This window comes from Misgurnus anguillicaudatus, chromosome 10 (assembly GCF_027580225.2).
Source record: "Misgurnus anguillicaudatus chromosome 10, ASM2758022v2, whole genome shotgun sequence".
NCBI classification, from domain to species: Eukaryota; Metazoa; Chordata; class Actinopteri; order Cypriniformes; family Cobitidae; genus Misgurnus; species Misgurnus anguillicaudatus.
Window position 1 is genome coordinate 25,980,968 of NC_073346.2, and position 955,617 is coordinate 26,936,584.

Consider the following 955,617-nt stretch of genomic DNA (forward strand, 5'->3'; position numbering starts at 1 on the left):
AGACACAGCAGTGAATGACTTTTCCTAAGTGCTTCACAGCTGAGGACTCTCGCTCTCTGGTTTATGGTGCTCTGGAGGTTTCCTGTTGTGCTGAAGGTCAATACACAGCTGACGCTCGAGAATGAGGGAAGGATAAATCAAGGTATGGTTATGAAGGAGGTATAACGAAAGAGAAAAGGGGTAATCAAGGAAAGGGAAGTCGGAGGAGTTGCTTTTCTATGTCTGCCATGATCAAAATTTGACATCGAAAGTGGCTTGGGTGGGTAACCTCTTAAGAAAATGAATTGCACAGGAAACATTACATGCAGCACCTGCCCTTACAGTAGTGCTTTTATATTTTGACAATGTAACAAAATATCTCCTCTGATTTCCGCACATGAAGTGCACACATGAGAAATCAATGCTGCCTTACTCTTACTATTGCTTTCATACAGTAGTTTCATAACAAGAAGCTAATATTGAGAATCTTATGTTTTAGTTAGTTTGCACATTATTTATTCCTAAAAAAATAATAATAATCCCAAAAGAGGCCAAGCTTGTCAAGAAAAACGATTTAAGCCATATGTCAAGTTAAACCAGCATAATGTTTCTTTCAATTTTGTGTTAGGAAAAATACAAGCAAGCCTTGTTGAACTTCATCACTTATCAATCTAATTTATTTCATTTTAAAATATGCAAAAGTTTTCATTTTGAGTAAAATGCATCTTGCCACTGTTCAATTTCACTTCTCAAATGTATAACATTTATTAAACATGACTTTCTTTCAAGGGGTGTAAAATCAGTCTTTTCCATCGCGTGAAGCCAAGTCAGATGTTACTATCTACACACCATAGTGGAGTGAAATATGAGCTGGAAATGCAAACTCAAAGCCAGGACAGTTTTCCATTCACCTAAATTATTCAGCATAATACATTTTGAGTGATATTAAACCTTGCCGACATGAAAACCACATACATACAGATGTGGACTTTAGGGTCTCCGCATATAAAAACAGCACAAACAATCAAACACCTTGAACACAAAATGTCACGCATAGGGACACCTTGATGTATATTGAAATGAAAATTACACTTGGACCACAATTTAGATTTTCAATTACAAAAGCAAATCTATAATAAACAAACATACAAAAACATGGACTGTTAAAGATTATGTAAGTCAAAAATCATATCAGACAGGTCAGTCAGCAATATAGAACCATATAAGGTTCATAGGAGGGGAAGAGAGGTTAAACAAACTCCACAAAACCCAACACATTATTATACGCCGCATAACGTTTCAGACACAAACCATGTGGAACTCAAAAATGATGGATCTGCCATGAAGAGAAGAATGTTCCTCAGGCTTGCTCACGCTTTTCTGTCTACTAATGTTTCTCTTGGCAAACTTCTGTATGACCATCTTGTTTTTCACAATGAGCCTCTGTCCACGCATATGTGGTTGAACTTTATGAGCACGGTAGACACAAGTGGCAGAAGCACATTTAACTGGCTGGAAGACCCTCTATCTACTGTCAACTTCAGGTTTGGAATAGCGTATGAAACGTAGCATGACTGCAGTCACAAACCCAAGCCGGCGTAGAGGTCTTGTAGCCACTTAGCTCATGACCTCTGTGAACTTGATAGTTGGAAATATATTCCAAACTTCTATTCTTTCAGTTTACTTTGATAAGGGGTGAAATACTGCTCAGGCCAGCAAACTAACTAACCACATGAAACTAAAATCTTACCATTGTATCTTCAAGCAAAGCGCTGATCTGTATTTGCACCGAGACCAAGAGAGTACAGGACGTGTCCTTTTTACTGACCCAAACGTGATGCACCAGAAAAATAAAATGGTAGCTGATGGTTCAGTGAAAACGCAGTGTTGCATTTGCAAGTAAAACATTTTGCCTCATGTAACATTAACTAAGCACTGAAATCACTCCCGAGGGCAACATTGAAAGGTTTGGATCTGTAGACATATTAATAAAGAAATGAAACTAATAAAATAGTGCAGCAAAGCAGCATGTGAGTGGCCATCATAGAAAATACCCCAAAAATCCGGCGTGATTTAGTTGGTTTAAAACATTCAGAGTCATAAAACTTCCCTCTCCATTTAAAGCTAGCCAACCAGTGCTTAAAGGGATAGTTCACCCAAAAATGAAAATGTCTGTTATCATTTACTCACCATCATGTTATTACGTTTCTTTATTCTATTTAACACAAAAGAAGACATTTGAATAAATGATTGTAAGCACACAGTTAATGGTACCCATTGTATTTGTTTTTCCTACTATGGAAGTCAAAGGGGACGTTAAATGAATACGTCGACTTTTTGGGACTTTAGCTTATTCACCGTATCCCCCAGAGTTAGATCCGTACATACCTTTTTCATTTCCGTGCGTGCGGAAACTCTGTCTGAAGCACCCACTGCTAGCCTAGCTTAGCACAAAGACTGGAAATAAATGGCTCCAGCTAGCATACTGCTCCCAATAAGTGACCAAATAACGCCAAAATTTTCCTATTTATAAATATAGTGATTTGTATAGTCACAGCGTGTACAAATAACAAGGTCATATGAGACATGCCATCTTTTAACCGTATACATACTGGGAACTGATTTGCTTGCAGCATCTAAGAAGCCTCGTGGTAAGAAGCAGAGAGGTTGCACAAGTGTTGCGCTAATCACTCCGCCCAAGTAACCGTATAGTTCCCAGTATGTATACGGTTAAAAGATGGCTGTGGAAAATGTTGTCGTTATTTGGTCACTTATTGGGAGCAGTATGCTAGCTGGAGCCATTTACTTCCAGTCTTTGTGCTAAGCTAGGCTAGCAGTGGGTGCGTCAGACAGAGTTACCGCATGCACAGAGTTAGATAAGTCCCTACTATCTAACTCTAACAGTGAATAAGCTAAAGTCCACAAAAAGTTGGCGTGTTCCTTTAACTCTATGATTACTATTGTTTATAAAAAATATTTCACTTTATTGTTCTACTAAAGAAAAAATGTCACCAACACATCAGATGGCCTTAGGGTGAGAAAATAAGAAAAATAATTCATTTTGGGTGAACTATCCCTTTAAATATAAAACAGGAACTTTACTTCTGGAAAGAAGCAAAATATTTTTCGAGTTCCAGTGCACAGAGAAGCAGGTTTTGGAGGTAATTTATTGTATTTCATCAAGCGTACAGTGGATTTGAGCTGTAAACTGCACTTTCCCTGCATTTATTTTCTATTTTATAGCCATTACAAACACATTTGTATGATTTGCAATCTCTCTAGGCTGCTAGGACATTTCCACTGAACTTATTCATGATGCTCTTGGATGACAGTTTCAGGGCAAAGGTTAAATCCACACAACATCATTTCATTGCATTTTAAAGAAAAACTCCACGTAGGATAAAAGCATATATTTAAAGAGTATATATTTACATATACAAATAATATGATGTATAGTTTCATGGACAGTAAGAAGTTTATATGAATTTTTTTTTCAAAATACATTACTTGTATTTAAATATAAGCTGTATGACCAATTCCAGTGTTATGGATTTGATTTTCAGTCTTAAATAAAAATGTAATTTCTCAGAGAATGCATTTATTACAAACATATTAACCATCTGTTTATATTTTTTAAACCCCTGATGACAGAGTCCAGATGTAATGGAGGCCAGCTAGTGAGTGAGAGCTGTGCAGTAAGTAAACCTCACTGCCATGCCGGACTGACCACGGGTACAAGTCCTGCTCGTGGTGGGTGTGAGTGAAACCAGTTCCAGTGTTGCCGTGACCTGAATGGGAGTGGGGTTTAGGGGGGTAAGTGTAATGGAGGCCAGCTAGTAAATCAGAGATGTGCAGGAGTAAACCTCTCTCCCCAACCTCAAGAGGTGCTCTAGTGTCAGACACTAGGGGTCATGTCCTTTAGCCTCTGTTAGAGCGCCTGACTACCATGCTGGACCGATCATCGGTTCGAGTCCCACTCGGCGCAGGTGTGAGTAGGAATGCTTAAGGGGGTCGCACACCGGCCGCGCAGCTCAGCGTCGCGCAGCTCAGCGTCGCACCGCGCCGCGTCGAGTTGCGTCTAGGACAATTCGGAGGTATCGTAAACCAGAAGTGCACATTAAATAGCGCGAGCTTCGTCAGATAGCGTCTACTTCAGAATTCAAAATATAGGTTAGCAGCCAATGTTAATCGTTAATGATTTGGGACAAATATGATGTTATTTAATGTTAAACTATCAGAATGGCACTGTGTGGTGCGACAGGGATTTGAGCAACTTCCTGAGTCACGCTGGGCGGCGCGGACAGGCGCCACCTGGTGGCGCCGGTGTGCGTACACTCATAGAAAACAATGGGTTTGATTTTTTTAGAACGGCGCGGCGCTGAGCTGCGCGGACGGTGTGCGATCCCTTACAGAGACATCCGAAAAATATTAGCCTATACTGACGAAAATATTTGAAAAAAGTTTCAAAACTTAAAAAGAGACCTCGCATTGGCATTTAAGCAACCAAATATTGATATCTGAGAAATCAGTATAATTAAAAACTTTTGGTAAAAACGATTTTTTCATGGTAAGGTTGACATTTGCATGGAAGTGCTTTATTTGTACTCACGAAATTACGTAGCTAAAGTCACATAATTTTTGAATTCTTTTCGTGATAACGAATTTCTGCGTTTTTTCGCGATCGTATCACGAATTTCTGTTTATGTGTCATTGTCACGTATCGGTTACTCAACTGCTTTGTCCTATTTTCTTACCATTGTCACTTCGGTTTAGGGTTAGATTTACATAAAATGACATCCTTACCCAAACTCAACTATAAACCTAACGGCAGGCGACAATGGTTTAAAATTTTGAAAATATAAAAAAAATAAATGTGAAAAAATTGTATAAACCAATACATAAGGTGAGATCCTAAACAAACACCAAATCTAACCCTAAACCGAAGCGAAAATGGTTTGAAAATAGAAAAAAGCAGTTGAGTAACCAATATACGAAGCCCCTAAGTGGACAAGGAGCAAAAATTAAATAAAGTTTAGTTTCGCGTGCACACCTGAAACTATCGCATGTGCACGTGAAACTATCGCGTTTAGTTTCACGTGCACACATAAAACTTTTGCGTGCGCATCGCATTTAGTTTCGTGTGCGCACATAAAACTTTCGCATGCACACGTGAATCTATCGCGTGCGTACGTGAAACTATTGCGTGTGCACATGAAAGCGAAAGTTTCACGTGTGCATGCGATAGTTTCACGTGTGCACACGAAAATTTCACGTGAGCATGCGAAACTAAACTTTTTTTTAAAGATCTGCACATAAAGGTTTCGCGCGAGCACATGAAAGTTTCATGTGAGCACATGAAACTAAACTTTATTTTTTTTTACTCCAATGTCACCTTAGGGGCTTGGTACTAATACAATGACACATAAATTTCGTGATACGATCACAAAAAAACGTGAATATTTGTGACAGTATCACGAAAAAGAATAAAAATATTATGCGACTATAGGTGCATAATTTTGTGAGACTAGGTAGATTATTAAGTTGCTTTTCTCTCTTATATTTGTAAGAGTCATGTACAGATTGTCTTTTTGATAACTTACATCAATGATGGTCTATTATCCATCTTACAATTTGATTTAAATGTATTAGGTTGCAGTTCCTAAAAAAAATAACTGGCCAAGGACAATTATAGGCCTACTTAGACTTGGCTCTAGGCAAGCGTTAATTTTGGATACTGGTGTCAAGAGAGTAAAGCAAGACCCAGAACTCTTTTAGAAACAACTCAGAAAGCCACACAGTTTAAACATTACAGAAAACCACCCCAAAATAGCTTTGCCTCTGACACTAAACTGTCAACGTTGTACCATTACAAATTACAAATGAAAGATCTATAATTTTGGCCCAACGGTTTATATCCCATGATGACGTATCCAACACTGATGAAACTCTTTTAAATGTTTCCTGTGGTGCTGATGATGTGTTGAAGTGCACCTCGCTGTCTCGGGCCGCTTTTAGCCATAACTCAACAAATTTATCTACACAAATTCGTATGAAATGAGGCAGCAGTAAGAGGGCAATTCAATAATTCATTTTAGAAGGTGGCGTGACCACAGTTATTGGTTTTTGGATGCATAAGTTTGATAAAGGGCAGATGTTCTGCCAGTCTATGACTGATATATGCCCTGGACTTCCCTTACACTCATTCACATCTTCTAGTCTATGGATAATGACAAGCATATGTCTTTAGGATCCTTCAAGTTCTGCCACACACACAGACACACAGAGGAATCATTTTCAATTCCAAATTGAAATGATCAAAAGCATTAAAGCTCTCATAAATGATCAGCAAAACTTCCTGTCAGGCTCAAAGAACGTACGTTTGAAAGTTCATACGTTTTATTGACAACTGACTGCAAGCTCCAATGCCAAATTTACTGGAGCTGTTTTGTAAACCATTTGAACATTTTATTGCTTGCGTTGAGGCTTTTCATTTTTTTCCTGATCTGGCAACCGCATTTAAGCTGTTTTGCCAAACCCCATAAAGAAAAGGCATAGCGGAGCCAACGCTTCAGGATAAAGCAGACGCAACTGTACATTATATTCTGTGTTGGTTTTTACTCCATATACATGATGGGGCCATGAGAGGAGCCAGCAAATATTTGTTCCAAAAATCCATCTGCATGTCTTCACCCACACCCAAAATAAATGACTGGTCTTTGGGTCCTAATTTACATTAACAGGACCTTACAGTCAAAAAATAATGACCTCATTGGTCTCACAGCAAAAAATGATATAAGCAGCCAATTAGCTACTGCTTACATTACAAATGACCACAAGCCAGCAGAACGGGGCGCGCTAGGCTGACGGAGATGAAACAGGGTTGGAACCGTGCCATGATGGAATGAACGACAAAGGAAATCCTCCAGTTTCCATTTAAGGTCCATTTCCGTTCAGAAATGTATCGAAAGTCTGTGTGAGCGACTGGCTGCTACTGTTGAGCAAAGTTATTCCCTTCCATACACATAATGAAACTACTGTATACTGTACTTTGTGTTTACTTCAGTAATAAATTAAATGCTATGAAAAACATACGTCATTGCTTCAAACTCATTGTTACTTATGTATTCCAGTAAGGTTATGAATCACCTTACATTACTCACCACCAGCAGGCTCCGAGAGATGCAGATGAGCTGTAATGAACATATTTCAAACCATGAACCACATTGCTGAATGATGTAATGAAAACACATGTGACCTTCTGCCCTCCATGGTCAAACAGGAATCTGCAATGTCACTGTGTAATCACCATTAATAAAGAATAATAGCTGCAAATTGCAAATTTCCTGTCAAGTGAGTCGCTCTGTTGAGAAGCACTTGCGTCTCGAAATGTGTTATTTGTCTCTTCTGAAGCCTGCAAAATCTCACACCAGAGCTCATACTAAGAAAATGGCTGTAATTGTTACCATTAGTAAATGCATTAGCTAACATAAAATATTAAGGAGCATAGTTTTTCAGCATTTATCCTATTTATATTGTTAATTTTACACTCTCAGAAATAAAGTTACAAAAGCAGTAACTGGGGGCGCTACCCTTTTTAAAAAGTACACCTTCATGAAGTGTAAATATTAGTACCTCAAGCGCAGTGACGGCCGGTGACTTCTTTTTTCGAGGGCGCTCGATGCAAAGTTTGTAATAACATTTATGTAGCCGTGTCTGGTTCCTTTTTTCAAAATATGTGTTCTGCACGTCGAGAGATCCTGTGTGCATCAGGTTTTTTGTCAGAAAAAGTGCCTAGACGCGTCTAAAGGGTTTATGATAAAAGAGACACTCGTGTTTGTCAGATACTCGCATACTGTAATCTCAGGTGTAATCAGAGTTTACTGTTAAGGGAGTGTCTTGCGTGTATTTTGTGAACGTGAGGGTCTCTTTTATCATAAACGGTTTTGACGCGTGTGCAGCAGGCACTTATTTTGACAAAAGACATGATGCACATTGTTTACGTGACGCAACAAACACATATTTTGAAAACGCAAGCAACACACGACACTCCGAACACTTATTTTGAATTTGCGCCCCTCGGATGAGCAGTCACAAGCCGCCACTCCTCAAGGGTACATATTTGTACTTAAAGATCACCTACTCCATTGCTAAAAAAACGTTATTTTGTGTATTTGGTATACAATGTGTTTGCATGGTTTATGGTTAAAAAACATTATTTTCCACAAACCGTACATGTTTGTAGCTCCAGATATACTGCTTTCCTCAAACGCATTGATTTTGTACAAAACTCATTGATTTGAAAAGCTCTGTGTCCCTGATTGGCCAGCAAATCTGTACGTTGCGATTGGCCTGAATACCTCTGATGTCATCCGGAAATGTGACGCTCCTTACCATGTTTGAAATATTTGCTTACAGTGCGATGCTGACAGGAGTTAATTTACAGGCTGTGAGTCCAAAGCGGAAGGAACTATGATAATGTTGGTCTTGTCGACATCACCAATCCCAGGAAGTAAACTGTTGCCTACAATCTGTGTGTTTGTTGTGCCAGTGATAGCTTTGTGCTTTTATTTTGGACAGTGTAGTAAATGCCAATACAAATGTTTGTTATGCAAATTTTGTTTTAAAATCAATTTTATCAATTACAGCATTGATTTAAAAAAATGTGTTAGTAAATGCAGAAATTAACATGAACTAAGATAGATAAATGTTGTAGATTGTTCACTGTTAGTTTACGTTAGCCAATGCATTAACTAATGGTAACACCTTATTATAAAGTGTTACTAAACAACACAAAAAAACATTTTCAGGAAATAGTAAGACACTATTTATTAGATGAGTACAGTCGCAATAAATAATTTTATAAGGAAAATTTGTCTATTATGAATATTTGCAATATTTAGATGAGAGCTTGATCAGAGAAAAAAGTAAAAAAAAAAATTTCAATGAAATTAAATTGAAATGTATTTCAATAAAAATTTCAGTGTAATTCAATATATAGATGATGACCTTGCTACATATTTTTTTTAAGAACAAACTCTGTACTAAATCGGTAACACTTTACAATCAGGTTGTATTTGTAAACAATTACTTAAAGGTGCAGTGTGTAAATTTTAGCGGCATCTAGTGGTGAGGTTGCGAATTGCAACCAATGGCACAGTCCACTGCTCTTCCCTTGCTTTTGAAACGCATAGAGAAGCTATGGTAGCCACCACCAAAAAATGTCATAGACAGAGACAACTTAGTAAAAAGTTTGTCCGTTAAGGGCTTCTGTAGAAACATGGCGACACAAAATGGAGACTTCCACGTAAGGGGACCATCGGTGTATATAGATAAAAACGTCTCATTCTAAGGTAATGAAAACATAACGGTTCATATAAAAAGGTCTTTATTAACCCCTGATAGGATATTATTTTGCATTTCCGTCAAGAGATCCTTTAAAAATTACACACTGCACCTTTAATGCATTTGCTAATGTGAACTAAAATGAAATGCAAAATCATTATATACATTATATTGTTCCCTAGTGCTGCTTCCATACATTAATTATTGTGTGGAAGTATGGGTAAATACATATAAAACCAATATCAATCCAATATTTCAACTGCAAAAGAGAGCAATAAGAATTGTGAAGAAAACCAACTATAGGGAGCCATCAAACTCCCTATTTATTGAATTAAAGGCTCTAAAGCTCAAAGAATTAGTAGAATTTAAAACATTACAAATCATGTATAAAGCAAAAAAAAAAAAACAATTGCCAGAAAGTATCCAAGGGTTGTTTATAGTAAGAGAATGTCAACATGACTTAAGAGGAGATTGTGTATTTAAAAAGAAACAAGTGAGGACCAATGCAAAATACCATTGTCTGTCGGTAAAAGGTGTAAATCTATGGAGCAGCTGTGATGAGGAATTAAAAAAATGTGGGACACTTAGTAAATTAAAGAAACTATTCAAAAATAATGCACTGAAACTATATGAAACCAGTTAAAGAGTGATAAATGAACAATTTGCTTTGTTGAATGTTGGATTATGAAACTGTATGCATAGGCAAAATTAATGTTTATAATTTATCAGTATTTGATTTGACAACATGGTATAGGGTAATGCATTTTTTATTTTATTATTTTATTTTTATGTTGTTAAAATATGATGTTTAAAAAGGGTAGGCATTATAAGCAAGGGCTTCAGCCTACACCTGTTTCAGACTGAAGCATATATGTGGTTGCTTGTTGGCTCAACTGTGTTGACTGTCAGTCTGAAATAAATCATTCATTCATTCATTCATTCATTCATTCAATTAACAATGCATACTAACATACTTCTACAGCATTTATTAATCTTAAACATTTATAAAATCAAATGTATATAGCATACACTAACATGAATAATTGTGTTGACATCAACAAGAATTAATAAATGCTGAAATACTACACTCTAAAAATGGTTGGTTTATGTTTGACACATATGGGTAAATATTGGACAGAACACATGCTGGCTTAAAAAATACCCAATGTTAGGTTGTTGTTATGCAAACATGGGGTATAATAACCCAGCAGTTGGGTTAAAACAACCCAGCATTGGGTCATTTTTAACCCAGCATGTGTTCTGTCCAATATTTACCCATTATGGGTCAAAGATAAAGTGTATATTGTTCATTGATTGTTCATATTTTTATTAACTAATGTTAACTAATACAAACCTATTGTTACCAATAAATCTTGACTCCTTATTTAACACAAAAATTATAATCTCCACATCACTAGCATTCAAAAGTGCAAAAATATGGCTTCTTGAACACTTCTCATATATTCTATTAACTAGTGACCGACAGTCCCACGCTAAACTCACACTACTGGTTAAGACTATAAAAGTCAGGCTAGTTGCCTCAAAAAATGCCTTTAGAGTGCCTTGAGAGGGTCTTGACACAGCAATTAACCCATAAATGGCTAACTTATAACAGTCCCTGTGCATTAAACAGGGGTGCGAGAGGGGTAAAAGAAAAAAATTACATCAACTTTAAAGAGTTTAATTTCAAAAATAAGATTTATTAAAATTAGGAAGTGTGACGTTATAGACTAATAAATCGTCATCCTAGCTTGATGAGCAGGTGTTTCAGGATTTTGTTCTGGTGGTGGCACCTGGATAAGAAATATGAAGTGTTCCTACAATGAACAATGAAACAAAGACGAGAATGCTTTGATTTTAATAAAATCCTAAATTAGCAGTGAGCCATTGTTAGCTGGGCCACAGGTTAGTCCCTGTGCTCCAGTTACAAGGGGCGGAGGTGGATTTTTTATGCTTGAGCCTGAAGAGCCGCAGTGGGATTGCATTCACCAGCTGCCTGCTTTACAAGGCAAACTTCAAAGATAAGACCTTGACTTACCCCCTCCATTCCTTACCACACCACCAAATACACGCCTTCCCCAGGTTACTTAGTGCGAGTAAAGCAACATGGCTCGCGGTTGAGTTGTTACGACTTATTCTGAGTGACACACTCCAGCGTGTGAGAAAATGCCCATTCTCTAATGATGTTTCAGGGAAACCTGTCACACATGTGATGACGGAAGGGGTCCACAGGCACACACACAAATAAAGGAAACTGACAGAAGTTTAGACGCAGTTTTCAAAGTCCATTTTGGAAGTTTGGATGGTCTGTCAGTTTTCAGCCATGCTACATTACCGCAAGTAGTATTGGACTAAAGTTGTTTTATTTAGCAAATGTACACTATTAAGTGTAAGACTATACTTATATTGCTGTAAATGAAGTCATATGCTCTAACATTTTACATACATTATACTATATGCCACAGATTTTTTTATTTCACATAGCGACCAAAGTCATAGCTGTCAATAAATTAAAGGGAAAGTTCTTCCAAAAATAAAAATGCTGTCATCATTTACTCACCCTCATGCTCCAAACCTGTATGAGTTTATTTATTCTGTTGAACACAAGAGAAGATATTTTTAATAAATGATGGTACCCATTGTATCCATAGTGGGAAAAACAAATACTAGGTCAATGATACCGTCAACTGTTTCCTTACTATTATTTACAAAATAGCTTATTTTGTGTTTTAAGGTGCAGTGTGTAAATTTAGTTGCGAATTGCAACCAATGGCCTAGTACACTGCTCTTCCCTCGCTTTTGATACGCATAGAGAAGCTACAGTAGCCACCACCAGAAAAACATGTCATCGACAGAGACAAATGAATACAAAAGTTTGTCAGTTAAGGGTTTCTGTAGAAACATGGCGGGACAAAATGGTGACTTCCACGTAAGGGGACCCTCGGTTTATGTAGATAAAAACGTCTCATTCTAAGGTAATAAAAAAATAATGGTTCATTATTAAAAGGTCTTTATACACCCATGATAATATAGTTTGTATATTATTTAGCATTTCTGTAAAGAGAGCCTTTTAAAAATTACACACTGCACCTTTAATAGAAAAAAGAAACTTATACAGGTTTACAACAACATGAGGGTGAATACTGACAATTTTTTATTTTAGGCTGAACTATCCCTTTAAATTACAAAAATGGAAACTTTACTTTTTTGTACAAAATTATCTGTCCATTATATATCTACACTATAAAAATGCTGGGTTGTTTCAGACCATGATTGGGTAAAATGTGGACAAACCCAACTGTTGGGTTACATTAACCTAGACAATGTCCACATCTGACCCAACCATGAGTTAAAACAACCCAGCATTTTGAGTTGAAACAACCCAGCATAGGTTAAATTAAATCCAATGATTGATTCTATATCTTACCCAACCCCCCAAAAAATTATTTATATAAAAAAGTAGATTTAACCTTTTAAAAAAAAATCAAATAATACCAAAAAGTGTGCTTAAAGTGCACTATTTCATTGCTAAAAATAACGTTATTTTGTGCATTTGGTATAATACAATGTGTTTGAGTGGTTTATGGTTAAAAAAACACATTATTTTCCACATACTGTACATTTTTGTAGCTCCAGTTATACTGCTTTCCTCAAACGCATTGATTTTGTACAAATCTGACCCAACCATGAGTTAAAACAACCCAGCATTTTGAGTTGAAACAACCCAGCATAGGTTAAATTAAATCCAATGATTGATTCTGTATCTTACCCAGCCCCCCAAAAAAATATTTATATAAAAAAGTAGATTTAACCATTTAAAAAAAATTCAAATAATACCAAAAAGTTTGCTTAAAGTGCACTATTTCATTGCTAAAAAATAACATTATTTTGTGTATTTGGTAAAATACAATGTGTTCGAGTGGTTTATGGTTAAAAAACGCATTATTTTCCACATACTGTACATTTTTGTAGCTCCAGTTATACTGCTTTCCTCAAACGCATTGATTTTGTACAAATCTGACCCAACCATGAGTTAAAACAACCCAGCATTTTGAGTTGAAACAACCTAGCATAGGTTAAATTAAATCCAATGATTGGGTCTATATTTTACCCAACCCCCCAAAAAAGTATCTATATAAAAAAGTAGACTCAACCTTTTAAAAAATATTCAAATAACACCAAAAAGTGTTCAAAAACTTTAACTGAATACATAAAACTAAGATAAATGAATAACTTTGCTTAAATCAGGGTTATAAAGAGCAATATTTGTCAGGCAGAGCTCTGGAGGGCACAGAATTCCAGAAGTTTCTAAACAGTTCACATTTTCCATCCGTCAGTCCCACTGACCTGCTTGCCGTCTGAATTCTTTGGCTTCCGAGGAACGGGGCGATTACGGCATGGAATTTCAGTCAAGACTGACTTCATTTCTGCTCCTAAAATAGAGAGGTTGGAGGGTTGGAAGTCAGAGGCAAGGCCACAGAAAGGCAATTACCAGTCAGCAGTGGAGAGATGACTTCTGGATGCCAAATTATTCCTCCCATTTCCACTGAGAGATCGAGCTTCTGTGACCTATTCTTAACCGGACCGCAGTCTATACGTCTAACTGATGAAGTCACAATTTATTACCAATTACAACTCTTCTGTAACATTTAAACGTGCGTTAAAATGAATCAGCCGATACGTTCTCCTTCTCTATATAACTATATGAGCCAGCTGTGGGTTCTGTCTGCGCTGTCAGGCGTGGTTGTTGACTGCTGGCCTGTCCTCAACTACGGCTAGACAGCAAAGTCCCCCGAGCTAACTGGAAGCGTGTCCGACGGGCATTCATAATAATGGTCTGCAGTCCTGAAGAAAAGATTAGTGATGAATTCTGACGGTTTTCTGACCCACGCCAGAAGAGTTTAACTACTAAGCATAAGGACAGGGCACTTAACAAAGAGATGACATTCCACCACATCTGTTCTGGGGAACGTAATGATAATCAGATGTAGAGACAAAGGATCTGCTGTGATTTATAGACATCCAGTACCAGCGTGCACACAGCGTTAAGGGTTATTTAGGTGATGTATGATGTTGGGGTTTTGTGAGATCTTAAGAGCTCATAATTACACTTGTGTGCACGATTCTATAATGGCTAAAAACGATAAAGGGCCTTTCTATTTTTTGGCAAAGACTGGCAAATGAAAATGTCAGAGTATATAAGACTTTCAAACACGGTTGAGAGTGCATATACTATATTGCATGGTCTCCACACAACCATTACGGGGTTCATTATGATCGACAAACGTTATCCATCAGGAGATTACTGTTAACTCCCTCAGCTTTCGGCGCTTCCTGTTTAATCAGCATTGGGAGCTAGGATCACCATTATGAATGAATAAGAATTTATGTTGTATGTTGAATTATATTTTGTAATATTAGCCCTCGGGAACCACTGTTGGGGAAAGTTACTTTTAAAAGTAATGCATTACAATATTAATGCTGGATTTCCATCGACTGTGGACCGGCTGTGGATCCGCTGCAGAATGGCGGCGGAGTCATTCAGTTTCCATTTAAGTCAATGTGTGCTTTCCACTGACTGCATTCCGAAACAACTCCGGCCATCCGTAGCCCTCCGGAACAAATACGCAGAGCTACTATTTTTGCCGGATGCCGGACAGGTACGCAGGGCGGAGCCATGACTATATCGCGTGATCATACCTCAATTGCGAGATCTCGTGTCATGATCTGGGCTGCTCCAGCAAAACGTCATAATTTAACATCATAATGGATGGAGACAAAACTACATATCGCGCGATCATTACGTGAATTTGCGAGACCTCATGGGTCCTCGTCATTTCAGCACGCAGCCGCTCTGCAACAAATACGGAACTGTTGGGTATTGGCGGACGGCAGATCTGCAGCCGCTCCGCAGTTGGTGGAAATTCAGCGCAAGTTACTTCCCAAAAAAGTAACTAATTGGGTTACTTAGTTACTTTTCATGGAAAATAATACTTACATTACTTTTGCGTTACTTTTGCTTACTTGGCTTAGGCTTGATCTTTGTCAGACCTTGTAGGTGTTTTTTATGACCAAGAAGTTCTGCATTCAGAAATTGCATATTTCTATCACAAAAATGTCAAGATCTGGCCTACCATCTCAGTTTCTGTCTCAAACTGTTCCTGCTCAGGTGCGTAATTCTAAGTGACTATTCAGTTTAATTCAGTACATTATTATATTTTTTTAAATCAAATTAATTAAACTGAAAAGTAACTTGTGTTACTTTTTTAAAAAAGGAACTTGAATATTATTGTGTACATTTATATAGTATGCGTTACTTTACTTGTTACTTTAAAAAGTAATATTATTACGTAATGCGGGTTACTTGTTATGCGTTACCCCCAACACTGTCAGGAACCATGCAATCATATTTCATGCCTCTTGTAAATGTGGTGCCAAATGATCTAGTAGGCTCACTTCCACAGAATTCAGATTGACTGAGTTTTGACAGACAGAGTATAAGGGGGTGTTCAAATTTACGCGTTAGCAAATTCAATGTGTTGTGTGAAAGTAATATCAAGAAATGTAATAAAGTAAAAGGCGAGAACAAATCTATCACAGTGAATAATCTTAAGTAGAATTTTAGTGTCGAGATCTTAAGACTATAAAGTGAAAGAGAGAGAGACAGAGAGAGAGAGAGAGAGATCCTATTCCTCCCACTAGCACACTGGATTTCACATCTACAGTGGTTGCAGGGCAAGGGGACCCCAGCCACACCCCCTGACTATAAATCCGAGGCATAAGGAAACACTCGGCTAAAATCACATGTGTGGAGGATCTGGAGCTCACACACTCATTCACTCCGATACACATGCACATGAGTGAGGAAGCTCCTTGGCATGCTGTTATTCTAAATAATAGATGACGGTAAAGAGAAGTTTTTTATGAATGAGTCAGAAGTGACTTGGTCAAGCATTGCAGGATTGGCCAAGAACGTGGTTAAATTCCTAAAGGACTGTGTTGGCTGTATTGCCAGACAGAAGCAGCTTCCAGTTTGTATGTGGACTCAAGAAAGACCAGAGAGAGTCCACGTGCATTTGAAGTCTAGGGAAGTCATCCCTGTGTTTCTATCGACCAGGCAGAATCGAAATTTGGATTCCTCTGCTCACGAGCAAAGAGCAGGATCCAGGGTCCAGTGAGGTGCTGAGCATGTCTTTCGCCATGGTACGACCAACACCGGGTCACTTCCTGTGCTCTGAGATCAGGACGCTTTCGGAGGACGACGACAACGGCAGCGAAGGATCTGGGTCTGACGATAAATCCTTTAGCATGGCTTCCCACGGCTTTAACGGCTTTAAGCTGGGCGCTCGCAAAAAAAGGTACGGCTGTCGAGCTGCGGCAGTCACCACAGAGGTCCATTCACCGCTTCCTGAAGGACGGCAGAGGAACGTCGCAAACGCCCGGGAACGAGATCGCACGAATAGCGTTAATACAGCATTTACCGCTCTGAGGACAATGATACCAACCGAACCAGCTGACAGGAAACTGTCTAAGATTGAGACGTTGCGACTGGCGTCCAGTTACATCTCTCACCTTGGGAACGTTCTGCTGGTTGGAGATGAATGTGGAGACGGCCAGCCCTGTCTCAGGAGCTCTCCAGGTTTATATCATCAACACAACCACCACCAGAAAAACACAACACCCAGCCCAGACTCAGAAAACTCCCAGCCCAGACAAATCTGCACCTTCTGTCTCAGTAACCAGAGACGACTGGTAAGTAGACTGCTTGATTGTTATTGTCAAAAACGTATATGTATGAATAACTGAATGACGTATATGACGTATCTTTCTATTGACAATTAGCAATTGCTGTAGGTCCTTAAGATATTACTGCTGTGTTATTTTGTGACAGGTCAAAGGTCAATGCATTTCAATAAGACCTTTCTATTAGCCCTGTTTAAGATAATCTGATGATGCCATTGACAAAACTGTTGGAAAGAAAGAAAACGCACATGAGATCACTTCAATATCTCAGTTGTTATTTTTCCAAGATGTCAGTGAGATTAAGTAGATATCAAATGGAAAGTGTTGCTCTATGTGCACGTCTTAGATGTTTCTCTTGCGAAAAAGACCCAGAAATTTCGCAAATGTCTCCAAAGTGATCTCAACAATGTCACAAACTGAATTCAGACTTGCGAAGTCTGCAAAAAAAAAAAAACTTACCTATACATTTTACATTAGTTTTAAACCTCCATACTCATTTTAACAGTTATCTCATTTGTTTCTATTATTTTTATTCTTCTAAGCAATTTTAGGCAAAACAATTGAGACTAACTTGATACTTAAAGGAAACACAACTGAAAAGAGCAACTTCTGAGCAAAACATTGATTCTTGGAACATCTGAACGTGCAACTGACAGATAATAAAATTCATAATGTAATTTTTTACACAACACCTCACACATGTTTCTTTATGTCCACTGTGCACACGCATTGCACTGAAAACATCTGGTTTATTCCCACGAGAACCTGAACGTCTTCCTGTGCAGTTCACGTACGTCCCGAGCTCCACCGAACCCTTCAACACCCTCATCATCATTACGAGAACTAATCCTGACCAGACCCTTTAAAGACCACCGTTTAATGAAAACACTCCCATTCTGCCTTTCATCTGCTATTTCGTATGCTGTTAGAAAAATAATTGGGCCACATTTCATGAGCAATAGAGGATCATTTCTTCTTAATCAAAATCGCAATGGCTGCAACTAATGAACAACACCTGATCAACCCAAACTTACAATTTCAGTGTTGCTAGCCAAACATTTATGAGACTTTGTTTAATCAGCTGAGAGCATTTAATATTTTAGTTATGAGCTAAATGTATGATTCACTTCTCACTTCTGCTTTCACATTGTGGCCCTAAATTGCATAACTAAAAAGCAGATGGACACAAATACATACATAACAAAAAAGTCCTAGCAGGGTGATGAGGACCTTGACCTAAAGCACATTCAGCTGGTCATTATCCTGCATATTACTTCCCAAATCAATACATTTACATGAAATATTAATTTTGATTATGTGAGTAGAGACCGCAGATGTACACTGAAAAAAAATGATTTATTGAATTTAATCAAATTTTTTAAGGTAAGTGGTTGCAATCAATTTATTTAAGCTACAATTAAACAAAAAAGATTAGTAAAGTAAAATAAAATATAAATCTTTTGTTTAAATGTAGCTTAAATAAATTGATTGCAACCACTTACCTTAAAAAATTGATTAAATTCAATGAATCATTTTTTCAGTGTACATTAAAGACACAGTACAGTTTAGTACTCATATACTAAAATATTGGCACGATTAAATATGCCAGAAAGTCACGTAATAAATATAAATATGTATAACACATTAACATGCAAGGCATTACAATAAAGTAAACAGACTTAATCCCACCTTTTCCTTTGAATAAAACTGCACACACACATAAAATGCTACTGAAATGGCACGCTCAACAGTTTACATTGATTAATATGTACCAGGTGGGTTACTCCAATACAGCGAGAGTAGAAAAAAAATGAGGTGATCTGCTCCCAAACATGACGTTATGGCGAGACCCCCACGCTCCAAAGAGATCGGATTGCGTAAAAAGAGAGATTACTGTTTAGGGTTTAGACATCTGAGTAAATCCGACCTGTTAATAATGACGGTCAGAGTTCAAATGCTCATCAGCGACTTAAGTTGTTTAGAAATCTAATGAGATAATTGTTTTTATGTGTCTGTAAAATAAATGGATGTACAAGATGTATAAAGACCCCATAACCTGCAATCTAGTAACTCTCTCTGATCACTGCTTTTCTCCTTTCAGAACAAAGGCCGAGAAAGAAAAACAGCCTTAAGGAGTTAATGAAGAGGATCAGTTCCTTCTGACTGAACTGCACATCCATTGTAAATTTGCCGTATGTAAGCCGTGTAAAGGCTAAGTGAACGTAACTCTCTTAATCCAGTTACAGCAATATAAACTTCCTAGTGGATTGCATCATTATGGACACCTACAGTGCCTTTCAGCAATTCAATATGTAGAAGCAATAAGCTATGTTACTTTTATCATAATCCCTTTTTTTTACTTGATTTTTGAAATGGACAAAAAGTGTACCTGTACATTTACCTGGACTTTTTTGCCAGTTTACAATACATATCCTCATATAAGAACAGGTACGGAAAACTTGACCGAGCGTCACATAGCCAAACCTTTGACTAGAAAACTTTAAAAATGCCTGTATTGTTTAAAAAGACTTTCAAAGGATATGTCGGCCATCTGACTGACATAAAAAATGCAGTTTATTTAGTTTTTACTTGATTTTAGAATAGTGCACAAAAATGAATTAAAAGAATTAAAATTAAAAATGAAACATTTATGTCATCATTTACTTACCCTTAGGTTGTTCCTGTATACATTTATTTGTTTTGCTGAACACAAGGATGTTTGTAATCAAGCAGGAAACAGGAGCACCACTGACTTCCATAGTAGAACAAAATACTATGGAAGTCAGTGATGCTCAAAAATGGTTTGGTTATAAACATTGCTGAACATATCTTCCTTTGCGTTCAGCAAACAAATAAATTTATGCAGGGTGGAACAACTTGAGGGTGCGTAAATGATGAATGATTTTTAATTTTTTGGTAAACCACCATGATGGTACATCAAAACTCAACAAAAACATGCACCATAAAACATATTACTAGACTACACCACAATTAAACATGTGACCTTACAAGTTCAGATATACATACAATTTGTTTATTTTATGTGCAGCATGCTTCACAACAAGGTTAACAAGCAGACTGTGGGCTGTCTGTCAGTGTGTTAAAGATGAGACAAGGCTGTGTCCGAAATAGCCCCCTACACCCTTATATAGTGAACTATTTGAAGAACATCCATTTTTGTGTCTGATATCAAAGTCGACATTACTTCCCACAATGCAGTGCACTTCAATCCCACAATGCATTGCAATAATGAGCATACAACTGATGTAAACTGCTACCAATCCACTGAGGCTTGCACCAAATGAATTCTCATGTCTCTGCAAAAGATGGCACCCGCAGCACTTCCGGCGAGCTCGCTAATTTTTATTTAGTCCTTCAAGTGGCTTATATTAATGAACTGATGTAGGGACAACATGATCTCACGGAAAGTCGTGTTAGGGGCTGTTTACACTTGGTATTAAGATGTGTTTTCATCGATCGGATCACAAGTGGACGAGAGAGACACATGACGTTTACACCTGGTATTTAAATCCGTCTCTTTTGTCCACTTTCGACCGCTTCTGTGCTGAATACTATGAGGGGGTGGTCTGTGAGACGGTGGGCGAGTCTCTCTGCTGTCATTCAAACCCGAGCGGGAGTAATTATGAGTTTATATGGACGCAAACTAATATAATGTCGGAGTGCACTGCTTGTTTAGCAAGTAAACATGCTGCACAGTGTTTTGTACATGAGTATGTAAGAGCTTTCTTTGAATTTTCAGCGCAATTGATGAAATAGGATCGCGCAACTTTCAGACGCTTTCAAAACGAAACTACGGAGATCAGCCGCTTAGTTTTATCAATGAAAGGCTAAAAATAGCGCTGTTCACCGAATGTTCACGCCAGAAGTCAAAAAAGACGTGAAACTTGTGTTTAATACCTCAGATTAGATAAATGGGCGGAGAGAAGGCGGTCGCGTGTGGCTGTTCGAACGCATTCAACCACATGTGCGTTCCGCAGCTCCAAAGCGATCCGATCGAAAGTGGTTTCGACCACCTCTGGATGTGGTTGAAAGTGGTCGAAAGTGGACGAGCTCAAAACGTTTTGAACACCGTTTACACCTGGCATTAACGTCGTCCACTTGTGATCCGATCGACGAAAACACATGTTAATGCCAAGTGTAAACAGCCTCTTATAGTCACGAAAAATTTGATTGATTTATTTGTGTACATTGCACGAAACTTAGCTTTTTTCCTGCCTTGAGCACGAATGTCCTTTTCGTGTCACTCACACAAATTTCTATAAATAGTTTTTTTTGTGTCCGTGGCACGACTTTCTTTTTTGTGTCATTTTATTCTCATTTTCCTATTTTTAAATCATTGTCGCTTGGGGTTAGATTTGGGGTTTGGGTTAGGGTGTACTTTTATGTATTGGTTTCTACACGTTTTTCTTCCGCTTTTAAAACTGTTCTCGCTTGGATTTGGGGTTAGAGTTCTTTGGATGTCTAAAAATGTAACAGAAAGTGATTCTAACCCCAACCCCAAGCGACATTGGTAAGAAAATAGAGAAAAACAATGAGAAAACAAAACATAAAATGACACAAAAAAGAAGGTGGTGCCACGGACATGAAAAACTGTAAAAAAAATTCCATAGAAATTTCAATGGTATTGCAGCTGGGTTGCCGGTAATTTGCCGTAGATTTAAATTTGTGTTGTTTGCTGGCAAGAGTTTGTTCAAAGTTAAATGAATTTTAAATATTGACAGGTCTTTGTCTTTACAGAATAAAACTATACAATAACAGCCTCGTGCAAAGCATTCTGGGAACCAGAAATCATCATCAACCTTTTTCTGTTTTGCTTCAGATTTTGTTTCCCAGAATGTTTTGCTTGATGCTGTTTTTTTAGTTTAACTCTGTAAAGACAAAGACTTGTGAATGTTTGATGTTCATTTAACTTTGAACAAAATGTTGCCAGTGGAGAGCATAAATTTGGATCTGCGGTGGGTTACCGGCAACCCAGCTGCAATTTCTACAGAATTTTTTTACAGTGGTGACACGAATTTCGAAAAAGCTGAATTTCGTGCCTTGGACGCAAGTGGATTGGTCACATTTTTCGTGACTGTAACACGACTTTCTGTGAGATCAATCTGTGTAGGGTATAGAGAATAATGGTATAGGGGGCTATTTCAGACACAGCTTAAATTTCATCTAACCAACACAGATCTTTGATCACAACATCTGTTTGTCCATGTGGTTTTGTATATAATGTATATATTTTTCTGCATTGTTTAGAATTACATTGTGATATCAGTACATATTCCGCTATTACAAGCAAACATCAATGCTAAGTTTTTTGTTCTGATATTGTAACAAAATAATTATTGTTATTTATTTATATCAGTGAAATCTAATGTGTTTAATGTCAATAAAACATTTGTATGTTTAAACCAAAAAAATATGTTTGTGAGGCTTGCATCTGTCTGAGGGATTAAATCAAACAATGGACTATAAAACAGAGACAGAGAGAGCACGACAGACTGAAAGATGAACTGAATAGCAGGTCTGGTTCTGTAAGGTTAGTCTAGATGAGATCTGCAGGTACCGTGCTGGCAGACAGTGTCCTTTACTTTACCCTGGACTACAGTCTCTCTCATTCACACACATACAGTCTGGGACTTGCATATAAGAAACTTCCTTTCCAAAGGAAACCCTTATTTGGATTGGCTTTACCCTGGTTTGAACCTGCAATCTTGGTTTTACCACCCCCATGGTCAATAAGAATATATGTAAATACTGCAAATTAAACACAAATGAAAATAATAATACATTTGTTAAGGAATATGAACAAAACATCAGACACAGTATCTTTAGATTAATCATACAAATCCTGACACAAATCATTTAAACACTGCTACAATAAATTACAGCTGTTGTTACAATAAGTTTCCCATGTTTCTTGGTCTCTTCCTATACTGTGTTAGTCGGTCACATCTAAATTTGTCTCACAATTTTTTATAAAGAATTTGAGTTTCTTTAATGCTGAGTCAAGTCAAGACCTCAGTGACCAGCTTAATCTATTTAAAATTACAATTAATTAAAACTTTTTTGACTAGTGAGTTGCTATAAATTATAAAAATAAAGTTGAAATAAGTTAAGCCGATTCAACTTTATTTTTATAATTTAATATAACTACTCACTAGTCAAGAAAATTGAATTTTGTCTCAGGAAACTCTCACAGTCAGTGAATCTTTTTGTTCAGCTCAGTCTTAATTTGCTCAATATAGAGTCTGTGAACTGTGACCAGTCCAGTGCTCCCAGATCATTGAACTCACTACTTCCTTCTCCATCTGCCTCTCTTATCCAACATCAACAGAGCTTTATCATCCCTAGTGGCTAAAGACGGCAATGTAGAGACTAGTTACCACTGCTTCAATGAACATTTCATTGGTTCAATGAAACCAACTTTTGCTTGAAAATAAGTCCCAAATAATTCAAAGGTATCCCCAAAGCTGCTGGTTAATCCAGTAGAACTGCAAATAATGAACGGGTCGGGGACATTTCACAAGACTTTTTGTCAAATAAACCTTTAGTGTCACCAGAGTACATATGTGAAGTTCTAGCTCAAAATATTATATAAATCATTTAGCATGTTAAAATTGCCAGTTTGTAGGTGTGAGCAAAGTGCCATTTTTATGTGTGTCCTTTGAAATGCAAATGAGTTGATCTCTATACTAAATGGCAGTGTCGTGGTTGGATAGTGCAGATTAAGGGGGGTATTATCCCCTTCTGACATCACATGGAGAGCCAAATTTCAATTACCTATTTTTTCACATGCTTGCAATGAATGGTTGACCAAAACTAAGTTACTGGGTTGATCTTTTTCACATTTTCCAGGTTGGTGCACTGGGGACCCAATTATTGAAACACGGAAAAAGCAACATGATCTTACAAATATGTTGGAATATATGAAATAGTCACAAAATATTTTGCTCATTTTTCCGTTTCAATGTCACGTATTTACGTAATTTTATGTGTCTGTGCCATGACTTTCTTTTTCGTGTCAGTTTCACATTGGTTACTATTTTTAAACCATTGTCGCTTTGGTATGAGGTTAGATTTGCTGTGTGCGGATGTCACTTTAAGTATTGGTTTATACTATTTTTTCGTATGCTTTTTAAACCATTGTCGCCTGATGTTATGGTTAGAGTTGGGTTTGGGAAAGGATGCCATTTTATGTAACAGAAAGTCGTTCTAACCCCAAACTGAAGCGAAAAATGGTAAGAAAATAGGAAAAAAAAGTTGATACGTGAAATGGACACGAAAAAGAAAGTCGTGGCACGGACACGTAAAATGGCGGAAATACGTGACAATGACACGAAAAATGATTATATTTTATATGATTTTTGTGACTATTTCTCGGAATTTGTGAGATCAGACTAGAAAAAGTCAGATTTTCATGATATGTCCCCTTAAAAAAACACACACAAAAGAAACAACAAAGTTCTTTAAACGTAGTTTATTTATATAACAAGCAAAAAAACACATAGATTACCTAGGAAACCAAAACATTTGTTATTTTCGATGAGGCGTTTGTTCAAGAGATCAGTTTAGTCAGACCATTAAAAAAACGAAACCGGAAGTAAAGTTTAGATCCAAACAAACGCGTATCGCGTCAGCGCACGTGCGTCTGATGAAACCGTATACAGAGTCAGGTGAGAGGCTTGCCAAATTGGAAAAAGGTGTTTTTAGTGCAATTTAAGCTTAAGAAACAAAAGTTATGGTACAGTTCTTGTCATAGTAATACGTTAGAGATATTTGTTTTTCCACATTCAAGTAGATAGGACTTTAGCCTTGCATGACTGAAATCACTACCCAGGTGCTTTGCCAACATGACCACCTAGTTGGACGACTTTCCTAATGGGAGTTTGCTATTGCTCAAAAGGAGCTGGATGTAATTTGATAATTTCCATGTTAAACATGCCCTGTAACGTAGGAACTTTAATGGTAATCATTTCAGACACCAGGAAAGTATGAGAAACATTCCACTTATGATGAGTATACCTAATGCTACCAGACATTTACCAAAATTGCATGACCTAAAAAATATAAGTGATTTCATTTGAAGCACTATACAAATCCTTGAGTGCTCTGCTTGGCTGAAGTAATATACGTGCCCTAAAAACACTAACCAGCAACACCTGCACTCTAAAGTAGGAAATTGTACCAATCTTCTCATGCCATTCGTTTATTTTATAAGGGTCATGATAAATAGCCATTTAAATTCCATGAAAGATCTTAATATGTGTCAATCAAAGTTTGGTATTTAAATGAGTTATTATATATAAAAAAGATTCGGGACATGGAGATGTTAATTTCTTGCATTATTCTGTATTTACCATATGATCTGTCTTGTTTTCTAAAAGAGTGTGTTTGTATCAGTTTATATCGGAGATCTCTGGAAAAGCTCTTAAGAGGTGCAGCAGGGAGTCATGTACTGTTAATACCATAAGATGGGAAGCAGTAAAGAAAGCTTGGAATGACAGGTGTCCAAAGACCTTGGCTGGATCGTTTCAGATTCTTCCATGCAACTTACACACACACACACACTCGCACGCGCAGACACACACGTGGGAGAGAGCTTCTTTTCTGTGCCTTGACTTCCTGCCATTTACTTCTGTGTGTCAACATTCCTATGGTCGGAAAACAACATCCTTTCCTATTAGAGGTGTTTTATCTATTTTTGGTTTGAAAGCCTGTAACTGCTTTTTATGAATAAGTCAAATAAGAAGATTAAGTTATCTTTTGGGGAATTTTCACCTTTAATTGATAGACAGTATTGCATTAAGACGACAGGAAAGTACAGGGTGGAGAGAGATGAATGGGACTGGCAAAGGACAACGAGCTGAGCTTCAAACTCGGGTTGCCGAAAACACTTTTGTAAAGACATTATGCTAGTATATGAACATTATAATTCCATTATTTAGGTTTTGTATGACCCATAGTCTTGCCCTATGACCCCTGATGTCACGGTGAGGATGTAGTAATCAGGACAGTGAGGATCTTTCCTCGTTTAAAGCCGCTCTATGCATTTTCGGTGTTTTTGTCAAACAGCTACCCCTAGAGTCGCTGGAGAATACTTGCAACTGTCGTAATTTCCCACTCTAGTACTCCGAAGATAATGACCAGGTAATGTTTCACAAATTAATACAAATATTAGTCTAATGCATAGTCTACTAACTACAGATGTGGGTAATAGGATAATAAGAAGTTTATTTCAAGTGTAGAGTGCATATAATAATAAAGTACCGCGTTTGCTTATAGCGTTTTTACTTGATTGCAGCTAAATCACAAGTAAACATTACAAAATTCCATGAAAAAGTTAATTGTGTACGTTGCATTATTTCATAACATTGTTCGTTATAATGTCACTATACATGATTATTGCTATTTATCATAATAGTTTGCAAATTGTGCATGTTTACACTATTTACAACTTATTTATGTCCTGATAATTATGTGAGATATTGACAACTGTTGTCATGATAATCGCATGACATACTACAAGCAAGCGCAACAACATACAACATAGACCACAAACAAGTTTACAAATGAGAGAATTACTTACTAGTCCATCAACAAGATCGCCAGATCAGCATCCCATCCAGTGCTGTCTTTTAGCTCACGCCAACGAGTAAAAACTTGACCGAGTGGGACTCTTGCCCAGTTCCTAACGCGGTCAGATTCTCTTTTCCTACTCTCTTCCGAACGCGCTTTCTTAACTTTTAAATCGTTTAGCCTCACGTCTCAAATTTGCGCGTGCAGTTGTTGTTATAGGCTTGATCGACTTCATGCGGCGCTACAAGAACCGACAGCCGGATGACGTCAAAGTGCCATCTCGGATCATTCTCGCGGTACTTTGATGTCATCCGGCGGTCGGTTCTTGCAGCGCCACGCAAAGTCGAACAAGCCTAACGTATGTGACGTTGTTGCCGTAAAGCAAGTCGTGATTCTCGCAAGATTTGTCAGGGGCGGTTCTCTCAAGCTTACATTGGTGGTTTTGCTAGCGGCGTCCTCCCCGAGCTTCAACAGGAGGATGATTCGCCCTACTATGACTTTGTTAACCACTGAAATAACTTTGAAGCTGTTATATTAAGGTAAAATAACTGCATAGTGTGTCTTTAAAGGAACAGTATGTAGGATTGTGGTCAAAACTGGTACTGCAATCACAAAATTTGTGGCTAAAACTGGTACTGCAATCTCACAACTGGTGGCCAATACACAACATGACAACATAAACATCAGTTGAGGGCTGCAACTCCGGCCGGACAGTGATACAAGTATTTTAAAATGAAAATGATTTCTTAATGTCTAGTGACATATCAGGGCCATTATATGATTAATTGATATACATTTCTTACATACTGTTCCTTTGAAATACACATCTTTTAATGCCTAAACATGTGCTCTTAAACCCCATGTTTGATGCATCTCAGAAGCCTTCTCTTCTTTTAAAGGGGCAGTGAAATTGTTGATTTTATTGTTTTATACCGTTGACTGAGGTCTACTTATGATGTTCGCATGGTTTTTACTTTCAAAAACATCAAAAGTAATAGGCTATTTTGTAACATTAGTAAGATACAACATACTTATTTCTTTCCATCCTATCCAAATGCTGAACTCTGAATGTGATCAACAAGTTTTGATTGATGCTCACAACAGAAGCACTAACTTCATAGGGCACAAAAAAAGACATAGACATATAGAGGAAAAGATAGAGATAGTGAGGTGGTATATTCCCATTCCAGTAGCCCAGAATCAAGACTTGGTATACTTTGCCCTATTCCATTGGCCCTAGAGTTTAATACTGGAAAAATCTTCCTTTGCTGTCAATCAAATGCTTTAATAAAAACAAAGTATAACATTGCGGTCTTGCTCACTCTCTCTCTGCCCTTGGGAGAGTGGAAATGCGAGGGGTGCCTGCGGAATTGTGAAAATCCCTCCTTTTATTGCCATCAGCTTGCGATGGAAAATTGGGTTTGTTGAGGAGCCCATCTGTTGGACATTAAACAGCCACCTGGAGCTTTAGCCAATCATGAAATTAAACATGAGTATTAAAGAGAAATGAAAAATCTCCACTCCCAGACATGCGGGTCGCCCAGTCTTTGCCACATTTAATCAAATTTCCTACAAGAAGCAAAAGCTTAGTTCACAGGATATCACCCACCAGTAAAACCACTCTTGTTTAAACTGGTTTTATGGGATAAATAAAGGATCGTATATTAATTTTAGTCTAAATATTGTTAAGAAAGAGTTAGTTTAAAGGGAAGGCAGTGTAGAGTAAATTGCTCACTAATGTTAATATCTGCAGAGAAGCTGTCTTCTGTGGCTGGGCTCACAGACATATAGTTTAGTCTAGTCTTATATGCGTTTTAACAGCACATCATTAATAATATAATTAAGCCCATCACTAACCGTCAAACTTTTTGTAGTTGTGTGTAATGATTTATTTCTGAATAATTGATAGAGTTGATAGCAAAGGTCATGGGTTAGATTCCCAGGGAACACATATACGGAAAAATGTATAGTTTAATGTAGTCGCTTTGGATAAAATCATCTGGCAAATGTGTAAATGTAAACATTTATATAACAAAATGAAATCAGGTAAAGGATATTGGGGTTGTGCTTATATAAAAACAATGTAATAAAACATTAGTTTAATCTACAGAAGACAACATTGTCCTTACTTAGTCAATATTAAAGATATGAATGTTATATTTTCACAGAATGATTTCATGTAATTCACAAAAAAAACGACTTTAGACGGATTTTCACAGGTCATATTTAATTTTGCCTTGAACCCCTCACCACCCACCCAAAACCCCTATACAAACACAAATTACACCCATCATTTAATTTTTGAGAATGTCCAAAAGCTGTTTTTACTATGACAGGCCCTGAATGAGGTTCTTATATGTGAAGGCTTTATGAATGGCAGTAAGATCAAATTAAGTCTCCAGATTCAGCATGTTACTCTCCCCTCTCTTCAATTCAGTTTTCCCCTCTCTCATCCTCTCTTTCCTCTGCTCCTCTCTCTCCCTCTGCATCACCTTCCCATTCAATGTTCCGCCTGGAAAAGCCATTGCAGGATAAAACCCCACTTCCTCCCGCAGAGGCTGTGGCCAGACGTGCAGCGGTCACACATGTTCCGTCTCACTACACATAGACGGAAACGGCTCTCCATGGCAAACACACACTCACACAAATGGCTGATCTATTGTATGTGCGGTTCAGCATCGAGTACGAGTATATAGACAAATTGCATCGGGGGCCGCAGGGGTTCTGGATACAGAACCGGAAGATTTCACGAGGTTGAAAAGAACCAGACTCATTGGCAGATTGTCAGCTATCCAGCCGTCATGAGACAGGACCTCAAACAAGGCTTCAGTCATTCATACAAAGTCAAGCTTTTTGGTTTTGGAGCCCATGTCTTTAACAAAGCAAAGATGTAATAGAGCCTCTATAAGATTACCAATAAAACCATCAGTTCTGTCACCATAAACTCTCTCTTGTAGTGTTTCATGTTTCATCAGAGTTTCATTATTCTTACTGTTTTTTGAAAATCTGGCTGAGAAAATCTTTTTGATGTAGTATCTATGCTTGTAGTGCATAAACCCGTCCAAAGTGGTCACTTATTGGTCTTGCAAGCAGAGCCAACTGGCTGATCTCTAGATCTATATAAATTTAAAACATGAAACTTTCCTCAACATGTGGAGTTTTTCAAAGAAAAGCTAAAGTGTATCAAGTAGACTCATTCGAGTCATTCGACAGAACCTGAGGGAATGTGCACACATTTACTTTTCACATTAAATATAATTCTTAATATATGATTGGAGCTTAACCTTAAACTCTTTTTGATACGTTATGAAAATATCCATTACAGGGCTGTAGTTAAGCATTAGGCCCCCAGGCTCTGTATCGGCGCTTGGCTTTGTATCTCTTTTTCAACAAAATACAATGACAGTGTTCAACAAAGAAATTATACCACCATAAAGCATTTAGACTCCTACATGTCTATCTGTTGGTGGATTTTGTCCAACGTTTGCAAAACCAGCAAGCTGCTTTTCTGCCATCATGCCAAACCATTCTCATTGCTCAACCAACGTTTGTGCGTATTTTACGAGGTGCATAATTCGTATTAATTCGTATGGCCACATTTATACATTTTTGTACAATTTGCTTTTGCACCTGTTACGAGGGGTTAGGGGCAAGGTTAAGGTGGCTGTTTCGTTATTGGTTTCTTTTATGATAATCATACGCTTTCGTATGATTCATTTCGTATGAATAAATGTGAATTTGCTAACTCATAAAATACGTACGAATTCAGGCTGGCTTAACCAATTCATTCCGTGCCAATCCGGCCCAGCCAGTAAAGATACGGGCTAATTGTTCACTATAAAACTGTTCTGAGTGTAATAGAAGTGCGTCAGTCATTGCGTTGGTAATGCAAGAGATTGCAGACTGTAAGATATCTCTGTTTTTATTTCCGTTTTTCTAGACTCCTTTTTTGCCTGATTTATTGACTTCGCTCAGCCAGCTATAAAAACTGGCTTAAGACAAGTGACCAGTCCTTAATAGCAACGTCACTACATGACCTCCAGGTCAAATTAGTAATCATCCTGTGCCAAACCAAGCTCAAGTGGAAAATAACTGTAATCATTACTGTAATCTTCCTAAGGCATTTTAGATGATATATTTATAGTGCTACTGATCTCACGGAAAGTCGTGTTATAGTCACGCAAAATTTAATTAATTTATTCATGTCCATGGCACGAAATTCAGCTTTTTTCGTGTCTTGAGCACAAAAGAATTTTTCGTGACCTTGCACGAATTTCTATAAATAGTTTTTGTGTCCGTGGCACGACTTTCTTTTTCGTTTTATTTTATGTATGGTTTTCTTATAGTTTTTTTTCCTTTTTTCTTACAATTGTCACTTGGGGTTTGGGGTTAGAATTACTTTCTGTTACATTTTTAGACATCCTAATCCAAACCCCAACACTAACCCCAACTCCATGCGAGAATAGTTTAAAAGCAGAAGAAAAACATGTAGAAATCAATACTTAAAAGTACATCCTAACCCAAACCCCAATTCTAACTCTAACACCAAGCGACAATGATTAAAAATATTGGAAAAATATAGAAAACAGTACATAAAATGACACAAAAAAGAAAGTTGTGCCTTGGACACAAGAAACTATTTATATAAATTTGTGCGAGTGTCACAAAAAAGCTGAACTTCGTGCCATGGACACGAATAAATTAATAAAATTTTGCTTGACTATAACACGACTTTCCGTGAGATCTTGTTGCAGCAAACCCAGGATTTTTTTTTACTTTTTAATGCACTGTAAATTGCTTTGGATTAAAGCGTCTGCCAAATGTGTAAATGTGAATATATGAAATTGGGGTCCTTAGTTTACTCATGTTTCCAAAAGTAGAAAGTGTCAAAAAAAGTTTTTGAACAGTATACTGATATTGTGTAATGCAAAGACAATATCTTTCTAAGTGTTCTAATACATTTTGGTACAAACTGGATGTCCATCAATGTACAAAGCATGATTTGTGGATTCATTATTTTAATGATGTGTTTTGACGTGAAACTTATTGAATTAATCATATTGGATCTTACATAAATCATATACTGTAATTGTTTTGGGCCCCTTGGACCTGTGGGCCCCTAGAATCATTCCCATTATTTATTCCTTTAGCAATGGCCATATGTGTGTAGTCCAGTCGAGTCTGTACCCATTCAGAAAGAAATATGTACCTTACAAATAATGCAACAAAGAGAATCCTGATAATCGAAAACATTCATTCATGTTTTCCCAGTGCTTACAGAGTCAAATTACGGGGTCAACTACAAAAACCTCTAATTAATTACACAAAGAAAAACTTACAAAGAGTAAGAGTGATGGAGTGTATGTGTGTGCGTTTGAGAGGGTATTTAAATATACTCAACATCAAACCCTAAGCTTAAATTCTGACATGACCAGATACCAGCTGAACACATTTGGTGATGGTGTTCGCTTAAAAACTTAGTTTTATAGGGCTCAGGTCGCAGGACAGACCTCCATAAATGAGGAATCTAAAGAATTTAGAACAACGTGCTTAGTGTTAAGGTTGAAAAACGTTGACCCATAAAAAATATATATATATTTTTTGTACTATAAATTGATTTGGTACTTGTGAATAAACATGTATTTGCGTTATAGGATAAAAATACCCATATGCATAGTAAATACACAGACACATATCTATACATTAAGCTAGGTTTTCCTTGAGGCGTCACATAAGAAATAGATTTTTTGGAGATGTTTAATGCACACATGGATTAAAGAAGTAGTAGAAATGAAAATTTGCTGTTTATTTACTCACCCTCAGGCCATTCGATATAATAGTGACATTTATTTTTTCTTCAGTAAAACAACAAATAGGATATTTAGCAGAAACCAAAATAAACACACAGAGCTTCCGTTCATGCGCATACGTCATTTTCATGCGACAGAAAGTGAACTTTATCCTCCCGCTCTGTAGGTGGTGGACTGTTTTCACCACAAGAAGATCACGCTCATTTTGTTTGGCAGAGGCTCTGCATTAAAGGATAACACCACTGTTTTTCAATATTTCACTATGTTCTTACCTCAACTTAGATGAATTAATACATACTTATCTTTTTTTCAATGTGTGCAATTAATCTTTGTACAGTGCGTAGTGAATGTGTTAGCATTTAGCCTAGCCCCATTCGTTCCTTGGGATCCAAGCAGGGATGAATTTAGAAGCCATCAAACACTTCCATGTTTTCCCTATTATTTAAAGACTGTTAGATGAGTAGTTACACAAGTAAGTATGGTGGTACAAAATAAAATGTGGCGAATGAACGGGGCTAGGCTAAATGCTGACACATTCACAATACGCTGTACAAAGATTAAGTGTACGCATTTCCTATATCAGGAAATTTTTCTTATGAAAATGGAGTAATTTTTAACGCTAATAATGTTGTAAATAATGTTTAATTTCTTGCACAAACCAATCGACAAGATTTCCTTCACAAGAAGTCAATGTTTCACCAGGAGTTTCAGGAAATACTTTTGTATTGGATATATCTTCTTTATAAACTCTCAAAGTGCAGGTACCCACGCGTTTACTTGCATTAAATGAATCACAGGGCACTCCGGTATCTGCAAAGTATCTTCTTTATTTTTCTACTGAAGAAAAAATGTCACCAACATATTAGATGGCCTGAGGGTGAGTAAATAAACAGCAAACTTTGTTTTTGGGTGAACTTTCCCTTTAATGTCTTTCTCCTGAGCAGTGTAATAGAATTAGATGTTGATGCTCAACAGAAGGTATAAAACCAAGCTAGTATAGCCAAGCAACAACAGATAAAAGTTTGAATTAGATAGTGACAATTTACATCACTGTACAATTTTTTTCTTGGTTTTGATGTGTTAGATCAGATGTCCTTTATCACCTTATAAAAGTGGGAACTAGTGGTGTAAAACCGAATTAGATGACAACATACTGTATGACTCCAACACCATTAGATTGCCATGAGTGGAAGTTCAGTTTACCATTTTAAAAGGTCAGCAAAGATTACTTTTAATAACAGCTTGATATAAAGCTTCATATGAAGTATTCTCCCATGTTTTGGGATTTGTTGTATTTTGACGCTCTTTTTCTAGATGACTGCATCTTCAACAAGCGCAAAAACCGATAACCTACTGGACATGCCGCGCAGCTGTTATTTCACAATCGCTTCGACTGAATCTCCTGTAAATCTCCTGATATACGCTGACATCTCTGTCATGATTACGAGTTTGAAAAGACTCTCTAAGGCCGGGTAGAGTTGATGCATCCCGCCGTAGCTGAGAGACTGCATGATTTGTGACCCCGCTAGGATATCATTGAGCCAACAGTACCTGGAGCCTCTCACATAAAGTCAACTTGATACTGATTATGAAAACCAACCAAAATCAACACCAGAGGACAAATAAGCCCCCGTGGTGATGCGATCTACTGTATATGATAAATGGATAAAAGCCGAGCATCTTTGTGATAAACGGATAGGAAATGTGGATCTGGCCGAAATATTAGACACACTCATCATCATTGTGTCTGTAGAGCCGCGAGCTGTCTTGTCACAGCTGATAAATACGCTCTATTTGTCTGTCTAAAGCTACATGCTGAGAGATTCAATAATTGAGCTGTGTTAAATCAATGATAAACTCACAGCGAGCAGTTTTATGCAGCTTGGGACTTAAGTTAGCAGCACCATTGCTAACCTCTGACTAAAAAAAAACTGACTTAAAAAATTAGTAATGCTTAAAGAAATATGCATTAAAACACAAATCACAGGAAAGAATGGAAAAGTAGTTGCTGTTTACTACAAATGCTTGGATTTGGGTCAAAGTTGAGAAAGTGTCCAAAGTATTAAGCAGAATTCATCTGGTCAGATCTTAGTTTTTATAAAATGTAGCCATATTTTTGAGACTGTTTAACATTCATTTATCCACACTGGAATAAATATTATGTTTACAAAAAAACATAACACACCATGGTTTTGTGATAACTTTGAGTTTGATATAAACCCTGCTTTTTCCAGACAACTCGAATTTAGGATATTTCCCACCTCAGACCAGTCTGGAATGGCGCTTTTTTAATGTTACTAAACACTTTAAATGTTTTGATGTTACTTTACCATTAATGCTGTGAGGTCACACGTTTAGTGTTACTTATTCCAAATGTTATTGTTTGGTTTGAGGTGGGAAACATCCTAAATCCGTGTTGTCTGGAACGTAGTATTAACCACAGGTAAAGCAGCCTTTCACAGCTTAATGTAACGGGTTATCACGAATTTCTAGCATGACTACGTCAGACTTTGTACTTCCGCTAAATTTCATTACGCTTCTGTACTTTAAGCACTTCTGTCTATGAAACGTAGCAAATTAGCAGAGGATGGTACCAGGTTAACGAGACTATTCTGAAGTAGGATGTATGCAGTGTGAAAGAAGCTGTGTTAATGCTTAGCAACAGCCAATCAGAAACTGCGTACCTCATATCACGAGAGCTGCACAGTCAACGAAACTCCACGTCCTTTGTCGATTCAGCATGTGAAGGATTCGGAAAAATTAAATATTGTCATATAGTGACTAAAAAAAGCCTCAAAAGGAGTTAAAACGTGACGGGAGTTTTAAAACAGCCAATGAGGATTTTCGTGTTTACATTTTTCTCAGATATGAGCGGATTTTTCTAAGCGGACTCGCGCTGTATAAATGAGGTCAGTTTGACGTCACTTTACTCATCCAATCACCGCCAATATGTAAATAAGAGCGCTGAACGTGTATTGAAATATTACATTATGGATAATATAAAGGTTATAAAGTATGAGCAGAAACGTGAAACAGATAAGGCAGGATTTTACTTTTATTTCAGATGTCTAAAGCCCTATTACTATATAATTGTATTCAACCTAACGACAAACAATCTTAGAAAAAGACCTAAGATCATATCAAAATAAAAGTCACACACTGACAAAATCTAAAAGCAAGTAGACGTTCTACAAAAACTCTACACAGCAAGTGACACATGTTCCTCTATGCTGTTATCCAAAAGTTCACTCTTCGCCCTCTCTGGACTATCTAAATCCAGCTGTTCTCTTGGGTTGTTGGATGTTCTTACTTTTTTACTGGGACATAATTTCCTCAGCTGGTTCTGATAGCTCACTGTGTCCTTTTGAAACTTCGGATCCACTTTAGGAGGATCCAGACTGCTGTTCTCACTCCTTGGATGTTCAACAGATGTCTCGGTGCATCCTGGGTTCTGACCAGCAACTTCTGTACTGTTATCCACTGTGCCCCAACTGCTGTTCCCCGAGTTTAAATTAGCTTTCTTCATACTGGGGTTATTGCTCAACAAAGTGGACTGATCTGAGATCAGCCTGATTGTTTGACCTCTACCTCGACCACCATCAAGTTCTTCACTGGCACCATCAGGATACTGGTTGTCAGAGGTGTCCACAACCTCTGGGCTGTCTAAATCTACCTCTCTCTTGTAAGTGTGCTGCTGGTGTTTGTCAGTTTCATGTGGTTGGCCAGATTGGTGTTTGAGGTTCATTCGACCCAAAGCCAAGCTCTGAATTTTGGGATCCAGTTCCTTTCTGTCAGGAGCTCCTGTCATCTCAGCACTGTAGTTTTTGATTGCTCTCAGGCTACGGTACCATACGTTCTCCACGGGTTTGTCCATTTCCTCACTACTAACGTCCATCATCACTGCATAGGTAAGAATTATAAAATGACACAAATATTCAGGGAAAAATATGCACTTCATCCAGCAAACCAAAATTGTTTTAATAGTCGAATATAAACATTGATATTTAATTTAAAAATCTGATGGAAGAGAGGATTTAGGAAAACCTCAAAACGAAACATTTGACTAATTTTTGCATTTAGTAAAACATCTGGAGACATTTAAAGGTATACTGTATATAGAGTGACCTGAAAATATTTGAATATTAAATATTATATTTTTGTGTAGGACTTACATTGCATAAAATTAGATCATGATCTTTGGAGATACAATTGTCATAAAACCTTTAATATATACATATATTATATACAGTAATATATGAAAGTATGTGAGAAATATATGAAAGTAATATATGAAAGTATGTAAGAAAAAGTATGTGAACCCCTAGGAATGAACTGGTTTTCTACAGTGATTTGCCATAAAATGTGATCTGATCCAGAAAATGTGATCTAAATCATCTGACCTGATTTAATGAAATTTAATTTAGTAACAAATGCACTTTTAATCACCTGGTGCTTTATTGGGATGGTTATTTGTGCCCTCCATGACTTCTGTCTCCATGTCAGTTTTGTCTATACTGGCACTTTCTATATGCAGAGGAATAAAAAAATCATCCTTATTTTTAGTGACGGTAAAGTACATAAAGAACACATTTTTGCTCATTTACTATTGCTCACCTTCTGAGTTCCTGATATTTTCCTGTAATGACTGGCTGTCTGAAGGACCACATAGAAAATAAACTTTATAAGCAGATGATGTTTTTAAATAGTAATTCCAACATCAAATCCAGCAGAATTCTTGTTCCTTTATAGATCAGTGGTAAAGCGTTGCGTCAGCAGCGCCAAAGGTCATGGGTTCAAACCCAGGGAACACACATAATGATAAAAAATTTATACCTTGTAATAAAGTGTAAGTTTCTTTTTTAAGCATTTGCAAAATGCATAAATGTAAATGTAAATGTAATGTACCTGTGAGTTTGGATCTCAGCTGTAACCTCTTGGAGCTTTCAACATCTAAAACAAACACTACACTGCATAAATTATGAAATATCATTCAAATAAAATGTGATTGTTTCTCCCTTATTTTAAAATAGCTTTAAAGTGAAATGTATGAGAAACTCTGAATCGTGCTATGCAAAACAATTATTTATGTTTACACAACAATAATGAATATGAAATACCTCTGCTGTCCTCTACTGATATTTTTTCAGTTAATCCACTGTCTGCTAAAAAGGACATTTTCAAATGAACAATATATATGAATATATTTTCTGTAAAGTAATTATTATTGTATTGTATATGTATCTTTATTCTGATTTTAGTTGACTGATCACCTGAGTTGCTGCTCTCAATGGATCTCTCTTCAGCATTGCCTAAAACCAGTTAGAGCAAGAAATCTTACACTACATACACAAAATATTTGAAAATTAAGAAAATTACGAAATGCAACATTAAGAAAATATACAAATTGTACAAAATAAATTGTGAAATAAAAAAACAAATTAAATTACACAGCTTTTATTGTTTATTTACCTGTAATTTCAGCCAAGTTTGGTTTAGGGGTTATATTGAAAGACTCTAAATTAATCAAAGACAATTATTAAACATGGCAGCAATGTCTATGATAGTATAACTTTTTTAATTTACTCTTTATATTTGGTTTTAACAAGCAATATCCAAAAGTTCAGAATAAAAAGGTTAACATACCAACAACACTAACTAATTCTGATGCTTTACATTCTACAGACAAAGAAAAACAGACACAGGACATTATTCTAAATGGCCATATGAGCAGTTTTTATTGTTTATGCATGACTATAATATTATGGCTTTACTGTCTTATCACTCACCTGCTGTCGTAACTGCAGGATAAAGGATTTTTTCGTTTTCTACAGTCGTTTCTAAAGAAGAAACATTTCATTATGACAAAATGGTAACCCAAATCATAAATGTGTTGCTTTGTATGCACAGGCCTGTTGGTATAGGAGCAATTTACATACCTGTAAGCATGGTTGGCTTAAGGTTATCAGGAGGCAGATTCAGTTCAAATGCATCTGGAGAGAGAACATCCAAAGCTTTGAATAAATTTAGCATGAATTTTAAATGATTTAGCTAATGCAGAGAAGTAAAGAAAATGCTCACCATTCAGGAAGCGTAACAAATCTTCACTACCTTCTGAAATTTTAATATGAAAGCAAATTAAAGACAGACCTACAGTTTTGTCAAAAGAACTGTATGAAGCAGTTATTATTTAAGAGATTTAAATATAACTTTTCAAACTTTAAGAAACACCATAGTTTATGAAAAGCAATCCAGTAGCAATGTACAATAAAGAACTATTAAATATTATAAAAATGTTCTGTATAATGTAATGTAAAAATTACCTCTAATAGCTGCTGAATTTGCAGCATTTATAAAGACAAGAGCAGTCAGGATAATGGGAATTCTGAGCCAGCAGATGAAACAAGGTAAAAAATTACATAAACATTTTCCAAATTTTATTGTAAATTAAAATTGTTGATCCGCACATTATTCAAACACCATTTATTTCGCAAAAGCATTAATAAAACAGCCCTAACTAGGCCTAGTAACAGATTTTTATTTTACAAAGAAAATGCTTTGTAACACATTTCAAGCTTAAAATAACACAAGAGTATACTTACAGCTTCATATTGAGTAGTGAGGTCCTTCTGACGACTTCATGTCTCTTTGGTGGATTTATAGCAGTGAAGATCACTCATCTGAATAGAGGAAGTGAAGTGGACAATAGGGTCACAGATGACATTGTAGAGGGGGACAGCCTGAAAAACCAACCTGTTGTGTTCTTAATGGCAGGTGTGTTTTACAATAATGACGAGACGCACTGCTGAATTTAACCCATTTCCTTCTTCTGAAAGGGATTCAATGAAGGATCTTGTTTGTGCCATTGTAAAGAAACAGGAAACTATTAGACTATGCATATAAGTTACATACTAGATAGTCACAGCAGGTCTTTAAACAAGAAATTAATAGGGCACACAAAAAGTTTCCTAATTCACTTTTATAAAAATGTTTGCATTTAGCAGACACATTTTCCAGAGCAACTTGAGTGCATTCAAAGTCTGCATTTTATCAGTTTGTTTTATGAAGATTTGTACCCATTATATTTGCACTTAATGCAAAGCTCTACCACTTGAGCTACAGGAACAACTATGCAATAACATGGTACATTCTCAGTAAAAGAAGGTATAAAAAATGGTACCTTGTAAAAAAACAGTATGTCCCTCTAAGCAGTGTTGGGTAAGTTAATTAATTACTTGTTACTAATTACAACTCCAATCATGTACTTACTGTACAAATTACAAGATAGGCTTAAAAAGGCTTAAATAAATCATATAAAAGTACATACATTATTCTGGTCACACTTTTTAAGGTCTAATTCTCACTATTAACAATTAATTACTTTTGCCTCAATATGCACCTTTTAGGTATAAAAGTGTACTACTTTAAAAGGTACTGTCCCAGTGACAACTTTTGTACCTTTGTGTACCTTTAATTCTGAGGGTGTAAAGTAATATTGGAGGGAACTTTAAAAAAAGTGTTGGTCCGACTCCTTTAAATGACACACAAGCTTTCTAAGCTAAACAACTTAATGGGTGATTCTCACGAAATCTAGACTTAGAACTAAGTTAGAAGGTGTCCAGCATCAGAATTTTTTAAAGCCCTTGAAGCCCTTTTTTTTTTGCACATATAAGATTTAGGTCTGAACTTACTATAACCATTATTTAAAAAATATTTCCTATAGAATTATTTACATTTTAGATTATCATCATTATCAAAAAGTATCATTACCGCAACATGATATTACAATAAATATATGCATTTACAAACTCATGTTTCGGTAATGAGAACTAAAAAGTTGTCTAGCTACTATGACAAACAAAATTTCAAGTTTTATCTGGAGAGAAAAAATAAAAACTGCTTACCTGGTAGCCATCATGAGTGTCACAGTCAATTATGTCCCTTCCAACAATGTTAGTTCTTTGAGGGCTTAAACAATGATTGAAATTTGTTGCGTAGGATGAGAAAAATTTTCTTGGACACCTTTATATTCCTTATTATTGTCCTTATTATATTCCTTATACATTTAGCAATGATCACCAAATACCACATGTTTCTTAAATGTTTATAGTATAACATGCACTGAAGCTTTTAATTTTTTTGATTTTTTTTTTATTATAAATATTTTCATGTCAAAGAACCCAAATCCAGTCATAGACACGTTGCGGTAATAAAATTTTCCCCTTAAATGTGGAATAAACAACAAAATTGGTTTGTATGATGTCATTTGAAATCATGTGCAAAATAGTATATGAAGAGATGTTTGTAACTGTATGCTTCTCATTTTGATACTCTTACTTTGCATTTACTTTTTTTCAAGTGTTTCATGATATCTAAAGTCTAACTTCGCAAAATCACCCTAATAGCCCAAGTATAACGTTCATTTTATAGATTAACGTCTCATGTAACCACTAGATGGCAGAAAAGGCTCGTAAATGTGCAAAGGAGGTTCATCTTAACCAGTAACTGGTGTGCCACAGGAGTACACTTTCAAATGTTATTGACCTCTTTCTACCACACAAATAAACAAGGATATAGCATCACACCCATTTAAATACCCAAATATGTTAGGGTAAAGTCATGTTAATGTCAGAAAGTGCCCCAATCGGTATGTATAAGCTCTTATTATATTTTTCATAACAGTGACTGGCTCGTGCCAAGCCATCAATTTTTATTGTAGTAAACTTCAGTGAATCTCGTGGAGCCATGGTTAATTTTTGTTAGAGATGTGTTTGAACCCCAGGTGAATTAGTGGAGTCTGAATCGTGGACCAAAATTAAACCTATAGTTTTCAACGAGAGCCAACAGTTGTTTTCCTTTTTTATTGAATTATTTCATATAAATGTGAGTGAGGTAGCCTTCCACCTTACTTCAAACATACCATTCACCTTAACAGAGAGGCTGTGTTAAACGTACAGCTGAATAAAGCAAGTGACATGGTCTTTTCTCCTAAAACAATATATTTTCTCTTTTAAATGATTTATAAAACAAACAAAAAATATCTTAACTGCAAAAAGTATCTATTGCAAACTTTAAACAAATGAATTTACAATACAGCAAGATATTTAGATTTGAACCCTTCACACTTGACACAGGTAGAGGATAACATGAGTTAAGTGTCCACTACAGAGCTAGTCCTCGTTGATTATTTCATTAACAGACAAGACCAAAAGCAAGAACAGTTTAAGAAACATTTAAACAATAAGGTACTAAAAGATTGTTGGTCTAGACATATTTTGGGAGTGACAGTAATTGACCACAAAGATTTTGTTCATTCTCCGAGACAAACCACAGAACACAACATGCAATGCTAAACTGATATTTCTCCTGTTTAATCCATTTAATTGTGGGGTAGAAAGAGATGTGTACTCCACTGAACAGTCCCCTCTTAAAAGAAAATTACAAAAACTCTTATAGTATCAAACAAATGTTTCGTTAAAACAAAAACATTCATACACACTCGCACGCATACACACAACTGAAGGTAACACAAAAATTGGCATATTATTGATTGTGTTACTCAGCGATTGGTACAAGACCTCAAACAGCTACTATTGACTCTAACAAGATCTGGGAGCAAGTCCAAAAACCAACCACACACACACACACACACACACAAAACCAGCACAGCTGAACTGAAATATAAGATGTTCATTATCGGCAAAGGTATTTTGTCATACACTGATCGAACACAAATCTTTAGAAATGTTAACAGTAGTTTTGTTTGAATTGTTCGGTCCAAATGCGAAGCTGGAACAGCATGACTGGGTAGATCATGACTCCAGCATAAACAGCTCTCTGACCCAGCATACCTCCAGTAAAGCAGCTTTCTTTTATCCCCATCAGCATATTCTTCAATATTCAGGAACAACCGACTCTGTGTGACGTCTTGAAGTTCATTATTTACAACACCGGGTTTGTGAAGTCTTGAGAATCGAGATTCAAATTGTAAAACACGCAAAAGCAGAGCCTAAAATAACAAAGAAGCTCTGCCTTTAAAAAATAAAAACCATTTAAAAACAAGTCAGTCAAGTGAAATGGTGTTCAAGCACAAGAATGCTAGAGGGACATATAAAATTAATTTTATTAACCTTCTTCAGGTGGACATTTAAGTGTGTTTCTAAACAGTCACTGTGATAGAGCGCTCACACCCATATGCTTTTCTAACTCACACAGACAGGTGCAAAAAAAACATGATGGGTTTCCTTGAGTCCATAAACCCTTAAACAACACAACTGAAGAGCAAAAACAAAACGGCAACTTAACATTTTAGTTCTGTGTTATTTGCAACATAATAAAAATAACGAAATCAACGACCCCGATTCACAATTCCAAGCAGGCCCACAGAAGAGAGAGCGAGAGATGTGATAGAGAGATAGAGAGAGAGAGAGAGAGACACATAGGGGCAGTTGGTGTTCAGGGCTGGGCTCCTGCGGCAGTGGGCACTTGTGTGGCCATTGTGTTTGGGGCAGGGATGATGGGAGAACCAGCACTCATGTTGGCGATGTTGGGCTGTGCGCTCGGAGTCATAGAGGTAATGCCTGTAGTGTGACAGTGAGCTTTTAGGTAGACTGAAGTGATTTTAAAGAAGAGATGTAGAGGAATAACAGAGTTTGAGATGGTTTACCTGCCATCATGCTAGAGGAGCTGACTGGTGTGGAGCTGGCAGCCATTCCTGGAGCTGGTGCACCTCTGCCCTGGTCTTTTACAATGGGGTCTGCAAGCACACAAATAAGACATGCGTCAGTGTAGTAGACATATAGCACTTGTCTAGCCTGTCGTTATATGGCCATGCAATTTAGTGCATCGCCATGGTCCATGCAGGATCTAAAACACACTACACTGACGAAAATCTCACAACAAACCATCTTTTAAAGGGACACTCAGCGTATTTAAAAATGCTTATTTTTCAGCTCCCCTAGAGTTAAACATTTGATTCTTACCGTTTTGGAATCCATTCAGCTGATCTCCAGGTCTGGTGCTACCACTTTTAGCATAGCACAATCCATTGAATCTGATTAGACCATTAGCATCACGCTCAAATATAACCAAAGAGTTTCGATATTTTTACAATTTAAAACTTGACTCTACCGTAGTTACATCGTATACTAAGACTGATAAAAAATTAAAAGTTGCGATTTTCTAAGCCGATATGGCTAGGAACTATACTCTCATTCTGGCGTAATAATCAAGGACTTTGTTGCTGTAACATGGATGCAGGAGGCACAATTGTATTACACAGCAGCCGAAAATAGTCCTCTGCTATTGAAAGTTACTAAGGGGACTATTTTTGGCTGCTGCGTAATATCATTGCACCTCCTGCAGCTATCGAAACTCTTTTTTTAGGCGCGATGCTAATGGTCTAATCAGATTCAATGGATTGTGCTAAGCTATGCTAAAAGTGCTAGCGCCAGACCCAGAGACCACCCGAACGGACTCCAAAACGGCAAGAATCAAACGCTTAACTCTAGGGGAGCTGGAAAACGAAAATATAAAAAAAAAAGTGGAGTGTCCCTTTAAACTCAATTTACTAATGAGAATATACGAATGTGAACACTTCCATCACATACTTGCACACTTGTTCTGTAGTATGCCGTTTGTGTATTGTTAACTTACAGAAGTATGGGTGGTCCATGGCCTCGCGGGCTGTCAGTCGAGCCTGGTGGTCGTAACGTAGCAGCTTGTCCAAGAAATCCAGAGCTTCTGTACTGACCAGGTGCTGATTCTCACTGTGCACAAATCGTTCCCATCTCTTGCGGGAGTGTCTGAACAAGAAAGCGATGTTAAAACACTCTAGATGATACATCATAAGATTTACAGATGCACAGATTTCATTTTGGGAAAGAAAATCATACCTGCCCAAAATGTCATTAAAGCGTGGGTCCAGTTCAATGTTGTATTTGTCAATGTAATCATACAGGTCCTCGGTACCCAGAACCTTTGCTATCCGAACAAGCTGATCATAGTTGTCATGTCCATGGAAAAACGGCTCCTTCCTGAAGATCATACTGGCCAGCATGCATCCGAGACTCCACATATCCAGACTGTAGTCATACATCTAATAACCACAAGAAACATTTATTTGTCTACTCCAAAGCTGTTGGAATTTAAATTATAATAGTACTGCAAAATGAGGCCAAAAATACATTTTAACATGAACAGAAACTAACCTGATAGTCCACAAGTAGTTCAGGACCTTTAAAGTATCGTGATGCCACACGCACGTTGTACTCCTGGTTTGGGTGGTAAAACTCTGCCAAACCCCAATCAATCAGCCGAAGCTTCAAAAGAGAAATTTATATCATTTAACAAATCTAGAAATCACACGGACAATTCAGACACGAGTGTCAAAAAAACGGACACAGGTAACTCCGAAATACCTTTCTGTGTTCATGGTCGATCATAACATTGTGTGGTTTTACATCTCTGTGCATTATCCCCATGCTGTGGCAGTAGTCCAGAGCCTGGTGTAAGAAAAAAGGAAAAGGCACACATTACAAAGTCTATAGAAAGTTTCCACCACAGCTCAAGATGTGTAAAAATGGTTGGCTTGCATGATGTTTTTGTTAAATGCTCCTCAAACCTTTTCAACCAAAGGCTTTTATAACATAATGGTCAACTAACGCTTTGAGTGATCGTCTCACCTTAAGAATTTCATACATGTAGAAGCGAATGTCATAGTCTGATAACGTCTGATAGAGTTGCTGTAAATAAAAGGCAGAAAAATAATCATTAATTTCACACAAAATGTAACCAAATCTTAGAAAAAAGGAAAATCAACATCGCTTGCCTTGAAGTCTGTGTTGTTGACATGCTCAAAGACCAGCGCTGGCGTTCGTGACTACGGCACAGAAAAGACAAAACAGACTTTAAACTTTAGCGCACATAAACAAGCCCTCACATATTCCTGTGGCATTGTATTCAGGACAGCCTTTAGAAAAATAAACAAACCCAGCATGCACTCATAAAGTGAGTCACGGCTAAAAATAGACTGACTTTGTCTTTCTTAAGGGTCAAGAAAACCACGAAGGGCAAATATACAAATGTGAATGAACTCACCACAGGATCCTTTACGATGTCTAAAAGTGATATGATGTTGGGACCTCCTCTCAAGTTTTCCAGAATTTTTATTTCTCGTTTAATTTTCTTCTTTTTTACTGGCTAAACACAAACAAGACATAAAAAGAAAATTTAACACTAATATTTCTTCTTGTGTATATACAAACTAATTAGCGTCGCACACCTGAAGTATATAGGTGCGTAGGATAAGAAGACAAAAAGTCTCGTAACATCCACAAAAGGCAATTCCCACACACTATCTGCTTGCTGAAAATGTTTTCAATAATAGTTGCGTTGCAACGTTTCGATCTTACGATCTTCCTCAGGCAGTTGCCTGAGGAAGATCATAAGATCGAAACGTTGCAACGCAACTATTATTAAAAACATTTTCCTTAGGCAGTTGCCTGAGGAAGATCGTAAGATCGAAACGTTGCAACGCAACTATTATTAAAAACATTTTCCTTAGGCAGTTGCCTAAGGAAGATCGTAAGATCGAAACGTTGCAACGCAACTATTATTAAAAACATTTTCAGCAAGCAGAGAGTGTGCGGGAATTGCCTTTTGTGTATACTTGTGTATATACAAAACAAAAAATTTGTCAACTTGTTCATGTTGTTCCAAGCATGTTAAACTCTTGCTTACATGGACCACAAAATGGCAAAAATATGTAATAAAAAAGCAAGGACGACTGAGCAGCCAATCACACCAAACGCGTTTTGAACGCTTGGAAGCGCAAGGCGCGGTTAACGGCGCGCCTTTTTATATTGCTAGGCAACCACCGAGGCAATCAAATATTAAAGCATGACCAACTTTCATTTTAGCAGAACTTTAAAAAGAGGATGTTTGCTTTGTTCAGCTGTTCCAAACAACGGTAAACTTCTGGCACCACAACAGAAGGTCCGCCTCTCCCCTCATTCGATTGGGCGATGCAAAAACCTGAATGACATCTAGTGCTTTTTCGCTCAGAGTTGGTGCGGCAGGCGGCAAAAAATGCAACGCGTTCAGCGCGCATAATGTTCACTACCCATAGAAAATCATTCAAAAAAGGTGCCTGCAACTGCCATAAACACGTTTGGGGTGATCGGTCTCTCTGAGGCTGCAACTCCTTAACATTTTACCATTTTCTCTTTCACAGAAAAAAATAGACGATGCCAATTATAAATTTTTTTGCTAAACTAAAACCTTTATGGCTTTTCACAGTGAATTGCAATTAAGTGAATGCAAACAACAGACGATACCTTGAGTATTTTGACGACTACTTTCTCATTGTTCGTGATGTTTATGGCTTCAAACACTTCACTGTATTTTCCCCGGCCAAGCTTTCGCACTAACTGGTAGTCATCCTGATTTCTAAGAGCATAAACATAGCAGTACAAACTCTTGAGTCACACAATGTACAAAACACCCAAGGCATGGAAAAAATTCAAGCAGAAGAAATTAAACAAGTAATAAAAGCTGCTCATTTCATCCACGTCCCTACAAAAAACAATACTATACAAAAGCTATCCTCAGGGACAATGCTGCATTTAACCCTGAGCAAAAAAATATTTTGTAGAACGCACCCCCAGTCTACCACATGGGATTCGTAGTCCCAGTACTCTCTGGGTCGCTGTGTGTTTACATCAGGGTAAACTCGAGAGCGACTTGGGACAGGGCCAGACATATTCTACACACGGTATTCCCTGAAACACCTGAAAGACAAACAAACAAAAAACACTTTACTAGAAAGTCACAAGAACATCAAGATACAGTGGCCAAGTAAACAACATTCAACAGCACAGCAAAATATACAATAATAATGTAGAACTGTAAGAAACAAGCCTCCTTTCTCAAAAGTCTCATAATGCATGATTTGAAAGGAGTTAAACAAATAATAAATGTGTAAGCACATATAAAGAGACAAAGGTGCCATTTGCACTAGGGTGGTCCTTATAATGGGTCTTTTACCCCCTAACTCACCCCCCTAAATGTGTTAGGATATCACTAAAACACACTGTGCAAATTTTTGAATTGTTCCTACAATATCTAGAGGTTGCTCAAAGCCTTTAATTATTATAGTAATATAAATATAACTATCATTTAAAAACGCACAACACACATAAAACTTGCTTCTTGGAGGGTAACTTTGTTCGTTATTTCAGTCTCTTCTGATCCGAGTAACCATATAGCGGACTTGCTTTGTGTTGCTTCAGCCATTGTTACAGTATATTGTCTATTGTGCTTCATTCACATTGAAGCTTTCTTGCTTTGAAAGACATATCACAACTAAAACAGGAGTTTTAATTGCATGGAGCATGGTCAAATAAATCAATTGCTGCCATAAGTATATATTATTAAACAATTATACATGCTAGCACAAAGTATCACATAATACGCAAATGTATTAAACTTCAACGGTCTTGAGCAACCTCTAAATATTAATTAATATTGAAAAAATTCCAGATTTTTAAATTTTTTATTCAGACATATTGGTGGGGTGAGAGCATGAACTTTTAAAAGTTGAAAAATAAGCACCACCCTAATTTACACGACAACGTTTTCAACCGTAAACAAAGTTTTTATGTGTTTGGCTGACCATTTACACAACAACTGCATTTTGGGGTCCTAAAAACACATTGATGACAGGCTTTTAAGAGTAAATTTTTGAAAAAGACACCTTGTCTCTGTGTAAACTATGTAAACGTGAACCAATGGTGTGCGTCACGATTGTGTTAATGATGTCAGATGTGTTAATTCAGTCTAGGGATGCACGATATATCGGCCGATAACTGCTTATTTTTAATATTATCGGTTATCTTGTCTGATAGCAAAATTAGGTCGATAAATGAAAGCCGATAAATGATGGATTATTTTGGTTTATTGAACCACTTCACTTGCTCATTGCTGGCCATGTGAAGTTTTGATTGGTGCTTTCTGTGACATAGCACAAAGATGACACGTGTTGCGGGCTTAAGAAGAGTATGCTAGTCTAGCGCAAAGACAAGATGTCCGCGGTCTGGGAGTTTTTCATTGTGAAATGATATAATCCACATTTGAGCAAAATAGGGATGTCAAATTATGCAATTTCCCATATTTGATGATCATTTAAATTAACGATCAATCATTCGAATAATCGTTAACAGTAATAGTGCAATAAGCCTTTATAGCAGTGGCATATAGCCAATGACATAAGTGTGCGTAAAAACGGCAGCTTCCTCGCGCGAATTAAAAGATTAACTTTGTCTAAATAACATGCTAGTGCGATTGTAAAATGAGTTAATGTAGTTGGTGTTTTGATAAAAATCATCAATCATGTTTCGGGCGGTCAGAGTGTAACGACAGTTATTTACAGTTTACATATTACAGTTTCTTGCCAGATTTTAAGTTTTACATTTTAATCTGTTTATTAAAAACGGCTTCGGGTCTCCTTTCCTGTGTATAGCAGCGTGGCTATGCTAATCTTGCAGGCTTCCCTGAAGAGGGTCTTTGCTTTGCATTTTCGGCATCGGACCCTCTCAGATCCACTGCGGATGCCATTTCGTTGCGTTAGCAGCCAACCTCGTCTCGAATGAGTTTAAAAAGCCCAGGTGTGTGTTTGGCATCGAGCATCGTTGTGATCATGGCTAGTTTAACTTCTTCGCGCTTGATTAACTTTTTCACTGGCTGTGTATGTGCTTTGCGCAGGCGCCACACACATGTGCTTGCTTTTTCGACAATCGTTAAGTTTTATCGATGTAATTCTTATCGATTAATTGTTAACATCCCTAAACCAAAACATAAATGGTGGTCTAAAGAACTGTGTCTGTTCTACTTAAGATACTGAGTTTCTCCAACAAAGTTTGGCACATTATGGCCCAGTGTCACTCATTGTGACAAAAAAACTTCATTGTCCATCTAAACAAAGTGCTTGATGCTTTGTCTTGATTGTCTGCATTTATAGCTCTGAATTATAGAATATAGAATGTGTATACGCCTGTAGTGTTAAACATATTTAGTCATGTTCGTGAATGCATGTAAATGTAGACCTTCTTGATACAGCTGTCGCGTGAACATGAAATTTTGCAAAAAAGCTAATGAAAAACTTTTATTTCCATTACATTATTGTTGTGTAAAAGTAGCCACGCACAAGTGTATTTATATAGGTTGGTTATTACCTTGGAGGTTTTCTCCAAGCGGCAAATGACAGGTGGAGCTGATGAAGGCAGATGTGATGACTTTATGGTGGAGCATAGGCTACAAAAAACAAATAAGCAAGCCGGATGAGTCAGTATACAGCAAGCAACATAGTAAACAAATATGAGATCTACAGCATTCAGGCATTGCCGGTGAACAACATACCTGATTGTATTTATAATCAAAGAGGACATCCAGGTGTTTAATCAGGAGACACTGCAATCTTAAAACTCATTCCTCATTTCATTTGCTACAAAACAAAAGGTTTAAAATTATAACGCAACACCCTAAACCTGCAACATCAGCTTACGTGTCAAAGTACTGATTTACAGACCAACGTCCATTAATAACCAACCAGTCTTCTATAATATAGCCAGCAGATTAACAACTTGCTGTTTGTGCAAGTTGAATAACTATGATCAAACACGCAAACCCTTATTAAAGGGGGTGTTATTTGTCACTGCATACCGTCGCAATCTTAGTATAAAGGCATAAACATAATACAGATCAATTTTTTAAATCAATATTAAAATCTGTTATTAAGTCTGATGTCACAGTCAAAGACACCAGCCAAACCAATGTTATTCTACATTCACCTGTTAATCTGCATGTACCCTACATTACGAACAACGATATAAATAATGTATTTCCAAGAATATATTTATCAGCACCCCAAACAGCTGATAGTCAAGTTAGCTTGCTAATCGCTAACTAGCATAGCGTTTGCCACGCCTAAGCCGTTTCTAAAACATTTTCCGCCGCAATTAACCAACAATTACATTCCAAATTGTTTACCCCGATGTGAAATAAATTAAAGAGGCATAAATAATACCATTCGTGAATGTGAAACGATATAACGTAGAGAATTATCGTGCAATCGTTATTAGCCGAACGTGGCGCAACACGCCACATCAAAGCTAACGCCGCACAAAGGGTTTAAACAAATCCATGCATAAAACAAATATTTACCTCTGTTTATGGAAACTATAAATCTAACTCGAAGGTAAAGTTTGCTGTAATCGAACCTGAATCCATACGTTGCGGTTAAGTCTTGATTATAAAGAAAGGCGGCGGGTTTTAGCTGTTAGCGAGTAGCAATGACACGCGCTAACTGTGTGACCGACAAATTACACCTTATACGGGCACACGCGAGGATTTAAGTAATGTTAAGGCTTACGGGCGTTTTCCTGTTTTACAGAAAATGTTAACGATCCATTCATGCAGTAATATAGGTATGAATTGGCTGTATAATCACACTGCATTACCTCTCGGCGTCTCCTGATAGACAATATGGCGGATGCTGCACTAAAGAAAGGCTGCGTGTCAATACAATCAGCTCAACTAACTTACTAGACAGTGCCCGTGATGCCCCAAAATACTATCTAGGTAGGCAGCTTACTTAGTTTTGAGATACAGTAGAAGAGAGTGAGAGAGAACACGCAGAGTCTTGATATTCTTGATATTTCATATACATATGAAAAACCGTAGTAGCATAGTATTTATTATAGAAAGCTATAGCCTAGATTGAAGTATACTGTACAATATTAAAATAATTAATACACTTAATGCTGTAAATACATACTACAACTTTAACTATTGAACTGATAAACCATAGTTATACTTTATATTTTATTATTTATTATGGGAAGATTAAAAACATTTTACTATATAGGGATTTTATTACAGTTTACTATGGTAAGTATTCTACCGTATTATAATGTGGGCTTTTACATATTTAATCTGAGTGTTTATGAACAGACATGCAAAAGATAATTAGAAGGAAATCCATACAGTTTATTTATTATTTCCTTGGATAAAGTTTACATTATTATTTTTTGTGACCGTATTATTTAGGAAGTATTCACATTGTTTATTAGGGGTCAAGCCCAGAATGGGCGAGACCCCTATTGGGATTGTTAGTTTTCTTATTATTATTATTATTATTATTATTATCTATTATTCTTCTTCTTCCGCCATTGCGTCTATGGCAGCCCATAGACCCGGACGTAGGAAAGTTATGAAATTTGGCACACTCAGAGAGGACATTCCAAATAGTCACCACACCAATTTTGGAGTGTCTATGTCAAACCCAATAGCGCCACAAACAGTCCAAATTTTCACTTACATTTTTTGTTATAACTGCTGACCCGTACGTCATAGAAACGCAATTCTTGTTTCTTCTGATTCCTTGGCTCATGCCGATTCGATTGCACCATATGACGTCATTTCCGTTATGCTAATTATTTCGATATTTTGAATTGGTTGTAAAACCTACTTTTTCTAACTCGTCCTAGAGCTTTTGTCCAATTTGCTTAAAGAATGGGTGTGTAGCATCTATAGACACTCATGGCAAAAAGTTATGGAATTCGTGTTGATTCACCAATCCGTTACCGTATAACGCGTCAATGAATTTCACGTAGAGCGCGAAAAAACGGATTTGAGGCTGTATCTTCACCAAAGTTAAGCGTATTCATACGAAACTTGGTAGTTTTGATGGCAGTCACGGCCTGAGGGTGCGTGCCCAGTTTCGTCACAGCGCCACCTAGTGTTCACGAGATTTGAAAAATGGCTATTTTTGCTTATAACTTCTGCAAACTTGAGTCTAAAATTATAAAAGTGATATTGTTAGATTCCTTGAGGCATGCCGAGTCAAACGATACCAAAAGGTTTTCGGTCGGCCATTTTGGGGGTCGGCCATTTTGAATTTTAACTTTTTTTGTAGGAAAGTTATGAAATTTGGCACACTCAAAGAGGACATTCCAAATAGTCACCACACCAAATTTGGAGTATCTATGTCAAACCCGATAGCGCCACCAACAGTCCAAATTTTCACTTACATTTTTGGTTATAACTGCTGACCCGTACGTCATAGAAATGCAATTCTTGTTTCTTCTGATTCCTTGGCTCATGCCAATTCGATTGCACCATATGACATCATTTCCGTCATGCTAATTATTTCGATATTTTGAATTGTTTGTAAAACCTACTTTTTCGAACTCGTCCTAGAGCTTTTGTCCAATTTGCGTAAAGAATGGGTGTGTAGCATCTAGAGACACTCATGGCAAAAAGTTATGGAATTCATGTCGATTCGCCGATCCGTTTCCGTACACCACGTCAACGAATTTTACGCAGATTGGGAACAAAGGGATTTGAGGCGGTATCTTCGCCAAAGTTAAACATATTCACATGAGATTTGGTAGTTTTGATGGCAGTCATGACCTGAGGGTGCGTGCACAGTTTCGGTACAGCGCCACCTAGTTTGAGCATGTTGATGAGCATGCCGCAATGGATTTGCGGCTATATCTTTGCAAAAGTTCTGCACATTGGCAGTGGTTCAGTGGTTCAGGGGTTAGTGGTGGTTGTCTACAAATCGGAAGGTTGGTGGTTCAAACCCCAGCTCCAAGTGGCAAGATGTCCATGAGTTATATGTCATAACAGTCATTGAAAAGTGATTTTTTTTTTTGCTTATAACTACTGCAAAATTGAGTCTAAATTCATGAAAGCTATTGTTAGATTCCTTGAGGCATGCCGAGTCAAATGATATCAAAACGTTTTCTGTCTGCCATTTTCAATAACAAAGCATACCAACTTTTTCAAAACTCCTCCAACAGCGTTCGTTTGATTGGCTTGGATTTGGTACACACAATCTAGGCTCTAGACAAAAAGTTTTTGTCAGTTGTTGTATAGCACATCAACAAATATAATGGCGAGCACGAAAATGGATTTGAGGCTATATCTTCGCAAAGGTTTTGCCCATTGATGTGTGTATTGGCAATGGTTCAGTGGTTAGTGTAGGTTGTCCACAAATCGGAAGGTTGGTGGTTCAAACCCCAGCTCCACCTGACCAAGTGATGAGGTGTCCATGAGTGAGACATCTAACCCCAAATGCTCCCGATGAGCTGGATGGCTCTTGTGTGGCTGACACTGTATGAATAGGTGAATGTTTCACAACTTGTAAATGTCATGAACTGAGGGTGTATGGAATGTTTTGTTACAGCACCACCTAGTTCATCAGTGACATTTTTTGAAAGCCCTTGTAAACTTTTCAGTGCCCCCTACTGGTTAAGAGTTTTGAGGCTTTATCTCCAGATCACTTTATCGTATGTACACCAAATTTGGATTTGTCATCACAATCATGACCTGAGGCACCATATTGTTTCGGTGCAGTGCCCCCAGTGGTCAAGTCATTTGAGGCTATATTTCAACATTGCTTAATCATATGTATATAAAATTTTGTGGGTGTCATCACAATCATGACCCAAGGCATCATCTATTGTTTCGGTGCAGTGCCACCTAGTGGTCAAGTCATTTGAGGCCATATCTCCACATTGCTTAATCATATGTACACAAAATTTGGTGGGTGTCATCACAATCATGACCTGATGCACCATCTATTGTTTCGGTGCAGTGCCTCCTAGTGGTCAAGTCATTTGAGGCCATATCTCCACATTGCTTAATCATATGTACACAAAATTTGGTGGGTGTCATCACAATCATGACCCAAGGCATCATCTATTGTTTCGGTGCAGTGCCACCTAGTGGTCAAGTCATTTGAGGCCATATCTCCACATTGCTTAATCATATGTACACAAAATTTGGTGGGTGTCATCACAATCATGACCTGATGCACCATCTATTGTTTCGGTGCAGTGCCTCCTAGTGGTCAAGTCATTTGAGGCTATATATCAACATTGCTTAATTGTATGTATATCAAATTTGCTGGGTGTCATCACAATCATGACCTGAGGAACCATCTATTGTTTCGATGCAGTGCCCCCTAGTGGTCAAGTCATTTGAGGCTATATCTCCACATTGCTTAATCGTATGTACACCAAATTTGGTGGGTGTCTTCACAATCGTGACCTGAGGCACCATCTATTGTTTTAGTGCAGTGCCCCCTAGTGGTCAAGTCATTTGAGGCTATATCTCAACATTGCTTAATCATATGTATATTAAATTTGGTGGGTGTCATCACAAACATGACCTGAGGCTAAACCCATTGTTTCTACACAGCACTCAAGATTTGAAAAATGGCTATATTTGCCTTAATCTACTGAAAACTTCTTAAATCTTAAATCATGACGGTCATCAACCAATACTTCATTCTGTGCCCTTTTTAGCTTGACCCCGGCATCGCTGCTTGCAGCTATATTTAGTTCCCCTGCTGTGCTGCAGTCAAATCCATGCATGTTTAAATAGGATTATGTCCACTGAGGCTGAATTCAATTAACAGAAGTTATAATGAAAGTGTTTAAATGTGTAATGCCAATGCCATAGTAGAACCATGTCTTTCTGCAAAACCTTTTCCTCTACCGAGATCGTCCTCTGCAGCAGAAAGGTTTGGTGGAAGTTAAATCTTCTTTGTAGAACCATCCTGACAATGAAAACTTTTCTTTTAAAACTGCACCACAGAACCTCTTTAGAGGAAATTTCAAATAAAAAAGAAATTTAGCAAAACCATTGACTTGCTAAAAGATAAGGGTCTCCTTCCAGTTTGACATCCTGAACAACATGCACAATAAAAAGATCAAAACTGATCAGACCGAAATGCCAAGCCTGAAGTTGTTTAACCCTTGTTTAGCAAATGCAACCTTCAACTTCAAGCACTGTTAAAGGTGCACTGTGTAACTTTTAAAAGTATTATCAGTGGTGTGTAGACCTTACAAAATGAACTGCATTGTTTTTATTCCATTAGAATGAGACATTTTTATCTACATACATTGTGGGCCCCCTTACATGGAAGTCACCATTTCGCACCGCCATATTTCTACAGTAGCCCTAAATTAACAAACCATTGCGGCTACGCCGTAGGATGGACGCACAACTATAATGAGCCCTTAAGCCACTGGTTTCAATTTACAGTCTCAACACTAGATCCAAGTGTTGTAGTCAAGGCCACCTAAACCGAGACCAAGTCATGACCAAGACCAAGACAGACCAAGACAAGACCAAGACTTTAAAGGGTCGAGACCAAGTCAAGACCAAGACAGGCCAAGACCAATTCAAGACCAAGACCAGTGCAAGTCACTGCATTAAAACACTTATGATAAAATGTGGAATATGCATATTATTAGGCACTTCTTCTTTGTGTGCGTGGGTGCATGTGTGTGTGTGTGTGTGGTGAACGCTGCACTGACTTTGGTTTCTGGCTAGAAAAACCGGTTATTGTTGTTAGGAAACAACATGCCTTACTACACATAAACACAGGTTAAAACCAAAATGACCATTAGAGGGGGTGTGTGTTTTGCATTTGTACTCTCTAAGACTGCCTGAAGAACTGGCACAAGCAATGTAGTTTCTGTTTTATTGACTTTTAATCCACATTTAGATTTTACAAATGTTAAAACTACATATAAAAACAGACATATATACATGAATTCCTAACATTTCTGTCTTGTGGCATTAAAAATCATAATATTCAACTATTGCAAACAGGTTTCTGTATATATGAACAGGGACACAATGAATCATTAAAAACTATTTAAAAATTTGCCTTTATTTAAAAAAAATCCCATGCATTTTTTAAAGATTGCACTGTCATCTCATGAAATCAGTTCTGAGAACTTTTTGAAATCGACAAGGTTTACAAAAGGAAGTCGGAAAATAATTAATTTTTTTGGGTGCAGATGTCTACAGTCTCATTGGATGATGATGATGTCTGTAGGACCCTGACTGAATGAAGGCAAAATAAAATTACAGTACAGTTTTTAAAGCCTCTCACACACTCACACAAAAAAACAACAACAAAAAAACAGCAGCTGTGCTGATGAAATGGTTCTAGTGACATTCAAATTTATTCTTTAAAAAATGTTTTCTTTGACTATATTTTTCTGATGGCATGTGTTTCAGAGACTATGGTTTTATTAATTATTATTACAGTTCAGGCTATAACTTCTGACAAAAATATTCCAAGTTAACAAAGGCAAACACTTAACAGGTGGTGGAAAGTGACAAAATGACAATACCAGTGACATGTTTTACAGTCTTTGAATGAGACAATCTCACTATTGTTTGGAGAGAAGCCCTTAAATGTCAGCAACATTGAGCTGCTTTATTCACACCAATTTAAATGAATCACCAGCTTTGACAGTTTTGTCTTGAAGAGGATCCACTACAGGATGTTTTATTGAGAGTCATGAAACAAAGCTTGCAATGCAGCTGTCTCCTGCTTGATAGAATGCAAAATGGGTTTAGTTAGCTGGGAGAAAAAAGGGAAAACTTGATACTGGAAGAAAGTTTTTTTAAAGAGCACCTATTGTCCGATTCACGTTTTTAAATTTCTTTGATGTGTAAGTGTGTATTAGTGCATGTTAATGATATGCAAAAGTTACATACCCCAAAGTAAACAATGACACGAGTTATCGTCTCTAACGTAAATCTCTTTTCTTGGACTACAACAAACACACGGATTGTAGGTAAGTGTTTACTTCCTGGGATTGGTGATGTAGACAAGACCGACATTAGCATAATTCCTCCTGCTTCGGACTCAGCCTGTAAGTTAACTCCTGTTAGCAACCGAATCTTTCAAACATGGTAAGGAGCGTCACATTTCCTACTGACATCAGAGGTATTCAAGCCAATCACAACGTACAGATTAGCTGGCCAATCAGGGACATAGAGCCTTTAAAATCCGTGCGCTTCAGGAAGAATGTGAAATCTGGACAAAAATGTATGGTATGTGGAAAATAATGTGTTTTTTAAACCATAAACCACACCAACACATTGTATTAAACCAAATACACAAAATAACAGTTTTTTTTATCAAAGAAATAGGTGCTCTTTAAAATAAGTTCCTTTAAAGGGGCCATGTCACAAGACTTTTTTAAGATATAAAATAAATCTTTGGTGTCCACAGAGTACACATGTGAAGTTTTAGCTCAAAATACCATATAAATAATTTATTATAGCATGTTAAAATTGACACTGGTGTAAGCAAAAATGTGGCGTTTTGGGTGTGTCCTTTAAAATGCAAATGAGCTGATGCCATGCAAACACTGATCACAATGATGATGATGCAATTGAAACTGAATTGTGCTGTGAATTATTTTCTCTGTGCACTAAATGGCTGTGCCGTGGTTGGATAGTGCAGATTAAGGGGCGGTATTATTATAATAAGATCTCCTTATGACATCATAAGGAGAGCCAAATTTCAATGACGTAATTTTTCATGTGCTTGCAGAGAATGGTTTACCAAAACTAAGTTACTGGGTTGATCTTTTACACATTTTGTAGGTTGATAGAAGCACTGGTAACCCAATTATAGCACTTAAACATGAAACAAGTCTGATTTTCATGCCATGGCCCCTTTAAAATAAAATATAGCTAGTCTCTTGCGATTTACTTTTTGGAATTTAGATGAGTAAATTATATTTTAATCGACAAATTGTATATATGATGGTCAATTCTATTTTACTGTATATATAAAATGAAATTGGAATAGCTGTGGTGTTTTTTTGGCCTCACGAGTCTTTCTTTAATGCAAATATACAAAGATACAAACGTTTGGACATTTATTTAATGTTTGCTTCATTGAAATAGACCAATCATATCTGCTTTTAATTTCAGAGGCAGAAAATATGACATTATCTCAGAGTCCTATCCATTAAATATCACACAGATTTCACCAAAGCCAGGCAGATAAATGATACGCTCACTATCTGATGCACATGAGAGTTTGCTTCAGTACCTGACCCATCAGTGACAGATTCATTTACACTTCTTTCTCTATATGACCAGATCTCATTTCATTTCTCATTATATGAACAAGACAAAGATATTTTAACCACACTCTTTAAAAATCATTGATTCTGTCATTCTAAGGTGTCCATATACAACTATGCATGTCAAGTGAAAAACTTGAGCCATCCGTGAGCACAAAAAACACAAATAAATAAAAACGCAACCATTTTCAACAATGCCGTGTACGCAGCAGTGAAGTTCATATGAATGTAGTGTGAGAAATCCCTTGTGGTTGTAATGATAAATTCACACACCGAGTACATATTCTCATAGATATCTCTTAGTCCATTGCTGCATTTCTGGGGCACTACAGTATATCATATCAGATGGATTTTTATGCACAAAGCTATGCTGTAAGGTTTTTGAGCTTCAACATATTCTCAAAAACATAAAACTTGGAAGTCATTTCAAAGTGTGCTATGTGAGCATTGACTCCTGCAGTTTTCTTTGTAAGCAGCCAGTGGTGCAACACTTGAATCCCAGAGCAGAATTATGATACAGTATAAAAAGAGGTTCACACCCTTAAAAAATGGGGCCGACAGAGTGACAAGCATTATGAAACTTCAAAATAACAAACAGAGAGCAAACAGGGTAGACAAGCGGTTCCATACAAAAGCAAGAAAATAACATACAGTGATTTTGTTCTATGACCTCATTGTGGTTGACCCTGCCAGAGCAGCAGGTGGCCGCCCATGATCATCTTTGGACTATGTGCTGCTGGTACAGTGTGATGCCTGGTAGTACAAATGTGTGTGTGAAAATATGCATTGGTGTGTGCACGTGTGTGTTCACGATAAATTGTGAAAACACTTAGGACGAGGGTTTGTGTGTAAAGACAAAATACTAGAGGCTCGTCTTTCACAGCCCTGAGCTGGTAAAGACCCTGTGTAAACGGGTCTCACATTTACAAAAAACGGGGGGTTGAATTCCCCTCCAAAGAAGTAACAGGAGTTCAAATGCACTGGATTGGTAATTTCAGTCTGGTTTAGTCCATGAGTAAAAGGTTCCTTGTGTGGCAGGCTGGTGGTGGGACCGGATCACATTAGGCAGCATTTGCTTTTGTGATTGTGTGGGTCTTTGAAACGCAGTCTCTGTTTGGGGCGGTACTTCTCCAGGTAAGTCAGCTGCTTGCTGTTGATGGCGCCCCGGCGTTTTTGTGGAAATAAATCACATGTAGCCTTCAATCGTAATGTAGTGTATTTTTATTGTTAACAAAAACATTTGTAACAAATTTAAAGGGAAACTCCACTTTTTTGAAAATATGCTCATTTTTCAGCTCCACTAGAGTTAAACATTTGATTCTTACCATTTTGGAATCCATTCAGCTGATCTCCGGGTCTGGCGCTAGCACTTTTAGCATAGCTTAGCACAATCCATTGAAACTGATTAGACCATTAGCATTGCGCTAAAAAATAACCAAAAGTTTCAAAATTTTTCCTATTTAAAACTTGACTCTTCTGTAGCCACATAGTGCACCAGGACTGAAGGAAAACCAAAAGCTGCGATTTTCCAGGCAGATATGGCTAGGAACAATATTCTCATTTTGGCGTAATAATCAAGGACTTTGCTGCTGTAACATGGCTGCATGGGCGCAATGATATTATGGAGCACCTGAAAATAGTCCCCTGCTATCGAAAGTTACTGTGCATTTTGTGTTTGACGCGAATTGGTGGCTGACGCCAGAGTTGAAAAATTTTAACTTTGGCGGAATTTCGCGCCGCGTTAACCAATCAGGAGCCTGCTTGCTGCTGTGGCGGCAGCCTCTCTCGGAGTCACTCATTCAACCTGAAGGAACTTTTGTTATTGTCCGTAAGCAGTTACCCGGAGCTATACGACACACAAGCTCTTATTTCTATAGAGACTAAATAGGACCTCGCTTGGAAGAGTGTCAGTGAGGACATTGGGCAACCTGGTAAGTTGTAAGCACATTTGACTTTTGAGTCATGTGATGTTTTTAGACCCGCAAAGTTTATTTTCCCCCTATAGTAAAGTTATCAAATACAAACCGTTAACTCTCTCGATAAATGCACAATCAACATCAGTCATCTTGCAAACAGACAACCGCATAGCACTTGCCCCTCCTACAAGAAGCGGATTTTGCCTACGACTCAAATGCTTGCTTTTTCAGCATTAATACATGATGTTACCACAGAAAAGGTCAAGTCCTAAATAGGAAAAATACCGAAACTCTTTAATTATTTTTAGGCGCAATGCGAATGGACCAATCAGATTCAAAGGATTATACCAAGCTATGCCAAAAGTGCCAGCATCAGAGCCGGAGATCGGCTGAATTGATTCCAAAACTGTAAAAATCTAATATTTAACTGTAGTGGAGCTATAAAACGAGCATATTTTCCAACAAAAGTGGAGTGTCCCTTTAAACCATAAAGAGATTCACCAGTCATCTGTAAGACATTGCATTGTGGGTAAAGGCTATATAAACTATACATATTGCACAGTGCAAACAGTCTGAATCATCTCTCGACTGCATAATTTGTTGGAATGAGTTTGTTCTGCATAATTAGATTTGATGTGTTACTGCTGCATATTTTCTGTGATGTATCGTTGCTGCATAATTTGATGTAATGTGCTAATGTTGCATAATTTGTTATAACACATTTATTGTGATGCGCTAGTACTGTACATCTAAATTTAACGACATGTTTTTTGCTGTTGTTGGCATACTGTTTATAATGTAATGTTTGTAATGTATACTCACTGTCTGATAAACTGAATGGCATCCTCGTATTTCATTCCACTCTCTATAAGTGCCAAAGCCACCAGCACAGGAGCCCTGTAACGTATACACACTGAGTTTAATACCAAGAAATGTCATTTACACAAACAGCCACTGTGTGCTGCCCTGTACCAATAGCCATTTCTAAGAAAAAGACTTCTTTGAAACCAAGAGCACTGCATGTGAGAGAACAGGTTTTCACGTTTTGGTCATTTTCTGGGGTAAGGCACATTTTCACAAGACATCACAAACATATTTTTATACACATTAGCCTTAAATGAAGAGTTTTAAAACATGAAACCCGTTGTTCCAAACTGGCTTGATTTCTTCCATAAAACACAAGAGAAGTATAACAAAATGTCCTAGTTACTCTTCTATATGCGATCAAAGTAAATAGGGATCTGGATAAAATAACAGAAAAGCATAATAAAAGTAGCCCATACATCTTGTGTACTGTATTAAAAGTCATTTAAAGCCATATTACGGGCTTTGTGTGACAAACAGACGTTGTTGTCTTCTGATGTTTGCAGCCATTACAATACTGTGCCAGCCCAGATTCCCATTTATTTTCATTATGGGAAAGACAGGCCAGTACATTAGCAAAATTTCTTGTCAAGATTATGCAGGTGCGTAACAACGAGGACAAGTACATTTAATTTTGGGTAAACTTTTCCATTTATAGTGCAATACATTTATTTCTGTCATTGCAATACCATTTCACTTGCAAAACTATGTAAACACATAAACGTAATATCAGATTTGCATAAATAGAATGAATTTAAATTTGAAGAGCGTGTCACTTCCTGAAACACAATTTGCATTTGGGGTACTGACAGGTACTTTCAAGTATCCACTCAATGTACCCCTTTCCAATGCATAATAAAACAAACTCAGTCTACTAAAGCAAACATTGGCTCGCAGTCAAAAACTGCCGAGGGCTCCCGCAGGACCAGCAACCTACGTCAGAGAGTTGGTGCTTAACTTGCTAGCAAAAGCAGTCGGAGGTCAAAGTGTGAGGTTGGTAGGCAGGGTAAACCAGAGTGCCGTTATCACTCCTGCATTTGACCGCCTGGCGCTACGGCTTGCAGTTTAATTAAGGTCTGTGTGTATTTTGTCAACCGGCCAGATAGGAGTTTCTACACCGGGATCCTCCACTAAGAGTCATTATGGGGAACACACAGAGGAGCAATTACGAGAGCCGCTTATCCTCCGCTTCCTGTTTCGTCTTTGGACGTCAACCTTTGTGCCTCGAATAATAAACTTCAATCAATAGTGTGTGCATGTGAAGAGTTGGTTTTGGCGCGCGGTTTCAGGCGAGGCAAATGAGTTTGACCTAAAGGGAACACTGGCCTGTCACCGGGGGGTTTTGGGGTAAAGCAAAAAAAAGGATGAGAAACCAAATGTAAACAGTAAAAATCAAAAGGCACACTAAAACATCCCAGCTTGAAGCTCTGGCAGAGACACCGCACAAATGATTCTTCATTGCATACTGATGGGGAAAAGAGCAACGGATCCTGGGAAGAACTGTTTAATGGGCTTAATATGTTTGAGAATATTTTTTAAATGAGTAAAGCTGAGCCCCATATCTGACCCTTCAAATGCTGATGAGCATTTGCACGTCTACATGTTCTAAACAGCACCAGGAAAACAAATGCCTGCGCAGAACCTCCTCCTGAAAAATTTCATAGATTCACAAATTCCTACCAAATCTGTACAGCTGTCAATCATAAAAAAATCTTGCAGAGAATTCCAAAAGTTCCTTAATTATCAAAAAAAGCACATGGAACAACCGTAGTTATATTTCCATTGCAGATTTGCGCAAACTTTAGCGTTATTTTCTATTGCGAAATTACACCGTTTCCATTAACCGATCGACTGATGTTGGTAAGTTTACGAATATCCCATCCACCGCACTAGGGGAAGTAAGATTATTATACATACAATAATGCCAAAGAAAGCCCCTTATACTTAGGAGCGGCAATGTATAGGTGTTTCTTGGTGGTAATAGTACATTATTTTAAATCAAAAGAGATGTAGGAGTGTCATCCATTATTGGCAAGGAAAGCCTCTAACAGGGTTCCCACACCTTAGTTAACTTTAAATTCAAGGACCTTTCAAGGACTTTCCAGGTCCTATACCCTCAAATTCAAGGAATAAATGTGGGGACACATTTCAAGTGAGAGCAAGATTACATCGTGTAACCTTTAAAGATACATTGTTACAGTTCCCTTTTGAGGGAACTCACGCTGTGTCACTGTGGTGATACTTTGGGCACGCCTCCAGGGGTAAGTGCGTCTGAATGTGTATATCAAATACAACCAATAGTGAGGCTTAACGACAAAGACAGGGTGACGTGGGAGCCAGGAAGTATATCGCTATCTGAAATATTGCCAAAGACGGGGTTACAGGGATGCAGGAAGTATGGCAAGGGAGACACAGCGTCTTGTTCCCTTCTCAGGGAACAACAGTTACATACGTAACCCGAGCCGTTTTCATGTGTCAAACACAACTATGCCAAAAATTTGCATTCGCATACAGAAGATATAACCTTTTAAAGCAAACAGTTTAGCACGTGTGCTCAAAAAGTCTAGAATTTTTATGATACTGTCCTACACTACACAGGGAATAATATGGATTTTTCCAGAAAACTTCGTGCATAAAATAAATTCAAGTACTTTCAATGACCTGTATCTATGTATATATTTTTTTAAAACTTCCTAGGGCCTTGAATTTCCCCCTCCAGATTCACAAACTTTCAAGGACCTATGGGAACCCTGCTCTTATACTTGGGAACAGACACATACTGAGGTGTGTTTAGGAGGTTTTAGTGCACCAGGTGACCTGAAAAAGCAAATAAACAGTTTCCAATGCAGTTTTGCAAAATACACCTTTAATGAATTGCCTGAAATAAACACCTCATGCGAGTGTAAAAACTTTTTAGGAGAGAATTTATAGAGTACTGTAAACAGCTTACGGCTATAGTTTGCAGTAAGCAACACGTCTGAAACAGCAGAATGATGTAATGTTATGTCATGCTGCTCTTGCCAGCTCTACTTTTATTTATTTTTATTATGCACCTGTCTTCTGTCTTGCATTGTCTTTTGTCTGGCACTGTTTGCACACATCCACTTTATGTGGGTAGGTTAAACTACTTTTGTCATACAGTGTTTGTATGTAGCACCATGGTCTTGGAGAAACGTTGTCTCAAATTCACTTTGTCCCACACTGCTATATATGCTTGAAATGACAATAAAGTTTCTTGATTTCATTAACTTACCGGCCAAGTCCAGCCACACAGTGAACAGCCACACAGCAGCCTGGATCCTCGCAGAACTTATTTTTCAGTAGACTGAGCCAGTCGTCCACAATTTTAGTAGGAGGAGGAGCACCATCATCAAAAGGCCAGTCCTGTGCGAAAAAACACAAGATTGCGTTCACATCTATAAGTGTCTGTAATGATAGGGAGACGCAAAGAAAGACAAAACTAAACTGGCACAGGAAAGAAAACAGTTCATAGGAAACAATTAATTCCAATCATCCCCAGCAGGTGGTGCTCTATAGCACTTTAAAACTGAACATCATCTCTGGTGTCTCAGAGCGCCTGTGAAACCCTTTGATGCTTCCTGTGTGATTTTCACAAGTTCTGCAAACGCAAAAACGGCACGTCCACTCGTCCTGTCAAGTCCGTCGGTTCAATCGGATCTGTCACGAACAGCTCAATTCAGCACCATGTGCAAGAGCTGAATCATCACAAATGTTGTCCGATTGAGTAACAGAGCAAACACGGGCATGACCACAAAATATGTTGTGTTCAAAGACCCCTTATATCAAAGTCTTCGAGTGTTTGACTTTTACATTTCTCATACTCCTTCTATTTTAGTCAGCTGTTGTGTGTTGAAAGCCATTTAAAGGCTCGACCAATCACATTTTTTGCTTAAAGGATTAGTCCATTTTCTTAAAAAAAATCCAGATAATTTACTCACCACCATGTCATCCAAAATGTTGATGTCTTTCTTTATTCAGTCGAGAAGAAATTTTGTTTTTTGAGGAAAACATTCTAGGATTTTTTTCATTTTAATGGACTTTAATGGACCCCAACACGTAACAGTTTTAATGCAGTATAAAATTGCAGTTTCAAAGGACTCTAAACGATCCCAAACGAGGCATTAGGGTCTTATCTAGCGAAAAATAAAAATATGCACTTTTAAACCACAACTTCTCGTCTTCCTTCGTTCGTGTGATGCGCCAGCGCGACCTCACGTAATACGTCATCACATCAAGAGGTCATGGATGACATATGCGAAACTGCGCCCCAGCGTTTACAAGTGTGGAGAATGAGGACCGTTCTGACTTTTTGTATGTCGAATGATATTAATTAATGTCTTTGTGTCATTTTATTGTTTAAAATGGTCCGCAAATGTGTGTTATATATATGTAACACATGACCTTTCCACATCATTACGCAATTATACAAACGGAGAAAGATGAGAAGTTGTGGCTTAAAAGTGCATATTTTTTATTTTCCAAAAATGACACTCGTTTCACTAGATAAGACCCTTATGCCTCGTTTGGGATCGTTTAGAGTCCTTTGAAACTGCAATTTTAAACTGCATTAAAACTGTTAAGTGTTGGGGTCCATTAAAGTCCATTAAAATGAGAAAACTCCTGGAATGTTTTTCTCAAAAAACAATTTCTTCTCAACTGAACAAAGACGACATCAACATTTTGGACGACATGATGGTAAGTAAATTATCTGGAATTTTTTCTTTTTTTTGAAAATGGACCAATCCTTTAATTGAACAGTCCAGTATTATGATAGATGCATCAACAGATCTAACTTTAGGAGGGAAGCATAAACACATCTGGTCTCACACACAGGCCAATATTTAAGCTATTTTTCTCTCACGAGTGGCTTTTCATGGTAGAATGAAACTAATTTATGCTTTAGAAACATATGTGTTGAAATACATTGAAAACAGACTGATTTGAAATGCATCCTCGAAAAGGAACACATACAGAGAAGCAAGTTTCTAATGGGGGCTGTCTATGAGAATCTCCGGGTTTAAAATAACATTTTAATCCACTAAGAAGTTAATAGGCCCCTCCTAGTCTAGTATGTCAACAGTAGGCTATTAATTCCAAGAGGCCATTCCAAGATGGAAGGGCTCTGTACTCTTGCCAGGGCACACCGACTCCAGAACCAGCACCGTGGGACTAATTGTGGAATATGCATCAGCATTTTCCTTGAATCACATACCTGCTATTTCTCCAGCAACAAGACCCTCTGCTTACAAAAGCAGAGTCTGAGGCACCTGTTATCTGCCAGCAAACGCTTCCCTTTTCTTTGGTTTTAAAACTTTAATAGAGTATGAGATACTATCACGTGCCATCTCACTTAAAAGGGGGAGGACACCCAAAAATGAAAATTCTGTCATCATTTACTCACGCTCAAGTTCCAAATCTGTATACATTTCTTGAACACAAAGGAGTAATGTCTAATCGAAACAGTTTTGGGGCACCATTGACTTCTGTTTTATGTTTTTCCAAATGGCGCTCCTGTTTACTGCTTGATTACAAATATCTTCCTTTGTGTTCAGCAAAACAAAGACATTTATACAGGTTTGGAATAACTTGAGGGCGAGTAAAAGATTACAGAATTTTAATTTTTTCACATGAAAATGAAACATGAGGTATTTCAGTTTTGGCTTGTTTTAAACAGACTTTATGGATTGTTCAGCTGAAGCTTGCCACGGTTTAAAACAGCAGATGAAATGCACAAATCCACAAATTAATCACACATTGAAACGCAATTTCACTTTCTATCATCGGCTTGTTGCAACTCCACTGAACCGTTGAAGCACTGACACAATGTGTAAAAATGGGAAGGGTGAGATTTTTAATCCATCTGGAGTTGATTGAAATGAGGAGGAAATCCCATTCCACGTTTCGCACCCCTGCAAAGTCATTACCTCATCTCTGCTTATGGAGAGCAGAAGTGATCCGTTTATATAACAAAAAAACACAGAGTAAACAGAAAGAGAGAGCAAAGAGCAAAGAAAAGTCAATTCTACAAAAACTACAAGTAAACCATTGGTAGTTTGACTTCCATGAAGAGTGTCAACATTGCTGTTTGTTTGAGTGGTCTGATATATTAACTCGTAGTTCAGCCAATGCTGGGGGCCTTGGGGCGGGACTACCTGTTTAAGCAAACAATGGCAGACAAGGGCACTTCATTTTAAAGGAATAGTTGACTCAATAATGAAAATTCTGACATCATTTACAGGCCAACTTTTCATTTGGTGTTCACCGAAGGAGGAAAGTCATACAGGTTTGTAACAACATGAGGGTGAGGTAACTAAATGTTTATTTCTGGATGAACTCACCCTTTACACCAGAGAGTTCTGCGGTCTCCATTGAGTGCAATTAAAATGACTCTCTTGTTTTGGAGGAATATCTATGGACATTTTAACTAAATTAAAAACATGAAATCGTGTCTAGCCGAGCATGAACAAGCTGCATTTTCTTGATGGAAAGCTATAAAAAAATTATTTTGACAGAGACATGGAGGTGTTTCATCTGACTTCTAATGAAGTCACATAATAGCAGTGTTTCAAACAGGTTCTGTATTTTAGGATTCTTTGTAACATGTCTTTCTCTTGAAAGTGAGTGTTGCCCCGAGGAGGAAGTTAATTTAATCGTGTGTCTGTTATGCTTCCAATGCACTTCTAAAGGTAAAGCCCGGGATGCACCAGCATACCAAATAAACCTATACTGAATTTTTCAATCTGGGAGGCTTGGACATTTCTTGAATTCCTTGTCACGGACATATTTATTTCAAAGTCCAATCAAGTAAAAAAGACGTTTTATTTAGATAAATTGAATAAAGGATATTAGGGTGTATAAGTATTAAAGGGACACTCCACTTTTTTAAAAAAAGCTCATTTTCCAGCTTAGAGTTAAAGGAATAGTCTACTCATTTTCAATATTAAACTATGTTATTACCTTAACTAAGAATTGTTGATACATCCCTCTATCATCTGTCTGCGTGCACGTAAGCGCTGAAGCGCGCTGCGACACTTCGATAGCATTTAGCTTAGCCCCATTCATTCAATGGTACCATTTAGAGATAAAGTTAGAAGTGACCAAACACATCAACGTTTTTCCTATTTAAGACGAGTAGTTATACGAGCAAGTTTGGTGGTACAAAATAAAACGTAGCGCTTTTCTAAGCGGATTTAAAAGAGGAACTACATTTTATGGCGTAATAGCACTTTTGGGAGTACTTCGACTCGCCTGAAAAGTCCGCTCACCTTCTCCCTCTCATAATGGGAGAGGGAGGGTGTTACTGCACCGAGTCGAAGTACTCCCAAAAGTGCTATTACGTCATAAAATATAGTTCCTCTTTTAAATCCGCTTAGAAAAGCGCTACGTTTTATTTTGTACCACCAAACTTGCTCGTATAACTACTCGTCTTAAATAGGAAAAACGTTGATGTGTTTGGTCACTTCTAACTTTAACTCTGAATGGTACCATTGAATGAATGGGGCTAAGCTAAATGCTATCGAAGTGTCGCAGCGCGCTCCAGCGCTTAAGTGCACGCACACAGATGATAGAGGGATGTATCAACAATTCTTAGTTAAGGTAATAACATATTTTAATATTGAAAATGAGTAGACTATTCCTTTAAACATTTGATTTTTACGATTTTGAAATCATTCAGCCGATCTCCGGGTCTGGCTGTATCACTTTTAGCATAGCTTAGCACAATCCATTGAATCTGATTAGACCATTTAGCAATGCAGGTGGCGCAATGATATTACGCAGCATCCAAAAATAGTCCCCTTAGTATCTTTCAATAGCAGGGGACTATTTTCGGACACTGTGTAATATCATTGCGCCTCCTGCAGCCATGTTACGGCAGCAAAGTCCTTGATTATTATGCCAGAATGAGATTATAGTTCCTAACCATATCTGCCTAGAAAATCACAACTTTTAATTTTCTGTCGGTCTTAGAACACGATGTAACTACAGAAGAGTCAAGTTTTAAATAGGAAAAATATCAAAACTCTTTGGTTATTTTTGAGCGTGATGTTAAATGGTCTAATCAGATTCAATGGATTATGCTAAGCTATGCTAAAAGTGCTAGCACCAGACCCGGAGATCAGCTGAATGGATTCCAAAACAGTAAACATCAAATGTTTAACTCTAGGGGAGCTGGAAAATGAGCCTATTTTCAAAAAAAGTGAAGTGTCCCTTTAATAAGAAGCCCAGAGAGAGAGAAAGAAAGACAAATCTCCCTTCCTGCTGCCATGGTAATGGGAACTGTTGACAAGTCAAATTGAAAATGCACGTGGATGCTGGAGTCTAGCATTACAAAAACGAGTTAAAGGCTGAGAGAGACAGATCTAATATCAAGTTCAGATGCCTGCAGTTCTCATCTGAATTCCGTTTGAGCACCCGAGAGAAAAAACAACCTCATCTTAGTTGATTTAACTTCATTATCACATGACTCATTTCATTTCATCATCACATGACTCATTTCAATTTCATTTGTCAAAATTAAATAAAGCTGAATGAACTGTGTAGTTGTGATCTGTTTTGACCAAAACAAGCCTCCCCATATAAGATCAGGTGGTTGTTGTATAAATCCACTTGATTATAGCAGCATCACCACCGCAGTATATCAGAAGTGTTAATTAAAAAAAAACAAGTGTCATGGTGTGACACAGCAAGGAAAACGCCCAGGATTATTACATTCAGAATACAGAGCGAGTGTATGTAGTAGGGGTGTAAATCGGACAGTTCATTAGAATATCGATTTTCTCCGCCAGTAATGTGATTTTTGCCGATACATCAAACACTTCTTCGACGCGATTGCGATTCAATGGATTTATTGATATTTTTGTATTACGTGCTTGGTTAAGCAGTTACATTTTTACTTACAAATGCAAACAAAATATTTGACATTAACATTTAATTAAACTTTTTGAATATGGCACAACCTCTGTCCCAATTGGAACATTCAGAACAACAAATTAACAAAAAGACTCTTTTATTAAATAAATAAAAAAAATAAATGAATAATTAGGGGCAAAATGTCACATCAAATCAAACTTATGATGGCAACAGTCAAAGTCATTTAAAATGCAAATTAGTTGATCTCTGCACTAAATGGCAGTGCAGTGGTTGGATAGTACAAATTAAGGAGTGGTATTATCCCCTTCTGACATCACAAGGGGAGCCAAATTTCAATGACCTATTTATTCACATGGTTACAGAGAATCCTTAACCAAAACCAAGTTAGTGGGTTAATCGTTTTTCAAATTTTCTAGGTTGATAGAAGCACTAGGGACCCAATTATAGCACTTAAACATGGAAAAGTTAGATTTTCATGATATGTGCCCTTTAAGAATTTGATCTGTCACACAACATCAGATATAACAATCAAACAAGTTATGCAGTGGTCTCTTTTGAGATTTAAAAAAAAACTGATGGACATGAGAGAGGACAATGCGTGTTGCATGGACAATATCACCTGCAGTGCTAAACACACACTTGTCTTCTGTCTCTTTCGCTGTGTTTTCGCAGCTACAACTGCTTTGTTGCTGCATCGCATTCACTTGGTGATGCTAGCAGATGGAAATACACAAAAATGCATGCTTTGGCGGAAATGCGTAGATGGACCTAATGTAAAGGAATGAGGACATGGAGAGTGTCAAAATAAAGGCGCTTCAAATCGATTTTTTATGTGTGGCATCGAATCATTTGAAATAAAATTGATGTATCGATCCATATCAATGTATTGTTACACCCCTAGTGTGTAGTCAGTATGTAAATTTGTTTATCTTATCATCCTTTTTTTTGCTAATGATAGTGAAAAAAACATTAAATTTACTATAGGTCACTACACCAGTGCTGGCATTGTTTGTATTTACATTGCAAAACCATTATAAAGTTTTTTTTACCAAGAGCAGTCTATGGGGTACTTTCCCAGACAGGGTTTAGATTAATCCAATCTATATTAGGAAATGTACATAGTTTTTACAAACACACCTTACAAAAAACAATACTGGTGTGCAAAAATGCATTTTAATATGAGACAAGAATAAGCCCTGTGCAGGAAACCGCCCCCTATATGTTTTACCCAACACTAGTTAACTTGTTTCAAAACAGAAAAGTGAAAGGACTTTAAAGGGACAGCGCTGATTTGGAAAACACGATACACATTCATACTCATTTACAGTATGGCACAGAAATAAACACGGTATATCTTACCATGACTGTAATTCCATCCTTTTCCAGTGGTGTCTTATCATAGGTTATTTCACACACGCGCACCACTGTTGTTGCCCCATAGTTCTTCAAATCCTGAATTTATTCATAAACAAAGCAGAACAGACAATTCTTAGTTAAATGAATAAATGTTTTAAATTCTTGGTTGCTCCTTTAGTTACTCTTTTAAAGCCAAATGTTTAGTATATTACTTTCATGTCTACGTTGTATGTTTTAAAGGTCTCTTACCTCTATGAAGCTATTTAATGTTGCATTGGTGGGGTTGTGCGTGATCAAGAAGCGCATGTTTTTGTAGCAGACCTCAACGGGAGCCGGACGGTTCATCCTGACCATGCTAGTGTCCCTCCAACTTTATAGAAAATACGAATCCACAGAGCTCCACTCACCGTCCTGCACTTGATCTGGCCTACAGAGCAGTTCTACACAGATGCAGGATCCTGTGCTTTAACTCACTACTTATCAGTATATAAAAATGAAAGCTGCCCGGTTTGAAGGCTACAACAGACTTCCTCTTCCTCTTGTTAGGGGTACTCTGACGGGCAAGTAGACGGGTGGAACAGCGTCCGGTAGCCAAATGCCAGGTGTCGTGATACCAATTAACCCATTTGGTGCGCGGCGAGGGGGTCATTCAGAAATACCAGCAAGAAAAGGGCAGGCAAGGCGTTTCTCTGGACATTCAGAGGCAGATTCAGGTGCATCCACCCCAGTTCAAGCGTTGCGATGTTGGGCGTGGCAGTAATCACCGCTGCCCTGCCGGAACTCCATTAACAGACAAGATGCTGGATGAGAAACCTGCTAAATATGAAACAAGAGAAAGATGTTAATTCATTAAAACATATATTATATATTATAATCTTTACTGGCAGCTGGATGGAGTTCCTTAAAAAAAAACTACAACTTTACAAGTCTAAACACAATGGCAAAGCTTGCAAAATAAAAAAAATTATATATTTGAAGTATGCAAACACACACATTTTAGTAATAGATACTATATAATTGCTTTTGAAACTTATCATTGTAAATTTTGATGTATACTACAGTATTTACCACAGTTAATAAATGCACTATAGCCTAGTTATTATCACCACAGAATATTCTAGTAATTACTCTTCATTAAAGTATACTACGGCTTACTATAGCCATTACCAACGTATAGTACTTCCTTTTTATTTGGATGCATATATTTACACATCCATAGCCTATATATAGCAGCGGGAGTGGTCACATGACACAAGCTCATAAATACAGACTTTATAAACAGCGGAGACTTTGACAGCGCAATGAAAAACTTGTCAAACAACATGACAGCTTAAAAAGTACGTTTACAAACAGAACAACCATTAAAACCACAAAACCTAATGCTTCATAGACATTTACAACAAATAATTCCAATATTTAGGTCCAGGTGCTAGCAAGAAAGCGTGAAGTTTAAAAGCAACAAGTTACACAATCATGTCTGAGAAAGGTGCCAGTGCGGTTTTGTCTCATCTTGCCCCTCACCTCGTGAGAGTTGCCTCTCTTACCTTGGTGACAGGCTGAGGAGTATCGCTCGGGATTAAGCCGAGGGCTCCGGATGGGATAGTGAAGAGTAAACAGCCGGGGTCCGTAATAAGCGTCTCTGCTGTAAACCAGTCGAGGCTGCTTTGGTTTGCCATATGACAGTGACAGCACACTCCGCTAATGTCACAAACAAACGCACTCGTAATGCTCTTAGGAGTGGAGACCAGCCCACCCCTCCATCTCTCTCTCTCTCTCTCACTTTCTCTCTATCCGGACATAAAAATAGCACGGCCAATGAACTTAAAAGGTATCCCCACGTACGCACATGCCTCGTTTATGTTTTTAATGGTTGATTGAGATATTACAGGCACTTTTTCTCGCATAGTAACAGGAATGAATAGAAACCACTCTCGTAAAGTTATCACAGGCTGACTGGGTGATTTAAAAGCACGTAGTTAAAAACATTTCCCTAACACGACAGAGGGAAGTTAAGATATGTAAATGTCATGTACGTGTAACTCAAACATGACAAACCTGTGGCATCTGGAGTCTCATTGGATAACTTTGTCTGTGTGAACAGAACAAACCATTAATCAAAGTGACAGCCTGCAGAGTAAACCCTGTAACTGCTTTCTCAAACTAACCAGATGGGATTTGCCTCATAATATTTATAAAGCCGAGATCAAATTGAAACTGTATTTCTAAATAAGATAACGCATTTACTCAAATGTAGCATCACCGTTACTCAAAAGTACGATGAAATGAATGATTCATTCTTAAAGTTGACATTAAATCAGAAATTTTTATGAATGTGTTCACCTTAAGGAGTCCTCTGAAATACTGACAATATCTCCACTTCTGCCAATTCAGATCAACGATTTCTACGATGGCATTCTGCACTTCTGCTTCTCATCAGATTCCAGGCTATAAGGTAAACTAAACGCTATTGGCCATTTTAAAAAGTAGAGAAGGTACTGAATATGTCCCACCATAACTTATTGTTTTTAGTGGAAATTACACCAACTCACTTAACAAAACTGCACATTTTAAAGGGGTGGTTCAATGGTATTTCATGCATTCTGACTTATTAACACAGTTATAGAGTTGTTTCCTCATGCTAAATGTAGGCAAAGTGTCAAAAAAGCAGTTGGGCGTGTTACAGAGTATTTCTGTGCCGAATGCACTTCGCCAGGATTCATACAAGTTTCGGAAAGTTTTTTTTCGATTACAGGTCCAGCTGACGTTTCAGGGGTTTCTATACGTATCACTTCTTTATATGGGCACTTCCCCCGGAAAACCCTGCCCACCCGTCAATCAGCGGGAGAAGCTAGAACTTGCAAACATCTTATCACGCGACTCAGCTTTGTTGAATTTCAAAACTCAACAATGGCACGAAAGAAGAAGTGTGTTTTTGGATGTAAGGAGAAGAAAGTCAGCTTATGGAAACAATAGATATAGTTTATTATCCAAGGTAGCAGCGGAGTTTTGCGTGTGTGTTTGATGCGCTGGATTTTCCCAACCGGGTCATGACGAGTTGCACGCGGTAAGTAGGGCTGCGTCCGAAACCGCATACTGTATAGTGGGTACTGAATTAGATGAAGTACCTACTTACTTGGCATTAAAACAGTAGGTACTGTATAGTATGAATCCTGGTAGTATGAATGAGATTCGGACGTACTACATCCGCCATGTTGCTACATCACGTGATATACGTCGTCATCACGTCATGTCATTTCAGCGCGAAAACAACCGCATGCCTCGTCTTCTTCGTTGGATAACTCCTCTCCCGGGGCATCATGGGATAGTGAAGCGTCCATCGTATGCACACTGCAAAATCTAGCCGGAAGTAGTTGGTCATCCGGGTACTTTTCGCATACTGTTTTTCGAATACTATGTATTCGGACATACTACTCGCCTCGCCTACTGCTTTTCGCGTACTATATAGTAAGTAGTAGGCTGTTTCGGACGCAGCATAGGACTTCTGTCTTATGTTGGAAATAGGCGTGTGCATATTATATAAATGACATGAACATGTAGTGAATCATAAGTTAAACAGTGTTGTATAGTGCTGCATGACTCGTACTCGCTTCTCCCGTGCTATAACTCCTTCTTCGTTTTTTCGTACGTTATCGGAAAGATTCGGTAAAGCTAATCTTTCTTTTATAAAACTGATTAAACTAAAGACTCTTCAGAGATAAAAAAGATTTAATACTACTCTATAGGTACTCCAGATTAACATCAGAAATGCAGAAACATTGTGTGTTACGTGAGCTTTAAGGCACTTCAGTGGGATTTTAAAGAAAAGATTTATCCCAAAATAAATGTATTCTAAAGTCATTATTTACCTGACCCCATGTCTTTATAATCTATATGCAAACAGTTTTTTAATGTCAAATGTCAAACAATCTTTATGCAGAGCTGTGTGACGGTAATTGAAAAAAATATTATTTTAGCATACACATACAGGTTATACATAATAAATGTTCAGTAAAAGTAAACACTTTCCTTAAAGGCAGGGTATCTCATTTGATCCAGAAACATTTTTAGTTATGCTGGTTAAAAGTATCCTCACATCCTGATAGCAATCACTATGTTAAGTTGTTTAAATGTATTTGTAGAAATTTATGTCATCTGTGAAAGGCGTAGGACCAAAAAATGTTCAACCAATCATAGATCTCGGTCCGAACGGACGTTGCCTTTTTTGTCCCTCATCCGTAAGCGTAATTTGAATGCCACTGCGCAGCTTCTTTACACAGACACCATATTGGCGCGTTCATGTGCGCTCACCTCCCGTCTGTAAACAGAGGGAGAATGGCAAACTTTCCTGAATTGACAAACTGCACAGGAGCCACAAAACAAAAGACATCTCTTAAAACAACAACAGCAAAACTGCCTGGATCAGCAAAGAGCAAAAACCCAAATGAACATCGGTAACTTTACTGCTTTACCACGAGATGCAAACAGCTGCAGGAGGCAAAGGATCTGAAAGGGTTGTTGCACTGTTTATTTTGGTAAGGTAGGTACGTGATATGTTTGTATTGAGATAAATTCAGATATTCTACTTTGATGAAACATTGTGTTGCTTATGAAATTTGTGTTCGTTTACGGATTAGCGTAACAATATAGTTACTACGTCTACACAACTGTAAGTGTGCTTTAACTAATTCTGATGTAAAACAGTTGTTTTTGTTGGTTATTTTGGTAATGTTATTCACTTTGTACTGCAAAGTTTTCTTACTGGTGAATGAGACATGTGATGTGACCGTATGATCTATGTGTGTTCATGTGTATTGAAAGTGGCGTTACTTTGGATGGTGGAACCGTGATTTCATTGCTAGTCGGCTACCGTTAGCACTTTTCAAAATGTGATACCCTACCTTTAAATATATAGTGTCTCACTATACTCGGAAAATGCATGCCTGTCGGCAATTTAAATACGAAGTGACAAACAAACTAAATGTTTACATTTACACTTATTCATTTAGCATACACGTATCCAAAGTGATTTACAAAAGAAAGAGTATTCAAAATTTTGTCTGAAGTAATACATTTAAATATGTTAATGAGGTTATCATTCTCATACCTAAACCATGCAAACTATTCCATACTAACACCCAAACAGATCAGAAAAACAAAATCACCAGCTACCCCTTTAGTCGCCCTGCTATTCTTGTTGAGGGCTTAGCACGTCATGAGCCTAATCTCTTTACATAAAGCTGGAAGGTGCGATAGGTTTCTCTGCCCACTAGTGCAGTGTGTTTTCAGATTTGTTGGCTCTAAGGTAAATAAAGGCATTGATCTATGAATGTACACTAATCCGGACTGTCTGGGCTCGAAGTTATTTAACTGCTTTGAATTTTTATTTAAACTGCTTTGACTCGAGAAGGCAAACTAAAAAAAGTCTAACACCCTGAATCTTATAAAGAACAACACTATTTTTAGTAAAGTATATATAACCGGACACAGTGATCAACAAGGCATGTTAGTAAACAGGTTTACACAATAGGAACCCTGTGAAGTTTCCCAGAGGTCCTGGCTTGGCTTCTAAAGCACCTATTAATTGAAGGATTACATGCAAATAACAAAAGCAGGTGATCTAACTAATCAATAAAAAACCCATAAAACATGACTCATCTTGGCTAGAACTTCATTAAAGTACCATTCTCTATCCTTTTTGGGGTCACAAAGACATCTAATTTTCCTAAATTTAAATCTATATCTTAGGCAATCCATGAACAGCTGAAACTAAAACCTGGAACCAAAAAAATCAGAGGGCTGGAGAGAAAATGTTGTACAGACAACTGTATGTGACCTATAGGCTATAATCTCAACTGTGGTGATCAGTTAACAATTAACAATGAACAACCTGGAACTTAAAATCTATTTCAATAAGCAAAATGTATTCAATCTGAGCCATATAGCTGTGTTCAGGCCACTAAGCCTTTCAAAACACTGAAATATTATTTTTGTACAATCTTCAATTAGGTGCAACAACAACAAAAAAAAACTGAAATGAGTCTCATTTTATAATTTCGCAAAATTTACTGGAATGTTTTCTTTTGCCTAAATGGTGTAAGGACTCTGGACTTTTTAAAGCATAGGGAATTATGAACTGGAACTTCTGGAACGTTCACTGATGAATGAGGTCAACATTTATTAAAAGGTAAAATGCGGAAGAGTTCCCCTCTACCCTACTCAACTGTGCTTAAGTAACTTTTGTGCAAGGGATGAATCGATAATGCCAATGAGCAGCAAATGGCACACTGGCAGAATCAACACATGCTTTCTGACAGGATAGCTGTGATCATTAGTCAAACCCTATTTTAAAATTACACGTGCTTGTTAAACTTTGCTTAAAGGCGGAGTGCACGATTTCTGAAAAAAGCTTTGGAAAAGGGAGTTGGGCCGACTACCAAAACACACTTGTAGCCAATAAGCAGTAAGGTGCATGTCTACTAAACTACATCATTGCCTGGGTTGCGTATGTGTGGGGCAAGTCTATCAAAAGATGGTATAGATTCTATTGGGGTAGGGTGTTTGTTTAAGTGATTTCAAATGTCAACATTGGCTTTCAGAGTAGGGATGTAACGATTAATCGTGTGTACCATTAAAAATGCCTGTCTGAAATCGATTCTGAATCGCAAGGGTGCGATTGTGTGTTTCATGCACAGCTTGTGCGTGTACTACGGCATTTGGTCAGTAGGAAGTCCTTATCAATCTAAAATCATTATGAGTCGGAGTCGTTTATAAAGTGCATTTAAAAAAGCAACACACGTTAAACAAATCAAAATATTCTTTATTATTATGAAAATACCTGAAACAATTTGAAGAACAGCTATATAAATATTCCTGTAGACATTTCCTGGAATAGCGTTTGTAATGCTACTTCTTCTGTGGCACAAAGAGTGTTTCTGCACGAGAGCGCCCCCTGGCTTTTGGATGTGCCGGGATTTCACCGTAATTCATTACAATTCATTCATTGAGAAAACGCGCATTTCCACGATTAATCGTTACAGCCCTATTTCAGAGATCATGGACCTTTCCTTTAAGACAATATTTGAGCATTTACTCAAAATTACGAGAGATTAACTTCCCTACACTATACTTCCACAATAGCAAGACAACTACTCAAGCCAGCCAAAAAAGCAGGAGGTGTTAGAAAAGTTTTGCAGCTTTACCTGTTGGTGTGACTAAACCGCGGGGCAACCTTACGATCTCTCTGATAAAGCAAACACGGAAGTGACTTAAACTGCAAATCATCGACTGGCCGCTAGAGGCTGGCTCCAAATTGAGTCAATTTCCATAGACCTCCATGTTAAAATGCCCAACTTTACAGTAGAAAATATTATGTTTACAGCCTGGTACAAAGGGGCTGTTTACACTTGGTATTTAGATGTGTTTTCATCGATCGGATCACAAGTGGACGAGAGAGACACATTACGTTTACACCTGGTATTTAAATCCGTCTCTTTTGTCCACTTTCGACCGCTTCTGTGCTGAATACTATGAGGGGGTGGACTGTGAGACGGTGGGCGAGTCTCTCAGCTGTCATTCAAACCCGAGCGGGAGTAATGATGAGTTTATATGGACGCAAACTCGAAGTGCACTGCTTGTTTAGCAAGTTAACATGCTGCACAGTGTTTTGTACATGAGTATGAAGAGCTTTCTTTGAATTTTCAGCGCAATTGATGAAATAGGATCGCGCAACTTTCACACGCTTTCAAAACGAAACTACGGAGATCAGCCGCTTAGTTTTATCAATGAAAGGCTAAAAATAGCGCTGTTCACCGAATGTTCAAGCCAGAAGTCAAAAAAGACGTAAAACTTGTGTTTAATACCTCAGATTAGATAAATGGGCGGAAAGAAGGCGGTCGCGTGTGGCTGTTCGAACGCATTCAACCACATGTGCGTTCCGCAACTCCAAAGCGATCCGATCGAAAGTGGTTTCGACCACCTCTGGATGTGGTTGAAAGTGGTCGAAAGTGGACGAGCTCAAAACGTTTTGAACACCGTTTACACCTGGCATTAACGTCGTCCACTTGTGATCCGATTGACGAAAACACATGTTAATGCCAAGTGTAAACAGCCTCAAAAAGTGTTTTTGGTCTACATAGCTAATTTTGTTCATCATGACAACTGTGAAGGGGGTGAATATTTTGTAACTCATATGTCAAAATTATATTTAGCTTTAAATATTTGCAGTGTTTCCCATACATTGATTTATCTGTGGCGAGCCGCCACAAATAGATGTTTTATGATTCCCATTAACATTTTAATTTTACGATTTAAAACGGCTTAATTCATTGTTGCCAGTGCTTAGCGCGCCTCTCTCTCTCTCTCTCTCTCATGTTGCGTGCAGCGTGGCTCTCTCACATATCAAGTGAAAAGTATTTTAACTCCGCGATCCTTCGTGTACTTTCTTTTTCGTGTAAACGTCAACAGTCACGGATGTTACTGACAGAGAAGACGGCTGATCGTGTTCATCATGACTTAACGAAAGGTTAGCAGTAGTGTTACCTGTTCTGGTGTTAGTCTGTGTGCGAGCTCTCTCCCTGCCTATGATGGGGTATGCCGTGCACGTGTTCTGTAGTCTCTCATATTTCTGAATTTGCAACAAATTGTATTGTCTCGTATTTAAAATAAAAAAGCGCTCATAACACAACAACACTGATGAGAAGAGCAACATCAGTACAGCCTCAATGTAAAAGTATGGTGATTTAGTCAGACTATGTCGCGTTTTTAGTAGCAGTTAAAGAAAGAGCTGATTGGATTAAACAAGGAGTTACTGGGTGGTGGGTCGTTACTGGATTGTGTTTAGTCAATATTTTATAGACAACACAACAAATAATATGTAAAAATAGCATTCAGTTTTGTTAAAATGCAATATAATGTGACGAATCAAAGAGTGAAACACTACACAATGACGTCACATATATGCTAATAGGCGTGTGACGTCATCACTGCCACAGTCTCTCAGAATCCTGTGGTAAACACGGGATTTGCATAATTAAGGGTGTGGCCACTTGAGTGTGAATGGTTGAAATTAGGGATCGACCGATATGGATTTTTCAGTGCCGATGCCGATACCGATTTTTGTTTCATCAGCCTTAGCCGATGACCGATGCAGGCTGCCGATTTTCTTGAGCCGATATTTGGAGCCGATACTGGTTTTGCTCACTCAATTTACATCATAAAAATTATGTAAAAAAATGGCATGTTGTTAAAAAGAGATGTTATTAGTTTGCACAGTTCTTACATTTATTGTAGTCCAGGACTAGTCTAATCCCTGTCCAGGAAACCGCCCCATAGAGAAAAAAAACCCACTTTGTTCAGCTATGATCAGCTGTTAAGCCGAGCTTTCAATGTTGTCGTGAAAAGGTTGGTTGTTTTTAGTCACATGACCTGCAATCGCTTGCGAGTTCCAGCACTCTGTCTGTAAATTATGCCGGAAAAATCGGCAAACACGGCAGCCATGTATCGGCCGATGCCGATACACATAAAACTCGCAAATATCGGCCCGATATATCGGCCGGCCGATATATCGGTCTATCACTAGTTGAAATGTCACTGCTGTCACTAGAATCGAGCTAGGCGGGTGTGGTTTAAGCAACCAGCCACCTCTTTACCCATTTTCGGTTATCTGCAAGTGATGTGCGGCCAAGATGGCGACAGCAGGAACCGCCTACATTAAACTTCAAAAAAGCTCTTCACAAACCCATGAGTGAAGCCACGGACACTATGTCCTCCATATTTTTTACAATCTATGGACTTAACTTGTATTTGACGGGTGAGAGTTGAGGACTGGGTTGGCTTTGTTTTGTCAGAGTTCTGCACTTGACTGGAGAGGAACTGCAGGACTCTCACGGCCACCTGTGTTCTAAATATATCTCAGTTAGCTGTCACCTAATAAATTTAGCCAGATCCAAAATGAAGAGAGTCGGAGAGGTTTAAATAACTGGGTACTTGTTTTGAAACACGAGCATCCTCTGAAAACAAGCTATTTAGAAGGGTTTTACCTTTTACAACATAAACAATTTGCTGGAAGAACACAATCAATCATACATGCATCTTATTGCCATGTAACTGTATAAGGTTGGGCATTCGAGCAAAGATTCCTAAGAGCTATTGAATCTCATCCCTATAGGTTTCAAAGCTTGCTTAACAGGAGATTTTGTAGAACAGTATGTCATGATGCAACATTTACCAAAGTATAAACAATGACAACACAACAATGTGTTTAGTTTTTAGTTAATTAGTTAATTATTGTAAATTGTTACATAAATGGTTGCTTGCACAGTTCATTTATATTGAATGATTCAAAAAATGTTCTTATCTAAAGTAAGCTACAGTAACTGTGCAGTATTTGTTTTCTCTGAATCTAACCCATAACTACCATAATTCTCTAGAAGTTAACATACAGGAACATCAAGTGAGGACCAGAGTGTCCTTAGTTATTTAAAAACTGCAGGCTGTAAAAACGAGTGACAATTATTACCTTTGAAAGCATGCAAAGATCATGTTTCGCTCTAAGGTCACGACCAAAACAAACATGTATGCTAGTTAGAGCAAGACACTTCAATGACAGGACTGTTTTTCGGCATTAGGATGTGGTCACACTTAACTTTGAGCATGCATAAATACTTGGGAGACTTCACTAATGCATGTGAAGCACGTGCATGCTAACACACGTTGCTCTGCATGTTAGTTTATAGTGCAATTTGTTACCAGGCATAAGAAACACCTACGGAAGAACTTAAAGGGCAAATGTATACCACATAAATATAGGACTGAATGCTTTAAACAGAGATAAGACTAGCGTAAGCTAGTATTTATTAGCATGGCATTAGCAAAACCACAGGGAACACTGGATTTAAAACTCAGTTACAGCATGAATAAAGGCAAACACACGTTGATAAAACTATTATTTAGATCACTATATAATAAAGCAAAATCACATTTTAAGAAAATAATTTACTGTGATCATAATAAAACAGGGTTCATATCATTCAAGTACGAAAAATACCCAAAAACCTAAAGAGGTGTTTCCAGGGGAAAGGGGTTATTGGTATAACTCCTTAACACACACACAGATTTTTAATGTACTGTAACAGAATATATTACATCTGCTATTAATCGTTGTGTTTCTGTACATTTGAGATAAATCTGGCTACATAAGACTATGCCAAATTAATTAAACTGTGGGTCTAGATGATCCTTTCTGACCTGCAGTACCTATCATATCAAAGGAGTGCTATGAGCAATGCTGTAATCCCTGTAAGAACACGGAGATCATCATCTGCTTTCCAGTCACATGACCCATCCAAAGACAAATCAGCTCATTCAAGCAAGTTCTGGAACAGGTCATTTCTACTGAAAGGAAGAGCTTGCATGCATACTCAACGTACTAACTGTCCCAAATTCATTACTTTCAAGATGATTGGGTGATTCTCGCGAAATTAGACTTATGAGGTGTCATGAAACATTTTGATAAAAAAAGTAAATGCTATCAAAATAAGAAGCATTCAGTTATAAACATCTCTTCATTTACTAATTTGCACATGATTTCAAATGACATCATACAAACCAATTTTGGTGTGTTTTCCACATTTAAGGGGAAAATTTTCATTACTGCAACGTGTCCATCACTGGATATGGGTTCTTTGATTATTTATAATTAAAAAACGTGTGGTTGAATGTATTCGAACAGTCACACGCGACCGCCTTCTCTCCGCCCATTTATCTAATCTGAGGTAAACACAAGTTTTACGTCTTTTTTTACTTCTGGCGTGAACATACGGTGAACAGCGCTATTTTTAGCCTTTCATTGATAAAACTAAAGCAGCTGATCTCCGTAGTTTCGCTTTGAAAACATGTGAAAGTTGCGCGATTCTATTTCATCAATTGCGCTGAAAATTCAGAGAAAGCTCTTACATACACATGTACAAAACTATGTCCAGCATGTTTACTTGCTAAACAAGCAGTGAGTGGACTCCGACATAATATTAGTTTGCGTCCATATAAACTCATAATTACTCCCGCTCGGGTTTGAATGACAGCAGAGAGACTCGCCCACCATCTCACAGACCACCCCCTCACAGTATTCAGGACAGAAGTGGTCGAAAGTGGACAAAAGAGACGGATTTAAATACCAGGTGTAAACGTAATGTGTCTCTCTCGTCCACTTGTGATCTGATCGATGAAAACACATCTTAATACCAAGTGTAAACAGCCCCATAAATAATTGACTGTGACACTCAAGATGGCTACCAGGTAAGCAGTTCTTATTTTTTCTCTCCAGATAAAAGTTGAAATTTTGTTAGTCATAGTACCTAGACAACTTTTTAGTTCTCATTACGGAAACATGAATTTGTAAATGCATATATTTAATGTAATATCATGTTGCGATAATGATAATTTTTGATAATCTAAAGAATTCTATAGGTAATATTTTATTAAATAATGGTTATAGTAAGTTCAGACTTAAATCTTATATGTGCAAAAAAATTGGTTTCAAGGGCTTTTTAAAAATTCTGATGCTGGACACCTTCTAAATCTGGATTTCGTGAGAATCACACTACTTTTTTTCAATTACACTATATAGTGTTTTTTTAGGAGACACCTTAAGCCACCGAGGATGTCTAGTGAATTACAGTTAAAAAACATCTGAGTGGTGCTTCAAACTGTGCTGCTCATGGTGGTTTGCCACGGGCATAATCAAACCACATATTTAAGCTACAATTTTGCAATACATCTCACCTTCACTAGGCCTCTCTTTAATTTCTTGTGCAAATTCATAGTTTGGGGTTAGGACAGATGGAGATAGAAGCCGTGGTGTACATGCATGTTGGTTTGGTTTTGTGATCCCCATCTACTGAAACATCTAGGTGCCAGACCACAGCAAGGCAAAGGCTCTGCAAAGAGTCCTTCCTGCCTGATGTGCATTAAATAACATAGGAGCATATACTAGCCGCTGATATCTGACAAGTATAACTGAAAATAGTCATATTGTAAATGCTGTATTGTCTGTAAAACACATCCCAGGTTATCTTCCAACTTTAAAAAGGTTTCAAGAAGCCCCTCCGAGTGCGCCTTTAAGATCATGTCCTATTTCTTAAGGCCCTCTCCTTTAGAAAGGAAGAATCCAGTGACACCCCATCTGTCTCCTGCCACTCAGCCTGTACTCAAACATTTCACACTATCCCTTAGTACTCCAGAACCAACGTGAAAGACACTGGACCCGTCTGAGAGTCTCATGTCTGCAGCCAATGAATGAGGATCAAGCCCACACACCAAAAGGTCAAGAACCATTATGTGGCACAGTTGACATGAGGAGCTAAAATTCCAGGAATCAGCTTCATGTTTATAAACATCCTCAGTCACTTTGTGTATATGTGGATAGCATATCACTGCAGAATTCTCATTAAAGGTGTTCAGATTTCGAAGAAACTAACAGGCTGACTCTCCGGTTCAGCAAAAATGACATGAAGAATGGCATCTTAAAATAACATTTAAAGGTAACGCATGTTGCTTCAGAATACAAAGACTGTTTCTGGGAGATGCAAGAAGAAAAAGATCTAATTTGTTTAGATATGTCAATTACTTGTGCAATAACATTCCCAAGCTCAAATGTTTTCCTGAGAGATAAGAAATAAGATTACTGTTTGGAATACCCGTCACTCAATCGAAAGAAAAAAGAGGGAGCGATAAAGATGTGTCCAAAATCCCATATTGAGATAGAATGTACTCAATTAGAATTTGGTTCTCTACCATTTTGTTTTTAAGTATCGCATCAGAAACGAATAATGGAAAAATCTTTCTTGAGGCGTTTTTTGTTAGAGATAATGCAAATCATATTTAAATCATTTGTAAATAAGCAAAAGGTGTCAGCTGTCCCAAAGAGTTCTGGGGGGGACACTTTAATTTGACGAAAAGCACAAGGTTTTCGACCACAAACCTATTGCTACGACTCTGGCTTTACTGTTCGGGTTATTGCCTTGCTTTGTTTAATGTTGGCTATTGGATTACCAATACCACCGTTATCCGCTCAAAGACATTAGATTTCGTTTCTGTTTTTGTGAACTTTGAAAAGATTCAGTTCAATCTCAGTAGGTTATCCTATCTTTTCCATGTATTCTCACATACTACCCTGTTGTGTTTACACATTGTTTTTTTACATACGGTATAAGGAAGTAAGCATCCGATTATACACTCATTCATATCATAGATCTGCGTGCATGCACACACTCTGGATGGATCAGTATAAACACTAACATTATCAGGGGTTACCCATTGTTCCAGGTCAGCCATTTTTGGCCACAGCTGCTGCTGCATAATTAGATATTTGTTTAGATTTTAAATTGATTTATATATAAACTATTTGCATGTGAGCACAGCATGATGCAAAAATACTTTGTGTGTACTGCAATTAGCTGCCTAACATACATAACATACTGAACTCAGCTGCCTGACATGCACGGCATACATCTGCACATGAGAAATAAAACTACAGTGAGCTTTCTCGGTCTCCTGGAAATTCTATCATGATATTGGTTAATATCAAAACCACCAAAGCAATGATAACTATAGTTAATACTGAAGTGTGGGGGCTTTCCAATAGCCCTGCAGACCACCACACTGTTTGTTTTTGTGATGGATAGCAAGCTCTGCTCTAGCATGAATGCAAATGATGTTCGCAGAGATCGATTCCCACAATGGACAGATACAGCAAAACTCAATGGGATGGAATTCCCACAGGATGCATTTCCCTTTATTGTGCCTCTATACCAGGGGTAGGCAATGTCGGTCCTGGAGTGCCGATGTCCTGCAGAGTTTAGCTCCAGCTCTAATCAAGCACACTAATCAAGGTCTTAAGCCCGGAATAGAGGGTATGCATTGACGTCACTTTTACACGTGACCACGCGAGAGCTCGCCTGGTTGAGTGGCAAAACGTGCAACAAAATGGCTGGTTTTCATAGGGGCTGCTACGAAATTGCCAGTAAAACTGAGTATTATCAGATTAAATTGAATTTGGTTGGACTTGATAGCAAATTTTATTAAAATTGATTTAATACCTAATTAAAAATTGTGTAATTTTACTTGAGTAAAAGTACGTTAATGTACTTACATATTAAATGTAAAACAAACACGTTTATTTATGAAATGTAATAGAATAAAAATTATGATAATATGCTTTGGAATGTATGTTTTCCAAAGTCTGTAAAACGATAGCTCCAAATTCTTGTTAATCTGTTAGTACAGTCTATCACCATTTCGACGCGTTTCACAGTGTTTTCGCCGATGTCACGCTTTACTCTAATGCTGCCGCTCTGTCTTTTGCCACTCAATGGGCGTAACCGCAGTCCCTCTTGCCGACGACGATGACTTCATGTGCATACCCATACACTACATTTTTGCACTCATATACGATCATTACTTAAGTTATCACACTGTGCAATATGGATGGGACAGTATGAAAATTTCATATCATGATTATAGTGACCAAAGTTTTCACGGTTATCAATATTATCATGGTTTTGTTAAAATAAGATGGAAATGTGGAAAAAGAACTGATACACACACTGAAAACATTTGAACAAGTTTTATTTTTGAAAATCACAATTTAATATTTTATGCCCATGAAATTATTTCTGTGGTAAAAAAAATCTGTCTAATAAGTTTACCGTGAATCAATACAATGCATTATCCCTTAAATCCTTTCTTGTGCAAAAAACTGTTGCGCACGTGCACGCCTGTGTCAAGCTGATTCTGGCTAGACAGGATTTACCGCGAGTTTTCAAAATCATAGTAATCAAAACACGGTTGTAATGATAATTTTAAACGATAATACTAACCGTCAGGACATTTTATCGTTGTTAATCGTGAAACCGGTAATCGGCCCATCCCTACTGTGCGAGATGGATCGTTTAAACTTGAGTATGACAAGCATGTAGACTGTGCGATGATGACACGGAGGCTTCAATAGCTGTGTCACTCATTAGCGTTACATCACCAGTATGTGCTAGTAGAACCCAAATACCAATATGCAGGTCGTAGCAGCAAACACATTGTGCGTTGATCATGCTGAATTTCTGACACCGTCAGAAAACTATTGTAGGTTGGACACAAGACCGAGAAAACGTCCGTCTTTGAACTCTCTCATTGTACGACATAGGACCACAGACGAAGATCCACGGTCAAAGAAATCGTGACGATTGTTTTACAATGGCAATCTTACGACAAAAATCGTGCAGTGTATCCCGGGCTTAAGGAGTCGCCTGAAAACTACAGGTAGGCGTGAATTTATTAGGGTTGAAGCTAAAATCTGCAGGACATCAGCACTCCAGGACTGACAATGCCTGCCTGCGATTTGCTTGCTATGCTTCTCAATGAATTATGGTGAAATGCCGCCACATCCAAAAGCCAGAGGGCGCTCTCGTGCAGAAACTTAATATGCATCGCAAAAAATTTTTACACATGCATCTCCAAGAAATGCCTATAAGCCTATTTATATCGCTGTTCTTTAAACCTTTTCAGGAATATTCATGATAATAAAGAATATTTATAATGATTATGTTTGACGAGTGTTGCTTTTTTAAATGCATGTTATAAACGACTTAAACTCACAGTGATTTTAGATTGATAAGGACTTCCTACTAATCAAAGAGCCATAATACATGAAAGAGCTGTGCATAATATCACCTTTGCGATTCAGAATCAATATTGGACAGGTTTATTACTGTGTGTTGCGATTTATCGTCACACTCATACTCTATATGCACTGTCCACAAGAAATCCTATGGGATTTGGACACCAGCTTGCTCTTTCTCTCTCTAGTAAGCTTCCGTTTCCCCATCCTGACTCTTTATGTCTTTGTCAAGGAGCTCACGCAGTGACAGTCACAACAAACACATACAGATATGAGATGTCCAGCACATACTCAGTCAGCTGAGGTGCTGCAGGGTGGATTATAGTAAAATCTCACACATATTTGACCCTTAATATTAGGGCTGCACGATAAATCGCATGCGATGCCACGCGCACCACGTCAGCAATGCCGGTTCTTTGGTGAGTATTAAATCGTTAACAGCTGCGTTCAGATGGCGCGACATTGGCTGCACGGAGCCGTGGTTCCCTGACAAGCTGGCGATACGTCCGCGATAATTAATGCGAAATTGCCCCGATTGTCGGTGAACTGCGGCTCTGTGTAGTTAAAGCTGCTCCATCTGAAAACAGCTGATGGTGATGTACTACTAATGAAGGAACCGGCATTACTGACGAGATGCGCGTGACAAACACATGCGATTTATCGTGCAGCCCTACTTAATATAATCAACAGTCATTGTAACAAACATATGAAGATGCAAAACGCAGAACTTTAAATCATGCTTAAATCTAACCAAACTAGGATTAACTCATAATATCTAGATTAAGGATGCAGATAATGATTTTGAACAGAAAGTGTAAGTGCAAAACTGTACAAACCACCAAACATTAAGCATGTCATACAGACAACTAAACACAACCTCAGCTAAAATATCTAAACTTAAAGACAATGAAGGACAACTCATTGTAAGACCTTACAACGCAAAAAGATAAACTTTATATTCAGAGCTGTCATTTGCTCTAACCACCACTGTAGCTATAAACACTAGCGGCCACATTACAAACTTTCTTTGCTATTGTGACCTACTTCTCAATTTCTTTTTTTTAAACATCAAAACCTAAAATGAGGACGTATCCACTACCAGACAGAAGACAAACTGTGGCAGGCTCTCAGTAAGGTCACGACGAGTCAAGTTCAAATATTAATAGTAAAATGCGTTTGTTTGATACACTAATGTACATCGCTCCATATGCCACCACCAACCATGACTGAATTGGGCTTTCTGAATCCAATGAATGACCCTAAATACCAGTTTGAGGGAACGGGGAGAACGGCTCCATTGGGAATCGCAACATAACCCTTTATTTGGCAACCGTGCACTTCTGAAACTCTGATACGTTCTTCCCCTTTTTTTGCCTCTCTATATGATTGGCAGGCAGCCAAGAACTGCCAGGCATCGGTAAAGTCAGATGAGGCCACTTTGATTGACAGGCAGAACTGAATTGGGACGGCCTTGCTTAGGCCCCTATGGTTTATTTCTGCTATGAAAGTAGTACTGCTATTATGTAGCATTAAGTTACAGGTTTCTAAGACTCTCTTCTCAGGGAGGAATTCCCAGCAGCAGGCTTTAGATCAGTGCATGCTGGGTAAATGTCACATACCCTTAGGGGCTGACTTTCCTCGAATGGAGCCGTTTACTTTGATTAGACTTTAGGCCGCCTTACTGGTTGAATAACAGAACAAACCTTCTTATAAAAAAATGCAAACTACTGCATCTGTTGAAATGGGAAACAGAAAGAGATGTGATGAAATACTGTAAAATATAAACATACAAACAAAAACACCCCATCCCTTTATTCTCTCTCCTTTTTATAGGGCTTCCCGCTTTGCTAACTTTTTCCTAATAAAAGGGGAGTAACTCACTCGCTATAGAGGAAGCCACCCCTTGCCCCATGGTGGCAGCTTTCGTCATTTATTAAACTTCAGCAAACAAAGCCAAAAGAAACTCTTCCAACATTCCAATGCAAACAGTGGATGGGGCGTCAGGGTGGGTGGGTGCACGGCAGGTAGGAGGAAGCCCATCCCTGCTTAACCCTTCCTGCCTTAGTGATTAGAGATGGGCTTAACCTCCCGGCCTGCACCTAGGGCATTTCCACTGTACATGTAGCAAAGGTTGTGTTGGGACTACAGTGACAAATACAATGCAAGGCTTGTTGTGCTAAATGGACAGGTAAAGGAAACAAATAACCACAAAAGCTGGCTTAGTTAAAAGGCTTGTTTACATACAGAAAAGGTTATAGGATGTGTTTACATTTCTATGTAACTTACTGAACATGATTCCCAGAAACACCACAAGTTAAGAGACAACAGCATACTTATAATACCTGTGGCTAAATACAAGAGCCATAAACTTAGTTTCTAGGAGTGTCTGGAGCGACTTTATCAAGATCATATTTCCACTCACAGCCTTGCGTATAAGCGACACATAAAAATAAATCTTTAAAAGATTTTTCTATTTGCCTTTGATATAATCAGTCAACAATTAGTAATAGGTGCGAAGGAAAAAGACCATATATGGTCAATAATCAGAAAAGGCAGAAAGATCCTGTTTGCCTTTGATGAAATGAATAAATGTTAAAGCAAGTCATGCATAATGTCTGTATGTTCGTTTGTGTAACACAAGCAGAAAAGTAAACCATACATTCTTTTAACACTTCTGCAAATGTATGTAGATGTCTAGTTGTTGCATAAAACTTTATAGGATCGCACATGGAACATAAATCACATTTCTGTCAAAATGCTGCTTGCATGCCAAATCCAACAACACACAATAAAGCACTTAAAAGAGCTTGAATTCTTGAGCAAATGGTTCACACAGATCACATCTCAACAAAGACAGCTTTATGTCTCCAGCATTTTTCTGTAACAGTCATCTCACGGCTGTAATCAGAAACTGAAACATGAACTTGAGATAATCTGCAATGAGAGATCTCTTAATTTGTGAACATGTCTTCCTGAAAACACAAACAGCATAACTGAAACATCAGGAAGCTCAGGTGACACAAATATTACAGCTCCCATGCAAATCATACACCGCTGCATCCATAGTAAATGTTGCAAGACTTCAGCGCCCAGAGATGGATAGACAAAGGGACCACACACACTGGATTAGACAAACGAACCGAGCTAGATTTCAACCTGTTGACTTTGTTAAAATACGACTAAAACAAAATTAACCAACAATGACTGACTGAGCCAACACTCATGTGCATCAAAGTTAAATGTCTTTCGTTTACTTTTCATTACATCGCTATGTGATGGATGCTGATGCGCGCCCAGCTGTTTCTTTGTCCGTGCACACAGCGAGTTAGTGCACTTAAAGAAAATACACTCGTTTTCCGTGTTTATATGATTATTAAACATACGACATATAAAGACAAGAGCATAATCGCTGTTGTGTGAGGGAAATGCCAGGACATACACTGTTAGCCGCGCGCTAGCGGATTAGCAGCACCGAATCGCTTTTGTTCTGAAAACGCCGGTAACTTACGACTAATTTCTGCACAAATAAACTTTGCAAATAACGCAAAATCATATTCAAACCATTTATGTAGGTCATCATCTCGTATACATAAGATATGAGGACATTTTGACAAGTTATTGACTATAACAGACCCAAAACTACACAAAATATTCGTTCAGCGCAAACTGCCCGCCTTTAAAAATATGACCCGTGGATTGCAAATCGCGCACACCTGATTCACAAAACTCTGTTAAACACATAGTTTAAACAAACAGATCGGTAGATGACTACATGAACATTTTCATACAGCTTTTTCATACTCACAGATTTGTCAGAGTAGCTCCATGTGATTCAGTGAGCGTGTAGCGCTGTGTGTGGCGTGTACGTGCGCGCGGTGATTCCACTGGCTGCAGCCATGGAGACGCAGCGTCACCCAGAGCAACCGAGAAGAACGATTCATTTTCTTAATTTCTGCCAGTGCATGTGTTACATTGAAAAACATGACTTAAAAACTGTCTGTAAGGTGCACTTTATAATGCGACTAGGGTTAATAAAAATGGTCACATGAGTAACGTTACTTTATAAGCAGACTCATGGTCCATTACAAACAACGTTATAAGTCACAGAATAGATCAAATACATTAAATTAAAAACGGCATAGCCTACCAGTTTTTTTTATAAAAGAAAGTTAGAGATTTCCACATCGATAAATAGTTATATAACTGATACGGTAGAATTCAAATATACGGTAGAATTCAGATAAAAGTCTAAATGTAGTGCTTAAGTTTAATTTAAAAAGTTTAAAAAGCAAATTTACATGGCCACTTTATCCAATAAACTTTACAGAGTGTTTCTCGTGAAATGCTGATTTACAGGCTACATACATTTATAAACACTACTGTTGGAGCTCCATCTAGCGTGCAACATTAATGAAAACGTGTCAGTAGGTCATAGATTATGTGCACTTAATAAAGGTTATTAGGCTTCTTCGCAGCGATGCCATAGAAGAAACATTTTCGGTTACACATTTTGGTAATTTTTTTCTCACCTCATAGTCTGTAGAACCTGTGCCCACTAGACTAGACGAACCCTTTGTCCAGTAGAAATGTTTTGTGAATGTTACAGGTTCTTAACCATACAGCCCAGTAAAGACTCTAAATAAATAAATAAATAAATAAATAAATAAATAAATAAATAAATAAATAAATAAATAAATAAATACAATTTTATTTGTCACATACATACAAGTACGACATGCAACTGTCCGGTATTCAAGCATAAAATGAAAAAAGGCAATTTGGGATAATAAAAAAATGAAATAAAATGAAATAAAAATAAAAACAAAAGAAGTATATAAATAAAGTATAAACTATATACTATATAAGTTTATATCTTTTATATTCCTCTTTAAAGAATATAAAAAATAAAACCCATTTTTCAATATTTCTCTTATAAATTTTTTCCCATATTACTAGTAAAACTGTACTAAGCTAGTTTGTAACATGATAGCGCACATTAAAATGTATAAAACAAAGTTGTCTGTTTGGTTACCCATCATTGTTTAAAAAAATGTAATGAGGTCATTTGACTTCTTTTTCTATCTCCCTGGTTAATTCCTCTGTCTGGTTTTACATTTATGCAGGTCAGAACATAATAAAGTACCTGGCTAACATATGTCCAGAGACAGATGGACAGTCTACGTCGATGACTTTTTGCATGATGTGTAACTGTAAATCTGCAGGCTAAACATCTGCATAAACTCAATTGTTTCATGTAGGTAAAGATGCAGGTATTTCCTAAATCTGTGAGGATCAAATGCAATAAGAATGAATATTACGATGCAATATGCTTTAAAGTGACAATTTTGTTGATAAAAAGTTGCTGTATTTTAATTTGTCCATGTTACATGTACTGTAACGCTATAGTTTGGCTTTAAAGAGCAGAAAACAGCTTTCTCATGTCAAATAGGCTGCTACAATCGGACTTCTCTGTCTTTCCCAGCACTAGCACTTTCATCAGCACATATCCTACAAAAGTACTACATCACCTACATAACTATTTGAAAAGTTTTGTCAACAGTAATACGTTTAGCATCAGAAGTAATTGGGTTTTTGTATACATCAATCCCCTCAAGACATCAGTACATTTCACATTTTAGTGTTTGAAATGCATTTAGGTCCCAAACCAAAGCCATAAGCTTGTCTAGACAATTGTATCTACTTTTATATCATGATCTACTGTATAAACCAAATAGTTTCATTTGTCATTTATGTGCTGGCCAAAAAATGATACCTGGCGCAGTAGTACCCTTTCAAAAATTACACCCTTGCACCTGAAGAGCTCGTATTAGTACCTCACTGGTTCATATTGGTACAAAAGAGTGCATATTACTACCTCAAATGTATATATTGGTACCAAATGTATACACATCTGTACTTAAATAGTACATAGGACCTTTTATAAAGGTTATTGCCCCAGTGACAGCTTGGGAACCATTTTCGACCATTTTCTCTGCAAGTTTGTGTGTAAAATCTTTGCTCTAATATTACAGAGTAGCAGCTGATCAGTTCCCCAAGTTGAGCCCTTAAGAGTAGCCATCACCTCTGTAAGAGTGACACACTATTGAGGGAGTAAACAGCTCGGTCTGTCACACTGAGGCCACCAAAATTGTGCACAAAGCAGACAGGCTGATGGGAACTCAGCATTGATGACGTCTATACCACAGAAATGCCATCTGCCTCAAACTGCTTCACGCCTGCACAAACATGTCGCACGTAGCCCTCATCATCTTAATGTTAAATAAGCTTAGCACTGTCATTCTGTAAACAGTGTACTTAAAAGGTCATTTACCATAAGTTCCTCAACGATCTCCGCAAAATCATGACTACATCACCTTTGGTCCATAATTAGTTTGGTTTGGGTTGATTTCTTACATATACTGTATTTTGTGGTAGTATTATAAATGTTTATTTTTTTAAGGTGTTTTAGATTAGCTAAAAGCTTATTGAATAATTTTATAATTAATGTTAAAGAGGTAACTCAAATGCTTTTTCAAACTCTCCTGTGTTTCATTCATAAATTGTTTATGCATGGAAAACAGAAGAGCTGGGACCGATTCAGTAATGCCAGTGTCAAGCTTAACTTACTGATCCTATTTGAAGCGCTCTCCATCCTTTAAGAATTAGGCTCCTTCTGGCCAGGATGCAAGTCATGCTGGGATTTAGATGTTTACGCCAAACTGTAAAAAGGGGATATAAAACCCAGAGCTCAGTGCATTCTGTGCAAGGAGCACGAATCAGTCTACAAAACAAGATCTGATCAAACACTACGATCTTTTGTACACCTGCCTCCCACGACAGGCGTAGCCATGGTACTGGAGGACTCTGAGTGTTGTGCCTTTGATCTTGAGATCACTGTGAGTTAGTTTTACCAATCTTTTGCTGTTGTTGTGTTCAAACTGTGAAAAAAGACTGCTTTTCTTATTGATTGATTAGAGAATCATGTGTTTGCATTAGTATTTCTAGAGCTTTAGATGTTACTGTTAATGCATTTTAATGATGGAGAGATATTTTATTAATGCAATAGGATTTGATATGTATGCTCAAGGTGTTTTCATGTTTGATTGAACTGCTTAAACATTGAGTATTGGTAATACATTGCACTTTGTAAAGCAGCTTTGGAACAATAGTGAAAAGTGTAAATATTGCTGATGTCATTTTGTCACTTGCCTATAAAATACTTATAGCCTACTTAAACACACATAAAATACATTTCTATAGAAAGGAAAATAAATATCTGTGCTATGGTGTTATGCTCAAAACTTTAAAGCCCTGAAGAAACTGTGCTTTTTTAGGAGGATGCTGTCGAGACTCCCTTTGGTAAGGTGCACTGTACTATGAAGGGAGTTGCAAAGGGCAACCGCCCTGCCATCCTAACTTTTCATGACATCGGCCTGAACCGTAAGAATATCATATAAACCCTTTGAATATCTCATGCAAATGATTTTTAATGTCTGTAAAACTTTCTACTACCATTACTCAGTGTTTGTGAAATTTAAAATAAATCCAAGAAGACCCATTTTATTAGTGGGCTTATGAATGCTTTTAATAATACAGTGTTCTTTGTTCTGTAGATAAAACTTGTTTCGAGTCACTCTTTGACCATAAAGACATGCATGAGATCACGCAACACTTTGCTGTGTGTCATGTTGACGCCCCAGGACAGCACGAAGGTGCCGGCACAATCTCCACAGAGTAAGACGTCATTGTGGTACCATATAAGTCCATCAGTGATCACAAGATGAGAGCTGAGAACTAAACACTTGCTTTATAAAGTCAATATCGCTTAGCAGTGAGTTCAAAAGTCTCAGTACTCAGAATGAAACAAAATTCATATAATAAATGTATAGCTTCTCTTACTTTTTCTGTCTAAAATTGTCTTTTAGGATCCATTCAAATCAAACCAAAGTAAATCTGCTCTAAGAAGTATTCACCACAGACCGTTTCAATCACACACAGTTTTAATCACAACACTTTCGCACCAGACAGAATGTAGGTCAGCCTGCCAGTCGTTGGGTCTAAGGGGAGCAGACATGTTTATGATCTGCCATCTGCTACAGCTACACAACTGACATCCACCACCATAATCCAACTTATAAGAGTAGCGCTGAGACTGATTATGACCTGAGGTCATTAACCTCAGGTATTAGTGAGGTCATTGACCCCACTAATAACTGAAAAGCCATTAGCCAGTCTTGACCTGTAATGCTGTTTTGATTGGACATTCGTGGTATTTAACTTCCATTGAAAAGCAAAGATGCATCACAAATAAGATCTTTTTAATATCTAAAAAAGCAAACCAAGCACAAATAGAGTTTTTTTTCCACAATTGCCGGCCTCTCCGTAACCTGGCACATCTCTGCTAGAGTTAGATTAAATCTCGAAAATGTCACAAACTTTGCTCCCATTCGAAAGAAACTAAGCATTATCTCTATTTTAAATTTCTCTTGTATTAAATGATAATATTCTAAAAGCATTTATTATTGTAGGTCTACATACCCATCGATGGATCAGCTGTCAGAAACACTGCCTATGGTTCTCAAGTGCTTTGGGTGAGCATGTTGTCTTTTAAACCCAGCTTGGATCTTCAAATCACAAACTCTTATGTCAGACCTCCATACAGCAAAGAAATTTATTTTTAAATATATTTCAAAATATGGCCAAAAATATATTTGCTGAAATATATTTTGGAATATATTTTTCACCCATATATTTTTTTGTCATTTTTTATTTATTTTGAAATATATTTAAGAAATAAATACATTTTAAAGCATTAAAGAATATATTCAGCTCTCCATATATTTTAATCCAAGGAAATATATTCACGTTGCACGTTTGTTTTAAAAGTTAAATATAGTTTCAACATCAAAAATATACTTTATAAAATTAAGTTGCATTTAGCATATATTTAAAATATTATTTTGTAAATAATAATTTTTTCCCATATGGGATGTAAAATTAAAAAAATATATATTTTAATGTTTTATGTTTAATGTACAGTATATATTATATGTTGATATATAAAGGTTAAAACTAAATATATTTCCAAATTCAAAAATGTATTTTGCATTTATTTAAAATATATTTTTGGCCAGAGAAATGTATTTTTTGCTGTATGAGTTGACATGTTTTTTAAAGAACCTTTATCTTAAAAGCTTCTTAGGAGATTCGAAAATGCTTTTTCCATGGCGTTGCTGTGAAAAGGACATTTTAAAAACTATATTTTTAAGAATATACGCTTAAAGCTTGGACTTGGCCACCTAACTAAATCCTTGCACTTTTTTCCCATAGTCTAAGCAGTGTGATTGGACTGGCGGTGGGTGCTGGAGCCAACATTCTTTGCCGCTTTGCAGTGAGTTTTATATGGGGCTTCTCTTTAATTGGATTTGTTTAAAACATGGATAATCACATTCCTTGTTAATACACAGGAATATGAGAACCTCATTAATTGTTTGCTTTTTCGAATGTGTCCCCTAAAGTTAAAACATCCAGATTTGGTTGAAGGTCTTGTTCTGATTAATATGAATGCTCAGGCAGAGAGCCTCATGGACCGGGCAACACAAAAGGTACGAAATGAATTGCTTTTCTTTACTTGCATTGACTGGGATTAGAAATGAAAGTCAATGCGATTTTAGAAGTCCACGTGCCAAAGCATCTGCACAAATTCCCACTAAAAATAACTTTCTAAACAGATTACAAGCTGGACTCACGCTCTCCCTGACACAGTTATTTCACATCTTTTTGGAAAGGTAAGAAACAATGAACTACAAATATAAAACACTTTTATTCCCCTTTACATTTCACAAGGTTTTGGTTAATGGTAACATTAACTTGTATTGTAGGAGGAGATTCACAACAATTCCGAGCGGATTGCAACATTCCGTCAACACATTACAAACAACATTAACCAGTCCAACCTACAGCAGTTTGTCAAGTCCTACAAAAGGTACCACTCATGTATTCTGTATGGTCTTTAACTAAACTTGACAAGCCCTGTAGCATCTCTATTTTAATGTAACAACACTTGCCTTTTCTCATTAATGGTAACTCTATCTTCTCAGTCGGCGGGATCTGGAGATGGAGAGACCTGTACAGGGAGAAAGCGTTAATGTACGAACCCTCAAGTAAGTCCCACCTGATGACAGCAGTTTTTAGCTAGTTCTTCAGACCTACCTAAATTTCGAAACTTCTTATAACTGACCAGTTGTTTTTATGACAGGTGTCCAGCCTTGCTGATAGTAGGTGATAGTTCTCCTGCTGTGGATGCTGTTGTGAGTCTGTTTTCTTTATCGTCTTAATCTTTAAGAGATGCCTAGTGAATCACACTATATGTGCTTATAAAATAAAATATTTTTAACAGGTTGACAGCAACTCCAGAATGAATCCAACAACCACAACCCTTCTCAAGGTCAACCAGTTAACTCAAAAGCACATTTCATTTACTGCCTGGATTAATCTTCTTTTAGCAGCTTGCAAATAATTCATATCAGCTAAAATGTCATAAAATGTCATTTACCTTATTAAAATAATATTATGTTAATTTTTTTTCTAGATGGCTGACTGTGGAGGCCTTCCACAGGTTGATCAGGTATTCTCTCTCTCTCTCTCTCTCTCTCTCTCTCTCTCTATATATATATATATATATATATATATAAAATTGAAAATTTTTACATATGTATATAATTGAAAATGTTTAACATTATTGACCATTTTTGTACCTTCTTGCAGCCTGGCAAACTAATAGAAGCTTTCAAGTACTTTATCCAGGGCATGGGCTACAGTAAGTGCATATTATTATTTAAAAAAGTGTCTACAATTATATTAACACTGATTTTCCATTAATAACATAAATAATAGTTATTTACTATAGCTATCTAGTATACGCACCAACTTGCTCCATAAAACAATAAAAGCTGCAAGATTGTTATGGCTCAATTATGCAGGGGTTTCTTCTCATTTAAATCTCTTTGTCTCAGTGCCATCTGCAAGTATGACTCGTCTGGCCCTTTCTCGTACTGGCAGTAGCTCATCCCTGGATCGTAGCCGCAATCGATGTGGCACCAACACATCACAGGAGGAGCGTGGACGTTCCCATACTGATGTCTCAATGGACAGCACCTTCAACAGCATAGAGCACAACCCCTCAGGACCCATACTTTCTGTTTAGCCGTACCGCTAAATGCCTGATGTAATGACACCACTGATGCAGATATCAGAATGTAACTAGGCAACTAATTCTGAATCATCTGAAAGTTGATGTTCCTATTAAATCACATTTAATGATGCACTGCCGGCATTATTAGGGATTTAAGCAGGGTCAGTGCAGCACAGAAATGTAACTTATACCCATTAAACTAGACATTGAACTAGTCTAGTGCAGTGGTTCTCAAACTTTTTCCGCGTGCGGCCCCCCTTGTGTACGGTGCATTCTTTTGCGGCCCCCCCAAAGAAAATTTATGACAAAAAACTGTTCTAAAATTTAACATTTTAATTAAGCAAAACATATGAAATTATACAAAGTAGTGCTGTTGGTTAGTAGCCTTATTTTTTTTTAGGTTTAATTACACAGAATTCATGATAAATGAATGTATTTTATAAAATGTCATAAAACTGGGGCCCCCCTGGCACCATCTCGTGGCCCCCAGTTTGAGAACCACTGGTCTAGTGCATTGTTATTTTTTATTTCTTACAGCTAAACATCATATTTTTATTATATAAAATATACAGTGCAAAAGTCTAAGGCCACCACCACCAGACTTCTTGTTTTAGAAGTTTTAATGTCCATTAATATTTATTTTTCAATCTATTTTATTAAGATACAAACAGAAAATACAGGAAATATGTACAAAAAAATAAAAAAATAATAATTTTAAGGACTAAATGTCTTCTTTAGGCATTGTCTGTGTTTAGTGTGACCTCTCCTGGCACTAAACACATCTTGAGCGTTTTTTGAGCAGAATGAAGTAAAAAGACAAATTTCTTTAAAATTTGGATTTAATTTTATTTATGTTTAAGAGATCCTGCAGTTTCCTGCTATTGCTCAAGTGGAAGGGTAGTTTACCCTAAAAACTTGACACATCAGTTTACATTTTTATACAATTTTTAATACTACATATTTACACATTTCCTGTATTTTCTGGATGTATTCTATTAAAGAGACTGAGAAACAATTATATATGATCACTAACAAATCTAATTCTGGCATGGTGGCCTAAGACTTTTGCACAGTACTGCATGAGTTAAGAAACTAGTGAATATGTATTAAATGTTTTGTTTTGTGTTTTTCTGATATATGACAATTTGAATGTTTTCTATAAACTGTATATTACAACTCTTGCATATCTTTTTTAGAAGTTTTATTTAATAGCAATGGTGATTTTATTACATATTGGTTTTAGGAATGTGCATAATAGCCGCCTGGTTAATGTTGTCTCCAACAAACTAAGACCACTCAGAATGTATTTAAAATAAATAAAGAAAATAAAACAGTGAGTACATTTATTAACTGTTTTATTGCTGTGTCATACATTAAAATACTCAGAAATCTTTAAATGCATTTTTTCCACACACACCATGTTTCTTTACTGAACCATAAAAAGTATGGTGCTGTAATACAACACAATATGATTAAAATAAATAACATAATTACAAGCAAATTATATAATTTACATATACTTATATATATTGTATGTTATATTAAAAATGTCACAAATGCAAAAGAAGCAGTGCACCTGTACAGAGGTGTCACAAATGATATGAAATTGCACCTTTTCGTATTTACGTAAATTACTCTTCATTGAGTAACAACAGAAATAAATACAAACAATTGCATAAAGATAAACAAAAATCTTTTGGTAAACACAAAAGATCTTTTTTTCATTTGTCAAGGATATCGCATAAAATAGAATCCTCGTAGTAAATACTGTATCTGAGTCCTTGTTAATGAATTAGTTAATGATTTCATTGAACTCATAGTATTGCTCCAGATCTGCAAAGATATCATTTGGATTCCTGCAGGAGAGGTTGCAGAAGCAGGCGTTGATCCACATGTATTTCCAGGTAAGGATTGATCCATTGGGACACTCAAACTCCACGTCAATGGTCTTAGACTTGTAGGGAATGCAGCAGCGCTCATCGATACAAACTCCACAGTACTTTGGCCAATATTGCTTCTTACTGACACAGCCTGAGATGTTGAAGTTCTGAAATTCTGGCTCACGGTAGATGTTCAGGCATTTCTTACCCGGCTGAGCCATGGTTGTGACAAATAGTTAGTGACCAAATAAATGAACAAATAAGTCAATCAATGTATTACAGAGGAAATACCTTAAAAATGACGAGTGATATGAATGAATAAAGTAGCGTTCTTACTCTAAAGTGCTTTGTGATGTCCACCTCACAAGGTCGCAGATTACACAGTCGAGACTCTTTCTCCATCACGCATTCAGGATTGTCATTCGAGATGCGCAGTGATACGCCCCGCCCACAGGTCTTTGAGCAGGGACTCCATGGGGTTGTCTGGGTAATGCAATTTTTGTGCCAAATATCATTAGTGGAGAGGGACACTGAAACAGACAATAAAGAGAAGCATGAAATGTACCCATTCTGAAACATAAAAGCAATATTTATTTCTTTTACATTATATTCATACACAACTCACCCTCCTCAGGGGCGTGTCTGGGGTTGGTCTTGCGCAGTTTACGGGACTCCTCGCAGATCCATTTCTCACAACACTGGCCTGGTATCTTCACTCTTTTGGGTGACTGACACCACACCCGGGGTGGCAGGGACTCGGTGCAGAGGGGCACGCACCCAATAGCCCCATTTACACACAAACAGCGGTACTTACAATTGGGTTGGAAGCTTTGGCCATTGCGGTAAATCACACCATCATGCTCACAGCCTGTTCCCCTAACATCTGAAACACAGGACATGTTATACACTCACCTAAAGGATTATTAGGAACACCTGTTCAATTTCTCATTAATGCAATTATCTAATCAACCAATCACATGGCAGTTGCTTCAATGCATTTAGGGTTGTGATCCTGGTGAAGATAATCTCCTGAACTCCAAACTGAATGTCAGAATGGGAAAGAAAGGTGATTTAAGCAATTTTGAGCGTGGCATGGTTGTTGGTGCCAGACGGGCCAGTCTGAGTATTTCACAGTCTGGTCAGTTACTGGGATTTTCACGCACAACCATTTCTAGGGTTTACAAAGAATGGTGTGAAAAGGGAAAAACATCCAGTATGTGGCAATCCTGTGGGCAAAAATGCCTTGTTGATGCTAGAGGTCAGAGGAGAATGGGCCGACTGATTCAAGCTGATAGAAGAGCAACTTTGACTGAAATAACCACTCGTTACAACCGAGGTATGCAGGAAAGCATTTGTGAAACCACAACACGCACAACCTTGAGGCGGATGGGCTACAAAAGCAGAAGACCCCACCTGGTACCACTCATCTCCACTACAAATAGGAAAGAGGCTACAATTTGCACAAGCTCACCAAAATTGAACAGTTGAAGACTGGAAAAATGTTGATTTCTGTTGAGACATTCAGATGGTAGAGTCAGAATTTGGCGTAAACAGAATGAGAACATGGATCCATCATGCCTTGTTACCACTGTGCAGGCTGGTGGTGGTGGTGTAATGGTGTGGGGGATGTTTTCTTGGCACACTTTAGGTGCCAATTAGTGCCAATTAAGCATCGTTTAAGTGCCACGGCCTTCCTGAGCATTGTTTCTGACCACGTTAATCCCTTTATGACCACCATGTACCCATCCTCTTATGGCTACTTCCAGCAGGATAATGCACCATGTCACAAAGCTCGAATCATTTCAAATTGGTTTTTGAACATGACAATGAGTTCACTGTACTAAAATGGCCCCCACAGTCACCCGATCTAAACCCAATAGAGCATCTTTGGTATGTGGTAGAACGGGATCTTCGTGCCCTGGATGTGCATCCCAAAAATCTCCATCAACTGCAAGATGCTATCCTATCAATATGGGCCAACATTTCTAAAGAATGCTTTCAGCACCTTGTTGAATCAATGCCACATAGAATTAAGGCAGTTCTGAAGGCGAAAGGGGGTCAAACACAGTATTAGTATGGTGTTCCTAATAATCCTTTAGGTCAGTGTATATACAAAATCTCAGATTTTGGCAAAAATCTCTAATGATCAATAAGCTTATATATTATTATTAGTATGTATATTATTAAATATGAATTAGTCTGTTCAATTAGAGGAACAGATTAATCTGCATTTACAAAAAATGTTTCTATAATTCTATATATTCGATACTGTATCTTATTGAAGGTTCATGCATGATCAATTTTGGCTATATTACACTATGGCTATATTAAGTTGAAGCAGTTAAGGAATATTTGGGGTCACTTACATGCACACAATCCTTTTTCGTACCTCGGCTTGTCAGAGCTGTAGTCACAGTAAAGTCCTTTATGATAGTCACACGTATCTCTTTCATTACAGGTCTCGCCCACCTGCTTGGCACAGGTTTTGCAGCAGTCACACCCGTCCGTCAACAGGCTGACCCCAGGCGGACACTTGGGGACAATCTTGGGGCATTTACAGGGCCATTTGCAGTATCGAGTCCGGTTATAAGGGTCCAAATCCGTAGTTACATAAGGAGAGTCGGTGGAGTTTTGGGAACTGGCCTGTGCACAAGAAAAGGGTCAACTATAAACAGGGACGTCTATAACCAATTTAGCCACAAAGGGGCAGCAAAGAGTACAATTTGAAACGACATTGAAATTAGGTCCTAGCTTGACTAATAGGGAGTATAAAATACAAATAGAGTAAAATAGAAATGCTTCTCAAAAAGCATTTTGATTTTAATAAAGCAAATACGGCCTATATGCTATCATCACATTTAGTGAAAAGTTTAGAAAAAGACCTAAATACAAAATTAATTGCTTTATTCAAAATATACACTGTTGTTATCCAAAAATATCCTAAATAAAAGTTTTGGGGATACTCACTCTTTATTTATATTCTCCTACATTAAAAAATAATACTCCTCAAAACTTTACAATAATAAAAAAAGAACTAAAAGAATTATGTTGTGATTTATCATCCCACATAAATGAAAACTATGTTATATTTTAGTATAGTTTGTTCAAACAACAAAATCAAATGCACACTACTGGGAAACTGGCAAAAAATTTACTCTGAGCATTTAATAAAAGCTTCTTGAGGTTTCATCCTAAAAAAAACTTTATAAACAGTACTGAATGAGTTTCCTATTCTATTATTGGGCATCTTTTCTTTATTATTTGTACCAAGTTATCCATAAAAATTGCAAATAAATTGTTATGTTAGCACAATTATTTACAATCATTTAAGCATACACCCCTTTTTTAACAATATTATTATATGTCATCGTAGTTAAGTGAGCCTCAATCTTTTAATAGTACGAACATTTGGACCCATTCTGTACCATTCTAATGAGTAATGAATCTGGCACGTTAATGTATATCATCATATTTGGCACAGTGTTGAACGCTTTCCAATAATCAGCTACCTTCTGTTGTCTCGTGCAATGATAAACTACATCACGACTTTACTTAACATCAGCTGCAAGACTCGCAAACTATTCTTGCTTTTCGTAATACTGCGTGAATTAAACACATCAAGTCAAAACAGTAAAACAGCTCACCTGATGCAAACTGGCTGTCAGAAAAATCCACGACAGGAGTCTCCACATTACTATATTCCTGAATGAAATACATTGAAACAAGAAATGTAGATTATTACATTTAAAATCCACAGCACACTTAGTTTGGTCCCCGCGTGGCATCCACAGAGCGCGCACTGGCACGCTCGCACTCGTGTGGTTTAATGTACGCGTGTCTTGCTTTACGTCAGTAAAGACGCGCGCTGGAGTTTTCTTTGGAGATTTTGCTTCAGTTTAGTTCACCCAACTCTGTCAAAGCAGTTAAAATGGCGCGTTTAACATTTTCGTTTTAATTTTTTCATGTTTCAATTGTTTGTTATATTTATAAATAAAACGAGATTATTATGAAGTCCTCCTTATAATTATGTCTTGGCATGATTTTTACATAACAGGTTAAGTGTACAGAATCTTAGCAAGCTATGTTTGTAAATTCCTTTACAGATGTTCCTGGCATAAGATCTGATATAAATTTAAGCTTTGCAATCGTCGTTACGTATGTAGCCTTGGGCTCTTAACATTTGGAAAATCATCTTATTAAACCATAATTCAAGATAAGAGCAACAGCGAGAGAGAACTTTGTGACCCCAACACACATTTTTTCAGGCAAAACTGTCAAAGAGGTAAAATAGAGGAGTAAAGAAACTGATCTACAAAAACAATTAACTTAACAGATTTATGTATTCATGAGGTGAAATGTTCTGTTGTGGAAGCAGCATATTTGAGTTTTATTCATTTATTTACATTATTTTTATTAGTTTTTCATTACATGGCCAAAACTGAGAGATAACCAGTCAAATGTAATGGTACAAAAGGGGGCCACTGGGATGATCCCCTTATGAAAGAGTCCTATGAACTATTTAGGTACAGCTGATACGTATACATTATTTATTAAAAATATGCACTCTTTAGGTACAAATGTGAACTATTTGAAAGTGTACCTTTTCTGACAGTGTACCCAGATAATGCAAAACAACCTATTAGTATAATTGCTATGCACACGCAAGCATGTACATACAAATGACCATTTGTATGAAATGTCTGCCAAAAATCTAAGCATGTGCTAGATTCCAATTTCCACTGTTTACATAGTTAATCCGACAGCAGGGAAGCACGCTAGTGATGCACTAAACACAAAACAGCCAATAAAATACCCTAATGCAACATACTTAAGAAGTTTTAATGAAAATGCGTTTATATTAAACCCCATACTGCAGATTGTGTAACTTTGTTTTATAGTGCATATGGAAGCAATTCAAAAATGCTCATTCTAAGAAAGCGTCCATGCAGACACGGGACATTAGAACAGAACAGTCTAGACAAAGAGGAAAGACCTGTTATGATCTCCGAGAATAAAGTGACAATTAGGTCACAGAATAGCTCTCTGTCAGTTGCATACAATCTTACAGCAACATCTGGATACTCGCAAATGGTCAGTATTGCTCATGTCTTTCCTTGCACTTTTGTCATTGGCTTTCAGAATAAATCACCACATCAGTGACAATTGTTTTTATTTTAAAGATGAATCCCTGTGTGAATTCCCAAATTCAAGGACTTTCCAGGTCTAATACCCTCAAATTCAAGGACTAAATGTGGAGACACATTTCAAGTGAGAGCAAGGTTACATCGAGTTACCATTTAAGATACATTGTTACAGTTCCCTTTGGAGGGAACTAGCGCTGGGTCACTGCGGTGAGACTTTGGGCACGCCTCCAGGGGTAAGTGCGTCTGAATGTGTACATCAAATTCAACCAATGGTGAGGCTTAACAACAAATACAAGGTTACGCGAGAGCCAGGAAGTATATCGCTATCTGAAATATTGCCAAAGACGGCGTTACAGGGAAGCAGGAAGTATGGCAAGGGAGACGCAGCGTCTTGTTCCCTTCTCAGGGAACAACAGTTACATATGTAACCAGAGACGTTTTTTATGTGTCAATATAACACAACTACTGTATGCAAAAAAGCATTTTGGTATGAATCAACATTCGCATACAGAAGATATAAGCATTTAAAGCTAACAGTTTAGCACGTGTGCTTAAAAAGTCTAGACATTTTATATTATCCTACACTTCACAGGGAATAATATGGATTTTTTTGCAGAAAACTTCTTGCATAAAATAGATTCAAGCACTTTCAATGACTATATTTTCAAAAACTTTCCAGTGCCTTAAATATTCCCCCCCTGATTCACAAACTTTCAAGGATTTCAAGGACCCGTGGGAACCCTGCTATCATTTGATAAAAAAACAAACAACAAAAGTGTTTTCAATGCAGTTTATTGCTGAAGTTCTACAATGAATGTTCAATCATTCATAATTATAAAGATTTACATCAACAGTGCTAAAAATTGAACATGAAACTAAAATCAGAAGACCATCTGCAAGTCATTAGTACTCTAACTGTAAGCATCTTTGTCAGATTTGGGCTTGCTGGGAGTCACAGAGAAGTTGGACGCTCCCATCGTTGGCTCTTGGGTTGCGGTCTGAAAACGTCCAGTATCTCCTACTGCAGCTCCACAGGACAGTTTGGCTATAATGTAAAACAGAATCCGTTTTTTAGGTATATAAGTATTATCAGTGAACACCAACATATACATTAAGCATACAAACAGGTGTATTTGTTTAGAACCTATTCAAGACCCCACTAACCAGTAGATTTGATCAGAGCAGGCACATACTGAGACCAAAAGGAACACTGAGGGGTCTGAAGGTTCTTGCGGTTACCGAGCATGACAGACATCTCCTTAAAGCCCCGCCCACCAGAGTAAGGCATGAACTGAGGCCAAGGGGGCAAAAATTTACTGAAAGATGTCCTAGATGCAGCAAGAGGCAGATTGGGGTTTCTTTGAAGAAAAGATAAGACACAAGATAAGACGAGACGAGTGGAGAACAATCATATGCAACACCCCACCAGTTCATGATACACACCCAGACTTTATGAAGTTTGCCATGTAACTCATGATCTGCAAGGTCAGCGTTTTCTCCTCTGAGCTATAGAGGTCATGAGTTTCAGAGGCAAGAGGAACCCCAAACAGATACTGCACATCCATAGGAGCTGACAGATCGACGCTGTGATTAACAGACAAAATAGAAACAGAAGCATTATGTACTGTTGAAGTCAGACAGATTACAGAATTGCAGCTGTATTCATCAAAATGACAAGAGGTAGTTCACCACTGAATGAACAGCTATTAAAGGTGCAGTGTGTAAATTTGAGTGGCATCTAGTGGTGAAGTTGCGAATTGCAACCAACGGCTCAGTCCAGCTCTCACCTCTTGCTTTTGAAACACATAGAGAAGCTACGGTAGCCGTCATCGGTCAAACATGTTATAGTTGGAGAAAACTTAGTAAAAAAGTTTGTCCGTTAAGGGCTTCATGGCTGCACAAAATGGCGGCTTCCATGTAAGGGGACCCTCGGTGTATGTAAATAAAAATGTCTCATTCTAAGGCAATAAACACATAACGGTTCATTATGAAAGGTCTTTATAAACCCCTGAAAATATAGTTATGTTGATTATTTTGCATTTCTGTCAAGAGATCCTTCTGGAAATTACACACTGCACCTTTAAATAATGTCACAAAAGGTCAGAACAAGCCAAAGTCCAGATTGTCCTTGGCAGACGCTTTTCAAAAGTTAATTATGTCTATAGTTGGAGCCTTTTTGTCGGTGTTTAGAAAATTTCCTAACAGATCAAGCATTCATCAAATATTGGCTCACATCAGCCTCAAAGTCGAATGCAAAACAACCATTATTCAGACTCCATAGAGACATGTGCAATGTTAATACAAGTGTAAACAATTTACAAGCTGATTTCAAAATAACCAAGGATGCTCAGAAAAAAACAAAAAGTGAAAGTGTTAGCCAATGAACTGCGAATTTGATTATTTAAATATATTTATAGTAAATTTTTATAGCTTGTTTGCTTTTTTGCATGGGTGGTGGTATATCAGAGTGATAATAATTCTTTATAATAAATCATGTATGAGAAGCACCTGTTGTGGGAAGTTTCCTCGGGCAGGTGGTAGAGGTAAACACTGGACTGAGTGTTGGCTGCCCAGAATTCGGCCATGTTGACAGCTGGACAGATGATGAAGAGGTCTCTGGAGAAATAAAGAGCCATACGGATACATGCATGGTAATGTTCAAACATTTATACCACAATCTTGTCCAAGGATTTAGATAAATTGCTTTGGACAAAAGTGTCTGCTAAATGCCTAAATGTAGATAAATACTATATATAATTTTTTAATCGATCACTGCATGCTTTACAATTGTTTAACCGTTTAATTATTTCCATGCAATTCATTCATGAGTTGTTAAATAAAGGATTTCACAAGCCAGGGATTTTTAAGCACTGCTGTATAGGAAATGCTGGGTATTTGCAGACACTGACTTAATATCCAGCTACAGCAGCCAGGACTTTCCATGCTGCCTAATGTTGAAGTATAAACAGAAGCAGAGGTTTTAACCAGATCCATATGAAATCCATCAGACATAGTCTTGTCTGGTCAAATTATAACATATACAGCCAATTACGGGTGGGTGTTGGCATTTGGGCTACTTTTAAAGGTAAAGAGTACATACGAATATGATCAGGTAATGATGTAAGCCAGACTCGAACCATGGCACAATGTGTTGGAGCACATACTTAAAATACTTGTGTGTATACAGCTCTTGTTTTCTTGTTGTCCCTGGGTTTCTGTGGTCAAAGGGGTGTGTCACATGTCGGTCAGGTCCGGTCTGTACTATATATGACACTAGTGATTATGTGGGATGAAGGCTCACTCTCTCTAAAAACTGGATTTGGAGTTGCTGGCAAGAATTCAGTGCAATTGAGGACACAGGGGTCTAAGCAATGCGTGATAAATATAAAATATTGTTCTTTTGCTTCATAAGTACAAGCTAAAGATTACAACGTAAAAATTACTTAGCCGCTATGCTAGCAACATTAAAGCATGTGTTGTAGTATGGGAATGCTTGTGTACATTTCCTAATATGGGAAATGTGTATTTATAAACAGCATTTGTTTCTACATTTTAAATTTATTACATTTGCACACTGGGTCATCACAAACAGCAATGAATCAGAGAGAAAAGAACAAACTGTTTCTTAAATAAACTCTCATCATCCGATTCACAAAGTCAACATCCTAAACTGCTGAATGCAATTTTTTCAGAGTCTTAAAGGAAAACACCACCGTTTTTCAATACTGTACCATGTTTCTACATCAAGTTAGATCAACCAATACATACCTATCTCTTTCAATGCATGCATTTTTAATCTTTGTACAGCGCTTCCTGAATGTGTTTGAATAGGGAAAACATGGAAGTGTTTGGTGGCTTCTAAATTCATCCCTGTTTGGAGCCCTGATAGGAATGAATGGGGCTAGGCCAAATGCCAACACATTCACGAGGCGCCGCACAAAAAGTGCATGCATTGAAAAAAGATAGGTATGTATTAATTCATCTAAGTTGAGGTAAGAACATAGCAAAACATTGAAAATCGGTGGTGTTTTCCTTAAAAAACAAGTCTTTTATAGATAGAGTTGGGGTACTCAAACTTGGACTCGGACTCAAGTCCAATTTTGAATGAACTCGGACTTGTCCCGCACTCGGGTGAATTTGTACTCGGACTTGGACATTTTGGACTCGGAAAATATCCCAAGTACAGTCAAGTCCGCGTCATGTGTAACAATAAAACCAGCATAAACTTGAGATGAGAAATTAATTAATGTCTCACTGTCTCCCCCTCCTGTTATTTTACTTGAACACACTGGCAGGCAGCCAGTCGCATCATACGTGCAGACAAACACACACATCACACACATTAATGCGTGGCTAGCACGATGTCCTCAAAGTCAGCAATAATTTGTTTTGCTTATGAAAATCATAGAGAATTTTTTTTGCAAGACATGTGGTAAAAAGAAGATACCTCTATATCCCTTTCTTTTCTTTGAAATCATTTTTGATAGGAAACTAGTTGACATAAAATAAAAATGTTCAAGGCAAGATGCAATAGAGGTATTTTTATTACATTTTTATATTGCCATTGGTTTAATGGGTTGAAAGGTTATAGTATTAATAGAAAGTAACAATTTACAATACAAATTTTGTATCTTTTTTTCAATTTAATTACTTTCTGGACTCGGGCGGACTCGACTTGGACTCGGCCTTTAAGAACTCGGACTTGAGTCCAACTCGGACCCTTTTGGACTCGGACTTGATGTTTAAGGACTTGGTCTTGAATCGTTCCTCGACAAAGGTGGACTCGGACCCAACTCTATTTATAGAACAGTAAGGGGCCGGTCACACCAAAAGCGCGACGCAAGGCGCGACGCACTGCCTTTTTAAAAAAAAAGAGCAGTGCGACGCGGCTTTTCATATTGCTAAGCAACCACCAAGTCAGCTGTCTTGTCAATCAAATATTGAAGCGTGAGCGCTCTTTTGCTGTTAACTGTCATATTAGCAGAAACTTTAAAAAGAGGGCGCTTGCTCTGACCTTGTTTGAGGGTGAGAGGGGCACAAACACGCAGGAGAGAGTTAGCGAGTGGAGTCCGGTTCTTCAAAGCAACTGTAAACTTCCCTCACCACAACGTAAGGCCCGCCTCTCCCCTCATTCGATTGGACAATGGAAAGACTCGAATGACGTCGGGCACTTCTCCGCTCTCAGCGCTCCTTCAAAAACGCGTGCGCGGCAGGCGCAAAAAACCACAAGGCGCTCGGCGCGCATAAACAGCGCGCAAACGCGCCCTGCCCATAGAATATCATTCAAAAAAGGCGCCTGCAACTGCCATAAACGCTTTTGGTGTGACTGGCCCCTAATGTAGCTAAATTGGCAAATCATTGCATTAGCAAAAAAAAAGGTCAGGGGTTTACCAGGGATTCCCAGGGAACAAACATACTGGTAAAAATATTTAGCTTGATTTAAGTCGCTTTGGATAAAAGTGTGTGCCAAATGCACAAATGTAAAGTATGCTTGATACAGGGATAGTTCAAGTTTATATTTTGCATGCAAGAGTCAGACTTGCAACATTTCAATTATAACTTAAAGTATAAAGTAAATAAACATGTTACTAATAAAAGCCATCCACTATAGTGTCACTAAAAGCTCTGTGTTTTTTTAAGCTGTCTTCCTGTTACAATATGAGATTAAGCTGCCCCTACAGTAGAATACAGCAGTGGTCTCCAACATGGTTGACCGCAGAATCTGTGAGTTGCTAAAGTACATCCATTAATAGCATTGACTTTTATATTTATTTATTTATTATATTTTCTATATTAGCTTGGCTTTTTATGCATGTAAACATTTTAAATGATAAAAAAGTAAAAAACTAAATCAACAAGTACAACAAAAAGGTTTTTAGAGTAGACTATATCAAAAATAGTAGCCCACCAGATTGTTTTATCCATTGTGGTAGCCCTTGCTCACAAAAAGGTTGGAAATCTCTGGTATACAGGGATTTTAGCGGTTTTATTTGTATACTGCCATTAAACCATTACAGATCAACGATAAGAGGCAGATAAACGAACACATTTCATCGCCCAATTTTATTTCGGTCAAGCACAGTTTTGCTACTTCCTTCCTCTTTACCACAAATACTTTTTTCTCTCTACCCTTAGTGAATGCTATTGTGGCAGCTCTGTTTAGAAAGCTGTGGTTCATGCTGAGAGTGACTGCCCCTGAAGGCACAAATTTATTTCGGATCTCGAGTCCGAGGCATTCCAGTCCACTTATACAGTCTTTTGAGGTTGCCTAACAAGCACAACAGTTTACGAAGAGCACAGCGAGGGAGGATACCAGCCTTCATTACATTTTTTTTAAATGACACCTACAGTAAAATAATGAGCATATGATAACCAAATTAGATGATGTTGCACAAACAAAAATTATATCTCAGCCTACATAATGTAAAGAACATTCAGTGAAAATATAACCTTGATATCTTTATATTGAGTGAATAAGGTCATGTCAAAGATGTGAAATCAATGTGAAATCAAGACCATAAGACTTTAAGCTGGATGTCACAGGCAGGGTCACATATTTCTTTTACTATTTCTATAATAGCACTATAACACCAAGCTTTTGTTGTGGAATGCTTAAATGCATAAAACATTTAGTAGTGATTTAAACACTACTGATTTAAAAAGAGATTAAAAAGGCTTCAGAGACCCAGGCACATCCAAATCCAATGGCTTTATAATACCCACTAAGATTCCTCCATGCGTTTGGTTTTTGAGGGCAGCATAACTACATGCTTTGCTGCCTATGATATCCCAAAATCATACATTCTTAAAGGAACAGTATGTAGGATTGTGGCCAAAACTGGTAATGCAATAACAAAACTTGTGGCTAAAACTGGTACTGCAATCATACAACTGGTGGCCAATACACAAAATGACAACATAAACATCAGTTGAGGGCTGCAACTCCACTTTTTAAATGACAATATCCTGGCCAAACCACTGTTGTCTGTGATATAAGTATTTGAAATGAAAATTATTTCTTAATGTCTAGTGACATATCAGGGACATTTTATGATTAATTGATATAAATGTCTTACATACTGTTCCTTTAAAGCTAAACTTTCTAAACGGGTTCTTCACAGTGATGCCATAGGAGAACCATTTATGGCCGACTGGTTCCAAAAATGGTTCCTCTATTGCATCACTGTGGAGAACATATTAAACGTTACTTTCAGAAAAAAATCCAGATAATTTACTCACCCCCATGTCATCCATTTTTCTTCAGTCGAAAAAATATATTTTTTTGAGGAAACATTCCAGGATTTTTCTCCATATAGTGGACCTCAACAGTTTACAGCTTTAACGCAGTTTAAAATTGCAGTTTCAACGCAGCCCCAAAGGGCTCCGAACGATTCCAACCGAGGCACAAAGGTCCCACGTAGCGAAACCATCATCATTTTCGCCCAAATAATATGTACCTTCAAACCACAACTTCTCGTCTTGCACCAGTCATGTGACGTGCCAGTGCGACTGTACGTATTACGTAATCACACTGAAAGGTCACGCGTTACATGGGTGAAAAGTACACTTATGGACCATTTTAAACAATAACTTACACAAAGACATTAACAAGTATCATTCCACATACAACAACATCAGTACAGTCCTATTTCTCCACACTTGTAAACACTGAAGTGGTAGTTTTGCATCAGTCATGCTTGACATTTACATAAGGTCACATTAGTGCATTACCACGCTAGTGCAAGACGAGAAGTTGTGGTTAAAAGTACTTGTTTTTATATTTTTGCCAAAACAACGATTGTTTTGCTAGATAAGGCCTCTTATGCCTCGGTTGGGATCATCCAGAGCCCCCCGAAGGTGCACCGAAACTACCATTTTAAACTGTAAAGTGATGAGGTTTACTAAAGTCCACTATATGAAGAAAAATCCCGGAATGCTATTGTCAAAAAACAATACAATTTTTTCTGAAGTCGCACAACTGTAGTTTTTGTATGCACCATTCTCATAATGACAAAACAAAATGTGACCTTGGACTACAATATCATAAGTCATAAGTGTAATTTTTTATATTTCTGGATTTTATATATCATTTGAAAGCTGAATAAATAAGCTTTACGTTGAAGTATGGCTTGAATAGGACACTACTTGGCCGGGATACAACTTTAAAAAAATCTGGACTCTGAGACTGGAATCTAAAGTCAATGATGTGACATTAATTTTTTTTCCACATGGTTCAATTAAATGTAAAAGGGTTAAAATTTCAAAATAAATTTGCTCATTACTTGTATACATTCTCTTTTTTGAGGACCAAGTTTAAAATTTCTGTTTTTATTTCATTTTGAAAGAATATTTGGGGGATAATTGCAAAAATGTCAATGTGGTGTAACTGGTTTGTGTCAATTGGTGTAACTAGTATCTTTTTAAATGAAAATATAAATATGTTCATAAACATATAAAATATAATCATCTAGTTTCGTGTAATATGATTTTTTTACATACATTTTTACATCAGTTGTCAAAGATTATGTAGAAAACCGCTGTTTTCAGCATATGTCTGGAAAAATATGACAAAAACGCATAAAAATGTACATTTAGTAATAACTAATAAAATGATATATATATTTATTTTATGATTACGCTTACATGCCATCAAGGTGGATAAAATATTTAATATTTCTCATTCTTGGTTATACCATTTGACATTTTCAGGTACATTCAGTCTTAACTTTCATAAAAATTATGAATGTAATTTTTTATTGCATAAAATTAACATAAATACACTATAGAAATAAACCTGATGCGTGCTTAAAAACAAGTTCTTTAAAAAGATTTTTGAATTTCTCATCTCAGGGAACAAACATACTGATAAAAATATATAGCTTGATTCAAGTCGCTCTGGATAAAAGTGTGTGCCAAATGCACAAATGTAAAATATGCTTCATATAGGGACAGTTCAAGTTTGTATTCTGCATGTAAGATTCAGAATTGTTACATTTCAATAAAAACTTAAAGTATAATGATATAAAATTATATTTTAAAATTATTTTTTTATGATTACACACCATCAAAGTGGATAAAATATTTAATATTTCTCATTCTTTGGCGCAATTGGTGGTTATACCACTTGACATTTTCAGGTCCATTGATTCTTAACTTTCATAAAAATGGTGCAAATGTAATTTTTTTTTGCATAAAATGAACATAAATACACTATGTGCATAGAAATAAACCTGATGCATGCTTTTTTTTTTAAATATTTTTTACGATTTTTTAATTTCTCATTTTGCCAAACAATTTCTGTCACTGACCCGGCTTCCAAAAAAATCTAAATATTGAAAAAAACCGCTTTTAAAGATGTTCAAATAAAGTTCTTAGCAACACATTACAAATGATAAATACATTTTTTATATATTTAAAGTAGGAAATTTACAAAATATCTTTATGGAACATGATCTTCACATAATATTCTAATGATTTTTGGCATGAAAAATCTATAATTTTAATCCATATAATGTATTGCTACACTGTAAAAAAAATCAGTAGAAATTACAATGTTATTGCAGCTGGGTTGCCGGTAATTTACCGTAGATTTAAATTTATGTATTTACTGGCAAGAGTTTGTTCAAAGTTAAATAAATTTTAAATATTAACAAGTCTTTATCTTTACAGAATAAAACTATACAATAACAGCCTCATGCAAAGCATTCTGGGAACCAGAAATCATCATCAACCTTTTTCTGTTTTTGCTTCAGATTTTGTTTCCCAGAATGTTTTGCTTGATGCTGTTTTTTTAGTTTTACTCTGTAAAGACAAAGACTTGAAAATGTTTAATGTTCATTTAACTTTGAACAAAAGTTAAATCTACGGTAAGTTACCGGCAACCCAGTTGCAATTTGTACGGATTTTGTTTTACATTGTAACTATTGCTACAAGTACAAGACTTATGACTTATTTGTGGTCCAGGGAAACATACATATTTTAGTAACTTAATAAACAATACACACCGGCCTCTGACCCACCCTTACCTTGTGGCATTTTCCAGAGCACGAGAAAACACGCTGTATCCAGAGGGCGTGGGAGAGTGTTGCAAAGAGTAGAACCAGGTTGCCGCTTCCTTCACAAACTCATTAGCGTCATCTCCACCCAGTGAGTTAGACAGAGCCTCATAAAATGCTGTTTTACTGTCAGCCCTTCCCTGAAGTTGCTCAAAATTCTTTTAAAAAGAAAGAAACGGAGACGTTCAAACAGAAAATTTCACAGGATTCATTTTCCTAAATCCTTTCACTCCACAGTTTGGTGTGTATGTGTGAACATTGAGTCCTGACCTTGATGTTCTTTGCTCTACTAATGAGGCCGTCTTCAACTGATGACCCCAGCAGTACATCTGCTTTGTGGAAACGTCCAGACTGAAAGGCAGCGGAGGGCTTTTCTCGAACTACTGCTCCATCAACCACTGGTGACCAAGCCTGGAAGGGCCCACTGACAGCTAACAACTTCACAAACACACACAATTAATGTTTTTTCTTGACTTACATAATGCTGTGTTTTCAATTTAAATAACATGTACCTTAGTCTGGGCAGCATTGATGCTTTGAGCGGGTTTGTTTCTCAGGCAGGTCAGTAGCTGTGTGATATCAGAAGCAGGGCAGTCGAGTTCTCTAGCTAGAGATGCAGCTTGTGTTTGGGCTTTAGATGTACTCATCACAACAGCTGGAGAAAACAGCGATCCACCCTAAAAAAACAAACACACAAAGCACTATTTAACAGTGCATGTGTGTGCTTTATCAATGCATTTATCAACCACAATCAGAAAGTGCCCAAATCTTGTTTCAGCAATATACTCCCCTCGTCTTTTTTTTTTTTTACATTTTCCAATAGTGTTTTCAAAACAGAAAACCACGCAACCATGAGGCTTTTGCATCTGAATGCTATTTATACACATATTTACCAGAATCAGTGTAGTGTATTCATACGTATGCATCATATTTGCATACCTTTAAACTGCATTTTCATGCTCAAAGCTTCCTATTTTTGCTTACTCGTGAAGTGGAAAGTGCCGTGACATGCACAGCTTCCTCATTTACAGAGACCAGGCCCCTTTGTTAACACTTATCAGCGGAAAGTCACAACAAATAAGAGTAGATTATATTAACACGCACTGCACCCATAAAGAGAGGAGAGGATATTCTCGACAACACAATTAGGAAGTCAGACTCGTGTGATGGCTGCTTGAATGGGGTAAAGCATAGGAAGAGCACAGTACATGTGTGAAGACCGGCAATGGGAAATGCTCAGACAAGCCCAAGAACAGATTTCAGACAAACTCCAGATAATGAAGACCTTTTAGCAAGAGGTAAGAAACCTATGCACTGCATGACCAATGAAATATATGCTTAAATACGGTAACTAGAAATAGATCATTTGCAGATGTTGTGCCATGTAAAGATGCTCAAATGGTATGATAAAATGCAAATATTGTGGAGTAATATATGTTTAAAAAGTTTTAAAATCTTAAATGATCAAGCTATAAAGTTAGACCAAAGCTTAAACAACGTTATTAGCTAATTAGGCTACTTCCTGAAATTGTAAAAAATGCTGGGTTATTTTCAACCCAGTGTTTGAACAAAAAGGAGCAAACCCAACCCGTTGGTTTGTAATTAAACCTATGCTGGGTTGTTAAACTGATTGTTGGGTCAAATATAAACATTTTCTGGGTTAATTTAACCCAACATATGGGTTTGTCCCTTTCTGGCCCAACGCTGACCCCAAAAAAGAAAAAGCATAAAAATGTGCAAAGCCTATTTTCTAATTAGAAGTTGCTACAGTAAAATAATCTTAACCATTCTAACGCAAATAAAAGCAGAGAATAAACTGTATAAATAATAGTCTATAGCTAATAACACTGTAAAGATCATAAACCATTTACATTACCAGGCACCATAATGTGTATTACAAGGATTTGAATATATTTCATACTAACATAACAATGTACTATGTTCTGCTTTGCAGTGCATGACAATGACACAGCGGTAGTGTTGGATGATTACCCTTCTTCTCATGTCTGTGAGCCTATATTTCGTATGGGAGATTGGCTGAAAGTTGTGTCTGAGTGAGCATCAACATCTCATGTTTCTAAAAGAGCATTGCATACTGAACAGTGATGTGTCTTTTAACACCCTCCCTTCAGAAAAAGTGATTATCTCACCCTAAACTGCGAAGATATGCTAGCAAAGACATGCCAAATATGCAACCTTTTTCAAGTCTGAAATCATTTTTATAGACAATGAGTAAATGTCACAAATTTTGGATTTCAAAGGGTTTATCTTTCTATTTTGCCATGCACTGGCTGCACGAAGTGTGAATGTCTAACCACAAAACCAAACCACCTGTGATGTCTGCGTCAGCATTAACCCTGCCCAGAATTTTTATCTTTTCTTTCTAACTTCTACTTTTTGGATATATAAGCAAACGGCACTGTGTGTGAGATAATATCTTTGTTGAATACGGTGGCCAGTAAAGGTCAAAAAGCCTCTTTTTCTCTCTCCTTTAGAGAAGGGTACTGGTGGAAGGTCTACTCAGTCCAAACCAAGGAAGTGCATTATATACCAGAGTGTCAGGCAGCAAAAGTCTACCATGGGTAGGTTCAGAATCACTCATAATCTAAATTATGAACATGGCTGCAATGATAGCTAGCTAGCTGAGTGCTAACGGACACATTTTTGACTGATTTAGCTGGCTGTTCGAAAAAATAACCAGGCCAAAGGCTGAGGAATTGCTTCGTCTGCCGCAAAACCGAGTCGGGTCTTTTCTGATCAGAGAGAGTGGAAAAGGTCAGAATACATCACATGAACAACACTTACAGAAGATAATATCTACTCTGAACAGTTCTTACTTGTTATAAGCAAGATCATCAACATTCATGTTTTTGTGATTGCAACACTAGCTTTATTCAAACATGACTTTTTTAAAGGGAACATATAATGAAAATCTGCATTTTTCATGTTTAAAGGACAAGTTTGGTATTTTACACTTAAAGCCCTGTTTTCAGATTGTTTATGATGAAATAGAACGGTTTTGACTGAAATTTCGACATATGCGGCTGCCCAGAGAATTTTTGGGTGTTCGTGTTTCAGCTCCTACCTTTAGAATGGGTTTCATGGTGCACTGGAACAATCCTTCCTAAAATGCATTAAACTTTCGTTTACAAAGACGTGAAACTCACCGAGTGGCCAAGGGTGCTCACCGGTATGCTCACACAAAAAACGCTGCAAAATACGCATTCCAACAGGTTTTATCGTAGTTTTTGCCAACTCCCTTGACTTGTATTAGTTTTGCTGTGAGGTACGGTATAGACCCCTTCACCGTTCACGTCACAGTCGGTTCCCACTGCACATGTCAGGGTCAGAAAAGTCATTACAGCAGATTGAGTTGCGTGTTATTCGGTATCGTAAAAAATGCCTACTTACGTCGTGGGCTCTGAAAATCGCACCAGGTCTTCCATTAAGTTTTCGTGATTCATGCAGAATCTCAAAAAAAAAATACAACATCTGCAGCTGCAAGCAATTAACGTGCAGACTGGGACAATGCAAATATCAAAGAGGCTTGTGTTTGTAGTGCTCACTTCATTTGAGGTAAGTCATAATTTTTCAGCCCTGTTAGATTATATTATAAAGCCTCGATGGTATGAAGAGTTTGACCCCATGCTGCGTGCGCACCCGATAGTCATTCAATGTTTACAAACCTTGAAGGGGTCTATTACTCAGCGCCGGAAACCTTGTTTGTATTCTTGCAATTGGCAAAGGTGGATTATCGCCACCACCTGGGCTGGAGTGTCTATTATTTAAGCTCTCAGCGGAAGAATGTACGGGTGTGAGGCGTTTGGAAAAATAGGTCCACAAGTTTACAACGAATGCTAAAACACCTGTTGGAAAGCATCTTTTAACGCGATTTCTGTGTGAGCATATCACTGAACACCCCCGACCACTCGATAAGCCCCACGTCCCTGCAAACGAAAGTCCAATGCATTCTAAAAAGGACCGCTCCAGTGCACCATTAAACCTATTGTAAAGGTAGGAGCTGAAACACAAACACCCAAAAATTCTCGGGGCAGCCGCAAATGTCGAAATTTCAGTCAAAACCGTTCTATTTCATCATAAACAATCTGAAAACAGGGCTTTAAGTGTAAAATACCTAACTTGTCCTTTAAGTGCTATAATTGGGTTCCCATTGCTTCTATCAACTTAGAAACCAAGTAACTTAGTTTTGGTAAACCATTCTCTGCAAGCGTATGAAAAAATAGGTCATTGAAATTTGGCTTCCCTTGTGATGTCAGAAGGGGATAATACCGCCCCTTAATCTGCACTATCCATCCACGGCACTTCCATTTAGTGCAGAGATTAACTAATTTGCATTTAAAAGGACACACCCAAAAATGGCACATTTTTGCTCACACCTACAAAGTGGCAATTTTAACATGCTATAATCGATTATCTATATGGTATTTTGAGCTAAAACTTTACATATGTACTGGACACCAAAGATGTATTTGACATCTTAAAAAAGTTTTGTGAAATGTCCCCTTTAAGTAGTACTGAGCATAGACACACAGTACATAAATTTACATTGATCAGTGAATTGCGAGTCAAAGGTGCTGCCATATAGGAAGGGCAAGACTTTCTTATAAACATAGTAAGGGCACACTCATGCTATATCCAAACCAAACCACATCTGAGCGTCCTAATAATGAAAGCGTGCTTGGGCTTGGATCAAAAGAGAGTGCAATCTTGTGGGGAAAATCGGGCTCGGGCACAATTTTGTACTTCACATTGATCTTAAACCACATACTTTGGTTAAAAGGTTTAGTTCAACCAAAAATGAAAATTATGTCATTAATGACTCACCCTCATGTCGTTCCAAACCCGCAAGACCTCCGTTCATCTTCGGGACACAGTTTAAGATGTTTTAGATTTAGTCTGAGAGCTTGTTGACCCTTCATTGAAAATCCATGTACGGTATACTGTCCATGTCCAGAAAGGTAATAAAAACATCATCAAAGTAGTCCATGTGACATGAGTGGGTCATTTAGAATTTGTTAAAAGCATCGAAAATACATTTTGGACCAAAAATAACAACAATTACGACTTACGCGTTTACCACATTGCAGTGACGCTGCTGACGTGTTATCTGGTGCGCCTGAGCTTCGTTTACAGTCTGAGGGTTCAGGACATCCATGACATGCAAACTTGCGCACCATTTAAAAAATATAGCAATACTAAAATGCAAACAATGTAAATTAGCTTGAATACAGCATGCGTCTCCCTCATACTGTAAACAAAGCTCGGGCGCACCAGATAACACGTCAGCAGCGTCACTGCAGAGTGGTGAACGTGGATTTACAACAGACCCGGAAGAGAAGACAATGCTGAATAAAGTCGTATTTTTTTATTTTTGGACCAAAATGTATTTTGGATGCTTCAACAAATTCTAACTGACCCACTGATGTCACATGGACTACTTTGACGATGTTTTTATTACCTTTCTGGACATGGACAGTATACCGTACATACATTTTCAATGGAGGGTCAGAAAGCATTCGGACTAAATCTAAAACATATAAAACTGTGTTCCGAAGATAAACGGCGGTCTTACGGGTTTGGAACGACATGAGGGTGAGTCATTTATGAAATAATTTTTATTTTTGGATAAACTAACCCTTTAAGTAAATGTTTTATGTATGTCTATGTCCCTGAAGACCTTTACTAAGGAACCCCAAATGAACTACAAGAATTATAACAATGTCACGATCACTTGATTGATGATCATGATCATATTGCTTGTATCTTTGTAGGTATGTATACCCTGTCGGTGCGCCACAGAGCTGTTAAACATTATCGAATAATCCGGATGCCAAACAACTGGTACTACATCTCTCCACGCCTCACTTTTCCATGCCTGGAAGAGTTGGTCAACCACTACTCTGGTAAACTAAATAATGTGGACACTCCAGCAAACATCCATTTGTGTTGTGTTTCAGTGTTAAAGATTTGGCAACTTTATTTGTACGACACAGATTATTCTTCCTCTCTTTCAGACGTAGCAGACGGTTTGTGTTGCGTTTTGACGGGCCCCTGCTTAACTGTCTGTGAAACAACTTTTAGTCAGTTGCCTCCATTGACTCCAGGTCTGAGAAAACTTTCCTTTGACTGGAGATCAGTGAGCAGGTACATTAAGATAATATGCTGGTTAGGTTGAACCTAGCTAGTTACAAAATACTTTTTTCTAACCCTGCAATAACAAATAAATATTTACTTTAAAGTCAACTGTCTTTCTCTTTCTCAGCTCGGACCTCATACGTCAGAGCACAACCCCTTCTGCTACAAACAAAGACACAGCTGTCAGCTATGGAGTGCAAAACAGTGTCTCCTCCTACTTGACCTTACTGGGAGAACAGGAGAAGCCAGAGAGAAAAAAGTTTAGCTTGAAGAAAAAGAAATGGAGATCTGTCCACATGGTCTCTAACTACAGGCTTGACAGTTTGGCCACTGTGGAAGATGAATATGAGGTGGTGCAGTGACAGATCACAATGGCTTCAATGGTGAACATAACTCACACAAAGTGGGTCAGAAAGTGACTGGATGTCTGTTTTGCGGTTTGTTTTTCAAGCACATTACATTTTTTCATTTTAATATTCAGTATTGGTTTTAAAGTTTAAGTATGATTTTACTGTAAAAGTGACCTCAGAAATCAATTATGTTACACAATAAGGTGGTAGTGTCATTCTTTCCACATTAAAAAAAACAACAGGCTTTGGTTCTTACCATGAGTAAAGCTCGACGAAAAAGTGATGAAGCTTTTGGGGAGGTGAGGTGAAGGCTTGCAACGTCGGCTCCGTTTCTCTCTGCACCTACTGTGACTTTAATGGGGTCTCCTCCAAACAGAGCAATGTTCTTCTGGACCCAACCCAGTACAGCTGCCTGATCCTGGAGACCATAATTTCCTGGCAAAGGGCTAGAACCTGCATAAAGTCAACAGGAAGGACTGTGTGATCGAAATAGGACAAAACACAATCCAAGTTTGATAGAAATAAACATTTTATCTATATAAAAGGTCTCATCGGACGCACGTGCGTTGCGCATCTGGTGGGAACATTACTTCCGTTTTTTGTTTGTTTAATGGTCTGACTAGCGGCTAAAGTGAACTCTGCAACAAATACCTCGTCAAAAATAACAAATGTTTTGGTTTCCTAAAGACAGAGAGATGGTGATAATAGATCACCACTATGTGAAGGATGGTTTGGCAGGCGATAAAACATTGTATACATTAGAGTACATATTTTACACAGCAACGTTAGCTCAGTGTTGGTTTTTATATGCTTAAGCTATGAAATATGAACTAAGGTGATCTACTTTTTGTTTATTTTGCTTGTTATCAGAAATAAACTACTCTAAAAGGACTTTGTTGTTCTTGATTCTTAGTAGGGCTCTGCAAAAATATCAATACAGCTAACTATCGTGATACATTTTACCCCCGATAGTGTATCGATACTTCAATCTCTACTATCATTATTTTTAAAAAACCCATTAAATCCCTTTGTGTGCTTCAAACAACATCCTTCGCCCCACGGGCACCACGTTGGAGACCCCTGGTCTATAATCAGCGTGAGAATGTCCATCGGTTACACTGATAACATACTGCGAATAATAACTGTTAAATGTTTATCATCTTCAAAGCCGTTTAAATAAGCTCCACAATATTTTGAAATGTCACTTTTCATGGAAATCAATATGTACCCTGGACCACAAAACCAGTTTTTAGTAGCACAGGTATATTTGGAGCAAAAGCCACAAACACATTGTATGGGTCAAAATTATAGATTTTTCTTTTAAGCCAAAAATCATTAAGATTTTATGTAAAGATTATGTTCCATGAAGACATTTTGTATAGTAAATATTAAGGATGCACCAAAATGAAAATTCTTGGCCGAAACCGAAAACCGGAAAAAAGGAAACCGAAAAACCGAAATAAATTATTATGCCAATTATTAGTACAAATGCATTTATGGCTATCACTGTGTACTAATTTTACTAGGGGGGCGTGACGGATAACAAAACTTACGGTTCGGATCACATTACAGTTTTTGAGGCACGGATCAGATTATTTTTCAGATTAGCAAAAAGGGGGTGGGGAAAATCTCATAACAAATAAAGAAATTGCAAACATTTATAAAAAAGAACAAAGTTGCACATTAATAAGGGCTCACATTAGAATTAGGTACCGAAATCGAATTAAATGAGTCATAACACTGCCTTTATTGTATAAATTAAATATATTATTATATTTAGAGCTACAGAAGTGATTTTTTTCTTTGTCTTGGGTTGTTTGATTAACATTAATGACACAGACTTAAGTAGGTTAATTGAGGTTACTGTCTCTTTAAATAAGCAGAGACTGTTTCTGACTGTAATCTATACATACACTTAAGACATAAACAAATGTTTTTATTAGAAAAAAGAATACTTTGGAGATAATTTTTTTTATATGTGCCCTGTCAATAATAGAAAGATTTTACGTTCGCTTGTTTGCGTCTCACTCGTGTGTGCACTATTGAGGGCACTTAAACGCGCGCGCACACAGAGACTGAGGGCGAATCCCAAACAGCACAGCATAAAAACATTACGTTGTTTTTCATTGCTTTATTCGGCAAATGTATGTTAATGGATTACAGTTCGAGACACATTTGCGCGACTCTCTCTAAAGTTTACACAGACTTCTGATCTTTGAAGGGCGTACTCACTGTGATGATCACGTCTGGACTGGACACATTCAACTGCATGCGTGTATGTGCGTATAGAAAGCTGCTAACTTGAACACCTTTTTGCAGTTAAATACATCCACACCGCATACATGTTGCTTCAGAAAAGCACGTGCAGGTCGCGGTTTCTGTTTGCGTCATCACAACATTTCAGCCGTATTGTTTCGGTGATAATAAAAGTCTTTTATTATCTTTTGGGCCATTTTTGGCCGAAAATTTTCGGTGGCCGAATATTCGATGCATCCCTAGTAAATATATAAAAAATAAAGAGGCTTTAAAGGAAAACACCACCGTTTTTCAATATTTTACTATATTCTTACCTCAACTTAGAGGAATTTATACATACCTATCATTTTTCAATGCGTGCACTTTTTTTCTTTGTACAGCTCTTCTTGAATGTGTTAGAATTTAGCCAAGCCCTATTTATTCCTATGGCTCCAAACAAATGTTTTATTTTGTGCCATCATACTTACTCATGTAACTACTCATGTAACAGTCTTTAAATAGGGAAAACATGGAAGTGTTTGGTGGTTTCTAAATTCATCCCTGTTTGGAGCCATAGGAATGAATGGAGCTAGGCTAAATGCTAACACATTCACGAGGCGCTGTACAAAGATTAAAAGTGCACGCATTGAAAAAAGATAGGTATGTATTAATTCGTCTAATTAAGGTAAGAACATAGTAAAATATTGAAAAGCGGTGGTGTTTTCCTTTAAAGCCCCATCTATAAACCTATTTTGTCAGCAGTGGCAATGGGGAAAACAACCTGATGATTTTCACAACCACTGTGACTTGGAGCAGAATTTCTCACATGGACATTATGTAACCATATTCCATTCCATTTTTGGAATTCTGTTTGATGGAAAAAATTATGTAGTTCTTGCAATCCATCATTTGGTTCTAACCTAATGCATTATGATAACCTTATGATTATCATAAAATTAGTTTTCTTATCTTCTTTCCATAAAATATTCATAATGACCTTTCAGGGTAAAATCTTATTTGTGTCCAGAATATGTTCTGTTTTTTTGCATAAAAATAAACAACAAAGTAAGAACAAGTCAGTAACAACTGTCGATTCCGAGCATGTTTGTGTATACATTTGTGTGTGTGTGTGCATGTGTACCTGTACTAAGAAAGCCAAAAGCAGCCACTCTGAAACTGGCTGTCACTACAATAATGTTTCCAACAGCAGCAAGGTAAGAGCCATCTAAGAGATCTGATCCAGAGTTATGGAAAAATACCAGAACGGATGCATCCTTTCTCTGTAGCTAAAACAAATTGCACAACAGTAACAATAATTGCATATTACCAGAGTCAGCAGCAGCTTTATAAATGCAACAGTGAGAAGTATATCAGTCATTTATATATGGGTCAGCAAGTTGTCAAAGCAATAAGGGATTAAACTTGAGTTTATTGTGTATGTCATGAGTTCTTACCACACTACTGGGAACAAACAAATTGAGGTACAAACAGTCTTCACTGGAAGAGTCACTGGTGTCACCAGGCTGGAGACAGCTGGGTCTAAAATGATAGTGATCAAATGAATCAGCCCTCTTATTGATCGGACTTCAAACAGTGACAGTAAATAGTTCACTAAGGGACTTGTTATGACAACATATAGTTTGGTTCCAAAACAGCATTTAAAAAAAATAGTTACCGCCAAAATCAGTATTGTATCTGGTCAGTATTAAAAAGTAAATTCATAATTTTACGCAAAATCTTATATCCGCCGTGTTATTCTGTCATCTTTTCTCCCTTTTTTCCCAACATGCGATAAACGCCAGTCCTCCTTCTCTGCAGAATGCAATAAATCCACTCAACAAATCACAGCGCACCATTCCACGCATCGTAATCAACAATGGCGCCGCAAAATACACACAGAATCCTAGTTTTCTTCATCTACTTTGTACTTCGTGATAAACAAACAAACAAAAACAAAACAATAATTTTGATGGCATTGATGAACCTCTGGTGGTTTTCTGTGGTGGGGAAAAACGTAAGCCATCAACATATAATAATTTATGTGAGAGGCACTCGGGCAAAAAAAATGCCGGCTGTTGCTTGTTCTCACACGACAGCATCAAGCTTCTGTCATGCTAACACATTGACACCAGGGGATCTTATGAAAAACTTTCCATTATTTTACTCGAAGTCAACCAAAATCGAGCAGGACCAAAACATTATACAGCTGATCGCTGTCAAAAAAGTTCAGCAACGACCTCCAATGAAAGTGTTCTGACAAAGTAAGTGTTTTGATTAATGCCATTAATGTTTAATCAGTGTAAACCACTAGTCAACTAAATGAATATAACATGGCAAAGTTGAATGCACATTTATATATTGATTTAATAGATTTATATAGCATTTTGAAAAAAAAATCAGTTTTAATGATAAATCTTTGAAAATCAAATTATGGATTTGAATTTGTAACATTATTATAACCTAAAGATGCTATGCGAATATTTGTAACAGAAAATTGTGGTTTTCATCTTGTCACTTTCTTGATATAGAAAACACGTTCTTTCCCAAATTAGTCAAAATGGATTTATTGCTGTTTGGAACCAAACTCTTCATATATTTATACCTTTTAAAGCCTGCAATCACACAGTACGTATTTACCGGGAAAACGTGGCATTCCAGGTGCCGGTCCAGTCAGCTGGTTGCGGAGGGCTGAAGCGGAGCTCTCCAATAGGTGGACGAGCATAAGGCACACCCAGGAAGTAGTTCACGTGCTTGCTATCCAAGCCAGTTATACGTTTCACTTCACTTTCTCCAATTAGTGTCCCGTGATCAGGAATAGAAACAGAGGTCAAATCTGGCAGTGAACCTAAAATATACCAAAATATTAAGATAGCATTTTAGGACGACAATAATAATGAACTAATAATAAGTCAAAGAACAATATTGGGTAGTTCACCTGTCTTGATGTAAACCGATTGCGCAGGCTCTTTGATGACTAGCGAGCAGCGCTGGCCACTTGTTATAGGAAGGCAGGTGTGTGTGTCTGGATACATCACACATCTTATGGCTGACTCTCTGCTATTATTGATAGACACAGACGAACAGGACTCACTCTCCTCACAGGCTATAAGAGACAAGGAGTCATGAGATCACAACCTATAACATGAAATTAAATTGTTATACTGAAAGAATATTATTAAAAATATCATAAAATCTATTATTATTTAAGTAAAGGCGCTGCTACTGTGGACGTACCATAGCAGCGGTGAAAACTGTGTATATTAAAAAAAAAAGGTAACAAAGATTTTACCAGAAAGACACCAATCTCTGACTTTATCAATTTGCTCTGCTATATCTCTGCTGATGTGGACAACATCAAAAGACGACACAGATGAATCCACCTGGACAGAGGAGGAATCCAACAGCTTCCACTTGTTTAGATCAACTGTTGAGCAATATAAGATATTATATGTGTGTATATATAGTGCATATAAATGACTTATAGCCAGCGCTGTTAGCATTGGTGAATATATTTACATTATATTGGACTACAGTTTTTGAGCACCAGCTGTGATTGTACTTTACTGTTATAGATACAACCTGTACAAACATATTGTTGACTTACTGTACATATGTAAATCATAATAAATAAAAACCAGTAAAAATAAAAGAGTCTCTTACTATTCTTTGAGGGAGACCTGAGACTGAATCTTGGACACACACTGGGACTCTTTGTCCATTGGTTCACTACAGAGACGGATGTAAAGGCGATTTGGAAATGAAACAAACTTTTGGATAAAAATCCATGATGGATATCAAAAATCCTATTGTGGGAGTTTTATTGTTAAAAAAGCACAAGCGTGTATTACTAACAAAACTGGACTTAAAGCGCGCACACACACCTGGCTTTTCATACCAGCCGAATGGATGGACGCTAGTCTGCACTTTGGATGGGGAGCAGTCCTGAATCCTCCAGTTTGTGGCATCATTCTCACTGCACGTCTGTATACCCAGACTATTCAAAGTCAAACATAATACATCTGAACCTGTCCAAAACCAAGACACAGAAAACAATGTGTTTAGACACGTTATCTGAGCAATCACATTAGTTTTTAAGTTTCTGAACAAGGTGGGTTCATAGATTGAAACAGACAGTATTGGTTCATACCAGGCACACCCGAATCTCTGACATAACCTATGCCACGACAGCATGGATCTTCATCACACCGTCTTTCACACTCAAAGAACCTGCTCAAGAAATGTAAACACAGAATAAATCACAAGAGAAATACATAAACTAAGATGACAAAATTGTCTTACTTTCCTCTCACCCTTCACTGATGCTTTTACTGGCCACACTGACTCTATTGCGTACAGAGTAAGACACCATCTTCTGAAATGGGACACGACTGTAAAAGCTCTTCACACTTCCTGACAGGGAAACTGCTAATGACAAAGAGACCAATAAAGAGAGTACACATGACCAAAAGTGTTGTTGATAGCTTTTCGAAGTAAAAACAAGCAGAGATCTCTCTTTCTGACATGTTTCTAAATGAACTTGAGGTAAAGTGTATTTAGGCTAGCACTGTAGAAATGCACTCCAAAGAGCAGATTTTTTTTAGTCAGATGGAAACCTCAAAGTCATGCTCATTAGGCAATAAAAGTGTTTGCTTATTATGAGGTTCTTTGAAGAAAACAGAAAGCTGGTTAAAAAACTGCAAAGTGGTTTTATAGCACTGACAGAAGCCCTTATGGCTGATTTCCACATAGTTAGCATTATTTTCCACTCTTCATCACCAACTGCAGACAGACCACATGTTAACAGTTTAGGATCGACCCCCTTTGTTGTGGATTACTTTATAGGCCATGAGACATACAATCCCTGTGACCCTGTTACAGATGAAAATGACTGTAATTCTACTGCAGGCACACGCAACAGATTTTCAATTTTAAATATTCTTATTGTGTTATTTTAAAGACCTAATTAAAATATGGCAGTATCTACCTATCTGTCTGTCTGTCCATGTAACATCTATCTATCCATCTAACATCTCTATCTATCAATCTAATATCCCAATTAATTAATCTATCCAACATATCCATCCATCAATTCATCCATTTATCATATTTATACAACAAATCTATCTATCCAACTTATCCATCTATCTATCCATCTATCCATCATGTCCATCCATCCATCCATCCATCCATTTATCCATCCATCCATCATGTCCATCCATCCATCCAACACATCAATCCATCCATTTATCCATCCATCTATCTATCCATCCAACACATCAATCCATCAAATTAACCATCCATCCATCAATCCATCCATTTATCTCTCCATCCATCCATCCATATATCCATCCATCCAACACATCAATCCATCCAATTAACCATCTATCAATCCATCCATTTATCTATCTATCCATCCATCCATCCATCCAACACATCAATCCATCCAATTCACCATCCATCAATCCATCCATCCACCCATCCATCCATCCATCCATCTATCCATCCAACACATCAATTCATCCAATTAACCATCCATCCATCCAACACATCTATCCATTCATTTATTCATCCATCCATCCATCCATCTATCTATCCATCCATCCAACACATCAATCCATCCAATTACCAACCATCAATCCATCCATTTATCTATCCATCATCCATCCATCCAACACATCAATCCATCCAATTAACCACCCATCCATCTATCCATCCAACACACCAATCCATCCACTTAACCATCCATCTATTTATCTATCCATCCATCCATCCATCCATCAATCTATCTATCTATCCATACAACACATCAATCCATCCAATTAACCATCCATCAATCCATTCATTTATCTATCCATCATCCATCCAACACATCAATCCATTTAATTAACCATCCATCCATCTATCCATCCAACACACCAATTTATCCAATTATCCATCCATCAATCCATCCATTTATCTATCCATCCATCCATCCATCATCCATCCATCAATCAATCAATCTATCTATCTATCTATCTATCTATCTATCTATCTATCTATCTATCTATCTATCTATCCATCCAACACATCAATCCATCCAATTAAACATCCATCAATCCATCCATCCATTTATTCATCCATCAATCCATCCAACACATCAATCCATCCATTTATCAATATATTCATCCATCAATCCATCCAACACATCAATCCATCCATTTATCCATCCATCCATTTATCCATCCATCCATCCATCCAACCACTATCTATCCATCCATCCATCCAACCATTATCTATCCATTCATCCATCCATCCATCCAACCATTATCTATCCATCTATCCATCCAACCAACCATTATCTATCCATACATCCATCCAACACATCAATCCATCCAATTAACCATCCATCCATTTATCCATCCAACACTTCAATACATCCATTTATCTATCCATACATCCATATTCAGTTAGTTTCCTTTAGGACACCGTCCCAAACCCAAAGAGAGCTTTATCATGAATTAAATTAGTGTAAATGCTAAATAAATATTCTATAATTGTCTTAATAGTCTATGTAATGAAAGAAAAACCAAGTAATAGTGTACCACAGGGACGACATATTTTTGTAGGCCAACATGGAAGTTAGCGGGACAATGGTTCCCTCATAAAAAAGCCAATTTTTCCAGTAGATGTTTGGATAATGGCAAAAAATAAGCTCTGTGTTTAACAAAAGTTAATAATATTAAACATTATGTCCATAAAGTTAATCTTTACACATCATTACAATATTTATGAATTTCAAAGTCACAATTTGGCTTTTTATATTTCTAATAAACGCTTCCACTTCAAAATTCATAGAACTAGTATTAATCTTTGAAGATTAACTTGTTGGACAAAACGTATAAGTGTCTTATACTGTCAGTGAGCTTATTTTTTTGCGATAATCCGAAAGTCTATGGGGAAAATAAATGGGCTTTTTGGCAAGGGAACCAGTGTCCTGCTTACTTCTGGGACGGCCTACAAAAATATGTCATCATTGTGGCACTCGATAAGCATTAAAATACTATGCAAATAAAGAGTATATGTCAGAGAAATGAATGACTTAAGCAATCTCCATCTGTACACTCTGGTTAGAATAAAACACTTGTGTTTCCACATGGTTTAAATCCTGGAGCTCTGCAGAATTCAGAAAGACATCCAAAATAAGCATTTAACTGTGTGGTCGCTTACAGTCTTATGTAACAGCTCCTTTCCATTTCTAATCTACGGGCTAAAAATGAGCATCATGTGTAAAATAATATTGTATGGAGGGTCTCCACCACATTTTATTTTCCATAAAGTCATCATAAGGATTCCTCGACTGATAGCTACAGGAAAATTCTAAATGGAAAATGTGAGAAACACAGCAGATGTTGAAATTAAGACGAAGTCTGTCATACTACCAATAAAAAAACATGGCTGTATGAGTCAAGCCAGACTAAACTCTGAATAAATTCCATATTTAATATCTCTAACCTAAAAAAGATCCATCACTGGCAAACCATAGCACCTTAAAGTGAAAATCAAATTAAAGGTTTGCATAGTATTTGCATGATAATCCTCTAACGCAAAAATATGAATGACTATAAAATATGAAGACTTCTACTCGTGCAACCAACTTTCAGTTATAGGCAATTCTAATTCCTGTACATTTTGCATGTAATAGCCAATTCTGTCAGAGATTATTTAAAGTACAAACCAGCCTTAAATGAAGAAACTTAAGTCTGTTGATGTCAGCTGGTACTAAAGAAAATCATGTTAGATTAGATGGATTAGTCTTCACTTTCATACACCGCAGACTAGATGAGCTCATTGCTGTCTGCACACCACATGGATGACGAAAAGTTTTGCCATTTCGACTCACTGAAATGTCTGAATTACCGAAGGGGCAAACTCAGTTCCAACCGCAAGCTCAATTGTGTAATGTGAACAACGTATGGTCACTATTATGATACATTATGGCTCATGATCTTGGCATGGCAGAGGAGAGAGTTAATTTTAGATAATGCATATCACGACCAGCATTCAGAATGGAACACATTATTATTACATCAGATTAATTTGTTTCCCAAAAAACTACTTAAAAAAAACATTTATTTAATATAAAAAAATAACAAGTAAAAAATAGCCAAAAAAAGGTCCCTATAGCTGTCACTGGGGCAGTACATTGAAAATGCCTTAATATATACAATTAGGTATAGATATGTATTTGTTACCAGTATGTAACTTTGAGGTACTATTATACACGCTTACCAATATGTTCATCTAAGGTACAATTATGAACTCTTTAGCTACAAAGGTGTAATTTTTGAAAGGGTTTCACCCCAGTGACATCTCGGGTTCAGCTCCATTTTTGTGTTCCTATTGCTTAATTGGCAGAGCATTTTGTTAGCATTGCAAAGGTCATGGGCTTGATCGCCAGAGAATACACTTATTAAAAAACTGTATAGATGGAATGCACTGAAAATCATTTTGGATTAAAGCATATGCCAAAAATAATTAACAAACAAAATCTATGACAGAAAGACTCGATTGCGAAGACCACAGCACTAACCCCTCCATAAGGCAATGCAAATGCCATCTGTATAATCACAGTGGAAAGTCTGTATAAACATACCAGCAATCCTGAAAATATGAACATATGTATTATATTGAATAATATACTGTTTAAATATAACTGTCTGACAAAATACGTAATGTGATATACAATGTGAGGCAAAAGCTGTCTTTCTCAAGCAATGATCTGTGTGTATGTGACTCACTTTTCTTCTGGTGTGTATGTTCAGGGCTCCGTGCCAGCACTAGACTGCATGCCTGCCTAAGAGGTTTGTCATACGCCCCGCACACGCGCGTGTCCGGATACAACACACACTCGAAATACAAGGGGTCTTCATCTCTGAGGTCAGATACGTGGCACAGTTCTTCTTCCTCGCATCCTGAAACACAAATTTTTTTCATATTCATAAAGCACATTTTCAAGCACAGACACTGATTAAGCTATAACCAGTGGTGAGGTGCAGGGTATATACAGGTATATGAAGTCGGCACTGGCTATAACATATATTAGCATTTTCAGCATTGTGTCTATCTTACGTTTTAGACACCACAACTGAGCCTCCTGGAAGGTGTATTGATGTTTGAAGATCCAATAAAGCTGGCTAGGAAGCTCCTTATCTGTATCGACTTTGACATCACCGCTCTCCAGAGCATCAAAAGCTTCTTTGACTGAATCTGAAGGGGAAAATGAGCAGAAACCACCAAAAAATAGATAAGTGGTAAGATTATGAAAAATATAAAATGTTAGGGGTTGGGTGCATCTTACTCAGCCGTACCAGAAAGTTGAATTCTAGAATCATCTAATAAAGTGGATCCACTGCAAGGAGAGGGACTTTTTGGACGCGTGCTCATATCGGACTCTGAAAACACATATTTTAAGTGTTAGGCTGATTTATATCACTCAAGATGAATGTACGCTTGATTTCAGTTTTACTTTTTTTTATTATCCTACTGACTACAGGTTACACATACACATGTACACTACGATAAATGATGTAATCAATACGGCTTATAAACATATTTTATGTTACTTTACTTTTTAACAGATTCAGTTAAGGAATTAAGGATTGGTTTCACAGACAAGGCTTATATAAGCTAAAGCCAGGACTAGGTCTTAGTTAAATTAAGAAGTTTAAGCATCTTTCAGAAACATGCCTTAAAAAATATGTTACTGATGTATATCTTAAAGGTGGGGTGGATGCTTTTTTGAAAAACACTTTGGAAAAGGGAGTACGGCCAAGTACCAAAACACACTTGTAGCCAATCAGCAGTTAGCGGCATGTCAATTAACCGACATCGTTGCCTGGGTTGCGTATGTGTGGGGTGGGTCTATCAAAAAGAAGGTCCAGATTCTGTTGGGGTAGGGGCGTGTTTGTTTATGTTATTTCAAATATCAACATTGGCTTTCAGAGATCATGCACCCCGCCTTTAAGATAAATTAATGGCACTGGCTTATTTTAAGATCTGTCAGTGAAAGTTATTTTCAGTTAAGACAGATGTTTTAGTCTAGGACTAGCCTTAAGCATTGTCTGTGAAAATGATAGCAACTCAAAATGTAAAATATTAACTTGAAATGACTTGCACAGCCCAGTATCTAATAAAACTTTAAGGAAAGCAACCATTTTTACTGTGTACATATACTATACAATACACAAGTGTACAGTACATACATGTTATAAGCATATATTAATAAGTTATATATACATTATTAATATACAGTATAAATGCATATATCTTTAAAAGTATGTATCTCTTTTACATGTAAGCATATGTATGTATATACTGTCTGCTAATTCTAATCATGTTTACATTCATACAATGTATATATTGTATGCTTACATTTCTACACTGTACATTCACGCGTATATACGCACACACCTGTACCAGTAAATTTCCAATTGACTAATTTAATATTGTGTACTTTTGTTGTTTGTGTCCTCATTTTCATATTTTTCAGAATTTCATTGTAATAGTGCAACAGATTGTTTTCTGTACATTAGACAATAAATTCTTGAATCTTGAATAAAGTCAAAAGGTATTATATACAAATGTAGTATGGAGGATATTAACAAAGGGCTGATCAATGCTAAATATATGAATACCTCTCCACAGATAGACTCTTTGGAAGCTGATGAGAGTTTCCTGGTAACCGGTTTTGTTTTTGCTGGACGTTGGTATTGCTGCATCAGCTGCAGTCAAATAAAATTGAAAACTGTTCTTTAACATGACACAATCGTGTGCTAAATCAATTAAAAAACAGCAACTTAAAAGCTTTTATAGTTTATACACTATCTATGTGCGTGTGCATGTACTCATACTAATGGTGAAGTTCTGTCCTCCGAAGCTGAAAGTGAAACGCTTCTGCTGTTTGTTGTATTGGACACCAGCACCACAGACACGATTGGAGGACGCCGTGCCGCTCATGTCCCAGTCTTTATCGTCACACTGCAGCACCGAAGGAGAGCTCAGGAGTCCACACATTATAGAGCCTGTACAGGACAAGTGTTTTTTTTTTTTTTTTAAATAAAATAGACCTAAATGTCAGGTCAAGAGATTTGGACAGGTGTATTTTGTGGATTATAATCGTTTAACCCTTGTGCATTGTTCAAATTTACTACCTTTCATGTTGTTCGTGGATGAAAACATCCACTAAATTAAACGGCTGTAAAAGTGTATCAGATGAATATTTTTTTGCATAAATCTTTTAATGAACCTCAGTACTGACAAAAACTCTATGATTTTAACTCTTTAATTGCCAAGTTCATAAGTGATGTCACTGATTTTGGGAAAAAACACACAAAATGACAGATTCTTAATATAAAAAGTAATTGTGGACACTTTTTTTAATTACAGTTCAGGGCATCCCTACTGAAAAATCCAGCAAAGACCAGCATAAGCTGGTAGCTGGTCCCAGCTGGTTTAACGTGGCAGTAGCTGGTCCAAGCTGGTCCTCCCAGCCCGGCAAAGCTGGTTAAACTGGTGGGTCTGCTGGTCTTCCAGCCTGACCAGCAAAGTCCAGCTAGACCAGCTAAAAAACTGATCAAAACACAGCTAAACCAGCTTGCTACACCAGCAATACCAGCTAAAACCAAGCTGGGAGCTGGTCTTAACTGGATTTTTCAGTAGGGATGTCAAAGATTAGTAAAACCATTGGCTTTGATGCATTTTTAGTTTTTGTGCAGCATCAAAATTTATTTTTTTTCTTCCTCTATTTATTGTTCGTGGCTGTTTTTGCCACACTGACTTTCATTATAACGACATTTTTTAAAAGCAGAGCCATGACACCTTTTTATCATGCATTCTTGATTGTGTGTGTTTTTTTCTTTTACAAAGAGGTAAAATTTGTATTGTATTGCATTTTAATTCTTGATCACCATGTGGCACTATTAACCCCATTAGTAGGCCTGTGCAAAAACAGAGCTTAATTTTTGGCTTGTACATTGAGTTATATGGAGTATAACTCCATAACAAACGCATACTAATGTGTGTGGGTGCGTGCGTGTGTGTGTGAAAGAGAAAAAAAACTGATGCTGCACAAAAACTAAAAATGCATCAAAGCCAATGCTTTTACTAATCTTTGACATGCCCAAGACAGTGAAAAGGTAAAAAAAATCCAGTCCACATTCACTTTTTATATTGAAAATCTGTCATTTTGTGTGTTTTTCCCCAAATCAGTGACATCACTTATGAATTTGGCAATTAAAGAGTTAAAATCATAGAATTTTTGTTAAGATTGGTAATTTTGATCAGTACTGAGGTTGATTAACAGATTTATGCAAAAAAAAAGTTATACATTTTTACAGCCGTTTAATTTAGTGGATGTTTTCATCCACGAACAACACGAAAGGGTATTCAATTTGCCCAAAGTGTATTAATGAGTTTTAAAGCATTTTCTCAAAATATGTGTAAATATAAGATTTGTCACCAAAAATCATTCCATTTGCTGAAACAGAGAAAGTTGTGGCCAAATAAAAACAAACAAAAACCCCTAGTGGATGAAAACATCCCTAACAACACATAAGGGTTAATGGTTTACATTTGGTTAAAATGCCTGTAACAGGTGGTATAATGTCAGGTTCAATTGTGACAACTTGCCCCATATAATGTGACAACATTACACAATGGCAGATCAACATGTGTTTGTAATAATCCTAATCTTGCCTAATAACGTTAAAGGAATAGTATGTAGGATTGTGTCCAAAACTGGTATTGCAATCACAAAACTTGTGGCTAAAACTGGTATTGCAATCACACAACTGGTGGCCAATACACAAAATGACAACATAAACATCAGTTGAGGGCTGCAACTCCACTTTTTAAATGACAATATCCTGGCCAGACCACTGTTGTCAGTGATAAATGTATTTGAAATGAAAATGATTTCTTAATGCCTAGTGACATATCAGATCCATTTTATGATTAATTGATATAAATTTCTTACATACTGTTCCTTTAAGTATTCTGTATTTTAGCACATGTGCCTAAACAGAAATTCAAAGTCAAATATTAACTTGGACTCCATCACCCCTATTTGGATGTTAGAGATCTACATATAATGAGTGGGATTGACTCTGACCTCCACTGAGGACATTCTGGTTAAGGATGAATCCATCACAGCAGTTCTCACGGCTGCAGGAGTTGACGCAGAAGCGGTGGACATCAGCCAGAGCGGTCCTGCTCGCATCAAACACCAGCGTGCGATACACTCCAGAACTGCTCTTACGGAAACTCAGTCTCTCAAAGCTCTTCTTTCCTGCTGTGCTGAATTCATGACCTTTAGGTGAAGAACAAAGGGTGCTGAGTTTATAAGAACGAGAGAAAGAAGAACAGATACTCTTTAGCACTTGGCCAAGAAACACAAGTGCATCTAAATGCTTCCGAGTTGCCAAAAATAACTAGAAACTGAGACTGCGCTCCCATAGTTTCTGAGAGGAGTTTCAGAGTACAAAGTCGTTTATTTCACATGGATAAATATTTGATCTCAAAACAGAACAAGCCTAAGGAATGTTTTTATGACAATCTAATTTATTCCTTTCGCTACAAACACAGACCGCTATGTTAAAATAATCACTCGTTAACCTCTCATTGCAACTACAGTTCATTGTGATATTGTATCCTAATTATAGGCTTAAGCATTCAAGCATTTGCTTATAGTTATCAAGCTAACTCGTTCCAAGTTCTGATTGAATCAAGCTGGATCGACACGTAAACGTGTTTATGCGTATATGAGCGTGTTTTGCTGTGATATGTGTGTTTTGCAACTCAGGACCAAAGTGGCTGTTCACCAGGGGAACATGTGTGATAAAACAGCACATGAGCTTACCTTTCTTTCTCAGTACCATCAGATTAGGTTCATCTCCTCCTTTTATTTTCACAGCGCAGCTGAGAGCCTGGAATGTTTCAGCGCCATCATTTCCCAGAAACCCTTTGCTCTGCAATGCCAATAAACCACTTTTTTGCAATAAATTTGTCACATTTGGAAATAAAAATTTGAGGGCCACTAAGAGAAAAAAAATTCCCAATGCCAGAAAATTGAAATTATAGTGACATGATTAATGCCCCAGTTTTCCAGCAGGTGGCCCAGCACAAACACTATAACTCAGAGAATGGTCCAACTTAGTTCAACTCAGTGTTGACATTGGGTTAGGAACCAAAAATCTTGGGTTTTATGCAGTTGAATATTACATTTTTTGGCCAAAGATTTGTAGGGAAACAGTAAAATATTTTAGTTATTTGTCTAATTTCAATGGATAGTTCACCCAAAACCAAACATTCTGTCATCATTGTTGATGATCAAGTTGTTACAAATCGTATGAGTTGTACATTTGTATGAGTTTATTACTGCTGAAAACAAAGCAAGATAAATTGACCAAATGTTTGTCACCAAATGGTTTTTGATCACCATTCACTTCCATAGTAGTATTTTATCCTACTATGGAACTCAATAGTGCACCTGTTTCCTGCTTGATTACAGAGGCTAAGTTAAAGGGATAGTTCGGCCAAAAATGATATTAAACCCATGATTTACTCACCCCCAAGCTGTCCGAGTTGCATATGTTCATCGTTTTCAGACAAACACATTTTCAGATATTTTGGAAAATGTTTTGGATCTTTCAGTTGATTAGATGTGAAGTTGCGGGGTCCACGACCTTGAAGTCCTAAAGGTGTGCGTCCATTCTTCACAAAATAAATCCAAGCGGCTCCAGGATGATGGATAGGGGTCTTCTGAGGGTGGTCCGCGCGGTGTTGTTGTAGAAATATCCATATTTGGGACTTTATAAACCAAAATAGCTACCTTCCGGTAGCGCCGCCATCTTGGACTCCTCTGTATTCAGGAGAGAGTATTAGCGTAGTGTACGCACTTTTCTTAGTGACGTATGACAAATTCGGAGGGCGGGGGCACAGAGCAGCAGCAGAGTAGCCTCCGTAGGCTGCGTAAGCACTCATCCTGAATGCGGACGCGACCAAGATGGCGGCGCTACCGTAAGGTAGTTATTTTAGTTTATAAAGTTTTAAATATGGTTATTTCTACAACAAAACCGAGCGGATTACCCTCAGAAGACCTTTGTTTATCATCTTGGAGCGGTTTGGATTTATTTTGTGAAGGATGGACGCACTTTTTTTGGACTTGAAGGTCGTGGACCCTGTAACTTTACATTTAATCAACTGAAAGATCTAAAACATTTTCTAAAATATCCAAAAATGTGTTTGTCTGAAAAACGATGGACAGCTTGGGGGTGAGTAAATCATGGGTTTAATATCATTTTTGGCCGAACTATCCCTTTAATGGATTTTAGTTTAAGGAACTTGACACTACACTGCATTGAAAAAGCAATTCAATGTGGGCAAAGTGTATGTGATTATTGGTCATACTTGTTCAGAGGTCTTGCATTCAGTATTGTCTGCACTTGTGCTGTAGAGCGTGCAGTGTGTTTTCTCTTCTTCCTTAAAAATGGCCACATGTTGACACGAGTCCTTCTGAGCACAGTCTAACAGAGACAATATTGATCATCTTTATTCCTGTCATGAGATACCAATTCACACGATTCAAGTGCAGGTGTACAAAAACAATATCAATAGTGTAGCTCACCAAGCACACATTTCCTAATCTCATTTTCCATTGGCTGGGTTGAAGAGTCAGAGCTTAGAATGTCAGCACTCTCTGAAGTCAGCAGGGATAAAGTGGAAACCATCTCAAACTTCTCGAAAACTAAAGAGAGAGAGAGATACAATAATATTATCAACACAAACAAATGAATGCTAACTCTTTCCCCGCAATTGAGTTATCGCGTCAATTAAGAGAAAACATTTGCAAAAAAAAACTGATGTTACTGATGAGGTTTAATGTTAATCTGTAATACCGCGATTATGCACTAGATGGCGCACATACCCAATTTATAAAAATACTGAAGCAAAAAAGTTATTTACTAATTTTAAACTCTGTGTTTGTTTTTTGATAATCGTTCTGAATCTGATCTCCAACAAAATTTCTTCACAAAAATGCAATTATTTCAGCTTTTTGCTAAAAAATATTTATTTTTTAAAGAAAAATAATATAATTATAATAATAATAATAATATTTAAGAGTTTATAAGCAGAGAAAAAAAATGAAATGTTTTTTTCCTGTTTTGTTTGTTTGTTTGAAAGCAGAGGGTCTGTTCTTTTATTTTATATATTTGCATGTTTATATATTTTTAGAAGAGAATTTTCCTGGAAGGCGGGGAATGAGTTAATTACCTTCATTTTAAATCAATAGTTGCACTTTTCCTACAATGTCAAAATCATTGATGTGATTTCTATGGAATTTTTGTACAGTATTGATAGCATTATATCACCCTCCATTCAAGGCTTTCCCAGGCAGGGTCACATACTGGTAAGCTCGAAGTTACTGTTGCTTTGGATAAAAGCACCTGCCAACTGTATGAATGTAGCACATACCTTGGCATTCTTCTGCTGTAATTGTACCATCAGAAGATGTCCAAGAAAGCTCCTCCCCCTGTGGAGTGACACATAACCACTTGCCAGACAGTGGGTCTTTCTGGGCCAATAGGAAGTCACCTTTCTTTGTACATTGCAGTTTACTCTGCTGGCATTTAGTAAGACCTTTAGTTTAAACAGTGTGAGAAAAAAAAGAGAATTATAGAGCATTACAAATTATAGGGAGACATGGTTGAACTGCAATAAAAATACGAACTGTGTCCACTTCAAGTTTTTACAAATTATATATTCCAATTTAAGCACGTCTTTAAGTTTAAGTTTCATCATGTTTAAAAAGTAAATAAAACTGCCAAGCTTCAGAGGTCTGTAATCTATAGTTAGACCAGGCTTTATTAGAACTGTATTATTAATTAAAAACCAAAACCATCTACACACTTTTTTTAAGTTGATGCAAGATCTCTTTCACAAATTAAAACCTTGCTTAATGTGCAATTTTACCTATTTAAAAGCCTGTTTGTGTTTTTATAAACGGTCTTTACTCACAGTGAGAAGCACTGAAGGCTCCCTGGGCAACAGTGGAGGTCCCGGTAGGGCAGGAAGTGCAGAAGATCTGTCCTTCGTCTGCCTGGAATGTGTCACGGGGACATGGAGAACATACACCATCACTAGAGAATGAACCAGCTGGACACAAAACTGTGTGTGTGGAAGAGTGAAAGTGAAAGAAAAAGAGAGAAAGACAGAGCAAGCGGGTTACACAAAATAATGTTGCTTTATGCAGTATTTCACATGTGGGAAAAACTAAAAAGATGCATCAGCTATAGCAAACTTTACAGGTCATTATTCAGAAAAGCAAGTAAAATCATTTTGCTTTATAATCCAGAGGACAGTCTGCCATTATAAAAAGCAGAGGGTACAGAAGCCAACATACCACACCCAGTGGATTGTGGGAGCTGCATATAGCCAGGCATGCAGCCAAACAAGGGTGGACTGGAGACAGTTAGAGAGCCGTCATAGAGGAGTACAGATCGGTATGATTCTCTTTTGATTAATTCCTTAACACCATTTAACAACCTCTCCTCACCAAGTGCCATGTCTGGAAAACAAACATGTATGGATTGACAGTGGGCATCAATCAGATATGAGACCACATTAAAAATTTGTGGTGGGAAACAATTAATCGCGATTAATCGCATACAAATAAAAGTAAATTTTTGCATTATATAAAAGTGTGTGTGTGCAATTATTATATTATTATATATATATACATACACACACACACACCATACTTTCCGGACTATAAGCCGCACCGGAGTATAAGCCGCATTATTCAAAAACGCGTCATTAAGACTAAATAACATAACATAACAATAAGTCACAGTGGACTATGCGTCACGTTTATTTAGCAAATTATTTCACAAAATCCAAGCCGAAGAACAGACATTTAATCTGGAAAGGAAAGTTAATCAACTAAACAATAGCAGACAGAACAGTAGGCTGAATAGATGTCTGTACGTTAAAGTAATATTATCAGTTTTTTAAACGATAAACCATAGCATACAGAACTTACCTGGAAGGTTGAATAGGCTAAATTAACCGAACAAGCCAACTAGCGTAAGAATCGCAAACTCGTCATTCCACATTACTGAATCCATTGAATTATATAAATACAGGGGCAGCATATAGTGGACTCTCGCGACTGTAGACGGTAATGTTGTCTCTTGCCTCATAAATGTCAAAATTAATTCATAATGACTTACAAGGTGCACCTGACTGTAAGACGAAGCACCAGCCAAGTTATGAAAAAAAAACTTTGCTTATAGACCGAAAAATACGGTAAATACACAAACATTTACATCTGTATATATATTTATTTATATTTTTATATATTCTATATATATCTATATTCTATATAAATAACATTTCTGAAATGTATTGTGTTTAAATAAACATAAAAATTACACACAAAACACAAATATTATGCAAAAAGTCACACTTTCTATACAATTAATCGCAATTAATCGTTGCCCACCACTAATGGATTTATTTAATATAATTTAATTTATTTAATTAAAAAAATACACAACATATTTCACGTGCAAAACGTCTCTAATAACTTCCTAAATGCTGCTCTCACCAATGTCATGTAGATCAGGCAGGGATTGCATTGGCAGGTCAGAGAGGCGGGTCCTAAAGGTGATGCGTACAGTGACCTGCTTGTCATTCATACACTCAAGAGACACAGATGACTCATCACACACTGCAACAGATCTGATCTGATCAGAGGAGGTCACCTAACACATATTCAGACACATAAATTAATATACAAATAAAACAAACATACACAAACTGAACGAATAAGACATTTAGACAATTAAAGCTAGCAAAAGTTTATATTTGTGTCTCATTCCACCTTTTAGTTAGTAACACCTGTACTGTACAATGCTGTGTACATTAATCTGTAGTATATTTTTGCATTATGTTTTTGTGAGTCTCTTGGCTAGCTGCCTCTGTGCTGTAGTGTACTTTATAAGATGTGTATTGTACCTGCAGGCTGCAGAGACCTGCAGCTCTCATATCACGAAGTAAAGCAGTCTGTAACTCAGTGTTTTGCATGTTGCAGCTCCTCTGACCCTCAGCCAAGTTCGCTTGCAGCTGTATATTCACTTGCACTGTCTGTAATGGCTGAGGTCCTAATAAACAACAAACACATACACACACAATCACTCAGTGATTTAACATTTTACAAAGTTAAAAAAGAAAAAAAACGAATGTAAATCTGTATTAACATTACACTGTATTGCTTGCTTTTTACAGCTGAAGGGGATAAAAGGCTTGCGACTATGTGTATTTACTTTGGCAGGCAGACAGCGGTGCGTCATCCATCCAGATCTTTGTTTGAGGATCACATAGGAAGTTGGTGTCTGGAAGGGCAGTGACGTAACCTTGGTCACAGAAGAGTTCACAGCGCTGTCTCTGCTGTCCTGCGACGCCTTCAGTGCCGCACAGAACGGCACCATGGGAAATGTCTCCGAATGGTAGGGGGCACACGGGGACTATACACAAATAAGGGAGTATAATTTGTTGTGCCACATCTGTTAGTACAAGATGTAACTACAGAAGAGTCAAGTTTTAAAAAGGAAAAATATCGAGACTCTTTGGTTATTTTTAAGCGCGATGCTAATGGTCTAATCAGATTCAATGGATTGTGCTAAGCTATGCTAAAAGTGGTGGCGCCAGACCCAGAGATCAGCTGAATGGATTCCAAACCGGTAAGAATCAAATGTTTAACTCTAGGGGAGCTGGAAATGAGCATATTTTCAAAAAAAGTGGAGTGTCCATTTAAAGCACATTGGATAGTTTTTGATAGTTGTTTTTCCAAACCTGTATGACTTTCATTCTCCTATGGATGGCAGCATGGCAGTATGTGCTTTATTATACAGTAGACAGGTGGAAATAAACTACATACAGTTCTGTAGGATCAGGTTTGTACAGGAATTATACAGAAATGACTGTTTGAGCTTGGGTTGATTCGCTTACCGTCACAGGCTGGTGTTCGGCCTGTGCTCCTGGGGGTGCGTGTGGCTGGAAGCTCCTTTCCACTTTCCGATACACACCTACAGTCGGACAGGTCACACTGCAGGGGAGAGAAGTGCTGTCCGTCCTGCTCACATTGAGGCTCATAACCCAATCCAGCATCTCTTTGCAATGCTAGCGTCTTTTGAAGAGAGCACCAACCTGGACCTATAACAAAAAGTATTCAAACACTTGCACAGAAACTTGAAAGATGTGGCCAAGCAGCATGAGCTCCAATAGGTAGAAAAGTACTTTTCTAAATCCATATTGGAATAAATGTGACCCTGAACCATAAAACATGTCTTAAAGGTGCAGTGTGTACATTTTAGCGGCATCTAGTGGTGAGGTTGCAAATTGCAACCAATGGCTCTTCGCTCACTTTAGAGAAGCTACGGTAGCCACCACCAAAAAATGTCATCGACGAAGACAACTCAGTAAAAAAAGTTTGTCCATTAAGGGCTTCTGTAGAAACATAAAACGGCAACTTCCACGTAAGGGGACCCTCTGTGTATTTAGATAAAAACGTCTCATTCTAAAATAATAAAAACATAACGGTTCATTATAAAAAGGTCTTTATACACCCCTGATAATATAGTTTTGTATATTATTTTGCATTTCTATCAAGAGATCCTTTTAAAAATGACACACTGCACCTTTAAGTAGCATGGGTATGTTTGCAGCAATAGCCAAAAATACATTGTATGGGTAAAAATTATTGATTTTTCTTTATTGCAAAAAATATAAATATATTAAATATCAAATATATTAAAATTTCATTTTTTGTGAGCGGATGCAGTGCTAAGGACTTCAACTTTAAAGGCAAATTTTTCAAGATAGTTGTCTCAAATAGTTTTTCAAATAGTTGTATCTCTGCCAAATATGTCCTATACTAACAAACCATACATCAATGTAAAACTTATTTATTTATTCAGATGATGTATAAATCTCAATTTAACAAAATTGACCCTTATGACTGATTTTGTGGTCCAGGGTCACAAATCAGATAAATCTTTAACAGCTTAATGGAATGTAAAGGGTAAGTTGACTTAAAAATAAAACTTCCTCTTGATTTTTTGATCTTTAGGACATCCAAGGTGACATTCCTTCAGTAAAACAGTAAAGAAGATATTTCATCCAGTGCCAGTAATTCCAACAAGCATATACAGGCGACACACAATTAATCCTTGTGGCTCTTGGGAATATACTGAGATCTCATGAAGCGAAAAATATTGAGGTCTTGTACTTTTATCACCAGTAATCCATAGCATCATGCAATCTGTGCATAATAAGGCACTTCATAAGGCGCCAATATATCATCAAGAGCCACAAAAATTACTTTTGTCACCTGTATGTGACTTTCGCAGACATAGAAAGTCTGAATTTTCTTTGTATTAATCGCAAAAATCTTTACCCTCCTACTATAGAAAAACATTGTCACCTATACATCTCGGATGACCCGAGGTTGAGTAAATTACCAGCAAGTTTTCATTTTTGGTTGAACTAACACTCTAACCATGTGCAGCCTATAGATAATCGCAATGTATGGAAAGATGAATGCAGACATTACATTGCAGGCCTCCAGATGGACTTGAAGTGGCAGGTTGGATTATTTGTCCAGTTGTGGGGTTCACACACAACCCCAGTGAACAGCCTGCACTGGACTTCTGGAGTACTGAAAACTCACCGTCCTACAGATGCACACATAGAATTTGTTTATATAATGACACATGTTTGAATCATCTCCAATGGTTAAAACCAAACAAACCCAAAGCAAAGGCTCACCTCATCACATGATGGACTGTATGTGTACGTGTTATTAGAGCCGGTCTGTGTCCAATCAGAGAGCAGGAAGTGACTCTGGAGCCTCTGGCATGTCGTTTGGCCTGGAGGATATAAATCAATACAAAACAACCAAAATCATTGCCAAAATCCAGCCTGTAACAGCTGCAATGTAATTACATAACATTATATATTTAGCTAGTGTAGTTCAACAAAAGATCAGACTTTCTTACACTGCTGAGGAGATGTAGAACGATAAGTCAGTGAGTCTGTGATGTATCTACCCTCCTCATCAACACACCAACAGTGACCTATGATCAGAGAGGTCACATTTAGACCTCTAACACAAACTCAAAGTTGCGCAAGTCATTATTTCAGCCATGCAAGGAATAGTCAATTTTCTTAAAAAAAATCCAGATAATTTACTCACCATATGTCATCCAAAATGTCTGTCTTTCTTTGTTCAGTCGAGAAGAAATTATGTTTTTTGAGGAAAACATTACAGGATTTTTCTCATTTTATGGACTTTCATGGACCCCAATACTAAAAAGTTTTAATGTAGTTTAAAATTGCAGTTTCAAAGGACTCTAAATGATCCCAAACGGGGCATAAGGGTCTTATCTAGCGAAACGATTGCCTTTTTTGGCAGGAAAAACAAATGCACTTTTAAACCAAAACAACTCATCTTCCTCCGGTTCTGTGACGCCCAGCGCGACCTCACGTGATACGTCATCACGTTAAGTGGACTCACGGATGACGTATCGAAACTACGCCCCAGTTCTTACAAGTGTGGAGAAAGAGGACCATTCCAACGTTGTTGTATTTCAAATGATACTAATTAATGTCTTTGTGTCAGTTTATTGTTTAAAATGGTCCGCAATTGTGCGTTTCATATATGTAACACGTGACCTTTCGATGTCATTGCGCAATTGCGTGAGGTCGCGCTGGCGCGTCCCAGGACCGGAAGACGACGAGAAGTTGTGGTTTAAAAGTGCATATTATATATATATTTTTTATTTTTCTTGCCAAAAATGACAATCGTTTCACTAGATAAGACCCTTACGCCTCGTTTGAGATTGTTTAGAGTCCTTTGAAACGGCAATTTTAAACTACATTTAAACTGTTAAGTGTTGGGGTCCATTAAAGTCCATTAAAATGTAAAAAATCCTGTAATGTTTTCCTCAAAAAACATAATTTCTTCTCGACTACACAAAGAAAGACATCAACATTTTGGATGACATGGTGGTGAGTAAATTATCTGGATTTTTTTTAAGAAAATGGATGAATCCTTTATAACAAATAAACCAAATAAACATCAACTGCAGCATAACTTTTGTTCCTCAACCTCAAATTGCACTAAAAACGCCTTTATCATGGTTGCTTTAGCTAGTGTGCATGCGCAAAAGTTGGCAATTGCCTTACATGGCCCATTTAGTGGCCAATTTTTTTTTTACAAGACTTATGCAAGACAAACATAAATTCTTTCATATAAAGCATGCTTGGTAAAGTATGTGTGACCTGTGCTGGGGTAGCACTGGCTGGGCAGCCATTGGCCGTAAGCATCACACTGTGGGATGTAGGGTTGGTAGCCCAGCGCTAAACTCTGTCTGTCTATCTCACTGCTCATCAGTTTGCTCTGCCAGTAGAAATGTAGGGCTGTCGAAACATTAAAGCATATTCAATTCTTACATTATTGAACTAATACAAGTGTATAGATATACATCTTTAAACCTTAAGTATATAACAACATTTTATTTACTGGAGTAAGCAGCAAGTCTCAGCGCTGAGTCTGTGTTGCTCAGCAGAGACTGACTGATGGAGAACTTTGAGGAACGCATCTGCTCCAGCTCCTCAGGGCTCAAATAAACACTCTCAGCCAGGAGAAACCCGTAACCCACGGGCACATGTGAGCTGTTGGAAAGCGAGATGAGCTCCTCGGCCTGTTTCAGGAATTCAGAGACCTCGCTGTGAACCACAGAACATTTGCCTGGACCTGAAAAGCCACAGGAAAGAAATCAGAACACTTAAGAGGATTCATATAAATTATAAGGAAATAACTAAAAATGTGTGGCAGATATGATGGAACATAAGTTATTATAGCGTAACTCACATTTGGGAATTTGCCCAAGAGGAGCTTTGCTGCCTGCTACCATGTTCCCTTGTTGGTTAACGCACCAACACTGACGCAGATGGAAGCTTCCAAGAGGAACACTAAAGTCTGATATTGGTCCTGGATAACCAGAATCACCTCTGATTATCCTCCATAGAGATAATGGGTTCAGGAAAACTGATGGTCCAGATATAACCTCAACGTTTCCATCTAACACTTCAGATGGAATATCAGAGATCTTTTCAAACCTCACCAGGGCTGGGAATACTTTGTGGTGCCCAGCTTTGAATAATTCAGATAGGAAACCTCGGAATGTCGCCATTGCTTCTGAATTTCTTGCATATGATCGTATAATTCCAAGAACTTCTGAAACAGGGAGGTCTTTTCCGCCATTGATCTGGATCCACTCGCGGTAGAACTCAAACGCTTGTTCTGGGGGTCCGTCACATTGAATTTGGTGCCAGCTGCCATCATATCCACAACGAGGTATGTAAACTTCAGAGAGCTGGGATACAGAAGATGGATCAGACAGAACGGAGCGAACTATGGTCAGGAACTGCTGGGTTGCTGTGGCCTGACAGCTTGTGGGACCTTCAGAAGAAAAATATTATAGGATATTATTATTAAAATAGAGCAAACATTCAAATTTAATAGTTTAACTTTTGATTCCAAGCCAACTGGTACAGTCACTGCATAATTGTGACATTAGAAGAGCTTGGAATGCTTGGCTGGAGTGGGACTACAGAATGTGATTTATGTCAGCTATACTAAGGAAGCGAAGGAAATTGTAAACCTACAGTTTTATGTGTAAAATAAATCTAAAGCAAGTAACAAGTCGTCGAAATAGGAAGCACTTTAAGGTGAAGTGTGTAATATTTCTATTTGTATCATAAACATTATTATTTACCGCCTCGGTTTAAAGGAACAGTATGTAAGAATTTAATATCAATTACTCTTAAAATGGCCCTGATATGTCACTAGACATTAAAAAATAATTTTCATTTCAAATACTTATATCAGTGACAACAGTGGTCTGGTCAGGATATTGTCATTTAAAAAGTGGAGTTGTAGCCCTCAACTAATGTTTATGTTGTCATTTTGTGTATTGGCCACCAGTTGTGTAATTGCAGTACCAGTTTTAGCCACAAGTTTTGTGATTGCAATACCAGTTTTGGCCACAATCCTACATACTGTTCCTTTAATATGTACAGTCATTCATTGCCAGGTTGATGATTCGAAAGTGTACATGCTTTTGTCTTACAGTGCAAATGAGGTATACATTTCATCTGTATGCGTGTTTTGGGTCTGTAATTAAAACATCTGGGTTTAATGTCTGACTCACATTGAAGGGAAGTTCCTGGACTTCCTGAAATATTGAGTTTTGCGCCAGATTGGTCCACACAGAAGCAGCTCTTCCCAACGCACTGCTGTGCTACGTAAGCACCACCGCTCTCACATTTAGGTATGAAAACCTCAGAGCCTGCAGAACTGCTGGCTTTGACTGCAATTGCCATTTGACGTTCCTTCTCACATTGGGACGGGCATCTCCGTCTGTGCCCGGTGGAGCGAGAACCCATTATCTCCATGCCACGAGAATCCACACACCAACACTCTGAGCCCTGACACTGAACTTCCTGGTATCGGCCTTCCTTGGTGCACTGGGGCACATATGGAGTCAAGGTGGATGAGACAGATTTACAAAGATCTGATTGGGATTTTTTGAAGATGGCACGAAATAGTTGACCTAACTGAGTGTTTTCTTCTGCCTTGAGTTGTTTGATGGCGTCTCGAAGGGTTGTTAGAAAATGCTGATTCTCAAGAGTGAGTGAAACAAGTTTGATCACTTCTTGGTTGTTTTTCAGGTTCACAGAACGACCGAAGGCATCAGAGATCTCTCGGTCTAGATTTAGGCTAGCGGAGTTGTCCGAGAAGGTCTTCGCCAACAGCGCAAAGTCTTTTGCAACTTGCGTCAGACCTATTTGACTGAAAACTTGAGTGAAACTCAATGTACCTCTGGTGCCAAGAGTGCCAGTGAAGTTGAAATTGCCAGCGTTCTTTAGGAATTTTCCTCCAAAAAGATTCTCCTGGAGTCTCTTGGGATTGGGGGCAAGAGCAAGTGCTTTTAGGGCAAGAGCTCCAGAGGGAAACATTCCTTGGAGGACCTCCGCCAGGATGTCTCCAACATTTGGACTCGCTAACTCTGGCAAGGATTGCAAAAGACCAGAGTTGGCTAAAAGCTCCTGGAATTCTGGGCTACATGAACCGAGAAGTGAACGGTTTTCTTTGGAAAATGAGAACACGTTGTCTCCAGCGGGGCCATTAAAGAGCCTGGAAAGGGCTTGTCTTCTCTCAGATGGGCAGTTTTTTACTCCACTGCCTAAACAAACAGGAATCACAACATTAATCATTGCTGACATACATAACTCTTCTACTCAAGAGAGTATCTATTTTCAATGCTTTTGGTTTATCAGTATCTTGCTCAGTAATATCACTCATATAAACTTCGATAAAATAAAGATCACAATGATTGTAAAATTACCCAATGGCTTTAGCATGCAAGGAAAAACATGAATAAGGAAATATCAGATATACTTACAGCTAGGTTGAATTAATTGGATTACTTTATACATTAACAGACTTATAGTATTAGACAACCTGTACATGACAAACTCACATCGATTGATGACATCAAAGTTTCATGGTTAACAAAAATATTAAAAAGGGGGCATCATTGCAAAATATAAGTCATGTTTATTCAATATTCAATAAGTACACACACACAATATGTCTAAATCTGATAAAAAAATGTAATAAAGACCACACTCACTACACTCTGGTACTCCATACTGGCGTGTACCAAAGATCTCTTTGCCCTCAGCGTCTACACACCAGCACTGACCACCGGCTTGGCACTGGGTCGGCACATAATCTCCAGTATCAGTACAGGAGGGTACGAAAAAATTCCCAGCCTGAGCAGAGGATGCACGTTCACTTTCACATGGGGTGGGACCTTCCAAAAACATAAGAAATAAACTCAGTATTATTACACAGAGGCGCTAGTTGATTTCAACTGATTGTGAATGTAGGTTCTAGTACTATATCCCAATTTTCTATCCTTATATGTGAATGGAACCATCTTTTACCAATACATCATTATAGCGGTGCCTATTTGTGGCCCTGTCTGTGAAAATCCAGGCTGAAGTCTCATAATCAAATTATGAGATGAGGAGCATCAGAGTTTGATTTCAATCATTGCTTTCACATTGACTTGAGACCTTACTCAGTTAATATTAAAGTACATTTTATGATTATACTAGAATGTTCTTTACATTATGTAGAATGATTTTATGTAGCAAACAGTAAATCACTAAAAATGACTTTAGTTGGGTTTTCAAAGTCTGGGTCACATTTATTAAGATAAATATATTATGTATACATACATCTAAATCTCCCGCTAACAGACAGCTGGACAGCAAGATAGCGACGCTGTAGGATTCGATACATGTTTGACTCTGAAAATGTGTTTTCTACATTCTGGCCTGAAAACGCTGTGTCATACACCTCATCCAACAGCAACTCCACACCTAAAAGACAGAAAATTATACCAGAAATGATTCTACAATACAGCATAGGAAATAGATCAGCGCAAGCCAACTAGCCAAACCATAGAGACTGTTACTGGTTTACTACAAACAAAGCCGTCTAACCACCATTAATGTAGATATTTTCGGTTCTTTATCAAGGTTTTTATACATTTAGTTTGATAATTTTTTGCCCAATTAACATCTTTTCGGTTTGACAGGACAGATCATTTAATGTTTACTCATTTATCCATTTAAGCATTAGGACATTGCAAACTGCAGTGACCTTAAAGGGACATTCCACTTTTTTTGAAAATAGGCCCATTCCCCAGCTCCCCTAGAGTTAAACATCTGATTCTTAGGGGTTGTGCACACCAAAACTTTTAAACACGGCTGAAAACGCCTGGACAACGCCCAATGCCAGCTGTTTTTCAGCTGAGTGCCAGCTTTCTTCAGCTAAACGCTTTGGTAGCTCTGATACGTCAGCTGTGAGACGGTTGGTTGCTGTGATTCTTGTCCCGCCCCACCTCCACTGTGATTGGACGGCCGTGTGAGAACTGACATTGACGAGCGGAGCTTTTCTTCCAAAGTTGAACATTTTTCAACTCTCGGTGCTCAGCGCCGAGCGTGGAAAAACGCCGAGCGCCGGTTTTCAGCACGAAAAAAAACGCTAGCTGTTGGCTTATTTGAAAAACGCAGAGTTTCCATTGAAATGAATTGAAAACATGCACCGTCCGCGGGCGTAAAAGCGTTTGTGTGCATGCCCCCTTACCATTTTGGAATTCATTCAGCTGATCTCCGGGTCTGGCGGTACCACTTTTAGCATAGCTTAGCACAATTCATAGAATCTGATTAATCTATTAGCATCGTGCCTGAGCATATTTTCAAAAAAAGTGGAGTGTCCCTTTAAGGACACTTATTGTAGACCAACCATAATCAGCGAAACCCCCACTTATATGATGTAAAGTACCCTGCAATGCAGTATGGTGACTGATAGTACCTTGATTCATATTGAACTAATTCATATTCATCATGAGATGTGTTTATTACCTGTGTTTGGCATCTCTCTTCCACGACTGTCTGCACAGAAACAATAACTAGAGACCTCTGGGAAAGCTTTTCTGAAACCACTGAATGTCTGGAACAAATCTGGCTTTCTGTTAAAAAAAGGAACTTTGGATTAAAGTTATGTTGAAATGTTCATCCACAGCTTGATTTCCCTGAAAAATAGGTCACTAGGCCTATATTATCACCCCAACCACCCTAACACAACAATATTAGTCCCATCCAGGATTTAAATGACAGCACATAAAAAAACTGTTAAAATGTCATTTGACCCATTTGAAGAAAATGGCATTTTAACATATTTAATTTGTATTTAAAAATAACGTAATATTGTGGTGATGTGCGTTTTTTCAATAGAGAAATAGACTTTTAGCATAAAATGAAAAACATAGTGGACGACAGTTACTGTACTCATACTGGAAATGTTTTTAAAGGATTTTAGAATAGTCAGATAGATTAGTAACAAAAATACCCTGATTAATATTTAGTACCTCAGTTAATACCTGGCTAAATTAAACTTTTAGTACCTCAATTTAACAGATATTTGACCTTGTCTGTGAAATCCATGCTAAAGTCTCAATCTAATTTTAAGAGTGGGAGCATCAAAGTTTGATATTACTCACTGATGTCAATCTTTGACATGTCCTTACTGAATCAATATTAAAGATTTTTTATCACAGAATGTTCTTTACATAATGTAGTATGATTTTATGTAAAAAACTGTAAATCACAAATCTTAGTTTAGCTGGGCTTTTACAGACAGGATCACACATTTATCAGAAGGAAAATGTTCATCAACACATGTCTTATAAATGATGCTGTACTTCTATCTAGTGGTAAAACATGAATTACACTGAATGATTCCTGCACTCTAAACATTTTTAATTGGGAATCGTAAAGGACTTATGTATATAAAAAATTATCTGGATAAACTGAAATCTTATTAGCCAGTTTGTTTTTAATTTCAGGAAAACTGAAGAAAGTTTGAAACAATATTAAAACTTATAAGACTTGGAAGCATTGCCAGTAATTTCAGATATAATCACATTGTCCTTTATTTAATTGCTAAGGCACACATTTATTCTGAACTATTTGTGGGTGTCTGACCTGTTAAAGGTGTGTAACAGATCAAAGACCATCCGGTCAGTGGTGTTGACAAACTTGCACTGCACAGGTAAGAAGCCTCCATCATTTGAGCACTGTGGTGGGGAGGGCTCTCCAACACCATGAAGGATCCGTCGCTGTCTCACCTCACAAGTACCGGGACCTGAGGTCATGGGTCATTTCTTTTTTACAATCCAGCAATTTCATATTCAGGATTTTTAAGGCAGTTGTTTCAGATACATTATAGTAAGTTGCCAAAACCTTTATTTAGGGGCTCTTTTAAACTCTTAGGTAACAAAACATTTCAGTAACAAAGTGCTGTTTACTCACACTTTGAGGGTTTTCCATTCTGCCTGGTTCCATAAATCTCCATGCCCTCTTGGTCCACACACCAGCACTGGGCACGTGATGTATCACACTGGATCTGCTCATATTCACCCGAGTCCAGGCACACAGGTACCAGAGACCCGTCTCCAGTCTGTGGAGCTTTCTGTCTCTGGAGCTGACATGAGGTTAAACCTCAAAACCAAGACGAAACAGGGTGTGGACATTTCAGTGATTTGGATAATTCAGGAAATGGCAATTGAATAAATATATACAATATATAAATATTATGTAAACATATTATTGCTTAATTGTGTGCACTGAATGTAACTGCATCTCTGGTGTATTTAACAGTATGGTGAAACACGTATTTCCCTCCTTTAAAGGTTAAACAGATCTTATAAACTATAAAAAAATAGCAATCCTTCATTTCAAAGCCTCGCTGGCTTATTGTGCCAGAAAATGAAGGTGCATAACTCTGTAACATGGTTGGTTTATGTGAAATTTATGTTAAATCTCTTTCTCTGTGGGACGGTTTTCCAGACAGGGCTTATCCTAGTCCTAGACTAAAATGCATGTTTGAGCTACTTTAATTTCAAAACACCTTACTAACATATTTTAATATATATCATATACCATTGTTTTGTCTTAAGATGCACACCAGTATAGTTTTTGTAAGGTTTGTTTGTAAAAACTGCTTAAATGTCCTAAAATAACTAAGGCCTAGTCCTGGATTAATCTAAACTCTGTCTGGGAAACCGCCCCTATGTGATTTATACCAAGGGAAATGTAGATGAGCTTACAATGAACTGTGGACCCATTTTGTCGACTACCAGGTATCTCCAGCCCTTCTGCGTTCACACACCAACATTCCCCACCTCCACGATTACACTGAACATGCCTACAAGGAATTTCACAAAGCCAAGATGCTCTAATTTGTGGAAATTAAAAGAGACATATCATGAAAATCTGACTTTTTTATGTTTAAGTGCTATAATTGGGTCCCCATTGCTTCTATCAACCTAGAAAATCTGAAAATGATCAACCCATTAAATTAGTTTAGGTAAAACATTTTCTGCAAGTATGTGAAAAAATAGGTCATTGAAATTTGGCACCCCCTGTGATGTCAGAAGGGGATAATAACACCCCTTAATCTGCACTATTCAACCACGCCACTGCCATTTAGTGCAGAGATCAGCTCATTTGCATTTTAAAGGACACACCCCAAAACGGCACATTTTTGCTCACTCCTACAACGTGTCAATTTTAACATGTTATAATAAATAATCTATATGGTATTTTGAACTAAAACTTCACATATGTACTCTGGGGACTCAAAAGATTTGACATCTTAAAAAAAGTCTTGTAAAATGTAACTTTTAAGGCAATACCAAAACACACACAAAAAAATCTATTGTTACCCAAATTATTACCATGGTACATGTCCAAGTATTACCACAGTATCTTAAAACATAAAAAAACTGCATAAAATTAATGATAAAAAATAAATTTGTGATGTGCCATCAGTTGTGGTCTTGAAATAAAATTCAGAGTCCTCTTTGTCTGAGACCGAGACGAGGCCGAGTAAAAATGCGGTCGATTCCAAGATGAGACCAAGACCTTTAAAAAAAAGTGGTCTTGAGACTGGTCTCGGACTACAACACTAATATACAGTATAAATACTACTTTTTGTGAAGTTACTGTACCTGAAGCGCCCATCCTCAGAACACTGAGGAACATGTTCATGCTTCTGTTCTGCACTAACAGCCCTTAACTGCTCACATTGACTCAAAATCTCCGTCTCCAGCTGGTACTCTGATGACAAGAAACAGGTAAAAGGGTTTCTAAACTTATGATCATGATTCTATAGTAAGTGCAGACCAGGCAAGTCTTGATCAAAATTCAGCAATAATCAATAGTGTTCTCCAAAAATCAACATTACGCTTACCAAGAAGTCTGACCTTACCTGAGATTTTGCCACATGTCAGACAGAGAATCCCAAGCAATGTTACCGCTAGAAAGAGAAGCTTCATCTGTTCCAGGTTGTGCATCTTCCTAAGGATGCGTGAGCTCTTCTAGCAAAAGCCACAAGACTGGAGCATCTTATATACCATGGATTGGAAGTGCACTGTCATACCTGTTCAGCACTCTCTGTTGTTTAATGTTTTTCACTATAAAAATCACAAACCTCTTCAACCTGGTTAGAGAACAAAGCAGTGAACAAGAACATCAGGAGGATTCTACAGTAAGCAGCCAAGCGTGAACTTTTGTGAGTGCTTCTGTGAAAAGTAGGGCCAGATCATCCAACCTGAATGCTTTTGGAAAAAGAAGCATTGTTTAGAGAAAGCAGCATTGTTTGGAGAAAGACACTTAAGAAAGCCAAATCTTCATTTTTGTAATGTGAAACACATTTGTATATTTAACGCGCTGTTACGGTTATGCACCTGGCCCAAAGGTAACTTTTGGTCTGGGTTTGTTTATTGGTCTGGTTAGTGGCTAGACTGACATCTGGAGCAAATATCTTGTTGAAACTAAAAATGGTTTAGTTTCCTAAAGACGATATGGGAGATGGCGAGCATGGATCATTGCTGTTTGAAGAGAGGTTTGACGGCAAAGCAAGAATTCAAGGATCTGTAGCTAACATTGTATAATTTTACAAAGTAGTGTTAGCTCATAGTAGTTAATACGCTTTAGCTATGATTTAAAGGTAATTTAATTGTTATTTATTTTGCTTATTAGAATGAATCTATTCTAGAGCGACTCTGTTGTTATTGATTCCATGCGGAAGTCTACCCAAAGTTACGTTTGGGCCACAAAAGCCGTTTGCCGCTGAAACCATCTTTAAAGGGGAAGGTTCAATGGTATTTTGAAGCATTCTGACTTATTAACACAGTTATAGAGTTGTTTCCTCATGCTAAATGTAGGCAAAGTGTCAAAAAAGCAGTTAGGCGTGTTACAGAGTATTTCTGTGCTGAATGCACTTCGCCAGGGTTCGTACAAGTTTCGTAAAGTTTTTTTCATTATGGGTCCAGCTGACGTTTCAGGGGTTTCTATACGTATTACTTCTTTATATGGGCACTTCCCCGAAAAACCCCGCCCACCCGTCAATCAGCGGGAGACACTAGAACTTGCAAACATCACATCAAGCGACACAGCTTTGTTTAATTTCAAAACTCAACAATGGCATGAAAGAAGAAGTGTGTTTTTGGATGTAAGGAGAAGAAAGCCAGCCTTATGGAAACAATGGATATTGTTTATAATCTGGGGTAGCAGTGGAGTTTTGCGCGTGTTTGATGCGCTAGATTTTTCGAACTGGGTCATGAGTTGCATGCAGTAAGTAAGACTTTTGTCTTATGTTGAAAAAACGCACGTGCATATTATATAAATGACACGAACATGTAGTGAATCATAAGTTATAAGAGTTGTATAGTGTTGCATGACTCCTACTTGCTCCTCCTGCAGTAGTAACTCCTCCTTCTTCATTTTTTCGTACGTTATGTGAAAGATTCGGTAAAGCTAATCTTTCTTTTATAAATCTGATTAAACTAAAGACTCTTCAGAGATATAAAGGATGTAATACTACTCTATAGGTACTCCAGATTAACATCAGAAATGCAGAAACGGCATGTGTTACGTGAGCTTTAACAAAAATAACATTATACTAGGCCATATACAAGTCAACATTAAAAGTGGATAAAAACATTTCATAAAAGTTATCTAAACAATTTTAACAATAGCAATTTTTGTCTTATAGGACAACTTTGATGAACTTATTTGATCCACTAGTGTAGTATCAAGTATGCACTTTGCAAACAACGATGAAACAAATTTGCTTTCGAAAAACTACCAAAAAGAAGTCGACATGTATGCAAATTGTCAAGAATATTTTTAATGAAGTAAATACAGATAATTACATCAGGTCTTTAAATAAACTCTTTAATGTACAGCTGGTATTCTCATCAAAACAAACTTCAAGTTTTAAATCTAAATTCTAAAACACTTTTTGTACAGATTAATAGAAACTGAGATTAAACAGGCATTTTCAAGTATTGTCCTGCTATGCCTTAGGTTTTGTTGTTTTCTTACAGTTATAAAAACTGTTTATACATATTTTCTTCTTCTTCAAAAAAAAAAAAAAATTAACGAAATGGATTTGTTATATGCACGTACATCCATCTCAGGATTAGCTTACTTCACGGTAGCAACTCTCAAAATATCAACATGATAAACAGACTTTAGTGAGAAGAGTCACCTATTTTTGGGCTAAATAATGAATGGGCCCACGTTAGAGAGTAGCTAATTTTCCTGAAAATCACTACAGCATTTGTCAAGACTGTAAATAAACATGCTAAAGTAAGTATTACACACGAATTGCTGTATGAAATTCTACCTAGTTGTTGCTATTATTAGTTTGTTGGCATCGTGAACCTTAAACCTTTAGTGCATCCAACTGGAAACTTATTCTGGTCTAGAAAGTAACATCCATTTCTTACATCCAAAACTTCAACGAAATTGCATGTGTCTGGAAAAAAACAGACTGCAACGGTCTGTTCTCTTGGCACTTCAAAGTGACTGCTCACCTTTTGGGTGGCAGAAGCCTTTACAATCCCATCTTACCACTTTGGCACCCAAAGCCCCTTGCTATCCGTAAAAACGTTGTGTTTTGATAAGCTTAGTGCACAGTGAATTTGATTTGCTCTTGGGATCTAGCCGACACAAAGGCTAAAAACCAAAATGTGTGATGTTATGACCCCTTCAGTCCATTTAAAATTTCTGTTAACATGTTAAAGAATTAACCTGCCAGGTTTTCTCTTCCTATTCAAGTCAAACAAACTCTTCATTAAGCAGATGTGGTTTAGACTCAGTTACAGACCGGCATCTTCCTGTTTTACACCTCAATGTGTAAACTGTCTTTTATTGCATGCTTTGTAAAGACAAGCATTGCAAAACAGTCTGTAGCACTCCATGCTTGCACACATATCTAAACAGGAGCATCCCTTTTAGTCTCTTCAAACACATGGAATATGTGTGTGAAGAAACAGGTGATGGCGTCAGTAGCTCAAAACACGCACTATAATGTGTGTGTTGTGTATTACACAGAACAGAGTGTGCTCATTTGCTGCACCTTTCCTAGATCCGTCAGAAGCTGTTTGATGCGGCACTTGAGCTGTGGGAGTCGGGCCAGGGGGTCGGGGGGCTCCAATTCACCCGTAAAGTCGAACCAGCGCTCCAGCACTTCACACAGAAACAGACAGAAAGAGAAAATCAGAACCAAAACCTTTACAAATAATTATGTTAGTGTTTTCCAAAGAAAGGAATAAGACTTTCACTAGTGTGCCCTTCAGCAAAGTACCTTGACTACTAAACATACTATGCAATATAAAGAAATCACAGACACTGTATTTCCAGTGTAGTTCCCCTTACCATCAAGCTCTTTCTCAATGAGGTCCATGCGGCCGGACAGCTGGTTCTGTATGTCCTCTATGTGCGTAAGTAGGTTCATCTGCCACGGCAGGCAGTTTCTAGACTGCTCAATCGACATCCGGCTGCTGTCATTCATACAGTCTGACAATGCAATGGCACTGTTGACCTACACACAAACAAAGTATTCAACTCAAACAGCCATTTAAGATACTAAAAACTTAAGCAGACTTGAGTTTTTTTTTAATCGTACCTCTTCTTCCTTTATATTAAACTGCATTGTGTGTGAGGGAGTATGGGTCCCCTGTTCATCCCTTTGAGGGCTGTATGTGTGCTCGAGGCCTGTACCGGGAGGTTTCTGATAGCTATGCTCACTGGTGATATAGGTTTCGGGGTTCGAGTTCTGGTTAAGGTGCCCTCTGAAATGTAGGCAGTCTGGAACGCCCCCCATAGGCTGGTCCTCATCAGAGTTCACCCATGACCGGGCCCATAAGTGCAAACTTGGGTTATGCTTGTTCCTGAGAGAACGTAAGAAGTGTTTTATTGGTGTTGCATTTCTTTTATATGTCAAAGTAAATTCAATTTCTGATGGCTATAGAAAACACATTGAAATCATAATACACTAATTAAAAAAAATTTAATGTGACCAGCACTGAAAGATTGACCCTAAACCCTCCTCCGCAATAAATCTTTATTATACTCAAGAGCCAAATTACTATAGTAGTTTCTAGGGGTGTCACGATTCTCCAAATCCTCAATAGGCTTTATGCCCAGCTGCACTACTTCCTAAACTTCAGCCAGCTCCTTGTTTCCTGTCTGCCATTATTGGACAAACTGATTAATCCAGGTGTGTCTGATTATTGTTGTTGTGACTACTGAGGGCAGGCACACCTGGATTAATCAGTTTGTTTGTGACTACTGAGGTCAGGCACACCTGGATAAATCAGTTTGTCCAATAATGGCAGACAGGAAACAAGGAGCTGGCTGAAGTTTAGGAAGTAGTGCAGCTGGGCATAAAGCCTATTCGATTACATTTTCAAGTCTAAGGTCACGATTCGATTTTTACTTTTTTTTAAACAAAAAATGCTAAGTTAGAGGAGGTTAGCAGAGGTTGACTCGCAGCACTCAACATGTTTTCCCCCCGCTTGGCAAGCCAGCCGGACATGACATGGGTACGTGGCAGTATCGATGATTCCATTTTTTAATTCGAATTTCGAGGTTGTGACTTAATTTCGATCTATTTCGATTTAAAATCGAAATCATGACACCTTTAGTAGTTTCCTAAATAAAGAGGCTTCCTTAAATAAGTTCAAAAGTCTGTTTGGAAGGTCACAGTGGTTCTTACTGTAAAATGTCCATCTTTAGCTGAAGGCCATGGAGCAAGTTTTTGACATTGTAAACATCAGAGAGCAGCTGGTGTGTGGATACGATCTTTTTGGCGTTTTGATGCGAGTAGTTCTCCGCCAAGAAGGACAGGCCATACATGTGGCCCTTTTGAAGCCAGTCTTTATCATGCCGGTATTTGGCGCTCCACCTTTGACCTGAGAAAACAGAAAAAAATTATATATGGAAGGGTCTTTGATTTTCTTATGATTGAAATTAACAATGAAAACCAAATAACTCAAGTGAGTGCATGTTGATCTATGTCACACCTGGAGGGTCTCTACAGATGTAACAAATGTATTGCTCTGGTATGCTGTCCTCCAAAAGCCCCATACACACACTGTGCTGCCAGCACATACACTCCTCGCACTTAAAAGAAAGAGAAAGATAAGAAACACCATTATTTTTTATTATTCACTAAAACAGATTTAGAGGAAAATAACTAAGAATCACTTAAACATGTTAAAGTCCGATGTAAATAAATTATCTCCATTCAGCTCAACTTCCTGAGGTAAACTGTGGAAAAACACTTCTCTTTCGTGAGACAGATTGAGTTCATTGGAAACATTAACCCTACCTGAATCATGAAGCCATTTTCTTCATCCATCTCACAGATACAGCGGACAATTTCATCAGCACCTTCATCGTCTTCATCCTGGAAATCCTCCATGGTGATGGAGTCTAGATCCTGGTTATACTCATCTCCACTGAACAGCAAGCTCTCAGTGGTCGAGTCTTCCAGGAAGTCAATGTCTGATAGGTCTAAGAAAGTAAGATAAAATTAATTTGACTGTCACGTGGTACTGAAGGATTAACTGAATTAACTCAGAGACATTTCTCTTTAACAAAGCATTCATACAATTTGTCTAATAAATGTACTTAGTTAGCCTGTTAGGAACTGAGTGGATATTAAACCACAACTGACACTTTCATTACATGCAAATGGCCACTTTTGTTTCCCTCTCTCCCCGTCTCATCCTCGATCCCGAGAACAATGAGACAAACAGACCCAGTTCCTGCTGACGTGAAGGTCATCACACCGCTGATCTACTGGCCTTCCTTCAACGTGATGCCCAGCAGATGTCTGACCAAAGACCACCGGCTGCCCCCGTTTAATCTGCTTATCCGTGTACGGTATGTATATATACAGTCTATACACAATATATATATATAAAATTTTAAATGTTTTTCTTCCCATAAAATTGTGTAAAATAGTATCTAATATATACTATATCCTCAATATAATTATTACATTATTACTATGCTCGCTAGTACAGTTTAATCTTTGCCACAATTAACAATTATGAAAAGCGCTATATAAATAAAACGTAACTGAATCACAGTTCTCCCACATAACAAAAAAAACCTCTCCAGGACTGTGGATGAAATATAAATTACAAAATGTTTTAGCTAAAATGAGAACACATCGCAGAGAAGACTGAAAACTCACTCTCCCCGGTGAGGTCCACAGACAAAATGGCACGAGGGTATTGGAAGGTGCTGTGCTTGGTGAAGGCACTGGAGGAAGTGCGACGTAGCGGGGAAGACGGTCGGTCCAGGTAAGTCAATGACATCTCTTCCAAGTCAGAGAAACCTGAGCAGACAGATGAAAATATGATATTGAACAATATTTACATAGAGTGCCAATCAAACAATGAAAGAGATATTTTAGAAATGTTTAAAATTAATTAAATAAATTTATGTTAAATTCTTGTTTTTAACAGTCATCGATTAAAGGAAAACACAGTTTTTCAATATTTTACTATGTTCTTACCTCAACTTAGACAAATAAATACATACCCATCTTTTTCAATCCGTGCACTTATAATCTTTGTTCAGCAACTCGTGAGTGTGTTAGCATTTATTCATTCCTATGGCTCCAAACAGGGATAGATTTAGAAGCCACCAAACACAAAGACTTTTACACGAGTAAGTATGGTGGCACAAAATAAAACTTTTGTTTGGAGCCATAGGAATGAATGGGGCTAGGCTAAATGCTAACACATCCAAGAAGCACTGTACATTACAAAGATTAAAAGTACACATATTGAAAATAGATAGGTATGTATTAATTTATCTAAGTTAAGGTAAAAACATAGTAAAATATTGAAAGACAGCTTGTTCTACACAAATGCTTTCCAGAGACAACAAACTTACAATGCTGTTTTGATTTCTTCTTCTTTTTTTTCTTTTTCTTCTGTTTAATTCTGAAAAGGTCCTTGTCTTTTCTGTCCCTTCTGTCTTTATCTCTCTTTTTACCTATTAAAAGAAAGGAATCAAACATGTGGTATAACTGTGTGTGACAAATACAACCTTGAATCTTCAGTAAACTCACCAAACAATTGACATTTATCCTCCAGCTTGAATTTTCGTTCAGTCTTTATACAAAGCCCTGCTGACATAATAAAAAAACTAGGTTAAGTATGATAAAGAATAAAAGAAAAATCCATATCATCCTTTTATCATAATTTCCACTCTGCAGAATTAGTTCACCTGCATCCAGGTGCTTGTCTTTCTTCAGAATCTTGTCATGGAGGTTATCAAAGGTTGGAGGTGGCAGGGAGACCTCTGTACTGTCTGAACTGATTGAGGCCGAAGAACGCTTCTTCTTGCAAAACTTAGGCCTCACACAGCCAGCGTGGTCCATCTGAAGCATAAAGCCCTGAGAGGAGAGAGCTGTGACAGAAAACATAATATTCTTACTCTAATAACATGTTTACCTACAACAAAACATTACTTATACTTAACAGCACTAAATAAAAGCAGACACAACTATAAGGAAACCTACAGGAAGAAGTAGAGACGGTCCTGCGTCTTTTGTTGTCTGGGATTTCCGACAGAGTGCTCGTAGGCATGGAAGCAGATGTGGCTCTGGTGCGGCCCATCCTATCTGGTGATCCCACCTCGCCATCCATCTCCTTCTCTGTGTTGTGATAGTACTTCAGGTGATAGTCCAGCAGCTTTGCTTTCCGGAAGGCCTTGGAGCAGCCAGGGACTTTACATTTAAATTTATTATGATCCAGGTCTATCAGACACTCTTTGGAAGCAGCCGAAGGGTCATCAGACCTCTTGTTGTTCATAACTAAGAAGGAAAAAGAAATTATTTATACATACACTGATGATTGTAGATATCAAGTGTACAGAGGTCAGAAGGTGATTCATAATTGGCTCTCTTGCATGTTTGTTGGCTTTAGGTGTCCGGTAGGGAACTTTTGGACCAGCAACTGCACATAAAATAATAGAAAATAAATTGTGTTGCCATAAAAGGCCAGTGACATGAAATTATTACAACTTTTAAATCTACTGTTGATATTTTCATACACCCTGATGTGCAACTATGGTTACAGTATCAACTTTAGCCCTTCAAAAGGATTCTCGGAAAAACTATCGAAACTTTTTTTCAAGGATAACTTACCGGTCACTACAGAAGGTGAGTTTTCTCCAAGCGTTGTTTGATTACAAGGCAAAACGTCAGTCATCTTGTCCTTCTCTGTGATTGGTGACTGAGCACTGCCAGTGGGAGGAGCTACGGATGGGCTTTCTGTAACTGGCTTTTGTGAAGACACTTCTGTTTTAACTACAGTGCTGATGTCTTCATCTACAAGGAGCATATAACATGCATGATCCAAATATACCAGAACACAATTATATAATTTAAACATGTGGGTGTTTCTCGCAAAATTAGACTTATGAGGTGTCATGAAACATTTTATAAAAAAGTAAATGCAAAGTAATAGTATCAAATAAGAAGCATACAGTTACAAACATCTCTTCATGTACTATTTTGCACATGATAACAAATGACATCATACAAACCAATTTTGTTGTTTTTTACACATTTAGTTCATTACCGCAACATTTCCATGACTGGATTTGGGTTCTTTGACATGGAAATATTTATAATTAAAAAATCTAAAAAATAAAAAGCTTCAGTGCATGTTATACTATATACAATTAAAGTAAAGAAAAGGTTTTGGTGATAATTGGTAAATGTAGAGAATAATAAGGAATATAAATGTATCCAATTTTCTCATCCTCCGCAACAATTTTCAATCAGTTTAAGCCCTCAAAGAACTAACATTTTCAAACAAAATTGTTGGAAGGGACATAATTGACTGTGACACTCAAGATGGCTACCAGGTAAGCAGTTCTTTTGTTTTCTTTCAAGATAAAAGTTGAAATTTTGTTTGTCATAGTACAGACAACTTTTTAGTTCTCATTACCGAAACATAAGTTAGTACATGCATATATTTAATGTAATATCATGTTGCAGTAATGATAATTTTTTTAATTGATAATCTAAAAATGTAAATAATTCTATAGGAAATATTTTTTAAACCTCTATAAATAATGCTTATAGTAAGTTCAGACCTTAATTGTATATGGGCAAAAAAAATTTGCTTCAAGGGCTTTTTAAAAATGGTGGACACCTTTTAAGTCTGGATTTCGTGAGAATCACCCATATATCCATCCACTCTATTAGCCACAATTTATTGTATTCCTTGGTTTCTGAAATGTAATTCTAAATTCAACATAGGTTTGTGGGACCAAATATACATTTGCAAGCCATGTTTATATGCAAAATCTAGTTCTAACTACATAAGCAGAGCTTGAAATCAGAAAAAACTTAAACAATGGTCCATTTATGTGAGCTTGTGTCTTCATCAACTTTCTGAGTGCAATCTGGAGGTGGAGGGAGGGTGCTGGAATCTCTCATGTGTGGTGAGGTGGAGCAGGTCTGATCAGAGCATGTCGCTAGACGCTGAGATCGCCTCCTTCTCTGGGGGGAACTGGGAGGGGCTATAAAGAGAAAGGACTTTTTCAAATATGCATAATTGATCAAAATGTTGGCTTTATGGGTCGAAAAATGACCAACATTTTGCTGCAATTGCCCAATTTCCAACACGCTAAAATCAGATCAAGTTGGTTGACCCACCATTGTGTGTGCTGCCTGGAAGTGTGTGTGTCGAACTTGATGAAGGACTGGGTTCGGGGGCTGTAGTTGTGTTGTGACTGCTAGAGCTGGACTCTCCAGAGTCGTGTTTCAGTCTTCTGGAGCGGGACTTGCAGGGGGAGGCGGTAGAGAGAGGTGCTGGGGGTTTCTGAGCGCTGATGGACTGTGACCCCTCCTCAACTGGACTACCCTCCGGCCCTGACACTTCCTGAAAGGCAGAGAGGTAAAGGACTGGGAGTGTACTGTGATAATATGCTAATAAACATCAGGTTGATAACAGTATATCAGTACCTGTTGTGAGGTCACTGGAAGATCGTTTGACTCAGCTTTGCATTCAGATTCAGTCTCACCTTGAGTGTAAATAAAAAGAGGAAACAACACATAAGAATTACATAGATTTAATAAATGATGACTGCATGTCCAGCATTAAAATAATGCAGGGTGTGTGGTAGACACTGCTAATGTTTACCTGCCCCTTTACTGAGACGAGTCCTTTTACTGCTGCATAAACTGCCTTGTCTTCTGCTTCTTCTTTTTGTTGTAGCTGATTCAAGTTCTTCGGCATTCGGTTTACGGTCCTCTTCTTCTGACTCCAGGTCTGCTGCTTAAAGTAAGAAACAGTAGTTAATGTATAGCATAAATGTAGTCACAAAACAATTCGTTTGATGCCAGAAAGCTTTGCAAATAATTAAATTTGTTCTAGAGAGATTTGCAGGTGTAGATTTAGTTTTACATACCGAGTTTCTCTGATTCAGTATCATCATCATCGTCATCATCATCATCCTCTTCATCCGACCGCAGATCCCTCCTGTCATCCCGGTCCTTGTTGCTGTTGGCGCTTGTGCGCGGGCGGCTCCCTCCTTTACTTTTGGCTGCGGCCGAAGCAGCCTTTACCAGAGCAATCCAGTCCTGCTTGAGCACAAACAATGCATGATGAGTCACAACTGACACATTTGACACAAAATCACACATCTGGTCACGGCTAGCATGCAAGAAGTTTAGTTAAATAAAGGGAACTGAAGAAATTGAATAAAATTTTTTGGCATCCCTGAGCTGCCTGACTGGCACAAAGACTCTTCAAGCAACTGTAAGCTGTGTGGACCTGCTGCTTGTGTCTTCAAATATTATTCGGGATTGACCCCATGCATTTTACCTTCTGAAAGAGAGGAAGAGATCAAGGACAACACTGCAGAGGGCCACACTTAGATATACACTTAACTACAGCATGCTAAATGCTGCAAGTAACACAATATTCATCAGGCTGAGTGAAAAGCAACGCAAGTCCAAAAGTTTCATTGACCCAAGCCTCGGACAGTCCTTGAAAAACTTACTTGTCCTTTCGCATCTTCAGGCATGGACTTGATATGGATTCTTTTCACACATCGAACGACTCCATCATAAAACTGTACCGTGTAAGTGCCTATAGGAAAACATAAGAGCACACAAAATTAACTCCTGTTCTCTGCTTTGTATACATAATCTGCATTTTTGCAAGTATTGCATTTAGAAAAATATTTCAACGGATTTATTGTAATAACAGTCCTACACTCTAGAGATGGCGGGGTTATTTTTGACCCATAATGGGTAAATATTGGACGGAACACGTGCTGGGTTGGAAATGACCCAATGTTGGGTTGTTGTTATGCAACCATGGGGTATAATAGCCCAGCAGTTGGGTTAAAATAAATGTTAATTTTTAACCCAGCACGTGTTCTGTCCAATATTTACCCATAATGGGTTAGAAATAATACCAAACAATTATAGAGTGTATGTGAATAAGCAATAAACATAAAGGTATCATCCATCAACTTATTTTTGTACTTGAACACAAACAACTAATGTGTGTTTTCATCCTCCAGGGTCATGGAAAGTAACCAGGGCTGAGCGTGACAGGGTGTGATCTTACCTTCCTTGTTGATACTTTCAATTTTGGCAGGGTAATAGCGGCAATCTGTCCATCGAGCAAGCACTTCCTCACCATCTCTCAATTCCTATAAAACAAAAATAAAACAGAAACGCATTCGGTTATAATACATTAGTTTCACCAGAACATCAGCAACAATTATGTAGTACATTTTAACCTTTAGTTAATTTGCAATTGGTACACTAAGCTTATATACAAACAATGGGATGTGCTATGATTAAATGAATGGAACAAACTAATGAGCTAGGAAAACTAATCATTTCATTTAGCACATGTAACTCTCTTCACAATGCCATTTAAAAAAAAATTTTTTTTTAAGAACTATAGTGAGTACTTATTCTTTATTTGTATTTTCACCCAAATTAATTCCTCATGATTGTTTTAATGTTTAGCAGCAAAGGAGATGCAGCTTTCCCTGCTAATGTATTAACACCAAACACATGATTGTATTAAAAATACACAGTTAAGGTCCAAAAGACCATGCTTTTTCAAAGTCCAAAGTTTCAAATTAAGTGTATTTTTGATGAATTGGCTTGTGCCCTAATAAAAAATTGATATGAAGTGTCTATGCAAATGGAGAAAAAACCCAAACAATGATGGGACAAGGTGCTGAGAGAGCCAGATCAAGGCAGATGGGCAATTGAGTTATGTACTTGTCTCTGCTGTGGTAAGTCTTTTTGGTCCTCTGTGCTCTCTGTACTTCCAGGAAGCTCACGAAGGCGAGATGTTCTCATCTCGCTGAGACTCTCCTGGCAGAAATGTTTGTAAGACAAGAATTAATCAACCACTAATCTTTCATTTCATCCGAGTAGCTGAAAACGTCTACACACTTTGATCTACACTATATGATGGTAAATTGTTCCCTGCATTTCTCATGCTTGCACAGTCATTAAAAATTTTGGACTAAAGAATGAATCTGACTTGTAAATGTATCTTTACAGTACAGTTACACATACAGACATCTCCTCTTCTTTTAGACCCTCTTTTCGTAGGACATGTCTCTCTAATGGGCGAAGTCTGTTGCTGTCCCAGAGAATCCATTCATCGTACCTATGGCTCCAACGGTCAAAATGCACAAGCATCTTTCCCTCATCATAATCAATCTTCTCAATACGAGAAGGGTACCTGCAAAGAAACCATTCAATGTGGATCATGTATGTATACACAGCTATAGCAATAAAACAAAACAGAATCACAGAACACTGAAAATTTCCTTAACACCTCTATTAAAAACATGGCCTAAAAACAGGCTATGTTACTCATGTTTGTTTATAACAAATGACATGCTAGTGGTTTTACTAAAATGTATTGTTGATGTAGCTTTTTTGAAATGAATTTGTACCATTTCTGAAGATAGTCCTGGGCTTCCACCCTGGCTCCAACTTCAAAATTGATCCCCGGGCGGTTTGGGGGTTTCTTGCTCATTTCAGTTGTGTTGTCACCAGGTCTTTCTCCAAACACAAATGCTCTCTTATCCGCTGGATGGACCTATGAATGCAAAAAAGAGAAAAGATTACATCTATGCATTGCACATACAAAAGCAAGTACTCGAGCTTGGACAAGTGTTTGAAATACTGTGACTGTCATACCAACCTAGACAAGTATTTGACTGTTTTGTGCATTATATATCACAGATACGATTACCATAAAAAACTACAACAGGCTCATGTACGTTGGTGTAATGTATCTTGTCTGGTTGAACCCTTTTACCAGCTTGCAAAATGTACCCTAAACCAGGCCTCTGGTTAAACTACAGTGGTTTACTGGTTCACTCTCATCCACAATCACAATATGCCCCTAAACATGCACAATTTCATTTGCCAACTTGTATTAGTGTGAACTGCAAACCATTACAATCCAGCAAATATATCAAAATTTACAGAAAGGCTTGTAGACTGGAAATAGATTAGATCTGAGCTAACCAGCTACTGTACTGCATCTATGACAGAATGACACTCAAATGAAATGCTATAAGAATAAAATGTTATCTTTAAATGAAATTTTTGAGTAATAAATAAAACAAGAAGAAATAATAAGACAAAAACACTGAAAGATAAATATTCTAGGAGAAGGTAACTCTTCGCTAGATTACCATAGCTCGCTAATGCTAGGTGAAGGCTAACAAGTACTCTTCATTTTCTACTGCCTGTAATACACTTTCTAGTTTTTTGTAAGAAATACAAAACTGGCAAATATAAATAAGACACGGCATCATTATAACAACATTTATCAGATGAAACTTCACGCCAAACCTCTAACATTTCCACTTAGCACAGCAGAGCTAGCCAACCTGCTAATGCTGCACCAGCTGACTAGCTAAACCGTTCCGAGGGGATACAACTATGTTTTGGAAAAAAGAAAAACATGACAAGCCAATTATTATCTTAATTAAAGCGACTGGAAGGATGACAGTTGTTTATTGCGTATGCTAAATGTATCAGATATGAATTTACCTTTGAAAATTCATTGAGATGTTAGCAATTAATTCCTATAGTGTTTGTATTCATTCCAGCTCAGTTACTTTTACCCAAACTGGTCGAGTGCGCGCACGTACAAGACGTACAAAATGCCTGAAAACTGAAGGAACGCGCACCGTAAACTGCCCAATCATCAGACGCCTGTCTTATAAGCTTGAAACGGATGGTGTGTTTGCCTTTATGCGGCGCTGCGCTGCGCAGACTGATCCGCGGATGACATCAAAGTACCACGAGATCTTTTCAAAATCTCTCGCGGAACTTTGATGTCACAATGCGACCGGTCTGCGCACTCCAAGTTTGGCAAACACTTCTGTTTTCTGTGTTTAAATCATATAACAAATCGATAGTGTGCTGCTGTTTAACCCTACACTTACATTGTAAAGGAAATGTTGTAGCGACATTGATGATATATTTAATTAGCAACGTTTTTAGCGCATATATGTTTTATCTAGACTCTATTTTTAGGAAATGCTGAATTATTGAACCAGAAATTCATGTTTGCTGACTTATGTTTTAATGTGTGTTTCAAATGTGGGTCTCTAATACCTGTGAATTCTAGAGAAACGTGCTTTTATGTAAACGAGTAAAACCCGTAAAAACCTGCAAAACAAGAGATTGAGGTCTGGATGAATGTTCTCATCTTGGCCATTAGATGTCACTAAATATTATTTCAACACATTTATTGAAAAAATCAAAATGTCTATTTTTGCACTTTGACTTTATATTCTGCATTAATACAAATGAATTGTGCAAATTTTGCTCAAATGACAACTGGGAAGTTTTCCCTATAGGAGTCTAAACTAGGCCTACATGTTTTTCAATTTAGCAACAACTACAGCAGTAAATGTTACATAATATACTGTACTGCAATATAATGTAACATACTGAACAATGCATTATCATTTATTAAACACTAAACATCTACATTAAATTACATTTTATCACCAAATAGACATTGGTAAATACCTATGCAGGGGCGTCACATCCCTCATCATATGCAGATTTAAACTGATTATTTATGTTGTATTTCAAAATGTGTAAAGATATGGAATAACACATTTACATCAATAAGGAAAATTTATTTGAGGAATTTAAGTGCAATTCATGTTACAATTAATGTATTGAAGGGATACTCTCTTTATAACATGCAGCAAATGGTGTACAGCTGTAGATGTGAATTCAATCTTGCATCATCCGGCCAGATGCATCATGACAATCATCGAAGATAATTGTGTAATCTGTTCCTCCAGCTTTCACAAAATCAGAAACAGTCTTGCTGCCACCAAAATTCTTTGTCTCGACAATCTTCCGGTAAAAAAATTGTTTATCAAAGTTATCAAAGTCCTGTGTTACCAAAATAAAGTGAAATTGCTTTAGAGAAAGCATCCAATATTTGATAAAAGAATAATGTTCTAATTTATAACTTTCAACTAACAGAATTTTTTTTAATATTATACATTGTTCTTAAACTACAGGTTGCACTCATATTATGGTTGCAGAAATACTTGCCTTCCATTTTTTGCTCATGTGACGGGCATCCACAACAACAGTTTGAGAAGAGATCCCATAACCATCTCCTTTATGGACTAGCCAAGTAGTGCCATCTCCAAGAGTAACTCTAAAAAACAGGACCAACATAAATCTGTGAACTTTAGAGTCTATAACTAAAATGATAGAACTGTTCATCGTGTCTTAATTTCACCTGACTCCAGAGTGGCTGAATTTGCTAAACTGGAAAGACATCCCCTCAAGAGGTCTGGTCATTCTCTCTGCCTTAAAGACTTTGGAGTTGTACAGCTTCCTCAGATCCGACCCTTTGGAGAGGTCGTAGTTATAGGAATTTCCTCCACCTGAGGAGATTTATGGTACAGACTGAAGAAAATCTCAACGCGCAACTTTAAAACAGACTAAAGAATACCTGTACAAAAACTGTTTTGAATTTAAAGAGAAGCTGCAGATGATGTTGTCTGGGAAAATTCAAGCAAAATATTAAGAAAAACGTTTATTTATTTATTTATGAAAGGACAGTGCATATTAACATAAAAGCTCAGCTGTAAAATTAGCCGAAAGGCTAGTTTTCATCTGTAGTGTCCTATAGGCCAGATGTACAACAGGCACCCTGGAATAGTTAATAAGTTAAACGAATTGATTATTACATAACAAAATACAATAAACATTTGTTAATATACCTGTACCCCATGAGGATTTGGACACCATAACCAACATGGCCAGGAGAACCAGGGTCAATGCAGTCCTGCAGGAGATCATGGTTAACAGACCAAACAAAAATGTCTCTGAATCTGAGAGTTTCTTAGCAGAGCAGAATGTTTATACCTCTCTGACTCTATACACCTCCCCTTTACCTCAAAAATGCTTTAGTGATGATTTCATCATAACAAACTTGACATAACAAGGCGGTGCTTTGGGAAAAAACGGGATTGCACAATATTAGAAATGAACTCTGGAAATCACTTTTCAGGAGGGGTGCTGGCACTCAACTAAAGGATTTTTAGGAACACCATACTGATACTGTGTTTAACCCCCTTTTGCCTTCAGAACTGCCTTAATTCTACGTGGCATTGATTCAACAAGGTGCTGAAAGCATTCTTTAAAAATGTTGGCCCATATCGATAGAATAGCATCTTGCAGTTGATGGAGATTTGTGGGATGCACATCCAGGGCATGAAGCTCCCATTCCACCAAATCCCAAAGATGCTCTATTGGGTTGAGATCTGGTGACGGTGGGGGCCATTTTAGTACAGTGAACTCATTGTCATGTTCAAGAAACCAATGTGAAATGATTCGAGCTTTGTGACATGCTGCATTATCCTGCTGGAAGTAGCCATAAGAGGATGGGTACATGGTGGTCATAAAGGGATGGACATGGTCAGAAACAATGCTCAAGTGGGCCGTGGCATTTAAACAATGCCCAATTGGCACTAAGGGGCCTAAAGTGTGCCAAGAAAACATCCCCCACACCATTGCACCACCACCATCACCCTGCACAGTGGTAACAAGGCATGATGGATCCATGTTCTCATTCTGTTTACGCCTAATTCTGAATGTCTCAACAGAAATCGAGACTTTTCAGACCAGGCAACATTTTTCCAGTCTTCAACTGTCCAGTTTTGGTGAGCTCGTGCAAATTTTAGCCTCTTTATCCTATTTGTAGTGGAGATGAGTGATACCCGGTGTGGTCTTCTGTTGTAGCCCATCCGTGTTCCTAATAATCCTTTAGGTGAGTGTATATGATTATATAATATTTAGTGAAAGCAGTTAGCATTTGTGCACAATGTAAGAAATTGTCTATAGGCCTTCTGAATAACAAAAGACTAACATGGGTTGTTTAAACCCATAGTTGGAATAAATATGAATATGGAGTTCATTTAAACTAGCAACTGAGGGAGGCTCAGTGTGTAGCACTGTTGCCTCACAGCAAGAAGGTCCCTGATTTGAGCCTCAGGTCAGGTGGTCTTGTGGAGTTTGCATGTTTGCCCTGTGTGTCAGCGTGGGGAAATCCGTGTACTCTGGTTTCCTCCCACAGGCCAAAAGCATGCGGTTAAGTGACCTGGAGATTCCAAACTGGCCCTCCCCAACCTGGGAATGGAAAAACTTTTATGGATCAACTTAACCAGTTCTCACCATAAATATATCCATAAATGCTGGAATGGCGTAAAGAAAAAAGAAAGGAAGAAAGAGAAACCAGCGATTAGGTTTGTCCATTTTACCCAACTTTTGGTTGGAACAGCCCAGCATTTTTAAGAGGTTGGTAGATTTACTTTATTTGTCATTAATGATGACCAGCTTATCTTTATGGATACTTGTTCGGCACACAGTTGTATTTAAATTAATAATGCAAACATGTAACATATTTAAAAAGAATGTCCAACATAGCAAACCGTAACACAAACACTTCACTTTAGTCAGTAGGATAGGTCATCGTGGTTCTTTGTGATATCTCTGTTTGCAATGCAACCCACAATGTGCATTTGTTTCTCCGGCAGCTTCGGTAACCACATCCTGCCTTTTAGTGTTTTGCAAAATTCTCTTTTGTTATCATGCATTTGTATTAAATGATCCCCTTAGATCTTAGTCAAAGAATCACACAGTGTAAGTAACTATGTTATTGATTTTGTCCTCTGCTCTTTGACCTTCTCCTTGCTATTTCCCTTTAAGGAAAGCTTTGGATTGCTGTCAAACATTAGATTACTATGAATCAGAAGTAATTTCCTCAAATATTTATATGTTTTTTTCTAATACAATTTAAACAATGGAGGAATCATAAATCATGCATTGTCTCAGATTGCGTGAAAGAATTGGAAATGGTGCAAAATAAAGTACATCAATTGGTAAAATGCTGAACTGCATGATCATTATATAGCCAAATCACAATCATGTGTCATAAGATCATGTACAATGTAGATTATATACCTGTTCTACACAGCTTGGACCTACATCAAACAGAATGATATGGGATAATCAGAATGAGCTACAAACAACCTGCTGTCATTTAGGCAATGTTTTCACATTTATAATCCATAATTACACAGACTGGGAAGTGCTTAACAATACAGTTAACAATACAGTTATATTTTAAGGAAGTGTTTTAGCGATATTAATTAGTATTTTAGTGCACACAATGTTTTAATGAAAATGCTCCCTGTGTCTGTTATTAGGAAATGCAAAAATATTGAACCAGTAATTCATGTTTGATGACTATGTTTTTATGTGTGTTTCTTAAGTTGTAGTTGAATCTCCTCTTGGTTTTATCCATGTCTTTGAACTCTAGAGCAATTTGCCTACATGTAAACATGTAATATCCCTTCAGGGTCTGGGTGACCCCATCCCTGTAATGTTCTCTTCTTGACCATTAGATGTCACTTAATATTTCAACACACTTACACTGTAAAAAGTGTTTCTGTGCCTTAGTAGATCTAACTAAATACAATTTTTAAAAATTTATTTTTTAAAATCAAAATATGAGTAAAAATCACAGAATAATTTTAATAATTGGGGTAATTCTAAATGAACACATCATTGAGTAAATTCAACTTCATTTTATCATGTATAATCCACTTAAATTTGTAAGAAGGAAATTAACTTAATAATTTTGTGTTGAAACTACAAGATTTTATTATTAAACATAACTAACTAGGCAGTGGACTCGTAGTTCCAGCATGCTTTGCACGGGACTGCATTTGGAGATTATAATTTAAATGTAAACTTATGCGTTTTTAACTAAAAAGAAAGACTTGTTAGTGTTTAATGTTCTTTTATCTTCAAGATATGGAAGAGTTTCTGTTTCTTATTTTCAGTTTTGTAGTTACCATTGTTCAGAAGACTGGTGCTTGTAAGTATGTTATGTATGCGCTTTAAAGCTGCCCAAACGAAACTGAGTGTGCGTTGATTGAATAAACGTTTCGTGCCCTCATCTCATGGAATAAAAGAACGACAATAAACCATAAATAATATAATAATACAATTAACTAATAAATCAGAAGACATTAACTAGTATTTTTTTCCATTTAAAAATTACCTATTTTAATTAAGTCTGTGTATAATATGCTGATATTTTTGACATTGGTTGTACTCAAAGGCGGAGTCCATGATGTTTGAAAGCCAATGTTGATATTTGAAATCACCTAAACAAACACGCCCCTACCCCAATAGAATCTGGACCTTCTGTTGATAGACCCGCCCCACACATACACAACCCGGCATTTGATTTGATTTGATTGGCTATAAGTGTGTTTTGGTAGGCGGCCCGTCTCCTTTTCCAAAGCGTTTTTCAAACATCGTGGACTCCGCCTTTAATTTTTTAGCTTTTTCTTAAAATGCTACTCAATATTTTTGCATTAATTGAAATCCATATTAATACATATTATTAAGTTGTCCTTACTCAAAATATCAGTTAGTTCAATAAACTTACAAAATTAGTTGGAAAATGTTGCCTTAATTTTATTGAGTTAGATCTAAGTAACAGTTTTTACAGTGATTGCACTTTTGTTTTAAATTAACTAAAGTGATATACACGATTTTAAATAAAACATTTGACTTTATATTCTGCAACAATACAAATGAAAAACAGTAACTGGGCCAAGTTTACCCTATAGGGAGCTATGTAGGCAAAAATAGGCTTTGATTATAGATTTTTTTAACTTTGCAACAACTACAACAACAAATGTTACATAGTATACTGTATATATAACACAAAGAATGCATTATCAAATTCTAAACTCTAGATATATCCAAAGTAAATTACAATTTATCAGCAAATACACATTGTAACCTCTACCTAACACGGGTGGACGTCTACCTTATTTCACATTGGTCACCATGCAGTTTTACTTACAAAACTTATGATTTATGTTTATTTCAAAATATTGTAAAGATACGAAATAACAAATTTAGAAAAATATATAATACATCAATAAGGAAAAATATCTGAGAAATATAATTGCAAATCATGTTACAACTATGTATTGGAGGGATACTCTCTCTTTACAACATGAAGCAAATGGTGTACAGATTTGAATTCAGTCTTGCATCATCCGGCCAGATGCATCATGGCAATTATCGAAGAGAAGTGTGTAATCTGTTCCTCCAGCTTTCAGAAAATCAGAAACAGTCTTGCTGCCACCGAAATTCTTTGTCTCAACAATCTGTCCGGTAAAAAAATTGTTTATCAAAGTCCTGTGTCAAAGTTAAGTGAATTTGCTTTACAGAGCATTCAATAAAATATTTGGATCTAACTAACTATGGAGCAGTTTCTCGGACAGGGATTAGACTAGTCCTAGACTAAAATAAATGTAAGAGCTGTCCAAACTGAAAACAACTTGCACTGACATATCTTAAAATACATCAGTGCCCTTTGATTTGCCTCAAAATGCACACAAGTAAAGTTTTTAGTATTCATGTTTGTTAAAACAAGTCATATTTTATAAGTAAACTAAGGCCTAGTCCCGGTTTAAGCTAATCTCTGTCCGGGAAACCACCCCTGTAAAAAATGCTGTGATAGCCTACTAGCATTAAAAACATTGTTCTTAAGGTTGCACTTATATTATGGTTGCATAAATACTTGCCTTCCATTTATTGCTCATGTGACGGGCATCCACAACAACAGTTTGGGATGAGATCCCATAACCATCTCCTTTATGGACCAGCCAAGTAGTGCCATCTTCAAGAGTAACTCTAAACCAGGACCAACATAAATCCTACTATGAACTTAAGGGCCTCTAGTTTACTTGATGCATATTTTTCAATAACTAAAATGATAAACTGTTGATCGTGTCTTAATTTCACCTGACTCCAGAGTGGCTGAGTTTGCTTAACTGAAAGGACAACCCCCTGAGAGGTCTGGTCATTCTCTCTGCCTTAAAGACTTTGGAGTTGAACAGCTTGGTCAAATCTGACTTTTTGGAGAGGTCATAGTTAAAGGTCTTTCCTCCACCTGAGGAGATTTAATACACAGACAGAAGAAAATCTTAACGTTGCATGCTGTGCAAAAAAAGCACAAAGAATTCAAGCCAAACATAAACAAAAAGTAATGTGTAAAAATATATCTTTACCCGTTGAGGATTTGGACAGCATAACCGACATGGCCAGGAGAACCAGGGTCAGTGTAGTCCTGCAGGAAATCATGGTTGACACATCAAACAGAAGTTTCTCAGAATCTAAGAGTTTCTTAGAGTCACATAGGTGTACAAATTCTACTTTGCTATGTCATATCTCCCTTTTACCTGAAAATGCTCCTGTGATGATTTCATTTAGTGAAGATCAACATGTATTCTATGTCAGATTTAGTAACACACCAACAGTGTGACAAATGTGTAAGCAAGAATATTTCTTCCAGTAGCTCACAGATGATTTATCCAAATGATTAGCAACCGAAAAAGTATCACAAGCATAAATGTGTGACCATTTAAATTTAAACAAACACCCAAAAGGATGCAAATCCAATGACTGCTCTTCCGAGGGGAGCAAATTCAAAAAACAAGTGTCATGTGTGTTGCTCGTGTTTTCAAAATATGTGTTTGTTGCGTCATGTGAACCATGTGCATCAAGTGTTTTGTCAAAATAAGTGTCTGCTGCACACGCATCAAAACCGTTTATGATAAAAGAGACGCTCACATACACAAAATACACGCAAGACACTCCCTCAACAGTAAACTCTGATTATGCATGAGATTATGCGAGTATCTGGCAAACGCGAGCGTCTCTTTTATCATAAACCCTTTAGATGCATCTGCAGTCCACGTGACCTGCAGAACACATATTTTGAAATTATGAACCACACACGAACTTCGCATGGAGCGCCCTCGAAAAAAGTCACCAGCCGCCACTGAGCAAATCTCGTTTTCCTGACAGTGTTCATTGCAAGCTAACCGTGTCAGAGAGGTCTTTATCTACAATATGTACAAAGACACTTTAAACATCTGACAATTACTATACCGATCTACAGCAAAGCTGGGACAGCCGCGCACCCATGACAAATAAAGCAGAAGCCATTGGAATGTAAAGTAATGTTTAGTTAAAGCAGTTCTTCTGCATGTAAAAACTATTATATTTAAAGGGGCAATAAGTAGGATTTACCCCCATCTAGTGGTGAAATTGTATTTTGCATTTAAACGAACAGTGCTCTCTAGCGCCTCGCCTTTCCAAATGCGTGTTGCATTACATAATCAGCCATTATGTAATCACTGATTCCTTGTCCATTGCTACTGGTTCACGTGTTCTGAATGAAAATGCGTTGTGGAAACGCGTTGGTAGGTTAGTGCTTTTTGTCCCTCTCTGCTATTATAGTTTATCAATACGGCTGAATGATATGAATGCCTCCTTGGACTTACCCGTTCAATGTAAGTAAAGAGGAGAAATTCAAAGCTTACAAAGAAAAGTCAGATCACTGGCAGAGGTCATTTGACACCAATGAGAACATATTTATGAATAAAAACATTGATTTTGATTAATAAAACACTTAAAATCTACTTACTGTCCCTTTAAGGCAGGGTGCATGATCTCTGAAAGCCAATGCTGACATTTGAAATCACCTAAACTTACACGCCCCTACCCCAATAGAATCTGGACCTTCTTATGATAGGCCCGCTCCACACATACGCAGCCCAGGCAACAATAGCTACGTTTACATGGACACATTTTGCCTCCATCGGATTAAAATCCTTCCGATTAATAAATCCTATCATAGCGTTTACATGAACACTTAATAATGTGATCGGATTGATGTGCGTGTTTATATGACACAAGATTTACATCAGATTTGATCATTTGACATGCGCACATTGCACAAATATAGTTTCACGCTATTTCAAGATTTGCTTTGTGTCTCAGCTGTTTATAAAGCAGCAGCAAAAACACCCATTCACGTGTGCCCAAAAAGCGTATTTTACTTCACACAGTGCTGCAGAGACCGTTCGCGAGAGCGAGTCCAAACACACGCGTTTGTGGATCAGAGAATAAATCATGGACTGACCGGACAACGCTGTCTTGTATCACTTTATGGGGAATTGAAGGATAATAGGAACAAGATTAACAAGACAATCACTTCTTGTGACTTCCTTAAACAAAACAAACTCGAGTTATTTGCGTCACATGTCATTACAGCGATTCTACGTCATTGCACGTGTGAATATGCTCCACACTCCCGTCCTGTAGGTGTCGGAAATGCGCCTTTCAGTGGGTTTACCAACCGCCATTAAAAAAAGAAAAGATTGCACATGCGCAGAGCGTCCCAGTTTCAGTTATCCATCCGATCAAGTGTATACATGTGCTTTTGAGCGGATTACAAACGGTATAAACCACCCCTAACAAGCGGATTAGATTTTTAATCAGATTGGCACTTTTTAGTCCGATTGAGGTGTTTACATGGAGCATTTTTATTCAGATTGATCATTTAAACGGATTACAAATGTCCATGTAAACGCAGCTACTGTTGGTTAGTAGACACGCTCCTTACTGCTGATTGGCTAAAGTGTGTTTTGGTAGTCGGCCCGACTTGCTTTTCCAAGGCGCTTGTCAAAAATCATGCACCCCGCCTTTAACAGATGCTGGGTTGTTTTAACCATATATGGTTAATTTAAGTCAATTTAAACCAGCAATTGGGTTCATCTATTAACTTTGGGTTGGAACAGCCCAGCATTTTAATTTAGAGTCAGTATTTAATGAGTAGATTCTTGTTCTGCACTAAATTTTATCTACATTAATAATGCAAACATGATGTAACATATTTAAAAAGAATGACCAACATTGCAAACCGTAACACAAACACTTTAGTCAGTAGGACTGGTCATTGTGGTTATGTACCCCACAATGTGCATTTGTTTCTTCGACAACTTGACCACATCCTGTCCATCAGTGCTTTGCAAAATTCTTGAAAATGTTTGATCTCTTTTGTTATCACACATTTGTATTAATAAGCCCCTTAGATCTTGGACAAAGAATACAGTGTTAGTATTTAATGTTATTTATTTTGTCCTCTGCTTTGACCTTCAACTTGCTGTTTTCCAGAAAAGGGAAGCTTTGCATTTCTGTCTATAACATTAAATAACTATGATTACCCTTCCCTTTATAAATGTATTTCTGACCACTTCTAATTGAGAATAAAGTGCACCTGGTTTTGGTTGTAACTGTTCAGAAGGTCATTGGAGAATCCTAACAGTCAATTTGCTTACAGAAATACATTAATTTCACACGACATTAGAGAAAAGTTCTTGTATTTTGCTCAGTTTTTGAGTTACCATTGTACTTAAGATTAGGGCGTGTTTAAGTCAAGGATGGGCAGTAGTGATTATAACACTATTGCACATTAAATGTTTGCAATTCAATTTTAGATGTAATATACTCTCATTATATCTCAGGAGTTCATTTTAATTTCCAATTAAACTTAATTTTTTACTTTTATAGAGATTATCATCTGTCAAAGATCAGACAACCAAAAGCAACATGAAGAGTAAAAAAATCTGAGATAAAGATCAAACGTTTGCATTTCTCAGAGACACATGAACATATAAAAGGTCAAAATCTATATGATACGCATCACAAGTCAATCATCGAGAACCTTGAGTTTTAATCTGAACACCTCTCTGTCTCATCGGCACGAACAATGTGCAAAAAATTTTCAGCTGGCTTGAAGAAATTTATGAAAAAGAAGGGCGTTTATACAAGTTTGATCATTGGCATTTTGCAGCTGGGGCTTGAAAAGCTTCTTGGGATGGATTTTATATGCCCTTGTAATCCACTCATGAATCTGGTGTTCGCCATAGGATACTTTTTAATTCCTGCTATGTTTTCCTCCTCACTCATGTTTTACATTCAAAGCCCGCAATGCAAAAAGAAGCGTTCGTTCTCCATTGTAAGTTGTGTAACTCCAGCCGTTATTTGGATCATGTTGCTGTTCTTCGATGGACAATACTTTGCCTGTGCAAGAACTTCGTGGGAAATACTGGCGGAGGAAAAAACTAACCATACCTGGTGTATAACGTCAGTGCCGTCTGGTATGACTGCAGGAAACCTGCCATTTTTTACTCTTCGACATATATCTCAGGTGAGTAAAACATTGAGATAATGCAGTAGCATAAAGTAATGATGCACTCTAAAAAATGTCAAGAAATCCAGCAAATGGGTTAAATTAACCCAGAAAATGTTTATATGTGATCCAACAATGGGCAAACCAGCATTTTTGGTTGGAACAACCCAGAATAGGTTAAATTCAGAGACTGATCTCACGGAAAGTCGTGTTATAGTCACACAAAATTTGATTAATTTATTGGTGTCCATGGCACGAAATTCAGCTTTTTTACGTGCCTTGAACACGAATGTCTTTTTCATGACACTCGCACAAATTTCTATAAATAGTTTTTTGTGTGCGTTGCACGAATTTCTTTTTCGTTTCATTTTATGTATTGTTTTTTCATTGTTTTTTCCTTTTTTCTTACAATCGTCGCTTGGGTTTAGAATCACTTTCTGTTACATTTTTAGTAGAGCTGGGCATAGATTAATCGGTAACACTTTACAATAAGGTTCATTAGTTAATATTAGTTAACTACATTAATAAACATGAACTAATAATGAACTGCACTTATACAGCATTTATACATCTTTGTTAATGTTAATTTCAACAATTACTAATACTTTTATTAAAATTGTGTTAATGTTAGTTAATGCACTGTGAACTAACATGAACAAGCAAATAAAGCTTTATTTCTATTAACTAACATTAAAAAAGATGAATAAATACTGTAACAAATGTATTGCTCATGGTTTGTTCATGTTAGTTAATACATTAACTAATGTTAACTAATGCACCTTATTGTAAAGTGTTACCGATTAATCTAGATTAATCTCATACAAAATAAAAGTAATTTTTTTGCATAACATGAGTCTGTGCTGTGTGCAACCATCATGTATATATAAATACACACACATTCATGTATGTATTTAAGAAACATTTACATGTGTATATATATTTATTTATATTTTTATATATTCTAAATTATATATGAATTAAAAAACAATATTTAAATAAAAAATTTCTTAAATGTATATATATGTATGTGTATGTGTGTGTTTATTTACACACATCACAAACTCATATATTTTGCAAAAAATTACTTTTATTTTGTATGAGATTAATCTAGATTAATATTTGCCCAGCACTAATTTTTAGACATCCTAACCTGAACTCCAGGCAAGAATAGTTTTAAAAGCGGAATAAAAACATGTTGAAACCCCAAGCGACAATGATTTAAAAATAGGGGGAAATGGAGAAAACTATACATAAAATGAAACAAAAAAGAAAGTCGTGCTATGGACACGAGAAACTATTTATAGAAATTTGTGCGAGTGTCACGAAAAAGACATTCGTGCTCAAGGCATGTAAAAAGACTGAATTTTGCACCATGGAGACCAATAAATTGATCAAATTTTGCAAAATCATGTTGCTTAAATTACGCAGCGGGTTGGGTTTTTGTCCTTTTTAAACCCACATTTTTTTAGAGTGAGTTGGACTGATAATGTAACTTGTCGCTATGAGGGTGTTACATTTATGAATGCTCAGTGCTAGTGAATGCCTAATTTTATTATTGTTTGATACAATGAAACTCCCAAGTGCCTGCTTTATTGTAATTTGCTTTAAACACTAAAATTATTATTTTTTTTGCTTTAGACAGCGGGAATGGGCATGCTGTTACTGAGCTCTCTGATTTTGGTATGTTTTGGATGCAAGAGATGCGGCAATGATTAGACCAGAACCAACGAACACAGCCGAGTGGATATGATGGACCTTGGTCCATCTCCAACATCTCTATAACAGAGCTTCATTAATGGCACATTTAATGCTAAAAGCGATACATTTTTTGGAGAGAGTCAACATTAAGTATTTAATATATACATTTAACCATTAAAGAGAAGAAAAGTACAACATATGGCATTTGCAAATGTAATAGTTTTGCACTTTTAATTGGTTATTAGTTTTGCTGCTTTTGCTACAGTACACCACAATGTGCATCTGTTTCAGGCAATCTATAAGTTCTAATAAGTTACCACATCCTAAACAACATGAAGCATAATGGTCATATTTTTAATTTCTGTAATAATCACATATTTACATTATATTATTGTACCATGGATGTTGGAATGAAATGAACGCTGTAATCTATACTGCACTTAACTTTAAGCTCTTCCCTGCTAATAAAATTTATTGAATGGCTACTTTGAAACTGTGTTTTCTTATCTTAAAGAGTCTTAAAAACACATTCTGTCATTGGCACTATATGATTAGATAGTCTAAGGAACTTGTCAAAAAATTATTAAATAATAAAATGTAAAATGCATGTAGTAAGATGTGCCAGTTATTGCTTGCATTAACCAAAAATCATCACAAATTTAAAACTTAGGGTATTTTGAGCACTGCATTGCTAATAAATTTTATTAAATCGACCACCAATTCTAAACTGGTCACACTCTTAAGTGTCATATGGCTAGTGTGAAAAAAAATGCTAGAAGATAATTTAATTTTTTTTTAAACCATATAGCATTTAAAGAATAAATCTTTCAGTGTCATGGTGATCTGTGTCATGTTTTGTGTCTGTTCCATATTGTCATCACCTGGACATTTTGTTAATTATCACCTCATTCATTCCACCTGTGTGTCATTAGTCTTTGTGTATTTATACCCGCGTTTGTGTCACATCGCCGGATCATTGTCTTTGTTATCGGTTCCTGTGTTTTACCTACCTGCTGTTATTTTGATTCCTGTGTTTTGTTTCCCGTTTATTTATGAAATGTTATTTATTCAGTCAAACTCTGCACTTGCGTCCTCACTTCACATATCCTGTTATCCAGTCATGACATTCAGTCAGTTCACTTATAGTACTCGATTACTTTCAAAAAAAGTACAAGAAGGTACAAAAGTGGTGACCGATGACTTCTTATTTCGAGGGCGCTCGATGTGAAGTTTGTCACAAAATGTATGTATCCCGTCATGTGTGTGATTCCTTTTTTTAAAATATGTGTTCTGCGCCTCGAGAGATCTTGTGTGCATCACGCGTCTTGTCAAAATAAGTGCCTGCTGCAGATGCGTCTAAAGGGTTTATGATAAAAGAGATGCTCGCGTTTGGCATAATCTCATGCATAATCAAAGTTTACTGTTAAGGGAGTGTCTTGCGTGTATTTTGAAAACGTGAACGTCTCTTATATCATAAACGGTTTTGTGTGCAGCAGGCACTTTTTTGAAAAAAAAAAAAAAAACATGTGATGCACACACAGGATCTCTCGAGGCGCAGAACACATATTTTTGAAAAAAGGAACCACACACGACACTCCGAACACTTATTTTGAATTAGCGCCCCGCGGTTGAGCAGTCATGAGCCGCCACTGCACTTTGGTATTTAGAGGCACATAGGCCTACTGGTACCTCAAGGTACATATCTGTATTTCAAAATATACTGATTTTGAAATTGACTATCTGACACTTGTAAGTGTAAAGGATGTAGCATCCTTGAGGAATTCCAACTGAAGTTATTACACTTGGCAGCCTATTATTAGCTTCTACAAGAATGACTTTTGGTTTTTAATTACAGCAGTGTTACATTAATGTGCCAGAAGAGCTACAGCCCTCATAGTTGAACCTGGTTTCTCCCAAGTTTTATCCTTTGGTTCACTGTTACTTTAATAGCTGACAATAGGTTTGGGGATTTTAAACTTTTATAGTATTGCTTTTAATGTGTACATTTTAGTGGCATCTAGTGGTGAGGTTGCGACTTGCAACCAACAGCTCAGTCCACTGCTCACCCTTCGCTTTTGAAACGCATAGAAGAAGCTACAATAGCCACCACCGGAAAAATTTCATCATCGGAGACAACTTAGTAAAAAAGTTTGTCCGTTAAGGGCTTCTGTAGAAACATGGCTGAACACAATGGCGACTTCCACGTAAGGGGACCCTCAGTGTATGTAGATAAAAATGTTTCATTCTAAGGTAATAAAAACATAAGAGTTCATTATAAAAATGTCTTTATACACCCCTTAAAATATAGTTTTGTATATTATTTTGCATTTCTGTCAAGAGATCCTTTTAAAAATTACACATTGCACCTTTAAATGTTTTTTATTGAACCAACTCAGATTTACAAGTCATTTCAACTTACTATTATTTACCTTGACTAGAGATAAGTTGTTATAACTTATAAAATTAAGTTGACTTTTTCAACTATATTTTATAAGTTGTAGCAACTTACACTTTAAATTCTGCTGGGTTCTTTTTAACCTAATGCTCAGTAAATATTGGACAGAACGCATGTTGGGTTATAAATAAATGCTTTGCATTGAATTGAAACAACCCAGCATAGGTTTATTTATTAACCAATATGTGTGTTCTGTCCACTGATCTATATAAATGACCGGATTGCGCATAGAGCGCATAACGTAACAGTGTGAGGTAAAGCCAGCGCAGAGTTCGAGCCGCCATCTTGGAATGCTCAACCGGCAGAGGTCGTCATTGACTTACATTCAAAATCATGATCTAAATTCACCCAGTGTACAGCGGCGCAGCGCATCAGTCACACAAGATTAATGTTCAGGATATGTGTACGTAAAGTGATGTTTTATTATTAAAATCTGATAACGTCCTTTGATTTAATAGAATTTTTGGGCATACGAATATGCTGAGAATATTTTGTGATTCCTGCTATTATCCCACTGCGCAAAGTGACGTTGGAATGACGTCTTTTTCATGTAATTTTTGGACGTCCGAATCCGGTCCAAAAAAGGGGTTGTTTTGTAACGCCAGGCGACGTCTTTTTTTCGACGTCTTCTGCACATCTAAAGGTTGACATCCGTAGGACCTCCGTGTAAGGAAAATAGACATGAAAAAAGCGAAAAGATATGATTGTCTCTGTAGTTCACCCATCCATTACAACACCGAAACACTTTAGTCATTTCGTGCTGGCCGCGGGATTCGAACTACCGATCTCTGCATTACAAGCAAGTCTCACTAACCACTCATATTGTCAATATGTGACAATATTTTCATGTTAAATTGTTAGTATGATCATATACTTTTAATATAACAAACTACACATTTAATTACAGATTTTTAATTGAACATTTAGATGAATTTGCATATAATTCAAGAAAGCAGAAAAAACTGTACTGTATAAATAATATAGACCGTACTATTCGTAAGTATTAATCATGTTGGTACAATAATGCTGATATTTTTAAATAAACACATTTTTATAGGCCTAATCATGTAATATAGACATTGGCCTGTCATAGACGTCCAAATGATGTCCAAAGAATCACCCAGTTCAAACGTTAATATGTTGCCAGTAAATATGACTTCCAAATGACGTCCAAAAAATTACCCAGTTCAAACGTCAAATGTTGCCATACATATGACGTCCAAATGACGTCCAAATAGTGGACCTAGTTTGGACGTCAAATAGATGTCCAGAACTGGTCATGGACCGACGGACCGAATATAGACATGATCTGCACGTCTATCCGACGTCCTGTGTTTAGTGTTTTATTGTCAAGCTGGCACTGCCCAATGCATTGACACTACCATGTCTAACTTCATCCATTATTTGGATCATGTTGCTGTGTCTTGATGGACAATACTTTGCAAGAACTTGATAGTTCACACTAACATATCTGTTTCAATAACATGTGTCAGCCAATAGAACACACACAACACAAAACAAATGCCATTTTCTCGTTTTTAAGAAAACCTTTCTCATGCGAGTGAATGATGGCAGTGATGTAGTTAATACATGACTGATCTGTTGCTGTTATAAGATTGTTATGAACTTCTGTATTGTATGTAAATTCTCTACATGTTTCTTTTGATTACAATAGAAAACTGTTCCTGATCTTTCTCTTGCTTTGTATTGTGTACTGTAAGAAATTTAGTCCTAAATGGTTACCCTATCTGTAAAGTGAAAATAAAGGTTCTGAAAAGGTTCTTCACAACAATGACACAGAAGAACCATTTTGTAACAAAAAAAAAAAAACAAGTTATTCTTAAAATAACTTCAGTAAAACCTTTTTCCATAGAAAAACCTTTGCTGCAACAAAAAGCATGCAGATGCTAAAATAAATGTCTATCAATCATGTTTTGGCAATTCATTTCGTAGCCTACTAAAATGTATTAAATGTACAATATATAAAACAATGCAAGAAACAAAACGTACCCAATAATCACGTATTCTATACCCGTTTGCATCGATGACACTTCAACAGGTTTCCCTAGACAAGTTTGCCGGAAAGCCGGGGTACTTTATTTTCGCGTCTGCGTCCGTCTTGCGCGCGCACGCACGCCTCCGCACAGCTTCAGTATACTCTACGCGGGTACGCGCGGATGCCCGCATTCGACACACACAAATGATTTTCAGGAATCAGGACAGGAATAACCACACCCACCCAGGTCATTCATGCACAAATAGATTTAGAAACTATACACAACCTTTATTATTTCGTCTCAATGAAATGTATTACATTACACAGCATGACAATCATAATAAAACATTTATTAGCTCAAGGCTGCTTTGAAGTAATAAATGAAAGCAGTACTTATATCAGAAAACATGGGTCTGCAGAGCGATATCCAAAGCTGATATTTCCTATCTCATTTAAAAACGTAGTCAAACTGCAAAAGAGATGTTAAACAAAACTTTCAGCTTAGAAGGTCTCATACACTGAGTAAACAAGAGTATTAGTGAAATGGAAACTTAAACCAGACATTAATGTCAAAAATGGTGCCAATCATTCTAAATGTTTAAAAAACTGTGTATTTTCTTGTACCTGTCACTTCTCAAAATGAATAAAGCATCTTTTCGTCTGTTACTTTGTTTTATAGGCAAAACATGACCGGTTCTTCACTTCACTGTTGAGATTTTTAATCAGGTGCTCATTCTGGACTAATTAATTATTAATGAATTATACAAACCCAGACACAACAGAACAGTGCTTGTGTATTTATTGTGCGGAGTCACATAAACGTTGCTGCTGGTGCTGCATTTTGTTATCTGACAAAATAAAAATAAAATAAACAACCGCCATAAACGTGTGTGTACAAAGATGATATAGCTCAAAGTCCATTTTTTAATGTTTATATCTAGATTTCCCTTTAGAGGTGTGTGGGACATCATGTGCTTCATGTGCTCTGACTCTGGTCTGTAACTATAAAAACAAATTCATGTGCATTCTCACGTGGCTTGATTGGGCGGAAAGTTTTCATAAAAAGTTCAAATGTGCCAAGAATAATTTATGCAATTACAGCGACTCATTGTTTTTCAAAAATAGAAAAGATGAGAAGTAACCGACCTGAAATTTAATGAAAATTACAAGTTCTTAAAGAAAAAACAAAATGCCACATAAAAATGGTTATTTAAGCAAAATAGTTGCAATGCATGTCACATTTCAATTATAAGTATTGAAGTGATGCTCTTATCACAGCATGCAACACATTTCTGTATTCAATCTTGCCACCACATATCGTGAGTTGCAACATGGCAATTTTTCTTAAACCGGGTGTAGTCCGGTCCTCCAGCCCCGACAAAATCAGAGACCGTCTTGTCCCCACCAAAATCTTTTGTTTTATGAACCTGTTGTAAAAAATAATTTAGCAAATTTCAGAATTATATTTTAAAGTTATGCAATTGCTTTAGAGAGAGCAGCCGTTAATAAATAAAAGGATATCATCTAACTTTCAAAACAAACATAGCCAAAATAATGCAGTTGTATTAGCATACAAATATTGCTTTTATCTATAAGTTGCAGAAATACTTGCCTTCCATCTACTGCTCATGTGATCGGCGTCCACAACAACGGTTTGAGAAGAGATACCGTAATCTTTTCCTTTATGAATCAAATATTGTGAGCCATCTTCAACAGTAACTCTAAAAACAGGACCAGCAGATATGCCTTTGAACTTAAGAGCCTATTTAGTTGATGCAAATCTTAACTAAAGTTACTGCACTGTCAAACATGTCTTAATTTTACCTGACTCCAGAGTGTCTGACACCGAAATAGGAAAGCCACCCATCAATAGGTCTGGACACCTTTTCTGCCGTGACCACTTTGGAGTTATACAGATCAGTCAGATCCTTACCAGAGAGGTCATAGTTATGCACTGAAAAAAATTATTTTGTGGCTTAGTAAATTTAACTAAATAAAATGAGTAAATTCTATTTTAAAAAATCTTGTTTTTTTAACCAAATTTAGTAAAAATAACACAAAAAAGGTGAGTAATTCTAAATGAACACATTATTTAGTAAAATGAACTACATTTTATCAAGTAAAATTTGTAAGTAGGAAATTAACTTAATAATTTTGTGTTAAAACTACTTGAATTATTTTAGTAAACTAGGCAGTACTGTTAAAAAAAATAATACGCTGGATTTACTTTATTTAAAAAAATTAAGCTTAAAATTACATGTAAAACTAACTTTAAAAAGTGGATGCAAAAATTATGCACTATATTAAATTTCTTTCTAGTAAATCCAGTGTATTATTTTTTTCAGTGAATTTCATCGACCTGAATATAGGTAGTTCATGCCAATAGCTCTATTTAGGAAGGGCTTCTTTCTTCTCGGTTAAATAAATAAAATGTTTCAGGCTAGAGAGGCTAAATTGATTTTAAGGAAAGCTAAATGGATACCTCTTTCTGAAGATGATGAGGATTCAGCCACCATTATAAACATGGCCAGGAGAAGAAGACCCATAGCCTTAAAGGTAGGGTAACAGATTTGATCCTGAAACATTTTTTGTTATGCTGGTTAAAAGTCTCCTCACATCCTGATAGCAATCACTGTGTTAAGTTGTTTAAATGTTTTTGTAGAAATTTATGTCATCTGTGAAAGGCGTAGGACCAAAAAATGTTCAACAAATCATAGATTTCGGTCCGAACGGACGTTTCCATTTATGTCCCTTATACGTAAGCGTAATTTGAATGCCCTCCGCGCAGCGAGTCCACGCAGACACCATACGTCATCGGCGCGTTCACGTGAGCTCACCTCCTGTCTGTAAACAGTGAGAACAGCAAACTTTTCTGCTGAATTAACAACCTACACAGGAGGCACACAACGAAAGACATCTTTTATAACAACAACAGCAAAAACTGCCTGGATCAGCAAGAGCAAAAACCCAAATTAACATCTGTAACTTTACTGCTTTACCACGAGATGAAACAGCTACAGGAGGCAAATGGTCTGAAAGGGTCGTTGCACTGTTTATTTTGGTAAGGTAGGTACGCGATATGTTTGTATTGAGATGGATTCAGATATTCTACTTTGATGAAACATTGTGTTGCTTATGAAATTTGTGTTGGTTTATGGATTAGCGTAACGATATAGTTACTACGTCTACACAACCGAACGTGTGCTTAAACTAATTCTGATGTAAACCAGTTGTTTGGTTATTTTGGAAGTGTTATTCGACTTTGTACTGCAAAGTTTTCTCACTGCTGAATGAGACATGAGATGTGACCGTCTGATCTGTGCGTGTTCATGTGTTTTGAAAGAGGCGTGACTTTGGATGGCGATTTGACTTGAGGGTGGGATCGGGATTTCATTGCTAGGCGGCTACCGTTAGCATTTTTCAAAATGTGTTACCCTACCTTTAAGGGAAGTCATAGTCAAGAGCAAAAGAAGCTTCGGAGATGTTGTGTTTCTTTCCAGGAAATAATTTTTATGCCTTTCTGTCTCATTGATCCCCCTTTTTATCACAGACATTGTTCAAAACAAACATGACATGTAGGTGGTGCTTTGGAAAAGAGAAGGATTGGACAATTTTTAGAAATCAACTTAATGATACACAACTCAATGCCTACAATATAAACAGACACTTGTGCTAATACAAATACATCACTTTATGTAACTTTATTTAATGTAATGAAGATTTGAAAAAATATATGAGCGATAAAGGGTTTTTACTGCCTGTAACTACCTGTAACTCTGTAAGTCTTTTCAGCCAAATATCAAAACAAATTTTAATTTTTTTAATAAAAATCTTTTTTTTTTTAAATATTGTTTAATGTTTTATAAAAACAATCCTCATAATGGCTTTTGGTAGATTTTTTAACACCTTTCCAATCAACTATTAGTGTGATTATTCATGATAATGCAAGAAACATTACTCTTCTTTATTTTTTTAAAGCAAAGATGGTGAATAACAAATTATAGTGTTTTAATAAAGTCATTTATATTTTTTCATTACATTCACAATTTTATTTTATTTTATTTAATATGGGCTATATTAAGTTTACAGGTATTGGACATTGCTCAACCTGATTTTGCCAAGTAAGAGATGTTCTCAGGACAAAAAAAGTTTTTTTGGCCCAAGGAAACCTAAACCCAGCCCAACCCTAACCATAACTGAACCCTAAAATCAGACATAAATGATAAGTGATAAACACTGGATTAGAAACAGCTAACCCTGGTTGTAAGATTAAAGTTTAAACAAAATCTACACTTATTTCTGAAATCTGATTGGTTAAATAAAATGTTGCCCTGAGGCCATCAACCACTTGGCAAAATCAGGAGGTACGGTTCAAGGTATAAATCTCTTCCAGAGGTCATGTTGTTCAATTGGCAAAACCAATAAAAAGTGGCAAAACCTGGAATTGTGAAACCAAACTGAGAGATATAATAAACATGGGGATGAGCGGGGCACAAACTAATGCAGGATTAATTTTAACAGACCTTAAACGTATTACACAGGGTTCACTTTCAAAGACAATCTCCTGCAAACTTTAATGTGTTAACCTGTCTAACTCCAGCCATTGTTTGGATTATGTTGCAGTGATGGACAATACTTTACATATGCAATATCCAGTGTTGGGGAAAGTTACTTTTAAAAGTAATGCATTACAATATTAAGTTTCTCCCCAAAAAGTAACTAATTGTGTTACTTAGTTACTTTTCATGGAAAGTAATGCTTGTGTTACTTTTAAGTTACTTGCGTTACTTTTTCTTACTTGGCTGAGGCCTGATCTCTTTCAGGCCTTGCAGGTGTTTTTTATGATCGCAAAAATGTCAAGCTCTGACCTGCCATCTCCGTTTCTGACTCAAACTGTTCCCGCTCAGGCATAATTCTACATTAATATGTTCAGTTTAGTTCAGTAAATTATTTTATTTTTAAATGGAATTCATTTAACTGAAAAGTAACTTGCATTACTTTTTGAAAAAAGTAACTCAAATATTAATGTGTACATTTATAAAGTAATGCATTACTTTACTCGTTACTTCAGAAAAGTAATATTACAAAATGCAAGTTACTTGTAATGCGTTACCCCTAACACTGGAAAGATCTTCATGCATTGATGGTTCAATCTAACATTTATTGGATGTAAAAGAGAGTCATGAACCAGTGGATAAAGCTTCAGTCAGAACATAAAGCCAAAACTAAATTTGTCAACTCTATAAAGCAGGTTATTTTAAAATATAGATGTACAAAAAAAAAACTATTAAATATAGTAACGCACATTTTAAAGTATTTCCTATTGAAAAGATCGATGGATTTGCCCCTTTGTACACCACAATATGCATTTGTTAGACAAAAGTTAATTTTAAACAGTATGCAGTAGTCACAATTTAATGTATTGTATTTTGTATGCTGAGCTCTATACCTGCTTAGATGCTTGTTAGATGATACAATTACACACTTAAATACATGTCACTTGACAGTGTTCAATGTGCCTGAGTAAATTTCTATTTAAGGGAGATTTTGACTGCTTTTCAACATTGGATAATTACACTCACCTAAAGGATTATTAGGAACACCTGTTCAATTTCTCATTAATGCAATTATCTAAACAACCAATCACATGGCAGTTGCTTCAATGCATTTAGGGTTGTGTTTCTGGTCAAGACAATCTCCTGAACTCCAAACTGAATGTCAGAATGGGAAAGAAGCAATGTAAGCAATTTTCAGCGTGGCATGGTTGTTGGTGGCAGACGGGCCGGTGAGTATTTCACAATCTGCTCAGTTACTGGGATTTTCATGCACAACCATTTCTAGGGTTTACAAAGAATGGTGTGAAAAGGGAAAAACATCCAGTATGTGGCAGTCTTGTGGGTGAAAATGCCTTGTTGATGCTAGAGGTCAGAGGGGAATGGGCCAACTGATTCAAGCTGAATGAAGAGCATTCTTGACTAAAATAACCACTCGTTACAACCGAGGTATGCAGCAAAGCATTTGTGAAGCCACAACACGCACAACCTTGAGGCGGATGGGCTACAATAGCAGAAGACCCCACCGGGTACCACTCATCTCCACTACAAATAGGAAATGAGGCTACAATTTGCACAACCTCAACAAAATTGGACAGTTGAAGACTCAAAAATGTCTGATAAGTCTTAATTTCTGTTGAGACATTCAGATGGTACAGTCAGAATTTGGCGTAAACAGAATGAGAACATGGATCCATCATGCCTTGTTACCACTGTGCAGGCTGGTGGTGGTGGTGTAATGGTGCAGGGGGATGTTTTCTTGGCACACTTTAGGCCCCTTAGTGCCAATTGGGCATCGTTTAAATGCCATGACCTACCTGAGCATTGTTTCTGATCATGTCCATCTCTTTATGACCACCATGTACCCATCCTCTGATGGCTACTTCCAGCAGGATAATGCACCTTGTCACAAAGCTCAAATCATGTCAAATTGGTTTCATGAGTTCACTGTACTAGAATAGCCCCTACAGTCACCAGATCCCAACCCAATAGAGCATCTTTGGGATGTGGTGGAACGGGATCTTCGTGCCCTGGATGTGCATCCCACAAATCTCCAACTGCAAGATGCTATCCTATCAATATGGGCCAACATTTTTAAAGAATGCTTTCAGCACCTTGTTGAATCAATGCCACGTAGAATTAAGGCAGTTCTGAAGGCAAAAGTGGGTCAAACACAGTATTAGTATGGTGTTCCTAATAATCCATTATACAATATATTTGTTTTTACAAACACATGTCTCTGCACTTCTTTAAGAACTATAATAGAAATGTCTATGTTTGTTACTGTATAAACAGCATACAGTTCATGGTCCTCCTGGCGCCAACAGTCCACATGTTTGGGGCATTAATGTATGCTGTCAAATATCAAAGGAGCTATCTAAAGGACTGGAGTTCACTCCTCCAATGTAAGGTAAGTAGGCATGATGAAGAATGGGCAACTGCAGAGAGAGTCTGCGCTGAATGCTGTGAACCAACAAATTGATCCAAATCATTTTCATATAAAATCAACAAAAGCCAGCAAACTTGTACTGAGATTTTAAGCCTGTGTACATATTTTGGTCAAAACTACATTAAATTTGTGGAAGTTTTAGTACTTTCATGTAGGATTATGTAGAAGAAATGCGAGAGACATATGAAACTCACTGTTCAGGAGAGTTGATGTCCTCTAGTCCGTTCCTGTTGCAGTTGGATCTCTCAGACACAGTTAGACATTTGTTCTTGCCTGAAAAGACACAAGAGATAAACACAAAGAGACCAATACAAAGTTTACAAAAGTCCACAACTATTTATTGATGCTAAATCAATCTTACATTTTATCAGTAAATTGAATTTCCATTTAAACATTGATTTATAAAAACTGCATTTTCACAGGGGTATTGTCAATTATTTTCCAACCTGCTTTATGCACAGAACTTCTGAAGATGAGATCCTCTAGATGGTGAGGACTTAATTCATTCAGTTGCCTGGTCAAATACTCCAATTCAGAATCCAACTGCAGGTGGTCAGAATGAGATAAAAACACAAATGTGACAAAAAAAAATTGCACCCTTTTTAAATAGATTTTCCATTGTATTTCCATTATCCATAGCTATTTTGTTTTAAATACACATCTTTACATGTTGATACCATTCTCAAATCAAATATCTTTCAATACGTAGGCATCTGCTAACAACGTCATCAATGGTAAAGCAAAAAGCGTCTCACTTCATTCACGTGTTGTTGGAGCTGTAAGTTATCTGACAGTAGAATGTCAATGGTGCTTGAGATGTTTTGCTTGATATCAGGTGCACAGTCAGATGTTCCCGAGTTCTTCATAGCTTCTTTTTCTTTACAGTGCGGTTCACTGTCCTGTTCAATCTCACTGCGCCACTGGGTGAGATGAAATCTTCTTGACAAGGATGCAGGACCCATCCTTATGATGATAATCTGTCACATTAGATTAGATCAATACAGAAACACACAAACAGAATAACAGACTGACAGAGAGACAGATTTCATACCTTTGGAACAAACACCAAGCACAGAGTGCTGGAGCAACATGTGATGATCACAAGGGCAACAATGCAGAATTTCACATTTGGTTGATCCTGGAACAGCATGGACGCACATATACCAATAAGAATCACTGGGCCCGACACAAACGCACTGATTCGGATGCCCCTGCTGTCACTTACAGCAGGAACCTTTGCATGACGTGTTGTCCAGGCTAGGAAACAGGTACTCAGCTGGAGGAAAGGCATGCAAACACATTCAATTAATATCTGGCTTACATTTTTGCATCTTGATCACACGTTTCTTCAAGATTATTATCAAATCATTGTTTCACATATTTAAAACTTTACTACTTAGGATAATTTTACCAAGTTTTGGCATAATATTCAAATTGACTGCATGTAGAAGACATTTGAATTTTATTAAATAATGCACAGTGCTTGCGGTGTCAAGATTGTGGGTAAATTCATATTGAATGCACACAATGATAAAGTGTTTTTTGAAAAAATTTGCTCAAAATCATCACCCCAGATAAAAGTTTTTGTCAAATGCAATACAATTGGTTTATACTATGTTAAAATAAATATACATATCTGAAATCATACCAGGAGTATCCCTTTATAACCATAGAATGCAGCCATCCAGAAACCCATGTATGCATTTTCACATTGCTCTGAAAAGGGCTGTATGGAAAAATCTCGCCCATGGGGGTCAGGCTAAAACAGAGAGAAATATCAAGACTAAAATACACAGCAAAGAACATTAAACTGTCAGTTTTTATAGACAAGATAAAAGACATGTCTTTAAAAAAAAAGTTTTTCTCACCTGTATATGATACTCCTTTACTGTCCTCCTTAAAGGATCCAAAATTTGCATACAAATTAACAAACTCATGTCCAACAGAAAGAACATAACTAACAGAGTCAACCCATAGTCCTTTGTGATCTTATGACGTTCACCAAAGAGAAATACAAATAAGAGAGAATAAAATAAGACTTTTATGAGCTTTTCAATGCTTTGCATCAGATATCCTGCTATTCTAATCTGCTTCTAGGCTGTATTGTTTCTATGATGCTCTGGGTGGTAGCTGAGCATTAGTCTGTAGTTGCAGGCAGTTGCTGGTATTTCTCAGGTGATTTAGGTGGTTGCTAGGGTGTTATACCCATCCACTGGTTAGTATATTGCATTCTGTACTAAATGTTTGCCAGGCAACTTAAAGCTTAATCTTTCATCTAGGGAGTTAAAAATAAATTTAAAGTTTGTACAAAAACAATATGACATTTTATCAGCCCAACAAAAGTTGTCACTAAAGCGATACCCTTTCGAAAAGTATACATTTGCACCTAAAATGTGCATAGTTGTCATTGGTACATATATGCAGTATTGGTGGTAACGCATTACAAGTAATGTGCATTACGTAATAATATTACTTTTCTGAAGTAACGAGTAAAGTTACGCATTACTTTATAAATGTACAAATTAATATTATAGTTACTTTTTAAGTAATGCGAGTTCCTTTTCTGTTTAACTAATTTGATTTAAAAACAGCACAACGTACTGAATGTAATCACACAGATTTACCCACTATATGCGTGCGCGTCTGAGCAGAAACAGTTTGAGTCCAAAACAAAGATGGCAGGCCAGAGCTTGTTTTTTCGCAATGGAAATGTGCCATTTCTGAATGCAGAACTTCTCAGTCATAAAAACATGTACAAGGCCTGAAAGAGATCAAGCCTCAGCCAAGTAAGAAAAAGTAACACAAAAGTAACTTAAAAGTAACAGAAGCATTACTTTCCATAAAAAGTAACTAAGTAATGCAATTAGTTACTATTTTGGGAGGTAACTTAATATTGTAATGCATTACTTTTCAAAATAACTTTCCCCAACACTGCGTATACTCACCTAATAAGTACATTTTTAAAAAGATACCCTCCCAGTGACAGCCTTGTACCATTTTTTCTGAGACTTTAATGTATACCTTCTAGTTACAGAATTGTTTCCCTCCCTGGCATATAAACCCAGCTTGTTTCCTACATAAAACACAAATCTTTCCTACCCTTTTTTCTATTCTGTTATTTTTGAAGATAGCATGAATTCTCAATGTTTTTGCAAACATGGTTCCAAAAGCTGCTGTATATCCAATAGATAGAAGCCATATTTGGACCTGTAAAACAGCATGCCTATCATTATTAAATAAAATATACTGTATGAAAAGAATTATACAAAAACAGTTGAAACTACAATGAACCAATACATGAGGACTCACAGAGCAGGAAGCTTCAAATGCTCCATCAGAAATATAAGAACCATCCAGCCCCAAAAAGAAGATGCAGAAATAAGAGAAAACTGAACCAAGGATAATCACAGAAGTTAAGACAGGACTGGACATGCTAAAAGACCTGTGAATGACAAAAGCATACAATGCAATGAATGTACAGTATTATCATGGTGGAATACTTTTAAAAAAACAGAAACATTTTAATTTTAATGTATGAATGAATGCAAAAAAAAAAAAACACTATAATCAACATGGCTTACCAATGATTGCGGTTTTTCACATTGAAGAATAAGAGGCAACAAGCTGTAAGAACACCTAAGATAGATAAAGATGTTATGATACTGTACAGAAATATACTGATGTGTTTTCTTTGATGGTACACATAAGTTTGGTCCTTTGTGGGTCCAGCACCTGTAGAGAGCAAATGCATGTGGTTCATTTTACATATCACACAAGTCATATCTACTGTTAATGTATACAGTACTTATTATACTAAAGTTCAAAATATCTTTAAGGAAATAATAGAAAAAAAGAACTGCAATTCTTCAAGCTGTAAAAACCAAGCATCCAAATTTCCATCTCAACTTAAACACATTTGTTATTTCGTATTCTTACCATGAAATTGGACTGGACTTATGAACTCTAGTTCACCTGTAATGGCTTTATATTTTCCAATCTTTACACCCTTTCCATCTGTAGAAGCAAAAATGTGCACTGCTCAAAAATAATACAAACATTGTAAAGAAAAACAAGATTTCTCAAATAAATGATTCTCTACCTTGAAACTGCGCAAACTGCACATTGGCAACTCTCTCACCTCTCTGAAACATAACCTGTCCCTACACAACAGGTTTAAACAATTTTATATTTTAATGTGAATGCCAAATGCATGATTGTAAATGTAAACATGTAAATGAAGAATTTTTAACTTTGTACATACCGTCACACCAAAGAAGTTGATCTTGTCAATGGCCTCCAGTATCATCTGATTCATTTCTTCGTCAGTGAAGGTAAAGTTGCGATAGATGCTATATCTTTCTCTGTACCTCACGGTCTCCATGACTCTTGTCAAAACTTTGGCAATCACCCATGTACCATCATACGCAAAGCCATGAAATTTGCTTGCACCCAGACGTTTCAATTGCGGCTTATTGTAGTCCATCTCATACTCCTGAGGTGTCTGAGCAGAAATACACAGAGATACTGTAAGTAATATAGTCAATCCATCAGCAGAAGTTTGAATGCTTTGCATTGTATAAGCCTCATTAACTCAGTTAACTGGCTGAGCAATATGCTAGCACACCAAGGTCATAGGTTTAATTCCCAAGACATGCATTTAAATTTCACTCTGATGCATTAGAAGAATATTAAAAAGACTGTGGGCAGACCATGTGAACATGTGAAAGTGAGACTACCGCAAAATAAGCCACACATACACAAAAATTTAAATGCAAACATACCCTACCAGAAATCCCTCTGATGTGGCTGGAGCTAAGGGTCAAAATCAGCACTGATGGACCCCTCCAAAGCAGTCTGTATGTTAGTAGCAGTACAGTTTTTGAGGCCTGTAATCCACCAGTTGCCTTGAGTCCAGTCTGGTAGGATCCACTGGTACTTCTGACCATACATGCTGAGATTATACACCTGTGACACAACATTACGCTCAATACTAATTGTAGAAATGTATTTTTTTTACATAAAATAATGTTACTGAGAAAACGCGTTTGGCGAAGCATGTGACATACAGTACAATATGTTGCTATTATCTTTCAATAATTTTTTTCAGTGTACCAAAGAAGACCTATGTCAGTTTAATTCAATTATAAACTTACACAGCATAGGACTTCAGCAGCCTTGCTCACATTGAAATGAGTGATCACTATTCTCACATCACTTTCCTATAAAAAAAAAGGAAAATACCGTTACCCTCCCTCGTGAGAAAGTGTTATAGTATACTGTGGAATTTATACTGTGGTATAACACAGAATAGTATTATGCAATGTCAGTATTACAAAATCTATTCATATCTTAAATTCTTAGTTAATTTATTAAGTGTGTGCCTTACATATACCTTTAGTTGTTGTATACTATTACATGGGTCTACAGGGAAGCTCTCTGCTGCCACCAACTGGATGTCAGCAACCTCCAGATGTCTGCTCAAGTCTCTTTGTACCTTTAGAGGAGCAGGTGAGAATACACCAGTTCATTCATGCTCACATAAACTGTAAAAGTACTTGATGTGATTTAACCTGGTGAAAATGTTCCTTAATCAATATCAACAATGACAAGAAGAATATAGTAAATGTGCCAGCGTATATGTGTTACTTTTGCCTTGTTAAAGGCGGGGTGCATGATATCTGAAATCCAATATTGACATTTAAAATCACCTAAACAAACACGTCCCTACTCCAATAGAATCTGGACCTTCTTTTGATAGACCCGCCCCACACATACGCAACCCATACAACGATGTCGGTTAGTAGACACTAGGGATGGGCAATCGATTAAGTTTTCTTTGTCGATCGTCGGGAGAATTAACGATCGACTATCGATTAATCATTAATATTTTTATAATAAAATTTGTTATTTAACTTTTATACTTAAAAAATGCAATGAATACAAATATACAGCGTGTTTTTCCTCGATGAGACCTTTATTACAAGATCAACTTGTGGCAGACAGTTAAACTATGTTTCCAACATATATGTGCGTGCATGTGCGGTGCTCTAAAGCAGCGGAACCTGCAGCTGCGAGCCAGCGTTCTAAAATAGAGACCTCATTATTAGTTCCAAAATAAAAAAACAGATTCATGTTTAACATTAAATTAAACAAAAAAACATAATACTTAGACCTGAAAGGTTTTGTCAAAATGTAACTCAAAATTATTCAAGCCAGAAGAAAGTGCAAGATATTAGCCTTCCTAACATTAGGCTATAACAAATTAAGCTACTTAAAGCCTCGTGAAAAATAACTAACTTTAGTAACTCGCATAAAATCTGCACCAGTCTACTGATTTTTTTGAGAAATAAAAGCATATTTTGGGGTCAGACGCGACCGCAACCCATGGTGACCGTCAGTCCAGCCGCCGCCGAAAACAGCCGCTCTAAGGAGACTGACTAGGATGCACAGGTACCTCAGCGCTAACTTTCCGCATACAGAGTATGTGTGAAACAGCGTGCGTTTTGTGAGCCCCATTTACCATTGTATAATTATACTAACATAGTCTTTTCGTTTTTATTTGTTGTAAAACAACAGTAGACATTTACTATGGTCTCCAACTCCGCAATATACCATAACCATGGTATTTGTAGTAAAATTGCGGAAATACAAATCGTTTTTAATCTGCAAAAAAAAAAACATTTTCACAATGATAAAATCATGGTTAATTTTTCCTAAGGTAGTAATTACAAAATTATATATGTTTGAAAGACGGAGATGCGCACCTGTCAATCTATTACATAACAGAGCGAGGCCAGAGACAAACGTGCTCATAAACGGGAGTAATATGGAATAATGTGTGCATCTTTGAATAACTGTAAGTATACATTTCTTTTAAATATATATTTGTCATATAAAGTTTTGAGACATGGCATAATAATGCTTTTTTTCACTTTTATTGCTCATTTAGACTTATTGTGCGGGTAACAGCGTTTTTGACGCATTTACCTCAGAGATTATTTTAGCAATATTGCTTTTTTCCGGTAATAATAATACAATTTATATTTCAATCCTGTTTCATTGTCTGTTTATTCATTTCATTATGCTGTTATGTTAATGTGATGATATTTATTTGCCATATGAAACGTGCCGTTATATGAATACTTTTGTATAATATTCAAATATATTCGGAATAATGTGTGCATCTTTGAATAACTGTAGGAATACAGTTGCTTATTTTTGTCATAAAGTTTTGAGAAATAATAATATTGTGAGGATTTATTTCCATATGAGACGCTTTTTGTCGTTCGAATACTCTCGTTTATTATTTGGAAATCATATACATACATAGTAGGAAATATATAATGTGGAAGGGTAGACTTGCAAAGTTACTCTGCTTATTTTTATTTATGATATATGTGGAGATAAATAAAGCATTGCAAAACTGCTGATTTGATCCATTCAGATCATGACAACCAGGCTAGAGATTTTAAACATCCTTAATCCACACTTACTAGTCTGTCAAATAATATCTAAAATATATTGTTTTGTAAAAAAAATGATGCTTTGTTCTATTGTTTATGCGGAAAAGTGTTCACAGAAAGTGTCAATCACATGAATGTTTCATATGCAGAGTAAGCGGTCAGCAGCGCACTGCAACGGGTGCTTGAGGAATTCGCCGCACACATACGCAAACGCACTGCATACGGAGTATTTGTGAAATAGGAGTAAAATAAAAAAATGCATTTGATTAATTGATAACAAATTACGAAATCGACGAAATTCTTAACAATCAATTATCGATCGTCGATTAATTATGCCCATCCCTAGTAGACACGCCTCTTACTGCTGATTGGCTACAAGTGTGTTTTGGTACTCTGCCTGACTCCCTTTTCCAAAGTGTTTTTCAAAAATCATGCACCCCCCCCCCCCCCCTTTAAACTAATCCTAACAGTTATTTATCCACAATTTTCAACAAAGTTAAGGTAAGGCCCTATATGGGCCATATAGATATTGTGTCTTATAGAAATTACCTCTGTAAACTTCTGCTCATTGTGTGTCAAAGTACCAACTCTGTTCCATCCGTAGTGCCTGAGAAACCTCACCAGTGCCAAGTTGACTGCGCTGTCCGATGGAACCACACGGAAGAAGTTTGGAAACCGTCTTTTGTTTGCCAGTGAAGGTGCTGTTACTGCAAACGACAGCTGGAAAACAAATCAAATCAAACTTAAATTATGGACTAAATCAAGACTGAATCAAAATAAGTGATGGTAATAAATAATTAAATACCTGCACAAGGTTCCAGGCCTCCAATGACTGGGCTATGAGGGATGTGACTGATGGACACACCCCTCCAAAGATCATGAGAGGTTTGGGGCCACAGAATGTGGCGTCAAAGAACGCTTTGAGTGCTTTGGCATTATTACACTAAAAACAAAAACAGCGGCTATCGATGCACAACAGTCTTTTACATTAGGCTATATAAGCAACTATTTTTTACAGAAGAATGGAGATCTGCTGTGTTACCTCAGAGTCTGTGAGATGAAGCTGAAGCTCATAGTTTCCTAAAGGAGGTGGCTGCTCACTCAAATGCTGCAGTGCCAGTTGAACCGCAGGTAAAACCTCTGCTGTAATGTTGTCTCTTCCTGGTTCTCCACTGACTGGCTTAATCCATAAAACTGGCAGCTGGTGTCGCACCAAACAATAGCACGATGGCTCTTGAGTCAGAGCCCAGAAAGTTATCAAATTCAACAACTTCCACCAATACTCCATACTTCCAGTACAAAATCAGGTCTGTCCCTGAAGAGTAACCATCTTTAAAATGTGTTACGCCCTTGTGCGAGGCAGAATGGCCCTCATTTATCATTCTTGCGTAGAAACGGGCGTATATGTTGGCGTAAGATTATGCTTACACTCCTCTCACCGCCTGATTTATGAAATTTTGCGTACCGTTGATATTTAGGTGTACGCAATATCTGCCCTTCATAAATGCCGCGGCCGAAAACGATCGTCATTAGAATAACAAGCCCATATAAATTCAAGTCTCCGCCTCCCCACGCCCTCATTTTACGCCATTGACACACGAAAGACGGCAAAGAAGAGAATGCGGGGAAGTGAAAAGAAACAAAATTGTTTTATTTGGGAGTTTAAAGAGTGGGATTAAAGACACATTAATAATTGGATGACAATTTGTAATATTCTTATTATTATTTTTATTATTAATTGATATTTAGAAGAATAATTATTTATTGTTATTATTATTTACTGTTGCCTACATCTAAATTCTATGTCTGCTTAATGGTTCAGTTAATTTTTTTAAATAATATTTTTAATGATGTAGTAACTTTTGTAGTGTGTTGTTCTGTATTTACATACAGTTGTTTGTTAGCTGTATCTTAGATCCAGTTTGATACGGAGCTCCGGATATAATTCAAATTAACAATTTGTTTCCACGACATCCACATGTTTTAGCTAAGCTATTTCATAATTTGAAGTGATAATAATTGTAATAGTAATTACGAAATATTATAATAATTAATTCCAAGGAACAAACTGTTGAATATTGGGAACAAATTCTAAATTATGGCCATACTTTAGACCACACCCGTCGCTATGGGCGGGCCTTAGGGGGCCGGGCCCGCCCTCAAGGACGCTTGTGCCCCCCCCAGTATTTAAAAAAATACTGTCATTTTAAATTATTAATGTTGCTAATTTTGTGTTGCATTAATGTTGTATTCTTTATAATTAAAACATTAAAAATATAAAAAACAATGGTGTGATTTTGTTTGATTGATGGGAATCTAGCTACACTGCAACAGCCTATCACGAGGCTACGTACGACACGTACGTGACGTAGCCTACGTCAGTGTAGCCGCTCAACAGTTACCGCACTTTTTTTAAACTGGATGAGTTTTCGCCTAGTTATACTGCTTTAAGATGGATATATTATCCGCAAATGGTTAAAAGCCCAACAACAGTCTCCAAAAGACGCGCAGCAGTCAGACAGAAAGAAACTCCGGTGGCCTTGCAACCAATTTGGCGAGCTGCTCCATTGGTTTTACTTTGTTATCTGACGATTTATAATTGACTGACATGTTTGTCTCAACGAAAATGAACCTTCCGACAACCACATAATGTCGCAAGCGCTCTTGGCAAACAGATGAGAGGTTTGAAAAGGACATTGACGCACACAGGCGAGAGAGTTCGGGTCCGTTCAGAAAAAACACATTCATTTTTAAATTACCCGAGACCCGATGCCACTATTATTGGACCCGACCCGTGTCCGAGGCACATGTGAAACTTTTAGACCCGAACCCGATCGGGTACGATTCTGTACTGACAGGAGGGAAGAGAGACGACAGCGCTGCCTCCACAGTACCGTAGGTTCAAAGTCTGCGTGCGTGTGAATGTGTGTGTGTGTGCACGTGTCTCATGGCAATGCATATCCCTCTGTTGACTGCTTTAAAATGCAATGTTTGAGAGATGTCTCTGGTGTTACATGTAATATGTTGTATAGATTTATGGATATTCATAAAATTGTTTCTATAATGTGGTGTGTAGGCTATAGGCTATCTGGTCATATTGCTGATGGTTGTTTAACGTGATGATTACGTGCTGCGCGTATAGAGTATATATTATTTTAAGTATACGTACTGTAGGCTAATAATAAGTGTGCCCTCCCATGCATTTCATATGCCCCCCTTAAGACTGAGCAGGGGCGTAGCAACCGGGGGGGACGGGGGGGTCACGACCCCCCCACTTTTACTCTGCGTTCACAAGGCCACCAAGCATCAAAGTGGCCAGAAGTCATACATTTTTAATGAGAGACGGAGGTGAGCTCTGGCGAGCAACAGCGCAGTGCGTCATGTACAGTGTTCTCTGATTTGTTACTTAGATTTGAGTGAACTAACATTCAGCCAATCCCAGAGCGTGTCTGCATGAGCTTCAAATCTCTTGTTGCTCTTGTGAAGTTTCGTTTGTTCATTCACTTTTGCTATTACGCCGTCGGTGATAAAATGCACTCCAGAAAAAAGCAAAGGACGATTAGCCTACATGATTTTTTCAAACACACGTTAGATAATGTTGCAGTATGGCGTGATGACACAAATTACGCGATAAAGTTTTCATGTTATGATTTAACCTACTGTAGTTAAAATACACTATGGACCTCCTCACGCTGCGCAGGATTCAGAGTGGGTTGCACAGATTAAAATAAGCAGAGTTTAGAGCTAAAATATGGTTTGTTTATCTCAGTTTAATTTTAATTCGAGTTGTGTTGCACCACTTACATTTAAACACAGCTTACAAATCTTATAATATAGATTAAAACTTATTTATGTTAAACCCATCATCTGCGCTGATGAATCTGCCGGTGTAATTAAACAGCAACAAATGTTGACGTTGTCATTCATAAAGAAAATAAACAGTTTATGCAGGCAAATGTAATATATTTTTTGTAGCCTATTATAAATCACTATACATCGGTAATCGATTCTAAAGATCTTATTCAAATAAAAAACATTTGACGATCTTTTAAAACAATCAATTGTATTGATTAACGAAGCAATGTGGCAGGAAATATTGCGAAGCTCAGTTATTGTGATATAATGAATGAACAAGATGTGCCGACGCGACGCATTTGTCATGAAGCACCGCCGTGTGTCCGTTCATTGACTGCTCTCAGTTTCTGACTGGAGCGCGTGACAGAGGAGAAGCGCATACGAGCATCGGGAGCTGTCACTGGTAGAGTTAAGTAATATTTTAAACCGTCAAACTCACTCTGTTGAGACGTTATATTAAACGCATCTTTGAATAGTGCCACCACGCTCGCGGTGTCTGTTTCTGATGATTTAGCCACATATTTAATTGTAGAAAATGTATTTAAACTTTGTTTTAAATCTCAGTGAGTTCAAAGTAATGGAGCAACAGGATTAAAGATAATCTAGTTTAATTGTAAAAAGTTGTTTTGATGTTTTGATTCAGGGCCGCTGGAAGTCATTTTGGACAGGGGGTGCTGTGAAATAATTTTTTTTTAACAAAAACCTATAAGCCTATAGGCCTAAATACATTTTAAAAATAAATACATTTTTACTACTTTATTGTTATATACACTTCAGTGCACACAGCCAGGGTCTGAAACACACAGACATCATCAGTTATCAGATAAATTTATGCGCTATTAATCAGAAGCAGAAATACTTTTAATAATCCCAGGGGAAATTACTTTCGTTATAACTTCAGATATACATACATAGAACATATTTACATACAACATATAATATTATAACAACATAATATTAATTAAACACAATTTTTAATGTCCATGCGGACGAACATATTTTACTTTCGTTTTTAAATCACACGTCGATTAACAGTGGTAAAATATTCTCACAGTAACATACCTAGTATATTTTTATATAGATCTTTTTTTACTAAATAGTACTATTACTGTCTTTTTTTTAAACTTATAATTCGAACAAAAATAATAATGGGTTTAGTTCTGATATTGTATACTTTTATAAAAAAATACATGGTGTATAATTACATTTTTAGAATATATTAGGCTTTATATAAGGTTTGTACTCTAAAAATTCTTTATTTGTTACAAACAAGAGATAAAGAATTTACAAACGTTCTCATCTTACCATATCCACAGGTACAGAGTCATTATATACAATAACATCGTGGGGTAGCATTTAATTTTTTTTAAAAAATAGATGCATTCGTTTAAAGTAAATCATTTATTTACTTAGCTAAAGCAGCTCTTTACGCCGTCTAACGTCTCATAATCGGTCATCAATTATGTCAAAGAGACTCAATAATAATCTTTTACATTTTAATCCTTTTTTCATATTAAAAAGCGTTTTTGTGCTGCTTCGCATCCATGTATGTGCTAAGCAAACCCGCGTTGTCATCCCGTTAATACTGTATGCGCATAATATCAACGCGCTCTTTACTCTAGCAAAAGACACTCGCGTCGCGCTTTGCGCCGGTTGTATAATAGAGTCCAAAGTCTCTCATGAGCTAGGGGACGAATGCCCAGGGAGTTCAGAATTTCTGTGTGGGCATGCATTAGCCAAAGGTGTGTTAGTCTATTCTGGGTCATGGTGCTGCGTACCCATGTCTTCAAAAGACAAGGCAGAGAAAGTGCGCTCGGATGAGGCCACGGAGATGGGTAGGCACAGACAGTAATGAAATTAAAACCCAAAATACACGTAATAACCTACGTGTGTCAAAAATAATCTCCTAAAATATTCATAAGTAATATATAAATTGTGCAGAATATTTTTACTTAAAAAAAATCTCCCACCCGCAGCACCCCCACTTCCCACGGCCATGTTTTGATTAGAGAACTTACTTCCATCTTGAAAATATTAAAAACTTGTAAATACATTGATTTAGGTTTTATTGCTATATTTTCATAAAATGTATGTTCTATAAAATTAGTGTAGATATAATTTGTATATTTATCAAAATACAAATGTAGTGTAACTGAAATATTGTAACTATCATAAAATATCTTTATTTCATAAAAATAAAGTAGGCTATTGATGGTCTCACATTGGTTTCAAAGTCCTGCAGTATTTTTAAATTGTGAGTATGATTTCACAAAAATAGGTTCATGTAAGCTATCATGGCATGTTCCCAAAATTGCCACTAGGGTGCTGTAAAATGCCAATTGGTATTCTATTTAGAATGTATTATTATGAACATCAGCTTTAGGTCACATTACCATACTGTCCCCCCCACTTTTAAAATGGCTGCTACGCCCCTGAGACTGAGGTCTGGCGACGGGTCTGCTTTAGACTAAATAAGAAAAAGAAGTGTCCATAATGTAGCATAAAAAATAATTTGTGGCCATAATTTTGTCCGCATGTCATCATGATCGGATTTACGGCTCCATTCAACACAAGCATTTTACCTTACCTCATCTGTATTTATTTATCAGCGAATGGTAGGTAACTACCTTACCTTATATTGCATTACCATGTTTTCGTAGCACATCCTTGTGCTTTCTTGCAATGTGCCGCTTCAGATTCCAGGAAGAATATTTGCTAACTCTTTACAGTCTCTCCGCAGTCCCTTTCAATTTTTTCTTCCTGCTCAATCTATTTGATTTTTTACTTTACATTTATGTATAAGGCTTGAATTCCATAACTTATTGCTAGACGTTTTTACAGATTCTCGAACTAGCAAATTATCAAAGGGCGTTCTGGGTTCAACGAGCGGTTCTGAGGGAGCGGAATTTTCGGAAAGGCGCTTTGATGGTAATATTACCGCACCGCTCAACGCTCCGCTCCCACTAAGCTCCGTTCACATGCTCGCTCTGAAACATCAGGCAAAGCGCCCAGGCTCTCAACTGAAGGAATACATATGCATACAAATCGAATGATTTGGTAAAGTCTCACAAATTAAACATTGAAGTCCATGTTGCATAAAAATAAACACTGAAGTTTATAATTACTGTTTTTTTTTTTTAAGTGGGTCATAATATATAATATATTTTAGTTTGTCAGTGCGTTTTGTGGTGTTAGGAAGTGTTTGCGCATTTCTGCACGAACTCAAAATGTGCGTACACCACCTCCTGAGCTGGCGTAGGATTTGAGCGTGCCGTACGCCAACGTCCATATTGATAAATCTCAAAGTCACCGTGGTTTTGGGTGTACGCAAGGTGTAGGCTGGAAATTTGGTGTACGCACTTTTGATAAATGAGGGCCATTGTGTGTTAGCTTCTTTTATTCTAAAGTCTTATCTGTTGTAACATATGAGAGCTCTTCACTCCACCACAGGGACAAAGGGATAAGAGCTGACATCTGTTGCTGTACACTAAATCCTTAAAAGAGGTGAAATTTGACCACACATCTCAGGAGACTCAGGTTTTTCCTAATGGCCACTCTACAGGCCTTTAGCACCCATTTTAGACAAACAAATTATAAACACATGGCTTTTTTAAATACTTGTTGAAGTGCATGTAAAATTTGATATTAAAAGTGTTCTCAGTTTGTCACAGAGAAATTTGAAATTAACCACCCAGCCATATTTGAATGATAAGTAATAAAATAACGTATCAAAATCTTGGTAAAAACCAAGCGTGCCGCACAAGCCCTGAAAAGTTAAGCCAAAACGTCTTCATCGCCCCCCAGTGACTGGTCCCAGTATAGGTCATAAACCCCGCCTCCCCATGTTATTCAATGAGACCAACTAAAAAAATTAATTACACTTCAATTATCTTTTTTCCGAAGCTGGTTTTTGTCATTTACTGTAGTTTTTATCACGCAGATGTACATTCAAATGTTTGTTTTTAAAATAAGTTTGCGTTTAGTTAGTTATTTAATGATATAAAAACAGTGGTGTCACGTCATGATTGACAGCTGTGATATCGTGTGATATGCGCATTCTACGACAGTGAGGGCGGGGTTTTGCTTTCGCGGTTTCACTTCCTGCTCACTACTGCGCAGGACTGGTCCCGAAATCGCTACTGCGCAGACTCAAGAAGACCCAAGATGTCAGCGCCATATCGTGACACTGGCGGCTTCACTTTTCACCAATGAAAGAGAGCGAACGGGCGTCGTCCATCTTTTTTTTTACAGTCTATGGTAAAACAGGCAGGATTTTCAGCTCTCAAATGCTGGGGGCGTGTCCACTGTTTTTGCAATGGAACCAGTAGCCGTTTCTCAATGTCAAGGATACTTCCTTGGCAGGACTAGTCCTTACAAGTCACTTCCTTCAAATGCGAGGCGAGGCTCCTTTAAAGCATTCGGAGAACACGTTAAATGGAACAGGGGCTGTTTCTCAATATGCGTTCTTCAGCGATCTTGCGTCCTCGTGTCCTCGCTCTACGTCATCATTAACGGTCGACGTTCATTCCAATTCTCAAGAACGCAAGGACAGAGGACGCATGAAAATACCCGGATGTGTTCTTGATATCGAGGATGCATCGAGTGCAGACTTGCTGAAATCGCTTTACGCCCCAGAAGTCATTGCGGCAAAACTTCCGAGTTCGTTCTTCCAAGGTCGCCTGGCAAGACCGATCTCCACGAGGACGCAAGTCCGTTCTTTGCGTTCTTGGAATTGAGAAACAGCCAGGCTAACAAGTGCACGTCATTACGTCATTGGGTGATTGAAAGGTGTGCTTTCGGTGCTGCTCGCATAGGATTGTGGGTGATTTCAGCGCGTGAAGAATACAAATTTGCATCCTTTCCTGTATATGGGATATTTCTCGAACGAAGGACTCAGTCCTTGGCTGAAATTTCGAGGATCCTCGACATTGGAACAGTCCTTCGACGGACGTCGATGACGTAGCATCCTCGAAATTCTAGCTTCCGAGGATCCTTCCTTGACATTGAGAAACGGCTAGTGTACCGCTAACTTCCGGGTGGGCCTAAAAATACCGGGACGTCATCCCTGCAGCACTCCTACTACAACCTGAATGGATGCTCATGGTTGTGGGCGGGGCCATGCTCGGTGGCTTCAGTGCATCATCGAGCCCCTGTTTTAGCCCACAGAAATGTGTAAATACTGTTTAACTCCACAATTCAGTACTACATAGTTCACAATCTTTGTAATGTCATTGACTTTAAATGTAGTCAAACTGCAGAAAAGAGGTTAAACTAAACTTTCAGCTTTGAAGGTCTCATAAGTAAAGAAGAGTATTAGTGAACTGGAAACTTATACCATTCATCACAATGGCAAAAATTGTCTCAATATATCAAATTGATATATATTTGTCTCAAATATATTACTGTATATTATATGTATGTATTTTGCTTGTACCTGTCACTTCTTTTCCTGTCACTTCTTCTGCTCTAGTGTCAATAATTGAACTGTCCTCATCTGTAAGTTTTAAACTTCACAAATTGACAGACATAATTTTCTAAAACTTCAAAATTAGAACAATACTGACTACATTATGAGAAAAATGTAAAATGTTGTTGCATTTTTATCATGTTTGTTTGCACCAGAGCTCCTGTCTCCATGCTCCCTTCCTAAAATAATGTGAATATTTGTCTGCTAAAAAATATAAGCATCTTTTCGTCTGTTCCTTTGTTTTATAGGTAAAATATGACCAGTTCTTCACTTCACTGTTGAGATTTTTAATCAGCTGGTCATTCTGGACACAATTAATTATTAATGAATTATACAAACCAGACGCAACAAACAGTGCTTCTGTATTTATTGTGCGGAGTCACGTAAACATGCTGCTGGTGCTGCATTTTGTTATCTGACAATTAAAAAAAACGCCATCATAAATGCTTGTGTACAAAGATGATATGGTTCAAAGTCTATTTCTTATTGTTCATATCTATATTTCTCTCTAGAGGGGTGCAGAATCACACCATCATGTCATGTGCTTCATGTGCTCTGACTCTGAGGTCTAAAACAAATTCATGTGCATTCTCACGTGTCTTGATTAGGCGGAGAGTTTTCATAAAATGTTCAAATGTGCCTAAACATATAAATAATGTATGCAATTATTAGTGAATGAAACCCACTTTTTCCAAAAATAGAAAAGATGTAAAGTAACCCACTTGAAAGTTAAAAAACAAAATTCCACATTAAAATGTTTATTATGCAAAATAGCTGCAATGCATGTCACATTTCAATTTTAAATATTGAAGTGATGCTCATATCACAGCATGCAACACATTTCTGAATTCAACACCGCATCATCGCATCAGATGCATGATGGCAATTATCCAGTAGTAGGCTGTAGTCCGGTCCTCCAACCCCGACAAAATCAGAGACCGTCTTCCTCCGATCAAAATCTTTTGTCTCATCAGCCTGTTAAGGTAAAATTAGTTTAGCAAATTTCAGAATTATAAGTTATGCAATTGCTTTAGAGAGAGCAGCCATTAATAAATGAAGGGATATCATCTAACCTCAAAAACAAACAAATTATATTTTAAATAATGCAATTGTATTAGCATACAAATTGCTTTTATGTAAGTTGCAGAAATACTTGCCCTCCATCTACTGCTCATGTGATCGGCGTCCACAACAACGGTTTCAGAAGAGATACCATAATCTTTTCCTTTATGGATCAAAAATTGTCTGCCATCTTCAAGAGTAACTCTAAAAACAGGACCAGCAGATATGCCTTTGAACTTAAGAGCCTATTTAGTTGATGCAAATCTTAATAAAGTTACTGCACTGTTAAACATGTCTTAATTTTACCTGACTCCAGAGTGTCTGACACCGAAATAGGAAAGCAACCCACCAATAGGTCTGGACACCCTTTCTGCCGTGACCACTTTGGAGTTATACAGATCAGTCAGATCCTTACCAGAGAGGTCATAGTTATGCACTGTAAAAATTATTTTGTGGCTTAGTAAATTTAACTAAATAAAATGAGTAAATTCTATTTTAAAAAATCTTGTTTTTTAACCAAATTTAGTAAAAATAACACAAAAAAGGTGAGTAATTCAAAACGAACACATTATTTAGTAAAATCAAATCAACATTTTATCAAGTAAAATTTGTAAGTAGGAAATAATAATTTTGTGTTGAAACTACTTGAATTATTTTAGTAGGCAGTACTGTTAAAAATAATACGCTGGATTTACTTTATTTAAAAAAATTAAGCTTAAAATTCTATGTAAAACTTACTTTAAAAAGTGGATGCAAAAATTATGCACTATATTACATTTTTTTCTAGTAAATCCAGTGTATTATTTTTTTTTAGTGAATTTCCTCGACCTGAATATAGGTAGTTCATGCCAATAGCTCTATTTAGGAAGGGCTTCTTTCTTCTTGGTTAAATAAATAAAATGTTTCAGGCTAGAGAGGCTGAATTGATTTTAAGGAAAGCTAAATGGATACCTCTTTCTGAAGATGATGAGGATTCAGCCACCATTATAAACATGGCCAGGAGAAGAAGACCCATAACCTTAAGGGAAGTCATAGTTAAGAGCAAAAGAAGCTTCAGAGATGTTGTGTTTCTTTCCAGGGAAGAATTTGTATACCTCTGTCTCATTGATCCTCCTTTTATCACAGACATTGATCAAAACAAACATGACATGTAGGTGGTGCTTTGGAAAAGAGAAGGATTGGACAATTTGAGAAATGAACTTAATGATAAACAACTGAATGCCTACAATATAAACAGATAGTTGTGCTAATACAAATACATCACTTTATTTGACTTTATTTAAAGTGATGAAGATTTTACAAAGTGTGTGAGCAATACAAGTTTTACTGCCTGTAACTCAAGTCTTTTCAGCCAAATATCAAAACAAATTTTAATTTGGATAAAAATAATTTTTACAAAATATTGTTTCATGGATTATAAAAACAATCCTCATGATATAAGTTTAAGTAAACCATCTGGTCAGGCTTAGTTATCTTTTTTGTAAAGCCTTGTTTTTAAAACCTGCCATCATTGCAAACTTTGGGACAAATTAAATCTGAGGGGCAATGCCCCCTTTTGCCCCCTCATGGCTACAGGCCTGCCTCTGATGCATGTTTTGTCATAATGCAAGAAACAATTCCTCTAGTTTATTTTTTAAAGCAATGATAATGGATAATAAATTATTGTGTTATAAAGTGTCATGACCTGATCTCTCTATTTCTTGTCCTATCCGAGTTTGAGAGATTAGGTTGTGACAGTACGTGTCTGCCCTGAGAGAGTTGTGTGACATGCCCTTCCGCGGTCCACGTTTCTCTCAGGGTTCGTGAATTGTTTCCCGCTCCCTTATGTTTGATTAGCTTCAGGTGTTTGTTGTTTAGATATCCCTATTTAATGTCCTTCTGTCCTGTCCTTCGTGCGTTGGTATTATTCTATGTTCCTTGCCAAAGTTCCCAGTGTTATTCCTGTTCCTAGTGTTTATTCCTGTTCCTAGTCTTATGTAAGTTTATGTAGTTAGTGTTTCCAGTGTTTATGTTAATCAGTTTAGTTCTTGTGTTTATCATTGTACTGTTTTACCCCCTCGTGGGTGTTTTGGTTTTTATATTTAATTATTCTTTATTTAAGTCTGCGTTTGGGTTTTCCTGTCTTCCCCGTGTACCGTGTCGTGACATAAAGTCATTTATATTTTTTCATTACATTCACAATTTAATTTTATTTGATATAGGCTATTCAGTTTACAGGCTATTTGACTTTGCTCGACCTGATTTTGCCAAGTGGGAGATGTTCTCAGGGCAAAAAGATTGTGTTGACCCAAGGAAACCTTAACCCACCCGAACCTAAACATAAATGAACCCTAAAGTCAGACATAAATGATAAGTGATAAACACTGGTCTAGAAACAGCTAACCTGGTTGTAGGCATAAAATTAAAACAAATTCTACACTTTTTTCTAAAATTCGAATCGTTGATTGAAATGTTCTCCCAGGATCAATATAATGTTGCCCTGAGGACATCGACCACTTGGCAAAATCAGAAGAGCAGGTACGGCTCAAGGTCTAAATCTCTTTCAAAGGTCATGTTGTTCAATTGGCAAAACCAATCAAAAGTGACAAAACCTGGAAATTTGAAACCAAACTGAGAGATATAACAGACATGGGAATGAGCTGGGCACAAACTTATGCAGGATAAATGTATCAACCCTTATTACACAAGGTTAACTTTAAAGACAATCTCCTGCAAATTTGTAAAAAGTTTTAAAGTTTTAACCTGTCTAACTCCATTGTTTGGATCATGTAGCTATGATGGACAATTTTTGCACATACGCCAAGATCTTCATGGATTGATGGATCAAACTGATCTACTTTAACAAACATGGTGTCAGCCACTGAACAAAACGCTACATCATGTTTCAGCTATATGATCGTATGCTTGTGTTATAACTGCAGTAAAGCAAAAACAGTCTAACAGTTATTGGATATAAGAGATCATGAACCAGTGAATAAAGCTTTAGTCAGAACATAAAGCCAAAACTTAATTGGTCATACCTATAAAGCAGTTTTTTTTTAAACAGAGATAAAGCAAATGTCCAGAAAATGTAAACTAAATATAGGAAAGTACATTTTAAAGTATTTCCTTTTGAAAAGATTGATAGATTTGCCCCTTTGTACACCAAAATATGCATTTGTTAGACAAAAGTTAATTTTAAACAGTATGCAGTAGTCACAATTGAATGTATTGTATTTTGTATTTGGAGCTCTACTACCTGCTTAGATGTTTGTTAGATGATACAATTACACACTTACATGTCACTTGACCATGCACTTGACAGTGTCCTATGTGCCTATCTATTTAAGGGAGATTTTGACTGCTTTTCGACATTGGATAGTTGTATTAATTTGACTTTGATGCAATACATTTGTTTTTCCATCCACATGTCTTAGGACTTTAATAGTTGATAAGAACTATAATTGAAATGTCCATGTGTGTTACTGTGTAAACAGCATACAGTTCATGGTCCTGGCGCCAACAGTCCACATGTTTGGGGCATTAATGTATGCTGTCAAATATCAAAGGAGCTATCTAAAGGACTGGAGTTCACTCCTCCAATGTAAGGTAAGTAGGCATGATGAAGAATGGGCAACTGCAGAGAGAGTCTGCGCTGAATGCTGTGAACCAACAAAATGATCCAAATCATTTTCATATAAAATCAACAAAAGCCAGCAAACTTGTTTTTTTAGATTTTAAACCTGTGTACATATTTTGGTCAAAACTACCTAAAATTTGTGGAAGTTTTAGTACTATCATTAGGATTATGTGGAAGAAATGCGAGAGACATATGAAACTCACTGTTCAGGAGAGTTGATGTCCTCTAGTCCGTTCCTGTTGCAGTTGGATCTCTCAGACACAGTTAGACATTTGTTCTTGCCTGAAAAGACACAAGAGATAAACAAAAAGAGACAAATACAAAGTTTACAAAAGTCCACAACTATTTATTGATGCTAAATCAATCTTACATTTTATCAGTAAATTGAATTTCCATTTAAACATTGATTTATAAAAACTGCATTTGCACATGGGCATTGTCAATTATTTTCCAACCTGCGTTGTGCACAGAACTTCTGATGATGAGATCCTCTAGATGGTGAGGACTTAATACATTCAGTCGCCTGGTCAAATACTCCAATTCAGAATCCAACTGCAGGTGGTCAGAATGAGATAAAAACAAAAATGTGAGCAAAATAAAAAAAGACTCATTTTGCCCCCTTTTTGGATAGATTTTCCATTGTATTTCCATTATCCATAGTTATTGTGTTTTGAACACATATCTTTACACATTGATACTATTCTCAAATTGAATATGTTTCAATAAGTTTAGTATGCATAAGTGGGCATCTGCTAACAACTGCATGGTAAAGCAAAAAGCGTCTCACTTTATTCATGTGTTGTTGGAACTGTAAGTTATCTGACAGTAGAATGTCAATGGTGCTTGAGATGTTTTGCTTGATATCAGGTATACAGTCAACTGTTCCTGAGTTCTTCATAGCTTCCTTTTCTTTACAGTGCGGTTCATTGTCCTGTTCAATCTCACTGCGCCACTGGGTGAGATGAAATCTTCTTGACAAGGATGCAGGACCCATCCTTATGATGATAATCTGTCACATTAGATTAGATCAATATGGAAACATATAGACAGAATAACAGACGGACAGAGAGACAGATTTCATACCTTTGGAACAAACACCAAGCACAGAGTGCTGGAGCAACATGTGATGATCACAAGGGCAACAATGCAGAATTTCACATTTGGTTGATCCTGGAACAGCATGGACGCACATATACCAATAAGAATCACTGGGCCCGACATAAACGCACTGATTCGGATGCCCCTGCTGTCACTTACAGCAGGAACCTTTGCATGACGTGTTGTCCAGGCTAGGAAACAAATACTCAGCTGGAGGAAAGACACGCAAACACATTCAAGTAATATCTGGGTTACATGTGTGCGTCTTATATATAATAATCACACTTTACTTCAAGATTATTATCATATCATTTTTCCACATATTTAAAACTTTACAACTTAGGATAATTTTACTAAGATTTGGCATAATATTCAATTCAATTGCATTTAAAAGCCATTTGAATTTCATTATATAATGTAATATGCTTGCAAGTCGAGATTGTGGCTAAAATTCACATTGAATGCACACAATGATCAAATTTTTTTTTTAAATGTGCTCAAAATCACCCCAACCACTCCATTTTTGTCAAATGCAATACAATTGGTTTGAACTATGTTAAAATAAATATACATATCATATCATACCAGGAGTATCCCTTTATAACCATAGAATGCAGCCATCCAGAAACCCATGTATGCATTTTCACAGTGCTCTGAAAAGGGCTGTATGGAGAAATCTTGCTCATGGGGGTCAGGCTAAAACAGAGAGAAATATAGAGACCGAAATACTCAGCAAAGAACTATAAACTGCCCGTTTTCAAAGACAAGATAAAAGACATGTCTTTAAAAAAAAGTTTTTCTCACCTGTATATGATACTCCTTTACTGTCCTCCTTAAAGGATCCAAAATTTGCATACAAATTAACAAACTCATGTCCAACAGAAAGAACATAACTAACAGAGTCAACCCATAGTCCTTTGTAATCTGATGACGTCCAACAAAGAGAAATACAAATAAGAGACAGAATAAAATAAGACTTTTATGAGCTTTTCAATGCATTGCATCAGATATCCTGCTATTCTAAGCTTCTAGGCTGTATTGTTTCTATGATGCTCTGGGTGGTAGCTGAGCATTAGTCTGTAGTTGCAGGCAGTTGCTGGTATTTCTCAGATGATTTAGGTGGTTGCTAGAGTGTTATACCCATCCGCTGGTTAGTATGTTGCATTCTGTACTAAATGTTTGCCAGGCAACTTAAAACTTAATCTTTCATCTAGGGAGATAAAAATAAATTTAAAGTTTGTACAAAACAATATGGCATTTTATCAGCCCAAAAAGGTTGTCACTAAAGCGATACCCTTTCGAAAAGTATACATTTGCACCTAAAATGTGCATAGTTGTACCTCATTGGTACATATATGCAGTGTTGGTGGTAACGCATTACAAGTAATGTGCATTACGTAATAATATTACTTTCTGAAGTAACGAGTAAAGTTACGCATTACTTTATAAATGTACAAATTAATATTATAGTTACTTTTTAAGTAATGCGAGTTCCTTTTCTGTTTAACTAATTTGATTTAAAAACAGCACAACTTACTGAATTAAACTGAATGTAATCACACAGAATTATGCACTATATGCGTGCGCGTCTGAACAGTTTGAGTCCAAAACGGAGATGGCAGGCCAGAGCTTGATATTTTTGCGATGGAAATGTGCAATTTCTGAATGCTAAACTTCTCAGTCATAAAAAACATGTGCAAGGCCTGAAAAAGATCAAGCATCAGCCAAGTAAGAAAAAGTAACACAAAAGTAACTTAAAAGTAACAGAAGCATTACTTTCCATGAAAAGTAACTACGTAATGCAATTAGTTACTATTTTGGGAAGAAACTTAATATTGTAATGCATTACTTTTCAAACACTGCATACACTGTATGTACCTAATAAGTACATATTAGTGCCTTTTAAAAAGATACCCTCCCAGTGACAGCTTTGTACCATTTTTTTCTGAGACTGTAATGTATACCTTCTAGTTACAGATTTGTTTCTCTCACTGGCATATAAAGCCAGCTTGTTTCCTACAGAAAACACAAATCTTTCCTACCCTTTTTTCTATTCTGTTATTTTTGAAGATAGCATGAATTCTCAATGTTTTTGCAAACATGGTTCCAAAAGCTGCTGTATATCCAATAGATAGAAGCCATAGTTGGACCTGTAAAACAGCATGCCAAACATTATTAAATAAAATATACTGTATGAAAAGAATTATACAAAAACAGTTGAAACTACAATGAACCAATACATGAGGACTCACAGAGCAGGAAGCTTCAAACGCTCCATCAGAAATATAAGAACCATCCAGCCCCAAAAAGAAGATGCAGAAATAAGAGAAAACTGAACCAATGATAATCACAGTAGTTAAGACAGGGCTGGACATGCTAAGAGACCTGTGAATGACAAAAGCATACAATGCAACGAATGTACAGTATTATCATGGTGGAATACTTTTAAAAAAACAGAAACATTTTAATTTTAATGTATGAATGAATGCAAAAAATAAGCACTATAATCAACATGGCTTACCAATGATTGCGGTTTTTCACATTGAAGAATAAGAGGCAACAAGCTGTAAGAACACCTAAGATAGATATAGATGTTATGATACTGTACAGAAATATACTGATGTGTTTTCTTTGATGGTACACATAAGTTCGGTCCTTTGTGGGTCCAGCGCCTGTAGAGAGCAAATGCATGTGGTTCATTTTACATATCACACAAGTCATACTGTTAATGTACTTATTATAGTGAAGTTCAAAATATCTTTAGGAAAATAATAGAATAAAAGAACTGCAATTATTCAAGCTGCAATTACCAAGCATCCAAATTTCCATCTCAACTTAAACACATTTGTTATTTTGTACACTTACCATGGAATTGGACCGGACTGATGAACTCTAGTTCACCTGTAATGGCTTTATATTTTCCAATCTTTACAGCCTTTCCATCTGTGGAAGCAATAATGTGCTCAAAAATAATAAAAACATTGTAAAGAAAAACAAGATTTCTCAAATAAATGATTCTCTACCTTGAAACTGCGCAAACTGCACATTGGCCACTCTCTCACCTCTCTGAAACATAACCTGTCCCTACACAACAGGTTTAAACAATTTTATATTTTAATGTGAATGCCAAATGAATGATTGTAAATGTGAACATATAAATGAAGAATTGTAAAACTTTGTACATACTGTCACACCAAAGAAGTTGATCTTGTCGATGGCCTCCAGAATCATCTGACTCATTTCTTGGTCAGTGACGGTAAAGTTGCGATAGATGCTATATCTTTCTCTGTACCTCACGGTCTCCATGACTCTTGTCAAAACTTTGGCAATCACCCATGTACCATCATACGCAAAGCCATGAAATTTGCTTGCACCCAGACGTTTCAATTGCTGCTTATTGTAGTCCATCTCATACTCCTGAGGTGTCTGAGCAGAAATACACAGAGATACTGTAAGCAGAAGTTTGAATGTTTTGCATTGTAGAAACTAAAGCCTCATTAACTCAGTTAACTGGCTGAGCAATATGCTAGCACACCAAGGTCATAGGTTTAATTCCCAAGACATGCATTTAAATTTCACTCTGATGCATTAGAAGAATATTAAAAATACTGTGGGCAGACCATGTGAACATGTGAAAGTGAGACTACCGCAAAATAAGCCACCCATACACAAAAATTTAAATGCAAACATACCCTACCAGAAATCCCTCTGATGTGGCTGGAGCTAAGGGTCTCAAAATCAGCACTGATGGACCCCTCCAAAGCAGTCTGTATGTTAGTATCAGTACAGTTTTTGAGGCTGGTAATAGTCCACCAGTTGCCTTGAGTCCAGTCCGGTAGGATCCACTGGTACTTCTGACCATACATGCTGAAATTATACACCTGTGACACAACATTACGCTCAATACTAACAACTAATTGTAGAAATGTGTTTTTTACATCAAATATTGTTACTGAGAAAACGTTTGGTGAAGCATGTGACAGACAGTAAATACAATCTGTTACTATTATCTTTCAATGATTTTTTCACTGTACCACAGAAGACTTATGTCAGTTTAATTCAATTGTAAACATACTTACACAGCATAGGACTTCAGCAGCCATGCTCACATCGAAATGAGTGATCACTATTCTCACATCACTTTCCTATAAACAAACAAAAACAGGAAAATACTGTTACCTTCCCACGTGAGAAAGTGTTATAGTATACTGTGGAATTTATACTGTGGTATAACACAGAATAGTATTATGCAATGTCAGTATTACAAAATCTATTCATATCTTAAATTCTTAGTTAATTTATTAAGTGTGTGCCTTACATATACCTTTAGTTGTTGTATACTTTTACATGGGTCTACAGAGAAGCTCTCTGCTGCCACCAATTGGATGTCAGCAACCTCCAACAGATGTCGGCTCAAGTCTCTTTGTACCTTTAGAGGAGCAGGTGAGAATACACCAATTCATTCATGCTCACATAAACTATAAACTATAAACGTACTTGATGTGATTTAACCTGGTGAAAATGTTCCTTAATCAATATCAACAATAACAAGAAGAATATAGTAAATGTGTAAGCATATATGTGTTACTTTTGCCTTGTTAAAGGCGGGGTGCATGATATCTGAAATCCAATATTGACATTTAAAATCACCTAAACAAACACACCCCTACCCCAATAGAATCTGGACCATGTTTTTGATAGACACATACGCAACGATGTCGGTTAGTAGACACACCTTTTATTGCTGATTGGCTACAAGTGTGTTTTGGTACTCGGACTGACTCCCTTTTCCAAAGTGTTTTTCAAAAATCATGCACCCCCCCCCCCCCCCCTTTAAACTAATCTTAACAATTATTTATCCACATTTTTCAACAAAAGATATTGTGTCTTATTGAGATTACCTCTGTAAACTTCTGCTCATTTTGTGTCAAAGTACCAACTCTGTTCCATCCGTAGTGTCTGAGAAACCTCACCAGTGCCAAGTTGACTGCGCTGTCCGATGGAACCACATGGAAGAAGTTTGGAAACCGTCTTTTGTTTGCCAGTGAAGGTGCTGTTACTGCAAACGACAGCTGGAAAACAAATCAAATCAAACTTAAATTATGGACTAAATCAAGACTGAATCAAAATAAGTGATTGTAATAAATAATTAAATACCTGCGCAAGGTTCCAGGCCTCCAATGACTGGGCTATGAGGGATGTGACTGATGGACACACCCCTCCAAAGATCATGAGAGGTTTGGGGCCATAGAATGTGGCGTCAAAGAACGCTTTGAGTGCTTTGGCATTATTACACTAAAAACAAAAACAGCGGCTAACACTGTAATGCCGATGCACAATAGTCGTTAACATTAGGCTATATAAGCAACTAATTTTTACAGAAGAATGGAGATCTGCTGTGTTACCTCAGAGTCTGTGAGATGAAGCTGAAGCTCATAGTTGCCTAAAGGAGGTGGCTGCTCACTCAAATGCTGCAGTGCCAGTTGAACAGCAGGTAAAACTTCTGCTGTAATGTTGTCTTTTCCTGGTTCTCCATTGACTGGCATAATCCATAAAACTGGCAGCTGGTGTCGCACCAAACAATAGCACGATGGCTCTTGAGTCAGAGCCCAGAAAGTTATAAAATTCAACAACTTCCACCAATACTCCATACTTCCAGTTCAAAATCAGGTCCGTCCCTGAAGAGTAACCATCTTTAAAATTTGTTGCGCCCTTGTGCGAGGCAGAATGTGTTAGTTTCTTTTATTCTAAAGTCTTATCTGTTGTAACATATGAGAGCTTTTCACTCCACCACAGGGATAAAGGGATAAGGACTGATTGCTGACATCTGTTGCGGTACACTAAATCCTTAAAAGAGGTGAAATCCCTACCACACACATCTCAGGAGACTCAGGTTCTCCTAATGCCCCCTCTACAGGCCTTTTGCACACATTTTAGATTAACAAATTATAAACACATGGCATTTTTTTGACCACTTGTTGAAGTCCATGTATAGTTTGATATTAAATGTGTTCTCAGTTTGTCACACCTCAGACAAATGTGAAATTAACCACCCAGCCAAATTTGAATGATAAAAAATGGCAAGTAATAAAATAAGTTATCCAAATCATTTAAAAAACTGGCAGGATTTTCAGCTCTCAGACGCTGGGGGCGTGTCCTTTGTTGGTGCGGAATCCACACCCACTCACGGGAAAGCTGCCGACTCTCAACTTTCTTTTTTGACCTTGTGATTTTTTAATTTGTGTATTTATTTTTTAATTAAACTCCAGACTGCCGACTCTCAACTTTCAAATAGAGTGCGGCAGGGATGACGTGTTTTTGTGGGCCAACCGGGAGTTAGCGGGAGTAAGTGTAATTATTTGTTCGTATTTAAACATATATTTTATATTACAAATATAAATAAAAATATATCTAAATATTTTTTTTTCTTAAATTCATACATGTACTGTATTTGTGTATATATATATTTCGTTGCAAAACGAGATAAATCCATTTTTGTCAAAACATGTTTATTATTATCTTATCATGTTATTATTTTGTTTTATTGTGCTACTTAGCTGTATTTTTTAAGTTATGGAGGTTTAAATCAAAACAAACCAACTGCAGTTGCATTGAAATTAATTGGAATGCACAACCAAAAAAACGAGATTTCCGAACAATTAAAAAAACGGTAGTTATCTCGTTTTGCAACGAAACTCTTCATATATATATATATATATATATATATATATATATATATATATATATATATATATACATGAAGAGTTTGGTTCCAAAACGCAACAAATCCATTTTGACAAATTTTGGTAAAAACGTGTTTTCTATACCAAGAAAGTGACAAGATGAAAACAACTATTTTCTGTTACAAACTTTCACACAGCATCTTTAGGTTATAAAAACATAAAAAATTCAAATCCATAAGTTGATTTTCAAAGATTTATTATAAAAACGGATTATTTTTTCCACAAAATGCAATAAATCCATGACAAGTTTTTATTCAAAATGCTATAAATCTATTGAATCAATAGCCTATATAAATGTGCATTAATCTTTGCCATGTTACATTCATTTAGTTGACTAGTTGTACACACTAATTAAAAATATAAACATTAATGTTATTAATCAAAACACTTACTTTGTCATATTAAGAACCCTGTCATTGCGGTTACTTGACGTCTTCGCTTAACGTCTTTCACAGCGATCATCTGTAAAATGTTTTTGGTCCTGCTCGATTTTCGTTGACTTTGAGTAAAATTATGGAAAGTTTTTCATAAGATCCTCTGGGGTCAATGTGTTAGCATGAGAAGCTTGATGCTGTCGGGAGAACAAGCACCCGTCTCCCGAGTGCCTCTCATGGAAATTATTAGATGCTGATGGCTTACGTTTCTTTCCCATCACAGAAAACCATCACAGGTTTAGCGATGCAATTAAAGTATTATTTTGTTTTGTTTGTTGATCACAAACAGGGGCGGACTGGCCATCTGGCAGACCGGGCAGTTTCCCGGTGGGCCGACGCACTTTTTGGGCCGATCCATCTCATACTATTTTTGTCTGAGCAGCCCAGTTAGCGTCTTTTTTTTCCTAGACAGACCGGCCCACTGACATTTAAGCAGCAGCCCATTGGTTATTTTTTTAAACGACATTAAGCTGGCCCAATGACGGACCAGCCCAGTCATCATCCTTTTTTACCCTAAATAGACCGGCCCACTCACATTTAAGCAGCAGCCAATTGGCTATTTTTTTAATGACATAAAGCTGGCCCAATCACCGCTTTGGTCTCTGTGCAAGCGAGCGTGCAACGTCGGTCAGTTCACGTGTCAAAATAGAGAGAGAGAGATGGAGAAAAAACTCAAGGGAGGTGCAGAAAAACTGCGCGACAAAAAGAAACAGACTCTTCAGGCAGACACTGGAAAATAACACAACTGTTTTCTTCAAATCGCGTCGCTGGTGATGATGATGATGATGATGGTGGCGCGTGGCACTGGCAGCACCAGCACGCAAAATGTTGTGAGGAGAGGGAGAGAGAGACGAGGGAGAAGTGAGTTGCGGTAAGCAGAACTGCTTTCAAAACACAAGTTTAGATAGATACCCCTTGATAAAACCAAGTCAAAAACACACAATTATGGTGATAAAGCTGCAACAAAATAATTGCACTCTTTGCTCTGTGACTACAACCCAGACGAACTGGGGACTTCAATACTATAACGTCCGTTGCATTCTCTTCTCCTATTTTCTTACCATTTTCGCATCGGTTTAGGGTTAGATTTACATAATGACATCCCTACCCAAACCTAACTCTAACCCCAACGCCAGGTGACAACTGTTTCTAACCCCAACGCCAGGTGACAACTGTTTAATTTCGCGTACACTGTTTAATTTCGCGTACACGGTTTAATTTTGCGTAATCTAACCCTAAACCGACGCGAAAATGGTAAGAAAATAGGAGAAGAGAATGCAACGGACGTAATAGTATTGAAGTCCCCAGTTCGTCAAAAAATGACGCGAAAGGTATTCCGCGTCACATATTGACGAATGGTCAAGTGTCGTCAAATATTGACGACATGGGGTGAGACTGTGTTAGTGACTACGAGAGTGTATCTGATTCGTAGATTTTTCGTTGATTGTCTGTTTCAAAACGTGTCATTTCTCTTCAAGCAAAATCAAACAATCCAGGACATCTGCTTACAGACAAAATATATGTTTATTGTATATAACAACACAATTGACAGATAATGTTAAAAAGCTCTATTACTGTAATCACACAAGTTTAGTTCAGTGAATGTAGTAGTGAATACTTTCCTGTAAGTACTGCAAGTAATAATCAGTTTTTAATATTACTGTAAGCAGCACTTGTATTTTGTTAAAAGTCAGCAATTCAATGGCAAATTTTGCCAATTGCACCATCTCTGGTGTCCTGTTCTTCATCATAGGGTACTCTTCATCTGTCTCTCAGACTGTTTACAATCCACACAATTGGTAAAGAATACCATTAGAAAAAAGCGTGTACAATTTTGAGTTGTTGTGTTTGCTTGATGACAACTGAGTTGTAGTTGTGTTCATCTTTAGCAGCCTGCCTGTGTTTAGCATTTATAAAACAAGTTCATTGCAGTGTAAAATGTGTGTTTTACTCAGAAGTTTGTTTAGACTTTAGCCAAAAGAGTGCATGACGAATGTGTTTAGGCCGCTATGAATTTGGTTCAGAGATTGGGGTTTAGTGTTTTAGCAATTCAGAAAAACTGTAATCAACATATAATATGACAGTTAATCAGATAGGAATATTTTTGTTGTGTTCATTATTTATTATAGGCTACGGTGTGTAGTGAATAGTGTTTTTAGGACCTAACAAAAATGTTTACAAATGTTTGAAGGATGAAGCTTGTTTAAGGATTCATGTGGATTATACAGTTTTACTGCATTAATAAATAACACGTTCTAGAAGTGTTTGTTGTGTCAACTCTCACTCTTTTCTATCTGCTATTAATTGGGCTTAGTGCTTTTATGGAATTGGAGTTGCTATTGCTTAAAGGCGTGCAAAGATGGGTGGTATTTGTAAATATATGTAGTGTGGGCCGGTTTGGGCCAAAATGCCAGGGCCGAATTTTTGTCCCAGTCCAGCCCTGATCACAAAGTACAAAGTAGATGAGGAAAACAAGGACTCCATGTACTCAGCCCGCCGCCATGTTTGTTTACATTGCGTGAGGTGCGCTATGGGACTTATTGCGTTCTGTAAAAAAGGGGGAGTGGCGTTTATCGCATTTTGGGAAAAAAGGGAGAAAAGCTGACAGAATAACACGGCGGATATTGGATTTTGCGTAAAATTAAGAATTTACTTTTAACTACTGACCTGATATAATGCTGATTTTGGCAGTAACTCATTTTTTTCAAAAATGGCGTTTATTGCGTTTTGGAACCAAACTCTTCATATATATATATATATATATATATATATATATATATATATATATATATATATATATATATATATATATATATATATATATATATATATATATATATATATATATATATATATATATATATATATATATATATATAGGCTTACACACAGTACACACACATATTAAAACACATTATGCAAACACAAACTTCCATTTCGTATGTGATTCATTTATTTTTCCCTTTTGGATTATTGCAAAAAAACATAAGTTAAAGGGGCATTGTGTAGCTTATTAATTAAAAAAATCTTTAAGAGTTTTCATTTGTTTATTTATGAGCCAACCATGATGTAATAGAAAGAATGACACCTTGACTGTCCTTCACCGTTGTCTCTATCAGCCTGTAGGCTCTTTTGTGTGTGGAGGAGTCTGGTCCGAATTGGCGCGAAAATTCAAAATGTGATGTCATGCGTGTGCTCGTCTACTTGGGCATTCCATATAGACACGAACGGCAGCCATTAGTAAACAGCGGCAATCGCTAGCATGTTTCAAATGGACTCTGTAGATGGAAAGAAGTGACCAACCTCCAGCACAATCCAGACACTCACGGAAACTCCTCGTAAGTTTAAAAAAAAAACTCATCTAGTGTGGCCAAAATAGAGCGTGACCGGCGTCAGGGCAAAGACAAGAGTAAACGGCATTTGATTCTTGGAGGGAGCTCCAATGAAAACAGACCCCAAGCTGGCTTTCTTTTTACTGCAAAGGTAAGACATAGTTACAGGGCATTTGTAATATATTATTTAATTGTTTTGGTGGTATAATGCTAACGATAGCATTGTTTTTGTGGTGTAATGCTGACGATAGCATGTAGCACAGGACCGTTTCAAAAGTTACTTTCGTATATGAATTATCTTTATTCAGAGCACGAGTGCATTGAGATTGTGAGTGTCGGGAGTGTATTTTACAGTGTAGTGTTACAAAACTTTTAGAAGTAGACTTCTGTTGAAAATATAAAGTAGCACTGCAACATTTTACTTAAATATGGTCTGTCAAACAATAACCTTACAGTACTGTAACTTTTCTTACATTTGTAAACATGCTGGTGAATCTCAATGAGCTGTCTGTGGTTGCTACGGCAACTCTGGTTGTCGGTGGGCACACTCGTACGAGCATGAGACTGGCTGCAGTTTCTATAATGGCTACTGGTGTCAGTAACGGTTAGAAATTTCAGAACCTACGTAGAGCTCCTTTAAAGACAAACACGTTTTTTCCCACAGTGTGCTGCTAACTTCTAGGTTGGCCTACAAAAATACATCATCCCTGCAGGACTCCCACTACAACCTGAATGGATGCTCCTAATAGTGTTAGGGGCAGGGTCATGCTCTGTAGCTCCAGTGCATCATCGAGCCCCCATTTAAGCCCTGCCCAAATAACCTGAACACAGAAATGTGGAAAAACTGTTTAACTCCACAATTCAGTAGGCTACTACATAGTTCAAAGTCTTTGTAATGTGTTTCACTTCTATAACATTTACAATGCGTTTAGAATTGTTTAGAAAGAATTCTCTGAAATGACTTTTCACAGACTTTAATACCCTTAGGGTATGTATGAAGGGATTTTTAATCATTATGTTAAAACGTTAAGATTACAGTGTACATTGGTATAGTGTGAATAGGAAAAAGAAATCAGGGAAAATGTAACCCTCCCTGACTGTGAAAAAAAAACATCTAGTCTTTTTTTAAGTTAAATAATGTAAAGATTTTGTGAAAATATAACCTTGATATCTTTAATATTAACTGAGCAGGGCCATGCCAAAGATTAAAATCAATGTGAAATCAATGATTGAAATCAAACTTTGATGCTCCAAAGTTCACAGACAGGGATTTTTTCATGCTTGTTGTATCAAACACACTTCTTTTTCAAACTCCAAATGTGTTTATTTGAAACAAATAAGTCAAAATACACATTTACACTTTTAACAAGAATTTGAATGAATCTGAATGATTGCAATGAAAACCTGTACACTCTCAAAGGCATAAAAGCTGTCACTGGGGCGAGACCATTTTAAAAAGCACACCCTTGTACATAAAGAGGGCATACCTCAAAGGTACTGGTACCAAATGTATACATATCTGTACTAAATTGTACATATAGGACTAACAGGGATCTGTCACAGTGACAGCTTTCTTAGCATTTCTTCTGAGAGTGTATACTACAGTATATCTGTAGGATAACGACTGACAGAGGGCTCTTGCGTGTTATTTGCCATAGTTTCTCTGATCCAGTCCAGGTAGTTCTGCACTTTCGTGTAATACCCTTTAAAGCTTTCATGACCACATTTTGTGGGACCCCATGATACAATACCCCTTACCTCAAAGCGCTGCTCTTTAGTCGCTTCCCCCAAAGCAGGATAAAACAACGGACCACCGCTGTCGCCTTGACAACTGTCAATGCCGTCAATATCATTTCCAGCACAGAACATGTTATCAGTTACAGGCATACGGAATGTATCACACTGGAAATATTCCTGAACACCCCCATAAAGCAACAGTTTACTTGTTGATGCACCACGAATTCCCCCAAAACCAGAGACTGTACCCTTCATGCCCTCCATTACAGGTCCATCAGATTTTTTTGGTAGACATACTGGCCTGATGTTTGGACCAAGCGTCACACTGTCAGACATTTTGATCAAGGCAATGTCATTATCATAGTTTACTTGGTGTCCATCTTTACCCACCCTATTATAATTTGGATGAATTATGATTTTCTTTGTCTCTAATCTGACTGAACTGGCATTTCTTTCATCAATCACTCCACCAATGAAAGTCATGGTTGTGTCTTCGTATCCATCTACCACATGAGCTGCTGTGATAGCCCAGGAATCACTTATCAGAGAAGCACCACCCCTGGGATTTAACCTGTGTAAGAGCTGCCAGGGAATCTGTCCCCATTTGGCTGGCTTCCCACCAAAGACTCTTCCACCAGCAGTGATATCTATATTCATGCCACACACTGAGAAAGAGAGATGTGTCAGTCATTCTGGTTCTGTATTAATGTACATTTGTCTGTTCAAACATCCTGTCAAGTTTTATCACAGTCATTACCAGGGAGGCAGGGAGGAATAATGTCATTGTTGTCTAAGGTTGTCCATTTCCGGTCTCTTGTACATGTGTATCGAACTAAACAAGACAAAGAAAATAAGTCAAATGTTGTTAAGCTTTTAAAAGTCTTGAAATCACTGAAATGAAAGTGTGTTTTTACTTTTTACGTTTACTGACCTTGAAGGTTTTTGTCAAAAGAGTAATAAGGTTCATTGCAGTGGTACTCGATGACAGAGAGATATTGATTGTTTGATCCAGAGATCGCTTTAACCCCACCGTTTTGCAGAGACTTTGGATTTCCACAATCAATAACTGCAAAGTGACAGAATGTGAAGTGTGTGCCATGTGTGGAACCAAAACTACACATCACACTTTAAAAAATATATATGTTATGGGGATGCATTGGTAATTTATTTTAGATGGATGCAAAGACTGACTGAATGGACAGACCAATACAGAAGCAGATTTGATGTGTTTTTACTTACTCCTACACTCTGGTAATGTCAAATGCCACTTTCCATCACTCTGACACATGGTCATAAAACTTTTAATCTCTTTTTCTCCCTAATACAGGGCCAAAGATAAATAAGGATTAGTTGGATTTATGTATTACCAAATGCAATTTTGCTGTTCTTGTTTATTTGCAAAAACTAAAATCTCCCATCATGAGCTTGTATCCAGTCTCGCAGGACACCTGGATGTAGTCTCTGTACAAGTACCGGGGAAATTTCGGGGTGACTCTTCCATTGCTTATTTGGCCTGGATTTGGACACTCTACCCCTGTTAAAACGATGTGTTTTACAAATGCAGTTTAGCACAGATATTTAAGGATTTATAGCAGTTTTACAACCCCAGAACAGAAAAAGTTGGGACACGGTGGTAATTGTGAGTAAAAAAGTAATGGAATAATTTACAAATCTCATAAACTTATATTTTATTCACAGTAGAATATAGATAACATATCAAATGTTGAAAGTGAGATATTTTGAAATGTCATGCCAAATATTGGCTCATTTTGTCTTTCATGAGGGCTACACATTCCAAAAAAAGTTGGGACAGGTAGCAAAAAGAGGCCGGAAAATTTTGATGTACACATAAGGAACAGCTTACGGACTAATTTGCAACTTATTAGGTCAATTGGCAACATGATTGGGTATAAAAAGAGCCTGTCAGAGTGGCAGTGTTTCTCAGAAGTCAAGATGGGCAGAGAATCACCAATTCCCCTAATGCTGCAGCGAAAAATAGTTTTCAGAGTTTCTCTGAGAAAAATTGCAAAGAGATTAAAGTTATCATCATCTACAGTGCATAATATCATTCAAATATTTAGAGAATCTGCAACAATCTCTGTGCGTAAGGGTCAAGACTGGAAAACCATACCGGATGCCCGTGATCTTCGGGCCCTAAGACAGCACTGCATCACATACAGGAATGCTACTGTAATGAAAATCATTACATGGGCTCAGGAATACCTCCAGAACACAGTGTCAGTGAACACAATCCACCGTGTCATTCCCTGTTGCCAGCTAAAACTCTATAGGTCAAAAAAGAAGCTATATCTAAACATGATCCAGAAGCAAAGGTGTTTTCCCTGAGCAAGGCTCATTTAAAATGGACTGTGGCAAAGTGAAAAACTGTTCTGTGGTCCAAAGAATCAAAATTTGAAGTTCTTTTTGGAAAACTGGGACGCCATTTCATCCGGACTAAAGAGGACAAGGACATCCCAAGTTGTTATTAGCGCTCAGTTCAGAAGCCTGCATCTCTGATGGTTTGGGGTTGCATGAGCGCATGTGGCATGGGCAGCTTACACATCTGGAAAGGCACCATCAATGCCGAAAGGTTTATCCAAGTTCTAGACACATTTGATTCCATTCAGACGTCGTCTCTTTCAGGGAAGACCTTGCATTTTCCAACATGACAATGCCAGACCACATACTGCATCAATTACAAAGTCAAGACTGCGTAGAAGAAGGATCTGAGTACTGAAAGGGCCAGCCTGCAGTCCAGATCTTTCACCCATAGAAAACATTTGGTGCATCATAAAGAGGAAGATGCGACAAAGAAGACCTAAGACAGTTCAGCAACTAGAAGTCTGTATTAGACAAGAATAGGACAACATTACTATTCCTAAACATTGGTCATCCTCCAGCTGTTCCTTATATGTACATTTAACTTTTCTGGCCTCTTATTGCTACCTGTCCCAACTTTTTTTGGAATGTGTAGCTCTCATGAAATCCAAAATGAGGCAATATTTGGCATGACATTTCAAAATGTATCACTTTCAACATTTGATTTATATTTTATTCACAATAGAATAAAGATAACAAGTTCATGAGATTTGTAAATTATTCCATTACTTTTTTACTCACAATTACTACAGTGTCCCAACTTTTTCTGTTTTGGGGTTGTACTTTCATAGCATCCACAGTTGTCCTACAGTATTAAATGAAAATTTACTGAAAATGTACTTATGTGTGGATTAAACAGCTAACAACACTGATCACAGAACATCAGTGATTATATTGAAGTAATATGATCAGCCTAATATTGATCAGCTTAAAATGAAAGTCACATTCATTTGTTTCTCACTGTGAGTGGTGTATTGTAAGCTCCATCCCTGGCTCTGTCCATGTCTGTCTGTGTGGTACTCAAGCTGAACCGAATGGGCACCAGTAAAGAGGATACCAGGGCTTGTATTTCCGCAGAATTTTTGTGTTTTTTTCCCTGGGATAGACACCTAAGAGCAACACAGATAAATGTGTGTACATTAGATTACAGATATGTGACCCTATATCTGTGATAAAGCCTCATGATCTAATTATGAGATCAGGAGCAAGTTTGATTTCAATCATTGACTTGAATTTACTGAGCCATATCAAAGTTAGATTTTCACATAGTGTTCTTTACATTATGTAGGATTATTTTATGTATCACAAAAAATCACTTTAGCCAGGTTTTCACAGACTGGGTCACATATCTGTCACACATAATTTGTTGGTTCAGTCCTAAAAGAAGAACAGATGGATGGAAAGACGGACACACCGAGGTTTGTAGCAAAACATACTTGCAGCCAGTGGAAGAGGCAGGCTTGTTCCTGTTCGTAGACCTGCTCTATCTGGAAGGTTTGACTGAAGTTAAGGGTGACAGTGAAGCCTGGCTGCACAGAAATACTGTAGATACAGTGCAGATCAAGTGGAGATGGGTCTGGGTACCCAGGACTGGAGATGGCCCCCTCTGGTTCACTGTACACCCCACCTCCACAGTCCACTAACAAAGTGAGGAAACACAATCTTTTTTATTTTAATATTTATTTATTTATTTATTGCATAAAGTATTTCATTGTAGACACTCTTAATGTAATGAGTGTGTAATTGTAAGCACGCACAGATGCAGGTGCGTTGGTCAGATGTTAGCTGGAAACCATGATGACAGGCGCACAAATAGGTGCCCAAAGTGTTGAGGCATATCTGTGAACATGGAGGATCTGTTTTACTCTCCAAACTGGTAGAGGAACACTCGTCTATGTCTGTGGGAATAGGTAGTCGAAATTTTAGATCATGAACAGATACACAAAGGGTTGTGATACTATTATGATACTGCCAGAATGTCTTTCACACATGCTATACTATATATATTAAGAATGTACATGCACATTGTAATAGTTAAAAAAAAATGTTTTGACATTATAATGCTGTAAAACTCACCAATGGCCTGATAAAATGCAGAGAAACCCAGGTGTGACTCGTGATTTGAGTCATCCGTTTGAAAAACCAATTGGAGACGATTTCCAGGAGCTAAGATATGTTTGTGTCCTGGATGAAATGTGTCTGTTGAATTTCTGCCACAAAACTTTCCCAGAACCTTCTCATTAGACAAAACCTGAACATAAACAATTACCCAATTTCTTTTAAATAAGTGTGAAGATAGTGATAGACATGATAGTTATCACAATTACATGTTCATATATTCATATAATATATCATATATCACAGTTAAAAATTCAAAGTATTGTATATAGATGTCACTCAAATGAGGTCACAGCATTAGTAAGTTGAACAAACAAAAAACCTTTTATGAGGCATCACTAACCATGAGAGAATCATAGTAGCAGTTTGGAGAGGGCTCAATGTCTAAATGATTGAAGGTTAGCTGGATCTGATATCCTTGTGGCACCTCCAGGTCCCATTGTTCCTGGTGATCCGTAGAATATGGTTGGGGGTATCTTGGGGAAGTCACCTCCCCAAACATGAGCGGCTCACATTTACACATATTGACAAATGCCCACAGCAGGCTGGAAAATTCGTTTTCCAATAGGAATGAAGAAAATATATCAAAATTGCAATAATTGATTATATATGTTCTAAAAATGATTGTCTCCTAATGTATATAAGGCATATAATGCATTTTCTAAGAGCAAACCTATGATCTTGGAGTTGTTTAAGCCTGGTATGTTTATGTACTAAAATAATCATGAGGCTAAAGTTTTACAAAAAAATAAACTTACCAAATTATGAGATGGATTTCACCCATGACAGGCAAGTAATGCGTTCATAAGGTTGTCCAGTTATGTTGTTTAATCACAGGGATCACATGTCAGAAAATAAGAGTCTAAAAGTCACGATAAAGGTAAACTTGTTTGTTTTGGCTATGGTAGAAAAAAAAGAAGGATGAACACAACTTTTCCCGTAATCCCTGTTGCGTTTTTTAACCTGTTTGCTTAATCACTGAGGGTTAAAGTCTACAGAGACCATTTAATGCTGCTTTCCAAATATAGCAGTAAGTCTTTTAAATAAATAAATGATTGAATGTATTTCATCTTTGGAAAATATAAAGGGGCATATTTGTGTTTTTAATGTTTTTATTTATTGTGCATTTATTTGTGCAGACAACAAAAGAGCAGTTTCCTGGACATGGCTTAGTCCCAGACTAAAATGCAACAAAAGGATTGTTTTGTTTTTTGTAAGGTTTGTTTGTAAAAACTATTTAAATGTCCTAACTAAGGCCTAGTCCTGGATTAATCTAAACCCTGTCCAAGAAACCGCCCTAAAAGTCTGAACTTTTATGAGCTTTACCCCTGGTTTAACAGACAAGGCTTAGCTAAAGCCAAGACTAGGCTTTAGTTAAATTAAGATGTTTAAGCATCTGGTAATGGTGTAATGGTGTGTATTGTGAGACAAATCAATGGCACTGACTTAATTTAAGATCTGTCAGTGCAAGTTAAACTATAAAACCTTAAGCCAAGTCCTAGTCTACGACACATGTTTGAGCTGTGGGAGTTGAAAATAACTTGCACTTTGCATCATGTGTCTTCCCTACTCCCTATAATGTCCCAAATGTGTTTGAACACAGCTGATTGCCCAAATAAAGCTGTTCTCTTTTACATATTTCCATCTCTCACTTTTTAACATTGTGGAAAAAAACAGCAATTGTAATATACCATTGACTGTTTATTGTGACTTAACTGATTTGAAGGAAAAAAGTTGGTGTGCATTGGATATATTTTTATTAGTGATGATAGAATTAGTGGTATAACAGCATAAACACAGTAGCCATAATATCTTGGTAGATATTTAATAGTTTGAGGATTTATTAGAATAACAACCATTAAAGAAAAAAACACGTAACCAATATAATAAGATCTTCATTTTTACCCAAACATGCAAACACCCTTGTAATATAACCTCATGTATAACAAACCAGTTGCTTTTGCCATGTCAGTTATAATATTTTGAGTAAGGAAAATAATATCTTTATACATGAAGACGATTTTATTGTAGAGGATGAAACAGATATATTGGTTATCAATTAAATTACTGAACTTTGTCCTGAATAACATTGACATGTAAAGCTGAATGTAAGGCTGATGTTAGTTTTTTTCCATAGTTTCTTTGATCCAGTCGAGATAGTTAATGACTTTAGTGTAGAAACCTTTAAACCTTTTATCTCCACATTCAGAAGGGCCCCATGATACGAGACCTAGAAGCCTATAGGGCTCATCTACAGACTTCTGCTGCAGTCTGGGGTAAAAAAATGGACCACCACTGTCACCTCTACAACTGTCAACACCATCATCTCCAGCACAGATCATGTTATCAGTGACAGGCAAATTCATTGAATCACATTCATTAAGGGCATATATTTTAACATCCCCAAAACGCAAAAGTTGACTTCTTTCTGCTTTCTCAAATCCACCAAACCCTGAAACTGTTCCTGATTCGCCCTCACTTATAGGTGTATTTGGTAGACACACTGGCCTGATGTTTGGACCGAGTGGCACCCTGGCAGACATTTTTATAAGTGCAATGTCATTATCAAAGTTTTTTTGATCCACATATCTACCAACTTTTTTGTAGCCTGGATGAAAAATGATCTTTTCTGTCTTCATTTCTGTTTTCTGTTTGTTTTGAGCATCGACCATTCCCCCTAACCAGGTCATGTTTGTATTTTCATATCCATCCACTACATGAGCTGCTGTAAGGGCCCAATAATCACTGATCAGAGCCGCACCACCTCTGGTGTATTGCCGGTGTAAGAGCTGCCAGGGAATCTCTCCCAGTCTGGCTGGCTTCCCACCAAAGACATTGCCACCAACAAGGTTGTCTTTATTCATTCCACACACTAAGAAACACATATAAAAGAGAGAAAAATAAAACGGAGATGGCAATAGTTCACCCAAAGATGAAACATTTGTTATTCATTAAACTCCCTTATCACCCATGGGTATGAGTAAACTTTGACAGATTATTTAGTTTTAGTAAACTATCCAAAATGTATTTGTTTCATTACGAGTTTAGAATTTACCTGGTTCACATATACGTAAAGCTTCGGACAGTTTTTGACCAGTTTCAGATCCCCAATAGCCATCACTATTACAGATGAAGTTACCTAAAAGTAAGAAGGTTAACACAAGTGTGAAAGTTATTGCTGATTTATATTAAGCATTAAATTGATTGTGGTTTACATTTTACCATTTCCAATCATCTGGTAATATTTAGATGAACACTTGAGACTGATTTGTTCCTTAAATGTTGTGCGAATATTATTTTCGTCTCTTAGCTCTGTCAATTCTGGAAGTGGTGGAGTGCCACAATCTATAACTGAAAGGAAAAGCAAATTATTTTTTGTTAATTAAATATTGCAAAATGTATTTATTTATTAATGCCATTCTGTCTCAACCAGGACTCTTTTGTATGTTGCTGCAACGCTATCTCACGAGAATTTGTACATATTTTATGAGTTGGCTAATTCGTATTAATTCATATGACCACATTCGTAAGTTTCTGTATGATTTGCCTTGACCCCTGTGATGTTGGGGTTAGGTGCGGGGCTAGGGGTTGGGTTTCGTTGTTGTTGTTTTCATAAGACTCATACGTTTTTGCACGATTAACTTCATGTGAATTCATACGAATTAAAATATGTATGAATTTCTTACGAAATTTTGTTATATAGTCACGTAATATTTTTATTCTTTTTTTCGTGATATTATCACGAATTTCTGCGTTTTTCGTGATCGTATAACGAATTCCTGTTTTCGTGTGATTATCACGTATTGGTTACTCAACTGTTTTGTCCTAAATTACGTGACTATATCACAAAACCTCGTAGCTCAGTTAGCATGCTCAATGTTTGTTAGATTGCCCCAACATATCTCAAAACTCTCATTGTTCAGAAAAAGAATTGCTCACAAATCTAGAAAACATAACAAGAAAACATTTTCTTACTTTCACAGGGGATAACATGACTCCATTGTCCATTGCTTTGACATGTAGATTCATACTCATGTTTAACACCATCTAGCTGTGGGAAAAGTGGGAATAGTCCATTTAAAGATTACAATACATTTAATTCTTATGACAAATATTTGACACACAACATATACATGCTCACAGCTGTTTTCTATTATCCTGTTGATGAAAGAGCTGTCAGCATGCACAGATCTGCATTTACAAAATGAAATGATAGGCTATTTAGTATAATTGAGGAGGTGAGATGCAAAACCCTCTAAGTGTGTCTAACATGTTGAGCATTTTTTTATCAGGCTGTTTTGTTTAGGTTCAGTAATTTATCTTTAATTGCAATAAAAAGGTTTAAATCAGTAATTGAAATACCTTATTTTTCAAATGTCACTTTAGTCATTTCATTGGTATTTAACAAATTTGTCTTTTGCTGCAAAACCCTCTAAGTGCATTCAAGCTTTTTTAAAAAAAAAAAAACTCTCTTCTTTGGACAAGACAGTAAACAGTTGCAAAATCAGTAAAGATGCAACTAGAAACAATGCAAATGATGAAACGCATATTAGGATTATCCACGTGACTGCCACAAACGGGTTGCATTCAGGTCCTCAGAAAGGACCCAAGTTTGAACATGAAACACAGTCTTTCATGTGCCATCATTCAATTCATCTTCCTTGCACTTAGAGGACTTTGCCCCTAAAATCAACTTCAACAAGCCAGTATTTCTGAATGGTCAGAGGCTGGGATTAAGTTGATTTGAACCAAAGGTATCTGATAAATATCCCAGTCAACACGTGAGATCACGCTTTGATCACAGTGAAATCACACCATACCGTGAGATTCTCACGCTGTGAGTAATATGCAAGCTCATTGTGAATTCAAAATGTTGTGGCCATGGTGTGAGTAATGCACGGTGAGTGACCTTAAATCGTGACCAATGATAGGACTGCACAGTGAGTGTGCCATGATGACCTCACATTGTGACCATAGTATGTGTGCACTATGAGTGTGCTGTGACCTCACATTGTGACCATAGTATGAGTGCATTGTGAGTGTGCCATGACCTCACATTGTGACCAAACTATATATATTAGAGTTGTATAGTACTTAAGTATTTTTACTTTCTACATAAAAGTAAATTTTCAATAATTCGTATTTTATTCGTGTTTTTCTTTGGTAAACATACATTCCAAAACATATTATCATAAATTTTACTCCACTACATTTCATAATTTCAAGTTTTTGGTTTATATTTAATATTTAAGTACATTAAACATCTAGTAATTTTTGTACTTTTACTCAAGTAAAATTTTTTTCGTACTTTTACTCAAGAAAGTAAAAGTACACAATTTTTATGTAATTAGATATTAAATCAATTTTAATATGCAATATAAAAGGAATACACAGTATGATTCTATGCTTTAGAATGTAGTGAACATTTTTAGTAAAGAAAAGTAAATTTTTTCCCAAGACAAACACTCCGATAAAGCACAGACGACTGGAAAATGTAACTAAAATACTTAAGTATTATACACCTCTGATATATATAACTATCAAACTATAGTTTAAGCCATACTCACAGTGCACTCATACTATGGTCACAGTGTGAGGTCATGGTACACTCACTCTGTCATAGCATGACAGTACACATATGTCTGGAAAACTTTGGCCCAAGAGTATAACGTCACCCTTCTTACCTATAATGAAATATTTCAGGAATAATATCAAATTTAGGACACTTTCTAAACAACATTTTATACAGCCCTATCTATTATGTGTAATGTATATCCCATATGGAATATCAAGACATGTTGTGGCATCAAGAAGCCTATAAGTGAAGGTTCAAGAAAGCTCACACAGATTGAAGGTAAATGTGACTGGTTAGAGTGGTTAGAGTGTCAGACTTGTTTGTAACCCAGTGGTTGTTGGGTTGATTCCCACAGCTGGTACTTTGTAAATTGCGTTCTTTATGGATAATATGAGCTCACAGTGAGTGTTCAGTGACCTCATATTGTGACCTTCATATGAGCACACAGTGAGTGTGCAGTATGGTTACACATTGTGACCATATTATGAGGATCTTGTGAGCTCATGGGGACCTCACTGAGAGATCAAATTGTTGATTGGGATAATATGTGCTGAGAGCATTTGGTTAATATTATTACCTATATTTATGACGGAGGTGGCATTTTTTGAGGCCTTTGCATCTGAGCTCCTCGCTTATTTAATTAATTATGTTTATAAAAAAAATTATTGAAACATGTAATCATCTCTAAAATTATCCATTTTTTCTGTACCCCTTAGTTCTTTACAGAATGTTTTCCACCATAAGTACTTACTATGTCTAATACATGTCCTTCATTACACTGCACTGTAATCTTATCACCCCGGGAATATTCAGGTAAATTCGGGATCAGCTGAGAGTTTTTGATCACATTTCCAAAACATTTCTTTTCTGTGAAAAACATGTTTAAAGTTAAATATATCACAATATGTTCTTATTCCTCAAGTTGTATTTGATAAAAACTGTAAGTCTGTTTTTAACAAACAACTAGTTTTAGAGTAAGTTATTCTTATATTAAGTGCCTGAAAATACATCAACGGAGCATTAACTGTTAAAAACCTGATTAGCGTATAAGATAAAGAAGAACAGACCTTTGGTTTTGTAACTCAGTCTAAACCCTTTGTTTGCTCCGTCATCATCAGACCTGAAGATGATTTCAATATGGTGAGATCTGGTAGTGAAAGGTGAAGGAGGGCGCTTATGCCCACAGTATGGCCCGGAGATACCAGAGAGAGTTTTTATCTGGGAATGAATATGAAAATGAGAGAAGATATGGAAGAGATCAAACAGAAAAAGATTATATTAAATATTATATATTAAAGTATGTGTTGTGTATAATGTGTTACAGTTCATGGTTACAGTTAAAGAGTCGCTGCATCGTCCATCTTCTGTCATCTGCACATCAAACTCTGTGAATGTTAATTCATACTGCAGATCCTCTTCTGTGCTGAGAATATAAGAACAGACAGAATTTTCCGGGTATGACCCAGGCCAGTCTGGTGACATCAGCACACCTTCTTGAGAGCCTCTGCGAGTTTCACCACAGCTAACTGACAAAGAGAATGAAAATTACTGTGAAAATGAATAGCTGATGCCAGCAGTCTGTTCATACTGTAGATCCCAGTTTTAGCTATGCTAAAAATGGTAGCACCAGATCCTGAGATTGGCTGAATGGGTTCCAAAATGGTAAAAATCAAATGTTTAACTCTAGGGGAGTTTTTTCAAAAAAGTGGAGTGTCCCTTTTAGTTTATGTTGGTTATGTTTCATTTACAGTCACCATTATAGTGATCAGTGTTTGGACTCTTGAGCTTGCTGTGTTTCCCCCGGCTGCTACAACCCACTGCCCAAAACATGTTTGTTGTGGCAAAAAGAAGAATTATAAACTGCTAGAGTGCTTGATCTCCAATGTAGTATTACATTATTCACAAAAAACTTTTTTGTTGATCAACCAGTAAATTAATGAATCAGTTCACTGTATGACAATCTTAAGCATCAGATACTAATCACCACTGTGATTATTACAATATTGGCTTCTTTTTACCACAACAAACATGTTTTAAACAATACGTTGTAGCAGTCAGAGGAAACGCTATCAAGCTCTAAAACAAACACTGTTCACTATAATGGTGACACAACCAACAAACATTCTTAAAACTGGACAAGAAATACATTTAATGGACTTTCTTTAACAAGAAAAATATACTTAGAAAATATTGTTTAGGGCAAGTTCTTTATTTTTCATTGGCTCAAGTTATAAAATATAGATGAAGTTTTACCATCATTTTTATATTTGGATGAAGGAAAACATTTTTTAAGTGAATTAAACATTTTCTTGTTTGTAGATGAGACAGTAAAATCTTTAGATTTTAAGTTGAATTAACAAATTCAGAAATTGCAAGTTAAAGAAAAATTAAGTTGAAACAGCAACACCACAAAATCCTTTTTACAGTGCATACACTCTGCTGATGCTTTACATGCTGATCGGTGTCCTTTGTTGTACACAACAAACGTCAAATTAAACTGTTGTGGAAATTCTGGAAGGTTGGGCATTACCTCTGCAGGTGTGTTGATCAGGGTCGAGGAGATATCCTGGTCTGCAGAAACATCGATAACCCCCAATGTAGTTATTGCAGCGTTGAGTGCACTTGTTTTCAAGCTCCTCACACTCATTAACATCTGAAAGTCGGCAGGATTTCAGATTTAAAGTTGGTTAGGCAATGACAAAGGATTGATGTAGCCGACTCTCAAATACAAACTGACACAACCAGCTTGTTTTTAAATGAAAATACAGCAGGGAAAATAAGTATTTGACACATCAGCATTTTTATCACTAAGGGGATTTCTAGCCATCAAGCCAAATATTGAATTCATACAAAGAAATCAGAACATTTAAGTATACAAGTTGAGTCATAATAAATAAAGTGAAATGACACAGGGAATAAGTATTGAACACATGAGTAGAACATGGTGCAAAATGACATAGAAAGCCAGGAGATCACCTGAAATCTGTCAGTATTGAGAGAGAAACCCTGCCCCCTATGAGTACTAATTGATATCAGCTGCTTTAGTCCCAGGAGGCACACAGGAAAGACTTCATGATGGGTAAAAGCAAGATCTTCATAATCTTATCGCTAAATGGGCGAATGGTTACAGGCGCATTTCCAAAATGCTGAATGTTCATGTGAGCACTGTGAGGGCCATTATCCAGAAATGGAAAGAGCATCACTTCACCATAAACCGTCCACGATCAGGTGCTCCACGTAAGATCGCTGTCCAAGGAGTCCAAAGAATAATCAGGAGAGTTCTCCAAGAGCCAAGAACCACTCGGGCAGAACTTCAGGAAGACCTTGCATCAGCAGGTACTGTTGTTTCAAAGAAAACTATAAGCAACGCACTGAACCGCCATGGAATCCATGCACGCTCACCACGCAAGACTCCACTGCTGAACAAAAAGCATGTTGAGGCTCGGTTAAAGTTTGCGAAAGACCATTTGGAGAAGCCTGTGGATTATTGGGAGACTATAGTATGGTCAGATGAAAGCAAAATTGAACTTTTTGGCAGTCATTCTACACATGGTTAGAGAAGAAAAGGCACTGCCCGCCACCCCAAGCATCATGGTTTGGGGCTGCTTTTCAGCAAAGGTTAGCTGGCAGACTTCATATTATTGAAGGCAGGATGAATGGAGAAATGTACCAGGACATTCTGGATAAAAATCTAGAAAGCTGAAAATGAAAAGAGGGTGGACATTTCAGCAAGAAAATGATCCCAAACACAAGGCCAAGGAAACAATGAAGTGGTTTCAAATAAAGAAAATCAAGTCCATGACCTGACCTAAATCCCATAAAAAATCTATGAAGAGAACTGAAGATGAAAAGAGGCACAATAAAACTTCAAGATTTAAAGACCATTTGTGTGGAAGAATGGGCCAGAAACACTCCTGAGCAATGCAGATGACTGGTCTCTCCATACAAGAGGCGTCTCGAAGCTGTAATCACCAACAAAGGCTTTTCTACAAAGTACTAAATAAACTGTGTTCAATACTTATTCCCTGTGTCATTTCACTTTATTTATTATGACTTAACTTGTATACTTAAATGTTCTGATTTCTTTGTATGAATTCAATATTTGGCTTAATGGCTACATCTGGTGGAAATTTTATGTCAATAGCCCACTTAGAAATCCTCTTACTGATAAAAATGCTGATGTGTCAAATATTTATTTTCTCCGCTGTAATTATTACATTTGAAGTGTAATTTCTTCGCCAAAAGGAACAGCAAAGAAGTTGTGTTTCAATGTTTATACCACTTTTTTAATAATCTTTTTTTATTCCTCACCATTTATGGTGTAAAAGCCTCGATAACCAACATGTCTCGTGGGATTCGAGTAGTCTGTGAAAAATGACATTTTGAGACAGCCTCCAGGGTTGGAGTAAAGTTTGGGGTTGATGAACGTCTGCAGCTCACTCAAAGATTTGTGTCCACACAAAGTAAACAAGAGTTCCTCATCTGCCCATATCTGGACAAAAAATTAATTGACACATATTAACACAAAATATAAAGGAGTCAATTTCTGTATAGGCACATACTTTTAAAAAAAAGTTCAAATTTGAAACAACACAGTATTTTGGGATGATACACAATTTAAACGAAATTTACCCAATCATGGGTTGAAAGCATTTACAATATGTGTGACAAATAAATGTCATAAGTCAGATTCTTCACAATATTTGTGAAATTTTCTAAACATAACCACTAACACACACCTCCAAGCCATCATTCTCACAGTTATGGCTTTCCTCCAGGTCCAAGTGCGTGAGAGTGAGTTTGACTTTGTGTCCGCTCGGAGCACAGTGTTTCTCCTCGTGCCTTACATCAGGGTCATACCCATGCGGATGTCCAGGTGACTGCACCCAACCACCCAACGGCATGGACATGCTCACTGGAAGGACAAGGACAATAATACTGGACCGGGAAGAAAATAAAACATGAAATATAGTTGAAAAAAGTAAGTAAAACCACATAGAGTGGATAAAAATCGATATAAAAAAGAGCAAAACAAAATGAAAAGAACATGTAGCAAAAACAGCAACAACAACAACAATAAAGGAATAGATACATTTCACTTATAATAACTTATAAGAGTTTACATAGCCAAGGTTTTCAGTTGGAAAAATGTTACGCACCAGAAAATGATCATGATGAGAATTGTTAAAGCTCTGCTTCTCTTTACTTTCACTTTCATACTGTGTGCGCATCATCATGTCCCTTCCCCCTTTCCCTAAAACACAGCCAAAATACTTGAGACTGAATTGTTTCCCAATAGTTTTCAGTGGGTGTTAACCATAAACTGATCTGAACCAGAGACGAGAGATGCAATAATGTTTTCAGAGAGATCACTGTATTAAGTGTGATTGCTATAATATTGCTCTTCATTTGTTAATTTTAAGCTTTGAACTTAAACAGTTTGTCCAGTTCATGTTTACGGATAATAAGTGCATGAATGACCCGGAAAGTGAAATCATAAGTGTGTTCCTGGAGGATATAAAGAATAATGAACTAATATTGATGCAGTGCAGTTATGAGAATGTAAAAGAAAAACAAAAGACAATGAAAGTTCAGAAGTTCAAGAAGCAGGATGGTGTTCTGCACTTTATTGTTTGATACTAATCTAACACACATTTACCGTAAGAACCACGCAAAGGTCAACCAGTAGCCTATCGACCAGATTTGCATTGTGTTAATGTTGTTGTGTTTAAATTAGTTATATGTAGTAGCTTTAAAGTTCTGTATGTTTTTATTTTGTATCTTCATCTTAATGTTACAAAACATTAACTAACTGTACATTTAACATCATTGCTAAAACATTCTCCAAATGATCCACATTCGTACACTATGTCAGATATTTAACACATATCCCATATGATTTAAGCAAGCTATATATTCAAGGCATAAATTGTTTATTAACAAAACAGTCCATTTTAACTCTGTCTGATTGTTATATAAATACTGTATAGTTTGGTTTGGTGACACCTAAACCTATCTCTTTAATGTACTCTAAAAACAAACCACCAAAAGTGGTTCTTTGCTCGTAACCATAGAAGAACCGTTTTTAGTGCCATATAGCACCGGTGAAGCACCTGTGTAGAACCATATAGTGCTATGTAGAACCAAATGTGGTGCTATAGTGGTGCTATTGTCAAACGTTTTTTTTTTTTTTTTTGGCGTAGTCGGCAGGATATTATCGGAGGTTTATCCCTGCTTTCTCAAAAGTAGCCGCCCCCCTTAACCAGCTCCTGCAAGGAAGTGCCCACCGCCCCTCCTCGGCCATCCAATGGACCCCTGAGTGCCAGGTCGCTTTTGAGTCCCTAAAACGAGCCCTCCTCAGTGCCCCAATACTGGCCTATGCTGATTTTCAACTTCCATTTCGACTATATACAGACGCAAGTCTGAATGGCCTTGGAGCTGTCCTTGCTCAAGTCCAAGAGGGCAAGGAGAGGGTTATAGCCTATGCCAGCCGTAGCCTCCATCCCTCAGAGCGCAGTGACCAAAACTATAGCTCCTTCAAGTTAGAGTTGTTGGCCTTGAAGTGGGCCATCACAGAGAAATTCAAGGACTACCTGTGGGGAGCTCAGGTTATGGTATACACCGATAACAACCCTTTAGTCCATCTGGAGACTGCAAAACTGGGGGCGACGGAACAGAGGTGGGTGGCCCAGCTAGCAAATTATTCCTACGAAATCCGCTATCGACCAGGAACTGCTGATAGGAATGCAGATGTGCTTTCTCGAATACCAGGGGAGACAGCAGATATTGCGGTACATGCAGCATGGGGCATCACACCTCCGCAGTCACCCGGGAGGGTGGGCCGATGGGAGCATCAGCAGAAGATGGACCCTGACCTGCGGCAGTTGCACATCTGGAAAACACAGGGTGAGCCCCCAATGATAAATGACCCTTCTGTTTTATCTCTACAGCTCCGTTGCTTGCTGAGGGAGTGGGACCGGCTGGAATTCCATAATGGTGCCCTTGTTAGACTTGTCACTGAGCCAGACACCGGAGCCCCAGTGCAACAACTCATTGTGCCAGTAGCTCAAGCTCGACAAGTGTGGGAAGAATATCATAAGGCTGCAGGTCATGCAGGTGGCGACAAAATGGTTTCGCTACTGCGGTTGAGATTCTACTGGGTGGGGATGAGCACAAATGCCAGAACGTGGGCGGCCGAATGTCTTAACTGTGTGGTAGGCAAACGGGGAGTATCACAAAAAGCGCCCTTATGTCCCATCTCTGTCAGTTACCCTTTTGAAATTGTGGCAATAGACTACCTGTCCCTGGGGAGGCCTTCTGACACTTTTCAATATATCCTTGTGATTACAGATTTGTTCTCCCGCTACGCATTGGCAGTGCCCACCAAAGACCAATCTGCTCCCACGACGGCCAAGGCTTTATGGACAGCACTCATTCTTCCATTTGGCTGCCCAGAGCGTATCCTCAGCGACCAAGGGGGAGCGTTTGAGTCGGACCTGATGTACCAGCTTTGTGCAGTGTATGGTTGTAAGAAGAGTCGCACTACGCCCTACCACCCACAGGGCAACGGAGTTTGTGAACGGTTTAACCGTACCCTCCTTTTCCTCCTGAGCACTATGGATGCAGACTCTCACGCTAAATGGCCCAGCCAGTTGCCGGCTCTCTTGCAAGCTTCAAACAACACTACTCACTCAAGCACTGGGATGACCCCTCATTATGTGCTTTTTGGCCGCCATGCTAGACTGCCAGTGGATGTGCTCCATGAGGCCGCACCGTCGCAGTACTGGGATGATGTGGAGGGCTGGGTCTGGAACCATCATCAAACCCTCCTTGAAGCTTATGCCACCGTACGCAACAATGTTGAACGCCGCCAGCAGTGGAACCAAACTAGCTACAACAAGAATGCCAGAACCTTGCCACTGTTACCGGGGGAGAGGGTATTGCTAAGGAACTTCCGCCGGAGAGCCAAAGGAAAACTATCCCCACAATGGCTCCCTACACCCTTTGTAGTGGTGGGCCAACCACGCAAAGATCAACCGGTCTTTAGCATTCGCCCTGAGACGAAAGAGGGCCCCATTCGAACAATTCACCGCAATAACCTACGACCCTGTCCTGGGGATCAACAAGTGACCAGCCATAGTGAAGAGGGTTGCTCCAGCGAAAGTCAGTATCCCAACCGACGCAGCCTCGGGCAGCACCACTGGCCTTTCACTTCCCCAGCTCCACTTACTTTTGCTCCCCAACACCAAGCCGACCCTCTAGAACAACACCATCGGCCCTCCGCCCCTCTAGCCTCACCCCATTTGGCCCCCCAACTCCAGATTGATGCTCTAAATCCTCGCTGTGTGGACTTAACAATTGGTATTTCCCCTCCATATGCACCAGTCATACAAGCCCATGAAGCCCCTGGGTTTGACATAGACACTCTGCCTCCTGTTGAGCGGGACCCAGTAATGTTGCCTCCTGTAGTTACGAGTCACGACCCCGCCCTAGAGCTTGTTGCAGAAATCGGTAACCAGGACTCTCGTCGATACCCCTTGCGTGCTACTCGGGGCACAAAACCTGCACGCTACAAACCCTAACTGTCTGGACACCCCGTGGCCTTGGACTCTCTGCTTGGCTTTTAAGGACTATGTTCGGGCCGACCATTGTTAAAGGCGGGGGGGAAATGTAACGGGAGGTGAACACTGACCGTTTGACATCTTGTGAGGGTGGGTTAATGTTTATCAGGTGTGCATGTGTGTCTCCAAGCTTTTGTTCGCAGGTGTGTTCAATGTTGCTGATGAGCCAGGGGTGTAACATGATTGGAAGATTCACAGAATATAAGCGCCAGCATGCAGCCCTTTTGAGAGGTTTTTTTCTTTGACGGAGAGGGGAACTGCAACGAGATAAGCTTCAACGCTGTATGCCGATCGATACATGCAGTGACGACGATCGCGATTGACTCCGGGCAGCGAGAGGTCCACGAGAGACAAACAACGCGCGCTACTTATTCGTGTAGAGGGAAGTGTGAACTCTCCCCGGTTACGAAAGAGTGGACATTGATGTGTAACGATTTGGGACTGATTGCTCTTCCTCTGTTTCATAGATCTGTTCTACAGTTCCGGTTTCTCTTGCTGGCCATCGTGTCCGGGAAATCGTTGGAGTCGAGAGTTGCTTGTGTATCGCTGTCATTGCCTCATCTGTAGCGCTTCATTCCCGCACTACGAGTGCGAAGTGGGCGGGGCCGTGAGTGACGAAACTGTTGACTGTGTTTGATAAAACCCGGCTTTTTAGACATTATGATTGTGACTTTGTTGCTTATGTAAAGTCTTCCTGATTTTGTGGGATATTGGCTGCTCGCCTGTGTTTGATGTATAATTGTGAATTGTTTTTAGAGCTTCTATACTGATCAAACCAAATTAGTCATATTATTTCTAAATGTGTGGGGTTAATTTTGCAGTATTTACACTGATTTAAAATTTGTTATTTGCCCTTGCTGTGTAAATCTCACGTGTGACTGTTTTCCGTGTTATGACTTTATTGGTGTGCTTTGTTGAGATAGCCCTTTTCATTCACAGTCTAACCAGGGGGCGCCAGATTGTGATTATTCCCTAACCCTTGAATTTGAATAACCATATATAATTCTTTCCCTTTTAAATTGTGTTTTATGCTGTTTGTTTGTTCTAAAATTGTGTATTAATAAATTTTGTACTTTCATATGACTTTTGGTGTAAGCCTGTTACTTGTGTATAACAAGGGTGAGGATCCCTGCATGTAGTTGAATTAAGTTCTCTACACTATATGGCACCTATATGGCTCTACACAGGTGCCCCACCGGCGCTCCACCGGCGCTACACGGCACCAAAAACGGCTCTTCCACGGCCACGATTCAAATCAACAGTTTTGGTGCTATATAGCACCGTTTGTTTTTTTAGAGTGTATGATTGACATATTTATGTTTCAAAGACAGCATATTTTGTTTTAGCAATACACTGGTAAGCCATCGAGGACTAAATATTATCAGGCTATTACTGATATATGTTAACTGTGGCAAACTCATGTGGGCTAGCAACGTTAAAAGGTACAGTAATAAATGAAACTACACTGTTAGCACATCTGACCAAAGAAGGAAGAAGTAGGAGCACATACAGCACACACATACATACATACACTGTTATGGTATTGCAGTTGTCTGTGGGTTTTCAAGCGAGACCTCATTTTGTTCTGACATTTAGGTTACAGTGAGTGATTCAGAGCTGTGACAACATAAATATGCAAATGTATTTTGTTAAAAAATCACCCCTTTTAAAGAAAAGTTCAGTTTAAGAATTCTTTTAGATTTTCCCAACACAATGAAATCTGTTTTTTCATTGACTGAATTAATTCTGTATAGGGCTTTTCACACCTAAAATTGTTAACCCTGGGTTATTCTAAATGGAGGTTATTTGTTTCACATTTCACAATGTTCATACTTAACCAGGGGTTAAGAGATAACCCTGGATATTCATAATCTGACGTTTCACACTGTGCATTCTTAAACCTTGGGTTAATATTTTCATTTGCATATTTGTGGTGTCATGATTGGATAAAAAGTGATGTCAAACTGACTGAATTATAATAGCGTGCTGCCTCTTTAAATAGCCGCTTGACTCACACTTTCGCATCAGTGACAGAACAGGTATACAAAGCTAATCTCTCTTGGTTGTTTTAAGTCTCGCGTTATTTCTCTAAATAAGTTTAGGTAACTTGTAAAGATAACATAATTACAAAACCAGCAAATTATTGCGTGCACATACGGTACAAAGCATGTTATTTATTCAGATTTCAGAATGAGCACTTATGTCATTAATACTAAATATGCTGCGATAATATGCTGCGATCTGTCTGCTGATCTGATACTGTAATAAATATGAATATATAATAACTGTTTAAAAAGCAAAATATACAATGTCAGTAAATAACTATGTACATGCTTAGGACGTATGCGTTGAAATAATGTACAGGTATACTTCAGATATAAAAACAGAGACTAGTAAAGTGATGTTTTATCATTAAAATCTGATAACGTCAATTGATTTAATAGAATGTTTGGGTATACCAACATGGCGGCGCGGTGGCTTCACAGATGTGACGTCATGAGCAATCCAGTCATTTATATAGATCAGTGGCGGCAACACATGTGTCAACCAATCAGATCGCCTTAGCAAATAACATAGGCAAAGCCAGCCAATTACGTGTATGGAATACCAGAGAATCCGTAGCTGTCACTGTGATTGGCTGTTGGCCATGCTTCAGACAAACCTTCCATCAAGCGTTAACGCTTACACCCCGTGTGAACGTACCGTAACCCTGCTTCGTTTCGCACTGCATGTGTTTGGCACCACAATGCGGGGTTAACACTGCAAAATTCATAACCCTATGTTAATTTCAGGGATAACCCTGCTTCTAAATTGCAAGTGTGAAACAATCCTTAACCCAGCATTTAAAAGCAAGGTTTAGAGCAGGGGTCTTCAACTACTTTTCTTCGGGGGCCAGATTTTAAAATTGTAAAATATGACGCGGGCCAAACTTTTACCCCTATTTTTACTTTTGAAATATTTTTTACTTTTACCATATATGTGTGTGTGTTGTTGTCGTTTTTGTTACTTTTGTTGTAGTATATTTCAAAAAAACATATTAAAAATATGCATTTTCAAAAAAAATTGAAATTTAAAAGCCTTTTAATTACTGAAAACTCATATTTTCTTTATTAATATTTAAAAACAATTGCAGTTTAACATGTAAGAGCCAAATGTTAATAGTAAAAGTGTAAGAGATCAACACTCCTAAACATATTTTGTTTATAACTGTTTACTTTCATTAATTGTTACATGTCAAGTACTCACAACATATAGCCAGTCTTCTCCTAATGACTAAAATTGCACTACATGTTTTATTTTTTAATATTTTATAGATATATAGCTAAACAGCCTTTCCATTGTAGATTACATACAGATATAACTGTCGGGAGTTCGCCCCCTAGTGGCATAATGAAAATGTAGTTTAATCGTAAATCTGTCGTGGGAGAGAACATTTAATCTACGAATATATGTATAGTTAATAATTTACTTACCAGTAATTAAAGTATTCAAGTTTTACTGATAAAGTAAAACAAAAAATAATTAATAATTTTAACTTTGCACACAGTTTTGATTGGAGCACACTGAAATACATCACTTCCGGTCGCGTGTCACATGCTGTCGCATAAGTTTATTTTCTTTAATGCATCCAAAGCTCGAATTGGATAAGATAATTACGCACCCGCAGATGGTTGGCACCCCACACAGCCCCCTTTCTGTGTTGTCTTGTACAGTGGAAAGGTAAAAGTAACCACGCTGAATTTAAATCAGACTATGGTCGTTTCTCAATAAGGCTGCACCCTCCGGAGGTCGCATTTCCAGGCTGCATACGTCATTAAGTCTTATTTCAGAATTTTAACAATTATAAAATTGACTGTTATTTTCAGTTAATCGTAAATTGTTGTAATATGCTTATGATTTGTGAATGTAATGCTCAGTTAACTTAATCTTGATGACGAATGCAATCTGCATATGCGACCTCCGGAGGCTGCAGCCTTCCGATTGAGAAACGGCCAAAGGTGACCGGCGGGCCGGATAAAGATGATTGGCGGGCCGCCAGTTGACTAGCCCTGGTTTAGAGCAAAGATAACCCAGGGTTAAGCGCAGTGTGAAAAGACATTTTGTGACAGCACTCTAAAAACTTCTGGGCTATTTTTAACCTAACGTTGAGTCATAAAGGGACAAAGCCAACCTGTTGGGTTGTAATTGCACCTATTCTTTCTGAAGCAACACTGGCTTGAAAATAGCCCAGCATTTTTAGGTAGTCATGCAAATTTGAATATAGTTATTCAAACTACTAATCAAAGTTTATCATGCCTTATTTTTAGGATACTGGTAATTTTATGGTTTAGATAATATTTTAAAATTCAGAATATAGCCAGAAAATGCTGATGCAACGGTATTTTTGATTCTAAGATTCATCAGCATTATGAAAACTTTGATGCTCAAGAAACAGCATCAAAACTTAAAGGCCACATGCTTTCTGATCCCATTTTTTAAACCCTAGTTAGTGTGTAATGTTGCTATGATAGCATAAATAATACCTGTAAAATGATAAAGCTCAAAGTTCACTGCCAGGCGATATATTTTCTTTAACAGAATTCGCCTTTCAAAGCCTACAGCGAACAGCCGGTTTGGCCTACAGCTCTCTACTTTCTGCTTTAATGACGTCAGTAGAACAGTTTTTTGACTAAACTCCGCCCACAGTCTAACGGCAAGCTTAGCTGCTATCGAATCACACAATCACTTGTTATGCATTTCTGAAGGAGGGACTTCATAGAACAAGTATACAGATAAGTAAATTGTGTGGAAAAATACTACGTTTTTTAACACGTGAAACATAAAAAAAATATTTTGCACACTGTGAACACAAAAAACACACACAAACACCAAACACTGTGAACACAAAGCTTCAAAAACACAGAAAGAACAGGACCTTTAACATGAATTAGCACTGGTAATGATGAAAAAAATGTTGTATGTTTGATAATATTTTGCATATTTTTTTGAAACATCAGTTCCAATTTACTGCAAAACAATGAGCCTTCTAAAGTAAATTTTTTGTGTTCCACAAAAGAAAAAAATCTCTAACTGCTTTAAAATTACTTTGAATTGAGTAAATGATAACAGAAATTTTTTGGTGAACTGTTTATAAAGAACAAAAATGTGCAACAATTTGAGGCTTTCAAAATGGTGTTGACACTCTTTGTATTTCTCTAAAAAAGTCTCTTGTGCTGAGGTAACAGGAAGGAAGGCGAGAGAACGCAAGCAAAATGCAGAGGGCGGACAGAGGTAGCGGGGGTTTCCAGTGTGGAGGGCAAAATAAGAGTAACAGAGGGGTTATGAGTGGGTGATGAGAAATGAGCCACAGCTATAGAGAGGAAAAATAATAGATTCCTTTGCCTCAGGTGGATAAACTCAAATACTCAGACGCCGCAGGAGAGAAAGAACAAGAAAGAGTGACAGACCGAAAGAGAGAGTTAGAGAGACAGAAAGTGAGGACAAGAACTAAAAGAAGAAGGGCGGATTGGATTGGCATGACTGAATAATCATCTCAACTCCTTGGTAATTACACAATATATTAAATATAATGTTTCCATAATTGGTTTCTAAGGGGCGTAAGGTTTCAGAATTCATATGACGTTACTAAACTATTCTTCATTCACATGTCAGAAACACGACATCCTGTAAACGAAGCAGATATGAGAGAACCAAAATGTTCAAGTGCAGAAAAATGTCCAAAAGGTAAGAGTTTTGTTTTGTTAGAACTGAGTTTCTGATTGTTTTATATACAGTAGCACATCACATCTGTAGTTACAGTCAAAAGTTTGTCTTCATTACAATGTGCATTTGCGTATTGTATAAGCTTTGAACCCGCAGGTCTGTAATACAAGTCTTATACATTTGAAGCAAAGCAGCTTTCGTTTTATTTGTGTGTGAGAATTAGTGTTTTGCCGACTGATCTTTTTTTCTTTTTGACTACGATGCTTTTATAGTGATGTGAGTTTCATCTGCATTCACTGTAACACAGATTGTCATACAGTTGACCTAAATATGAATCGGAAGTACTGTATAAGTCTTTACACTTTAGTTTATATCAAAGTCAGATCAGCCCACTAAAGTCTGGGTTTAACACAGGAAATCCTATATTGTATCCTAGCTGCAGTGCATTGGTTTTAAATGCCCGGCATTTATCCCTGAACTGCATGTACACAGGACACAGTATATTTCTTTTTAGTAATGATATATACAAATGTTGTTGCATTATGTGTACCCTTTCAAGCAGCTAAGTGGAACATGAACATGTTTTTTGTTGATAATGTACACCTGAGCTTACAGTATTTGATGGCATTTACATTAGGACCTGTTGGTTGAAAGAAATGGCTAAGCATACTGTAGGAAGAAGTTCATCTAATATAAAGAGTGGTATTAGTGTCAAAAAACTGGTCTCTGTACAATATATATTTGTGATGGGATAAAATTAAAAATTTTGTTACCAGCTTTTCAATGTTATGTTTTTAATACTCACGCTTCTCTTCTTTTCTCAGGACATTATGGTTCATGTGATGCTTCGGGAATAAAATGTGAACCCTGCCCAGATGGCACCTACACTGATGTCGAAAACATGATGAACAAGTGTCTACCCTGCAGAGGGTGCTCCAGCAGTAATTTACATTTAATTCTTCTATAGTAAAATTTTTTATTAAAGCTGCAATCCGTAACCTTCTTGTAAAACATAGCAAAAATCTGTTTCAGCTTTAAAACTGTGTACCACAGCGCTAATCTTAAAATAACGATTTATATGTTGAGCTGCCTGATAGGATTTTGCGGGAAAAGTAATTTAACGTAAAGATAAGTGCCTAAAGTAACCTGCAATTGTATGTTTTAAACAGAGGTGGTGATAGAGAGGCAAACGTTATGGATTGCAGCTTTAAATGCTAATTCGTTTTCATCATAATTCGTATTATGATGAAAATGTCAAATAGTGCCACATCCTTTTAAAGAAATAACATTTTTGTTTGCTTGTGTGACAGACAGCAATTTAATCACAGACAAGGAGTGTGAGGCAAAAAGAGACCGGCAGTGCAAATGTGCACCAGGCTTCTACTGCAGTAACCTAAATGTTGGCCACTGTGATCATTGCATTCCTGTAGCTCGCTGCCCTAAAGGACAAGGGGTCATCAGACAACGTAAGCAATCTGCTGTACTTTTGCCTTTTGTTTGTTTCAACTTTCATTTCATCGGCTCTAACTTTAGTCCGTCTATGTGCCATTCAATGTGTTTCTTCAGCTGTAAATATTCTTAAGGCTGATTCAAAGACACATGCTGGCTTTGGGAACCAAGACATTTTACCTAACTGACTATAACAATATAATTTGCTATAATGTCTCCTTAGTCATTTTGGGGTGTTTCACTATTAATTTCATTATTTAATCAGCACGTTGTGTAATTCAATTCAATTTCTATTGACAGCCATAATACAAAAATAGATTTGGGTTGAGTATTTGTGCTCGGAAGATCTGTCAGTCTGGTTTAAACCACTTCTATTAAGTGCTATGAGCGGAATATGTGACAGGTGGGCTGTTAACTTACTGAAATTGTGTTGTAGACACGCACCTGGAAAACACAGAGTGCAGTCCCTGCAAAGAGGGCACCTATAATGATTTGGATGACTACACCTCCAGCTGCAAAAATCATACAAGGTAAGAGTCACTGGCTGTTATATTTAATTATATTTAAGGTGAAAAACATTCACAAACTCACTTTTTGCTCAAATGATCATACAATGTAGACAAAACACAAATGTCCTCAGCAGGCCCACAAATGCACAAAATTTCCACATACACAATGTACAACAGGGACATATGACCAAAGGCCATCAATTGACTCAGAAGAATCAGATGTAATTTGTAAAATTATCACTTGTGAAACTATCACAAGAACCGCGAGTTTCTGAGTCACATGAATGAGTATTTCCATGTCGCATTTATAGACGCAACCAGCACTTCCTGAGACTTATTTACAAAAATGATCCAATTCTTTGTTAAGCTGTTATTACGTAAATGACAAATGATGCAAATGACGTACAGCAATTTGTTCAACTTTTGAACAAGGCTTGTTGTCTTTTACTGTATGTATCCTTATACATCTTTTGTTCAGTTCAGAACTATATTTTCCTTATCTTATATTTTATAACTCTTATTTGACTTAAAAAAATAACAGACAAAGGAGGTATGCAAGCATATAGCACGTATTTAGTCAACCCTACAGGATTTACGTAAATGTTATGATGTCTGATGTCATTCACCTACATAAAATAAGACCACATTGATTTGATTCCATTCAAGAAAAAGTTTAGGGGTTCAAAAGAGAGCGTGTGTGTAGGTGGGTATTGGTTCATATGTCTAAATCTGACACACATATGCCTACTGGTACAAAATATATGAAGAGCTCAAATGCATAACCTTCTAAATGTGTCTGAAACTATTGTATTTTTGCATGGCCCAAGGCTGGGATTAAGCTTATTTGAAGCAAAAGTATTATGAACGTATACTACGTGCCAAGAGCATGCAGTCAATATCATCATCTCATTTTTTTTTATCAATGATTTATTTGTTTTTTCTTGTGAACAAATATTTTGAGGATAACATGCACATCATCTCATTTTTGATGGATGTGGCATTTAGCTTCTTTAGCATCTGAGCTCCTAAAATGTTTCTTACCCTTTTTTCTTAACACACATCTATAGGCCTCAGTCTTAAAATACAAAATTTTAGGCTTATATTTCATTCATCTACCTTTTTGTTATTGAACAGTTGTGACTCTCTGGGTCGAGTCCCAAAGGATCCTGGGACCCCGACAACAGATGCAACATGTGGAGATTTTAAACCACATGGATGTAAGTTTCAACCAGGACTTTCTTTTTAAGTAAAATAACCAAAGTTTGTTTAACAAATTTTACCTCATTGAAAATTAATAAATATATCTATTTAAATAAATTGGGGGTTGAAATTCTTCTATATGACAGCTCATTTTATTGTCATTTTATTTCAGATTGTCATTGGATGTTACCTGCTGGTCTGTGGGCAGGGCTCGTGGTTACTGCCATTTTAATATTTCTGGCCGTTTTAATCATGCGTCGGAGATCCAAACGTCGGTCATCAAAATCAGGCATGTCTTAACTTTCGTTACGATGCCATAAAACAACCATTTTTGACTGAATGGTCCCATGAGCCATCACTGTTAAAAGTGAAAAAGGTTCTTTTGACCAATAACAGATATAAATGAAATGGTTCAGACTTTCTTTGAGGATCCATAAATGCTTTTATGGCATCGCTTCTTTGATGATGGTCCTTTCAAGCACTTTTATTTCTAGCTCATCACAGAATGTCTTTAAAACATCAACTAATGATTGTTGGATGTAAAAACCAAACATGTATTGATGTATACACCTGAATATGTTTCTACGTCCCCCAGTTACTAAATTTCCAGTTACATCTGATTTTTAAACCCTATTAATAAATGATTAAGGTACTGGTCTCACTGAGCTGAGTTAAAGCCCTGCTAAGATCAGATAAAACCTGTAGGTCACAGATAGGCGAGCATCACTTTGCATTGACGTACATTAAAGGGTCCTCATTTATGCACTGTGCAGTGCTGACTGATGGGAAACTCCAAACTCTTGTGTACTCTCGTACACAAACACATGAACATGCAAACACAGGTACATATTTATCCACACATACACAAATTCATACAATGCATCATCATTGCTAAACTGGAGATATCAAAGTATCAGACTGCTAAAATAGTATGTTGTGTATGGTAATAACTCTATGTGTGATGTCACTAATCTGCATCATTGGGACGTAGAGAACACGAAAAGATAAAAACAATCATGCGTGCTTTTACGTCAAGAGCTTTCTGCTCAGTGCACAAGACGCTAAAGATAAATGTGCTGCTGGTAGACCACATCCTTTCAATGATACATACAAACATATATCAATGCGGTGTTGACTGCACAAACGGTTAAAAACTCAGACATATTTGCTAAAAGTGAAACACTGATGGTGAACACTTTTACAAAATGTGTAGTACTGAGATATTTTATTTATCTACTAAAATTAAATATAAATTCTAAATGAATAAAGTAAAAACAATATTATGTGGATTAACATATAGATGTATTACAAAACATGCAAACGTCAATGAGAATTATTGAGAAATCTGTTATCACTTCTACTTAATTAGTTGACTCATGAGCTATCAGATGACTGTATTTACTTTTTTAGTACTTATTTCAGGGTATTGGAGCTGCGCCTCGCCGACACTTCCTCCAGACATCTTGAAATACCCTGCAGACTGTGGTGTTGAGAAACATGATGAGGGTTACAAACTCACACATATTTGTACAGGTAACGTTTACACTCTCTTGTTATTAAGTACTTGAATTCAGTGTCTTTCACACATGCATACAATGCATACATGGTGCCATTTGCTCATACTGTAACACTGCTTTAGATATTAACTCGCAGACAGTAACCTTTAACAGGTCCAAGCTTATTTAGAAAAGCAGAAGTCACATAGTTTATTTTCGCTTCTGTGTCTATTGACTCAGATCTGAATTTAATGATATCTAAGCGAAATCCCCTTAAGGTGAATATTGCAGATAAGATATTGTTTATTAAATATATGCTTTACATAAACATATAAATGTACAGCTCTATTAACATGACATACACAGATATGTATGAGCTACTTAAAAAAAAATGTCATACTTAAGGCAAAGATCGACAATTTACATGTTTGTTCATATTTAAAAATATAGTATGACCTGAAAGTCTGACCTGAAAGCGCTATTCTAGAGTCTTATCAAATATTCCCACAAAAAGCAAAAAATTACAAACAGGAGAGTTTCGATATGAACAGTAATACATTTTTGTGCTATTTCAACAATATGTTTGCGTCAAACGATTACGAAGTTTCCTTTGACCTCTTAAGATCTTATCGTCTCACAGACAGTAGAGTTAACGCCACATTGGCGCCTTCTTTCACTGTATGCCTCTAAGCCTAAACTAATCTGAACTCCTACACATTCCCTCTTGCACATACAGTACAGTAGTTGAGCGTGAGCGAAAGTCTTTGATCTCTTTGATGTCTCAGCTGAAACATAAACTGTTGTAAAACCAGCCATATCAAGACAATAGATTCATTGTTTCCGGTTTGCAAAGTAGGCCACTTTTACTGCTTTCTTAGGATATTGCTGTTATAAGCTCATAAGGCAAGTCTCCAAATAACTGATTACACCTACCTGGACATTTTTTATGGAAATAGGTTTACAACGCTCAAGAGAGGTGTAAACGAAGTGTGAAACGTTTTGAGCTCGTCCACTTTCGACCACATTCAGAGGAAAACACATTTGAGCGGATTGCTTTTGTGGTGTAGACACTCTTGTGGTTAAACCTGTTTGAGCAGCAACAAAAGACCGCCTATACTGCCTATTGATCTGATGTGTGATGTACCGAGCATAATGTTTTTCCATCTGTCCTGAGTTCTAGCGTGAACCCGGTTTTCGGTGCAGTCTGTTTCATTGCTAAAACAAAAGTAGCTGCTCTCTGCCTCTTTCATTTTTGTTTCATTTTGCGAGCGTGCGGAAGCGGTCGCAAATGGACAAATGAGACAGATTAAAACACCACGTGTGAACGGGTTGACCAAAATGCATCTAATACCAGGTCTAAACAGGGCCTTATATAAAAGCCATCGTAATTTAGTCTACTGTATATAGGATGTTTCAAAAACGAAATGTAATGAGTCACCACTGTTCTTTAATCAATTTATGATTTTTCTTTCTCAGTTGAAAATTATCCAGACATGGACTCTGCCACGAAGTGTGATTTGGAGACCATGCCAGTGATGAAAGTGTCTGAAAATTACGTGACTGCAAATGAATATACAGATAGGAACACATGTCACTCTATGTCAATCTATCAGTCACAGCCACAGGAATCTGAATGGCATGAATAATTATTGATATGTTGACTTCTTTCTATTCACCTGACAATTACTGTATATAGACTGTTTATTTTTAGTATTACATGTATGTATATAAGTTTTGCTCCATATGTTCTGGCATTCATACATTTCTTAATTAACAAAAACTTGATTTCAATACTGTATATATGAATAAAAAATGATACCACACATACACAATGTCCTAGGTGAATAAAACCTGTACAGATTTATACAGTTTGTATGATCTTTTCTTAGCAGTAACAAATACACAGAGTCTTATTAACTAATAACTGCATAAAATTAAAGAAATAGTTAACCCCAATTAAAATTAGCTCATATTTTATTAACTTGATAGTTCACCCAGAAATGAAAATTCTGTGATCATTTACTAACTCACATTGGGCCCTATGCACCCAGCGCAATTGACTTTGTCAGTGACGCAGGCAACATTCGTATTTTGCACCGACGCACAGCAGGTTTTTCCCTCCACAGATGCACATCGGCAAACTAGGGAATGAACTTGCGCTCCCTGGGCGGTTCAGCGCAAAAAAGGAGACGTGTTCCGCCGCAAACCATCCCTGATGCTATTTTGCAGTTTCAATAAACAATTGCGCCACTGACCAAAAAAAAAACTAGTTTAAAGTCAGTGGCGAGTGGCGCGTGGTTCATTATGCTATTTTAAGGGTGCATGCTTGACCATAATGTATAGCGTGCACAACGCGCACACACTTGGCTTATCTAATCTACACAGATGCAACAGTTATTTTTGCAAATCATAAATTGTTACAATAAAAAATATTAACACATGAGATAAGGAAAATCATAGTGGTGAGCATTGTGGTGATAGTTTTTATTTATTGTGTGGCTGTGTTAAAAAATTCTCATGCAAATAACGATTAAAATATTTTCATAAGTTTGTTGTGTGGCTGTATTACGTTTATTTTATGTAAATAATAATTAAAAAGTTTTCATAAGAAACCTTATGAACTTGATTTGTAAGTGTACTTTGGGGTTGGACCTTGCTTGCGTTTCTTGGGTCCGATTTCAAAGCCCCCAAACCCTTTCAGCGGTGAGGGTGGACGCAGCGATGTCCTCTGCTGTCGTCAGGTCATGTGTAGGGGCAGATCCACCTCCCGTTACATGGCGTGCCCAATTTATGCTGGCAAGCTTGGGATTCCCCCGTCTCCTGACATCATTGTAGCGCTTGGCGCAACGATGGGGATGCCAGCTGATGAGACAATTGTGGCTATTTCCTCTCACGCCTGTTTAACTTACGCTGATTTGGGTGGGTTTCTTCCTATCCCCATACAAAACAACTTCTTTGTCTTTGACTGCTCTGACTTACAAGAACGTGGGTCTCCTCGGCTGTGAACCGCTCCTGGAGTGCGCCTGGTAAATCCGTCATAATAATAGCAACCCGCCATGGAACTTGCGCTCTTGCGTTTAAAGGGAATGTTGGATAGCGTTCTGATTGGTTTATTTGACGTTACGCCCAAACCACACCTATGAATAATGAACCTACTTCAGACCAACCCCTTATTGATTTGCGCCTGCCGCAAGAGTTATTCCTCCCACCGGGAAAATAGCAACAGCGCCCAAGATCCGCCCACAAAGTCACTTGCGCTTTGCGCTTCGCACTTGCGTTTCAGATAATTAAAATAGGGCCCATTATGTTACAAACCTGAATACATTTCTTTGTTCTAATAAACACAAAGGGAGATATTTTAAGGAATGTTTGTAACCAAACCGTTCATGGACCCCATTTACTTCCATAGTAGGAAAAAAATTCTCAAAATATCTTCCTTTGTGTTAGTAAATATTGAAAAAATTTTCATTTTTGGGTGAACTTTAAGCCATTCTAGATGTACAGTAAATGCAAGTTATACAGTAAATGACGCTTAAAATATATAATTTTATAGTAAAAATTTTTTTTTTAATTCTTACAAAAACTTATCGCTTCAACTTGGAAGTCATTTAATTAACATAGTTTTAAATGGATGGATGTGCTTTTTGTATCTTTAAAAATGGGGCACTATGCAATGCCATTACAAAGCTGGGATAAGTCATATGGCCTAAGATGGCTTGAGGATGAGTAAAATACAGTATGGGCTAATTTTCCTTTTTTGGGGGGATGAACTAAATGAATATTGTGTCATACAGTTCCTAACAGAAGATGGCAGAGGCTTGTCCCATGGTTTCATTATAGTCAATATTGTATGTTTTATTGTTAATATGTTAATATTCATTTCTCTGACAACCCTATCAGTCTGTAAGAGGCACGTGTTCGACAGAGGCGGACACTACTTACGTATTTTTACTTTCTACATAAAAGTACATTTTTAAGTATTCGTATTTTATCAGTGTTTCTTTGGAAAACATACATTCCAAAGCATATTATCATAATTTCATAATTTCAAGTTTTTTGGTTATATTTAATATTTAAGTACATTAAACATCGGTTGTTGTTTTTTTACTTTTACTTAATTAAAAAATTACGGACTTTTGTACTTTTACTGAAGAAAAGAAAAAATACACAATTTTTATGTAATTAGGTATTAAATCAATTTTAATATGCAATATAAAAGAAATACACGGTATGAATTTTTTTTTAGTAAAGTACTCAAGTAGTGTCCGCCTCTGGTGTTCGATTACAAAGCAAGATTTATGAAATTACACCAAAATTCTAATTTTCACAGAGGCCAAACAGCAGATCTCTTCCAGACTGTCATCAACTGTTAAAACAGCAAATAATCTCACTCCAAGCGGTCTCTTATCGCCCCCTGGTGGTAAAATAAGGGCTTTGCAGAAGGGAAATTATTAAAGTTTCATTGCATAAATTAGAGCTTATAAGGGTTTAGGATTTACTTAAATGATGATTTGCTTTTTTGCATACACATATAGGGCCGGTTTCCCGGACAGGAATTAGACTAATCCTAGACTAAAATAAATGTAAGTGCTGTCCAAACTGAAAACAACTTGCACTGACATATTTTAAAATACATCAGTGCCCTTTGTTTTGCCCCAAATTCACACGAGTAATGTTTTTAGTAAGGCATGTTTGTTAAAACTAGTTATATTTTCTAATTAAACTAAATCCTGGCTTAAGGTAATCCCTGTCTGGGAAACCACCCCATAGTGTCTAAGACAACTATTCCCCAGCAAGTCATGATCACAGTTGCATGCAGGGCAGACTAATCAAAGGTAATCTGAGTCTTATGATGCATTATGATGCTACATTGATTACAAAACTATCAAGGTAGCTTTTATCAACACTATGCCCATACAAAAAAAAAAACAGACGTAACACGACACCATTGTACATTACACAACTACCCAAATATACTACTAATTAAACATGGAGTAGTGGAATACTATTACTATTGCTAAGACAAGTAACCACAATTATTTCACACTCACTGGATTTTTATGGTAATATAACATTTTGTATTATATAGTCGACAATAACAAGACATATTACATGACCGTAACATATTCAAGACCATAAACACTTTAGCACTTGGACAATGTTAAACAAATGTAGTGCATTAATCACAAGTCAATCAAAAAGATTCAACAAATCCATTATTTCTAACGTTTTCCAATCCAGTAGCAGAAAACCATACAGTAGATTAAGGAATTGAAATTCAATACTCCAACTGTGCCCATCTGGCTAAATGCAAAAGTACTGGCTGATTATGCAATACTGTATACGTACAATTTACATAAAATACATTTTAGGATTTTCTGAATCCAAACTGAAACTGATACATCTTTACATGACTATCATGAATGTTCACTATGATTCTGAACTTTTTTGTTTATATTTCAAACGTGAGAAAGATGCTTTAAAAGTTGAAACACTTAATGGAGAATGATACAATTAATTCAGTGATGGTCTCTGTTTAAATATTGTTTGCTGGTGATGAAAAACAGATCTCTGTGGCAACGTGACCTCTTTCTGAACCCTGAGCTCGATGGACACGGAGCTCAAAAGCGCTCTTTCTTTCCATTGCCATCCCTCATTCAGCCTTCTTAAAGACTTGCTTGGCGGTGACACCCTGAGCCCTCATCTCCTGCAGAGAGAGAGAGAGAGAGAGAGAGAGAGAGAGAGAGAGCGAGAGAGAGAGAGAGAGAGAGAGAGATCCATTTATAATACGCTCCATGTTGCTCAATGGGGAATATCCCTAAAACTGACTGTACTGCATGTTGCTTTAAATGAAAATAGCTGTTGAATACCAAGCAACCGCAAGAAAGAACACTACAGAGGGAGAGAGAGAGAGAGAGAGAGAGAGAGAGAGAGAAAGTGATTCTTAGTTTAAAAGGATTGTGTTATCTAAACAAGCCCACAAAAGCCCCCCTCTTTTTCATCTTTTTCACTAACAACCATTTTGTTTGGTTTTTATGTTCTGTTGCTGAATGCTAAAACCAGTACTTCACTATTGTACTACATAACATAACAAATATACATAAAACAGTTTAAGCCTTTGTTTCTTACCAAATGAAGAATATTTCCCTCCAGCCAGTGTGTCCACCCTCTGCCCTCTTTCTCTCCGCGCTGCACGCACACCAATTTATCACCATCCCAGTCTACTGTTGTCTGAAACATGTGGAGAACATTATCCATTAGCACCGAACATAATATCCCACAGTTTTCTGTGTGCCTGATGTTAGTTATAAAGGCGCATACTAAAACATCACGAAAGGGGCAATTCAGGAAATTCGACACACCTGACACTTTCGTCCATCAACCGGACCGAGATCCTCTGTGAATTCCTGTCCCAAAGTGAACTCCATGTCAAAGTTCTTAAAGGTAGTGACTGTCTTTATCTTCATGTTCCCAGTCTTCACATCATGCTCAATATGTTTGCTTGGTTTCAGAAGGCAGACGACTTTCCTTATTGCAAAATTAACATCTTTATGTAAAAAATAGTAGAGAAAGAAAACGAGAGATTAACACCATGACATGATGGGAGATGTGTAATGTGTGTCCTTATTAAAATATCCCATGGTTTTATTGTAAAGTGGAGTAACCATTGTTTCTGATTTGCATTACCATTATGGTGTAATACCACCAGTATGATTAAACTATGGTTCCAGTAGTGAGCCAATGGTACATTTGTTGTTACTTCAGTTTTCATCCAAATACCGAAGTGAAACTATGGTTAATGTAGTAAAAAATTGGATCATTTTCTTAAAGGTGCAGTGTGTAAATTTTACCGGCATCTAGTGGTGAGGCTGCGAATTGCAACCAGCGGCTCAGCCCACTGCCCAACCCTCGATTTTAAAATGCATAAAGAAGCTACGATAGCCACCACCGGACAAACATGTCATTGCTGGAGACAACTTAGTAAAAAAGTTTGTCCATTAAGGGCTTCTGTAGAAACATGGCGGCACCAAATGGCGACTTCCATGTAAGGGGACCCTCGGTGTATGTAGATAAAAATGTCTAATTCTAAGGTTATAAAAACATAACGGTTCATTAGAAAAGGTCTTTATACACAACTGATAATACAGTTTTGTATATTATTTTGCATTTCTTTCAAGTGATCCTTCTAAAAATTACACACTGCACCTTTAAGAGTTTATCACCAATGAATATGAGTAATGCACATAGTAAGGGTCTAAGCATTTACACAATCTTCTTAAGGATTTCTTCACAAAGCACAAAGATGCTTACATTGTATTTCATTACAAGAACACAGACGAAAAGAAAGTGAGTCACCATCAGGAAAAAGACTTCTCACTGAGTTTAAAGCGAATCAAAGTTTCCCTATATTTAAAATGTAGTAACCATTCCTTTTTTGCATATTTGTATAAATGGAGGCAATTTTAAAACCATGGTTAAATTTGGAGTAAAACTATTGTTACTTGTTGTATTTGCCACATTAAATTCAATGTATACATTTTATTCTGTAATGTTTGCGTTCCAAAGGGATCAAACCCAAGACCTTTGCCAACTGAGCTCATTAAAAATGGTCCTTAAAGTTTTTTAAGTTCTATCGTTCCTTATAAAAGAACATCACAAAACCTTTTTGTATTAAGAAAGAAAGAAAGAAAGAAAGAAAGAAAGGGCTCCTTTAAGAACCTTTGAGTGAAGAAAAATTAGAAAAAAAATTTTTTTCATGGTTCACTATCCTGTCACCACTACGGACCCTTTATATTTAGGGTCGTACCGTTATATTTCCAAAGTAGCAAAGGAACCAAATAAATTGCTTACCTAAAGCCGCCAGATATGGATCGAAATTCTCCTGGGAAACCATGTGGTAAACGCCAGTATAGTCGGGTTTAGACATCTTTAAAGTGCGAATCCAACTGAAGTGACTGTAGTGTGAACTGTTGCTGTGAACGAGATTTTATCTCGCGTGATCTCTATCAGCGTCTCCAGGCAGCGCTATCGCACACTATTTCATTTGCTTATAAATAGGGCGCGATCGACAGAGTTTCCTACTGTCTCAATGCAAATATTCACAGGAGCTGAATCGCTGGACAAACGGCTCTAGGTTTCCGGGGATCTGTTCCGTGATGTTGGCGGTCGGACAGATATCTGGTTCCAGTTTGTAAGTAACCACAGGGATGTCTTTAACTCCTCCCAAACCAGCTCAAATCCATTCGGAACAAATACACCCAGCCTCCTGCTGAGTTTTGGGACAGCGATAATGGGAGGTACTTTGAGTGAATAGGAAATATTCCGGTGAAAGTTGATGTTGAGGCGAGAGTTTAATCAAAACACACACACACACACACACACACACACACACACACACACACACACACACACACACACACACACACACACACACACACACCACACGTTGTGTTTTCATGTTTTATGGGAACTTAAATTCCCATATACGAATTTTAAATTTAATAGAACGATATTCTCCTCCCACAAAAACATTTCTACATTTTCAAATAAACAATGATTTGTAAGCTGTTGGGATAAAAAGGTCAAAATTACTATTTAGGGACCGTATATCAGGGCCCCCACAAAGCACATATTAAATGCATTTATCTGCATACTAAAAAACAAAAATGTTTTAGGCCCACAGAGAATGACACAACTTATATAAAAAAATATTTATCAGACGCTCTCATCCAAATGGACTTTACAGTGCACTACTGCATGCATTTTATCAGTATGCCTTGTGTGTTTTTATCATTTTATCAGCACCTTTGTGCTGCTTACAATGATTTACCAATGAGCTATACAGACACAGAGTTAGTATGCACCAACTGTTGTAAAATTCATAGATACTATAGTGTTGAACCTTATCATTGGTAAATATTAATGTAAGTATTAATGGCAGTTTATCAATTGATTACAGTTACTACAGAACATTATGCAATCTCCTCACATTCATTTTTTAATCTGCCTCACAACATTGAGAGACCATTTAGGTCTTTCCTAAGGTGCGGAACACATTAATATTCATGACAATTTACACCCAGTTGGCAGAATGGGTTTTACATCTTTTGTAGCAAATAGTCAACTCTACAAAATCCAGTACTCAAAAGTATTGTGAATATATGTTAAATATGCATTACTGGCCTTATTTTAGTAACTTAAAAATATATTTTTTTTACTAACCGCCAGTGGCAGCTCGTGACTGCTCATTCGAGGGGCGCAAATTCAAAATAAGTGTTCGGAGTGTCATGTGTGTTGCTTGCATTTTCCATATGTGTTTGTTGCATCATGTGAACCATGTGCATCACGTGTTTTGTCAAAATAAATGCCTGCTGCACACGTGTCAAAACTGTTTATGATAAAAGAGACGCACACGTTCACAAAATACACGCAAGACACTTCCTTAACAGTAAACTCTGATTACGCATGAGATTATGCGAGTATCTGGCAAACGCGAGCGTCTCTTTTGTCCTTTAAGAACCCTTTAGACGCGTCTGTAGCAGGCACTTATTTTGACAAGACACGTGATGCACATAGGATCACTCGACGCACAAAACACATATTTTGGAATTACGAACCACACACATGATGGGCTACATACATCTTTTGACGAACTTTGCATCGAGCGCCCTCGAAAAAAGAAGTCACCGGCCACCACTGCTAACCACGCATAAACATGATTTACTCAGAGGTACATATAATTATGTTTCTCACATATTATTGTAGCAAGTTTGTGCTAAATACAGTGTAATGAGATTTAAGCTATTAATGTTTATAAGCAAGTTAAAGCAACTAAACAAGCACAAATGTTACACTGTCTGAGAAAACCCAGCTAAAGTCAAGTCGTTTGTTTTCATAAAAATCATTCCACATAATGTTAAAATTATTCTGTGAAAAAATCTAACTTTGATATCTTTAATATTGACTAAGAACCCCCAGACTCTTCGGGGTTAACAAAGTGTAATAATTACTATAATATACTGCATTATACCACAGGGCTGTTGAACGCTTTGATTGGTTGAGAAATGTCGCCAATTATTTCTTACATTTAGTACAATTTATTACAGTTTTTTATTGTAAATACGAAAGTATGGCATTTTTTCATGTGAGAATCAAATATTATCAAAAATATTTTTAGATTTTAAAAAAAAATTTTTACCTCAAAAACCAAACCCTGTCACACAATCTTTCCTGACAAACTGTAGTTTATGTGGCACTCTGTAAAGTTCATTTACCCCCCCCTAATGTTTTTCCCTGCTGTGTGCTTTAGTGTAAATGGGGTCAGCACAGTATGGGGTTCAGTGTTCAAGGGCCATGTTTAACCCATATGTGTACACCTCTCTGATGTACAGAATATGAATAAGACACCTGCTGCCTTCTCACTGGCATAAAGCCAGGGTCTGTGTATATATCATCTCTCCAGGACACCAACCTTTCCTGTTACAAAAATATCATCCAGGAAAAAAATAATCCCCGGGGAAAAGCCTATGCAAAGATGTATTTATTTGATCACAGCCGATAAATACAGTCTTTTGACAAGACTTTTATTAAAATTGAGAACGACATGGGAAAAAGCACAGTTAAAACATTCTTCGTCTAAATAATTATAAATGAACAAACACAAATAGAAATTTTGCAGAATTTGTTGGTCATCAATAAAAATGTTGTCTTCTTTCTAAAAACCTCTGGCTCAGTACACTTTAAACAACTTATATGCAAAACAGCTGAAAATTTATTTTAAAAATAAGCTGTACAACTATAAAGCACAATCTCGTCTTTTTCATTTTTATCGTTTTCTCACAGAGCCACTCTTCTTATCCTCTGATTTCTGTTTTTTGACATCTTTCTTTCCCTTTGCGCCGAGATTCTCATAAACATCTTCGTTTTTCCTGAAACAAATATTGCCTATTAGTCACAAACTTATAGCAGTCATTATAACTATCCCACATTTGAATGAAATTCATTTTCACTGTAATGCCTGTCCTAAAAACAGCTTCATTAAGATGCCGTTAGAATTTAAAATGTAAATATTCATGCCATTAAACTTTAGACCATGGAGCCAGTGATGATAAGAACAAGGTCAAGCTGGGACAATACCAGATCTGAGATAAAGGGCCCAAACTCATTCCTTTTGTTTGTCTTTGTAATGGGACGTTGCACAATGATTGCAAGGCCTCCGAATTGCGCGTGTAAGCAGAATGGCCCATGTGACTGAAAGAACATTGAACCGGCTACTTAACAGTAAGCAAAAGATAGGAGGATGTATGGGGAATGTTTGTGGAGTATTGTGGGAGTATTAGAGATACAGGACAGGCAAAGTGCTCTCTGATGCATACTCACTTTGAAGAGGTTTTGCGACTGGCTTTCTGGTGTTTGGGTTGAATCGAGAGGTTTCCATACTCAGTTTCTGTTTCCTGTAACAGAAAGTGAAAAAATAAGAAACATTTAATACAACAGACAGAGACACTCATTTGGATATCTAGTCTTCTTGTTTTCTCTTCCTCTCTTGCATTGTTGACTGTGGTATTATAATGGTGTCATCATAAGGGACACTCCACTTTTTTATGCTAATTTTCCAGCTCCCTACATTAGATTTCTACCGTTTTGGAATCCATTCAGCCGATCTCCGAGTCCGGCGCCACCACTTTTAGCATAGCTTAGCATAATCTATTGAATTTGATTAGACCATTAGCATCGCGCTCAAAAAACAAACAAAAGCGATTCGATATTTTTCGATATTTAAAACTTGACTCTTCTGTAGCCACATAGTGCACTAGGACTGAAGGAAAATTAAAAGTTGCGATTTTCTAGGCAGATATGGCCATAAACTATACTCTCATTCTGGTTCAATAATCAAGGACTTTGCTGCTGTAACATCGCTGCAGGAGGCGCAATGATATTACGCAGCACCTAAAAATAGTCCTCTGCTATTGAAACTAACCAAGGGACTACACAATGTAACTACAGAAGAGTCAAGTTTTAAATATCGAAAAATATCGAAACTCTTTTGTTTGTTTTTTGAGCGCGATGCTAATGGTCTAATCCGATTCAATGGATTATGCTAAGCTATGCTAAAAGTGATACAGCCAGACCTGGAGATCGGCTGAATGGATTCCAAAATGATAAAAATCAAATGTAGGGAGCTGGAAAATGTATTTTCAAAAAAAAGTGGAGTGTCCCTTTAAGTTACATACTGCAGTTTTGAGAACAAATATTAATGATTGTCTGTTATATTCATTGTCTGTTTTATTGATTTTTGCTAATTTTTTTATTTTTTGTAATTTAGAGGGCATATATAGGTAAAACACACACTCATGTCTTACATACCAGGACGGCTTTATGTGTGACCTTAGTTGATTCTATATAGTGAAGCACGGCCATGTAGATGAACTTGTACTGGGCCTCAGTCTGTACCATGCCGGACCGCTGATCCCTAACCATCTGAATACACTTCTGGATGTCAATGTCACAGTCCAGACCTGAAACAGATAAACTCATTAAAACACCAATTGCATCTCAGTAACTGATCCAGAACAGTCCATGTTAAATATGTGCTTACAAAAATATGAAATGTGCTACTACAATTGAGCAGTAAACAGTAAACAAAGGATAAACCCTACTGAAAAATCCAGCTAAAACCAGCATAAGCTGGTAGCTGGTTTTAGCTGATTTAAGGTGGTTTATGCTGGTCCTCCCAGCCTGACAAAGCTGGTCATGCTGGTGGGCCAGCTGGTATTCCAGCATGACCAGCTAAGTCCAGCTAGACCAGCTTAAAATGTGACCAAAACACACCTAGACCAGCTTGCTACACCAGCAAAACCAGCTTCCTACACCAGCAAAACCAGCTAAAACCAAGCTGGGGACCAGCCAAAACCAGCTCACCAGCCCATGCTGGTCGTAGCTGGACCCCTCAGCAGGGAACCCACTAATACAAAATTGTGTTCATAATGCATTTCTGTTTGCTCCTGATTTGTGTAAAATGCATTTCAGACAAACATAACCCTGACTCTGAGGACAGGTAACCGTTAAGTCCCTTTGAGGAAAGTCATCCCACTCTGTGTCCATATCTACAACACCTCCAGGCAGCTATTTTAATCATATGAGACCAAGTTCTACCTACAGATATCTCTAATATTACCAACTATATTCATTATAAAACAATATACATTTTCAACCCTAAAATATAATTTTCCCTAACCTTAAAACCTTACAGAAACCTAAAGAGTACTTAATAAGTAAACTCACCTTTAGCATCAATTGTATCTATAAGCATGTCTATCACCACAATGGTTCCTGTTCGTCCAATACCAGCACTGACAAACACATAGAGAACACACTTTGAATCAGTATATGTATCCAAGTGTTCCAAGGTATGACAAACTAAAGTGTTAACAAACTGTTATTTCTAAAAAATTAAAGGACACGTTTGGTATTTTAAACTTAAAGCCCTGTTTTCAGATTGTTTATGCTGAAATAGAGCGGTTTTGACTAAAATTTGGACATTTGATGCTGGCCAGAGAATTTTCGGGTGTTTGTTCTATCACCTCCCACCTCCACAATGGGTCTATAGGTGCACTGGAACAATCCTTCCTAAAATGCATTAAACTTTCGTTTACAAAGACATGAAACTCACCGAGCGGTCAGGGGTGTTCACTGATATGCCCACACAAAAATCGCTGCAAAAGACGCTTTCCAACAGGTGTTTTAGCATTTGTTGTAAACTTGTGGATGTATTTTTCCAAACGCCTCACATCCGTATATTCTTCCGTTGAGAGCTTGAATAATAGACACTCCAGCCCTGTTGGTGGCGATAATCCTCCTTTGCCAATTGCAAGAATACAAACAAGGTTCCCGGCACGGAGTAATACCGTACCTCACAGCACATCTAATCCAAGTCAATGGAGTTGGCAAAAACTACGATAAAACAGCTGTTGGAAAGCATCTTTTGCAGCGATTTTTGTGTGAGCATATCAGTGAACACCCCTGACCACTTGGTGAGTTTCACGTCTTTGTAAACAAAAGTTTAATGCATTTTAGGAAGGATTGTTCCAGTGCACCTATACACCCATCGTAGAGGTGGGAGGTGATAGATCAAACACCCGGAAATTCTCGGGCCAGCATCATATGTCCAAATTTCAGTCAAAACCGTTCTATTTCATCATAAACAATCTGAAAACAGTGCTTTAAGTGTAAAATACCGAACTTGTCCTTTAAGACTGTCTCTTGTCTTTATGTCTAGACATATTGAATAAACACAACTCAAATTACTCTATGTATGCATTCAAGTCTTATGTTGTGTATACTAAAGTTGTTCAAATGCTCATGTGGTTTACGGAGCATTATTTTAGAAAATCAGTTCTAGGTACTGAAACTGGTGCTCTATTGGGCTTATGGAGGTACCTGCAGTGAATTATCATTGGTCCGTTTGAGGAAAGTTCATGCTGTTTGCCGTTGACCTGCTCAAGAAAGCTAAGAACTCCACCGGGTTCCTGGGGCACACCATGATCTGGCCAGCTTAAATACTGGTAGTGCCATATGGTTCTTGGTGCTTCTTTCTGAAATCAAATTGATTTCAGATAAGTTAGATATCAAAAAGAAATAGAGCCCCAGTACATTGTAATATTTAAGCTTAATATTCAGCATCGTACACACCTAAAAATAAATGGCATTAAAAAACTATTTATGGCTTTATGGTTCTATGAAGAATCTGGAAAATCTGAAGAACCTTTCTGTTTCACAAAAGGTTCTTTGTAGTGTGAAAAGGTCCTTATAAAAGATATAAAATCCTAACCTTAAAAGAATGTCTAAGGCTATTTCATGCATTCTGACTTATTAACACAGTTTAAGAGTTGGATTCCTCATGCTAAACATAGGCAAAGCGTCAAAAAAGCAGGACGTAACTTCGCCATGGTTCTTACGAGTTCAGAAGTTTTTTTTCATACAAGTTTTTCAACATTCATACGTAACAATCTTGCTTTATTTCTTTTATGGGCAATTTTAGTACAGGAAGTCTAGTTGTGGTCCTTATATGGGCACTTTAACCAGAATAGCGCACGCACACACCAACCAACAGCTGACACGAAATCAACGTTACCAAAGTGTGTTGTTGTTTGTGAGGGAAATTAAAGCTTTTTCAGCTTCCCAATGAACCCAGCATTAAGAAAACAATTGATATAGTTTGCAGTTGTGCGTGTGTTTTTATTTAAAGCAACACCAAAGAGTTTTTTACCTTAAAATAAAATAAAATAATGTTTCCAAAAAAGTTTCAGTCGTTCATCCACTCGAAACCGGGTGAACGGCACTTTCACATTCGCTTTGCAGCCCTCTATCGGCCAAACCCCCACTAAAGAAGTTTCCAACCGTCGGGTCGCGGTCCTGTAGTTTGAGTGAAAACTACAAAAACTTGCTTTATGGCATAGCTACAATTTAATCAGAGCCAGCTATGCTGCAGTATTTACCACAGTGGTAATGGACAATTACGCTTCTAACCTGTAGGGGGAGCAAAGAGCAAAAACTCTTTAGTCCCAACCGGTTCATGAGTTGCAGGCGGTAAGTAAAACTGCATCAAATGTCTGTGTTTTTTGGTAATCGGTGCATAATGTGCATATAATGTAAAAGACACAAACATGTAGTGAATCATAAGTTATCCAAAGATAGTGGGATAATGTTTTATGTGGGTTGCTTGCTCGTGACTCACTGAACCGGCGGTACGCCTCCAGGGGCTCAGGCTTATTCGGAAAGAATCGGTACAGTTGATCTGTCTTTTATAAATCTGATAAAACTAAAGACTCTTTGGATATATGAAGGAGGTAATAGCCTACAACTCTATACTGTAGGTACTCAAGATTAACATGAGATAAGCAGAAACACGGTGTGTTATGTGAGCCTTAATTGTTAAGAGAGTATGTTTATAACATTTTGTGGACTGAATTAATTATACATAACCCAAATTCTGTGTGTTAAAGCTTACATAACACACGCTGTTTCAGCATTTCTGATGTTAATCTAGATTACTTGTTACATAGTATTACATCCTTTATATCTCTGAAGAGTCTTTAGTTTATAAAAGAAAGATTAGCTTTACCGATTCTTTCCGATAACGTACAAAAAAATGAAGAAGGAGGAGTTACTACCGCGGGAGGAGCGAGTACGAGTCATGCAACACTATACAACACTGTTTAACTTATTATTTAACTACATGTTCATGTAATTTATATAATATGCACGTGCCTATTTTTAACATAAGACAGAAGTATTAGTTGCCGTATGAAACTCATGACTTGGTTGGTACTTCTCAATGAAATGCAGCGCTTCGAACACACACGCAAAACTCTGCTGCTACCCCGGATAATAAACTATATCCATTGTTTCCATAAGGCTGACTTTTTTCTCCTTTCTTCCAAAAACACACTTCTTTCATGCCATTGTTGACTTTTGAAATTAAACAAAGCTGTCGCGTCATGTGATGTTTGTAAGTTCTAGCGTCTTCCGCTGATTGACAGGTGGGCGGGGTTTTCCGGGGGAAGTGCCCATATAAAGAAGTGAAACATCAGCTGGACCCGTAATCGGAAAAAACTTTCTGAAACTTGTACGAACCCTGGCGAAGTGCATTCGGCACAGAAATACTGCTTTTTTGACACTTTGCCCACGTTTAGCATAAGGAAACAACTATAACTGTGTTAATAAGTTAGAATGCATGAAATACCATTAAAACACACAAATATTGGGACCTATACCATAATTATAATAATTCTAAGGTTTAATAACCAAGACTTACTATGTACATTAAAGAACTTTAAAAAACTCTGGCGTAATTTATGTAAATAAGCATTAGATTTTATAGAAATTGAGTAAACTGAACAGAATGAACTTACTGAATCTTGGCCACAGGTGCTGTATGATGCTTTTATCCAAAGCCATTTACATTTTGTGTTTTATCAGTTCATTCTCTGGTAATCTAACCTACTGTACGATTGTCTGTGTGTAGCACTTCCCTCTAACTGTTTGAGCTAAAGCAACATTTGGATAAATTTTCCTTACCCGATGAGTAGCTGAGAGTTCCATCACTCGGACCTTATAATCAGTAGCATCCATCTCAGACAGTAACGTAACCACATATCTCCCTGCCTCCTTTCTCTCTCCTTGAGTTGTAGGCCAGTATGGCACACATTTGTTCTGAAGAGAGGACATGTTCAATAACAGGTGATTATGTTTATTTTGAATAGAGAATGAAATATTGTATTTGAAGTCTTACATCTTTTTTCAAAGCATTGAAATTAGTGTCTGTTGGAGACTTCTCTTCCCAAGGGTGCAAATTCAAAATACAGTGGCAAGAAAAACTATGCGAACCCCTAGGAATAAACTGGTTTTACTGTGATTTGCAATAAAATGTTCTCTGATCCTCATCTAGGTCACAACAATAGACAAACACGATGCGCATAAGGTGACAACACACAAATAATTATAGTTTCTTGTGTCTTTTTTGAAAACCCCCATTAAACATTCATAGTTCTGGAGGAAAATGTAAGTGAACCCTTGGATTTAACAGCTTTTTGAGCCAGCAAATATTTCAAGCAAGCACTTTCAGTAGTGAATCAGACCTGCACATCGTTCAGAATTTTTGCTCATTCCCCTTTACAAAACCGCTTTAACTCAGACACATTTGTAGGATGTCTGGTGTGAACGGCTCTCTTCAGGTCATTCCACAGGTTAAGGTTTGGGCTTTGACTAGGCCACTCCAAATGGCGTATTTTGTTTTTCTTAAGCCAGTCTGTAGTGCATTTCCTACAATGCTTAAGGTCATTGTCCTGTTGCATTAACTAACTTCTACTGAGCTTAAACTGGTGGACAGCCACCCTGACATTATCCTGTAGGATTTTTTTAACTTAATAATTCATTTTACCCTCGATGATGGCAAGTGGTCCAGGCCATGGGGCAGCAAAGCAAGCCCAAATCATGATGTTCCCTCCACCATACTTTACTGTTGGGATGATGTTTTGATGTTGGTAAGCTGTGCCCATTTTGCGCCATAACATTTTTCCCAAAAAATTAAACTTTTGTTTCATCAATCCATAAAATATTTTCCCAGTAGCACTGGTGCTCATTTGCAAACTTCAGGCTTCACAGCAATGTTTTTCGGGAGAGCAGCAGCTTCCTCCGTGGTGTACTGTCATAGACACCGTGCCTGTCCAAAGACTTGCGTATGGTAGACTCAGGAACAGAGCTGTGTGCCCATTCCAATGATGTCTTCAAGCCTTTAGCTGTTACTCATGGGTTCTTCTTTACTTCATTGAGTATTTTGCATGGTGTCTTAGGAGTCATCTTGACTGTGTGCCCACTTCTAGGAAGGGTAGCTGCAGTATTTAACAGTCTCCATTTATAGACAATTTGTCTAAGTGTAGACTGATGGAGGTCTAAACATTTTGAGATTGTTTTGTATCCCTTTTCAGCCTTATGGAGTGCAACATCTCTTGATCAGATATCTTTATAAGAGCATGGTTCAGAAGAGCTGATGCTTCTTAAGGACAGCAATCTTAAAATGTGTGAGTGTCTTAATATCAATCAAAGTTGCACTAAACCACACATTTAAACTCATTTTATTAATTGGACTCCAGTTTGCCAGCTTCTGACAAAAAAAGCTTTCAATAAAGTAATTAGTCCATGGGCTCACTTACACTTTCCTCCAGCACCGCGAATGCTCAATGGGTGTTTCCAAAAAAGACACAAGAAACTGGAATTATTTATGTCTTGTGAACTTATGCACATCGTGTTTGTTTATTGTTGTGACCTACATGAGGATCAGACAACATCCCATGGCAAATCACCGTAGAAAACCAGTTCACCCCCAGGGGCCCACATACTTTTTCCTGCCACTGTATGTGTTTGGAGTGTCATGTGTGGCTCGTCATGTGAACCTGTGTGCATCATATACCTCATGTCAAAATACATGCCTGCTGCACACGCGTCAAAAGGGTTTATGATAAAAGAGACGCTCACTTAAAGATACTTAAAGGGGACATATCATGAAAATCTGACTTTTTCCATGTTTAAGTGCTATAATTGGGTCCCCAGTGCTTTTATCCACATAGAAAATGTGATAAAGATCAACCCAGTAAATTAGTTTTGGTAAACCATTCTCTGCAAGCATGTGAAAAAATAGCTAATTGAAATTTGGCTCCCCTTATGATGTCAGAAGGGGATAATACCACCCCTTAATCTGCACCGTCAAACCACGGCACTGCCATTTAGTGCAGAGGTCAGCTCATTTGCATTTTAAAGGACACCCAAAATGGCACATTTTTGCTCACACCTACAAAGTGGCAATTTTAACATGCTATAATAAATTAGCTAAAACTTCACATATGTACTCTGGGGACACCAAAGATATATTTTACATTTTTTTAAAAAGTCTTGTGAAATGTCCCTTTTAACACTGAACTCTGATTATGCATGAGATTAAGCCAGTATCTGGCAAACGCGAGCGTCTCTTTTATCATAAACCCCATTATACAACAGTTCTTTCTGGTTCTCGAATCTGATTGGCTAAGAGCTATGCGATATTGTGCTGATAACGGCACTGTAACCGCTTCACCTTTCGTATCATTCTGCCACCTAGTGAATGGAGGTCCTCTAAACAGGCTCATCTCTGAATGGAGAAACTGCACCCACACACGGACCTGGACACACACACAAACGCGCTGTTTTGAATCACGCTCCGTGTGTCTCATTAGTTCACTAGCTCGTAAATCAGTCTGTGCATCCCAATTGGAAGTTATTATTTCGTCAAAGAACAGCGCTCTTGGATGTTACGTTAAACTTAATGGGATTAATGTCTTGTCACGTCGTGTGGACACTTGGAAAGAGGAATGTAAACACTCATTTTCTGGAGCTATATCGCTAATCAGAACGCGAAAACAACGTGGAACTGCAGGTAAGCACCGCAGCTTTTAAATGTGGACATTGATCATTTATTTTATTGTGACGTGACTATTAAAACATGTTATGGGATATCGCCACTGATATATTTATAAGCAGCATGCAAAAACATATCTCTGACACTTATAAAAAACAGTTTTATATAGTACTGACAAGAACGAAGTTTAATAATAATCGAGTGCTCGTATCGCGTTAAGAGTAAATGGGAACGCAATAGTAACATTATACAAGTATAGTTTTATTCACATTTACCTCGCGCCAAAACAATAACACCACAAAAGACACTAAATATGAATAAAAAAACAAGTAATAGTTTGATCATGACACCAAATACTGCTGATTTGATCTCATTTTGACGATCAAAAACAAACAAGGCCGACATTAGAGCCAGGCAATCCCTGTCAGAGATTTAGCCCAGAGAGGGCGGTAGTCAGCGGGGCGAGTGAACACTGACCTCCACTCATGCTTTGGTTCTCATTCGTACCGAATCTCACTAAGCAAACGTTCAAACAGGCGCTATCTTTACTATTCGACTGCAGATTTAAATATAATACATATACATTCTCGACTGAACTACTCTTAAAACTACACTTTGTGACCAAGAAACGGTAATATAAAGAAACGGCTTTTCCGTCCATTGAGTTGTTATGAGATTCAAAGCAGCCGAAAGTGTTTCCTGTCATTCTGGCTGCTCTCAAATCCGTGGCGGAAGAAGTAGTTCTCAGACAAAGAGGCTTTTAAAATAACTCCGTTGTTGTTTTCTAGTTTTCGTTTTTCAAACGTGTGCCGTCGAACTGTTGTATAAAAGCAATATCGCTCTCGGAGTCGTGTGATATAGCTCTATATCATCACGGCTGTGATTGCCTCTGGCCTAATCACAGCCGTGATGCTATAGAGCAGTGTTTCCCAATCCTGGTCCTCGGGCACCTCCTCCCAGAAAGTTTTAGATGTCTCCTTATTTAAAACACCTGATTCGACTCATCAGCCTCCTTCCAAAATGGTAAACATGTGTCCCTAACAAGCTGATGAGTTAATTCAGGTGTGTTGGATGGGGAGGCATCTGGAACTTTCGGGGGGGGCGTGCCCGAGGACCAGGGTTGGAAAGCACTGCTATAGAGCTATATCACACTCCTACTCGAGCGCTTTTTGGGCCGATACCGATTTAAACAGACAACTCGGCCGATAAAAATCGGCGGCCGATACATCGATGCATCACTAATTTTGACATGACGAGCCACACACATGACGGGCTTAATACATGTTTTCACAAACTTTGCATTGTGTGCCCTCGAAAAAAGAAGTCACCGGCCACCACTGATTGAAAAATTATTATTATTATTATTATTATAAATATTATTAATCCAACACTTCATTATATAACTTCATAATTTTAAAGTACTAACCCGTCCTTTTTCAACCTCCCTTGTTGTCATGACGATTACTCCTGTCTTTTCCTGCCATACCATTTGCCAAAAATCATTTACAGTGGTCGCAAGGCAGCCTTGACAGGCGATGTAAACTTTCTGGTGATCGATTTCCATTAATTTGTTCTGTGAACAAAGACATACCGAAACATACAGTTTATAAGATAGACATATTATAGATGTGATTTAAGAGCTAAAGGTTTGATTGTGTACATACTATAACATAGTTGGCATTGATGTAATCAGAGCCGACGACATTAGGATCTGCATTTGCCAGGATAACGCGGGTTTCATCAACTAAAAAGAAAATAGAGAAGAGGTGTTTTACAAAACAAATGTGACCCAGCCTGTAAAAACAAGTGATTTAATGTTATCAATTGTATAGAAAATCATCCAACATTATGTAAAGACCATCCTGTAGCCTGGATTTTACAGATAGGGTCACGTATATGTAAGGAATTATTTATTATTTTATGACGAATAATTGATGACGGGCCATTGAATTATAAGAAAATAATGCACATCAAAGTGGTAATGCCGTTACACCACAGGTGTGCATTATTTTCAAATAATTCAAAGGATCCGAGTCAATTATTATGCTCATACCACCGTTACCACAAACATTGCTCTGGTGCCTATTTTTAAAGGATTAGTCAATTTTCTTAAAAAAATATCCAGATAATTTACTCACCACAATGTCATCCAAAATGTTGATGTCTTTTTTGTTCAGTTGAGAAGAAATTATGTTTTTTGAGGAAAACATTCCAGGATTTTTCTAATTTTAATGGACTTTAATGGAACCCAACACTAAACACTTAACAGTTTTTTTTCAATGGACGTTTCTAAGGACTCTAAACGATCTCCAACAAGGCATAAGGGTCTTATCTAGCGAAAAATGATTGTCATTTTTGACAAGAAAAATAAAAAATATGCACTTTTAAACCACAACTTCTCATCTATCTCCAGTCCTGTGAAGCGCCAGCGCGACCTCACGTAATTGCGTAGTGACGTAGAAAGGTCACGTGTCACATGAAACGCACGTTTGCGGACCATTTTAAACAATAAACTGACACAAAGGCATTAATTAGTATCATTCCACATACAACAATGTCAGAACGGTCCTCTTTCTCCACACTTGTAAACACTGGGGCGTAGTTTCGCATTCGTCATCCATGACCTCTTGACGTGATGATGTTTTACGTGAGGTTGCGCTGACACATCACAGGACGGGAGATGGACGGGAAGTTGTGGTTTGGAAGTGCAAATTTTTTGTTTTTCTTGTCGAGAATGGCAGTTGTTTTGCTGGATAGGACCATTATGCCTCGTTTGGGATCGTTTAGAGTCCTTTGAAACTCTGTTAAGTGTAAAGTGTTGGGTTCCATTAAAGTCCTTTAAAATGAAAAAAATCCTGGAACGTTTTCCTCAAAAAACATAATTTCTTCTCGAATGAACAAAGAAAGACATCAACATTTTGGATGACATGGTGGTGAGTAAATTAGGTGTGCAATTTACAGAAAAATAATCAACACCCATGGAAAATTTCTCAGCCAATCAGAATACAGCATTTGACAGGCCCGTGGTATATTTAACTATAATTACTCTATGGGCAAATATAAAGCATGCAAATCTGTCATCCAGGAAATACTGCTATTTGATCAAGTGAATTTCATCAAATGGAAGGATGTTCTTGTATCTGTTTTTGCTTTTGTTTTCTGGTCTCATCCCTTCATCTCTGCTCTTTGTTACCTTAGTTTCAAGCTTCTGCAGGGCCTACAGAAAATAAAAAACTGATTTACAAACCGAGAACAGGTAGGGAAATGAAGAGACAGAGAAAATATATGACCACATCCTGACTGTTGAGAGTGAATCTAAACAGCCGTTCGGCTGCTGTGGTCTAACCTTACTCCGACCAAACATCAGCATAATAAGAACAAACTAATTTTAGCAACAGTTACTTGAGCCGTAAATAGTTTCAAACAGGATATTTATAAATTTATTATTTAATCAGACTTACGATTTATAAACCTATCTAGTAAAGCTATAAACTGACAAATCAGTGATGCTGACAAATCTCTAGTCTTCATCTTTGTCATTCATATAAAGGATTTGTGTATATGTTTATTTTTTATTTATTAAAATTGTTAAATATGTTTGTTTTGTAGGGTAAAAAGATGGGTTGAAGGATTATGGTTGTGGCCTTGCAAACTGCTGTTAGATATGTGAATTTATTACCTATATTACCACCAGCATGTAAAATATAGTTTCTAATATGTGCAAAACCCAAATAATTGGTGTATCCAGACAGATCTGACAGGAAAAGCAATGATAAAAACCTTTATTCAGTCACTTACATCAAACTCTTCCCAGAATCCGGCTTTTATTTTTTTATCAGACCCCTCCTTTTCCTCTCTCTCTGACGTCTGGTCGAGCTGCTTTACTCTGCTCTCGATATCAGCTGCATTTAACCTGGTGGAGTAATAGGGCTGAGGAAAAGAGAGGTGGGCAGACACCAAAGGAGAGGGTGAAAAGTAAACAGAGACAGACATTGGAGAGATGCAGACAGAGAGGGCGAAGATTAATCACAACATTAAAGGTGCTTCCCACAGCTAATGTGCCATTTTGTCACACTGCAGAGTAAACAACTAAATTCAACACAGATATTTTCCGATTCATTTTATCTGAGTAAAACAACAGCCACTGATCACAGCAGACATTTTTAAAGTTATAAAGCAGCTCATTTATGTGATCTCAGTTTATAAACTCAAAAATCAATACAGACACAGCAATTAGGGGTTGTTAAAGGGGCCATGGCACAATACTTTTTTTAAGATGTCATATAAATCTTTGGTGTCCCCAGAGTACATATGTGAAGTTTTAGCTCAAAATACCACATAAATAATTTATTATAGCATGTTAAAATTGCTATTTTGTAGGTGTGTGCAAAAATGTGCCATTTTGGGTGTGTCCTTTAAAATGCAAATGAGCTGATGAAATTCAAACAATGATCACAATGATGGTGGCTTTTTGCAATTAAAACTCAATTGTGCTTTTCTCTTCACTAAATGGCAGTGCTGTGGTTGGATAGCGCAGATTAAGGGGCGGTATTATTATAATAAGAGCTCCTTATGAAATCATAAGGAAAGTCAAATTTCAACGACCTATTTTTTCATGTGCTTGTAGAAAATGGTTTACCAAAACTTAGTTACTGGGTTGATCTTTTTTAAATTTTCTAGGTTGATAGAAGCACCGGGGACCCAATCATAGCACTTAAACATGGAAAAAGATTTTCATGCCATGGCCCCTTTAAGGATGTTAAATATATAGTATAATGCATGCTTAATTGTTTATATATGTAACTGCTATACAATATGAAATAAGTGGTTATATAAAGTATTGTAACTAAAAACTGGCACCAAAGTGCAATGTTGTAGTGCATGAAATGCACAGTGATCAGTTTTTTATTGTAAATATAATACGATGTTTATAAAACTCTCTCTGTCTAACAGTGATTATATAACCCTTAAATTTAGCCAGTGGGTCTTCAATTCTCTTCAATAATGCAGCAATTAAAACTCGCAACTGGGTATTATATGTACTAGAGAGATTATTTATTTACCTGTTTGAGGTACACCATTGTGCCAGATAACTCCTCGATACCAGTACGTTTGAAGTGCTCAACAAGGTCTGTCAAACTGTCAAAAATGTCTTTACCACCAACCGTATAGCGGTCATTCTGTAATAAAAAATAAACATGAATTCAGTTACTTCACATTTAAACCACAGTATGTGAATTATGGGATTAGTGGTAACATCTAAAATACCGTGCACCATTTTAGGACACTTAAGCTATGCTTTAAATGTTATTGCATCAGCCACGTGGTATATGAGAACAAATTACGGCAAACCTTTACCCAGAACTAACTTCACTTTGCTGTTTCCGCAGCTATTTTTAACTAAGAGGGCATAAAACAACTTTTTTACATTAACATTTATCCATTACTTTATATTTTATTCACAACATAACCATTACATTTATGCATTTGGAATTCAGTCAATAACTGTACGTTTTATCAGTACGAAAATCAAACCCATGACCTTTCCCAGCAAGCAATTGTGGCTAAAACAAATCAAAACTTGATCCATCAGTGAAAGTCTAATAGACGTCTAACCATAGCCCAAGAATAGACGATGCGTATATGTTTAGAAGAAATGAAAGCAAACACCTTCAACACCTGTTGACTTTGCTTCTCCAATTATTTTGGCAAAAACGGCATGTAACCAAATTAAAGGTTATATAGGGAAGAAGTGGGTTACTCATAGCTGGACTATATGGGGTCTATACTTAGCCGTTTCGGTTTTTGCTTGCTGGGTTGTGTTTCTAACACACTGCTTTTCCTATCACGCAAAAGAGAATAGAAAGCCCTTTGTTTCTTCAAACCAGATTTACAGAAGCGCACACTGGTGAGGGCATTGCGACATTTAGGATAAAATAGGGTTAACTTAGGCTGGTCTAATACGTTTAAAAAGTATTGTTTAGTTCTCTGAGCCGATTAAAACCTTCACAAAACAAGAGATTGTTCGGTTAATCTGCTCTGCTATTTACAGCGCAATGCAAAGCAGTGATGGTGTTTGTTCTAGGTAGAGCACTTTGAACCCCTGCTTACACATGCATACGCACATACATACAAGTGGAATAAATAAACAATGGACAAAGTGACCTCATTTTTAAATGTTCTGAGCTCAGTGGAACACAGCCACCCCCACTGGATTGACACACACACACACACTCATGACTCAAGTCCAGTTTAGTTTATTGGGGGTAAGTCCATCCTTATGTGCTTATGAATGTATGTCAGTGTGTGTTTTGCAATAATATATTGTAGATATCTGTGTGTGGGCTTAAATGTTATACTGTGCATATATGTATACATATATACTGCACGCAGTGCTGTGGTAAAATGTCTACTGTACGTATGCGAGTAAATAATATTTGCTATATGTCTACGTTTGTTTAAAAAATTGTGGTATTTCTGACAGTTCTTCAAAACAAACTTGATCAAAACGTCTGTATGTATAAGATTTTATCAAGTACAGTGTGGCATTTTCAGTACCTATAAAATGTACAGTATATCATGAATACACTGTAAGTCAAATGCATCAATGTATATATAGACGGTTTCTTCATCGGACGCACATGTGCTGATGCGATCTGGATCCGAACTTTACTTCGTTTTGTTTTTTTTATGGTCTGACTAGTTGCTAAACTGATCTCTTGAACAAATGCCTTGTCGAAAATAACAAATGTTTTGGTTTCCTAGGTAATCTGTGTGTTGTTTTTTTGCTTGTTATATAAATAAACTACGTTTAAAGAACTTTGTTGTTATTTATTCTTAGCGGAAGTTAAGTGCGGACCACAACAGCCGCTTGTTTATGTTGTTACTGCTGAAACCGTCTATATATATTTTTTTATAACATAAGTACATTTATAACAACACTCCAAATACATAAGTGGATGTAAATATGCTTTACTGTACATACTTAACACTTTAAAAATTTAAAGCCTATTTGCACCATTCGTGCTAAAAAAACACAAATGTGAAGAAATGTCATTACAAGATTCAATATAACAGTCTACATAAATTTAACCTGCAGTTGTTTTGCAAATTTGGATCTAAGACCACAAAACCTAATTTAACCTATATACAATTACACGTGTATGAGGAAACACAGGCACTTACATTGCACATGATCTTTATATGGGAGACCCTCCCACCAGCACTGGTTTGCTCATCGGTTAGTGCAGACAGCACAAAGTCTCCTGGTTTGGAGAGCGACTCCCTCACCAGGAACGTCCCAGGCTCGTTGCGCTCACGGAGCAGTTTCTCAGCATTTGGACCTGACAGGTGGCCATGGTACCATCTTAAAACAAATGGGTATAAAAGAGATAAGCTTTGGTTAGTGTGATGTTAATCATAAAACATCACGCAACAGAAATGAAAGCCTTTGACGCACACAAACCAAAGCACAGGATGGCACTGCTTGAAAAAAATACAAATTCGGTTGCAATACAAACCACTGTAGCCAAAAACACAATTTTTGGCTTTTTAATATGTCTATATCTGCAGTATACAGACGTATAGCGTTGCATTTTTGGATTAAGTACGTGTAGTGGTCTTCATGCACTGCATGCTATTAGGTTCAGCAATTAGGTTCAGTTCTCAATTTCTACATTTTAGCTTCCTGTACTGTGGTCGGAAAATTTTCTGATGACAAGATTTCTTGACTCGAGACTACGGTTTATTTTTAGTTTGTCCTTCCTTCATTCTTCTCTTGTGAAAAAAACTGCAGTGCTTGCTACATCACTTTTCTGGGGTTCTTCCGTGATTGCTCTCTGACAACTGCAACCCGTTCATTAAGCGCTTGCTTTTGTTGCTAAACTATACGATCTTTCGATATTAAACTGAGAAATAAAAGAATAGTTTAAGTATAATCATATACTTAAAGGAAATAAAGACATTTCTTCCACATAAAATATTACTATTAGTATTTACTATAGTAGACTGTAGTATAACTTTATAGATACCGAAATGTTTTTAAACCTTACCATAGTAAAGTATTGAAGTATAAGAGTAGTGAGGTATTTACTATACACTTTAATATACTACAGTATAGTACAATTTATATTGATAAATGTAAGTAATTCCCAATACATTCTGGGGGAAAAAGGTACAAAAAGCTGACACTGGTGCAGTAGCCTTTCAAAAAGTACACATGTGTATCTCAAGGGTGCATACTACTGCCTCAGTACCTGAAGGTTGCATATCTGTACCTAAATAACACATTTCAGGACCTATTATAAGGCACTGTCATATTGACAGCTATTTCTGACAGTGTATAATAGTGCTGAATGTATATTTTAGGCAGTCGTGTGCAGATAAGCAGTTCATAGTATTAACTAATATGACAGAAATACATTTTCAATATTTTTTCAGTTTGTGATCAAATATCACTGCATCATTAATGCAACAAACTTGAGGTATATACATTATTATATTTTATATGAATGCCACATGTATACGTTTTAAACTGAAGTGATAGTTCACCCAAAAATGAAAACTTCAACAAAAAAAGTTATTTTAATCATAAATGGTAAGCACACATATGACGGTACCTACTGACTTCCATAGTATTTGTTTTTCCCACTATGGAAGTCAATTTGTACCGTCAACTGTGTGGTTACCATCATTTATCAAAATATTTTTTTGTGTGTTTTAACAGAATAAATACAGGTTTTGAACAACATGAGGGTGAGTAAATAATAACAGAATTAGCATTTTGGGTGAACTATCCCATACACACAAACTTCTGCAAACTATTTTCAGCCTAGAAACATCTCATACCCATTACACTGAATGAGAAAGTGTTTTCTGCATTTAATGTGCTGTGCGTGTATGTCTCGTGTCTAATACTGATATTAATAATTCAATTATGTTTTAACTTTTTTTTCCGGGTTTGTTTGGGGACTGAAGTTCACTTTCAGTAAATCATTCTCAGTAATAGAGCTCATGCACAGTACAGTTTATGTTTTTATCAGTGAAGTCTTTTTGAAATAGAAAAAAACGAACATTTTACTGTATGATTCAATTTTTTAACTTGTTAATATATAACGCAAAAAGATCTGATTTCTGTATGGCTTCATGACCAACAAACCAAACACTTTTGAGCAGTTCACAAAACAAAAACATGTAAACTTGACATTTGTGTTTTTGGCGCCATTACACTTTTTTATGTTCCTGTGAGCCATTTACTCACACAAAACACATATAATAGCACGTATATGGTGCATGCATGCAGGAAAATGTTAACCTGGGATTGGCTGTGACCTGGCACAAAGCCAGCAAAAGAAACTTTGTACAGATTCGTTGAGCAGCTCATCATCATGAGTATGACCAAAAAAGAGAAAGAGAGTGACAGAAGGGTGGAGAGACATGAAGGAAGGTCTAAATGGCTCTGGTCACTGTTTGCAAATGTGTCAAAACTAAAGTTTCCAACCGCAGACGAGAAGAGGAAGTCAGACACATGGCAGAGGGAGGGCTGGGGTGTGTTTGCAATTCAAGGTGCTTCAACGAGAAATAAAGAGCAGTCCAAAAAAATCAATGTACAAAATAATGAAGCATATTAATGGTGGCATATTTGCATGCCTTTACTGGTTTTACTCTGGTGTTGAGAAGTGAGATGTTTTAATGCACAGCGACCAGGAGTTACGGGGAACGCATGGCTCATTCATTCTTAAATAGAGCAGGTGAATAATCCATTAGACATCAATGCTTTCTGTGTCTTTAAAGCATTTTTTTCTATAGTTAAGTGGACAGGGTAATAGAAGTAGTCACAACCAATAATGTATAGAATAGTATTTATGCACTATAAAAAATTATATCAAATTAGCATATATTTTTTGTTACTTTAACTTATGTTAAACAATTTCAACTTGTTTTTATAAGTTATGTCAACTTAAAACTTATAAAAGGTTGCATTGACTTGCATAACCAAGTTGCTTCTTCATGCTGCGTTTTTTACAGTGTATGTCTTTTTGTTAGTTTTAAATTTTATTTTCCATTATGCATATTTTATTAATATATGTAATTCCATTATTAATATGTAACATTTCCATTTTCTATATTTTTTATTTCTGTATTTTTGTCCTTTTTCTGCATTGTATACTGTACACAAACTAAAATCCTGAGTTTTTTAACCAATATGGACAAACTCAAACATTGGTTTGATTTAACCTACAAAATGTACATGTGACCCAACCGTGGATTGAAACAAACATATGTTAGGTTTGTCTATATTTTAACTGTATGAACTTAAATTAAAATTGTACATTTTTCAAATCATTCACCATTATGGTAAACGCCCTTTTTCTGGATAAAACATACTGTTCTGTGTAATTTAATCTATTTTGCTATACTAAATAATATTTTTGCACAAAACAATGTGCGAGTGTGAAGTTTTATGTGCTATACTTCGGCATAATGATATTAGGTAAGTAGTGCGTCAAGCTCATAAGCATCGATAACATTTATACACTTACGCATACCTGTACTGTAAGCCACGCTCAAATGCGTATAAAGTTCAAGAGCTAATCTAGTTCAGTTAGTGTGAGAAGATAAGTCTACATATATTAATGTGTATACCTCCACCTGAAAGACGTTTCAGCAGCTGACTATTTCGGTAGATTAGTGAGGATTTATATTTATAAACTGACAAACAGTGGTTGTGTTCTGTTATTATCACTTCTGCCAATGGCCAACACTTTATGATGATTCTGCAAATGTAGATATGATAGCAAAACATAATATGCTAAGCATATTATTGTGCCAGATCAGCTGCATGTGTCTTTGGTCACTGCGTGTAACTGTTTATTAAAAGTGCTGTATATAAAGATGTAACCAAATATTCAGGATACACACCCATAATCGATAATTGGAGCAGGTAAAATTTACTATTGGGGACTTTTATTTGGTCCTGTATATTAAAGATTTTACAAAAAAAATAACAGTCATTGAAATGGTTGATTTTGTTGCCTTATGTCAAAGCATATAGGGGTGGTTTCCTGGTCAGGGTTTAGATAAATCCAGGACTAGGCCTTAGTTATATTAGGACATTTAAGTCATTTTTACAAACAAACCTTACAAAAAAACAATACTGGTGTTCAAACAATGGCACTGTTATATTTTAAGCTATGTCATTACATGGTGGTTTTAAATTTAGGCAGCTCAAACATGCATTTTAGTCTGGGACTAGGATAGGCCCTGTCCGGGAAACCGCCTAATAATGTTCAGGTCTTATGGCTTAACTCTTTCACCAGTGTTTATTTTAATAGTTTAGTTTTGGTTCCTGCAATACTTTCTCCAAATATTCATAAACATCCATGATAAGTGCATTACTATAAATATGCATTTTTGTTTATTTGTACAATCTAACAAATGAGTCGATATTTTCAGTTGACTAAACAACATGCAATCCGAAATGTTTGGGCCGCATCCCATTAGAAACATCACATTGCTTGTTCCTCACTTTTAAAAGAGCTTTCCAGACTTGCTACACCAATATCACAATTTTAGTTTGTTATTTGCATTTTTATATGTTCCAGGGTGTAATGACATCACAAAACCCCTTACACACTGTAAAAGGGTTCTTTCTCGGGCTGTTTGGTTTCAAAAAGAATCTTTACCGTTCACAGAATCAAACTTTTATTGTAGTAAAACTTTGGAGAACCAAATATGGTTCTTCTGTGGCATCGCAAAAAATAACCCTTTTAGAATCTCTTTTTTTTAGTGTAGAGTGAATTCAGGTAGATTTAGACCGGACAGTCATACAAATATATAAAGTTTCCCAATCTACCCAAAGTCAGCCTATATCAGAATCCAAAATCTCTAGTGTCAAATGTGACTGCTTACCTCTCCGTAGTGGGGTCAGAGCAGTTTAATGGGTATTTGAGCTCAATAACTGTCCCATCTTTATCCTGTAAAACTCCATGGTCTGCAGTGTAGTATTCCACCAGTTCGGCCAAAGTAGCAAACTTCTCCCCGCCATACAAGTCATAATAATCGCCTGTGTTCTGAATCCTGATGTGGGTGATCATATTTCCCACTCTAACAGATAGAGATAAAAAGAGATATATTTAGTGCAAATCATGACGAAAAATAAATATGCTGTGCGCTATAAAGCTTATGAAATAAGCATGATAACTTAAAAAGAATTAATCTAGACCTCTAAGCTACTGTAAGTCAGACTTTTTGATGGCAAAAATCAAAACCGGATCATCAACATCAAGACAGGAATAGCAGAGCAAATGGAGTAACAGTAGCTTAATAAAGCATGAAGAAATAGCATGTAGTAAGGACTTGATTGCAAGTCTTATTTACAAGATACTGTAATAAATATATCTTAACTAATGTCATTCACACTAGTGACTGATGTGTAATAAATGCACACTTTTAAAAATAAATGTGCTCCACGATGCAATAGAAGAACCATTTTTGGCTGTATGGTTCTATGAAGAATCTATAACAACTAAATAACCTTTGTCAAAAAGTAAAAAAGGTTCTTTTTAGATTATAAAATGATAAGAAATGCTTTGACTGAATAGATATTGAGGAACCAAAAATGGTTCGCCTATGGCATCGCTTTGATGAGGCATTTAAGCACCTTTATTTTTAAACACATATGTTCTGCTGCATTGAAATAAACATGCAAGACAATAAATATTATTAGGCTACTTCTTATGCATTTTAGGAAGTACATGCAACATTTGCCAAAATGTGACTGCCACTGTGCTAAATAAAAAAAAACAAATATGCAAAGAAAAATTTGTCTAGAAATTCATGTACCACCTCTAAAAAGAAAAAGTAATATAAAATATATAAACGCAAATCTGATTCATGTTGCCCTGAACTGTATCTACTCAATGATAAAATAATTGCCTGATATTTATCACAGAAAATCTAAATATTAGTTTAATAGCAGCATAAAAATTAACCCAATATCTAAACCAGTATAAACAAAAATGTGGGGCAAAAGTCCTCCTCCCCACAGTTCGGAAAAAGTAAATGGTAAGTACATACAGCAGCGAACTGTTCAACACTTCTATTTTTATAAAAATTTTGCTTTTTAGAAATTGAACAAATGCACAAGTGGAAAGTCACACGTGACTTTACACTTTGCATGTCATTCACAATCACAACAAATTGTACTTTGTACAAACTGCAACTATATCACCCAGTCATATCTCTGATTAAGATAATATTTCTACCTCTAAACAACATGAAACATGGCTGAAGAAGGAAGTTTGTCGCATAATTTGCGGCATTTTCTACATTATTATGGGATCACGTAAAATCATAGTGTTGTACCTAACAGATAGGGAGAAATCGCCCACATTCTTCTTGCTGGGTCGTGCCAGGAAGCTGCCATGGAAACCTCGGGTCTTCAGAACGGCCTCTGCTTCTAAACCAGACAGATCTCTGTGAAACCACCTGTTAAACATGTGAACAAATGGATGCTGGTGTAAAGCACGTTGCATGTGATGATACACAATACACATTTGCACTTTCGTACAGTTTTGCAGGACACACACAAGAGTGTAAAGCGTAACAATATGTAATGTACCACATAAAACAATCCCGTAGTATACTTAAGTTATTACTATATTCTATTCCTAGATATCCAAAGTGTTTTTGAACCTTTCCATAGTAAATATTAAAGTATACTACAGTATTTAATACAGTTTATCAATTTGCGATAATACTACACTCTGTGTTTTTTAACCAAACTGTTGGGTCAAAAAGGGACAAACCAAGCCGTTGGCTTAAATAAACCCAGAACATGTAATGGTATTATACTTTAGTATTTATTGTAGTAAACTCGACACTCTAAAAAAGGCCTGTGTTATTTTCAACCAAGCGTTGGTTTTAAAAGGGAAGAACCCGTTGGGTTAAATTAACCCAGCGAACGTTTATATTTGACCCAACAACCCAACATAGGTTATAGGCCTATTACAACCTAACGGGCTGGGTTCGTCCATTTTTTACCCATGCTGGGTTGAAAATAACCCAGCATTTTTATAGTGCAAATAAAGTTGGAGCATACATTAACAAAGTGTAGTAATTACTATAATAAACTACAGTACAGCTGAGCTTACTATAAAAAATTGTACTGAAGTATAATACAGTGTTTCTTTCGTGAGCCCGATGTACATTTATACAGTGATGCTTATTCACAAATAAAACTGTATTAATGTGACACAAGCACACTTCTCAAGCAAGCTGCTTAAATTATAAAACACATAAAAATATAGTTACGCTGCTCAAAATTAGGGGGAAAAAAGGATTTGGACACTTTTTGGTTGTCAAAGTGGAACATGAACACATGTGCTGAACTACAGTTGAGGATTGTCTGCAGATCTGAGAGGAACTGAATTCATGTCCTAACAAAAAAACATTTGTTCTAATGCAGTGAAATGAATATACTTTTAAGTGTCCAAATACTTTCCAAGCCACTGTGCGTTTCAAACAACACAACCTATGCATTTCGGCAGTACTTCAAAAGCAAATGGGTGCCTAAGCGTCAGATAATTGTATTTTTGTTAAGCACATGCAAACGTATTTATAAACAAACATACATAGACTCTTTGCTATAAGGCCTTCTCTCAAGCTCTGTATCTAACCACCACCCGCATTTGCAGAAATGCACGCGCGCGCATGCATCAGCACATAAACACACGGTGCGCTTGTGCAGTGGTGGATATGAATATGTAAATAAGCAAACAAACATAAAAAAAACAATTCCTTAAATAACATTGTGCTAAACACATAATTGGCAGTCTGCAGTGGAAAACATTTAAAAAAGCAAAACGGGAAGATGAAGAGTCGAACAAAAAGAGAACAAGTGCGTGAAGTTCACAGCTTGTTTCAACTTACCGCACCATCTTCCTTTTTCAAGCGTTCCTCTTCCAGTTAAAGAAACAAATGTAGTGACAAATGATTACACTTATATTAAAATAAATAAAAACATTTATCCACACAATCATCCGTTGTATATCTTCACACCCCTCCCCTTATTTGTCTCTCTCTCTTTTATTTTTAAACCTGTGCGCTGACATCTCTCAAAAGAACCAAGCGCGACCCATAATGCCTCACTCTCCACCGAGGAGCTTCATACATACCTTCGACCAGTATGCTTCAGCGTCTCTCTTGAAACGTAAACAGTCCTTTCGGTGCTTTGAAGAACTCGTCTTTCTGACGGTGTATATAAGCCCTGTACTCATCTGATGTCCCTCCCTCTCTCACTCTCTCGTGCACTGTCACAACGTCTTCCTTCCTTTTTGTGGCTTTTCATAAAATAGTGAAAGCAACAGAGTAAGAGAGGTAGAGAGACAAATATAGATAAGAGGTCAAAAAGATGAGTCTGATTCTATTCCTGTTCAAATAAGTGGCGCATCTAGCTATAGAAATGAAGCATTGGTAACACTTTACAATACGGTTGTATTTGTTAATGAGTTAGCCAACATGAACTAACAATGAACAATAATTTTTAATCTTAGTTCATGTTCATTTTGGCATTTACAAATACATTTTTGAAATCAGGTGTTGTAACTGTTAACATGATGTAATGCATGCACCATGAACTGAAAACCTATACTGTTCATTATTTGTTCATGTTAGTTTATGCTAATGTTTCCTAAAGTGTTACAGAAGCATTTTATATATATATTGCAGCACCTGTTTACACTACCGTGTCAGTCACAAACTGACAGTGTACGTTGTAACTATATCGTTGAAACTAAAAACCTGCAAAGGTCTAATAGAGGAACCTGGAGGCTTTCCAACAAAAAGGATGAAAACAATAAAAAGCAGTTACCTTCTTTTGCAGCCTCACTGTCAGATTTTATTATAAACTTTGGAGAAATCTTTGTCTCACAGATTGACTTCACAGTTGTGTTACCATACTGTACTGTGACCATACTGTACTTTTAAATGAGACATTTCACAAGAGTTTTTTTAAGATAATCTTTAGGGTCCCCAGAGTACATATGTAAAGTTTTAGCTCAAAATACCCCACAGATAATTTATAATAACATGTTAAAATTGCCACTTTGTAGGTGTGGCATTTTTGTGTGTGTCCTTTTAAATGCAAATAAGCTGATCTCTGCACTAAATGGCAGTGTCGTGGTTGGATAGTGCAGATTAAGGGGCGGTATTATCCCCTTCTGACATCACAGGGGGAGCCAAATATCAATGACCTATTTTTTCACGTGCTTGCAGAGAATGGTTTACCCTAAACTAAGTTACTGGGTTGATCTTTTTCACATTTTTTAGGTTGATAGAAGCACTGGGGACCCAGTTATAGCACTTAAACATGAAAAAAGATTTTCATGATATGTCCCCTTTAACTTTACTTTGCATTTCCTTATTCACCAACCTTCCACACTGAGACACACACACACCTACAGTATTTTACTGTAAGCCATAGACTTTCATTTTCAATCTAGAATTTGTATAAAAGTAGTTTGCTATAAGTAGCCTATATTTAATTTGTTTATGATTTAGTTCTCCACAGAAATTTCATAGACTGTAAGTAGATGCACACCAACAAACACTAGGCTACTGCCTGTTGTACTGTCTGTACGTTATTGATAAGGGTATTTGTGCTTACAAATGGGCTGAACACACATTATAAAATGCTATCACCATGTCTGGTGTCATTGTTTGCCTTGCAAATGTTATACCAGTAGCCTTTACTTAATACATATACAATTTGAATAAAGGCAAATTCCAGGATCCACAAAACAAAATGTTTTTCTAAAGCTTCTGAGTGATTCTTTATATGGCAAACTTAAAACCACATTTGCAGATGCACACACACAGTGCTGCAGGTGTGTGTGTGTGTGTGTGTGTGTGTGTGTGTGTGTGTGTGTGTGTGTGTGTGTGTGTGTGGTACCGAAAGAAAACCGATCAGCACCAAATATCTTTTGAACACTATCAACAGACAGGTGGTTAAGCAAAACATGTACAGTTTTAGTAACCATATACACAAAATGCAACAGGCAAAACTAAAATCTTCAAGTAATGAGAAAATAACATGTACTTGGAGACAAGTTAGGATTCCGACCAAAAGTACACATTTGTCCAGGTGTTTGACCATAGAAAAGTTATTTTTAATTCTGCAAAAAAAGGTAACTGGTGACATTGGAAAGAATGGAGAGACATTTTTTATACAGTATCTATAAGTAACTGTATAGTCTGTGTCAGGGGGAGGAGTGAGTTACTGTAGATAACAGTTAATTACACTGCTTGGACAGTGTGGTTGGATTTTGACTTTGAAGATCTGATTCTGGCATCAAAGGAAGGAAGGAAGCCAATGTAAATGAGTGAGGAGAGCTTGAAACTGTTTGAATCTATTCGAAAGGATCCAATGAAGATTTCTTGAATTTGTCTTCAATTCATTTTTTTTTAGATTCAATTTATTTATATAGCGCTTTTCATAATTGATAATTGTTTCAAAGCAGTTTTACAAGAAGCAGGGGAAAACACAGAAAAATCGACAGACAATATAAGTAGCAAAATACAGAGGCTATGAAAAAACTTCACAAGCGAGCATATTAATAATGTAGGGGGTGCTAAGTTAAAGGGATAGTTCACTTTAAAATGAAAATTCTGTCAGCATTTACTCATCCTCATGTTGTTTTAAACCTGTATGAATTTATTTTTCTGATGAACACAAAAGAAGATATTTTGAGAAATTATGATATTAGGAAAAAGTATGATAGAATTTAAGAGGTACCGTCAACTGTTTGGTTACATCAATATTTTCTTAGTCATTTATCACAATAATTCCAAAATAGTTTTCCTACTAATATATACATTTAAGTTTTGGTATGTTTTATGTCATAAATCTTCTTTGGGGGGGGCCATGAAGGGATGCACCATACACCAGGGGGGCCGCACGGCAGAAAAGTTTGAGAACCACTTTACAACACTGTAATATAAACTATACCCTATGCACTAATTATGACAAGACACATGATGCACACAGATTCACTTGACACGCAGAACACATATTTTGAAATTACGAACCACACACATGACGGGCTACATACATGTTGTGACGAACTTCGCATCGAGCGTCCTCGAAAAAAGTCGTCACCGGCCAACACTGGTTTAAAAGCGTTTACCCAAAAATGAAAATGTAGTCATTTTCTCATCCTCGTGTTGTTCTAAACCTGTAGGATTTTTTTTCTTTTTGATGAACACAAAAGATATTTTGATAAATGATGGTAAGCAGACAGCTGATTGTAACCATTGACTTCCATATTAGGAAAAACAAATACAATGGAATTCAATGGGTACCGTCAACTGTGTGCTTACCATCATTTATCAAAATACTTCAGTTTTTTTCCTACTATGAAAGTCAATGGTTACAATCAGCTGTGTGCTTCAAAATATCTTCTTTTGTGTTCATCAAAAAGTAAAAAAAATCATACAGATTTAGAACATAAGGATGAAAAAATTATAACATTATAACCCATAGTTGGGTCAAATGTGGACAAACCCAACAGTTGGGTTAATTTCAACTCAAATGCTGGGTTGTTTCAACCCATAGTTGGGTAAAAACAACCCAGCATAGCAACAGTTAAGTTTATCTATATTTGACCCAACTATGGGTTGAAACAACTGAGCATTTTTTAGAGTGCATGTTCATTTAAACAAGTGGTTTGATTTATCCACATTTTACCCTATCTTGGTTTGAACCAATCCAGCATTTATACTAAATATATTTAGTCATAGGTTACCTTAATTTATACCACGGGTCTGTTGAATGCTGCATTCTGGTTGGCTGAGAAATGTTCTATGGGTGTTGATTATTTTTCTGTAAACCGCATACCTAACTTGTCAAATGTCTTAAAAATAGGCACCAGAGCAATGTTTGTGGTAACCGTGGTATAAGCAGAATAATTGACTCCGGTCCTTTGAATTATTTGAAAATAATGCACACCTACGGTGTAAAGGCACTGCGCTTTGCTTCGTGCCGCATTACCACCTTGGTGTGCATTATTTTCTTATAATTCAATGGCCCGTCGTCAATTATTCCTTACATATATATATATAAAAAAAGGTTACCTTAATATTTACTGTAGTAAGGATAAAAACATTATACACTCCAAATTGACATATTATAGATAAACTATTATATCTAAATTATTTTAACCCAATGCTGGGTAAATATTGGACAGAACACATGTTGGGTTAAAAAATAAACCTATACTGAATTTTTTCAACGCAACGCTGGGTTGTTTCAACACATGGTTGAGTTAACAACAACCCAGTATAGGTTTATTTCTAACCCAACATGGGTTTGGTCCAATATTTACCCAGCATTGGGTTAAAAATAACCCAGCAGAATTTAAAGTGTAGCACATAGGAAATTTACTACAGTAAATACAGTATTTGTATGTGGGATAGCAGCTGGTCATCATTTAATATGGTGGTTTTACCTGTTCAGTCATCATGGTACACCACAGTATATTTTGTATGGGTACAAACCAATGATTGAAGCAATAAACAAACAGACATGAACGGAAGAAAACTGTGACATACAGGAAGGTGTGTAGAACACTTTGCATGCACCGGTGCTTTTGTATAGACCATCACGTAATGCCACATTAGCATAAGCAGCACACATGCACATAAATGTCCTTTACAAGCACACAGGCACAAGTTAGACGTCATCTCCTGCATGGCATGGCATGCTATGTCTGCTTGAACATGCAGTGAATTTATGTACAAATATAGCAAAACATGGAAATTTGTCTATTAAAGAAACAGCATGTAAGAAATTTATATCAATTAATCATAAAATGGCCCTGATATGTCACTAGAAATTATTTTCATTTCAAATACTTATATCACTGACAACAGTGGTCCGGCCAGGATATTGTCATTTAAAAAGTGGAGTTGCAGCCCTCAACTGATGTTTATGTTGTCGTGTATTGGCCACCAGTTGTGTGATTGCAGTACCAGTTTTAGCCACAAGTTTTGTGATTGCAGTACCAGTTTTGGCCACAATCCTACATACTGTTCCTTTAAATCGAACTACATTTAGTGACACTTTCACCCGAATACATTCAATCTTTACTTTTTGATCAATACGTGGTCCCAATGCACTTGATCTACATGGAACAGTGAGGAGCTGACAAAATCCACTTAGAGTTCCTCGGGGTATTTGTCTGATAAGTTATCTGTCTCCACCCACCCATTTTCTTAATTGTCATAATTTTCCCCATCCTGTCTGTTGTTATTAACTCATTTTCTTTTTAGTGTTTTCTTTTGGATTGGAACTATAATAGAGCATCACCTGCAGATGAACAAAGATTCAGCCACTGCCCTAAAAAGTTTAGCTCAACCATATTTAAGCACATTTACATAAGACGTTAACTGTAATCCTCAAGACCGTGTTAAACTGTTCTGGTGTGGTTGATTAGGGTTGAAAAAAAATCAAAATTGAATTTAGTCAAGCTTTTATCCCCAAGGAACTAACTTTATATCTAGGACTAAATAAAGCGAGAAACTCCACATCACACTTTGTTACCTTTTTATTGCAGCAGGTCTGAAAAACATTAACAAAAGACATAACAATAACAGGGTAACAACGATAATTACAAAGTGAGATATTCAAAACTCTGGAAAGTGTAAAATTAGACATTAAATTAAAAAAAGAAACTGGAACCTGTAGTCAGGTGCCAACCAGGACTGAAAATTAAGTTGGTTTTACAAGCACAAACAATGGTAAACGTGTAACAGAATGTCTCTTAATAACACAGCAGTTCTCATGATTGTAAAATCATGTTTTTTTTAATCTACAAGAATTAAAGGTCATTTGATGGCCTTAATATAAGAGGTGCGTGTTGACTTCTGCTTAAAACCTTTATTTTTTTCAGCTGCTGCCGGGAACTGAATGTACTTACAGTACAGACAAAATAAAAGCCACATGAGCTTTTTAGAGCTCAAACACTTTATATTTGTGTTCGGGGCAGAATTGTGAAAAACGTGTGAATTACAACAGAATGCACACCTGAGGAGGAAAGTGTTTTCAATGCAAAGATCTTTTAAAGCTCTTACTTCAATCCATCTCATTGCAGAACTCCACACCAGGTTTTCAACCTTGCCCCATATGGACTAAGTGTAGAAGTGACCTAAAAACCTGAAATGGATTTATTGGATTGCTTCACACACACACACACTTCTCAGCTCAGCAGCTGTGCGCTCAAAAAATTCCTAATGGAAAACATGGAATGGCTCTACATTTACTGGGGCTTCACAGGAAATGTGAGGGAAGCACAGTGTGCTAGCTAAGGATCACTCCATTCCAATTTTTTGTTATTTCATATATACACAAAACATCTGATCACCTGACCCAGGTGCGTGTCTCTATGTGTACATGAAGGTGTGATTCCTCGTCGTGACTGAGCTTATGGGAGGTAGGGATGAAAATTTACTCTAGAGGTCATCAGCGTGGCGCCTGCGTTTGCGTGACCTCCGGTCCTCGGCTGGCCAGCCGGCTAAGGATGCTTCTCTCTGACATCTGCAGCCTCACGGCGACAGGCGGTATCCGAGCGATGGTTGCCGGGAGGCGTGTGACGTCAGCCTTCATGTCGCTGAGCAGCTCCTCCAGTTGTTTCAGAACTGATGATTGGTAACCAAAGCAGAAACATTTTAACACGTCAGTGTTGTTCACACATACGGATTTTAAAGATTTAAATACTTATTTTTAGCATCTGTAGATAACTACTACAGATACAGGCTGTACTGTTGGGCCGCATGTCATGCACAAAACTACAGCGATATCAAGTGAAGTGTGAAAGCGTGTGCTATTTTGGCCAAGATGTGTTAATATTCGCCTCTGGGCTGTTATAACGTTTAAAAAATATATATAGTTTTATTTAGGTTTAAGAGATCCTGCAATTTCCTGCTATTGCTCAAGTGGAAGGGGAGTTTACCCTAAAAACTTGACACATCAGTTTACATTTTTATACATTTTTTAATACTATATACACATTTCCTGTATTTTCTTGATGTATTCTATTAAAGAGACTAAGAACTAATTATATATTATCACTAAACATTGCAAAAACCACACATCTAATTGTGGCATGGTGGCCTAAGACTTTTGCACAGTACTGTATATCAAGTTACTTATTTTGTGCACTTTAGCACAGTAGTTCTCATATCAAAGCAAATAGGGCTGAATGATAAATTGCATGTGATTGGCATGCGCATCTCGTCAGTACTGACGAGATGCGCAAGACTATCGCATGCGACTTATCGTGCAGCCCTAATACCAAATGTACAGCGCTGTGGTTCTCTATAATGCTATTACACTGTGAATGAGTTCATGCAGAGTTGTGTGTTAATAATTTTGAGCTCGGAGGTTTGTGTACCTTTGTGCAGTACTGCATTAGCGGGTTTGTTTCCTGACATTGACTCTTTGCTGAGATGTTGATGTGACTCGGCCAGACACTCCACCTCACTGAAGCGTGTGTTGAGCGCCATTGAGGGGTGAGATGGGTCTTCTGTCATGTTAAGATATGCGGCCCGTCTGAGCTGCTCCTCGATCACCAGAGCCTGTTCCAACAACTGCACAGAGACATAGTATATTTTGACTTTACCATATTTAGTATAAACAATCTTCCCCATTTTATTTAAATTTGATTTTCCAATTTTTTACATTTTATGTTCATGTCCCCTATTAACTTCACCTTCTTGTAGCAAAGAAGATCATACAGAAAATAAGTATTATGTACATACGTTTTGGCAATATTGTGAACATTAACAATGTTTTCTTTGTCTCTAACCTTAAACCTTCGCGCAAGGAACTTGTTTTTAATCTCAAGGAAGTTTCCTCGGCTCATCTCTCCTTTGAAGGGTTCATTGAGGATGGCAAATCTCGGGTCGTTTTGTACATCTTGCCAGCGGGCATAGCCGTGACTGGTGGTAAACAGGTGAAGGACATACAAACAGCTTCTAATGTTCATACACAGCAAACATTTACATTTTTATATGAGTGACCCTGGACCACAAAACCAGTCATAAGTCGCACAGGTTTACTTGCAGCAATCGCCAACAAAACATTGTATGGGTCAAAAGTATTGATTTTATGCCAAAAATAATTTTTTAAATGAAAGTTTCATTAAGATATTTTGCAAATGTCCTACCGTGAATATATCAATCATGTATTTATCATCAGGGTTGCTAAGGACTTCATTTGGACAACATTAAAGGTGCAGTGTGTAACTTTTAGAAGAATCTCTTGACAGAAATGCAATATAATATACATAACTATATTATCAGGGGTGTATAAAGACCTCAAATAATGAACAATTATGTTTTAATTACATTAGCATAATACGTTTTTATCTACATACACTGCGGGTCCCCTTACATGGAAGCCACCATTTTGTGTCACCATGTTTCTACAGAAGCCCTTAACCGACAAACTTTGTTTAATAAGTTGCCTCTGATGTAGACATGTTTGTCCTGAGGCATCTACCGTAGCTTCTCTATGCGTTTCAAAAGCGAGGGGTCAGCTGTGGATGCTGCTTGGTTACACTGCACCTTTAAAGGGGACATTTCACAAGACTTTTTTTAAGATGTAAAATAAAGTCTTTAGTGTCCCCAGAGTACATATGTGAAATTTTAGCTCAAAATACCATATCATTTATTATAGCATGTTTACATTGCCACTTTGTAGGTTTGAGAAAAAAAATGGACCATTTGTGGGTGTGTCCTTTAAAATGCAAATGAGCAGATCTCTGCACTAAATAGCAGTGCCATGGTTGGATAGTGGAGATTAAGGGGTGGTATTATCCCCTTCTGACATCACAAGGGGATACAAATTTCAATAAGCTATTTTTTCACATGCTTGCAGAGAATGGTTTACCAAAACTAAGTTACTGGGTTGATCTTTTTCACATTTTCTAGGTTGATAGAAGCACTGGGGATCCAATTACAGCACTTAAACATGAAAAAAGTCTGATTTTCATGATATGTCCCCTTTTAAGGTGATTTTCTCAATATTCAAATGTTTTTGCCCCCTCAGATTCCAGATTATCAAATAATTGTATCTTGGCCAAATATTGTCCTATCCTAACAAACCATACATCAATGGAAAGCTTATTTCAATTGCAACCCTTAGGAATATATTTGTGGTCTAGGGTCACATATATCAATTTACATTTTGTACACTGGTGTCAACCATAAATTGAAACCTAAATGATTTTTAAAAGCATCCCAGGTTTGACTGAGACTTTAATTTTACAGATGATGACATCAAACACATCAAAATCCCGATCATCCTGTAATGACCGGCATAATAACTGTAACTGTTCAGGATACTGTATGATACCAGCCAGCAGCCAGTAGTCATGGCGACGATGCCAGATCTCATAAGTTTTCTTGGTGACCGTGGCGGCTCTCTCTTCATTCTGCCAGAGTGAGTGAAGCTCTAGAAAGACAGAGAATTCATTCATTCAAATCCACAAACGAATACACGTACAGACACACAGCAAATTCCCAGTCTACCTGTGAAACCTCCGTCAGCGATGTTAAACATGAACCTCTGCTTCACTGCTTTCTTCTTCTCTTCACTCACTACATCCCCTCCTCCGCTTGTCTCTTTGGCGTTCTCTCCATTTTGCAGTTTACCAGACTCTTCGGATTTTAATCCATCCCTCTCGTCTTTCAGCTCTGGTGAAAGACAAAAAGTGACATTAAGAAAAAGATCCAAATAAAGATCCAAAACAAGATGTGGGTGTGTTTGTACCTTTCTTCTGTTCTCCGGGTGAGCTTGTGTCCATTTTCTCATCAGAAGTTTCTTCTGAAATAAAGGAGGTGGGTTATTTAAACCAGTAAACAAAGCTGTAACATTATTGGTTCAACAAACATATTGAAAATATCACCTTTGGTTTTGGATGTGTCTGCACTGCTTGCAGCATCTAAACTTTCAGCTTTGACATCTGAAGAGGAGGTATTCTCCCTTGACTTCTCCGCTTTCGCTCCATCTTTCTCATTTTCGGCCTCTTTGCTTCCTCCATCCTTCTGCCGTAAGGGTGATGTGTCCTCCTTTCTCTCCTCTTTCTTTGGTGGACTGGGGGATTTCTCACCTTCATCAGGAATCTCAATGATCTGTGAGAGATGATAAAACCGAGAGAGAGAAAGAGTGAGACAAGACAAGAAAGCCAAAGGAAAGCACATTAACAGATGACACGAAAAAGTAATCCTGTAAATAACTAGTAATGTACCTCATCATCCTGCCTCAAGCCTTTTATTTCCTTCTCTCCATCTCCATCCGTCTTCTCCTCTAGCTCTTTGAATGCGTCGTCAATTTTGGAAAGATCTTCTGTTTGGATAAATCATTCGTAAATAAGGGCACATTACGTTAGCAGCAGAAAGGTCATGGGTTCGAATTTCAGGTAACAAACTTTAAAAAAAAAATATGTCCATTATTATTAATAAAGATGAAGTCTTGAATTTAATGTGCAGGTTGTGTAGCATTATGTACCTGCTGCTGGTGTGTTGGGCTGGGTATCAGCAGGTGTTCCACTAGAGGGCGTTTTTGGATCCTCTCCTGCCGCGATGGCCGCCGCTCTCTTGCTTTCCTCCAGTTCTTTCATCCAGGGCATTGACCACTGACCATTGACATGCTCAAACTCTTGCACCTGTGAGAGTTCAAAACGGCCAATCACAGCTCAGAACAGCCAGAAACACCTCATATATGCAGCTATATATGCGGTCTCAACTTCACTTACCTTCTTGCGGATCAGTGACATCACACCTATGCGTGTAAGAACGTGTTGTCGTGACAGGCCTTCCCGTGGAACGCCATCAGCGAAGGTTTCTGCCCCATCAGCACCCGGCTCACATAGGTGACGCATAAACAGAGACACATATGCCCTGAGAATAAGAGAAAAAACACTTAAGTCAAAGACATCAATGCATTAGTGTTGGGCGATATGCACCATTTTGAGATCGTCCTATCGCCAGCTTATGAGATTGCCGATACACAATAGTATTGGGGGGCGGGGCAGTAGTTTACGAATTTATTTATTTATTTGTTAATTTTTACTTATTTATGACAAGTCACTTGATTGGTGGACAAAAAAGAAGAAAGGGCAACACCGTCATGACCGCAACCTTCTTAAAACCGATGCCATAAATCCATCCGCATAATTCAAAGTCCAGGCGCTCTAAAATTTCCTGGGTCTAAGGGAGTGGGAACAAAAAAACAGCTGTGTTTAACCCTCTGTGCGCCTAACAACCTCTCTAGTGCAAGGTAATGTCAGAGCCACGCATATTACAAGTTCAGGGGCTAGAAGAAGTCCATGCCACGCGCATTCAGGTCCGAGCAAGAGTCCAAGACACGCGAATTGAGTCCATGTGTGTGCGAGAAGGAATCCGTGCGCATTATAAGCTCTCTCGCGCAAAGTGAAGCCCACAAACCGTCTCATGCAAGGAAAAGCACGCAATGAGCATGTTAATATGAAATATATGTGATAATTATAATTATAACAATCACCAATTATCGTCAAGAAAGCCCGCTATTAGCGATATGTCTGACGATCGTCTATACACGATACTATCGGCACAAACCTACAATGCATTATACAAATGTATGCAATCCGAATATAATTTTAACACACGCACGCTTTAAGAAAAATCAGACTCACTTAAACTCTTTCTCTGATTTGCCTCGCAGGTCTCTAACAAGCCACTGGGTGGTGAAGGCATCCTGCGGAGGCATCCCATAACGCATCACTGCATTCAAGAAGGCCTTTCTCTGACGGGCATTGAAACCCAACACCTAATGGATATAAAGATGTTTTAAGGCTATTGCTTTATACTGTAAATAAAGGATGAAAAAGCTAGGAGATAATTTGAGTTGAACCTCAATGTTGCCTCCCACTCTGGCCAGTAGGGGCGGCAGTGGTTTGTCTTTGTCATTTCTCAAGCCTTTGCGATTCGGCCTTCGTGAGTTAGCTTCAGATCGTTCATCAAAGTCCTCATCACCTTCTTCTGAAGCCACAGAGTAATCTGACTGGTTATCAGACTGATCATCCTGCCAATCTAAGAGACACAAAAACTTTTGAGAAGTTCCATCCTCTTGCAAATCAAAATATTTAAGTCAGGGGAACAAAACACAACTGAATTCATGCAGACATCTTCAATGTGAATTGTCGGCATTCTACACACAAGTTGTTTACACACACAAAAAGGAAAGCGTTAAAAGCGTCTGTACCCCGTCTACTACCTCTGTCCTCCTGTGAGCAGTCGTTGTAGTTGACAGGTTTGCGAGGACGTTTGCCTTTGCCCAGGTGCCGGGCAAGATCTTCCTGCTGCTGTTCATAATGATGCCGCAGGAGTTTCTCCCAGTAATCAGGATCGACGCTCTCCTCCTGTTTGATGATTTCTCTGTCCACATCCTCCTCCTGAGAAAGGCACCACATGTGTTGTGAAATCCACAGATTAGGATAGGTGACGTGACACACAAACAAAGTCCCTGGCTTACCTCCTCATCGTCATCTTTCACCACATACTGGGCCACTTTAAAGGAGCTGAGATATTCATTCATGCTCTGAAGCTCGGTGTCGTCCGTTGCATCTTGGTTCCGGTCCAACAGTCGATCGATAGCTTTGTCATCATAGTGGATCACACTGCTGTCCTCTTCTTTATTTTCTCCTGGAGGAGAGAATCGGCAAATATAATATTAATAATAACAATTATATAGCACAATAGCGGCCAATCTAAAGATATCTAATCTATAAACTGTAGTTTTAAGCTTTAAACCAATAAGATTTCACGTGGGTATGAATGCTTAAAAAAACAGCAAAAGCAGAAACCAAGCAACTGATAACATATCCTGTTGTGGGCTTGTGGTTGTGGCTGGTTGGGATTTAAATGGAAAAGAGCAATCACTTGCGCTTTAATGCATTAAGTCCATGGCGTGTAAATGTTTAACTCATAATGGAAAATTAAATGTCAGAAAATCAAAACACACTGGCCATGCTTTTTGTTAAACTCTGCTGAACATTTTTAATTTACTAGGAGCTGCAAAGTAGACTGCATTGTTCAAAGGTCATGGTTGTGCTAATACTCTTTATATAATCCTGTTCTTTAAACTCGTACTATTCATAAAGAAATAATCTTTAACCTTCTCCAAGCTCATCTTTGAAAAGCGCCTCGGTGCCAAATTTCAAGATGTCATCCAATTCCTGTTTGGACATGGATCCAGCCTTGGCCGACCCCAGGCCGGGTCGTACCACGAGGTGGGTCAACATCATCTTTTTCTTTGCCACCTGGGAATGATAGGACACAGTGTTGATGCCTATATAACACATACATACATATACATATATGGGTGATTCTCACGAAACCATTGAAACACCACGGCACTAATGATTTTATGATGAGCTTTAAAATGTGTAATATAGTAACATTAAAAAGCATCAGAATTAACACAATACTGTGTTCTACCTTGCACAATGTGTGATTTCAACATAAGAATTTATAATTGTAAATTTTATCTCATTTTCTGCTGAAATTCTCATTACCGCAATGTGTCCGGCTTGTTTGAACATGCGTTATGTTGTAATTTAATCAAATTAACACAAATATATTAAGAAAAAAAATAAATGGATGTTTTGCTAGACTACTTTAGATGACAGAAAAAATATTTACTGAATATTCATGTATAATAATAATAATGAAGAACAATTAGGAAAATGATGTGTCCATGCCTGATGTTCTCATCCTCCGCAACACTTTTTGAGAACAGTTTAAGCACACATACAGAATTTTAATAAAGTTCGATTTTGAGTGACCAAGCACATGGACCAGTTACTTCAAGATGGCTACCAGATAAGATCATTTTTTTACAGTTAATTTGAAATATTGTCTTGTCAGAATGCTTACACGACATTTTGATTATCATTACCGCAACAGATGATTATTAAATGTTAATTTAATTAATAGAAGCATAATACTTTGATTTTAAATGCATGTGCAGAATCTCCAATTATGTTCTTTCAGGTTTGTCATGTCATTTTGAAAATATGTCAGTGTTGATGTTTTCTGACTGTTGCGGTAATGAGATTTTTTAGGACTCATTTTTTAAATTATGTTACAAAAAGTGTTAAATGATAAGTAAAAGTTTTTAAATTAATGTTCCCATTTACTCCAGACTTTGTTTTTCAATGTCTGGTGGGAAAAAAAGTAACTGTAAGCAATTTTACATTTTCATGCTTGACATGTTTAAAACCAAGTTTTCGTGAGAATCACCCATATATATATATAGACTTATGAGAATACTGAAATGCACAAAAATACCTTCAATTCTTTATATGAATAAATAAAAATCTAATCTTACCTGCGTAATTCTCTCCTCCACAGATGCTTTAGTGACAAATCGATAGATCATCACCTTCTTATTCTGACCAATACGATGAGCCCTGCTAAATGCCTGAGAAGGACAGAAAGGCAAACCAGATCCTTAAAAAATTCCAGGGTTATACAAAGACTTGAAGTTTGCTTTTAGAGAGACACATGCATGTAGTGATTGTTAGTATTAATATTGTCAGGCGTTTACAGCTGTAGGATCAAGTATTTAATGATGTCTTTACCTGGATATCATTGTGTGGGTTCCAGTCAGAGTCATAGATGATGACAGTGTCAGCGGTTGCCAGATTGATGCCCAAACCACCTGCTCTGGTGGACAGCAGGAAAACAAACTGCGGAGCTCCAGGAGCTTCAGGAAAAAGAAAAAATGGATTATGCCAAAAGAAAACATTACTAAACAACATTGATTTAACAGCTGCTAAGTAATTGTGAAGGACAGTTTACCCCAAAATTGGCACAAGCATTTATTTATGGATGATCTGTTCCTTTAACAGGAAATAATCTGAATGACAAATGGAAACCTGTGGCATCTTGCCTCACCATTAAACCGATCAATGGCTTCCTGTCTCATCCCACCAGTGACTCCTCCATCTATCCTTTCATACTTGTATCCCTCGTTTTCCAGAAAGTCTTCCAGCAAGTCCAACATCTTTGTCATCTACATCCAAGCATGAGGGAACAAGTACATTCGTTTGCACTCAAGTTTTTTTGTGTTCATTTGTTTGTTTATTTTTAATGCTACCCCAGCATCTATGGCTATATTCATAGCGAGAACTGGTTGATCCATACACATGTTGGGGGAGGGACAATTTATCTAACCTGCATGTTTTTGGCCTATGGGAGGAAACCAGAGTACCCGGAGTAAACCCACGCTGACTTATGGTATGTGTCTGTACCTGTGAGAATATAAGTACTCTGTGTCCACCCTCCTTTAGTTTCCTCAGCATCTTGCACAAAAGCAACAATTTCCCAGAAGCCTTGGTGAGGGCACCGCCATCATACATGCCATTAGGCATCTTAGGTGCTTCCTGAAATAAAACCAACCAGATAAATTAGTGTCATTAATATTTCCCCCCATTGCCAATGTAAAATGGTACAGCCCTATAAGGAGCATATGCGAGTAGAATCTCACATTAGCAGCAGTGGGGAAGAGGTAGGGGTGGTTACAACACTTCTTCAGGTCCATGACCACATTGAGCAGAGAAACCTGGTTTCCGCCACCACGGGTGTTCAAAGCTTCGAAGTTGCGTGTGAGGATGTACTTGTAATACTTTCTGTTGAAGAACAATATATATTGAATTTAGAAATTTTCTTCATTACACTTAAATGTAGTAGTAAAGGGGCATTATCGAGTCATCCAGCTGCTGGCCATGCAATTCAACCTACATTAAATAACTGCCCAGCAGGTGGCACAAATGAGTTTCATGAAAATGAAATGACAACAGCAGAGAAAGTTTTGCATTGCATACTTCTGCATTGAGCTGAGCTCCACTCTCACGATGAGCTCGGTCTTTGAGGGCATGTGTTTAAAGACGTCGGCTTTGAGTCTTCTGAGCATGTGTGGACCCAACATGTCGTGCAGCTTCTTGATCTGGTCCTCTTTAGCTATGTCAGCAAACTCCTCCAAAAAGCCTTCCAGGTTATTGAAATGCACACATATCAGGCACATAACATCACCGAACACCGTGATCTGACCCATGAGAATGCATTTAATCCAGAAAGCATACACATTTACACACACTTACTTGAATCTCTCAGGCGTGAGGAAGTTGAGAAGATGGAAGAGCTCCTCCAGGTTGTTTTGTAAAGGAGTGCCGGTCAACAGCAACTTGTGCTGGAGTGGGTAGTTATTCAACACACGAAAGAACTGAAGGAAAACAATAAAGAGAAATTCCTCTTGATGAATGATGAGTCGACTAATGCATCTCATTTACATTATGCATATTTACACAAGGCTTTTATCCAAAGCGACTTACAGTGCATTTCTAAATGTTTTATCAGTGTGTTCCCTGAGCTACAAGACCATAACAAGAAAGGCCTATATAATTTTGCTAGTTTATGTGATCAGATGTGTTTTGTGAAAAGTGCCTGTTTGTGATGTGTTCATTACAGCATTATATATTTCTGTTGTGGCACATAGCTTACCTTTGATTGGTTGTTCTTTAGTCTGTGGGCCTCGTCGACCACAAGACAAGCCCAGTCAATTGAACCCAAGATGGCCTGATCGATCGTAATCAGCTCGTATGATGTTAACAGTACATGAAACTTCACAGCAGCCTCTTTCTGTAGAGATGATAGACAGATAAGGCAATGGTATATATCATCAGGGCACGCAAAATTTCAAAATTCTTGGTAGCCGTTTAGGCAGGCACAGTATTGGGTGCATCTGTCCAGTAAAGACATTAGAGAGAGAGAACAGGTGCGGGTTGTCAGAAATGCAGACTCTCTGTGCTTTTGTACATAGCTTTGTGAGTATATATGACATTTAAGCTTGCTGTGGGAGATTTCCTTTACTACATGAGGATATTAATGACTGACAAGACGACGTTGGAGGAATTTGTACCCAACAGATCCGGAGCATCAGTGACAAATCATTACTGCGCACTCCATGTACGATCGCAAATGGAAAAAAGCATTACATTATAATGCAAAAGCATCACAATATATTTTTTCTTCCCAAGATAGCCCGACGGGCAGGACAGATACACATTTTGGTAGTCCGACAAGGAGGCACAATATCCCCGGGACGTCAGGCTAGCAATTTGCGGGGCCCTGATCACAGTGGCGGCTGGTGACTTCTTTTTTTGAAGCTCACAATGCGAAGTTCATCACAACATGTATGTAGCTTGTCATGTGTGTGGTTCGTCATTTCAAAATATGTGTTCTGCGCTTTGAGAGATTGTGTGTGCATCACGTGTTTCCTGTCACATCAAGTTTCTTACTTTCATTTTGGACGCTTTCTTTCCACCACGGATAGCGTTGTCTTCAAAGGAGAATTCATTTTCCCGTATGACGGCTCTGCTGTCTTTATCACCCACGTAGGTGACCACATACATGTCTGGTGCCCACATCTCAAACTCCCTCTCCCAGTTGATGATGGTGGACAGTGGGGCGCTCACCAGGAATGGCCCCTTCGAGTGACCCTGAGGGAACATTAGGAAAAAAAAGATTACCAAATGTATATTGTATTTTATTAAATGTTCAGTAAATGCATCATGTCACAACAAACTCAAAAACCTCTTTGTAGAGTGAATAGAGAAAGACGGCAGTCTGAACAGTCTTGCCAAGACCCATCTCATCGGCCAAAATGGTGTCGGTGCCCTGAGCCCAAGAGAAACGCAACCAGTTCAGACCTTCCAGCTGGTACGGGTGAAGCGTGCCACCTGTAGCGTCCAAATACTCCGGCTGTCTGTCAAACTTGATGGTGGGCTGATAAACAGAGCGAGAGAGGAATATTAGATAACCATTAACAAAAAAGAGACAAAAATTTAAAGCTCTGTTCCATACTGTGAAAATATAACCTTGTTATCTTTAATACTGACTAAGGTCATGTCAAAGATTGAAATTAAAATGAATGAAATCAAATTTTTTATTATTTAAAATTCTCAAAGCTCATTTAGCTGTAAACGTAAAAAAATTTGTATCATTTTGGCATTTCGTCCAGACGAATGTGGCGTTTTGCCACATACTGGTCTGGCATGTATACTACATCAATTTGTGTAGTTGTTTCTGTGGTTTTGTGTACACCAATATTTCTTGAGATGACGCTGTGTTTATAGACTTTAAGAAATATAAGCTGATCAGGCATGCAAGAGATGTTCCATCGTTTCTTACATCCACCACAGGATTAACGGGAGGTCTTTCCACTTTCTTCACTTTCACCTTCTTCATCTTTTTACCTGGTCTGCCTTCATCTCCGAGCATAAGTTCCCTTACAAAGAAAAAAAAACACTGAGTAAACTATGCATTCAATCAGCATTATCCCCACGCATGCGTGCATGTGCGCAAGGTTCTGCAAACTCCTCCGTGCAAGTACCTATGGTTCCAGTAATGCTGTTTGTAGGTATCAAAGTCTGGTATGTCCGCGTCATCACACTCCCAGGATGACTGATCATACTGCAAATCCCTCCATTTGATGAGGTAGTGAACATTATTCTTCTTATCCACGCTGAAAGAGAGCACAACAGTTGAGCAGATGTTTCTACAGAGCATAGAGGCTTCAGTCTCTGACGGCTCTCACCTGTGGTTTAGGATTCGGTGGATGAGGAGCCACTCCAGCTTCACACCAAAGCGTCCATACTGATCCTCCATGCGGGCATAGACGGGATCTTTATTCTTCCTCTTCGTGCTCTTATCTTCGTCTCCCTCGGCACCCAGCTCTAGATTGGGCGGCTCTTCCATATCTGTCTTTCGCTGGTAGTTACGGAACATTACCTGACAGTTCAGCTCCAACTAAAGACAAAAAAAGAAAGTGAACTGCTACCCTTAGGTTGTGATATTACATAAATCACATTTTTATTTGAGTTACCTGCAGTTCTTGGACCCAGGAACAATGCCAGTAAGACATGTTGGACCACTTTACAAAGAACTCTCTCTCCTTTCGACCAATCATAGGTGGAGGATCCGGAGCATCGGCTGGGAGGTCTACAGGGCGGGGCACAGGCATAGGTGGAGGGGCTTCACCCCAGCGCCAGGTAAGAACTTTCTGTACCTTGCCTTTTAATGGAGCACTCTGAAAAGACAATAATGAAAGCGTTCAGGGTTCACACACCTTAGTTAACTTCAAATTTAAGGACCTTTCAAGGACTTTCCAGGTCCCATAACCCTAAAATTTAAGGACTAATTGTGGGGACACATTTCAAGTGAGAGCAAGGTTTTCGAGGGAACCCACACTGCGTCACTGCGGTGACACTTTGGGGACGCCTTCAGGGGTAAGTGCGTCTGAATGTGTATATCAAATTTAACCAATGGTGAGGCTTAAAGACGGCGTTACAGGGACGCAGGAAGTATGGCAAAGGAGACGCAGCGTTTTGTTCCCTCTTTTTAGGGAACAACAGTTACATACGCAACCAGAGACGTTTTCATGTGTCAAACACAACTATGCAAAAAAGCATTTTTGTTCGCATGCAAAAGATATAAGCAATTAAAGCGAACAATTTAGCACGTGTGCTTAAAAAGTCTAGAATTTTTATGATATTATCCTACACTACACAGGGAATAATATGGATTTTTTTATCCATATCTATCAAATAAATTCAAACACTTTCTATGACCTGTATCTATGTATGTATATTTTCAAAAACTTCCCAGGGCCTTGAACCCCCCCCCTCCCCCCAGATTCACAAACTTTCAAGGACCAGTGGGAACCCTGAGCGTTATACAGAGCTCTGAAGTAAGTTAAATAAAAGTGCACATCCACACGATATTGCTCCTCTCTCTCACCAGACAGCGAGGACAGATCCATTCTCCATTGGGAATCTCTGGAAGGGGAGGGTTGAGACAGTGTAAATGGTAGGATGAGGGGCAGGTGTCACAGCACAGTAGCTCCCCTCCGTCCTTACACATTCGACAAAACTCTATATGATGATCGTCCTCCTCTTCTACCTCTCCTTCGTCCCTCCTGCCATCAGCATTCTCCTCCTCCCCTTCCGAGCTCTCCTCGCGAGCCTCCCACTGAATGCCCTCCTTCTCCTGAAAGAGGGACATAAATAATGCATTAACAATAGAAACCTCAGTCATTAAATATCAATGTGAGCTTTATTCATTGAGCGCACAAGACCTATTTTTATTCTGGACATAATTTTTTTTAAATAATTGGCTACATACACAGTGTGGGCAGCTCCATGTGCCCTCAGGGGCTCTCTCCATGTCAGGGTCCAGACACACCATGTGATAGGCTCGTGGACAGGTGTCACACAGAATGATCTCACCACCCTGCTGACACACCTCACAGTAGTCCTGATGATCTGTCTCATAGCCATCTTCATCTACTGAGAGAAAGAGAGAGGAATAAGAATAATAATTTACAGAGTGCATTAAAGGGATAGTTCACCCAAAAATGAAAATAATGTCATTAATGACTCACCCTCATGTCGTTCCAAACCCGTAAGACCTCCGTTCATCTTCAGAACACAGTTTAAGATGTTTTATATTTAGTCCGAGAGCTTTTTGACCCTCCATTCAAAATCTATGTGGGGTATACTGTCCATGTCCAGAAAGGTAATAAAAACATCATCCAAGTAGTCCATGTGACATCAGTGGGTCAGTTAGAATGTGTTGAAGCATCGAAAATACATTTTGGTCAAAAAATAAAAAAATTACGCCTTTATTCAGCATTCTCTTCTCTTCTGGTTCTGTTGTGAACCACGAGACTAAAGTCACGTGACTGCAGTGACGCGGCAGACGTGTTATCTTCAGACGTGTTTGCAAAGTTTTTTTTTCAAACTTACAGCGTGCGTCTCCCACAGACTGTAAACGAAGCTTGGGCTCACAAAAAAACAAAAAAGCTGGGGCGCACCAGATAACACGTCAGCCGCGTCACTGCAGTCACGTGCACGCGATTCACAACAGACCCAGAAGAGAAGACAATGCTGAATAAAGTCGTAATTTTTGTCATTTTGGTCCAAAAATAATTTTTCGATGCTTCAACGCATTTTAACTGACCCACTGATGTCACATGGACTACATTGATGATGTTTTTATTACCTTTCTGGACACGGACAGTAAACCGTACATAGATTTTCAATGGAGGGTCAGAAAGCTTCCGGATTAAATATAAAACCTCTTAATCTGTGTTCCGAAGATGAACGAAGGTCTTACGAACGACATGAGTGTGAGCACTATTTTCATTTTTGGGTGAACTATCCCTTTAAAGCAAAATTGTACTTCCATGAATTATTAAATAAAACAATGTAAGTATTTGACAAAGTTATCTAAAATCATCAATTTAAAGTGGCACTCTCATGATTTTTTGGTTATAAATTGCAGACATATTTTTGAGGCATACTGGCTTTCTATTATTCTATAGTTTGATTATAGTTGGATGACAAACATGCACAGATGAGCTTGTTATATGATTTTATTACACCAGCCTTGAGCTAACACATTAAGAATGCAATGGAAGTCTGTGTGTCCAGCTTGCACACCAATACATTTTAAAACAATACAAATAAAGCGCATACTACTGTTACCATATCAATGTCAACAGAGCATATCTTTTATGTAACCCTGAGCATTTCTTTAATCTGAATGTTTACTCTTAGTAACTCATCTCTCTTCTTTTTCTTTGAGCTTTTGGATTTCTTACTCTTGGAGCGGCTGCTCCGACTGTTGGAACCATCACTGACAGAGAAACTGTCAAAGTCACTCTCACCATCATCATCCTCACCACTCTGAGACGAGGAGGGATGCAACACATTTTGTGATGTTGGTTATTTACATAATTACATAAGGAACAGATATGTTCCTTTAAAAATATAGAGGGGATGGTTTCTTACAGAGGAACGTTTTCTTTTGAAGTTGCCCAGCTTAATCTTGAGTGGAGCCACTTTCTTGGCTTTAGACTTCTTGTCCTGGGGCTTTGGAGTGGGCTTGGATTTCCTACGTGCATTTGGACCTACAGTAAATACAAACATGACAAATAATGTTGAGTAGACATTGGGTCTCATTCATTAAGCAAGTGTACACACAAATGTGTGCGTGAGATGTGCGTACGGATGTTTTACGAACAAATCGTGATTTAAAGTGACACTTTGAAGTTTTTCAACCTTCATTATATATTTTCAAGACTCTTGTGATGGTACATCTGCTTAAAATAGGTTGAATGACATGTCTACCATAGCCTGACGGGGTCTGTATCGCTTTTAGTCGTACTTTTAAACTTGGGGTTTCGGGTAGTAACCCGAGCAAAAAACTACAAAAATCTGCTTTACGGCATGTGTCACTTTCTCCACTTCCTCAAATTCAGACGTGAGAGCGCAACTATTTATTTCCCTGATGTTTTTGTCATGGCCAAAGCAGCAACTAAGAAAAAGAAACCCAAGGTTTTGTCGGAGGAGACCAAAAAGAGAAAAGGGGAGTGTGACAGAATAAAAAGAAAGACGAGGATCAATTATATCGCTGGCATGAACTAAAGAAGGAGGAGGGGTTTCTGACCGATGCTGACTTGGTCATCATGCTTTTGTACTAGTAAGTAATGTTATAATGCTTGCATATATATAAGTCCTGTCTGGCGCCCCAACACAATTTTTTTACGTGAATTTTACTGGAGGCTACTTGGAGAGTTTAGAGAGAAATTTATATCACGTGACATTGTGGCGCCGTGGTAGCGTCATGGACTTACGACACGGCGATTCGGGTTCGATTCCCCTTTTGACACATGACATGCTGGAAGCCACACTTTGTGATCTAAAGAGTTGTCTTCTTTTCCTTTGCAACAGTGCTGCGGCGCTTGGCCCGTAGTGGCCAAAAAGTTCCATGGTGTGCCTTTAACAAAAACGTTTGTATCAAAATTTCTCCTAAATGTACGCAAAAAAATCAGGAAACCTAAAACCACTCGTAGGCAATAATCACGTACGCTATAATCAAATACTAGGCTATAATGTGTATTATAATGTTGATGTATAAAATTAACATGATTATATTTAATATAATATTATTTTCTGTTGTACATATTATTATACATGATCTATATAATTATTATGATATACATTATATTATACATTATTATAGCCTACTTATTTTTTTAACACATATGAATAACATGCACGTAATGACAAATCTTCACGCTTTCCTTCCTCACTTTTTACATTTCTATATGAAAGTGTCTTAATGACTAATATAAACGTTATGTAAATGTAATGAAGTCCAAACGTCAATGCACATCTCTGTCATCCCTCATTCTTATTAACGCATTCAATACTTCTTTAATGTTACTCCAGTCGGTGGACATAAAAAATTCAAAGCAAAACTAAACTTTACCGATAATAAATATGATCATGGACTTCTTTTCGAGCTCTTTTGCTTCTATGACAAACTGCTCTAAAATTTTCTGTGGACCAGCGCTGCGAAAAGCCCTTATATGGAGCAGGTTTGGGCATGTTTAATGCAAATTACAACCTTGTGCACGCAACCACTCACATAGAACACTCAAAATTCACTAACGCAAGTATAAAAACAAATTCATGTGCGTGTGCACGTGTTGCGAAACAGGCGGAAAGTTCAAGTGTGCGTACAAATACGAAAAACGTAGCTAATTATTAGTGAATCAGACACAATCTCCTTTTTTTGCCCAAAGTTAAAAAAACATGGGTTTGAAATGACATAAACTTGAAAAAAATTTCAGATGTATGGCCTATTTAAAAAAAGTAAAACATGTTAAAAATAAATCAATAACTTATTATTATTATTTCTGCCATAACACTTATTCTATCACTTTAATTCCTTTCCAAATCTAATTTTTTCCATGTTCCTCTCATTCTCTCTTCTGACCTTTGCCCTCTTTGGTCTTGGCTTTCCGCAGGGGGACTACTGGAGGCTGTTGGGTTGGGGGTTGAGGAGGCGGTGCAGCAGGAGCTGCTATTGGTGTGGGCGTGGACATTGGTGCAGCCCCTCCTCCATCCACTCTGGTCACCATACTCTCTACTGCAGCAGCTACATTGGCAGCTGCCAGAGCTGCGTTGGCACTCGCCGAGCCTCGCATGGGATTATTAGTGCTGAACTCCCGCCATTTTGCTCCCAAAACCATCATCATCTTTGATACTGGAATCTTAGGGTTCTTAGCAGCTATAAGAGGCCTGAGATGGAAAGAAAATGACAGGATGTTTTTAGATGTTTAAAAGGCGATAATAGAAATAGGAGGAAAAATGTTAAAGTAGCTGCATTGTTCTACCTTACAAACTGGCTGAAAGCTTTGTAATTGGTGAGGGAAGTGTAGTCCTCCTGGGTGAAGGTGTAGTCAATGTCTTTCATTCCCCAGTCTGCTAATAGCTGAGAGGAAGTCTTGGGTTCCTGTGAAAAGTGAACACAGCAGAGGACAGTCATATGGGTAGATCAAAAATAATCATCACTTCTGTAATAATTAATATAGAAAATGAATATGTTGAGTAAACAGTTTTGGTTGTTCAAACAACATTAATAAACATTTAAATTGCACAGTTTTATTTATGGTAGTTAAGACCACCCATCTGCTGCTCCTCACCTTCCCATCATCGTCGTCGTCATCATCATCATCTTCCTCCTCAGGCTCTGGATCTTTACGTTTGCTTTTCCCCCCAGATGAGCTGCCGGCCTTCTCCCCAGCTGAGCCTCCCTTCTTCCTCTCCTTGGAGGAGCTTGATCTCTTTTTCTTTTTCTTGCTCGGTGCATAGTCACTCCCTTCGCTATCAGATCGCATTCCTCTGTCATCCTCTTCCTCTCCTGCTATCATTCTGATGGCTTCCAAAGCTTCAGGAGAACTGACAGGAATTTCCTAAAATTTCCAAAGCTTGATTTTAGTCATCAATTATACTGTAGATCCAATCTTGGACATGGGCTTACTCAGTCAATATTAAAGATATCTTGGTTATATTTTCAAACAATGTTCTTTACATTATGTAGGAGGATTTTATGTAGAAAACCATAAATCACAAAAATTAGGTTTTCACATGCAGGATCATATTTTGTCACCCATAACAGCAATATATCATCAAAGGCAGATGTGAACAGATTGCAATTGCGCATTTGTGCCATGCACTGTGTTATTTATTTTTTTTACATACTGGCTCTGATTCACAGCAATTTCAAGGTCCATTCCACGGGTGTGAAATTCCTGGGCCATCTGGACCCTAGGGGTGCTCAACTAACCTCTCTGAGGACTTTCTGTCGTTTGCTGCTCCTGCTTTCGCGACTCTTTTTCGCTTTCTTTTTCTTTTTAGATTTAGGAGCTTCTGGCTCTGAGATAGGTTCTTCTGCATCTTCATCTGTCCAAAACACAGACCAGTGAGCTCAGAATACAACATCTAACATATATCACAAAAACTGAAGCAGAAATATCATACTTATATTCATTTCCGTCCACATGAAACAACACTAGATCTGATTCAGCTTAATGACCTATAATAATGCATTGATTTTAAAAGAAAACGCACCCATTTTTTCCAATATTTTACTAGGTTCCTACTAGGGGTGCACCGATATACACTAACTAGATAGAAAAGTTTGTTGACAAACTTTATGTTGGCTTGACAAAGCCTGGCCTGAACGTTAAAAATGGTTTGACAGAAGTTTAGTTTAGTAGGCTATCTGGCTGTTAGTATGTTTAAGTATGAAGCTAGCCTGATTTAACATAAAGTTAGCATGATTAACCTGAAGCTAACATGATTAGCATGAAGCTAGCATCAAGTTAGCATGATTAGCATGAAGCTAGCATGATGCTAACATGAATTAGCATGAAGTTAGCATGAAGCTAGCATGATGCTAACATGAATTAGCATGAAGCTAGCATGATGCTAACATGAATTAGCATGAAGCTAGCATGAAGCTAACATGATTAGCATGAAGCTAGCATCAAGTTAGCATGATTAGCATGAAGCTAACATGATGCTAACATGAATTAGCATGAAGCTAGCATGATGCTAACATGAATTAGCATGAAGCTAGCATGATGATAACATGAATTAGCATGAAGTTAGCATGAAGCTAGCATGATGCTAACATGAATTAGCATGAAGCTAGCATGATGCTAACATGAATTAACATGAAGCTAGCATGATGCTAACATGAATTAGCATGAAGCTAGCATGATGCTAACATGAATTAGCATGAAGTTAGCATGAAGCTAGCATGATGCTAACATGAATTAGCATGAAGCTAGCATGATGCTAACATGAATTAGCATGAAGCTAGCATGATGCTAACATGAATTAGCATGAAGCTAGCATTAAGCTAACATGAATTAGCATGAAGCTAGCATGATGCTAACATGAATTAGCATGAAGCTAGCATGATGCTAACATGAAGCTAGCATGATGCTAACATGAATTAGCATGAAGCTAGCATGATGCTAACATGAATTAGCATGAAGTTAGCATGAAGCTAGCATGATGCTAACATGAATTAGCATGAAGCTAGCATGATGCTAACATGAATTAGCATGAAGCTAGCATGATGCTAACATGAATTAGCATGAAGCTAGCATGATGCTAACATGAATTAGCATGAAGCTAGCATGAAGCTAACATGAATTAGCATGAAGCTAGCATGATGCTAACATGACTTAGCATGAAGCTAGCATGATGCTAACATGAATTAGCATGAAGCTAGCATGATGCTAACATCAATTAGCATGAAACTAGCATGATGCTAACATGAATAAGCATGAAGTTAGCAAGATTTATTATGAAATTAGCATAAAGCTAGCATGAAACTAGCATGAAGCTAGTATGACTTAGCTTGAAGCTAGCATGAAGCTAACATGACCAAAAGACCCAACCCCCATGTCTCTATGATGTTCGGATCCAGAGATATAAGGCTTTGTTTATTATGTTGCTAGGGTGCTCATATTTGGTTGCTAGGGGCGTGGCTTAATAGCTCAATAAGAATCCTTAGAGACTGATTGGATGCCTGAGTAAAATGAGCCCACCCCCATGTCTCTGTGACACTGTGCTGCAAAGATATCCATCTGGGCATTTTATAATGGCAGTCTATGGGAGATGTTGCTAGGGTGCCCAAAAATGGTTGCTAGGGGCGTGGCTTAATTGCTATGGGATGATCCAGAGAGACTGATTGGATGCCTGAGTAAAATGAGCCCACCCCCATGTCCCTATGACACTGTAAAGCGAAGATATTCCATCTGGAACGTTTTTATTCCCTTATATGGGCGTGTTTCCTGCCCCGTTATAAGTCAATGGGGAATTTTGGGGGCCTCCTACACCCCAGGGGTGAAACTTACACCTCAATGTGAGGTATGTTCTCACAGTGCCTGTCAGCCTCCTTAAATATGGTAAGCCACAAGTTTCTACAAATTTCTCACTCGGAGCTATGACCTGTCAAAGTTTGTCGCAATGTTAAGTAAATGGGACTTTTCGGAAGTTTGATGTCCCGTTTTAGGAATTCTGTAAGTCGGATCCCGTCAAAAAGATATAGCACACTTCTTTAGACCAGTCAGAATGTCCGTGGAAAATTTCGTGGATGTAGCTTGAAAGCTGTCGGATGAGTTAGCCGCAGAAATTTTAGTCTCAGAAGAAGAAGAAGAAGAAGAAGAAGAAGAAGAATAACTAGATAGAAAAGTTTGAAGACAAACTTTATGTTGGCTTGACAAAGCCTGGCCTGAACGTTTAAAAAAGTTTGAGAGAAACTTAAAACAAGTTTAGTTTAGTAGTCTAACTTTCCATAAACATGATTTAACAAAAAGTTAGCATGTTAACATGATTTAGCATGATGTTAACATGAATTAGCATGAAGCTAGCATGATGCTAACAAGAATTAGCATGAAGCTAGCATGATGTTAACATGAATAAGCATGAAGCTAACATGATGCTAACATGAATTAGCATGAAGCTAACATGATTCTAACATGAATTAGCATGAAGCTAACATGATGCTAACATGAATTAGCATGAAGCTAACATGATGCTAACATGAATTAGCATGAAGCTAGCATGATGCTAACATGAATTAGCATGAAGCTAACATGATGCTAACATGAATTAGCATGAAGCTAGCATGATGCTAACATGAATTAGCATGAAGCTAGCATGATGCTAACATTAATAAACATGATGCTAACATGAATTATCATGAAGCTAGCATAATGCTAACATGAATTAACATGAAGCTAGCATGATGCTAACATGAATTAGCATGAAGCTAACATGAAGCTAACATGATTGAGCATGAAGCTAACATGAATTAGCATGAAGCTAACATGAATTAGCATGAAGCTAACATGAATTAGCATGATGCTAACATGAATTAGCATGATGCTAACATGAATTAGCATGAAGCTAGCATGATGCTAACATGAATTAGCATGAAGCTAGCATGATGCTAACATGAATTAGCATGAAGCTAGCATGATGCTAACATGAATTAGCATGAAGCTAAAGTGATGTTAACATGAATTAGCATGAAGCTAGCATGATGTTAACATGAATTAGCATGAAGCTAGCATGATGCTAACATGAATTAGCATGAAGCTAACATGAATTAGCATGAAGCCAACATGAATTAGCATGAAGCTAACATGAATTAGCATGAAGTTAACATGAATTAGCATGATGCTAACATGAATTAGCATGAAGTTAACATGAATTAGCATGATGCTAACATGAATTAGCATGAAGCTAGCATGATGCTAACATGAATTAGCATGAAGCTAGCATGATGCTAACATGAATTAGCATGAAGCTAGCATGATGCTAACATGAATTAGCATGAAGCTAGCATGATGCTAACATGAATTAGCATGAAGCTAGCATGATGCTAACATGAATTAGCATGAAGCTAGCATGATGCTAACATGAATTAGCATGAAGCTAGCATGATGTTAACATGAATTAGCATGAAGCTAGCATGATGCTAACATGAATTAGCATGAAGCTAGCATGATGTTAACATGAATTAGCATGAAGCTAGCATGATGCTAACATGAATTAGCATGAAGCTAGCATGATGCTAACATGAATTAGCATGAAGCTAACATGAATTAGCATGAAGCTAGCACGATGCTAACATGAATTAGCATGAAGCTAGCATGATGCTAACATGAATTAGCATGAAGCTAGCACGATGCTAACATGAATTAGCATGAAGCTAGAATGATGTTAACATGAATTAGCATGAAGCAAGCATGATGTTAACATGAATTAGCATGAAGCTAGCATGATGCTAACATGAATTAGCATGAAGCTAGCATGATGCTAACATGAATTAGCATGAAGCTAACATGATGCTAACATGAATTAGCATGAAGCTAGCATGATGCTAACATGAATTAGCATGAAGCTAGCATGATGCTAACATGAATTAGCATGAAGCTAGCATGATGCTAACATGAATTAGCATGAAGCTAGCATGATGCTAACATGAATTAGCATGAAGCTAAAATGAATTAACATAAAGCTAGCATGATGCTAACATGATTTAGCTTGAAGTTAGCAAGATTTATTATGAAATTAGCATAAAGCTAGCAAGAAACTAGCATGAAGCTAGTATGACTTAGCATGAAGCTAGCATAAGGCTAACATGACCCAAAGACCCAACCCCCATGTCTCTATGATTTTCGGATCCAGAGATATAAGGCTTTGTTTATTATGTTGCTAGGGTGCTCATTTTGGTTGCTAGGGGCGTGGCTTAATACCTCGATAAGAATCCTCAGAGACTGATTGGATGCCTGAGTAAAATGAGCCCACCCCCATATCTCTACGACACTCTAAAGTGAAGATATTCCATCTGGGACGCTTTTTTTCCCTTATATGGGCATGTTTCCTGCCCCATTATAAGTCAATGGGGAAATTTGGGTGCCTCTTACACCCCAGGGGTGAAACTTACACCCCAATGTGATGTATGTTCTTACAGAGCCTGCCAGCCTCTTCAAATGTGGTAACCCACAAGTTTCTACAAATTTCTCGCTTGCAGCTATGACCCGTCAAAGTTTGTCGCAATGTTAAGTCAATGGAAAATTTGGGGTGTTTGAGCGCCCCGTTTAGGAATTCGGTAGGTCCCATCAGTTAGAAAAGGCATAGCACCTATCTGCGGACCAGTCTTAAAAGTTTTGTAAAGTTTTGTGGGTGTAGCTTGAAAGCTCTAGGAGGAGTTACAATTGGTAAAAAGTATGAACAGAAGAAGAATAATAACTAGATAGGTACATTTCCTGAAGAAAATGTGAGTGGTGCTTGCCGTGGCAAATTTCTGGGTAACATATATGATTATACTCCAAGCCAAAAGTAAAACGATCCAACTCCCGTGCCTCTACGATGTTCTGATGCTGAGATATAAGGCTATGTTTATCTGGTTGCTAGGGTACTGTATTTGGTTGCTAGGGAAAAAAATGACATCCACTAGTGATTACCCTCCGAGTCACGAGTCAAACGGTCCAACCCCCGTGTCTGTACAATGTTCTGATGCGGAGATATAAGGCTTTGTTTACTCTGTTGCTAGGGTACTGTATTTGGTTGCTAGGGAAAAAATTGGCATCCACTAGTGATTACCCGCCGAGTCACAAGTCAAACGGTCCAACCCCCGTGTCTCTACGATGTTCTGATGCGGAGATATAAGGCTTTGTTTACTCTGTTGCTAGGGTACTGTATTTGGTTGCTAGGGAAAAAAATGGCATCCACTAGTGATTACCCTCCGAGTCACGAGTCAAACGGTCCAACCCCCGTGTCTCTACGATGTTCTGATGCGGAGATATAAGGCTTTGTTTACTCTGTTGCTAGGGTAATGTATTTGGTTGCTAGGGAAAAAATTGGCATCCCATAATGATTACACTCCGAGTCACAAGTAAAACGGTCCAACCCCCGTGTCTCTACGATGTTCTGATGCGGAGATATAAGGCTTTGTTTACTCTGTTGCTAGGGTACTGTATTTGGTTGCTAGGGAAAAAATTGGCATCCACTAGTGATTAACCTCCGAGTCACGAGTCAAACGGTCCAACCCCCGTGTCTCTACGATGTTCTGATGCGGAGATATAAGGCTTTGTTTACTCTGTTGCTAGGGTACTGTATTTGGTTGCTAGGGAAAAAATCGGCATCCCATAATGATTACACTCTGAGTCACAAGTCAAACGGTCCAACCCCCGTGTCTCTACGATGTTCTGATGCGGAGATATAAGGCTTTGTTTACTCTGTTGCTAGGGTAATGTATTTGGTTGCTAGGGAAAAAATTGGCATCCCATAATGATTACACTCCGAGTCACAAGTCAAACGGTCCAAACCCCGTGTCTCTACGATGTTCTGATGCGGAGATATAAGGCTTTGTTTACTCTGTTGCTAGGGTACTGTATTTGGTTGCTAGGGAAAAAATTGGCATCCCATAATGATTACACTCTAAGTCACGAGTCAAATGGTCCAACCCCCGTGTCTCTACGATGTTCGGATGCCGAGATATAACTGTTTGAATTTTATGTTGCTAGGGTTCTCAAAAGTGGTTGCTAGGGGCGTGGCTTAATACCTATGTAAGGATCCTGAGAGACTGATTGGATGCCTGAGTAAAATGAGCCCACCCCCATGTCTCTATGACACTGTGGTGCAAAGATATCCATCTGGGCATTTTATAATGGCAGTCTATGGAAGATGTTGCTAGGGTGCCCAAAAGTGGTTGCTAGGGGCGTGGCTTAATAGCTCTGGGATGATCCTGAGAGACTGATTGGATGCCTGAGTGAAATGAGCCCACCCACTTATCTCTACGACACTGTAAAGCAAAGATATCCCATCTGGAACTGTTTTATTCCCTTATATGGGCATGTTTCCTCAATGGGAATTTTCGGGTGCCTCTTACACCCCAGGGGTACAACTTAAACCCCAATGTCATGTATGTTCTTACATAGTCTACCACCCTCTTTAAATTTAGTAACCCACATGTTTCTACAAAATCCTCACTCGTACCTATGACCCGTCAAAATTTTTGCAATGGTAAGTCAATGGGATTTTGCCCCATTGACTTTTCATTGGGCATTTTTGGGCACCTCTTACACCCCAGGGGTACAACTTACACCCCATTGTTATCCATGTTCTTACAGAGCCTACCACCCTCTTCAAATGTTGTAACCCACATGTTTCTACAAAATCCTCGAGCGGAGCTATGACCCGTCAAAGTTGGGCGCAATGTTAAGTCAATGGGATTTTTCGGGTGGTTTTTCGCCCCCCTTTCGGAAATTCTGCACCCGACCGCTTATAAAAGTCATAGCCACCATCTCTTCAATAAACCGGTCGATTTGAGGCCGAGTTGCTGGGACTACTGCAAACCGTTCGGGACGTGGTACGCGCCGAAAAAACGTGCAGACATAAGAATAATAATAATAACTAGATAGGTACATTTCCTGAAGAAAATGTGAGTGGTGCTTGCCGTGGCAAAATTCTGGGGACCATATATGATTAAACTCCGAGCCAAAAGTAAAACGGTCCAACCCCCGTGTCTCTACGATGTTCTGATGCGGAGTTATAAGGCTTTGTTTACTCTGTTGCTAGGGTACTGTATTTGGTTGCTAGGGAAAAAATCGGCATCCCATAATGATTACAAGCTGAGTCAAGAATCAAACGGTCCAACCCCCATGTCTCTACGATGTTCTGATGCGGAGATATAAGGCTTTGTTTACTCTGTTGCTAGGGTAATGTATTTGGTTGCTAGGGAAAAATTTGGCATCCCATAATGATTACACGCTGAGTCACGAATCAAACGGTCCAACCCCCGTGTCTCTACGATGTTCTGATGCGGAGATATAAGGCTTTGTTTACACTGTTGCTAGGGTACTGTATTTGGTTGCTAGGGAAAAAAATGGCATCCACTAGTGATTACCCTCCAAGTCACGAGTCAAACGGTCCAACCCCCGTGTCTGTACAATGTTCTGATGCAGAGATATAAGGCTTTGTTTACTCTGTTGCTAGGGTACTGTATTTGGTTGCTAGGGAAAAAATTGTCATCCACTAGTGATTACCCGCCGAGTCACAAGTCAAACGGTTCAATCCCCGTGTCTCTACGATGTTCTGATGCGGAGATATAAGGCTTTGTTTACTCTGTTGCTAGGGTACCGTATTTGGTTGCTAGGGGGAAAATTGGCATCCCATAGTGATAACCCTCCGAGTCACAAGTCAAACGGTCCAACCCCCGTGTCTCTACGATGTTCTGATGCGGAGATATAAGGCTTTGTTTACTCTGTTGCTAGGGTACTGTATTTGGTTGCTAGGGAAAAAATTGGCATGCACTAGTGATTACATGCCGAGTCAGGAGTCAAACGGTCCAACCCCCATGTCTGTACAATGTTCTGATGCGGAGATATAAGGCTTTGTTTACTCTGTTGCTAGGGTACTGTATTTGGTTGCTAGGGAAAAAAATGGCATCCACTAGTGATTACCCTCCGAGTCACGAGTCAAACGGTCCAACCCCCGTGTCTCTACGATGTTCTGATGCGGAGATATAAGGCTTTGTTTACTCTGTTGCTAGGGTACTGTATTTGGTTGCTAGGGAAAAAATGGCATCCATTAGTGATTACCCTCCAAGTCACGAGTCAAACGGTCCAACCCCCGTGTCTCTACGATGTTCTGATGCGGAGATATAAGGCTTTGTTTACTCTGTTGCTAGGGTACTGTATTTGGTTGCTAGGGAAAAAAATTGCCATCCACTAGTGTTTACCCTCCGAGTCACGTGTCAAACGGTCCAACCCCCGTGTCTCTACGATGTTCTGATGCGGAGATATAAGGCTTTGTTTATTTGGTTGCTAGGGTTCTCAAATTTGGTTGCTAGGGGCGTGGCTTGGGAGTGGCCATTGATGTGCCCAATTGTTACACCCCTAGTCACAAGTAAAACGGTCCAACCCCCGTGTCTCTACGACGTTCTGATGGCGAGATATAACTGTTTGAATTTTATGTTGCTAGGGTGCTCAAAAGTGGTTGCTAGGGGCGTGGCTTAGTAAGTCTTTAAGGATCCTGAGAGACTGATTGGATGCCTGAGTAAAATGAGCCCACTCCCATGTCTCTGTGACACTGTGATGCAAAGATATCCATCTAGGCATTTTATAATGGCAGTCTATGGGATAGGTTGCTAGGGTGCCCAAAATGGTTGCTAGGGTAACCTTACACCCCCTTGTGGGGGACGTCCTGACAGAGTCTAGCACCCTCTTCTAATTTAGTAACCCACATGTTTCTATGAAATCCTCACTCGTACCTATGACCCGTCAAAATTTTTGCAATGTTAGTCTATGGGATTTTGCCCCATTGACTTTTCATTGGGCATTTTTGGGCACCTCTTACACCCCAGGGGTACAACTTACACCCCATTGTGATCCATGTTCTTACAGAGCCTACCACCCTCTTCAAATGTTGTAACCCACATGTTTCTACAAAATCCTCGAGCGGAGCTATGACTCGTCAAAGTTGGGCGCAATGTTAAGTCAATGGGATTTTTCGGGTGGTTTTTCGCCCCCCTTTCGGAAATTCTGCACCCGACCGCTTATAAAAGTCATAGCCACCATCTCTTCAATAAACCGGTCGATTTGAGCCCTCTTTCATGGGACTACGGCAAACCGTGCGGGACGAGTTACGCGCCGAAAAAACGTGCAGACATAAGAATAATAATAATAATAATAATATCCCTGAGGAATAGTAATAGTGATGCTTTGCATAAATGCAAGCACCACTAACTAGATAGGTACATTTCCTGAAGAAAATGTGAGTGGTGCTTGCCGTGGCAAAATTCTGGGGACAATATATGATCATACTCCAAGCCAAAAGTAAAACGGTCCAACCCCCGTGTCTCTACGATGTTCTGATGCGGAGATATAAGGCTTTGTTTACTCTGTTGCTAGGGTACTGTAGTTGGTTGCTATGGAAAAAATTGGCATCCACTAGTGATTACATGCCGAGTCAGGAGTCAAACGGTCCAACCCCCGTGTCTCTACGATGTTCTGATGCGGAGATATAAGGCTTTGTTTACTCTGTTGCTAGGGTACTGTATTTGGTTGCTAGGGAAAAAATTGGCATCCCATAATGGTTACACTCCGAGTCACGAGTCAAACGGTCCAACCCCAATGTCTCTACGATGTTCTGATGCGGAGATTTAAGGCTTTGTTTATTCGGTTGCTAGGGTACTTTATTTGGTTGCTAGGGAAAAAATTGACATCCACTAGTGATTACTCTCCGAGTCACAAGTCAAACGGTCCAACCCCCGTGTCTCTACGATGTTCTGATGCGGAGATATAAGGCTTTGTTTACTCTGTTGCTAGGGTACTGTATTTGGTTGCTAGGGAAAAAAATGGTATCCCATAATGATTACACTCTGAGTCACAAGTCAAACGGTCCAACCCCCATGTCTCTACGATGTTCTGATGCGGAGATATAAGGCTTTGTTTACTCTGTTGCTAGGGTACTGTATTTGGTTGCTAGGGAAAATTTTGACATCCCATAGTGATTACCCTCCGAGTCACGAGTCAAACGGTCCAACCCCCGTGTCTCTACGATGTTCTGATGCGGAGATATAAGGCTTTGTTTACTCTGTTGCTAGGGTACTGTATTTGGTTGCTAGGGAAAAATTTGGCATCCCATAATGATTACCCTTCGAGTCACGAGTCAAACGGTCCAACCCCCGTGTCTCTACGATGTTCTGATGCGGAGATATAAGGCTTTGTTTACTCTGTTGCTAGGGTGCTCAAATTTGGTTGCTAGGGGCGTGGCTTGGGAGTGGCCAATGATGTGCCCAATTGTTACACCCCTAGTCACAAGTAAAACGGTCCAACCCCCGTGTCTCTACGATGTTCTGATGCCGAGATATAACTGTTTGAATTTTATGTTGCTAGGGTGCTCAAAAGTGGTTGCTAGGGGCGTGGCTTAGTAAGTATTTAAGGATCCTGAGAGACTGATTGGATGCCTGAGTAAAATGAGCCCACCCCCATGTCTCTGTGACAATGTGATGCAAAGATATCCATCTAGGCATTTTATAATGGCAGTCTATGGGATAGGTTGCTAGGGTGCCCAAAATGGTTGCTAGGGTAACCTTACACCCCCTTGTGGGGGACGTCCTGACAGAGTCTGGCACCCTCTTCAAATTTAGTAACCCACATGTTTCTATGAAATCCTCACTCGGACCTATGACCCGTCAAAATTTTTGCAATGTTAAGTCTATGGGATTTTGCCCCATTGACTTTTCATTGGGCATTTTTGGGCACCTCTTACACCCCAGGGGTACAACTTACACCCCATTGTGATCCATGTTCTTACAGAGCCTACCCCCCTCTTTAAATGTTGTAACCCACATGTTTGTACAAAATCCTCGAGCGGAGCTATGACTCGTCAAAGTTGGGCGCAATGTTAAGTCAATGGGATTTTTCGGGTGGTTTTTCGCCCCCCTTTCGGAAATTCTGCACCCGACCGCTTATAAAAGTCATAGCCACCATCTCTTCAATATACCGGTCGATTTGAGCCCTCTTTCATGGGACTACGGCAAACCGTGCGGGGCGAGTTACGCGCCGAAAAAACGTGCAGACATAAGAATAATAATAATAATAATAATAATAATAATATCCCTGAGCAATAGTAATAGTGATGCTTTGCATAAATGCAAGCACCACTAACTAGATAGGTACATTTCCTGAAGAAAATGTGAAGTGGTGCTTGCCGTGGCAAATTTCTGGGGACAGTATATGATTATACCTACAGTCACGAGTAAAACGATCCAAACCCCGTGTCTCTACGATGTTCTGATGCGGAGATATAAGGCTTTGTTTACTCTGTTGCTAGGGTACTGTATTTGGTTGCTAGGGAAAAATTGGCATCCACTAGTGATTACCCGCCGAGTCACAAGTCAAACGGTCCAACCCCCGTGTCTCTACGGTGTTCTGATGCGGAGATATAAGGCTTTGTTTACTCTGTTGCTAGGGTACTGTATTTGGTTGCTAGGGAAAAAATGGCCATCCACTAGTGATTACCCTCCGAGTCACGAGTCAAACGGTCCAACCCCCGTGTCTGCACAATGTTCTGATGCGGAGATATAAGGCTTTGTTTACTCTGTTGCTAGGGTACTGTATTTGGTTGCTAGGGGAAAAAATGGCATCCACAAGTGATTACCCTCCGAGTCACGAGTCAAACGCTCCAACCCCCGTGTCTCTACGATGTTCTGATGCGGAGATATAAGGCTTTGTTTACTCTGTTGCTAGGGTACTGTATTTGGTTGCTAGGGGAAAAAATGGCATCCAGTAGTGATTACCCTCCGAGTCACGAGTCAAACGGTCCAACCCCCGTGTCTCTACGATGTTCTGATGCGGAGATATAAGGCTTTGTTTACTCTGTTGCTAGGGTACTGTATTTGGTTGCTAGGGAAAAAATTGGCATCCACTAGTGATTACCCTCCGAGTCACGAGTCAAACGGTCAAAACCCCGTGTCTCTACGATGTTCTGATGTGGAGATATAAGGCTTTGTTTACTCTGTTGCTAGGGTACTGTATTTGGTTGCTAGGGAAAATATTGGCATCCACTACTGATTACCCTCCGGGTCACGAGTCAAACGGTCCAACCCCCGTGTCTCTACGATGTTCTGATGCGGAGATATAAGGCTTTGTTTATTCGGTTGCTAGGGTGCTCAAATTTGGTTGCTAGGGGCGTGGCTTGGGAGTGGCCAATTATGTGCCCAATTGTTACACCCCTAGTCACAAGTAAAACGGTCCAACCCCCGTGTCTCTACGATGTTCTGATGCCGAGATATAACTGTTTGAATTTTATGTTGCTAGGGTGCTCAAAAGTGGTTGCTAGGGGCGTGGCTTAGTAAGTCTTTAAGGATCCTGAGAGACTGATTGGATGCCTGAGTAAAATGAGCCCACCCCCATGTCTCTATGACACTGTGGTGCAAAGATATCCATCTGGGCATTTTATAATGGCAGTCTATGGGATAGGTTGCTAGGGTGCCCAAAACGGTTTCTAGGGTAACCTTACACCCCATTGTGGGGGACGTCCTGAAAGAGTCTAGCACCCTCTTCAAATGTTGTGACCCACATGGTTCTACGAAATCCTCGCTCGGACCTATGACCCGTCAAAGTTTTTCGCAATGTTAAGTCTATGGGATTTTCGCCCATTGACTTTGAATGGGAAATTTCGGGTGCCTCTTACACCCCAGGGGTACAACTTACACCCCATTGTGATGTATGTTCTTAAAGAGCCTACCACACTCTTCAAATGTTGTAACCCACATGTTTCTACAACACCCTCGAGCAGAGCTATGACCCTTCAAAGTTGGGCGCAATGTTAAGTCAATGGGATTTTTCGGGTGGTTTTTCGCCCCCCTTTCGGAAATCCTGCACCCGATCCCTTATAAAAGTCATAGCCACCATCTCTTCAATAAACCGGTCGATTTGAGCCCTCTTTCATGGGACTACGGCAAACCGTGCGGGACGGGTTACGCGCCGAAAAAACGTGCAGACATAAGAATAATAATAATAATAATAACTAGATAGGTACATTTCCTGAAGAAAATGTGAGTGGTGCTTGCCGTGGCAAATTTCTGGGGACAGTATATGATTATACTTCCAGTCACGAGTAAAACGATCCAAACCCCGTGTCTCTACGATGTTCTGATGCGCAGATATAAGGCTTTGTTTATTCGGTTGCTAGGGTACTGTATTTGGTTGCTAGGGAAAAAATTGGCATCCCATAGTGATTACACGCCGAGTCACAAGTCAAACGGTCCAACCCCCGTGTCTCTACGATGTTCTGATGCGGAGATATAAGGCTTTGTTTACTCTGTTGCTAGGGTACTGTATTTGGTTGCTAGGGAAAAAATTGGCAACCCATAATGATTACACTCCGAGTCACTAGTCAAACGGTCCAACCCCCGTGTCTCTACGATGTTCTGATGCGGAGATATAAGGCTTTGTTTACTCTGTTGCTAGGGTATTGTATTTGGTTGCTAGGGAAAAAATTGGCATCCCATAATGATTACACTCCGAGTCACGAGTCAAACGGTCCAACCCCCGTGTCTCTACGATGTTCTGATGCGGAGATATAAGGCTTTGTTTAGTCTGTTGCTAGGGTACTGTATTTGGTTGCTAGGGAAAAAAATGGCATCCCATAATGATTACACTCCGAGTCACGTGTCAAACGGTCCAACCCCCGTGTCTCTACGATGTTCTGATGCGCAGATATAAGGCTTTGTTTATTCGGTTGCTAGGGTACTGTATTTGGTTGCTAGGGAAAAAATTGGCATCCCATAGTGATTACACGCCGAGTCACAAGTCAAACGGTCCAACCCCCGTGTCTCTCAGATGTTCTGATGCGGAGATATAAGGCTTTGTTTACTCTGTTGCTAGGGTATTGTATTTGGTTGCTAGGGAAAAAATTGGCATCCCATAATGATTACACTCCGAGTCACGAGTCAAACGGTCCAACCCCCGTGTCTCTACGATGTTCTGATGCGGAGATATAAGGCTTTGTTTACTCTGTTGCTAGGGTACTGTATTTGGTTGCTAGGGAAAAAATTGGCATCCCATAATGATTACACTCCGAGTCACGAGTCAAACGGTCCAACCCCCGTGTCTCTACGATGTTCTGATGCGGAGATATAAGGCTTTGTTTACTCTGTTGCTAGGGTACTGTATTTGGTTGCTAGGGAAAAAATTGGCATCCCATAATGATTACACTCCGAGTCACGAGTCAAACGGTCCAACCCCCGTGTCTCTACGATGTTCTGATGCGGAGATATAAGGCTTTGTTTAGTTGGTTGCTAGGGTACTGTAGTTGGTTGCTAGGGAAAAACATGGCATCCCACAAAGCTTACACTCCGAGTCACGTGTCAAACGGTCCAACCCCCGTGTCTCTACGATGTTCTGATGCGCAGATATAAGGCTTTGTTTATTCGGTTGCTAGGGTACTGTATTTGGTTGCTAGGGAAAAAATTGGCATCCCATAGTGATTACATGCCGAGTCACAAGTCAAACGGTCCAACCCCCGTGTCTCTACGATGTTCTGATGCGGAGATATAAGGCTTTGTTTACTCTGTTGCTAGGGTATTGTATTTGGTTGCTAGGGAAAAAATTGGCATCCCATAATGATTACACTCCGAGTCACTAGTCAAACGGTACAACCCCCGTGTCTCTACGATGTTCTGATGCGGAGATATAAGGCTTTGTTTACTCTGTTGCTAGGGTATTGTATTTGGTTGCTAGGGAAAAAATTGGCATCCCATAATGATTACACTCCGAGTCACGAGTCAAACGGTCCAACCCCCGTGTCTCTACGATGTTCTGATGCGGAGATATAAGGCTTTGTTTACTCTGTTGCTAGGGTACTGTATTTGGTTGCTAGGGAAAAAATGGCATCCCATAATGATTACACTCCGAGTCACGAGTCAAACGGTCCAACCCCCGTGTCTCTACGATGTTCTGATGCGCAGATATAAGGCTTTGTTTATTCGGTTGCTAGGGTACTGTATTTGGTTGCTAAGGAAAAAATTGGCATCCCATAGTGATTACACGCCGAGTCACAAGTCAAACGGTCCAACCCCCGTGTCTCTACGATGTTCTGATGCGGAGATATAAGGCTTTGTTTACTCTGTTGCTAGGGTACTGTATTTGGTTGCTAGGGAAAAAATTGGCATCCCACAATGATTACACTCTGAGTCACGAGTCAAACGGTCCAACCCCCGTGTCTTTATGATGTTCTGATGCGGAGATATAAGGCTTTGTTTACACTGTTGCTAGGGTACTGTATTTGGTTGCTAGGGAAAAAATTGGCATCCCATAATGATTACACTCCGAGTCACGAGTCAAACGGTCCAACCCCCGTGTCTCTACGATGTTCTGATGCGGAGATATAAGGCTTTGTTTACTCTGTTGCTAGGGTACTGTATTTGGTTGCTAGGGAAAAAATTGGCATCCCATAATGATTACACTCTGAGTCACGAGTAAAACGGTCCAACCCCCATGTCTCTACGATGTTCGGATGCTGAGATATAACTGTTTGAATTTTATGTTGCTAGGGTGCTGAAAAGTGGTTGCTAGGGGCGTGGCTTAGTAAGTCTTTAAGGATCCTGAGAAACTGAATGGATGCCTGAGTAAAATGAGCCCACCCCCATGTCTCTATGACAGTGTGATGCAAAGATATCCATCTGGGCATTTTATAATGGCAGTCTATGGAAGATGTTGCTAGGGTGCCCAAAATTGTTGCTAGGGGCGTGGCTTAATAGTTCTGGGATGATCCTGAGAGACTGATTGGATGCCCGAGTGAAATGAGCCCACCCACTTATCTCTACGACACTGTAAAGCAAAGATATCCCATCTGGAACTGTTATATTCCCTTATATGGGCATGTTTCCTGCCCCATTATAAGTCAATGGGAATTTTTGGGTGCCTCTTACACCCCAGGGGTACAACTTACACCCCAATGTGATCCATGTTCATACAGAGCCTACCACCCTCTTCAAATGTTGTAACCCACATGTTTCTATAAAATCCTTGAGCGGAGCTATGACCTGTCAAAGTTGGGCGCAATGTTAAGTCAATGGGTTTTTTTCGGTGATTTTTCGCCCCCCTTTCGGAAACCCTGCACCCGGTTGCTTATAAAAGTCATAGCACGCCTCTCCTCAATAATCCGGTCGATTTGAGCCCTCTTTCATGGGTCTATGATAAATCGTGCGGGACGAGTTACGCGCCGAAATTTTGTCCAGATATAAAAATAATAATAATAATAATAAGTATGAGCAATAGTAATAGTGATGCTTTGCATAAATGCAAGCACCACTAATAATAATAATAATAATATCCCTGAGCAATAGTAATAGTGATGCTTTGCATAAATGCAAGCACCACTAATAACTAGATAGGTACATTTCCTGAAGAAAATGTGAAGTGGTGCTTGCCGTGGCAAATTTCTGGGGACAGTATATGATTATACTTCCAGTTACAAGTAAAACGATCCAACCCCCATGTCTCTACGATGTTCTGATGCGGAGATATAAGGCTTTGTTTACTCTGTTGCTACGGTACAGTATTTGGTTGCTAGGGAAAAAATTGGCATCCCATAATGATCACACTCTGAGTCACGAGTCAAACGGTCCAACCCCCGTGTCTCTACGATGTTCTGATGCGGAGATATAAGGCTTTGTTTACTCTGTTGCTAGGGTACTGTATTTGGTTGCTAGGGAAAAAATTGACATCCCATAGTGATTACACTCCGAGTCACGAGTCAAACGGTCCAACCCCCGTGTCTCTACGATGTTCTGATGCGGAGATATAAGGCTTTGTTTACTCTGTTGCTAGGGTACTGTATTTGGTTGCTAGGGAAAAAATTGGCATCCCATAATGATTACACGCCGAGTCACGTGTCAAACGGTCCAAACCCTGTGTCTCTACAATGTTCTGATGCCGAGATATAAGGCTTTGTTTACTTGGTTGCTAGGGTACTGTATTTGGTTGCTAGGGAAAAAATTGGCATCCCATAATGATTACACGCCGAGTCATTAGTCATACGGTCCAACCCCCGTGTCTCTACGACGTTCTGATGCGGAGATATAAGGCTTTGTTTACTCTGTTGCTAGGGTACTGTATTTGGTTGCTAGGGAAAAAATTGGCATCCCATAATGATTACACTCCGAGTCATTAGTCATACGGTCCAACCCCCGTGTCTCTATGATGTTCTGATGCGGAGATATAAGGCTTTGTTTACTCTGTTGCTAGGGTACTGTATTTGGTTGCTAGGGAAAAAATTGGCATCCCATAATGATTACACTGTGAGTCACGAGTCAAACGGTCCAACCCCCGTTTCTCTACGATGTTCTGATGCGGAGATATAAGGCTTTGTTTACTCTGTTGCTAGGGTACTGTATTTGGTTGCTAGGGAAAAATTTGGCATCCCATAGTGATTACACAGTGAGTCACGAGTCAAACGGTCCAACCCCCGTGTCTCTACGATGTTCTGATGCGGAGATATAAGGCTTTGTTTACTCTGTTGCTAGGGTAATGTATTTGGTTGCTAGGGAAAAAATTGGCATCCCATAATGATTACACTCCGAGTCACAAGTCAATCGGTCCAACCCCCGTGTCTCTACGATGTTCTGATGGGGAGATATAAGGCTTTGTTTACTCTGTTGCTAGGGTACTGTATTTGGTTGCTAGGGAAAAAATTGGCATCCCATAATGATTACACTCTGAGTCACGAGTCAAATGGTCCAACCCCTGTGTCTCTACGATGTTCGGATGCCGAGATATAACTGTTTGAATTTTATGTTGCTAGGGTTCTCAAAAGTGGTTGCTAGGGGCGTGGCTTAATACCTATGTAAGGATCCTGAGAGACTGATTGGATGCCTGAGTAAAATGAGCCCACCCCCATGTCTCTATGACACTGTGTTGCAAAGATATCCATCTGGGCATTTTATAATGGCAGTCTATGGAAGATGTTGCTAGGGTGTCCAAAAGTGGTTGCTAGGGGCGTGGCTTAATAGCTCTGGGATGATCCTGAGAGACTGATTGGATGCCTGAGTGAAATGAGCCCACCCACTTATCTCTACGACACTGTAAAGCAAAGATATCCCATCTGGAACTGTTTTATTCCCTTATATGGGCATGTTTCCTCAATGGGAATTTTCGGGTGCCTCTTACACCCCAGGGGTACAACTTAAACCCCAATGTCATGTACGTTCTTACATAGCCTACCACCCTCTTTAAATTTAGTAACCCACATGTTTCTACAAAATCCTCACTCGGACCTATGACCCGTCAAAATTTTTGCAATGGTAAGTCTATGGGATTTTGCCCCATTGACTTTTCATTGGGCATTTTTGGGCACCTCTTACACCCCAGGGGTACAACTTACACCCCATTGTTATCCATGTTCTTACAGAGCCTACCACCCTCTTCAAATGTTGTAACCCACATGTTTCTATAAAATCCTCGAGCGGAGCTATGACTCGTCAAAGTTGGGCGCAATGTTAAGTCAATGGGATTTTTCGGGTGGTTTTTCGCCCCCCTTTCAGAAATCCTGCACCCGATCCCTTATAAAAGTCATAGCCACCATCTCTTCAATATACCGGTCGATTTGAGCCCTCCTTCATGGGACTACGGCAAACCGTGCGGGACGAGTTACGCGCCGAAAAAACGTGCAGACATAAGAATAATAATAATAATAATAATAATAATAACTAGATAGGTACATTTCCTGAAGAAAATGTGAAGTGGTGCTTGCTGTGGCAAATTTCGGGGGACGGTATATGATCATACTTCCAGTCACGAGTAAAACGATCCAAACCCCGTCTCTCTACGATGTTCTGATGCGGAGATATAAGGCTTTGTTTATTCGGTTGCTAGGGTACTGTAATTGGTTGCTAGGGAAAAATTTGACTTCCAATAGTGATTACACTCCAGGTCACGAGTCAAACGGTCCAAACCCCATGTCTCTACAATGTTCTGATACGGAGATATAAGGCTTTGTTTACTCTGTTGCTAGGGTACTGTATTTGGTTGCTAGGGAAAAAAATGGCATCCCATAATGATTACACTTTGAGTCACGAGTCAAACGGTCCAACCCCGTGTCTCTACGATGTTCTGATGCGGAGATATAAGGCTTTGTTTACTCTGTTGCTAGGGTACTGTATTTGGTTGCTAGGGAAAAAAATGGCATCCCATAATGATTACACTCCGAGTCACGAGTCAAATGGTCCAACCCCCGTGTCTCTACGATGTTCCGATTCGGAGATATAAGGCTTTGTTTACTCTGTTGCTAGGGTACTGTATTTGGTTGCTAGGGAAAAAATTGGCATCCCATAATGATTACACTCCGAGTCACGAGTCAAACGGTCCAACCCCCGTGTCTCTATGATGTTCTGATGCGGAGATATAAGGCTTTGTTTACACTGTTGCTAGGGTAATGTATTTGGTTGTTAGGGAGAAAATTGCCATCCACTAGTGATTACCCTCCGAGTCACGAGTCAAACGGTCCAAACCCTGTGTCTCTACGATGTTCTGATGCGGAGATATAAGGCTTTGTTTACTCTGTTGCTAGGGTACTGTATTTGGTTGCTAGGGAAAAAATTGGCATCCACTAGTGATTACCCGCCGAGTCACAAGTCAAACGGTCCAACCCCTGTGTCTCTACGATGTTCTGATGCGGAGATATAAGGCTTTGTTTATTCGGTTGCTAGGGTAGTGTATTTGGTTGTTAGGGAAAAAAATGGCATCCACTAGTGATTACCCTCCGAGTCACGAGTCAAACGGTCCAACCCCCGTGTCTCTACGATGTTCTGATGCGGAGATATAAGGCTTTGTTTACTCTGTTGCTAGGGTACTGTATTTGGTTGCTAGGGAAAAAATCGGCATCCCATAATGATTACAATCTGAGTCAAGAATCAAACGGTCCAACCCCCATGTCTCTACGATGTTCTGATGCGGAGATATAAGGCTTTGTTTACTCTGTTGCTAGGGTAATGTATTTGGTTGCTAGGGAAAAATTTGGCATCCCATAATGATTACACGCTGAGTCACGAATCAAACGGTCCAACCCCCGTGTCTCTACGATGTTCTGATGCGGAGATATAAGGCTTTGTTTACTCTGTTGCTAGGGTAATGTATTTGGTTGCTAGGGAAAAAATTGGCATCCCATAATGATTACACTCTGAGTCACGAGTCAAATGGTCCAACCCCTGTGTCTCTACGATGTTCGGATGCCGAGATATAACTGTTTGAATTTTATGTTGCTAGGGTTCTCAAAAGTGGTTGCTAGGGGCGTGGCTTAATACCTATGTAAGGATCCTGAGAGACTGATTGGATGCCTGAGTAAAATGAGCCCACCCCCATGTCTCTATGACACTGTGGTGCAAAGATATCCATCTGGGCATTTTATAATGGCAGTCTATGGAAGATGTTGCTAGGGTGCCCAAAAGTGGTTGCTAGGGGCGTGGCTTAATAGCTCTGGGATGATCCTGGGAGACTGATTGGATGCCTGAGTGAAATGAGCCCACCCACTTATCTCTACGACACTGTAAAGCAAAGATATCCCATCTGGAACTGTTTTATTCCCTTATATGGGCATGTTTCCTCAATGGGAATTTTCGGGTGCCTCTTACACCCCAGGGGTACAACTTAAACCCCAATGTCATGTATGTTCTTACATAGCCTACCACCCTCTTTAAATTTAGTAACCCTGATGTTTCTATGAAATCCTCGCTCTGACCTATGACCCGTCAAAATTTTTGCAATGTTAAGTCTATGGGATTTTGCCCCATTGACTTTTCATTGGGCATTTTTGGGCACCTCTTACACCCCAGGGGTACAACTTACACCCCATTGCGATCCATGTTCTTACAGAGCCTACCACCCTCTTCAAATGTTGTAACCCACATGTTTCTACAAAATCCTCGAGCGGAGCTATGACTCGTCAAAGTTGGGCGCAATGTTAAGTCAATGGGATTTTTCGGGTGGTTTTTCGCCCCCCTTTCGGAAATCCTGCACCCAATCGCTTATAAAAGTCATAGCACACCTCTCCTCAATAAACCGGTCGATTTGAGCCCGCTTTCATGGGACTACGGCAAACCGTGCGGGACGAGTTACGCGCCGAAAAAACGTGCAGACATAAGAATAAGATATAACTAGATATTAAAGTTTGAAGACAAACTTTATGTTGGCTTGAAAAAGCGTAGCTTGAACGTTTAAAACGGTTTGACAGAAGTTTAGTTTAGTAGGCTATCTGGCTGTTAGAATGTTTAAGTATGAAGGTAGCATGATTAACATGAAGTTAGCATGATGTTAGCATGATTAGCATGATGCTAGCATGAAGCTAGCATGATTAACATTAAGCTAGCATGATGCTAGCATGATTAGCATGAAGCTAGTATGATGCTAGCATGATTAGCATGAAGCTAGCATGATGCTAGCATGATTAGCATGAAGCTAGCATGATGCTAGCATGATTATCATGAAGCTAGCATGATGCTAACATGATTAGCATGAAGCTAGCATGATGCTAGCATGATTATCATGAAGCTAGCATGATGTTAGCATGATTAACATGAAGTTAGCATGATGTTAGCATGATCAGCATGAAGCTAGCATGATTAGCATGAAGCTAGCATGATGCTAGCATGATTAGCATGAAGCAACATGATGCTAGCATGATGCTAACATGATTAGCATGAAGCTAGCATGATGTTAGCATGATTAGCATGAAGCTAGCATGATGCTAACATGATTAGCACGAAGCTAGCATGATTAACACGAAGCTAGCATGATGCTAGCATGATTAGCATGAAGCTAGTATGATGTTAGCATGATTAGCATGAAGCTAGCATGATGCTAACATGATTAGCATGAAGCTAGCATGATGCTAACATGATTAGCATGAAGCTAGCATGATGTTAGCATGATGTTAGCATGATTAGCATGAAGCTAGCATGATGCTAGCATGATTAGCATGAAGCTAGCATGATGCTAGCATGATTAGCATGAAGCTAGCATGATGTTAGCATGATGCTAGCATGATTAGCATGAAGCTAGCATGATGTTAGCATGATTAGCATGAAGCTAGCATGATGCTAACATGATTAGCACGAAGCTAGCATGATTAACACGAAGCTAGCATGATGCTAGCATGATTAGCATGAAGCTAGCATGATGTTAGCATGATTAGCATGAAGCTAGCATAATGATAGCATGATTAGCATGAAGCTAACATGATTAGCATGAAGTTAGCATGATGCTAGCATGATTAGCATGATGTTAGCATGAAGCTAGCATGATTAGCATGAAACTAGCATGATGCTAGCATGATTAGCATGAAGCTAGCAAGATGTTAGCATGATTAGCATGAAGCTAGCATGTTGCTAGCATGATTAGCATGAAGCTAGCATGATGCTAGCATGATTAGCATGAAGCTAGCATGATGTTAACATGATTAGCATGATGCTAGCATGATTAGCATGAAGCTAGCATGATGTTAGCATGATTACCATGAAGCTAGCATGATGCTACCATGAAACTAGCATGATTCTAGCATGATTATCATGAAGCTAGCATGATTCTAGCATGATTAGCATGAAGCTAGCATGATTGTAGCATGATTAGCATGAAGCTAGTATGATGCTAGCATGATTAGCATGAAGCTAGCATGAGGCTACCATGATTAGCATGAAGTAAGCATGAGGTTAGCATGATTAGCATGAAGCTAGCATGATTTAACGTGAAGCTAGCATGATTAGCATGATGCTAACATGATTAGCATGACGCTAGCACTATTTGGCGTGCAGCTAACAAGATTTGACATGAAGTTAGCATGATTTAGCATGAACTTAACAAGATTTATTATGAAATTAGCATAAAGCTAGCATGAAACTAGCATGAAGCTAGTTTGACTTAGCATGGAGCTAGCATGAAGCTAACATGACCCAAAGACCCAACCCCCATGTCTCTATGATGTTCAGATCAAGAGATATAAGGCTTTGTTTATTATGTTGCTAGGGTGTTCATATTTGGTTGCTAGGGGCGTGGCTTAATGCCTCAATAAGAATCCTATTAAGACTGATTGGATGCCTGAGTATAATGAGCCCACCCCCATGTCTCTATGACACTCTGGTGTAAAGATATCCATCTGGGCTTTTTATAATGGTAGTCTATGGGAGATGTTGCTAGGGTACCCAAAATTGTTGCTAGGGGCGTGGCTAAATAGCTTTGGGGCGATCCTAAGAGACTGATAGGATGACTGAGTAAAATGAGCCCACCCCCATGTCTCTACAACACTCTAAAGTAAAGATATTCCATCTGGGACGCTTTCATTCCCTTATATGGGCATGTTTCCTGCCCCATTATAAGTCAATGGGAAATTTTGGGGGCCTCTTACACCCCAGGGGTATAGCTTACACCCCATTGTGATGTATGTTCTTACAGAGCCTGTCAGCCTCCTTAAATGTGGTAAGCCACAAGTTTCTACAAGTTTCTTACTCACAGCTATGACCCGTCAAAGTTTGTCTCAATGTTAAGTCAATGGAAATTTTGGGGTGTTCGAGCCCCCCGTTTAGGAATTCTGAAGGTCCCATCAGTTAGAAAAGATATAGCACACTAAGTCAGAGCAGTCTGAAGGTCTGTGGAAAATTTGGTGCATGTAGCTTGAAAGCCCTAGGACGAGTTAGTGTCGGAAATTTAGTCTCAGAAGAAAGCGGAATAATAATAATAAAAATAAGTTTAATAGCAATAACAATATATTGGCTTTTTCAAAGCCAACATAATAATAATTATAATAACTAGATATTAAAGTTTGAAGACAAACTTTATGTTGGCTTGAAAAAGCGTAGCTTGAACGTTTAAAACGGTTTGACAGAAGTTTAGTTTAGTAGGCTATCTGGCTGTTAGAATGTTTAAGTATGAAGGTAGCATGATTAGCATGAAGTTAGCCTGATGTTAGCATGATTAGCATGAAGCTAACATGATGCTAGCATGATTAACATGAAGCTAGCATGATGCTAGCATGATGATAGCATGATTAGCATGAAGCTAGCATGATGCTAGCATGATTAGCATGAAGCTAGCATGATGTTAGCATGATTAGCATGAAGCTAGCATGATGCTAGCATGATTAGCATGAAGCTAGCATGATGTTAGCATGAAGCTAGCATGATGCTAGCATGATTAGCATTAAGCTAACATGATGTTAGCATGATTAGCATGAAGCTAGCATGATGCTAGCATGATTAGCATGAAGCTAACATGATGCTAGCATGATTAGCATGAAGCTAGCATGATGCTAGCATGATTAGCATGATGCTAGCATGATTAACATTAAGCTAACATGATGTTAGCATGATTAGCATGAAGCTAGCATGATTAGCATGAAGCTAGCATGATGCTAGCATGATTAGCATGAAGCTAGCATGATGCTAGCATGATTAGCATGAAGCTAGCATGATGCTAGCATGATTAGCATGAAGCTAGCATGATGCTAGCATGATTAGCATGAAGCTAGCATGATGCTAGCATGATTAACATGAAGCTAGCATGATGTTAACATGATTAGCATGAAGCTGGCATGATTAGCATGAAGCTAGCATGATGCTAGCATGATTAGCATGAAGCTAGCATGATGTTAGCATGATTAGCATGAAGCTAACATGATGCTAGCATGATTAGCATGAAGCTAGCATGATGCTAGCATGATTAGCATGATGCTAGCATGATTAGCATGAAGCTAGCATGATGCTAGCATGATTAGCATAAAGCTAGCATGATGCTAGCATGATTAGCATAAAGCTAGCATGATGCTAGCATGATTAGCATAAAGCTAGCATGATGCTAGCATGATTAGCATGAAGCTAGCATGATGCTAGCATGATGCTAGCATGATTAGCATGAAGCTAGCATGATGCTAGCATGATTAGCATGAAGCTAGCATGATGCTAGCATGATTAGCATAATGCTAGCATGATTAGCATGAAGCTAGCATGATGTTAGCATGATTAGCATGAAGCTAGCATGATGCTAGCATGATTAGCATGAAGCTAGCATGATGCTAGCATGATTAGCATGAAGCTAGCATGATGCTAGCATGATTAGCATGAAGCTAGCATGATGCTAGCATGATTAGCATGAAGCTAACATGATGTTAATATGATTAGAATGAAGCTATCATGATGTTAGCATGAAACTAGCATGATTCTAGCATGATTAGCATGAAGCTAGCATGGTTCTAGCATGATTAGCATGAAGCTAGCATGATTCTAGCATGATTAGCATGAAGCTAGCATGATGTTAGCATGATTAGCATGAAGGTAGCATGAGGCTAGCATGATTAGCATGAAGTAAGCATGAGGTTAGCATGATTAGCATGAAGCTAGCATGATTTAACGTGAAGCTAGCATGATTAGCATGATGCTAACATGATTAGCATGACGCTAGCACTATTTAGCGTGCAGCTAACAAGATTTAACATGAAGTTAGCATGATTTAGCATGAAGTTAGCAAGATTTATTATGAAATTAGCATAAAGCTAGCATGAAACTAGCATGAAGCTAGTATGACTTAGCATGGAGCTAGCATGAACCTAGCATGACCCAAAGACCCAACCCCCATGTCTCTATGATGTTCAGACCAAGAGATATAAGGCTTTGTTTATTATGTTGCTAGGGTGCTCAAATTTGGTTGCTAGGGGCGTGGCTTAATGCCTCAATAAGAATCCTATTAAGACTGATTGGATGCCTGAGTAAAATGAGCCCACCCCTATGTCTCTATGACACTCTGGTGTAAAGATATCCATCTGGGCTTTTTATAATGGTAGTCTATGGGAGATGTTGCTAGGGTACCCAAAATTGTTGCTAGGGGCGTGGCTAAATAGCTTTGGGGCGATCCTAAGAGACTGATTGGATGACTGAGTAAAATGAGCCCACCCCCATGTCTCTACGACACTCTAAAGTAAAGATATTCCATCTGGGACGCGTTTATTCCCTTATATGGGCATGCTTCCTGCCCCATTATAAGTCAATGGGAAATTTTGGGGGCCTCTTACACCCCAGGGGTACAGCTTACACCCCATTGTGATGTATGTTCTTACAGAGCCTGTCAGCCACCTTAAATGTGGTAAGCCACAAGTTTCTACAAGTTTCTCACTCGCAGCTATGACGCGTCAAAGTTTGTCTCAATGTTAAGTCAATGGAAATTTTGGGGTGTTCGAGCCCCCCGTTTAGGAATTCGGAAGGTCCCATCAGTTAGAAAAGATATAGCACACTAAGTCAGACCAGTCTGAAGGTCTGTGGAAAATTTGGTGCATGTAGCTTGAAAGCCCTACGACGAGTTAGTTGCCGAAATTTTGGGGGGAGAAAAAGAATAATAATAATAACTAGATAGGTACATTTCCTGAAGAAAATGTGAGTGGTGCTTGCCGTGGCAAAATTCAGGGGACCATATATGATTATACTCCGAGTCACAATTCAAATGGTCCAACCCCCGTGTCTCTACCATGTTCTGATGCGGAGATATAAGGCTTTGTTTACTCTGTTGCTAGGGTACTGTATTTGGTTGCTAGGGAAAAAATTGGTATCCACTAGTGATTACATGCCGAGTCACAAGTCAAACGGTCCAACCCCCGTGTCTCTACGATGTTCTGATGCGGAGATATAAGGCTTTGTTTACTCTGTTGCTAGGGTACTGTATTTGGTTGCTAGGGGAAAAAATGGCATCCACTAGTGATTACCCTCCGAGTCACAAGTCAAATGGTCCAACCCCGTGTCTCTACCATGTTCTGATGCGGAGATATAAGGCTTTGTTTACGCTGTTGCTATGGTACTGTATTTGGTTGCTAGGGAAAAAATTGGCATCCACTAGTGATTACCCGCCGAGTCACAAGTCAAACGGTCCAACCCCCGTGTCTCTACGATGTTCTGATGCGGAGATATAAGGCTTTGTTTACTCTGTTGCTAGGGTACTGTATTTGGTTGCTAGGGGAAAAAATGTCATCCACTAGTGATTACCCGCCGAGTCACAAGTCAAATGGTCCAACCCCCGTGTCTCTACGATGTTCTGATGTGGAGATATAAGGCTTTGTTTACTCTGTTGCTAGGGTACTGTATTTGGTTGCTATGGAAAAAATGGCATCCACTAGTGATTACAATCTGAGTCATGAGTCAAACGGTCCAACCCCCGTGTCTCTACGATGTTCTGATGCGGAGATATAAGGCTTTGTTTACTCTGTTGCCAGGGTACTGTATTTGGTTGCTAGGGAAAAAAATGGCATCCACTAGTGATTACCCTCAGAGTCACGAGTCAAACGGTCCAACCCCCGTGTCTCTACCATGTTCTGATGCGGAGATATAAGGCTTTGTTTACTCTGTTGCTAGGGTACTGTATTTGGTTGCTAGGGAAAAAAATGGCATCCACTAGTGATTAACCTCCAAGTCACGAGTCAAGCGGTCCCACCCCCGTGTCTCTACGATGTTCTGATGTGGAGATATAAGGCTTTGTTTATTCGGTTGCTAGGGTTCTCAAATTTGGTTGCTAGGGGCGTGGCTTGGGAGTGGCCATTGATGTGCCCAATTGTTACACCCCTAGTCACAAGTAAAACGGTCCAACCCCCGTGTCTCTACGATGTTCTGATGCCGAGATATAACTGTTTGAATTTTATGTTGCTAGGGTGCTCAAAAGTGGTTGCTAGGGGCGTGGCTTAGTAAGTATTCAAAGATCCTGAGAGAGTGATTGGATGCCTGAGTAAAATGAGCCCACCCCCATGTCTCTGTGACACTGTGGTGCAAAGATATCCATCTAGGCATTTTATAATGGCAGTCTATGGGATAGGTTGCTAGGGTGCCCAAAATGGTTGCTAGGGTAACCTTACACCCCATTGTGGGGTACGTCCTGAAAGAGTCTAGCACCCTCTTCAAATGTTGTGACCCACATGTTTCTACGAAATCCTTGCTCAGACCTATGACCCGTCAAAGTTTTTCCCAATGTTAAGTCTATGGGATTTTCGCCCATTGACTTTTCATTGGGCATTTTTGGGCACCTCTTACACCCCAGAGGTACAACTTACACCCCATTGTGATCCATGTTCTTACAGAGCCTACCACCCTCTTCAAATGTTGTAACCCACATGTTTCTACAAAATCCTCGAGCGGAGCTATGACTCGTCAAAGTTGGGCGCAATGTTAAGTCAATGGGATTTTTCGGGTGGTTTTTCGCCCCCCTTTCGGAAATCCTGCACCCGATTGCTTATAAAAGTCATAGCACACCTCTCCTCAATAAACCAGTCGATTTGAGCCCGCTTTCATGGGACTACGGCAAAGCGTGCGGGACGAGTTACGCGCCGAAAAAACGTGCAGACATAAGAATAAGATATAATAATAAGTATGAGGAATAGTAATAGTGATGCCTTGCATAAATGCAAGCACCACTAATAATAAGTTTAATAGCAATAACAATATATTGGCTTTTTCAAAGCCAACATAATAAGTATGCAAGATAATAATAGTGATGCCTTGCATAAATGCAAGCACCACTAATAATAATATCCCTGAGGAATAGTAATAGTGATGCTTTGCATAAATGCAAGCACCACTAATAATAATAATAAGCTTAGATCGAAGAACAGTATGTTGGCTTTGTCAAGCCAACATAATAATAATAAGTTTAAATACAATATCAGTATGTTGGCTTTGTCAAGCCAACATAATAATACGTAAGTCCCAGTAAGTCCTTATGGATCTGAAATCACTGTTAAGGGGGTCGCACACCGGACGCGCAGCGCCGCATCGAGTCGCGTCAAGGACAACTCGAGGGTATCGTAAACCGGAAGTGCACATTAAATAGCTCGAGCTTAGTCGGATAGCGTCTCCTTCAAAATGCAAAATATACGTTAGCAGCCAATGTTAATCGTTAATGATTTGTGACAAATATGATGTTATTTAAAGGTATAGCGGAAGATTTCCGTTTTCCGAGTGGATCATCAAGACTATTGGTCATCCCAGATGTCAATCATTCTGATTATATGTTGACGTATAACCGTCGTACGTGCTCGCCTCTAGGTTCGCTTGCTGCGCATGCGCACTTTCACGCGTATGTGTGTTGTGCTACGGTTTCAACCATTCATTGAAGCTAGGGATGCTCCGATCAGGATTTTTGCAGGCCGATACCGATCACCGATTTGTTGTCTTCGTGATCGGCCGATACCAATGCCCATACCGATTTTTTTTTAAGCTTATATGCAAGCTCTTTGATGACTGTAACTTTAAAAAAAAATTCTAGATAAAGTAATACCACAGATGTTGCCTTTGTTATATTACTTACAGAAATAGAGAATCAAATAAATTAGCACAACAAATATTTCTTCTGCAAAGAGAAATTTAATATGCCTTTAAAAAGGCTTATGTCTGTAAAAACTAATGAAAATAAAACACTTCACAGTCTTTACTGTATGAATTAAATATACACGCATTCATATGAAGTACAACAGTTCTTTAGTGAAGAGCAGAGAGTGATTTTATTGAGAGATGATTTAGGTTACTGTAGCTTTAAGACTTGACAGAGATCGCTCTGTTCACGTGCACTGATGACAGCCTGCTGTGTGTGCGCACGGCGGGTGTATGCAGACGAGAGCAGCTGTGAGGAAAATGAAGGTTTAAATGCTCAAAACTTTAAAACACATGCAAATAATAAACTTTCGGCATGAGGATGCAATGTCCGCGATTGATATGTGTTGTATACCCTGTTTGATGGCGTGTGAAGACGGGTCGCGCTGTTAGGACCGGACCGCGTCCTCATAGCAAATACACATATCTCTGTAAAGGCAAAGAGAGAAATGCACATCTGCACGTCGCTCATGAGCCACGGGTTATAAAAATGCTCTCACTGCGTAAAAATGGTCTCTAAATGCAGCCGCATTGAGGAGCCATATGATGACAAAAGTAAACAGAAAGATCGGCTCACGAGATCGGCAAATTTAACGAGGACCGATCGAGTCATTTAATGCCGTTATCGGCCGATACCGATCTGCGGCCGATCGATCGGAGCATCCCTAATTGAAGCTGTGTTTTTTTTTCAAAATGTCTGAGGGTCGCAAGAGAAAAAGTGTCTACGAATTGTATGACAAGAAGAGAAAGGACTATAAAGAAAGAAACAAGACCAGAATGTTTATGGGAGACTATTTCACACGCTGGCGTGAGCTAAAAGGACAGGTTGGGCACAAAGGTACATTTTGTCATGCTATTTGGAGAAATCCATTTAAAATCACTGCTAGTAAAAGTTGATGTAAGCTATGATTAGCGATGCTAGCCCTGGCACAAGTCACGAACCGCACAGACACGGTAAACTTAACATGCCGACCGAAATTTGTAAACATGATTTTTCATGATTTTCACCAAAGTTTAAAGCCTTCCAGAAAATGTTCTTCTTTGAATATATAAACATACAATATACCAAATAAAAGAACAGACCCTCTGCTTTCAAACAAAAAAAACGTTTCTTCCTACCTTCAGTGGTTCTTTTGTAATCAGCTTTTGAATATGGGTAGGTTTCTGCAAAAATACCACATTTTGAGAAAAAAGCAGAGATAATTCCATTTTTGTGACGGATTTTTCATAGAGATCCCATTCAGAGTGATCTTTAAAACATACACGGACATGCAGCTGCTTGCCATAGGGCAATACTTCCGGGTTTAAAAGGTTGCGGAAGTGCGCCACCTGGTGGATAATAGCGGTATTGCGGAAAGACGGAAAATCTCGTCATTGGCGGGGAAGCGTTTTCTCTTAATTCGCAGACAGGCGCCACAATGTAAGACAATGTGTTTGATTTGTTTAGAACAGCGCTGAGCTGCGCGTCCGGTGTGCGACCCCCTTTAGTTTGAGTCATTTATAACATGCATTTGAAAAAGCAACACTGGTAAAACAATCATTAAACATACTCTTTATTACCATGAAAATACCTGAAAAGATTTGAAGAACAACAATATAAGTATATCCTTAAGCCATTTCTGGAGCTGTGTGTATGGTTCTTTGTCTGCAGCACATATTGAGCTTCTGCACGAGAGCGCCCTCTGGCTTTTGGATGTAACAGCATTTCACCATACTTCGTAAAGAAGCATAGCAAGCATCATCGGCCGATATATCAATGCAGCCCTAGTTCCTACCTTAATTTAGACAAATTAATACATACCTATCTTTTTTCAATGCGTGCACTTAATGTTGTACAGCATGTCGTGAATGTGTTAGCATTTAGCCTAGCCCCATTCATTCCTTAGGATCCAACCAGGGATGAATTTAAAACATAAATTTTTTCCCTATTTAAAGACTGTTACATGAGTAGTAACACGAGTAAGTATGGTGGCACAAAAATAACGTGGCGATTTTATAAGCGGATAAAAAATGAGAACTATATTGTATTGCGGAAGAGCACTTATATAGTAACATCATTACTCCTGCCTTCTCCCCCTTTTGGTCAAACTTCTGTTAATATTACTGCACCCAAAGTTGAAGTGCTGCAAACTAACTGTGCGTTCAGGCCGCCACCGGCGAGAGCGTCAATAAAAGCTCTGGCTGCCCTGCCAACGACGCTAAAGAAAAGGTGTAGTGGACGCTCTGATGCTCGAATGCATTTTCTGTACTCCTCTCAGGCAGAGGTTTACGCCTTCAGATTGGTTGCCGCCGAACAGTTCCGCCTTCCGATTGGTTGCCGCCGAACTGCGTCATAGCTCATTACCATAAAGTTTAGCTGATTTCAACTCTCCTCGACGCTCACGCTGTACATGACGTGCCGCTGCTTGCCGGAGCTCGCCGCTGGCTCTCATTGAAAATGAATGACTTCCGGCCACTTTGACGCTCTCGCCGGTGGCGGTCTGAATGCACAGTAAGTGCTCTTTCTGCCATACAATATAGTTCTGATTTTTATTTTTATTCATTTATTTTTTATTTTATTTTGTGCCACCATACTTACTTGTGTAACTACTTATGTAACAGTCTTTAAATAGGGAAAACATGGAAGTGTTTGGTGGCTTCTAAATTCATCCCAGTTTGGATCCTAAGAAATTAATGGGCCTAGGCTAAATGCTAACACATTTACAACGCGCTGTACAAAGATTAAGTGTACGCATTGAAAAACGATAGGCATGTATTAATTCGTCTAAGTTTAGGTAAGAACATTGTAAAATATTGAGAAACGGTGGTGTTTTCCTTTAAGAGGTAACATGCCACATCAATTTAGACATTCAGACTTTTAATAAGACAGTCTCATTTCTGTTTCTTCCTGGCTAGGATATACGTATTCTGTCCAAATATGTCAACAACAGTGAAAACTGGGACATGGCTGTTGCTTTAGAATTCATTCATTCATTATAAGAGCTCTGTTGATCGGCTGCACTACTGTATCAACGCCACCATTACCCACAGCGGCCAGAAGAGGAGAGCAAAACAAATTGGTTTGACACACTATGCTAAACAATATTTCACACGAAATGGTGGTTACAGTACAAAAACGAGGCATTTTCGCTTTTCAGATATATAAGGAGTATGTAACAAGATTGGTTCGTCTTTTATTTTATTCGCAGCTGTTTTTACTTCGGCTTGACGACAGAATCAGGAAGTGATCCGTTTAGCATGTGATGAGTTTTGCACGCAGCAAACTGTAACTGCATTATAAACTGATGCTTTGTTTATTTGTCTTTATTTGTGAGGCAATACAATGTGAAAGCACGTGGATCGGTTAGTGCATTAGATAAACATTCAAGAGCGTTTAAAAACAATTGTTATGAAGTGACAGCAGGTGTATCTAACATAATTCTCTAATGAGTGATCACATTGCCCAGTATTTTGACATGTCAAAAGGTAGCCTGCATGTTTTGACTCATTTGGGAAGGTTACATAATGGCGTGATGTTGTAAATGGTGGTCCACGCTCTTTTTGGGACATATCAAGTTATCCTGTTTAACGAGTTCGCCTTACCATCCCTCATGTGCCCAAACTGGTCGCGGTCATCTTCACTCCCCGACATTATGCTTCAGGAAACGTCTGGACCCTTGATAAAACAGAAAGTAAAATATTTGGTCTGGATTTTAGCCGGACCCCATGTTGACAGACAGATAACTGACAGGGAGGCTAACTGTGTGTAAATAAAATCAATTAATGACGGTGGCATTTTGCAACTACAACACAGCATTCAAACGAGTTTGCCTCCGTCGTGTGATTTCGGCATTTTTCGTGAACTTTCTCGTAATAGAAGGCAAAACTTAGCTGTCAATCAAGTTAGCAAAGCTAGCAAACAGACTCAAGTGATCCGACTGCGGGGGAAAATGGCAGCCGGTTGGATGAGTTGAGTTAAATCGCTTATCTGTCTTCATACCTGCCCTTTAAAACTTTGCTTAAGAAATAAAACGCGGAGGTCGCGAGGCCCCCGTCAAACGCCATATGGCGGTTTTTCAAAGCGACGTGACGTAAGTAAAAACAATTATAAGTTAGCAATAACATTAGTTAGTTTGTTTGTTTACTGTTTACATTGCATAAATCACCGAGTTATTTTATATATTTCACAGCAGGCGGTCCGATACTGTTTGGAGGTGGGTGGGAGGATTTGACTTACAGGTCAGCCCAAGGTGTAGTTAGTCCACGGTATGATCAGCTTTAATCTGTCGCGAATCCTCAAGTCAAACGCTAAAGATAAATAGCTATCACCGAGAACTGCAAAAGCCTCTTTAAAGGTGTAAATATTTGGGATACGTCGTCCACTCTTCTCCCCTATTCCCAGCGTTAGTGACCACAAGCTAACATCCTCACATACACACAAAGAAAATCGGGGGGGTGACGAGACATCCCATAATAATCCCAGGCACGCTCCCCCCTCCCTACAACACTCACTCAACTCTGCATAGTTACCTCGCAACCTACAGACCATCATACTCATCACCCTCCACACACACTAGCAGCAAGTACACGCTGCCTTCCCCTTTCTTAGTCCCTGCCCCCTTAGCAACCACGTTGCTATGGAGACACTGCCCCCTCCCGCCCTCACGAACATCCCATAATAGTCATAAGCAGGCCGCTCTGACATCCCATAATAAACACAAGTCCTAAAAGAGAAGGAAGAGAAAAAACAACACCAGTCACATGGTCTCCAGGGAAACCCCAGGCTGCTGGAGACAGCCCATAATATTCTGCGACTGTCCGTCCACCTGGCTGGGTTTGTTGTGTACCCTACGAGTGAAGAAATGCCTGCAAACATCTGGATAGAAGTCAACGTATGATGTAGTGCACAAGACTCCAGCTATCTGTCAAATGCCAAGCAGCAGCTACATGAGTGACACTTACAGTTGTAGAAGTGATGAAATGTCAAGTTGTAGCAGTTGGCTTTTTATAGTCACGTATCGGCCTTAAGTGGAAAGATGGATTCGAGTAATACGTTTGTTTTAAGATGGCAAGCATAATAATAAGTAATGCTCGTGTAAACACTCACTTTTATGATGCTTTTGGATGGGCTGTGACAGCACTAAAATGAAATCTCGCACATAAAACTCTCTGAATCAGAGGTTCACTTGTGGGTCGCAGAGTGGGATAAGGTGGGCCACGCATATACACAAAAGCTCAGTTGGTAAAGCATTATGCTAGCTTTGCAAAATGACATGGGTTTGATTCCCAGAAATTCACTGTAAATCAATTTGGTTAAAAGTGTAAATGTAAAAAACCTTTTAGTTTAATTATTGATTATAGGAATGACAACTGTTTTGATCTTACTGTAGTTACTTTGATAGTTTCATTTTAGAAAAGAAAACCAAAACTTTGTTTCCCCCATATTTCCATTTAAAAATATTCTTGCGAAAGATTATACCTTTAGGTGTTTATGTGGGTTTGAATTGAAAAAGTTTGGGAGTCCCTGGTCTAAACTATACACACTCTAAAAATGCTGAATTATTTTCAACTCGGCATTGGGTCAAAAGGGACGAACCCAACCAGTGCTGGGTTGTTTCAACCTAACGGCTGGGTTGACTTCTCTTCTGAAGGGCGCAAATTCAAAATATACGTTCGGAGTGTCATGTGTGTTGCTCGTCATTTTAAAATATGTGTTGTTTGTGTCATGTGAACCATGTGCATCACGTGTTTTGTCAAAATAAGTGCCGGTTGCACACTCGTCGAAAGGGTTTATGATAAAAGAGACGTAATACTTTATACGTAATACTCGCAAGACACTAACTTAACACTAAACTCTGATTACACATAAGATTAAATGAGTATCTGGCAAACACGAGCATCTCTTTTATCATAAACTCATTCATTGACATTTTGAAATGACGAAGGCCTACATACATGTTGTGACAAGCTTCGCATCATGCGGCCTCGAAAAGAAGTCACCGACTGCCACTGAAAATAACCCATCATTTTCGTAGTGTTTAGTTATCGTAACGTTGCTTATTTTGGAAATGCACGCAGAAATTCACCCAATTGAGATGTGTCTGTGATCATTTTGTGTGAGGGGTGCATCAAGAGATATCTAGTTTTGGGAAAATAGATTGTTTTAATTAAAAAATCTATTATTGTGTATTCATTTTTATTTATATTTAATTCATTTTATTCATTTAGATGAACTTGACATTCACAAATACAAATAAATAATATTTAGCAGATTTCCAGCTTTGCAAAAATGCTAGAACTGACCCTAATCCTCGAACATATGGGTCTGATCTAAGCATGTTGACATTGTGAGGAACCACATTAGTCTGACATATCATCAGATTAAAGGCAGTGCAGTGTTGATGTGCATCAGTCTTGCTGACAAAATATAATCGATTTTCCATCAGAAAACTGCATGTTTTCTGGAACAAACTTCTGTGAGTTTGTTAAAATTCAATGCAAGAAGATTGTTTTAAGCATTTATATAGCAGACAATTGAATTTGAGTTCAGTAAAATTCAGTTGACTTGAAATAAATTGGGTTGAATTGTGTATAACATACCCAGAAAACGACCGAATATCTGCTGGGTACAGTAATTTATTAATACTCATTTTTGATGTTCATATCTTATAAATATCATAATTTCTTAGTAAAATACTTTTTCTAAATGTTTGTGGGAATCAAAATAGAGTCAAAGACAAAATATAATCCTTACAAGTGATAACGTTCAGCTCAGTTTTACAGTTTTTTATAGCAAACTTATTCTTTAAAGGTCACGTTCTTCCTGATCCCATTTTTCAAACTTTAGTTAGTGTGTAATGTTGCTGTTACAGCATAAATAATACCTGCAAAATGCTAAAGTTCAAAGTTCACTGGTGTTAGGGTTAGAGTTGGGTTTGGGTAGGGATGTCATTTTATGTAAATCTAACCCTAAACCGAAGCCACAATGGTAAGAAATTAGGACAAAACAGCTGAGTAACCAATACGTGATAATCACACAAAAACAGGAATTCGTTATACGAACGCGAAAAAATGCAGAAAAAATTACGTGACTATATAACGAAATTTCATAAGACTGGGCTACAAATCACAACACACTAAACAAGCTACACAATCAGAACTCATTACGTATTTCTGAAGGAGGGACTTCATAGGACAAGGAAGACATCAGCTGTTTTTAGGACAGTGAAAACAGCGGTATACAGATAAGTAAATTGTGTGAAAAATACCATGTTTTTTACACATGAAACATGAACACGTTATATTGGGCAAATTAAACACAATCAAAGGTTCAAAAACACAGGAAGAACGGGACCTTTAAAGACACAAGAAGCACTAAATTAATTTAGTTCCATTATGTTCATGGCGAAACAATGAATCTTTTACATTACAAAAAGGAGATAATTAAAACCAACAGGTACAACATATTAATATTTAATTAATTTTTTATATATGTACTGGAAAATGCAGTATGAAATATGCAGTATTTTTGTCAAATTAACATATATTTTCATGCTACTTTAACTTAAAAAATTAAGTTAAACCATTTCAACTTGATTTGATAAGTTATGTCAACTTTTCATAGGCCAAAACTTATAATAGTAGGTTGAATTGACTTGAATTGACAAAACAAAGTTTTTACAGATGCTAAATTTTTTACAATGTGTACACATTTATCTAATCAGATATATTATGGCTGGTTCATAATTTTTTTTACCTCTAATAACATTAGGTCAAAGGGGCTTTCGGTTCAGTCAGTTCATCTTTATGTTTCATTGTCCCCAAACTGAATGTTTGTACGGAGCCCCTAAGGGGACATGGAGCAAAAATTTAATAAAGTTTAGTATCGCGTGCGCACGTGAAAGCGAAAGTTTCATGCGCATACGATAGATTCACGTGCTCATGCAATAGATTCACATCCGCACTCGATAGATCCACGTGCACACGCGATAGTTTCACATGCGCACGCGAAACTAAACGTTAAAAAAATTATGCCCATGAAGGTTTCGTGTGAGCACATGAAAGTTTCACGTGAGCACATGAAACTAAACTTTTGATTTTTTTACTCCAATGTCACCTTAGGAGCTCGGTAACTTCTAGTTCACGATGCACATGCGAAACTAAAATTTATTTAATTTTTGCTCCATGTCCCCTTAGGGGCTCCGTAAGAAGTCACCCCTTATGATGCCTGTATTTTATCTCTGATTCTAAGGTTCATTCCTATAAACATTTACTGCAGCTTTTCATATGTTCCATATAGGAGAAATCACTCCACGTTTCCCTTTTGCTCTTGATATTGTCCTATCCACTTGGATGTGCCCTGTTCTACACATCACAGCGCACATCTCTTCTGTTCAGCATGCATCAGTGCTTCAGGTGCATGCCCCCCACCACCCCCAAACACACACATACACTTGTCTTATATGTACACTCTTCTGCTTAAAGTAGATCAGTCACCATGGAGATGTGATGGGGGTTGGGGGGGCAGATATAGCTCACAATCATGGAAGACTTAGGGAGGGTGTCACCCCACAGCCCCCAGACCTCACCTCCACATCCAACCTACATCCCATAATATTCTCATGAGATCAGAGGAATGTTAGCTCTACAGACCTAGTTTAAAACGAGCCGTCTCTATGCATGTGCTAGAGTAAGGCAAGGTAAAGATAGATTGTTTCAGATGATAAACCATGTCAACCCTCCAACAAGCACACACACACAACCTCACCTACCCTTTTTAAATGAGCAGTGAGGACATCAAGTGGTGGGATGGAACTGCAGAACTCCAAAAACAAATTTACAGCAAGATCTTATTTTTGCTCCTGTATAGACAAGAATGAAGTGAAAATGAATGTGAATGAAAATGAAAACATTTACTGAGTTGTTACATAATACAGAGTGAATAGTATGATCTAGATATGGATGAGTATAGGATGGGTTGGGTGTTTTTGGTTGGAAGCTGTAATTTTTATTCCATTATATCCTATCAGTGGTCTGTAGTAATTCAGGTCAAGCATTACAGAATGAGGTCAACAAGCCATCCAATAATAATCATGTGCTGTCCTGTAGTACCCATGCCCTACCAGAATACACTCTGAGATGCACAGATTTTGAAATTGAATATGTTCACATCTATTTATATCTATATAAATCTATATATACCATATCTATATACATATATATATATATATATATATATATGTATATGTATATGTATATATACACACTGGTGGCCAACATTATTAGAACACCTGACAGATCTGAAAATATTGACCTAAAACATGATTTCATTTCATAATGATGCTTGCTTTGCACAACAAAATATCAGAAGTGAGTCAGTTTTTATCAAAACATTAATATTTGGTATGTCCACCTTTTGTAGCACACCTCTCTGGCATTTAGTGTCAATATATTTTCTCAGATCCTTATGTTATTGCATGCCTTTTGCAACTCATTTCCTTTGAATGTATAGGTGCAGTTTATTTTCCAACTCGCCCTAAATTTGTTTGATGGGGTTGAGGTTTGGGCTTTTAGAAATAAAACACAAATGGGAAAAATACTCCTGGAATCTCTTGTGTCTGCATCGTCCTGTGACGTACAAACATGTATTATATATTCAAAATACAGTAATGTCTTAGTTAAAATTCTATAAATTCCAAATGTTTTCTGTATAAATGAAAAATAAAATTGTTCCAATGAGCATCTGTTTCAAATAAAAAAAGCAAATCAATATAGCAAATGTCACAAATTTGCTCACGTTTTATTAGCTAAAATGTTGTCAATATTTTTCATAATTTCTTCCTCATTTGTATGATCTTATTTATCTTTATCACATAATGACTATTGAGGGTCATGGTCTAGCACAGGTGTCCATCTGTGTCCACCTGGTAAATCACACAAAACAAGCACAATTAGCCACTGTGACATCTCAGATGAGAGTGTAAAACAGGTCCTGACACAAGGGACACTGGATATACAAAGAAGAGATTTTATTTATGGCTGCGGGGTGAGCAGATCGAGAGATGAGGAGAAGAGAGGCGCCGGACATGACATGGGGCGCGGGTCGTCATGGTGTTGCCGGGGGAGATGGTGCAAGACGTCACTGTAAAGGACGGTGGACACAAAGAGAGAATACGACGAAAAGAGGGGTAAAAAAGTGCAAGGGGGAGATAGGGGCACTGCGAAAGGCCTTGATTCTGTAAGGGGCCACATGTTATTTATAGCTATGCCTGCTGAGGTGTATAAAGGTTTGATGGTGAAGGGGTCAATGACAAATAGAGATGACAGAAAGGACAAATTTGTTGAAATTAGACATGGAATATTTGGAATATTGGTTACACCACATTGACCTTTAATAAAAAAAAATTAATTCTTATTTTTAAAATAAGATCTTCATAAATCTTCATTTTATAATTATTAATAATAGGTTTACTAAAATCAACTTATTCCAAAATGTTTTTTATTAAGAAATGTCATTTAAATAAAACTTTCTGTTTACTAATCTCAAGACAGAAAGCTCAACAAGCGTTATTAAGTCAAAATAAAACAAACAAAAATTATCAAAAAAAAGTGCTTAAATGTATTTCAGTCATCTTTGCATGAAATGCATTATTTGTATTTTTGTGTATAATATAGATATTTTTTTGTATAATGTATCCAATCCAAATATGATGATGATGTTATGCACCCTTTTTCTCACAAACAGAAACTTTGTCCTCCGGAATACATTTCTTACCTATAAATGCTTACTAAATGAAAGACGAGTTGGATTATACTGAGTCACAAATCCTGCGTATAGATCTATGAACTCCATGATCTTGTCCATTCGTTTTTCTCTCTCCAGTGATTTATCAGCCTCAGTTCTAATATTTGTCAGCACTGTGTTTTCTTCTCCTTGTCTAAATGTCATCCCTTCTTCGAAGACAATATGGAGAGAGAGAAAGAGGGAGCAGGGCAGAGGGGGAGGATACTCGTAAAAAGAGCAACAAAAGTTTGGGAAAATTAAACATTAGGTAAGACACGTCCACACAGTGCCTGTTCCAGGACAGGTTTGTGCACCCTTCCCTTGCTGTGTTCTATCTATCGGGTTATTTATTGTTAAGGCACATATTTCCCATTCAATTTCCGCTGGCTTTCAAGCACAACTTTTGTGAGGGTGTCAGGATTTAGGGGCAACATTTTCAAATGCACACTTTACTGATACTTGGTAACAGATGCTAAAGTCCCATACATTTAGAAAAGGAATTCCCTTCCTCTCTCTCTCACGCACACACACACTTGGCAGATCCACAGATGTATGCATTTAAACAGCAATTTGGCACTTGTTTTTTGGTACCTTGCCCTCTTTTTGACGCACAAACGAATACACACAGTGTGTTAGCATTTGCATAATCCCTGGTACAATGTAGGACTCAGCAGTTGTCATTAAGCAGAGGTCACATATTACGTCCTTGGACAATGACCGCAAGCTCATTCCTCAATTGTAAAGTACTATGGTGAATACCTTTACTCCACCCCTCTCTGATGTCTCACCCTCCAACCTATTATCCATCCTTCCTTTATAACCCCACAACCATCACTTCATCCACACTTATGTTTTTTAACCTTTGGACTACATTCATTTGGAGGACAAATTGGATTATGAAACTTTTTTGCACACAAACTGATGCAACACTGAGTGGAGTACTTTGATAGTGCTTTGATAGTATTTCAGAACGTTTTTTGGTTTTTAATTAAGCTGGGAGCATAAAGTTTTTTTTTTGTTAATGAAAATGACATAAGATGAACATCTCTCTTTCTGTGACAATAAGATTACAGCTTAGAGGCATTTTATCTTTACAACAAAAGTGGAAATAATTTTAGTAAATCAAAGTTATGATAAACTGGGCTTGCGAGATAGATTTAAACTGCACATCTCCGGGAATATTTTGGATCATTTTTGGACCTCAAAGTGGTAAAAATATATACCTCTCTACAATGTGAAAATTCCTTGTTGCACTTAAGTTGAATCAACTTAAAATTACAATTGATTTAAACTTTCTTGACTAGTTGCTACACTGTAAAAAATACTTTGCTGCCTTAAAAAATTTGTTTAAAACTCGGATTTACAAGTCATTTCAACTTACTATTATTTATCTTGACTAGAAATAAGTTTTTATAACTACAGGTGAGTTGTTATAACTTATAAAATTAAGTTGACTTTTTCTCAACTATATTTTATAAGTTGTGACAACTCATCTCTGTTGGCATGACTTGTAAATCTGAGTTGATTTAACAAAAATCAAGGCAGCATAGTATTTTGTTTAAATTATACAAATTATAACTTAAAATTATTCAATTTTTTTATAATTTATAGCAACTCACTAGTAAAGAAAGTTGAAATAAGCTGTAAATTTAAGTTGATTAAACTTAAAAATGTAAGTGCAACAAGGATTTTGTATTTTATATGTATAAGGCTTACACTGTAAAAAATTTGCAACATTTTTGTTAAATCAACACATTTTTATGTTACTTTAACTTAAAAAATTAAGTTAAACAATTTCAACTTGAATTTATAAGTTATGTCAACTTTTTAAGCCAAAACTTAAAATAGTAGGTTGAATTGACTTTGAATCGAGTTGTTTTAACTTCGTTCTGCATTTTTTTTACAGTGTAAGTTAAAAAGGTAGGTTGAATTGACTTGCAAAACCAAGTTTTTTTAACTTCGTGCTGCATTTTTTACAGTGTAGATATTAAATATCATATAAAAAACATGTCTGTAATTATTGGCTGTGCAGTTGAATTACAATTCGGTGTTACAGGCTGCGTGATAAATGAAATAATTATTTAAATAAATATTTTAATAAATATTTTATTTGCTACACCCATACACTTAAAATTAAATATAGGTATGACTGTCTTAAGTTTATATTGATGTCTAAGAAAACAATAATTAAGTAGTAATCATTGTCTGTTGACAGATATGAGGGGAACAACCCCAATATCACAGGTACAGGAACAGTAAGAGTTAAAGAAAGAGACAGACAAACCCTCATTCAAGTGCAGACAGGTAGACAGACAGACAGACAATCTGATGCCAACTGTCTCCTCTGTGACTCTCACGGGACGACTCCTCCTGCTGTTGCTATGGGCAACCCACCTCACCATAGCAACCAACTGGCTGTAAGTTGGATTGTCTGAAAGGAGTTTTTTATTATGCCATAACTTAAAAGATAGCGACATAGTTCTTTGTTCACACAGTTCTTTTTATATTTCATCCATATTTTTACTTATTTGTGACCCTTTCTGTGAAATCCAGGTTGAAGTCTCATAATCTAATTCTGAGATTAGCATCTTAATCTTTGACATGGCCAATATTAAAGATATCAAGATTATATTTTCACAAAATGTTCTTTACATTATGATTTTATGTAGAAAACAGTAAATCAGAAAAAAGACTTTATCTGGGACTGGGTCACAATTTAGCAATGTTTTTTCCTTTATACTCTATTAACTACATGCTGTTTCTTATTTTGAGTACCTATATCCCAACATCTAAAAAAATCATGTGCATTTTCATCTGTTATGGACATTTTTGTGACACTGTTATGTCTTGTATTTGTCTAATTTGTCACTCCTTCTGCAGCTCACTGGCACGTTTGCCACGCTCTCGTCCTGTGTCTGGTGCAGAACCATGTGGCCGTCTAAGGGGGTTGACGCCAGGCCAAGTTGGGGTGTGCCGGGCACGGGGGGAGGTTATGGAGTCCGTGCGAAAGGCTGCAGAGATGGTCATTGAGGAGGTGACATTTGTGTGCATTCTAATTTATTTATGATTTAAGTCCATCTGTCAAGTTATTTTAGATGAAACCACTTAAGATGAAATCACTTAACAAGTGAAGTTTTCATTTCAATGTTGACACATTTCCTGTTGTAACAGTACGTTTGAGAAGGACATTCATGTATACAGTGCTATTTGTTTTTTCTATTACCGCAGTGCCAACATCAGTTCAGAAACCGGCGCTGGAATTGTTCCACCACCCCACGGGGGATTAATGTGTTTGGACGAGTCATGAATCAAGGTTACAACATTGCAACACACAGCATCCATATAAAACATCCAAACATATTGGATTATTAAACAATTAAACTTTAAACCGTAATGTTTTATTATATATTTACTGTTTATTTTCCAACTGATTGCTTGGTTTATAAAAGTTCACAGAAATTATATATAATTCATCACACATTTGCATCTTTTTTAGCATTATGTCCTGGGGAATTGTTTTCGTGGGTATAGGTGAGGTAACAATTTATACAATGATTAATGAAACTTATAAGTACAGTACAGTTGACACTTCAACCCTAATGTTCAAACCAAATCTACGTCATTGAATAGGTCTACACATAAAAGAGTTTACTACTATTCTAATAATAACTCTCACAAGACACAATGTCATAAAATGGCTTTAAAGGACAAATTTTTTCAGTTCTGATTCCACATTTCATATTTATGTTCTCTTTAGGAACCCGTGAGGCAGCATTTGTCCACGCACTTTCATCGGCTGCAGTAGCCGTGGCCGTGACTCGGGGCTGTAGCAGAGGAGAGCTGGAAAGGTGTGGTTGTGACCGAAAGGTCAGGGGTGTCAGCCCAGAGGGTGAGTACAGTAACACTTTCCTAAAATCCGCATAGAAAAAAACACACGTGTGGCAAACCTGTCTCTACTCCCACCCCAGGATTCCAGTGGTCCGGCTGTTCTGATAACCTCTCGTACGGTGTTGCATTCTCTCAGACTTTTGTGGATGAGCCCGAGAGGGCTAAAGGCATGTCATCAGGACGGCCACTCATGAACATTCACAATAATGAAGCCGGACGGAAGGCAAGAGGTTTTCCTTTCACTGTTATCCATCCATCAATGTGTTTCGATTTTCACGTGTTTTTCTGTCCCTATTCAGGCGATTCTTCATAACATGCAGGTGGAGTGTAAGTGCCATGGTGTTTCTGGGTCATGTGAGATCAGAACTTGTTGGAAGGTCATGCCTCCCTTCCGTCGGGTTGGTTCTGTGCTAAAAGAGCGCTTTGATGGAGCCACAGAGGTATGCTGCATATGAAACCAATGGACCTGTGATGATCACTTATTGGTGTATTTAATGATTTAATAACATTATCATGTCAGGTACGACTCACACGCGTGGGCTCTCGCACAGCTCTCCTTCCACGAGACTCACAGGTGAAGCCACCAGCAGCCCGTGACCTGGTTTACTTGGCTTCCTCGCCAGATTTCTGTCGTCTAGACCCAGACAATGGCATCCCCGGTACTGCAGGACGACGCTGTAATGGTAAAAGTGTACAGAACCACTGACCACAAAACGCTCTTCTGATATTCTGCAATATAATTTGGCTCTTTACGTGTTTTTTTAGGAACCTCAAGATTGGCACCAGATGGCTGTGAACTGCTATGCTGTGGTCCAGGGTTTAAGGCAGGCAGAGCAGAGGTGGTGCAGCGTTGCTCGTGCAAGTTTTCCTGGTGCTGCTCAGTTCGCTGCCAGCAGTGTAAAAACACAGTGCTCATACACACCTGCCGAGAATGAAGCTCACCTGAAAAATCCCATGTGAGGATGACAACCAACTCTACACAAAACTATTATTACATCTCAGTGGCGGCCGGTGACTACTTTTTTCGTCACAACATGTATGTAGCCCGTCATGTGTGTGGTTCGTAATGTTAAAATATGTGTTCTGCGCGTCGAGTGATCCTGTGTGCATCTCGTGTTTTGTTAAAATAAGTGCCTGCTGCAGACGCATCTAAAGGGTTTATGATAAAAGAGACGCTCGCGTTTGCCAGATACTCGCACAATCTCATGCGTAATTAGAGTTTACTGTTAAGGGAATGTCTTGTGTGTATTTTGTGAATGTGAGGGTCTCTTTTGTCATAGACGGTTTCGACGCGTGTTCAGCAGGCACTTGTTTTGACAGGACACGTGATGCACATGGTTCACATGACGCAACAAACATATATTTTGAAAACACAAACAACACACATGACACTCCGAACACTTATTTTTAATGTGCGCCTCTCGGATGAGCAGTCATGAGCCGCTACTGTTACATCTTCGCTTTATGTTCATTGATGCAAGGGCAGCGCGCTCTGAGGAAAATCCATTTACTTACAAAATTAAGAATTTGGATGCTAATTTTAAGGTTTACTCTATTAGAGCATGGTACATGATATTTAACCACTTCCATAATTCAACATTTAAATCTGAACAATGTTGGGTATGAACAACAGCATAATGTTTATCCAAAATAATTGCAATTATTTAAATGTATGTTGTAGAGCTCAATTTGTGTTGCAGAGGATTTGGCTGTTATGTAACAAAAACACACATTTAGTAATCAATGTCTGTAACCAAATTGTTTTAGTGCACTATAGTGACTTCCATAGTTTTGTCTTTTCTTACTATGGAAGTCAATGGTGCTTTCTGCTTGGTTAAACACATCTTTCTTTGTGTTCAGACACTTGAGGGCAAGTAAATTATGTGCGAATTTTATTTTTGGAGCGAACTATCCTTTAAAATATGGTGACATGTCTTTTAGTACAGCAATGGTGTTTTTCTTTATTTCCTTAAATGCTCAAATGCACATGAAATACAAACCACTAACTAACTTGTTCAGACAACGCTCGTAAGCTGATATTAAGCCCAGAATAACAGGAGGAAAATATGTTAGTATTGTTCATAAGGCCTTCACATGATACCGTTTAATCTTATTTTAGAGGTGCTATCTCCCTATTTACTGTATTTATCCTTTCTTTTCAGTTTGGCTGTTTATTTATTTGAGGTTATAATCTCTGAATAGTTAATTACACCTGCATACACTCTCCATCATATATTTGACCCTGTGAAATCCAGGCTAGTTTCAATCTAATTATGAGATTTGGCGAATCAAGATTTGATTTCTATCATTGATCTCTGACATGACCTTAAGTCATTATTAAAGGTTATATGTTCACAGAATGTTCTTTACATTATATACATAGGATGATTTTATGTAGTAAATCACACAAAAAAATGACTTTAGCTGGGATTTCACAGTCTGGGCCACATGTTTGTTTTAGCTTGTACTGTTCCATATAGCATCTTCTGTTTCATATCTTCTTATTGTCTGTAATCTACTGTCTTGTAAAATAAAGTTTCACATCTCAAATGTAGAAGGTGCTTTGTTAATTATAAATAATTATACACCACATTACTATATATGCAAATACATGATTTGCTTAATAACCAGGGTACAAAAATCAGTTCTGTGTCAGTCGGATCACTTTTATTACAAATATAGCGAGATTTTTCAATACATTACATATATTACAGCCTCTCGTACCTTATTGCTTACTTAAAAATATAGGAATATACCTCACAACCCCAATTTCCATCCTGTACCATATGCAGTCCTGTACTTATTGACTATTGGGTAGCTGTTTATCCAGTACAGTGGGTGTTAAAGGTGGTCTTCTGATTGGTCAGTTTGAATGTATTATGTTGGGTTTGGTCAAGTACAGTGGGGGTTAAAGGTGGTCTTCTGATTGGTCAGTTTAAATCTATCATGTTGGGTTTAGTCACATGGTCAAGGATAGATAATAAAGGACAATGTTTGCATAAGCTCTTTCTCTTCTGCTTCTTTGGGCTGGTCTCCATGAGCTCTGCTCTTGGACTCGACTCATTCTCTACGCTTTTCTTGTTTATCTGAGCTCTGGGGTTCAGGCCATTAGGCAAAGACTCCAGTTTTCATTGATTCCTCTCTTTCCTCTAAGAAACTTTCTTTCTTTCTCTGTTCTCTATCAGGTAATATCTCACATGCATTGGACATTGAACAGTTAATTGTACATTATTCACCATTTCATGCATTTATAGTGTAACCACTTCAATTGTAACTTTAAGTCAATACTGTCATTAAACCTTTTCATTTATAAATATGTTGTTTAGTTTTGATTAAAATGGTAATACTTAAACTCTACCTATCGCAATATATATTCACACTGTAGCATATATATGTCCGATATATTGTAACCTAACACAAGTGCACCACATATTTATAACATGAACTTGGCTGCAATAATGATGAGATGTTTTTTTAATAATAAATGAATGAACCATATTTATACATGATGCACATTAAACAAGCATGTTTTTGGACTGTCTTCAGGGGCATTTATCTTTTAGACTAGTCGATTAATCAGTTGAAAATTATTCATTTAAACGACTGCTAAATTAGACAAACCGCACATTCATAATTTTTATAATAATTACAAACAGTACATACTCATATATTATACAAACACAAACTTTTATTTTGTATGCGGTTAAATGCGATTAATTGCTTGTTCTTAATGATAATTAAGAATGACCCTCCCCCCAAGTTTTCTGCCTGAGTGCGAGTCAAGACCCACGTTTTGAAAACCCCAGATCTATACCGCATTACCTGCTGTGTCGAAAAGCTGCAATGTATACGATTCTCCTCCAATCATCATTGTGACAGCATAGTTATCAAACACCTGCACAAACAGATCCCATTACTAAATGGATTCTTTATATAGATGTTTTCAGTGGCAAGTTGGCAACAGCATAAACAAACAGCTTTTGTGGCCCAAACTTAATTTCCGATAGACTTCCACATAGAATCAATAACAACAGAGTCATTCTAAAGTAGATTATTTCTGATAACAAGCAAAATAAATGCTCACTAGCTGTCTCCCTTCAACTTTTGGACACGAAAACTGTTTAATTTTCCACAAGGTTTTTGTTTCAGAGGTCGGTTTAGTTGCTAGCCAGATGGATAAACAAGCACAGACCTGAAGTCAATTTCGGGCCAAGCGCGTAACCGCTGCAACGTGCATGCATCCGATGAAACCAAAGTGAACTTCTGGTCTGTATTTATTTATCGGTCACTAAACTAATCTCTGAATCAAATACTTTGTCGAAAAAATTTTTTTGGTTTGCTAAAGACAAGAGGAGATGATGAGCATGGATCACAACTGCGGAGAGGTTTGGCAGTCAGGCAAGAATTTAAGGATCTGTAGTATACATTAATTTTTACACTGTAACGTTAGCTCAGAGTAGTACTTGATACACTTAAATATATGATATATGAACAAAGGTCATTTACTTGTAATTTATTTGTTATTAGAAATAAACGACTGTAAAAGGACTCTGCTACTGATTCTATGTGGAAGACAGGAAGTTGCATTTAGTCCACAAAAGCCATTTGTTTATGTTGTTGCTGCTGAAATCGTCTGTCACTGATATAGGCTGACGATAACTCAAATACACCACATTTCAAATCAGATGACAGTAAAAACTAAACATGTATCTTCAAAAGGAAACTGCACAACCGAGAGCTCCTTATTTTAAACAACACAATGCATGCAAGACAACTTGTTTTCCACTGTTTACTCCCCCTCAATTTCTAATCCAGAGTCCAGCCTTACCGTGGGATCATATTCATGTGGAGATTTGGTGGCCATATAGGAAATGAGGAGGTGGGTCTTTTCAGCCGCATCATCTCCAACCACCACACACTTTTTAGTCAGCATCTATAGTGATGTAGCTGATAAATGTATCTTCTGTAAAAAAGAAAGCAAAGATATCTTCCATTTATTTTTCTCATGCAAGGTTTCAACACTTTTTTTGGAAAGATTTGAGTTCCTATTACTTTTCAAAAATTAATGTGAATTGTAACTTACACATTAAGGATGTGATTTTTTTTTTGTTGAAAATTTAAACAAATCTTTAGAATCAACTGTTAACTTTATCCTTGTGGCAAAATTCTATTTTCACAAACAAAGATTTCTTAAGAAAATACCTACCTTTATAGATTTCTTGTGTGAAGTAGAACATTTAAATAAATCACTAAGACTAATTGATAACAATTGAAGAAATATAATGAGATCTTTCATGTACTGTAATTAATATTTGTTTTAGAATTTTATTTTTTTATTTTATTTTTATTATCCTTTTTTCCTCTTCTTCTCTTCCATCTGTTCAGATGACTTTGGATGTATTGTTAATACACTTTTTGTTATATATGCTAGTTGTAGCTACTTCATATATGACATTTCTGAATAAATGTAAAGAAAAGTCAGCATCGTGTGTGAGAGAGATTAATGCGTTAATATTGGTCCTCCTCATGAGACCTCAAATACCTTTATGTGAATCGAATACCCGTTTTTCACAGTTTGCAGTGTCATGTCGTGCAGGTTTAATACATGACTAAAATATCAAAGTCCTATATGTGATGTGATGTTATTTCAGACACAAAGGAATACATATAATGACATCAGAGAGTACTTCCGCATATTAACGCTGGTAGTAAGACACATCTTCTACCTTGATTGTCGGTTTTTTTGTCACCAACCCCAATTTAATCCGGTCGTTTTTAGTAATTATGGCCTATGGCAATATTTATAGACCAACTTTAGAAAATAAACAATATAAATGGTGAAAAACACCTACTGTCAAGTGGATCACCGATTAACCTCATTGATTTCAAGACAAAACAGAACACGAGACGAATTTTAATAAACATAAAAGTTAGCTTTAACACTAGAATAATTTAATCATATTTCCCCCTAAAATACAGTTGAGCTCATTACAAAAAAATCTAACTACAATACAATAAATTTCGACTAATTATGAGAAATAAAGTCTGTGATAGCGTCACAGATAAAAAATATTCATATTAGGGGACTACCCAGACAACGGCTTCCCTGGAGTCAGGACGATGTATTGGTATAAGTGTACCACTGACCTCAAAATACTCTGCATTATAATTCAGATATTTCCATGTCTGGTGTCTGTGTATGAGGTTGGCACCAGATGGCTGTGAGCTGCTGTGTTCCGAGGTGGTGCAGCGCGTGTAACTTACCCTCCTTGTGGCTGGTGCTGCTGATACACACACCTGCCGAGAATGTAGCTCACCTGGAAAAACTACATACCACCTTTTTTGTATTGCAGAGGATTTCAATTTGGCTGTTAGGTAATAAAACTTTTAGTAATCAATGTCTGTAAATGTTTTTGATTTGAGCACTATTACATTTTTATAGTATTCTCTTTATGAAAGTCAATGGCGCTCCTGCTTCCTGCTTGATGACTTATCTTTGTGTTCAGAACAAACAAATTTGTACAGGTTTGGAATAACTTGAGGAAATTATATCAGAATTTTAATTTTTGTGTTAACTATCATTTAAAATATGGTGACAACAGTGTTTAAATTACAATATTTTAAGATAGCACTTTAGTTTTTTTTATTTATTTCCTTAAATACTCAAATGAACATGACATACAAACCACTACCCAACTTGCTCTGACAACCCTCTATTAAGCCCAGAATAACAGGAGGAAAATATGTTGGTATTGTTCATAAGGCCTTTAGATGATACAGTTTAATCGTAGTCTAGAGGTGCTATCTCCATATTTACTGTATTTATCATTTCTTTTCGGTTTTGCAGTTTATTTATTTGAGGTTATAATCTTTGAATATTGAATTACACCTGCATACACTCTCCATCATATGTGTGACCCTGTGAAATCCAGGCTAGTTTCAATCTAATTATGAGATTTGGATCAATGTTTGATTTTTTATCATTAATTCCAATCTCTGACATGACCTTAAAAGTCATCATTGAAGATATTAAGGTTATACGTTCACAGAATGTTCTTTATATTACATACATAGGATGCTTTTATGTAATAAATTACAAAAAAAAGAATTTAGCTGGGTTTTCACAGCCTGGGCCACATGTTTGTTTTTGCTTGTACTGTTGCATAGCATCGTCTGTTTCACATCACTTGTAAAATAAAGTTTCACATCCCATATGTAGAAAATGGCTTGTTAATTATAAATTAACTGCGGTTAACATAACCATATATGCAAATACACGAATCACTTAATAAGTAGGATACAGAAATCAGTTGCGTGTCAGTCGCATCACTTTTATTACAAATATAATGAGATTCCAAACACCGCAGAACTTGACTAGGAAAAGGCCTCATTTCAAACTGTCATCATCATCTTCCTCCATTTTACTCTCACGACTGTTAAGATTGATTATTCAAAATATTACATTTGAAATTGTTATTTTATTAATAAATCACAATCAAATGGTACTCTAGCGAAAAATAAAATAAAAAGTCTTTAAAAAAAACTCAAGTTTCAAAATGTGTCACCACTAAAATCATTCACCCAAGAGGAAAACGGTAATACATTTAATACATCATACTCAAGTCAAAACAAATAGGGGAAACATAAATTTGTTTTTCTAAATGGCCAGCAGAAGGCCCTGCATGGCTAAGAAAGTAAATGCACCTAAAAAGAGATTCTAGGAGCATGAACCACAGAAGAAGAGAACAGCCTGGCTCATGCAGGAAGAAACAATTGCTTTTTAACCAAGACTCCATTGGCTCCCACATAAGGTCCTAAACTCTCTTACGCCTTTCTTTAAAAAAAAATCTAACGCAGGTCACACTGGAGAGGATATGGCCTTGGAGAGTCTGGTTTATATGGTCACATAACACTCTGATCCATCAAAAAAAAATAATAATAATTCAAACAACTGTTAAAATATATAAAATTGTTATCATGTTTATTCCGTATCAATGCCATTGTCAGTGATTAGAGCTTACTGAATGCTCAAACAATCACATACGCTTGCTTTTGTGCTAGATTCAGTCTAGTACATCCTAAAGGTTGAGGTCTAAACAGAGCAGACAGAACGGAATGGAACAGAACCTCTCTACAGGTGTTGGTGTGAGTCACATGTCTAGAACGCCAAAAATCGACATTCAAATCTAGAAAACAAACCCTGTAATACAACATAAGGGAAATTTTCCAAAAGATCATTTTTGTGCGTGCTAAGATTTTGCACTGCAGCAAAAATGCTTCACTGAACTGATCCAAGAAGCTGAGATACAGTTTACTGCATACACACCATCCACAGGTTAAAGACCAAACAGCTGAGCCCTGCAGAAGCGCTAATGAGGGCAGTCAGCACGTTTTTGAAATGTTGCTGCTTTGCGTGAAGCACATGACAAATACAGTGTGTTCGTCCAGCGTTCAAATGTGTAAGTGTCTTAAATCTTTTTTTTTTTTTTTGGATTAGAATCAAAAACCTGAAGCATTTCAAAATCGAATCTTTTGTATTGGTGCCATCATCACGCTTTTCTAGACAGATCACATAAAGCTGCGGTGTAAATAACATTTATAGCATTAAAGTGGATTTATACTGTGACATACATGCATAAAGCGCACCTGTATCTTTATCTATTCTTTGATTTCAGGGAGGTTATTGATTTTAGGTTGCTCTAATTTCTATAAAGATTTAGAAAGGCACGGTGTGCATGTGTTTGTTTGTTTACAATACCATTTCGTTGCCCATTATCTCCAGTTTCAATTCATTTTTTGCTCTTTTGTTCCCATTTTTGTGTTTTACCAATTATAACTCTATCCACTTCAAAGCCAAGCCATACCAACATTAAAACCCCATCAGATCATTTTGTTTACTCAACCCCCCTCTTATTGGAGTGAGCGCATCACTCTCTGCTGATTTTCCTACAAGAGGATGCAGCGCTTCTTGGGTTTCGTCTCTGGAGGTTCAAGCGCCGCAAGTATCGCCTCATCGAATACGTTCTTCAGACCTCTCTGAGGCAAACAAAGAGAACATAAAATGAAATAGCATTTGTGGTATGTCACATGTGTTATAAAGAGTAAAGGCAGCTGTTATGTCATCATAGGTGTGTGTGGATTGTATTTTTACCTGTGTAAGGGCGGAGCACTCTACGTATTTGACAGCTCTAAGGTCTCTAGCCAGCTTCTCTCCACTTTCGGGTGATATGGGACGCTGCTTGTTTTTGGCTAGTTTTTCAACAGTGTTACTGTCGTCTCTCAAGTCAACTTGAGTGCCCACCAGAAGGAATGGAGTGCGTGGACAGTGGTGAGAGATCTCTGGTACCCACTGAGGAAGAGAAAGATTAATAAAATGGTCAATGTATGTATAAATCTACCTAAATGCATATCTTTAAAATCAATTTATGAGTTCCTATTTTCCCTGTTAACCAGAAAAAAATCTGGTACTTTGTAAAAAGAGGGCATTTGAACCCCAAACAACATTTGCTGTATAGCAACACTATAATGAATCTGTACATGATTTAGTGCCATTAACACAATAAAGGTGAACTGCAATCTAACAATTTTTATTGCTTAATCGCGACATATAAGTCTAGTTTAGTATCAGTAATTTAAGTCGATAAGCCTTTCCTTATTATGATCACACAAAGTTAGACAAGCAGGAAAACACAGAGAGTGCTGGGAAAAAGACCCACTTCTCTTTTACGTTCTCAAAGGAGGAAGGAGAAACAACAGAGAAGCAAACCAGGAAGACATCTGTCTGCGGATAGCTGAGAGGCCGAAGTCTGTCGTAGTCTTCCTGACCTGAGAGAACAAGAACAATTGCCATTCATTTTTACCTTTCTTCTGCTTTGAGACTCACTGAAGACAGCGCTTTTAAACAGAGTATAGCAGACTAAAGCCTCGATGCATCCATATAACCAAAAGGCCAAATATGCAATAATTAAACAAAGGTTAAGTTTATAAGGATTCATCTGTTTTCTTCTGTATAATAAAACATAACAGATATAAGGGAGATCACTTAAGGTTAAGATTAAAAAGGGATAGTTCATCCAAAAATTTAAATTCAGTCATCATTTACTCAACCTCATGTTGTTCTAAACCTGTATGAGTTTCTTTATTCTGTTGAACACCAAAGAGGATATTTTGATAAATGATTGGAAGCACACAGTTGATGGTACCCATTGACTTCCATAGTATTTGTTTTTCCTACTATAGATGGGTACTGTCAACTGTGTAGTTAACCTCATTTATCAAAACATCTTTTGTGTTCAGAATAAAGAAACTCATACAGGTTTAGAACAACATGAGGGTGAGTAAATGATGACAGAACTTTCATTTTTGGGTGAACTATCCCTTTAAGTTTTCTATTGTACATTGTATAATACTATGGTTAGTAACTATTAACATTATACCAGCTGGGTAAATGTAAAGTTCATACATACACATACATACACACACATATACATATACACAAACAGCTTTTTCTTCTGATTTTCCACTGTGGTCTGTCACAGTGCCGAATAAGTGCAAGTAGAGAAGAGTGCATGAGCAAATGAAAAAGAGTTCATTGTTACAGTGGCAGGATAAAGTATAGACAAAAACAAGTCTTATAAAATCCAGTAAGAGAGAGATGAATACATCAACACAGATCAGACTTAGTTTGAATCCATTTTAAGGTTGTATTTTAACCCTTTAATGCATACTTTAGGTCTTTAGTGACCTTCATCTTTTTAGTATTTATGTATATACGTCTTATCAACAATTTAACAAGATAAAAAAGACAAAAATGTGAAATATTATCTGTTTTATAATTCATTTAAGGTATAAAGTGTATACGGTTGTTAAGTCATGACGTAAGGAATACTGTTTCCGGGTCCAAACCTCCCCATTTAAACAGCCATTTATATGAGCACTATTTATGCGAATATTTCATAAACTCACATGAAAACTGCAGTCTCATGCTCCCAGAATCAAAGACGGCAATATATTAATAATTAATTAAATAATCCACGTCCATAAATCCATGTCTGGTCATCTCTGATTTTGTTATGGAGATAAAAATTAGGATCGGGTGTTTTTGGTAGTTTTTCATTATGATACGAGTAGGAAATTTTTAAATAGCTGATTATGAGCACTATAGGCTCACGTTATCTGCTTGTTAAGTCATGACGTTAAGGCAGGGCTATTCAATTAGTTTGTTGTGGGGGCCAGTTCATGATAAGCATCTCAAATGAGGGGCCGGAGATATAACAGTGATGATGTTTACACTTTCCTACATTTAAACATACTAATGTTATATTTTGAAACTGCATAAAAACAAAGTCAGTGCATTGAACAATAGGCTTTTTCTACAAACATACATTTTGAAACTGCATTCAACCACATTAGTGCATTGTTAGATGACTTCTACATCCAGACATGTTCATATCTTGTATTTTAAAATTGCACAACAACATAAGTGCATTGTAAGATGCCCAAGTAAGCTTTATTCTACATTTAAATACGTAAATAGGAGCCATATCACACTCATTGAGAATTTAACTCATTTACTCACTTCAGTGCATATAATCGTTTCAATGAGTTTCCTTTATTAAGACATCTAACGTAAATGTCATTGTGGATAAGCAAGTCATAACTGAGCTGACATATCAGACAACAATTGTGGGAAAAGGCAGTGTTTTTAAGCTGGAAATACAACAAATAAAGTTAAAACAGCCATAGAGTCCGGTCTCTTAACTCACCACTGACAGTCATCTCGTCTTGAGACACGGCGCAAGCGGGGGAGGCGATCGCGTTGAACGTGTGGACCAAAGCACGAATATAAACATGTGACACAGCTGCTCGCACCAGTCACGTGACTCGCGCTCTGCAGCTCATGGTGTATGAAACAGACGCACGCGCGTCAACTCGTAACTGTAGGGACCGTTGTCTAACTTACTAAATTTAATCTAGGGATGTCTTTTTTACAGACTGCATAAAGGGCCAGATCAAATTACCTTGGGGGCCGGGTTTGGCCCGCGGGCCGCCAATTGAATAGCCCTGACGTAAGGAATACCGTTTCCAACTCCAAGCCACCCGATTTAAACAGCCATTTATATAAGCACTATTTATTTATAGCACACATTTAAGTGAATATTTTATAAACTCACGTGTAAACTGCAGTCTCATGCTCCCAGAATCAAAAACGTCAATATATTAATAATTCATAAAAAAATCCACATCCATAAATCCATGTCTGGTCATCTCGGATTTTGTTATGGAGATAAAAATTAGGATGGGGTGTTTTTGGTAGTTTTTCATTATGATATGAGTAGGGCTGTCACAATTATTAAATAATCGTCTTATCGCGTTTGTTTGACCTCATCGCAATGATTTCAGATCACCGCAATGATTGCATAGCTCTCTAAAAAACACAAGGGGGAGCTGCAGCGCCTGTATAAACGAGACTATCTGATGGCGCTCCTTGACTGACAGTGTAATGCAATACATTTACATTGCAAAGCCATTTAATACAGTGGAAAAAACTTTGCTAAGTAGTATGAATTGCCAGGTAAAACACATTTCATTTGCAATTCCAAATTTAGGGAAGTGAAAGATGCTATTCTTAAAGACCTGTAAGGAATTAATTTTTTTGCAGTCACTACAGACATGTGGTCCAGTACTAATATGACCTTAGTAGAATTGGCTACCATTTAAATCCTGTTTTACTAATTTTATGTTATGTGTATTTATATTAACTGCCAGGTAAACCTTGCAAAAGATTTAATTTAAATAATCACAACAACGTGTGAAAATTATTTCATGAACAAAAAAAAATCTATAAGAATAAAACGTAAAAGCCCTAAAACAGGCAATTAATCATCACAATTTACTAGACAATTAACAAATTTCATAATCGTCACAGCCCTAGATACGCGTGTATTATAGCCGTGATTTTTTGTTATTTCTCTATGACATCTGTGAGCGGTTGGACCCGGAAGCGACGCAAAACGGCAGACTTAACAACCGGATAGTGTCACTAAAGACCCGAGATATGTAATAGTGTAAGTTAAAAATAATAAAGTAGTGTTAATTAAATAAATTATATTTTTCATGCTTTTTTATGGTGTTATCGTAGGATGAAATTACCGACAGAAAGTGATCTGGACTACATTACCTGCTGTGTCGAAAAGCCCCAATGTGTACGGTTCTCCTCCAATCATCACTGTGACAGCATAGTTATCAAACACCTGCACAAATACATCCCCATTACTAAAGGGATTTTCGTCACTGATAAAAACAACCCATTAACGCAGATGATCGCAAAACACAATATGTACAAACCAAAAACACAACAATACTTATAACTCAAACACCACATTTTAAATCAAATGACAACATTAAACACATATCTACAATAATCTAAGCAATTGGCACACATACCTGTGAGCTCCTTATTTTAAACAACACAATGTATGCAAGACAATAATAACTGGCATTATTACTAATAATGAATCCATCACTTTGCCCCCTCCCCCTTAATATCTACCCCAGCACCCTTACCGTGGGAACATATTCAGATGGGAATTTGTTGGTTGTATAGGAGATGAGGAGGCAGGTCTTTCCGACAGCTCCATCTCCAACCACCACACACTTTATAGTCTGCATCTATATGGTGAGAGATAGTCGCGTTAACATTGATATTGGTCCTCATGAGACTGAAAATACCTTAACATGAATCATTCCTTCTTTCACTGTTTCCAGTGTTCAGTGTCATGTCGTGCAAGTTTAATGCATTTACTAAACGCCCTAAGTGATGTGATTTGATTTTAGACACAAAGGAAGACGTAGAGAATGACATCTACAAGAATGTGTCGATTCAGAGACCGTGCTTCCGCATATTAACGCTACTGAAAGGAAGACTTTGCTACTTTCTCGGTATAGCTCGGTATATTGTCGTTTATTTTAACACAATCGTCGATCATTTGTTTGTCCCTAAACCTTATTTTAAACGTTAATTTTAGTAATAACTACATATGTAGAACAACTTTAAACAATAAACAATATAAAGTAACTGTTGGGTGTCAAGTGGATCATCGATTAACCTGTTTATTATTGAATCGAGGATAAAACACGACACGAGACGAACCTTATTAATCAAGAAAGCTAGCATTCAACACTAGACATTTTGAATCATAACCTATTTCCCCCAAAATAAAGTTGAGCTCATTATCAAATACATCTAATACAGTTCTACACTAAAGACGACTAACGTTACTTACAAGAAAGTTTGTACAAATAAATTCTGTGAAAGTCACAGGGAAACATTTCGTATATGAAGAAATAAGGCAGTAAATAAGTAAATCAGAGTTGTGTAATGAAGGCGACAGGATGCTGCGGGGCTAAGCTAACGCGCTAACACTTCACAGAGGCCCACACGCCGAGCTAAATTAAATTTACACAACTAGAAAACGCCAACGGACGTATATGGCATGTAATTATGAATTAATCGGCAAAATGCTACATAAATACAGATACAAAAGACATAAATCCATTACCGTTTCTCTCCGGCAACTAGGCGTTGGTTACGTCCGGGTTTGTAAGTATCAATCTGACGTGAATGAAAGCGAAAAACGTCTTGGCGTAGATGCAGCGTTTCAATCAGCCTACCCACTCTGCGATCACTCCCAACACACAATGTAGTTCCTCAGCGGCCGCTAGAGGCGCAATGTCTTTCCAGTAAAAATGTGTGTCATCTCTCTAATGTAAAAGATGTGTCAAAAATAACGCATCCTTCTGTCGTTCCTCTGTAAAACACAAATAGAAATGTAGGTTTTACAAAAAATGTCCACGAAAATAGTCCATGTGGCATGGGACAACATGAGTAAATAGTGACAGGGTACATCGCTAAAGAAGTTGCCCTTTTTAAAAGTTTTGAGAGCTCTTTACTGGATTTTGGGGACAATAACAGTTTGCATACAGCACTTTATTGTTGTTTTACTTTGTGAACTTTGCACACTAGTTTTCATTGTCTTAAAGCTAAAACTGTTTTTTTTTTTTTTTTTGCAGTCAACACAGAGTATGCAAGATTTACATAATCTTGAAAAATAACCTGAATGCGATATATCTAAATGTATTAGTATTATAACCCAAAACGTAGTCCAAAGTACAGCAATTGAATTTGGGAGCTGTTTTGACTACCACGTGACTCGCATTGGAAATCAGAGTGGAAAGATGGATTTCCGTTCCATAAGAAGTTCTTTTCATCCTGTACCGTGCACTGCCATCTAGCGATTACCTTATTAGGTCTTTGCTTTCCGTTTCACTATTAATGTTCTACATTTGCTTAATTGTGTTTATTAGTATTATTTTTTATATTAATAATGACATTATATATATTCAAAAACTGTTCTTCAAATGCTCTTTTGCATTTCTAAACACTGCATCCGTGAACTGGGGAAAACTGTGTCAAGATAAAAGCCTCCTTCTTTCGCTTATTCTTCCGTTACCTTCTAATGTCATGTTGATCAATTAAATCAATGTAAAAGATATTTATGGGTTTTGACAAATCATTTAAAATAATCGTAAAAATCAACAACTTTCAAATGCTGGTCACCCAAATATGAACACATCAAATGAACCAATAACAATACTGAAGATTTATAATTTAGAATCATAATGACAGTATGAATTATGTCTGTATTTATTGTTTTCTTCTTGATCCCTAATTTCAATGTTCAATATCGCCGCTTAAACTTTTATATTTATTCACCGGAATGTGGGCAGTGATGCGCCCCTCCTCTTCCTCCTCCTCCTCCCCCATCTCGCTTTTCTGTTGACGTTTGGCTTTTGTGACTGTTTTACTAACAGCGCGTAATCTTCCTTTGAAAACCACATCTACCTACCTGGACTTTATTTTTAGTGCGACTCGGTATCGACTTTGATCCAGCGCAATCCGAACAAACGCGCGTATATCGCAAGATATTCGCCAGGATCTTTAAGGTTTTGTTCTCTTTGTCATTCTGTCTTCCTGTGCTCATCTTGCGGAGGTTATCGCCGTCGGTCCGTCTGCTCTGCGTGCTGTTATTTTTGGGCCACATCGACATCATTCACCCTAACCAAAACTGACCTTTATTTTCAAAGCTCGATGATGTTTTAAAATTCGTCGTGCATGTTGTTACGCTAGGCTAAGCGCCAGTAATAGCTTGCGGGCTGCTCTGGATCAGCACTTGTCTGGAATATTCGAGCGCGTTCGCGTTAGGTTTAAATGTTCTGCAGAGCTGATTCAGTATACAGTTGTGCCATCTCACTCGGTAAATTGATGGTTTGTATTGTTGTTGGATAATACAACCCGCAAGCTGAATTGTATAACTCCCCAGCAGAGACTGTTTTGCATATCTGACAGGGGAGCTTGATGATTGGTTGACCAATCAAGGTTAACCTGAGGCGCTGTTGGGTTTCGATTCGAGTCAGAACTTAAAGTCGGAAGTCCGAGTTCGATCAAACCAAGGGGAAAAATGTTTCGCTACTTAAACGATGTGGATGACAGCCCATACATGATGTAAGTATTACCAGTTGATTCACATATATTATGTGTTCCAGTAGCTTAATAGTTAACGCATTGCGTTTGCAACGCCAGAGTCATGGTTCGAATTCCAGAACATTATTAATAAAATGCATGCTGTGTATGCAAGTTTGTAGAGTTGGGTTGTATATTCAACTGTACCTATGTTTTCATTCATTGTTTTATAAATATTGGAGAGTTCATCATTACTAGTTTTGAATATTGGGGGGTTACATATATAAGTTAATTTGGAATAAAATGTCTGCTAAGTGTACATGTAAATAATAAGTGTATATTTGAGCACTTATTTAAGGGTAATACACGCAATTGTATATTGTGCATGTTATGCTGTGATAGGGATCCGTTCGCGGCACACAGGCATCAGATGAGCAGTATGTTCGGGCCATTTGGCATGGAACCGTATCCTCTGACCCCTCAGATCCAGCATCCACGTGCACGCATTCAGGTACACAACAGAACCATCAAAACCACAGAAAACATGAATAACATGCCTTTCAATTAAGTGTCGAATCTGGCACCTTGCTGAAGATGATCTTGCAGTTTGTCTTTAGTCTGAGTGAACCTGTGCCTGTTTACATTAGTGCATTTTCGTTTAAAATGGTGTTTTAAAATGAAAACGAAAAGATAAACTTATAAAACATGACTATTAACACACACTGAGCATGTGTGTACAGGTGCAAAAGAGCTTACTACTCTAATAATAGCTTGTCTCTTGCCAGTGTTATAACTGCTTACCACAGGGTTGTTGAATGCCTTATTCTGATTGGTTGAGAAATGTTCCCCAGGTATGCATTATTTTTTGATAAACACACACCTGACCTGTCAAATGTCTTAAAATAACCACCAGAGCAATGTCTTATCAATGTCTGTGGTATAAGCGGAATAATTGACTTTGGTCCTTTTGAATTATTTGAAAATAATGCACACTCCGCTTCGCATCATGCCACATAAATTTTTTGGGTGTGCATTATTAAGTTTTATTATTATTTTCGATAATTCAATGGCCCGTCGTCAATTATTCCTTATATAACAGCTTTAACCTTTTTTATAACTAAGCCCCTGGTTTGAGTTTATACTGCAAGTGACAGAAACAGGCAGAGTTGTGCACACTGCTGCATGCAGCTCAAATCAGAGCGTTTATCAGTGGCGGCTCGTGACTAATTCAAAATAAATGTTCGGAGTGTCATGTATGTTGCTTGCGTTTTTGAATCATGTGTACCATGTGCATCACGTGTTTTGTCGAAGTGAGTGCCTGCTGCACACGCGTCAAAAACGTTTATGATAAAAGAGACGCTCACCAAAACAAAATGCACGCAAGACACTCCCTTAACAGTAAACTCTGATTACGCATGAGATTATGCGAGTATCTGGCAAACGCGGGCATCTCTTTTATCATGAACCCTTTGGGCGCGCCTGCGGCGGGCACTTGTTTTGACAAGACACGTGATGCACATAGGATAACTCGACGCGCAGAACACATATTTTGAAAAAAGGAACCACACACGATAGGCTACATGCATGTTGTGACGAACTTTGCATTGAGCGCCCTCGAAAAAAGAAGTCACCGGCCGCCACTGGCGCTTATAATACTATATATCCATCAGGATACATGTTACAAACATGTTGGTATAGCTATGGCAAAAGTTGGTGGCACTGAGTTCACTATTTAGGGTGCAAACCTCTGTTTAAGGAATATAAACTGTGCGCTGTCACGTTAAAGATGGCTATAACATTATTTGTTCTCATTAGGTGCAGAATTTTTATAGTAGTACTTGTGCACATGTTTTGGGTGTTTGTGTTATGAATAAACACACAATGTGCTTACTGTGTGTACAAAGTGCTGCCAAAGCCTGCCGTTCTATCTTCATGTTATTGTTTACATGATCGTTGTGGTTGGTCATTTTACGGTAGCGTAATGGTCATATGATAAAAGCTTGAATCAGGGATGGATACGCAATGATCCATGAAGGCCCAATCGTGGAGCGAATGTGCGCACCTATGCCTTCCCTTTTGTCAGTTTGTGTCCATCTACACTACAACTCAACCCCCAAGTCTGCAGCATTTAAAGGGTCTCAATTTGGAAAACTCCAGAGTAGTGTGTATGCCGGACGTAACCGTAGCAAAAGTAATGCGCTTTAAAACAAAAACGCACTAATGTAAATGTAGTCTTTAGATTGTATTAACGATTAAAGGGGTGGTTCACCCCAAAATTTTAATTCTGTCATTTACTTACCCTTAAGTTGTTTCAAACCTGTATAAATTTCTTTGTCCTGCTGAACACAAACAAAAATATTTTGATGGAGGATGCTGAGCGCACAGTTGACGGTACCTATTGACTTCCATAGTAGGAAAAACATATACTAGAATGGGTAAAGTGAATGGGTATCGGCAGCTGTGTGCTTACCATCATTTATCAAAATATCTTCTTTTGTGTTCCATAAAATAGAGAGACTCATACAGGTTTGGAACAACATGAGGGTGAGTAAATGATGACAGAATTAAAATTTTTGGGTGAAGTACCCCTTTAAATTGTCATGTTATTTTCCCTTTGTAGCCACAGGCTGGAGCCCTGTCTCCTTTCGGCATGATGGGGATGGTATGGACTTGTTTTTCTTCTCATTTTATACCTTAAACAGTTTTACTTTTCTGTCTGCTTTGTTACTTCTCTCCACATCAGTAAAAAGTAATGAAAGTATTCATGCACTATCTTGGATTTTAAATATTGGGTTTTGTCTCAGGGTGGGGGATTCATGGACATGTTCAGCATGATGAGTGGAATGATGGAGAACATGGTGAGTCTCGTGGATACATTTCAGAACTATTGCAACGGAACCAGGGTTTGTTTACACAGTCTAGCATTATAGTTTAATACAAGGCTTCAGTTTGGATTTGGAGCTAAACGCCACATCCTGTTTGAATACAGTTTAGTCCTGCACGTGATAGTGGTCATCTGGAACCTCAGATCACCTTTATCTTTAACTATTTCATCAGGTCTCCATTGGGCTTTCATTGCTGCTCTTCTTTTTTCCTCCCTGTAGGAACGTATCCCTGGTACTCCAAACTGCCAGACCTACTCTTCATCCACAGTCATCTCGTACTCCTCCTCAGACTCCGGTGCACCTAAAGTCTATCAGCAGACCAGTGAAATGCGCACTGCTCCTGGGGGTGTAAGACACGCATGCACACAAACAGATACCCAAAAGTGTTATTATAAATACATATGGTGATCACAATGCTACATTATATTATGCAGGGCCGTGATTGCCATAGACATAAAGATTAATGGTCAATTGATTTTTTTAGTGACCAATTCTTAAACTTTTGTCTTTCAACTCTCTTTTTCAAATTTTAAATATTTTTTATCCTATGGAGGGAATTTATTAGTGTGTGATAATGGCATTGTCTTGCACTGTCTGCATTTGTTTTAAAGGAAAACACCACCGTTTTTCGGTGTTTTGCTGTGTTCTTGGCTCGGCTTGAACAGGTTGATACATACCTATCTTTTTTTCAATGCGTGCACTTAATCTTTGTACAGTGAGTTGTGAATGTGTTGGCATCTGGCCTGGCCCCATTCATTCCGTAGGATCCAGACAGGGATGGATTTGGAGGCCACCAGACGCTTCCATGTTTTCCCTATTTAAAGACTGTTACATGAGGAGTTACACGAGTAAATATGGTGGCACAGAATAAAACATGGCGAATTAAACTAAGTGCTATTCCGCCATACAAAATAGTTCTCAATTTTTATCCACTTAAAAAATCGCCACGTTTTATTTTGTGCCACCATGCTTGCTCGTGTGGCTCCTCATGTGGCGGTCTTTGAGTGGGGAGAACATGGAAGTGTTTGGTGGCTTCTGGATTGATCCCTGTTTGGATCCTGGGGAATGAGTGGGGCTAGGCTAAATGCTAACACATTCATGACCATAGACTGTAAAAAATGATGGACGACGGCTGTTCCATTGGTGAAAAGTGAAGCCATCAGTGTCCCAATAAGGCGTTGACATCTTGGGTCTTGAGTCTGCGCAGTAGCGATTTCGGGACCAGTCATGCAGTAGTGAGCAGGAAGTAAAGCCACGAAAGCAAGGCCCCGCTCTTGCAGAATGCGCATATCACAGCTGTCAATCGATATGTGACACCACCGTTTTTATAGCGTTAAATGACTAACTAAAAACAAACTTATTTTAAAAACAAACACTTGAATTTACATCAGTGTGATAAAACGACAGTAAATGACAGAAACCAGCTTCAGAAAAAAAGATAATTGAAGTGTAATTAAAATGTTTAGTTGGTCTCAAGTCCCATTGAATATCAGGGAGGGGGGGAGTGTGTTATGACATATACTGAGACCAGTCACTGGGGAGCGATCAAGACTTTTTGGCTTCAATTTTCAGGGCTTGTGCGGCAAGCTTGTTCATGACGTGCTGTACAAAGATTGTGTACGCATTGAATAACGATGGGTATGTATTGGTTTGTCAAGGTTGAGGTAGGAACACAGTAAAATGTTGAAGATTTGTGGTGTTTTCCTTTAAGAACCTAATCCACTAATCGAGTTATGCAGATCGGGGACAAGCAAAAACATGACCACATTACTTTGCTTGGCACTGTTCTGCAGAGTTGATGTCAGTTCTGCCCTTACAACATGTTTTTTTTGCCGTATAGATTACCATTGGCAAAACCATGGTTATTTTATGGTAACTATAATTTAACTTTTTTTTGTTTTTACTATAGTAAAACCATGGTTAATTTTTGTAACGGTGAGTACTTGGTAGTGTAGTATACAGAAGATTCTTGTGTTCAGGGATACTTTGCTCTGGACCAGACGTGGGCATTCATGGTCCTGGAGGGCCATTGTCCTGCAAAGATTATTTTCAACCCTATTAAACACACCTGAATCTTATTTTCAAGTCATCCTGCAGCCTTTGATTAGATTTTTCAGGTGTTGGTTGGGGTTGGGGCTAGACTTTGCAGGACGGTGGCCCTCCTGGACCAGAAATGCCCACCCCTGCTCTAGACACTAGCTAACACAGCTGTGTTAAATGCAGAAAATAACCCTAGTTTGTTTATATGCCCAGATATAAAGCTATTTTCCACCATTTTATAAATAACTGCTGCACTGATATCTTAAAGAAATAAACTAAGACTGCAAAGTATTATAGAAAAATGTGTGAAATGTTTAAACTTGCTAAATAATACAATATGCAATACTTTACTACTTTAAGTTTATAAAATCAATTTAAACTTTATTAAAATCTATGTAAGAATTGAAATTTATATAACAATCAAACATGTTTCACATTCTTTCTGGTGGTTGATCATGTTTCACATCTCAGAGCACACACAAGCACTAACATTTGTTTTCCAGTCTCTTTGTTAAACTTATGACTATACATCACTTTTTAAAGTATTGACATCATTCATTTATTGCGAATTATTTTGATGTGCACATCTGCGATATATTTATGTATTGTGATGTTTCGATGTATTCTCTTTAAGGGACACTCTGGTTTTTTTTGGGGGGGAAACAAAATGCTAATTTTCCAGCACCCCTAAGGGCGGTTCCCGGAAAGGGATTAGACTAGTCCTAGACTAAAATAAAGAGCTGTCCAAACTAAAAACAACTTGCACTGACGTATCTTAAAATACATCAGTGCCCTTTGCTTTGCCTCAAAATGCACGCCAGTAATGTTTTAGTAAGGCATGTTTGTTTAAACTAGTTATATTTCCTAATTAAAATAAGGCCTAGTCCTGGTTTAAGCTAATCCCTGTCCGTGAAACCAACCCCTAGAGCCTAGAGTTGAACATTTGATTTCTGCCATTTTGGAATCCATTCAGCCGATGTCCTGGTCTGGCACTACCGCTTTTGGTATGGCTTAGCACGGTCCATTGGGTCCGATTGGACCATTGGCATCGCGCGCAAAGGTGACCAGGGTGTTTTGATGGTTTTCTCATTTAAAACTTGACTCTTCTATAGTTACATCGTGTACTAAGACGACGGAAAATTAAAGGAAGATGTAGCTAAGAACTATACTCTCATGTAACTAGAGAAGAGTCAAGTTTTAAATGGGAGGGATGTCGGAACTCTTTGGTTGTTTTTGAGCGCGATGCTGGTGGTCTGGTCGGATTCGGTGGATTGTGCTGAGCTATGCTGGGGGCGGTACCGCCAGACCTGGAGATCGGCTGAATGGATTCCAGAAGGGTAGAAATCAAATGTTTAACTCTAGGGGAGCTGGAAAATGAGCATATTTTCAAAAAAAATTGAGTGTCCCTTTAAAATGAATACAACAAAAACACACCAGTCACAAAAATTGACCTTTGTCCTTAAGAGTTTTTTTGTGTTTGTTTAGATCAGAGAGACACGTCAAACAATGCGTGACAGTGAAAGCGGGCTGGAACGCATGGCTATAGGGCATCACATTCGTGAAAGGGGTCATGTGATGGAACGTTCAAGGAACAGACTAACGGGTGATCGTGAAGAGAGACAGGACTTCTTTAACCTGGAGGAGAGTGAGTCAAATACCCCTTTCTATATTTTTCAGTTTTTCTTAAGCATCTGTTTAAATTTAAGCTCAGACCTTTTAAAAATAATTGTATTCACTATTGTAAAAATTTGCTCTGTCAGGTGAGGCAGCTGCCTTTGATGAAGAGTGGAGGAGAGAGTTGGGGCGGTACCGCCCAACTAATGCCCGTAGTATAGATTATGGACGTGACCGGAGTGCGGGGGTGGGCCAGCAGCTGGCCCTAACAGCACCACCAAGCTCCTCCTCTCCCTCGCCCCGCCATGAATCACCACGCCATCATCATCATCAATCCCGCCCTCGATACGACTGGTAAGAGATGTGCACAAATAAATCAATACATTTTTGTTTTGGATACAATATATTGGAACAGTTTCTTCACTCTGTTTACTGGTAAAGTGAAGCACTCGGTGTGGAGTGATCTACCTGATGCTGTGAAAATAGAGGAGAAGAATAGTGAAGAAAAATATACCCGAAGAGTCAAATGTTTGATAGTTCCAAACTGTCTCAATATGTGTAGTCAGCTCCTTATAGGGCAGTATGCTGGAATGGGGTGTCATAACACGGGCTGAAATTTTTAAACTCTTGTTGTGTGGAATTTCACTTGGCCTGTGTACCTCATACCAACTTACTACTCTCAAAGCATACACACCAGCATTCATCATTCAACAGCTCTTTAACCTTGCGATTATACACACATACATATACATCTTTGTATTTAAATTAATTCTCATGCTTCCAATATTTCAATATCCAAATATTTAATTACACACTACACACACACGTACACACACACATTCACTGTAAAGTCCATATATGTTTGTGTTGACACTAGGGTGTCTGTGGGTTTAACTGTACAATGCTGACTAATTAAACTTATTACCTAATAAAAAGATCTTGTTACACCATTGGATGTCCTGTGGTTACGAAGTTGTTACTAAGTCATAACAGGAGGTGAAAGATTGAATACAACTTTACAGACAAGGTTAGTGAGCCAATTTATCACACTCATCTCATAATGTTTGAGCCTTGTGGCGGGATGTTTTAAACTCTGTGTATTGAATCTATATTCAAGTGAAATGCCTTGCCTTTAAAAGATTAGTCCATTTTCTTAAAAAAAAATGCAGAAAATTTACTCACCACCATGTCATCCAAAATGTTGATGGTTTTCTTTGTTCAGTCTAGAAGAAATTATATTTTTGAGGAAAACATTCCAGGATTTTTTTTTTTCATTTCAATGGACTTTAATGGACCCCAACACTTAACAGTTTTAATGCAGTTTAAAATTGCCGTTTCAAAGGACTCTAAACGATTACAAATGAGGCATAATGGTCTTATCTAGACAAACGATTGTCATTTTTAACAAGAAAAATAAAAAACATGCACCTTTAAACCACAACCTCTCCTCCTCCTCCGGCTCTGTGACGAGCCAGCGCGACCTCGCGTAACACAACATCACGTCAAGAAATCACGGATGACGTATGCAAAACTACGCCCCAGTTTATACAAGTGTGGCGAAAGAGGACCGTTCCGACGTTGTTGTATGTCGAAGGATACTAATTAATGTCAAGTTTATTGTTTAAAATGGTCCACTAATGTGCGTTTCATATATGTAACACGTGACCTTTCTATGTCACTACGCAATTACGTGAGGTCGCGCTGGCTTGTCACACAGCCAGAGGAGGACGAGAGGTTGTGGTTTAAAGGTGCATATTTTTTGTTTTTCTTGCCAAAAATTACCCTTATGCCTCGTTTGGGATTGTTTAGAGTCCTTTGAGGCTGCAATTTTGAACTGCATTGGAACTGTTAACTGTTGGGGTCCATTAAAGTCCATTAAAATGAGAAAAATCCTGGAATGTTTGCCTAAAAAAAAAAAAAAAACATAATTTCTTCTCGAAAAAAGACATCAACATTTTGGATGACATGGGGGTGAGTAAATTATCTGGATTTTTTTTAAGAAAATTGATTAATCCTTTAAGTGACAGACGAATGCAAAACAATATTCCTGTAATTTGGCTTCATTACTTTTTTTTGAGTCCGTAATGGGGATGTGAATTATAATATGTGCCATATAAGGTCAGTGAATGCACACTTTGAAACTGTTCATGTAACCTAATCGTCAAGTATGTCTGATGCATTAATTTGAGGATTCACATAATTTGGCATCAATTTTGGCAGAGGTTCTAAAATGCACCTCAATTTTCCCAAATATAGCCTCCATTCTGCAGTTTCTCCTACCATCACATTTCAAAAATGAGAAAATTTTCACTCTCTTAACAGAGCCATGCCCTACACACTTACTTATAACCTAAACTCATATTTCCATGGCATATTCCCACTTTCCATTCCTTGTTTTTTAGTCGCCCAAGTAGTCCATCTTTCTCTTCCCCTTAAAACTGCTCTTCTTAACTGGTTGTTTGCATTCCTGAGAAATTGTCATGGATGTTGATAGTTAAATGTCTAATTTCATTTATATCATGTTAAACGTGCTTACTTGCCAATTGCATGCCAGTTAAATGAATGTGCACCTGTATAGCTCAATGGTAGAGCATTTTGTTTGCAGCCCAAAAAAAGTCACGGGATTGAACCCAGGGAACACTCATGCTGATAAAGATTTATACCTTGTAAAGCACTGCAAGTCACTGCCAGATGCATAAATGTAAGAGTTATTCTGAATCTTGTTAACTGTGAAAAGATAAAGATTCAAGATTCTAAAATTTTTTGCAGGAATCTTATAACCTTGGTGTTACATAGTGTATTACAAGCTATGAAAATCTTTGATATGTTTTGTGGCTGTTTTTTTATATACCCTGCATTCTCTCATTTTCTGCTGCGATAATTTGTTTTCCTCTCTCCTCTATCACAGTTTGTAGCTGTCTTACATTTGTCTCTGTCACCCATCTTGTTTGTTCTTGTTCATTTCTCATCAATATGAGCTTTGTCATCTGTTTTCTATTATTTTCTTTTTTTCTTCTTTTTTTACACATCCTTTGTCTCACTTTATTCTTCGTTTGTGTTTAGACATAAGATTGTGGTATTGTGTAGAACTTAACCTTATTATATGTCTTCCACTTCTTTTCAGGCTTACTAATCTTTTGCTATTGTCTTAATTGCCTATCAAGTCAATTAATAGTGAGTATACAGAGACTTGAGTTTGAGAGACAGTTTTTAATATTGTTTTGTTCAAATTGCATTAATGTGTTGCTAGACCTTTAAATGTGCCAGCCTGTTTTTTATCTATGTGTGACGTCCGTAGGGTGCATTGATGAATACCCATGAAGAATTCTGAAATGCTGGTAATGTGCCGTAACCAACTCTTACCCATAACACTGTTGTAAGTGAACACCTTGGCTTGTATTGTTTCACACCTGCAACAGTAAATCAATGTAAAGGAATCTCTGCACCCTCTCCTCCATCTACTTCAACCGCTAGGTGGAGCGCTTTCAGTCAGACTGGGGGCATGACAACGCACGCGCACTTCTGCGGGGTTGGTTGCTATGGTTACAACACAATGGGTGTCGGGACAGAGGTCTATTCGAAAGGAGAGGAAAAAATGCAGGAGAGAGAGACTGAAGGAGATAGATTGAGAGAGCGCTTGACTAGTCACTCCATTGCAGTCTCAAAGAGCAAAATTGGGAAAGCTCTTGTAGCCTATGCAAGGGGAATATTATGGTTAAGGGAATTGAATGGGCCTTTTGAAACGAATGGGCTTTAAATGAGAGATATTGCCTATTTCAAATCATAATTTTGCAGGAATGGTGGCATTAAACCTCATTAGGGTAGTACAATTAAGACTAATTACTGCCTATTAACTAGCAGTTCTGGGTTAATTTCCCTAGTTAAGTGTCGGCAATCGACAATTATATAAGTGGTAATTTCCATAATGAAGAAGACGTACCCTTATCTTATAATTTTTAAATGTATATGAGTCTTTCGTTGTCTTCCCTCACCTTTCTCCCCCCCCCCCCACCCTTAAGAATAATAAGCAAAATCACGCCCCTTCGCACCCTCGACTTGCACGAGCGGTCGCGCGTCTCTCACTCGCCCCTCCGTTTTGAGATTTGCGCCCTACAGACTGCAAAAGAGTGCAAGTCGTCTTGACAGAGGAACGGGAGAGGGGCAGAAAGAAAAGGGGGTGGGGAAGAATCAAACGTACGCATCAATTTGTACAGTCCTCAGCTGCACCCCGTTTTCTGCGCCGATTTCAAGGGGGAGCGGCTGGAGAGCGAGAAAACACTGCGATGTTTGCCAAGCCGCAACAATGTAAATCTTTCCGTGCATCGCGTACCCTGTATGTCTGAGCGCGTGTAGGTCAATGTACAGTACAAACGGGGAGAGAGAGAGAGAAAGAAAGAAAGGGAGATACGCATCGCTGGATAATATAGGTAAGAAAATGGATGCTTATGTGTTACTCATTCTTCATAGCTCACATTGTAGCCATCGCGTTCCCGTCTTTGTGCTTAAACGTGCATAGGTTGGCTTTAAATCAAATTCTAAATCGGGGTGCGTAACCACGCAGGTCTCGAGCGCGCACATTCCACGGAGCAACGCGATCCGGCGAGCTCGACAAGAATGCCATTCGCCATTCTGATCCCAAATCTTTCTCATATGCGATGAAAACACCGAAAGGGGGCTAGACGCCGGAGTCTGCGACCGTCTTGTCAGGGTTGAATGTACAGTGCATTGTCTCAGCACTGTAATCCAGAGGTCGCGCAGTTTGTACAGTAGAGCACAGCCTCTATGCGTATCAATAACAAGCAGAAGAAAAGAAGAAAGAAACGTTGCAGTGCGTGGCCGGGAGGAGAGGCACGGAGTTAACGGCGTGATGCACGTTTTTCGGTTGTCCAACTCAAACCACATTTTGGCATTATGCATGAGCATGGCATTCAAAACCAGCTAATCGTGCCTGCATGTGTGTTCATACGTGTCTATGCGAGTGTATTAGTGCGTATATTTGATAGATGCATGTATGAGTTAAAGTATTGCTGATTGCTTAAATGCAAGTGTTTGCAGCAGAACACTGGAAGGGTTTTGGTATGCATGGAGCCCATCCAAGATTTTGGTAATGGACTCCTGATGAATGAAGGTTCACCTGTAGACAGAGTGTTGGCAGCCTTTTTTGTTGGTCATCTAGATATATTACCTTGTGTACACACTAATGGGATGACAAATATGCTGATTTTACATTTATGAGGTATGCACAAGGTGTCACCTCAGTACTAGCATTAATTTCTGTTTTACAAATGGTTTTTATTAATTGTGATCAGGATGGTGGTCTCAGCGTTCAGTGTGTTGGATGTCTGCAGTCTGTAAATCTGTTTATGTGTCGTCATTTATCAGCACTGTGGTTTTTCTTGTGTTCTGTGGTTTGGGTGTAAATGTAAATTCTGTAGCTTTGAAAGGCGCGCTAAATACACTCACTCATTTCACCCAGTCTGTTAGTGAGCTATATATAGCCTCATTCACAATAAATGAGTTGTGTGAGGGGGAAGTGTGTGTGTATGTGAGAGCAAGAGAGATAGTAAGAGCTGGTTTGAAATTTAGGAGTGACTTTTAACCTCCTATCTAACCTCCCACTATTAATGTCAAAGCCGGAGTTGTATTGTCTTCAGACTCTCTTTTTGTCTCCATTTAAATATTGCATTCTTTTTATTATGCATGCTGGAGTTTGTGAGCCAGCTGGTATAAAACAAATGTTGTTTTCAGTAAGATTAGTATTTGAAGATGCAAAGAGGCCTACATGTCGATTTCAATTACGAGTTGTTGTAGGATATTGTATTATTTCATTGCACTGTAAAAAAAATTGGGTTTGCAAGTCTTTTCAACTTTTCAATTCAATTCTATTTTAAGTTTTGGCTTGTGAAAAGTTGACATAACCTACAAAATCAAGTTGAAATTGTTTAACGTATATTTTTGTTACTGTAACTTAAAAAAATATGTTGATTTGACATCATGCTGCATGTTTTTTACAGTGTGTGTCTGCACGTGGCTGTGGGATTGTTTAAATTATATATTATATTTTCACCCTTAGGGCTGTGCAAAAATATCAATACCGCAACTCATAGTGGTAAAAGAATATAGATATTTCGATCTCTAGTATCGGTATTTAAAAAAAAAAAAACGAATCCCTCTGTGTGTGCCGCTGCTGTAGTTGTCGCTGTCCAGTTGTCTGTAATATGAGACATTGGCCGAATAGCTGTATAAGTTAGCGGAAGTAAGAAAATCTCAGTAAATTTAAAAACGCCTGCAGCTTTCAAAGCCGACATGTGGAAGCACTTTGGCTTAAAGTTTTTTTAAAAAATCAGCTCTTTTTTTATTTTTTATAAAAAAAAAAGTATTGCAATGTACCGCAACATATTGTATAGTATCGTGATACATTGTATCATGCAACATGTATCGTATCGCGAGGCCCTTGCTAATACCCAGCCCTAGTCACCCTATTAGGGGCTGTCCACACGGAGACGGATATCACTGTATACGTATACATTTGTTATCGTATTGCCGTTTCATCCACACGGATCCGGCGTTTCGAGAGAGTGAAACCGCTATTTTTTGAAACCGGGTCCTAAAGTTGATAAATCTGAAATCGACACCCTTGCGGTTTTGTGTGTACAGCCAATCCGTATATTTTGTGAAGCGAAAAACGTCATCACATCACGTGTCAGAAGCGGCACACGTAACAGCAACAGCAATAACGGCGGACTACTTGATTGTGTTCGTGCTACAGAAGCTACTAAAAATGTAGCAAAATCTATTGCTTCTATGCAATTGTGGTGAGCAACAAGCGATAATGGACAACATCATACTTTGGTTATGCGCATGCTCAAAGTCTTCTTCTTCGTGTATAGTGTATATCTGTGGCAGAATTACAGCGCCCCATACTGGTCCGGCATATATACTGCACCGCTTTCAGTCGGTTTCAGTGGTTTCGTGTTTACGGATTATTTTTTTAGATCAACGGAAAAAAATGATCGGATAGGGAATGCACCGGCTTCGTGTGGACAAAGCCTTATTTGAAGCATTATTCAACAAAGTGGGTCAAAAAATTATCCCTAATTGTCACCAGGGCAGTACCATTTTAAAAAGTACACCTTTGCACCTAAAGAGTTCATAATTAGTACCTCATGGGTACAAATTGGTACCAAAAAGTTAATATTTAAGCATAATTTGTGATACTAATGGTACTTTTTGGAAAGGTACCATCCCATTGACAGCTATGGACCTTTTTTGACCATTTTGTCTAGAACTAAACAATTTAGCCCTTCTCAAAATGTAAAATACACTGTTAGCATGCCTAGAAATGAGAGAACGGAACCATGGATGAAAAAAAGATGAAAGGACAAGAAAAAGAGGCTGGTTTGTGTTTTAGAAAACTTAAAAAAAAACTCCTCTATAGCTTAGTTTAGTCTAGTATATGCACACATAAAAAAGATGTGTTCTTTACATAAAATGTGAATTAAAATGTGTTTTTTATGTGTGCTTGTATATTTGAGAAGTATGTATTTCTGTACATGCAGTATTTATTTGTGTGCATGTTGATCTTTTGGTGTGAGCAGTGCCTCTCTCCCCATGTTGGCTCCAGTGGATGATTTTTGTAGAGGTCCATTCAACATTGATGACTGAAGCTCAGCTTCAGAGTACCACAAACCCTCTGAAGTACCAAGCAGTATATATATATAAACAAATTTTTGATGCTGTGCAATAATACTGTTTGCAACCGAAACAGTAAATTCTATAATTAAGTCAATATTTATATTAGTACTGGAAATTTGATCACGTACTCACGTAGCACTACATCTTTGATTTTCATCAAATACTGTATTGATGATACATATGATGGGAATGTTGATAGATTGTCGTTTACAATTGACCTTATTCATTGGCTCTGAAAACAAAAGATGTATTTATTACACTAAATTATGTCATTTTTTGGTTCACTATGATGTTGTTTTGAACATAGTGGTATTTACTCTATTTCCTTCAGGATACAACGTTTCAGTGCAATGGTAGGAAGCCTGTAGGCTTACTATACCAATTGTGGTCACGTTCCAGCTTTCTGTAATGGCTGACTGGAAGGAATGGACCACATAGAGAGCTAGTTATGAAGACCCGAACCCACAAAGAATCGGTGAGAGCAACGCTGCATATTAAAATCAAGTGTTAACTTTGGTCCATGTGCAGACTGTGGTTTGTTTTATAAAATTGTGTGTTAGTACTTTACTTCTTTAAACACTTAATCATACATTTTAAAGGGCACTGATATCTGAACAAATCACTAGATATTCAAATTTTGGTAATTTTTGGTTCTGGTCTTACACTGTAGTTTTGTTTTGGGGTCTCTTAATGCTCTATTCTTCTGTTCATCTTTTCCCGCCTTTGCTCATGCTGGGTATGACCACAGATGCCAGCGCGTAGTGGACGCAGGAGGGGCGGCAGTGAGGAGAGAAGGGGTAGACGTCCACACCCCAGTCCCTCTCGAGCAGAACGCAATGAAAGGCAAACAGTAAGATTTTCTTTATGACTGTATATTCTTTGAATCTTGCTCTTGGTTTGCCTTTTCTCTTAAATTATTCTTTCTTGTAGTCTTTTTATATAATAGTTTTTATCTAGTTGACTAACTGAAATCTAAATTTTACACTTGTGAAATACTGTATGGATATTCATGGTTGTTCTTATATTCACTTGTGATTTTGAATATAAACTGCCTCACAGCATGATTAAAATTGTACAATTAAGCAAAGAACTGCTGGAGAGGAATTGGCTGCTGGGCATTTCAACCGTCGATCTCAAGGCCATGATTCATCAGAAAGTGAAGGAGAGGATCTGGTGCCCCCGCCCAAAAGACAAAAAGTCCAGGTAGTGATGTATTAAACATTTTCAGTATAGTTCTGTGAAATAAACGACATATACAAATTACCTTGTTGTGTGCATATTTGGTTGTCCCATCAGGACTCCTCCTCCAATCCCCCAGCCCCACCCCTTTCAACTAACACTCCAACTTCAGCCCCGCCCCCAACTTCAGGCAACACTCAGTCAAGGGAGAGTGACAATGAGGATGGCCAATCACAAGGCAGCAGAAGCTCAGCTGGAGGCAGTTTAGCCAATAGTAGCAGCAGCATAAGCAGTGGACGGGACATTGACCAGGACAATCGATCCTCTTCTCCGAGTCTCTCTGCTTCTCCATTAGCCAGTTTAGATTCTGAATCAGACTCTCCAGATTCCCCAAAGCAGAGTGATAAAAACAAAGATGGAGGGGCATCAAAGTGTGTGCCAGAGGATCGGAGAGGATCAGGGAGGGGTGAGGATGGCAGTGCCGTGGATCAGAGAGACGGTGAAGGAGCAGTAGAGGGAGATATGTCTCCTCTAAAGTCCCCATCATCGCTTTATCCATCTCATCGTGGAATGGTTGACACTGTAAGTGATACAAGTAGCAACAGAAAGTCATACTTTGCCCTAGATTCTAAACTTGCAAGTAAATTGGAATACACAGGGCCTGGTGGTACTGAGACGTTGCACACCTGCAGCCGCATCTCTTCAAAAGGAGGCTCTCATTCTGGGAAACCTGGTGTGGGAGGGGTCGAGTATTCCCATGGGAATTCAAATGTGAGTCATGCTCCAACACTCCCACCTCCACCTGCTCTGAAACCTCTAGAGGTGGGGCAGAATGCTCCAGGTGGGGAAAGTAAAACAGACAAACCAGAGAAAGGTGATAAGTCTGCTCCACCCTCTTTGCTTCCACAAGCTACTTCTGTTCCCCAGCAACCTCCACCTCCCAGCACTCACCATTACACCCCCACCAGCTGGTCAGGGGGACCTCCTAGCAACTGGGGATATGTACGATATCCAGGTAACCACCACCACACACATCCAAATCAACAGCCCCCGGTTCAGCAACAGCTTCCCTCAGTCTACAATTCTCCTTCATCCACAAGGCACACCTCCCACCCACCCTACCTGCCTCACTCTCATTCCCACCCACATAAAGACTACCTGCCTAGGTATGGCACCACACCTGATCGGGAAAGGGGTGGGAGGGAATTTGGAAACAGAGACTTTACTGCTAATAATACCAGTGCCAATGCAAACAGCAACAGTGGTAGCAACTGTGGTAGCACTTCTGGTGGTGGGGGAACGAACTCTAATTCTGGCCGGGATTTTGGGAACCCGTTACCTGGACAGAACAGAGAATGTGGCCCACAGGGATCAAATCGAGATGGGCCCACTGGACCACCAGGTGGTCGGGAATATGTACCTGGTTTCAGAGATCGTGAACGGGGGAGAGAGTTTCCTTCGCAAAACCAGCAGCTTCAAGCTCAGGGCAGAGAGTTTGGACCTGAAAGCACAGGAGTTGGAGGATCTTTTTCAAGAGACAAAGATGGCAGGTGGGGAGAGTTAGCAGGTCAGGTTAGAGAGGCAGGAAGTAGCAGTTATCCTGGCAATGCCAACCAAACACCTGTTGGTGCCCCATCTTCTGGTTTAGCCTCAACAACAGTGAATCGTGACCCAGCCAGTTCACCACAGAACAACTCGGGGCATCCTCCTTTTTCCTCCGCAAATACGAACCCTCCTAGTAGAGACTATGCCCCTCCTATGGATTCAAATGTACAGCAGACACTGCAAGGACAGACTACCCAAGCATCTTCCAATGCTGCAGACATCCCTCCCCCTCCACACTATTTGAGAGAATACCCCCCTGCAGGGGGAAAGGACTACCCAACACTTGGAGTAACCTCGTCCTCTATTCCACATTCTGGTGTTGCCAGGGATTATCCAAGTCCACCTGGATTGGCCCCAAACCTACCACGAGAATATCCTGGAGCACCTCCACATCACAGCCACTATCCTGGCCAGACAACCCTGCCTATCCCACACAGAGACAGAGAGAGAGAAAAAGAAAACACTGCATCCTCTACTCATTCAAATCGCAGTCACCCACCATCTCTTTCTCCTTCATCAAGTGGCTCTGGACATGGACATTCCACTTCAACTTCTTACCCTCCTCCACCACCTCCTCCCCCTACTAGTTCACTAGGTCCACCACCACCCATCACATCTATTCCTGGTAGTCATGCTCGACAGGCAACATATTCGTCACCTAATCAAACTCCACCAACCCCACTGTCTCCTCTTCCCAGCCCCTCAACAAATCAGATGGGAGGGTTTACTCCTTTCCCATCCACCTCTGGTCCCGCTGTACAACTTCCTGCATCAGGTGTCCCCACATCCTGCCCATCAAGTTGCAAACCTACTTCTTACCACAGCACTTTAAGCAGTCATACCCCTTTCAGTAGCTCTTACCATGGCAACAATAACCATGGAAATGCTTTGGCAACTAACAATGCTCCCAACAACAGCAATAGCACTCCCAACAACACTCAATCACAATTGCACTCTCCTCAAAATTCTAAAGTATCACCCCATCTCAGTAACACAGGCCATAACAACACTGGTCCGACTCCCAGCACATCTGATTCATCCTCTGGTATTGTGCCAGCACCTGTCATAAAGGAGGAGCCAGCAGAAGAGAGAGAAGAGTTGGAGAGCCCACCTATAGTTCTCAGAAGCCCATCCCCAGAACCAAAACCTGTTGACATTCCAATCCATGCCAGCCAATCAGCTCGGTAAGACCAAGTGCCCAGTTGATCTGAAATGTAATAAAACAGGAACATGTGAATTGAGAATAAAAAACAGATCTATCATGACGTGATATCATACTTTACCCAAAACAGTTTGGATTTTAAATAGCAAGAAAATGGTATTACTTAATGTAACTGGCTTAAATACATTACTTTAAACCGTTTGCATTATATCAATGAATGAAAGTTTAACTTATAACCACCGGATCAAAGTTATGAAGGTGATAAAGGTAAAGCATAAGTGATCATGCCAGCATCCTTGTAATTCCCCAAAGTTGATCCACTACACAATTTTTATCTTAAGTTGTTTAGTCGTTTCTTTTTTCTTAGCATAGAACTGTATCTTGGAATATTGTGTTATGCTTTAATGTGTAACCTGAGAGATTATCGCTGCGTTTCCTACTTCCTATTGCTCTTTCAGGGCTGAAAAGTAATCATAGCAGTTACGCATCAGTTAATCAGCATCACTTGGTTCCATCATAATGTAAAAATGTAAATCTCTAATTTTTATTGTTCTACTTAACAATTATCATTCATGTCAATACAAGTAATATTTTGCATTTAGGTTCCACAGGGTTCTTGACCGGGGCAGTGGGAACTCTTGTGCACGCAGTGATGTACTTTTTGTCCCACTTGATGGCTCTAAGCTTTGGAAGAAGAGGAACGAGGCCATAGAACGTGCTCGTAGAGAGGTAGAACAGCGTGCAAGAGACCTGCGAGAGAAAGAGAGGGAACGAGAGAGAGAAAAGGAGAGAGAAAGAGATCTGGACAGACATCTGCAGGTATAAGAGGCAAAAGAGAATGTAGTAAAGTTTTACTTTTTATGCAAAGCTGCATTGCTTGAGGGTTCTAGGTGATTACCAGAGCTTGCTATGCAGTTGCTAATCAGAGTTTCAGGTTTTAACATTAACTTAAAAACTCTTGACTTTTTGACTTTTAACTTTCATGCCTGGATTTTTTTTTATTTGTGAATTCTAGGCCTTGAAAAAGTTATGGAAATTATTTAAAATGTTAAATACGTTTACATAGTGAATTTAATTTTTTTTCTGTTTTCAGCAAAAGGAGAGTGGCACCAATGCAGGGTTAGGAGCTGCAGGCACACGCCAAGGCTCTTCACTCTTCTTTCCTTCCTCTTCATCAATCCTTCTAGACCCTTCATCATCTTCCTCTTCTTCTGTTAACTCCCCACATCCCACTGCTCATCCACAGCACCAGCACCACCACCCTCACTCCCATCCTCACTCCCTTCACCACTCTCATCCTCTGCATCCATCTCTCTCTCATTCTATACCTCATTCCCTTCTCATCCCTTCCATGACAGGGGGATCTGGAGTTGTTGGATGCCCTCAAGGTGCTCTGGGAATCGGGCTTGGGGGTCCATATTTGGGCCCCGATACCCCAGCCTTGAGAACCCTGAGTGAATATGCCCGTCCCCATGCCATGTCTCCGTTGGGCACTGCCAATCGAGCGCAGGCACATCACCCCCACCTCCACCACCACCCTCACCCACATGCTCATCCCCATATGCACCCTTCATTTTTTCTGTCCCAATTCCAAAACCCAGCCCTTGCGCACCCCCACCACCTTCCACCCGATGCCGCCACAGCGGCTGCCATTCTTGGCTTTTTGTATGGGGGTGGGCTGGAGGGAGGCCATACCCATCCAGGGCCTGGTCCTGGTGGGTTGACTGGGGCGGGGCTTGGAGGAGTGGGATTCCCTCATGCTGTAGCAGCTCATAGAGACCGCATGAAGCCCGGATTTGAGTTTAAGAGTGAGGAGCGTGTCTACACAGCTGGAGTTTTAGCCGACCCGGCACTGGCTTTGTCACACACGCACTCACACGCACACTCACACTCCCTGCTGCTGGGGGGTGGGACTGGAGGCGGGGCATCTGGAAGTGAGGTAGCTCTTTACGGTGCAACTCCACCCCCTGCCCCACCCCCTCAAGCTTTAGCCACAGCGACTAGGAATCCCAATCCTGCCCCTCAGCCACTGTCAGTCCCACCAACCTCTTCTATTCTCCCAGCTTCACTTCCCACCCATCAGGTTCCTACCGGAGCTTCGGTGACACCAGCAGCCCCTGCTGCTCCCCCTCAACCTCCTCCCCCACCTCCTCCACCTCCAACAGCATCATCTCTTCATCACCCTTCTCCACACTCCACATTTCCAAATACACACCCTTCTTGTCAACCCCCACCCCTCCCAACTCAGGCCCCTCCCTCTGAACGATATCCCACCCCTGTCCGCACTCCTCCCAGCACAGAGCGTGCCAGGAGCGTGGAGAGGGAGAGAGTAATACCAGCCACAGAGAGGGAGCGAGAGAGGGAGAGAGAAAGGACAGGGACAGGTGGAGGAGGATCAGGAGGAGGCACAGCGCCTGCGGGAGGCACAGGAGGAGGAGATTCTCTTGGACGACTTCAGATGCTGAACGTGACTCCTCATCATCACCAGCATTCACATATTCACTCTCACCTTCATCTGCACCAGCAGGACACAGGTATTCACTATAAAAACACGTAAATGCTTACACTCAAACACAATAAGATTATTTTTTGTGCACCTGGAGTTCTATATAATGCAGCAAATTGCTACATTGCTTGGCAACTAAAAATGAATGTAAAAAATATTTTGATTTAGTATTTCTGTTGTTGTAACTCTGGATGACGCTTGGTTAGATTGAGGGGTCTCCAAGGCCGCATTTACATTGCATGTTTGAAGTGACTCGATTCCGCTTTTTTTTCCCCCCATCATGTGGCACAGATCGAATATGACCCACAAACCTGTAAGCAGGAAAAAACAGATAGATTCCGATATTCTACGATTGGTTTCAGGCCTCATTCATATGTGGAAATAAATCTGATACAAATCGGATATGCATTCATGTCCGCAATGTAAGCAGACAGATTGGAGTTTCCCATCTCAAGACATGTCATGCGGCATTGAAAATGCGAGGCTGGCAAATGACGAATCAACTCGGGTGGACACTACCCGCGATCACATGACTCTTCTTAGCATCGCAATGGAGGATGACGGCTCCACTTAGTGCTGTAATGTTGAAGTTTTATGTCTTGTTACAGAAATAAAGCTATATACTCTTGTATAATTTTTTGTCTGTGTCCATTGCATATCGTGACATTTAACTTCCTCTGTGGTTTAAACTGTTCCGGGTTAGTATGTCCACCTTGAATTGTTTTGCCAAGTGTTTAGTGTAAATGCAAAAATCAGCTACAAGTCGCTTTTAAAAGATGATGCAAGAAAAAAAATCATATACAGGCATAAAAATCGGAATTGGGCATAAAGATTTGCCGTGTAAATCTAGCCCAAGCGATTCACAAGTTTATGTATGTATGCAAGTAAATTTGGTACGTACGAAGCTACACGAAATCAACTACTCTGTGAGTTTCCCCGAAAGACTAGTCAACTAGTTATGCTGGTTTAAAAACAACTAGAAAGACCGTAACAACTTTATAGAATGCACTATATTTAACTTGACACAGTGTCTTAAAAATGCAACATTTGCTGTCCAGTTTCTCATTTTATTTGACATTTACTTATTTCCAAATCTGTTTGGTTGTTGACATTAGGCCACAGTTTGTGGAAAGAGTCATCTTCCTCTGGCTGTTGTCGTATACAGAACAATTGATTATTCAACTTTTGAGCAAAGCATTGCACAATGGTCAACTAAATGGATGCAACCCTCTTATTGTTTTGAGAGAATTTTTATTTCATATGTAGTGGAAATTCCCTAGCTGTAGTAAAGTTATTTTTCTTCATATACTGTAATAAATGTTTCAACAACTCTAAATATGATATCAGCTGTTCTTCCACATGTGACCTAGCTTAGTCTTTTTTTGTGATTTACTGTTTCTACGTTAAATCATCCTACATGGCAAGAACATTCTGTAAAAAAATTGTTTATATCTTTAATATTCACTCACAAAGGCCATGTGAAAGATTGAAATCAATATTTAGGAACCCAACGCCCTGAACATGATACTCATAATATGTTCACACATAGATTTGTAACATTTCTACCCAGTCAGCATCATAAACAATGGCAACGCCGCAAAGGCTAGCATGTTTGTGAACACAGTGCCAACGGCAAACTGTGCTACTCTTATTAAATTTCCCACTTTTGTTTTGTTACGTATTTGGGTGGCAGCCGCGGGAGGGGTACACCCCCTAATGGATCCGCTGGCATCAGGGTCTCCCCTGGCCCGTCTGCCATACCCCGGGGCAGCTCTTGGGCCCCCTATCCTGGCACACTCCCTAACTGAGAGTGAAGTGCTTCGACAGCAACTCTTTGGTAAGAGTTGTAATGCATGTTTTGTTGTCTTGCATTGAATCGTTTACATGTTAAATGATTTTGGCATTTACCTGCATGTCGCCTCCAGGTGGTCCTTTTCGTGACGTGCCCCAGTCCTCGTCTCTGGGTGGGTCCATGTCTGCAGCTCACCAGCTCCAGGCGATGCAGCAAGCTCAGAGCGCCGAGATTCAGTTTCAGAGACTCGCCATGGAACAGCAGTGGATCCACCACCACCATCATCACTCCCTCGCGCAGGACGAGTACTATAGTTGTTTTGACGTAAAACAACAATGTTGACCTTATTGTACAACACCAGTAAGAAAATTACTATGATCTTTGACCTTTTCTTTTAATTGCATCAACCTGAAAAAAGAGAGTGACAAAACGCTGTAAGTGTGAGACAGATGAGAGGAAGAAAATGAAGGGATGAAGTGCAAATATAAAATAACAATCATTCAAGACTCGGCACTGAATGACTGAATACAGAGTGCAGACGTGACACCAGAACACATATCATTCAGTATGAATTAACCTAAATAGAGGCGCAACAAAAAGGTGTATATTCCAAAAAGGTGAGATTTATAACTCTGGCATACAGTGGCACTAAATAGATATTCCCGAAAACCCCAGGGAATTCTTTGTTGTGTTATTTGCTACACCAGACAATGGGGTTAAGGCTGTGGATCTATGTACAATATACGTTATGCCAGAAAGAATGTTTAAAAATGAAGTTCTCTTTTATGTATTTGCATGTAGCTAGATACAAAAAGCCCAGTGGGCTAAAACTCCTGTTTTTTTTTCTTAGCGCTCTAAAAGAGTGCGTTTATGAGAGGGTGCATGAGATGACCAGCTTACCTTCATAATCTTTTTCGTTATCGTGTTCTTATTAAAATAATTAATGTTCTTTGTTAATAATTATATGATTATATAAACATTATTTTTTATTATTTTTTTACATTTTCATGGTACCACTGTTTATTTTTAATTTTTATGTTGAATTTACCTTGTGGGAAAAAATGCAAGATAAAAAATAAGGAAAATCTGGAAATAAAATACAATTTTCTTTCTAGAAATCTTTTTGTGTGTGTGGTTGTGTGTGTTCAATCCGGCCTACTGTTTCACTTTCTCTCCACAGTGATGTCTAAAGAATTGTTCTCATGTGTTACCTTTCTATGACTCAAAGCAGTTTACTAGTCAGCATTTATTAGCTCAGAATTGCTTGTTAGTTCCAGTATTTACAAATGAAAGGTTTTGCTTATGTAATAGAATAGGAAGAAAGTCATGCGTCCGCCTGTGTGAGTCATTCAGGCTTACCAGTTATGCTGTTAACACTTCAGAATGATAAACGGACTCTTTATTAGTCATTAGATTTTAGTTTATATACTTATACTCAGTGTAAAGTATATGGTTTTCTGCTATTCTATGTGGAGAGGGCCGCTAGAAACTCAGTAGGTCTTTTCAGATCGTCCACACACAGAATATACAATAAATATTGCATTCCTCTATTTTTTCTCTGTAGTCTCTCTCTGCGTACACATAAGGAAATGCATACAGCTAATAAGAGACACATGCAGAATAAGAGACGTGAGACAGAATTGTATCACTACAGTGAGTGTGGGAGGTGAAGAGAAGAAAAATGAACAAATGAAGGAAAGAATGTGAACGTGATTTACAGTATGGCTCTGTACTCACCCCTCTTGAAAATCTACACTACGCAGAAAGCATGCATTGGAAATATAATCATCAGACAACTAAAATATACTCTTTATCAGTCTCTTATGTTTCTTTTTTTATGTTAGCTTGAATTCACTCTCAGTTGTGTATTCTACTATAATTTACAAGGTAAGATTTTCTGTACTTGTAAAGAAATGTTGTTGTTGTAAAATATGTCAGAGCTTCCTTAACGAAAACTTTTTTTATAGTAAATTCACATCCACCTTATTTACATCCAACTTTTTGCATCCAAGAATCAGCTTAACAATGTGTCATAGCTGAGACATATGAAGATTCATCTTTTACAAAAAAGTGCATGTGGCACTTTTAAAGAAAAAGGGGGGTGTTTAGATTCCAGTAAAAATCAATAGTATTGTATTTTTAAAACTGCATAGATGGGAAGCAGGTAATTTGAGTATCAGTGAGATACTTCGTTCAGAGTAGTGTATGTTACCAGTCTACCACAATATACACAATAATAAAACATTTGTGTCCTCTCTGTGAAGCCAAACTGAAAACAATATTGTGCATAACCTCACCAAATTCACAATATCAACAGATTAGGTCCTGTAAATCTTTATTCTTGTAAACATGCAAACATCAGACCTTCTGCACTTTTATAAACACAAGCACAGAAGCAAATAGTAGATAAAAGTCTGTCTGACATTGGTGCAACATATTCAACAATAAAAACATTTATTTTAGATTATTGTATTACACCACTAGATGGCAGGGCCGTCTCGTTAGGGTAGCAGCTTCGTTAACTGAATTCTAAACAAATCTCTTTGTCACCCGCAGTACTGTTCAGAACGCAATTTTATGAATTTATATTTGTTTGCATTGCTATGTATTTTTATATTACATGTTGGTTTTATGTGATAATTTAGCAAATATAGTGCATTCCTGAATAGGCCTAATTGAATGTCATGAACTTGTGATTGTCACATCACTAACCCTTATAAAGCTTCCTGTTATAGGACTGCGTGCGTTCCGCTCCACTTTTAGACACGCACTCGTGAACTTCCAGCTATCCTTCGGGGAATCCCATAGGGGAAATCCCCGCCCCCATGTTAAAGTGCGTTCCACAGGCGGACCCACGAATTTGATAGAGGGAGCGAGTCTGGCCTGCGTCCAAATACCCACACATGAGGTCTTTGCCCTTGACTGCTTAACTACATGACGTAATTTCTCTATTTTGCCCGTGTTCTAGTCTAGTATGCGTGAAGATCCCAAGTGTGCATGTAAAATTATTCACCTGATGTGGGACACACTTAGCAAGTGTAAAAATGTCAATCCAGGTTGTGGCAGCAATTTGCACCAAAACCTATTAGTTTTTTTTATTTAGGCTACTTAAAATAAATATTTTTAATATATAAGAACTTAAAGATTATTGTCTACGCTTATCTGAAAAGCAGATTTCTTTGCACCTGTAAAATCATTTGACACAATCAAACACAGCTGAAGCAGCTAATCAAGGTGTTCAGGGTTGCTTGATAATTACAGACAGGTGTGTTGGAGCTGGGTTGGAACCGACGTCTGCAGGACGGCAGCCCTCCAGGAGCAGGGCCGGGCACCCCCGCCCCAGGGTGTTCCAAAAACCCATTTCAAGAGTTCCTCCAGTAGTGGACGTGCAAGCATTGACCCACATAGGAGTCACCAGTTTGCAAGGGCAGGGCAAGTTTGGTCGGTATGTACACTTACAAACTACACTTTCTTTGAATGCCACTCCCTTGTCATAACATTTTTTTCCATTGACTAGATTACACTTTGGTGATGATGACAGCGGATATGATAATAAACAAATAAACAAAACGCCTGGGTGCTGATTTTAAATTTTTGTTTATGCTGTCACAGACTTGTTTCACGGGGGTTTATGCACAAGCTAAAAAACAGGCCACTAGATGTTATCAGGAGGAAGTAATGGATAATAATAAAACAAAGGCCTAGAAACTACCACTGTGCATGTTTTGTTTGTTACATGGTAAAATGACCTCATCTCAGATGTACCACCCAAATCACCTTGAAGTCACATGATTGACAGTAAATGGATTGTTTATTAGAAAAAGAGATGCTCAAAAAGGAAGGAGGGTGTGCGCTAGTAGTCAAGACACACACACACTCCACTCACTCACTCACTCACTCTCTCTCTCTCTCTCTCTCTCTCTCTCTCTCTCTCTCTCTCCCTCTCCCTCCCTGACTGGGGACTTTCCATTATATTTTATCTACATATTGAAATGTTCTATTTCAATTGAACAACATACCCCTTAATCTAAACTCTCATAGAAAGGATACCTTTTACATTTTTGCATAAGATCAATGTTTTCAGACATTAAGCTGTAACATGAGCAGCAATTTGTTCAAATGCAGTATTAACTTTACAGGCTGAACAGGATCTGGGTGGTGTACAATAGGAGATATTTTAGGAGATTATTGCTTTCTGTTCAAATAAACAAATGTATTGCATTGATGTCACACAGTATGAATTTAGCTCTTAAAAAATAAAAAGGTTGGTTCTTAAATGATATATGCAGCAAAAGTATTGAGGTAAATTGACAGAGTACGCTTTTAGATTGATTTACAAGCAAAATTGCACCATTTAAAGAGAATACCAATAATACAATTCACAAATTAATATTAGTTTTACATCTATTCAATATTTTGAAGTACTGCAATGACAATAGCATTTCTACATCTGCATGACACTTTCCACAATCATTTACGGTCTGAGTAAATACACACTGCATGAATGTTTGTGTCATCATAGACATTTTCACATTTTTAGAGATGGTCACGTATATATCTCACGGTTTGTGTATGACTCATTCTCATTCACACATTGCCCTTAGCAAGACTGTTACAATGCCAGTAAATCACGAGGAAACAATTTCACAAACACGTCCATTTTCACAGAATGATTATTTAACAACCACATCTGCACTATTTGCGTCAGTGATATTATTTCAAAACATAAGCCACACTTAAAAAACAATTGAATTAGACAAAATATGGAAATCTGAATAACATAAAATATAAACAGTTCATGTATTCACAAGCAACATAATAGCAAGAAAGAGGTGACTTTTTCTATTATGTCTTCTAAATTTATTAAGTAAATGAAAGTAAACATGATTATTGCATGCATTATACAAGACACATTGATAAAATATATTTATACATAATAATTATACAAAATACATTGGCTTGCAGAGAAAACAGCTGAGATTAAGCTTACAAAGGTTTCTAGCATGTCTAAAGATTACAAACAAAAAAATATTAGGTAAAAAGCATAATTCATTAGTTTATTATTATTATTACTAATATTATTATTATGTCACATTTCTAATATTGTTAAAAATACTATAGTATTGTATTTGCATAATACAGTATATTGTATATTTAATTATATATTATATTATTATATATTTTTTCAGACATTAATTGAGAACTTATACAATACTATGTTGTTATATATCATAAAAAAAATAGTACTTATTTATAATATAAGTAACAATTATTAATAATAAAAATATTATAATAGAGAACTTCCACAGCCCTTATCAGATTAAGATTTTTTATGTTTGGAAAGACTTGATTATTTTGCCCTGTCAATTATCACTCACATGCACATTAGTAGACAAAATTTGCAGTTACAACTCATCTGGCATCCCTCTTTCACCCAAACTATCCACTTTTCAATTCAAGCAGGTAAACTTGCAAAACCACAACAACATCTTTATGTATAGCAAAAATAGATTTTTTTGGTACACTGACGTCAGGTAAAATGAGTTTGGGCACTGATTAAAGAATGGCATGCAGGTCAGAAAATAACAAACTGTATTTACACAAAATGCATGAAAGTGGATAAAAGGCATAAGCGTATCAGACGTCTATGGATGCATTCTTTGGCACTGCTGTCCACATGGCCCTAAAAACATTCAAGATAACAGAAATAAGTATGTTGAGTAATATGTAACATTTGATGAAACAGTAGACCACAGTGCAGAAGTAAATTAACATGCAGCACATGCAACTGAAATCTAAATTGAACTTCTGAATCACTTTTATTTACCTGCATTTAACTTTTGGTGGGGAGCAATGATTTCGTTTACAACAGATAACGGTGACGATGACAATAATGGCGATGATTATGCTGCTGCTGACGATGGAGATGATGCAAATGTGTATAGTATCTCCATTAGGTGCAACAGTGCTGTGGGTGACTAGAAAGAGACATGAAGAGACAAAGAGTTTTTGACGTATACCCAACATAACATTTTGAGGTCATATTCTCTGCACATCCTAATAGCTCGACAATAAAGCAAGATCTATGCTTGAAATAGTTTGTTTTAAGACAATATTGCATTGATCTGCAGTAGCGCATCTCACCTTGAGTACTTCCAGTAATGATCACATCAGCACAAGGATCTGTGGGTATGCAAATATTAAGCTTGTATTGATCCACCTTGTGTTTTCAACATAACAGTTAAATGTGTAAGACTGTTAAAGACTAACTTACCAATGCACTTTGCTTCATAGGAATACTGTTGATTCAGAGGAGGGGAAAGAGTAAGACTAGATTACTTACAACATTAGATTGACATCATCAATGTTTGGCATTATATTTTTGACCCAGCCTGTAAAACCCAGCAAAAGTCTTTTTTTTTTGTTATTTACTGCTTTCTACATAAAATCACCCTATATAATGTAAAGAAATTTTTTGAAAATACAACCTTGATATCTTAAATATTGACCAAGTAAGGCGATGTCAAAGATTGAAACTTAAGTTAAATCAAAGACAGAAATCAAACTTTGATGCTTCTAACCTCATATATAGATTATGTGTTTATTATCATTATTTAATCTGGATTTCACAGACAGAGTCACGTTTAGTTTATACCATTTACCCCAGAAAGATGACAGTCTTTACGGTATGCGACCTGTTTGTCCGTTTCCTTCATGTTCTGTCTCAGAATTAACTTTTGGGATTCAAGATAAACAACAATTTTCTGGTCCACGTCTCCGTTTTCATCCACCAAAACCCTATCCTACAAACACAAACCAGTAAAGTTTTCTTGTTTGCATTTTCTCTTGTACGTACATACACATTGACAATAATCTACATTCTGTTCTACAGTATCAACAACTACAAACCACACCCTTAATTTGTGTCTCAATGTACTCAATGGTCTGATTTTACAATCAAGGCCTAGCTGAAGCCAGGATTAGATGTTTAAGCATCTTTTATAAAGCTACTGTTGTTTATCTCGAGACAAATTAATGGCACTGGCTATATTTTAAGATCTGTCAGTGCAAGTTATTTTCAGTTGAGACTGATCATGTGATGACAAATATTTTAGTCTAGGACTAGCCTTAACCTTTGTCTGTAAAACAGGGGAAATTAATCACACTGTCATCACAGTCATTTATGATATGGTTCAAAAACCATAGCTCTTGTGTAAATATCAATATTAAACTAAACTAACTGTAACATTATTTTGTATTATTAGCTAAAGACATCTACTTACCCTGTTTGACCATATTGTAGTGCAGGAAAGCCCGGCTGGCTCACTGAGACGATAGGAAACTGAGTTGTTTTTCAATTCCTCAAAACAACACTTCAAGTTTGAACCATGTACCTCCACAAGATAACTGAAGATCCAAAGTAAGCCTATTTGTGAAGAAAAGTAAAACCTTATCATTCTTACAATCCTAACAAACCTCTATACCGCTACTACTTAACAGGAATATACAAGGGGGTGTGCGTGCCCGCGCGTGCTCACGTGTGTAAAAAATACATTTCAATCTATATGTTCTTCCAAACACAAAAATAAAATTTTGACTGTGCACAAATGTGTTTATATGTTAAACAATATAAAAGATGACAACAGAATTATTGTAAAATATATTATAATTTTAATGAATAATTTTTCCTGATTCAATGCTTTGGCTTAACAGTTACATTTGTCCACTTATTCCGTTTAAGCTGGTGCGTCTTTAAAGTGCAAACATTCTGGTACAGAACCGAAAATGGCGTCAGCATAGCCTACTTTGTGCTTAACAATAACTAACCCCGTAGTGCAAAAACGGTTAACAAAACACAATCAATCATATCATAGACAAATAAGAAACAATATAAATCGCCCTGGACACCCTGCACAAGCGGTATCTTGTACAAGCATTACCTACTGCGCAATGCTTATAAATGCGCAACTAACACTCGTAATTCTCCTAAAATTAAACAAGGCAGACGATAATCACTTTGTTTTAAATCGATCTGATAAGATAAATGCCTAAATACAGTTTAATATCTAATCGCAAAAGTGTTTAGAGATGATCAACCATGATAAAATACTTTCACAGTTTCACTTTAAAGCCGCATGTAGAATAATGTTCACGCGCTATACCACGCAGAAAAAAAAACTACATTTAACACAAACAAACATTCAGCTAACGATTCGTGTACTTACATATATATGCACGAGGGAATGCAAACCTAAAATCTCTTGTAGCCATCTCCCAGTGCAGTAAGGTCTACTACTACAGACTGAGGAACTGAGGTCTGTCTTGGCACTGCCACTGATCCCAGAGCGCGTCAGGTCGATTACGTGTATTGACACGGTCACGCCCTAAATATGGCGCGATATTTTACCTCTTTCCGGTGTATAATTTCTTGTCATGACTGTTATGACAAATAAATAAGTTTGGTAAAGAAATTTGTAGTATTTAGTTTTTTTTTTTTTTGCATGCTTCTCAGACCTGTACTCCCACATTTTTAGTGCACTGAATTCTGCACCTGTTCTTTTATGCCACCATCAAAGAGATCACAAGTGAGATAAGATGAGCAGTAAAGTCTAAGCTTTGGCAAAGAAGTCCTTGTTTTTGGAGAGGTTTCTTTCTGTGAGAAGAAATGCTTTCCACGACACTAGCTATTTACCAGAAAAAGAAAATATACAAATATACAAAATACACATTATGCCTCCAATTTAACCCTTTGATTCACATCCAGGGACAGGTCCAGAGAATTAATGTATGGGCGGCCAGTCCGGGGCCAGCAATTACAATGTGATAGCACAGAAAAACTGTTCAAAATATATTACAAACAATTTACTAGCAGCAAAGCATTTGGTTTGGTTTGGTATGCTAATACACTGAGTAGTTAGAACAGCTCATCTTGACAAAGGTAAGATACGCCCCCTTCTAAAAAACTATTCCACTAATTCTAATTAAATGCTATACATTACCATATCAACAAATGTTGTTTCCATCTTTGTTTTAGAAGGTCCCTTTTCTTATCCGAAATTATGGTTTGGGTGAAGGTTTCTCATACCAAAGTTGTTCAGCTGGGTTTAGTTATGGGCTTTATGCAGACCAGTCAAGTTCTTAATCTTTTTGTTTTTTGCGTATAGGGTCATTGTGATGTTAAATAGGAAGGACCCTGCACAAATTTTTGCTCTAAAGCACAAAATTCTCTATTTATTATATGCTGTAGCATTAAGGTTTGTGCTCACATGGTAAAACCCCATCATTTGAAGGGGGTGTCACAGTCCTTTTGCTACTTATCATGTTACAGATATTTTGTCTATAAAATTGCCTAACAGTTGGCAAATGGCAAGATTTAAAAACACATCCAAATAATACATTTTATACAATCAGTTTGTGGTTCTCGAATCTGAATCAGCCATGTGATACTACGTGAACCTTTTCATCGTTATCACTCTGTTGGATCTTCAAACTGAAACTAAAATGCACGTTTAAACACTCCCTTTTTCAATTATTTCATTATTTCTAACCAATAACATAACTGACTCACACAATTCACACTTGAGTGCCAGGTCATTACACTAGTTCTAGTAACGGAGACTTTAACCGTTATCCTGCTTTGAATCTGTTGTGATATGAAGTAGTTCCCCACATCGTTGGTGTTTTCTTTTGTTTTGTTTTGTGCTATCGTACTGATGAACGCAATATCACTAACAAGTTATTGCTTTAATAGTGATGAGGAATAACTGCAATGGCACGTAAATAGTGTCGTGATGTACCGTCTGTTGGAACAGAAGCATACAGATGCAGAATGTAGGCTACACTTGTTCTTTATGAGCCATATCTTTGCTCTGTTATCCAGTGGCTACTCCATTATGATGCTTTTTATTACAAAATTACAAAGCTACAGTACATAGCAAAAACCTGAATGACCTTCCATTATTAATCCATAGAGTGTATTATGGAGTTAGACCACCCTTTGCTGCTATAACAGCTTCAACTCTTTTTGGAAGACAAGGTTTAGGAGTGTGTTTATGGGAACCATTCTTCTAAAAGCACATTTGGAAGGTCAGACACTGATGTTGGACGAGTAGGCCTCGCTCGTAGTCTCCACTCTAATTCATCTCAAAGATGTTCTGTGAGGTCAATACTCTGTGCAGGCCAGTCAAGTTCCTCCACATCAAACTCACTCATCCATGTCTTTATGGACCTTGCTTGGCACTGGAAGAACAGAAAGGGGCCATCCCCAAACTCTTCCCACAAAGTTGTCCGAAATGTCTTGGTATGATAATGAGTTCCTTTCTCTGGAAGTGTTTGGAATACCTGAATTCAATGATTTGGAGAGGTGTCCCAAAACTTTTGGCATTTTAGTGTGGATATTTCAAAACTGAGATGAATGAGAAGGCCTGTCATTATTTATATTATGAAATATTTAAAACATTACAGGCTTACACAGTCACAGGAAAGTTGCTTGCTGACATGTAATTTTTTTTTATTGTCAAAAACGTCACAAATGGTCTGTTCAAGTATCAAACACAAACTTTAAACAGATTTAAACTGTTTTAATGTACAATTAAAACATAGCCTATCTTACACTGTAGTGAATCAAATAAAGAGAACATTGAATAGGTGATACAGCAATGACACCATGAGGTCCTGTGTTTACAGCTGTCTGGAAGAATATTTATGAGTAAAAGAGAGAAATGAAAGTAACAAAGAGATCGACTAAACTAAATTAGAGAATAAATAAACTAAAGACGCTTAAAGCAGAGAGAACAGATTAAATGCAGGAAGAAAATCAGAGAAAAGGAGTAATAAAAGCACACTTAAATAGAAAACTGAAATAGTAAAGAAGGTAAGACAATAGCGTGAGGAAAGCAGGAGGCAATATAGAGGCCCAGAAACGAGAGTGAAAGAAACAAAACAATAATTATTAATATCCATGAAAGAATTCCTTACTAACAATAAGCTGTTAAGGAGGCGGAGGAAACACAGAGGCAGAGGAATGCCATTAAAAGTACTGTATAAATAGAAAAAGGGGAGGAGAAAGAAACCTGGAAACTTGTAAGCAAAAGCGAAAAGAAATACAGAAAGGAAGTAGCAAGGGAACACTGCAGGAAAGACATGAAAGAAGAATGTAGAAAAAGAAATCACAGGATAGATGAAAGGAAGGAAGGAAGGAAGGAAGGAAAAAGAAAGAAAGAAGGATGTAGGAAAGAAAGACAGGCAGAAGACAGTATTAATGGAAGGAAGGAAGGAAGGTAGTAAGGAAAAATAAAGAAGGAAGGATGTAGGAAAGAAAGGCAAACATAAGGCAGTATGAATATAAGGAAGGAAGGAAGGAAAAATAAAAAAGAAAGGATGTAGGAAAGAAAGGCAAACATAAGGCAGTATGAATATAAGGAAGGAAGGAAATAGGAAAAAAAGAATGTAGGAAAGAAATAAAGTACTGGATTGGTGGAAGGAAGGTAGGTAGGTACTCTCTAAAAACGGCTGGGTTATTTTTGACCCACAATGGGTGAATATTCATATTGGACAGAAAACATGCTGGGTCAAAAATAACCCAATGCTGGGTTGTTGTTATGGAACCATGGATTATAACAACCCAGCATTGGGTCAATTCCAACCCAGCAGTGTGTTCCGTCCAACATCCACCCACCATGGGTCAAAAACAACCCAGCCATTCCTAGATTGTAGGTAGGTATGCTCGAACTGATTTTGCCAAGTAAGAGATGTCCTCAGTGCAACATATTGACTTGACTCAAGGACAACATTTTTGTAAACAAAACCTAAACCCACCCCAAACCATAACCAAACCCTAAAAGCTAATCCTGGTTGTAAGCTTAAACTTTAAACAAACTATAAACGTACTTCTGAAATCTGATTGGTTGATTGAAATGTTGTCCCAGGGTCAACATAATTTTGCCCTGAGGACATAAACCACTTGGCAAAATCAGCAGAGCCAAGTAGGCAGGATGGAAAGAAGAAAGTAAAAAAGGAGGGGAAAAAAGAAGGAAGTAGGTAAGAAAGAAAGAAAGAAAGAAAGAAAGAAAGAGGCAAAGGGGGAAAGAAAAAAAGAAAAAGGAGCAATAAGGAGGCAGGTCACTAATAGACATTGCAATATCTGTCCAATACTTAGTATTGTAATCTTCAATAGGTTTATAAAATAAAATGTTATCTTTGATTAAATTTGGATACAGCAAAAAACTTTTTAGTTTGTAATTCTTGAGAATTTATTGTTATTTATGGAAAGAAAGAAAGATAAAAAGAAAGAAGACAAGAAGGAAGAAACTAAGAAAAAAGAATGTAGAAGAAAGTAAGAAAAAATAAATAAAGAAAGGAAGGCAAAAAGGAGGCAGGTCACTAATAGACGTTGCATAGACTGCTGTAATGTAATCTAATATGGATGTAGTAAAAAAAACTTTTCAGTTTGTAATTCTTGTGATCTTATTATTTCAATACATTCATGCATTATTCCCCTAAAAGAGATTTTCAGAGAAAACTAGCATCAGCTGCAACATCTATAAGAAAATAACAGGAAATACTATAAAAGCAGAGGGGAAAGAAAGTAAAGCACACCAGATGACAAGAAGCTAAGAAACAGATAGCTAAAAAAGTAAAGGGTAAGCTTTATTTACTAAGAACACCATTCAAAACACAGCAAGAAAAAAATAGCAAGATGAACAGACCACACATACGTCAAAGGAAATGAGAAAGAAACATTCAGGAAGGAAAGCACCACAGATTTGCTTGTAAGAAACAGTGTGAGCAAAGCGGCCATATTAATAAACATATAGAAATGTCTCAGCAGGAAAAACAGAAGAAGTTAACAGAGGTTTAGGAGAGATAAAGAGATACTTGCTTAGAGGTAGATCACATATATCACACAGGTCAGTGCCATTGCTGTATCTCACAGTATTGCTATTTAAATTACACGCACTCAAATACACTCCAACACACACACACACATCAACTATACAAACTCTGATCTTATGCATCCATCACTTTGGTGAATGTTCCACCTGTCTTTGGATATTTCATATCATTATTCAACAGTGCAACATTTAAAACATCTTCAGCTTTTGTACTAATATCTAAAATCTTTGTGAGGTCTATCACTTATCTTTGTGGCTCTATAGGCAAATCATACCTCTATGACCGCTATACTTATGATATGTAGCTATACAGTGTGCAGTCTGTTACGCAAGAAAGTTGTCTATTCTTGTTTTCCCCTTTTTGTAAGGGGGTTGGTTTAAGTATTGTTTCCTTTCAGACTTAAATAAAAGTCCACAAATACACTTCTGCATATTCTCAGAATGGATTCATCCAATAAATAAGATGTGAGCCACAGTATTTACAATCATAAACAGTTTAGGATTGGAACAGGAAAAAGGAGGTCTCATCATTTTCCAGAACATCTTGGTGGAAGTGGGTTGCAAGTCAGTGAGTTGAGTCTTTCAGTTTAGTATGGGGTGAAACGGTTGTAACCTCCGCGATACAAACTTGCCTGGATGCAAACAAACAGAAGCAATCAAAGATTTTGTTAAACATGTCAAATTAAACCTTGCCATGAGTTTACCACATCATTAAAGGGACATTCCACTTTTTTTGAAAATATGCTAATTTTCCAGCTCCCCTAGAGTTAAACGTTTGATTCTTACCATTTTGATATCCATTTAGCTGATCTCCGGGTCTGGCGCTAGCACTTTCACATAGCTTAGCACAATCCATTGAATCTGATTAGACCATTAGCATCGCGCTAAAAATTAACCAAAACGTTTCGATATTTTTCCTATTTAAAACTTGACTCTTCTGTAGTTCATTGTGTACTAAGACCAACAGAAAATTAAATGAGAACTCTCATTCTGGCGTAATAATCAAGGACTTTGCTTATGTAACATGGCTGCAGCAGACGTAGTGATATTACGCAGTGCCCGAAAATAGTCCCCTGCCATTGAAAGTAACCAAGTGGACTATTTTCGGGCATTGCATAATATCACTACTCCTGTGATGTAACTACAGAAGAGTCAAGTTTTAAATAGGAAAAATATCGAAACTCTTTGGTTTTTTTTAGCACGATGCTAATGGTCTAATCAGATTCAATGGATTATGCTAAGCTATGCTAAAAGTGCTAGCGCCAGACCTGGAGATTAGATGAATGGATTTCAAATGTTTAACTCTAGGGGAGCTGGAAAATGAGCATGAGTGTCCTTTAATGCTGTATTGCAGCACTGTGTCTTGCCATTGTTCCAACTCCATAAGTGGTGGTAGGTCCAACTGAGTGATGGTAGGGGTCTGTTGCTGTGGTGTAGACTCTTCCATATCTTAACATTCATTAATACACAAATAAATACTGAATTATATTTATATCTATGTGTTTATATAGATATAATCTAATTAAAAAAGAAAATTCAATAATATGTAACAATGTCATAATGTCTGTAACACTGATGAGTTCAGTGGTTTTGGTGTAGTGCTTACCCATCACTGTATGTGGCTGCTGTAGCGGCTGAGGCAGACTGCGCTACCCTATATGTGGCTGAATATCCTCCCTAAAGAGAGGAAGTAAAATATACATACACTGTAATTTATTAAACACTTATAGTTTCTGTACATACGTATTTGTGACCTGTGAAATCCTGTGATATCTATGAAATCCAGTCTAAAGTCTCTGAGATCTGAGAAAGTTTGATTTCAATCATTCATTTCACTTTAATTTTAGTCCTTGATTGACATGGCCTTACTCATGGTTATATTTTCACAGATTGCTCTTTATGTAGGATTATTTTATGTGAAAAACCTCAAAAAATGACTTTAGCTTGATTTTCTCAAACCTTGGTATTTACAAACACTTATAAGAGCATTTGTGTTTATTTCAAATCCTGGAGACCCTGAGGCCACTTTGTATATCTTTTATGTGGTTATGAGCAGAAGATTAAAGAGAATTTACAAAATTGTGCTAAACACAACCCAAATGATTTTAACAAAGGATTTTTTAATATTTTTTATCAAGAATTTTTTAAATGTTGGGTGACATTTAGCAAGTACCCGCTGAACTTCCTGTCGAGGTTTTTAGGTACAGTTTCTGCCAAGAACAAAACACCATTTCCTCTACTAGACCACAATATTACTCATCAAGTACGTTTACAAACACAGAATAACCAGATAATAACTATCAAAAATCTATATATATATATATATATATATATATATATATATATATATATATATATATATATATATATATATATATATATATATATATATATATATATATATATATATATATATATATATATATATATATAATACTCTATTTTCGACATGAATTGTCTTAAACATGCCAGTAAATAAGATATAGGGAGTTAGTGATACTTACATAGACCTCTGCACCATACAATCCATCCTGATATACAACACTGCAGTAGGACAAGAAACACTACATAAGTCCAGCTTAAGAGGATCACTAGCATTAATTATGTTAAGCGAGCTGATAAGAGGGTTAGTTAATAAGTAATAATGATTTACTTTGTAAATTAAACCCCATTAGTGTAAATAGCCCAAAAAAGGTGTCACAAATATTGATAAAAAGGTCATTAAGAAAGTCACTGACCCTGGATAGGCTGGTACCGCGGTGGGTGTGGCTGTCGCTGCTGCAGCCGACCGGATGGTATTGTAGACTGCTCGGCCACGACCACGGAGTGTGGAGCCTCTGTAGGCCAAGGTTGGCGTGGGCATAGGATAAGGGAAGCTGGCGACTAATAAACAAACAAAAAACTGAATATTAGGGCTAAAAAAATAAATTACAGAATTGTTTGGCTTTCAATACATCATCATTACAACTGTTACAAAACTAGTTTTAAACTACAAAATTAAAGTCAAATGAAGAATGAAAATACCTATACCTGTATAAAGTTCAGGAGCATACATGGCACCCATTACTGGATTTATCTTCCACCCAGCAGCTACAGAAACACACAGTATATAGGTGAGGATATATGAAGAACTCAGACGCAAAAGCCTCTAAATGCCAACCCAGCCAAAAATAAGATAATGATATTAACCGAATAATCTCGGCACATATTATACGTTCATCAAATACTCTCACTTGAAATATGCTTAATTCCAGCCTAAGGCCATTCAGAAATACTGGTTTGTTGGTAGAATAAGTAAGTACATCGGGTCAGTCGGGTGTGCATCATTTTTCAATAATTCAACAGCCCGGAGTAAATTATTCTACTAATACTACAGTTATCACACCTCAAGACATCGATCAGATGGTATATTTAAAGGGATTCATCCGGTTTTTGTACTTAAATCGCTATTGTGAGTAGGACCATTTCTTCCGCGTCTCATCCAACGGCTCTTTTGCTTGTTTCAAAACGTCATTTTAAAGCTGGCAATGGAGGCTTGAGCCGTTAATAGCATTCTAATGCAGGTATTAATGAAGTTTTTAGAAAGAGAGCGACAAAGACACAAAGAGAGAATGAAAAAAAAGAGAGAGAGAGAGAGCGAGCAAGCGAGAGAGAACGAGTGAGAGAGAGCGAGTGAGAGAATCGTCTGTCATGTTGTTTTTGTTAGTCTGTTATTACAGTTAACTATGCAAAGTGATATGGAACCGTAATGCAGTCAAGAGAGCTGCCTGAAACCACGTTCGCTGTGCGTTTCCCAGAAAATAATTGCACACCTCACAACGTTCATCAGCCAATCAGATTCAAGCATTCAACGGACCCGTAGTATAAATTAAAATGTTCATTTACATTTAGAGGGTTTTGCAGGCTCTTCATGTGAACGTACAGAAAGCAACATTTTATAATTGTATCTGATATTAGATAAAGTGCACTGCACTACACAATTTTTAGACATAAACTTACCATTTACTAAAGGTGTCTGAGGTTTCTTTGTGACAACCCTGGCTGTGGCATTGTTCACCTATGAAAGAGTGTTATTTTATATTCTCTCTCTTAAAGACAGCAGCATTACATTGTCATACAGTACGTTTGTGAATTTTTATTTCTTTGCAATCAAACCTCTTGGCATTATAAAGCTCAAGTGCCATGCTCTACCAGTTTGGGAACCCATAACAATTGAGATACAGGAACCAAAAGTGCCACCGTACCTCAATCTTTCTTCCCTCGACGATCGTTCCGTTCAGCTTCTCTCTTGCTCGGTCTGCTTCCACTGCACTCTCAAATGTCACGAATCCAAAACCCTAGTAAAAAAATAGACTGCAATGAAATCACATTTTTAGAAAAGTAAAGTAACTCAGCAGACGTTTTAAACATAACTGACCTTTGATCCTCTCTCATTAAAAATGATCTCCACATCTAGAATTTTGCCAAATTGCTGAGAAGTGAAACAGAGAAATGATATGACAGATATGAATCATATGAGAGTTTCATGTAACAGATTGTTTCATGTACTGTAAGTGTTAGTGTAGTAATGTTTTATGGGACAAACAGGAATTACCCCAAACATTTGCCTGAGGTCTGGATCACGAAACCTAAAAGGAATGTTTGACACATGAAGTCTTTTAGGCTGGGCCTTGCCACCTCCCTCTGTCTCACTTCCACTCGTACCACTCCCAGTTGCCACGGAAACACTAAGAGACTGCGGGTCAGATGTTACGGGAGCCAAAGTATTGTCCTGTGAGCGAGAATGAAATGAAAGAGAGGGAAGGGATGTTGTGGTAGAAGTAATAATAGAGAAAGTCAGAAAAATATGGACAGATTGAGGAGGAAGTTAGAAAGAAGGGGTACAGAGAAAATTACAGAGAGAAAACAGAAAGAAACATTAGTACATGTTACTAACTAGTATTTGTCTAAGGCAAGATTTCTTCTCAAACATATTCGAATTACTTAATCAGAAATCTAACATTTTATTGGTTTGTGACCACAACAAAACGCAAAAGAGCATTCCTCATCCAGTGACTCCTCTCAAGCAAAAGTGAGGACATGTGATCAACTTTCCATTTTTTTAGTGAGCTGTCTAAGTACATGCCTGTTAGAAATAGAAATGTAAAAAAAACACTAAAAATAGAGCATAAACACAGTTTACTTCAGTGAAGTCATTAAATCAGCCGCTGAAAGTAGCATACTCAACCATGTGTACTCTTTTACTATAATATTGCAATAGTGTGAAACATAACAATCATTTGTAATGCATGGTTACACAGCGTTTCCTATTGCATCTGTTTGACATGACTGTGAATAAAATGTCCCCATGCAGATCAATACAAAGAAGTGTTTGTGCGTCAAACCCAACACATCCACTATCCCACAATGCATCACGATGCCAGTTGGTATGTCTGCATATAGCCTCGCACTAAATGCCACAAAACGGTTACCATTTAAAAGATGGATTAAAAAGTCAAAGTGTATTAAACATGTTCAGAAAGAGCCAAACGCTAGAAGAAAAGAACAGTGACAAAAATAAAAATACAGAGGAGGAAAGAAATGCTTAAAAGGCCAAAAAGAAACAACAGGAAGTTTAAGGGCAGGACTAATAACTGTAAGTTAAATGAATATTACAGTAGTAAGAAAAATGTTATGCAGATGATAAGAGTTGTTATTAGAATGAGCAAAGTAACCCATTCAATTACATTCTCCTGTAGGGCAGAGTTAAAGCAGTAAGGCAAAATGGCCACTCGGATGCGTCCGTACTGCCTTAACCCATCCAGTACACATCTGCAATACACTCTTAAAAGTAAAGGCGCTACAAAAGGTTCTTCAAGGTGATGCCATACAGTGATTCTCAACCGGTGGGCAATTGACAAATCTTGTTATTTTCACATCGAATTGTTCTTGAATTAAATTTATATGACTAAAAATGCTCAGTCAAGATGTATGATCTGAAAGCCCTATCTGATTGAATATCGTAACACAACATCATGTCAGATAGTACTGGGGCAGTACCCTTTAACTAGGTCCTAATATGTAGGCCTACCATTTAGGTGCAGATATGTAGGCGTGCGCGGCTAGTTGTAACACAGACTGTTTACATTGTTGCACAAGGTTTTGTTTTCCGGTATTTTTTTAAGCTGCCAAAAGACGATCTCCCGCAAATTATTGGAAATGTATAATTTTTTTTTTAGAGAGTGTTTTGGTGGCACGTAAGTAAAAATTTTTCATCATATGTTTTTTTTTGTTTCTAAGTTGGGTGTGTAAGATACCAAATCCAATGTTATGTCATATTAATCAGTGTCTTGTTGACTAAAACAGAGCATGGTTTTGAATATGTCTCTTTTGGTGGGCTTGAAAATATTTTGACCCAGCGGGGTTAATTGTAACGCTGTGTTCCAAACTAACCCCTCAGCACTGACGATATGAAAACCGCTAACGTTAGCGTATATCTTGCCGTTGGCATAAATTGGCTACACGAATGATTGCTGGCTGCCAACAAAGTAAATGTGCCTGTCTTATCAAAAATTGTGTGTCAAATTTATGTTTGTTTATATATTTAATATTGATTGAATAAGGTCACCTCAAAGATTGAAATCATAATGAAATGAATGGCTAAAATCAGACTTTGATGCTCATTATCTCAAAATTTGATTTTGAAACTGTAGTATGGTTACAGACTGGGTTACATATAAAAAGTTTTGTCATAATTGTGCTGCTTTTTCTCACATATTTAGACATTTTATCCATTTATAATTGAACTATTGTTAGAAAAAGGCTGGATGAATGAATTCAGTATGGATACCTGTCTATTATAGACAGATATATAAACAATATCCACTTCAAGTATATAGACAAAATAGTATTGAATTATTTGCCTGCAAACTTAATTTTTAGCAAGTGTTAAAACTAACCCCCTGCCTGTTACAATTAACTTCACTTATGGGGTAAGTTGTAACGTTTGTACTTCTGTCACGTTTGGTGTAATTGTCCAAGAATGGTAAGCACTAGAAACAAACTTCAAATGTTTAGCAGAGATGTGTGTGTTGCTTGTGTAAAAATATAATTAATCAAACTCATATATTTTTTGAATGATTTAGCCAAAACCAAAAAGCGTTAGGTTGTACCCCGCTCTCCCCTATACATTTGGTACCAATATGCAGGGTGCGATTTGTTGGGGGTGTGGGGAAGATTATCTGGTCTTTATACTCCTGCCACTGATAAATTATTTTTCATCAAAATGTATCCCTTCATGATTACTAGTCATCAAACGCCATATAAATGGCCTAAATTAAAGATAATTTAATATACAAGTAAATATGCTGCCGGTATAGTGCAAACAACAGTTAAATCAGGAATTAAGTATTACCACTTCTGCTCCTGTGACGATAGATGACAGCGCGTTTAGGTTGCATCATGATCCTTATTTAATTCATGCCCGGCATTTCTACCTGTCGCCAACCACCAATAGTCTATTTCAGCACGAAAACAACCAAATAATAAATAAAAAGAATTCCAAGCAGCATATCGTATCGTATTTTACAGAACCGTCACAAAACAAGTCCAGGAAATATTACCACTGAGCATGAGACAGCTGTTGTTAATCGAGGGGAATTCCAAGGATGACACAGGAAAGCAAACAAGAGGTCAAAACACAATCATCAAACAGACTATTTCTTAGGTCTGACGTCTTATCTTAGTAGGCATATAACCTATTTATGGTTATATTGAGTATGCTGTGCATTGCATTTTTTCTATTAAATATTATGATTATAAACAAGTGTTTTTGCATGAAGTTTCTGTAACGAAGGGCAGCAAGTCAGTAAGTCTGTGCAGTAAAAGTAAACCTCACTTCCTAAGAAGTGCTCTAGCGACAGATGAGCTTTCTCTGATTTTTTTTACAATTCGCACCCTGCCAATATGTACCTTTGAGATACTAACATGAACTCTCTATAGGTGCAAAGGTGTACTTTTTAAAAAGGTACTGCGCTAGTGACAGTTACAGACCATTTTTTCTGACAGTGAACCATTTAGCCAAAAATTATTTTTTGGTGGCATCGTGAAGCACCTTTATTTTTAAGAGTGAATACTACTTTACAGGACCGGTTTGAAAGAATGGCTTGAATCTGAACAGGACAAAGAAACTATGCATTTGGTTTATCCAGTTATACGTAAGAGATTTCATTGTGTTTTGTTACACTTGGGCTAAAAAGATACTTGCATAGATAAGCATTAAAACTTTTAAATAATTTATCTGCTTATTTTATTATTTTTCAGCTAGGATTGTAATGATTTCCTCTTTCTCTATTCATTTTCTCCCTCTTTAAATGCCCCATGCTACAATTTAAAAAGTTCCCTGCATTTTACAATAAAATGGAAATAAAGATTAGACAAAATCTGTCACATGAAAGATTTTATGGCATCACCTTAAAGAACATTTTATAGCATCGTTATTTTAAAGAATGTGAATTAAATGTATGCACTTTTCTCAAACTTTTTGGTGTGCAAGCCCCTGCATCCCCCCTTCTTAAAGAAATGTAATGACATAAAACAATCTTTAACTTATAATTTAAAAAAACTATGTAGAGAATTAAAAAAACTGTCCCCATCTCATGCCCCCCAGTTTGGGAACCACTGCTATGACTAATGGCGGTAATGTCAATGCAAACTTTTTTCTTTTTACTTCTTATTTTTATATAAATATTTCTCGCTATTGGGTTGTGCAATTGTTTCTTACAAACAAAACCGAGTGAATAGAGTGAAAAAGAAAGTAAAACACAAAATACCCTAAAATAAAAAGCAGAAATTCTTTGCTTACGCACTTTAAAGGTCACCAAAAACCTGCAGCATAATGCTATTTTTAGCAATAGTCACCCAAAAGATTGCAAAACAAAGTGTATTAATAAGGAAATATAAAACAGACAGCGTCACACACGTTCACACACGCAAACAGATTGTTGTTATGGTTACTTCTGAGCTTTGCCGGGCTGATTGCTAGCAGTAATGACTACAACAGCAAGTGTCACACAAGGGAATACTATCAAAAATACACCAACATAACATTCATCCAGGCCGGGGGAGAGGGTATTGGTGACAAAAAGAGAAGGGAGGTGTGATGGGAAAGTTTGTGATAATATCACGACAAGATGCAGAAAGCTTATCTAACTGGACCTGAGAAACATAGTTGAGGGGGGAGGGGTCATCCCGTCTGACTCCCCCCCTGACCCCTCCCTCCATGGCGGCGTGTCATAGTCCCAATACCTGGACCTTGTAACTCTGGTGCTCTCTAGTGATATAAGCAATGTGGCCACACAACAAAAAAAAAACATTTCAGTAAAATTGTCTGACAAGTACAAAGTAAATCTTTTAAGTGAAGTATAGTTTTATGGTAAAATACTGCTCTGAATCCTTCTCACAGTTTCTTCAGCACAGGAATATTTACTCGAGTTGCTCATTTATAAAGCGTTGATATATTATAATTACTGCATCTGATGAGCCATTATTCACAGTCAAAATCCAAAACACCTTTCAAATACACTCCAATATTAAATGCATTTAGTGATGCCTAAATATATATTATATAAAATCTATAGTGTGGGTTCAAGATTCATATTTTAGCAGAATGACATTTTGAAAAAACATTTCTTTCTGGGTTGTGATTTATTACCATGGTGCCAATTTAACATTGTTAAATAAGCGTCATATGTGAAGATAAAATGTATATATCTCTTATATATCCTATATTTCTGTGAAACCTAACCGACTGAATTTCTTAAATGTTTTCTAGAAAATTATATTCTAATTTTTTCTGTGCCGTCCCACTAAATTTAGAGTAAGTACTCTTTTTTGGAAAACCTAAGTCAGTGATATAGATATATAGATAAACTCAATATTAAATGTAGATGAAAATCAATTAGGTCTCTACTCAATGAAATATTTCCTAATTAACCACATGGGTTTCTGTTTAGCAGAGCATCATTTGGGAAACATTTAAGATCAAATCTTCCAAAAGGAAAACTGAAAAGCAGAAGATAAAACAGGAAAAGGAAGATTACATTTCATTTTAAATAATAAGCTTGCACATTCATATATGTTGTGCTCCGAGCAAGCTGAATTTCCATACATGGCCAAGGCAAAAGGGGCCATGTAACGGACATAAAGTTATTTTTATCCTAGCCTGGAGATCCCAGAGGCCCAATGCACAAGATTGTATATCATCAGTCCATACATATTCCTATACCTTTTCCGATGCAAATGCATTGAATATAAATGGATATAATGATATTGTATAATGAAAAACTGGGAATGCTTAAATAAGTTTCCAAAATAATTTCATTTAGCCTATGGAAAAATATAATGACTGCAAAGGGTCAGTGTTTCTAACTAAAATTTTTTTTTTAATTCCTGACATGTGTGCATTTTAAACTACCTATTTAAACTAATTCAAACCAAGTTATTTTTAAAAATTCCCTTTGCACAAAAATTGCTAATTTACTTGATGGATTACTGATAGGGGTTTGACTCCTTAACTGTACACTTTAAAAATGCTGGGTTATTTTCAACCCAGGCTTGGGTCAAAAAAAGGGACGAACCCAACAAGTTGGGCTGCAATTCAGCCTATAGGTTGTTTTTTAACCAATTGCTGGCTCAAATATAAACATTTTCTGGGTTAATTTAACCCAACAGCCGTGTATGTCCCTATTAGACCCAACTCTGGGTTGAAAATAACCCAGCATTTTTTTTTGTGTAGGCCTATTAAAGGTTATATTCTGATCACCAGCAGATCTTTATTATTACACACTTTTGAATCTATGATTCTTTATCATCTGGATTCAGGTATTTATTGTTATTTCTTACCGTGTTATTGGCAGTTACAGACTCCTGTAACTCCTGCTGAGGGCCCTGGTAGACCCTCAAATGATGATGATCGGGATATTCAGAGCTGGGATGAGCCGAGCTGAAATCGAGGGGTGGGAGCCTGGCAGCAGATGTGGGTGGAGCTTGACCAGGTGGGGCATATGAAGGGGGTGGGGCATAGACCTGAGGAAGTGAAGGGTCACCACTGCCTGGCCCCGCCTCTTGGGCGGCGGCTCCCTATAAGATACAAAGATGCTGTTTATCAACATGTTAGTAAATATAATTTCCATGTAAAGTATTGTGAGTTTCTATGTTAAAGTGAAAATTATTAAAAGTCATTTTGTAGTTATACAGTTAAGCTTAATTTTTAACAAAACAAAATATTTTTCACACAGTACTAAGATGTATAAAACATGAAGGATTGCTAATTTTTTGCATAATAATTTCTAGCGAAAATTTTGTATTTTAACAAAATAATAAAAAAATTAGTCTTTGGTTAAAAACAGTCTAGTCCTGAATTTAGCTTCTTCTACAATAATAAAAAGGCAACATATATTGGAACAGCATTGTTATCAGAAATTAAAATATAACCACAGATCAAAAACAACAGAAGACAAAGCTAAACCAAAACACAAGACAAAAAGTGTGAAATTAGTTAAATAAATGTAGCACAAATGAAAAGTCTCACCGCTTCAGTGCATTCCACAGGCAGCCCAATACTCACAAACAACTGATGCATGCTTAAATGCAAGGCTTTTTGCCCGCCCACCTTTCCATAAGTCTCTTACACCCACCAATCACAGACAACCAAATCTGTTTTATGTGGGGTCTTTACACCAGCTGTGTTCATTTGTTCATGTCAATCAATTCCCCCTCCTATACTCTAAACCGACACATGCCCATTCTTATTAAAGTTAATATAAAAATCCAATGCTGTGCTCTTTTTTATTTGATCTATTGTGTATGACGAGTAAGATCACTCAAATTAATCATAGCGATTATTCACTATAAACAGTTTATGTTCACTTAAAATTATGTTACTGAATTGAAATTTGATTACAAATACAATCTTAAATTTGGTGTAGATATGTTATGTGATATTTAAAAAATCTGCATCTGAAAGAAAACTGTTAAATTTCATTATTGCGTATGACGGGTATAAATAAATATACATAACGGATGTAAAAAAAAAACTCCTTTCCCTGTCTGGCACACATACTCATATCTCGCCATGTGTTTACTCTTATCAGCCCTTTAACCCAACAGAGCAAGCAGAGTAAATTTAGACTTCACTGATAAACTGTGACATACAGAGGAACGCTCAGATTAAATATCACCACCGCATTTAAATTCCTCAGCAGAAACAGAAGTATCACCTTACAGTAAGGCCTATATTTTATCAAAGCCATTATTTACTTTGCGCTATAAAACCACAATGTTATGACTGTCTGCGACCAACATTCACAAGAACATGACATAGCTAACTCTCATTTTCTCATCTCACAAGAGTAACCTGACACCCCATTGAGGTTTTACAAGTGTTAAAACAGGTGTTGTCAGACCTGCGACCTGAATCGCAACAATGTGCTGACAAAATATCACCAAAGCGTCACCACTGCGGCTGCAAACCAAATCATCAAAAGTTAAAAATGCATAACGTAAATACATAATAAAATGTTGTAACTAAACACAGTAACTAAATGCTGGTTACCAACTATGGCCTGAGTAGATGATTTATTACTGTTTCCATGTTCCCTTCTCGTGAGAGTATTTAAATAAGGCCTTTGTGCTTACCTTTCCACTTTCCAGACACACACACACACACACACACACACACGCACACGCGGCCCTTCAGCTGTCAGGTTTGGGGTTAAAGATCAGAGGCAGGATGCCAGGTGCCTGATCTGACAGCTGAGGGATCCTTTAAACACAAACACACACATACGCACAGTCCCAATGACAAGAGCTACTCAATGTATCCTTAATCAAACAGAGTAAACTGTATAAATGACCACTTTCCCAGGCATCCTAATTTTATTTACATGTATTAACAGTCCCTTTAGAAATGAGAAGCAGTAGATTATATCACTCAAGCTTTCTTCAGTTCATGCCACGGTCCTGTTTTTGTTTCATAAAAAACAGACTCAGAGATTGTTTACACACACAAACATACAAATCAAAATTAATGAGTATTTGTTGTCCTATGCAAAAAAACAATGTTTAAATGATCTCTTTTGAATATCCATTCCTCTGTTTTAAGATCTCTGCTATTTAAAATATATAATCTGTCGCTGCCTATCACTTAAGATAAACTCAAGAGGCAATCTAAGACTCTATATCTATTTCTATGTATGTAACCTGTGTGTAGTAAGAAGCACAGACTAAAAATACAGCTAGTGACAGAGAGAAAAAACAGACACGCGTTGCTTATCAGCTGTCCTGATATTTTATTTCTCTCACTCTCTTTTTCTTACATGCACACACATACACAAACACACAATCACGTACACACAAACACACACTGAACCTGTTTAGGCTACCTCGTCGGGACAAATATAACCAATAGTGGGACACAGTGTCCTTCCTTGACAGAGAGAAACACATTAGACGTCCTCTCTTCAGACCCAATGAAGGACATCATAACCAAAAGTCAAAAGTCAAAACCACACGCAATGTTCAGTTCCGTATAGGTTACCTAAAAATGTGCTTTAAATGGTAACATTTTAATTACATGAACAAATAAAATGTAAAAATATAAATGTGACTTTAAATGACTCCAAGTATGCTTTTTCAACAACAAAAAAGTAAAATGCACTTTTTCCAAAGCTTGTTATTTAAAAAATACAATATAATTTTGCAACGCAACTATGCAAAATGGTTATTTCTGTGCAGCCATTATAAAGATTAACTTATTTTTACTTGACAATGACAGTTGTGTACAGGCCTTACAATTTGCATATCTGACACCAACAATGACAAGGACAACAAAGAGAGGAAGGGGAAAGAGATATAAACCAACTATTCCAGAAACAGTATTAAAACCACGATAAAGGGACATGTTTACCTGTACTAGGCTGGGGTAGCAGGAAGCTGTCTGGGGGTAAACAGGGAGTCCGTAGGGCTGAAGGATCACTGTAGGGGAGGACAGCATGGTGCATAGCCAGAAAAAGAAACAGAAGGGGCAGGAAAGAGAGGGGAAGGATGGCGCTCTCGATCAAGAAAGTACCAGATTGAGAAAGTTTGGGGTCCCAGAGAAAGAAAGAAGAAAAAGATCCAGGGGTATGAAAGAAGAGTGGGATGCCTTGGTAGCTGGTGTCACACTTTCCAGATATTAAATAAAATAACAGGAATTTAAAAAAAGAGAAAAATAAGACCCTCTACAAAAGTAATGTTTGTACTGCAGAAGAGATTAGTACTGAAAGATCTCTGGGGGTACAGCGCGTGTGTGTCAAAGAGAGAGAGAGAGAAAGAGAGAGAGAGAGAGGGTCGGTGTGTTTGATAGACAGAAACACATGGTTAGAGTTGTGTTACACTCGTATAAATAGTCCCCTACTCTTTTAGTTGTACCGGTATTATATTACTAATAGACATGAAAAGCGTAAATAAATCATTATTTCAGAATGAACTGCGTATGCCAACATTTCTAATAACAAATATTTCTGTTATTATGTGTGACAATTGTTTATTTTGTTGTTTCGCTACGTAAGTTTGAGCTACGCAATCATGTTAGTCTCACCAAACACCATTCCTGCCAGGTAATGTTGAACTTGCTTGGGCAGTATTGGATTTGGAAACATTTTAAAATTCCTGTCTCTAGGCTACAGTAATGTTTAATGCAAATACTTGCGGCTGAGCTTTGATTCGTGATTTCACACGTCGATCGAGCTGCGCATCCAAACCAGTAGGGGGAACCAACTGATAAGTATTTCGCCTTTGTAAAAAACAAGGCTTTGTGGGTAATGTATTTTAGACGGCGCGTATAAATTTCCGGAAGGGTCACCCGCACGTTCTCTTTACTTGCGAGTCTGACGAAGACAGGTACTGGCGCCTTAGCTCTCTTCTTGATTCGGCAATAATTTCTCACTGATGGTACATGTAGCCGACGTAATTAAATATGATTTAATCTATAATATAATATGCGACAATTAAAAGCGAGCAGTACTCTGTTTTGAAGATTGTACAGACATGTTTTATCGCGCTGTGTGACAACGTGGTTACGCATGGCGCTTTCAGGCCTAGTCCACATGTAGCGCCGATACATTGCTTTTCATTCACACAATCGTATTAAGTTCCCACAAATAAATGTGTTTATTATTAACGGAATTTTATTGTTGAGAAAGTACTTAACTATTAACAACACAGTATATGTAATATCCAATAATGACACGTACCGCATGCTAATGTTACTGTATATGTTGGGTTGTAAACTATTTAGGATGCGAAGACCCTATTGTTTAGATTAGTGTTATATTTTACGCTGCTTTTTATGTTGTACTGTTAAACGTTGTGTTCGTTACGTTCTGATGTAACTTAATATGCCAAACTTAAACATTACATCAAACATTGTAATGTATCAAACTTACTGATTTGTACATATGACAGAAAAACGTAATTTTCATGACAAGTCATGAGCTCATTATATTTACAATAACTGTTAAAGTTTAGCTATATTAGATGATTTGTGTATTAACAAGTTTTTTTTTTTAATAGGCGTCAATAAGTCGCCATGCCTGTTGCCAGGACTTGGGTTTGTAGTAAGACATATGTCACCCCTAGACGTCCCTTCGAGAAGTCCCGTCTCGACCAGGAGTTGAAACTCATTGGTAAGAATGAAATCCAAGCAAAAGGTGTATTTTATTTGAAACCTACATTTTGATTTTAACAAATGTTTGCTTTACAGGCGAGTATGGACTCAGGAATAAGAGAGAAGTGTGGAGGGTGAAGTTTACTTTGGCCAAAATCCGCAAGGCTGCCAGAGAGCTTCTGACTCTGGACGAGAAGGATGCCAGGCGTCTCTTTGAGGGTTTGTGTTTGATATTTGCTATATTTAAGTGCTTATTTGTGCTTTATGGAGTGGCCAGTGATTTAAACCATGTAGTTCAGATTGTCAGTGTTGCCAAGAATTCCTCGTAAATGAGGCCATGCCATTTCAAAATGTGCTTAAGCACTTTCCGGTTTAGTACCTTTTTTTTAATTTCTCACCTTGTGAATTTCTTTCTAGGTAACGCTTTGCTCAGGCGTCTGGTGCGTATTGGAGTGCTGGATGAGGGAAAGATGAAGCTCGATTACATTCTGGGCTTGAAAGTGGAAGATTTCTTGGAGAGAAGGCTGCAGACTCAGGTCTTCAAGCTCGGCCTTGCCAAGAGCATCCACCATGCTCGTGTGCTCATCCGTCAGAGGCACATCAGGTAAGATACAAAATGTGTAATCTTGGACCATTTATCACAAACACTCAATGCAGGACTTTTACCTTGATAGTGCATGTCTTGTTAACAGTAAACATTTATCGCCATATTCATGGGTGTGCTTTTCTGGACAATTGCCTATTAAGGTTGTCTTCCTGTTTCATTAGCTGACCATGTTTAAAGCCCTCCTGGTGAGTGGGATATGAAATATTTCCGCAAGGTCAATTCGGTGATTAAACCGTATACCTTTGCCTGTAATAAAAGGCTCAAAACCCAAAGCTTCACATGATGACTGGGTGCTTTATGCACGAAACAGAGTCTTAACAGGTAACGTATGTGGATACCTAGGCAGGGTTTGTACAACGTTGTAGCTGCATTCTCTACTGGCCGATGATTTAACTCTAAAAACTTTCAGATTGTCAGTGGTGTCAAGAATTCCTCGTCAATGAGGCCATGAGAGATAAATCAGCATCAGTTTTTTTTAGTAAGCTTTAATGCACTTTAAAAAATATATTTGTCATTCTACAGGGTGCGAAAGCAGGTTGTGAACATCCCATCCTTTGTGGTGAGGCTGGACAGCCAGAAGCACATCGACTTCTCTCTCCGTTCTCCATACGGTGGTGGTCGCCCTGGCCGTGTAAAGAGAAAGAATGCCAAGAAGGGCCAGGGTGGTGCTGGAGGTGGTGATGATGAAGAGGAGGATTAAGCTAAACGTGGCACTGAGGATTGAAGGGTCTCTGCAGTATTTGCTTGTCTCTTCTCCCTCAAGTTTTCAATAAAAGGTTTATTCCAAATGAATCTTGGTTGTCATTTCAAGGTGTTTGGGTGTATGATCAGTTTTTATACATTTACTAGACTGTATACAGCAGTCAACATTTAAAGTGGAAACATTTGAAGTTTTTTTTAGAATCTGTACTGGTACAATTTTAAACTGTGATGCACTTAAAAAGCTGACTAGTGTAGTAAGGATTGGCTAACAAAGATTTGTAAATGTTTATGCTTTACCCTTTTCTTGTGAATTAACTTTCATGTATGAAAGGATTTTTAGCTTTAGGTAAATGGGGAAATGGCTGCAAGGTCTCAATCTTGATTACAAAATGACTGATATGTTGCCAGATTGCTTTTTATTCCCCACATGAAAGATTTACAGTTTCTGTTTTGAATATGCTAAAAATATAACCAAGACATGATTACTTAAAAGATACAGAAAAGAATAAGCAAATTTAATGTTTTGCCACTAAATATGAAACCTAAATACGAGTACATTTTCAATACTTTGACAATCTGAAAGAATGGTTTCTCCAGAAATTTAATTCCCTTGTTGGCTAGATTGACCACTTTGAAGACATTCAAATGATAATATGAATGAAATCTTTATTTTCTGTCTCTATGACTATCTAAGACTAGCAATACGCTTGTTCGACCCCATGCGGCACCACAAGAACCGACAGGCAGATGCCGTCAAAGCACCGCGAGAACGATTTTCAAATGGCTCTCGCAGAACTGTGACGTCATCCACCTGTCTGATCCTCAGGCGCCGCACGAAGTCAAACAAGCCTAATAATTTACCTTAATGCACTATTTGTTCTAGTTTAATTACTTAATTGTGCTTTATCATATCTAATGAACAGTAAGCACCCTTCTTCATGTCTTCACAATTTTTGAAGTTTTTGGTGCTCGGGTCTCAAAAAAATAGGTTGCTCTTTATAAGTCATCCTGTGGACTTGTTTGACCTTTCACCTCAGTGAAGCACACATCAGGCTTGCTTGTTGGGTCACTGTAAAATAGATTAAAACTTTACCTGTGTGAAAGATGCATTCCACATATGTTCTTAAAAAATAACAGATAATGGTTTATGTATTTGTTCTCACCTTTCACCCTCCTTTAGGCAATGTTAAGCAGTTAATAGAAGAAATAGAATAGAACATTAGATCAAATGTAACTATATTCACAAAAATCACTATGGTGTTGTTTCCTGGACAGTCCCAGACTAAAATGCATGTTTGAGCTGCTTTAATTTAAAAACACCTTGTTTTATTTTAACATATTTTGTTGACATCGTTTTGTCTTAAGATGCACACCAGTAGTGTTTTTTGTAAGGTATGTTTGTAAAAACGTTTTAAGTGACCTAAAGCCTAGTCCTGGATTAACCTAAACTCTGTCCGAGAAACCACCCCTATAAGAATTAATGACCAGACTAAATGTAAAATTTGATGATTTAAGTTTGTGACGTTTGTTGTTACCTTTGGTTTCTGTCCTGCCACACCACCTGCTTTCTTTGGTACTCCCAAGGTATCGAATGAGTGACTACGCACCCTTATAGCTCTCTAAGATAGAGAGATACTAACTTATGGCTCATTGTAATATCAAAAAACAATCCAACAAACTTGTTTGTCTTTCGTGCTACTTAAATCTGTTGCTCCACCCTAATGTTTATAGTACGTCTACCTTAAAGTTTTCAATGAATCCCCCACCGGCCTCTGGAACACCCCTTCCTCCTTCAGCGAGGGGGGTGCTGGACTGTGTCGGCTCTCCCAGCATGCACTGAGAGCGTGAAGATAGTTCAGACCGCAGTGCTTCCAAGAGAGATGAACGTGTGCGTAACTGGAATAATACAAGGCGAGAAATGCACAGAGTATGTATGGCTGTGACTGACAAATATAAGGATCGGTTTCAGGGTGATTTTATGGCTGGTTACCTCCAGTCGACTGAATCTCTCAGCTTTGTAGCAAGAGATTTCAGCATTTATAAGTTTGGTCAGGAGGAACTCTCTCAAAACAGAACCCTGAAAGTCGAAATCCAGAGCATCATCAGGCACTGATCAATAAGCCACACTTAAAAATGTATGAATGTCACTGCAATAAAAACAAACCAGGTGGCATCTGCGAACAAATGCTGAAGAAATATATCTGTTACACCATTGCTTATTTGAGACCAAATTGTAATTTATTGCAATGATGTATGTAAGCAAACTGTCATGTGTTCTCACCTCTGTAAAAATGGGTGGTGAAGGAAGAGGTGGGCCAAATGGGGGCACATCCTCCCTAGCAGTGATAGATACCTGTCAATCAAACATTAAGCTTTGTGTTACATAATTCCATAAAATGTAATACCGTCTCTTGATCAACAGAAATGTAACAATCTCTTTACCTGAAATGATCCTCCATCCCCTCCCTCTCCCTCACTTTCTCTCTTTATCCTCCTTACTGCGATAAAACAATGCAAGAAGTGGGATCTGATCACATCCGAGATGAAAGGTGTATGACCCTCCTGATAAACCAAAGCAACTATATCATTGCCAATGTGTCTTTTTCTCTGTAGCTGTGAGTAGAAATAAAACAAGAATATAAGGATGGCTAAAATTTTGATTATTTTAGCATTCCTGATGCCTTGTCCATACATTAAGTCTAACCTGTTGGGTATCACCTTCAGTGAAGGGGAGTTTAGTGGCAACATGAAACATAATCTCTCTTCCATGGAAGGAGGTAAACACTGCCTCCTCTCCTGTCTGGCCATGAGACACGTCCAGACCTCCTCTAAAGCTATGAGATGGAAATTTTTAATATTGTTTAAACAGTTAAAACAATACATCAAAACAGTGCTGTGTAAATGCATTTACTCAAAGATTGAGTCCTCTTACCCAGTAAATCCTTGTAGTTTGATTGTCTGCCCTAGTATCGACAGAAACTCCAAAAACTCTTCACTTTCCTCATTGTTACTGAGAATATCTTCTTCGGTTAACTACATCACAAATATTAAAATGTAAGAAACAATATGATAGAGTGAAAAATAAAAACACATGTACTGTATATCTTTTTAGGGTGGTTTCCCAGACAAGACATAAGCCTAGTGCCAGACTAAATGCATGTTTGAGATGTCTTAACTAAAAACAGCTTGCACTAATCTATCTTGTATCTTATAACACTGCCATTGTTTTTTGTTTTTCTAAATATGCACACCAGTAATGTTTTTTTTTTTGTTTTTGTAAAGTATATTTGTAAAAAACTAAAATTAGGATTAAAAGTCCTAATATAACCAAGGTCTAGTAATGGTTTAATCTAATCCCTGTTTGGGAAACTGCCCAATTATGTTTTAACGCATTGTTTACCTCTGACAGATTTTAAAAACTAAATGACTAAGGGAGAATTTAAAGATTGTGACCAAGCACGCAATTTTGCATTTACAAATTTGGGTTGTCAGTGAAAATTAAATAGACGTCTAACTAAACCAAACATCTTGTAATCACAGTTGACATGGTGTACATGATAAAATATCATATATCTCGCAAGTTACCTGTAACAAATGACATGTTGCCAAATTCAAGTTTATTTGGCTCTTTAGTTAACTTAGACGGCTAAATTGCAGCTATTGCTGTAAAAAAAAATTGTTGGCTCAACTTAAAAGCCTTAAAGCTTTTTTTCTTTCAACTTAAAAATATTAGTTGACTCAAAAATGTTTTGTGAAAATGTTTGTCAACTAATATGCTTAAGTTGAATTGACTCAAAAGTTTAAGGCAACAAGGTGCCTTACTTTTTTAAAGATGAACCAACTTTTTTAAGTGCGGGTAATGTTTTATAGTCAAACTATATTCATCATACAAACTTAATACACATCTTAAAATCTTATTTGTAAAAAATGACCCAAACACTTTATGCAGCATTTTTATCAAATCAAAATATTGTATGTTACTTTAACTTAACAGAAGATGTTAAACAATTTCAACTTGTTTTTATAAGTTGTCAACCTTTATTAAGACAAAACTTAAAATAGTAGGTTGAATTGACAAGTTGTTTTCACTCTAACTTTGCTTGAACATTGTTTTTTTCAGGGGAAAAAGGTAAAGGATTAAATTTTGTGTCCGCATAGTACCTGTCCTTCTCTCTGGTACAAGACCCCAAATTTAAAGTTTTGAGACACCCTGTGTTCATCAAATGCCATTATGAGCTCAGGGGCCTTAGAAGACACAAAGAGTAAAAATAAGTGTTTGCTTGAGTTTTATTATGAGTTCCAGACGATTTCAGATTTGTCAAGAGAAAGATTTACCTTTAAGTAACTCACAGGCTCAAAACATGATATACTGACATTTGAGCACAGCATCTAAAATGAAAAAAAAAATCTCTGTAAATATGTAAAACATCAGTCAAGTAAAACTGGATGTGTGGTTCTCGTATACCTTTGCCAACTCTACGGCTGTGGGGAAGTGTTGAAAGAGAGAAACAGAGAATGTTCCATGAAGAGAGCATTCCTTCATCCTGATTAAACAAAATAAACAAACAACAGAAATTATAAATATAATGATTTAAATGTAAGGTCATTACATGAAGCCATGTTGTGGACACATTTAAAATGCCTATAAATTAAATTATATGTTCAGCGGACCAAGCTCAGGCTCTTGAATTGTTTAAAGTTTTCAAAACTTGGATGCAGAGAATAATATATCTAAAATATCTAAAACACACACCTCAGAATGACTCGCAGGCGATTTTCTTCTTCTTCAAGACAAATAGACAAAACTAAAGGCCCAAGAGAGGGGTCAGACGCTGTGAAAGAATGATGATACTGCAGAAGAGATGAAAGAAAAAAACAATAAAATGAACTTGAACCAAGATGTGAGCCTCAGCTTTCACTTTAAAAACATGTTATTAAAATAAAAATATTACTCTGTGGCGGAAGTATTCCTGGTACATTTTAGCTTCACTGTCTCGTTCCATGATATCGTAGCTTTCCAGGCCAAACCCCCCTTGTGAGAAAGTTGGGCTGGTCTCCACATGTCTGTCCAAGGGAGGATCAATCCAATAGCCTCCAGATTGAGGGGGCAGGATGAGGGGTAAACCATCTCCAATCTTTAAGAGGCGTGTCTGAGTGAATAATTGCAATTATGTAAGAGGAACATTTTATCTAATGGTTCCATATTATGCAGTATATGGACATTTGATCATTAAAGTGCCTTAAAAATATCAAACAGATTTTGGATAACCATCATTCTCTTATATTTTGCAAGTAAAACAGGCCCTACCTTCAAAGGGGGTGGAAACTCACAACGCTGTTCATCCAATCTGCTACCCTGCAGATAAACCCAGCCACAGAAAAACTCACAGGTAAAAAATAACTTCAACAGGTGGTTGAAGGTTGAGTAATTCAATTTCTTAATTTATGTTAAGCTTACAGTAAAGGCAGAGTTCACCCAAAAATGAAAATTCTGTCATCGCTACTGTTACAAATATGTATTCATTTCTTTGTTCTACCGAACACAAAGGTAGATGTTTGTAACGGAGCGGAAAACGGAAGCACCACTGACTTCCATAGTAGAAAAAATTATTCTGTGGAATAATTCAATGGTGCTAAAAAATGTTTTGTTTACAAACATTGCTCAAAATATCTTCCTTTATGTTCATCACTGTTAACCCAAAAATTGTCTTTACTTAAACAATCAAGTTAACATCACTTAATATTTTCTGTTTTGAAGCCAAAGCTTAAAAAGTTTAGTTGATATAACTTTTAAGCTTACAAATCCATTAAACTAAAACATTCAAGTAAAATGAACTTAAAAGTATTAGTTCATGTTGTGAGGAATACCCATAATCCTTTGCGCCTGAATATTTTGATTATTTTCTGCTTTTTCACAGAATAAAAACTGATAAGAACTTTCACTACTCATATATTTGTTAATATAAGCTCTTATATTATTGATGTTGTTTTGTTGTAAATGATAATTTTGTGAAGTCACCGTTCAGGTGATCAATATACATGAAGCTTGTTCAGAACATTTTATCGTATTTCTCTCCACAGTACTGACAATCTATGTCAAAAACACAGTTTTGTGTGTGTTTCTGTGGAGAACCACATTTATTCAATGATTGACTTAAAGTCAGTCATTAATTTTGTGTTATAATACCATTTATTACATTAAAAAGTAATATAAAGTGATAAGAACTAAAGTATACGGGTTTCCTCACAAATTTCTAACTAATCTGGGTAAAGAGTGTAGAAATATTTGAAGAAATTAAAACATTAAGTACATTAAACTTAAAATTAATTGTTATTTCAACCAGGCAAAATTAACTTTTTTAGGGCAACGAGTTTCCATATTTTTTTTTTAATTCAATCAACCTGTATAGGCTTACAGTTTTGTAACAACATGATGGTGAGTAAATGATGACATAATTTTTTATTTTTTGGTAAACAATCCCTCAAAATATACAGAAAAACAAGACTTTTGTTTAAACTACTTTGTTTGACTTACTTTTTTCTAATAATTTTTATAAACGCATGAAGATAACAAAGTCAAAACTTCAATGAAATTTAAAGCCAAATCAAAATAAATCTCAATAGCAAGTACAAAGCATCCTTTCATTGGCCCAAAAAACAAGACAACCCACCTGTATTTACACAGACCGAGAATGTGGAAAGAGAAACATTACCTGTAGCTTTTCAATTATTGCAAACAACTCTGTCACCTGCAGACAAAATATGGATAAAAAGGTAGAAAATTACACAATGTGCATTTGTAAAAAATAAACATACACGAAATGCAACACTTTACAATGAGAATTCAATTAATTTAAATTCCAGAGTTTTATCAGAATTGTTTATATTTCTAAAATTCTGATGAAAATGGTTTTCTATCTACCAAATTTTATTTACATCATATTTTGAAGATTAATAAAGTAATTTTTGATTTCTTACCTTCTGGCTGGATGTGGCAGAGGTGAGTGGCTTAGCCTCACTGGAGGGTGAATCTAAAATCTCCAGTATGCTGTGTCCCACAGATTCAGCACAGCTGTAAAACACACATACACTGCAGTTCTGGAAGAGACCAGAATCTAAATAATCCTGTATTACACTGAAACTGACCTGCTTTCAGTTCCAGTGATGAATTTGTCAATCCTGTATTAAAAAAATAAAGATTTTAAAATCAGTATAGGTTTTTGGTCTTAAAATTATATCTGAGATGTCTGCTCACCCTCCGTAAGCTCCGAATGTGAAACTTCTTTTTCTAGAGAACAACTTCTCATTTCTTTTCTCCATGACAGTGTGTATTACAGACAGACACAGAAATATGCTAACCAGGCATGCAGGCCATCACTGCTGATAGTGAATTAACTGCCACTCTCTCAGCATCTCTCTCTCTCTCTCTCTCTCTCTCTCTCTCTCTCTCTCTCTTTCTCTCTCTCTCTCGATGCCCCCTGCCATTCTCTCATTTAATCTCTCTCTACATCCTTCCTTCTCTCCTGCTGCCTATTGACTGACAGGAGTAACTCTTGCATGCCCATCCTGGCACTGACATCAGAGATCGTTGAACTGTTGCCCACTTACAAACAAACGGAAAGCTGGCAAACGTGTTAAAAGTGTTTATGTAGCTTTAATTCAGCACCTCCAAAAAACCTGCCTGGGAGGGGGAATAGATACATGTGAATGGGTGATGGACTATTGCTATAGACCTGTTACCCTTTCAGTAAGCAAGATTCATCAATTATTGAGCAAACTCTCTTAGAGAGAGGAGGTAAGGCAGCGGGGGAGAGAGGGGCGAGAGAGGGAGGTAGCAGGGAAAGCAGAAGAGAGAGAGAGGGGTCAAGAGACTTAGCAGATGAGAGAATAGAGAAATGAAACATGGATGAGAAAAATAAGTTGTGTGATAGAAATCTTTGTTTATGCTGTTGAATTATAAAGGCATGCTGTGTTTTTGAACAACTGTTTATTTACCATTACTTAAATGTTAAAATATGGAAATGCAATATTTGATGGCTAAACTGAATATTCGAATCAGAGTCCAATTTTGCTTCACTTTGTGTTTAATAGTCCTTAACTTTTGTCCTTGAACTTGAATTCTGAATTTGCACATTTGCAAGTGAATGGTAAACGGAAAGTGAAACTAGCTCCATGTATACTCAGTAAAGGAGAACCATTTGGTTAAGAGACAGTGTCATTGCTAATCTAATGTACCCCACTTAAAACTAACTATAATAATTAACGTCAACTAGGTTAAAGCCTTTTTAAAGAACAGTTAGAAATATAATAGTACAACAAATCAACTTCCTGACTGCCAGAACATACACCGTGCTTGCCTGGCATAGAAAACACTACATATTAAATATAAATTATTATTATTATTTATTTTTCAAAACTCATATTGCCTATTTATTTATTCATTTACAATAAATGTCCTTATCAATTATGTATCACATCCATCCATTTATTTTGAATAAACATTCAGCTGGTATATCCATAACTGACGTAGGGAGAAATAAAAACAGAACTATAAATGTTATATTTCCCTATTTTACAAAAGATTCTGTTGCACCAACATATTGTAGACTACACACTAAAAATCCCAAATGTCAACATCAAATAGTACAGCTTCAAAGTTTTATTTTTACATAGTTAATCTACAAAATTGTGTCAATGTATTTACTATTTGTATAAGCAGGAAGCAGGAGCGCCACTAACTTCCATACACAGTAAAAAAATAATTGTTGCACTTACATATTTAAGTTTAATCAATTTTAATTTACAATTCATTTCAACTTTCTTGAATAGTAAAGAGTTGCTATAAAGTTGAATTAGCTTAAGTTATTTCAACTTTATTTTTATAATTTATAGCAACTCCACAAAGAGAATGAAAATTAATTGTAATTTGAAGTTGAATAAACTTCAACAAGGAATTTTTACAGTGGAAACCCCTAAAAAAGTTGATTGAACTCATTTTTGATTGAGTAAACTTGTTCCCTCAATTCAATTAATGGGTCCACTAAAAACGTATATTAAATATATTTAAGTTCACTTAACTTGGTGGCCACATAGACTAAACTTAAAGGAACAGTATGTAAGAAATGTATATCAATTAATCTTGAAATGGCCCTGATATGTCACTAGACATTAAGAAATCATTGTCATTTCAAATACTTATATCACTGACAACAGTGGTCTGGCCAGGATATTGTCATTTAAAAAGTGGAGTTGCAGCCCTCAACTGATGTTTATGCTGTCATGTTGTGTATTGGCCACCAGTTGTGTGATTGCAGTACCAGTTTTAACCACAAGTTTTGTGATTGCAATACCAGTTTTGGCCACAATCCTACATACTGTTCCTTTAAAAGGGCCATGGCATGAAAATCTGACTTTTTCCATATTTAAGTGCTATGATTGGGTCCTCAGTGCTTCTATCAACCTAGAAAATGTGAAAAAGATCAACCCAGTAACTTAGTTTTGGTAAACAAGCACATGAAAAAATAGGTTGTTGAAATTTGGCTCTCCTTATGATGTCATAAGGAGATCTTATTATAATAATACCGCCCCTTAATCTGCACTGTCCAACCACAGCACTGCCATTTAGTGCAGAGAAAAGCACAATTGAGTTTTAATTGCAACAAACCACCATCATTGTGATCAGTGTTTCAATTTCATCAACTCATTTGCATTTTAAAGGACACACCCACAACGGCACATTTTTGCACACACCTACAAAGTGGCAATTTAAAATGCTATAATTAATTATCTATATGGTATTTTGAGCTTAAACTTCACATATGTGCTCTGGGGACACCTACGGTTTATGTGACATCTTAAAAAAGTCTTGTGCCATGGCCCCTTTAAAGAGGTGGTTTCCCGGATAGAGATTAGATTAAGCCAGGAATAGGCCTTAGTTTAATTATGAAATATAATAGTTTTAACAACCTAAAAACATTACTTGTGTTAGATCAAGTCTCCACTCCACAGATAAAATAAAAAACGATCCAGCCCCGGACGCCAGATCACATCAGAAAATATAAGTTTACTTGTATAACAGGCTTCTGTCAGTTAAGAGGTGGATCAATCATTGCTAGAGAAGAGCATAAGCAGAGGACATGAGACGAAGATGATAAAATAGAACAAAGTTTTATTGATAGACAGCTTCAGTTGCATATGTCTCAATGTTCAAACCTCGTTTAACCCATGTCCTCCAAGCATGAATTAAACACGCACTGTTATACCAAAATGCTTAAAGGTGCAGTGTGTAATATTTAGAAGGATCTCTTGACAGAAATGCAAAATAATATACAAAACTATATTTTCAGGGGTGTATAAAGACTTTTTATAATGAACCGTTGTGTTTTCCTGAGAATGAGATGTTTTTATCTACATACACTGAGGGTCCCCTTACATGGAAGTCACCATTTTGTGCCACCATGTTTCTACAGAAGCCCTTAACGGACAAATGTTTTTTACTAAGTTGTCTCCGACGATGACATGTGTTTCCGGTAGAGGCTACAGTAGCTTCTCTATGCGTTTCAAAAGTGAGGGGTGAGCAGTGGACTGAGCCGTTGGTTGCAATTCGCAACCTTACCACTAGATGCTGCTAAAATGTATACACTGCACCTTTAATAGCAACATCCCACAAACCTTGAGCTTCCATAAACATTCTCTTTATCTACCTCTGTTTACAGAGAGACAGGACAGCTCATGAAACTTCACAAATGTGAGACCACTACAGACTGAAAAACAATGAAATCAATAAGACATATGAAACATAGAAATATAATGAATGAATGAATAATATAATAAAATATAGAAATATAATTATGAATGAATGAATAAATGAAAATATAATGATAAAAATGATAATAAGGAAATTGATAATAATAAAAATAATGTTGAATAATGAAATAAACAAAGGATAACTAATGATTATAAAATGATTATGATTATGTAAATAAATGATTAGGAATAAACTAAAAAATACAATAATAAAAACATTCTGCACGTGAGGATCTAAGGTAGGATCCTTCACTTGTGTACATTTTGAGGCAACACAAAGGGCACTAATGTATTTTAAGATATGTCAGTCCAAGTTGTTTTCGGTTTAGACAGCTCTTACATTTATTTTAGTTATTTTATTCTCTTGTTACTTTTCCAGCTGGAATATCAGATTAAGAACAGCCAGGAAACAGGCCAGAACATCTTCTTGACAGAAAGCACAGAGTTCATCTATCTGCTGCTGCACTTCTGCATTCTTCTCCATATAATTCCAGTAGAAATCTCTGGGTTTTTCTCCATTCTCGTGATAGTGTCTGATCACCATGACAGCCCTATCTGAGGTGAAGGTTTGTGTTTGTTTTGCTGACCTATTTAATATGTACATGTAGGCCTGAACCTGATAGTAGCACTCATGCTTTTTTATCAGCAGCGCACGACGGCCACCATTTTCTGGTTTGGTGAAGAGTTTGTCAACCATATCCCCAGTTGTTCCTTTACATTCAATCACAAATTTCTCTCTTTCTGTGCCTTTTGCTTTGCCCTTAGCTCTTGAGTCTGTTACCTCCGCTAAGAAGTCCAGTCTTCCACTAAGAAATCCAAAATCCACTTTAATATTTTTGGTATAGCTCACTCTCTTGTTGGTGCCTATTTCTCCCAACTCATGTAAGAATTTAAGGCATTCAAGTTCATCTGCTGGGTTCTGGAAGAATTTGCCAAATCTTTCAGGACAAGGGGAGTATGTCTCAAGAGTTGACTCATCACAATACTGTCTGTTCTCGATATCGCGCACTCTTACTGCAGTACCCTCACAAACATTTGCAAGATTTTCCCCAACTTCCAAATGTTTCCAGCTCCTTGTTTCTGTTGTGGCGTACATAGCAGGTGCGGAGATGGCAACTGTCTTGTATTTGTCTCTGAATCTAAATCTGCAGGCCGTGTTTGATTTGTTCTCCCACCACTTTGCTAGGGTTTTCTCTAAATCTTTTACTTTTTCAAAGAAAATCATTTTTGCCGTTTCAAGAACTTTCCCATTGTTTTTTAGTGCCAGTGAGTTCTTAACTTCCCGGCAGCCGAGACGAGGAACGCTGTTAAACTGGAGTTCGAAGTTTTCCAGATCTTTCACAATATCCTTGGCTTTCTGAATCATGTCTGCAGTATGTGAGAGTTCGATGACTTTAGGGTTCAGAACACCTTTGGGTAAACTGATGCGTAGTGATTTTAGAAGTACTAGGTAGTCACTGACATCCAGCTGACCTACGCTCTCTTCCTTAGTAGTTTCTTCACAAGGTATCTTGGTACAAGACTGCATCTTTGAACCATCTATTATTCTACTTTGTCCCTTTGTATCATGTCCTACGGTTTTAAATTGAGCTGGTTTCTTTCCATCTTGTATCTCCTTCTTTACATCCATGTTCCCAATTAATCCAACCTCCATCCTTATTTTTAGTTCCAGCTCACATAACCCGGCACCATTCCATCTCTTCTTGTCATCCAACCATTTTTCTTTTATCCTACTCTCATCTTTCCATTCAGCAGCCTTCTCTGCACCCATGCTGTGTTTTTTATGCTCCATGTTTTAAAGTTTCATCCACCTAAAAAACATGACAGGACATGAAGTAAAGTACAGAGATGTGCACAGGGATGATTTTGCATGTATGTGAGTCATACTTTGTCATGTGCCCTGGTGCTCATCCTTAAGTTTCGTTTTTCTCTTTAATGTGTCAGTCAAGATAAGATTTTTAGGATAAAATTATACTTTTGTTGGATAATCACAATATGCCCATGACAAGTGTGTGCTATTGTAGTCTACTTATATAAATGGCATTATTTGTGTATATTTCAATACCCATCAACTACATTTAACCCATTTTACACATTTGTGACCCTGCCTGTAAAATCCAGGAAATTATTAGGAAAAACAAAGTTTCACTCACTGATTTCACTTTTCACCACTCAGTCAGAATTAAAGATTTTAAAGTTATATTTTCATAGAATGTTCTTTACATTATAAGAAATAATTTGATGTAGAAAACTTACTTTAGTTGAGTTTTCACAGACAGAGTCACATTTTCCATTAAATAAAAAAATATATAGGACTACTTACTGTTTATGTTGAGGCTTGATCTAGGCATCTGGCTGTCTGTGTTGTGTTGTCATGGGTGGTTCAGGATACTAACAAGTTTGTCCAGAATATAAATAAGCCCCTCCCACTTATGATTCAGTTTTTGAAACACTTTCGTTTTCTATAGCCTACTCTAAAAAGCTGGGATGTTTAAACCCATTGTTGGGTCAAATATAAATATGTTCTGGGCTAATTTAACCCAAAGGCTGGATTTGTATTTTTTGACCCAGCACTGGGTAAAAATTACCCAGCAATTTTTACAGCTTTATTTTTATATTTATTTATTTATTTAATTTGTGTTAGTCTGTCTATCTGTCTCTAAATATGAACGTTTATTGACAGACAGACAGACAGACAGACAGACAGACAGACAGACATTCAGACATACAAACGATAGATAGATAGATAGATAGATAGATAGATAGATAGATAGATAGATAGATAGATAGATAGATAGATAGATAGATAGATAGATAGATAGATATATAGATAGATAGATAGATAGATAGATAGATAGATAGATAGATAGATAGATAGATAGATAGAGACTTTTATTATGTATATTATGAGACGTCATGTTGGCGCCGGAAAAAGAATTGTAAACAGTGGGGGGGCGGGGCTTTATCGCTTTTTGAGCCTCATCGCAATCACCGTTGTTTGAAGAATTTCAACATTACTTGTAAAAGCAGAAAATAAAGAGCGGAACTTTATTAAATCGATAATATAAGTAACACGGACCCAACATTTCCAATCGGTTGTTTTCATTACGGGAGGAGGAGGCTTAAACAGTGCAGATCGCAGAGAGGTAAAATTTTGTCTGTTTTGCACTTTGGGAGTCGCCAGTTCGCCAACATTTTTGCAGTACTAGCGGATGAGTTGGGGGTGGTTTTATTATCGATAACGTTACATTGCTTCTGTGCATATGCATTTCAGAAATTAATATTTGTGCAATGATTTTTTTTGTCTAGTGTGCATTTCATTCGCGTCTCGTTGATTTGCGAATATTGCACACACAAGTAATGCAGCAGTACCTGGATCATTATCACACGCAGCTGACAGTTGACTAACTGCTCTTTGTGTATTACATATAAAATCTGATAATGCAACGCTATATATAAAGCTGTTAAGATTTATTATAACATTTTCCCAGACTCTCTAACAAGCTTAACTATACAAAAGTATTCAAACTACTTTACCTAATTCTTATTTTTTTATTATGAAACGGATCAACACAGTCTGTTATAAATCGTTTGTTTATGCATATTTTCTCTGGTATTCAGTTACAAAGTTTGATTGACTGGTCGTCCATCCAGTGAGCATGGAGGCAGGAGAAGACCAGACCAACTCCAGCTCAGCCAATAGCAGCACTGCGTCGGGGGGAAACTCCCGCCCTCCTCAGATAGCTCAAATGTCTCTTTATGAAAGGCAAGCTGTGCAGGTGAGTCACAAAGGCAAGGCACTGCAAATTCCACTTAGAGCCTTTCTGAAGTGTAATTTAATACACTTATTCACGTCAGGGCCTTTGAGAACTTAGTAGTCTGTGTTTGTACATGTGTCCACAGGCACTGCAGGCGCTACAGAGGCAGCCCAATGCAGCTCAGTACTTCCAGCAACTGATGCTGCAGCAACAGATCAACAGCGCTCAACTCCAGAACCTGGCTGCTGTGCAACAGGTCAGATTCAGTCAGTCGACTCCAAACTACTTTAATCAATCACAGATCAGCACCACAAAAATGGGATTATAGTCAGGCTGTAAAACTTATATCAAATATATGAGATCAGATAACCAATGAAAGACAATAATAGCATGCAGATAGATTTTGGCTCCATCACATCAGTCTATTGGAATATGAAATGAAGCCGTAGAATGGAAGACTGTATTTACATGATGAATAATATGAGTTCTGTACATGGTAATGACATATCGTGAGCCTCAAACACGATTGTTTCCTTTATGGCTGTGCAAAAAAATCGTCTACGATTCTCGTGTGTTTCATCATTAAAGCCGGTTCCGTGATTAGAAGTAAATCGCAATCAGCTGCTTTCAGATCGAGCGGCATTTACTACACAGAGCCGTAGTTCACAGAGAAGCTAGGCAAAATCGCATAAATTATCAGAGTCAATTTTCATCGATTATAAAGGAGGTTTTGCCTAGCTTCTCTGTGAACTACAGCTCTGTGTAGTAAATGCCGCTCCATCTGAAAGCAGCTGATGGCGATTTAATACAAATCAAGGAACCGGTTTTACTTTCCAAACTCATAAGATCTCCATTCACCTTTGGAAGCACAGTTTAAGATGTTTTCGATTTAGTCTGAGAGCTTTCTGACCGTCCATAGAACATGTATGTACGGTATACTGTCCATGTTTAGAAAGGTAATAAAACATCATCAAAGTAGTCCATGTGACATCAGTGGGTCAGTTAGAATTTGTATTTGAAAATACATTTTGGTTCAAAAAGAACAAAAATTAAGACTATTCAGCATTGTCTTCTCTTCCGGGTCTGTTGTGAACCGCGTGCACAATGCTGCTGACGTGTTATCTGGTGCGCCTCAGCTTTATTTTTGCGCCCCAGCTTCGTTTACAGTCTGAGGGAGACGCATGCTGTAAACAAAACATACTTCGCAAACATGTCTGAGGATAAAACGTCAGCAGCGTCACTGTGCACGCGCATTCACAACAGACCCGGATGAGAAGACAATGGTGAATAGTCGTAATTTTTGGACAAAAATGTATTTTCGATGCTTCAACAAATTCTATCTAACCCACTGATGTCACATTGACTACTTTGATGATGTTTATATTACCTCTCTGGACATGGACAGTACACCGTACACAGACTATCAATGAAGGGTCAACAAGCCCTCGGACTAAATCTAAAACATCTTAATCTGTGTTTCCAAAGATGAACGGAGGTCCTACGAGTTTGGAACGACATAAGGGTGAGTCATTAACGACACCATTTTCATTTTTGGGTGAACTATCACTTTAATATAGATTTCAGAGAACAATTTAACATATTATAAGTTTTCTTTAGCACCTTTAAATGAAGTTTATTAACCATATATTGTATTAAATTTACATTTACATATTATATTGAGTTTTACCGGTTTATAAATACAAATTGACAATGAAATGTATATATTTCATCATCAGTAATATTTTGTGCTGATATAAAATATGATTCTATTGTCGAGCCTTTCTACACCTATGAAGTGCAGTTCACTTTATGCTGCTATTTGATCTTTCTGCTAGATTTTTTAGTATTTCACCATTAGACTTACAATTTGTTTTTTGTTTTTTCAGGCAACTCTTGCAGCCAGTCGTCAATCCAGCTCTCCCAGTAACAGTGTCTCTCAAGCTACAAGCTCAGCTCAATGCACAGTGAGTCTTTCTTCAGAACTGTAAAAAATGTTGACACCGTACTTCTGATTCTGTATTGAGTGATACTAAATTGACACAATACATGAGACACGACACATTGTCCAAAAATGCACATGTATACACAAACCTTTAAAGAATAGCACATACATACAGATTGGAAGAACATGGCTTACCTCAGACTGTTGCCATGTTACTTTCTTTTAGGTCAACTTAAGTACTACCTCTGGGGGAGGAACAATGACAAACCCCCGTCCAATGGGACCTGCCACTTCTGCAACATCATCAGCCCTTAACCAGTCAGTCTTGCTGAGTGGAAACTCGAGCGGACAGGGTCAGATGTACCTAAGAGTAAGTGTCTTGTCATGGTGCACATAAATCTAAAGCTGTGTCCCAAATGACATCCTATACAATATGCACTTAAACTATGCACTATGTGCTCAATTTGAAACCTTAATACTTTGTATCGTAAGTAGAGACAGATTTATAATTTTGTGAACTGTTAGCTGTTGAAACGCAAGAAAAATGTTTATGTAATGTTTATTCAAGCTTACCCTTTTACTACGGGTGTAATTTTACATGGTTTTCCACCCACAGGTAAACCGTTCTCTTAGGGCACCTCTTACCCCTCAGCTTATTTTTATGCCTGGCGGTACGGCAACAGCTGCTGTGGCAGCGGTTGCCCAACCGCAACCTCAACAGCAACAACAGGAAGCAACTCCCACATCCTCAAGTAACCAGTCAGACAATGATCAGGTGACGCTTGACCTTGTAAATGAAAATATTTTTCAGCTATGTACTGTGTCCTCCTACTTGGTTTCTGCTTCTGTTGGTTTTTTCAGTTTTCTCCAAATCTCTGAACCTGGTGTCAAACTTTTTTTATGATGTTATGATCTTAGTTCAATTTCTAAGCCACATTCATGTAGTCAGCCCTGCAGACATATAGCACAAGAGCGCTTTGGGCACCCTAAATATAAGGTCTTCTCGGGTCCAAAGAAATGTACTTGTCCCGAATCACTTTTTACCCGAACCTGATGTGCAAAAATATATACATATTTTAAGAAAGACCCAACTCGAGACAAACCCGAGGAATTTAGACCTGAGCCCGACCCGAACCAGTGGCAATTTTTTTAACCCCATTGGACCCGACGTTTATGCAGTCTGCAGCCCCGCACGCATCAGTCAGAAAGAAACCCCGGTGGCCTCGCAACCAATTTGGCCCCCTGCTCCTTTTATTTTCCTTTGTTTTCTGACGACGACACCAAGGTAACCGCTAAAATGTACATTTAAAATTGATTGACAGGTCTGGCTCAACGGAAATTAACCTACCGCCAGCCACAAGATGTCGCAAGCACTCTTGGCGAATAGAGAAGGGGTTGGGAAAAGGACATTGACGCACACACGCAAGATAGTTGGGGTCCTCTCGGGTCTGTTCGGCCAAAACGCATTTATTTTAAATTATACCCAACCCATGTCCGAGGAACACATGAAACTTTTAGACTTTTAGAAACTTTTTCGGGTCTAAGTGGACCCGTGAAGACACCTACCCCCCCATCACTTCCTGTATGTCTCTTTTGTCCTGTCAAAATACATAATCATGTTTGTATACATTTCTTTCTCACACATTTATCTTTTTCACTTTTTTGCCGTGTCTGTCTCTCTTTCAGGTACAGAACTTAGCAATGCGTTGCGTATCCACGCCAAGGGTGGCTACTGGCAAGACAGAGTTTGCAGACAGAAAGGAGACAGGTGGTGAGCATATACATTATCTCTTTGTATTTCTCTTTCAATATAATTCAGTATATTTGTGAACGAATGTGTGTAATGTTGTTACTTCATAATGCTTTAAACGTAAAATGAACCCAATTTCTATGTCTTTGAAGGATCATACCCACTTAACCAGCAGACACAGCAGCAGCAGTTTGGTCAATCAGCCCAGCAGGTCCAACCCCAAGCTCAACCGCTCTCCAACACCAAACTGCAAAACTACTCCAACACCACCAACCCCAGCATTTCTGGCCTTAACATGAAGGGCACTAACCAATCATCTGTCACACCACAGCAAGCGGGAGGTTCGTCCAACCCTCCTTCCTCCTCCCCTTCCCCGTCGCTCCCCCTCTCCCAGCTGATCCTCTCTCAGTCTGGCTTGTGCCAGGCTCGAGGTGTTCCTGCAGCGACGGCCACTGTTACCCACATACTGGTGCCCACCTCAAATGTTCCCACCTCTTCTCAAGGTTACCCAGTGGCAGCCAAATCAAACATGGCTGCCCAAACATTAGTGGTGCAGCCTCTCCAGCAGACAGGGGCTAATCTGACCACGGACAAACTGGGTCATGGAACGGGACATGTGCCCATTCAGCCTAAAGCAGCTCAGGGGCATCGTCTGCCAGTCCAGATGTCCCCTCGCCACCCGCCTCCAATCCTTCCGGCACCACCCAACAACAACCAAGGCACGGGCGGCCTTCACCCACCCCATGTCCCAGTTCAGCTGGTTGGAGCCAGGCAGAGCACACTAGGAAATTCCCAGGCTTTAGCAGTGGCTCACGCTCGGCCCTGTTGCTCCCAGCAGGACACGACGGCCAACTCCAGTAGCAATGTAGTTACTATGGTGACCGCAGTGGAAGCAGGAGGAACTGGCATGTGCCTTAAAGCTGCCCTCCCACCGTCTCAGTTGCAGACCAATCAGAGCACAGGATTGAATCAGGGTAATCCTGCTTCAGTCTCAAACTCAATGGATGTACAGAATAACTCCGGAGACGCTGTGTTTGTTCAGTCTGGACCAAGTCAGGTTAGTAGATAACCGATCTGAGTAATAAACCGAGTTTATTCTGTAACTCAAGCAAATCATGAACTCTTTATTCTCTTATAGACAAAACAAGTAATTGGTCCCTTAAAACGGAAATCGGAATCAGATGCAACCCATGACATGGCAGCGGAGACCATCAGTGCAATTCAGTCCCTCCAAGACTCCGCCCCTCCCCTCTCGCCAGCTCCTTTGCTAGACACGGGTGAGCAACAGAACTGTCTCTATTGCACCTAAACTTTCTCTTTTCATCAAGTTATTTTTCTTTCTTTCTTATGTAGTTCCAGAGATTGCATTTCCCACTCCTCCGACTCTCTCTCTTTCTCTTCCTCGTGGAGGAGGGCAGGGCGATCGAGCACCTCTCCCACAGGCTGTGGTCAAACCTCAAGTTCTCACTCACCTCATTGAAGGTTTTGTGATCCAGGAGGGAGCAGAACCTTTCCCTGTGAGTTTTCCTCTTGCTCAGATCTAGTGTCCACTGCCTGATTCTTATCTGTAACCATTTCAAACAAAGACACACCTTTTTTGTGTTTCAATCGTGGGTGTGACAGTTTAATAGTTTTCCTTGTGATTGACAGGTTACTGGTCCAGTAAAAGAGCAAGCAGAAGGAGTTCTTCCTGTTGCTATTCCACCCATCCTACATCCAGTGAACCGCAACTCTGAGTGTAAATTATGGTTCATGAGTCACAAGCTTCAACAGTTGAAACTTAAAGGGATTCTCCACTTTTTTTGAAAATATGCTCTTTTTCCAGCTCCCCTAGAGTTAAACATTTGATTTTTACCTTTTTGGAATCCATTCAGCTGATCTCCGGGTCTGGCGGTACCACTTTTAGCATAGCTTAGCATAATCCATTGAATCTGATTAGACCATTAGCATTGCGCTAAAAGAATAACCAAAGAGTTTCAATATTTTTTGCTATTTAAAACTTGACTCTTCTGTAGTTACATCGTGTACTAAGACCGACAGAAAATTAAAAGTTGGGATTTTCTAGGCAGATATGGTTAGGAACTATACTCTCATTCTGGCGTAATAATCAAGGACTTTGCGGCTGTAACATGGCTGCAGCAGGTGTAGTGATATTACGCGGCAGCCGAAAATACTCACCTTAGTAACTTTCAATGGCAGGGGACTATTTTTGGGCAGTGCCTAATATCACTACGCCTGCTGCAGCCATGTTACGATAGCAAAGTCCTTGATTATTACACCAGAATAAGAGTATAGTTCCTAGCCATATCTGCCTAGAAAGTCGCAACTTTGAATTTTCTGGCCGTCTTCGTACACAATGTAACTACAAAAGAGTCAAGTTTTAAACAGGAAAAATATCCAGACTCTTTGGTTATTTTTTGGCGCGATGCTGATGGTCTGATCGGATTTAGTGGATTGTGCTAGGCTACGCTAAAAGTGGTAGCGCCACTACAGATCAGCTGAATGGATTCAAAAGCGGTGGGACTCAGGTGTTTGGCTCTGGGGGAGCTGGGAAATGAGCATGTTTTCAAAAAAAGTGGAGTGTCCCTTTAATATGATATTTTCCTGACATTTGTGTCTTCCACCTACATTGTTTTTCTTTATCTTTTGACAGTGTTAAAGTGTGAATACTGTCTGAGATTTGCACCAGTCAGCCAATTTAGACGGTCCAAACGCTTCTGTTCCAAACTCTGTGCTAAGAGGTATTTACCAAGCTATAACCGTATGTGAAGGCATTTATTCATGTATGTTAATGGTTTATTCACCTGCATAGTCTCACATAGCCAGACATTTGACTTTTGTGTTGTGTATTATTTTATTATTGACTTCTGGACGTAAGGTACAATGTCAGCTGCAGTAACCACTACCGCATTAGTAGGGGCATTGGTAGTGAAGAACGACCACCAGGGGTCTCCGCTGTCCAAGATGTCAATAGACGCAGAGGTCCTCGCAGGAGCAGCTCTGAGATTGCCTGTGCTAAAATTGCAGGCAGGCATCTACCTGTAAAGGTTAGTTTGGATGATGGATAAATAATCTCATGTACAATTATGTGTAAACTCAACAAAAATTCAGTTTATTGCGCTTGTATTAACCGAAAACATGTTTCTTCATCTTGGTTTATTTTAAAGGGACATTTTACTTTTTTTAAATATGCTAATTTTCCAGCTCCCCTAGAGTTAAACATTTGATTTTTACCGTTTTGGAATCAATTCAGCTGATCTCCGGGTCTGGCGGTATCACTTTTAGCATAGCTTAGCACAATCCATTGAATCTGATTAGACCATTAGCATTGCGCTCAAAAATAACCAAAGAGTTTCATTATTTTTCCTATTTAAAACTTGACTCTTCTATAGTTCTACATCGTGTACTAAGACTGACAAAAAATTAAAAGTTGTGATTTTCTAGTCCGATATGGCTAGGAACTATACTCTCTGGCATAATAATCAAGGACTTGCTGCCTTAACATGGCTGCAGCAGGCGCAATGATATTACGCAGTGCCCGAAAATAGTCCCCAGCTATTGGTAAGCTCTACAAAATGCACAAGTTAACATATCTGCCTAGAAAATCGCAACTTTTAATTTTCTGTTGGTCTTAGTACATGATCTGACTACAGAAGAGTAGTTTTAAATAGGAAAAATATCAAAACTCTTCGGTTATTTTTGAGGATGATGCTAATGGTCTAATCAGATTTAATGGATTGTGCTAAGCTATGCAAAAAGTGGTACCGCCAGACCGGGAGATCAGCTGAATGAATTCCAAAACAGTAAAACTCAAATGTTTAACTCTAGGGGAGCTGGAAGGTTAGCATATTTTCAAAAAAAGTGGAGTGTCTCTTTAAAAATTTAAATTTTTGTCCGTGGCTTGTCATTTTTTTTTCAGTGCCGTTCAGAATCCAGTCGTTCTGAAGACGTTTCCAGCTTCGATGGTGAGGAAGACGAAGACTTCTTGTCATTCTCTCCCAGCTCACCGTTCTCGTACCCAAGACCAGCACACTGTGGCCCTCAGCTGGATGATCCCGCACCAGGTGGCCTTCAGGTGGATGGGAACCACTTCCTGTCTGGCAACCCTTCTCAATGGAGTGTGGAGGAAGTGTGTCGGTTTATTTCTTCTCTTCAAGGTAGGTGTTCTGATGCGCCATGTTATTAGATTTGTGAACATTACATTCTTTTTGCACACATTTTATGCAAGAAATCCTCTTATGTTCTTATTTATTCATAATGTACTACTCTACTGTGATATCTTGTTAGGTTGTGAGGACCTTGCAGCTCAGTTCCTGTCTCAGGAGATTGATGGACAGGCACTGCTGCTATTAAAAGAAGAGCATCTCATGTCCACCATGAACATCAAACTTGGCCCCGCCCTCAAAATCTGTGCTTCTATTAACAGTCTGAGAGACTGAACAATGTGAGATGCGGGATAGGAGCTTTATTTTTCATCACCAGCTGGAGGAGTAGAGGGAGATAAAAGCTGTTAGGATTGATGGCCGACAAAAGGGATTAATACACAGGAATGAGGAAGACATGGAAAAGGTGACATCTAAACCGATTAGCAAGAGAGACTGAAGAAATAACAAGTGATGCCTTATTAAAAGCTAGACGAATCATTAACTGTAGTTTTCATCTTTAGATTTGAAAGACTGGGCTAGTAATAGTATTATTTTGAATCATTGTTTTGTATGATGCTAGATTTGCTACAGTAGTTCTCATTTTAAAGGGATAGTTTACTAAAAAAATAAAAAATCTATCATCATTTACTCACCGTTGTGAACGCCTTCCTTTTCCATACAATAAATTTAAAGTCACCAGACAGACAGAAATATCTCATTTGCTAAAATATCTCATTCTGTTCTCAAAAAATTGCAAGAAGGAAGTCATGATAAATGATGAACATGATTTTCATATGGTGAACTATCCATTTGTCATGTTTTTAAACATTGTCACATATAGCCTTCAGGAAATTATCCTAAAATAAAAAGATTAAAGATAACAGGACTATATTTGGGATGATAAGCATAATGCAGCCCTCCCAGGTTTTGAATGTTCCACAATTCTTATATTTTTTCACATATTTTTGAATGAATATGCGATCTTTTGAAGAGGCAAATGTAAATGTGTTATCCTGAAGTCATGTTTGTCTTTTTGTGTTTGTTACATTAAACAATTGTAATCAAAGTACTGATGGTGAAATTACAGACAGTGATCAATGTTACACTTTAGTTCATTTGACTATTAGAGTTAAAGATGTGAATAAGTTGCCTTTCTCACAGCGACAGTAGTAATGACTGTATTAGATTTTTGCCTTTGACAGCTGTTTGTTCCTTCATGGCTTTCTTTTCTCCTATGTGAACAAAGACAATGAAGCGTTAACATTATGTGAACTGTAATGTATTTCATCTTGTCCTCTAGAGGCTTTAAGCCGACTCCAGAAAACCGGTTTTACTTATATGCCCGTCAGCACTTGACTTGAGACTGCCAGACTGTACCAAATAGAAATAAACACAGAGATGCAGTCACCATGGAAACAAAATGATACCATTGGAGTTATAAGTGATGTCATAGTGCCACTGTCATTGTTTCTGCTCTACCTGATTTACTGCCATTGAAATCTGTAAACTGAGAGATGGAAAGCTTTCGTTATGTGATCATTTCATTACACAGGGTTGGATTTGTTCAGATAACTGACCTAGGAACATTTTTCTATCGTAGATGATTGTAGGAACTCTTAATTGTTATTAAAAAGTAGCCTTTTTTATTTTTGGATACAGTTCATATGGTAGAAAACAATTTGTAGCTTTACATGAGAGCTTTGCATGATGGAAAAGTTAGCGTGAATGTTTATGACAGCGAATACTTAAAAAGGCGGTGTGCTGTACAGTTGAGTTGCTTTGTATGCATAAATATTAATAAAGGAAGGTGCCGTTACACTGCAATCCAATATTTACTTTTTCGCTGCCCAAAGTGGCCTGGTGCACAGCTCATTGTGGCAATTTTTTTTTATTATAGTCTCTAGTGCAATTTACTAAAAACAGGGTTTGTGAGTTTTGTATGGAGGACCACAAGAACTTCAATATTTAATAACACCCTACACAATAAAAATAGCTATTATGTAACATTTTATTAGGCAATAAAAAGTAAAATTATAAAAATAATGTAGAAATGAAATATTAATCCATTAATAAATAGTTCAAGGTAATGTTGCAATTTACAAAAACAACATAAAACACTCAACGGGTTCATCATTTTAAATTGCATTTATAAATTCTTAATTAAATAATGGAATTTGAAAATGTATTTCAAAAAGCGATTTAAGGGGAGAAATAAATAACTGGATTTATGGATTGAACTACAAATACAGGTTTAATATATAGATTAATATTTATAGATCTCGGATGAGGACCCAAAGCAACAACGTATTGAGTGTTTTATGTTGTTTTTGTAAATTGTTATATTACTTTGAACTATTTATTGGTTAATGGATTAATATTTCATAATAACGTTATTTTTATAATCTCAATTTTCATTGCCCAATAAAAAGTTCCACAATGACTCCCCTGCAACCTTGTCTATTTATTTATTTATAGAATAATTCATGGATTTTTAAACAAATGTATTAATTGCTATTTTTATTGTCCAGGTAGTTATTAAATATTGAAGTTCTTTATTACATTTTGCATGACTCTTGTGGTCCTCCATAGTTTTGTACACTTTCTTGTGTAAAAAGAAATAATCCACATGAATAGAAATAGTGTTAATGTTTTTTTATATACAAGTAAATCACCATATGTGACCCTGCACATGAAAACAGTTATTTACATAAAATCATCCTACGTAATGTAAACATTCTTTGGCGGGCAGGGTCACATAAATAACTGTATATAAAGTGAAAAGAAAAATACAGTTTAGGTTCTCATCTAGGACAAGACCCAAGTTAAATGCTTTTAGTTTGTTCACATACCATATGTTTACAAAAATTAAGGTTTCACGCTGTTGGCTACAGCTTATAGCTTGTATAGGTTATACAGCTTATAGCTGTCGAGGTTAAGTCTTTCACTTTTTCCTATTTTGTTATTGTTGAACTGTGGGTACATTGTCGATAACCTTAATAAGCGTATCTAAGTCTCTTGTTTGTTTTCAAATATGTCATGATCTTCTGCTTACACGCAGGGTGTGGGATGTATTAGTAAGATGAGATCAGTTACCAGATCTTTACTTCCTGGAACAGAGACAAACAGGTCATGGCTTCACGAATAAAAGTTAAAGGAAGATTTTGTGCAAAATTATGTAAATATGGTCAATCTACTATCAGTTGATCATCATGAAGCATGCAAATGCACAGTTTACATGACAGTCACAAAATGAGGTTTTTGTGTTGACTTCATGCATTTTGTAGAGCTTTCTTTTTCTAGAAAACTGTGTAGTTGGATTCTCCGTATCCTGCCTCCATTAGATATTTTTCAACATTGATGGGCTCAGGCACCCGGAGAACAACGCTGTCATTGGCACTTTTCTCTCCTGACTGGAGTTTACGTCTGACCTCAGCCAGTGATGGGCGGTCTTGCTCCTTCCACTGACAGCAAGCTTTAATAATTGAGTAGCTGGAGAAAGAAAACCAGAAGAAATGATTAGTTAGTATGTACTGAAGAAACAGTTTTGTTGGAATAAAGTGGTACTATAAGCAAACTGACAGACAGAAAGATGGACAGATTGGGAGAGGCTAAAAAATGAAGTTGATTTACAGTGAGTTTGAGCAGTTGTGTGGTTTCTTCAGGGTTTTGGCTCTTTGATGATACTGTAGAAGTTCTGTCACAGGAATTTCAGCAAAAGGAACCTCACCTGGAAGACAAAGAGAGTAAGAGACACATTTTTAAGGGGAATTTACATTGATGCATTTGGCAGATGTTGTTATCCAAAGGGCCTTTCAGTGCATTACAAGGTATTCCACTGAGCTATATTATTCTAAATTCCATCAACTTTCAATCATCTCAAAATATGACTCACCAAGTGTCACCATTTCATACAGCAGCAGTCCAAATGACCAACTACAAAAATAAGCATAATTATAAAATATATAAAATTATAAAAATATAATAAAGAGACAAAATTATAATATATCAATGTAGCAATTTGTACCCAACTAGTACTTACACATCGCTTTTTGGAGTGGGGGGTTTCTTGACCAATAATTCAGGAGCCTGCCACTTTTTTCTACCAGGATCTTCTCTGTGATTTACATTGTCTGAAGTTCTTGCATACAAATCACCGAAGCCCCAGAGTTTTGCAGTAAACATACTGCTGACTAATACGCTGCGAGCCTTGATGTTACAGTGGAGAAGATCTTTGTTATGGAGATAATCCTAAAGAAAAATAAGCAGAGAAAGGTCTTAACACATTGCTTGATGTAAAAACTAGATATGTCACAGTAAAGCCTAAATATGTAGTTAAAAAATTTTTTTGGCATGGTTTGTCAACATTCATTATTTACAAGTTCTGACTATCTGAAGCATTACAACGGTATAAAGAAATTCACACAATGATTGGCAAAATATTTTATAAGCTTCAATGAAATCACCATATTGTAGCACTGTCAGAATTTTTTTATGGTCTCAAGTAGGGCTGTCAAATGATGAATCGAGATTTATTGCATACAAAATAAAAGTTTGTGTTGCATGTGTGCAAGTAAATAAATTTATATATATATATATATATATATATATATATATATATATATATATATATATATATATATATATATATATATATATATATATATATATATATATATATATAGGGCTGTCAAAAGATGAATCGCAATTAATCGCATACAAAATAAAAGTTTGTTTTTGCATAATATATATGTGCGCACTGTGTATAATTATTTCAAGATTAATTTCGCATACAAAATAAAAGTTTGTTTTTGCATAATTTATATGTGCGCAATGTGTCAAATTTTTTATATATAAATACACACACATGCATGTATGTATTTAAGAAAGATTTACATGTATTTTGATGTATTTAGATTTTGATATATTTTATATTATATACAAAATCAAATACAAAAAATATATAGGGGAGAGCAGGGGCGAAAGTAGCATTTTTCAGAAAAACTTAATTTTTAAAGATAATGTTATAGACAGAGATATATTTTTGCTGTGGTCAATAACTCACAAGTGTGGTCTATCAGTACAAGGTGGAATTTTGTAAAAATGTAAAATGACTTCAGTATAATTTCATTTTAAACATAAATAGTGAATTGTTACTTTCGACCCCACCTGCAGGGACAAAAGTAACACACAGGTGGGTCAAAAGTAACACAATAAAACAAGACTGATTTTTTGTGTTTCAGGTGTTTTTATTAAATATACGTGACTATGACCTCGTTAATATGTAACTGCAAACATATTTTGTAATTTATCTTTGTAAAAATATATATAATTACATTTTCATTTTAAATTTCAGTTTTATCAAATGTTTCAAAAGCAACCAACAGTACAAACTTAAATTGCTGAGAATAAAACATGTTTTCAACAGTTTGAACACTATGGGGTGGTTTCCCAGACAGGGATTAGCTTAAACCCAGACTAGGGCTTAGTTTAAGTAGGAAATATAACTAGTTTTAACAAACATGCCTTACTACAAACATTACTGGCGTGCATTTTGAGGCAAAATAAAGGGCACTGATGTATTTTAAGATATGTCAGTGCAAGTTGTTTTCAGTTTGGACAGCTCTTACATTTATTTTAGTCTAGGACTAGTCTAATCCCTGTCCTGGAAACTGCCCCTGATGAAATGAAATTAAATCAAATTAGAATAATATCAGTTTTCAACATATACACCAGTATTAGCAGCGGGACAACATAACAAGTGTTACTTTCATCCCGACAGGATCTCCTTAAATTGATTTACACATGATTTACTTTTATTTTGAGAAGTGAAACTTTAGGCTGTGTTAGAGCACTAAATAACCTGTAGATTGATCCGTATTGTAGCACATGAAACGAGAAACACAATGTGTTATAAGAAAAAAATGACGGCTTTTGCAATTTACTTACCATGGTTGAAAACACCTTTCTGAATCTACATGCAGAAAACGGTGAGTAAATAACACAATATTTGTCAGGTCTGTCAAGGGTTTGTGTGCTAAAGATGCTGTCATAGTTTGGGATACAAATGTTATCAAGGCTTGGAGAAAATCGCTTTGTTACTTTCGTCCCACGTTACTTTTGCCCCGGTTCTCCCCTACATAAATAACATTTTTCTTAAAAGTATACATGTATGTGTTTATTTATGACAATTACACACAATACACACACAAATATATTATGCAAACACAAACCTTTATTTTGTATGCGCTTAATCATAATTAATAATTTGACAGCCCTAGCTTTTCACTGGGGTGATAGTACTAGTTATATGTACCATTTAAGGACAGATATGTATACATTTGGTGCCAGTATGTACCTTTGAGGTACTAATATGTATCTCTGAGGTTCTAATATAAACTCTTTAGGTGCAAAGTTGTACTTTTTGAACGGATACCACACCCGTGAAAGCAATAAGGATTTAGCATTTTTGTCTGACAATGTGGGTCAGAAAAGTGATGATAAAGCAGAGTAAAACATTATTTTGCTTACCAGTGCAGTGGACACATGTAAGGCCATAGTGAAGATCTTTTTCTCTGTCATTTCGCAAATACCTTCCAGTGCAACTTTATCCTGTTTGAGATGAAGTTGAACAGTTTAGTTTAAGTTTTGAGGAGGAATGTTTGACATTTACTAGTTTTATCTATATCTCATGGGCCAAACCCAACCTCTGGGTTTAAATAAATCTATGCTGGGTTGTTTTTACTCATGGTTGGATGAAATATGCACAAACCCAAAAAATCCATATTTCACCCAACCATGGGTTAAAACAACCCATGATGTCTCAGTGTTTCTCGATAACACTTTTTACTATTCACAAACTACTACTCCTGATCAAATATCTCACCTGCCTACATCTCCACAAAAATCCAAGAAGATCCCGGTGCTCCATCTCTTCCATAACAGTAATGAGAGGAGCTCGGAGGGATACAATACCCAGAAGCTCTGGTATAAAGGGGTTAGGTCCCAATTGGGAAAGGAAGGCTGCAAAGCCGAGAAAGGACTGATTTTCCTGTTTACTGGCTGAATCTGTTTATGAATAAGAGAGTACGAGTTAAACTGGCATTACAATAGAATAGAGGATAAGATTTAGTTATGAATACCGTACTTCATAAGTCACTCTTTTACCTTTAAGTACGCGCAGCACCACATTTCTGTTCTCCATTCGAGCCCTATAGAGTGAAACAGAGTCTGACTTCAAAGAGTATGATGCTGGAAGAGGAGACACCCCATTAAAATTCTCCGGTAGCCGTTGACGTGGGAGTTCCTTGGGCTTTGTGAAGGCTGAAGCTGTGGCCCCGAAGGAGCCTCGCCCGTCAGGGAAGGCCACATTGACACTTAAGGAGTCAGATGGGTAGTGTTCTTTAATTGGCGATGAAGGGGTGAAGGTCTTGTACGACGTGGTGTCCAGTGCTATGTGCTCACCCTCCAGAGCATTTAGACCCACAGGAGCTACACAGACGAAACAGGTAGGATATTATGGATAAACAGTAGACACATAAAGTGGGAAGATCAAAGGTAATCAATCAAAAATAAGAAAATAAATGAACAGGATTGTGATTAAAACAAATCTATTAAATGTCATATTTCATGAATCCATGAATAGTTTGTGTCAAAACTATGAAGCTTTGTGCAAACAGTGTCATTGTGTGGAACAAAGGCAAGCACATAATACTAATTATTTTCCATAGGCCTTTGCCAAGACACAGTGTTATTTACTTGAGATGTGATAGATGTGTTTAACACTAAAGCAAACATTTAACCTTCATTATATAGACTTTGGAACATAAAAGGTTTATTAGGACATGTACACTACACTGTCACAAAATGGTCGCCTTTTAAACGTCCTAATATATACAGGGTTCCCACACCTTAGTTAACTTCAAATTCAAGGACTTTTCAAGAACTTTTCAGGTCCAATACCCTCAAATTCAAGGACTAAATGTGGGGACACATATCAAGTGAGAGCAAGGTTACATCGTGTTACCTTTTAAGATACATTGTTACAGTTCCCTTTCGAGGGAACTCACGCTGTGTCACTGCGGTGACACTTTGAGGGCGCCTCCAGGGTAAAGTGCGTCTGAATGTGTGTATCAAATTAAACCAATGGTGAGGTTTAACGACAAAGACAGGGTGACATGGGAGACAGGAAGTATATCGCTATCTGAAATATTGCCAAAGACGGCGTTAAAGGGATGCAGAAAGTATGGCAGGAGAGACGCAGCGTCTCGTTCCCTTCTCAGGGGACAACAGTTACATATGTAACCCGAGACGTTTTCATGTGTCAAACACAACTATGCCAAAAAGCATTTTGGTATGAATCAACATTCGCATACAGAAGATATAAGCATTTAAAGCGAACAGTTTAGCATGTGTGAAATTTTATGATATTATCCTACACTACACAGAGAATAACATGGATTTTTTTCCCAGAAAACGTATTGCATAAAATATATTCAAGCACTTTCAATGACCTGTATCTATGTATGTATATTTTCAAAAACTTCCCAGGGACTTGAATTTCCCCCTCCGGATTCACAAACTTTCAAGGACCCGTGGGCACCCTGTATATACCATTTAGGTAGGTGTATACATTTGGTACCAATATATGTATTTATGAGGTAGTGATATGCACTTTTTGGTACTAATATATATGAACTCTTTAAGTACACATGTGTACTTTTTGGGTTTTGCCCCAGTGACAGCTAGGGAGCTTTTTTGCCACGTCAAACTTTGGACAGAAAATTTAAGCAGTGATATATTACATTATCTGATTAATAATATGAATATACACTGTAAAACATTTCTGTAGAAATTACAGTATTACTGTGTATTACTGACAACTAGCTGCCAGTAACTTACTGTAGATTTTACATTTATGTTATTTACTGGCAACATTTTGTTCAAAGTTAAATGAACATGAAACATTTTCAGACTATATCTTCTACAGTAAGTTACTGGCAACCACCTGCAAAATTACAGCAAATTTTTTACAGTGTATATTTAATAACTTATACTGTACTCTGTATACCCTGAACATTTCTCAACTCACCATCAATGCCTTGCAAGTTTCTCCTATTCCTAGCTGACTGTTTGGAGTTCGGCTGCAAGCGATCAACTTTCTCAGGGCAAAACCTCATCAGCAGCAGAAACACCAGTATGACCAAGAACATCATCAAAAACAGCACGGGTACGACGATCACTTCCTGTTGATACAGCCGGATCTCTGCAGGAGCAGATCACATGTTTACAATGAATACAAGGCATGTCACCATAATGAAAATTGAAATCAAGTGAAACTTGAAAACAAATAGTTGTGCTGGTGAAAGACAGCAGGCCATAGTAACTGACTACTCACGACAGAATGTGTCTCCATTTGCACATGCCGAATATGAAGAGCTGGAAGAAGCCATCCTGAGAAGAGACAAAATTTTGAAATAAATTGATTTTGCTATTTACATTCTGTTTGGACATTGACGTCTTGCCGTACAATTTTAAAAAATTAAGGTGCTTCATAATGCCATAGCATAGAGGAACTGTTTTTGGCTGAATGGTTCTTTAAAGAATCTTTAACACCGGAAGAACCTTTCTGCTTTTAAGACAAGTACAAAAAATGACCCAACCAGGTTTAATTCAGGCAAAAATAACAAAACACCAATGAAGTTACACATTCAGAAGTCCCACCATGTAAGCAAAACATTCAATTGGCTATTAGCAAGAAGATCCCAGGTTTGAGCCCCAGCTAGGTCTTTCTATGGAGTTTGCATGTTCTCCCTGTGTCAATGTGGGTTTATTACGGGTAGTTCAGTTTCCAAAAACATACGTTTAGGTGAATTGGAGATGCCAAAATGGCCCTCCCCAAAGTGTGTGTGTGGATCAATGTGTAGATTTATCAGTTAACTTTTGTGTAGATTTATCAGTTCTCGCCATGAATTTAGCCATAGATAATAAAGGTAATTGAAGACGGCAGATTTCTGGGTCAATGTAACACAATCTGTCTAATCCTTATAATGCTCTGAGCAATTGAGACTTCAACAGACTTCATCTTGCTCACCGTAATATCCTTTACAAAAAAACAGAGTTGGGTTTTCAAATCAAATAAACTGTGTAAATGTTTATATACATAAGCAAACTGTGTGCATACGTGATGGTATCTTACGGTGTTATGAAAATGACTAAACATGCAACCTTGTGCTTCGAGTGCAATATGAGAATGTATTTGTTTTACAACAATGAACACACCCACTTCACAGTAGGGTTTCTACATGTCAGTTTTTAAACTGGCACATTTGCCATGTAGGTTCATGGCTATAATTGGAGTCTCTTATCAGATGAATGTTTTTTTAACCTGTGTTCTAGAAAATTAAGGCTCATATGCATATGTGGGATATTTGATGCCTTCTTGCTTAACCTGTCTGTCCACATGTTTCATCATCGAAAGCATGTAGACAACACAATGACACGTCATTTACACCCGGTAATCTACATAAGAACACCGGATACATTTTAAATTATTTAGTGTATTGAAAAATACATTTCTAATTAGCCATTGCAGTATTTAAAGGTAATATCTTACAATTAGCATACAATCTCAAGCCTACTTCAAAATGTATGTCTTCCTATCCTCTATGTGTGTTTTTGTCTAGGTTGGCTTACCTGGTGAACACAGTGGTTGTAGTTGAAGTCTTATTCCTGGATTAATCTTCTTTCAGATTGTCTTGCATGATAGAAATAATATCCCATTGTGGACTACATTTTCATATTCCTAAGTAGCGTTGTCCAGTCCTATAGGTCTCTTTTATTAGTCTTTATAAGTGTGCTGTTCGCCTCAACTTCCTTTATAGAGAATGTCCTTATGGTTTACCGTTTGCTATTTCTGTTGTTAGTCTAGGTCACACCTTTTGTTGCTTACTCAGGTCCACCCTCTTTACATAAGCTCCGTCTCTAAACTTTCTGCCGTCCACACCCTCTTCAATTAACCATGCTATAAACGGTTTTCATACGGTCATTGGTTTTATGATGGTTATGTGCTTCCTTACACCTTCTCCATTTTAATTAGTTTGATTTCTGTTCATAACTCATCTCACGTCACCTTTGATTTGATTGAAGTCTTTTGTATAGAGCACTTCTAAATGTTTTGATTGTGCATTAATCCCTTTTCTTTGTTTGACATATCTGACATTTACACCTTCATCTATGTAGCTAAACCAAAACCTGATAATCCAGATCCTCAAGTCTCTCCAGAATGAACCGAGACATTACGACTCAAGACTCAACTGTTGTCCATTAAACACATACAGTTAAGGCAGTGCTTCTCAAATAGTGGGGCGGGACCCCCAGGGGGGGCTCGAAGCGACACCAGGGGGGCGCACGAGACCTTGGGGAAAAATACTTTTTTAGGAAGTGATTTTTTTGCACTGTCACTTAAAGACATTACACCCCAATCACGCTGATAAGCCGCTTGAGTTTTTATTTTTATTTATTGATTATATTTAATTAAATTTTTCAGTATCAAACGGTCAAAAAATATTATACTTTAAACAAGGATTTATTTATTTTTCAGGCAAATTAATGCATTTTAAGTCTTTTCTGTTACAGACTAAAAAACAATGTTAATAAAGTTATTCTTTTCTGTAAGTTGATTGATATTTCTTTTTTTTGTGTTTTCTTTAATGTTAATAAGGATACAATGTTTTGCAGATGTGTCATTTTATAGATAAATTATACTATTTACAGTCGTGGCGGAGAGTTGGGGGGGCGCGAAATGTTTACTTCTTCCTAGGGGGGGCGTGACAGAAGATAATTGAGAAGCACTGAGTTAAGGGCACCATTATTCAGCTTTAATATTTGGAATAGAAACTATATGTGAATAGTTTTAGAAAATTTTAACAGGGTTCATGTGGTTTATATCTAAAATTGAAAATACTGAATATGTGCATTTACAAAAAACTTTATAGAATTTGTTAAAATATACAAAGTACAGGTAAGTGGTGATCACAGTTTGGCTGTGGCCTTGGTAGGCTGAGGCCCCACCCACTTTTCCCCTAGAATAAAAAAGAAAGGAAATGATTTGACAATAAGAAGTATGTGCAGTAATATACACCATATAGACAAAGGTATTGGGGCGCCCTTCTAATAAAGATATTTGGGGCGCACAGTGACCACCCTAAACAGAGAACTTTTGTCTCACAGCAAGAAGGTCCACGGTTCTAACTGTGTCGGCGTGGGTTTACTCTCGGTTCTACAGTATGTGGTTTCCTTCCACACGTTGATCTATACACTACTCATCATGAATATAGCCAAAGATGCTGAAATGGCGTTAGGAAAAAATAAACATGTTTATCTATTTCAGTTATTCCAATCAAAACAAATATGAATGTTATACCATACAATCTCATAAAAAAAATGTCTATCTTTATTGCAACAGTTTTGGAAAGGACTTTTTCTGTGCTGAGATGACTTTGCCCCTTTGTTCAAATGATTCATGGGTTTGGATGATGAGATTTTGGCTGGGTTCAGGTCAGTGCCCGGTTGCATGAAAGTCCTTAAAGGAATATTCCATTTTCTTAAAAGAAAAATCCAGATAATTTACTCACCACCATGTCATCTACAATGTTGATGTCTTTCTTTGTTCAGTCGAGAAGAAATTATGTTTTTTGAGGAAAACATTGCAGGATTTTTCTCATTTTAATGGACTTTAATAGACACCAACAATTAAAGGCGGAGTCCACGATGTTTGAAAGCCAATGTTGATATTTGAAATCACCTAAACAAACACGCCCCTACCCCAATAGAATCTGGACCTTCTGTTGATAGACCCGCCCCACACATACGCAACCCGGCAAGGATGTCGGTTAGTAGACACGCTCCTTACTGCTGATTGGCTATAAGTGTGTTTTGGTAGTCGGCCCGTCTCCTTTTCCAAAGCGTTTTTCAAACATCGTGGACTCCGCCTTTAACACTTAACTCAACACGTAACAGAGTTTCAAAGGACTATAAACAATCCCAAACGAGGCTTAAGGGTCTTATCTAGCAAAACGATTGTCATTTTTGACAATAACAATAACAAATATACACTTTTAAAGCACAACTTCTCGTCTAGATCCGGTCCAGCGCGACCCCACGCAAACGCGTAGTGACGTAGGGAGGTTACGTGTTACATATATAAAAACGCACATTTGCGGACCATTGTAAACAACAAACTGACACAAAGACATTAATTAGTATCAGTTGACATACAACAACGTAGGAACGGTCCTCTTTCAACACACTTGTAAACACTGGGGCGGAGTTTCGTGTTCGTCTTCTGTGACCTCTTGACGTCATGACGTATTGCGTGGGGTCACGCTGGCGCATCACGACCGGACCTCGATGAGAAGCTGTGCTTCAAAAGTGTATATTTGTTATTTTTCTTGTCAAAAATGACAATCATTTTGCTAGATAAGACACTTATGCCTCGTTTGGGATCGTTTATAGTCCTTTGAAACTCTGTTGAAAAAAACTGTTATGTGTTGAGTTAAGTGTTAATTGTTGGTGTCTATCAAAGTCCACCAAAATGGGAAAAATCCTGCAATGTTCTCCCCAAAAAACACAACTTCTTCTCGACTGAACAAAGAAAGACATCAACATTTTGGATGACATGGTGGTGAGCAAACCATCTGGATTTTTCTTTTAAGAAAATGGAATATTCTTTTAAGCTAAGAATTCCCTCTAAATATAAGGTTATGGTGGGTACTCTTAAGAAAATGGGTTGCAAGAAAAAACCTTAAGTGTTCACTTAGGGAACGATAAGGCTGTCAATAAGTATTTACCTTTAAATGCTAAAGTATTACCTTACGTTCTGCTGTTTTTAGTTGCAATGCTCTTACATAAATCCCTTACCTCAGGGATTTTTTCTCCCTCAGGGAAACCCTCACTTAAGGAGATGCAACCGGGCACTGGTCTTTAAGCAGACCAATCAGGTTCCGCCACACCAGACTGAATCAATCATATCATTATATGCTATAGAATTAAGATTTGTGCTTACTGAAATGATTAACGTAGTCAAACCTGTTCATTAGAAGTGGGTGTCCCATAATTTTGTCCATATAGTGTACATCAGGGTTACTTATATAGTATTGCCACATTCATAGTTACCAATGCAATGTGCCATGAGCTCAAATCTGTCAGAACCAAAGAAGACTTCTGGCTTTCCGTTCACATGACACACTGTCAGTGGAAACCCGAAAGCCTGTGAGAAAAAGACAGAAAAACTTTATTTTATTTGACCCACTAAATCTTTACTGACAAAGACAAAAGATGCAAAGTAAAAGGTGCTGACTTTATATTCCAGTGCTTCCTTTGTGACATTCTTCAGCTTGTCTTTGACTGGTTGAGATTTGGCCAGATTAAGTAGTTCCTCCACTTCACTGCTTGAAAGGCCTGCCTTTAGTCCTGCCTGTGTAGAACAGAAAGGAAAACTATTTTGTGTTCCACAAAAGAAGAAGAGACAACATGCACTCACCTTAAGGATTATTCGAAACACCCGTTTAATTTCTCGTTATGCAATGGTGTAATGGTGTGGGGGATGTTTTCTTGGCACACTTTATGTCCCTTAGTGCCAACTGGGCATCATTTAAATGCCACGGCCTACCTGAGCATTGTTTATGACCATGTCCATCCCTTTATGCCCACCATGTACCCATCCTCTGATGGCTACTTCCAGGAGGATCATGCACCATGTCACAAAGCTTGAATCATTTCAAATTGGTTTCTTTAACATGACAATGAGATCACTGTACTAAAATGGCCCCCACAGTCACCAGGGGCCTCATTTATAAAGTGTGTGTACGCACAAAACGGGGCTGAAAACGTGCGTACGCCACTTCCCATGCAAAGGTTGTGATCTATAAAAAAACAAACTTAATGGGAGAATGGCCTTGAAGGGTGGGATCTAAGGATCATTCATGTACATACACTTGCAGGTGATCTGTGATTTATTAAGGGAACATTGCTTTGTTTTATAAGTCTTAATATTTTTTGGCGTATGCCATTTTTGGCTTTTGTGCGTATGTAGACTTTTAGTAACGATCCTACGCACAGATTTATAAATGAGGCCCCAGATCTCAACCCAATAGAGCATCTTTGGGATGTGGTGGAACGGGAGCTTAATGCCCTGGATGTGCATCCCACAAATCTTCATCAACTGCGAGACGCTATCCTATCAATATGGGCCAACATTTCTAAAGAATGCTTTCAGCACCTTGTTAAATCAATGCCATGTAGAATTAAGGCAGTTCTGAAGGCGAAAGGGGGTCAAACACAGTATTGGTATGGTGTTCATAATAATCCTTTAGGTGAGTGTAAAGACAACAAATGAAGACTGTTTTCATATTTGGGTAAACAGGGTACCTCAGTGAGTGAGGCAGGCTGGGTAATGTCCTGATCAGTGCTCCAGATTCTTTTCCAGAGTTCCCTAGACACTTTCTCTACCAGTACATCTCCATCTTTATGTTTCTCTGCCACGGCTGTTACAAAACGCATTGCGGGCAGAGACCCTGGCATAGAAACAAAAAGGAATGGAAAAACAAAATAAAAGAGACATTACCTACTTAGAATGGTATCTTTCTCAATTAAAGTCTACCACAGTTTGGTTTAAGTTTCAATCTTAATTTTAATGCTTTAGAGTTAAAAGGATAGCCAAAAATGAAAATGTTGTTATCATTTACCTGCCGTCATGTTGTTCTAAACCTTTATTATTTTTTTCTCTTCTTAAATTAAAAATATATTATGTTAAATGATGGTAATTGCACAGTTGATGGTACCCACTGACTTCCATAGTAGGAAAAACTAATTCTATGGAAGTCAATGGTTACCGTCAGCTGTGTGATTTTTGGGGGAACTATTATTTTTATGGGCCAGGTTGTATTTTGTGTAACTGTGTATGTGACAAACAAATTGGGAAATCTAATGACAGAAATCAACTTATTGGTTTGCATTGTCTTATAATCATAGTTAGCAGTTTTGTAAATAGAGACAGCAGTTTAAATACCTTTTTCAAACATGACCTCAGCAGGGTTAGAAGGTGGAGACAAAGGCACTCCAAAGTACTCAGCCAGTCGATGCAGATCTGTGCTCATGTACAGAAACTTATTGGGAACCATTCCAGGGGGGCGGTTACCTAACAATTAAAAAAATTATGAAATGCAATAAAGACCCACTGACGTGCCATAAAATGCATTAAATGTTTTGTTCAATACTTTGATGTAACTCTAAGTGAAACAGAGGTTAAGGCAGGACGTAATGAGGGTCTCCTTCTCCTTTTAAAATAGGCAATAGCATTTAGCTTTCTTTACAGCCTGGATTCTGATGGGAAGCTGAGGTGCAGAATGATGTCACTAAAACTGTTGTTCTGTTTTGGCATGAGGAACTCTAAATCTGTGTTCCAATTCGAAGGCTGGATGCTTCAAAGGTCACAAAGGCTGCAGCCTTCACAGATTTCAGGGGCTGCGTCCTACAGAGGCTGCGTCCTCACCTTCGAAGAACATGACCTTCGAAGGATCCAGCCTTTGAATTGGGACACAGCTATTGACTATATCTCTGAAGGCTGGATCCTTTGAAGGTCACAAAGGCCATGTCCCAAATAGTCCCCGCACTTCATGTGGACTTTTGGTCCCGTGGCCTTAAATTGCGCATGCTTCCTTAGTCTACGAACCCGTAGGGTGTCCCATCTGTAATTTCTACGCCCCGAAGTGTGCTCATCAGCGCCCCCTTTGCACCCTTGATGCGGTCTTCGGCGAAGCCCGCACTGCTGCAGGCTATATGCACTTTACCAACCCAGAAGTCCTTGCGAAAGTGCAATCAGACAAATCAGACGACGGATGGGAGGAGTTCACACTGACGGGCAACTTCTCTTCCTATTTCTGGCGAGACGCTCGAGCCCAAAGTACGACTCCAGTGCGCCCTCGTGGACTCGCGTCAACAGTCCCTAAGGTCTGCCCTACATGATGTCATCAAAGTGTGGACTCTTAGGAAGTCCGCAAGTATGGAGTGTGCAATTTGGGACAGGGTCAATGACCTGCGTCCTTCTGAGGCTGCGTCCTTCTGAGGCTGCGTTCTTCGAAGGACATGGTTTTTAAATGAGCCAGCCTTCGAATTGGGTCACAGCTTAAGTTTAAAATCTTTTCTAAATGCAATTTTTGTCTGCGTTTTGGAGAACATTACTTTATATCCTTAAGGTTAAGATATTTAACTTAAATTTTGAATTCATGGGGTTCTAACGTCCTTACATTACATTTAATATACATTTATTTAATAGATCAAGTACCTCGAAAACGTATTATTGATCACAACTGTAACGAAAACCTGTATGTAATATGTAGAAGTATTACCTGAGCCATGCATGACTCCCCCTAAAAATGCGGGTCTCAATTTGAGGTCGATGTTCCAAACATTTCTGTAGCGACACAGTACCTGAAATAAAATTGACAGGTTGCCTCAGACTATCCAAGCGTTTGCAACACAACTCTGGAGTGAGTTAATTTACCAATGAATTACACACCTCAAATCCTAGCCAGGAATAAGGAGATACAACATCATAGAACAATTCAACCACTTTTCTCGACATCTGCAATGACCATAAATAAGCACATTATAGCATTAGACAACCCGTTATAGATGCAAATGCATTTTATTCAAATGCATGTGTGCACGTTACCTTACTGTCAGTCGTGTACTTTCACAGTTGAGAGAAACTGTGTCAAAGTTGAAAGGTTGTTTGGATTGAGCGACAGATCCACGTCCTGTGGCAAAGTCCTGCTTCCGAGCCGCGACAGTTTATTGGTTGCTCAGATTTCGTTCAACACTTCAAAAAGTGTAGTTTGATATTTATTTAAAGAGCATAAAATGCCAAAATCTTATTCGACTTCTAAGTAATTTCAGTAAGATACAAGCATACCGCCGTCTATCGAGGGGGCGTGTGCGGTGTGCAGCGCTAGCGTTGCGCAAAGGAGTTTTTCGCATATCCTGCATCAAAATTGCTGTCGAGTCTGCCCTCTAGCGGCCACAGTTAGTGTATAGTAATCTTTGGGTTGCCAGACATGTTCTTACAGATGTTAGTTACCTTTTCGCTTTGTGTACTGAGTGCGAGTATAGAATAATAAATACATATTTTCCAATAATTTAAACGTTTACAGTTATAAAGACAAAAATAGTTTAGCTGTTTTAACCTAATCATATAGTTTGGCTTTTCTGTTGTCATGAATATCTGGCAACTCGCAGAGAATCACAAACATGCGGTAGTAGGAAGTGAATGAGGAGAACATATGCAAGATAAGGGTCTACAGTAGGAAATATCTGTCGGAATAAATTCTTGATTTACACACCTTCAAACCTTCCTGTTGTAAGTATCGCCGTGATTGTTTAGAAAATTAAGGGTTTATGGGAAAAATGCTGTGCGCTTTTTACGTACGCAGGCCAGTATGCCTTCCACATGATGTACCAATCTTGATCTTCATATGAATGAAAATTACACTTAAATGAAAAGACTTGTGCTATTATGTCTTTGTTTTATATTGTGTTATTTGCGCGTAAACTGTGCCAACGTACTGCGAAGGATTGCATGAGTTGCATGCCTGCTGCTGTCATACAAGTTGTCAAATGTTTTTAGCTCAGTCAAAGCCTTTGTTAAATCTAAGCCAACATAAAATGCATTCTAAACAAAATGCAGTTACATCAAGATCTCATTTTAGTCACAACAGGTTGAATAACTGGTTAAATGTTTGCAGTTTTTTCCCCTAAATAAATATTTGAATTTCAGATGGACATGTTTGCATATCAAATATGACGTAGTGCACAATGAGAGAATTGTTGTCTTGTTTCTGTAAACAGAAGGATGTCACCCGATGAAATAGTTTACCTACAAATCCTTGCTGCATCAATACCTGTAGGATTTCTTTTCCGCTACCTAAGTAAGTCTGACTGTCCTTCTTCACTTGGGTAAAGTCTTAAAGGAGACATTGGACTTTTTTTTAAATGTCAAATAAATATTTGTTGTCCCCAGAGTATGTATGTGAAGTTTTAGCTCAAAATCTATAATAAAAGATAATTTATTATAGCATGTTAAAATTGCCACTTTGCAGGTGTGAGCAAAAGTTTGCCATTTTTGGGTGTGTCCTTTTAAATGCAAATGAGCTGATCTCTGCACCAACTGACAGTGCTGTGGTTGGATAGTACAAATTGGGGGGCGGAATTTTCCCCTTCTGACATCACAAGGGGAGACAAATTTCAATGAGCTATTTTTTCACATGCTTGCAGAGAATGGTTTACCAAAACTAAGTTACTTGGATGATAGAAGCACTGGGGACCCAATTATAGCACTTAAACATGGAAAAAGTCAGATTTTCATGATATGTCCCCTTTAACATATTAAATGTTTGATATAACTACACAAAGTTAAATGAATTTATTTGTGCATTTATTTCTAGGCCCTTCGGTTAAGCAGGGAGCAGCATTGCTGTTGGGTTTGATCATTACAATAGCAACCTGTGGCATCCACACTTTGCACTCTCTTTGTACAGTGTTGGGAACATGGCTAGTCATAAAAATCAACTGGAAGTGAGTATATATTGAGTATTATCACCATAACGTAAAGTATCTGACAATATTAACCAGCTAGCATACAGTCATGTAAAAAAGTATATAGTAAGTACATATTAGCTAAATATAACCTCAGATGAATAACAAACAATAATTGGGTTGAGATCTGGACTAGGTATTATCTTTTTTAGCCATTCTGTTGTGCTTGGGATTGATGTGACCTGTATTTGTCTTTATTTAGAAATGCACCTTCTCTGTCTTTGGGTTGGACGTTTCTTTATCTCCTCTTTTTCCGTCTGGCTACCTGGTTTGGCCTTCCTTCCCCAACACCGTTTGCCAACGCCATCCAACTTCTCTTAACATTAAAGGTAAAGCACATTTTAACGGGTTACATACCGTAACATGTATTGCATATTGTAACCTCTTTCGTTCTGAACACACAGATGGTCAGTTTAGCCAATGAGGTTCAAAGTTATCACTTGGAGAAGAAAAAAGAAGTGAGCTCCTTTACAAAGTCCCCTGTGATCCGAGGACTTTCCCATGAGCCTTCACTCTATAACGTTATTGCATATAGCTACTGCTATGTGGGAATAATGACAGGTTCTGACCGGCATGACTCTGCTGAGTCTATCTAAATGTTCTTGTCTTGTTTATTTTGCATGTATGCTAACACGTCTTTCTGTTTCTTTCTGCTACTAGTTCAGTAACGTGTGAGTCTTTTTTTTTACATCTGATCGTGTGCTGATAATGAATTTCCGTTTTCCTCTTTTGCTGTGATGTGTCACCACAAACCAACCGTCTACATATTTCAACACCTTCCCAACTTTGGCACATGTGGTTCATTTTCCCTTTCACCATTCCATTTGATTTCATACTACATTCTGTGTCATTCATCTCATGCCCAACATTGTTTCATTGATAACTCCACACTCTCCTCATGTTTCTTCATTTTCCATTTTCTCTCCATCCACTTTTGATGGTGTCTCGCAGGTCCTTTCTTCCGGTATCAGACGTATGTTGACTGGTTGCAGCAGCCTAGTCCCCTTTCTTTGCCGGGTATAGCTCCCTGCCTTCGGAGGCTTCAGATGATACCCGTTTACGGAGCACTCTTTGTGTCCGTCAACTATGTTTTCCCTTTATCTTATGTCCGTACTGAGGAATTCTTGGAGAACAACTATTTTTACAGGTTGGTTTTTTGAGATAAGAACCGAGCCAGTAAAGGCTACAGCAGATGGCAAAATCAGAATTTATTCTGGTAAATTTCATATAAATTATCTATGTTAAGATTTTGATATGCAGATTACACATGAGTTATTAAACATGACTTTCTAATGTAATTGTGACAGGTTTTTCTACATGGTGGCAGTATTTTTCGTGTTTCGAATGCGATTCTACTCGGCTTGGTGTGGTGCAGAGGCAGGTTGTATCAGCGCAGGCCTGGGATGTTACCCACAGGGGGCACTGTCCAAACCTGGAGCCGGTCCAACTGTGAACTATAAGTAAGATGTTTAATTTTAATACCCAAGATCTTTTTTTATTTGTTTAAACACTTTGACTGTAACATCACTGATACACCCTAGAGATCTTATCATATATGCAAATAACAGTGTATTTGCATTGGTCGGAAAGAGAACCGTAGGACTGTAGGATTACATTTGTGAAATATGAATCGGCACACATTAAATGGCAAGACAAACTTTAATAATACATTTTATTGCCAAGTGTGCTGTGTGTTTGAATTAAATGATAAAAGATCAAATAGCAACCAGGAACGATTCGTTTAATCAATTGTATCAAAGCACTATTTCCATTTAAATTATTTGAATACATTTACCAAATGGCTTGTTTGGGTTTATTAGTGTATTTGTGGTTGGTAATATTGATGAGCTTTATGTTTCAGTCCTGATCCCGGAACAGAAGTGGATTATGACTTCAAGACAATCCAGAACATTGACTGCTACAACACCGATTTCTGTGTGAAAGTGCGTCATGGCATGCGCTACTGGAATATGACGGTGCAATGGTGGCTTCACCACTACATTTACCCCAATGCCCCTTTCAGAGCGTACGCTCTCAGGTAAACACATGCACTATCTAGCAAGATTCAGGGTTCCCACGGGTCCTTGAAAGTTTGTGAATCTGGAGGAAAAAATGTAAGGCCCTGGGAAGTTTTAAAAAATATATATACATAGATACAGGTCATTGAAAGAACTTGAAACTATTTTATGCAAGAAGTTTTCTGGAAAAAAAATCCATATAATTCCCTGTGTAATGTGCACACGTGCTAAACTGTTAGCTTTAAATGCTTATATCTTCTGTATGCAAATGTTGATTCATACCAAAATGCTTTTTTGCATAGTTGTGTTTGACACATGAAAACGTCTCAGGTTACGTATGTAACTGGTGTTTCCTAAGAAGGGAATGAGACGCTCCGTCTCCCTTGCCATACTTCCTGCATCCCTGTAATGCCGTCTTTGGCAATATTTCAGATAGCGATATACTTCCTGTCTCCTGCGTCACCCTGTCTTTAAGCCTTACCATTGGTTGAATTTGATATACACATTCAGACGCACTTACCCTTGGAGGCGCCCTCAAAGTGTCACCTCAGTAACGCAGCGCGAGTTCCCTCAAAAGGGAACTGTTACAATGTATCTTTAAAAGTAACACAATGTAACCTTGCTCTCACTTGAGTGTGTCCCCACATTTAGTCCTTAATATTTGAGGGTATTGGACCTGGAAAGTCCTTGAAAGGTGAATTTGAAGTTAACTAAGGTGTGGGAACCCTGAAGATCATAATATAAAAATGCTGTGTTGGTGTGTTTAACCTATTTCTATCAACTTTGACAGGGCTGGATGGACAATGTTAATCAGTGCATACTGGCACGGCCTCCATGCTGGTTACTATCTCTCTTTTCTCACCATCCCACTGTGTATCGCAGCAGAGACGGCCATGGAGGCATCCGTCAGGGCACGTTTGGGGCCCGCAGGCCAGAATATCTTTGACTGGGTCCACTGGTTCCTCAAAATGAGAGCTTACGACTACATGTGCATGGGATTTGTTCTCCTGAAGGCCAGTGACACCATCCACTACTGGAGTTCAATATACTTCATTATTCACATCATTGCGGTTGTTTGCATAGGAGTTGGACAAATAATGAAAGGGGGGAAGAGGAGGGAGAGGAAAGATCAAGGTGAGGGAGAGAAGAAGGATGTAACAAGAGAAAAGGCAGAGTGAAATGAATGCTTTCATTGTGCTGATAACTGGAGATGGTATGTTTACATATAATTATAGAAAAAAACTATTCATAACATGCACTGTAATGCCATATACTGCCATTTAGGTTTTGAGCTTTTGACAATATGACACAAGGTGTTTTCTTGCGAATACAACTCAATGGGATCAACTTAATTATTGGGTAACACTTTACAGTAAGGTTGTATTTATTAACATGAACCAACGAGCAATATAGGTTATCAGCATTTATTAATCATTAGTATTAGACTAAGATTAATAAATTAGTTGAAGAATTGTTCATGTTAGCTAATGCATTAATTAATGTTAACAAATACAACCTTACTGTAAAGTGTAACCAATTATTTTCACTTTATTACCAGTGAATTTTGCTTTTGGTTTGCCTTTTAGTGAATTTAGTCAAATCTGTCCCATACTTTGCTGTTAAAGTAAATACACTGAAGTCAAACAGGTGCGTGTGCACATTTAATGCGTTTGGCTCTGGTGATCCGTATCTTTACAATTATAATTTCTTGTTTTTATATATTCATATATTAGAAATAGCTCCGTTATGTTACCTGGTGAAACTCTTAAAGGTTTATCTTTACCTGGTCAGTAATGTTTCAAAGTTTTTATGTTGCCATAATCTATTAGAGAGAGGTTTGTATTTTTACAGTCATGTGTTAATGGTGTTCTCTGGGAACAGTGGCTCTGGGACTAGATTTCATCCGAACATGTGTTTACAAAAAGGCTGGTGAGTGTTAGGGATTTTAGCATACATTCGTGAAGCTATGCTGTCTCTGTATTGTGTGTATGAGGTAATACGACCTTTATAACAACAACAAAACCATTGAAAGTAAAGGACATAAAATTTTAGTCAGCCTTGTTTTTCATCCGTTCTGCAGGGTGAAATGGATATTTATTAATGGTTGTGTATGTATGTGTGTATGATGGTTATTTGTATTCTGCACAGAATGCAGTTTGCAAACTTTCATGTTCTTTCTGTAAAAAGTTGTTTAAAAGTAGACAGACGTGAATGTTTATAATCATCATTTATACATCAGACACCATATGATGTCAAATACACTTTGATGTAAACTTGTAAAGTTCTAAAGTTTTAAATTTACTTTTTTTACTTTCTATCACAGTAAATGTAAGTACTTCCTGTTATAATGCATTTTTTTGTTTGGAAACACTGGTGGTAGTAGTTTATTGATCAGTTCACATTATTGTATCCTGGTTACTGTATCACTGTCTACATGCTACATTGTACTCCTGATGTTTTTTTCTCTGAAGTATTAAACATGAGACATGTGCCACACTCTCTAATTTAGGAGCAGGTCTTTTATTTTGTTTGCAAATGTTAGTTTTAGTGTGCACCAGGAAGTGTGCACCATTCCTGACAAACCATTTATAGACAGTTTTCATTACTGTGTTACATTTTTGTCATTGCTTTTCATTCTTGCTGCCAGAATGATCCATGCTTTAATTTGTAAAAGATTTGCAGTGTTACCAAGAAAATATACAGCTTATAAATTTCAAACAGATTCTGTCTGATTTTTTATCCATTTTAAAAGGAGGAAGTTGTATTTTTGCTACAACTTTGTAAGTTTAGTAAGAGTGAAAGCTTATTAAAAAAATTAATGTTGTGTTTCCCATCTCCATGACTGCAGTAATAAAGCACAGACAATGGCCAATCTTATAACAAGCAAGACAATCTTTAACAATGTTTGTATAACTCTTTTTTTTAACAGTAATTTAGCTAATATATTATAGTTAACAAATATTTATATAGTACAAAGTCCAGTGTTTACAACAATTTTCACATGTCATAGGGAAAAACTTTGTAAATGTCTTATTTGCTGATTTGACTGCTTTGGTAATAAGATCTATCGAAAGGTTGCCTTTGTCATTTAGGATTAGTGATGCCTGATGGTTTTGAGCTGTTTACAAGGAAGTGTTTCTCTGGTATATTTCCCTTGGATTCAAAGTCCAGATTCCTGGATACACTGACACACCTGTGATCTTTTCCGTAAATGGGAGTTTGCCATGTCTTACTGACAACAGTGGTTTACGAATTTACCTGTTTGCCTTGTTTTTATGTGAAATTCATGTTAGCAGTGCTTGATTTCTGATGGAGCTAAGAGAATTTCACAATCAAGTCTTTCCACCTCCAGGTAAGAGGGAAGATTGAATGAATCTATATGTATGTATGGAAGTTTATGGTAAAATTAAATTGAATAATACGCTGTACTCTAGCACAAGGGAGTGTGTCAATGTTTGTTTGTCAATCTACTTCTTTGATTTGCAGATTTAATGCAGTCTATGAAACATTATTCATTAAAGATCCGTAAACATGGATTACACAATATGTAAATCTATTAGTTTTTCTTTTTCATCGGGTTGCCCTATAGGATTATTTAGTATTCGAATCAATGTAAGGTCTGGTGTTTTATAGAACCAATGTATAATGGGTCATGGTGGATATGTATAGAAATTTAGAGCAAAGATTATTATGTTCAGAGCTGTGGCTCCACATTTTATTTTTAAACACAACCTTCGCTGTATCATTTCAGTACAGTTAAAATAACCCTTTATTTTTGTCATATTATTTTCTAAACTACTTTGTATTCAATAGCAATCCAAATATTTGTCAAGCAATATTTTGTGCAATAATTTGTTTTCTCTGAACACAACAGACTATGGTAGTCCGTATGATTCCCAGCAGTCATTAAGAGTACGGACACTTCCAGCCGAAGATACGGGTGGGGTTCAATCACATAATTTTGAACAATTGTTATGTTTTTTTACTTTTATTCAATAGCAATCCAAATATTTGTTAACCAATAATGTTTTACAGAAATATTGATAGCATTATGATATGCATGACTTTCCAGGTTTCTTTAAAAAACACCAACATTTCTCTGAACACAACAGACTATGGTAGTCCATATGATTCCCAGCAGTCACTAAGAGTACGGACACTTCCAGCCCAAGATACAGGTGGGGTTCAATCACATATTTGAATTTTTTTTTTTAACTTTGTATTCAATAGCGATCCAAATATTTGTTAAGCATAAGGTGATTCTCACGAAATCCAGATTTAGAAGGTGTCCAGCATCAGAATTTTTAAAAAACCCTTGAAGCCAATTTATTTTCTTTTTTGCACATATAAGATTAAGGTCTGAACTTACTATAACCATTATTTTTAGAGGATTGAAAAAATATTTCCCATAGAATTATAAAAAAAATTTAGATTATCATTATCAGAAATTATCATTACCGCAACATGATATTACATTAAATAAATGCATTTACAAACTCATGTTTCGTAATGAGAACTAAAAAGTTGTCTAGGTACTATGACAAACAAAATTAAAACTTTTATCTGGAGAAAAAAAATAAGAACTGCTTACTTAGTAGCCATCTTGAGTGTCACAATCAATTATATCCCTTACAACTATTTTTTTTCTTTTGAAAATGTTTGTTATTGTCTCTACATTTATCAATGATCACCAAATACCACATGTTTCTTTACTGTAAATGTTTATAGTATAACAAGCACTGAACTTTTTATTTTTTAGATTTTTTAATTACAAATATTTTCATGTCAAAGAACCCAAATCCAGTCATGGACACGTTGCGGTGATGAAAATTTTTCCCTTAAATGTGGAAAACACAACAAAATTGCTTTGTATGATGTCATTTGAAATCATGTGCAAAATAGTACATGAAAAGATGTTTGTAACTGTATGCTTCTTATTTTGATGGCATTTTCTTTTTTTATCTATATGTTTCATGCACCTCATAAGTCTAATTTTCGCGAGAATCACCCAATAACGTTTTACAAAAATATTGAAGTCGGTTTCAATTACATATTTAATGAATTCTTATGTTTTTTTTACTTTTGTATTCAATAGCAATCCAAATATTTGTTAAGCAATAGGGTGATTCTCACGAAATCCTGATTTATAAGTTGTCCAGCATCAGAATTTTTAAAAAGCCCTTGAAGTTCATTTTTTTTTTGCAAATATAAGAAATAAGGTCTGAACTTACTATAACCATTATTTTTAGAGGATTTCAAAATATTTCCCATAGAATTATTTACATTTTTTAGATTATCATTATCAAAAATTATCATTACCACAACATGATATTACATTAAATATATGCATTTACAAACTCCTGTTTCGGTAATGAGAACTAAAAAGTTGTCTAGGTACTATGACAAACATAATTTCAACTTTTATCTGCAGAGAAAAAAATAAGAACTGCTTACCTGGTAGTCATCTTGACTGTCACAGTCAATTATGTCCCTTCAAACTATTTAAAAAAAAAGTTAGTTCCTTGAGGGCTTAAACAATGATTGAAAATTGTTGCGGAGGATGAGAAAATTGGTCTTGGACACATTTATATTCCTTTATTATTGTCTCTACATTTACCAATAATCACCAAATACCACATGTTTCTTTACTGTAAATGTTTATAGAATAACAAGCTTTTTATTTTTTTGATTTTTTAATTATAAATATTTTCATGTCAAAGAACCCACATCCAGTCATGGACACGTTGCGGTAATGAAAATTTTCCCCTTAAATGTGGAAACACAACAAAATTGCTTTGTATGATGTCATTTGAAATCATGTGCAAAATAGTATGTGAAAAGATGTTTGTAACTGTATGCTTCTTATTTTGATGGCATTTTCTTTTTTTATCTAAATGTTTCATGACACCTCATAAGTCTAATTTCGTGAGAATCACCCAATAACGTTTTACAAAAATATTGAAGTCGGGTTCAATTACATATTTGAATTTTTTTATGTTTTTTTTTCTTTGTATTCAATAGCAATCCAAATATTTGTTAAGCAATGACCGTTTACACAAATATTTATAGCAGATCAGCAAGACTTTGCGTGATTTCTTAAAAATACCAACATTTGTTTTCTCTGAACAAAACAGACTATGGTATTCCGTATGATTCCCAGCAGTCACTAAGAGTACGGACACTTCCAGTTACAGGTGGGGTTCAATCACATATTTTAACAATTGTTATGTTTTTTTTTACTTTGTATTCAATAGCAAATATTTGTTATAGCAATAATGTTTCACAGCAATAATAATAGTATTATGATATGCAAGACTTTGTGGGATTTCTTGGGGAAAAAACATTTGTTTTCTCTGAACACCAACAGACTATGGTAGTCCGTATGATTCCCAGCAGTCACTGAGATTACGGACACTTCCAGCCAAAGGTACAGGTGGGGTTCAATCACATATTCGAATAATATTGGGGGGGGGGTTGTATTTAATGTCAATTAAAAAATTTGTCAAGCAATAACGTTTTACAAAAATATTGATAGCATTATGTTATACAAGGCTTTGCAGGACTTCTTGGAAAAAATTACATTTATTTTCTCTGAACACCAACAGACAATGATAGTCCGTATGATTCCCAGCAGTCACTGAGATCACGAACACTTCCAGCCCAAGATACAGGTGGGGTTCAGTTTGATTGGGCCCCTACACCTGCAGAAGAGGATGCAAAAGAACCTGAGCCTCAAAAACTTCGTGAGCTGCCACTGCATATGGGTCTGAAGAGAGCAGTATGGTATACAGACATTTCTTTAAACCTAGATAACCCTGAAATGTTTATATTAAAAACAACCCAGCAGGTTCAATACAACCCAACAGTTAAATGATAAAATAACCCAGCATTTCTTATTGTGAAGCAAAAAGAGACATAACTTTACCTATGTGTTCTTTTAAATACTTACATGCCATTTTGCAAGGTATATTTTGTTCTATCTTCAGTCTTGCTCAAGTTAAATAGAAGTGTAAAACATTACAAAGCTTATAAAGGTTTAATTAAATCTATCCATTGAAACTATTAGGTGTAACTTTGTCTCTCTTTCAGGCAAGTGCAAAAGATGAAAATTCCAGTGGTTTCAAGATGGGGCTCTTGGAGCATAAAGCACTCCAAATCATTTCGCCATTTCTGTGAGATTGCTAAAGAAGTTTTAAGCTATTTAGTTCTGTGGAGGAAAGGAATCCAAAAAATAGGAGGTAACAAAAATGAAAAGTTTTTGTTATTTTTCCAAACCTATTAGCTGATCAGGTGGTCATAGAAGCTAAAACTTGAGTCTAGTGCAGATGAAAGACTCAAACATATTAATTATTAAGCTTAATAATGAGTTGCGGTCATGTAATAATGAATTTCCCTGTTTGCTTTATTTTAGGGCACTTTGGGGGAGGAGTTCAATCCTACTTCTTGTTCCTGAGGTTTCTTGTGATTCTCAACTTCCTGTCCTTTCTGTTAATCGCAGCATTCGTCCTCATTCCCAGCATTGTGTTTCGGTCCACCAACTTTAACTCCACCACCAATCTAACTGGTAATGACCCACACCATTAGACTTTTTTACATCATGCCTCAAATAAGAACAATATAGAAAACATAATATCTGATCTGACATTTATATTATCTGTGAATGCATTTATACATTAGCACACCTATCTTCTGTACATTATATTGTAGACAATGATATATAATATGCACTTAATATTTTCTTCCTGTTAATATTTTTGGACTTAGAAAAAAACATTACTTGGAAAAACTAAGATCAGTTCACCTTAATACATTTTTTCTTCATTACTTTTTATGTTTTCTTGTTTAAAGCAGGTGTGGAGGAATGTTTGCAGTATGATCCAAAACCTGATCCCCTGGCTGTATTCATCACATATTTTCTAGACCTGGTCTCAGGAACGGTATTGACCAATATAAAATAATATGCATGGAAAACATGCAGTTTTCAAATAGGGTTAGTCTGACTTAAACCTGATAGCATGAGTTAAATAGCTAAATTATATTTGGTAAGGTAAGGTTAATGAAATAAGAATTGATGTCAAGCAAAGAATTTGGTAAACATTAAAATAAAATGTAATCATAAGAAATGTTAATTTAGTCATGTTTGAGTTTAACATGGTGCAACATCAAAGTCATGGATGTAGGGGTGCAACGATAAATGCCGATATACGCTTATAATACGTGGCCGATAACTATTCTAAATCGCACAGCCAATATTATTCACAGTTATTTCATGTACTACAGCTTTTGATCAGTAAGTCCTTATCGATCAGAAATCACTGTTAGTTTGACTCGTTTATGCATTTAAAAAAGGAGCACTCGTCAAACATAATCAGTATACATATTCTTTTTTATAATGAAAATACCTGAAAAGGTTTGAAGAACAGCAATATAAATATATCCTTAAGCCATTTCTGGAGCTGCATGGTTCTTCGTCTGCAGCGCATATTGAGTTTCTGCACGAGAGCGCCCTCTGGCGTTTGGATGGCATTTCACCGTATTTCATTGAGAAGAATAGCAAGCATCTTCTGTGCACCCCTACATGGATGTGTATCTCAGGAGAGACAAGATTTTTTTACATTTATGGATTTGGAAGACACTTTTATCCAAAGTGACTTACATCGCATTTAAAGTACAATACATTTCTACCAGTAGGCTATGTGTGAATCAGACCCACAGGCTTTTCTGCTGCTAATGCAATGCTCTACAAACCGAGTAAAATGTATTCATTTTTATTCTTCATCATCATTACTCATTACATTCATCTCTTCTATAAGGGTTTCATGGAATATTCATATCTGTTTTATGGCTATTATAATAATACAATGGTTGTGAGTGAAGGCTTCTCGTACAACATCCCTCTGGCTTATCTGTTGACGGCAGCCTTCTACTTCATCTTCTGCCTTATTTGTATGATTGTAAGGTGAGTTTCATCAGCTGGTCTGGGAAAAGCACTGATCCAAATGTAACTTTTCAATGTCATGTGTACATTGCTTGAAAATATATTACAGAAGTATTAAGATGATTTCTTTGATTGGACAATAGAATGGGAAGTGTGGCTCGTGCTGTTGTAGCGGCGGGCGGAGGCGCAGTTGGGAATTACAGTATGCTGGTTTTTACAGGATGGGATCATGGCCTCCAAGGAGACCGCGCCACTAAACTCAAACAAAACAATCTCCGTTACCAGTTACAGGTATGTGAAGTTATGTCCGACATTACTGATATTTCCTGTAAACATTACATGGGCAGATTAAACTTTAAACCATGATTTTTTAATCGAAATCATTAAATAGAAACTGCTACTTTATCATTAACCTATAAGGTCTATATACTGTATCTTTTAAACCAGGTGGATCTAGAAGAAGAAAGTCTGAAACGAAAAGCTGCCTCACTGACTTTAAATCAGGCGATCTCTCTCTATACCTTTCGTGTTTTCCTCAACCTCGTGGTCTTAGCACTCATTGGTGCAGCTTTCTATGCCATTGCCTTGGCAACCCAGTTCAGCCAGGTACAAATAGCGACTATTACTACTACTACTGACATAACTATAGTACATTGTGAAGATAGGATTGCATGTGCATTCCTATTTTTTCTTCCTTTGACCTTTCAAAATCACTTTTTTTCAGTCCAATGCAACAACAGGCTTTGAGGGGTTGCTGTTGCAATACTTACCCTCCATTGTCATAACAACAAGCAATTTTGTGGTCCCCTTCCTGTGTGACAAGATTGCTTTACTGGAAAAGCATACTCCCAGTACTACGGTCATTCTGGCCTTGCTTCGGTTAGATCAATACTCATATCCACACAAAATAAAGATATCAAAAAGGGAAGGGAACAAAGAGCCCAGAGATGAAGAGCAGATGTTCTGCTATTGTTTAACTATTGTTTAGCCACCATGGGAGAAGTATTGTTGAAGGGCTCTTACTCTACATTTCATTTTGTGACGCTCATTAAATGGCAAAATGTTTCATTTCAACTGAAGCACATTTATAAATAGCTAAATATTCACACATTGTCTCTATCATCCACTTCTCTCTTTGATTTGGCCTTTATTTCTCAATATAGGGCAGTTTTTCTGCGTTTGGTGAGTTTGGGTGTTCTGCTATACACTCTATGGGAGCAGATTACCTGTAGTGGAGATATCTCTAGTGCCAACTCAAACTGTACCATCTGCAGTTACAATTACAACCAATATAAGGTAAACAGATCAAATAAAACCATTTTATATGCATTAATCCAAGGCATGATCAAGTAGGATGTTACTGTAATTCATTCTGCATATGGTTGCCATATCCAGGGTAACTTGTTGACATTAAAGTTTTTTTCCACTGTAGTGTTGGGAGACACGAGTTGGACAGGAAATGTATAAACTGACTCTTTTTGACTTTCTGATAACCATCGCCACACTGATCCTGGTTGAATTCCCACGCAGGTATGTATTTTGGATTTTACTTAATGTTTTTTTTGTGTGTATGTTTGAAATCTGAATGCTGTTTTTTATTACTCTCCCATCTTTAGGATCATGGTAGATCACTGTTCATGTAAATTAACTCAGTGGGTGGGACGGCAAGAGTTTCTGGTTCCCCCGAATGTTCTCGCTCTAGTTTACAGTCAAACAGTGGTTTGGACCGGAGCTTTGTTCTCTCCATTGTTACCACTTATTAACACCATCAAATTCCTTCTCTTCTTTTACTGTAAAAAGGTGTGTACAATATAAACACAAAGCCGTTTGTGTATTTTGCACAAAAAATTACTTTTTTATCCTTACATATTATAGCGTTGTGTCTTGTTGACCTTTCAGTTATGCATTAGTCCTTTAATTATATACCCATCATCCTATTTTTGGTTTTTCACACTCTCAGAAATAAAGGTACAAAAGTTGTCACTGGGGCAGTACCCTTTCAAAAAGGTACACCTTTGTACCCAAAGAGTACATATTAGTACTTTGAACTGCCAAAATGTACCTTTAAAGGTACATATTTGTACCTAAATGGTACATATTAGGACCTTTTTTAAAGGGTACTGCCCCAGTGACAGCTTCGTACCTTTATTTTTGACAGTGCAGTCAAGAGCTGACAAATTCTTCTGTTTGTCTGTGTTGGCTTGTATCAGATTACTTTGTTTCAAAACTGTCGACCTGCTCTGAGAACATTCCGATCCACCAGCTCCAACTTCTTCTTCCTCTTGGTTTTGCTCTTCGGATGGATGTTGGCCAGTGTGGTTCTTCTTTACAGTGTAGCCAAGTAAGCTCAGTTTCTCTCTCTCACACACAAATTATTTTTAAAGACAGCAGAAGAATATTTACTCACAATTGTGCATATGTCACCTATGAATTATTATGACCTTCTGGTTATGTTGCCTTTTTGGAAGGATCCATCCATCTTATGGCTGTGGGCCTTTCCGCCTTTCCCAATCAATGTGGCAAGTTGTACCAGAAGCTGTCAACATGCTAACCAGCACCAGTAAAGAATTTCTATTCTACATTGGCTCCCAGCGTTTCTCTATACCACTCTTCCTCTTCTCCTGGTTAGTCCAAACAGCCACGAGGAGGATGTGCAGTGTTTGTGTTCTTTTTCAATTTGTAAACAACTTAAAATACTGTATACAACAATATTGGTCAAACGTTTGGAATCACTTACTCATACTTTATTTATATTTTTCCATATTGCAGAACAATAGTAAACTCAAACTGTGGCTTAACACAAATGTAATGGGAATAATGTTGTGACTAAAAGCTCTATATATTTTATCATATATTTTTCGTCCGCAAATGTAATTTCAAGCATACACCTTCATATTAAAATATTTTTAATATCAGTGATTCCAAACCTTTGTCTGATTGATTACCTTTACAACTATATTTCTCTATAACTGTTATGTATTTCTAAAAACAACATTGTGGGATATTATTAAAGAAACTGCTTATGAATGTATAAAAAATAAATGTATAAAATAAAAAAACAAGATTAGGACTGATATGACATGTGTTTGATATTAAAAATACAGTGTGCTCCTGTGCTATGTGGGCGCTTTAACATCTGTCCATGGGAAAAGTGTAGAACTGCTAAAATCTCAGTGTAAACTGGTGAGTACTTGAATAGAATATTATTCTGAAACCAAGCCTGGCTTTGTCTATTTAAATTGTTACATTCTCGCATTTATTTATCTGGATGTAACAGGAACAGCGTGACAAGCAGTTCCTGGTGAGACAAATTGAAGAGCTGAATGCCAAAATGCAAAAGGAACAACGTGTAGCACAGCAGCAACAGAGAGACACGGAGCGATTCAACCAGACAGAACGGCAGTCGACTGGATATAACAATTATGCATTTCATCCAGATGATGACCCAAGGCCATATTAAGATTTGATTGATAAAGACTACAGTTCACTAAACACTAACAAATTTATTATGGACTTCTCTGTGTACTTATTTATCTGTAACAGCAGATCTTAAACTAGTCTTTCAGTCGGAGGCGGACACTAAGTATTTTTACTTTCTCCTTAAAAGTACATTTTTAAGTATTCGTATTTTATCAGTGTTTTTCTTTGGAAAACATACATTTCAAAGCATATTATCATAATTTTTAATCCACTACATTTCATAATTTTAAGTTTTTGGTTTATATTTAATATTTAAGTACATTAAACATCTAGTATTTTTTTACTTTTACTTAAGTAAAAAAGTAATTTTGTACTTTTACTCAAGAAAAGTAAAAGTACACAATTTTTATGTAATTAGGTATTAAAAATACATTTTAATATTCAATATAAAAGGAATACACAGTATGATTCTATGCTTTAGAATGTAGTGAACATTTTTTAGTAAAGTAATTTTTTTCCCAAGACAAACACTCTGATAAAGCACAAATGCTTGGAAAATTTACTTAAAATACTCAAGTAGTGTCCGCCTCTGCTTTCAGTTTCCACTATTAACATTTAAATGAGCAAATGAACTTCAATTACTTGAAGCTTTTGAGTGTTTTAAGTTTCTTATTTATCTGTCAGATAAGCTGTGCTGATTAATGTATTAAAAATTAATTAATTGCTTTATTCCGTTGTTTTTTATTGACCATACATCGCTAATTATTTATTTGGTTTAAATTTTAAATTAAATATCAAAGTCTAAGACCACAAAAAGGCCACTTCTAAAACTGAAACCCACTGTGTCTTATTGAAATTATTTGGTTTGGGGAAAATAAAATAAATACCCAACAATTAGCATATATTTTCTTCAGATGGCTGATGTCCCCTATGATGGACTGAATGTAATCATTTAAATACTAAAGTAATAAAGTTAAAGTAAAAAGAGTTTTTCAACACGCCCTCATGTGGCATTTACAAGTAGTACATCAGCAAATCTTTTACGTCTGACGTAGTTTACGTCACGTCAATATACTTCCGGTGTTTACAAAGCCTTCTTTCTCTTCGAATGTTTCTCTTCGTTAGTAATTTATTAGAACGCCGTTTAATCGCGTTGTATTACAGCACGTTTGACTGAATATGCAAGACGCAGATTTAACAAACATGCAGATTGAGTTGTGAAGTTAAATACGCAATTACGTTTGTGTTTGAAAGGAATGGAGGACACCTTGTTTGGATCCTTAAACTAAGCTGGTGCCTCGCTTATTGGACTTTTTATGTGCCCTGTGACAAACATACTACCCGTCAGAGGTTATTTACGTTGTTTACTGCCGTCTTGCGTTTTTCATAATGAACATTTTGCCTAAGAAGAGCTGGCATGTGCGCAATAAGGACAATGTTGCGCGCGTGCGCCGCGACGAGGCTCGTGCAGCGGAAGAAGAACGCGAGCTCCAACGGCGAGTGGAACGCGCAGAGCAAGAGGTAACCATAGCAACCCAGCATCCTTCCACTGTTTCTAGGATAATTTACTATATCTGCAGACTCGCGTGTACTCTGTTGTCTATTTTCTGGGCGTCCACAATCAGAATTTAACTTCAAAAATGTATTAAATGTTGATTTTATCATCCAACAGCGTGTTTTGCATTTTTTATAAATATACTGAATGATCTGTTAATTGTGTTTTTAAATAAAGCTGACATGAATGTGGAGGTTTCTGATTTGTCCATCTGTCCCACAATCTCTCAGGCTCGAACTAATTATTTAAGGAAAAAGTCTCAAGCGGCCCTCCAGGAGAAAGGTGACTGGACAGAAGATGGGGAGACGGCACAGACGAGCCGAGGGGCCAGAGAGATAGAACATCTAAATCTCTTTCCTATAGAAGATTCTGCTGAAAAGAAAGGCAATGCAGAATACCTCAAAGAGAAGAAAGAAGAGCAGGTGTGACAAAAGCTCTACTTAACAGCCTTGATGTCTCAAGGTGTTATAAATGAATCAAGTTTCCGAGGCAGTTAATGGGCACCAATATGTACAGAATGTAATCCATTTACAATTTACATTAATGCATTTGGCAGACGCATTTATTCATAGTTCATTGAAGATCCTGCAAGGTCGTGCACATTTGTGCTCTTCCAGTTTAATTAAATGAACATATTTTTTCAACATCGAGTAACACTACTGAAAAAATACTTCATATATGTGACGTGGTCACACGCTTGATTTACGATTTCCTCATTCAATTCTGTTCTAGGAGAAACAGGAACGTGCAATTGGTCTTTTAGTGTCTCTGGGCCCTGCTCCTGGAACAGAGGTCACTCCTTGGTACCTGAAAAACAGAAAAGACAAAGAGGAAGACGACGACAACGACAAAAAAGATAAACACAAAACAAGTCGAGACAAAGACAAACAGAAAAGCTTCACTGAAGAGGAGAGGGAAAAGAAAGACAGGAAGCTGAAGAACAGTTTGGATCCTCTTAATGATATGAAGAAAGCCTTGTCAGTGAAGAACAAGAAGGAGAAAAAGCATAAGAAGGAGAAGAGAGACAGAACGGAACAGAGGAGTGGAGATAGGTGTGAAATAATTTTGTAATTTAATGTGTAATAAAGACCAAATATATATGTATTTATTAATTTTATTAATAGTTTTGTCTAAAGCAGAGTGCATTCAAAGTATATGAAAATTGTGTGTATTCTCTGGGAATCGAACCCATGACATTGACATTGTCAACAAATGGCTGTCCTGCTACTTTTATAATTTTTTATCCCAAAACAATTAATTTTTCTCTTATGACAGTTCCATAGAGAGGTTACGGGCAGAGCGACTGCAGAGAGAAGCGGATGAGAGGAAAAGGGCACAGGCATTACTGGAACAGAGAAGTGGTGGCGGGAAAGAAAAACAAGAAAGACAGTTGGGTGAAAGAGACAGGCCATACAACAGTGCCTACTTTCCTGAATTGGCACGGAAGAGGCAAAGGAGAGACGGGGATCACTATGGCTTTTATTAGCTCACAGAGAGATTGATTCACTATCCAAGTCAAGAATTTACAGAACCAAGTCCCTGTTTTGTGATTGGACAAGAAATTAGCCACATGTACAGTGTAAAGACCATTTTAAATGAATGATTGCTACATAAAAACCATCGATCTGGCCACTCCAAAGCATTTGTTGGCATCAGACGCCTTTTAAAATGGATAAACAAAAAAACTTGTTTTTGCATGTGTCTGTGCTGACATTACAGGAGCGATTCAATGATTATAAAAATGCCTTTTTTGTTACCTTGGACCTGCAACAGAGTTGTTTTATGTGTAATTCTGTGGAATCAACATTAAAGGTATAGAGGCCTTTGTGAGAGCATCTTTCCTTTGTTGCTAATACTGGAATAACATTGGTACAATACTTTAATAATGTGTAAAAATCTTGTCCTACCCAAAAATGTTTAAATGCTCATTTTACTGCAATTCATAATACCAATAATAAGTAAATAAATAAAAGACAAAGTAAATAAAATGCATACTAGAATGATATAAAATCAGATAAAATTAGCATTTATGGACTATTTTCTCTCTGGTGAAAATATTTGGCCTTTTCCAGACACAGACAGGGATTTGCATGTCATTAACTCGTAGGCTATACAGATTTTCAATACCACGCTCTGTGCACCTGTCCTCCCAAACAGATCATGTCACCGCTGCGTGGAGGTGGTCCGATTTAGGGGGATTTTGATGCAATAATACCCAAGGCCACGACACGGGGGCGTTGACGTTGCACAACAGCTCTCCGATCTCATAAACAAACGCTTTTGTTGGCCAGCAGGTACCCAAGCGAAGGGCATCGCGTAATCGCTCGATTCTTCTGAGGAAACGGAGACGCGCGTCTACCTACGCGAGGCGCGCACGGCTCAAGATAGCGCGAGCGCGCTCACTCGTGTCTGACGTAGAAGGGCTTCTTGGAAGAAAACATCGCACATGCAACTGATTCACATAATACGTATGAAAGGAAATAACAGAGGATAACACCAAAAGAATGGCTTTGCTGGTATTTCCCGAACCCTTTGAGAAAATGGGATAGTGATGGAGACGCAATAGTAAAAGCGCGCTGGTGCTGATGCTGATCGCAGGCTGACACAAAAGAGCGTTCACGGCGTGTTTAATTGCGGATTAAAGCTTGCACAACAACGGGACGTTTCTTTATTAACGGGGAGCCAGACGCGCGACGTAAATCGTTGACAGCATCGCTCGGATGGTGGTGCCGTGGACCCCGCGACTATGTCACTACAGCGCTGGGTGATTGTTCTGGTGGGGGTGATGTCGTACTTTAACCCAGAGAGAGCGCTGGGAGCCCCGCAGAACGAAGGTGAGAGTGTCGTTCGGATGGATGGATGAATGTTGTTGATGCGCTGGAGAGGAGGGGGGCGGGGAAAAGACGCTATGAATAAGGGAAATTTAGGAGTAATATGAGAGATGTCACGCTGGCTGTGGGTGACTCACAAATGGTGTCATTATAGTTAATCTTCCCAGTTACAAATAATCCGAAATAATTTCTTCATTTATGCATTTTTAATAGCCGCAGTCACTATGTCTTTAAAATTATATCAAGCACATATGTGGCGGCAACATGCAACCTTCAATGATGCATTGTTCTCAGAATTGTTCTTCTGTTATGCATGTATGATTATCCATTGTAGGCCTCCAAAACAGCTCTCCACGGTGCAGTTTTGCCTATAGGCCTGGACTAAATCATATTTACATAACGTTATTTTTTTCTACCCCCGTATGAGCGTTTCCAGAGCTGGATCATCTGCACTGTGTTAGGTGTAAAGATTTCACTTGATATTTTAATAGGAACATTGTCACAAATGTGCCTGCAGGCCCTCTTGTTTATCTATGTGCTTCTGTATGCAGTATGTGTCTAACCATATGGTCAGAGAGAGAGAAAAAAAACACTGCCAAGAGATCTGTGTCTACCAATGTCTGGGCACCGTTCCTCGAACAATAAAAGGTTATCATATGAATAATACCCTTTATGTATTCATACAACATGCAGCTATACCTGTATATTTCATAGTTAATTTAAGAGAGTACACAGGAATAATTGCAAAATGTGGGTCTATTGTCACGTGGAAACGTGGAAATTACATTAGCCTATATTTTTAAATTTTAGTTTATGCATTTATCTTTAACAACACATTGATTTAGTGATCTGATCCTATTTCATTATACTGTATGTAGTTATAAATAATCGCTTATAGGCTAGCTTTAGGCTTCAAGTGCAAAATCTTGATGCATAAGAGAAAACCTTATATTATATATAGTTATATAATTTATTAAATGTATATTTTATAATTATAATTCAATAACAAGATGTTTTTTGTAACTATACATTAAATAAATAAATATTTATAATATTTATATTTATAATAATTATTATAGACCAATGCCGTTAACAGCAATATTTACATTATCAGAACAAACAACAGCAGCTGTTATTAATAGATACAATATTTTAGAAAAGAAAACTAGGAATAAATGTCTTTCTTTCTTTCTTTCTTTCTTTGCTTGTTAATCCTAATGAAGACAATTACTTGATTGTTTGTGCACCTTTCGATGATTGTAGCCTATTCAGTGATTGTTATTAAAAAGCTTTCCCCAACCTTAGTCAAGATCAGGCTGTAGTTTAGTCTCCAGAGATATTTAGGGCTGTCACAATGATTAAATAATCCTCTCCATCGCGATTGTTTGACCTCACCGTGATGATTTCAGATCACCGCAATGATTGCACATATCTTTAAAAAACACAAGGGGGAGCTGCAGTGCCTGTATAAATGAGACTATCAGATGGCGCTCCTTAGCTGACAGTGTAACACAAAAAATCAAAGCCATAGCCAATCAATACAGTGGAAATGTTTTCTTTTTTTTGCAGCCACTACACACATGTGGTCCAGTAGCCTATTAATATAACCTTAGTAGAATCATGTGTGAAAATTATTTTATAAACAAAAAAATCATGAGAATTAAATGTCAAGGCAATAAAACAGACAATTAATCGTCATAATCGGCAAAGCCCTAAACAGGCAACTAATCGTCATAATCCTCGCAATTTATTAGACAATTAACCGTCAGCCAAATTTCATAATCGTGACAGCCCTAATATATGTATCTATTAACGTGTCTAGTGCTATTTATGTTTTCAAACATGCTAGTATATACAATTTTAATACCTTTTAATCACACATATGGTATTATTATTTTTGTATTTGGTAAGGATGAGGTAGTTAGGGTATATTCTTCAACAATAGCATGTCTGCTAACATTAATAAACAACACTCTTATAAATAAAGGTCTTCAAACCAGGGCTTTGAACCAGATTTTTTTCCAATTGGTTCGTTCCGAACAGAAACCGTATTTTAATGTTTCCGGTTTTCAGTTCAACCCTAAAATTGATGTTCCTGAACCGGTTAGAACAAAAAAATAAAGTTCCTGAACCGGTTAATAACGTTCCATGTCAGCTGTGGAACATACAAATAAGTAGGCTGATCATTAGGATATTAAACTTACATTTAATGTCCTATTAGTCTACATAATTTTCCTTAAATAAACAAGGACGATTTCTGCAATGTCGTTTATTGACGAACAACTTAAACAAATGTTTTTATTAGAAAAAGAATACCGTGGTATTTCGAGATCCTTTTGTTTGTATGTGTCCTGTCAAGAACAGAAAGATTGTCCGCTTACTTTTTGAAACGCGTCTCTCCGTGTATGCACTTTTGAGTGCACTTAAACACGCGCACACACACAGACGGAGGACGTGTTTGAACACGTGCAAATTATCAACACTCACCCTATTTTATTTTACGTATTAATCCGCGAATCGCACGCGAGCCGTACCGTGGGTCGTGATCTGTATGGATCACGGATCAACTGCGATCCGTTACACCACTAATTAGTATTAAAAACCAAACATCTTGAGTAGATATTTACCTCTTATGATTGAGCATAAGCATTGGGCTTGAGTTGGCTACTTGCTTGTGGCAAGCTTCTCATTTCTACGATGAGTCAACGACAACCAGAAGTGAACTTCACTGAGTCATATTGCAAAGAAATCTTGTCAAAGAACTAAAAAATAATGGTATTAACAAGTTACCATTATTTTAAATAAACAATATTTTTTAAAAGTTTCTGGTTTCGTTTCTGTTCCTTGCAAAACATCAAAAGTTTCTGGTTTTCGTTTTCCTTTCGTGAACCGGTTCAAAGCCTTGCTTTAAACAGTTCTTCACAGCAATGCCATAGAAGAACCATTTTTGGTTCCTCAAAGAACCATTCAGTCAAAGGTTCTTAGAAGAACAGCATATATAATTTATTTTATAGTCTAAAGAACCTTTATTCACTACTGAGAATCTTTTTTGAAACAGAAAAACTCTTTATGAAACCATTTAGCCAGAAATGGTTGTTCTATGACATTGTGAAGTACCTTTATTTTTAAGAGTAATATGATACCAAATTTATTTTTAGCATCTTATCACATAGGTTCTTTTAACCTCCTTGCCCTCCTCCCCACCTTTTCTTCTTTACAGATGGCTCTCCAAAAACAAACGACCAAATTGAGGTACAAAATCAAGTATGACATCTTTCCTTCTGACCCAGCAACCCTCCAAATATAAGAATCTGTTTCAATGATCAAGTCCCTTTCCTAAAAAAAGGCTCTTCCCCAAAACACCAAACTCCTTTCCTTCTTCAATAGTGACGAGTACAAGGAATGTCTTGTATGATGAATCTCTGGTTTCTCTCCTTTGCTTCCCTTAAACCTAAATTTTTAGACCCCATTCCCTTAATCTAAAGTGATCTATTCTGATTTCCTCTTTTCACCGAATATCTGCTTCTTGCCGTACTTTTACCCTTTGTGCAATGAAACTCTTCATTGGATTTCCTGTGCTATGTAACGCTGCCCTTTTCACTTTTCCCTGTTAGGAATATTTACAAGCTCTCTCTCTCTCTCTCTCTCTCTCTCTCTCTCTCTCTCACTCTCTTTTGATTGTCAAGACGGATTTGTGAAACCCTACCTGCCATCTCTTTTTCTTGTTTTGAATATTTTGTTCTTTTTGTCTTAGTCTCTCTGTCCCGGAACGGCTCTCTCTCTCTCCTCCTCCTTATGTGATAATTCTCATCTCCTGCTCTGGGCTGGTGTCTTTTGTTCTGTTGCTTCTCACCTGCCTTTGCTGCAAAAGAGGAGCAGTGGGATTCAATGTAGGTTTTCTTTATATTGTAGTTCTTCTTCTTTGCATTTGTAATGTAATTATTAGCATAACTTCATATTTGGCTGAATCCCTTCAACATATAAGTTTCTCTTTCACTATCAGGAGTTGGATAATGTTGAAGGAGAGGAATGTTCTGGGGCATCCAGCCCTGTTCCTGAGGACAGTGTGTCTTCATGTCCATCATTACCAGAGGTCTACACCCTCCCGCTGCGGGACAAGGCCTGGCCCACCATACCCAACGGCACGGGTAAACTCACAAACTACCCACTTTTCACAAGCAATCCACTAACTTACCCTAACACACAGGAAACATTTAAAATCACATTCTATTTTATCCCACAGATGGTTCTCAATGTTTCCGAAGGCACACCCTTAACTACCTGCAGGAGATCGGAAATGGCTGGTTTGGGAAGGTAGACACATTTAAACCATAAGATTTGTCATTTTATTTATAGATTCTTATGTTGGATGTCTAACACAGCCCTACTGAAAATCCTGCTAAGACCAGCATAAGCTGGTGAGCTGGTTTTAGCTGGTCTCCCAGCTTGGTTTTGCTGGTGTGGTGGTTTTTTGGTCACTTTTTAAGCTGGTCTAACTGGACTTAGCTGGTCAGACTGGAAGACCAGCTGACCCACCAGCATGACCAGCTTTGTCAGGCTGGGAGGACCAGCGTAAACCAGCTAGCTTATGCTGGTCTTAGCTGGATTTTTTAGTAGGGAGAAAACAAGAGAAATTGCAGAATGTAGTATCATGATTCCTATGCTGACCCATGTCTATGAAAACCCAGTCATTTTTGGTATTTACTGTTTTCTACATAAAATCATCCTACATAATCTAAAGAACACTTTGTAAAAATATAACTTTGATAACTAATGACTGAGGCCTAGTCCACACAGAGACGGGTATTTTAATAACCGTGACTTTTTTAACGCGATTTGGCCGTTCGTCCACACAAAAACGCAGTATCAGGGCACTGAATCCGAAAATTTTTGAAAACCCCTGCCAGGGTGAGGATTTTAAGAAACGCCGGTTGCGTTGTTGTCGTGTAGACGGTAAGACTGAGATTTTTGCCTTGCGACGTCACTTTGGTTAGGTTTCTGATTGGCCAATGTGACTTTACGATTTGGGTTATATCGCTGCCTGCTGGTGTGGCATGCTCTTGATGTCTAGCGTGTATTTGCTTTTACATGAGGACGGAGATTTCTTTTAAACCGAGCATGTGTGGACGAGATTTTTTTGGAGGAAAAACTCTGGTTATAAAAATATTCGTGTCCGTGTGGACTAGGCCTGAGTAAGGACATGTTAAAGATTTAAATGAAAGTGAAATCAATGATTGATATCAAACGTTGATGCTATTAAACTATGAGACTTTAGCCTGGGTTTCATAGACAGGGTCACAAATTTCATTGATCATATTCAGGTAAACCATCTAAAATTACACTGACCTAAATACTCTGTTTGGCATGATTGGGTCATCCCCATTTGTATATTCTCCATGCACATTTATTAAAAGATTTTAAGTTTTTCTGCTAGGATGTCCCATTCTTTGCACATTCTCTTTCTTTTTATTTTATATCAGAATATGCACAGATGTAGTAGTGTACAAATTTCTCTCTTTCTCGTTTTGTTAGGTAATCCTGGCTGAGGTGCTTTGTGATTGCACTTCCTATCAGGCTGTGGTAAAGGAACTGAGGGTCACTGCCAGTCCTTTGGAACAGCGAAAGTTTTTGGCAGAGTCAGAACCATACAGGTTGTACTTGGCTGCGCTGGCTGCCATTTTTCATTGTTATTTTCCTCTTTTTCCTCTGTGCTAATTATGTACCAAAGTTTAAGTTTTATTACATTTGCCTTTCTTCTCTCTCTTATACTTTGAGTTTCTAACAACATTGAAAAAACAACTATACTCATTGATGTTGTTCTTACCTCACAGAAGCCTCCAGCATCCAAACATCCTCCAGTGTTTGGGTCAGTGCAGTGAAACCATTCCTTTCCTTCTTGTCATGGAGTTTTGTCAACTGGTGAGAACCCTTATGCGATAGGACATTAAATCACATTCTCATTCTGTAAGATCAGTTAAAAACATACCGACTAACTACTGACATGGGCAGTGAGTTGTCTCTTATCACTAGTTACTGGAAATTAAGTTACTGAAATCACGACAAACACAAGCGGAATGAATGTTCATCGCCCACAAAAAAAACCTGGCACATTCTGTTTAATGCAGCAATGTGTGCAAGAAGGATTTTTTGAAGAATTGCAAGGACATTCATTCTGCTTTTATTTATTTCAAGAAAAACATATTTATAGTTGTGAATTATAAAGTCTTAAATTGTATTACTGGATGTTCTTAGCCCTTTTAGTAAAAATTAAATGTAAAGGTGCAATCGGACTTTTGTATCATGTTGTAGCACGTAGCAATGAGATTGTGAATTGCAATCAACGGCTGAGTCCACAGCTCACCCCTCCCTTACGAAATGCATAGTGAAGCTATGATAGTCGCCACAGGACAAACATGTCATCGTTTGAGACAACGGAGTAACAAAACGTGCTCTGTAGAGCAGTTTCTCCATTAAAGGTCCCGTTCTTTCTGTGTTTTTGAAGCTTTGCTTGTGTTACAGTGCCCAATATAACATGTGTTCATGTTTTACGTGTTAAAAAGCAGTATATTTCACACAATTTACTTATCTGCATACCGCTGTTTTCACTGTCCTAAAAACGAGCTGATGTCTTCCTTGTTCTATGAAGTTCCTCCTTCAGAAATACGTATCGAGTTCTGATTGTGTAGCTTGTTTAGTGTGTTGTGATTCTATAGCAGCTTAGCTTGCCGTTAGCTTAGCTGGCGACTGACATATTCCTGTGGGCGGAGTTTACTGACTGTTCTACTGACGCCATTAAAGCAGGAATTAGAGGGCTGTAGTCCAAACCGGCCGTTCGCTGTAGGCTTTAAAAGGCGAATTCTGTTAAAGAAAATATATCGCCTGGCAGTGAACTTTGAGCTTTATAATTTTACAGGTATTATTTATGCTCTTACAGCAACATTACACACTAATTAGGGTTTAAAAAATGGAATCAGAAAGAACGTGACCTTTAAGGGCTACTGTAGAAACGTGACGGCACAAAATTGCGACTTTCATGTAAAGGGAACCACGGTGTATGATAAAAATGGCTCATTTTAACCTAATAAAACAATTTGTTGGGTCTTTATACACCACTGATCATTTAGTTATGTATATTATATTGCATTTCTTTCAAAAGATCCTTTTAAAAGTCCCTTGTAAGCATACAGTGCATAATCTAAATAATATTTAGCACTTTTTCCTGTTATAATCTACAGGGGGACCTGAAGAGATATTTAAGAGCTCAGAGAAAGTCTGATGGGATGACACCTGACCTTTTGAATAGAGACCTTTTAACCTTGCAACGAATGGCATATGAGATCACCTCGGGCCTCCTGCATCTTCATGAGAACGATTACATTCACAGGTGAGATTTCACAATGATAATAATACAATCTATACTGTACTGTAGCTCATAAAATCTCTGGTGTTTACACAAAAACATGTGTATCATGTCGCTGCTAAAGATATTCGATGGAAATCAGTGGCTTGGGATGAGATCATATGAACAAGTGGTGGTTTGAGTCTTTCATTTTTTCTATTTTTCTCCAGTGATTTGGCCCTGAGGAACTGCCTTCTCACCTCAGATCTTACTGTCAGGATCGGAGACTATGGCTTATCGCACAATCAATATAAGGTACTTAAGCAGTTATAAAACTTTAGTGCACTGAAACATCATAGAGATAGACATTACGTGTGGTCCACACTGAATCAGTGTTTTAGTTTTTTAATGTAGAGGGATTTTATGTTTACCATGCATGTATAAATCTCTTCTAAATTTTATAATTATATTAACTTTGCATTTTTCAGTATTTAGCTGCATAATGTTGTGAGCAGGTTAGCCTCTTTTAAAACTGGTTTGAAACATTGTTAATTTAGTTGTCCATGTATCACACAAACAGGAGGATTACTATCTAACTCCAGACAAACTGTGGATCCCTCTTCGCTGGATTGCCCCTGAACTCTTGGAGGAATTTCGTGGGAATTTAATTGTAACTGATCAGACCAAGACCAGCAATGTGTGGTATGGACAAATGTACTTCTAAGTTGAATGTCCGAATGTATCTTTATGCCCAATAATAATACATTTTAACATTCTGAGGTGCCAAATTTGTTGTTCAGACTTTCATTTTAGGCTATCACCAGTGGCGTTGCGAGGGGGGCTTTGGGGGCTTAAGCTCCTAATGTTTGGTCAAGCCCTTGATCTTTTGAGAATTGAATTGAAAGCGCGTGATTTATTCCGCTTAACGCAGATGTGAAGTTCGTTGTTGTTTCGAGTTGTTAAACAGTACAGTTTATATCTGTCCCGCCCTGCAGGTGGCACTGTTAACAACACAGTCATTGAAAATCGTCTTTCATCAGGTAATAATAAAACAACTAACTTGTTTCCCAGTTCTTAAAGCAACACCAAAGAGTTTTTTTTACCTTAAAATAACGTTTCCAAAAAAGTTCAGTGGTTCATCCACTCGAAACAGGGTGAACGGCACTTTCACATTCGCTTTGCAGCACTCTATCGGCCAAAACCGCACTAAAAAAGTTTTCAACCGTCGGGTCATGGTCCTGTAGTTTGATTGAAAACTACAAAAACTTGCTTTAGGGCAGACCTACAATCCAATCAGAGCCAGCTATGCTGCAGTATTTACGACAGTGCTAATGAACAATTACGCTTTTAACCCGTAGGGGGAGCAAAGAGCAATAAGTCTTTAGTGTTGCTTTAATAAATTAAAAGCTTGATAACTTCTCACAGCTTACAATTTTAATTTCTATGTATGTAAAAATGAAATAACTTTAATCAATATAATGAAGGCCTATTAGAAATATAGCATATAAATGCACGTATGTTATTAAGAGTAATGCTGTTAAAATTTTACAAGCTAACATTTTTCCAGGTTGAAACATTCAGGCAATGGAATACAGCGAAAATGCAAAGGAGAAAAATAACGCAAAAGATTAAAATAAAACAAGAAGCTACACATAAAGCTACATAAATTGAAATAGAGATACAGTAGGAATGCAAAAAATAACAGACACAACGTAAGCATTGATCAACAAGATAAAAACACAGGCAGAATTGAGGAAAAAGAAAAACATAAAAAAGAAACAAGACAACCACCAAGAGGACAGACAGACCAATAAAACACTCGGACACCAATAAAACACTCAGTTTTTCAGTTTTATGTTCACATTTCAATTGATATTATAATAATATTTTTTCAGTGTATTTGTGGGGTCATGTTCCCATCCGACCCTAGCAACGCCCCTGGCTATCACTAGTTCTATGTGGTGCTTCTAGGGCTTGGTTTTTCCAAACCTCATCTGCTTTGACCTTTAATTTTATGCACTTGCAGGTCTCTGGGTGTGGTGATATGGGAACTGTTTGAATTTGGTGCCCAGCCGCACAGGCACCTGAGTGATGAAGAGGTTCTCACCTTCGTCATCAGGGAACGACAGATCACTTTGGCTCAGCCTCGCCTCAAACTTGCTCATGCAGACTACTGGTCAGTATTTCTAATGTTTTTTGGTGCATAAGCATTTGTAATTTGCTTAAAATGGCATGACATTTAGGCATTTATTATAAGCTTTAGCTTTCATGTTGAGATCTCTCATTACCAGTAAATTATGTAGATTTGAAAAGCCAGTGTGAAACTAAACAATGACTGAAAAAGCCACAGATGAAAAATTAAAGCTTATTAGAGTAATTTTAGTATAATATAGTTACAATAGGTCACTAAAGTAAAGTAGGATTTAATAAACTAAGATAAAATCATATCTCAGCTTTCACATGCTACATGATTGATGGACAGGCAATTTATGGTTTAATTTTGCTGCAGCGTTAAATATAAGCTTTGTAATAAAACATGATAATAAAATATGATTTTCTGAGACAGAAATGTATCAAATCTTTGAAATTGCCTTTTTTGGTTTATATATTAAGGTTATAGGAGGAGCTTTTTATAGAATGATTTTATGTAAATAAGAAACATAAATGACCTAAAAAGTACTTTAGCTGGGTTTTCACAGAAGGGGTCACAAATAGGTATTTTTCATATCTTCTTAGGTATGAGGTCATGCAGTCATGCTGGTTACCTCCATCCCAGCGGCCAACGGTCAACGAAGTTTTTCTCCTTCTCTCCTCACTCCTTGCTGAAGAACAAGGAAGTCGAAAGAGAACAATAATAGATGAGGATGAGGAGGATTATGAGGAAGACAATCGACAAGGAAGAAGAGGAGAGATTGAGGAATCATTTGAAAGACGATGGGATGCTCTTCGGCCCCCTGCTTTCCAGTCAGCTGCAAACAAACTACTCAGAGAGAGAGATTATGGAAGGGAGGATGGCTGCCACAGAGGGAATGGAAACTCTTTTCCTCTTTTAGACCCTGTGGAAAATATGATCACTCCAACCTCTGAGCTTGATGACATCCTTACAGTCACTGAGACTAGCAAAGGGTTGAACTTTGAATACTTCTGGGAAAAGGCCCATGGAAGGAGGGGTTACAAACCCCTTCCTCCACCTCAACCAATACCAACACCCAATTCTGCCCACAGGCAAACCTTGGACACACCCACTGTTGTCCCTGTGATTAGTGCTCGCAGCCCATCATTGGCCAGTGAATATTACATTCGCCTGGAAGAGCATACTCCACAGGATAGGTCACCTAGTCTTAGAGGAAATAGGCGTTCAACGAAAACAAATTCAATGTGCCCTGGAGACTTGGAGCTGGTTGAGCTTCAGACTGGGACTACAGGAAAAGATAGATCAACTTTTGGTCAGCAAGATAGCTTTGCAAGAGGCACCTCACAGACAGTAAGATCCAGTGAGGTACAGATTTTGGTTACCAACACTGGCTTGGTTGAGTTTAGCAGGGAGAGTTGTAACAGAGTGACGGATTATGCTGTAATAGACATTAGTGAGAACTCAGGAGAAGTGAATGAAGAAGCAAGCCAAAGGTCCTCTGGGTCTTTTGGTTCTCAAGGACCTGTCCTTCCACCCAAACCTCGTTCAATGTCCACTTCCTCTGGAAGCCATCTGCACTCACGTCCCCTTCCTGCTCCTCCCGTAGGATACCCAAGATCGTATGGCTTAGATGTCTACTCTGGATCCTCGTACCCAGTTGGAAAAGTTGAAACCTCAGATTCTTTACTAGTGAGCAGTTGTTCACTGTCAAAAGCCAACTTTGACCATTTGGGCTTTAATCGCACTCACCAGACATTGCCTCCATCTCCATCTTTGTCTCCTTCAATTCCACCTTCCTCTGGAGGTCACTCGATGTTCCCTCCACCACAAACGTGCCCGCCACCTCTCCCTCCTCACTACAGACTCCAAAAGAGTCAGAATTACTCATCAAAAACATACTCCAGATATAATGCAATGCACATACAAAGAGACCCACTAAGCTGTGACTACACTGATGTAAGAAATCCTGACAGAGGCATTACACGTTCTCAGTCTTTATACAGTTCAAGAAATGGCAAAGATACATACACTAAAGATGATGAGTTTATTAACCTTCAATCTTCCTTTTCCCAAGTGACCCGTTCTCAATCCACAATTCCAAAAATTGAAAGAACATCGTCTTCTAGCCCAGAGTATTTAAAGGATGATGATAATGATGATGGTGATGATTCACCTTTCATGTCACCAGGCAGACCCACCAGTGGCACAACCATTGAGCACACAAGCCTGGCCAATGAGCCAGACCCTGCTACAGCTGCGCTTTTCTCAAGGGGCATGAAGCGAACCCAGTCCCGCCTTGCTACCATACTTCCCACCATATGGAGGGAAGATGCAGCAATGCAAAGAGAGCGAGTGGTAGCTGCCAGGAAATCCCCTATACACCTGTTTCTGACAGAGATCTCCAATGACTCAGTGGACCAGAAAGTAGGAGAAACATCATGGGAAAAAGAAAGTGGTGAAAGAAAAGACAAAGACATTGGATTCAAAGGAATGCGGCGATCCCAATCTCTTGTCACTGAACTTGACTCATCCACGCAGTCCTGGGGCTCAGACAAAGATTTTTTGACTGGATATGAAGGGAGAGCCAAAAAGAGAGATTTGTTCCTTACAGAGATCGAGACATCTGTGTCGGATTGTGAGGATTCATATGATGGTGAAGGTGGGACCCCGGTTTCCAGATTTGGAACCACACCTCATCCTTTTGCACATCCAACAGATCTCCCAACATATGCAGAAGCTGAGGAGACTACCACACATCATCCTTTTGCACATCCAACAGAACTGCCAACATATGCAGAAGCTGAGGAGGCTTTCTCAAATGGAATGAAGAAGTCTCATTCCCTGCTATCCAAAATATCTACTGAGAGTGTAGAAACTGAGCCTAAGAAAGGGGAAATGACTAGAGAGGAATTCCTAAAGGAAATCCAATCTGCTGAAACATTTCTAACTGAAATCATTACTAGACAACAACAAAAGGAGGAAAGCATTTCACCTATTCCATTGTCTCCTGAGTATGAATCAATATGCATTGACCCAGAATCATCTCAAACAATACAGTTTGAATCAGAAAGAGTGCAAACAGGAAAATCACAAAGTGACACTAAAGAAGCAATTTATGCTCAAGTAACCAAGCGAGCGAAAAGGTGTGAAATAAAGGTTGCCACTCGTCCAGAAATTCCAGTTCTTCAAATATCATCTGAGTTACAAAATCTCGAATCAGGCCAAAAATCATCAGAGTCTTTACAACCAATCAGTCACTTTTCAGAGCTGGATTATGTTCATGACTTTGTTCCTTCAGAGATAATGTCCAGAAATAAGCTTCTTTTGGATCAGATATCTCCTGTTATGAAAGAGGAACAACATAGTGAAACAAGAAACAATTCCGAGGAGGGGTTGGTGTCTGATGTCCAGCTCTGTGATCTACAATCTAAAAATACTGAAGAGCTAAATAGGCAATCTCAGGATCAGTGTCTGTCATATGATTTGAATAATCATGGTTTCTACAAGTGCGAACATGTCAAAGATAACAAAAATCAAATCACTGATGATGGCCAGATCCAAAGTGCGGTTGAAACTGATTTGAAGAGCACAATGGCTCAGGCGAAAGAGCAAACAAAGAAAAAAGATAACAGTGTTTTACCTGGCCTAGAGATGATGACATCAAATGCAACCTTTAAAGAAGAAGATGCAAACAGCGAGGGACCATCTGAACATCCAAATCAGAGCCCAAATAAATTAACCTCTCTAGATCTTACCGAACTAAGGAATTTAGCAACCTCTACAAAAGAGATAAAATATATATTAGACATAGCCTCTTCAGATGTTCAAAACAACACAAGTCAGGACTTCCTCACTATGAACAGGCAGATCACAAAAATGGAAACAGCCTGTAAAACCATTGAGGAAACCACTCCAACTGACAAAGGAGCCAATTCAAGGACATTGTGCCATGAGCAAGACGTAGTCTTTATGAAAGATACAGTAATAAGTGATTCCTCACAATCTTTGAATGAATATTTTCCAGTCAGCTATGTTTTCCAATCAGCTATGGTGCATGAACCAAACTCAGATCAGTCATTTTCCACTTTGACCCCCACAGATTCTGTCTTGTCACCTTTGACCTCTGGTTCCATAGACTGCCTCACACCTAGTGACTCCTTTTTGGATGGGGGAAGCAGTGAATGGAGGGCTCTGGGAACTGAAACACCACATAGGGACTCAGCTTACTTTTCTGATAGTGACCTGGAAAATGGAGAAGGTTCAGGAAGGAGAGTCATCGATGGGCTTGGCCTTTCCCGTCCAGGTGGTGTTCGTATGGGAGAGCGAGGAATATTGATGGGAATTGAAGAAAAGATGGAGGTTGAGGATGAAGGACCACTGGAACATGACATTGATAAAGAGGTGAAAATTAAACACGACATGCAGGAATTTTGGGTTTCGAATGAAACAATTATTGGCAGAGCTGATATTAGGACAGATAATCTAACAGTTCTGGAGAGTTCTATTGTAGAGAAGGGTCTCATACATAGTGCTGCTAAAACAGGTTTCTCAGAAGGATCTCTAAGTGAAGGCAATGCTGAATTTATTGCCAGGTTGTTCTCCAATGGAGAGGATGAGACAATAAAAAGATGTCCATTTGGTGACAGCTCTGAAAATTTACAAACCTCCTCTCTTGTTGAAAATGAGGTCATGTCTAACACATTTTCAAAAGAGGAAATGTTTCATGATTCAGATACTATCAATGCTGGACTTGTTTCTCCTATAGTTTCAGAACCTCAGCAGAACACATCTGGGCCAAGTTGTCAGGAGAAACCTATAGAACATAGTTCCTTTTTGCAAACCACTAGGTATACAGAAACTGGTCATACATCACCTGAATTCCCTACTGCTGAGATTGACAATAAACAGACATCAGATCAAAGTAAATCTAGGTTATCAAGGTTTTATAGCTTACAGTCTGATTATTCAAAACACGACAGCAATACTGAAATAAACACAAAGCATTGCGATGATGGCACAAACTGCAATACAACCAATTTCGTCTGGTCTGAGACAACTGCTAAACCCACAGAAGAAGAGAGAAATAAAACTGATATCCAAGACACGGATGCAAATGAACTAGGCTTAAGAAACCTCTCGTATTTAGAGGATAATGAGGATGAGCTTACTAAAGAGAGGCCTGAAAGTCAGTTAACTGTAGGTGAACTCTGCTTTGCAATCAAGGATACCACAGAAAATGCTGTGGAGGATCAAGTCAGCTTTATGGAACCCTCAAAAGAGAATTGCTCTGATGAGTTTGGCAGAGGTGCTTCAATGGGACTTGAACTGAAGGAAAAGGAGTTGTGGAGTGCACTTGATGAAGATTACGACACAGAGGAGACTGTGAATGGAGAGTTCAGTTGCAGCAGAATTCAGCAGGGAGAGCTACACCTTTGGCCTGTGGAAAATGACCAGTGGGCTGGAGCAGAAACTCGAAAACCTGAAGCAGGGCTTGGATCAGAACTCTTCCCAAGTTTTGGAGAAAAGTCGTGGGCAAATGAAGAAAACCTAGAGGTGAGCCATGAATTCTGGGAATCTGAAGCCAATGATGAATTAGCAGATAGTGAGTCTCATCCCTCTGCTCAAAGAATATGTGAAGATAGCTTTAATGATGAACGAATAGGACATAATAATTATCCACCATCTGAGAAACAAAAAATAGTTGTTTCTGGTAGGGTAAAGGAAAATCTTACTGAGCAATCTGAGCAGACACATAAAGAAAAGCTACACTTTCAACAGGAAGAAAACATGGAAAATCCAGACATGGGAAATGGAGAAACAGAGCATTTTACTAGAAACATAAGGATTGAAGTTGAAAATCTGCAAAGCCCAGAGCTGGAGAAGCCTGTAGAACACCGACCTGTTGATAGTGTGATTCATGAAACACAGAATACTGAGACATTCTTACAAAATTATGTCAAAGATGTATTATTTGTGGAACAAGATGATACAGAATTAGACAGACAAATAGATAGACTCTGCACATCTTCATTTACAAAGTGTGCCCAAACTAATGAGCTGGAACCTCTACAATACCAAGAAGAATCTTTTTATAGTCACAGCAACAATGTACTAAGGGACCAAATCGAAGCCACATTTGCACCCAAGACTGAAGCAAGAAGAGAACCGGCCACAAACCTTGAGGAACATCAATCCTGCACAGTTGACATGTCAAACTTAACCACTGAAAAGAACTTGGCTGATAGTTCTCACCTCATATCAATGTATCCAGATAATCTCAGTACTGAAAATAGTAGACACGATGTTGAAAGTAATCACTGTCCTGCCATAAACAGTAAAGCACAAGATGAGGTATTTTTTGAAAAAGAACGATCAGATTCTCCATCCTGCCCAAGTCTCACCATTAGCAGTGATCCAGAGCCATGTTCCATTCACAGTAGCAATGTTCAGTGTTCAACCCCTGCACTGATTTCAATGGAGTTATCAGAATGTGCTATTTCTCCACATGCCGAAGTAGAGAAATGCAAAAGCCCAAGTAGTTTTCCAAATACAGTACACCACATAGAAATCAAGACTGGTACAAATCAGTTGTGTGCCAAAGAAAAGACATCTACAAAAGAACATGAGGAGCAGTCAGACAGTTATGATGATAGTAATGGTTTGGATGAGTCTCTTGAAGAACTTACCAACAGTACCACCACTCACAACAAAGGGATCACTGCAAATTTGGGCCAGAAAGTGCACATGTCTCTCATGGAAGAAAATCACACTCACCTGGAATCCAACAATGTACGGATGGACGACAGAAATAGCCTGACCCAGAAAGTGGCCCATTCACCTCTCTCGCAATGCTCACTGAACTCCATTCCTGAGTTGTTGATCTCTGAGTGGAAGGACTTGGATGAGGAACCGCTGGAGGATTTTGAAAAACTGGAGCAGCTGTGCTGTATTTCTGGGGATGAAGATACCCTTGGGGATCTGTTTTTAGGAAACTTAGAACTGCTTGAATCATTGAAGAGAACCCCAGAGCAAAGATCAAGTGGTGCTGGTGGCACAAAAATCCAAGATGACTCAGCAGTTACAGAGGGAAAGACAAAAGTGGAGCTAAAAGAGGAAGCTGGCGGGATATCAAAACGTTCCACAACTGTCTTAGAAAACTCAGAGCAATATGAAAACATTTCTCCAAATTTCCCAGAAAATCAACTGTCTCTGGATAAGAGAACAGGCCAACATATGCCAACAGCCCTCTCACCATGCCATTCCGCCGATAGCTCCAAACGACAGAGGTCACTATCGAAAATGCAGACAAAAAATGGACTGATGATGCAGGTGAGTTAAAACTCCGGCTGTTTATGGGGAAATTCTATTGTAGCATCATATTTCTAAAGCTATCTGCATTTTTATCCAAACATTTGTTTAGGTTTGTGAGGAGAGGCTTCAGTATTCTCTTAGTGAAAATGTTAAAACCAACGTACTATGGGGGTCTACAGTAAGTGACAGTGTAATTATACACCCTTGGGGAGCTTCCACCACTTCATCTCCTGAAGAAAGTGCTGTAAGCAGAGACACAGAGGACAAAGAGAGGTATGGTTCTGAATACTAATAAAATATTTTAAAATAAGTTAAAACAGTATATAATAGCATTAATGGCCTAATAGCATAATATGTGGCCTGTAATAGCAAAAATGTGTAATAATTGGAACTTACAGCACATTTATAGTTATGGTAAACAACAAACAGTTTCTATATGAACTTTACCAAAATGTCTTTTATGAGTCAATAAAATTGAATTTTTTAAATGTGGCTCCATCACCCCACAAATGATCATAGGGGTAGGAAGAATTGTACTTGAAATGAAAATTGAATTAATTCTGTCTTCACTGTCTAGACTAGAAATCATATTTATGACAGAAGGAGATGTGGTGATCAATATAAACTGTGTTAAATGTTATTTGAGCTGCATAGTTTTATTATGACATTTAATATAACCGCAGGCCCTGGTTGCATTTCTTACTACTTCCTCTTAGTATAACTGATTTATTTCTGTATTTATTCCAGCAAAGAGGAGACCCCTCCCTCCTCTCCTTCAGTGTCTGTGAGTGAACCCGCTGAAACACAGACAGAAGAACTGACTGTGCTTGAACAGCCCGAGGTTACTCCCTCTCTCCCAGCTGCAAACCAAGCAATGAAAGGTAGTATAATACAAAACAAAAACAAATAATTCATTATGATGTGAATATTTTAAGAGATATACGAGTTACCCGATGCTCACAATTTATCTCTCCACCTGCCTACCTACCTTTAGCTAAGCTGGCCCGTCTCTCTTTATCCCTCCCGCCACTCGCTCTCTCTCTTCCACTCTCACCTAATCCCAAAGGAGGATTCTGGGAAGGAGGAGAGCACAGAGGGGGAAGAAGGAGGGGTGCATCCACAGGCGGTGATCCAGAAGAAGAAGATGAAGAAGAGGAACAGGAAGACGAGTCTCCCAGGCGCGTCATCGTTGTCACGGAAACGGATGTGGACAAGAGAGTGGGTTTGCGTAGCTTGCTGAAATCGCCAAAAGAGCCAGTGGACAAAGACAACCGTGATCGTGGGAGGAACGTGTCATTTTTTGATGATGTCACAGTGTATCTTTTCGATCAGGTATGTCAGGGTCTTGATAAAGTAATCCAGGGTTTACACCAGACGCAGTATCAGCAACAAGCACGAGTGATTTACATGTTAAGTCAATGCAAAAACGCGTTTAGGCATCCTGCGGCGCGGAAATGAGCATTGCCGCGTGAAACACGCGAGTTGAAAAAACTTCTGCGGATTTCCACGCCGCATTAACCAATCAGGACCTTGCTGTAGTAGTGACGTGATTACAGGAAGCGAGGGGAGTCGCAGAAGCCCCTCCCTTGACGCGAATTTCCACGTGAATATCTCGAACGACTAGAAATTCACGCGCGGCTTTCACACGAGAATAAAGCGAGTAAACTCAAATGTTCAAGCGTCAAACTACGCACGAATAGCGCGTTTTTGCCGCTTCTACCGCGGCTGGTGTAAAAAGAACCATAAGAGTGACTTTTTTTTCAACAAACTAATACAATTTTTGGTTCTGTTACTTTTAAAAACTGTTCATGGCAGGAAACTCCAACCAATGAACTAAGCTCTGGATCTGCTGCTTCATCACCCCATGGAAAGCCCCCCAACACTGATGGTTTTGGTAAGTGTGCAAGGCTAAAGATGCCATAACATGGGAATGATTTTGTTTTATAAATGCCAACGCTTGATTGTGTAAGACGAATTATAGGCATGCGATCATCTACGTAAATGGCTTCAAAATACATGGACTAAAGGCCACAAAACTCAAAACTTTGTTTTCATGGGGTCTTTAACAACACAATGAGTATTTGCTACAGTTTATTCTGCATAGATCCATATTTTTCAAATCACACCGTCCATTTTATCCTGATTTTACTTTTATATTTATTTTTAGGAGCAGGCAGCCACAAGGCAGCAAAGAGTAAAGACCATATGGTAAAACCAAGATCTCCAACTGGAGTTACATCTAGCATGTCATCAAGGTTTACAGTCAGCCCTGCAGATGACCCACATTTAGTGTGACATACCACTGCTACCCAAACACCTGGACAAAATTGATCCCAAAGGAGTGAATGAGTGACCCCTGTTGTCATCGGTAACTATGACGACTCCTGAAGGTTATTTTTTTAACTATGGAATAAGAAAGGACTCCCGTTTCAGAAGGCTGGAGGCAGTCCAGGTTTTACATACTGCAGCAACTGGAGGGGTGAACCCATGCCACATACAGAACATACCTTCCAAACAGCCAAAAACAATGGAGTTGTGTAAAATCTGACGTGTACTTTTCGGCTATGCAATGGGAGTCTTATTATGTACCAGCTTAACTGTTCTATTTTCATGGCTTCTTAAAGTACATTTGTATTTTATTCCCCTCAAATGAAGGGGCGCACTTTCTCTGACCAGTAGCTGTCTATTTGTGAGCTTAGAATTATTGACATTGTAAATTTGTTTTCATTGCAGTCAGACATTCTTGTAGTTTGTGGTTGAGGGGGAACTGAAAATCTCTCAAAATCATGGCGGTGCAGTTGTCACTATTTGTACAAACTAAAAATCAAAATCGCAACAATACAACACAAACTCATTTTAAAACCAATTATTTCAAATGTATATTAAGAGTGCACGAAAAATAAAACTGCAACTGTTATGTTTTATACTGTATTTTTATTGCAAATGTTATTTATTTCTGTATGTCTAATTTGTTTACTTATTTATTTACCTTTTTATATTTTGTTTGTTTGTTGGCCAAATTCACTTCATAACTTAATTTTTATTTATTGATTTGGATTAATGGCATCTGCCAATGAATCCTATTACTGCCTCAACAAACATATATTCATGCATAGGTAAAATTTAAAACCTTTAAATATTTTCTCTTATTTAGCTATTTCTAGATGTCAGTCTGTATCTAATTGTCCTAAAATGTGTCTCTACGCAGGTGTTATTTTCTAATAATGTGTTTGACATTAGCATTTTCTTTACTCATTTTTAAAGCAGTCATTGATGCTTGGCATGAAAAAAGAAAGTAGCATACATGACTATTAGTTGACTTACCTATTGATTCATCATCATTTTTCAATCTTACCATCCATGCAAATGTCTGAGGTAACGACGATAATCTGTTACGTAACGTTCAGCATCTGTTTCATTTGGAAGTTTCATATTATCCTGTAAGAAGCCGAGGGAGTAAAAATAACATGGAAACTGTGAAACATTTATTGAACTGTTTGATGACAATAAATTGTTCTGTCTTATAATATCTTCTCTTTGATTTATACTTTTGAAATTAACGTGTTTTTAGATATTATTTTGAAACGCACACTATTAGAGAGACTGCGAGACTACATTTCCCAGAAGCCTTTGCTTTTAAAGAAGTGACGCCATTAGTCTGCGACTGCAACGATTTCACTGCGTCGTTTGGTCGACGCACGTTAGTTTACATTTTTAATCTTTCTGTTGTGCTGTTGAGGAAGGAGACCCTTTGAAATGTGAGTTTGAAAAGAATTTTTCTGTATTAATAAAAATCTTGTATTTATTCACTTATTTTATTTAGTTAATGCATGCATGTAAACAGTATTTGTCTTGCTGCGTAATGTTTATGTAGTTTCATTTACATGTAAACGACTTAATAATCCAAAGCAAGTTATAGATACATATCAGATGTGTGTTTTTTTAATTATCAAACAAACCCATGTCGTTGGCTTGCTAACGCGACCAGATGAACATCAGAAATTGATTCTGATAGACTTTTTCCGTTTTGTCAGATGTCTTTAGCAGACGAGCTCCTCGCTGACCTAGAGGAGGCAGGAGAAGAAGACGGTCTGTATCCCGGTGAGGAAGGCGGCGAGAGTGATGGGGAGGCCGGGGAGAGACAAACCGATGGGGGCCTTGAAGACATACCGGAGGAGATGGAGGTGGATTACAGTGGGACGGAGAGTGTCACCTCCATAGCAAAACTTCGGCACAGCAAACCAGTGAGTTGTTGCCCGCTTAATGTTTCAGTGATGACGTTTTCTTACATAAACTGGTGAATTGCACTTACTTATTCTACACTTCTTGACTTCTGACAGTTTTCTGAAATTATGGATAAAATTGGTCTATACATTGGAAATCAACGCAAGAATTCAGATGGTGAGTAACAACCTTCTCAACCTTCTAACAACCTTAAGCAGACAGTACGAAATTGATAAATGTATTTTTTGCTAATTGTGTTAATGTTGTGTACTCTTCAGTGTCTGGACCTGTTGAAGCAGACCCAGAATATAAACTCATTGTTGCCGCCAACAATCTGACAGTGGAAATAGACAATGAGCTTAGTGAGTGTTGTGTATAATGTTATATTGTAGGATTTCACATATTTGATGTTAACCCTTATCAAGCTATAAGTTAACATAATTTCCTGTTTTCATTTTCAGATATCATTCATAAATTTGTTCGTGACAAATACTCCAAAAGGTTCCCAGAGCTGGAGTCTTTGGTACCAAATGCACTAGATTATATCAGAACTGTAAAGGTACGTTGAAACGAGTCACTTGTGAGACTTCATGTAGTGTTGTAGGCACTTGTGTGTGTAAATGTGTTTTGGTTTTTGTCTTGTGTCTTTAGGAGTTGGGCAACAACCTTGAGAAGTGCAAAAACAATGAGACACTCCAGCAGATTTTGACCAATGCTACTATTATGGTTGTCAGTGTCACAGCCTCAACTACACAAGGGTGAGAGATTTCTTATATTTGCAGCGTGGGCAGGCACTGATGTATAACATTTTCAGCTGTTGTAATGATCAGATGAACAGATTTTGTCTCATATTGTTATTATTAGCATTATACAGATGTTGTTGCTGTCATAAAGAGCCTGACACACTACTTATTTTCTGTTCATAGATGTTTACCTAGATCTGCCCTGATTAAAAATGGAAATGCTATTTTATTTTGGTATGTTTCTAATGGTGTGATTGCATGTTGACAGGACGATGCTCAGTGATGATGAGCTGCATCGATTGGAGGAGGCATGTGACATGGCCCTTGAGCTCAACCAATCAAAACACAGGATTTATGAATATGTGGAATCCAGAATGTCATTTATTGCTCCTAATATTTCAATCATAGTCGGAGCATCGACTGCTGCTAAGATCATGGGTGAGAACAGAAATATTTCTGAGAGTTTTGATTTATTTCTTTTAAACGGTTGGTTCACCCAAAATGAAAATAATGTCATTAAAGACTCACCCTCATGGCGTTCCAAACTCGAAACACAGTTTAAGATGTTTTAGATTTTAGTCCAAGAGAATTTGCTGACTTTTCATTGAAAATCTATGTACGGTTTACTGTCCATGTCCAGAAAGGCAACAAAAACATCAGCAAAGTAGTCCACGTGACATCAGTGGGCCAGCCAGAACGTGTTGAAGCATCGAAAAAACATTTTGGTCCAAAAGTTACGACTTTATTCATCGTTGATTTCTCTTCAGGCTCTGCTGTGAACCGTGTGCACAAGACTAAAGTCACGTGACTGCAGTGACACGGCTGACGTGCCATCTGGTGTGCCCCACCATGGATTTTTTTTGTGCGCACGAGGTTTGTTTACAGTCTGAGGGAGACACGCTGTAGGTTTGAAAAAAAAATAAATTGGCAAACATGTCTGCGGATAACGCGTCAGCCTTGTCACTGCAGTCATGTGACTTCAGTCTCATGCACACGGTTCACAACAGGGCTGGCTGAATAAAGTTGTAATTTTAGTTATTTTTGGACCAAAATTTATTTTCAATGCTTCAACATATTTTAACTGACACACTGATGTCGCATGGACTACTTTGATGGTGTTTTTGTCACCGTTCTGGACATGGACAGTATACCGTATATAAATTTTCAATGAAGGGTCACCAAGCTTTCGACTCGGACTAAATCTAAAACATCTTAAACTGTGTTCTGACATGAGGGTCAAGAGTCATTAATGACATTATTTTCATTTTTGGGTGAACTATCCCTTAAACAAAATGCTTTCAGTTTATTTTTTAGAGTTATCATCCTCCCAGTACATGATCTCTTTTTTTGCAACTACATGCAAACTCATCCTCCTGTCATTTCAGGTGTTGCTGGTGGCCTGACCAATCTGGCAAAAATGCCTGCATGCAATCTTATGCTGCTAGGAGCTCAGCGGAGAACCCTATCTGGATTCAGCAGCACTTCCCTGCTGCCTCACACAGGCTACATCTATCACTGTGATGTCGTACAGACACTGTCTCCAGTAAGCGTCAACCTTTTTGCTTTCATTTGCTGTCATCATTCATTAGTGACTTGAGAGAATAACATTATTTTAAACGTAATCTTTCCAGATCTGAGGAGGAAAGCAGCTCGTCTGGTCGCAGCTAAATGCACTCTGGCAGCTCGTGTGGATAGTTTTCATGAGAGTATAGATGGCAAGGTGATCATCTCATCACTGATGATAATTACAGCAAAGACCGATTTTAACTTTATAGGGAATTGCTGTACACTATAGGAGTCATCTGGATTGAGTTTGACTGGTTTGTTTGTGTGCAGGTCGGCTATGACCTGAAGGAGGAGATTGAGAGAAAGTTCGATAAATGGCAGGAGCCCCCACCAGTCAAGCAGGTGAAGCCTCTCCCAGCACCCCTGGATGGACTGAGGAAGAAGAGAGGAGGAAGGAGGTGAGGGTCTTGCTTTTAATAAAGTAGTATATTTTTAAAAAAGTAATTCTTGCACTGGTATGATAATTGGACTTCCTAATTTTGGCATTGTGACAACCCTATACACAATGTTTTTGTTCTATACTTTTGACTTTGGGCTGAAATACGAGTTGGGTATGTTAGCTTGCGCATGATCTGATTAAATCATCCATTGATTTTTTTTCAGGTATCGTAAGATGAAAGAGAGGCTGGGTCTGACAGAAATCAGGAAGCATGCCAACAGAATGACATTTGCAGAGGTTAGTTGACGTCATTCGATTGTTATTATTTTTGAAAGTCTATGGCTTTGTTCAGCAACTGTTAACTTGAAACTTACTGTTCATCTGCCTTTAAGATCGAGGATGATGCTTATCAGGAGGATCTGGGCTTCAGTCTTGGTCAGCTGGGAAAGTCTGGAAGCGGCAGGGTGAGACAAGCACAAGTCAACGACTCAACCAAAGCCAGGATATCCAAATCTCTACAGGTATGTCTTTGTGGATTAGTATACATTGCAGATATCTGGGAATAGTTTGGGTACATTAGCTATCCTGTGATACGTTAAGTCCATTTCTTTAAAGTAACATTTAATTTTTTGTATTTCGTTAATGCAGCGGACATTACAGAAGCAGAGCATGACGTATGGTGGGAAGTCCACTGTCAGAGACCGATCGTCAGGAACCAGCTCCAGTGTGGCATTCACTCCATTGCAGGTATACAGGCACACAAATGCTCTTGAAGTCCAACTTATGTGCTACCAAACGAAATTGCAATTTGTTAGTTTGAACTGCCCATGTGGACATCACTTAAAGGCGGAGTCCACGATGTTTGAAAGCCAATGTTGATATTTGAAATCACCTAAACTAACACGCCCCTACCCCAATAGAATCTGGACCTTCTGTTGATAGACCCGCCGCACACATACGCAACCCGGCAAGGATGTCGGTTAGTAGACACGCTCCTTACTGCTGATTGGCTATAAGTGTGTTTTGATAGTCGGCCCGTCTCCTTTTCCAAAGCGTTTTTCAAACATCGTGGACTCCGCCTTTAACCAATGATGTGAGGTTGGGCAGAACTACATAACTGCACGGTATATCGAGTTTTGGTAATATATCAGCGAGAAACGGGATGAGGCAATATCGTCTATACCGGTATGGTCTGATATGCCAGGAATGCACACTGAGGTCAGATGTGCATTGTCCAATCAGCTTGCATGTTGTTCAGTTGCATTTTTTTAAATGAAAACACCACCGTTTTTTGAGATTTTACTATGTTCTTACCCCAGCTTAGACAAATTGATGCATATCTATCTGTTTTCAGTGCATGCACTTAATCATTGTACATTGGGTTGTAAATGTGTTAGCATTTAGCCTAGCCCCATTCATTCCTTAGGATGTAAGCAGGGATGAATTTAAAACACACCTAACATTTCCATGTTTTCCATATTTAAAGACCGTTAAAACATGGAAGTGTTTGGTGGCTTCTAAATTCATTCCTGTTTGGATCCTAAAGAATGAATGGGGCTAGGCTAAATGCTAACACATTCTAGAGCCCTGCAAGGGCCTGAAATCTAGGCCCTGACCCGGCCCTGGGCCGAGACGCTTAGGCCCTAGCCCGGCCCTTGTCCGACAGCTTATCAGAATTCTCAGCCCGAGTCTGACCCGAGTCCGAACTTTTTAATTCTCCCCATTCGGAATCTGTGTCCGCAGATATAGTCACTGCATCGCGTGTGTTTGTGAGTAGAAGTCTGTGCTGTCTGCTGTGAGGTTTTTATGAGAGAAGCACTAACTTTTTAATAGTCTATTTAATATGTAAAACTTGAATTTGAAATAAAACTTACTGCGGAGAAGTTAATAGATCTCTATCGTCTCTCTTGCTACGTGACGCGACAATTATTTATTATTTCAAATCTGTTTACAAGATAAATATATATACATTGTGTTGTTAAACTGATTAAATTATCTTGCTATATACGCTACATTCATTATGAGAAGCCTTTTCTTTTTACTCTTACAGACAGTAATTATGTATAATTATTTATTATATAAAACTCTATGGTCGTGACAGCACATTATGCATTATCTGTTGGTTCATGTTGGTCCAGTTTAATTCAGGGTAATCCTTAAATAAAATGTATAATATAGTTATAAAATATTTTATTCACAGCGCACATTCTCGGATCGTTTTAAAACATTTTAAATCATTCTGCAAAATTCCGCATAGATTTTGCAAAAGAAATCCAAAGAAATAGCAAAAAATAACTCCTTACACAGCTTGTACAGCTGTACTCTTGCAGCAATTAAAGCAGTTCAGATTTGTTTTAAATGGCAAAATAGTTATATTTCTTTTTTATTTACATTTTAGAGCATTTTTGTTTGTTAAAGTTTTTTATGATAATTAAGTGGTTAGCGGCTGACAGCAAGTTGACGACATGTTTGATGAATTGAGCCTCTCAAATAAACACTTTACTTGCCTATAATAACAACTATATAAAATATATATTTTCAGCATATCACAATGTTAGTTTAAACGTTTATTATCAACACACACTATTTTTAAAAAGCGAAGGCATGTTGCTCTGCTGCTCGCAGTTGCAACGGGTGCAGAAATAAAAAAATAAGGGTTATACAAAACGAAACGAAATAAACATGAAACAGAATAAACATGCATGTTGCCTTATCTTACAACTTCGCTTTTGCATATACATTTTTTTATGTAAGGACTTACCACAGAACATGGCTATTCATGTATCCATCCAACAGTTAAACTAAGAAAAAAAGTCGATCCATACACAAACAAGAAATAAAGACACAGCCTTCTGAAATTAATACAGGGAGAAGTCTTTAATAGATTATGTCTTGGATGCTGTCTGCATAGATTATGTGCAGTATCCAAGGTTTTAATCTAGTACTCCATTAATAATTTTTCCCTGTGCGCTGAAGGTCCTGCTGTTAAATACGCAACAACTGCATTGTAAATGTGTGGCTGTGCGTAGCGGACTCATGCGATAGGTTAAACGTCTTCCTATGTTTGTTTTGCAATCATCAATGTCTGTCAAAGGGTTCTTTTAATTAAATTGAAAAATATAAAAAGATGGAGAAACCTAAATAAGCCCGAGGTCCGGCCCGCGTATCTGCTGTGACGTTAAAATTGGCCCGAAACCCGACCCGAAGGGCGTAAACAGGTCGGGCCCCGACGGGCTCGGGCTGAAATGCAGGGCTCTAACACATTCACGTCGCGCTGTACAAAGATTAAGTGCACGCACTGAATAAAGATAGATATGTATTTGTTCGTCTAAGTTTAGATATGAACATAGTAAAATATTGAAAAACTGTGGTGTTTTCCTTTAAAACTGAGGAAAACCCTGTCTTTTTCAATTTTATTTTCATCATATATGCTGTTTTATTCCACTTTGTTTATTTATGATATATCGCCATACATCCCAAAATTACAAAGATATGATAATGAATTTGTATCACTATCGCCCAGTGCCACACGCTTTACATTTCAGTTATTCTCACACATGAATGTCTAGTCTCTTTTTGTGTTGCTGTTTCACAATCAATTAATGACCGCTGTGAGTATATTGATTTATGGAGCTCACCGTACTCTCTGCTGTCTGTCAGGGGCTGGAGATTGTGAATCCGCAGGCTGCAGAGAAAAAGGTGGCTGAAGCCAATCAGAAATATTTCTCCAACATGGCAGAGTTCGTCAAGGTCAAGCAGGAGAAAGACGACAAGGTGTGAGGCAGTGTGTCACACGCAGGAAAGCACACACTTCAACATCAGTGGACAGATTCACACTTCAACTGCTAATTTATACTCTGTCACATACCCACTCAGTAGGACTGTCTGTGGGGAGATGATGAGGACAGTGCAAGGACAGATGATTAGAAATCATCTTTCTGTGCAGAAAACAGAAGTGAGAGAAAAATGTTCCTGTGATTTGCCATTTTTGTTTTTATTAATGTGTACAAAGAATATAATGACCATATATAGCAGGTTGTTTTCATGGTTGTAAGCAGTTTATTTCCTCCATTGATTAAAGATGGTCATTTTAGTTAGTACCAGAATTGTCTCCTTGTTAATTTTTTTTTTTGTCCGTAAAGGAATTGCATTTAAAATATGGATTTGGTCCTGTGAATTTAGTTTTGAATATAGTTTTACAAATATCTCTGTCACTTTCCTGGCAGAGGAGAATCAAGTTTTTCTAATGTCCAATATACTGTCATGCAACTTTTTGAAATGTTTCATCATTTGGTTAACATGTAATTCACTTAAATGCTTTATTTACTTTATAATTAGTATTAGTATTAGTAATATGCAGATACAGATCATTATAATCATTTTCTACATTTTCACCCATTCTCCAAAAGGGTGGGACATGATAAAAAAGGAGCAAAACATGCAGTTTCAACTAACAAACATTTGAAAAGAAAACTAATTTGGAGTAATTTTCTTCACCTTGCCTACCTGCTAATCCTGTTATGCCACATTTCATTCTTATATGTAATGCCCCTGCTGAAAAAAACAGCATCAAACCAGCATGGGAATTATGCTGGTATGACCAGCATGGGATGCTGGTGCTAATGCTGGTTTGGTGCTGGTTTAGCTGGTTTGATGCTGGTTTAGCTGGTGTTCACTAGCAAACCAGCACCAAAACACAATGCTGCTGGTCTTGCTGGTATGCTGTTTTTTTTCAGCAGGGGCAATTGTAAAAAGGCCACAATTCATTGTTTTAAAGAGCACCTATTTAACTGATAAAAAATATTGTGTGTATTTAATATAATACAACGTGTTTGCATGGTTTATGGTTAAAAAACACATTATTTTCCACATACCGTACAGTTTTGTAGCTTCAGATTTCTCTCTCTTCCTGAAACGCACAAATTTAAAAAGCTCTATGTCCGTGATTGGCCAGCTAATCTGTACATTGTGATTGGCCTGAATACCTTTGACAGCAGCCGGAAATGTGACGCTCCTTACCATGTTTGAAAGATTTGGGCACAATGCAATGCTAACAACAGGAGTTAACTTACAGGCTGAGTGGGAGGAATTATGGTAATGTTGGTCTTGTCCATGTCAACAAGCCCATGAACTAAACTGTTGCCTACAATCCGTGTGCTTGTTGTAGTCCAAGAAAAGAGATTTACGTTGGAGACGATAACTTGCGTCATCGTTTACTTTGAGGTATGTAGCTTTTGCATATCGTTAACATGTATAATACACACTTACACATCAAAGGAAATGTAAAATCATGAATTGGACCATTGGTGCTCTTTAAATACATAATGATTAAGGAAAAGTTTAAAGGTTTTTTTTGTACATTTTTTTCAATTTTGTTTAGTAATCTATGTGGTTCATGGTGTGAATATCTTCTGGTGCAGATTTGTATCCTGTTTGGGTTTTTAATCTTTATAACAGCAAGGCGAGGAACCCCAGAGGTATAGGAATATCCATTCACAATATTTTATGAATCTTAAAAGTTCTGCCTTTCCCCTGAAATTTTTTGGGGACCCTTAAGAACAGGGGTCACCAATCCTGGTCCTGGAGGGCCGGTGTCTCTGCAGAGTTTAGCTCCAGCCCTAATCAAACACCCCTGAAGCAGCTAATTAAGGTGCTTCATGTGTGTTTGATTAGGGTTGGAGCTAAACTCTGCAGAGACACGGGCCCCTTCAGGACCAGGATTGGTGACCCCTGCTTTAGAATCTTCTAAGACAGTGTTCTTCAACCCTGGTCCTGGAGGACCCCCTTTCAGAATGTTTTAGATGTCTCCTTAATCAACACACCTGTTTTAACTTATCAGCTTGTTAGGGAGACATTCTGGAAGGAGGCTGAGTTGGCTCAGGTGTTTTAAATGAGGACGGAGACATCTAAAACTTTCTGGATGGGGGTCCTCCAGAACCAGGGTTGAAGAACACTGTTCTAGGACCACAGTTTGAAAACTACTGATCTAAACTGCACAACTCCTGATCCAAGCCCTGGTAATCTCTAGGCTGGATTACTGCAATGCTTTCCTTGCTGGCCTTCCTGCTTGGTCTATCAAACCACTCCAACTGGTTCAGAACGCAGCAGCTTGGCTCATCTTCCAGGAGCCCAAAAGGGCTCAAGTAACGCCAGTCTTTATCTCTCTCCACTAGTATAAGTCACAACTGCTCACTTGCAGAACTTTCACTGGTACTGCACCGGCATACTTTAACACTTTTCTGCATTCCTACACACCAACAAAACATTCATTTAGCAAATAAGTGGCGCCCTGTCATTCCTTCACTACTCCCTGCTGGTGGAATTACCTTACTTATCTCCCTATCTTCTTGCAACATTCAAAAAACAATGAACAACACATCCCCAAACGTACTGCAGACACACCTCTTACATCTTAAAAAACTGTCTCTCTTAACAGGTATTGTTTTGAAATAGTAAAGACTTGATAAAAGCACCTCTTCTATTGCTACCTCCCTATGACAAATTGCTTCATTGTTTTCTAATCTTTGTAAGTCGCATTGGATAAAAGCATCTGCTAAATGCCTAAATGTTATGCAAGACCGTCCTTAGTTGAAATTTAATCTGCACTCTTTAGTTCCAGCATCTATGGCTATATTCATGGCGAGAATTCTTTATTTTAAAGAACTTGTGAGTCTTTAATAATACTAACAGAATATAATTGTTCGTACTGTTTGTGAAAGCATCAAACACACTGACACTGCATCACAAAAGTATTTTATTGAAATTTTACAACTCTGTATTTTTGTTTCCTCTCAGCCTACTAAGCGACATATTGCAATCGCATGCTGTCCTGTCCGTGTCAAGAAGGCAAGGTTGACTTAATTTGAGAGAAATCCACAAATGCGATCAGCTGCCCTTCTGTGCATCGAAAAAATTATTTCCATCTTTTTCACAATTATGTCACTTTGTCATTCAAGCACACTGTTCTCCCCAAACAATAGAGGATATCGAAATGAATGGAAACTTGCACAGGATTGTGTCACAACGGGCGCTGTTTCGAATGGCTTTGCCAAAAAAATGGAGTAACAGAAGAAAGATATATCTATTGAGGAAAACTGTCCAGCAGAATACGTGAGGAGAGTTTTGAGACACCAAAAATAATTATGGGGAAAGTTTGGGCAAGTTTATTTTTTACATGCACCACACAGCAAAAATATTCAACCATGAACAACCTAAATGACAATGACAGAAAGGATAAGATTTTTTACTTGTACTTTTAATATTTGTCTTTTTATTAGATATTTTTGAAGTGAAATCACTCATGCCATGTTTAACAGACAGATAAATTGCACGCCAGTCTGCTGGCTGACAGCTTACCCAGCTTGCTTCTGAACATTTGTAAGAGATGCTACAGAACGTTACCCTATCAAAACGCCAACTTTGTTGCGGTCTAGTAAAACCGCATTTAGGTCATGATAAAGGTAGGGAGGTCGAGAGGAATTCAATTGCATAGCAATTTAATGGTCGACACGTTATCTCGCCAGGCAAAGTCACAGTGCCTAAACACTCCCAGAGGGGCTCAATGAACAAAGAACAACCAATCGATGCATTAGACTCGCAATCTAGCATAGTGCCAATACATCATAGTCAGTAATGTGTCATCTAAGAGTATAAGACTTGCTAATGCAGCACTCCACCAAACACAAACTAAATAGCAAAACGTATTGTGGCATCCTAACCAAATTGTTCCTTTAATTTCTGTTGCTTGGCTAGGTGGGGCTTTTGGTTAGAACAGAAATAAAGTGGGGGGTAAAGACTCAAGATTGTAGGAGGTTCAAATGTTTGCATGTAAACAGGCACTCGACCCCCTTCACTCGCGCTCTCGCTCTCTCTTTTAAAGAAAAAGGCCAACTTCACATCCAACTTAAACCACGACATGGAGTTCATCTCGGAATGTCAACAGCAGCGTTTTCTCGGTCGTAGTAATCTCTCTCTTCTCTACATTTCTCCGTCTGTCACTGTAGATCTCTGTCCTCCAAGTATCTGTACTCGAACGTAAATCCTTCCTTTTTTCTCTGGCCCCACTTTTCATAGTCAAAGTAAATGTACGTGCCCTACAGGTAGAAAAAACATCAAGATGCATAAAAAAAGAGCATATTGTGGAACATAATGAATTATGAATGCGAAGATTAATGCATACACATGCATTCATGAAAACGGTGGATTCTTACCTGTTCAAACTCATCAGTGATGGTTTTGGGTTCCTCATGCCTCTGGAACCACATCATGTACTTGGTGTGGAACCTCCACGATTGCTTCTTCAGTGCTTTAGCTGACAGGTACTGTGCCTTTGTGCCCTATAAAAAACAAGACCTCAATGTAATTCTTAGCGATGAAATACTCAAGAACATTTCCCATCTTTAGACATAAAACACACCTCAAGGTAGTAGAAAATGAAGAAGAGAGTTTCAGTGGACAATCTCTGGTAGAACTCAATAGAGTCCGAATGATGTGGGGGCACCTGATGGTGGAATGGGGGTGTAGGGCAGGGATTCCTCATCAGGTATTGCCTACAAAGTATGGACACGGTATTAGATACAAGCCGTAAACACATCTTCAAACAAGGGCTTGCATATAAAATGTTCAATCTAAGATGAAGACAAAATACACAATTTGCCATTCAGGCATTCACACTCCCTTAAAGATGTATGTACCTGATTCTCTCTGAATCTGATGGGTGGGGCATGTGTGTCCATGCCGACTCCTGCATGGCCTGTTGGTAGAGCTGCTCTTTTGTTAAGGGCGTGGGTCCTAATGGACATGCCCCTAAAGATGGCGGGAGGTTGACTTCTGAAACAGCAGGCTGAGGTGCTGTTGTGGGACCAGGTGGGGCTGAAGACCCTGAGAACAGATCTAAAGAAAACACTTTGTTTGTGATGATTATACCAGCTCTGTATTTTGAAATTGAAAGTGTGATGTGTGAACAGCCAGACAAGCCGATTATTTAACACCTGAATTTGCACCCTAGCAGTTGTATGTTTCTGGGAAAACCTTAATTAGTTATTTAAAGTTAATAGCATACTAGAAACTTCCAGGTAGGTGTGCTTAGGCAAGTTGGAGCTAAACTCTGCAGGACATCGGCCTTCAAGGGCCTACTTTGGGCACCCCAAAGATGCAGCCCCGTTTGTTCTTATCATTTAAATAGACATTAAAGAGTTGTTAGATCTACACTGCAATGTTTGCCAGATTTTCACAGTTGGTTAGGTTACCTCGATCTGTCAAGTGTAATGATGGGATTTCTCCATCTAGTGTCAATCCTAGTGCTGCTCTTTCTGCCATCGCTTTCAGAGAGCTTGGTGGTTCAGGAGCCTGCAAGAGACCAACAAGAACCATGAGAAGTCTATGGTTTGACCTAGTTTGATAAACCGCTTTGGAATGTTGTGACCATAACCAATCATAGGACATGTGTTTTTTGTATAGTTACGGATTTCACAATAGGTAGGGTTATCCAGAAATAAAGACCAAGTGACCAACAAAATCTTCTGTTGCTGGTATAATGTGAATAAAAGTGAATCTGACTGTGTAACCGAGATGAAAACACACCTTGATGGCTTCTGTGTTGGGTGTGTAGGAGTGTGGGCCATTTAGTAGACTCCCACCACCAGGTGTGCTGTCAGTGAAAGCAGGTGATGGGGAGGAGGGGGGTAGAGTGATTGAACTCAATAAACTGGGACCATTATCCAGACTTTAATACAGAGCAAGTTGGAGAGAGAAAGACAAGAGATGTCAATCTATCACAATACTCTTACTCTGACCACATGAAATGTGAGGCCAAGTAAACACTCACTTTTGATTTGATGACGAGCTTGAGGAAGAGGAATGGCTGTTTTGTGATTGGCTGGCACTGCTGAGTGAGATGTCTGTTGTGTTGTCTGCAACCACAGCACTGTAACCTGGGAAAAAGGCATGGAGAAAGCTCACTGACTAAAAAATTCATTTGGCCCCAATCATAAAATCTTTAAAGAATATTATCCACACTACAGAATGATTAGTGTTGATACATTTTTTCTAATTTAGTGTCACCCCCCATCTAAAAATTTCTAGATAACCTTAAAAGCACTTACTGGTTGCTCCATTTTGTTTGAGGCTGCTGGGGGGTCGTGCAGGTGCTATGCTCGTCCCCACTCCTCCACTTCCCACCGTGCTGCTCCCATTTCCACCCAATCCACCCTCGCTGATTCCTCCCCCAGGTGCTGTGCCCACAGGGCTTATTGGTACTTGCGCAGACCCCTGAAGAGATGTCTGCCCTGGTACAAGGTTCAGAATTCCTGCGCTTAAAGCACCGTGGCCAGAACTGGACCCTAACAGGCCCAAACCTACACCCGTTCCCGTACCGTTACTTGTTGCACCTGTGCTCGCTCCTCCTGTGCTTCCGCTTGTTATTGATATGCCAGTGCTACTGCTGCTATTCCCCACTGGACCACTGGAGGCACTACTTGCTGTTCCACCTGCAGCCGCCTGGGCATAGGGGGCAGGGGTAGAGCCTGAGAGAAGCCCTGCCATGGTGCTGAGAGAACTAGGCATTCCTGTCATGCCCAAACTTTGCATTTGACCCACACTACTGCTGCTGGTCACTGTGACACCTTTCCCCAAACCCATCCCCAGTCCATGACTGGAGCCCCCAAGCCCTGCTGAAGACGACTGGGAGTTGGAAGTAACCGGCCCAGGTGTGCTGGGACTGGGCAGAGAGGAAGAAGTGGATGTGGGTAGTGTGGGGTGGCTGGGTGGGCTAGGCGTGTTGTTGGAGGTTGTAGATGATGTCGAGGAGAGTTTGACCTGTGCTTGCGGTTGGGACTGAGGAGGATGCTGCTGTACTGCATTGCTGAAGCTTCCCAGTAGGCTGCTGGCCCCAGAGACCGCTGTGCAGCTCCCGACAACAGTAGCCATGGAGACCAGAGAAGAAGAGGAGGAGGAGGAGCCTGAGGAGGCGGATGAGGAGAACGATGAGAGAGATGGGTTGCCGTTCTTCACAGGAGACTGAAAGAAGCAAAGAAACCCACGAGGGGGTGTTCATGAAGAAAAACAGATATTTGATACGTTCATGTACTTTTAAGGGATTGTTTACCCAAAAATAAAAACCACTTTTACAAAACATGTATGACTTGCTTTTTAGAAGGAACACAAAAATGCATTCTTTTCATGTTTGGGTGAACTACACCAATAATAGTAATACTGCGGTCTCACCTGACTCACTTCACCGTCTATCGATCGAGCTCTTTTATCTTCCAAAATCTCCTGAAAAAAACCACATTCAAACACAATGTACCAACATAAATTCTCAAAAAGGTCAATACAAAGATGAAACAGAAAACGCATTAATAATTCCTTTGAAAGATGAATGATGGACATACAGAAAGATGAGAGACCATAAGAGAACAAGCAAGTAAAAAAAGGATCTTACCGTTATTCCTGTAGCAGGAGATGGAGGGATGGGTGAAGAGGAGGTGGTTGAGGTTGGGGTGCTGCTGGACTGAAGGAACATCTCATCTTCATTATGGCCCTGAGGAGACGTTGCCATCAAGGTAGTTGCTACAAAGAAAAACAAAGTGAGAAACTTTCAACAGAAAACAGGGCTCCAGACTGCTACCATATGGTCGCATTTTGCCACCAAAATTTGAGAGTGTGCCACTGAATCTTAGTAAATTTGACCTTTTTTGTAATGTGACACTGAATTTGAAACAGCACATTGTACTTTCTGCATCTATCTATCAAAGTATTTATTAGTAATACAGTGGAAGTTAGTAGAAATGTGAATAATTGGTTAGCATGTTGATTTACGGTGTGTGCCCCTAAATTTTCTGGTTGTGCCCCTACAATTTTTAGTTGGGGGCCAATGTGCTCCTAGTGAAAAAAGTTAGTCTGGAGCCCTGGAAAACGTATTACGTTCTTCGACCCCGAATACTCGCTCTTCAACTTACGTATCTCCTCCAAGTCCAAGTCATCGTAGAGAAACTCGTTCTCCTCAAAGTCTGGGTCTTGTGAAGAGTCAATGTAGTACTCAACGTCATCTTTGATCTTATGAATAGAGTCCACCTGAATCGAATCATTGTCCAACATCCTCAAGATGGTCTCCAGCATTCTAATGTGGTACCTGTGCCTTTCAATCAACCTCTTCAGCTCCTCAATCCGATCCTGCTTCTGAACAAAAACACCTCATCTATAGGTTACAATTATACAGAAAATTGTTTAAAAACAGGAACATAATGATTCATAATACTTCCTGTCTATCCAGCTGAGCGAATAGTGAATACATTTCAAGATTACAATAATGACTGCTAAGCATCATTAAAAGTGTTAATTAAGCCTTATAAAAGCCAAAGTTAAAAGCATCTGCGGTACTTTGAAATTACTCTGTATTCCCTCAATACCATGCTGTTATACAGCAGCACAACAAAACTACAAAGCATGCACCTATTATAATTAATAATGCATAGACAGAATAAGAGCAGTACTGTGCCGTATAAACAGTGTTGTTTATTTTAACGGCAGTGTTTGTCAGTCCAGATTGTGCTAAACTGCAAGCTTTAAACAGTGGTTGAAACTAACAGTAAGGTCTGGTTCACGCAGCACATGTAAGCAACACCCATGTTAACAGGTTAGAGTATTCACACAGATGTGACATGAGCTCACGCATCTGAGGCAGTAGCGCCGCGATCATTTCAGCTATTTTTACTGTTCTGTTAATGCTCAAAGGATTTATATTGCAAATCCATCTTATGAAATCATACGTTTATCCTAAAACCACATATACACAACATGTCATCTCTCAAGCACTGACTAAGCTCTCATTTGTCTTCAGTGAAACAGCATTTTACATTTTTTATATAGCATATGTTAAAGGGTAAACTATTGCAATATGCTGTCAACCACTCTCTCTCTCCTGCGCTGAGTGAATCCTCATCTTTTATTGTGACCTTCAGAGGAACAGATAAAGCACAAGGCTTTCTATCAGTCTAAAACTCGCACTACACAGACCAGAAAGGGCATGAAAACAACATGGATAAAACAAAGCAAAGTTATGTAACGGACATCGTCAATAAAATAAGCTTCTTGAAGAGCTTTAGCTCTTGTAAACTTTCAACAAAATGGTGAGTGCAACCACCGCCGGTGTTAAGGGACACTTGCCATGTGTTGCAAATGCTCTGCTTTCGCATCCAGTGTGAAACTTATTAAGTTAAATAGCACACAAAATATGTATTTTCATGTAATAAAAATGATTCATGCAGTTTCAAGAGAATCATGCAGCCTACATCTCAACAGTGTCAGGATCAATGCATTGCACATTAAAGAATAAAAAGGACACTAATAAGACGTAAGTAATAATAATAATAATAATAATAATAATAATAATAATATGAAAAGTGAGAATGGGGAATGAAGAGACTGAAATCTTAACCTCTTTGTCTCCTTTTTTCTTTCGAGTTTGAACAGAGAGGGATTCGACTTCACTTTCAAACTGGTCCACCTGCATGTTCAAAGTGTCTATTGTATTCTGCAAGAGAAGAAAACCATCCCATTACTGCGCTGCTTTGACTCGGTTACTAGTTCTTTAACCCCCCAATGTTATCTGTGAGTCCTCTGGTACCGTGAGCCACTGTTCCGTTTCCTCCTTCTCTTTCTGTGCCGGGTCCACTTTCTGAGCCAATCCCAGCCCCTCTTTCGAATAGGCCTTTGTCTTGGTTTCTCTTTCAACCACCTTGAATCGCTCCATTTGCTGAAGAGAGAGAGACGATTTAAGATGATGGGCCAGACCAAGGTTTTTTTTTTTAAATCAAAACGCAAAGATTTATGAAGATATCATATAAACATCTAGCCAATACATCCATACTTTTGGTAGAACAGAAGATCGTAAAGATGATGTCAGTTTTTTAGAATGTGATGTCTTATGCTGCCTTCACATGAATTGTCATAAATGTGAATTGCATATGAACACCCTATGATGTCATCTTTACCTATGGGACGTTCGGAAATATTCTATAATAATGCTGTATTATTTTTTATCTGCAGCAGCTTCCTTGCTTGTCATGTTGTGAAAGTAGTACAGTTTCCCAGACAGGATTCAGATTTTTCCAGGACAAGGCCTTAGCAATATTAGGACATTTAAGTATTTTTTACAAACATACTTTACAAAAAACACTACTGGTTTGCATGCCAATTGTTTTTAAATTAAGTCAGTTCAAACATGCATTTTAGTCTGGGACTAAGATAAGCCCTCTCCGGGAAACCGCCCCTATGTGTCTAAATAACATTTTCCCAAGACACACGCAAGTATGAATCTGGCATCCTACTTTCTTTCCGACAACAAAGCACCTGAACACAACAAGCTCTTAATCATGACTTCGGTGGGAAATGGGAATTATCAAATTTCCAATAGCACATAAAGACAGCATTAAAATAGGAGAGTCAAGTAACCGTTTCAATAAGCTTGCGGTTTTCCACTAGCTGCCGTTTGTCTTTGATTTCATTGGATGCCACCCATGTTTTAATCTGGTCTCGTAGCCGCTGAAAAAAAACAACATAAAAGAGGAAACAATTAGATTCATAAAAGATTGCATATTATCCCCTAAACTCTAAAGAAAGTTTAAACATTGTGATAAAAAAATGAAAGAAATTTTTAAAGAAATGGTGACCATTCACAGCACCTAAATCATACACCTTTCTTTAAACAGACTTTAAACTATCCTAATGTTGACAAAAACCTTGCAGACATAAACATGAAGTAATCATCAACAGCTAAGACTGCATTAAACTGAAACACCAGTCCAACATGAAACAACATTAAATAAGGACATGTTAATTTGTTAGACAGGATTGTGTAATAGACCTCACCTGGAGCTTTTTAATCTCTTTCTTGAGATCTGCCTCATACTTTTCTTTCTGATTGGCATTTGCTGCATTGTGAAGCTGCACAAAATGTTAAACAGATTATTCAGCTATAAAATATCACAAAGGTGTGCATCAGGTTGCTCAGGTATATTTTTTTATATATTTGTTGGTTGTTCAGATGTGAACATCCCACCTTTTTCCAAATGTCTTCAAACTGTTCTACACCTTCAGCGACTTTTTTCAAACATCGATCTATTTCTCCTGGTTGCGTTATTCAAAAGAATAAGCATAAGATGACCAAACCAATGGACAGAATGTACTGTCAAGCACTTTTGCCAGTATAGATATCTAGGTGCTGTTAATGACTGGGAGAAATTGTGATATTAACAACGCAGTCTTACCTTGAAGTTTTCTCTTATCAGCCATGGCTTCGCTATGATGTTGTCTTCATACCTTCTGCCACCGCATGCATTAAACAAAATCAAATAAATTGTTAACGTGCTATATATCCTGTGTAAATGTTTTGACTGCGCCTAATAGTTTGATCTTAATATAAAAGTCGGATATGCATGCAAATACATGCTTGATTGATATCATGCATTTCATATTTGTGTTAATAAGGAGCCCAGAAGCCGATCAACAACATCCAACTTAAGTTTAACACACCTGCCCTTCTCAACAAATTCAAAGCGATTAAAAATTTTTAATATCAACAATTCGTGATGACAGCACGCGGTGATCGTTTCAACAGATCGGATCACTTATAATGTAACGCTAGCACAGCCTCACAATGTTTACGCAGATTTACGCAGCCTCTGACCACTGAGCACTAGCCACCAAGCTGCTAACGTAGTAGATCAGCAGCAATTTATCCTCATCTTTTAGCTGCACTTATAAGATATCACCCTGGCAAAGCATATCAAATATATACTGTATATTTCTGCGGAAAACATGGATTAAGATGCTGCTGTTTTGATGTCGAGCAGCGCTGACGGCTAACGCTCTGCTAGCAGGCACATATAGTTTTTCCAACAGACGGTGTGGGGGGGTTTAAACTCTTATATTTAATGCACATTCGTCATATACCTTTTTTCAAACGTATGTAAGATTCGTCGGTGTCTCTGTATGACAGCCACGATCAAAATATCCAAAAATTCCTTATTTCAAATTTGGTATGTTTTCAGAGCTCGTCAATCCCCCTTCGGTCCAGTACATTAAAGATGGACGGCAGGCTCCGCCCACTTCTCGCAGACGATAGTCCCGCCTCCGTGATTTTTTCGGCCTTGTGATTCATTAAAATATACTGTCAATCATTTTCCAAGCTGTGACCGCTTCCGCTAAAATATTAGGTGAAAGGTAATATTTACGGAAAAAGACATTCATTTTAACCAAACGTATTGCTTATCGATATAAATCTATATATGAAACAAACTCCGTGACATTAAAATTGTATTCTGGAGTAAATGTTAGTTGTGTCTCTTGTAATATTGTTACTACGATATGGGCTGGCCAAACGGCGATTGATCGAATGATTGGAACTTTAACATGTCAATCATTTACTTGCCTCCGCCTGCTGCGTCGAAGGACTTCCTGAAAACGCTCGTGCCTCCCCTACAGCTCAGGAAAGCTGGAGAAACTCGCCATGTAGGGGGACAAAAATAAGGTAAGTCTGGCGGTATTTGTGTCGCTTTGTCGTCTTTTATTAATTTCTCATTTACGTCATGCCAAAAGTCACATTGAAGTTACTGGTCGTGTCTTCGTGAGAAATTTAAAAAGAAACAGTTCTATTTTGCAGGTTTGTGTTCAAGCTCCCGCCAGCTTAACGTTAGCTGTTTAAAATGGCATTAAAAATATGTTTGCATGATACATTATTCTCTTCATGGAAAATTCTTATTTTTCTTTCCGTTAGCGGGTTTTAACCGCCGCCGTCGTCAGCTATAAACGAATCAGTTCATTGCTACTTACGTTCGGTTACTCTAGTTTTTTTTCGTGGCCTGTCATTAGCTAGCTATTTATCGCTGAGTTTGTTCCTGAGTTGCTAAGAAACTGCGCTTCTGTTGATTTTTCGGCGTTAGCTTGTCTGATGTTTTAAAGTCACCTTTTGCTAACCAAGCACTGTTATTATAAGACACCGTTTGATGGATTGACGAGATAGCAGTTAAATGGACTTGATAGCGTTTCCACATACACACACACACAGCTCTTATCCTGCTGCACATTGTCCAAATATCACTATACATGCAGTGGGTTTATACATAAAACCCGTTCATTACTATTTAACTAAGATGTACATTTTTTTTAAACCCTTTAAAAAGCCGTTTCTTGCTAAGGCTTTTTCCACAACACCTAGTGGTACTGTGACAACTGACTGACCACCTGTCACATTCAAAGCTGTTTTGTAATTGTATATGAGCTTCCGATGATTTTTCGTGGATGGGATGTTTTTATCCGTGTTTGCCTAAAAGCCTTAGGAAAACTTTGCAAAAACGTCCATTATTTGTGTAAAAAAATAACTTTAGATCAAATGCTTATTTATTAATCTAGAGAGAGATCTGCACAGCTGTGTGCAAGGGTCATTTCTGTTTTTTTATGATCCATGAGGTAAAGGCACACTAATTAAGTCCAAGGCTTTGTAACGGCTTTGCTTTATTTTGAACCTCTTTTAACTAACTTATCATATCAATGACGCAATAAAAAGTGTTTGTGATAAAAGGGACAAAGTGTGCACTTATTCGAAAGAAGCCTAGACAATCCTCTTTGTGGCCCTGTAAGGTATCTCTTGATACAGGTTTGTGAAGCTAACTCTCCAATGCAATGCCCTCTTGGGCTTTGTGTGGGTTTTGTGAAAGGATTGCTTCTTGAAGTTGTCCCCGCCCAGTCTTTTACCCACACACTGGAGAGACTTGTTCGTCACATTTTGTTACATTTTTTTAACAATTATGAGAATCTGGTGGGGCAGTGATTCTGCGTAAATCTGAGCAAACAGGTCTGGAGGAAATGTAACAAGCGTGATAAGAGTTGCATATTTCTGCGTTCAGCATTACTTGCCGACCTCTAGTTCGCAGAAATTGAAAGTATACAGTTCACCCATCTAAGGGTGTTTAATAGTTCAAATTAAAAGAACTAAACAGTTTATTTACAGTGAACCAGAAAAGCAGCAACCCGAATGTGACCTCAGTCCTTTTGCTGTTAACAAAATGATGGATTCAAAAGAGGACCCAGTTCTTTTTGTGGTCCTCTTCAGAACTAAAGTGATCTCAGACCCTTTTTTGTTCACATCGCAACTTCATAAGAACTCAGACCCCAGCTTTCTTTGCAGCAGTTGATTTTAAAGGTGCAGTGTGTAAATTTTAGCGTCATCTAGTGGTAAGGTTGCAAATTGCAACCAGTGGCTCAGTCCACTGCTCACCCCTCGCTTTTAAAACGCACAGAGAAGCTACGGTACCCGTCACCAGACAAACATGTCATCGTCGGAGACAGCTTGGTAAAAAAAGTTTGTCCGTTAAGGGCTTCTGTAGAAACATGGCGGCACAAAATGGCAACTTCTATGTAAGGGGACCCTCTGTCTATGTAGATAAAAAAAGTCTCATTCTAAGGTAATAAACACCATAACGGTTCATTATGAAAGTACACCCCTTAGAAAGTCTTAGTACACCCCTGATAATATAGTTTTGTATGTTATTTTGTGTTTTTTGTCCAGAGATCCATTAAAAAATTACACACTGAACCTTTAACATGTCAAAACCACACGCGGAGCGGGAGCTCATTGCTTTCACATGTCAAATAGAAATTGAACCACAAAAGGACCCAAAAGCAGTGTTTCCCACAGGATTTTGAGGAGACTGTGGTGGTGATGACATCACCTGCTAATTAGCATATATGTGATGTCATCATGTCGTGTTTGCATTTGATCTAGTGTTGGCACCTGAAATATGTTTCACTTCTACTCTTTGATCTGTATCTGTATTTGATCTGTATTATATATCAAATTATATTTTAAGCCGAATTAAGCTGTTTTAAATAGTGAAATAAAAATGTAAATGGGAATCATGAAAATTCTATTTGTGGGGGCCAGTGTTGATTCTGTGGTGGGCCACCACAAATAAATCAATGTATGGGAAACACTGAAAAGCAAATCGTACTTAGACCACCTCCAGATGTGGTCTGAGTACAGGTCGCTTTTGGGTCCTTTTAGGGGTGTCTGAGATCACTTGATTTGTTGACATACTGTACACACTGAACTGCTCCCAGAGCGTTTGGAGGGCTCACAGTGTGAAAAACATCCCAAGATGTTTATAGACTGAGTATAAATTAGCCATCTCAATGGGCAGTCATTTCCTGTCTGGTATAGAGACAGAGCGCAGTTATGCAAATTTGGGGACCACGCCCACCGGGGGGGAATTCGGTCCGGCCGTCTCCATTGACTTTGTGTTGCGAGAGGCCGCCTCCTTGTCATTTCTGGCTTATAACAAAAAACTGAATAATGCCTAAAAGCTGTTGTGTGACAATATGTACAGCTAACAAGCCAAAGAACCCAGAAATAAGTTTTTATAAGCTGTCGAGCCGTAAAACCCAGCCTTTAAGGAGAATAAAGTGGATCGCCGACTGCGTTTCCCCCTGGTGGACGCAGTTCTGCTAGTGGAGGTGCTGTGGGGGGTTGCCTGTGTCCATTTTTGTGTCTTTAAACGCTCGTTTTTTTGGGGTCGACAGCTTATAAAAACTTATTTACAGATTAAACTTAAAAACAGAATAATACCTAAAAGCTGCTGTGTGACAAGGTGTACATCTAACACGCCAAAAAAATAAATAAATATTTTTTTATAAGCTGTCGACTTCAAAAAACGAGCGTTTAGACACAGAAATGGAAACAGGCAACCCCCCACAGCACTCCCATCAGCAAAACTGCGTCCAATAGGGGGAAACGCAATCGGCGATCCACTTCATTCTCCTTAAAGGTTTTACGGCTCGACAGCTTATAAAAACTTATTTCTGTGTTCTTTGGCTTGTTAGCTGTACATATTGTCACAAAGCAGCTTTTAGGCATTATTCCGTTTTTTGTTATAAGCCAGAAATGACAAGGAGGCGGCCCCCCGCAACACAAAGTCAATGGAGACTGTTGGATTGCTTTCCCCCCCGGTGGGCGTGGTTTTCAGGTTGTGACGCGCTGCGCTCTGTCTCTATAAACTCGCACTATTGTTTTGAATTTTCAAATTGAGAATTGAGTTTACGGGTCAATTTTTTCTTTTTGTAGACCCCAACAAACACTAGACCAGGGCTATTTAATTCCGGTCCTGGAGGGGTGGTTAGTGGGTTACTGTCGAACATAGTCCCTCCAGGACCGGAATTGAATAGCCCTGCACTAGATTATTCAGTCGAAATAGTAAGAAGGTTAGGCAACGTATCAGGTGTTTCGGTTTTGGCTTTCAGATGGAATTTCACTTGGATTGATGCCTGCCAGGTGTGATTCTTCACCAGACCAGTTTTTGTTTGGAATGACATAGTTCTGCATTTCTTGTTGCATAATGCTTTAAAACCTCAAGCCACATTTTTCAACAATGAACTTTGTATTTAGTCAAATGCATGTGTTCACGTTTCCACCAACCAATGGTTACCACATTTGCTTTGTTGAGAAACAGAATATTGTTCAGCATTTTCCTCCTCGTTTCTGCTGATCTCAGATCCTTGAAGATATTGCATCTTTTATCTTAACTTATCTGATAACTTAAGTATGATAAAACATCAAGGATCAATTTAACATCACATTCTGTTAAAATGTCAGTAAACATGAGTTATATAGATAATTTATCTTTTGTAACAGGATATGTAACCAAGTCCATATTCTAAAATTAATTAGACTTACTTTCTTTTTTTAAGATGTACAATGTTTATATTTTGTTCAAAGGGTGATCTTTGTTTTTCTCTTTTTCTCGCTTGTCTTTGTGCAACAGGGCACCTACAACAGCCTGAATACAAGCAGGACAACTATGACCTGACACCTTCTTCCAGCACTTCTCTTTATTTTTGTGGTGGTGGTGGTTTATTTATCTGCCATTTTTGAAAGAATATCTTGCATGGATGGAGTCATAGAGTACAAGATTCATGGATGTCACATGTTGGATGATTTGGCATTTATTTATTGGATGAGCTAGGACACACAAGTTCCCTTCACCACTACAATATCTGACACTATTTCGGACCAAGACCAGAAGTGACATCCCTGTTCATCTATATCACATTCTCAGCCCTGTTGTAATGTTTTTTATTTTCAGCTTTTTTAAGCACTATTCTCAGCTGTACAATTGCTTTGACTCTTAATGTTTGTTTGTCCTAAATGTTTTGTAGCATTTTTAAGGTTATATTACATTATAACCTTACTTTTTGTTAATTTTGGTTTCTGATGTACTTGACAACGAAAATTGAAATTGTGCTTCCTGTCTTATTTAAACAAATCGTGAGAAACTTTATTTGTTTATCTAGTAACTTAAGAAATTGCTTTTAATGATTATTTATGTAGACGCACAAATAATTTAGCTGTGTTTAATGTTGATGAGAGAGGCTTTTTCTCATACTGTAACATTTTGAAGTCAAAGACAGAACAGAAAAATAATCTGGCTGAGCTCCACAGCTGTTTTTGTTTTTTTACACAAAATATAATAATGTGTATATTGTAGGAATAATTATAGGAATATTTTCTTGCAACACTAAACTGGAAGTCTGTTTATGTGTGTGTTGTTTAGTTCAGATGTTAATAAGAGGATTGGGCATTGGTTCAGGCAGATTGCACTTGTGTGGCAAAGAATCGAAAATGACCAGGGATAGTAAAGCCTGCTGAAGTTTTTTTGTTTTGAATAGACAACTGCTGAAGGACTGTCTTTTAAAACTGGTTTAAAATTCAGTTTACTCAAAAGTTAAACAAATTTTACCACTGTCTACAACAACGTCCAGTGTATCCGTCCAAACGAGACCAAAAACTGAACTCTGCATGAGGCGTTCGCATTGTCTACTACACATATACCCTCCACTTCCCTGTGGAACTACTTCTCAACACAGACATTGAAAATGCGCTCCCCAGGATCGGAGAACCTGTCCGTTACAGAGGAGGCGCTGCTACATGGCCAGTTTGGTGGATGGAGCACTGGAGGGGGAAGTGGCAGTGGAAGTAGCAGTAGCAGCTGCCCCAATAGCCCTGGAGGTGTGTCTGTACCATCCAGCCCTGTGTCCACCAGCTACGCCCTGACCCTTACACCAACTCACATCCACGTCCAGCGGTTGTCTCCACGCACAGGGAAACAATCCAGGCTACTGTTGCCGCTGGCAGAGCTGACTGGCTGCAGCTGTCCACGGTTACCAGCCCCACCATTGCTTGTGTTTTACTGGTACCCTCCAGGTCGACGCAGAAAGGGTGTGTCAAGACACAGACAGGTGAGGGCTTATTTGGCGGAGAGCAGAGCTGAGGCGGAAACATGGAATGCTGCTATACAATGCCTGCTGAGGGGAATGCACGTCAGCTCCACTACAGGTGGGTGGGTTTATTCCCAAGTTTACTCCTTTCGTATGTTTCCATAATAAATGGTGTACTGTTATCTTTGTGTGACACTTGTTATTTCAAGTTGTGTGGTCTTTAAACTCACATGTTGCCTTGTCTTCAAGTAGGTGTGACTGTGTATATGTATGTTTGTAGTGCCAGTGGACATCTAGATGAAGATCTAGGGTTTTATTTATAAAACTGTGCATAGGATCTTTAGTTACTAAAAGTCTATGTATGCACAAAAGCCAAAAATGGCATACGGCAAAAAGTATTAAGACTTATAAAACAAAGCAATGTTCCCTTTATAAATCAAAGATCACCTACAAATGTGTGTACATGAATCATCCTCAGATCGTACCCTGCAAGCCCATTCTCCCATTAATGGTTGAACGTGGCATATACGCACGTTTCCAATCCGTTTTGTGCCTACGCACGGTTTATAAATGAGACCCCTGGCAGGTGCAGTGTGTACTTGGACTTAATTATTTAAAAATGTCAGCATTATGTACTTTAGGATGTTGGGTCATTGTCTTTCACAGGGATGGATGATAATGGTCAGTTAGTTGACCAACAACCTATTAGTAGTAAATTAAGGTCAGCTTGTTTGGGTCTTACTTTGGGTCTGAGATTACTGCATTATTATGGTGCTCTATCTATTTGAACAAGAGATGTGTGATGTAAACGCATCCAGTCAGGGTAACCAGAAACTAACTGTATTAGTAATTCAATCAGGGCACACACTTACACAGAACATTGTTGTGTGTAGGTTATTATTTTGCTTGTGGACAAGCGTTTGCAGTTATTTAATAAATGGAAGAGCGCATCTGGATGCTTATATATTTCTGAGACATATGCGTCTGTGCTTTCCATTTGTTATGTCATTAGTACGTTGTAAATGGGATGCCACTATAATTTATTTTATGGGAAGCTCAATTTATGGAAATGAATCACATCTGTCTGCATGCATTTGTGACCCTGTCTGTGATATCCAGACTGTAGTCTCCTAATCTAATTATAAAATTATCTGTATCAATGTTTGATTTCAATCATTGATTTTAATCATTGACGCGGCCTTACTTTGTCAATTTTAAAGTTATCAAGGTTATTTTTCACAGAATGTTCTTTACATAATCTAAGATTTTATGTAGAGAACTGTATGTCACAAAAAATGCTGGGTTTTCACATGCAGACTCACATTTCTTTAAAAATTTCTCCTTTTTCCTCCCTCTTTTTTTCTGGTTAGCACATATAATGTGTGACACATGCTATCATTTGCAGTAAGAGAATGGGTGGGTCTGCGGCAAGGAAAACGGCTTGGTTTAAGTAGTGCAGATCATTCAGTAGCAATACAACATGCTTTATTGACTAACAGATGCTGTGTGCTGAGTTGTCTCTGTTTACTGCTGTGCTGTAGTTATTTGAAGTCATTGCAGCTTTTAATATATCATTGAATAACACCCTGGTTCCTTCAAATGATTCTAGATGTAAATGTAGTGTTTGTTCCTAGGGCTTTTTATAATGGATCTTGTGTTAGGAGAGCTGATTTTGTGTCGTTGTAGTGTAGTTGCCTTCCTTAGTGTGCCTAGTGAAAATCTAAACACAACCCCCATTAAAAAATGTTTTTAAATAAAAATATATGTACAGTAATCGTTTTAATAACATTTGTAATTATAGTAGGCTTATGTAAATTTAAAATGAATGCAATGTTGACCTGATGTTTTGTAATCAACTATTTAAAGCAAGGGAATGTTGTTTTTCAAGTAAGTTAAGTAATAGACACCAAGTTTTGCCTCGGGTAGTTAACCTTAAAGGATTAGGCCATTTTCTTAAAATGAATTTCCAGATAATTTACTCAACACAATGTCATCCGAAATGTTGATGTCTATCTTTGTTCAGTCAAGAAGAAATTATGTTTTTTGAGGAAAACATTCAAGGATTTTTCTCATTTTAATGGACCCCAACACTTAACAGTTTTAATGCAATTTAAAATAGCAGTTTCAACGCAGCTTCAAAGGAGTCTAAACGATCCCAAACGAGGCATAAGGTTCTTATCTAGCGAAATGATTGTCATTTTTGGCAAGAATAATAAAAAATATGCACCTTTAATCCACAACAACTTTTCTTCATGCGGCTGTGTGACGAGCCAGCGCAACCTCACGTAATTGGGTAATGACGTCAAAAGGTCATGTGTTACATATTTAAACGCACATTTGCTGACCATTTTAAACAATAAACTGACACAAAGACGTTAATTAAGTATCATTCGACATACAACAACGTCAGAACAGTCGTGACCTCTTGACGTGATGACGTATTATGCTGGCGCGTCACAGGACCAGAGGAAGACGAGAAGTTGTGGTTTAAAAGTGCATAATTTTTTATTTTTCTTGCCAAAAATGAAAATCGTTTTGCTAGATAAGACCCTTATGCCTCGTTTGAGATCGTTCAGAGTCCTTTGAAACGGCAATTTAAAACTGCATTAAAACTGTTAAGTGTTGGGGTCCATTAAAGTCTATTAAAATGAGAAAAATCCTGGAATGTTTTCCTCAAAAAACATAATTTCTTCTCGACTGAACAAAGAAAGACGTCGGCATTTTGGGTGGCATGGTGGTGAGTAAATTATCTGTATTTTTTTAGTCAAAGAAAATTGACTAATCCTTTAAAGTGCGCAAGTCAACTGTCTGAAAGAGATGGCACAACCTTTTTAGAAAGTTAGTTAGGAAAAATCTATTGATCTTCCACCAATAGAAATTGACTATTGAGGTTTGCCAGAGAATATAGATGTAGACAGATCAGGAATGCTTTGGCATTTAACCAAAAACGTCTTTTAATCTGTGTATTATATATGTATCATCTTTTTTAGAGATACTCCTTTTTATAGCTTTGAACTAGGCCGGCCTAGTGTTGTGTAAATTGATTAATTGGCCATAATATGAAATATTTATCATTGATCTTTCATTTTTACACTTTTCTTGCTTTCTTAGAATTTAGCAAAAGCATGTTGCCTCGTCCCCGTCGACTGTTGCTGCTGGTCAATCCATTCAGTGGACGGGGTCAAGCCATGCAGTGGTGTCAAACACACATACTTCCGATGATAAGAGAAGCCAACATCAGCTACAACCTCATACAGACGGGTATGAACAACACACCTAATCACATGCACATGGCATCAGCTAAATGGACAAAAATGATTCAGACCCACATAGTGTAGAATGAAAAATCAATTCACACTAACACTGGCCAGAATCTGCTGGACTATTTGTATATGGTGCACTTTGTTTTGTTTATACGCAGAGCGTCAGAATCATGCACGCGAACTGATCAGAGAGATCTCATTACTGGAATGGGATGGAATCATCATTGTATCTGGAGATGGACTTTTGCATGAGGTGAATATCACAACAAAGGTGTTCCAGTAGTTCAACTAGTATTGTGTTAGCAGTGCAAAGGTCATTCACATAAAAGCATTAACTGATAAAAGGTATAGCTTGAATGTGAAATGCATTAATGTTAATGTGTTGTTTATAGTTGTGTCAATTGTATCAGTTGTATTAATTTATCTATTTTGTTAAAGTATGTGTATTACAACATATATTACTGTTACCATGACAGTTGTGTAATATAAACAAGGATGGGTTGTTTACATTGCCTTTCAAGTCAGTCGTTCACAGGTTTAGTGTTACAGGAAGACCATTGTGATTTTAACACTGGCTTACTGATGGCTAGTATAGTCAATTCAAATAATGTAATTATTTACATATTATTTGCATCTAATTCTGTGCATCCTCTTTGCAGGTGATAAATGGTCTTTTGGAAAGGCCAGACTGGGAACAAGCAATAAAAACCCCTGTAGGAATTCTGCCTTGTGGCTCTGGGAATGCCCTTGCTGGTTCTATCAACCACTATGCAGGGTACAAGTCACATGCGTACACCTTGAACATACCTGAAATTCTTTAGTTCTTCATATAGGCCTATTTATAAATCATAGTATTGCAGTAGTTATTTGCTACAGTGTATTTCTACAGTGTACCTACTAAGGTACATTTTACACAGAGCTGTCGATTTGTTTGACATCTACATTATCTCTCTGTCAATCAGATATGACATGTGCCTTCGGGAGCCTCTCTTGCTCAACTGCTGTTTCCTGCTTTGCCGGGGTGGGGTTCGACCAATGGACCTGGTGTCTGTTACAACAAGCCCGTGTGCTGCTTCATCCACATCCAATCAGAACGGGCACCCACCTGCTCCAAAAAGACTTTTCTCTTTCCTGTCTGTGGCGTGGGGTTTCGTGTCCGACGTGGACATTGAGAGCGAACGCTACAGAGGACTGGGCTCTGCACGGTTTACACTGGGAACTCTGGTGAGGTTGGCCTCGCTGCGCTCTTACAAGGGTCGTCTTTCATACCTGCCACCCGGTACGGTAAACCCGTCCCAAGATTCTACGCCCCAGCCACCACGCAGACCTCTTTCTAGAAGTATTACAGAGGGTTTGGAAGGATATTGTCGCACGCCCATCCATCGGACTTGCTCTGACATGGGCCTGAGTGAGGAAAGAAGCCTTCGGAAGGGAGACGGGGAGAGAGAGCGAGAACGAGAGAGGGAGAGACAGGAGAGAGAGCGTGAGAGAGAGAGGAGGAGAGAAAGGGCAAGGGGCGTGGGAATAGTAAGAGCCTCCAGTCTAGCAGAGGATAGAGAGAGAGAAATCGAAGCAGAAGAGAAGATGGAGGAGACATCAGGGACCAGCTCAGAATCAAACGAAAGGGAAGACTGTGATAACATAGCCACAAATAATGGAAACGGACAGGCTGAAGAGGATACGGGGAAACTCGATGAGATCGACAGACAAGGAGTGTTGAGAGCGAGAGAGTTGAGTGACAGTGACGAGCTCGATGAAGAAAAGGAGGTTAGCGTTTGTGAAGGAAGTTATCAAACCACACCGACTGACCTGCCACCAAAACTACGCAAGAACTCTGCCCCCTCTAGCCAGAACATAAATGCCTTCTTTAGCCAGCCAATCAGTGCAGACGCTGAACAGGACTTTGAGGTAGCAGCCTATGGGAAGGAAGATGAAGATTTAAATGGAACCTACTTTAAGAGAGATGCGTACACACTGGACAAATCTCGAGAGAGAGCCCTTACCATATCTTCCTCTCCATTCCGCCAGTCTCCTTTTAAATCATTGAAATCCAAAACTGTGGACCAGAACCAGAACACCTCACGACCACGCCCCCTCTCCCTTCTCCCCCAATCAAATTCGAACTCTCTCCCCCCAAAATTTCCATCCCTCTCTATGTCCCTTTCCCCAACCCCTCCTTCATCCCCATCTTGTGCTTCTCCCCGTTCTTCCTATCTTGCCCCACGTCCCAACACTCCCAGCTCATCTTCTTCATCACCGTCCTTTCATTCACCATCGCCTTCTTTCAACTTTGACCTTGCCGAGCCAGCAGGACCACTGAAGAACCGCCCTCACATGACATCCTCCATCAACCTGCCTGAGGATGATCTGCTACCTCCTTTGGACCAGCCTCTGCCTACAAGAGACTGGGTCACCATCGAGGGCGATTTCGTCCTAGTCCTTGCGATCTACCAGTCTCACCTGGGAGCAGATCTTTTCGCTGCCCCCCAGGCTCGATTTGATGACGGTTTGATCCATCTGACATTTGTACGGGCTGGTATTTCCCGTGCAACACTACTCAGACTGTTCCTAGCAATGGAGAGAGGAGCGCATTTGTCTGTTAGTTCTCCGTACGTTAGTCATGTTTCAGCTCGGGCATTCCGTCTTCAACCGCTCTCATCACGAGGAACACTAACTGTGGATGGGGAGCTGGTGCCCTATGGGCCTCTGCAGGCACAGGTGAGAAATATCAAAGATTTTAGAAGTCTGTCAGTTCATGTAACTACCTAAAGCAGTGTTTCCCCAATCCTGGTCCGTTTCTCAATATCAAGTACGGCAAGTTCGGACTTGCGTCCTTCGTAGTTTGGACTTGCAAGTTCAGACTCGGAAAGAGTAATATTTCGAATTCATTGCGGTTGACGCGAAATGCATTCTGGGAAACTTGGCTGTAAGAAGTCTGCACAAGTCACCTCCTGATGCATCCTCGATAAAATCGGCGGATCAAGAACACATCCGGGGATGTTATGTGAACTTGGGTTGATGCAAACTTTGATTTGGAACAGTACTTGGGCCGCGAATGATGACGTCCACAAGGACACAAGGACAGACAAGAACGCATTGAGAAACGGCTCTGGTTCTCGAGGATTCCCTCCCAGAGTGTTTTGGAGATTTCATTATTTAACACACCTGATATAACTCATCAGCATGTTTACCATTTTGGAGGGAGGCTGATGAGTTGAATCAGGTGTTTTGGGTAGGGAGACGTCTAGAACTTTCTGTGAGGGGAGGCCTCAGGGACCTGGATTGGGAAGCACTGACCTAAAGCATCACAAGTCTCATTTGTAAAAATACAATGTCTACTTTAAGACTCTGAATGTGTTTTGCATATCAAATTTTCTTGCCTTTTTTACCCAGGTTCATCCCTCCATGGCCCGTTTGATTGTTGGGGATTCGGGAGTGAAGATAACAAGATTCTGACCCGTTTAAATTTGAACAGGGAGGGATTTGCATCACCATCTGGATTATATAACATTCTACGTAGTGGGGGAGAGAGAGAAGCTGAAAGCCAACAGTTGTTTTGCAATCACTGGCACTGCTTTTACTGGGATTAACTAAAGGATTGCTTATTCAAGCTGTGTATGCAAAAAGTTTTGATCATGAGATGAAAATTTGCTTTCTGTTGCATGACTCTAGGGTTACTTGCTTTCGGAGAGTCGTAGAGAGAAAGCAGCTGTGTCTGAAATGAATATGTCCAGCTTTTGTATACATTTTAGTATGCATTTGTGCATAGATCCACAGATCCTCTGCCTTATGTTAGGGAAGGGAAAATCACAGGCTGAATGCTAAAATTATATTACTGGTTTTTAGGTTGCCACGCCTGCCTACATCAAATGCTTGCTGAGATGATGTATAATGGGGTAACCCTGGAATGCCTTTTCCATCTCTGAACATTAAGTGCAATCCCTCCTTAATTTACCTACTCGCACTTAATCCTGAAACCTCATTTTTAGATCATTTTCATCTACATTTGAATAAATTCTCCATCCAGCTCTTTAGAAACCTTCCATTGTTTCATGGAACTGATCAGAATTTAACAGTTCTGTCTTGCATCCTGTCTTTGAGCAGAATTACGACTGACAACTTTATTCACGATCTGAATTTTGTATTTTGGAACAGATAAACGTGGACTCTTATGATTTAATTTGCATTGCTAGTTTGTGTAAGAAAAGCATGCAACAGCCTTGAAATTGTTAGGGAACAAGATTGCAGTGAACAATGAAAGCTTTTGTAGTTTAGGATTTTTTGTTGTTGCTTTTCATGATTTGAATTTAAAGGGAAACTCCACTTTTTTTTGAAATATGCTCATTTTCCGGCTCCCCTAGAGTTAAACATTTTGATCTTGCTGTTTTGGAGTCCATTCAGCTGATCTCCGGGTCTGGCGCTAGCACTTGGCGTGGCTTGGCACAATCCATTGAATCTGATTAGACCATTGGCATCATGCTTAAAATAACCAGAGAGTTTTGATATTTTTTCTATTTGGGACTTGACTCTTCTGTGGTTGCATTGTGTGCTCAGACTGACGGAGGATTGGAAGTTGCAATTTTCTGGGCAGATGTGTTAGGAAGTGATATTACGCACTGCCCGAAAATAATCCCCTTACTTTCAATAGCAGGTGACTATTTTCAGGCAGTGCGTAATATCTCTACGCCTGCTGCAGCCATGTTACATCAGCAAAGTCCTTGATTATTACGCCAGAATGAGAGTGTAGTTCCTGGCATATCTGCATAGAGAATTGCGACTTTTGATTTTCTGTCAGTCTTAGTGCACGGTGTAGCTACAGAGGAGTCAAGTTTTAAATGGGAAAAATTTAAGATGCTAATGGTCTAATCAGATTCGGTGGATTGTGCTAGGCTGTGCTAAACGTGCCGGACCCGGAGATCGGCTGAATGCATTCCAAAGCTGTAGGAATCGGATGTTTGGCTCTGGGTGAGCCGGGAAGTGTGCATATTTTCAAAAAAAGTGGAGTGTCCCTTTAATCCATCAGCCATCGGCCCTTAAAGGGATAGTTCACCCAAAAATCATGTCATCGGTTACTCGCTGTCATGTTCCAAACCTGTAGAAACTTCTTCTGATGAACACAAAGGAAGATATTTTGAGAAATGTTTGTGACCAAACCGATCAGAGACCCCATTGACTTCCATAGTAGGAATAAAGAATGCAAGACTGCAAAAAAGGACTTTCTTATATAGTATATTTGTCTCGTTTTCAGTACAAATATCTAAAATTTCTCAAATTAAGATGCATTTTCTTGATAAGCAAAATGACAGTAGAAAATGGATCTAGTTTTTAGACCAAAAATATAAAATGTAAGTAAATGTGTGCTAACTTACTTTTTCTAAACACGTAATTTAAGAAAAATTTTCTCACACCATTGGCAGATATTTTTGCTTATTTCAAGCACAAATTCACTTAAATTTTATATTTTTCGTCTACAAACTAGACTTATTTGTTTGGGTCATTTTGCTTATCAAGTAAATGCATTTTGAACTTTTTTGAGAATGTTTTGATATTTCTACTGAAATCAAGACAAAATACTAAGAAAGTCATTTTTTGCAGTGTATGTTGTAAACAATGAGGTCTCTGATTGTTTTGTTTGCACGCGTTCCTCAGAATATCTTCCTTCGTGTTCATCAGAACAAATAATTTCTTCATGAGGGTGATTAAATGATGACAGAATTTTAATTTTCTGTCCCTTAAATGTTTGGTTGAGGCCTGGAGAAATTAACACAGAGCTGCACAACCTGTCAATCCCAGTTTGCTTCATGATTTGAAGAAAAGGCAGAGGGTCCTGGTAGTAGTTGCCAAACATCAAAGTCATCCCATCACATTCTGTATGACTCGAGGCATGTTTGCATAAACAAGTTTAACTTGCATGCAAATAATGTAAATAATTTGATAGTGAAGGACTGGTGATTGCATATCTTTACTTTTTCCTTAGACTACATCATGTCACGCTGTTAGCGAGGAAGCTGAATTTTTGCAATAAATACGCACCTTCTCATCCCAGTCCTTTGAAAAATGAATATCTGTTCAATATTACGCAATGACTGTGTAGTACTGTGATCAGTAACTTAATTTCTCTAAAACCATATTTGAAATTGGGACACTAGTAGAACAATATGAAAAAGTCCAGTTGTGGATCTGATAATGATTGTAATAGAGCTCTAGCTTGGTGGCCTTTCCAGTACTATTGAATTTTATCTAAATATTTAAATGCATACTACTTTGTCTTTGTCTACTCTTTATTTTCCCTGAGGACAACAATGTGACACTTGCAAACTGTTTTGCATCGGTTTATGGACATCAAACTCAATGACTCAGCTTGAATTTCTTGGTTCTGTCTTGTGAAATCATTCAGCTTCTCTTGATCGGCACGTTGCTTAGCCGTTAATATGTAATGCTATTTGTTTTGTCTATGCACTCAAAGGGGATTATGAGCTGCAATCAGATTGCAGGTTATTTGCCAGTTTTTTTTTTTTCATTTTTTCCCCATGTTTCCTTCCTTCTTTTGTTGTACCATATTTTAGAATGATCTAATAAATTTGGTATTAAGCTGCTGTCCACATTGAAAATGCCAGTTTATGATCTCTCATTCAATGAGGCTTGTAATTACAATAAGAATATCATATTAAACACACATACTTTATTTGCAGATCCTAGGTCTGTGTGGTTTAAAATGTTTGTTTCGGATAAAATTTAACGTTTTATTTTTTGTTAAATGGGGGAAATGCTGTCATTCTACGTTAATATGTTTTGTCTTTATTATAAGTTAAATAAAACTATATAAAAAAATTAACTATGAAACTGAATTTTAGTCTCCCAGTTTTTTTTACTCTTTGTAGTGCCAAAGCGGGAAAAACAATCGTAAGGTTAAGGTATCGCAGCCAATGAGGCTCAGAAGCGAGGATAAATGTTGACTTCCGGTTTAACTGAATAAATGTCAGCGCAGGAATGTTTTTCCTGTTCAATTAACACATTCTCAAGGACAGACGAGAAAAAAAGAGAGCTGGAATTTGGAAAAACATGGGACGTAATTACCTCAGCGATTGTGCAAAATTAAATCTGGGCTGGGAAACAATGCATGTTTCTTCTGGGCAAGATGAGTAAGGCGGCAGTGGTCAGATAATGCAGTGTGTTTCACTTCTGCCTGCTTTCTGCTGGTTATCAGGTTTGCATGAACTGGTAAACAAGGAAGTTGTCGTCTCAGACTCTCTTCCTTTCTTTCTTTTGGCTCTTCATCTCTCCCATTCCTCTACTAATCTCCACGTACCACTGCCACTATCTTGCGTTCTTGTCTTGGCCTTTCCTATCAGCTTCTTGTGGTGTTTATTTTCCCCTTGTTTTCCCACTCATACCTTGGTTATCCACTCGATTAGGGTTGCCCTTTTGCTCTTACAGATTAGAGTCTACATTGCCCTCTCCCTCCCTCCACCTGTCTTTCCTCTTTTTTTCCCTAGAAGCAAGACATTGTTTTCGTCCCCCTTTGTCCTTAGTTTGCACCCTGCTTAAAGGGAAAGTTCATCCAAAAATGAAAATACTGTCATAATTTAGTCACTCTCGTGTTGTTACAAACCTGTATACATTTCTTTGTTCTGATGAACACAAAGGGAGACATTTTAAGAAATGTTTGTAACCAAATCGTTCGTGGACCCCATTTACTTCCATAGACATTTATACAGGATTGTAACGACATGAGAGTGTCTAAATGATGACACAATTTTTGGATGAACTATCCCTTTAATTCTTTCTCTATACAAACAGGCCTGTCTCTAGAGGCTGCATGTTTACTCGGGGAGAGCCAAAAAGTCATTAATGACCAAAAAAATGTATTATGCTAGCTAATAAGAAGCCCTACTTTGTGACATTTCTTATGACATTACTTCTGATGTCAAAGAGCAGGCACTGATTTCACCCTAGAGGAGTTACATTTGTGAGAATCTTGTTAAATAGCACAGCTGTTTAATAAATAAATAAATAAATGGGGTGAAAGTTCAACCTCGTTTATCTTTAACTTTTTTTAATTTTCTCTAAACGTTTATTATGACCCCACAATATTAAATGAAAACTTGTACAGGTGACACTTCAACCTGCAAACTAAATCTACCCCTTACCATATAAGTCCTGTATTTCATTTTGTTTCTACCTACTTTGAATCGCTAGATGGCGCCAAATAGCTATTTTACCTTGCGCTAATATAAAATGAGCGACAGAAATTTAAGAGACGGAGCTGTGTCCAAAATAGCCTATTTTACCTTTATACGATGCACTATTTGACATGACAACCGTTTAAAATGTAAATCATATTGAACATTATTGAGTGCTGCCTGCCATGATCAGCCGCAATAGAGGGTATGCACTGACGTCACTTTTCCACATGACCACGCGAGAGCTCGCCCGGTTGAGTGGCAAAACGTGCAACAAAATGGCTGGTTTTCATAGGGGCTGCTGCGAAAATGCCAGTAAACTGACTATTATCAGCTTAAATTAAATGTAGTTGGACATGATAGCAGAGGTGGACAATACTTAGTTACATCAGTTACATTTACCAAGCATCTGTGCTTTATTAGGATGTTTGTATTGGGGAAAAATTACTTCACTACATTCTAAAGCATAGAATAATACTGTGTATTCTTTAATATTGCATATTAAAATTACTTGAGTAAAAGTTCGTTAATGTACTTAAATATTGTGTATTAATATAGGGTATTTATGAAATTAAATATTAAATGTAAAACAAACACGTGTATTTATGAAATGTAATAAATAAATAAAAATTATGCTAATATGCTTTGGAATGTGTTTTCCAAAGAAAAACACGGATATAATACAAATACTTGAAAAATACTTTTAAGTAGAAAGAAAAACCTTGATAGTGACCCTAGGCTAGCAACTTGTCAACCCACCTGTGGTCTGTGGACGTTGGCATGAATGATCTATTTATTTCTCCTTTCGGTGTTTTTTGGCAGTCTGTAAAACGATAGCTCCGAATTCTTGTTATCTGTATTATATGCTGGATCCCAAACCGTCTACTTCCATACTATATAGTACGTAAAAAGCGCTACTTTACGTACTATATAGTATGGAAGTAGGCGGTTTGGGATCCAGCAACAGTCTCCTCAGTGGGGGCAACCGCAGGCACTTTCGCCGAAGATGACGTCACGTGAGTGAAACTCGTGCCGGATGAATTCCCGCTTCTCGGCACAAGATGGCGACCGCAGCTCTTTCGGCGCACTGTGTCACAATTCGCTCACTTGCTTTTATTCATACCGTAAAGTGCCCAGATAGTGAAGTAATGTAGGCAACAGTGAACGAAGGGTGCGAAGTTTACACACAATTTAAATATATTTCAAAAGAAACATTATTAAGCATATCAAGCAATAAAATATGTCGTATCGTTTATCTCAGTAGTTCTTTACGCCGTGCGCCTCCATCCCCCTCATGACATAAACTCTCTCAAACTGGTTATCACCGTTATTTTTTATTACACAGAATTTATGATAAATTGTATTTTATAAAATGTCCAGGGCCCCCTGGCACCATCTCCCAGTTTGAGAACCAGACGGTTTCAGCAGTAACAACATAAACAAACGGCTTTTGTGGAACAAACGTAACTACCCAGCAAACATAAGGTCAGCGGTCCACCGGCGGACCACCGGCGGCAAAGTTGGCGGTCCACTGGCGGATGCCGTACCCGGCTCGCCGGAGTTTTACCCAACGTTTTTCCCCCGGACCACCAGCGGCAGCCGCTACTTTTTCGACGGAGGTCCGCTGTCGGACCGCTGCCCCAGATAACATAAGACCAGCGGACCAGCGGCGGTCCACCGGCGGATGCCGCCAGCGGCTCGCCGGAGTTTTGCCCATCGTTTTTCCAGCGGACCACCAGCGGCAGCCGCAGAGGTCGGAGGTCCGCTGTTGGACCGCTGCCCCAGCTAACACAAGGCCAGCGGACGAGCGGCGGTCCGCCGGCGGATGCCGCCAGCGGCTCGCCGGAGTTTTACCCATCGTTTTTCCAGCGGACCACCAGCGGCAGCCGCAAAGGTCCGCTGGTTTATACCGGTAATGGTTGCTAGCTGCCCACGGTCGGTCCGTGGTTCATAATTGTTTAATCACGCTAACCAAATGTCTTTCAACACAATAATAAACAATTTACATCAGCAACTGCAAATTTATTATTGTCAGTAAACAGAATAAATATTCAAATGCATATACATTTATTATCACATGCATTAAAACCAACATGACTTCCAAATAAAAACAACCAGTTTACACCTTTCTGTACCCATGCAAAGTTATCCATGATTTTACCATCATTTGCAGTAACACATGGTAAATATAAAATCAACCATGGTTTCACAACAATAATAAAGAATAAACATTCTCTTACAACAGCATAGGTTTATAGTACTACATTTTAGTAACCACAAACTTTACCATGATTTAAAAATATATGGTTACCATGGTTTCACTCCAGCATTACTATAATACTACAATAGACCATTTCAAAAGATGTAAACAACACTGGTCCAGAAGCACTTCCTGTTTCAGTTTTTTAACACTAGATAAACGTTGGGATAAAATAAACCAACAGAACATATAAACCTGAATTAACTGAAGTTAAACAAACATCTTAAAGATAATAATATATGTGAAATAAAAAAAATAACTGTCACATACTGTAACAGGAAGTGTTTCTGGACCAGTGTTGTTTACATCATTTGAACTGGTCTATACTGTCCAACAAAGCCAAAGCGCAGTAACTATGCATTTGGTCAAAATTGAGTTAAAGGTTGAAATGGGCTATGTGAGATCTGTTGTCTTGTGACAAAGTGTCCTGGTTTAATTTTGTCCCATCAGAGAAATGTGTTTGCCAAAATTGCAGTAACAAGTTTGACTGGCTGGTGTAAAAGAAATTTAAGAACTTTTTTCTCGGTTTTACTGTTTGCGTAGTTACTGCACTTAGAAGAAGAAACTTTTTCAACCCACTTTGTGTTGTTACAATGTCTGTAATATGTACATTAATAATATTTGGATGATGCAAAACATCATTTTGGCAGAGTGTTGTGGACAAATAAAGGGAAATAAATCATTAAAATTAGCTAAAGAATATTTTTTCTAATATAAACATATATTGTATTTGTAACAATATTAAGTGGGTTGAAAATCTGTAGGGTTGCGCTTTGGTGCAGTAATTACAACATGTTACATTTGGCAGTTGTGTATGTCCATCTATAGATGCCATCATATAATGTCTTTGTGAGTGTTTACGTCATCTGAAGTCTTCACAAGTGAGGCTGGATCCAAACAGAGCCGTAAGCTCTAGTTATCTTATGATGTGTATCCTGATGGACAAAAACAGAAAAGCAAAATGAGGAGGATTAGGATTGCTGCTGTTCATATTATTTCAAGCAAAAGCTCATTTGCGCATTTTATTATTTAATTACTGAAGAACAAGGTCATAAGATGTCTTAGTGTATGTGAATGCTTGTCTTAGAAGTAGTGTTTTTTTCTAGATTTAGACTGCATGGGAGAATTTAGGAGTAAAATGTGAAAAAGCCTTTTTATTGTATTTTATTAAAGAGCAATTACGGTCCGACTCATGATTTTACATTTACTTTGGTGTGTAAGTATGTATTAGTACATGTTAACGATATGCATAAACAATGAGTAACAATGACTTTGTATTGCGTGAGGCTGCCTGAACCTCCATGTCATTTCTGGCTTATAACAAATACCACAACAATGCCTAAAAGCTGCTGCGCGACAGGGTGTGGAGCTAACATAGCCTGGCTCCGCCCACCTACGTGCTGCCGCTTAGTTTTCATTAAGTACAATGTCTGGGACTGCTGTGTACAGTTTTGTTTTCTCCTGTAAAAATCTGCAGGACCAATCAGCGAACAGAGGTCGTGCGTCAGTTTGAGTTGTAATTCAGTAATGGCAGCGGAGGAAGACGTGAGAAAAGCTATTTAGTCCGTTGTTGCAAAACTGCAGAATATACAGAAGTTAAAGCCGGAGCAAGAACAATGTTTGCTAAGTTTTGTTGGTCTGATTATTCAAACTTGTTGTTTCCAGCCGGCTTTGGCGCATGACATACGTCATGACCACACGTTAACAATTGCCTATGGCAGATCCTGAGTGACTCTGGGCAGATCCAATAGTTTTAAACTTCAACAGAAGACCCCCCTTAATGGAAGTAACACTTTGCAATGGAGCGTGGCCAGGCTCCCTGTACAAATGAAATGAATGTACGAGAGTCTGGTTGGACCAGGCTTGAGCTAACAAGCCAAAAACCCAGAAATAAGATTTTATAAGCTGTTGACACAAAAAAACCTAGCGTTTCAAAGACACAAAACTGGATACAGGCAACTTGTCATAGTACTACTACAAATAGAACTATGCCCAGTTGCCCACTGAAGGGAAACATAATCAGCGATTCACTTTTGTCTCCTGAAAGGCCTGTATTTCTAGGTTTTTCAGCGTGTTAGCTGTAGACTCTGTCACGCAGCAGCTTTCAGGCATTGTTTTGATTTTTGGTTATAAGCCAGAAATGCAATATAAAGTAAATTGAGACGGTTGGATTGTTTTCCCCCGGTGGGCGTGGTTTTCAAATAATGCGCTGTCTCTATAATTGCTCCCGCTTTTACTCATAGCCTACACATTAACTCCTGTCAGCATTGCATTGTGACCGAATCCTTCAAACAGGAGCGTCACATTTCCGGCTGACGTCAGACATATTCAGGCCAATCACAACGTACATATTAGCTGGCCAATCAGGGACACAGCGCATTTCAGATCGATAAGTTCTGTACAAAATCAATGCGTTTGAGGAAGGGAGGAAATCTAAAGCTATAAAAATGTATGTGTTTTTAACCGTACACCACGCAAACACATTGCATATTATACCAAATACACAAAATTAACATTGTTTTTTACCAATGAAATTGGATGCACTTTATAAATAAACCACAACCTTAAACCTGTAAACTGCAATGTATTAGTTTGAGGTTGTACTTACTAGTTATGAGATTCACAGCACCTTAGAGATGGTTTCTGACAGGTCTGCTTCGACTCTGCTGCACGGATATCAGCATGGAAAATCTACAAACATAACATGCAATTTGTCACAAAGCAATCAATATTGATTAAAAGGATGTGAAACACTGAAAAGAAAATTAAAGTATACAAAATATAACAGAATCTATGTTTTTAGGTTTACTTGTTTATTTAATATTGCTCATATGGTGCCACTCACGTTTGGATGTTAAAACCTTCCTGGAATAACTGCTATAAACGCAGAAAAATTACAAGATGCATGGTAATATGTTGTGGAAAAAAGTGAGTTAATATGCTCTCAACCTGCCTGAGTTTACATCTCTGTCTGTGGCTCCTTTCAGAAAATTTTGAAATCTTCAGCTTTTCTTCTATTATAGAGGTTATTTTGGTCACTCCTAAAATAAAATAACAACTTTTTGTATATGTATGTTCACGATAACACGTGTTTGTACTAGTTTCACCAAATACTCACGCTATATGAAAGTTTTTTCACCGTTTAACTGTGCAGTACATTGCATATTTTAGGCTAAACAAAGTAGTCTAAGTTACTTCCAATAATGCATTGACAACCTGAACAAACCTATCACATCATCTCATCAACACACGAAGTTGCTTTTTAAAAAGCCAAAACTTAATAAACAATGCAAAAGCTATAGTCACCATAACATTTTCACTTATGAAAAGCGTCCACATGCTATCAGACTTTCTCGAAGACAAAAAAACATTTCTATTAAGTAAATATTCAACACAAGCGTTTCTGTTACGTGTCAATAATAGTTGTGTGTATTATTTGTGTATTTTGAGGGACTAAACTTACCTGAAAACAATAAAGAAACCCGTGAAAGACGAGCTTCGTCAGTCCCACCTCATGGTAATCTTCTTCTTCTTCCGTTTTAATGGCGGTTGGCAACTAACTTTAATAGTGCATTACCGCCACCATCTGGACTGGAGTGTGGTACTAGAGTCTAATCCTTTCAAAATATGAGACAAATATGCAAAAAAAAAAAAAAAAAATATATATATATATATATATATATATATATATATATATATATATATATATATATATATATATATATATACACAACACTCAAACAAAACAAAATCAATCTAAATTCTTTTAATTAATCCTGTTTTCCTCAAAAATTCAATTACATACTTAAAACAAATTCCACCTGAGCTTATTTGTAAAATGTCCTGTAAATTTAACCTCATGTGTTCACCTTGCAATTGTGCTATTAATCTTTGTCTTTCATCCTGATATTTAATACAGTGTAAAATAACATGCTCTATTGTTTCTGAATTACCGCAAAATTGACAGTTGCCATCAACATGCTTCTTCATTATTACCAGTGTATTGTTTAATCGTGTGTGACCATATCTCATTCTTGAAAATACATCCTCCTCCTCCTTACTTCTGTTCGTATTTCTGCCCTTTCCCACTTTGTTCTGTATACTATAGTACTGTCTTCCAGTCTGCCCACTGTCCCATAATGTTTGCCATTTTCCCTTCATTTTGTTTTTAACCATACTTTTAATTTCTGCTTTACTGTAATTTACCTCAATATCTATGTTAGGCTTTCCAGCTGCTTGCTTAGTGTATTTATCTGCTGACTCATTTCCTACAACTCCTATATGAGCTGGTACCCATACAAGAGTTACATCAATTCCTGACCTCACCAGATTGTTTGCCACTTTTAGAATATCATATACAATGCCCTGCCTTGAGTTTGACTAAAACGTTTTGATACTAATTAAGGCTGAACTGGAATCTGAAGCAATTATTGCCTTCCTAGGCCAATTGACATCCACCCAAATCAAAGCTATAGCCACACAGCAATCAACTCTGCTGTGTAAACGGCTAAATCATCACTGATTCTTTTACCCACTTCAATTTTTAATTTAGGGATAACATAAGCAACCCCCATTCTTGAATCCGTCCGTTTAGATGCATCTGTATATATAATTAAATCCTCCCTATACCTCTCCATTAAATAGTTCTGCACCCTGTATTTGTCTATGTCATTTTCTTGCTTTTCTTCTAATAGTCCCAAATCAATGGACATCTCTTTAAAAACCCATGGTGGATTAACTGGCAACGCTACAGTAGGACTTATTTTTAACTCATTAATCCTCATTTCATTTACTTTATCATTGATGACCCAACCAAAACTTCTGACTTGAGCGTTTCCACGCTCTTGACATTGCTTCAGCACTGATTGACTCATATGTTTTTCATTATGACCTCTCAAGTTTGCTCAATACACAAGGGCTAGCTGATCTCTTCTAAGGTGAAGAGGCATTTCTCCCATCTCCACCTGGACTGCTGTCACTGGCGTGGTTTCGACAGCACCACAGCATAATCTCAACGCCTGATTTTGGATCACATCCAACTTGTTCAGCCATGTTTTGGCTGCAGATCCATATATTAAGCAACCATAATCAAATATAGACCTGATCAAACCTGTATAAATTGTTCTTAAAGCATGTCTACTTGCTCCCCACTCAACTCCGCACAAACACCTCATTACATTTATTACTTTTTTGCACTTATCAATTATTTTTTGAATATGCATTGCCCATGTCAATCTTTGATCAAACCATATGCCCAAGTATTTAAAGGAATCAACCCTTTCTAACTCATTAGCAGAAAGTTTCACTTTTATTTCCTTGGCCAGTTTCTTTCTTGAAAAAAACATTATTTTGGTTTTATCCATTGAGATCCTAAAACCCCATCTAATAGCCCAATTATCCACTACATCAACTGCTTGCTGAATCTTATTCATCACAAATTCCACATTCCTCCCTCTTTTCCATAATGTACCATCATCTGCAAACAATGCTACATCTACAAAATTCTCTACTTCCTTAAAAATGTCATTAATCATGATGGAGAACAATATAGAGGACTGATAATACTCCCTTGCGGAATACCATTTTCTACCTGATACCGCTCACTTGTCACCCCATTTATCCTTACTATTATTGATCTCTCTGACAAAAATTCCTTAATCCATGTAAACACTCTTCCCTTGATTCCCATATGATTTAACTTAATCAAAACCTCATGGTAATCCGTATTGAGAAAGAAGGCTGTTCGACTTCCTGCCTGCGGCCCCGCTAGAATTGACAGACGGATGACATTAAAGTGCCGTGAGAGCGAGACGAAATTACACTTCGTATGAGTTCTCGAATCGTTCTCGCGGTACTTTGACGTCATACAGCTGTCGGTTCTTGCAGCGCCGCATGAAGTCGAACAAGCCAAAAAGGGCACGTGTTCGGCGCGCACAGCACACGCGTCATGGCAAATTCACACATTGACATAATCACTACAACAATTTAAAATCTCCTAAAATGATTATGAAATCACAAACTCGTTTTGTTGTCTATAAATGTCCAAATTACCACGCCTGCACGTGGACTATATTGTATTAAACACTATCTCTCATTTTTTATTCTATCCTTAAAATTCTTTTAAACTGAAATATTAAAAAAATATGTATGCATTTCGTTAAATAAGCCCTATATGCAGTCTCATATTGCTTTTCATGTATTTTCTTAAGATTTTTATAATTCTTAGTTTCAGTAGAAAACTAGCAGTTTGCCACTGGTGTACCAACGGTGGTCCAGCAGGGGCAAGCCGCTGGTGGCTTGCCACCCAAGAAACGCCGGGAGACAGACAGCTTTTTTACGTTGGTCGGTTTGCCGAAGGTGCCCCGACGGTGGTCCGACCGCGTCAAGCTGCTGACTTTGTGCCACCCAAAAACCGCCGGCGAACCGCCAGGTCATTGTTTGCTGGGGCGGTTTGCCACTGGTGTACCAACGGTGGTCCAGCAGGGGCAAGCCGCTGGTGGCTTGCCACCCAAGAAACGCCGGCAGACCGACAGCTTTTTTACGTTGGTCGGTTTGCCGAAGGTGCCCCGGCGGTGGTCCGACCGCGTCAAGCCGCTGACTTCGTGCCACCCAAAAACCGCCGGCGGACCGCCAGGTCATTGTTTGCTGGGTAGGCCGACTGATGCTATTTATTATCAATGATCACAATTTATCAATTCACAATAATAATAATAAAAATTATACATTATTATTAGGTGAATATACCTACATTTGATTACAGTTTGCTAGTAAATATTAAAATGTACTACAGTTTTTCTTAAGTGGAGTTGTTGTATAGTTTAATATGTGCAGCAAACCCTCAAGAAGTTGTTAAACTTTGTTGTTTTTCCTGGACACTTTTCATTGTATGTTGAGCATTTGTTTTGTTTTCTTTTGTTAAGACAATTGTTGGCATTGGTTTAATTTCACCTGTTTTACAGGAAGACACCTGCTTAGATGTTTAGGGGGTGGGACTTTGAAAAGTTGTGGGAGGTATTGTGTCTATGTTTTTTCCTTCCAGAAGCTTGCATGAAGGAAGCAGTTTGTGCATTATAAACAAAGATGTGTGAAAGAACCTGTCAGTCAACCAGGTGAACTTGGGCTGTAACAGCCTAAAGCAATGATGTCTTATTTGGTTTTGATGAATCTCTTTCTGATGTTCTCTTGGTTGGAGGAAGTGACAGAAGCCTCTCTGACAAAACCCAGCTTTCCAGAAGCCACGGCTCCAGGAGACATCATCATCGGAGGGCTTTTTCCCATCCATGAGGCGGTGGAGGACAACACGAACGTATACAGCATCTCTCCACCCCAGCGTTCTAACTGCAGCAGGTGAGATCTCACTGTACAGGATTCAGCCACTCTAACAAATCTGAATATTTTTTTTCAGATTTTAGTTGGTTACGTAGAATCTTGATTTATATTTTATTTTGAGGGCCCATGTTTCACATTTTCCCTTATTTCTAGTCATTGCAACATTGCATAATAAAATCTGAAGGATCCAGGTCGAGTCACCTCTGCACAATTTTGTTTCTCTCCAGCCTTTACGCAAGAGGATTAACTCAGCCCTTAGTTATGATTCATGCTGTTGAAATGGCCAACAGATCCCCTATGCTGAGTAATTTGAACATTACTCTAGGGTATCGCATTCAAGACACATGTTCTGATGTTACCACTGCACTTTGGGCCGTCCAGGATTTTACACAGTCGTCCTCAGCCTGTGATGTAGCAACAAACTCTTCTCAAAGTGACAAACCCACCATGGCTATAATTGGGGCCTCTTCCTCGGAAATCTCCATTGCAATTGCCAGGGAACTTAATCTTCTACTAATTCCACAGGTAAGCTCTCTTGTTTCAGTAAAGCTCTTGAAAAACTGGCCTGAGGTAATACGATTCATTCACTTGTTATCTGTGTACCTGTTGCAGATTAGTTACGCATCGACGGCCATCATTCTAAGTGACAAAAGTCGTTTTCCTGCTTTCATGAGGACTGTCCCTAATGACGAGTACCAAACCAGAGCCATGGTCAAACTGTTGAAGGACAGAAACTGGAACTGGGTTGGAATTATTACTACAGACGGAGACTACGGGCGTTCTGCTATGGAAAGCTTTGTTACCCAGGCCGCACAGGAGGGAATTTGCGTTGCCTTTAAAAAAATCCTACCCGACTCACTTGGGGATAAACAAAAACTTAACACCTCGATCAACCAGACGGTGAACTCTATTGTCAATAACCCTAAAGTTAAAGTGGTGGTCTCCTTTGCTAAATCTTCTCAAATGAAAGACTTATTCAAGGGTTTGTATGGTAACGTTTCTGATAGGAGGGTGTGGGTGGCCAGCGATAATTGGTCGACTGCTACAAATATTCTTGAAGAAGTGAATCTCACAGATATCGGAGATGTACTCGGGTTTACCTTCAAGAGTGGGAACGTTACATCGTTCAAACAGTTCCTTAAGGATTTACAGTTTAGAAATGAAGAAAATATAAATTCATTTCTGAAGAAATTTTTAGAAGATCCGAATATAGGAAATATTACAGTGGCGGTACAGAAACTCCTAGAAAATACTAACCCGGACATGGTCTTCAGCATTCAGCTGGCTGTCAATGTTGTTGCAAAAGCTGTGGCTGAACTATGTGGGAAACGCCAATGCAAGAATGCAACAGATATCCATCCCTGGCAGGTACTTCACCACACCGTCAGCCAAATTAAAACTCAAATTCTTTTAAATTAGTTTTTTTCAGAAAAGTATTAACACGTCACAAATGTTTTTTTTCAGCTCCTTGAACAGATGAAAAACATCACCATTGAGATGGAGGGGGTGAATTACAAGTTCAGTACAAGCGGCGACATTAATTTGGGATATGATGTCTTGTTGTGGCAAGAAAAGGAATTGAATAAAACTGTCAAAATAGCTGAATACGATCTATTCAATGCCAGTTTCACCTATATACACCAGAATCTAAGTGTTTTTGAGGTGATATGTCTGCATTATACTACTAATAATGATAGTTTTAGAGTTTTATATACTGTAGTATTTTAATAACTCTTTATTTTCTCAGAATGTGATATCGAAATGCTCGAACAGCTGTCAGCCAGGAGAGTTTAAGAAAACAGCCGAAGGCCAGCACACTTGTTGTTACGAATGCATCAATTGCTCAATAAACTATTACTCCAACAACACAGGCAAGTTCCTATATATATAAGTCTTAGGCCACCATCTTTGTTTTGTATCAAAGTTTTAATGTCCATCCATATTTATTTTTCACTCTTTTATTAAGCTACAAACAGAAAATACAATATATGTACACAAAATAAAATCAAAACAATTTTCAGAACTAACTGTCTTCTATAGGCACCAAGTATTTAGATATTTCATATATTATTTATAAACTTTTCTGTGTTAAAGGAATAGTCTACTCATTTTCAATATTAAAATATGTTATTACCTTAACTAAGAATTGTTGATACATCCCTCTGTCATCTGTGTGCGTGCACGTAAGCACTGGAGCGCGCTGCGACGCTTCGATAGCATTTAGCCCCATTCATTTAGCCCCGTTCATTCAATGGTACCATTTAGAGATAAAGTTAGAAGTGACCAAACACATCAACATTTTTCCTATTTAAGACGAGTAGTTATACGAGCAAGTTTGGTGGTACAAAATAAAACGTAGCACTTTTCTAAGCGGATTTAAAAGAGGAACTATATTTTATGGCGTAATAGCACTTATGGGAGTACTTCGACTCGGCGCAGTAACACCCTCCCTCTCCCATTATGAGAGGGAGAAGGGGAGCGGACTTTTCCGGCAAGTCGAAGTACTCCCAAAAGTGCTATTACGCCATAAAATATAGTTCCTCTTTTAAATCCGCTTAGAAAAGCGCTACGTTTTATTTTGTACCACCAAACTTGCTCGTATAACTACTTGTCTTAAATAGGAAAAAACGTTGATGTGTTTGGTCACTTCTAACTTTATCTCTAAATGGTACCATTGAATGAATGGGGCTAAGCTAAATGCTATCGAAGCATCGCAGCGCGCTCCAGCGCTTACGTGCACGCACACAGATGATAGAGGGATGTATCAACAATTCTTAGTTAAGGTAATAACATATTTTAATATTGAAAATGAGTAGACTATTCCTTTAATAATTTAATATTAAAAACACTGATCTCGTTACATTTTGTTTTGACCCTGGCTGTGGAAACCCAGCTAGTCTTTGTTTATGGTTTACTGTTTTGCATATAAAAGATATATACGTAAATATATATATAGAGGTGCTGGTCATATAATTAGAATATCATCAAAAAGTTGATTTATTCAAAACCTGAAACTTGCATATTATAAAATTCATTACACGCAGACTGATATATTTCAAATGTTTATTTCTTTTGATTTTAATGATATAACTGACAACTAAGGAAAATCCCAAATTCAGTATTTCAGAAAATTAGAATATTACTTAAGAGCAATACAAAGAAAGGATTTTTACAAATCTGTGCCAACTGAAAAATATGGACATAAAAAGTATGAACATGTACAGCCCTTAATACTTCGTTGGAGCTTCATTTGCCTGAATTACTGCAGCAATTACTGCACTCTTGTCTGTTGTTCAAGAGTGGCTTGACAGCTGAAACCCATGTCTTGCATACGTCTGTGCGTAATGGTTCCTGAAGCACTGACTCCAGCTGCAGTCCACTCTTTGTGAATTTCCCCCACATTTTTGAATAGGTTTTGTTTGACAATCCTCTCCAAGGTGCGGTTATCCCTATTGCTTGTACACATTTTTCTACCACATCTTTTCCTTCCCTTCGCCTCTCTATTAATGTGCTTGGACACAGAGCTCTGTAAACAGCCAGCTTCGTTTGCAATGACCTTTTGTGTCTTGCCTTCCTTGTGGAAGGTGTCAATGGTCGTCTTTTGGACAACTGTGAAGTCAGGTGTCTTCAAAAGTGAACCTTTTCACAATATTCAAATTTTCTGAGATACTGAATTTGAGATTTTCCTTAGTTGTCAGTTATAATTAGCAAAATGAAAATAAATAAACATTTAAAATATATGAGTCTGTGTGTAATGAATGTAATGAATATAATATACAAGTTTCACTTTTTGAATAGAATTAGTGAAATAAATCAAATTTTTGATGATATTCTAATTATATGACCAGCACCTGTATGTAAAGAACATTCTGTGAAAATAAAACAGCTTTTAACAGTCTGTATACAGTAAATATATACACCTCAATACCACTTGGCATTGTAATTATGGCTTAAGATTCAATGTTCGGATTTCATTTCAATGTTAAGCCTATTTTATCTCAACATATGAATAAATGCTTGATTATTGCATTACAGACATGGTCGAGTGCTACTCATGTGAAGCAGACGAGTGGTCAGACATTCGAAGCACCAAGTGTAACCCCAAGACTTATGAGTACTTTGAGTGGAATAATGGGTTAGCTATAGTGCTCTTGACCTTGGCTGCTTTGGGCGTCCTCTTCCTCTTCTTGATCTCTGCGCTCTTCATCTATCAGAGGAACTCTCCTGTGGTAAAGGCAGCAGGTGGACCACTCTGTCATCTGATCCTTGTTTCCCTACTGGGAAGTTTCGTCAGCGTTGTCTTCTTCGTGGGTGAACCGTGCAACATGACGTGTAAGGTGAGGCAGGTGGTCTTCGGCCTGAGTTTCACGCTGTGCGTCTCATGCATCCTGGTTAAGTCTTTGAAGATCCTCCTGGCTTTTCAAATGAACTTGGAGTTGAGGGAACATGTGACCAGGCTTTACAAGCCGTACGTGATCATCTGCGTCTGCACGGGGGTGCAGGTCATCATTTGCACCCTTTGGCTGATCTTGCACAGCCCTTATAAAGACAAGGTGCCTAGCCCCAAAGTCAATCTAATAAATTGTAACGAGGGCTCAAACGTGGCTTTTGGGGTCATGCTGTCATACATCATTTTATTGGCGCTAGTGTGTTTCACTTTTGCTTACAAAGGCAGGAAACTTCCACAGAAATACAACGAAGCAAAGTTCATTACGTTCGGTATGCTCATTTATCTCATGGCCTGGGTTATATTTATACCTGTGCAAGTTACCACAAGTGGCAAATACTTACCAGCTGTGGAGATGGTCGTTATTCTTATATCCAACTATGGAATATTAACCTGCCAATTCATGCCAAAATGTTACATAATCATTTTTAAAAAAGAGCACAATACCAGAGATGCTTTTCTAAAGAATGTATACGAATATGCCAACAAAAGTTCTCAAAACATCAGAGGTTTAAGTGAAACTAAGCCAGTCTATATCATATCCAATCCTCAACTCGTATCTGCTGAGAATGCACCTAATGTTCCTGCACAAAAAGAAAAATAAACAGTGACTTAAATGTACACAATGCCAAGATATGAGATGTTGGCATCTTTAGATCAAGAAAAGACTATGAACTCATGATGATGTTTTAAAAAAAGAAAGCAAACAAAATCATTGTTTTGTGTGTTTATACTGTATATAATAACTTTATTTATAACTGTTTTAGTTTGTTTAGCTTTAGTATAGCCAAATAAATGTGTAAAAACACTGAATCACAACCCATCATATTCCGTCATTAAACTTAACCATGTTTTTATTTGAAGCTTAATTTAAATCATTTAAATAATTACATTGTATATAAGTTTGATTTCCATCATTAATTTTACATTTCAATCTTTAAGTGTTACTAAGTCAATATAAAATATATGAAGGTTATATTTCCTCAGAATTTACAATGATTTTATGTAGTGAACAGTGTATTACAAAAATGAGTATATATAATTTATTACAGATAAAAATGTGTACAAATGTGTAAATGATTTCATAATGCATCTCAAATGGCTGGTAAAGATTATTTTTCATTAAAAGTCTAAATAAAATGTGCAAGAATCTGTCATTTTACTCACTAGACAGGTTTTAAATATTTATTGTACTTGAAGTCAGGGATAAAAATGAGTTCTTAAACACATATCAAGTTCAACAGAAAAATCTAAAACAAAGAACATTTTATGTTTCATGCCAAACTAAATCCACAAGCATCAGGAACAGTATGTTGCAGGCAGCATATCCTTCCAGACACCTGTCTCGTGTCAAGTTACTTAACTTATTTTTATTTTGTTTGCTCATTTCTCTCTTCATGTGTCATAATGTCTCTCTTTGCCACAGGCCTAATGCTTCGGTGACACTATGAGAGAAACAGCGAGAGTCCCAGTGGCCATTTATCCAGTACTGTCATCACACTTGTAATGAACTGTCACAAACCCTTTTATAAGACACAAACATATGATCCAGTAACCTAAATATTTGGTTAACACTGTACAATAAGGTTGTATTTGCTGTATTAAAGACAAAGTGTGAATGCTTTTAACGGCCATGAGTGTATAACAGACTTGAATGCTTGAATTGAAGTTGAAATATGAGAATGGTGCTCAAACACGCAACATGCAGAGCAATAGAATTTTTGCATCGGTTTTAAATATGTCTTAAGAAAGATGATAAGTCAATGCTTCATTGTTATTTGTGTGTAATGTCAGCCCTGACAGCAATGAGAGCAGACAGTGGATGATTATTGCCAATGGCATGCCATGTTTTACAGTTTCCATGGTTTTCCCCTCTTCAAACCTGCATGTCCAGTTTTTGTCACCTGAACGCTTTTATTTTCCCCTCCCTAAAATATACTTGGATATAATGTTATGCAATATAACACTAAAATGTGTAGATTTGCAACTATTTACCTGTCGGCTAATGTTGCTAGTTGACAATCCCATAGTTAAATATTTGTAGAGACATATTTGAGATCTGCAAACATATAACTCCTAGGAAAATGTAAATTGAAACCCAGAAAACATGTTCATCAAAGGAAGTCACAGAAACTAAACCAAGATGGTCATGCACAATGTGAAGTTCAAGAACTGTGGATACAGTTGCAGTTTTGAATTTTCTTTTTTTACATAAATATGAGATTAAGAATATATGACTAAATATTAAAATATTAGTCAAAAATGTATATCTGATTATCAGATTTTGTCATATTAACGTTTTTATTTATATTAAAGAATGTACAAAAAAGAGTACAAGAGTTACAAGAATATAATTTAGGATACATTTTTAATGTCATGGCATTTTAAATATTAATTTACTTTTTATGTTTTTTATTTAAAACAAATAAAATATTTTTTACTTATCACAGAAAACCTTTTAAACTTCCCAGACGATATATTTGATTGTTAAGATACAATTGAAAATTCTTCATAGCTCATTTGGATTTCCAAAGAAGCAAAACAGACGTGCTTTGTCTCTTATGGCACGACTCTTATCTTTGTCGAGACGGTCACACTTGTTTGCAACCCCACCAGGAGATGAATCAGACATGAATGAAAACAGCGACGTTTGATGTCTGCCCTTTAACCGCCACCAATGGTTAAAAATAATGTCATTGAGGTATACGTCAAGGAGAGAAATAAGAAACAAACCACATTTTCATCACAGTACACCTGATATCTGAATGTGTAACAGAACATTTTATTTTCCTGTTTATTTTTCTACACAGCTTCACAAAATATCAACATTTGTCCTTGAGGAAAGCAATGACCTCCTCTATACTGTAAATGTGTACCAATGGTAACTTAACACAAATGTATTTTTCTCTAATGCGAAAAAGCAACCCAAACAGAAAACATACACGATTGAATGTGCTTAATAAAGTTTAATTTTACATTTTCAATGTTTTGTAAATATATGGACTTCCCATTGTTATAATTCTTTTTTATCTATAGATCAATGTAAAACAATTACAGGTATGGGTGAAATGAGGAAGTAAAAAATCGCCAGCAACTTCTGCCATACACAGGTTTATATTACAAAAGTAATTTCCTTGCCAGTAAATTCAATTGAGGTGTTAAAAAAAAGAAAATAAATAAATGAGAATTAGACAAAAAAGAAATGTAAGTAGAGGCCAATCAAGAAAAAGCTTACATTTTGCAACATAAAATAAGTATTTTTCACTGGACATCAAACCCCTAACCCAGAAACATTTCCTTGTGTCTTGAATGTATATATAATATACAAATTACTATTTAAACTGAACATTTTCTATAATGTCAAACATTAACAAAACGAAAACCAGTGGCAAAACAAACATGTTCTGATGAGATCAGAAACAACCCGATGTAACAAAATACTTTTCAATTAATACTGTGAAGAATTATTCCACCGACAAGAACAGTAAAAAAAAGCTTTCTCATCATATACACCAAAAGTCTGGAAAGAACTCCAAAACACCTTAAATGTAGTATCACTTTCATCTATTAATACTTTTAAACACCTTTTAAAGTCAGCTTTTGGTGTCTTATACAATTGTTTGTATTTGCTGATGTTAAGTATAATGACATTTTGTTTTTTTTTTCTAGTATGTATAGTCTATGTATAGAGATTTGTGGTGTTTTATGTAATTTATGTCCTGTCTTTTATGTATTGAAACTTTTGGCCGCCAGTGTTGGCTAGGTCTCCCTGCAAGAAGAGTTACTGTAACTCAATGGGATCTTTCCTGGTTAAATAAAGGTTAAATAAATAAGACAATGATATGCTTATGTAATCTTGGTGATCGTGTGACCACGCTTAAATAACTGCATGCAAAGTTTTCAGGGACGCTTTAACAGCATCAGTAAAGCGGGTGACAGGGGAACGGTCTGCAAGCTGGTTTCTGAACAGCCGGACCCTGCCAGAGCAGTTACTTTAAACAGCACAATAAATACACTTCTGTATCTTCTGTATCAGAGGTCCGGCTATTCTAGTAAATGTCACATGAAAGTAAATAGTGTACTAGAGGCATGGCGTGCCCTTGGGATACATGCTTGTTTGTTAACAAACAGTAGGTGTGATGGCACGCAGTCATATCAATCCAAATAAATACATTCTGTCTCGCCAAACACCACGTCAGACCCTTGTGGTTTTTGCCACACATATTCATTTGCATAGAAGCATGTATACTCCACACGAGAAGAGAAATGTCAGAGCTGAAGGCTGTGCACTTGTTGCACACGATTGCAGATTGACGAGATAGCTTCACATTTCTGAAGGGACATGGAGTAAAGTTTACCTAACAGAACACCAGTGCCAATGTCTAATAATAACAACAACAAGAATAAGAAAAGTTGGAGGTTTTATAAACTAAAAGCTCTGAGCTTTGCCATTCTCCGCTTGGAAGATGGGCAGGTTGTAAATAGAAGATTAATTGGATGGGCTCGGCATCATTTCTGGTGAGAGCAGCTATAAGGTGCCCTGTTTCTGGAGTAAAACCTGCGCTACAGAGAGGAGGAGGAGACTCCAGGCAGGATGGATAGAGAAAACAAGGCCTGAAACCTACGGTTCTCTTGGCTCTGCAAGAACTCAATCTCGCCCAAAGAGGGACATTGACAGTCAGTCACACATTTATAAAGCGTTCCAATTTATTCCAATTGTGATCCATTTGGTCAAACTAAACAGAAATATTTTTATGGACCTCACTTTGTGTAAAGGGATTAGAAAAAGGGACAGAACTTGCACACATAGCAGCTCAAAAACCTCTATTATGTCACTGTGTGATGTTGGATTGAATTCACTAAAATGAAGTGTCACGATCCTGCCCTCCAGTCATTGTAATTCATAGTTGTTTATAGTCATGTGGCAGGATTGTGGTGGTACCCATGTTTTGTGTTGTAGCACATGGCCTTTGTTTGGTCTGTGTGCTGCAGTGTCTCGTTTGTGTCCCCACCCCCTCGTCTCCTCGTTAGCTCTCCCATCAATGCTTGATTAATTTCCACTGTTCCCTCTTGATTTGTTCCCTTATAAAAAGCCCTGTTGTCTAGCATCCTGTGCTCATGCGTTGTGTATTTAAATGTATATCATGTCATGTCCTTGAGATTGTTGTCTGTTAGGTCTCCACGGATTGTGTCGATCGGTTTGTGTCAAGTCCGTGTTTGGGTTGAGTCCAGTTTTGTTTGTTAGAAGTCAGTCCTGTCTAGTTTATATTATTTCTAGTACTGTTTTCCCCATCGTGGGTTTTTGCTTTGTGTTTGTCATTCATTAAAGTCTTGTTTCATGTTCCCCAACCTCGTCTGCGATTGGGTTCGTTCCCCACTGTCTTGCTTGGTCGTGATAGAGCGACCAGGTGGACAGTTCCTGACATGAAGGGCCTTAATTGCCATGACATTGTTTTTTATTATTATTACTGTCATTCGAGGTCAAACAAAACAGTGGTGCAGGGTTTTCATGAGCCACACAGAGATAAAAAAGCTACCCTACTGCCATCTTGTGGAGGTCCTAAACAGTTGGCTGAAACCCTTACTAATATGAAATTGTAGGATCCAAATATAACATCTACCATGCACCAGCTAAAATATAAATGAAAGCACTTCACAAACACAGAGGTAGTACTTAATGTTTGGATTTCACAACTGATAGCATCCCTTAGGAAAATTAACCATGGTTTTATTACAGACACAATCAAAAAAACATGTTTAGCCTACTGTACTAAAACCATGGTACCCACAAAATAACCATGGTTAGTGTAGTAAAACCATAGTTTTGCTGCTAGTAATCAATACACCAAAAAACATGGTTACTACACTTTTACCACAATTAAACCATAGTTAATTTTCGTAAGGGATAAACCATATAAGACAATACAACATTTACTGTAATTGTCATAAAATGTACTGATGAATTCTATTGAGCTTGATTTGGCTGTGAGATTTGGGTGTGTATGTGATTCTGATCCGTATAAAGAGTATAACCATGTGGATGAGTGAATTTTTGCACTTCTTCATGTCACACTTTCTTTTATTTCACTTGACTTCTCTTTCATTGTAATTCTGTCTGTCTCTGTGCAACTGTGCTGTTGTCCAGTCGGCATTTTCACTACAAAATGGCGGCTGTGGTGCCGAAGCGCTACCTAGTGGCCTTTACCAAAACAGCATCCAAAGTGTCTGCTCTTCGGCTTCTAGTGAAATTCTTGCCAAATGAATTCCCGCTTCTTGGCACAAAATGGCACCCACAGCTCTTTCAGCGCACTTTTCAATTTGCAATTCGCCCACTCGTTTTCATTCACACTGTCACGTGTGCAGTTAGTGAAGTAATGAAGGCAACAGTGAACAAGGTGATTTCAGACACAGCCATAAAGTATCGCTGTAGTGAAAGGTCTTCGTGGTCAAATCCAGAGGCGTCATGCCCATTCAAACCGATCGGGCATTTAAAAAAATAATCTGTACAATAGTTGTGCACCTGAATACTTTGTCATTACTGATATGGTTTGGTGATCACAGAAGTGTTGAAAATGGAGGAAGAGTGGATTGCTACAAGGTTGTGCACTTGCAGGGCAGATGAACAACCTGGAAAGCTATAAACAGGAAGATAACATGGCTGAAATTTGGATGATGCCCAAAAAAAGGCTTAGCTTCCTCACAAGGGCTACGTAACACCCTTCCCAATTACCAGAACCTTCACTTGTGGTACAGATTCGAGAAGAACTGTCAACTTTGCCCCTCCCTGATTCCAAACCTCAAGCATATCTTCTCTGGGTACAAGGCAGCATTGACCCAGGGCCGCTACAGATGGCACCACTATCAGGTTCTGCGCAAGCTTACTGAAATTCTGGAGACATGCAGGCTGGAGGCAAATAAGGCAACATCCCAGCCATGGATCCACTTCAGCAGACAAGAAGAAGAGGGCTAAAATAGGGTCTCGAAGGGGTGGTTTCTCTTGTCACGGAGGGAAGTGGAGCATGGTAGCTGATCTCAGCTATCAGCTGAAGTTCCAAATTGAGATCACATTACCTCCTTACAGCCGACCATGATTCCTCTGGTCCACCCCTACTAAGACAGTGCTATTGGTTGAATTGACTTTACATGAGAAGAAGGGCTGGAGGCTCCGTATGAGAGGAAAAAGAGAAGTATACAGAGCTGGCAGCTGCAGGCCTTTAAGCTGGGTGGAGGGCTCATACCTTCCCAGTGGAGATTGGTTATATTGGAGCATCTATCCAAAGGTTTCTGAAGTTGCTGGGCACTACCAGCTGTGATCTAAAAACGGCACTGAAGGATCAGGCAGAGGCGGAGGAAGAGGGAGCTTTTGGCTTTGGCTATCCAGAAGGGACAGATAATGAAGTAAACAGAGATCCTACGTCCAGAAGCAGCAGTGTCAGCGAGACGTCCCTGCTGTTGTTCCACCACCTTGAGATGTTCCAGGCTTAAAGAAGTGGTTTAGCTACTTACATCAGGTGTTGCTCTTTCACCACCGCTAGCAACCTAAAGCATCGCGCAGACAAACTCGCTCTAGTTTGTATCTCGTGTTCTGGCTCTGTAAACAATAACTCCTTACATTTACTTTTAGTCAATTAGCAGATGCTTTTATCCAAAGCAACTTACTAATGAGGTAAACAATAGACGCAGTTAGAACAACACAAAAACAGCAATACATAAGTCCACTAAAACTAGTCTCATCAAGCCTAACATAGCATAGACAAGTGTTGTTTTAAGAACAGAAAAGACAAAGATAGAAAAAGAATATAAAACTCTGTATGTGAGGTTTTGGTAAAAGAGATGGGTTTTAGCCGATTCTTAAAGATGGCTACAGAATCAGCAGATCTTGTTACAACCAACAGATGTGGAACAGATCCAGAGAATACGTTATTTTGGGATGGCACCACAAAACGTCGCTCATCGGCAGAGTACAGGAATCTAGAGGATAAATAAGTCTATATTATTGAGTAAAGGTATATTGGTGCTAACCCAGTGGTGGTTTTAATGGCCAGGAGCAGATATTTGAATTTGATGCAAGCTAATATGGAAAGCCAGTACAACCTGACAAAGGAGTGACGTGCACCCTCTTTGCCTATTAAAGACCCCTCTTGTCGCTGCATTCTGGATCATCTGTAAAGATTTGGTTGTGCAGGCTGAGAGTCCAGCCAATAGCACATTGTAATAGACAAGTATAGACAGGAAAGAACCTTGACTAGGAATGCTCGGATAGGAAGGTTTAATTATCCTAATGTAAAGGATGAATCTACAGGTGCGGGTGGTGCTGGCAACATGATCCATGAAGCTGATCATCAATTACCACTCACAGGTTTCTGGGTGTCTTGGAAGGCATTATGGTCAAAGAACCTAGTTGAATGGAAAGGTTGTGTTTTATCTTAGGGTAAGTCAATATCACAAGCAGTTTTGTCTTTACCAGGTTTACCTGCAAATGGTGATCCTTTATCCAGAGTGAGATGTCACCCAGGTATGCTGAAATGCGGGCAGAAACAGTTGAATCATCAGGCTTGATTTGATTTGATTGGCCATCACATCATTTTGACATTGAAGAGCACTTTTAGACTGCTGATTGAGGCAGCCAGATAGAGGGGTTGTACAGTATGCAGTAAGCCCTATAAGAAAGTTTTTTCATGACTGTTATTACACACTATGATGATCTCAGTGGTGGGCACAGCCCTGCATGAAAAAATGGTACTCAGTGTATGTCAAGCAACAATGCTGCAAAGCAACATTTTCTTTTGTTTAGACAATTGTTGGCATTGTTTTTTTTTCACCTGGTTTACCAGTCCCTCCAGAAAAACGTGATTATGCGATTGCATGATTCAATCCATAATCAGCCAAAGTCTTGGTTTACAGGAGACATCTAAGGGGGTGGGACTTGGAAACGTTGTGGGAGGTATTGTGTATATGTTTATGTTTTTTTCATTCTAGCCTGCATGAAAGAAGCAGTTTGTGCATTATAAACAAAGATGTTTGAAAGGATCAGTCATTCATCCAGGTTAACTTGGGCTGTAACAGCCTGAAGCAATGATGTATCATTTGGTTTTGATGAATCTCTTTCTGATGTTCTCTCGGCTTAAGGAAGTGACAGAAGCCTCTCTGACAAAACCCAGCTTTCCAGAATCCACGGCTCCAGGAGACATCATCATCGGAGGGCTTTTTCCCATCCATGAGGCGGTGGAGGACAACAACATGAACTTATACAGCATCTCACCACCCCAACGTTATAACTGCAGCGGGTGAGTGCTCACTGTACAGGATTCAGCCATAAAGGTCTAACAAATGGAGATTGGGCTTTCTTTTTTTCCAGATATTATAGTTGGTCCCCTTAAATCTTGATTTATATTTTATTTTGAGGGTCCAGGTTTGACATTTTCCCTTATTTCTAGTCATTGCAAGATTGAATAGTAAAATCTGAAGGATCCAGGTTGAGTCACCTCTGCACATATTTTGTTTCTCTTTAGATTTTACACAAGAGGTCTAACTCAGCCCTTAGCTATGATTCATGCTGTTGAAATGGCCAACAGATCCCCTATGCTGAGTAATTTGAACATTACTCTAGGGTATCGCATTCAAGACACATGTTCTGATGTTACCACTACACTTTGGGCCCTCCAGGATTTTACACGGTCGTCCTCAGCTTGTGATGTAGCGCCAAACTCTTCTCAAGGTGACAAACCCACCATGGCTATAATTGGGGCCTCTTCTTCTGAAATCTCCATTGCAATGGCAAGGGAACTTAACCTTCTACTAATTCCACAGGTAAGCTCTCTTGTTTCAGTAAAGCTCCGGAAAACTGGCCTGAGGTAATACGATTAAATCAATTGTCATCTGTGTACCTGTTGCAGATTAGTTACGCATCGACTGCCATTATTCTAAGTGACAAAAGTCGTTTTCCTGCTTTTATGAGGACTGTCCCCAGTGATGAGCACCAGACCAGTGCCATGGTCAAACTGTTGAAGGACAGAAACTGGAACTGGGTTGGAATTATTACTACAGACGGAGACTACGGGCGTTCTGCAATGGAAAGCTTTGTTGCCCAGGCCGCACAGGAGGGAATTTGCGTTGCCTTCAAGGAAATCCTCCCGAGCTCGCTTGCGGATAAACAAAAACTTAACACCTTGATCAACCAGATGGTGAACACCATTTTAAATAACCCTAAAGTTAAAGTGGTGGTCTCCTTTGCTAAATCTTCTCAAATGAAACTCTTATTCAAAGGTTTGTATGGTAAAGCTTCTTATAGGAGGGTGTGGGTGGCCAGCGATAGTTGGTCGATGTCTACAAATATTCTTGAAGAAGTGAACCTCACAGATATCGGAGATGTACTTGGGTTTACCTTCAAGAGTAGGAATGTTACATCGTTCAAGAAGTTCCTTAAGGATTTACAGTTTGAGGATGAAGAAAATCTGAATTCATTTCTGAAGAAGTTTTTAGAAAATCCGGATGTAGGAAATATTACAGTGGCGGTACAGAAACTCCTGGAAAATACTAATCCGGAGATAGTCTTTAGCATTCAGCTGGCTGTCAGTAGTGTTGCAAAAGCTGTGGCTGAACTATGTGGGAAACGCCAATGCAAGAATGCAACAGATATCCATCCCTGGCAGCTCCTTCACCACACCATTAGCCAGATTAAAACTTAAATTATTTTTAATGATTATTATTTTTCTGAAAAAAAAAACATGTATAAACACATCACAAATGTTTTTTGTTTCAGCTCCTTGAACAGATGAAAAACATCACTATTGAAATGGAGGGGGCAAATTACAAGTACAGTACAAGCGGCGACATTGATTTGGGATATGATGTCGTCTTATGGCAAGAAAATGGATTGAATAAAATTGTTAAAATAGCTGAATACAATATAACCACTGCCAATTTCACCTATATACCCCAGAATCTAAGTGCTTTTGAGGTGATATGTCTGTTTTATATACTACTAATAATAATAGTTTTAGAGTTTTATATACTGTAGTATCTTAATTACTCTTTTTCTTCTCAGAATGTGATATCTAAATGCTCAAACAGCTGTCAGCCAGGAGAGTTTAAGAAAACAGCCGAAGGTCAGCACACTTGTTGCTACGAATGCATCAATTGCGCAGAAAATTATTACTCCAACAACACAGGCAAGTTCCTTGTTGCCCAAACAAATTATAAATATATGTATATATACACACACATTACTGTGCAAAAGTAGGCCACCATCACCAGCTTTGTTGTTTTAGCAAAGTTTTAATGTCCATCTATATTTATTTGTCACTCTTTTTTTAAGATAGAAATAATTGTTTCATTTCATTATGGTTTAAGAGATTCTTCAGTTTCCTGCTATTGCTCAAGTTGAAGGGGAGTTTACACTAAAAACTTGACACGCAGCTTATATTTTATACTGTTTTTAATACTACATACACATTTCCTGTATTTTCTGGTTTTATTCTTAATATTTATATTGTATATAAAATCATCATGTAAAGAACATTCTGTGAAAATAAAACCTTGATTTATTTTAATTTGACTGAGTAAGACCATGTAAAAGATGGAAATCAATGACTGAATTTGAAACTTTGATGCTTCTTATCTTCTAATTCAATTATAAGACTTTAACCTGCACTCTAAAAATGTTGAGTTATTTTTGCAGTGTGGATTTCACAGACATAATAAATAACCCAGATATTTTTAGAGTGCATGGTCACATGTATGCTTATGTATTGCATCTTTGCAAGTTTAAAACTTTTCGGATTGCATTTCAATGTTAACCCTATTTTATCTCAACATATGAATAAATGCTTGATTATTGCATTTCAGATATGGTCCAGTGCTACTCATGTGAAACAGATGAGTGGTCAGACTCTGGAAGCTCCAAGTGTAACCCCAAGACTTATGAGTACTTTGAGTGGAATAGTTGGTTAGCTGTAGTGCTCTTGACCTTGGCTGGTTTGGGCGTCCTCTTCCTCTTCTTGATCTCTGCGCTCTTCATCTATCAGAGAAACTCTCCTGTGGTAAAGGCAGCAGGTGGACCTCTCTGTCATCTGATCCTTGTTTCCCTACTGGGCAGTTTCGTCAGCGTTGTCTTCTTCGTGGGTGAACCGTGCAACATGTCGTGTAAGGTGAGGCAGGTGGTCTTCGGCCTGAGTTTCACGCTGTGCGTCTCATGCATTTTGGTCAAGTCCTTGAAGATCCTCCTGGCTTTTCAGATGAACTTGGAGTTGAGGGAGCATGTGACCAGGCTTTACAAGCCGTACGTGATCATCTGCGTCTGCACGGGGGTGCAAGTCATCATTTGCACCATTTGGCTGATCTTGCACAGCCCATATAAAGACAAGGTGCCTAGCCCCAAAATCATTCTGATAAAGTGTAACGAGGGCTCAAACGTGGCATTTGGGGTCATGCTGGCATACATCATTTTATTGGCGCTAGTGTGTTTTTCTTTCGCTTACAAAGGCAGGAAACTTCCGCAAAAATACAACGAAGCAAAGTTCATTACGTTCGGTATGCTCATTTATCTCATGGCCTGTGTTATTTTTATACCTGTGCACGTTACCACAAGTGGCAAATACTTACCAGCTGTGGAGATGGTTGTTATTCTTATATCCAACTATGGAATATTAAGCTGCCACTTCTTGCCGAAATGTTACATAATTATTTTTAAAAAAGAGCACAATACCAGAGATGCTTTTCTGAAAAATGTATACGAATATGCCTGCAGAAGTGCTGAAAACGTCATGGGTGTTAATGAAACGAAGCCAGTCTATATCATATCCAATCCTCAACTCGTATCTGCTGAGAATGCACCTAATGTTTCTGCACAAAAAGAAAAACAAACAGTGACTTAAATGTAAACAATACCAGGAATTAAAAGATCAGCGGTCCACCATCAGATTTAAGATATGAGATGTTGTCATCTAGATCAAGAAAAGACTATATATGAACTCATGATGATGTTTATTATGAATAAGAACTTTAGAAAAAAAAATGTTCCGTTGGTTTATACTGTATGTAATTGTATTTATAATTGTTTTAGTTTTTGTATAGCCAAATAAATGAATCACAACCCATTATATTCCTTTCATTAACTACTAGAAACTGTTATTTTGAGCTGTTTTAATTTTAATAATTTAGATAAATCTCTCCTATATGTTAAATTCAGGCTAAAGTCTCATAATCCAAATATGAGATTAGAGTTTGATTTCCATCATTGGTTTCACATTTCAATCTTTGACATAGTGTTACTCAGTCAATATTAAAGATATGAAGGTTATATTTTCTCAGATTGTTCTTTACATTATGTTGGATGATTTTATGTACTAAACAGTGTATCACAAAAATGAGTATGAAACAACAAACTTACATTCTTATTGAATCCACAAGCATCAGGTACAGTATGTTGCAGGAAGCAAATCCTTCCAGACACCTGCCTAGTGTCAAATTACTCATCTTTTTTTATTTTTGGCTCATTTCTCTCTTCATTTGTCCTAATGACTCTCTTTGCCACAGGCCTAATGCTTCTTTCTCAACTTGAAATATGAGAAGGGTACTCAAACATGCAACATCTGAGCAATAGAAATGTTGCATCAGTTCTATATATGTCTTAAGAAAGATGATGAGTCAATGGTTCATTGTTATTTGTGTGTAACGTCAGCCCTGACAGCAATGAGAGCAGACAGTGGATGATTATTGCCAATGGCATTGCTTCTTCACAGTTGCATGGTTTTCCCCTCTTCAAACCTGCATGTCCAGTTTTTGTCACCTGAACGCTCTTATTTTCCCCTCACTAAATAGGCGGCTGCATATATGAAAAAAACACCTAACCCTAAAAAATTTCTAACAAAAGGTTTCTCAGCTGTTTTTGTAGTATTAGGTGTCCATAATAACATACTAAAAGTTTACCAAACTTTGACCACTAAAAAGGTGTAATTTTCAACATGCCGTCCAAGGCAGACAGGAAGCCCTTAAAATATTCTAACTCATTCATTAAGGAGTTAACCCAATTAACCCACAATTAATCCTGCAATGTTAGAAAACTACAGACCGGTATCTCTCCTTGCCTTCATTGCAAAGACTCTTGAGGTGTGTGGTTTTAGACCAGCTTTCCTCCTTCACACAAAATATCCTCCTAGACAGCAACCAGTCTGGTTTCAAGAGTGGTCACTACACTGAAACTGCGCTGCTCTCAGTCATGGAAGCTTTAAAGCAGACAAGGGCAAACAATCTGTACTGATCCTACTGGATCTATTTGCCACTGTTGACATTGTCAATCCCCACATCCTCCTGTCGACCCTCAAGGCTACGGTTCAGGTCTTACCTCTCAGGGAGGTCATTTAGAGTATCATGGAGAGGTGACGTCTCTGAACCCCAACGTCTCAATACCGGGGTACCTCAAGGCTCAGTGCTTGGACCACTGCTCTTTTCAATGACATTAAATTCCTGAGTTCAAACTTCTATCATTCAGAAACACTGCTTTTTTTAACTTTTTTTTTGAACTTCGCAAAGACAAAACTGCTCGTCATATCATCTGGCCCTAAGATTCATCACAATCTTTGTATTCAACTTGGTTCTTTGATTATTATTCCTTTCAGGACAGCCAGAAACCTGGGTTTGGTCATTGATGGTCAGCTTAGTTTCACAAAGCATGTTGCCAGCACCGCCCGCTCTTGTAGATTCATCCTCTACAACATTAGTAAAATTAGACCTTTTCTATCTGAGCACGCTACACAAATTTTAGTCCCAGGCTCTTGTCCTGTCCAGACTGGACTACTGCAATGTGCTACTAGCCGGACTCCCAGCCAGCACAACCAAACCCACTCTGAAGTGGTACTAAACTTAATTGAAAAGCTAACCAAGCCAAAGTAAAGTGAGCTGGCACGACCCGAACTGTGGGGTCTATGGAATGGGAACACCGCTGCCATAGAAAGCCTCCTGTAGATGATCCACTGTAATTGCACAACTGTCTGCCGAACACAACAGTTGGAGGGCATATGGACTACTTGTAGACCATGTCAATTTGGGAGTTGTGAGAATCACTAGTCAACCTTTATGGGAGAAAGAGTGTGACGACTAATGGTAAATCTAGTGAAGGTCACAGTGCAAAAAAGTATACAAAATAAACCAGAATAAGAGGAAACAACTGAAGAAATTAGAAAAGATATGTATACATAAGAAAAGTATTTAAAAAACACATTATAAAACTTAATAAATAAATAAATAAAAGGGGTAATCGGTACCGAGCCTTCACATGGCAGCCCCCTTTTGACTAATTTTACAGTACCACACAGTTCTAAAATATTTATTTTTTATTGGAATCAAAAGAATTATTAGGCTATGAACTACAGAAACCACCAACAGTAGGCAAAACAATATGGGAAAGGAGAAATATGCAATTACTTGTACTTGTTTTTCGCATAAATATGCTTGAACCAATTTTTTTATATTAGAATATAACATGGTCAAAACATGTATCCTGCACACGTTTTCCTAGTTAAGGGGGAATACAAGGGAGTAATGGTCATTTTAAGGACCTGACGGACGTTTTTTTACTTATCACAGAAAACCTTTTTTAACTTCCCAAACAGTATATTTGATTGTATAGACAATTGAAAATTTGTCATAGCTCATGTGGATTTTCAAGGAAGCAAAACAGACATAAATGCTTTGTTATGGCACAACTCTTATCTTTGTTGAGATGGTCACACTTGCTTGCAACACCACAGATGACGAATGAAAACAGCAAAGTTTGACGACTGCCCTTTAATCGCCACCTATGATTAAAAATAATGTCATTGAGGTTTAGGTCAAGGAGAGAAATAAGAGCCAAACCACATTTTCATCACAGTACACCTGATATCTTAATGTGTAACAGAACATTTTATTTGCCTGTTTATTTTTCCACCAACAGCTTCACACAATATCAACATTTGTCCTTGAGGAAAGCAATGACCTCCTCTATACTGTAAATTTGTACCAATGATAACTTAACACAAATGTATTTTTCTCTAATGCGAAAAAGCAACCCAAACTTAGAAAACATCGTACAAACATGAGAAATATTACAAAACTATTAATACATTTTCAATTTACATTCTCAATGTTTTGTAAATATATGGCCTTTCCATAATTCTTATTTATCTATCAATGTAAAACAATTACAGGTAAGGGCGAAACAAGGAAGTAAATAATCGGCAGCAATTTTTTGCCATACAGGTTTATATTACAAACAGTGGCGGCTCGTGACTGCTCATCAGAGGGGCGCAAATTCAAAATATGTGTTCGGAGTGTCATATGTGTTGCTTACATTTTCAAAATATGTGTTTGTTGCATCATGTGAACCATGTGCATCACGTGCTCCGTCACAACAAGTTCCCGCTGCACACGTCAAAACTGTTTATGATAAAAGAGACGCTCACGTTCACAAAATACAAACAAGACAGCTTAACAGTAAACTCTGATTACGCATGAGATTCTGCGAGTTTCTGGCAAACGCGAGCGTCTCTTTTATCATAAACCCTTTAGACGCGTCTGCAGCAGGCACTTATTTTGACAAGACACGTGATGCACATAGGACCACTCGACGCGCAGAACACATATTTTGAAATTACAAACCACACACATGACGGGCTACATACATGTTGTGACGAACTTCGCATCGAGCGCCCACAAAAAAAAAAGAAGTCAATGGCCACCACTGATTAAAAAGTAATTTCCTTGCCAGTAAATTCAATTGAGGTGTTTAATACAAAGAAAATAAATAAATGAGAATTAGACAAAAAAAGAACTGTAGTTTTAAACGTAGGTTCGAGAGGAGCCTAAACATTCAGGTCTGTCAATCATCATTATGGGCGCGCATATAAGGCAGCCTTCAGGCCTCCATGTCCAGCTGCAATTTCTCTTCCCCATCTCCCCATTCACTGTTCTCTTTCTTCCTCTGTGCAGTTCTGTTGCAAGGACTTGAACTTGGGGCTCAAGCTCCGGTCTCAGGTTCGCTCTCACTGAAGGTTCAGAGCATCAGCAAAGCAGGTGACAGGGGAACGTCTGCATGCTGGTTTCTGAACAACCGGACCCTGCCAGACCAGTTACTTTAAACAGCACAATAAATACACTTCTGTATCTTCTGTATCAGAGGTCCGGCTATATCCATTTGCTTATAAGCATGTATGCTCCACAGGAGAAGAGACATGTCAGAGCTGAAGGCTGGGCACTTGTCTCACTCGAACACCGATTGACGAGGTAGCTTCACATTTCTGAAGGGACATGGAGTAAAGTTTACCTAACAGTGTCTAATGATAACAAGAAGAAGAATAAGAAAAGCTGGAGGTTTTTTAAACTAAAGGCTTTGCCATTCTCCATTCTCTTCAAATCCTCTTACACAACAAGGGAGCTTGGAAGATGGGCAGGTTGTAAATGGAAGATTTATTGAATGGCCTTGGCATCATTTCTGGTGAGAGCAGCTATAAGGTGCCTGGTTTATGGAGTAAAACCTGCACTACAGAGAGGAGGGGGAGACTCCAGGCAGGATGGATAGAAAAAACAAGGCCTGAAAGCTTGGCCAGGAGCACAGAATAAGGGATAGAACTGGAAACCCTCCATTGGTGCCTCAGGCTGGTGGAAAATGTACTGCCCCTGGTTCTGATCCACTTGTGGAGCGATGCTTTCATTGATATTTTAGCTGGTTCCTGGTAGACTTTATATTTGGATCCTACTTCCTCCTCCACCCCAAAGTAGTGCTCAATCAGGTCAAAGGCCTTCTGGTAAATCTCCTGGTTCTCGTTGCTCTGCAAAAACTCAATCCAAACCTGGAGAGGGACATTAACAGTCAGTCACACATTTATAAAGCATTCCAATTCATCCCAATTGTGATCCATTTGGTCAAACTAAATATAGATATTTTGGACCTCACTTTGTGTAAAGGGAAAAGAAAAATGGACAGATCTTGCACACAAAGCAGCTCAAAAACCTCTATTATGTCATTGTGTGATGTTGCATTGCATTCACTAATATTAATTTAATTATTATTACTGTCATCCACAGTCAAACAAACCAAACAGTGGTGCAGGGTTTTCGTGAGCCACACAGAGATAAAAAGCTCACGTTGATTAGCGTAACCCCTACTGCCATCTTGTGGAGGTCCTGTAAGTGCAGTTGGCTGTAACCCTGACTAATATGAAACTGTAGGATCCAAATATAAAATCTACCAGGCACCTGCTAAAATATCAATGAAAGCACTTCAGAAACAAATGTATAATGTTAGCATAGATTTAGACTAGGTTAATGCATGCCTACCATAAACTTCAATAAGGGCGCAGTAAGGGTTGATCCCGCTTCCGTTCTTGTTCTCCTAGTCTGAGAATGTTCTTCAGGCCATTCAGAGCCACCTGAACAATCTTGGAGTCCATCACCATCAGCAAGTCACACATGGGCAATATGGTGTTCAGGGATACCAAGTACCTGTGTATAAAGCATGCTTATAACTCTGAACTTACAAAGCAGAGTTTGATGTAGTTATAGTCTATCCAGAGTCCTACTATACATATATTAACTCTGTGTGAAACAGATTATGAGATTATTGATAAATAATAACCACAGTTTAGAATTAAGGCCAATTCACACTGATCCAAATGCGTTTTTTGGGACAGTATAAAACCCCTGTTGGCAGTTCTTGGATCAAAGTAAATGAGATTTAAGAATGTTACCGTTTGTTGACGTTTATCTGGAGTTGGTTGGTGTTAGATCAGTGTTAATTGGCCTTTATTAGCACAGCTATTTACGAAGTAAGTAAATAAATAAATGTATGATGAAAGTTAAACCTGGTTTAGCTCTGGCTGAAAAAAGCCATGGCTTCTATAAGTATTTATTGTGTCTACATACTTTGAGTAGCTAGATGGCACTAAACAGCTATTTTACTCTGCGTAAAACCCATTTTTCTCGTGTTTTTAGTTAGATGGGGAGTGAGGGGAGTAAATTTTAGTGGAGCATAGTGGAGAACTGATCTCAGCTATCAGCTGAAGTTCTAGATTGAGATCACAATACCTCCTTACGGCCTGACATCGTCTTCTGGTCCACCCCTACTAAGACAGTGCTATTGGTTGAATTGACTATACGTGAGAAGAAGGAATGGAGGCTGCCTATGAGAGGATGAAGAGAAGTATACAGACCTAGGAACTGAGTGCCTTCAAGCTGGGTAGAGGATCATACCTTTCCAGTGGAGTTGGCTGCAGAGTCTACATCGGAGCATCTATCAAAAGGTTTCTGAAGTTGCTGGGCACCACCGGCTGTGATCTATGGATGGCAATGAAAGATCTAGCAAGGTGAAAAGCGGAAGATTTTTAAACAATAATTGCTAACCCAGTGGTGGTTTTAATAGCCAGGAGCAGAGATTTGAATTTGATGCAAGCTGCTATAGGAGTCCAGTTCAACCAGACAAAGAGAGGAGTGACTTGCGCTCTCTTCGGCTCATTAAAGACCATTCTGGCCGCCGCATTCTGTATCATCTGTAGATGTTTGGTTGTGCAGGCTGAGAGTCCGGCAAATAGCACATAGCAATTTTTTTAAGTCTAGAGAGGACAAGAGCCTGGACTAGGCTTGGTTTAGCATGCTCAGATAGGAAAGGTCTAATTTTCCTATTGTAAAGGATGAATCTACAGGTGCTTGTGGTGGTGGCAACATGATCCATGAAGCTAAGCTGATCATCAATTACCACTTACAGGTTTCTGGCTGTCCTGGAAGGCATAATGGTCAAAGAAACTAGTTGAATGAAAAGGTTGTGATGAATCTAAGGGTAAGTCGATATTACAAGCTGTTCTCTCTCTGCCAAGTTTAGCCAATGGGGTAATGGTGATATGGTCAGCAGCCATATAGTGATGGGACACTATACTATCATAAAGCAGTGTCCTTCAAATGAGATGTTAAACCAAGGTCCTGACTATCAGTGGTCATAAAAAATCCCAGGATGTCTTTGGAAAAAGAGTAGGGATGTATCCTGGCCAAACTTGTCCATTGGCCTACTAATCATCCCCTTGTAAACCAATTGGCTATATCACTCTGCCTCCTCTCTACTAATAAGCTGGTGTGTGGTGGGTGTTTTGGTGCAATATGGCTGCCGTCGCATCATCCAGGTGGATGCTGCACATTGGTGGTGGTTTAGAAGAATCCTCCCTTTCATATGTGAAGAGCTTTGAGAGCTGCAGAAAAGTGCTATATAAATGTAACGAATTATGAAATGAGTGAGATGGCATGCTGACATGCGGGCAGAAAACCTTGGATCATCAGGCTGGATATGATTTGATTGGCCATCACATCATTTTGACTTTGAAGAGCGCTTTTAGACCTCTGATTGAACCAGCCAGACAAAGATAGGCGTTGTACACAGTTGGGCAGATTTTTTCATGACTGTTATTACACACCACGGGGATCTCAGTGGTGGTCACAGCCCTGCGTGAGATAATGGTACACTTTTCAATGTATGTTAAGCAACAATGCTGCTGTTTTCTTTTGTTAAGAGAATTGTTGGCATTGGTTTTTATTTCACCTGGTTTACAGGAAACACCTACTTTATATGGTTAAGGGGATAGGACTTGGAAAAGTTGTGGGAGGTATTATGTCTAAGTTTGTTGGTTTTTTTCATTCCAGCTTGCATGAAGGAAGCAGTTTGTGCATTATAAACAAATATGTGTAAAAAAGCCTGTCAGTCAACCAGGTTAACTTGGGCTGTAACAGCCTAATGCAATGATGTCTTATTTGGTTTTGATGAAACTCTTTCTGATGTTCTCTCGGCTTGAGGAAGTGACAGAAGCCTCTCTGACAAAACCCAGCTTTCCAGAAGCCACAGCTCCAGGAGACATCATCATCGGAGGGCTTTTTCCAATCCATGAGGCGGTGAAGGACAACATGAACCTATACAGCATCTCTCCACCCCAACGTTCTAACTGCAGTAGGTGAGTGCTCACTGTACAAGATTCAGCCACAAAGCTCTAACAAATGGAGATTGGCCGTTCTTTTTTTAGATATTATAGTTGGTTACTTAGAATCCACATCTTTATATTTTATTTTGAAGGCCCAGGTTTGAGATTTGACAGTTTGGCCTGGTTTCTGATTTTAAGTCATTGCCGTATTGCATTGTACATAGGGATGGGACAATACATCGATATTGCGATAAGCTGGCATCAAATATCAATAAATAAATAAATAAATGAACAAATGTTAACTAGACTGAAAGAGATTAGGATAGGATGGCGGATGCGCATAAAATAATATTTGTCAGTAATGCAGTTATTATGGAGAATAGTGAATAGTTGCATTCATTGATATAAGGTGTGTCCCTAAATTTTCTGCTTGCACTCCAAAAATTTTCAGTCAGTGGCTAAAGTAAAAAAGGTAGTCTGGAGTCCGATACCTATACTAAAAACGTATACTTTGTGGACTTGAATAAAGAGACAAAAGTTGCACTTAACCTTTACCTGGACATTTTGTTTTAATAGTTTTTCAGAATTTCTGATTTATCATCAGAGGATTAGCAAGCAATACATCATCTATTGGAGAATTGTCGCACCGTGATACTATTGTTATCGTGAGCTATGTACCGAGTCATATTGTGAGGTACCCTGTGATTCCTGTAAAATAAAGTCTGAAGGATCCAGGTCGAGTCACCTCTGCACAATTTTGTTTCTCTTTAGATTTTACACAAGAGGTCTAACTCGGGCCTTAGCTATGATTCATGCTGTGGAAGTGGCCAACAGATCCCCTATGCTGACTGATTTGAACATTACTCTTGGATACCGCATTCAAGACACATGTTATGATGTTACCACTGCACTTTGGGCCATCCAGGATTTTACACGGCCGTTCTCAGCCTGTGATGTAGCAACAAACTCTTCTCAAGGTGACAAACCCACCATGGCTATAATTGGGGCCTCTTCCTCGGATATCTCCATTGCAATTGCCAGGGAACTTAACCTTCTACTAATTCCACAGGTAAGCTATTTTGGAGTATGAGGTAATATGATACGATGTGTTCAATTCTCATCTGTGTACCTGTTACAGATCAGTTCCTCATCGACGGCCATCATTCTGAGTGACAAAAGTCGTTTTCCTGCTTTCATGAGGACTGTCCCCAATGACGAGCACCAAACCAGAGCCATGGTAAAACTGTTGAAGGACAGGAAATGGAACTGGGTTGGAATTATTTATACAGACGGAGACTACGGGCGTTCTGCAATGGAAAGCTTTGTTGCCCAGGCCGCACAGGAGGGAATTTGCGTTGCCTTCAAGCAAATCCTACCCGACTCGCTTGTGGATAAACAAAAACTTAACACCTTGATCAACCAGACGGTGAACACTATTGTCAATAACCCTAAAGTGAAAGTGGTGGTCTCCTTTGCTAAATCTTTTCAAATGAAACTCTTATTCAAGGGTTTGTATGGTAAAGTTTTTGATAGGAGGTTGTGGGTGGCCAGCGATAATTGGTCGACTGCTACAAATATTCTTGAAGAAGTGAATCTGACAGATATCGGAGATGTACTCGGGTTTACCTTCAAGAGTAGGAATGTTACATCGTTCAAACAGTTCCTTAAGGATTTACAGTTTGAGGATGAAGAAAATCTGAATTCATTTCTGAAGATGTTTTTAGAAAATTCGGATGTAGGAAATATTACAGTGGCGGTACAGAAACTCCTAAAAAATACTTATTCGGAGATGGTTTTCGGCATTCAGCTGGCTGTCAGTGTTATTGCAAAAGCTGTGGCTGAACTATGTGGGAAACGCCAATGCAAGAATGCAACAGATATCCATCCCTGGCAGGTACTTCACCACACCATTTTCGAGATTAAAACACAAATTATTTTTAATGATTATAAATTTTTTAGAAGAAAAAAAAAACATGTTTAAACTCATCACAAATGTTTTTTTTTTCTTTTGTTTTCAGCTCCTTGAACAGATGAAAAACATCACTTTTGAAATGGAGGGGGCAAATTACAACCTCAGTACAAGCGGCGACATTAATTTGGGATATGATGTCTTCTTATGGCAAGAAGATGAATTGAATAAAACGGTCAAAGTTGCTGAATACGATACAATCACTGCCAGTTTCACCTCTATACACCAAAATCTAAGTGTTTTTGAGGTGATATGTCTGTATTATATACTACTAATAATAATAGTTTTAGGGGTGGTTTCCCGGACAGGGATTATCTTAAGACAGGACTAAGCCTTAGTTTAATTAGAAAATATAACTAGTTTTAACAAGCATACCTTACTAAAAACATTACGTGTGTGCATTTTGAGGCAAAACAAGGAGCACTTATGTGTTTTAAGATATGTCAGTCCAAGTTGTTTTCAGTTTGGACAGCCCTTACATTTGTTTTAGTCTAGGACTAGTCTAATCCCTGTCAAGGAAACCGCCCCATAGTTTTATATATTGTAGTATCTTAATAACTCTTTTTCTTCTCAGAATGTGATATCGAAATGCTCGAACAGCTGTCAGCCAGGAGAGTTTAAGAAAACAGCCGAAGGCCAGCACACTTGTTGTTATGAATGCATCAATTGCTCAGAAAACTATTACTCCAACAACACAGGCAAGTTCCTTGCTGCCCACACAAATTATATCTTTGCCCAATGACATAATTATTTCGACATGTAATATTGGACAGAACACATGCTGAACAACTGCTGGGTTATTATTATAACCCATGGTTGCATAACAACAACCCAACATGGGTCATTTTTGACCCAGCATGTGTTCCATCCAATATTTACCCAGCATGGGTTAAAAATAACCCAGCCATGTTTTAGAGTGCAGGGTCACCAGCTTTAAACATTCTGTATAAATATATACACCTCAATGCGACTTTACAGTGTAAATATGGCACTAAGACCCAAAATACGCTTAACACTGAAATGTTATCAGAACATTATCTCAACATATGAATAAATGCTTGATAATTGCATTTCAGACATGGTCCAGTGCTACTCATGTAAAACAGACGAGTGGTCAGACTCTGGAAGCTCCAAGTGTAACCCCAAGACTTATGAGTACTTTGAGTGGAATAATGGGTTTGCTATAGTGCTCTTGACCTTGGCTGCTTTGGGCGTCCTCTTCCTCTTCTTGATCTCTGCGCTCTTCATCTATCAGAGGAACTCTCCTGTGGTAAAGGCAGCAGGTGGACCACTCTGTCATCTGATCCTTGTTTCCCTACTGGGAAGTTTCGTCAGCGTTGTCTTCTTCGTGGGTGAACCGAGCAACATGACGTGTAAGGTGAGGCAGGTGGTCTTCGGCCTGAGCTTCACGGTCTGCATCTCATGCATTTTGGTCAAGTCTTTGAAGATCCTCCTGGCTTTTCGGATTAACTTGGAGTTAAAGGAGCATCTGACCAGGCTTTACAAGCCGTACGTGATCATCTGGGTCTGCACGGGGGTGCAGGTCATCATTTGCACAATTTGGCTGATCTTGCACAGCCCTTATAAAGACAAGGTGCCTAACCCCAAAATCATTCTCATAAAGTGTAATGAGGGATCAGAAGTGGCATTTGGGGTCATGCTGGCATACATCATTTTATTGGCGCTAGTGTGTTTCACGTTTGCATACAAAGGCAGGAAACTTCCACAGAAATACAATGAAGCAAAGTTCATTACGTTCGGTATGCTCATTTATCTCATGGCCTGTGTTATTTTTATACCTGTGCACGTTACCACGAGTGGCAAATACTTACCAGCTGTGGAGATGGTGGTTATTCTTATATCCAACTATGGAATATTGAGCTGCCACTTCATGCCGAAATGTTACATAATCATTTTTAAAAAAGACCACAATACCAGAGATGCTTTTCTGAAGAACATTAATGAATATTGTACCAGAAGTGTTAAGAACATCAGGGGTTTGAGTGAATCAGTCTATACCATATCTAATCCTCAACTTGTATCTCCTGAGAATGCAGCTAATGTTTCTGCACAAAAAGAAAAAGAAACAGTGACTTAAATGTATACAAGGCCAGACATTAAAGATTGGCGGTCCACCATCAGATTTAAGATGAGATATTGGCATCTTTAGATTAAGAAAAGACTATGAACCCACGATGAAGTTTATTCTGAACAATGAACTTTATAGCAAAAAATAATAATTGTTATGCAGGGCCGTGCAGAGACCTTTGGAGGGGCTGGTGCTCAAAGTATAAAAACAGAATAGAAAAGACCATTTTAAGTCTTAACATGTTTCTTTTTTTCCCTTGCAAATGTAGTGAGACAGAAAAATCTATATAGACTAATTTTTAATATCTATATATTTATATTTATGCATTATATGCTTTTATCCAAAGCGACTTGCATTACAATATATACATTTTGTGTGTGTGTGTGTGTGTGTGTGTGTGTGTGTGTGTCAACAGTATGCAGCTTTAATATTATTGCTTTTTGATATTATTAGGTTTACATGCTTGTGAAAGGAATCTGAATTTATTCATTTCAATGATTTAAATAATTAAAACAGCATTTATGGAGGATAAATAAAATGAGTCACATGATGACCTATTGACCTTTCACCGGACAATCTCTTCCAGGTCGATCCCTAGCTCACAGTTTCATTTTACATTCTCAATGTTATGTAAATATCTGGACTTCCCATTGTTATAATTCTTATTTATCTGGATCAATATAAAACAATTACAGGTACAGGTGCAGTGGTGTAGTGCAGGATATAAGCAGGTATACGGAGTATATCTACCTCTTTATTTGATGGAATGGGGTATACCCACTCTACTGGGGGCATAAATTAAGAGTATACCCACTTCTTCAGACACCACTACATCACTGTACAGGCGGAACGAGGAAGTAAATTATTGCCACAAATTCAGGTGCAATTTTCTGCCGTTCAGGTTCATATTACAAAAGTAATTCCCTTGCCAGTCAATTGAACTGAGGTGTTTAAAAAAGGAAAAGAGATTAGAATTAGAAGAAATTTAAGTAGGGTCCATTCAAGGAAAAGCTCACATTTTACAACATAACACTCCACTATTTGAAAAGTATTTTTCACTGGACATTAAACCCCTCATCCAAAAACATTTCCTTGTGTTTTGAATATATACACGTTGGTTTTTGAATAGGCCGACCCTCCAGACCAGTTACTTTGAACTACACAATGAATACACTTTTGTATCTTCTGTATCAGAGGCCCAGCTATTCTAGTAAATGTCACATGAAAATGTTTGTTAACAAACATGGGATAAGCAGTAGGTGTGATGGCACGCAGTCATATAAATTCAAATACATTCTTTGTCTCGCCAAACACCACGTCAGACCCTTGTGGTTTTTGCCACACATATCCATTTGCATAGAAGCACCAGGAAGACAAATGTCAAAGCTGAAGGCTGGGCGCTTGTCCCACACAATTGCCAATTGACGAGGTAGCTTCACATTTCTGAAGGGACATGGAGTAAAGTTTACTTAAAGTTTGACTTTTTGTTTAATCAACATAGATTTACAAGTCATTTCAAATTACTAGTCTTTATCTTGACTATAGATGAGTTGCTATACAAGTTATAAAATGAAGTTGACATATTTCAACTATATTTTATAAGATATAAATAATAGTAAGTTAAAATGACTTGGAGCAATGTCAAGTCACATACTGTATGATGGGCTTTGTGGTGTTCAGGGATACCTGTGTAGAAAGCATGCTTATAACTCTGAACTTACAAAGATTCAGAGCAGAGTTTGATGTAGTTATAGTCTATCCAGAATCCTACTATACATCTAGTTTGTGTGAAACAGATTTTGAGTCACACTACTCCAACAAATGCATTTGTTGAAGTTTGTTGGGTCAGTATAAAACCCCAATTGGCAGTTCTTGGTAAAGTAAATGAGACTTAAGAATGTTACTGTTTGTTGGCATTTATCTGGAGTTGTTTGGTGTTAGATCAGTGTTAATTGGCCTTTATTTACTAAGTAAATAAATAAATGGATGATGAAAGTTAAACCTGGTTTTTCTCTAGCTGTAAAGAAAAAACTAAACCCTATGGCTTTTTCTAACCATCTATTAGTATTTACTGTATATGCCCCCACAATATTTAATGAAATTAAATATACGCCCTTGATGCTTATAGTACAATACTGAAGTCCTGGATATCATTTGTTTTTACCTATTTTGAGTCGCTAGATGGCACTAAACAGCCATTTTACCTTGCATAAAACCCAGTTTTCTTATGTTTTTGGTTAGATGGGGAGAGAGGGAAGTATTTTGTCTTTTTCTGTTTTGTCTGTTTCCCTTTACTTTTGGTAAGGGTAGCCTAAATAGTTTAATCCTTCCTGTAGCTAGTCATAATTTTGTTTGTTAATTTGGCAATATCCCATCTTGAAGTCATTCTTTTATTACTTTTTGTTACAATAAAACTTCTACAATTTAACCTTAAAACTGGTGTTGTGGTTCCTGCCTGGGAAAGGAGCAAAGTAACTTAATAGCAACTAATAATAGTAGTGGTTAAAGTTGCATAAAATGTAAATAATAAAGAAGGCTAAAAAGTTCTTCAAACTAATACTTAATGGATGGATTTCACAACTAATACAATTTTCTATTGCGCTTATGATTTGGCTGTCCCTGCTGAAAAAACAGCATACCAGCAAGAACAGCATATGTTGTGTTTTGGTGCTGGTTTGCTAGTGAACACCAGCTAAACCAGCATTAGCACCAGCATTAGCACCAGCTAAACCAGCACCGAACCAGCATTAGCACCAGCATCCCATGCTGGTCATACCAGCAAGATCAGCATATGTTGTGTTTTGGTGCTGGTTTGCTAGTGAACACCAGCTAAACCAGCATCAGCACTAGCATTAGCACCAGCTAAACCAGCACCAAACCAGCATTAGCACCAGCATCCCATGCTGGTCACACCAGCAAGACCAGCATATGCTGTGTTTTGGTGCTGGTATACTGGGAACCACCAGCTAAACCAGCATCAAACCAACATAGACCAGCATAATTCCCATGCTGGTCCATGATGGTTTGATGTTGGTTTTTTCAGCAGGGGTGAGATTTGGGTGCGTAAGATGTGATGAATTCTGATCCATATAAAGTCTAATCATGTAGATAAGTACATTTTTTGCACTTCTCCGTGTCACACTGATGTTTTTGCAGTGGACTGCCGAACATTGCTCTCTTTTATTCCACTTTGACTTCTCTTTCATTGTCATTCTGTCTGTTTCTGTGAATCTGTGCTGTTGTCCAGCTTGCATTTTCACTCCAAAATGGCGGCCATTCCGAAGCGCTACCTAGTGGTCTTTACCAAAAGCATCAGATTTTCTCCTATTTGGCTTCTAATAAATTCTTGCCAAATTAATTCAGGCTTCTCGGCACAAAAGGATGTTACACTGTGTTACAATTCGCTCACTCGTTTTTATTCACACCGCCAAGTCTGCAGTTAGTGAAGTAATGTAGGCAACAGTGAACAAGGCGATTTCAGACACAGCCATAAAGTATCAGTGTAGTGAATGGTTTCCGTGGTCAAATGCAGAGGCTTCATGCTCATTTAAACAGAGGGGGCATTTTTAAAAATAATCTGTACAATATCTGTGCTCTTGGATACACATTGTCATTACTAATATACTCATATTTGGTAATCACAGAAGTGTTGAAAATGGAGGAAGAGTGGAGTGCTACAAGGTTGTGCACTTGCAGGGCAGATGAACAACCTGGGAAGCTATCAACAGGAAGATAACATGGGCTGATATGTGGAAGATGCCCAAAAAAAGGCTTAGCCTCCTCATTAGGGCTACGTATGACAGGCTTCCTAGTCCCCAGAACCTACACTTATGGTACAGATCAGAAAAGAACTGCCACCTTTGCCCCTCCCTGAATCCAAACCTCCAGCATATCTTCTTTGGGTGCAAGGCAGCATTGACCCAGGCCTGCTACAGATGGCACCATGATCAGGGTTCACTGCTAGCTTGCTGAAATTCTGGAGACATGCAGGCTGGAAGCAAATAAGGCAACATCCCAGCCGTATCTTCAATTTATCAGACAAGAAGAAGAGGGCTGAAATAGCGGCTTGAAGGGGTGGTCTCTCTTGTCACCCGGAGGAAAGTGGAGCATGGTAGTTGATCTCAACCATCAGCTGAAGTTCCAGATTGAGATCACCATTACCTCCTTACGGCCTGACATTGTCCTCTGGTCCACCCCTACTAAGAGAGTGCTATTGTTTGAATTGACTATACATGAGAAGAAGGGCTAAAGGCTGCCTATGAGAGGAAAGAGAAGTATACAGAGCTGGCAGCTGCGGGCCTTCAGGCTGGGTGGAGGGCTCATACCTTCCCAGTGGAGATTACCTACATTGGAGCATCTATCCAAAGGTTTCTGAAGTTGCTGAGCACTACCGGCTGTGATCTTAAGACGGCACTGAAAGATCAGGCAGAGGAGGCAGAAAGAGGGAGCTTTTGGCTTTGGCTATCCAGAAGGGACAGATAATGGTGTAAACAGGGATCCTAGGCCCAGAAGCATGGGTGGCAGGGAGATGTCCCTGCCGCTGCTCCACCACCTTGAGATGTTCTGGGATTAAAGAAGTGAAACACAAGTGAATGGATGTCTCCCGGCTGATTGCACTGGCAGTGGTGCTTCTGTGTCTATAATATAATATGTCCTGGGCTTCTACATTCAAAGCTATGTATTAAATGAGTTGTTACCAAAACCAGTAGTAAATAATTGCAGAGGTAATTATGCAATGTAATAAAAGAGTTCATTTATTCATATATTCTTACAAATACAACCGGCCCTTTAAGAGCAACTGTAATACGGATGTAGCCCTGGACGAAATCGAGTTTGACACCCCTGGTTTAGGGGGTGGGACTTGGAGAAGTTGTGGGAGGTATTGTGTATATGTTTTTAACACATATAAACAAAGATGTTTGAAAGGACCAGTCAGTCAATCGGGTAAACTCTGGTTGTAACAGCCAAAGCAATGATGTCTTGTTTGGTTTTGATGAATCTCTTTTTGATGTTTTCTCAGCTGGAGGAAGTGACAGAAGCCTCTCTGACAAAACCCACCCTTCCAGAAGCCACAGCTCCAGGAGACATCATCATTGGAGGGCTTTTTCCCATCCATGAGGCGGTGAAGGACTACACAAACATATACAGCATCTCGCCACCCCAGCGCTTTAACTGCAGTGTGTGAGTGCTCACTGTACAGGATTCAGCCACAAAGCTCTAAGAAATAGAGATTTGGCTTTCAGATTTTTATCAGATTTTTATACTTAGAATCCACATCTTGATTTATATTTTATTTTGAAAGCCCAGGTTTGAGCATAGGAAGGTTTGACTTCAATGATTTCACTGTTTGCCCTTTTCTCTGATTTCAAGTCATTGCCGTATTGTATTGTAAAATCTGAAGGGTCTCGGTCGAGTCACCCCTGCACAATTTTGTTTCTCTTTAGATTTTATACAAGAGGTCTAACTCAGGCCTTAGCTATGATTCATGCTGTGGAAGTGGCCAACAGATCCCCTATGCTGAGTGATTTGAACATTACTCTAGGATACCACATTCAAGACACATGTTCTGATGTTACCACTACACTTCGGGCCATCCGGGATTTTACACAGTCATCCTCAACCTGTGATGTAGCGACAAACTCTTCTCAAGGTGACAAACCCAGCATGGCTATAATTGAGGCCTCTTCCTCTGAAATCTCCATTGCAATTGCCAGAGAACTTAACCTTCTACTAATTCCACAGGTAAGCTCTCTTGTTTCAGTTAAACTTCTAAAAACTGGCATGAGATATTAAGGTGCTTCTGGAATAAATGGTGATCAAATAACACAAAAGCATTCATTGTCATCTGTGTACCTGTTGCAGATAAGTTTCGCATCTACAGCCATCATTCTGAGTGACAAAATTCGTTTTCCTGCTTTCATGAGGACTGTCCCCAATGACGAGCACCAAACAAGAGCCATGGTCAAACTGTTGAAGGACAGGAGTTGGAACTGGGTTGGAATTATTATTACAGATGGAGACTACGGGCGTTCTGCAATGGAAAGCTTTGTTACACAGGCCACACAGGAGGGAATTTGCGTTGCCTTCAAGCAAATCATACCCGACTCGCTTTCAGATGAACAAAAACGTACCGCCTCGATCAACCAGACGGTGAACACCATTATCAATAACCCTAAAGTTAAAGTGGTGGTCTCTTTTGCTAAATCTGTTCAAATGACAGCCTTATTTAAGGGTTTGGATGGTAAAGTTTCTGGTAGAAGGGTGTGGGTGGCCAGTGATAATTGGTCAACGGCTACAGATATTCTCAAAGTGGTGAACCTCACAGATATCGGAGATGTACTTGGCTTTACCTTCAAGAGTGGGAATGTTACATCGTTCAAACAGTTCATTAAGGATTTACAGTTTGAGAATGAAGAAAATATGAATTCACTTCTGAATGAGTTTTTAGGATATCTGCATGTTGGAAATATTACAGAGGCGGTTCAGGAACTTTTAGACAATACTAATCCGGACATGGTCTTCAGCATTCAGCTGGCTGTCGGTGTTGTTGCTAAAGCTGTGTCTGAACTATGTGGAAAACGCCAATGCAATGACCCTACAGAGATCCATCCTTGGCAGGTACTTCACCACACCGTCAGCCAAATTCAAAATTCAATTATTTTCAATGATTACTCATTTTTCACCAAAAAAAGTAAAACATAACAAATATGTTTATTTTGCTTCAGCTCCTTGCACGCATGAGAAACGTCACCACTGAGATGGAGGGGTTGAATTACAAGTTCAGTACTAGTGGCGACATGAATTTAGGATATGATGTCTTGATATGGCAAGAAAATAAATTGAATAAAACTGTCAAAATAGCTGAATACGATATAATCACTGCCAATTTTACCTATATACACCAAAATCTAAGTGTTTTTAAGGTGATGTATATGTCCGTATTATTTAAATTACTACTAATGATGATAAATTGTTTTATGTACTAAAGTTTCCTAATTACTCTTTTTCTTCTCAGAATGTGATATCGAAATGTTCAAACAGCTGTCAGCCAGGGGAGTTTAAGAAGACAGCCGAAGGTCAGCACACTTGCTGTTACGAATGCATCAATTGCGCAGAAAACTATTACTCCAACAACACAGGCAAGTTCCTTAAAGTACATAATATGGAAATCTTAGTCCAAAAGGCATAATTTAATATTTTACATTGATTTTCTATATTCATAATTTATATTAAAACTACTGATCTCATAACATGGAAATGGAAATGGTTGCATTTTAATGTTAAACCTATTTTATCTCAACATATGAATAAATGCTTGACTATTGCATTTCAGATATGGTCCAGTGCTATTCATGTAAAACAGACGAGTGGTCAGACTCTGGAAGCTCCAAGTGTAACCCCAAGACTTATGAGTACTTTGAGTGGAATAGTTGGTTAGCTATAGTGCTCTTGACCTTGGCTGCTTTGGGCGTCCTCTTCCTCTTCTTGATCTCTGCGCTCTTCATCTATCAGAGAAACTCTCCTGTGGTAAAGGCAGCAGGTGGACCACTCTGTCATCTGATCCTTGTTTCCCTACTGGGCAGTTTCGTCAGCGTTGTCTTCTTCGTGGGTGAACCGAGCAACATGACGTGTAAAGTGAGGCAGGTGGTCTTCGGCCTGAGTTTCACGCTGTGCTTCTCATGCATCCTGGTCAAGTCTTTGAAGATCCTCCTGGCTTTTCAGATGAACAGGAGGCTTGTGAAAAGGTTTCACAAGCCGTATGTTATCATCTGCGTCTGCACGGGGGTGCAGGTCATAATTTGCACCCTTTGGCTGATCTTGAACAGCCCTTATGAGGACAAGGTGCCTAACCCCAAAATCATTCTGAAAAAGTGTAACGAGGGCTCAGACGTTGGATTTGGGGTCATGCTGTCATACATCATTTTATTGGCGCTAGTATGTTTCACTTTCGCTTACAAAGGCAGGAAACTTCCGGAGAAATACAACGAAGCAAAGTTCATTACGTTCGGTATGCTCATTTATCTCATGGCCTGGGTTATTTTTATACCTGTGCACGTTACCACAAGTGGCAAATACTTACCAGCTGTGGAGATGGTGGTTATTCTTATATCCAACTATGGAATATTGAGCTGCCACTTCTTGCCAAAATGTTACATAATTATTTTTAAAAAAGAGCACAATACCAGAGATGCATTTCTGAGGAATATTTATGAATATTCGACCAGAAGTGCTGATAACATCATGGGTTTGAGTGAATCAATCTACACCATATCTAATCCTCAACTTGTGGCTCCTGAGAATCCACCTAATGTTTCTGCACAAGAGAGCAGAAATAGTGGCTTATACGATTAAGTTTAATGTCAGGAATTGAAAGATCAGGGGTTTAATATCTGATTTAAGATTTTAGCATATAAAACATTGGTGTCTTTAGATTAAGAAGAGAAAATTATTTTATGATGATGGTTAATCTGAATAATGTAGAAATAAAATAAATCATTTTTCTGTGTGCTTATACTGTATAATAGCATGTCAATTTGAAGAGTTCAGATGCTTAGTGTGTCTGACATGTTGTCTTATAAATTAGCATTTTTTAAAATCATGTTTAGGTACAGTAATTTCACTTTAGTGGCAATGAAAATGTTATTTGTGGGATATTGAAATTCCTTATGTTCAATTAGATTTTTGTATTTTGGTATTTAACTTAAATCTATAAAACATCTCCAGTCTCTCTTCTGTACAAAAATTCAGCCCTAATATATTTGGCAAACCTCTTTAGACACGGTAAAAAACTCCTGCAGCTCGACAAATCACATTTAATGGATCCTGCCAAAAATCTGCATCTGAGCTCTTCAAATTGTTTTTAGTTTAGCCAAATAAATGTGTAAAAACTGACTCAGGATCCAAGAAAATAATATTTCCACTATCTGTGTCATTAAACTAGAAATCATGTTGTTGTTTGGAGATAAAAGTGTAAATTTAAATCAATTAAATAATTCTTATATGTGACCCTGTCTGTGAAATCCAGGCTTTTAACATTATCTAATTGAGATTAGGAGCATCAAAGTTTAATTTTAGTCACAGATTTCATATTGATTTTAATATTTGACATGAATTTACACAGTAATATTAAAGATATAATGGTTATATTTTCTCAAAGTGTTATTAGGATGATCTTATGCAGAAAACAGTTAACCAGGGTCACATATTAGAGAGTAATGTGTACAAATGTGTATATAATTTATACAGTGCATCTTACACGACTGGTTTAGACTGCACTTTTTTCACTTTTTTAAAATTAAAAACAATGTCATTTACTCACTAGGTGTTTTTTATATTTCTTGTTCTGGCAGTTAGGGATAAAAATAAGTTATGCATATTTTAAAACATATTATACTTTACAAAATACATGCTTTAAAAAGTAATTTGTAACCTATTTTGTAACTTAATCTAAATACTTATGTAACGGAGCATGATGTCCTGTTTTTATGTTTACCAATAAAAATTACATCTACCAAGCTTTCTGCATTTTATTTTTAACAACATGAGTTTTCCACTGCATTTCCAGAAAAAAATGCAGACAATCTTTAAAAAAAGCACTTCAATGTATCAATCAAAAATTAATTACCTGCATTTAAGCACAATAAATATAATGTTAAAAGGATAGTTTACCCAAAAATGAAAATTCTGTAATTTACTCACCCTCGTGTTGTCCTAAACTTGATGAGTTTCTTTATTCTCTGTTTAATACAAAATAAATTATTTTGATAAATAATAACAAGTGCAAAGTTGACATTTCTGTAGTAGGAAAAACACATAATATGGAAGTTGATGGCTATATCAATGTGTGAACCACACTCCAGTAGATTCACCACCTAAAAAAATTCCTCAGATGACAATCAGGATGTTAGAGAAACTGTCTGCTTCTTTAACAAACACTAATGCCATACAGTGAAAGTGAATTGTATTTGACGTTAGTCGTCCACAAGTTTAACATTAGGCTACTTTCATTTTGTGTTTAACACTAGAATCAGAATGCAGCCTAATAAAGGTTTTAAAAAATATAAAAATGTATGTCAATATGGGGGAACAATTCCTATATCAGTACGTGTGGTCTTAACACAAGGAAGACAAACTTTTAAGAATGTTTTTTGTTATATTGCAATCAATGGAATTTTAAACGAATTTACCTCAACAACAACAACAACTTAGGATTCGTGAACAAATCAGGCATTCACACTGTATTTGTATACCAAAACTCATTGAGAATATCGACTCAAAAGAACAATTTATTTACGAATCGGATAATCCATCGTTTATTTAACTTAATTTAACCAAGACTGACATCTATGCTTTTTCAGATGTTGAATCCTTTGAAGCCGATCAAAGTTCTGCAACTCACATTGGACTGTGATGATTCCTTTTTCATGTTTATAAGTAAATTTGTCTTCATAAGACAAATTCATATTCCGTGCAGGGCCTTGTCCGTTTTGTGTCGTGAGTCGTGACCACAGGTCGTGACTAAGTTCCTGCTCTGCTATTTTCAATGGAAAGTAACGTTAGCTTAGCTAAAACCTGTTAGGAAACCCGCGCTAAGTGTAGCTGGATTGCGTCATACGTAATATTAATTAGCATATCAGTGATGTTCTTCTTAAAAAAAAACTGTCAGAGAATGTGACCCATTAAAACTTCTTGTTAATTTAAACGTTAACTAGCAATTTTACTTCCACCACTAAGTTTGTCTGGGTACAAACTGTGCAACTGAGCTATGTTTTATATTTGTCCAAACAGTCCAGTTTCAAAAACGAGGAGCAACAAAACACAGACCCTTTCAATCACACAATTAAAGTATAAATTGAATCCTAAGAAATGAATCAATAATATTCTCTCTTTCTCTCCATGCAAAGTGTGTGTGTGTGTGTGTGTATATATATACATACATACATACATACATACATACATACATACATACATGTTTACACCATAGCTACAATTATTTGCATTCTGAATGTATAAGGTGTTGATCCCATAGTCAAATAAGTCGAGGCAAATTTGAAATGATCTGCAGATTAAGAGAGTCACAAAGAAAATGTAAATTGAAACCCAGGATTATTTGGGGAACTAATCAAATGAGGTACAAAACACAAACACAATTTTTTTTTACATAAATATAAGATTAAGATCACTAAATAGATGGTAACATTTGATTGCAACCTCACCAGGAGAGGAGATGAATCAGACATGAAGGAAAACAGCAAAGCAAAGTTTGACGACTGCCTTTTATCCTCCACTAATGGTTAAAAATAATGTCATTAAGGTTTAGGTCAAGGAGAGAAATAAGAGCCAAACAATTTTTCATCACAGTACACCTCATATCTGAATGTGTAACAGAACATTTTATTTGCCTGTTTATTTTCTACACGGCTTCACACAATATCAACATTTGTCCTTGAGGAAAGCGATGACCTCCTCTATACTGTAAATTTGTACCAATGATAACACAAATGTATTTTTCTCCAATGCGAAAAAGCAACCCAAACTTAGAAAACATTGTACAAACATGAGAAATATTACAAAACTATACACAATTGAATGTGCTTAATAAAGTTTCATTTGACATTCTCAATGTTTTGTAAATATATGAACTTCCCATTGTTATAATTCTTATTTATCTGGATCAATGTAAAACATTTACAGGTATGGGTGAAACGAGGAATAATCGCCACAAATTCAGATGCAATTTTCTGCCATACAGGTTAATTCAATTCCTTGCAGGTAAATTCAATTGAGGCGTTAAAAAAATAAACATACGAGGATTAGGCAAAAAAGAAATGTAAGTAGGGGCCATATTAGGAAAAGCTCACATTTAACAACATAACGCAGCTCCCCCACTATTTGAAAAGTATTTTTCACGGGACATCAAATCCCTCATCCAAAAACATTTCCTTGTGTCTTGAATGTATATATAATATACACATTACTATTTAATCTGAGCATTTTCTATAATGTCAAACATTAAATAAATCAAAATTAAAACCAGTGGCAAAACAAACATGTTTTGGTATGATCAGAAACAACCCGATGTAACAAAATACTTTTCAATAAGACAATGATATGCTTATGTAATCTTGGTGATCATGTGACCACACTTAAATAACTGCATGCAACGTTTTCAGGGACGCTTTAACAGCATCAGCAAAGCGGGTGACAGGGGAACGGTCTGCACGCTGGTTTCTGAACAGCCGGACCCTGCAGACCAGTTACTTTAAACAGCACAATAAATACACTTCTGTATCTTCTGTATCAGAGGTCCGGCTATTCTAGTAAATGTCACATGAAAATAAATAGTGTACTAGAGGCATGGAGTGCCCTCAGGATACATGCTTGTTTGTTAACAAACATGGGATAAGCAGTAGGTGTGATGGCACGCAGTCATGTCAATCCAAATACATTCTATGTCTCGCAAAACACCACATCAGACCCTTGTGGTTTTTGCCACACATATCCATTTGCATAGAAGCATGTATACTCCACACGAGAAGAGAAATGTCAGAGCTGAAGGCTGGGCGCTTGTCCCACACGATTGACGAGGTAGCTTCACATTTCTGAAGGGACATGGAGTAAATATTACCTAACAGAACACCAGTGCCAATGTCTAATAATAACAACAACAAGAATAAGAAGAGCTGGAGGTTTTTTAAACTAAATGCTCTGAGCTTTGCCATTCTCCGCTTCATATCCTCTCACACAACAAGGGAGCTTGGAAGATGGGCAGGTTGTAAATGGAAGATTTTTTGGATGGGGTCGGCGTCATTTCTGGTGAGAGCAGCTATAAGGTGCCCTGTTTCTGGAGTAAAACCTGCGCTACAGAGAGGAGGAGGAGACTCCAGGCAGGATGGATAGAGAAAACAAGGCCTGAAAGCTTGGCCAGCAGCACAGGATAAGGGTTAGAGCTGGAAACCCTCCATTGGTGCCTCAGCCTGCTGAAAAATGTACTGCCCCTGGTTCTGATCCACTTGCGGAGCGATGCTGGCGTCTTCCTCCTCCACCCCAAAGTAGTGCTCGATCAGGTCAAAGGCCTTCTGGTAAATCTCCTGGTTCTCGTGGCTCTGCAAAAACTCAATCTTGTCCAAACCTGGAGAGAGACATTAACAATCAGTCACACATTTATAAAGCATTCCAATTCATCCCAATTGTGGTTCATAAATATTTTTATGGACCTCACTTTGTGTAAATGGAATAAAAAAGGGACAGAACTTCCACACAAAGCATTTCAAAAATGTGTCATGGTGTGATGTTACATTGCATTCACCAAAATTAAGGACCTTGCCTTTTGACAAACTGTCAAATATAGTTTGTTCTTATTATTAACATCACCCATAGTCAAACAAACAAAACAGTGGTACGGGTGTTGCTTAACGTAACCCCTACTGCCATCTTGTGGAGGTACTAAAAGTGCAATTGGCAGGAAAACCTGACTAATGTGAAAATGTAGGATCCAAATTTAAAATCCACCAGCTAAAAAATATAAATCATTGCTTCGAAGTTAATTTTTTTTAACCACATGGAAAGACAAATGTATAATGTTAGAATTAATTTAGACTAGGTTGATGCATGCCTACCATAAGCTTCTTCAATAAGGGCGCAGTACGGGTTGATCCCACTTCCGTTCTGTTTGGCCTCTTGTTCTCCTAATCTGAGAATGTTCTCCAGGCCGTTCAGAGCCACCTGCACAATCTTGGAGTCCATCACCGTCAGCAAGTCACACATGGGCTTTATGGTGTTCAGGGATACCAAGTACCTGTCAATAAGCATGCTTACATAAGCTTTAGTCTTACAAACCAGAGCATGATGTAGCTAGTCTATCCAATAATACATAATTCAATACAAAATTTGTGTGAATCGAATTATGAGATTATAGATAAATGAGAACCAGACACACACTACCTTAGGTTAAGCACACATTACATAAGCAAACATAGTTATAACATATCGATAACTATTCAAAATAGTCAAACAACAGTGCACAGTTCACCTGATCTGCTCTGGTGTGCCTCCAGAGGTGGCGTTTGTAATTGCCCAAGCTGCCTCCTTCCTGGTTCGGAACTCTGCCTTTTGCAAAATCTCGATTAGCAGTGGGAATATGTTAGCATCGATCACTGCCTGCAACAGATATAATACGATAATAAGCCAGCTGACAATCTGGCGAATGAACTCATGTTCCACACGTGTAAGCATCTGGCTGCTGTAACCTGGATTTGCGCTCGATTCCCAGCTGTGATGTTGGATACGGTCCAGCAGGCTTCTTTTCTGATGGACTCCTTTGGACTGCTAAGTAAATGAAGCAGGCAGGGCAGAGCGGAGCAGTTAAGAATCACCTGATGGAAGACACAAAGCGATCAGGCAATTGTTTATACAGCAGCGCTTAGCGAAGTCTGTTGGCAATCAGACTGCCCAAAACAATGCCAGGTTTAGTGAAGTGACTGTCAAGTATGGTAGCTCATACTCAAAATGTGACTTTTGCATTTAACCTTTCCCAGTGAGCAGTGAACACACACACACGCAAGTCAGGAACACTAAGACACAGACACCAGGTTAGTGGGGGAAAAATTTCTTTACAAGAGCACCTTCGTTGCAACCTGCTGGACGTGAGACTCGAACCAGCAGCCTTTGGGTTACAATTATGACTCTCCAAGTCATTAAATTCAAAAAAGAAAGAAAAATAAGCGTGAAAGGCGGCAACTACTGTACCTGGGTCTGAATATCATCTCCTGTTACAATGTTGCCCACTGCTCTTAGTGCAGGGGAAACAACCTTGTAATCACTGTGCCTGTGAACAGACAACACACAACAGTACATACATGTCTCAGACTGTTACTTAAGCCAAACAGTGACAGTTGATATTAAAAATGGAAACTTGAATCTTCTGTGTTTGACCTTTTTAATATTTTGCCACTAGCCTCTTTTCATATTATATGTTACTTTCCTTTATATATTACGTAATATTTTATACATATGTAAAAACGTAATATGCACTGCATTAAAATTTGCATTAACCAGGAATAATAACTTACAGTATACAACTGTTATGTGTTATTTGAATAATATAGGTCTTCACAGAAAAAAATTAGACCTAGCCAAACCGGTTTGCATGAAAAGGCATCTGCATACTTTCAGCCATTCATTCAAGTTATGCAATCACGTAATGTGATGTTTAATAATATCAAAAATACAATAAAATAGTTGTAATAAATTTATTGATATAATCAACTTGCACTTTGTGTTAATATGTGTGGCCCTCACATGAGCAGTTCAACCAGCCTGCGGCACACGCCGGAGTCGATGACTGTCTGGATTTTATCGTTGGGTCCGTCTGACAGGTATGAAAGCGCCCAGCAAGCATCTGCGAGAACATCAGGATCACTGCTGAACAGCAATCTGGATAGCACGCTCAAACAGGGTGACACCTGTGAGAAACAACAGAGTGATGTTTAGGAAAAAGCACAAGGGATCAAGTTTATGATTATCATTCAAATCAGATGACCAAGTATTCTAGAAATGTATGAAATGTAGTTTATCCTGAACATGTTTAGCTCACCTTCGCAAAGTCTGGAGGGGGATTTTTCCCTCTGCACAAGTTGGACAGCGCCCACACTGCGTTCCGGGTGGTGGTGAGCCGATTTGATTTCCCTAGCAACCTAAAAAAAGATGAAGGTAGTGTAACAGTTGCTATGAAAGCTGACCACTAGATGGCCATCTTGCAGTATAAAGGTCCTAATAAATGTCCTTAGGTGCTCCCTCCTCTGGCATTGCTCAGACATACGGACAGTCTTGCCTTAAACCTCTAAAACCAACATTGGGCAGGTAATCAAAATATGAATGGCTTATTAATAGCATGAAAATGATCCTAACACTAAAAAACATTACAGCCTTTAGTTTAAGGTGTAAGCAACAAACATAATGCAGTGAATCAATCACATTGCTGGGATCGGTAAGAAACACTCACTGCTGAAGAGAGGGTAGGATGCCACAGTTGAGGACGTAGTCTCTGCACTCTGCATTATCCCCGGCAATATTCCCTAATGCCCATACTGCCTGTAACAACAATTATAAAACATCAGATCAAACGTATATCTTTTGGATTAAACAACAAGCTAGTACATTTTCTGCCAAATCACCTGCTCTTGAACATCCTCATACTCTGAGTTGAGCAGCTCTATGAACATAGGCACAGCTCCGGTCTCAATGACCACCTTGGTGTGTAAAAAGGTCCCCGATGCAATGTTGGTCAGGGCCCAGGCGGCTTCAAACTGATTTAAACAAGCAACAAGACCATCTCAAAATCACAGTGTGCACAAATCACAGATCTGATAAGATATTGTGATGTGACATGCTCACCTGCAGGGTGCAGTTATCGTTCCTTTTTAGAAATTCAACAAATCTGTTTACAACACCAGGTGTGTGGATGACCTCATCAATGGGAGGATTGGGCTCTGATGGGTTTTAATAGACATTATGTTATTATGGTATTCTTTCAATGGCTTTTAATTCTTTTGAATGGAAGGTACAAACCTTTAGATAGTAGCTTTCTGAATCTTTGAGTTGCTAATAACTGCTGGTCTGGATCCTCAGAAAAGATCATTTGAATCATATCTTGGGTTATTACTCCGTCCTGCATCGATTGAAATAGTAATGTTACCAGATGTGCTTTTTGTTGTTCTTCTAATGTTACACAAATGACTTATGCCCGGAATACTTACACCTGATACAGGTACAGTGGAGCTGATGTCAGGGTCCTGAATAGGGTATTCTAGCATGGACTCATCACCAGGTGGTACACAAACATTCCTCTTTTTAAACAGCTAAGAAAGGAGAGACAGCTTTTATATAACGTAAACATTCGAGCAATAAGCAACCACATAGGCACTAACATATCCCACTGCATTTTACACCTAATCACTTATGGCGCTTTCCCATTGCATAGTACCCCACTGTTTGGTTTGGGTTAAGTCGGGTCAGCTCATCTCACTTTGGCTTGGTTAGCTTTTTGGAGTGGAAGAGATTATAGGCTGGTGACGATTCTCTCACCAATTATTGATCTACAGTGTTTTCGCATCACGTTTTGGTTAGTGCTGTGTTCAAAATATCGATACGACGATACATCGTCATGGATTTGCATGTGAAAAGTGTACGTCTAGAGATACAGAGCTACTTCAAACTATAGCTGTCACATTAATAATCTGATTTCTACTAAATAGTATTAACTCTGACTGGATGTTTATAGATATGTTCAAAGATATAAAATAATTAAATGAGAGACAAATATAATGCCTAGAGTATGGCACTACCTTTGTAAAACTGCTTTAAAAAACATAAGTACTAACTCTGGGATTTTAAGCATTTCTATGTGACCCCAAAAGCTAATAAATGAATGGCAAAAACACAACTGTTACAACACTGCTTATTCAATGTACAATAAACAGATAATAATAATAATTATGTTACAAAAGTCTGAACAAAAAATGTAATTCAAAATAGTCTTGTATCGTGATGCACATCGTATCGGGACCCTTGTATCGGGATACGTATCGTATCAGGGAATTGTTGGCGATACACAGCCCTAGTTTTGGTATCAGCTCGGGTCGCTCAGAACCCCAGCCGAGGTGGTACTAAAAAAAAGTATCGGGTACTACGTACTGCACCCAGTGGAAAAGCCCCTGAAAGTAAGCTGACCCGACCCAAACCAAACCTTGGGGTACTATGCAATGGAAAAGTGCCATTAATGTGCTTTAAGATGAGGAACAATCATAGCACACCTGCTCCTCTCTCTTCTGTTTGCGAAGCTGTATGCCTTCTTCCTCTCTCCGTCTCCGCATTTCTTGGGGGTTCAGGGCTTTATTCTTGTAGCTCTTCATTCGATAGTTTTCTTTGCCTGGGCTCGCCATTGCGTCTTTATATCCAAGTAAAAAGCACAGTCAAATTTGCATGCAGTTTCTCACATTGTTGCCTACCTAGCAGGTCAAAAATTACACTTTATACTCACAACGTATAATCAACCTATTGATTTCATATGGTCATAGTACCTTGTTTTTTTTATTAAACCGAATGGGTGAAATGAGGCGTCTATGGTTATCTGAAACCAACTTTAGTTGACAGTTGTACAGTTACCTGGGCAACATCACAGAGCACTAACTGAAACCGTGTTAAACGTGTTTAATTATTTGGTTAATGTTCTTGTTGTTCAGCTTCATTTGAACACACCCATGATATCTAAATAGTCTATTTCAACAGGAAGGGGAATTTTACGATGTAACGTTACCTGACAATATCATTTACAATCAACGCCACAGTTTAAGCCTTAAAATAAAACTAACAGCCTATGTGTTAAAAGAAACACATCATTAACTTTATGCTGAATGTACACAAATACAGCTTTGCTAATCGGTGATGTTTTAATCCGCTCATCATACTGAGGTATGTGTGGAATGATGGGGGACGACTGCAATTATAGCCAACTTACAAATTGAACAGACACAACTCATAAAATAAGCAAATCATAAAATAAGTAACACAATAGTTCATCGATTTAACTTCACATCACACAAAACGAAATAACTATTCATGTTATTGGTGTTCCAGTAGGGCAGCACCTGTTTACAACTGCTGGCTATTTATACAATCATAAGTCTTTACGTTTATCTGACAATCACATAAAACCAAAAAGACCATAAAACTACGTTAGTAGTTTCTGTAATCACACAAAGTCCTGCAATGTTATTAACTTTACCACTGATCAGCCCCTGTGTGCTAACATGCTACGCGTGTTCTGCTAGCTATCACTGAACGTCAAAATATTTCGCGAATCTCTCTGAACGCACTGCTTTCCCCTAAATAAAATTGATATTCGGTTTTTAAATGTTCAATAACTCTCACCCATTCGCCGTAGATGGGAGAGGAAAATGCTGTCCGTGTGTTTTAAATTTCCTCTCAAGAACCCTCCCGAGTTTCAGCTGAGATCAATATGGCGTCGAGCGGCGAGGAACGTCACTTCCCGTGTTGCTTCCGGTTTGCACGAGCGGCCTGTTTCAATAACAATAAAGGAAAGTGAAACGGAGGATTGCTTCACTTGTTCTGTCAGCGTCGTTTAGATTAGTAAGTAAGACAACATACCAAATTTTAAGATAGTTTTATTATTTAAATGTTGTTCTGTGGACCGGTGCGATGTCTGAATTGTCACATATACGTTAGTGTTGTTTATCTAGGCTATTTGATTAGCTGTCACACAATGAGTTTTTGTTTGTAGAATTGAAACATGTCGACACCGAGTTTAGGTTAGCTACGGTCAGATAGCATAGATTTAGACGTAAATGGTTATCGTTATTTTGCTTTCAGATTGAAATTCATTCTTGAATGCACCCCAAACCATACAGTTCCATTACAAAACCATTTTTAAGTATCAGCTGTTTATCATTAAAAGCCATTACAAAAGTATTTTATGTAGTTAGTTTTTTGCCTTTTTTTCTTTAGCATTAATTCTGGTGTCCCAACCCATTACCAAGCTTTAATACACTTCTATTAAAACCAATACAATTCCTATTAACAGCTTTAAATCTATCAAAATTTCTGTAATGGCTTTTATTGTTTTGGTCAGCAGGGCTCCTAAAAATGGCATCCTTTACAACCACGGTTTGGGGGTTTGCATGGTTTACCATGTAAATCACAATACTTTCATTCATGTTTTTGGCAGAAGCTTTAATCCAAGGAACATACAGTGCATTCAAGCTATACATTTAATCAGTATGCGTGTTCTCTGGGCTCGAACCCACTACCTTCTCCTCTGCTACACCGACTGAGCTATAGGATTATTAGTAAATCATACATTGTTTCATTTGTTTTCTCTAGGCAATGCCTGTGTGTGATATTTGCTGTGAAGAGCTTCTGTCAGAAGCAGACCTGAAGACACACCTCCTCCTCAGTCACCTAGAGAATGAGATGACCTGCCCGTTCTGCTCACTGTCAGGTGTCTCTTATGATGAACTGAGCTTCCACATTAACACAGCACACGTAGAGGACGACTGCCAGGTTGACAGTAGTCAAAGAACCTCAAATGGCCTTCCCAAATGTGAAATAAACTCCACAAGGACTGCCACTTCTAAAAATTCTTTGGAAGCTTGTATGCACAAGGTTTCTCAACCACTACCTCATTCATCTTTCCACTCGACACCCTCTCAGGTCAATGAGATGGCTACTCAAAATACAGGGGCCACTCTTTCTCAAAAAACATTGTCGAGAGTGAAAAGTTCACCGCCGGCAGCAGACACGGCGAGTGGTGTGTTTAAACCGGGCAGAAGTACACAACCACTCAGCAACTATAAGGAAAAAAGCTGTAAGAAAGAACAAGGGCATCGCAAATCGAAACAAATGCGCTTGTCGTCACCTAATAAAGGTGACTTTTCAATAGGATAATTTAAAAAATAAGTGACAGATTTTTGTTTAGATACTTAATCTGGTTTTCCTTGTGTATTTTAGAGGGTCGGTTTCCATGTCCGATGTGCAGTCATGTCTTCAGTGACTGCTTTATTCTGCAGGAGCACGTTGAGACGCATCTTCAGGATCAAGACGTGGCTGAAGGTTTATTATAGCACAATCAAAATCTTAAACTGCACTGACAAGCTCTTTCTGTCACAAGCAGTACCACTTTAACAAGTCTACTTGCTCCAAGAATCTACTTTTAATCAAATTGACGTCTTTTATGGTTTTTCGTTTTTAGGGGCTGATCCTGATGTTGGACCATCAACAGAATGTTGTTCTACCGGAAACAGTAGATTTGGTAAACTAACTAGTTAAATGGATTGTTTATCCAAAAATGTAAATTCTGTCATCACTTACTCAGCCTTATGTTGTCCGATACCTGTTTAATAGAAGAAAGAGACATACAGGTTTTAAACATCATGAAAGTGAGTAAATTATGACTTTAGAACTTAGATTTTTGGGTGAACGATCCATTTAATGTTGTTCATTGTCAGATATTTTCATTCAGGATGTGAATGACCACACTAAACACTAGGTGCATGATTTGGATCTACAGGTTCAGCACGTTACGTGTGTCCACTGTGTTCTCTGAGCTGTTTCGACAGCAGTTCACTGCAGGAGCATGTCGATCTACACATGCAATATGACTCAAACTCTGCAGCAGGTATGTGTACAAGGTTTTAATGGTTAAAGGGACACTCCACTTTTTTGGAAAATAGGCTCATTTTCCAGCTCCTCTAGAGTTAAATATTTGATTTTTACCATTTTGGAATCCATTCAGCCGATCTCCGGGTCTGGCGGTACCACTTTTAGCATAGCTTAGCATAATCTATTGAATCTGATTAGACCATCAGCCAAAGAGTTTCAATATTTTTCCTACTTAAAAATAATTAGTAACTTTCAATAGCAGGGGACTATTTTCGGGGACTGCGTCATATCAAGTCAAGTTTTAAATAGGAAAAATACAGAAACTCTTTGGTCATTTTTAGCGCGATGCTAATGGTCTAATCAGATTCAATGCATTATTATGCTAAGCTATGCTAAAAGTGGACCACTTTAAGTGGTACCGCCAGACCCGGAGATCAGCTGAATGGATTCCAAAACAATAAAAATCAATAATTCCGGTATTTAACACTTTGAGTCTCATTTCTGGTTTGTTTTGGATGAACTACAGTGATGGACACTGAAATTTTGACAATGGGTCGTGTCTTGACTTTTTGACTCGTTTTAGAATGGAAGTCAATGACCATGCACAAACATGTCATTAAATCAACACTTAACGTTCATTTTCAAAACTGTACTTCTCACCGAGTGGTTCATGGTGTTCGTTGATGATTAAAAACAAATATATTGGTGCAATGTATGATTTCAATCCGTGTTATTTGCTATAGTGGAACTATTTTTTCAGATACCTCACAACCGCGTATATACTTCCGCTCTATATTTGAGTCTGAAGCGTTAGCACACTCCCGACCACTTGATGGCGGCAACCACTTTGCCGTATAAGGACACTGAACCGAACTCGGTGTCTAGTGTATAGACAGTCACAATCGAGTTCAACTTCAAACCTAAGGCTGCTCACTGAGCCATCAAATATGGGAAAAATTTATTTTGAGAGAAACCGAGCGAAAAAACTACAACCACATGTAAACAGACCCTTTTCCGTTTCCCGGCTGCGGAGTGATATATCAGCGAGCAATGAGTCTTCCAAGAGAAGTCAATGGAATTTTACAAAATGCCAAATAAAACACGACAGAAACTGTATTTCGCTACGCAACTTGTTTTCAATCAACGAACACCACGAACCACTCGGTGAGCAGCACAGCTCCGAAAATGAACGTCAAGTGTTGTTTTAATGACATGTTTGTGCATGGTCATTGACTTCCATTCTGAAGCAGTCAAGAGACGCTTCTAAACTAGTCAAAAAGTTAAGACACGACCCATATTCAAAATTTCAGTGTCCATCACTGTAGTTGTGAGCCTATTTTCAAAATAGTGGAGTGTCCCTTTAAAGAACCTTTGTCTAAAATAAGTTCTAAAACTTTTTTTATTAATTTTATGCATATGCGTCGTTATGAATCATAATGGAATTGTATTTGCTGTTTTTTTAAGACATCTGACTTTACTTTGATGTTCAGGAAATGATGGTGATCTAAATCTGGCCAGGAAGCTTCAGGATGAGGAGGAGCAAAAATGGAAAGAGGCAGAAACGAGGAGAGAAGCTGAGGAGTTTAAGAAACTCCAGGTTAGCTAAAGCAACCTAAAATACTCTTGTAAAACATTTCGCACTATAAAACTTGACTGATCGTGATCGCAATAAATGCACTTAATGTGACATATAACATGATATAGGTTTATGTTGTTGTGTAATTTATTAAAGGTCTTTTCTCTTGCGTTACTCAATGTCATTTTTTTCAAACCTCCTGTGATTTTTCAGAGGCAGTTTGGTCTTGATAACAGTGGTGGTTATCGTAAGCAGATGGAGAAAAATATGGAACGGTCTGTGTCTCGAGGTCAAATGGTTCCAGCAGAGTTTCACAGGAAGAGGGCGGAGATGCTGGAGTCTCTGGCCTCTGGGGTGGACGATGGCCGAAGCAAAACATCAGGTCCTTTGGGAATAAATCGTTGTATTGCATAAGTAATGTTTGTATTGTAATGTTTGATCCTGTTATTTAATTTATTGGTGGAACACAATAAATCTGTCTACTTATAAATAGATTGAAAAACCTAAATATATTTTTTATTATTTATTTGTATTATTAAACAATGAAGCCAAAAACATCTAAAAGTGATTTGACCTCTGTTTTAGGACTTATGACAGCTCTGTATAAACACTACCAGAGAGAAGTCTCTGACTGTGCTCATGTGTGGCTTTGTGCGGAGACCGATCACTACTCCGCTTCAGAAGGGGATAAAGGATGGGGATGTGGCTACAGAAACTTCCAAATGCTTCTTTCATCACTACAAAGGATGGAGCAGTATAATGTTTTACCTGGTAAAAAAGCTTCATTTATTATTTGCGCTGACTCTTATCCTATTTTGCATGGCTTTATTTTGCTTAGAATGCAATGTATTCTTTATTTTGTCCTTAATTTTCCCAACATAGCTGAAGTTCCCAGTATTCCAAGGGTGCAAGGCATGATCGAGGAGGCATGGAGCCAGGGCGCAGATCCTCAAGGTGCTTCTCATTTCAATCATCGACTGCAGGGGACAAGAGCTTGGATAGGAGCTACAGAAATCTTTGCAATTCTTACCTCTCTTAGTGTCAAGTATGCAACTATAAACATATTCAGATAAACATATAAATACTATTTCTCTAAGTTTAAAACTTTTCTTAAACTAACTTTCAGAGCCCGAATTGTGGATTTTCACAAGGCCACTGGTCCTGGAGGCACGCATCCCAATCTATTTGAGTGGATTAAACAGTATTTCTCACACTCTGCCAGTAGAGGTGCAAGACTGCCACCTAGGATAGTGCAGACGTCATTACCACCTGTATACCTCCAGCACCAAGGTAGGTATTGCAAAAGAGTTATTACAAATCATGTAAATCAAATAAATCATGTATACAAAAAAAATGTATATCAAAGTAGCAATTACAGTACCTAATTCACACGTAATTTAAATATAAACACATTAAATATATGTATATATCCAAAGTTATTTATGCATGCATGTTTGAGTTTGAGTCACTTCTATAGCTCAACTATGTGATTTTCTGTATTTCTGATTTCTAGGCCACAGTCGCTCCATAGTGGGAGTTGAACAGAAATCGAACGGCACCCTGTGTCTACTGCTCTTTGATCCGGGCCTTGCACCCGGGGAAATGAGGCGATTACTTTCACAGGATACAGCGTCTGCCATGGTACGCCGTATGCGCAAGTTTCCCGGTGCCCTCAAACACAGACAGTATCAGGTGGTGGCTGTGCAGGGAGTGCTAACACCTGAAGAAAAACAGGTAATGTAGACCTACATGTTTAAGATTAGATTGAACTTGGATTACGTTTGGAATTCATCGCATTGCTAATGAGTTTTGGCTACCAACTATTTGCGCGCTTTTACTGCTGCGCACTGCGCAGAGAGCGTATGTACACGACAGGAAGTAAGTGCGCAAGATTGTCTCATGTCTTAAAACTGGCAAAGTGCAGTGCCCTTAACGCACACTAAACCCACACTTTCTCGAGTACTGCTTTGAAGTGGTATTCAAGGCTAAGCGTATCCCGTCATCCATCATGTTCAGGATGTAAATCATAAGACTTTTGCCCAAATCTCGCGAGATGTCATGGAAACTTTTAATTGTAAGTTAATAAATGGATTTTACATATTTTGGCAGTAAAACGGAAAGTGTTCCACATTTCATTGGTGCAAACATTATGTATTTTGTAAAACATCTGTAACTGCTTTTATAACATTAAAACAACATTAATGGTGTCATTTATTCAGGGACTACTGAATAAACAATAATCTTTAATAAAGCTACATGCACAAAATTGAGAATTTTTTACATGTGCAAAGAATTCTGCGTCTGAAAGTTTCAGATAAGTGTAGATAATATTCTTTAAATGTTCATTTACTTATTAATTTATGTGTTCATTTTATTTAAAGCAAACTTTAAAAATATATATTTTAAGTAGCCTAAATAAAAAATTAATACGTTTTGGTGCAAATTGCTGCCACTACCTGGATTGACATTTTAACACTTGCTAAATGTGTCCCATCGGGTGAATAATTTTTACATGTATGCTTGGGATCTTCACGCCCACTAGAACACTTGGGCAAAATACAGGAAATACGCCATGTAAGTATTCAAGCGGTCAAGTGCAAAGACCCCCAGTGTAGTTATTTGGACGCAGCCTATATTGGCTCTTCTGTATGGCAGAAGAGCGCTTAGTTTGCAGCACTTCGACCTCGGCTTAGTGCTGTAGATGGGAGTAGTCAGGAGTGATGATGTTACTGCTCGTCGAGGTCGAAGTGCTGCAAACTAAGTTTTAAGATGTAAAATAAATCTTTGGTGTCCCATAGCCTACATATGTGAAGTTTTACCTCAAAATACCCCACATATCATTAATTATAGCTTGTTAAAAAGCCACTTTGTAGGTGTGAGCAAAAATGTGCCATTTTTGGGTGTGTCCTTTTAAATGCAAATAAGCTTATGTAATGCAAACACTGATCGCAATGATGGTGGTTTATTGAAATTGAAACTCAATTGTGCTGTCAATTATTTTCTCTTTTTATCCTTCATTTAAAATGCTTCTTGCTAATTTATTTTTCTTTATTGTTTTATCTTGTTCTGCATATTATATTACATTGTTGAATGCTGTATGAAGGTTACGTACCAATATGTACAAATTATCACTGGCATCTGTACAACACTTGAAGGTTCAACTTGCCTAGATATTTTTGCAAGGCTATGTTTAGACAGTGAAACTATTGAATGCTGATCATCAGGGTGTGTGTGTGTGTGTGTGTGTGTGTGTGTGTGTGTGTGTGTGTGTGTGTGTGTTTTACAGAGCTGCATTCTTAATTCAAGAACACTGTGTGCTGAGAAAATTCCCTGAATCCATTGTGGAGATCTGCTGACTGCGTGTGTCCATCAATTGTACTGTATCTTCTAGTCCCAGCTAGTTTTAATTTCTAGTCTTGTGAAACAAACTGTGAAACTGTTTATTTTGTACAAATGTTCATGATAAATAATAAATGTGTTTTATTATACTAACAGCTGAATAACAACAATTATTTTACTCTCGTTCTGAGTTTACTAAATATCCCACAATAACATACCTCTAGCTTTCGAGGTTTAAAATAAAAACCTCGTTTCTGTTTGCTGACTACAGGAGTTGTTTTGTATGACGCAAGAAATTGAGACTGGCATCCATTCTTGGACTGTTGCCAGTGATTACAAATTGAATTATATTTTGATTAATTGAATTATTTGCTCATTTCTCATTGGCTTTCAATTGTTGGCATTTCAGCGTGCTCCGTTTGTTTACAGCTCATGTTTGTCTGCTGGTCGTTTTGTGTACTGTGTGAGGCAATCTAAGGAATTATCAGTCCCGCCCGCTTATCACAGGCCAAAATACAATTACACACAAACGCTCTTCTCGTTTCGGGAAAGGCAAATGTGTGATTTGTTAAACATGGACTTCCTGATGTGATCAGCGGAGACCTAGAAGTCAACGAACAGACAGGAATTTCACGGTAACTTCTAGGGAAAGAGATGGCAGGTAAGTGAAATGCGGTACTGTTGAACGCAAATCGTGATATTTAGCAGGAGTTACGATCCTAATTTACTTTACGCAACTTCAATATCGACACCTCTGACTTGTTATTTATGTCTTTTTACAATTAGGTAAATGCACAAGGGAACTCAGCATTATTTGTCTCCAATACATCTTTGTTGGTTAGATATGCGAAGTATATACAAATTGCTTGCTTGCTTGGTGGGAAACGAAACACGATTTACTTTTACGCAATAATTTCTAGGAACTGACCTGATGATTATAAACATTAGTAGTGTATTTTTAAATACGAGCAAATATTTTCATTTAAATATTAAGTCCAATGTAAAAATTAAAACTGCGATATTACTTGAATATCTAAATAAAACGGGGATTTTAATTTTTGGGTGCAGGGACCCCAAGTGGGCCTCTAGGGAGTCCCCTGAAATGCATTTAATTTGACAAAAAGTCAAATTAATTTATTAGATGTTTATAATATCTAGCAACATCCAGAATAGTTTATATTTAGTATTTTTTGTGTATTTTCTCCGTATCCCACTCCCCTTTATCTCACTTAATGGGGTTTGTAAGGCAATATTCCTTCTAAAGCTGCTATGAACCAATATTTATTGTCAAAGTTGCTGCAGTACAAATAAAATTGAATTGAAAATAATGTAAGGTTTATACACTTAGCATTACGCTAACCTTAACCACTTTTATTTATTATATAAAAATATATATACATAAAACATATACATATAAAAATATATTTTGTATGTAGTGGCTCCCTCACAAACAGGGGGACCTTGGTAAAAATGGCCACAAACAATAAATGAGGGAGAAAAAATTAAAATCTGATGCTGCACAAAAACTAAAAATGCATTAAAGCCAATGTTTTTACCAATCTTTGACATGCCCAAGACTGTGAAAAAGGTAAAAGAAAATCCAGTCCACAATCACTTTTTATATTGAAAATCTGTCATTTTGTGTGTTTTTCCCAAATCGGTGACACCACTTATAAACTTGGCAATTAAAGAGTTAAAATCATGGAATTTTTGTAAACATTTGGTAGTTTTGATAAACAGGTTGATTGAGGTTGATTAACAGATTTATGCAAAAAAAATTGGAAGAAAAAATTAATTTGATACATTTTTACAGCAGTTTAATTTATTGGCCATTTTTGGCCACTAACAACATGTAAGGGTAGTAAATTTGCCCAAGGTATATTGTAAAGTTTTTGAAAAATTTCAAAACATTTTCTTAAATTTTCTTAACACATAAGGGTTAAGTATAATATTCCAAAAGTTTATATGATTCACATTAAAAACATATGTATTTATTCTTTATGATAGCATCACTTTATTTTCTCTGCAGATTGTTTAAATGAGAGCAGTGCCCAGATGCCAGATTATCAACTGTTCCCTCACAGAGGCTTAAACTTGATATCTGGAATCCATTGCCCAGAGGAAGTGGATCGAATTCAGAATTGGGAAATTCGTGACTCTGACGTCTTTGTCATTACGTACCCCAAATCAGGTAAAGAGTAAATCCTTTTCTAATTCACTTTATTGTAAACTGCAAGTTACATGTGAAAGAATCACATTTACACTGCTGAATGAAATGTACTGTTTACTTAACTGAACTTGAACTTTTGTTCCAACTCGGATAAAGAATATACAAACAAATCAAAACATTGCAATGTTTTTGTAATCTTCCTCACATTGGGCGGCATACTGTATGTCATTCAGTTTTTTGTTATGGAGCTTTTATCTGCAGACAAGTTCTAACACAGTAAGGATTACAATGATACACTTGTCACATAAACTGTTAGTTTAAGATTACAAACAAAACACATTTTTTGAATCCTGCTTTAAGCCAGTGATGATGTTTTAAATGATGTTTTGATAGCTACAGCTGCTGCAGTCGTGACATTTAATGAGTCCTTTGCGAATTTGTAAACCACTTCTGATTCTTTTGGCAGGCACTATTTGGTTACAGCAAATCCTCAGTATGATAGAGGCCAATGGAGATGTTACAGCAACAAATGATCAGTTGACTTCTCAACGCATTCCATGGATTGAACTGATGAGCAATGAGAAAGAATTTGTTTCTGCTCCTTCCCCAAGGATCCGCGTGACTCACCTACAGTATCAATTCATGCCACTTGGACTCAAGAAAAAGAAGGGAAAGGTAAGATCGGCGCTTTAGTCGCAATTAAAATCGAAAAGTTTCAAACATTTCACCACTCTTTCTAATGACACATAGGTTATCTATGTGGCCAGAAATCCGAAGGATGTTTTGGTGTCTTACTATCATTTTCACAAATATGCAACTATGCTGGAAACCCCAAAATCTTTTGATGACTTTTTCGAGAAATTCCTGAAGGGAAATGGTAATATTCTTTGTCTTTAATCTAATTTGAACTAAGCAAGTGCACAGTTTGACCAAGAAATATAATTGTTGTTTCAGTTTATGGCAACGGCTGGTTTGAGCACATCAAGACGTGGTACTCCAACAGAGAAGACATGAACTTTTTGTACATTACCTATGAGGAAATGATCAAGGTTTGATTGATTTGCTTACTTGATACGTAAGATATAGGATCTTATCTCACAGCCATTGCACAGGAGGGCTGTTACAGTACATACTTGCAAAAGTTAGATTTTATCATGAATCACTCGAAACTTGCTCTTAAAGGGATAGTTCACACAAAAAAAGTTTTTAACCTGGTTGTTTTTAACCTGTATACATTTCTTTGTTTTTACTGAACACAAAGGAAGAGGTTTGTAATCAAGCAGGGAGGAGCACCATAGACTTCCATAATAGAAAAAAAAATACTATAGAAGTCAAAGGTGCTCCAAAACATTGTAAACGATGACAGAATTTCCATTTTTTGGTTAAACTATTTCTTCAACCTTGTCTGTTTGTAGGATTTGTGGTCAGTGGTTAAGAAGATCAGTTTGTTCCTGGGAAAGAACCTGACACCACAACAAATAAACATGGTTGTAGAGCACAGCACCTTCCAAAATATGAAAGAAAATCCTCAAGCCAACTATCAGCTGATCTCTAGCAACCTACTAAATCACCAACAGGGGACATTTCTGAGAAAAGGTATATTACCCTTTTTAATGAACCGATCCAGTTTGTATCCTGGATGTTTTGTTCATGAAAAACAAAGTCATGATCTCTATTAGTATCATTGCAACTTACTAGGTATTATTTTTTTACTAATTCCTAACAACATCCTTTAGCCATGATCATATTCATAATATACAGGCTACAGCCTCTCACTGCATGAGCGTAAACAGTAAATGAAATGGTATGCAGAACACTGTTCAACACCTACATCTGTACAAACTGTATTATCTCTTGAATGTGCCTCCACCCATTGCGTCATACATACAGGAAACTAAAAAAGTTTATTAGAAAGTAACTATTATAAAAAGTAAATCATTGCCGAGATGAGAAGGTTAGTTGAATCAAATTTGCTGTGAACTTGTAAAACCATTTGAGATTTGGGACTTTATTATATCATATTTAGTTCCTAATCTCTTGAATTAAGTACTTAGTTTATTCTCACTGCTTAACTCTGCACAGGAACCATTGGTGACTGGAAGAACTACTTTACTGTGGCACAGAATGAGAGATTTGACAGTGTGTACCAGCGGGAGATGAAAGAAGTTCCCCTTTCTTTCATCTGGGACAATAGTTGAACTCATCACATCCTGATTTGCTTTATTCAGTCTCACTCCCTTGCAGTGGAGTTGTCAATCACAAACTTTTGAGATCTCCAAAACAAATATTTGGCTTGCGGATTCAATTCACAAAGGGCATACCCAGTGAATACAATGTGAATAATATATCTTTTTATTACAGTGAGTATATATATATATATTTAAAAAAAAAATGCTTCAGTATAAGGTGGTACAGATGAAGCAGGGTTTCTTAGTAAGTCGAATGAAATAACAAAGCTACTGTAGATATCTTAAATTGTATTAACCAACAATCTGTATTGTGTATTTGTTGCAGCTTTAGTTGTAGGTCAATATTCACACAACTCACTGCTGACCTCTATTGGAATATTGTATGTTTTAGAATAACTCTTCAAAAGAGCAGCTGTTAAAAGTGAAATGTACAATAAAGGTTCACTCCAGACACAAGTGTATTTCATAATGAAAACGAATTTTATACAAAACTATGGCAAACCTTTCCTCTAGTTAAATCTGATCAATTCTAACACCAAACTAATGACAGTTGGTCCTTAGATGGTATATATGGGTGGTATATTTAGGGGTGAGCGGGGCACAAACTAATGCAGCGTTAATTGTAACACAGCTACTTTGCATACAGGGTTCCCACAGGTCCTTGAATTCCTTGAAAGTTTGTGAATCTGGGGGAAAAATTCAAGGCCCTGGGAAGTTTTTGAAAATATACATACATAGAAACAGGCCATTGAAAGTGCTTGAATCTATCTTATGCGAGAGGTTTTCTGGAAAAAAAATGTGCCAAACTGTTTGCTTTAAATGCTTATATCTTCTGTATGCAAATGTTTATTCATACCAAAATGCTTTTTTGCATAATTGTGTTTGACAAATGAAAACGTCTTGGGTTACGTGTTTGTTCCCTGAGAAGGGAACGAGACGCTGCGTCTACCTTGCCATACTTCCTGCATCCCTGTAACGCCATCTTTGGCAATATTTCAGATAGCGATATACTTCCTGGCTCCCGCGTCACCCTGTCTTTGTCATTAAGCCTCACCATTGGTTGAATTTGATGTACACATTCAGACGCACTTACCCCTGGAGGCGTCCCCAAAGTGTCACCGCAGTGACGCAGCGCAAGTTCCCTCGAAAGGGAACTGTAACAATGTATCTTTAAAGGTAACACAATGTAACCTTGCTCTCACTTGAAATGTGTCCCCACATTTAGTCTTTAAATTTGAGGGTATTGGACCTGGAAAGTCCTTGAATTTGAAGTTCAGGATTTGGGAACCCTGTATTTTGATGGCATTTTGATGGTCTTTATCTTATGGGTTTTTTTTTTCAATTTCTGAGTTGGGTGTTTAAGTCACCAAATCTAACCATATATCACTGTCTTGTTACCTAAAACATAACACCATTTTGAAACATGTCAGCAGCACCTTCTAGTAACTGAAAGCTGGGATTGAAAACATTTTTAGGGTTACAATGATAATGAAATGAAAACAATGTTAAATACTATTCATCAAAATGATAACACTTAATACAATATCAGGGGGAATAATTTTGTCTTAATTGTGTGGTCCCTTCAAAACATAATCCATTTATTGATGCATAATACAAGAAGGGTTAGATGAAGGATCATGAATGGATGAATGTGGATATCTATCTATTATAGGCATATACAATATCCACCTTTAGTATATAGACAGAAGTTTATAGAATTACTTGTTTAAAAAAAAAATTCTACCCGGTGTTACAACAAACCTTCTGTTTGTTAGAACCCCACGTATGGGCTAAGTTGTCACGTTTGTGTAATTGTATGATAACGGTAGGTCCCACCAACAAACTTGAAGTGTTTATTTGTAACAGAGATGCTGTGTGTTGATTGTGTAAAAAATGATTCATCTAACTTAAATATTTTTTGAATGATAGAGCCAAAGTCAAAAAGCGTTAAGTTGTGCCCTGCTCTCCCCTACTGTTCTATGAACTGTACCCATGCCATCATTTGTTTGCTAGGTCCATTCATTGCTCTAGGATAGGGGTGGTCATAATGTAATGGCTTATGTGTGTATATATTATAAGTGATAGAGAAACTAGATTCTGGTGCCACAACAACAGCAAATGCAGATTTGTGCCAGGTCATGTTCCTGAATACCAACCTTTCTGATGTTTCATGCATAAACAAAGCCATTCAACAGAACAGGGGAACAATTCAATGGATCAACTAATTTTAATGGCAATAATTGTATAAATTGTGATTATAGTTAACAGTTATCATACAATGTGTCTTCATGGGGGGTAGTGATTGAAAAGTTTGTGTCCAGAATGGTTAAGTTTAAGTCCTGCTCCACAAGGCTGTTATGGAGGATGTTGACCTTCATGTCAGGTTGGGAGTGAACACACCTCAGTCTTCATCACTCTCCAGATCCAGCGGGTTGAAATCGGGGTCATCCTCGTCCAAGTCCAAATCATCCATGTCTTGAAATAATGACTCATCCACTTCCACACTGTTTCCACCTACAGGGAAAGATTTTTTTTATGAAGGTTTAACTAAGGTTGAGTCTATATATCTGAATAGGCTCAGAGTTCAAAGACTTGACAAGTTCTGTTTTTCTGGTGATTATTAAAAGTGTACAAGATAATGCAAAACCTATTTATTACCCATGATTACTGATAATTTACCCTCAGTTTGCTACTCGTCAATGCAAAAAAAAATATATTTCAGACTTACCATCCTCCAGAAACTGGATATCTGATGTGTCAAGATTATGGTCTGTCTCAAAGAGCTGTTTTCCTGTAAAAGACGTCAAGTAAATATGCATTAACCCGTTTACTTCGCATTACAAGTTTGAAGGGACAATAACCTAGGTGTTTTCAGCCATATAAAAATAGTCTCTGGTATCCCGAGAATGTCTTAGCTCAAAATACATCACAGACATTTCCTTATATGATGTTGAACATGGCCATTTGTGGGTTTTTTGTGTATTTCTTTAAATGCAATGAAAGCTTCCGTTCGCCTCCCCGTATGCATTGTAGGGGGTAGAGCGCTTACACATGTGTTTTGGACTACATCCAAACATGTGCCTCTGGCAGAAGATTGAACTACACGTTCTTAAGGCGGAGTCTGTGGTTGGGGTGTGATCAATGTGATTTTACATTGTTAGGGGACTCCCAACAGTATGTTTTGTGTGACTGTTGCGGTTTAAAGGAGATTACATAAAGAAGAAGAGATAGATTTGTATAATTACAGGTTTCTACTCCTATACTGGTGAATCATTGTCTGCTAGAAACACATTTAAAAAAAAATTTTTTTGTTAGAGGGGTGTTAAGTGTATATTTTGTGATAATTTTTACAGTGTATTTTCAAGCAGTGACATGGATCACAAATGTAAACACATGACTTTGATTGGAACACAAGAGAGGAATGTTAATGAGAATCTGGTTCAGACTGGATTTTTAGATTAGTGACTCACCTGTGAGTTTTACTTTTCCAGACTGTTCCTCTTCTTTATGCTTTTTGCTCTTTAGTTCTGCCATATCTTGCTCAAACTTTGCTTTCCATGTTAAGAAGTTCTCAATTGTTACCACAGTTCCTTGGAATGCACGCTGTGAAGAAAACAATGATCAGATCTGAGCACACACATTAATTCAGTTTAAATGCATTCTAACAAATATATGCAAAATCGAGCCTTTCTTTAAAATATATAGTTTGGCTGGTCACAGTATTACTTCATTTTATTAGTATTACACTACATTCAGAAGGCATGAACAAACCTTCTCAGCTTCTTCAACCTCCCTTTCGTTTCTCAGTTTCTCCTCTTCCCTCCTGCTCTTAATCTGGTCAACTATTTCATTTAGTTTTTCTTGCACAGCCGTCACTAATGTGAATATCATAACCATTCCCAAGTTTTCCTCAGCCTGCAAAAAAAGCAACATTAGCAAGAATTTGAATGAAGCAAAAAATTCCCATCAGGGAGATTTGTCAGCTGTTTGTCATGATGGGTAAAGTGTCACGCATACAGACCTGTTGTTTTAAAAGTGCTAGGACATCTTCCGCGTCTGAATCTTCCAGGTTCTCCTGTGAGTTGATCTCCCAAAGAGGGGGCTCATCTGGATATTTCTCCACATATGTAAACTTAAGGGTCACCTCCACCGCTAATACAAACAGAAAACAGGTTGGCTTGACACAGAATGTTTGGATTTTGTAGTGGCTATAAGCTACACATTGAATATGATGATATACAAACTACTGCATCACATGGTCATTAATAAAATAATTTCAAGACATATCACTTACTCTCCTCATTTTCTGCTGAATCTGAAGTTACTGTGATGGTGAAGCTTATGGGCTCTTCGGAAAGCACTGCATGAATGGAGAAAATGCAAATAAACATTATCTCAGGATCAATCAATTAGTATGTACTTCTTACTCCCCACATACTAGAGGCAAGCATGTTTGAGTCACCAATGACAACAACTTATTTCTGAATTAATAATCTATATTTTGCATTGAATACCACGTGAAAAAAATATTGTTGTATAGTTAGTACAGTAAGATGTTTATAAGACGCACCACAGTAAATATTAAGGTATCCTACCGTATACACTACAGTTTACCAATACAGAATACTATGACGTTAGTAACTACTGATACATAAACAAAGTGCAAAAGACTAACAGTTACAAGTTAATATTTTAAATATGTAACGGTATACTACAGCATTTTTCATTTGGGATCCATGATGCAAACTTAATTCTGTTATCTTACCATTCGCTCACCTTAGTTAACTAGAGAACGTACTCTCTTACATCCGTTTATTGTTTTTTATTTTGCTTACTTTTTTTACAACTGTGTCGCTTAAACGCACAACTAACTTTGTTTGAAAGCTAGGCAGCTAACAAATCATGGCTAATCTACAGACATAAAACGATATAGTTTGCAGTCAAACTCACCTGTGAACGAGTCTGGGTAAATGGACTCGATTGCTTCTAGTTCATTCCTTTGTTCCTCGCCGTAATCTGTCATTTTATGTCAAAAAATGTTCATAAATTAGAGGTTGCATGGAAGAAACGTGTGCTAAGGCCCGGTTGGCATCGATATTATCTGGGATCATCTGTAATGTCTGTCTTTCATGTCAAATTAGAAATAACTTTAACTTGTGTTCTTATTGCAGTTTCTATGCTTTAGGCAATTTAAATATATTGTTAATATGTTCTGTACACATGTACACAAAATAAATGGTTAGAAAACAAAAATTTATTGTGTGAAGACAAAATCAATCTGGCATGGATTATAAAGCCTGGCCGCCAGTCACTGCTTTCGTAATGAAAAATATATGCTTTCAATTATTTATTTATCTCCAATTGTTTACAACTGATGATTACTTTTATTTTGTGTATTAGTTTAAAAGTATCATGTTCAAAATAAATTAGCCACATTTTGGCCGTTTCTCAATCCGAAGGATGCTGCCTCCGGAGGTCGCATAAAATATGCAGGTTGCAAACGTCATCACATTACGCCTGGTTTATTAAAATTAGCTGAGCTTTACATTTGCAAGTCATAAACATATTACAACAATTTACGATTGATTTAGGATAAAGTCAACTTTAAAATTGTTAGTATTCTAAAATAAGACTTTATGACGTATGCAGCCTAGAAACGCGACCTCCTGAGGCTGCAGCCTTCGGACCGAGAAACGGGGTTACACCTTGGATTATTAGATCAAGTGTGATTTATGAATTAATCTGCCACTGCTTAGAATGTACAATTGGTCACAGCAGGTTATGTCTGTACAGGCAAATATTCATAGCAAAAGCCTTTTCTCAATCTGAACAGGTTAGGTTAGGTTATGTTATTGTACATTTTTATTCTGATATGTGTTATGCAGCAGTGATGGTACACTTTATGTAATTTATTACAGTATAGAAAATTGCATACATAATAGAAATCCAAATAATTCAATTTAATACAAAATATAATAGATAAAACACATACAAAAATGTAAGTACAAAATATGAAATAACGAATTAAAACATGTAACATATTACTAGATTATAAACATTTGTTTAATCTTAATTTCCTAATACAAATAAATGAGGCAGATGGACTGTATTGTCATTGCAGTTCCCAGTTTGACAGCTGTAATTGTTTCATGTCCACCTTTGTTAGTACCACTTCTGGTTTTTAGGTTATTGTTGTAACTTATATTACTTTTGAAGCATTTTCTCACATATGAACCAGCCTGATACTGATGAAATCTGCTGCAACGTTGTAACCTGAGTATACTGCATGTAAATGTTTGATCATTTCCTTTCACAACATTGCAGGAAATGTACACCACCAACAGGGCGAAAACCAACCACAATTTAAAATATATATATATAATTATTTGGTATTATTAATGCAATTTTAAAAACTATGCCAGGAGCAGCTTGCTTTAACTGCATAGCTGATCTATTAGGGTAAATTACTGAGAAAACCAAGTTTCTTCAACAATGTGTCGTGTGTCTGGTGTTGATACTGTGGGTTTCCTGTTTGTCACATATTCTATTTAAAAGCATTGAACGAAAATAAGTAGTGGTTCCATGTTCTACATTGTGTTGGAGGCCATAAGTACAATGTGACCATATTGTAGAGTTTAGTTTTAAAGGTTTTAAGAAGATTAATAGGTCAAATGATTTTACACTTCCTGATTTACAGGAAGATTTGGAAAATATGCAATTGTAAAAAACCATAGATAAAAATGCCCTGAGAATAGGTTTACCTTTTTCTTCGACTTTGTTGAGGCTGTAACATTCAAACCAGTTAATCCCACCACTGCAATTAAGATGTTGTCACTGTAAACAACTTCCAGAAAGCAGGATCAGATTTCTCTCAGTATCCATGAAGGATCTGAGATAGATAAATGCTACTAGAATAAACTTTCACAGTGCAAATCCAATTCCTTAATTTACAAAACAAAACTATAAAAACCTTTTAGATTAATGCTGTTTTGCACAGGTAGTAATTTGGAAACCTTCAAATACGTGCCTTCAAAAGTACACAATATTGTATTGTGTTTCTATGCCATCTCTATATCATCTTTACACTCTAGAACCGGTCGCAACTCACTGTCGTACTCCCTGTCTCCTCGCTCAACATATCTTTGAAGGGTGCTATAGTACTGTTCACTTTTGGTAAACATATATGAAGCAGAGATCTCCTCCCAGGCCATATGGTTTGGAAAGGGAAACGGTGCAGGTTTCTTGTTGTCAAAGAAGCTCTTGAGATTCCTTTCTGCCAGTTTGGTGGCGTAATCGTCCGCAAACGCTTCAAACTTTTCCTGCTCCTTCTCCATGTAGATTTTCCAAAAGGTTAACTGAAGATAGCTCACCTGAGAGCGACAGTTCTTATAGCATGTCCCAACAAGTGTTGCTACTGCAGCAATGATAATGAGGGACCAGCCGAGGATCTGAAAACAACAGATGAAGCTTTTACTTGAGATAATAATAGTAAATTCCTGCTCACAATGATATATTGGTAACTGAATGAATTTTACATAATTTCAAAGACAAATTCAATTTTGTGGACAAAAAAACAAAAAACTTTTAAGAGCCCCAAAGTTGTGCTCACCTGTGACTGAGCTCGAAGCATTAGCAGCAGTTCGTTGTTCTCATCCTTGGAGAGCTGAGTCTTCCCGCAAGGTACCCGTGCTAGTTCTTCCCGGCATGCAGATGTCTTGTTTTTACAGAAGAGGTCCACCACCACATTATTGTTCAAGCCACTGACAGCACATTCATAAAAAGTTCCATTGAGCAATGCTACGCAAAGCCACATAACAGGGGCAATGCATGCATTACTAAGTACTTTAATAAGCGTTGACAAGCAACTCACACAGTTACCCCTGGGGCAGAGTTTCCAGGGGTTGAGACAGCACCCAGTATATAACCGCCAAAGTCTTGCACTAACAAAGAGACCGATGGCCATCAAAACAGCGGCTGGACCAAGAAGAAATGTTATTCCATAAGGAAAATTCTGTGTGGGGTTGCACGGACACTGAAAAGACACCATGGAAAAAACTCTTTCACTGCCTATAGTCAAAATGGCCATAAAGCTGTAGCCAATAGTGCTCTTCTGGTTGGTCAGGAACCGTAGGACGGTCTTAAAAGAATCCATGGTCGGAACTGCAGACATGTCTGATAAACACTCCAAACAAGTTGTTGATTTTAAAAGCACAGATCGAAGAAGAGGCAAATCAGAACACACAAGGGCACTCCCAGTTCCTCACTTGATTTTCACTTTGTTATCCACACCCAAGCTAATCTCCTCCTATTCTTTCTCTGGCTTTCATTGAGGCTTATCCAACCCCTCCTCCGTCCATCCTATTTTTCTTTTTCTCCTCCCCCTTATGTAGAGCTGTTAACAAAACCAGCTCATCTGGTTTTGTTGGAATTCAAAACAGACAGCTGTGCATGGATGAATTTACCCAGTGTGCAGCAGAAGTTAAACAAATCATATAGCCAAATCGGATTCTGGTTTAAACAGGCAGAAAACTGAACTATCAAATCTTCACTGTGAAAGTGACAATGTGCTTTTTATTAGCAGAGTGTTGGAATCTGGAAGATGGCCATATTGCAGGGTTCTCCAACCCTGCTCATCGTGAGCTACCGTCCTGCAGACCCCAGCTGCAACCCCAATCAAACACAGGTGAACCAACTAATCAAGGTGTTCAGGGTTGCTTGCTAATTACAGACAGGTGTGTTGGAGTTGGGTTGGACCTGAAGTCTGCAGGATCGCAGCTCACCAGAAGCAGGGCTGGAGACACCCGCCATATTGGAATGTGAACTAAGAAGCTGGTGGCATTAGCCCAACATCTTCACAAGACTAAGGACTTGCGTGTCATGTGTATTGCCACATAATTTTTTGGGGAAGTTATTAGTTCTAGCTACCGTATGTATGAGTAGACACTTTCTGTTCTGCACTTGCTACATCTCCCATATGGACAAGCTTTCATGTTACCACCTAATGGTATATTGATTTTGTTAAAGTGCTTTTAGCAGAGTGGTTTTTACAAGTTTATATGATTACTAAATAAAAGGAATAAACTGTTGCACTGAAATTTGAGACCAGAACCAAACTGTTACAATGCCAAATAATGAAATGCCAAAATATGTCAAATTTTACCTGTTTGTTTGTTTGTACAGTAGTATTTACAGTAAGAAAGTACAGTTGTTAAAATACAATTAACAATATTTTAAATTTAAACAAATTATACTGAAATTAAAACTTTTTTACATCTAAACAAATTAAACACATTTTTAAAATAATTATACGATTAATCAGAAATTTTAAGTTTCATTAAGAGAATGGTTACGTAATCCAACCAATTAGCAGAAAAATGTCTGTATGCAGTATATATATATATATATATATATATATATATATATATATATATATATATATATATATATATAGGCTTATAACATCCCTCACATCTTCCTCCCCTTCGCCTCACTCTTGAATTAAAAGAAAGCTAAAATAGATAGAGATGCACCAATATTACCCCTCGCCCCAAATATCCTGATATATTGCGATACCAATGCAGATAATGATAGTTTATTGGTTATATTAACTTGCATTAACTAAATTCTGAAGATTAAATTTTCTGAATGTTATTCATTCATATAATGACGAACATTAAACTAATGATGCTTCTTTACATTTTCCATATACACAGAGCTCGACTTCATTGCATTTTCCTGTTTTCTTTTGATTGACAGGATATATCAGGCATGTTTTTAAAGGAAAACACCACAGTTTTTTTCAACATTTTACCTTGAATTTGTTCTTACCTAAACTTTGACGAACCAATACTATCCAGGGCTTCCCGCAGAAAATTTGTTAGTTAATGTGGGCGGGGCGTGACAATCAAAGGGGTGGGGCGTACGCACCATGATTAAAATTATAATTTTTTTTATTTAAAACACTCAAATAAAAACTTAATTTTGAAGAAACTATGACAGAAAATTAACACAAACTAGATTATGAATGAATTAAATGTTTTTACCTCTAACGGGAATAGCTGCGTGATGAAGTGAAACTAAAGGGTTAATAAACACAAACTAAAGCAGATGTTGTAGAACGTCTGGCGAACGATGATAGATAGCGCAAAAATTGTAAAAACCAATTATTTCCCACTATAATTAGCTGGCTATCCTCCAGATATGACGGACCACGTCTTTATCTCATTTCGGCCGGGTGGTGCGTGTGCATGCTAGCGGTGTTAAGCGCATCCGCATGTTTTATCAACTGGCCAGTTATCCTCCAGACAGTGATGATCCTGACCAAGTCTTTCTCATTTCGGCCGTGTGGCGTGCGTGCCCGCTCGCGGTGTGAAGCACGTTTGCGCTATTCTCCGAGATGCACTTGATGGCCTTTTTGCAGCATTTTTCTTTTTGGACGACCTAGTTAATGCGGTAGGGTTTCCCAGCTTAGGCGGGCTGCCCGAACTCCAAAGTGCTGCGGGAAACCCTGCTATCTTTTAAGCGGATAAAAAAATTAGAACTATGTTGTATGGCGGAAAAGAACCCAGTTTGCAGAACTCGACCTAGGGGGCAGTAATATTGATAGAAGTTTGAGGGAGAGGGGGAGTAGTCATGAGTGATGATGTTACTGTGCGCCCGAGGTCGAAGTGCTGCAAACTAAGTGCTCCTCCACCATGCAACATAATTCTCATTTTTATCTGCTTAAAGAATTGCCACGTTATATTCTGTGACTACTTATGTAGCAGTCTTTAAATAGGGAAAACATGGAAGTGTTTGGTGGCTTCTAAATTCATCCCTGTTTGGATCCTAAGTAAAGAATGGGGCTAGGCTAAATGCTAACACATTTACGACGCGCTGAACAAATATTAAGTGCACACATTGATAAAGGATAGATATCTATTAATTTGTCTAAGTTGAAGTAAGAACAAGGTAAAATATTGAAAAACTGTGGTGTTTTCCTTCAAACTCTCAGCTGATATTGATTATTCGTGAATATATTGGTGCATCTCTAAAAATAGCAATAAAAACGACAACAATGAACTTGTAATGTATGTTGTAACACACTAATAAATGTATAGAAAAGAAGTAACAGCAAATTTTCATGTATTTAACAAGATAGAGGAGGAGCTGTCAAATAAAGAGCCGCTGTTAAAACAGACATTCATGAAACAACTACAGGGCTAATTTGTCATCGTCCAAAAATGCCAGTGCTGCTGGGCTTGAAAACTCATTTTCAGACTTGACTGAAGCCCTTGCTCCTGGATTTTCAAGGTCCTCACAAGTGGACACATACTTGTGCAGAATGCTGTAGTAGTCATTCATGCTTCTGTACTTGTAGAAGGAGGAAATCTTCTCCCAGGCTCGTTTGGGAGGATTCTTCATAGGAATGGGTTTGGTTAGCTCAAAGAAACTTGTTAGGTTTCTTTTCGCAAGCTTTTCAGCGTGCTGAGATGTAAAACTGTCCAAATAGTCACTCTCCTTCTCTGAATACATCCTCCAAAACTTCAGCTGCATGTAGCTGATCGGAGAATAGCATCTGGCCAGGCAAGTAAGCAGAAAAGCGAATGTTGCAACAGAAGCAATAAGTAGCCAGCCAAGTACCTGTAAGTATTAAATGTCAATCTGTGATATGTGACATGAATGATGCAAGTATTAAATAACAAGAGCATTCTGATAAATCTGATGTTTTCTACTTCGATAAAATGTTTGTTTGCTGATAAGAACATAATGCAACTGTGATTCCAACCTTTTGACTTCATGCATCCTCCCAACATTATTTTAAATTGCAAATAGAGTTATTTACAATTTCAACCAATGAAATATTCTATAGCTTGGCATAGCAATACTGTTATAAAAAAGTGTTTTATATGCTTGTTTTTAAATCATTTTAAGTCATCTGATGACCCCTAGGGAGCTGTAAACGATGTCCAGTTCAGAGTCAAAGTTAGAAAAACCTTTTAAGGAATTTGTTAACAAATAAAGTTCATCCAATGCTCACCTGCGACTCCGCGCGTATAATGGTGAGGAGAGCCATCCTCTCACTCTGCGGGATTGACGTCCCATCACACGGAAACTTTTCCAGCTCTGTCCAACAATGTGGAAACTTTTGACTACAAAGTTGATGTCGGAAGAGGGTAACATTAGCGCCAGTCATTGAACACTCGAAGTAAACACCTTTGAGTAACGCAACAGCTATCCAGCTCAGAGGTGCGACCATTGCGGTGGTGGTTATCTGAAGAAAAACACACAAAAAGCCAAACGCATAACGAATACGACATAGTCTATACTTTCGATGGCAAAGCCCAGTGACTAATTTCCACGTTTTATTGCTCAGCATGTAACTTAGGATGAGCAGAGCAAGCGCGGGCACGAGGAGGCAGACGTTCCCATACACAAAATTCCAATCATTGCAAGGACACTTGAAAGCAAAGGCAGAGAAGATGTGCTCGCTACCCACTGTTAAAAGAGTGATCAGTCCAAAACCCAAGTTGGATTGCTGTTTCTGCGTGAAGGTAATTAAAGGTTTTAACTTATCCATCTCTAAGAGCTGAGCTGACGAGCTGACACTCTCAGTTCCGTTATCTTTCAGTATCACTTTCAACGAGTGCGCAATAAGAGTAAACTAAAGCAGTACCCAGTGGTTATAAAAATGAACATAATATTTACAAGAACTTCCTTATATTGACAAAAGTTAACATCAAAGTATTGGAAAGGCAAACACATACTGTACTGTACAGTACTGTATGTAAAACAATTCATATCAAAACATATAGGGTATTTAAATAATTCTGTTACATAAAACATCAACAGGTTTTGGTTGCTCAGCAGCAAAAGGCAACTTAGTACTATTGCATATATTCGTCAGTCAGACAACATTTCAAAGATCACAGAACATCTTTTTAAAGTAACCTGGCTGATGTTTGTGTTCATATTATATGTTGTTTGGTATTTTTTAATTTGCTGACTAGTTTTAGGCTGCCAAATGTCCTCGAGTGCTGTAAAAGGCACCAGTAAATAAATTGCATTGCACATGAGTCATTCTACAAGAAAGGTGGAAATGCTTGTCCCTTGCTTTTGCAGACCCCTTAATCATTTAATTTGACCCAATAATCCCATATAGATATATTTAATAAATATAGACTGTCCTTAAAATGATACGAGAGTTTATTTATTTAAATGTCTTTTTTCCTTTTTTTCCCTTTTTTTTTAAATGTCTGGTCCTGAAAATTGCCCTGTCCCTTTGATCATACATGGAAGTTGAACTGTGTACTTATTATTTAAAACCATGTTTTTTATAAAACAAATCTAATTTACATTTACCTTTCACTCTGTATGAATTGACTACAACACTGAAATGGTAAAAATACACTATTAATATGAGTAATATATCAAATAAATATTTGTCCCCCAAATTTATGTCATTGGTGTTACCCTACCCAAAGCACCTTTATTTTGAAACAATGCATCAGCTCTTTGAAGTTTTTCATGGGTCAAGGGGTCAGTGGAAGAAGTGCAGTGGAGGAAGGCAAAGGTTTGTGAGATGTCTTACCTTATTTGTCTAAAATATCATGATATATCTAAGAATTTTGAGATAAGATTTTTTTGATGTCATTAGTGTTACTCTTTTTTTTTTTATAGCTGGGAGTGTTAAGATCTGTTTAAATCACAGGTAACGTTAACATCAATGACAAATAAATGACTCATGGATTCTTTATTAAAATGTATTAAAAAGTTAAAAATAGATTAAGCTCCCAGTTTTGCGGATTCAAGTTAATTAATGCTATTAAAGAAGTTTTGGGTATGTTGAAAAAAGTTTATTTAAGCAGATTTCCATCACCCGAATTCCACCTTTTCTGTAGAATGACCCACATGCACTGCATTCATGTAATCATCTGTAGCCTACTTAACCCAGCTCAATATGACATTTAAGACCTACACAATATTTTCATATTGCCAGTCACTTTATAATTAATAAACAACACAATAATCAATGACACATCAAAATTTGGTATAAGAATTTGTAGTAGATATATTTGCGCTTCATATTAAGCGCCTCATTGAGACACACGTGACGCAGCGCATGTGATCGCAGGGGGCGGGGTTTGGATCAGACTCCAGTGTCTAGTACAGTAGATCAGATGCTGCATCAGCCAGGCACACTCATAACGTGTTGATCCTCTAGGCAGCGTTTCTCTTAGGATTGCTGCAGATATTTTGTTTGGGTCAGTCAGAGGTGCCAGGTGACTCGACGTCGGATAAAGTCGTGTTGACCGAGAGAAGAAAACACTGGAAGCGAGGTAGGGTGCTTTAAATTGTGAGGGTTTGGATATGTAAAATATTTGTCGACAAAGGTTTAGACAGCTCGGATGCTGAGGGGATACAATGTAACAGTTCATGTATGAATGTCATGAGGTTGCAGTTGGGCGGGTCTTCACTGAGGATTACATCCATCGTTGCCCAAATCTTCTTGGTTCAACCCTGTTGCTAGGAGACATTTGACAGCTGAGATTTAAAAGTGATTGAGGAGGCCCAGTGGTTTCCTAAAATATTTACGTTTGCATTTAGTGACATCGTGTTATTTATGCCGACGACGTAATTCAGCACGCAGACGGCGTGTTATCTGTGTCAGTAACAGTAACTGCCTGAAGGATTTACGTAAAATACGTAACCCATAATTGTATTTACAACAATAACGTAGCCTAATAATAACTCAATTGTTTCTCTAGCTCTGTTGGTAATGCATTGGGTTCAAACCCAGGCTATAGCCTACTAAAAAGTATAGATTGAATGCACTTTGGATAAAAGCGTATGCTAATGCATACATCTCATTTATATGCCTTTTAGTCACCTTTAGTTTAATGGATTAAGGTAGGTCAGTGACCGCCCGGTTATAGATGATGGATGGCATCCACCAAAGCTATTGAATAAATAAATATCTTTGTAGTCTTGGATCACTGAAGTATGTTTTCTCACATATCTATGCTTCCTTTTCTTTTCTATGGTCACTGGAGCACAGACTACAGCCTAAAGGTCTTTGATCTCCTGGGATGGCTCAGACCCGATGGTCAATTAGGGTCCAATGAGCCCAGCATCGGATCGCATACATTATGCTTAAAGCCAAAACCACTTGACCATCACATAAGGCTCTATGAGAGGAGTGTCACACACTGATTTTGGATCATAATGATCTTTGCCTGTAGCTGTTTTGTATTCAAACTGATTGGACATCAGTAGGGTGAGTTGTGTGATTTTTTTTTTGTTGCTTCATATGCATATTAATTAGGGCTGTCAAAATTAACGCGTTAATAACGCGTTAACGCAAATTCGTTTTAACGCCACTAATTTTATTAACGGAGATTAACGCAACGCGCAATTTCTGTTTGACCCTTGGTCCAGCCCATAGTTGAATAAACAGAGATGCAGACAAATGTGACTCTCTCTAAATGAGTAAAAGGTTTTCATAGAAATAAGAACATTAAGCAAATCGTCTACCAAATCCAATGCTCTAAATGCTCGTTGGACATCTGATATGATCTTTATTTATACGTCTGAGAGGTGTAACGTTACCGTCCTCCTAATGCTTAATCTAATACAAAAATGCGTCTCAATTCATTTTGGTTTCGCTTTTATGCATGACTTAGAAAATAGACTTGCAGGACTTGCTTGATGTTAAAAGAGTCATTAAGAGAGATAAAGTTCGGTACCTGATTAATGTTAAAGAGTTATTAAGAGCGACAAGACTCAAAAGCGATCCCCTCACGCTGACTGACTGATATCTGAAGCGCGTGCACACAGACGCGCGAGTGCGCGACCCGGATATATAGACATCTACACAAAATTACAGTTTTAAATATCTGTTTTGATAAGAATTCACTCAGGTAGGCTCTATAATCTGTTATGTTTTAAGTAAATGTTTGGTTAACTGTTGGGTAAAACTATCTGATGTGTAACATTATATTAGATCACTTAGATTTTAAGCATCTGTCTCAATGTCAATCAAACAAAAGGAAAAAAAGTTGAACATACATTGATGATGTTTTTGCTTTGTGTGTGCTAAATCTATTAGTTTTACCAGTGATTTTAAGGTATTGATGTGGTAATATAATGTATGGATGTGGAATTTTTTGTGGTAATTTGACTCTTTCAACTTCAAACACGTGTAGTTCTGTCATATTTTGTTATATTTCAACAAATCATGCATTGTTCTATGTTTTAATAGGGAATGTCAAAATATGAACAACTATTTTTTTAAAATTTGCTAATTCCGACTCAACTTGCCAGCACAGGTCACAAATGATGCAGCAAACAAAAATGGAGAAAGAAAAATCTTCTGAAAGGAAAATTCATATACAAAACAATGGCTGATGATCCTGTTAAAAATGTAAACAGACTGTTGTTAACATACATTTGCATAAAGCATCTATATATGTATATATGATTAGAATATTAAAAACCTGAAAAGTGTTAAATTAGGGTAAATTTAGAATGGAAAAAAATGTGCGATTAATTTGCGATTAATCGCAGTTAACTCATGAAATCATGCGATTAATCTAGATTAATTTTTTTAATCTATTGACAGCCCTAATATTAATACATCATGTACATATTTCATTGCAAGCCCAAAAGAAGATATATTATAAAGATCAATATCATATATTTAATATCATTCATTAAGTATATCTAGGGCAATTAGGCTTAAGCATGCATTATGAGATTAAGCATCAAGCATTAAGAATATCATTAACATAATGTATCCTGATATTTTTACTGATGGTTCTCATTATAAGGTCTGTAATGTAATATTAATTAAGCAAAATAATGAGAATTGTTGGAGAAAATGTCCCTAACTGTAAATGTTAATGTAGCTGCTGAGATAGAGCATTGCATTAGCAGCGCAAAGGTCTTGGGTTTGATCTCCTGGGAACACACATGATGATAAAATGTATACCTTGTAATGTACTGTAAGTCACTTAAGAGAAAAGCATTTGGCAAATGTGTAATTGTAATGTAATGTAATTTCACAAAAATAATATCAGACTTTAGACCTTCAAATACAAGGCTGGGATGCTCTTCATCTCAGTTGCTTAAAGGAGATGCTCAGATTTTAACATGTTCCCATTTTTACTCTTTGCTCTTACTGTTCTTCCACTATAGAGTTTTGCACATGCTCAGTCGAGCCTGTCTGGTGTTTTGTAGCATCATCGGGAAACGCTTTTTCCTCTCTCCTCCAAGAGCATGCCCTCTGAACCTCCTCCCAGGTACAATCTTCACATTCAATCTACCTTGAGAGGTAGCCATGTTCCCAGCTTTATAGTGAATTTAGATTAGTGTGTTGTTTTAGTGCAAGGTGATGTCACAAGGTCAGTGTTACTGTTTTTACTCTGGAGGATATTTAAGGTTAGAGACTTATCTCCCAGGGAGCTCCACTGCTGTGTTTGTTGTACTACAGACAGAGATTGAGAGCTAAATGTGAATGTGTTGTGCTGAAAATAGCAGGGCCATTGGGGCAAAGAGAATCAATGACATCTCGCTTTCTGAATAGATGTACTGTATTGAGTGGACAACAGGCAGAAAGACACACACACACACACACACACACACACACACACACACACACACACACACACACACACACACAAGCTTGTCTTTGAGTGTTGTTCTTGTGCCTCAGCTCCCAGGATATGCTGACAGGACAGAGGCTGTGTCAATCCAAATCCCACCAGGACTCTGTCCTCTCTGCCCTTAATCAGCAGCGCAAAGATGGACTGCTCTGTGATGTCACACTGGTTGCTGGGGAACAGAAGTTTCATGCTCACAAGGCAGTTTTGGCAGCATGCAGCGATTACTTCCGGGTAAGATTTTACATGCACTGTAAACAAGTCGCTATGAGTGTACTCACACTATCCAAACCAAACTGCGCCCGAGCGTGTTTGACCCCCAAAGCCTGGTTAGTTTGACTAGTGTGAACGCTCTGTATTGTGCCTGGGCAAGGTTTGGCTAATCACGCCCTTGCCAGGTTTCAGAGGTGGGCTCATAACAACACGGTTATGGGATCTTCTAAGAGGCAAAGCAATGGATCGACTAAGGAATATGAGGGTTTTGTGTCATTGCGTCCCAAATGACTCAAAATAGAAGCCACAAACTTAACATTACGATGAGCTCTACAGTTAAGAGAGCGTATTACTTCCTGTTTTCTTCAATACGATTGCATCCTTATCACAAAAACATGCTCGGGCACAGATCGTACAGTGTGAGTGCAAGCCTGCGGGGGAGTGGGGAGGTAATAATCGCCCTCGGGCACGGTTCGGTCCTGTTATGTATAATGTGAGTGCACCCTAAGTTGTCTTTATCTGGCACACTGCTGGGGTTTCATAAGAAATATATAATTTTTGGAACACAAAGGCTGGTGTTTTTTATGATAAAATGAGTGGGGACAGATATTGTCAAGCTCCAAAATACGAACCATTTTAAACGCTGTCCATGTTGTGCTATATTCCAAGCCATTCAATAGCTTTTTGTGCAGAAAAGAAATTTAGGTCACTGAAAATCCTTCTTTCTGCTATAGTCTTTAAATCTCATTCACATGTCCTTGTTTTAAAATGTGCCAAGAATTCATGTGGGTTTGAAACCGCATCTATCTGATGCAAATGTAAAGTACAGGAAAGCTTAGGCAGCCAGACAGGAAATGAAAATGAAAAGTTGTCGACGGTCAGGAAAGTGTTTCAGTAAGATTTGATTATGGCTTGTCCAGAAGATTACAAAGAATAAATGTATATAGCCCTGCAACAGAAGAAAGGATTATGTGCACAATCCAAAGAAGAGAATTAAAGGGGACAGAGAATGAAAAACCATTTTTACCTTGTCTTTGTTGAATAATGGTAGTCTACCCACATTCACAAACATACAAAAAGTGCAAAACATGATAAACATCTCAGTCTCATAGAAATTCCTCTTTTAGAAATGTCAGCCAGAAAACAGCCCAAACTGAAAAACTGATGCTTATGACATCACAGGCATCTAACTGCCCCTCTACTTTAAAATAATTGGCTACATTTTTTGAGTGGCAGCAAAGTCAGCCAATCAGTAATGAGATTGAAAGTTAAGTAGGGGGAGCCAAATAGGTGCAAAACCACTTGTTTAAAATCCCCCACCCTAATAGAGCTATCTGAGAGAGGTTTTTAGGAAGCTTCTAAGGCATTACAATACAGACCCAAACAATTTTTTTTTGTCTACATGTCACATCACAGAACAAGGATAAATACTCTGTTCAATCATTCTATGTCACCTTTAAATATGGCATGCATATATTTTTTTCTGTATTCTGGAAAACATTTCACCGGTGGTGGGCTATTATCCATTTGTTTAATTTCAGTGCATACTTTTTGTTGATGTCACCTCCTCCTCTTATTAAACAGCTGTCTAAACTAGTGTAGTTTCTGCAAAACACAGTCAATATATTATTAAAGTGCACATATTTCATTGCTAAAAACAACGTTATTTTGTGTCGTTGGTATAATACAATGTGTTTGCGTGGTTTATGGTTAAAAAACACAATATTTTCCACATACCATAAATTTTTGTAGCTCCAGATATCATGCCTGTCAAAGCGGGAGGAATTATGATAATGTCGGTCTTGTCCACGTCAACAGGCCCAGGAAGTAAACTGTTGCCTACAATCCGTGTGTTTGTTGTAGTCCAAGAAAAGAGATTTAGGTTGGAAACGATAACCTGCGTCATCGTTACCTTGGGGTTTGTACCTTTTGCATATCGTTAACATGTAATAATACACACTTACACACCAAAGGAAATGTAATATCGTGAATCGGACGATAGTTGCCCTTTAAAGCAAATCAAAGCAAGCTGTTTGCTCTGACTGAGTAGATTTATACTGTATGATTCCTGATTTTCATTATGGTGGAACAGTTAAGCAGATTTACAAGTAGACAGAAACTTATTAGCATCTGTGCAGGTATTTATTTACACATTGAATACCAAAATTATGAGAAATTCAAGGAGGTAGCAGCTTTAGTTCCAGTGGCACTTGTTTCGATCTACACTGTATATTTAGCCCTAACCTCACAGAGAAATGTTATAATATTGCACCCATTAGAGCTTTAACACCTCATTGCCACTAATGAATGAATGTGAACTCTGTCACTCTGTCACTGTCACTGCCTGCACTTTCAACTGTCCTCGCGGCTGCTGCAACTTTTGCTCTCTTAGTCAACTCTATAAAACAAAAGGTCCTATTGTCTTTCTGCATATAGATGAATTAGATAAATTAATAGAAACAATACAACGTCAGCATATTTCGCGGAGGTTTTAACTGCTGCGAGCACAATGAGAGCCTACAGTATAAAAACAAGATGCTGCAGCCAATGAGCAGCCGGCGGCGGCAGGCTGCAGCCAATGAGCAGCCGGCGGGGGCTGGCTGCAGGATGACTTAACCTCCTCGCTCATGTTTTATCAGACAACTACTACTCAAGATTTTGCTTTAATTTTCGGGGAAATTAAAGCGGGATTCGGGATTAACATTTAGCTTCAGTATGATTTTCGGGACAATTAGAGCAGGATTTGGGATTCGGGACAGCAGCTTAGATTTCGGGACTGTCCCGAATTTTTCGGGACGTCTGGTCACCCTATATATAGCACCAAAAGTGGTTCTTTGCTCGTAATCATAGAAGAACCATTTTTAGTGCCATATAGCACCGGTGAAGCACCAGTGAAGCACCTGTATAGAACCATATAGTGCTATGTAGAACCAAATGTGGTGCTATAGTGGTGCTATATGGCCCCTGTATGGTTCTACACAGGTGCTTCACTGGTGCTTCACCGGTGCTGTATGGCACTGGAAATGGTTCTTCTATGGTTACGATCCAAAGCAACAGTTTTTGTGCTATATAGCATTGTTTGTTTTTTTGGAGTGTAGTTTCTTGTAGGAAAATTGTATGTAATTGAATCTGAATAAGTAATTTAGGAAATAATTCCAATGCAATATATAATATGTACGACATGTAAAAAAAATGTTTATGATAATGCAAAGAATGAAATAAAACAATCATACTATTTTTGGTTGGAAGCTAGAAATTGATTGTTGAAAATTAATAGTCTTAGAAAAAGTAAAGATCAATACGATAAATTTGTACCGTATTTTTAATAAGATTAGATTCAACTTCTGTCAATGTGCACAAGTGCAAATAGCAATAGTATTTGTGTGTTTGTGTGTGTGTGTGTGTGTGTGTGTGTGTGTGTGTGTGTGTGTGTGTGTGTGTGTGTGTGTGTGTGTGTGTGTGTGTGTGTGTGTGTGTACCTGGTAATCCAGTGGCGGTCCGTGCACACCTAGGCCTTCAGTGGTGTCCTTTCTGAATGAATCCATCTCGTAATGCCATCATTATAACATCACTGCAATACACTCTATAGAAATGATGTGTACATTTTTAACACATTATGTGTTATTTTAACAAATTATGTGTCATTTCGTGGTGATTTTGTGTTCAGATAAATAAAAGGGATTAACAAGATGTGTTAAAACAACAAAAAGTGTGTTGTTCCAAAAGTAACATAGAGATGTGTCTAGTTAAGAACAACACATTAGATGTGTGTAGAGGTGTGTTATTTTAACACATACGTTTTAAGTGTGTAGAAACTAATCAACAGTTTAATTGCAGAGTAAAATAGAAATGACTGTACTTTATTAAAAAAAGACACTAAAAGGGAACAATATACACAAAATTGTTTGAAAGGTTTTTGAAATAAAGTCAAATCGTTCTTGAAAAAGCTTATCAAGTGTTTTGAAGAATCAAAAGTATAACAAATTACTTTGTTGACAGTCTATTATTCAAAGATCATACAAAAAGTTTTTCAAAGGTTTAATATTAAAAAAGTGTTTCATATTCACAAAATTTACATTTTACAAATATTATTTGCTTATTAAATAAAATACATTAAACTCACCAAATTAGCCTGTGGGTTATTTGTAAACAAAATCCATCCTTCTTTCTTTCCTCGAGAAGAGTTCAATCACTGTGTTGTACAACAATAAGTCCTTTTTTATTGCCATAGAGACTAATGCTAAAAGTCGAGACTGTCCAGTAGTATTTCTGTCATAAGTTTTAATTTGTTGTAGGGCTGAGAATGTCAATTCGACTAAAGCAGTGGACACATGAATAATTATCCCCAAACATGTCAACGCATAACATTTACATCTGTCACATGCTCTCACCCAGATTGTTACAGTATGCTGAAGGAAATCAAGGATTTAAACTGGATTTTTTGCGGGAATTTCTGGTATGTTTGAAACTGCTGAGGGTCAATCCAATCAAATGACGCGAAAATACTGATGTCATTGTAAGGCTGCTATATGGTGCTGGTGACACCAACTCAAAAGCTGATTGGTTAATGCAATGATTTCATTGCCATTTATCTTAAGCTGAAGGCACACACACTGTTCGTTCTGAAGGCTTAGGCAGATTTCTTTGACCCTGGCAACACATGAGGTCAGCCGCTGTCTGAAATAATAACTGAAATATCATAAGTATACACTACTGGAAGCAGTGCAACCAAGCTATTAAATAAAGATAATAGACTATTATGTGATTCATTTAATACACATTCATGGAAAAATATATTCAAATATAAATCAGTGATTCAGATAGTGTTTATGCCAGCAGAGAAGGCTTTGCTGGTCCTGAACCCCCACCACTGTGGTAGTCCCTATTGTGTGGGGACCAAATGTCTGACGGGAAATTAAAAATTGTTGACGGTCAGGAAAGTGAATCAGTAAGATTTGATTTTGGCATATTCAGAAGATTACAAAGAAAAAATTGATCTAACCCTGCAAAAGAGGGACGGATTATGTGCAGAGTATATATGGCATGTATATTTATTTCTGTAGTCTGAAAAACACTTCTCCGTTGGTGGGCTGGAATTATAAATTTTTCCATTTGTTTAATTAACAACCTGCTTTCTGTTGATGTCACCTCCTCTCCCTTTTATTAAAAAGCTGTCTAAGCTAGTGTAACTTATGCAAAACAGTCAATATATGTTTAAAGGGATAGTTCACCCAAAAATGAAAATTCTGTCATCATTTACTCACTCTCATGTTGTTACAAACCTGTATAAATTTCATTGTGCTGATGAACACAAAGAAAGATATTTTGAGGAATATTTGAAACCAAACCGTGGACCCCCTTTACATCCATAGTATTCTTTTTTCCTACATTACATTTATATTATTTATGCACAAACAGCTGATCAGCGAGCCTTGCTTTTCCAGAAGTCATCCGTTCAGGCATGTAACTCCGAAACGCTCATCTTTTTTATTACCCACAATCCCTTGTGGTCTTGCTTGTGGTCCGTGGTGACCCAGTATTAAGTTCTTCAAGTAGTCATCAGTACACCAACATCTCTCAGCTCTAATGAGGCTCTTAGTCCTTTTCAAAGATTGAATGTGAGCTGAGGTCAGCCCATTAAAAATGTGCCGCTCTTAAAAATAGAAACAGACCGTAGACTTGCACCAGCCACTTCAAATGTGCCATACAGCTGAAGGAGGTTTTGAAGGTGAGGTGACATGCAATTGCAGATAAAAGATGCTATTTTCAGAACACAGATGCTTCAGAATAAACTAAGACCTGGATTGAATTTCTATTGATTCTTTAATAAAAGACACAGACAATTTCCACTAGATTCTATTTTTAATTCAGAAAAGATTACAGATGACTGAATACATATGTCTGACGACTCATGCAGCTGATGATGCTGTGTCCTCTAATTTCCTCTTCTCCATGGGCTCTGATCAATGACTCTCCATCACACTTGCTCTTTGACAGCAATCAATGTATTTGATTAGTGTATTCATGACAGGGAACACAGTGGGACAGAGCTGGCCTCATGTATATTTTGTGCTTGTGTAGAAGTACAGTATGTACTGATTGATTGTCATATAGACAATCATTGGCCACGGACTCGTTCTCTGACTAGTGAATTTACTCTTCAAGCAGGTGCATTTGCTTGAATGAAAATAGGCATAGCCTATAAAGTGCAAATCGGATGAACTTTCACAAGTTTTCTTTTACAGTCATTCACAAAGAGTGCTGTGCCATTGTTATTCTTTACTCTGGTCTTAAAGGTGCACTGTGTAGCTTTTTGGAGGATCTCTTGACAGAAATGCAATATAATATACATAAGTATATTTTCTTTGATGTAAAAATATCTTACAAAAAGAACTGTTATGCTTTTATGTGCTTGTTAAGGGATGACATAAGGAATAATGTTTCAGGGTACAAGTCTCCACTCATTTAAACAGAGGATTTTATCATAACAGTTGTTTGTTGAATTAAAGTGAAATTTAAGTGAAAATTTCATAAATTCATAATGTACAATGAAGTCTCCAGGCTCACGGAATCACAGACAGCAATATATTAATAATTCATTAAAAAAATTGATGTCCATGAGTCCATCATCTCGGATTTTGTTATGTAGATAAAAAATAGGATTGAGTGTTTTGCATTATGATACGAGTGTATGTTATCGTGATTGTTTTGTTATTTTCCTGTGGCATTTGAGATCGGTTGGACCTGGAAGTGATGCATGACTTCAGACCTAATTACTTTAGAATGAGCCATTTTTATCTACATACACCATGGGTCACCATACACAGAAGTCGTCATTTTGCACCACCATGTTTCTACATTAGCCCTAAACTGACAAACTGTTCTAAGGAGCGTGTTACGTCACTACATTGTCTCAGACAGTGACCTCTTTCACACAGTAATTTCGGTAAATTACCATGAATTTGGCAGAATGAATTTACCAGTAAATAAAAAATTTGCTATTCACACACGCAGAGACGTTCCGTCTTTTTACTGGTAAGATATAATTCACACATCAGTATCAAAATACTGGTAAACTCGGTTGTATTTGTAAACAATGGCGGATTATGACTTCATATCCACGGTCTGTATTTTGTTGTTTTTTACATCTGTGGCAAACGCTGACGGTCGTGAAATTGCTCGTGACCAAACAACATTGCATTAGGCGACGTCAAACGGAACCTGCGTCTTAAAGGGATCGTTCACTTTAAAATGAAAATTCTGTCATCATTTACTCATCCTCATGTTGTCCTAAATCTGTATGAATTTCTTTTTTCTGATGAACACAAAAGAAGATATTTTGAGAAATGATGGTAAACACACAGCAGTAAGTGACCATATACTTCCATAGTAGGAATAAAAAAATATGATGGAATTTATTGGGTACCGTCACCTGTGTGCTTACCATCATTTATCAAAACATTTTCATAGTCATTTATCACAATACTTTCCAAATATTTTTTCCTACTATGGAAGTCAATGGTCACTTACTGCTGTGTGTTTACCATCATTTGTCAAAATGTCTTCTTTTGTGTTCATCTGAGAAAAAAAATCATACAGGTTTAGAACAAGACGAGGATAAGTAAATGATAAGGTAAATTCAGGTGGGCTCGACTTTTAAGCAGCGTGTGTGTGTGTGTGTGTGTTAACGTCTGTAAACAGTGCAGGGGTAAATGCCTCATCTGTATCAAAACGTTATGATTGGCCCGAAGATGTCAGCGCGGTTTGACGTTGTCCGTTTTAAATGCCGTTTATCTTAATTTTTGGTTCACACATAGCACTTACCGGTAAATTACTGGTAATCTTACAACCTCTCTTACTTGTAAATTGGCAGCACTGATTTACCAGAATGGTTCTGTGTACACGTAACTTGTTAAATGCAATTTACCAGTAAATTACCAGTAAAGACGGCTACCGTAGCTTTTCGGTGTGTGTTTCAAAAGCAGGGTTGAGCGGTGGACTGAGCAGTTGGTTGCAATTCGCAATCTCACCACTAGAGGCCGCTAAAATCTACACAAAGCACCTTTTAAGTTGTGGTATACCTGCCCCGGCACACAAAACAAAGCAAACATGATAGTCAGATGACTTTTCTGTGGGTTGTTGTTTGTTTCCATAAATTTTTTTGATTAAACAACAATGGTCCCATTTTTAAAGGAAAACACCACAGTTTTTTAATATTTTACTATGTTCTTACCTCAAATTAGACTAATTACAACATACCTATCTTTTTTCAATGCGTGCACTTTAATCTTTGTACAGCACGTAGTGAATGTGTTAGCATTAAGCCTAGCTCCATTCATTCCTATGGCTCCAAACAGGGAGGAATTTATAGACCACCAAACACTTCAATGTTTTCCCTATTTAAAGACTGTGACATGAGTAGTTACACAAGTAAGTATGGTGGCACAAAATAAAACTTTTGTTTGAAGCCATAGGAATAAATGGGGCTAGGCTAAATGCTAACATATTCAAGAAGCACTGTACAAAGATTAAAAGTGCACATATTGAAAATAGATAGGAATGTATTAATTCATCTAAGTTGAGGTAAGAACATAGTAAAATATTGAAAAAGGGTGGTGTTTTCCTTTTAAGATTTTGTTTGTTTGGAGAAATCTTCTGCCATGAATATAGCAAAGATAACAGCTATCCTGCACTGGAATATGTTTTTTAATATTTGTTGTATTTGTCGTCAGTCATGCCCTTCACACTAAAATAAAATTTGTTGTAATATAAAACTGTCAATATTGGTAACTTTGTTTATAATTTATAAGCACAGTGATGTCTTGGTAAATAGCACAAATGCCTTAAGCCGCAGTCAAAGAATGAAGAATGAAAGATGCCCGTAGAAATGTTTGTTTAAATGCCACAGATTTTTTGGGTTAATTTACCTTTATAATACATTCTGGTGATGAGTTTGTGTGTATTTTTGTATCTTTAGGCTATGTTCAGTCTTTGCATGGTGGAGAGTGAGGCAGATGAGGTAACTCTACAAGGTGTGACTAGTGTGGGACTGAAGCATGCACTAGACTTCGCCTACACGGGCCAGGTAAAGTAGCCCACACAGCTCAGTTTAAACTCAGAACAGAAAAGATCAACTAAATCGGCTTTGCCTCAAGCCAAGACCATTTCTGCATGAACCCTACTATAGATCAAGAGCCTACAAGTAAAAGTGCTTGTGAATAATCATATTTTACTCAGGAGAGTTATGAAAGAGCTCTATCTAGGCCGCAATTGATCTGATAATTCTGGATTGTTAGACATTCTCATAGACAGAGACACAAAACCATCGGTGATACATAGAACAGTAGTTTTCAAACTTTTTCAGTGGGCAGACCCCCTTGTGTATGATGCATCCTTTCGTGCCCCCCCCAATAAAAATATATGACATAAAACATTACAAAATTTAAAATTTTAATTAAACAAAACATATAAAATTATATAATGTAGTGCTGTTGGTTAGTAGCGTTATTTTCTGAGGTTTAAATACAAAGAATTTATGATAAATTAATGTGTTTTAGAAAATGTCATAAAACTGGGGCCCCCGGCACCATCTCAGGGCCCCCCGTTTTGAAAACCACTGACATAAAATATAAGATTAAAACATTATGTTTTTATTGTATTCTTACTCACATAGTGTCTTTCATTATATTCTCTTTGACTTTTGTTTTATTAGTAAAAAAATGTTTTTATTATTGCTATGCTCTCGATTTATGAATGAGTTTACTTTAAAACTTGGATTTTACACTCATTAGATTTGACCATGAGATAAAGAAAGCAAGGTTTTTCTCAGGTTAGTCTTACCCAAGTGCTCTATAATCTGCAGATCATGCTGGAGCCAGGAGTGATACAGGACGTCCTGTCTGCAGGAAGCCACCTTCAGCTACTGGAGCTGCTTAGCCTTTGTTCCAACTATCTCATTCAGGTATATTTTTCGGATGATTTAGTACCTGTTCCTGTTTACATTTGGTACAGCTTCATTTTGAAAGGATTTTCTCTCATCCAGACACAAGCATCAGTGTGGTCAGGTATTAATGTTAACTGATGGCTCACAATTGCCATTACAGTTCATCCCAAAAGAGTTCAGATTTGGACTTTTAGCAAGATCTTAATAAACCATTTTACTGCTGGCATTCTCGTGTAGTGCAACCTTAAATTTTCTATAATGTAATTAAGCATGGGCCGGTTTCAAGGTATACCAAGGTTTTAAGAGTCATGGTTTCAAAGCCACTACAATTTTATGTGATACAGTTTTCAAGGTATAAGCTGTGTTTACACAAAATTAAGATAAATAATTAAGTAATGTAATTGATTTGATGTTTACATTTAATATGATTAATATTAATACATTTTAATTTATAATTGTTGTATATTTTTTGAAAGAATATTATAATTTAAAGTAATAGTCTACTCATTTTCAATATTAAAATATGTTATTACCTTAACTAAGAATTGTTGATAACATCCCTCTATCATCTGTGTGTGTGCACGTAAGTGCTGGAGCGCGCTGCAACGCTTCGATAGCATTTAGCTTAGCCCCATTCATTCAATGCTACCATTTAGAGATAAAGTTAGAAGTGACCAAACACATCAACGTTTTTCCTATTTAAGACGAGTAGTTATACGAGCAAGTTTGGTGGTACAAAATAAAACATAGCGCTTTTCTAAGCGGATTTAAAAGAGGAACTATATTTTATGGCGTAATAGCACTTTTGGGAGTACTTCGACTCGCCTGAAAAGTCCGCTCCCCTTCTCACTCTCATAATGGGAGAGGGAGGGTGTTACTGCGCCGAGTCGAAGTACTCCCCAAAGTGCTATTACGCCATACAATATAGTTCATCTTTTAAATCCGCTTAGAAAAGCGCTACGTTTTATTTTGTACCACCAAACTTGCTCGTATAACTACTCGTCTTAAATAGGAAAAACGTTGATGTGTTTGGTCACTTCTAACTTTATCTCTAAATGGTACCATCGAATGAATGGGGCCAAGCCAAACGCCATCGAAGCGTCGCAGAGCGCTCCAGCGCCCACGCGCACGCACACAGACGATAGAGGGATGTATCAACAATAGGTAATAACATATTTTAATATTGAAAATGAGTAGACTATTCCTTTAAGGTCTTATTTTTGCATGGCATACATGTTTTATGTTGTTGTATTTTAAAAATAAAATGTATTGTGTAAAGTTGAAAAGTCAGGGTTTCACAACATCTGCTTCAGTTTGTGTTTATTAACCCTTTCACTTCAGTTTCACTTCATTACGCAGCTATTCCCATTAGAAGTATTTGTTAAAAACATTTAATTCATTAATAATCTAGTATTTGTTTATTTTCTGTCACAATTTCTTAAAAATTAAGTTTTATTTGAGTGTTTTAAAAAATATTTTCATTTTTATCATGACGCGTACGCCCCCGCCCCTTTGATTGCCACACCCCGGCCCTGCCCACCCCCAAACCCTACCACCTTAACTAACAAATTTTCTGCAGGAAACCCTGAAAGTTGTTGTTTGTATATGCAGACATTTGAAAATAACACATTTTAGTGTTGCAATACTGCAACACCGTAAAACCGTGGTATTTTTGCTTAAGGTTATCATACCGCCAAAATATCATACCGGAATATCATAATCTCTCATAGTTCATCACTACTTCTGAAAAACTGAGTCAATTGTTGTACTGATTTGTACTATAGTTATTCAGTTTACCAGTAGATGGCAATGTGAGACTTTCTTTCTTCATCCTGTTGTATCTCTGGAGACCCCGACTGTATTTCACTCCTTTCTTTGATATTCCTAGCTTCATAATTGTAATATTTTTTTAATATATTTGTATTTTGATGACATCCTCTGTACAGTTATAATACTTTGTATTATATACAATATCTATGGTTGTATTCCTTTATGCATCTGTCTACAATGTGCGTGTTTGTCTATGCAGAGTATAAATAAAACCGCATCTGTGTTCTTTAATCTATGCATATAGGAGCTAAACAGTTTTAACTACCTGGACCTGTACAGACTGGCAGACCTTTTCCACTTGCCGGCCCTGGAGGAAGCCGTGGTGGGATTTTTGGTAGACCACCTCTCTGAGCTTCATCAGAGCCGACAAGAAGAGGTGCTCCTTCTACCTTATCGCCTTCTCAGGGAGGTCCTAAAAAGCGACCGCCTCACCTCTCTCAGCGAGGAGGAGATATGGCAGGTGTGTTGGGTGCAAATTCACTTTGGATGCAAATTGTTTAGAAATGCATATAACGCCTATAAATATTAGAATGTCCAGTGGGGTCCAAAAGTCATTTTGATCATATTAACAGCATTTTGTCATGTTTTTCGGTCACTAGTCAAATGCGAGCAAATCGACTGTATTAACTGCTTTGTACGAAAGGTCAGATTTTCTTGCTAGCATTGACCCAACACAGAAGGCTTTTTGTATTCTCGGATCATGCTGGGAAAACATGGATCACCAGGTTTCGCTTGCAAAGCAAAATTATTACATGCATACTAGCAAATTCAAATAAATACATGTATTTGTATAGAAATAAAATACAACTATTATAAAGTTATAATGAAAAACTAGCAAAAATCTAAATCAAAGCATTTTCACTAAAAGAGTCTTAGACGTTCGGACCCCACTTTATGACTCAACTGCTGCCCGTCATAAAGCATTTTCTTAATTTCAGTAAATCAGAATGCTAAGGGTCATATTCACAAACCAACTCCGCCCATTTAATTTACAGTGTAAGTGATTTAGCATCTGAGAGAAAAGGTGCACGATGTTGCAACTGTATGTGCATGCATGTGTATACGTTCACACGGACAGAGGCTGCAGTTGGGGGGGAGTTAGTGTGACTACTCATTTGCACCAATCAGGCGTCCCCCCACACTCCTCCCCCTCCCAGCCTCTCTCTGATTAGGCCCACCGCGGCTCCATCAGCGCCTCAATCCCCCAGCTGTCACTCCGGCCGCCCTACTGATTGAAAACAATCAGGCCTCTGATGGCACAATTACTCTGACCCTTTAACCAGTCGCTGCTGCCATAATCAGGCCCTGATTAGGCTGCTTTGGGCCTCCTTCAGTTTGCAGAGAAGGTTAATTTGGGCATCAGACGGACGCGTGATGGGCACCGGGGCCGATGCCGCCGTCCGCCGTTTTGAACGTGCGCCCGCCAGTGTTACCCTCGATATAGTTTGCCTGTCAATCATCGTCACGTAGAGTTGTCTGAATCTCACGCTCTGGAAATCACATTTTCTTTCTCTTTGTTTTTTTTTTGTTCTTTTTTATCCTCTCGCACCCACTCTCCGCCTTTCTCTCTCCGTGCGGGTGTGGGTGGGGGAGTTCATTTATTCTCTACCCCGAGGAAGTTCTCTGATCCAGTGTGACCTTCACAGTCAACAGACGCTGCCTCGCTCACACCTCACTCTTTCTCTCTGTCTGTCTCTCTCTCTCTTCGTTGCTCTTGTTCTCTGTTTTTTTGCTCTCACTCATTCTCTTTCTTCTCTTCTCCTGGCTGTGAAAAGGAGGAGGGTGAAAAAGAACAAAAATTCAGAGACAGGAAGAAAGTAAGGCAGAGTCGCAGTAGAGCATTAAATAGCGTTCATGCCAAACTGAAACTAAAGTGTATAACTAAAATATATTCACTTAAAGCTGCTAAGTGTAATTTTTAATATATTTTTTAATTAATATAGTAATGAGTAGAGAGAAGCCTAAGTAAAGGCCAAAGTATGTTAATTTTTTTACGTATACACAAGCGCAATCTCTGTCATCAGAAGAGTGTGTTTTTGTTTACTGTATGCGTAGGTTGCGCATGTGCATACAGAATATAGTATATAGCCCTGGAGATGCGTTGCATTTTGTCACAACACGCATGCATTGAACATCTGCGTACATGTACGAATCACATAAACTATGCTTTGCAAAGCTGTGCATTCAAAAAGTGTTTTTTGTTTATATAGCTAATTTTGCCCTTCATGACAACTGAGAGGGGGTGAATTTTTTTGTAACTCATCTGTTTAAATTATATTAAGCCTTAAAGTTCTGCATAATTAAGGGTGTGGCCACTTGAGTGACAGGTGAACTGCCACTGCTGTCATTACCGGCAAGCAGGCGGTCGTGGTTTCAGCAACCAGCCACTTCAGCTCCACCCACATCCCGCCTCCTTACCCATTTTCAGTTATCCGCAAATTATGTGCGATAAGGTGATGCCAAGATGGCGACGGCAGGCCCCGCCAACTGTTTGCTCCAAAAAAAAAGCTCTTCACAAACCTATGGGTGACATAACAGTATATAGTAAAACAGACTATACTCCGGGCTTGAAGGGATGGTTCACCAGAAAATGAGAGTGGTGTCATTAATGACTCACCCTCATGTCATTCCAAACTCTCCGTTCATCTTCGGAACACAGTTTAAGATGTTTTAGATTTAGTCCAAGAGCTTTCTTACCCTTCATTGAAAATATATGTAAGGTATAGTGTCCATGTCCAGAAAGGTAATAAAAACGTCATCAAAGTAGTCCATGTGACATCAGTGGGTCAGTTAGAATGGGTTGAAGCATCGAAAATACATTTTGGTCCAAAAAAACCCCGACTTTATTCATCATTGTCTTTTCTTCCGGTTCTGTTGTGAACCGCGTGCACAAGACTGAAGTCACGTGACTGCAGTGGCGTGGCTGACGTGTTATCTGGTGCGCCCCAGCTTTTTTTGTGCGCTTCGTTTACAGTCTGAGGGAGACCCACGCTGTAAGTTTGAAAAAAAAAACTTAGCAAACATGTCTGAGGATAACATGTCAGCCACTTCACTGCAGTCACGTGACTGCACGCGGTTCACCACAGAACCGGAGGAGAAGACATTGCTGAATAAAGTCGTAATTTTTGTTACGTGGATGAGTCATTAATGACATTATTTTCATTTTTGGGTGAATTATCCCTTTAAGCCACTTGTAGGTGATTTACTTAAAAGTGCCAAAAGTTTCAGCAATTCGGACTACCGGTTTGTTGTGTGAGAGGGAAAAGGGGGCGTGGTCGTATTTAGGAGACCTGTTTGAATGCAATCAAGATTTTTGCGCACCACGTAGTTTCCCTTCCGCAAATGGTGCACTATTAAAAATAACTGCGCTTGAATTGCGATCTTTTAAACATGTTAATGAGGAAATACTCCATATAATGTGAATTACTTGCATTTATGTTTGCCATTTCTGTATACACAGCCAAGGAACATCTAGAGGTTGCGGCCCATGGTCTCAGGATGCTATAATAAGTTCTGTGTCTCAGGGCTGATTGTGTTAAAAGCCACTTTGTTTCCACGAGAGTGGCATCGCTTATCTCCATCCATCTCCGCCATACTCGCATGCCTCTGCAGCTAAACAGTCTAGATTGCTCTCAAGTTCAATTAACTCCCCTTTGTCTAACTCCCCTGGCTGTGCTGGAATAGCGAGTTAGTGTATGTGTATGTGTGCTCACCCCTTCTCATCGCTGTATAGAGACACAATATCTTAAGCATTAGCATGCAATGATACAAAGCATTGCTTTCACATAGACAGACGTTTTTGTGTGGATAGTGTGTGCCAGTATGAGCGGCAGCCTGCATTATGAGCAGCGTGATCTTCTGATCCTGAATTGGTGCTGAATACTGATGAGCCACTCTGCCCGCTGTAGTTGCTGGTGCGTTGGTTGGAGCATGACTGTAAATACCAATACATGGAGGAACTGCTGCAACACGTGCGCTATGGGCTGATGGAGGTCTCCACCCTGCACCGTGTGGCCAACGGTCACCCCGTACTCGACTCCAGCAGCACTGTCGCCGCCCTGGTGGAGGAAGCGCTGGATTACCACCGGTCCGTATTTGCGCAGCCCCTGCGTCAAACACCCCGCACCACCCCTCGGTTCCAGTCGCTGACGCTGTATATCATCGGTGGGCGAAAACGGGAAGTTAGCCGCGTACGAGAGCTGCGGTTTTTCAACCCTGCCATGCAGGAGCACATGCGTGTCGCTGGGGGTTCGAACTGGAGCGAGCTGGCCCCCATGCCTGCTGGGCGAAGTCACCACTGTGTGGCTGTCATGGGAAACTTCCTGTTTGTGGCTGGTGGGGAGGTGGAACACGCCACCGGGAGGACGTGTGCGGTGAGGACGGCGTGTCGGTATGATCCGAGGGTAAACCGATGGACTGATATTGCATCGATGAAGGCATGTAGGGAGCACTTTGTACTGGGAGCTCTGGGACAATATCTCTATGCCGTTGGGGGCAGAAATGAATTGAGGCAGGTTCTGCCCAGTGTGGAACGTTATTGCCCGAAGAGGAACAAGTGGACGTATGTGCAACCGTTTGACCGCTCCTTGTCCTGCCATGCGGGTTGTGTGGCAGATGGTCTGCTCTGGGTCTCAGGTACTTATACATTCCTCAGTTACGCCACAATATGCACTTGATTTGAAGCACACTGCATGAAAACATCTCTGCATTCACTTACATAAGAGTTTCTAGTTACTTGTCTAGTATAACACATTTTAATGGTTTCTTTTACTACAGGTGGAGTCACAAACACAGCTCAGTACCAAAATCGACTGATGGTCTATAATCCAGACCAGGTAACCCTAAAAAGAACACAGTGCTCTTCCAGCTGAGCTACAGGAACTATTTGTGGTACTTTTATGGTCCTTTCTAAAGTTTCAGAGCATTTGCTAAATATTTCCTACAGATGAAAAGTGGGTTTTGTAACGATAATAAATAATGACGCCATTTTTATTTTCGGGTGACTATCCCTTTAAGAAGGAAATGTTGTAGAACTTCGGTGGTCAGTGCAGACCACTGTGCATTTCAAAGAGAGAGAAAAAGAGATAAAGCAAGAAGAGGGAAGAGATTGAAGGCAGGAAGGAACAGGAGGCAGATACTCATTGGTATTCAAAGTGGCTTTGCATTCACCTGCCAGAAACACCAACCCCCCACCCTCACTACCCTCAACAGATGGTCGCAAACACACACATGCAAGCGCTTGTTCACACTCTCACTCACCACTAGTCATGCAGAATCTGAGCATATACACAGACCTCTCACAAATAAATGCACACACTCCGATGTAATGCAATATGCAAACGATACAAGCATTAAATATTTGCATTAAGAAAAACAAAATGCAAAATTTCAGTTTCAGTCTGTGCAGTGTCTAAATGCATATCATTTTCGGTCAAATAAATTTGGTTGGTCAATTAAGTTTATATTTTATATTAATTTTACAAAATTGTAGTTTAAACTTAATAAGGTTTATAAATGCGTTCCTGTAGCTCAACAGGTCATGGGTTTGATTACGAAGAGCATATACTGATTAAAATGTATTGATTAGGGATGTTCATCTTAGTTATTTTTTCTGACCGACAACTGCAGCGATTTTAATGTTAAAGAGCACCAATTATCCAAATCACGATTTTACATTTCCTTTGGTGTGTATTAGTACATGTTAACGATATGCAAAAGGTACATACCCCAAAGTAAACAATGACGCAAGTTATTGTCTCCAACGTAAATCTCTTTTCTTGGACTACAACAAACACACAGATTGTAGGCAACAGTTTACTTCCTGTGATTGGTGATGTAGACAAGACCGACATTATCATAATTCCTCCCGCTTGGACTCTCAGCCTGTAAATTAACTCTTGTTAGCATTGCATTGTGACCGAATAGGTGAAATAGGTGAACTTTAAATTGTCATTGAGTAAAAAGACAGATGATGGTTGTCTTTAACCCAGTAAAAACAATACAAACATTTTATGTAATTTGAACGTGCAAACAGCAGCAATAGATCAACAGCAGAACCAGGATTCATAGATTATATAATTTTCATGCAACATTACATTATCAAAGACCACACAATCAGTCCTGAGGATTTTCATCCAAAGCGGATGGATCGTTTCTTTTTCATCTACCACAGTGGCTATTTCTACAGTAGGACACATTTCAAAAGTTTTGCGTCTTCTTTCTCTGTTTGTGCAAAAAGAGACATGATTATGGTCAGGGTCTAGGACAGAGGTGATCAGTGAAGGTCTGTCCAGACAAGTGCAAGACGGAGACGGACCGCATCATCTTGCGCACACGCAAAGGTCTCCTTGCAGATTCCAAACCATACTCAAGCACGCACACATATGCAGTACAAATGAATTCTCTTACAAGGGATTACTTTACCAAACCGCCAGGGCAGCATTTATTTGTGTCATTTACAGGCCATTCACAAATTAAGGATATAAAATTGGCGAAATTAATAGTAATATTAATTAGTCCTAAATTCGGTTAACCAGTCAATATGAACATCCTTAGTATAGATACAGCGAGGAAAATAAGTATTTAACACATCAGCATTTATTGTCATTGCACAGAGGTACAACGAAATTTAGGGTGCTCCCTCACCCAACAACAAGAAGAAAAATAAAAACATACATTAAAACTAAAATTAAAAAGACAAAGAAGACTATAACAATCAGTGTTCACTCATAAATAATGTTGAAAAAGAAAATAATAAATATATATAAATATATGCAATGTAATATACATATATCTACAAAAAATATATATATATCAGTAAGGGGATTTCTTAAGTGGGCTATTGACACAAAATTTCCACCAGATGTAGCCATCAAGCCAAATATTGAATTCATACAAAGAAATCAGACCATTTAAGTATACAAGTTGAGTCATAATAAATAAAGTGAAATGACAGAGGGAATAAGTATTATACACACGAAGAGAACAAGGTGCAAATGGCATAGAAAGTCAGGAGATCACCTGAAATCTGTCAGTATTTAGAGAGAGAAACCCTGCCCCCTATCAGTACTAATTGATATCAGCTGCTTTAGTCCTAATTGATGGCTAATAAAGGCTTCTCATTACCCAGGAGACACACAGACGTATGAATTCAATATTTGGCTTGATGGCTGCATCGGGTGGAGGTTTTGTGTCGATGGCCCACTTGGAAATCCCCTTACTGATAAAAATGCTGATGTGTCAAATACTTATTTTTCCCGCTGTACATTGTGACACTTTGGCATCTGCCAAAAGCTCAAATGTAAATATAAATGATTAAAAAATAGTTTAAACTATAATATATTATTTAAATGACTTTTAACACTAATTTAGTTTTGTTTTGTATGCTTATTCTTGTATTCCTCATCATTCTTTCCCCCAGAATCAGTGGCTATCACGCAGTCCCATGTTGCAGCGAAGGGTGTATCACGTGATGGCAGCGGTAAGAAGGCATCTGTATGTGCTGGGAGGAAACGATCTGGACTACAACAATGACCGAATCCTGGTTAGACACATCGACTCATATGACATTGACATGGACCAGTGGACCCGCTGCACCTTCAGTCTTCTCACAGGTGATACACTTTATCTTTTTATATAAGATCACCTTCACATTTAGCAGATACTTTTATAAAAAAGTCACTTTTAGCAATTCCTCTTTACAAAGACGTTACTTTTAGTTTACGACAGTTTTCGACAATTATCTGTTTAGGTTCCTCACAGTGTTGCTGTGCCTGCCTTAAGGGGTTAAACAGTACTGTAGTCCAGTGGCGGCTCGTGACTTCTTTTCTAAGGGGCGCAAATTCAAAATATGTTTTCGGAGTGTCATGTGTGTTGCTCATGTTTTCAAAATGTGTGTTTGTTGCGTCATGTGAACCATGTGCATCACGCGTTTTGTCAAAATAAGTGCCTGCTGCACACGCGCCAAACCCATTTAGGATAAAAGAGACACTCATGTTCACAAAATACATGCAAGACACTGCCTTAACAGTAAACTCTGATTACACATGAGATTATGCGAGTATCTGACAAACGCAAGCGTCTCTTTTATCATAAACCCTTTAGACGCGTCTGCAGCAGGCACTTATTTTTGACAAGACAAGTGATGCACAAAAGATCACTCGACGCACAGAACACATATTTTGAAATTACAAACCACACACATGATGGGCTACATACATGTTGTGATAAACTTTGCATTGAGCACCCTCGAAAAAAGAAGTCACCAGCCGCCACTGCTGTATTCTAGCATGTTTAGAAACGCATACAAAGCAACACTGTAGTATGTCCAGATTTTTATAATCAAATTTTCTTTACTCTTCATGAAGGCCAAAATGAAGCAGGAGTGTCGGTCCACGATGATCGCATCTACGTGGTTGGTGGATATTCTATTTGGACGAATGAGCCGCTCGCCTGTATTCAGGTAGGTTGGGTTAAAAGCTAGAGGATCAACATGTTTGAAAATAAGTCTTTCATTTGCTGAGATGCTCTCCTTTGTCTGTTTACCAGGTGTTAGACGTGAGCACCAAAGGAAAAGAAGAGGTGTTTTATGGACCAACACTCCCATTTGCGTCAAATGGAGTAGCAACATGTTTCTTACCTGCCCCGTACTTCACCTGCCCCAACCTGCAGACCTTACAAGTTCCACATCACAGGATAGGTGCTCTCTAACCTGCACTGTTTTTGACTTTCTGGATGTTTATATTGGCACAGATGCACTATGAACCAATGACATCATGTTTAAAGCCTATTGTACCTATACAAAAGGTTCTTTGAATTGTGATCGGTGACATAATGGATGTAGAGTTCTTTCTGGAAATCCTTAAAAACAAGGTAAAGAGTGGAGAATTAACTTCTAAACTTCACTTCGGCTTTCCTTTCCATGCATTTTTTAAACTATACAGTGGATTTGCTATGGTGCTGCACCAAGGGCCCATTTCAACAATCAGTTTTTCTATTTGACTCAGTCCCAAAAGGGTAACTTGATGTGGATCTGCGCTCTTACGCCCTCTCGTCTGTGTGTGTGCATCAAGTCCACAAGACTGTTGTGTGTCCCTTGTGTCATTTTATGGTTCATAATCTTGTTTCACAGCAGACTGCTACACAACAATCGATGCAAGAACTGCAAGGGCGATATTTAGGACAGTGTGCTTAGTCTTATGGTCCACTAGTTGGACGTCTCCGTACAAAGATGTTTCGGAATGTCTTGCAACTTAATCCAGATTCACTTAAATGTCAGTTAATTTCCTTTTTATTCCATGTAGTGTTGCGCGATATGCCCCATAGTGATAGTATCGTCTGTCGCCACAACCCTAATTCCATGTCATTTCTCAGTCTGTACTGTACTTTCTGTCAAAACTCAGGATGAAGATTGTACAATTGTTTACCGAATGTAAATGAGCACTGCTAACAACAAATGCAGCAAATGCACAAATACATCATCTTGATTGTTCTCAATCCTACCACCCATTCCATAAGAAAACATAATGTACACTTTTTTACATGTCTGTAATAAATACAATTTTACAGTGGGCGAAGATTGACACAGAGTCCTTGAATCATTTATCAACTGGATAAGTCAGTTGACCAGGTAGCTTGTTTGGGAATAAAAGAGCAGTGTTGAGGGTAACGCATTATGCTGCGTTCACACCAGCCGCGGTAACGGCGTGAAGCGCGAGTGATTTCAATGTTAAGTCAATCTGAAGATGCGTTGACACGTGTCTGGAAGTCTCACGGTGCAAATGAGGCGTTTAGTGTGTCGTGGTAGATGCGATTCCGCCTCATTCGCGCATCTAGTTCGCGTGAATTTAGCGTTGCCGTTGCAAACTCGCGAGTTGAAAAATGTGTAATTTGGCGGAAAAACGTGCAGAGTTAACCAATCAGGAGCTTGCTCTAGTAGTGATGTGATTACAGAATGCGAGCGGAGTCTTAAAAGCACCTCCCATGACGCAAATTTCCCTTTGAATGTCTCGATGACTAGAATTTCACGCGCAAATGAAGCGAATAAACTCAAACTGTTTAGGCGGCAAACTAGGCGCAGTAGAAACGATTTTGACGCCTTAAACGCGGCTGGTGTGAACCCACCGTTACAAATAACGTGCATTACGTAATAATATTACTTTTCTGAAGTAACAAGTAAAGTAACGCATTACTTTATAATATCATTAATTTTTTTCAGAAAAGTAATGCAAGTTACTTTTTTAGTTTAATTAATTTGATAAATATGTACCGAATTAAGCTAAACATAGTCACATTATGCACTATATGGGTACATGCCTGTGTGGGAACAGTTTGAGTCAGAAACTGAAATGGCAGGCCAGAGCTCGACATTTTTGTGATGAAATATGCAATTTCTGAATGCAGAACTTTTCAGTCATAAAAAACACTTGCAAGGCCTGAAAGAGATTAAGCCTCAGCCAAGAAAAAGTAACCCAAAAGTAACTAAAGGTAGCGTAAGCATTACTCTTTCCATGAAAAGTAACTAAGTTACGTGATTAGTTACTTTTTTGGGAGTAACTTAATATTGTAATGCATTACTTTTAAAAGTAACTTTCCACAACACTGTTAAATTGTATTAAAGTTAGATTTTTTACACACACTGTCAGAAAAAAAGGTACAAAGTTGTTCCTTTTTCTGTCGCTGGGGTGGTACCCTAAAAGGTACCTTTTTGTACCTTTATGGGTATACAACACATTGAAATGTTGTACCTTATGGGGTACAATATTATACCCTAAGGACCTATTGTGTACCTTAAGAAACAATTTTGTACCAGTTAAATTTTAGGGGTACTAAACAGTTAACTGTACCTTTAAAAGGTACACAATTGGTCCTTAAGGAACAGTAATGTACCTCAAAAGGAACAACATTGTATTATGTTTATATACCTGTAAAGGTACAAAACGGTACCTGCGACAAAAAAGGTACAGTTTTGTACCTTTTTTTCTGACAGTGCAGTATTAAAATATCAAGGTTATATTTTCACAGAATGTTTTTTATATAGGATGGTTTTATGTTAATCACAAAAAATGACTTTAGCTGGGGGTTTTTCACATGAAGAGTCACAATTATGGTGTTTGAATGTATACATCTCATGTATAAAATAGTTGACTGCTGATTAGCTCGGAGAATGAACGATTGATGTGACGGCGGTAAAAGCGACGGCGTGGCTCATTTGATGGCTCTGCTCTAATGAAGTGTGATGCCTGTGCCACACTGCGGGCGAGGCGCAAGCACGTCGGCTGAAAGAGTGAACCGGGAGCCGAGGTGGAGGTGTGGGGGGAGCTGGAGATGGAAATGAATGATTGGGATGGAGGAGAGGGAGGAAAAGAAGGGTAGGAGGTAGAGAGTGATGAGAGGCTGTAGGCAATTTGTGGCCAGAATTGCAGGGAGATTGCAAACAGTATGAATAGTTAAAGGAAGGGTTTGGTGGTGAAGGGTGATTGTGGGAGTCATAGGTGTCGTGTTTGTGGCTCTATGGCTGGCTTTTATTGCTATGGTATCGTGAGGTTGTTAGAAAAGTGCGAGGCCAGAACTTCCGATAGATGGGTTGCCATAAGAAACAGCCACCGGAAAACCAGATCATATATGTAAGGGATAATGTATGGGCAGCTGGTTGTTTTTGTAGTGTTTTGTATCACATTGAAGTGGCTTATTTCAGGATAACAATTATGGCCTGTACATGATCCCACTTATTATCCCGCAACCATTTACCTCATAAATAAGGTAAGGAACAATAAATATTGATTTGAAATATTTTATTTGTTCATTTTTTAACGAAATGCAGACCTTCCGCGAGGAAACCTCGTTTATTTTCGGGTTCTTAAAGGTCACATTCTTTCTGTGTTTTTAAAGCTTTGATTGTGTTTACTGTGCACAATATAACATTTGTTCATGTTTCTCGTGTAAAAAACGCGGTATTTTTCACACAATTGACTTATCCCTGTAGCGCTGTTTTCACTGTCCTAAAAACGTGCTGATTTCTTCCTTGTTCTATTAAGTCCCTCCTTCAGAAATACGTATCGAGTTCTGATTGTGTAGCTTGTTTATTGTGTTGCGATTCGATAGCAGCTTGCCGTTAGCTTAGCTGGCGACTGACGTATTCCTGTGGGCGGAGCTTAGTCAAAAAACTGTTCTACTGACATCATTAAAGCAGGAAGTAGAGGGCTGTAGTCCAAACCGGCCGTTCACTGTAGACTTTGAAATAGGAATTCTGTTAAAGCAAATATATCGCCTGGCTGTGAACTTTGAGCTTTATCAGTTTACATGTATTATGCTATTTTAGCAACATTACACACTAACTAGGGTTTAAAAATGGGATCAGAAAGAAAGTGACCTTTAATAAAACAAGACGTTCAATGTAACGAACACGCTGTTTGGTTTAATCATTTGTAAATATATTGTCATATGTTATTAAAAGAGATATTTATGTTTAATTTTTCCGATTGGAATCCAGTCACATTTAGAATGCGTGAACGGCCAAAAACCGCATGAAATCCGTTTTTTTCTAATCTGTTTCAGGCTACATCCAGAGGTGGTTTAAAATCCTTTTCAGATCGCATTTCCGGAAGTCCAATTCAATCTGACCGCTCTGTTCACATTTGTGTAGCTTTTTGGTTACGTCATGCTGTCACGTCACGTCAATGCAAACCCAGCACGAACTTTGGAACAGTCCATGTCTGACGAAAATGTATTGGGGAATATAGTTTCTACAACGTCAGACGTTGAGCCAGATTGTCGTGCCAACACGATGTCATTGCCATAGAAACAGTGCAGATAATCCAGAACACGACAGAACGCTATAGGATGCACAGATCGGATCTGAATAGTTGTGATACACAATATGGACAGTGAGTCTTTCAAATCGAAAATGCACCAAAATCAGATATGGACTGGCAGTGTGAACAAGGTAAAAGTACAGTCGAAAGCAGTCTTCTCTGTATGAATTTACGAATCGCTTTATCTGCCTCTCAGTTCTTGTGGCGCCACATGAAGTCGAACAAGCTTGTTGTATCAGTCACTGGTTATATCAGCGTAGCAGTAAAAAACGGGACACGAGAAGTCCCGTACGGGACAAATTAATTAGTCTTAAAAAAATACAGAACGTCCCAGCAAATATGGGACAGTTGGCAACCCTATGTGGGATATTAGTTTTGAGCAGAATAACGCAAATGTTGCAAACGGCCATTCAAAATGAAGTATTCCAGCGAGATATGTAATAATACTGTATAGCTTATTTATATCTGGCCAGATGTGACTGATGTAGGTTAGTCAATGACCACTACTTTAAAGGTGCGCTGTGTAAAATTTAGGAGGATCTATTAAAGGAACCGTATGTAGGATTGTAGCCAAAACTGGTACTGCAATCACAAAACTTGTGGCTAAAACTGGTACTGCAATCACACCACTGGTGGCCAATACACAAAATGACAACATAAACATCAGTTGAGGGCTGCAACTCCACTTTTTAAATGACAATATCCTGGCGGGACCACTGTTGTCAGTGATATAAGTATTTGAAATTAAAATGATTTCTTATTGTCTAGTGACATATCAGGGCCATTTTATGATTTATTTATTTTATTTTATTTGTTTATTTGAAAAGGGACAATGTACACGTATCAACATTCATAACAAATGTAAGTGCACCCGAATTAGCCACAGGCTAATTTTCATCGGCAGTCCCTTTGCCAGATGTTAATAGGCATCCTAAAACAGTTGTGATACAATAAAATTGTTAAGAAAATACAAGAGGTATAAATACACATTTAGAAAGTGATAGAAAAAATAAAAAAGATAAAAGATGATACAATTACTATTAATAGATGGGAATGTTCAGTGTTGACAATGTTGATTATCATTAAACCATTTCTTAACATTAACCTTAAAAGTGTAGTAGGATGGCGACTCTCTAATTGATGGTGGAACTGAGTTCCATTGATGTACTGCTGTAAATGAAAATACAGCCTGACTAAATGCAGTTTTTTTTAATGGAATTATACAGTCCCTCCTTGCTGCGCCTCTTGTGACTCTATTTGCATTCGATTTAAAATTAATAAGGCCGAGTAAAGGTGGGGGAGCTAAGTTATGTAAAATTTTGTAAACTAAACAAACATTTCTGTACTTTATGAGGTTTACCCAACTAAGCAATGTATATATTTTTTTAAATTTGGCAATGATGGTAACGAATTGGCTTTTTATCTAAAATTTTAAGAGCTTGATTGTATAATGATTTCAGTGGTTTTAAAACAGTCGAGTGCGCATTGGACCAACTTATCAAACAGTAAGTAATGTAAGAGAGAATCAGTGAATGGAAATATACCTTAGCTGCTTTAGTTGATAAGTGGTTTCTGATATACCTAAAATTTGCCAAACTAAACTTTACTTTATTACAGACCTTTTTTATGTGTGTTTTGAATGTAAGATTTGAGTCTATATGAACTCCTAAATATTTATATTCTGATACAACTTTTAGTGTATGTCCTGATAGTAAAATGTCTTGTTCTATGTCTATAGAGGAGTTTTTGGAAAGATACATACAAACTGTTTTTGAAATATTCAATTGTAAACAACAATGATCAAGCCAGGATGTCACCTTCTTTAAAATCTCTGTTAGCTTAATTGCAACCTCTGCAGCAGTCCCACCATGAGTAAAAATAACTGTATCATCGGCATACATTAAAACATCACAATTTTCACACACCAACGGTAAATCATTAATGTATAAGCTAAAAAGGGTTGGACCAAGTATTGAGCCTTGTGGGACCCCAGTTGAAAGACATAGGGGATTAGATTTATAATTGCCAATTTTAACATATTGAGTCCGGAGTGAAAGATAAGATTTAATAAGACTGACTAACTCTGAGGAGAAATTAAAATTCTGTAATTTGTATAATAAAATATTATGATTAACCGTGTCAAATGCTTTTTTTAAGTCAAGGAACACGGCCCCTACTACCCCGCCTTTATCCAGTGATGCCTTCACCTTTTCTATAAAGTAACATGTAGCCGTTTCTGTCGAGTAGTTAGCCCTGAAGCCAAATTGCAATGGATGCAATGGAAAAGAACTATTATTTAAATAATCTATCATTTGTTTGTTAATTAATTTTTCAAATACTTTTGAAACTATAGGTACAACACTAATGGGCCTGTAATTTGAAGTCAGCTGCCGGTCACCACCTTTAAAGATAGGGGCCACAACAGCAGGCTTCCATAAATCAGGGAACCATCCTTGGGTCAATGAGATATTAATTATACGTGTTAATGGGATGACTATTGAGGAATTATTCTCTTTCAGCATTAGTGTATCCATACCATAGATGTCCTTAGCCCTTGAAGGTTTTAGAGATGCAATTACTTTTACAACCTCATCCTCCGACACTGGTCTGATTATTAATGGTGACTCTGTAGTATTGACTATATGTTCTTGTTTTGTTGTACTGAAAAACATTGGGCAATAGAATCTACTGACTCAACAAAATATTGATTGAAGTCTTGTGCCACTTCAATCGGGCTCTCCAAGATAGTGTCATTAACTTTTAATACAATTGGCTTAGTTATACTAATGTTTTGACCAGTTAATTTTTGAATCTGGCTCCATATGGCTTTAGAATTGCCATTTGAATTTTCAGCAATTATAATAAAAAAATCGGCCTTAGCTTTTCTCAGTTCTCTAATTACTAGATTTCTTAGCCTAACGAAATTAAACCTATCAACGGACAACTTTGATTTTGTGGCCATTTTCAAAGCAGTGTCCCGTTCCTTCATTAATTTTAAAACTTTCTCGTTGATCCAGGGAAGACTTTGTTTCTTGTTTTTACATTTAATATTAATTGAAAATTTATGGATTATAGATTGCAATTTTTGTGTAAAAATTTGACTGGTCATTTCTAAATCATTAACAGGCAGTAACTCATCCCATTTTATACTTTTTATGGCTGCCTTGAAATCTTCTTGTTTGCTTTTCGGGATACCAAAGAATTCCTTATTGGCAGCATTTATAACCCGCCTGCAAGTAAGTTTTCTTGATAGTAGCACCATATTGTGATCTGATAGACCAGTTATCATATTAAATGATTTTGTAATCCTTTCCGGTTTATTACTAAATATAAGGTCAATTTGGGTACTAGAGTTGTTAGTTATTCTTGTTGGACCTTTAACCAATTGAACCAAATTAAAACCATCAAAAATTTGCTTAAGTTTAATTCTTGAAGACTTATCTCCCCAGTTTAAGTTAAAATCACCCATTATAATTATTTCTTTCTTAAAATCAAATTGCCACAATACAGACCTAAATTTTTTATAAAAACTAATATTCGAGTTAGGCGGTCGATAAATTACTACAATAGTATAGGACATCTGAGGCGAGATAGTAATATTCAAGGCTAAACATTCAAGATTACTTGGGTTTTGCAACTGAATCTCTTTACATTGGATGGTGTTTTTTACATATATCATAACTCCACCCCCTTTTGCATCAGTTCGGTCCCTCCTGTAAAAGTCATAGCCCGGGATTATTAGGGCAGCGGATGGAGAGTTATCATGAAGCCAAGTTTCCAAGATTAATTGATAAATATTTCTTACGTACTGTTCCTTTAACAAAAATGTAATATAATGTACATAAACTGTTTTTAGGGGTGTATAAGACCTTACATAATGAACGTTATGTTTTTACCTTCAAATCAGCCATTTTTATCTACATACAATACGTGGGTCCCCTTACATGGAAGTCACCATCTTGTGCCACCATGTTGCTACGGCAGTCCTAAATGGACAAACCGCTCTACAAAGCACGTTTCACCACTATTTGTCTCAGATGACACATTTGTCCTGTGGCGGCGCTTCTCCATGGGTGCTTTTCTTGCTTCCCCGCTCCTACGTCCTACGACCCGGAAGCTCCTCCATCATGTAGGACATCTCAATTCTTTAATTGCACCACAAGGAGGCAAGGAATGAGGAGTTAGGAGGCTTTTTGAGGAGTCAGGAGCGAGGATACACAAGTGTATCCTATGCGGAAGTCTCGCTATTAATCATTAAATTATTGTAAATGTAGACTCGTTTCAGACTGTATATTTAATATTTATGTATAAACCACCTATAAATGATCAGTGGTATAGACCAGTGGTTCCCAAACTTTTTCAGCATGCGGTCCCCCTTGTGTACAGTGCATTCCTTCGCAGCCCCCCAAAGAAAATGTGTGACAAAAAAGTTCTAAAACTCAAAATTTTAATAAAAAAACCAAAAACATTAAATTATACAAAAAATACTGCTTTTGGTTAGTAGCCTTGTTTTTTTAGGTTTAATTACACAAAATTCATGATAAATTTATGTATTTCATAAAATGTCATAAAACTGGGGCCCCCCAGGCACCATTTCGCGGCCCCAAGTTTGAAAACCACTGGTATAGACGGTTTCAGCAGTAAAAACAAAAAAGCGGCTGTCGTGGTCCGCACATAACTTCCGGTAAACTCCGCTAAGAATAAATAACAACACAGTTCTTTAAACGTAGTTTATTTATATAACAAGCAAAAAAAAACAAACACATAGATTACCTAGGAAACCAAAACATTTGTTATTTTCGACGAGGCATTTGTTCTAGAGATCAGTTTAGCAACTAGTCGGACCATTTAAAAAAAAAAACGAAACCGGAAGTAAAGTTCGGACCCAGACGCGTATCGTGTCAGCGCACGTGCGTCCGATGAAACCGTCTTTAGATACATATATTAATTTTACAGCACTTTTAAGAATGTCTATTTTAATGTAAGTAAGGATATGTGCCCGGTTGCATGAAAGTCCTTAAGCTAAGAAATCCCTTAAATATAAGGTTAAGGGTGCCCTTAATAAAAAATGGGTTGCAAGAAAAACCCTTAAGTGAACCTTAAGGCTGTCAATAAGTATTTACCGTTAAATGCTAAAGTATTACCTTAAGCTCTGCTATGCGTTGCAACAAAGTCCTTAAGTCCAATTTTCCCTTAAAAACTTAAGGGACTATAACAGGTCCCTTAACTTCACACGCGATGGCTGATTTTATGGTTATTTAAGAAAATGAAGTACCAACGCGCATTTCTGACGATCGAAATAATCCCTAGAGAAAAGTGATGCGTATTTATTAGGAGAATAGCGGTTTGATCGTCCGTCAATCTAAAGTGTTTCCAGTTTGAATTACTTTAAGGTTTTATACACGCAGCACTTTACAGTCTGTTATTTGCGATGTTTCATTGTACACAAATCCACCGTCTGTTGAGCTGCGTGCGTTGATTTGTTACCGCTGTGAGATTTTGTAACTACAGCAACCACGTCTCCGCTGCCGTGTTTTGGCAGAGACTGCCGTAAAATACTTAGTATAAACACTTAGGTAAGGGTGACAGTTAAGACCTTTGTTGCAACGCTCTTAAATAAATCCCTTACCTCAGGGAATTTTTCTCCCTCAGGGAAACCCTCACTTAAGGAGTTTCATGCAACCGGGCAATGAACTCTAACTCAAGTATATATTTAAAGGAACAGTATGTAGGATTGTGGCCAAAACTTGTATTGCAATAACAAAACTTGTGGCTAAAACTGGTACTGCAATCACACAACTGGTGGCCAATACACAAAATGACAACATAAACATCAGTTGAGGGCTGCAACTCCACTTTTTAAATGACAATATCCTGGCCAGACCACTGTTGTCAGTGATATAAGTATTTAAAATGAAAAGGATTTCTTAATGTCTAGTGACATATCAGGGCCATTTAATGATTTATTGATATACATTTCTTACATACTGTTCCTTTAACTTTATTTTATTAAATATTTTGGGGTTTTGAGTCACTTGATAATTTGATAACAGAGAATAAACGTTATAAAGAGAGATATCATTTCACTTAATACTTTGTTGTCTCCATCCTCGCAAGGAAAGGAAAATGCACAAATAAGAATTGAGAAGCACCCTATGTGCTTCAAAAGGGAGGGTGAGCAATGGTCTGAGATGATTGTTGCAATTCGCAACCTCACCACTAGATGCCACTAAAATCTACACAGTGCACCTTTAAAAACGATGCATTTACAACACTAGAGGAGACAGATTTACAATCACATGTTTAGTAAAGTAACTTAAAAGGAAGCAGGAGGATTCAAACAAACAATTTTTAGGTTTATTGCACAAAACACACAAGGCTACACTAGCAACTGTACACATCATGTACATTGTTTACAGAGGAGATCTGAGAATTAATGCAGAAACTGAAGTCGTCAAGTCAGTCGTCTTCTAAACTGATCATCTCAGCCTGACCACCATCTCCAAGCAGGGCCAGCAGCTTCTTATAGCCATTCCTAAAACAGCAAAAGGAACATTATAAAACGGGCAATTCTGGTTCTTCATTCTGATTGGTTGAAACGCGTTCTAAGCCGTGATAAAATTCTAAGCTGTTATAAAATGCACTGGTAACCCACTGCTTCTTGGGGCTTATTGCTTTATTAGACACTCTGTTCAGATGTTAAATTACACTTAAGTAACAAACATTACTGCAGTAACAGCATTCAGCGTTCTGTTTAAGCTTCAAGTTTCTTTTAAGATGACATTTTGGCTATTGTTGCTGTACCTGAGTGAGGAGTTCTTTCCCAGGCCTCTCTTGCTCTCTGTCTTTCTAAGGCTCAGTGACAGAAAGGGAATAAGAGCCGTCACTGTGGAGGGGTGAAGGACGGCTACAACCTCCAGAACATTATACACTTGCTGGTCGTATACACCTTCATTCTCTTCCACAAAGGCCCTGGGAAAGAGGAGAAACCATACAAACCATCAGCAGGTGGGTCTGGGCTAGTGCAGTCTTTAAAGCAGTGTAGGGGGGACTTACCGTAGTACAGTAGTCGTGTGCTCGCACGGCTGTTCTCCAGCCGCAGCGGTGCATCTCTCTACGACGAGCTGTATAATCTCTGTGCTCAGTCTCTTTACTGAAAGAAACACCCGCAGGGATTTCATTATAATATAAACAATGAAACATTCTTCCGTTTTAAATCTAAGCAGCAGTTAAGAGGTTTGTAATCAAAGCTGACCTCTGCTGATATGTAACGGTTAATGCCCTGCTGTTTGTTATTAGCATTCTAGTAATGTAAGGCACAGCGGTAGTCAATGCGGTCTTTAAATCTGGTATTTAAAATCAATTTAAACATGGAAATCTATTTTTTACTTCTATATTTAGGAATATTATTTTTCACTAAATCAAGCTTAAACAAATGCATTATTTTTTTCTACAAAAAGTCAGATGGTACTGCTTCCCTTGAAGTGTACATAATATTCCTGCAAACATTATGCAAGATATTTTTGAGATTGATGTGCATTTTTTAATGTAACTCTTCCATCAATGTGTATGCTATAAAGTATATAAATTACAATATATACATATTCAGGAATTTGCCAGGCCACAGACTATTGGGGTCCACACCATCAAGGTTTACTTTTTAAGTGGGTTGTTACAGATGTGGTATGGTGGGTAGTGTACATGTGGTGGTCAATTACTCTTTTATGTGTCTGACCAGAGTTAGAATCTGGCATGGGTTATTTCCCATTCATAGCTTTCTCAGTGTCTACTCTTATATTATCCTTATTAATAAAAATAATAAAATGAGTGGGTCACATGACCCTGCCCACCCTGTGGTTCGTTGACCAGCATCAGACAGCGCAGCACCAAAGGGAGGGGTATTGTGAGAAGGGTGGCGTCTGTATCATTGTTTCTTTTCAACAGCTCCAATAGGAAAGACAGAACAGCCGCCAGTCGAGGAGGAGGGGCGTGGCCTTTAAACTGGAGGAAGTTATCTCTGCAGAGACAGAAAAAATAACAGAATTTATTAGGCATTTTTATTATATTTATATACTGTCTATGCTATTTAATTAGGTTCATATAACTATGAAGTATCTGTCAATCAAACGTGCAAATCTTTTTAATAAAACACAGGTACAATTCAGTGGCGGCTCGTGACTGCTCGTCCGAGGGGCGCAAATTCAAAGTATGTGTCCGGAGTATCATGTGTGTTGCTTGCGTTTTCAAGGTATGTGTTTGTTGCATCATGTAAACCATGTGCATCACGTGTTTTGTCAAAATAAGTGCCTGCTGCACACGCGTCAAAACCGTTTATAATAGAAGAGATGCTCACGTTCACAAAATACACGCAAGACACTCCCTTAACAGTAAACTCTGATTACGCATGAGATTATGCGAGTATCTGGGAAACGTGAGGGTCTCTAAACCCTTTAGACGCGTCTGCAGCAGGCACTTATTTTGACAAGACACGTGATGCAAACAGGATCTCTTGATGCGCAGAACACATATTTTGAAATTACAAACCACACACATGACAGACTACATACATGTTGTGACGAACTTCGTATCGAGCGCCCTCGAAAAAAGATGTCACTGGTACAATTCATACCTCAACACCTGCAGAATGCTTCTCCTAAGTCTTTCCCCCTGAGGGGTGGTTGTCGTTTCGCAGGCTGCCAGCAGGACAGGATGATTGACCACCGCCCCAGTAGAAGGCGTGGCTGGGAGGAAGCGGCTCAGATATTGGTTGATTACACTGTGCAGCTGCTGCTTCAGGTACGCCCCCTGAGACTGGGACGCACCCACTGCTACAGATAAACCCTAGAAATGTTAAAATAATCTTAGTTACATCAAAACAAGTATAGGCATTGTGAACAATATAGGTATTGCGAAGGTTCTTTCACCTGTAAGAAGAGGGGCAGACTGTCTTTTAAGGCCAACAGCATTTGAGTGTGTGCACCACTGTCCTGCTGGAGGAGAGCGTGGGGTAGCAGCAGCACATCTACAATGCGGAAGAGCAGCTGTTGAGCTTTGGTGGTGGCTAACAGGTGGCTCCAGTGCTTGACCAAGCAGCCTGGAAAATAACAAGAGACCATCTTTTATTATGCGAGCAAATACCATTTGCATTTAATTTTACAGTCACAGCCTTAGATAAGACACACTAAATGTTAAAGGATTAGTCAATTTTCTTAAAAAAAATCCAGATAATTTACTCACCACCATGTAATCCAAAATGTTGATGTCTTTCTTTGTTCAGTCGAGAAGAAATTATGTTTTTTTAGGAAAACATTCCAGGATTTTTCTTATTTTAATGCACTTTAATGGATCCCAACATTTAACAGTTTTAATGCAGTTTAAAATTACAGTTTCAAAGGACTCTAAACGATCTCAAATAAGGTATAAAGGTCTTATCTAGCAAAACGATTGTCATTTTTGACAAGAAAAATAAAAAATATGCACTTATAAACCACAACTTCTTGTCTATCTCCGTCTATCCCTGGTCCTGTGACGCGCCAGCGCGACCTCACGTAATTGCTTAATGCCATGGAAAGGTCACGTGTTACATATATGAAACGCACATTTGCGGACCATTTTAAACAATAAACAGACACAAAGACATTAATTAGTATCATTCCACATACAACAACGTCGGAACGGTCCTCTTTCTTCACACTTGTAAACACTGGGGTAGTTTCATATTCGTCATCCGTGACCTCTTGACGTGATGACGTATTGGCGCATCACAGGACCGGGGATGGACGAGAGGTTGTGGTTTAGAAGTGCTTTTTTTCTTGTCAAAAATGACAATCGTTTAGTCAGATAAGTCCCTTATGCCTTGTTTGGGATCGTTTAGAGTCCTTTGAAACTCTGCTGAAACTGCAATTTTAAACTGCATTAAAACTGTTAAGTGTTGGGGTCCATTAAACTGAGAAAAATCCTGGAATGTTTTCCTAAAAAAAAAACTTAATTTCTTCTCGACTGAACAAAGAAAGACATCAACATTTTGGATGACATGGTTGTGAGTAGATTGTCTGGATTTTTTTTTTTTAAATTTACTAATTCTTTAACAGATGAAAAATGTTTACAAATTGAATTCATCATGTAAAATGGACCAGAATTGACCTCATACAAGTTTGCACATACAGGCCATTTAGTACATACAAGGGCACTTACCAACAATCCAATAGGAAAGCTGTAGACCCTCTCGGCTTTTGCTCAGAAGGTATGGCTTGATGTATTTAAGGATGTCGCCGACATATTCCAGAGCTCGAGACACCATTGTAGAGCGCTCTGCGAGAATCTGGAGCTCACAGTATGATCGCCCCACAGCCTAGTTAAACACAACCAAACACGATGATGGATATTCAGTATGGTTTATATATTTGATCAGGAATAAAATGTGAGTGTGTGTGTACCTTTATGAACAAAGCCATAGCAGGTTTTGGTTCTTTGACAGCAGCAGAATGCAAGCTTGCTTTCTGGAGCACAGACTCTACTTCTGGAAGCCGGAGGACCTGTCTGGTTAACTCAGCCAGCTGTTCATCCAGATTTCTGCCTGAACACAGAACCACATACCACAGCTGCTTGGTCTGATCCAACAAAAACATTTTAAAGATACTGATTCAGTTGTGAACCACAAAACATTGCTACCCTGATGTTATTCCAAAGTAAATTTTTAAACAATGAAAGTCATGGTCAAGCTAAATAATATCCTGTTGCGTGCCAATACATCATGACAGAATTTTTATATATTGGTTAACTATACCTCTTTGGTCAGGGGGATCCAGCTTGCTCCTTGTGGAGACTGAAGCAGCAAATGTCTTATGAGCTTAAACCACTACGGCATTTGCTCTTATGAGGACTAACCTGCTCTTGTGTCTGTGGCATCTTGGCTTTTATGAAGGTATTGCTGTAAAACACAGCGGATCCAGGCACGCACACACAAAGCCTGGGCTGAACCTGAGCCTGGTCCAGAGTTGACCCAACTGACCAGCTCTCTGTGGGAAACCAGAACTAAGCCGAAGCCAAAAAATAATACTAACCAAAAAAGTAGAAAGAGAAAATGGAGAAAAGAGGCTCACCCGTTTTGTAGCAGGTGATTTAGATAGTGGGTTACCAGCAAGGGGTGAACCATCTCATCCCATCCAAAGCACTGCATGATGGACTGGATGGGGTGGGGCTGGAGCTTCTGAGGGGCGGAGCCAGGCATGTCTAATGCCAACAGCGTGAAGCCTATTAACAAACACATATATATATATTTCATACCTCAAATGACTTTTAGTGCATTTCATGAGAATCAAACACATGATCTTGGCGTTGCTAGCGGCATGCTCTACCAGTTGAACAGTTATTAGATTTGAAACATTTGTGACCCTATCAGCCTTAAGTCTAGGCTGATAATCTATTCATGAGATTATTAGAGTCATACCCATGGCTTCCTAAGGGGCCGATCACACCAAACACGTTTATGGCAGTTGCAGGCACCTTTTTAAAATGATTTTCTATAGGCAGTGAGCATTACTGTGGGTTCACATCAGCTGCGTTTGAGGCGTCAAATTCGCATCTACCACATCTAGTTTGCCGCTTAAACAATTTGAGTTTACTCGCTTCATTCGCGCGTGAAATTCTAGTCATTGAGACATTCACGTGTAAATTCGCATCTTGGCTTCTGCCACTCCGCTCGCTTCGTGTAATCATGTCACTACTAGAGCAAGCTCCTGATTGGTTAACGCAGCGGGTTTTTCCGCCAAAGTTCACATATTTCAACAACGTTCAATTCGCACCATTTGCGCAAACTAGACGCAAGACCTCCAGACGCGCATCTTCACATTGACTTAACATTAAAATCACTCGCGCTTGACGCCTCTACCGCGGCTGGTGTGAACGCAGCATTATGTGCGCTGAACGACTTTAAATAAAATGTTGAAACATCACGTGACATACGTCGTCATAACAACAAGTTAGTCGTTAACTGAAATGACGTTAAACTAGAGCAATTTAACCACATGGGACAGCTGTTTAATATATGTATTTGCATTTGAATAGCGCTGCATTACCGCTTTTGGAAATTTTATAAAACACAATAAAAACAAAGCCACTCCATCTTCTCCTTCGTTGGATAACTCCACTCCCGGGGGTTCACGGGATAGTAAAGTGCACTGAATGAACACTTCGGGATATTGCCAATAGTAAATTGGATGGTGTGTTATGAATGCTATTTCCTATGATGTTTTATTATGTTTTATTTTTTAATGTATTTTTACTGTTGTGTGAGACTTGCTGCTGTGACATTCTAAATTTCCCTTTGGGATTAAAGTTATTAAATCAAATCAAAGAAGTAGGTCATCCGGGTATTTTTGCCGACTTGTTTTGGAATACTATGAATTCGGACATACTACTTGCCTCACCTACTGCTTTATAGTATAATATAGTAGGCGGTTTTGGACGCAGCCTTTATGCACCTCTCACCCTCAATCAAGGTCAGAGGTCAAAAAGCCGAACCAAACTGCTCTTTTTTAAAGGCGGAGTGCATGATCTCTGAAAAACGCTTTGGAAAAGATAGTCGGGCTGACTACCAAAACACACTTGTAGCCAATCAGCAGTAAGGGGTGTGTCTACTAACCGATCGTTGGCTGGGTTGCGTATGGGTGGGGCGGGTCTATCAGAGATTTCAGAGATCATGGACCCTGCCTTTAAAGTAACCAAAAAAAGGCAGTGCAGCGCGCCTTGCCATTCCAAGCGTATAAAACGTGTTTGGTGTGATTGGCCCCTAAGGGTGTTTTCACATATAGTTTATTTAAAAAAAAAAAAAACGGGTCACTTAAAGTGTACGAGAAGAGGAACTACCCGAATGTGACCTCCGTCATTTTGGTGTTCACAATACAGTGAACTCAAAAAAGGACCTGTTATTTTTTGTTCCTCTTCAGAACTGAAGTGATCTCAGACCCTTTCTTGTTCACCAAACATGACTTCAGATAATCAGATTCTGCATATCTAACCTTATTGTGAGGTGAGATATGAGGCAGAATAATCATTACTCTAAACAAATCTCATTGAAAACTATCAGTGAAAAAATAAAACCACCACACTGACGACATTTGTGTGAATTTTCCTGGATGTGTGCAACAGAACAGCTGCGTGTGCATGCAATCGCCTTCTATTCAGCTCTTTTAGAGCAGAGCCCATAGAGAAAAAGCAGCCATGCAAAGAGAGTCCCTGAGAGAACAAGAGTTCATTTTCTCTGTTTCCCCGACCTGCTGCGGCGTCCGCGAGCTGAGGCGGGGGGGTCTGCGAGAGCCTCATACTGCACAGGAAGGGAAAGAAGTGGGACCAAAGTGTCGCTGCCACCGCTTGGTGGCGCTCTTTAGCTACGCGGGGGATCGGAGCCCGACCGGGAGAGTCTGTGGCGTGAGGTGGCTGGCTGCAGCGCTGCTGAACTCTCCTGTGAGAGAGAAAAAGAGAAGAGGTTAATACCAAGCACACACAACCTGAAGCTCGTCACCCTGGTTTCATGTTTTCAGTCGTGTTATAAGATCGTTCTCCTCAGTTGTAGTTACAAACCCATTGTTACAAAAAATTTATATAAATAATGCAGATATCGGAGTTCATTCTTAAAAATAACAATGTGGAGGAAGAGCTTGAGGTCATTTTGTATTGATCTGCACAGAAATGGAAAGTTAAAAGTTAAACACGGCCAAGTGTTTGGGTAGACTGGGCTGGATTTTAGTCTGGAAGATGCTAACTGCCGGACACTTTTTTCCAAAGCGACTTACATACTGATGACACGTATTTCTTATGCATATACGTATAACGTAATGCACTGTGGCTCGAACACGTGACCTTTTGCACTGCTACTGTAAATGCTACAACAACATCAAAAGCCAACAATCTTGGGTATTCAGCAGTTTCATGTCAGGTCATTTAAAATATTATCCCTCTCTTCTTTTACTCCGCCAACCTCACTAAAGTGTCTGTTTAATTCCCCAAATCATCTTTCCTATTTCCATTTCTCTCTCCAGCCTTCTGAAATCATACTGCCGCTTGTCTCGCTCCATCTGTATTATCTCCAGCCCTCTGCCCTCTCTTTTTCTCTGGATTCTTTTCATCTCTCCGGACAGAGGGATTAGGCCATGCTTGTTGGTGTGGGGCGAGCGGGTCCCTCAGTGGCCTGGTGGTAGCTGTGCGGTTGGGTCTCAATGGAAGGCTGAGAGTGAGTCTAGCTCCGCAGTGGCTGGCATTAGCACAGATAAGCAGCTGAAGGGGCTGTAATCTCATTTAGACGGGAGATGATCCTCCTGTCCCATCATTCTCAGCGATGAAAGTGAGAACGCTGGGGAAGGCTGGGGCGAGCACACGCGCCAGCGCGTGCACCTTCCAGCCTTCCAGCAAGGTTGCGTCTAATCCACGGAGAGCTGAGACAATCGATTAGAGAGTGAATTCATTAGCTTCGTTACCGCGGCGGAATGGGCCTTTCACACCCATCAACCCTCATTGTATGAGACATCGTCAAAGACCCCACTTAATCCCCTCGCTGCAGCGTCTTACACACATACATGGCATACGTACACGGCATACCATCTGAACACTGGTTTAATCTCTCACCGGATTGCAGTGCAGACTTACAACACCAAAACATACATGGGTTAAAGTAGGGACAAACGCAATATTTGGGTTTCAATGGTTGGGTAAAATATGGACAAACCCAACTTTTGGCTTAAAGGAACCTTGAAACTACCCATATTTGACTCACCCACAAGTTAAAACAACTCTGCATAGATTAATTTGAAACCTAACGATTGAATTTGTCCATATGTTGAAAACATAGACGGGTGATTCTCACGAAATCCATACTTAAAAGGTCTCCAGCATCACATTTTTTTTTTAAAAAGCCCTTGAAGCCAATTTGTTTTTGCACATATAAGATTAAAGGCACTCTAAGCGAATCTGTGCAACGTCACTTTTTGTTGATGTTTGAACTGTTTTCAAACAAACGGAGCGTAGCTAACTCCTCCCCCTCCATTCTGTGCTTTCATGAACGCGCTCAACCCCCACCCCCAAATCCTTCTTGTCGTTTATTGGCTGGAACACTTTGTTATGTTTCGTGGTGCTAGGTTTGGCCACTGTGTTGTTATTGCCGTTTGTGGAGCCTGGGCTGTCTACAGAGATTTGATCAGCGGTCAGGTAGCAAGCAGATAGTGAGGAGGTGTTTGCTGTATGTTACAAAAAATGTTTTATGGCCTAAAACGCGTGAATTTGCTTAGAGCACCTTTAAGGTCTTAACCTACTATAACCATTATTTTTAGAGGATTTAAAAAATATTTCCTATAGAATTATTTACATTTTTTAGATTATCATTATCAAAAATGATCATTACCGCAACATGATATTACATTAAATATATGCATTTACAAACTCATGTTTCAGTAATGAGAACTAAAAAATTGTCTAGGTACTATGACAAACAAAATTTTACCTTTTATCTGGAGAAAAAAATAAGAACTGCTTACAAAATTGGTTTGTATGATGTCATTTAAAATCATGTGCAAAATAGTACATGAAGAGATGTTTGTAACTATATGCTGCTTATTTTGATACTTTTACTTGCATTTACTTTTTAATCAAAATGTTTCATTACACCTCATAAGTCTAATTTCGCGAGAATCACCCAGACTTAAAGAATCACACGCCATGTACTATTTTATCTAAAATATCAAACCTTTGATAAAAAAGCACATCCTTTATTTAAATTTGGCCAAGCTCTAGTTATTTCTAACCATGGTAGTGTTACAGTGTTGGATAATACAGCAAGTGGATACTATTGTGGGGTAATGGTGATGGTGGCTTACTGGTTTTGCCCCTCTGCCAAAATACCTCTTTGTTACTTTCATGGCTTGACAAACATCTCCTGCTACACTGATGAATTTTCGTCTTGGTAAAACTGAGACATGCACACGCAACACTCATCCCCCCCATTGATGGCCTTCATGTCGACCTGCTCCCCGTTGCCCTGTAGGGAAACAGGGCACGCAGCAAAAGCGCTGCAGGCAGGAACCCGATTAATCGATTGGCAAGAACTCGATTAGTTGCTTGGCAAGGGGCCGTCGAGCTGCCGGAGTCACCACTGCGATCCCACCGCACACACACGGTGGATCATGGTTGGGAATACGATGAGGAGAATTAGAGTGTGACTAGAGATTGGCCTGTGTTATCTGCGTGATTCATCCGTCAGTTACAGCCTCCCTTACGTCGCCCTGTAGCTGCAAGCTGGCTAATTTTCGCAAGGCTTGCATGAGCCAACTCCGGCCTAACAGCCGTAATGAAGCCAGGGTTCAATTTATGGACCACATAATATTGCGTTAATTGCGTCAGTGAAAACGCATTAATAAAAACGATACAACAAAACAATGGAGAAATTAGAAGTCATTTGCGCGGACACGTCTACAAGCCGCCCGTCTCTGGGTCAGTGTGATTTTGGTGGCAACGTGAGCCTAATCAGGATGCTTGCTCACCTGGGATTATTGTCTATTAAAGTGCAAATGAATGGCCTCCCACCTCAAGATTCTGGCTAGGAATTGTGGGAATTAGTGGTGTTAAAGTGATTTAGGGATGCCGCGGTCAGACTATACTTTTCGTTCCACTGACTTCCATTCAAAAAAAAGAAAACCCCAGTAAACCCATGAATAAAAAAACAACAATTAGGTAATGAGCCTGCGTAAACATTTTGCATACTAGAATATCTAGTGTGACCACTGCATTAAAAAGGAAAAATGAGAGGAGTGTACACCTGAAAATTTGTATAAGGGTGTGACAACTTTACCCGATCGCACCCTTGCCATTTCTGACCGTCCTAGCTGTGTAAAGCACACCAATGTCCGTTCCATGAACTCTTACATCATGCTATCCCTCCCCTCGGCTCACTCCACACTCAATGGTCCAAAGCCAGCCCCAGACCCATGGGTCGAAACTCAACACAGCTTTCGTCCAGGCACCTGTAAGGGCTGACCCGAGTGCCGTGGACCCTGAGAGACGCACAGGGGACCCGATGGGGCCTCTGAGCACAATGGATAAGCTTATCTCCATGCTTTGCAAAAACTACTGCACAATCAAACCTTTGTAAACATACAAGGGGCAAGGGGAGAGATTTGAGCTGCATATGGGTCATGGTGCCATATCTTTAAGCGTCTGAGATCCCTGCAGGCCCCTGCGTTTTTGTTTTTGGACGAGAGTTAATGCGTGTGAGAAAGTAACACATCTTATCGCCCAAAAGTACTCACTCACCGTAACTGTGCCAACACGGTCTGTAGGAAGCCCAAAGCGGAGCTGAGCTCAGACTGGCGGCAGGCGGGCAGCAACAGTCCAAAGCCCTCGTTCAGAAGCCTCTCCTCTGAAAGCATAAGATTAGGGCTCGTTTCAAACACCTCACTCACTCCTTCCAGGTACGAGCTAAGTGGTACCCAGAGAGCTAGCTTGCGAGAAGGCTCCGTGGTCTTCAGGTAGAACTCGCGGGCCGCTTGGCTAAAGTAGGCGGCCAACTGCTCCGCCAACGCGCCAACGTCTAATCCTTTCTCCAAATAGAGTAGCACAAGAGCCAGCTGGCCCCTCCACTGCAGCGAGCGCAGGGCTGGGGGCATGGAGTCAGCCGGCAGCATGGCAAGCAAGTCACACGCTCGGCTGGCCACGTCCTCGAGTTCGGCACACTGCGCCAGGACCAGGAAGAGCAGCAGGAAGTGCAGCAGGCCTGTGTCTGAAAGCTCTGTCATTCGCCTCTGGTGGAACTTTGAGTAGAGTCTAAGGAGAAGAGATAGAAATATGTGGTCACATTGTAAAAATAATTAAATCTTCACAAACTCTTCTATTTTGTAATTTACTTACATACAGTATAACATTTTCACTTAAAATTAAACTGGAAATAAACATTAATTTCTTAAGATTTGGTATTTGCCTCTTTTTGCATTATAGACAACATTCACATGAGCTGGCATTGACTCCAAAATAATAATGTTCCCAAAAATCTCTTGTGTGGTTCAATCAGATTTTCTGTACAAAATGGTAATTAACATGGTTGATGTCACAAATTTGTGAGATTTTATTTTTATTAAAAATTTTTCTCAAAACTCAAAGTTAAAGAAACAGTTCACCCAAAAAATAAAATAAAAATAAAATTAGCCCATTATTTACTCACCTTAAATCATATACACTTAATATAGCATTATGTTTTTGAGTAAAAAAGATTTATCATAAATTCTATGTAATAAAACCTCAGAAAAAAAGGCTACTAACCAACAGCAATACGTTGTATAATTTAATGTTTTGTTTAATTTAAATTTTTAAGTTTTAGAATGTTTTATGTCATACATTTTCTTTTGGGGGGCCGCGAAGGGATGCACCGTACCCAAGGGGGGCCGCACACCGGAAAAGTTTGAGAACCACTGTCCTAAATGGTGGCACGCCGGCTTCTTGTTGGTAAGTAAGACGATCATTGGTTCTTGTGACTAGCTGGCATGTGTTGTGATACATTTAAATGTGACTTAATCTATAAATAAGCTCCAAATCTGAGTAGTTTCCTCCCATTGATGGTGGATGGGCTTCAAACATATGACCACTATTTAGTGCCATTACAATATTGTTTATTATATTATTTATACATTATTATATCATTTACTATAACTCTAAGGGCCGGTTTCCCGGACAGGGATTAGACTAGTCCTAGACTAAAATATATGTAAGAGCTGTAAAAACAGAAAACAACTTGCACTGAACATATCTTAAAATACATCAATGCCCTTTGTTTTGCCTCAGAATGCACACAAGTAATGTTTTTAGTAAGGAACGTTTGTTAAAACTAATTATATTTTCTAATTAAACTAAGGCCTAGTCCTGTCTTAAACTAATCTCTGTCTGGGAAACCACCCCTTAATGTGTTCAGTTGAAGAAAGGATGGTATTAAAGGTGTAATGTGTTTTTTAGTGACATCTAGTGGTGGGATTGTAAACTGCATTCAACCTCAATTTTGAAACGCAATGAGAAGCTACACTAGTTGCCCCAGTACAAAAATGTCATCATCTGAGACAACGGGTGTTTCTCAAACATGAGGACGTGCCCTAGTTAGGCTGTTTCCTTTCTAGTACAATCCTTCTGAAGGTTCAATTTTAGTGTCCTCCACCACTTTACGCAAGAATGAGATGTTTAAAAAGTGTCAATGGCAACATCATAATGATTCCTGGCCTGTGGTCTTGTCATGAACACTTTAAAGTGAGAAGTTGAAGATAATGCAACTTTCATTTATTACAACTTTCCATTAAAGGTGACATAGAATGATTGAAAGGAGTATTTATCCTTGTTCTGTGATGTGACATGTAGACAATTTTTTTTTTGGGGGGGGGGGGCGTCTGTAATGCCTTAGAAGCTTCCTAAAAACCTCTCTCAGGTAGCTCTATTAGGGTGGGGGAATTTAAACAAGTGGTTTTGCACCTATTTGGCTCCCCCTACTGGCTTAACTTGCAATCTCATTACTGATTGGCTGACTTTGCTGCCACTCAAAAAATGTAGCCAATTATTTTAAAGTGGAGGGGCAGTTAGATGCCTGTGATGTCATAAGCATCAGTTTTTCAGATTGGGCTGTTGGCTGACATTTCTAAAAGAGGAATTTCTATGAGACTGAGATGTTTAGCACTTTTTGTATGTTTGTGAATGTGGGTAGATTACCATTATTCAACAAAGACAAGGTAAAAATGGTTTTTCATTCTCTGTCCCCTTTAATTCAGTACTGTGAATGAGAATCATATTAACCATCTGTGGTCTCCCAGTTCTATACAAAATTTGCAGTTTAACAATGTGATTAATTAACAAAAAATCGAGAAAAACAAATGTCATAAAACATGTTTTTGTCTTACATTTCATATTGAAATTGGGTGAGCTCTGTTGGTAGGAAATGAGCCTACTTGTTTCCTACTAATGTTTGGCTTATATTCTAGAATGCAGTTGGGTGACGAAAGTGCCAATTTGATTCTCAGGATGTTTTTGAATGTGTGCAAAGGATTGTCGGTGATTTAAGGGCACAAAGAATACAGTTAATGCATCCTTCGAAAGTGGCCGAATGAAGGGCACAAAACAGAGGCTGCCTTTGAAGCATCCTTCGGATTAGGATGTCCTTCGACGATACGTGGTGACGTAGCAGCGAAGAAATGCTGCCTTCTTAGGATGCATCCTTGCGTTTGAGAAACACCCAACATTGAGACAAAACGCGCTCTGTTGAACAGTTTGTTTAGGGGTTACTGTACAGGGTTCTCACACCTTAGCTAACTTCAAATTCAAGGACCTTACAAGGACTTTCCAGGTCCAATACCCTCAAATTCAAGAACTAAATGTGGGGACACATTTCAAGTGAGAGCAAGGTTACATTGTGTTACCATTGTTACAGTTCCCTTTCGCGGGGAACTCGCGCTGCGTCACTGTGGTGACACTTTGGGGACGCCTCCAGGGATAAGTGCGTCTGAATGTGTATATCAAATTCAACCAATGGTGAGGCTTAACGACAAAGACAGGGTGACGCAGGAGCCAATAAGTATATCGCTATCTGAAATATTGGCAAAGACGGCGTTACAGGGACGCAGGAAGTATGGCAAGGGAGACCGGCGTCTTGTTCCCTTCTCAGGAAACAACAGTTACATACGTAACCAGAGACGTTTTCACAACACAACTATGCAAAAAGCATTTTGGTATTAATAAACATTCGCATACAGAAGATATAAGCATTTAAAGCGAACAGTTTAGCACGTGTTCTCAAAAAGTCTAGAATTTTTATGATATAATCCTACACTACACAGGGAAAAATATGATTTTTTTTTCAGAAAACTTCTTGCATAAAATAGATTCAAATAGATAAACACTTTAAATGACCTGTATCTATGTATGTATATTTTCAAAAACTTCCCAGGGCCTTGTATTTTTTCCCCCCAGATTCACAAACTTTCAAGGATTTCAAGGACGCGTGGGAACCCTGGAGCTTATTTAGCAAATGAAATGTGTACCCATAAAAAACATACACCAACATAAGGTAAGTTTAATATGGCTGCATTTCGATAACATCCAATCTCATCTCTGGTTCTTGTGTGTCTCATGGCAAAACACACATATAACTCGAGAGACACGCAAGAACCTATGAGATTCAATGTTACGCAATATATCAATTCCTTTAGTGATGGCTGTATGTGTTTTGTGGAGTGTGTTACCTGCCATATATGATAACATGAAGGCATTTTTAAATAAATGTATTCATTTGCGCTAAAGTAAGGAAGTCATACATCTGTAAATGCATATGGGTGAATAGATTATACAGTAAAATAATTTCCTTATTTCAATGAACTAGACCTTGAAAGTAGGGATGGGCATTTTCCAGTAATTTACTATTCGAATATTTAAGCTCATAAAGAACGAATATTCGAATATTCGTTTATTTAAATTATGTTAATTAAGACATGCGTCTTTTGTATTTTTCATTTTGTCATAATTTCACAGAAGGCTTATAATTAGGAAATATCCACAACAAGCTAAACTTATATTATGTATGTATATTTATGTATGTATTTTTAAGTTGAAAACATTGTAAATTGTATATATATATTTTAAATTCTTCTTAAAAAATATCCTACAGAAAAAAAGGCGTTAAAACCCCATGCGGAGTGAAGTCTGAGTCAGTCAAACCCTTAGTTTCAAGTCGGTCGTTAGTATGAATTCATTACTGTTGGATCTTACATACATTATATTATACCAAATATTATACAATAACCCCAAATCTAAGCGAAGATTGAGGACTTGCGAAGTTTAAAGTTTCGGACTTGACAAAGTAGGCTATCATCATTTAAACCCTTAAACAGACTCCAAATAAGAGCCCGGAGCAAACGAAAAAACGCATCTACATAACCGACTGCTCAGTCAACATATAAATATCTTCTCAGTTTAGTTTGACATGTATTTGTGAATAAAGAAACCATCTTTACCCTACCTGCTTCGGTGAGAGCCCGTTCTTCTGACTAGATACAATGCCGGTGCTGCGGAGAAAACTCTTCCTCGTGTTGCACGTGATGATGGTTATCGGATAAAAACAACAGACGGACTGAACAAGATTGAATATCTGTATAAGTTACTAACGTTAGCTTAATTTAACAAGATTTCACAAAGACGGAGCTTTGCTTTGCTTTTAAACAGCCATGTGCAGTTATCCGGTTCATTTTTGAAAGAGCACCGCATATTCAGCCCAGTCTCCTGAAATTGCGTATAAATAGCACGATGTGTAAAACTCGTGCAATACATACGCCAAATTCCACTTTGGCGTGCATATGATACGCAAGTCCTTCCCATTCACTTAAACGGGGCATCTTTTTTGTCGTTTTATTTATTGGTTTCTCAATTTTTTTGCTATTTTTTTACCATTTTCGCTTGGGTTTAGGGTTAGAACAACTTTTTGTTATATAAAAATGACATCCTAACCCAAACCCCAACTCTAACCCCAACTCCAAGCGACCATGGCTTAAATATAGACAAAAACATTGAGAAACCTGTATATTAAATAACCTTATTAAGCTAATCTAAAATCTAACCCTAAACCCAAGCGAAAATGGTTTAAAAAACAGAAAAAAATAGAGAAACCAATAAATAAAACGACAAAAAAGATGCCACGTTCAAGTGAATGGGAAGGACCCGCGCACCACATGCACGCCAAAGTGGAATTTGGCGTATGTATTGCACGAGTTTTACACATCGTGCTATTTATACGCAACCTCAGGAGACTGGGTAGGCATATTATAAATGTTCTCCGTTTCGTTTCGTTCTCCGTGTCTGTCTCGTTATTAACAAAATAAAGTAGACTTTATAACAGAAAGCTTACAAATCTCTCATGATGTGTTGATGCGGGCGGCGGAGAAGCACGTTTAATAACACGTGAGCCCTCACTGACAGTTGCCAAATATGGCGCGGCGCGGCCAAACCCGGAGATAAAAGAAAAAAACTTAAATTCGTCATCAATCTGCATTGCCAAACAATCAGAAATATATACGAATTAATGTTCATGTATATCTTACATTTAAGTCTGTAAAAGAGTATAGATGAAGTGAAAAAGCATTAAATAAGGTGGCACATTAAAAACAAACAAACATTCGAATAGCATTTTTTAAATTCGAATTATTATTGCCGATCGAATATTCGAATATTCGAATATCCGTGCCCATCCCTACTTGAAAGGTGAGTTCTTTGAGTTAAATCTTTGAATTTTCAATGTGTTCTCACTTTGTTGAATAATAAAACATGTATTGTACAGTTGGATACCTAGTCCCTATTCTATATTTTAATGAACCAGCACACAAATGCTACAGTACCTTTAATAAGCAGTAAAAACAACCAAGTGTTGGCACCCATTAGGATCAAATGACACACTGACTCTAACCCAAGTACTCAACTCGCCGCTAACATCACACACGCGGTAAACCTCCAGACGTTGTGTTTTCCTGGAGAGCTGCGTGCCTGTGAGCAGCATGTGCAGGTTTGTTTGTGCGTATGCGTGTGAGCGTTGTTTGAACCTTCGGGCACCACGGTGAATTGCCTTTAAAAGACCATGTTAAATGTCAGAAACACTCAGGCACACAGTGGTAGCGGCGCTGTCGTGTGTGGCTCAATTTGCTGCAGCGCAGGAGGAGAAATCAATATCGACCCCCTCCTCTCCCCCACTTTCTACTGTTGACTGTTTGGCCCCAAACAGAATCCTGCAGGTTCCATAACAAACAAACTGCACTACAAGCAGGCCTTTGAGCATTCATCTAATGTTTGGACAAAAACACATCACGCACGGCTGCGGGGTGTCCGGCCACAGATAGAGAGGCGGAGACGACGGTGCGGCACGCGCTCTCAGAGACTGACCCAAGGTGGAGAATGAGCCAAAGACTAGCAGAAGTCTGTCGAGCTATTCTTTGCTTGTTTGTTTATTTATCACGGACAGCTCTCTCTCTCTCGTCTGTCATGAGCAGATGCTGCTCATTCTCAGAGTACGAGCTTAAACGCACTCCCCGTCGATCTCATTAATGCGCCGCGCGCTGTGCCTCCCACTGAGTGCGCTCCAAGCCGGAGCGGCATCAACACGGCCCACACCTCCCTGTGTGGCACATGCATTCGTGTGTGTTGTCGTGGAGAGGACTGGGGTGGTCTTGGAGCCAGCCAAGAAAGCCCCCACCCCGTCATTGCTGGAAGCCCGAACGCGTGCGTTAAGGTGAATTAACCAATATGCTTGTTAGCTAATTAGCCTTCGTGCCTGCCGTGCAGCTGAGCACGGTCCAGACGGAAAAACCCATTATCCGGATTTCATCCATTTCGGCTTCTCTCTGACGTGCAGCTTAGTTGAACCAGACTGACAATGGATCTGAGATTAGCATGCCTGGGCTGTGAGTTTGATGGTTTCAAATATACAATTGCGAAACGTATTTTCACAAATCTCACACCCTTCTCACCTGCCCTTGATCTGTCTCCAGGGGGCGCCGCCAGCATGTTCCTGATTTAGGTGAAGGGCCAAGATACGCAGGAAGATGTGAAAAGAGTTGGCCGAGCGGTAGAGCTGCGTGTGAACGCTGGAGCTGACAGACGCAGGGCTACAACAGCTTTTGGCCTGCTGCAAAAGACACAGTGGAGACCTGCTGATGCTACCCAGTCCCGACACACCTAACCAGGGCACGGTAAAAGAGCCATTCTGCATACAAACAAAACGACAAGAGAGAGATTAGGAGTAATGTAGAATTGGAGAAATCTATCCAAGTCTGTGTTTCCCTTGTGAATCTGGATTCTCCAATTCGATTGGTTGGAAGGAGTGGAAACACATAGTCTTATATAGGAACACATACACATAAAATACACAACTTATAATTATAGTAAACAATATGATGTTATGTTTTCCATAATAGCATACCAAATTTTTGTTATAGTATTCCCAGAGTGTTGTCACGGCACTGACGTTCGGCCCCCATATTAAGCTGAGACTTAAGCAGCAATGGACGACCATTCGAACTTGCTCTTCTTGTGTGGCTCTCTGAAACACAATTACATGTTGTTGTGCACACACTGTCGAGACAGGTTTACCAACAATGTTGTTTGGAAAACTAACACATCAGATGGAAGGAGAAACAAGCACATTAAGCAAATAAACACCCGACACGTGCTAGCGTTCGGCAAAAGCAATGAACCTGCAATTGTTTTACACCAATCATCACCTTTGGATCACAGCTAGACTTCAGCAGCTCCATCGCAAAAGCCCAATTATCCTCAAGTTGCTTCTGGAAGAACAACAAACAGACAACTTTTCAAACAAACACCCTTATATCTAATCAATATCTGTATTTTTAGTATTAATAGCATTTACAATGATGCAATCACAGGCAATATCATGCTAGCTAGTGTCGAACTACCTCCTGCTGAATGACACCGTTTCGGTTGTGCATCCCAAGCTGTGCCAGGTGTGTAAGCAACCACCAGGTGAACCCCTCAGGGTCTTTACAGTGCAGGGGGAGCCCGGGGTCCTGGTCTCCTGAAGGCACCCCCTTCAGAACAGTCTGGAGCAGGGCATTTATATAACTCCAAAAAGACTGGAGGTAATGATGGAAAATTAGAACCAGTCCGTTTGAAATATTAGTATCCATGCAAAGTGTGTATGTGTGCTGACCTGAGTATGTATGGTTTTGCTTCTGTGCTCCAGTAAATGAATAAGAAGAATCCATAGTTCCTTAGTGCAGAGGCAGTGATAGTGATGGGTACTCAGAATCTCTGTTGGTCTCACCTAGAAAAACAAAATGAATGACATAATTATTTATTTACCTTTATGTATTGCATGCATACAGTCAAACTTAAAAAAACCAAAAAACAAAAAAACACCTTATTGTATTTGTTCATGGCCAGACCAATGAGATCACAGAGGAGGTCACTGACTTGATCCTCAAGCAGGCTGATGTTTGTGAGCGTCTCTCCAGTCAAATTCACAAACTGGTGTGCATAAACTATCTGACCTGTTGCGACCACCAGAAAATCTCATTATGACAGTGCCAGGTTAAGGGCAAAGTGTGTTATCTGAAATCTTATATATAGCAAATGCAACATACCCGCCATCCTTTGTTCCAACAGATGCAGGATCTCTAGAATAGACCAGTGGATGTCCAGGTGCAGATGCAATAAATGCCAAGATGGAGGAAAGAGCTGTAAAGAGGGTAACATAGTCTTTTGCTAGGAAGTTAAACATACTGCAAATATACCATATGTGTTTAAATGTGGTTAAATGGTTTAAAAGGAATTTTACACTTTTATAAAAAAATTCTGATATATTACTCACCCCCATGTCATCTAAGATGTTTATATCTTATTTTTTGTTCAGTCGAGAAAAAATGTATTTTTTTTAGGAAAACATTCCAGGATTTTTCTCCATATTTAGTGGACCTTGGAGTCCATGATGTTTGAAAGCCAATGTTGATATTTGAAATCACCTAAACAAACACGCCCCTACCCCAATAGAATCTGGACCTTCTGTTGATAGACCCGCCCCACACATACGCAACCCGGCATTTGATTTGATTGGCTATAAGTGTGTTTTGGTAGTTGGCCCGTCTCCTTTTCCAACGCGTTTTTCAAACATCGTGGACTCCGCCTTTAACTGTGCGTTTACACTAGACACAGAAGAGGCGGCAAGCGCAAGTAATTTACATGTTAAGTCAATGCAAAGACGCGAATAGGAATCCTGCGGCATGGAAGGCGCGGCACGAATGGCACGTTCGTGCGCGAGTTGAAAAATGTGAACTTAACCAGTCAGGAATGTTAACCAATCAGGAAATTGTTCTAGTAGTGACATGATTACAGGAAGCAAGCAGAGTCACAGAAGCCCCTCCCATGATGCCAATTTCCGAGTGAATATTTCGAATGACTAGAAATTCATGCATGGCTTTCACGCGCGAATAGCGCGTTTTTGACGGCTCTATCGTGTACAGTTTACAGTTTCAATGCAGCTTTAAATGGCTCTAAACGATCCCAACTGAGGCATAAGGGTCTTATCTAGCGAATCAATCGTCATTTTCACCAAAAATATTAAAATATCTACTTTTAAACCAGAACTTCTTGTCTTGCACTAGCCATGTGATGCGTCAATTAGTATCATTTCACATACAACAACAGTTCGCTTTTCCTCACTTGTAAACACTGAAGCGGTAGTTTCACATACGTCATGAGTGACCTTATATATTACATAATCATGTCGAGAGATCACACATTACGTATGCGAAACTACCGCTCCAGTGTTTACAAGTGTGGAAAAGAAAACCCTTTCGACGTTGATGTATATGAAATGATACTTATTAATGTCTTTGTTTAAGTTTATTGTTTAAAATGGTCTGCAAGTGTGCATTTCACATATGGTTAACCTCTCGACATGATAACGTAATACCTGACATTGCGCTGGCACTTCACACGGCAGGTGCAAGATGAGAAGTTGTGGTTTAAAAGTAAATATATAAAAAAAATTGGGACTGAAATGACGAACGTTTCGCTAGATAAGACCTTTATGCCTCGGTTGTGATCATCTAGTCTGGAGCCATTTGAAGCTGCAATTTTAATCTGCATTAAGACTATAAACCTAAAGCCCACTATATGGAGAAAAATCCTGGAATGTTTTCCTTTTTCGACTGAAGAAAGAAAGACATCTTGGATGACAGAGGTGAGTAAAATATCAGGATTAAAAAAATAATTTTGATTTTCAATTTCATAAAGACCATCCGACCACCTCCATACTCCACCCATATTACATTACCCAACGCAACACCACAATGCCACGAATGTGTTTCATACCTTTCCCTGATGCTGAATCGTAAAAGCACTCTGGACATTGGCTGGCAGATTTTTTAACCGTCCAATAAGTAGCGTGATACTGAAAAGCTCCTCCACAAGGACAGAGGGCAGTTGATCCTCCAGGTCTTTATAAGGGTGAACAAGACCATCATCTGTAGAATGTGAAGGCTCCAAATACCTGAAAAAAAAACTTTTAATAATGAAAGCTATCTGTTGAAATTATTACATTTATCATGACCAAGTCATAGCATGGGTTGAGAGAGATCACAAAAATCTCTGGACGAAGCGCTGTAAACACCGTACCTGTGAATGAATACTTTGACATAGTTGAGAAACAGCACACACTGCTGTCTGAGTTCCTCTGCTTCATAGTGCAGACTGCTCGCTTGACCTGAAAATGTCAAAATACAGTTACTCGTACATAAACACCTTTTATATATTTTAAAAGTGAACCTTGAATTTATTCATACAAGAATCTCCACACTAAAGTACAACAAAAACACAATGGTATGCAAAAAACTTTAAAACGTCTACTTCCAGATGCTCACCAAAATCGTGCGAGCTGGACTGCACCAGCGTCTCCAATTTTAACACCTTTTGTCTGAGAGGAAAGACAGATTGTCAAATTAACGCCCTTCCTGTTTCAGCAGACAACATGGCACTCCTCCAGAGCCAAAACACCTGCACTCCTACCTCAACAAGCCAAACAGAAGTTTGGTAGATTCAACCAGCGCTGTTTCCGTCACCCATGGGAAGTCGAAAATATCAACCGTGTCCCCCTCGAAATCTGCGGGAGCTGGATCGAGCTTTAACAGAAGCCTTAAACATGGAGAATAGAGGATAATGTAATGTACAGACTAACACAAGTCCATTACAGAAGAACTATATTATTATACTGAACATATACAATAGAATTTAGCTCACTAAAGCCCAAAAGCAAGCAGTGTACCTCTTAAGAGCCCCTCTGCTTATGTAGCCATGTGAGGAGAATCTTCCAGACTCTTCTCTGCCCGGCTCATATGCACAGGTGAAGCATGAGGGTCGACTGGGGGCAGAATCACAGTAATGATCCAAAACAGAGGGTGACACGGGAGGGGTGAGAGACTGCGAGAACTCGCCCTCCATATTAACAGTGTGGGACAGACCACTGGCACCAATGCTGGAAAGAGACAATAAAATAAAAGTCACAAATCTGTAACATCCCACATAACAAAATACTGTGGTTTAGTATTTATTGTAGTAATAGGTAGTAAACTTCCTAGATACTATAATGTTTCTGAATCTTACTGACCTTACTGTGTCACAGTAAATATTAAAGTAACGTTATACTACAAATATACTACTATAAAGTACGCTATTTATTACAGTTTATTAATTTACTTTTGTTAAAGCTACAAAATAGCACAGAATACATTAACACTGAGGTAATTACCATAACACACTACAGCATACTACAATTTACTATAGTAAACAGTAAAGTATACTACTGCATTTTTCTACAGGAAATGAAAGGGAACAGAATGAAAGTATATCAAATAAAGACACGAATCTGTAATATGACAACAATCCACTAATATCGATTAAACATTCACTAGAAACCAAAGGATAACCGATTAGCTTCGTACTAAAAACTGTAATGTGCCTTTAAGACTCGCGTTTTAACTTCAATCCCGCTAAATGGTTAAAAATCCGTATAGTTTTGTCAAAAAATACAGACACACATTAGGAGTTATTAACTCTGAAAAAGCTTTGTCTATTACACTTACTTCACCAGTGTTGTCAACTCCTGTTGTATGTATTTCCTGTTCGCATGTTATGAATGAACTCCCGCGCTACAGCGACATGGCAACACTGCGCATGCGCTAGAAGTTGTCATTCATCCAACATTGTACTATGATTGGTCAGAAGTTCCTCGGAGGTGTGATTGATAGAAGCTGCTGCATGCTACAGTGACAGCATTTTAAACACGACACACATGTAACGTGTTGGTGGGGTTATATGAAGATATTGAATATAAGCGTATAATATGACATATATGCTTAACTACCAGTTGCCTTAAACAGTGTTCCGTGTGGGCAGAGAGTAACAGAAGTTATTTTAAATCATGGACCTAATGCACTAATACTTAATGAAATTACCATTATGTATATTGGTTTTGCACATATTACTCTCATCTAATTAAAAAACAGTTCATCACTGTTAAATACATTTCGACACAGCGTTTTCCTGATTTCCATATGCAGATCTGTCTCCGCCGCCTGCAGCTTTGTCCTCAACATGCATACATTTAAAAGCATCTCTGTCGGTGCCACTGTGCTAGCAAAAATGCATTCAATCCGATCACAGAGGCGGTTTAATAATCTTTATCGCGATGCTCATAGTTTTCAAATGCGAATGTTTAGGTATGGCGCGATGTACACCTAGTCGTCGGCTTCGCATTGTAGTGCACTATTGGGTGAAGTGTTTATGGAGAGTGGAGAATACGAAAAATAAACCGCTATTCAAGCCGCTTCATTTCATCTCCGTTGCATTTTTGCAGCGGATTTGTACAGCTGACCGACACAAGGTAAGAAGAATAATTTAACGTCGTGCTGACACCATTGTTTTCACTGACCGAGAGGGAGGAGAGAAATATGAAAAGCACAAAAATGCACTCCACCCTCTGAATATGATTTTGTGGTAACTTAAAGGAGAAAAACAGGACACCGAAATTGATGACACGTGCATTTTTTCTGAGATATTAAATTTACAGACAAGCATGGCATGCAGAGACAAGAGTATAACTGTTTTTAAAATAAACGACACAAAGGCTGTGTCTCAAATTCTGCAGGGCTCCCTATGTAGACAGCAATTTCTTTCTACAGTAAAATGATTGGGATATCGAGTGCAGTCGCCTTTCTAAAAGCTATAAGTTAGCTCTGAATAATTTACATCTCTAATTTGTGAATGAAATGATGTTCCTGAGCACAATAAACAAACGGCTGTTGTGGACTAAACGCAACTTCCGGTTGACTTTCACATAGAATCAATAACAACAGAGTAATTTTACAGTAGTTTATGATAAAGTAAATGACAAGTAAATTACCTTTATTCAAATATCTTACATGTATCAACTATTACACTGAGCTTTTACTGTGTAAAATTAATGTATATGGCTACAGGTTGAATTCCTGACTGCCAAACCTCTCCGCTAGGTGATCCATGCTCGTCGTCTCCCCTCGTCTTTAGCAAACAAAAACATTTTTATTTTATTTTCAGAGATCAGTTTAACCAGAACGATAAATAAATACAGGCCGGAAGTTCACTTTAGTTCAGGCGTGTAACCACAACAATGCACACGAGTCCAATGAACACGGAGCCATCTTTAATCTATGCTCATCTATGCATATTTAGGCCAGACTAATTTAGTTTTGAATGGTTAACAGGTATGATACTTAAGGGAATTTAAAATTGTCGAAGGTGCTAATTCAAATAGATAAGGCATACCACCAGGATACCTGAAAGACATCATTTTGCTTCTGTATTTCAAACAGTTAACTTATTTAAAACCAGTTATTCTCAACCAGTATACTCAACAGGATGAACCCTTTAAATCTAACAGTGAGGTCTATAATTAGCATTCTTTAAAAGTGATATACTGTACAGTTATGCCCAACAATGAGTCAGGGTAATAACTCATATTTGACTTTATATTGGGTCTACTCCAAAAAAAGATTTCGCCATTGTACTGCAAAACGCTCCAGTCCTCTTTATCTGAAGGTGCCCCCCATGGCTTCGTCTTGATCAATTAAACCGCTGAAAGGTCCTCTCCCTTAGCCCTTTTTATCCTGCGCAGCTTTAGAAAAATATAAAGTTATCAGTCGTCCTAAGCGATATGAGGACAGAAATAAGTAGTTTGTCTATAAAAATGTCCAGGTGCTTTATCAGAATCCCTGTAGGCCCCAGGGCCCCTGCGCTCGATGTTCATTCTGTAGTATGGATCATCTATATGGCAGCACCTTAGCCAACCCCCTCCTACTTCCTCAGGCCTAGTAGCTTAGTGAGAATATATCCTGGGTTTACTGAACAGTTGAACACCGTATTTTTGAAGATCAGTGAAAGTCCATCAATAAAAAAATCAGCAAGAACAGAAATAACGGTGCAAGAGTATTTTAAATGTGCTTTTTACCATGTCCAGACTACGTACTGTATGAATCATCAGTCCAACAATGATGAATTTTAACGGTGTCATTTTTATATCTGTTATAATGTTTGATTCAGACTTGAAAAAGACGGAGCTAAATATATTTTTAACTTACCTCGTTCTTTTTTGCGCCTCCTGTACTTAGTCTGTCTGTGAACTGAAGAATACAGTATGTCCAGATGGTGAGTGAAGGTAAAGTTAGATAAATGCATCATTTGCATGCCAAGAGCAAAGTGTCTTACAGTATGTCGAAGACATTTGCATTGTAGCCAGTAGATGGAGTGTAGGAAGAGGTAGTGTGGGTGGTGTTATTCATTTCTGACCTGAGGTGATGGACTTTAGGGTTTTTCTGCTGTGGCAGACAGGTAATGTTAACATGTCTTTGCGAGGAAAACTCTTTGATTGGTTTGCTAGCTAGCTAACAGAAAATGAAATAAAAAAAGAGTTTGTTGTTTTGCTCATGTTATCAGCAGCAAAATAGGGTTTTGTCTCCTATGGATATTACATCAAATGTGTGTTTTTTTGTTTGTTTGTTATAAACAGTAGTAGCTACTACCTAGAAAACACTTTATTTTGCAGGAGCCAGTTGTCATCACAGAGTATAAAGTATGTACTTCAGCTTGATAAATGCAAGTGCTTCAGCAAAAAAAGTATGTACTTTAGCATGATAATTCACTACCTCACAGAATCGGATTAGATTATTCAGCTTTTTGAATAATCTTTTTAAACCAGTTAATTTATTTTCACTTAAAATATGCAATATGTTTCACTTAAAATATGCAATAAACTCAAAAAGTTTAATCAGAACTAGGTTGTATTGTTGTGCATTAACATATAGTTTATGTAAAAGTAATGTAAATCTGCAATGTCTCAAATGTCTTTAAATAAAAAAATTATGAATATTTAAATTAAACAAATGGACATTTTGCTTTATATTGCTTCATATGGTAAAATGTTTCAATAAACAACTACATTAATCTCTTTGGGTATTTATTACAAAACATTCATACTTCATAATTATGCAAAAAATATTATATCAGGTTTGCACGCCATGTGTGTTTGCGTGGTCTTAAGATTCATAGATGTGATTAGGGCTGTCACGATTATGAAATTTGGCTGACGGTTAATTTTTTTTATAAATTATGGCGATTAATTGCCTGTTTATTGCTTTGACATTTAATTCTCATAATTTTTTTTGTTTATGAAATAATTTTCCACCGATTGTTGTGATTATTAAAATTACATTTTTTGCAAGGTTTATCTGGCAGTAAATAGTTATACACACAACACATTTTTAAAAGTAATCTGATACTGTCTCATTTATACAGGCGCTGCAGCTCCCCCTTGTGTTTTTTAGAGAGATGTGCAATCATTGCGGTGATCTGAAATCATTGCGATAAGGTCAACCGATTGCGATGAGACGATTATTTAATCATTGTGACAGCCCTAGATGTGATCTTTACTGGGCTGTATCGTCCTCTCAATCCAGAATAATGTTTTTCCTCTTTTGTTCCTCTGTTTATAATTCATTGCTTTAGATGAAATATGCATGAAACATAAATGGACTCTCCAGTTAGTAAGCATTTTTATAAGCAAGTTTATATACACCTGATGCAGATATTCTTGTTAAGACCAACCACAACCATTATTGTTTTGTTTGTGTTTCCTATTTACTCAAGAGTCTTGAAACCTGTAGCACTGAGAAGACTATAAAGGCTCTAAATCACATTGTTTTATATTGCCTTGCTGTGTCCAATAACTGTGACCTGTTTGATTTGTTGACACCGGATTATTTTTCCTGCAAAGCAGACATTATACAGTATATTAAGTTTTATAATACAATAGTATTGTCTCTATTCTTTTTTGCAAGTGTAAAGATGTGGGTGTTTCGAGAATTCCTTATGATATTTCTTTATCCTACCTGTCCAATTGGCCCATATAATTATAAATGTATTTTCTGACCATTTCAAACAGACCTGTTAAAGTGTCACATTAACACTGAACTTAAGCTCAATGCTGTATGTTCTTGAAATAACGTGATTCAATTTCAGTGGGGGAACCTGTAGGACTATATTTTTTGTTCTGACCCAGCGGTGATACCCCTTCAACCAATCAATGCAATTCAACCAGTCTTTTTGAATTGTTGAAAAGGCTTCAGTAAATGTATGTATTTAAGAAAGAGTGCCCACAGCTCTTAATTGTTACCGTTGTGATTGACAGGGCACAGCTTGGAGAGGCACGCTGTGTTTCGTCTGCCCACACACCGCTGCAGTGGCGCCGCTTGACCACCGGAGGACAGCGCGGGACCGAAACCGTCTCAGCCGAGCTCTCTGGCCAGGCAACACGGACTACTACAGTTCATCTCACGGGTCAGCGCATATTTTAAACAGCCTTTATTACCCTAACCCAGACCCCTGATTTCTTTCTCCTCGTTTTTAAATCCGTTTACTGAGGGTCTTTTATAAGCAGAATGTGAAAACTGCTGACTGCAATTCCCATTTTGAGGATATCTGCCTTTCATCAAATTACAGTTGGGTTTTTGAATATTTCATGTTTGATCAAAAGCCCTTTACAAGCTACACATTTGCACACACACACGCACATACACATGGGGCACGATCACTTTTTAAAACTCCATGCACACATTGACCCATTGAGCTCACTTTAATTCGACTGTTTATTAAGAAACCATAGTGCATTTTACTATTATTATTTCAAACGCCTATAAAGCATAATGAAAAGATAGCACTATTGTGATATTAAATTTGTGGGCTTGCATGTACACCGATCAAATGTATGCACTCTGGTTCTCTCGTTGCCATTCCCTCCACTTTTAACCCCATCTCAAACACTTTAAAATGGCCAGCGTAGGACAGAGGCCAATATTGGCCTTGGCTGTACCTTGACTAATGAATTATTCATCTGTTTGACCTTTAGCTAAAGTTTATTGGAGGGTGAAGGCGTCATGCTGGCCTGCCTGCTGCCTGGCCCAGCTTGAGCTCTGTTCCCCTCTTAGACATGTCCCCTTCTATATCCTCACCTCCCTTCCCTGTCGGCAAGTGAGGTGCGAGGACACAAAATGTCTTGACCATCAAAGTTCTTAACCGCGTCGCCGTCTTCTGTTTTGACTTGGTTTGAAGGTCAAGTTTGGTATGTCTGCCCGCATTAATCGTAACCTCTGACGCACCGTGAGCTCGGTATCACGGGATGTACCTCACGCTGTTCGTCTGCATTATCTGCTACGTGGCTACAGCACGAAGCATATTGTACGTAAACGTACGTTGTGCATCCCGCCATCGTGAGAAATGACAGTGAGTGATTGCTCTGAAATTGTTGCGCATTCGTTTTCAATTAATCCTCCATCCCGGCCTGCCGTCAGTCCCACGAGCTTCAGAAATGGCTGACTGCACTGTTTTACCTGTCGCCTTAGGCTGGTGCTAAATGTCATTGACATTAAATTCTCTTTGTTAAGTCCAATTTAATTGTGTCACTGGTGATTTTGGTCCTCAGCTGGCCTAATACGTTAAGTTCGGCTCGTTCCCTTGCCGTGGCGGCTCTTAAATGGCCAGAGGAGCTACATTTGCCTCATCCTTTGAGTTACCTAACGTTACATTTGAATGGGTATCAGATACTGTAGAAATCCCCATATACTGATAATTTGCTGAAAATACGCAATTGAAAAATGTATTATACAAGAATCCCAAGGGTTTTCTTCTTCTCACCAAAAAAATACAGAAATGCCTACCTTATATGTTTTTCCATTATCCGTATATTCCCCAAAAGTTACCCTACTACATTTTCAAGCATTGATTTCGAGATGTAAAGGATTTATTTCTAGATGAAATAGGTTTTATATGTGCCATTGTGCTCCATGTAGATCGGAAGAATTGTGGCTTTCTTTGACATTTACTCTATTACATATGCCATGAATCTATTCCCACATTCACATAGGATTGACCAGCTGTGCCACAGGTAGAAAGATCATTTTCTCTTCTAATAGAGGGATTTGGCTGAAAGCATCCATAGCATATATAGGCTCCTGAACCGTCTAAGAGTTGCCACCCTCTGTGAAGCAAATCTTCACCCCATCTTGCTAACATCTTCTCATCATGCGGTCTGCCCTAGCACTTTGCACGTAGCATCTCCTTCACACCTTTCACGATCATTTCAAGGTCATTAAAATATGTTTGTGTTTTCACTCTGGAGAGATCCCGTGCACCTGCTTTACTGTCTGCACCTGAAATTATCTCACAATTTTTAGCCTCTGTAGTCCCATCATAAAAGGTCACTGATGAATCTTTCCATCCGCAAGGGCGATATAATACCTCCAAATGTTGCGGCTTGCATCCAGGAGGACTAAATGAAAAACCTGCTGACGCCTGGTTTAAATGAACGGGTAATGACTGAGAGGTTTGTTTTTGAGAAGGTATTCAGTGTGGTCTGTGTGTCGTAAAGCTGTACCTATGCGTACCATAATTGTCACCGTAATGCAATCCGCTCTTTAGTGTGTGTGTTTGTTTGGAGGGTGGCCAGTGTGTAGCTGTTTTGTGTCGCTAATCGTCCTACAGTGTGATAATGAGTGTCCAGGCACATGTCAGGATGTGTTCCAAAAGGTTGTTTTGTGCATTGTTGGGTTGAAATAGGATCCGTGTGTTGTTCGAGAAGTGTGGGCACATGCACGCAGACACACGTCAGGCAGATAATGGTGGCTATTATGGCTTTGAGGTTTCATGGGAAGTGGCAGAGAAATATCTGACACCTTTGCCGCACACAATGTGGTTTCTGCTTGATAATGTGTTGCTCGCACTCAGATTTTTGAGTATATGACTCATGTCATCAGTTTGGATTTCCAAAACATTCACAGTCGTCAAATAATTTGGTATATGAGGTCAGTGTTTGTATCATCTGTTTAGTGTGCATCTTGTGTGAAAATAATCCAGTTTAAACATTTTTCTGCATTAAATTCAATCTGATGACAGAAAGTAATTTTGTCCAGTCCCTTAGTTTGTTAAAACACAGAAAGGTTTGTACTGATTTTACATACAGTGATTCTGATTCACTTGTATTGGACGTTTAAAAGGCAAGGCATTGCATAAACATATGAACTTGGAAAAAAAGCACACGACACTTCTGTGATATAATCTTTTACTGTGCCAGGTAACTCACATCTAGTGCTGGGAAAAGATTAATTGCATACAAAATAAAAGTTATTTTTTGCATAATATACACAATAATTACACAGTAGACACACATATATTTAATATATGTGTGTGTACTGTGTGTAATTATTGTGTATATTTAACCACACACACATACATATATTAATGTCAGAATTTTTTTATTTATATAATTTTTTTAAAAATGTATATATAATATAGAATATATAAACATATAAATAAATATATATACAAATGTAAATGTTTCTTAAATACATACATGAATGTGTGTGTATTTATATGTACACAATAATTACACACAGCACACACTCATATATTATGCCAAAAATCACTTTTATTTTGTATGCGATTAATCGCGATTAATCTTTTACCAGCCCTACATCATAACCCAGTAATGTCCACCAGTAACACATAATTTATACGCCAAAAATATAATCGCACCTTGAAAAGAATGTTTTAGACATCTTTTCAGCTCTAATAATAACAACACAAATTGTATATGAAGTAATTATTTTAAGTGATTTAACTAAAATACAATCTTCACATTTCTGTGTATAATCCTCCAGAATTGCTTTCCCTGCATAGTAAGTACAAATTGTGTCAGAAGTTGAAATTATTATTTATGGTAATAGATACCATTAACATGCCAATCCTTTTAAGATCACAAGTTTATTTCTGATAAAGCTCAAATTGTTTGTGTTTTGTGTATGACAAAGAAAGATAAAGCATGAATGACAGCAAGTAAATTAATAGTATCTAGTATTTTCTGTAAGGTTATTCTGAAATTGTTATATGTGTATGTGTGTATAAACTGTAGGATAGCGGTCTCTCCTTTCCACACTGGTGAAGGGTCTCACTAAAATCCTGTCACACTGCTGATATGTAACAGTGTTTCTGGATTAGCATATAATTAGCATATCATTACCATATCATTACCTCAGCACAGTTGTGTTGGTGTGTATGGACAAGGTATCACCTCATCAGAGACTCCATACATGAATCTTTTCTTTGATCTTTGAATACCCCATGACATCAATACGTTTGGTGGCTTGTCCATAACGTTTTGATCAGACGTCATCTACATGCCATTGTCCTTAAAAGCTATTACTTGACCAAATTTTGATTTTTTTTGTCCATTTCACATAGCAGTTTACAGAAATTTACTGCCAGCATTGTGACATTAAAAGGATATTGGCTATTATAAAACAAGGACAAACCCTTTTATATGTTCCACTTTCACTAGGATCAATAGGAAATACCTAATAAAAGAGACAAAATGACACTCTTCATACTATTTATTGAGGTCTTAATTTCTGTCCTTGTATTTTTTGTCAGGTTGATATCAAGTTAAACTCATTTTGCTAGAATAAATGATCATACTTGAATCAATAGCATGGTTTTCGAAAGATTTGGGCAGAACTTTTACCATATTTTCTAAATGTCGATAAAACCTGTTGTTATGTGACTACAACATAATTTTTCCTCTTGCGATTAGTCATTGAAAAAACCATGGCGATGGATCTTGGTAGGTTCACATATTATTTTTAATAATTTACGTTTGGTCATTTAGTAGATGCTTTTGTCCAGAACGACTTACAAATGAGGTAAACAATAGAAACAATTAGAGCAACACATGAAAAGCAATACATAAGTGCACTAGTTTTATCAAGTTTAACACATTGTACATAGCCAAGATTTAGTACGTTTTTTTTTTTTTTATCAAAGGAGACACAGCCCCTTATACTTAGTAGCAGTCATGTGTTTCTGCACTCTCAGAAATAAAGGTACAAAAGTTGTCACTGAAACCGTACCCTTTTAACAGGTACACCTTTGTACCCAAAAAGTGGGTATTTGTACCTAAATGGTACATATTAGGACCTTTTTTAAAGGTTACTGCCCCAGTGACAGCTTTGTACCTTTATTTTTGACAGTGTAGGCAGTTATAGAGCATGATTTTGCATACTTAAAGGTGCAGTGTGTAAATTTTAGCAACATCTAGTGGTGAGGTGCTGCTGAATTGCAACCAACAGCTTCAGTCCACTGCTTACCCCTTGTTTTTTAATCACATAGAAAAGCTACAGTAGCCGCCACTGGACAAACATGTTATCGGAGACAACAGTTTGTCCATTAAGGGTTTCTGTAGAAACATGGCAGCACAAAATGGCGACTTTCATGAAAGGGGACCCTCGGTTTATGTAGATAAAACGTCTCATTCTAAGGTAATAAACACATAACGGTTTATTATGAAAGGTCTTTTATACACCACTGATAATATAGTTTTGTATATTATTTAGCATTTTAAGCAAAATTACACACTGCACCTTTAAATAATAATCATGTGACTTTTATGCATGCCAGTTTACCTGTAAATGCAGCAAAATTTTTTCATTGCAGTTTTGCGATGTATGTTTCTTTTTCGAATTACCTGAAAAACCACCTCATGTGAGGGTAAAACGTTTTTTTTTTATTTGTGATGTATTTAAGTTTTTCAAGTATTTTCGAATTCACAAATTCAATTTGCACAATTTGACAGGTGATGGAAAGATAACTTATGATTAAATAAATAAAAACTATTTTAAACAATATGATTGTTAGTGATGGGTTAGAGGCGCCGTAATGTCCACGCTTTCACTATGTGTTGTTTTGTTGCATCCTTACTTATTTTCATAGTTTACTTCAGTGAGTGGTTTAAGATACGATCTCCCAATCTGTATATGTGCCTGTTATCACAATTTTCATTCACCTGTTTATCTATACATCCGCCTGTCCCCTTTATCTGATGTTAAGTGTTGATGTCTGTGTTTCAATTTTGTTGAAAAAAATGGTCCAAATAGTTTAGTTAAATTGTGGGCATGTGTGAAATCTTTCGTGCACCTGCTTAGATTCACAATTTATCGCATTAAATGTACATTTACGTTAGATTTTTTGGATTCTGTGTGAATGCGTTGCTGGATGCGGATGCTGCACTGAAAAAAAAGATTCATTCAATTTACTCAATTTTTTAAGGTAAGTGGTTGCAATCAATTTATTTAAGCTACATTTAAACAAAGGTTTTTTATTTGATTTTATTTTTCTAATTTTTTTATTTAAAGGTGCAGTTTGTAATTTTTAGAAAGATCTTTTGGCAGAAATGCAAAATAATATTCAAAACTATATTATCAGGGGTGCATAAAGACCTTTCATAATGAACCGTTATGTTTTTATTACGAGACGTTTTTATCTACATACACGAGGGTCCTCTTACATGGAAGTCACCATTTTGTGCCGCCAAGTTTCTACAGAAGGCCAAACCTTTTAACTAAGTTGTCTTCGACGATGACATGTTTGTCCGGTGGCGGCTACCATAGCTTCTCCATGTGTTTCAAAAGCGAGAGGTGAGCAGTGGACTGAGCCATTGGTTGCAATTCGCAACTTCACCACTAGATGTCGCTAAAATTTACACAATGCACCTTTAAATGTAGCTTAAATAAATTGATTGCAACCACTTACCATAAAAAATTAAGTTAATTGAATGAATCTTTTTTTTTTTCAGTGTGTAGGTATATTCACCCTGCAGTTTCATAGAAGGAGTGTTTCTATATATTTTGTGTTCATGTGGCACACAGCGGTATAGTAATGGTAGTGGCCAAGTTTGTGTGATGGGTATGGCTGCCATGTTCTGTGCACTGGAAAAAGAGGCAGGTTTAGGCCAGGGCAGAGAGAGGATGTAAACACACACACACACACACACACACACACACACACACATATGCGTAGTGTTTAGCTCTGTCTGTTATTTTCTCTTTTTTTTTGCTCTCCTCGATGTACTTGCTGCGTCTTCCTGCGAGTTCTTTGAGAGAGGAATTGAGATGAAAAAGTGATGAGGGCAACTGTCCGACTGAGGCTACAGAGAGACAGAAACGAGACTACATATCTGTAGGCACGGGAGATAGAGAGAATGAGTGAATGAGAGAGGGAGAAAGAGCGAGGCAGTGCGGGAGTGATGCTGTATGCTCTGCAGGGTGAGATGATGTATTACTGGAAAGGCCACATGTTGGCCGCGTGATGGATTAAAGCACTTTGTAAGAAAATTACCCAGAGCGCCTCGCCACCCCCAAGTCCTGTCTTTAATAAAACTCCACGTAGACACGCACACACACATATGCGTGTATATACTGTATGAAGAATGAAACGGCAAGCGTGTAGCCCCAATAAACATATTTGGACTCAGGTAATGCATGTTAATCTGAATAAATTTACAGTCATTTGTTCAGCATTTAATTCAATACACCTGCGCAACAGAGAACATACCCCACATAATATAGTAGAGCTGAAAAATAGACTTAAATGATTTGATAATATAAAGGCATAAAAGTTGTACTTGAGTAACATGATGTATATTCATTTAGGATGATACCCTAACATTAAATTTTTTATTCCCAAGTATTTAATATTACGGTATTTAATCATAGTATGACTCCATGTGCCTCCACACACCTGGAGATCCACTGACCCCAGAACAGCCTTTGGTGGTAGCTTAATTGAATAAGCTCTGAATGTAGTTTTTAGACAGTTGTGAAACTACTGCACTCTTGAAATATCAATAGCAAATGACTTTTAAGACAGGTTTTTGAGCAGTATGTGAAGATTGAATGTTCAGTTTATCCCTCAAAGTGCATTGATATACAATATCCCAATAGTGACACTTTTTTTCCAATCATCATTATTTGTTTTGCTGTCATAATCTTTACCATTAAAGGGACACTCCACTTTTTTTGAAAATATGCTCATTTTCCAGCTCCCCTAGAGTTAAACATTTGATTTTTACCATTTTGGAATCCATTCAGCCGATCTCCTGATCTGGCACTACCACTTTTAGCATAGCTTAGCATAATCCATTGAATTCGATTAGACCATTAGCATCATGCTCAAAAATAACCAAAGAGTTTGGATATTTTTCCAATTTAAAACTTGACTCGTCTGTTTTACATCGTGTACTAAGACCGACGGAAAATTAAAAGCTGTGATTTTCTGGGGAGATATGGCAAGGAACTATACTCTCATTCATGGCATAATAAGCAAGGACTTTCTGCTGTAACATGGCTGCAGGAGGCGCAATGATATTACGTAGTGCCCGAAAATAGTCCCCTGCTATTGAAAGACACTAACTGTGGGTTCAATGATTTGCAATGATTTAGTAGATTACATACAAAGTCAATGCAAAGACGTGATCAGACACGTCTTTGCGTGGGGCGATGCGAATGACGCAATATGGGCAGCGCGTTTGCCGCTATTCACCTCAAACGCGTCTTCGTCCAAGTTGAAAATATTCAATATTCGAGCGAAAAATTCACATGACGCAAAGTTAAATCCCGTGAGTAATCTAGAGCGAGTAACGCGCTGCCCCGCTTTTTTTGTGTACGTAGCATAAGGGGACTATTTTCGGCTGCTGCGTAATATCATTGCAGTCTAATCAGATTCAATGGATTGTCCCTTTAAATGGAATAACTGTATTAACTATTGTGTTGAACTGATGACAAGGGCCGTCCATTGTTCTACTTTTGTTTTGTTGTGCAGGTGGACCGGGATTTGTCCCCACAGTCCGGTGTGCATTTACCAACGTCTCAAAAACTTTTCAACAGCGTTTATGAATTTATGCTGCAAACCTCGCATATTTAAAAAAATTAAAATTTAGTCGATCCTGTTATAAACACGACTTTCTTTTTTGATCAGATGGCTTTGTGTTGTTAAAGAACACAAAATGCACATCTCCCGGAAATCTTGTAGAATTCAACCAATCAGAGGACGACTTTGAATCTACTGAAGTGTTTCCGTAAAGTGTGCCGTCTATAACAGACGTTCAGCCTCTTCTTTCAGTTTACCCTCTTTTAAACCATACAAATATTTAATATGAGAGAAGAAAACAAACTAAAATGTGATGGCGAGGACCTAAGACAGAATGGCCTTCTCACTTACCTTCTCTCATCCTTTCATCTTAAATATTCTCTTACAACCAAGATATTCTCTACCTCCCACTCATCCTCTTCATCTGTCAAAGACCCTTCCTACCCCAAACTCCTTTACCCCAGTCTCCATTACCTTCACACTCCCCCTGCTGCCCACCCCGCTCATATGTGCCCTCCTAAGCCTCAACCTTTGCCCACCTCTAAAACCCTGCAACCTTTTTAGCAAACCTATCACTTTTATTTTCTCTCTGCTTTCTCCTCACACACGCACCCTCCTTTTACAAACCACATCATCACCTCCAGTTTGCAGGTCCACAGCAGAAGCAAAAGTGGCATTAGATCCCATGTGTGTGTGTGTGTGTGTTTACAGTATGTGTATTTGTTTCCGCACAGGGCCATGCCATCACAGTATGTGTCTGCACACCCCCGAGGGGACATGTGTTCCACATAGTTTACGATTATGGTTTCTGTGTGGGCAACTGACATACAACGTACACAGCAAGAGCTCTGCGCGGACGGACACGCGCAAGTCAGGGCCCGGCTCGTACGGTTCTCCCTCTCGTTTTGATGTCTCTGTTTATTTAGTTGTTTTTCGGTTCTTCTCTCCTGTCATCTTTTAGATCTGACAGCATGAGCAGCCCCTGGCAGCAGGTGATAGACATGTCAGGAGAGTAAAATACCTGTGTGGTATGAAGCGCTCACACTCGCACACACTTCAGCTGTGTCGGGTTAGAATTATTCATCACAACCTGATCCCCGTTGGTCTTTGAGCTACGGGATACCTCGAGCATTAACGCAACCTGACTTCCTTTATGTAGTTGTCAATTAACTGCCGGCGTTTCAGAATATTGCATTTAGGAACTATTATTGGCTTAGGTGTGAAATCAAAACAGCATTTTTGTAAAGAGAAACGTGTCATCATCTGCAAAGCTGTTATTGATTTTTTTCTTTTCCGGTAGATTTTACGTGGTGTTCATCGCAGCTTATGCAACATTTCCCAGAAGCAGAAGAACAGCTTAAAAAATGTGATCTTAGTAATAAATTGAATTTTCTTTGCCAACTCCCTAAATGAACGTTTGTTCATTCTGTAGAGAGACGGGCAGAACTCTAGCAGCACTTATGAGCTTTATTAATACACTGTATAGAAATAAAACAGGAAATAGGTAGAAATTCTAGTGTTCATATAAATTTGTTGCATCGGTCAAAGTTCGATTCCTTTGTATTATTTCTGTAATATTCATGCATATCATCTAAACACTTCTGTTATTAATGTTGTGGGTGCGTTTGAATTGTGTTACACTGATACGCTCGTGAAATGTGATTATCATGTTAAATCCAGATGTGATTAGGCTGTGTGTCGCGCAGGGGCTGATAGAGATGATCAGCGTTTTGATGGCCTTCTGAGGCATGATCCTAGTCGAGATGTAGAGACTCAAGGTGTGTAATTGATAGTGACAGTTCTCTCCCATATTTAATTGCTGACCATGACTCAGATTACTTTCTCAAACTGAACTCATTAAATATGAGAGGTCTTAAATCTTATTGGCTAGAAAAAATGTAAAAAAAAGCTGGGGTCACGGGGGCAATGCCCTTTTATAAAGCACATCTTTGCACCTAAAGAGTTCATAATTAGTACCTCAAAGGTACATACTGGTTCCAAATGTTTACATATCTGTACCTAAATTAGGACATTTTTAAAGGGTCTTGCCCCAGTGATAGCTTTGGATAATTTTTGAACTTTTATCTGAGAGTGTATCTATTGGTTTGTGCTTGTGGCTTTCATATCCTGATGCATATTGACATTTGATATAATGGAAGAAATTATGGTGAAGAATTTGTGCCAAACAACTGCTATTTTATGTTATACCTTAAAGTGTTTTCTTATTTAATATATACATTATTAGGAACACCTGTTTAATTTCTCATTAATACAATTATCTAATCAACCAATCACATGGCAGTTGCTTCAATACATTTAGGAGTGGGTCCTGGTCAAGACAATCTCCTAAACTCCAAACTGAATGTAGAATGGGAAAGAAAGGTGATTTAAGCAAATATGATCATGGCATGGTTGTTGGTGCCAGAGGGGCCGGTCTGAGTATTTCACAATCTGCTCAGTTACTGGAAGTTTCACGCACAACCATTTCTAGGGTTTACAAAGAATGGTGTGAAAAGGGAAAAACAGCCAGTATGAGGCAGTCGTGTGGGCGAAAATGCCTTGTTGATGCTAGAGGTCAGAGGAGAATGGGCCGACTGATTCAAGCTAGAAGAGCAAATTTGACTGAAATAACCACTCATTACAACCGAGGTATGCAGCAAAGCATTTGTGAAGCCACAACATGCACAACCTTGAGGCGGATGGGCTACAACAGCAGAAGACCCCACCGGGTACCACTCATCTCCACTACAAATAGGAAAAAAAGGCTACAATTTGCACAAGCTCACCAAAATCGGAAAGTTGAAGACTGGAAAAATGTTGCCTGGTCTGATGAGTCTCGATTTCTGTTGAGACATTCAGATGGTAGAGTCAGAATTTGGCGTAAACAGAATGAGAACATGGATCTATCATGCCTTGTTACCACTGTGCAGGCTAGTGGTGGTGGTTTAATGGTGTGAGGGACGTTTTCTTGGCACACTTTAGGCCCCTTAGTGCCAATTGGACATTGTTTAAATGCCACGGCCTACCTGAGCATTGTTTCTGACCATGTCCATCCCTTTATGACCACCATGTACCCATCCTCTGATGGGTACTTCCAGCAGGATACTGCACCATGTCACAAAGCTTGAATCATTTCAACTTGGTTTCTTGAACATGACAATGAGTTCACTGTACTAAAATGGCCCCCACAGTCACCAGATCTCAACCCAATAGAGCATCTTTGGGATGTGGTGAAATGGGAGCTTCATCCCCTGGATGTGCATCCCACAAAGCCTATCAATATGGGCCAACATTTCTAAAGAAAGCGTTCAGCACCTTGTTGAATCAATGCCACATAGAATTAAGGCAGTTCTGAAGGCGAAAGGGGGTCAAACACAGTATTAGTATGGTGTTCCTAATAATCCTTTAGGTAAGTGTATATAGCATCATATTAACAATTTTAAAATCTGGCCCTTGAAGTTAAGTTAAAGATCCCTGATGTAAGGTAACAAAACCATGATAATATAGTTATGTATATTACATTACATTTCTTTTAAGAGATCCTTCTAAAAGTCCCACATTGCACCTTTAAATTCAATATTCAATATAGTACAATTATGGCATCATTAAAGTTTTTTTTTTTACCCAAAAAGATTTCAAGTACAAGTCTTCTCTGAGTCTGCTGTAGTCTCAACTTGTACCTAAAGTGTTGTTGCATTAGTCTGTGTGTAGTTTTATTCAGGCATCTGTGAAATACCTTTACAGGCATTTCTATGAGTTACTGTCGCCATTGGGTCATACTTTTACAGTCATTTTTGAGGTAGTTTAGTCAGTCATCGAGTCAGTCATGCTAAAATAGTATAATATACTCTGAAGATGACAGGCATGTTATTGAAGTTGACATTTAAGCAGAAACACAGTGAAAAGAAGCCTCTGCTATTAGAATAACTCACAGTAGGGTTTATCGACTGTGAGCTTACACTACACTCATCTTCATTGTCAAATTAAAGTGGTTGTATGGTCTTGCTAGTACACTCTTAATATGCTGGGTTATTTTGACCCCAACGCTGGGTTGAAAATAACCCAGCATTTTATAAAGTATATACAATTTGAAAGTATTATACTTGAAACTGTATATACTCACTTTGTTTAAAATAACATTACATTTCAACAAAATAACACATGTATGACACCTTTTTCTTTTTTTGTTTTCTACAAACAGCATTAGCATTAGTACAAGGTTGAATGGATACAGCCTCGGTTCAGTCCACTGGTGTTAGTATTGCGGCCACATGTGACCAGACATGGACCCCATCCACGCAGCATGGGGCAGATCTGTCCCCTGCCTCCATACATCAGTACAGATCCCGGCCAGCCTGAACTCGGCCCCCACTGAGTGTAATGGGGTGTGGGAGAGCCCAGGGAACAGTATGCACTGCGCTAGGCTCGGCCCTGGCAGCATTATAAACTTACTATGTGATTATTGTCAGAGCGGGACTCTACCGCCTGGGGGTCCACTGTGATGGGTAGTGTGTCAGAGAGGAGAGCGAGCGAGCGAGAAAACACATACTGAAGGAGAACGAGTGGGGGAGGTGGAAGATAGATAGCGCAGAAGACAAAGGACGCGGCATGAAAGAAATACGAGGGAATGGAATGGATAGAGACGGACAAGCAATGGAGAATCAGTTAGAAGAAACGCTGTGGTGGGGTAGGGGGGAAGAGAAATTAGAGAAAATTGTTAAGAGCCTGAGTGTGTCGAGATTGTTTTTCCCTTTTTTTTCTCCCTGCGCCTCTAAACGGCAGAGATGTGGCCTGTCTGTGGCGAGGAGAGGGAACTCAATTTGGGACAATTTACTCTGCAGTCTTCTCGCTGATATACCTTCGGGACAGAGAATGGGGAGAGAATGAAACTGAAGGAAGATAAAATCAGCGAGATACTGACACACACAAACAAAGGCGCCACACATGATGTGCATGCACACACATGCGGTTTTCACTTAGTTGGTTTGAACTCTCCCAGTTGGTCGATATGATTTCGTCTCTATGGCAATGAAAATGAAAAAGCTTTGAAAGGGTCAAAGGAAAGCCATTGGATTTGATTTAGCTCCACCCTGAAGATTGATGTGGCTAGACTGTATGTGTGTTTGTGCATGAGCGCGTGCCTTCTGTCTTCATGACACTATTCTTACCCTCCTTTTGACCTTCAACCTCACATTTAATCAGACATGACCGAAGTCTGTACTACCTGGGGTGCTTCACATTTCTTATTTGCGCATCCTCTTTTCCTTTACTCACTTCCTTGCTTCTTAGCTCCACCCCCTTAGGATGAAGGATGCAGGGATGTCAAGTGAGGATGGAGAACTCAAAGCAAATGAAATAGCAAATCCTCGCTCTCTATAGACGGTTTCAGCAGTAACAACATAAACACGCGGCTTTCGTGGTCATCGCGTAACTTCTGGTAAACTCTGCGAAGAATAAATAACAACAAAGTCCTTTTAAAGTAGTTTATTTATATAACAAGCGAAATAAACAACGTGTAGATTACATAGGAACCCAAAACATTTGTTATATATTTTTCGACAAGGTATTTGTTTAAGAGTTCAGTTTCAGCAACTAGTCAGACCATTAAACAAACAGAAACCGGAAGTAAAGTTCGGACCAGACACTTATCGCGTCATTGCACGTGCGGCGTGCGCCAGATGAAACGGTCTATATAAAGTTTCTTTTTTGTTAATAAGTATCAGGTGCATTTATTTTAATCATTAAAATATTAAAACATTAAAAATAACGTAAAACATATACTTGATTTTAAATTCATACACCCACTATGAAGATAAAGTAAAAGAAGTCTCAAATGTATATGACATCATCATTAATATTAAATGTATATACGGTCTAAATTTTTATAAAAAAAATTGTTTTACCTTGTAGTTGTGACAAACCCAACATAGGGTTATTTATAACTCAAAAGATGGGTTTGTCCATATTTTACCCAATTATGGGTTGAAAAAACCGAGCAGTGTAGTCTTTATTTACAATAACTTAATACTGAATAATCATTGAGTGTATGATGCAAGGATGGAGGGAATTTACTGTAAATGTGCATTAGGTTTTCTTAACAAAACACTCCCGCATAGCATACACCTGTTTAGCTTATAATTCGTCTAAACCACAAAAACCTATAACCTAACTTATAAAATAAAAATACAATCAAAATTAGCATATTATTTTTTTTCTAACGATATTATGTAAATGCGCACATTATCCTAAATTCTTTAGCCTATTTTGGATTATTATTTATCATTATTATCATTGTTATATTTATATATTTATGTATGTTTGTTTTTTTAAGCAGAAAGTGTTATTGTGGGAAAAGTTTTGTAGTAAATGCTTTTATAAAATGTATAAATATATTTCATAAAACATAATACATTTTCATAATTTTTCCAACTAACATGTACAATGTTCATAAGATTATATGAAGAGTTTGGTTCCAAAACGCAATAAATCCATTTTGACAAATTTCGGTAAAAACGTGTTTTCTATACCAAGAAAGTGACAAGATGAAAACCACTATTTTCTGTTTTCAAACTTTCACATAGCATCTTTAGGTTATAAAAACATAAAAAATTCAAATCCATAACTTGATTTTCAAAGATTTATTATAAAAAACAATTCTTATTTCCACAAAATGCAATAAATCCATGACAGTTTTTTATTTCAAAATGCTATAAATCTATTAAATCAATGTATAAATGTGCATTCATCTTTACCATCTTATATTTATTTAGTTGACTAGTGGTATACAATGATTAAAAAATAAAAATTAATGTAATTAACCAAAACACTTACTTTGTCATATTAAGAACACATTGCTGCGGTTATACTTGACGTCATCTCTTTACATTTTTCACAGCGATCAGCTGTAAAATGTTTTGGTCCTGCTCGATTTTCGTTGACTTTGAGTAAAATAATGTAAAGTTTTTCATAAGATCCTCTGGGGTCAATGTGTTAGCATGAGAAGCTTGATGCTGTCGGGAGAACAAGCACCCGAGTGCCTCTCGCGGAAATTATTAGATGTTGATGGCTTACGTTTCTTTCCCATCACAGGTTTATCAATGCAATTAAAGTATAATTGTTTTGTTTGTTGATCACGAAGTACAAAGTAGATGAGGAAAACTAGGGCTCTGTGTACTCAGCGGGCCGCCATTGTTTGTTTACATTGCGTGACTGGTGGGCTGTAATTTCAGGAATGGATTTATTGCGTTCTGTAAAAAAGGAGGAGTGGCGTTTATCGCATTTTGGGAAAAAAGGGAGAAAAGATGACAGAATAACACGGCGGATATTGGATTTTGCGTAAAATTAAGATTTTACTTTTAACTATTGACCTGATATAATACTGATTTTGGCAGTAACTCATTTTTAAAAAAAAAATGCTGTTTATCGCATTTTGGAAACAATCTCTTCATATATTGTATAAGAATACATGGGTACCTTTTAATCGCTGTCCATGGTGAAAGTTGATTTTGTAGCTATTGATGTATTTACAATGTCTACCAGTAGGGGCTATGTGAATCATTGTTCAGATCATGAAAACTGTCATATAAGGTCAACATTTAAAGGAAAATAATAATACGAAAATAGGGAATAAAATGGGAGTTTGCTCTGCATTTGAGACACCCACAACAACCGGAGAGTTGGTGTTGGTAACTTACTCTGACATCCATCTTGCCTTCAATTATAACTCCATATGCTCTGTGTCTCAACAGATTGGGAAACCGGAAATCTATTTCAATCTGAAGGATCATGCAGACTGTGATAACAGCCGAGTTCTGGACAGCATGCTATAGGGGTGAAAACCTGGGTAAGTTTATCTTTAGATGTCTTAACATTTGTATTCAACTGCAGGAACACTTAACATTTCAGCTATCATGTTATGTTAACATAAATCCCTAAAGTTATTTGTTAATGGTATAATTTAAATTGAGTATTATACTACCTGTATTATACCTGCTATCAGTCTATCCTTGCATCTTATGTAACAACATCATGGTCAAGGACTTGGCAGATTTTTATTGTCTGACTGTCTTATAAAAGTTGCTACTGTAATGCAGAAGTAGTTTGTCTTTCATTTTTGTAAATCTTTTAAGCAAGTAAACATCACAAATAATTGATATCAAATACTGACCCACTACATTTTTAGTTTATATAAAATTTTATTTGCAGTTGAGTTATTTAAAGGGGACAGAGAATGAAAAAACATTTTTACCTTGTCTTTGTTGAATAATGGTAGTCTACCCACATTCACAAACATACAAAAAGTGCTAAACATGCTAAACATCTCAGTCTCATAGAAATTCCTCTTTTAGAAATGTCAGCCAGAAAACAGCCCAATCTGAAAAACTAATGCTTATGACATCACACGCATCTAACTGGCCATCCACTTTAAAATAATTGGCTACATTTTTTGAGTGGCAGCAAAGTCAGCCAATCAGTAATGAGATTGCAAGTTAAGCCAGTAGGGGGAGCCAAATAGGTGCAAAATCACTTGTTTGAAATCCCCCACCCTAATAGAGCTATCTAAGAGAGGTTTTTAGGAAGCTTCTAAGGCATTACAGACCCAAACAAAATTTTTTTGTCTACATGTCACATCACAGAACAAGGATAAATACTCCATTCAACCATTCTATGTCACCTTTAAAGGTCCCATTTTTCTGATCCAATTTTTTAAACTTTATTTAGTGTGAAATGTTGCTGTTAGACCATAAACAATACCTGCAAAATTATAAAGGATGGACTTCATAGAACAAGGATGATATTAGCCCGTTTTTAGGACAGGGAAAACAGCTGGATAGAGATAAACTGTGTGACGTAAATTGTGTGAAAAATACTGCGTTTTTTTACAGGCGAAACATAAGCACATATTGCGTACCATAAACACAATCTTGGCTTCAAAAACTCAGGAAAAATGGGACCTTTAATTTGTAGTTGAATTTGTAGTACCTTTATAGGTAAAGATGAGTTTATATGATTGTTCAGTCAGTTCACTTGATTATACAGTAAGGACACTAAATATTTTAATAGTGGATGTGCTGAAAAGTTAGACGGTATGCTTTTTAAGCTTCGAGGCTGTTTAAGTATTCAGAGCAGAGTCTATTGATGAGCTATCTCACAGCACCCAGCTACCTCAGACTGCTGACATAGCGCTTCCTCTTTATCAGCTCTTTCGTTCTCCGAGTGTCTCTCCTGAGCATAAAGATCTGCCTCCTCTCGTCTATAGTGTGCGTGAGAGGAGGAAAATGAACAAGTGTGCGTTTGATCTGGAGAGAAAGTCAGTATCATAGGAAAGGTATCAACATGATATCTAGGAAAAATATGAAGAGTTAACCTACTCATTAGTTTTTGTGTCTATCAATGTCATATTATAAATAAATAACCAATGAAAAGAGATTTTTTTGCTTTTTAGGGACAGCTGTGCTTGGTTATAAATTAAGAGTGAGGAAGGCACAAATTAAAGTTAGAAATAAAGCAAACAAATGGTTGAATGATTTGGAATGCTTCAATAAATCAAATCTTGACACATCGACACAACTTCAACAGAGGTGTGATTTTTAATTTTAGATGGCGTGTTTATGCAAATTATAATTTTTTTATTGAAATTTTAAACCAGACCAACGTTGAGCTGTTGGGATGAAGGCATAGATTGACATGTGTTCAGTGTGTTTGATGATTTGTCCATCACCATCCTGTGAGTGTGTGCACGTGCACACACTGCACCCCCAAAACACCCCAACCCACAATACTGCATACTGGTGCACTGAGAAGGCTTTCCAAAGAAAAATGTCATCCATTGAAAGGTCCGATGAACCTCATCTTGCATGCATACCTAAATTCACACCCCTTAAACCCACAACATACCACCTCAGAGCAACAACCCCACTGTGAGTTGCAGAAAATCACCCCTGATTAATTGCACTAATTTGCTGCTTGTAATTTGCCCCCAAGCATTACTGGATCTCCTAACTCTTAAAACATTACAGGGATCAGCTCATTTTACACCACTGTAATATCTTCAGTTGCTGTTTTTCTTGTGGTACCAAAGTAATGTACTGTATTCTTAGGGCTGGGCAGTATATCAAGTTTTGGTAATATATCAGTATTTTTCAGCGTGATAAGGGATGAGACAATATTCCATTTATATCAGTATGGTCTGATATGTCCCTCTTTCTTTGCCACAAAAGATCTGGTAGAAATGTACAACACTGTTAGCTCGCATGCTGTGTATCTGTATATTTTTAAACAGGGAGGAAAACCATCTCTTTGAATTTTATTGTCATCATATACTATTTTAATAAAAGTGATTTTGAGTCTTTGGCCCTATTTTAACGATCTAAGCGCATTGTTTAAGCGCACGGTCTAAACGGGCATGTCCAAACCCACTTTTGCTAATTTAAGGACGGGAAAAATAGTTTATGCGCCCAGCACACAGCCTTAAAGGGTTGTTCCTATTTTCGTAATGAGTAATGGGTGTGTCTCGGGCGTAATGTGCAATAAACCAATGAGAGTCTCAGCTCTCATCCCCTTTAAAAGCCAGTTGCGCTGACGCCATTCATAATCCCTATTTAGAAAGCGGAATTTGTAAACTGAAAAACTAAGCGGATGAAGAAGACCACCAGTTTAAGAATAATGTTAAAAAATTTATTTGTATTGAAATTATTATTTTTTGGATTAAAACATTTAAAAGTTCTTTGCTTTCAGTCATGGAAGTAAAAATAGCAGGCTTTTAATTGCTGTAAATGTATTGATATCCTACATAATCATTGTAATATCATAAAATAATTTGCAAATATGCAAGAAAAGGTTTGTAAAATACTTTATTTGTAACAAACAAGAGATAAAGAATTTAAAAACGTGCAGAGAGCTGTTTCAGCACTCGGACAGCGCCATGTTTTTTTTTTTTTTAAAAAGCATTACTTAAGATTCTCATTTCACCATATCCACAGGTACAAAGTCATCATATACAATAAATCCGTGGGGGAGCATTTAAAAAACATTTTAAAACAGATGGATTTGTTTAAAGCAAAGCATTTATTTACTTATCAGGCTACAGGTAAAGCAGCTCTTTACGCCTTCTAACGTCTCATAATCGGTCCTCATTTATGTCCAAGAAACTCAATTAAAAATCTTTTACGTTTGAATGCTTTAAATTTTTCATATTTGAAAGCTTTTTTGTGCTGCCGCGCATCCATGTGCGTGATAAGCAAACCCACTTTGTCATCCCGTTTATAGGCTCATATTTCTAATGCGCTCATTAAATAACAAAAACACTGTTGCGCCATAGACTTTAGACCAGGTTTTAGTTGGTCAATGGCGTAGTATATTTAGACTACGTTCACACTGACATTAAAATCCGATTTTCTGCTGATATGTGACCCATGTCTGTCTCTTTGTATGACCGTGTGAACAGCACAAACCACATGGAATCTGATCTTTTCGATTCTGATTTGAGACACTTCCATATGTGGTTCTAAATCAGATACAGGTCGGATGTTTTGCAATGTGACCTCAGTCTGAACAGTCATTTTGGAATTCATGCGACTTTTACGTCATTCTAGATTGATGTGCGTCACAATTGCAGAAATATGCACCAACGTTCAAAACAAAACATTCAAGACATTAAATATTAAGCTTCTGTTGCACATCGCCTTATACATGAAAGCCCCTAACACGCAAATAAATGTGTTTGACTTTCCTGAAGCGTTGTCCAGATGACGGACCTGCACGTGACTCGTTAGCAGACTGCCATGGCTCGTTTCGTTCGCTCCCACGGAACTGAGATAAAACGCATCGACTGGCTGGTCTGCGCAGCTCTGTATGTAGTCCACAACACCTGCTCAGTAGTCTGCACGTTCATTTCCATAATTACGCGCGCTGCGCATGACGTAGAATTGTTCTTTTGCGCATGCGATGCAGTTCAGGACACGAACAGTTCACACAGCTGTCTGATTTTAGCCATATAATGTGAACAAAAAATCAGATCTGAGCAAAAATGTTCAAAGTGTTAACGAAGTCTTAGTTGCCAACAATGCGCCTGAACACACCTCGTTTTCAGACCAGAACGCCCATGGGTGCAAAATTGGGCGGCAATGCATTTGCTATTTAAACAACGTGGCGCTAAAGGTGAAAATGATAATTGCGCTGGGTGAAACTAGCAAAAGACACTTTTTACTGTGCACAGTTCATCAGTGGATGTTATCAGGGTAATAATAATGTTTGTCTTTCATTTACATCTATAAGGAAAATAATGTTAGCCAAAGAAACCATTAATTTAAAGACTTCTGCTATAGGTAATATACATTGAATGGGTTTAAGCAATAGTAGTGCAACCAAGAATTTGATCGTGAGTAGATTTAGATTTTGATAATCTTTTTGATAATACTTAATATATGTAATTGGAAATAAAGGTGTGTTTGTCAGGTTGTTTGTTCAGTGTAGAGCTTGTAAGATTAATGATCTTTGCTTTGCCATAAAATAGTTTGTTAGACCATAACATTTAAAAATTGTTAATCAATGGAAACACTACAAAGACCCAAATTGCTTCCTAATTTTTCAAAACGTATGCAATGACAAATGGTTCTTTGCTCAAAATAAGTCATTTAAAAATGGATTAAAGAGCCTTTAATTTTTAGGAGTGAGTTGGAAGCATTGAATTTGTGACTTTGCAACGACCTCGTACTGTTCTGTTTACTGGAGATCTGTAGATGTAATGCGGCACAGCACACAGTTCTTCCTTATTGAAGCTCTGCAGCTGTGATCCTAATTCTGAGTGGAGATCCCTCTGTTGAGAGAGTGGGGTTTGTTTGTTTGTATATACAATTCATTTAATTGTGTTTTTGTATACAGTCAGTCAATATTGTAATAGGGTTAGGGAGCACTTTTTCTTGGCTGTCGCTGTGTAGGGGGCAAACACAATTAGTCTGTTACCTGGCTAGCAGCCAAAGCCCTGCACTGGGAGAATTAGACTTCCTCAAAATGTGGCAATATTTCTCTCTAGGTGATGGTAGTACGTGATGCATTTGGATGTTTGTTGGTGACTAGTTACTGTATGAGCTGGTGCAATTAGTATCCAGGATGCAGTAGTTCATTTTTGAAATATTTTTGTCACATCACGTCATCATCCAGCCGGTGTAATTTAGTGAGTGATGTCTAGTTACTGTAATAAATAGGGAAAAACACGCATATGACAACTCGTCACAAGACTTTAGAACCAATGAGATTCAATGTTACTGATGTGCTGCCATTTTTGAACTTGATGTAACAAGTTCGCAAATGTATCGTTTCAATCCAGAGTACATATGAATAAAAAGCCACTAAATGGATCTGGGGAACTACTGACTTCCATAGTAGGAAAAATAATACTATGGAAGTGAATGGTGCCCTAGATCTATTTGGTTATTAAAATTTTCTAAATATCTTTATTTCAGGGTGCCCACGGGTCCTTGAAATCCTTGAAAGTTTGTGAATCTGAGGAAAACAATTCATGGGAAGTTTTGAAAATATACATACATAGATACAGGTAATTGAAAGTGCTTGAATCTATTTTTTGCAAGAAGTTTTCTGGAAAAAATCCATATTGTTCCCTAGTGTAGGGCAATATAAAAAATTCTAGACTTTTTAACGCTTTAAATGCTTATATTTTCTGTAAGCGAATGTTGATTCATACCAAAATGATTTTTTGCATAGTTGTACTTGACAAATGAAAAAGTCTCGGGTTATGTATGTAACTGTTGTTCCCTGAGAAGGGAACGAGGCGCTGCGTCTCCCTTGTCTTACTGTCAATATTTGGCAATATTTCAGATAGCGATATACTTCCTGGCTCCCGCATCACCCTGTGTTTGTCGTTAAGCCTCACCATTGGTTGAATTTGAAATACACATTCAGACGCACTTACCCCTGGAGTCGTCCCCAAAGTGTCACCGCAGTGACGCAGCGTGAGTTCCCTCGAAAGGGCACTGTAGCAATGTATCTTTAAAGGTAACACAATGTAACCTTGCTCTTACTTGAAATGTGTCACCACATTTAGTCCTTGATTTTAAGGGAATTGGACCTGGAAAGTCCTTGAAAGGTGTGGGAATTAGAGGTCTTCATGTGTCCACTTAGATCCGAAAACCAGAGGTCCAAATTTGTTGCGAGACCAGCGGGGTTTCTTTCTGTCTAACTGCTGCGTGCAGGGCTGCAGACTGCACACACGTCGGTGACGTTTTACATTCGGGTCCAGTTGGGTTCAAAAAACACTGATTCGGGTCGGACTCGGGTCTAATTTTCTCGGGTTTGTCTCGGGTCGGGTCTTTCTATAAAAAAATATTTATGCACGTCGGGTTCGGGTATAAAGTGATTCGGGTCATTTTGGGTCGGGTACATTTCTTTGGACCCCAGAAGACCTCTAGTGGGAACCCTGTTATTTGTGTTCAGCAGAACAAAGTCATTTATACAGGTTTGGAACAACTTATGTGTAAGTAAATAATAATTAAAGGTGAAACTATCCCTTTAAAATATTTTTTTTTGTGTGTAACTGAAGAAAGGAACTAATTAATATACATATTACAATGTAAATTATGAAATAATTTTCATATTCAGGTAAACTATATCTTTAATTTTTACCTTATTTTATATAAATAAATGTAAAGTCAAAATAGAGTGGTCTGTCATGCAGCTAACATGCTGGAGTGCATACAATATGAGTTTCAAAAACCAATAAAACCTCTTTAATCCTCTAAAAATGGCAATGCAGTAAGTAACTTAAGTTACAGATTGTACTTCCCCTGCAAGTTTTAAGGGTCAAAGGCCATTTTGCATAACACGACTAAATGGCTGCGAAAACCATTCTTTGCATAGGATAAATGCCAAGTTTCTGTGCATTATTCCGACAGAAGGTTTGCTAATGATGTGTCAATAGCATAGACCTTGTTGTTGTAAACTTGGCGTCTGAGTAGCTTATTCGCAGAGATGTAAAAACGCCTCCACAGTGAAGTTTTGCTCGTTTAGCTTCTCAGCCACATTAGCAGTAAGCTTGGCTGAGGGTGAGCTATTGTACGAGTGGAGCCCTGGCGTATGTTTTGCTACAGCTTTGAACCCGCCTCCATGTGTTAGCGTAAACAGCCATTATCAGAACAAGCGCGTGAGAACTGCAGCGACACTGTGTGGGAATGCTGTCGGTCAGGTGTAGGCATGAAGCCATGTTAAGTTGACCTGCGGCGGCCTCCCCCGAGCTCTTTCCCAATCAACCACAGTGCTAATTACCGCAGTAATTATGTAATTACCATGCCTCTGAAACACATCCAACACAAGCTGAGAAAGTCAAAGGTAACATGGAGGCTAGAAACATACTAACACATACACGCATTCTCGTATCCTCTCTGGTTTCCACTGAGAAGGCCTAAAAAGTATTTTTTTTTATTTTAATTTCCATCCGTCGCTAGTCCGCATTGCAGTAGAGTTACATTCTTGTTAAAAGGAGTTCAAAAACAGCTCATATGTTGTTTTTTAATGTGACGTCTCAGGTGGATGCAGTGGGTCTCTGACGTGTGGTGTCTTTCTTACCTGCATCACACCCCCTGCAGGCACATCCGAACCTCTCAATGACCTTTTTCTTAAAAACACAGAGACCCCCTACCAGTCTCTCACTTAGATACAGGTCAACTCTAGAGCAGGACACACACACACACACACACACACACACACACACACACACACGCATGTTTGTTTTCTTATCATTTTGAGCGCTTTCTAATGACTTCTGTTGTTTTTAAACTGAGCTAATGTTATTTTTCATCCCCTAAACATAATCCTCACAAGCACACCCTTCGCAGTTATTTTCATTTGTAAGTATTTTTTTATATGGATACCTCTAGGGGTGGGCGATATGACCAAAATTTTATTTCACAATAGGATTCATTTTATATGATGATAACGATATGTATCACATTAGAGTTTTTATCTTTTAATAAGGTTTTTATGTTTAAATATTTAAAGGAAAACACCACCGTTTTTCAATATTTTACTATGTTGTTACCTCAACTTAGACGAATTAATACATACCTATCTTTATTCAATGCGTGCACTTTTAATCTTTGTACAGCGTGTCGTGAATGTGTTAGCATTTAGCCTAGCCCCATTCATTTCAACACAAGTAAGTAAGGTGGCACAATTAATAAAACTTTTGTTTGGAGCCATAGGAATGAATGGGGCTAGGCTAAATGATAACACATTTAAGAAGCACTGTACAAAGATTAAAAGTGCACGCATTGAAAAAAGATAGGTATATATTAATTCATCTAAGTTGAGGTAAAACATAGTAAAATATAAAAAAATGGTGGTGTTTTCCTTTAATGTCATAGAATTTTCAAAATTCTCACAAAAAACCTGTATGGATAAAAAAGAAGATAAAAGCAAACAAAATTCAAGCTCATTGAAGATAAACAGTCAGTAATGAAAGAATAATAATAAATATTAACATATATATTATATTTAAAGGTAGAAAAGTGATTTAGTCAAGAGCAGTGAGAGATTTTCACAAAAACATGAGTGACAAACACGAGCAAAATTAGGTAACTTCCCCTTTAAGACCAAAGTCCTGATCCAATTTACTCATCATTTTCTCTTTACTTTCTCTTAAAGAGCACCCATTTCATTGCTAAAAACAACATTATTTTGTGTATTTAGTGTAATACAATGTGTTTGTGTGGTTTATGGTTAAAAAACCCATTATTTTCCACATACCGTACATTTTTGTAGCTCCAGATTTCACTCTCTTCCTGAAACGCACGCATTTGAAAAGTACTGTGTACCTGATTGGCTTGCTAATTTGTTCATTGTAATTGGCCGGAATACCTTGCTCCTTACCATGTTTGAATGATTCGGTTGCTAACAGGAGTTAACTTACAGGCTGTGAGTCCGAAGCAGGAGGAATTATGATAATGTCGGTCTTGTCTACATCACCAATCCCAGGAAGTAAACTGTTGCCTACAATCTGTGTGTTTGTTGTAGTCCAAGGAAAGAGATTTACAGTGGAGACGATTTCTCGCGTCTTTGTTTACTTTGGCGTAGGCCTATGTACCTTTTGCATATTGTTAACATGTATTAATACATACTTACACACCAAAGGAAATTTAAAAACGTGAATCGGACAATATGTGCTCTTTAAGATCTAAATGGTCGTGTTTATGAGGATACTTGCAAAGATGGGAATTTTGACGCATATAATGTATTTAAGGCAAATAAAACAGCAAAAATGCTCACGAGCTTAATGAGCAGCGGATGCGCGACTGGTGCGCCCCTCCCACACAAAACAGCGTGCGCATACAGCACTGTTGTTTGTGTTTCAATGGCTTGAAATCACTTGTTTTAAAACTTGTGGTGTTTAAATATGTGTACAAACGTTACGTTTTCGTGACCACGTGCAACGTGACATGGGCATAACTCGGTAGAGACAATAGTCCAAAATCTCTACCGGTTTACAAATTTCTACTGGTTTATCATATCTACAGGTTTATCGCCCACCCCTAGATACTTCTCTTACAAAATCACATTGATTACCATCAGAAGGCATTTATTTATCCCACTGGAGCTGTTTGTATTACTTTTGTGAAGAATAGAAGCACATTCTTTCCCCTTAAAGGGACAGTTCACCCAAAAATTAATATTCTGTCATTATTTACTCAACATCATGTTGTTACAAACCTGTATAAATTTCTTTGTTCTGATGAACATGAAGGAAGATATTTTGCGAAATGTTTGTAACCAAACCGTTCGTGGACCCCATTTACTTCCATAGTATTATTTTTTCCTACTATGGAAGTAGATGGGGTCCGCGAACCGTTTGGTTACAAACATTTCTCAAAATACCTCCCCCTGTGTTCATCAAAACAAAGAAATGTATACAGGTTTGTAACAACATGAGAGTAAGCAAACGACGACAGAACCTCCATTGTTGGGTGAACTATCCCTTTAAAGTAAGTGGACTCCATTTTTAATCACCTTAAAAGCTTGGAAGAGCTAGGACAAATATTTGAAAATGTGTTTGTTTAAAAGATGATGGACTTATGTATCTCGGATGACTTGTGGGTAAGTTAATCATGGGCTAATTTTCATTTTTGGATGAACTATCGCTTTAATATTATAATAAATACGTTTATTTTTGTACTTTTGTTTTGTAATTTAATTGAATTTGCAATGCCATACATTACATAATTTTCCACAATGGTAATATTGCTGGTTCTCTCATTCATCCCTTTTACGATCATTGACTATATTTTTGGTTGTTTTTATTTTTTCTATCATTCTTTTTTTAGTCTTTTTGGGATCCCAGGCACATCCGCAATCCGGAGGCCCTATAAGGAGCTTTCACGCTTTTTGGTTTGCTTTAGATGTTTAATACCCCTCTCTTTTGTGTCAGGGAGCTAGAGAGGCGTTAAGAGGCGCTGATAAACCCACTTAGATCCCTTCCTGGCCCGTCACCCTGGCCTGCCAGGATGCTTTAGCGGGGAGCTGATCTGTGACGGCCTGCCACTCAAACTGAGCACTTCTGAAAGCTAGCACAATAGAGCGCGCACCGCAACACAGAGCGCGGGGAACCCGCCAAAAGGAGGAGGGTGCACCAGAGGGCACGTTGGATCTCCATCCATTCTTTTTATTTTCCTTCTCGTTCGTTCGTTCATACGTTCGTCTGTAACACTAAGGGGGTGAGAATATCTTTGACCTATGCTTCTCGTTTCTTCTATTCCTTACTTTCACTGGCCTTTGACCCTTCTGTCCTTTCCTACATTCTCTCGCTCTTTCCCTCCCTCTCTCTCCCTCTGGTGGGTGACAGTGGGCTAGTGAAGAGTGAGGACAGAAAGGGTGATATGGATCAACGGTCTGTCCAGATGAAGGGACGCACGCTGCTCGGCAGATAATGGGGAGAAAGAGAGCGAGTGCGTGAGCGAGTTGAGAAAGAGTGACAGGCTGGCTGAGATTGACAGGAAGGGCCATGGCACGGTTGCTGTGATCCCAGGAGGCTGTTGGGGGTAGCAGAGCCCGAAATGTCACCAGCGATATCTGCTTCTCTCGCGGTGTCTGTCGAAGTCCTATCAGAGCACTGCAGCTGGCTGTCCTCGCCCTCTCTGTCTATCTGAAAGTGTCTTTCTTTTTCTGGCTGTCTCACTGCTGCCCCTTTGCCACATTTCCTCCCCTGTTGCTGTCTCTTCGTCTGCTCATTCAGAAGTCCTTTATGTCTTTCAGTCACCTTTCTTGTCCACGTTTTCATCTCCCTTAGAAGCACATACAGCCACTTTAAATGCTATATAGCACCTATGTCGAACTATAAGTGGTGCAATAGCAGGACTATAGCACCACTTACGGTTCTATTGTACATACTGTAACACTATAAGGTGATATATAGCACTTAACTCTAAAAAGTTGCCAGTCAGCACCAGCATTTTTTATGATCTTCACAAAAGTTTAATGCCTTTAGAAAATGCTCTTCTTTAAATATATAAACATACAATATATCAAATGAAAGAACAGACCCTCTGTTTAAAAAAAAAATTCATCCTACCTTCATTGGTTCATTCTTCAAAAAATACCCAAAAAGCTAAGATAATTGCCTTTTTGTGAAGGACTTTTGATAGAGATCAGATTCAGAGTGATTATCAAAACATAGGCGTTTTCTCTTAAAGGGACACTCACCTTTTTTGAAAATATGCTAATTTTCCAGCTCCCCTAGAGTTAAATATCAGATTTTTTCCGTTTTGGAATCCATTTAGTCAATATCCGGGTCTGGCGGTACCACTTTTAGCATAGCTTAGCATAATCCATTGAATCTGATTAGACCATTAGCATAGCGGTCAAAAATAACCAAAGAGTTTCAATATTTTCCCTATTTAAAGGACAAGTTCGGTATTTTACACTTAAAGCCCTGTTTTCAGATTGTTTATGATGAAATAGAACGGTTTTGACTGAAATTTTGACATATGATGCTGGCCCGAGAATTTTCAGATGTTTCTTGTATCACCTCCCACCTCTATAATGGCTTTATAGGTGCACAGGAACAATCCTTCCTAAAATGCATTAAACTTTCATTTACAAAGACGTGAAACTCACTGAGTGGTCAGGGATGTTCACTGATATCCTCACACAAAAATCGCTGCAAGAGACGCATTCTAACAGGTTTTATCGTAGTTTTTGTCCAACTCCATTGACTTGTATTAGATGTGCTGTGAGGTACGGTATTATTCCGCGCCGGGAACCTTGTTTGTATTCTTGCAATTGGCAAAGGTGGATTATCGCCGCTGTAGTGTCTATTATACAAGCTCTCAACGGAATAATATACGGATATGAGGCGTTTGTAAAAATACATCCACAAGTTTACAACAAATGCTAAAACACCTGTTAGAAACCAAAAAGCGATTTTTGTGTGAGCATATCAGTGAACATGCACTGACCCCTCAGTGAGTTTCACGTCTTTGTAAACAAAAGTTTGGTGCATTTTGGGAACGATTGTTCCAGTGCACCTATACACCCATTGTAGAGGTGGGAGGTGAAACAACAGGCACCCGAAAATTCTCGGGGCACCCGCATGTGTCGGAATTTCGGTCGGGGCCGTTCTGTTTCATCGTAGGCAGTCTGAAAGGAGGGCTTTACGTGTAAAATACCGAACTTGTCCTTTAAAACTTGACTCTTCTGTAGTGACATCATGTACTAAGACTGACAGAAAATTACAAGTTGCGATTTTCTAGGCCGATATGGCTAGAAACTATACTCTTATTGTAAGATATTATGCAGTGCCCAAAAATTTTCCCCTGCTATTGAAAGTTGCAAAGGGGACTATTTTTCGGGTACTGCATAATATCATTGCGCCTGCTGCAGCCACGACAGCAAAGTCCTTGATTATTACGCCAGAATGAGAGTATAGTACCCTGCCATATCTGCTTAGAATATTGCAACTTTTAATTTTCTGCCGTCTTAGTACACGATGTAACTGCAGAAGAGTCATGTTTTATTCATTTTTATATACATATTTGCATATATGCCCCATATGAAGCAGTCATATATTTGATGGGGTCCTTAGAGCCCCTCATTCACACAACACACCCAACAACAAACTGCAGACCCTTTGTTGTTATGCCTTGAAATTTGTTAACGTGTGGTTACAGTATTTTATTCCCATCTGTAAATGTGTGCCTTAACCGCTCTTGCATGACCGTGTGTGTGAGCGTGTCTGTCACCTCTTAATGATGTATGTCTGGCCAGTGGAGAGGTCACTGTCATAGACAGCATGGTCAATTGCCCTTGTTCCACAGGCAGTGTGCTGAACAGTCTCCCTGTAGACTCTGTCATTAAACGGCGCTGCGGCCCGGGCCAGACAGAGACGTATTAGCTCTCTATCATTCTTATTGATCACACTGTGTGTGTGTGTGTGTGTGTGTGTGTGTGTGTGTGTGTGTGTGTGTGTGTGTGTGTGTGCGCCAGCCAGTGTCCGACGAAGGCTGTGGACTCAAGACACAAGCTTCTGTCTAATCAAATGCCTATTAGTCTGCGTGCATGTGGGTGCTTCTTTTTATAGCTAGGCAGACGTGAGATCATAATATCTTGCTTGCGCTATACGATCATCCATTTACATTTATGCATCTTGCATAGACTTACAGTGCATTGTGGTGTTATTTTTAATATATTTTTCTGTACATGTGTTGCTTTGGAATCAAACCCCTTCGATCTTTGCGTTGCTAGTGGTTGAGATACACGAATGTCATTGTAAATCTGTTTTACATTCTGAAGAGGATCTTTTACTGTGGGTTGTGATAGATGTGAGTGAGTACCGCCTTGTCCTCTGCTGTTTGCCCTAAATTGTGTTTATTGCTAGAGTTCTGCTAATGGGTTGCTGTGGGATCTTAGCCAAATGTCTATGGTGTTGCAAGCATAACAGACCAAACCAATGGCCCTTCACGTGAATTATCATGTCCTAATTAAAAAAATAAACAAGCTTTCGCGTGCCTTTCACATGTTTTATGTCAAACCCAAGAGTTGTTGAACTGCTAGTAGTCTAGTGCTTTTGTTTTAGTTGAAAAATCTGAAACTATGTGTATGTTGTGTTAGGCAGCACAACAAAGCACTTGACATAATCTGCTGTTATTATTGTCATTTGTCATTTTAAAATATATAGTATGCCTCTGCCAGTTACAAGCAATATAATAGATTTCCTGTAATGTGTACAGACAAAGAGAAATGCACACACAGAGGAGCATGCTTCAACATTTTAACACATGAACTTGGAGCATAGCTTTGTACCAAGCCCTATTGAACTGCATTGGTGTCTGATGCCTGCAAATTTAACCCTATAAGAGCCTGATTTGAAATTATGCAAACAGTGGTCTTTAAATAAAACCCAAATAAGCATTAACTCTTAATTGGTTTCCATAGTTGGTTCAATGGAAATGAACTTCTTGTATACACTATAGAAATGCCGGGTAGTCCATAGTTAGGTCAAATATGGGCAAAACTGTTGGTTTAAAGGGACACTCCACTTTTTTTGAAAATATGCTAATTTTTCAGCCCCTCTAGATTAAAACATTAGATTTTTACCTTTTTGGAATCCATTCAGCTGATCTCCGGGTCTGGCGGTACCACTTTTGGCCTGGCTTGGCATGATCCATTGAGTCTGATTGGACTATTGGCATCGCGCAAAAAAAATAACCAAAGAGTTTTGATGTTTTTTCTATTTAAAACTTGACTCTTTTACATTGTGTACTAAGGCCGACGGAAAATTAAAGGTTGCGATTTTCTAGGCAGATATGGCTAGGAACTCTACTCTCATTCTGGCGTAATAATCAAGGACTTTGCAGATGTAACATGGCTGCAGCAGGTGTAGTGATATTACGCAGCGCCTGAATATAGTCCCCTGCTATTGAAAGTAACCAAGGGGACTATTTTCGGGCATTGCATAATATCACTATGCCTGCTGCAGCCATGCCACGTCAGCAAAGTCCTTGATTATTACGCCAGAATGAGAGTATAGTTCCTAGCCATATCTGCCTAGAAAATCACAACTTTTAATTTTCCATCGGTCTTAGTACACAATGTAACTACAGAAGAATCAAGTTTTAAAAAGGAAAAATATAGAAACTCTTTGATTATTTTTTTGCGCGATGCTAATGGTCTAATCAGATTCAATGGATTATGCTAAGCTATGCTAAAAGTGGTACCGCCAGACCCAGAGATCAGCTGAATGAATTTCAAAACAGTAAAAATCAAATGTTTAACCCTAAAGGAGCTGGAAAATGAGCATATTTTCAAAAAAGTGTAGTGTCCCTTTAAGTTACTGTAACATAAAAATGTCCATATAATAACCCATCATTTAAAAACGTGGTCAGTATGCCAATGCTTATTGAATAATGGCCTACAATATCTAAATATTACTTTGTAATTTTACATCATATGATTTAGTTTACATTTAATCATTTTTATAAATGCACAATATGTAAGATTTATGCATTAAAATATAAAAAAGTAAAATTTTATTTCTTAATGCCATCCATGAACCTGATTTTTGACTCCTGTAAGAAAGATTCATATCGAAAGTGAAGGTGAAACATACAATTCCCTTAAATCGTGCTCTTTTACAGGGTCATCAAGCTGCAGCCATTGTTCTTGTTTAGCATCCTCTTGTGATGAAAATTACATTTTGCACAATTTTATATTGTTATTTTATCTTTCATCTTATTTTAAGTTTTAATAGAAAATTTGATTGACTGATTTTCAATGTAGTATCAGACATATGGATACCCCTTGCCTTTGTTCTTCCAAAATCTGGAGCACACCTGTGATGCCTTAAAATGCTGTTTAGGTAGGTAGCTCATTAGGACTTGAAATGGAGCAAAGTTTTTTTTTACAAACATGAAAATGGTAATTTCTCTTTCTCTCTCTCTCACACGCACACGCACACACACACACACACACACACACACACACACACACACACACACACACACACACACACACACACACACACATATACACACTCTCTCGCTCCTTCGGCTGATGTTAATTGAGTCTAATTGAAAAGAAAACAAAGGAGGGAGGCTTTTGTAGTCGGGCAGATCAGGTTCTTTGATTGGGTCATGGTGTAGATCCTGTGTCAGCTGGAGAGGACACGAAACAAAAGAGTCGTGGCCTGGTCATCCACAGGGTCATTAAAATCCACCTTCACCAAGTCTGGGTACTTACCACATCAAAGCTCAGCGCTACCCTCAATCACTGTATACGTGTGTGTGTGTGTGTGTGTGTGTGTGTGTGTAGGTGTATGTGTGTGTTTGTTTGAGGAGCAGGAGGATTTATTTCAAGCCACACAGGCAGTTGCTTATTCTGGTCAGGATACATACAGGTGTAAAACATCTTAAATGAAGTGTGCTGATTAGTGTTTGCTGCTAATGCCCTTATGAGTGAAATTATGCAGATCAGTTTTTCCCTGTTACACAGGGAAAACCTTGTGGTTTTCTTGAAAACCTTGTGATGATGTTTCTAATTTCTTTCAATTATGCCCATATACAATATAAGATAATACATTAATATTATCTATTTAGTTTCAGCAACCGATGTCCATTGGATATGCCCATTAAAATCTAAAACTTAGAAAATTAACGTACTTTTTTGATACTTTACACTTTTTGATTGCATTTCTTGTGAGAAACTAGTACGGAAGTTTTCAAATATGGGATTAGTTATCAAAAGGCGCTCTCTGTTTATATTTCAAACACATTTCTGTTACGCTGTCTATGAAGGCTGTCCGAATGCGTTTCTCTGGAAACAAGTCAGCTGCCTAAGCTAGGACCCTAGCTAGGACTCAGCCTTAATATCAGCACTATCCTTTGAGTTGTAGAAACTATAGCAAAATAAGTGGACACACGTCCAAGTGCCGGTTATACAACATCTCACACGCAGCTGCTATGCCTTGCAGTTAATTCATTATGATGGCACAAAATAATGTGATCAAACGTACAGGTAAAAATCATTAATTTATTTCCTCATCCATGAACATGATCAGCGAATATGTCTCTGGATGGTGAAAACAACATCTCTCATCGTTCCACTCTCCTTTATAACGTCATTAGGCTTTGCCTTTGTTATTGCGTTATTGTTAAATAGCAATCTCTAGTGGTGAAAACCTACATATTGTGACTTTAAGTAAAATGAGTTTTATTATTATACTGACAAAATTTCTGCCCAATTCCTACATTCCTAAATTATGTTTTGATTTGGATTTATTTGCAGAAAACTAACAGCAGGTCTTAAAGGGACAGTTTGCCCAAAAATTTAAATTCTGTCATCATTTTCTCAACTTCCATAGTAGGAAAATCAAATACAATGGAATTCAATTGGTACCGTCAACTAGTGTTGTAGTCAAGACCACCTAACCGAGACCAAGTCATGACCAAGACCAAGACAGGCCGAGACCGAGACAAGACCAAGACTTTAAAGGGTCGAGACCAAGTCAAGACCAAGACAGGCCGATACTAAGTCAAGACCAAGACCAGTGCAAGTCACTGCATTAAAACACTTATGATAAAATGTGGAATATTCATATGATTGGCACTTCTTGGCTGTGTGTGTGTGTGTGTGTGTGTGTGTGTGTTAGGGTTGTGACAATTAATCGGGCAAATGCGCGTTTTCTCAATAAATGAATTTGAATGAATTACGGTGGAATGCAGCCACATGCCAAAGCCAGGGGGTGCTCTCGCTTAGAATCACAATTTGTGCCACAGAAGAAGTAGCATACCAAACACTATTCCAGGAAATGTCTAAAGGAATATTTATATCGCTGTTCTTCAGATTGTTTCAGGTATTTTCATGATAATAAAGAAAATTTAAATGATTGTGTTTGACGAGTGTTGCTTTTTTAAATGCACGTTATAAACGACTCAAACTTGTAGTGATTTTAGATTGATAAGGACTTCCTACTGATCACGGAGCTGTAGTACATGCACAAGCTGTGCATGAAACACTGAATCGGAGCCTTACGTTTCACGAATCGATTTAAGACAGGTCTTTTTAATGGGAGCGCGATGCATCGATGCACATCCCTAGTGTGTGTGTGTGTGTGTGTGTGTGTGTGTGTGTGTGTGTGTGTGTGTGTGTGTGTGTGTGCGCGGGCACGCGTGCGTGCGTGTGTATGCCATCAGTAAAGTTGATAAAATAATCAAAGGTATTGCAGATATGTGGGAATTGATTTTTGTCTATAAGCAAATAAAAGTAAACAAACACTAAAGAGCTGAAATCAACTTAACCATTTATTCTGAACTGTCTTTCCATGGCTTGCCATCAACTAGTAATAAAATTAGAAAAAATGCTATTGGGAGAAACTTAAACAATGCTTAAACAATGCCAACATCATATGCCAAACCTGAATAAACTGCATAAATTAATGATAAAAAATAAATTTGTGATGTGCCATCAGTTGTGGTCTTGACCGGTCTTGAAATAAAATTCAGAGTCCTCTTTGTCTGAGACCGAGTACAAATGCGGTCGATTCCGAGACGAGACCAAGACCTTTAAAAAGTGGTCTTGAGACCGGTCTCAAGGCTGAGACCGGTCTCGAGAACTACAACACTACCGTCAACTTTGTGCTTACCATCATTTATCAAAATATATTTTTTTATCATTTATCACAATACTTCTGAAATATTTGTTTTCCTACTATGGAAGTCAATGTTTACAGCAGCTGTGTGCTTACCATCATTTATCAAAATATCTTTTTTTGTGTCCATCAAAATAAAAAACTCATTCATGTTAGAACAACATGAGTGTGAGTAAATTATAGAATTTTCATTTTTGGGTGAACTATCCCTTTAAAGCTGTAAATAAACCTTTTTTCTGTGAAAAGTGACGTGCAAATGTAGTATTATTATTCAATGATATGTGCATTCTAGGACTGAGTTGGTACTGTGTTATGCATTCAGAGAAGACAGACCTGTTACAAATGGCAAAAACTCAGCCTCACCATTATACCAACTGGAACTGTACTTATAACTTGTTCATTTACTGGTACATACATACTTCATGTATGAGTGCATACTGATTTTCCACCATCAGGCGGTTTTATAGAGACTATAGCTTTAGAGTCTGTGAGTAAACTTTGTGTTTATTTCCAGATATTTTGCATAGAATTTTTAACAATGTTAAGCTTCGGGTAAGCACCTGTGCGAGAATCAGCTTGTTTGTTTTGAAGTGTGTGTGTTGTGTTGTCTGTGTGTGTCAGAGCGTGTGATTACTCACGCAGCGCTGCAGTCTCTGTGCAGACGGAGAACGTGCCCATATCACCCAGCAGTACCTGTCTGACTTCTGCTGCTGCCAGTGCGGTTCTGTGTGTGTGTGTGTAAGAGAGAGAGAGAGAGGCAGAATAAAAGATAGGTGTGTGGAGAGGTGACTCTCTTGATGAGGTGATACCTTGTCCATATGCACCAACACAAACTGAGGTAATGGTATGGTAATGGAATGCAAATGATATGCAAATCTAGCAGCAGTATTCCATATCGCCGGTGTGAGAAGATTTCAGTAAGGCCCTTCACCAGTGGGTGGAAAGAAGAGACCTCCTGATCTCACTGTACACACACTCGTTCACACAGACACGAAATCCACACACGCACACGCGCTCATCTTCTCTGAATGAATCTCAGAGTGAAGGTTTGGAATAGGGCAGAGTAACCAGCTAGACTTCAACGACCCTCTATGAGGTCAAACACACACACACACCCCAGTATATTTTTTCTATTATAGTCAAAATTACTCTTATGGTTTTAATTCCATCAAGCTTTCACTCATTTAAATCGCATACATTTTTTGGATTTACTCATTTTATCCAAAGCGATTTGGAGTGTGTTGTTTTATTATTTTATTTTATTTTATGATGTGTATTCTTTTGTGCTGCTAACACAATACTCTACCAAGTGAGCTACTGGAACATCTAAATAAAAATAATAAAAAAAAATATAGAATTAAAAAACTGCACATTTATTCATACAAACAGTGGTTCGTTTTTGAGATTTCAACATACATGTGACAGATGCACGCCAAATGCTCTCTTATTCTTTATAACACCTGCTTTAGTCTCTGCTTTCTGTGTCACTCCCTATACTCAATTGAGCTTTCTTTCACGCACACACACAATTTTGCAACACTCACAAGCAGACAGATTAGCGGTGTGATGGGGAGACTGTGAGAAGGAGGATGATGAACTGATTTAGAGCTGTCTGTTTTTATCTATTGCATTATTAGAAGTTGTGCTGCACTCTCTCAGGTGGCTTCTGTCTGCAGCCTTTCACAAGTGATGATGCTTGACTCATTACTGACTGCCAAATGCTATTGACAAACGACAGAAATACAAAGAAATGCTCTGTGGATCCTTTCAGGGCCTGACTAATAGGAGTACTGTGTTACATTGCGATGCTGAAAGGGTAACCGTTACTTTTCCTCTCCTGGTGTTTTCTTCTTTTGGTCTTTATTTATTTTTCTTCTAGAAATTAAACTCACGTTGTTTCAAACCTGTATGCTTTTTTGTGTCGTTTTTGTTGAAATACAAAAGTAGACATTTAGCAGTTGTTTTATTTTATTAGCGTTATTATGGGTTGTTGGGGACGTTTTCAGTCACTTTGGGGTTTTTTAGTTCTAATTTGGCCACAACTTTCTTTGTGTTTTATCAAATTAAATGTTTTTGGTGACAAATCTTATTTTGACGCATATTTTGAGAAACGGCTTTGAATTTTTTTTAAACTTAACAATACAACGTGGGCAAATTCACTGCACTTTCGGGTTGCCGGCTGCTCATTGGCTGCAGCATCTTTGTTTTTTATAGGCTGTAGGCGCGCATTAAGATATGCATTGATAAAGCACGGGAGTGCTGGCCGCAGTTAAAACCTCCGCTGGCGTCGAGCCTCCAAAACCTCGGTAGGCTATAGCTCAAGTGTGAATTTAAAGTTGTATTGTTTCTATTAATTTATCTAATTCGTCTATACGCACAAAGACAATATGAGCTTTTTGTCCTCTTTTTGTTTTATAGAGTTAGAGTAGGTTAAGAGAGTGAAAGTTACAACAGCCGCGAGGACAGTTGAAAGTGCAGGCAGTGACAGTCAGTCGCGTGAAGGAGTCTGATTGGTCGAGGGCGAGGCACTGTGTTAAAACTTCTTCTATAAGTATTATAATAATGTATTTGCATATGTACTTATATTAATAAAAATATGATTGGTTCAGTAACTTCAGTTTGAAATTCATTGTCTTTTATAAGTACATTTGTTATTTTTGACGAGGCATTTGTTCAAGAGATCAGTTTAGCAACTAGTTAGACCATTAAAAAAACGAAACCGGAAGTAAGGTTTGGATCCAGACGTGTATCACGTGTGTCCGATGAAACCGTCTATAGCCTACGTATTATATAAATTTATTTATATGCATATGTACTTATTAATATGATTGGTTCAGTTTGAAATTATTAATATGATTGGTTCAGTCTTTTATTATTAAATAAAATAAATAAATTAAGCTATTATTGGATGATGCGCAAACCATTAGTTTAGTTAACACTTTAGTTTGTGTTTATTAACCCTTTAGTTTCACTTCATCACGCAGCTATTCCCATTAGAGGTATTTGTTAAAAACATTTAATTCATTCATAATATAGTATGTGTTCATTTTCTGTCGTAGTTTCTTCAAAATTAAGTTTTGAGTGTTTTAAATAAAAATATTTTAATTTTCATCATGACGCATACGCTCCGCCCCTTTGATCTGTCCCGCCCACTCGCCCAACCCTACCACCTTAACTAACAAATTTTCTACAGGAAACCCTGAAATGTGTTTTCTATACCACGAAAGTGACGAGATGAAAACCATTATTTTCTGTTAAAAACTTTCACATCTTTAGGTTATAATAACATTAAATATTCAAATCCATAATTTGTAAATCTATTGAATTAATATATAAATCTGCATTCATCTTTGCCATGTGATATTCATTTAGTTGCTAGTGGTATACACTGATATAAAAACAGCCGCCATTTTTCCTTCACCCGAGTGCCTCTCACATAAATTATTAGATTTTGATGGCTTACGTTTCTTCCCCGCCACAGAAAACAACCACAGGTTTATCAATGCCATCAAATTATTATTTTGTTTTTGTTTGTTTGTTGATCACAAAGTAGATGAGGAAAACTAGGATTCCATGTGTATTCAAAGCTGTGATTTGTTAAGCAGATTTATTGCATTCTGCAAAGAAGGAGGACTGGCGTTTATTGCGTTTTGGAAAAAGGGAGAAAAGATGACAGAATAACAATGCAGATATTGGATTTTGCATAAAATGAAGAATTCACTTTTTAATACTGACCAATACAATACTGATTTTTTTTAATGGCGTTTATCGCGTTTTGGAACCAAATTCTTCATTTCTGTCCCGAATGCACTTCGCCAAGTTTCGGAAAGTTTTTTCGAACATGAAAAAATGTATACATAACAATTATGCTTTATTTCTTTTATGGGCAGTTTCAGTGCTGAAAATACAGTGGAAGTCCTTATATGGGCACTTCAAACCAACCAAGAGCTGACACGAAATCAAAGAAGTGTTTTTGTTTGTGAGGGAAATTCATGCTTGTTCGGCTTCCCAATGAACCCCGCATTACCGAAACAATGGATATAGTTTGTTTATCTAGGGTAGCAGCAGAATCATGTGTGTGTTTGTTTAAAGCTGGATTTTTTTAAATTGGGCAATCCCAACCGGGTCATGGGTCGCAGGCAGTAAGTAAAACTGCACCAAATGTCTGCATTTTGTTGGCGATTGTCACGTAAGTGCATAAAATGTAAATGACATGAACATATATGGAATCATAAGTTGTCCAGAGATAGTGGGATAATGTTTGGTGTGTGTTGCTCGCCCACTGTACGTCTCCAGGGGCTCACGTTGCAGAACAGATCTGTCTTTTATAAATCTGATAAAACTAAAGACTCTTCTGAGATATGAAGGATGCAATACTACCCACTACTAGTTACAACTGTGTGTTATGTGACCTTTAAAAAAGAACAATATGGCTCGTAATCACAGGGGAACCACTTTAAGTGCTATATAGCACCTATGTAGAATCATACAGTAAGTAGTGCTATAGCATGTCTATAGCACCATATGGTTCTGCACAGGTGCTACAGTATATGGCAATTAAAGTGGTTCCCCTATGATTACCATCCAGTGAACCACTTTTAGTGCTATTTAGCACCTTTTGTAGAGTGCATAAAGCATGTGGCTCTTTTGGTGAACATTGCAGTGGAGCTTCATACAGTATATTTCAATATCCCCAGAAAAGGCAGAGTTTCAGTATATCAGCTGGTCTGTGGGGTGTTACCTCTGCGGTGAGTTTGAATTCTGAGCTCAGCTTTAAGAGGAGAAGCTGAAATGTGTGAGAACAGTATGATCGGACTAAATGTGTGTAAGAGAGAGAGCGAAAAGAGAAAGATCCTGCTGGCCTGCAGCTAGTTCATCTCTCAAAGCTGATGTTCTGCAGAAATGTATTTCTGATTGACAGTTCACTCTTATATCCGCACACTTACACAAAAGCACATGCAAAAATTCCTATTGGCACAGTGGGAGCTTTCCTCCTGCAAGTGGAATGGACAGGCTTTGAAATTGTCGATGGGGTGTAGATCATGTGCTTGTAATGGTGTCAGTTTTTTTAAATGTCTCTTTAAAGAAACAATGTTTTACACTGCGTGGGACGTGTTCATATTAGTAAAAAGTCTTCTACTCACTTTTTAGTGTCAGTATAATAAAATCTTGCACAGTTAACAGTTTTGTATTTGTATAAAATTTTTAACAGTACATTGTTTTTTCAGGAAATGACCTTGAGCCATTACTTTGCTTGTCTGAACAGCTTAAAGGATTAGTCAATTTTCTTAAAAAAAAAAAATTCAGTTAATTTACTCACAATCATGTCATCCAAAATGTTGATGTCTTTCTTTGTTCAGTCGAGAAGAAATTATGCTTTTTGAGGAAAACATTCCAGGATTTTTCTCATTTTAATGGACTTTAATGGACCCCAACACTTAACACTTAACTCCTCACTTAACAGTTTTTTTCAACTGAGTTTCAAAGGACTCTAAAGATCCCCAACAAGGCATAAGGGATTTTTGACAAGAAACATTGAAAATATGCACTTTTAAACCACAACTTCTCTTCTTCCTCCGGCTGTGTGACGAGTCAGCGCGACCTCACGTAATTGCGTAGTGACGTAGAAAGGTCACATGTTACATACATGAAACACACATTTCGGACCATTTTAAACAATAAACTGACACAAAGACATTAAAGGCGGAGTCCACGATGTTTGAAAAACGCTTTGGAAAAGGAGACGGGCAGACTACCAAAACACACTTATAGCCAATTAGCAGTAAGGAGTTGCCGGGTTGCGTATGTGTGGGGCGGGTCTATCAACAGAAGGTCCAGATTCTATTGGGATAGGGGCGTGTTTGTTTAGGTGATTTCAAATATCAACATTGGCTTTCAAACATTGTGGACTCAGCCTTTAATTAGTATCATTCCACATACAACAACGTCGGAACGGTCCTCTTTCTTCACACTTGTAAACACTGTGACCTCTTGACGTGATGACGTTTTGCGTAATGTCACGCTGGCGCATCACAGGACCGGAGATAGACGAGAAGTTGTGGTTTAAAAGTGCATATTTTTTATTATTCGTGTCAAAAACGACACTCATTTCGCTAGATAAGACACTTATGCCTCGTTTGAAATCGTTTAGAGTCCTTTGAAACTCTGTTGAAAAAAACTAAGTGTTGAGTTAAGTGTTACTTGTTGGTGTCCATTAAAGTCCATTAAAATGAGAAAATCCTGGAATTTTTTCCTTAAAAAACATAATTTCTTCTCGACTGAACAAAGAAAGACATCAACATTTTGAATGACATGGTCGTGAGAAAATTATCAGGATTTTTTTTAAGAAATTGGATATATCCTTTAACACAATAACATTGGGCAATACTACATTAGAGCCCTGCAAGCCCGTCGGGGCCCGACAGGCTAAGCCCATTTGGGCCGGGCTCGGGCCGTTCTTTTTTTTTACAGACCGGGCTCGGGTCGGGCTCGGGCTTATTTTAACGTCTCTCCTCATTGTGTGTGTGTTTGCGTGTGTAGCAGAGACAGCGCGCATCTGAGGCTTACATTAATGGGTTTATCCTTTAAACGTTACTTTTGCTACTGTTTACTCCTTTCATTTACACACCACCGTTTTCGACCCTCATAAACGGATTCGTTCGCAAAAGCTGCAGACCTTGTTTTAGTTTGAGAACTCAAGACGTTGCGCTGCTGTGTAAATGAACGTAGATGGAGTCTTATGTAAACGAACAGCTCATGTTAATGTGACAGGCGCTGTCAGTGACAGCGCATCATTTTCAAAGTAAAAATTATTTTTAATCAGGTAAATGGAGGTTTGCAACGGAGGTTTTGCCAAAAATAGTAAACATCTATACCAACCAGCTATTATAAACGCTTTTAACATGTATCCTTATAGATAATGTCTGTTTTATATTTATGTTTGAGTATTGTTAGGTTTGAATATTGTTGTAATGTTGTTGTTGTTTTGTTTAAATTTATTTAGCTTATTACGAAAGATAGACCATAATTTTAAACGCCATACGCGTTGTAAAGATTAATTTGAAGGGAGAATTGTAATGGTTGAGACATTATTTTCGAGTTTAATTTAAGTTTTTCTTGCTACTTTAAAATGTATTTCGTTTCATATATTTTGTCTCTTAATTTTAATCGATGTTTTGTTGATAAGTTTTGTGAATATAAATGAATAAACACAAAAAATCAACGTCATATTAATATTTAATGCTCGTTTAGCCGATTGCGCTTTTTGCTATAGCGGAGGACGTGCACGGACCTCGCACACTTTTAAAAATTAACATACTCATACTAATTTTTATTTATTAATTGCACACTAAACAGCGAGAGGTAGGGAAGATAAGTTATTCAGTGTTTTTCTGAAGAATACAGTCAGTTCGTACAAAAATGTTCAAATGGACTATAAGATCATAAATATGAACTGTGAACAATGAACTATTAACTCCCTACATTAAAGCAATAAGCATTTCTAATCTGTAGGCTAAAGCTATACTTCACCTCTTATTACGCATCTGAGAGAGAGAGAGAGAGAGAGCGCGCATCAAAGAGCGCGCGCGTCAGAGAGAGCTTAAAAGTGATTGATATTGGTCTCGGGTCAGGTCGGGTTCGGGCTGAAAAAATTGCAGGCATTGTCGGGCTAGGGTCGGGTAGGGCTTGAACACTTTGGGCCAGGGCCGGGTTAGGGCTGGAATTTTTGGCCCATGCAGGGCTCTATACTACATGTTTATCTAAACAATGGTAGACTAGGCTAATGTTTGAGCAACCTGTTTAGAAATCATTCTAATAAATCATTATTTTGCCATTTTAAAAAAAGCATACAGCAACTCACCTACTCAGTTTTTGGGTTACTTCATTTGTTTCGGAGTGCTTATACTATAGCTTTCATGTGAATTTGCACATTTGTGGGGTGCATATACGTTGTGTGCGTCTATATGTGTGAGAGAGCGCCTGTGCAAAGATGGGGGGTGCTCTCAGCTCTTGCCTCCCCCAGTGTGAGACCCCTCAGTGGGTGGGTGAGGCTGCGGATTCCCCTGGGTCAGTCCCGCTGCTGGACGCTGGATCCATTCATCTGCCAGAAATCTTTTCTTCTCTACTACAAAGCAACACTGCTCCCCTGACAGTAGCTCCCCTGCCGCGCCGTATTTATCTATTGTGTTTAGTTAGACTCATCTGTGCTCGCTCTCTCTTTCTCATTCTCTCTCTCTCCTTCCACTTCATCTGATCAACAGCAGCGCACAAAAACAAAACTAAATCTCCAAACACACGTGTTAAATATCAGATTGGCTGGGTGCATATTGAAGGCTGGCATTTAGAGCAAGGTCCCTTTTGTTCCTCTTTGTTGTGGAGCTATTGTATTAGTTCTGAGAATAGGTGCAGACTAATGTCTCTCTCTTTCTGTCGGCCTCCACATGGGGTTTATTTTGGAGCTCTGTACAGGAGTGAAGATAGACAGTCCCCCTCCCTTTAATATGCAGCTCTGTTTATTAACTAACTCGTATACAGATTTTACTTTTTTATTTTGGCCAAAACTCTTTTTTTCTTACTCTGCAATTACTCTTCATTTTCTAATGAATTTTGTGAAGCAATCGGGGAGACATCAACCAGGATGCAGTACGAGTGAAAGTTAAGGAATGTTTGCTGCCATGTGTTGCTTGGTGAAAGATTCTAACTCTTAAGTGCTAGAGATGTTGTGAGAAAAAAAGGTGAAAAATAAGGTGTTTTAAAAAGATGCCGCTGTTAACACAAGCACACAGGAGACAGAGAGAGGAAGGGGAGGTAATTTAAGAAAGTTTGAGAATGATAAATGGGTGATGGTGCTGCAGGAGTATGTTCGGTTATGCAGAAATGAATAAAAATTGTGTAGTGTATCAATAGATGAATCGGTTACCAGTTCAGGTTATACAGTAGAAAAAAGTCTATGTTTGTTTTGAAACACCATCTTACATTTTTCGCAATGAAACAAAAGTAGCGATCATCTTATATGAAGAGGGGAGGAGATTTGCGTTTTTGATTAAAGGGGTGGTTCAATGGTATGTCATGCATTCTGACTTATTAACACAGTTATAGAGTTGTTTCCTCATGCTAAACGTAGGCAAAGTGTTAAAAAAGCAGCTGGGCGTGTTACAGAGCTGTGCCGAATGCTCTTCGCCAGGGTTCGTACAAGTTTCGGAAAGTTTTTTTTGATTACGAGTCCAGCTGACGTTTCAGGGGTTTCTATACGTATCACTTCTTTTTATGGGCACTTCTCTCAGAAAACCCATCCTACACGTCAATCAGCGGGAGACGCTACTTACAAACATCACATCACGCGACAGCTTTGTTTAATTTCACAACTCAACAATGGCCCTAAAGAAGAAGTGTGTTTTTGGATGTAAGGAGAAGAAAGCCAGCCTTATGGAAACAATTGATATAGTTTGTTTATCCGGGGTAGCAGTGGAGTTTTGCATGTGTGTTTGATGCGCTGGATTTTATTGAAAAGTCCCAACCGGGTCATGAGTTGCATGCGGAAATAGGGGCGTGCATATTTTATAAATGACACAAACATGTAGTGAATCATAAGTTAAACAGTGTTGTATAGTGTTGCATGACTCATACTTGCTCCTCCCGCGGTAGTAACTCCTCCTTCTTCATTTTTTCGTACGTTATCGGAAAGAATCGGTAAAGCTAATCTTTCTTTTATTAGTCTGATTAAACTAAAGACTCTTCGGAGATGTTAAACTATAGAGACCACTATTTCGTGATTGCAAACCGAGATGACGTTTTTTTGTGGGCGGAGCCAAAATGGTTGCAAAAAGTGATATCTCCGCAGTAGTGGTGAGAAGTGTTTTAGCATTAAACCGTGATTGTTATGGATCCGGTGTTCTGTCGAAGTCTGATTCCCCTATGTTTCCCTTTAGTGCAATGTTTCTTATAGCATTTTAATAACGTTTCGTTTATTTTTTAAGATAAATAAAAGGTTTAAATGGCTTGGCTACTGATACGCATGTATGTAATGTATATGTGTTGTTCTTTTTTGCTAAATCAATTATTTTTACAGTCGGAATCGCTAAAGTAAGTACATATAAGAGCAATACTATCAAGTATTCTATATAATAACGTTTATTAAATATTTAATCATTTTCCTGTATTCTATTATTTCTTCCTTATATTTATAGCCTACGTGTTCTAAAACTATTATAAAAGTATTATGTTTACACACAAATCAAAAAGGCCTGTTTATATATAAATAACACTTCACATCCTGTGTGTGTGTGTGTGTGTGTGTGTGGGCTATATTTATATATTTATTAAGTATGTAAACATAATAATTTTAGAACAAACATGAAGAAGACATAAGATATAAGGAAATAAAAAGAAATAATAGAAAACGAAAACAATTATGAAATATAAAAAATTGTGATATTATTGCTTTTTCAGTATAAAAAAAACATTTTTTCTAAATAAATAAAAACAACGTGATAAAAACACTATAAGAAACACATAGAGGGAACAGACTTCGAGAGAACACCGGACATCTTCTCTACTTATTTTCTATTCTAATTATTAATAGATTTCCAGATTCTGACACTTACTAGAAAATGTCCTGTGCTGTTGAGTTATCTTGCTCGTTTCACTTGTGTTTAATTTATTTCCACTGTTTTTCTGCCACCACATTGCACGCGCAGCTTGCAGTGACGTAACTGTGACGTCTACTCGAAATTGGTCTATAGGTACTCCATATTAACATCAAAAATGCAGAAACAGCGTGTGTTATGTAAGCTTTAAAGATTATGAGGGTACATGCATTTTTTTAAAAATATTGAAGCTCACAGATAAGTCATTTGTAAAAATACCACAATATTAAAAAAAAGGTTTTTAATTTCAGTGTCATTGGGACTTTAATTATTTATTTATAGGTTTTGAAAGCCCAACCACCACACTGGCACACATTAAAGGGATAGTTCACCCAAAAATGCTGTTATCATTTACTCACTGTCATGTTGTTACAAACCCGAATACATTTTTTGTTCTGATGAACATGAAGGAAGAGTTTTTGAGGATTTTTTGTAACCAAACCATTCGTGGACCCCAATCACTTCCATAGTAGGAAAAATAATACTATGGAAGTAAATGGGGTCCACTTACTTCCATAGGTTTGGTTACAAATATTTTGGTAACAAACATTTCTCAAAATATCTTCCTTTGTGTTCATCAGAACAAAGTCTTTCTACATGTAACAACATAAGAGTGAGTAAATGATGACAGAATGTTCATTTTTGGGTTAACTATCCCTTTAAGGCAGTGTATGTAACAATATAAGGAATGGAAAAGGGTGTTTTTCATAAATGTCATGGGACAGGTTGTTACATTTTAATTGTATGAATACATTTTTACTTATTATTTTATTATATATATTTTTTAATTTTCTGTTGAATGGCAGGTTTTTATTAACTTACCCCAAATTAAAGGAAATACTGTTATGTCCCTCTATCGCTGTAGCTTTCCCGAACTTAAATACTAATAATTTAAAACAAAATCAGGTTAGTAAGTTTTATTGTTGTATTATATGAAATTAAATTTACAGTTTTGCTCTTTGTGGCCACAATTTTTCAGGAATTTTCTGAGATGGTCTCTAGTTTTCATTTTTTGAGATTTGTTCAGCAGCTATAGACCGTTTCATCGGACGCACGTGATACACGTCTGGATCCGAACCTTCCTTCCGGTTTCGTTTTTTTTAAGGTCTGACTAGTTGCTAAACTGATCTCTTGAACAAATGCCTCGTCGAAAATAACAAATGTATTGGTTTCCTAGGTAATCTATGTATTGTTTTTTTGCTTGTTATATAAATAAACTACACTGTTCAAAATTTGCTGTAATTATGCAGCTGGTTGCCAGTAACTTACTGTAGAAGATAAAGACTGAAAATGTTTAATGTTCATTTAACTTTGAACAAACTGTTGCCAGTAAATAACATAAAAGTAAAATCTACAGTAAGTTACTGGCAGCTAGTTGCCAGTAATACCCAGTAATACTGTAATTTCTACAGAAATATTTTACAGTGTACGTTTAAAGAACTTTGTTGTTATTTATTCTTAGCGGAGTTAACCGGAAGTTACGTGCAGCCGCTTGTTTATGTTGTTACTGCTGAAACGGTCTATAATATACTTGGAAACCTTATCAATTAGATATCTGTTGAACAGCCTGTTTTAACCATAGCATCTCTGAGAGACATTCACACAAACCATGTATTGCTGTCTTTGAAATAGGTGCTAAAATAATGACTTTGAATAATGGAAATACAAGGAAAATTTTAGAAGAAGAGCCCCAAAAATTGGAATGCAAAACTACTCCATTTCTCTCTGTCTCTGTCTCTCTCTCTCTCTCATGATTCAATATTTAAATAGCATTATTGGTATGCCTTTACATTGACAAAGCTTAGAAACATTAAAGAGCACCTATTGTCCGATTCATGTTTTTACATTTCTTTTGGTGTGTAAGTGTGTATTATTACATGTTAACGATATGAAAAAGGTACAAACCCCAAAGTAAACAATGTCGCAACTTATCATCTTCAACGTAAATCTCTTTCCTTGGACTACACCAAACACGGATTGTAGGCCACAGTTTACTTCCTTGGATTGGTGATGTAGACAACACCGACTTTCTCCCGCTTCGGACTCACAGCCTGTAAGTTAACTCCTATCAGCTTTGCATCTTTCAAACATGGTAAGGAGCGTCACGGTCAGAGGTATTCAGGCCAATCACAACGTACAGATTAGCTGGTCAATCAGGGACACAGAGATTTTCAAATCCATGCGTTTCAGGAAGAGAGTGAGATCTGGAGCTACAAAAATGTACAGTATGTGGAAAATAAACCACTCGAACACATTGTGTTATACCAAATACACGAAATAATGTTGTTTTTAGCAATGAAATAGGTGCTCTTTAAGGGGCGGTTCACATTTCGTGTCTAAAACCACACAGAAAATGCGACCGCCGGTTGGTTCTTGTTGGTTCGCTTGCGGCATTCTAAAAAGTTGAGATGTTTTTAACTCGATGCGGTGCGGACGCACCTGGAAAAACAAGCGCGTCGCAACCATGTCGCTTCTATTATGAGCGGGCATACCGCACGCCTACATTCGAAATAACGAACTTGAGCAAGCAAAAGACGTGAAATGTGAATAGATTCTAGAGTCTAGAAGATATTTTGATAAATTATGGTAAGCATACAGTTGACTGTCCATTTCTATATACTTCTATAGTAGGATAAACAAATACTGTGGAAGTCAATGGATACTATTAACTGTGTGCTTGCCATCATTTATCAAATTCTCTTTTTGAATTTTTGACAATTTAAATTTTTGGGTGAACTATCACTTTAAAAATTAAGTATATAAGAATATATATAAACAGTAAAATATATAAACAGTAAAATTAGAAAAATACAAAACTGTAATTTTATGAATGTTGTACATTATGAATGTCTCTCTCCCTCTCTCTCTCTCTCTCTCTGTCTGTCTCTGCTTGAGTGAGGGTACATTTCAGTGAGCTCGATCTGCTCTCACTCTCAGTACAATGAGAGCTTGTGCCCATAATGGCTGCTGGAATATCAAGCTACGGGGGGAAATGAGAAAGCAGCATCTTATGGGCTCATTCATCAAGAACTAATTGAGGACTGGGTACTCTCAAACGCTGATAAAAATGGAAGAGTGTGTATGTGTGTGTGTGTTTGCTTTTGTGTTTTCTGCTGGAATGTGTGTGTCTGTGTGCATTGGCAGTAAAGAGCAAAGGAATTCTACTCCATGAAAGATGTTTTCCTGGTGGAAGTGACTGCGTGTGTGGCGGGGTAGCGTGTGGCCAGAGAACCAATGGGGTGGTTTGGTGATGGAGGGGATGGAGTTGGTAGCTCTGCATACTAAACGGGTCGGAGGCTACGAGAGAGGGTGGGGGCAGCATTAGACCTGCTTCACTGGACCTCTCATCTGGGGCTGAAGCTTTTGTGCTCTGCTTCACCTCGCTGTATTGATTCCACCAGGCGGGAATTCTGTCTCTTTTTTCCATTTTCCCTCCTTATTCCCTCCTTTTAAGCTCTCATTTGCTTTATGCCACCTTTTTCTTTCTTTCTTTGCCATTCTATTTACCTGTTTCTCTCTTTCTCTGCATCTCCCTACACATTTATTTTCTCCCTCCAGGGCCGTTTGACAGCGAGTCTTTGGAGCCTTTAGGATCATGTTCACACACATCACCTTTAGCCACCTTTCAGTCGATGCTTATTGATTTTGATATCACAATGAAATAAATTATTTTTCCGGCGCTGGCCACTCTCCACCCTTTTCTTCCTCTATTCCTTTTTTTTCCATCTAATGCAATCAAGACTTAAATCTGCTCCCGTGTCGACTCAATCAAATTTACCTGCCTCACATGTATGTGAGCTTGCATGTGTGCGAAGTGTTACGTCAGGTGCGGTTCTGTGCATAGTATTGGATGTGTTGTGTGTAAATGCTGCTACACACTTGTGTCTTTCAGATATCTGTTTGTGTGCTAATGTGTATTGGCGTGCGAGTGAAATGTTTGCAATGCATGTGTGGTTGCACAGAAGGTACATTGTTGTCTTTGCATGCTAATGTTTTTTTGTTGGTATGTTTGAATGTATGTGTGAAGTGCTTGTTTGTTTGTTTGTGTGTATTCATCTTCTGTATTTCTATTACTGGGTCTATTATACCTTAAATTTGATATTGATCAGATTTGATATAATGTCAATACTGTATTGATTTCAAGTCTTTTTCTATTGGCGGAGGTTAGTGTATTTATATATACATGAAGCGCCTGTAATTTAATAAGCTTTTGGTGATTGTGTCATTTCAAGTTGAAAATCCAAACAATCCTTTAATAACTAGTGATGCTCATTACAGCTGCAATTGTGTATTGTTACACATCATACATGTATGCACAAAGGATAGATTAATTAACTGATTAATCAGCTAATGTAGAGACAGGCAGACAGACAGACAAAGAGAGAGAGAGAGAGAGAGAGAGAGATAAAGAGAGACTTACAAATCACATTTAGTGAACGTATACAATTCCATATCATGTTTGTGTTCAGTTTAACATTTTATTGATGCACAAAAAACAATGTTTTTGTTTGCTAGTATAAATAGCCTACTTATAACCAATTCCCATCAAGTAATGACTATCATAAACATTAACAAGCATGTTTTTAAATTAAGGGGATTAACTGTTCTCCTATTAATGTTAATAGTTGTCATCTATTTTTAGACTATTAACAAATCATTTATAGGCAATAAGGAGCTCAGGTGCAAAAGCCCCTAAAAGCCACCTCCGTCAAATATAAGATAATGATATTAACTGAATTATCTTGGCATGTATTATATGTTTATCATATACTTTGGCTTAAAATGCACTTAATTCTGGTCTCTGGCCAATTGGAAATCAGTCCCTCCAAAAAACGTGATTATGTGTTCGCATGATTCAATGCATAATTAGCCAAAGTCCGCATATTTATGTGACAGTCGCATTTTTCTAAATACGTCGATACACAGGGCTTGCATGATTTCATAATACCCGCATTTTCGTAGAAAAAGTCACATATATCTTAGCAGAAAGCTGAAAAATTTTGCATTTACTTCACACAAGCGCACTATGTCCCTGTTGCCATGGGAATGTTATGAAGTGACGTAATTACGCAACGTGAACATCAACGAAAAGCTGCAAAAGCTGCAGTTTTTGCAAGTTCTCCCTGTTCATCACATAAAATTCCATAAATATCACACACATTCTATTGCATTTTTTAAGAAAACGTGCTGCTTGTTAATTTGATTTTTTAAGTTATCACAACATGAAAGAATTAAGTAAAAAACGTGAAAGTTCATTTATTTGAGTGAATGACGACGGGTGAAATGACTGGGTTTCAAATTCAAACTTGTGTCCCTTGTGAGTACTTGGACCTAAATACATGGATCACAGCACCCCCAATGTGTCGTTCAGTTTTTTTATTTTAACATTCTAACTTTTATCATTTGCAATGTTTTTAGTTGGATCTTTCGGGATTTTGCAACTGTTTACTGTCCAAAGAAGTGATTTTTTAACAAAAAGCTTACATGCACATGGAGGGTTTAACAGCAATAATTTGTTAAAGGTGCAGTGTGTAATTTTTAGAAGGATCTCTTGACAGAAATGCAAAATAATATACAAGACTATATTATCAGGGGTGTATTAAAACCTTTTTATAATGAACCGTTATGTGTTTATTACCTTAGAACGAGACCTTTTTATTTACAAACACCGGGGGTCCCCGTACATGGAAGTCACCATTTTGTGCCGCCATTTTTCTACAGAAGCCCTTAACGGACAATTTTTTTTACTAAGTTGTCTCCGACGATGACATGTTTAAAAATGTGGTGGCGGTTACTGTAGCTTCTCTATGTGTTTCAAAAGCGAGGGGTGAACAGTGGACTAAGCCGTTGGTTGCAATTTGCAACCTCACTACTAGATGCAGCTAAAATTTACACACTACACCTTTAAATGACATTTGTAAAAAAGGCACTTAAATTACGGACTAACAACCTTTTCCCCAACTTCCAAAGTGAAATTTCTGAACCTAAACATAAGAGCCTCATAAAGATGCTTATTTACAAGAAAACATGTCAGATGCTTAACTCTTAAAAAGCGAGTGGTTGTTTAATATCGCTTCACTTTAATTCAAATTCATGAAAATTCTGGGGCATATGAGTGTTTTATGAAGTTCCTGATCTTGACTCATGTATATTAAGTAGATGATGTAATATTCACCCTGTTGTTCTTGCTTAAGGCAAGCACTACCATTACTGCTCCTAAAGTATTGTTTAATAAACTTGGCTTAAAGCTGCAATCCATAACCATTTTTGGGTAAAAAAGTAACAAAAATAAGTTATTGGGCAAGCGTACAGTAAACAATAAGTGTTCAAAACTGTCTTCTTACTTAACCACCAATCACTATATTAAGGTTAAAATAATGATAAATAAGTTGAGCTGTCGGGTTGAATTTTGTGGTAAATATCAATTTTTTAATAAACATACATTTAAGTACGTACTGTAAAACATGCACAGCAGAATTAACATTACTAGTTTCTACATTATAATGTGTTATATGTGTGTTCTTGTAGCTACATTATACAGTTTGTATTCTTGTATCTCAATTGGCATTGAATTAGCAAAGCAAAGGTCAGTGGTTTGCATACAGTATTGAGAAAATGTATACCCTTAATCCTCCATAAGTCCAGTGGATCTTTATGTAAATGAAATGGTTGCTACATCCCTAGTAGGTCAGTTAATAATAACATCCTTTATTAGCCAATCACAGCGATGTACAGATACTGTCATGTGAGAGATATTTGTTTTATGTTTGTAGGTTTTATTCGAGAGGCATCGCCTGTCTTGCCTCTTCACAGAAATTGCCCTGACACACATACACAGGCTTGTATTGATCTGCCATCATGCTGTCACCGCGTGTGTGTCGTACCTCTTAGCTACAAATCGTGATTCAGAACAGGATCAGTACACACACGCTGAGACTCTGTGGTGTTAGCCGGAGGTGTTCGCTCTTATACTGACCTCCGCCCTTCAGGATATGACACTAGAAGACAAAGCAGGATTATGTTTTCTTTTAGTTGTTTGGTTGCAAAGCAAAACAGCAGATACAGACTCATAGTTCGAATTTGAAACAGACACTCAAATGTTTCCTTCATATTTTAATATTAACACAATCACATATGTAATTGTTTCTCAGTCTCTTGTGTTAAAACTGTATAAAAATGTAAACTGATGTGTCAAGTTTTTAGGGCAAACTCCCCTTCCTCTTGAGCAATAGCAGGAAACTGCAGGATCTCTTAAACCTAAATGAAATTAAATCCTAATTTCTAATTGTAAAGAAATTAGTCTTTATACTTCATTCTGCTCAAAACTCTCAAGATGTGTTTAGTGCCAAGAGAGGTCTCACTAAACACAGATGATGCCTTAAAAAGACATTTAGTTCTGAAAATGTTATTTTTTATTTTTTGTACATATTTCCTGTTTTTTCTGTTTGTATCTTCATAAAATAGATTGAAAAATAAATATGGATGGAGATTAAGGGCCCTATTTTAACGATCTAAGCGCACTGTCTAAAGCGCACAGCGCAACGTCTAAATGGGCGTGTCCGAATCCCCTTTTGCTAATTTAACAACGGGAAAAATGGTTTGTGCGCCGAACGCGTGGTCGAAAAGGGTTGGTCCTATTTTTTTAATGAGTAATGGGTGTGTTTAGGGGTGTAACGTGCAATAAACCAATGAGAGTCTCAGCTCTCATCCCCCTGAAAAGCCTTTTGCGCTGGCGCTATGTCTAATCCCTACTTAGATGACGGACTTTGTAAACTGAAAAACTAAGCGGAGGAAGAAGATCCCCATTTTAAGATTAATGTTAAATAATTGTGTTGATTTTCACTTGTATTGTATTGTTATTTTTTATTCAAACTTTTGGAACACGTTTTCTTTTGGTCATTGAAGTAAAAAAGCAGGCTTTTTATTGTTGTAAATGTATGGCTATCCAATGTCATCAAAAAGTTATTTACTAGTATGTAAGAAAAGGTTTGTACTCTAAAAATACTTTATTTGTAACAAACAGGAGATAAAGAATTTACAAACATCTCTCCGCACGTTTCAGCACTTGGACAGCGTCACAAGTTTTTTTTAAGCATTACTTAAAAATGTTTCTCATCCACTATATCCACAGGCACAGAGTCATCATATACAATAAATCTTTGAGGTAGCATTTTAAAAAAAACATTTGTTTAAATCAAAGCATTTATTTACTTACCAGGCTACAGGCGAAGCAGCTCTTTACGTCTTCTAACGTCTCATAATCAGTCCTCATTTATGACCAATAATAATCTTTTACATTTGAATCCTTACATTTTTCATAATTAAAAGCTTTTTTGTGTTGCCGCGCATTAATGTGTGTGATAAGCAAACCCGCGTTGTCTTCCCGTTTATAGGCGCATATTACTAACGCACTCATTAAATAACAAAAACAATACTGTATTGCGCCATTGACTGTAGACTTTAGACCAGGTTTTTGTTGGTCAATGGCGTAGTCTATTTTAGTTGCCTCAAAATAGCAACACGCCAACAATGCGCCTGAACACACCTCAATTTCAGACCAGAACACCCAAGGGTGCAAAATTGGGCGCAAATGCATTTGCTATTTAAACAACCTGGCGCTAAACGTGAAAATTATCATTGCGCCGGGTTGAAACATTTGCGTCACACATTGCACTGCATTGCGCCAAGTGTTTGATAGAGCCCTAAAACTTCTAAAACAACAAGTCTGGTGGTGGTGGCCTAAGACTTTTGCACAGTACTGTACATTACGGTATGTATGGAAGTGGACCGCTTAAATATTTGTTACCATAGCTATGCAGATGCTAAGGCGTTTCTACAGGTAAGTGTCTTTTAGCACATTGGTATACATTTTCTTGGATGTTCTGGACGATTGCTCGAGTGATTTTATGTATATGGTTGTGAAAGAGTTCTGGTTTGTTGTTTGATAGGTGCTAATGGGTTCAATAAAGCATGTTTAGTTAGGTTGTTTTAAGTTAAAAGCTTTCAAACTTTGCTTGTGATGTTAGGTACCGTAATGCAAGGCAATGTGATTAGCTTACTGTATGAATTTAGTTTGGTTGGTTTTATTATGTTGGTTAGGGATGTGAAGCCGAATTAGAATAGAATTAAAATGCAGTAGCATAATGACCTGAAATAAAAGTCAACCTAATCCTGTTAACTGGCATAAACATCAAGTAAAGGACATACAACACAACACAGAAAAGAATTCTGATTTGTTATTTCCTCTTGAGCTTTTACAGCTAAAATTACAGAGCCACCTTTGCTCCGACAATCTTTTAAACTAGCTGTGGTTATAGACGTGGGTGTGTATTCATATTTCGCCTTTATGAGTTTAACTAAATCTGTTTATTCAAAACATAAGATAAATTTAAATACATTTTTAAAAATACACTAGGACATTCACAATAAATGTTATAGATATTAAATTACAGAAAACAGATATATAAAGAATGTAGGGGTGACATTTGATCTTTTGTCTTACAAAAATGCAAATCACAGGTTGATACAAAAGAATATGATTAGTAGATTTGCAATTTTCAAGCGAAAGTATTTGATGATAAAATACACGTCCCAACGCATTCGGTTTAATATCATTATTTCGTTGTTTATGGAGATGGTGTATAGTGGCTTTTGCATCTGAGCTCCTCATATATACAGTATTTGTGCAGTTTTGTGTTCATTTAAATCACCCTCACAGCTCATTGGTTGTCTTGTGTTTTGGTTGAAATGACACCAGTCGGTCACGTAAAAATTCTTGTGACGGGGTGAGCATTGGAGTCAGCATTTTTCCCCTTTCCTCCACCCTCTCCCCTCTTCTCCTCCTCCCCCCTGCTGTTTAATCCATCCAGCTGCTGTCACGGCGGGAGAGCAGCCAATCTATCACGCCATCGAGACACATTCTTCTCACCTGCTCTGCGCCGGCTTCGCGTCGTACCGGCCCTTTAATGAACAGCCAACATGATCCCGGCTGACAAGCAGGAAATGGATGCAATAAAGATTGTTTCTGCATGCTCTTTGCATTCCTGATAAATCACCTTACTGTTCGACAGACACCAGCCAGCGCCGCGCACAAATCTGATTTCACGCCGGGAGAGAAAAAGAGGGACGTGGGCATCAGGCCAGGAGGGGTCAGTTCAATTTAAACGCAGGCCGGCTCGGACACGGAGCCCGTGCTACTGGTGATTTTGTGTGTGTGTGTGTGTGTGGTGGATCATTGTGTGATAGACCTGTGACACACCTCACATCATTTCTTTGGACGCAGCGGGCGGTTACTCGGCACACACACCCTCAGCTTGAAGTCCGGGTGAGTGGGTTTACTCAGTCGAGCAGACCCATGATGCCCTCCAGAACACTTTACTCTCTGCTGATGATACAGTCACACACAGACTGGCAACCTTGGACACACCACTGTAATGAAAGATAAAGGAAACAGAGCCAGGAAGGACAGAGAGAAGAACTTGTGCAGAGGGTAGGAGAAAGAGAGGGGGGCGTATCGTGGTGTGAGGTGTGGGGATGAGGGAGAGATGCAGATCTCTGGGCGGGTAATTTATGATCTAATCTTATGCAGCCTGTGCCTGTTGTAAGTCACACTGAGAGAGAGAGAGAGAGAGAGAGAGAGAGAGAGAGAGAGAGAGAGAGAGAGAGAGAGAGAGAGAGAGAGAGAGAGAGAGAGAAAGAAAGGCATCTAAAGAAGTAAGTTGTAGAGTCTCTGAATCTTGAAGCTGAAAGGTTTAATTGGATAGTGGGAACTAGGCAATGACCGAGTAAGAGTCATTAACTATTTCAAATGCTGTAAACCAAACAGTGTAGTGCAGGTGCTGAGGCAAGGTCATCAGTTAAATTCACAGAGCTCAAACAAATAGGTGGCCATCTACGTTTTACTTGCCCAGTTTTTTAGCACCCAGCCTGCTCTCTTAAAGTCAACATGACAAACAGTTTTCTTGGGTATATGTGTAATAAGTCATTTTAAAGAATCAAAACAGGCAGGAAACAGATGTAATCAAATAGTATTCGGCTAATCATGTGATCTTAATGATTTAACACAACATTTAAAATGCTGTTTTACACTTAAAGGAATATTCCATTTTCTTAAAAAAAAAATCCAGATAATTTACTCACCACCATGTCGTCCAAAATGTTGATGTCTTTCTTGATTATGATTTTTGAGGAAAACATTGCAGGATTTTTCTCATTTTAATGGACTTTAATAGAGCCCAACATAGAACCACAACTTTTCGTCTAGGTCCGGTCCAGCGCGACCTAACGTAAATGCATAGTGACGTAGGGAGGTCACGTGTTACGTATATAAAACGCACATTTGCGGACCATTGTAAACAATAAACTGACACAAAGACATTAATTAGTATCAGTTGACATACAACAACGTAGGAACGGTCCTCTTTCAAGACACTTGTAAACACTGGGGCGGAGTTTCACGTTGGTCCTCTGTGACCTCTTGACGTCATGACATATTGCGTGGGGTCACGCTGACGCATCACGACTGGATCTAGACGAGAAGTTGTGGTTTAAAGGGATATTTTTTATTTTTATTGTCAAAAATGACAATCGTTTCGCTAGATAAGACCCTTATGCCTCGTTTGGGATCGTTTATAGTCATTTGAAACTCCGTTGAAAAAAAGTGTTAAGTGTTAAGTATTAAAAGTTGGGCTCTATTAAAGTCCTGCAATGTTTTCCTCAAAAAACATAATTTCTTCTGGACTGAACAAAGAAAGACATCAACATTTTGGATGACATAATGGTGAGTAAATTATCTGGATTTTTCTTTTAAGAAAATGGAATATTCCTTTAAAGGGATAATTCACCCCGAAAATGATAATTTTATTGTAAATCACTTACCCCTCTGTCGTTCTAAACCACCAAGTGCTCTGATGGTCTTCAGAACACATTTTTAGATATTTCTGATGAAAACTGGGAGGCTTTTGTCTGTCCATTGACTTTAGTGAGATTTACAATTCTTTTTTGGAGAAAAGAATGAAAGACATCGCCAAAAAGGTCCATGTTCCATCAGTCTTAATAATAATATTATGAAGCGACGAGAACACTTTTGTACGCAAAGAAAAGAAAACTGACGATTTTATTCAATAATTTGTTCTCTTTCTTGGTTGTTTAGAGTGTGACTACGGTGCATGATGCTGACGTCACCTGCTGACGTAGTTGCTAGCGTACAGCCCATAGACTTTAAAAAAAGATGGACGTAGTGTCCATGACGTCACCCATAGGTTTGTGAAGATCTTTTTTGAAGCCAATAGTAGGCGCATCTTGGCCGTGCATCACCGAGCATCACTCAAGGATATCCAAAAATCGGTAAAGAGGCGGGATGTGGGTGAAGCTAGGGTAGCTGGTTGCTGAAACCACGCCCGCTGAGCTCGACTCTAGTGACAGCAGTGGCCGTTCAACCGTCACTCAAGTGGCCACGCCCTTACCCTATTTTCTGGACTATAAGCCGCACCGGAGTATAAGCCGCATCATTCAAAAATAAAATCGAGTGTTTTGTTTTCTTTGTGCAAAAAAAGTGTTCTTGTCGCTTCATAATATCATTATTGATAAAAATATAATTTTGGGGTGTCCTATCCCTTTTAGGGATGACGAATGAGTAATCCATTTCCAAAGCTCCCATTAATGCATATTTCCCTCTTATTGTGAATGTAATTAAGAAGAAAACCAGGATTTTTGTACATTTTCATAAAAATGCAGTTGTAGTTTCTTTTTTAGTTCGGTTGATGTTACCAAGCCCTTTTAATTTTCAACCCTTTCTCTCCAACCTAATCGATTTCCATCTTACATTGAGTGTATACATTTGAGTTTCACCCGAATATGTCATGTAATAAAAATACATTTGGTTATGAATGCCTTTCATGTTGACTTAATCTTCTATAATGTGTTAAAGCGTCACCTTCGAAGAGGTAATTTTTTCACATTTTGTGCCACCACAATGCTGCGGCTCCATCTCCACTGTTTACATAACTCACCAAATATAGCTCTCTTTATTATTGTTTTTGGTAAGGATGGAGAAAAAGAGAGCGAACATTCCTTGTCTTCCTCAGTGTTCTGTTCTCCGGAGGAGCATTCAAGGAAATTGATATTGGCAGCACTGCAGTGTGTGTAATAGTGGCCGTATCGACTGTGTGTGCGTGAGCGACTGGCAAGGTGGCGTGGGAGTCATTGGCACACACTGGGGGCCCGGAGCTCATTTGAATGCATCCCGACACCGTCTGACCCCCCCTTTAACGCGAACACACACACTTATTCCCTCTACCTGTTTGGGCCGCCATCATTTGCATGAAATAAGATGGAAATGGAGCCCTTATTTATTTCAGCAGAAATGAACTGTATTATTAAGGGCACCATTGTGCAAAGCGCCGGCCGCCATGAGAATACATTACCCCGACTATTTCTGGAGCGCACCAGTCAGACACACTGGCTAATTTACTCCATTCTCTACTCGTACCGCTACTTTGGTGGCCCCGACACTTGGATGCATTCATTGGAGTGTGTGTGTGGGATTACTTTTCGTCGAGGTGTGTGTGTGTGTGTATGAGTGGTTGTAGTGTTGAGATGAATCTTGTTCTCGTGTGGGTGTCACCGGCATGTTTAAGTGAGTGAATTATGCATTTTCACTGTACCTTTGAAGTAGTATCATCTCTAATTCAGAGAAATCGCCCTTCTTATCACGATCCCATAGATTCTCTTGCTTTTTATCATCAAAGCTATTGTTCCTCCTTCTGCTCCTTGAAGTTGACCCTCTGTACTCCTCTTCACTGCAGGCACAATTTCTGCTTTCATTGAGAAAGTACTTTTGCTATGATATAAACACATGGATATTGCTCATCTCATGTTCGGACGTACAGTAGGACCAGCTTCTCTTATCTTCAAGCTGACTTTATATTATGCGGCAATACACCAAACTGGTTACTTATACAGATTGTCATTGTTTAATCAACCTAAACCAAAATGTACCTGTTTACCTGGTGGCATTTTTAATGATTTTATGAGATTTTCCGGAAAAAAATAAAAAATAAAACTCCACCCCTAATCCTGACTATTCAATTCAATTTTATTTATATAGCGCTTTTCACAATTGTTAATTGTGGCAAAGCAGCTTTACATGAGTAGATGTAGAGGAGAACACAAATCAATAGATAATATAAGAAGTAGAATATAGCGGCTAAGGTTAAACCGTACAAGCGAGCGTATTAATAATGTAACGTATACAGTAAAGTGCTAAGTTAAGCCAAAGTTGGCTGACTCTCCCTGAGACGAAAAACCCCCTAGGAGAAAACCCGGTGGGAAAAACTCCTAGAAGGACAAAAACCCTTGGGAGAAATTTATATATATATATATATATATAGATATGGTAGGGATAGGAAGCGGGTAAGCGGATTAAACTAGCCGGTGGTCGTTGGTCGCGCATTGGCTGGGCATCAGGTTGAAGGACAGCCAGTAGATCAGTGGTGCGTTGACCTTCACAGCAACAGGAACTGGGTCTGTTTGTCTCATTGTCCTCGTGGTGGAGGACGAGACAGGGAGACAAAAACAGAGTTCTATTAGCGTAGGGGCAGTTTGCATGTAATGCAAGTGTCATACATTATAGTGGTTTAAGTTAGCTCGGTTCCAGACAGGCTAACTATTGCGGCAATAGTATATTACCCATATGAGGTATGTGAGTGCTGTGTTCTAGACAAAATAACTACTGTGGGAAAAGTACATTTACTGGACATTTTATGTGAATGCTCTGTTAAAGAAGAATGCCTTAAGTTTAGATTTAAATTGATCGACTGTGTCTGATACTCGAACATTATTTGGTAAATCATTCCAGAGCTTAGGGGCCAAGTAGGAAAAGGATCTACCAACTTTAGACACTTTTGATATTTTAGGGATAATTAAGTGACCAGAATTTTGTGATCGCAGTTTACGTGTTGGATTGTATTCTGATAGTAGTTCTTTAATATACGAAGGCGCTAGGCCATTTAAGGCTTTGTAGGTGATTAGTAATATTTTAAATTGTATGCGATATTTAACTGGTAGCCAGTTTAAAGATGCCAGAACTGGACTAATGTGGTCATACTTTTTAGACTGAGTAAGCACTCTTGCGGCGGCGTTTTGAACCAGCTGTAGCTTGTTTACCTGATTTGAATGGCATCCCCCGAGTAACGAGTTACAATAGTCTATTCTAGAGGTCATAAAAGCATGGATAAGCTTTTCTGCATCTGATGCAGACAGCATATGGCGTATTTTTGAGATATTTCTAAGATGGAAGAATGCTGTGCGGCAGACGTTGGAGATATGACTATCGAAAGATAGATTGCTGTCGAACATTACGCCTAAATTCTTAACCGTGGAAGATGGCACCACCGTGCAGCCATCTATGGGCAACTTGTATTCTGACAGATTATGTTTGGAGCGATTTGGTTCAATAATAAGTATCTCAGTCTTATTGGAGTTTAGCATAAGAAAGTTATGTGCCATCCAGTCCCTAATATCACTAATGCAGTGTGTTAGCTTAGCAAACTGGTGGGTTTCGCTAGGATGTGACGAGATGTAAAAGCTGGGTATCATCCGCATAGCAGTGAAAACTTATGTTTCCTGATAATGTCTCCTAGAGGTAACATATATTACGAGAATAGGATAGGGCCTAGAACTGATCCATGAGGTACGCCGTATTTAACGGGGGAGTGATATGACTCTTCCTCATTTACATAAACAAAGTGATATCGATTGGTTAGATACGATCTAAACCAGGCTAACGCCTGGCCACTGATGCCAACATAGTTTTCTAGTCTATTGAGTAAGATTCTGTGATCTATTGTGTCAAATGCTGCACTAAGGTCTAGTAATATAAGGATTGCGACTACTCCTGGTCTCACTTAGTATTAATACAGAGTTTTCAAAAACACAAAACATACTTTATTTTATGTTTTAATAGATGGTGAAGTGTACATTGTAGATGTATTTGCAACAATAAATTGTAGCATTATACAATTTTTACAGGGACATGTATTATTTTTATATTATGCATCGTAACTGACATAAATGTGTAGGACAATTTTAGTAACAATAGTAACAATATTAATGCTGGGCAAAGATTAATCGCATACAAAATAAAAGTGATTTTTTGCATAAGATATGAGTGTGTGCTGTGTGTAATTATTATGTATATATAAATACACACACACACACACACACACACACACACACACACACACACACACACACACACACACACACACACACACACACACACACACACACACACACACACACACACACACACACACACACACACACACACACACACACACACACACACACATTCATGTATGTATTTAAGAAACATTTACATTTGTATATATATTTATTTCTATTTTTTATATATTCTATGTTATATATACTGTATATATAAACAAAAAAATTATATATATATATAAATAAAAATGTTCTGAAATGTGTATATGTATGTATTCTTCTGTGTTTAAATATACATAATTATTACCCACAGCACAGACACAAATATTATGCAAAAATGCACTTTTATTTTGTATGTGATTAATCTTTGCCCAGCACTAATTTTAAGCTGGTAATACAGTCCTTAAATATCATTTACATTTACAAAGTTTCAAACTACACATAATTAAGAACAACAAAGATCGCTTATCTTCAAATGTAATTTTGATAATACTATTCCCCGCAATAAAAGTCCTTGCATTTACCATAACATGAAAAATGTATACCATCACATGCCTAATCGTAGAAAACGTTTTGCACTAAAGCCAGCTGTACTGTAGCGTCCCTTGCAACCCTCCGAATACAAAACCTACTTGGTTGCATTAAAAATTGTGTTCTGATGCATTTCGAAATGCAACAAGGTGTGAAATTGAGATTGCATAGATAGAAACATTTATGTTCACGTACGTGGAGTATATTTGCTGTATTTTCCGTTTGGTCGTGCATTGTGTAGATGATGTACTAAAAGTGTATCCGCGCACACAAAGCAACGCGCACTGATTCGTGGCAGTTCATTCCTCTTCAGGCTTTGTAATGGAGTTTATTAGCATCTGAACAGCATTTTAAAGCATATGAAATCTGTCCTTTTGAAGGGTGGCACATTTCACTCTGGATCTGGAAAAATAGACTTATTAGCTGGATATTAGCCTGAGAACTCACACACACATTCATAAAGAGTTTAATAAACATTACGTGGTATTTTCCAAGTGAAGTATAAGACATCTGTGGTGTGATGCACTAATCTTCGGCTGACAGAAAAAGCATGAACTTTTAAAGACATAATCTCCTCTTTGACAGCTATTGCACTCATTTGATGTTCTTATTCTTTGGCGTACTTTTCCTGTGCCACGTGTTTTAGTGTGCACGATTGTGTGTGTGTTTCTGTGTATAAATGCAATTTTTACACAGGTTTGAGTTTAGGAAATGAGACTTGGTATTGATGTTTCAGTGACTCTTTCAGACTCTCTGAAAATTCAACCAATATCAAGTTATTACCATTGATCAGGGGCAATGGCAGCTTTCAGTGTGAAGACTATTGGATTAGATGACACACAGCTAAACGCCAAAGTCTTTACACTTTCAAATACATTATCTGCTTCGTAATTACTGTAATAGCCTAAAGCCCATGCTAATATGCCAGGGCATATACAGTAATTGTACACTGTTTACATTTTGTCGGTCATGTCGTACGAAAATATTGTTTTGCCAATGTTTCTTTTGTTCCCCCTGAGCAACCTGTCCTGAGTGCATTTATTTGCTTACAATAATGTCATCATATGTGCATTTGTAAAGTCACAAATTAAACTATATATATTGGTCTGCATGTATAGTTTTACATGTGTGTCCAATGATAGATCGTGCCTATTTAATGTGTACCTAGTTGGTGATTTGATGGCTCCTGTGGCGAAGATGTGGCACAGATCGTAGATGGATGAGGTTGCCAGGGCTGAGTGAGTACACGCGGCTCTCACCCACTCCATCATGGGCCTAGCTGCAGTTCATCGCCCCCCAGAGGCCAGCAGTAGCGCTGCTAATGCTTTTCTTAATTAAACAAACTTAGGAAATTGCCATTACAGCACAATATTGTCCCTTACAGGTTAAAGTACTCATGCTTGTTTACAGAAGCAAAGTGGGACGCTTAAGAAATAATTAATTGTGATTTTTATAGTGACTAATAAAAGCACAGTGTGTTAAGCTGTGTTGATACATAGAGATGAGCATGGATGTTTTAATTAACTCGATTTGCATAAAATCAAGTATATAGCCATGTAACCTCTTAGACAAACATTTTTGGACGAATATGGCATAACCCTTTTGTTCTGATTTGTTTATTTTTGTGCACAAAGTGAGATCTGGTGAAGAGATGCTCAGTCCAAATCTCACTGAACATCTTTGGGTTGAATTGGCCCTCATCATCCACACTTTCTCCTTTCAAGTATAACATGGATGAACAGGTAACTTGTCGTGAGCTTTACCTGCTATGCCACATTACTCCAGTCGGTGAGTAAAACTGACAGCGTTTTATGTTCTTTAGGTAATTTCTTTTTTAGCTGACTACTTTAGAGTTAATCAGGGCTCTCCAACAGGGCCGTTGCTGTGGCCCCACTAAGGCTTTCAATGGTGCAGCTTACTCATTGGGGGCCAACGTATAACATTTTTGTCCTAGGCCTTGTGAATTTTAGTGACTGTTCTGTCCTAAGTGTGTAAGCCTGATGAGGAAAGAGAGGATCAGGGAACATAATGTGTCATAAAAGAAACTTGAGAGAGGTTTGGTAGTGTATGCGTGCGGTTTGTGTATATGTGTGGCGGTAAGGGATTGGCGGGGCAGAGCAGAAATCAAATCACTTAATTGCTGCATTTTTCATCTCCATCTTTTGTTTTATGGCGGAGCGGGGCTCTAGAGTAGCCGCGCGTGATTCATGGTTGCCAGGCGAATAGCGAGCAGCACCATTCCTCACCAGGCAGCGCCGGCCCTGCACCACACCAGCGCTATTACCCAGATGAATATGACTTCTCTGCATTTATACTCCCCAAAGCACACGCATGCATGAAGCTAATGTTAATACTGAGCACAGCTACTGAGGGAGCAAACTGTCTGTGACAGGGGGAATAAAATGAAAGACACAAACATATAAAGAACGAGGGGAAGCAGACACGCAAATGAAGACATTTCACGACAAGATCTGCTACAAACTCAGTAATATTAATAGTAAACATACTGGATATAGAGTGCTGATTGGTCAATACAGATATCATATTACGTTTATATTACATTTTAGCCTGGCTAACACCAGACCAGTCTCATTGAGAATGAGACGTTGTCTGGGAACCACATGCTTATTTTCTAATATTAGAGGCGTGGTTTACTAATGCCAAGAGACGTTTAATGCGCGCTACAAATGTCTATCAAATGCATCTGTACGTAGCTCATAGCCAATCGTTTCAATTATACCAGATGACGAATGTAGAGCGACATAAATTCAAGCGTCAACAACTTTTATCAGGTACGTGTGGACACAGCTGAAAGTTATGCAACTAAACCGGTAGCTGTATATTAATATTAAAAAGCAGCACAACTTAGTGGCACTATGACAACCACAGTACAGGCATAATGACAATGATATTAATAAATACAACTTACCATTTATAAGTTAATTTTACTTTGTCGACGACGATGCCTAGCAGGTTGGTCCTATAAAACTCTGTGGCTATCATGTCTTGCCATATCCAAACATCCTTCTTGGATATGAAATTGTTTAAAGCCAAAAGTTGCTCTTTTTTTAAATAAACTTGCGTTTAGAACACTATCTAAGGCTGCATTGAAAAGTAATTTCGCGTCTGCTGCCGTGTTGGATAAACAAAACTGCTTCGGTGTGTCGCATAGACGTCGTCATCGTCTTGTTCCCCCTCCCCGTTCTGTGATTGGTACCCTATTTCAGAGGAAAAATGGGTCCATGGTTTCCATGGTAGACTTGCAGCGTGAATAAATTTGCACGCAAGGCAGCATTGGGAAACCCAGGCTAGTTACATTTATGCATTTGGCAGCTTTTTTAAGGTAATTTTTAACCCAGTTGTTGGGATAAACCAGAAAATGTTTAAATTTGACCCAACAATGGGTTAAAACCACCCAGCATTTTTGAAAAAAAAAACAGCCCCAGTATCCCTTTGTGACACAACCCAGGGTTAAAAATAACAAAGCAGCTTCTATGTATGACACTATAGCACAGACATACATTAGCATTGGGGCTAAATACAATACATTATTATTGGAAATGTATGGCTAAGTGTTTTCTTAGTTGTGATTGTATTACATTTTCTGTGAACAGTGGTGGTCTGGTCGGGTGCTGCGAGCGAGTCCTCGGGTCAGGTTGAATCTGCTGTGAAGTTGTGTCTCCTGTTTAAATCAATAGGCCTGTCTTTCTGAGTGGCATACTTTGTCTTCGGTGTGCTCGCCTCTCATACACACTGAGAGAGAGTGGAAGTGTGTTTGTGCCAGCTGTGAATGTGTACAGCAGGGAGCGCTGGTCAGTGCAGCGACTTTCATCAGCCCAGAAGCAGAGTAAAGAGGTTTTGTCAGCGAGCCTGCCCCCCTTTTGGCTTTGTTCAAATTCAGACACTTTAGGGAAACCTCTGTGCTGGGTTTGGACCTTTCCTTTTCGCGTTTATTTGTTTGTGAGAGAACTTCACATAGCATGACAGTTACTTATTTGAAGTTGGTAGGAGGCGCTGGAGCTCGGGTGTGTATGCGTTTGTGATGGATTGAGGCAGTTTCACAAGTCATTACTTGCCATTTTTACAAATACAGTACAAAATAGTGCCTAAAAATACTTACAGAGAACTAACTGTATATATTTTTTATCAGTATTTGTGTTGCACAGGGAACCAATAACCTTTGCTTTAAGGCAATCCTCTATCGGTTGAGCTACATGAACACTTTATATGAGAATAGTCTCAGGACGCTTGAGGAGAACACATTCGCAGATGGTTCTGGGGTGACAAGTAACATTTTATTTACAAAGACAAAACAGGGAAAACAATTCCCACAACAAACATGGCACAAACAGCATGGCACAATAAATCACTAAACAAAACAAACTTGACACTAGACTAGACTATAAACCACACTTGACACTAGACTTGACTTGGAAACTGGACCAGACATGAATTTACTTTATACAAGTAATCTACAAAACGAACGAGCACAGGACAGCATTAAAACACAAGGGCATTAAATAGGGGAGCAAATCGGGGGGTAACTGGTGATAAGGATCAACAATAATAAAGGGTAATTAAAGGAATAGTCTACTCATTTTCAATATTAAAATATGTTATTACCTTAACTAAGAATTGTTGATACATCCCTCTATCATCTGTGTGCGTGCACGTAAGCGCTGGAGCGCGCATCGATAGCATCTAGCTTAGCCCCATTCATTCAATGGTACCATTTAGAGATAAAGTTAGAAGTGACCAAACACATCAACGTTTTTCCTATTTAAGACGAGTAGTTATACGAGCAAGTTTGGTGGTACAAAATAAAACGTAGCGCTTTTCTAAGCGGATTTAAAAGAGGAACTATATTTTATGCCGTAATAGCACTTTTGGGAGCACCTCGACTCGCCTGAAAAGTCCGCTCCCCTTCTCCCTCTCATAATGGGAGAGGGAAGGTGTTACTGCGCCGAGTCGAAGTACTCCCAAAAGTGCTATTACGCCATAAAATATAGTTCCTCTTTTAAATCCGCTTAGAAAAGCGCTACGTTTTATTTTGTACCACCAAACTTGCTCGTATAACTACTCGTCTTAAATAGGAAAAACGTTGATGTGTTTGGTCACTTCTAACTTTATCTCTAAATGGTACCATTGAATGAATGGGGCTAAGCTAAATGCTATCGAAGCGTCGCAGCGCGCTCCAGCGCTTACGTGCACGCACACAGATGATAGAGGGATGTATCAACAATTCTTAGTTAAGGTAATAACATATTTTAATATTGAAAATGAGTAGACTATTCCTTTAACAAGGAGACGAGGGGGCGGGGTCAGAGTCAAGACCTAAAGAAACGAGAGCATGCACCCTCACACAAAACATGGTACTGTCAGAACCCTGTCACAATGAACTAGAAACTAAGACAAGACAAGATCCTGACAGAATCCTGACAAACAGTTTATATAGCATATGTAATAATCATCACAACACAAAGGATTTGCGCCTATGCTTTAAAGGGACACTTCACTTTTTTGAAAATAGGCTCATTTTCCAGCTCCCCTAGAGTTAAACATTTCATTCTTACCGTTTTGGAATCCATTTTGCTGATCTCCGGGTCTGGCGCTAGTACTTTTAGCATAGCTTAGCACAATCCATTGAATCTGATTAGACCATTAGCAACGCGCCTAAAAAAATAACCAGAGTTTTGATATTTTTCCTATTTCAAACTTTACTCTTCTTTAGTTACATTGTGTACTAAGACTGACAGAAAATTAAAAGAAATTTTCTATGCAGATATGGCTAGGAACTATAGTCTCATACTGGCATAATAATCAAGGACTTTGCTGCCGTAACATGGTAACATGATATTGCGCAGCAGCCGAAAATTGTCCCCTTAGTAAATTTCAATGGCAGGGGACTATTTTCAGGCACTGCGTAGTATCACTGCGCCTCCTGCAGCCATGTACGGCAGCAAAGTCATTGATTATTACGGCAGAATGAGAGTATAGTTCCTAACCATATCTGACTAGAAAATTGCAACTTTTAATTTTCTGTCGGTCTTAGCACACGATTTAACTACAGAAGAGTCAAGTTTTAAATAGGAAAAATATCAAAACTCTTTGGTTATTTTTTTTAGGCGCGATGCTAATGTTCTAATCAGATTCTATGGATTATGCTAAGCAATGCTAAAAGTGGTAGCGGCAGACTCTGAGATCAGCTGAATAGTTTCCAAAACGGTAAGAATCAAATGTTTAACTCTAGGGGAGCTGGAAAATTAGCATGTTTTCAAAAGAAGTGGAATGTCCCTTTAACAGTTTAATAGGCCTCCAGTGTGTACCATAGATGTGAACAGTGCGACATGGCATAAGAAGAAAAAGTGTCCAAAAGAATCCAACAAATGTGTAATAAACATCAATTTGGTTTCCATCCTCATTTCTGGACCCAGTTTGGACGATAAGATGTAGCTTGTTCTCCCAAAAAAAGTAAAAATGAAGAAGCACGAATGACCATAGTATGTCAGAGACTCTGAAGAGAGTCACATATCAAAGCCTTTCTTTTTTTATTTATATGCTACCTGTTTACCCTTGGTCTTCCTCGTTCCTCATTCAACCACCTCATGGAGGGCTGAGGACAGAGACTGTTTGCTGTGTTGTGTTTAAGGCTGCAGAGTTGTGCCTTTGATCTATCTTTGATAACATCCTGCTTGGAAGGACAAGGTCCATTGCCATATTATTGTTTCATGCAGCACACACACACTCACATCTTCACCTCAAGTCTGCTCTCGATTCAAGTATCTATCCTTTAAGTATTCATCTCAAGGTCAGAAGGGGAGAGCTTTGATGTTCCAGCTATGCTGTCTTATTTCGTGATAACTGATGTTAGTTTTCTCTGATATTCGACTCTCAGTGTCATTGGTTTTTGTGTGTAACTTCTATTATATTTCCGATGTGTCTGATCCAACCTGCCATGTGGTTAAGTGGCTTTGCTCCTGGGAGTCCTTATTATCTAAGTCATTCATCACTCCTTACCACACACGGTGAGAGAGCTGGGCCCAGAACCCACTAATACGTTATTTACGCTGTTCAACTGTCACAGTCCAAAAGGAAAGAGAAAGAGATAACATCAGACCAACACGGGGCTGAGCAAAGAACTTAATCAGTAGACTTATAAATGAAACCTATGACTAAAAGAAGTGAGTTTTATAATGAGGATGCACGCAGAGACTCACACAGAGTGTCTGGTAATGATAAACATGTTGGAGACTATGTTTTCTCATCTTTTTCAAGTTGTCCATACACATACAGCACATGCTGCACCATGCTCTCTGCGTTTGGTTAGTTACTAAACATCTAAGTGGATAAATCTGAAACCGACACCCTTGGGGTTTCGTCTGTACAGCCAATCTGTATATTTTGTGAAGTGAAAACGTCATCACATCACGTGTCGGGAGCGTCACACGTAATAGCAACAACAATAACGGCAGACTACGTGATTGTGTTCGTGCTACAGAAGCTACTAAGCCTACTAGCTTTATAACAGCAAAATCTATTGCTTCTATGCGATAATGGACAACACCATACGTTGGTTATGCGCATGCTCAAAGTCTTCTTTTCCGTGTATAGTTTATATCTGTGGCAGAATTACAGCGCCCCATACTGGTCCCGCATATATACTACACCGCTTTCAGTCGGTTTCAGTGGTTTCGTGTTTACGGATTTTTTTTTTAGAGCAAGGGAAAAAAATGATCGGATAGGGAATGCACCGGCTTCGTGTGGACATAGCCTTAGTACAGTGAACTCATTGTCATGTTCAAAAAACCAATTTGAAATAATTCGAGCTTTGTGACATGGCGCATTATCCTACTGGGAGTAGCCATCAGAGGATGGGTACATGGTGGTCATAAATGTATGGACATGGTCAGAAACAATGCTCAGGTAGGACGTGGCATTTAAACGATGCCCAATTGGCACTAAGTGCAACTTTTTTCTATTTGTAGTGGAGATGAGTGGTACCCGGTGGGGTCTTCTGCTGTTAAAGCTCATCCACACTGAAAAAAATGATTCATTGAATTTAATACATTTTTTTAAGGTAAGTGGTTGCAATCAATTTATTTAAGCTACATTTAAACAAAAGTTTTATATTTTATTTTACGTTACTAATCTTTTTTGTTTAAATGTAGCTTAAATAAATTGATTGCAACCACTTACCTTAAAATTTTTTATTAAATTCAATGATTCATTTTTTTCAGTGCACCTCAAGGTTGTGCGTGTTGTGGCTTCACAAATGCTTTGCTGCATACTTCGGTTGTAACGATTGGTTATTTCAGTCAGAGTTGCTCTTCTATCAGCTTGAATCAGTCGGCCCATTCTCCTCTGACCTCTAGCATCAACAAGGCATTTTCGCTCACATGACTGCCGCATACTGGATGTTTTTCCCTTTTCACACCATTCTTTGTAAACCCTAGAAATGGTTGTGCGTGAAAATCCCAGTAACTAAGCAGATTGTGAAATACTCAGACTGGCCCGTCTGGCACCAACAACCATGCCACGCTTAAAATTGCCTTTCCCATTCTGACATTCAGTTTGGAGTTCAAGAGATTGTCTTGACCAGGACCACATGCCTAAATGCATTGCAGCAACTGCCATGTGATTGGTTGATTAGATAATTGCATTAATGAGAAATTGAACAGGTGTTCCTAATAATCCTTTAGGTGATTGTATGTATATACTGCAGCATATACAGTACTGTAATACAAAGCTTCTCGCTTCCATAATCCACTCGACTGTAATGTCAGCTAACTGAATAACAGCACAGCATCAATAGCTAGTGTCACTCACAGTGCTATTTGAATCAGCAGCTCTGTCAGACGACTGTTGTTTCCCTCTCATTTTACACGTGTCACCAGCACCGACATCTGATGCCATCTCTCCACACAGCCAACCAGCACAGACGCTGAGTAAACACAAAAAGATTCACAGAGCACAGTTAATACAGGAGCCTTGTTTGCCTTGTTTTCCAGCAGTTAAATATTGGCTTTCAGTCGTCACAAAACGTATTGATTGGACCGCCGAAAAACCTGTTCTTAAGACACGGATGCCATTTAAACATATTTGGCACAGTTGCAACTGCGCTCCCGAAAGGCTGTGCAGTGACATTTAGCATCCAGTCTGTTTAGCCCAAAAGCCCAAAGAGAGTCGCTGCTAAGCTCTACAGAGTTCTCCTAACAGCTGGATTCATGTTAAACCCATGTCATGTGTGGGACTACATATAGGGCTCAGCTAGTGCGATCCCCTTTGTGAGTTAGAGGCTACACCCAGGGATGTAGAAACATCTCAGGGGTACATTATACACTTGATCAGCTTAGCTCATGAATATTAATTCTGTGACGTTTGCACGACAGACTAGGGCTGTGCAAAAAATCGCCTGCGATTCTCATTTGTGTTTCATCAGTAAAGCCGGTTCCGTAATTAGAAGTAAATCGCCATCAGCTGCTTTCAGATGGAGCCGCATTTACTACACAGAGCCGTAGTTCACAGAGAAGCTATCAAAATCGCATAGATTATCAGAGTCGATTTTCTCGATTATAAACGCGATCTGTGAACTACGGCTCTGTGTAGTAAATGCCGCTCCATCTGAAAGCAGCTGATGCCGATTTAATACTAATCAAGGAACCGGCTTTACTGATAAAACGCGCATGAGAATCGCAGGCGATATTTTGCACAGCCCTACGACAGACGATACTAAACCTGTTTGGTCTAAAAGGAGTGGTTCATGCAAAAATGAAAATTCACAAATGGAGAAATTTTGAGGAATGTTTTGTTTTATTTCCTATTTGTTTTATTTTTTCATGTGATTAAAAAATCTAACTAATGTAAGTGGATCATTCACACCAGTTTTGTGAACCGGATCAATTAATTGATTCATTTAAAAAAAGTGATTATTTAAAGGCGGAGTCCATGATGTTTGAAAGCCAATGTTTATATTTGAAATCACCTAAACAGACACGCCCCTTCCCCAATAGAATCTGGACCTTCTGTTGATAGACCCGCCCCACACATACGCAACCCGGCATTTGATTTTATTTGATTGGCTATAAGTGTGTTTTGGTAGTCGTCCCGTCTCCTTTTCCAAATCGTTTTTCAAACATCGTGGACTCCGCCTTTAATCAAACAGGCAAGGTCTGGTAAGTTAATTGTATGTGACCCAATCTGTGAAAACCCAGCTAGTAATTTTTTAGCATTTACTGTTTTTTTATACGTTAAATCATAATACATAATGTAAATAACATGTTGAGAAAATAAAACCTTAGTATCATTAATATTGTCAAAGATTGAAATCAATGTGAAATCAATGAATGAAAACAAACATTGATGCTCCTAATCTCTATGACTTTAACAAGGATTTCATAGACAGTGTCACATATTTCATACATAATGTGGATTCAAAGTGCTTTACATAGGCATACATCAAAGAAGTCATTTAAGAATCATTTAAAACAAGCATGAAAAGAGATGAATTAAAAGCGCAGGTGTCAGTACGTTTTAGTGAGTAATGACAGTCCCCTTAAATGTTCATGCCTTTACATAAAACTATATTACTTCTCAGACGGGTATGGGGTGCTTTTATTGTACTTTTGTTATACTTTTATTGTGATTTTGCATCTTTACTACACAGAACAAATAAAAAAATGGCCAAAAAATTGGTAGCTGTTAGTGGGGCATTACCATTTTAAAAGGCGGTACCACTTTTAGCATAGCTTAGCATAATTCATTGAATCTGATTAGACCATTAGCATCGTGCTAAAAATAACAAAGAGTTTTGATATGTTTATTTAAAACTTGACTCTTCTGTAGTTACATTGTGTACCAAGATTGACAGAAAATTAAAAGTTGCAATTTTCTAGGCTAGGAACTATACTCTCATACTGTCATTAGCGTGATGCTAATGGTCTAATCAGATTCAATGGATTATGCTAAGCTATGCTAAAAGTGGTACCGCCAGACCCAGAGATCAGCTGAATGGATTCCTAAACTGTAAAAATCAAATGTTTAACTCTAGGGGAGCTGGAAAATTAGCATATTTTCAAAAAAAGTGGTGTGTTCCTTTAAAAGCATTATAAATTTAAACATAACGGATGACCGGTACATTCATAGAAACTTCTTTGCATTCCAGAGAAGACCAGCTTTGTATGCAAATACATGGTTCAGGGTTCCTGTCGGTGGGAGGGTGAGATTTTAGCAGGGCTTGTGCAGGGCTGGTTGGGGAAGGAGGAGAGGGGTGGATGTGGTGTGTATAGAGCTGACAGGAGGCTGGATGGGAGAGCCTGAGGGGGGCTCGGCAGGGGTCCTGGCACTGACCCAATAGGGGCCCACTGGTCTTTGATGCTTGCGGGCTTCCAGGGCAGCTGGGGGGGCGGGAGGGTTGTACAGAGCGAAAAAAATGGTACCTGTGGATCTGCCGACCTTCAGCGCAGAATAGAGAGTGGAGGCTTTGAAGTGAAGCCAGGTTGAAGAACATCATCGATCGCCAGGGAGCTGAAAGAGAACGAGAGCAAGGGAGTTGAAGCTTAAGATATAGATATTGAGAATGGCACAGAAATAAAAAGGAGGGGAAGAGAGGGTTATGGGAGAGGCATAGTAGGCGAGATGGGGAGGTGCTGTAAAATATAAGGCATATTTTGTGCTTCAGTGGGGCGTGTTGATGTTTCTCATCCCATAGATACATGTTTCTGTGTTTTGCTTGTTTATTTCTGGTATTTTTGCCACTTTATTGAAAGGAAGGTGGAGAGAGAGGGGTTGTTAAATGATTGGGTAACAGAGAAAGGTGAATATAGTTTGTCTTTTAAACCACAAAAGGCACATTTCTTTTAATTTTTACTTTTGCGCTTCACTTTCACTGCATGCTTAATTAATGTAAATAGACTAACTTCTATTTTTCAACATAGTGACCGCAATCACTAACATCTGCAGTAAACTGATTTCATTGCTTAAAAACAATGTTATTTTGTGTATTTGGTATAATACAATGTGTTCGTGTGGTTTATTGTTAAAAAAGCAAATTTTTTTCAGATACCGTACATTTTTGTAGCTCCAGATTTCACTCTCTTCCTGAAACGCACAGATTTGAAGAGCTCTGATTGGCCAGCTAATCTGTACGTTGTGATGCTCCTTACCATGTTTAAAAGATTTGGTTGCTAACAGAAGTTAACTAATGGGGGTCGCACACCGGCCGCGCAGCTCAGCGCCGCACTGTTCTAAAAAACTCGAACACATAGCTTTCTGTGAGTATACGCACACCGGCACCGACAGGTGGCGCCTGTCTGCGCCGCCCAGCTACGACAAAAGAAGTTGCTCAAATCCCTGTCGTGCCACAGAGCGCCACTCACATTAAACATTAAATAACATCATATTTGTCCCAAATAATTAATGATTAACATTGGCTGTGATTGTTTAATGTGCACTTGCGATTTACGATATCTCCGAGTTGTCCTAGACGCGACGCGGCACGACGCTGAGCTACGCGGCCGGTGTGCGACCCCCTTAACAGGCTTTAAGTCCGAAGTTGGAGGAATTATGATAATGCTGGTCTTGTCTTCATCACCAATCCCAGGAAGTAAACTGTTGCCTACAATTCAAGTGTTTGTTGTAGTCCAAGAAAAGAGATTTACTTTGGAGATGATAACTCACGTCATTGTTTACTTTGGGGTATTTACCTTTTGCATATAATAAACATATACTAATACACACTTACACCAAAGGAAATGTAAAAACGCGGATCGGACAATAGGTGCTCTTTATAGCAAAGTAGTTTTGTTATTATCTTCACCAGTACGAAAATGTTTATAGACCCCATTTTTTATTTATTTGTCATAGTATGCCACCCTCCACCTTTCTCACTTCAAACACAATGGGGTTTTAATAGTTATCTATATGGTTGTCTAATGTCTACAGGTATAGGTACGTTTACATGCAATCTAATAATTTGTAATCTGGTTTGTAGCTAAATTGGAATGAAAAGCCTTCATGTGAACACCCCTGTCCGAAATAAATGATCTGCTTGAGCTTGATCCTAATGAAATTTATTTTTAAATGAAAGAGCTTGAAGGATCTGCACGATCCAAAATAATCTGTTAAATAGAAGAATAATGGCCATGTAAGCCTCTGAATCCAGCTGCTTTTACAATCAGATTTGAAATCTCGCACACATGAATCTGTGCTACACACTGTCATCCAGAGATGAATAGTGGTGGAAGATGTCAAAACTAAACCTTCTTGACATATTTTTAGATATACCACATGGCCAAAAGTAGGTACCACCTTCTAATAAACAGGTTTGGCCATTACTAACAGATTCTTTTAATCTAGTTTCTTTAAAGGGATAGTTCACCCAAAAATGAAAAATTCTTTCATCATTTACTCTTATGTTGTTACAAACCTGTATACATTTCTGATAAACACAAAGGAAGATATTTTGATGAATGTTTGTAACCAAACCGTTCATGAGCCCCATTCACTTCCATAGGTGAAAAAAGAATACTATGGAAGTGAATGGTCCTCATCGAGGTCTTAATTACAAACATTCATTGAAATATCTTCATTCGTGTTTTATAGAGGTTTGAAACAACATGAGAGTAAATTCGGTCAGGATTTTTATTTTTGGGTGATTTATCTCTTTAAGCACACATTACCGGTAGAATGTGCTATACCTTTTCAGGTAAAACTTGAAAATGGCCTTATTGTGAAAAGGAACTTTATAAAGAAAATGTGTTCTTGTGTCTGACCTGCAAGAACTAGACCAGCCTGCACAAAGCATAGAGCTGAACCTCATTGAACACTTTTGGAATGAATTGGATGCTGACTGTGAGCCAGACCCCATCACCCAGCACCAGTGCCTGACCTCAATGATACTCTTTTGTCCGCATAGGAGAACATTTCTGCATCATGTCCTAGCATGACTCAAAGACTTCTCTCTGTTATGCAGGGATTACACCACAGGATTTTCTGCCCCAATTTTACCACCTCGAGAATCCAAGAGAAAATCGCGTCCAGGAATGATGTTCGACTCAGATTATCATGTTATATGCGACGTTTACAGATCAAATCTAACACCTCTCTATGTTCTCGCAAGCAAATTTACGATTAATGATAATTCTTTTAAATTGAGATGATTACCTCTAGCCAATGAGAGAAGGAGGTGAATAACAGACCTTTTAAAATAGTGACCACAAAACAAGCTGCTACAGATCAAGTAGACTGTCGAGACAGAGAAACAGCTTGTGGAAGTGTGGAAACAACGCAACTGCCTGAATAACACAGTCGTGAAAACGTATCACAAACAGTCTGACAGAAACAAGAGCTGAGGAGAAATCGACTTGGTTTTAAAAAGTAAAAAAAGCTGCTTGCGTACTAGCCAGCAACTGTAAACATTATTTTAAAAATCCTGTAGTACAGTAGTTAAAACTGTGCCTCTCTTTGTATGCATAGACATTTTGTTTGGAAAACATGTACATGTGAAGAAACTATAATTGGATTGTAGTGTTTAGGGAAATTGTACATTTAAAATATTCACGCTTGCATCTAAACATTGTCTATGAGTATTCTATGATACTTTACACAATTTACTCTCCTTAAAGCCATCACGCCAACTGACGCTCTTCTGTGAAACACAAAATAATATATTTTGAAAAGCATCTTCTGAAGCAATTTGTGCCTAAACATCATGACATAATTTGGTATGGGTTGTGTATGGCTGAGTTGGTCAATGATTTGTTTAAGTCAGAGAGCTTGAAAGTTTTGATCCTAGTTCAATTCCTTTGTGTGGATTAGTGTTGTCAAAAAATTTGATATTTCGATACATATCGATACAGAAATTTTAAAACAATTCCAATACTTGTGTCCCGCGGAATCGATACTCCGAGACGAGCTGCGCTTTGTTTTTTGCAACTCTGCAAACACCAGCTACGCGTTCTCGCTCTCTCTTTTTCTTTCAAGCGACACGTGTTGTCCTCCCGTTTATATGCGCATATTACTAACACGCTCATTAAATAACAAAACAATATTGACTTTAGAATTTAGACCAGGGGCCTCATTTATAAAGTGCTGCGTAGAAACCGTCCTACATTTGATCTTACGATCATTTATCAGAAATGCGTACGTGTGATTCATAAACACGCAAGAACACGCGCGTACCCGTTTTTTTTCAGATGTGAAATTTATAAATCGCAAATGATCTTGAATTTGTGCGCAGCTGAGCAGTTTCAGATCTCCGTCTTTAAACGATGCCTAATTAATGTCATAGACATATAAAAGAGCGCTTCTTAGTGATTAAACCCTTTTCGAGCAGCAAGAATGGCTTATATTTGCAAAAACCTGCAGCAATCAAACAAGCAAAAGTGCGTACGTCTGCTCAGGCCCTGCATGGCGCTAAGCACTTTTACACGTCAAAGATAGTTTTTATAAATATGGACTTTCCCGTGGATTTTTGCGTACGCACAATTTACGATCAAATTTATAAATGAGGCCCCAGGTTTTAATTAGTCAATGGCGTAGTCTATTTTAGTTGCCTTAAAATGCGCCTGAACACACCTCATTTTCAGACCAGTACTGTACGCCCCTGGGGGCAAAATTGGGCGCAAATGCATTTGATATTTAAACAACGTAGCGCTAAACGTGAAAATGATAATTGCGGCGGGTTGAAAATAGCAAAAGACACTTGCGTTGCGCATTGCGCTGCCTTGCGCCGGGTGTATGATAGGACCCTTAATTTGCTAATTGTTATATTCGTCTTATAATAAAATAATAAATAAAAAAGTTGAAGGCCTTAATGCTGTGGCAGATTTCCCCCGTGGTACTGAAAATGATATTGAATACCGAAAATTTTCCAGGTATAGTAGCGAAGTTAGAAATTTTTGTACCGTGACAACACTAGTGTGGATAAAACATGAGTTTTAAAGACAGGATGAGTAAATGATTTTTCATTTTTGGGGGAAGCTGTTCCTTTAATTGTTCCTCTTAGTGCATTTATCAGAAATGATGGTGGAGATTGATCTTCCTGCTGAAAGCAAAAGGAAGTTATTTGTGTCAGTCATATCCAGATGTGTGGAGCGGCAAGGTTTTATTGTTTGACTCCGGCAGAGATCACCTTAGAGTTGCTTTGGCTTAATGACTCTAATGTATGGATGTCGAGTCAGAATGTCATCTCTTAATGTGCCTGAACAGATGTTGTGCGTGTGATGGGGGACGCGCTAAAGGAATCAGTCGGTTATGTTGAGTACTTGAAGTCTGGCTGTGCAGAAGCAGATCAGAGGCATGCTGTGCCCAAGCACCCCCCCTCCCCGGCTACACAGTTCTATGCGCAGGTCCCTGCTGAGAGATGACTCTTGCCGCACCCCACCCTTACCAAACTCCCTATCCTCCTCCAGCCAGAGAAGAGATTTTTCATCCACAGAGTTCAAACCAAACCCCTGCAGGAAGACTGGCTTTGCTGCATAGAATCACCAGACCCTTTATAATACAGACTAGTGGTGGGTCACGATGACCAACATTTGGTCGTGATGGTCATAATTCCGCCCTACAAAAGCAAACGACCCGGACTCCTTATAGTGTGGAAATGAGAAATATGACTTTAAAGTTTTTAGTTCCCAAATTAATTATAGAAAGGACAATCTGGCAATTATTAGAAATGAAAATTATCTACATAATAAAATCTTAATCTTAAGATTAACTTGAGCTTGACTTTTGACCCTATTTTAGGACCCTAACTCACTTTGAATATTCCAAAACCAAGTCAAAAGAGCGGTAACTGGTGTTATGGTGTTCTGCCTTTTTTTCTTTTGGGTAAATTGATAGATACTTTTCCACATGATAAAGTAGGTCTTGTATGTCCCAAAAATTTTAATAATTAATTTTCAACCATAAACAAAGTTATGGCCTAGAGCAGAATTGGTTGTTGTATTTGTTGATCTGTTTTTCTTATGTATAATTTATTTTTAATATTAGCATCTGTGATTTAATTAACACGCTAATGACATGTTTTGTGTTAGCTGTTAGTTTGCACATTTACCAGGCATCTTTTGCCATCGAAATCATGAAAATCATGTGCATTTATTTATGTGTTCAAAAAACACGTTTTGAGACGCTCCCTAAACTCATCTGATTGGAGTCAGATACATGGGCTACCTTAAAACACATTAGTTGACAAGTCAAAACACCAACTAGTCAACTTTGAGAATATAGTATATACTGTAGTATACACTGATCATGCTAGTAGTCTACACATTATAGACTTTTGCAATGCCCCACCCCCTCCCAAAATGGTTTGCCCCTTATGAAAATTAACCATGATTTTGCAATGGTAAAAAAACTTAGTTAACCCTGTGACTGATCTCACGGAAAGTCGTGTTATAGTCACGCAAAATTTGATCAATTTATTCATGTCCATGGCACGAAATTCAGCTTTTTATTCATGCCTGCATGAATGTCTTTTTCATGTCACTTGCAAAAATTTCTATAAATAGTTTTTTTGTGTGCGTTGCATGACTTTCTTTTTTGTTTCATTTTATATATTGTTTTCTCATTGTTTTCTCCTATTTTTTTTACCATTGATGCTTGGGGTTAGAATCCCTTTCTGTTACATTTTTAGACATCCTAACCCCAACTCATAAAACATACATAAAAGTAAATCCTAACTCAAACCCCAAATCTAACCCCAACCCCAGACAAAAAGGATTTAAAAATAGGCACAAAAAGGGAAAACAATACATAAAATAACACAAAAAAGAAAGTCGTGTTTGTGCGAGTGTCACGAAAAAGCTGAATTTCGTGCCATGGAAACAAATAAATTGATCAAATTTTGCGTGACTATAACACGACTTTTCGTGAGATAAGTTGTTTAAACCATGGTTACTGCTAATAGTATGGTTTTGCTAATATTAATCAATACACCAAAAAGAAAACTACACTTACTAAACTTTTACCACACACACACACACACAAAAAATCGTATAGGGCTTCCTTGAGAATCCAGAAGTGTCAATCCAACTGCTTCTAGGGCTAAATATTTTCACGGATTTAGGATCTCTGCTGGGCTAAATGGAGAGAATCCGTGGAGATGGGCCCATCTAAGTGAGATTTTGTTCTTCCCAAATTAAACAAGCAGCAGCTCAGCTGTGAGGCACAGAGAAAAAAGTGCTTATAGTGAAAGGACAATTTCCCAATGTAATCTGAGGAGCTTCATTACTCTTTTTCTCCAGCTCACCTCACCCCTGCTGCCCTACAAAACCTCATCTCTCTCTTTCTCTCTCTCTTTTTAAGCCCCCCTCCAGCTGTGCGTCTCTCCCTCCACGCTCCAGGCCTCTGCCCATCTCCCTATTCACACCTCCATCCCTGCTCCCTTAATTATGATGTCATCTTTATGGGACTGTCACGGCAGGGTGAGATAAAGAACGAGGAGCTCGGCAGCATGTAAAGCACTGTAGGGTGTCTGGCACAGATGGGCTCGCTGCAAAGAAAAGACTCCATTTTAGATGGACGCTTAATTACTGAGAGAAGGATTGTGAAAGCAGAAATGAGAGAGAGAGAGGGAGAGAGAAAAACAAGGGGGTGGGGGAATCTTGTGTTTCTCTTGCTATATAACCATGACACTTATTCATCATTGCTATTTATTCAATAAAATATAGATTTTTTAAACTACAACCGGTATAATTGTAACATTGGTAATAACTGGATGCACTACTGTGCATGCTCTTATTGTAGTTATTTCTTATTTTTGTTAACCTTGTTATGCGTATAAAATTGACGCTTTAAAATTGAAGGTTTTCTATCAAAATATGTTTCTTGCATGTTGTTAAAGGGGCGGTTCAATGGTATTTCATGCATTCTGACTTATTAACACAGTTATAGAGTTGTTTCCTCGTGCTTAACGTAGGCAAAGTGTCAAAAAAGCAGTTGGATGTGTTACAGAGTATTTCTGTGCCAAATGCACTTCGCCAGGGTTCGTACAAGTTTCTGAAAGTTTTTTTCAAATACAGGTCCAGCTGACGTTTCAGGGGTTTCTATACGTATCACTTCTTTATATGGGCACTTCTCCCGGAAAACCTGCCCACCCGTCAATCAGCGGGAGACGCTAGAACTTACAAACATCATATCACGCGACAGCTTTGTTTAATTTCAAAACTCAACAATGTCACGAAAGAAGAAGTGTGTTTTTGGATGTAAGAAGAAGAAAGTCAGCCTTATGAAAAACAATGGATATAGTTTATTATCTGGGGTAGCAACGGATTTTTGCGTGTGTGTTTGATGTGCTGGATTTCATCGAAAAGTCCTAACCGGGTAATGGGTTGCATGCGGTAAGACAGACTTCTGTCTTATGTTGGAAATAGGCACGTGCAAATTATATAAATGACACGAACAGGTAGTGAATCATAAGTTAAACAGTGTTGTATATTGTTGCATGACTCGTACTCGCTCCTCCCGCAGGAAGTAACTCCTCCTTCTTCATTTTTTCGTATGTTATTGGAAAGATTCGGTTAAGCTAATCTTTCTTTTGTAAATCTGATTAAACTAAATACTCTTTTTGCATATATGAAGGATGTAATACTACTCTATAGGTACTCCAGAATTAGAAATGCAGAATCAGCGTGTGTTAGGTGAGCTTTAAGGACATATCACGTTATGTCAATAGCATGGATGTCATAATTTTATAATGTACATACATAGCTAGACATACCATCGAGGATGTTTTGTGTTTGGATTAACAATAGTATGCATACCTAAAATATATCAATTCATATTGTACATTTATATTCATGCATCTGGGAGATACTTTTATCCAATGCATCCATTGCAAGGTTTTTTATCAGTATGTGTGTGTTCCCTGGGTTTCAAACCCATGACCTTTTGCACTGATAATGCAATGAGCTGTACAGAAGCAAATACACCCAAATACACAGCATGGCCTTCCTACTCTATCTGCTTAAATGATGGTTTGTTTCTGGTTTAAGTTATAAACTGGCTAATGTGATGTCTATGGCACTTTTCAAAGCTTCAGGCAAAATATTTTCTAAATAAATGATCCTGTTTTCCCTGTATTTACTTAGATTGATAGAACTGCTTTAATAACTCAGTTCTAGTAGATTTAAGCTTTTAATGATCCAGCTGCTTGTCTTTTTAAACAGAAGCGCTTGTTTTCTTTCCCTCTCAATGTACTGCTACCACTGGGGTCACAGAGAGCTAGTGGAGGCACCCTGTTAAAATATAATTGATTTCATAATAAAAAGTTGCCAAAACCAGGCAATTTGTGCATACAGACTAAAAGTGTTAGTGGGCATTATTTGAAAATTTTAAGATAATGTTGTTTTTTTGTGGTTAGTGGGACGGGTGCTGCTCTTGCCCTGGAGTCGGTCCTATTTAATGGACCGCCGTGAAATTATAATTGCGTGTTTATGAACAAACCAGCTGCTGTGGCAGAGGGTAATTATTTTCCTCCTTGCTTATGTTCGCCGTTCATGTGTGCAAGTGTGAAGTTACAAACTAAAAAAAAAAAATACAGCAGGTTTGGCTCATGTTGCTTAACTATTTATTTGTCATATTGTGCTAATTCTTTCACTCTTGTTGACTTGCTTGTTAAATAACTGTACAGCACTATACTAACCAACCCCCAACCCATTTCTTTCTGCCCACTCTCCACTTCATCCATTCATCTTCTTCCAACAACTCGTAAGAGACACCCACCCTCGATCCATGTGGTAGCCTTACACTAATGACTCCCACCCTGTATTTACCCCCGTTTACCGGTTCCATTTAAATGCCGTCCTCCGAGTGTGTGTCTGGAGTGAAAAGGGTTAATTGGAGATCTCGCCCGGGGGTTAGCCTGATGACTCGTGCCCTTATTGGCATTGGCGGTGACCTGCCGTTGACTAGTCCACCACAGCCAACCACCCCCAGTGCTCTATTGATGTAAAAAGCATCCTTTGGGAATTTGGGGACCTTCCCTGACACTGACCCCTCACTCAAATCCACCCTCCCTCACATCACTGCTGTCTCCAACCTGAAGGCACTGATGGATGCTTGTGGTAGAAGCACCCTGACCCGCCTCACAACCTCTCTTTTCCTGACACCAGTCGGCTTTTATTGACAGGACTATATTGATGGTGCCTTTGACCTGACGCTGTGCGACCCATCGTCTCCTAAATCACAACAGATGCACAACAAGTTGACAACAACTTGGGGAGTTTTATTGCACTGCATATCGGCTCTGCATTGAATTTCTATCATATTTAAGGAATATTTCTTTCAACAAAATCCTAAATATGTATGCTACTTTTGGAGTCTTGTAAAGATCAAATTAAACGTGCAAAAAAGCATGTTGCATAAATAACACATGCACATTCTTGCAAACTTCAAGACACTGTGTTTTTCGCAGTTCTTGGGTTAACTGTTCATTTAAGAGCCAATCCTCTTTCTCAAATATGTAAATTTGGTATTAGAAAACAATGCAAAATTAAGAATCGTTGAGGTTTTTATTGAAATGGCTAAATAAAGAGTGTGAAAGCCGTATTCATTGAACGTTACTGAAGTGAGATGTTTAATTCTTTGTTGAACAATAAGCTTGATGTCAGCACCGGGTGATGGAGATGCATTCAGTGTGTTCGAATTTGATTAACGGCATTTAAAGCACTCAGCGTGCTTTTTGTTTTAATGACTTCTTTGTCGCTTAGCACGGTAGTTTCCTGCCACATTCACTGCTTGTGTGTGTGTGTATGTGTGTGTGTGCGTGCGTGCATAGGTTAGTGTGTCCTTGAGGCTGTGTGCTTTAGTCTGTTTCAGGTAAGGTGTGTGTATGTGTTTATCGGTGTGAGAGCGTCTTCACGGTGCTTATGGGCATCCCTTCACACACACACGCACACAAGCAGTCAGATGCACACACACACACATGCTATCTCTGTTGACAGGGAAAATTGTATGAAGAGCTTTTAAGGCAATTAGTGCATTGAGCAAAAGCTTTTCTTCTATTCATACTCCTTATTAACAGCTTCTTGAAAAGGAAAAATTAGATGCTGATATTGTCATCACTCCTGCCCGCTGAGAGGAAGCCCTCTTTAGATCCACATAGTCTCTATGTGTGTATCTCCACGACTATGTGTGTGTGTACATGTAGGTGAGTAAAGGGGAAATTCTGCATCCGTTTTTCCGTGTGAATTAAAAGCACATAAAAAATGTATTTACTCAAAGCCACAATTGCATTCGAACTATTCCCTATAGAGCATGTTTGTGCTGTGAGAAATATCTGTTTGCGTACCCGTCTACCTTATATTGCAACCCCCTGTGTGTGTTTGTAATCTTTTTATAGACATTTATTTAGAGATCTTTAAGAGCGTACCATTTCGCGCGGAGTGGAACTACTCCGAAAGCCATTAATGATGTGATCCTCGTCACTTTCCTTTCTCTCGTCTGTTTCGCGTGTTTTCATCTCAGTGTAATGTGGAACAGAGAAGCGTCGCTTTGATGAGACGACTACCGACTATCTGCATTATTGATGGCTGACACACATTAATGACGGCAACATGCGCATACGCACGCAGCCGTGCATGCTCCTCTGGGTAAAACGCTGTTTTTTGGCCCCTCTTGATGTGTCTCACCCACATGGGATTGTGTTGGGCCTCCTGGCATCTCTATTATTTAGAAGTGTGCTGTATTTGATCCCAACACTGAATCTCACAGTCACTCATTAATGGATGATCATGATTTCTTTTCTTTTTTTTACGATCGCCAGGCCAAATTATTGATGCCTCGCAGTGTTTTACTGTCAGATTATTAGTCTTAACATTTATTATTAATCAAGTAGATTTACTTGTCTACACACTTTATTAACAAGTGAAGAGTGTTAGTACAATGTGGCTTTGTAATGAGGGTTTGAGATGTAGGCTGGTAGGTTTTAGATTCAAACCCAATGGATGATCTATGAACTGCAGAGATGCTAGGTTCACTTATCATCATTGTGACCTTGAACAAGAGTCTTAACCTCAGGCTGCTCCATGGGGAGCTTTTCATTAATAAATTTGCTTTTGATATAGCACATCTGCAAAATTTACAAATAACCAAATAAAAGAAGAATTTAGTCATTAGCGTGCCAGAAGCTTAGCTGTTTTCAGAATACACTGTAAAACAATTTTGTCAGATAACCTAAAAATATACTTCATGTTGTGACATCTTTTCCAAGTCAAAAATATTATTCAGTTTGATCGTATCATCATCTAGATTTCACAGTGGGCAGCTTATAACTGTTTGTAGGCTATCACTAAAATAACAATATGGACAGAGGGCATGTGTTTTTATAGAGATGTATAAGGTTGTATAGGGGTTAAAGGCCAAGTGTTGTCTCGGGGGTCACTGCTGTGGATCGATAGGCTGTATCGCAACCTATGTGGCAACCTTATTGATTAAAATGTATATATTAATGTGTATATTTTCTGTTCTCTTTTTGTCTTTTTTAGTAACCCAGAGTAGTTTGGGTGGGATCAGTTTTAAAAACATTGTTTAAAGGGGACATTTCACAAGAAAAATTCAAATAAATATTTGGTGTCCGCAGAGTACAAATGTGAAGTTTTAGCTATAAAAAACCACACAGATCATTTATTATAACATGTTCAAATTGCCACTTGGAAGGTGTGAGCAAAAATGTGCCCTTTTTAAATGCAAATGAGCTGATCTCTGCACTCATTGTCAGTGCCGTGGTTGGATAGTGCAGATTAGAGGGCGGTATCATCCCCTTCTGACATCACAAGGGGAGCCAAATTTCAATGACCTATTTTTTCACATGATTGCAGAGAATGGTTTACCAAAATTAAGTTACTGGGTTGTTCTTTTTTACATTTTTATGTTGATCAAAGCACTGGGGACCCAATTATAGCACTTAAACATGGAAAAAGTCAGATTTTCATGATATGTCCCCTGTAAAATCATTGTTGGGGGTAATGCATTACAAGTAACGCGCAATACGCAATAATATCTCTTTTCTGAAGTAATGAATAAAAGTAACGCATTACTTTATACGCATTATTTATAAATGCACACATTAATATTTGAGTTACTTTTTTAAAAAAGTAATGCGAGTTACTTTTCAGTTTAATTAATGCAATTTAAAAATAAAATAATGTATTGAATTAAACTGAACATATTAACGTTGAATTACGCACTCTGTGCCCCTGAGCGGGAACAGTTTGAGTCCGAAACGGAGATGGCAGGCCAAAGCTTGACATTTTTGCGATCATAAAAACACCCGCAAGGCCTGAAAGAGATCAAGCCTCAGCAAAGTAAGAAAAAGTAACGCAAAAGTAACTTAAAAGTAACATAATCATTACTTTCCATGAAATGTAACCAAGTAACGCAATTAGTTACTTTTTTCGGGAGTAACTTAATATCGTACTGCATTACTTTTAAAAGTAACTTTCCCCAACACTGTTTAAGATACAGTTTAGAGAGGACGTATCTGATCTGGACAGATTAAGGAAGCTATAAACAAGATATATACATAGACAAAAGTATTAGGACGCCATTTCTTATAAAGATGTTTGGGGTGCTGTGCCAAAACACCTACTCTGGGATTTCAGTCCTGTCTGAACTACGTGAATTTATCTGACCCATTCAGTGGAAAGCCATCTGAATTGGGCTTATGCGTGCAAATGACTGTAAGTGTGTGTCTTTAAAAACACAAACCTGTGGGAGTGGCAGTTATCTAGCACTTTGCATATCTAGCACTTCTGCAGTTTAGGCCTGAATTAGTCGGGTAGTGCAAATGCTTCAGAGCTCTTATACAGCTGGTGCTTGACCCAACACTTGGCAGTGGAAAACTCTAAAATGGACATATTCAAGGACGCGTTTTTCTAACCGTTGACCTTCTTATCTTCTGTATTGCACATATGCCCACCCTGCCTGGCAAAAAGTAATGCTATACAAGCACATACATTTCGGTTGAGAGTGGCGAATTGATATTACATTTTTTTTGTCTCCTGACAGGCGCTCCCCTTTCCCCCACCACGGGTGACATGGCCGGTTCGTGGTTGCTATGGTGACAGCGATGGGTTTTAGTATTTGCAGCAGTTGTAACGGCGGGTGTGTGCGAGGTGCTGATCTCCTGTACGTGTGTTTGCGCGTGGCACAGAGAGCGGCACTGTGCCCCCCTGCAGATGTTCCCCAGCTCCCCCGTGCTTCCTGCCAGCTGCTGCGGACCCCTTCCAGCGTCTCATTAACCAAGTGAGTCCTAGCACACACATCTCTAATTATACATGCACACACGTCACAACACTGTAATGCCGATCATACTAGCTTAGACTCTATTAACCGCACTTTTTTTTTTAAGTTGCAGTTACCGTCAGCAGTTTCTGGGGAGCTGTAACTGAGCAAGCACACTTGCAAACACATGCTCTCACGCTCTTGTGATGTCTGGTTTATAGCCATTTGGGGTGGTTCAGTGTTTTTTCACTTAATTAGGTAGATTAACATAATAAGAGTTACATAAGAAAAGCTTTTATGTAATTTTTGTCTATAGACAGCGAGTTTAGATAACCAATTGGAGATTGGCAAATTGTTGGGCCCAGAAAATGAGGTGCTATAAAAATGTGGTCCTGGACCTAACCACTAGGCTTTTTAATATTCTTCTACTCTTGTTTTTTCCTTCCTTCCTTCCTTATACAAAAAATAGTTATTTGTAGTCACCCCGGAGCTCAATTGGTAGCAATGCATTAGTGCAGAAGGTGATTGGTTACTGATAAAATGTATGCTTTGAATGCACTGTAAGTCGCTTTAGATAAAGATGTCTTCCATATGTGTAGTTGTATACACAGAAAAAGAAAAATAAAAGGCACAAAGCAACATAATAAAACCAGTGAATAACAGAGAGGAAAATACAACTGGCAGGGAAAGATACAATGGATGATATTAAAAAAGAAAAAGGTTACAGGTAATTGAAAAGATTAAATAAAATAGCACTAGCATAATTGTGATGGTGTTGGATCACTCACTGTCTTCATGCTGTGACAGTGTCTCTCTTACTCATTTTCGCATGTTTCTATCTTCCACTTGCGCACACACACATACGCATACTGGCGATAGTTAATAATTCCCTAATTTCCGCTCTTCATGGCATGTGGAAGGTGTCTGAGATAACCTGATTTATCAGATGCGTATTGGCTGTATTAAAGCTGTGGACATTAATGGGCACATCGTTTAAGCCACGTCGCGAGACTAATGGATTTCAAAATGAATTTGTCAACATCACTGGCTGTGAATACAATAGCTGAATAAAAATGAAACGATGGCCGTGACCCTGAGTCTGTTTAAAGTGTGCGTGTGAATGTATATGTCATGAGACTAGTAGAAACCTTACATGAAATCCTGACCTCTGTTCTGGTTCATATTTCTCTACGTGTATTTCACGTATAAGCTTCAAGAGCATAGAAAGGGGTTAAAGGAGAGTTCACAAAAAAAATGAAAATCTGAAAAATGTCATTTACTCAACCTCATGCATCTTACAACCTATATGGTGACCATGCTACATTTTCAGTGACTAACAACTTAGATTTCAGTCTGTTCATCACACAAAGGTTCGAAAGCCATATAGTGCATAATTCATATGTACAGTACTTCTTTTATGATATTTAATTTTCTATGCAAAAAGCTCAGTAATTAATGCAAAAGTAGTCTCTATCAGAGTCCTGCACGGGTCCATTTTTAGAGACCCACTCCCGCCCGGACCCATGAAAATTCAGCATCAGATCCGACCCGTCACCAGTGATAATATTAAAATTAAATCCAAACCCCCCAGACTTGGCCCATTACCCGACCCGTACCTGCACACGCATAAATCACACACGCTAAAATCATTCCAATTAAAGTGCTTTATTTTTTATTTTCGTACCTCTCTCAACATCACAACAGTGTCATGAATGGGCCAATTAAACAGGCTAAAGTGCGCTTTGTTTTGTGCCATTCAAGTAGCCTACCATCGGCCCCTAAACTATGGAACCTGATAACTATAAACAAATAGAGCTATTAATGAAAAAAAAAACAAGAAAAAAATACAACCTACCTACACAACCCCTGCTGTACTCCTAATTCTCATCTCGAAATGCTTTCTAAGAGAAGACGTTCCCAACTTCCACGGCAAAACTTTATGCAACTCCTGCAATGCTCGCTCCAACTAGGCTTCAAGAAGCATCAACAAAGGTTGCGCACTGTCGCAGTGGTGGTGACGTGATGGGTCAAATGTCATATGTTGTGCATGTAATATTTGTAGACATACAAATATTGCACATATTTTCATTCACGCTTCTTCTCTTCCGCACGGAGTTAATTATCCGCCCGCATCCTCGCACGTGAATTTTAGTAATGTCACAATCCACCCGTTTTAGACACTTTTATGCGGGTATCCGCGAGTACCCTGGTCTCTGGTCTCTATACATTCTAGTCTTACGATGTAATTAAATATAGTATACAACGTACATCTGTTTTAATTCTCATTTTTACTAATTTTGTACATTTCAGGGACACTCCATTAAAAAATAGGCTCTTTTTTCAGCTTCACCTGGGGTTAAACAACTGATTTTTAACTTTTTTGAATCTATTCAGCTGATCTCCGGGTCTGGCGGTACCATTTTTAGCATAGCTTAGCATAATCCATTGAATCTGGTTAGACCATTAGCATCATGCTCAAAAATAACCAAAGAGTTTTGATATTTTTCTTATTTAAAACTTGACTTCTGTAGTTACATTGTGTACTAAGGCAGACGGAAAATTAAAAGTTGTGATTTTCTAGGCCGATATGGCTAGGAACTATACTCTCATTGATGATATAATGATATTACGCCATTCACTAATTGTTTGGAGAAACCATCTTCAAATTTCCACAGAATGGGGAAAATCAGCTATGAGGGTGAGTCAGAATTTGGTAAACTATCCGTTTTAAATTCCATCTTTACCTTTACTAGATGAAATTATATTACACCTGATCGTTTTTGAAATTTCTCATATAATTGCCCAGGTTCATATTTAAATTGATGAAACTAAACCAAAACGTTTCCACGACTATCATTGTCTTGTTTTTAAATTTGTAAATGACATACGAAAAGTTACAGCAGCTAATTTGGCATATTTACAACATGCTCCATATCGTCTTCCTTGATGATGTGAGAATAAGGGCACGACCTGATCAACAAAGCTCTTATGTTCTTAGTTCTTGCTGTTTTTCTTTGTAAAGTGTACGAATTAGTGTGCAAATTGCCTCTGTGTGCGGGCTGTTATAGGCCATTAGTGTGTATAGATGTGTTTACTCTGCATATGGATGTTTTGTTTACTTATGACTGAGATGGCTTGTGTTTGGTGATGCATGTTGCCATCAGTGTGGCTTCTGGTGTAATGTTATTACAGATTTGAACATGACGCTGGCTGCTAAAAACATTATCGCTCATATACTGCAATCAGGAGCGAGAGAGAGAAGGGATGCAGACAGAGCGAGCGATTTATTAAGAGAAGGTTTAGAGTTCTGACAATGGAAAAGAACAAAGAGAATCTTTGAGCTCACAGCGAGAAACCGAAATAACAGATGAGCTCTTTTGCAGCATTTTCATGCATTTTCTGATGGCTGTTTTTAAAAGAGATATAGAAGAAGAAAAGAAAGAGGAATTATTGGCTACAGTCAGTGTTGAATTGGGATTGTGAAGTGTTGCATGTCGGATTTAAACCAACATCACCCAGCTGTGCACAGGGCGGGTGCAATGGCCAAAACCATGTCATCATTCATTTATCATTTATAATACTGTATATGCAATGTGTCAAAAAAAGTTAATAGTTCAACTCATTCACCAGGCAATTTTCAGTGTACCTTTGCTATATTGATAGTCAGGCTGGTCCTTGGGACATTGAGGTCTGTTATGTTTGAACCCCCTGCGGGAGCTGAGGTAGACTATGTCTGGTTGAATGCTGGGCCGGCGATGGGCAGGAAGTAGCACGACAGCAGGAGAGCAGCGATTTCTCGGAATACTAATGTGTCACTTTACAACCGATACACACAAATTCTCACATAACACACGGCGCATGATCATAGCTGGCTCGCTCAGATACACATATTCAGAAAAAGCCACACATAGCACACGCACGCAGCCTTCTAGCGTTTGCTCGCACACTGCCTCTCACAGCCAGCCACGAGCACACATCCCTAATTATCAGTAGGCTCAGAGTCCGCCTTGGCACTCTTTAACAACACGGTGATTAATTAACAAGAGGCACAGGGGCAGGAAGGTAGAGAGAGGGGGGAAAGAGGGGAATCTGTGAGGGCTGACCGTTATTTTTACAATCTAAAAGGTTGAGGTATGAAATTACACTTAAATGAAAGAAAATATATGCAATCACTAAAAATACAGTATTGTACAGGTTATTCGGTAGTCTTTGGACGTACCGTTCATATGCAAATCTATGCCCTTAGTGTGTTTCATAGCTTAGTTTATCGTAGGTGATAATTAGCTACACTCAACTTTATATAAAGCGTGTGTGTGTGTGCGCGCAGCTGCCTTTCTGCCCCGAGGTGGGGTCAGCGAAAATCAAGACCCCTCTCTTCATCGTCTGTTTAACTCTGGTTCACCTTCAACTGCTGTTGTAGCTCATAATGTTTCTGCCACTTACACCTCCGTGCCAGCATGTGTGTGTGCATGTGTGCATAAAAATGTGCATGATGAAAGGTGAAAGTGTGTGCTCAAGGCAACTGAAGTATATATAAAATCAAGCGTGTGCTTTTGTAAGGTGTTGAAGAGGTCATTAGCCTTACACAGGCAACGCGGTACCACACAAGTGTATCCGCGCGCACACACACACTTGCAGCGGGAGACAGTTATCATTACCGCTGTGGTCGGCCCTGTAGGAGCCACATCTTCTCTGGATCTTCTCATTTCCTTTCATGCAGTTTTTTCCTTCTCGCCAACAAGATTAAATTGTCCACATTTTGCATCGAGGTGATGCTGATGCACACTTCACATATTCTAATGCACACTATAGTTGCACTGTAGTCCTTTGTACTTGAGGCATGAACTGTAATCAGTATACAATACTAAATACCGGATGTTTTGAGGTTTTGCTCTTGTAGATTATACATTAATTTGTGACCGTGTTCCAAATATAGAGCATTATAAGTAGGTCTCGGCATCACCATGTCAAATGCTTTGTTTGATGTTTTGTCCTCAGCATTCATGTCAAATGCTTCGTTTGATCTTTTGTCCTAAGCATTCGTGTCAAATGCTAGTTTGTTTGATCTTTTGTCCTTCGTCATCTGAACACATCTGAAAGGGGTTGGTGTTGATTTATCTGGTTTATGCTGTGTAGTGGTTTGTTGGGCTCTTTTTCACTCAGTGATGCAGCCGGGTAGCGAAAGCAGTCGTGTGAAAATGTGTTCAGACCCACTTGTGAGGGAGAATGAGTGAGTTTGAGTCCACCACAGCAGACATAGGTCACTTTAGTTAAGCCTGTTTCACACCAGCCCTCCATAAACAATACTGCAACTACCATGTAACTGAACTACCACATAAAAGAGACCAAATGAGAAAGTGTTTATGTAAAAGAGTGAAAAAGCATGTATTTCTCAGTTAACCTCTGCACTGTAAAAAAATATTTTTTGAATTTGTAAATAAAGTTTCACATACAAATACTATTTTGTCTTTCTAATTCAAAATGACTTACTTGCAGTTTCTTTTTTATTATTTTGTGCTCAAATACATTCCTAAATTTTAATGGAATTGCTCAAGTAATATGAACTTTGTGTTTTGTCATCAAAATCAATTGGTGAAAACAACGACAAACGCAAGTAACATACTCCACAGAAATTGCTAATTGTTTCTTCATAGAAAATATCAAACATTTACTGGATAAAGGTGACATGGTTGGAGTTGTGTTTCTCGATCTAAAAAAAGCTTTTTAAGTCTTTTTAAAAAGCTTTTTGCCGTTTTTTGACACTTCGAATCCTAAAATTTTATTAATCAAGTTAAGCAAATTAAATTTTTCCTCAGATGCAATAAAATAGATAGAATCATATCTATTGAGTCGCTCACAGTAAGTTAGGATCAGTGATTACTACTCACCACCCCTCGTCATGTCCACAGGGGTTCCTCAAAGTTCTATTTTGGGGCCATTGCTATTTTTACTTTATATAAACAATCTCCCTTCAGTTTGTAAAGACGTCTATATTCAGATGTAAGCAGATTATACAGTCATTTATACCCATGGTAAAAACACAAAACAAGTTGCTGAAAAACTTACTGTCTATGGCCCAAGTTTCGGAATGGCTAAATCAATCCTGCTTAAAACTTAAGGTAAACAAAACGGTTTCAATGTTTTTTCTAAATCAAACATTGCAAATAATCAGGCAGATATTTATGTGACAGCGGAAAGTATAAAAGTTGTGTCAGAATTCAAGGCATCATAATAGACTCTAAACTAACTTTTAAATCGCAGATAAAAAAGGTTGCCAATTGAGTCAAATTTAATATTGCAAATTTTAGGTTCATAAGATCAAACTTGTCACTTCAGGCAGCTAAAATGTTCATGTACAGTATGGTTATGTCTCACATCATTTATTGGCTTACAACATGGTCACAGGCAGTAATGTTAATTACAGTAATGTTAATTAATGTACACTGTCCCTGTCAAATAAATAAAAAATAAGTAAAAGATACTTACTAACCCAGATCATAGATAATTTAGAGTGCAACAGAGTGCCCGAAAATAGTCCCCTTGGTAACTTTCAATAGCAGGGGACTATTTTCGGACCCTGTAATATCATTGCGCCTGCTGCAGGCATGGTTCAGCAGCAAAGTCCTTGATTATTACGCCAGAATGAGAGTATAGTTCCTTAATTTTCCAACGGTTTTGATGTAACTACAGAAGGGTCAAGTTTTAAAAATTTCGAAACTCTTTGGTTATTTTTGAGCGCGATGCTAATGGTCTCATCAGATTCAATGGATTATGCTGAGCTATGCTAAAAGTGGTACCCAGACCCAGAGATCTGCTGAATGGATTCCAAAACAGTAAAATCAAATATTTAATTCTAGGGGAACTGGAAAATGAGCATATTTTCCCAAAAAGTGGAGTGTCCCTTTAAATTAAATATTTTCAACTTGCACAAAGAGGCGTTTGAGGCAAATAGCGTGTGTTTTTGTGCAATTCCGCTGCACAATTTGCTTCATTCACATCGCCTCGCACGAGTTTGTGTCTATTCACTTCTTCTTTGCAGACTTTGTATGTAATCTACTCAGCAAATTGTTCAATTTGCGTTCTGTGTGGATGCCCAATAACAATGCTGCATTACGCATGCCTAGATAGTTGTTTGTGATGTCACACAATGTCTAAACATGTTATACACATGAACATGATGTTACCGTTTGTACAAATTTGTGTTTTTGTCATTTACATGGAGATCATAATAATGTTGTTTTCAAAAACGTTTCCCAAAACGCTGTTGTAAATAAACGGACAAAATAAAAAAGTTATTAGTTGAAAATTGAGCCTTAGTTATGGTTATCATCAAAGTCTGGTCCAGTTGGCATCTTATTTTGGCTAAGAAACACCTTTTAAGAATCTGGATTGCAAAATTTTCTTGTGTTTCCTATTCTCTCTAAATTGTTTCTGTGTAGCTCAGTGGTATAGCATTGCGTTTGCAGCGCAAAAGGTCATGAGTTCGAACCCAGAGAACACACATACTGTTCCAACCTATACTGTATACCGTAATGCACTGTAAGTCGCTTTGGATAAAAGCGTCTGCCAAATGCATAAATATACATATAATATCAATTCTCTAATAATCAAATTAGAAGAAATGTAATAGAGATACTTTTCCACACTCAACATTGCTGACTCGCCTATTTTTTTTCCATTTTATAGGTGTTGATGAAGGATTTTATGAGGGCCCCATCTGTGGTTCTTCTCAATAAATGCAAGAACTCACCTGCTACTTCTGCATTTTAATAAGAAGAGTAAGTTAGTTGACCCTTGAAGCCCAAAATTCATAAGAGTTCATTTAATCTCTGTGTGTTTGTGTAAGTCGACTCTACACATTTCCACAGCCGATAAAGTCCGCAGTCAGAACAACACAGCCGGCGTTGAGAAATGAGATCCGTGGTGCGCTCACACATACCATCCCGTCCAATCTCTCGCCATGCATCAAACGACACGACGGCCGCCAGACAGCACTCTATTTCTGTCACTTGTAATCTGACCACCATTGTAAAGATCAAAGCCAAGTGGCACAACATTTTGTTTGTGTTTTTTCTCCGCTAAAAGTGTTTATTGATTGTGCAAACAAACAGTCGTCTCCATTGGGTGAGAGACGGGAGACATGAGATGGGGGACTTCTTTTGTTACACGCTAATAAAAGATCTCAACATAAAGAAATGCATGTTCCAATATTTGGATGAAGATGTTTAATGAATGGATGTGTGCAAATGTGTAGCAATGGTAAAAGAACTGGATATATGTTTTTAATTAAAAAAGAACAAATATATAGACAATTACACTGTTTGTCATTACATAAATGAATAAATGAATAATAAACTGCATAGTAATGCTGTTAAGGTTTGGTGTTGTTTTTGTTGAATTATTCCTTTACTGAATGGTGATTTTGTTACAGTTATTTGGATCTGATATGCTATTAACCCAGTGTTTCATTGAGGAGGCGATGGACATCAATAACTAACACTGCAGTACAGAGCAAAGCCTTTAATGCTTGGATAATAGGTAGGCTCTGTACACTACTTCACATTTATTCATTTTGTAGATACTTGCATCCAGACTGACACACAGTTAAGGAAAACAACAGACGTACAGTAATTTAGCCTGCTTAACTGCTGTTTTCCTTCACAGTTCAATAATACAAAGTTATTTGAAATGCAAAGCATGAAGGGTAATAGCTAATCTCTCATAAGGTATATGTCTAACCCAAAGGAAGACATCTTAATGACCACGTTCACTATCTACATCCGCTTCTGGGTTCCTAGAAACAAGACGGGGTAAAGATGTCAGGTATGCACAGATACATTTGACTTCTGACAGCTTCATTTTTTATTTTGATTTGTGGATAACACTAATGCATTGATGATGATGATATAAAGATATGCAAAAACCTCTAAACGACACCTTCGTCAAAAATGAGATAATATTAACCGAATGCGCATATTATACGTTTATCAAATACTTTTGCTTCAAATTCGCTTAATTCGCTTTCAGAAATACCGAATCTATTAAGGGTCTGATAAAAATGCTAAGACATGTTAGACGCAATTACAGGGTTTTGCATTAAAATAATAGTTCACCCAATAATGAAAATTAGCCAATATTTTACTGACCTTAATGCCAACCTAGGTGTATATGAATTACTTTCTTTTTGTGTGTCTTGTGACTGCAGGTTTGTTCACAATGCATATTGTGACTTGTCACAAGACTTCTGAGAACCAGAGATTGTCTCAAGACAGCATGCTGCCATTTGAGATCATACACAACTTGCAGCACTATTTACATTAAAGCAAGACTTAGCAATCTCTAAATAAGCAAAATATGAATAGTTTTTACTCACAAACATATAGTTTGTCTTCAAAAGACATATTAACCCGCCAAAGTCGTATGGATTCCTTTTTCTGATGATACATGGGCTTCAAACACGCAGCCACTATTCAGTGTCATAACAAGTTTAGGAAGAGCAAAGATGTGTCATATAACCATAATTGTGTTCGGCTGAAGAAAATAAGTCGTATATACCTATAATGGCATTTAGGTGAGTAAATTATCAGCAAATTTTCATTTTTGGGTGAACTATTTCCAAAAACTAACGCTTTTTGGTTTTGGTTCAATCATTCAAAAAATATTTGAGTTTGATTATTTATATTTTTACACAAGCAACACACAAATCTCTGCTACAAATGAACATTTGCAGTTTGTTTCTATTATTTATCATTCTTAGATAATTACACCAAACATGACAGAAGTGCAAACGTTACAACTTACCCCATAGGTGGGGTTAATTGTACAGGGTTCCCACGGGTCCTTGAAATCCTTAAAAGTTTGTGGATCTGGGGGAAAAAATTCAAGGCCTTGGGAAGTTTTTGAAAATATTCATACATGGATACAGGTCATTGAAAGTGCTTAAATCTATTTTATTCAAGACGTTTTCTGGAAAAAAAATCCATAATATTCCCTGTGTAGTGTAGGATAATATCATAAAAATTCACGTGCTAAATTGTTCGCTTTAAATGCTTATATTATCTTCTGTATTGCATAGTTGTGTTAGACACATGAAAACATCTCGGGTTACATATGTAACTGTTGTTCCCTGAGAAGGGAACGAGACGCTGCGTCTCTCTTGCCATACTTTCTGTATCCCTGTAACGCCGTCTTTGGAAATATTTCAGATAGCGATATACTTCCTGCCTCCCACATCACCCTTTCTTTGTTGTTAAGCCTCACCATTGGTTGAATTTGTTATATACATTCAGACGCACTTACCCCTGGAGGAGTCCCCAAAGTGTCACCGCAGTGACGCAGTGCGAGTTCCCTCGAAAGGGAACTGTAACAATGTATCTTAAAAGATAACACAATATAACTTGCTCACACTTGAAATGTGTCCCCACATTTAGTCCTTGAATTTGAGGGTATTGCACCTTGAAAGTCCTTGAAAGGTCCTTGAATTTGAAGTTAACTAAGGTGTGGGAACCCAGATTGTAACACTTGCTAAAAATTAAGTTTGCAGGCAAATATTTGAATACTATTTTGTCTGTATACTTGAAGTGAATATTATTAGGGCCCGAGCACCTAGGAGCAGGCCAGAATGGCCTGCACCGTAGGTGCAAAGCCCTATTGTTTTTGCTCAGATTCTTCTGCTTTTTCTTCTCCGAAATGAATCGCATTTTTGAGGGCCTAAACATGCTCGAAAACTCATGAAACTTTGCACACGCGTCAGAATTGACGAAAATTTACATGTGGTATAGGCGTCAGAAGTAGGTGTGTAGAAATGGCTCGATAGCGCCACCTGCAAAATTTCAAAAGAACAACCCTCCCGCTACGAAAAACGTACAGATAGGAAATTTGGTAGGATCGTCTATCACCCCAAGACCTACAAAAAAGTCCCTTGGAACCAGGCTCTAAAACCCACAGGAAGTCGGCCATTTTTAATTTTCGCTGTGATTTCTGTGCAAATTTTGGCATTTCCAGGCTTCGTACTTTAACGAACTCCTCCTAGAGATTTAATCCAATCATCATCATATTTGGTCAGTATCATCTAAAGGCCTTTGCGATGTTAAATTGCGGAGCTTTTGACTTTTCGTTGGAGGGCGTGTCCGTGGCGGCCTGACAAAGTTCAGCGTTTTCGCCATTAAACAGGATGTTGTTCTAACTCCGGCATACAATGTCCAATCTGCCCCACACTTCACACATTTGATAAGGGTCTTGACCTGAACACATTTCCATGCCAAAATTCAGCTTCAGTCATAGCGCCACCTAGAGGTAGCAGGAAATGACATGTTTTACGCCGTGATTTACTGCTCTTAGAGATTTAATCAAATCATCATCATATCTGGTCAGACCGATCTTAAGCCCTTTGCGATGATAAATTGCGAAGATCTTGACTTTTTGTTGAAGGGCGTGTCCGTGGCGGTCTGGCAAAGTGTGATGTTTCACAATGAAACATGAAGTTGTTGTAATTCCGGCATACATTGACCGATCTGCCCCCGACTTCACACGTTTGATAAGGGTCCCGGCCTGAACACATAAACATGGCATAATTCCGTAACAGTCATAGCGCCACCTAGAGGCAGCAGGAAATACCATGTTTTACGCTGTGACTTACTGCTCTTAGATATTTAAACATATCAACATCATATTTCACCAGTGTAATCTCAAGACCTTGTGTGATGATAAAAAGCAACGACCTTGACTTTTCATTAAAGGGCGTGTCCGTTGCGGCCTCGCAAAATATCGCTAAATGAAACGCATTTTGACAGGCTAAACAAGCTCAAAAAGTCATAAAACGTTGCACACATGTCAGAAGTGCCAAAAATTTACATGTGGCATAGGCACCAGAAGTAGGCGTGTAGAAATGGCTCAATAGCGCCACCTGCAAAATTTCAAGAGAACAGCCCCGCCACTATGAAAAACCTACAGATACGAGATTTGGTAGGGTCATCTATCACCCCAAGACCTACAAAAAAGTCTCTTGGAACGAAGCTCATAACCCCACAGGAATTCAGCCATTTTGATTTTTCGCTGTGATTTCTGTGCAAATTTTGTCATTTACAGCCTTCATACTTTAACAAACTCCTCCTAGAGATTTTATCAGATCGTCATTATATTTGGTCAATCTTATCTGAAGGCCTTTGCGATGTTAAATTGCGGAGCTTTTGACTTTTCGTTGGAGGGTGTGTCCGTGGCAGCCTGACAAAGTTCAGCGTTTTCGCCATGAAACAGGACGTTGTTATAACTAAGGCATACAATGTCCAATCTGCCCCACACTTCACACGTTTGATAAGGGTCTTGACCTGAACACATTTTAATGCCAATATTCAGCTTCAGTCATAGCGCCACCTAGAGGTAGCAGGAAATTACATGTTTTACGCTGTGATTTACTGCTCTTAGAGATTTAATCAAATCATCATCATATTTGGTCAGACTGATTTTAAGCCCTTTGCAATGATAAATTGGCAAGATCTTGACTTTTCGTTGAAGGGCGTGTCCGTGGCGGCCTCGCAAAGTGTGATGTTTCACCATGAAACAGGAAGCTGTTGTAATTCAGGCATACATTATCCGATCTGCTTCAGACTTCACACGTTTGATAAGGGTCCCGGCCTGAACACGTCAATATAACAATAATCAGGTACCATCATAGCGCCACCTGCTGCACACAGGCGGTGTTGCACATACATTTTTCTTTGAATATCCACCTATATTTACCCACTTTATTTCATATCCCCCTGGTTCACTGCTTTACTAATGCCATAGGGTGGCAGTGTACATGCGTGCGAGGGCCCTTCCATCGCTGCTTGCAGCTTTAATTTATTTATATATCTGTCTATAATAGATGGATATCTACACTCTTCATCCCTCATCTAACCATAGTTTAGTTATAAATAGATACAAATGTCTAAATATACGAGAAAACGCAGCACAATTATGACAAAAAACATTTTTATATGTGACCCAGTCTGTAAAAACCATACTAAAGTCTCAAAATCAAATTCTGAGATAATGAACATCAAAGTCTGATTTTAACCATTCATTTCATTATGATTTCAATCTTTGACATGACCTTATTAAATCAATATTAAAGATATGAACAAAAATACATTTTGACACACAATTATTGATGAGACAGGCACATTTATTTTGTTGGCAACCAGCAATCATAAGTGTGTAGCTTATTTAAAAAAAAGGCTACATTAGCTGTTTTCATATCCTTAGTGCTGAGGGGTTAGTTGTAACACAGCCTTACAACTAACACTGCTCAGTGAAAATATTTTCAAGCCCACCAAAAAAGTTGCTAAGAGCTGCAGTTATATTTCAAAATGATGCCATGTTTTAGTCAACAAGACACTGATTAAGATGACATAACATTAGTTTTGGTATCTTACACACCCAACTCAGAAACCGAAAAAAAACATATGATGAAAAAATGTACCTACATGCCAAAATCATGAATAACTCTATGGAAAAACATTATACCTTTCCATAAATTTGCACGAGAGAGTATTTTATTCGGCGTAAAAACAATACCAGAAAAACAACTCTCTCAACCCTGTGCAACAATGTAAACGGTCCGTGTTACAACTAACCCTGCGTTAGATTGTGCCCCGTGCCCTCTTATACTTTATGTGGGCATGAGCAGGTAAAAGTGCATGTTTGTTAAGGATTTTAGTGATGCAGAAATAGTGAGCGAAAGAGGCACAGATGGCTACGACGACACCGTAGCCACCAGTGCAGTTACAGGACTCATACTGGACAGCCCACCTTCCTCAAAGAGTCCCTCGCTGCCATCACAGCGGTCACTCTGATTGGCACCGACGACGGCGACTCTCGACTGGTGAGGTTACCATGGTGACAAGGAGGGTCCCTAAGGGCAAAAACGGCACCGAAAAATGAGTCATCTGTTGATTGGGTCAGAAAGTGCATTTTTGTAGTTTTTCAGTTTAGCTCTAGACTGCTTTCGCTATTGATAAAGTAGATTTTTAGTTCCAACATTTTGGCAGTCTGCTATATTTAACACATTCAGCGAGCTCATTAATTAACACTAAGTCTTGTGATGCCTGCCCCACTGTGCAGCCTGCATGTGAACAGCTACAGTTAACTGTATATGTGTGTACGTGTGTTATTTAAGCAGACTCACCTTTGATTTAGTTCCTGTTTGACTCCGGTTAGAGTGCAGAAAGTGTGCGATATTAACAGAACCGTTCAAGTTGACCTAGGTGATACCGGGTTGGTGGTGTGTGCGTGCGCGGGTGTTAATTGGGGGTGAAGTGGTACTGTGAGAGATAGAGAAAGGTGTTGATATGTGGACACGGCACTGTGGTGAAAGGAAGCCACAGGTGACGTGATGATTCTGTGACTGTAGATGCGCATCCACAGCAACCCGCCGTCTTGCCGCAATTACGCCTCTCTCTTCCGCCGTCTCTCCCTTTTCAGTCTTTCTTGCTGACTTTCACACCCATTCAGACTTTGAGAAGTGTTAAGGTGGGCGTTTGTGTTGTGTTGTGTTGTGTCTAACCTTGGTAAAGGCCATGTCACACTCTTCACAGGGACATCTAGTGTTTTGCCCATAACAGCCAGTCTAGTTCTGGAGGTCTTACAGAAGCTTGTTTTCATCACCTTTTGGTATCTGCACTTTTCCAGAATCACTTGTAGCGTTCCTCGATGGTAAAATGGTTTTCGTGAAGCTCAGCTGGTAGAGCATGATGCTAGTGATGCCAATGTCATGGATCTGATCCCCAGGGAATGCACATAGCGATAAAATGTAAAGCCTGAATGCACCGTAAGTCACTTCGGATAAAAGTGTCTGCCAAATATGCTAATTCTCATGCAATTCCCCAAAAATGTATTAGAAAACATCTCTTCTGTGTGCACCTGCTGTGTTTTCTCTCTCTGACTTTCAACCTTTATCTGAGTCTGTGCAATTTTGGAATTTTGGGAATTCTCAAAACGCTGTTGTTTTTAACCCATGGTTGGGTAAAATATGGGCCAAACACCACGGTTGGTTTAAATGAATCTAGAAAATGTATAGGGTAATTATATATTTTGCTATGTATATATGTATATATATATGTATAATATATATATATATATTACATTTTTGAGCATTTCTTGCTAATGTTGTGTTCCTCAACTGTAGGTGTCTTTTATATAAATAAATCTAACATTAATCCATCCTGGATGAATTCAGGACGATCTTATTCCTAAATATTGCTGTAACCGTGTCTGATTTGTCTTGGAAACACATTTTCAGTCTCTTAAACCAGATTCAGAGGCGGTCAGGGACACACATGGATGTGTTCTAGTGGCCCCTGAAAACACATTTTGGGTGCATGTTATTGCCAGGTGTTAACGACAGTCTGTAATACCCCACTACTTCTGATCATATGACCCTAGACATACATTAACACCAGGCCCATTTCTTCTATTAACACACAGTAATAAAATAATGTAGTGTTGCCCTTTTGTTAAATATATTTTTTTACATGTTTACTGGATTGGGTTACTCTCATTAACCTTTGGATTTTCCCTAAAGTCATCTGGTGTTTAACAACTTTAATGGAAATGTTGTATCCTCTTACTTACTGAACCGTGTAGTACTGTGCTACTCGACACGCAGCCTTTAAGCTATTTGTTTTTGTGGTTGGCATAATGTTATCATCCCAACCACAACTGTAATAATTACAAGCAGGTCTTTTTGTATGAATTTCAGAAGGATGTTTGTGGTTGTTAAACTTTGTCAGAATTTGCCACATTTGTATCCGTAAAAACCAGGCTAAAGTCTGATAATCTAATCAAGTTTGATTTCATTCATTGATTTCACATTGATTTCAATCTTTGACATGACCTAACTCAGGCAATATAAAAAAAATAAAATCAAGTTTATATTTTCATAGAATGTTTTTTACATTACCTAGGATGATGTACAGTGAAGTTTGGTTTTCACAGACCGTATATAACACACTCAACTGATGTGTGGCCATATCATGGATATACAGTATGGGCTCTATCTTACACCCAGCGCAATGCGCGACGCAAGTGTCTTTCGCTAGTTTCCACCCTGCGCAATTATAATTTTCACGTTTAGCACCACGTTGTTTAAATAGCAAATGCATTTGCGCCCAATTTTGCGCACATGGGCGTTCTGGTTCTGAAAACGAGGTGTGTTCAGGCGCATTGTTGGCGCGTTGCTATTTTGAGGCAACTAAAATAGACTACGCCATTGACCAACAAAAACCTGGTCTAAGTCAATGGAGCAATTTGTTTTTTGTTATTTAAGGAGCGCGTTCAAGATGCGCCTATAAACGGGAGGACAACGCAGGTTTGCTTATCACATAGTACCTGAATGCGCAGCAGCACAAAATTGCTTTTAAATATGAAAGATTAAAGGATTGAATGTAAAAGATTATTATTGAGTCTCTTGGACATAAATGAGGACCGATTATGAGACGTTAGAAGGTGCAAAAAGAGTAGCTTCACCTGTAGCCTGGTAAGTAAATAAATGCTTTGCTTTAAACAAATGCATCTGTTTTAAATGTTTTTTTTTAATGCTACCTCACGGATTTATTGTATATGATGACCTGTGGATATGATGAGATGAGAAACATTTTTAAGTAATGCTTAAAAAAACTCTTTGCTTAAAAAAAACGCTGTCCAAGTGCTGAAACTTGCAGAGAGCCGTTTGTAAATTCTTTATCTCCTGTTTGTTTCAAATAAAGTATTTTTAGAGTACAAATCTTATCTTACATACTTGTAAATTCTTTTTGGATGATATTGGATAGGCATACATTTAAAGCAATTAAAAGCCTGCTTTTTTACTTCCATGACTAAAAGAAAACGGGTTTTAAAGGTTTTAATAAAAAAATAACATTTCAATACAAGTGAAAAACAACACAATTATTTAACATAATCTTAAACTGGGGATCTCCTTCCTACGCTTAGTTTATTAGTTTACAAAGCAGTTTACAGCGCAACAGGCTTTTAAAGGGGATGAGAGCTGAGACTCTCATTGGTTTATTGCATGTTACGCCCAAAATACTACCATTACAATAGGACCTACCCTTTTCGACCATGCGCTCGGCGCACAAACCATTTTTCCCGTCGTTAAATTAGCAAAAGTGGATTTGGACACTCCCATTTAACTGGGTCATCAAAAGTATTAAGTAAAATATGTTTGGTCATGATATCATGATATGCACAATTATCATAATATAATTTTGAGCATATCCTAAATATTATCTACTTTTCTGATTAATATAAAATCATTATTATTTAAAAATTAGCTTTGCCCTTAAGGCTTTTCTGTGGCCCCTGAGCTTTCCAAAGTTGAGAAGCAGTCGTCTGTGTACTCAGAAAAGCAGAAACACTGACCACAGAACAGCTGTTTCTGTGTCGTTTTCCTAAGAAACAATGATTGTTCAAGTGATGTTTTATTGACAGCTGTGGACATGAGAGCGCAGTATGTTTGGCCTCTTTGGCAGTCGACTGAGAGTTTCTCACTGCTTCACAGAGAGCATTAGAATTGGAAATAATCCGATTCGCCCTCTTCGTTTTCCTCATTTGCATGCCAGAGGCGACACCTGTGGAACATGCTAATGAGCGAATGAAATTAGAATAATATTTTGTTTAGTTGACTATCCATGGACTTGTGTGGGTATCATAATAAGATTGTGTTTTTGCATTTCCATCCCACTCCGGTGTGCAATCAATCACTTATTGTGTACATCATGTGTCATCTTTAAAGTCAGGTCCTTATTTCAGAGAACATATTAAAATCTGGGATATGTGTTTAATTCCAAATAGAAATAAAAGAAAAAAGATTTTGATGAATCAAAAAAAAGGAAGGCAAAATATAAGACTACGTTAATAATTTTGTACAGAAGGTCAGATTTCATTGTTTCCACTAAAAATCACACACAAACACAAAAAAATGCTGTTCTCAATGTTCCCATATCATGCTGGGATAACATGGATCTTCAGGATTTAAACAAACATATGCCAGCTTGAGTGCATGCTGTCAAAGCATGTTTTTTGATTTTTAAAATCTTTCTAAGTTTTATTTAACACTCCACCAGCATTATGTTAAGTCAGCTCTGCAGCTTGTATTTCTGTCTATACTGCACATAATTTCTAATACTGTATGCGTGTCTAAGCTCATAGTAACCTTCAGTTGCTTTTCCTCAGTTATGATGATAACTCTGGAGTGAACCTGTCTGCATGCTCTGTTATTTAAACAGAAGAGAGAAAAGACTCCCTTTTTTAACACTTTTCTCTCTTTTTTATCCTCTTCATCACATATTACATGATATAATATATGATATAATGGTATTTGGGGTGACAATTTACTATTTTAGAATGTATAAATGCTTTACATTATATGCTGATTTTTAATTTGTGAACTTTTCTGTAAAAGCATTGACGTTTGATTTTACTCTTTGTCTTAATCAATATTAAAGATATCCAGGTAAATTTTCATAGATGTTCTATACATTTTGTACAGTAGGATGATTTTATGTAGAAAACATTCAAGCACAAAAAATGACTTTAGCTGGGTATTTACAGAATGGGTCACTTTTTTCTGAAGGAAAAATGGATGAAAGATTTTTTAAGACAAAAGTGGCTTAAGAAGTTTTTATTTTGAACATATAACTTTATACTTCGCTTATAGTCTATAGTATGTACATTAATACTGCATTCGTGCGTTTTGTTTTAAAATGCATTACTTTTACTTTCGGCTTTAGTTTGAAACCTTTGAGGTTTTGCTGCAGTGTAGACGGACCTGTCCGGACAACTATGTAAACGAAGTCAGGGGGTGCACATATTCGCTCCATGACTGGTGTTCTGGATCATCCTTCCCTGATTGGCCAATATGACCATTATGCTACCGAAAGATAACAGTGACCAGCCGCAACAACCGTGTAAACAACAACATTAAGACAGAACTGCAGGCTTTGCAGAGTTTAGCTATTCAAATTCTTTTTGAGCACATTGTGTGTTCTTGACACAAACACCCAAAAAAAGCACACAAGTACTACGATAAATGTTTTGGTCACTAATGAGAAAATATATAATGTGACAGTCAGCTTTAATGTGACAGTGCGTCGTCTTTAATGTGAAAGTGATTTTATTCCATTAAATTAAGGTTTGCATCCTTAAAGGGAACATTTCATGTTTAAGTGCTATAATTGGATCCCCAGTGCTTCTATCAATGTAGAAAATATGAAAAAGAAAAACCCAGTAACGTGAATGTGAAAACATAGATCATTTAAATTTTGCTTTCTTTGTGATGTCAGAAGGGGATAATACCACCTCTTAATCTGCACTATCCATCCATTTACTACACAGATCGGCTGCATTTTAAAGGGACACTCCCCTTTTTTTGAAAATATCCTCATTTTCCAGCTCCCATAAAGTTAAACATTTGATTTTTACCATTTTGGAATCCATTCAGCTGATATTCGGGTCTGGCGGTACCACTTTTAGTATAGTTTAGCATAATCCATTGAATCTGATTAGACCATTAGCATTGCGCTAAAAAATAACCAAAGAGTTTTGATATTTTTCTTATTTAAAACTTGACTCTTAGTTACATAATTTACTAAGACCGACGGAAAATGAAAAGTTGCGATTTTATAGGCGATATGGCTAGGAACTATAGTCTCATTCTGGCGTAATAGGACGTAACATGGCTGCAGCAGGCGTAGTGATGTTATGCAGCGCCTGAAAATAGTCCCCTGCTATTGATAGTAACCAAGGCGACTGTTTTCGAGGCTATGCGTAATATTACTATGCCTGCTGCAGCCATCTTACATCAGCAAAGTCCTTGATTATAACGTCAGAATGAGACTATAGTCCCTAGCCATATCGCCTAGAAAATCGCAACTTTAATTTTTTTGTTGGTCTTAGTACACGATGTAACTACAGAAGAGTCAAGTTTTAAATAAGAAAGATATCGAAACTCTTTGGTTATTTTTTAGCGCGATGCTAATTGTCTTCAGTTTCAATGTATTATACTGTTATGCTAAAAATCCATGTCAGATTTTGTCTGAAAATCGGCACATATTTGCTCACCTACAAAGTGGCAATTTTATTATGCTATAATAAATTATCTGTTGGGTATTTTGAGCTAGAACTTCACATATACTCTGGGGATTTATTTGACATTTTAAAAAAGTCTTATGAAATGTTCCCTTTAAATTAAGGTTTGCATTAGTGTGGCACCAACTGTTGTCACAGATTATAAACGCTATAACAACTTGTTTTTAACATGTATCCTGGTGGATATATAGTGTAGTACTCCTATATAAGCTGCTTGCAGCAGCGTGCCGTTTTAAAATGAAAATGCTCTAATGTAAACAAGGCATGAGCCAAAATCAAATATGGTGATGCAAGAACGTCATTAGTGCTTGCATTGTGATGCCAATGAGACATGCAAGAACCAATGAGGTTTGATGTTATTAATGTTTCACCAGACTGGGTCAATCTGTATTTCTGTATATTAGTGGTAGTACATTTTGTATATTAGTAATACTAGTATTGTATTGCAGAAGAGTCTGTAATCAATGTGTTTGTGTTTTAATCTAACAATCGGACTGGTCATTGCCACCAGTTTACTTTTCATAGTGTATGAAAATCTCCTATCGTATTATTGTTTTTCCATTCTCTTACTATTTTCTATTACTCTGATGTTCTCTCTCTCTCTCTCTCTCTCTCTCTCTCTCTCTTTCTCTCTCTCTCTCTCTCTCTCTCTCTCTCTCTCTCCCTCTTTCTCTCTCTCTCAGTCTTTGCTGTGGGAAGTAATCATTCTGTCAGTGAAGCCTTAGAGAGTAATGCCACTCTTTAGGGATTTGACTAATCATGCTAGAATCTCATTGTAGATGCTACACACGTGCCACGCTCCGCCTCCCTAATCGCTTTTAACACTGCATCCAGCTCAGCCAATCCCTCAGACACACACAAAAACCTGACTCGCCTGTGAGTGTGTGGATGTACTGTAGTGTCAGAAATCCTCCGCTTCTCATTCTCAATGATATCTCAAGCCTTTTCTTTTATGCCTTCACAATTTGCCTTTTTCTGATTCACGAGGAGGTGGTATTGGTAATTTTTGAAATGAAAAAGGTTAAGTGTGTTTTCAAGCACTCTTTGTACGTTCCTTTCACACAAATGCGACGTCTCCACACTCACACACACGCGCACAAAAAGTCAATAGTGCTTGAGACGTGGCACCACGATCGTTTTATCATCATTTCTCTGAAATTACTAAATCAGTCCTTTCTCATTTTGCTGCAGTAGCTGTCATTGTTGTACCGTAACAGAGAATAACCCATAGCTGCAGGTGTCTGTCCGGTTTGAGATGATTTAGATGCGCTATCAACACAAGCTTTGCTAATGACTTTATCAATTAGCCCAGTCCAATAGCTACATGGCCCTGATTTCCTTTAAACATTCACCATCCGTGGCACGCTGATTTGTGTAGTTAATGATCGTGTTTCAGTGAGACAGAGGAAGAGAGAGAAATTGTGTGTGTGCAGGTCAGCCTTGCTATGTAAATCCTGTGTCCAATGAAGATGGATATAGTGTTACGTCAGATTAAGATGATGGTCATGCAAATTCATGAACATGAAACAAGGATGTAATTATTTGTCTGTTCTCTCATGATAGAAATAAAGATGTCATTGTTTCCTTGTTACTCTTGTTATTAATTACAGCCATGCTGGGGTCATGCATTACAAGTATAGTATATTATGTAAATACTTATCAATTGCAGTAGATGGATAAGGTTTATGTAAAATTACAGAAAAAAATGTATTTTTGTATTACGGAAGATTTCTGTCATTTATTGTGCGCGTTATTTTCCGGTATTTTTCCGGCACCCAGCTGCCAGAATTGTACCCTTTTTTTATGGAATTTATAATACATTACAGTACATGTTTATAAAAATGTTTCGAAAATGGCTCTATGCTGTCACTGGGACCATTTAGGTGCAGTTATGTATACATTTGGTACTAATATGTACCTATAAGGTGCTAATATGCACTCTTTGTTACCATTATGCTCCTCTGAGCTACTAATATGAACTCTTTAAATGCAAAGGGGTGATTCTCACGAAATCCATGTCCAGCATCTGAATTTTTTTAAAGGCCTTGAAGCCAATTTTTTTTTGCACATATAAGATTAAGGTCTGAACTTATAACCATTATTATTAGAAGATTTAAAACATATTTCCTATAAAATTATTTACATTTTTTAGATTATCATTATAAAAAATTATCATTACCGCAACATGATATTACATTAAATATATGCATTTACAAACTCATGTTTCGGTAATGAGAACTAAAAAGTTGTCCAGGTACTGTGACAAACAAAATTTTTAATTTTTATCTGGAGAGAAAAAATAAGAACTGCTTACCTGGTAGTCATCTTGCGTGTCACAGTCAATTATGTCCCTTCCAACTTTTTTGAAAATGTTAGTTCCTTGAGGGCTTAAACAATGATTGAAAATTGTTGCGGAGGATGAGAAAATTGGTCTTGGACACATTTAAATGTGGAAAAAACAACAAAATTGGTTTGTATGATGTCATTTGAAATCCTGTGCAAAATAGTATGTGAAGAGATGTTTGTAATGCTTCTTATTTTGCATTTACTTTTTTTATCAAAATGTTTCATGACACCTCATAAGTCTAATTTCGCGAGAATCACCCAAAGGTGTACTTTTTGAAGGGGTACCACCTAGTTGTATATACAAATTTAATCAATATTTTCTAACATGCTGGTTTTGTCTAATAAATACATCAAAGTTTAATGGGTTTTTTTGCCCATTTTGTACTATACATTTCATGCTTTGATATGATTATAAAAAGCATTAAATGCAAATATTGACACATTTCCCCCACCAAACACCACTTTTTGCCACTACTATATATTTATTTTAACAGAGGCTTTTATCTTGCCTCGGTTTATCTCTGAATTTGAGGTGGTTTATGTGGATTTCGGGCGCCAACAGTAACCCCAGCTAAGAACAGTCAGATAACCGTGTGCAGTTCAAAGAGCAGGTATAAAGCTCCGAAAAATAATGGAAAAACATAACGCACTCGATATTGTGTATTTTCATAATGCTTATTCCCTCATCTGGCTAATTTCTTAGAGAAACAGCTGAATATATTAGACTCGAATCCAGTCGGATGAGATTCTGTTGCCTGCTATAGACATGCATGGCTTCCTTCTCTTATACTTACTCTCTACTTATGCCAAAAGTAGCATTAATATTATTTTTTGCGTTCATGTGCAGGAATAGCAGTGACCTGGAATGCTTGACAAAGTGTTAGGAGTGCGGAAGGCTGCTAATTTAAATAGTGAAATAGGCAAGTGTGATTTCTTAAAATGTACTGTAATATAATGGAGTGCATGTGCCCACCAACCACCTTCCCACCCCACCTTCTCTGGTTGTAGCGCAACCCAGCTTCAATAAATTAGTTCTCTGCATGCTAGCAGGGCCCAGAGCTGCTCATTTTACACACGCACACACACACACGCGCACACTCGAGCCTCATTGATCTGCCCACAGTTCAACTTAATTGGAAACACAGTAACACCATCTACAGACACGTATGCACGCTCAGAGCGGGGAAGGGGGAGTAAAGAGAGCGCTGAAGAGATTCTCGGACTCGTTCTACATACTGTATGGATACATTCATTAACACTCATGTCATGAAAAGGTACTTTGGCATCCGCTAGCACTTTGTCAAACAAACAGGAAAGTCTGAGGTTCAAGCTAGAGAACCGGAGAAATGACACCCAGTGGATCCGCAGAAGCCTGAGGATATTGATCTGTCCGGTGAGCTGACTGTCATGCACCTAATAGATTCCATCAGCCATATCTGAGTGCTGAAGTCAATGAGGGGTGATCCTATTAACTGGGGATTTGTAAACAGTTGTGTGTCCCGTGAATGGGTTTTCTGACGGTTGGTCAAGCCGGATCAGAGTCAGATCAGAGGGATCACATCTAGTAGCCATAGATCATTTTACACCATCGTAAGTCAACCTGTTAGAGTCTGTGACTATTCAACACAGACTTGGTAGGAAATATGTGATATTTTTTATTCCATTTAGAATAAAAAAATGGACAAAAGAGAAGTTGCATATTTTTTGAAAGCGATTTTTTTTCTCTCCAGATAAATAGATCGGTGTCACGCTTCTGCGAGAAGACAGTCTAACTAGCGCCAGGGTTCAATAATTAATTCCTGCGTTGAGAGTTTCACAGACGTGCTGATTGGGCTGAATTTCTCTTCTCCTTACCCTCTTTTTTCCTTCTCTGTTATGATACAAAGGAGGCCGTTTGAAGTAATTTGTCCCAGAGAGAGTGGCTTGGAATACCATACAAGCTTTGATTTAGCAAAGCAAATTTAATTTTGTTTGCTTTATGCAAACCAGCCAGGACCGAAGGGGCTTTCTCTGATTTCGCTTTGGGGGGGTGGAGGACGTATCCGGTTCTAATGGGAGCTTGAGAGAGAGAGGAGCTCGGATTCACGCTCCTGACGATATCTAATATAACACGCTCGCCGTTCAAAGGTACGACGCCCATCCCCCCTTTTCACACCTTTGAAACATGAGCTCGAAATAATTATGCGCGTTGTTTTATTTTTTACATTTCATACTAATAAAGAAAGCAATTTCAGCTGGTTCAGTCGGGATACATGATTTGAATGCTTCTGTTTTATAATATGCTTAGCTAATCCTGTGCTTGTGTGTCTCTTGGTTATGGATCTATTGGGCACGGTTCACAAACCTTTATGACTGCTATCTGTGTGGTATTGGGTTCTACACCATATAGCTTTTACTTCAGGGTCACATGTTTGTGAATTGTTTTGTACAAGCAGCCACTCAGGTTGGATCACGGGTAACAGCAGGTTTATAATGAAACAGGCAAAAAGGTTTCCACAAGGTCATAGCGTTATAAACATTGCATCCCCAGCACTCACTCCTGCATGCTTTAGCTATACATACCTTATTCTAATAGCATTTTCAGAATCCACTTTTGTTGAAAGTCTATCGAAATAATGAGTGAATAAAGCATTAGCGCCCATTTTTTGTTAGGCTACATATATTTATATCGAGATTTAAACGAGGAAACTTCTCCTTCGCTAGCCCCAATTCTTTTGTTATACAAAACTCAACCAATATCATTCAAGCTCTTTCTGCAGTTTAAAGATCTTAATTGGATTCCATCAATATATTGCTCGACACGACCTCAGGTCCGCCGCATTCCCTCTCAACTCCGCGGAGGAAAGTCGCCTCATTCTTTCCATCAGGCTTTGTAATGCCGTGAATTTCTTGGTTAAATTGATGGTTTTTAGAGCTATTATTTAAGCTTGATTGGACTGCAAAGGCATGTTTTAAATGAAATGAATGTCAAAAAAGAAAGGAGGGAAAATAGCACATTACCTCTACGCATGGCTCCTTTCAGAGCATCTCACTTTCTGTGGGCCTTCTCGGGACTACAGCGCAAGTGTAAAACTTTATAAGTATATGTTTGAAGGGTACGAATTAATGCATTATTAAAACAGAATTACGGCACTGAGCACTGAGTAGCAGTGAGCGCTTTCACTCGGTTTTCTTTCATCCTTTATTCTTTAGCTATGAGCTGACATGCGGATACGTTTGATTGCCACAGAAATTGGCAGCAAAGGTGTATGGCCCTATTCAGATAGGTTGGGCAGTACAGAATGTGTCTACCACCTTACAATATCACTGTATAATTCAACCATTAAGTAAAGTATAAATAAATCAATTCTTTTCATAACTTTTTCGATCTTTCATCTTTGCTTTTCGCTTTACCTTTCTGGACAACCTTAAAAACTTGTCTTGCATTCTTAGAAAGAATCACTTATGTTGTTTTTATTCATAATTCACCTTAAACAAAAATGTCTGGTAAATGAATAGTAAATTTATTTACAGGAATGTACAACGATATCTTAGCTGGCTGTGTTAAAGGTTTCATGTCATACACTTTCAGAAAATATGATCAAAATGTACTCCAGCTGTCACTGTAGATGTACACTTTTAAACAGCTTTGCACCTAAAGAGTTCTTATTAGTATAAATATCCAAAAACATATCCGTACACTTATTGGGAAATTTTTAAAGGGTACTGCCCCAGTGACAGATGAAGAGTTTGGTTCCAAAACGTGATAAATGACATTTTAAAAAAATAAGTTACTGTACCACCTAAACCAGTATTGTATCAAGTCAGTATTAAAAAGTAAATTATTCATTTTATGCTAAATCCGATATCCGCCTTTATTATTCGTCATCTTTTCTCCCTTTTTCCCCAAAATGCAATAAACGCCGTCCTCCTTCTCTGCAGAACGCAATAAATCCGCTCAACAAATCACAGCGCACCATTCCACGCATTGTAAACAATGATGGCGGCACTTTGCATACACACAGAATTAGGGCTGTAACGATTAATCGTGCAAATGCGCGTTTTCTCAATGAATTAATTTTAATGAATTATCCTGGCACATCCAAACGCCAGGTGGCGCTCTCATGCAGAAACCTTTGTGCCACAGAAGAAGTAGCACTACAAACACTATTCCAGGAAATGTCTACAGGAATATTTATATCGTTGTTCTTCAAAATTTTTCAGGTATTTTCATGATGATAAAGAATATTTTGAATGATTTTGGTTAACGAGTGTTGCTTTTTTAAATGCACGTTATAAACGACTCCAACTCATAATGATTTTAGATTGATAAGGACTTCCCACTGACCAAATACCGTAGTACAAGCTGTGCATGAAACAAAGAATCGCAGCCTTGCGATTCAGAATTGATTTCAGACATTTTTAATGGGACACGCGATTTAATCGTTACATCCCTACACAGAATCCTAGTTTTCCTACTTTGTACTTCGTGATCAACAAACAAACAAAACAAAATAATACTTTTGATGGCATTGATAAACCTGTGGTATTTTTCTGTGGTGGGGAAGAAACATAAGACACTCGGGCACTCAGGCGACGAAAATTTTTTATTTGTATGTGTTATGTATATTATGTATATTTGTATGCTTATTTGGAATAATGTTTATTTTTTAATCAGTGTATAGAGACAGAGTGCAGCGCGTCATAACCTAAAAACCATGCCCACCGGGGGGGAAAGCAATCCAACCGTCTCCATTGACTTTGTATTGCAAGAGGCCGCCTCCTTGTCATTTCTGGCTTATAACAAAAAACTGAATAATGCCTAAAAGCTGCTTTGTGACAATATGTACTGCTAACAAGCCAAAGAACCCAGAAATAAGTTTTTATAAGCTGTCGAGCCGTAAAACCCAGCTTTTAAGGAGAATAAAGTGGATCGCCGACTACGTTTCTCCCTATTGGACGCAGTTTTACTAATAGGAGTACTATGAAAAGTTGCCTGTTTCCATTTCTGTGTCTAAACGCTCGTTTTTTGAAGTCGACAGCTTATAAATAAGCATTTTTTTTCATAAATAATTTTTTTTTGCGTGTTAGATGTACACCTTGTCACACAGCAGCTTTTAGGTATTATTCTGTTTTTAAGTTTAATCTGTAAATAAGTTTTTATAAGCTGTCGACCCCAAAAACCGAGCGCCTAAAGACACAAAAATGGATACAGGCAACTTTTCATAGTACTTCTTTTAGTAGAACTGCGTCCACTAGGGGGAAACGCAGTCGGCGATCCACTTTATTCTGCTTAAAGACTGGGTTTTACGGCTCGACAGCTTATAAAAACTTATTTCTGGGTTCTTTGGCTTGTTAGCAGTACATATTGTCACAAAGCAGCTTTTAGGCATTATTCAGTTTTTTGTTATAAGCCAGAAATGACAAGGAGGCGGCTTCTCGCAATACAAACTCAATGGAGACGGTTGGATTGCTTTCCCCCCGGTGGGCGTGGTTTTCAAATTTGCATAACTACGCTCTGTCTCTATACCACTAGTCAACTAAATGAATATAACATGGCAAAGATAAATGCACATTTATATATTGATTAAATAGATTTATAGCATTTTATAAAAAAAACAATAAATCTTTGAAAATCTAATTATGGATTTGAATTTTTAATGTTATTAAAAAATAAAAATTAAATTAGTCAAATTGGATTTATTGCATTTTGGAACCAAACTCTTCATATTTTGATCATTTTTTCTAACTGTGTAATGTGTTGATGTGCAGTTTTGTCTGTTGACATTTAGCAGATAAAGTGACTTACATTAGCATAAAAGTGTAAGTTTAAATAAAACTAGTTTAGCGCTTTGCTAAGGGGCACAAAAAAAGAAATATCTAAGAAAATAACTATCCAGTAGACTGTAGTATAAAAACGTACGTTTATACTGTACGTTTAAACCAGAAACCTGGGGCCTCATGTATAAAACTGTGCGTAGGATCCTTACTAAAAGTCTACGTACACACAAAAGTAAAAAAATGGCATATAACAAAAAATATGAAGACTTGTGTTCCCTTTATAAATCACAAATCACCTGCAAGTGTGTGTACATGAATCATCCTAATATCCCACCCTGCAAGCCCATTCTCCCATTAAGTTTTTTTTTTATAAATCACAACCTTTGCGCGGGAAATGGCGTACGCACGTTTCCAGCCCAGTTTTGTGCGTACGCACGCTTTATAAATAAGGCCCCTGGTTATAGACAAAACATTGTCTATTTCCAGGTTTCCATGGTATAACAGATAAGAGGTTTCAAAGAAAATCAATAGGAAGGACGTTTAAAGCACATGTTCCTCAAGGCATCCTATATACTTTGACAGCATGTTTACAATGCTTTTACAATGTCACACTGTCATGGCAGCAGCAATCACAAAGGTTATTGTTTGATTTTTCTCTAGCATTCACTTCTTCATACTCTATAATATAATAAAATCTATAACAGAATTATTGGTATAATCCCAATGTGTTTTTAAAATAATAGATAGCAGCAGGATATAAGACTTTTATCAGGCCCGTTCGAGGTGGCTGATTAGAAGATTGCTGACACAATTATACTGACGTATACTGTAGACACACACAGGTCATTTTGGCCAAATTATTAAATACCTGTAAATAAGTTTTTTGCTGAAATATCATTTACATTTATGCATTTGAAAAACGCTTTTATCCAAAACAACATACAGTTCATTATAAGGTATATATTTGGTCAGTATGTGTGTGTTTGTTAAAAATCAAACCCATGACCTTTTGCGCCGCTAATGCAATGCTCCACCAATAGCTAAAAAAACATAAAATTCTGCCTGGTTGTGTTTAGTGTAGTAGTTAAACAGCTTTTGATTGGTTAAATAAAGGGCTAATTTTATAAAGTGAAAAATCAGGGGAGGAAACTTGAATTTTTTTTACTAAGTTGTCTCCCACAATGACATGTTTGTCCGGTGGCGGCTAACGTAGCTTCTCTATGTGTTTCAAAAGTAAAGGGTGAGCCGTGGACTTTTTTTTTGCAACCTCACCACTAGATGCCGCTAAAATTTTCACACTGCACCTTTAAACACAATATGTGTCATTTCGTGTTGATTTTGAGTTAGATAAAAGGGACAACACAACAAGATGTGTTAAAACAACACAAAGTGTGTTGTTCTAAAAATAACACAGAGATGTGATAAGTTAACGACAACAAACTACATGTGTTGTCCTTAACTAGACACAAGTTGTGTTATTTTAACACATTCGTTTTAAGAGTGAAGGAGGGGCGCGGGAGCGTAGGGCGTTACAGTTTGTAAAAAAAGCAGAATATCCCTGCATCCCCAGTATGTGTTTGTGACCTCATAGGAGAGTGTGTTTCAAAGACATTGATGTGGAGGGGCGAACCCCCAGCTCCTATCTCCCAGCGCCTATAAACATGTCAGCCGACACACGCCGCTGCAATCTGGAACCAGATTTACTGCCCAAGAAATATGGCAGCCTTTTTATTGGTCCAAATACTTGTCACTCATAATTTATCGGCTGTTGCTAGCCCTGCTGTGATGTCAGTGAATCGTCCCTGCCAAGAACATGAGAAAGACAGAGCGAGGATCTGTTTCATTCATGAAAGGTTTAGGCCTCTGTCAGCATCATGGCTATTTTTCTGATCTCTCACACACGCTTCACTTAGATCCCTTAGATTCCCTCCACTACACATTCAGATTGGCCCGCGAGAGAAAACACGATACTGTCAAGTCCCCTGTCGATGGAAAATAAAGGAAGCCCAACTCTTTTTTTCGGACCTAGAAACTAAAAAATGTTCAGCGGTGTAAAAAACAGCACGTACAAATAAGCTTAATTTTATTTAATCTCTTTTGATAGAATAGGTGAAACCGCAGCAATTATGGTGTCAGAAGCGTGCAGAAATTGGAGAAAAGAAAAGATCAAGGCAGCCTGTCCTTCCTTGAAAAGACAAAATGAATATCAAGGAGAATGCGTGAGCAGTGGGGTGGGATATTTAGAAAAAGAAAGAACACGCAGATAAAAAATGAAGCGTAATGCCAATGACTCCTTTGAAAAATGATGCACGATTTATGAAGGACTATTAAAATGTTTATATTTAGAGCATTTTGTTCTGTATCAAAATAATTAATTGCCACCATTTGCAAATTAAACGTACATTACAATGTAATTAAGAAAGCAAATGAGTCCAGGCTTCCCTAAAGCATCCAGAGAAAGAGAGAGAGAGAGATGGATAGATAATGTACTTTTCAAATGTGTGTTTGCTAAAGTCGCAATACATTATGTTGTACATTATTATTTTAAACAGCGTGTTGTTATAGATCATCAGGGTCATGGATGTATTAATGATAATTTGTCTCTCACACCATTTCTTTATCCTTGAATTGCATCAGATATTTCACATGAAGTATTTCAGACTCGGATCTTCCCTTGATCTATAGATGCTTCCCGCTATAACACAAACAAGTCAATAGACTTCAAACAGATTTTTCTTGGCTCACTCACTGTGGTCTCAGAAGCAGCATAGGGAAAGCCATCTATATCACCGCCAAACTGTGACCCATAAAGAATCATTTTTTAACCTTCCCTCTTTAGAGGGAAAACAGATATAAAAGTATATAGCCTGTGCTTTACTGTCACCTCTTCACCTTGCTTGGCAGCCTCACGCTCTGCTGATAAATTCCCTGCGTCGCCTTCTTTTTAATTGCTCGTAAATTTTTGATCCAGCGAAACATCGCATTCTTCTTGTAGCACTACCGACACGGGTGACAGAGCGGCTCTGGGAGAAGCAAAGAGCAGAGAATACAGCCAGAGACACTGTTAGAGAGATTACTCTACAATAATCATGTGTTACACCTTACAGCAGTGAAGGGCATAAATAGGCAGGTGCTAAATTTTTTTTTAAAAGACAAAAACTGATTATACTTTAATTAAAATGCCATTAGTACCATCAGTTGCTGCTTCTGTTTAATGTAATCTTTTATTAGACATAAAAACGTAAAACGCATTATGAAAACAATTCCCAAACACTATGCCAAAAAGCTTTATTTTTTCTAATTCTAAGTTTAGGATTAATTTCAAACCGTGTTGCAGTGTGACTTTAAAATGAAGGTGACTTAAACCTTTTGGGATGTGTTGGTCATATTAACAACCCTGATCTCACAGGAATTTGTAACTATTTGTGCTCCTGTATAGCTCAGTGGTAGAGCATTGCGTTAGAAGCACAAAAGGTCATGGGAACTCAGGGAACACATATGGTGAAAATGTATACCTTAAAATGCACTACAAGTCGCTAAAAAAAAAAAAAAATCTGCCAAATTCATAAAAAACGTTAACATAATAGCGAATTCGTACACTATAAAAAATGCAGCATTTTTGTCAAATCAATATATATTTTTTGTTACTTTAACTTAAAAAAATTAAGTTAAAAACAATTTCAACTTGTTTTTATAAGTTGTCAACTTATCACACACTGAAAAAAATGATAAGTAAAATTTACTTAGGTTTTCTTTTGCAAGTTTTTGCACTCAGGTTTTCAAGTTAATTTAGCACTTACAAAATTAAGTAAAATTTACTTAGAAAAGAAAGAGTATAATTAACAAAAACCAATAAGTAGAATTTACTTAAGTTTACTAAGTAAAGTTAAATTACACTGTAAAAAATATGTGATGTTTACTTAAAAAAATTAATTGTTACCAAAACATGAAGTACTTTTCATGGGTTACTTCTTTAATGGAATCTTCCTGATTTAATCATGTAAAATTTCTCTTCTTTATTTATTACTATATACCACATTATGTTGAGCAAGTAAGAAGAGACTCAGTAGGAATCAATACTGGCGTAAGCACAGTTACTACTCATTGAGTTAATTAACACACATGATTTTCATTGTGTCACACAAGCACCACTCTTCTGAATCATGGTAACCACAAAACTCAAAACAGAAACTCTTTTAAATCTCAAAGATAATTTAACATTAAACACTAACAAGTCTTTCTTTTTTGTTAAAAACACATAAAATAGCAATTTCAAATGTTACTCTCCAAATTCAGTCCCATGCAATGGTACAAGTCCACTGCCTATATTTACTTAAATAATTCAAGTAGTTTCAACACAAAATTATTAAGTTAACTTCCTTCTAACAAATGGATGGAAAGTGAAGTGGATTTTACTTGATAAAATTAAGTTAAATTTACTCAATAATGTGTTAATTTAGAATTACTTAAAATGTTTGTGTTATTTTGTACTTTTTACAAAGATTATTTTTAATAGAATTTAAAATAGAGTTTTTTTATACTTCTTGCTGCATTTTTACAGTGTATGAATTTATATCATGTGAATTACGCACTTTCGTAAAATAGTTATGAATTGTCACGAAATTGTGTTGTTTTAACAATAACATAAATCTTGTCATTTTACAAAATATTCTTAACCATTGTTCCCTTGGTATTATGGCTCATACGTAAACTTATACCACGGGGCTGTTGAATGATTGATTCTGATTGGCTGATAAATGTGCCATGGGTGTTATATTTTTTAATAACCGCACACCTAACCCTTCAAATGTCTTAAAATAGGCACCAAAGCAATATTTTTGGTAACCGTGGTATAAGCAGAATAATTGACTCTGGTCCTTTGAATTATTCGAAAATAATGCACACCTGCGGTGTAACCGCACGACGCGTATGCATTATTTTCTTACAATTCAATGGCCCATCGTCAATTATTCCTTACTTATTGCACTGTCAGAAAAAGGTACAAAACTGTCATTTTCCATCGGGTCACCCTGAGGTATAAGAAACATAATGCAATGCCTTTTGGGTATGATACTGTATTGCATACTTTTACAGGTAAAGTTTAACTGATACAAAATTGACAATTTGAAAGTGTTTTTCAGAAATAGTGCACTCTGCCTTTAAGGTACAAAATAGTGTGTGGCCCTAACAGAGTCTAGAACCCTCGGTCTATAAAGCACTTAAAAGAAGATTGCTGATCTAGGATCAATCACTTAGGAACCGGTTATGTGGGGAAATATTGAGTAATAAGAGTAAGAGAAATATTGAGGCAGCATGAATGAATGTTGATGAATGTGTTAAGAGCAACTGAAATTATTATTCATCAGAATTCTGAGATCATACTCCCTGAGCTATCAAAGCATTATGCAGCAGTTGGCTATAGCTCACAAAAACACTGCATTAATGTCTGAAATTTAGCCTCTTATAGTACATAAGTCATCTTACTCAGAATGACAACCAAACCGGGTTTACCCTACATTATAAATCATAACATCAGAAGAACACTTGAGGGCCAATTAAATTGGATGTATAATTTATGTTTAACTGGAATGTGTGTTTATACACATACATTTACATGTATTCATTTTGCTAATGCATTTATTTAAAGCCACTTTAAAGTGTGTAACATTTTGCCTTAAGACCCATAATTATCAATCTTTATCAATAGACATTTTATTTAGGCAGATAGCAGACACTTTATCCAAAATGACTTACAAAGCGAGGAAAACAGCAAAGTGATGCATAGTCATAATTCTTTTTGTAGTAAACTTTATTTTAAGTCATATTATAAAGATAGAACAGAAAATTATACAATAAGAAGGGAGATTAAGATCAGGACATGCTACAGTATATCTAAACTTGTGTTGCCCACATGACCTTCACAGCTCAATGTTGTAACACATATGTGCTAACCACCAGGCCAAAGCTCCAGATCATTCAGTATTTTAAGCACAAACAATATAGTAAATAATTGAACTAGCCGTGATACTTTCATCATTGCCATCGTTTCTGACTGATCCTGTGTCAGCGTATACACACAACACAGCTCAATGACAACAGCACAGTGTCTCACACACACACACACACACACACACACACACACACACACACACACACTGACCAGGGGCCTGACAGAGAGACTGAATGAGATGGGTTAGTATAATCAACCCCAGTAATGTCACCCCCAATTACTCATTCTCTTAAAAGGCTATTAAAACATAATTGCCCAACGATTTACATCCCTGTTAATGCAGCCATGGATAATTTATTATTTTACATAAGCCGTTTCTATGCAGACAAAAAAGGGAGCGAACAAGAGTGTATGAGGGAGAATTGTTTTTTGAGACACGGGTATTGGAATGTTAGTAGAAAATAAAGTCATTTAAAACCCCACCCAGACTTAACCAATTTACTTAATATCAAACTAACGTGGCAGCATGCCAAATGTGCCGATTTGAAACCGGTGCAATGTGTTCTCCAAGGAGCTTTAGTGAGTTCATCTCTCTTTTTAGACCAACAGATATATCAGGCTTAACCCGTGCATCTAGGTTGTCCTCTAAGCTTGTTTCTCACCTCCCCTGCCTACAAGAATCAGGACCTTGTTTTCCCCGAGTGTCCTACTTTAATTGGTGCTAATAAAGATCAATTAGAGTAATTAAGTGCTTTGGTTGAATTAATCTTGGCTGGTGAATATATTAGCTTGGACTTGTTACACTCCTCCCTGCTGAAGTTGGAGGTGAAGAATTCAGGGTCGCCCCACTGAGGGCCCTCCAACTGATCTTTAGGTTGAAATAGATACGGCGTGCCAGAAAAAATTGAATACGCTGGTGCCGTCAATTTAAGTGAACGGTTTGGCATTTTTCAGGATGGAAAACATTAGTCTGCTGTTTAATCTCCCTGACCATAGCTGGGAAAGCCTGTTTATACCTGCATGTCTCACCATATGCTCTTGTTCACTATCTCTCTCTTTTCTCTCCCTCTCTCTCTCCCTCCTGTGTTAGTGGAAAGCAATTGTGTGAAATGTGTAAGAATTAAGTGCCCCATCATTCAGACTAGACATGCAATTAGATGAGCTGAGGCAGTTTCCAACAGACAAGCACAGAGTCTTGTCACTATAACTCAGCCCCCCATACCCCCTACTTCTTCACAAACACATGCATGTTCAGGCTAGTATTTGTGTGATTTTTTTCTGAAAACTATGTTGAACCAGTGACCCTGTTCAGAAGTGTTGCAGTCACTTATTTTCCAATACTTGGAGGTAGGTAGGCATTGTTCTTAAACCTTAAAACCATTAAAAGTATTTAACTTAGTGGTATCACAAACTTGTGCTTTGAATGTGCTGAAATTTCATGTTGAGAAGAAACATTATTTTCTTCTACTCTATGGGGTGGTTTCACGGACAGGGATTAGCTTAAGCCAGGACTAGACCTTAATTTAATTAGGAAATGTAACTACAAACATGCCTTACTAAAATGGTTACTTGTGTGCATTTTAAGGGCAAAACAAAGGGCACTGATATATTTTAAGATATGTCAGTGCAAGTTGTTTTCAATTTACATTTATTTTAGTCTTGGACTAGTCTAATCTCTGTTCGGGAAACCGCCCCTATAAAAGTTAAGATTTTTGTAGACTTTGGTAATATCTAGGGCAGGTGTCTCCAACCTTTTTGTGGGCAAGGGCTACCACAATGGATAAAACAATCTGGAGGGCTACTTTTTGATATATTCTACTCAAAACTTTTGTTTTACTTGTTGATTTTATTTTATTTAACTTATTGATATTGTTTAAAATGTTATCATACATTAACCAAGCCAAGCTAATATAAAAAACATGGTGCCGTGGGCCATGTTGGAGACCCCTGATCTAGGAACTGGAAAGTCCAGTTTGGGAAACTTATGTCTTGTTTTGTGGCATCACTGTGAGGAGCCATCGAAGCACCTTTTATTTTTAAGAGTGTACATTTACATTTATGCATTCGGTTTTATCCAAAACCACATAAGGGCTCATTATAGTTGTGCGTAGGTCCTACGGCGATTTTCAGATAGCTGGTAGGCAGTAGTATCCACCTATCCGGTCTTATAAAATTATGTATCTATAGTCACACATTTTTTTATTTTTTTTGTGATACTGTCAAGAATTTCTGCTCATTGTCATGTATTGGGTCCTCAATGCTTTTTCCTATTTTCAAACCATTTTCACTTCGGTTTAGAGTTAGATTTGGTGTTTGCGGGTAGGATGTCACTTTAAGTATTGGTTTATACTATTTTTTCAGATTTATTTTTTATATTTTCTAAATTTTAAACCATTGTCACCTGGCGTTTTAGGGTTAGAGTTGGGTTTGGGTAAGGATGACATTTTACAACAGTTGAATAGTTGAGTAACCAATACGTGACAATGATACATAAACAGAAATTTGTGATACAATCATGAAACAACAAGAAAATTAATGACAGTGTCACGAAAAAGAATAAAAAAAAATTATGTGACTATACGTACGTAATTTTGTGAGACTGCTGTATGCATGCGTGTAACGACAGTAGCAGCGCATGGGAGGGGTTCTAGTGGACCAATCACATCGTTAACGGTCCGCATAGAACTGACGAACTGTTAAAGGTCACGTTCTTCCTGATACCATTTTTTAAACACTAGTTAGTGTGTAATGTTGCTATAATAGCATAAATAATACCTGTAAAATGATAAAGCTCAAAGTTCACTGTCAGGCGATACATTTTCTTCAATAGAATTCCTCTTTAAAAGCCTACAACGAATGGCCGGATTGGACTACTGCCCTCTATTTCCTGCTTTAATGACTTCAGTAAAACAGTTCGTTGACTAAACGTCAGTCACCAGCTTTGGCTCAAATGGCTCTGCTAAGCTAAGCTGCTATCAAATCACAGCACACTAAACAAACTACACAATCAGAACTCGATACGTATTTCTGAAGGAGGGACTTAGCATAACAAGGAAGACATCAGCCTGTTTTGAGGACAGTGAAAACAGCGCTATACAGATAAGTCAATTGTGTAAAAAAACTGTGTTTTTTTTACACGTGAAACATGAACACATGTTATATTGCCCACTATAAACACAATCAAAGCTTAAAAATCACAGACAGAACGGGAGCTTTAAAAATTTGGTGAGGTGCATGTCAGGCTATGCAGAGCTATGCTCAGGCTATGGATAACCTACGGCGTAGACCTTATACGCACGACTATAACATAGGCTTTACAGTAGTGCATTCAGGCAATACATCTTATCAGCATATGTGTTACATAGGGACTGTTTGTGCTGCTAACACAGAGCTCAACCAGTTGCAGAACACTGCCAGACACCATTAACATCTGAGTATTGTCTTTGCTATATAATTGTTCATTGGAAAAACAAAAAAGCATTTTTATTTAAAACATGTACACTGTCAAAAATAAAGGTACAAAGCTGTCACTGGGGCAGTACCTTTTAGAAAAGGTCCTAATATGTACCATTTAGGTACAAATATGTATCTTTGAACTGCCAATATGTACCTTTAAAGTACTAATATGCACTTTTTGGGTACAAAGGTGTACCTTTATAAAAGGGTACTGTCCCAGTGACAACTTTTGTACCTTTATTTCTGAGAGTTTAAAAACATATTATCTGTGTTATATAAGTTTGTTGTTGTAAGTCAGAAACTGTGTGACTTGTTTGTTGCCTTATTTCCTCTTCAGACCGATGCTAATACAGTATTTTTAGCAAGTAGCTGCTAAACCGTCCAGGGAAGAACTATTTTTACAAAGATATGTACTTAGCACAGTTCCCCCTAATTCTGATCAATGTCGTCGACCCGCCAAGTACAAAATAGTGAATTGCTGGCGTAGAGGGATAATTGCCATTTATGCACCGAATTTGGCAAAGACCTCTCCCACTAGACTCAGCTGAAACGGTGCCTCTACCCCCAAAACTGTCGTCCTTAATGAAATGGTAATTACTAACACAGCAGAACAGCTGAGAGGCTCTGCCAAGCCAGCAAGGACAAATACAGTCAAAAAATTAAGAGAGGAAATAGGAGAAAGAGCAAACAGAGAGAGAAGTGAACGGGATTTCACACAGCTCTTCCATACAAAGCAGCAGGAATTTGATAGCTTTGGCGTTTCAATCATTCGTCCACAAATTAGCAGCGTTTCTAAAGACTGGCCACATTTTGCTCTGTGAGATTGGCTGCGCCGCCATAGTAATTGATTGCTCTCTAACCGAACATGTCTTTAACCTTTCTGAGGTCAGGCCCAGTCGGATGCCATCAGTCCTGTCAGAGTTTTAGATGCCTGGAGCCATTTATCTTTGCTTGCTCTCTCGTTCGGTGCCCAATTTGTAGCCGGTGAGACACTGTAGGTGGTTTAATTACGACCGGAATGGGAAAACAAAACAGGAATGGCACCTCGCACAAAGGGCTCCACTGTGAGCAGAGTGTCCACGTGGGCCTTTGCCAGCAACCCAGCACCCTGAAACTGAGACACAGAGGGCTTTGGAATAGAGCCACAATGGAGGCTGAACCACAGCCAATCTGAACCTGAGCCAAGATGGAGACCGAAACGCCCTTGTGTGCATGAGCCTGTGTGTGTAAATGTAAAGAAAGTGACTGAACGGTACATATTGTGTTTGCTTAGGGCATGTATGGCTGGTGGCTTTGTTGAATTAGTTTATGCAAATGGTTAACTATTTTATTTTTAATTTTTTATAGCTTAAATATGTTTTAAACATCCGAAGCAGGGGCAGTGCTGTGATTTTAGCTACAGGGGGATCTGCCTGATTAGATTTTTGGTGGCTTAGATACTGTAAATATATTTAATTTAATCACGAGAGGTCACAAATCAAAAGTCTTTATGAGACTCTCGGACAAAAATGTACAAAACCTGTCACTGGAGCGGTACCCTTAGTATCTGTGTGTAGTACCTTAAAGGTACATATTGATACATACTAGGAAATGTTTAACCCTTCCACAGCTTTTGGACTTTTTTTGACAATGCATACGTTTTCAGTTAGATACATTTCAGTGTCACAAGCAGTGGTGGCCGGTGACTTCTTTTTTTTCGAGGGCGCTCGATGCGAAGTTCGTCACAACATGTATGTAGCCCGTCATGTGGATGGTTCGTAATTTCTAAATATGTGTTTGGCGAGTCGAGTGATCCTATGTGCATCACGTGTCTTGTCAAAATAAGTGCCTGCTGCAGACGCGTCTAAAGAGTTTATGATAAAAGAGACACTCGCATTTGCCAGATACTCGCAAAAGCTCATGCGTAATCAGAGGTTACTGTTAAGGGAGTGTCTTGAGTGTATTTTGTGAACGTGAGCGTCTCTTTTATCATAAACGGATGGTTCACATAACGCAACAGACACATATTTTGAAAAAACAAGCAATATACATGACACTCCGATCACATATTTTGAATTTGCGCCCCTCGGATGAGCAGTCACGAGCCGCCACTGGTCACGAGTACATGAAGCTGCAAGTTTTATTTAGTATTTTACTGTAACAGAAAGCATTCAGATGAGGGATTGAATAGAGGATTATGAATTCCTACTAAGATAAAAAAGGAAAAATAAGTTTCAAAATGTTGAGAAAAGGAGAAAAATCCCAACCTATGTCAAACCATGTGTTTCAGTGATCAATACAGCTATCTATGGCAACAGATCACAACATGCAGATCACTGCGTTGAGTTAAAATATGCCGGCATGTCGATAATGTTGAATTACTTGCAAGTTTTCTGATAAAATGCATATGACAACAAGTCACGAGACATGCATGATGAACAAATAGGAATCGACCTGCCACCATCACTAAACTTACTGCCATAACATGTATGTTGCTTAGTGGTATAGGATTGTTTTAGCAGTGCAAATAGTTTTGGGTTCAAACCCAACACACATACTGATAAAACTAATACCTGCAATATAAGTCGCTTTGAATACAAGTGTCTGCCAAATTCATAAATGTATAATTGGATATGCAATGTATCGATTGCTTTATAAACTCAAAATACGAGTCATTTGGGTTACTTTAATGATGGATGGATGTGCTTTTCAGAGCTTTGCCATGTTGAGCACATATAAGAAGATAACATGATGACATTTGTATATAAAATCTTGCTTTGTGTTCAACTGAAAAAGTAATCATCTAGCATGGAATGAGGTTGAGTAAATTATGAGAAAAATGTTCATGTTTGGATGAACTCTTGCTTTAAGATAATCAACACTCATCAATCACAGCAACAGTTCAATCCCAGTGTACCAACAGCATGGCACACAGCCTCCTCTGGCCTCTGAAAAGTGCCAGTTTCACACGCTGTCTGTCTGTCACTGAGCTGTTCAGTGCTCTGATTGGATAATGAAAGGGTGTTAGGAGATCTACGGTGTCAGAGTCTGGTGGCACCACACAGCATCTCTGCTTTGTGTGTTTGTGTGTTTCTGCTTTTGTCTGGAACTGGCGATGTTAATTAGACTTGTTTGCCAGTTTTTAGGCTTTTTAAGACTCATATTTTGGCTGAAATACAGTGACTCCATTCTCACGTTATGTAATAATAATGGTGCTATTCATCTGCTTAAAATGTTTATAGTGCGTCTTATGTCTCATATTTCAGTCTGTAACACCACATCAAGTGTCTGTGCACTGGTAAAAAAGTTTGGTTCAACTTTAAAAAATTACGTTTCCTGGTTGCCTTTTGAGTTAATTCTACTTAAAAATGTTAATTGACACAACAGTTTTACACAACTGTTTGAGTCAACAATTTTTTTAAGTTAAATTAACTCAATAATTTAAAGCAACCAGGTAACTTTCTTTTTTTAGTTAAACCAACAGATATTTTTTTAAAGTGTGTGTGTCCTGTGCAACCTGCTCTTAACATTTGCTCGGGTAAAAGGCTCGTTATAGTCATGCATAGGTCCTACGGTGTAGCAGCGACGGCGTAGGTTCCGCGTCGGTTTTCATTTATACTGTTGCGTCGTCGTCCGCGTCGACGTGCAAACACACGCGCGACCGCTGGTGGGCAGTATCCATGCGTGTAACCACAGTAGCAGCCCGACCGTCAGAGAAGAAGAAACCGGGCAAGTTAACCCACAAACGAAGAAGAAACAGCAACTTGTTGTGTATAATTTGAGAAGACCAGCAATGATGGAAGTAAATAAACAGTGACTTTTGATGCAGCTTGAGTTAAATCACTCCTTAACTTGGCTCATCTTTGTTTTCACCGGCACAAACGGAAATACCGATGACCCAGTTTTTTTACCTGACAGCAGGGGTTCTGGTGGACCAATCACAGCGCTTGCGGTCCGCGTAGAACTGACGCGCTGTTAAATATTTTCCGAGGTGCGCGTCAGGCTACGCAGAGCTACGCACAGGCTACAACCTACGCACGACTATAAATCGCCCTTAACAGCTAAAAAAACAACATTTGGGTAATTGTATGTAATGGGTGCCTTTAACAGTTTCGTAATGCAGATTTATTTGTTGTAAGATTTTAAACTTAATGATAATTAAGTGTTAATACATTGCATTTTGCCATCTAAAAGTTTTAATATATGTTGGGACATAATTATACATTTAGAAAGGTGATAAGGTGCACAGTTACCTTTTTCCTTTTTTAATAAAATACAGTCTTTTTTGCAACTAATGCAATAATGTGTTGTCAACTTAAAAATGCATAAAAGATAATGAAATTAAATTTAGATTAGCTATAGATTTCTGCTGATATGTTTAAAAATTGTCTGTATTGACCAGAGGCCCATGCCCATTCAAACTGAGGGGGCACATTTTTTAAGCCAAATGGATTTTACCTGCAACCTCCAAATCAAAGAAACGTCCAGTATTCTGTTACTTGTCTTTTTATCTGTTTAATATGCACAATATTATCAATTCTGTGCTGCATCCTTGTCACTTTTCAGAGATCGTATTACATGTTACTTTATTGAGGCGGCATGCACTGCAGACGCAACAGTGCAGTCGCAGAGGTCAGCAGCCTCTGTGCACAGTCGCATGCTCCTTGCTGCTGCATTTTGCAATCCAAAGAATTTAAACGTCGTCAGAAACACTCATAGCATTTCCAAACCAGTACGGTAATGTGCAGTTAACCTCCACTGTGTAGAAAATGTATGGTTTAAAATGTGACAGTCTCAACGTTATATTAGTAGATTTCTAGATTCATCTTGGTACAACCCCAGAGTTCACGGGGGCACAGAATCACGTGTTCACCTAAGAGGTAAAATATAGTGCATGAAAATGCGTTCCTCTTATAATTTTATATAAACATATTTTTTTATTATTGAACATTAAAATCAACCATGTGATTGTTGCTTATGTCATTTTCATTGTTTATATACTTTATAGATTTAAAATTACATAAATTTTATAGCATAACGCAGTTGTTGTGCAAATGCATTATTTAACATCTCATTAAAGGTGGGGTGCATGATCTCTGAAAGCCAGTGTTGATATTTAAAATCACCTAAACAAATATGCCCCTACCCCAAAAGAATCTGGACCTTCTTTTGATAGTCCCGCCCCACACATACGTAACCCAGGCAACGATGCTGATTAGTAGACACGCCCCTTACTGCTGATTGGCTACAAGTGTGGTTTGGTACTCGGCCCGACTCTCTTTACCAAAGTGTTTTTCAAAAATCATGCACCCACCTTTAAACAGAACGTTAATAAACAAAAATATTAATTTTGAATGTAAATTATTCTAATTGAATTAATCGATATTGTAAGTTAGTCACACATTTATTTGTGTGGTTTTTCCATGAATGCAGGGGGGCTCAGATTGTTAGAAATGTAGGATGGAGTGCCAAGGAAAAGACTGTGAAAGCTCTATAATATTTCTTTTAAGGTCTGTGTATGCACAAATTTCTGTGAGCTGTGCACACTGTGCCCCCTTAAAAAATTCTCCTATATGTATATGAGGTGTACAAATGACACCCGTTTTGTACTTTAACCCATAGATTATTGGGTTTGGAAATACAAAATGCGTCTTTGAAAAATATGCCCATATAAATATGCTCTACCCGCATGACTAGTGAATTCAAAGGAGCTGTCAGTCAATACAGGAGCGTGCACTGTTTTGAAACAGAACATTGCAAATGAACCTCCAATCAAAGCTTTCATAGAGCACATATGCTCTGTGTGTGTGAAGGGTAAGTGCCTTCATTTAATGTATTCTTAGATTTTCTCTCCTCTCTTACAAGGCTACATATTCTCGGGTGGCAGTGTTGTGTATCTGTAAGAGAGGGCTCTCGTTGTAAACTGGGGATGTAAACTGGCCTGCGGCTGCTCTCCCGGTTACTCTCGCGGGCAGATAAATTAATTAAAGAAATCCTTTTTTTCTCACTTTCGCTCTGTGAGCCAATTACAGTGAGCTGGTGGATTGGGCATGTTTTACTAGAGAGAGTCAAGCTAATTAAAGATATGTTTTGGGACACCGAGAGCACTTCGGCCTCTCTGAACTGATCGTGATCATTTTAGTGGCACAGGATAGTGATAATGATGGAAAACAAACAGAAGTCTGGTTCCATTCTGTTGAATGGTTAATTCAAAGTGATGTTGGAATGAGAGGGGAGGAGCGTCTGTGTGGAAAAGAGAAACTTGTCTTATGCGTTAAGTTCTGAATTTTTAATTTTTTTAAGGATGGGTAGTTATCCGTATGAAAGAATCCCATGCTTGGATCTGATGTTGCATAATGGGGCTTATTGAGAATGTGATTATGGCTGCTTAACTTTGACCTCTTACCTTACGAATCATTGCCTCCCTCGCTGTGTAATTAGGTGGTGCTGGATAAATTGTACAGATTTACCCAAAGGGAAATTTTATTGGAAGGAGGGTTGGTCTTTCATAGCTCAGGGGAGATCTCAGTTATGCATCATTTAAGTCTCAACATTATCTCGGAAGTTTCTTTTGAAATTCCTTAGCGGGAAAAATGGGACAAATGAGAAATGCAAAACAAGCAAACTGTATAAAAAATGATGTGGATCACATAGTTTAAATAATATGGGCTTTTTTAAAAAAAAATATATGAGTTTGTTATTAACTCTTACCTTAGAACCATTTTTGATAAATGTGAACAGTTTGTGACTTGCAGTACATGTTTTCACTACTCACTGGGATGAGTTAAATGCGAGGTCACTATTATTTTTACTGAACATGGATTGGATCTAATTAACATTCAACTAACCAACATAATAAGAGAGGCACAAATTAAGCTAAAACAAATATAATAAGACAGCATGACAACCTTCAAAGGTGATTTTTGCTATTCAGCATTTATTTTATTAACAACATTAACTCATTTTTTACATATAATGGATTTCTTTATGCAGTTAATTAATAAACAATCGGTATCGGCCTTTCTCATGCTATTGCCGATATGCCGATGGTTTAAAATTCATCAAAAATCGGCCGATAAATATCGGCGGCCGATACATCGGTGCATTACTAGTTTAAACCAATGAAATATTAGACTATACTGTAATATAAGAGAACAGAAAAACTCAGAATTTATAAATCAAATATGATAAATCCATACTATAGTGTGTTATTATGCATGCATAATATTTTCATGTTTGTATGGATTAGTCTGTTTCTGTGGAAGTTGTTTAGTGTGTTTGTGTCTGGATGTGTGTGTGTGTGTGTGTGTGTGTGCATCAGTCTATGCACTTTTGATTGACAGGCAGGCAGATAAAGTGGAATGCATGTGTCTGTGTCTCAATGACACGCCGCTTTGCCCAGAGGGACGGGGGAAGTGGAGCGCTGCACTTCCTGCGGAGGGGCGGGGTCCTCTCTGCGGGGGTTTGTGAGTTGGCACGCGCGCGGGCAGCCGCCTCACCGCCCCCCCACACCCGCAGGGTAGAGAGGGCCTCTCTTCTCAACCTCCACTAATGTATAATTCATGCTAAGTAGCAATTTTGATGTTTTGCTTGAGGGATAAAGAAATCCAAGAATTTCATAAATAAAGTTCCCTTTTTTCTCTCATTTCTAGTTAATTTATGTTATCACACAATTAGCTGACACAGAGCCTTAGATGTATAGCTACCCTACAGTTGCGCCTGTAATACCAAGAGACGCATGCTGAAAAATGACCCAATAAGATTGGTCAGGCTTTGCAACTAGGAGAGGCATTGTCAGGTGGCACGTGTCTCATGTAATGGACCTCGATGCCCCGTGGGACCACCGAAAGTCCTCTGATACAATCAGATCATTTTATTATTCTTATAAGGATCTTAAAAAGTTAATGCTAAGACTTTATAAAGCAAGATAGATTTTATTATAACTGAAATCATATCGGAACCAGTGTCGATGCTGAATCTCTAGCCTTTAGATATGTCCTGTCCGAACTTCCTGTTTTAAATGTAAATCAGTGCAGGAAAGAAAACAGGGAGAATCAAGTGATTTCATTGGTTCTGTAAGCGATCATGATGGCAAATTTTGAACCTGACTTCAACTGTGCAATCAGGCATTGACTGAGAGTGAGCAGTGATACAGTGTCAGTCCCTCTAATGGAGTCACGTTCAGCTTAATCCACTGATCTGAGTGCAGGTGTGAAGCAATAGAATGCTCACTATATCATCTACCATGCCAAAACTGTCATCTCACCCCGCCAGCTTTTTCATTAAGGCCTTTTACTTCACGCAATATCATTTGCTTTGACATTTCGGCGGGATGTTTTTAGCACCAACCTCTGTTTTGCTCTGCACCGCTTGAAAGCCACTGGTCATTTGTCAAATGGACTGATTTGTTCTTCAGCGAAGTCTCAATAGTTCTCAGTGCGATTTTGCTTTAGCAATGTTAATGTTTAGGAATGTCAAAGCATCACAGATGCTTGTAAAATGAATGAGTTGGGTCAAGGTGTTTTCCACGTTTTTTTACTGTTTTGCATTAAAAGCATTTAACCATCAAAAGAAACGGCGCCAAAATTCAGTCTCTTTACTGTCATGCCTTGAAGGTCCCAGTGTGTGTCTGTTTAATTAAAACCTTTTGTCTTAGATACTTAATCACATTTAATTATTCATTTTTTGTAATAGAGCTATACTGTAACTCTATAGATATACAGTAGAACAGAGAGTAAAGATAATGTTGTTATAATGCTTTGAAATCATAAACTTTAAAAATGATCAGATCAATAAATCCAAAGGTTTTAATACAAACAATAACAAGTTCAATACAAATAAAAACATTGAATTTTCTTAACATCAATCTTAAACTGGTGGTCTTCTTCCTCAACTTAGTTTTTCAATTTACAAATTCCGCCATCTAAATAGGGAATCGGTATGGCGCGAGCGCAACTGTCTTTTAAAGGGTATGAAAGATGCATGTTACGGCCAAACCCAAAACACACCCATTTCTCATTACGATAATAGAAACAACTCTTTTAGACTGTGCGCTAGGCGTACAAACCATTTTTCCCGTTGTTAACTCTTTCCCTGCCAGCGGTTTTATAACATTTAGCAATGTTAATATTTAGGAATGTCAAAGCACCACAGATGCTTGTAAAATGAATGATTTGGGTCAAAGTGTTTTCCACATTTTTTTAGTGTTTTGCATTAAAACATTTAACCAGCAAAAGAAACGGCGCCAAAATTCAGTCTATTTTCTGTCAATGCCTTGAAGGTCCCAGTGTGTGTCTGTTTAATTAAAACCTTTTGTCTTAGATACTTTTTGTCTTAGCGTTTTTATAAAACCAGCCAGCGCTAGCATTTTTTATGATTTTCACAAAAGTTTAATGCCTTTCAAAATTTTTCTTCTTTAAATATATAAACATACAATATATCACATGAAATAACAGACCCTCTGCTATCAAACAACAACAACAAAAAATTTCATTCTACTTTCAATTGTTCTCTTTTATCACATCTCAAATATGGGTAGGTTTCTTCAAAAATACAAAATTTTAAGCAAAAGGCTGAGATAATTGCATTTTTGTGAAGGACTTTGACAGAGATCAGATGGAGAGGGAAACATACACAGAGTTTAAACTGTTTGCCCTAAGGGAATACTTCTGGGTTTTATAAGTTGAGTAAGCCACCTGGTGGATAATAGCAGAAATACGGATTGCCGTAAAAACTCATCATTGGAGGGAAGCGTTTTCTCTTAATTGACGAGTTAACTTGTCAATGGCGGGGAAAGAGTTAAATTAGCAAAAGTGGATTCGAACACACCGTTTTAGTGACTGGGTCACTGTGATTTCACAAAGTAAGATGTGATCCTGGATCAAAATTTTTTGTTGGTCCTGGATCAACGTTTTAATCAAAGAAACCCTTACTTACCCTTAAAGGCACACCGCGGAACTTTTACAGAAGCCATTTCTCAATCTGAAGGTTGCAGCCTCCGGATGTCGTATGTCTAGGCTGCATACGTCATCAAGACTGTCTTATTTCAGAATATTAACAATTATAAAGTTGACTATTATACTTAGTTAATCGTAAATTGTTGCAGTATGCTTATGACTTGCGAATATAATGCTCAGTTTACCTTACTAAACCAGGCTTGATGACGTATGCAGCCTGCATATTTGTCCTCCGGAGGTTGCAGCCTTCCGACTGAGAATCGACCAGAAGTATTTCCTTGCCTTTTTCTAAACAAATATTGTTGCGTCGCTCTCTCCCTCGCCACCAGGATTTTCCGCAATGGCACTCGTTTTTCCTCTCTTTTGTGTGAAAATTGTCGCCCCAAATCCAAGTAAACCGATGTGTTTAGGTCTGCCGCTTTGTAATACGTCACGCGAGTGACAGCGGAACGCAGCAAATGAGGATGAGAAAAGAGAGAAACGAATGAATAGGGTTTGGTTTTACACTGTGTGAGTTTGAGCAAGTTTGACTGCTACAGCATCCTGGATTGTAATGTAAATACCATAGACAGTAAAAGAAAGGTAAATACGTGAACACGTGAATGCAGCATCTGAATACAGGGAACTATATGCAAGATAATCGCCGTCATTTATAAAGAAGATCGCATTTATGTATGAATCAAGATCGTGAGTTTATATACAAAAATTGCCTTAAAGGGGATTCAAAACCGGGTTGCCCGTGTCATAGGTCCGTGACACTAACACGGTGCCACAGAGTCACATAAAAGAAGTTGCTCTCTACACTCCTTAAGTAGCCTTCAGCAAAATTCACGTTAAAAAAAATTGTGTTGAGGAAGTGACGTAAGCCGTAAAGCAATCGGATTTTGTAGTTTTTTTGTGCTCTGGTTACTACCCGAAACCCTAAGTTTTAAAGTACGAGTAAAAGCGATACAGACCCCGTCAGGCTATGGTAGACATGTCATTCAACCTATTTAAAGGCGATGTACTATCACAAGGGTCTTGAAAATGTATTATGAAGGTTGAAAAATTACATGGTGTCGCTTTAACTCAAATCTTTTTTACCCCTCAAATTTGTGTGAAATAATAGTTTGAGAATATTTTTTAAAAGCTCCTAACCCAATCCTAAATCTTACATACACCCTAATCCTAATGCTGCAATCTGATTGGTTAATAAAATCACGTTCACCTTTTAGACTGTGCGCAGTGCGCTTTAGACCATTTTTTAAGTTTATAAGAGCTGTAATTGTGTCTGTACACTCTAAAAAAATGCTGGGTTCTTTCAAAAAGGACGAGCCCAGCCCGCTGGATTGCAATTTAAGTCATGCTGGGTTGTTTCAACCCAAAATGCTGAGTTGTTTTTCCCCATTGTTGGGTCAAATATAAACATTTTTCTAGGTTAATTTCCAAATAATCAATTTTGAAAATAACCCAGCATTTTTTTTGTGTATATTTCAGCACACAACCCAAAGACAATGTAAGTCATGTTTTAAAGAAATAAAATTACATACATTTATAATTACATACATCTGTGCTTTATCTAATATTACTTTTAAACGATGCATTTATTATCCGTGTGTTACCTAGGAATTGAACCCTTGACCTTTACGCTGCTTAAGTAATCCTTTATCAATTGAACAGACACAATAACAGTTGGTTCTTTCTCCTAATTGTTTTTATTGATGTTTCTGTAGCTCATCCAGTACAGCATCGCTAGCAACACCAAGGTCATGGGTTCAATTCCCAAGGAACACGCATACTGATAAAATTAGTTCATCAACACATGGAAATTAAAAGTGGTGTATTACCATAAAGTTCTCCACCTGCCCGCATGCATTGCTTTGTACCTAAAAGTCTGTGACTTTGTCAGTGCATCAGTCGTAGATGTGAACTGCAGCTAGTGTCAGCAACGGAGAAAGTTCACAGAGGGCTCCGCCATGGCCGTTCGGTGTGCCCCGGTGGACAGATGTGGCTTGGGAGAGGGGGGAAGGATGAGGAATGGATTTGGCTTGTCACCAGGGCAATGCATAAGGCTGGCCGGCCAGTCGGATCGCAGCTTGCGCCTGCATTCCCCTTCGCTTAATTAGGGGTTGTTGGTACCACAGAAGGTGTCACCAACCTTTTCAGTCCAATAACAGATGGTGTTCTTTTTTTTTGAGGTCCTGCCAAAGCCCACTGTCCCGCTCCTGGGAAAATGACCTAACTCACAGGCAGCTGCTTAGTGCGGCTTGAGTGCCTCTTAAAAGAGACTTCTATCAGGGAATTAGCGGGACATACCACTGCAGCCCGAGGGGTGTGAGCTTAAGATGGGTCCACCTTTAATCGCCCTCTCTGAGCTGTTTTAAGAGCCTAGCTTGAGTTTGCATTGAAATCCAGTGCGACGCTATCGATGAGCCAGGCTGACACACTGACCGTTTAACAGGACTCGGAAAGGCTCATCGCTTCCCCCCACCCCCTTAAAGCAGATGGTGTGTATAACGACACAGAATGTGGTCCAGGGGAGGTCAGAGAGGGACAAAAAGTGAAAGGGTCCCCAGACAGTTGCAGGAAGAAAAGACCTGCGGAGAGTGTGGGAGGAGCTAAAAGAGGAGAGAGAGGGAGAGAAGAAAGGAGTTTTTCAAAGCAATGGTCAGTGAGAGGCTGAAAGAGCAGGCAGAGTGGCGGGCTGCAGATGCGATACGTGGGAAGGCAGGGGGTCGGAGCTTTACATGCCGCATGCTGTGTACACATAGCATTACTGCTGTCAGTGACCAACTCACTTGGCTCCATAAAGAAACTTTAATCTCTCTGCCTCACTTTCATTCTACCTCTCTTTCTTACTTTCTAGGGTATAACATTGTTTGCTCCTTAAAGGTGCCGTAGAATGTAAAACCTAAATAATAAGAGTTCTGTGCATGGTAATGACATATTGTGAACCTCAAATACTATTGTTTCTTCCTTCTTATTTAAACCTTGCTGTGACGTTGCAGTCCTGATGTACACCCCCAACATTAAATTACACATTAAATAAATTACAATATTGTTTCAATGCTAAAACATTGTCACGTTGTGACTGAAAAACACAAAATTACCTTACAGAAGCATCCATTTTCAATCTCTAAATAATTGATTGATCCTCAAAATCTGTATCTTCGTCTGATACAGACTCAAACAGAAGGGGCCTTATCATACACCGAGGCAATGCGTGACGCAAATGTCTTTTGCTAGTTTCAACCCAGCGTAATTTTCATTTTCACATTTAGCGCCATGTTGTTTAAATAGCAAATGCATTTGCGCCCAATGTTGCGCCCATGGGCGTTCTGGTCTGAAAACGAGGTGTGTTCAGGCCCATTGTTGGCACATTGCTATTTTGAGGCAACTAAAATAGACTACGCCATTGATCAACTAAAACCTAATCTAAAGTCAATGGCGCAATAGTGGGTTTTTTTTTATGAGCGCGTTAGTAATATGCGCCTATAAACGGGACGACACACATGGATGCGCAGCAGCACAAAAAAGCTTTTAAATATAAAAATTAAAGGATTAAAATGTAAAAGATTTTTATTGAGTCTCGGACATAAATGGGGACCGATTATGAGACGTAAGAAGGCGTAAAGAGCTGCTTCACCTGTAGCCTGGTAAGTAAATAAATGCTTTGCTTTAAACAAATGCATCTGTTTTTAAATGTGTTTTTAATGCTTCCCCATAGATTTTTTATATATGATGACTTTGTACTTGTGGATATGGTGGGATGAGAACCTTTTTTTGCTTAAAAAAAAACATGGCGCTGTCCGAATGCTGAAACGGCTCTCTGCACATTTGTAAATTCTTTATCTCTTGTTTGTATTTTTAGAGTACAAACCTTTTCTTGCATATTTGCTAATTATTTTATGAGATTACAATGATTATGTAGGATATTAATACATTTACAGCAATTAAAAGCCTGCTATTTTTACTTCCATGACTGAAAGAAAACGGCTTTTAAAGGTTTTAATAAAAAAAAATTATTATTTCAATACAAATAAAAACACTTTTTTTTAACATTAATCGAAATAGGGATTAGGAATGGCGGCAAGCGCAACTTGCTTTTAAAGGGGATGAGAGCTGAGACTCTCATTGGTTTATTGCACGTTACCCCCAAAACACACCCATTACTCATTACGAAAATAGGAACAACCCTTTTAGGCTGTGCGCTTGGCGTATAAACCATTGTTCCTGTCGTTAAATTAGCAAAAGTGGGTTCAGAAATGCCCGCTTAGATCGTGTGCCATGCGCTTTAGATCGTTAAAGGGGTCATATGATGAAAATGTTAGCATTGACACTTTGTAGGTTTGAGCAAAAATGTGTCGTTTTGGGTGTGTTTTTTAAAATGCAAATGAGCGGATGAAGTGCAAACACTGATCACAATGATGGTGGTTTATTGTAATTGAAACTCTATTGTGCTGTCAAGTCCAAAAATGTGTCGTTTTGGGTGTGTTTTTTAAAATGCAAATGAGCGGATAAAGTGCAAACACTGATCACAATGATGGTGGTTTGTTGTAATTCAAACTCAATTGTGCTGTCAAGTCCTTCTTTTCTCTCTCTTTCAGAGTTCAGATTAAGGAGGCGGTATTATTCTAATAAGATATCCTTATGACATCATAATGAAAGCCAAATTTCAATGACCTGTTTTTGCTCACACCTACAAAGTGGCAATGCTAACATTTTCATCATATGACCCCTTTAAAATAGGGCCCAAGGTCTGTTTACACACACAGAGCTACTGAACTGAACTGCTCTGAGAAACAGCAAATCAGAGCAGAGCTCAACATTATTATTCATGACCCTTTCAAATAAGGTAATAATAGACCTAGGGAGAAATTACTTGGTTGTAAATAGACATGTAAAACTGTTTCTGGATCATTTGTGCACTTAATAAAGCCACATACCTTCCATGTAGATATCCGAATTTTACATTATATTGTATCAATGCATTCTTTGGCACCTTTAAGATTTATTTCATTAAAAAAATATTTCGTATTCTATGTTGTGAGAATTTTTAAAAATATCATATTTAATTATTGTGGCAAGACATGGATGTGTAAGGAACTGTCCTAACAGGTTTTTTTATCAATGCAGTGAATTTTCCAATGTCTGTTGGATAGCTATATGGCAGCCAGCTAGACATCCTGCTGTATTGCATTCGCAAGTCTGCTGTACTGTTACAGTAATGTAGCTGTTCCTTTAATGCCAGCACAGTGTACATACTGTATGTGTGGGAGATCTTATAAACGCTCGACTAAGATAAACCTGAGCCACAGATAGGAGATGTTCTCAACACTGTAGTTCAAAAAAAAAAAAATTTTAAGTGAGCTTGAAAATTGCTTCATTTTTCTGAATTGACTATTTATAGGTATGTGTTTAGGTAACATGTTTAATTCTGACTGCATTTCTGACAACAAGTCCCCCTAAATGTCTATTGTTGTTACGGCCCTGATATATCGGGATCGCACGCTGTCTGATAGCGTCTATTTTTCCGCACGCTTCGGATGTGACTGTCAGTCAGCATGAGGAAGATCATTTTCGTGTCTTGTCGCGCTTAATAACTCTGAACATCAATCAGGTCCCACACTATATTTTTATTAATAACTCTTTCAACATCAAGCAAGTCCTGCACTTTATTTTCTCATTCCTTGTATGCTTTAAAGTGGACATTTCACAAGACTTTTTTAACATGTCAAATAAATCGTTGGTGTCCCCTAAGTACGTATGTGAAGTTCTTGCTCAAAATAGATCAGTGGTCTTTACCAGGTTGCCCGCATGGAGTCTGTGAGTTGCCCACCAAAGCACATTCTACAAATACATATTACATATTTTTATATTAGCTTGGCTTCTTATATGTATGTGAACATTTTAAACAATGACAAAACATAACAAGTAAAATAAAATCAACAAAAACAAAAAAGTTTTTGGAAATATAAAAAAATAGCCCTCCAGATTTTTATATCCATTGTGGTAACCCTTGCTCACAAAAAGGTTGGAGACCCCTAATATAGATCATTTATTATAGCATTTCAAAATTGTCACTTTGTAGGTGTAAGCAAAAATGTGGCATTTTTGGGTGTGTCCTTTAAATGCAAATGAGCTGGTTGGATGGTGCAGATTAAGGGGCGGTATTTTTTCACATGCTTGCAGAGAATGGTTTACCAAAAATAAGTTACTGCGTTGATCTTTTTCACATTTTCTAACTTGATAAAAGCACTGGGGACCCAATTATAGCACTTAAACATGGAAAACTCAGATTTTCATGATATGTCCCCCCACCTTAAAACCAAAACCAAAATGTCAGAGCTGCAAGTGCCTTGCGTCCGATTGACACGCATCCTTTTGTATTAAGAAAGATTCAGTAAGGTGCACCTCTTGAATACGTACAAATAAAGATTGTTTAAGATGTTTAATTACTATTTGAAGCATTGGGATCACTATAAAAAGGCTTATTGTAGCCTACTTATTTTTATCAAAACCTAAAATTCAACCAAAATTAGACTGTGTGCATTCCAACTCATTTAGACAGCGCAGATAACAGTCCTTAGTTTGTTATAAAATGGTAGACCACCATCAAATTATGCTTTTCACACTTTCTCTAAATAAATGATGAGCTAAACCTGTCTATTAGAGGACAGATCATAGCTTAACTTTGGTCAGTCCTGGACTGTTTTTAAATGTGCTATATAAATAAAATGAACTGAACTTAAAGGAACAGTATGTAATACATTTATATCAATTAATCATAAAATGGCCCCGATATGTCACTAGACATTAAGAAATCACTTTCATTTCCAATACTTATATCACTGACAACAGTGGTCTGGCCAGAATATTGTCATTTAAAAAGGAGTTGCAGCCCTCAACTGATGATTATGTTGTGATGTGTGATTGCAGTACCAGTTTTAGCCACACGTTTTGTGATTGCAATACCAGTTTTGGCCACAATCCTACATACTGTTCCTTTAACTGTGTACTATGTATCAGTAATCTCATTTCTGTGAATATGTGCTTGAATTTTAGGTCACTTATTTTAACAGGATTACAAACTCAGTATAATAAACCGTTTAGTAGAAAACTTAGAAAAAAGCCTTTCTTGTTCTTACACCAGGCAATCACTTTTTCCTCTCCCTCAATCAGATGCCCAAACACATTTACTGCTTTGGAGAGAAATCCACCACTATCGATCTGTGCAGACCCAAGAGTTTTAATAGCCCACAGTGGTAGTTTAAATGATGGGTGTTAGATGTACGGCAATATTTTTAATCGCTGATAGGACAGAGGTGATACCCTGTGCTATTTAACAGACACCGTTTTATCAAAAAGTGCTCTGGCACACCCACTAAAACTTCTTATGGCCGACGGGCTACCAAAGGCTGCTGACATGACAACATAAGTCCTACCGAAACTTTCGTAGCCAGGCAGATGAATGAACGTGGGCTTTTTGATTGCATTACTGATTGGCTGCCGAACAAGGTCCTGTGGCTGCACCTCAGTCTCTGATTGGTCACTGTGGCCGCGTCGTCGATGTAATTTGACACAGATCTGGTATCCGTTCAGGAAGCTCCTACTCAAAGCCACAACAAACATTCTCCTTTCACACCATGCTGCAAATGAGCCAATTCATTTCCAGCCGATAAGAGCTCACGAGAGGCCTGATTTCAGCGTAATCACTTCATATTCTTGGCCTGCGTTTGCGGGTATGTCGTTGAAACGTTACCTCCCCGCGTCGTGTGAGAGCTCTTAGTCATTCTTAGAGATGTGTATGCGTGTGTTAATGAGAGAGCGCAGGGAGCTGGGCTGTTTAACAGGAGTCATGTCTTTGTGTTGGCCTGTGCGGAGCGCTTTAGTTAACAGTGAATAATGGTGCTTGATTACAGCCCATGAGACGGCACATTGCTTAAAATCAATTCTCAATGCAATTACCCACTGCAAACGCCTCTCCTCTCTGCCGGACAGAATAGAAAGTGATTGTGTCAGAGGACAACATCATCTCTGTAAATGACTTGTTGCCTCTTCATATAGAGCCATTAGTGACGGCAGAATATCAGTCACAGAGCCTTTCAACGCACTCTTTTATATGTACATATTCACACCTTCGAGGATACAGACACGCTAACTTGTTGATTCATTTGGAGACACGCTGGGGAAGGTAGTTGTCAGACGACACGCTGTATACACACTACACTCAAATCCAATTACAAACACAAACACACAATTGAATTATTGATACTTGTCCAGCTTTGTTGTCTGCCTCTCTGTTTCTTCCGCTAATATTGTTTTACAGGTCTTTGGCAGTAGCACTGAATTCAATATTGGTGCTTATATAGTTACAGTTAGATAAATTGATGTATACATTTCTTTATCAGTATGTGTGATTCCTGGAATCAAACTAGTGACCTTTGAAACTGCTTACACAATGCTCAATCAATTGAGCTACACTAGTTCGCAGTATAATTTTACATGGGTTATATACACTCACCTAAAGGATTATTAGGAACACCTGTTCAATTTCTCATTAATGCAATGGTTTAATGGTGTAGGGGATGTTTTTTTGGCACACTTTTAGTGCCAACTGGGCATCATTTAAATGCCACGGCCTACCTGAGCATTGTTTCTGACCATGTCCATCCCTTTATGCCCACCATGTACCCATCCTCTGATGGCTACTTCCAGCAGGATAATGCGCCATGTCACAAAGCTCAAATCATTTCAAATTGGTTTCCTGAACATGACAATGAGTTCACTGTACTAAAATGGCCCCCACAGTCACCAGATCTCAACCCAATAGAGCATCTTTGGGATGTGGTGGAACGGGAGGTTCGTGCCCTGGATGTGCATCCCACAAATCTTCATCAACTGCAAGATGCTATCCTATCAATGTGGGCCAACATTTCTTTCAGCACCTTGTTGAATCAATGCCACGTAGAATTAAGGCGGTTCTGAAGGCGAAAGGGGGTCAAACACAGTATTAGTATGGTGTTCCTAATAATCCTTTAGGTGAGTGTATATATGCTGGAAGTATCACGATCATGGGAAAACACTCAGGGGTCGGCCTTTGGGAGCATGTGCAGGTCAGTATGTGTGTGCTTTGTCTCTTCTGGGGTCAGTAGTTGACAGTTTTTGTGTCCAGTTCATTAATAATTTTTCAGGCTGATTTCAAGTGATGGATGCATCTCTGCGGAAACCTCTTTTAAACTGTGGCGATGTGTCTTTATAGCCCGTAACTGAGGCATTTATTGGTTAAAGCCCCTACACACTTACCAGTGCACACATTTTAGCAGCTCTGCAATCAAACCAATAGGCTGAATAGTAGTTTAATATTTTCATTATAATTCATTGGAAATAAAATCATACAATTAGTTATAAAATATAAAAGAGGTTGTAAAATGATGTAATAGCACAAATGGACGTATTGGAATCACAGTCTGGGCATTCACTCAATGGGAAGCAAAAGGAGCCACCTGGAATGCTTTTAAACCATATTGAAGGAATTCCCGTGTTTGCTACTGTAGGCAGGCACCACTTGGCGGCTTTTCCAGCTTCTGTCTGGTCCAACTCAGCAAAAGATTTTTTTTGCATAAGATATATGAGTGTGTGCTGTGTGTAATTATTATGTATATATATATATATATATATATATATATATATATATATATATATATAAATACACACACACATTCATGTATGTATTTAAGAAACAATTACGTGTATATATATTTTTATATATATAAATTAAAAAACTGAAATTAATATATGTATGTGTGTGTGGTTAAATATAATTACAGACAGTACACACACACATATATTATGCAAAAAAATCACTTTTATATTGTATGCGATTAATCGCGATTAATCTTTGCCCAGAACTAATATATATATATATATATATATATATATATATATATATATATATATATATTATATATATATATATATATATATATATTTTTTTTTTGGTTGATGCTTTAACACAAAGTGACTGAGTGCATTCATTTAATAATTTTTATCATGTGTGTTCCCTGGAGATCAAACCCACGATCTTAACACTGTTGATGCTCTACCAATTATATACTTATTGGTGACCTCGCTGCCTTTTTTCCCTTTCATTTTGTACGGAGAGTATCAGTACGCGTCCAGCTGTTTCATTGTTTTAACCTCTGGGATACAGCACTAAACTCACACTGAGCTTTCAGGTCAAACCACCGGTGTGGCACTCCATCTCTGAAGGTCATGACCCACTCTATTTCACTCACTTTCTCTCTCTGTGTCCTTTTTCCTCTATCCCCTTTGCTGTGAAATGTCAAATGGAAATTTAGTTTTTTTCTTTTTATCACCCAATAGATGGTGCCAACATCAGGATCACTGTTGCATAGAGAGAGATTGTTTGTGTGTGTTTATATATATTATGGATGGAAAAATAACTTCAAACAGAATAACAGAAATAGTACTCTAAAGATAACAGGGACAAAATTACACACATTTCCTTTGTGATTTTGATATAAAAACAAATGGTTCAGTCAAAATATATATATTTTTTAATCACGTCATCAACCATTGTAAGTATTTATGTGAAAAGCACAAATAGATTTACATCTAGCAAATGCTTTTATACATTTATTAAAGGGATAGTTCGGCCAAAAACGATATTAAACCCATGATTTACTCACCCCCAAGCTGTCCGAGTTGCATATGTCCATCGTTTTTCAGACAAACACATTTTCGGATATTTTAGAAAATATTTTAGATATTTCTGTTCATTAAATGTTATGTTACGGGGTCCAGCAATAGTCCACGACCTTCAAGTCCAAAAAAGTGCGGCCATCCTTCACAAATTAAATCCACACGGCTCCAGGATGATAAACAAAGGTCTTCTGTGGGTAATCCGTGTGGTGTTTTTGTAGAAATATCCATATTTAAAATGTTATTAACTTTATAAACTAGCTTCCGGTAGCGCCGCCATTTTGGAGTGATGCGCATTCAGGATGAGAGCTTACGCAGCGTACAGAGTTTCTCTGCTGCTGCTCGGTGCCCCCGCCCTCCGAATTTGTCATACGTCACTAAGAAAAGTGCGTACACTACGCTAATCCTCTCTCCTGAGTCTAAGATGGCGGCGCTACCGGAAGCTAGTTTATAAAGTTAATAACATTTTAAATATGGATATTTCTACAAAAACACCGCACGGATTACCCACAGAAGACCTTTGTTTATCATCCTGGAGCCGTTTGGATTTAATTTGTGAAGGATGGACGCACTTTTTTGGACTTGAAGGTCGTGGACTACTGCTGGACCCCGTAACATAACATTTAATGAACAGAAATATCTAAAATATTTTCTAAAATATCCGAAAATGTGTTTGTCTGAAAAACGATGGACATATGCAACTCGGACAGCTTGGGGGTGAGTAAATCATGGGTTTAATATCGTTTTTGGCCGAACTATCCCTTTAAATGATAGAGATATAAACACATGACCTTAGCGTTGCTAGCGCCATGCACTACCTTTGTAAGAACCTAATTTAGATACCTTTTAAATTTAACTCTTACATCATGTTTTAACCCAAGGACAGATGACAACAAGACCTGCATCTCTCTTTATTGATTGGTCATGATGACAATTGTCAGAAAGCAAGATGGTGAAAAAGAAAAGACATTTAATTAAAAGAGAACATGCAAGACCAGGGCCTAGATGACCTTGCATTGACGTGAAGAATATGCTGCAGGCCACAGACTCAGACATTTACAGATATTTCTCTCTGACGGTGCTGTAATTCCAGCAGAGGACTTAAGGGGGATAGATCACCCGAAAACAAATGCTTTTTCATTATTTACACCCTCAGTTTGAACCCCCAATGTTTTTCTTTGTTCTTCAGAACCCAAATGTAGATTTTTTTTGTTGCTTTGGGTTTTACTATGGGAGTTGATGGTGACCGAGGTGATAAAGACTGAGGGTAAAACCCTTCAAGCTTCAAAAAGTAATTAATTAAATAACTCCACTCACCTGGTGTCATATATTTCAAATGTCCTGAAGACATTTACTCCTCTACGTTCTTGTGGATATCATTGTTTTAGTTGTTACACTTTGGACCCCACACTGTATACAATATATGCACTGTACATGCTACATGTGAAAAACGTATGAAGTGCTGGGCAAAGATTAATCGCGATTAATCGCATACAAAATAAAAGTGATTTTTGGCATAATATATGTGTGTGTGCTGTGTGTAATTATTATGTATATATAAATATACATATTATGTATATTATGTATATATATGTTATATATTCTACACTCACCTAAAGGATTATTAGGAACACCTGTTAAATTTCTCATTAATGCAATTATCTAATCAACATGATCACATGGCAGTTGCTTCAATGCATTTAGGGGTGTGGTCCTGGTCAAGAGAATCTCCTGAACTCCAAACTGAATGTCAGAATGGGAAAGAAAGTTGATTTAAACAATTTTGAGCATGGCATGGTTGTTGGTGCCAGTCGGGCCGGTCTGAGTATTTCACAATCTGCTTAGTTACTGGGATTTTCACGCACAACCATTTCTAGGGATTACAAAGAATGGTGTGAAAAGGGAAAAGCATCCAGTATGTGGCAGTCTTGTGGGTGAAAATGCCTTGTTGATGCTAGAGGTCAGAGGAGAATGGGCCGACTGATTCAAGCTGATAGAAGAGCAACTTTGACTGAAATAACCACTCGTTACAACTGAGGTATGCAGCAAAGCACTTGTGAAGCCACAACACGCACAACCTTGAGGCGGATGGGCTACAATAGCAGAAGACCCCACCGGGTACAACTCATCTCCAATACAAATAGGAAAAAGAGGCTACAATTTGCATGAGCTCACCAAAATTGGACAGTTGAAGACTGGAGAAATGTTGCCTGGTCTGATGAGTCTCGATTTCTGTTGAGACATTCAGATGGTAGAGTCAAAATTTGGCGTAAACAGAATGAGAACATGGATCCATCATGCCTTGTTACCACTGTGCAGGCTGGTGGTGGTGGTGTAATGGTGTGGTGGATGTTTTCTTGGCACACTTTAGGCCCCTTAGTTCCAATTAATCATCGTTTAAATGCCACGGCCTACCTGAGCATTGTTTCTGACCATGTCCATCCCTTTATGACCGCCATGTACCTATCCTCTGATGGCTACTTCCAGCAGGGAAATCCACTTTGTCACAAAGCTCGAATCATTTCAATTTGGTTTCTTGAACGTGACAATGAGTTCACTTTACTAAAATGGCCCCCACAGTCACCAGATCTCAACCCAATAGAGCATTTTTGGAATGTGGTGGAACGGGAGCTTCGTCCCCTGGATGTCCATCCCACAAATCTCCATCAACTGCAAGATGCTATCCTATCAATATGGGCCAAGATTTCTAAAGAATGCTTTCAGAACCTTGTTGAATCAATTCCACGTAGAATTAAGGCAGTTCTGAAGGCGAAAGGGGGTCAAACACAGTATTAGTATGGTGTTCCTAATAATCCTTTAGGTGAGTGTATATATGAAAAAAAAACATATATAAATAAAAAAATTCTGAAATTAATATATATGTGTGTCTGGTTAAATATACATAATAGTTACACACAGCACACACATATATTATGCAAAAAATACTTTTATTTTGTATGTGATTAATCGTGATTAATCTTTGCCCAGCACTAGACACATTATATAGTTTTTCCCCTTAAAAAGTAACAATCAGCTAACCTATTAACTACAAAATCTAACTACAAGCTATCATGTTTTATTATGTTATGTTTTTTGTCTAGATAGCTTTGAAATGTGTAATTGTTGCATCTGTTTCATACTGTAGGTTTTAACAAGCAAAATCCCAGTCTTTCTTTTTAAGATACCCACTGGAACCTGCTTAAGTACCCCCTGAGGTACCCCTGGTTGCCAATCACTGTCCAAGCCTATCCCTTGTTTTTCTTCCTCATAGGACCATCAATATAATGCCCTGCTTTTGCTGTCTGTAAGACAGGGCTCTGTGCCAATGTTTCAGCATCCAACTGTGTTTACATGGAATTCTGGGTGGACTCCAAGGGTTCCAGACCTGTTTTCAGTCGGAAAGACTTAATAATCTGAAGCCTAAAGCACTGCGGCCCATACGGGCACGTTTTTGACTGACAGAACCGTATTTACACACAAACATCACTGTCACTGGCAGATCTTTACCAGACAGAGGAGGGAATACCCTTATGACCAAACAGAGTACCCCCCCACACACACCTAGACACCCGTCTTCTCTCCATGTGTAACTCGCCCTGCACACGTGCGAACAAGCAAGAAGCAACAAAAGCACAAATTGGCCCAAGGTGGATTTATAGAGGTGCATATTTTTGCATGCATTTCCATGGCTAATGACTTTGGAGATGTCAAGGGTGTTTTATTTATTTGTGCTGATTGTGTACATGTGTCCAATGTATTTTTGGGGGCCAGTCCGAGTACAAAGTATGGGGCCATGAGCCTATACTATGTCGCTTTATGGATAAAAGAAAGGAATGGTCCTGTAGATTGAGAAAAGATAGCTGTGATTCAGCTAACGCTACAGTCGTCCATGCTGCCGCCTCCCTGCTGCTCTACATATGTACGCCCAGCACGAGCCCTGTTGGCACACCCTACCGGCTTACCTCTCTTCCTCTACCATCCCTCCATCGTCTGCCGCTCACCGTATGACCGCCGCTTTCTCTCCGCCACTACTTTCTCATTTCCCCCATCTATTTCATCCTCCCTCATGATATCTCTTTCATTTCTGTCTGAACTCTACGCTACTCTCCTCATCTGTCTCCTCCAATCTCTCCCTCCCCTAATCTCTCTCGTTCTCTCTGTAGTGCCATCCATCTCCCACAATCTCTCGCTCGCTCCATGAACGTGTCTGTGTTCTCATTCATAAACACCTTTGCTTTCATTTGTTTCAGACCCTGTGGGTAGTGTTTTCCATCTTTCGTCGAGTTTTACAGTACGTGCTTCCAGATGTAGCAATCCGCTGTGACATGATATTGTATCGCTTACTTTGAACGATAAACACGTAATCCATGTCTCATTTCATATTTGACAATGTAAAACTATCCTAGAGACAAATCCTAGATCTACATTTTTCACCACAGATTAGGGTTTGTTGTCTCAATTTTAAATGCATAACATTTTTGATGAATGCTATCAACACTAGGAAGTGAACAGCATTGCTGTATGAGAGGCTTCTCTCTTGTTTAGGTTAGAAAGGGTATCGATTCACCATTGGGGTCTTGTGGTTTATTTACACACAACAAATCAATGCTGTGCTCAGCTGTGGGATGCTCTTATTCCTAAGACCTGATCCTTCTTAGAACAACATTACACTTATATTATAAGACAACTTTGAATGTCCTGCTCTGCAGACCTATGTGACATTATTCAGCAATATAGAGTTGCATCAAATTAATCCAATATAAAACTTCTCTTCTGTTAGTAATCACTCAGTAGATAATTTTATTCAAATCAACTAACAATACATTCATAACAATAAAGATTGCAAAAATATGTGACCCTGTCTGTGAGATCCAGGCAATCTCATAATCAAAGTTTGATTCACAATAATTTCAATCTTTGACATTACCCTACTCAGTCAATATTAAAGGGACACTCCACTTTTTTTGAAAATATGCTCATTTTCCAGCTCCCCTAGAGTTAAACATTTGATTTGTACCATTTTGGAATCCATTTAGCCGATCTCCGGGTCTGGCGGGACCACTTTTAGCATAGCTTAGCATAATCCATTGAATCTAATTAGACCATTAGCATTGAGCTAAAAAATAACCAAAGATTTTTTTCAAAGATAGTTTTTCTATTTAAAACTTGATTCTTCTATAGTTACATCATGTACTAAGACCGATGGAAAATTAAAAGTTGTGTTTTTCTGCCGTACCATGGTTGCAGGAGGCGCAATGATATTACGCAGTGCCCGAAAATAGTACCCTGCTATTAAAAGTTACCAAAGTGAGTATTTTTGGGCGCTGCGTAATATCATTGCGCCTGCTGCAGCCATGTTACGGCAGCAAAGTCCTTGATTATTACGTCGGAATGAGAGTATAGTCCTAGCCATATCTGCCTAGAAAATAGCAACTTTTAATTTTCCGTCGATCTTAGTACACGATATAACTACAGAAGAGTCAAGTTTTAAATATGAAAAATATTGAAACTTTTTGGTTATTTTTAGCGTGATGCTAACAGTCTAATCAGATTCAATGGATTATGCTAAGCTATGCTAAAAGTGGTACCGCCAGACCCGGAGATCAGCTGAATGGATTCCAAAACTGTAAAAATCAAATGTTTAACTCCAGGGGAGCTAGAAAATGAGCATATTTTTAAAAAAGTGGAGTGTACCTTTAAAGATATCAATGTTATATTTTCACAGAATGTTCTTTTCATTATAAAGGATGGTTTTATTTTTAGCAGTGTTGATACATTTATTTGATAGATAATCTCTCTGGAGCATCCTGGGGTTATATCCCTTGCTCAAGGGCACAGTGGCGATGACACCGGAATCAAACCCACAACCTTTTGTTTACCAGCGCTTGTCGCAAGCCATTACACCACCTACAGCTTTACCAATCTGGTGACTATGATTTTGCCAATCGAGATTCTGGATAAACTTTATAGATGCACACATACCTAAAGCTTTATTTCAGACCTTTTTTTACTATTTTTTTGTAGGCTAGAAATAGTCAAACTACGCCTGTTTGAGAGCTTTCTTTGCACAGACACTCACAAGAACGTCCACCCTGCCAGTGCGTAGTAATAGTCATGTTTTCAGCACCTCAATGTCCCTGTCTGCTTTGTTGTCTCCTCCCGCCTTGTAATCACTTTCTCACCGTGCGTGCGCCTCGCAAGCATCGGCCACTCTCAGCGTGCGTCAGCACTATAAGACGCTCTGCGTGAGAGCACGCCCGCCGACAGGGGGGGACAAACGGGTCTGTTGTCCCGGGCCCAGGGTGGGGGTGGGCCCAGAGGGGGGCCCAGAACTGGAACCTATGGAATAATTGTTAAAAATAAAGAAAATATTTGATTCATTTGATTTGAAGTTCAGTACGCTCAAAATTTCCGGTCAGACTCAGCACAAGTCCGGTGCTCAGAAAATAAAAGAAAAGAAGAAAATATAGGCCTTATAGAGGAAAATAGAGGAAAATAGAATTCCTAATTCTCCCCATTAGGAATCTGTGACCGCAGATATAGTCACTGCATCGCGTGTGTTTAGAAGTATGTGCTGTATTGGCTGTTTGCTGTGAGGTTTTTATGAGAGAAAGCACAAACTATTTAATATTTAATGTGTAAAACTTGAATTTGAAATAAAACTTACCGCGGAGAAGATAATGAGATGAGATCTCTATTGCTAAGTGACGCGACAATTATTTATTATTTCAAATCCGTTTACAAGATAAATATAAATTGTTAAACAGATGAAATTATCTTGATATAGGCTACATTCATAATGAGAAGCCTTTTCTTTTTACTGTTACACTGTAGACAGTAATATATGTATTTTATATAAAACTCTATGGTCGTGACAGCACATTATCCATTATCTGTTGGTTCATGTTGGTCCAGTTTAATTCAGGGTAATCCTTTAATAAAATGTAATTATAAAATATTTTATTGTTTTGTAATATTCACAGCGCACATTCTCTCAAATGAATGTGCTTAATGTGCTTAAAACATGTTTAATTATTCTGCAAAATTCCGCATAGATTTTGCAAAAGAAATCCGCAGAAATAGCAAAAAATAACTCCTTGCACAGATTCCTTATACAGCTGTACTACTCTTGCAGCAATTAAAGCAGTTCAGATTTGTTTTAAATGGCAAAATAGTTATATTTCTTTTTTTTATTTACATTTTAGAGTATTTTTGTTTGTTCCAACAAGCGGTTAGCAGCCGACAGCAAGCTGAGGATATGTTTGATGAATTGAACTCTCAAATCAACACTTCACTTGTCTATAATAATAACTACATAAAATATATATTTTCAGCATATCACAGTGTTAGTTTAAACGTTTATTATCTACACACACTATTTTTTAAAAGCGGAGGCAGGTTGCTCTGCTGCTCGCAGCTGCAACGGGAGCAGAAATATAAAAATGAAAAGGGCTATAGCTACAAAACGAAACGAAATAAACATGAAACCGAATGAACATGCAACCTGCTTACAACTTCGCTATGCATATATATTGGATGCTGTTTGCATAGATTATGCGCAGTATCCAAGGTTTTAGTCCTCCATTAATATTTTTTCCCGGTGCGCTGCGGTACTGCTGTTAAATACGCAACAGCTGCATTGTAAATGTGCGGCTGGCTGTGCTTATAGCGGACTCGTGCTATAGGTTAAAAGTCTTACTACGTTTGTTTTGCAATCATCGTCTGTCAAAATGTTATTTTAATTAAATTGAAAAATATAAAAAGACGGAGAAGCCTAAATAAGCTCGAGGTCCGCCCGCGTATCAGCTGTGAGGTTAAAATTGGCCGAAACCCGACCTGAGGGGTGTAAAAAGGTCGGGTCGGGCTTGGGCTGAAATGCAGGGCTCTACCCTCAGTCGCATTCATTGAGAAAAATGCAATGCATGCTCATCATGAAAGCTCTTTACAAAATAATATCCCTCTGGGCTTTTGGTTCAAAGGCGTGCATGTTTGGAGAAATTTTGATTGAGTTTATATGTTTACTTCAAATTTCTAAAGAGAGGAGTAATATTTATTAAATTTTTAGTCCAAACACGGCATAATATTAGCTGAAGTTGTTTTACTGATATTTCCAATAGTCTGTTCATAATTCATACGTGATTATGATATTTTGTGTCAGTATACAGTGTCAGTACACTGAAAAAAAATATTCATTGAATTTAATCAGTTTTTTAAGGTAAGTGGTTGCAATCAATTTATTTAAGCTACATTTAAACAAAAGTTTATATTTTATTTTACTTTACTAATCTTTTTTGTTTAAATGTAGCTTAAATAAATTGATTGCAACCGCTTATCTTAAAAAATTTATTAAATTCAATGAATATATTTTTTCAGTGTACTACATTTAAAGGTGCAGTGTGTAAATTTTAGAAGCATCTAGTGGTGAGGTTGCAAATTGCAACCAACGGCTCAATCCACTCACCCCTCGCTTTTGAAACGCATAGAGAAGCTACAGTAGCCACCACCGGTAAAACATGTCATCGTCAGAGACAACCTTGTTAAAAAATGTTTGTCCGTTAAAGGTTTCTGTAGAAACATGGCGACACAAAATGGCGACCTCCACGTAAGGTGACCCTCTGTGTATGTAGATAAAAACTTCTCATTCTAATGTAATAAAAACATAACGGTTCATTATAAAAAGGTCTTTGTACACCCCTGATAATATAGTTTTGTTTATTATTTTGCATTTCTGTCAAGAGATCTTTCTAAAAATTACACACTGCACCTTTAACTAAATGTTGTATACAATGTATAATATGCAATATTCGTGGGTCCTGAATCTGATAATGCCAAATGTCTTGTTATCAGTAAAAAGTAAGGGGTGGGGGGCCCTCTAAGATTATCTTGTCCCGGGCCCAGGCAAGACTGTCAGCTGGCCTGCGTGAGAGTGTGTGTGACACAGTAACCAGTGGCTGTAAGCTTAGCCGGCCTGCTGCTCACAGAGGGAGTTATATGTGTAATTACCGCCTGACCCCTGCAGACCCCGGCCGTCTCGTGTCAGCGGTGTGTTCGCCGCAATGTGCTTGCTACCGTCTTGTTAACCGTTATGTCGAGAAGGCGATAGTATTTAAGGGTGTGACACGGACACTCATCAATGAGTTTGCACAGTTCATGCCGATTGTCCATCTGCCAACCATACAATTTTTTGGATTATTAAACTGCTTACTTTCTGTTAAAGGAAAACACCACTTTTTAAATATTTTACTATGTTCTTACCTCAACTTAGATAAATTAATACATACCTATCTTTTTTCAATGCATGCACTTCATCTTTGCACAGCACGTTGTGAATGTGTTAGCATTTAGGCTAGCCCCATTCATTCCTTAGGATCCAAACCAGGATGAATTTAGAAGCCACCAAACACTTCCATGTTTTCCCCATTTTAAGACTGTTACATGAGTAATTACACAAGTAAGTATGGTGGCACAAAATAAAACGTGGCATTTTAAGTGGATAAAAATGAGAACTATATTGTATGGCGGAAGAGCACTTAGGTTGCAGCACTTCGACCTCTGGCGCAGTAACATCATGGTTCCTGTGAACTCCCCCCTCACGCTCAAACTCAAAAAAGTGAGAGGAGGAGTGATCATAGATATGTACACTAGATGTCACCTAGGCTACAGCAGTTCATTGGAACGAATGCGTCAAATGGAGCCACCATCTTGAAACGGGAGCCCTGCAACAGCGCCATTCAAGGCAAAGGTGTAACGGAAATAAACTCACTATAAATTGTCATGAATGCGATTTTCTAGTTGGGTTTTTTTGGTCGTTCCAGCGGTCAGACATGTATTTAGCATTGAGTCCAGAGAAAATGTAAAGTTTTGATATTAAGAAAATCTACTTTTTCTAAATGTAATGCATAGTGCTAGTAGGCCTAACATCCATACGCAGCACAAAAGTCTGGCATCGTCCATGAATTTGAAGTACAGGCGGAGATAGCAGTGTTACCTAGCTAATTCCTATGACAAGACCCCTGTTCCAAGATGGCGGCTGTTTTGATGCATGCTTAGAACCCAAGGCGACATTTAGTGTACATACTGTATCTATGAGGAGTAATGATGTTACTGAGCGCTGAGGTCGAAGTGCTGCAAACTAAGTGCTCTTCTGCCATACAATATAGTTCCCATTTATATCCACTTAAACAATCGCCACGTTTTATTTTGTGCCACCATTCTTACCCGTGTAACTACTCATGTGTACCAGTCTTTAAATAGGGAAAACATGGACATGTTTGGTGGCTTCAAAATTCATCCCTGTTTGGATCCTAAGGAATGAATGGGGCTAGGCTAAATGCTAACACTATCATGATGCACTGTGCAAGATGAAGTGCAGGCATTGAAAAAAGTTAAGTATGTATTTATTAGTCTAAGTTGAGGTAAGAACATAGTAAATTATTGAAAAACGGTGGTGTTTTCCTTTTAATCTGTTTATAACATTTTCTAACAATATAATTGATAACTCTAATTGGACAAATCTACTAGGTCAAGTCACATTTAGGTGCAATTCCCAGGGCACACACGTACTGAAAAACGTATAGCTTTAATGCAACGTATGTTGCTTTGGAAACTATGTGATTGTAACTGAATAAATGCACACCTGTAACATTTAGTTATGCAGCAACCAAAAACAGCTTATGAGTGTCTGTTGTAAATACACTGTAATGCACATCCTCCTTGGTTTTTTATTTATAGTCATATATACTTCAAAAACGTCTTACATCGACTTTCGATGATTTTCTGGCCGCAAGTTCTGTGATTCAAAACTGTGATTCCATCTTTTCTTTGCCAAAGCTATCAATGGTCCTGTCGATCTTGCTGGGTTTCAGCCCATTGTGTTGTGAATTTGTAATTCTAGGCAATGTTGAATTGCAGCGATTATGTAGCCGTAATTTAAACAGGATGATGTGTTTAATTGAATTGTTGCTCCCTGATGTTTCTCTCTAGTGAGGATGCTGTTCTGTTGACAGATGCGTTTTGTTCTTTGAACGGTTGTTGTTGTTTTCATTCTTTCATCCCTTGCTGCGTGTGTCTGTTTGTGACCACGTTTATTCTTTCCGTGTTTGTGACCTTGGATGTTTTCTTTAAATGTTGATGTCTAGACTAGTGATATATTTCTCTACAGTCATAGGAACGTGCGTGCCAAGAGTATTTTGCACTCGAGTACACAGTGTTTCTTTTTGGTTGACGGCTATTTCTTCTGCAAAGTGCAGCGCTGAGAACCTATTTCACCGCGCCGCCCTCCCCCACATCATCTTCCCTCCATGTAAACACACATTCACCTTCTCTTCCTCTCCTTCTAGACTCTCATCCATTCAGTCTCTAGACTCATCTTCACCATCCCCATATCCACTTTTCTTCACCTAACGTCTCTTACTTTGCTCTCTCACCAATTCCTTCCTCTTCTCCCACTCATTTCCCTCCATCTCTGTGGAGGGGCAATTACCCCAGCGTCTCTAAACGCCGGCGATCTGAGCATCCTTGCGCTATGCATTGTCTGCAGCAATTTACCAGCCGCATCTCCAGATGAATGCCTCCATTCACAATTACACCCCCTCCATTAGCTGCTGTCGCTGCTATGTTTGGGAGGGGTTGTTGTCTTGTTTTTTTTTTTTCAATTACGTCTGCTCAAAAAAGAGAAAGCAATTAAATGTGGACAAAGCAAATGTGGATGGAATTGAACCTCCCGTAAGAAAAGGAAACTACGTTTGCTATCTCTCCTCTTGTTCGGTTCTATTTTGTCTTTGCTCTTACTTTTTGGTCTGGCAAATCTTTCTCTTTCTTGACTTTGTGTTGCATACATAATCACTGAGACATTACTGAGGATTGTGAAGCACTCAATTCCTCTTTCAGAGAGTCATGGGCGACCTCCACGCTCTCTCCTAAGGTCATGTGTACTAAGGAACCCTTTCCCACCATAGGATTGGATTTGACTGACCCATGATGAAAGAAGGTTCACAGTGATGACATCCCAGCAGCCTCAAACCTGTTGAAAGTACAGTATGATAGCCCAAATCACACTGAGTGATTTAGTATTCCAATAAATCATTGAAACAATGTAATTTCATATGGATTTCAATTTCCCCGGCATTGATCAATTTCAGGGGTCGGAATGTGTCAGGCTTATGTTGCAGTTATGTATTGTTGTGGAATGAGAATCGCTTTATTTCTGCACTGGACACTGATAGAGGACATCTTATCTTTGTAGAAATAAATGGCCAGACTACACTCAAGAAATACTGGGTTATTTTCAACCCAGCATTGGGTTATAATTTGACTTATGCTGGGTTGTTTTGACCCAAAATGCTGTGTTGTTTTACCTAATTGTTGGGCCAAATAATGGTTGGGTTTGTCCCTTTTTGACCCAACACTTGTTTGAAAAAAACCCAGCATTTTTTAATGTGTATGTCTGGTTTTCATCCTTGTTGGGTAGTTACAGCATATACATTATGAGGCTGTTTACACTTGGCATTAACATGTGTTTTCGTCGATCGGATCACAAGTGGACGACGTTAATGTCAGGTGTAAACGGTGTTCAAAACGTTTTGAGCTCGTCCACTTTCGACCACTTTCAACCACATCCAGTTTGTCGCGGTTTGGGAAAAAAAAGGAGAAAAGATTACTTTTAGAATGTACTTTTTAATACTGGCCAAATAAAATACTGATTTTGGTGGTAAATATATTTTTTTAAAATAGAGTTTATCCTGTTTTGGAACCAGACTGTTCATTTACTACCTACCAGGTCATGACTGTTTTAATTAACACTGATACTGACTCTTTGAAACCTCTTGTTAATTCATTGTTTATTCTGATATACTAAGAAAAAATCTTATGTATCTCTGAGAAGCTAACATGTGCTGCACCTTCTTAGCAACATTGGTAACACTGGACGTAATCCATCTTAGAACTTTCAGAGATCTTTTTTGCACAGTAGACTGAAGGTACATATTGGTTTATGTTGCGGACGGCTGTAGATCAGCATTTGAACGTGTTGGTGAAGGCTGTTCGCTGTGTCTCCTCTAGTTCTTCCCCAGAGGCAGGAACCGTATGGATCGCAGGAACGAGGAGGAGAAATAAATTGGAGAGTAGGATAAATCGATGCTTCACGGAGAGGCAAATAGACCTTCCAACCTCCGTCCAAACGCAAAGCTTTGGATATTTTCCTTAGGGCTGTATTGGATTGGTTGACGGAGGCTGAGGCGAGGGCTCAGACAAGACTTGGCCTACAAATGATGTCCTTTGTTTTATCCATTAACGTATGAAAAACCTTTACCATTTTGGGGTAGACGGTGGTCCATAAGCAATGCTTGGGGGAAGGCAGTCTGGTGTTTCAAACAGCACTGTCATGTCAGTCTTATAGAAAAGAATTTCACAGTAGTTCGTTTTACAGATTATCCATATTCTAGTACTTTTATATTAATATGCAACTGATGTCCTGTTTTCTGTCTTCTGGGATCCAGAGTAATACATTCAGTTCATAACTTGAAATCCCAGGGTAGGGTTGACACAAAGTGCAAATATTTTCAGGTTCAGCCTCAAACCACTATGGTAAACGTCAAGCAATAGAGTGGAGGTCAGCTGGTCTCAGGTCTGAGCTATACAGAGCAAACTTGTCCAAAAGGGCAAAGTCTAGTGAGTGTATACATTGCACGTGGGCCTATGAGAAAGTAAGAATGTTTTTGAGAATTATTTGCTTACTCTATAATGGCTATTAAGACTGACCACCAATATGTACAGTACATATAAATATTTATCATTATACGCAGTGCATGTTGACTATTTGACTACACACCATGTTAACCCATCATGTACATACAGTATGAAATCCACGCTACATTTAAGGGAATTTACATTAATGCAATTTTAGAGAACTTTTAATGGTTAACGTCTTTGTACAAACCTGCATGGTTGTGCCACTGTGGATTTCTGCTGCAGTATTGATGTTTTAATTAGAAAAGCGTTACATACCTCCACAGCCTCGTAACACGGTGTGTCTCCGACCATCTGCTACACTTCCATATATGAAGAACGAGACACGTGGGGCTAATCGAGCTGCACATGAGCGATGGGACCAGGAGCTCACTCACGTCTCTATACAGACTGATAGGAGTCTGTAGGCCCTGGTATAACAGGTAGGCAATCCCTTTGAATGCAGTATAATGGGTTTGACCACAACTTTCCACAGGTTTATAGGTTCATAAGGATAGGACACCCTTGTGCACACCCACAGTAAAGGTCTGACAAAGTTTTTTTTTTTTAAGTGTGCGAAGGGTCACTGAGGTGGCCTTAAAGTAGAAGTTCTTTGGCTTTTAGTATGAATAGGTTAGCCTTAAGGATATATCTGTAAACTAATCAGCTTGAAAACATTGACAAAATTTGCAATTTACATAAGCATTTCAAATGTACAGTCTCTCACTTTGGTTGGTTTTATCATCATTCTGCACTTCTAGTTCTCATGGCTGTGAGGTAATCTTTATTGGCTGTTTTAAAAAGGGGAGGGGTCACATACCACACCCTAACTACCTATTAAGTGGAAATAAATAGTAATAATAAGTAAATGCATCAAACTAAGCTACGCATTTAAGGCACTTCAGTGGGTTTTAAAAATTGCAACATGATATTTTCGAAACCCTAAAACTAAATTTTGATTCAACATGCTTTCTTTAAATAATTAAATTAATTATGTTCAGGCTGTTGACAGCAAAACCTTGCCGTATTCATTCTACAATACGAGTAAACAAAGCACACTATATAATTTTCCTGCACTTTTTCAGTAGGTAAAAAATCCCACATTTCTCCTTCTGACACACTTCAGATGAAAAAATAATTCAGAGTCTTGGTTCTGGAGGCACTGTATTGTGGATCACATAACAGGTCTCCACTTTGCCTCACAGGGGTGGTCTCTTGCGCCCCCCACAATGGATACAGACAATTGGTACCCAATTGTAGCCAAAGACCGATTTAACGATGTCTTTGTGTGGATTAATTGCATGGGATTACTAGATTCTCGGTGCAAGACCTGTTCAACAAGAGCCGTGTATGGATACTCCCCTACTGACGGGTGGCTCTCCCCATCTGACACTCACAATACACACATGCACTGGATACTTTTCTACTTTATAATTAATAGCAAGTTCACATTTGTTCACTTTAAAATGTAAAGCTGCTCAAAAGAGTTTTTTTCAACAATGCCATAGAGAAACATTTGGGGTTCCCCAATACCTTTGAGTCAAAATTCTTTAAAGAACCACTTCTTTCTTACCTTTCTAGAACATTTTTAAGAGCAGAAAGGTTATGTGGATGAGAAAGGTTTATCATGGAACCATAAAGAAAGACAACAAACATTTTGGATACTTTATGCACTGTCTTTCCTTCTTAGTAGGCCTAATTAATAGCAAATGCAGGATTGTTCTAAAATAAAGGGTTCTCAAGAGGATTCTCCTCAGCGATGCCATAGTAGAACCAGTTCTGGTTCTTCAAACAACTTGTTAGTCAAATGTTTTGAAAAGACTATATCTTTCTTTTCTTTTAATAGTCTGTAAAACCTTGTTTTGTGAAAAATAAAGCTTTTTAATGGAACTATAAAGCCAGACAAAGAACCTTTTAGGAACCTAAAGTGTACTGGAAAATGAAATCCTCCATGCAACCTCAGATACTTGGTTAATCGTTGTTTTTGTTACGCCGTAGATGATCAGACAGCCATTGATTCGCGTAACCGCGAGAAGAGTTTGATTATAGCCTGATTTAAAGCGTGTCTTTGTAAAATGTAATTAATTATTTTTCATCAGGATTTGAACATGACCGGGATCTTGTGTGAGAATCCACAGAGGAGGGAAATATGTTGATGTATGGGGAGACAGTTACCTAATTAGACCATAAAAAATGGGATCTTTACAGCATGCGGGTCATATAATTACTGTTAATTTAACGCTCAGATTCTCTGTCATTAATTTTTATTCCCTTAAATGTAGTTTGGCAGCGGCTCCCGGAGCTCAGAAATAGATTTCACTGTATCCGAGAGCGCACTGGTCCTTCCAAATGAATTACCATAGACCCCACAGTCCAAATAACAAGACTCGCATCATTTATGCGTTGTTAAGCCATGTAATTGAACGATCCATAGTTTGCATATTATACCATTAAAGTAATGTGCTTTGGTTTTCTCTCAACACGACTATTTAAGCTTCTGTGGCGATGTGGTAATTCTCTGAATTACAACCTTAATTGCCATAAATGTTCTTTTGATTTGGGTGATTTCACTGTTACGCCACAATGATGTTCATTATTACGCGGATGAATTTCCGGACCGTATCTTTAAAGTTTTTCTTCTCCATTTTCTAAACGCCCTTTAACCCCACGTGCTTTGACACAATTATTTGCTTTTTGTGTCTTTTACTTGTTTTTCCTGCTACTTTTTACAGTTTTATAAACATTGTTATACAGGAATAAAAATAAGTAGACACACAGTACAAATGTGAAAAGGTGAAATTTTGTATCCCATAAAAAACTATTGAAACAGAACTATTTTTTATATTTTCATTAAATAATTATTTAATTAAAAATACGTTTATTTTAAGAACCACTTGTCTTTAGTAATTCAATTTTTTATTGTTTTTAAACATTCTTAATTGTTAAATACCAGTCTGTAAAGGCCTTTCATGACATTTGCCCTTATGTTTTCTAACTTGTTTATTGTGCAGTCTATTGTTCAGCAAAGCGTAATTGGACAGTGTGCAGCCTACACCGTACTTCAAAGTGCTCTTTATTTACTGCTTTTAAATAGTTCCTTAAAATAATCTGAGCTTTCTCTCCTCCTTTTTATCTTTTGTCCATTACCCAAGTTGATTTACGTCGGGCCTTCAGTATCGGAGAGGAGGCGATGCTGGTGACGTATGAGGCGTTGTTTAATTTACTGCTCTCTATAGCAACCAGCAGCGCTGCTGAAAAAATGTCCTCCTCCTCGGACAATGTCGTATGCTTTTCTTTATACAGAGGCTCACAGAGAAGCCAGCTGGTCAGCTTTAAACACCTGCGCTCCCAAACGGCCCACTGTTGGGTTTTTTCTCAGAGCTTTTTCTCTCTAAAATGTCCCCTTTGCCCGACTTGTGTAAACAATGCAAACTATCAAAAGCTTTTACACATATTTATAGAGACCGTTGGTTAGTCAAATTTTATTAAGCTTTTTTAAATTAAACAAAATAAATTTGCATCTGTAACAAAAATCTATTTTAGGCTACTCATTTGCTATCTCGAATAAATAATCTGTTTCATTAAGCCATTATAAAATATACAACACAGGTGCTCCTATCTGTTATTAACTTCTGTTTGATCCATATTATGTTCTATTGGGATTTTAAGGTAATTTACACCTAAACGAAACTTTAAATTGCAGAATTAGTTTAATAAAAAAAGATAATTGTCTCGTTTTATTCTATATTAACAAGTGCATTTAATTTAGTATGTCCTTTACCAAAAAGCAAGAGTGTTATTATATCGACTGTTGTTTGTGTACTTCTTTCTCCCACATGTTATGAATCATAGATGTGCAAATTTACTACATACAACCATCATGAAATTTTCTGCATCTTTTATTTCGTATTAAGGAACACAGCAACAGAATATAACATAAATATGGCAATTACTAACTGATTTAAATTAGGTATTAAAATATTAATCATAATATATACAATATAAACAAAATGTATAAAAACAGATCTTCTATAAAATATCTTTACAAATACATATTTGATGAAAAAACATTCATGACAAATTATGCAAAAAAATAAGTTCCTAATTTACTGTAGTATTGATCAAATTTCTCCAGACACAGCTAAATATATCTCATAATTCTACAGATTATACAATGTCTTGGTTTAGTTTTATTACAGTACTTTAAAATCTGACACATGACATTAAAAATTATAATTAAATATTTTTGTAGAAATGTACACACTTCATTATTTAATGCAGGTGTCAGATGTGCACACACATTTAACTTAAACTCTAAACATGCTCCATTAAGTTTACTATATCAAAATAACAGAAAACCTAAATTTCAAATATGGCTACAAAAGAAATTAGTTGTCATATTTGTAAAATGAACCACTATCGCCTGTAATAAACGGCATCTCATAAAATGTTTAAGTTTAATATAATGTATAAATTCTATTAAATGAGACATACAAATACATAAAAGCACATTTCCTAATACTAAAATGAAATTTAATTCTAAGTTATAAAAGTCATAACCTTTGTTGGTCTTCGCTCCGGTCTTGGTGCCCCGTTGGTCCCTCACATTTCAGAGGTGCTGCAGGACACAGAGATGTTTTGAGGGAAAGAGGCAGTGTTTGTTAAGACTCTCTCCTAACCAATGAACTAACAGCTCCCTCTAAAAGCTCACGTCCATCATCAATTGTACCCAATGAACGTCTTAGAGGGGCGGAGCTCAGGTGCGCGCCTCTGCGTCCACTTGGCAAAGAGCCTGGGAGACGCCTGTGGCAAAAGAGTAACTGTCAAATGCAAGGTTCCCCTAATAGGAGCGATCAGTCCGGCTCCGAGAGTCATGGCGACTACAGCATCCAATCATTACAACATCCTCACCTCCAGCCCATCTATTGTACACTCGGAGCCTGGAAGCATGCAGCAAGCTACGGCTTACAGGGACGCGCAAACCCTGTTGCAGAGTGACTACTCACTGCAGAGCAACAGTCACCCGCTCAGCCACGCGCACCAGTGGATAACAGCCTTATCACACGGAGAAGGAGGTCCGTGGTCGTCCAGTCCCCTCGGCGAGCAGGACATCAAGCCAGCGGTACAGAGCACCCGGGACGAGATGCACAATTCGAGCAGTTTGCAGCATCAGTCGCGAGCACCGCACCTGGTACATCAGACGCACACTAACCATCACGATTCAAGGGCATGGAGAACAACAACGGCAGCTCACATTCCCAGCATGGCAACATCAAACGGACAGAGCCTTATTTACTCCCAGCCCGGGTTCAGCGTGAACGGTCTCATCCCGGGCAGCGGCCAGGGCATCCACCACCACGCACACGAGGACCACCACAGTCCCCATCTCAGCGACCACGGCCATCCGCCGTCCCAACACCAGCACCAGACGCACCAGAGTCACCACGACCACTCGGACGAGGACACGCCGACCTCCGACGACTTGGAACAGTTTGCAAAACAGTTTAAACAGAGGAGGATCAAGCTGGGTTTCACGCAGGCGGACGTTGGACTAGCTTTGGGAACGCTTTATGGAAATGTGTTTTCGCAGACCACGATATGCAGGTTCGAGGCCCTGCAACTTAGCTTCAAGAACATGTGCAAGCTCAAACCTTTGTTGAACAAGTGGTTGGAGGAGGCAGACTCCACATCTGGGAGCCCCACCAGCTTGGACAAGATAGCCGCGCAAGGGAGGAAGCGCAAAAAGCGGACTTCCATTGAGGTAAGCGTCAAAGGGGCTTTGGAAAGCCATTTCCTTAAGTGCCCAAAGCCAGCCGCGTCGGAAATTACTTCGCTGGCGGACAGTCTGCAGTTGGAAAAAGAGGTTGTGAGGGTTTGGTTTTGTAATAGAAGACAGAAAGAGAAACGGATGACTCCTCCCGGAGGACCTCTACCGGGTACCGAGGACGTATACGGAGACACGCCGCCGCATCACGGAGTTCAGACGCCAGTTCAGTGAAAAACAAAGACAAATCATAATATTATTATTGACTGCCTCAGACTTAATTTATACGTTCACACTGAGATCTAAACACGGAACTATCCAAAGTGATAGCAGCCGCGGTTTAAGAGGATATAAATCCGTCTTCAATGTTACTCAAAATTCGTACTGCTGCACCGGAGGGGACGCGTGTTCCCCCGCGAGAGCAAAGAGAACGGTTGTTCTGTGAATACCCAGCACTGTGAATAGACGCAGTTTTAAGGTGTAACCCTATATTTAACATACACTTTGAGACGAGCGAAACGTCCCTCAAACGTGAGCGTGGGTGTCCCATGGCCAGTTGTTTACATCTAGACCTGATAGGATACAGCAACACATGCGTTTTCTTTAGCAGGTTTAGTCTCAAGCCTGGGAAGTGACTTGAGCTGCAGCATTAAACAAATACACGCCATTTTTTATCTCTGTTGTGAGCGACTGAGGGTGAATATCGACTCAGAAAAACATCAATGTGAAATGCATCCACCCACAGTATTTCACAATTATTTTGGAATCAGGAAAAATGCCTTATATTATTATTATTATTAGTAGTAGTATTATTATACATCATGGATGTGTACAACATAGGCTACCTTGAGGTGCAAGGTCACACTAAACAGATGTTGCAGTTGTGGCTCTGTGAAATCAGTCTTACAAAATTGATTCTAGTCTTTTACAGTCTTATCAATACAGATGACTCTAAATTGAAAATAGAAAGTGCCAGAACCAAGCTGCAGACAGGTCACTGAAGGGCTAGAGACAAAACCTGACATTTCCGTCTATCTAGACACATTCCCATAAAATACAATTGTTTCACAGGACTCAAAACAGTGCTGTAAATATTGTATAATTTTAAAGGACATAGCTTCGATATCCTCTCACTTGAGCACTTTTTCTTATCATTTTGAATTTGGAAAAGATTTTTAGCGGTTGTTTATTTCGTTTTCCTCCTTTGTTTAAGATGGTTTTGCATTAGAGTTGGTATATTTGCCTTTATATTTATAGTCATTTAGCCGAATAATGCTTGCTCTCTCTCGCGTGAGTCAGTTGCTTTTTAACCCACATTCAGCTGCTTTTTTATAAATTATGAGCTGACTTTACTATATGTTTATGTATAGTAAACAATGTTCAGTCTTCAACAATGTTAGCACTATTTTCTACCCAACAAATTCAATATTATATATCTCAAACGTTTGAATGTCTTTTTTAATTATTTTGAAATAGAAATTATTCACACAGTGTAGTGGAGAATGGGAAAAGCAAATGATGTGATCTGCAATATTTTCGTTTCCAGTCTGTATTTCAAATTACATTGCAATCATTTTTAAAGCATATTAATTTGAAACACAAGCACTAGCTTATTATTATTATTATTATTATTTTATTATTATTATTACGGTTAAATTATCTCCACGTTTTCCTATAAAATAATTTTGGGGGCTCTGTGGTTTTTAATGACGTTGGTCTCGGCTAGCATTTATAGAAACACGATGTATTGATTATAACTGAAAATGTAAACACTGGAATGAAGAATTAGGAAAATGTCTCTATACGGGGCTACTATACGTCAGTATGTAAATACAATTTTGCAATCAGAAATGATTTTTTATTTTCTTATATTATTTTTGATTATTTTTTAAATATTATGTTGGTGTAAATCTATTCCACACAAATTCCCGGGACATCTGTTGTTACGGTTCACATGAAAACTAAAGAAACATATACATTAATCGATCAAACTACCATGTAATTCTACAAGACTGTGGGATGTATTTATTTGTCGTTTTGTTTACTCTGTCAGAAAGACTCCATCAAACGTTGAACTGAATGAATTTGTGGGTATAATAAAATGCGCAGAGGTTGTGATAGAAAATTGATTTTAGTAACATATCATGTTTATAATATCCTATATCTATGAATCAATTTTTTGTCGTCGGGTATTTACATTTATTTGCATAAAGTTTGTTTTTTTATATTGTTATGGTTTAATAAGGGCAGCAAAATCCTAAAATGTAAAATCTAAAATAAAAAAACATTACTAAACATTCAGGAATTTAGGCCTAATTTGTAAGACAAAATGTAACTAATATGTTAAAATACGAAATGTTTAAATCTAAAGAAATTTGGTGAGGTAGGCCTAGCTTATATAGGCTATCGTGTCTTCGAGGGAACTGATATTAAACAAAACGTCCTGTAATTTTGTGATAAATTATATATAGTCTATAGCTAAAAAAATAAAATAATTTTAGGCCTAGGCTACATGTGTAGCTCTAACTATCTCAGCCAAATGTAATTCCTGTTTTAATTCCTGATTTTGCCGAAATACTGATTTTATTTAAATGGGCAAACGTTTACCTCGAGATCGTCCCGCTTTAAAAAATTCAAAATGTTTGCAAGTGTGTTAAGAAAACGCCCGTTCATTTTTAAACCTTATCATTTTGAAAATATTGATAGTAAAGTGTATAGTTTTAGGGATATTGTCAAACGTTGGCATCTTTATAATACATCTACATGATTATAATGAACTGATATCAATTGTTGTTGGTGGGGCCCTTACATAAAATTATGATTTTCTTACCATCTTCATACCGGGTGCTTATAAATGTAAATTCAGTCTTGAATGAGTCTTGAGTCTCTGTGCTATGCACAGTCCCACATATTTATTATCCACCAATTAAAAGCAAAAAATTGTTAATTTACAACTAGGCTATATTGAAAAACTAAACCGTTTCTAAGTGATCAATATTCTTCACGTTTAGAAAAAAGTCAGGATTTTTTGTGTTAATACTGATGTTGTAAAATAATCAACCTTATCCTATAGTGCCACCTAGTGAAATTTCACCCAGGACACATAAAGTAACATATCGTTTAGCTCTATGTGCAGCTCAGTATTCTGGATGTTTACGATGCTCTAATAAAGCTGCTTATTTTTTCTCTACATATAGCAGAAAATAAGATTTTGTAGCACTTCCTATTTTCTTAAATTACAATTTGGATTAGATTGTTTTTAGTATTGGACTAAAAACGACCCAGAAAATAATATTTGCAACTGTTTCTAATATTTAAAACATTTTAAATCTGGTAGGCCTATGGTTTTAAATCAGGGCTACTTGGACAGCTATACTGTATAAATAGAAGTTCTACTGAATAGAAGTTTTTTTTTTTAAGAAAACAACAACAAATATTAGTGTTATAAAAACGATTTTCGAATAGTCAACTTCTTACTTTGTTATATTATATGATGTTTTAACAATTAGAAGGCATTAACAGGAGTACAGCAACTAAAATATTTTAGTGTACAACCTTTAGTATCTGTAATGTAACGTATGTAAAAGTTATTAAAGCTAAATGGTGCTTTAAACAGCGCATCAGAAACCAATAATTCAGTTGGTGACATTCTATAAAATAAATAATTTGGCAATATCCAATTTTTCAAAGTTCAACTCCATGCTCTGAAATTTGCATTAATTTCTGATTTTCTTTGCATTTTTTTACATTTAATATGGGACAGTGATAATACTATTATTTTTGTAAAATGTCCAAAATATTATGGTTTACAATAATAGTACAGACCTGAGAAAATCAAAGTAAAGTGAAGCCAAATACCAAAGATTACAAAAATAGATGAAGCTCAAGCCATACAATAAAAATGTATTACGCAAGATGGAAGATACACAAATATATCCGAGATGGTTCCTGTTAAAAAAGGTCTACGAAAACAGGAGGATAAATACACACATATTGATGCTAAACCATTGTAGCAGATCACTGCCACATCTAAATTACAGACTCCAAAGACAGCAAGTGCTATTATGGGTTGTACTTTCGATGTATTTACAAGGGTGTAATGACAGTTGTATGCATGAGGTCTGCATGAAGCGGCTATCAATAGTAGTACAGAAATCAAGAAATCGTTTCATCTAATTAACTGCATCCTCCAGGTCCTCAGGGCACATAAGAGCTTCTTGGTCCATCATTAAAATAGACATAAACAATTCATTACATCACTGTTAGTCCAATGAGACTGTCACTACCAGATTCAATATTAATATGCCGATAAACTTCTGCCAGAGAAATTCTGAATTTTAGTTTACTAGATGTTTGGAGATTTCCTTCGTCCCTAAATAGTTGAAAAGGCTCTCCAAGCACAAAAACAGATTTTTTTTCTTACACAGACAACATAAAAAAACAATAACTGCAAAATGTTATTAAGCCTCACTTTATTGAACCAAGACCTCATGAGTCATTCTCAGATCTGAAACAATGCTAAAAGCCATCTGCATTTAAATGGCACAAATTTAATACAATTTTCAAAACGACCATAAAGGGAGTAACTTAGTACAGCGTCAAATGAACATAAATACAATCTGTATACTCTTTAAGGTTGCTTCCATTTTTAGTTAATAATATAATTTTAGTAAATAACATACCGCAAATTAAAAATAAAAGGTATAAAATAAACACATTTTCTTACACCAAAAGCACTTAAATTATTTCCCCCTTTTCACTTCAAACGATTTTTTTTTTGCTTTAAAAATCCCTTTGGTTTATGGTGATTTTGGCAAATGACAATTTAGCATAGCACAATATAGACAACCCACAAACATACAAAGCACTTTCTCCTAAGGCACAAGAATATGTTATTTACAGTACCAGTTACCATGCACCTGTGTGAAAGGAAATGTACGTTTTACAACAGACAAAAGCTGTAGTTCTTGCCCTGTTGAGATCATATGTGCATAACAGTATTGACTCAATCATGGGCAAAGCTTCACACAAAGTATTGCCAAATAAGATTTTTGTACCCACGATTGAAGTCAACGTGGCCCTGAAATTATATGAATAAATAATTAAATTAGAGCATGTTACTATTATATTATTTTACAATATTCAACATCAATTCGAAATTACAATGGAAATAAAAACATGGTTCTGAGCCTTCTTACACTTGAATAAGTGCGCTTAAAACAAAACTATTCGGCAGTTGTACAGCATGTTACAATTGTCTCTTAAAAATAAAACCCTGAGATTAAGATCAAAAACTGAGGTCTTGTGAAATGTGTGATTCAATATACAATGAGACAATTCAAGCCGAGACATCCATAATATCTTGGAAACAGTTCCTCCACGTGGCAGTTCATAGCTCTGTGCAGTTCAAGACAGCATGTCTAAGTTCACAGCACCAGAATGCACCCCAGTCCCTTACTCACCAATGTTTTAGAGAATCATATGAACCATTTGAATCTGCTCCTGCCACAGATCGAGTTTTACTGAGTGAAACTCTTCTTTATGGACACATTGGGGAAAAGGCCACTAAGCTCCTGGGCAACGCGAGAGTCGATCTGGGAGCAGAAGGACACATCCAGCAGCTTCAACCGAGGACAGGATTGCAGTAATTTCCGCAGAGAGGCAGAGCTCACCATCCGCGTGCCTAAGAATGCAACAAATACACAAGCAGCACTACAGTAAGTAGATGCAAATAAATGCTGCTTTCCACCACCAGAACGGTTCTGAGTACATCAAGGAACAATTTTGCTATAAAACAATATTCAATAATCGCTTTTATAATAATTAACGAATATAATAATCATCTCTGTGTACACTTCATCTCACCCAGTATATCAAGATGCTCCAGTGCATTGCAGTTAGCAGCCAGCTCCTCCAGGTCGGAGTCGCACACAGTGCGGTTGGCGGTGAGGAAGAGCTTGCGAAGGCGTGGCAAGCTGCGGGCCAAATGCTGGAAGCAGCTGGAGCTGCTCTGAAGCGTGGAGCACCAACCCAGGTCCAGCTCCTCTAGCAGCCTGCAGCCCGTAACCAGCTCCGCTAGCCCACGCTCGCTCAGGTTCCTGCAGCGCCACAGGTCGAGAGAGCGCAGGGAACGGCAGCGTGCACTGAGCATGCTTGCTACTACATCGTAGTCCTCGATCTGCACACAGAGGGCCAGAAAATCACCATGTGAGCAGCGAAACATGCACATTGCTGAATTGTCAATCCAACATACTGACAAAAGTATATGTAATAGCATTTTACAGGGTAACACATAATGCACAGGTTTAAAAGTAACTTGTTCCTGTAGCAGCGTAGAGATTGTGGGTTTCATTTCCAGGGAACACACATACTGACAAAATATATATACCTTGAATGCACTGTTGCTTACAGTACCTATGCGTCTGACAAATGCATAAATGTCAACTTGGCTGAAATGGCTAAATACTACTTAAAAGGCAGGGTACCAAAACACACTTGTAGTCAATGAGCAGTGAGGGGTGTGTCTACTAACCGACCTCGTCGCCTGGGTGCGTCTATCAAAAGAAGGTCCAGATTCTATTGGATTAGGGGCGTGTTTGTTTAGGTGATTTCAAATATCAACATTGGCTTTCAGAAATCATGCACCCTGCCTTTAATGAAACAAAAAGCAAATTCAGGTATGCTGGGTCACCTTTTTACACTGAAATCAGTGAAATGATAATTCAATGGTAAAGCATATATTTTAAAGGGGTCATGACATTAGGAATCAATATGCATTGATCTATTGACATATAACAGGTCTTGGTATTTTTAATAAATCCTGCAAGTTTCATAGTTTAAAACACACTCTTTATTAATAACGAAAGCATTTATGTAAGTGTTCTGCTGAGATAAAAAACCGAATGAAAATGGCTAGATTAGTGACGTGTATATGAAGAGTTTGGTTCCAAAACGTGATAAACCCCATTAAAAAAAAAAACGAGTTACCGCCAAAATCAGTATTGTATCAGGTCAGTATAACAAAGTAAATTCTTAATTTTACGCAAAATCCAATATCCGGCATGTTTTCTGTCATCTTTCTCCCTTTTTTCCCCAAAATGCAATAAACGCAATCCGCTCAACAACACAGCGCACCATTCCACACATTGTAAACAATAATAGCGGCGGGTTAAATACACACAGAATCCTAGTTTTCCTCATCTTGTACTTCGTGATCAATAAACAAACAAAAACAAAATACTTTGATGGCATTGCCAAACCTGTGGTGGTTTTCTGTGAAGAAATGTAAGCCATCAAAATCTTACGCGAGAGGCACTTGGGAGAAGGAAAAATGCCGGTTGCTTGTTCTCCCGACAGCTAAAAGCTTCTGTAATGCTAACACATTATCACCAGGGGATCTTATGAAAAACTTTCAATTTATTTACGCGAAGCCAATGAAAATCGAGCAGGACCAAAACATTTTAAAGCTGATCGCTGTGAAAAAGTTCAGCGACAACGTCACAAGTATAACAACAGCCATTACCGTGTTCTTATAATATGGCAAAGTAAGTGTTTTGATTTGTGCCATTAATGTTTAATCGGTGTATACCACTCAGGGGCGTCGGACTGGGGGTAAAACCAGTACTGATTACCAGGGCCCCAAAGAAGAGAGGGCCCTTGAAAAGTCTGGAATATATTATGGGGGTGGGGCATGGGGGCCCATCAAGACTGCCTATGCATAGGGCCCGAGATCTTGTGCAACGCCCCTGATACCACTAGTCAACTAAATGAATATAACATGGCAAAGATGAATGCGTATTTAATGGATTTATAGCATTCCGTAGAAAAAAATAATCAGTGTTTATAATAAATGTTTGAAAATCAAATTATGGATTTGAGTTTTTAATGTTATTATAACCTAAAGATGCTATGTGTACGTTCGTAACAGAAAATAGTGGTTTTCATCTTGTTACGTTCTTGGTATAGAAAACACGTTTTTACCGAAATAGTCAAAATGGATTTTTTATGCTTTGAAACCAAACTCTTCATATATATAACAAAGATATATTAATTTTCATATGACCTGCCTGCTCCAGGTCTGCAAACTCCCCCTTCTCTGCCCCAGAGAAAGACACAGGACGACATCATATCATTGGCTCCACCCACTCGTGTTCAGTGACTGAACTTCAGTCAGTGCACCAACTCAAAGGGATCTGAAGGAGTAGTTGTTTACAATCACGATAAGATTGTAATAACAGTAAGATTGCGATGTCAGACATATTTTGTGGTGTTGCTGGCTGTGGAGAACAAGCATTCTTTCAAGGCTTCTGAAAGACCCGGATGTCAGAGACCTAAGCTCCAACTGTTTTAAACTAAAGTTGGTGGCAATAAGTGCATTATTTAGGGTGCAATTCTCTGTTTAAAAGATTAAAAACATTGCAGTGTTTATAAAAATGTGTCTATGATCGTGATTTATTTATATGTGTTTTCTTTGATCGGATCACAAGTTGATGAGAAAGACACATCACATTTACACCTGGTTTTTAAATCCGTCTCTTTTGTTTACTTTCGACCGCTTCTGTCCTGAATACTGTGAGGGGGTGGTCTGTCGAGACTGTGGGCGAGTCTCTCTGCTGTCATCTAAACGCGAGCAGGAGTCTGACGAGTTTATATGGACAGTGACTAATATTATGTCGGAGTCCGCTGCTTGTGTTGCAAGTAAACATGCTGCACAGTGTTTTGTACATGTATATGTAAGAGCTTTCTCTGAATTTTCAGCGCAATTGATGAAATAAGATCGCGAAAATTTCACACGCTTGCAAAATGAAACTATGTGGAGATCAGCCACTTTAGTTTTATCAATGAAAGGATAAAAATAGCGCTGTACACCGTGTGTTCGCATCAGAAGCAAGTAAAGACGTAAAACATTGTGTTCAGTACCTCAGATTAGATAAATGGGCAGAGAGAAGGCGGTCTGTGTGGCTGTTCGAACACATTCAACCACATGTGCGTTTACACTACAAAAGCAATCCGATCGTAAGTGTTTTCGACTACCTCTGAAAGTGGTCCAAAGTGGACGAGCTCAAAACGTTTTGAACACCGTTTACACCTGGCATTAACGTTGTACACTTGTGATCCGATCGACGAAAAAGCATGTTAATGCCAGGTGTAAACAGCCTCTTTAGTGGTAAAAACTTTTTGTCTTTGTGCTTAGTTGTCTTAGTTTGGCTGTCTGTGTCATAAAAATACACACCCTGTGCTTAAAAAGACCATTTGAGAAGGTGTATTTGTGGTAAAACTGCATAGGTGCTACAGCATGTAGCCTGTCAATCATAGAAGTGGGCGGGACACCGAGTAAGGCCGAATGCTCTTAAAGACAACACACCAATCAGACTGTTTCCATCAGAGAATGAAAAACAGAGTGGAATAATAATAATAATTCCTTGAAGAACAATATGGTCCTTCTTGCACATTGGTGCTCACGCCCCAAAGGTAAAAGAAATACTTGTATTTTAAATTTGTATGTTTTTCTGCAGTAATATTGTAAGTAAATAAAAAAGAAACATGTCATGACCCCTTTAAGTACAAACTTATTTTGTATGGTACCATTGAAGCATACTACAACGAAATACAATTGTGTTTTGATTCTGGGCCAGAAAACTAATCCACTCACCTACAGTAGTGTGGTATAAGGGGTTTAACTCACTGTTATTTCAGATGCCAAAATTACCATAATTATTTGGTTTGTCCAAACGTTTGAATGGTGGAGTACATGAACAGTTACCACAGTATCTAACATACTCACCATTACACAACTTCCCAGGTTAAGGTGCCTGAGCTCTGGGCAGAATGTGAGGATGTTTAACATGGCTGATTGCTGATGTGGCGAACAAGAGAGACGAACAATTAAAGAACAGCAATGGTTAACCATTTAATAATAATAATCAAAAACTGTGTGCTGATGCCAGTGAAGTAAAAAGAGATGAGAGCATGCTTGATGTCACAGTCAGATATGCCAACATATTCAATTGTGATATTCAATATCCTTTCATACATTTCAGAATACAACTATAATACGACTTCATGGTTGATGCCCACATCCAAGATAAAGTGGTATAATGTTTCACTGAAAAAATTGTTACAAAACAAAGAATACGGTCATTGAAAGCATTATTGTGCATGCGTGTGTGTATTTGTTTGTGTATGTGTGTCCACTGCTATTTACGCTAGGTTCCACGCAAAAGACAACAGGGAAATGATGGCGGGTTGGCATAAGGGTGTTTGCGACAGACACAGCCTGCCATCTGTGCGTTTATGTTGACACAGTTACCATCACTTCAGAAATAGTTACAGAAACATTATAAGGATTTGGAGAGAGACTCACAAAACCGCAAATGCTGAGTCACTGCTAACCACACACAGAGGGATGCAGTTTCTTATTTCTCCTAAATTAGTGGCATGATTGGACCTGCACTGACAATGCAACAGACTGAAGAAAAGATAATATAGCCAGTAAATCTAGCTACAATATAATGAGAATAACAGGTAACTATAACATCCTAAAATGGGCAAGCATAAACATGTTTTCATTATAAATTCTCAATTTGAGACCATATAAATAAACACAAAACAAGAGATGTTCATGCTAAATCTAAAGCCCTTTTTTGCATTAACACAAAATATCAGCTACAGAATTTTTAGCAGTTTTAGTTTTTTTTTTAATTATAAAAATTAATAGTTTTGGGAAGATCTAAAGAGTAATGCCAGTATTGATGTGATTACACATCTTAAATACTGTATATAGCCTACAGTGATGCCCAAAAATAGAGCTCATTTAATTTGTATGTAACCGTAATTAGTATTACATTAATAACTTTCAATTATGCAAAAATAATAATTAACAAACAGTCATGTGAGTGTTTGTTGAGTTTCAGTTTAAGTAATTCAATACATTTGGACTAAAGCAGATCAATTAAATTACACAAGATGACAAATACTAAAGCTATACAAATGTGACCCTGTCTGTGATGTGTTTGTTTAGTTTTCAATATGGTTAATTTAATACATTTGGACTAAAGCAGTTCAATTAAATTACACAAAGGGACAAATATGAAAGCTATACAAATGTAGGCCGGTCTCTGAAATCCGGGCTAACTTTGATTTCAATCATTGATTTTTACATTAATTTCAATCTTTGACATGGCCTTAGTCAATATCAAGGTTACATTTTTACAGAATATAGATTATCTAGGATGCTTTTATGGAAAAAGTAAATCCCAAAAAAGACTGGGTCACAAATGATCTTGCTTTTGATTTGGTGCATCGAAACCTTGCTTTTACCTCAACTTTGGTGCGATAAAGCACGAGTCTGCGCAGTTTAGGGAGTTTGGCGATGTGATTGAAGGCCTGAGGATGCAGACGGTCACAGGAAGCCAAATTCAGCTCCTGCAGGGACGGACACATCTGGGCGATCACCTCTAAACACGCTTCAGTCAGGAAATGACAGCATGACAACTGCAAACACACCAGACTGAGCCCACAGGCCTTTACAAAGCTATAAAAATAAGAAAAATAAGACGGAGATGGAGTTGATGTTGGGAAGATCAAATGAAGAAAACACATCAATATGTCCATGAATTGTTTCGTTCAAACAAAACTGCTACTGTTTACGCCATACGTCATGCGTACATAGATGGATTTCCGGATCGAACTGTGGAAACTCCTAGACATCATTTTCTGTAATGTCTATTGCAGTGATTTACGTCCTTACCACAATAATATATTGTCTCAAATGGTCTTCATTTATGAGCTTTTATCTGAACATATATTAAAGATATTTTACAAATATTATGTAATTCATCCCTAGCTGCAATTTGGACTAATTTATAACTGACTAGGAAAAAAATTTATTTACTTCCAGAAAGGTGAACATCCATTACACAAATATTTACATCCGAAGTCACTGGATCTGAATTACGCACTCATTACCTGGTAATGTCATTACCTGCAGAACCCAGTGGCCGTCACAGCTCCGCGGTTGCCCGTCCAGGACATGTTTAACCTCTGCAGGAGTGTGCAGCGGCTCTGTAGGTGGCACAGGGAGGCATCAGTAAGCCGGGCCCAGTACGGCTGCAGGCTCAGCTGAATGTACTGCAGCGGGTCACAGCAGTGCTTGTGAAAGAGCTTGCAGCTCTGAGCCAATCGGCACAAGTCTGGAAGCGCCAGGTGACTTACAATCAGTTGGATCAGCTAGAGGAACACAGACATATTCACAGTGAAGAAATTAAATACACCTAAATTGCACTGTTTAAAAATAACAAGGTATCTATAGACAGTCATCAATATCTTGGTCATAATACAGGAATAACTCAATTGTTTGGGGCAGATTTCCGGTTAGACTCAGGACTATGCATTAGTTATATTAGCACATTCAAGTAGTTTTTACAAACATATCTAACAAAAAACATTACTGGTGTGCATCTTGAGATAAAACAATGGCACACTGCAAGCTGTTTTTAGTTAACCCTTAAAAAGCATTTTAGTCTTGGACTAGACTTACCCTGTCTGGGAAACATTGGTAAACTGAGGCTGCGTCTAAATACCCACACTTGCGGTCTGTGCACTTGACTACGTACATGACGCATTTTCTGTATTTTGTCCTGGTGTTCTATTGGGCATAAAGATCCCCAAGCGTGAATGTAGAATAATTCATCCAGTGGGACACACTTAGCAAGTGTAAAAATGTCAATTCATGTGGCAGCGATTTGCACCACAACTTATTCTTTTATTAGTTACTTTTAATTTATTGACTTTTTTCTCTAAATAAAATAAACACATGAACACTCTGAAATGAACATTTGCTGAACTTAAAGATTATTATCTACACTTATCTGAAACTTTCAGAATCAGAATTCTTTGCACCTGTAAATGCATGCAGCTTTTTTTAAAGTTTATTGTTCAGTAGCCCATGAATAAATAAAACAATTAAATTTTGTTTCTAATTATGTGATAAAAGCAGTTGCAGATGTTTTACAAAATACATAACAATGCTGTTTTCAATCAATAAAATGTGCTACACTTTTATTAACTACCAAAATATGTAACAACCATTTATTGACTTACAATTTAAAATTACTGCGACATTTCACGAGGTCTAGGCGAAAGTCTCACGATTTACATCCAGATCATAATGCATGATGGGATACACTTAGCCTTGAATACCGCTCTGAAGCAGTATTCAAGATATTGTGGGTTTAGTGTGCGTTAAAGGATTAGTCCATTTTCTTTTCAAAAAAATCCAGATATTTTGATCACCACCATGTCATCCGGGATGTTGATGTCTTTCTTTGTTCAGTCGAGAAGAAATTGTGTTTTTTGAGAAAAAAAAATCCAGGATTTTTCTCATTTTAATGGACCCCAACACTTAACAGTTTTAATGTAGTTTAAAATTGCAGTTTCAATGGAGTTTCAAAGAACTCAAAACGATGCGAAACGAGGCATAAGGGTCTTATCAAGCGAAACGATTGTCATTTTTTACAAGAAATATAAAAAATATGAACTTTTAAACTACAACCTCTCGTCTATCTCCAGTACTGCGACGCGCCAGCGCGACCCCACGCAAAACGCCATGACGCCGAAAGGTCATGGATGATGTATGTGAAACTACGCCCCAGTGTTTACAAGTGTGGAGAAAGAGTATCGTTCCGATGTTGTTGTATGCCAAATGATACTAATTAATGTCTTTTAGTCAGTTTATGTTTTCAAAATTGTCTGCAAATGTGCATTTCATATGTGTAACACGTGACCTTTCCACGGCATTACGCAATTACGTGAGGTTGCGCAGGCGCGTCACAGGACCGGAGATAGACGAGATGGGGTAGTTTAAAAGTGCATTTTTTTCTTGTTTTGCTAGATAAGACCCTTATGCCTTGTTTGGGATTGTTTAGTGTCCTTTGAAACTGCAATTTTAAACTGTTACGTGTTGGGGTCCATTAAAGTCTATTAAAATGAGAAAAATCCTAATTAAAAAAAACATAATTTCTTCTCGACTGAACAATGAAAGACATCAATAGTTTGGATGACATGGTGGTGAGTAAATTACCTGGATTTTTTTAAGAAAATTTACTAATCCTTTAAGCTGCACATTCCCAGTTTTAAGACATGGGACTTGTCGCACTTGCGCACTTACTTCCTCTCAAGTGGCCAAGACCGCAAATGTGGGTATTTGGACGCAGCCTCAGACTTGCTTAACTAGACCTGACTTGCCCAGTACCAAAAACATTGGTATGAAAATTAGGTGATATATTGCATGACTAGATGTAATACTGGTGGACATCCCATCAAAATAAAGGGATTTAAAAAAAAGTGAGGTACTGGCTAAAAACACTTTCAAGCCTTCTGTCGCTGCTTGATTTTGTTTTGGTGTGCATAGTGTTGGGAACAGTTTGTGTGTCGAGCTAGATATCAGTTTGCAGATAATACCTGTATTATCTTTCAAACACAAAACAGAGACTGACAACGGTTTGGACTGGAGATCAGAGCTGGATGGAGGTAATGTGGGGTTATGAACTGAAAAGGTATTTTTACATAACAATAAAATTGTCTCTAATTATCTAAAAAATTGCCACAAAAGGCCTACTGCAACCATACCAACCAAGTCAGGACTTGAAGAGCTAGACCAGATCTCAGCTGGAAACTCTCTCTCTATACTGCCCAAATCCGTCATACAATCTCTAAACAACCTTAACCTTATTATGGGGGTGAACATTCATGTTTTATAAATACCAAAAGTTCTACCTTACGCTTACATTATGAGCAATAAGTTAAGAGTCTCCAGTGCTTTGCTAACCTCATAAGGTAGCCTATCAAAGTAGCCGTTTCCCAGGTTGTGCTTGTTTTCTCCACCTGACCTGCAGCAGAGTCCTCCAACCTCACTTATCTCCTCATCGCTGTCACTCAGATCACTGATGTCAATGACCGGGATCTTATAAAGGGCCAAAATGGGTCTCTCCCGAACACCACGCAGGATCACTGCATCCAGCTCGGTGTAGTAGTCCAACAGAGAGCTGTTCACTTCCAGACGCAGCAGATTGGTGGCAAAGCTGATCTGCCTGATGCTGGGTGAGAACTGGCGAGCTTGAGGGGTCAGAGCTTTGGTGGGCTTACCGGCCCACAGGACCTCCCACCTGCACAAACACCAAGATGTTTTTGCATCTTTACAAAATGATGCAATGCATCAATGAGTCTCCAATTTAATTTGATTGCAAATATATGATTACATTAAAAAATATGCTGAAAACGAATGCAGAAGGTGTTTCTGTATCTCAACTGGTACAGCATTGCGCTATTAACAAAATGGGTTTGATCGCAAAGGAAAATAGACACTGATAAAATGTATAATTTATAATGGATTCAAAGTCGCTCTGGAGAAAAATGTCTGCCAAATGCATTAACGTAAATGTGGGACTCAGAATAGCATGCAGAGTCCCAAGACTTTTACCTTGTAGTTCAATGACACAACGGTAATAGTTCATAGATCACAACTCGTGAAATTGGACCATGCACAACTTTAACTCCACATCGCCCTCCTCATTACCTAACATCAGCTGGTGGGTTTTGGGAGAATGGGTTGAGTGAGCATGCCAAGATCTTGACAACTGCCCCAGGGTGGTAAGTCTCCAGCACTTCCACAGCCGTGGGATAGACAGGCTCCTCGAAGGCCAGCTCCAGGAAATCCTGGCTGTGGAAATTGGATGGCGTACGGCGGAAAGGAGGTGAGGCGCTCGTACACTGCCCCCACCAACCTCCATAAGTCCGGAACACGGCCGTCTGAGTAAAGTCTCCTGAGCTAGGGTAGACGTTAGGCACACCCGCTAGGTTCCACATGGTGTAAGACATGCTGTTCTCACTGCCGTAGTGAGAGCTGAAGTCCAGGACCTCCTTGCCATACTGCTCCACCTCCACCGTGACGGGCAGTGCCGAACGCTGGCCCAGCTCCACGGCCCGCCGACTGCCCAATGCTTCACTCCGCGTCCCGCTCCTGGAGCGCCGCCGCAGACAGATATAGTAAAACATGCTCAGAAGGGTTAGCATAGGAAACATGGAGCAGCAGGGCTGGGTTCGAGTCAGAAAGCACGCCCACTTTCCCTTCCCTGTGCTGTAGCGCAACTGGGTTCAGGATTTAGAACAGGCTATAGGCCAAGCGACATGCATGACCTGTGGGTTATAGAAGACACACGCACACACAAACAAACACACACAAGATTGTGAGAAACCTGAAAGTTGATCAGCAAGTCAAGTCAGTCAGTAAAATTAAAAATGACCATATGAACTTTTAGCCTTTGCCTTTAGTCTAAATATCTACCAGCCAATCGGCTTGCACAACAGCGTGACTTAAACAGCTGGCTTTTCAGGTTATTTTTAGCCAAAAACCATGCAAGCTTCTACCTTTACATTTAAACAGTTTGGTTTGCATGCTGTAAGCAGTATGGTGCAACACACTATCAGAGCACCCGCCTCCACCCCCAGCTCCACCTGCCTAGATCTGAATATAAGATAGTATGCAGATGTAGCCAAAGACAAAATAGATTGACATGTCATAACGATAGCGTAAAATTTATCCAGAGAGTTGTAGAAGATATTGTGCAGATCTAGCCAAAGACAAAATAGATTAACATGTCATAACCATTATTGTAAAATTGATCCTGCGAGTTGTAATAATGACTGAAGCAAAACTAAACCTAGTTAGTAAATCATACAATTGGTTAATTCTCTGAACATTATTTAGACTTATACTTTTGCAAAGGAAAACAAAATAATGGGCTGACGATTTTAATTGTCCAATATTCTATATTTAATGGAACAAGGGTTGCCTTTACCTTCATACACTTGCCTTCCTCCGTTTCAGTGTAACCTTAACAGCATTATGCAGATGATGTCTAAAGTGTGTGTTTAACCACAGTATTTAAGAGTTCTACTTAAAAAACACACACAAAATAAAACATAAGTCAACAGTAATAACTCCACCTGCATGAACTATGCATGACCTATTTACACTAAATTGCTTGTAGAAACAGAAACAAACTATATCTAGAAAGGGTTCTGCAGTCTCCTTAATGAATGAATTTCAAGTAAATCTATCTGTACATTATTAATCCAGTAAAGGCCTAACAATGTATATAATGCCATAGGCTAACACCAGCCTTTCTTAATGCAGTTTATTGCCTGGAAAGTGGAAGCAGTTTTAAGGAAGATAATTTGCGATTACCGCATATATTTTACAGAACCATTCAACATCACAGCAAATAGTTAAGGCAAAGCGCTTAACCAGCTGAACATAGCAAACATACCAAAGCTGTCGCTTAATTTTGTTCATGTGTGACCAGTGAATATGTTTAAATGGTAATCTCAACAGAAATGACAAACGGTTAGCAAACTGAGCTACAGAGTTCATTAGGTTTGTGAATCGGCTAAATAAAAAACGCAGGCTGTCATGCCACAGCACAAAGACTGACTTCCTTATAAACAAAGACAACTTACAAATGATATGATCGTTGATCTGAATGTTGCTGCTGTCGGTCCATATCTTACTTCTGCTGTATTCACTCGTACATTCTTTACAACTCACGCGGAATAAAAACATCCGCTTCACCTCGGCGCAATGCATTGTGGGAAGTGAAGTTTAAATGCCAGAAAGCCTGTTATATTTATTTTCCGAGACGTTTTCACGCATGTTAACTGTGTTTTCAATTTTTTTACCCTGAATAATTTTTGGTTTGATTAATTTAAAATAAACTTTAAATAAATGTATATTACACATTCTCACAATAATAAATTAGATTGCATAGATTTACATGGTGTGATATTTAGTTGTTAAAGGGATAGTTCATCCAAAAAAAAAAAATCTGTTATCATTTTCTCACTCTCATGTTGTTACAAACCCGCATACATTTTTTTTTGTTATGATGAACACAAAAGAAGATATTTTGAGAAATGTTTGTAACCAAACAATTTGTGGACACCATTCACTTCCATATTAGGAAAAAGAATACTATGGAAGTAAATTGGGTCCATTGGGTTTGGTTTCTCAAAATATCTTCCTTTGTGTTCATCAGAACAAAGAAATTTCTACAGGTTTATAACAACATGACAGTTGTAATGACAGTAAATGATGACACAATTTTTGGGTGAACTATTTCTTAACAGCTATTATTGCCTATTCGGGATAAAGATATTATAAACTTGTCTAGAGCAGGAAAAGCCAGAAATTACAAAATCAAGGCCACTCAGTCGGAAAAAAATGAGACGTTAAATTAAAAATGTTTTTAAACTGATTTTTCTATATCCAGTAAGATTGGATAATGTATTCTGTTTTAGGAAATCTTGGTAAATGCGTACATTTTTTCATATTTGCTAATTTTTTAACGTTTCACAGTTATTCGTTTAGATTTCATTCTTAATACATAATACATTATTCTCTTATTATTATACAATGATGTGCTACATAATAATTTTTTGTGACATAAGAATTTTGTTTTAATTATATTTTTACTTTTTGATTTTATTAATATTTATTTCATTTAAATTTAATCAGGAAGATTCTATTGAAATGCAACATATTGTGAACCAATTAATTAATAGGTTCACAATATGTTGCATTTCAATAGAATATATAGAAACTATAGCAAAATAGGGATGATGTTGATGGTCTGTATTGCTATCCATAAAAGCAAGCACATGAACATGCTTAATAAAAAACAGCTAAGCTAATAAGTTCATAATGACTGGAATAAAAAATAGGCTATTTTTACAAATTTCAAAAGATTAACATACGATCAGTCACAATAGTTTTCAGAATCTGAAAAAAAAAACTTTCCAAGAACAAAAATATATAAAAAGAGGTCTAGTAATTTTCACTTCGGTCCTAAATGTTACACCTCTGTATTTCACAGTGTATAGGCCCACAGTAGAATACAATAGTAAGTAAAATACTACAATAATAAAGTTAAATACAATAAAACATGTCAGTGCCATTGGTTTGTTTTAAAGAGCTCATATGGTCCGATTCAAGTTTTTACATTTCCTTTGGTGTGTAAGTGTGTATTAGTACATGTTAACAATATGCAAAAGGTACATACTGGAACCCAAAGTATACAATGATGCAAGTTATCGTTTCCAAAGTAAATCTCTTTTCTTGGACTGCAACAGTTTACTTTCTGGGCCTGTTGACGTAGACAAGACCGACATTATCATAATTCCTCCCGCTTCGGACTCACCCTGTAAGTTAACCCCTGTCAGCATTGCTTTGTGACCGAATCTTTCAAACATGGTAACGGCCAGCGCTACCTATAGGCAGAGTAGGCAAATGCCTAGGGCCTCAGGCTTGGAGGGGGGCTTCCATAAACGTTAAATCCATGTGTGCTAGACTAGTCCACCAATCACTACTGAGTACTGACAGCAATAGACAATGTTATAAGGTGAGTTTGACTTTATTTGGCGCCACAAGAACCACAGGGTTTAAATTAATCTAAGAATAGACCTTTGTTATTAGGACATTTAAATAGTTTTTACAAACAAATCTTAGAAATAACAATTCTTGGTGTACATCCTAGAACAAACAATGGCCTTGATGTATATAAGGTGTTTTTAAATTGAGGAAGCTTAAACATGCATTTTAGTCTGGGACTAGGATAATCCCTGTCTGGGAGACCGCCCCAAGTAGACATATTAGCTGCTTGTTCACACTTTCATAATTTGTGGAAATGGTGTAATGAACAATACATAATTTAAGACTTTACAAAATGTTCTCACTTTAAAGTTTATTAATGTGCATTTTAAGAGTTGTGCCAGCATGTCTGTAAAGACTAAATATGCTATCTGTTATTGTAACAACAATCAGTTTTTCACTTTCTCTCTGACGCTGCTCACCCTTTCAATCATGTAAAAACTCACTGAAAAGCACGAACCCTTTGTTGTCTAGGAAGAAAGACGTTGTTTTGATGTTCTGAATAACACATTTGTCTATTAGAATTGACTGAGAATGTGGCGATTGTGACATTTATTTCATCGTAAATGGCCGTGTTCCCTCATGGTCTGTCCTGCTGGCCTCTCTAGTGAATAGAAGGCACGGTACAGGCTCGGCTCCAAAGAATACGAGCCGCTGGCTGTCCATCATGAGCAGCCCATGGGCTCGCAGAGGGAAACAGATGCATATGACCACATCTTGGCTGGCATTTGCATCGATGAATGACTTGTCCAGTCAGTTTGTCTCGTGGGTGAATTGAAGCCCCATTGTCACCACAAAGAGCCCTGAATCTCTATGGAGGCTTCACTGAGCGATCGCGGCCCAAATTCTCATTAGGAGTGAAGCTGTATGGAGGATAAAGAAGACAAGTGAATTTGAATACAGGTTTCTCTCCAAATGCTGTGGTCTTCAACTATGGCAATTGTTTTTTTATAGCTGCCATATTAATTTAAGGCTTACCTAAAATTTTGGAATGTCTATCTTACAAAAAAGTAATCAGGAAGTAATCAAATATAAAAATATTAAGATATGAAATTTTTTAACCTTTACAGACCCAATGACTCCCCTTTTCAGGTCTATATTTTAATGGTAACACTTTACAATCAATTTCATTATAGAATAACTTTATTTAGGTAAAATATGGCCAAACCCAATCAGTTGGTTTACATGAACCTATGTTGGGTTGTTTCAACCCATACTTGGGTATAATATGGACAAACCTATGGTTGAGTCAGATTTTCCAGGTTAATTTAATCCAGGGGTTGGGTTTGTCCATATTTTAAGCAATCATGTGTTTAAAAGCTTAACAATTTCAGTGTGTCCATTATATAATGCTTCATATAAAAAAAGCAACAGGAATAAATGAATTAAGCAGATCCTAATTTCCAAAGGGAGGTGTTGGTCTGAAGGGAGAAAAAGGTGAATGAATGTGATGGGGATAAAGGTGCGTGAGAAGCAGTGGATCATTTAGATAGAAAAAAACCTAAAGAGAGGGTTATGGAAGGACTGACAGAAGGAACAGCCTCAACGACAAAGAGAAGGTTGATGGTGTTGAGTCTGTTGGCCTCCAGCATGGACAGCTCCCTTGACTGACAGTGTGATCAGCTGTCAGCTCCTGCAGGCATCACAGACAGGCATCCTGTCTTCTGTCAGGACTCAGTTCCAGCCTGCTGTTCCACGCACACGTGCAAACACACACAAACACACACACGCGCACACACACACACACACACCGAGTCCTATTCTCCCTCCGACCCAGCTGTCAAAAGAGCAGGGCTAAATAATGAATCTGGCCATATTCCTTGAAGAAAAGGCGACAAGGGAGGGGGAAGATGGGAGAGTTTGAGGATACTCGAGGGAAAACCAGAAACAAACCTCAGTCCATTTAATCCCTCTTTTTACAGCCACAGTGGAACAAGACAACAGCATCAACAAAAATACTGCTATCCTTCCATCAGATGTCATAAATAAAACTTGCTTTGACGTTATCTCCTCGATGTCGAGCCACTTGGCCCATGCTTAGACAAAAAACAAAGAAAGCAAACTCAGCTCTCACATACAGAGTTAAACTTCGGATTTAGCACTATGTTAATTTAATGTTTTATTTTGATTCAAGCAGAATTTTAAGGCTACAATTTTCCTGCAAATAACATTTACCAAAAAACAATAGTTATTTTAAATTTTATTTTTTATTTAAAGAGCACCTTTTTAAAAAACAATGTTATTTTGTGTATTTGCTGTAATACAATGTGATCACGTGATTAAAAAACACATTATTGTCCACATACCGTACATATTCTAGCTCTAGATTTCACTCTCTTCCTAAAACGCACAGATTTGAAAAGCGCTATGTCCCTGATTGGCCAGCTAATCTGTACGTTGTGATTGGTCTGAATACCTTTGATGTTAGCCGGAAATGTGACGCTTCTCACCATGTTTGAAAGATGCGGTTGCTAACAGGAGTTAACTTACAGGCTGTGAGACAAAGTGGGAGGAATTATGATAATGTCGGTCTTGTCTATATCACCAATCACAGGAAGCAAACCGTTGCTTACAATCCATGCGTTTGTTTAAGTCCAAGAAAATAGATTTACGTTGGAGACAATAACTTCCATCATAGTTTACTTTGGGGTATGTACCTTCAACCCATCATCACGTACCTAGTCACGTAATTTTGTGAGTGTTTTCCGTGACACTGACACGTTTTTCCGCCTTTTTGTGTGAACATGCCACGTATTTCTGTTTACGTGTCACTGTTACGTATTTGTTACTCAACTGTTTTGTCTTCTTTTCTTACCATTGTCGCTTCGGTTTAGCGTTAGATTTACATAAAATGACATCCTTACCCAAACCCAACTCTAACACTAATGCCAGGCGACAATGGTTTAAAAATCATAAAATATAAAAAATAAATTATGGAAAAAGGTATAAACCAACACTTAAAGTGACATCCTATAATGCAAACACCAAATCTAACCCTAAACCGAAGCATCAATGGTTTGAAAATAGGACAAAACAGTTGAGTAACAAATACGTGACAGTGACATGTAATCAGAAATACGTGACATGTTCACACAAACAGGCGGAAAAAACGTGTCAGTGTCACGGAAAACACTCACAAAATTACGTGACTATAGGTACATAATTTCATGATACAGGGATGGTACCTTTTGCATATTGTTAACATGTACTAATACACACCAAAGGAAATGTAAAATTGTGAAAAAGGGGCTCTCTAATAAATAATGCTTTTTAACATTTTAAAATCACAAATTTGGAACTTATAACAGAATGCACAATTAACTGACATGAACTACTGTACTGGTATTAACTAGCAATAACAAAGATCAATAAATGCTGAAAATTATATTGCTTATTGTTAATTCATGTAAACTAATACAGCCTTATTGTAGTGTTACTAAATTGGTTTTAATAGTATGTCCATGGGAGCAACATGAATTGCTCTTAGCACTTGAGTATACAAACCTTTAATAACTTAGTGTAAACAATTTGTCTTCGGATCATCTCGTTAACTGTAATAATGATTTTACTTCTAAGAGATAAAGTCACCAAAAGTTGCTAATAATAAATTCTAATAATATTCACATGAGGACTCAAGCCCCCTTCCAAATTCTGGCAACATTCAAACATTTAAACAACTTTGGGTTCCCAAAAAAATTTTAGTCAGGAAGTCAATCCATTAGCATCCTACCTTTCTATTACTATTATAATGGTTTCTATTACTTACAAAAAGCAAAATTGGTTTAATATGTTTAATGACCATTCCCTATGCTTTTACACCTTCTCCACTACAATTCACCCCCTCAGGTTTGTGTAATGAAGTCTGATGATTTTCTATACACATTTTGTGTTTGCACACACACACACACAGATACGCAGAAACACACTACAGTTCAGTGGCCCCAGGTGAGAGCATTACAATTCACATAGATTAGAATACATTTGCCACCTTGCCAGGTGTTCTCAAATGCAGTCCTATCACCATGGCAAATCGCTCGGCAGCAGCGCAAGTGAATGGCACTTCACATACAAATCTAAAGCAGTTACTCCCTCTCTCGGTGCCATGATAGTCTTTTGAACAGGAGCCAACGTAGTGGGAGGAACCTGTGGCTATAACAACATTATGTGAATTAGAATGGCTTTGATCGCCAACAATGGACAGCAAGGCACTTGAAATAAAGAGCTTTTGTAAATCCAGGGCCTTAAAACTGGGTATGACTCAACGTAGCGCAAAGACCGTCAAAGGCTTCCCATCGCACGTATACGAATACGAACATTTTAACCTCAGAACACAAGAGCACATATAAATTATTCATTTTAAACACTTTCTGTTTTTGATCCCTTCTCCTCTAAAGTGATACACACCTGTTTTGTTTTTGTGACAAACAAAGCCCAGATAACATTGCATTCAAGGGCATACAGCATAATTCAAAAGTCTGAGGCTACTTTTTTGTCACGATACATTATCAACATGACAATTTCAAATAAAAGTTTTTGATTCTGAATTCAGATTCTTGTATTTAACCCCCCCCCAAATTGCTTGCATGTCAGCATGGCTAAGCTGGCATGGACTCTGCAAGTTTGTTCAAAACCTGATGACCATGTTATCCCAGCATGATTTGAGAATGTTCCAGAGCTTTGTGCATGCTTGACTGGAAGCAAGTAATCCGACCATCACAACAAATGAGTTATTGTGGTCATTCCCAAATTAGCTTTTTTCCAGTGATCTAGAAATACTACAAATTGTTAAATATTCCTAATTTTTTAACAGCCATAAAGACTCATATACACTCACCTAAAGGATTATTAAGATCACCTGTAAAATTTCTCATTAATACAGTTATCTAATCAACCAATCACATGGCAGTTGCTTCAATGCATTTAGGGATGTGGTCCTGGAAAAGACAATTTCCTGAACTCCAAACTGAATGTCAGAATGGGAAAGAAAGGTGATTTAAGCAATGTTGAGCGTGGCATGGTTGTTGGTGCCAGACGGGCCGGTCTGAGTATTTCACAATCTGCTCAGTTTTCACGCACAACCATTTCTAGGGTTTACAAAGAATGGTGTGAATAGGGAAAAACATCCAGTATGCGGCAGTCCTGTGGGCAAAATGCATTGTTGATGCTCAAGGTCAGAGGAGAATGGGCCGACTGATTCAAGCTGATAGAAGAGCATAACCACTCGTTACAACTGAGGTATGCAGCAAAGCATTTGTGAAGCCACAACACGCACAACCTTGAGGCGGATGGTCTACAACAGCAGAAGACCCCACCGGGTACCACTCATCTCCACTACAAATAGGAAAAAGAAGCTACAATTTGCATGAGCTAACCAAAATTACACAGTTGAAGACTGGAAAAATGTTGACCTGTCTGATGAGTCTCAATTTCTGGCGTAAACAGAATGAGAACATGGATCCATCAATTCAATTCAATTCAATTTTATTTATATAGCGCTTTTCACAATACTCAATTGTTTTAAAGCAGCTTTACATTAATAGAAGCAGTAAAAGCACAGAAAAACGACAGATAGCATAACATAATACACAATAGCATAAGCAGTCAAATTTGCTGCGGCTATGACGCGACATTATGAGCGAGCGTATTACTAATGTAACGTCTAGAAGAAGAAGCTAAGATAAGCCCAAGCAGGCTACCTCCCCGGGGTAAAAAACCCCCTAGGAGAAAAAAAAACAAAAACCCCGGGTTGTTTAGCCGAGGAAATAAAAATAAAAAGTCCTAGGAGGGAAAAACCCTTGGGAGATATACATGTATATACACACATATAAACGGATAAGGAGCTTAAGCGGAGATTAAGCAGAGATTAAGCGGATATTAAGCGGGTCCTGCCGGTGGTCGTTGGTCAGGCATCAGCTGGGCATCACATTGAAGGACGACCAGTAGATCAGAGGTGGGCCGACTTTCACATCTACCGGAACTGGGTCTGTTTGTCCCATTGTCCTCAGGGTCAATGGGACTCAGGGACGAGACAGGGAGAGAAAAACAAAATCATATTAGCGTAGGGGCCGTTCACATGTAATGCAAGTGTCACACAGTGATGTGGTTTAATCAGCTTAGTTTCAGACAGACTAACTATTGCGGCATAATTGTATTATCCACAGTTGAGGATTTTGCAAATTGGGGGCCCACTGCGACGGTATATATGGTAACTAAGGGTCACCTTCCGATTTTTAAGAGAAAATGAAACCTGTCGACCCGTTTGACTAAGGCCTGTAACCACACTGTCGTCGTTAATGCAGGTTCAGTGGCAAACGGGTCTATATTGCATACTATTTACAAGATCACGAGAAAACGCCAACATCGCAACCTGACCATACGTGTCAACCCGTTTGACTAAGGCTGGAGGCCCCACTGTCGTCGTTAATGCAGGTTCAGTGGCAAACGGGTCTGTATGGCATACTATTCACAAGACACAAGAAAGCGCCAAAATCGCAACCCGACCATACGTGCCAACCCATTTGACTAAGGCCGGAAGCCCCACTGTCATGTCTTGTTACGACTGTGCAGGCTGGTGGTGTAATGGTGTGGGGGATGTTTTCTTGGCACACTTTAGGCCCCTTAGTGCCAATTGGGCATCATTTAAATGCCGTGGCTTACCTGAGCATTGTTTCTGACCATGTCCATCCCTTTATGACCACCATGTACCCATCCTCTGATGGCTACTTCCAGCAGGATAATGCACCATATCACAAAGCTCGAATCATTTCAAATTGGTTTCTTGAACATGACAATGAGTTCACTGTACTATAATGGCCCCCACAGTCACCAGATCTCAACCCAATAGAGCATCTTTGGGATGTGGTGGAACGGGAGCTTCGTGTCCTCTGGATGTGCATCCTACAAATCTCCATCAACTGCAAGATGCTATCCTATCAATATGGGCCAACATTTCTAAAGAATGCTTTCAGCACCTTGTTGAATCAATGCCACGTAGAATTAAAGCCGTTCTGAAGGCGAAAGGGGGCAATTTGAAACAGTTCCCTTAATGAGACAATGTCAGACTCAGACAGATTATAACAAACTGGCTGCGTGTTTTACTTTCATGGCATGAGTTGGCAGACATGCCAAAAACATAACTAAATCTAAATGCATAAAAATCATTTTTTTAAATGATCAACGCAGATTGTGTTGTCTGCGAATGCTTATAATTCATATACAAATGTGTTAAATAAATATTTTAAATTTTTCTTAAAGATCATACCTACTTTAATTGTACCTGTAAACATGTTCATGTTTATCCCGTCTATTGAAATGATATTTGATTACGCCACATATTTTAATCGACTTCATTTTGAAAGGTCAATTGTGTGCACCGGCCAGGAAGTGACTTAAATGTTTCATGATGATTACCAAAGTTATTCACCTTTTGTCCAAATGACAGAATCTGCAAATATAATTAGCATGGGTGGAAATGCAGGGAGATAGAGGCGATGGCTGCCATACCATTCTCCCATTGTTGCAGTCTTGTGTCCTCCAGCTGAACTTCACTGCACAGAGCTTAATTGGATTCAGGAACTCTGCTTTGAGGAAGTCATAACCTTGATCTTTCCCCTGGATAAGAGATTTTTTCCCCCATCAAATACATGCAAATTTCAGACTCTGCCTAGGAGAATTATAAACAGACAAACATTGTTTTATTTCTCTGTGATTCTGATTAGAGAAAAATAATAATCACAGTGTTTAGTGGCCCAAAGACAAGACAAATGATCTTTCAGTGGCATAAACTTGCACAAGCTAGCTGATCTAATACATAATTTCAGCTATGAGTACCAGAATTTTTGTGCGTTCAGCAGATGCTTTGATCCAAAGCAACTTACAGTGTTTAAAAATGTATACTTTTTATCAACACGTATTCCCTGTGGATTAAACCTGTGACTGTTTGCAATGTTTTGCTAACACAATACTTTACCAGCTAAGCTACAGGAACAATTTCGCCCCGTTACTGTTGCTTGAAAAACAATAAAGAGATTGTGTATTAAAAGTGTGTTTGAAGAGATTGAACACGGTATTCCCGTCAGTCATTCAATGCTTTATTTTAACATGGAACTTTGTAGTTTGTACATAACTAATAGGTTACAACCACAAACCATAAATTAAACATGCTGCCTATGAAATACAATGCAAAATACAATAACAGCCTCATGCAAAGCATTCTGGGAACCAGAAATCATCATCAACCTTTTTCCGTTTTCTGTTTTTTGCTTTAGATTTTGTTTCCCAGAATGTTTTGCTTGATGCTGTTTTTTAGTTTTACTCTGTAAATGTTTAATGTTCATTTAACTTTGAACAAAATGTTTCCAGTAAATAACAAATTTAAATCCACGGCAAGTTACCGGCAACCCAGCTGCCATTTCCACGGAATTTTTTTTACAGTGTAGGTTTTCTATTCTGAATACCTGTTTGACTGTGAAGTCTCAGCACGCATGGCTTTTTCTGAGAGCCCTTATCTCACCATTCCTCAAAGGTATAGAGATCTCATCCTTGTGTCCTTAACACGTCACGCTGTCTCTGTCTTCCTCTTTCTATGGCAATTCTGGCATATTTAGAATTCACTCTTGAGTAAAAACTTATAATAATAATTATAATAACCTCTTTAAAGGTGCAGTGTGTAATTTTTAAAAGAATCTCTTGACAAAAATGCTAAATAATATACAAAACCATATTGTCAGGGGTGTAAAGACCTTTCATAATGAACCGTTGTTTTTTATTAGAATGAGACGTTTTTATCTACATACACAGAGGGTCCCCTTACATGGAAGTCGCCATTTTGTGCCGCCATGTTTCTACAGATCCCTTAACGGACAAACTTTTTTTACTAAGTTGTCTCCGACGATGACATGTTTGTCCGGTGGCGGCTACCGTAGCTTCTTTATGCGTTTCAAAAGCAAGGGCAGTGAACTGAGCCATTGGTTGCAATTTACAACCTCACCACTAGATGCCGCTAAAATGTACACACTGCAACTTTAAAATACAAATTCAACTCTGTCAAAGAGCAACAATTGCAAAAAATCTGTGAAACAATGAAACTAGGCAAACAAATAACAACGGTAACAGTATTAGCAACAAATCTGTGTCTTTTCATGTTCATTTCTTTTATTTTTTAATTGTTTTGTCATTTTGTAATTCATGTCCACGGACTTTGTAGTCTTTGTTACCTCGCCCTAACTGTCTCCAGGTGAGCTATAGTGATGCAAAGTCTGATTCATTTCCGTGAACCGGCTCTTTCGGACAGTTCGCCTCATTGAATTGGTTCAAAAAGCCGATTCACCGGTTCCTGACGTCATCAAGAAATGACATCACTACGCATTTATTTTCTAACTACTTGTATAAATGAAACATTCAAATAAAGTAGTTTGTGTCAACACATTAAAACATTCAAATAAAAAGTTGTTTTTGTGAAGGCATAGCTGATTTACTGCCTTTCATTCACAAGTTTGTTTGTGGCCACAGTTTCAATCGTGGATCGTAAATTCCAGATAGGCTACAATTGACCAGTTTTGACTAGCCTACAACTAAAAGGAATATTCCATTTTCTTAAAAGAAAAATCCAGATAATTTACTCACCACCATGTCATCCAAAATGTTGATGTCTTTCTTTGTTCAGTTGAGAAGAAATTATGTTTTTTGAGGAAAACATTGCAGGATTTTTCTCATTTTAATGGACATTAATAGAGCCCAACATTTAATACTTAACTCAACACTTAACAGTTTTTTTCAACGGAGTTTCAAAGGACTCTAAACAATCTCAAACGAGGCATAAGGGTCTTATCTAGCGGAACGATTGTCATTTTTGACAAAAAAAAATGCTCTTTTAAACCACAACTTTTCGTCTAGGTCCTGTCCAGCGTGACCCGTGACCTAACGTAAATGCGTAGTGACGTAGGGAGGTCACGTGTTACATATATAAAACGCAAATTTGCGGACCATTGTAAACAATAAACTGACACAAAGACATTAATTAGTATCAGTTGACATACAACAACGTAGGAACAGTCCTCTTTCAACACACTTGTAAACACTGGGGCGGAGTTTTGCGTTCGTCCTCTGTGACCTCTTGACGTCATGACATATTGCGTGGGGTCGCGCTGACGCATCACGACCGGATCTAGACGAAAAGTTGTGGTTTAAAAGAGCATATTTTTTTATTTTTCTTGTCAAAAATGACAATCGTTTCGCTAGATAAGACCCTTATGCCTCGTTTGGGATCGTTTATAGTCTTTTGAAACTCCGTTGAAAAAAACTGTTAAGTGTTGAGTTAAGTATTAAATGTTGGGCTCTATTAAAGTCCATTAAAATGAGAAAAATTCTACAATGTTTTCCTTAAAAACATAATTTCTTCTCGACTGAACAAAGAAAGACATCAACATTTTGAATGACATGGTGGTGAGTAAATTATCTGGATTTTTCTTTTAAGAAAATGGACTATTCCTTTAAGATTCCTAAAAGTTTGGCACCTACAGCACACATTAGACACACTGATGTATCGTAAGTATAAAGAATAATAAACTTGTCTTTTAAACTCATTGGTTTTCCTTAAACAACTAAAATATGATTTGCATGTACAATAAATTGTACTAAAGGTTTTTAATAAAACAAGCATATCCAAGAGACTAATAAAACAAGAAACTTTGCGCATCAGGTTTGTTCAAATCCTCAGTGATACACACGCAGTGTCAGCAACTCAGAGTCGTCAGCAATCCTCGCCTCTGCAATCATAGACAAACTTCGAAAGTGGGAAAAGGGTTGAACCGGCTCATTCGGTTCTTTTTGAGTCCTACGTGCTATTTCGGCTGTGCGTCATCGACCCGGACCCTATGCTCGAAACTAAAGGTCAATTCAGTTCGATTTGTGAACCGGCTCGAATGGTTACTTCCTGAGAACCGTCTCAAAAGAACGATTTAACCTAACATCACTAGTGAGTTACCCTTGAGTAGTCAGTGTTTGTAAAAGGCATGTTTGACTTCACAGGCACCCAAAGAACCGACAGGCGGGTGATGGCAAAGTACGGCAAGAGCGATTTAAGAAACCATATGGAGAAGTTTAATTTCGACTAGCTCTTCCGGCACTTTGACGTCATCCGCCTGTTGGTTCTTGCGGTGCTGCATGAAGTTGAACATGCCTATTATATACACTGAATAATCAGAAGACAACACCTATAGCAGAGGTCTCAGATCTGGCCCTCGAAATCCACTTTTGCAAGCTAATCAAGGTCTTTAGGAATACCAGAAAATTGCAGTTCTCACACCTCAGTGGAATTTATGACAAAAACCTTAAACAAAATTTTGTTGTTTGTTTACCAAACATTAAATATTACAAAGAAATAGCAGAATATATCGTTTTTTACTTGTCATGCAATACTGTAAGAATTAAGGACTCTACTATGTAAACCACCAGAATTAATGATAGCCTACTTGGATTCTTGCTTTTCATTATCTGCTTCCTTCATTGCTTTAAATGCCAAATGGGAAGCACAAGTGTCTCCCTTTCCACATCACTGCCGCCAAGTCTCTCCCTCTACGAGCGTGACACGCTTCTGTTGAATGTATTCAAATATTTTGACATTTTGCCTTTCCTTACTTTCAGAGCAGAAATGATTTGTGACAGATGGAGAAGGGCTTGTCTGATGAGCTCCCTCCAACACCACAGGCACCTCTCACTGCTCCAGTCTGATCTCCTCGAATCTCTCCCCTCCTCTCCTGTCATGTCTGGTGGTCTCTTTCCAGAGCTGCCCCAGGTTCATCATCCCTCAGTGATAAACATACAGACGGGAGACTCCGTCAAAAAGTTGAAACAAAAACATGTTGCTATTACCTCAAGCTGTTCTGGTCTGATGGTCCAGAAACACATACATAGCCTGCGCCAATGCCTTTTGACTGAGGCCGTCTGAATGCAAAGCCCAAATATGTCAAGATTGACAGTGGTTTCCACAACAGACTTACCTGTGTTAGCAAAAGTCCCATTACTATCAATTTAAAAAACAGACAAACTGATACAGGACTGATGCAATTGATATCAAGACTTAATACTTGTAGGTGCATACATTTTAACGCACATTTAGGTTTTCTCCAAGGGTAAAAATTAACCAAGGAATAACTTATATTGTCACAGTCGCTGGGTACTTGAGCAGAGGCAGCGAAACGCAGGACATGCAATGTTGACACCAGAGCAGGAGTTTGAATAATGCCTCTCATTAGCCACTGAAGCGCTTCTTCTGCCTCTGTCTGTCCCTGGTCATTTTGCACCAGCGTGATAAAAAAACAAGCCCATCGCAATTGATGGTTGTCATCAATCACGGGAGTATGCAGTTTACTGCTGCTGTATGAAATGGCACGAATCGCTGCATTATTTTGTTATGTGCAAACATCACAGCTTATCTGTTCCAAAACCTCTTGAACTGCCAACAGTACAGCATTTTAAAGCAACATGGATACACTCATGAAAAGTCTGTTTTTAAAAGGAGGTAACGTAATTGTGGTACAAAAAAGGCATCCTAGAATGCACTGTAAAAAACCTGTAAAAGTAAAAACTAATTCAACATGGTGGAAGGACAGGGAAAAGTTGATTTTTTAAAATTATTATTTATTCAAAGCAACCTTGTCTGCAGTGTTCGAATTATGTCAAAGATTATAGGGATCCCCTAGCTAAGCCCCCCATTAGGGTCGCCGTGATTTCACACAGTAAGATGTGATCCTGGATCAACATTTTTTGTTGGTCCTGGATCAACATTTAAATCAAAGAAACTCAAACCCTAACCAATTTTTTACCCCTTAAATTAGTGTGAAATAACAGTTTGATAAGAATTTTTTTATTTGTTTTATGATAATTTTTTTGCGAAATTGGGAAAATTATGGACAGTATCACTTTGTGGCAGGGCAGCATAAGAATTTTAAATTGCAATATTTGAATAAAAATCAGGGGACCCCACCCTAATTTATATTTAAAGGGATAGTTTGCCAAAAATTATATTATAAAGCGGCCCGTTCTCGTTCTTTATTCTGATTGGTTGAAACACGTTCTAAGCCGTGATAAAATACCTCGGTAACCCCACGGTTCAGACCGCATTACATAAGTATCACTGCGCCACTGTTGCTGCGTACTGATTTATGAAAATAAATACCAGAGTCTTTAATCATATTTTTAATTTTTATAAAATTGCACAATTAATGGCGATATCCGGATAAATGTCAATAAATATTTTTGAGTCATCTCGGCAATAAAGAGAAAACGTGCTCTGAGTAGTTTCTACCTTAAATTCATAGGTCCGCCATTATCCACTAGATGGCGATCTTACCCAACTTAAACACTGACCCATTCACTCTACACTGGAAACCCCGTGTAGTACTGTTCATGGCTCTGAATCTGATCTCTTACAAAAGTTCTTCAAAAAAAAATTATTATCTCCGCTTTTAGCTGAAAATTTGAGAGGTGATAAGAGAACAAATGAAGGTAGGATGAAACAGGTTTTTTTTCTTTCATTTGATATTTTATGTTTATTTAAAGAAGATAATTTTCTGGAAGCCATTAAACTAAAGCTGGGTGGCAACTTAAAAAAAAAACGCTGACGGGGAAAGAGTTAAAGTTAAGCATGCTTTCACGCATATTTGATTATCACGTTAACAGTTGCACAATATAAATGTTAGTGTATATTTAAGATGAATGTTGATTTATAAAAATAAACACTAGTACAGTCTTTAATCATATTTTCATTGTGTCTTTGCTGCATCTGTGTTGGTTGGGAACTGCGCTCTGTTGCAGCCACACTTGATTCTGAGGAACTTTGTTTGGTGGAAGAGTAATATTTGCACTAATATAATTACAACTTATTTGTGTTTTATTTTATGAAATCCTGCTAATGTTATGCATATGAAGTAACCGTTTTATAAAAGCAATAAACCCCGCAAAGCAGTGGGGTTAAAGTGCATTTTATAACAGCTAAGGAGGTTTTAGGCACTCCACTTTGCGTCGTGCCTAACAATGCCCCTTAGCTGTTATAAAATGCAATGGTAACCCACTGCTTCTTGGGGCCCACTGCTTTATTAAACCCATGATTTACTCACCCCGAAGCCGTCCGAGTTGGGGGCATTACCGGAAGGTAGTTATTTTAGTTTATAAAGTTTTAAATATGGTTATTTCTACAACAAAACAGAGCGGATTACCCTCAGAAGGCCTTTGTTTATCATCGTGTTTATCATCGTTTAGATTTATTTTGTGAAGGATGGATGCACATTTTTTGGACGTGAAGGAGTGGACCCTGTAACTTTACATTTGATTAACTGAAACATGTAAGACATTTTCTAAAATAACTGAAAATGTGTCCGTCTGAAAAATGATGGACATATGCATCTCAGACGGCTTGGGGGTGAGTAAATCATGGTTTTAATATAATTTTTGGTCAAACTATCCCTTTAATATTCATTGAGGGTCCCTCAATGCTTATAGGAGGTCCGGGACCGAATACAGGCTCCCAAATCGAACACATGTTTGTGTGCTCTTCAAGTTGCTGCCAAAGCCCAGCATTCCAAATCAGTCGCTAAAAAGGCTTCATGACGAGTGTAATGCTGCATACAGTATGTAGAATGCAGCTCACCGTGTTTTGATTTTTTTTAAAACTGCCCTACTGTAAAAACAATCAGTCAAAGTTGGAAAACAAGAATTGCATATATAATTTATGAAGCAATTTCCTTCCCAAAAAGAAAAGATAAAGCAGAGAGAGGGAGAGGGAATCGTGTAACACAGCATCCATCTGTGCTTTGAGCTGTTGATTGAGTGTTCGTCTGGATGTACATACACTCTCAAGAGCCCAAGGAGCAAGCAAAGCCCCGCTACACACCGCATCAATCAATAATACACACGGCGTCTAAGACGGAGAGGGAGGTGCAGCCTGAGCACATATGATAACGGGAGATTTCCAGCAAATGAGAATTTGGCACAGAGCTTTTCATCATCACACAATCTGCAACATCTCCCTCCTCCCTTTCTGCCCTGCCATCCCTCAACTTTCCTACTGCATGTTTACGTGTTTCCGTGTGAGGGCTTAGCGGTCGAGACTGAATGTGTTTGCAGAGTTCATCTGGCACATCTTGTGCTAATTTGGGCTGGGATCTGTTACCTAGGTTGTGTCATCTAGATGAAAATGTTAAAATGTAAGGGGACAGTCAGAAAGGGAAGTCTTTTCCACCACACCACTTCAAATTAATGTAGTGTACTGGATAAGGACATGTCTCCAACAATACAAAAATAAAACCCCACACAGGTTAAAAAAATATAGATAAATATATTAGAAATATGATTAAAGTACATGAAGTATAAAACAAGTATGCTTCTACTTGTTGTGCTTTATTTAAAGAGTATTTAATATGTACTTTTTAAACGTATACTTTTACTGTATGCACAAAATGTACTTTAACACAACTATAATTTGCGCTGCAATGCCTTTTTTAAGTGTATTTCCATTAGAATGCCGAAACAATGCAATTGTACTGTAAGTGTGCTTAATTGCTCATGAATCTTGATTTTAGTGTATTTTAGTGCACTTGAAGTTTAAAAAAAGTTCCTCATTAAAATCTTAATTTTAGTATATTATTTACACTTGAAGTGTAGTCAAATAGATGTTATGTTGAAGTTAATACATAATTGAATGCACTCAACTTGGATTTGACGAAAATAGTAAAAAATGTGATTATTTTTCATCTGGGCAGTACATTGATCAAAGTTTAAAATATGCATGACTTTACAGTATATATTTACAGTATATCTTAAAATCCCAATGTAGCCTGTTAAAGGTGCCAAAGAATGCATTGAAATAATATGTTAAATTGTTCTTTGATATTAACATAGAAGGTATGTAACTTTATTAAGTGCAAAAATTATCCAGAAATGTTTTTCATGTCCATTTACAACCCTAGGATTTGTCCTATCTATTTTGCCCTATTTGGAAGGGTCATGAATAATAATATTGAGCTCTGCTCTGATTGCTCTGCTCTGCGGCTCATGCCAGTAGCTCACATTAGTAAACAGACCTTATATGTTTGAGCATGTATCAGACAAAAATACAGATTTTGAGGAACAACTCATTGTTTTGACATTTCTGAGTTGTAAGTTGTAATTAATTAAATGTGTAATTTGATGTTGGGGCGTACATCTCGACTGTGACATCACAGTCAGTGTTACGTTGAGATTGACCTGTTTTCCAGCAGGTTTTGCATGCACAAGGTTTACATAAAAATGAGGAAACAAATGCGTTTGAGGCTCACGATATGTCACCATGTACAGAGCTCTTATTATTCATCTATGCCTACACTGTAAAAAAATTCTGTAGAAATTACAATGGTATTGCAGCTGGGTTGCCGGTAATTTACTGTAGATTAACATTTATGTTATTTACTGGCAAGAGTTTGTTCAAAGTAGGACGCACAGCCGAAATAGCATGTCAGACTCAAAAAGAACCGAACGAAGTTTGTCGATGATTGCCGAGGCGAGGCGTGTGAATCACCGAGGATTTGATTTTTATTAGTTTCTTGATGCTTGTTTTTTAAAAAAGCTTTAGTTTTGGTACGATTTATTGTGCAGGCAAATCATATTGTAGTTGTTTAAGGAAGACCAATGAGTTTAAAACACAAGTGTATTTATTATTTATACTTACACATCCGCAATTGCATCAGTGTCTTTTAGGAATCTTATTCAAGTTTTAGGCTTGTCAAAACTGGTCAGTTGTATCTGGCATTTATTATTTATGATCCGCGATTGAAACTGTGACCACAAACATTACTAACTTCTTGTGAATGAAAGGCAATAAATCAGCTATGCCTTCACAAAAACAACTTTTTAAAAATGTTTTAATGTCCCTGCTGAAAAAAACAGCATCAAACCAGCATGGACCAGCATGGGAATTATGCTGGTCTATGCTGGTTTAGCTGGTGGTCACCAACATACCAGCACCAAAACACAACATATGCTGGTATGACCAGCATGGGATGATGGTGCTAATGCTGGTTTAGCTGGTGCTAATGCTGGTTTGGAGCTGGTTTAGCTGGTGCTGATGCTGGTTTGATGCTGGTTTAGCTGGTGTTCACTAGCAAACCAGCACCAAAACACAACATATGCTGGTCTTGCTGGTATGCTGGTTTTTCCAGCAGGGGTGTTGACACAAACGACTTTATTTGAATGTTTCATTGATACAGTATATGCGTAGTGATGTCATTTCTTGATGACGTCAGGAACCGGTGAATCTGCTTTTTGAACCCGTTCAATGAGCCGAACTGTCCGAAAAGAGCCAGTTCGCGGAAATGAATCGGACTTTGCATCACTGTAACACAACTGAACTGGTACAAACACTACTACTGCACAACATAAACATTAAACAATGACCAACAAAGTGATGTAGACAAACAGAGTATATATAAGGTGACTGATGACAATTGCTGGCAGGTGTGCTGATGATAATGAAGATCAGGTGAGGGAGAGTGAGGGATCCTGGGAAATGAAGTCCACATGGTGATAAAGAGGAAAAACATGAGGGAAATGAGAATGGGGTTGTGACAGTATAATGCTGTGTCAACAAACCAGATAATTTAGAAAGTTTATCTTTTAGGCAGCACACATGTAGCAAATGAGAGGCGGACAGTGAGACCATCTGAGCATGTGCAGAATGTCATTTACAAACATTACAAAAGTTAATACTCAAATCACATAATTTAGTAAGTGAAAACAAGCATGCAAAGCAATGAAAAATCAACATTCTAAAAATGCTAGGTTGTTTTAACTCATGGTTGGGTCAAATATGGATAAAGCTTAATGCTGGGTTAAAACCTGGAATTTTTGGAGTGTAAGACACCCAAAACCATTCAAAATAATAACAATTATCATAATATTACCAAAATAAAATTTCACACAATCACTGTTAGGCTATTGAAACATTTTGATATTCTGTAAAATATGCCAATTTTACGCCTGAGATCTAGTTCAGTTAAGAAGTAAATAAAGAGTCTTAAAGAAGATTTGCTACTGAGAGATTTGTTTGGCAGGCATGAAGTGAGGTGTTGAGATTATTCTGGCCAGTAATCATATGTTGTCATTATCACTTTCTGGGGTGACATAATACGGCATGGCATCTCAGGATTAAGAGAGCTTGTTTACTGATCCAGAATCAGAATAAAGAGCATTAATCACCCAAATGAAGAGCAGATCAAACCATCGCGGATGATCCCATGTAACAGAATGTGCCGTTTAATTCAAATGGGCAATGTTTCAAAATGACAAATCGGTGAGAGTTGGTCATTCTGATTGATTTCCTCTATGAAACGTTAATAGATTTAGTCCTCACTGGGCAATTGCCACTCATTAACCTTCAAGCGCTTCTATTTGAGAATGTATTGCTGCCATTTTGCGGCACTACACAAAGGCAATTCAGCGGATGATAAATATCCCAACTCTTTAGCGGCAGGTCACATATCAAATGAGTTCTTTGGCACTGCAAACACTGGCTAATAGAGAAACACATACACACCCCACCATGAGCAAATAAACAGCGGTGTAAAGAAGTACTCTAAAATTATACCTAAAGGAATATAACACTTTCATAAAAAAATAATTCTGATAATTTGCTCACTCCCATGTCAACCAAGATGTTTATGTCTTTCTTTGTTTGCTCAAGAAGAAGTTTTTTTCCAGGGCTTTGTTGGACCTCAGAAATTAACAGTTTCAATGCAGTTTAAAATTGCAGTTTCAATGCAGCATCAAAGGGCTCTAAACAATCCCAACCGAGGCCTAAGGGTGTTATCTGGCAAAACAAAAAAAAGAAAAAATATGTACTTACAACTTCTCGTCTTGCACTAGTCCTGTGACGTGCCAGCGTGACCTTACATATTATCGGAGAAATGAGAAGCTTGCCACCAGCAAGTAGTCTACTCAAGCCCAAGTCTCTAATGCTCAATTCATATTGTAAATATTGTAGGCTACCAAGTATATCAAGATGTTTTTTTTAATACTAATTAGTGGTGTGATGGATTGCAGTTGATCCGTGATCCGTACAGATCACGACCTACGGTTCGGGTGGCATGCAATTCGCAGTTTAATACGCAAATTTAATAGGGTGAAAGTTTATAATTTGCACGTGTTTCAAAGGCTTGCAAATGTTAACACTTAAGTGATTTTAAACAATTTAACCACAAAAAGGCGCTAAAGTGAGCAATTTTCTGTACGTACGCACAGGCGCACATGCGGTTGAATGTGTCCGGTCCAACTCCGGTCCAATGAATGAATGATTTATTTCAGACTGACAGACAACATAGTTGAGCTAACAAGCATACTTCAATCAAATGTGATTATCCCTATGGCCTTTAAAGATCAGAACTCTCATACTGTAGTCCATTAAAATACATTTGAAGAATAAAGCACCCCAAAACAACGTAATTTTAACTTTATGTGGATCGACTGTTTAGGTGCATCTTCTTCCCGATGCCCATTTGGAATTCGTCCTCCGTCTGGTGTGCGCCCGTGTTTAAGTGCACTCAACAAATGTAGGCATGTCAGAATTACAGTTATGCCGCTTACATAATATAGCCTTTTTTAATGTTCAATAACAAGATAGAGACTTAAGGAAAATTATGTAAACTAATAATTTAAGTTTAATGTCCTAGTGATCAGCCTACTTATTTGTATGTCCCACAGCTGACACGGAACGTTATTAACCGGTTCAGGAACTTAATTTTTTGTTCTAACTGGTTCAGGAACTTCAATTTTAGGGTTGAACCGAAAACCAGAAATGTTAAAATACTGTTTTTGGTTCAAAGCCCTTGTTAGCAGTAATGACCTGCAAAAATGTAACAAGTACTTTTCATGTGTAAATAAAATTGTAGGGAGTAAAAAAATCTTGAAAATGTAGCGAACTCTTTTCCCGTTTTATCTCATCAATTAAGAGAGAGCGTTTCCCTGCCAATAACGCTTCCCTGACGAGTTTTTCTGTAATCTATAATTACGCTATTAGCCACTAGGTGGCACTCTTACCCAGCTTATAAAAACTGAAGCATCGACTATATCAAAAACAGTTAAAAGTCTGTGTATGTTTTAATCATCATTCTGAATCTGATCTCTAGCCAAGTTATTTACAACAATGCCATTATTTCAGCTTTTTGCTCAAAATTTGGTATTTTTGAGGAAGGGTCAGAGGGTCTGTTCTTTCATTTGATTTATTGTATGTTTATATAGAAGAGAACTTTCTGGAAGGCATTTTGTGAAACTTTTGTGAAAATCACAAAAAAAATGCTGGCAGGCAACTTAAAAAAAAAAAAACGCTGACGGGGAATGGGTGAAGTAAAAGTACAAGTATTCAGCTAAAGTTGTACTCAAGTAAGTACAGATCCCCAAAAATAATACTTAAGTATAGTAATCAAATAAAATTACTCAAGTATTTTACACCCTGCAAATAAATAAACAGTGGTCTGTTAACCAGTACCTAACCCAGTGAAGCACCAGTTGGGCAAACAGAATACAGATCAGAATAGCTTATTACTGACCACACAAGTCACGTTTTTGCATGCATCATCAAATCAGCTTCAGTTTAGGTATTCTAAAAGCACCAGACCTTTACTCTTCATGATAGCTGTTGCCATGGAGACCCTAAAGGTGAGTTTTCATCTAGGGTGAAAGAGCGGAACCGAAGCCGCGTACACTTTTCCCCGCTTAAGCTCACCGAGCGCTCATCTTTGACTCGCACCCAAGTAGGGTCTATGAGCCAAGAATTCAATTAGTCACTAAAAACCCTGCAATGGCCTCAGGGGGAGTCATATCTACACCATTTAAAAGTATGATTACAAATAAACCAATAACATTTTGACTCTTCGGGAATGGACCAGTAGATTAGAAAATTCAGATTAGATCTAAGTGCCTGTAGATTCTCATTAAAACGGCACAAACTACTGAGAAACAATAGGTAATTAGGAGCCTAATGAAGCATAGCACTGTTAGCGCGACTTGACTGTGTGCCTCTCTGCTGGGACCCAGTTTTACTCTACACTTATCCTACAGCAAAGCTTCAAGCCTTTCATTTGGGCAATAAGACATATTTAATTAGATTAATGAATGTTATAAGCTCTCCGAGGAATGGCTTAGTACACAGTGACAATGCGGCAGCTTATATGCGGGGAGGAACACTTGGAGCTTCAGGGCAGACCTTTTCGGTCTCGCAGGACAGAAGTGAGAAAACTGACAGCTACCATGCAATCTGGTTTTTTTTTTTGCGTTAGGCCGAGAATAAAGGGAGATGTACCAATCGTTTATTTCAAATTTGTGTTTGGGAATTAGAGAAAAGCAAAACAGGATTGATTTCAGTGGATTTGGAGAGCTGTGAGGGTTATGGAGGTTGATTAAAACTTAGTTTTTCCTGAGAGTTCATAAAATAACTTTGGTGTTTATCAAGTTTGTCAAAGAGCTTATTGTTCATTATGAATGCTCTAGGAGAAATGAGAAATTGGATTATGAACTTTATGACAAATATTTCATGTGAAATGAGGGAAGAGGTTGTGGTTTGTAGGCCAAACAACAAACCACCGCAGTGATATGACATGAAAGGGTGGAAGCCTATACCACCTTATGAATAAAAGGTGCTACAAAGGTTCTTAACAACAATGCTATAGAAGAACCATTTTGGTTCCCCAAACAACATTCGTAGTCTAAAGAACTTTTAATTGCTACAATTAATCTTTCGTCCTACAGAAAGTTTCTTTGGATGCTAAAGCTTCTTCATAAAACCATACAGTCAAAAATGGTTCTTCTGTGGCATCATGTAGCATATTTATTTTTAAGAGTGTCGCACTACACCGGACGCGCAGCTCAGTGCCACGTCGAGATGTGTCTAGGAAAACTCTGAGGTATCGTAAACCGGAAGTGCACATTAAATAGCGCAAGCTTAGTCAGTAAGCATCTACTTCAAAATGCAAAATATACGTTAGCAGCCAATGTTAATCGTTAATGATTTGGGACAAATATGATGTTATTTAAATATTAAACTATGTGAGTGGCGGGACAGGGATTTGAGCAACTTCCTGAGTTACAGCTGGGCGACGCGGACAGGCGCCACCTGTCGGCGCCGGTGTGCGTATACTCATAGAAAACGATGTGTTCGATTTTTTTAGAAAGGCGCAGTGCTTCGCGTCCAGTGTGCGACCCCCTTAAGGCTGGGATACACTGCACAATTTTTGGCTGTCCCAGACAAAAAATTGCCATTGTGAAACATTTGTCGCAATTTCTGTAATCGTCGCTCTTAATCGGAGGTCCTATGTCGTACAGTGAGAGAGGTTCAAATACGGCCGTTTTTCTGCTCTTGCAACCAAAGATAGCCTACGATTTTTTTGACAGTGTCAGAAATTCAGCATGATCAACACAGTTTATTTGCTGCTACTTCCTGCATACCAGTATATGTTCACCAGTAGCGCATGCTGATGACGTTCCGCTAACATTTGTCGCAGCCGTCATAGCCTTCGATTCAATAGGTGTCATCATCAGGAGGAGTTACTACAGCGGGGGGAGCGAGTACGTGTCATGCAACACTATACAACACTGTTTAACTTATGATTCACTACATGTTCGTGTCATTTATATAATATGCATTGCGCCTATTTCCAACATAAGACAGAAGTCTTACTTACCGCATGCAATTCATGACCCGGTTGGGACTTTTCAATGAAATCCAGCGTTAACTAGTACAGGCGAAGTGCATTCGGCACAGAAATACTCTGTAAGGCTGCAGTCACACCAAAAGCGTTTATGGCAGTTGCAGGCGCCTTTTTTGAATGATATTCTATGGGCAGGGTTTGCGCGCTGTTTATGCGCGCCGAGCGCCTTGCGTTTTTTTGCCGCCTCCCGCGCACGCGTTTTTGAAGGAGCGCTCAGAGCGGAGAAGCGCATGACGTCATTCGCGTCTTCCATTGTCCAATCGAATGAGGGGAGAGGCGGGCCTTACGTTGTGGTGAGGGATGTTTACAGTTGCTTTGAAGAACCGGACTCCACTCGCAGGGGCGTCGCACCCATGGGGGATGTGGGTGTTTTAACACCCACACTTTTCCTGGTGAGAGGGTTCAACACCCACACTTTTTGTGCAGTTTTGCAAGAACGCCTTATTAAAGTCGCTTCTCCGTTTCTCTGGCCGCTCTGTGTCTGCTGCGCTGCGCTGCCCTTCTCCCCCCTCCCCTCTCAAACATGACGCCAGCTTTGAGTATTACCGGCTGATGATTGGCTGTTCTGTCTTAAGTCCCGCCTCTCTTGGTGTGTTAGATTGACCGGTCAGCTCGCGCTGAGGAGGCGGGAACTTTGTTTATTTACATCTCCATTTTTCAGGTAGGCTACTTTGAATGAGTGTTTAAAAAACTTTATTAAACACTTAAATAACTCTATGTATGCTTTTGAGGTTTTTGAATAAGCTTGATATGTATTTGGGACTAATGCTTATTGGGTTATTGTTCAGCAGCTGGCTAAATTGACGAGGATGAGGGATAGATTGCAATTGTTTAGCAGTGTATTTATGGGTTTATTCCTAGTGCAATCGATTTGATATTTTGAGCATTGTTTGTTGATTAGCTGAATACTTTGTTAATACTACCGGTTGTGTATGATTGTACTTGTTGAGGAGAAAAATGAGAAATGATGACATAGTTCTTCAACAGGTATGCAAACAATGAAAGACGTGTAGCCTATATTATTTTAATGTAAAAACGGTAAATTGTTACATTATTTTAGGCCACCAGAGAAAAAGCTTCAGACCCATGTCACTTTCAAGCTTACCACTATCTTTTTGTCACACAGCATCAAAAAGATGGAAAAGCAGAAAAGAAAGAGGCAGGAGAAGATTGACACCTTTTTCAAGAGAAATCCTGTAAGTGAATTTGAAAGTTGATAAATGTTGACATTTAACAACAGTAGCCTATTACCATTAGATATTTTTGGATTCATTTAGTATATTACTTTTTAAGTTTCACTACGGTTTGCTAGTACCACAGCCTTATTCCTTTATCACTGCACCCTTGTTTAGGAGATGAGGTTGCTGGAGGCATCAGTTTAAAGAGAGAGAGAGAGAGAGAGAGAGAGAGAGGCACAGAAAGTTTCACAGGTGAGCAATGAAAAATGAATGTTACAGTTTGAGAAAGAGGTCTATGAGAGAAGAGAGAATGTGTTTGTGTCAAGGGTGGTGCTTAATTCCATCCCAGGTGCACATACGCGTGTTTCTGGTGTGTTTATATCAAATTTAAAATGTTATCCATCCCCCACACTTTTGAAAAGCTTGCTACGCCCCTGTCCACTCGCTCACTCTCTCCTGCGTGTTTGTGCACCTCTCACCCTCAAACAAGGTCAGAGCAAGCGTCCTCTTTTTAAAGTTTCTACTAATATGACAGTTAACAGCAAAAGAGCGCTCACGCTTCAATATTTGATTGACAAGACAGCTGACTCGGTGGTTGCTTAGCAATATGAAAAGCCGCGCCGCACTGCTCTTTTTTAAAAAAGGCAGTGCGTTGCGCCTTGCGTTTGCAAGCGTTTAAAGCGCTTTTGGTGTGACTGCGCCCTAACACGCCCAACTGCTTTTTTGACACTTTGCCCACGTTTAGCATGAGGAAACAACTCTATAACTATGTTCATAAGTCAGAATGCATGAAATACCATTGAACCACCCCTTTAAAACTAAAATAACAAAGCTTATATTACTACGCTGTTGTACTGCCCTCTACAGTCTCCAGCGAAAAGTGTTCTGAAATCCTTTCAGCTGAGTGAAGGCTCCCAGGCCTAGATAGGGCACACTAAACTACAGTATAGTACACTACACTACACTACACTATATACTGTGCAATACTATAACAAAAAGAAGGTGCTAGAAATGGTTCTTTGCAGATGTGCCATAAAGTAGAATCTTTTTTACTCCAAGGACTCAAAGGTACTGTGGATATTAAAGGTTCTTTATGGAACCATACATAAGGTATTTTCTCTGTGAACAACAAATCAGTAGTTAAGCAAGACAATCTCATAGCTGCTCAGAAAATAAACCGAGGGCTAAGCAGTTTTATCTCTACTTAACCGAGGCTATTGACATGAACCAATAAACAGCTGTTCACCTAAGCGCAACACATATTGTGGCACGTCTGCCATCGTTTCAGGAGGTCGTCGCTTAAGTACCTGCAACTCTGAAATAAATCTCTAACACGGCGTTGCCTTTGGGGAAAACTTTTAGTATCAGAGCTCCCGAAAAAGGCCCACGCCCAACACAATCCAACTGTTCTGTTTGAGCTTGTGTTTGTAAACAGATGAATAATTGAGCCAAGTTCAAATCCGCCATGGCAGTGGGGTGAGAGAGGAGGAGGAGGATAGACAGATGGCCTCGAGCAGATTAGTCTAAGCACCGCGCTCGGAGCGCACACACCAAAGCACGCGGGTCGCCATTGTTCCGCCCGCCGGGGCCGCGCTGTCATGCGGCGTGCAGGCCTTCCCCCTAGAGCCAAGGTCTTAGCGTGTCAGTGTCCCGAGCCCATTGTCTCTGCGTTTTTTAATTTCTGGAACGCAATCGAGTGTGACGCCAAAATGTTTACCTAGCGTGTCTGCCTCAGCCGTGAAGTGAGGAAAATAATAAAAGACAGAGAAGAGAAAAAATATGTCCAAGGGTCTGAGCGCGAAATAATCCACCGTAATGCTAGAGAGTTTAAAGAGGCTTTGCCAATATCCTTCTGTTTTCAGAAGGGAAAAAAGAGGAGCGAGAGATAAAGGGCTTCGAAAAACCATCAGGAGAAAGAGAGAGAGAAAGCCGCTAAAAACCCTTAGCCTCGATGGGATTGCTAATGATTGTTTTTAGAGAACAACAATTGTGGTATTAGGGCATAAGCAGCTGAAGATAACATCCAGGGGAAGAGGAACAGCAGCTTGGGGAAGAAGATAATGAGGAAAAAGTAGGGGATTCTGGGATAGGGCCCGCTCCGTTGCACCCATGCCCCTTTCAGGCAGGGGGTATCAGCGTAACTCACCCTCTCTTTTTCTCCTTTTGAAAAACTACCTGCTCTAATCCATAAAGCGGTGAAAATGAATGCTCAAACCATGGGTTAAAAGCATCCTTAGACCTTGAAAAGGGTCAAAAACACTTACTTAACTTCGGTAGTATGTCACAGGAAACCAACGCTTCTTATTAATCTATCATAATCTATTCCTGAGACAAATGTAGCCTACAGACATATGTGGGTCTTTACAAAGAATATGTAGAAGAACATGGCACGCATAGACTCGCATTCAGAAACATGAGCTCACCACAAGCTTATCATTGCTGGCGCTTTCAGAGGCCCACACGCATACAAACTCCTCCTGGCTCTTGTCCAGCGAGCGAGGGACTCGTCCAAAACAATCTGGATGGTGGCACATGCCAGTGAACAAACAAAAGCGTAATTGGTGAAGAAAATAGCGCCACCTGTTGGTGTCATAGCCCTGTCTTTAAAAGGTGCACCTGAGCCTGGTTGCCAAGGCTGAAGTAAGTGAGGTCTTACAGACTAGAAGGCCTGGGGAGTCACCTGGCACAAGCAGCGTTGCACTCCAGGCCTGTGTGTCCCCCTTTATTCCCATTTCTATGGATCCACTAAAACACACAAACAGGAAGACAGCAGGGTGCAGATGGAAGGGTCACTGAGTATGCTCCCCGTTCTCATCAATTGCATATAAATAGCACGCCTTTTGAAAAGTCGTGACATGCATATGTCCAATTCTGCGAGCATACGCCCGTTCACTTAATACTCAATTTAACTACTCAATTGTGTCATTTTATGTATTGGTTTCTGTAAGTTTTTCTATTTTTTAATCATTGTTGCATGAGTTGGGGTTTAGGTTAGGGTGTCTGAAATGTAACAGTTGCTTTAAAGGAATAGTTCACCCAAAAATGAAAATTCTGTCATCATTTATTCACTCTCTTGTTGTTACAAACCTGCATACATTTCTTTGTTCTGATGAACACAAAGGAAGATATTTTGAGAAATGTTTGTAACCATTCGTTGACCCCATTGCAAACATTTCTCAAAATATCTTCCTTTGTGTTCATCAGAACAAAGAAATGTATGCAGGTTTGTAACAACAAGAGAGTGAGTAAATGATGACAGAATTTTCATTTTTGGATGAACTATCCCTTTAAGCCCAGCCCCAAGCAACAATGGTAAAAAATAGAAAAAATGACACAAAAAGGAGTGAGGTATTAAAGGGGACATGTCACAATAATTTTTTAAGATGTCAAATATATCTTTGGTGTCTCCAGAGCACATATGTGATGTTTTAGCTCAAAATACTACATAGATAATTTATTATAACATGTTAAAATGGCCACTTTGTAGGTGTGTGCAAAAATGTAGTGTTTTGGGTGTGTCCTTTAAAATGCAAATGAGAGAATGAAGTGCAAACACTGATCTCAATGATGTTGGTTTGATGCAATTCAAACTCAATTGTTCTGTGAATTATTTTCTCTTTCTCTCTGCACTAAATGGCAGTGCTGTGGTTGGATGGTGCAGATTAAGGGGCGGTATTATTATAATAAGAGCTCCTTATGACATCATAAGGAGAGCCAAATTTCACCTATTTTTCCAGGTGCTTGTACAGAATGGTTTACCAAAACTAAGTTACTGGGTTGATCTTTTTCACATTTTCTAGGTTGATAGAAGCACTGGGAACCCAATTATAGCACCTAAACATGGAAAAAGACATATTTTCATGCCATGAATGGGAAGGACTGGCGTATTATATGCATGCAAAATTGGAATTTGGTGTATGCATTGCACAACTTTTCAAAGGGCTTGCTATTTATATGCAATTGATGAGAATGGGTCTATGCCAGGTGGCCAAGGGGCAAGCAAGAGGGTGAAATCTCTCAATCTCTCTTAAATGCACACACACAGAGGGACATAAAAAGATCATAAATTAAATTGCCTTTAAAATCAAATGAATACATTGCCTTTCATTTTAAATTCAGCCAGGGGTGATTTTCACAACTTGACAAGAACATGTCAGACTAAAGTCTCATGAACTAATTATGAGACTGGGAGCATGAAAGTTTCACTTTTTGATTCCACATTGATTCTCATTTTTGACACGGCCTTACTTAAAGTCAATATTAAAGATGTGAAGGGTATATTTTTACAAAATGTTCTTTATATGTTGATTTTATATAACAGCAAAATACAAAATAATGACACAGGCAGGGTCTTCCCCATTCTCACCACTAATGCACATTAATTTTCATTATTTTAATGTCAAACTATTTTGTTATATCCTTTTATAGTCTTTAGCAGTGGCGGCTGGTGACTGCTCATCTGAAGGGCACAAATTCAAAATATGTGTTCGGAGTGTCATGTGTGTTGCTTGTGTTTTCAAAATATATGCTTGTTGCATCATGTGAACCATGTGCATCACGTGTTTTGTCAAAATAAGTGCCTGCTGCACACGAGTCAAAACCGTTTGTGATAAAAGAGATGCTCACATTCACAAAATACACGCAAGACACTCTCTTAACAGTAAACTCTGATTTCGCATGAGATTATGCGAGTATCTGGCAAACGCGAGCGTCTCTTTTATCATAAACACTTTAGATGCGTCTGCAGCAGCAGGCACATATTTTGACAAGACACGTGATGCACATAAGATCACTCGACGCACAGAACACATATTTTGAAATTACGAACCACACACATGACGGGCTACATTCATGTTGTGACGAACTTCGCATCGAGCGCCCTCGAAAATAAAGTCACCGGCCGCGCCAGGGGCCTCATTTATAAAATGCTGCGTAAAAACCATCCTACATTTGATCTTACGATCATTTAACAAAAATGCGTACGTGTGATTCATAAACCGAACGTACGCGCAGAAAATCGCAAATGAACTTGAACTTGTGCGCGCAGCCGAGCAGTTTCAGATCTCCGTCTTTAAACGATGCGTAATTAATGTCAGACATATAAAAAAGCGCTTTTCAAGGTTTAAACCCAATTTCAAACAGCAAGAATGGCTTATATTTCCAAAAACCTGCAGCAATCAAACAAGCAAAAGTGCGTACGTCTGCTCAGACCCTGACGTGGCGGTAAGCACTTTTCCACGTCAAAGACGGTTTTTATAAATATGGACTTTGCCGTGGATTTTTGCCTACGCACACTTTACGATCAAATCTGTACGTACGCACGTTTTATAAATGAGGCCCCTGGTCTTTTTTATTATTGAACCAAATGATTCAGAACATACATCAGTCATATAATAAGAATGCGTCAAGAGTTAAAGACACAGACAAAATAATAAATCATAGAGAAAAAAATAACAAATAATAATAAAACAATAATAAGAAAAAAAATAATAAAATAATCATAAAATAGAAAAAAAAATCCTTTTTTCTATAGACATTCAAGTTCCATAAAGTTTAGTGTGGCCTACCTAATGGGGACATTACAATATAAAGAATTTCTCCATAAAGGTTAACAAAATGTCGTTCTTTTTATTTTTTATTATTTTAATGACTTCTTTAGTGATTCCATCTCGATTAAGAATGAATTACATTTAGGTATGCCTTTTGCAAATTTTGTTTATAGATATATTTTACCGCCACTGCTTTAACAACAACTTTTGTGCAACAGAGGGGTTATGTGGATGTTAAGGTCGGACAAAGAACCATTATATAGGGAAGATTTATTTTATTTCTTTTTCTTTATCTGTACATTCTTAAAAAAAAAAATGTACTAACCAACCCGTGGCTATACTGTGTTGGACTTGATGAGACTATTTCCAGTGCACTTATGTATTGCTGTTCTTGTGTTGCTGTAATTGCTTCTATTGTTTACCTCATTTGTAAGTCGCTTTGGACAAAAGCGTCTGCTAAATAAATAAATGTAAATGTAAGAGTGCAGTTGTTGTGGATAAAGGTTTTACAGTTAATTTTTTTTAACATTTGCTGCTGTAATCTTTTCTTTGGAAAAAATATAATAAAAATGGTCCTCTAATGACATTGCTGTGAAGAACATTATTAGAACCTTTATTTTTATGTTTAGGCATGTAGGGTGATTTATAGCCTTGCTGTAAACAGCCTTACAAATCATGCTTACTCCATATGGGCTGTGGGACATATAATGTGTTGAGTTTTTAGTTGTGTTCTTAGACCTGGGGCCTCATTTATAAAGTATGCTTACGCACAAAACAGGGCTGGAAACGTGCGTACGCCAGTTCCCACGCAAAAGATGTGATTTATAAAAAACAAACTTGATGGGAGAATGGGCTTGCAGGGTGGGATATTATGATTCATGTACGCACACTTGCAGGTGATCTGTGATTTATAAAGGAAACATTGCTTTGTACTATAAGTCTTCATAATTTTTGGTGTATGCCATTTTTGGCTTTTGTGCATACATAGACTTTTAGTAAGAATCCTACGCACAGTTTTATACATGAGGCCCCTAGTGTGCAAACAAGTGAGCTGAATACTAAATAAATAACATGTTTGACAGATATGCAACCTAAATTAATCTTTGAAATGTATTGCCATTAGACACACACACACAAAAACACACACAAAGACGCAAAAACAGACGCAAAAACAGACGCACGCACACACACACACAAAAACACATACCGGTACACACACAAATATAAAAACACACACGCAAATACACACACATAGACAGACGCAAGCACACAGGCACAAAAACAGACGCAAACACACACATACATGCAAACACACACACAAATACAAAAACACATGTTTTGTGGGGACATTTTTTATAGTTTTTATACTGTACAAACTGTATATTCTATTCTATTACCTTTCCCCAATTCGTAACACCAACCATCACAGAAAACTTTCTCATACTTCACATTTTCAAGAAACCTCAAAATGTCCCCAAAAGGTCAAAAAAATTATGATACGTAATAATAACCAGTTACACACACCCTTTATTATTCTTTACTTATCCTCAGGTTGTTTCTTAATTTATATAAACCTTGTTTTTATACACAACTGCTGGAATGTGATGGGCTTTTATTTTGCTTTTTAAAAAATATGAAATGCTAAGAGCAGCAACAATTATAAAAAACTTTTTGTGTTCCACCAAAAGAAATGAAACACATTGGGTTTCACTAAAATGCTGGTGATTAAAATAATGAAAAAATCTTCATTTTTGATTGACATTTTCAATATAGGTTCACTGTTAACATGAAAAGAAAATAAATGACCTTAAGTCTTACTGTCACTGGATGTTTGTCTTGGTGTGCACTGGCTGTGCCTACCTCTGCCATCCTCTGTCCAAAGCCACAGATGCTGCAGTGTTTGTGTCTTGACTCCGTGTAATTTGTTTGCACTAATTTGTTTTGGGGTATCAGGGGAGTTCCCTTTTTAATTTGCCTTTCTCTGTTTACCCCTCTTTGTGAGGCACTGATCTGTTAAGCAGCAGTAAGAACAGGAAAGAGAGAGCGAGAAAGAGATGGGGCGTTGAAGATGCTAAATTAAAAGAAGGTACTATGCAGATTGTTTTAAGCTCTGGCTGCTCCGTCAGGCCCAAGGCCTCGCTCGCAGGCTGCACCTGCTCCATCCCGCGGGAACCGTGGTTCCTGATCCGTGGCTCTCCCTCTCTCTTTCTCTCTCCCCTGCTGTTTCCTGTGTACACCTCCAGTGCCTGGAAACGCCTTAATCAGCCCTCCTCTGCGCATGGATGGCTACCACTCATTAGCCTGATTGGAAAGATGGTGGTTCATGGTAAACACACACAAACGCTGCATACACATACGTATATGCATACACAGGTTGTTAAACATTAACATTCGCAAATACTTTTTAGATATTCAATTGTAAAAATCTGTACATAGAATGAATAACTAATGACAACATTAAGAATAAGTACAAATAATAATTGGATATCCTAACTCTCCGGCAGTGACGGCCGGTGACTTCTTTTACGAGAGCGCTCGATGCAAAGTTTGTCACAACATGTATGTAGCCCGTCATGCGTGTGGTTCTTTATTTCAAAATATATGTTCTACGCTTCGAGTGCATGTATGTGCATCACGTTTTAAGGGTTTATGATAAAATAGACGCTCGCGTTTGCCAGATACTTAATCTCATGCATATTCAGAGTTTACTGTTAAGGGAGTGTCTTACGTGTATTTTGTGAATGTGAGCGTCTCTTTTATCATAAACGGTCTAGAGGCATGTGCAGCAGGCACTTATTTTGACAAAACACGTGATGCACATAGTGAACATGACACAACAAACACATATTTTTAAAATGCAAGCAACACACGACACTCCGAACAAATATATTGAATTTGCGCCCCTACGATAAGCAGTCACGAGCAGCCAGTACACTTTTTAAAAAAAGGGGACAAAATCTGTCGCGGAGGTGGTACCTTTTCAAAAAGTACACATTTGGACCAAACGAGTGCATATTGGTAACTAAACAGTCCAAATAAAATCTTTTTTAAAGGGTACTGTCCCATTGACAGCTTGTGTACCTTTTTCCTGTATGTAAGTGCATTAATGTGCATTATCAGAAAACAGACATGCTGAATAGATAAATAACATAAAATCAACATAAAACCAGGGATAAAAACTGTGAGATGTGTTCTTGTATTCATTGAAAAGAATAAACGCATACACACATACTTTAAAATTGTCACAGCTATTTAATTGATGTTTTGGAGCAATCATTGGTAACCAACCACTCAGTTATCTATTAAACATCCATGGGAAGATCTCAGTTATATTTTGTAGATGATTCAGATTAGGTAGATTATTGTATGTATTTATAACCATAGTTTTTCATTCAGACAGGAAATTAACTTTAAAAAGCTAAAAAAAAATATATAGCAAAACTGACTTTGACATCTCTTCTTTTCGAATAAGAACATAATCCAGCTATGCTCTTAACATAAAGAAATATCTACAATGCAAATAAACATATATCACAGGGTACATTTCAAAAGAGTGGAGAGGATCTATTGATGCACGGCTTAAAATGTGAACTTTTCATAACTTATCAGGGGTCAAAAAGGCAATATTTAGGTGAGGGTTTTTTAAATTCTTAGGTATGAGTTTTAGGTCACTGATAGACCAAGATATCTTTCATACTGTGATACTTCGTATCCAATGGTAAGTTGCAAGTTATGTAATATTTACACACACAAGATCCATGGGAGACTGGGTTTGTTCATCCCCATGTTCAACCAGACTCAAGGGATAGAGATATATAGAGGAATTCTATATAGACTATAAACACTTGATAGAGGATTTTAACATGTAGATTCACACGCATGCAGGTAAATGTTGTATTGCAGGTATCCATATCACACACACACGCACGCACGCACGCACGCACACCCACAGATTGTATGGACCCTGTTACAGTGCTATTTGTTTCCCCTAAGATTCCCATCTATAGCTTTACATTGTCCAAAATCTTTCAATAATTTAAAGTGTGCAAAACAACAATGAAAATAAACAACATAACTTCATAAAAGCTAGAAATGTTCAAATAAATTGATTACATGGCTCGGGTTTCAAGTAAATTTAAAAGAAAGAGGGTAAAATCTTCATGCGACTGTCGATCACATTACCATTTCCCTCAACTAAGGCAAATCTGCATAAGATTACGCACGCTACACTTTGGTACACAAAGCACACATTCGGAAGAAAAACACATTTTTTACAACTCTTATGCATAATCAGACTAACTCCTACATCAACAAAGTTGATGACTGTTTAGCGTTTGCTATTGTTCATACACTGTGGGTATTATTGATATTCATTTTAAGGCAAAAGCTAGCAGGGTGCCCGTAAGGGCAACACATAGGACCACCTTGTAAATGGTCACAGTGCCCTCTAGTGGTAGCATGTAAGAACACAGGCGTTAATTATAGATCCAGCATCACTATTAGGAATGGCACAGGGGGGTTAAGAGGAAGGTTTGTTACACATACTGTATATACATGGCTGCAGTCAGGCACACGGGCATCAAGCACCATTCAGTCTGATCAAGAGTCAGCTGAAACTGATGATACACTGCAGCCATAATAAAGTAAAAAAACGAATATTAAGGAATTGGGTTTTATTGCATTACTCAGCCTAAATATGTATAAAAATTGGGATCAGTTTGTAATTTCTGCATTTGAACTTAACAATCTATCATCATTTATTTACTCATTTCAAACCCACGTGACTTACTTTCTTTGGTGGAACACAAAAGAAGAATTTTAAATAATTTAATATTGCGGTTGTCTGTGCAATTATTGGAACATATTTAAGTTTCATCATAAAAAACTTAAGAAAAAACAGTACATCATTTAAAGTTCTTTTGTTGTGTTTGTGATTGTTTTAATTTACGTTTTTCTTAAGTGATTTAAAGCAGCATTAAAGTGATAGTTCACCCAAAAATTTAAATTCTGTCATCATTTACTCACCCTAATGTTGTTACAAACCTGTATAAAAAATTTTTGTTCTGATGAACACAAAGGAAGATATTTTGAGAAATGTTTGTAACAAAATCCCCACTGACATCCACAGTAGGAAAAAAAACTGTGGAAGTCAATGAGGCTTCTGGTTGGCTTCTCAAAATATCTTCCTTTCAGTGGGTACACTGTAAAAAAAATCTGTAGAAATTACAGTACTACTGGGTATTACTGGCAACTAGCTGCCAGTAACTTACTGTAGATTTTACATTTATGTTATTTACTGGCAACAGTTTGTTCAAAGTTAAAAGAACATGAAACATTTTCAGTCTTTATCTTCTACAGTAAGTTACTGGCAACCAGCTGCATAATTACAGCAAATATTTTACAGTGTATCTATTAATATTTTAAAATAGTATGTAGTTCTTTTTTCTATTTTTATTATTTCTTTTTTGTATTATATTATTCCTATATTGTGATTATTGTCTATTGTGTGCTGTGTGTATGTTTGAATACTATTGCAGCTGTGAGTCCAAAACAAATTTCCTGACAATAAAGTATATTCTAAACTCTTTGTGTTTATTTATCAGACAAAAACAAATGTATAGAGTTTTATAACAAAATGTGACTTTCTTTTTGGGTGAACTATCCCTTTACATTGCAAAAAATTACTTTCTTACTTAGTATTTTTTTTCTTTATTTCAGAACAAATAACAAAAAATCCTTTAATCAAGATGCACCTTCCTTGTGAGCAAAATGACCTAAGAAAATAAGTCAAGACAATTATACAATTTAAGTGAATTTGTGCCTAAAACAAGCAAAGAAATCTGTCAATGGTGTAAGAAAAAAATCTTGAAATAAGTGCTTAATTAATTCTTACCCCATTGCCAGGTTTCGTTGCTTATTTGAAGCACAAATTCACCCAAATTTTATATTTTTTATCTAAAAACTAGACTTATTTTCTTAGGTCATTTTGCTTAAGAAAATGCATCTTAACTCAAGCATCTCTTAGTATTTTTCAGTGCAAATAACCAAGTAAGAATTTATTTTTTGCAGTGTAATTGTTTAATAAATTAATTTAGTCATTTCTTATGAATTCCATATTTTTCGGCTGATCTGGAAGCGGGAATGATCAGGGTTAAGAAAGCGAGGGCACAACTTTACTTACGTTGGCACAAAGCAAATCAGAGTCTAATTGTCAACTTTACACAAACGTCCAGGATCAAGCAAGCTAATATGTTTCAGCCATGACGTATTATTTGAAAGCGCTAAGCAAACAAATAAGCAATAACCCTTTTATGACAGTATTTAAAGTTAGGGATGCTGTTTGTAACAATGCTGCACTTCAGGCTATGCAGCATGATAGCAGTAAAACACTGGGTTACAACAATGTACACATCTCCTGGATCTCTCCTGAACTGCACCAAACTTAACTGGTCAAATAACAGAGAAGTTGGTTTTCTTAAAAATTAAGCCGGATTGAAACAGCCGAGATTTCTGAGTGGAACTGAGTTTTTTTTCTGTGACTCACATATTGCGACTAAATTTCTCACTAAGGGGGCTTAACGGAGTGTCCAACTTCTGTGATGTAAATCTCATACACATCCATGACTGACATCATGTTAAAGCTCCTATCTCACACTCTTTATCTCCATCGAAGTGAGATTCATCCAGACTGGAAATTGTGGACCACCATGTGACCCATAATAACAAAAGTTCACCCCTTAAATATAGCCAGTGGTGTCTGAGAAAGGCCAGAGGTTATTCGATTTAACCCTTGACCTGCTGCTCAACATCTGAACCATCTACTTCAATATCAGAGTCAGAGAGGGAGCGTCCGGAGTGCTCCGAGGCTTGTGAGTGTGTGTCAGCATGTGACACAGAGCTTAGTTCACTTTCTTCAAAAGTGTCTGTCCTAGAAAAGAGGCCAAGGTCTAGCTGGCAGCTGGGCGTCCCGCTGGTGGTGTCACTATCGCTGTCATAACAGAAGTCTTCTAAGTCCACAAACCATTCAGGCCAGAACTTCCTTCGTATGCGCTCACAGTACATGGCCAAGTTGATCAGTTCTCCTGTGAACAAATGTCAGACACGGGTGAGGAGGTCATTCATTGTGTAGCTTTCTTAAAGGGACAGTTTTGTCAACATTGATCATTTTCCACACAATAGATTAAATGCAATAACATCCTTACAATTAGCAACATCTCCTTTGGTGTTAAATGAAATAAAGCCATTGATGTGTACATTAAGAGACCTACCACACCTTGTTAACCGAATTACTGCTTTTTGTTTTAATTTGTCTCAGCTCAAAGTAAAATAATGTAAAGGGGCAATATGTAAGGCTAATTTAGGATCCTGACAAAAATAGCTCCTCCCAAAGAACACAGCATGGATGACCAATGGGTGCACGGGGAAACAACTCACTATAGACCTTTTGCGAGTAGACGTCATGTGGTGGAGCAATGTGGTGGCAGAAAAACGTTGGAAATGCATTAGACACGAGTGAAAAAAGCAAGATAACTCGCTACAAAATGTTTTGTTGTGCTGTTGAGTGTCAGAATAGGAATGCCAAAAAAAGATGACCTTCATTTTTATAGTATACCATCGTCAAAGACACCATTTGAAGATAAATGTATATGAAATGTTACATTTTACATGCACAAAAAATCTAAATCTGGTCTTGTTTGATATTATTTAAAATGTATCGGTTCAAGTGGTTCAATGGTTTCACTCATATAACAGCAACAGATTTTAATGTTACAGTGTAACAATAAATTAAGCAAAGTTCACTCAATGTTGAGAGACACCTCCCACTTTAAGCTTACAAACCAATCACCAACTGTATGCAGATTAAGTACAGCCCCTGAGTTCACAGGATCCAATCAATCACTACCAATGTTCTATCATTATTACAATGCTTTGTTCTCTCTGGATATATAAGGAAAGTTTGCAAAGGATTAGGGGGGATTTTCTATATTTAGAAAGGAACCCCATGATGTTGTGTCTCTGCACACAGCATCATGCATTTTTACTTTACTTGGAAATTCTGTAGCCAGATGAACCCTGTCCTTTTGTTTGGTATTGTACTTTTGCCAGGTATGCAATGCTTTCATATGATTACGTGTTTATTGATTGATGGTTCGTATTTGATTCGGACTGTTAATTGGCTTTTGAATTATGATTTTTTACCTGGCTAATAAATTGTGATGTGTGACTTCATTCTGACTTACCTTGAATTATTGACTAAAAGTAAATTTGATGTATCCTTTGTTACACCAAATCAATGACCAGGATTAAGTAGGCGTATCGTCTGCCTTTTCATTGTATTTATTTGGTCTGACGAACCACTTCATTTTAACTATAGACCCCTTCAAGGTTTGTAAACATTGAATGATTATCGGGTGCGCGCGCAGCACGGGGTCGAACTGTTCATACCATTTAGGCTTTATAATTTAATCTAACAGTGCTGAAAAATGATGACTTACCTCAAATGAAGTGAGCACTACAAACACGAGCCTCTTTGATCTTTGCATTGTCCCAGTCTGCACGTTAATTGCTTGCAGACGCAGATGCCAGATGTTGTATTTTTTTGTTTTTGAGATTCTGCATGAATCGCGAAAACTTAACGGAAGACCTCGTGCGATTTTCACAGCCCACGACATAAGTAGGCATTTTTGACGATACCGAATAATACGCAACTCAATCAGCTGTAATGACTTTTCTGACCCCGACATGCGCAGTGGGAACAGCCTGTGACGTGAACCGTGAAGGGGTCTATAGGGTTAAGCATAGGCACATCGACTGAATTATTTGGTTTGATGAACCAGTTAACTCTACCTACCAGGGTTAAATCTTGGCATGTCTTACATAACCTTAAATCTCCCGTTCTGTCTGTGATTTTGAAGCTTTGATTGTGTTTATAGTGGGCAAGATAACATGTGTTCATGTTTCACGTGTAAAAAACGCGGTATTTTTCACACAATTTACTCATCTGTATAGCGCTGTTTTCACTGTTTCCTCAAAACAGGCTGATGTCTTCCTTGTTATGTGAAGTCCCTCCTTCAGAAATACGTATCGAGTTCTGATTGTGTAGTTTGTTTAGTGTGCTGTGATTCGATAGCAGCTTAGCTTAGCAGAGCCGTTTGAGCCAAAGCTGGTGACTGACGTATTCCTGTGGGCGGAGTTTAGTCAACGAACTGTTTTACTGACGTCATTAAAGCAGGAAATAGAGGGCTGTAGTCCAAACTGGCCATTCGTTGTAAGCTTTTAAACAGGAATTCTATTGAAGAAAATATATCGCCTGGCAGTGAACTTTGAGCTTTATAATTTTACAGGTATTATTTATGCTATTATAGCAACATTACACACTAACTAGGGTTTAAAAAATGGTATCAGGAAGAACGTGACCTTTAAAACATCATCGGTAAGAGGTGGAAAAGAACGAACGCGCAGGACCCATCACCCTGCCGAATGGTTTCCGCCATTGGCCCAACGGATGGATTTTTCTATGAAGGTAAATTAGCACCTGAAAGACTTGCACGCGCAGTACAAAATTCGTTAGAATATACGTGACATTGCAAGTGTAAAATAGTTTTGTTAAGGTGTAAATCAAGTTGGAAGCGTAAGAAGTAACAAGTTTTGCATCATTGTACTGTTAATTGTTAGTGTAATTCATGCCTCATAAAACTGAAACTTCATATTTACGCTAAATGACTGTATGCATCTGACCTAAGTTTTTAATCTGCAAACAGTGGTGTGCAATCAAAAACACAGTTTCATGAAAACGGCAAACATGAATTAAATTACGCAGAATCGGTCTCTGTGTGTAAAATAAACCAGTTGTAAATGACTTGTTGCGTACGGAGGGAAAAGTATTTCCTGAAATAACCCAACATTTGCTGATCCCTTTTCGCTTGCAGTTTTGTCACGTAAAATTTATTTTCCGCTTGCAATGTCACGTACATTTTCACAAATTTTATCCTGTGCGTGCAAATCTTTTAGGCGCTAATTTACCTTCATATCAACCCCCCCCCACCCCCCTACAAATATAGGTAGTATGCTACTAGTGACCCAATCTGTGAAAATCCAGCTAAAGTCACTTTTGTGATTTACTGTTTTCTACATAAAACCATCCTATATGTAATGTAAAGCAGTGGTTCTCAAACTTTTTCAGCGTGCGGCCCCCCTTGTGTACAGTGCATTTCTTCGCGGCCCCCCCAAATAAAATGTATGACAAATTTGTTCTAAAATGTAACATTTTAATTAAACAAAACATAAAAAAATATTCAAAGTAGTGCTGTTGGTTAGTAGCCTTATATTTTTTTGGTTTAACACAGAATTCATGATAAATTTATTTTATAAAATCTCATAAAACTGGGGCCCCCCTGGCACCATCTCGTGGCCCCCAGTTTGAGAACCACTGATGTAAAGAACATTCTGTGAAAATATAACCTTGATATATTTAATATTGACTGAGTAAGGTCATGTCAAAGCTTGAAATCGATGTAAAATCAAACTTCACTTTCCAAATTTCATTAGATTAGATTATGAGACTTTAGCCTGGATTTCACAAAAAGTCTGTTATATTAATAAAATATAATCCAAATTGCTCCATGTTATTTGCCAAATTTAAATGACATCAATGTCATTACACCCTATGGTTTAGCATGAACTTGATGAATTTAGAAAAAGAGACATGTACACATAATGACAGAAGATTAAGCAAATATGTCCCACTTTACCCCTTTTCATCCCAGAATAACAAAATGGTTTATATTGATGAATGACTAAATCGAAATACTTGCAAAAGCATGAATGCCATCTAGTGGATGAACTGAATAACATTTAACAAATTGCCTTGCATGAAAATTGTTTTAGAAAGAACAGTTTGCCAAAAAAGAAAGTGTTGACTTTGTTTGCTTGCTATCATGCCGTTTTTAACCCAAAAAACTATTTTCTCCCCGAAACATATTTTAAAACTAAACAGTCCTGTTCCCAATTAAGATAGAAATTAAGACAAAGTGAAATAGTACAAATGTTTTTGGGTGAGAATAATTTGGATCAATCATCTAAATTAACATTTATGCATTTGGCAGACGCTTTTATCTAAAGTGACTTTACAAGTGCATTACAACATTTGATCAGAATGTGTGTTCCTGGTATCGAACCCAGAACCACTCTAGTACTGACCTACAGGAACACTATACAAGTATTATGCTCCTATTACGAAGGCTTAATTGCAGTTGTCAGGTCCCGCTTACCTTTAATAAGCTGTTCAGGCCGTGTGCCAGGCAGCGTCCACATGGCTTGTGCAAGGTGACCAAACACTGTAGCATCCACACTGGAGAGCTTGGGACCCATGATGTACTTCTTATCCCCTGATAATCCATTAAATAACCATTATAGTAAGATAGCCATTAAAATGTGTTTAGAATTTAAATATGTTTAATCTATAACCTAAAAAAATCTATAACTGAACCCTTTTAGCTTTAAGCCACAGAAGGTTAAATGTGCTGCTAAAGAGTACACTATTCATAGCTCATAAGTTGCCATCTATGAGGATTAAACTTGCATCCATCAGTTTACTACCCCTGATCTTGAAACACTACATTGTATGCATTCTGCCAACAACCTTGTGTTAAAAGTAATAAAGTAATGCAGAAAAGCACCGCTAAAACCTAACAGCATTTTCCAGCACAATAAGCAATTTTCTGGTTCTTGTAATAAATGTAAAAAATATAAGACTTTCTCAATGCAGGTGTGACAGAAATACTGCTGAACGATTGCAGTATAGCTGACTTTAGCTACCATATTTTCCTTTTTTTATATATATAAAAAAATCTCATCATTACCATCATACATTGTAATGTTGTCAAAGCAAGACTACGCATTGTTATTCCTCACCTAACAGCGTGGCCAGTGTGCGCATGTCTTTCTCCATGAGGGTGTAAACCTCCTCTTTAGTGAAGCAGCCAATGCCGTGACAATACATCTCCCTCTTCACTATCCCACCTGTCAGGTGGCACATAATCCATTTGAGCAGATCACTGAGGGGTCCAGGAAGGTCCAGCATCTCCTGAGTTTCATGAACATTATCCACCCATTGACAATATGCCATGGTCCTGAGAGACAGGATGAGAAGAGATGAGAGAATTGGGGAAAGACAAGCTTTTACTTATTACTTTACGTATTATTCAATTTATTTATTGGTCACATACACAGTTATACACAGGATACATCTTGAAGTAAAATGTAGGTCTACTTTTGTAGACTGTGCAAGTTATAAAAAGGTAATAAAATATAAAACAACAATAAAAAATACTTTGTGATAACATAGCACAGAACGTTTTTTATATACTGTATTTTGATAGATGTTGCATTTATTTGGCAAATATCATCCAAAAATATAAATAATATATAATGTACACAAGTGAACCATCATAATATGTGTTTATGTATAATTCATACTCTTTAAAAACTGGTATGTGTTGCAGCTAACTGAAGACAAACTCAGTTTGCCCTTTGAGATTAAACTTCAAATTAATTCTCTGCTCTGTGATTATCTGAATCAAATTAATTAAAACCATCTTCTAATTAACTTCTTTGCTCGCAAGGCAAAGCATTAATAAAAATCATTCATCCAAAAAATGCTTCAAGGTCTGATCTCTGGGTTCACTCCAATTCAATCCACGGGTGTGAACTTACAGAATCCAGGTTTACCTTGAACAGATTTAAAGCTACTGTATAAATTTTGTGGCCTTTGTGACATCATTATTAATTGGACAAACGTGTAGTCGCATCCCAACCTCACACTGGTTGAATTCACTGTGTTATGAAAATGTTGAATGCTACAGCTTTTACTGTTGATATACATGTAACTTTTACAATATTCCCAACTTTCAGTTTACCAACATTTACCCATTTTATTTCATTAATGACTAAATAAATTATCTCCATGAACTAGTACTGTACACTATGTACTGTATTTCCATATCCACCAGTATTTCTAAGTGTTTTGAGCATTGAACTTATTATAATCCAATACTTTTGTTAGGGTCTAGATCCATTTCCTGATGAAAGCATTTCAGTACTATAAGCCAAATTCCTAAAATAACACCCATCGGTTTCATTTATAGGTCAATAAATGGACTTGCTCGGCAAGCTTTATAGCTGACATTCACAGCAGTACTCCAGCACAGAACTGGAGCCTCATTTGGCAGTTTTCTAAACCCATCAATTATTAAATCAATAAATATGAGAGTGTGTACAAAGTGCTTTAAAGACACGATGTGCAAAGCAAAAGAGACAAAGTTAGGACCGTTTGGCGTCGTGGCTGCATTACCACCTTGTGTCTGCATTATTTTCAAATAATTCAATGGCCCGTCATCAATTATTCCTTACTTATCATCAGTGTTGGTGTAACGCATAACAAGCAAAATGCATTATGTAATATTACTTTTCTGAACTAACAAGTAAAGTAACGCATAACTTTATAAATGTACACATTAATATTTGAGATTTTTTTAAGTAAATGCGAGTCACTTTCAGTTTAATTAATTTGATAAAAAAAAAATAATGTACTGAATTAAACTGAACTTAGTCATGTAGAAATATGCACTCTATGCGTGCGCGCCTGAGTGGAAAATATGCAATTTCTGAAACACCTGCAAGGCCTGGAAGAGATCAAGCCTCAGCCAAGTAAGAAAAAGTAACTTAAAAGTACTTTTTGTGAAAAGTAACTCAATTAGTTACATTTTTGAGGAGTAACTTAATACATTTAAAGGCGGAGTCCACGATGTTTGAAAGCCAATGTTGATATTTGAAATCACCTAAACAAACACGCCCCTACCCCAATAGAATCTGGACCTTCTGTTGATAGACCAGCCCCACACATACGCAACCCAGGCAACGATGACGGTTAGTAGACACGCTCCTTACTGCTGATTGGCTATAAGTGTGTTTTGGTAGTTGGCCCGTCTCCTTTTCCAAAGCCATCGTGGACTCCGCCTTTAAAAGTAACTTTCACCAAAAGTGCTTATATTTATAATTTTTATATTTGATTGAATGCTCTGGGGGTCTGGGTAATTTTGGAGAGCAAATTAAGCCAAGATGAAAGACTCTAAATTCATTTTCTTAGGCCCTTGCTTGTATTAAACAGCATAAAAAAGTTTATTCGTCATAGTTGAATAATCAGTAGGAGCATATTTGACCATTTGGCCGAAAAGCAGAAATCTGACTTTAAAGGCAAATGCATGACTCACCAGTACAAATGTTCCTCCACCATTGTGGTGATGGCCCGCGCTACTGCCTGCTCCTGAGGGCTCAGATTCTTGTTTAAACTCATACCGAGTTTATCCTCGAGGAAATCAATAATAAATTCAGTTCCACACACCTGCTCATAGTTATACTCAACCCACGGCATCTTGCCCTGAGCAGACAGACTTCCATCAAAGTAGTTCTGTAATGAAGGATACAAAGGCAAAATGTAGAAGAGAGGGTGAAAAGAAGTAAATAATGTTTGATTTATATTGTATATATTGTAAAATCAAACTATGTATTTACAAAATAGGTAGGGGGAAACCGGGGCACAACCTAACGCTTTTTGGTTTTGATTAATTATATTTTTACATAAGCAACACACATATCTCTGCTACAAATGAACATTTAAATGACACCAAATGTGACAGAAGTGCAAACGTTACAACCTACCCCATAGGTGGGGTTAATTGTAACAGGCAGGGGGTTAGTTGTAACACTTGCTAAAATTAAGTTTGCAGGCAAATATTTCAATACTATTTTGTCTATATACTTGAAGTGGATATTGTTTATATATGCATCTATAATAGACAGGTATCCACACTGTATTCATTCATCCAGCCCTTTTCTAACAATAGTTCAATTATAAATGGATACAAATGTCTAAATATGTGAGAAAAAAGCTGCACAATTATGACAAATTTTTTTTTATATATGACCCAGTCTGTAAAAACCATACTTTCAAAATCAAATTCTGAGAAAATGAACATCAAAGTCTGATTTTAGCCATTCATTTTATTATGATTTCAATCTTTGACGTGACCTTATTCAATCAATATTAAAGATATGAACAAAAACAGGTATGATTTTTGCTAAAACAGGTACATTTATTTTGTTGGCAGCCAGCAATCTTTTGTGTGTAGCCTATTTAAAACAACGGCAAGAATTACGCTAACGTTATCTGTTTTCATATCATAAGTGCTGAGGGGTTAGTTGTAACACAGTGTTACAATTAACCTCGATGGGTCAAAATATTTTCAAGCCTACCAAAAAAGTTGCTAAGAGCTACAGACATATTTCAAAATGATGCTGTGTTTTAGTCAACAAGACAATGATTAATATGACATAGCATTGGATTTGGTATCTCACACACACAACTTAGAAACAATGAAAAAATTTACTTGCATGCCACCAAAACACTCGTTCATCAATAACTCACTAGAAAAACATTATACATTTCCAATAATTTGTGGGAGATAGTCTTTTGGCAGTGTGAAATCAATAAGGAAAAAACACATCGCTCAATCCTGCAACAATGTAAACAGTCTTACAACTAACCCGTGTTAGTTTTTGGCCTGCACACTCCTACTCTTAAATATGGAGATATACAGTATGTAGACCTACTCCTAACTCGAGGTGTATTTAAATATGCAAAAAACATAATTGAACTAATGATCTAATTATCTAAACTGCTCCTTTAAAACATATGCATACCTGATAGGGCAGATCAACCATACGCAGATAGGTTTCCATTTTCAGGCAAAAAGGTGACAGGCTTGGCACTCCATTCTTTGGCCTGGAGAACTGGTGGAGGATGATGGCATCTTTAGAATCCAGCTGTTCCTCTTTCCTAAAAAACATGATAAAATACTAACATAAATGATGAGCCATGTTTATTCATTTTTATTAAGGTGTTTAGGTTTTTATTAATCTTTACATTATCTCAACCTAAAACTTAACTTGTTCTGAGGAATCATGTGGGTTTTTCTCAGAAGCCAGACAGGTGGGGCACTCTGAAGTACCCTCTGAGAAAACCTCTAGGCATTTTTTTCATTTCAGTGTGCTAAAACCTCTCTTGTATAAATGGGGTCCTGGAGGAACTGTTAAAAGTTCTTACAAGAACTAGCTAGTAAAAAAAACCTAAGCACTCCTAATGGATCTACCAAAGAGTTTTACCAGTGTGACATTCAAAAAAATCCTAAATGGTTCCCCGAAAGACATTTTTTTACACTATTTGCATATCCAAGTAAAGACAGTGTTCTTTAGGGAACAAACATTTACATAAATTTATCTGGTAGATGCTTTTATCAATAAATATTTACAGTACATTTAAGATATGCACACACATATGAACTTTGCAATCACTGTGAGCACCATGCATGCTTTATTTCAAGCTTCAGGAACACAAACCTAAAAATGACCATTTAGCCCCACAACAAGATCTGCTATTAAGCCAAAGAACCCTAATTTGGTGCTATGGGATTATTTTTCTTGAGAGCGCAGTGGAAAAAAGACCTTATACTGTAATTAGGATGAAAAGGAGGGATGTGTGGGAGTGAGGGAACAGGCATGTAGGGGATCTTTAAAACTGCTTGAGGCTGAAACAACTAGAATCCAAATAGCTTAAGACCTCTCACAAAACAACACAGTCTAGTATTTAGTAGTTGTCATAAAATGTTAACTCTTACACTCTAAAAATGGCTGGGTTATTTTTGACACATAATGGGTAAATATTGGACAGAACACGTGCTGGGTTAAAAATTGACCCAATGCTGGCCGGGTTATTTTAACCCAACTGCTGGGTTATTATACCCCACATTGGACAGAACATGTGCTGGGTTAAAAAATACCCCATGCTGGGTCAAAATGATCCAATGTTTACCCATTATCGGTCAAAAATAACTCAGCCATTTTAAGAGTGTAGCTCTCTAAATCAAGTTGTTTTATTGGGGAGGAAAATATATCATTTTGGACTTGCAAAAAATCCTTTAAAGATCATAAATAATGTGGATGAATTTGTCATACTGCAATCTGCTCAATTCAAATATAAAAAACAGCAATTATGATAATGAATCAGGGACACATTTTTATGACGAACCTTGTAAAAACTTAAAAGCGATTTGTAAATTTTTATGATAATGGTATAGTATCAGAGTTGACTTGAGGTTTTGTAATTGTAATGAGATATTACTTATCCTAAAATTAGAATAACAGAAGCATTATTCATTATCATTAATGAACTTACTACTGATATTATAGATGCTGCACACTGCTTTGTGGTGTTCAAATATCAACTACACTAAAACCGTATCTCTATGATAAGATTCCTGGGGGAATTGTCAACAAAAACTAGTTTTTTGGAGAGCTTAAAGGTGGGTTGAAATGTGCTTGTTTGATGTATTGACGTAATTTCCACTGAAACAGGAAGTTTGGGTGGGACATATTAAAGGTGCAGTGTGTACATTTTAGCAGCATCTAGTGGTGAGGTTGCAAAATGCAACCAACGGCTCAGTCCACTGCTAACATCTTGCTTTTGAAACACATAGAAAAGCTACGTTAGCCGCCACCGGACAAACATGTCATCGTTGGAGACAACTTAGTTAAAAAGTTTGTCCGTTAAGGGCTTCTGTAAAAACATGGCTGCACAAAATGGCGACTTTCATGTAAGGGGACCCTCTGTGTATGTAGATAAAATGTCTCATTCTAAGGTAATACACACATAGCGGTTCATTATGAAAGGTCTTTATACACCCCTGATAATTTAGTTTTGTATATTATTTAGCATTTCTGTCAAGAGATCTTTCTAAAAATTACACACTGCACCTTTAAGTGGTTAATCCCACTTTTAAAATAGCAAATGACATTAGTTTAGTTCACAGACTGGTATCTTACAAGAAGCTGAAGTATGACATCATAAAAATTGTTGATCTGAAGAGTTAAGCATTTTGAATGCTAATATTTTTGAAAAGCTAATTTTGTCTGTGTTTGGGAGCACATTAATTTATAAGCATCCTTAAGTCTAACATATTCCAAATAAAAAATAAATAAACATTTTTGATTGTTTGGAGAGTTGGGAACTTTAAATGGTTAGTAAAAGTTCTCCAGAGGATTATTTCAGTGTGACATTTAAGGAATCCCAAATGGTGCCCCTAAGATAATCTTTACTCGTATATACATACAAATTTAATAGATTAAAGACCATTTTTCTGTGTTAAAATGTATTCATTATCATTTTCTTTTGCTAGAAGCATCAGTGTCAGTTTAATGCAGCAGGACCCTGCAGCCGTCATGGTGCTGTCCACTGCTTTGTGGTGCTGAAAATTCCTCGAGTAGTTTTAGGAGCAGGGAATTAAAGGTTTGTTGATACAAACATCATATTAGCAGACGAATCCAATTATCCCATTCCAAAAGCAGTCAATATTGTTAACATAAATGTATGCAGATTTTACAGAAACTGAAGAAAGGTCGTTCGTGCAATAAAACTCAAGGACATCACGTTCCAGCGTCAAACAAACAAGTCACGATCTTTACAGGGCCATTTACTGTAATAGACGCTTAATGTATCTGCGTGCATTACAAGACCATGATGCTTAGATCCCAACTGAATGACTTCCAGACTTTGTTTCAGTGCAGAAAAAATGTAAACAAGTGCAATTCCCTTCTGTACTGATGACTGGGCGTTTTCATAAGCTGACGTGTGGACAAACACTGCATGTGCATTTGATTTACAAAACGTGATTCGATCCAATCCAAAGCAAAATAGAGAAAGACAGAGGTGCATCTTCCCTTACACACCATTCAAAACCCTGCTGAATAAATAATGCAATTCTAATGGTTGCCCTAACAAACGCCAGTATGAATCACATGTTTACCATTAAAATATTTTATGTGTGTGTTTTCGACCTTATTACAGTGGGATTTAATAGTGTTCACTTGATTTCCATGCACAAGATAACATCCCACCAACACATTACCAATAGAGTCCCATATGGACCATTAGCTTTAATTAATACATATACAATTCCTATTATAGGACCTATAAGATAAATTATACTTTATGTGATGAATCCTGTTGTTATTTTAACATAGTGTGCCCATTTCGTTTGTTCAAACGTCTCCATGAATTATGAACGATAAGCAGCCATTTCATATATTAATACATCACACGAGGCCCCAAACACTGACCTGATGGAAAGGAGCTCGTGTAGCAGATATGCCGCGGCAGCCAGCAGCGCTCCGCCGGTGATATACAGAGTCTTCCTCCACCAGGAATCCGACACCAATCCCGACATGATCCCACCGAAATCCTGCAGCGGAACGGCTACTACGTACCCATAAAATAAGTGCTGTTCATCAGAGCCACACAAGCCGAAGGACGGGCTCTGATTCCGGCCGAGATCAATCACGAGCGACCGGGAGGAGGCGAAACCAGCAACCCAGTACATTCTCTCTCTCCCCCCGCGTCCTCCAGCAGATCCTGCGCCACTTCATTTATCCATATGATAATGGACAGTTGTTACATTATTGCGTGCTATTTCGGAGCTGTGGAACAAAATAAAAGCATTTTAACGGGATTTGGCTGCCGCATGCAGATCGGCATCCTCCTTTGTTTGCTTCGGTGGAGCTGCTGAACGTCACAGCGCGTCAAACACAAGGTGTGTTCGACATCATGCAACGCTGCGCAGACCTATCTGGATATGACGTCACAGTACCTACAGAGTAGCTTTCGAATCACTCTCGCGGTAATGGGATACGTACATATCGCGCGGTCTGCGCAGATCTGCATGAAGTCAAACACACCTGCGGCTGTTCTAAACTAATGTACCAAATGATACCACACGAAACATAGTTAGGCATTCTAGTTTGGTAAAAAATTAAATTGGAACTTATTTTTGCCTACAAAATTAATTCTACACAATGTAGGTATATACATAATGCATATTATCAGATGTATTACAACTACAGATTATAATGTGCTATAAAATAAACATTTTTTACACAACTTATGGTGTTTATCAGGAAATAAAGCCATGTAGTGTTCCTACTCCTTAATAGACTAGATAAGATTATGTCTTCTTTTAAAAACAAGTTAATTAAAAGAAATACTAGAACGATTATTAGATAAACTTTAACACAATTTCGCAATACAAGTAGATCTAACATTAATTTCAATCTAACCGTTTAAACTAACTGTTTGCAGAATAAAAGTTTTTGTTTACATTGTGTGTGAACAATAATTATGTATATATAAATATACACACATTTTAAGAAAAAGTGCGTGTATATTAATTAAAATTTATATACACATGTAAATAGTTATTAAATATATACATGCATGTTTGCATTTATATAAACACTTATTACAATGCACACAAATACTCACCAGCCACTTTATTAGGTATACCTTACTAGTACAGGGTTGAACCCCCTTTTGCCTTCAAACTGCCTTAATCCTTCGTGGCACAGATTCAACAAGGTACTGGACACATTCCTCAGAGATTTTGGTCCATAGTGACATGATAACATCACACAATTGCTGCAGATTTGTCCGCTGCACATCCAAGGCATGAAGTTCCCGTTCCACCACATCCCAAAGATGCTCCATTGGGTTGAGATCTGGTGACTGTGGAGGCCATTTTAGTACAATGAACTCATTGTCACGTTCAAGAAACCAGTATGAGATGATTTGCGCTTTATGACATGGCGCGTTATCCTGCTGGAAGTAGCCATCAGAGGATGCATACATGGTGGTCATAAAGGGATGAACATGGTCAGAAAAGATACACGATGCTCAATTGGTACTAATGGGCCCAAAGTGTGCCAAGAAAATATTCCCCACACCATTACACCACCACCACCACCAACCTGAACCGTTGATACAAGGCAGCATGGATCCATGCTTTTATATTGTCGACACCAAATTCTGACTCTACCATCTGAATGTCGCAGCAGAAATCGAGACTCATCAGACCAGGCAACATTTTTCCAATCTTCTATTGTCCAATTTTGGTGAGCCTGTGTGAATTGTAGCCTCAGTTTCCTGTTCTTAGCTGTCAAGAGTGACACCCAGTGTGATCTTCCACTGCTGTAGCCCATCCGCCTCAAGGTTCGACGTGTTGTGCGTTCAGAGATGCTCTTCTGTATATCTCGGTTATAACGAATGGTTATCTGAGTTACTGTTGCCTTTCTATAAGCTCGAACCAGGCTGTCCATTCTTCTCTGACCTTTGGCATCAACAAGGCATTTGCACCCACAGAACTGCCACTCACTGGTTATTTTCTCTTTTTCAGACCATTCTCTGTAAACCCTTGAGATGGTTGTGCGTGAAAATCCCAGTAGATCAGCAGTTTCTGAAATACTCAGACCAGCCCGTCTGGCACCAACAACCACACCACATTCAAAGTCACTTATATCACCTTTCTTTCCCATTCTGACGCTCAGTTTGAACTGGAGCAGATCGTCTTGACCATGCCTACATGCCTAAATGCATTAAGTTGCTGGCATGTGGTTGGCTGATTAGAAATTAGCATTAACGTGGAGTTGGACAGGTGTACCTAATAAAGTGGCTGGTGAGTGTATATACATGCATGTGTGTATTTATACACACACACACACACACACACACACACATTTGATGTAAACAAAAACTAGATTAGTTTTTATGAGTAGTTGTGATTAATCGTTATGCAGCCCTGTAACATTACTAATTACTATGAAAGTATATTTTTTGGAAAGGGCTTTTTTAAAAATATATTAGCTAAAGGCTTACTGTTGAGTTTAAAGTAGTACTCAAACTAAAGAAATGTGTAAGCTTATTAAAAAACGACAAATTTTTAGCTTCCATTTTATTAAGTATCAACAATGGATCACTAAGTGTGATCAAATAATTCTATAATTGTCGTTTTTTTTTTTTTTACAAATTTTTGTTCAAACATCAAAGACTCGTAGACTCTTGGTGGGGATCAAAAGTGCATTAACCAAGACTTAACTTAGAGCTATGTAGCTTCACAAACATTGTTTTATGCAGAAACAATGCAATGAATTACATTACTTATTCATCAAATCTTGAATCAGTCTTTTCAAGAATTTACTTCTTGTTCTGACTTTCCCTGAAATCTGTTTGCAAATCCCACATTCAAGTGAGCTCAGCTGTAACTTGTGCCTCTACCCGGCTCCTCCAGGTTCTCATTCTCAGGACAGACCCGGTCAGGCTGGGGCTCCTCTTTACGTTTGATGGCATGCAATGCGTAGTTGATGGGTGTGCTCTGCTGCCAGCTCCATGCTCCTGTGAGAGGATTGTACATCATGCCCTTGACAGCCTCTACACAGAAACCAACTAGGATAAAGAGGAACAGGAACTTGGTTAATGCAAGTAGTACATACTGCTAATGTAAACACTGGAGTAGTTGAACATAAGGTTATTCCTGTAAGAACAGAAGGGTGGAAGGCAAATGCCAGAGATGGATCAATGAATGGAAAGAGGAGACAGACAGATTTAAAAGTTAAATTAAAAAATGGAGACACACACCGGACTCCAGCAGTCGCTCCAGGTCTTCTGGGCTGATGAACTTCTCCCAGTCATGAGTTCCACTCGGTACAATCTTCAACAGCTGCTCAGCTGCCACAATCCCAAAAACGTAGGACAATCTGGTTTTGTTAATAGTGGTAATAAACAGAGACCCACCAGGCTGGAAACACAGGAGAACTCCAGTTTTTACATACTACACATCTATTTTTTATTTAGGTAATCATGTCCTATGAACAATTTAGGTAAGGCTGTAGAAGCTACACTGTTATAGATGAAATACAATACTGATTATATGACAGGAAAAAAGCCAGCACACACAGTCCCACTACTCCTATTGTAATTGCTTCATCTAAGAGTTAGCTTGTGACACACCTTCAGCACCTGCTGGCAACAGCTGGCAAACACATCCAGGTCAGCCAGATGTTCCACCACCTCAGATGCAACAATAGCATGAAATCCCTCTGCTTCCTCTTCAGCCAGCTCCTCCAGGGTGCAGGCCTGATAGCGAACCTTCTTGCCCAGTTCAGGATCATGGGAAGAGTGCAGCTCAGCGATCCGAACGCTGTCCTCTACAGGATCAATTCCCACCACATCTGCCCCGAGCCTCCCTAGGGGCTAAAAAAAAAGTGTGTTAGTGCTAATCACAGTTTAAACATCCTTTAGGCTTACGTAGCTAAATCTGTTAAAAATTAAAATGTACTCATCCTCATGCCATCCCAAATGTATGAGACTAATTTTCTTGAGTTGCACACAAATAAGTAATATTATATTGAAACGTCATCATGTTATCTTATAAGAGGCTAGAAAAGACATGACTTCGGAGGGTTAATGTCGTCCACTAAAAGTGAAATGATTCTTTTGTAATTTTCATATTTAGGTAAACTATTCTTTAATGCACCTTTAGCATCGGCTCTCACTAACGACATCACAGGGATGTGGTTTGTTAAGTGCCGAAAAAAGCCTGTGGTGAAGAGCTTGCAGTAAAGAGCCTCACAATCCCGGCTGTGTGGTGCCATTCCGTCTTACAGAAACAAAAATTATACCCTAACCCCAAACCACAGCAAAGTTTTTAAGTTTGAGGGCTTGACAAACTACGAGTGCTCCTCGACCACAGCAACAAACCACGCCTGTGTGATGTTATCAGACTCAAAACCAAGAATTTATGTTCCAGACAACTCGAATTCTGGATTTTATGAGGTTAAATATCCTTCCTCCGACCTCAATGCGTTCCAGTCAATCACGCATCACATTTGCACGTGAAAAGTTTATGCTCTCGTATGGCAGAAACACGACGCGTCTTGCATAGAACGGGGTTGATCAAGGTCAAACACCCGACTTCCTTTCGCAGTTCCAGACGTCCACTTTCAGGTTTAAAGTCGGTAATATCCAACATTTCGGGCAGTGCGTAATATCACTATGCCTGCTGCAGCCATGTTACGACAGCAAAGTTCTTGATTATTATGCCAGAATGAGAGTATCGTGCTAGCCATATCTGCCTAGAAAATCACAACTTTTAATTTTCCGTCGGTCTAAGTACACGATGTAACTACAGAAGAGTCAAGTTTTAAATAGGAACCATATCAAAACTCTTTGGTTGTTTTTAGCGCGATGCTAACAGTCTAATCAGATTCAATGGATTAAGCGATGGATGCAGCCATACTAAAAGTGATACCGCCAGACCCTGAGATCGGCTGAATGGATTCCAAAATGGTAAAAATCAAAATGTTTAACTCTAGGGGAGCTGGAAAAAGAGCATACTTTCAAAAAGAGGGAGTGTCCCTTTAAGGACTCATAGTTGAGTATAGGTATTACGGCATGGCTTCGGTGGATACGCGCCGGTTTTCATATACTTTTGCATCAACTTGCAACTACACACGCAGACCGCTAGTTGGCAGTATCTGAGTAACCCACAGTAGAAGTGCAACAGTCAAAGAAGCAGCAGCTTGGCCAGTAAACCCACAAACGAAGTAGCCGCTTGTTGTGTATGATTTGAGAAGACCAGCACTGATAGTGACAGCGACTTTTTTGCAGTTCGAGTTAAATCACTCCTCAGACTCCTCTTTTTTCTTACCGTCGCAAGCGCAAATGCCCATGAAGAAATGTGATGCAGATTTTCTTTACCTGATGGGAGGGGTTCTAGTGGACCAATCACAACGCTTGCAGTCCGCGTAAAACGGACGCGTTGTACATTTTTGGCGAGGTGCGCGTATAGTGTGAGGCTATGCACAACTATAAATTACAATTTAGTGAGACCCCTTTACAGGCAATAAACATTGTAGAATCGCAAAAATATAAAACTTACATTGCCCTCTGCTGGTCATATTGGGCAATGTTTCTGAAATATATGCGAGGCTCTCTCTACAACTGATTTGTCTCAAAAGGATACATAATACAACAGTAATAGACAGGGTGAGAGCATGTTATATCAACCATTTGGCTTGAAGCTGTTATACAAGCATGTATAATTTAGCTGGAAGCTTCTCAAATTTCAAACAACCAATACCTCTAACACGGTCATTTTTGTTAAACTATACAGCATAATACCATAATTACCTCGCTCAGCAATCCTCCACCGCAACCAACATCAAGTATTCTGAGACCAGTCAGTGGTTTGCCCTCCTGCTGCATGCCATGGATACTCAATAAATTATCCCTGTAAACAGGGTCAAAGGTCACAAAATGAGAGTAAGAAGGTATTAGGATGCCAGACACTTGACGAAAATGAAACAGAATGAAAAAATGTCAAGCTAATCACATCATGCGCTTCCCGAGTCACTTATAAAGTCTTCCTGTTAGTCCCTCTGGCCAGACAAATGCTTTTGACATCCTAAAGCAATAACAGATTCATAGTTTGTCTTGCTGGACCCAAAGGGAACATATTCACATCCCTTCCCAAATGCTTGGACACGCTCTCTGTTCTTTCAGACCAAGACAGGCCCTGAGGTGCTCACTGCCAATCCTGTTTACTCAGTTCATCTCCACCAACAAACCCCACTGTCTGTGACAGAACTTCCTACCTCCTTATCCTGATCTCTAGAAAACGCACAGTCCTCAAGGAAAATATAATGACCTGCAACAGCAGCAAAGTTCCTCATTAAACAAGACCCCGGGGCAATGCTACAGTCATGCATAAACACTGCCACACACTTAAGTAATGGCATCTCATCCGTGTTCAAGGAAGGGGAATAAATTATGGTCTGGATGCTCCCAGGAGGAGAGGGGCAATGCTCACAATATCCAATGATAATCATGTCTCTAAGAAACAGCTGCCATGAGAAGAATCACAGATGTATGCATGATGCTAACATTTCGTCTCCAGCTTGCTGTCATTACTCTTTTGCTCTAACTGAAATTAATGGCTAGTTTATCTCTTTTCCTCTGGCATTGAAGAGTAAACACAGCACTAAAATACATGCCATTTAAAGAATGCAATGATCAAATGCACATTTATTATACAACACGTTTAACTGAGGCTGCATCGTGATTTACATCATCCATGGAGGACCACAGCATAAACCTGAAACATTGATTTGCGGCTTTTGTAATGTTAAAAGAATAACGTAAAATAATATAATGGTAGTACTGTAGTGTTTACCGTACGAAAGGCACTCTCAGGTCATTCATTGAGTGCAGAGCAGCAAACTCGCCCTGCAAATCCCACCACTTGCTCGCCATAGCCTGAAACTTGCGCACCTCGGCGGGGTCCAGTGTGGAATGAGACGCTCTACGGACATTTGCATGTTGCAATCTGCAGGGGAAATTGTTTTCGTTTAGTTAGATCTCTGATTCATATGTTAACAAGTGTAAGGTAACTGGCCTGTTAATCAAAACGCCATACGATGAATTGCATGAATTCTTGATAATCGATGAAATGACTCTCACCCGTTTGACAGCTGATTCCTCTGCCGGTGATGCGCGCACACCGTCCAGCTGCACATAGATCGGACTGGTTTTACATCCGATGACACCACCTGGATTAACTTACATCTAAACGATGATTCTGCTAACAGCCCAAAAGCAAGTCGTAACATAACTGCGAGCTTTTGAGACTCGTTTAGTTTAAAATTCTCACAGACTTCAGTCGTTAAATCCAATGTGACCGAAGCGTGTTCTCATAAATATTGGCCGAGCAGAAACTTTAAACGGAACTAAACGTTCCTATTCCATACGGATAACTGATTTCAAGATTTCTTTAGGTACAAACGAAATATTAAAATGTTTATGCAACTATCAAAGTGATGCAATTTTGTTTGTATCAAAAGTAAGTTATTTTATTCCACTTTGTAGACAGGATAGTTTTCTACAAGCACACTTAAACAGGTAATAATATGTATGAATCCAGGTCCTGGAAGGCCACTGTCCTGCACAGTTTAGTTCCAACCATACTTAAACACACCTGACAAATCTAATCAAAGTCTTCATGATTACTTGGAAATTAAATGCAGGTTTGTTTCATTAGGGTTAAAACCAAACTCTGCAGCGCTATGGCCCTCCAAGGAAAATTTTTGAGGAACCCTGCATTACATCATTCCATGAATTATCCATTTTGAGGAAACTTACAACCACGTAAGCACCATAATTATTAACCAAACACTATATCAATTCTACATTCCCAGGTGATAAAGTAGTACACTTCCATAGTGTACTTAAACTGCTTTATTTTCGCACACTAATGTTCCACTTAAGAAGTAATAAATATATTTTTAGTATATTAAGATGTTTTTAGGTTCATCCAAGTGCAATTCACTGTGCCACTCCGAGACACCATAAATATGAACCAAAATATTCTAAAAATTTATTTTAAAAACGTATTTAGGTACCACCCGTAGTAAACTTAAACCCATCCTTGTATAAAAGTTGAGTTCAAGTTCAATACAAGTGTCAACCAAATACATTTTTTAATACAGAGATAGTATGTTTAAAGTTCATTTTAGTTCATATTCATGGCGTCCCAAAATAGCAGTGAAGTACACTTAGATAATCCCAAGAACAACTAAGAAGTAGTAAAGATGAATTTTTAGTATATTAAGTAAAAAATTAGTGTGCGAAAACAAAGCACTTCAAGTACACTACGGAAGCGCACCACCTCCTCACCCGGGAACACAAAATCAATATAGTGTTTGGTTAATAAACACCTCGAATGACCTTGATCTCATACACATTGGTTTTAGTACTGTAATTCAGGAAATAAATGCACTTAAGATAAAGGAACAGTATGTAGGATTTTGGCCAAAACTGGTATTGCAATAACAAAACTTGTGGCTAAAACTGGTACTGCAATCACACAACTGGTGGCCAATACACAAAATGACAACATAAACATCAGTTGAGGGCTGCAACTCTACTTTTTAAATGACAATATCCTGTCCAGACCACTGTTATCAGTGATAGAAGTATTTGAAATGTAAATGATTTCTTGATGTCTAGTGACATATCAGGGCCATTTTATGATTTATTGATATAAATTTCTTACATACTGTTCCTTTAATAATAACTATATGGTGCATGGTAAAATTTACAGGTTCGATCCACAAGAACACCACATACTAATATAAAAAATTATTGACTGTATACGTCAGTCGTTTCAGATAAAAGCATTTGCCAAATGCATAAACAATGTAAAGATAAATATTTAAAGTGAGGTTGAGATGAGCTCAAACAGATTTTACTGAATACTTTAATGTTATATAGTACAAATAGTTTGTCTTCACTAAGACTCAAACAGCTAAATCAGCAATTATCATTTGGCAATATCACTGCCTGTAAAAACCCAACTTACTTTTCTACATAAATCCCCCTTAAATCAACCATAATGTAAAGAACATTCTGTGAAAATATAACCTTAATCTCTTTAATATTGACTAAGACCGACCATATCAAAAACTGAAATTAAGACTGAAATCAAACTTGGATGCTCTTAATCTCATAATTAGGATTTTACAGACAGGATCAAATATGACAAGACTTCAAAAGAAAAAAAAAACAGACCATATCAAACAGAAAGAATCATTGTTTTATTTGACAATTTACATTAAACGAGAATTTATTTCCTCCTGTGTTTCCTTTGTGTTTTAAAATGGTACAGTTTCAAGATTCTATTGACTACTTTAATGTTTAGTCTTGCATAATACAAGGCAAAAATCTATCATTCAAAATCTTCAGTTTTGAAGACAACACTTAAAAATACCATGTATTTACAAAATAGGGGGAGTGGGGGGATTTGGAGTGGAGAGTTCACCTACAACGTTGCCTCGATAATGAGACATGCCTGTTAACTCATGGAATTTTAAAAGAAGTACACAGATCAGAGGTAGACAGTGCACCTCAGCGCTTGCGCCGGCTGGGAGATGTGGACCTGAAAGAGAAACATGGGACAGGCCATTAGTGTAATCACAAGAACATATCACAACCCAAAAAACATCTCAAAACAGGACCTAGGAGGCAAAACCCACCTTTTGTGGACAATTCAATTAATTACACATACAACATGGGCATGAGTGAATATTTAAATGTACCATTTATACTCTGATTTGAATTGCAGCACACAATAATGATAACAAACAAGCTACATCAAACGGATCATTCACACACAGCCAGATAAAACAGTTCAACAATAAAGGAAAAGAAAGTAAAATGGATACTACCTTGATCGTGACTTAGACTTGTGTTTGCGGCTTGCCTTCTTACCAGACTTGTGAGATCTTTCCGTTGACCTTGATCGACTACGTTTAGATTTTTTAGATTTCTTTTCTTTGCTAACCTCAGGGGAAGGGGACCTGCTCCTACTGGACTCTGAATCAGAGTACTTTCTGCTAGCTTTGGCGGAGCCTTTCTTGCTACTTTTGCTGTCTTGCCGAGAGAACCGTTCACTGTGGGAGTCTGTGTTCTCGCTTTCCCTTCTTCTTTTCGATTTGCCGTTGTCGTCTTCCTCCCTTACTGAGCTGCTATCCCCCCCTTTATCCTTTCCCTTTTGTTTGTCTTTCTTTTTATCCAAATCTTTGTCTTTCCTCCTCTTATCCTTCTCGTGACTCCGGCTTCTCTCTTTCCTCTTCTCTCTGTCCCTGCTGGAAGCTTTTTGTTTCCGCCTGCTGCGGCTCGTACTTCGACTTCGGCTGCGCTTGCGTTCCCTGCTGCGCCGCCTCTCTCTGCTGCGGCTGCGACTGGCCTTGGACCTGCTCCTGCGGCTTCTGCTTGATCTGCGCTGTCGCGAACCGCTGCGCTTTCTGTGACGAGAGGAACGTTCTGTGCTGCGGGTGCGGCTGCTCCGCCTCTTGTCTCTGCCCTTGTCACGCGAGCGATGTCTGTGAGAACTGCGACTTCGGCTGCGCCTACGATTACCGCGGGAGGAAGACCGGCTGCGTCGCCTCTTCCTTCGCGGAGAGGAGGAACGCGAGGAGCTGCGAGAGGATGAGGAAGATGAAGAGGATCGGGTGCTGGAAGAGCTGGAACTTGAGCTTCGGCTGCGTCTTTTGTTTGGCGAGGGGCTGGCACTTCCTCCGTTACGCTCTTTGCTTGGAGCTGCCCATTTGACCTCACTAACCTCTGGCTCACTACGTGACCTGCGTCGCTCTACTGTAGGCTCCGCCTCTTTTTCCCTAACTTCCTGTTTGTGTTTGGAATCTGAATGGTCATCCTCATAACTTGCCCTTTCTCTGTTTGATGCCAACTCTTCTGAAAAACAAAGACAACTTATTAATGCCGTCATACAACAGAACACCATAATATCCACCAAGCTTGTGTAGCATTCAAGGTATACATTTTGGTATTACAGACCATTTTGATCTATCCCACCACAGTACCGTATTTTCTGGACTGTAAGTGGCACTTTTTTATAGTTTGGCAGGTCCTGGAACTTATAGTCAGGTGCGACTTATGTCAAAATTATTTCAAATGAACCAAGAGAAACCATTACGTATACAGCCCCAAGACTCCGCTATATGCTGCTCCTGTATTTATGTAATTCAATGAATTCAGTGATGCGGAACGACTTTGGGACCTTTTTTAACATGAATTGGCTTGTGTTAATTTAGCCTATTCAGCCTCCCAGGCATGTTCTGTATGCTATTGTGTCGTGTAAATAACTGTTTATGTTACATGTATGGACACCAATTCAGCCTGCTGTTCTGTGCTATGTTTTACTTGAATAACTTGCCTTTACAGATTAAACATCTGTTCTTCAGCTTGGATTTTGTGAAATCATTTTCTAAATAAATGCAACATAGTCCAGTGCGATTTATATATGCGTTTTCCTCTTCAAAGCGCATTTTTGACTTATGCGACTTTTAGTTCGGAGCGACTTACAGGGAAGAAAATAAGCATTTGAACACTATTCTGCAAGTTCTCCCACTTAGAAATCATGGAGGGGTCTGAAATTGTCATCGTAGGTGCATGTCCACCCCGAGACTCATAATAAAAAAATCCAGAAATCACAATATATGACCCTTTAACTATTTATTTGTATGATAAAGCCGCAAATAAGTACTTGAAGCTAGAATTCTGACCCTCAAAGACCTGTTAGTCTGCCTTTAAAATGTCCACCTCCACTCCATTTATTATCCTAAAATAGATGCACCTGTTGGAGGTCGTTAGCTGCATAAAGACACCTGTCCACCTGTCCAGGTGGACTACAAACATGGCCAAGATCAAACTACTAACATGGCCAAGATCAAAGAGCTGTCCAAAGACACTAGAGAAAATTTTTTACACCTCCACAAGGCTGGAAAGGGCTACAGGGAAATTGCCAAGCAGCTTGGTGAAAAAAGGTCCACTGTCGGAGCAATAATTTGAAAATGGAAGAAGCTAAACATAACTGTCAATCTTCCTCGGACTGGGGCTCCATCAAGATCTCACCTCGTGGGGTCTCAATGATCCTAAGAAGGGTGAGAAATCAGCCCAGAACTACACGGGAGGAGCTGGTCAATCAACTGAAGAGAGCTGGGACCACCATTTCTAAGGTTAATGTTGGTAATTCACTAAGACGTCATGGTTTGAAATCATGAATGGCACAGAAGGTACCTCTGCTTAAACCAGCACATGTCCAGGCCCGTCTTAGGTTTGCCAATGATCATTTAGATGATCCAGAGGAGTCATGGGAGAAAGTCATGTGGTCAAATGAGACCAAAATAGAACTTTTTGGTCATAATTCCACTAAACGTGTTTGGAGGAAGAAGAATGATGAATACCATCCCAAGAACACCATCCCTCTACTGTGAAGCATGGGGGTGGTAGCATCATGCTTTGGGGGTGTTTTTCTGCACATGGGACAGGGCGACTGCACTGTATTAAAGGAGAGGATGTATTGCGAGATTTTAGGGAACAACCTCTTTCCCTCAGTTAAAGCATTGAAGATGGGTCGAGGATGGGTCTTCCAACATGACAATGACCCGAAGCACACAGCCAGGATAACCAAGGAGTGGCTCTGTAAGAAGCATATCAAGGTTCTGGCGTAGCCTAGCCAGTCTCCAGACCCAAACCCAATAACTAATCTTTGGAGGGAGCTCAAAGTCCATGTTTCTCAGGGACAGGCCAGAAACCTGACTGATCTAGAGAAGATCTGTGTGGAGGAGTGGGCCAAAATCCCTCCTGCAGTGTGTGCAAACCTGGTGAAAAACTACAGGAAACGTTTGACCTCTGTAATTGCAAACAAAAGCTATTGTACCAAATATTAACATCGACTTCCTCAGTTGTTCAAATACTTATTTGCAGCTGTATCATAAAAATAAAGTTAAAAAAAATCATACATTGTGACCTCTGGACTACTTTTTAGATTATGTCTCCGAGTGGACATGCACCCACGATGACAACCCCAGACCCCCCCACGACCTCCAAGTGGGAGAACCCGCAAAATAACATGTTCAAATACCTATTCTTCTCCCTGTTTAGTCAGGTATGTTTACGTTTATAAAAGGCAGCAAGGCAAGAAATGTCAATACAAGTTTATTCTTTAACCTAAAAATATTTTTAGGAATAGGAATCAAACTTGGATAGGGAGATTAATGAACACCGATTATACCCATTTTTACAAGATGTAATACAAGTCTCAGGTGTGCCCAATATGTCTCTGTAAAGTTTCGGCTCAAAAACAAGAGCAAAATACATGTACGTACCTTTAATAATCTGTGCCTCCAGTGCCAGCCTCTCCTGTTGCTCCCTTTCTTTGCGACGAAAGGCGTCCTGTTTCTGGCGAATCCGGTGCATCAGCTCCTCGTCATCCGTGTCCGAGGAGTCTGAACCCTTGGCGCTCGGCTCCTCATCCTCGCTCTCGTCCGATCCGTAATCACCCAGCCCGCCTGCGGCAACAAAGCCCCCTTCTTATAGCAGACATCACTCATAGCAGCACATTTACAGTCGTTTTTGCTTCTTCATCCACTCGACCGTATTAATCTACAGTAGCCCACCTTGCGTAATGAAGCATGCTTTAAATAACCTCATCAAAACACTCTCAATCTCTGGCGTTAACTCCATGACACTGGTGTTGAAAGCTAACCATTGAGAAAATCTGCTGCTTGAACTCTTGGGCTTGTAACAAAGTTCATTAGCGAGTCGAGAAAGGAGATAAATAAGAGCTAAGCTCTGAAATTGCACTTTCCCCGAACTACCCCCCAACCCCCCGACGATCAAAAACGAATAGACACTTACCGAGGCCGGTGAGAGAAGCCAGTGCACTTGACTGTGCCAGCTGTTTTGCAGGAGCTTTGATTCACATCAACAACAGGAACAACATGTTAAAACACATACATCCACGACTTTCTCATAGGCAAGAGTCTCTAGAGATGAGGGTACACATATGCACTATTCACAAGAGCTGCCTTTGGCAAAAAAAATCAAAATAAAATAAAAGATGGAGAGAAGAAGAAGGTTATCACACAAAGAAGGCAAACAGTGGAGGAGGAACCAGTCTGTACTAATGCAGAAACACGTTCAAAATGAGAAGCTGTCCTGTTCGTTTAACAAAAAGTTAATGTGGGAAGAGTTTCAGGAAGGACCCCTGTGAAAGTTCTCTTGACATACAGGAGAAGTTTGCATTTATGCATCTATATGACCGTTTACACCCACCCTCCATTCTTTGTTTTCATCTTCGGTTGCATTAGCAGAGAATGGCTGATGATGAATTTCATTTTTTGCTTGCAATGCAGTATTACCATGGTGCATCAGTCAGAAAAAATAGGCTTCATATATCAGTCAAAATATAAGCAAGTGTAATATCTGTGGAATAGTGGCCCTTCCCCAGAATTAAACTTGAAGGCACAGTTGCATAGACAAAAGTGAACAGGAGCAGACCTTTAGTGGCTTTGCGATGCGTCTCTTTCGCCAGCAGCAGGATCTCCTCATTTGTGACTTCTAGGAGAACTTCAGTGAGAAGCGTTTTAGTCATCAACATCTGCGATTAAAGGAAATCATGGTGAGAATAAAGTCAAGTGTGAATGATAAGCGTTCATGCAGAAGAAACATTAAAGACCAGCTGAAACTCTTTCTCCTCTTCGGTCATCTCTGGTTCATTCGGATCCTCTTGAACGAGTGGAGAAGCTCTACCACCAAACTCATGTTTCCTTCCTAATACTCCATCCTCTCCAGCACCATCTTCTTCATCACCATCCTCATCGTCACTGTCCTAAATTAATAAGGAGGAAATGGTTGGACCAAAAACCGCACGCTTGTGGATGACTTAAGCGCCGACAGGAATTTTTAGATAATGTGACCAAGCAAGCAAGACAACTAAATTTAAATGACTGAAGACGACCACCATTATGTCAACAGACGTTTGCGTGTGTCAGTGAACCCTGAGAAAAAAGTTGCCAAAGTAACCTCAGCAGGTTCCTTCCCTGTAAACAGGTACTGAAAAAGATGCTTACAAATTTGCTTTTGCGTGGCACCCGAGGCCCATCACCTTCCTCCTCTACCGTATCGCTATCCCTTTCATTATTTGCCATTTCAGCGCGCTCTTTCTCCATCCTCTCCTTCTCAATCTTCTTTTGCTTCTCCCGGTCCATCTTCTCAAGGCCTTCCCGAATCCATGCAGGCAAGGTTCTTCTTTTAACAGCATCTGGATCAGGAACCAAGACGTTGTCACAACCATATATTCTGTAATATCCTTAACACTAGCGGTTTAATAAATGGCAACCCATTCATTTTTTAACTAACCTAGTGTAGGTGCCACCTCTGGTTTTATTCCCAGCTGGTTGGGGGATCTGGGGCGTTCTGGTCTGAAGGCAGGAAGTCGATCTCTTCTGCTCTGAGGCCCATCAGGCCAGAATGGTGCGTGAAAACCGGCAGAGGGCGGTACATATGCTGTCCCCGTTGGTGCTGCTCCATGCTAAGAAGAAAGAGTAATAAATAATAAATAGAATATATAAACATTAAACAGAAATGTTATTAGGGATGCACCAAATTGAAAATTCCTGGCCGAAACGGAAAAAGAGGAAACCAAGAAAACACTGAAAGAAATTATTATGCCAATTATTAGTAGCATTGCATTTATGGCTATTACTGTGTACTAAGTTTACTATGGGTGAGACGGATCACAAAACACACGGTTCGGATCACATTACGGTTTTTGAACCACGGATTGGATCATTTTTCGGATGAGCAAAAAAAGGGGGGGGGAATCTAATAACAAATAAAAAAAATTGCAAACATTTTTAAAAAAGAACCAAGTTGCACATTAAGTAAGGTCTGAAATTAGCATTAGGTATATAAATCGAATTAAATGAATAATAACACTGTCTTTATTGTATAAATTAAATATAATTATTCTTTTTTAGAGCTACAGAAGTGATTTTCTCTTTGTCTTGGGTTGTTTGAATAACATTAATGACACAAACTTAAAGGCAGGATAGGCAGGAATAATCTAAAAAAACTTTTTTACAAATTTGTTTAAACTGACTTTATATATCAATACATAAGTAAAATGTAAGTACTCTGAAAAAGAGAGTATAAAAATCGAGTGTCTGTAGAGCTCTCAGCACTGTTTTAAACACAGCTAACTTTTCCATTCACTCCACCCCCTCCTTTCTGGGTTTCTTCTTAAGCCACGCCCCCAAAACACATGAACGCGCGAATTACCTCAGACAAGCGGAGAGGAAGGAGCGCGGTGCATGTAATAACATCAAGTCACAATCACATGTAATAATACACCTAACTTTATCACTAGGAATATAAACAGATGGCTTTTATAAACGGATGGCTTTTAGTACTCACTCAGCCAGTGTTTTGCATGGAAGAGTTTCTGTGATGAAAGCATTGTTGACTCTGACGAGGACTACACTCCACAGACAATACCGCTACCGCATCATCGACTCGAGGAAAAGCCACGCGATATTTACTCTCGTTTGATTGCTTCGTTTATTCCTTTTTTGCCTTCGCTGACTGGATATGCAGGTACTGTAAGATGTGAATGCAGTTTCTGTGAGTTGTGAATGCTATTTCTCTGCTGTACTATTGCTCTTCGTATTGCCTTGTGCACGTTCAAATCAATCGGGTGTGCGCATGTCTGGGCAGATCCCATAGCAACGGGTGGAGCCATGGTCGCGAGAGAGAGTGATATTTGAGCAAGCTAATCATATGTTTCGTCCCGGATGGAAATAATTAACTGTGTTTAACACAGTCGTGAGAGGTCTACAGACACTCGAGTTCCACACTCTCTCTTTCAGAGTACCCACATTTCAATCATGCATTTGCATACAAAGACAGTTTAGACAAACTTGTAAAAAAGTTTTTTAGATAATTCCTGCCTACCCTGCCTTTAAGTAGGTTAATTGAGGTTACTGTCTCCTTAAGACCAAATAAGCACAGACTGGTTTCTGACTGTAAGCTATAGATACACTTCATAAAGAAATGTTTTTATTAGAAAAATAATACTGTGGAGATCATTTTGTTTGTATGTGCCCTGTTAAGAACAAAGATTTTATGTTCGCTTGCTTTTTAAAACGCGTCTCTCTGTGTATGCACCGAGGGCACAGCATAAACAGTCGCTATACATAAAAACGTTAAGTTGTTTTTCATTGCTTTATTCTGAAAATGTATGTTAATAGACTACAGTATGAGACACATTAATGCAACTCTCTCTAAAAATTACACACCACGAGTTCTGATCTTTGAAGGGCATAGTGATGATCACGTCTGACTGGAGCTAAACTGGACACATTCAACTGCATGTGTGTCTGTCCGTACACAAAGCTGCTCACTTTAACACCTTTTTGAGGTTAAATACCGTCGTGCTCAAAATTATTCATACCCTGTAAATATGAACTATTGATTAAAAAGGTATGATTAATTGTGAGCAGTGTGTATTAGAAAAAAATATTTCTCTCATAATGAGATTTTCCCCCATTAAAAATTGTTATTCTCCAATGAAAGGTTGGATTTTTGTAGATTTTTTTTAATAAAAGATCAAAAGAATTAACGATGCAGATTTATTTTCACAGCCTTCTTTGGTCATATTTACAAAGGGTATGAATCATTTTGAGCACGACTGTACGTCCACACCACAGACAAGCATGTGCAGGTCGCAGTTTCTGTTTGCGTCATCACAACATTTCGAGTCATATTGTTTCGGTGATAAAAGTCTTTCGGACGAAAACCGAAAATTTTCGGTGGCCGGATATTCGGTGCATCCCTAATTAGCATTACAAGGAAGGTTTTTTATGTGTATGTGACGCTGTTAAAATCCGTTTATGAGCATTGATTTCAATGTCTGACATGGCCTCAATTAGTCAATATTAAAAATATCAAAGTTATATTTTCACAGTATTTCTTACATCATACCTTTTCAGAAAACAGTAAATAACAAAAAATAATTTAAACTGGGTTTTCAGAGACTGGGTCACATATCTGTTAGATTTAAACCATACCTGATAATCAAACTGATTGACCCCCATAGGGAAAGGTTCAGGCTGACCGCCAAAGCCATGATTGTTCTGAGGAAAGCCTCTATGGTGGGGGTCTCCAGGAAATTCTAAACTATCTTGACTGTTGCTGTCCTCCGATGGGTTTACGACATCCATCGGTCCCTGCCCAGGAGGAATCCATGCTGGTTCTGGAGGAGGAAGCGGTGGTGGAGGCTGGCCATGCATCCCCCACTCTATAAACAATAAGCAATTATGATACAAATTAAACAATTTTTGAAGTACTGCATACTATGATCACCTGCTAAAGTAAGAAAATTTTCTTAAGACAATGCTTAGCTAGTAAAGCCAGGAATAGGTCTTAGTTAAATGTGACCTCACATTGATAAAAGAATTACAACAGTATGTCTAATGAGACTACTTTGGTTTAATGGGAATTAAAAAACAAGGAGAAAAAGACACACTTCACGAACACACTCACTCTGGCTGCCATACTCGGCCAAAATTTGAATCACCAGGAAAGTTTCCATGGTTATTATGGCCAGGAGGTTCTATGTTCGGCATTTCCTGGCCGTTGGGCTGAATATTCGGCAGATCTGGAACCCCACCGCTTGATTCTTTCTGTGCAATCCATGCTTGTGCTAAAGCAGCCCAATCCACTTGACCTGTACATACGTAATATGCATGCAAGTTGCATTGAATGAAAACTCAATAATACCACCACCCAGAGATAACCAACTCAAACTATTTGGTGAGCGTAAAACAACTTTACACAATATAAAAGCTCTCACCTGGATCTTGGTGATGTTGAAAAGACTGCATCCATTGTTGTTGTGATCCCAGCGGCCACTGAGGCCAGGGCTGTCCTCCCTGGTCCCACATCACTCCCTTTTCTATGCCTGGAGCCATTTACATAATACACAAAACTTATAATTATACAACACCGTAATCGAAAAAAAAAACACACACAGAAAAAAGCGCATGAAATATACATGTTGCAAGCACACACACAAAACAAATAAGGCAATCCCGTCCACGCTAAAAACAATAAATGTGCCGATACCAAGCATTATGCTTATTCAAAGCTCACGCGTTGCAGATTCATATAATGCGCGAGCCCTTTCGGTTCAAACTGATTCTGACTGGCTGCCAATGTTACATATTTTATTAGCTGAAAAACGCTTTGAACGTGTTCACTATATGATATCGTTCCCTTGTGTAATAGTTGTGGTGTGGACTTCAACGAATTTCATAACTCTACTACCTTAAATGGACATAAACATTTACGTGATCTAACGAGAATGAGTTAACGTTATATCTGTGATCTGAACTGCACAACACAAACACACACACACAGACAGACAGAGAGAGAGACTGAAGCTGAAACACTGATATTCAACGAATGCAAACTCCGTCAAGAAACGCGCACTTATTCTTAAAATGCATTCCCACTTATTAATAACGCCATTCTATGTAAATGTTTTTCTGTCCTTTTCCTGAGGTAGGTCACGAATTAATGTAAATAGATTTAATAACTGTTGATGTTGCAGAGGTGCGGCCTAACGTCTTCACATCTACTCTTACGGCGACGATTATACGCAACTTTATTTAAACGCGGCTTAAATGCATAACATCTTTTAGTTCACTGATCGTTGCATCTAATGTCGATAAGAAGCAAAATACTCTTAGAAAAGTTTAATGACGACTCACATACACGTTTCGTTCCCCTACCTTATCGGTTTCTGATTCTCATCAGTAAAATGGCGATGAAATGAAGACCCGGAAACAATACCGACCAGTGTGACCTCATACTAAACGCCCCCTAGCGGTCACATTATTCTTGCACGAAGAGCGTAGTAAACAAATCCACAGTAGTGTATTACAATAATTATTTTTAATTTATACTACAATATTCTGTATTTTAACTAGAGTGAATTAGTAAACTGTAAATACTGCAGTAGCCTATACGTTTTTACTATATGTGGCTAAAAATAACATATTGACATTATTTAAGTCAGTGGTTCTCAAACTTTTTCAGTGTGCGCCCCCATTGAATACGGTGCATCATTTCGTGGCCCCCAAAGAAAATTTATAAAACATAGAGATTTTTTAAAAAAGACATAAAACATGGTAAAACGTAACATTTTAATTTAAACAAAACAAAACATATAAAATTATTAAATATAGTGCTGTTGGTTAGTAGCATTATTTTTCTGAGATTTAAGTACACAGAATTTATGATAAAAATTATTTATTTTATAAAAACCAGGGCCCTCCTGGCACAACTGATCAAAATAATTTGATGTCACAAATGATATATATCAGGAATAAATATTGACTATAAAAGTTTATCACCCATTATGAAGTGATTCACTAAATCTTTTAAACTCATTTAAAGCCCTTTTTGAGCAGGGATGTAAATATAATGTGCACCTTAAAATTTATATAACTCTCTTTTTAAAGAAGACATAATATTAAAGTAGTTTAAATTTATTTTAATAAATAGAAACAGGCAAGGCCGCCTTAATGCACGGGCTTACCTGGGCTGAAGCCCAGGGGCCTCCGAAGTTCAAGGGCCTCACATGTTCGCGTTCATGATGAGCTGAAAATGTCATTTTGTTTTGTAACTTGTCAGGTTTTCTGTCAATCACTGTAATTGCACGTTACATGGCTGCTGATTGGTCCGTTGTAACTTACCGTGAAATAAAATGTCAGACGTAACAGTCAGATTTTTCTATTCCGCGTAATGTAATTAAGTGCTCGTTGTCAACTTGACATTCCTGCACGTTAGACTGAGTGTGACAGAGAAACGGGAAATAATCCGCCAACAAATGAAAGAGTAATTTCTGAAATTTCATAATAAGCACCAGTGAGGTGCAGGTCTCTCTCTGTCTCTTTCGCGCGCCTGCTCGCTCTCTCTCTTTCGCGCGCGTGCTCGCTTTCTCTGTGCTTGTGACGTGCAGCTGAGTCTCTGGCATGCAGAAGTCTCTCCAAGCGTGCGCAACAAACTATGCCGCCAAATAAAGAAAAGAGTTCGCGCACATAATGCTGTTAGTTGTTATAAAGTTTAAGTTTACTCGCGTTTATATCAGTGACGCGTGCGCAGCTGGAGCGATGTAGTTTGACGCGACGTTAGCTCACAGTACACACATCTGTTGCTTTAGATTAGAAAAACGACATGCAACGGTAAAGGTGCAAGGCTTAAAGTAAAGAGCGACAAGACCATCTCAAATGATCATCCCCTGATAGCACCATTCATATTTATAATCTCCTTATCTAAAGATCTTACACAGGTATGTTCCCTGTCTGTTGTGTGCATATTCATGCTTGTTCGTTTATGTATGCATACTAAATACAATGCATACTATATCTTCAATAGCCTACAAAATAAATAACTGTTTAAAAAATAAGATTTTGTCTATAAAGACTTATCTTTTGTTATCATGAATGCATTTTCACTTTAAAACTAACTTTAACTTATTATATTTTTAAAACTGTGCTGAGCATTTGGTTAGTGAGTGGCAATGAATTTTCTGCAAATTTGTATATTCCAAAACCTATATAAACATAAAGCTTATAAACATATATACTTTCACACATTTCGGTTTTATTATCACCACAAGTTGCTGTGTGTTTGTTAAATAAAGTGTCTTGTGTTTATGCTCAAGTAGTAGATATGTTAATAATGATATTATGGTGTTTTCTGGGTCAAAGAGGGAAAACTCACTGTTGTATGTCTCGAAAGAAACTAATGCATTTTGTAATGTAGATTACCTAAAAATTACACTTAAAAAATTAGACTATAAATCGAGGGTATGGGGGGCCTACAAAACCTCTCAGCCCCAGGGCCTCACATTAGGTTAAGGCGGCCCTGGAAACAGGCTACTGCAATAATAGTAATAATTTACAATAACAATTACAGATGAAACACAAAATGTTTCATGCCAGAAACGCTATAATAGTAGCATAGAGACGCACTCAGAGACTGAATCAAGTACAAAGACTGTACTTAAGTACTGAAAAAATACAACAGGCCAAAGTTGCGACACTGATGATGGGCTAGGCCCGAAACTTTTGTCTTGTGTTTGTCATGGCCAGTTTTATTTTTTCGGTACTTTAGTACAGTCTTTGTACTTGATTCAGTCTCTGAGTGCGGTCTCTATGCTACTATTATAGGCTACTATTTTATCTTGGAGTTATGCACCAGGCACACTATTTATATTGGACATTAGGCGCAGACGCCACTATTCTCACATGCCAGAAATGCTACAATATTAAAGCCACAATGGGGCGGTTTCCCAGACAGGGATTAGGCTAAACCAGGAGGCCTTATTTATACTAAGTCATTTAAGAAGTTTTACAAACATACCCTACAAAAAACACTACAGGTGTGCATCTTGAGAATAAAAGGCACCGATATATGTTAAAATTAGTCAGGCCATGGTGTTTTTAAATTTAAGCAACTCAAACATGCATTTAGTCTGGGACTAGGATATGCCCTGTCCGGGAAACCGCCCCAATAAGTCTAAACTAGTTTTGATCCAAATTTCAAGGTGGTGTGCATGATCTCTGAAGTCAATGTTGACATTTGAAATCACTTTAAGAAACACGCCGCTACCCCAATAGAACCTGGACCTTCTTTTGACAGACCTGCCCCACACATACGCAACCAAGGCAACCATGTCAGTTAGTAGACACGCCTCTTACTACTGATTGGCTACAAGTGTGTTTGGTACCTAGCGACTCCCTTTTCCAAAGTGTTTTTCAAAACTCATGCACCCCGGCTTTAAAATCTCAAAACATAGATTTGTGTCACACTTTTAGTGGTTTTACCAACAAAGGCCACTAAGTGTTATTGGTTTGCTGCACACTCTTTAAATTACTTTTAAAATTACAGTTTTTGTACTAAAATTTTACTAAAATCAGTTTTTGTAGATTTATAATAGGCTATTAATTTTATAAATATATAAAATATATAAATAGAATTCCACATTTGTTATGATTAAGCAAACGGTTTTATGATTTCATGGTAATTTAACAACTGTGGAATATTTCGCTGTTTCATAGGACCATTCAAATTACCTAGTGAAGACAAAAGGGTAAAAAATGTTGATAAACTAAATAAATAGTGATCAGTCACAGTATCTAAAATACACTGTCCTTTATCTCTCAACTGTCTATAGGCTATACTTTGTGGATATTATTATAACAACGATAAAATGGTCCATGCAGTGCATTTATTCTTAAAAGAGATTTGTATTGACACATCATGCATTGTGTTGAAGTCTTGGTTATCCATTTAATATCACAGTATACTGAAACTTTTGTAGAATGATGCTTTTCTAAAGTTAAACTTTTAACATACCAAAATGGTGAATACACCAAAACTCTCTCTGACATATTTAACCCTGATAATAAACTCTTAGTTTCTGGGAATTTTTTTACCCTCTGCAGACATTGCCACCCCATACTGACAGAATCACATTCAAAATTGTGACACAAGTGGATAGCACAGCTAGGTCAAAAAGATAACAAGCATCATCTTTTGTAAACACTTGCCTATGTCTGCCCTGGAGGTATGAACAACATGTCTTGATATTTATTTTGAAGCAGACATGTATCTCATACTGGCAAGCGAGTGATCCTTCTACCAATTCAGCGGGTTCTTTTGAAAGACAAAGCCACTCCACCCGTCCCTCATATCAGTTTTTTTTTATCAGTTCAGACTGAGAGGACACATCCTATCATTAACTCGAATAAAATCACATTTGATATAAAAAAAACAATGTCCCTAAACCAGAGTGTTTTAAAAATAGACACACACACTTGACATTCACGTTGGTGTCTTCACACATGGTTGTAACTGATAATGGCCTAAAAGCTTGACTCGAATGTCATGGAATAAGAATAGCAGGACAAGATGGATTTGGACGTTGCCCT

At 38.1% G+C, this 955,617-nt stretch overlaps 53 protein-coding genes, 4 long non-coding RNA genes and 1 pseudogene across 116 annotated transcripts; 25 read left to right on the forward strand and 33 right to left on the reverse strand.

Moving 5' to 3' along the window:
• Positions 1-15,840: 15,840 nt before the first annotated feature.
• Positions 15,841-21,243, forward strand: scxb (scleraxis bHLH transcription factor b). Its single transcript, XM_055211230.2, has 2 exons — positions 15,841-17,073; positions 19,166-21,243. Exons 1-2 carry the CDS (start codon positions 16,510-16,512, stop codon positions 19,202-19,204), a joined length of 603 nt encoding a protein of 200 aa, XP_055067205.2. The 5' UTR covers positions 15,841-16,509; the 3' UTR covers positions 19,205-21,243.
• A 14,259-nt stretch (positions 21,244-35,502) lies between these two features.
• LOC129448321 (uncharacterized) lies at positions 35,503-39,405 on the reverse strand. Of its 4 annotated transcripts, XM_073872695.1 has the most exons (14): positions 39,216-39,403; positions 39,065-39,142; positions 38,786-38,847; positions 38,544-38,576; positions 38,402-38,455; positions 38,252-38,302; positions 38,109-38,141; positions 37,935-37,979; positions 37,736-37,774; positions 37,583-37,627; positions 37,371-37,415; positions 37,080-37,118; positions 36,912-36,989; positions 35,503-36,365 (listed from the first exon to the last, which is right to left on the reverse strand). In XM_073872695.1, the coding sequence occupies exons 2-14, from the start codon at positions 39,070-39,072 to the stop codon at positions 35,665-35,667; spliced, it is 1,233 nt and encodes a 410-aa protein (XP_073728796.1). In that variant the 5' UTR covers positions 39,073-39,142; positions 39,216-39,403; the 3' UTR covers positions 35,503-35,664. The 4 variants fall into 4 exon arrangements, with proteins under 4 accessions (XP_073728796.1, XP_055066593.2, XP_073728798.1 ...); XM_055210618.2 differs by having other exon boundaries at positions 37,583-37,624; positions 39,065-39,403; XM_073872697.1 differs by lacking the exon at positions 38,109-38,141 and having other exon boundaries at positions 37,583-37,624; positions 39,065-39,405.
• A 2,531-nt stretch (positions 39,406-41,936) lies between these two features.
• csnk2a1 (casein kinase 2, alpha 1 polypeptide) lies at positions 41,937-51,094 on the reverse strand. Of its 5 annotated transcripts, none has more exons than XM_055210598.2 (14): positions 50,978-51,093; positions 49,878-49,962; positions 49,694-49,772; positions 47,123-47,251; positions 46,799-46,910; positions 45,561-45,662; positions 45,292-45,342; positions 45,146-45,205; positions 44,882-44,965; positions 44,672-44,782; positions 44,357-44,559; positions 44,118-44,266; positions 43,129-43,218; positions 41,937-43,042 (listed from the first exon to the last, which is right to left on the reverse strand). In XM_055210598.2, the coding sequence occupies exons 4-14, from the start codon at positions 47,221-47,223 to the stop codon at positions 42,918-42,920; spliced, it is 1,188 nt and encodes a 395-aa protein (XP_055066573.1). In that variant the 5' UTR covers positions 47,224-47,251; positions 49,694-49,772; positions 49,878-49,962; positions 50,978-51,093; the 3' UTR covers positions 41,937-42,917. The 5 variants fall into 5 exon arrangements, with proteins under 5 accessions (XP_055066573.1, XP_073728344.1, XP_055066574.1 ...); XM_073872243.1 differs by lacking the exon at positions 50,978-51,093 and adding an exon at positions 50,890-50,914; XM_055210599.2 differs by lacking the exon at positions 50,978-51,093 and adding an exon at positions 50,682-50,814.
• Positions 51,095-58,209: 7,115 nt separating this feature from the next.
• Positions 58,210-92,085, reverse strand: ptp4a3b (protein tyrosine phosphatase 4A3b). 3 transcript variants are annotated; one of them, XM_055210369.2, is made up of 6 exons: positions 91,932-92,085; positions 71,710-72,276; positions 71,464-71,556; positions 64,466-64,596; positions 61,171-61,245; positions 58,210-59,606 (listed from the first exon to the last, which is right to left on the reverse strand). In XM_055210369.2, the coding sequence occupies exons 2-6, from the start codon at positions 71,812-71,814 to the stop codon at positions 59,489-59,491; spliced, it is 522 nt and encodes a 173-aa protein (XP_055066344.1). In that variant the 5' UTR covers positions 71,815-72,276; positions 91,932-92,085; the 3' UTR covers positions 58,210-59,488. The 3 variants fall into 3 exon arrangements, with proteins under 3 accessions (XP_055066344.1, XP_073728345.1, XP_055066343.1); XM_073872244.1 differs by having other exon boundaries at positions 71,710-72,273; positions 91,932-91,956; XM_055210368.2 differs by lacking the exon at positions 91,932-92,085 and adding an exon at positions 73,005-73,230.
• Positions 92,086-94,661: 2,576 nt separating this feature from the next.
• On the forward strand, positions 94,662-100,657 carry ndrg1b (N-myc downstream regulated 1b). The gene is made up of 14 exons (XM_055210375.2): positions 94,662-95,022; positions 95,461-95,566; positions 95,740-95,860; positions 96,655-96,717; positions 97,457-97,517; positions 97,645-97,731; positions 97,858-97,914; positions 98,008-98,111; positions 98,227-98,289; positions 98,385-98,436; positions 98,526-98,573; positions 98,718-98,753; positions 98,894-98,945; positions 99,142-100,657. Exons 1-14 carry the CDS (start codon positions 94,975-94,977, stop codon positions 99,330-99,332), a joined length of 1,089 nt encoding a protein of 362 aa, XP_055066350.1. The 5' UTR covers positions 94,662-94,974; the 3' UTR covers positions 99,333-100,657.
• A 7-nt stretch (positions 100,658-100,664) lies between these two features.
• Positions 100,665-105,127, reverse strand: ccn4b (cellular communication network factor 4b). The gene is made up of 5 exons (XM_055210374.2): positions 104,845-105,127; positions 103,567-103,843; positions 101,826-102,083; positions 101,537-101,730; positions 100,665-101,412 (listed from the first exon to the last, which is right to left on the reverse strand). Exons 1-5 carry the CDS (start codon positions 104,983-104,985, stop codon positions 101,113-101,115), a joined length of 1,170 nt encoding a protein of 389 aa, XP_055066349.2. The 5' UTR covers positions 104,986-105,127; the 3' UTR covers positions 100,665-101,112.
• Positions 105,128-107,120: 1,993 nt separating this feature from the next.
• Positions 107,121-157,287, reverse strand: tg (thyroglobulin). Of its 4 annotated transcripts, none has more exons than XM_055210372.2 (48): positions 157,152-157,287; positions 156,892-157,000; positions 155,989-156,086; positions 155,192-155,380; positions 154,865-155,024; positions 153,743-153,849; positions 152,552-152,695; positions 151,939-152,121; positions 150,454-151,488; positions 149,112-149,702; positions 148,761-148,994; positions 148,520-148,657; positions 147,235-147,312; positions 147,005-147,105; positions 146,790-146,910; positions 145,187-145,390; positions 144,502-144,702; positions 144,194-144,339; positions 143,784-143,940; positions 142,578-142,742; positions 142,193-142,342; positions 141,650-141,814; positions 140,802-140,921; positions 140,585-140,700; positions 139,035-139,143; positions 138,288-138,485; positions 136,030-136,200; positions 135,814-135,900; positions 134,488-134,571; positions 134,249-134,386; positions 133,918-134,091; positions 129,451-129,562; positions 129,288-129,367; positions 129,022-129,165; positions 128,801-128,866; positions 128,430-128,564; positions 128,076-128,243; positions 127,778-127,985; positions 126,595-126,679; positions 126,282-126,420; positions 123,162-123,358; positions 116,912-117,076; positions 116,670-116,837; positions 116,370-116,557; positions 108,853-108,960; positions 107,788-107,928; positions 107,509-107,702; positions 107,121-107,389 (listed from the first exon to the last, which is right to left on the reverse strand). In XM_055210372.2, the coding sequence occupies exons 1-48, from the start codon at positions 157,234-157,236 to the stop codon at positions 107,256-107,258; spliced, it is 8,190 nt and encodes a 2,729-aa protein (XP_055066347.2). In that variant the 5' UTR covers positions 157,237-157,287; the 3' UTR covers positions 107,121-107,255. The 4 variants fall into 4 exon arrangements, with proteins under 4 accessions (XP_055066347.2, XP_055066346.2, XP_073728346.1 ...); XM_055210371.2 differs by having other exon boundaries at positions 126,282-126,426; XM_073872245.1 differs by having other exon boundaries at positions 129,451-129,565.
• On the forward strand, positions 117,430-123,168 carry sla1b (Src like adaptor 1b). Its single transcript, XM_055210376.2, has 7 exons — positions 117,430-117,697; positions 118,354-118,453; positions 118,895-118,981; positions 119,077-119,174; positions 122,192-122,323; positions 122,435-122,564; positions 122,683-123,168. The coding sequence occupies exons 1-7, from the start codon at positions 117,625-117,627 to the stop codon at positions 122,915-122,917; spliced, it is 855 nt and encodes a 284-aa protein (XP_055066351.1). The 5' UTR covers positions 117,430-117,624; the 3' UTR covers positions 122,918-123,168.
• A 1,767-nt stretch (positions 157,288-159,054) lies between the features above and the next one.
• On the reverse strand, positions 159,055-171,212 carry phf20l1 (PHD finger protein 20 like 1). The gene is made up of 24 exons (XM_073872246.1): positions 171,120-171,212; positions 170,210-170,355; positions 169,824-169,992; positions 169,521-169,616; positions 168,850-168,934; positions 168,275-168,363; positions 167,681-167,855; positions 167,413-167,547; positions 167,235-167,293; positions 166,926-167,151; positions 166,646-166,789; positions 165,405-165,578; positions 165,147-165,213; positions 164,778-165,064; positions 164,483-164,665; positions 164,325-164,381; positions 164,147-164,248; positions 163,440-163,583; positions 162,567-162,751; positions 162,259-162,358; positions 161,952-162,147; positions 160,860-161,124; positions 160,610-160,775; positions 159,055-160,420 (listed from the first exon to the last, which is right to left on the reverse strand). The coding sequence occupies exons 1-24, from the start codon at positions 171,126-171,128 to the stop codon at positions 160,278-160,280; spliced, it is 3,402 nt and encodes a 1,133-aa protein (XP_073728347.1). The 5' UTR covers positions 171,129-171,212; the 3' UTR covers positions 159,055-160,277.
• A 1,190-nt stretch (positions 171,213-172,402) lies between these two features.
• On the reverse strand, positions 172,403-173,694 carry LOC141367270 (uncharacterized). 2 transcript variants are annotated; one of them, XM_073872248.1, is made up of 4 exons: positions 173,540-173,694; positions 173,047-173,194; positions 172,854-172,962; positions 172,403-172,649 (listed from the first exon to the last, which is right to left on the reverse strand). In XM_073872248.1, the coding sequence occupies exons 1-4, from the start codon at positions 173,610-173,612 to the stop codon at positions 172,524-172,526; spliced, it is 456 nt and encodes a 151-aa protein (XP_073728349.1). In that variant the 5' UTR covers positions 173,613-173,694; the 3' UTR covers positions 172,403-172,523. The 2 variants fall into 2 exon arrangements, with proteins under 2 accessions (XP_073728349.1, XP_073728348.1); XM_073872247.1 differs by having other exon boundaries at positions 173,534-173,693.
• A 3,591-nt stretch (positions 173,695-177,285) lies between these two features.
• On the reverse strand, positions 177,286-189,232 carry LOC129449037 (uncharacterized). Of its 2 annotated transcripts, XM_055211790.2 has the most exons (5): positions 189,047-189,232; positions 178,913-178,971; positions 178,647-178,794; positions 178,427-178,535; positions 177,287-178,006 (listed from the first exon to the last, which is right to left on the reverse strand). In XM_055211790.2, the coding sequence occupies exons 1-5, from the start codon at positions 189,076-189,078 to the stop codon at positions 177,881-177,883; spliced, it is 474 nt and encodes a 157-aa protein (XP_055067765.2). In that variant the 5' UTR covers positions 189,079-189,232; the 3' UTR covers positions 177,287-177,880. The 2 variants fall into 2 exon arrangements, with proteins under 2 accessions (XP_055067767.2, XP_055067765.2); XM_055211792.2 differs by lacking the exon at positions 189,047-189,232 and having other exon boundaries at positions 177,286-178,006; positions 178,913-178,985.
• A 3,745-nt stretch (positions 189,233-192,977) lies between these two features.
• LOC141367271 (gamma-aminobutyric acid type B receptor subunit 2-like) lies at positions 192,978-205,293 on the reverse strand (annotated as a pseudogene).
• Positions 205,294-215,528: 10,235 nt separating this feature from the next.
• On the reverse strand, positions 215,529-224,953 carry LOC129448197 (gamma-aminobutyric acid type B receptor subunit 2). Its single transcript, XM_055210387.2, has 19 exons — positions 224,004-224,953; positions 223,756-223,893; positions 223,500-223,670; positions 222,923-223,027; positions 222,678-222,743; positions 222,291-222,479; positions 221,785-222,024; positions 221,622-221,682; positions 221,464-221,541; positions 221,120-221,270; positions 220,851-220,983; positions 220,641-220,748; positions 219,403-219,522; positions 219,184-219,294; positions 218,584-218,808; positions 218,288-218,509; positions 217,956-218,052; positions 217,704-217,782; positions 215,529-217,522 (listed from the first exon to the last, which is right to left on the reverse strand). The coding sequence occupies exons 1-19, from the start codon at positions 224,247-224,249 to the stop codon at positions 217,417-217,419; spliced, it is 2,646 nt and encodes an 881-aa protein (XP_055066362.2). The 5' UTR covers positions 224,250-224,953; the 3' UTR covers positions 215,529-217,416.
• Positions 224,954-230,406: 5,453 nt separating this feature from the next.
• Positions 230,407-236,260, reverse strand: LOC129448198 (complement C1r-A subcomponent-like). The gene is made up of 11 exons (XM_073872249.1): positions 236,100-236,260; positions 235,685-235,886; positions 235,300-235,474; positions 234,981-235,121; positions 234,660-234,862; positions 234,185-234,332; positions 232,255-232,378; positions 232,084-232,157; positions 231,776-231,910; positions 231,602-231,676; positions 230,407-231,509 (listed from the first exon to the last, which is right to left on the reverse strand). The coding sequence occupies exons 1-11, from the start codon at positions 236,123-236,125 to the stop codon at positions 230,707-230,709; spliced, it is 2,106 nt and encodes a 701-aa protein (XP_073728350.1). The 5' UTR covers positions 236,126-236,260; the 3' UTR covers positions 230,407-230,706.
• Positions 236,261-237,075: 815 nt separating this feature from the next.
• Positions 237,076-246,226, reverse strand: LOC129448199 (complement C1s subcomponent-like). Its single transcript, XM_055210390.2, has 11 exons — positions 246,076-246,226; positions 245,656-245,854; positions 245,228-245,408; positions 243,447-243,569; positions 242,252-242,442; positions 241,984-242,134; positions 241,668-241,783; positions 239,317-239,392; positions 238,564-238,692; positions 238,397-238,480; positions 237,076-238,213 (listed from the first exon to the last, which is right to left on the reverse strand). Exons 1-11 carry the CDS (start codon positions 246,132-246,134, stop codon positions 237,462-237,464), a joined length of 2,061 nt encoding a protein of 686 aa, XP_055066365.2. The 5' UTR covers positions 246,135-246,226; the 3' UTR covers positions 237,076-237,461.
• An 8,534-nt stretch (positions 246,227-254,760) lies between these two features.
• Positions 254,761-262,127, forward strand: LOC129448351 (tumor necrosis factor receptor superfamily member 3). Of its 2 annotated transcripts, none has more exons than XM_055210684.2 (9): positions 254,761-255,081; positions 255,190-255,261; positions 256,065-256,181; positions 256,551-256,706; positions 257,126-257,219; positions 258,333-258,415; positions 258,571-258,687; positions 259,809-259,931; positions 261,371-262,127. In XM_055210684.2, exons 2-9 carry the CDS (start codon positions 255,219-255,221, stop codon positions 261,538-261,540), a joined length of 903 nt encoding a protein of 300 aa, XP_055066659.2. In that variant the 5' UTR covers positions 254,761-255,081; positions 255,190-255,218; the 3' UTR covers positions 261,541-262,127. The 2 variants fall into 2 exon arrangements, with proteins under 2 accessions (XP_055066659.2, XP_055066660.2); XM_055210685.2 differs by having other exon boundaries at positions 254,763-255,081; positions 259,821-259,931; positions 261,371-262,125.
• Positions 262,128-264,945: 2,818 nt separating this feature from the next.
• On the reverse strand, positions 264,946-268,138 carry rbp5 (retinol binding protein 1a, cellular). The gene is made up of 4 exons (XM_055210687.2): positions 267,746-268,138; positions 266,257-266,441; positions 266,024-266,125; positions 264,946-265,601 (listed from the first exon to the last, which is right to left on the reverse strand). The coding sequence occupies exons 1-4, from the start codon at positions 267,819-267,821 to the stop codon at positions 265,548-265,550; spliced, it is 417 nt and encodes a 138-aa protein (XP_055066662.1). The 5' UTR covers positions 267,822-268,138; the 3' UTR covers positions 264,946-265,547.
• A 2,278-nt stretch (positions 268,139-270,416) lies between these two features.
• Positions 270,417-295,165, reverse strand: ptpn6 (protein tyrosine phosphatase non-receptor type 6). Of its 3 annotated transcripts, XM_073872251.1 has the most exons (16): positions 295,022-295,152; positions 294,777-294,805; positions 293,211-293,333; positions 291,756-291,950; positions 287,031-287,211; positions 284,909-285,025; positions 283,644-283,775; positions 282,957-283,062; positions 281,510-281,580; positions 281,272-281,418; positions 276,974-277,108; positions 274,334-274,488; positions 273,179-273,246; positions 272,261-272,412; positions 271,274-271,347; positions 270,417-270,822 (listed from the first exon to the last, which is right to left on the reverse strand). In XM_073872251.1, the coding sequence occupies exons 2-16, from the start codon at positions 294,782-294,784 to the stop codon at positions 270,720-270,722; spliced, it is 1,767 nt and encodes a 588-aa protein (XP_073728352.1). In that variant the 5' UTR covers positions 294,785-294,805; positions 295,022-295,152; the 3' UTR covers positions 270,417-270,719. The 3 variants fall into 3 exon arrangements, with proteins under 3 accessions (XP_073728352.1, XP_073728353.1, XP_073728351.1); XM_073872252.1 differs by lacking the exon at positions 294,777-294,805 and having other exon boundaries at positions 295,022-295,165; XM_073872250.1 differs by lacking the exons at positions 294,777-294,805; positions 295,022-295,152 and having other exon boundaries at positions 293,211-293,359.
• Positions 295,166-300,433: 5,268 nt separating this feature from the next.
• Positions 300,434-354,281, reverse strand: chd4b (chromodomain helicase DNA binding protein 4b). Of its 3 annotated transcripts, none has more exons than XM_073872255.1 (39): positions 353,995-354,281; positions 353,361-353,433; positions 320,145-320,260; positions 319,501-319,770; positions 319,192-319,310; positions 318,792-319,096; positions 316,799-316,917; positions 316,573-316,693; positions 315,129-315,292; positions 314,745-314,993; positions 313,831-314,034; positions 313,543-313,754; positions 313,339-313,470; positions 313,137-313,233; positions 312,540-312,731; positions 312,245-312,445; positions 311,448-311,585; positions 311,048-311,169; positions 310,772-310,945; positions 310,435-310,576; positions 310,199-310,330; positions 309,843-309,960; positions 309,527-309,651; positions 309,274-309,366; positions 308,059-308,203; positions 307,417-307,586; positions 307,159-307,336; positions 306,796-306,974; positions 306,578-306,711; positions 305,660-305,804; positions 305,413-305,569; positions 305,153-305,250; positions 304,811-305,036; positions 304,675-304,728; positions 304,434-304,598; positions 304,248-304,356; positions 302,708-302,840; positions 302,294-302,489; positions 300,434-301,538 (listed from the first exon to the last, which is right to left on the reverse strand). In XM_073872255.1, exons 2-39 carry the CDS (start codon positions 353,407-353,409, stop codon positions 301,363-301,365), a joined length of 5,859 nt encoding a protein of 1,952 aa, XP_073728356.1. In that variant the 5' UTR covers positions 353,410-353,433; positions 353,995-354,281; the 3' UTR covers positions 300,434-301,362. The 3 variants fall into 3 exon arrangements, with proteins under 3 accessions (XP_073728356.1, XP_073728355.1, XP_073728354.1); XM_073872254.1 differs by having other exon boundaries at positions 304,675-304,725; positions 307,147-307,336; XM_073872253.1 differs by having other exon boundaries at positions 307,147-307,336.
• A 7,117-nt stretch (positions 354,282-361,398) lies between these two features.
• wnt4b (wingless-type MMTV integration site family, member 4b) lies at positions 361,399-365,528 on the forward strand. The gene is made up of 9 exons (XM_055212066.2): positions 361,399-361,749; positions 362,756-362,957; positions 363,421-363,574; positions 363,769-363,853; positions 364,298-364,429; positions 364,509-364,651; positions 364,728-364,868; positions 364,949-365,111; positions 365,194-365,528. The coding sequence occupies exons 2-9, from the start codon at positions 362,869-362,871 to the stop codon at positions 365,361-365,363; spliced, it is 1,077 nt and encodes a 358-aa protein (XP_055068041.1). The 5' UTR covers positions 361,399-361,749; positions 362,756-362,868; the 3' UTR covers positions 365,364-365,528.
• Positions 365,529-372,268: 6,740 nt separating this feature from the next.
• cdc42l (cell division cycle 42, like) lies at positions 372,269-379,146 on the reverse strand. The gene is made up of 6 exons (XM_073872256.1): positions 378,990-379,146; positions 377,995-378,099; positions 377,609-377,681; positions 374,139-374,253; positions 373,580-373,772; positions 372,269-373,464 (listed from the first exon to the last, which is right to left on the reverse strand). Exons 2-6 carry the CDS (start codon positions 378,097-378,099, stop codon positions 373,375-373,377), a joined length of 576 nt encoding a protein of 191 aa, XP_073728357.1. The 5' UTR covers positions 378,990-379,146; the 3' UTR covers positions 372,269-373,374.
• Positions 379,147-380,223: 1,077 nt separating this feature from the next.
• mlf2 (myeloid leukemia factor 2) lies at positions 380,224-388,439 on the forward strand. The gene is made up of 8 exons (XM_073872257.1): positions 380,224-380,992; positions 381,353-381,461; positions 383,571-383,612; positions 383,755-383,808; positions 384,055-384,183; positions 387,361-387,520; positions 387,636-387,839; positions 387,921-388,439. The coding sequence occupies exons 1-8, from the start codon at positions 380,949-380,951 to the stop codon at positions 387,926-387,928; spliced, it is 750 nt and encodes a 249-aa protein (XP_073728358.1). The 5' UTR covers positions 380,224-380,948; the 3' UTR covers positions 387,929-388,439.
• A 2,622-nt stretch (positions 388,440-391,061) lies between these two features.
• On the forward strand, positions 391,062-404,551 carry atn1 (atrophin 1). 5 transcript variants are annotated; one of them, XM_073872258.1, is made up of 9 exons: positions 391,063-391,916; positions 395,516-395,659; positions 395,933-396,034; positions 396,268-396,387; positions 396,481-399,152; positions 399,733-399,949; positions 400,224-401,664; positions 403,330-403,473; positions 403,562-404,551. In XM_073872258.1, exons 2-9 carry the CDS (start codon positions 395,633-395,635, stop codon positions 403,768-403,770), a joined length of 4,932 nt encoding a protein of 1,643 aa, XP_073728359.1. In that variant the 5' UTR covers positions 391,063-391,916; positions 395,516-395,632; the 3' UTR covers positions 403,771-404,551. The 5 variants fall into 5 exon arrangements, with proteins under 5 accessions (XP_073728361.1, XP_055066479.2, XP_073728359.1 ...); XM_055210503.2 differs by having other exon boundaries at positions 400,224-401,663; positions 403,322-403,473; positions 403,562-403,701; XM_073872259.1 differs by lacking the exon at positions 391,063-391,916 and adding an exon at positions 391,981-392,370.
• A 9,869-nt stretch (positions 404,552-414,420) lies between these two features.
• On the forward strand, positions 414,421-414,923 carry LOC129448214 (uncharacterized). 2 transcript variants are annotated; one of them, XR_012371721.1, is made up of 3 exons: positions 414,421-414,510; positions 414,578-414,749; positions 414,823-414,923. It is a non-coding gene; the product is annotated as an uncharacterized lncRNA (long non-coding RNA). The 2 variants fall into 2 exon arrangements; XR_008645673.2 differs by having other exon boundaries at positions 414,578-414,923.
• A 1,769-nt stretch (positions 414,924-416,692) lies between these two features.
• rbfox1l (RNA binding fox-1 homolog 1, like) lies at positions 416,693-430,631 on the reverse strand. Its single transcript, XM_055210405.2, has 12 exons — positions 430,267-430,631; positions 427,203-427,439; positions 420,916-421,092; positions 420,739-420,792; positions 420,566-420,658; positions 420,321-420,378; positions 419,352-419,411; positions 419,060-419,204; positions 418,826-418,865; positions 417,928-417,998; positions 417,689-417,770; positions 416,693-416,953 (listed from the first exon to the last, which is right to left on the reverse strand). Exons 1-12 carry the CDS (start codon positions 430,351-430,353, stop codon positions 416,909-416,911), a joined length of 1,149 nt encoding a protein of 382 aa, XP_055066380.1. The 5' UTR covers positions 430,354-430,631; the 3' UTR covers positions 416,693-416,908.
• Positions 430,632-431,198: 567 nt separating this feature from the next.
• Positions 431,199-433,405, forward strand: rps9 (ribosomal protein S9). 2 transcript variants are annotated; one of them, XR_008645672.2, is made up of 6 exons: positions 431,199-431,240; positions 431,913-432,025; positions 432,103-432,225; positions 432,424-432,610; positions 432,775-432,934; positions 433,136-433,287. XR_008645672.2 is itself a non-coding variant. In XM_055210408.2 (5 exons), exons 2-5 carry the CDS (start codon positions 431,929-431,931, stop codon positions 433,311-433,313), a joined length of 585 nt encoding a protein of 194 aa, XP_055066383.1. In that variant the 5' UTR covers positions 431,200-431,240; positions 431,913-431,928; the 3' UTR covers positions 433,314-433,405. The 2 variants fall into 2 exon arrangements, 1 of the variants encoding a protein (XP_055066383.1); XM_055210408.2 differs by lacking the exon at positions 432,775-432,934 and having other exon boundaries at positions 431,200-431,240; positions 433,136-433,405.
• Positions 433,132-441,206, reverse strand: rap1gapl (RAP1 GTPase activating protein-like). The gene is made up of 19 exons (XM_055210404.2): positions 440,571-441,206; positions 440,462-440,494; positions 440,294-440,387; positions 440,029-440,064; positions 438,624-438,671; positions 438,268-438,465; positions 438,069-438,166; positions 437,781-437,859; positions 437,651-437,704; positions 437,477-437,560; positions 436,248-436,348; positions 436,020-436,149; positions 435,758-435,928; positions 435,597-435,668; positions 435,306-435,392; positions 435,056-435,211; positions 434,851-434,934; positions 434,479-434,489; positions 433,132-434,384 (listed from the first exon to the last, which is right to left on the reverse strand). Exons 1-19 carry the CDS (start codon positions 440,633-440,635, stop codon positions 434,312-434,314), a joined length of 1,674 nt encoding a protein of 557 aa, XP_055066379.2. The 5' UTR covers positions 440,636-441,206; the 3' UTR covers positions 433,132-434,311.
• Positions 441,207-443,466: 2,260 nt separating this feature from the next.
• Positions 443,467-446,593, reverse strand: LOC129448268 (uncharacterized). 2 transcript variants are annotated; one of them, XM_055210511.2, is made up of 2 exons: positions 446,445-446,593; positions 443,467-445,932 (listed from the first exon to the last, which is right to left on the reverse strand). In XM_055210511.2, the coding sequence occupies exon 2, from the start codon at positions 445,911-445,913 to the stop codon at positions 444,489-444,491; it is 1,425 nt and encodes a 474-aa protein (XP_055066486.2). In that variant the 5' UTR covers positions 445,914-445,932; positions 446,445-446,593; the 3' UTR covers positions 443,467-444,488. The 2 variants fall into 2 exon arrangements, with proteins under 2 accessions (XP_055066486.2, XP_073728363.1); XM_073872262.1 differs by having other exon boundaries at positions 446,378-446,473.
• A 456-nt stretch (positions 446,594-447,049) lies between these two features.
• On the forward strand, positions 447,050-457,532 carry phc1 (polyhomeotic homolog 1). 5 transcript variants are annotated; one of them, XM_055210507.2, is made up of 15 exons: positions 447,050-447,267; positions 447,743-447,900; positions 448,025-448,135; positions 449,766-449,843; positions 450,048-450,191; positions 450,438-450,596; positions 451,508-451,592; positions 451,724-452,628; positions 452,710-452,848; positions 452,925-453,088; positions 453,222-453,309; positions 454,225-454,312; positions 454,450-454,618; positions 455,491-455,728; positions 455,859-457,532. In XM_055210507.2, exons 2-15 carry the CDS (start codon positions 447,781-447,783, stop codon positions 456,008-456,010), a joined length of 2,640 nt encoding a protein of 879 aa, XP_055066482.2. In that variant the 5' UTR covers positions 447,050-447,267; positions 447,743-447,780; the 3' UTR covers positions 456,011-457,532. The 5 variants fall into 5 exon arrangements, with proteins under 5 accessions (XP_055066482.2, XP_055066485.2, XP_055066480.2 ...); XM_055210510.2 differs by having other exon boundaries at positions 454,486-454,618; XM_055210505.2 differs by having other exon boundaries at positions 454,225-454,311; positions 454,434-454,618.
• An 821-nt stretch (positions 457,533-458,353) lies between these two features.
• styk1b (serine/threonine/tyrosine kinase 1b) lies at positions 458,354-467,511 on the reverse strand. Its single transcript, XM_055210410.2, has 10 exons — positions 466,409-467,511; positions 465,111-465,166; positions 464,805-464,978; positions 462,881-463,204; positions 462,600-462,781; positions 462,245-462,325; positions 459,756-459,964; positions 459,609-459,649; positions 459,347-459,443; positions 458,354-459,205 (listed from the first exon to the last, which is right to left on the reverse strand). The coding sequence occupies exons 2-10, from the start codon at positions 465,163-465,165 to the stop codon at positions 459,013-459,015; spliced, it is 1,356 nt and encodes a 451-aa protein (XP_055066385.2). The 5' UTR covers position 465,166; positions 466,409-467,511; the 3' UTR covers positions 458,354-459,012.
• Positions 467,512-467,570: 59 nt separating this feature from the next.
• Positions 467,571-473,726, reverse strand: gstk1 (glutathione S-transferase kappa 1). Of its 2 annotated transcripts, none has more exons than XM_055210412.2 (8): positions 473,453-473,726; positions 473,292-473,357; positions 473,122-473,203; positions 471,783-471,911; positions 471,143-471,288; positions 470,073-470,189; positions 469,889-469,982; positions 467,571-467,796 (listed from the first exon to the last, which is right to left on the reverse strand). In XM_055210412.2, exons 2-8 carry the CDS (start codon positions 473,355-473,357, stop codon positions 467,747-467,749), a joined length of 684 nt encoding a protein of 227 aa, XP_055066387.2. In that variant the 5' UTR covers positions 473,453-473,726; the 3' UTR covers positions 467,571-467,746. The 2 variants fall into 2 exon arrangements, with proteins under 2 accessions (XP_055066387.2, XP_055066386.2); XM_055210411.2 differs by having other exon boundaries at positions 473,448-473,725.
• A 179-nt stretch (positions 473,727-473,905) lies between these two features.
• mboat7 (membrane bound O-acyltransferase domain containing 7) lies at positions 473,906-479,895 on the forward strand. The gene is made up of 9 exons (XM_055210409.2): positions 473,906-474,131; positions 474,620-474,699; positions 475,216-475,345; positions 475,569-475,695; positions 475,771-475,927; positions 476,318-476,513; positions 476,674-476,826; positions 477,228-477,404; positions 478,175-479,895. The coding sequence occupies exons 2-9, from the start codon at positions 474,624-474,626 to the stop codon at positions 478,560-478,562; spliced, it is 1,404 nt and encodes a 467-aa protein (XP_055066384.1). The 5' UTR covers positions 473,906-474,131; positions 474,620-474,623; the 3' UTR covers positions 478,563-479,895.
• Positions 479,896-480,431: 536 nt separating this feature from the next.
• Positions 480,432-490,471, forward strand: tmc4 (transmembrane channel-like 4). 7 transcript variants are annotated; one of them, XM_055210413.2, is made up of 20 exons: positions 480,432-480,736; positions 481,259-481,324; positions 481,497-481,562; positions 483,519-483,578; positions 483,752-483,817; positions 483,990-484,167; positions 484,474-484,622; positions 484,796-484,948; positions 485,233-485,321; positions 486,198-486,343; positions 486,466-486,613; positions 486,770-486,928; positions 487,047-487,201; positions 487,486-487,618; positions 487,755-487,852; positions 487,939-488,122; positions 488,533-488,663; positions 488,791-488,946; positions 489,427-489,505; positions 489,600-490,471. In XM_055210413.2, the coding sequence occupies exons 1-20, from the start codon at positions 480,694-480,696 to the stop codon at positions 489,780-489,782; spliced, it is 2,442 nt and encodes an 813-aa protein (XP_055066388.2). In that variant the 5' UTR covers positions 480,432-480,693; the 3' UTR covers positions 489,783-490,471. The 7 variants fall into 7 exon arrangements, with proteins under 7 accessions (XP_055066388.2, XP_055066390.2, XP_055066391.2 ...); XM_055210415.2 differs by having other exon boundaries at positions 485,236-485,321; XM_055210416.2 differs by having other exon boundaries at positions 483,752-483,811.
• A 335-nt stretch (positions 490,472-490,806) lies between these two features.
• Positions 490,807-493,124, forward strand: leng1 (leukocyte receptor cluster (LRC) member 1). Its single transcript, XM_055210432.2, has 4 exons — positions 490,807-491,263; positions 491,528-491,719; positions 492,030-492,349; positions 492,573-493,124. The coding sequence occupies exons 1-4, from the start codon at positions 491,132-491,134 to the stop codon at positions 492,781-492,783; spliced, it is 855 nt and encodes a 284-aa protein (XP_055066407.2). The 5' UTR covers positions 490,807-491,131; the 3' UTR covers positions 492,784-493,124.
• A 327-nt stretch (positions 493,125-493,451) lies between these two features.
• On the forward strand, positions 493,452-513,829 carry lmtk3 (lemur tyrosine kinase 3). 3 transcript variants are annotated; one of them, XM_073872265.1, is made up of 17 exons: positions 493,452-494,131; positions 497,349-497,380; positions 497,883-498,018; positions 498,132-498,276; positions 498,372-498,442; positions 499,661-499,779; positions 499,960-500,047; positions 501,364-501,512; positions 501,698-501,782; positions 502,048-502,169; positions 503,494-503,643; positions 504,204-510,930; positions 511,022-511,185; positions 511,660-511,793; positions 511,979-512,244; positions 512,728-512,806; positions 513,080-513,829. In XM_073872265.1, exons 2-17 carry the CDS (start codon positions 497,349-497,351, stop codon positions 513,205-513,207), a joined length of 8,595 nt encoding a protein of 2,864 aa, XP_073728366.1. In that variant the 5' UTR covers positions 493,452-494,131; the 3' UTR covers positions 513,208-513,829. The 3 variants fall into 3 exon arrangements, with proteins under 3 accessions (XP_073728366.1, XP_073728365.1, XP_073728364.1); XM_073872264.1 differs by having other exon boundaries at positions 493,453-494,131; positions 499,963-500,047; positions 511,907-512,244; XM_073872263.1 differs by having other exon boundaries at positions 493,454-494,131; positions 511,907-512,244.
• A 686-nt stretch (positions 513,830-514,515) lies between these two features.
• On the forward strand, positions 514,516-521,747 carry prpf31 (PRP31 pre-mRNA processing factor 31 homolog (yeast)). Its single transcript, XM_073872266.1, has 14 exons — positions 514,516-514,670; positions 514,947-515,156; positions 515,253-515,313; positions 515,415-515,498; positions 515,598-515,695; positions 515,788-515,894; positions 516,148-516,317; positions 517,265-517,418; positions 517,506-517,599; positions 517,716-517,843; positions 518,049-518,121; positions 518,217-518,345; positions 518,473-518,571; positions 521,485-521,747. The coding sequence occupies exons 2-14, from the start codon at positions 514,947-514,949 to the stop codon at positions 521,602-521,604; spliced, it is 1,527 nt and encodes a 508-aa protein (XP_073728367.1). The 5' UTR covers positions 514,516-514,670; the 3' UTR covers positions 521,605-521,747.
• Positions 521,748-524,560: 2,813 nt separating this feature from the next.
• On the reverse strand, positions 524,561-533,935 carry cnot3a (CCR4-NOT transcription complex, subunit 3a). Of its 4 annotated transcripts, none has more exons than XM_073872268.1 (18): positions 533,778-533,935; positions 533,091-533,152; positions 532,883-532,950; positions 532,693-532,767; positions 532,276-532,365; positions 531,449-531,577; positions 531,260-531,355; positions 529,782-529,995; positions 529,265-529,392; positions 529,048-529,098; positions 527,928-528,840; positions 527,651-527,756; positions 527,407-527,548; positions 527,073-527,172; positions 526,518-526,716; positions 526,241-526,373; positions 526,035-526,160; positions 524,561-525,917 (listed from the first exon to the last, which is right to left on the reverse strand). In XM_073872268.1, the coding sequence occupies exons 2-18, from the start codon at positions 533,113-533,115 to the stop codon at positions 525,819-525,821; spliced, it is 2,694 nt and encodes an 897-aa protein (XP_073728369.1). In that variant the 5' UTR covers positions 533,116-533,152; positions 533,778-533,935; the 3' UTR covers positions 524,561-525,818. The 4 variants fall into 4 exon arrangements, with proteins under 4 accessions (XP_073728369.1, XP_073728368.1, XP_055066410.1 ...); XM_073872267.1 differs by having other exon boundaries at positions 529,782-530,001; positions 533,778-533,934; XM_055210435.2 differs by lacking the exons at positions 532,693-532,767; positions 532,883-532,950; positions 533,091-533,152; positions 533,778-533,935 and adding an exon at positions 532,506-532,659 and having other exon boundaries at positions 529,782-530,001.
• Positions 533,936-534,196: 261 nt separating this feature from the next.
• Positions 534,197-550,201, forward strand: sphk2 (sphingosine kinase 2). Its single transcript, XM_055210438.2, has 7 exons — positions 534,197-534,352; positions 538,638-540,208; positions 543,202-543,351; positions 543,512-543,606; positions 544,013-544,128; positions 544,316-546,071; positions 546,747-550,201. The coding sequence occupies exons 2-7, from the start codon at positions 539,749-539,751 to the stop codon at positions 546,807-546,809; spliced, it is 2,640 nt and encodes an 879-aa protein (XP_055066413.2). The 5' UTR covers positions 534,197-534,352; positions 538,638-539,748; the 3' UTR covers positions 546,810-550,201.
• Positions 550,202-553,176: 2,975 nt separating this feature from the next.
• Positions 553,177-557,410, reverse strand: LOC129427625 (uncharacterized). Of its 2 annotated transcripts, XR_012371572.1 has the most exons (4): positions 557,260-557,410; positions 556,750-556,837; positions 556,405-556,487; positions 553,177-554,731 (listed from the first exon to the last, which is right to left on the reverse strand). It is a non-coding gene; the product is annotated as an uncharacterized lncRNA (long non-coding RNA). The 2 variants fall into 2 exon arrangements; XR_008638694.2 differs by lacking the exon at positions 556,750-556,837 and having other exon boundaries at positions 553,179-554,731; positions 557,260-557,405.
• Positions 557,411-560,459: 3,049 nt separating this feature from the next.
• LOC129449147 (G-protein coupled receptor family C group 6 member A) lies at positions 560,460-566,678 on the forward strand. Its single transcript, XM_055211918.2, has 6 exons — positions 560,460-561,143; positions 561,353-561,650; positions 561,738-562,493; positions 562,590-562,787; positions 562,873-562,996; positions 565,161-566,678. Exons 1-6 carry the CDS (start codon positions 560,935-560,937, stop codon positions 566,174-566,176), a joined length of 2,601 nt encoding a protein of 866 aa, XP_055067893.2. The 5' UTR covers positions 560,460-560,934; the 3' UTR covers positions 566,177-566,678.
• Positions 566,679-574,531: 7,853 nt separating this feature from the next.
• LOC129447650 (G-protein coupled receptor family C group 6 member A-like) lies at positions 574,532-578,661 on the forward strand. The gene is made up of 6 exons (XM_073872269.1): positions 574,532-574,859; positions 575,085-575,382; positions 575,469-576,221; positions 576,332-576,532; positions 576,620-576,743; positions 577,420-578,661. Exons 1-6 carry the CDS (start codon positions 574,648-574,650, stop codon positions 578,445-578,447), a joined length of 2,616 nt encoding a protein of 871 aa, XP_073728370.1. The 5' UTR covers positions 574,532-574,647; the 3' UTR covers positions 578,448-578,661.
• A 2,793-nt stretch (positions 578,662-581,454) lies between these two features.
• Positions 581,455-601,085, reverse strand: LOC129449248 (uncharacterized). The gene is made up of 4 exons (XR_008646016.2): positions 600,963-601,085; positions 600,263-600,300; positions 583,888-584,052; positions 581,455-583,400 (listed from the first exon to the last, which is right to left on the reverse strand). It is a non-coding gene; the product is annotated as an uncharacterized lncRNA (long non-coding RNA).
• LOC129449246 (G-protein coupled receptor family C group 6 member A) lies at positions 585,830-592,350 on the forward strand. The gene is made up of 6 exons (XM_055212032.2): positions 585,830-586,538; positions 587,277-587,574; positions 587,644-588,399; positions 588,524-588,721; positions 589,049-589,172; positions 589,551-592,350. Exons 1-6 carry the CDS (start codon positions 586,330-586,332, stop codon positions 590,570-590,572), a joined length of 2,607 nt encoding a protein of 868 aa, XP_055068007.2. The 5' UTR covers positions 585,830-586,329; the 3' UTR covers positions 590,573-592,350.
• Positions 594,672-598,993, forward strand: LOC129449247 (G-protein coupled receptor family C group 6 member A-like). Its single transcript, XM_073872677.1, has 7 exons — positions 594,672-594,770; positions 595,584-595,744; positions 596,008-596,213; positions 596,358-597,181; positions 597,289-597,486; positions 597,579-597,702; positions 597,897-598,993. The coding sequence occupies exons 1-7, from the start codon at positions 594,672-594,674 to the stop codon at positions 598,913-598,915; spliced, it is 2,631 nt and encodes an 876-aa protein (XP_073728778.1). The 3' UTR covers positions 598,916-598,993.
• An 826-nt stretch (positions 601,086-601,911) lies between the features above and the next one.
• On the reverse strand, positions 601,912-609,644 carry kpna5 (karyopherin alpha 5 (importin alpha 6)). The gene is made up of 14 exons (XM_055210443.2): positions 609,494-609,644; positions 608,377-608,510; positions 607,321-607,422; positions 607,133-607,232; positions 606,959-607,053; positions 606,739-606,870; positions 606,567-606,655; positions 606,159-606,258; positions 605,864-606,027; positions 605,312-605,390; positions 604,813-604,938; positions 604,596-604,723; positions 604,183-604,361; positions 601,912-603,695 (listed from the first exon to the last, which is right to left on the reverse strand). The coding sequence occupies exons 1-14, from the start codon at positions 609,495-609,497 to the stop codon at positions 603,508-603,510; spliced, it is 1,620 nt and encodes a 539-aa protein (XP_055066418.1). The 5' UTR covers positions 609,498-609,644; the 3' UTR covers positions 601,912-603,507.
• Positions 609,573-616,808, forward strand: zufsp (zinc finger containing ubiquitin peptidase 1). 2 transcript variants are annotated; one of them, XM_055210439.2, is made up of 12 exons: positions 609,573-609,712; positions 610,463-611,006; positions 611,090-611,191; positions 611,331-611,390; positions 611,649-611,756; positions 613,231-613,337; positions 613,530-613,698; positions 613,902-614,087; positions 614,199-614,361; positions 614,443-614,606; positions 614,830-615,050; positions 616,603-616,808. In XM_055210439.2, the coding sequence occupies exons 2-12, from the start codon at positions 610,466-610,468 to the stop codon at positions 616,648-616,650; spliced, it is 1,869 nt and encodes a 622-aa protein (XP_055066414.2). In that variant the 5' UTR covers positions 609,573-609,712; positions 610,463-610,465; the 3' UTR covers positions 616,651-616,808. The 2 variants fall into 2 exon arrangements, with proteins under 2 accessions (XP_055066414.2, XP_055066416.2); XM_055210441.2 differs by having other exon boundaries at positions 609,593-609,716.
• Positions 616,809-616,954: 146 nt separating this feature from the next.
• Positions 616,955-621,200, forward strand: LOC129448232 (amine sulfotransferase). Its single transcript, XM_055210444.2, has 7 exons — positions 616,955-617,316; positions 618,685-618,846; positions 619,292-619,500; positions 619,576-619,702; positions 619,780-619,874; positions 620,241-620,421; positions 620,908-621,200. The coding sequence occupies exons 1-7, from the start codon at positions 617,310-617,312 to the stop codon at positions 621,021-621,023; spliced, it is 897 nt and encodes a 298-aa protein (XP_055066419.2). The 5' UTR covers positions 616,955-617,309; the 3' UTR covers positions 621,024-621,200.
• Positions 621,201-623,222: 2,022 nt separating this feature from the next.
• rwdd1 (RWD domain containing 1) lies at positions 623,223-626,129 on the reverse strand. Its single transcript, XM_055210446.2, has 7 exons — positions 625,965-626,129; positions 625,309-625,374; positions 625,036-625,166; positions 624,786-624,929; positions 624,485-624,617; positions 623,743-623,805; positions 623,223-623,528 (listed from the first exon to the last, which is right to left on the reverse strand). Exons 1-7 carry the CDS (start codon positions 626,035-626,037, stop codon positions 623,416-623,418), a joined length of 723 nt encoding a protein of 240 aa, XP_055066421.1. The 5' UTR covers positions 626,038-626,129; the 3' UTR covers positions 623,223-623,415.
• A 1,908-nt stretch (positions 626,130-628,037) lies between these two features.
• calhm5.1 (calcium homeostasis modulator family member 5, tandem duplicate 1) lies at positions 628,038-630,043 on the reverse strand. The gene is made up of 2 exons (XM_055211881.2): positions 628,624-630,043; positions 628,038-628,462 (listed from the first exon to the last, which is right to left on the reverse strand). The coding sequence occupies exons 1-2, from the start codon at positions 629,182-629,184 to the stop codon at positions 628,073-628,075; spliced, it is 951 nt and encodes a 316-aa protein (XP_055067856.2). The 5' UTR covers positions 629,185-630,043; the 3' UTR covers positions 628,038-628,072.
• Positions 630,044-632,084: 2,041 nt separating this feature from the next.
• Positions 632,085-633,783, reverse strand: calhm6 (calcium homeostasis modulator family member 6). 2 transcript variants are annotated; one of them, XM_055210657.2, is made up of 3 exons: positions 633,493-633,783; positions 633,034-633,267; positions 632,085-632,636 (listed from the first exon to the last, which is right to left on the reverse strand). In XM_055210657.2, the coding sequence occupies exons 1-3, from the start codon at positions 633,571-633,573 to the stop codon at positions 632,208-632,210; spliced, it is 744 nt and encodes a 247-aa protein (XP_055066632.1). In that variant the 5' UTR covers positions 633,574-633,783; the 3' UTR covers positions 632,085-632,207. The 2 variants fall into 2 exon arrangements, with proteins under 2 accessions (XP_055066632.1, XP_055066631.1); XM_055210656.2 differs by having other exon boundaries at positions 633,034-633,782.
• klhl32 (kelch-like family member 32) lies at positions 633,427-660,220 on the forward strand. Of its 5 annotated transcripts, none has more exons than XM_055210653.2 (12): positions 633,427-633,547; positions 636,052-636,270; positions 638,190-638,293; positions 638,707-638,887; positions 647,844-647,951; positions 648,729-648,827; positions 650,884-651,099; positions 654,548-655,274; positions 655,416-655,474; positions 658,060-658,252; positions 659,006-659,100; positions 659,187-660,220. In XM_055210653.2, exons 3-12 carry the CDS (start codon positions 638,271-638,273, stop codon positions 659,346-659,348), a joined length of 1,863 nt encoding a protein of 620 aa, XP_055066628.1. In that variant the 5' UTR covers positions 633,427-633,547; positions 636,052-636,270; positions 638,190-638,270; the 3' UTR covers positions 659,349-660,220. The 5 variants fall into 5 exon arrangements, with proteins under 5 accessions (XP_055066628.1, XP_055066627.1, XP_055066630.1 ...); XM_055210652.2 differs by lacking the exon at positions 633,427-633,547 and adding an exon at positions 634,286-634,566; XM_055210650.2 differs by lacking the exon at positions 633,427-633,547 and adding an exon at positions 635,148-635,332.
• A 9,566-nt stretch (positions 660,221-669,786) lies between these two features.
• On the reverse strand, positions 669,787-693,244 carry mms22l (MMS22-like, DNA repair protein). Its single transcript, XM_055210669.2, has 25 exons — positions 693,097-693,244; positions 692,280-692,489; positions 692,024-692,149; positions 691,879-691,931; positions 691,634-691,721; positions 691,331-691,508; positions 689,602-689,695; positions 689,378-689,508; positions 689,169-689,282; positions 688,915-689,091; positions 688,720-688,782; positions 688,419-688,538; positions 687,967-688,202; positions 680,750-681,259; positions 676,726-676,913; positions 674,554-674,704; positions 674,339-674,469; positions 673,888-674,027; positions 673,646-673,802; positions 672,376-672,545; positions 672,081-672,292; positions 671,302-671,468; positions 670,508-670,604; positions 670,256-670,423; positions 669,787-669,986 (listed from the first exon to the last, which is right to left on the reverse strand). The coding sequence occupies exons 2-25, from the start codon at positions 692,453-692,455 to the stop codon at positions 669,911-669,913; spliced, it is 3,723 nt and encodes a 1,240-aa protein (XP_055066644.2). The 5' UTR covers positions 692,456-692,489; positions 693,097-693,244; the 3' UTR covers positions 669,787-669,910.
• A 154-nt stretch (positions 693,245-693,398) lies between these two features.
• On the forward strand, positions 693,399-794,391 carry LOC141367274 (uncharacterized). Of its 6 annotated transcripts, none has more exons than XR_012371576.1 (7): positions 693,399-693,896; positions 697,734-697,882; positions 714,043-714,137; positions 785,342-785,578; positions 793,244-793,335; positions 793,989-794,095; positions 794,284-794,391. It is a non-coding gene; the product is annotated as an uncharacterized lncRNA (long non-coding RNA). The 6 variants fall into 6 exon arrangements; XR_012371578.1 differs by lacking the exons at positions 793,989-794,095; positions 794,284-794,391 and adding exons at positions 785,685-785,815; positions 793,426-793,892; XR_012371577.1 differs by lacking the exons at positions 793,989-794,095; positions 794,284-794,391 and adding an exon at positions 785,685-785,815 and having other exon boundaries at positions 793,244-793,892.
• Positions 794,392-862,196: 67,805 nt separating this feature from the next.
• On the forward strand, positions 862,197-865,942 carry pou3f2b (POU class 3 homeobox 2b). Its single transcript, XM_055211915.2, has one exon. It carries the CDS (start codon positions 862,290-862,292, stop codon positions 863,553-863,555), a length of 1,266 nt encoding a protein of 421 aa, XP_055067890.2. The 5' UTR covers positions 862,197-862,289; the 3' UTR covers positions 863,556-865,942.
• Positions 865,943-867,776: 1,834 nt separating this feature from the next.
• On the reverse strand, positions 867,777-880,988 carry fbxl4 (F-box and leucine-rich repeat protein 4). 4 transcript variants are annotated; one of them, XM_055210566.2, is made up of 9 exons: positions 880,839-880,946; positions 880,178-880,272; positions 878,896-879,515; positions 878,149-878,485; positions 875,305-875,549; positions 874,641-874,854; positions 873,106-873,177; positions 869,187-869,499; positions 867,777-869,004 (listed from the first exon to the last, which is right to left on the reverse strand). In XM_055210566.2, the coding sequence occupies exons 3-9, from the start codon at positions 879,399-879,401 to the stop codon at positions 868,841-868,843; spliced, it is 1,851 nt and encodes a 616-aa protein (XP_055066541.2). In that variant the 5' UTR covers positions 879,402-879,515; positions 880,178-880,272; positions 880,839-880,946; the 3' UTR covers positions 867,777-868,840. The 4 variants fall into 4 exon arrangements, with proteins under 4 accessions (XP_055066541.2, XP_055066540.2, XP_055066539.2 ...); XM_055210565.2 differs by having other exon boundaries at positions 880,178-880,275; XM_055210564.2 differs by lacking the exon at positions 880,178-880,272 and having other exon boundaries at positions 880,839-880,988.
• A 36,675-nt stretch (positions 880,989-917,663) lies between these two features.
• faxcb (failed axon connections homolog, metaxin like GST domain containing b) lies at positions 917,664-931,991 on the reverse strand. Its single transcript, XM_055210450.2, has 6 exons — positions 931,492-931,991; positions 928,021-928,156; positions 926,532-926,728; positions 924,175-924,392; positions 923,532-923,648; positions 917,664-919,343 (listed from the first exon to the last, which is right to left on the reverse strand). Exons 1-6 carry the CDS (start codon positions 931,749-931,751, stop codon positions 919,045-919,047), a joined length of 1,227 nt encoding a protein of 408 aa, XP_055066425.2. The 5' UTR covers positions 931,752-931,991; the 3' UTR covers positions 917,664-919,044.
• Positions 931,992-934,136: 2,145 nt separating this feature from the next.
• On the reverse strand, positions 934,137-939,402 carry coq3 (coenzyme Q3 methyltransferase). Its single transcript, XM_055210451.2, has 6 exons — positions 938,717-939,402; positions 938,430-938,582; positions 937,388-937,487; positions 935,207-935,449; positions 934,835-934,994; positions 934,137-934,642 (listed from the first exon to the last, which is right to left on the reverse strand). Exons 1-6 carry the CDS (start codon positions 938,863-938,865, stop codon positions 934,452-934,454), a joined length of 996 nt encoding a protein of 331 aa, XP_055066426.2. The 5' UTR covers positions 938,866-939,402; the 3' UTR covers positions 934,137-934,451.
• Positions 939,403-940,826: 1,424 nt separating this feature from the next.
• pnisr (PNN-interacting serine/arginine-rich protein) lies at positions 940,827-951,534 on the reverse strand. 3 transcript variants are annotated; one of them, XM_073872270.1, is made up of 12 exons: positions 951,409-951,534; positions 950,469-950,576; positions 950,156-950,342; positions 949,684-949,909; positions 946,976-947,147; positions 946,687-946,877; positions 946,293-946,445; positions 946,115-946,214; positions 945,473-945,526; positions 944,941-945,123; positions 941,479-942,505; positions 940,827-941,189 (listed from the first exon to the last, which is right to left on the reverse strand). In XM_073872270.1, exons 2-12 carry the CDS (start codon positions 950,557-950,559, stop codon positions 941,159-941,161), a joined length of 2,415 nt encoding a protein of 804 aa, XP_073728371.1. In that variant the 5' UTR covers positions 950,560-950,576; positions 951,409-951,534; the 3' UTR covers positions 940,827-941,158. The 3 variants fall into 3 exon arrangements, with proteins under 3 accessions (XP_073728371.1, XP_073728373.1, XP_073728372.1); XM_073872272.1 differs by having other exon boundaries at positions 941,479-942,502; positions 951,409-951,529; XM_073872271.1 differs by having other exon boundaries at positions 951,392-951,412.
• Positions 951,535-955,617: the final 4,083 nt, after the last annotated feature.

Coding starts and splice junctions, on each gene's coding strand:
- ndrg1b (XM_055210375.2), top strand. CDS start 94,975: ATGGTACTGGAGGACTCTGAGTGTTGTGCCTTTGATCTTGAGATCACT. Junction 98,437..98,525: donor CTCCTGCTGTGGATGCTGTT/GTGAGTCTGTTT, acceptor TATTTTTAACAG/GTTGACAGCAACTCCAGAAT. Junction 98,946..99,141: donor TATCCAGGGCATGGGCTACA/GTAAGTGCATAT, acceptor TCTTTGTCTCAG/TGCCATCTGCAAGTATGACT.
- lmtk3 (XM_073872263.1), top strand. CDS start 497,349: ATGGCTCTCCAAAAACAAACGACCAAATTGAG. Junction 500,048..501,363: donor TCATGGAGTTTTGTCAACTG/GTGAGAACCCTT, acceptor TATAATCTACAG/GGGGACCTGAAGAGATATTT. Junction 512,245..512,727: donor CAGTGTATCTTTTCGATCAG/GTATGTCAGGGT, acceptor TGTTCATGGCAG/GAAACTCCAACCAATGAACT.
- calhm6 (XM_055210656.2), bottom strand. CDS start 633,573: ATGGATAAGTTAAAACCTTTAATTACCTTCACGCAGAAACAGCAATCC. Junction 632,637..633,033: donor TTATACGCGCGGAGTCGCAG/GTGAGCATTGGA, acceptor TAATACTTACAG/GTACTTGGCTGGCTACTTAT.
- sphk2 (XM_055210438.2), top strand. CDS start 539,749: ATGCGCTCCCCAGGATCGGAGAACCTGTCCGTTACAGAGGAGGCGCTG. Junction 540,209..543,201: donor GCACGTCAGCTCCACTACAG/GTGGGTGGGTTT, acceptor TTGCTTTCTTAG/AATTTAGCAAAAGCATGTTG. Junction 546,072..546,746: donor ATGGGCCTCTGCAGGCACAG/GTGAGAAATATC, acceptor TTTTTTACCCAG/GTTCATCCCTCCATGGCCCG.
- coq3 (XM_055210451.2), bottom strand. CDS start 938,865: ATGTTACGACTTGCTTTTGGGCTGTTAGCAGAATCATCGTTTAGATGT. Junction 935,450..937,387: donor GTGGAGGATTGCTGAGCGAG/GTAATTATGGTA, acceptor CTTTTTTTTTAG/CCCCTAGGGAGGCTCGGGGC. Junction 934,643..934,834: donor GGAGCGACTGCTGGAGTCCG/GTGTGTGTCTCC, acceptor TCTTTATCCTAG/TTGGTTTCTGTGTAGAGGCT.
- klhl32 (XM_055210653.2), top strand. CDS start 638,271: ATGCCCTCTGAACCTCCTCCCAG. Junction 651,100..654,547: donor GCGAGGAGGAGATATGGCAG/GTGTGTTGGGTG, acceptor TGCCCGCTGTAG/TTGCTGGTGCGTTGGTTGGA. Junction 658,253..659,005: donor CACCTTCAGTCTTCTCACAG/GTGATACACTTT, acceptor CTCTTCATGAAG/GCCAAAATGAAGCAGGAGTG.
- rps9 (XM_055210408.2), top strand. CDS start 431,929: ATGCCTGTTGCCAGGACTTGGGTTTGTAGTAAGACATATGTCACCCCT. Junction 432,226..432,423: donor TGCCAGGCGTCTCTTTGAGG/GTTTGTGTTTGA, acceptor ATTTCTTTCTAG/GTAACGCTTTGCTCAGGCGT. Junction 432,611..433,135: donor ATCCGTCAGAGGCACATCAG/GTAAGATACAAA, acceptor GTCATTCTACAG/GGTGCGAAAGCAGGTTGTGA.
- rbp5 (XM_055210687.2), bottom strand. CDS start 267,821: ATGTCTAAACCCGACTATACTGGCGTTTACCACATGGTTTCCCAGGAG. Junction 266,442..267,745: donor TCCATATCTGGCGGCTTTAG/GTAAGCAATTTA, acceptor TTTTACATAAAG/ATGTTAATTTTGCAATAAGG. Junction 266,126..266,256: donor TTGATGGACGAAAGTGTCAG/GTGTGTCGAATT, acceptor CACATGTTTCAG/ACAACAGTAGACTGGGATGG.
- LOC129449037 (XM_055211790.2), bottom strand. CDS start 189,078: ATGCAAACGGGTATAGAATACGTGATTATTGG. Junction 178,536..178,646: donor CTCAGCCACTCTGGAGTCAG/GTGAAATTAAGA, acceptor GTCCTGGTTTAG/AGTTACTCTTGAAGATGGCA. Junction 178,007..178,426: donor ACATGAGCAATAAATGGAAG/GCAAGTATTTAT, acceptor TTTACCGGACAG/ATTGTTGAGACAAAGAATTT.
- prpf31 (XM_073872266.1), top strand. CDS start 514,947: ATGTCTTTAGCAGACGAGCTCCTCGCTGACCTAGAGGAGGCAGGAGAA. Junction 517,419..517,505: donor GATGTCGTACAGACACTGTC/TCCAGTAAGCGT, acceptor AAACGTAATCTT/TCCAGATCTGAGGAGGAAAG. Junction 518,346..518,472: donor GGATATCCAAATCTCTACAG/GTATGTCTTTGT, acceptor TCGTTAATGCAG/CGGACATTACAGAAGCAGAG.
- fbxl4 (XM_055210564.2), bottom strand. CDS start 879,401: ATGTTTCCTATGCTAACCCTTCTGAGCATGTTTTACTATATCTGTCTG. Junction 878,486..878,895: donor AACCCACCAGCTGATGTTAG/GTAATGAGGAGG, acceptor GTGTTTGTGCAG/GTGGGAGGTCCTGTGGGCCG. Junction 875,550..878,148: donor TTGATAGGCTACCTTATGAG/GTTAGCAAAGCA, acceptor GTGTTCCTCTAG/CTGATCCAACTGATTGTAAG.
- sla1b (XM_055210376.2), top strand. CDS start 117,625: ATGGGAAATGCTCAGACAAGCCCAAGAACAGATTTCAGACAAACTCCA. Junction 122,324..122,434: donor GTTGGTCAACCACTACTCTG/GTAAACTAAATA, acceptor CCTCTCTTTCAG/ACGTAGCAGACGGTTTGTGT. Junction 122,565..122,682: donor GACTGGAGATCAGTGAGCAG/GTACATTAAGAT, acceptor TCTCTTTCTCAG/CTCGGACCTCATACGTCAGA.
- chd4b (XM_073872253.1), bottom strand. CDS start 353,409: ATGTCGGGGAGTGAAGATGACCGCGACCAGTTTGGGCACATGAGGGAT. Junction 312,446..312,539: donor TCTATTCACTCTACAAAGAG/GTTTTTGAGTTT, acceptor ATGTTCCCTCAG/GGTCACTCGAAGGGGCCATT. Junction 309,367..309,526: donor ACCCACACAATGATATCCAG/GTAAAGACATCA, acceptor TGTCCTTCTCAG/GCATTTAGCAGGGCTCATCG.
- LOC141367270 (XM_073872247.1), bottom strand. CDS start 173,612: ATGATCTCCTGCAGGACTGCATTGACCCTGGTTCTCCTGGCCATGTTG. Junction 173,195..173,533: donor CAAATCCTCATGGGGTACAG/GTATATTAACAA, acceptor AAATCTCCTCAG/GTGGAGGAAATTCCTATAAC. Junction 172,963..173,046: donor TTCAGCCACTCTGGAGTCAG/GTGAAATTAAGA, acceptor CCTGTTTTTTAG/AGTTACTCTTGGAGATGGCA.
- LOC129448199 (XM_055210390.2), bottom strand. CDS start 246,134: ATGAAAGTGAAAGTAAAGAGAAGCAGAGCTTTAACAATTCTCATCATG. Junction 239,393..241,667: donor AAGGACATGTATTAGACATA/GTAAGTACTTAT, acceptor CTTTTCCCACAG/CTAGATGGTGTTAAACATGA. Junction 238,214..238,396: donor TTTACGTATATGTGAACCAG/GTAAATTCTAAA, acceptor TGTGTTTCTTAG/TGTGTGGAATGAATAAAGAC.
- mboat7 (XM_055210409.2), top strand. CDS start 474,624: ATGTCACCCGATGAAATAGTTTACCTACAAATCCTTGCTGCATCAATA. Junction 474,700..475,215: donor ATTTCTTTTCCGCTACCTAA/GTAAGTCTGACT, acceptor ATTTATTTCTAG/GCCCTTCGGTTAAGCAGGGA. Junction 476,827..477,227: donor GGTCCAACTGTGAACTATAA/GTAAGATGTTTA, acceptor TTTATGTTTCAG/TCCTGATCCCGGAACAGAAG.
- kpna5 (XM_055210443.2), bottom strand. Junction 607,233..607,320: donor CCACTGTACCTGTATCAGGT/GTAAGTATTCCG, acceptor CAATCGATGCAG/GACGGAGTAATAACCCAAGA. Junction 604,362..604,595: donor GGCACACCAGAGCAGATCAG/GTGAACTGTGCA, acceptor GCTTATTGACAG/GTACTTGGTATCCCTGAACA.
- atn1 (XM_073872258.1), top strand. CDS start 395,633: ATGAAGACCCGAACCCACAAAGAATCG. Junction 399,950..400,223: donor ATCTGGACAGACATCTGCAG/GTATAAGAGGCA, acceptor TTCTGTTTTCAG/CAAAAGGAGAGTGGCACCAA. Junction 403,474..403,561: donor GCTTCGACAGCAACTCTTTG/GTAAGAGTTGTA, acceptor TGTCGCCTCCAG/GTGGTCCTTTTCGTGACGTG.
- scxb (XM_055211230.2), top strand. CDS start 16,510: ATGTCTTTCGCCATGGTACGACCAACACCGGGTCACTTCCTGTGCTCT. Junction 17,074..19,165: donor TCAGTAACCAGAGACGACTG/GTAAGTAGACTG, acceptor TTCTCCTTTCAG/AACAAAGGCCGAGAAAGAAA.
- leng1 (XM_055210432.2), top strand. CDS start 491,132: ATGAACATTTTGCCTAAGAAGAGCTGGCATGTGCGCAATAAGGACAAT. Junction 491,720..492,029: donor AAGAGAAGAAAGAAGAGCAG/GTGTGACAAAAG, acceptor ATTCTGTTCTAG/GAGAAACAGGAACGTGCAAT. Junction 492,350..492,572: donor GAACAGAGGAGTGGAGATAG/GTGTGAAATAAT, acceptor CTCTTATGACAG/TTCCATAGAGAGGTTACGGG.
- wnt4b (XM_055212066.2), top strand. CDS start 362,869: ATGCCAACTGTCTCCTCTGTGACTCTCACGGGACGACTCCTCCTGCTG. Junction 363,575..363,768: donor CAGAGATGGTCATTGAGGAG/GTGACATTTGTG, acceptor CTATTACCGCAG/TGCCAACATCAGTTCAGAAA. Junction 364,869..364,948: donor GCTTTGATGGAGCCACAGAG/GTATGCTGCATA, acceptor TTATCATGTCAG/GTACGACTCACACGCGTGGG.
- cnot3a (XM_073872267.1), bottom strand. CDS start 533,115: ATGGCTGATAAGAGAAAACTTCAAG. Junction 531,356..531,448: donor AAACGGAACAGTGGCTCACG/GTACCAGAGGAC, acceptor CTTCTCTTGCAG/AATACAATAGACACTTTGAA. Junction 527,173..527,406: donor CCAACACAGAAGCCATCAAG/GTGTGTTTTCAT, acceptor GGTCTCTTGCAG/GCTCCTGAACCACCAAGCTC.
- csnk2a1 (XM_055210600.2), bottom strand. CDS start 47,223: ATGTCTGGCCCTGTCCCAAGTCGCTCTCGAGTTTACCCTGATGTAAAC. Junction 44,966..45,145: donor ACATGTATGAAATTCTTAAG/GTGAGACGATCA, acceptor TTCTTACACCAG/GCTCTGGACTACTGCCACAG. Junction 43,219..44,117: donor CATGGACCACCCATACTTCT/GTAAGTTAACAA, acceptor GTGTGCTTGCAG/ACCCCATTGTAAAAGACCAG.
- calhm5.1 (XM_055211881.2), bottom strand. CDS start 629,184: ATGTCTGCAGTTCCGACCATGGATTCTTTTAAGACCGTCCTACGGTTC. Junction 628,463..628,623: donor TGCTTCGAGCTCAGTCACAG/GTGAGCACAACT, acceptor TGTTGTTTTCAG/ATCCTCGGCTGGTCCCTCAT.
- pou3f2b (XM_055211915.2), top strand. CDS start 862,290: ATGAACGTCTTAGAGGGGCGGAGCTCAGGTGCGCGCCTCTGCGTCCAC.
- zufsp (XM_055210439.2), top strand. CDS start 610,466: ATGCCTGTGTGTGATATTTGCTGTGAAGAGCTTCTGTCAGAAGCAGAC. Junction 611,007..611,089: donor CTTGTCGTCACCTAATAAAG/GTGACTTTTCAA, acceptor TGTGTATTTTAG/AGGGTCGGTTTCCATGTCCG. Junction 611,192..611,330: donor GGATCAAGACGTGGCTGAAG/GTTTATTATAGC, acceptor TTTCGTTTTTAG/GGGCTGATCCTGATGTTGGA.
- pnisr (XM_073872270.1), bottom strand. CDS start 950,559: ATGTGGGACCAGGGAGGACAGCCCTGGCCTCAGTGGCCGCTGGGATCA. Junction 945,124..945,472: donor GGCTTCTCTCACCGGCCTCG/GTAAGTGTCTAT, acceptor TTGTTGCCGCAG/GCGGGCTGGGTGATTACGGA. Junction 941,190..941,478: donor AAGTCTAAGTCACGATCAAG/GTAGTATCCATT, acceptor TTTCTCTTTCAG/GTCCACATCTCCCAGCCGGC.
- LOC129448321 (XM_073872695.1), bottom strand. Junction 38,142..38,251: donor TCCTGCAGTTACGACAGCAG/GTGAGTGATAAG, acceptor CTTTGTCTGTAG/AATGTAAAGCATCAGAATTA. Junction 37,119..37,370: donor GCTGAGATCCAAACTCACAG/GTACATTACATT, acceptor GTGGTCCTTCAG/ACAGCCAGTCATTACAGGAA.
- gstk1 (XM_055210412.2), bottom strand. CDS start 473,357: ATGTCGAGAAAAGTGGTTGAATTGTTCTATGATGTTGTATCTCCTTAT. Junction 471,289..471,782: donor TGAGGTCATGTTTGAAAAAG/GTATTTAAACTG, acceptor TTTCTATGCCAG/GGTCTCTGCCCGCAATGCGT. Junction 469,983..470,072: donor AGGAAGCACTGGAATATAAA/GTCAGCACCTTT, acceptor TTTTTCTCACAG/GCTTTCGGGTTTCCACTGAC.
- ptp4a3b (XM_055210369.2), bottom strand. CDS start 71,814: ATGGTCAGGATGAACCGTCCGGCTCCCGTTGAGGTCTGCTACAAAAAC. Junction 64,597..71,463: donor AGGATGGAATTACAGTCATG/GTAAGATATACC, acceptor TTTTTCGCACAG/GACTGGCCTTTTGATGATGG. Junction 61,246..64,465: donor TGTGTGGCTGGACTTGGCCG/GTAAGTTAATGA, acceptor TATACGTTACAG/GGCTCCTGTGCTGGTGGCTT.
- rbfox1l (XM_055210405.2), bottom strand. CDS start 430,353: ATGCTGTCCTCCCCTACAGTGATCCTTCAGCCCTACGGACTCCCTGTT. Junction 427,440..430,266: donor GCTACCCCAGCCTAGTACAG/GTAAACATGTCC, acceptor TGTATCTTATAG/GGAGCCGCCGCCCAAGAGGC. Junction 416,954..417,688: donor CTTATGGAGTTGGAACAATG/GCAAGACACAGT, acceptor GTTTGCATCCAG/GCAAGTTTGTATCGCGGAGG.
- LOC129449247 (XM_073872677.1), top strand. CDS start 594,672: ATGGTAGTTGATCTCAACCATCAGCTGAAGTTCCAGATTGAGATCACC. Junction 597,182..597,288: donor CAGAGATCCATCCTTGGCAG/GTACTTCACCAC, acceptor ATTTTGCTTCAG/CTCCTTGCACGCATGAGAAA. Junction 597,703..597,896: donor CTATTACTCCAACAACACAG/GCAAGTTCCTTA, acceptor ATTGCATTTCAG/ATATGGTCCAGTGCTATTCA.
- LOC129448198 (XM_073872249.1), bottom strand. CDS start 236,125: ATGGGTGAAATCCATCTCATAATTTG. Junction 235,475..235,684: donor GCTACTATGATTCTCTCATG/GTTAGTGATGCC, acceptor GTTTATGTTCAG/GTTTTGTCTAATGAGAAGGT. Junction 232,379..234,184: donor CTTACAATACACCACTCACA/GTGAGAAACAAA, acceptor TCGTTTTAACAG/GGGTAGAGTGTCCAAATCCA.
- LOC129449147 (XM_055211918.2), top strand. CDS start 560,935: ATGATGTCTTATTTGGTTTTGATGAATCTCTTTCTGATGTTCTCTTGG. Junction 561,144..561,352: donor CAGCGTTCTAACTGCAGCAG/GTGAGATCTCAC, acceptor GTTTCTCTCCAG/CCTTTACGCAAGAGGATTAA. Junction 562,997..565,160: donor CTATTACTCCAACAACACAG/GCAAGTTCCTAT, acceptor ATTGCATTACAG/ACATGGTCGAGTGCTACTCA.
- LOC129448268 (XM_055210511.2), bottom strand. CDS start 445,913: ATGGAGCATAAAAAACACAGCATGGGTGCAGAGAAGGCTGCTGAATGG.
- ptpn6 (XM_073872250.1), bottom strand. CDS start 293,344: ATGTTTAACAGGTGGTTTCACAGAGATCTGTCTGGTTTAGAAGCAGAG. Junction 287,212..291,755: donor TCTGACCCCACTACGGAGAG/GTAAGCAGTCAC, acceptor ATTTGTTTTAAG/ATGGTACCATGGCCACCTGT. Junction 274,489..276,973: donor AACTCTCAGCTACTCATCGG/GTAAGGAAAATT, acceptor ATTTGATTTCAG/AAAGAAGCACCAAGAACCAT.
- styk1b (XM_055210410.2), bottom strand. CDS start 465,165: ATGGCTTCTTCCAGCTCTTCATATTCGGCATGTGCAAATGGAGACACA. Junction 464,979..465,110: donor AAATGGAGACACATTCTGTC/GTGAGTAGTCAG, acceptor CTGCTCCTGCAG/AGATCCGGCTGTATCAACAG. Junction 462,782..462,880: donor GGTGCTGCGCGTACTTAAAG/GTAAAAGAGTGA, acceptor ATTCATAAACAG/ATTCAGCCAGTAAACAGGAA.
- rwdd1 (XM_055210446.2), bottom strand. CDS start 626,037: ATGACAGATTACGGCGAGGAACAAAGGAATGAACTAGAAGCAATCGAG. Junction 625,167..625,308: donor TTCAGCAGAAAATGAGGAGA/GTAAGTGATATG, acceptor TGTTTGTATTAG/CGGTGGAGGTGACCCTTAAG. Junction 623,529..623,742: donor TATCCAGTTTCTGGAGGATG/GTAAGTCTGAAA, acceptor CTTTCCCTGTAG/GTGGAAACAGTGTGGAAGTG.
- LOC129448197 (XM_055210387.2), bottom strand. CDS start 224,249: ATGGAGTATTGGTGGAAGTTGTTGAATTTTATAACTTTCTGGGCTCTG. Junction 221,683..221,784: donor TCAACTTCTTTGGTGTGACA/GTATGTACAAAG, acceptor CCTGTTGTGTAG/GGACAGGTTATGTTTCAGAG. Junction 217,783..217,955: donor AAGTTCTGTGCACAACGCAG/GTTGGAAAATAA, acceptor GTGTCTTTTCAG/GCAAGAACAAATGTCTAACT.
- phc1 (XM_055210505.2), top strand. CDS start 447,781: ATGGAGGCAGGAGAAGACCAGACCAACTCCAGCTCAGCCAATAGCAGC. Junction 450,597..451,507: donor ACCAGTCAGACAATGATCAG/GTGACGCTTGAC, acceptor TCTCTCTTTCAG/GTACAGAACTTAGCAATGCG. Junction 452,629..452,709: donor TTCAGTCTGGACCAAGTCAG/GTTAGTAGATAA, acceptor ATTCTCTTATAG/ACAAAACAAGTAATTGGTCC.
- LOC129449246 (XM_055212032.2), top strand. CDS start 586,330: ATGATGTCTTATTTGGTTTTGATGAAACTCTTTCTGATGTTCTCTCGG. Junction 588,722..589,048: donor AAAATCTAAGTGTTTTTGAG/GTGATATGTCTG, acceptor TTTTCTTCTCAG/AATGTGATATCGAAATGCTC. Junction 589,173..589,550: donor CTATTACTCCAACAACACAG/GCAAGTTCCTTG, acceptor ATTGCATTTCAG/ACATGGTCCAGTGCTACTCA.
- cdc42l (XM_073872256.1), bottom strand. CDS start 378,099: ATGCAGACTATAAAGTGTGTGGTGGTTGGAGATGGAGCTGTCGGAAAG. Junction 377,682..377,994: donor CATCTGAATATGTTCCCACG/GTAAGGGTGCTG, acceptor GTATTTGTGCAG/GTGTTTGATAACTATGCTGT. Junction 373,465..373,579: donor AGTGCTCCGCCCTTACACAG/GTAAAAATACAA, acceptor TGTTTGCCTCAG/AGAGGTCTGAAGAACGTATT.
- mlf2 (XM_073872257.1), top strand. CDS start 380,949: ATGTTTCGCTACTTAAACGATGTGGATGACAGCCCATACATGAT. Junction 381,462..383,570: donor ATCCACGTGCACGCATTCAG/GTACACAACAGA, acceptor TTCCCTTTGTAG/CCACAGGCTGGAGCCCTGTC. Junction 383,809..384,054: donor GTGGAATGATGGAGAACATG/GTGAGTCTCGTG, acceptor TCCTCCCTGTAG/GAACGTATCCCTGGTACTCC.
- mms22l (XM_055210669.2), bottom strand. CDS start 692,455: ATGGAGGGCGAGTTCTCGCAGTCTCTCACCCCTCCCGTGTCACCCTCT. Junction 672,293..672,375: donor GTCTGCCCCTCTTCTTACAG/GTGAAAGAACCT, acceptor TAACATTTCTAG/GGTTTATCTGTAGCAGTGGG. Junction 670,605..671,301: donor GCTGGTCAACGAACCACAGG/GTGGGCAGGGTC, acceptor TGTTTCTTTCAG/TAAAGAGACTGAGCACAGAG.
- LOC129448232 (XM_055210444.2), top strand. Junction 619,501..619,575: donor TCAAGAAAAAGAAGGGAAAG/GTAAGATCGGCG, acceptor AATGACACATAG/GTTATCTATGTGGCCAGAAA. Junction 619,875..620,240: donor CCTATGAGGAAATGATCAAG/GTTTGATTGATT, acceptor GTCTGTTTGTAG/GATTTGTGGTCAGTGGTTAA.
- ccn4b (XM_055210374.2), bottom strand. CDS start 104,985: ATGCCACGCGGGGACCAAACTAAGTGTGCTGTGGATTTTAAATGTAAT. Junction 103,844..104,844: donor TGACAGCCAGTTTGCATCAG/GTGAGCTGTTTT, acceptor TCTTGTGCACAG/GCCAGTTCCCAAAACTCCAC. Junction 101,413..101,536: donor ACATCACAAAGCACTTTAGA/GTAAGAACGCTA, acceptor ACCATGGCTCAG/CCGGGTAAGAAATGCCTGAA.
- LOC129448351 (XM_055210684.2), top strand. CDS start 255,219: ATGAGAGAACCAAAATGTTCAAGTGCAGAAAAATGTCCAAAAG. Junction 256,182..256,550: donor CTGCAGAGGGTGCTCCAGCA/GTAATTTACATT, acceptor CTTGTGTGACAG/ACAGCAATTTAATCACAGAC. Junction 256,707..257,125: donor ACAAGGGGTCATCAGACAAC/GTAAGCAATCTG, acceptor ATTGTGTTGTAG/ACACGCACCTGGAAAACACA.
- faxcb (XM_055210450.2), bottom strand. CDS start 931,751: ATGTACTGGGTTGCTGGTTTCGCCTCCTCCCGGTCGCTCGTGATTGAT. Junction 928,157..931,491: donor CACGAGCTCCTTTCCATCAG/GTCAGTGTTTGG, acceptor CATGTTTTTTAG/GAAAGAGGAACAGCTGGATT. Junction 919,344..923,531: donor GCCTGAACAGCTTATTAAAG/GTAAGCGGGACC, acceptor ATTTGTTCACAG/GAGAACTGATCAACTTGGCC.
- phf20l1 (XM_073872246.1), bottom strand. Junction 169,617..169,823: donor TAAAAGAAGAGGAGATGTCT/GTATGTGTAACT, acceptor CATTTCTGCCAG/GAGAGTCTCAGCGAGATGAG. Junction 167,856..168,274: donor CTGAAGATGCGAAAGGACAA/GTAAGTTTTTCA, acceptor TTTGTGCTCAAG/CAGGACTGGATTGCTCTGGT.
- rap1gapl (XM_055210404.2), bottom strand. CDS start 440,635: ATGGAGAAAAGAAATGAGAAGTTGTTCTCTAGAAAAAGAAGTTTCACA. Junction 435,669..435,757: donor GGGATGGAGGATCATTTCAG/GTAAAGAGATTG, acceptor TTTGATTGACAG/GTATCTATCACTGCTAGGGA. Junction 434,935..435,055: donor GATTCATTGAAAACTTTAAG/GTAGACGTACTA, acceptor TCTCTATCTTAG/AGAGCTATAAGGGTGCGTAG.
- tmc4 (XM_055210413.2), top strand. CDS start 480,694: ATGGAGCTAAGAGAATTTCACAATCAAGTCTTTCCACCTCCAG. Junction 483,818..483,989: donor ACTTCCAGCCAAAGGTACAG/GTGGGGTTCAAT, acceptor GAACACCAACAG/ACAATGATAGTCCGTATGAT. Junction 486,614..486,769: donor ATCTCCGTTACCAGTTACAG/GTATGTGAAGTT, acceptor CTTTTAAACCAG/GTGGATCTAGAAGAAGAAAG.
- tg (XM_055210370.2), bottom strand. CDS start 157,236: ATGCACAACCTGGAACAGATGAAGCTTCTCTTTCTAGCGGTAACATTG. Junction 138,486..139,034: donor GATGGTACTGAGAAAGAAAG/GTAAGCTCATGT, acceptor CTTCACCTAAAG/GTCATGAATTCAGCACAGCA. Junction 126,680..127,777: donor TGGAATGCCACGTTTTCCCG/GTAAATACGTAC, acceptor CTATCATTTTAG/ACCCAGCTGTCTCCAGCCTG.
- LOC129447650 (XM_073872269.1), top strand. CDS start 574,648: ATGATGTATCATTTGGTTTTGATGAATCTCTTTCTGATGTTCTCTCGG. Junction 576,533..576,619: donor AGAATCTAAGTGCTTTTGAG/GTGATATGTCTG, acceptor TTTTCTTCTCAG/AATGTGATATCTAAATGCTC. Junction 576,744..577,419: donor TTATTACTCCAACAACACAG/GCAAGTTCCTTG, acceptor ATTGCATTTCAG/ATATGGTCCAGTGCTACTCA.